The sequence below is a fragment of the Balaenoptera ricei genome, chromosome 4 (genome assembly GCF_028023285.1).
Source record: "Balaenoptera ricei isolate mBalRic1 chromosome 4, mBalRic1.hap2, whole genome shotgun sequence".
Taxonomy (NCBI): domain Eukaryota; kingdom Metazoa; phylum Chordata; class Mammalia; order Artiodactyla; family Balaenopteridae; genus Balaenoptera; species Balaenoptera ricei.
Window position 1 is genome coordinate 91,088,371 of NC_082642.1, and position 1,029,967 is coordinate 92,118,337.

Here is a 1,029,967-nt window from a genome sequence, read left to right on the forward strand (position 1 = left end):
AATACGGATGGATTTCACAAAACATCGTGCTGAGGGAGATAAGCTGGACATAAAATAACACATACTGTATGACTCCGTTTATATACAATTCTAGAAAAAGCAAACTAATCTCTAGTGACAGAAAGCAGGTTGGCAGTTGCCTGGGGTTGGGGGTAGAGGAAAGAATAGACTGCAAAAGAGCAAGAGGAAACTTTTGGGTGTGATAGAAATGTTCTGTATCTTGATTGTAATGGTGGTTTGACATGAATATACATCTATCAAAGCTCATTGAGTTTTACACTTCAAATGGATTGATTTATTGAAGTAAATTATACCTACCTAAATAAAGTGAGTTTTAAAAGACAAAAAGAAATTTTTTTTTTTTTTAATAAATTTATTTATTTATTTATTTATTTATTTTTGGCTGTATTGGATCTTCGTTTCTGTGCAAGGGCTTTCTCTAGTTGTGGCAAGCGGGGGCCACTCTTCATCGCTGTGCGCGGGCCTCTCACTGTCACGGCCTCTCTTGTTGCGGAGCACAGGCTTCAGACGCGCAGGCTCAGTAGTTGTGGCTCACGGGCTTAGTTGCTCCGTGGCATGTGGGATCTTCCCAGACCAGGGCTCGAACCCGTGTCCCCTGCATTGGCAGGCAGATTCTCAACCACTGCGCCACCAGGGAAGCCCGACAAAAAGAATTTTAAAAGGCCTTTGTTTAACTCTTGCTGCCAGGAATCATTCAAGCTGAGAATAATGTACCACGTATGGGCCCAAGAGGTGCCTTTGCTCAGGGAAAAATATTTAAATGAGCCTCTCAGCTGTGAAGAGTAAATCCCAAATCCTATTCCTGAATGAAGATTTTTGGGACAACAGGGAACTCGCCTGCTGTGTAATATAAAAATTTTTGTTTTCACTAAGGTTAGAGTGAAAACTCTGGCTAATATTCACGAGGTGTTATTGGCTTCATTCCTCTGCCTGGGGCCAAATGCAGGGGGGTGGGGGTCCTGGATTTTAAAGAGGGAGGACTGGATTAAGAAGCCCTTCATCCAAGTAATAAAGCTGGTTCCGGAAACGTGGTGAGAGGTCAGGGGCTGAGGAATAAGAGGTGAGTAGAGGACCTGCGAGGGGGGACCTGGCCCATGAACAACCACGAGTCAAGAGATCAAGTCATCTGTTTTAAGGTATTCTCTTTCTGCACTGTATTTTCCCCTCCTTGATCTGTCACACACAAACTCTCAGTAAAGTTAGGTTAAAGGTTACAATTTGATATTCACTGCTTTTGAGGACATTAATGGGGGGTCATGTCCAGGTACAGTGATATGTGGGGAGCCAGGGAAGCTTGGAGACATGAATACAAAGTTGCTAGAAGTGACCGTCAGAGAGGCCCAGGGTGGTGGTCCACAGCGAAAGGTGATAAAAGCTCAGCAACAAACAGTCTGGAGAAACACATGAGGACTCCTCAGGGATTCTCAGAACTATAGCTGGAGGAAACTATGGATTTCCTGCACTCCAGTGGAGTGAGAAGAGCACAGACTATATTACTGGGTGTTTAAAGGAATGGTGACCTCCTAAAAGGTGGTAGCTTGGGGATGTTTGGAATATGAAGAGATTAACTGACACCCCCCCTCTGCCCTCCAATCTCCCAAGGATGTTTGGACTGTCCTGAGTTATTTTGGACTATGAGACAAAAATAATCCGTAACTCCTGGTTCGCCTCTTCTATCTCAAAAGCTCGGAAGGGACCTACGCTATATGACCAAACCCTAACTAGTAATTGCCTTTGTCTGGTTTGACGTCAGTTAATTACTGGACTTTGAACCTGAGAGAGAGTTAAAAAGAAAGATAGCTGGAGGGAAATCATTTTCTCCCTGGATTACCTAGCAAGAACATCTAAAATGAAAGCCTTCACTCACCTCAGTCTTCTTGCCCTCCTGCTTTCTCTAATCTCAGGTAAGGAACATTTAAAAATTTTTAATTCTTTTAATCATGTTTGTTGTCTCTAGGATAGAATCAGCAGGCTTAAGCTTAATTCCCACGGCCCCGTTAGGTGGACTATTTTGTGGATGAAGTTTCCTCTCCAACTGAGCTCAAAGACACAAGGCATTTCAGTCTGTGATGAAGGCAGATAGAAGAGTAGTAAAAGAGGCTTCTGGACTAAGATTTGGGGTTCAGCAAGCCAGAGATTTGTCCCTGAGAATCCTGAGGCCAGACAAGAACAACTTGGTAGTTCCAAGGGCTCAGTGCCCTAGAATCTCCTCTTTAACCTCCAGATGTCATTTGGGTCCTATTGCAGAGCAGGGACCTGGTTTAATCCCTGAATGTGGCATCAAGAGTTCTTTTTTGCCCCTTACTCATGGGGGTCAAGGTTTACCTCTGGGCAAATCCCTTAATCCCTCTGAGTATTGGTGGGCGTTCCTGTCAAATGTGGATGCTCATATCTATTCCACAGGCCTGCTGGGCACAGGGTAAGCCCTTGATAAGTGAGAGTAGTAGGAGGAATGGGGTAGCAGCTGTCGAGATGGCCAGCTGGTGAACTATTTTCTTGCTCCTGGGAGAGCATTTGCCTATGAATGACTGGTTAAGCCCAGCCCTGTTCAAGGTGAAGAGCCAGATTCTGTCATCCAGGGGCTTCCAGACCCAAGGGGGAATTAGGTAACATCTTCAGCAGTTTTCTATATCCAAAGGTTTACGAATAGCTTCCTCACTAAAACTTTTCCTTTTAATAATTTTTTTAACCGATTATCATTGTTAGAGCTCTTAGAGACAATTAAGCGTTCTAGAAAAGTGATTATAGGATCACTAAGAGTACACTACCCCATGTGTCCAGGGGTTCCTAAGATTTGAAAAAAGGCAGCTTTGATGATCAGCATAGCCCTTAAGGCAAAAACCATCTATATTCATCTTATTCTTTAAAAAGTTCATGTCTCTAGAATTATGAATGGGTAAACATCACTAGAAAACATTTTGAAGAAGTTTAATACATTAAATACCTTAATGAGGTATTTTTATTTCATCATTCTTTAAACACAACCCCTTCCCTACCATCCGTCAGCTAATAAGCAATGTAATGGAAAATTGGGGCAACTGCTATAAACTGTAAGAAGACAAAAGGAGGCCATGTGAGGTAGTAAACAGCTCCACCTGGTGGCATTTTCAATTGCCCTCACTGAGAACTGCTCTGAGGAATATTAAACTCAGATTGACAGTTCTGCAACTACAGGCATAAATGATATTACATCTTGTAATAATATGACATGTTGATATTAATATATAATTAATACTTCATATTATAAATTATATTAATATATTATAATTAATAATAATACAATAAATAATATTAACTCTTCATCATATTTTTCTACAAGTTGAGCTAACAGGCCAGATACCATCATATTTTTCAGTAACTTTTTTTTTTTTTTGCCGTGTCTCGCGGCTTGCGGGATCTCAATTCCCTGACCAGGAGTGGAACCTGGGCCACGGCAGTGAAAGCCTGGAATCCTAACCACTAGGCCACCAGGGAGCTCCCTAGTAACATTTTTCCAGTTTTGTCTGTTTAATTTTTAATTTTATTTATTGTGGGTTTTTTTTTAAGAAGTAGTCATGTATTTTCATTGTTAATGTAATCCACTACATTTATTTTTCAGAAAAAAAACGGATTGGGTACTAATTAGTATTAAATAATAGCAACTGTCATTATATATTCAATGTTATGTCTTCTGAAACTTAATATCTTTGTTCCTCCGGCCAAGAACCAAACTGTTTCAACCTCAACTGCCTCTTCTGCCACAGGTATTCCTACAGCTGCTACCAGCACCACGAGCGATCCTACTTCTACCACAAACACTACTACTCCTACCAGCACCACGAGCGATCCTACTTCTACCACAAACACTACTACTCCTACCACCACCACGAGCGATCCTACTTCTACCACAAACACTACTACTCCTACCACCACCACGAGCGATCCTACTTCTACCACAAACACTACTACTCCTACCACCACCACGAGCGATCCTACTTCTACCACAAACACTACTACTCCTACCAGCACCACGAGCGATCCTACTTCTACCACAAACACTACTACTCCTACCACCACCACGAGCGATCCTACTTCTACCACAAACACTACTACTCCTACCACCACCACGAGCGATCCTACTTCTACCACAAACACTACTACTCCTACCACCACCACGAGCGATCCTACTTCTACCACAAACACTACTACTCCTACCACCACCACGAGCGATCCTACTTCTACCACAAACACTACTACTACTCCTACCACCAAAACGAGTACACCTACTCCCTCCACAAATATCTCAGGTAAGAGCAATTCCCTCAAAGCTTCTCACTGAGGAGTCACAGTATTGTGGAGGATGGTAGGTAAGTTTGTTCTACCAGCGTAGGGAAGTGCATATAAAGAGACCCAAGGTGTCCTTGGATATGAACCCCTGGAATTAAAAAGTCTGGGTCGCACAGGCTAATAGTAATGGCAGACATGCTAAAAGATTACCTGCAGTTCCATTCTCCTTTTCTCAAGTTATTTGCCAGATGTGGAATATTTTTATGAACTTGGACTTTATAAAAGCTACTTTTCCAGCTTCCCTCTCCCTAGTAGATTTTTGCAAATAGTTTCAGCTTCTCTGAGGTCAGGTGCAAATAAGCACTGATTCTCCAGCCCCACTGGTCTAGATCCCTGGTCTACTGAAGGAAAGAGTCACTTCTACCCTGATTCCTCATCAAATGTTATGGAAAAATATGACATACAAAGGTAGCTGATTACAATTTAGAATTTGAGTTAATTCATGGAATTTGAGCCTGAGAGATTAAAAAGCCAAACAACAGCAGTACTCAAACAGTCCTAGACATGATCAGAGCCATGGTCCAAAGGACAGATGTTTGGGGATACTATCTAAGAGATGATGATTGACCTCAGGCTCAAGTTATTGAAACAGAAAGCACTTGCCTCATTTCCCAAAGTTTAGAGCAGGGGTCAGTAAACTTTATCAGTGAAGGCAAACTAATAAATGTTTCAGGTTTTGTGGGCCATGATAAGGTCTCTCTTACAACTACTCCACTTTGCCATATTAGCATCAAAGCAGCCATGGACAATATACAAATGAATGTGCCTGATTGTGAATCAATCAAACTTTATTTATAAAAACAGAGGACTGGCCAGAATTGGCTCACAAGTCATAGTTTGCCAACCCCTGGTCTTAAAGAATACTCAAATCTAGGCTTAAAGGGTCTAGATAAACCCTGTTATTCTCAGTTAGGGAAACTGAGGCCCAGTGAGGGCAGCAACTTGCCCAGGGTCAAAGAGCAAGTTGATGTTTCCCTATACTTACTTCTTTTGGCTTCCCCAGTGTTCTGCAATAGATCTAAGAAATGGATGATTAAGCAAATGGAGCCAGAGCCTGTATCAAAACCTGGTTCCCAATCTTCTTTCATGTTTGCAGGGGCCGTTCTGAAGGCTAGGTCAAGAGGGACACAGCTACACAATCAGTTCTCCTGCAGTCAGGAAAGGGAGCTTTTCTAAGCTATTTCTGCTTCCCCAGACACTCTCTCAGAGTAAGGCAGTCTTCTTGTGCTCTGACCCTACACTAACTATGGGGCATGGGCCAAATCACTTCTCTCTTGGCTTCAACATACTCACTGGTAATAAGATGTGATTGAACTAAATAGCCACCAAAATCCTTTTCCCACTGTAACATCCTGTGATTTTATTGCTGGCACACAGAAAAACTAACAAGTCTGTCCTCTATTGCCAGGGAGAAAGCACACCAGGAGTTATCTGACCAGTATATCCAGAATGGAGCTGCACTCAATTTCTTCCCTAGGATTTGCCAAATCATCCTTGCAATGTGGCTGAGGCTTTTTAAAAAGCCATTTACTTTACTTAGAATATTCGTTTACACCTTCTCAGAGAGGTGACCCTTACTGTTGTTTATGAGGTACTGCACTATGCCTCCTGTGTCCCATGTAGACTGTTTTTTTCACTCTTAAAATTTTTATTTTCAATAGACTTTGTTTTTAGAGCAGTTTTAGATTCACAGCAAAATCAAAAGGAAGGTAGAGTTCGCATATTTCCCTACCCCCACAGCTGCATAGCCTCCCTTATTATCAACTTTCCTCACCAGAGGGTACATTTGTGACAATTGATGAATCTACATTGACACATAATAATCACCCCAAGTCCAGTTTACATTAGGTGTTGTATATTCTGTAGGTTTGTATTGTATGTTGGTGTTGTATATTCTGTTGTATATTCTGTAGGTTTGGACAAACGTATAATGACATGTATCCATCATTATGGTATCATAAAGACTATTTTTCACCTTCCTAACAATCTACTGTACTCTGCCCATTCATCCCTTCCTACCTGCTAACCCCTGGCAACCCCTGATCTTTTTACTGTTGCCATAGTTTTGCCTTTTTCAGAACGTCATGTAGTTGGAATCACACAGTATGTAGCGTTTTCAGATTGGCTTCTTTCATTTAGTAATATGCATTTAAGATTCCTCCATGTCGATTTTCAAGGCTTGAACACTGAATAATATTCCATTGTCTGGCTGTACCAGTTTGGTTATCCACTCACCTACTGAAGGACATGTTGGTTGCTTCCAGGTTTTGGCAGTCATGAAGAAAACGGCTATAAGTATTCGTTTGTAGGGTTTTGAGTGGATATAAGTTGATAAATAATAAGTGATTACTTAGCATTTACACTGAGTAAATACTAAAGCGTGCACTTGTGGGGTCATATAGTTAAGAGTATGTTTAGTTCTGTAGGAAACTGCCTGCCTGTCTTCTAAAGTGGCTGCACCATTTTACACTCCCAACCGGTATCAGAGCTCCTCACCAGTACTGTTTTATTTATTTTTTATAAAAGTCAATTAGGCCCATAGTTATGGAAAAAGAAGCTTAAATGGGGCAAAAGTATATGCAGTAAAAACTAAATATCCCTCCTATCCTAGACCCCTAGGACCCAGACCCCCAGTTTTCTTCGCCAGAGGCAACTTCTGTGGCCAGTTTTTTGTGTTTGTGCAAATACAAACACATAGACTTACATGTTTCTATGTATTCCCTCCTTTTTAAAAAATATTTATTTAGTTAGTTAGTTAGCTTTGGCTGCATTGGGTCTTCGTTGCTGCATGCAGGCTTTTCTCTAGTTGCGGTGAGCAGGGGCTACTCTTCGTTACGGTGCGCGGGCTTCTCATTGCGGTGGCTTCTCTTGTTGCGGAGCACGGGCTCTAGGCGCGTGGGCTTCAGTAGTTGTGGCATGCGGGCTCAGTAGTTGTGGCTCGCGGGCTCTAGAGCACAGGCTCAGTAGTTATGGCGCACGGGCTTAGTTGATCTGCGGCATGTGGAATCTTCCCAGACCAGGGCTCGAACCCGTGTCCCCTGCATTGGCAGGCGGATTCTTAACCACTGTGCCACCAGGAAAGTCCCCCCACCTTTTTTTTTTTATCATAAGAGAGAGCATGTTATTTCTGGCTATATACCCAGGAATGGAATTGCTGGATCATATGGTAGTTCTATTTTCAATTTTTACCACATGATCCAGCAATTCCATTCCCGGGTATATATCCAGAGAAACGAAAACACCAATTTGAAAAGATACATGCCCATGATAGAATATTACTCAGCCATAAAAAGAATGAAATTCTGCCTTTTGCAGCATTGTGGACGGACCTAGAGAATATTACGCTTAGTGAAATAAGTCAGAGAAAGACAAATACTGTATGATATCACTTATATGTGGAATCTAAAAAATAATACAAATGAGTGTATATGCAAAACAAAAACCGACTCACAGATAGAGAAAACAAACTTATGGTTACCAAAGGGGAGAGGGACAAATTAGGGGTATGGGATTAACAGATACAAACTACTATGTATAAAATAGATAAGCAACAATGATATATTATATAGCACAGGGAATTATAGCCATTATCTTGTAATAACTTATAATGTAGTATAATCTCCAAAAATACTGAACCACTGTACTGTATACTTGAAACTAATGTAATATTGTAAATCAACTATACTTCAAAAAGAAGAGACCATGTTATGCACATTGTACCTCGTATGTAGTCTCTTTTTTTTTTTTTAAGCAACAATTTGCACCTACAGTATTATTAGAATCTTAAGACAGTTCTGAAGGTTGTCAGTTACTTGATCTATTCTGAAATCAAAGCTCAGGATCATTTCATTTGACAGAGATAAAGGAAATGGCTAGCCAAGATCACCATTTGGCCACTGACCTAACTTCCCTTCTTGGATCCCATCAGTTCTCCAAAGATAAGAAAGATGCTGCACCCTGCCTGCTCCAGGAGTCCTGGCCAGTGGTATAGAAACCATTGTAATATTCTTCTCTCCATTTATTCAGGTCATCCACTCAGAAAGCCAGAGAGTAGAGTGGCCCTTCATCACTTCCTCTTAGAATTTTCAATGAGTTAATCCACATTGTTCCCTTACTCTCCCTTGCCTTTCCTCGTGGGTCTGTATACCATGTATGCTAACCAGAATATCTAGTTTCTTTGGGGAGCTTTTGGCATGGTCTTCCCTATAAGTCAATTATTCATATCTTCCAAAAACAAATATGATGCTTTCTCTAAAATGGTTTTGGAGAGCTCTACCTAGTGTTAGAGAACCAGACATCAAGGTTCTGGAGGATCCTTGAGGTCCAAAGTATTTCTTTACTCCTTGGAGTTAGAAGACTGCTGTCTCTCTCTGAGCAGACTCTTACCCACCAACCTCTGACCTTTACTGTTGACAAGTGCTTGGCTCCAGAATTTTAGCAACAAGCTTCCTAGAAACATAAGAAAATATGTATTTGTTATGTATTTGTTTCAGCTGCTCTAAGGGTGTGCCATGGAGTAACACAGCCAAGGAATAGAAAGTGCCCAGGAGATTTAAAAGTATGTTTCTTGGTGTTTTTTGTTGTCATCCTATGGATTTTTAATCTCTTTCTACTGTATCTCAGGTCCCAGCAAACCTTGCCAAGTGGATCCCTGTGAGGGTGGTTCTTCATGTGTTAATCTGCATGATAGACGTTTTTGCCTGTGTTCAGAAGGGTTTTACTATAACTCTTCTACATGCAATAAAGGTGAGTTACAAAGGATGAATCATGGAGAGCTGTACCTCAGACCTAAGTGGAATAGAAAACTTAAAATAATGGCAAAAAGAGCTTCCATAATACTAAAGTTAGAGGAAAATTTAGAGGCAACAAAGGCCAGCCAAGTAGAAAAAAGGTTCCTGTCTTTATCTCAATGGAACCTAGTGGGAGAGGAAATAGACCAATTCAGATTTGTGAGCTAGTCCTAGACGTACGGGAGTAGATGGGTCTCTTCACTTAAACTGTTCAAGGGAATGGTGCCATGGGGTCAAAATGAGAATGATAGATGTTGGAGTCCCTAGAAAAGTACACAGGCTGCATAAATACAAAGTGGTGCTGTTACATGGGGACATTGATGCAGAATAAGGTGATTTCCTAAAACCACAGAGTCAGACAAACCAGGAACCTGGTCTCTGACCTTGGTTCAGTTCTCTGTCATAGGATTTGCTTGTTCTATAACAGCAAACCCTATTTTTGGAGACTTAAGAGCCTCTCAGCTCTGGAAATGAACTTTAAGAGCAAATCGACCCCATACTTTTTTGGTTATATCAGCTGGGTGCTATGAAAGTCCAAGGCTGTTTCCTGAGTTACATGTTTTTGTCTGTTTTATGAATGAGAAATATCCCTCCTTGCCAGAACAGACCAACTGTATAGGAAATGAATGCATTGTGTTGGCCACAGAAATTAGAGATATCCCCAAAGCCAAAAGAATGTTCCTGTTTTTAGCACTAATACTCTCATTTCTGGGGATCCACTCTAAGTAAATGACTCCATATGTAGAAAGGTTTGTGCATGAAGATGTTCATTGCAACTGTTTTTTTCCCTCTTAAATAATTAAAAGCACTGAAAACAAAAAAATGACTGCATCAAGGAAGGAAAGATGTATTTCATAGAATATTATGTAGCATTTAAGTTAATTATGAAGACTAAGTAATGATTTGGAAAAATGTTTACTATTAATAATAAGTAAAGAAGACTCATGATACAAACTTGGAATTATAACGATGTAAACTAAGCACACACACACACACACACACACACACACACACACACACAAAGCTGGGAGAAATATACCAAAATGAGAATAGTTGTGGTAGGTTAGGTCAGGTTTGGGGTAATGTTTTTCATATTTCCAGTTTTCCTGTAGTATCATCATACGTTTAGAATTTTTAAAAATAAACTATGTTTTAAACAAAATGGAAATGACCCTCTTTACATTAAATATCACAGAGAGATTCTGCTTGAATTTCAGGAAAGATATTCCCTGGTACAATTACGGTCAAAATATCATCTACATCCGGCTTGGAAGATGAAAATTCTGTGGCTTATCAGGAATTATACCTTAAAATTACTACATTTGTAAGTATTTTCCAAACATCCTTCCTCTATAAATATTCTTTATTCTAACACTGACTTGTAGAGTGTAGACTGGTGTTCGGGTGGTACATGCTGGTACAGCTATACCGGTGGTTCAAGTAGTGAAATGCATGCTTATTGGTTTGTAAACAGTAGTTGTTCCAAACTCCTGGGGGCCACTGCTTCCTGGTTGCCCAGGCTCCTCCTCTGGGACCCTGGGTCCTCACCGTGATCCTGCACCTAGAGGGGTAACATCTGGCACAGCAGAGGGCCTTTAGAAGCTACCTCCAGCCATGCCATACTCATTCATACAGAAATATTCTTAAATATTTTTAAGTGGACAGAGAAATGTAATGCTGTTTTAAAATAAATTACTTCCATAGAATTGAAGAGAAAAAACAATTAAAGATGATGATTTTTTTTTCCTTTTTACAGTCAAATTTGCATACTAGTCTGGCTTTTTTCATGTCTGGAAGAGGAACTCCATCTGAATTAATATGTTACTTCTTTTTCCCATTGTCAAAAATGTCAAAATGAACAACAGCTTCATTTCATTTTGATTATTGTGAGTGTGTCGACATGAAAGAGATGGAGATCTCTATCCTGGAACCACAGATGTCAGACCTGGAAGGTCTTAGAGAGGGTGTCCAGCCAGTGTTTCTCAAAATTTAGTTTTGAAGGGAAAAATGTTAGCTTGGAAATATGTCTTAGAACTCTAGGTGGAGAAACACTTTATTTTTGTTTTAACATCTTTATTGGAGTATAATTTCTTTACAATCGTGTGTTAGTTTCTGCTTTATAACAAAGTGAATTAGCTATACATATACATATATCCCCATATCTCCTCCCTCTTGCATCTCCCTCCCACCCTCCCTATCCCACCCCTCTAGGTGGTCACAAAGCACCGAGCTGATTCCCTGTGCTATGCGGCTGCTTCCCACTAGCTATCTATTTTACATTTGGTAGTGTATATATGTCCATGCCACTCTCTCACTTCGTCCCAGCTTACCCTTCCCCCTCCCCTTGTCCTCAAGTCCATTCTCTACATCTGCATCTTTATTCCCGTCCTGCTCCTAGGTTCTTCATAACTTTTTTTTTTTTTTTAGATTCCATATATGTGTGTTAGCATACTGTATTTGTTTTTCTCTTTCTGACTTACTTCACTCTGTATGACAGACTCTAGGTCCATCCACCTCACTACGGATAACTCAATTTCGGTTCTTTTTATGGCTGAGTAATATTCCACTGTATATATGTGCCACATCTTCTTTATCCATTCATCTGTCGATGGACACTTACGTTGCTTCCATGTCCTGGCTATTATAAATAGAGCTGCAATGAACATTGTGGTACATGACTCTTTTTGAATTATGGTTTTCTCAGGGTATATACCCAGTAGTGGGATTGCTGGGTGGTATGGGTAGTTCTATTTCTAGTTTTTTAAGGAACCTGCATACTGTTCTCCATAGTGGCTCTATCAATTTACATTCCCACCAACAGTGCAAGAGGGTTCTCTGGGAGAAACACTTTAAAAAACTAACATCTTAATGGGGGCCCAGGAAGCACGGTGGCCATGAAAATGGACCAGAAAGTACAGAATAACAGTCAAGGATCAGGAAGGCTAAGTAACTGACCAAAGGTCACCCAGCTGATGAGTGAGGATGGGGGATTTGAACCCAGACCTGCCTGACCTCAGGGCTGCTTCTCCTTCCCTGCTGGCTCCGTTGTGCAATGAGGTCCGGGCAGGCCTGTTAGCATAGTTCATGCCCTCCTGCCCAGTCTTGCAGCCCTTCAGACTGAGAGGTGTATATCCCCAAATCCTCAAAGGGTGACCTGATAGAAGAAGAAAAATGGAAAACCTTTTTCCTATGCCAGATGCTAATTTTGCAATCTCATTTTTTGGGATTAAGAATATTAAAAGTGCAATGGTCAGTAGGGGAGCTGGATAGAACCTTGGAGGTCATCCAGTGAACTTGTTCCTAAGTAGATTCCCAGGGCCCTGATGGTTTACAGAAATACCCGCTCTTCCTGATATTTAAAAGAATTAAAAGGAATATGGACATATTCTGGATACAAGGTTGCCCAGACTAACTAGAGCATCAATATATTTGAATTTGACTAGAATAAAAGAGAAATGATTTAACATCTTTTTAAATGACATTGGTTGCCATGATTTTTTTTTTTTTTTTTTTTTTTTTTTTTTTTAAATATTTATTTATTTATTTTGGCTGTGCTGGGTCTTAGCTGCAGCATGTGGGATCTAGTTCCCTGACCAGGGATTGAACCCAGGCCCCCTGCATTGGGAGTGTGGAGTCTTACCCACTGGACCACCAGGGAAGTCCCTTGCCATGATTTTTTAAAATGTGGGGTCCCCCATGGGAGAAAAATAATAAAATTCTTGGATTATATAATAAAAACATTTGCACCAACCCAGTTCAACATTCATGTAATAAATATGGAGATGGGGTCCAAAGAGAGGAAGACATGTCCAAGGTCATGTCTTTCACAGTTAAGTCATTCAATCATCGGTCAACTGGTGTTTGTTGAGTGTTTCCTAGGGATTGCCCTGTGCTGAGTGCTATGGAATAGGGATGGGGATGGGCAGGTGGCAGGCGGTGGGGGGTGTCATAAGAAATAGAAAACGAACCCCATTCTTGGCATCAAAGAACTTATGTTCTAATTGAGACCCCCATCCTACCTCCACCTCACCCCTGCCAGAGGTCCCAGCTTAATCTCTGGCCACTTGTTAACAAGTGTCTAGAATTGTCTCTGCTCTTAGAACGCAACTCAGGCCTAAGAAGATCTACCTGTGCTGGAGCCCCTTCCAGCTCACAAAGCCACGTATCATATATTCTATCTCACTTTCTCCACATGATAGCAATATGTGGTGGGAATTACTGCTATCTCAAATTTTCCAATGAGAAAGTGAGGTTCAAAGCAGTTAAATTTTGCAAAAGCTAAGCGGAGAAGTTTGGCACTTCAGCCTGCTGCCTTCTGAGCCGCACTGCTTCTGAGCATTGGTGTGGGCTGCTCCTTCTTCCACTTCCTGGCCCCGCACTACCTACTGAAATGCTTTACAGCCCATCTCCTCTATGACGCCCTCTCTGGTTCTCTGCGACTAGATGAGAGTTTCTTTGCACTTCCACGGTAGATTCTACTCTCTCTGGCACTTACCTCTCTCAACTTCATGGTGTAACCTCTTACTTGATGAGGCTGGGTCTGCCCATCTTGGTAATCTCTGTGTCTCAGGCATGATGCCTTGGTAAGGTAGGCATTTAAGTCTTCCTTAGGTAAATTGATGAGTGTATAAAGTATGCATTATAGGTAAGTCTAACAGTAACTTTGAAAAGACAAAACAAGTCAGTCACGTTATTTTTAAGAATATTGATTTGGCTGGGTGCTTCAGGTTTCCATCTTCTTCCTGGGTGGCTCTGAATTATATCAGAATCTTCCTATGTTAGAGCAAAAATTACTGAAAGGTATTAGAGCGCATGGAAAGAATAAATAATTTGTTGTGTTATAGTTATATAAATGAGTTTAGAAATGGATTTATGTTAAAACCTAGATGTAATATCACTTGTCCCCCCTCTTTGTAGTTGTTCTTAATTCTGTTCTTCTTCTCCACAGTTTAAAAATGCATTTAACAATACTGATTACGGACAGACTGTAATTCGTAAATTAAGGTAAGTTTGCTGTGGACCGATGGGGTACTTTGGAAGCAGGTTGTGTTTGCCTAACTTCTGTGTTCTCTTGCATACCCCATGTGGCACTGAGGCCCTAGGATGGCTAGTCACAGGTCAAGAAGAGATGATTAGTCTGAGTACCACGGAGGTTCCTGCCTCTGATGTCACATTGACCCTGGCCTGGGTGGGCAGGGTGTAACCTGGGGATAGCAAGATGCTGCCTGTGATTGGCTACTCAGCAACTTGCACATATAGTCCAGGGCATTACCTGGTTCTGTTTGTTTGGTTTGATGCCTTGGCTACAAACCACACCTGGTCAATCCCTGGAATGTGCATTCCAGGGGGTCAGGAGGAGAATGAATGGCTCACGGCCATCTCTTCCCTCATAGGGGGGAATGAGGCAGACAGGAAGACGCCAGTCATGCACCTGGCTACTGAAGGGCCTGTCGTGAGCTCTTTCTACAGTAAGAACAAGCATGCAGTGAGCTTATCAACATGCAGTGACCAGGGTTGCATGCTATTTGGGAACCCAAAGAGGCAGAGGATTCTCAAGAAGTTAGTGATTCCATCTTGGCCTTCTCTGAAACGTATTGATACACGAGTGCTACAGGCTGAGGAAAGAATGCTCTAAGGCAGGGGTCCCCAACCCCCAGGGGTGGCACAGCAGAAGGTGAGCGGCAAGCGAGCAAAGCTTCATCTGCCGCTCCCCATCGCTCCCCATCGCTCCCCATTGCTCCCCATGGCTCCCCATCGCTCGAATTACCATCTGAACCATCCCCGCCCCCATCGGTGGAAAAATTGTGTTCCATGAAACCGGTGCCTGGTGCCAAAAACGCTGGGGACCACTGCTCTAAGGTGAACAGAACCATGCAGAAAAAGCAGCTTTAATGTATTTATATTTTATGGCTTTACTATTGTATCTATCTTTATAAACTTTGTCAAGTCCTTTGTGGAAAAACATACTATATATATTTAGATACGTGAATTCAGAGAAGACCTCCTAAAAGTGGTGAGTTTTGATCTTGGCGGTGAGCAAGGTGCACATGTGATGGGTAGCCAGAAGGCCAGCAGGCAGCTTAATGGGAGGCACGGTGCAAGCAGCAGGCAGAGAGGCTGGGCCCCAATGCAGAGGCTGGAAGCTGGAGGTACAGCAGACTGCTGAAGGTCTATGCATTGCTGAAGGGCATCAGGTTTGATTTAGGGGACAACAGGGAGTTCATGCGTCGGGATGACTGGATAAAAACAGTAACAGTGAGGTGTAAATCTGTGCTTGGATCCCTGCCTTGGCACATTATTGCTGTGTGACTGGGTAGGCATTTTAACCTCTCTGAACTTTTGTTGCCTCATCTCTATAACTGGAATAATCTGATCAACCTTCCCAGAACCCTGGGAGGAGCAAATGAGATACCTTTGGAAAGATTCCCTGTGCAAAGTGCCTGGCACATAGTCAGTTTCAACAAGTTAGTTCCCCTTCTGTTTCCTTTCCAGAATATGGGACCCTGCAAGTATGATGGAGAGCTGGTCCCACAGAGTCACTTGGGGAAACTGTGGCACTCCTTCCGTTCTTAAGGAGTTACTGAAAGGGGAGTTTGGAGGCAACCCCTTACCTGTGAGCTCAGTGTCCTGACAGGAGGGACTCCCCCATCAGGGGGGCCATGGCAGGCAAATAGACCTCAGTCTCACCTCAGAAGGCATTTCTTAGGCTCCATACCAGTGCCCTCTCCTCTGAATCCCCAAGCTCTTTATTTACTGTCCAAATGTTGGAATTGGAAGGATCCTCAGAATTTCTCTAACACTCAAACCTCTCTTTGGACAGAGGAGGACATTCAGGCTGAGGGAAGCTGGGACTGGTCTTGGACCACAAAAGATGGTGGCTATCCTGGGTCTAGATCTCTGGGCTCTTAACTCAGAGGCTAGTGCTCTAGTCATTTATACTACAGCTTTTTGTCACTTAAGAACACGGCCGCTCCATCATTTCCTTGAACTGTTCTGTAAGTGTCATGTCTTGTCTCCTGAATTGAGAGTATGCTAGCAGGTTCTTTAAATGAATGAATTATGGATGGCATTTCTTTCCTAGCCCCACTGCAAAACTATACCATAGATCTCTGGTCATCTTTCAACTGATAAAGAAAGCTTGTATCAAGTACCCCTTTCTCACTGCCCTATACCGTCCACTGTCACCTCCAAATCCCATCATGAACAAATCATGATAGGAAATGTTAAATTAGAATTCTGAAGCCCATTTTGCTTTTTGGACTCCCTTTTGAGGTGATCATTCCTAAAAACAGAATTTGGTTCATGTTTTGGATTTTCTGGATTGTTCTGCAGAACCCACATGGCTGTGAACATTTTCTAAGTAGGCTGGCTATGTTTTCAAGCTTCTCTATTTCTTCAAAAGTCAGAAAGGAGTATCGGAAAACAATTGGACAGGAAAAATATATCCTGAGTCTTAAAAACACACAGCCACAAATCAGAGAGGGAAGAAATTTTTTTTGTTGTTGTGGTTTTTTGTTTTTGTTTTTTGTCACAGAAGTCCCTTTTAATAGTGAAAGACTGAAAATAACCTCAATATCATAATAGGAGATTGGTTAAGTACATTATGATACATGCATGGGATGGAATATTATGCAGCCATTTCAAATGATGTACACATTTTAAATGATGACAGGAAAATATTCACAACGTACCAAAAAATGAAAATGTATGCTAAAAAGAAGCATGTATAAAGGATTTTACCTTGCAAAAGTAAAATATATGTATGAAAAAAGACTGGTAATATTTAGAATCAGAAAAACAATTATTTAAATATAAGAGTAATATACGCTTATTGTAAAAAATTTGGAAAAAACAGAAAATATGAATAGAAGACAAAAAAATCACTGACGGTCTCTCAACTCAGGGATATTTATGCATTTTGGTATATTTCCTTCGACTCTTTTTTTTTTAAATAAATTTTTATTTATTTATTTATTTATTTTTGGCTGCATTGGGTCTTCATTGCTGCGTGCGGGCTTTCTCTAGTTGCAGTGAGCAGGGACTACTCTTTGTTGCAGTGCATGGGCTTCTCATTGCAGTGGCTTCTCTTGTTGCAGAGCATGGGCTCTAGTCGCGTGGGCTTCAGTAGTTGTGGTTCGCGGGCTCTAGAGCACAGGCTCAGTAGTTGTGGCGCACGGGCTTAGTTGTTCCACGGCATGTGGGATCTTCCTGGACCAGGGCTCGAACCCGTGTCCCCTGCATTGGCAGGCGGATTCTTAACCACTGTGCCACCCGGGAAGTCCTTTTCCTTCTATCTCCATTTCTATGAAAGTTGCTTCATCTGGTAGGGCCCGAGGGATCACTCCAGGATCACTGAAGCTGGTCCTCAACAGTGTAGCCATGGCGAAAAGGAAGAGCATGGCAGCAAACACAGGGATGGCAGGAGACAGCTGGACAGCCAGGTAGCGGCATTCGAAGGCGAAGAAGAGTGTACGTGTCCCCAGGATGAGGAAGAGGGTCAAATAGAAGATGCCCTTTTGCCGGGCCATCATCACGCGGCCATCACAACAGAAGGTGTTCCTGCCTAGGAGTTTCTCCCATTTCCGTGTCACCTGTCTCACCACCATCACAGACATGACTGGAATTCCTGGTCCAAAATGGGTTTTGTGATTACAAGAGGGAAGAAACAAAAGCTGAGCCCAGCTTTGAAATCACGTTGCCTGATATTGCTTCCACTGGGTCAAACATCATCAGAAGTCCAATTTCTAGCCCTGGAAAACAGTCTTCTCCTGATAAACTGGCCCAGCAAGAGAAGAGAGACCAGGAAGGGGAGCCGGGCCTGCACCTCGGAGACCGAACTTGGCCGGGAACCGAGGCCAGGAAGTGCACTGTCCCAGGGCATCGCGTTGGCCGCCCGAGGTGGCAGCGGCTTCTCCCCAGCCCAGAGGCTGCCTCCTCGTGACAAGGGGCCCCAATGGTCGGGGCCCTAAACCAGCTGTGGCAACCACCCACCGTGGGGCGAATGGCGGGATGAAGTTTTTTAAAGTCCTTTTTTTTCTCTCAGTGGTTGTATCACTTGATTCTTTTTTGAATAATGAAAGAATTAGAACTTGGTACAGCTGATCTCAGGGCCCCAAGTTGCAGCGCTGATTAGAGAGATTCTTATGATGTCTTGCTCATAGCAAGCACTTAGTGTCTGGTGAAATGATTTGGTATTATATTCTGATGCTTCTCACCACCCCATCCCTCCTTGGGATCAGTTCTCCTCTGGGTCAGGTGTGCCCAGGTCCAATCACACACACACACACACACACACACACACACTTTGAAGCTGACTTCTGGCTTCCTGGGCCCTTTCTGGGAATGATCTAGACTCTGTATGGTTGATTACTGCTCTCTCTGTGCACAGGGAGGAACACACACCCCTCTGTCTCTCTCAAAGCACAAATCTGAGATTTTACAGCTCATCAAGAGACCTACTCTTGACTTTCTGCAGAAAGTGACAGCTTACTGTTTCAGATGTCACTTATTCTCCTTCTGGTTCACTCCAGGCTCCTCAACCCTAAGAATGATTGTCCACAATTTTTCTAAGTATCTTCCAACAAGACCTTGCTATAGTCCTAGATTTCCTCCGAATGCATGCCAAATAGAGATCTCTAGGCCTATAAATGGCCATCTTATGGCAACCCCATGCCTCTCTATGTGAGCCTCAACAGTGGATATAAAACAATGGGTAGGGACTAGTGCTGAAGATCTGAGAGTCTGGGAGGTCTGAAGACCAATTTTTTTCTCTTTTTGGAATTTTATTTATTTTTTATACAGCAGGTTCTTATTAGTTATCTATTTTATACATATTAGTGTATATATGTCAATCAAAATCTCCCAGTTCATCCCACCACCCCCCCCTCCAGTTTCCCCCCTTGGTGTCCATATGTTTGTTCTCTACATCTGTGTCTCTATTTCTGCCCTGCAAACTGCTTCATCTGTACCATTTTTCTAGGTTCCACATATATGCGTTAATATGCGATATTTGCTTTTCTCTTTCTGACTTACTTCACTCTGTATGACAGTCTCTAGATCCATCCACGTCTCTACAAATGACCCAGTTTAGTTCCTTTCTATGGTTGAGTAATAGTCCATTGTATATATGTACCACATCTTCTTTATCCATTCGTCTGTCGATGGGCATTTAGGTTGCTTCCATGTCCTGGCTATTGTAAATAGTGCTGCAATGAACATTGGGGTGCATGTGTCTTTTTGAATTATGGTTTTCTCTGGGTATATGCCCAGTAGTGGGATTGCTGGGTCATATGGTAATTCTATTTTTAGTTTTTTAAGGAACCTCCATACTGTTCTCCACAGTGGCTGTATCAATTTACATTCCCACCAACAGTGCAAGAGGGTTCCCTTTTCTCCACACTCTCTCCAGCATTTGTTGTTTGTAGATTTTCTGATGATGCCCATTCTAACTGGTGTGAGATGATACCTCATTGTAGTTTTGATTTACATTTCTCTAATAATTAGTGATGTTCAGCAGCTTTTCATGTGCCTCTTGGCCATCTGTATGTCTTCTTTGGAGAAATGTCTGTTTAGGTCTTCTGCCCATTTTTTGATTGGGTTGTTTGTGTTTTTAATATTAAGCTGCATGAGCTGTTTATATATTTTGGAGATTAATCCTTTGTCCGTTGATTCATTTGCAAATATTTTCTCCCATTCTGAGGGTTGCCTTTTCATCTTGTTTGTAGTTTCCTTTGCTTTGCAAAAGCTTTTAAGTTTCATTAGGTCCAATTTGATTATTTTTGATTTTATTTCCATTACTCTAGGAGATAGATCAAAAAAAATCTTGCTGTGATTTATGTCAAAGAGTGTTCTTCCTATGTTTTCCTCTAAGAGTTTTATAGTGTCTGGTCTTACATTTAGGTCTCTAATCCATTTTGAGTTTATTTTTGTGTATGGTGTTAGGGAGTGTTCTAATTTCATTCTTTTACATGTAACTGTCCAGTTTTCCCAGCACCACTTATTGAAGAGACTGTCTTTTCTCCATTGTATATCCTTGCCTCCTTTGTCATAGATTAGTTGACCATAGGTGTGTAGGTTTATCTCTGGGCTTTCTATCCTGTTTGATTGATCTATATTTCTGTTTTTGTGCCAGTACCATATTGTCTTGATTACTGTAGCTTTGTAGTATAGTCTGAAGTCAGGGAGTCTGATTCCTCCAGCTCCATTTTTTTCCATCAAGACTGCTTTGGCTATTCAGGGTCTTTTGTGTCTCCATACAAATTATAAGATTTTTTGTTCTAGTTCTGTAAAAAATGCCACTGGTAATTTGATAGGGATTGCATTGAATCTGTAGATTGCTTTGGGTAGTATAGTCATTTTCACAATATTGATTCTTCCAATCCAAGAACTTGGTATATCTCTCCTTCTGTTGGTATCATCTTTAATTTCTTTCATCAGTGTCTTATAGTTTTCTGCATACAGGTCTTTTGTCTCCTTAGGTAGGTTTATTCCTAGGTATTTTATTTTTTTTGTTGCAATGGTAAATGGGAGTGTTTCCTTAATTTCTCTTTCAGATTTTTCATCATTAGTGTATAGGAATGCCAGAGATTTCTGTGCATTAATTTTGTATCCTGCAACTTTACCAAATTCATTGATTAGCTCTAGTAGTTTTCTGGTGGCGTCTTTAGGATTCTCTATGTATAGTATCATGTCATCTGCAAACAGTGACAGTTTGACTTCTTCTTTTCCAATTTGTATTCCTTTTATTTCTTTTTCTTCTCTGATTGCCGTGGCTAGGACTTCCAAAGCTATGCTGAATAATAGCGGTGAGAGTGGACATCCTTGTCTTGTTCCTGATCTTAGAGGAAATGTTTTCAGTTTTTCACCATTGAGAATGATGTTTGCTGTGGGTTTGTCATATATGGCCTTTATTATGTTGAGGTAGGTTCCCTGTATGCCCACTTTCTGGAGAGTTTTTATCGTAAATGGGTGTTGAATTTTGTCAAAAGCTTTTTCTGCATCTATTGAGATGATCATATGGTTTTTATTCTTCAATTTGTTAATATGATGTATCACATTGATTGATTTGCATATATTGAAGAATCCTTGCATCCCTGGGATAAATCCCCCTTGATCATGGTGTATGATCCTTTTAATGTGTTGTTGGATACTGTTTGCTAGTATTTTGTTGAGGATTTTTGCATCTATATTCATCAGTGATATTGGTCTGTCATTTTCTTTTTTTGTAGTATCTTTCTCTGGTTTTGGTATCAGGGTGATGGTGGCCTCATAGAATGAGTTTGGGAGCATTCCTTCTAACCTCAGGTCTGAGGTTCTCTGTTAGTCCAGCAGTTCGCAATTTTTTGGAAGAGTTTGAGAAGGATGGGTATTAGCTCTTCTCTAAATGTTTGACAGAAGTCACCTGTGAAGCCATCTGCTCCTGGACTTTTGTTTGTTGGAAGATTTTTAATCACAGTTTCAATTTCATTACTTGTGATTGGTCTGTTCATATTTTCTATTTCTTCCTGGTTCAGTCCTGGGAGGTTATACCTTTCTAAGAATTTGTCCATTTCTTCCAGGTTGTCCATTTTTATTGGCATAGAGTTGCTTGTAGTAGTCTCTTAGGATGCTTTGTATTTCTGCGGTGTCTGTTGTAACTTCTCCTTTTTCATTTCTAATTTTATTGATTTGAGTCCTCTCCCTCTTTTTCTTGATGAGTCTGGCTAATGGTTTATCAATTTTGTTTATCTTCTCAAAGAACCAGCTTTTAGTTTTATTGATCTTGGCTATTGTTTTCTTTGTTTCTATTTCATTTATTTCTGCTCTGATCTTTATGATTTCTTTCCTTCTGCTAACTATGAGTTTTGTTTGTTCTTCTTTCTCTAATTCCTTTAGGTGTAAGCTTAGAGTGTTTATTTGAGATTTTTCTTGTTTCTTGAGGTAGGCTTTTATAGCTATAAACTTCCCTCTTAGAACTGCTTTTGCTGCATCCCATAGGTTTTGGATCATCGTGTTTTCATTGTCATTTGTCTCTAGGTTTTTTTTTTTTTTTTTTTCCTAGGTATTTTTTGATTTCCTCTTTGGTTTCTTCAGTGATCTCTTGGTTATCTAGTAACATATTGTTTAGCCTCCATGTGTTTGTGTTTTTTACATTTTCCCCCCTGTAATTGATTTCTAATCTCATAGCATTGTGGTCACGAAAGATGCTTGATATGATTTCAATTTTCTTAAATTTACTGAAGCTTGATTTGTGACCCAAGATGTGATCTATCCTGGAGAATATTCCGTGTGCACTTGAGAAGAAAGTGTAATCTGCTCTTTTTTGGATGGAATGTCCTATAAATATCAATTAAATCTATCTGGTCTATTGTGTCGTTTAAAGCTTATGTTTCCTTATTTTCTGTCTGGATGATCTGTCCATTGGTGTAAGTGAGGTGTTAAAGTCCCCCACTATGATTGTGTTGCTGTCGATTTCCTCTTTTAGAGCTGTTAGCAGTTGCCTTATGTATTGAGGTGCTCCTATGTTGGGTGCATATATATTTATAATTGTTATATCTTCTTCTTGGATTGATCCCTTGATCATTATGTAGTGTCCTTCCTTGTCTCTTGTAACATTCTTTATTTTAAAGTCTATTTTATCTGATACGAGTATTGCTACTCCAGCTTTCTTTTGACTTCCATTTGCATGGAATATCTTTTTCCATTCCCTCGCTTTCAGTCTGTATGTGTCCCTTGGTCTGAAGTGGGTCTCTTGTAGACAGCATATATATGGGTCTTGTTTTTGTATCCATTCAGCAAGCCTGTGTCTTTTGGTTGAAGCATTTAATCCATTCATGTTTAAGCTAATTATGTATGTTCCTATTACCATTTTCTTAATTGTTTTGGGTTTGTTTTTGTAGGTCCTTTTCTTCTCTTGTGTTTCCCAGTTAGAGAAGTTCCTTTAGCATTTGTTGTAGAGGTGGTTTGGTGGTGCTGAGTTCTCTTAGCTTTTGCTTGTCTGTAAAGCTTTTGATTTCTCCATCGAATCTGAATGAGATCCTTGCTGGGTAGAGTAATCTTGGTTGTAGGTTCTTCCCTTTCATCACTTTAAATATATCATGCCACTCCCTTCTGGCTTGTAGAGTTTCTGCTGAGAAATCAGCTGTTAACCTTATGGGAGTTCCCTTGTATGTTATTTGTTATTTTTCCCTTGCTGCTTTCAATAATTTTTCTTTGTCTTTATTTTTTGTCAGTTTGATTACTACGTGTCTCGGCGTGTTTCTCCTTGTGATTATCCTGTATGGGACTCTCTGTGCTTCCTGGACTTGGATGGCTATTTCCTTTCCCATGTTAGGGAAGATTTTGACTATAATCTCTTCAAATATTTTCTCAGGTCCTTTCTCTCTCTCTTCTCCTTCTGGAACCCCTATAATGCAAATGTTGTTATGTTTAATGTCTCAGAGGTCTCTTAGGCTGTCTCCATTTGTTTTCATTCTTTTTTCTTTATTCTGTTCTGTGGCAGTGAATTCCACCATTCTGTCTTCCAGGTCACTTATCTGTTCTTCTGCCTCAGTTATTCTGCTATTGATTCCTTCTAGTGTATTTTTCATTTCAGTTATTGTATTGTTCATCTCTGTTTGTTTGTTCTTTAATTCTTCTAGGTGTTTGTTCTTTAATTCTTCTAGGTCTTTGTTAAACATTTCTTGCATCTTCTTGATCTTTGCCTCCATTCTTTTTCCTAGGTCCTGGATCATCTTCACTATCATTATTCTGAATTCTTTTTCTGGAAGGTTTCCTATTTCCACTTCATTTAGTTGTTTTTCTGGGGTTTTATCTTGTTCTTTCATCTGGTACAAAGTCCTCTGCCTTTTCATTTTGTCTATCTTTCCGTGAATGTGGTTTTCCTTCCACAGGCTGCAGAATTGTATTTCTTCTTGCTTCTGCTGTGAAGACTAATTTGTTGATGCTTCAGTTCAATTCATCAAGTAATGGATTCATTTCATTTTTAGCACATCTCCTTCAGCAAGATCTGAAATTCGTACTGTTCATGTAGAAGTAGTAAACATTTTTATAGAAACTACAAAAGAAACTGAAGAAAACATATCACGTACCATTGAAAATGCAATTGCAAACAGCCCAACTGAGTTTACAGAATACATCAGTAAGTATGAAATAATTTTATACAACGATTACCTGAAGACCTATCTACTTTTTCATAAAATTTTCTATTATATATTTGAAGGGGTCCAGAAGCACTGGATAATTGAATGCACAACATCTCCCAGTTTCCTTTGAATCTGTCCTTTCTTCCTCCCTCCCTTTCCCCTGTCATTTGGCTTTTGCTCCTTTATAACCATCCCCCAAGTCATCAGACTGACTAGTTTGTTCCTCTTCTTGGAAGGTAGTCTTGGACAAATAGCCTCTGAACCAGGAAAGATGAAGAAAGGAGAAACAAGAAGACTCTATACCAAGTTTTAGCTTTCCAAATGCTATAGAAAGTTTTATCGATACTGTTTCCCCTTTAGGCGGACACACACCCCCATAGGACAGCTGTTAACAGTTCATTTTTACTGTGTTACAAACACCCCAAATTTTAGTGGCCTAAACAACAACCATTTATTTATTATAACGCTATAATTCTGTGGGTCAGAATTTGGGCTGGGCTTACCTGGGTGGTTCTGCTCATCTAGGCGGGGCTTGGCTGATCTCTGCTGGGCTCACTTAAGCATCAGCCATTAGCTGCCAGGTAGATCAGCTGAGGGCTGACTGATCTAAAATGGCTCAGCTGGACGGTTTGTCTCTGCTCTGCATGATTTCTCATCCTCCAGCAGGTTAGTCCAAAAGGGTTTCAAAAGCAGCCAGAGGGCACATTTCAGTACACAGGTGCTTCTCACTCTCTGCTAATGTTATATTTACAACTGTCCTGATGGCCAAAGCAATTCACATGACAAAGCACAGTGTGGCAGGCCCTACCAAGGGGCATGGACACAGGAAGGCAGGAATAAACTGGCACTATTACTGCAATCACCAGAGCAGTCATCAGGAGTTCCTCATCTCAGAGGTGTCCAGGGCCAGCCCTGGGGGCAGCTCTGTGCAACTGGTTCTCAGTCCTGGTTGCCAAACCCAAAGGCCTCTGTTGAGACACAACTTATCTGACTTTTCTGTAGCATTTGATACTAGTATCCTCCCATTCCTGAAGTCCTCTTCTCTCTGGACCTCCGCTCACCATTCTCCTGATCCCATTCTGCCTTCCTCATCTTTCATTTTGATCCTTCTACGACTCCTTCTTTAGTCTCTTAAATTTTTGCTTTTGGCTTATTGTAACCTCCATGTCCTAGTTTGCAAAACATATTTCTCTTTTTGAAAATATAATCAAATTCTGTTCATTTATAGTTTTCTAGCACCTTCTTTTTCGAGATTTCACAGATGCTCACTGTTCTCTCAGGACCTGGAATGTAAATGCTCTGGAATAAAACACTTAAAATTCTATCAGAAAGGATGGGGGCTCCCCTGCACTGTACCCACTCCATGGGCTGCGGTCCCTTTAGCAATGTCCATTCAACTCTTTTCCATCCAAGTATTATTTCCTGGCAGAAGAGACTGGAGAAAAATTGTTCTGAAGCCATTCTGTTTTTTTTCATGTCATTCATCAGCATTACACCAAGCAGGCCTGGCCTTTCCATGAGCCCCTGTAACATGGAAAACATACACACCCTTTCATTCATTTGCCCATTTTTAATTTTTAACCCTTTGCTCTTTGTTGTTGGATTTTTGTTGTTGTTGTTGTTTTGGGTTTTGTTTGTGGTAAGCCTGAGCTCATTTGGGACTCTAGACTGTCTCTGTCACACTTTTAATATTCCATCTTTGGTTATGGGACCTTCTTTTTATATTTTATGTCTCTCATCTGAGAGCTTCCTGTGCAAACCATGCCAGTTTCTTATATTACCTGGCCCTCTCCTTTTTTTTTTTTTTTTTTTTTTTTACAGCTTGTTGGGATCACTTGCAGCTGTACAGTTAGAATTACATTTTCAGAGCTTCTTACTTTCCTGAACTGTTTTCATCTTCCAGAGTCTCATGCCATGGAACTACACCTTATCCTTTTTGAACATTTTAATATTTACTCTCTCAAAGTCATACTCCTCTTTCTGGCTATCACTTGGTCCTTGTCTTCCAAGGGACTCATCACTTCTACCTGCCAATAAATTTCTCCTCAGGGTCAGAATTTGGTCCAGAGTAGCAATTCATGCCGTCAGAACCTCTACCCCTGGAAGATGAAATTGTCAGCAAGGCAAGAAAAAAACCTTATCATATGCTCTGCTTTTGGCTGAATGAGACTTCTAGCAAGTGTGAGGAAGTTGAGGATCCCCATCAGCATGGGGACTGACCACTCCAAGTGGTTGTCAGATGAAAATAACCAGTGCATTCTTCAAAATAAAGTTGGGGACCCTTGCAATTCTCTCATTTGGCTCTACTTAGTAACTGCCTTGGTTCTGAGCCCTGGAAGACTTGAAACCATCTGGTCTCAGTGCTGAGAATTGCTCTTTTTTTGGACAACTCTTCTCAACATCTCTCCACTCTGACACCAGGCATGTGCTCTTAGGTACATTAACAGATTACCAAATGATGCCAGCTAGAGATGGCCACAGGAGCATGAGCTGCCCAGCACGTGGAAGGGAGAGCTCAGAACTTTTAGAGAAAACCACCTTTTCCTGCTCTCTTGCTTCTGCTGCAAAGACAGATTCTCTTTTCTGTGTCAAAAGTTGTAGAATCTCTTTCTCTGTTTTTTATTTAGAGGCATTTTCAAATGGCAGGTAATGAAGGAAGGTTAGTTACAGGTTTGGGACATTTAGAAGAGAGTAACCACATATCTGTTCTACCTGCTCCTATTCTCTCCCTCTAACCTATTCTCAGATTCATCTTTTTGTCCCTAATGTCTTCCAATCTGCTTCTAGACTAACATTCTTTTTTTTTTTTAAACATCTTTATTGAAGTATAATTGCCTTACAATGGTGTGTTAGCTTCTGCTTTATAACAAAGTGAATCAGTTATACATATACAATATGTTCCCATTTCTCTTCCCTCTTGCATCTCCCTCCCTCCCACCCTCCCCATCCCAACCCTCTAGGTGGTCACAAAGCACCGAGCTGATCTCCCTGTGCTATGTGGCTGCTTCCCACTAGCTATCTATTTTACATTTGGTAGTGTATATATGTCCATGACGCTCTCTTACCCTGTCACATCTCACCCCACCCCCTCCCCATATCCTCAAGTCCATTCTCTATAGACTAACATTCTTAAAAGATGGCTTTCTCATGCCATGCTTCTGTTCAGAATCTATCAATGGATTCTCAGGCTTGTAGGATAAAAGTCAGTGTCCGTAACCTGACATTCAAACCCTGCTATACCAATGAGTGAACAAAAGAACGATTACTTGTTGAGTATCTTATAGTGGACAATTGCATTTACATTAGTTCATTCAGTTCTCACAACAATCATGTGAAACAAGAATCATTAGCCCATTTCATAGATGGAGGGAACTTGGACCCACCACAAATGAAAAGATTGAACAAAAAGCCCACGGCCAATCAACAGTAGAGCCAAGAGTTCTCACTTTTGTTCCTCCTCACCCCACTGCCTCTCCCCTGCCCAAGTACAACTCCATCACTCCCAGACAAGAATCCTTTACTTCTTTTCATGCCTTGTTTACTCCACTTAGACCTTGCCTCTCCTTTGACTGTTCAAATCTTTCCTATCTTTCAAGACTTAGCCCAATTTCCACCTCCTCCACGATGTTACCTTTAGCTACCTGAGCCCCTGAATTCCCACTGTACTTAAAGTCTGTATTATGAGTTGCTGGATGCAACTCCCTAAGGGTGTAAACAGGTGAGTCTCCAAAAATGGGGTCCAAAACTTATGCAGCTACTGTGTCCCTTGTGGAACCTAGCAAAGAGGTAGGTGCAAAAGAGATTTGGAACATCATTGCATTGCACTGGATTGAATTAATTTTAATTGAATAATATAAGGAAATAGTTATAGAAGAGATCCCCTGGGGAGTTGAATTTCAGAATCTCAGATTTTCATTGGTTGAATCCTAAAATGTGTTAAAAGGCAACAATAACCACAATGGAATGGGGTGCTTTCACAAGTTACCTTATCCATATTGTCTTGCTAAATATGTCTTTGAATTATTTGTACCTCTTAGAGCAAGATCGGTGTAATTATTATGGTTGTGAGAAAAAGAATGAGCAAGATGACTGCGCCAGTGGTTTACTATGTCAGTGCAAACCGGGGCTGCAGAGACCGAGCCCACAGATCCCTCTGTGTGTTGGTGAGTGTTCCACCTGCTTCTAAATGTTCTTCGTGCCTCCTCCACTCTCTTCTTTTGCATTTGCAAAGTACACACTTTCCTGCTCAAGTTTCCATGTGCATTTCAGAGTCTGAGGGATGTGAATTTTGGCTTTAGTCCTGTGGGCCTGGATAGGGCCTTGGCTAAGAGCTGGTGAGGAGGCCCCACATGCCACTTCACAGGACGCACATCAAGTGCAGAGCCACTGAGCACCTCGTTTTACCCAGAAAAAGCAACGTGAAAAAATTGTATTCTGTGATGTGTCACTTTGGTGTTGAAGGGGTTATTTCTGAAAATTAACCAGAAATCACTCTCTTTTGAAGCTTTGGGTCCAAAGTGTCCTGGTAACTGCAGCACAGAGAACAATAGGCAATGCCTAGTGAAGAACAGTGGGGAAGCTAACTGCGTGTGCCTGCCAGGCTACAAGAAAGATAATCGTGGGATCTGTCAACCGTAAGAGAAATCACTCCTTTTTCATCTTGTCATAGCTGAAGCTAGGCAAAAAGGATAGCGCTTGTCACATATGTGTGAGTTTAGGGTCTGGAAGTTGGTTCGCTGGCATAAGTTGGTAGGTACAGAGCATCACCATCACCACCATCATCATCATCATCAGTTTCTGAACATTCTCCGTGTGCTGGGAACCACAGCAGGTAATGCTTCTCATACAACAACAGTCAGGAATGTATTTATTCCCCATTTTCAATTGAGGAAACTGAAGCTCGGAGAATATAAATGACATGTCCCCACTCACAGGGCAGCAAATAAATGGCCGAGCCAGGTGGTCTCGTAGCCCGAAGGGGTCCCACTAAGCTCCATGCCTCTGGAACTCGGCTTCGCCCAAACTGCTGAATCCTCCTGGCGCTCAGAAGATGGAGCGTTCAGTTGCTAGCAAATGGAACCACACGGGATTGTGTACCCCCTCAACCTTCCAGAGTGCCATGAAAGGGGCTCACCTGGAAGAATGGGAGCGTAAGGAAGAAAAGAGAAAGAGGAGACAGAACAGGGAGGAGAGAATGAAAGAAAGATGCAAGGAAGACATGGAGGTTGGGTGGGAACTCTGACCTGCTCCCACAAGGCTCCTTACCATGGTCTCCTACTCCTTGTATTTTAGGTGTGCGTTTGGCTACAGCGGAGTTGATTGTGAAGACTGTGAGTAGAAGAGTCTTGCTTTGTTAATAAGCTTCTAAGAAACAGACATTGACCACATTCAAAATTCTGTCCAGTTCCCCAAAGTCTCTGGCTTGTTTCATAAAGAGAGAGAAAATCTACCTGGAGTTTGTCTTCTGGGTCAGGCCATGCCATGCTCACACTTAGGTTGTGGGCAGAGCCTCTCTGATATGGGAAATAATAGAACTCAGCCCAAGAGGTGGGCTGGTGCCTCTGGACTTGTCCCAGGCCAAAGAAGGTTGTCCCAACATTATATTCATTTCCTACATTAGATTAAATATGCATTGTCTGCTACTAAAAAGGATAAAGACCAGTATATTCCAAAAATGTTTATGGTCACAGTAGAGCAGAACTAGAAACCAGATGTTCAAAGACTCAAATCATCTTTTTGTCTCAGAGCTATTTACTAAGTTGGGATGTGTTGTCATAAATTCAGTTGCTTGGTTCCCCCCCAGACCCTACCCCAACCAGATTGGGACAATACTAACTGTATATTTTAAATGATTTCATATTTTAAATTTTATATAATGAACTAAAAGATCAATGATCCAAGATGAAGGGAGTATTCCTGTTAGCCTCCCAGCCAGCCACAAAGTTAGTGATAAGAAATGCTTTTAATTTCTACTGTATTTTGTTGTGAGGCTGGGTTTGCTAAGTCATTTCTTTCTTCTGGGCTTTCAGTATCTACACCTATAAAATGAGAAGTTTGGATCAGCTAAACTTTGAGGGATTTTCCAGACTTAATAGTCGATGACCCCTTGCATCCTGGTTAGAGGTGGCATATATGGCAGTCATGTAGCAGAAAGAATCAAAGGGATCTAGAGCAGCACTGTCCAATAGAAATGTAACACGAGCTTCAGATTTAATTTCAGATTTTAAAAGCTCTAAGTAAAATTTAAAAAGTAAAGAGGAATAGGTGAAATTGATTTTAATAACATTTTATTTCACTCAATATATAGAAAATAATACCATTTCAATAGGCAATCAATACAAGGATGATTAATGAGATATTTTACATTTTTTTCCATACTATGTGTTTGAAATCTGCTGTGTATGTTAAAATTGCACTTACATGCCACCCCATAGCCATATTTCAAGTGCTCAAGAGAGCTAAACAAGCAGATCTAGAGGAGAATGGGTGGTAATGAACCTCCAGACTCTTCCCTCATCAATTCCATCAAGCTCCTCTGTTAGTGACAAATTTAACTCCAACCTAGTTCCCCTAGTTTATCAGCAAAGTCCGTTATGGCAGGCAGGCAAAGGCAGCAGAGGTAAGGAGGTAGTGTGGACCTCTGATGGGATCTCACCCCCCACAAAGCCCAGGAAGGTTCTGCCACCATGGCCTCCTCTGTGCTATGGACTTCTTTTATCTGGCAAGGTTGTCTCTTTTGATTGGGTTCTGAAGACACAGTTGGGGGTGGGCAGACAGAGGGCTAAAGGAGGTGAGCCACCCATCCATCCTGGTCCTGGAAGAGGGTCAGAAACCAGAGCCCAATTGTCCTCTTGGCCAGGAACCACTGGGAACACACATACCTGTGCAGTAGACAGTGGGAGTCTGCTTGGGGGAAGCCGTTCCTACTCTTCTCTTTTCCCTTTCAGCATTTCAGCTGATCCTCACGATCGTGGGCACCATTGCTGGCATCCTCATTCTCGGCATGGTGATTGCACTCATCTTCTCAGTGAGGTACGGGGTGAAGTGTCCCTTTCCTGGGGCACAGTGCCACTGGCATTACACTCTGATTTCCAAACACGCCCAGCCTTTCCTGGGCAAGAGAAGAAAAATAGGGCGAGGCCTCTCTAATACCATTGCCCTTTTTGTCTTACCTGAATTTTCTTCTGATTCTATAAGCTACACATGATCACTGAAGAAAATAGAAAATGTGTAAAGGAGCAGACTAAAAAGTCACCCACAAAACCCACCACCCTGAAGCAACCAACATTTTGGCATACATCCTTCCAGGTTTTTTGCTACTTTTTAAAATGATGTTATATATGTAATTTAGTATCTTTTGTGCTTTAAAATTTTTTTGTTGAGGTTTTTTTTTTTTGCTTAATACTATAAAGTGACATAGCAACCATTTTCTGATGTCATTAAAAACTCTTTTGGGAGTTCAGGGGTTTTTTTTGAGCACAAGCCACCCATTCTCCTTGCTTGGACCTGCAATAAACCTTTATCTGCTCAAAAACAAAACAAAACAAAACACTCTTTTGTTAGCAGTATTTAACTCCATTGATGTTGTCAAATATAATTTTCATTAAGTCACTCCCCTGCCCAGGACCTCGCTGCAAGTAGCCTAACGTCCACCTCAACTGAGCCGCCTGGGTTTTAAGTAGAAACGTTATCTCTGCATGGCCTTTTCTCAGCTTGTGCCTTAAGTGCCCTTCTTAAAAACTTAAGTAGGGTCCATTCATTTATTCTACAAACATTTAGATAAAGTTCCCTCCATTAATAGAGATGGAATACTATCATCTATTCTATTCTAAATGTGCCAAGTGAGGAACCACTCTGATTTTTAAAAAAGCTACTTTTTGAAAATTACCTTTAGCTAATATCTTATATTTTGGCAAAATAGGTTTTTTTGCACTGTAATGTGAGAGGATAGAGTTTACATTTCTAAAATATTTTGTTTCTTTTTTTTTCTTCTTTTACTCCATTTTGATATTAACTCTTCCCCAGAGACTTGATTATAAGGATGCCAAGCTGGGAACTGAGAACACGACTTCCCCTTTTCCAGGGGTGGGGGTATGGGGGACAGGACATTCGACTCTGGAGCAAGGCTGCTTCCTCCACAGTGGACCGGCTCACCACCCCAGTCTCCAGGGTCCTCAGGGACTGTGATAGAGCTTGTGCCCCTTGAGAGCCTCGGTTCTCAGTTCCCCTTCCTGCTGCAGAGCCCCGTTTGCTCTTTGCTCAGCCACAGATTCATGACTCTTGGGAGCTCTCCAAGAATTATAATTTCTTGCCCATTCCAAAGGGAAGGAAGCCTCTTGTCAGTTACCTTAGATAGGAGTGCTGTCACAGGGCAGGAACTCAGTGGCGGGCTGCGCTGACCATCAGGGTCACCAGGTGAGTGGGTCTTCCTTTCTGACATTCCAGTGTCTGAAAGTCACCCCAGAACTGCCCTGTGGCCATAATGGATGCCTCTGGCCCCACTACCCATATTCTAACAGGGCAGGACTGTCGCTGCAGGCCAGAAGGAGAGAAGGGTCATGATCAGAGTTAATTGGGGGACAGGTGCCTCCCTCACCTGCAAGTCCTCCCACTTGGCTTTGAATGCTTACACTTGAGGTCCTTGAGGGCCCACAGAACAACCTGGGAAACTCCTATTTCTCCTTAAGACCTTTATGCCTTGAACTCATTTTATTCACTGAGGTGCTTCTGTAGACATTGACTTTGCCTGAATGAAAAATTGTATCACAGATCATCTTTTTCTTTGACTTTTATTATCATTTCCATAAATAATGCAAAGGCACACTGAAAAATTCTAACATTATTAGCAAAATGTAAATGGGACTGGAGGAATTAGATGGTAATGTTGGATCAGGGTTAACGTTCTGGTTTTGATGGTTACATGGAGCTTATGAGGAGACTTAGGGAATCTACACTGAATGAAGTAATGAAGTATTACCAGTAATGGACATCAGGTCTGCAGCTTATTCTTAAATGGTTCAGAAATGTTAACAGTCGGGGAATCTGGGTGATAGATGTATGGGAGCTCTGTGTAATTTTTTTTTTTTTTTTGGTAACTTACATGTAAATTTGAAATTATTTCAAAAATTTAAAACATTTTGAAGAAAGAATATTAACATTTGCTTCAAGGAACTTGCCGCCATTGTCAGATCCTAATTCCTGTTACTGATTACAGATCAAAGAACAAAAGCAGGAATGTGGAAGAAGAGAACTTGATTGAGAACGATTTTCGAAATCTGAAACTGCGGGAGACCGGCTTTAGCAATCTAGGAGCAGATGGGAGCATCTTCCCTAAGATCAGGGTGAACCTACCCAAAGAGAGTCAGCCACAGAATCCCTACATAGTCCAGGGTGGTCTACCCCGCGCAGACTATTAGGTGAGTCTTTGCATGCTTTCTGTTTGCCTTTGCAGAGTGAAATTTCCCAGGGCCGACTTGGGACCTGACTGTTGTATCATCAGCAGCCCTGGCTGCCCAGTAGACTTTTTTTTTTAATCGAAAGCTATTGAAAATAGCCACCACTTGGTCCCTAACACTGACCATCTATGTGACTTTAGACACACCACTTAATTTCTCTATTCATCTATTTCCTCAGCTATAAAAAAGGAAGCTTAATTCAGATGCCCTTAAGGTCTCCTTAAATTATATGTTTCTTGGGATACAACTCCAGTGGTTGTGATGACAATTCCCAGACTACTGAAGGGCCTAGGACCTAGGTCAGGCCTGGGGAGGACTGTTGGATGTAAACATGGTTCTGTTTACATGGATCCTTTCCAGCCAGCCCACATGAAGGCAAATCTCTCCTTTCCTCCCCGCCCCGCCCCAGACCACAAGGCCACCCGATCAATTTCTAAAGCGACAAGGCAAGTGAGGCTGATAATATTTTCTTTCCCTTGGGAGGACTTTCAAGGCAAGTAGCTTGTCCTTGTTAGATTTGTTTTGGAGAATCGTAGCTGGCATTGCTCAGTGTGACCGAATGAAATGCTGAAAGGAGAAAGCCTGTCAGAGAGGACTCCCTCGGGGAGGAGTGACAAGACAGAAGGAAGAGGAAAAGTGGCCAGAGAAGAGAGAGGGGGAAGAAGAGAGGAAAGGAGAGAAATGACTTGTTTAAAAGAGGAAGAGTGGGGAGAAAGGGAAAGAAGGAGAGGTGAGGTATCCCCAGGAGAGAAGAAAAATAAAGAGGCTGAAAGAGAAGGGGGACCCGGGAGGGTGGTAGAGGGGCCGGGGAAGGGGAGAACAGTATCCCCACTCCCTGTGTGCGAGCTTTGCTTCTGCAGGCGGCCCAGGTGAGCGGGTCATCCTTTGCGGATCTTAACGCACTTTGAATATTCTGGGAAAATCTGACTTATTTTTCGTTTGAAATCCCACGGTTGATTTTACATATCAAGTTTCCTTCAGTCATGGAATCTAAGTGTTCCATGCATGCACGAAGGGATGACTTGCACAGAATGCGCCATGTAGGGTCGGACACAGGGTCTAGCCGGCAAGAGCCGAGAGTGGACCTCCCTTTGGTCCTACCTGAGGTGAACCTTAACCATGGAACTCATTTCAAACCTCCCTTTCCCCACAGTGGAGCCCTTACTTCAAGTATAACCTCTGAAGAAAGCTCTTTAGTGGCTGAGCAGGCATGGGATTTAGAATCGGACAGACCTGTGTTCACAGCCTGGCCCTTCCTGCTACGAGCTGTGTGATCTCAGACAAGTTATTTGACTTCTCTGGGTTTGTTTTCTCATCTGTGAAATGGTTAAAATGAAGCCTACCTCAGAGGGTAAAGATCAAATAAGTCAAAATGCATAAAGAACACAGCACGATGGGTTCTAATTTGAATAATAGTACTCAAATTGTGTTAATTACAGTAATGTTAATCATTTATGAATCTAAATTTTCTCATATGTTTCTGTTGGAATACTTCTTTTCTAAGAGTTTTTCCCCCTCTCTTTCTCTCTCTCTCGTTTTGTCTAGAACGGTAAAAATTAGGAACCATCCACCCCTCAACCCAACATATGAGCTTTTATTTTGAGTGTTTCAAAGACTGATGGAGAAGGGAGCAGCCATGAAGATCTGGCCTTTGGTATTTCCCTTCCATCCAGCCTCTCTGAATGGGAGTTGTGACTGTTTGCAATGAATACAGCTTGTTTGCTAACTAAGTACCTATGAAATTAAATGCACATAGATGCTATTAGTAAGCATCTATACTTAAGATAGTTGATTTACTCCAATCAGTACAATGGTTAGCTTTGTTTTTCCTGGCTGTGCAACAGTAATCATTCTATCTATCTAGAGGGAAGCTCCCCAGGATTTTTCACTCCTGAAAGAGTCTAGAAGACTGTTGCTTTGAGTTGATACCCTGTAGATAATTGACGTATTCTGGGAGACTCTTACATATCAGCTGTGGACGTCCCAGGAGATGGGAGGAGATACCATCCTTGAAGATGCTCAGGTTCATTCTCTGGCAAGTTAAAACAGGGAAGCTGGGGCTTCCCTGGTGGCGCAGTGGTTAAGAATCCGCCTGCCAATGCAGGGGACACGGGTTCAAGCCCTGGCCCGGGAAGATCCCACATGCTGCGGAGCAACTAAGCCCGTGCGCCACAACTACTGAAGCCCGCGCGCCTAGAGCCCATGCTCCTCAACGAGAGAAGCCACCGCAATGAGAAGCCCGCGCACCGCAGCGAAGAGTGGCCCCCGCTCACTGCAACTAGAGAAAGCCTGCGCACAGCAACGGAGACCCAACACAGCCAAAAATGAAAATAAAAAATAAATAAATTAAAAAAAAAAAGAAGTGGTGTGTTACACTTTATGTCAAAAGAATGGTATTTAAAAAAAAGAAAAAAAAACAGGGAAGCTGCTTCTTTTCCTCAAATGTAGGGATTTCATTACCCTTGAACTGCCAGGAGCTTGTGACCTGGGCTCAAATCAAGAGGACAGATAAAAAGAGACAGGTCTCTTAGCTTTTTGGGAGCAGTCACTGGCAACCCAGGGCCTTCTTAATGTCAACTGGAAGGCCTGAACTAGAAATGTCCTCTGCGGGGGTACATTCTAGAGGTTTTGAAATGCTGGTAGGTAGGGGAGTCAGTGGGGACAAATGTGACCAGGAGTAGGAGGAACAGAGGTAGAAGGAAGCTGGGCTGGTAGGCTGAGTAAGGGAGAAGGTTCCCAGGGCCCACCTTCACCCTCAATGAGCAAATGGGCATTTCCTCTAACTCATGCCCTACCCAAGATTTAGAAGCTAGGAGAGGATGTGAAGACAAACCCCCCAGAGCAAGAGCTTGAAGTCACTTTGAAATTGTAGACATTCTGACTGGCTGATGGGGAGAGAGGGAGCTTGTGCTCTGGATCCAAATGTTCAGCCTCGTGATACAGACTCCAGAGGTATTCCACCAAAACCTCAGCCTTCCCTGGGGACAGAGCCTTAGCCGTGGTCACTGACACACACACAGCCAAGAATGGGGGCAGCACCTCCAGCACAGCTTTCTTTAATGTTAGTAGTATCCTTGTTTATGTCTAATATCTGGTCTTTTGCAAGTTATTGTTATTTGTTGTTATTATTATTATTTGTTCTTGACTGTTAACTATAAACAGTAACAAATAAAGTGTCTTTAATAGATGGTGTCCTCCCTTGTGTTTGGAACTTTGGGTGATGCACGTAGCAGTTAAATTTCACTTTCAATAGCAAACATGACACATGGTAAACCGAATTGATTAACATCTGCTCATTGGGGGCTGTTGGATTACCCAAGGTAATTTTTTTTTATCATGGAATAGACATTTTTGGCTGCTTCCCCATGCATATCACACAACTCTTCCATTATGAAGCAACCAAGCATTTTGGGTGGGATTGATCCAACCCCTAGCTCCAAATGTAGGCCTTGGTTGGCCCAAGCCAATCAGTGGAATCCCATGCCCTCTTGCCACAGTGATTGACTTAGCAAGCACATGGCACAAGTGGATACGATTAGAATAAATCTCAAATGTTGGTAGGAGGCTTGGAGGAGGAGAAACTCGTTGTTCTGGAGAGTGGGGTTGAGGATGTGAGGCCTCGAACTGCTTCAGTTTTGCGGAGCTGACACATAGAGGAGGGCAAGGCTGAGAGAACCATGGAAAAATGGAGCTGGTGCTCTGATCAGACCATCCCTGAAGGCTCTGGACTTTACTGTTAGGACAGTTTGAGTAGTTGCTTCTGTTTTTGCAGGTGAGAGCATCCTCACTGATACAGCTTGTGATTACTCTTGTGTTCTCAAGGCTAGCTGGTGAACGTAATAAAAGAAACTCGTATGACCTATTAATGCCCACAGTAAAAATATTAGTCAGCAATCAATAGTTTAACAGAATTAATGAAGACATAACTTAAAATTGGCTGACCACTGTAACTTGACATCACAGACTCTAGTTCTGACCTGCATGTTACCTTCTTTACATTTGAAGATGATTCTGGATTTAGCGCTAAAAGTAGGCTATTTGAACCTCTTTTCTTTTTTCTTTCTTTTTTTAAAAAAAATATTTATTTATTTATTTATTTGGTTGCACCGGGTCTTAGTTGCAGCAGGTGGGCTCCTTAGTTGCGGCAGGTGGGTTCCTTAGTTGCGGCTTGTGGGCTCCTTAGTTGCGGCTCACTGGCTCCTTAGTTGTGGCATGCGAACTTTTAGTTGCAGCATGCCTGTGGGATCTAGTTCCCTGACCAGGGATCAAACCCGGGCCCCCTGTATTGGGAGCGCAGTGTCTTATCCACTGTGCCTCCAGGGAAGTCCCTGAACCTCTTTTCTAAAGAGTCCCTCCTCTCTCGTGCCCCTCTGCACTACACCATGTCAGTTTCCGTCACTTCTCAAAGGTCCTGGGCCATACAAAACTCTGGGCTTCATGGACCAGAGTACATCCATTCTTGGGAGAATTTCATTGCTATTGTTTGAATAAAAATAATGCTCCAAATATGTATATGTGTAATATTTATGAAAATGGCTTTTGCCTCCAAAGTTGCTTTTGATCTTACATAATAGGACGTGTAATTCATTTGCTTCCGCTCACTGAGACCTTTGCAAAGGTTTTCTAACTGACTGTCCTGCAACCTTGGAGGGCTGTCAGAATGAACTTTCTAAGATATGAATCTGATCATGACACTCCCTTGCTTAAGGCTCTCAGGGGTTCTCCACTGAGAGAATCAAGCTCAGAGATTCAAGCCAGACTCCTTGTGGCTCAAGTGCTCCAGAGTTGCCTCTCCTCCCCCGTCCCCATCCCCCCACCCCCCGCAGTGCACTAACACTGGCATACCTGCTGTTCCCTAAACATGCCACCTCCTCCTACTGCCATTTTTTTCTGAATTTTTGAATTCATTTTATTTTATTTTTTTTATACAGCAGGTTCTTATTAGTTATCTATTTTATACTACCTCCATTTTTTTGCCTGTGCTGTGCCCTGCACTTGAAATGCCCCTTTCCTTCAACTGCCTAATAAACATCTCCAACTGTCTAGATCAGCTAAAACACCATCTCTTCTGACCAGCTTTTTTGAATCCTCCCCTTCTCCACACAGCCCTCTCAAGCAGAAGTATCGCCTCTCTCATGTCAGCCGGGTCCTGGAACTCATTTCCCTGGTAAAGAGGTCCTGCATGGTAAGTCTGTGTTTCCTTCTCACCCAGCACAATGGCTGGCATAGAATATTAAATAGTTACGAAACAGTATAAAGCGGGACTCTTCCAGCTCAATCATGAAGGGTATGTTCATTATCTTGATGGTGGTGAAGGTTACCACGGGTATAGCAAAACTTAAATTACAAACGTTACATATGTACAGTTTATTGTATATATACCTCAATTGAGCTGTTTTTGTTTTTTTTTTAAGTGGGGTGTGGACACTCCTGCAGGAGCCTCTCTGACCTTGAGGGAGGCATCCTCTGATCACTGCCCTCAGACAGCACAGGAGCACATACATATTCTGCTGATCTCTGCTTCAGCCTGAAGGCTCTCTGAGGTCAGTGTTGGGTAAAACCAGCTGGGGATGGACCATTGCCCCGACAGCAGCAGGTCTCGGCTGTACACTGGAGTCACTGGAGAAGATTTAAAAATCACTGATGCCTGGGTCCCATCCCAGAGCACTTCATTGGTCTAGAGCATCCGGCTGGGTTAAGCTCCGCAAGTGATTCGAATGTGCAGGGGAGTTTGAGAATCACTACTCTCGACCAGCGGTTTGGCTCCTTGAGGTCAAACCCCAGATCACATCATTTCCCATTCCTTCCCCAGAGATTCTAGAAACCAGGAATCTATTATGCATAAGAAGCTTCAGTGGTCTCTGAGCTTCCTTATGGAGGAGGAGGTCAATCGTCCAGGTGGCATCAACACCAAAACAGCTTGAAACTTAAATCTTTGGGGCAATTTTACCCCTGAACTACCCACCACCCTCTTCCTTCTTCCTAGCTGCTGGGCAAATTCTGCAGCCAGTAGGTGGTGCTGTCTCCTATGGCTTGCAAAAACCCAACTTCCGGTGGGACAGTTGTTTTAAAAGCCTTGTTGGAAATCATTCACTTTTAATGCAACAATTCTAAACAATTCCCCCTTGACTTTTTCTTGGTCTCTTCATTCCTTCTCTTGTGCCAGGGAAACATGAATGTTATCAGTTCACTCTTGTTGCACATTTGCATAATTTTTACTGGATCATTAGAATCATACATTGTTTCTTTCCAGTGGTCCTATAATAACTTAAGAATTGAAGTAATGTTAATGTCATCTTAATGATGCATAAAATTTGGTACAATTATTCAGATAATCAATGTTTTATTTAATGGCTTTCCAAAATAAAAAAGAAGATAAATCAATTTGCATTGAAAAATTCATCATTTTAGGTTTTAAAAAAAAATGCCAACAGTGGGAGATTTCTGTCTTTCATCAGCTTTTATGAGGTGAGCAAGGTCTGGCTGGATTTTTTAGAGAATGAGGTTGGGAAGAGCCCTGGAGCACTGTATGGGGAACTTTTCTTCAACCTCCAGGTTGTGACATGTGTGCACTTTTATTCAAAGACAAAGCTTGGAGCAAACCATCAACGGCTTCATTATTCCTGCAGGCTCAGTAACATTTTCTGAGCCCACAATCAGAACATGTGGTCTAATAAAAGAATTCTCTCCTGCTTCCAGATGAGAGCCAGTTTGAAAAAACAACAATAATAATAGTCAATATATTATGGAGTATTTAACATAGGCCAGGCACAATTCTTCCTTTCATTCTCACAATAATTGTGAAGTAATACTCTTATTACCCTTGTTCAATAGTTGGGGAGATAGAGGCAAGAAACTTGCCCAAAGTTTTGTGGGTAGTAATTAGCACAGCTCTCTGTCATTTAATGCCAAAATATTAACATATGTAGGATATTTCAATGGTTCGTAGAGACTATGAGACGTATATTTGAAACTGAGAGTGTCCTATATTTACTAGGCCTGGGGCCAGATACAAACAGATCTTCCTGGAGTGTATAGCTTAATGGGCCTTTATTACCAAAAATGAAAAATTCTGTCCTTATGTAATTGTTCAGATTTCAGAACATATTCTCTCCGTTAAAGTAATTCATCTAAAATCATCTGCAAAATGCCTGCTGTGCATTACTGATGGCCCCAGCTGTGGCTGTGGCTTCCCTCTCTGTTTGGGTGTGGGGCCTCCAGTTTCTCTCTAATGAAAAGTCTCTCCATTCTCTCTCGGCCCAGCTGTGGTATCCTGCCCATATGTGGTGACAGAGGAATCTTTGAGGCTTCTTTCCTTATGCTGGAAACAATAACCTCCTGACAGGGTCCAAGGCCCTGCTGGGTTGACACTGAACACCTCCAACCCCCACCCCTGCTTAGTACCACCTTTATCAGCCAGTCCTTCTCTGCTCCTGAGCTTCTGGAGAAAAACCCTCTGTCTTATTTCTCTGGTATGTAGAAGGTCCTCAACAAAACAAGAAAGAGTGAAGGCCCTATTTCAGTGAAGTAACATCCTCGAGCAAGGAATATCCTGGACTATGGAAGCAAAGAATAGATTTAGGGCAAAACAAGAGGAGAAGTCTCTGGATTATAATAGGGTCGATTGTCCAAATGTCTATTTGTAATGACACCTCTGAAGTATTTTTTTTTTTTTAAGCTTAGTCCATAACAGAAAGCCTCTCTTAGCCAGTCCTAACTAACCAGCTTTACCATTTTCTTGAGAGGAATTAACTTATACAATACCCTCTAAATTGTACGTAATTCTTATTCCATAATAGAATGTCTATCATTTTAAACTAATCTTTTAAAATTTTCTATTGTTATTATTCTAAGTCTCAAGCTTAAAACAAAACGCACACCTCAAAAGGGTCAACACAAGTAGACATTTGGACAGTGGACTGCATTATAGTCCAGAGACGTCTATTCTTGCTCCTGGGTGCTCCTCATGAGCCCTCTGCTCTCCTCTAAGTGGTGATCCAGGCTCCTTCCTGCTACGGCTTCCTCATTTTGAACATGTTTCCCAAGGTCACACTGTACTCATCTGCATCAATCTACTGGAAAGGGAAAAAGCATGGAGGATCATGCAAGAGAGATTTTTATGGGTCAGGTCTGGTGTTAATACCTCTCATTTTTTCCCACATCACATTGGCTTAGAACGTAGTCACATAACTACACCCAACACACCCAGGGAGACAGAGGAATATAGGAGAGCTCCATGTCCAGGAAGACCAGGAAATGGGTGCTTTGTGAACAGCTATCCCGTCTCTGTTCCTCTCCCTCCCTCTACCTTACAACATTATCTCACCCTTCAAGATTCTGCATAAATATCACAATTCCATCCCTAACCTAGAGCAGTATCTAGCACAGAGTATACACTCAATAAATATTTGTTTAAAAAATGAGGCATTCCACAAATACTTTTTTTAAAATTTATTTTATTGAAGTATAGTTGATTTACAATGTTGGGTTAGTTTCTGCTGTACAGCAAAGTGATTCAGTTATACATATACATATATATTCATTTTCATATTCTTTTCCATTATGGTTTGTTACAGGATATTGAATATATTAATAGTTCCCTATGCTATACAGTAGGACCTTGTTGTTTATCCCACAGATACTTAAGTGCCTACTCTCTTAATTCTCAATTAAGTCAGAGAGTCAGTTGTGCCATAAGCAAGTAATTTCAAATTCAACTCATCTGATAGAGCAAGGACCAAGCCCTTTGAGAACATGGAGGAAAACGTTCTATGAACATCAGTTCTGGAAGGCTTGAGCTGGGTATGGAAAGAGGAGTCAAGTTTACTAGCTGGAAAGAGCAGGAACATGACCATCTATGGAGAAGAAACACGATGTGCAAAGGTGGGAATGTGTTTGTGAGGGTGGGTGTCGGGGCCAGGCTCTGAAGGGCCTTGTGTGTTGCATAATCATCTGATTCCTGGTGTGCTGATCTTTCAGTTATACCAACTATGTGCCCTACCTGCTTTTTCTGAAGAGAAGGCTGAACAACTATACCTAATAAGGCATTCACTCAAGTCCTGCCTTCTTGTGTGGAGACAATTGCAATGCCCTCCCTGGTCTCTTTGGAAGGAGGGAGCCCAGCTACCTCAAGTTATAGTTTGCAGGCATCCTGCTTTGGGTCTGGCTTGGCTTTGTCCTTCAGCTGCATTTGGAAAACATGATTTGGGTGCCCTAGTCTGGGGAGTCACAGGTCTCCACAGCTAACTACACTTCAGCCTATTGACCTAAGGGTAAAAGGCCCTGTGTTTGCTGTTAATTGTGGTTTGGGGATGAATGTTACAAGGGTAGCTATAAAGCATGGGGCTCCATGTAATGAAAGGTCCGCTGTCCCCCTGGATGGCCACCCTGTATAACATAACATGGCTCAGAAGAATAGTGGGTCAAAGCTGTCACCCTAAGAAATCAGGTGGGGACCCAATTTAGGAAGTACAAGGCAGATTCAATAAATAGTTATTGAATGCCTACTGTGTGCCAGGTATTTTCAGATGTATTTGCTAATTTAACCTGCATGTAAATATTTTCTGAAATGATCACAAATAAGCCCAATTATGAGATAACATTGCACTTTCGAAAATATTAATATATATTTCTTTTAAGTACACTCGAATTAAGACTATGTCATAGTCATAGTGAAGATCAGAGTTCCATTCAAAATGAGGCAGCTGTGATAGAACAGAAAGAACTGTGGACCTTGGAGTCAGGAGATCATGGCTCTATCACTTATCCCTTCTCTAAGCCCCAGCGTCCAAATGGGGAGAATGAGGTATGTTTTACAGCATTGATTTGTACTGTAAATACCTGACTGAGCTATAAATACTTGGCTGGGCTCCATTCTCTCTGAGTGTGGGGACTTTTTGAGCTGTGCTTGTCTTTGTGAGGAACCTGGAAACTCTACTCCAAGAGTTATTACAAAATATGATGGCTTCTAAGCTGGGGAGGGGCCTACACCTGAGCAACGAGGCTCTTAGCTCCTGCACCTGAGCTGACTGCTATGCTGGACTGAGAGCAGAGCTCCCATGAGATGAACTCTCAATACTGCCAGGCTGGCCAGCTGTGGTTCCTCCCTACATTGTCTTGACTTTTAAAGCCAAGTGTGGCCTCTAGAAGGCTTGTGAGTCTGAATATTGAGTTGACCCTCGGAGGAACCTCTGGTGGGTACTGCAGGCATCATGTTTTATTGTATCGTCTCTGAAATGTTGGAGCAGATAATGGCCTATCTCCAGTGAGGCTGGGGAAGCGGAAACTACCAAAGAAGGAACTTGGGTTACATGGAATGAAGAACTTGCTGTGATTGATGATTAAATAATCAGAGTAGATTAGCCAGGAAGCTGATGGGGGCTCCTTGGGACATCCCTTAAGGAGGTGAAATGGACATTTTCAGAGTATACTCTCAAGACAGGCCCTCACAATCTTCCCACATAGCGAATGTGTTCAACCAAGTCCTGTATCCTATTAAAGGGCAGTAGTTTTTTGAAGGACAATTTTTAGTTGGTAGAACAGGTTATGTAAACCAGAGCCTGCTGCCAAGTGCCAAACACATTTGAGTTCACAAGAAGTAATTATAGAGCCAGCTCTGGCATGGACCAGATCCTTTGCTTTCCAGCTGAGCAAACTGAGGTCCAGAGCGGGGCAGGTAATTGCACGGTTGCTCAGCTAGTTGATAGCACTGAGGACCAGAACTGAATTCTTCTGAGTCCAGATTTATAGTTTTCCTCTGCTAGCAATTAAATATGAAGAGCTATAGTCTACAAAAGGTGCAGTAGCCCCTGTAAACAGGCCAAAGTTGGGTCCTGGGCTGGAGGCTTTTTGCAGGGCTTTTGGCCCTTGACTTCTGTAGACCTGGTCCTTCAGCAAGCTGCTCAGCCTCCACCCCCCCATCACACCTCCAAACCTGGCCCCCAGAAAGGGGTAAGGGTCAGAAGCTTGTCCTACCTTTTGAAAAGCTGTTGAATTCCTAGCTCCAGCGTTGTCTGAAGGACCACTGATAGAGCTAAGACAAGGCAGAAGAGAAAGGCAAGACGAAAGTGGGGGTTGGCACAGAGGGGATTGTAGGTGAAAAGGAGGATTAAAAAAAAGTGGTACTCAAGTGGCCGAGGCAGAATGCTGGCTCAGCCTCCAAGAGCATTCCCAAGTTCCCGCCGCTTCCTCTGCTCTTCAGATATCTCCATTCTTGCCAGCATCTATGGTGTTCACTTCCTTCTATCCCATCACACCCCCCTCATTCTGTGGCATTTCTTCCCAGGCCACATCTGCATGGACCATACCTGTTCTGTGCTCCTTCCCCATTCCCTACTCACTCCTTGTTTCCTGGTATTTATGCTAGAAGTCTCTAGATATGATTAAAAAGGAGTATGTATGTGTGAGTGTGTCTGTGTGTGTCTGTGTACTTGTCTTCATTCATTGTACTTTTTATTTAAATAACTGGAAAAGCATCTGTGCCCTTTAGGTGGTGTGAGATAACTTCTAGGAAAAGAGAAACAAATTGTAATGGCTTTGCCAGAGTGGAAAAGGGGCATTTAGAGAAAGACTCTAGCAGTCTCCTCTGGGTCTAAGCTCTACAGACAATTTTCTTTTTTTTTAAAGATGACATCTTTTTTTTTTTTTAATTTGTTTATTATTTTTATCTTTGGCTGTGTTGGGTCTTCGTTTCTGTGCGAGGGCTTTCTCTAGTTGCGGCAAGCGGGGGCCACTCTTCATCGCGATGTGCGGGCCTCTCACTATCGCGGCCTCTCTTGTTGCGGAGCACAGGCTCCAGACGTGCAGGCTCAGTAGTTGTGGCTCACGGGCATAGTTGCTCCGCGACATGTGGGATCTTCCCAGACCAGGGCTCGAACCCGTGTGCCCTGCATTGGCAGGCAGATTCTCAACCACTGCGCCACCAGGGAAGCCCCTCAGTAAAATATTTTTGACTTGGATTATAGATTGAATTGCACAATATGGCGACTCACTGTGGGAGTGAATTAGCATGCAAATCTGAATTATGAAATAGAAAAGTTTTAACTAATCCGATTTCAAGTTTTTTTAAATTATGGTAAAATACACATAACAAAAGTTACCATTTTAATAATTTTTAAGTGTACAGGTCAGTGGCATTAAGTATTCTCACAATGTTGTGCAAACATCACCATGATCCATTTTCAGAACTTTTCCATTATCCCAAACTGAAACTCTGTACCCATTAATTAATAACTTCCAGTTTGCCCCTCTGTCCAGCCCCTGGTAACCTCTTTTATCCTTTCTGACTCTATGAATTTGCTTATACAAGTAGAATCATACAATATTTGTCCTTTTGTGTCTTGCTTATTTCACTTAGCATAATGTTTTCAAGGTTCATATGTGTTGTAACATGTGTCAGTATTTAATTCCTTTTTAAGACTGGATAATATTCCATTGTATGTACATACTGCATTTTATTTATCCATTCATCTGTTGATGGATGTTTGAGTTATTTCCACCTTTTGGTGACTGTGAATAATGCCACTATGAACGTGGGTATATAACCATCTGTTTGAGGCCCTGCTTTCAATTCTTTTGGGAGTTGGGAGATGGAGTTTGTGGATCATATGGTAATTCTGTATTTAACTTTTTGAGGAATTCATTTTATTTTAAAACTAATAAGAAACATAAAATTCCTCTGGGTTATCTGTGTTCAAACCTTGAGACGCAAACTCAATGCAACCAGCAGCCTCCTTTGGGCCCAGAAGCTCAGCAATGATCAGAAATGGGATGCTGTAGAGGCAGCCACAAAGGGAACTGTTCCAGCGGCTGTGAGAAGCACCGACGGAGGCCATCAGTGCACGCTGACTTTGCCAGTCAGAGGAAGTCAAAGCATTTAAAAGGCACTTCCACTCTCCAGCTTAGTACAAAGAATGAAGGATGACTGGACAAGAAAAAGCCACAAACCAGAAAACAAAAGCTTGGGAGGAATTAGAAGAGCCGTCTATCATCTCCAACCTAGTTCCGAGATAATGGAATGTGGAAGAATGTTGTCATCACTTGGGATTCAGCTGTTTATGGCAGGTCTGGGCAGGTTGGAAACTGCCAGGTGGGACAGGAGGAGGGCAGATTGGGTTGCAGCACTTTCCAGGTGCAGTCCAGGTAAACAGGGGTGTGTGTTGGGTCTGAACAGTAAAGCGCCATGTTGGGCTGGGGAAGGTGATGCACAGATCAGACAACACAGGGCCTAAACTTAGAGGATGCTTGATAAATGCAAGATTTTTTTTGTACTTATCAATGCAATATTTACCCAGTTTCTGCAACTTAACTTTCCTTGCATCTAATCCATCCATCACATCCCTACCAGAAAAATCTTAAAATCACCACTTGGCACTGACACCTCGCAGTTCAAACTCTTTCACTGGCTGCCCATTATTTATAATCATTGCCTCTCAAGCTTGGATAAAAGTAGCCCCAAGGCCATTCTGCTGAGGCAGAAAGACCCAAGATAAACCCGGGGAAGCCCCTGCAGCACAAATTTTACTGGAAAATGTTTGGGGACAAGCATAACTCTTACATCACAATAAACATGGGGAATATTTAGAGTACGATGATATTTCCATGGAGTTTAAGCATAAAACACTGTCCTTCAAGTGGAAGTTGGAGCTTGGCCTCTATGCACACGATACCACAAGAATAAATTTATTTTCTCTGGCATTAGGGCACCACCCTGGTAGAGTGTGGGGTGGGAGTGCACAGTTAAACTGCAGCTCTCTAATCTGGGCAGTTAGAACTGCTGGCCCACTCAGAGCCATCTCGCCAACTGGTTCCTGATCTGCAAAGTTCAGATCACTTTACTCTTTACTTCTTACTGCTTCTGTTTTCAGTCGAGGCATTCTGAACTTTTGGACAATGAATCCAGCTCTGTCACTTCTGGCAAGTTAACCCCTTTGTGCCTCAGTTTTCTCAGCTGGATAACAGTAGGGTTGTGGGGAGGATTTCTTGAATTAACAAGGTAAGTATTTACATTTCAGTGCCTGGCTAGCTGTGTGCTTTCTGTACTGTACGTGTTAGGCATCCTACTATTATTTCCTTCTATTGGTACATGAAGGCTGCCTCTTCTGCTGCCTAACCATTCCAGTCTTAACCCACTCATCGTGGCCCAGCCCAAGCCCACCTGGTCCTTTGCACGTGCTGTTAGGGGAAGCTCCCCACCCCCGCTCCTTACAGTCAATTTTAGAACCAGCTCAGGTGTAAAGGATAAGGTGAAAGCCTGAGCATCTGTTCTTCAGTTTATTTGTTCGGCTTCACGGAAACCGCCAGCGTATTGAGATAAGAAAAACGCAGAATAGTGACATATTGGCCAGTCCCGAATCCGCGTAAGGGGCAAAACTTTAATGAGGGAAAAGTGCGTTTTGTGTGTGCCTCCACGCCCCACGTGCCCTCACTCCCCCACAGAGCGCGTCGCCTCGCGGTAACACTCGCCGGCGAGCGCGGCTTCGGGAGGACTAGACTGCCACGGCACGATTCCCCGCTCCCCGCCCCGGACCCGCTCTCTCTCCTTAAATCCAGCAACCCCAAGTATAATCTCGGCTCGCCCGTGCAGCGTGCCCCTCCCCCTTCCCGTAGCCCCCAGCTGCTAGGGAAGCCGGGCCAGACGCTACCCCAGGATTTCGACCCCTGCCCTGGCCGCCAGGTGCGCCGGAAGCAACTTCCACCTGGATGCCCTCGGCCTCCCGTGCCGGCCGGTCCCCGGGAGGGGCGGAGCTCGGCCCGCCCCGCCTCGCCGTAAACTGACCTTGTGGCAGCCGGGCGGGGGCCGGGACGGGGAGAGAAGGGGAGGAGTAAGGAGAGGAGGAAAGTGGAGCCCCGCGGGCCGGAGGGAGGAAGAAAAGGGAAGGGGCGGAGGCGACGGGCACAGTGTACCGGCGCGCGGGGTAGCCTCAGCCCGCGGTGTGTCCCGGAGCCGGAGTCCTCCCTGCACAGAGCCGCCCGCCGGGACCGTCCCGAGCGGCGACACCCCGGGCGTCCCGGCCGGGGAGCCGGCGCAGCGGCGGCCCCGGGACTCGGCGGCAAGCGCTGCGGGAGGGATGGTGGCGGCAGGGCGCGGGCCAGCGCAGCCGCCCCCGCCTCCCGCCAGGCCGCGGCCCCCGGCCCCCCGCCCCCGCGCCCCGGCCGCACGTCCCCGCGGAGTCCGCCGCCCGCGCCGCAGCTGAGCCGGGCGCCCCACCATGCCGCGGGCCCCCGCGCCCCTGTACGCCTGCCTCCTCGGGCTCTGCGCGCTCGTGCCCCGGCTCCCAGGTAAGCCGTGCCGCTGGCGGTGCAAAGAAACTTTGTGGCGCACGGAGCCGCCCTTGGCCTCTCGGAGGGGCAGGGCCCCGGGCCGTTGTCTGAAGGTGGGAGGCATCCTCGGGGCACTCCCAGGTGGCGAGCCGCTGGGGACGGCCCGGTGGGGGGCTTCCGTACTGCGGGCGCCACCCCGCGCGCGGCCCGCGGCAGCCCCGCAGGGCTGTCGTCGGCCTCCGGTCCGCTCCCGGGCGAGGAGGAGCCTTCCTGTGTAAACAGCCCTGCCCGTCTGCTGACCCAGCCTGCGAGCGCCCGCGCCCATTGCGCGGGGAGGGCCGCCGCCAGCCCCGCGTCGGGATCGGGGCTCTGCACTCCCGGCACAAAGCGGCCCTTGTGGCCGGCCAGGGGCGGCCTGGCTGCTGGGAGGCGCCGAGTGATGCCGCCGGTACCCTGGTCCCGGGGAGACGAAGGGCAGCTGGAGGCGCGTGACCCGGAGTCTTCGCTGGAGTCAAAGCGTGGGGGCCAGGGCTACTCCCGAGGGGGCTAGTCTCCTGGAAGCGCGGGTGTTCAGGCCCTCGTAGCGAATCCTAGAGTTTCACCGTGCCTAGGCCAGCCGCCTTCCTTTAAAGATGTAACCCCCTCTTTCCTCCCCCAAGCCCTCGCATACCCGAGGGGAGACCCGCGTCCCAAACCACAGCCCCACCTGGGAACCAAGCCCCAGCTGGAACATCCCGATCTGATTCCTTCTGCCTGGCTTTATCCCGGAGTTTACAAACACCCCGTGCAGCACACTCCCTTAATTCTGGAGGATTGATTCTGGAACGGAGGGCAGGGGGTGTGCAGTTGCACTCGCGCGATACTGCCCGGGGCCGGCGGCTGCGTGAGGAGCCCTCCGTTACCTGCTTTAAGTTTTCGGAGTTGGGAGGGGGCTGCATGTGGCAGTTGGGAGGCCGCAGCGGACGGATGCTCTGTTGGGCGCTGGGGGCTGCCAGGCAGATGAGCTACCGCCATCCCTTCCCCCCCCCCCAAAAGCAGGAAGCTCCAAACTTTCTCCTTTCCCGTAGGAGATAATTGTGTTGGGGTGCTCAATTCACTTTCAAGCCCGAGATTCTTGATTGCTCTCGTGAAGCAAATGTCTGGCTGCGAGGGAGGGAAGGACTGTCCCCTGCCGTGTCTCATTTCCCTGAAGGCAGTGGAGGTTTCTGTCTGAGAGAGAGGAGAGGTCTGGGCAAACAAAAACTTTCTTCAGGGCCTAATTCAAACTTATTACTGTAGCAGGTTTCTTTTTTCACTCCAGAGCTTGGGGTAGATCACCGGTTTCCAAACACCCATCTGGCAACCAGTGCCCATTGCTGATGTTTTCCTGGGTCCCCAGGGAAAGGCAAAGAGAAGGATGTATCCTGTGTCACACACAGGAGTATATCATTGCCAACAGCCCCCTGCTTCCCAAGGACTGTCCTTTAATTTGAAATTATGTCTTTTTTATTTTTGGTGGGAAAACTTCTTTTAATAATTTGTAATGATAATAGAGAGTAGGTTTTCATTTTGAGCAAAAGAAAAAATCTGGTAATCCTATATACATTTTACCTTCTCTTTTTGTTTTCTTTTTAAATCATAATGATCCTAATGATCTGTGAAATCCAAAAGTTTGGGAACTGCTGAAGGAGATGACTTCTTAGTTTCCTTACAGTTTGAAATTCTGATTTTAGTAAAACCTTAAATACTTCCAGTTGCAAATAATTCTTTCAATACATTATTTTCCATTTGCGTTGTGATTTCTGTTTTTCAAAGTTTGTATACATCTTTCATCTGTGTGTTTAATCCAGCAGGAAACAGACTTCTAATTTAAGGGGGCTCACTTCAAACAAGTCCCTGGCAGGCTGACAACCCCCATCCCAGGGTTATCTGCTCTCCTTATTATCCCCTTGCCGAGGGCCTCCAGACAGGACCCGAAGATATGGTCTTCCCGCATAACCAGGGAAGGGTTTCTCTGGGGTGAGGCCCTTGATCTCTACTAAGAAGGAGGGAGGAGTGTGGCATTGATCGGGCTGCGGAACTGGAGTCATGTTTGCTATCATTGTTTATTAAAAGGAAAAAAATCAAATGTTCTTCTGGTGAATGTCCTGCACGTTAGAATGCTCGAAATCCTAGGAGAGCCCTTTATCCTATTTACTGCGCTCCTGTTGGCAGCACTCCCTCCCCCCATGATTCCGAGGTCTATGCTGGGGCTGTTGGAATTTGGCCTTGGGTTTGCAGCCCTCCTCAGGTAACCAGGCAAAGGTTCAGAAATGCAAACAGGGGGTTTGGTGTGTCGGCTGCTGTTTACCCTAGGTATTTACACTTTAGGGCCATCATCCTTGAATTAGGGGGACTTTCAATAAAGGGGATTGAGGCAGAAGAGGGCAGGGCCTAATTAGCTCTAATTAGTATTCCTCTCCTGCTTGTTCTCCATGCTTATTTAGCTACTGAGGCAACGGAGAATTAAAATATCTAAGTAGTTGGCAGAAGGCCCTTTGTGCCTGCCTACCCTGGTAACTACTTTTTCTCCTCCAGCCAGCTCATGGAAACATTCTGAGAAGTTTTAACATCGTGTGGGATGATTACGCCGTACTTAAATGATAGTGCCCCTTTCACGTGGCGGTGTGCAGCTGTGTTAATGGGGTGGGGTCGCTTCACAGGTATTTTCAGTTGGCCGGGGCAGAGGGCTGTGGTGTGTTCTCTTTCTTTCTAATTGGAATGGGATTAATGGCCTTTATAAATGTAAAGGAACACTTTATTTATAGGTGCCCATTTGTTTGTGAGGCTGCTGCTTCTATTGAATGCAGGGTTTGATTCCTGGGCCACATGGTGAAAAGTTTGCTCCCAGACAGGCCTTGACACCTGCCCTGTGGCGGACGGTTGAGGCAGGGCTGTAGAGTGCCCCTCCCCACCTCCAGGCTAGTTCCCTTCCACCCGCCCCCCCCCCCCCCGAGTTTTTCAAAGATGGTTGCTTGTCTCTTGGAGAGTTATTCTCAACTCTCGCTCAGAGTGATCCTGTTAAAACTCAAGTTAGATCGTGTCGCTCTGCTTCACACCCTCTAGTGGCTTCCGGAAGTCCTGCCAGTGTCCTGCCAGGCTCTCCATGAACGCCCCCTGCCCCCCTTGCCTCTCACCACTTCCCCTCATGCACTTCAGTCCAGCACCGAGGGCCTCGTTGTCTTTGAGCTCAACTGCAGGCCTTCCCTCTGCCTGGAATGCTCTCCCTGCAGATCTCTGCACGGTGGGCTGCCTCCCCCCCCTCCCTCCCCCCTCGCCAGCCTTTTCTCAGTGTCTCCAGCTCAGCCAGAGCTGCAGCCTCCTGCCCCACATTCTTCCTGTCTCCTTGCCTTCTTTGAGTTTTCTCCCTGGCACTTACCACCATCTAATGTACTTCCGTATCTGGCTTATTGTCCATCTTCTCTTCTGAGCATTATGCCCCTCACCAGGACGTAAGCTCCGTGAGGGCAGGGAGTTTTGTCCCTTCTCTTTGACACTGTATACTCTGTGCCTAGAACAGTGCCTGACTCATACTTGTTGAAAGAATGGATGAACTTGAGTCTTGGTACTGTGTGTGTGTGTTGGAGGTGGAGTGTCCCATCCTCACCTCCTTGCCTCCTTCTACAACTAGCTTTGAGGTCAGGGACTATGCATGTAACTTATTAGGAGGAAACATTCATCGTGCGAGGGAGAGAACTCATTTGAGTGTGTCAAGATTTTTTGAGCTGGAATCTATGATAGAGGCCATTTAGTCCACCCCTGGAATTGTTTGCAGGAAGATGCTGAGGCCAGGAAAGGTTAAATGACTTGTAGCCAATAAGTGACAGAACAAGTACTTGGATCTTTCGTGCCAGGATATCCTTTCCTCAACCCATGACTCCAGCCCAAATGTCCCGTCCTCTGTGAAGCCTTGTCTGCATCCCTCGGGTGGAGCAGAGTTGGCCTCTCCTTCCCTTGCTCTCATAGCATATTCTGTCTGTTAGAGAGACTGGGGGCTGCCTCATCTGCTATGTGGTGAATTGCCGGGTCTCACTTACCTTTAGGTCCCTGATACGGACACAATGATTGGTACTCAGTTGAGTCCTCCCCGCCCGGCCACTCCTACCATGGTTTCAATGACCTTAAAAACAAAAACCTCAACTTTCTAAACATGTAAAACAATTTTAGTTACAGAAAAGTTGAGAAGGTAGTATAGAGAGTTCCCATATGCCCCACTTCCAGTTTTGCCTGTTATTTACATCTTGCATTCATATGGCATATTTGTTACAATTAATGAACCACATCAATATGTTATTATAAACTAAAATCCAGGGCTCCTTAGTTGCGGCATGTGGGATCTAGCTCCCTGACCAGGGATCGAATCCACATCCCCTGCATTGGAAGGCAGATTCTTAACCACTGTGCCACCAGAAAAGTCCCCAGTTGTCTTTTTAAAAATAAATTTTTGAATAGGTAATATATTCACATACTTTTTTAAAGCATAACAAGTGTAGGGTGAGAGATCTCTCTTCCATTCTTGTTGCCTGTTAGTCTGGGACATTGCCCCGACCCCCTTGCCTGCTCAGACCGTTCCTGTCGGTTTCTTACGGATCCATAGTGTGTTCTGTACATTTATTACAAATCTCCCTCCCCCAGTTTTATTGAAACGCAGCACTAAACACACTGTTCTGTACCTTGCCTTTTATGTTAACTTAGCGATAAGTAAATCAGAGTGAGCTTCGTATCAGTATGCAGGGAATAGGGAGCATGCACATTCTTTTTTAAAGCCACGTAGTATTCTAGTGTTTGAATCGGTGTTTTAAAAAAACAAGTCATATCTGTAAAGCCGACGTCGCGTGTTTTGCAGATGTCTGCTGTTCAGAAAGGCAGTAAAGATATAAACAATACAGATCCTTCCTAGGGCGTATTTACACTTCATGGTAACATCTTTAGACTGATGACTCTTTAATTGCTAGAATCAGCACTGGAAAGACTTTGTCACACGTGGGGATTGTGGTTCAGGGCATGGGGAGAGGCACTCCAGTGCCTTACCACTCCCCCCACCCCCACCCCCTGCCCCCGAACAAGAATGATGAAATGTTTTTATTTTCTGTTGTCTTGGAAAACAATGAGTAAAATGTAATTCGGGATTGTGTTTCTCTCACCTGGCTGGAGGAGGGTACAGGCAGGAATGGTTGGATTAGGAGAAACATTTCATGCATCTTGAAGGAAGGATCGGCCGGACATGGCGGCTGCCTGGATATGATTGATGACAGGCAAGGATGAGTCAATGAGTTTTGGAAGGAGATCGTGTTTTTAGATGATGGTTTGCAGTAAACCCCCGGCTTCAGAGACATTAAGGGCTGCAGGCAGTTGATGTTGAGCTGGAATGGTCACTGTGCAAACAGTAACCAAGAAAAGTTGTGGCCACTGTCTGGGCCGCTAGCACCTATTACCATGACCTAGACACAACACTCTGACATTTGTGAACTGCAGCTGTTTAACGTTTTTTTCATTGCTTCCTTCCTTTCAAAATGCTATTGGTGCCAAGTGACTCATCCAGCCAAATCCAAGCTTACTGAAATATTAATAGGTGGAAAGAGGAGAGATGCCAGAGGGAGTAAGGCTGGCACTGTGGCTCATATCAGCACACAGTCTATGCTTCTGGTTCCCTGAGTTCCTGGCTGCTACCTGGTCCCTGGCAGACTGTGAGCTCCTGGGGAGCAAGGCCTGGGTCATTCATCTCTGTATCTCTAGCATCCCCTAGTCCAGTGCTTGGCGTTTGGGACATGCTTAGAACAGGGTTTCCTGAATTTTAATGTGTCCCAACAGCAGCCTAATTTTATTTTTATATTTAAAATAAATTTTTAATTTTTATACAATTTTTAAAGGTTACTTTCCATTTACAGTTATTACAAATTATAGCAGTGTGATTTTAGAGGAATCATTTTGAGTGCAGGGAAGCTACTTTACTATTGCATGTGAATATGTAAGAGTAACAGAAACAATTAAGGATGACAAATATTGTACAGTTGTTCAGTATGTTTTCATACCAGATGCGTGTCACATCCTTGGAGCATCTTCAGGATTATGTCCAAGGTCTTTCAGGATGACAAAGCAGAAGACCAGAGCCCAGTCTGATATGGGTCAGAACGGAGGAGCCCTTAACGCTGTGAACCCGAGACCCCCGACCCAAGGTCCCAGAGCTCAGTGATGAGCCCCTGGTATTTAGAAAGTGGTGTTTGTGAATTTATGCTGATTAGGGCAGAGACATAAATGAGACATCCAATCTCAAATTCCTTTCTGACTGAGGGCCCGTTGGACTTCTCTTCTCCGGAGGACCCTGGAGCTCACTGGTCACATGGCCTGCGTCTGGGATGGTGCAGGGATCCCCAGGCAGGTACCCTATGTGGGCACTTGCCGGCCAGTGCCCCTTCTGACCTCTTACTTGTAGACTGGGCTCCTTCTTTCAAGTCACTCTTGTTTTCTCATGTTTTCAACTGTAAAATGAGGTGACTTGACGAGCTCATGCTAAAGCATTTCTAGCTCCAAGGTTCTGCAATTCCATTATTTTTATAGAAATGATTTTATACATCAAAGCAAATGACATGCCACAAGGGCCTGAGTGTGTACTTGATAAGGTTGAGGAGAGCAGGAGAAAAGTCACTTTCATTCTAGTTTTGATTTTTTTCACCCCCTCAGGTAGTGGTTTCTGACAGGTAAGGAGATTTTTTTTTTTTTTTTTTCAGTTATCCACATCTATTTATTTAATGTCAGTACTTCAAGCTAAGTATTCTGGGGAATATTTTTTTTTTTTAATTGAAGTATAGTTGATTTACAATGTTGTGTTTATTTCTGCTGTACAGCAAAGTGATTCAGGTAAGGAGATTTGACCAAAACATGGAACTGGCATTTTGAAACTTTTCCTGCCATCATTCTCTTTTTTAAAAGGCTTTTTTATTTTATTATGTTTTAATTCTATTTATTTATTTATTTATTATCCCTCCCCTCCCCCCTTATCCCTCGGTAACTATAAGTTTATTTTCTACATCTGTAACTCTATTTCTGTTTTGTAGGTAAGTTCATTTGTAGCCTTTTTTTAGATTCCATATATAAGCGATATCATATGATATTTGTCTTTCTCTGTCTGACTTACTTTACTCAGTATGACAATCTCTAGGACCATCCATGTTGCTGCAAATGGCATTATTTAAAAGGTGTTTTAAAAAGTTCCTATCTGGGGCTTCCCTGGTGGTGCAGTGGTTGAGAGTCTGCCTGCCAATGCAGGGGACACGGGTTTGAGCCCTGGTCTGGGAGGATCCCGCATGCCGCAGAGCGGCTGGGCCCGTGAGCCACAAATACTGAGCCTGTGCGTCTGGAGCCTGTGGTCCGCAACAAGTGAAGCCGCGGCCCGTGCACCGCGATGAAGAGTGGCCCCCGCTTGCCACAACTAGAGAAAGCCCTCACACAGAAATGAGGACTCAACACAGCCATAAATAAATAAATAAATTAAATTAAAAAAAAAAAAAGCTTGCCTTCAATTAAAAAAAAAAAAAGTTCCTATCTGAAAGTCTCCAAGTGAGTGGATTCATTTTAAAATGAGAAAGGAGGTTGTCAAGGCAGGCAGGAGGCAGGCAAGCCCAACTTCCCCATGGGCTGGATTCTAAGACCTCCTTGGTGAGTGTTTGGGACCTGGAAAGGACTCTTCCTTCTGAAATGAGGTGTGCACGGTGGTTGGTCCCAGCTTGTTTCTCCTGGAGAGTGTGTTCTGAGTCCAGCAGTGCACCCAGGAGGTCCTGCTGTAGGCCTGGCAGTGAGATTGTGGTCCCCCAGCTCCAGGGGTATGAGGCAGGGGTCCCAACAGGGCGATGGCTGGTGGGGAGGGTTCAGGTTGGGGTCTGGCTGGGGGAAAACCATCATTCTCGCCCTCTGTGGGCTCCCAAAGCTGCCCTGCCTTTCTTCCTAGCACCTCGGGTTCCATCCCAGCTGCCATCCTTATCCCAAATGGTATTTGTTCCCTCTAGTGTGGGGTGACACAGTGCAGCTTCCTGCGTCACCCAATTTCTGTGGCTTTTCACTGCTAGTGACAAAGAAGAAGCAGAGTTAAAATTAGCCAATTAGGGAAATGTTACAGTTTTAAGATGTCTTACAACCAATATTATGTTGTTTTGTGGAGCTAGGGAATAGTCTCCACCTCCCAGTGTTTTCTCCTCTACTCTCTCTTGTTAATCTCGTTGACTCTTTTTTTCCCCTTTATGGTCTGAGCCCTTCTTCCTAGGGCTGGTGGCCCTGGGTTTTTCTTTCTTCTATTTATCTGCTGTGCCCCTAGGCAATAACCAGAAGAGACCAGTGGGTCTGTTAGTGCTGTGAGGACCAAATAAAGTTATTTCTATTCAGAGAAAAACCAACCAGTTCTGCTCTTGGTCAAAAGAAATCTGTCCGGGTTGTTTCAGAAAGGAAGAAAAAGAACTGGATGCTAAGTTTCACAAAGAATGTCTTTGCTGTTGGGGTGGGAGCTGGAGGGGGTATAGAGTGAGGTAGGGAGGTGGGGGAGGAGAGGGGACAAGGGCTTTAACCTCAGTACCACAGTTGAGCCTGCCTTGGGAGGCCCCTCCTCAGATGAATGGCACAGGGACAGGGGGTGGAGGAGGTACTGGCCTGGGCTTGAAATAAGTGACGTTTATAGCAATAAAGAAGTTTCCTTCTAATCTTAGTTTCTGATTTTATTTAAAAATCAGGGATGGATTTTGAATTTGATGAAATGCCTTTTTATTACCTCCTGAGGTGATATGCTTTTTTCTTACTTGACCTACTAGTGGATATATTGAATTAATGGATTTCCCATATCCTAAGCTGACATTGTATTCCTGGGATGTATTCTTCTTTAAGGGCTGTGCTGGCTTCTTTTGGTACACTGTGGATTTGGTGCGACACTACCTGATTTAGGATTTTCTTATGCCTGAAGAAGATCGATCAGTTTTTTTTTTTTTTTTTTCTTTCCTTTCTGTACTATTTTTGTCATTTTGGCTGGACTAAGTGTAAAGGGGCCTGTTCCCCCTCAATGAGACAGGACCTGCTGTGTTACGGGAGAAGGCGGTGGGAATCTAAGTGGGTGCAGCAGAAGGAATGGGAGTTGCTAACACAGGTGAGCACGTGGTGGGTGCTTCAAAAACTGTCAGTGTTTAGCTTTGGCCAGTGAGCCTTCACCTGCAGTTAGCACAGGGGCCTTGCACTCCTCAGCCTCACGGAGGTCCCCTGTTATCCACTACCAAATGTAAAATAGATAGCTAGTGGGAAGCAGCCGCATAGCACAGGGATATCAGCTTGGTGCTTTGTGACCACCTAGAGGGGTGGGATGGGGAGGGTGGGAGGGAGGGAGATGCAAGAGGGAAGAGAAATGGGAACATATTGTATATGTATAACTGATTCACTTTGTTATAAAGCAGAAGCTAACACACCATTGTAAGGCAATTATACTTCAATAAAGATGTTTAAAAAAAAAAAAAAATACAGGAAGTGACTCCTCCTCCCGCCCCATTCAAAAGCCTCATTGATAGAGATTAGGGCCAGAAACTAATTGGTGCATCTTTATCTTTCTTTGAAGGTCTCAACATATGCACTAGTGGAAGTGCCACCTCGTGTGAAGAATGTCTGCTCATCCACCCAAAATGTGCCTGGTGCTCCAAAGAGGTATGTGGGTGGGGGAGGGGAGGAGTGCTGTGAGGGGGTGGGGGAGGGGTGGGGGAGGGGGAGGGGTGGGGAGGGCGTGGGCTGCACCACAGCACACAAGTTGACTGTGCAGAAAGTGTGCAGATTCTGCGAGTTGCCTCTTCCTCTTTCTCCAAGGCGATGACAAAAGAAAAGCTATATTTTTATAAGTTGGGTCTCTAGGTAGTGTTGAATGTTTTAATCCTGTTTTAGGGAAGCAAGGTCTTCCTTCCCTTTTGTGGGGGAACCAGTTATGACTCTTGTATAGTTTTCTGCTATTTGGTAAAAGACCTGAGCTTGTGAAGTGAGTCTGTTGCATAACCATTTAAAACATGCCTGGGTGGGTGGCCTGTTGGTGGACGCCAGTCGTTGTGGAGTGGCTTATCTGAGGATGAATAATATGAACTGGCCTCTGTGAAATGATTTTATTTGAAAACAATGGCTGCTGTTTCTTCAAGCCCTATAGGAAGGGATGTAAGTTTGGGGTGGTGATAAGCATATTGCTATCGTAAAGCAATACAAATATCAGTGCTTGGTGGGCTAATCAGGAAATATTCAATTTCTAACCCTCCTGTCTTGGGGGAAATTTCTGGGTCGCTTCTCTAAACAGTTGTTAGAACCATGGAGCACAAACCCTCTTTGCACTAGTGCACCACTAAAGTTATTTTTAAAAGAACCCAAGATTCGCCATTTGGGCTGGCTCAGCCTCTGCAATTCAGTGTGCGTGCCTCTCAGGAGGACCAAGGATGGCTCCTAGGAGGCCAGACCTCTTCGCCATGATGCAGCTACAGAAGTCTAGGGATTCCTTTAGCCTATGATGGCTAAAAGCAGTCGTGTGGGGACCCCCTACTAGATGCCACACACTTCATATATCGTATCTGTAATTCGCACGACAGCTCTGTCAGGTGGGTGGCAATACACCCGTTTTACTGATGAAAATCTCCGTCTCAGAGAGGTGAAGTGACTGTTTCAAGGCCACACCATGTTCCAAAGCTAGGGTTTGAGTCTGGCTTCTTGGACTTCGGAGCCCAGGCTCTCTCTTCTAGGCTACACTGCCTCTTCCGTGTGACTATTGTAGAATTTTTTCTAGTAGAGAGTAAGATTACTAAACAAGCTACTTTGAGAGAGGACCCTTCCCAACATATGAACCCCTCGTATTTGTGCTTAATTGTACTGTCTTTGTTTTCAACTTTCTTTAAAACCTTTCACTGGTTCCTTATGACCTGCATGACAAATCCAAGTTCTGTGGCCCCTGCCTGCCTCCCCACCTTCATCCCTTGCTTGCCCCCAACACTTTAGCCCCAGGGGATGACTCAAAGGTCCCCAGAGAGCCCTGACTGATGAACAAACACCCTCATGGTTTTCCCTGTGCTGCTGCTTCTCCTGCAGGGCCTTCCTGGCTTTCCCCTCCTTTCCCTGACCAACACCTTGTCTTCAGTTTTCAAGAGTTAGTTCAAGGGCTTCCCTGGTGGCGCAGTGGTTAAGAATCCGCCTGCCAATGCAGGGGACACGGGTTCAAGCCCTGGTCCAGGAAGATCCCACATGCCGCGGAGCAACCGAGCCCGTGCACCACAACTACCGAGCCTGCGCTCTAGAGCCCGTGCGCCACAACTACTGAACCCGCGTGCCACAACTACTGAAGCCCGTGCGCCTAGAGCCCGTGCTCCACAACAAGAGAAGCCACCACACTGAGAAGCCTGTGCACCTCAACGAAGAGTAGCCCCCGCTCACTGCAACTAGAGAATGCCTGTGTGCAGCAATGAAGACCCAACACAGCCAAAAATAAAAAAAGAAGAAAAAGTTAGTTCAAGACTCATCTACTCCATGAAAACGTTCATGGTTTTCCGCCAGACACGTCTGTCTGTCCACCCAACCATCTATCCATCCATCTGTTCATCCATCCATCCATCCATCTGAAATTAGAATGTAAGCTCCCTCCACCAGAATGTTACGGCAGGGGTTTTATCTGTTTTCTTCGCTGCTGGATTCCCCACACCCTGACTGGTGCCTGGCACATAGTAGTTGCTCAGTAAGAGATTGATGGAAGGATTTCACCGAGTGGCTGTTTATTACGTGTCTGCACATACAGACCATGACCACCTCTTTGTCTCCCCTGTAGTCTGTCCTCCTTCCGTCGCACTTATAACCTCTTACTCTGTGCATTTGTTTTCATGCCTGCTTCCAATTAAATCATTACCTCCTCGAGAATCTTTGTCTTATTCATCTTCAGGTCTGGCCAAGAATCTGGCAGGAATTCATATTTGATAAAAGAGCCCTGCTAAAAAGACATGGAGTTGGAAAACGAAAGTTTAAATCTCAGTTTTACCATGATTTATTGTCACTTTCTTGGTATGTAAAATGAAGATGACAGTTCTCACCCTCCAGCATTTTGGGAGTACAAAATGAGATCAGTTCACGAGAGGGCTTGTGGATGGGACTGCTAAGCAACCAAGCCTCCTGAACCTTGTCATCTACGGATATTTTCTAGTGGAATGTGGGCAGTGGGTCCGGAAGCTGGGCTGGATTGTCTACTTTAGGTCTCTTCCGTTCCTGTGCTAGTACTTCCCAAGTCTGACGTCCCGATACTGGTAGTGACTGATGTTATCTCGCGGAGCATATCATTGTCCTGGCCCACACCTCGGTTCCCTCTGTGCTTACAGCCTCAGTCTTGGCTGAAGAACCTCCTGTGATGCCTGCCCGGGAATGCGGCTTCCCGTCCTCTTGGGAGGTGAACTTTCCCCATGGCCTGAGCGTGTTCCAGAGAGCTGGGTTTGGGGCATTCAGGAATAGTTTTGGTCAACCCCTGCCCCTTAGCAAGACAGGATAAGTGTGGCCGAGTGCCTTAACAGTGAATCCTGGGACATCAGCACAGAAGTGAGGTTTCTGCCAAGAGCACATGACGTGCGTGCGCTGGAGGGCCGGTGCCGAGTGGAGGGCCAGGGAGGGCCAGGTCCCTAACTAGTGTGTTCCCGTGGATGCCGACCCGCCGCCAGCCGCCCTGTGGCTGCGTACCACCACAGATTAACCCCCAGACACATTCCGTCAGGAGCCCGCTGCTCCAGGTCCCACAATGGCTTCCTTATTTATTTGGGGTGGGGACGGGGACGTCTTACTCTGCATTTGACACTGCTTGTAGCCTAATTCCATCTCCTCCCCAGTCCCCCCTCCTGTCACTGTATTCTCCCACAGGTGTGGCATTTGAGTCAGCCAGTGCCCTCACCGCCCCCCCCCGTCTCCACACTTCATGCTGGTTCAGTCTGCCTGGGTCTGCTGCATGGCCCTGTTAACCTGGCTCTCCTGTCTTCATTTTCTAACTGTGGCTTCATTTTCCCTGGTGGCTTTAGACAAGGGGTCCCCAAGCTCTGGGCCATGGACCGGTACTGGTCTGTGGCCTATTAGGAAGCGGGCTGCACCGCAGGAGGTGAGCGGCGGGCCAGCAAGTGAAGCTTCTGCTGCTCCCATCGCTCGCATTACCACCTGAGCCATCCCCCCCCCCACCCCCGTCCATGGAAAAATTGTCTTCCACGAAACTGGTCCCTGGTGCCAAAAAGGCTGGGGACCGCTGCTTTATTTTTTTTTATTTTTTTTTAATGTGTTTGGGGATTTAAAAAAAATTTTTATTTATTTTTGGCTGCGTTGGGTCTTCGTTGCTGCATGCAGGCTTTCTCTAGTTGCGGCGAGCGGGGGCTACTCTTCGTTGTGGTGCTCGGGCTTCTCACTGCGGTGGTTTCTCTCGTTGCGGAGCACGGGCTCTAGGTGTGTGGGCTTCCGTAGTTGCAGCACGCGGGCTCAGTAGTTGCGGCACACAGGCCCTAGAGCTCACGGGCTTCAGTAGTTGCGGCGCATGGGCTCAGTAGTGGCGCACGGGCTTAGTTGCTCCGCGGCATGTGGGATCTTCCTGGACCAGGGCTCGAACCGTGACTCCTGCATTGGCAGGCGGATTCTTAACCACTGTGCCACCAGGGAAATCCCGGCACCTTTGCTTTAGACCTTACCCTCTGGCTTCAAGACCAGAGTTGTCAGACTCTCCCTTACCCTAGATGAGGATGTGGAGGGGCTGCTGCTGGTCTTTACCACACAGCTCAGCCCCCGTCTCCTGTCCTTCGTCACAGCCCTGTGCTGTTCTCGGCCAGCTTGAACACTCCCTGTGCTGTTTGTACTGCACAGCGTAAAACATACAGCAAACTCCGGCAGCTTATTATCTATTTTGTCCTTCATTTTTTAAAAGTAGACATTTACCTCTGCTCTAAGAGAGTAAGTTTCACAACCCAGCTAGCTGTGAAGAGACGTGTGTGGGGAAGAATGTGTGTGAATGCTTTTATGGCAAGGCCTCGGGACAGCCCATGTTGTTTCCACTCACATTTTCTCACCTAAAACCAGTTCCATCCCTGAGCCTAAGTGCAGTAGGAGCTGGGAGACTTAATCTAGCTGTGTGCTGGGGCGGAAGGGGGAAGGGGCTTTGTGGACCAGCAGCCTGTGCCGGGGGCAGGGAGGCCAGCGTGCTGGACAGAGGACAAGGTTTGGGCAGCAGTGGGCGGGGCCGAAGGACTGGCGTGTGGTCCCCCCGGCCCCGCACAGAAAGCAGGGTTGTGGGAGCCCCGGTGGAGGCAGAGGCAGGGCGATGGCACTCAGGGTTGGGGGTGAGGGAGGCTCTTGGGGTGTGAAAGTGAGCCAGCCTGAGGCCATGTTGCCGTGAGCCGTCCAGGCTGCTGTGAAACCAGAGGGAGAAGGACCAGGCGGGCGTGGCCACCGTGTGGAGTCCCACGGGACAAGAGCAGGGAGGCCTGGGGCGCTTGGATGGTGGATGTAGGGGCAGACGTGGGAGGAGATGGGGAACCTGGGCCGCGGGGAAGGGTCTTTGCCGTGGAGGTGGACGTGGAGAGGAGGCATGAAGGGGTCACTAGGACTGGAGGCGGGAATGTGGGGAAGGAGACAGAGTAGAGGCCGGGAAGCAAGACCGGCCGCCTGGGCCTTCTGGGAGATTACCGCGGTGGGGAAAGGAGAGGGAGGGGCCGTGACCTGTAGTCTCCTTTGAGCTGGGAAGGAATGAAAAACATAAGTGTCCGCCCCAGCTCACAATAAAATACAGATCTATGAGAGAACATCTCTTTGCGGTCCTGAAAGGAAGCGTCTCGGCCTATTGCTGGTGCTTCATGAACATTGGTCCAGTGCATTAAGTGAGCCGAGCGGAAGCTGACAGGGATTTCCCCATCCCCCAGGCAGGCAGGCCACGTGGGGGTGTGTTGATGGTGCACAGAGTTCAGTTTGTCATCCCTTAACCTTCTGCTCCCCTCCCCCGCCCCCTAATCCACGGGGGCTCCATCAAGCCAGGGCCGAAGCGCAGAAAGCAGCCGGCTCCGTGCCTCTGCCCGGCTCTCTGCCTGTTCACCAATTTGCGACTTCTTCCCCCTCATCCCAGGATCCGGCAGTCTGCCCCCTTTCCTGCTTGGGTTCCTCTTCCCCCAGGCCTGCAGTTTCTCAGCTCTGCCACCCTGCTGTCTGTTTCCGCAGCAGGCAGCGAGGCGCCCAGAGGACGTGATGACCAGAGTGGCGCAGGCGGACAAGCTGAGCGCCCTGGCCACGGTGCCGGACAGCAGAGAGCCCGCTGAGCGCTGGCCTTGGGTGCAGGAGGGAGGTTTTTTATTAACAGAACGTAGGGGAGTTAAGTGTACAGCGAACAGTAGACCTCATTATATCCTCCGTGTAACAGGCGATGGAGGGAGCAGAGAGGGCCAGGTTGTAAAAACCCCGAGCGCCAGTGTTAGAACAAAGTAAAAGCCATCTAAATTTGGAACGCCTCCCTTTTCTTTCTTGTATTATTACCGCTTAGTGACTAAAAGCCCTGAAAGGTATTTCAAGTTCCCGTGTGCATTCTGTTGCTTCTCTTGGTAATCTGCCTGTCATGTAGTTACCCTTCCCTCGTGAGCCCTCTGGAGGGTTCATGACGGTGTTTCTGGAGACCATGGACAGATGCTTCCTTCACGAACTGAAACCTCTTCTGGCACAGAGCTGTAAGCACCTGTGAGCACTTGAGCTGCCCCATGAGAGCCCATCCTGAAAGTAGTTTCCATTTTTCTGTGTTGAGATGAAGACTCATACCTGTTTTTCTGCATCAAGTGGATATTTATCCTCCAAGTTTGATAGGTGGCAGGAAGAGCTCAACACCTGGGGCAGCAAGGAAATACTAGATTCAGAGGGATGGAGTTTGGGGGCCCAGAGTTAGTTTCCCGCTCTGGAATTCAGCAGTGACCTTGGCTGAGAAGGGAGGCAGACGATGCAAAGAACACCGAGCTTACGTCCAGAAAAGCTGAGGCCAGAGGAACTTAACCTTCTCCGGTGCACATGTGCATGAACTTAGGCGTGTGGGCTTCTGACTCCTCATCTGTAGAAGTGAGGGACTGGCACCAGGTGATGCATCCAAGGTCCCTTCCCCCTGGAACTTGCTGTGTTCTGACACCTGGCAGAGGGTCAGGTGTCAGGTCTCTGGGATCTATAGGCTCTTAGCATGTCAGACTTCAGGATGTCACTCGTGTGAGGAGGATTTTCTTAATCACGAGTCTTCCTTTCCTCCAAGGGTTTATAATTTGGGGCATCTGCATTCACTGAATTCGAAGCTTGGAAATGGTGGTATTGAGGCATTGTCTTTATTTATAACATGTGTGTACCTGGAAGGTCATAACCATCACCATATATGCCCCTGGTCTTTGTGGTTTTGGTTTCCTCTCTTTAAATATACATTCATCCTTATTCAAAATTAAAATATCTAGAGAGGAGCTAGAGGAGGGGAATAGAGGAAAAGCTCTTGGGCTGGTGGGGTTACCATTCCCTGCTGGGTCCGCAGTGTTCTCTGTCCCTTTCTTGGGCAGCAAGAGCCTATGCTAGAAGTCAGTCATGGCTATTTTCAGACTGCATGCCGGAGAGACCTTCATCTGTTGTGGGCATCCTTGATTGATGTCGAGATAGCTGCCTTACTCTCAGAAGGTTCTCCAGACTTGCCATGCCCAGAGGTGCCTCAGCCAGTGTCTTTGAGGCCCTAAAGGTCTGGGACAGTGACAGGACTCAGTATATAAAGGTGTCTCAAAGGTTCTCAAGCACATCAGTGAAACGACTGGGGCTTCCCCAAGTAGCAAGAAACTGAACTCTGTGAAACAGGAGAAGGTTGACAAACCTGATAGAAATGGATGGCCCTGAGGCCAAGTCTGAGTTTGGTATGAGCGCCATAGTAGGCTGTCCCTTGCTGCCTGTGACGCTGGAGCTGCTGAGGTGTGGGCCCCCTGTACCGTCATGTTGCTGACGCGGTAGGCACTTCTGAAGTCATCCTGCAACTGGCAGTCTTAATGCTCTCAGTGGTGGTTCTCGCGCTGGCAGCTGGGTGACAGGAGTTCACGGTCTTTCCTGCTGGTGCAGCAAACTTCACGGAAGCCACGTGCATTGGAGTGGAGGTTTGCCACCCCCTTGAAGAATGTTACTAAGGAGAACGAAGGGAGAGCTGTTACCAATGAGGGGCATGAAGAGGGCTTTGCTCCTAACATCCTGGAGAATAAAGAAGCCCCAGAGCACAATCCAGAAAGCCAGCTACGCAAGCAAGGTTGTAATCGGCACTCCGTGGCTGCCTCTCAGTTCTTCAGGTTTGGGAAGCATGTCCTGGACTTAAAGTCTCCCGAGGAGCCCAGCAGGTGCATCTTCCCGGAGCAGCAGGTGACCCTGTACAAGTCCTCCCTCAGGGACTGGTACTGTCTATCAGAAACGGCCTTTGAGCAGATTGCCTGGGAAGCTTGGACGAAGTTCATTGCTGGTGAGGGTGTCCAGGCATTAGGGAATGATTATGATGTCGTGAATGGCTGAGGCTGTGGTGAGGAATCATGTAGCTGCCTCCTGCTTAGGGTGAAACAGATTGGCTCTGTGATCTAGTCTATTCCGGAGTGCAGGCTGCTTCAGACCAAGGGGAGGGCCATCAGGAGTTTCCATCGCTCCTGGGAGACTGAAGATGCTTTCCTCGCCAGCCTGGTGGGGGGGTGGGGTGGGGAGGGGATGTGCAGTGGTCTGGTCAAGACAGGTGCACTTTGACAATCAGAACTGGGTGGAGGACAACCAGCTCCTTGGAATTGGAGGAGCTGGCAGCAAGGCCCAGCATGCTGGCAAGAAGTTCAGAAATTCTCTAGCCACATAAGCTCTGAGCAGGCGAACCCCTAAGCCCTTTCAGCTCTGGACAGCTAATTCACCCTGTGCTTCACACAGCTCAAGACAGCAGTCCCATACCTGTAAGGCCCTCAGGAAGTTACCTCTCCTTTCCCCTATCCCTGGGAGGGTTTTACTGCTTCATCAGAGCCAAGCTAGACTGTTCGGAACCCAGTTTAGAAACCTCAGCTTTGGAATCTTGTAATTTCTAGAATAATCATTGTTCTCACCCTGTTCTACAAGTGTCTGTGGAGCCATTTATATTTACAGTGCAGTCCCGAGGTTGTTGACATGCAAGATCTCCCGTCATGTCAAGAGTTCAATAGACAAAATTAAAAAAAACAACAAAAACATTCAGTTATAAGCAAACGAAAAACCAAAATCACAGAGGCCCAGAACAGCACATCTGGTTTTACTTACTTAAAAATACTGCAAAGTCTTCTTGACTTCTTGGTCTTGAATCTTGCAAAGGCCCCAGTGGGCACTGACTGGTCTTGGGGCATCCTAGACCATGATGAAGGGGGAGGGGAGCCCCTCTGCGATCAGCGGACTCTTGACTCATCTGAGGCTCTTTGGCAAAGTGTTTACAGTGGCGGGAGGAAGAGAGAGCATCTCACTCCTCCAGCCATTACTCCAGTCCAACCAGCTGGAGGAAGGGATCTTCTTTTCTACATTCAGCAATGAATGGGTTTGCTTTGCCATTGAAAACCCCCTTACTGGAAAATGATCACTGTTTACAGGTATCCTACTTGATAACAAAGTATATAATTTCATTTTAAAGTAAATGGCCCAAACTCCTAGTGCCCCAAACTAGGGTGGGTCATCCTGATGCACAGCCTTCTCCTAAATCCAACTGAAGAAAAGAAAGATTTTTCTTATCAATGTGGCTTTATTGTTTAAACAACAATAAAGAGAAAAAGAAAAATATCATTTTATTCCCTCTCCCCTAACACCTCAACTATCTTAATTTTTAATTTTTCTTTGGCATCCTAATGCATATACCATTCTATTTTCTGATTTTTTTTTTCTTAATATAAATGTTTTGAAATTTCTGCTTAGTTTTTCATAGTTATCTGTGATGGCTGTATCATCTGTTGAGGTGATATACCATATTTTTCTTCTGGTTTAGGGATTTTGGCTTCAAGTTTATGATTGTGCTATTCTGAAGAACATGCAGTATATATCTTATAGAGTTTTGCTTTCCTTTTTTTTTTTTGCTTTCCTTTTGATAATTTTCTTGTGGTAAATTCCTAGGAGGCGACCGAGGGGTCAAAAGGTACCGCATTGCTCTCCAGAATGGTTGTGCCTGCATGGTAGATGAGGGAACGGCTCAGAAGTTAACTCTTGATTGTCTGAGTGATGACTACTTGGCCACTTGTATGGTATCTTTCAAAAATTTTTAGTTATGCAACACTTGACCATATCAGTTATTTTCTCCTGCTTATCATGTAGACAGGCACATTTTTTAAAGGAGCGTTTTTGACCATTAAAATGACGAGACCAAACATTTTTACTGTGCATGTTTACAGCTTACAAAATGCTTTCACATCCGACACCTCACTTAACCCTCATGATGCTTGGTGAGGCACTTGGGGGAGTTATTGTTTTGTCCGCTTTTAGGAAGTGGAATGTAGAGGGTCTAAGGTCGCAGGGCGGTGATGAGTCTACAGCCTGAGGTGTCCTGGAGCCGCTCTGACCGCCTCCTGCCCTCTTCCCCTGTTTCCGCACCTCCAGGACTTCGGCAGCCTGCGGTCGGTCACCTCCCGGTGCGACCTGAAGGCAAACCTGGTCAGGAACGGCTGCGGCGGCGAGTTTGAGAGTCCGGTCAGCAGCACCCAGGTCCTGCGGAGCTTGCCTCTCAGCAGCAAGGGCTCCAGCCCCGCGGGGTCAGACGTCATCCAGATGACGCCGCAGGAGGTCACGGTGAACCTGCGGCCCGGTGAGTGCCCTTGGGGTGGACCTGTTCAAGACGGTGGAAAGATGAGCCGGGCAGGGAGGGGGCAATGGTGAGGTGTGGCCCAGGCCCCAGGAAGCAGAGTCCAAGGCCTTTGTGGATGATCAGAGTATCTTTGCTATTTTAAAAAAATTGTGAAATATATGTAACGTACAATTTACCATTTTAACCATTTCTGAGTGTGTAGTTCAATGGCATTAAGTCTACTCACAATGTTGTCTAACCATCACCACTCTCCATTTCCAGAACTTTTTTGTTATCCCAAACTGAATCTCTGTACCAATTAAACACTAACCCTTCACTCCCTCCCCCACCAGCCCCTGGCAACCACCCTTCCACTTTCTGTCTCTGTGAACTTGATTACTCCAGGTACCTCATAGAAGTGGACTCACATATATATTTGTCCATTTGTGACTCGCTTATTTCACTTAGTGCAGCATCCTCCAGATTCATCCATGATGTAGCACGTGTCAGAATTTCCTTCCTTTTCAAGGTGAATAATCCTCCATTGTACGTATAGACACATTTTGTTTATCCATTCACCCATCGATGGACTCTTGGATTGTTTCCACCTTTAGACTACTGTGAATAATGTTCTTGTTTTTCATGGGAGGATGCTGGTATGTTTACTCCCTAGTTAATGCAAGTTTCTCAGGGAACGTGCTACTGCCAGGAGAAAGTATTTTTTCCTGTCAGCAAATTCCATTTGAATCAGTGGCGTTCTGAAGGGACGAACTTGCAGAGTAGAGATTTTTTTTTTTTTTTTTTTATGACCCTGGAGCCTCTGCCAGCCCTGGAGTTGATTGTGGTATAAGGGAGCTGACAGTTTTTGCACACCTACTCTGTGCCTATTACTTGACCTACCCGAAGGTAGCTGATGTAACTTTACACCTGAGGAGCTGTGTGCTCAAGGGCTCCCAGTCAGAGCGGCGAACCTGACTCAATATTGAGTCTTTTTTTAAAAATTTTTATTTATTTATTTATTTATTTTTGGGTGTGTTGGGTCTTCGTTTCTGTGTGAGGGCTTTCTCTAGTTGCGGCAAGTGGGGCAACTCTTCATGGCGGTGCGCGGGCCTCTCACTGTCACGGCCTCCTGTTGTGGAGCACAGGCTCCAGACGCGCAGGCTCAGTAGCTGTGGCTCACGGGCCCATTTGCTCGTGGCATGTGGGATCTTCCCAGACCAGGGCTCGAACCCGTGTCCCCTGCATTGGCAGGCAGACTCCCAACCACTGCGCCACCAGGGAAGCCCCAGTATTGAGTCTTTGTGGTTGCACAGGTCATGGTTGTTTCTAGCTCACCACTTTTGTCGTTTTGTATTCTACATATTAGGTCCCTTGTGATGTCAAGGGAGGTTGTGAATGTGGCCAAATTAGAAGGTATCACATTGTTGAGAGAAGGCAGCTTTTTTCCCAAATCCCATTGATTTTTAGCCTTTTCTTCTTTCTCATTGTCTAGGAAACCACTGGCAATAACTATTTCCAGGTGGTTCGTTTAGACTTCAGGGCGCTGGGTCAGTGGAAAGATGAGGGATCTAGTTGGCCGTCCTAGGTTCTGGCTCTGGCTCTGTTCCTAGCTCGGGGGTCCTGGGCAAGCTGCTCTATTCCTTAGCATCTCAGGGTCTTTGTCACCTTCATTGCTCACAGCCCTGTTCAGAGGCTTAAATGAGACTTTTTGTATAAATGCACTTGAAGAACTTTTAATTATTGTTTTCTAAGAGTAATGGCCAAAGATGCAGATTTTGGAGTCAGCCACGTCTAGGTTTGGATAGAGATTCTCATGTCTCAGAAATGGATCTAGCACAGCCCTGTACGTCTTAAGCTCTTAGTATTGCCTGTTCTTCTTGTTGTCGTTAGAAAGAACTCTGAGTCACCGTGTATTTGAGAACTGTTTTATTTTGCTTATTGAATTGTCTTGGAAATAAGAAACAGAAGAAGGGTATAAGTGGCATAGAGCAGCATAAACTGCTGGATGGCCCAGGGATTAGTGCTGGGATTAGCTGAAGTAACTGTTTTCACAAGTCATCTCACTGGGGGGGACACTTCGCCTTTTGTTTAGTGAGATTCCAAGTTGAGAGAGAGAAGGGAGCCCTTACAAAGCTGTGTGGGTGGGTAGAAAAGAGGAAGCTTTCTGTGGGCCAATGTCCGGTGGTGTCCTCCGGGGGGGGCGGGGGGGGAAGATGAATGCCTCTCCCCACGTGGAGTCAGGCTCAGGGTCAAGGGCTCTGACCTAGAAGGGGACGTAGGCGTTGTTGTAGACTATTAATATATCAGAACACAGTGTATGATAAGAATGGTTACGACTAACATCAATGGTGTATTTTCCTTTTTAACGTAACAGTGTAACAGTCACTTCAAGAAAATTCTTAAAGTCATTCGCTTTAACACTATTTTTCATTCTTACTAGATCTTCTGTCTTTGTATATGTGTTCATATTTTTCATATACTAACAATGTATTTATTACTGTGTACTGTTTTCACTTAATTTTTGGAAACAAGGACCAAAATTAACACCTCCAGAAGAGTTATAGTTTGAGGGTCATCATCGAGGGAGGTTTTTATTTTTGGAACTGCTCATCTAGAATTACTCTGAGCCTGTGGTGCGCTCTCCAAGAAACATTCTTCATGGTGGCAAATCCTTATTCTTTAGGGTAGATTTAATTTAGGGAAGAGTTGGAGGTCACACAGAATCAGAGATGTCACAGTTTCAATTCCAGTTTTCAAAATCAGAATTCAGGTGTGGCTCTAAGGCAGAGAGACTGTTGTTTGCTTTGACTTATCAACTGGCTTTTAAAACAGCCCCCAAAGAAGTGATTTGAGTGAGGGCACCCTCCTAGGGCAGAGTTGTCAAAGTTCTCACGAAGTTTATGCACAATGCTTATTTATGCATGAAGCTCAACGTATACTCAATTAAAGAAAGAAATCAGTCTTATTTGGTATAGTCAAATCTCTCGCTAAGAATTATGATTCAGTTTCCAGTATTGGAAATAAATGGGAAACATGATCCTGTGTTTATACAAAATCATGATGCGAGTGCTGTGTGCAGCTCTGGTCCTGCGGAAGGTGCGGTGATGGAGAGCCCTTTGCTGTGGCGGTCAAGGTGAAGGAGGGGCTGGCTGCCCTGTGAAGACACACCCAAGCTGTGAGCGTGTTTCAGTCTCTGTAGAGATGAAGACTAGGAGGAGATCAGATGATAATCTGAATTCCTAGAGGTCTAGAACCTTGTGAACATGTTTCTCAAATATAGAAACACTTGAAGCCGATGATGCCTCTTCAAATTTTGAAAATTTCAGTAATTATAAAGAGAAGGACAGGCAAACCACAGATATTTATCTGGGGAAAAGGGAGAATGGTATGTTACAATTAACAACATTTTCAGTTTACCAAGTGGGTACTTACTTCAAGGTAATGCCCCCGTGACTCAGGGAGGTGTTCAGGTATGTAATGATTGGTTTTTCCATTGTGTATTTTTAGAAATGCTTTCCTGTCTCCTCCTTTGCCCTGCTCCCCAATACCTCATAATAGGTATTTGTTGAATGAAGTGTAGCACTTTACTAGCCTTATGCCAGACTAGTCAAGGACAAGCTTCAGCACAATATGTGAGGTACTTCACCAAGGCAAAATTAATGTTCCAGGATAAGCCTGGAAAAAAAAGAAAGAAAATTTTTCCTCTACTTTAAGCAGAATATTTTGTTTTGCTTTTTTTTTAAAAAAATTGAGATATAATTCACATACTGTAAAATTCACCATTTTGAAGTATACAATTCAGTGGTTTGTAGTGTACTTGCAAGGTGGTTACAACATCACCACTACCTAATTCCAGAACATTTTCATCACCCCGAAAAGAAACCCTGTACCCGTTAATAGTCACTCCTTATCCTCTGCCTCCACGCCATATTCAGCCCCTGACATCCACTAATCTATTTTGTATCTCTGAGGTTTTGCTAACTCTGGACATTTCATTTAAATCATGTAATATGTTGTCTTTTATTTCTGGCTTCTTTCACTTAAGCAAAATATTTTTAAGATTCATTGATGTTGTAGCATGAATCAGGACTTCATTCCTTTTTATGGCCAAATAATGTTCCATTGTATATTTATAGATACACCACATTTTAGTTGATGGATATTTGGGCTGTTTCCACTTTGGGACAATTATGACTAATGCTTCAGTGAACATTTATGTACACGTTTTTGTGTGGACATGTGTTTTCAATAATCTTGATTATATAGGAGTGGAATTGCTAGATCATATGGTAATTCTATGTTTAACTTTTTCAGGAACTGCCAAACTTTAAGCAAGATTTTGTATAAACACAAGATCATGTTTTCCATTTTGTTTCCAGTCCTGGAAACTGTATGTCAGGATAACAATCTTAAAGAAACCTTAACAAAGGGTATAAAATCCTTAAGAAAGGATGTAAACTTTAAAGCATATTGAAATGGTAAAAAGCTAGAGGTGGAGCAGTTAGAAAAGGTTTACTTAAGTCTTTATTTGCCTCAGTCCCTTAGCCTGTTAAAAACTGACCTCTGATTGGTAGCTAAAAAATTTTTTTTAATATTTTATTTTGAAGTAATTTTAGAGTTGCAAGAAGTTGCAAAAATAATAGAGAGTTCTTGTGTACCCTTCTCAGCTTTTCCCGATGATAACACGTTACATAACCAGAGTATGTTATCAAAGCCAGGAAATTGACCTGGGTATCATACTGTTGACTAAACTACAGGTGATTGGTTGCTTTTGATATGGGCTTCCTGCCAGCCCTTATCTATGCTGCTTTTCTCCCCTCTCCCGCATTCTGATTGGAGATGGCAGGTACCTGACTTAGGTATTGCTTCTGCTACCCAGACTGACAATGCTCACTTAAAAAGACTTGATGATGGATGGACAGTGCTTTGCTATAGACTGAATATGTTGAAATTCTAACTAACTCCCAATGTGATGGTATTAGGAAATGAAGGGGGGCCTTTGAGAGGTCATGGGGTGGAGCCCTCATGAATGGTATTAGTGCTATCAAAACAAAACCCAAGGGCTTCCCTGGTGGCGCAGTGGTTGAGAGTCTGCCTGCCGATGCGGGGGACACGGGTTCGAGCCCTGGTCTGGGAGGGTCCCGTGTGCCGCGGAGCAGCTGGGCCTGTGAGCCACAATTGCTGAGCCTGTGCGTCTGGAGCCTGTGCTCCGCAGCAAGAGAGGCTGCGATGGTGAGAGGCCCGCGCACCGCGATGAAGAGTGGTCCCCGCTTGCTGCAGCTGGAGAGGGCCCTCGCGCAGAAACGAAGACCCAACACAGCCATAAATAAATAAATAAATACTTTAAAAAAAAAAACAAAAAACAAAACAAAACCCAAAAACCCTCAAGACCCTGGAGGGTGCTTCCCCCCCTTCGGCAAGAAGTCTGTAGTATGAAACCCAGAAGAGGGCTCTCACCAGAACCTGACCACGCTGGCCTGATCTTGGACTTACAGCCTTTATAACTGTGAGAAATAAATTTCTGTTGTTTGTAAGCCACTTAGTCCATGGTACTTGTTATAGCAGCCTGAACTAAGATAAGATTATTTTCAAGGAAACTAGAAGTGCCAAGCCCTAATTGCTTGGGGTCAGACACTGTAAAGGCCAGTAACTCTTCTAATGGTTCCATCTGTCAAGTGTCAGAATTCTGAGGTGGGGAGTGGTGTTTGGTACAGCAGGGCGGCCAGTGAGGTAGTTCTTTGGTTCTGGGTCTGGATTTAATTCTGGGTACTGATTGCCTTCTGCTGCAGTGAACAGAGAGCTGGATGATAGTCTTTTAAGTTGTGCACTAGGCCCCTAATTCCCTGTTCAGCTGTAGTCCATTTTTAACATAGCTGATTTTAATGTTTCTTTCAATTTCTAGCACAGAAGTATAATTCTCGGGAATCAAAGAACTATATTGGGGATAGCAGGAGTATTTATCTGTTGAGACACTACTTTGTCTTAATATTTGAACAAAAATCAATCTTAAAAAACCCAAAAGTTGTTGCTAGAATTCCCTACTTTAATTTTCCGGTCATGTTTGTCATCTGGTATATGTTCCTAAGGAAAAAGCTCACTTTTCACTTTTCATTGAAGGGAAGATAGAAGAAACCTTTAAAAATACATTTCAGAGGGAATGCTGGTTGATATTTGATTATGGTGGGAGAATCTACACTTAGGAACCCAGCAGTGGCAGGAATTCTGTGCGAAATACAGCTGGGGCTGGGTGCATTGGAAGCAGGATAAACCAGCAGGACATGGGAGGGGCTGCTTGTAGGAGAAGCTTCCTCCTCACAGGTGTGAGGTGATCAGCTTTTCTCTTCTTTTTTAAAAATATTTATTTATTTGGCTATGTCGGGTCTTAGTTGCGGCATGTGGGATCTTCTTTGAGGCATGCGGGATCTTTTGTTGCAGCACGCAGGCTCTTTGTTGTGTGTGGGCTTCTCTCTAGTTGTGGCACGTGGACTCCAGAGTGCTTGGGCTCTGTAGTTTGTGGCACACGGGCTCTCTAATTGAGGCCCGCGAGCACAGTAGTTGTGGCGCACGGGCTTATTGCCCCGCAGCATGTGGGGTCTTAGTTCCCCAACCAGGGATCGAACTCGCATCCCCTGCATTGCGAGGTGGTTTCTTTACCACTGGCCCACCGGGGAAGTCCCTGATAAGGTTTTCTTTGGGGTTTGTTTTATCCTATTTCTCTGATCCTGCTGCTTGTCCTGAGGTGGGGGTTATGGGGGATGGTTCCAGACAGGAGGGCTGCAGCCACAGGAAGAGACGAGCCTGTAAGGGGGTCTTTTTAAAATAAATTTATTTATTTATTTTTGGCTGCGTTGGGTCTTCGTTGCTGCACGCGGGCTTTCTCTAGTTGCAGCAAGTAGGGGCTACTCTTCATTGCGGCGCGCGGGCTTCTGATTGTGGTGGCTTCTCTTGCTGCGGAGCATGGGCTCTAGGCGCACGGGCTTCAGTAGTTGTGGCTCGTGGGCTCAGTAGTTGTGGCTCGCGGGCTTAGTTGCTCCGCGGCATGTGGGATCTTCCTGGACCAGGGCTCGAACCCGTGTCCCCTGCACTGGCAGGCAGATTCTTAACCACCGCGCCACCAGGGAAGCCCCTGTAAGGGGGTCTTATATGGAGAGGGGGGAGGGGGACACGTGGGCTGGGCGGTGTCACCAGAGACTGGCACAGATCAAGTGCCCACAGTGCAGGCGAGCCCGGCTCTCACTCTCCTGGACTCAACGGGAGGTAGCGACTGGTTGAAAGTCTCGGGTGGGGTCTTCCCCGGTGGCATAGTGGTTGAGAATCCGCCTGCCAATGCAGGGAACACGGGTTCGATCCCTGGTCCGGGAAGATCCCACATGCCGCGGAGCAACTGAGCCCGTGCGTCACAACTACTGAGCCTGTGCTCTAGAGCCTGCAAGCCACAACTACTGAGCCCGTGTGCTGCAACTACTGAAGCCCACACGCCTAGAGCCCGTGCTCCGCAACAAGAGAAGCCACTGCAATGAGAAGCCCATGCACTGTAATGAAGAGTAGCCCCTGCTCCCCGCAACTAGACAAAGCCCGCACGGAGGAACGAAGACCCAACACAGCCAAAAATAAATTTAAAAAAACAAATAAAAGGAAATGTTGTCGTTATGATTAAAAAAAAAAAAAAAAGTCTCGGGTGGTGCAGAACTGGGTGGCTGGAGGTATTGTTGAGTGTGCATGGTTCCGGAAGTGTACCCAAAGATGGAGAACGTGCCCCAGACCCTCTCCCGGCATAGGGTGCCCCTGGGGTGCAGCAGCAGCTTCACCTTCAGTCAGCTAACCATGGGGGCTCCCTCGGTGGGGGAGTTGCGGCACTGTAGCTTCATTCCCATGCTTAGCACCCACGCCGAGAACTGGTCCAGAAATGTCAGTCCCTTCAAAATCTGCTGATGTAACTGAGTCCAAGCTTGTACTGCTCACCACACAACAGGTGAGTAAATTGAGAGACGAGTTGCTGGGGCAAGGAATAGCAACTGTATTTGGAAGGCCAGCAGACCGAGGAGATGGTAGACTAGCGTCTCAAAGAACCATCTTCCCTGAGTTAGAATTCTGGCTTCTTTAATACTAACAGGGGAGGGGGAAAGGGCCTGCTTCCTGCCAGACTTGGAAGGGGATGTGTTAATTTCTTCCTTCTTGCAGCTAATCACATGTAGGCCTGGTCAGGATGTTTCCTGTGAGCTAAACAAAGGTATTGTAGCTTAATGCTCATTACCTGGGAGGCAGGGTTCCCAGAGATGGGTCAGTATGTATAATTTAATCTTACAGGCAACATCCCTTTAGTGATTAACTTGTAGTAGAATAATAAGGTTCTTTCTTCCCTATTACACTGACAGAACATTCCATTATTGCCAAGACCAATTGAGGAGTTTGTAGCATGTAAAATCCAGCATAGATAAGGTAGCCATAAACCCTCATTCTGAACATTAATGATATTACCCCTTTTCTTACACCCCTCCCTTCTTGGAAAACTGGGAGAGAAATTTTTTTTTTTTTTTTTTTTTTTTACCATTTGCAGCCTCCCTATGGGGAGGTGTGTGTGTGTTTTAGTGATCAATTTCTCTTAGAATGTAATGACAAGAGATTTCTTACTTCAGAATAGATAACCTCTTAATATAGAGGTTATATAGAGGTCTCTTTCAAAGAGACCTATGTATCACATCTTGTTTCCCTCTTTGCCTTCATGTCTGGAAAATTTGGAGTTAAATATAATACCCAAGGCCGTTAGCCATTCACACTCAAGTTTTTGGCAGAATGTTCTGTCTCTCTTTTTAGCCCCACAGGAAACTGCTTTAATAATTGACTTTCAGGGCAACTGAGGCCGAAGTTTTTCTTGTGTGGAAGCGTTGGTATGGTGTTTATATATGCTGTCTCCTCAATACCCACAATAATTAGCATCCTCCTCATTTTACTGATCCGGAAACTGAGCAGCAAGTTTAAAGGAGCCTGAGGTCTTGAGCCCTTGGTGACAAGGTCTGGATTCCAACCCAGCTCTTGCTTTCCAAGGCTAGTGTCCACTTCCCTCCCATGGGTGCCTCCCAGCCTCCCTGAATCCAAGCTAGTTCCCTGTTTCCTGGTCCTAAAGTGTTCATCTGTAATTGCTCATAATCCCCCAAAAGGTGTAAGTGGATTCTGGATTAAAGAAGGTATACCTGGGAACTTGGGGGAAGGGCCCAGGTAACAAAATACAGGAGACCTTGTAAAGAGGTCACGGGATTGGACAGAGGGGACATGATCGCAGGCCCTCCCGCCCCTCCCCCACTGTGATGTGGCATCCAGGGATGGGAGGGGCCCTGTGCAGGGACATGGGAACCAGAGACAGATATTGTAGCAGTCCGGAATTCATTCTGGAAGAAATCTCGAACATTCCTCTGTTTGAGTCAGACTCCAATGGCTTTTAAAAATAGGCTCGTACCAACAGGCAACCCAAACTACATCCATCATCAGGCTAGAGCAGCGCATGCAAGGACAAGTCAGGGGAAGCAGGCTCGGCTCTGTCACTCAGACTACCATGGTAATTATAATAATCATACTTCATTTGGGCAGGCCTTCACTGCTTACAGAACACTCCTTCCCACGTGAGTGCTTCATAGCCTTAATGCTGTAGTGCTGTTGTTATTGCCAGTTTACAGTTAAGGAAATGGAGACTCAGGTTGCACCGCTAGTTGAGGGGCAGAGCTGGAATTTGGACTAAGATCTTGTTAATGAAGTATGCCTCGTCTGGGGTGGGAGGAGGTGCGGGGAGCACAGAGCACTGGGTTCCCTATCCTGCGAGTTCAAGAAGGCTTCATTCAGCTCGCTGGTTGTCAGCTTGAGGTGAAAGATTGATTCCTCTGAGACGTGACTGCGGGCAGATGAGGTGTGGACCCTCGCGCGGGAGCGAGGCCACCTTCGCCGTTGCACCTGTGAACACGCAAAGGACGTCCAGATTTCAAATGTGTGCGGACAGTTCTATCCGAAGAGTTCAAGGACATCTCTTGGTGCCTCTGAGAGGCTAACAAGCCTGAGGGCAGATAGGATCACCTGGTAAAATTCACTACTTGAAGTTGTTTCTGAACAGTGTGTTTTTAGAGATTATGAATGCTGAAGGGTCATCATCCTGGCACGCGTCCTCCGGTTACCGCGCTGACTTGGTTTGGGCCTTTCCGCACACCAGGTGGGGCTAGCTTGCAGAGGCCACGCCTGCCAGACACTGCCTTTTTTTTCTTCTTTTCCTCTGAATCAATTTCTTTTCCCTTTGGCTGTTGACTGCTTATTATAGAACCAAAAGTTACTTTCTCTTTCTTGTAGCTGTAGGCAAATCTAGTAGTGTTTCTTTTCTTTTTCTTCTTTTTCTTTTCAACGGTGCTAAAATTTGGAACATGCCTTCCTATATTTATACATATCATTTATGATAATAATGATTTGTGTCTGTGATGTCAGATATGCTGGAGAGCTAAATACGATTGTTTGATAAATGGCTAGGGAGATAGAAATAGGTGGCCCGGCATAAGCATAAACATTTTTGCCCTCTGGGGGTATTTTAAGTAACCATCTTTGTTTTCCCAGTCTCCCTTGCCGTGTACATCTCTCTTCCCCACCTCAGTTCTTACTCATGTCTGTACCCTTCTTTTGTTAACTTCTTTCCTGTTTTCTGTTTCACATACACCTTTACAGTCTCCTGGCCACATTCCCGTCTTGGCCAGTCCTTTCTCTGAAGTTGGTATGTAGTTGGTGGGCTACTTTCACCCAATTTGTGTCTGTGGAATTGTCTGGTTCACTGTCCGCCAATTACCTAAGGGTCCTTTTTGCTGAGAAAACAGGACACTACTAAGGAGATTGGTTCTTAAAGAGTTTTCCTTAAAAAGTGCTGAGGCCTGTGTGTGAAAGGAGAACCTAGAGCTGCATCCTTAGCACCCATATTCCCTTCGGTCACTCTGTTTCCAGAGTGAAAAAGATGTCTTCTGAGAGGCACACAATCACTAAAGAAAAGTCAGAGGTGGACCAGCTTTGAAAGCAAAACCCATCCCTTCAGCCCCAGCGAATTGAATGACCTCTAACACGCACGGTCTCTCGGTTGGCACAGGTGACAAGACTACCTTCCAGCTGCAGGTTCGACAGGTGGAGGATTATCCAGTGGACCTGTACTACCTGATGGACCTCTCTCTGTCCATGAAGGATGACTTGGACAACATCCGGAGCCTGGGCACCAAGCTTGCCGAGGAGATGAGGAAGCTCACCAGCAACTTCCGCTTGGGGTTCGGGTCTTTTGTAGACAAGAACATCTCTCCTTTCTCCTACACAGCGCCAAGGTACCAGACCAACCCGTGCATTGGGTGAGTGACCAGCTGCCCTTCTGTTGGGTATTCAAGGATGGGGGAACGGATCAGCAGGAAGACTGAGCCTAAAGAAAGGCCTAGGGAGGTCATATCTGGGTGCGGGGTGGGGCGGGGGGCGGGGGAACCTGGCTAAGGTGTTAAATTTGATGAAGGATGATCCAGCTCTGTCCTCCCTCTGCCTGCAAAGAACTAAATTGTTACAAGGTTGCCTAAAGATACAATGATGATAGCTCATTTGTTTTCCTACCTGCCAGACACAGCACTGTTTTCTACATTAATAGATTTTAGAGAGTGTTCTCAGGAAGTGGTGGACCCCGGTGATCAGGGAGGGAACAGGCAGAACAACTTAAACTATCTCCTTGTTTAGAGTGACTGAGATGTTTGGAATAAGTGAATCAAAGTCGGTTCCTATTGTTTATATACATAACTATAACTTACCTTGACAAAACGAAATGAAAACCCTGCCCTTTATAGGTGTGATTTTTTTTTTTTCCCCAACATAAGTACTTGAATTAGAAAATATTTGACAGGGCTTCCCTGGTGGCACAGTGGTTAAGAGTCCGCCTGCCAATGCAGGGGACACGGGTTCGAGCCCTGGTCCGAGAAGATCCCACATGCCGTGGAGCAACTAAGCCCGTGTGCCACAACTACTGAGCCTGCGCTCTAGATCCCACGAGCCACGACTACTGAGCCCTCATGCCACAACTACTGAACCTGTACTCTAGAGCCTGCGTGCCACAACTACTGAGCCCGCATGCCTAGAGCCCGTGCTCTTCAACAAGAGAAGCCACTGCAAGGAGAAGCCCGCGCACCACAACGAAGAGTAGCCCCCTACTCGCGGCAACTAGAGAAAGCCTGCGCACAGCAACAAAAACCCAATGCAGCCAAAAATAAGTAAAATAAAATAAATAAATTTTAAAAATTAAAAAAAAAATTTTAAAAAGAAAATTTTCGAGAAATTATTAGAGAACAAGAGTTTCTAACTACTGCAGTGAGCAAATCCAAAAGTATGTAATGACTCAAACTTGAAGGAAGTTTATTTTCTGCTAACCTAAGTGCAGATGGGTCTCCTGATCAGTGGACACCTGTCCTCTAAGCAGTGACTCGGGTTCCCAGGCTCCACTGGTTCACGTGTGGCTTGTAAGTTCATCATGCCTGGAGGATTGCTCATAGGAGGATCCTATGGACCAGGATAGCGTGGCCTTTGCTCCTACATTCTGCTCTACAGAGCTGGGTTCTAGCGGGGAGGCTGGGAACTAGGTTAGCTGTGCGCAGTGGAAGAGGAAAGGGGATGGTGAATAGGTCCCTGCCGTAGTGCATTTGTGTATTGGAGGTGGAGGGTCACTTCCTCCAACTCCCCAATACAACCTTTGTGAAGGTGGTTTGTTTCCTTTCTGGGCTTTCAAGTGTTCTTTGAAATGGCAAGATTATGCAGTGTGACAACGAGTGATAACCTTCAACTTTTTCTTGACTCATTTCCATGTTCAGCTTCGGTTAGGCTTTGGCATGTGAGGCCCCAAAGCATCGCTAGATGAGGAATAGCTAAGACTTACGTTCTTACTAAGTGTCAGGCACTCACTGCACTTCATACCTTATATGGATTATCCCATTTAAATCTCGTAGCGATCTTTTGAGGTCTCTAGAAGTGAGCTGTATTTTATTTTATTTATTTATTTTATTATTATTATTTTTTAATTAATTTATTTTTGGCTGCGTTGGGTCTTCGTTGCTGCACGCAGGATCTCTAGTTGCAGCGAGTGGGGTCTGCGTTGAGGTGCGTGGGCTTCTCATTGCGGTGGCTTCTCTTGTTGCGGAGCACAGGCTCCAGGCACGCAGGCTCAGTAGTTGTGGCTCACGGGCTCTAGAGCACAGGCTCAGTAGTTGTGGTGCACGGGCTTAATTGCTCCTCAGCATGTGGGATCTTCCCGGGCCAGGGATCGAACCCGTGTCCCCTGCACTGGCAGGCGGATTGTTAACCACTGAGCCACCAGGGAGGTCCCGGTGAGCTGTATTTTAAAGATGAGGAAACCGAGGCTTAGAAAGATTACACAAATAGTAAGGGGTAGACTTGGAATATGAATCAGGATGAACTACTTCCAAAGGCTGTTTCCATTAATATGATGCTTATTTTTTCCCCATCCAAATCATACTGCCACCCAGATGCTTTCCTTGAGTTTGAGTAATAATACCCATTCCAAAACCGCCCACCCTTCTAGGCACTTGCCTAAGGGTAATGTTAGGCTATGCTGCAGTAACAAGCAATCCCCAGATCTCAGTGGCTCAACAGAATGAAAGTTTATTTCTTGCTTGTACAAAATCTGATGGGAGCTGCTTTCTGCGGCGGCTCTTCAAGTGGTGACTCAGGGATTCGGGCATCTTGTGATGTCATTTTTGATTCTTTGTCTCCTTGGCTGCCCCTGAGGGGAAGAGGGCTGCTCTTAAGCCTCTGAACCTTGTCTAACTTCTTGTCTCCCCTTTGGCAGCCTCAACAGTTCCCAGCTCTGGGTTGGACTGGGGGGTGGGGGTGAGGTGGTATTTATGCTGGTATTGTATGTTCTGAATCCTTCCTGATCCTTCTGTACACACTCCTAGAAGCTAACTTAGATCTTCCCCGGGATTGCAGTGACACAACAGTGGAAAAAACAAGAAGATAAGAAAAAATTTTAGATACAAATGAGATTCTAAGTTCCTTAGCCACAGAGAGGCACTAGGTGTCCTCACTTGCTGGGTTTAGGTTCCTCCTGGCCACAGGTAGCTGCTGGCATTATTGTCACTTTGCTCCTGTCCCCAAGGCCCTTTTCAGCTGCATCCCAGTGCCGCATGTCTTTTTGTTGGAGTTCTGCTACTTACCAGGAGCAACAGCATCTTAACCCAGAATTTTTTCAGTTCATTCGGAATAGTGATTCTGTCTGCTACTTTCCACCTCTGCCCTCTGGTTGGGTCCTGTCTCCTGACAGACAGGGCGTGTCTCTACTTTGATTCTTCTGGGGACCATCGGCGAACTGTCAGATGCTAGATTGGAGGCTGGCAGAGGATGAAGGACTGGCTCGGGGCCCTCAGCATTGAATATTCAAGGTTATTACACTCTCCTTATTCAGAGCTACTTCTCCAAGCCCTAGAAGGCAGAACCAACTGCAGACAGTAGAAGTTTTGACAGTAAGTACAAGGCACACTGACAAGCTGCTTGGGAGACAGGAAATCCGGTGAAAGAATGGGGGTTTGGAAGGAAACATCAGGTCTGAGTTATACAGATCTCTCTTCCCTAAGCTGGGCAGCACAAAAGGGGAGTCACTGCATGGCTCAGTGAGCAGGCTGAGATGTATCTCCCACGTCCAGGCAGTGGACTGTGTGTGGTTGCCTGGGTATCCTCGGAGATTCCCCGCTGTTCCTGGAGGAGAACAGAGCAAGCGGGGGCGGGGGGGATGTAATCAGGCTGTTTCTGTTCCTGATTCAGCCTGTACGTGTGCTTTGTTTGCTTTCCTAAGTTTTAATGGCACTGTGAATTAGTTACCAATAGTTAAAAATAAAAGATTTAACAAAGAATAGCCAGGATTTCAGGTTTTCTCAAAAAACCAGGAGGTCTAGTAAAGCCCGCCTTGTTCCACGTGTTCTTTGGCTGCCACAGTCCCTACCACTCCCTCTTGTCTCCCAGCTGGGCTGCTTCACTGGTTCTGTTATCGGGCCCTCTCCAGATTCTTGGACAGCAGTACCATGGAAACGAACATTGCTCCCACAAGACTCTTAGGCAAGCGAAGCTTTTTATTGAAAGGATAGCTTGTGCACAAGGGAGAAGGTGGAAAAGTGTGTCAATTCCCCGAGGACTTTCTGGGAAGGGGTTTTAAAGGCAGTGTGAGGGAGGAGGCCACAGGGTGCCTGAGCAGCTTGTGCTCAGTTCTTGGATTGGTTGGCATGGAGGTGAAGTTTGGAGCATCATCAACCTTCAGGTTTCACGCAGTCTGGGGTCTGTGTGCCCGCAGTCAGCAGTTTTCGTCTGGGGGCCTGCTTCCTGCTAAAACACCTCAGCAATGTGTGTCAAGCTTTTATCTATATCTTTCAGGGAACTGGGAGTTTGGCAATTCTGCTAGGTGGCGGATTTATAGTTCCGCTTTTGTCCTTCGGAAACCATGTACAGATGTCAGTGGAACAGAGATAGAGCTAATCTTTTACTCCTGTGAGTCTCTGGTTGTTGTCTCAGAAGCCCAAGTTTTTAGGTGCTGTTTTTCTGGCCTGTCAAGCCCGCTTTCTCAAGGTCGTTCCCTTGGTCCTTTTCCAAAATGGCTGTACTGTTGTCTTCCTGTCTCAGTTTGAGTTCCATGCTTGGCTCCGTAGTTGCTGTCTGTGATCCTTGTCTGTTCTTTTCCTTCAGCTCATGTGGAGAGAAAATCACAGCGTTCTCTCTCAATGTTACCTTCTGTTAGGTTTTTGCTCCTGTGGTGGTGTGGAAGTAGCAGAAGTAGCCCCGGGAAGTTCTGGGGAGATGGGGGAGTCAGGAGGAGTGATTTAACCACCTGTGCAGGACATCTCAGAAGAGAACCAGTTTTTCATGGGGCTTTCTTGAGGTTTGGCCCTCCTCCTGCTCCAGATGTTTCGGCCAAAGGATCAAAATCCTATACTTATCCCCTTCCATCTTAGAATGAACCAGAAATGCCAGAACTGAAGTAAGTAGTACCAGGGCTGCCATAAGAAGAGAAAAAAAAGCAATTTAATCATCAGATTAAAGAACTGTTTAATTGCTATTCTGAGTAATAGAAATAGTGTTCCTGGGAAGAGTCACATGATATTCACTGGTACAGGATTTGATGGATTAATCTGGCCTGTTATTTCTGGTTGTGAACACTTTTTCTTTTGTTAGAGGTATTAAGCTGTTGCTGATATACATGCCATGTCTCATTTATATGTGGCATCTAAAAAGGCCAAGCTCATAGAAACAGACAGTAGAGTGCTGATTGGCAGGGGAAGGGGGAAATGTTGGTCAAAGGGTACAAACTTACAGTTATAAGATGAATACATTCTGGAGCTCTAATGTACAGCATGATGGTGATAGGCAACAATACTATACTTGAAATATACAATTGTATACTTGAAAGTTGTTAAGAGAGTACATCTTAAGGGTTCTCACCACACACACACAAAATAGAAATACATATGTAAAAATCTTTGCAGGTGAGATAATACATTTCATCCTTCATCATTTATATTTTTTCTTACCCTTTGTATTTCTTCCAAGAGGTCATGGTACTCCTTCACCCCCTTGAAGGTATTATTTCATTGTCTTCTGGCATGTCCTGTGGCTGACGAAAAGTCTTCTATCTAATGGTTTTCCTTCTCTCTGGTGGCTTTTAATATTTCCCTGTGCTTTTCATGTCCTATAATGATATGCATTCCAATGTGGCTAGGTTGGATTTAGTATTTTTATTTGCATTGTTCAGAACTTGCTCTGCTTGTTTAATCTGAGAATATAGCTTTATTCTTGAAAATTTTCAGACATCATCTGACTCCCGTCTCCGATTCTCTCCATTTTCTTTCTAACACTACTAGGTGAGTGTTGGAGCCTCTCATTCTAAACTTCATGTTTCTAAATTGTTCTCCCGTAATTTCTACCTCTTTCTTTCCCTTAGCTTCATAATAGAAAATTTCTTCCAGTTTATCATTTTGTTCTTCAATTTTTAAAAATAAATTTTATTTTATATTGGAGTATAGTCAATTAACAATGTTGTGTTAGTTTTAGGTGTACAGCAAAGTGATTCCATTATACATATACATGTACTTATTCTTTTTCAAATTCTTCTCCCATTTAGGTTTTTACAGAATATTTAGCAGAATTCCCTGTGTTATACAGTAGGTCCTTGCTGATTATCTATTTTAAATATAGCACTGTGTACATGTCAATCCCAAACTCCCAATCTATCCCCACCCCCCCACCCTTCTCCCCTGGTAACCATAAGCTCAGTTCTCTACGTCTGTGAGTCTGTTTCTGTTTTGTAAATAAGTTCATTTGTATCATTTTTTTCTAGATTCCGCACATAAGCGACATCATATGATATTTGTCTTTGTCTGACTTATTTCACTTAGGATGATAATATCCAGGTCCATCCATGTTGCTGCAGTGGCATTATTTCATTCTTTTTAATGGCTGAGTAACATTCCATTGTATATATGTACCACATCTTTTTTTTTTTTTGGCCACGCCATGCAGCTTGTGGGATCTTAGTTCCCCAACCAGGGATTGAACCTGTGCACCCTGAAGTGGAAGTGCAGAGTCCTAACCACTGATTGCCAGGGAATTCCCACATCTTTTCATCTGTCGATGGACATTTAGGTTGCTTCCACGTCTTGGCTATTGTAAACAGCGCTGCAATGAACATTGGGGTGCATGCATCCTGTCAAATCATGTTTTTCTCCAGATATATGCCCAGGAGTGGGATTGCTGGATCATATGGTAGCTCTATTTTTCATTTTTTAAGGAATCTCCTTACTGTTCTCCATAGTGGCTGTACCAATTTACATTCCCACCAACAGTGTAGGAGGGTTCCGTTTTCTCCACACCCTCTCCAGCATTTATTGTTTGTAGATTTTTTTTGATGATGGCCATTCTGACGGGTGTGAGATAATATCTCATTGTAGTTTTGATTTGCATTTGTCTAATAATTAGTGATGTTGAGCAGCTTTTCATGTGCCTCTTGGCCATCTGTATGTCTTCTTTGAGAAATGTCTATTTAGGTATTGTGTCCATTTTTTGATTGGGTTGTTTGTTTTTTTTGATATTGAGCCACATGAGCTGTTAGTAAATTTTGGAGACTAATCCTTTGTCAGTCGCACCGTTTGCAAATATTTTCTCCCATTCTGCAGGTTGTCTTTTCGTCTTGTTTATGGTTTCCTTTACTGTGCAAAAGCTTTTGAGTTTAATTAGGTCCCATTTGTTTATTTTTATTTCCCTTACTCTAGGAGATGGCTTGAGAAAGATATTGCTGCAATTTATGTCACAGTGTTGTGCCTATGTTTTCCTCTAAGAGTTTTATAGTATCTGGTTTTACATTTAGGTCTTTAATCCATTTTGAGTTTATTTTTGTGTATGGTGTTAAAGAATGTTCTTTTTTAAAAAAAATAAGTATTTATTTATTTTTGGCTGTGTTGGGTCTTTGTTGCTGCGTGCGGGCTTTCTCTAGTTGTGGCGAGCAGAGGCTACTCTTTGTTGTGGTGCACAGGCTTCTCATTGCGGTGGCTTCTCTTGTTGCAGAGCACGGGCTCTAGGCACGTGGGCTTCAGTAGTTGTGGTTTGCGGGCTCTAGAGCGCAGGCTCAGTAGTTGTGGCGCACAGGCTTAGTTGCTCTGCAGCATGTGGGATCTTCCCGGACCAGGGCTCAAACCTGTGTCCCCTGCATTGGCAGGTGGATTCTTAACCACTGCGCCACCAGGGAAGTCCCAAGAATGTTCTAATTTCATTTTTTTACCTACAGCTGTCCAGTTTTCCCAGCACCGTTTATTGAAGAGACTATCTTTCCTCCATTATATAGTCTTGCCTCCTTTGTCATAGATTAATTGACCATAGGTGCATGGGTTTATTTCTGGGCTTTCTATCCTGTTCCTTTGATCTATATTTTTGGTTTTTGTGGCAGTACCTTGTTCTTCAATTTTTTTAATCCATATACTGATGTTTCATTTTTGAATTTGAGTGACGATATTTTTTATTTGGTTCTTTTTTTTAGACTTCTGTTTTTCATACTATTTTTTCATAGCCTTCTGATTTTTTTTTCTTCCTAATAATATCCCATTCTAGTCTTCAGTATTTTTTCCTCCTCCTGGAATGTTTTAAATATCTTTGTTTTAATGTACTTTAGATAATTTTGTTATCTGTTTCTTGAACTGTAGATCCTGCAGTTGGTTGAATTTGCTGATATTCCTTCATGGTAGTTTATTTCTCATGGGGTCTATAACTTTTTCATTAGCTCCTCTTCATCAGAGGTTGTTTTCCATTAGGGGATCATGTGCCCCAGGGGTACTGAGTTCCCTGTAGGGTGGTTTTCTGTTCCCTGATGCTAGGATCCTCTGGGTTTCACTGTGGGACTAGTTCTGTTTATTTCTCAGCAGGGGGGTTCCTTCCTTGTAAAAGTAATGAATTCTGACTTGTTTAGGCCTGGAGTTACAATCTTTATGGGTGATTCATCTCGCCATGAGCCCAGAGTGCATCTTCCTCGCTTCTCTCCCAGACCAGTGGCTGGAATTTTTCTGGGTTTGATTTTAGTGACAGGGCAGCTCTTTGTAACACTCAGCTTTATGCAGAGAGCCCTGTTCAGTGCTCAGCCCTGCGCTGGCCTGAGGTCCATCATCTGTCCCTGTTAGAACCTGGCCCCAAGCCCCAGACCTTTGTCAGGCCCCAACACACTAGGGTGGGGGGGGTGTGGGGGACCCCTTTGCCATGGAGATCCCTGCTCACTTCCCACCTAGTTTAAGTCCGTTCATTTGTTCAATGCTTTTCTCTCCGTTCTTGGCACCTGGGATTTCCCTGCTAAGCTTCCAGTCTTGGCTACATATTAACATTTTTAAAGATTAGATTTTTACCCAGTAGTTCTCTTTGTTTAGAGAAAGAGGGGAGGTCTTTCCCTGTCAGCTCCCTGGTCCACAATATTGCCCTGAAGCATTAGATTGTTTTTTGGATTTGCCTACATCTAGCACCTGCAAAGGGGATTCACTTTTTATACACACATGCTCCCCCAGGCTCTTTAAGCATATATATTTTATTCATCTTCCTGGTTCATAATTCTTAATCTAGTAGGCCCTAAACTGGGGTCCTATGGCACAGACACAGTTGGGGGTGGGAGGGCTTCCTGGCATGAGACCCTCAAACACCCAGATCTTCAGGTCGCTCAGACAGCTCTTCCAGGGGTTAAATTAGTCACAGTTGACATTGTCTTCCAGAGACTGCAGAGACATTCAACAGAGCCTGTGTGACAAAGCTGTTTTCCTCTCACTAAGAGGTGATTCTGGTTTGGTTATAATAAATTCTCTGCAATGAAGTCTTCTCTCTGGCAAACACATTTTCTAGTTCCTGATTATTAATAGTAATTCTCCACAGTAAAAATATATCTACTTACTCCCCTTTGCAGGAAGGGAAGAGGTAAAAAATGCTGAATTAATTTAGCTGAGCTTTTCACAGCTTTTCTGGTTTTCTCACTGAACAGCAGTCATAGTTTTTGTTCCTCTCCTCCCTTCCTCAACCGACCCCATCAACCAAGACAGTAAACACCTGAAGTCCGCAGCCATGGACCAGCACAGCACAGAAGGGTGAAGTTGCTCAGAGGGCGAGGGAGGGGAGTGAGAGTTTGTGTACATTTCATTCCTCCTGGGCCCATCTGTTTGTCACATCACTATGGTGGGACCTCAGCTCACTTCCTGCTTCCAGCTGGGAATGCAATTTCCATGACCTTTGTCTTTATGGGGAACTGAGATGGGAGTAGAAAGTTTGGGTGGCCCAGAGGCATGGGTTACATAAGAGCCTGACCTGTGCAAACACAAGGGGCGGGTGAAGATTTTGGGGGAAGGAGGAGGAAGTGAAACAAAGGAACGGCAAGTGGGGACAGCTTCTCGAAGCTCTCCCTGTCTGGAGGCACCGTGACCATCATGGCAGTGGGGTTGACCCTGCAGAGGCGGCTTGCTGCGAGTGACTGATGGAGCAGGTACCATAGACCCTTAGAGGGGATGAGAGAGCCTCTTAGAAAACCCAAGGTTGCCTCTCTCGGGGAGGAGGGGAGCCTCTCAGACCTGCCCCAGCCGCCCTTCTTGATGGCAGTTAGGCAGGAACTCCTAGGAGGTGCTAAGCCTGTTTCCCTTCCCATGCACATGACTTGAATTGGGTAGGTAACGAAGTCTTCCCCTCATGCCTCTCTGTTGGTGTTTGTTTTCTATCTTAGTTCTGAAAGAGAGGCTTCCTTAACATGGCCACAGACCTGCACAGTCTGGTCCAGCTTGCCTCCCCTGCCTCCTCATAGCCCATCTTTGCCCTTATTCCCCGCCCTGCAGTCTAACTGGCCTCCCTCTGCCCTTGGGCTCTCTGTGCTCCCTTCTGCCACAGGGCCCTTGCATTTGCTCTTCCCTCGCCCCTTTTACCCAGTGAACCTTTTTGGAAACAACGTAAGGCCCCTCTTCCTATTTCATTGGTTTATATATCCAAGTGAAACTCCTGCAGATGTGATTGGGCTCTAACTTCCTCCAGGAATGGGGCCATCTCTACTGCAAACTGAAGATGAGAACACCCAATATTCAGGAGAAAGACATGGCATTAACCTCCTATTGAGGTGCAATACTTCCCTCTGTCCAGATTTCCAGGTAGAGTTTTCCATTCGAAGATGGTTTGCTTCTAAGTGATTTCTCTTTGCATCTAGGAGAGCTGATGCTTTATCATTCCAATATTTATAAATGAACGAAGAAACAGCACGTTTTCATTCCTGTTGCATTTAGTGTCTGCTCGGTTGCCAGCACGTCCTGGTGGTCTCTGAGTGGGTTGACACGAAGGGGTTATGTGATCCTTTGTCACGTGGCAGCAGCAGAGTTGATGCAAGAAGCTGGTGTCGTAGAGTCACTCTGCTCACGCTGCCCTCACTCGACATTGCCCGCCTTCCTCAGCCTGTAAGAGCCTTCCTTCCCCTCGGTGCTGCCCAGGCTGTGGTGCCTGTCCACCAGGCGCTTGCATCTTCCAAGACCCGCGTCAGGGCGCCTCCGTGACATCTTCCTCTGACTGCAGTAGCCCACTGTTAACCTCTACTTCCTACGACCCATTTGTCCATTTCATTCACTTACAACCTGGTATGTGCTGTCTCGCCTGCAGTTTAGGGCTTGTGTTTGGAGAGTAGGGACTATGTTTTTCCTCTGTGCTCCCCCACTGTGCCTGTCCCAGGGGTGCGTGGTAGGTGCGGAGTGAGTATCCGTTGGTGCCGTTCAAGGCACTCCGTAAATGCACAGAGTACTTGGTTGTTTAAGATTTTGGGGACAATGAAGGAAAAGTGACTCTTCTCCTCTTTCTCTCTAGTTACAAGCTGTTCCCAAACTGTGTCCCCTCCTTTGGGTTCCGCCATCTGCTGCCTCTCACAGACAGAGTGGACAGCTTCAACGAGGAAGTTCGGAAGCAGAGGGTGTCCCGGAACCGCGACGCCCCCGAGGGCGGCTTTGACGCAGTGCTCCAGGCGGCTGTCTGCAAGGTAACCTTCCCTTCTGGCTCCGTCCCTGCGTGGGAGGTCAGCGAAGAGGTGTCGGTGTGGGTGACGGGCGTTGGCACTGCCTGCGGATTTTGCGCCACTGCAGCCTGTGGCTCCTGTCCGCTCTTGCATCAGAGGGTGAGCTCAGGGGGCCCTTGGGAAAATCTACAGAAGTCAGACCAGCTGGAGTGCAGGGATGGCTTAGGGCTGGTGTGTGTCTGTGTCAGGGTGTGGCTGTGTACAATGGGATGTTGTCTTTGCCAGCAGACAGCTGTTCTGTTTTTCTATATTTGGCTCTTTTGCTTCCTTTTGGGGCAGGGAGCAGGGGGAAGAAAAGGTCAAGCCATATGCATAGAATCTTGTAGAATTTTATGGCCCAATTTTGATAAACATTAAAGAGTGGTCTGTTGGGGAATCCAGCTAAAAAGAGAATCGCTTGTCATCTTTGGTTTTGTTTCTGTTTGTTTGCTTTTCTCGTGTTTCTCTGTGATATGTGAATCCAGAGGGAGGACACAGACTTAGGTCAGAAGTGAACTCATGCTTTGAGACGGTCCAATCTCAGCGAAATATGTAAATGGGATGTTGGTAATAACTTATTCTTAACATAGTTTTCTATGTCAAAACAGCCCAATAACAATAACAAAAGATAAAAATAAATATCACTCTTGAATTTGCTATTCTAGCACATACTTTTAACATTTTTTTCCATAGTGGTCATCATAGACTATGCATAATTGGTAATGCTTTCTTGACCATTTTGGTGGACTCAGCAACAGGGCGTTGGTTGGGGTGCTCATGTCTGGAGGAGGGCTGGGTAAGGAGGTTAGAACTCAGTTTGGAGAGGCCGCATGTCTGACCTCAGAGAGCCTGTGTTTAGTGTGTCACAGATTCACTTTTCCTCCTCTTGGTCCTCGACAAAATGATAAGAGAGCCACGGTTGTCCTTTCTGAAATAAAAAACTGAAATGGTAGACAGGAGGGATAAGGGGAAAGAAAGATATGAAGAAAGCACAGCTTCCTCAGTCCTCTTCTTGGTCCCACTGGCGTTCTGCCCGTCCCTGTGTCCTTGGGGCCACCCCGGAGAGGACGGTCTCACGGTGGCCCCCTACCCAGGATGGCTGCAGAGTGGCCCCTGCCCGGCCTCTGGCTAGAGCAGAATGGTTTGATTCAGAGGCCCCTGATGCTTTGTAGCAGCCCAAGAAAGCCAGATGGGACACAGCTAGAATGTGTTCAGCTCTGAATCTTTCAAGTGCATCACAGAATAGACAGTTTATGGATTTACTTCAGAAAGAAAAATTATGTTTTTGACTGGCATTCAGATTATTGATTGTATGGGGTGTTATATTCAGGGACATCCTGCCAAATCCACTCTTGGCAGGAACAAATAGTGCAGGGAAAACACGGGATCCCTCTTATCTCCCCATCTTGGGAATATCGTGGGTTTTCTTTCCGGGGGAGGAAATTGTCTTTAAGGCTTGAGGGGAAGAACCCAGTGACAAGCCTACGCACTGTCCAGTTATATTAATTCTGTTTAGTTAGATGAATCAGAATGGCATGATGGAATGCTTGAGGCACGGTGGTCCATGAGAAGCCATTTGATTCGCTCTTTTGCCCACGGAACCTTCCTGTGCCATCCCAGACCCATGAAAATATCCTTCCCTTTGAAAACTCAGTATTTCAAGACTCAAGTGCTTCAAAGCAGATGCTAGCAGATTTCTTAAACTCAGTGCCCGTACCTGGTTATGAATTATTGTTGGCTGAGAGGCATTTTAGTGTGTGTTTCAGTTTTATATCTTTTGGCATTTTTCTCTTATTCCCCACCTTGGCCTTTGTCATGGGGCATCCCTGGAAAGTTACTAATTGCTTGGAATTATGCAGTCGATGAGATCCCAGCTTTTCTCCTCACCATTTCTTTTCCTTTGTGCTGTCAGTCTGTGTTTGGGTACCTATCAAGCAATTTCTTTCTCACTTGAAATCACCTATTTATAACGTCATCTTCCTGGTTGACCACAGCCTTATTTATAGTCGCTAAATATTGGAAATAGATTGTGGCCTGTCTATTGATGAAAGGCTATAACAATCATACCCTAAAAGAATATTTGAGCACTTGAATAATACTTAAGATAAATTAAGAGAGGAAAGGAAAGCAAGTGATAAAACAGCATAGGTGTATGACCCTATTTTGCAAACAAAAGAAAGAAAAATATGGAAAAGATTGGAAATAAATAGACCAAAGTGTTAACAGCAGTTGTCTCTGGTGATAGGATTAGGTGTGGTTTTTATTTTCTTCTTTGTGTTATTTCATATTTACTTAAATTTTCACAATAAATAACGTGTGATTTTTAAAATTTGTAACGGGACATTTCAAACACATAAAAGTAGAGAGAATAGTGAAATAAAATCCCAGGTACCCATGGTCCATCTTGGACAGTTACCAATTTGTAGCCAATCTTGTTTCATTTGCCTTCCTAACCATTTTATTCCCCATTGTTTGAAGTAAATCCCAGATATCATTTGTTTCAATGATATTTAGATTTTTAATGTTAATTAGATTTCAACTGTAATTAGATTTTTAAAGTTTTCTTAAAAGCCCTAAGCACGCCTTACTTTGTTGACTGAATTTTCTGCCTTCTCCTGATTTGCCCGGATTAAAGGCCCTTCCTCTTAATCCTGAAAACTGAATGTGACGGAGCCAGCAGGCCTGTAATCTCTGCAGTTGGAGAGGCGTCGCATGCAGGCTGGAGCTGGCTGGGCAGCGCTGGCAGCAGTGCACGCTCGGCTTCCTTTGACCCCATGCCCTGGAGACGGAGCTGATAACAGGCCTGCTTCATAGCCCACAGGAGGCTCTTTGTTCTGATTTCAGTCTCACTCTGGTTTCCCTGGGATGGACTGTTAGTTACCAACGTTAGGGACTTAGGGGTATGGAATGCTCACATGACTGGTCTTAAATCGCACCCCCAAGGCCAACTTTACATTTCTTGGAAAGCTGCTCTTTGCAAAAAGAAGGAAACAGTCTGTTTCTACTTAGGATTCGATTTAGGAAGTAGAACTGCTTCCACGAGTGGAAGTTTTGAGTTGCCATCTTTCCCCCCAGCAGGTCACATTGTTAGGAGAGGCCATCGAAGAGTATCCACAGCTAAGGAACCCCTCTGTCACCAATGCAGGCATTTTTTCCCAATGCTGTACCGGCCTGGGTTGGGATGAGGTAATGCCGCGACCCATAATTTCTTATCTTTACCTCGAAACCTATTATTAAACTTGTTTATACTTTTTCTTGGTCTGAATAATAGTTTCTCCCATTACCGCTTTTATTGCTCTCCTGGGACTTTTCTAGGAGTTAACTCTAAGTTGTTTATTCTGAAAATGTATAGGTGGAAGTGTGATGAGTGGTTCAGACTGGAACCATGGCTGCTTTCCTGTTCTCCCAAAACAGGGAGATCTGGTGCCCTGGGAAGACAGAGGGTGGCGGGGTGGTCCAGGAGCTCTGAGTTGTCAGTCATGGCTTTGCTGCTCTCCATGGCTCTCAGGTTAAAGAAGTTCCCTGCAAAGTTAAGCCTGGCTGGGTACGTCCTGACCACATGGATTCTACGGGCTGCTTTCTCCCGTCAGACAGAAAAATCAGATCCCTGCAACCCAGCCTGTTTCCCTTTTGGCCTCATCTTCTAGCCCCCTTCTTATCCTCTCTGTTTTAGTCTTGATTATCTAATTTTGCGTTATTTATTAAGTTTTTAAAGCATTGTGTGTCCTCTCAGAAATAGGTGGATAAGTAAGTCTCAAAGCAAACAAAGTAAGTTTGCATGCTGAGTCAAACGTCTTGGCGTGGCTTGGGTCCTTTATCCCTTGGCTGGCGAGAGCATCCTAATCTAAAATGGAGACCACATCCCCAGAGAGGCCGGAGGAACAGCTTCCTGCAACAAGACTTTCTGCAGGAATACAGACTCTGTGGGCCTCTGGAGACAAAAAATGATGGCTGCCCTTGCTCTGCTGTCATTCGTGCTCCAGCTCTTCAGTATACGCTATCTCTGATTCTCACAGCAGTCCCTCAGTGTATTGGTGGTGCTTGTCCCCAGCTTACAGGTGAGGAAACTGAGTGTCACAGGGTTCACTCTACTTACTGTTGGAAAGGGGTGGAGCCAGGATTTGAACCGGATCCAGTTGATTCTAAAGCCCGAGCCCTGTCTATTACGCTGTGCCAGGTGCTTTGGGAAGTAGCGGCAGTGCCGTGCAGAGCAGAGAGGACTTAGAGTCCTGTTGTCCCGATTCAAGCTGTGCCTCTTCTGCTACTAACCGGCTCCGCGGTGGCCTGAGTGCTCACCTGGAGGCTGCAGGGAGGTGGGGCTGGAGGGGAGGAGGTCCAGGATGCCCTCCAGCTGTGCTGGTCAGTGCTCCTTTTCACAAAGGACTTGTCACAGCCTTGTGCCCCTTTGCCCAGAGCCCTTGATTTTGCTTTTTGCCTCTCCTGGTTCAGGCTTGAGCTCCAGGCCAGGCAGGGGCTGCTGCAGACACCAGGAGAGGGTGGAGAATTCCCCATTCCTGGAGGCAGGCTCAGCTGTGAGAGGTTTTCACTCTGCCCAGCCTCCCCCAGAGTTGATTTGGCTTCTTCCGACTTGTTGCCCGATTTCTTTTAGACCCGAGACTTGTCATTTTTCCACGCATGAGTTGAGCAACGTAGAAAACTGCCTTCCTTTCCTCAAGGAGGGCAGCGGCCCCTAACGCCTTCATGCCCCCCGAGGGGATGCCCCCGTAAGTCCTGTGTTCATGCAGTCTGGGTTATCTGTCTCGGCATGTGTGAGCCGTTTGTGCCAGCAGGTCGCGCCACAGTTTCTGGGGCTTAATGCAACCCGCCCTGCTTGCTCTTCCTCTGTCTCAGTGTCTTCGTGAAGCCCGTGAGAGTATTGGATTTCCCTGTAGCCCACGGAGGCTGTGGGGCTGTGGGTGGGCATGCAGGCGCCCCGCCCGTGCCCGGGCAGTGCTTTTGTCGGAGGTGGTAAGGGTTCTCCCTGGCTTTCTGTTTTGCACGTGGTCGTGGTTTATTGTGTACTTTTAAATCACTCGACTGTTTTAGTCCCTGGAGGGGCGTGTCCTTGTTCTGCCTTCTGCCCGTGAGCTGCGCTGTAGGCTTTACTGCCCCGCTCGCAGCTGCTGGTTCTGCTTTCCAACTCAGGAATGTTTATTGTGTGCCCAGTAAGTGCTCAGTGGCAGGTATGGTGAAGAAAATTTTAAAAAGATGAGAGAAAGTCCCCATCCTCACGGATTTGATTTGAGCTTTCAGATCCACTGGAAAAGAAATAGAACAACTCATTTGTAAACATTAACTGGAACCATGTGAAATTATGGACATGTGACTGTCAATGAAATTTAATATTTGACCATTGATAGTTTCTCCTACAAAAATAGAAAACTCATATGGTTCAGCCTCATATATACAAACGTTTTTCTTTAGTTCAGATTGGACTTGCATAGAGTCTATGTCAGACATGTTCTACTGCATGTTGTTAGGGCTTAGGCTCTAGATGAATGTCTAAATCGTGAGTCACGGGCCGAGATTTCTTTTCCCTAAGGAAAGGAATATGACATTTTTGCCCTTCTTAAGTTGAACCACGGACAGATTTTTTTAAAAAGATTTTTCATTGCAAAGCATGGACGGAAACAGGAGAAACAAACTACTGGTGAGAACGTGTTTACTGTTACAAAGTGACAGAAATAGGCTTGAACACCCACATGATTGGGGAAGCGAATCACAGAAAGAATTCAGCCTTATTTTTCCTTAAGTGCATTGTAGGAATCAAGACTCCTTAGTCCCCAAGCTCAGATCTGCTGTAGGGTCTGCCCCTTGGCTAGTCAGGTCAGCCCCCTTTCCTTCCTCATTTCTTCCCCCAAACCTCTTCTCTCTCTGTGCTTGCCTGAAAGGTCAATGTACAGAGTGTTTTAGTTTTGACTTCTGGAAATTTGTTGGGCACTTACCGTCTGCAAGATGCCCCACTAGCTGCTGTGAGGCTTGCACAGATGACTGAGCCACAGCTCCCGTCCCGTGAGATCACTGCAGTCGGACAACAGATGCCTATACGACAATCTAAGGTACCAGCGGAGTGTGCAGACACTGTAGAAGGTCTGGCCCTGGTAGGACCCAGTGGTTGAATCACAGTGTTCTTCCCCTTCAAGGGTCACCTTGGTCTCTCTGCCTCCCCGTGTTTGCCCTGAGGCTCTGGTGCTGATGACGCTGTTGATTACCACTGGCTGCATGCTTTGTGAGAGCCGACTGAGCTCTGTGCCAAGCACCTCATGGGGCTTGTTTTACTTCATCCTTTGAAGGTGGTTGTACTGTCCGCTTTTGATAAGGAAACAACCCTAGAAAGGTTGAGTAACTTCCTGAAGGTCTTACAGCTGGAAATGACAGAGCCAGAGATGGAACTGTACCCACCTTCCCGGCTCCAAAGATGGGAGTTCTCAACCTTGACCTTAGATAACCTGCCGTCTTTTGTGGCCACGCAGGAGTGGAGAAGTGGGAGGGGTGTGCTTCCAAAGAGGGCAAAGTCCTCCTCTAAGGAACCATTTCGATTTCCCACGTGACCCAGTTTGCCAGTGGTAGAGCCAGGACTGACTCTGTCCCAGGAAAGACAGCTGCACATGCCGCTGTTCTCTGGAGCTAAGAGTTTCCTGTTTATCAGAAGCAGTTATAACATGGCTCTGGCAGCCTCCGGGTTTTCTAGGGAGACCACGGGTACTGTCCCAAGGTCGGCGCGCTGCTGGAGGCTAGCCCTTTGAGTGAGCCTGCTTGTCTTTGCCCTTGGCTTCCCCATCTGTGACGCGGGAACACTGATAACCCCCTTTTCATTCATAATTCACGGCGTCTCGGAACCATGGGTTCTGCTCTTCAGCTCTCCCACATAGCGCTGTGAAGACACTTTTTCAGGTGGCGCGTCCTTTTCAGCAGTGAGGGAGCATGTGGCTGGCGACTCTTCAGTGACAGCTGAGGCCCATGGGCTATGTTGACACCCGGCTGGAGGACCCAGGTGTCTGGGTGGCCATCGATTTTACTTAACTTAGACTGACATCGAGAACAGAGAACCCCATCATTTAAAGCTAGTGTTTCTGTCCTCGCTGAAACGGCAGCCTGACCTAGGCCTCCCCTGTATTGAACACTGTTTACCAGAGAGAGTACTGCGGGCCTTGTCTCGGAACAAGCGAGCCGAGGCAAACGAGCCAGGCTGTATTCGGGTGGGCCCCACCACCCATGTCCTCTAAGGCCGCTGGGTGGGGCGTCAGCTTTTCTCAGGTTCCCAGGAATCGGTGATCCAGGCCCTCCCGTGCACCCTCCCACAGGGCATCCCTGAGCCTCCCTCTGAGGCTTGTCACGCTCTGCCGTGGTCCCTGTGTATAAGCAAGTCACTAGGACGTGGATGTGGGGACCCACAGGCTTCTGTGAGCCTGTCGGAAGATTCAGCTGCCAAACACAGGCCGTGCGCTGCAGGGCCTGCAGGCCGCAGCCCCAGCGCTGCCTTCCTCTGCAGCCAGACCACATCCAGGGACCTGCGTCTGCCTCTGGGGCTGTGTTTAAGGCAGACGCTGATAGCCAGAGAGCAGAGAGGGGCGAGTGGATGGTGGTGGGCTGGGAACCACACCTCTGAGGAGTGGTTAAAGGTTAACCAAGACGAGAGACACCACAGGAAGAAGCGTGTCGCCTAACCTCAGACATCACTACAGAAGAGGGCTGTTCCAGGGGGTGAACTAGGGTAGCCACGGGGAAGCAGGTTTGAGTTCAAGGCAAGGGAGAAATTTCTAGCGAAGACCTCTGCTCAGCTGTGGAGCGGGCTGCCAGATGCGGCAGTGAGTCAGAGTGGGGACCCCAGGCCCATGCGGAGGAGGTGCCAGATGAAAGATCCCTGCACGGGTGGAACGTGGATGAGCCAACCTCGGAGGTTCTTTCCAAACTTCAGGTGCTACTTATTTCCTCTGAGGCAGCTTTTCTGCCCAGTAACCCACTGGTGCTTTTGTTCTATAGTGGCTCCTTCTAGCCTGTCTGGTCCTCACTGCACCCTCTTAAGCTACATTTGTATTTGGCCACCATGACCGTGAACTCTGCCGTGCACACTCGTTTTGTGTGCCAAGCTCAGCTTGCCTGGAGCTGGCGCCCAGAAAAGCTTTCCACTCCCGATGGCTTCCCCATGGAGCCACCTTACCAAGTGGGTGAAAGTCCAGGTGCGGTGGGGCAGCTCAGGGGCACCCAGGGGCAGTCTGGAGGTGGGCGGGGGAGGATGGCAGCCTTTGAGTGACCTTCCCCTTTGTCAGACCGTGTAGCCCCTCGCGTGTGACTCGTTCCACCCCCAGAAACCAAATTGCCGCACGGGCCGGAGCTTCATGTCCTCAAACAGGGAAATGACATCCTTACTCCCTAGCCATTATTTCACTCTCTCTGGGGCCACATGTTGGAGGTGAACAAGCCAGCAAGTCTGTCTTCACTCTTGGGAGGAGCCAGTTTGTATTTATTTTCTCAAAGCTTGTAAGGCCTGGTCTTCCACCTCCATTCTGCTTCCCCTTTTCATGGACTACTGTTCCCTCTTTGCCATTTCAGGGTCCCAGGTCCCCCAGGCTGACTTCCAGGCCTGGTTGCCCAGGGCCTCCAATAACCATCCCACTGACTGCCCTGGCCGCTCTCCCCTCCTCCACCCTTCTGCAGCTTGTGTTGGATGATCCCCAGGGCCCTGCTGCCACCCTTTCTGCAATTCCCATTAGTTTTCTCAGATCTCAGTGCATGACAGGTGATTTGATGAAATATTTTCACTTAAGTTAGCCCCTTACTGCTTCCCATATTTGTATGATTAAAAGAAGATGTCTGTTGGATTCCAAAGCATATTAAATAGTTGGTGGAATTGGGAGTGATGTGATTGAAGACTTCTAGACATTGTGAGGGAGGTTTTTTTGTTACCCAATCCTGATCTTGTTCACGTATCCACTTACTACTCATTCCTCACTGAGTGCCAAGTATGTGCCAGGTGCAGTGCTCTTTGTTATTCTGCGCCCTACACCCCTTCCTCTCCTCTCTCAGCTCCAGATCTCTGCTGCTTTCTGCGGACAGAGCAGAGTTTGGTAAGTTCTCCTCTGAGCTTCCAACTGGAGAAAGTCATCTCTGGCCCCAGCGCAGATTGGACTGGTGGCCCGTACAAAACCAGAGGCTTTGCCTCCTGGGAGTGGACGGAGTCAGAGGTTCTGGGCTTGGCGGCAGCTCCCCCCACCGCTCATTACTTCTGACACGTGTGTCCAGAGTCTGCGGATGGCTGCTTTTCACATAGCACGGTCTCCTGCGCACGTGTGTGATTCGCCTGGAACAGCTGGAGTAAACGTGGGTCACAGAACACATCACCCTCGGGTGGCAGAAGGCAGGCTGGTGGCTGGGAGAGGGGTGAGCCTTGGGCCTTGCCTGCTCACCCAGAGTGGGCTTAGGGAAAGGAGGGTAAGACGTGTAGCATTGCCCAAAGGCTCTGGCTCGACACAGGTCATGGGAGTGGACTCTAAGACAGAATGGACAGTTCGGGACTGGACGGGTGTTGCTGTGGGACCAGGGAAGTAGGATGAAAAAGATAATTCTAAGTTTTCTAGATAAGACATTTGATGGTCCCTTTGTCAGCAATGGGGAAGCCTGGAGGGGAAAATGGTGCATCAACTTTGGAGAAGTTGAGTTTTGGGTGACGGCAGACATGTCTGGCTTTTGGTCCAGACCTGGGACTAAAGCTCAGGAAGGAGATCAAGTGGGAGAGGTAATTAATTGCAAGCTGTCCAAGCAGATGCATGGAACTTGGGTAAATCTCCTCGGGGACAGTGTTACCTTTGACCTCATCCAGTGCCGGGAGAGGAGGTGGAATCCGCGAGCAGCCAGAGGGGACGGGGGCGTTGGACGGTGCGGTGTCCAGGAAGCCAAGGGCAGGAGGGCTCGAAGGAGGCCCTGGTCGGCAGCAGAGAGGCCAGAGAGCAAGGCCAGAGGATGGCTGCGGGGCTGGCAGCAGGACCTCAGCGCGAGCTTCGAGGTTCTCAACCTTGGCACCACAGTCGGCTCTCCCAGGAGCTTTAGAAGCCCCGGTGGCTGGGCTGCAGGTCACATCAGAACCACCGGGCGTTAGCATCGTCGAAGCTCCCTTGAGGACCTTACGTGCAGCTGGGGCAGAGAACCACTGTGCATGTGGGGGCAGGAGGCGGGGGACTGGGAGCCGCTGGTGAGAGAGACGGTAGGGGCGTGTGGAGACGTCAGGTTACACGGAGCTGGGGAGAGGAAATAGAGGCAGCCAGTCTGCTAGTCGTAGAGGCAGGTGATGAGAAATGTTGGGTCAAAAACAGAGTGTTTATTAGAAGTGGGTCGTGAGCGTATCTTTAGGCACAAGGAAAGGACGCAGAGGAAATTGACTGATGGAACGGTGCTCCGGAGAGGGTGGGATTTGGGGGCTGCGTTTCCTTGGGGAGGGAGAGCACTCCTTCCTTGAGAGCATTAAGACCAGAGGAGAGGCCAGGGGGGTGCCTGTTTATTTATGACGGAGAGGCATACCAGCGCTGTGGGACCAGACACTGAGCGCCTGGAACAGACGAGGCGAGTCCTGTTATCCGTGTCCGTTGCTCACCTGAGCGCGTGGGAACTGGGAGGTGGGAAGCTGGAACAGACCTTGTGGTGGATTTGATGCAGATTTGACTGAAGAGAAGGCAAGTAGACTGCAGGCTTGGCCAGATGCTGGATTTCTGGCTTCAGAGTCCAACGCATTTCTGTCCCACCCACCCGTGACATTTTCATCTGAGGGCTGACCTCTGTCATGTTTGAGGAGATTGGCTTTTAAAAATCTTGTTTTTACCCAGAGACTTGGAGAAAAGTTTAGCTAAGCAAGTCTGTCTTTTTTTCTCTTAAAATAGTTTTGTATAAAAAGAGAATATATTCAATCTAAAAATTTAGAAAATGCAGAGAGCAGAAAGGAAATAAACATCACCCATAACCCTACAATCCAAAAAGAAGATTATGTGTTTCTGGATTTAAGTCACAGATTTTCAGCTCCATGGAAATACTGAGGAAAATCACTGTCAGTTCTTGACTGTTTACTACATGCAGGTACTAAGCTGGGTGTGCTTGTGTATCATTTTGTTTAATCCTCTCAACAACCCCATTCTATCAATACTATTATTATCTCTATCTTATAGCTGAGAAGCTGGGGCTGGGAAAGATTAACTAACATGCCCAATGTCACAAAGACAAGCCGAGGGAAGATGTGGGCATGAACTGAGGTTTGCCATTCATCCGAGCCCACACTCCCAAGCTGCTCTGTGGGCACTGCCACCAAACAAAGGGATATGCATAACTGGTATTCCCAGCACAGTATTGACATTCAGTCTGGTCATCTAATTTACTATATTTGAATGACTTTCTGAGCACAGCAAGCCTTCGTTTAAAAAAACTTTACTGAGGTATGATCAATGTATAATAAACTACACATATTGAATGTGTACAACTTGATAGATATTGACATTTATGCATACCCGTGAGATAAATATTCACCGTAATCAAGATGACGAACATATATCCTTCTCCCCCCAGAAAAGAGTATTTGTGTTCCTTTGTCATTTCTCCCTCCTGCGTCTCCTGCCCTCTTTCCCCAGGCAGCCACTACTTTGCTTTCTGTCACTCCACATGAGTTTGCGTTTGTTAAAACTTTAGAAATCCAGTATATACTCTTTTTGGCCTGGCTTATTTCACTCAGAACAACTGTTTTGAGATTCATCTGTGCTATTGAGTGTCATCCATGCTAAGGAGTGATCACTCCTTTTGTTACTGAGTAGTATTCCCTTGTGTGGATACACCACAGTTTATTCATCCACCTGCAGATGGGTATCTGGGTTGTTTTGAATATTTGGTAGTTTTTGCCTATTATAAACGGAGCTGCTATAAATGTGTTCAAGTCTTTGTGTGGGTGTATGCTTTTATTTCTCATGGGTCAATCCCTAAGAGTGGGGTGGCTGGGTCATATGGTAGGTGTTTAACTATTTATTTATCTATGTATGTATGTATGGCTGCGTTGGGTCTTCGTTGCTGCACGCGGGCTTTCTCTAGTTGTGGTGAGCGGGGGCTACTCTTCGTTGCGGTGCATGGGCTTCTCACTGCAGTGGCTTCTCTTGTTGCGGAGCATGGGCTCTAGGCGCGTGGTCTCAGTAGTTGTGGCTCGCAGGCTCTAGAGCACAGGCTCAGTAGTTGTGGCGCACGGGCTTAGTTGCTCCGCAGCATGTGGGATCTTCCCGGACCAGGGCCCAAGCCTGTCTCCCCTGCATTGGCAGGCGGATTCTTAACCACTGTGCCACGAGGGAAGTCCCTGGTGTTTAACTTTTTAAGAAATTGCTAAACTGTTTTCCAAAGTACGTGTATCATTTTACAACCCTATGGGCAGTGTCTGCCAGTTCCGTTTCCTCCACATCTCCCTCAGTGTTTATGTGGCCAGTCTTTTTAATTTTTAGCCATTCTGTTAGGTGTGTGGTAGAATCTCACTGTGGTTTTAATTAATACAAAGCTTTTAAACTTTTCGGTATGCAGGTCTTCATGGTCCCTGTAGTGACCGTGGAGCCCCACACATCAAGAAGCAAAAGGAGACGAGAAGGAATGTAAAAGTTATTACTAGTCTGAGAGTAGTAACTATAGACCCCTTTTTTAGTGTGTCTTATGTACCAAACACTTGTTAACCTAGAATCAACCCTGCAAAGTAGGATTATCTTCATTTTCCAGAGGAAGAAACTGAGGCTGAGAGAGATGAAGTGACCGACTTAGGGTCTCGTAAAGCAAACCCTTGAACTCAGCCTTGTCTGTGCCAAAGCTCTCGTATGCTGGCCCCCATGCCACACTCCATTTTGTAGTTATTCCTTTAAAAAAAAAAAATCCGCTTTCCCACTACTGATCTCTGCCCCAAACGTGGATACAGAACTTCAGGCTTCAAAATAGTCCAAGCAGACAGTAGGAAAATTATTTCCATTGTAAATTCTCTGTGGAGTCAGTGCTTGTAAAGTCTCCAAGCCCGAAAGCCTGGGTGAATGAATAAGCACGTCCTTCTGTGCAGCCCGACCTCTGGGCCAAGTTTGTTAACGTCACTTACATAACAAGGGTCCACTTCAGAGAAGACAGAATTAATATTATTAAGCCATGCTACTCCTCATTTGTGGAGCTATTTCTGTTTCGGATGCAGTCTTCCAATTCAACAAACATTTATCCTGGATCAGCAGTCATTAGTTGAGAGCTTGCCAGGTACTTTGATGAACTATCTCAACTATTACACACCCTCGGCTCTCCCCGTGTGATTGGGTAGTTAGCTTTGCGGATAAGAGGCAGGTCATCTGAATCTGACTTCTCTGGTCCTTACTGGTTCAGTGACCTTGGGCTAGTGACTTAATGTCTCTGAACACCAGGGCCCTCATCTGCAAGATGACAATATATTACCTCCTTCATAAGGATTGCAGTGAAGATGTGATGGAGTAGTGGAGGTGAACAATAAATGTTAAGTAGTAGTATTCCTGTCTTACTAACAAGAAAAAACGTTGAGATGTTAAATAATTGTGGTCAAAGCTACACGAGTAGTTGGTAGTGACAAAAAGCTCCCATGCCCACCTTCAAGCTTCCAAGTTCTACGTTATTCTGTCTGCTTGCTGTCACCCTCCTTAGGTTCCTGCATGCCCCTTGAGAAGCTGGCGTGGAAGAAAAGGAGGCTGTGTTTCAATCTCTGTTCTCTTTTTAGTGGAGAGTGATGCCTGTTTCTTACATAGTTTGTAATCACACTGTAATTACAGTACTGTATTCTTTGTTTTTCACTTTATATTATACGTTTACACATAATTTCATACTTTTTATGAACATAATTTCTAATAGTGGAAAGGAGAAATCTCAGTTTACTTAACCGTTCCCGTATTCGGGTAGGGTAGTCACCTCTTTCCTGTTTTGTCACTATTAGTAAAAATACTGCCGTGCGTACTTCAGAATACTTCTTGCAGATAGAGTCTCCTGCAGTAGAATCATCGAGTCAAAAGATGTATCCACTTCTTTAAGGGTTTTTTAAAGTGAGGTGTATTGAGGGATGATTTACATAGAGTAAAATTCACCCTTTTTAGGTATAACGTCTTAGAGCCACACCCACAATTAAGATATAGATGAAGAAAAGAAATGAAAAGAAAAGATATAGGTAATTTCTGTCACCTCAGAAAGTTTCCCAATGCCCGTCTGTTGTTGACCTCTCCCTTTGCACTCAGCCTTTGGCAAACACCAATCTGTTTTCTGTCCCTATATTTTTGTCTTTCCGTGAGTATCTTCTGAATGGAGTTAGGCAGTAAGTTGCCTTTTGAGTCAGGCTTTTTTCACTTAACCTAGTGCTTTGGAGATTCATCCAAGTTGTGTGTATCAGCAGTTTGCTCCTTTTTATTGCTGAGTAGTATTCCATTGTAGAGATGTACTACAGTATGTCTGTGTATTCACCACCTGACGGACATTTGGGTTGTTTCTAAATTTTAGTGATCACGGATCGCTGTTATATAAATATTTGCATAGTAGTTTTTATGTGAGCATAAGTTTTCGTTTCTCGTGGATAAATACCAAAGAGTGGGATGGCTGAGTTGATGGTCACTGTATATTTAACTTTATAAGAATATGCCAAACTGTTTTCCAGAGTTGCCAAAACATTTTGTATTCTCACTAGCAATTTATGAGAGTTCTGATTGTTCCACATTCTTTCCAGCACTTGGTATTTTCAGGGCTGATTTTTTTTTTTTTTTTTTTTTGCCATTGGCATAGCTATCTAATGGCATCTCATTGTGAATTTAATGTGCACTTTTTCTTTTCTTTTTAATTAATTAATTTATTATTTTTGGCTGCATTGGGTCTTCATTGCTGTGCGTGGGCTTTCTCTAGTTGCGGTGAGCAGGGGCTACTCTTCGTTGCCGTGTGCGGGCTTCTCATTGCGGTGGCTTCTCTTGTTGCGGAGCATGGGCTCTAGAGCGTGGGGGCTTCAGTAGATGTGGCGCGTGGGCTCAGTAGTTGTGGCTCGTGGGCTCTAGAGCACAGGCTCAGTAGCTCTGGCGCACAGGCTTAGGTGCTCCGCGGCACGTGGGATCTTCCCAGACCAGGGCTTGAACCTGTGTCCCCTGCATTGGCAGGCGGATTCTTAACCACTGCGCCACCAGGGAAGCCCTGTGCACTTTCTTAATGACTAATGTTGTTGAGGATCCTTTCATGTGCTTATTTCCATCCATATCTCTTCTTTGGTAAAATGTCTATTCAAGTCTCTAGCTTTTAAAATTCAGTTGTTTGTGTTGTTATTGGCCTATGAGAGTTCTTTATACATTCTGGATACAAGTCCTTTGTCAGATTTTTATTTTTTTGCAAACATTTTCTCCCAATCTGTGCCTTGTCATTTCATTTTCTCAGTGGTATCTTTCAAAGAGCAGATGTTTTTAATTTGACAAAGTCTAATTCATCAAATTTTTATCCTGTGAATCATCCAAGAAATCTTTGCCTATACCAAGGTCACAAAGCTTTTCTCCTTTGTTTCCTTCGGATGTTTTATAGTTTTAGATCTATGATCCACTTTGAGTTCATTTTTGTATACAGTGAGAGCTGTGGGTTGAGGTTCATTTTTTTTTTTCATATGGATGTCTAACTATTCCAATACCTTCTATTGAATTGACCGTATGTGTGGGTCTATTTCTGGTTTCTATCCTGTTCCACTGGTCTATGTGTCTATCCTTTTGTCAGTACTACACTGTCTCAATTATTGTAGCTTTATAATAAGTCTTGGCCTTAGGTAATGAATCCCCCAACTTCGTTGTTGTTTTTCAAAATTATTTGATGAGTTTTCATTGTCTTTCCATATATTTCAGTTATTAACACCCCCTCCCAAGGCACCCAGTCCTGCCTCCAAGGGGATCCACTTATCTCCACTTCTAATACCGTAAATTAGTTTTGTCACAGCTTAGAATGCATCTCTGTAAGGGACCTTCTAGGTTGCTTCCTCTGGGTTCTGAAAATGTGCCCGGCCTCATCATTGTGCCTTTACTAGCACCTAGAGGAACCCCTCTGTCATTTCTTCTTCCAGTTTCCTTGAAGGGTCCTCCTCACCTTCAGCTCAGCTGACATTTCCTCTGCCCTGGGAAGCCTTCTCTCCTGCTCCCCGGGTTTCCATTAAAAGTGTATTTACCTTCATTAGCATGCTTATTGTGATACGTTAAAGTTGTGTTTCCACTTGACTGCAAGCTTTTTGAGGTCTGGAACAGGCTGTTTCTTAGACCCAGTGCCTTCCATGGGGACTGCGTGTGGTAGGAAGTCAGTAATTGTCTGTTGGATGAACGTTGAGAGTCTGGGAAACTGATTCCCCAAAGGTGAATTCTTTGCTCACAGCTGGCCTCCTGGCTTTCAGTCCTCCCTGGCTTCCTTTCAAACTGCCTTTTCTTCCTTGTGTTACGCTGACTTTTTGTGACTTATTTCCATGCTGCTTTTGGAGCAAATGAGAAAATATCATAGCTCTTGAAGGCTGTTTTATCCATCATTGTGGCGATAAGAAAGAGAGGATGATACCCTCAATCCCTTATCTGCTGTAAGGTGATAGCTTTTAACTTGTAAAGTCTGTGAATCCAGTCTCCTATTTCAGTGTCAAGTGTACATGTGTAGATAACTCAGCAGTGTTTAAACCCTTCCTGTATTCATCCTGCTAACCACGTATTTTGGGATGCTCTTTCACTACTGGTATGAAGTCAACCCTCTCCCAGTTTTTGTTGCCCTGTATCAGGGTCTAGCTGCTCCTAATAGTAATGACTGGGAGTGTTTTGTGTAGTATCGGGGCCACAGTGTCTAAATATGAAAAACAGAGTCCTTCCCTTGCAAGATAGCTCGTATTGAGCCGTGCCTCTGTCTGAAGAGTGGATACATTCCATACAGTGAAGCAGTAAAGGGAGAAAAGAGCTAATCTGATTGACCTTAACTACCAGAGTAGTTCAATTCATGATTGGAGTGGTTTACTTCTACCAGAAAGATGGCAGGTTTTCTCAAATCCTCCAAAGACAGATCTGTCTGTTGGTCATTTGAACACTCTGTTATGAGTGATTCGTGTCTAATTGGGGGACTGAAGTGGTCACTTACCAGTCATGTTAGACAAGGGCAGCCAGCCAAGTGTGTTGAAGGGAGGTTGGGGGGCTAAAGGCTGCTCTGCGGAAGGAACTATAGGGGAGGCTAAAAGGGGAGGCGTCCAAGGGGAGTGGCTGTCAGGTACAGAGTCGAGCAGGGAGGGGCAGGATGCCCCAGGGCAGGCTTGGGTGGCAGCCAGGAAGGCCTAACACCCATCCACCTCTGTCCCTCAGGAGAAGATTGGCTGGCGAAAGGACGCGCTGCACTTGCTGGTGTTCACAACAGACGACGTGCCCCACATCGCGCTGGACGGAAAGCTGGGGGGCCTGGTGCAGCCTCACGACGGCCAGTGCCACCTGAATGAGGCCAACGAGTACACTGCCTCCAACCAGATGGTGAGGACCGGGGACCCCAGCACCGCTCCCGCCACCCCAAGGCCTCACCGGCCTTTGCCACCTTCCTCTGGACCTCTACTCACCGACTTTCCGCCCCATTCTTGGGACTGGGTCTCTACTCCATCTTCTCCAACTGGGCTTCCAGAACTCCTCCTCGTCATTAACTTAGAACATTTCTCAGGGATTTCTGTAGCTGGTTCATCTTTCTGCTGTTGTGCACCCACACGGGGAGTGTTTAGTCGCGGGAAGAGGTGACCTGGCGAGACAGGATGGATCTCAAAGGGGAGAGGTGATTTTGCACGAGGGAGAGGACTGTATTCCAGCAGAGCCAAAACCTGGGATAGAAGTTATGGGGCAAGACCAGCAAAGACAAGACTTCCTGACTTCTAGAAATGGGTTTCCCGAGGCCCTGAGTTCCATCAGTGTCAGGGGTGGGGTGGCAGGTGTCCTACATGGGATGAGAAGCCCCAAGGACCTTCCGCTCCCAGTGGTCTGTCACTGGGACCATGCGATTAAACAGAACTTAGGCAGAATTTCAAACATATACTAGGCCAGTGAAGTGAACTCTACCTAACTATCAACCAGACCCAACAATTAAGATTTTTCCACATTTGCTGTACAATTTCTTCCTCCCAAAATCTACACCCTCTTCCTTCCCAAATCCATTCTGGTGTCTGGCTAGAGAGAAATTCTTTCTAATTCTTGTTGGACTAGCCCATTTTCTCCAGTTTTAAGAGGTGGTCAAGAGTAATGGAGTCTGGAAAAAGAACTCCTAACTATACAACCTGATAACTGTAGAACTCACCGATGAGGATCCCTGCATCCATCATCAGCCCTTAAAATCCTTCTGGACATTGCTAAGCTGCCTCAAGGTGTCCTCCCTCCCTTCTTGCTCTGCACCCTTCCCCCGCCATAGCCCAACTTTTCATCCAAATATCAGCAGCCTCTTCTGCCCGTTCTGAGCCATGGGAGGACTGAGCAGAACCTGTAGGGGACATTGGCAGGTCCAACATTGGGCATAGGAAGAGGAAAAATAGGGCAAGGAGATCAGAAAGATAAGTCTTAGGGAAGAGAGGGAAGATAACAGGTGTTGATGGTAGGTGGTCGGACGTGGTGGCTCTCCTTTTGGGGACTTCCCCCCTCTGCCCCATTCCTGCTGAAGGGATGGAAACACGGACCAAGTGTGGGAAACCTCCACTCATCACTTCTCTATTCTGGGTTGGAGGGGTAGGAGGAGTGAGTCTAGTCTAGTAGGTGCCAGAGGGTCCTTTCCTGGAGAATCTCCCCTACAGTTTCTCAGTAAGGAGCTGCCGATGGGGCGTGGTTATTAAGGCGCTGCCAGGGGACGATGCTTGTCGTGGCAAGTGATGAGTTACTGAGTGCACGCTGGAGCCACGTGCTCGTGTGTCAGCCCGCGAGAAATGTTACAACCTTGACTTTTGCCTTGGCCCTAGGACTATCCATCCCTTGCCTTGCTTGGAGAGAAGTTGGCAGAAAACAACATCAACCTCATCTTTGCAGTGACGAAAAACCATTATATGCTCTACAAGGTACACCTGGAGGGAGTGAGGGAGGCTGATGGCCTGAGTCTGGGGGCCCTGCTGACCCTGAGATGAATGGGAGATTGGAATGTGGGGTCAGGTGAAGTGTGGGGGGGCCGGGTGAGGAGTGTTAACAGCCCTGCTCTATGTGGGCGGAGATCCAGAGGAGGGTGGAATATAGCCCCGTCCTGATCTAGCAGAAAATAATAGTATTAAGGAAGCTCTTAAGCATTCATACAGCAGTACATACCAAGGAAGTTAAACATATGGTTTCTAATTTGGTAGTGAGAAAAACTTCAGAAATAGTTTTTCAAATGATGAAATGGAAACACCCAGGGAATAGGGAAGGATGATATAAAATGAAAATGTACAGAAAGAAAACTAGGCATCTAGGCAGGCTGCATCACCAGTTCCACAGTCCAGAGATTTTATGCCTTCCTGCAGAGTACGGGGGACCAGTGGGTTAGTTTGGGACAGGAATTTCCGAAGAAAACAATAAGTGTCTTGAGTGAACAGAGCAGTATGTGTGTGAGTCTGTCCTGTCTAAGAGAAACTCTTCCCGGGTCATCCCATGGGCCACCATTATACATTTCCCTCGTGAATGTGCTCTTTCCCACGATCACAGGCAAGTTGCCTTTCCCTAGAACTGTCCTCCAGACTGCTCAAGGAGTGTTCGTGTGAGCCAAGTGTGAAGCCCAGCTCACCTCTGACATCTTTTGAACTGAGAGGTTATGAGAAATTAATCCCCACCTCTAGAACAGCCAACCCCGTCGCCTCTCTTTACTGCTCTTAAATATCCAAAAGAACCCTTGTCTGGTGGTGTGTTTCTACTGCTCCTGCCTGAGATAATCATTGATAAAATGCCACTTACACCTTCTTGAGTTCTTTATCTTCTTTTAGTCTGAATCAATTTTAGAAGATGAAAACAAGGGAAGGAGACTGTTTACTGAAGATAGCAGGATAGAACATATCCATTTACAAATACCATTTTTAGACAGATCAATTGCACAGACTGTACTGAGAATGCTACCGGATGCTTCAGGAGGGAAGAGACCCACCTTGGCTTAAGCCAGTCTTGCTCAGAACCAAGGACCTCTCACTCGGGAGGCATATCCAGTCCAAGGCAGGCTGAAGGTGTTGGGTGTTTCTAGCTATTTCTGTCACTTTAGTAAGTGACATACTCAGGCCTTCGTACAAGTGAAAGAGGAAAGGCAGCCACTTCAAGGCTGCCTGCTTTGCCAAAGACTTTACCCAGAGATACCAGACCTCCTTGGGAAGGCACCATTCACATTCATTTCCCTCCTAGGGAAAGAGGCTGTATTCGAGACCCTTAGAAAAGTTTCCCCTTTCACTCCTGCTGGACAGGTCGAGGGCATCCTTGAACTGAACCTGGGAATACCTATGTAGTCTAGGGGAGAGAGGGCAAGAACATCAAGAATATATTGACCTTAGAGGATGGAATTCCAGAGAGTTGTGCATTACATGCCAGAGAGGAGGGGTCTCTAAGAAGCATGACATTATACTTCAGGAACAGATCTTGTCAGGCCCTTTCCACTCAGACCTTCAAGAATCAAGATTCCACAGCTGACCGCAACAACTCCATTCCCTTGTGCCAGTTCTTCTTACCTCTGCTTGTGGCATCTTCTCTAGTTTATGGTGTGAGAGAGTGGCAGAATCAGTGCTGGGGGCCCTGACTGTTCTAGCTCAGTAGGACAATGTTCACTCTTTGACAGTGTGGAAGGGCAAAATGGGCTCATTTGTTTTCTTTTCTTTTTTTCCCCCCAAGAATTTTACAGCCCTGATACCTGGAACGACGGTGGAGATATTACACGGAGACTCCAAAAATATAATTCAACTGATTATCAATGCATACAACGTAAGTCACTGGTTTCTTCCCCCACCCTCTCCCACTGAGGCTCCGGGAGCTGGTGTGGACTCAGGTGGACTCAGGCCTCTGTGTTCCCCGTGGTGAGAAGTGAGAAGCACACACACAGACTTCGCCTCCCAGTGGGCAGGACTGAAATCCCCCAGGCTTCTGGAGCTCCACATAGACCTGCAGACTAGAATGAGTCTGCACATTTAGGGTCTGATTGTAATCAGGTCCTCTCAGAGGAAACCTGAGTGGGCCTGTTAAATTCTGTGCTTTTGTAACCCGCCCTGTTAACTTGGCTCTGCTCTGCTAAGTACAGCACTTAAGGATGTAGTTTAGCAGTCACTGCCACATCCCAAGCCAGTCGCCCATGATTCCCAAATCTTTCTCCTTGCTACCCTCCTTTCTCTCAATTTCTAACACCCAGGAGGTATTTGACTCAGACCTACCTTTTCTCGGGAAAACGACAAGCACGGTTTCTTGTGCTGGGAAGTATGTGCCCTCAGCTATCCCCTCCCTGCAAGGCCTCCAGTGCCCACCCAGCCCCTCATGAGGCCTGGTAATTCCCAAATTGGAATTCAGAGTGCATCTTCCTGTTAAAACAAAGTTCTACATAGAGGAAATGTAGTTTAAGGAGTGCTGTTAGTCCTGAACTTATGTAGAGTAGACATGTGGGCTAACCTGGGAATGTGAGTAACCACTCTGGCATCACATAAGCCATCTTACTTTCCCATGACTGATTTACATATGTGTATTTGGAGCTCTGCCTTTCCAGTTGAATTTGTGACCCTACTGATATCAGCAGCCTTATTTAGCGTTACTGCTCAGCTAGACCAGGAGCTGTAGGTAATGCCCTCGCCACGGGGGACGCAGAGCTTGGGGGTTCCCAGCCCTCACCTGGTCTCCTGGAGCCTCAGTGTCCTGAAGGCGGTGAGTGGGCAGCAGTGAGGGTTTGTGGCTGGTTTTCCGTCCTCCTCCCCACCTCCACCTTCTGTGCAGCTAAGGATCCTCTTCCTCTCACACAGGCTCTGATCCCTCTCACTCCGGGAACTTCCTGTTGCGAGAAACTAGACTTCCTTCTCCTTTCCTAACTTATTCCCCACATGCTAACATCCTCTTTTCTGATCTCTGACCTTTAATCCTCATCGTATCCAGTGGCCACCTCAGAACCCAGTGAGACCAGATTTCCAGGTTAACTACACTTGGTGGTTTTCAGATTCCCACAGTGAGTGGAAGCGTAACATGCTGAGAGGGTCTGAGAAGAGTGTGTGTCGGCGGGGGGCTGGGTCCACCCAGTGTCACCCCCACCCAGTGTCACCCCCGTCCCGAGGGCCACCCTTCTCTGTGATGCCTTGGGCCTCAAGCTCTGGACATGGAACAGAGGAGTCGGTGTGAGAGCCGGAGGCCCACCCTGGGCTGCTCTCTCTGTCCCGCTGGGGTCCCGGGGCTTGGAGACCCCTGGGTTAGCAGGGGGCTGCTGCTGGACCCGCTCTCAACAGTGCAGTGACCAGTGCTTGCCTCCTGCCGAGCCAGGGCCCTTGGGGAAGAAATGGCTGAAGGGCGACCACATCCTGGGCTTTGGCGTGGGCTGCGGATTTCTCCTGGGTTTCTGGGGAGGAGCCACCCCCCGGCATTTCCATCCTAGGTCAGCTCCTGAGTTCTGACGCCCTGGGTGGCTGACAGAGCTCTGGGGCTCCCCCGGGAGCGTTTCCTGCCAAAGGCCCAGGGCTCTGCTCCTCGTGACTTTAATATAGGAGGGCATCATGACACCCAGTTCTGTAGAACTGGCAGGGTGTGGTGTGCACCAGAAATGGAAGAGGCGCTCTGCTCAGTCAGCGTTCTGTGTGGCCAAGCGGTTTGCACGTCCACACCCGTGTGTGGGTCCCCTGAAGACCAGGGTGCACGAGACAGTGGTGGTGGTTCCCTGGGCGGGATCTCATAAACGCTCAGGGCTGCTCTCCCTCTGAGGCATGTTGCATTGGCCCTGAGCAGGAGTCATGGTAGATAAATTCGTTTTCTTACTGGAAATCCCGGGGCCGGGGTTAGGCAGAGGTCAGGAGAGGAGCAGGGAGCCCTTTCTGCGGCTGAGGATTCGGGAACCAGAAGAGTAGAGAAAGGGATCTCTTCCAGGCAGGAGCTGCGTTTGGAACCTGGGATGAGCCGCCCGAGGACCTTTGGGAATGTAGTACCGTAGCTGGACTCTGAGTTAAACTGGTGTGTCTGTAAGAGAACACGTTAGGAAACAAGACGTGTGACTCATGAGTGAACGTGTGAAATTCAGCCTTTAAAATGGGCGTTTCTGGAATACTATCTACAATGACTATTCAAATTCATTGGAAAATGAAAACAGATTTATTGAGATAATTAACCAACAATACAGTGTACAGATTTAAAGTGTATATTTTGATAAGTTTTGACACTTGTACACACCTGTGAAACCATCACTACATCAAGACAGTGAATGTGTACATCACCCTAAGAAGTCAGGACCCTTGGTAACTCCCTACTTCTGCCCTTTCCTTCAGTGGAAATTTAAAGAAATATATTAAATATAGAAACAGCAAGGTATTCAGAGCAAAGTTCAGTTGGTGGAAGCCGCGTTGGGGGTATGTTGGTGCTCGACGTTGATTAGCACCCTGTTCGCTGGCTGCCGTCCTTTCTGGCAAACGGGAAGGCCAGGGCTGGGCCTCAGCTGCCCATACTTCTGGATTTGAACCTGCACGGGCGTGTGTGTGTGTGTACACGTGTACGTGCGCACGTGCACTTTGGCCTGCACGGGCCAGTGTGTGTGTGTGTGTGGAGTACATACGTGTGCATGTGCACTTTGGCCTGCATGGGCCTGTGTGTGTGTATGTGTGTACGTGCACTTTGGCCTGCATGGGCCTCTGTGTGTGTGTGTACATATGTGTGCATGTGCACTTTGGCCTGCACAGGCCTCTGTGTGTGTGTGTGTGTGTGTGTGCGCACGTGTGTACACACGTGCGCTTTGGCCCGTGCAGGGGCTCTGGTTGTCCTTTCACCTGCTCCTCTCCCCGGCTACGGTCCAAGCACAGCTCTCATGGGACCGTTTGTGTTTCTCTGCGTCACCTTGCCACCTCTGCGCTTTGGGGTTGACTCCTACCTCGCTTAGAGTTGGCACACCGCCCGTGGGGACATCCTGAAAGGATTGCAGCAGAGCACAGGTAACAGCGGAAATGGCCGTGGTGTGACTCTAGGCTGGGGAGGGAGCAAAATGGAAAGGGCACGTTTAATGTAACGTCTCGTAGAATCGAGTCTGTCGTTCTTGACTTTCACTGTGTGAAACCTTCACCTCTGGGCTTCGATTCCTACATTTTTTCTTGCTGTGCCAACTTCTTTACTGTGAGAGATCACCAACGTGGAGCTTTGCTGTACAGTGGGTGCTGGCGAGAGGTTCCCTTCCAGAGCTCGGAGGTAGGGCCCTGGGTGCGTGCAAACACACACACACACACACACACACAACACCAGCATTATGTCACCTTGACAAAGGGGGGTAGGACTCAGAGAGAAATCACGGGGGGGGGGTCCCTTTTCAGAGTGGGAAAGAACAGAATGAGCTGGAAACCACTAGAGCTGCATGTGGAGGGTGACATCAGAGGCCTCCTCTCCGAGCACATGTTTCTCTTTTTGTTGTTGCCATGAAGTCTGCTCCCTCCCACTCCACAGCTGGCCTGACTTAAAGCAATTGCAGATGGGACCTAGCCTGAGTATTTAATAGCCTTTAAAATTCTTGACATTATCTTCTTGTCCTAGGGTGAGGAGTTAGGAATCGTGTTCAGAGGCAAATTTGGTAGGAGTTAATTGAATTTCACATAATTAACTTATGACACACAAGTTTTCATGCATCAGAACTGCATTGGCTGTGGCTTTGATCCTCTGCTATACCCTGTACTCCATCCATTTCATTCATTTGTTCAACAAATAAATGCCACCTAACATGTGGCAGGCATCATGCCACACGGAATAAAACAGTGACCAGAACACAGTCCTACCCTCCAGGAGCTCATAATCTTTGAGGGGAGACTGACTCAACCAGGATACAGCCTGACCATCTGCACTCTCCAAGATCAGAGCCAGTTTCCGAATAAAGGAGGGCCCAGTCTGGTGACTACAGAGAGCACTGCCGGGGGACCCAGAAGGCCCGGTTCTGGTCCTGACTGCCCCTGGCAGCTGAGTGGCCCTGGATAAGGCCCTTTCTTTGGCCTCAGTTCCCACTTCCATAAAATGGGAGGTTTGAACTGAGTAATCTCCACAGTTCCCACCCTCACTAACATCTTAAGAGTTTCTGATTCCAGAGACGACATGGGGATCAGGAATAATACAAACTTCAGATCTGAACACAAAACTTGGGGGTCTCACGGCCAGAGTAGAATATAGGATTCTGTTTCCATCTGTTACAGTTATTGATTCATTGAATAGGAGTCCCAGTCCCCAGTGCTCTCTCTCCCTCCACCGAGTTTCCCATTAATGCTTCCAGGTGGTGGCTTCAGCAGATCTTGATGGGAAGGGCTGATGCTTTCTCCCGAAGTCTTGTTTGTGAGCCACGGGGCCCTCATATTTCATGAGACTGATCCCAAGTAATTTTTAAATAGCTCCGATCTACCTAGCCCTTTAATGATAAACTGTTTTGCCTCATCCTCACATTTATTTGCATTTAATATATATAATTTTTAATTTACCTTGTCTTTCAAAAATTAAGTTTCTTCCAGTAGACCTGAGCTGCCTACCATAGCTGCTGTTAAAACATCCATCCATCCATCTATCCATCCATTCAGCAAAAGCTTGTGTTCAGTCCTAGAGAGAAATATGATATGGTCCTTGAAATTCACAGCTCAGTGGGGAGAACAGATTTGTGAACAGCTAACCACATTCAGCAGGAGAGCTGTGTGTGCTGAGTGGCGCTCTCGAAGCCCTCTGCCAGTGGAGGCTGGCGCTAACAAGAGGAAGTGGATTTAAGAGTATTTTTAGAGTTGTAGAAGCACTTAGACAATTTGTTGCAAAGGAAGAGACTATTTTTTGCAGAGAGTGTTTTCAACAAGCTGTGAATGTGTTGGGAAAACTGCATATTTAACTAATTCAAGTTTAACACTACATGCTCAGCAAAAAAGAAAAAAAGAAAGAAAAGAAACCCCATGAGAGCAGGAGGCACTTCTGCCTGCCATTCCGTCCAACGCCCTGTTCCCTGGAGTGCACCTGAGAAGCAGAGGGGAGTCTGAAGGGCCCTCAGTTAATCTGGGGTGGGGGGTGGTCCATGTGTCCATGTGTCTCTTGGAGTATGTGCATCCTGCTATTCTGAGTGTATTTAGTGTATAAAAAATTCTTTCTGTAAGATGTGCCCTAACTACAAGCCAGTTACTCCATTTGGCCTCTGTCTCTAAAGTACATCCTCCTTAGAGATTTTCAGTGTCAATTTTTTAAACTTGGAGACATACAGAAGATTGTACAGACTTTTTACAAACTAAATACACCCGAGTATAGAACCACCCAGGCCAAAAAACAGAATATTACTAGCATCCAGAGCCCCTATGTCCTTTTCTACTACTATCCCCTGGGGGTAACCGCTAGTTTTGCCTGTTTTTGAATTTCATATTAATAGAATCATACACTATATATGCCTTTTGCATCTGGCTTCTTTTGGGCTGTGTGATATGAGATTCATCTATGTTGTGACATGTAGTCATATTTCATTCATTCTTGTACTATATGATATTCTACATGAACACACCATAATTTGAAAAGAAAAAAAAAAGTCTGTTCTGTTGATAGGCATTTGGGTAATTCCAGTTTCTAGCTGTTACAGACAGTGTTGCTGTGAACATTTGGACGTGTTTTCTGGTCAGTACACATCTCTGTTGGATATAATCCAAGTATAAATTGCTTGTCTAAGGTTGACCTAAGCATTAGTAGGTACTGCCTAATGTTTTTCTCAAGGATTGTACCAGTTCACGCTCCCACCAGCAGGGTATGAGGCACCCAGTTGCTCCAACTCGTTTCCAACACTTGATATTTTTAGTCTTTTATTTTTTCTAATCTGTCGGGTAATTTTGGCTTGATTTTTACTTCATCCGTTGTCTTGAGAACATAATCCACATATAAGGTCTTATTCTCTCAGAATGTAGTTGAGAGCTCATGAATTTGGACCTCATCTGAGGTGCCTGCTGAGCTGATGGGGAAGGAAGATAGGGAGCTGACGGAGGGCGGGGGGAGGAGAGAGAAGAGCCGCTGAGCAAAGGAACATTATCCCAGGCACGTGCAAAGGCCCGGCGTCTGGAGCGCGCACGGCAAGATTTGAGGCGCTATCTGAAGCTGAGGGTGGGGATGGGGTGATTCTGCAGAGACGAGCAGGAACAGAGCATGACCCCTGGAAGCAGATGAGATTATCCTATGGCCGGTGGGCCATTAGCAACTTCTCTGAGATCACAGAGGGAGACCTCAGGCCAGGGCTAGTAAGATGGTGTGTGGGTGTGCAGAGGAGGAAAGGGATGAGGGAGGGGCAGCGAACCTAACCCACTGGCTCTTGCCTTGGCTTGAGATCCCGGAGTTAAAGGAAGCCATGTGGGCATCAGAGAACCAGTGTGGAGAACATCTTGGCTGCAGCCTTTACTAAGTGGTTCTGGCTTCATCTTCTCTCTCTGTTCAGAGCATCCGGTCTAAAGTGGAGCTGTCTGTCTGGGATCAGCCTGAGGATATTAATCTCTTCTTCACTGCTACCTGCCAGGACGGTGTATCTTACCCTGGTCAGAGGAAGTGTGAAGGCCTGAAGATCGGGGACACAGTAAGTTCTCACCCCTCGTTGGTTTATATTTGTTAACGTTGGTCATCATTCTTTGGCTTCTGATAACTTCGTGACTTATTAGAGGCCTTTAGGAGTTTGTATTCTGTCTTCCAACTCGGCATGCTGGGGGACTTTCCTAAGCCTGCCCTGTGCTGTGCCTTCAAGATGCAGGTGGACTTAGTAAAAAAAAGCTCCAGGCAGTACACAGCCTTCAGTGTGTTGTCACTTAAGGCTTCCTCAAGTTGACATTGTGCCTTTGGGTGTCTTAAACCATCATTATCTTTGTTTGACAGGGATGAAATTGGCCCTGCCTTCGTTTCTAGTCTTCTACAGCTTGCTCTGTGCCTTGGGTAATCTGACTTTCACTTTTCCTTTCTGTAAAGTATGAAGAAAGCCATCCACCTCTTCTGATTTGATGAGATGGAATGGATAAACTGTTGCAATGGAGGGCATGGGTGCCTTTTCTGGATTTAAGTGGATATAATTAAATGGTGGAGAAGCAACATTGTGTATAAAGATGTGTATCTGTGTACCAAGCCAAGGACGTGAGGGAAGGAGGAAGATGTATGGATGACGAGAACAAAGATGAAATACTGGCTCAGAGGCAGGCAGAGTGGTGGTGGAGAGCCAGCCTCACTTCTAGAGATTCCTGCTGCCAGAAGCAGACTGTGAGATCCATTCCTTGCTTTATTGACACATTTTTCATTGCTCAGAAAATAGAAAGGCAAATAGAAAGAGAACTGAGGGAAAGTTCTCTTCTGTAACTAAAGAATCTGGTTGGAACCAGAAAAATTATAGGGACCTTAAAAATACATGATCATATCTTCTGGGCTTTCATAAGCACTAATGATGGCCAAGGTGGAGATAAGCAGACATACCCTGGATTCCAGGGAAACAGCTGCAAAAGACATAGGTGTGGCCGCAAGACTGCTTGCACTGCAGCGTGGTCTGCTGGAGCTTCCTCACGTTCTGTAATTGCTTCTCTCCCTCCTTCCCCTTCCCAACTGCCCTTCGCCCACGTTACAACCCACAGGCGTACATCTCACCCATTCTACATCTTGCAGTGGTACCTCACCCCAGCAAAGGGACCGTTCAGAATGCGGTATCAAGGTTGAGAAAGTGAAGGACTCTAATGACTAGGTAACAGATCTTTTTCTAACGCAGGTTTTCTTCCAAGTTTCTTTTTGCTTTAAAAAAAAAAAAGTGAAAGATTGGCCTAATCAAGTTTTCAAACGATGAATCATTAAAAATTTTAAATGATTATTTATGGCGTTTAGCTAAGAAGGTACTCATAGAATAAGGTGACATTGCTGTAACAAAACTCCAATTCCCATTTTCCTATTGACGTGAATAAATTTTGGAGAGAGTGCTTTAATCTGTACAGATAAAAAATAGGAGTAGAATTGATGCCATTCCCCGTCTTATTTAGCAATGAGTAATATTTTCAATGTACATGAACTACTTGGGTGGGGAAAGCCCCATCTCATTAAAGTGGCACACCCAATAAAATTTTATTTTTAATACTTGTCAAATTTTGTGATATATGTATGTTGTTTTGATCAATTGCAATGATTAATCAATCCAGATGATGTTTTTGAAAAACACAAAAGCCTCATAGTCACCGGCTTTAAAGAGACAGCTATGAAAAATGGAAGGAGGCAGAACTAAGCAGAAAAACTACATGTAAGTGGATTCTGTAGAGCTGTGGATGGGATGTTTGGTGCAGTGTGTCAGGAAAGCTAAAGAATGATGCGTGAAAAACACCCAAACAAGGAACCCTTTACTTGGAGAAATAGGTTCAGTGGAACAGAGGCAAGGAGGAGGACATACGGCACACACAGCAGGCGCCTGGGTTTCAGGAAGTCTCCTGACAATTTCTAATGACATCCTTATGCCAAGACAGGTAACGTGGGTTGGTGATAGCACAGCTAGGCAGATGCGTAGCTGAGTAAACCTGCTTTCTAAGAGTGTGGATGACGTCATCTGGAGGAAGACTTGACCGAGGTTCCAGCTGTCTCCTGTCTACTACTGGCTTGAGATTAACTCGAGGGAGAACTGCTTATCAAAGGTGGGGAGGTCACAAAGCTGGAGAAAACAGGTTAGCTTATAAAGCAGGAAAACCAAGATTTAAGAACATTTTTAAAAATTGAGCTGGGTTGAAATCATCAGGATTAATATCTTGCATTAAGTTCAGAATGTTAATAGGATAGAGGGAACTTGGTTTGATAGTAGCTTTTAAGAAAAGGATCTGGTAGATTCTAATTCCCAAAGGCTCAGTGTGAATAAGCAGTGTTGCTTTAAAAAAAAAAATGCCAACTGAGGCTGCATTAATGGAACCCCAGAGAAAATGGTTTCACTCTTTTTTGTGTGGGTCAGACTGCATCTGGAGTTCTTTGTTCAGTGTTTTGTTTTTTTTTTTCAAAGGGCAAGTGTAAAGGAACTATCATGATGAGGTATCTAGACACCAGGAAGATCAAAGGAACTGGTGTTTGTTGATAATAATAGCAGAAAGTTGGAATTCTTTTTGAATGCAAGAAACTGAAGCCGGTTTATGCTGCCATAAGAAAAAGGGGGAAATTATTATAAGAATATTGGGTCCCTAATGGACCCAAGGGGGCAATGCAGTTAGTATTGGAAAGGACTGGAAAGTAACTGGACAAAGAGTTAGCTCCGTGTTCCTCACCGGGTTCCCTGTAAGGAAGATAGTTATTCATGTTGACAGATGAGAAAAACTGAGGCACGAAGAATTCAGTTAATTGCCCAAGTAAGTAGCCAGTAAGTAGCAGCCAGTAAGTGGCAAAGTGAAAGTTCAAGGCCAGGGCTTTCTGGCTCTGATGCCAGCACCCGTGCCCCCTCCCCCTGGCCTCTTGCTGCCCGTGGTTCTGTTCCATCCTCCCCGTTCAGACGGCTCGCCTCAGAGCAGAGCGCCATGACGAGGGCCGGGGCCTCCAGCAGGGGGGGCCTCCAGCAGGGGGGGCCTCCAGCAGGGGGCGCCGCACCACATTCTGCGTACACCCCCGGGGCTCGGTGCTGCTGGGTATCCCGAGATGTGGGATCACCCACAGACCGCAGTGCACTCACAGCCCTCTCCAGGCCAAGTCCTCTCCCTCCCCAGTCGTTGCCTTCTGACCGTGGAGGGAAGGACAGAGTTACCATTTCGTGGGAATTTATAATACTCTCCATGCTCTGCTAGGGCTTGGCTGCTGGCTTCCTCTGCTGCTTGCAGCCTCTGTCAGGTAGACATTACTTCCCCATTTTATGTGAGAAAGACTGAGGCTCCAAGGGGCGGGGGGTGGCCCTGAGAGACTTGCTGGAAGTCTGGCTGCTGGTGGGCACAAGCGCCAGGTGTCAGAGCTGCAACCACTGATGCCAAAGTTCGTGTTTTTTTCCTTATACCTCGTGCATTTTGAAAGTAGAAGTTTCAGAGAAGCAAAAGGTGGGATCGTCACCACTTTTGTACGGACACTCTAGTGTACAGATTTTGTTTTTTGCTAGGATACTTCGGAAAGATAGGAACATTGTCCAGAAGACAGGAAAGGATTTCAAGTGGCATTTTTCACAAAAGTGCAAAATCTCAGACGTATTTGGATGACTTCTAGAGCATTTGAAACAGAAGGAAGAAAGGTGCTTCTCCCCACGCCCTCGACAGCAGTTCCACACGGGCGGGCCAGGGGGAGAGCCTCCCTTGGGCTCCCAGGGGCTGTGGTCCTGTTGAGACAGTGGCCCAAAGGCAGGCCTGCCATGCTGGCTCCTAGTTTCCTCTCTGTGCCCAAGAGGCCACAGTCACATGGCCCCCGGCTCTGCCGCCAGGGCTGTGAGGTTTTGTTTTCTGTGGGTGGTAACAAGCTGACACAGAGCAGTGGCCGTTTGCCTGTCATAGCCGGACCTGGTGCTGCTCGCAGGCCACCAGAGGTGAGCTCTTTGAGGCCCTGGAGGCAGTGGGGGGCAGAATCCAGGGCAAAATGGAAATGTGGGGTCCTTGTTAAAGAATAAAGAACTTCAAGATGACAACAGCAGAGCATTAAACTAAGCACGGGCCCTTCTGAGCGTGGGGCTCTGTGTGACTGCACGGACATGTGCCCACAGAGCTGGCCTGGAGGGAGAACTGGGGGGCTTCCCCTCAACCCCCTTTTTGCTAAGGAGAGATGTACTTCTGTCCCTCATCTCAGGCTGAACTTTCTCCAAAGAGTTGACAGTTGGACTTAGGTTTGCCCCTGAGTATGTGGGCATTTCCCTCTTGACGTTTGTCCCAGGGACAAATCTGGTTGAGGAAACGTCGGTGCAGGAGTCAACCCCATAGAGTTGGGGGCAGTGATGAAAGCTGGGCCTGGCGCTGCGGGAGCCCCAAGGAAGAAGGGCCCCACATCGCAGAGGGGGTGCTCTTTGAGCTGAGGCTCAGAGTTTTCCAGACATAGAAAAAGGGTGGGGAGGCCCCATTAGTGATGAGTCCGAGAAGGTGTGAAAGAGCATTGATTGCCCTGTTGCCGGTGGGAAGCAGCTGAGGGGAGTGGGTTGGGAACCGAGAGGAGAGGAGCTGGGGCTGCAGAGGCAGGATTGGGCCAACTGGTAGGACATAACATGCCAAGCTAAGGTGTCTGGCCATTATTTGGCAGGCATTATTTCCGTTCTTTAGCACCATGAGCTGGGAGGGCTCTGGGTAAGTCAGAAATGGCGAGGAGGGTAGGCAGGAGTAAAGAGTACAGCAGAAGGGCCCGGAGGCTCACTGGAGGAGAGGGATTAGGGAAAGCAGACAGGGTGTAACTGCCATCCGGTGCATCTCAGGGTCTGGCCTGTGGATAAGGACATGGCCCATGGGGGAGGGGGAGCCTTGGGACAGCTGGGTTCAAGTGGCATCCGGGCAGGTCTTGCCTCCGTGTAACCGGAGCTTCCTGCAGAGGTGGAGGAGGTGGGCGGGCACCGTCTCCATGGTCACTTCCAATCAGAGGCCGCGGTTCTGTGACTGTCCTGTGTCCTCTGGGTTAAGAGATCTGTCCAGGCAAGAAGCAAGGGGAGGTGGTAGGGGGTGAGGGACAAAGGTTGTCCTCAGTGAAATATTCCTTACATGAAATCTTGCAGTCCCAAATCCAGTGATTTCTGTTTTTTCCCTAATTTTCCTCCCAGCACCGACCAGGGCTGACTGAGTGGGCCTGGCCACTGGGAGTCAATTTTCTCATGAACTGGCTTTGACAAATCAGTATGCAAGTGGCTGGCTGTGCGAACGCCCGGTACAAAGGACCCAGTGAGCCCCGTCGTCGGGGCTTCCCACAGCGTCCTGCTCTCCGGCCCCTCCCCTGGGGCTCTCCACCCCTTGCCCATGCCCAGCGCTTTGTCTCAGCCTGCTCCTAGTGGACTTGGCATCTGCAGAGCTTGGGTTTGGTGGGTTTGGGTGGGGGCTGGGTAGCCCCTTTGAAAGGGTGGATCAGGCCGGCGGCCCTGTGCGGGAACCAGGAGCGTCCCGGTGAGGTTCAAATAATAAGACTGGGCGGGAGGGAGGACTGCCATGTCCGCGACCTTCCTCTGGAATCTCGGAGTGGGAAAACGGCACGTCTCCGGGAACTGGGGAGGCTTCACTCTCAAGAGTCCACGGTAATCAGGGAAGAGAAGCCTCATTCCAGCTGCCTGACAAACTCTCTGGATTCTTTCCTGATCCCTCAGGGAAATGTACTCTGAAGGGAGGGGTAGCAGAACAGATTTACTTGCTGTTGCTGAGGTGCTTTTTATAGCATTCCTGTGCCCAGCAGGGCCTGAGACTTAGTGGCTGAAATGGAGCTGTTCTCTGGTTATCAGGTGGCCAGCTGCACGCTAGCCTGCATGGGGCCCAACAGCTTGGACCTCGGTTAGACCAGAGCTTTGGCTGAAGAAGGCCACTGGGACCTGCTTAGAAGCCAGGCCTTAGACTGGGCAGGCAGCGTGTGAGCCTTTCTGAATCCTGGGTGATCAGCTGCCGGCGCTGATTCAGGGGCGTCCCCAACCTCTCCACTCCCTCTCCAGCAAACACAGACACATCTGTGAGGCCCAGGAGATTTAATTCCCTCTCTTGTTACTTGATCCCTTGGTGCAGGCAAGTTTTCCTGGGGGAAGGTTATGCTCACAGATGGACACTCCCCACAGTCTTGCAATAATTAAATGCCTTTGGCTCTTGGTCCAGGCTGTTTCTTTGTAATTTTTTCCACTTCTGACCCCCAGCGGCCTTTGTGGGGGGCAGGGCTTTCCATTTAACAAGTCCAGCAAAGTTATTCCCCTGGGAGGTAGTAGGCCTCTCTCTGAGCCTCAGAGGGAGGGATGTTCACCTCCACATTCTTGATGCCCCATGGCACCTCGGTCAGGTGCAGCCTCCGTGTCCTTCCATCTGCAGGCTCAGGTTATCCCCAGCCCAAGGCAGGAAGGTTTAAAGTTGACCAGGAGCTTCTGGTCACTACTGGGTGGGTCACCATCTAGTGGTCCCTCTGTGAGCCGGGCCTCTCTCTCTCTACCCAGGTCTGGACACTGGACATCTGCCTCATTCCTTACTTCTAGGAGGTGACATGCCAAGGAGAGCACAGGCCCAGCCCCACCCCTCCCCAGCTGTGTGACCAGCACTAAGCTCCCGGAGCCCACCAACCCCGTTTTCTTTCTGGTAAATGAGGATGCCTCCTCCTAGGGCATGTAAATGAGATGCGCGTGGAAATGCCCAGCACGGGGCCTGGTGCGTGTAGTACTCGGCACCTGGTAGCCATTAGGCAGATTGCAGTGCCGTGGGTGGGTCCGCGTCTTGCTTCCTTATCTCAAGAGCCCACCTGTACCTGAGGGCCTTGGAACCTAGTTGTGAACGTGCTTTTGCCAGCCTCTCCCTTTGCCTCCTCCCGCCCCCTACATGGAGGTGGGGTGTGGGCCCGTCCCAACTGTCTGCAGCTGGCTTGGCTCTCCCGGTGTCCTCTGACCCTGGCTCCTGGTCATTTTCCTCAGTGCACCTGTCTGACAGTGTCTGCTGTGATACTGCTTCACTAATGCCGACTCCCGGTGTCTTGTTGCCAAGCAGACTCTCTCCAAGACCTAGGAAGCGGTGTCTCCTGCTCAGCCTTACGCACTCCCACTCCCACCCTGTGGGGTGGCGTCCCTAGATGTCACAGAGGGGGGGGGCCTTTAAGAATTAGTAAAGATCCCAAAGTGACAGGGATCTGTAGAACGTTTAGAAAAAGATATTTTGAGTGTTCTCCAGAAATATACATTATTACCTAAAGAGTACCCAGTAAAGCAGGTTATTGATGGCTTTTTAAAAACCAGTTCTATTCCAACCCAAATAATAGAGTTAACAATACCAGTAGCTAAAAGTGGTTCCTAACTTGTTCTGAGTTTCAGAATGTTCTGAGGAGCCTTTTGAAAAAGAAAGACGTCTGGGCCAGAGGCGGTGGGTCAGTTTCCGGAGTGAGACCAGGCCTCTGTCGGTTCGGGGGAGAAGGACTTCAGGATGGTGTTTGGTCAGGGCGTGCCAGCTACCTGCCTGCAGATTTCCACAGCGCCCTGCTTGGAGGGCCGTGCTGGACCATTCTCACCACATGGTGTGGGGAGGGGAGGTGGAGTCACGCTCTAATCCCTGGGAGAATCACAGCGAGCAGTGTCCTTCCTTCCCTCACATCCCAGCCACGTGGGCTGCTAACAGGCATCTTTCCTCCATTGCCATCTGCCAGCGAGGTCCACCTTGCTGCCTGTTTCCATGGCAACCCATAAGCAGCTCGGGGGTTAGCAACACTCCTGTACATGCTTTGTTTAATGAGAAAAAGTCTGTCCACGTGTGTGGCAATGATGCTACTTTACAACCTCCGGGCCGTGGACTGATTGTGAAAGACACGGCTGTGAGGACCACGCAGAGAGAAATTGGGGCAGAGGGAGGCTCAGGTGTGTCTGTGAGGAGACAGATATGCTGGAAGGGACCCAAGAGTCATCTCTCCCTTCTCCAGCAGGGGAGGAAACACCTCTGCAGAAGGGCAGGCAGCTGCCAGGGCCTCTCGACCACAGCGCCCCATGAGTTCAGGGAGCCACATCTAGCCTGGCATAGAGGAGGTGCCTGGTAAATTGTTGAATATTTTGCTGACTTTCAAAATGGAGACGGGAAGAGGATAGGATAGAAGTGAAAAGGGGAGAAAGAGAACCTTGTAACCTTGAGTGAATCTTTCTCCCTTCCTGTGGAAGCCCTTTTCCTCTGGGAGATAAAAGAGATGATGAACGTTAAAGAACCAAGCATGATGCCTGTCAAATGTTGGCACGCCTGAATACGCTCTTCCTGGGTAAAGTGAAGGGGCTTGCTGTCTCCGGGGCCTCTTCCTCCTCGGGCCGTTGGAGTGGCCCTCCGTGAGTGTGGGGAGGGGCTGGATTTGGCCCCAGTTCTTCACTGAGGACCTTGGAGGAACTGTGCTCAGGCCAGGCCCCTGGGTGATCAGGAGGCTGGTGCAGACAGCAGGAGGCCCAGATGCACCATGGCCACCACGCCCCCTCTCTTTCTCCTGCCCAGGCGTCCTTTGAGGTGTCGGTGGAGGCCCGGAGCTGCCCGGGCAAACACGCGCAGCACATGTTCACCCTGCGGCCCGTGGGATTCCGGGACAGCCTGGAGGTGGGGGTCACCTACAACTGCAGGTGCAGCTGCAGCGCAGGGCTGGAGCCGGACAGCGCCAGGTGCAGCGGCAACGGGACTTACGTCTGCGGCCTGTGTGAGTGCAACCCCAGCTACCTGGGCACCAGGTGCGAGTGCCAGGAAGGGGAGAGCCAGAGCGGGTACCAGAACTTGTGCCGAGAAGCGGAGGGCAAGCCCCTGTGCAGTGGACGTGGGCAGTGCAGCTGCAACCAGTGCTCCTGCTTCGAGAGCGAGTTTGGGAAGATCTACGGGCCCTTCTGCGAGTGCGACAACTTCTCCTGCGCCAGGAACAAAGGAGTCCTCTGCTCAGGTAGGCACCCCCGCAAGCACTTTTGCTCTGAGCCAGGCACAGGCCTGGGTGCCGTTTGGACATCCTCAAAGCAGGCCTTTTACTTACTGCCACAGTCCTCCTGGGAGAAGACAAGGGCAAGCCTTGGGGGTGGGACCAGCGTGTCGAATACAAAAGCAGGAGATAGCACTGCTACGTGATGTGGACTCTCAAGAGTTGGGGGAGGGGTCGGCCGTGGGTCATCCAGGACTCACCGCACAGCATTCCTGACCCATAGGTGATCAGCCTCTTCTTGATGGTCCCTGGGGACAAGGAGCTCCCTGGGGCCAGAAGAGGTTATTCCCTTGTTAGACATCCCATTCATCTCCTATGGCTGCTCTAATAAATTACCACAGACTTAGTGGCTTAAAACAACACAAATGTATTCTAGTTCTGGATGTCAGAAGTCTGAAATGGATTGGCTAAAACCCAGGTGTTATTTGGCTAAAATCCGGGTGTCAACAGGGCTACATTCCTTCTAGAAGCTCTAAGGGAGAACCTGTTCCCTGGCCCTTTCCAGCTTCTAGAAGCCATTTGCACCCCTTGGCTTGTAGCAGCGTCCTCTGTTTTCAAAGCCAGCAGTGTAGCATCCTCAGATATGTCTCTGACTCTGTCCTCTGCTTTGCTCTGATGCTCCTGCCTCCTCCTTATAAGGAGCCCTGCGATTGCGTTGGACCCACGGGATAATCCAAGCGAGTCTCCCCATCTCAGGATCCTGGACTTAATCACATCTGCAGGGTCCCTCTTACCTTGTAATGTAACACTGATACAAGTTCCAGGGATTAGGCCGTGCACACCTTTGAGGGCCATTGTTCTGCCTCCCATAGACGTGATTTGAAAGCTTCCTTTTATATCGAACAGAAGATTGTTTTTCAGTCACTTCTGCCCAGTGGTTCACATTTTAGGCTCCCTCTTCCGCATGACAAACTGTCAAACGTCTGAGAACTTCTTTATGTTTCTCTGTTCTCTTTTCTTATCCAGGCTACACACCAGGTGTCTTCCTTGTCTGAGGCTCTATCATTTTGTTAAGTGTGCCTCTCAGAATCAGGCGTGTTATTTGTCCTCTGGGTGACGAGGGCTCAGCCCCGAGTTCAGTGAAACATTTGCTTCCTGTGACCTGAACGTTCCACTTCCATTAACACATCCTAACAACACTCACTTTTTCTTTTCTGTTAAACAGTCACATTGCACCATTGAACTTGGTTTTAACTTTACTATACCAAAAGTTGAAGATTTTTAATATTTTGAATGAACTATAGCCAAGCCAAGTTTCTGTTGTGTCACGTTCGAGCACTTAAGTTTTTGAATCTAAGCATAGGACTTTACATGGATTCCAGTTAAATTACAGTTTGGCAGTTCCCATTTTGGGAGTTGCTCTCTGATGAGATACTGTAAATTCATGTCTCTAAAGGGTCATTCTGTCCAACACCATGCCACCTGCAAATCGAGTAAGCAGAAAAATTTTAGGCAGGATTGTAGTTTCTTCTACTGCTGTGTAATCTGTTGTTTCCAGGATTCCTTCTTTGTGAACGGTCTTCCAGTGGTAAAGTGTTGATTTAAGAGGAACTTAGAGTGTGGCAGGGAAGATAAAGCACAAACATGTGAAACAAATCAGAACATGTAAATGATCTGTCACTGTGGGAGGGGTAACCATCCCTCCACAGGAGAAACAAGTGCAGAGGGTTGCACAGATGAGCGTAAGCCCGTGAGGCCTCCGGGGGCAGAATGCATCATAAGACAAGTATGAGCACACCCATGGGTGCAACGGAACCAGCATGCTCAAAATTGGAATTACTCCAGAAAATGTAGGACGTATAATGTCATAGAAGAGTCAGCTAGCTGGCAAGAGTCAGGATTTGATGTGCTGATCAGGCCACAGGGATCCACTCTTTCTGATAGATTGGATGGTTCCACGGGATGGTTCTGTCTGGATTAGCAGGAAATGTGCTTAGGATCAGGCAGGTCCAAGCCTAAATCCAACACCACCACCAACACCACGTGCCACTTGTGGCACTTTGGGCACAGAGCTGTTGTGAGCAGTAAGAAAACGTGTCTAAGGCACATTGCCTTGCTGACCACTGGCTCCTTTAAGAGTCAGTGCCGCACGCCCCTGGGAGCCACAGCTGCTGTCCAGTGTGCAGGCGGGGCCGCCTTCCCCGTGAGTCGGGGCTTTGCTGAGGACTTCCGGCACAGCGGGATGGGTGGGCTGCCCATTCCCTTTAGCAGCCACCATAAATGCTCCAAGAAGCCTGGCTGTGTCTGTAATTGACTTTCAGCCATGAATTTTTTTTTTTTTTTAACATATTAGCAAGTATTATCACGGAGCTCCCTCCTTTCCCCTCAGGTACCAGAAATAATCCTCTGATGTGTCTTCGTCCAGAAGGCTGCTAGTGTCTGTGTTGCCTGGGAGCCAGGGCTGCTAGGTCGGACGATCTGTGCAGATCTCATCCCCACGGTTTATCAGCCTACTGCCTGGGTTGTCTTGGACTTTGGGTTTTCCTGTCTCTAAAAACACCCCAGCACTCCCTTGTTTCTGCATTACTTTGAGAATTGAAAGAGAAGACGTGGATAAAGGACCCAGCACGGTGGTTGGCAGGAAACAGGGCCCAGCACATGGGGGCTGCCTCCCCTCCTTCCCTCAGGTGTCATGTGCCTCTGAAAATAATACAGCACAGAGCCTGGAGGTGTGGGGCGGGTGGTACATGAGGAGCGAGAGGCCTTAGTAAGGAAAACCGGTCATTTTGGAAACGAGAGTATTCTGTAGCTGAGCGAATACCCAGAGAACCCACAGTCCTCCTGAGCTAGTGTTGCATTTCAGGCTCCTGCCAGATGCTGGGTGCTCGCTCCTCCCTCCGCTCCATCCAGCCCTGTGGTGTTGAGAGACTCTCGTGTGTCCCCAGGTGTGCAAACAGGAGGTTCAAGATGCCCTTGGCAGAAATAGAGACACAGATGTAGAGAACAAACGTATGGACACCAAGGGGGGAAAGCGGCAGGGGCGGGGGTGGTGCTGTGATGAATTGGGAGATTGACATATATGCACTAATGTGTATAAAATAGATAACTAATAAGAACTGCTGTATAAAAAAATAAATAAAATTAAAAAAAAAATGCCCTTGGGGCTCCCACATGTGCGGTGCTTTGAGTCACTAAGTCCTCGGAATTGTTGAGCTGAGATGTCTTTCGTTCCCCCGAAGTTGGAAAGCTTGAAAAATACAGGGGGAGTTGATGGATGTGTGGTCAGTCTGAGCTGTCTGTCTCCTTCTTGGTGACCAGGATTAATTTGAACCATCTGGTGAACCAGACAAAGAACTTCTTTTACCCTCACTGGTTCACATGCATCCTTTCCTAAAGTGTGTCCTCAGTCAAGGGAATAACTCCAACTAGCTGTAGGATTATTCTTAGGTCTAGAACGTTCTCAAAGAAAGAAATTGTTCACCATTCCATCATTCGTACTTTAAGAGGTTTTCCTTCTAAATTTTTTCCAAGTGTGTGTATGTATACAATTTTGTAGCTTGCTTTTTTCATATAATATTATATCCTAAGAAGCACCTGAAGTTGAATTACTTGAATACATCAATAATTAGAACACTTGACTGTCTTCCCACTGCGTCCCCAGTTAGCCTCCTCCACCCCTTCACTTCGAAAGCAACAACTAGTTGAAGCTATCCAAGTCTTCCTGGAGACAGTAGTTTCTGGAATAAGGTCATGGTGGTATATGATCATCCAGGAAGGATGCCCAGCTCCAGACAGGACCGATCCTCCTGGCCCGTTGATGTAGCGCCCAGCTCCTCGTTCCTTGTCTCACAAACACTCCAGCTTGTTCAGGAGGCGGCAGCGGGTGGGTGAGGGATCCGCCCCCAGTTCCTTGTTCCCGTGGTCAGCTCTGGGCTCCCTCTCCGGAATTTGGCCCGCTGGTTTTGAGCTCTTGGATCACTGTTGCATTCGGGGTTTTTGTGGGGGAGAAGTCTTATTTCTCAACAATGACTCTGGTCTTGAAGATGCTGACTCGGAGACTCACAAGCAGCTGACTTCAGCGTTCTCTCAGTGTTTCTCAGCCCTTCCCCCTGCAGCTGGGCCCGCGGGGGCTGCGTGGTTCTGGTCCATCTTCAGACGGGGGCTGAGGCAGAGCCAGGCCAGGACCAGTGGGGACATCCTGGAGAAGCTCCTCCAATTCTCTCTGGTCTTTCCGTCTGTAAGAGGCTCTGGTCCTTACCTCCAACCAAGAGACAGGACCGAGGGGATGGGCTAGAGATTACAGGTTTGTGATATGTTATACATCATAAAAGTTAGTAGTGAAGCAAATCCGACTAAGGTCTGGAAGCAGTTGAACAACTTGGTTATTGCTTTTGTGACACACTGTCATGGGACTGTGTGTGCAGCCAGGGCTGCTGTTTCTCCGTCTGGTTTCTAGAGGCAACATAACTTAGAGAGTGGTTCTGTCCATAGACTATTCCTGTGTGTACAGAGGGAGCTATGGGGCCATTGTGAGGGTTTCTATTCTTTTGAGTCTCATAAAGTGCTGACCCTTCAGAATCCTTCTGCTAATAGAACATGTGAAGTAGGACATGGTCTGTTGAGTTGTTTTCAATGTAATTAAAGGTTACTGCTCAAACTTTGTTGTTCTTTGTTGGTTTCTGTACCCAAACAGTGCATTTCCTGGGATTTGAGTTACTCCGTTACGGTAAACTGTTGAAATCAGTCGCAACCCTGATGCTTCCAGCAGTCTCTGTACTTAAAATGCATGCACTGGCGTACATGGAATAATTTGCTAATAGCCTGCTTCTTGGGTTTCATATATTGAGAAAATTTATATCAAATAGAATATAGAATTTTGAACAGAACGCTTTTGGTCTTGTGACTGTGAGATCCCAAAAGTATATCTAAGTAAGGTCTCATATATTTTACTTCATCTAATAGGTTTTTTGGCCGGTTTATCCATATAAATATATATGAATCCTTTAATATGTGGCAGGCAATTAGAGGTCAAGGGGCACTGCAGTTTTCTCTCAGATGTAAAAAAAAAAAAAAAAAATGGAGAGTGACACTAGTGGCATCCTTCCTAGTGGCCACAGCCGGCATCCAAACACAGGTTCCTGGTCTGGGCTGATGGTTTCCAGAAAGTTTCACAAGGTTATGTTAAGCCTCTCCTGGTAAAAGCGCCTCTGACATTAAGCCCTAGCTCTGGACTTCCTGATTCTTGCCAGGTGAAACACCTCCATGGCAACAGTTATCCAGATATGTTTATAAAAATACCTCTCATCCTATTCATACCGTTTTCTTCAGAAATGTAATTTTCACACTCACAGTAAGTATCCTGGTGGCCATCTCTGGGACTATGGTCACAGCTCTACCTTCTGTCACTGCATTGCAATTTGCATATTTCATAAATGACTTATAGGACCTTCTGGAATGTGGCTCCATGACAGAGGCCTCAAAAAGTACCTTTTGAATGAACCAAGATTTGACATATTTAATTTCCCAAGAAGAAAGGGGCCTCTTGGTGGGATTGCTATCACTGTGTGCCTCAGGTGGGAAAGCCTAGAAAATTCTTCACATCTTTTCATGTATATTAGTCTCTAGTCAGTTTCTTGATGGTTTACCCGGATGCTATTTGCAAATACAAAGATGCATTATAGAGAAAGGTCTCCTCTCCCTCTAAAGAATATCCTCATAGCAGTGTTCTTTATCTGGTAATATATAAATCCTAATTATGCACATGACAGCAAAGACCAAGAGAGTCATCTTGCATTTTGGAGTATTCAGAATATGGTGGCTATGAGAACAGAATTTGTTACAGTATTCTTCAGTAACTACGATTGTAAGGAATGATACACCCGTAATTAGTAAAGATACTTCCACAAAGTTAGTAAAGATACTTCCACAAAAGACCATTCACCAGGACCCTCGAGGACCAGTGCGTGTTCAAGTCTGGATTCTAAACCTGGCATTCCCCCTTTCCACCTCTGACCTTGGACTCTTCACTTACCCTCTCTGACAAATTCTCTTATCTGTCAAATACCCCAGAGGGTTGTTGTAAGCATCAAATAGGGCAATAACTGTAAAGCTCCTTGGACTCTGCCTCCCCACTCAGGGTGCTGAGTAAATGTTTTGAGCTGTCCTCCTCCTCCCTCCCTTCCCGGAGGAACATTTTCTTCCACAAAGATAAGCATCAGGGACATTCATGGTATCAAAAGAGGCTGGTTTCAGAAGTTCTCAATAGGCATCTATCTAATGGTCAGGAATTCTCTAAGAATTCCATCTGCATCCAGATATTGCTCAAGTTCATCTGAAAGGCAAAAAGGTACCGAAATTTAGGGCTTAGTCACGTAACACAACGATGCACCTTTCAGACTGGCTGCATGAACCAGGTGAGCTGCGCTGCTCAGCTCTGGAATCATCCAGCCTCTTGCAGCCTGAGGTTGGAGAAAGCTCTTTGGAAAAACTGCAGTGTTAATAAGTATCTGACCTTGGTGCAGCTGCAGATACCGAGACAGTGGTCTCTCACTGAGGTCATTTTGTTTTAGGTAGAGTGCTGCATTCATCTTATTCAAGAGCTCACTGAGCATTCCTCATGTGCCAGGTTTTGTACTGGGTGTCAGGGGTACAGAGTTGGAGTTGCTCACAGTATTGAATTAATTTCTAAATGTCTGTTGTCCCTAGAATTTTGCACTCCTCAGAAACTTCCTGGGATTGAGGAATGAGCATATGAACCACTTAAGCTTCTACTTCCACCATCCAGACTTGTGTGAGATCTTGAAAGATAAGAAGCATGTTGGCAAGCCATTTTGAGAACCTGCCTTGTTGCATGCTCTGAACTCAGCTCTGGGAATGGAGTTTTCTTACTGCCCTTGGTCACTGCTCAGATCCTGATTCCAGAAACATCTTAAGCAACAATTTACCAGTGATCATGAAAAATGGAGTAATCTGAGCATTGGCTTTCACCTCACCGCCCTTCTATGTCTATTTAGAAAGGGAAGCGTGCAGACAGGGGAGCTTGGGATGAGGACTCTGCTCATGCCTTTGAACTTCAGGCCTGATACAAGGTCATGGAGTTGGGCTTGTGAAGGAAATAATGAAACTTAAAAAAAAAAAAAGGAAAATCCTAGGAAAACCATGAGAAATGCCAAAGATAAGATGTTAGTCATGTATAGAATTGGGTGGCATTAACCACCCAATACTGTTGATACTGTAGAATAACACATTAGAAAATTTCCCATTCTTAGTTAAATTGAAAATGATGAGAGACCTCTGGTGACTGAAATAGTTATTCGTAAGGCTCCTTTGTTTCTATTTCTTGGGTGTTGAGCTGTCACTTTGAGTTTGGTCTTGATTTTGGAAACTGTGACATAACTGGTTATAGGACTCTGCTGCTCAGTGCTTTGGGTGGGGTGGGGCGGGATTGGATGGAGCCCTGTTTTCCTTTGGGGTAAGTGTTCCTGACTGTCAGAACACTGACCTAAGGACTCCACCCAGATCCAAATGCTCGCTGATGTCTGGAAGTTGCTCTGAGTGAGTTCAGTCTGCCAGAAGTTTTGCATCTTCTTGTTAATGAAAGGAACTGGGGTGACATGCATCACAGCCAATCTACTGACACTGGGTTGTGGTGAAGGATAGCACAGTGTTTATTGCAGGTGCTGAGCAAGGAGAATGGGCAGCTCATGCCCAAAAGACCCTAACTCCCTAAGGGCTTTCAGGGAAGAGTTTTTAAAGGCAATGATAGGGGTGAGGGTTGCAGAGTGTCTGATCAGCTTATGGGCATTCTTCTGATTGGCTTGTGGTGAGGTAACAGGGTGATATTTTGGGGAATCTCAGTTATCAGTTTTCTGCCTCCAACTGGTCTGGGGTCTATGGTCTGGGGACTATGTGCTGGTGCTCAGCATGCAGTCAACTTCCTCTACCTGGGGAGGGGTTTAGTTTCTGCAAAGCAACTCAAGGATATGGCTCAGGATATCATCTGTAGCCCTTGAGGAGGAGCTAAGGGTCCTTGACTTTGTTTTATGGCTAAACTATTATTTTGTCTTGCTTGACCACTTTCCTTTTTCCTGCATTTTTTCACTTCTCTGATTAAATTTTCTCTTTGGAACTTGGGAAGCCTTGGGAGGTTAAAGCTTTTCTACAAACAAGAGTTGGAGGACACAGGGCAGGGGGAAGGTCTGTCCCTGGAAGACCACACAGGGTCCTGCTCGGTTTCATTCTCTCCTGGACACCTTCCTGAGCCCTGCCTGTTGCCCTCTGACCCAGAGGAGGGGACCTCCTACCACCCCAGCCCACAACCATCACCCCCAAAAGTCTTCATCAGATGACCCACCATCCTTAAGCTACAGGAATATACTTCCCAGGTTGGTATGTTATTTGACATCACATCACTGACCTTTAGGCAAACATTGTAATAATAATGATAATAATAATAATAAATAGAATCTATTTTAACACACTTTTTAGTATATTGAGATGTTTTTCCTTGGAAACACACTGAGGCTAATTTGTTAGTATTTTGTGCTCTTCACGAGCAAGCACAAAATAGTGGGATTATTTGCATCTTCTGCCTTTTCTACCACCACCAGTCACACACAGTGGGTCAACTGTCTATTATCTGCATTGACTGTTTACATTGTGGGAAACTGAGGCCCAAAACCTGGACTAAAGCACCTTGAGATTCTTGATTATAGATTCAGACGAGCAGAACCTTGTAAGTAAATAGTTACCTCATCTCTACCGAATTTTACTCATTTTAGTTAGCTTGAGACCCTTCCCAAATCTCTTTAATACCAGCCCAGCCCTTCCTGCCACCACGCAAGCATTTAGCCCACATTTTCCAAGTCTTACCTAATAAGTGCTCTTTTATTCTGGTCAAAAATTTTAGGAAACTTTTAGTCTCTGTTTTGCTAAGTGAGTTTCTCTGGGTTACATAAGGATAGATCAGACATAGCAGACCAGGCCGAAGGACACACGCAGAGCAAGAGACCAGCCGAAGTACCCGTCCCTTCGTGACTGTTATTTGATGAAAGGCACAGAGTGTTCCTCTTAGTAGTCAGTGGGTGTCTGGCTGTTGTTATTGATTAGGCTGGACCCACTTTCCTTAAATGAACCTTTGTTAGCCTCTTCTAATGTATAAAACACTCTTGGCATGCATGATCTCATTTGGTGGTTGTTCCTCTACCAGGAGACTGAGGTGGCTGTTACTGATCAGCCGTGTGGTGGAGGCTGTGGCCGAGAAGATTGGCATGTTGGCCATGCTCCCCACCGGTGGTTGGCCCAAAGCCTTGGCCTAAGAAAAGCTCACCTACCCTAACCCTCAGGGGATGCTCTTCTCTGGGCGGCTGCTTCCTGCCATCTCCTGGCTTGGCTGGGCTCCTGGCAGCCAGGCTTCAGCGTGGCCCACTCATGTGACATTCCAGACCAGCTGTGTCCATTGAGAGCGCTGCTCCAGGCTCTGAACAGTGGCCAACTGAGGATGGAATGTGGCAACTGTTAACCCACCACAACAACATGACAGTTTTCCAGGGTGAAAATAGTAACCCTCTCATCCTGTTGCAGTGACCAGGGGAAAGGGGAGTGAATTCATGTCTCCCCAGATGCTGTTGGCATTTCCCCAGAAGTGCCTGCCAGGCAGATCAGGCAGGTTAAGCCAAACTCAAGAAGTCGATGGGAGGCACCTCTGTTTCTCTTGGCCACAGGCCTTCTGTTTTTCTTTCTGAGTCAGCGTTCTCAGGGTCCTGTGAGGACTATGGTTCCTCACACTCCTTTGAAACTGGAAAGGTGAGTTCATTAAGGCACTCAGGATTTTCCGTCTTCCCTCCGTTGCCTTAATCTCCCTGTGATTGATAGAGTTGGGCCAGACACCAAGTCCTTTCCTTGGTGCCCTCGTGTGGAATGCAGTAGTAGTTAGGGGGACTTGGAAGCTGGGCATTGGCATCGAGAAACCAGGTGCTAAGACCAGAAAGGCAAAGATATCCTTTGACAGAGCTCTGTTGCCTTTGACAGTGGGGTCTTGGCTTTCTAGCCAGAGCTATCATCTCAAAGTATTCTTGAGGTTTGGGGAAGCTTAGCTTAAAGCAGCATCACCTCATTTGCTTAGTAGTGGTCATATTTTGCTGATCAGATACAGAATGCAACATGCAGTTCAGCAGATGAAGGCGAAGGGTAAGGGGCTTGTCAGGGCATCACCTACTGGGAAGCACCTTCAGTTGAGCTTGTCAGGCCTGGTTCATTGACACTAAGCCAAGGAGGGAGGAGCAGTGAGCCCTGAGACTGAGGATGCATCATTGTTCACATCTCTGAAGAGTCTTTTGCTGGAGAAATCTGAACAATATGCAAGAACAGTATCGGGTGCAAAGCCTGTGACTTCTGTTCAACCATGACCATGGTTGCCACAGAAAAGAGAATTCCCTAGTCTTTATTCCTCATGTCATCCTCAAGTCTCTGGGTTTCTTGGGCGTTTGTTAAGAATTTGAAATATCTCAAGAATCACATTTAAGTTTATAAGCATCAATAATACTTCATTCCTTTTCTAATTTCCAGCATCAGGTATCTTCCCCAGGGCTTCAGGCTTGTCCTGATGTCATTCACAGCCTCCACCAGTCAACAACATGTTCTTAGCATCTACTGTGTGCCCGACACCATGCTAGGCATCAGGCAAACAAAAATAAAACACCGTCTTTGATTTTGTATGGGTTTGCAAGCCAATGAGATGAGGCAAATGTGTAAACAAATATATCCGTGTGATAAGTGATTGTATATCTGTACTCTCCCTGTTAACCAAGTCTTCTGGTCAGGTTTAGAACATGCTCAGGACTCTCCAGTCTTAAAAAAAAAAAAAAGAAAAAGAAAAAGAGAAACCCTTACCCTCCCCGCCCCCACTACTGCAAGCTCCTCTTTCCTCCATATTCACAGCCGTGTTCCTCAAAACATTTGTCTACACCCACTGACTTCATGTATCACCTCCCAGGCAGCCTTCATCAGAGTCCAATTTGGATTCAGGCCCATGATTCCACCAAAATAGGTCTTCCAGGTCCTGAATGGCTGTGTCCTGCTGCATCTAAGGCTTGTTCAGCTCTCATCTTACTTGACTGTTGAGTGACAGCTGATGTTGTTGACCGCGCCCATCTTGAAAAGCTCTCTCCCCACTGTCAGTCAGAACTGTAGGCTCCTTTGTGGGATCCTTCTCCTCTGGCCGTCCATTCAGTGCTGAGATTGTCCAAGGCACAGCTTGGACGTCTTCTCCCCCAGAGTCTCCCTCAGGAATCTCATTGTGCCCACACCTTCAGTTACCCTTGTGTTGCTCAGACCTGCTCCCAAGCTCCCTTTAGCTCCACGTGGATGTCTTAAATGAACCTCAGGCTCAGGATGTCTCAGACTGATTTCATGATCTTCTTCCCAGCTGTCGTCCTCTCCTGATTTTCCTTGTCTCCACCTTTCATCCAGCTGTACCAGCCAGAAACCCAGGAATTATCCTTTTTCCTACCTTCTCCTCAACTCCTACATTCCATCTGCCAGCCTTGGGGATGGATCTGTTGCACATTTTTAAACTATAAAACACCCTAGGTCACCTTGAACATTTATCCTATGTGTTGTTTTAATTTTTATCACTTAGTCATGCCTGGATTATACTGGAGAGGCAGTACACATAGTGGTTAGGAATATGGGCTCCAGGGTCAAACAAATGTGATTCAAATCCCAGCCCTGACACCTGCCTGCTGTGTGACTTTGGATAAATTACTTGGCTTCTCTGTGCCTCGTTTTCCATATTTTCAAAAATTAGGATAATAATCGTACCACCACATAGGGCAATTGGGACTACTAATGAGAAAATCCAAGTAAAGTGCTTAGAACAATGCCTGTCCTATTGTAAGTCTTGTCCACTCACCACATATTTCTTTGAAATTCGTCTTCTCCCCATCTGTGCTACCACCATCCAAGTTCATCTGCTCCCCGTGCTGCAGCCAAAGTAATTGTTTCAAAACAAAAATATGCTAAAGTTCAGCATGTTTGAGAGGCTTGGAGTGGTTTGAAATGACCAGAACCTGGGGTGCCCGGGGGCGCAGGGGCAAGTGAAGAGTTGTGAGAGGTAGGCCACGTAACAGGCTTGTATGTTGGGCACAAAGTTTACATGTGGAAGCTGTGCTTTTGGCGGTGAGGAGCCGTTGAAGGATTTTAAGCAAAAGAGTGTCATCACATAGTTTACATTTTAGGAAAATGATGGAGGAGGCCGTGTGGACATAACTTGGGGAAGGGGCAGACCATAGCAGGAGTACTCGACCAGGAGAACGCTGCAGCGTCCAGCTGAGGCTCTCAGTTTCCCTCTAGTGATGGGAGTTTATTGTCAGGCCGTTTGGGGACTACAGGATAAATTCAAACTCCTCAGTCTAGCCCTCAGGCCTTCCTTCCTCCACAGTCGTCCTCCCTCCCTTTTTCCCTTCCTTCCTTCCCTCCCTTCCTTCTGTCTTTTTATATACGTGCACACTTACAAACACACATGCATACAAACAGGCCCATGTCTACGCCCCGGGTACCCATTCTCGTCAAACTCTCCTTTTCAAATACTTCCCTTCCAGGCTGCTCACTCTCTGTATTCATCCTCACAAGTGAATGCATCCTATTTTTTGCACCCAAAATGCCTTCTCTCCTCTACTATTCCAAAACCTGTAGCTTAAGCCGGAGCCTGTGCCAGGCTCTCCAGATTTCTCCTGCTCTGACCGAGAACAGCAAATGTCAGCGGTGGAGGAATGGTAGAGCTCACGTAGTTACCGCCCTTACTTTACAGATAGGAAAACGGAGGCCAAGAGTGATTTAATGATCAGTGATTAAAAGAGCTAGCCTTGGGGATGGATCTGTTGCACATTTTTAAACTATAAAACACCCTGGGTCACCTTGAACATTTATCCTATGTGTTAATTTTTATCACTTAGTCATGCCTAGATTATACTGGAGAGGCAGTACACATAGTGGTTAGGAATATGGGCTCCAGAGACAAACAAATGTTCAAATCCCAGCCCTGACACCTGCCTGCTGTGTGACTTTGGATAAATTACTTGGCTTCTCTGTGCCTCATTTTCCATATTTGCAAAAATTAGGGTAATAATCGTACCACCATGTAGGGCGATTGGGACTAGTAATGAGAAAGTCCAAGTAAAGTGCTTAGAACAATGCCTGTCCTATTGTAAGTGCTCCATCAAGTTTCCCTATTAAGAGATTTTAATGACTTGATTTCTCAGTGAAATTAGAAATTTCTTGAAACCATACATTTCTTTATTGCACATTTACAAGGAATTCCTCCAATCCCATTAGATAGACAAGCCACCGTCCCTCTTTTATTGATGAAGAAAGCGGACTGCTGTCCAGAGCCAGCAAGTAGCTAGGTGAGGCTGCACGGTAGCTCCCGTCCAGAAGACGCGTCCCCAGCCGAGGGCTTCCAAGTAGTGACAAGGGTGAGACCGAGTTGGTCTGAGCAGACTCTGTGAGAGCTGGCTCCGGGGTTGGGGATGGGCGAGGAGAGCTGTGCTGTCTTTGAGAGGAGCAGCCCTTAGTTGGCAAGTTCTCTAGTCAGTAACTCATCCTTGGCAAGAGCAGGCCGTGTTTACAGGCTCGGGAAGCCTGTGGTGAGGACACAACCGTTCAAGAGTGACTTCTCTCTTGACCCTGGAGGTTTATTTAGTTTCTGCTGAGGTGCCCAGAGTCAGGCTAAGATCCCTCATGAGGGAACTGGGTAGAAGTCCTGTGCATTTCCAGAATCTCTGTTCTCTACTTTTTCTGGCACCAAAGCCAGTGCATGGAAGGGAACGCTGAGACAGTGGGAGGGGCGCGTTCCCACGGGGACCAGACCCGGAGACACTGAGAACACCCGGCCCGTTATGTAACCCTCACTTGCTCGTCAGCCAGGTACCAGGAAGAGCGCCCCTCATAGGAGGGATTTCCCCTTCCTAGTCCAAAGCCCCGGACACAGAGACCGGACGCTCTGGAAGCGTTGTGTGTGCGTTTGGCCACAGGTCAGCCCGCCCCTGGCTGTGGTTCCCCACGGAGATTGTGTGAGTGCCCAGGACGTCTACGTTCACAGGCTCTCGGGGAGCAGCTCCCAACCCCAACCTGATGCTAAGGAGGGCGGGGCCGTGTGCCTCCTCTGGCTCAGCAGCGTCTTGGGACCCCCGAGTCACACAGACACCGGTGGCTGGAGGCACAGAAAGCTCTGGTTGGTTTTCCTGCCCTTTTTAAGACGGCTCTTGGAGAGTTCCAGGAGCGGGGCCCAAGGTGTCACCCAGAGGTGTCCACACCGCAGACAAGACCTGACTTCCGTGGCAGGGGAATCACCCAAATGGGCAGAGGCTTTCCAGCCCACAGCGCTTCCTTTTCTTTTTTCTCTTAACCACTTCCTGTTTACCCGCTGCCTGTCCTGAGAAGAGGGGAGAGAGGAGGGGAAGACGATGGGCAGACAGAGAGCTGTGGGAGGAGGGATGCTGGGGCTGTGGGAGGAGGGGTGCTGGGGCTGTGGGAGGAGGGGTGCTGGGGCTGTGGGAGGAGGGATGCTGGTGCTGTGGGAGGAGGAGGGATGCTGGTGCTGTGGGAGGAGGAGGGATGCTGGGGCTGTGGGAGGAGGGATGCTGGGGCTGTGGGAGGAGGGGTGCTGGGTCTGTGGGAGGAGGGGTGCTGGGGCTGTGGGAGGAGGGATGCTGGGGCTGTGGGAGGAGCGGTGCTGGGGCTGTGGGAGGAGGGATGCTGGGGCTGTGGGAGGAGGGGTGCTGGGGCTGTGGGAGGAGGGGTGCTGGGGCTGTGGGAGGAGGCGTGCTGGGACTGTGGGAGGAGGGATGCTGGGACTGTGGGAGGAGGGATGCTGGAGCTGTGGGAGGAGGGATGCTGGAGCTGTGGGAAGAGGGTGCTGGGGCTGTGGGAGGAGGGTGCTGGGGCTGTGGGAGGAGGGTGCTGCGGCTGTGGGAGGAGGGATGCTGGAGCTGTGGGAGGAGGGATGCTGGAGCTGTGGGAAGAGGGTGCTGGGGCTGTGGGAGGAGGGGTGCTGGGGCTGTGGGAGGAGGGATGCTGGGGCTGTGGGAGGAGGGATGCTGGGGCTGTGGGAGGAGGGGTGCTGCGGCTGTGGGAGGAGGGATGCTGGGGCTGTGGGAGGAGGGGTGCTGGGGCTGTGGGAGGAGGCGTGCTGGGGCTGTGGGAGGAGGGATGCTGGAGCTGTGGGAGGAGGGATGCTGGGGCTGTGGGAAGAGGGTGCTGGGGCTGTGGGAGGAGGGTGCTGGGGCTGTGGGAGGAGGGTGCTGGGGCTGTGGGAGGGAGGGGTGCTGGGGCTGTGGGAGGAGGGGTGCCCATGGGGGAGCTTGGGGGAGGCAGAAACTGAGAGTACATACTTGTGTGAGAGAGGGATGCAGACAGTGGGATAGGGAGAGGGAGAGACAGGAGCAAGGGAAGTGCCGTTCCTGTCTGGGGGGCTGGGGAGCTGAGCACAGCCCTCCCCTCCTCAGCCCTCTGCCAGCCTGAAAGGCCTCCTGGAGGCCGAGGGGAGGGGGCGGAAGCCGAGGGAAGTGCAGTGCATTCCTGAGCTGGATGGAAACTGTTTTTGGACCAGCTGTGGAGAGACGATTTGTACCCTGAGGGTCTGACGTCTGTGTGGTTGTGATCCTTGCTCCTGACGGGGCCAGGATGGGGAGAAGACACCCACTTCTTGTTTCTGCCCCGTCCCAGGACGGCTCCTTCCTTCCTCCAGCCCCAGGGCCCTCACGCAGGTCCTCTGAGGTCACCCTAGGGCTGCCTTGGGCCTTTGCAGACCGCAGTCCAGCTTGGGGCCGAGGGCCGCACATGCCGTGCCTCAGACATGCAGCTGGTCCCCTTCCTGCTGAGGGCTGGAGTGCCCCCCCAGGCAGGGCCTCCAGTGCTTTGGGTGTCAGCCTCCCTGCCAAGGCTCTGGGGTTGAGGGAACAGCTTCACCAGGCCCTGGGTGTTCTCGCTTTGGGCTGGGCATGGATTAGATAACCTTATGGGAGCTTTTAACCCTGGAAGGCTTGTTTTTTTTTTTGTTTTTGTTTTTGTTTTTAATTTGGCTGAGCTGCGCAGCTTGCAGTATCTTAGTTCCCTGACCAGGGACTGAACCCAGGCTCCGGCAGTGAAAGTGCTGAATCCTAACACCTGGACTGACAGGGAACTCCCTAACCCTGGAAGTCTTTGATCCAAGCTCTCAGAAGGTATTCCCTCTCCCATCCTCTGAGATTATCTACTCCAAGCTTCCCCTCCCCACACACTCCCATTATAACAGCGATGAAGCTAGCTAGCATTAATTGAGCACTTATTATATGCCAAACACTAAGTGCTTTATACAGGTTATGTGATTGAACTCATACAACAACCCTATGAGTGGGGACATCTTTATTGGCCCCATTTTAAAGTGAAGAAACCAAGATGCAGCGGGGTTAAACATCAGTTACTGCTGGTAAATAGCAGATTCAGGAGGCCAGCCCCAGGCTCTCTGATTTCAGAAGCCACATGTTAACCACCACACTCTACTGCCTCATTTTCCGAATGTTTCCTTGTATCCCTGCTGTTACCCACCACCCATGTTCCATGGTGAACAGGCTCTCCTTCATCCTCCAGCTCATGAAAGAATGCCCACGCCTCCTTTTCCTGAGGACGAGGGGCGCTGGCCGCCTCCCACCCCTGTCAGCCCTCCCCTCGCTCCTGCAGATCCTTGCTTTCTACCCCGTTGATCTTCCCCCCCTTTGAGGTTGTGCCCTCCCACTGCATGATCCCCGACTTCTCAACCCTCTCTCCAGGTCACGCCTGCACGGCCCTGTGACCGCTGTCCAATGCATCGGCCTCCAAGCTCCTTGCTTGCTTAGCTTCAGGGGCGGTCCGGTCATGTGCTGGCTGCTGTGGATAGGGGCTTGATTTGCATTAACACCAGTATTTCTGATGACACTCCCACGAGGAAGGCATTGTCCTCATTGACAGATGAGGAAATGATCATCAGTCAGGTTTAGGGACTTGCCCAAGGTGACACTTGAATGTGGTTCCAGCACAGCCGCCAGCCTTTCACGCAGCTGATTGGGGTTAGCCTGAGCTCCTCCGGCCACAGTCCTCACCCACCAGCTACTCGCTCTCTCTCTCTCTCTTTCTCTTTTTCTCTCTCTCTTGCCCCACCCGCCCCACTAACCTCTCTCTGCTATGATCTCTTTGGGGTTTGTTCTTCCCTCAATCCCTCCACTTCCACCAAAATGTTCTCTCTTCTGTATCTTTCTCTTTAATCAGAAGGATGCTCGAATATCCCCTCTTCAAAATCCCCAGCCTCTTTCCCCGCCATCTCTTCCTTTCCCTGCACAGCCAGATTGCTTGTGGGAGTTGCCGCGCTCGCTGTGGCCACTTCCTCACCTCTCTACCACTGGATTCTGCCCTCCCCGCCCCACCGCACTGTAGGATTTGCCCTTCTTGACCTCTACAGAGCACTGGTGCTGGGGCTTCCTCACGTGCCCCCTCCCTCCTCTCTGGCAGCTCCTTCCCCGCCTGCTTCAGGCATGCCCCTGCCTCTGAATAGCCAGTATTCTACTTGATCAATGGGGGCGGGGGCGGGGGCGGGGGGGGGGGGGCCCTGCGTCTTGGCCCATGGCCCACACAAGCACCGTCTTGCTGATGGAAAGCTGCTGAATTCTGTATAAATAGACACATTTACAACTTCCTGTCCATTTAGCTATCAGTCATTCTAATAAAGGTACTAATAATAGCTTGCACATGTAGCAATTCACAGCTTACAAAGTGGTTTCACATGCCCTTCAGTATCCCTGTCTATGTGTAATGAAAATATTCTTATGTATGCACAGTATTAAACAGGCATCATGAAATTCAGCGCACTTTGCCAGGGTGCTGGGGAAGCATTATAAACGAGCTTTGTTTTGATGCAGAGTCCTTGCTTTGGCCCTCTGGGTGCTGTTAGCCAGGATCATGTTCCCATTCCCCATGCAGTTCTCCTGGTGATTGATGGGTTATTGAGCCTGGGGACGGGACCGAATGACCCTTGTCATTTTAATAACATGTTCCTACTAGGGCATTAGGAGAGGCCAAGGGCTGACCAGAGGATGTGGAAATGTCTGTACGTGCAGGTTGAGGGAAAGGCAGGTGGAGGCCCGAGTGCAGGGTCCGAGACCTTTGGATTAGGATAAATTGTGACCAGGTTTACGAAGTCTATGACACTCTATATGGGTCATGCTTTCTCAAGGAGACTTGGAAACTTTAAACCGAAATGGCAAGTGGTTGTACCTTGTGTGCCGGCCCCACCAGTTGGTAGAACCTCCTTGGAGGACAGTGTTGAGGATTCTGAGGCCGAGCCCGGGCTCCCTGGCAGAGAATCGCCTGATTAGACGGCACGGTCTGCCGTGGGAGTGAAGGAGGACGAGGAGGCGTGCGTCACCCCTTTGCTGTAGCTGCTTTCCATTGTCTTTGAGAGGCGATGAACCACCTGACAGACAAACTGGGGCCATCACGGGAGTCCCTGAGGACAGCACTCCAGTGGCTTCCGCCATTTCACCGAGCGTGGCTTCTCTCCTAGTTTGACTTGCTGGGACCTTGCATTGGAGTTGGCAAATGTTTGAGGCCAAAACGCCACGTGGATAAGGACTTTCCGAGGCCCCCTAGCCCTCAGCAGCTCCCACCTGCTTGCCCACCCTACCCCTGTGGGCCGGGGCGCTTCGTGCTCTCACTCATAGGTTCTTTGCACAGCATTTCTTTCTCGCCACGTCCATGCCTCTCAGGTGCTGTAGGAGGCTTTCAGGAACGGCTTAGGTCTCTGGCAGTGAGTCCCGTCCCTCTCCATGGAGCCGTGGTGACCTTGGGTGAGTTACCAGCTCCCACTCTCTCCTGCTCTTGACTCCTAACTCTGTAATTGTACCCCAGATCTAGGGGCACCCTCAATTGCTTTGACTGTGGGCTGGGTTTTGGAGCTCTCAGGTCTTCATGATGTCAGATGTACCCAAGGCAGCTGGGTTTACTTGCCAGTTAACCGTCATGGTGGGAAGTACAGAGCAGCTGGCACCTTTGCCATCTTCTCAGCAGCAGATCTTTTCACATTAGATGCCCAGTCACCATGGGGAGCAAGTTCTCCCTTCAACACATACACACACCCACACTTCACCCAAAACGAAATAATATAGTACCTCCTCACCAAACCTTTGACACTTTGGAATGTTGTGCTAGGTTTTTATTTGGTTCATTTTATATTGCTGCCAAAAACGGAGAAGGAAGGGAAACAACACTCACCGTGTCAAACAAAGCAGTCTCTCTGGCCTGGGTAGTGTCTTTGCTGCTTGTAAATATGGCACCAACTATGCCTCTTACTTCCTTTATTTTTGCTTGATGGGATGGCATGATGTACAAGCCACTGGAGAGACCAGAGCTGTATTAAAAACCACTCCTCAAGTGCACTGATAACTGCAACTCACTTTGAAATGCATTAAAAAAAAATATGGATTGATGGATGGAGAGAGGGATGGAAAGATGTGTGATAAAGCAGCTGGCAGCATCCTGATGGCGGAATGGGGGTGGTACGTGGATGGATGTTTTCTGTACAGTCCTTTCAACTTGGCTGCAGGCTTGGAATTGTCATAATAAAATGCTGGGGGGAAAATCACCCTGACAGTGAACCATTTTAATTTAAAACAGCCTCTTGACCAATGTGGTCCTGAGGCCAAGAGTTAGGGAGTTGTGCAGATTGGATCCATTTCATTTGGGAAGACGTCCTGTGGGGGGTGGTTTCCTGCTTGCCAGGGCTGTTCAGGGATCGGTGGAGAGGAAGGGTGTGCAGGCCTCCCTCCCTGGGGTGAGTCGTGCTCTCTGCTGCCCTTTCCCCCCCCATGCCCCTACCCCCCCCCCACACCGTGTAACCCATGAGCAGGGGTGCTGCTGTCTCCTGTGGCCCACACATCACACGCCAGCTTCCAGGCAGTTAAACTGCACTCCACAGCCTCCTCCTGGCTGGCGTCTGGCTTTCCTCACCCCTCCCAGAGGGCTGCCATATGCCTCGGCACTGGCTGTGAAGTGGGAGGGTGCTCTCACCCAGCACAGTATCTACTGGGGCTCTGCACCCCTGGGCTGCAGAGAGGCTGAGCCGCATGCATGTGGGAGGGAGGGGGGGACTGGTGGCTCCAGATGGCCTCCCTGCCTCCTGCAGATTCTAGGCTCTCCAGAGCAGACAGGTGGGGGAGGGGGACAGGAAGGAAGTGGGGGTGAAGAGGCTCTCTGGAGTTAGCTCCTGACCTGAATTGCGGGTCACACTCATTGGTGGTCTCAGAAGGTGCCGAGGTCCAACTACAAGGATAACTGACTCAGGAGCAGGAATAAAATGCAAGGCGCCCCTGTCTGATGCCATCCCCTGCCTGCCTGGTCTCCTGCTAGTATGTCAGTGGGTTCTCAGTCAATACAAATTCTTGGTCCTATTAATATTAGCCTTAGCAAAATGGCACGAGAAAGGACAATATGCTGCAGTGATAGTATAAGGAAGATTTTTTAAAATTAAGTGCCATCTGTAGCACTGCTTTCTGCCTCTGTTAGCAAAAAATAGAGAATCCACTAACTGTCAGGCTCCTGGCCCCCTTGGAGGCTGGTGCTGTCCGTGCTTTTCACTGTCCAGCGTGCACACGCGCGTGCCTGGTGTGCACACTTACTCAGTCCTCTGAGCCCAGCAGCTCCCCTGCCCTTGATGCCTGAAGAACCAGGAGGGGATGCCCAGCTCCTCCTCCCTTGTAGGCTGTGGAAAGGGTTCCTCCTGCAAGGGGGAAGCAGGGGGCCCCTCAGCTGGTTCTCATCTTGATTAGGGCCTACTCTGTCCTCTTCTCCTGAGAGGCCACGGATCTTGGAGTTCAGACCGTGGGCCCTGGAGCCACACTCCCCGGTTTGGGTCCTGGCTCTGCAGCCGCTAGCTGTCTGACCGTCAGCAAGCCCTTCATCCTTCCGTGTGTCAGTTTCATCACTTGTGCGTGTGGGATGGTTGTAAGAATTCATCGAGTTCGTGCTGTAAAGCCTGACACGTGCGTAGCAAGTTGGGTGTTAGCCGCTGCCGTCTCCCGTACCTGCTCCTGAGTCATCCGGCTCTGGCCCGCGGCGCCAAGGCCAGAGCAAGAATCAGCGTCTCACTGAGACTGAGGGGCAACAACTGTGTTGGTTTCCTTCGTGGCTGTGTTAGGGTACCACAGATTTAGCGACTGAAAACAACTCAGATGTGTTCTCTTTTCTGGAGGTCAGCGTCTGAAATCGTTTTCTCTGGCTAAAGTCAAGGTGGCAGCAGGGCCGCACTCCCTCTGAGGCTCTGGGCGAGGACCCTTCCCTCGCCTTTTCCGTCTTGCAGGGCTGCGTTCCTTGCCTTCCGGGCTCCTTGAGGTCTCCTCCTCCATCTTCAAAGGTGGCAGCGCAGCATCTTGCTTCTCCTGTCCGTCACCACCACCTTCTGTAGTCAGATCTCCCCGTGCCTTCCTCTCATATGGACCCTTGTGGTGGCACTTAGGGCCCCCCTGGATAATCCGGGAGAATCTCCCCCATCTTAAAATCCTTCAGTTAATCACATTGCAAAGTCTCCTTTGCCATACGAGGTCACATTCACAGGTTCTGGGGCCATTAATCACGTAACACAGGAGACAGGAAGAAGCTCTCTGGTGTCCTGGGCCTGTGGCATGACTTGGCCAAGTTCTGGACCGACTTGGAGCAGCACTCAGCCCAGCTGGGCCACACGCGCTGCCCGGGCGCCCTGCTGTCACCCCGTGTCAGCACCAGGCCCTCTCTGTCTGCCCAGACGGACTGCGAGGGCACAGTCGGCATCTCATTCTGTTGGCTTCCCAGTGTCCGGCACACGGCAGGCGCTGGGCGGTTGGTCGTGTGTCCGTGCAAGCAGGCAGGCGCTGATGTGCCATGTGTGTCCTTTAGGCCACGGTGACTGTCACTGCGGAGAATGCAAGTGCCACGCAGGTTTCATCGGGGACAACTGTAACTGCTCGACAGACATCAGTACGTGCCAGGCCAGGGATGGCCAGATCTGCAGTGACCGCGGGCACTGTGTCTGTGGGCAGTGCCAGTGCACGGAGCCAGGGGCCTTTGGGGAGACATGTGAGAAGTGCCCGACTTGCCTGGATGCTTGCAGCACCAAGAGGTAAAGCGCCGCCCCCTACACAGCCCTCCACCCCCGCCCCCAACCCCAGCGTCTCCCCCAGACCAGGCCTGTCATCCAGCCAGTCAGCCTTCAGGGCTGGCCAGCCTCTCACCCCCCATCTCCTGCATCTTCCCCACCCAGCCTTGCTGGGGATCGAAACTCTTACTAACATTAACTAGAATAGGGTCTTTGAAACACTGGTTCCATGGGGATTTTGTAAAAAAAAAAACAAAATCAAAACATAACAACAACAACAAAAACTGTTATTCTGTTCCTACAAGTTTAGAAGTTATAGGATTACTGAGTTAAATGAAATTAAACTGATTTTAGTACCAAAGTAGCATCTTCTTGAGCCTTTAGTGTGTCACTGAGTATTTTAAAAGGACATTCAGCATGCATCTTTTTTCCAAATGAATTTGACCTCCTGCCCCATTAGCATCTCCCAAACAATGTTTCACAGGCCCCCCCATATGGGAAATGCTGCTTTAAAGCAAAACATCATCAGAAGGTAAATTGGACAGGAGGGCACCCGACCTAGATAAGGCAAGCCAGGAACAAACTGCAGTGGCTTTTGAATTTTCTGCTCCATTTGTACAGATAATGGAGTGGGTCTCTGCGCTGCTGCTGAATGCAGAGATTATCCAGACGCGGGTTCCAGGCCTCCACTGACCCAGCCATGGGGTTACGTTCCCCTGTTGACCTCCCCCACGGCTCTGCCCTTCACACTCTGCCAGAGTGCGAATGAGAGGGAATTAAATCAGGGAGTTACGCCATCGGGAAAGCAAGAGTGACAGTTTCTCTTGCATTTTGCTAGAGAAACAGCTGTGCCATCATCATCCTTGTCCTAAGGGGCCAGGAGGGAGGGCACAGATAATCAGAAACGAATAATAATACAGACGTTGTTTCTCTTTGGCTGGGAAACGCAACTGTGCACTTTTTTTGGGCAGATTTCCCTTCCAAACCCCTGGCTCGGGCTCCGAATGAGCCGAGTTCACGCTCCCTGAGCAGCCGTGGCTGCCGGTCAATCTGCACTCAGAAGCGTTCTGGGTGGCAGAACCCCTGGTTGGATGTTTGCCACAAATAATCCAGGCGTGGGTAATTGAAAGCTGGCCGCAGATGGAGAGACAAGATAGACAGGGCCAGATTTTATTCTGTGTAACTAGAGGGAAACCAGGCAGAGTAAGGGAGAAGAAACACAGATCTACTTTAGACCTGCTAAGAGCAGAGAAACAACAGAAATCCAAATAGAAACATCCCAGGGGAAGGAGGAGGTTAGCATCCTGGATCTGGAGCCCAAATAGCTGTGGCTATCTGAGCCTGGAATCATGGCCGTTATCAACATTTAATGCCTGAGGGAGGTGCCCTACCCCCAGCTCTCCCACCAGCAGAACCCTTTTGAGTATGTGCTCCCAGACCTTGGGGCATATGAGGTGGATGGGGGTTGTTGCAAAGGTAGGACAATACACGTGGAACCAATAAAGGCAGATCAAGCCTGTTTCTTTCCTTCTTCCGGAGCAGCAAGGCAATATAGGGTTGGCTTAGGTCAGTTAAAAGGCCTCTTGGGAAGACCACCTTAGCTTTAAATGTTTAAAGCATTCATTTCCAAGGAGACATAGACTTGATGATTTGTTATCCATTGAGCAATATCAAGGGAGCAAGGAGAGCAAAGAGATGCCGTAGGGGAGCCTCACTCTTCCTTCTTACTTGTCTCCGGGCCACGCTGACACAGTCTCTTTCACAGCCTAGTTGTCACTTTTTTTTTTTTTTTTTTTAAACAAAGTACCTTTGATAGTGCCTTATTTCAGGCTGTTTTTCTACTTGCTGCTTTGCTGAGAGCCACCAGGTTTTGAATGCCGATGTCCTTTTTTTCCTGGGGTTTCAGAGCAGTCAATCTCCACTCTCTAGAACTAACCAAACACGCTCTACACCTTGGGTGAGTTCATATTCAGTTTCAGCTGATTTCAATTAACAGTCTCCCTGAGCAAAGTCTGTCTCAGCAACTTGTTTGTTTAAAGGCCAGACATTTTAATACGTGACTGCAATAGATCACAAGATTCAACCCAGTATGCGGAGCACACAGGTTAAACCGATTTGTCCACATGGATGATTAGGGAATGTTCCCTGGAAGCGGCCCTGTGGTTTCATGACAACAGGGCATGCAGATGGAGGGCTCAGTGAATCCTAGCGGAGACCGGAAGCAGCCGCCTTTCTTTGCAGTGTGTTAATCCACGGGTGGAGGAGGGGCAGCGGCGTCAGCATGAATGACCAGAGCTGGAGCCACGCCTTCCCGGTGCCCAGCCAAGTCTCAGTTGCCTGCCCGCTGGGGCTCTGGCCTCAGGAGAAATGCAGAAATTACCTACTTGTTTAACTTCAGAATGTTTCCATGAAGTCATTCCCAGGAGAGTGGGATTTTGTGGCCAATCCGAGGATAGTTGGATTCTTAAGCATATTAGGACCCTGGTAAGAAAGTCTTACCTACTTTCCCTCCACAATCTACTCACTCGCCCATTCCTCCTCAGTGTTCAGAAAGTGGAGTAAGGACTCAGGGAGGGACTTGACAGAGAGGCAGGTACCTGGGTGCTGGACCCTGCTGTCACTGATTCCTCACTTCCCTCACCTGTAAAATAGGGCGACTTAATGAAACACTCCCAGCTCCATTCAGGCCACAGTTTCTGCCCTGGAAACGTAGTAACTGGTCTCTCCATCCCACGGAATTTTACAATGATCTAATAAAGGCAATGCATGGTGATGGTACAACCCTCCATATTTTTGCCAGGGAGCTTTCCAGACACGCAGCCCCTTTGGTCCCCACAAGCCTGTGGGGTAGGTTGGGCTGCTGTCCCCCCATGTGGCTGAGGCTCCCCTGCCCTCGGGTGCCAGGGCACAGCGGCAGCAAGGCAGTGGCCCTCCCAGCACACTTGGCTCTGGAGTCCTCACCCCATTTCCTGGGGAAACCTCTGTTTTGGGGTCTCTCACCATCCTGGCCGGCCACCGAGCACCATCACTTCAAGAAGTTCCTGCACGTTCCCCGTCAGCTGGTGGTTTTGTTCCAACCCACTTCTCCCTGGAGTTGGGTTCTCACCATCCCATTTATGCTCTCCCATCCCCCAGTCCCCCATAGAGGTCAGAGACCCTCTCTCCCCTCCACAGCAAGCTTTATGGACCCTTAGAGCTTAGCTCCCCTGGCAGGTGGGCTCTATCTGGGAGCAGGAAGGGGGCAAGGGCCTGAGAGTCTCCAGGACAGTGGTTCTCAGCCCTCACCTTTACTCAGAATCCCCAAGAGCCCAGGTCCAGCCCCAGAGATTCAGATTCCATGGGTGTGGTTGGGCCCAGGCAGTGGTGTTTTGTCTTGAAAGCCCACCCAGAGAGTTTAATGTGCCGAGAGCCCTGCCTGGGTGACGGTCTCCTGGTGGGGATCCTGGGAATTGGGGCCATAGTGGGGTGAGGACCCCTCTTCGAGGCCAGGAACACTTTTTTATCTTCAGAAACTTCTTGTTTGGGGAAGACTACTCAGTGAGGCATTTGATGCACCAGAGTGCAGATAGATTTGGCTCCTGGTGTCAGAATTTGAAAGGTTTCCAACCTGCAACTTGAACTGTACCAGACATGCTTCTAAACCCACATATGTTCCTCCGAGAACCCTTGGGCTTCCCTGCATGATAGCAGCAAGAAGGACAGAGCAGAAATGTTCCCTGAGGCCAAACATCTGAACATGGGAGAAGTTAAAACTTTCAGGGGCTTGCAGGAGGGCTGGGACCTGCACTCTTGGGACATGCACTCAGTTACATGTGTGGAGCTACTACCCAGCATCTAACACCCACATTTATTGCCTCTTTTCCAAAGAGATTGTGTTGCGTGCTTGCTGCTTCACTCAGGGAGCTCAGTTGACAACCAGACCTGCCAAAACCTGTGCAAGGATGAGGTGATCACACGGGTGGACACCATCGGTGAGTGTGGGGAGCGGCCCTGGGCAGCCGGCCCCTTTTGGATCTTGGCAGACGTGTAGAGACTTTCTCCCTCATGGGGACGATCTTCAGGGCTGCCTGGCAGACAGGAGGGTAGTTTTAACCTTGAGTTAGGAAGCAACCTCAGTGTCCTTGGCTAGTCCTTGCTGGCTCCCCAAGAGGACTTGGAGTACCTGTGTTAGGTCATAGGTTCTGGGCTCTCCAGGGTGTAAGGCCTTCCCGTTCTTAAGTTTCTGTCCCATCCCTGAAGCCTAGTCCCTTCCTACATCTTCTCCCAGGCTTCCTGAGAAGTTGGTATATTAGTTAGAATAAGTACTGTTAGCTGCTACAACAAACAAACCCCAAACCTCAATGACTTAACAAAATAAAAGTCAGTTTGTCACTCACTCGAAGTCCAGTGAAGATGTTCCTGGTTGACAAGGCCTCTCTGTGCTCCTTCAGGAGCCCAGGTACCCTCTAGATTGTGTTTCCACCCTCCCCCGGGTCCTCAGAATTCTCTCCATTGAATCTGCAAATGGGGAAAGATCGTGGGGGAGGTTTACACGGGTGGGGCCTGGAAGTGGGGCACACAACATCCCCCCCACCCAGAGCTCAGTCATCCAGCCACGTTTACTGCAAGGATGGCGGGAAATGTCGTCCAGCTGTGCCCAGGAAGCTGGGAAACCATGTTTGGTGACCAGCTAGCCAGTCTCTGTTTGGCCTCAGCCCAGTGCGGCTCTCGCGATGCTCTGCCAGCATTAGACGAGGCAGAGCTCACATTCTGTCCGAGTGAACCCGGGATCGAGTGCTACCCTGCCTCTTCCTCGTTCCTACAGGTCTCCCCACTCCTTTTTCCTGCCTCCCTGATCTTGAGTGATGCTCTGGCCGAATCATGGCTCCTGAGGATACCAAGTCATGTATTCCGCCAACACATATTCATTGAGCACCTACTGCGTGCCAGGGCTTGTACCACAGCAGGGAGCCCCTGCCCTGCCCTCCCCAGATCCAGCCTCTCATGCCCGTTTTCCTGCCCTGCTTCTGTCTTGTGACTTGAGGTCTGGCTCACAGCAAGTTCTGCCTGCAGACCTGGGGCCGTTGCCCCCTGACTGGGCAGCCACAGAAAAATGGCGATGCCTCCCCCGGCCCACTGACTACTTACTCGCTCTGGAGCAAATGCAGCTGTTCACGCACAGCTGCCTCTCAGTCTGTCCCTTTGTCATGAATCAGTTGCTTCACAGAGAAGGTTTCTGTTCGCATTCACCAGCTATCCTTTTCCTCCCTTCCCCCAGGCTTTTTCATACCCATGCTCGCTCACACTCACCCAGACCAGGCTTAGGATTGGGGGCCGAGAGAAAAAGCCCAGGCCTCCGTGTCTGATAAGCACTCAGAATTGTCTGGCTCCAGGTGGAGACTCCTTCGAGCAACAGGGTTACAAAGGGCGGAGCTAGGAAGCATTTCGTGTCACAAAATAGCCCACAGTTGTTACTCAGGACCAGTGGGTCATTCCCTTACCACCCGCCTGTCTCTTGCTTCCCACTCTTCCCCGCTTCCTTTCCACCCTGGAAATCAGTCTAACCCTGTCCCAGGGGAGGCTTGGAATGCAGACAATGCCTGGCCGGGCAGTGGGGGGCCGGTGGGGGAGTGGGGTTGGTGATACCTTCCCCTCAGGTGACAGCCGCGTGGGCACGGCAGGTGTTGAGGCAGCTTGAGGAAGGGGGCTTCTTAGTATGGGGAGCGAGGCCAGCGGGGCGCACCGTGGGTGGGAGGTGCAGTCTCTCATCTACCCATCCTCCTTGCCTCGTGGGTCTTTTTGGTTTCTCATCTCGGGAAAGCGCCTCCGCCTCCTGGCCTCTGCAGCCGGCTCTCAGCCAGGTAGACTCAAGCGTGAACTCTCGCTCAGGCCTCCGCGGACAGCAGGATGGCCCCTTCTTTTCTTTACCCAGTTCCGTTGCCCAGTCCCGCCCCAGCGGCAGTGCCCCCTCTCCTTTCACCCCAGTGAGCCTGCGGAGGCCTCCCTCGCGTGGAAGGGAATTCACGTCCCCAGCGCAGCCTAACTTAGCGCTGGGCCTGCGTTCTTGATGTGAGAAATTCATTTTTAAGGTCCAGCCTTCCCTTTAAGCCTCTCTGCACCCCCTTTTCTTCTTTGCGGGGTTCGGCTCCTCACCCGTCCCTTAGCGGCTCTGCATCACTCAGAGACACACTCAGGACATTTCTGCTTGGTTTTCTTTCAGTGAAAGATGACCAGGAGGCTGTGCTTTGTTTCTACAAAACTGCCAAGGATTGTGTGATGATGTTCACCTATGCAGAGCTCCCCAGTGGGAGGTCCAACCTGACAGTCCTCAGGGAGCCAGGTGGGTGAGGGCCAGCTCTGTCTGCTCCCCCAGGGGGCTCGGTTTCTGACGTATCACCCGTTCTCTCCTCACCATCCTTTCCAAACTCCAGAGAGAGGAGGGATACAGTTCCATATAAAGATCAAGATCTAAGGTCACCTCTACCTGACTGCTATAGTTTAGAAGAAAGATGGTTGTATATCTGGGGACCCATCACGGGGGCGGAGCTTGGGGGGGGCATGACTTAGGGGAATGGGAGTTATAGGAGGATAGGACCCTGCCCTGCGGGAGTGTCTCATCTTGAAGGAAGGGACACAGGGGTGACAGTAAGCACAGAACACACTTAGCCTACATGGCCAGTGGTGGTGCGAGCGTGCAGGGCAGGTCTGGACCATGAGGGCTGGGTGTCAGGAAGCATCTGGGTACACACAGCCCTAGCCGGGCTGCCGCTTCCCGGAGTGGAGTCCAAGAAGGGCAGATGGAGCACTGGGTTGACATTCCTGCAAGTGCCATGCCTCGCTCCCTGGGCCCCTGAGGACGGCACGCTCTCATCTAACACGGGCAATTCTGCCCCACGCTCTGGGCCTGGGGACCAATGGCCCTTTTCCTTGGGGTAATGAGGGTTTCTAGTATGACCCCTTTCATTCTTCTCTGGTGGAGGTTGCCGGGGCAGAGGTGGGCGGTGCAGAAAAAGATCTGCTCTCTTCCTTTCAAAACATTGCAAACTGTTTCTCCAAATGGGGCTAGACCACATAACGTGCCTTCCCTAGGCCAGAGGCAGAGGGAAGGATTGTGGTCCTAGCCCAGGATGCACGCCTGTAAGAAGGAGGCTCTGTTTCCAAGCGCTGTCTTTGCGGTTCTTTGAAAATAAGCACATTTGCTCCAAAAGCTCCACACTAAGGGCTTACAAGTGTTGGCTGGCCCCCAGCCCAGCCCTTGTGGAAGCGGCTTCATGAAACCTCCTGCCGCCCAGTCTTCTCCTGAAACCATTTACGTGAAAGCTGAGACCTGGTCCAGCGTCCTGCACGGGAGGTGGGGCCAGGCTGGGGCGTGGGTGCTTCGAGTTGGGGAGACGCAGCCGTACTCACGGCATGTGGGAGAAAGTGGAGCAGCCACCAAGGTTCTCCTAGACTTTGCCGTTGACTTACTGTGTGGCCTTGGAACAGTGACCAGCCCTGTTTGAATCTTCCACTTTATGTGCATTGGGGAAACCTGCCTGCCAGCCAGCTCTCTCAGAAGCGGTGTGAGCATCTCAGGGAACCCAGGGAAGGCCTCTGGGGAGAGCCGACGGGCCTGAGGTCGGGGGGCGGGGGCACGGTGACGGCGGTGGCTTTGCTCATCGTGCCCTGGTCCCCTCCAGAGTGTGGAGCGGCCCCCAATGCCACGACCATCCTCCTGGCCGTGGTCGGCAGCATCATCCTGATTGGGCTTGCGCTCCTGGCCATCTGGAAGCTGCTTGTCACCATCCACGACCGGAGAGAGTTTGCAAAGTTCCAGAGCGAGCGGTCCAGGGCCCGCTACGAAATGGTAAGCCAGTGTGAAGCTGGAAGTAGAAAAAATGTCAAGCTTAGCGGTCCGGTTGAGTTCAAGCAGAGGCCCACTAACATCTTTGGGATTCAGAACAAAGAAGCGAGGACTTCCCCGGTGGTCCAGCGGTTAAGAATCTGCGCTTCCACTGCAGGGGGCTCGGGTTCGATCCCTGGTCGGGGAACTAAGATCCCACATGCTGCGCGGTGCGGCCAAAAAGTTAAAAAGAGCAAAACAAAAAACACGAAGAAGTGAAACCTGAGAGGTGGTGTGTGCCCAGTTCTGGACGCCCTGCACGGAGCCCCGCACCAGGCCCCGGTCGGGAGGCTCACCGGCAGAGGCGCTCGCCACAGCCTCGGCAGGGAGACTGTGTCCAACAGTCCAGGAGAGGGCCCCACGTGCTCACAGTCTTTCGCGGTGTCCGTGTGTGTCTTGTCTCCCCAAGCAGACTGCACGCTCCCGAAGGACTGAGCAAGAGTGAGCACCCCCTGAATCCCCAGTGAGTGTGTTAAAGCTGCAAGGGACTTGAGAGACCGTCTGACAGGCACAGCCGCTCGCTTCAGAGATGGAGAGAGAAAGCTCAGGGAGGGGCGGGACCGTCCCAGGCCGGCTTAGAGGAGCCAGTCTTGCGGCACGAGGCCGTTGCCTTCACCCGTGGGCGGGGCCCACTGCCTTCCTGCGTGACTGACCCTAGAAGGGCCTCCAACCCTGTGTGTGTGCGAATGAACGAATGAACTAACACATGTCCTCTTACCTCCCGTGTTCTCTAGGCTTCAAACCCTCTGTACAGAAAGCCCATCTCCACACACACCGTGGATTTCACCTTCAACAAGTTCAACAAATCCTACAATGGCACAGTGGACTGATGGCTCCTTCCCCTCAGAGGGCTGGAGGGGCAAGCGGTCAAGCCAGAGACTGACACGCTTTGGACAGCTGCTCGGCTTGAGCGCGGTTCCCTGCACGGCCAAGCGCAGAGACCTTCCGGTGAGCCTGGGCGAGGAGCCCACCCACACAGGAAGGTGCCCGGCCGTGCCACCTGGCCACCCCTCCAAGCCCAGCGACGGTGCTCTAGGCTTTCCTCAGCACATCCAGCTTGTCGTCTCAATGAACTGCTGAGATGCGGGCCGCCTCTCCCTTCCGGGAGGGCTGGGCCTCCAGTCTGGCCAGATGAGAAGGCTCTTGGGAGTGTCAGAGTGAGTAAAACCCACACAGTCTGCCTTTGCTCCTGTTGATCATTTTAAAATGAAATAAAATGATTGTGCATTTATGGTATAGTTCCAATTCCTGAGAATTACCTACCTGGTGTCTCTGCCTTGCACATGGGTGTTGGTGATGGGATTACTGAGACGCCTGTTGAAGGCACATAGTTTGTAGATGTCAACTTTCTTCCCCTGTCTGTGTTTGCTTAGTACTTTTGTAACAAAAAGGAAAGGGATTGTTTGGGATTGAAAGTAAAGATTAAAACCAAAAGATTTTGTGTTTGCCTGACACTCTCTATGACGTGCACATTCCTTTCTGAAGTGGATGGTGCCCCAGCGGGGATTGAAATGGCTGTGTACTCACTCAGGGGACGCCACACAAGCCAGTCCAATACTCCAGACCAGGGCTCATCACACAGGGCTCTGTGCGGTACCCAGGGGGGTAGCTGGGGTGGCTTCAGGGAGGGCTAAGCAGGTGTCTTTGGACCCTCTGAGCTTTTACTTTAAGAAAAAGTTTAGGCTAGAAACTGTGAAGACCACCCCTCTGGCCTCCCTACCCTGTTCCCAGGTGCTAAGGCTGGAAATAGATTGTGCAGATGAAGAAGGGTCAAGATGTGGCTTCCACACACAGTCCCTTCTTGCACATGATTATTGACAACAGTTTCCTTCCAGTGCCCTCCCCAGCCAAAGTCCTGTGCCCCAAAGCACAAAACCCATTTCAGCTGTCCTTCCCTGCAGGGCCCTTAAGTCCCCTCTGTTCTCGTATCTGAGTCAAAAGTTATCTGGGAATAGGAATCCCTCGTTTATAGAAGAGGAAACAGATTGCTAGAGAGGGGCAGTGGCTTTCCGACGTGTCACAAGGCTAACTAATGACAAGCTGGTACAAAGAGCCAGGTCTCAGGTGCAGTGCCGGCCTCCTGCTACCTGCTCCTTTTTGTAAAGTCTCTTTCACTAATCGCTTTGCTGCTGCTGGCATCACTTCAAGGCTATTGGGCTTTCATCCCAGATTCATCTGTTCTCAGCCTTGGACCAAGTTCCCTTTACTTCATTTTGGCAAACACTAAGACAAATGCCTATCAGTAAACAGCCTATTTATTACCTGGGGCAAATATGAACAGATTCTGTGTTTCCTTTGTCCTGTGTAATTAGGATGAAACAGAGACCTTGTGACTTGGTGAAGCTGCCTTAAATCCTTTTTGGAATAAAGCCAAATGTAGATAAATATACAAAATAGACACATGGTGGTTTTGAGACTTTTCTAAACTGAGAAAAATATGATTTCAGAAGAAACTTTGGGTTTCTCTTTTGTTTGATTGTGGGTTTCCCGGAGACACATCATTTACTTGTTCGAAGTCTCATTTTCCATCAGGCAGGTCTGTAAGGGCACAGTGTTCTTGAGCCACAGACAGAAAGGATGAGTTGCTCCAGGCTTCCACCGGATGTGGAAGTTAGGGCTATTTCCTCGGTGACACCAGATGGCTGTTGACGGAGCTGTCGCTGACAATGCCCTGCTGCCCCCTGCTGGAAGCTCTGGGAACAGCTGTTCGGAGACCTGACTCCTGAGATTCTGACCCAGGGTGTGGTTCCCTTACTTCTTTCCTCTGGTGATTTGGCCATGCCCTCACCGCCCCCAGTTAACACAGGTAACAGAGCAGGTGGGTTGCAAAGCTCTCTCAAACCGAGGGCTGATAGGCATTTTCTGTCGTTGCTGGGCTGTGGAAGCACACAGATGGGAGTGAGCCTCGTTGTGTGGCCGCAGGGACCTCTGCAAGGAGCACCTGGTGGTCTCTGGAAAATTCTTTACTCGTATCTGTTTGGAAAGATGATCAGTAATGCGCTTGTTTGTTGGAAAGGAAGAGTGGGGAGGGACTATTTACCTTTAAAATCAATCTACATTGATTTAATACAGATTTCCAAATGGTACTTATTTTTACTGATTGATTTTTTAACAATTTACTTTTCTAATGCAAAGGTAGTACATGGAAAAGATGGACAATAAAGAGATCATAAAGAAATAAAAAATCTTTTATAATCACACCACACAGAGGTAACGACTCTTGCCCTTTTTGGGGACTACGTCTTGGTCTTTTTTTCTGTGCATATGTGTGTAATTTTAACCAAATCAGGATTATGCTGTCACTCTTTTAAAGAGAGCTGGGGATTCTCATTCCACTTGGTTGACTAGTAATTAGACAAACTAAAGTAACTAACAGCTGCCTCTTCTTGGAGACATGTTTTTTTAAATTTGCTTAATTAAGATCAAAGCTGGAGTTGATTATCATGAAACTCTTGGGGTGAATTTCAGGTAACAGCAAACAGATGGGAAGATCAGAGGGGAGGAGAGGCGGTCCTTTTCTCTGTTCACGTGACATCTCTTAACTGAAAAGCTCCTCCCTCAGTGGAGAGCTCTCGGCAGGTGTGCGGGGCTCCTGTCGCTTCTGAGAAGGGCAGTCTGGTGGACTCAGTTTCCGCAGCCCTTTTGCGCCTGGCTGGGACAGGGCAGTGGAGCAGAGGAGGAGGGCAGCAGCGTGGGGGAAACTCAGGAGGAGGTAAGAGCCTCTGAGGCATCCCTTGCGGATGTGTGGGACCCGCTTGGGAGCTTGTCCATCCGTGGCTGTCAGTGTGCCCGTGAATGTGGCGCGCCCGTCCCTCTCGTCCTGGTGGGGGGCTGAGGAGGCTTGGCTAGGTCTCTCCCTCCCCCCAGCTTCTGTCCTCACCCAGCTGAGGGGTTCCAGACTTCTCAGGCAGGACGGGGCGCCATTCTGACCCTCGGGAGAGGATGTAAGTGGAGGCAGGAGAATGAGGGAGACGGTTGAGCAGGTGGTGGTGCTGGGAAGGGAGAGCTCGTTCTTCTCAGCCCCCGTGGCTCCTCCTGCCGATCTTGCAGCTTTGCGAGGGATGGTCACCGCCCGGCTGGCCCCGGCTGACAGAGCCGCCTCCAGGATGGGTTGGGTGATGTGTCACAGTGAGATAGATGGTCTTCGTATCCAACTGGTTTCTCTGGAGTTCAGTGCTGGGACGTTCGATGCTTCCTTTTGTCATAGCATGGGACTTGTATAATCTGGTCTGTTTTGGTGTCTTGATTGTCAGGAGGCTGGGAACTAAATGCCAGGAAATGGAACCTACCTCCAGTTCTTATTGGGATCCCCATCCTCTCCACTGAACCCCGCCCCCTCCGCTGCCCCCCCTCCTCGCCCTGCCTCCCCCTCCACACACGCTTTCTGAGCCTTCTGACGAATGTTCTGCTGCATAGTGTCTTCATTTTAAGTGGCCTCAAATTCTTGCAAAAAGGCAAGCTCTAAACTGTAAGTAACCATAGGGTCACGCGCCGAGGTGGTAACCTTCTAGGATAGGAGTTCTTAACCACTTCATGTCGGTGACACTTTCAGTGTTCTAGTGAACGCTACAGACCCCTTGTCAGAATAATGCTAATAACGTGTGTAAACAGGGAACATATTACAAGGCCTGGGCCTATTAGGGCAGCTGGTTACCATTTACCATCTTAGTTTGACTTCAGAAACCCCCTGGAAGGCTCGCCAATTACAGCTTCATTGGTCCTACCTGCACAGACTATCAAACGCCTGAGACAAAAGCAGCCTCTCTTCGTTTGACCCTCACGGTAGGCCCACATGGTACTCAGGGGAGGTATTTCCCCATCTTACTAAGGAGGAGATTGAGATCGGTCCCCCCCTTGGAGAGAAGGTTGGCAAGTGAGGCCCCAGCTCAGGGATCCCTACTCTAGTTCGATGCTCTTTCCTCTGTGTCGCACCCCCTGGGAAAAGCAAGACTGTCGTTTCTTATCTCAGAACTCTGCGCTATGACTAGAGTCATCTGAATTTCTGCCTTGGAGGCACACATCTCTACTGAAATTAAACGAAGTACCTCTACGTGCAGATGGAGGGATTATAAAACGTCTCTTCCCCTCCTCCTTCCTTGCATCTTTTTCTCTTGTCCTCACCTTATGAGCAGTCTCTGGTATATGCGTGGTGACTGAAAATCCAGGTACAGTTCAAGGAACTTTTCTATTTAAAAAGTGAGGGGGAAAAAAATGACGGAAGATGACAACTGACACGCATTTCATGATTCCTGGCATAAAAGTTCAACACTTTAAAGACTGTCTTCCATGAGGTGCCCATGGGTTGGTGCGGGCACTGGTTTGTGGCTCATTTCCCTGCTGGTCCAGCCAGCCAGGCGGGAATGGAATATTTGTATGAGCGGTTGTGTGTGATGGTTGGCATTCACATCCTGGCCTGTGACCATAAAACAATATTTTAAAACCTACACTGAACAGAACCCACCACAACTGAGGGTTGTGGGTTGCACCCATGGGAGGGTCCCACGTGGGTGGGAGGGGAGAGCTGGGCAGAGGCCCCAGGAGAGACGGGAGGCCGGGGCTGCCTTGCTGTCCGCCTGCTGGGCTGCCCCTGAGGGCTCATTCCTGCTCAAGCCTCGGGGACTGTAGGCTCGACCTGAGTTGGGAGACGTCCCCTGTCGCATGGACCTGGAGTTTAAAAGGGGAAGAAGGCAACAGGAGGGAGGAAGAGGGGATGCTACAGCCCAAGAGTAGACCACCCGGGTTTGGGGAAGTCTGAGGGCAGCAAGGTGGCGGGGTGAGGGCGGAAGAGAAAAGCGTAAGCGGGGGAAGGAGATGGGAGACTGAGGAGGCCGTTTCTCCCTGACCAAGTTCTATGAGGTGGATAAGACCCTTCAGGCCGTCATCCAGGTGTGCAAAAACCATTTTTATTATTTTTTTTAACATCACCATCTCTATTCAAGTGCTGACAGAAAACAAAGTTACTAGGTAAAGAGGGACAGTGTCTTGTTAATCACAGTCGTTTCAGGGTCCCCTGCGCCCCACGCTGCAGGCTAAGTGCAGCAGCAGGACATTGGAGGCAGGCCCACAGAGCTGCCTGCGCACACGGCACCCGCTCAGACGTCACTGTCCTCAGCAGGACCACTTTCTGCTGAAATGTCCCTACATGGTGGGGGGAGAGCCTTCAGGCCCACCAGATCTGTTTCTCAGCTAACTCCCATGCCCTTTTCAGGGAAATGCAGCTCCTCCCTCATGTGACACGGAGCCGCAGAAGCTCAGGCTGCCTCAGGCTCTGCCTCAGCCACACGTGGCCTCCACGTCCACTGCCACGCTCCGTGCTGGGGTGGGTTTCCTGGCGTCACTGCTCTCCTGGGCTCCTCCTAGAAAAGCGAGGCCCAGAGCTCCTCTGCTGTCTGTGCCTCTTTTTTCCTCCCTCCCTCCCTGCCTGGGGTGGGGATTCTGTACCACAGCCCAGCCCAGGATCTGACTGTGTCCACCCCTCCACCTTCTGTTCCTCTCCCCAGGCCAGAGGAACACTCCTCCCCTGCTCCCTTGGTGGGAAGGAGAGAGGCAAATGTTCTTCCAAAGCAGTCCTTATATCAAGACCTTGAACTTTAAAAGTTAAAAAATATTCAGTTTTGTTTCTCTTTGTATTTCCATTGTGGCATCCCTTTCCTGAGGCACAAAGGCCAAGTGTGGGCTTGGAAGGGCTATGGAGGAAACAGATTGCAGAGAAGAAAAAAAAAAAAAAAAAATTCATTCAAAGCCAGATTACAAACTTTAAAGGTCCTAGGATCTAAAAAAAGATATAGCATCCTATGTCCTATAATCCAAAATAAAACAGCATTTAATAAAGACAGCATTAACTATAAAATAAAGAACCCTAAGGAGTCCTGATTCCCATCCCCCCTTTTTAAAAAAATACCAGATTCCTTCAAAAAACATGTTTTGGTATCCTTGCCCCACTGGTCCTCTTAGCCCATGCTCAGTCAGCCAGGGGCGCTGACGACACGTATCACGTCCATCTGCTAAGGGGCGGAGGAAGCAAACTGCAGAGTCCATGGTTACCCACTGGCTGACAGTGGGCTCACTACTGAAGCACAGCATTCCCACAAGAGCCGAGTGGCTGTTTCTTTTGGAGAGATCTCTGAAAGCAGCCGCAGGTGAAGGCGGGGAAGGCTGAGTCTTGGTGGAGTCAAGCTTTTGTCCTCCCGGTGACCAGGGCTAGACGTGGGGCGCCGCAGCACACTGTAACTATTAGTTAGCTACTGCTGCACAACCCCCGACCCCGAATCCCATGGCGTCCAGTGATGAGCACTGATTGCCATGCTCACTGGCTCGCGGACCAGGTGGGGCCCCCGGGCATCAGGCTGCGGAAGGCTGGTGTGGGCTCTGCTCCGCTCTTATTCTCCTGGGACATGTGGGCTAATCAGGGCATGCTCTTCTCGTGGTGGCAGAAACAAGTCTAGACTCGGAACTGGGACCCTGTCCCCTCCCCCCACATTCCATTGGCCAGAGAAACCTACACAGCTGAGTCCAACATCAGTGGGTTGTGGAAATGCTCTCCACCTCAAATGGGAGGAACTGCTGAGTCGTAAGGTAAAGTGTATGGACTCAGGGAGGAAGGAAGGATGGGGACATTAACAGAATTGCCACTTGTTTTGGTCCTTTCTGTTGAATCCTGGTAGCAATGAAGCTGTGACTGATGGGGAAGGAAATTCTGGCTGCGGTCTCTTAGGATGGTGTGGAAGTCCTTTTGAAAGTTTAGTTTGGAAACTACGTTCTGTAATGACTGGGACGATGTATGTCAGGTTGACTCCCTGTGTTCAGTAAATACTTGATAAAATGGTGAAAGAATATTATATGTATAGTATGTATCTGCATGTCGATAGAAAGGGGGACAAAGTTGAATGTATCTACCTTACAGAAACGGGATAAAAAGTGTAATAACAAAAATACCAAATCTGAGGGTAACGACAGGGATTCTAGTCCTTACTCTGCCTGTAATTGGCTCTTCTGTAACCTTGCGTGAATCATTTCCCAGTGGGACTCAATTTCATCTGTGAAATGGGCTGATCAGATTAGATGATCTCTAAGGAGCTTCCAAAATCAGTTTCCTAAGATTCTGGGATACAGTCACTGCTTCAGCGACTGACAGGTCCCATTTTTATTGGCCAGATACCCCCGCTCTGCCTGTGCACTCCCAGCCTCCCCCAAGGAGCCTTTTCAGAGGCACATGCTCAGTGCCTCTCACTCACTGGTGTCGATGAGTCAGAGCACTGAGGTGCGCCGTGAACGCTCACACCAGGCTGCTGCAGCCCGACAGCGGATCACATGGCTGGGCTCAGCGTTCCTGGTTGTGACCGGCCTTTCTCAGGGCCTGTGCATGTCACTACCTGTCTCCAAGCTTCCAGTGTTACAGATGACAGTCTGCTACTAGTTGGATTCTTTTCACTTTCCAAGTATTTTATTCCTCTAGATGTTGGTAAAATTTCCCATCTTTGAAGTTCAGTAATTTTGACAGGATGTGCCCAGGTGTATGCCTTTGTCCACAACACCTGCCTAGAACTCACTGGGCCCTTTGCTTCTGCAGACTCAAGTATTTTTTCAAACTGGGGAAAATTTCCTCAGTTATTTCTGTAAATATTTCCTGTCCTCCCATTGTCTTTTCCTCTTTATATTCATGAATCTTTCTGTAAGCCTCTCATCTACTCCCTCATTATTTCCATTTCTTTGTCCCTTTGTTTGAATTTTGGTATTTCTTCCACTTGATCTTCCTGCCCAGAGGTGTAGTTCTCAATATAATCATACCATCTTGAAATTTTTCCATCACATTTTCACATTCAAAATGAAAATTTTCATTTTAGTCCTCCCTCCCCCCAACACACACAAATTGTCATCTTGTTTTTGTTATTCTGAAGCGGGTCTGCTTCCTGTGGCAGTTCCCCTTCACCACAAGGCACCTATGCTTGCATTCATTCAGAAACATTTGCTGGGCCCGTTCCAGGTGCAGAGATACTGCACGGAACACAAGGTGAAATCCCTGCTCTCTTGGAGCTAACACCTGTTACAGGTGGTTTTCTTTGCTTTCCTCACCTGGTTGCTGGATTTCCTCAGGTGTTTTCTTTCTTTTGCCCACCCCTGGCACGTAGCAGCAAACCCATGGTTGGTAGGAGACCACAGACTGCATCTATGGGCCAGCAGTGCACTGACCAAGATGGGCTGTCAGAAACCTCAGCTCCTCTCGCGGCAGAAACATCTAGTTGGCCCTCTCATGTGTACACACACACGTGCGTGCGCGCACACACACACAGAGTGCGCACGCGCCCTAGTCCTGAGCCTCCGCACTCTTGCTCCTTGTGTCCACCCACCTCAAAGGAGATGATACCCTGTAACTGTTCTCTTCTTTGGAGATCCTGGCAAAGCCTATGGCGGTGCTTCTGGGCCTTGCCGACATGGACCCAGCAGCACTGTGTTCAGGAGAGGTGGGTGAGTGGGTGTTGCATGTCCCCGGGCTGCCATCCTCACCCTCCAGTGCCCTTTTCCAGAGACCGTAGACAGTCCACATCACCATGAGTGAGGATGAGCTGGGTCTGAGACCCCAGGCCTGTGTGGCCTGTCACAAGGCCTGTCACAAGCTGGTTATGAGCTGATCCCTTTACTTTTCAGGGTCTGTACTTCTGTAGCTTTAAAGTAAGGAGAGTGGACCAGGTTTCTTAGGTTCCTGCGGCACTACAAATTGACTGGCTTATGCTCTACTAAACACCCAGAGTACTGGGAGAGGCCAGTATTGATATTCTCCACTCCCGTTAGTCTTACAGATGTTGTTCTGGGCACCCTGTGAAGACTGTTCCCATTTTCTTCACTAGGGCCGGTGTTGTAAGCTCAGAGCTCATGCTCTGTAAATATTTCTTGACTGAGAAAGGGCTAGACTATTAAATGCCTCTAAAATGCTTCTATGCTGAATAGTCCCCTCATAGGTCCTAGACAGCCAAGTTCTTCTTTGTCTTGTCTCAATCAATTTGTGCTCCAAAGTTTTATGACTCCGGACTGTCTGCGCTGGGCTTAGTCTCAAGAAACAGCAAAATAAGCTGAAGTACCTGTTGAAATGCAGATTTCCAGGCCTCGCCTCAAATCTGCTGAAACAGAATCTCTGATGGTGGGGCCCAGGTGATTCTTTGATGCTCCTCTGATTTCCCTTCAAGTCACCCAGAAGGGGCCCTGAGTGAGCTTCAGTAACAGAACTGCTTATGGCAGGACTTTTCTCCTGTTCTCAGCAGGAGAAAGAGACCCCAAGACCATTTCATTGCAGAAGAAAAATGTGACTAACCAGGGTAGTGATGCTCTAAGTGTGGTCCCTGTACCAGCAGCATTAGCATTGCCTGAGAACTCGTTAGAAATGCAAACTGTCACGTCCTATCCTAGAACTACCCGGAGTCAACGCTGGAGCTGGGCCAACGTCTGATTTAACGAGACTCCAGGTGATTCTGATGCATGCTCAAGTGTGAGAACCAGTGAGTCCATTAAGTGGGCACATGAGACCTCAGCACATTACTGCAAAGGTCTCTCGGCCTTGAGGTCACCAAGACTTTTAACATATCCAAGAAATTCCCGTAAGTTCTTATTAGAAAAATTTCCACCTCTTCCTAACTTTCAGCTCCTCCAGAGTAGCCCCGAGGCCACACCTCTTCCATTTCCTTCCAGCCTTATTCCGTGATAATTTACCTTTCCCAGAGGGAGCTTCTCTGGAGCTGCAGCACTGGGACCCGAAGCTCAGCTGGACTTCAGAGCAGAAGCTGCTAAGTGTAGACTCCAAGATAAGCACCCGAGTTGACCTAACAGGCTTCTATCTGAATCACGAAAGCTGAAGAGTGGGGCAGTCAGAGATGGGAACAGCTGTCATCCTGAGGAAATGGCAAGTGTCCTCTGACACCTGCCACTGCTTGTAGGCATGATCGAGATGAGAACGGCAGATTGGGAGTGTGCTGGTGGAATCAGAACTGAGAGCCTTCAAATGCAACTGCCACCTGGCCCTGCTCTAGAACCCCAGGGCCTTGAATGTGCAGCCGGGCCATTTCAAAATGATCACCTGAGCCCACACCCGTCACTCTCCTCCCTCTAAGATGCTTCCTGAACAGACCAAAGAAATATAAAAATGGAGAAAAATCTGTATCAGTATCGGAGCACGGGGATCGTCCAGAAACTCAGAAGAATTTCTAGGAGAAAGTGCACTGGGGACCAGAGTGAGAGGCTGCCTAACTGCCACACGCGTGAAGTGTCCAGCCCCACCGCAGTGGAGACACAGAAACTTCAGCTCTGTTGCTGGGCTCCTTTCTCTTCATTTCTAAATGTGAAGGCTGACATCCCTCTCTGTCAACGGCGTTTGGGACAATCATGCAGGATCCTCAAGCAAACCTCCAAATGAAATTTTAGACCTCTTGACGCTGCTGTCTTTTTAAATAAATGAAGGAGCAGCTGGTCCATTTGTAATAGAAATAAGGCAAAAGGAATCAGTGATGGGTTCAGCACAGGTTTAAACTGCTGCCCCGGGGAAGAACTGAGTCAGAAGCCCTCTCCATGTTGAAATGAAAGCCTGATATTGGCTTCAGGGGCTCAGCTACAGTCAGTCATCTCCTGTTTCCCACCGGGCCCGCTCTGGTGAGTGAGCAACGGCAGTGCGGGGAACCAGCACCATTTGGACACCTGGACTATTACTTTTAAGCAGAAGAGGAGGAGGACAGCTAATATTTAAATATTATTAGGGTACCACATTAGACACAGAATAAAGGACACAAGAAATGCTCTACTGGTTTTAGCCTCTTCATGACCTAAAATTTCTGTCTCACGGCAATTCAAAGAATCAAAAAGTCTGATCTAGAGATGGGGGACTTCCTCAAATGTGGAAGATTCTAACAGGACAGGGCTGTGATTGCCTAACCAACATCAGTCTCAATAAAAGACAGCTTGAAAATGAACTGATTATAGTGACACTGCAGTGACTATAAGTCACCAAATATTTCCTGTGTGCCGTGGTAACTCCAGAAGTCATTCCACACAGGACCCGTGGAAGAATCCAAGCTATTAAAGTATTAAAGGCTGTTTATTATTTCAAGCCAGTGGCATCTCAGGAGACCATGTATCTTCAAGGCCTTCACAAAAATGTATCCAAGACACTCAAACAGCAAGTCTACTCAAATAAGCTTCCCAAGCAGCTTTTCTGTACATCTCGGCTGCTTGCAGACGATTAGCTGATGTTGTTATGCCCCGGCCCACAATGATGATATCAGAACCTCGTTTGCCAATCACTTCTTGTGGGCTGTTGTATTGCTGGCCGAGATTATCACCTACAAAACCACAAAAGTTTGTTTAATTAATACAGTAAGTCAGAAAACCTGTCATATGACTTTTCTGAAAAGTATCTAACCTGCTTTAAATAAAAATATGCTCTTGTTCACCATGCCCCTTCTACACAGCAAGTGAATAAAAGCAGGTGAAGGGACTCCTTGGATTGGCCAGAGACCTCCACAGTGGGGATAGATACTAACCAATCCCTTCTAAATGTCTAATTTTAGAGCGTTTATACTTTAACAGCATCAAAAAACAAAGAAATAAATTTCCTATGTTGCCAAAAAAGGTTCAGTAGCAAATAAAATACGATAAAAACTGCCTCACAATTGAAGACAATTGTAGTGTACATCGCAGAAGCACTGTGACATGCTGTTGGGAAAGTCCTCGCAAGGCATCTAACCTGACCACATGTGTGAGCCAGCCTTTCCCCTCAGCCCCGCCAAGTGCTTAGATTACCTACAAACCCTAATTCTTAATTCTGGCTTCTTTGTTCTTTTTTTAAAAAAATTTTTATTGAGGTGTAACTGACATGTAACATTAGTTTCAGGTGTATATCATGATTTGGATACATTATAAACTGATCATCACAATAAGTCTAGTTAACATCCCTCACCTTACATAGTCACAAAACTTTTTTTTCTTGTGATGAGAACCTTTAAGATCTACTCTTTCAGCAATTTTCAAATATGCTATATAGTTTTATTAACAAAGTTGGCATACTGTACATTACATCCTTGTGGACTTACTCTATAACTGGAAGTTTGTACCCTTTGACTCCCTTCACCCATTCCATCCACCCCTACCCCACAACTCTGGGAATATCTAATCTGTTTTCTGTTGATTTTAGGTTACACATATGTGCAATCATATAGTATTTGTCTTTCTCTGACTTATTTCACTTAGCATAATACCCTCAAGGGCATCCATCCATATTGTCACAAAGGGTAAGGTTTCATTTTTTTAAGAGTAATATTCCATTGTATATATACACAACATCTTCTCTATCCACTCATCCATCACTTAAGTCGTTTCCATATCTTGGCTATTGTAAATAATGCTGCAACGAACATGGGGGTGCAGATGTATCTTCAAGTTAATGTTTTCGTTTTCTTTGGATAAATACCCAGAAATGAAATTGCTGGATCAGATGGCAGTTCTATTTTTAATTTTTTGAGGAAACTTCATACTATTTTCCATAGGAGCTGCACCAATTTACATTCTCACCAACAGTGCACAAGGGTTCCCTTTTCTCCACATCCTCGCCAACACTTGCTATTTCTTGTCTTTTGATAGTGGGCATCCTTGTTTTGTTTGATCTTACAGGAAAAGTTTTGATAATAGCCATTCTAACAGGTGGGAGGTGGTATCTCATTGTGGTTTTGTTTTGCATTTCCCTGATGATTAGCAATGTTGAACATCTTTTCATATGCTTGTTGGCCATTTGCACATATTCTTTGGAAAAATGTCTATTCAGATCCTTTGCCAATTTTTTAATATGATTTTTTGTTGTCGTTGTTATTGAGCTGCATGAGTTCTTTATATTTGGATACTAACCCCTTATCAGACATATGATTTGCAAATATCTTCTATCATTCAGTAAGTTGCCTTTTTATTTTGTTGATGGTTTCCTTTGCTGTGTGGAAGCTTTTTAGTTTGATGAAGTCCCACTTGTTTATTTTTGCTTTTGTTGTTTTGGAATCAGATTTTTAAAAATCATTGCCAAGACCTATGTCAAGCAGATTACCACCTATGTTTTATTCTAGTAATTTTATGGTTTCAGATCTTACATTCACATCTTTAATCCATTTTGGATTAATTTTTGTGTATGGTGTAAGATAGTGGTCCAGTTTCATTCTTTTGCATGTGGCTAACCAGTTTTCCCAGCACCATTTTATTGAAGAGACTGTCCTATCTCCATTGTATATTCTTGGCTCTTTTGTCAAAAATTAACTGACCATATATGTGTGGGTTAATTTTGGGGCTCTCTATCCTGTTCCATTGATCTATGTGTCTGTTTTTATGCAAATACCATACTGTTTTGACTACTATAGTTTTGTAATATAATTTGAAATCAGGGAGTGTGCTGCCTCCAGTTTTGTTGTTCTTTCTCCAGACTGCTTTGGCTATTTGGCGTCTTTTGTGATTCTAAAGAAATTTTAGGATTTTTTGCTCTATTTCTGTGAAAAGTGCCATTGGAATGTTAATAGGGATTGCACTGAATCTGTAGATTGCTTTGGGTAATTTGGACATCTTTACAGTATTAATTCTTCCAGTATATGAGCATGAAATATCTTTCCATTTATCTTTTTTAAAATTTTATTTATTTATTTATCTTTGGCTGTGTTGGGTCTTCGTTTCTGTGCAAGGGCTTTCTCCAGTTGCGGCAAGTGGCGGCCACTCTTCATCGCGGTGTGCAGGCCTCTCACTATCGCGGCCTCTCTTGTTGCGGAGCACAGGCTCCAGACGCGCAGGCTCAGTAATTGTGGCTCACAGGCGTAGCTGCTCCGTGGCATGTGGGATCTTCCCAGACCAGGGCTCGAACCCGTGTCCCCCGCATTGGCAGGCAGACTCCCAACCACTGCACCACCAGGGAAGCCCTCCATTTATCTTTGTCTTCAATGTTGTTCATAAATGTCCTTTATAGTTTTTAGTGTACATGTTTTTCAGCTCCTTGGTTAAATTTATTTGTAGGTATTTCATTCTTTTTGTTGCAGTTGTAAATGGGATTGTTTTCTTAATTTCTCTGTCTGATTGTTTGTTAGTGTATAAAAATGCAACAGATCTTTGACTTTGTATCCTGTAACTTAACTGAATTTGTGTATTAGTTCTAACAGTTTTTTTCAGTCTGTAGGGTTTCCTATATATAATAATATGTCATCTACAAATAGTGACAGTTTTACTACTTCCTTTCCAATATGGATGCTTTTTGTTTCTTTTTCTTGACTAACTGCTCTGGCTAGGCTCTCCAACCACTAACGTGAGTAGAAGTGGCAAAAGTGGGCATTGTTGTTTTGTTTCTGATCTCAGAGGAAAAGCTTTCAGCTTTTTCAGTATGATGTTAGCTGTGGTCCTGATTAGGTTGAGGTAAGTTCTCTCTATACCCACTTTGTTAAGAGTCTTTATCATAAATGGATGTTGAATTTTGTCAAATGCTTTTTCTGCATCTATTGAGTCTCTCTTCCTCCTTCTGTTTTCTTCCATTGTGCTATGATGACTTTCTTTAGTGGTATGCTTAGATTCCTTTCTCTTCATCTTCTGTGTGTCTACTACAGAATTGTGCTTTGTGGTTACCATGTGGCTTACATATGACAACTTGTATCCATAACAGTCTATTTTAAGTTGATAACAACTTAAGTTTGATTGCATTCTAAAGCTCTACATTTTAACTCCCTCCACAAGGTTTTATATTTTTGATGTCACATTTTAACATCTTTTTATCTTGTATGTCCTTTAATTATTATAGTTATAATTATTTTTACTACTTTTGTCTCTTAACCTTTTAAGTGGTTGATCCACTACCTTTTTCAGTGAAGTTTATTCTTTCCTATGTTTTCTTGTTACTAATTAGCACCCTTTCTTTTCAGCTTAAAGAAGTCCTTTAACATTTCTTGTAAGGCTGGTTTAATGATGATGAACTCCTTTAGATTTGTTAATCTGGAAAATTCTCTCCTTCAATTCTGAATAACTCTACTGGGTAGAGTTCTTTGTTGCAAGTTTTTTTTCCCCTTCAGCACTGTATATTATCATGCCACTACTTTCTGGCCTGGAAAGTTTCTGCTGAAAAATCTGCTGATAGTCTCATGGGGGTTTCCTTGTACATAACAAGTTGTTTTTCTTTTGCTGCTTTTAAGATTCTCTCCTTGTATTTAGCTTTTGGTGTTTTAATTATAATGTGTCTTGATGAGGGTCTCTTTGGGTTCATCTCATTTGGAACACTCTGGGCTTTCTGCAGCTGGATGTCTGTTTCCTTCCCTAGGGTAGGGAAATTTTCACCCATTATTTCATCAAGTTTTCTATTCCTTTCTCTCTCTTCTTTTGGGACTCCTATAATGAGAATGTCAGTCTGCTAGATGTGTCCATTAAGCTATCTTCACTTTTTTTCATTATTTTTTGGTTTTGCTGTCCTGATTGGGTAAGTTCCACTGCCTTGTCTTCAAGTTCCTTTCTTTGCTTCATCTAGTCTGCTTCATCTAGTCTGAACCCCTCTAGTGTATTTTTCAGTTATGTTATTGTATTCCTCAGCTCTGTGACTATTTAATACATATATTTTCCATCTCTGTTGAAGTTGAGTTCGGGAGCATCTTTATGACCATTACTTTGAACTCTTTATTGGGTAAATTATTTATCTCCATTTCATTAAGGTCTTTTCCTGAGGCTTTTATCTTGTTCTTTCATTTGGAACATATGCCTCTGTTTCTTCATTTTGCTTGACTCTGGGTTGGTTTCTATGCATTAGATGAAACAACTGTCTCAGCTAGTCTTAAAGGAGTAGCCTCATGTATGAGATGAAACTTGTCATTCAACCCTACCCTAGCTCCTGGTTGTTTCTCAAATCTTTTGATTGTCAAAGCAGCCTATTATATTTGTAATAGCTCCGAGTACTCGAGGGTATGCCAAGACCTATCAGTGTCCCAAAGGGGAGGGTCTCAGTCAGCTCCTAGATTCATTCTCTGATTGCCATGGCTAGGACTTCCAAAACTATGTTGAATAACAGTGGTGAGAGTAGAAATCCTTGTCTTGTTCCTGATCTTAGAGGAAATGCTTTCAGCTTTTCATCACTGTGGGTTTGTCATATATGGCCTTTATTATGTTGAGGTAGATTCCCTCTATGCCCAGGTTCCAGAGAGTCTTCATCATAAACAGGTGTTGAATTTTGTCAAAAGTTTTCTTCTGCATCTATTGAGATGATCATATGGTTTTTATTCTTCAATTTGTTGATGTGCTGTATCACACTGATTGATTTGTGGATACTGAAAAATCCCTGCATCCAATGGGATAAATCCCACTTGATCATGGTGTACGATCCTTTTAATGTATTGTTGGATTCGGTTTGCTAGTATTTTGTTGAGGATGTTTGCATCTATGTTCATCAGTGATACTGGCTTGTAATTTTCTTTTTTTGTGGTATGTTTGTCTGATTTTGGTATCAGGGTGATGGTGGCCTCATAGAATGAGCCTGGGAGTGTTCCTTCCTCTGCAATTTTTTGGAAGAGTTGCAGAAGGACAGGTGATAACTCTTCTCTAAATTTGATGGAAGTCTACTGTGAAGCCATCTGGTCATGGACTTTTGTTTGGTGGAATTTTTTACTCAGTTTCAATTTCAGTACCTGTGATTGGTCTGTTCATATTTTCTATTTCTTCCTGGTACACTCTTGGCTGCTTGTACCTTTCTAAGAATTTGTCCATTTCTTCTAGATTGTCCATTTTATTGCCATATAGTTGCCTGTAGTAGTCTCTTATGATCCTTCGTATTTCTGTGGTGTCCTTTGTAACCTCTCCTTTTTCATTTCTAATTTTATTGATCTGAGACCTCCTTTTTCTCCCTGATGAGTCTGGCTAAAGGTTTATCAATTTTGTTTATCTTTTCAAAGAACCAGCTTTTAGTTTCATTGATCTTTTCTATTGTTTTCTTCATCTCTATTTCATTTATTTCTGCTCTGATCTTTATGATTTCTTTCCTTCTACTAACTTTGGGTTTTGTTTGTTCTTCTTTCTCTAGTTGCTTTAGGTATAAAGTTAGGTTGTTTGAGATTTCTGTTTCCTGAGGTAAGATTGTATTGCTATAAACTTCCCTCTTTGAACTGCTTTTGCTGCATCCCATAGGTTTTAGATTGTTGTGTTTTCGTTTTCATTTGTCTCTAGGTATTTTTTGATTTCCTCTTTGATTTCTTCAGTGATCCATTGGTTGGTCAGTAACATACTGTTTAACCTCCACATGTCTTGTGTTTTTTAGGTTTTTTTTCCTTGCAGTTGATTTCTAATTTCATAACGTTGTGGTCAGAGAAGATGCTTGATATGATTTCAATTTTCTTAAACTTACTGAGGCTTGCTTTGTGGTCCAGGATGTGATCTATCCTGGAGAATGTTCCTTGTGAACTGGAGAAGAATGTGTATTCTGCTGCTTTCAGATGGAATGTTCTATAAATATCAATTAAGTCCATCTGGTCTAATGTGTAATTTAAGGCCTGTGTTTCCTTATTGATTTTCTGTCTGGAGGATCTGTCCATTGATGTAGGTGGGGTGTTAAAGTCTCCCACTATTATTGTGTTACTATTGATTTCTTTTATGGATGAAACCTTATATATTGAGGTGCCTTTATGTTGGGTGCATATTTATTTACAATTGTTCTATCTTCTTGGATTGATCCCTTGATCATTATGTAGTGTCCTTCTTTGTCTCTTATAACAGTCTTTATTTTAAAGTCTATTTTGTCTGATATGAGTATTGCTACTCCAGTTTTCTTTTGATTTCCATTTGCATGGAATACCTTTTTCCATCCCCTCACTTTCAGTCTGTATGTGTCCCTATATTTAAAGTGGGTCTCTTCATATATACACTAATATGTATAAAATAGATAACTAATGAGAACCCGCTGTATAGCACAGGGAATTCTACTTCACTTTGCTGTAGAGTAGAAACTAACACAACACTGTAAAACAACTATACCCCAGTGAAAAAAAAAAAAGAAAACAACCCAGTTAAAAAACATTTGAGCATACAACTCACCAAATCAAATATACGAATGGCAAATAAGCACATGAAAAGATGTTTAGGATCACTAACCATTAGGAAAATGCAGACCATGAAGAAATATCACTACCTACCTACTAGAAGAACTAAAATGAAAAATACAGCAATAATACCAGATGTTGAATAAAGATGTTAAAAAAAAAATACCAGGTGTTGGCGAGATTGTGGAAAAACTGAATCACTCATACATTGCTGGTGGGAATATAAAATGATACAGCCACTTTGTAAAAGAATTTAGCTGTTTCTTTAAAAACCAAATATACACTTGCCATACAACTCAGTAATCATACTCCTGGGCATTTATGACACAGAAATGAAAATTTATTCCACACAAAAACCTGTATACAGCTTTATCTGTAATAGCAAAAAACTGAAAACAAGTAAGATGTTCTAAACAAATGATGGTACATCCATACCATGGAATACCGCTTGGCAATAAAAAAGAATAAACTATCAATACACACACATGCACACAAAAATAAAAAAAAAAGTGGGTCTCTTGTAGACAGCGTATATACAAGTCTTGTTTTTGTATCCATTCAACCAGTCTATGTCTTTTGGTTGGAGCATTTAATCCATTTACATTTAAGGTAATTATTGATATGTATGTTCATATTGCCATTTTGTTAATTGTTCTGGATGTGTTTTTATAAGTCTTTTTTCTTCCCTTCCTCTTTTGTTCTCTTGTGATTTGATGACTATCTTTAGTGTTGTGTTTGGATTCCTTTTTCTTTTTTGTGTGTGTATCTACTGTATTTTTGGTTTGCAATTACCATGAGGTTTTTATATAGTCGTCTATATATATATATACAAGATTAAGTTGTTGGTCTCTTAATTTCAAATGCATTTCCAATATCCTGCATTTGTACTCTCCTCCTCTCACAATTGCTGATTTTGATATCAAATTTGTGTGTGGATGATTTCCTACCTTTACTGTATGTTTACCTTTACTGGTGAGCTTTCCCATTCGTAATTTTCTTATTTCTAGTTGTGGCCTTTTCTTTTCCATCTAGAGAAGTTCCTTTAGCATTTGCTGTAAAGCTGTTTTGATGGTGCTGAAAACTGTTAGCTTTTGCTTGTCTGTAAAGCTTTTGATTTCTCTGTCGAATCTGAACAAAAGACTTGCTGGGTAGAGTATTCTTGGTTGCAGGTTTTTCTCTTTTATCACTTTAAATATATCATGCCATTCCCTTCTGGCCTGCAGAATTTCTGCTGAAAAATCAGCTGATAACCTTGTGGGGATTCCCTTGTATGTTATTTGTTGTTTTTAATATTATCTCTGTCTTTAATCTTTGTTGATTTGATTAATATGTGTCTCAGTGTGTTCCTCCTTGGGTTTATCCTATATGGGACTCTGTGCTTCCTGGACTTGAGTGTCTCCTTTCCCATGTTAGGAAAGTTTTTGGCCATTATCTCTTAAAATATTTTCTAAGGCCCTTTCTCTCTCTCTTCTCCTTCTGGGACCCCTGTAATCTGAATGTTGGTGCATTTAATGTTGTCCCAGAGGTCTCTGTCCTCATTTCATTTTTCTTTTTTTATTAATTTTTATTGGAGTATAGTTGCTTTACACTGTTGTTAGCTTCTATTGCACAGCAAAATGAATCAGCCACACATATGCATGTATCACCTCCCTTTTGGATTTCCTTCCCATTTAGGACACCACAGTGCATTAAGTTGAGTTCCCTGTGCTATACAGTACATTCCCATCAGTTGTCTATTTTATACATAGTATCAATAGTGTATATGTGTTGATCCCAATCTCCCAATTCCTCACACCCCACTGTTTTCTTCCTTGGTATCCATACATTTGTTCTCTACATCTGTGTCTCTATTTCTGCTCTGTAAATGAGGTCATGTATACCATTTTTCTAGATTCCACATATATGCATTAATATTTATTTTTCTCTTTCTGATTTACTTCACTCTGTATGACACTCTCTAGGTCCATTCACATCTCTACAAATGACCCAATTTCATTCCCTTTTATGGCTGAGTAATATTCCATTGTATATATGTACCACATCTTCTTTATCCATTCCTCTGTTGATGGACATTTAGGTTGCTTCCATGTCCTGGCTATTGTAAACAGTGCTATCATTTTTCTTTCTTTATTCTGTTCTGCAATAGTGATTTCCACCAATCTGTTTTCCAGCTCACTTATTTGTTCTACTGCCCTATTTATTCTGCTATTGATTCCTTCTAGTGTATTCTTCATTTCAGTTATTGTATTGTTCATCTGTTTGTTCTCTGAAGCTTCTAGCTTTTTTTTTGGCTACACTGTGCAGCATGTGAGGATCTTAGTTTCCCAACCAGGGATCAAACCCATGCTCCCTGCAGTGGAAGCATGGAATCTTAACCACTGGACCACCAGGGAAGTCCCCTAGCTCTTTATTAAACATTTCTTATATCAGTCTGTGCCTCCATTCTTTTTCCAAGATCTTGGATCATCTTTACTATCATTACGATTGCCTATCTATCTATCTCCACTTCACTTAGTTGTTCTTCTGGGGTTTTATCTTGTTCCTTCATCTCTGCCATCTCATTTTGTCTAATTTTCTGTGTTTGTGGTCTCCATTCCTCAGGCTGCAGGATTGTAGTTCTTGCTTCTGGTGTCTGCCCCATGGTGGGTGAGGTTGGTCTAGGGGCTGGTGCAGGTTTCCTCATGGGAGGGACTGGTGCTGGCCCACTGGTGGATGGAGCTGGGTCTTGTCTCTGGTGGGCAGGGCCATCTCAAGGGCTATATTTACAGGCAGCTGTGGGGTCAGGACGACTTTAGGCAGCCTGCTTGTTGATGGGTGGAACTATGTTTCCACCCTGTTTGTTGTCTGGCCTGAGGTGTCCCAGCACTGGAGCCTGCAGGCTGTTGGGCAGGGCCAAGCCTCACCAAAATGGTGACCTCAGGGAAAGCTCATGCTGATGAATATTTCCTGGGGCCTCTGCCACCAGTGTACCTGCCCTACAGTGAGCCACAGCCAACCCTCACCTCCCCAGGAGACCCTCCAAGATCTGCAGGTGGGTCTGGCCCAGGCTCCTATGGAGTCACTGCTTTCCTCTGGGTCCAAGTGCATGTGAAACCTTGTGTGTGCCCTCCAAGAGTGGAGTCTCTGTTTCCCCCAGTCCTATGGAGCTGCTGCACTCAAGCCCCACTGGCCTTCAAAGCCAAATGCTCTGGGGGCTCCTTCTCCTGATGCTAGACGCCCAGGCTGGGGAGCCTGATGTGGGGCTCAGAACTCTCACTTCTGTGGGAGAACCTCTGTGATATAATTATTTTCCAGTTTGTGGGTCACCCACCCGGCAGGTAAGGGATTTGATTATATGGTAAAAGTGCCCTTCATACTGTCTTGTTTTGGCTTCTTTATCTTTGGGTGTAGAACATCTTTTTTGGTAGGTTCAAGTCTTTTTTTGCCAGTGGTTGTTCAGCAGTTGTGATTTTGGTGTTTCTGTGAAAGGAGGTAAGCTCAAGTCTTTCTACTCCACCATCTTGTCTCCAACTCTGGCAGTAGCTTTTGAAGTATGCAAATACATACAGTCCTGTGGGACTGCAAGCATAAGTTGTGCTGTCCCCAGATGAGTATCTAAATTCTTTCCTGGGAGATAACAGCTGTAGTGAGGCAGAAGGAGAGTGCAAACATGGTGTCCATCAGCTTATGTTCCCTGAAAACAGCTCTGTAGGCCCCAGGTGGTTGCCAAAACTGAAGCCTCAGGCCAAAGCTCCTGGACAAGCAAACAGGCCTCTTTCACAGAAAGATGGGATGTGTTTCAGTGTGCTGTCTGTGCAGTGCCCTGGGGGTGGTAGCCTGCCAGGAACTATCTATCTATCTCTTCAATTGTTAGTCCCGAACCTAAGCTCCCCCTGGCCTTTAGGGCCAAGCAATCAAGGGGTGTTCCCTGGGCAGCAGCTGCAAAAATTAGGGCACCAGCAATGTGTAAAAGCTCCCTTCCAGGAGATGAGGAAAGGGAAAGTGCAAAGATGTGCCCAATGGCTGCAGCAAAGCTGAGGGGGAGTGTAAAGATGGCACCTGTGGGAAAAAGTTAAAAAAAAAAGAGAAAGAGATGCTGCTGCCAGCCAAAGCAGAGGGAGAGTGTGAAGATTGTGCCCACCAGTCTCTGTCCCTGGAGGGTGTTCCAGCAAGCTCTTGGATATGTGTGTTAAAGTATATGCCTACCCCTCAGGTCAACTCTTTAATATTAGCAAACGAGCCTTTTTTACTTAAAGTCTGAGCACAGGCTCCTTCTGAGCTGGGCCCTGGGGCAGGTAAGTCTGAGCTTGCAAGCCTTTTAAGAGCCATTTCTCAGATCACTACTGTCTTGCGGGTCCCATGGACATAAGTAAGTCCCATTGATTTTCAAAGCTAGATGTTTTGGGGGGCTCGTCTTTCAGGTACAGGTCTTAAAAGTTAGTTATGATGCCTGATGTGTAGTTCAAACCCTTCCCTCCTCAGGGAGAAGCTCTGGGTTTTGAGTTCCACCCTGATTCTGGGTCTCCATACCAGGGGTGGGGTTAGCGGTGAGGTTGCACCCCAGCCTCTCCTACCCACTTCAATGTGGTTTTCTTCTTGTTTGCCTGATGTGTAGTATGTGCTCAGCCAGCCTTTCTGAGGAAATTGTTCCACACATAGCTATAGACTCAGTTTATCTGTGGGAGGAGGTCAGTTCAGGATCTTCCTATGTTGCCATCTTGAACCAGAACCCCACTTTTTCCTTCTTTTTAAATTCTGCTGTTCCAGAAGCCTCCTATAAATGGCTTATTATTATCTTTCAAATCCAAGATGCTTTAAAAATCCCTAAGAGCTTAGATCCTAACTAACTGTACTTATCTAGTCAAAGATTGTGGAGGCTTCCAATGAACATTAACAAGAGTTGCCAAGCAAAGAGTGCTTACTCTGTGCCAAGACATTGTGCTAAGTTGCTTTACGTACATTATCTCATTAAGCCTCTCAGCAACCCTATGAGGTTCAACAGTGTTACTACCCACATTTTACAGATCAAGAAAACGAGGCCTAAAGAAGGGAAGTGACTTGTCCAAAGATACTGGAAGGGCCAGGAATACAAATCTACCTGATTCATATAATGTTCAGCACAAATGTAGAGTTTAAAAATTGTAGAGTACTAAGGCAACTATCCTAAAGCCTTAGATAGGCAAGTCATTCTGCTGCGGCCTACTCTGTAGTATATAAAACCTGTAATGTGAAACTTGAGAAATGGAACAGAGACCTCCAATCCTCCCTAACCCCAGGGGAACATCTACTTTTCTTTGGTTAACCTGCTATAATGTTTTTTGTTTAAAGTACTTAATTGAAATCAAAACCCCAAAAAGGTAGTATCTTTCTTTGTAAGTGTGGTTATATTATTTATATAAAATAACTAGCTCCTTCAAGGTTGATAGGTATCCAACAGTTCTAGTATTTCAGGGTTTTAAAAAAAAACAAGGTTTACCAAATCTATAGTCTCAATCATTACGTTCTCAGTGTTATCATTCCACTCACAGAAACACCAACTCTTACATCTGCTCCTATGCAGCATATTATCCATCCCTTCAACATCTGTATAAGTATTTACAGAACCTTTATGATGCACAGGGGTACTGTGCTAGAGGATATGCATTCTTCAGAAAGAGCTCTCATCCTCAAGGAGTTTGTAGCCTAGTGGGAGAATATTCCAAAACTCTACACATGCAAAAATATATATAAGGATGTTCAGTTTGTTAAAAGTCCAAATGCATCAACAGGGGAATGATTAAACATATTATGGCCCAACTGTAACTAGGATACACTGTGGAGTTGTAAAAAGGTAACTCTAGACATGGAAACGTAACACAGCAGCACATACACAAAACATTCTCCATACTCGATGAAGCAGAGTTGTTTTCATCTGAAATTGTTTTGCTGAGAACCAGATGTTCACAGTTCCAATCTTAAGGAAGGAAAGAGATGGAAAGTGGGATAGAATAAACTCCCATTCCTGTGATAAGCAAGGTTTCTTGTACAATAACCAATTCAGGAAAAATGTTTCCAGGCCACTATTTCTTCCCCATTCAAAACCAAAGCAGAGCAATCAAGATGGTGGAGAAGAAATGAGAAGCTCACCTTCTCCCACAAATACATCAAAAAAATACATCTATATGTGGAACAATTCTCACAGAATCCTACTGAATGCTGGCAGAAGACCTCACACTTCTGAAAGGACAAAAAGAATCTCCACATGACCAGGTAGGACAAAAGAAAAAAAAATAGAAAGGAATCTGGACAGGACCTGCACCCCTGGGAGGAAGCTGTGAAAGAGGAAAGACTCCCGTACCCCAGGGAGCCCCCTCACCAGCAGGAAAAGGGATCAAAAATGTATTTGAAGAAATTATGGCTGCAAACTTCCCAAACCTAAAGAAGGAAACACATCCAGGTACAGGAAGCACAGAGGGTCCCAACAAGATGAACCCAAACAGACCTACACCAAGACATAATTAAAATGGCAAAAGTTAAAGAGAGGATTCTAAAGGCAGCAAGAGAAAAACAGTTCATTACAAGGAAACCTCCATAAGGCTATCAGCTGCTTTCTCTACAGAAACGTTGCAGGCCAAGAAGGGAGTGGCAAAAAATATTCAATCATTTAGAATAGGAGAGAGAGAATTTCTTTCTTAGACAAGCAAAAAGTAAAAATACAGCAATACTAAACCTATCATAAAAGAAATATACACGATGAAGAGTGGCCCCCACTCGCTGCAACTAGAGAAAGCCCTTGCACAGAAACGAAGACCCAACACAGCCAAAAAAAAATAAATTTATAAAAAAAAAAAAAGAAATATAAAGGTCTTCTTCTCTAAATAGAAAAGCAAGACGCTATATCAAAGAGAAAATTACAATCAAAAAGTGAATCACTTAAATAAGCCACTATACAAATTAAAAAGGAAAAAAATAAATTTTTTTTGTGTGAAAGTGATGATGACCACAGTGAACAGCAAAAGGATAAACATGAAGATGTAAAAGAGGACATCAAAATCATAAAATGTTGAGGAGGAGAGTTAAGAAAATGTAGATTCTTTTTTTTAGAATGTATTTGAGCCTATATGACTTCCAGTCTAAAGCAAGTAGATATATGAAGGGGTTAACATACTTGAAAAACAGGGTAACCACAAGTCAAAAACACACAATAGATTCACAAAAACCAAAAAGAACACAACCATAAAATAAAAGGAAATCAAACCACAAAAGGAAAAACAAAAAGAAAAGGGGAAGAAGAGGAAATACAGAATTAACTGGGAAAAAAGATTTAAAATGGCAATAAATACACATCTATCAAGAATTACCTTAAACATCAATGGACTAAATGCCCCAATCAAAAGACACAGAGTGGCAGACTGGATAAAAAAAACAAAAGCCTACAATATGCTGCCTATAAGAGACCCACTTTAGGGCAAAGGACACACAGATTGAAAGTGAGGGGGTGGAAAAAGATATTTCATGCAAACGGAAATGATAAGAAAGCAGGGGTCACAATACTTGTATCAGACAAAATAGACTTTAAAACAAAGGCCATTAAAAAAAGATAAAGAAGGACACTATATAATGATAAAAGGATCAATACAAGAAGAGGATATTACTCTCATCAACATATATGTACCTAATATAGGAGCACCTAAATACATAAAACAAATATTAAAAGACATAAAGGGAGAAATTGACTGGAATACCATATTAGTAGGAGACCTTAACACCCCACTCACATCAATGGACAGATCTTCCTAGACAGAAAATCAATAAGGCATCAGATCCTAAATGATACAACAGAACAGTTAGACTTAATTGATATTTTTAGAACATTACATCCAAAAAACCCTGAATACACATTCTTTTCAAGTGCATGTGGAACATTCTCTAGGATTGACCACATACTAGAGCACAAAGCAAGCCTCAACAAATTTAAGAGGATAGAAATTATTTCAGGCATCTTTTCTGACCACAACAGCATGAAACTAGAAATCAACCATAGAAAAAGAAATGAGAAAAAAACAATTACATGGAGTCTAAACAACATGCTACTAAAAAACCAATGGGTCAATGATGAAATCAAAGAGGAAATTAAAAAAAATACCTTACCTTGAGACAAATGACAATGAAAACACAACCATACATTGTCTGTGGGATGACGCAAAAGCAGTTAGAGGGGAAGTTCATAGCGATACAAGCCTTCCTCAAAAAACTAGAAAAATCTCAAGCAATCTAATCTACCACCTAAAAGAATTAGAAAAAGAAGAACAAACAAAACCTAAAGTCACCAAAAGGAAGGAGATAATAAAGATCAGAGACAAAAAATGTAAAATAAAGATTTTAAAAAATAACAACAGATAAAATCAATAAAACCAAGAGCTGGTTCTTTGACAGTGTAAACAAAATTGAAAAACCTTTGGCCAGGCTCATCAAGAAAAAAAGAGAGAGAACCCAAATAAGAAAGAAAAAAGGAGAAATAAACAATACTGCAGAAATACAAAACACTGTAAGAGTGTTATGAACAGCTACATGCCAACAAATTTGCGAACCTAGACGAAATGGACAAGTTTTTCTAGAAACATACAGCCCACCAAAACTGAAGCAAGAAGAAATAAATAATCTGTACAGACCAATCACTAGAAGTGAAATAGAATCTGTAAAAAAAAAAAAAACAAAAAAAAACAAAAAAACAAAAACAAAAACAAACTCCTTACAAACAAAAGTTCAGGACCAGGTGGCTTCACAGGCAAATTCTACCAAACATATAAAGAAGAACTTATACCAATCCTTCTCAAAATCTTCCAAAATATTGAAAAGGAGGGAATACTCTCAAAGACATTCTATGAAGCCACCATCACCCTGATACCAAACCAGACAAACATACCACCAAAAAAAAAAAATTACAGGCCATTATCTTTGATGAATACAGATGCAAAAAACTACTAGCAAAACCAAATAAAATATTAGCAAAATATTAGCAAACCAAATCCAACAACACATAAAAAAGATCATGCCCCACAACCAAGTTGGATTCACCCCAGGATTACAAGTATGGTTCAACAAATGCAAATCAATTAATGTGATACATCACATTAACAAAGAAAAGACAAAAATCACATGATCATCTAAATAGATACAGAAAAAGCATTTGATAAAATTCAACATCCGTTCATGATAAAAACTCTTACCAAGGTGGGTTATAGAGGAAACATATCAACATAATAAAAGCTATTTATGACAAACCCACAGCCAATATAATACTCAACAGTGAAAAGCTGAAATCCTGCTAAAATCTGGAACAAGGTTGCCTACTCTCATGACTTCTATTCAACATAGTATTGGAATTCAGACAAGAAAAAGAAACAAAAGGTATCCAAATTGGAAGGGAAGATGTAAAATTGTCATTCTATGCAGATGACATGATACTATATACAGAAAACCCTAAAGAACTGATAAATTCAGCAAGGTAGCAGGATACAAGATTAACATACAGAAATGGGTTGCATTTCTTTACACTAACAACACAATATCAGAAAGGGAATGTAAAAAAACAATACCTTTTAAAATCATACCAAAAAAAAAAAACTTAGGAATAAAGCTGACCAAGGAGGTGAAAGATTTATATGCTGAGAACTATAAAACATTAATAAAGGAAATTGAAGATGACTTAAAGAAATGGAAAGATATCCCAGGCTCTTGGATTAGAATTAATATCATTAAAATGGCCATACTCCCCAAAGCAATATACAGATTTAATGTGATCCCTATCAAATAACCCATGACATTTTTCACAGAACTAGAACAAATAATCCTAAAACTTATATGGAACCAAAAAAGACCCAGAATTGCCAAAGCAATCCTGAGGAAAAAGAACAAAGCAGGAGGCATAAACCTCCCAGACTTCAGACGATACTACAAAGCTACAGTAATCAAAACAGTGTGGAACTGGCATGAAAACAGACATGGATCAATAGAACAGAAATAGAGAGCCCAGAAATAAACCTGCATACCTATGGTCAATCTTGACAAAGGAGACGAGAATATACAATGGAGAAAAGACAATCTCTGCAGCAAGTGGTGTTGAGAATGCTGGACAGCCGCACGTAAATCAACGAAGTTAGAACACACCCTCACACCATGCACAAAAATAAACTCAATATGGCTTAAAGACTTAAATATATGACACGACACCATAAAACTCCTAGAAGAGAACATAGGCAAAACATTCTCTGACATAAACCATACTAATGTTTTCTTAGGTCAGTCCCAAGGCAGTAGAATAAAAGCAAAAATAAACAAATGGGACCTAATCAAACTTAACAAGCTTTTGCACAGCAAAGGAGACCATAAACAAAACGAAAAGACAAACTACAGAATGGGAGAAAATATTTGCAAACAATGTGACTGCAAGGGCTAGATTTCAGAAAATATACAAACAGCTCATGCAACTCAACAACATTAAAAAAAAAAAAACCCAATCAAAAAATGGGCAGGAGACCTAAATAGACATTTCTCCAAAGAAGACACACAGATGGCCAACAGACATATGAAAAGATGCTCAATATCACTAATTACTAGAGAAATGCAAATCAAACCTACAATGAGGCACCACCTCACACACGTCAGAATAGCCATCATTAAGAAGTCTACAAATAACAATGCTGGAGAGGGTGTGGACAAAAGGGAACCTAACTACACTGTTGGTGGGAATGTATGTTGGGGCAGCCATTATGGAGAACAGTAAAGAGGTTCCTCAGAAAACTAAAAATAGAGTTGCCATATGATCCAGCAATCCCACTCCTGGGCACATATCTGGACAAAGCTATAATTCAAAAAGATAACATGCACCCCTATGTTCATAGAGGCACTATTCACAATAGCCAAGACATGGAAACAACCTAAATGGCCATCAACAGATGAATGGATAAAGAAGAAGTCACACACACACACACACACACACACACACACACACACACTGGACTACTACTCAGCCATAAAAAAGAACAAAATAATGTCATCTGCAGCAACATGGATAGGCCTAGGCATTATCATACTATGTGAAGTAAGTCAGAAAGAGAAAGACAAATACCCTGTGATACCATTTATATGTGGAATCTAAAATATGACACAAATGAACATATCCATGAAACAGAAACAGACTCACACAGAGAACAGACTTGTGGTTGCCAAGTGGGAGGTGGGGTGGGAGAGGGATGGAGTGGGAGTTTGGGGTTAGCAGATGCAATCTATTATATATAGAGTGGATAAACAACAAGGGCCTACTGTATAGCACAGGGAACTATATTTAATATTCTGTGATAAATCATAATGGAAAAGAATACTTTAAAAGTGTATATATATGTATAACTTAATCACTTTTCTGCACAGCAGAAATGAACACAACATTGTAAATCAACTATATTTCAATTTAAAAAAGTAAAAAAACAAAACAAAACAACTTTGAACCCCAAAAGGACATTTAATAACCTAGATTACTCCTTCACTGACTAGAGACTATCATTGAGAAAGTCTGCTCTTTTTCTTTTAGCCACTGCAACTGCATTTCTCAGACTGCTAAAGGTGTTAACGTGTTCAGGTAAGTTTGGATGACATGACAGAACCATGTATCTCCACACTGAAGAGCCACAATAAACATTAGCACATCAAAGGCTCTGCAAAGTCCTAAACAAATGTCTGATTTTGTTTAACCTAGAGCATTCCTCCTTGAGCACAGAACACCGTTCTTGGCAGCATATTTGGAACATCAGTTGGGAACAATTAAAATTATCAGTTTCTGGGCATTTTTCAACAAAAAGTAGCTTTCTAGATTTTCATCCTAAAATTAGACTGCAAGCTCTTTTGCATATCTAGGTTTTATTTTGTCCTTGCTTACTTGGGTAAAGAAGCATTTTGGAAAAACCATTACCAATGAATAGACTTACCTCCTGCTTCTAACTGAACTCCTGGAGTTAAGTGAAGAAATTCTGGTTTCATGCTTACTCGGGAGCCAGAAATAAAACCAACCACGAATTCAGAATGCTCTTCAGCCATTCTCACCTAAATGGAATGTAATAAAAGATTACAAGAAAGCACTTAACCACACAGAATGTAAGAAACTTTATTTCATAGATGCATTTCCTCATTTCATATTAAACTAATTACATCTAAAACGGGTAATCTTAGATATGAATCTACATACTTGCTCCATTAAGACCACCCTGAAATAACCCTTTCTGTCCCCTTCTCCTATAAACCAAACACTAAAAACACTAAAAATCCTATATTATGTGCATCTAAAATCTAGATGCTGCATCGTTACTTATTTGTAATAATGCTTGGGGACCTACCTACTTCCAAAAAGGATATAAGTAGTACTCTAGAATACATTTATAATGGTATAAAACCACACTGACTTACTGCCTATCTACATAGATATTCAAGGACAGCCATCACATAAAAAACCGCTCTGTTGTTAAGAGCTAGCTAAAGAAATCTTACCTCTACAGCTTTCCCTCTTCTTTAACATTTGCCAATAACTTGTCTCCACAATTTCTCTACCATTACCTCACATTCATAGAAGTTTCCTTAGAAGGTCTGCCTTTCTAATTTGGCTCTTCCCTGAGGCCCAGACTGTTCCATTCTTGCCACTAAGTACTACCACCAACCAAAAATCAATGTATTGTCCTTGAGCCAGATCCAGAATGCCAAATATTAGCACTGACTCATGGACCCTCTGCTATGAGAGTTGGGAAATCATAGACACTTATGGTCAATTCAGGGGTGGTGTTAAAACCTGGTCCTAGGGCCATGTGAATTCTTCACAGTTCCACAAGCTTTGAAATATGAAAAATAAATTCCCATGTAAAAATTAAAATTTTATTAAAATAAAAATTCCTATTACTTTAAAAAGTAATAGTCTTTAAAATATCTGCAAAGATAATCCATCTATCTTTCTAGGTGACTATCCAATTATGAAATTTGCCCAGAGGAGAATGTGAAGAGGAGCTTTATAACTAGATGATTATCCATCTCTCATTTTTTTCTGGCATGCAGGGGGTTGGAGCTGGGTACTAACATGTATGGTGTTATAAGGATTTTTAATAATGGGGAGTTACTAAAGGAAACAATGTGTCTGGACTCTATAGTTAAGAGCTCTCCCATACAATGCCAATCAATATCAAAGACTGAAAAGGTAAGCTGCTTCATGTGGGCTGCTGTCATGAGAATGTGCATCTCTGTGTGACTCGGGAGATTCCAAGAAACTGCGTATCTGGGAAAAAGCTATTCAATTTCAATTCATGGTGAAAGGGAAAAAACTCCTCTATCTTAAAGACCAGGTAAATACAGACATATGTTTATTTGACCCAATATCTGTGTTTCAATGTTTCTCTCTTAGAGTACAGTTCAAATTTCTTTGGTGTACACTACAAGATATAAAATGCTATTAACCATCAGGGTATTCTAGCCAACTAGTATTAATATACTGTCACACAAACAGCAGGTGATTTTTTTGTTTTTGACAGCAATTCCATAGACCCCAAATTAAGGTATTTTCTTCCCCTGTAACATCTAGTGTCACAGCCCTGGCCTTCTGTTGCCCCAGTCTCTCTCCTCTGTCACTTACCGCTGCTTCAGTGTAGCTCCCAGTGGCCAAGGAGCCAGCAGAGCTCATTTCTGCAATGAGTAAGCATGCCCGGTGCAGGGGCAGGCCTACTTCTCCCAGGCCTTTCACAACTCCTGAGCCTGGAACCACATGAGCGTTTACTAGATCTGCCCAAGAAGCTATTTTAAAGACACCACCTATGAAAAGGGGGAAAAAGATATCTGTCAATTTCCAAACAAAAACCCTTAACTTTTTACCCAACCAACCAACTACAATATGGAAATAATCTCCTAATAACATGTTTATGAAATAGTGAAACACTTCAAGAATTTTAGTAATTATCAATGGACCTACTTGTGAAAAATTTATCTGTCCACCTGGTTAGCTGGTTGAGAAATCACAAGCAGAAAAAAATCTTATAAGCTCTACACTTAGTTTACTAGCAAAACTGATAAGACTGTTTTTCCTTGCAGGCTGACGTTTGTGACTACCAATAAGATTTATGCAACTGGAAAGGGTCCAGTGAAGACAGGTTGTTTGTTGAGTGGAAGATATCAACTGAAATTCCTCTGAAGATGACAAATTTTCATTCTGTAGGGATCTCTCAGAAACTTTACCATCTCTCAAATCTACTTGTTCCTTAGGTCTCTTTAGCTTTTCAAATTTCAATAGACAATTGTATTCATTTTAAAAGCAGACAACAGTAAACCAAGTAGATTTTTGAAAAAAGAAACTATATGCAAACTTGTAGAAAGTTTGTATAACTCTTTCAACAGTCAATCTTTTTTTTAAAAGTATTTATTTATTGATTTGGCTGCACCAGGTCTTACTTGTGGCATGCGGGCTCTTAGTTGCAGCATGAGGGCTCTTAGTTGCAGCATGCGGGATCTAGTTCCCTGACCATGGATTGAACCTGGGCCCCATGCATTGGGAGTGCAGAGTCTTAACCACTGGACCACCAGGGAAGTCCCAACAGTCAATATCTTTAGCACATGAAGAAAGTCATTACAGACAAATCTCGCCTAAAGAAATAGCTTAAGAATATGTATGTATTACTTTAAGAAAAATTGTTATTTTTTTAAAAAGGATGCATATCAACAGATCTTTTTCTGCTAAAAATAAATCTTACTTTATACTACCTTTTCCTTGTTTTCTATATCTGCAATTTTCATTCTTTGAATATTCAGAACTCATTGTGTTCTGCAGGGCCAACATCTGTCATTTTTGCCTGCCTAGAACCCATGTCCCTTTCTTCTGGCATAAGCACAGCCATTTTCTTTAGGGAAATTACCCCTAACTATACCTTGGGGTTCAAGAAGTTTACATAAATAGCCTCACAATGATCAAGGGATCAACCCTAGAAGACGAAGACATAACAACTGTAAATATTTATGCACCCAACACAGGAGCACCTCAATACATAAGGCAAATGCTCACAGCAGTGAAAGGGGAAATCAACAGTAACACAATAATAAATAGTGGGGGAATTTAACACCCCACTTACACCAATGGACAGATCATCCAGACAGAAAACTGATAAGGAAACAAAAGCCTTAATTGACACGTTAGACCACATACACTTAACCGATATTTACAGGACATTCCATCTGAAAGCAGCGGAATATACTTTCTTCTCAAGTGCACACGGAACATTCTCCAGGATAGATCACATCTTGGGTCACAAATCAAGCCTCAGTAAATTTAAGAAATTGAAATCGTATCAAGCAACTTTCCAACCACAACACTATGAGATTACAAAGCAATTACAGTAAACAAACTGTAAAAAACACAAACACGTGGAGGCTAAGCAATAGGCTACTAAATAACCAAGAGATCACTGAAAAAAATCAAAAAATACCTAGAGACAAATGACAAAGAAAACACGACGACCCAAAACCTATGGGATGCAACAAAAGCAGTTCTAAAAGGGAAGTTTACAGCAATACAATCCTACCTCAAGAAACAAGAAACATCTCAAATAAACAACCTAACCTTATACATAAAGCAACTAGAGAAAGAAGAACAACAAAAAACCCCCAAAGTTAGTAGAAGGAAAGAAATCATAAAGATCAGAGCAGAAATAAATAGAAACGAAGAAAACAACAGCAGAGATCAATAAAACTAAAAGCTGGTACTTTGAGAAGATAAACAAAATTGATAAACCTTTAGCCAGACTCATCAAGAAATAAAGGGAGAAGACTCAAATCAATAAAATTGGAAATGAAAAAGAAGTTATAACTGACACTGCAGAAATACAAAGGATCATAAGAGACTGCTACAAGCAACTATATGGCAATAAAATGGACAACCTGGAATAAATGGACAAATTCTTAGAAAAGTACAACCTTCCAAGACTGAACCAGGAACCAGGAAGAAATAGAAAATATGAACACACCAATCACAAGTAATGAAATTGAAACTCTGAATAAAAATCTTCCAACAAACAAAAGTCCAGGACCAGATGGCTTCACAGGCGAATTCTAGTAAACATTTAGAGAAGAGCTAACACCTATCCTTCTCAAATTCTTCCCAAAAACTGCAGAGGGAGGAACACTCCCAAACTCACTGTACGAGGCCACCATCACCCTGATACCAAAACCAGACAAAGATATCACAAAAAAAGAAAATCACAGGCCAATATCACTGATGAACATAGACGCAAAAATCCGTAACAAAATACTAGCAAACCGAATCCAACACATTAAAAGGATCATACACCATGATCAAGTGGAATTTATCCCAGGGATGCAAGGATTCTTCAATATATGCAAATCAATCAATGTGATACACCATATTAACAAATTGAAGAATTAAAGCCACATAATTGTCTCAATTGATACAGAAAAAGCTGCTCAACATCACTAATTATTAGAGAAATGCAAATCAAAACTACAATGAGGTATCACCTCACACGGGTCAGAATGGCCATCATTAAAATATCTACAAACAATAAATGCTGGAGAGGGTGTGGAGGAAAGGGAACCCTCTTGCACTGTTGGTGGGAATGTAAATTAATACAGCCACTATGGAGAACAGTATGGAGGTTCCTTAAAAAACTAAAACTAGAACTACCATGTGACCCACAATCCAACTACTGGGCATATAGCCAGAGAAAACCATAATTCAAAAAGACACATGCACCCCAATGTTCATTGCAGCACTATTTACAATAGCCAGGACATGGAAGCAACCTAAATGTCTATCAACAGAGGAATGGATAAAGATGTGGTAACTATATACAGTGGAATATTACTCAGCCATAAAAAGGAACGAAATTGGGTCACTTGTAGAGATATGGATGGACCTAGAGACTGTCATATAAGTCAGAAAGAGAAAAACAAATATTGTATATTAACGTACGTATGTGGAATCTAGAAAAATGGTATAGATGACCTTATTTGCAAAGCAGAAATAGAGACAGACGTAGAGAACAAACGTAAGGACACCAAGTTGCGGGGGGGATGAATTGGGAGATGGGGACTGACATATATATACTATTGATACTATGATAGATAACTAATGAGAACCTACTGTTTAGCTCAGGGATCTCTACTCAGTGCTCTGTGGTGACCTAAATGAGAAGGAAATCCAAAAAAAGAGAGGATATATGTATACGTATAGCTGATTCACTTTGCTGTACAATAGAAACTAACACAACATTGTAAAGCAACTATACTGCAATAAAATTTTTAAAAAAAATAGCCTCACATCACCAGGAGCAGGGTATATTACCCAGGTGAGCTAATAAAGGTATTCTATACTCCAGGTCTGAGTGATTGGTCTGGGGCAGGTATGAGGAGTGTGCCTACCTGAGAAAGAAGTCAAGAGAGAAGAAAGCAGAGCTGAGACTTGGAGAGAAAGCAAGGCCAAAAGATATCACTTGAGCTCCTAGAGCCAACCACGCTTGACAGGCTTTTCTACAGCTGGACTTCGTCATGTGAGCCAGTACATTTCCTTCTGTTCTTCAGCCAGTTTAAGCTGGATTTGTGATTCTTGTTGGTTCCTGAATAATACTTACCTTCATACTGCTTTTTTACCGTGTTTCCTATATCTGCAAATTTCCGGTCTTCAAATATTAGAAACTCATGGCGTTTTGCCAGAATGGTTAACTCCTTCATCACATCCAGGGTAAAATCATTCAAAATATCTACATGAGTCTTGAGCATGCAGATTCTGGGTCCTAAAGCATCTGCTAGCTGCAACAGCTCTCTGGACTCTGAAATATCAGCAGACAGGCACAGATTGGTCTCCTTCTTTTGCATAAGCCTGAGAAGCTTTGATGCAACTGGGTGGATCCCGGGCAGCTCTGCACGTGCACCAAAGCTTAGTTCTCTGGGTCCTTTCTTTACAGAAGGGAGAGAACCATTGTGATTAGCTGCCACAAAAACATTCTCCTGAATAAATCTCTTCACTCTCTCGACCATCTCAGCATCAATTTTTTTCTGTTGCTGAAGGATCTCCAGCATTTTGGACAATGTACACACTGAGTGGAGACGAATCCCATGCGCCTGCAACTTGTCCTTTCCTCCTTGCTCTCTGTCCAGCAGCACTATGGCATCAGTGACCTTCAAGCCCTCCTTCTGAAGAACCTCAACAGTTTCCAAAACACTAGATCCACTGGTGACAACATCTTCAATGATCAAACAGGTTTCTCCTGGATTAACAGCCCCTTCTACAAGACGCTTAGTACCTAGAAAAGAAAAAATTACGTTGACTCTGTTTTAAAGTTATATATTTCAGCCAACTCAAGATGTATCTTGCAGTATAAATTTGGCATGTATTTATGAAGAGGGGGATAATCAATTATATTTTCTGATAATCTACTTTGGAACTACTTTATTTTTAAAATTCCTAATGAATCTTCAATGTGCCACAATTACTGTTTTGTTCAATGCCTATGTATTTCAAAATTGTCAAAGTTACATATACAGAACATTTTTAGTAAAACTAGCAAATTAACAGTGTAAAACATCATTTAATGTGTTTATGATCAAAATTTCAAATACAGGTTTTATTAAGGCAAGATCACCTAGGTCAATGAAAGTTATGAAACAAAGAATAGCCCAATATCATCAATGAAATCATTCCTTTTTCCATTAACAATTTCTTTATTCAATATCAGCCAAACAACTGGCCTTCTGAGCACATAAATGCAGGAGGGAAAATATTCGACAACCATTGAGGTCAATCACCACAGCGTTATGAGCTATGTAATGTAATGCAACTAAACACACTTCCCCACTCCAACCCCTACCGCAGACTATTTTCAGATAATCTACAAACTGTAAATACTCAGGCTATAGACTACAGACTCATGGTTTAGAGATTCATTTTTATATTTTCCACTACCAAATTTATCTTATTTTGAAACAGAATAGATATACTGGGCATTTTGCCTACTTTCTGAACTTTCCACAGGTACTGTCTTTGCCCTTTCCCCAACTCCTTTCCTTCCCTTGCAGAATCAGCAAGTTTAACTGAATCACCTTAGACGAGAACGTAAGACTGCGAGTACTTACAGGTATATTTTTAAATTAATGATCTTATTCTAAGAAATATTTTTGAAGATACATAATAAGGAAATAGAAACAGTAGTCTTATGGCAGGGACTCATATAGATAAACACTGTGCCACTAAGTGGCAAAAATATTTGTCTAATTTTTTTATAATGGAGAATTTCAAACAAAGCTACACAAAATAGTATAACAAACCTCCACAAATACAGCACCTCACCACTTAACAACTCATGGGCAATCTTGTTTCAACTATAACTCCAACACCACCCTCCCCCCTCATAATTTTTAGATGCAAATCCCAGACATCATATGATTTCATCATAAAATTTTTAGAACACATCTGTAAAAAGGACTCTTCAAAAATAAGTAACAAAAACAGTATCACACCAACATAAAACAACACGAAAAAAGCATTAATTCTTAAGATCAAATATGAAGTCAGTTCCAATACTTTTAGATTGATTTAGTTTTAAAGCAGCCCATGTTTAAAACACCCACCTGATAAGCTACTGCCATGAACCCATAAAAAAATCTCTATTTAGAATTTCATGTGGCATTTACATTGCCTTTTTTTTTTTTTTTTTTTTGCCACCCTGGACAGCTTGTGGGATCTTATTTCCCCAACGAGGGTTCGAACTTGGGCCCCTTGCAGTGGAAGTGCAGAGTCCTAACCACTGGACTGCCAGGGAATTCCCTGACACTGCTTTAAGAGATTAATTTTATTCATTCAATTTAAATATAAATACACTGGGAAAGTTAAGTGCTCTTAAAACATTCTTCTGATGAGGGAAGCGCTGGTAAAAATGCTGGGTTTCATACATTTGGTGCACAAAAAAAGCACTTTTTTTCATTGCCTAATTAATACAAAGCATTTCACCTCTAGACTCTAAAGGAAAGGGAGGTGATTTATAACAACAGTTAACAAATTCCACAGGCCATAACAACTTAAAGGCCCTATGAAGAATATTCAAGGTGACTATGAACATCAGTGCCTAGAAGAACAAATTCTAAAAGTATCAGGTTACATATCAACTTAAAGCTTATACTGTTTTTACTTTACCATAATCCTTTGTTTCTTTCCTTCTAATAAGCATTGGAATTTGGTTAGTTGAACAGATAACCGTGGCCAATGGTAAAGCTGTATAAGGTACTCCACACACAGTATCAAAATTGATCCCTGCATTTTGGGCAGTTTGGAATAAAATTTCTGCAACCTGTTAAAAAACAACACATAAACCAATTATTATTATTACTATTTTAAGTGGTGTATAAATCATGTAACAACATAAAGACAGTAACAACCCAGCAAGGGAGAGTCTTAAACCTGATCAGAAAAATATAAATGCCTTTATTGTTAGATTATCCTCTCCACAAATCCCAGTTTACAAATATAAATATAAAAACAGAAGAATTAACCTACTTAGCTAGACTCAGGGCTGCTCCAAGGGCAACACGGAATGTGTTAGGAAAAGCTATGATGTTCACCCTGAAGACTAAGGATGACCCCTAGGCTTCACAGTATTCCTTAGTAATTCATTATGCTTGTCATGTCTAAACCTAACACCTGCTAGTTTTATTTTCCCAACAGAAGTCTTCAATTAAGAAGTTTCACAAGAGAAATTAAGAAAACAATTGCATTAAAAAGAATAAAACAGGGACTTCCCTGGCAGTCCAGTGGTTAAGACACCGTGCTTCCACTGCAGGGGGCATGGGTTCAATCCCTGGTCAGAGAACTAGGATCCCACATGCCACACAGCACAGCCAAAAAAAAAAAAAAAGAATAAAACACTTACAAATAAATTTAACCAAGGAAGTGAAAGACCTGTACACTAAAAACATAAGACATTGATTTAAAAAACAAACAAACAAACAAACTGAAGATGACATAAGTAAATGGAAAAATATTCCATGGTCATGCATCAGAAAAATTAAACTGTTAAACTGTCCATACTAAAAGCAATATACAGATTCAATGAAATTTCTAAAAAATTACAATGGCACTTTTCACAGAAATGAACAAGCAACCCTAAAATTTGTATGGAACCACAAAAGACCCTGGATAGCCAAAACGATCTTGAGAAAGAAAAACCAAGCTGCAGGTATCATACTCCCTGATTTCAAACTATATTACAAAGTAATAGTAGTCAAAACACTACGGTATTGGCATAGATACAGACACACAGGTCAACAGAACAGAATAGAGAGCCCAGAAGTAAACCTACACATATATGTTCAATTAATTTACATCAAAGGAGCTAAGAATACACAAAGGGAAAAGGACAGTCTCTTCAACAAAATGGCTTTGGGAACACTAGACTACATCTTACACCATACACAAAAATTAACTCAAAATGGATTAATGCCTTGAATGTAAGACCTGAAACCATAAACCTCCTAGAAGAAAACAGGCGTTAAGTTCCTTGACAATGGTCTTAACAATGATTTTTTGGATTTGACACCAAAAGCAAAGAAATAAAACCAAAAATAAACAAGTGGGAAGGTGGTTCAAGATGGTGGAGTAAGAAGATCCTGAACTCACCTCCTCCCATGGACACAACAAATCTACAACTACATTAAGAACAATTCCTCTGAAAAGAACCTGAGAACTAGCTGAACAGCTACTCCACAACAAAGGATAAAAGGGCACATGGAGATGGGTAGGAGAGTTAGAGACATAGTCTCGCAAAGACTCCATCACTACTTCAGCAACCCATAACCAGGAGGGATCTCACAAATACGGAACTTCTCCCTGATGCTCCACATCAGTCACCCCAACCCTTGGGACCTACACCAGAGAGATGAGCACTCAAAACACCTGGCTTTGAAAACCAACAGGGCTTGGATCCAGGAAAACCATATGGATGTAGGGAATAGAGATCTGCTCTTAAATGACTTGTGTGCAGACTCACTCACCCTGGGACCCAGCACAAAAGCTGCAGTCTGAAAAAAGCCTAGATCATATGTGAAGTAAATTCACTTGCTAATCTTAAAGTGTCTGCCAGAGGGGCTCTGTTGGGGCTCTCTCCAGGTATGGAGCCACTGGCAGGCACCATTTTTACGCTCTCTAACTTGCTACTGCCTGCCCCTCCCTGCACCACAGCCCCAGCCCCACCAGAGGCAGTGGGTGAATACACCACTTCCCCATGCTTCTGCTGCAGCCTGTCCCCCCACCCTCCACTGATCCTGCAGCCACACCAGTGGTGTGGATGCACACCAAAGCCAGCGGGCACATGTAGCCCAAATAGGGGACACCACTTGAGTGTGTGCTCTCGTTGCTAGGGGGAATTGCATTTCTGGGCCCCACAGGTGTGAAACAATCAAAGACACAGTTTGAGAAACAACCAAGAACTAGAGCAAGGTTAAACAGTAAGGTTCATTTCCCAAACAGGGCCACCCCGTCAAGACTGGAAGAGATAACTGTATCACCTAACACATAGAAACACAGAGTCAAGCAAAATGAGAAAACAGGTATACGTTCCAAACGAAAGCAAAAGATAAAACCCCAAGAAAAAACCTTAATGAAACAGAGATAAGTAATTTACCTGATAAAGAACTCAAAGTAATGGTCTTAAAGATGCTCACCAAAATAGGAAAAAGAATGGATGAACACAGAACTTCAACAAAGAGACAGAAAATATAAAAACGTACCAAAGACAAGTCAAAGAGCTGAAGAATACAATAACTGATCTGAAAAATAAACTAGAGGGGTTCAACAGCAGATAAGATGAAGCAGAAGAAAAGATCAGTAATCTGGAAGACAGGGCAGTGGAACTCACCCTAACAGAGCTGCAATAAACAGAACAAAACACCAGCATTTTAAAAAGCAAAAATAGCCTAGGGGACCTAGGGAAAAATATTGAGAATAACATTCACATTATAGATTAGAAGAGTCCCAGAAGAGAGGGAAAAAAGGGGCAGAAAACTTATTTGAAGAAATAATGACTGGGGGGCAGAGACAAGATGGCAGAGGAGAAGGACTTGAGCTCACCTCTTCTTACAAAAACACCAAAATCACAACTAACTGCTGAACAACCATAGACAAAAAAAATGCTGGAACCTACCAAAAAAGATATTCTACACCCAAAGACAAAGAAGAAGCACAATGAGAAGGTAGGAGGGGTGCAATCGCAATAAAATCAAAACCCATACCCGCTGGGCAGGTGACCCACAAACTGGAAAATAATTATACCACAGAAGTTCTCCCACATGAGTGAAAGTTCTGAGCACCACATCAGGCTCCCCAGCCTGGAGGTCTGGCAATGGGAGGACGAGCCCCCAGAGAATCTGGCTTTGAAGGCAAGCAAGGTTTGATCACAAGAATTCCACAGGACTGGGGGAAATAGAAACTCTACTCTTGGAGGACACACAAAAGGTCTCATGTGACCAGGACCCAGGGAATAAAGCAGTAACCTCATAAGAGGCTGGGCCAGACCTACTTGATGGTACTGGAGGGTCTCCTACGGAGGTGGGGTGGGGGAGGCAGCTGTGGCTCACTGTGGGGACAAAGACACTGGTGGTGGTAGTTCTGGGGAGTACTCATTGGCATGAGCCCTCCTGGAGGGTGCCATTCTCTCATCAAGACCTGGCCCCACTCAACAGCCGGTAGGCTCCAGAGCTGGCATGCTTCAGGCCAAACAACCAACAGGGTGGGAACACAGCCACACCCATCAGCAGAAAGGCTGCTTGAAGTCTTCCTGAGCAAACAGCTGCCTGCAAAACACACCCCCTGACGTGGCCCTGCCCCCCAGAGGGACAAGTCCCAGCTCCACCCACCAGTGGGCAGGAACCAGTCCCTCCCACCAGGAAGCCTGCACAAGCCTTTTAGACAGCCTCATCCACCAGGGGGCAGACAGCAGAAGTAAGAAGAACTACAACCCTGCAGCCTGCAGAAACTGCAATCAAAGAAAGTTAGGCAAAATGATACAGTAGAGGGATATGTCCCACATGAAGGAACAAGATAAAACCCCAGAAGAACAACCAAGTGAAATGGAGACAGACAATCTACTTGAAAAAGAATTCAGAGTAATGATAGTAAAGATGATCCAAGATTTCAGAAAAAGAATGGAGGCACAGATGGAGACGATACAAGAAACGTTTAACAAAGACCTAGAAGAACTAAAGAACAAACAAAAAGAGATGAACAATAACTGAAATGAAAACTACACTAGAAGGAATCAATAGCAGAATAATGGAGGCAGAAGAACAGATAAATGAGCTGGAATACAGAATGATGGAAATCACGGCTGTGGAACAGAATAAAGAAAAAAGAATTAAAAGAAATGAGGACAGTCTAAGAGACCTCTGGGACAACATTAAACACACCAACATTCACATTACAGGGGTACCAGAAGGAGAAGAGAGAAAGGCCCTGAGAAAGTATTTGAAGAGATAATAGCTGAAAACTTCCATAATATGGGAAAGGAAACAGTCACCCAAGTCCAGGATGCACAGAGTCCCAGGCAGGATAAACCCAAAGAAGAACATGACGATACACATGGTAATAAAACTGATAAAAATTAAAAACGAAGAAAAAATATTAAAAGCAATGAGGGAAAAGCAACAAATAACATACAAGGGAATTCCCACAAGGTTATCAGCTGATTTCTCAGCAGAAACTGCAGACCAGAAGGGAGTGGCATGATATATTTAAAGTGATAAAAAGGGAAGAACATACAACCAAGAATACACTACCCAGCAAGGCTCTCATTCAGATTCGATGGAGAAATCAAAATTTTTACAGACAAGCAAAACCTAAGAGAATTCAGCACAATCAGACCAGCTTTGCAACGTATGCTAAAGGAACTTCTCCAGGCAGAAAAGAAAAGGCCACAACTAGAAATAAGAAAATTACGAATGGAAAAGCTCACCAGTAAAGGCAAACACACAGTAAAGGTAGGAAATCATCCACACACAAATATGACCTCAAAACCAGCAATTGTGAGAGGAGGAGAGTACAAATGCAGGATATTGGAAATGCATTTGAAATTAAGAGAGCAGCAACTTAAAACAATCTTGTATATATATAGACTGCTATATCAAAACCTCATGGTAATGGCAAACCAAAAATCTACAATAGATACACATACAAAAAAGAAATAGAAATCCAAACACAACACTAAAGATAAACTTTAAATCACAAGAGAAGAGAACAAAAGAGGAAGGGAAGAAAAAAGATCTACAAAAACAAATCCAAACCAATTAACAAAATGGCAATAAGAACATACATATCAACAATTACCTTAAATGTAAATGGATTAAATGCTCCAATCAAAAGACACAGTCTGGTTGAATAGATACAAAAACAAGACTAGTATATATGCTGTCTACAAGAGACCCACTTCAAAACTAGGGACACATACAGACTGAAAGTGAGGGGACGGAAAAAGGTATTCCATGCAAACAGAAATCAAAAGAAAGCTGAAGTAGCAATACTCATGTCAGACAAAATAGACTTTAAAATAAAGACTGTAAAGACGTTAAAAATAAATAAATAAAATAAAGTCTGTCACAAGACACAAAGAAGGACACTGCATAATGATCAAGGAATCAGTTGAAGAAGATAGAAAAGTTGTAAATAAACAGGCACCCAACGTAAGAGCACCTCAATATATAAGGCAAATGCTATCATCCATAAGAGGAGAAATCGACAGTTACACAATAATAGTGAAGGACTTTAACACCCCACTTACATCAATGAACGGATCATCCAGACAGAAAAATCAATAAGGAAACACAGGTCTTAAATGACACATTAGACCAGATGGTCTTAATTGATACTTATAGAACATTCCATCCAAAAGCAGCAGACTACACATTCTTCCCAAGTGCACAGAGAACATTCTCCAGGATTCATTACATGCTGGGCCACAAAGCAAGCCTCAGTAAGTTTAAGAAAACTGAAATCATATCAAGCATCTTTTCTGATCACAACACTATGAGATTAGAAATCAACAAGAAAAAAAAAACTGTAAAAAACACAAACAAGTGGAGGCTAAACAATATGATACTAAACAACCAATGGATCATTGAAAAAATCAAAGAGGAAATCAAAAAATAACTAGAGACAAGTGAAAACGAAAGCATGACAATCCAAAATCTATGGGATGCAGCAAAAGAGTTCTAAGAGAGAAATTTATAGTAATACAATCTTACCTCAGGAAACAACATCTCAAATAAACGACCTAACTTTACACCTAAAGCAACTAGAGAAAGATGAACAAACAAAACCCAAAATTAGTAGAAGTAAAGAAATCACAAAGATCAGAGCAGAAATAAATGAAACAAAGATGAAGAAAACAATAGAAAAGATGAATGAAATTAAAATCCCGTTCTTTGAAAAGATAAACAAAACGGATAAACCTTTAGAAAGACTCATCAAGAAAAAGGGAGAGGGCTCAAATCAATAAACTTAGAAATGAAAAAAGAAGAAATTACAATGGATACCACAGAAATACAAATGACCACAGGAGACTACTACAAGCAACTATATGCCAATAAAATGGACAACCTAGATGAAATGGACAAATTCTTAAAAAGGTACACTCTCCGAAGACTGAACCAGGAAGAAATAGAAAATATGAACAGACAAATCACAAGTACTGAAATTGAAACTGTGATTAAAAAACTCCCAGCAGGGACTGCCCTGGTGGCAGAGTTGTTAAGAATCCACCTGCCAATGCAAGGGACACAGGTTCAATCCCTGGTCCAGGAAGATCCCACATGCTGCAGAGGAACTAAGCCTGTGCACCACAACTACTGAGCCTGCACTCTAGACCCAGGAGCTACAACTACTGAGCCCACGTGCCACAACTTCTGAAGCCCGCATGCCTAGAGCCCGTGCTCTGCAACAAAAGAAGCCACTGCAATGAGAAGCCCGTGCACTGCAACAAAGAGTAGCCCCCACTTACCGCAACTACAGAAAGCCCGCGCACAGTGACAAAGACCCAATGCAGCCAAAAATAAATAAATATTTATTTATTTTAAATAAATAAATATTTATTTATTTTAAATAAATAAATATTTATTTATTTTAAATAAATAAATAAATATTTATTTTAAATAAATAAATAAACAGAAAAACCTCCCAATGAACAAAAGTCCACGACGACATGGCTTCACAGAAGAATTCTATCAAATTTAAAGAAGACTTAACACCTCTCCTTCTGAAACTCTTCCAAAAAATTGCAGAGGAAGGAACACTCCCAAGTGCATTCTATGAGGCCGTGATCACCCTGATACCAAAATCAGACAAAGATACCACAAAAAAAGAAAATTACAGGCCAATGTCACTGAAGAACATATATGCAAAACTCCTCAACAAAATACTAGCAAACTAAATCCAACAATACATTAAAAGGATCATATGCCACGATCATGTAGGATTTATCCCAGGGGTGCAAAGATTTTTTGGTATCCATAAGTCAATCAGCATGATATACCACATCAACAAATCGAAGAATAAAAATCACATGATCATTTCAATAGATGCAGAAAAAGCTTTTTAACAAAACTGAACACCCATTTATGATAAAAACTCTCCAAAAAGTGGGCATAGAGGGAACATACCTCAACATAATAAAGGCCATATATGACAAACCTACAGCTATCATACTCAGTGGTGAAAAGGTGAAAGCATCTCTCTAAGATCAGGAATGAGACAAGGATGTCCACTCTTGCCACTTTCTTCCCTGGCAATCAGAGAAGAAAAAGAAATAAAAGGAATCCAAATTGGAAAAGAAGAAATAAAATACTCACTGTTTGCAGATGGCATGATACTATACATAGAAAATCCTAAAGATGCTACCAGAAAACTATTAGAGCTCATCAGTAAATTTGGTAAAGTTGCAGGATACAAAATACACAGAAGTCTCTTGCATCTCTATACACTAACAACAGAAGATCAGAAAGAGAAATTAAGGAAACAATCCCATTTGCCAGCACATCAAAAAGAATAAAATACCCAGGAATAAACCTACCTGAGGAGACAAAAGACCTCGACTCTGAAAACTATAAGACACTGATGAAAGAAATCAGAGGTGACACAAACAGATGGAAAGATATACCGTGTTCTTGGATTGGAAGACTCAATATTGTCAAAATGATATATTACCCAAGGCAATCTACAGATTCAATGCAACCCCTATCAAACTACCAATGGCATTTTTCACAGAACTAGAACAGAAAAAATTTTAATTTGTATGGAGACACAAAAGACCCCAAATAGCCAAAGGAATCTTGAGAAAGAAAAACAGAGATGGAGGAATCAGGCTCCCTGACTTCAGATTATACTACAAAGCTACAGTCATCAAAACACTATGGTACTGGCACAAAAACAGAAATATAAATCAGTGGAACAGGATAGAAAGCCCAGAAATAAACCCATACACCTATGGTTAATTAATCTATGACAAAGGAGGCAAGACTATACAATGGAGAAAACACAGTCTCTTCAATAAGTGGTGCTGGGAAAACTGGACAGCTATGTAAAAGAATATTAGAACATTCTTTAACACCATATACAAAAATAAACTCAAAATGGATTAAACACCTAAATGTAAGACCAGATACTATAAAACTCTTAGAGGAGTACATAGGCAGGACATTCTTTGAAATAAACTGCAGCAATATCTTTTTCAATCCGTTTCCTAGAGTAATGGAAATAAAATAAAAAATAAACAAATGGGACCTAACTTAAAAACTTCTGCACAGCAAAGGAAACCATAAACAAAACGAAAAGACAACCCACAGAATGGGAGAAAATATTTGCAAACGATGAGACTGGCAGTGAATTAATCTCCAAAATTTACAAACAGCTCATGCAGCTCAATATCAAAAAAACAAACAATCCAATCAAAAAATGGGCAGAAGACCTAAACAGACATTTCTCCAAAGAAGACAGACATACAGATGGCCAAGAGGCACATGAAAAGATGCTCAACATCGCTAATTATTAGAGAAATATAAATCAAAACTACAATGAGGTACCACCCACACCAGTCAGAATGGCCATCATCAAAAAGCTTACAAACAATAAATGCTGGACAGGGACTGCAGAAAAGGAAACCCTCCTACACTGTTGGTGGGAACACAAACTGGTACTGCCACTATGGAGAACAGTATGGATGTTCCTTAAAAAACTAAAAATAGAGCTACTATATGATCCAACAATCCCACTCCTGGGCAGATAACTGGAAAAAACCATGGTTCAAAAGGATACATGCACCCCAATGTTCACTGCCGTGCTGGTCACAATATCCCAAGACATGGAAGCAACCTAAATGCCCATCAACACATGACTGGATAAAGAAGATGTGGTATATAAATACAATGGAATATTAATCAGCCATTAAAAAGAATGAAATAATGCCATTTGCAGCAACATGGATGGACCTGGAGATTATCACACTAAGTGAAGTAAGTTAGAGAAAGACAAATATCATATGATGTCCCTTATATGCGGAATCTAAAAAGAAATGATACAAATAAACTTATTTACAAAACAGAAATAGACTCCTAGACTTAAAAAACAAACTTACGGTTACCAAAGGGAAAGGTGGTGGGGGCAGGGAGGGATAATTGGGAGTTTGGAATTGACATATACACACTACTATATTTAAAATAGATAACTGGGCTTCCCTGGTGGCGCAGTGGTTGAGAGTCTGCCTGCCAATGCAGGGGACACGGGTTCGAGCCCTGGTCTGGGAGGATCCCACATGCCACGGAGCGACTGGGCCCGTGAGCCGCAATTACTGAGCCTGCGCGTCTGGAGCCTGTGCTCCGCAACAAGAGAGGCCTCGATGGTTAGAGGCCCGCGCACCGTGATGAGGAGTGGCCCCCACTTGCCGCAGCTAGAGAAAGCCCTCGCACAGAAACGAAGACCCAACACAGCCATAAATAAATAAATAAAAATTTAAAAAAAAATAGATAACCAACAAGGTCCTACTGTATAGCACAGGGAACTATGCTCAGTATTCTGTAATAACCTAAATGGGAAAAGAATTTGAAAAAGAATAGATACATGTATATGTATAACTGAATCACTATGCTGCACACCTGAAACTAACACAACATTGTTAATCAACTATAATATTAAAAAAAAAAGGAACACAATTTAAAAAAAAAAGGAAAAAATGACTGAAAATTTCCTGAAGATTCAGGAAGTCCAGAGTGTTCCAAAGAAGATGAAACCAAAGAAACCTAAACCAAGACACATAATTAAAATGTCAAAAGTTGAAGACAAGGAGAGAATCTTAAAAGTGGCAAGAGAAAAACAACTTGTTATACACAAGAGAATCCCCCCCCCATAAGACTATCAGCAGACTTCTCAGCAAAAACGTTGCAGCCCAGAAGGAAGTGGCATGATATATTCAAAGTGCTCAAAGGAAAACACTTCCAACCAAGAATTCTCTAGACCAGATGAACCTAATAAATACATAGAGAACATTCCATCCAAAAGCAGAATACACATTCTTCTCAAGTGTATATGGAACATTCTCCAAGATATATCATATGCTAGACCACAAAACAAGTCTTAACAAATTTAAGACTGAAATCATATCAAGTATCTTTCTGACCACAATGGCATGAAACTGGAAATACAGAAAGAAAACAAGAAAAATCTCAAATATGTGAAGATTAAACAATATGCTATTGAACAACCTGTGGGTCAATGAAGAAATCAAAGGAAAAATTTCAAAAAAAACCCTTAAGACAAATGAAAATCAAAACAAAACATACCAAAATCTACTGGATGCCACAAAAGCAGTTATAAAAGGGAAGTTTATAATGATACAGGCCTACCTCAAGAAATAAGAAAAATCTCAAATAAACGACCTAACTTTATACCCAAACAGAGCAGAAAAAGAACAAATGAAGCCCAAAGTTAATAGAAAGAAGGAAATAATAAAGATTGGAGTGGAAATAAATGAAATAGAGACTATTAAAAAGACAATTTAAAAAATAATGAAACTAAGAGCTGGGTCTTTGAAAAGATAAAATTAATAAACCTTTAGCTAGAGTCACCAAGAAAAAAAGAGAGCACTCAAATAAAAAAAATCAGAAATGAAAGAGAACATACACCAGATACCAAAGAAATACAAAGGCTCATAAGAGATTACTATGAACAACTATACATCAACAAATTAAATAACCTGGAAGAAATAGGTAAGTTCCTAGAAACATACACTCTTCTAAGACTGAATCATGAATAGAAAATATGAATAAACCGATTACTAGTAAGGAGAATGAATCAGTAATAAACAAACAAACAAACAAAAACAACAAGAAAAAACCACTCACAACAACAAAAGTCCAGGACCAGATGGTTTCATTGTTGAATTTTACCAAACATTCAAAAAAGATTTAATACCTATCCTCCTCAAACTCTTCCAAAAAATTAAAGAGGAGGGAATGTTCCCAAACTCATTTTACAAGGCCAGCATTACACTGATACCAAAACCAGATAAGGACACAACAAAAAAAGTACAGGCCAATATTGCTGATGAATTTAGAGGCACAAATCTTCAACAAAATATTAGCAAACCAAATTCAACAATACATTACAAGGACAATAAACTATGATCAAGTGGGATTTATCCCAGGCAATACAAAGATGGTTCAACATCCACAAATAAATGTGATACACCACATTAACAAAATGAAGGATAAAAATCATATGATCATCTCAATAGGTACAGAAAAAGCATTTGACAAAATTCAACAACCATTTATGATAAAGACTGAACAAAGGGTAGAGATGGAATGTACCTCAAGATAATAAAGGCCATATATGACAGGCCCACAGCTAATCATCATACTCAATGGCGAAAAGCTGAAAGCTATTTCCTTAAGATCAGAAACATGACAAAGATGCCCATTCTTGCCATTTTTACTCAACATAATATTGGAAGTCCTAGACAGAGCAATTAGGCAGGAATAAGAAATAAAAAGCATCCATACTGGAAAGGAAGAAGTAACTAAGTGGGCAACAACATGATTTTACATTTAGAAAACCATAAAGAGTTCACCAAAAAATTGTTAGAAGTAATAAACAAATTCAGTAAAGTTGCAAGGTACAAAATCAATATACAAAAATCTGTTGTGCTTTTATACACTAACAACAAACCATCAGAAAGGGAAATTAAGAAAACAATGCCATACACAATTGCCTCAAAAAGAACAAAATACCTAAGAATAAATTTAACCAAGGAGGTCAAAGACCTGTACACTAAAAACTATAAGACACTGATGAACAAAATTGAGATGACACAAATAAATGAAGATATTCCATGATCATATATTGGAAGAATTAATACTGTAAAAATGTCCATACTATCCAAAGCAATCTGCAGATTCAATGCAATCCCTATCAAAATTCCAAAGACACTTTTCACAGAAATAGAACAAACAACCCTAAAATTTCTTTGGTACCACAAAAGATCCCAAATAGCCAAAGCAATCTTGAGAAAGAAAAATAAAGCTGGAGGCATCACACACCCTGACTTCAAACTATAAACAGAATGGTACTGGCATAAAAACAAACAAATAGATCAATGGAACAGAATAGAGAATAAACCCTAAAAATAAAGCCAAGCACGTATGTTCAATTAATTTATGACAAAGGAGCCAAGGATATACAATGGGAAAGGATAGTCTCTTCAATAAAATAGTGTTCGTAAAACTGGACAGCCACATGCAAAAGAATGAAACTGGACCACTATATTACACCATACACAAAAATTAACTCAAAATGGATTAGACTTGAATGTAAGACCTGAAACCACAAAATTCCTAAAATAAAACATAGGTAGTAAAAAAAAAAAAAAAAAAAAAAAAAAAAAAAACATAGGTAGTAAGCTCCTTGACATCACTCTTAGTGATATTTCTTTGGATCTAACTTCAAAGGCAATGGCAACAAAAGCAAAAATAAACAAATGAGACCACATCAAACTAAAGAGCTTCCACACAGCAAGGAAGCCATTAGTAACAAAAAAAGGTAACCTTCTGAATTGCAGAAGATATTTGCAAATTGTATGTCCAAAAAGGGGTTAGTGTCCAAAACATGTAAAGAACCCACACAGCTCAATAACAAAAAAAAGATTTGATTAAAAAATGGGCAGAAGATCTGAATAGACATTTTTCCAAAGAAGACATATCGATACAAATGGCCAACAGGCATATGAAAAGATGCTCAATATCACTAATCATCAGGGAAATGCACATCAAAACCACAATGTGATATCACTTCACACCTTTCAGAATGGCTATTATCAAAAGAGCAAGAAATAATAAGTACAAGGACTTCCCCAGTGGTCCAATGGTAAAGAATCTGCCTTCCAATGCAGGGGATGCGGATTCGATGCCTGGTCGGGGAACTAAGATCCCATATGCCACGGGGCAACTAAGCCCATGTGCCACAACTACTGAGCCCGTGTGCTGCAAACTACAGAGCCCACGTGCTCTGGAGCCCGTGAGCAACAACTAGGGAGAAAACCCGCATGCCACAACTAGAGAGAAGCCCACACGCTGCAATGAAAGATCTCACATGCCACAATGAAGATCCCACATGCCACAACTAAGACCCGATGCAGCCAAGAATAAAATTAATTAATTAATTAATTTTAAAAAAAGAAATAATAAGTGTTGGTGAGGATGTGAAGAAAATGGAACCCTTGTGCACTGATGGAGAAAATGTTAATTGGTGCAGCCACTGTGGAAAACAGTATGGAGGTTCCTCGAAAAATTAAAAACAGAACTCCCATGTGATCCAGCAATTCCACATCTGGATATTTATCTGAAAAAAATGAAAACACTATCTTGAAAAGATATCTGCACCCCCATGTTCACTACAGCATTATTTACAATAGCCAAGATATGGAAACAACCTAAATTGCAAAACAACCATGAATGAACAAGTGGATAAAGAAAATGTGGTACACACACACACACACACACACACACACAAAATGGAATATTATTCAGCCATGATAATTGTAAAACACTGACATTTGCTCAACGTAGATGGACTTTAAGGGCATTATGTTAAGTGAAATAAGTGAGACGGAGAAAGACAAATACTTCATGATCTCATTTATATGTGAAATCTTACAAAAACAAACAAACAAAAAGACAAGTCATAGATACAGAGAACAGATTGGTGGTTGCTAGAGGCAGAGAGTAGTGGGTAGGCAAAATGGGTGAAGGGATTCAAAAGGTACAAACTTACAGTTATAAAATAAGTAAGTCATGGGGATGTAATACACAGCATGGTGACTATAGTTAATTATACTGTATTGCATATTTGAAGGTTACTGAGAGATCTTAAAAGTTCTCAGCACAAGAAAAAAAATTTGTAACTATGAACACAGACGTGTTAACTAGACTTGCTGTGGCAATCATTACACAATATATACAAATAGGTCACTACGCTGTACACCTGAAACTAATATAATTTTATATATCAAATATATCTCAATAAAAAAATCAACAGAAGAATATATACCAAAGTGTTTTCTTAAAGTTTTCATAGGACTTCCCTGGTGGTGCAGCGGTTAAGAATCCGCCTGCCAATGCAGGGGACATGGGTTCGAGCCATGGTCCAGGAAGATCCCAAGTGCATGGAGCAACTAAGCCCATGCGCCACAACTATTGATGCTGCACTCTAGAGCCCATGAGCCACAACTACTGAGCCCACGTGCCACAACTACTGAAGCCCGCGCGCCTAGAACCTGTGCTCCGCAACAAAGAGAAGCCCCCGCTCGCCGCAACTAGAGAAAGCCTATGCACAGCAATGAAGACCCAACACGAAGACCCAACGCAGCCAAAAATAAATTAATTTTAAAAAAAGGTGACTTTAAAAAAAAATAAAGGTCTCATAAATACAGAGCCTACTGTGTGAAGCACTAGTTGATAATATCCTTTTCTACATAAATCATCACATTTTAATGCCAGAATGCATACTCCCACCCAACACCATCTTATTTTAAGAAGAAAATCAGAGTTACTTAGTGAACTAGATCAGAGGTGTTCAAAATTTTTTGTTCCTGTATTTCTAAAGATTTGAAAATTTTATGAATATTTTTAAGCTGCAAAAAATGTAACTTCTAGAGTACTGAAAAAATTAACATATTATCCTAGAACTGTTACATCACTCCTTTAAGTGAATACAATGGGATCCAAATGCTATACTGATTTGATACTCAACATCTGCTTAAAAAAAAAAAATGAAAATGCTAAATTATGAACTTGGAAAATTTTACATTTTTTTGAACTCATATTTTCATTCCATTGTCTCCACAAAATTTTATTCTAATGCAATATATATCTGTGCTTGAAAAACTTTTACTGATCATTCTATGATACTTCTTCACAACAAAAATGTATGTAAACTGAAATTTTAAATTGTAAATTTAAAAAATTTCCTGTGACCATAAGTCTCTAAGTGTTAAAAATTCTGTTATCATTACAATTGTTATAAGCATAAAATTAATTAAAACATAATCTGCAAATTTTGATAGAAGCATAAAAACAGATTATTTTGGAAATGCATTTCTTAGTGAGATGAATGGTACCTGATCCTGGCAATTAATTTATGTATCTACTGTAGTTGACTATTACTTACTACTAGGAAGTCAGAGTTCAGTGTAAGTTCTTTTGCTTTTCGGGAGTGCAAATAATAAGAAACCCTATTTGCATAAATAAGTAGACATGAAAGGAGTCCTGTTATATCCAGTTCTCTCAATATTTTGAACTCCTTCTGAGTTAACTACCAAACATCACAGACACATACACACACACCCCAATATCTAGTATCAAAAAATAATTTTTAGTCATCTGTTAACTGATGACTTCTTCAAAAATAAACCAACTTTTCAAAAGAAGATCCCTAGTCATTCACTTTCTCAGCACTGATGAGATGCACCATAGCAAGATTCTGGATGGTGAGAATAGTCTAACCCACATCAACTAGTGCTTCAGTCCTTTTCATAATAACATCAGAGTGGGGTTCACAAAGGGCGAACATAAACCCTTAGTGGTGGAGAAAACTTACATAAGTCTTCTAGATAGAACTTCTGTGATAACTGAAAGGTTCTATATCTGCACTGTCCAATAAGGTAGCCACTAGTCGCATGTGATTATAAATTTAAAAATTCATAATGCTCAATATTCACATGCGGCTAGTAGAAACTCTATTAGCACATTTAGACCCTTCTACTTACACTGTGGTCTGCAGCTTTTGCTGGCAGCTTGTGAGAAATGCATAACCTCCCACCCTGCCTCAGGTCTACTCAATCAGAGTACGCATTTTAACAAAATTCCAGGTGATTCATATCTACTCAGAGTTTAAGAAGCCTTGTGCTAGAAAACTCTAATTTGTACAAAGGTTTTCCCTTTTATTCACCAAAAAACTACCTCCATGAAATGTCCACCCTCTGGCCTTAATTCTTGCTCCTGGCCACACAGTGCAAAATCGAATCCCCCTTTCCTAGCAAGAGCCCTTCCAAGTATTTAAGCAGCTACCAAATTCTCCCCACACACACCTTTTCCTCCCCTCCCCCCGCCGTCCCATTTTCACGAGGTTAAATACGCGGAACTCCTTCAAGTACTTCTGTGCAAGACAAGGCCCCAAACTGTGTTTCCCCGACTCTCTTGCAGAGCACGTGTCAAAGCAAGCGAGTCACCGTGCAGGCTGCCCTCTAGGTCCTCAAAAGCCTAACAGTTCCTGGTCTCTGGGCTTCGCAAAACAGATTCCACCAGGCCGATAGCAGGGTCGACCCGCCTGCTTGGCTCTTTTGCCCTCACCCACAGCCCAACTCCTGTCACCCCTCCCCCACCTCCTGGTCCTCATCCCCGCCACCCAACCCTCTTCTTTCCTTTCCTGGGCAGGTACCTGACTCAGAATACGGGGTCGAGACACGATGCCCCGTAGATCGATGTACACGGGGGAAGAGAGCCCGCTCTTCAGCACGAAGTTCCCAAACTTGAAAGCCTGCACGTCGTACAGACCCGTTACCAATAACTCCAAAGCTGCATCATCGGCCGCCATCGTCCCGCTCTCCCAGTTCACTCCGAACTCCAAACCGCCGCTTAGCCGCGGCGCCCGGTGACGTCACCTGAGAAATCCCGCCTCTTCCGGCCCTTTTTCCGGCGGCTGGGCGAGTTCGCTCCGCTCGGCTCCGGGTGCCAGGTAGCGAGGGCCCAGGATTTCAGGTCCGGTTCCGGGCAGTGGTAGCGAACTTTACCCCGACGCTGCCTGTGGGTGAGATAGCTGGACTTTGAAGCCCCAATAGTTAGATTGGCTCCAGGATCATAAAATCAAGACTCTCAAGAGAATTTGTATGAATCCTACCTACTTTTTATAGCGCAGTGTCCTCTTAATTCTACTTCTTGGGCGAGCATATATTTGCCCGTTATTAAACACCACTGTCCCCTCCCCTCCCCTTTCTCCAAATAGAGTGTAAGTTCTGGAAGACGGGGACCTTTGCTCAATTCTTTTATTAACTTCATGGCATTTGGCAAATGTCAGTGTCATAGCAATTTGCACATGGGACTATAAAGCTCTTAGCAGGTAATTATTCATTACCTCTTCTGTCGGCCCTCTGCGTCTGGAGGAGGACGTGGGTTTAGTCCCATTAGAGTAGCACAAGTGTTTGGCACATAATACATGTATAGCAGATGAAGAAGAGAGGGAGGAGAGCAGAAGAAGATGAATTGATACCTTGGTATCAAGGTTATCCAGGAGGATAATCATGCCAGCTAATCTGAAAATCTAAGCATATTTTGTATTCACAAATAAATTCCTTAAAGTAGAGGAAATTCCCATTGTGGGTAGAAGGCAATACTTTAAGGATAATTACCTTTAAAACCATAAGTCTCACGATTGTTACTCATCAAATTGATTCTCAAGTCATTTCTATGTTTCTGTGTTCTTTTATGTTTGTCTGTTTTCTCTGAAGGCAAGATGACCAGCCAGTGTGAAGGAGCCCATGCTTTTGACAGTTCTCATTTCAAATACATGCAGTAAAATCTTGATGAAATAGAAACCCACTGTTAAAACATTTTTCTTCTTATGTGCAAAATAATCTAATCAAAATACTTCAATCCCAAATACTTGTCAGCCTTAAGAATAAAATGGCCTGTTAGTTTACCAACAAAATGAGTTTTACTTGGGAATGGCAGAGGAATTGCATTTGAGGCATGGAAACTATGGCAAAACATAGGCAAGTCTGGAGAACAAAGGCCAGGAATGTTACTTTACAGAGAAACGGGAAGTTGGGAGGGGCTGCTTTGAAAGAAAGTCCATTGGAGGAAATCAAGAGTTCAGGGTCGTGACAGTTTCTTATTGGCTGCATTGTTGGTGTGCAAGGAGAACATCTTCCACCCTCATGCTAGAGAAGTTAAGTAAGCATCTTCCTGCCCAGGGATGTAAAATAAGCTGCATACAGTGGTATGTACTGGTGTGTGCATGAAAGCTCCTCCTTCAGGGCTTCCTCACTCCACTTTAAATGAGATTTTCCTTTATTAGTTTTCACACACTCTAGCTAATTGACAGTGTACTATGAATCACTTTCATTTGCACTTGGGTGGCACACACAGACTCTTTCAAAGCAGGATCATGTCTGCAGAGTCCAATCCAGATTCCTGGAGTCCACAATATGTTGCGTAAACTTGTGAGATCCATCCCAAATGGCCTGCCAATTTTCTAACAAAGTTGCCAAATAAAACATCAGAATGAAGTTAACAACACACAGGGAGGCTTATTTGGCACTTTTGGATAGAGAAATGCCTTTGACTACTTCTCCAGGCAACAAAATTGTTGCTTTCTTTCCAAATGCTGGGCAAAATGTGTTATGTAATAATAACGCAATATTTTCACCTTGTCAAAGGCTTTCATATATTTGGAGGAAGAGCAAAAAAAAAAAAATTACTCTTTTCTTTCTACCAGAAGTTTTAATTAGAAACAAAAGACCACAAGAAATAATATCTTTAGTATAGTATATTTATAGGAATGCATAACTTGAGATGTACATTTTGAAGTTTCATCCATAACTTATAACATTTACTGTAGTAATAATAACAAGACAGCAGGTCATCACTTTACAACATCACACATGAGTGATTTTGACTTACAAATAAAATATTTACAACCTACCTTTACAAAAGGACGTTGTGTGCATACAAAATGAACAACTGCAGAAAAATTTAAAAATAATGAGACAACCAAAAACCCAGAAGATACACTTAAGGCAGACCAGCAAGACACCGAAATAATTAAGGCTGTGGAATTCTTCTGCACCTTGAAAATATAGAGCTATTTATCAATACTGTGGAGTGATTTTAAATCAATTGTTACAAGCCTGATGGAAGTACGTACTTATATGTATATGCATAATGGTCCGTATGGGGAAACCTGTCCACTTATGGATAAGGCCCTTTATCTGAATGGCCAGAGAAGCCCACCCCAAACTCTCAAAAGACTTGGCGGGGAGGGGTCACTCAAAACCAAGAGGTGCCAGTGAAGTTTGCAAACCAACGATTAAATATTCAAATATAAAGATCCTTCTGACTCCAGGTAAAAGGAATAACCTATATGATGGTCCCACTATGTTTCAAGCTTTGTTCATTTGGCTTTGTAGACTTCAAAAGACAGCAAATAATTCCCCAGTGAGTAGAATCTAACACTACCTATCAGCCCTAATGGTTTTGAATGGCCCTAGATGGTTTTCTACTAGAAAAATTGACACACCTGGGCTGTCTTCAACTGGATAGATTTCTGCATATGAGCAATAACATATACATACATATTATACACTATATACATGTACAGATGTACATATATCCATATTCTCCAACAGTTTGCACTTTGATCACTACTGTTCTCTGACTAGGATCTCATTCTGAAGAACAGGTTTAGTTTTTTCACAGTCTTCACATTTGTCCTAACTACTAGTTTTACTCACCTTCCCCACAGAGTAGGCCGCAGTTTGGCAGAAACAGAAGTAAAAGCACCAGGGTCAAAAAAATCAAACACAGAGATGACAGATATGGCTTAAGTTAGTAAGAGAAGATGTATGTTTTGTTAACTTCAAATTCATAACCACAGTCTTTGAGATCACAGTAACAGTCCCCATAACACTCCAGGATGTGGCTTCATTTCTTGATGGAAATCAGGCATTGATGGAACTATTATACTAGCTATTCCTGGGCTAGCAAATTCGCTTGCTTAAATTAAGCCTCAGGATTGGGACTCTGAGAATTGTTATTTGCACTCTTTTCTACCACCCTCCATTTTCTCAGCCATCCTCACTGTCTGAAATAACATTTATCTGAATAAACAGTTAATCTTGATCATTTGAATAAAAACTAAATCTGACCACATTTTAGAATCTCCCAGTAAATAGGCTGACAGGAAACACAATAGCCCATGAGTATTAATTTCAGTCTTTCCATAAATGTCCCTTAAAGATGAAAATTTGTCTTAGAGTAATTGTTTTTTCCTCTCCTCTAACTTCTACATGCACTGAAAATGAGGAAGAAATGTCTTTCATAGAAAATATGGCCTGTGATATTTCTGTGTTCTACTATTTTTGTATAGATTTCTCACATGCATAATATTCTCTATTAAAGACGTCTAATGCTATGGACAAATTTCAGCCATTTTTAATCCTGTAGAATTAATGAAACAACTAAGCGCCTTATAGTTTTTAGAAAATGGATATTAATGTGGTAGCTCCCCTTTTCTTAGTGGAGAATTGGTAAACCTTATCTTTCCTAACTCCAACCTGGGTTTAATCATTCATTTTCAAATGATCCCTAGATTTTAAATAGTTAAGAAAAACTGTAGTGTAAATAAATACACTGAAAACACACATGCTATGTTTGCCTAACCCAGACTCCACAGAGATGCTACACAGGAGAGAAATAAATAAGGCCCATATTCCTCAAAACTGAACAAGGAAGTGGTGAGTTTGCACTTTTGCCTTACTACAGAGACCCCTTATGTTTGAAATATTTCCTCTTCTATCAAATTCATGGGACAAGGTTTTAGTTAATACACAGAAATAACCACCATCTAGTTTATAACATATTTGCTCCCTCATATTCTCACAAATCTAAATTTCCATGCTCTTCCACAGGGCAAGAAAAAAGTAATGACTAACTCACGGGCACTAAATCATGGAGACTATGGAAAAGCAAATATGCTACTCCTGAAACACCTAATTATCTTTAAAAAAAAATCCAAGGTTTTCCCTACAAAAACTAACAGTGCAATTCATTTCTACACCTGTGCATTTAACTTGCCTCATTATAGATACCTGTGAGAATCTGAAGAAATGAGTTGTGATATCAGAAAATATTTTATTCTCACTTCTGCCCTCCCAGTGAGGAAAGTGGCTGTTTGGGCTCTTCTCTGTCAATTTTTCTAGAGCATAAAGCTTGAGAAGAGCATCACGGTTGCTTTGGAGGGCATCTCACTCTTTGCTTCTGCCATAAGACATACTGGAGAAAACAGTTTATTGACAAACACTTCATCAGCTCTCCTAACCTTTTTCTGTACACAAGCTTTTAAATGATTGAAATTACAGGCTAAGACCAAATAACATTCAGACAAAGAGCACCTAGTACTTCCAATTAAAATTAATTTATAGAATTTAATCTCATGAGTTTGCAAATGGTATCTAAAGACATGAATATTGAAATCCTGGAATGTTCAAAGTTACTATCGATAAAATTCTTAGCACTGGCAGTGTGTAGCACTTTAAAAAAATCAAAGTATCTTGTAGACATCCCAACTAAGGTATTTTCCCAACATTCCTATGAGATTAATTCCTCCCTCCATCCCCCCAACTCCCATTTTAACAATGGGGACATTTGGGGCAGAAAAAAACAAAGACTTTCTGTAAGAAAGGACGAATCAGGAATAGCTGAGGTTGAAACTCAAGAATTCCTGGGCTCACCCTATGTTCAGATGGTTTCATTTAAAAGATATGTTAAAATAAAGAAAACATGCTGCAGTATCAGTCAATCTAAATACAATGAACTTCTTTATCTCCCATCCTCCCCCTCTGAAAGGCACTACTATTTATAAAGACTTGTGAACCACAAAGCGGTGCAGCCAGCTTTTCCTCTGCTTCCTCTACTCCCCCAAGAGTGTTTATGGCTGTCAGAGACCTGAAGGACACCTCCAACATTATGATTTTTTTCTTAAAAATTTTCCCACATTCAGCTGTAAGTGGATATAAATCTATTTAATTTGAAACAAATGTAAAAGATGAAGTAAAGTATTATACATTAGAAAAATTATTGTGGGTTGTCCCTCATCTTTTCCTTCTTTCTGCATCCCACCCTTACAAAACAAAAACCCCCAAAACCCTATGCAATGAATATAAGCCAAGCAAGAAACTTGTGACCTTAACCAACATTTATTTTTCCCATTTCAACTGGAAGTTCACTCTTACTAATTCCTAGTTAAGTTTTGATTGCAAGAACTACCATAATTATAGTAGAAGGGGACTATTTCCTTGTCTCTCCCCTCTTCTCTACCACAAATACTGTATGTGTACATATATCCTATTAATAAATATCTCTGCCAAAATAGGTACAAGAAAGTGGTTCCTAATCCTTCATCCCTCACCACAGTTGCCCACAGAGCAACCTAAAGTGTATTTCCCAACCCCATCTTCTGGGATTCCTTGTTATTTCCAACTTGCTATGGAGAATTCTTGAACCAGGAATGCTATCATCTTATCCCTGTTGTGAAGGACCAGGAGCTTTGCAGATAGGATGCCTCCTTGTTAGTTTTCTTCAGTTATCAAACTATATAAAATATACACCCTTTCTTTTGGGGCCTCTATTAAATCCATTCTACTCTAATGATTGTACTTTGGGTCCAGTTAACAAAGTCATACTACTTTTCATTTCTCTGTCCCTCCTCTCCTATCTCTTCACTTCCCCAACATGTGTACTTGGGGGAGATTCCAAACAACCTCCCATCTGGACCATCCCAACTCTGATGTAAAACCTGTTATAAAAGCTTTGGCTCTGCCTAATACTCTGTCAACTGCCCTCCCGACAACATGACTTCATTAATGCTCTCCTGTCTAGTCTGGACACCATTGTCCTTCTCAAGCAGAAACTCAGCTTGTCTCCTACATGGTCATAAAAACTCACAATGACTCAGCAGGGGGCTCTTTATTCATCATCCACAGTGGATGGAACAGAACTTGCCAAGCCATACTGTACAGATACTTGGAATCCTCAGTGCCTGTAATCTATCCCATGATGTGCCCTAGGGACCAGGCTTTCTTCTTTTTTGTTGTATCTTATAATGAAGACATGTTTACTAAAAGAGTTTTTAGTAAATATGTTTTATATTTCAAAATATTGTATCATATAGTATTTGTATATACCTATGGGTTTGAATGAAGAATATGAAGGGTTAGTCAAGAGAGAGCTCTGAGGAAGGGAGCCTTGATGACCCAGGGCCATATGAAAACTAGGAAACAAATACAGTCAGAGTCAGTTTCCACATATTTGGTTAATCCTGAAAATACATAAGTGCTATCTAGTCTTATTGCTTGTACTTTCTACTAATTTATTAATCTATAATCTTGGATGGGATGAGGTGGAGGGTGGATGAGGAAATTGACTTTGATACCAATGGAAAAGAATGATGAGTATTTTTAATTCTACATTTCCACTGTGGGAATAAGTGTTTTTATATATTAAAGTTCAGGCTTAGTTTCCATCATTCCTCTTCATTAAGATAGGTTTGTAGTTCTATTTATCCTTCATAAACTTTCTGCTTGCACTTCTGTGCTGCATGATTTTAATTTTCTCAATCCTACTACAGGAGAGAAGCGATGCCATTAAACCTGATTTGGACAAACAGTTAAGTTATATTTTTAAAATAGCATTTGCATAACAGCAATTTAAAAAACATTCTCGGAAACAAAGGGTGGATCATGTACAAATACAAAAACAAAAACTCTTTCCCAAAAACCAAAAAAAAAAAAAAAAGAAAGAAAGAAAGGAAGAAAAAACCATGAAATGCCCAGGTTTAATTTTTTTTTCCCACCAGTGGAAAAAGGGGCAGTTCATAATCATCTTGTACAGAGAATATACACCAGAAAGCAGCGTTGGCCTCAAAGTGCAATTAGTCCTTTTAGCCCAGGGAAATATTGGTGGCTGAGTGGTGATAGATATTGCAATCACAGTTAAAACTCAATGCTCTGTTAGGGTGATGTATCAGATTTTATTCCATGGCTTCAGAAAGGACTTGGGACCAGGCCTTCAAAAGGCCTATATGGCTGCCTCCTTTTGGTAAGCACCCCTTCACTTCCATAAGGGGTTAGAAATAAAGCAGGCCAGCTTTCGGAGGACTGCATTCTGCAGCGGCAGAAGACATCAGAAAGCATTGTTATGTTGTTCACAGGAACTGTAGGAAAGGTTTCTATTTGCACTTTTGTATGAACCTGTTTTATTTGTTACCTATTTCAAACCAAGTGTAGACATAAAAAATAGCCCCACACCTCTTACTGTATTTGGACTTATTTCCTGGCAGGCTTTCCTGCCAGATGAACTCTGAGCTGCCAGTGAATCTGGGGTAGCATTTCATAAACAGAACCTAGGTTAGTCAAATACCTGTGACTGAGAGAAAAATCTTCTCATTCACAGATTGTGAAAGGGTAACATTGCTTTCTCTTAATGCACAGGTTCTGGTAAAAGAGTTCTATACAAGATTTATAAAATGCTCTAAAAAACCTGTCATCTAATTGTGCTTAGTCAAAACAATGTAATGCTTCAGTAAATAAGTCACTGTCTTAACTGGAGTACTCAAAGTTACTTATGATTGATTTCATATATATCTCTATATTATAAAACTCTGAAAGCTGAATGCGATATATTTTACTGTATGTGTACATGTATCCTATTAAGAAACTATATCTAAGTAATCTAATCCAGTATAGTTGACATACATGACAACTCTGTTAAATAGAACTTTTTGCTTAAAATTTCGGCAAAGGTGGAAACGTTTTATACTCACTTCAGTGAGCTGAAGTTTTGCCCAGTTAACCACTCATTTTGGAACACGCAATTAAAATTTCATAACAGCTGCTATTCTTCTTATCTTTGCCTCTCTTTTGAATACTTTCCGTGACTCTTTGCATCTGATCTCTTCCGGATGACCTTCTGAAAAGTCCCTGGATTTAGGGTGATTTTACTGCTGCTCAGACCCTGAAAAACCACTGAAGGGGTTTAAGGGGTACATCTCTCAATCCAGAAAACCACGTGGAGTGAAATAATGAACAGAATTATTTACAGACACATTCAGTCTTGCTTTGGTTCACACTGCACTTCCATGTGAAACCTCGAGGGCTGGGAGATGGCTACGTCCCTTGGTTTACCCGGTTGACAATGTAGCTCTTGACGTTGGGAATAGGCCGAACGTCGTTCTGGTGCTTGCGGCGCTCTATGAAGCATGCCAGGCGGGAGGTGTCCAGGGGGATTTTGGAGTAGCTGCCGTTGTGGGGCTGCAGCCATGGATGCTGCAGGCAGGTGGCTGCCGTGGGCCGCCTCCGAAAGTCTTCCTGTAGGATCACATTGATGAAATCTCTGGCAGCATTGCTCACGCCACAGAAGTACTCATGGGGGAAGCTGAAATCCACCCTGCATACGTTGATACATGTCTCCTCCTTGCTCTCATCCAAGAAGGGGGAGACGCCGCTCAGCATGACATAAGTCAAAACCCCAATGCTCCAGATATCAGTGCCCAGGGACACAGGGATCCCTTGGATCACTTCTGGGGCAGCAAACTCAGGGTTCCCAAGCAGGTGGTGGATGTGGAAGTGACCTGAGATCTGGACAGCGTCCTCTAAGTCAATGAGCTTCACTCGAGGCACTGGAATCCGAAGGTCAATGAGCAGGTTTTCAGGCTGCGGAGATCCAAGGAGGCAGGGATAAGAGAAGGCAAGTTCAGCTCTCTGTTTTGACTACCAGTAGGACTCCATCCATTCAGACACAGTTCTGCCATTCTTTGATAAAGCCTGTAGTGTATGGGACATTCCCTATGTTCAAACTGAACTAAACTCTGAGGTTAAATGGTGCTTTAGGGAAGTTGTTTGACATTGGAAATCATGTCTTCTTAATTAGCCCTTACTTGCCATTAAATCAAGAAAAGAATAAATTATTTATTTTGCACTAAATCAAGAAAAGAATAAATTATTTATTTTGGAGAACAGGGGCTTCTTTTTGAAAAAGATGGTGACATTTAGTGGATTCCTTCTATAAAGTTAGACAAAGTGGTTAAAGCCTCCCTTCCTTCTCTAACCCCAGGTGTCATGTGACTCTGGAGTGTTCTCACTAATTCACGAATAACACACTTAAATTGTGACAACCCATTTTGTGTTTAATATTCATAGGGATTCTAATGTAAGTAAATAAAATGAGAATTTACCCCCCTCAAGGGTAATGACTGGCAGGTTAGACTTAACCATTTCCCTGCTAGGGTTGCTACTTCTTATTACCTTTATGTCCAAATGTGCAACCCTGCAGTTGTGAAGGTACTGCAGGGCTTCCATGATGTCTCGTATGTAGAAAGCTACTTTTTCTTCCATCAGCTCATCATGATTCATAAGGTAGTCTAAGAGTCGGCCGTCATCCATTCTGAAAATAGGGAGGAAAAGACAAAGGAAATATGTTTATAGAGAAAACAGAAAAATAACACACACAAAAATCTGTAAGTTTGCTAACATTTCTCCTACTCCCTATTATAAATGAAGATCAATGTTGCAACACATGCGTGTTTTAGTTAGAGCCCAAAGTTAGTGCAATGTTCAGAACTTATATGAAAAAGATAGATAGATAGATAGATAGGTAGATAGATAGATGCATGCATGCTTCAGGGAAGAAATCTGTATAACCTTAAGACACATTATGTTTCGTTAACTTTTGAAACTGCTCACAAGGAAAAAGGTCTGACACCACTTTAAGAGAGGTTAGATTGCAAAATAGAGAAAGGAGGGAGAGAGAGATCTTGCAATTGTCTGAATAACTGGAATCTGGTGGCTTCAAGGAACCTCATATATGTCTTGCAAATAGCTTTTACTTGTTAATTTTTACTTGGGGAAAAATAGAAACTAGGCAAAGTTTGATCTTGGCATTCTTGACCCCCCTTTTGAATCCCATCCCTCTTGGGCAACTTTCCAATCTTAAAAACTATATCTGAAAGCCTGGTACAAGGGGCCAGCCAGACCTGGATTCAAATCCTGGTTCTGCCACTAACAGGTTGGCGGCTTGGAGCAAGTCATTTAAACTCTCTGTGTTTTGGTTTCTTCATCTTTAAAGTAAGAGTAACAACAACAACAATAATAATACCTATTTCATTATGAGGACTGTCCAAGGATCAAGTGAGACAATGAGGCATTTAAGCATAATTCTTAGCAATAGTAAGTGCGCAATAAATGGCAACTATTTTCAGGTGCTCTGGGCCCTCTTTAGCAGGGAGTGACCAGATGCCAGGCAGCTGGTCTCTAATATGCATTGGGCCATTAAGGCCCATCCCCAGGAAAGGCCCAGGCAGAGGAGCCTGAGCCAGAGTCAGAAACTACTTTTGAACACAGCTGACATCCCCCTGCCAAGTTTCCATTCTCTTCTCTGGCTTGTTCCTTCCCACAAACTTGTTCTCTTCTCCTGCTTTCCTTGACAGGATCAAAGGCTAGGTCCCATGAAGGCCCCCTTTGCCTTCCTCTGACCCTGCCAGGGTGGGATAGGGGTGGTGAGCATGGAGTGGAGTAGGACTGGGCTTGTTAGATGCAGCCCCCTGAACTTCTTAGGGCATTTTAGGGAGAAGTTAACAGTAGCTCTACTCTGAGACCAGAAAGTCTCAGCCACCAAGTTCATCCTTAGAGCTCTTAGATAATGCAGATGCCCAGGTCCCTCCATAGACTAGGGAATCAGAACCTCAGTTGCCTGGTAGAGAAAAGCTCTACCAGCAATTTGGATGGCCACCAAAGGGGTATGCACAGTCATGGCATAACCAGGGTTTAGCTCAGGTACTGCCTCTCCACAAATCTTCCCTGAACCTCAAGTCCAGCCAAGCCCCTCTCTATGTTCTCACACAACTCTCTCCAAAATATGCATTTACCAGACTATGCTGAAATCATTCATTTACCTATGGACTTTCTCATTAGACTTCTAACTCCTCAAGGGCAAGAAATGTAACATTTCATCTTTGTTCCTGCCACCCAGGCCCAGGTCTACACAGTGGGTGGCACATAGTGAGTGCTCAGTAAATGTTTGATAAACTAGTTCAATGCAATATTCATCTCAGTTAACCCCTGCAACATCTCTGAGAAGCGGAAACATCTTCAGAATTCACAGATGAGGACCCTGAGGCCCAGGAAACTAAGAACACTGCCCCAAATCACAGAGCTGGAATTAGAAACCCAGGTTCTCCATGCCAAGAACAGCTTCTTTCCATTACTCTGTGGCAGCCTGGTAGTCAACACCTTCCCTCAGAATGGTAATTGACAAGTCTGAAGAGGCAAAGGTTCTGGGTCTGCTGTACCACCTTGGTTGGTACACAAGTGACAATACCTTTTATTGGAACTCAAGTACAACATGTTGTCACTTGTAAACAAACATAGTTCACTGTCAACAGAATGTACCTTTTGAGTTAGGAAGCTCTTAACAAACAGGTTAGGCTCTGAAAGGCTGTTTGTAAATGTATTTATGAAATCCAAAGTGACACTCTTAACTATACTCCAATAAAAATTAAAAAAAAAAAAAAGAACTGGACTAAGTAGCAAAGCATGAGGTCAGAATAAGTGGTTAATGTGCATATAAATTAAACTTATTTTTATCAATTAAAAAAAAGAAAAACAAAGTGACAACTTACCAGCTACTACACAGCTATAGAAAGTTAAGTATCACAAAAGGATTACAATTACTAAGTGATGGTTTTGTCTCCTCTTGTTTCTTTTCAACCAGTTAAAAAATGTAGCCTAAGATGTTTGCATTTTGGCTTTCTTTTTTTCATCATAAATAAATTTACAGAAAGTTACTGCTTCGAACCCCTCCCTCCCCCACCACACACACCTAGACTAACAAGCACACAAGGGCAAGACTAAAATGACAGTTGAAGGGTGTAAACGGAGGTGCTTCTCTACGGAACGTAGGTTCATGTGGAGCCAGACACAGCACTGGTCTTCGGTGTAAATGTCTATCTCCTCTCCAGGCACAGGGCCTCATCAACACCAATCAGACAACATTTCTACGAGGGCTCCATACTTCTGAAAAGATTGTTCTCTTTAGCCTCTGTAAGATCTCCCTAAACCACAGAGCACGATCTCTGTTCTTAGCTTGGGAAAGAAATGGGAAGGATGTGACCTTATTGGTCTATTCTGGGGCCCAGTATGTGGCCCCAAGTATATGGCTGCCTGAGTCCCTAGAAAATCTGGAATGAGTGGAAGGTTTTGAGGGTAAGATTCTACCCTTAAAGGAATTTCTTGGGTGGTAGATTGAGGATGCTATGGCAGTGGATAGATGCACAAACCCCTCTCTTTCATTTCAACTCCACCCCTGTCAATAAGCCCATTGTCAATAAGCTTTTCCTAAACTCCTGCCCAGCCCAAGAGTCCATAAGAGAAAGAAGATGAAAACTGGAGTGAGAGAGATGTGTGTTCAAGTCCCAGCTTCTCCATTTCCTAGTTTTAAGGAGCTACTTTTAATGATCTTCCTTATCCTTGATTTTCTGATCTATAAAATGGGAATAACATTTTTATACAGTGGAGGGGAGGGTGCATGTTACATACAACACTCTGTAAACTAGCAGACATTGTATGAAATGTAACTGCCATTTCCATTAATTGTGGGCAAGAAATAACCCAAATAGCTGGGGACCACCTTCGAAAGATGACGCCTATACTTACAGTTCCAAAATCAGGATGTAGGAAGTGGGGGACTCATAGGTGTCATGGAGAGTGATGTACTGGGGATGCTGCAGGTGCTGAAGTAGGGCAGCCTCGTGGGCAGCCTGCTCTTTTTTCTTCATTTTTTTGCTAACAAATTTCACAGCAACATCTTTGCGAGTAGCTTTGTGAATGCACTTCTTTACTATGGAGAACCGGCCTCTGGAAGACAAAAGGGAGAAAGGGTTTTGCCAAGATTCCTCAATCAACTAGGTATAATTTTATTCAAGGATATGAGAAGTTTTATCCGAAGTGGTTAGACAGTAACATTTTATTAGGAATCTACTTTTCTGTATTTTTTTTTTAATTTTTTAAATTTATTTATTTTTGGCTGCGTTGGGTCTTCGTTTCTGTGCGAGGGCTTTCTCCAGTTGCGGCAAGCGGGGGCCACTCTTCATCGCGGTGCACAGGCCTCTCACTGTCATGGCCTCTCTTGTTGCGGAGCACAGGCTCCAGACGCACAGGCTCAGTAATTGTGGCTCACGGGCCCAGTCGCTCCGCAGCATGTGGGATCTTCCCAGACCAGGGCTCGAACCCATGTCCCCTGCATTGGCAGGCGGATTCTCAACCACTGCGCCACCAGGGAAGCCCCTACTTTTCTGTATTTTTAATTATAATGTTATCATTCAGAAAAGCCATCTTTCCTTTCTTAGCATTTTAGGGTTCTTTGAGATGCAAAAAACTAAATAATATTTTTAGTCAATATATTTTTCTGTCATTTTGAACATCCACCACAGGTTCAGTTTTCTTTGCTGAACAGAGTATATTTCTATAAAATATAACAGTGACAATGTTAAAGAAGGAGGAATTCTGCTTTATGGTAATTTCAAAACATTTTCTAAAGAGGCAATTTTTTCATTTTATTTTATATTTATGATCCTTCTGTTACAGAACATTTCCAATATACACAAAAGTAGAGAGAATAGTAGAACAGATCTTCTGTGCACCCAGCAGCCAGCTTCAACAATTATCAACATTTTGCCAACCTTTCACCTATTCTTTTCCCACCTCCTGCCCTTTTTTTTCTGGAGTGTTTTAAGTGCATGTTATTTCTTGCATAAATACTTGGTTTGCATCTCTAGTTGACAAGGACATTTGAAAATATATAACCACCATGCCATTTTTATATCTAACAAAATTAACTGTAGCTGAAATAGACAGAATGTTTCCCAGACTCACCTGGAGGCCTATGGAAGGTAGTAAGAGAGTGAGATAGATGGAGAAACTGGTCAGCAATGGAAGCAGAGAGAGGGAGGGTCAAAGAGGTGACAAGGCAGCATCATCCAAAGCCTGTTCATGAGGTGCCCTAACCCAAGAGCAGAGGAATGAGCAGTCCAAAGGGCAGTCCACTCCTCTAGCAGAAACGAATGCATCAGACACCATGGCCACTACTAAGATTGTCCAACAGACTCCTTGACCTGGCTCTGTGTTCACCAAGCAACTTCCTGATAATAATAATTTTTTTTTTTACTATAGATTTTCCCCAAAGAAGAGAAAGCCCTAACTAATAAAGCAAGTATTAGACAAATATTAATCAAATGCCTATTACATGTCAGACATCATTCTTGGCATAGTGAACAAGTATTTGGTCAGACTGGCAGTTCTGTTTTACATCATCCATTAATAAACTGCCATTCTGGGTTTTAACAGCACCCTCTCTTGTTTGTTTATTATAGGTCACCTCCTTCCAGAGGACTTTGGATGCAGGAAAACAATTGATTGCTGAGAAGAGATCTCCTGAATTAGTGATTATGTCAAGGTACTGCTACCTTAATTTTTAAAATATATTTTGTGTGTATCAAAGTTATGCATCCCCATGGTTTAAAAAGTCAATTAGCTTTAACAAAGTTTCTTATTAAAAACAATAGTGTCTCATCCTCCACCTGTCCCCATTTTTCTTCCTCTAGAGGCAGTTTAATATATCACTTCAGTATATTTTGCTGATTATTTAGGTATTTACTTCTATGACTCTAAATATAGTATGTCTTGTATGGCTATTTCTTGATTTTTCAGTTTTAGTTATTATCTGTTGACATCCCACTATAGAAGATAAGATTTTAGTCTCTTTCCTTCCTTTGTCCCCATCACATAACCACTTTTCCCATCCCCTGTCCCCCCCAAGAGAATTATATTGTAATCAATATTCAGTGTTTCCATTATTGCAACTATGTCAGTGTTGGTCACAGTTAAACCTCTAGTAAACTATGACTATTTTTCCTTTTTGTGGTAAAATGCATTCTTCAATCTTTTCTGAAAAAGAGTGCATGGGAAATAAGTTGTTTGAGATTTGCATATCTAAAACATGCTTATTCTACATTTATACTTGATTGTTAGTTTTGCTGGGTATAATTCTAGGTTGAAAAAAATTTTGAGGAATTATTCTATTGCCTTCTAACTTCTAGTGTGATTGATGATGTTAACTGTTAATGTTCAAAGCATTATTATTCCTAATCCTTTGCATATGATTCTTATAAAAATATTTAGCTCTCTCCTCACTGAGATTTCTCCCACATTCTTTAGCTCAAATGGACACTTTCTGTAGTTCCGCTGGCCAGAAATAATGGGATTCTGTCAAGAGTTTTAGCCTCTGGCATCCTCATACACTTCCACACAAATGCCCTTGTGGGTAAAAGAGTAAGAGAAAGAAGAAAGGGGAAAAAAATAGGACTCTCCCTGCTCTCTTCCTGTCTTTTGGCCATAAAGATGGATTTCTCTTGGAGATTTTGCTCTCTGTGCATGCTGCACAGTTCACTGATTTAGCCCACCCTTGGGTTAAAGCTAAGAGATCAGGAGAAAAACAAAAAACCAAAAACCCCTCAAAACAAAAAATCCCAGAAAACTCACTGCCACTGTCCTTGTCTTTTTTCAGGTGTTAACTTCCATCCCCAATCTCTCTGTTACTTACTTTTCAGAATGCTCAGATAGTTGCTATCTGTAATTCATCCACGGATTCTAGTTGTAGTCAGTGGGAGAGAAAGGCTACAATGGGCTTACTCCATCTTGGCCAGCATCAGAGGTTGGCTCATTTTAAAAGCTGGGGACTAAAAAGCTGTTGGAAGCTCTGTGTGTGTGGGTGGAGCCTGTCAACTCGACCTTCACTGTAGGGTGATCTGAACGGACTGTTTTGTCAGGGGAAACTCCAAAGTCAGTATCTTTAAGTCTTTCCTCTTGAGCTGGTCAGATTCCCCAGAGAAAGGCCCTCCTACTTTCTGCCTGGAAGGTGAAGCCCTGGCTGTCCACCTCTGGAGGCCTGGTGGGTAGGAGAGCAGGGGTCCTCAGAATCTAGCATTTATATACTCTCACAGTGGCCCTGTTTGGAGTATGGTTCCATTGCCCTCAGCTGGGCTGGTGTCCCTGAGAACAGAGGCACTCTGTTTCACCCTTTCCAGGGGATAAATCTCCAGTCTTTTCCTTGATTGGGAAGGACAATCACACAGCTGCCTGAAGCTGGGGAGGAGGTCTGGAGCCACAACTTCTTCTCACACAAGGTTCAGACAACCCTTCCAATTTTAGCATCTTCTTTACACATATTTCCAGAGGTTCTGGATGCTGCCAGCCCCTGAGCCTTCTGGGAATTCTGCTGCAAAAGTTACACTGGCTCTCACTTGACCCCACAACTGACTTGGATTGAGTTTCTCAGGTCTCTCAGTCATTTGTCACTTTCACCTCTTTTTCTGCTTCTAATACTTGCTATCCCTTCTTCCAATGTCCTCATCTTTACGTGCCTGCTTAAAAAAAATCCTTTACTGTAGATTCAGTGAAGTCTCAGGAGGGAACGAAAATGGATGCCTGTGTCCAACCTGCCATCCTTATCTGGAGACCTGGTACTGCTACCTTTTTGGATCCTGTACAGGGAACCAGGTAGCATTCCCAAGGGATAAGTCTTTGGCTTCTTTAAGCTGCAACGGTGCCTAGTTTATTTCTGGTTGAGTATGCCATGCTCAGGTGCTCTTTGCTTCTATGGATGGGCTATAGCAGTGAAGTTATTTCTTTTTTGTTTTTTGTAATACTTAATTACTGGAGAGCTATTTTTAACAAGATAGTCATATAGATCTAGAATTTTAGGTTTAGGTGTGATGGAGAAAGCTGACTCACTTACATGTCCCTGGCACAGATATCTTTTATGTATCTCATGTAAGTATCTATATGTTTTATTTCCATTCTGTTAATATATAGCATTTTAAAGGATCTTCTAAAAATATGAAGACTATACTTGGGAGAGAGGGAAAGCTTCAGGTTATTGGAGATGAAATTTAAAAAAAAAAACATCAATTGCTTTGAACAGATCAGAAAATTGATTTCCCCTTAAGAAATATCAAAACGTCCATCTCTTCTAGGTAAAACATGCCTTAGCCTATGACTATCAACAGCAAATACATGCCTTGGGGAGGAATTAACCGGTACATCCAGGTGGTGGAACCAATTTCATTTAGAACCAGATGGGGATTTGATTTGCTTATTATTGGGGTCATATGTAGCTTCACAAACTTTAACATCATGGAGCAAACTAGATTTCAACTACTAGAACTTATTTTTGACAAAAATTGCTATGATGAGAAACAACATATATTAGTAAAACAAGCACAGGCTTAAAGTCAGGTAGCCCAGGGTTTGAATCCTGGTTCTACACGTACTAGTTGTGGGACCTTGAGAAAGTTCCTTGACCTCCTGAACCTGAGTTTCCTTTACTGGAAATCTACTCAAACACTACCTCATGGTGTTGTAAGGATTGGCTTAAATAACTTTTGTATACTATCTGCATGGTATCCAGAATACTACATTACTCGACAAGCTTCATCATCATCATCATCATCATCATCATCATCATCATCGCCATGTAAATTTCCACTGGCTTTTTTTTTTTTTTTTTTTCTGTTTGGCTACACAAAGAAGATAGGAAAGTAGAGCTAAAGCTGGTTTTTGATGAGAGGAGCTGTAACAAAAGGCAGGGAATTACACTGTTACTCCTGCCTAAGAAATGGGAATAATGAACATTTTTGCTCTCTCCACAACCTCTGTCACAACCATGTAGGAAATTTTACCCTTCATTGAGAGACGTCAATCAGAGATGGAGAGGATGCTAATGGCCCGTTGCTAGTGAGTGCTCTTTTATTTACACATGACAGGAGGGTGGGTGACTTGTAAGATCTACCCACATTCTCTCACCTAGACCTCCTGGAGACCAATACGTCACAGGCATGTAAAACCTTCCCATCAACGATTTTGTGAGACAGGTGATACATTATTTTTCACTATTCTGTTAAAAGTCACATTTCTATCCTTTTCATTTTTGAGGACACATTTTTCTAACCAAAAGAGAGAGAGAGAGAGAGAGAGACAGAGAGAGACCTGTACCCAACAATTAGTGCTTATATATTCTTCTCAAGAACACATGGAACTTCTTATGAAAATTGATCATATACTACTCATAAAGCAAGTCCCAACAAAAATCAAGGAATCAGTATCATATAGACCAAATTCTCCAACCATAAAGCAATTAAATTAGAAATCAGTAGTAAGAAGACAATTTTTAAAAATCTCATACATTTGGAAATTTTAAAACAGTTCTACAGTTGGGTCAAAGAAAAGAATCATAGTTGAAGGAAAAATACCTAGAACTGAATTATGAAGATGCCACATATCAAAACTCAGGATTTAGCTAAAATTGTACTTTGAAGAAAAGACTGAGCCTTAAATTCTTATATTAGAAAAGTAGAAAGGCTGAGAACTTCAATGTAAGCAGTTAGAAAAAGAACCATAGAAAATACACATAAATATGCTAGTTTTTTCTTAGTATAGAGAAAATGCACTTAGTGAAAGAAACACAAAACAAGAAGTCGTTATTATCATGTGATGTTTTTAAGTGTTCATGAATAAAGGAACAGAAAACTGGGTTATTACCTTCCAATTTCATTCAGCTCCGTATAAGCTGAATCAAAATTTTCCTTCCAAGAAATGGTGGCACCATCAGCAGCAGCATCTTTGGAAGAGAAAGAATCCATTTATAATATTGAGAAAGCCGTATAAGAATAACGAAAAGGTTAACAGAAAAGCTCCAGCATCACCCCCAAAGCAATTCTCATGACTAAATATGGAATCTTAACTCAGTGGGAAAATGCCACAATTCTCTGAAATGTTATCTTAAAAAAAATATTATCCAAGGGGAAACTGACATGACAGAGTCAGACTCCCTGTACCATCTCCATAAACCAAGGGAAAACTCCGAACAATCAGAAATGTAACTTCTGGATGTTGTCAAATAGAAATCTGCTAGAAAAAATTAAAAGGGAGAAAGAAAAACACTTTGAAAGGCCTAGAAAAGCCAGTGAGAATCAGGGCTGTAGGGAGGTTGCAGCAGACAGGAAAGGGGAAGAGTTATACGGCCAAGGAGAAAAGGAAAGGAATGTGCTCAAAACATTCTAAAAACTGCTTTCTCACCCCTTTGTTCTCAGCATTAATGAGCTTATCTGGTGTATTGAGTGATTTAGCCTAACCCAAAATCTTCAGTGGTATTACCTTGTATGATGCATTAATTCCCTGGCAATGATTTACACACACACACACACACACACACACACACACACACACACACAAGCACGCACACCAATATCTATCTGTGTTGACTGCTGGGGAGCAAGGCTCACAAAAAGAAGCAAAACAGAAGCAGCAGTCATCCCTGGGCAGGATTTAGGCAGTGGCCTGGGAGCAGAGTAGTCAAGGCTGCAGCATGTCTCTTTTGACCCCGGTCACCTCAGGCTGCCCAGAGCACAGCCGGGCTGAGCCTGGACATGGCTTACCCATATTGAGTTCTCAGGAAATAGAGAACCGGGGCCAAGGTTTCCCAGTGAGTCACAGGCCCCTGGGAGCAGAGCTGAGCCTGGCTGGCAGTGGGGAGAGGCCTGGGGAGCATTTCCGGAGCTAACCATGGGGGCGGGGCTGCAGCCCGGGGCCCTAGAGGGTCCACAGCTCCTCTTGAGACTCCAGGATGCCCTTAACCCAAAGACGCACGTTCACTGTCTTTTAACCACAGTGACCTCCTCTCCCTGCCCCAACATACGCAGTCCACTGCCCTGCACTGCCCAAAACCTTGCTAGTTGGAGATGTCTTTAGGTTAACAAGTTTCCTCTTACCAAATGTCCCAGGGACCAAGGTGGCTTGATGAGATAATGAATAGGGGGCAAAATAAGAACCACGTTTGTAAAATACTCATGTGCAGCTAGTTAAATGCATATCTTAGTTATTCAACACATCTACGTAAAAACATATCCATGTTGAAACAAGACATTCTGGGAGGGTTGGGGGTGGAGAAACTACTGAATACTCATTTTGACTCAAATCCTTCAGGCAGGTTGCTTTCCTCTCCCTGTTTTAAATTGGTGAGTGGGGCTGAGGTACACTTAGGCCGGCAGGGGTTCCCAGGGAAGAGGTGGCTCGGTGTTCCCGTCTCAGAAGAGGGTCAGTAGCATCCATGTGACTCACGGCCCCTGCCTGCCCCTCTTGGTTCCTGGAGACACACACAGGTGCCCGGGAACCTGGCAGGCCCAGGGTAGACATGGGTGGCAGCTCTAACTTGAGCCCTGTACTTTACAGAAACGCTCTTCGTGAGGCCTCTGAAATGCTACTTGGCAGAAGCCGACAAGCAAATCCAGGTCACCTCTAGCTCAGTGGCCTATTGACACTGCCAGTGGGCAGTGACATGCCAGTGGGCAGCCAGTGCCATTGAGTATGTGACAGTCGGCCAGGTGTCTTGTCTCTGTCGCCTGGGGTACTGGGCATGGCTGGGACTCACCGTATTCTGGAAGTCGCACAAACTCTGAGGGCTCGCTGGGAAGGCTGATCCCCCAGGGGTTACTGGCACTGACTCTGAACTGATAAGGACTCCCAGGACTGAGGTCCTCAATGACAAGGTAAGTGTCCAAGGTCGACGCGACCGACTGCTGCCAGGCCTGGGAACCTAGGGCACAATTTCCGAGGAGAAGGAAAGAGGAAAGGCCAGAGGCACATTGTTTCAAAGACCTTCAGCAAACAAAGAAAGGAAAAGTGACACATTCCATTCAAGGGACAGTTGTGGTCACTGCCTCGGGCCTTGAGAGCCTGTGGGCTAACTGTGGCAGGTTTGGGTTCAATTTCCTAAAAGACTGAACACGTCATGAGAGCGGTGCAAGCCGCTGGCCTGTAGAGTCTGTTCATTTTCAAATGGGCACATGGGAGAGTGAAAAGACATAGAGCATGCAGAATTTACAGAAGCACACATGGCACACTTTTAATAAGGCCAGAAAAGTATATTGTAAATTAATAACAAAGTGAGAGAAAATATGCATTTGGAAATTGAAACAGAAAGGAAATGAACACGTATGGAGCATTAGGTACGTGTAAAATACTGTGGAAGGAGTCTTCCCATAATTCTCTCATTTAACCTTCTCACTTAAATCCTCAGAAATCCTATGAGGTTGGGAGCATTAATCTCACTGTACAGATAAAGAAACCAAGGCTCAGAATGATTAAATAACTTTCCTGAGAGAACTTAGTTCATCTTATGAACTATGACCTGAATAATGCTAAGGGAAATACAGGCTTGGGGAGACATGTCTCTCAGCTCAGCATCGATCGATACCTTCGTGCTGTGTTGAGAGACACAGTGAACAGCTAAAGAAAGAGGCAAACATAAATAGCTTTATAACTGCAGAGGGCCTGTTTAAGAGAAGCAAGAAGGGTTAAAATAAGAAGAGTAACAGAGAGTAAAACAGAGGATTCTGGTTCCAGGTGCAAACAGTTGCTTTCAATTCAGGTGTGTGACTCATCGCACGGTTCAGAGAGGTGTTATTAACAATTAGAGCTACCTGGCAGCTTCTCATTTCAACTAATTCTTCTTGATAATAGTTGCTTCTAACTGCTAAGGAAATGTATGCACTCTTAGCATGTAAATGTAACAAATTAAAAAACTGAACAACTTGAAAAGTCATCATATATATATAGTGGTCTCTAAAGTCTGTCTGGGGGTAAAGTTGGCGGGTGGAGGTGGGGTAGAGCTCTGCTTTTGCCACCTTAGTTACTTCTCTGGGAGAAAGATCACAGATTAGCAAACTAGAGACCTGGGTTCTCATGCCAGCTCTGCCTCTTATGAACCCCAGCCTCGTGTTTCTTAACTTTCTTTAAGCTTTAGCCTCCTCATCTGTAAAATGGGCCCAATGGTCCCTGTCTGGGTGATCGGGCTGGTTAAGTAGAGAAGTGCACGTGAAGGTACTTTGCAACCTGCCATGAGTCATTATCATTCTGGCAAAAAACCCTGCTCGGTGTTTGAGATCAAAGGTGGCTGTAGCCCCGCACTGAGGCCTTTGTGCTGAGTTGGGAGACACGAGAAGGAATAGCTGATGAAAGGCATAGAGGCAAATGGTTTTATGACTCTGAAGGCCCTCCTCAAGAGAAAGAGAAGATAGAAAAAGAAGAGCAGGGGGAGACGGCGCACCTTCCTCTCTGTACTCCACAGTGTAACCAGAAATAGTGCAGTTTCCCGTGCTGGATGGGGGCAGCCAGCGGAGAATCACGGAGGTGCAGCTTCTCTCCTGGGCAATGGGGCGGTTAGGGGCCGCTGGAACACCTATGGGGACAGAAATTAGGGTCAAATGCTATTTCTGCAGAACTTGGCATTTTACACCAAGGCTGAAAGTCACCTAGGGAATGTTGACACCTAACCTGTGTCTCAAATGTTTCCTATGACCTTCTCCACCGAGTGGCACACCTTTCCCTAGGCCCGAGGGAGAGCTGGGAGATATACCTTGTTGTCAGAAGTTCTTCCTCGGACTAAATGCTGCACCCTGGAGAGAAAGCTTGGTCAGAGAACTAGGCTCGACGAGGTGTACAGTAGGGCACGAACAGCTCTTATCAAAGATTCATTCTGTTCCCATTTGCTGGAACTATGCTTTGGAACTTTCACAATGTACCTCTTCCTTCCCAGGTCTCAGGGATCCCTTGTAATGTCCAGTTAAAATGTTTGACTAACACAAATTCATAGAGACAGAAGGTAGAATGGTGGTTGCCAGGAGCCGGGGGCGGGGAGGAATGGAGAGTCGTTGTTTAACGGGTGCAGAGTTTCAGCTTTGCAAGATGAAAAGAGTTCCAGAGATGGATTACACAACAGTGTGAATGTACTTGACACTACTGAACTGTACACCTGAAATTGGTTAAGATGGTAAATTTTATGTTATGTGTATTTTACCAGAATTAGAAAATGAATATTAAAAAGAAAGCACAAAAAATGTTTGACCGTCAAACAGACTGTACCTTGCACTTTAACAGTAGCAGACGTTGATGTGGTGCCGTGGTCATTTGCTGCTATGCAGGTATAAATACCGCTGTCTTGGGGCATCAGATTGCAGATTTTCAGGGTGATTTCCCCGGAATCACTAGGGACACGAAAAGGATGCTCTTCAGACTCCAGTAATGAGACAAGTGACTATAAAAGTATAAGGGGTGCTGAGCTGAGTCCTTAGGACCAAGGTCTAGTCCCTGTTCTGTTACCTTCTTACACACTTGGGTGAGCACCTTGCCTCTCCATCTCCCCAATGCCATACAGAGGAAGAAAATTCTTGCCATGCCCATCTCTCAAGTTGGTTGTAAATGAGGCTTAGTAGAGGAGTAAAATGGGATAAGAATCAGAACGTGGTTTGAAATATATCAAGTCCTATGCAAATACTGGTCCCCAATATTACTAGTGTCATTGCCACCTAGCAACTTGGTCCTAAAACATTTTCAGTCCACAATCAATAACAAGTGGTACAAGAAAATGGAAAGAGAATGAAATGTTCAAGTATTTCACATTCTACATGTGGGACCCTCAAAATAATTAAGTGACTTAAGCAAAGGCAAATTCCTCTACTAAATAACTTTCCCAGTAGTCCCCAGCCTGGGGTCCAGGACATCAAGGGGAAGAACTGCTCTGAAAGGGTTAAATGCAGAGGTCACAGTCAGCCGCACTCCCTTCCCACTGGTCACGACAAAACCTGGTGATCTTCATGAGCCTCACCATGCACTGACTCTCATGCTAAGCTCCCTGGGTCCACTGATATTTCAGGACCTGGCCAGGGAGTCTCTGCTGGGAACACCATTTCACATGCAAAAACATTAAGTTAAAGGATGAAGTGTCTTGATCCTAGCTGTTTCTTCCATAAATGTTTCTTAAGCATCTAGGGCTTGTTACGGCTTTCCTCTGTAAGCAGTACTGTGCAAAAAAGTTCTTAACTAGCTGCAATAAATACTAACAGAATAATTGGGAGGCAGTCAACCAAATTTGTTAAATAGTCTTTGTGAGAAGCATGCTTGTGGCTGGATTTTCTGTTTTCTATTGCACACTTTGGAGTAAGTCATTTTTTTTTTTTCTTCTAGGAAAATTGTTCTTTAGTTAATGAAGGAATTGAGTATACCACTGTTTCACAGGATTCCGAGGGGCACAAAGGTTCTGTGCTAGGATAGGCTCCAGGGCAGCTCTTCTCTTGAGAGACCAAGTAACCAGAACAGGAGCTACACGCCAGACCTAGCCTCCGGGTACCGCACTGAGGTGCTGGGGTTGCTGACGTGGGGACGTTAGCTTACCAGGAGGAGACGGTGTACGTAGCTGAGCTGTTGTCAGTGTCAAGGATGTTCTGGTCTGGACCCTTCCAGGTGATGGTGGGCTTTGGCCGCCCACAGACTTTGCACTGCAGTGTCACTGTGTCCCCAAGCAAGCAGGTCACATCCACTAAGGGCACAAGGAATTCTGGCGCCACTGTGGTCAAATCAACATCGACATAAATTTGCATCATTCAGAACAGACAGAATAAAACAGCTATTTTATAACACAGCCCTCTCATTCCCCACCCATGTTGTGTAACGATTCAAATAACCTTCAGCTTAACTCTGTAGAGTCACCTGTGTCCCGTGAAAAAGTATTTTTAAAGAAATAAATGTTTATTTTAGATTAAATTAGGAAATATAGATTAAAAAAGAGAAGAAAAAAGCTCCATGGTGACATCACACAGGGGTTACTGTGAACAGTCTGGTATATATCCTTTTGGACTTTATATAAACACATATTTTCTTACAAAAAGTGGATCCCATTACACACATTACAAGGTGTGGTCTTTTTCACCCTAACAGTGTATCCTAAACATTTTCCTTGTCCGTAAGTAGAGAACTGTATCACCGTTGTTTAAAGGTGCTACCTCAGTGCTGGATTTGCCATAATTTATTTAGCCAATCGCCACGTACTCAATTCTGCCACTTTTTAACTCACCTTCTTGGATGAAATTTGGATTTAAGATCTGAAAAACACAAAGAAACAGAAAATTGCTTAAATCCTAAGCTACTAAAAGAGAATGGGAGACTTCTATCCTAGTGAGTAAAAAGCAAGTACAGTTTGGGGCGAGAAGCGTGGAGCCCAGCTCCTGTGGCTCGTGACTGCATCACTATTGCAGTAACAACAAGGCACCTGGTTTACTTTCCCATCTGCTCTGACTGTTTACATTCCCTGTGGGCAGCCCGGGCCGCAGGCAGGTGTACTGTGACTGCAGAGCTGGGCTGGCCACAGCCGGCCTCGTTACCCTCCGTCCCCTCGCTTGCTCTTGCTCCCTGCCATGTGCATAAAAACCCATTCTCCCCCACCTCAATATGCACTCCAGCATCGTGATGGCACTGATTCCTCCCAGCATCGGGAATTTCCAAAAACAGAGCAACTGACATCTACTAAACTGGAAGAGTCATGGACGTTAACCAGCCCAGTGGTTTCCTTCCAGCAGCTAAATGCAGAGCTTGTCTGGTTGAAGGGGGAAGAGGGGAGTCCCAGCTGTCCATCCTGCCCCCCTGAACGGCTCCTGTAGCCCAGGCCTCCACAGGTCAACTTGAAAAGCACTGCACAGTCCTCTTGGCTGCATGGTTGAGGAAGCAGAGACTTCGGCTGCCCTAGTGACCTATCTGGTCACGTGGCTGGTTGGCAGAGGCCGTGCTGGAGCCCCCTGCACACTACAGTGTCTGCTTTGTGACACCATGGATCTTACAGAAGGGAAAACCTTCCAGCCGACTGGCCATTACCCCTTCTTGAGAAGATGTTGCCTTGGTTTTTCTCCTATCTTTTGTATTACCTCTAATCCTACAGTCTGGGTCATAAAGCTGGGTGGGGTGAACAAAATCTGGTCTTCCCAGTAGGAGAGGCTGGGGCCTACCTCTTTTGCTTAATGTGATTTTATCCTTGTTTTTAAAAACTTACTATCATCACTTTCCTTCACTGTAACATGGTGATAACTAATACCTAGTACAAAGTGTTATCATGAAGATTAAATGAAATATTGTATGTCACACAATGCTTGACAAATAACAAGTATTCAATGACTATTTAAATAAAGATTATCTAATTCTAATCATCTCCCTTCTGCTAAGAGGCCTATTGTTGCAGGGGCTTATCTCTAATAGTTTATCTTGCAAAATTCTTCTTCCCTCCATAATGAAGCTAGGAGGCTCATGTGCCTTGCAAGTCGTCTGTTGGGGCAGTCACACTTATCTCCCCAGTTTACCCAAGTCATAGGTGAACTTGGCTTCTGTGTGGTTTTACCTGACACAGGCATCCATACGAGCCCTTTGGAAAAAGATATTATTTCCTCCTCTGAGTTCCCCTCTGCAAACCCATTGCCTGCACCTACCACCCAGGTTTTTCACGAAGCAGGCTGCAGAAAACTCTTGCAACGCCAAGTCCCGGGGCTGAGCGTCTCAAGACTCTGACCATCACGGTGCCCTATACTAGTCTCCAAAGGCCACTCACACCACTGTCCGGCCTGCTTTTAATTCAACGGTTCTCAATCCTTGACCCAGGTGGCTTTAAAAACACACACAAAAACCCAGTGCCTGGGCCTCATGCCTAGAAATTCTGTTTTATTGGTGTGAAGTGGGGTTGGGATCAGCAGTTTTAAAAGCTGCCTCAGGTGAATCAACATGCAGCCTGTTGAGCAAAGCTGCTGAAAGTTCCCCTCCATCCAAGGGAACTGATCTCAGATAAACGACCTTCCTGCTCCTGAGTCTTTTCTGGGGGTGGGTGTGGAGGACACATGGGGCATTTGGTAAAAGCGACTGCTTTTCCCACACCTTAGAAACTGCCTCTATGTGAAGAGGCCCTGGGTCATGGTAGGCAGAGACGTGTAAAGAGTTGCTCCAGTTGAAAAATTAACTAAACTACCAGTACACATGGTGGGCAGTCCAGCATCACTTGTAGGGGGTGCTAAGGAGGCCATAAATTGGTCCACCTGACTTAGGTGTGGCGGGAGAATGACATCGAACCAGTCATTTCACAGTAAAAGAAAAGGAAACTAGGAATATTTCCTAAATGTTAATAGTGGTTTTCTCAGGGTGATGAGATGAAGGGTGGCCGTCCACCCATTCAAAAAACGTTGCTTCTTCAGGCTGGTGTGAGATTTTGTGGATACAGAGATGCTAAGACATAGGCCCTGACCTCAGGATTTATAAAACATCTGCACATTGGTGATTTTTTTTTCTTTTTCTTCTTACCTGGGCTTTCCAAATATTCTGCAGTCAGTATATCTCACTTTTGTAACATTTTTTTTTTAAGGAAAAAATGGTTCACTTAAGAGCTATTAGACCATAAGTTCTTCAAAAACAGGAACCATTTGTTATTCATCTTTGTACCTCAGGCCTCTAGCCCCCGTCTGCCACGTAATGCGCATTTAATACGTGTTGGTTGAATGAGTATTTGACCTATGTCCACATTTCAGTTCTCCAATGAATTTAGGACTGATTCATACATAGAATCTGGAAGTAGGACCAAAAGATCTATAACATAATTACTCCTGGGTATAATACTATTTGAATAGAGTCTATTTTCAAACACAATGGAATGCAAACGTTTTGGAAAATGATTAAAAAACAATAAAATCCATGGCCTCTGAGAGAAGAGGGTCTTAAGAGTGTGGGTTGCAGGAGGGACTGTAAACTCTGGCAGCAGACAGAGTACGTAGTATCCAGACCCTAAGCCGACATACTCCCTTGCCTTGAACAACATTCCCAAGCACCTGAGGCCTCGGTTTTATCTGTAAACTGGGGACAATAATGCCCACCTGGAAAGTTGTTTGACTGAAGGGCTCAATCTATTTCACGAAGATTTACTGAGCTGACCCTTGGTTAGGTGGTGGTGGCCTGCCCTCACTGGGCCAATGGTCTAGTGGGAAAGATGGAATTAAATGGCTCACAGTGTCCAGGAGGGAGCCTGGCTGATGGCAATAGCCAGCCTCCAGCAAACACGGAGCACTGCCCTCTCCCTCGTCCTACCCCCACTCCATCATAAGGACTCCAGGGTAAAAAAGATTTGGGAATGCTGCCAGCTTTGTTCGATGGCCTGTATTTCCCATCTTGATGGGAATCCACAAGGGAGCAAGACATCGAGTCCATGCCAGGAGACACAGAGAGGAGAAAGATGACAAATGGAAGAGACAAATGGCAGTTTCCTACGTTATAAAAATTTAAGTGGGGTTTCGTAAACCTGCACTGTGGCAGTACTTTTATAAACATCCCAAACGGCTGCTTAGAGAATTTCCTACCTTATTCCTCTTTCTCGTCACAACCCCAACCGTGTTAAGTATACTGTTAAACACAGGCACCGTTTAGAAAGAAAATCTTCCTAGCTTCCATGTAGACTTTAGTGGGGACTTTGGAGAGAAAGGCTGCTGATACGGCTTAACTGCAGCTTCTCTCTCTGGAGGCGGCTTGTGGAAGGCACCCGTCTTCATGCCGCTGCCTCTTGGCTGGCCTAGGTGTTGCTGACAATGGTAATACCATCACTGATTTGTTTAACCTCGCATGGCTGGCATAAACTAGTCACAAACTCCTTCACTTGCCCCTCCAAAGCCCTGGGAAGAGGTGCCGAGCAGCTGTTACTTATTCCCATTTCCAGAGGAGACAGGGAAGTAAGTGCAGCCTTACAGAGACAGTGACGGGGGACTGGCCCCCAGAGCTCTTCCCACCTCAGTGCTCAGTGGAGAGGCAAGGTCTAGGGAAAAGCATCGCGAGACTTTGTCATCGATGTCAAAGGCCTGCCTGCTGACCTTTAATCCCCATCCTTGCTCTACATCTCATCTCTACCCAGTCCTCCTCTGCAAACTCCTCCAGCAAGGACCAAGAGCCTGGAAAAAGTCCATACCAATGTTTTTCTGACTGTGACTCTGGATTATGCCCGTAGGAGATTCCTCCCTCATTTTTTCTCTTTCTGTTTTGAAGCAAATCAGAGTATGGACTGGAGAAGAGCCATGCCAACCTTCTCACACTGTATCTTGTATTTGCCTACAGCTCCCTATGGACTACAAGGCCCATGCAGGCAAGGGCCATGTTTCATTTCATTGTCATTGCCTCAGAGCCTAGCGTAATACCTAGCACATAAGTGCTCCGTTGATATTTGTTAAATCAATGAAAATGTGAAATGGTGGGGTCCTAATTTGGGGGATGAGAGTTGAGAAAATGCCTTGCTGTGAACTTGGAGTGTTTCCCGATTTCCATTAATCTGGAACTTGACTTGTTCTGGAATCTCGCTGGTCAGTCAGGGTCTGAGATTTAGTCAACAGTGATCTTCCTCTCCTCTCTGCTCTTCCAGAGGCCGCTCCCTATGGCTCTGATCACGTGCCGCCATCTATCAACACATCTTCCCTGCATGTTAATTGCCCCACGACTTGTGAACCCTTCGAAGATAGTAACCTGTTCATCTGTTTTATGTACCGTTTGTCATGTTGCTTAACATAGCACTTTGCACATAGCAAAGATCAAGTAAAATTTGTTAAATCAAGTTAACTGCGGCCACTCAATGAGTAGACTAGAATTTAGGTCTCCTGACCACCTTGTCTTATGATCACCGGTGGTGTGGGCAGGGACCTGAGGCATCAGTCTGGGACCCAGAGGGTTAATTATAAGATGCACCTATTTCTTAAACCCTAACATTTTCCTTCCTTAGAAACAGTCTGGGGGCCATGTAAAGTGGTGGCTGGGCAGGAGGAGAGATCTGGAATCTAAAATGGAAGTGGCCATGGAGGGAAGAAGACATTTACATAAAATGCACACTCTCTCTCTGGGAGACCCAAGTACAGGAGGAGGAGGAGGCTGGTACAGGCCGGGTGGGAAAGAACTGCTGGGAAGCCTGGTTTTATTTGAACAGCAGAGGGCGGCAGGCGGTAGTGCGTCCTCCTAGAACCACCGCGACGCGGTCCATCAGCAACCCAATTTCTTCCTTCCGGAGAGAATTCCATTCGTTTTCTTGATTTTTCTTCAAAACGGCAGGGCAGTGAGGTAACAGGAAAGAATCACAGGCGAAATCAACCAGCAATGAATAACACGCTGAGCTTTGAGGAAATCTGGAGTCTATTTTTCTTGCCATTCAGTGTCTAAGATTCTGACTTCAAGACCTGAGAGTGAGGGTGAAGTCCCATCTGCCTAGAAAAGCAGGTGTCAACTGACTCCAGAAGAAAAATACCTGTTTTTTTCTAAATCCCTCATCACCTGTCACAAAACACAGTTCAAAACTACATATCGAGAGTGCTGAGGGAATAAAAATGGTCAAACGAAACTCAAATGTCCTGAACTCAACTCAGAGCTACCTTGAATAAAACAACATTTCTGTCTTCTGCCTCTTCTTTCTATTCTCTTTATGCTTGTTTCATATGAATCTGTGTTCAGAGGAGGAAGGAAAGGGATTTTAGATGATGAGATTTGGCAATAAAATGAACAGATACCAGAAAAACACTTTCTAAAAATTGAGGTATGATTTCTGGTTTGGAGGTTTAACCCTTCATGTTTCCAATCTGGCCAAACCAGACACGATTTTCTAATTTTTTAGAAAACATTTCTCTAAAAATTTAGAAAATATTCCTACCTCTACTCATCTCTTAAGAGGACATAAAATAAATTGCAGTTAAAAAAAATACATAAGTGCAGCACAATCCTGAACAGCAATAGAATTCTCTCTTTGAACTAGTTCTGTACCTCCCAAGTATTTTCATTATCATTTAGCTCTAAGTATTTTTCTTTAACCATTTTTTTTCTTTGACCCCATTGTAATAGCATTGTTTTAAAATTTACAAATGTATGAGGTTTTAAAAAAATTATCTTCTTGCTGATTTCTAACTTAATTGCATTGTGGTTGGAGAATTTGGTCTATACAATACTGATTCCTTGATTTTCGATGGGATTTGCTTTATGAGTAGTACATGGTCACATTTCATAAAAAGTTCCACGTGTTCCTGGGAAGAACGTATAAGCACTAATTGCTGCGTAGAGCTATGAATGTCCATGTGTGGAGCACACTGTTTCACGGGGACATCTAGTCCAAACCCCTCTCCTATTCCTCCTCGGTGTTTTGCTTAAAGAACATTTATTGTGTTCTCAAAAATAAAAAGGATAAAAATATGACTTTAATAGAATAATGAAAAAAAAATCTATCACCTGTCCCACAAAACAGCAGAGGGGAAAGGAACGGAAAGGGAGTTTACTGCTGTGCATGCATTGGTCTCCCGGGGCTGTGAGCCACAGAGAAGTCTGTCAGGACAGGGCTGGGGTTGCAGGGTGGGATGGTGCAGCGGTGGTGTTATCACCTCCCTTCTATAAGTCACGTTTGCAACTTGGAAGCCAAGATCTTGACTTTGAATATTCAAAGTCTTTATAGATGAATGTTCTGAGGTCTCCTCCCTCAATGATTTGACCTTGATCATACCCCTATCCCCTAAGCTTCTTTTATTGAGTGAAACACCCTCCCAGGGTCTGTGGACCCACGACAGGTTACAGTGTGTTCCGAGGACACGGGAGAGTGGAAGGTTGATTTGTGGGAACTCCCACGCCCAATGCTCCTTCCCTGACATCCCCCGCTGCACTCAGCCGCTGTCTTCTCTGCTTCCCCCACTGCTCCTCCTTTGCCTTTCGCTAGCGCTCATTCCTCTCCCTGTCCCGCCCATCAGGGTCAGGTATTTACCACCTTTCATTAGATCGATGGCAACAGCCCTCCAGCGGGCCTGCCTGTCCCCACTGTTCTCAGTCAGGTGCCAGTGATCTTCCTAACGTCCAGAATGAATCACCCTGACTCTGCCTAACAAGCTTCGACTGCTCCCCGCTGTCTACTGGACCAAGTCCAGGCTTCCTAGCAAGTCCCTTGAGGCCTTCAGAGTCTGGTTTCAACGCACCGGCCAGGCTTTATCTCCCACCACTCTTCCCACATACCTAAACCCCAGCTACCCAGACCGTAGTCTCTTCTCAAAATGTGCCAGCCACTCTCATACCTCTGGGCCTTTGCTCAAGCCCTTTTCTGACCCTTCACCCTTTTCCGAGACTGTTTCCATCCTATCAGTCCCTCCAACCCATACCCTGCCATCGTGTGAAGCCAATGACCATGCTCACGGCATCCTGGAAGACAGGCTGTGAATCCACAACCTTGGGGAAGTTACTAACCTCTCTGTGCTCTCTCACCTGTAAAACAAAAATAATGATAATAGTACCTACGTCAGGGTGCTGTTGGGAGGAAAGGACTCAGCACGGAGCCAGGTATATAGGAAAGGCTGCTAAAGAGTAGCTACTGTTATTAGCCCAGGGCCTGAGTGGGTATCTAAATATTCACTGAATGAGTACATGAATGGCTCCATGCCTCCATGAGAGCAAGTTTCAAAGTCTGCTGTATAACGCAGGCGTTTAATCAGAGCTGCCTCCCTCATGTGATGGTAGTAAGCACTGGGTGGGACCAGATCTTACATAATTCTTTGGCCCTCCATAGTACTCGCTGCAATGCCTTGTCAACTGATTTTTGTTATATTGAGTTGATTAGGAAAACACGTTGAGTGAGCCAGTAGATGGATCTCGACAGCACGGGGTGTGGGCAACGGAGGTGGTGACCTCTGCCCCGCTGATAGCTGGCTCTGAGAGCGACTTCTCCTGGGTCAGTGGCACCTAGTAATCCCCTAAATGAAAGGGGCTAGGCCTGCAGACGAGGGTGAGGGTGTGCTGAGTGACTGTGCTGGTCTGAGAAACCAATTCAGATGTTTCCGGCCCTTGAATTGGACCTCTTTCTTGGCTTTTGTGGCTTTTGTGGCTGGACTCCTGAGTCATTGGGAAAGGGGTGTGGTGAGGCCAAATAATTAGCCCAACTGTCAAGGGATTAAAAAAGTTGTTGAGGAAGAAATTCTCCTCTAACAAGCAAATATGCAACAGGGGAGGGCCTGAACCTGACCCTCCTTAAGGAAAGAACTTGCGCCTCCCTTGGGGAGCAGACGTCCTATCACCTGCCACGTTTGGCATCTCAAAGCACCACAGTCAAGACCTGCCCTTTTTCCTGGTTGTATGACCATGACCTTTCTGAACCTGTTTCTTCTAGGAGGGTAAGAAAACCAAATTTCAACAGGCGGTTGGAAGGAACAGAAAGCATGATAGACAGACTAATGCTGTAGAAGATTTTGTAATTAACCTCCCGGGAGGGAGAAACGCCAGCTCCAGTCTGCTTAGTATCCTTCTCCCAGTGGCAGAATATAAATCAATCTGCATGTGGAGTTAGAACAGAGCTAGGCAAAGCAGAGTCAGTCTCCGGGCCCAACCTATCAGGTCTATTATAAAGAAAATATTTTGTAAAAATAAAACGAGAGGCGTGTGATGCTTCACTTGTTCTCCAAAGAGTTCTTTTCATAAAAAAATTCTTTTTATAAAATGCAGAAACAGGCACCGGTAGAAACACTGGTGATGCCAGGAGGTCAGTCACCCGACTAGGGGTGTAAAAGTTTCCTTCAATCTGTCTGGCCAGGTTATTTTGAAGCTCCGAATCTGGGACAAGGCGCCAAGGCAGCTGAGGTGGGAGCAGCAGCCTAGCTCTTTGAAGACGTGGAAGCTGGGCCTGGGGAACTGTGGGTTTGGGGAGGGAAAGAAAAGTTCAGCTCTGGCCACTCAAGCCCTTCCCAGAGCCGGAAGTGGACGCTCCAGCTGGGTCTCGGGAGGAAATGTACCCAGGCCATTCCCGCCACACCCCCTGCAAAGCAAGTTTCTGGGGCAAAGCACAGAATCTTCTATTTTCTCTCCTGTTGGGGTCTCACTGTTGTCAGAGTCAGACGTTCAGGAGAGCAAAGTCTTTGGATATCACACCTTAGATCTGCACAAGGCTCAAAGGGCTCATGTCCCTTACATAAACACCCGTGCCCGAGGAGCTGTGCGACCTCCCACAGAGAACCCCGAGGCTCAGAAAGGCTGACTGGCCCGAGGTCTCATAGCTGACAGGGCCCAGCCTGCAGTCCAGGTTTTCTGGCTCCCGTCCAGTGTTCTTTCCATGTGATACTGCCTTTGTGTGATTTTTATCTAAGTCCTACTTCAGCCTTGGAGGGCTGGGATGGGCAGAAAAGATATTCCTCTTTGTTGAGCTGGAAAGTTAAGTAACAAATTCACAGAGGAAAATTGGCCCTGGAAGGCACGTCTCCTTGTCTGCCAGAATCTGTGTTTTAGATTAAAATCAACCTGGACTTGGAGGTGGGAGGGGCTCCAAGAGAGGAGCAGGATGGTGTTGGGTGGGGAACAAGGGCTAGGGAAACCAGAAACTGCCTTCAGGGCACCTGCTCACTTTAGAACAGGAAGTTACAACTTCCTCTGCCTCAGTTTCCTCTTCTCAAAGTCTTGGAAGGGGCTGGAGGGATGGAGAGTAAAGGGGAGTTATTGTTTACTGGCTACAGTTTCAGTTTGGGATGATGAAACAGCTCTGGAATGAATAATGGTGACGGCTGCACAACACTGTGAAAGCATTTAATGCCACTTAAAAAAGGTAAAAATGGTGAATTTTACGTCATGTATATTTTACCACCATAAAGAGTAAATAAATGAAGGGGATAGGGTTAACTAAAGTTTTCCAAGTTCCCATCAACTCTGAGAGTCTATGCATCTTACCCTAATTGGAAATTTCTTTCCAAATTATGCTTCACCTTTCCAAGTGCCTTCTCTCCCACAGGATCCCAAGCCGGTTCTTACACAGCAAGCACCCTGACCTCCACCCGGAGCTAAATACCTGGGGGCTGGCATCATGACCGCACGCAGCCTGTGCCGTGGGGGAGGCTGGCCCTGCGTCAAATGGCTGGGGCAGAGATGCAGTCTTTTTGGAATCATGACAACCTCTTACTCTGATGGATTGACCATCTCTGCTAAAAGTGGTATTGGGCATTAACAAAACAATTAAGATGCATTTAATTAATTGGACTTGACATAAAAGCTGGGCTGAAGACCGAGGCCCGGGACTGGGAGGCTGGGTCAGGCCTTCCTACTCCAGTGTCTGCTGCGGGCAAGTGGCAGTGCTGGGGTTGGAGGGTAGATGCCAAAACCCAAGCATTGACAGACCACGTTTCAGACGTGGCACGGATGTGGGAACCTTCCTAGCCTGGGTCCTGGGAGAAATCCAGTACAGCTCAGAAAAAATCCATGCTTCTCAGAGATGGGTGTCAGCTAAGAGGGGGGATTCTGAGCCTTGAGCCTCCAGCCCTGGCTCCAGCCTGGGCAGGGCAGGGTGAGAAGCTGGCAGGTGGGCATGTGGCGTCCAGCCCACCATCACGCCTGCCTACCTTGTCAATAAAAGGCAATCAGCAGTCTAAGCTCTACTGGAAAAAATGAATTAATATTCACCCGTTCCCAAGAGAGCCTAGCGTTTGATTTCCAGCCTGATTTGACTCTTCTTCCGTGCAGAGACATTTCTCTCATATAGAATATCCCCCTCCACTGCCACCCCCAAAGTGTAATCAGTGCAGGGTAAAGAAGGCTGAACTGTGCACAGATCTGTGTCATTTTTAGAACCGTCCCCTCTGAGGTGTGCCCACGGATCAGCAGGAGGGAAGGGGGTTGTGGCCACGAGGGGATCGCATAGACCCAGAGCCAGTCCTGCAGCAGCTGGTGGTGTGGCTTGTGGTGCTGGGAGTGGGAGGTGGGTCTGTACTTGAGAATATTCACGAGCATGTCTCTACAGGGGAAGAAAAAGGATGTACACATTAGAGCAGAATTGCCTCCCTTTATATAACTGGGTGTTCTCGGAAAGCTTTGTAAATCAGATTCCTAGGATTCAAGGTGCTTTATTCTCCTCTTAATTAGCTTTCAAGGATGTGCCTATATATCTCCCTAAAACAGTATGTTGGGACATACGCCAGCCCTGAGGGGAGCAAGCAGCTGGCGTGTAAGCAAAGACCCCAGGAAACTGCTCCTTAAAGGAACCCTTCAACCCACCAACTGAGAATCAGAATGTTTTGGAAGTGATATTCATGCAGAGGCAGGAGATAAGAGCCTACACACGGCTAGGCTTGGAATCAACGTGCTGGCATCAGGTCAAGGGTGGGCAGTCAGCAGGGCAGGACTTAGCATTCGGAGATCTAACATTGAGCAGTGCACGGGGTATGTGGCAGGGGTGTCAGCTGGGGGACCAGGCGCAGGGATCTTAGCACAGGCCACAGGAGTTGCAGTTCAGCTCAGCAGGGCACAGGGACATGCTCCCAATGAGACAACACCTATTGCAGTCATCAGGTTCAAAAGACAAGAGTGAGGTTGGGGGCCAAGCTAGGCCTGGTAATAATGCCCAAAGCTATCAGTTTAACAGCAAGAGTCCTTTATGAGGTGGCTAGCCCACCTATTTCTCAAACTGGGTCTTTAAGGTTTAGCTCTTTTCAGTAGGCACCCCCGGCCATTTTCTTCTACAATGGACATTGCAATAAAGCACTACCTACCTACCCCTTGAGAAAATTCTCAGTTCATATTGAATAGGTTGACTTTCTATATCTTATTTGTTATCCGTGTCTGAAAATACTAGCAGTGCCAAGATGCCTGCTTCCCCTCAGCACCTGCTTATGTGCTCAGAGTTAGTTTCAACATGGCAACACAGTTCAGAAGAGCTTGCTGACCCCTACAAGGATCCATAAGGAATATACAAGGGCTGCAGGCACACCTACTACAGAAACCTTGGGTTAACCAGAATATTTGCAGCTTCCAACCACATGACCCCTCAAGAGTTCCAGTTCTGCCTCAACTTATTATATTTGAAAGCTTTTCAGACACGCATCGATACAGTTTTCGGCTTTCTTCTGTTCAGCACTGACATCCTAACACCTTTCCTTATGCACCCACAGCACCTCCCTGGGACCCATCTCACACAGCTCATGCAAAGGGCAGCAAGCCCTGGCTGAATAAGAACCCTAGAAACATATGCAATTCACAAAGCAGGGCTAAGACGTGCGCGCGTGCAAGCTTTTGCTTATCTAAATGTTGCATGTAGCGTCGGAGTGCATCAGTTAACCTTCTCAGTGTATGTTGCTCATCTGGTCCCACATCTCCCTGGGCCCAATTCTTCCTTTAAAGAGCAGAGTGGGAAAGTCCACCAGAGCTGAGAAACGTCCCAAATTGCCTTGTGGAACACAGATACCTGGCTTTCCCTCTCCCTCCATGTATTTGCAGATGACATTTTCAGTACATGCCAGCAATACTGAGGTCTGGAGATACAGGTGCCATGAGGCATCTACAGGCTGACAGATGTGGGCTTCCCAGGAGCTGGTGCCTATCCTACGAAATGCAAGGAAAGCAGAGCCAGAAGTTTCCCCCGCCTTCCCCATTCTCTAAGATACATTTAGGCTATGAACGCCATATCCACCTCCTCCCACAGGGGAGCCCTGCCCTGGCCCACATCTGCCAGATTTCGCTCCATGGCAACACCCACAGCCATAGGGGACTATTTGATTCTGCCAGAACTCCCACTTTCAACCACTGGTCTCTGGCCTGATTCAACTCAACTGGTGCCTTCCACCACTGACTTACCCCTCCTGGAGCCACATGGTCTTCCTTGGGTTTTGTGGTGGTTGTCATAATACGGTGGTGGCTTTCTTTGGGATTAGGTCAAATTAGAATAAGAATAATAAAGGTCCATCTAGTTAAGTGAAAAGCGTAGGGCTATAAAAAGGAAAAGGTTTTAAAAAAAATATTCTGTATTTTGTGCACAGAAGAAATCTCTAAACTTTTATCCATTATCGGGGATGTGGGTACAGATTTGGAGAAAAGCATTTCAATTTACTCTGAAAGGCAAAATGGCAGGGAAAGCCAAGTTTGCTCCAGTTCTCTAGGTGTTGTAAATTTATGATGCTTGTCATTCAGTGGCAAGCCATGTGAGAGTCCTATTTCTATTACCCCAAAGAGTTCCTGGCCTAGAAGGACCTGGAAGTTGACTGGATGTTCTTGTTGGTGGAGGTACTGGTTTCACTTCCACATCTTTGTAACCCTGGAGTATGAGAAAGGCCCCCGGGCAAGGTTTCAGCCTTCTTGTCTCTAGAGAGGCCTCTGCTAGGCCTGCAGGAGGGAGGTGGTGCCCAGGGCTCTTTTCCTTCGTGGCAGGAACAGCCACTGCCCAGGAGTCCTGGGGGCTGGGGAAGGGGGGCTTCTGGAGCTGCTGTGGTCACTCCTCATTTGCTATTGGCCAGCTATACACAGTGACTAGGGGCCAGGTCATTTCCCCAAACCATACCGACTCCATGATTTCACTGGAGCCTTCAGGGAGGAATAAGTCCCAGAAGAAAAAGAACATAAAGGGGAAAGAAAAAAAGAGGGGAAAGGGAGGAAGGAGAAACGAAAACAAATGAGTTCTTATCTTTAGCTGGGAACCAACCACTCTTTATAATGCTATTTTCCATGAAAAAAATGTTTTCTAAGTTTCCAATTACAAAGTTGGATATTTTCTACACAAAGCCAAATCTGCCAAAGAAGAAAATACTAAGCAAGCATTCAAGAGAACCAGAAGTTTTAAATAATGCACCTAGGAAAAGTTTTCTATCAGAATCAAACTGAATTAAGTTTTGTTTTGTTTTCTGTAAGTTGGATGGGACACCGAGAGATGCTCTAACATCACAATGTATCCTTGACGGGCTGGTCACTTTTAGCAAGGTCACTGTTACAGAACACATCAAAAAAGACAATCATTGTAGGAAAGAGGACAACAATAGCTGCTTCTACCTCCATGCTAGTATTAGGGTCAAGATCATCACACTCTGACTCCTCGGAACTGTTCGTCTCCTTGATGGGAAGCATGAGGAAGGGGGAAGAAAGAGAACACAGTTAGAACACAGGCAGCTTTGGCTAGAGGGTGGGGAGAACTTGAAAGAAGCATGGACAATGGGAAATCGGGCAGAGAAAAACCAGGTGCTGCTAAGGTGGGGTGAGGATCACCTAGGGCGGCAGCATGCTCTTTTCAGGGAGAGGAGGTTGGGATCGTGTAAGCTGCTCATCTCACAGGAAATAGCAATGGAAGCAACCAAATGAAGCATGAGTGCTGTCGAATTTAAATTGTTGTCTTCTGTGAGGCTGGACTTCCCAGATGAGGGTGAGGGAGAGAGTACAATTTCTTTTCCCCAAGAAGGACATTAGAATGGGTTTTGATTGTTCTTATTTTGCTCAGGAAGACTCAGGTAGATAATCACACATTATAACGATATTAAACATCAGCGGTCTAATTTCCATTGTCCAGAGCCATGACTTTTCTGAGCACCCAATGTAAAGAAAACAGATCACATCGTTTCAAGATGGGGGACAAGGGTCTGTCAAAGCTTAGAATCAGTGAGTTCACTATAACATTTGGATTGTTACGAAGCAAAAACTTGGGCTTCATCAATGTGCCTCCCTTCTCTGCCCATGCATAGGCCTGAAGGTGATGGCATCTGAATTCTGGGGAAAAGAAATGAAACTTCACCAAGGACACAGTAGCCCTTAAATTCCAAACCTCAGACTTCAAAGGGTTGGAGGTTTGGAAAGCATCTCTAATCTCTTTACACTGCATGTATTTTCAAACCTAGGATACTGAATGGGTGGCTTTGAGTACTTTAATATGAGTCAAGCATCTTGCATTTTTAAGAGAATAAACAATACTGCAGATAATTTTGCTATAAAACATCTGCACAGTATAAGGAGGAAGGTATAAAAGAAAAAAAAAAGAGATACTTACTTATTTGACTCGAAGTTGCCAGGAGAAATAAAAAATAAAAAATAAATTGATCTCGCATGCAAAATCCTACTAAACTACTTCCCCTCTGGTCCCCATCCACCCAAGTTGCCTCGTGAGAATGCTGCAGGGTGGGAGTAGATGAGAGGTCGGACACAGCTCCGGAACACCTTACTCACTTTAACAGAGACTTTGTTGCCCAGAATATCCTTGGGTTTACGAGGCCCTGTGGCTTCATTTTTACCCGTGTTCTCCACTTCCGCCCGCTTTCTCATGCGTAGAGTATGCCATGAACATGACTTCCTGTTGTACCAAAAAATGCACCAATCAAAATGGCAGGTCAGGGCAGAGTGAGGCGGTGGGTGGGCTTGCCACCCTTGGGTGAGTCAGTAGGTGAGGCGCTCCAGTCAAGCCCCTGCTTCAGAGGCCCCAAACCTGCACACCAGCTCCTGTGGTGGCTGGCAGCAGATCTCACCTCCAACAGGAAATGAGTGAGGATGAACTCTGACCCCTCCCAATACATGTACAAGGTTGGTTGTAGCATTTGAGGCAAGTCTGAGTACTAAGTGATTAAACTCTACCGAGGGAAGTTTTCATATACTGATGAGGCCTTATAGGACTCAGGAATTCCCTTCCTGAAGGGTATGATGGATGGGAGAAGACTGTGGGGAGGGGGCGATAAAATAGGAAAGATAAGGGAAGTACATTCTACAGTGTATAAGCTATTGGTACTTTCCCAGGATCAGATATAAAGACCCAAAAGGATGCTTTTGAGGTTTTCATCTCATTATTTGTATTTAGGCTGTGGCCACTCCCAAACACCGTAGTACAGATAGGAGGTTCTAGGGCATTTGACTTTATAAACTCGTGGGCACCACTCATTTATCTGGATGACTTAGGATGAAGGGTTTCTTGGTCTATGTTCTCCACATCACTCAGTGTTTGTGAATACAAGGCTCTGTCTGACAACCACTAAGAGGTCCTAGAGTTTTCCTGTTGGGAGAAGACCCAACACGTGCTCTCAGGGAGGTGAGGGTGGCAATGTCCCTTCACATTATCTTAACTTCTTCCTTCTCACAAGAGGGTTGGGAGCTATTTCTTCACAGACCTGAAAGAGAGGCTCAGAGCAGAGCTCTTGAGTTCCACATATGTTAGGACTCAAAGACACCAAAAGCCAAGTCTCAAACAGCATCAGGGACCCTGGGCAGGCAGCATCAGTTTCAGGTGTGGTCACAGAGTTTGGATGAAGTTTTGTCATGTCCGGAGTAAGTGAGGCTGGCTTCTCTTCAGTGTCTCCTTATCAAATTTAGGCCTATGCAGACAGGGCTCAATGAAAAGAGAATCATCAAGGGAGAGAGGGGAGAGAGAGAGAGGCCTATGAGATTTAGGAGGAAGGGATTTGCTCCAAAACGCGTAGCATCTCCTCCACAAAACTCCATAAATGTCAGGGATTTTAGGATGCCCTGGGGAAGGTGTTCTCAAGATATTTAGCAATAGCGTGGAGGTTTAGCGATCAACTTTCTGAGTAGGAAAGAGCGATAATAGTCATGTCCTCAAATTTATTTTGGAAAGTGGCTCCTTCAAAAGGCAAAAAAGAATCTCTTGGCCAGCCCTTCTCTTGTACCTCCTAAAGAGGCAGGCTCCCTGGGATTCCTTGCATACCAGCTCCTCACTCCAACTGTTGTTTCTGAGTGAGAAAGGTCACCGAAATGAACCTCAGATAATATCACTCTTAACTGCAGACTTTCATCCCTTATCTTTACCCCCAAAGCCATGTCCCTGGCTCATCCTGAGAACATCTTGAGTCAGGGAGGTCCCTGCTGAAAAGACTCCTAGGGCAGCCGGCACAGTGTGTGTGTGCGTGAGCATGGGGGTGCATTCCTATGTTTATCACAACCCTCTGGGTCATTCAGTATGATTGGTGAGAAACTAGAAATGCTACAAGTAACACTGAGAAGGAGACTCAGACTAGTACAAGTGGCAGGACATGCTCAATTTCGTATTCTTCTTCCCAGAAGAACGCGTCATCATGGTTTGGGGAGCTTCCATCTCTTGGCCACAAGCCTGGGGACTGATGTGGAAACAGGGTATCAGTGACATTTATCCCATAGGCATCACAACCAACTCTGACCCTTGTGGTCATAGCAGCCCTGGGGAGGGTGCGGTGAGTGTCCTTCACTGATAAATAGTGACAACCACTTTTAGTCCATTGCTCTGCTCCACTCCCACCAACCCTTGTGCAAGAGCCACTGACAAGGAACCGAATGACCAATTGGTATTTGAACCTGCTCTCTTCTGCCCAGCCTGACACCCTTCCTACCAGTCCTCCCATTGAAGGTATGAAAAAGTGACCAAAAGATGCAAGGGAGAAGTGCTGAGTGCCTGGATAATTAGATCACAACTCACTACGAGTTAGCTAGCTCTGTAAGCCACTGATTAATAAGAACCTCAATGCTTTGAGGGCCTTTATATCCAAGGCTTCATAAAAGGTACTGAAACCAAGTGTCTTTAGGATAAAATGAATCAGGCCTGTTGCCATGTAGGGGCCACTGCTGATTTCCAGCTGGGCCTGAGGTTACCTAGAAAGGCCAGGGTGGGGTCAGCAGTCTCTGTCCCTGAGTTAGAGAAAGCTCCAAGGAGGTGCAGCTCTGTTGGTGTCGCTGCTCAGATATCTCATGGGAGCTCCTCCACCCCGGCCGCCGGTGACCACACAGCGTGGAGAGCAGGGGGGGGCCGCAAGCCAGCCCACCGCCTTCTACACTAGCCACTGGTTTACGTCAGCACCTCAAGGTCGCCCAGCTGGACAGCATCCGATCTGCATCATCCCTCACCTCAGAGGTTAGAGAGAACCCACATGGGCTGCTTAGAAGGGAAGGCTAGGGTTGGACCTCTGGCCACAAAGGCACTTCTTGTGTAGGAAAGAACTGCCAATGCATTCAACCAACTCTTCAAGAAAAAAGAAGAAGAATCGTTTGTACATTTAAAAGTCCCGGAATAGTGCACTGAGGAAAAAGGGTCAACTAGTCTTTAACCTCATTAAAACATGCTTGTGGTGAAAATTTATTTTACATATTTAAAATAGTACATTTAAAATTATTAGTTACATTACAGGTACAATGATGAACATTGTGACTCTCCATTATATTGCACAGCCTGACTTCATCCATATGGGTTTCTTTAAATAGTGCAAAATACTTTATACAGGAATGTGTTTGGAAGGGTCTTCGCAACCAAAATAAGGAAAAGAAATATCTTACAAATGACCATGAACATATATTAAAGTGACAGGGGAGGGGGGAAAATCAAAAAAAAAAAAAGTTACAATCTGTACAGAGGAATTGCCATAGACAACCAAAAAGTTCCCTCTCTCCTGGGAGAAGCAGCAGGCCTCTGACCTATACAGGTCTGGCATTTGTGCTAAGGTAATTTTTTGGTGTCAATCAAAAAAAAAAAAAATATATATATATATATCAGTAACTTAATACAATATAAATAGAAGTCCAGTCCAGTGAATCCTGTGGTGGGTCAAATGGAGCAACAGGAGGCATGCCTTTTGTCACCTAGGGTTTCAGTAGGGTTCTTTTCTTAACAAGGGGGGGAGAAAAGAAAACAAACAAACAAACAGAAAATTACAAATGAAAAGGAAAGGAACACCACCACTGTTACCACCACCACCAAAAAAAAAAAAAAAAAAAAAATCGGAACGCTCCAGCCCGGTTGCCCCCTGCTGCGTGTGGTTCCAGCACTCAAACCTTGGTTCTGGTGGCACTGTCGAGAATAAGCAGCAGTAATTCCCTACCGTGTGTTTGCATTTTTGTGTTCTTTGTTTTGAATTTTTTTTTTAATCCACATACTCCTCTCCCGGGGAAGCCAACGAGGCACTTACTTGATGCTCCCGTCACTATTTTCTGCGGCTGCCGTGGCTTTGGTGAGGGGTGCCAGGATGTTGCCTGGGACCCAGCCCTCGGCGGCGGGGGAGTGGTCGCTGGCGGGCTGGTACACCAGGCACATGTTCTGCTGGTTGATGGCAAGGACCTGGACCACCTCACCTTGGCTCACACAGATTTCGTTCTCCTTCAGTGCATAGTAATCTTTGATCACGGCCATGGATGAGACCCCATTGCAGCCTCCCAGGTCGCTCTGCCAGGAGACAAGGGCGAGAGGGACACAGACACAGAAGGCTGGTTCACATGGGCTTGCTCTGCATCCTAATGTGTGGTTGAAAGTCAGCCCTCCCGCCAGCAGGGTAAATGGCAGGCAGAAGATGATCTTGAGAAATGGAATTATATTCATAAATGGGCTCTGAAAATGTATTTTATTTATAATGAAAAATTTATAATGAAAATGTCTCATTAATATTATAATTGAGGGTGAAAAGGTGGAGATACTGCCCAGCCTTAGGTAAAGGTGTAAACACGCCTTCCACCTGGGAGTCCCTCCTTAGCATGCATCTGCCCACCAGCATCCTCCAGCTCACGGAAGGAAGAGTGTGGCACAGACACGGGGATACGTAAGCACCTGGGCAGAGTGAGGTCAGGGCAAAGGTCAGGTCAGTGGTCACCATCCCCCAAAGAAAAGAACACAGGCTCTTTGATACATGTTTTTCTTCCTTTTGAAAAAGCATTGGTCTTACTCTACATTCTGACCCTCCTTGAGACACCAGTAACAATGAGACATTTGCCCAATTCAAAGGCAAGGCCATGACCTACCCTGACCCAACTCCTGTGGGAAGAGAACTCCAGTCCCCCTGTATTCATTAATATGAAGGGTCCTGCCTCCATGACCTTTGCACATGACTCTGCACCAGGGAAGCTGCTTCTAGACAGACTTGTAACTTCCACAGATGCCTGGCTGCCTCAGAGAGCGTGGTGAGAGCCAGAAATTCTTCAGTAAGTTAATGTGACTTCAACTTATTCACAAGGGCAGGGGATTTTTAAGATGAAAAAATAATTTCCAGCTGATGTGATAAAATAGGTCAGTATAGTTACTCTTACACAGAACTGAACTTAGACATTAATAGTTAATTAAAAAAAAAAATTAGGAATTCCCTGGCAGTCCAGTGGTTAGGACTTGGCGGTTTCACTGCCATGGCCTGGGTTCAATCCCTGGTCGGGGATCTGAGATTCTGCAAGTTGTGCGGCGTGGCCAAAAAAAAAAAAAAAAAAAAAAAATCAACATCACCTAATAATTTGGGTAAGAAAAATAAAACTATAAGGTGGGAACATGTGGGTAACAAATGCAGATGTTCCCATTCATAGACCCATTGAGTTCTAGAGGAAACAGGCCTGATGAGATTAAGTAAACTGCTGAGGTTCCAGGGCAAGTGGCAAAGTTCTGAGTTGCATAATTTGGAATAGAAACCAGATCGCCTGACTCGGGATCTAGCACTTTTCCCATTCGTTGTCATTCCTACTACCTGGTGGGGTCAAAACAGCTGTGTAGACTGGATCTGCAGTTACATTGATGACTCTCCCCATGGCGATGTCTGAATTGTGGATTATCTCGGATAGTCTAATCCAAGGCTAGCTTCCCCCATTCACACACTGATGGGCAACATCCTCTTGCTGCTTCAGCCAGTGGGCGTGAGCTCGCTTCAGCGGCTCAGCCTTAGAAAGGGCAATCTCTTCAAGATGTCAAACCCTAGAGTTGCGACTTTTAGATGATCCACACCACAGCTCCTCTATTTGCTACAAATCATTAATTGCCACTCCAACATTACCATATTTGTAGAGTGTTTCTGCAGATGACAACAGCCCTTTAACACAGAGTATCTGGACGGCGGGGGAGGAGGGTAGTGGAGAGGTGGGGAACTGGTTTAACTCACTCAATTTGCAGGGGAAGAAAGAGAAATCATTGAGATTAGGCTGTACTGAGTGGGCTCTTCCTGCTAAAATGATCGGCATAAAAAGATGCTACTTTATAAAGTAAGCCCAGAGGCTGTACCCTCAAAGTGGTGAGGCTGGCAGTAGTGGGCTGTCACTTACCTTGCTGGCCTCAAACTTGTCCCCAGCCTGGTGGTAGTCAAACCCCGAACTGCCATTGGAGGTAGATATCTTCAGGGGTGGCAGAGGCGGGTTACAGCTGGAGCCCTTTGGGGGCTTCTCGGAGCCCACGGGGATGGAGGAGTAAGGCCTGGGGCTGGCTTGGGGAACCCTAGCAGGCTGGGACCTCATCACAGCTGTGTTCCTTTCTTTCCGCTGATATTCAATGGGCGACTGTAGGGCTGCAGGGGTAGAGGAGACCATTACTCCCAGCTTGGGAAACCCCATAAGCTTTGAAGGCTTATGAGGTACAGGCTTGGTGTGAGGCAGAGTGAGGATACGTGAGGAAGATACTGCCCCGTTTTTAAAGAATGTATAATCTACCGAGAACTATTCTTAGTTTTGTCTATATGATGACAATGCAAAAACGAAATGGTGCAAAAGGAGGGAGAGAGGGCTCTGTAGTACGTGTGTGTGTGGGTGGACACAGGGATGGGTAGGGTGGTAGTAAAGAGCTTCAGAAACTGCCAGCCATCAGGCCCCGACATGCAGGCTCTGCAGGATGGAAGCAAATGGGAAGTGGGTCTGGGGAACAGGATGGAGTCAGATTCCCTGGAGCACAGAGCCATGGGTCTGTGTGGAGGAAGAGGAGATGAGACAGGTAAGGGAAGTTGGAGGTGCCATGATGTGAAAGATCTGGAAAGCAGGTGAATGAGTCTGGATTTAATTCTGAAGTTCATGAAAAGTGACTGAATTAAGTAAACGTTCGTGTTTTCAATGCAGGTGCTAGCACCAGAGTACACCTGAAGAACATTAACCTTGCTGCGGGTGCGGGGAGGGATCGGCCAGGCTGATTAGGAGCCATGAGATAGTGAAGGGGAGAGGCTGGACTTGAGCAGAGCCACGGGAATGCGGAAGGGTGCGGTGCGGCAAGCGCTCCAGAGGGAGCTGAGGCTGACACAGCCTAGATGGGAAAAGATGGCAAGAAGCCAGGGTAACTTGGGTTTGGAAGCTGGGAGAAGTGGTGGTCAGTGGAACTCTGGAGAAAGCTGCTTTGAAAGGAAAGAGGTGAGCTTTGTTTTCCTGAGTTTAAGATGATAAAGCTCCAAGGTCTTAGTACTAAAGAGGTACAGCCAGGCAAAAGCCATACAGGTCAAATTCTGTAACAGTGACTTCAAGGCTGGCCCGATTATGCTGTTTCTGTCAGTGTTCACTGTAACAAATATTTAATTGGGTTAACAGCTGGGGCCCTGAGAACTTTCCATTATAAGGATATTTCCATAGTAATAGGTATATACTTTAATAGGACTCAACATATCGTCCACACTTCCTTTCTATTTGAGGTCTCAGGAGGGAAAGGTTGGCTCTGAGGTGCCTGCATGTGTGTCTACAAGCAAAAGCCTGGCCCCAGTCCATTGTCACATCCTTGTCTTTTGAGTGTGTCAAAGTGCTGAACAGGCTGCTGCCAGACCTCAGCCTTTCTCCCTGGAGAGCATTAAATATTTACGTATTGAGAATCTGGTTCATTAATAGCTCCATAATTCACTATTATTAGGCAAAAGGTCTCTTGGAACCATGTACAAGTCTGGATAACTGACTATGCCCAAAGAAGTACCACTCTAAGTTTGAAGCAGATAGCAGACAGCTGTGAAGCAGGCTGTAGCAAACTGACTTGATGAATCATTACCCATCTCATGGAAGTGGGGTATTACCCGATTATACGCAATAACTGTGCTAAAGTGTTTGAAAATAGTATGTCTTCTTAAATAAGCTGCATAGAAAGTCTGTGCTCTTCCACCAGCCTCAATCTGCATAACTCAGGTCTTAGGATCAGGAAAGCTGTGCATCTTCGGATAGGGTTTGTATCTGGCTGATGGATTCAGTGTCTTATACCTGGTCCTGTTTTTTTGCTCTGTTTGCTGGGGAACTCATAGACAAATGTGTGCCCTACCACTAGCAACTATACTGCAGTTTTGGGGTTAGAGCCTAATTTTAAGTTATACAAGTTATACAGTTCTGGGTTCCAGTTCTTGTTTTAGCACCTACTGTTTTTGTGACTTTGGACCAGTTTCTTAACCTCCCTGGGCCTCCTTTTCCTCACTTGAAAAATACAGGATGATATTACTTAGCTTTCCACACTGATGTGAAGATTAAGTGTGGTAACACATGTGAAATGGTTTGATTCATGCCTCGCGCAGAGAAAGGACTCAACGTATGGGAGCCATTATTGTTACTCAATTATTTCCGGTTTCAATTTACTGTCCTACCTTATTTTTCTTTTGTCCTGAATTGATGAACTTAAAAACCTCATTCCAGCTTAGAATCTATCAGAAATTCCAAATAGAATGGAATTTAATGAATGTATTGTATACATGCACATGTTTTTTGCTTAAAATTATTTTATCCATAGAAGCATTAATTCAATGTTGTATACTCAATAACTGTGAACTATGTACAGCTTTCATTACTATCCCTCAGGACTGGGCTGGTGTTTAATTTTAGACTCTTTAGAATGAGAAAGAACCCTAGAAATCACTTAGTTTAGTTTTTTTTTTTTTTTTTTTTTTTTAGTTTAGTTTTTTTCACCAAACTGTTCTACAGTTGGGGGACCAGGGGCATGGCTCCCAAATACTGTCCGTAAGCGTGTAATTGCTTTGAAGTCTCGTGTTCTATCTTAAAAAGGCAAGGCATTCTGCTCCATAATCTCTTTCTATTTGTTTTAAAATAAACACAACTGTGTTAAACCCCTTACCATGGAGTACAATTGATACCTGGTAATCTCACAAGGCTCTCTAGTGTTATCTAGAGATAACTTGGGGTTTGGCAGACCAACTCAAATTCCCCTTTGCTCCCAACAGAGGCGATTGCTAACTCTAAATTTCAGTAATACCTTGAAACTTCCCCGAACAGACTGACGAGTACACAGAGAATGACGCTCTCTATGGGAGGCGTGCCATGTTTTCCTGCTTCCAGTGCTGCAGAGTAGGTCTTTCACAAAAAAGCCAACTGAGGCCCAGAGAAACGTCATGACTTGCCCAAGGTCCATCCCCACAGCACTGAGTTCCATGATAACATCCAGCAAGTGCTCTATTTGCATCATTTGAAAGAGACCAGATTCTAGACTAGAAAAGGTGACACACCTAAGGGTGGACATGTATGTGTAAACATGGGAGCACATATGGCCATACGGTACTCCTTCAGGTCCATAGAGAGCTTCATTCTCTGTGTAATTGACAGTTTGTTCTGGGAAGTTTCAAGGTATTACTGAAATTTAGAGTCAGCAATCACCTCTGTTGGGAGCAAAGGGGGGATTTGAGCTGATCTGCCAAACTGCCAGTTATCTCTAGATAGCACTGGAGAACCTCTGAGATGACCAGCCATTAGCTACTAAATGGAAAAATACACGTCATTGATAGCTGGCCCCCGAGACAAAGAGGATGTGCCCATTTCAGACTTTTGCCCCAATTATTACCAGCTGGTAATAGTGGCACAAGGCACATCCTCTATGTCAAGGCTGCAAGAGATTATTTCTCCTTTTGGAAAGATGGCCTTCTTTATCATGCCCCATCTGCCCACTTGTGTATTCGGGTTCAGAAAAATTCTACACGAAGTGTTTCTGAAAACTACAAAGTTGGAATGCATATAAATGTGATCGGGGCTCATAACTCACCATGAGCCCAGACCCAAGGAGGCTCAGAGGTGTGGGGTCCCCTGAAAATGGCCCAGCAAGAAGCCAGGCCCAGTACTCACCATTTAAGAAGTCTCGCTGTGTTTCTAAGACTTGATTGATGTCCTGCACCCAGGCCTGCTGGATATCAGCGTTGGCAGCTTGCAGGATGACCCTCTCCGAAGTCTCCCTGTTCATGAGTGCAAACTTGCAGGGGTCATTGTCCACGTTCTCCTCCAGGACCAAGTAATTCATCTGGAAGAAACCAAGGTGATCCTTTCCATACGAAGCAGTTTAAAAAAATCAACAACATATTACAGTTCCTCAGAGTTTGTATTTCAGGAAATGTTTCCAAAAATGTGCCCTGAATCTAATAGCTTAAATACTTTGGTTTCTGTCTTTGAGTGGACGACATGATCTTGGAGAACCTGCAGGATCATGTTAGAGACTGGCACCGAGCCTGTCACTTTTTCTCACAGATAATCAACCTTCAATCCCGAAGGTTACTAGGCTGAAAGATCTTCAGTGTTCTGGACCCTCACTCGTGCCAGTGTCTCTGTCTTAGGGAAGTGGCTCCCCCAGTGTGACTCTTCCTTGCCCCTTCTCGTCCCCGCCTGGATCCTCACCTTGATGCTCCTTTTGAACATGTAGCCTGGGGTGAGGGATCCCTTCCTGAGCAGTTCACTGAAGATGACAATTTGCTCAAAGAGGAACACACGCCTCTCCTTGGTCCGCGACTGCATGCCGGCATCCAGCTCAATCACGTAGAATGTATCCTGCTGCAGCAGCTTGCCCTGAGCCGTCAGGGTGCCCTGATGGAAAGAAGGACTGGGGTGAAGTAAGTGAAAGACAGGGAGATGACCACAACCCTCTAGGTCACAGAACCTCCCTCTGTGGGGACATGGTCAACAGACCTGACAGCAAAAGCCTCGGGCTCTAGTAAGAGACTGAATCAGGGCCCATCCAGCCATCTAGGGCAGACCGTGGCCACCTTCCCATTCACACAGGGCCCTGGAGGGAAGGGAAAGAAGGCTACGGAACCACTAAGAAGCAGCTCCAGGAAAACACCAGAAGGAAGGTAAAATTATTAGCTAAAAAAATGTTTGGGGATTATGCTGGCCCTTCTTGTTTTTTATTAAAAGGAGAACAGAAAGTAGATGATGCTGGAGCTGGAAGTGGCCTTTCTGTCCTCGGAACTCTGAGAGTTGTGCCTGTCTGGCCCTTGTGGACAGGACCTGGGGTGCTAGCCATGAACCTAGAACCAACCTGGGGCCATGGGAAGTGATGGAGGCCGGCCCACAAAAAAAAATCAGACGAGTCAGGCTCCTTTCTTCTATTATTTCAGGATGGGGAAATTCTGAGGTCCTAGTCTCCTGCTACAGATCAGCAGGTACAGTTGAGATACTATCGACAGGTGCCTATATTTCAATGCCTCCAGTTGCCAGATCACTTGACACTCAGGGTAGGAGGTGGAGCCTATCTGGTTTGCCAGTTCTAACCAGATTTTCAGAAACATCGCCACATCTTCAAAGGGAATATGGCCTAACCCAGCAAGTCTTCACGGATGCTCTTGCTTTTTCTACTGTTCTGCAACAAGAAGACACTGGCATCTGAGATAGTGGCCAGAGGGCCTCCTCTGAACTGTACTCTCAGGTGACAACTTTTGCCCTTTAGTGCAAATGTGGCCTATTCTCTGTATGTGATGCCTTATTCCAAACATTACCCAACACACAGGCCATTTTCCTTTCATACTCCTGAGAAACGCCTGCCCTCTGCTTGGATTGTGGTTCCTTACTGTCAAGGTCAGCAGCCAAACAGGCTTATCTCTACGCTGGTCCAAAGTTAATATTAAGCCAGTGACCAGCTCTAAAAGCTCTATTAATATTACATAAGAGCCTGACCCATGAGTTATAGCCCTGTCAATGCCAAAGGGAAAGCTAGAGGATTGAAAAGGGAGAGAATCTAAGGGAAGGGGCTAACTTCTCCCTGACCCAAAGCCACGGACTTCAGAAGGAATGGAAGTACGTTCATGGTCCTTCCCAATTAGCTGAAGGAATGCAAAGCATATTCTCTAGGGCTTGATGAAAAAAGGAGATGGTGGTGTTCGATTTAAAAGAGAAAATAATTCCACCCTCCTGTGTGTGGCCTTCCGTGGACACACGAACATGCACAACACAGTTCCTGTGAAGTCTGACTTGGGTCAGAAGATACATCAGATGCTGTTCCTCCTGTTAGTGGTCAGTTCCTCCAGAGACCAAGAGAAAGTCAAGTCAGACTCCTGCTCAGAAAAACACAGGGACACCAAGGATGAAGAGCAAAAGGAATTACTTTTGTTCAGAAAAGGCTCAGATCTGGCATAATTCCAAGGGAACAGGTAAAACGTCATCTAGCATGACTAAAGGAACACTGTGTGAGAACTCGGGGTGAATTTCTGCTGCATGACCCTGCTTCTCGAATGCCTCATGTCTACTGTGGAGAACAAGAACCTGTGAAAAAATGAACAGCAGAAAGGACCCTCCACATAGTTCCTGGTCACAACAAATCAATGGAAATCAGACAGGGACACCAGGATGGGCGGCAAGGGCAAAAAGGACAGAAGAATTTGGCTCAGGACCATCATGAATCCAACTCATTAACCCAAACCTGAATATAGCATTTCCTAACTTTACTTGTATACCAGTCTGCCTTATGTCTATTTTATTCTAGTTTGGCCAGAGAAAAAAAATGAATAATGAAATCTTGCAGGATTGCTGGGAAACAGGATTAGAAGATCCACATCTTTCTCTAAGGGGCTCAACAACAACTAAGCACCAGTCAATAACTGCATCAGTTCCAGTTTTATCATATTAATATTTAAAAGAGATTATGTTTAGTTAGAAGTTTGGATATAAATTAATAACAGCCACTTATTAAGTTTAAACCAGGAAAGTCAATTTGCTCTTCTAAGGTTCACTGTTATGGGTTGAATTGAATCCCCTCTCCAACTTGGATATTGAAGTCTTAACCCCCAGCACCTCAGAATGCGACCTTATCAAAAGACAGAGCCTTTACAAAGGGAATCAAGTTAAAGAGAGGTCATTACGGTGAGCCTTAATCAAACATGATTGGTGTCTTTATAAAAAGGGGAAATTTGGACACAGAGATATGTACAGAAGGAAAACGATGTGAAGATACAGGAAGAATGCCATGTTAACATGAAGACGGCCATCTACAAGCCAAGGAGGGAGGCCTGGACAGACCCTTTCCTCACAGCACTCAGAAGGAACCACCCTTGCCTACACTTTGATCTCGGACTTCTAACTTCTGGAAATGTGAGATGATAACATTTCTGCTGTTTAAGCCACCCAGTCTGTGGTACTTTGTTATGGCAGCCCTAGCACACTAGCATATTTGTTGAAATCCAAACCTTGGGTACATCTAGCTGTTTCTCCCAAGACTTGATTCTTCTTGTCAAAGAACAGAAATGTGCACTGTGAAGTTTTAGAGCTTTAAACATTCGTTTAACTAAAAAGCCAGCCACTATGTGGACCTGTTTACTAGAACCACCCTCTCCAAAAAAAAAGTGTTTCATTTTCCCTCTGGTTCTACTCCCATCACGTAGTCCTGCTCTCCCTCACATTCCCGGCATTTCTCAAGCAAGAAAGAAAAGGGAAGAGGTCACTGGCAGGTCCATAGCTATAAAGAATTTGGGGTCTTTCCAAGCCCCTTGCAATCCTGACTGCAGCTTGGTTGACTTCCTCTGACTGCCCTATCACTGGAGGTCCTCAATAGGTGCACCTTCCAGGCCTGTGATTCGGAGGGGCCCGGGCACAAGGGCAAACGCGGTGAGTGACAGAGGCAGAGAACACGCGCACAGGACTTCAAAGGGAAGCCTGGGCTCCTGCCGCCCTGAAGGGAGAGGGCTAAGAAGCCTTCTTAAGGGCTCACCTCAAAGCCCTGCAGGCGCCCCAGATTCATCATGTCGTTGCAGCGTTTTGGAACAAGGCACATTAACTCCACTGCTTTCTGTGGGAAAGAACAACAGCAGTCAGGACGGGGAGCGGAACTCGGGTAGGGGGCTCGGCAGCTCCACGCTGGAAGCCAGGGGCCTCCTGGGGGCTCCTTGACCCTAGGAAAGGACACTGGTCCCTGCTGTCCACTTCAGAGGAGGGAGGGCTTTCCTGTTCTGAGTTGGGAGGTGTTGGTCATCCGTGCAGGGGCTCCACGTGAATCAGCGACCACACGCGGGGAAGATGCTACCCAGCCCATCCTCTTCCTAACCTTCCCACCTCTGTTTATCCATTTGCTTTCCTTCTTGCATTTTCTTTCTTCTCTTTGTTGCTCCCTGGCTGCCGAAGCAACAGCTTAGCCTCGCTTGTGAAATACTAGAGGTTTTAACCTAAAATAACCTGCCAGAATGGTCTGTAACCTCTCTGGCTTAAAATAATCCCCATGGTGACATTGTCTCTAAGGACTTCACTTAGGGAGTAATCCTCGGGGACGGGGGAGGGAGTGAAAATGGAATAATTTGTATGTCAGCCTCAGATAGTACCTGGATTCATGGATGAAGCTGCACAATGAAACACCCAATCTCTGCAGGATGTTAGAGGGTTCAAATACCACCTTTTCCCACCACATGTCACTGGGAGCCACAAGGAGAACATGAGCGGGGCTAAGCTCTGGTCTGGCCCAGGACCGGATTCTCAAAAAACGTTCAGTGTGCTCCTTAATACTTGCCACTCTACATCCTGCTGGGCAGCTGTTTGCAAGGGGCTCTTGCTGTCTGACAGGAGCCAGCCTGGACTCTCCATTCCCCAGAGCCCATCTTTCCCCTTTAGGGGCAGACATCCAATACTGTCCCATAAGAGCCACCAGCATTACAAGCAGAAAACTCACCTCGATATCAGAACACTCCAAACCAGCCTTCTCACTGTATCTCAGGAAGTCCTAGCAAGTGGGGGAAGCAGGGAGAGTGAAACCAGTTAGGAAAATAGAGCCCTATAAAAAACGTAGCATCGTAAAAACCAAGATGACACTCAGGAGACTTTCCTTCCTCACAGAGATGGCAATGCTTTGTAGTAGCTGAGATATGAAGCTGTGACTCATGGTGGATGTAATCACACAGAGAAAAGCCCCGGAATATTCAAAGATTCAAAGCTATGGGAAAAGGGCGGGAGGGGTGAAGGGGAGAGAAAGTGTGTGAATAGGGACAAAAGGGGAATGATGACAAGAAGGAAAGGGACAAAGGACTGTCAAATCTCTCATTTGCTTCATATTTCTGTAAGACAAGTCAAACTAAATGATTTTAAAAAGTTAAAAAATGATCAAATTTTAGGTTTTACTCATCTAAGGTTCCTAGGGCTTTGCCTTTCCTTTTCTTTCTCTGTGTATTCTACTCTGATTTTATGCTCTTATTATTTTTTAGCTTTTAAAGGTACCAAGTCAGTCAGTGATGGCAACAAAGTAAGAAAGTGATGTGGAAAAAAGAAAATCAAATAACCACCAACCTTAAGGAAGGAACAACAGACATGCAATTTATTCAGGGGCAAAGCTGACACAAATAACCAGCTGGTAAAAGGTAAAAACCCACACATGCCCCCAACTAGTTCACAGGGAAAGTGTGGTGGAGACAGAACCTCGAGCTGACCTGCTCCCTAACTCAGAGCCTGATGAAGACCCCGCTCTGGCCCTGAGCGGGGCTCACAGCCCTCTTACCTTGAGGAGCAGCTGATATTTTGTTATTCTCTGAATGGGCTTGATAAGGAAGTCGCTAAGTGTCAGCCTCTGATTTATCTCCTGTTTCACCTCCTGGAACACAAGGGAGCTACATTAGGGGAAAAGGAACCAAAGGATTGGGGTGCTCTGGATAGGGGTTCAAAGGCAAGGACGGCAGGTCTTGGTGTTTGCCAATAAAGGTTTAGAATCTTCAAACCACGCAATGGGTAGAATTGCCTATGCAATAGCTCATTTTGTTATTAACGACAAAGCACACCTCACCATCACCTTCTTACCTATCAAGCTCTGCCACACTCTGTGTCCTTACCCCAGTCCCAGGGACAAGCTAGCATGGGTGTGCTGCTCTCTCTCCCACGCCACGGCCAAGTCAGAAATGAAGGGCTTCCCCTGGGACACCACAAGCCTACGGGCTGGGCCCTCAACTCAGATCTGCAAACACTCAGGCAAGGGCTCTTTCCAGGTGATGGTGTTGCCTCTCTTCCAGCAAAATAAACACCTCCGGGTTGGGGCAGAACAAACACTTTGAGGTGCCTGCCGGGCCTCGGGGAACGGGAGCAGAGGCTACGTACAAGGTGCTGTGAGCACCTCCGGGAGGAGGGTCCTCAGCAAGCAGCCTCCAGGGCCCGCTGAGGAAGGGCGTGGGCACAGTGGGCTCCGGGGTCACGGAAGGAGGACCGGAGCTTCTGCAGCGGTCTCTGCGTTACAGAGTCGTTCTGCCAGCGGGGGCTCTAAAAGCGGGGAGGAGCTGACGAGAACTTAGCCAAGAAGCTAACGGCTCTGTTGAGGCAGCCCTGCCTGTCCTGAGGGATGGACAGTGCCGTGAGGGGGCCGCGCGCGGACGGATGACGGCTGGTGTTTGTGAATGGGGCGGTCCCGGCCTGAGCGTGGTTCAGCCAAGCCCGAGCAGCTTACTTCAAAGTAGGCGTCGTACTCAGCGACGATGTACTCGGAGCGCGGCTTATTCTGGCAGTACCACACGTAGATGTGCAGCTTCCGCTCCTGCAAAGGCAGAGGGAAAGGCGCTCAGGCAGCTGTGCCTTGCGCTGCATCATCTCAGAGTGCTAAGCTGGTCTACGGGCGGAGAGACAAAGGACAAAGATGTGGCCCATGCTCTGGGGACGCACCAAGGAGGCTAAATATCAAGGACAGAAGAGTAAACACAGGGGGCAAGAGCCCATCTTCCAAACTGCCAGAGAAAAAACCCCAACAGCTCAGAGAGGGATGAGAAGGGAGAGCAGAGGAGGGAAGGGACAGTAAAATGCATGCAAATGAGCCTGGTGGCAGGGGGAGCGGAGGGGCCACAGGGCAACACTCACATATTTAATAAAGAGCTGTGCCAGTCTGTCTTGCTCCTGAATACATTTTTCCAGTTCACCCAGGAAAACACTATTAAAGGATGGAGAGAAGAGAAGGAAGGCACATTCTTCAGAACTGTATCGTTTCTCAATGGTGAGATGAATGACACAAGACTCTCCCCAAACCCCACCCCTAAGGTCAGACACAGGGGGAGGAGAGGAGAGTCCTGGATTCCAAGACCCCCTGATCCTCAGGGCAACGTAGCACTTACTCCTTATGCCAATCATAAATCTGGTGAATATTTCCAAACACGATTTTATCCTTTCCTCGCATGTCCTCAGGGACACCCTTTTCTTCTATTCTCTTCATGAAGCCCTGCGGGGCGGAGGCAATGGTGAGTAAAGCATTTTCACAAGGAGGCTTTCTGGGCCGAGCCCCACCCTGCAGCCCCGTGGAAGCCGCCCCCCCTGTGTGTGAGGAGGAGGGCAAGGGCTTCTGTAGTTTCTCTGCACTCAACCAGGACTTCACCCTTGTGCAGAGGGACAGACAAAACTTCTGTGAAGTTCTGGGTCCCTTTCTTTGTCTCCAGCCCCCGTAAGAAAGCAGGACAAAGAAGAAATAGTTGCCTGTTCTTCTCCCATCTCCCAATCCAATTAATTACATCTTTAAAGGCTTAAAACTAGATGTGTTTGACCTAGAAATAAGTCTTAATATGTGAATACTTTAGATTCTGTAAAGTGCTATCATATATAATCTTATCTCGGTTTTAAAATCAGGTTCTGAGGTTGTACCAGCATTTATCCCCATCGAAAGATGAGAAAGCCAGTGCATGGGGAATTATGTGATTTGTCTAAGTCACACCACTGATGTCTGACTTCCCTGGACCTCAGTCTGCAGATTCCCAAGCCTTCCACTTCCAGGCTAGACTGCTTATGGAGGCTGCTACACCCCTAGCTGCCCCCATTCCACCTTGGAAAAGAGGATAACTTCCCACAAGTTAGAATTCAAGTCTTCTATATGCCAGGTTAGTCTGTGTATCCAAGGTTCAGGACAGGTCAATATGAACCCCTAAATCAGCAGACTGCATAGGATGGGGGCTTACAGGCCCCATGTAAGGAACCAGCAGGTGATTCAGATATCAGGCATTCACTTTTTAGACTTCACATCCTGTCGTTTAAGATGATTAACAGCAGGGCTCTAAGGCATCTAAATTATCCATTTACTTTCTTAGACTTTTTCCTCCAAGTGTCTAAATCCCCCTAAAGTAAACTCCTATGGAGAGAGCTGTTTTATTTACTATCAAGTTGACTTTTAACTGTGCACCTGCCAATCTTGCCTTATTGGTGGTTTTTTTCTTTGTCCTCTTGGTAGCAAACTAGGGAAACATAGAAGCCCCAAGGTTTCACCTGCTTGACTTGCTTAGTGCCCATGGTGGCTCATAACTGAAGAATATATGTCTGTATATTCTTATATTTATGGTTAGAGATATATATATATATTTATAACTAGTATATATATTGGTTAGACACCAATGAAAAGCTCTGGAGACAATAACTTGGTCACCTAAAACAAGGTGAACTGGATTCAGGTCTAACTAAGAGGCTGCAACATTTGGGGCCCTACCCTCCTCTAAATCTCTCATAATATTTCAAGGGGAAAAGAAAAAAACTTACCTACATATTCTATTTGATCTACTACCATTTTTAGTTTCATCTCTACAAATACCCAGGGAGAGTAAAATACATACTGTCAAGTTAAATCACCATGGGGCCGGGATTTCCCGGGTGGCACAGTGGTTAAGAATCCTCCTGCCAATGCAGGGGACATGAGTTCGAGCCCTCGTCTGGGAAGATCCCACATGCCGCGGAGCAACTAAGCCCGTGTGCCACAACTACTGAGCCTGCGCTCTAGAGCCCGTGCTCTGCAACAAGAGAAGCCACCGCAATGAGAAGCCTGTGCACCGCAACGAAGAGCAGTCCCCGCTCACTGCAACTAGAGAAAGCCCGCGCGCAGCAACGAAGACCCAATGCAGCCAAAAAGTAAACAAAAATAAATAAATAAACAAACAAATAAATAAAACAAAACCAAAAAAAACACCAAAGGGCCCAGGTAGGGTCCAATATGCCACTGGTTGGGTGACCACAGACCCGCCCTGGGCCATGTACTCACCTCTACCACAATCCCCAGATCCTTGACATAGTCTTTCTCTGTCTGTACCAGTTCATTCAGGACAAACCTGAGCAGGAGATTAAGAACAGTGAGGGTTCCTCTTCACTGTGAAGCAAGAAATCTTCACACTGAAGTTCACAGGAAAGTTACTTCGGCGTCTCTATGACAAGACCACCCAAACCCACGCTGGGCACCCTGGGGGAGGTGCTGGCTGGTGCCCTCTGGATGAGAGGCCCCCGCTGCCGAGGAGCTGAGGGCACCGGGGCTGAGAAGGCTTTCCCAGATGGTAGGGACAGCCAGAAGAACAATGCTCACAGCCCAGCATCTGTCTTCCTCTTCCTTATGCTTCCTCCTCCCTCACCTATAACTGAATAGTTGTACAGACACAAGGCAGAAGGAGTAACAGTCACTTGGGCAAAACTGAGTTATGAGAGCTTCGAAGCCAAGGGATCAGCATGAGGCTTTTCCTCCTTCGTGTCAGCTCTGTTCTTTGCTTAACAAGAAGAGAAAGACATTTGTCTGATAAGCAACCTTTGGGCCTCAGAGACACTGTCATCAAGTGAAGTGTTTGAGATACAGAAGCTACAATTATTCAGATAGGCGTCCGTGGTAACTGGCCTGCAAAAATCCCCCGTCAAGGCCAGAAAGATTCCCTAATCACCCCTTTCAATGCGGCCACATTCCCATCCCCACCAGATGTGTGATTTAATCACTACGAGGACATTTACTTTCTTGGTTTCTTTCTTGTTAATGATTTCTTCCTCTTAGAACATTTGCTTTTGTGCCAGTTGCTTCATCTGGCTTTTCTCAAGCTTATGAGAAGGTAAGTACTATAAGCCCTAGTGTATGTAGATGGAAATACTGAGGCAGTATCGCCCAAGATGACAACGTGAGAAGCAGAGCTGGGATTGGAACCCAGTTGTACAAGAGTCCAAAGACTCTGCTCTTTCACTGTTGCCCGCTGCCTGGTTAAACTACTCAGATTGGCTCTCTGGAGTCCCTGAGGCGTCAAACCCAAACACTTCTTTCTTCCTGTCCAGACAGTAAAGAGCTGGACATAAAACACGTATGGCTGTGCACAGGGGCAGGGTAGGTGTACGCAGCTGAATGGAGTCTGATTTGTATTATCTAAGTTTGAAAGAGTTTAGCCCGGAGCCACACAACTGCATTTTTGACCCGAGTGGCAGAAGGGATCAAGTTCTAGGATGTCAAAGAGGGGCCCCAGCCCAAGGGTAGTAGCCGTTCTGAACCCAGGAAGCAATTCTTCTGAAATTCTTGTCCATACAGCACAGAGAAGCCACCAAATCCCCAGGCCTAGAGCCTCAGGGCGATGGGGAACACAGGCTTCTTTATCAGCACGCCCAACACTTCCAACCAGCTCCCTCTCTCTGATACACACAATTATGTGTTTCAGGCCACAGGAAGGAACCAGCAAGGCCAAATAAAAGCATTTAAATGTATCTTTAGCATGGTCCGAGTTACCACTTGGAAGAAAGTGGTAGAAGAAAAACCACAGGAAAGTTAGAGTGGGAATTTGGGGCTAGAAGGGCCTTCTGGAGATGAAGTCCAGCTCTCTGCCTCTGGGTGGTATTTCTATGCTAAGCTACCTGCTGACATTGAAGGGTGTCTTGGGATTTCCAGCCTCTAGGGAAGAGAATTAGACTAGGTGCTGCCAGTGGACCTAGCATCTCCTCCCTTGAAGAGCTGATGAAAAACACTTGGAGAGATAATGACACATTAAAAGACATTCTGAAAAGGTACATAAAAGATTTATGCTACAGGCATCTCAAGGCAGTACACAATCAATTGCCAAATAAACTGAACTGACAATAAAGCAATTTTTTTCATGTTCAGTTCTTATGAGTAAAGGTTATTTACAAAGTAAATGTTATTCTTTGGTCCAACTAAACTTCTTCCAGCTACAGGTCAGACCTACTTCTGACCTCTGTCCTTCACAATGGTAGGGAATGGCTGGTCTTCCACAGAAAATCTCTTACAGCCTTTGCACTGGCTGTTGCCTGTGTCGAGAATACTTTTCCTCCATGGCTAAAGGCTAGTTCCTTACCTCCTTCTGGTCTTTGTGCAGACCACTTTGGTCAGAACCATTTAAAGCCGCAACATGGCCTCATCCGTACTCCCGATCTCCCTTACTATTTTTTCCTTTTTTTCCAGCTTCTAACATACTACATGATTTATTTTAAATTTTGTTTATTGTATGATTTCTCCCATTAGGATGTAAACGTGTCATGGGAGCATGGACTTTTCTTTTGTTGTTATTGTTTGTTTTATTCACTGCTGTATGCCAAGCACTTGGTACATAACAGGTGCTCAACAAATATTTGTTGAATAAATGAGTGGCTAAAACTTGAAGACAATTAAGTCCATTCTTGGCTTTTTTCTTCTCCTGGACAAATAACTGTCTGTTTACATCTTCTCTCCATGGAGCTCTCATTAAACCTTTTGAGGGCTTACTGGGTTGAGTCTCAGTTCTCTATCCCTTCCCAGCCTCCAGCTTCACATGGTGTTTACAATTAAACACCTTCATATCCTCTCTTTCATCGTGACCATAAAGTATAGCAGAATAAGGGCGATATACAGTAAAAGGAATGACTCATTCTAACACCTGGATTTTTGGGACACTGCAGGATGTGGAAATATGTGGAGGAGGGTGAGAGAGTGAGAAGAGGGGGAAGAAATGAGTGAATTGGGTAAAAGAGGCAACAAACCTTTGGCTGTTGGAGCAAAATTAGACAATATCATGTCTGGAAGCAAGACAATGACTTAAATGACTGTTCATAGGCCCTTTTACAAGAGTAGAGATAAGCTTTGCCAAGGAACACCTGTCACCTTAAAGGTTACCTCCCTAATATAAGCTTTCACCTTCCTGGTATAAGTTTTGCTTTGGCTTGACAAGACTGGAACATCAGCTCCAATCCTGCCTCATCTATGTAAAAACTGAAAAGCTAAGGAGAAGCAGCTTTGTACAAGTCCTAAGAAATTTCCCTTTGGGGATGGTATTTCTTTACCTCTATTCTATTCTTGGGGTTCCCCTGAGCACCCATAAAGTTAAGGGGGTAAATATGGAACCAGAGCACTTACATGACACTTGCTCATTTCCATTAGGAGGTGACAGCCCTGCTCTGGGGCCAGGCCCTAGCTATGATGTTTCCTTGGTAACAGTCATAAATGGTCACTTTGTCTATCTGCAGGCAACAGAAGGACCTGGCTTCCTTTATTTTTGCTATCTTCTTGTCTATGACCAGGCTAAAGGAGTGACGAGTTCAAGGCAGAAGGGTAGGCTAATTAGCAACAGGGCGGGACCTTTTCCGCCTGCCTATCCCATTCTCACTGTGCTTACCATCTCTCACACATCAAGCTATGTGCAAGACTCATCAGCAGCTCTGCGTGCAACACAGAGTGAAACCCTAAACAACAAAACTGAAGTTTTGGAGGGACTGCGGTTTTGCAGTAATGGTGTTGCTATCTTCTTGATCAAATCAAGTAACAGAAGATTGACTTAACATCACTGTAGATAACTCAAACCTTGCAAAACATATGGGTTCTTGTGAATGGACTGCAATGTGAATTGTATTTACCCCTAACCATTCGAAAAGTAAAGAGGTTCTCTTGGAACTCAGCCCACAGTGAAATAAGTCAGACAGAGAAAGACAAATACTGTATGATATCACTTATATGTGGAATCTAAAAAATAAAACAAACTAGTGAATATAACAAAAAGGAAACAGACTCACAGATATAGAGAACAAACTAGTGGTTACCAGTGGGGAGAGGGAAGGGGGAGGGGCAAGATAGTAGTAGGGGATTAAGAAGTACAAACTATTATGTGTAAAATAAATAAGCAAGGATATATTGTATAGCACAGGGAAATATAGCCAATATTTTATAATAACTATAAATGAAGTATAACGTTTAAAGTTTGTGAATCACTATGTTGTACACCTGTAACTTATGTAATATTGTACATCAACTGTATCTCAATTAAAAAAAATTGGGCTAAAAAAAACCCCCAAAAAACAAATATTACTATATAAAAAAATTTTTTTTAAATAAATAAAACCGCTGGAGAAGGGGTGGAGCTAGAACCCAGTCTGGTAGCCCAACAGCTTCCTTTTCCTATACGTTACTTTCCTACATCTGGGGAAACGTTTCCTCAGATGAAACTCCATCAGACTTTCTAACACGGAGTCTTTGATATGGGGCCACAGTAATGGTCCCATAGTTCCCTGACCTTTGTTGTTTTCTTTTTTAGCAGTCTGTTTTAAATTTCTAACAGACTTGGTTACAACCACACTGTCAGTAACAGCCCCTATCTTACAGAAAATATTTCAGCTGAAAATCCTTAAAGTCAGTGCCAAATAGCTCGTTGTTGATCAATGTCACACTGTATAGACCGGTCACCTTTACTTAGAATGAATGGTGTCAATGGAAACACAGTGTGGGGAATCCTTAATTCTCCCCAAACTTCACAGGACCCCGTCCCTTGTCCATTGCACACACGTGCACCAGGCTGGAGTCTGGGGAAGCACTTACATCCTGCCTCTCAGGGCCTTGGCTTTCTGTTCTTCTTCCAGGTTTCTAGGAGGTGTGGGTGGGGTCATGCCCTCATTCAGGCAGCCTGTGGGGTCCTTCAAGCTCCCCCGGTACGAGCCTCCTTCCAGACTCTGAAAAGAGAAGAATGAATAGCCTCAGAGAAGTGTACATGGGAAAGTGGTCTGGAAGTCCTCGTGTCCCCCCAGCCCAGCCACAGCCAACTTGGTGGATCAGTAACCAAGGCTGTCCTCACTGAACTTCAGGGAAACACCAGGAGGCCAGAGACTCCCATCTTCCTGCAGCAGGGAGCCCAGAGTCGCCACCTTCTCAGGCAATTAGGATGTGCTTGGTGTCAGGGGCCGCCAGTTTCCCAGACATAATGAACACCGTCAAAGTGACTGATCTCTGGGTAAGAGCTCCAGAGGTAAAGCTAATCATCGCAATTCTACACCAAACAAGCAGTGAGGAAAGAAAATTCTCACTCGTAGGACCACCAAGTGTGAATTGACAAAGGGAGGGCAGTGATAGGAGAATTTGTTCGGTAAAATCATGTCTGTTAAATCAGCTACGATTTTCTTTGAAGAGGCCAATGAGATGTAGACAAGAAGAGGTAAACAGACTTAGCCTTTTCTAAAAACATCTTTGCTAAGGTTATTTACCAAGGGCTTTCTTTCATTTACTAATCCCTTTCATCTCTTGTAATTAAGGTGCTGCAGGACGAAGAAACAAGTTAAAGGGGCACTTCCCTGGTGGCGCAGTGGTTAAGAATCCGCCTGCCAATGCAGGGGACACGGGTTTGAGCCCTCGTCCGGGAAGATGCCACATGCTGCGGAGCAGCTAAGCCCGTGTGCCACAACTACTGAACCTGTGCTCTAGAGCCTGTGAGCCACAACTAGTGAGCCTGCACGCCACAACTACTGAAGCCCGCACGCTCTAGGGCCTGTGCTTCACAACAAGAGAAGCCACCGTAATGAGAAGCCTGCCCACCGCAATGAAGAGTAGCCCCGGCTCGCCACAGCTAGAGAAAGCCCGAGTGCAGCAACAAAGACCCAACGTAGCCAAAAATAAATAAATAAAATAAATAAATTAAAAAAAAAAAAAAGAAAGAAAAGAAACAAGTTAAAGGGATTAATATGTTACTCTCGAAAGAGCTAAGGGTAAAGGATTCTAATCCTAGATCTGCCAGTTCCTGGATGATTTTAAGTGAGACAGACAAAATCGTTCCATGCTTCAGTTTTTCTCAATTTTCAAGTTGGGTCTCTCCTTTCTACAGAGTTTTAAGGAAAAGTCAGAGACAATAGGTGTGCAACCCCTTGAAAAATTTAAAATGCTCTACAGTGGTGGGTTTCCCCCACTGCCCCCATGGATGGAAGTATTAACAATAAGGATGCTAAAAAATGGGGTCAATCTTAACATTTTTATAAGCGCTGTAGAAGAAAGAGCACGCAGCTTAGCATTTCATTATGCAAACTGGCAGAAACCATGTGGATAAACAGTAAGACTGGAGACCAAGGTCAAGGTGGGCAAATGGAAAACAAATACGGGAGAGTAATCCAAACTATCCACACGAAACGACTGTCTACTACAGCCACTGTTGTAGGAAAAGGAAAGGCTTTACTTTAGCAGTCTTTGAAAACATCAGCCCGAAGGTTAAAGTCACAACGATCAAGAAGTGCCCCCAAAGGTAGTAGGAACAAAAGGCTTCAGCATGGTCTTAAACAAGCCACGCTTGGAGTATCTGTCATAAACTAACTTAGCTGCTGTATTTCAACATAGGCTGAATAGAGGTAGGAAAAGTCCAGGTAAACAAAACAAAAAGTGAATGAGGTGACCAATGGGCCATTATATGAGAACAGGTGGGGATTATTAGAATTGGAGGCTGAAAAACTTAAAGCTGAGATGTCAACCTTCTTTTCCCCCACTCCATCCCCAAATCAACGGCCTGTGCCAAGGGCCAAACATGAATTTGTTACCAACACTAGAACCCAGCATTAAGAGGACAGGGTCTTCAAGCTCGAGAGAGAGAATTTCTTTTAACTTGACATGAAGGTATCTCACAGAACAAGTAATCAACCATGGAAGCTGTCATCCAGAGAAGCAGCCTAGGCTAAAAATATAGAAAGGTCAAGAAGAGTTTAGCTAAATTTATAGATTCAGGATCTGTAACCAGTTATTAAGGAAATGAGTGTTTGGTGCTGAGGTTTGACAAGCCACCGGACAGACAGGCTTTCCAACGACATGTGACATGTCCCCTGGTGCCATCACCAGAGACAGGCTCCCCAGGCAGATGGACCCAGCTGGGGACTGATCCAATTACATGCCTTTTACTTCCCCTCCCACTGTCCCCACTGTCCTGTTCTAGTCTTTGTTCTGTAGCTTGTTGGCTGGCAGGGTGCTGGCTGCAAGGCGTGGGAAACAGGCTTACATCTCTGCTACAAGGCCCTTCCATGGACCATCCATCTTGGCGTGGTCCACTCTCAACTCTTCTACAGAATGAAGGACATCTGAGGAGTCCAAAGTGTCACACAGGGAGATATGTTCCATCTCCTCTTGCCCGACCTGTTATATGAGCAAAGAAGCCCAAGTTATCTCTGGGGAAGGACTCTCTGGGATGGAGTTGAAGAAGGCAGAGGCAGTGAGAGAGGAAGAAGAGGGAAATATAGGGTTTGGCTAAGCTGTATGTTAGCTGTCTCAAATAATGGCATTGGCTATAAATACTTATAATAATTCAAGAGTGATTCCTTCTGAGGACCTGGCTACCTGTGCTAGAGTTGGGATACGAGGTCCCAGCCAAGGGCAACTATGGGTGACCTGCAATTGTCTGTGCTGCTCCTTGGGGGACATGGGCAGTGATGGCTGGTTGATGAGTGGTGGGCTGTGCTGCCCAGGGAGGACTTCTGCCCTGTCTGGCGCTCAGGGCCACAGCAGTCTCAGCAGACAAAGGAAAAGGTGTGCAAAGGGGGAAGCAACAAATGTTGCAAATGGGTGCTCCTAGAGCTGGTGCCATGTCAGGCAACAGAAATGCAAATAGGATTCAAAAAAGAAGATGAAGTGTGGAGGAAGGCTACTGCCACAATAAAAATGAACACACTTCCTGTCAGCTCGATCTTGGACCACATACCCATAAAATGCCCTTCCTTTGGGCTCCTATAAGCACCCTTTACACACCCCCTGAACAGCATTTATTACACAGTGTTATGACCGATTTGCTTGTACTTAAGCAAATATTTACTGCGTTTCTACCATGTGCTGAATACTTACAAAGTGCTGGAGGAATGAAGATGGATAAGACATGGTTCCCTGCCCACCAAAATCTAAGCTACAATGGGTGTTCTTCTAGGTAGGAGGGGTACTATGGGGAGGATGGAAAAAAGGAGCAGGCAGCTCTATGATGGGACAGGGAGGGAAGGGAAAGGCTTAATGCAAGAGGCAATGCTTGAACTGAGTACTGAGAAATGGAAAGGATTTCACTGGATACACCAATGGAAGGATGATCCAGGCAGGAGGAGCACTGTAGCTAAAGGATCAAGTTGAGAAGCTACACAGGGCAGCCCGGGAAGCTGAAGGCCACCTGGTATAGGTAGGATGCAGAGTGTGAAGTAGGGGGAGAGGGGGATTAGCAAGTAACTGTGTGTTATGTGAGTTGGGGGGAGTGGGTACTAGGGAAAGAAGAAGTAGGGAGTGAAATAGACGACGCTGGAGAAGGATGCAGAGATCAGATCATCAGAAGCCTTGTGTGTAGCATATAATCTGCAAAAAACCTAAATCATTATGCTGAACACCTGAAACTAACACAAGATTGTAAATCAACTATATTTCAATTAAAAAAAAAAAAAAGAAGGAGAGACTTTACCTTCTAAGACCAATGATGGGAGAATTTTAAGCAGGAAAGTAACATGATTGGATTTGTTTTAGAAAGATCAGTCTTAATGCTCCTAAGAGCTTTTCATGACCTGGGAAAATGTATCTGATGTGACAGTAAAGGAAAACAGGACTTAAGTTTTATATACTCTATGATTAACTACCTTATTTTAAAAATATCTAAATTTCAACACTGACTATGTCTAGATGATGATATTATGAGATACAATTTGTGTTTAAATTCTTGTCATTTTTCCAATTTTTCTTAAACGGCATATAATGCTTTTATTACAGAAAAGAACTATTAAAAGTTTCTTTAAAAAGGAAAAACGAAAGAAAAGCAAGATCCCTCCAGCAGTCATGTGAAGAGACATCAGGCTGAAATCAGGGAGGAAATGTTGCAACAGTCCAGGCAGGAGAGGATTTTAGAGCATCAACCCTTGACTGTGAGCTCCATTAAGGAAGGTTCTGTGCTGGCAGGACTGGCACATAGTAGGACTCCAAGAATTTATTGAATGAAACTCAAAGAGTTTTATATGAAACTTTTATATGAAACCTCTCGGTCAAAGCTCATCTGATAAAACAACAGTCAGGGTGCTGATCCAGCACCACCTACCACAACCAACCCCTTAGCTGTCCCACCCTTTTATACAAATTAGTATAAAATCTCTTGACAAAAAGTATTAGATCTTAGTCATTCCCAGGCAACTTGGGGGTAAGGGTAGGGAAGACATTTTATAGTAGAAAAACTGAAATCTGGATTTTCCAGGCAAATGACATTACAGGTTTGTGACTTTGGGTTAAAATTTTTTGTTGGATATCTAAACTATTCCATTTTAACAAGCTCAGGAATCTTTTCCACAGAGGGATGCCAGAGGAACTCAGTTCCTGAAAGCATACATCTACATATTGGATATGATGGGGGGGTCATTATTTCCTCCCGTCTGGACAATGAACTTCTGTTAACTCTACTTTACCTTTGACAGAGCAAGCTGATTCATCTAAAGGAGAGCAAAACACACACACAAATGCAGCCTTGCCCTAGCCATGTTCTGTGGCCCACAGGCTGACCTAGGGAGGTGAATGCTATCAAAGTAGGAGAACCAGAGGGCAGGAAGTCTTGCTGAAGCAGGTAGGACTAATTCTCAGGATGGCAGGCCAGCAGGTAGACTGAACAAGAGCTCAGTCCTGGCCAGTCCCTTCCCTAAAGATTTTCAGGATTTTCAGCCAAGGGTCTGTAAGTGCCATCCTGAGCCCAGTAAACTACTGTGATGTGCCACCTGAGGACCAGAGCTCAGGGAGGAGGCTTTCTTTTTAGAGGCCTAAACATTCATCTCAGGCAGGTGATGGAATCCTGGGCTGTTTAGAAACACACTAGATTCCCATACGTCCAGGAATCTCTTGCTTCTCAAACTTGAGGAATAAAGCCAAATTACATAGATTGCTAAGCTATTATCCTGCAACATTCACCCAACCACGGATCTATTGACTGACAAATACTGTGTCCCTGTGTTAAGGGTGTGACTACAGAAGATAAAGTATGACTGGTTCCCTTTCCCTGTTCTTCACAATGCAAATGAGCTAAGAGCTAACACTTGTGGTATGCTCACTTATCAGTTTACAAAGTGCATTCACACCTTACTCAGTCTTCAACGTAACTCTCGAGATAAGATTCAGGTGGACAGAATCATCGTTGATAAGTGAGATAAAAGAGAGGCCCAAGTAGATGAAGTAACTTGCCCAGGGCTACACAATAAGTAGCAGAGGCAGGACTAACATCTAGGTCTTCTGATTCCTTATACACTCAGCACCACCACCGCCAGTTCCCATGTCTAGGAAAAACTTTATTAAAAATCACACGGGAAAAGCAGGGGGAGCCTTAGTCCTGGCTTAGAGTTAAAGACAATACCTTAATACAAAACCCAGAAAAAGGGCTTCCCTGGTGGCGCAGTGGTTGAGAATCTGCCTGCCGATGCAGGGGACACGGGTTCGAGCCCTGGTCTGGGAAGATCCCACATGCCGCGGAGCAACTGGGCCCGTGAGCCACAACTACTGAGCCTGCGCGTCTGGAGCCTGTGCTCCGCAACAAGAGAGGCCACGACAGTGAGAGGCCCACGCACCGCGATGAAGAGTGGCCCCCGCTTGCCGCAACTAGAGAAAAGCCTTCGCACAGAAACGAAGACCCAACACAGCCAAAAATAAATAAATAAATAATAATAATTTAAAAAAAACCCAGAAAAAGTATTTGAGCTCTCTTTGGGGGGAGGTGGGTGGGCATGCTCTCTTGGCAAACAAAAGCACTGATTAAAGACCAAGGCTGGCAGGTGAGACCTCAGAAGTATCCATTAATGCCCAGAGGGACTCGCCAAAGGAGTTTCCGGGGGTCTTCGGGGTTTTATCTGCACTGCAGGTGAGTGGGGAACCGCTGTCCTGGTTGCCTTAATAGCAGCTTTCCAGCAGGAGAGATCACAACTGCTGGAGGCCACAGCCTTGGCACAGTCATAACCACGTGACCATACAGCACCAAGGGCAGCTTTGGGACTCAGGGACACAAGGGATCTTATGGCTTCTGGGTGGAGCCGGGGGGCCAAATGATTTATTTTTTCTTTCTTTTATTTTTGCTGACAAAGCAAGAGACTTTATTGGAAAGGTGCACCCAGGCAGAGAGCAGCAGGGTAAGGGAACCCAGGAGAACTGCTCTGCCACGTGACTTGAAGTCTCAGGTTTTATGGTAATGGGATTAGTTTTCGGGTTGTCTCTGGCCAATCATTTTGACTCAGGGTCCTTCCTGGAAATGATTTCTAACTACAGCATTTAGTGCCATCTCTTGAGCAACCAAAATAGAAATCAGAAAGAATCTAAGCCCCAGATATAAAAGTCCAAGTATGCCAGATGCTCCTGTAACATTTCCAGATTCTGTAAATTGGGAAGGACCTTATTAGCTCTTCTTATACTGAACTAATTTCCACCCACAGGTTCTGCCCTCTGGAGCAACCAAGAGTGAGACCAGCCCTTCTTTTCCACAGCAGTGCTCAATTATTAGAAGACAGCTCTCGTGTGTCTTCTCTCTCCTAACTTCTTCTCCCCATTCTTAACCCCAGTTTCTGCAACTCTCCATCAAATTACATGGACCACACGGTATTGGTTTCCTCCTCCAGGGAGGGCCCTTCCACTGAGTTCAAGAGCATTTTAGAACGCCAAGTTCAGAACCCAATACATGACTCCACACAACTCATGACAGGCATGGTCTGAAGAGCTTTGAGTACAATGGGGCTATTACGCCCCTGGATCTGTACGTTGTACTTTCATTAATCCAGCCTGTGACCACACTGGCTATTCGGGCAGCTGGAACACTCTTGTACTTACAGTCAAATAAAAACTCCAGAACTTTTACAGGCTCTAGATCTTATCCTCTTCTAAGCTAGAGAGCTCATGAGAAATAGGCATACCAGTCTCGGAGGTGAAGACGTAACTCCGTATTCTCAAACACGGCTGAGGAAACAACCAACTACTGGTGCTCCGTCACTACCCCACAGTGGGTACGTATTGAGATGGGAAGACAGAGAAAGTAGAGGAAAGGAGAAAGGATCGAATTTTGGTTAGAAGATTATGAGAAATCAGACTACTGCTCTTGCATTCCTTTCCGTGACATACGCTTGGTTTTTTATGTTTGGCCAAAGAAATCTCTATAATTCTGGGTTCACTGCAGGTCCTCAAGAAGTAGCTAGTGGTGGAAGAAAAAGTTAAAGCCCTTATTATGGTAAAACCACCACCGAAAGGCCATTCATCCAATAGCCATTTGTAAAGAGCCTGTTACAGGGCCGATCAGCTCCAGCATTATCCTACACTCCCTCTACTCTGGGACATTGGCTCTAATGGGACTTCTCAACACCTGTACTCACATGTTTAACACCTGACCCATGGATCACACAAACTAGAGGCCCACTGAGGTGCCCAACAGTAGCAGTAAGTGAGTAGTAGCAGGAGGAAAATGGTAATCCAAAATATGAAAAATATAGACTTTTAGAAACAAGTGTTTACTGATGTAAACACTTCCCTGGGCTGGCCAGGGAAGCTCTTGTGGAGACATGAGGTCTGAGTGGGACCTTGAGGGGCTGTTATACTTTAGACAAGCAAAACTAAGAAGGAGAACATTCCAGAGAATTGGGGTGGTATGAACAGAAACTTGGGGGGAGGAAAACCAAATGCACGTTTGGGGACAGTGAAGAAAACAATTTAGTTGGAGCTGAGTTCATCGCCCGGAATAATACATGGATGTTGGGAAGGTAAGTTGGAGAATAGGCTGCAGAACATTAGACTACTAGGTAAGTGTGGACTTTATGGGCTGGGGATTTCCAAACTTTGATTATATACTTCAATTAGTAAACACAATTTTGGTCATCCACTCCCCAAACATGTAATTTATTTATAAATTATATTTCTGTACTCCTGTATTACCCTTATGTACATAATAAAACATACACAAAACCATTTTAAAATGATGAGTTAAAGAGATTCTAATATTTTGTTCCAGCACCTCAAAAAACCATCTTGGGTACTTCGAGTCTCCCCCACATTGGAGACCATCGTCGTGTAGGCAAGAGGGAGACAGGAAGCCCTCACCGAGGAGGGAGCCAATCATGGGAGCCTGAGGCCGGGAGGCAGATGGTGGGGAGAAGGATTAAGCAATGGCTACTCTGGGCATGAGGTCAGGGCCCATGCTCAGGTGGTGAAAGAGAAAATGCAAAAAAAAGGGATGATTTTTTAAGGAAAAACAATTTTAATGGTTATTTGCAGAATGAAGAGGGTGTACGGGTCAGTGTGGAGAGGGATGGAGAGGTAGTGAGGAGTGGTCAGGGAGATGGGCTTCGAGAAGTCAATGCAGCACCCATGAGAGCACTCAACTCCCTGCCGTGGGACAGGGAAAGATGGTAGGAAAAGGCACGACCTTCAGGAGTTTGACACTAGCACTAAAAATACCAGCTAACTTTTTTTTTTTTTTAATTAGTAAGAAACATTAGAAAGAAAAGAAGAAGGTCATATGTGTGAAATTTCATTGGTCCTCTATAAGCTAGGATATTTGAAAAGAGAGTTACTGTAATCAAAATTATGATCAGGCAGCTTTCCCTAGAGAGTATCCATCATTTTCAAGTGGAGAAGGGTTTAAACGGCGCTGATGGACAGGACTGCCCAACAAAAGTCTGGCAGAAGCACAGACATTTATCCTAACGAGAGCTGCAGGAAAAACCAGATGAGTGACATGGATGAGAGCAAAGGAAAGGAAAATGCTTCAGATTGTCATCCTGTAGTGATACACTCAAATGTAAAAATACGGGAGGGGAGGAACAGCCCTATTCAAATGAGCTAGCCAAAAAGGAGCTCTTTCACCAGCATGATGCCAAAACCCTGAACGAGCTCAGACTCATAACCCTTCCCTCCAATGGTCTGATTTGTCCAGGAGACAGTCACAAGCTAGACCAGTTTTCACTGACGTACGTTCAGGATGGGGATATGCACCATCTGCCTTAATTTCTTGTGATGAGGTGTCCACACACTTTTGCCCATTGCCCTTTATCATCAGCAACCTCCTTTTGCAAGACTTTGCAAGCTAGAAGACTATCTGAGGTCCCCGAATAAAATTACCCAGTGCTTTCAAAGATCCAATCCATGTTCTGTGTCTTGGCAGCAAAGTCAGCTTCAGGGCTAACCGGACACACATCAGCCACTGCCCAGAGGCCATTGTCCCGTAGGCCAGTGGACCAGGCTTATAAGGAGGCTATTTTGTCTTGGATACTTTTCACCTTTCATCAATGTCACAATCCCAAAAGGACCTGTTAATTGCCCATGCTCATTCCCAAACAAAGCCAAAAAGGTCTTTGGGGTGTAGCTTTTTAGAAGCCATCACTAGCTGGAAACAATCCTACAGGAGGAATGAGGACAGGTGCAAAGGAGAACATGGCAGATAGAGGTCAGGCCTGGGGAGCCGCATGGAGGTGAAACACGCAGAACTGCCTCCAGGATCCGCACTTACCAGCTTGCTTTTGACCAACTGTTCTATTGCACTGACAAGGTCTGCAGCAGTAGGTACTTCGGTGGAAGCCTGCCGGGCTGCTAGCAAAGAGGAGGACTGCAAGACATTGAGCAGCAAAGGAAAAGTAGATTAGCGAGGAATGAGGAACAGCAATTAGGAAGCAACACAGCAAGTCCACAGCTTAAGGCAGGCAAGGGAGGCAAAGCTCTCTGTTTAGAGGGAAGAGATGACAGAGGGAGATGGGGGTAGTGTGGGCGTGGGGCAGCGAAGCAGGGGTGGGACGAAGCTCTTTTTAGTCAGAGGAGCTAAAGGAGCTGAGGGGAGGGGTCACTGAGTTCCCAGGAGACCAACAGGGAAGGGCTGCAGCCACTGACAGCAAGGGGGGAGGGGGCAGACAAGATTCTGGCCACTACAGGGCTGCCCACTGCTGTTCCAGGAAATGAGGGGTCAATAAACCGAGCCTCGAGTGTGTCCAAAGAAGAGAAACTGTCCTTACTTTACCTAGATGTAGATCTTCAGCATAGATTGTCACCATGTGTCAAGCAGAAATGCTAGGAGCAGGGCACTTGGAGACCAGAAACCGCCACCCCATTCACACACTCGCACACACACACACACTCACACACACTCACACACACACACACTCCTCCACAAACACTGCTGCTTCTGGTAAGGCCCCCGAACTGCAGCACTAGGGACATAACAAAGGGCTTCAGCAGGGCTCGTGCGGCTCATGCTGGAGCAACCAGGCACTACCCTGTTCACAGTGAAAGGAGGCTCAAGCCCAGGGCCTTCCTCCTTCCCTCACACCAGCAAGAAGGACTGGTCCACGGCACTGTTTGGTCAATGGTTTGGGCATTCCTGCTCATGGAGGGGCAGTGTTTTGTTTTTTTTCTTCCTACTCCTACTTGAGAAGAAATTGGAAGAGAAACGGTTGACCCTGTGTAAGCTTTAACCCACCCCAGGCTTCAAAGCAGAGGACAATGGAGTACCCAGGGCCCAGGACGCATGGGCACGGTGACCGTGGGAGTAGAACGTTGGACATCCTGGCCAGACTCTGGCTTCAAGTCTGTCCCTTAAGTTATGGGGAAGAATTTCTAAAAGGAAGCTTCTTGTTGTCTAATCTAAGACTTACTTTAGGTAAGTCTTTGCTTCTGAAATGGGCTAAAAAAAATCAAATGAATGTAATTAAGAGAAAGCAACACTCTTTTCCTCTCCTGGGGAAGGCAGGAAAAGAACTTAAATCTCTTTGGAAATCCAAGTTATCTACTTTTTGATCTAGTAATTCTACCTCTGGGAACTTATTCCAAGGACAGAAGTCAAAAGAACAAATGCTGTATGTACCAAGTGATCTGTAGCAGTATTACTCAGAGTAGCAAAAATTGGAAACAATCCAGGATATCCCCAAACAGGCTGGTCAAGCAAATTACGATACATCACATAAGTGAAATACTCCTCAGTTATTAAAATTATAGTTATGAAGGTAAAATTAATAAGATTTTAGGAAATATGAAACATTATTAATATTTAATTTATACATATTAAAAATATAAAACAATAAACACATCATATGCCTATTATAATTATAAAAATAAAACATACATGCATATGAACAAATAGAAGGAAACAGAATTAAAGTAATTGCACAACACTAGAATGGGTGAACTTTTAGAAATTCCTTTTACACCATTGTAAAAATTATTTTAATGAATCCCAATTCCATTTGCTAGAAATTCTGAAGCTCATCCCACTCCCAAATATTCCAGAAAAACACATGTTCAGAAACCAAACAGCAGGACTGAGGAGGTTCACGTGTCTAAAAAGGGGCCAATGCCATCTGCCCCAACCCTGGCTAAGCAAAGGGCTACACAGATGTCTGGGGGTGAATCCGCATTCTCGGTTAAAAATTATCCAGAAACAACATAACATCCTTTCCCCAAAACAAACCGTGCTTGAGGGACTTGAGGGGGAGGGTTCGTGACCTCTCCTTATCTTATGTAAGCTGGCACTTCCATGCGAAGGGCGGTGTGGGATGGCAGATAATGTGACCTGAGTGCCCTGCTCCCCACACACACTATCACTGTTTCTAGAACATTTTACAATAGGCCTCTGGGAACACAGCAGGTTGGTCCTCGTTCCCACCTCAAGGCGAAGCACAGGCATTTCTGCCTCTGGGGATCCAGGATGGGCATCATGCCATGCTTCCTCTAATTCCCTTCCCAACAGTCCAGAGACAGAGCCTTAGGAGGGGCCGTAACCGTGTGCTTCTCTGGGTGAGTCACAGAGGGGGCAGCGACCACATCTTAGTCGTGGACCTGTTCCTGGAAAATGTCCCTCTAGCTTAGCACAGCGGAAGACCTCAACTAATGTCTGGGGGCCACCGATCCAAAATGCAAAGCAGAGAGAATTCAAACAAGATCTGCGATATCACCAGAAACACTGAAGCAACTGCATCAGTACTTCCTGAGCTGTATCCCGGGTGGCGCTGTGAAGGTTTGCTCCCTGCCCGTGCGTGCTGGGCCCACCGCCTCGGAAGGGGCTGCTGACGGCAGGGCAGAGCACTGGAGAGCACAAGGAGGCCCCAGGGGGACGGCTAACCACCGCTAGCGGCACAATAAAACGACACTCCGGAAAGCAAACGGGAAGGACAATCAAAAACTGAAACCACCACCTCAGCCTCCAGAGTCCTCCAGGACAGCGACGCTGAGAGAAGCAACAGAAACACAATGAAGTGACAGCACAGTTAGGAAGGCCAGTGACGGAGCACACAACGAAAGCAGGGACCTACCCGAGCCTCAGCTCAGTACCAGGAAGCACATTCAACCTGAGCCTCTGCTCCAGAGCAATCGGGGTGATGACCGTGCACTCAGAGGCTTGGTGGACATTCACATTTCAGACACCAGAGAGTCTCTGCAGGCCAGTGAGCCAGACAATTTTGCAAATCAAAGAACTGAGGCAACCTGGCATGTTAGGTTTGTCCAACTTTGACAAAACCTCCCCTTAGCAGCCATCTCCATCCCTCATGCTTTGTTTGCACTGGGCTTGACTGGAAGTTACCATGACTTGGATTTTAGAGTTGAGGATGAGGAAAACAATCAACTAAAACATCGGTTGAACAACAAAATGATCATGACCTAGAACCACCTTGGATTCCTCTTCGAGACAATAGTTCTTTTTGGGATCTGCTGCTTCCAAAGACAGAGCCATTACCCTTCATCAACAGGACGAGATACTAGGCAGATTTCCGCTTTGAGTATTTTACACCCACCCCTGTACTGCCCAGAATGAAGTCAGACCTCCAGGGTTGGGGGAGGGGACCCCTCACCGACACAGATGGAATCTATATCACCTCGGATTCATGCGGCATAAGAGATAACAAGGGAGAGAGAGTGTTACTACCCCTGATGCACACAAAAAACGAAATCACGTGTTTTACACATGGCTTTTCCAAGTGAGAAAGAAGTCCTACCATCTCGTCCTGCGTGGGGTCATTGTCAAAGATCTTCATAGGCGGAGGGAGGGGTGTGTGTGACTCTTCATCTGGCTCATCTTCACCCCAACCTTTCTTGCTCTTCTAGAACAAAAGAGCAGCATTAGTCACTGTTTCCTATAGTTAAAGATGCCAATTGGTTCAGGACTTGGGATTTTTAGAAAAGAAACATATAAGATACCCCCCTCTCTCAACCTACTCCTATTTTTTTCAGTTTCAGGGTCCTCCTTTGTGGAATGGGCACATCTGCTTATCTCAAAAGGACAATGAGGTCCAAATGGTGGAAAATACACACACACACACACACACACACACACACACACACACACACGAAAAACATCTACTTTATCGATTAGCCAGGAAAAGCAAAAGCTGAGAGAGTGGTTGGAGAGAAACTAACTTTTAAGTTTACGAAGGACTCAAACCACAATCTAAATATCACCAGGCTCTACTGCCATTCAGAGGGAGAAAAGGCAGACAGCATAAAACTACAAAGAGAGTCCGGTTTCACATCAGGAAGAATTTCTTAGCCATGTCAGTGACTACAGTAGGTTAGTTTGCCAGATAAAAGAATTATCTCATTCCCCAACCAAATACCCACTATATTTTGATCACAGAATCCCAGTTTTGGAAGGGATATAAGAGGTCGTTGCCCAGTCTGACCTCTCAGCCAACACGGGTCTCTCCAACTGTTATGTGATACAGTCTCCCAAACCTTTCCAGTACGGGTGTTCATTTGTTTTCATGAAGCCCCATTTCATCACTGGTTGAGCTCCCATTAAAGGCTGCAACCTTGGCTACTGTAAACCTTCACCTGTTAATCATAATTCTCCCTTCTGGAGCAACCAGGAGGTGTCTACTCCCTTTTATAAACGCCACTGCTCAACATACTCGAAAACAGCCCTCATCTCCCAAGATAGTCTTCTGTTTTCTAGGCCGAGCAGGTTTAATGCAGTCTTTAGTAGAGGCTGGGGACTTGGTGACCAGCTGGCTCCCCGTGGGCCCAGACATGCATCTCCAAATCTGGCAGAATGGTGTCTGTCTGCTGGATACTCTAGGTGCCAGTCTCTAAACCGGTCACAAATCAAACTGGCAATGTCTTTTTTTTTCCCTATTGTTTTGATTTGTTTTTAATTTTCTTTTTAGATTGAACTAAACAGATTCATAGACACAGAGAACAGACTTGTGGTTGCCAAGGGGGAGGAGGGGAGGGAGAGGGACGGACTGGGAGTTTGGGGTTGGTAGATGCAAACTATTACATTTAGAATGGATAAACAACAAGGTCCTACCGTATAACACAGGGAACTATATTCAAACTGGCAATGTCTTGAGAATACAAAGATCACCTAGGCCCAAGAAGACCAACTACTGGGAACCAGAGTCTGCCTAGTTTACAAACCCCGGGGAAGGATGCCTCTCGAGGCTCCAGGAAGGAGGTACATCAGAAACCCCTCCCGATGGAAGGCTCCGGGGCCTCGAGTAAGTACCTCGTCAGCGCTGTCTCCCTGAGGGGTCGTCTCATCCCCAGGCTTGGGAGATCCCAGGTCGAAGCTCTTCCGACCATCTCGTACTTTCTTCTGCTTCTTGATGTTTCCGTCTGCCTTCCCGCTGTTGAGCCGCCGCACGGGACTTGTCAGCCACTTCTTCAGGGTGTTGGTGGAGCGCTTGGGCCCAGGGGAACTGTGGATGGAGTTCAGGGAGGGCTGGGCTTGCAGGTTGGCCACCGACTCGGACTTGCCTCCGTTTTCACTTGAATGAGAGTACGCATCTAAGGAAAAAGAATAGACAGACACGGCCGTGTCAGGGGCAGTTAAGGCAGGCTGCCAGCCTGGGAGAAAGACAGCTCCAACCCCAGGAAGCTAGGGCACCAGGCAGAATGTCAAGGCCAGCTGCAGAGCCTGGTCAAGGAAACCCTGTCTAGAGGGTAAGAGCTGACACTCACTCAATCCACAGGTGTTATGGATACAGGAGTAGACAGAAGACAAAGACTCCTGTAAAATCAAGATTCTAAGCAAGAACCATCAACCAATAACAATGTCATAGAGCACCTATGAGTATTCTAAAGTTGTATAAGACACAGATTTTATTTTCATAGATGCCTTTCTAGCTACACACACACACACACACACACACACACACACACACACACACACACAAAGAGGGAAAGAGAAGAGCCAAAGAGCAAGACAGAGCACGCAAAATAAAGATAAATGCACAAGGCAGTATGCGGTTAATTGCCAAAGGGCTGGCGTGGACTCTAGACCATAAGGAAGCAGAGCTGAGAGGAGGGTCAGATCAGCGGAGGCAGGACTGGTCTGAAAAGCTTTAACGGAAGAGATGTGTCTGAGTAGAAGGGAAGGGAGAAGGAATTCCAAAAGCGGGAGGTGGCAGGAACAAAGACACAGAGGCAGGAAAATGGAAAAACAAGTTAACACAGCCCTTAAGCAGATCCTTTCAATGAAATAAAGATGAACAGAGAAGGAGAAACTGGACAGAAAGAAGAGTGAAAACATTTAATAGTAAACTAGAGGAGTATGAACTTTATTATGAGACGCTAATGGGAAAGGGGGCAAAAAGGGCTTTTGTTTGCTTGTTTGTTTTTTAATTAATCTGGTAACTACAGACAACATAGCCCTGGGAAGAGGGATTGGAATCCAGAAGGCCACACTAGGAGGACATGGGGAGGACAAAGGAATGAATGTGAGGCATTTCAAAGCAAGAAGTGATACGGTTAGTATCTGGATGACACATCACAGGTGAGCTGTCTCTCTTACGCTGCTTCTTCTCATTGCCAAAGAGGTCTTGGGAGAATACCAGACCAGCTTCACCTCAACCCCTGATGGGCCCTGTGGCCCTGGTACCAGTTTGCATACTGGCAGTTAAACCAAACACATGACTAGGTATTTACACAAAGTACTGCTGTGGCTTTTTACACCCACTGGTCTCAAAGACCGAATCATCTTTTCCTATACAGTAATGACTTTATCCTAGACCGAGACTAGAGGTCTAACCTGGCCTTGGAGGCCCGACGGCCTAGACCTGTCCAATACATTAGAAACCGAATCTTAAAATAAAGAGAATAAATGTTTTTGCCAGTAGACACCTGCCTCCAGCTTCTATAACCCGCTGATCTCACAGGCACCAAGCTCAGGCTCTTGACCCTGAGGGAATTTTCTTAGATATGGTTAGAGTTCTGTGCATACTTTAGAAAACAAGAACAGAATATCTGCATGTACAACCATTAAAAATTGAGCTTCTAAAGCCCCCTGGTATGAAGGATAACTCATAGGGTTGCTCGGCTCAGGGAATATTTAGGGATCGACCGACTTGGTTGACGTCCCTTTAAGGACAAAGCTGTAATCTTATCTCAGAGAATTCTGTGCTGGCTATGGTCTTGGGTGTGTTGACATTATTTCTGAAGTGTTTGGTATGGGTCTAACTCCTGTTCTCAGAAGCCCGGGTGATAAACATCTCAGCAGCACCACTGCAGCACTAGTAGTGGGACCAGGGCCTCTTATCTCTCTGCTGATAAGCTACAGAGGCTTTTCATTCACCAGGCCCCTGTGATACCACAAGTCTCTGTTAAATCCAAGCCTTCAAAACTTAGATTTGTCAGCATATGTTGTGTCAGCAGAGTTAGAGGCCCAGCCACATTAACTGTGCCTTGTGTTACTAAATAAGACGGATGACTGCCTAAGTTTTCTGTTCCATGACAAACCACAGCCTGGCTTTGAGATTCAAGAATGCAAATTTTGACTGACCATTCTGCTCCTCTCTCTGTCATCTGATTCTGCTTTGGTGCATTCTGTACAAATTAATGGCAAGTGTATAGATTATAAAGTACAAATTAAAAATCAAGAGTATTCTCAACTTTGTTTCAAGTTTCTTCTGTGTAAACAATCAGGGCCATTCAACCACAGCCCACATAAAAGACAACTGAAGAGTTGGAAGCAATCTCTAACTTGTCATCTAGTTAGGGTTCCGTATTGAGACAGGACTATTTCTAAATCACTTTGAATGCATAGTTACAAAAAGATGTGGCATCATTTAGTCTAGAAAATGTGTACTTAGTTTATTGCTACTTCAAAGAATAATTGGCATGTGATGCTCATCCCATCTTTGGAAGATGGCTGCAATGAGCGGTTTGAGAATTTATTCTAGACCTTTCCGGGCACAACAGTTAACTGACTGATTTGTAACAACTACAACAGTAATACTGTTATCTCATCAAATCTCTCCAAGCTGAGACAGGTACTAAGTATGAGTATCATCTTAGGAAATAGAGTGTTCCAGGAAACCGAGGGTCATCATTAGTGCGGCAGAGAGGCAAAATTTAAACCCAGATCTGACTCCACTGCACATATATTTAATCTTATTCCCACATCTGTGTCTACTCTATGAATTCTGTTAGCCTCTATAATTATTGTAAAAAGGAACATCAAGTTGTTAGTCTATGTGACACTTCAAATAGACATTTATATATAATTTATATGTTATTAAATTTCAATGCTGAAAACAATCTCAGTCTCACTAATTTTACAGATAAGGCAATGAAAGCTTGTATATGGGAAATACATGGTCACAAATCAGTTAGTCATAAAGCTAGGACCAGAATCCAGGCACCTCTACATCTCTCCAGGGTTCTGAACCAATGCTTTCTCTTCAGCCCTGAGGCATTAAAAACTGCCCATAAGATTGGTATCTGGTTTTAAGTCACTGGGAAGACAAATGTGTCCTTGGACACTGCAGGAATAAAGTTCCCTGGTATGTCCAACTTGCTTCCTAGATCAGAAAAAATAATATTCTGAGGCTGATTTTACTATGAGGTATTTTTATTTTTTTCATTTTGTTTTGGCTGCACCACGCAGCATGTGGGATCTTAGTTCCCCGACCAGGGATCGAACCCTCACCCCCTGCAGTGGAAGCATGGAGTCTTAACGACTGGACCGCCGGGGAAGTCCCACTATGAGATATTTTTTAAATAGAAAAAAATACAGAAAAAATGTAACATCCAAATACCCACCACCTAGATATGATAAGTGTAGACATTTTTGCCATATTTGCTTCAGTTTTTTTTTAATCTTTCTTTTAATTGAACTATAGTTGATTTACAAAGTTGTATTGGTTTCAGATGTACAGCAAAGTGATTCAGTTATACATACATATGTGTGTATATATACATATATATATATTCTTTTTCAGATTCTTTGCCATTATAGGTTATTATAAGATATTGAATATAGTTCCCTGTGCTACACAGTAGGTCCTTATTGTTTATCTAATTGATATACAGTAGAGTGTATATGTTAATCCCAAACTCCCAATTTACCCTCCCCCATCACTTTCCCTTTTGGTAATCATAAGTTTGTTTTCTAAGTCTGTGAGTCTGTTTCTGTTTTGTAAATAAGTTCATTTGTATCATATTTTTTTAGATTCCACATATAAGTGATATCCTATGATATTTGTCTTTCTCTGTCCGACTTACTTCACTTAATATGATAATCTCTAGGTCCATCCATGTTGCTGCAAATGGCACTGTCATTCTTTTTTATGGCCGAGTAATATTCCATTGTGTGTGTATACACACACACACACACACACACACCCCACATCTTCTTTATCCATTCATCTGTCGATGGATATTTAGGTTGCTTCCATGTCTTGGCTATTGTAAATAGTGCTGTTATGAACACTGGGGTACATGTATCTTTTCAAATTAGAGTTTTCTCTGGATATCTGCCCAGGAGAGAGATCACTGGATCATATGATAATTCTATTTTTAGTTTTTAAAGGGATCTCCATATTGTTCTCCACAGTGGCTGCACTAATGTACATTCCCACCAACAGTGTAGGAGGGTTCCTTTTTCTCCACATCTTCTGTAGCATTTGTTATTTGTAGACTTTTTCATGATGGCCATTCTGACCAGTGTGAGGTGATACCTCACTGTAGTTTTAATTTGCATTTCTCTAATGATTAGCGATATTGAACACCTTTTCACGTGCCTGTTGGTCATCTGTATGTCTTTGGAGAAATGTCTATTTAGGTCTTCTGGACATTTTTTGACTGGGTTGTTTGGTTTTCTGATATTAAGCTGTATGAGCTATTTGTATATTTTGGATATTAATCCCTTGTTCGTAGCATCATTTGCAGTATTTTCTTCCTGTCCGTGGTTGTCTTTTAATTTTGTTTATGGTTTCCTTTGCTGTGCAAAAGCTTTTACATTTAATTAGGTTCCATTTGTTTATTTTTGCTTTTGTTTCTGTTATTCTAGGGGAGAGATCCAAAAAAATATTGCTGTGATTTATGTCAAAGAGTATTCTGCGCCTGTGTTTTTCTCTAGGAGTTTTACAGTATCCAGTCTTATGTTTAGGTTTTTAATCCATTTTGAGTTTATTTTTGTACATGGTGTTAGAGAATGTTCTAATTTTGTTCTTTTACGTGTAGCTGTCCAGTTTTTCCAGTACCACTTATTGAAGAGACTGTCTTTTCTCCATTGTATATTCTTGCCTTTGTTGTAGATTAATTGACCATAAGTGCATGGGTTTATTTATGGGCTTTCTATCCTGTTCCAGAAAAGGCTCTTGATAAAATTCAACATCCCTTTATGATAAAACTCTCTCCAGAAAGTGGGCATAGAGGGAACATACCTCAACATAATAAAGGCCATATATGACAAACCCACAGCCAACATCATACTCAACAGTAAAAAGCTGAAAGCATTTCCTCTAAGATCAGGAACAAGATAAGGATGCCCATTTTCACCACTTTTATTCAACATAGTTTTGGAAGTGTGAGCCACAGCAATCAGAGAAGAAAAAGAAATAAAAGGAATCCAAATTGGAAATGACATGATGCTTATATATAGACAATGCTAAAGACACTACCAGAAAACTGCTAGAGGGGCTTCCCTGGTGGCACAGTGGTTGAGAATCTGCCTGCCAATGCAGGGGACACAGGTTTGAGCCCTGGTCTGGGAAGATCCCACATGCCGCGGAGCAGCTGGGCCCGTGAGCCACAACTACTGAGCCTGCGCGTCTGGAGCCTGTGCTCTGCAACAAGAGAGGCCACGATAGTGAGAGGCCCACGCACCGCAATGAAGAGTGGCTCCCGCTCGCTGCAACTGGAGAGGGCCCTCGCACAGAAATGAAGACCCAACACAGCCAAAAATAAATAAATAAATAAATTAATTAAAAAAAACCCAAAAAACTGCTAGAGCTCATCAATGAATTCGGTAAAGTTGTAGGATACGATATTAATATACAGAAATCTGTTGCATTTCTATACACTAATAACAAAATATCAGAAAGAGAAATTAAGGAAACAATCCCATTTATCATTGCATCAAAAAGAATAAAATAAATGCCTAGGAATCAACCTACCTAAGGAGGCAAAAGACCTGTACTCTGAAAATTATAAGATGCTGATGAAAGAAACTGAAGACAACACAAACAGATGGAAAGATATACCGTGTTTTTGGATTGGAAGAATCAATACTGTTAAAATGACCATACTATCCAAGGCAATCTACAGATTCAATGCAATCCATACCAATGGCATTTTTCACAGAACTAGAACAAAAAAAAATTTTAATTTGAATGGAAACACAAAAGACTCCAAATAGCCAAAGCAATCTGGAGAAAAAAGAATGAAGCTGGAAGAATCACACTCCCAGACTTCAGACTATACTACAAAGCTACAGTATCAAACACAGTATAGTAAATGCTTACTCTCATTTTCTGTACGTATCTCCCTGTGGACTGGAAACATAGCTCACAAACCTTCACCATCTGTAGATCGCACATTGAGTAGCACAGCTCTCAACTCTAAAGCATGTATTTCAAAGTGGAACTGCTGGGTTTTAGTGAATACACATCACCAGCTTCACTAGGTACTGCCAAATTGCTGTCTGATTTACTCCCACCAACCGTGTGTAAAAGTTCTCATCTTCCTGTATTCTCCTAGGTGTTTCAATATGCACCATTAGTACATAATTTTCCTCTGGAAAAATTAAATGTGCTCTCCGTAACCCAAGATACCTACTTCAAAGAATGAAGTTGAGATGAAATAGAATGTTTGAAGGAGAAGAAATAAAAAGGTAAAATCCAGTGCCTCTAGACCAATAGGAAATGCATCCTATAGTTGATTTCTCAGCCACAAACTGGAAAAATAGGAAGCTTGGCAGGGTAATCCATGAGGTTGGAGGTCCAACTTCATAGACTCTGAATTGCATGAGTTGAATGAATTCCCATGATTGGTCATGGGAATATGAAGATACTAATGAAATCAAGAAAATCTAAATAAATAAGCCAACAAACAACAAACTCTTATCCACCAGCAGACTTCCATACTATTTTTTATCCATGCTTCCTTCAATTCCCAAGCCACCTCTCTAAACTGCCCAATTTCTTCCTTAATACCTAAGAATAGAAGACATGATGCATGGTCACAGAACACATTCCAAAGCTTTACCAATGACTAGAGAATTCTTGACACCAACACTCATCGTTTAATGATATTTTGTTCAAGTTGATTAAAAGAGAAAACTCTGCTGGTATAATTTTCCTGCCCTGATTATATGATTCAAGAATAATCTACTGGTGCCTACTCTGTGGATTGCAACAGAGAGATGGCAGCACTGGACAGACACTCAGGCCTCTGTTTCTTCATCTACAAAATGGACAGATTAGGCAGAGTGCATTCAAAGCCTTGCTCTACCACTGGCTAGCTCTGTGACTCTGGACCAATTACTTGATCTCTGTGTATCTTCGTTTTCTCATCAGTAAATGAAGATAATATTAGTATCTATCCTATAGGGTTGTTATTAGGATTAAGGAGTTCATATTTGTGAAGTACTTATAACAGTGTCTAATTCCACTGGAAGTACCATCTAAGTTAAATAAAAATCAATAAAACCATAACTATCTCCCCTAGTTCCATGTCTGTGATTCTATTCTGTATCTTCCTTCACTCCAACTGTATGTTCCTCTAAAGGCTAGACTAGATAATGTAAGCCATTTTTAGCCTCAAAGCACCTCATGAAAACAAAGAAAAACTTAAGGCTACCAGTTGCCATTCTGCGTTACTCTCCCATCCCACTTCAAATAACCACTCCTACGATCAATGCCTGAAATCTCATTGGAGAATAAGGTAGTCACATCCTTGGGCTACCATGTCATTGTTGTCCACCCTCCCACCATTAAGAAGTTTAGGCAGCACAGGTTATTCCCTGGAGATGACATGTGTCTCTTTATCTACAGGATATCTATCCCTCAGAATGCGAGCTTCTGATGGCCTTGATGACCAAGCAACTAAACAGCTGTTGATATTAGGGTCTCAGATACCATCATGGGGTTAGAATAAACATGTCAATGTTATTGGCCTAAGACTTGGGACAAAGGCTCCATAATTTTAGGTATTTTAATCACAGCAGCACGTTTCTAAGCAGCACAGGAGATGAGAGCTGTCTGCTTGACATAAAGATGAAAATTGGAATAAAGCCCATGAGAGTTTACACACTGAACACATCCTAATAAGTCCATTGTCTATGTCAAACATTCTTTTAGTTGGGAAGCCCTTCATTAGCAACCAAAATATAAGATATTTGTGTACCACATGCATAGTAACTGAATATACTAGAAATTTTTTTTTCCTTCCACAGTGGCATATTGTTTATGAAAACTTTCTTTCTTTTGAAATGTATTTTTTAATTAAACATACTGCTTTTACAACAATCTACAATTTGTATTTTGGTGAGGAATTCCTGAAACCTCTTCATGATGTGCATGAATATACTAGAAATTTTTTTTTCCTTCCACAGTGGCATATTGTTTATGAAAACTTTCTTTTTTTTGAAATGTATTTTTTAATTACACATACTGCTTCTACAAGAATCTACAATTTTCATTTTGGTGAGGAATTTCTGAAACCTCTTCATGATGTGCATGAATATACTAGAAATTTTGCTCATTTATAAATTCAATTTTCTTTCTAAAATGTTTTGCCTCATATTTCTTTCACTTTTTATGTTACACCTAAAAAAAGGCTTCTACCCTTTTTGGTTTCATGTAAATTTTGTAAAACTATTCTGAAAGAATACATTGTGTACAAGTCACCACAGAATGCAAACTTAGGATATGGCAAATGCCTTATGGCTGCATCCACAGGACTGGTATCTACTATTTTTTCTAATCACAAAATATTGGTTCTGCTTTCTTTCCACTGACCTCAAAGTGAGTTGAAAGTAAAGAAGGACCACATGTCATAGACAAAAAGAGAAAACAATTCTATTCGTTTTGTGGGTTTAATAGCCCCAAAGACCAGGAGTGGTGTCCTTACAAGTGCTAGGCTGGGACCCCATAGAGTTCACATATGCACAGATGGCATCCAAGGTTTTGGTGGACTATGAGTACCCCAGATGCATAACTCACTAAGTTGGCCCACCATTTTCTACACTGACTTCAAAGGCACAACTCAAGAAGGAAAACTCATTTCAATCCGTTCTTCTGGAGTTCAGTGATGGTATTCAATCACACCCCAAAGGCATGTCTTCCACATACTGTATTACGTAATTGCTAAAAGATAGGGGGTCTAGTTGTTCTTTATTAGTCATACCTCATCATCCACCATCTAGTTGGACAATAGGTCTATAAAAGTCTCCCTGGTATTCATCATAATATTGTATTGGAAGCTTTGACTCCAGTAGCTGATATCAGAAGAAATCACAAAAATTCCTAACATCACTAGATATTTACAGAAAAGTCCTTTAAACTCCTGTTCTTTTATCTTGCTTTAGCTCCATTGATACAAGAATCATTGTAAACATCCTTATTGCTCTCCATGGCTTGAGCTATATAAGGTAAATGCATTTCAATGTATCTGTCTGAATAGATTATATACCCAAACATTCTTGTTTCCTTTGGCTTTCTATAAATAATTTACTTAATATAAAAATCATAGAAGTATCACACATACATTTTTTTCATACTGGAAATTGCACATCTAGCGAAGGGTGTATGATGGGAAGGTCAGGGTGAAAATTCCCTGGGTAATAAATCCATAAATTCAATTGTTTGTAAGCATGGAGAGCACAAAACCTACAGTAAGTATTAGTACATCTTTCATGATGTAGGAGAAGGGCCCTGGCAGGCCTTTTAGCAGAATGCTTAGCAAAGCCAATCTCCTGGTTGCACTTTCAGCTGAGGTCCTGAGGCTATGTACCACCAGTTACCTCGCATGGCTGGCTTCCCTGAAAACCACTTGGTTGCCCATCTTGGTGTCTGGGTCACTTGGTGCCAGAAGAAGGATGCTATGGTGACAGCAATAGGACATGGGGGAGGGGGAGAATCAGCCTGGTCCAGAAACACTGTCTCTTAACACTAGGAAACTTGTTGCCCTTGCAATTGCTCCTACCACAATGTTAGACTAAAGCTGGCAAACATCTTGCCTCAGGATATTCCTTCCCCCATCCCTTAGCCAGATTCAAGTCTCAAATGCATAGTGCAAGCCCCTGCCTCCTGCTTACTGAGCCATAGCTTTTACACACTTAGTTCAGGAATTTCTTCTCCAATGAGTCCTTTGCCAACTCACCATTCTTTTTTTTTTTTTTTTTTAATAGATCTTTATTGGAGTATAATTGCTTCACAATACCGTGTTAGTTTCTGTTGCACAACAAAGTGAATCAGCCATATGCATACATGTGTCCCCATATCCCCTCGCTCTTGTGCCTCCCTCCCACCCTCCCTATCCCACCCCTCTAGGTCATCGCAAAGCACCGAGCTGATCTCCCTGTGCTATGCTGCTTCTCACCAGCCAACTCTTTTACACCCGGTAGTGTATATATGTCGATGCTACTCTCACTTCGCCCCAGCTTTGCCCTCCCACCCCATGTCATCAAGTCCATTTCTCTACGCCTACTTCTTTTTTTTTTTTTTTTTTTTTTTTTCAGAAACAAATTCAAACTCTTTATTTTTCAGTTATACCTTACTTTCTTATTACAAAGTATTTTATTGTTGCTTTCAAGTGATTAGAATATAATCCCTTGATTCTAGGATCCCTTTTAAGCACTAATTGAATGACAAACACCAAAAAAGAAAAAAAAAAATTTTTATTCCCTCTCATCCCTATATTCCCCAATTCCTGATAATATACTTTTTCCTGTTCTTTTTTCTCTTTTTGTCTGTTCATACTCTCATCTAAACCTTAAGTTCACTTTAATTTGGTAATAAATTTATGTTGCTATTAATATTCAACTTCCACTCTGACCTTAGTTCTAATATGAGTTTTAGAAAATATAGTACTTATTTTTCTTGTGTACGTCTCCTATCTTAAATATATTTATTTATTTGTCATTTATTTGCTAATTAAGCAAATCATTAGCAGAATTCAAAATGATTTCTTAAACTTCTGTTAAAAAGCAAACCATGAGGGTATAGAATGCAAAAGTGAGATTGTTTTTTTATTAGCTTAAAACAGAAATCTTAGTTAACGCCTACTTCTTTATTCCTGCCCTGCAACTAGGTTCACTCTACTCAGGCTTTATGGGTTTTTTATACATTTTTTAACATCTAAATCTCTACGATTTATAATGTCTGTGTCTGATTTTTCCCATTAAACTAAGAACACAAAATGAAGGACCACTCTGAGTCCCAAAAGCACATTGCATTAGGCTCTATCTTACTTTATTCCTACTTATTGGTCCCCTTCTCTTCCCCATACTGCTGTTCCTATCCTGGTAGCATGTGCACAGAAATCTGAACCACAGGGACAATTCCAAATCCAGTGGCATCCATATAGGGCAGAAAGCCTTTTCATCTTCAGAGCCCACTGACATAAGCTCTTCACATCAAGATCTTTTCCAACAGACAAAACAGTCTCCATGAGGGTGAAAAGTCAGCACCTCTGGCTTTAATCTGAATGAACTCTTCAGAATTCTGTTCTAATTCAGTCCAGATCTCCCTTGACTACTGCTGGCTCCTTCAGTGCCCTGTCCCCACCCTCCCTGCTTTGCCTTCCATCAGGATGCCACTGGATGCAGAGAGTAAAATGAAGTTTCCAACTGCTTGTCCTCAGGTCTCCTTGGCCTCAGCTTCCCCTGTGTAATCTTCTCTCTGAGCCAGAGACAGAGGGAGGAGCAACCTCAAAGGGCACTGAGTCCGTGCCCTCCCCCCACCCCAGACAAGCACATCCTAAACACGCAAGGCCAGTGCTATGACAGGCTGTCACACTGGATCACGTGATTCACTAGTCCCCCTAGTTGGCTTTAGAAGTTAAGGGCTAAAAATTCTCTCTCTACGTTCCAGGGGTAGATTCTGCAGCTTGACATGTCAGGTCAGGCAAAAGTCAGTGAAAGCAGCTCTGTCGCCCTTCGGAGAGCAAATACTCCAGATACTATTTCCATCGATATGCCGGTTTCATTCTCTCAGACTTGTCCACAGCCTCTGGAGAGGAAATGCACATTGTTTCCTAAACTGTGGAGTAGGGAACTCTCCTAAAAGGCTTCTGAACTGTTCAAAACATCACCACCAGAAGAGTGTGGTAAAACTTTCCAAACTGAGACTGAAGAAAGGACACGTCATATTAGTATAAAACCTAAATACAGAATTTTTATTTAAGTGATGGGCTTGTAATAGGGCTACAAGAATCGGTGGATCAGTAGGAACTGAGGTCACCGGGGATCTGTTTTCTTCTATAAAGATATCATGAGCACAGGGAGGTCTTCTAATCATGACACACGGTAACTGTCAAGTCCCAAGCCTGGGGAAGGTGTCTTCTTCTGCCCTCTCCTCATATGCCATCCTCCCAAGCGCATGCCTGGCAGTGAAGTCAAATTTCCATGGTAAAATAGGGCCACTCCTGAGTCCAGGATGTATCCACACTGGAGCTTTCCCCTAGGACTTCAAATAAGCCCTCAAGTGGGTTAAATGTAAGCTCTCTAAAATAACTTACCCTACTACCTTACATGGTAACATTTTCCACTTTTCAGAATGTGTGAACATAAACAAGTTCAGCTCCAGTAATACCCACAAAGCCTCAAAATAACATTATACAAGTTACTGGATATAATTGAAGACTCTCTCAGAGAATGACCAAGACTATCTTTCAGTTTTTTTCTGTCCTGCAAGCTAATTCTTCATTCACAAAGATTTCTGCAAGAATATTTCTCTTTCCATTCCTGCTGTCACTGCCCTAATTCAGAGCTTTTAAATCCACTTGCTTTAACTATGTAAAAACCTCCAAGTTGGTTTCTCTGCAGCTAGTCTTTTTCTCTTATCCATTCGACATCTCTCTGCTACCAGAACAATTCTATTGCTTTGGGCAAGTTCCTGTTCAAAACTTGATTAACAAAGTCTAACTTGTCAGCCTGCCATTTAAGGTACTCCGTGGTCAGGCCTGAGCTCACCTTTCCAGCTCTCTGAGCTTCCACTCTTTGATAATCCAAGGTTCTCAAACTGTGGTCCCCAGACCAGCAATGTGACCATCATCTGGGCCCTTGTTAGAAATGCATATTCTTGGGTCCCACTCCAGAGGTACCGGATGAGAAACTATGGGGGTGGCCCAGCACTGTGTTCTAACGAGCCCTCCAAGTGAATCTGATGTACGTTAAAGTTTGGAAACAACTATTCTATTTGAACCACCTGCTTTAGGCTAATTATTCAGTTCACTGCACCACCCATGTTGCATTTCTCATTGCTCAAACCATTCTGCAGCCTCTCGGCTTGTCTAAAGCCTACCTAGGACTTCTTAGATGACTAAGCCCAGCATGTCCTCCTATTTCTCTGGGAGTACCTCTCGTACCATTCATTTGGCACTGATAAATGCTTGTTTATGTACCTTACCTCCCTAACTCTAAGGAAAGTCCTTGAGGACAGAGATGTCCTCCATCTTTGTATCCCCAGCACAAACTCTTCAGTCATAGAGGAGCTCATTAAATGGCTGGTGATGAATAGCTAAGGACAAAGCAAGAGAAATCATTGGAGTCTGACTATTTTTAGGCCCAGAGACCTCTAAGAAAAAGTCAATGTTGCTGAGGCGCTCATCTCTAAAACTTAGCAACGTGAACATCAATATAGGCTCGTGCTTCCTGTTCCTTAAGATGTTCAAACTGTCGCCCAGTCAATTAAGATGGGTTAAAGAAGTTACCTGTTTCTTTTCTGCAGGACTTCTAGGAACCTTTAATATGCTAATTAACATGCTCATGTAGATGATGACTCTCCAAAGGGAACATTTACCAAATTCTATTAATATGTTGTAGAAAGCAGTGTGGCTAGCTAGCATCGTTCTTGGCTATTTTTCCATCTCAGTCTGGAATACAAAAGGTGAATCGACTCCTGAGGATGGTATCCTGACAGCAGGGTTGACAGTCAAACTCAACCTCTTATGAACACCGAAGTAGGAGATGAGTTTATAGTCCAGGCCAGTTATTTTTGGCTATGTGCTATCACATCAGAGTCTACCCAGGAGCCAGTGCGAAGCCTGACCTGGATTCAACTTATAATGTGCCCTTCAGTAGTAACCTTAACCAAAGGCAACCATGCCAGGCTTAATTATAGAGGTGGAGGGAAAGAGTTAAGCAGGGTGTCACAGGAACATTTAAGCCTGTAATTAAGTGCTACTTAACTGAAAATGTCACAATGGAAATTCTCCTAGAGAACCTGAGGGAAGAAGAAAGAGGAGGAAACTGTGTATCTGGAGAGAGAAACAGGTGATCAGTTACTGGGTTTTCAGGGTCCTCTTTTAGGAAACTACATTTTTTTGTGTAGGGGGTAGGAAAGAAAGTGTTAAGATTTAGGGTCTCCAGGACTTAAGGCAGCTTGAGACCCTGCAGTCTTAGCCTGGCCCTGCCTCTCCTAAGGACCTGGGCCAAGTGAGTTTGCCTCTGGGGCCTTGCTGCCTGGCTTGGGAAAAGTAGCAGGCAAACATGACTGTGTTCAGTCTGGGCCTCCCAACCAAGCCCAGGCTCTCCTTCTACATTCCCGCCTGTGTTCTTCATTCAGCAGCACCCTCATGGTCCTCTCTGGCCTCTCTGGACCCAGAGCACAGATGTACACTAAGGGTACACTAAGGGAATTCATCCCCAGGTTGATGGGGATAGGAAAAACCACTGTCTGGGTTCTTCCTATCCCCATCAACCTGGGGATGAGTTCACGAGTATGATCCCGTTGGCATCATTTCTTATAAATTTTTTATTTTGACATAATCTCAGATTTAGAGAAAAGTGCCAAGATTCGTACAAAGAATTCTTACATCTCCTTCACCGAGATTTCCCAACTATTAACATTTTACCACTTGCTTTTTCTTTTCTTTCTCTTTCTGAATGGTCTGAGAATAAGTTACAGAGAAGATTCCCCTATATCTCTATATACTTCAGTGTATGGCCCCTAAAAACAAGGGCGTTCTCTTACATAACCACGGTATAATTAGCAAAATCAGGAATTTAACATTGATCCTCTACTTTGTTCAAATGTTGCCAATCATTCCTATAACGTCCTTTATAGAGAAAGGTCTTATCTTTCATGACTTAGACATCTTTTATGAGTACAGGGTAGCTATTGTGTAGAATATTCTCTCAATTTGGGTTTGCTGGATGTTTAGTTTTTTGTGTGTGTTTTTTTTTTTTAATTTCTTTTGGCTGCGTGGGGTCTTCATTGCTGTGCACGGACCTTCTTCAGTTGCGACGAGCAGGGGCTACTCTTCATTGCGGTGTGTGGGCTTCTCATTGCGGTGGCTTCTCTTGTTACGGAGCACGGGCTCCAGGCGCACGGGCTTCAGTAGTTGTGGCACGCGGGCTCTAGAGTGCAGGCTCAGTAGTTGTGGTGCACGGGCTTAGCTGCTCCGCGGCATGTGGCATCTTCCCGGACCAGGGCTCGAACCTATGTCCCCTGCACTGGCAGGCAGATTCCTAACCACCACGCCACCAGGGAAGCCCCTTGCTGGATGTTTTAACATCCAGCAAATTAGAATGTGCATTTTTGCAGGAATATCCCTGAACACGATGTACCCTATCAGGAGGCACATAATATCAATTTGATCCAATTCTAGTGATGTTAGCTCTGACCCCCTGATTATGGAGGGATCTGGTCCTGGCACAATTTTCTCATCCCTCAAGTTAAACTGCATACATGCTTAGTACTGGTGTTTTCCAAGTCTGGTATAAACCAACTGTAAATGATGTTTGAACATAATTCCTAGGTAAAATACCCAATTCCATTCATGAAACAATTTCCTGATCACAAATATGAGAGAATAATTTTCTGTTCCACTGAAAACAGACTGAACAATGTATAATTAAAATAGTGATTATGCTAAAGGCTAGAACTAGATTTTGTTAAAATTTTGTAAGTTGTGCTTTATTTGACATGCTATTTAAAGTTGATTTTAGCCTTGTGGGTATATAAAATCAGTCAAGTTGAAGTTTCCCAGGAGTTCCTTCTACAGATCTTGAAATTGTCACTGAAAATGATACTGGAGGTTTTGGGGGAGGCATAAAATTCTGACTAGCTCTGTTAATTGTTTACAATATTTTACTAATAAGTACAGAAATATCATCATGACAAAGAGCGCTGGTTGTTCTAGTTTGAGCATGTGGGCTGACCAGCTAAGAAGGCCAGAGGCTGAAGAATGGAAACATGATTCTAAGATACTGGTAGACAGTGAGGCGTCTCCTGTCTCACAAGTCAGAGTAAGAGTGTTAAAGGTGGGAGAAATGGCAAGTAAGTGATAAGGGAATAACCAGTGAGAACCTTAGCTGGCCCCTAGGGCACAGGAAAAGCTAGGTAGAGAGGCTGGGTTGGGACCATACAGCAGGGACCCGGGAAGGGTCATTTCCTAATTATTCCACATAGGTTATTTGCATAATTGGGACCAAGAACTCCCTTTAGCAGGCATTCACTGCCTTTGGGGCAGGTGAGACAAGCTGACACCTTGTCCTCTAGCCACAAGCTGGTTCTTGAGACTTACCAGTAGTAATTCAACTTCCCTTCAATCAGTGAAAACATCCGAAGTGCCCACTGGGCTGCTGGGGAACAGAGCACTTATTCACACAGGGCAGGGGTCAAAGCTCAGGCGTCCTTGGGGATGAACAGGGAAGGTGAACATGAGAAGAGTTTGGATGTAGGACAAACAGGAGAGGCATGGAGTGGCAAAATGGAAAGTGCAGGTCTGCTAAAGACATTCATATTCATGTTTTAAGAAAGAATCCAAACACTGCTGCCAAATACCACACACCTGGGACCAAAGGTCCAAGGGCTGCTACTCCGCCATGCCTGTCCAGTGGTGACAAGGCCATCTCCTCATTACTAGAGCTGGAACCCCCAGCTCCCTGATCAGCAATGATTGGGCTGGGGTACCGTCCAGTGCCCCAGATATCCTAGAGATATCCTTTGCAAGAAAAATATACAATTAGACTATTTCCATAAGAATGCCTCTTTCCTAGAAGACTGCCTAGACCCTGCCCCACTATGATGGCTCTCTTATTCCTTAAGTGCTGGGTCCTGTAGGCTCGATTTATGTTTTATATTTGAAGACATTGTATTATTACTCATTCATTCAACAAATGTCTGAGTGCTGTCTATGTGCCCAGTGCTGTTCCCAGTGCTGGGCTACAGCAGTAAAGGAGACAAAGTCCCTGACATTTGGAAGTTGACATTCTAGTTGGGGTGGCAGTGGGGCCAGATAATAAACTAAGAAATGAGTTAGAAAAATTTCCAGTACTGTTGAGCAGCATTTGGAGAAATAAACTGGCTAATGGGCTGGAGAGGGCCTGTATAACTTCAGCGTGAGCAGCTGGTGACAGTCTCTCTGAGAAATAGGCTGAGACCTGAATGATATGACAGAACCAGCCATGTAAAGACGGGGAGAAGGCCTTCAGCCAAGGGCACAGCCTGTGCAGAAATCCTAAGGCAGAAAGGAGTCTGGGATGCTCAAGCTACCCGCAGGAAGTTCTTGTGGCTGCAGCACAGTTGGTGGGTGGACAGATGTAAAATGAAGTTGGAAAGGTAGGCAGCGGCTAGACTCCAAGCCTTGCAGGCCATGGCAGGGAGTTGGAACTTTATCCTAAATGCAGCGGCAAACCTTCTGGAGGGATAGGTGATAAGACCTGATTTACTTTAATTGACAATTTTTAACTTCTGTTTGGTCCATGTTGTATGGTTTCTCATGAATTCGAATCACCTTTCCACCAAAAATCACCTTTTCTTCCAAGAGGATTTGGGGAGAAACATCTGACCAAATATGGATGAATGGGAAATATCAAGATATTCAAATCTGGCCTATGGACAAAATACTCCGTATTCAGCTCACACACATAAGGCCATCCCAAACCTTCCTGCTGTCAGTTTGTGTTTCTGATACCTATATATTCCCTGATCTTTGAATTATATTCTTCCTGCTATGGTCTAAGGCATACTGATGCAGCTGTAGGTGATACTATCAATGAGATACGTTCCCCCCTCTGATCTTACCGATCTCTCTGCCTAGAAATTCCCTCCCCCAGATCCCACTTGGCTCATTCCCTCTCTGCCTTCAGGTCTTATTGAAATGCTACCTTCCCTGTCTTCCCTGACCACTCTCTTTAAAACAACATCCCACCCTTTCATGCTGACACTCCCTATCCCCTTTCACTTTAATTTTCCCTGTAGCACTTATTCCCATCTAGCCTACTGTATTAACTTTCTTTTAATTTTCTGTATTCTGATGCTTTGATACCTGGGGCCTTGTTGACCCTGGAGGAAAAGCCCCTCTCAGGGCGGCTTAATTCCTAGAGATAGCAAACAACTTGCTTTTGATTGTGCATTTCATATGCAAATCCACCAATCCAGAGCCCATACCCCCAGCCAGCTTCTTTAGCAGGCTCTCATTTCAGGCCACTATCCACCTGCCCTAATCATCCCAGGGCCAGGTACCAGAACACTAGGACAGCCCCTACACTCCAGAGCCTGCTGAAATTATTCAAACTAGCCAATCCAAAACCTGATTACCCTGATTCACCTCTTAAAGGCTTCAGCCCTCTACTTCCTTCTCTCTCTCCCTGCAACCAATCAGTGTTTTCTCCCATGGCCCCATGTGATGTGCTGCCTTCCTCTTGGGAACTGTGAGTGACAGAGTATCTTTTCAGGGTAATCACTCCTGATCTCTTGGCCTCACTGAACCTCAAAATTTTCTATTAATACACTACATTTAAAAATACCTACTGTAGAACTTATTTATTTTCTGTCTCTCTTACTCCCCTCACTAGAGTATAAGCTCCCTGAGGGCAGGGAATTTTTGTCTGCTTTTGTTCACTGTTGAGGTTCTAGCACCTAGAAGAGAGCCTGACACAGAACTAAAACACTCAATAAACATTTGTGGGAAAAAGATTTCATAGAAAGTGCTCAATAAATATGTTCTAAATATTAAATGACTAGAAAGGAAGCCAAGGTGCCTGTCTGTGTGTGCATGGATAAATACGGAGCCAAGCGGGAGAGGGACACGTCCTGGGAGCTGACTTCCAGTTCTACCTCTTAACCTTTCTGAACCTTGATTTCGTCATCTATAAAATGGGGATAACCAACACCTACCTCTGAGATCATAATACTTACTTAAATAATGAAAGGTTATTATATAACAATAAACAGTAATGACAGTGACTGTTGAATGACAATAAACAGTATTGTGTTGTAATACAGTAATGCCCAGTGAGCCTAAGGCCTGCCAGATAGGCCAGCCCTGATCCTGTGCCATCAGACTGCTGTGCTTTGAGTCAACTGATGAACGAACTCTCTCTCACTTTCCTTCCCAGGACAGCAGCAAAGGGAAAATGCACTTCCTTCTTCCAAGCAGCTCCATTACCCCTTATTCCCTTCTGTAAAACGGGCTGCTCCTCATCAGTCACAGATGCAGAAGCAGATCCCAGCAGGTGCAATCCCACATATGCACTCACAGCCATGCACGACAAGTATGAATGGGTGAGTGGCATGACACACTTAGCACTTCCACCAACTCAGGTTGGAGACCCCAAAACTATCAGATTCTTTTTCCTCCCATTTCTCACTTCAAAGTTAGGAAGTATGTCATGACTTCAACAAATAAAAATGCTTAGATGAACAAGAGGACCTGAAAAAAAAAATTCAAGCTTTCAAAAGTAATATTTAGTCATTATAGGAAAAAAATACAAGAAAATGAAAAGTTTCTGTAAGCCCACCACCATGTGATAACTCCACCTTTATCTTTAGAACATTTCCCCCCTCTTTGAGCACGTGTTAGACGAGGATATTTGCTGAATGAATGAACTAAAACTTAAGCCCTTAAGAAGATGACCTTTCTTCATCCCACTGTCCCTTTGGCTAAGTCTCAGTGCTTCAGGCGGCCTGAATGCTGTTTGGAACCCTTTTATGGTAACTTCACGGTCCTAGGTCAGGCCCCAAGCTCCCAACTCCCTAAGAGAAGGAAAGTGCAGTATAGTAAAAAGAGCACTGGCCATACCAAGAGCCCCAGGGGGAGGATTCCAGCTTTACTGCTAACTTGCTGCATGGTCTTAGACAAATCCCAATCTTACCAATCTGCCATTTGGAAGCACAACTCTAGATCCTCTTTACCAGCCCTTTCACCTTTAAAACTCAGAGATATAAAAGACCGCAGTTTGTATGCTAAGCTGACTTTCAGATGCCTTATTTCAGAGGAGGGCAACATTTCAAATCCTCAATTGAAATGAGGCCTCAATTCGTAGGCAGGCCTGCAGCAGAGAAGGCAGCTCCCAGAAGCCAGAGTTAGAACCTGGGCTGGGGAGAAGCAGAAGCATAAAGTTGTTGATGACCACACACAAGAGAAGGCGAGAGGGGAGGCAGGATGCTGTGTGGCTTCTGCAGACTTCCGGTGACTGGTCCTTGAGCCTGACTCAGCCACCCTCCACTTACCACTCCCACTGGGCAGGTCGTGGCAGGGGCTCAGTCTCCAGGTACCCTCTCCTCGTGGCCCTTGAAAACCCTGCCATCTATTCTTCAGCCTTAAAGTGTCTGAATTTATAATAAACATTTAAAGGTAGCATGAGAGACTATGAATTTGTAAAACTGGGGGGAAATGCTTAGACAACATTAAGTGAAATAAGCAGAATACAGTATTGAGTACAAAAACTGAACCGGCTGTGATTATATACATATATAGATAGGTAGTTCATACAGAAAAAAGACTGAGCGATAAGTAACTAAAGTCAAAGTGTCTTGGACTACAGGTGATATTATTTTCCTATGTTTTCCAAGTTATCTGCTATAAATATATATTACTTTTAAGAGCACATCAAACATAAAAACATGCTCATGGAATTTCAAATGATACTGTAGAAGATTATAGGGCAAAATGTCCTCCATCTCTAATTCCTTCCCAGCTACTACCCCCATACCCCAATTCCACTCTCCTACCTGTTTAGTAACCTTGGCTGTTTAGTGTGTAACTCTCAGACTATTATCCATGTATACACACAAACGCACAGACTTTGTTCTTACGCAAAGCAGTTCATACTATATCGTTGACTGTTTCTATATATTTTTAAAAATTTAACAAGTGGGAGATCTTCCCACGTCTGTGTTTTCTTTTTTGTTTTAGTGGTTGCAGAGTGTTCCACAATAAAACTGTACCATAACCAGTCCTCTATTGGAAATAATGCTACTGCCCATCTTCTTGTTAGCTATTAACAAAACTGCCACTTGAGCATCCTGGGACAAATGGAGAACTTCTTTAGGGTATACTCCTAGAAGTAGGTCAAAACACATATACATGTTCAATTTTTGAAGATGCTGCGAAATGGCTCTCCAGAAAGACTATATCAATTTATATTCTCAGCAGTGTATGATTGTCTATTTCTCCCCACCCTTACCACTAATTTTGCTCATCTGAAGGGTTAAAAGTTCTTATTTTTATTTGTATTTCTCTGCTTTCTACTGATATTATCTTTTCCAAAAGTTTACTGCTTTTTTTTTTTTTTAAAGTCCTGCTTCTTTCTAACTTTTGCCCATTTTCCCATTGGGTTGTTGCCTTTTTTCTTATTGATTTCTAAGAACTCTTTATACATTCTGGATATTAATTTTTGTCTATTATGTAGGTTGCCAGTATTTTCTCTCAGTCTATCATTTGCCTTACTTCCTTTAGGGTGCTCATTACATTTGCCTGAAATCCATCTGGAATTTATTTTTATGTATAATGTTATTTGAGGACATAATTTACCTTACTCTAATGTCAGGAAAAATATTTTAAACTTCAAAAGAACCTCTGTTTTCCATTTGTCTTATAAGCTTCCCATATTTTATAAATCAGAATCATGGAACTTTTAAGGAGACAGGACTGTGAGGAAGGATGAAGCAGCAGCCCTGCCCCCCATCTCACAGCCTGGGTGTCTTCATGCCCAGTGGATACACCACAATGTGCAGGCACCAAGCTTGCCAGACCCACGAGAAGCAGAGCTCAGGCTCTGGCTCCAGGGGCAGTTCCCATGCTCCGCTCCTCTGGTTGTACGCCACCAGTGAGGGTCGCCATCTAAGAGAGGATACGCTCCAGTCGAAATATGGCATAAGACCCAAGTTTAAGGACCTCAGAATGCCCCACATGAGGACAATGTAGTAATTACTCCAAAGCATAACTCCCCTCGTGCAAAAACTCCAATAAATGTGATTTTATTTCTCTGTTTTACGTTTCAGAATATTTAGGTTCAGTAAGTATTTGCTGAATGAATGCATGAACATAATAAGTGAAATCTTTAAATCATTCATGATGGGGATAATCAGGAGTCGGCTGGACATTGAGATGATAAAGGGGGTTAAAGTCAACAAGAAGTAGATTTTCCAATAAAGCCTCAGGAGAGATGCTAGAAGCAGTGGCAAGAATAACATGCTGGGGGTGTGTGTTTGGAGGAGGGGGGAATCCCAGTCATGTGTAACGGAAAGCTGGGGTGGAAGGGTAGGGGGGTAATGGAGGCGGGGCCGACTGCCACTCTGCTCTTGGGTGTCCTGACACATCACACTGCCATGTGTGAAGCACAGAGGCTGAAAAACACCTGTGAGTGCATATGCATCTTTATTAAATACATGAACCCAAAAACCCTAAGATACTGAAACTCTGCAAGTGGGAGTCAAAAACTGATGTGGCACCTGTAGTCACTGCAGCTCAGTGGGTTGGGCCACAAGGAATCATCTGCACTGTCCCATCCGATCCTCCCAGTGACCGTGGCCATGGATATGGTAGACAGCTGACTAGGTTAGAGGTCAGGTAGGGCCAGGACAGGGAGGGGCTGCACTTGCCACCCTGCCCCCATCAACCCCAAGAACCAGTAGGGCAGGTGGAAAACAGAGTCCAGGAACCTGCTTGAAAATGTGGGTAGCCTGTCATTATTTGACTTAGCTATGCTTTTGTTCACTTAGACTTCTGTTGTAACTTAATATTTTCTAGTTGTAGAAGTAAATAATGTTATTGTAGGAATTTTCAAAAATCAAAAAGTTTTAAAGAAGAAAATAAAAAAATCACCCAGAATCCTTCCAGATAGCGGGTTTTGGTAAATTACTTTCCATTCTTTTATACATTAATAAATTGCTCTCTTTCACACATACATCTACCTTTTTGGGGGTAAAATGGCTAAAAAATTCCTTTTATTGTGATAAAATATACATAATATAAAATTTACCATTTTAACCACTTAAGTGCACAACAGTGTTGTGCAACCATCACCATCCTCTACATTTACGTTTTACATGTTGTTCTTTACTGAGATCTTACAACATGACAGATATGCTAGTCATTTTACTTGCAGTCTCGTGTAATGTTTGCAACACTGCATGTGCATAGGTGCTATTAGGATGCCCATTTGATACCGAGAATGTGGCATAGAGAGGTTAAGTCCCTTCTGGCAGGTTGCAGAAGTGGTAAATGACAGAGCCAGTGTTTAGGGCAGGTACGCAGGACTCTAAAATCTACACTCATAGTTTTGAGCCTCATCTGGATGAAGGACCACAGTAGGGGTGGGGATGAAAGTGCCTTAATGCACCCTATTATTTGCACACACAAAAATGAATTTAAAAATTTCTAGTTCAAATTTCAAGTGCGGAAAATCTGAACTATTTCTAACCCAGAAGAATGGAAATTGCACAGTCCTCATTCTATTTAGCGGGATAATTTAAGGATCATAAAAATATTTATAGGGCTTTCATGAGCTCATCTGCAACCTACATCTCCCAAACCTATTTTCTACCATTAAGCACCTCACCTTTCAACTCTACTATCACAAGGTTATGCAGAAACAACTTCTGTGGTTCGGGATGAGCAATACAGCCCAACAATGGCACCAGGAGTAGCTCTTCTCAGAGCCTAGATGGTGACCTCCATGCCCCCACTCTGGAAAACACACTGTTCAAAGCATAGAGCAAGCCTGAAAAACGGAAAAGCAATCCTGATAAACTATTGTTTTTTCAGTCCTTACCCGTGGGTTTTTGTGTTTGCCACCCACATGTCCCCTTGACTGTTTCAGAAAAGGGATCTCTTAGCGATGGGATCCAAGTCCAGAGCACACCACCCAGAATCACACATGTGAACTGATGTTGTTCATTTTCTTTATCCTGATGATGCTGTGAGAAAGACCCGCTCAAAGACCACCACCGGGTCCCGTCTGAGAGCAGGTTTTTCTGGCTTGGTATGATGTATTATTCCAGGGGATGGGGGACGGTGGGGAGAGGGTGATTCGTAGATAGAAACTGTGAGGTAAAACAACACCTTCATCCCCCTCTAACTCTCTTCAAGTTCAAAGTCAAAATGAAGCAACTTTTATCTTAAAGCAAAGGAACCCGACAGGCTAGCAGAGGGGGATACTGACTTTCTCTAAGACAGAATCCCAAAGCAAGGACACACATTTTTAATATCCATGCTGAGGAACAGGGGGAAGGTATATTCCATTTCAAAAATTGGCTGGGTCCACCCACAGGTCAGACACAGCTGGGCCTGTAGGCAGCTCTCCTCTGGGGAAGTTGACCCCTGCAGAGTGGCATGGCCTGTGGGCAGAGGCAGGGACAGGAAGGAAGAAGGGCTGATGGACATTGCAGGGAGAGCTACACTTTCAGTTACTTGAGTCAACAGGTGGGCTCTGGAGGTGAAATCTAATCCTCTCGCTAGGAGAGGTCTGTGAACCCTAAGGAAGAATTCAGGAGTGTCAACACAAGGGAGCAGGGAAATTAATCACAGTCAATCACGGCTGTCCCGGCTACCAGGAGAAGGCAGGTGGAACACACAGGGCTCTGGGAGGGCTGTGTTGACTAGAAACAGCCTCCCTGGGAGAGTCAATACTATTTTAAGAGACAAACAAGTGTGACTGTGGTTAAAGATAATCATAGTCAGATGTTGGCAAAAGTAGACAAACATTTCTAGGCCTCTGCTATTTAGGGTATGAAAGTGTGTGTGTATGCCAGGCAATGCTTATGTTAAGAGCTTTGGCGGCACAGGGTTTACATATGCAAATAAAAGTAATACCCCGCAAGAAAAAGCTGCTTCTGGAACTGCTAACACATCCCATAGTTTCAGTGACACAATGTGGAACTGTACCAAATTCCATTACAGTAATAAAAAAATACAGAAATTGATAAAAGGATCAGAATCAAGCTGGACAGCAGGGTAAGTGGGAGAGACAGTAGAATATTGAGAAGAGACCAGGACTCAATTTATTAACCACATGCTCTTGGGGAAATCGCTTCATCTGTCTGAGCCTCTGTCTTCTCACATGTGAAATGTGTAGGCTGACTCCCCAAAGAAGAACAAAGGGGAGACTGTAGTACCACATGCTAAGTCATATCCATAGATACTCCACTCCCATCCACGACCCCACGTCCTTTCCCCATGCTGTTTCCTTTGCCCGACTTCTAAGATGAAGAGTATCCCGCCTGACCCTTCAAGATACACTCCCCATGTTACCTCCTCACAAGGCCTCCCCAGCACACAACTTCCTTACCCCTCCAGAAGAGCTGGCCGTGCTGTCCCCTGAGCGCATGCATCAGAAGAGGCAGAAGGACTTCAGGTGTCCTTAAACTCAGTGCCGTTTCTCATTAGACCAAGGGGCCTACGGGTCAACAGGGACGAGGCCTGCTGGCTGGCCTCCCCAGCACAGGAGCACCCCAGATTTCCCAGCTTTGTGAGCTGACACGCCGTCTCTGCTCAATCTCTAGCCTCACCCCCACCCCAGGGGTGGGTCCTAAAATAACTGGAATATTTTATTCCCTGGGCCACGGGGATTAAGTCAAGGACGGTCACATGGCCTGACTCCACACAGGTCCCAAGAAAGTCAATTTGGGGGACTTTTGACTTCCTCCGACCCGCTGAATATGAAGGTCTATAAGGTCTTGGAAAAAGTAATCTAAAATCTAACCAATAATATGTTTAACCAAAATGTCAAGTTTCTTTGTTTTTGTCTAATAGTGATAAATGCGGTTTCTGAATACAAGAAGCTCTGATTGGTTGCTAAGGACAGAAGAGAAATTTCTAAGCCATACATGGAAGATCAGATATTTACCAGAGCATATCAGGTAACTGTAGTAATTAAAGGAACATATCCAAGATGATCAACTTTGGACATGAATATAGGATAATGGCACAAACTAAACAAATAAATATAAAGGTCTTTAGTGGTGACCTGCTGAGAAATTGCTTAAGAATTCAACACGCTGGCCAGGTGTAGGCAGGAGACCTTTTACCTCTCTTTCTTAAGAAAAACTGTCTTCCTGAATCAGCCCTAGGACCCACCAGATCAGCAACTTGTTTTGAACAAGGACACTCCCAGGGATCAAAAATTGGGCAAAAGGCCAGTAATTAGAGGTCTAATAAGTTACAAGTCTGTTTTCCTGCAAAGCTTTGAAAAATATTCACTAATCCTCCACCCCACTTAATGGTCCATCTCAAATTACTGCCCTGTAAGTCAGAGAAATATCTGATAATGAGAAAGAATATTATTGTTCATAATAATAATAGCATTTATGGAGTGCATTCTATGTGCCAGAAAGCTAAGACTATACTAGGTGATACACACACACTCCAGTAAATACCTGTATTTTCCCAAGTATAAGGATGAGGAAATTAATATAAAGAAGCTAAGTAACTAGACTAATGTAATTTAGTAAATTCTAATGCCAGGATGGGAACTCAGTCTGACCCTCTCTAACCCACAGTCTTCCCTTAGAGACCTGAGCTCAAGAGAGAATTGCCCTCAAAAATCCTGTTCATTTACTTACAGAAAATGACAGATGAGCACAAGAGAGCTAAATGTCCCATGTTCCCTTCTTAGACAAGTCCCTGTTTGTAAGACTAACCTGGACACTGTCACAAAGTGCTAGAATCCCAGCTCTAAAGCTTTGTGATCTGGTTCTCCTCTCAAGTGCATGCCAGGGCATTTTGGAAAGACACATACGCTCCACATGGCCTCTCCAAACCTGCCTCTGTTTGTTAGAGAGCAAATAGAAAAATAAGATTGCCCTATCTGAGTCACAATCTGATACCCTTCTAAAAATGTCACATATGTATGTATGAATTTTATGGTGTAGGATGCTAATTATGACTATAAACACAAATTGGAGGTGTGACTAAGTTATAATAAGAAATATTTTACAAACTAAACCGGTTTCAATCCTTTGCATTTGCATATTTTTATACTAAAATTTTTTTTTAGTATAAAAATGTGCAAAGCTATTCTACCAACAGAATTACAGACACTGTCTCTGTCCTGTCTCTGAGATATGTACACATTGAAAGAGAAAAAGATGCAAACCCAACAAAGATGTACCCCAGACAATGAAACAAGGGCTGAAATCTATACAATACAATGTGCAGATTGTATCTCATGAACCTGGGATTGGTGACTTTGGAATAAGAGGCAAGAGTGAGCACATAATTGTGGCATAATGCTTGGCAGGAAGCCACGGTAATTACAAAGCCAGGTGAGCTATGTCGCTGATACCTTACAGTGGGAGGAAACCGAGAGGGTGGAGAATTTGGCTGACTTTCTCCCAGGGACCCAGCCAAGCTAGGATAAACCCCAATCATCCTTTGGGATGACTATACTTCTCCCCACCCTAAACTCCTCCACTTCTCCCCCCAGGACTGATCTGGCCTTTTGGGGAGACTTGCCCAGCTACTTTTCTAACTCCTACAACACACACACACACACACACACACACACACACCCCCCTGAGAACAGACCAGCTCTGATTTTGCTCTTGCAGCCCTCGCTTGTGTATGCTGGCAGAAGGTCACAGTTAAACTTAGACCTGACCACCTCACCGGGAAGGAGCTGGGAAAGTGGCTGTTTGAGGAGATCCACAGACACTCTGGGAGAGGTAGCTGATTACACTCCAAGTGGAAGCACTATTTGGTAGTCAGGGTGTCAGTTAAATCGGGAAGGGGATATAATTTCCAAACCAAAGCACAAAGAAACAGGGACTTAAAAATCAGAAAGGCTGGGAAAAACCCCAGAAGGTTACTGAGGTCTTTGCCCACTTTCACACAGAATCCAAGTAAACAAATAGGATTGTCTGTTTTTTAAACCCTTTGTGGAATGGGAACCGGAAAAGATCTCAGAAGACCACTGAATACACTGTCCCGCATGCTGTAGAGTCAAGTCTACAGCACTGCTGAAGAAGTTCACTCTGACTCAGCTGAAACCTGTCCTCATGCATGATTGGGGGTGTATCCCTACAGGAGGTGGCAGCTGTGGATGGCAACAGCTCAGAGCGGAAACTAGAGCCCGGGAGGAAGCCCAAGGTGGGTAATGGTGAATGGGAATCTGGCCCTTTTCATCTGGATCCCAGTGTCAAGATATGTAGGAACACGACAGCTCCTTAGGACTCAGGTCATGAATTGGGAAGTGAGGGCCTCGGCAATGATCCCTTATGGACACAGTACAGGTTCCCCAGGTGCTTGTGGACCAAAGAATGGTGCATGAGCTCTTGAAGCAAGCCAGTGTCAAGCAAGGTGACCTCCATAAACTGTCTTGCTTTATGCTTCTTTTACTCTACTTCCCTGTGTTCTCCCATGATATTTAGCAAAACCTTCTGGAAAGACCCTTTAAATGTGGCCCACTTGGGGACCAGAAGAATGGCAGTAACAGACTTTCAGTACTTACGTCAGTTCCTCACACAAGGTCCCTTTTGCCCCAGTGTAAATTCTACCTCCTCCCTCCAACAGATACTCTCACGGTGCCCTTTGGGAGCACTTATAAAGATCTGTGTGTGTGTGAGACAGAGAGATCTGCTGCCCTCTCTAAACTGTAAATTTACAAGGGCAATGTCACACCCACTTTGTTCACTGGCTGTGACTGCCAATGATCCCCCAGTGTCGGAGGAGTCAGAGATGACCAGCCCAGGAAACTTCGAGTAAGGCACCCAGAATACTGTGGCAGCCACAAACCTCCCTGGGTTGTCTGGGAGGGCTTCATGGGACCCTGATTAGACTGGAGCACACTGGCTATCCAGGCCTGGCTTCGGATCAACCTTGACCTTCCATAAGGCCTGGAAGGTCATAGGAAGACTCCATGACATGTCTAAGGAAGCTCCTCCGTATAGCCTGGCCTCACTTGGAGACTCCACGCCAGTGGAACAGATCCTGGTTTTGTCAGGATCTGTGGGACCTAGCCCTCAGCTCTAGGTTCTGGGAACCCAGCTGTGATTTCAGAGTGGTAAAGTTCCCCCAGAATCCGTCTAGACATTTAGAAACACCAGATGCAAGTGGCCACTGTAGGACAGATTCCTATGGGAGCAGATCTAGAGCAGGTGGCTAGGACATAGTTTCAGGAACCTGAGAGGGATTTCTGATTCACTGGGATCCCTGCCCCCTCAGATTCCTTCCAAAGAGCTGGATTTCCCAGAAGACTTGATCCCGCACATCTACCCTCTCCATCCCCCCCCCCACCACCAAGAAAAAGGGCAGGACTATTCTATGTTTCACTGTCTTCTCTGTAAAGGTATAAGCAATGTGCTACAGACAGAATGATACCATTTTACTCATTACCAGCTGAGACTTCAGGCAAGTCTTTTCTCTTTTCCAAAGTGCTCTTCTCCTGGATAAAACTGAGATCTTTATGTTCTGCGATGCTGTAAAATTCTAGTGTTCTATGGTGACATACAAGCAAGGCGTGCTATATATACAACTTTCCCTACACAAATAGGGAGATGGTCCCAATAGCCTGTATAGCACTGCACTCTGTCAGGCACTCGGTCATGCTTCAGGAGGACAAAAATGGGATGAGAAATGCTGTTCAGAATGAATCAAACACTCAAACGTCATTCAACTAAATGGCGAAACGAAACTTGCCCGAGTTCAACCAGGAGCTGCGTGCACCCACCTAGTCATGCCTTCTCTGGACCTCGGTCCTGAGTCAGAGCAGCGGGCTCCCTCCGCCCCATCTTACCCCTGAGACCCTGGGGACATGCAGGCCAGCCACACTTCTTATGTCATATGAAGAGGCAGGACTGAAGGCCGTCAGCTGGGGGTTAGACAGCTGGGAGATGGTAGCACGTTGCCGGTCTTCCTGTTCACTATTCTTGTCAGGACTTCCCCACATTACGTTCCTAAAAGCTGGCTAATCTGAGCTCCATGAGGAGAACTTGCAATTTCAGTCCTGTTTGTTTCCTCACAAACTACGTTGCTCAGAAAGGAAAATGTATAACTGCTTTGCTTGAAATTTTCAGTGGAGAACGCCTATGGGCATGTTTAAGCATCAGAGAGACTGCTATCCTCCTGGAATTATGGAGGGGCTGCGAGGACGGCCTTGGATTGGCCCTGGAATGGGGTGAAAGTTTCTAACTCTATATCCTTTCAACTCTGGCACATCAATGTATCATGGACTATAAAGTCTAGGACAGCTCCATCTGAAGGAAATATAATGCAAGCCACAAATGTGAGCCACGTATTTTATATTATATAAAAAATAAAATTATATAATTTTATATCATTTAAAATCTTCTAGGAGTCACAGTAAAAAAGTAAAAACAAACAGGTACAATTAAGTTTAATATATTGTATTTTACCCACTATGTCCAAAATATGATCATTTCAATATGTAATCAATATAAAGATTACTGAGCTACTTTACATTTTCTGTACTAAATCTTTGAAATCTGGTATGTAATTTATACTTACAGTACAGCTCCACTTGGACCATGCTCATTTCAAGTCTGCAATAGCCACATATGGCTAGTGGCTACAGAATTAGACAGCACAGCTTGAGAAGGCAGGTCTCACCTCTCCTCTGTGGTCCCCTGCACATCCCTGCTGCTTTGCTCACACTATATACTCAGCCCTTTAAAAGCCCCTGTAGGGCCCAGAGAGAACCCTACATCTCCTGAGAAGTCCTCCCAGATCACCCCAGGCACTGTGCTCTCATCAGCTTCTGCATAACTATTTTAGTCAGAAATCAGGCAAGACCTTGAAGCATCTTTCCTCTTATTGTCTTCAGCAACTATTTTCCTTTTTTTGGTCATTATTTACTGTTTTATGCTTATGGGGCAGCTCCCAAGTTGGACTGCAAGATCCTCAGGGGCGTGGAAACATCGTAAATTCTCTGTGGTTGCTAGTCTGATACCTGCCACATGGTACTCAAATATTTGGGGATCAATACAAAATATGCTCAGCTCAATTTCTCATATGATTAAGGAACTAATGAAATCATTTGAATGTGACAGTTGGCACAATTCCACAGAGACTTCTATATACTCATTAATGCTAACAATAATCCAACGTTTACATAGCACTCACCATGTGCCAGTTCTAGGTGATTTACGTATGTCAACCCATCTAAGCCTTGTAAAAACTCCATGACTAGATTCCATCATCCTTTCCATCTTCCAGATGAGGAAACCGAGGCAGAGTTTATGTAACTTGCACAAAGTCACACAGGTAACTGGCAGAACTGGGATTCAAACTCGTTCTGGCCCCAGAGTGCAAGCTCTTAATCATCATTACATATTGCCTCTCAATCCAGAACAACCACAAGATGAATTTTTCTACACCCTGCTTATCAGTACGCAGCTTAAGAATCACAGGCTTTCAGCCAGCGTATTTCCTTATATAAAAAGAATTAAGTTAATTCAGAAAATGTAAACAGAAGTAAACAATAGGAGAGACATGAAATTCCTGGTCCCAGAGGATGTTTCTCATAAATCCTCTTTAAACAAAGAACAGTACACTCTTCCTTTCAAAGGGTATAAAATGGGGGATAACTGGCAACAACTAAGTCTTGAAGTTTGGGATGTCCTTTCATTTAGGACCTCCACTTCAAGGGATTTATCCTAAGGAATTATAGGTGTGTGTTAAGACTTACCTATAAGAACGCTCATTACAATATTGTTGATAATAGCAAAATTAGAAACAACCAAAAATAGGGCGGTTGAAAATAAAAACAAACCATATTTACACATGATAAAATGAGCACCTAGTAGTATGTTGATAAACCAGCTCTCTGAGTAAAACAGAAGACCTTGATTTGTGGTGTCTGGTAACATTCTTAGTATAACTACTCCCACCATGGCTGATTTCAAGCTACCAATGGCTTAACCATTGAATATTTAACAATCCCAACCTGAGCTGAGCTGGCATATCACTGAATGCATCCACAAAAACGTCGTGGAAGTTGTTTAGTATGTTATGAGAAAAAAGTCTGTAACACTACTATACCCTATTTCTGGAAAAAATACACACATGGAAAAAAATTAAAAGGATATATTTAAAATGTTAACAGAGCTCTCTCTAGGTAATGGGATTTTATTTTCATTTATCTGTATTTTCAAATGTTTTCCCAATGTTTATGTATAATTTTGCTAGGCAGATAAAAAAAAAAAAATCAAGGCTCTCTTTCCCAGTAACAATAATTTTGAAATCACCTATCTTTGGAGGCATGTCTCAAAAAGAGAAAAAGAGAAATCCCTGGACCTACTCATGAAAGCAACTGCACAATTAGAAGCCTCAGAAGTGAGGAGATTCCTAACACCACATAAACAAGAAAAGGCTGAGGGGGTAAAACATGCAGCTCTAGCCCCGTGCACACTGGTCTCACGGGGGGAGAAGGGTAAGTCATACCCCTCCCGTGGGGTGAAATATACCTCGCGGAAAGGAAAGGTGGGATGTAGGGAGTGGAGATTCGTAAACTCCAGGACAAGAATCTGTCTGTACAGTCTGATTCTGGAAAGATCTATTTCTTAACCCAGGGCTCTTCCTCATTCCTTCTCACCAAATTTTAGCCATTATATTAAATCAGTACCAACAATTGTCAAGTTCAATTCTTGTCTACAGCGAAACCCTTTGTAGCCACTAAAAAGATCCTGGAAATGCATCTCTATGGAAAGACGTTCCAAAGATTAAGTGAAATCATGTTTTAAGGCAGACTATATTTATAAATATGAACCCATTTATTTTAAAAGGGGTAAACATATAGAAAAGGATACATTAAGTGATTAAGTAGTTGTTACGAGGTAGTTAGGATTATGCTACAAAGTTATGCTTTTATGGTCTTTTTTGTTTGCCTAACTTTTGATTTTTTTCTGAAGTAAGCATAGTTACCTTTTAAGAGTCTGAGGAAAATGAACATAAGAAGGAAGGAGTCTTAAATGGGAAGAAGGATGCCACAACTACCCTTACTCGCCCCTGGGGGCTGAAGGGCTCAGGGAAGATGTAGGTGATTCCTAATTCCAACCTCGTTCCCGTCACCCCCGACCCTCCTGGCAAGTACCAGTGAGTGGTAAGGGCCTCCCCCACTTCTCAAAGCAGAATCCCCAGGAAGCAGGTCACAGACGCCCTTGCTGGAGCCGGGGGAGAGGAGGAGGAAGGTGGGGAGGGTGGAGAGGAGAGAAAAGAGCAAACCAAAAATATTAAGCCTCCTGGACGGCTTGTTAAAACACAGACTGCTGGGGCTCACTCCGGAGTTTGAGTCAATGGGGCCGAGAACCTGCATTTCCAACATTTTCTCCAGTGGTAACCACTCTTGGAGAACTTCTACTCTAAGCAAAGAAAGAAGATGAGGAGGCAGCACACAGGTGTGAGCCTGACATCCGAAATCTGTGCAGAAGTGGACTGTTTGCAATTCTTTTTAACAGTGAGGCTTGGTTCCCTGTTGGATGGGGAAAGATAATATCCCTTTCTCCCTCGGGGCAATAATGGAGATGATAATGGTGGGAGAGCAGAAACTGCGACTGTCCTGAGAGCCTGTTACACACCAGGTGCTGTAAGAGACCAAACAGATGCCTACAACTAATCCCACCCCAAGGAGAGCAAGTACCTGCATACAGAGATGTTTTATGAGGTACTGTTTCAACCAAGCAGCGGAAGGGATTTCCCTTCCTTTCAATTTGCCAGTTTCCTCACTATGGTCTCCAGGAAAGCAAGAAGAATGTGAAAGGACCTGTTGCATAACTCTGATCTTTGTTTGCTCTTTTACCTGGCTAAAGCCAACCTGGCAGCCTCTTGGCTGCCTTGCAGGTGTAACCAGGGCTCACCTCCTTGCAGGAAGTATAACACAGAAGGTTCTGTCAACCTCAAAAGAGGAACTCCATTAGTCACTGAATAGACAAAGCAGGGGGGCCAAGCTACCCATGTCTCCCAACCACAAGGAATACACAAGATACTGGCCAAACCTCAGAGAATGTCTAGAACCTCGGGGGCTGCTGTGGGCAGGTCATGATTTTTACCTAGGCAAAAACAGCCTGAAGAGGACCTGCAAAGCTTTGCAGATGAAGGGTGTGCAACAAATGTTGGCTGATGGGATCAGAAAAATGGCTCTCAATTAGATTGTTAGCCAAAGTCAAGGGGCAGGCAGGAAGTGATGTCTTTTTACATAACATAGGTTTTCAGGACCTAAACTTCAATCCTGGTGTAGCCATGTTCCAATTCTTGTACATTGTGTTTCCCCTCAGAGAAGAATAACTCGAGGATGCTTCGGGTATCTTGCCAGTACCTTCTCTCAGATGTTCTTTTACCTAACCACAGTGATTATAATACTAGAAGCATTGTATCTTTTTAAAATTTTTAATTGGTTTAATTTAAAAAAAAGGAAATCCCTATCATACTTATAGATCACAAGCTTTCTTTCCCCACAGTGGCAACTCTACAGCACTGAGGCACAGCTGACAATGGTTTGAACCAAGACCATTAAATTGCTTAGGAATGTAGATTTGCAGCATTACCACCTAGAAGACCCACAGATATTTAGCTGTGAGTTCCCTGAGTATGGGTTCTATGTTTAGTATTCCAACTACTGTTACCATTAGTAGCTAACCTTTTTATAGCACTTTATATGCCTGGTGCTACGCTAAGCCCTTTACATACATTGTCTTAACTAATCCTCACAGCAGCCCAGTGGGGTCAGTGCCATTATGATTCCCACCCATTCTCCCCCAGTATCCAGCGCAGGGCTGGCAGGCAGTCAGCACATAAACATTTGTCAAATGGATTAAAACACTGTGTTACATAAAAACCAGTGACTTTCAAAAATGGAATGATAGGAATGTATTTCATTGATTCATTTCCACCTGAAAGGGTACACTTCATGAAAAGAGACAAGAAAGAAAGGTGGGGAAAGGGACCTTTGGAATTAAATTGAACCAGAGGGGAAAACATGGACAGATATTTACTAAGAACAATGTGCAGAAGCTGCTCTGGGAGAGACAGAGGTGTGACTGTGGTCTCTGCCTTCTGGGGTCTTGGGACAGAACAGCCACTGAAGGCAGAACAGGGAGGTCCAGATCCCAGTGGCTCCAGGCAATGCAATCACCCCCCAGAACCACAGATCATTCCACAGTTAACACCCAAGTTCCAGCTTGGGGTCAGCCTCTACCCTTCTAAGTTGGGCCAGCCGTGCCTTTGTCTAGAGTAAGAGAAACCACATGCCCAGGAAGACAAAAATGGAGTTGCAGAAAGAACACTGGAAAAGGGCTCTAGGTCTGACTCTGCTACTAAATGGCTGGATCTCAGTTTCCTCCTGTAGAAAAAAAGATCTATTAAATAATCTCTAAGATTGCTTCCAGTTCTAACTTCCCATGGTATAGGACCTTCTGCTTGAGAAGCCCCCCTCAGCTTTTAGACCCATGCTCTTTCTAGGGCATGGAAAAGCTGGGCCTTGGTCTGAAGGAGAGGGCAGGCCGCGCAGCCACTCACATTCACTGAAAAGGAGAAGCACTTCAAAAGGATGGGGAGTCTTTTTAGGGCAGAAGAGAAGCACCGAGACTCAAGAGGAACTTCACTAAGGAGAATACCAAAAACACTGCTCCAGACTAAGGTAGGCTTACAGCATTGTTTGGGCTCCGAAGTGAATCCCCCATGTTCACTTTAGAAAAAACAAAACCAAACCAAAAACCTTTTATTTTGAATAAAAACACAGAGTCTGAGTTTTTTTCTTTTTATCTCAGGTTAGGACTTACCAACCTGTAGCACATGGAACCCCTGGGGTGACATGCCTACAGCATGATCAGTGATTGTTGGACCCACAGTTGTACCAAAAGAAGACATTTGGCTTCCGCTTCCAATCTCCTCCACCCCAACCAAATCCATATACTCCTATTTCTACTAGGCTACGTTATGACTGGAAGGCAGGGAATAATTGATATCCTTGTTACTACCCACTAGTCAGAGAATCAGGAATGGGAAGAAAACCATAAGATCTAGGTTGGCAACAGTACGTATGTGTGGAAATTCTCCCCAGATTAAGGTATATCCCTGGGAGGCAGAGAAAATCGAGAGATATAATGGACAAACATACATGCTAAATGGTCAATTCAATTTTCATAGTGGTAAAGGCACTTCCTGGAAGATAAAGAAATAAAAAGGGATGTATACCTCAAGGCCCCAAGGCTTCTCTGACCCTTGGGGGGTGGTTAACTAAAGTAAACAAAAGTGAATGTCACTTTTGTTCCCCTCTGAGGTTACCAACACCTTTCTAAAGGAACTTGGTGTCATGGTTTCACACATTAAATTCAGTTTATAAAATGAGCTGTATTAATTCATGGGCCAAAGAAGGAATATTCACACCCAATCATAAGATTCCTGCTTAGTGATTCTGGGGGAACGTAGGGGGAAAAATAGAAATTATAGATAAGGATGGCTCGGGATGCCCTGTAAACCCCCATAACCCTTACCCATACCCTGTGATGTCAGCCCCAATCGCCCCTGTGGCGAAAGAGCCATGGGATTGTGATCCCAGCACCTCTCCTGTGAGCTTACTCGGCCTGGATAAGTCGCCACCCTTTCCTCTCTTCACTTCGGAGACAGTCTTCTGAACCAGGTACTGTCTCACAGTACAAATGGGGAGATGTGATGGCACATGGGCTCAAGAGGCAAGGACAATGATACAACAGTAAGCAAGTATAAATAAATACCATGTACACTGTGGGGAAGCAGAGGAGGGCAGCAGTCAGGAAAGGTTTCCAAGAAGGGACTTTTGTCCATATACCCAAAGTTAATTGACTAGAAAATTAAAGGCTCTAAAACTGGCTTCCAACTTTCAAGGTCTGAAAAATCTCTAGGCTCCATGATCTAAGAAGTCACAAATTCTGGTCTGCAGCACATGACTTAGCAACCCTCCAGGTGACTTGAAATCCCTTTGGTCACTCGGAAACAAGTTGCTCTTTAAAATTGTAAGATCACTAAAGAAGAATCCAGAATGGACCCACTTCTTCAGGTAGAGAGGAAAGTCGAAGTAGCCAGAAATCCTGAAACTTCCCACAGAGAGCGACATCAGTGATTAATCACCCTTCAGACACACACATGCCATTATGTTTGGCTATTTTTCACTTCCAAAAAGGCAGTTATAAATGATTTGCTGTCCTTCTTCCGTCTCACCCATCTCTATTTCTGTTCTACCCTTGGTTTTCAGTTTTCCTGCCCTTCAATACTTATTTCAAGGTACGGAAGGAAGGTCATCTTTCATCAAACCCCTTTGCCATACCCATACTTAACAGAACCAAAAACTGGAACAGAAGAACACAAGAGAGTTGCCTTCCTCACTTTTCCAAATCCAAAGACAAGCTCCACTGACTTCGTCCATATTTTTCTCAAATATGATCTTTAAAGGCCACAAAGGTACGTCACTAAATCCTTGACTCTTACCCTAGTGTTAACAACTGCAACCACTTAGGATTCACCAGAGCAAGTCCAGGATAGCTTAGCTTTGTGTCAAAAATAACCAGAACATTCCACTTCCCCTTGGTTCCTTTGTCCCAGACTTTAGAAGGAGGTGTCCTTTAAAAGCTGAGTGACTGGAAGCCAGTTAGTCAAGGCCCCTTGACTCAGGAACCATAGTAGTGAGTTCTAAACCATTAGCTTCACAGTCATCTGTACAACCAGAGGAACTGGTTTAACTGAAAAGGGAGGCCAACCGTCCCTGGTGTAGATGCCCTGCACTCCCATTAGCCTCTCAGACTCTCGCCCGAGCCCTTCTCTGTGTTGCAGTTGGGCAAGCTTCTTCCTATGGAGTTCTGGGGCTCTGGACAATGCATTCAAGCTCAGTACAAGACATTATCTTTTCAGTCTGCTTCGAATATATGCCTTCGGGCTGGGTGGGGACTCTGAGCTCTCCTTGCTGTTAGAGCAGACTCAGAGAGCCCCCGGGCAGTGCCCAACACCTCAGACACATCATCCTGCCCAGCGGCCACCAGGGGCTCTTGGAAGGGTGGCTAAATCACGTCCCCCACCATCTTCCTCAGATTGGAGCCCCGGTTTTCCATCTTCACATGTTTCAGATGTGGCAAAGAATAAGGACTGAAGAGGGAGAAGGCGAGAGGCACCCACCTTTGTTACCCTCCTTTTCCCTTTTAAGCTGCTTTCACTGCTTGGGCCTTTTGCCTCCCTCTGTCTTCAGCTGAGAGGCGATGGTCTCCTCCAGCTCTGGCTCCAGCACCGCCCCCCACCCCCCGCCACTGGCAAGCCACAGAGCCTGCAGCCGCCGCTTTCCCAGTCCTGCAGACAGGAGGTGACCCAGCAGGCACCCCAAGGGGGCTCCCAGCCCCCTCCTCTCACCACCACACGGAGGGCCCGCCAGGGCAATTCACAAACAAAGCAAAGGCTGAGAGACCCCTGGAGAATTACTCTGTAAGGAAGCTGCAGCTGCCACACATCTGGACTCAAGCAGGCAGCTGCAGGGCCTTTAGATAAGCACCGCCCACGTTCCCAAATTCTGCCTTTGGACAGGAAATGGACTCCCAAGAAATCCTGCTTGGAAACCCTTCACCATGAAAGCAGCCCAGCCTTCAGCGCAAACCCACCCACTCGGATTCCCTTTGGCCATTTCCTGCTTCCTCTCCCTTTTAATACCCCCTTGCTTCAATTCCCAGCCTTGGTTTTGAACGTTTCTGAACTAGGCTTGGATTTTTGTGAGGGTCCCTGGCCTCCTAAAATTCCTTCTCCCTCTGAATTCTGATTTTTAGAGTTAGCTACTATTCAGTTCCAAGCTGTTCTAATTAAATGCAGGATTGAGAGAATCTGACGCTGAGATTATGAACCCTAATGACTTGGGGAAAGGTCCTTCAGATTTAATTAGTTTTTGTAGTCTCCTATCTGCTTAGCATGGAGAACTTGTCAGGGTTATGTGTGGGGTGGGCACAGAGGATGCGGTGGTCACTTGGATGAAGTTTATTCACCAGTAACTCCCAGACAGTTCCATCAGGACTCGTCAGGCGAGGATGGGTAAGGAGACTGGGGCATTGCAAATAAGGGTGGAGGCGAGACACGCAACAGGTGAAATTTTAAAAGGGCTTATGTCAAGTGAGAGCCTATATTCTCACTTCTAACCACACAGAAACAGAATCTCCCCGACCCTCCAAGCTGAGGCCTCCAAGCTGAGGCGGTAAAGTGACATGAACTGTGTTAGGAACATCTGTTAACTCTGTCTAGGAAGGGCTCGATTTCTTTTTCAGGATAGGCTACACATTGATAACTTTCCTTCTGTCATCCTTCTCACCATCGTGTTTTGCAGGCTGATTTTGGGGAAATTAGTTGCTTCCTGCAAGTCTCCTTGACAACACTAAAATTAGCAGAATAATTAAATACAGTCCTAACTGGGTACATAGAGAGTTCTTGGTTAATTAATGAGCCAAGCTCCGGCCCAGAGCTGCAGACCCACGCTGACCTGCCAAAGCCCAGGCAGAGAAAAGCCCGCTCTAGTCCCCAAAGAAAGTTGTCACTTGGCAAAAATAGTTCCTGGTGTAGAGACAAGTGTCAGACACATTCCTATAGCTAAGAGTCATCTGTTAACCCCGCGGCTGAGGTCCACATGTAAATGAGAGCAGGAAAGTGTAACTCTGCCACTACAGGGACGCGCAGAGCTCCGAGTGGCCTCTCCCTCTCCCCCGCATCCGCGCCCCAAGCCCTCTGCAGGCTGGAGCCCAGCATCCAGAGTCGCCGGTAAGTAACTGAGTTCCCAAACTTCAGCTCCGCATCCAAGTCAGAAGCTCCTTCTGAGAGTGGAGAGCGAGCGAACCGCTTCGCGCCGCAGAAACTGCAATGAACACAGTTGGGAGCAAACCCTCCCTCTGCCGTGCTCCCCTCCCCACCCCCATTTTCCCCAGACCACGGTCTGCTCCCCGCCACCCCGCCACCCCATACTCAGCTGCCCCGGTCTCTGCCTAAAAAGAAGGCGCAGCGCCGACAGCCACTCACCTCTGCACGGGAAGCAACAGCAGCACTTCGCCAAGAGCCACCCCAAAGAGGGACCTCGGGTGTACGCGCGGTCGCCGCCCTTCATGCTGCCGCGCGGCCCCAGCGCTCCCGCATGGCCCGGGGTGCCCGCCGCCGTGGGAGCGCAGCAGGCACGCCCCGCGGCCCCGGGGCCAGCTCGCAAGCTCGGCCGTCCCTCCCCGCCCTCCCGCCCCGCACCGCGGCAACGACTCCGACTTGCTGGGAGCCAGGGCCACCTTGGGGAGAAGGGGAGGGGCCGGCGGGGAGGGCGGCGCTGGGGGCGGAGTTCCAAAGTCCAGCTGTTTGCCCGAGTCCCGCCGGCAGCGTGGCCCAGAGCCTTAGGCAAGGCCGCTCTGGCCGCCGGCACGGGGCACGCGAGGGGAGGAGGCGCGTACACAACCCTCGGCGCAAAACAGGTGCTTCCCCTTTAGTGCAGCGTCCTCTCCTCAAAGGCCGCCACAGTCAGCTCTGGCTTAAAATCCGCAATCCGATGAGGCCAAAGAGGTGGCAGAGAAGCAGACTTAGAAGGTTCAGGACTCAATAGTGCCTTTTCTCTGACAGGTTCACCCCCTCCTTGTCCTCAGCCTCCGAACATGAACAGCCCCCTCTGTGTTGAAAACACCTTCACCTACGCTCTTCGTTCCTTCTTTTTAATATTTAAGGCTAATAATGATAATCGCGCCTCCCCTTTTCATCGGCTCCGGGGTGGTAATGATGTTGTGGGAAAGCTCAGTATTGCAAAGAAACCATAAGACGGAAGTTCAAAGCTGTTTTGTCACCTAGTAGCTGTCTGACTTTAGGCCAGTCATTTCACTTTTTTGATCCTCAGTTTCCTCATTTAAAAAATAAAAGAAGGAAAAAGAATTCCCATGTTACAGGATTGCTAAGAGAATTTTAAAACATATCCATGAAGTAGCTGTTAGAGAGATGTTTTATAGTTCCAGTTGAGTGAGTGCCCACAGAGAAAGTGCAGACACCTTACTCATGGTGGAAGATGTCCATTCACCCCCCCCCAACCACACCCAGTGGGTCTATCATCCCTTTACTTAAATCCCTGTTTCCTTTTTAAGTCTTTTCATATTTCAAGGTCAAGCTCACATCCCCCCTACCCCCCCCCCCAAGAAGCCCACCTGCACCACGCCAACTGGACCTTCCCATGAACCACTGTGTTTATCACTCACAAAGCATCTCTCCCATTCCTTTGTGTCCAGATTTAGGAAAAGGGATGGCTGGAAACATACAGCACTCAAAGTAGAGAGAGCCCATTCATCAGGAAAAAAAAAAGGGGGGGGGGAAGCTTGTGAGAGGGATAAAAAACAGAAGCTTGATCACTCAATTCCCACCTGGAAGAAAGATAGCCACAGGACAAGACTTTTAGGAGTTACCAGGATTTGGGGCTTCCTTTCTCAGTTTGAACCATGCTTAGGTTTTGGACTTATTTATTTGTGTTGCAGCACCTGCCACATGGTTGGAACACAGTCGATGCTCAGTAAACACAGTAGCACAACTTCATGAGTAACAAAAGCTAGCATTTATTGAGCATTTGTTTGTGCCAAGCAGTTTCCTAGTTGCCTTCTATACATTAGCTCATTTATCCACACCAAAAAACCTTATAAGGTAGGGTCCTCTTTTAAATCTGAAGAAACTAAATGAATGAATGCTGATGAGGCTTCGATGATTTAACTCTAAAGAGAAACTCTTAAAAGCTTCACCATGTAGGAAGAGCAGAACCCATAGTCAAAATCTAACTTCTAGGTCTACCACTGCCATCTCCCTGATGGCCCCTCCTGGCAAGTGTTATATAAGAATCTCACTGTCGAGCAGGAAATGTACCCCTGGTGCTCCACATACGAAACAGCGAAATGAAAGTTCAAATTGCTCATGCAGCCCACACCCCAGATTCCAGAATTCACTGATCATCCTATTGGTCAGTCTCATCTTGACAGCTTGAATTACTGCAGGATGTGGCAACCGGTACTGCTGTCTAGTTCTCTCTTCTATATCACCAAATATAACACCCATTTTGCTGTCCTTGCAAGCCCAGAGCAGAAAATGGCCAGTACCTTCAGCCCTTGGAAAAGTGAACTTGGTTTGCTTGTGATCCACTGTCTGGATGCTATGATACAAGAGTCCATATTTGGTCTACCCACCCAATCCACCTCCTTGAATACTTTTGGGGCACTCTGATAGGAATTCAAAAATGCTTCAAAATTGCTTGGTGAGTAACCAGTTCCTTTTTTACTTAAACCTTCCTGTTGGGCCTTTGTGTTTAAGTGACACTGGGTCATCTTTGCATCATAATCTTTTGCAAGAGGCTGACAACATCATCGTGTAGAAACTGGCTTGAATTAGATGTCTGAGGAAGATTCAGCCCTTGCTTCAGAAATCAGAGTACTGGAAACTATTAGGTAAAAAATAAGCTACAAGGATATATTGTACAACAAAGAGAATATAGCAAATATTTTATAACAACTATAAATGGAGTACAGCCTTTAAAAATTGTGAATCGGGCTTCCCTGGTGGCGCAGTGGTTGAGAATCTGCCTGCCGATGCAGGGGACATGCGTTCGAGCCCTGGTCTGGGAAGATCCCACATGCCGCGGAGCAACTAGGCCCGTGAGCCACAACTACTGAGCCTGTGCGTCTGGAGCCTGTGCTCCGCAACAAGAGAGGCCGCGACAGTGAGAGGCCCGCACACTGCGATGAAGAGTGGCCCCCACTCGCCGCAACTAGAGAAAGCCCTCGCACAGAAACGAAGACCCAACACAGCCAAAAATAAGTAAATAAAAAATTAACTAAATTTTAAAAAAAATTGTGAATCGCTGTGTTGTACACCTGTAATTTATATAATATTGTATAACTATACTTCAAAAAAATCAGAGTACAAGTAGACCCTAAAGTAGTCTTAGTCTCCATGAAAAGGATCCATCAGGCATGTTTCCATTGGTCCTTATTATAACCCAGGAATCCATCCTACTGTCAACTTAAAGGCATAAAACCATTAGGAACACCTATCCATCTTGAATTGATATGGTCAGCACATTTTGGAGACTGGTTAGGCATCCATAACCCAAGAGTCCCACTGCCGTCCTCGTGTGCCTTCCAGAATGATACCAGTGATGTCTACAACCCAGGGAGGAAGTCTTGAACACTACTGGGACACTGACTGATTTCAGACCAATTCATTAACTCAGCAAACACTTACTGAGTGCCTACTATATGCCAGGCTCTGTTCTAGGCACTGGGTCTACATTCACGAACAAAAACAATCCCAGTCCTTGTGGAGCTAGCCACTAGGACAGATTCAACGTGAACGTGAAAGAGAAGGGAATCAATGTCAGATATTTGACCAAGTTTTGAGTTGAGGGATTTAAGAAAATAGGTGCCTGAATCCTCTAACTTACATCTAGATGTTTTAATTGTCCTCAGGACCATTTGGAGGGGATGGTAGGGAAATGGTTTTTAAACACAGATGCTTATTAGAATCATCAGGGAAGATTTTCTAAATTCTAGGTATTAGAATTTTTTTTTTAAGGTTCTCCAGGTGATTCCAGGGTGGAACCAAGTTTAAGAGCCATTGATGCCTGGGTCTTCCTCCCTCCAACCCTCTCAAGATTCAGAGTAATTCCCCTTTGGGTGAGGCTGGGCATCAGTATTTTTTAAAGTTCCTCAGGTGTTTGTAAGATGCAGCACAGTTTGAGAACCATTGGTGTGGTGTGCTGGTTCTCAAACTTGAGTGTGCATCAGAATTACCTGGATAGTGAGTTCAAACACAGATTACTGGGCCCGCTCCCAGACTTTCTGATTAAGTAGGTCTGGGGTGGGGCCTGAGGATTTGCATTTCTACAAGTTTCCAGGTGACGTTGATGTTGTTGGTGCAAGGGCCACACTTTGAGAACCACTAGTTAGCGGTCTCTCCCATCTGTTTGTAATCTACACCCTCTTCTTTTTGTAATAGCACCTTGATTTTTCTTTGAGGAACCAGCTCTCGTCCATTCTCAGACCATGTTTGTGGATGTAGTTGACATCCTCCCTCTGTCCACCCTCCACTCTAAGGATGGGCCCATGACCTGGGCTTGGCCAGTGAGCTACAAGGACTGGTTCAGATTTAGCACATGACCCAATTTCAGCCAATGATAATAAACTGGAAGACCTTAGCAAGAACTACTGGGAAAGCAGAAATCCCTTCCCAGAAGATTTCTAAGTTGGTGGAATGTTAATGTAAAGCAGCTGGAGGCCATCCTGCCATAACTACATAAGCAGAAGCTGCCTAAGAATAAAGCCAACATGGAGGAAAGAGATGAAATGAGAGAGAGGTAGCGGGTTGTGTGTGAGGTTTGATGCCATCACCTGAATGCACTTTTCCTCCAAAGTCTTATCTATCCCTGGACCTTATCGGAGCCCAAGTAAACATCTTTTTTTGTATAAGGCAGTTGAATCTCTATAATCTCAAGGTTTGCAAACTCCACTCCACCCACTCCCAAAGTTCAGGTTAAGAACCTCTGAGCTATAGCAATATTTTTGGAGTGTTCCTAATTTCCAAACAGATGGTTGAATCTTATTCTTATTTTTGGCAGTTTGTCTTTAGTTATGCTTCTGGTCAAAGTCTATCTTACATGAATTAGGCTCTCTGCCTACCGATGTGTCCATTTTATCTCATCTCCATTTCCCACAACAGTGAACCCCAAAGAATTCCTGCTGGTCTCAGCCTGCACACATACTGGGCCCGGTATACCACAATGCTGGGCTTGGTACCAGGGACTAGTGGGTCTGCCTTCTCCCCCCAAGTTAGCCACAGACTTCAGGAACGCTGGACCATGACCTAAGGCATCTGCCCTTTTCACCAACAGACATGTGTCCAATTTTGTCCTTTAGACTTATTCTCCTCAGATTTACAGGAACTGAGTTTTTCAAAATCACATTTATCCAGATTTCTTATTGAGAACTCAGCCCAGAGACAGAAGGCAATAGCAACTGTGCCGCAACTCAGGCCTAGAGATTCCTGCGAGAACCTTCCTACAGCGACAAGTACAGTACACGCCTTCTCCGGAACATGCCAGGTGAGGGCTGTGGGCGTGGTTTCTGGGGACTGTGGGCAGTTCCACCCCAACCAGTCACTTTACCTGCCTTTTCCTCCAGCAGTACATCTCTCTTCCAGCACCCACTCCCAGATTCTGATCCAGATTCCCTTCTAGAGTTCTAAAAAGCTCTGCAGGTGATTTCAGTAAGAAGTCAGGGCAAAGGACCATGGACCTTGGGACTCTGGGATTACTTTCTGCGTGGTACCTACAGAGTTTAGGGAGCACCTGGACTCAAATGTTTTCACTTTCTCAGACTCTGACATCCTCCCACGACCCGCGACACTCTCTAGTTACTGACCGCATGCTCCTTAACCCTCATCTTCCCTGTGTAGATTTCTGGCCTGTGAACTGCCTGATGGCTGATACCAGGGTGGTTCATAATTTTCCCCATATTATCCTGTCCTGGCCTCCGTTTCTGACTGTGGCTTAAAACTCTGAGGTTCTTGTCAACTACTGATCATTTATACAACGAAGAGTTGGATTTTGAATATCTACTATCTGCAAGTCACTAAGTTAACCTGTATATGGGAATTTATAATGGGAAAATGATATGAGAAACAGAAATTGAATAAGACTGTTCCCTGAGCAAAGACAAAGAAGAACAAGGTGAGTTCTAGGAAAGCAGTTGGTTCAATTTTTTTGTGGTAGAAAAGGGAAACTGGAGGCAGACCAAGACTGGACATAAAGTAGAGGTTTCATCCTTGTGTGAAGAAGAATAATTATCAGTGACCAGAAACACTTATTAAAACAAAGGAGGTGCAATTTGTACATTGCTTCTATATTTAATTAGAACTCCAAATACGTCTTTCAAAATTGTGTAACGTCCATGTGGACAACCATTCCCAGGTTATATGTGTTATTTTAATAGTAATGTCTACAGGAAAGCATGATTGCCAGCATTATGCATAGTAATCTCTTCTCCTAACTATACCTGTTTAGTGTGGTCTAACCACTGCACGCCTGCTGGCCCCGTGGGTGCCTCCATCCACATAGCGACAGCTCCCAGAATCCAAGGACTAAACCACCACTGAGCTCGTCCTATCTGTCTTCAACTATGCCCTGTAAAGGTGTCCCTCGCTCCCTCTCTGCCTGCCCAGCTGACAAGTGTCTGCCTCCTTCTGGCTGTCTCACTTATGCTCAAAAAGCTTAGCCTCGGCTTGCCCTGCCAACAAACCTCTGTTTTTCAGGAAGGAAGTATGCCCGATCACCCTCTGGACTGAACCAAGCCCCAGGTAAGGGTAGTCCAGGCGATGCTGAAAAGGCTGTGGGGCTTCACACAGGATCCGGGTGTCTCCCCCAGAACAACCAGTGCTCATGCCCTTCTGGGGTGGAGCTGTGGACCGCCAGGACGGGCTCCTGGAGATCCGAGCTCAGGAGGAGACAAGCTATTTATCAAAGTGAGAGATGACTGCAGTTGGAGTTGCTAAAAACAAACCACTCCAGGTTTATCTACTTCCAAAAACGTTCACTTCTAAGTAGGTCAAAGTGTTCCCAAACTCGGACAGTAAGAAGTGCCCGTCTATCACTCTGAGTTCCAATTTGGGAAGGCTTGCCGTTGCTAAGTGTCCACTATGAGGGATGGTGTTTTCATTCCAACCGTCAGTGCCCCCTCCCCTCCCACAGGCAGAAGTAGCAGCTGCGGCAGCATGTAGATTCATGGGTGCAATGAAGAGGTTTCTGACACATTAAATGCAAAGTGGATTTTGCCTTGATGTAACTCAGGTCAGTTTATGGGAGATTTCATTAATAGGAGGGAATGTGGAAGACACTGCCCATCCTTATATTTCTGAGTTTTCAACCATTCCAGATAAATGAGAGGTGCTGAACCCATGTGTCCCCAGAGAAGATTTCCCAGGAAGCAGGATTTCAAAGACTTTCTCACTCAGAACTCCTAGCATCAGAACATCATTCCCTATCCCCATCCTCAGGCTCCCCTGGTAAAGCTTTGGCTGGTTTCCTCTCCAGTTCTCAGGGGATGGAGGACACACTGAGCCTCGCCCTTCACACATGAACTCTCTCAGGGGTCCTTGATTCATGGTCCTTTCTCTTCCCCTCCCTCCCTCCTTCTTCCTTCCTTCTTCTTCCCTCTCTCCCTTCCTTCCTATAAATATTTACAGTAACTTCTTTTATGCCAGCTACTGTTCTTGATACCAGGGACAGAGTAATGAACAAAATAGACAAAATCCCATTAATAAATATGTCATGTAGCGCCATAATTGCAATGAGGAAAAGTAAAACAGGAAAAGGGGTACACAGTGGGATGGAAGAGGGTGGGAGTGAGCAAAGACCTCTCTAATCAGGTGACATTCAAGCAGAGATGTGAAGGAACTGTGGTGACAGCTGTCCAGGTATCTGAGGACCTGGAGTGTTCCAGGCAGAGGTGACAGAAGGGGTGGGTGCTGGGTAGCAGAGTGTCTGGCTCAACTGGGGAAGAGTTCAGTCAGGCAGGCTGGTCAGGAGGTGGTAGGATTTGGTAGGAAAAATATGCCCCTCCCCACAAGGATGTCCGCACCCTAATCCTCAGAAACTGTAAATATGTCACCTTACACAGCAAAAGGGACTTTGCAGATGTGATTAAGGACCTTGGGATGGGGAGGGTATCCTGGATTATGCAGGTGAGCACAATGTAATCACACGAGTCCTTAAGAGCAGAGAACCTTTCCCACTGTTGTCAGAAGGAGATGTGACTTTGGAAGAAGGACCAGAGGGATGCAACGTTGCTGGCTTTGAAGATGGAGGAAGGGGCCATGAGCCAAGGAATGCAAGTGGCCTCTAGAAGCTGGAAAAGGTGAGGAAACAGCCTCTCCCCTAGAGCCCATGTTGGACTTCTAACCTACACAGCTATAAGAGAATAAACGTGTGTTGTTTGAAGCCACTAAGTCTGTGGTAATTTATTATAGCAGCAGAAGGAAACTAAGACAGAGGAGATGAAGTCAGAGAACAGGCTCTGGGGCAGGTTCTGCAGGAGCCTCCTTGCAGCCACAGAAGGGACTTTGTTATTACTTGAAGTGAGACAGGAGCCATGGACTGTTTGAGCTGAGCCCAGGCCTCCCCCTGCAGCCGGGAGCCAGCAATGGTAATTATCTACGTGCCCACCTGTGTACAAAAGTAGGCACCCATACCTCCTGTGGCCTTCAGGGCCTTGTGGAGAGTAAGGCAAGTGGACGTGGTATCAGAATCAGCGTTCCTGGCTGGGGCTGGGGGACAAAGGTGGGGAAAGTAGGCAGCCCAGTCCTATCCCAAAGGCAAGTACAAGAAAAGGAGCCGGCTGGTCCATGAGTGGACAGCCTTTCTGCTGCTGGCAGGCAGGGAGCTGGTATTAAACATGGCAAGACTTGCAAACAGAAGCGCTCCTCATACATGCTGCCGAGTTTGGGTTCAGACTGCAGTTTCAATCCTACAAGGGTTATGGAGGAAGGGTAGTTGTTTTCGAGGTCTGAGTGACACAGGGGAAGGCACTGAGGTGGCCTCAGCAGGATGCTGACACTGTCCGGCCAAGCAGCATCAGAATCCCGCCGCTGAGAGCTCCTCAGGCCTAGGCCTGCAAGGGCTGCTCCTCACGACCTCCACGACCCTCTCCCCTGTGACCTTCCCTAAGCAGATAGGGTGGGCACGCCCCCAGCTATGAGGCCACTGTCGCTCCTTCTCTCTTTCCCAGGCCACATCCAGTGCATGTCATTTCTGGGTCCCCTGCTCTTTTGGGGGGAAAGTGGTTTCAGCTTAGCTAGCTCTCGTAAGAGACAACTGCATCATCTTCTCTTTGGGGAAAGTTCTGTTTTCTGGAGTGACCTCCTCTCCGTCATCTATCCCCAGCTTCTCCTAGGCAAGCATCATCAGCGGCAACCTCTCCTCTCTAGGACTGAGTCCGAGGCTCTCATTTTAGCTCTGAGCTCCACCAGCTCTGAGCTTGCTCACGAGGCTCCAAGGAGCAAAGATGCTATTTAAGCCTCACCCTCCCTCCGCTCTGGATGATAAGAGGCTTCATCCTCGTGCAGACTTCACAGATTTACAGAGGACACCAGGAGGCATGAAACTGCTGTTGAAACAGGTGTTTGGCATGAGCTAAGTCTCAGCAGGCCAGCTACAAAAAGGAGAGGGGCAGGATCTCTGCAGGGGGCCCCAGAGACATCAGTTCCTTCTCTTGATAATGCAACATCTCCTCCTGTGCCAGTCCCTCTTGGAGGCAGCACTGCACTGGGGTGTACTTAAAGGAGGATGTGGCCTGGCCTGACATTTTCCTATTTGAGGCCTTGATTCCAAGCCCTTTGATGTCCTAAATAGTATCAGAAAGATGGTAGCTGGTCCTAGGCAGGACATCTCACCTAGAACAAAGTAGTCTCGGGGCAGTTTCTAATTGTCTTTGTTGCTCCTTTAGTCTTAAATGGAAAAAAGGAGGGAAGAGCGTGGACTGGATGGCACCTATATCTCCCTCTTCCTGAAACTGTCCTGGGAGGGCTTCCAGTTGGTCAGTAACTATTGAGCCATCTCTGGCCCATCCTAACATAGACAGGTAAGTGGAAGAAAATCAGTTAAAAATAAAATAAGGCAGTTTTTACAAAACTGCCCTATGCCCTTCTCCTCTTTGAATTGAGGAAGGACACCTTCATGCCCAGCCCCACATTCAACATCTCAGCACAGCCCTCCTCACATAGGCTGGCCCATCTCTATGGTGTGGTCGGAATGTTACCTTTAACAACCAGAGTTAATCACTGAAAGAACAGGGCATTGAGAGGTACAAGCCAGGGAATAAGTTGAATTTTCAGCTTAAATATGTCGTATATAATCTCTACCCACAGGGTAGAAGGCAAAAGAAAGAAGAGAGGAGTGGGGGCTTCCCTGGTGGCACAGTGGCTGAGAATCTGCCTGCCAATGCAGGGGACACGGGTTCGAGCCCTGGTCTGGGAAGATCCCACATGCCGCGGAGCAACTGGGCCCGCGAGCCACAACTACTGAGCCTGCGCGTCTGGAGCCTGTGCTCCGCAACAACAGAGGCCGCGATAGTGAGAGGCCCGCGCACCGCGATGAAGAGTGGCCCCCGCTTGCCGCAACTAGAGAAAAGCCTTCGCACAGAAACGAAGACCCAACACAGCCAAAAATAAATAAATAAATAAATTTATAAAAGAAGAGAGGAGTAAACCATTATTTATTGGGAAATCATAGGGCCAGATGGACCTGCTGTTGGTAGACTGTAGAAAGGGCCCGGAGTAGGCCAGGAATGGAAACTGAGAGAGAGGGGAGGGTGCAGAGTAGAGACAATGTCAGGCCTTTGCAAAACCTATGGATGGAACTAGAAACAGAACCTTGACCCCTTGACCCCTGGAGAAGATTCAGGCTGGAAATACTCTAGACGCCTCCCTACAGAGGTATCAGAACTAGAACAAAGGGCAGGCAGGGAAATTAACATTAATTGACTGCCTCTAGGGTGGTAAGCATAGGCTAGAAGTCTAACTCAAGGGAAGTGGGCATTATTGCCCATTTTATAGATTTTAAGTATCTTGTCCAAGGTTATCAACTAGTCAGTATCTGAGCCAGGATTCAGAGCCCCCAGGTCTTCTACCCCAAGACTCTTAGTTACTCCACGCCTCTCATCATGTCATTGTATGGTCTACCACATACCATTGTAAAGCCTTGTGCATAGCAGGGTCGCTTTTGTTTTATTCTAAACAATTAGCCTGCACACATAACAAAAAGACCAACTTCACGGTTTAAAATCACTTTTCCTTAACATTGCCTCCTCTGAGCTTCCCAGCAGCTCTGAGAGATGGGTAATTTTTATCAGCTTCCCTTATAGATGCAGAAACTAAGATGAAGTGAGTTTCTACTCATTCCACACCCTGTCCTCTTCCTGGCCCATCTGACACCCTGAGTACAAAGCCCTCCCCTGTTTTCTCAAAGATTTGCAAGTACACTTCTATGAAAAAGATAGGCTGATTGTAACATATTAGATTGAACCATTTAAAATTGCTGACTTTCAACCAGTTTTGACTACCAAAATGGCAATTTCATGTGGTTCAACCTAATAAATTGCACCTCAAAATGAGGATATTTATGCTATGCTTGGATGGATTAAACATAGGATACTTAGGTTAATCACTTTAGGTTGCTAAAGTGATTCTCTCCTGATGTGGAGAGAAAAAAAGCAGACGTTTTAGAACTGGAAGGGATTCTAGAGGTAAATCAGGAGGATATGGATAAAAGGTAATAAAAATGCTACTTTAGAACAAGTAACAATATGAATGACTGCAGGGAATAACCAAAAAAAAAAAAAGACCAGCCCATAGAGAGCCTCAGAGTGGAAGGCAGTTACCACTAAGCCTGAGCCCAGAGAAAAGGAGATGAGATCAGAGGTGTGTGAAAGACCGAGGCACCGATGTGCAGGGGTAAACAGTATGGAGGTTCCTTTAAAAACTAAACACAGAGTTATCATATGATCCAGCAATCCCACTCCTGGGCGTATATCCGGAAAAGATGAAAACTCTAATTTGAAAAGATACATGCACCCCAATGTTCACAGCAGCACTATTCACAACAGCCAAGACATGGAAGCAACCTAACTGTCCACTGACAAATGAATGGATAAAGAAGATGTGGTATACACACACACACACACACACACACACACACACATACACACACATACAGTGGAATACTACTCAGCCATAAAAGGAATGAAATAATGCCATTTGCAGCAACACGGGTGAACACAGAGATTATCATACTAAGTGAAGTAAGTCAGACAGAGAAAGACAAATGCCATATGATATCACTTATATGTGGAATCTAAAATATGACACAAATGAACTTATTTATGAAACATAAATAGACTCACATACATAGAAAACAAACTTATGGTTACCAAAGGGGAAAGGGGGTGGGGAAGGGATAAATTAGGAGTTTGGGATTCACAGATACACACTTCTATATATAAATTAGATAAATAACAAGGATCCTGTATAGCACAGAAAACTGTATTCAATATCTTGTAATAACCTATAATAGAAAAGAATCTGGAAAAGAACATGTATACCTGAAACTAACACAACATTGTAAATCAACTATACTTCAATAAAAAACCACACACACAAATAATCACCTTAAACAAGCTAGGATTGTTGAATTTAATCCATAATGTTTTTTTCTGCTCTAAGGATTTAATAAAAGATGTATGGAGAAATTGATAGGCTCTAATGAAATTCTCCCCAAGGAAAGAAGGGTCTATCATTTTAGATGCAAATCAAATTACTTTGTTCTAGATGAAGATCAGGAGATGGAGAATGAGAATTAGGACTGGTGGGTTTCAAGTGGGGGCCTGGGGAGGAGAGAATAGGAGGAGAATGAGCAGAAAGTATCTGGATTTCAGCACTAAGTAAGAGGAATTTCCAACCATTAGCATTGTACTAAAATATAACAGGCTTCCTCTAGAAGTAATGAGCTCCCCATCCCTGGGAGTGCTCAAGTAATGCTTGGCTGACCACCCAACAGAGACATTTTAAGAAGGGGTCCTATATTAGGGTAGAGAGTGAACCAGAAGACTTTCAGGGTGCTCTTCAATTCTACGATTCTAAGAACCCATAAAATTCAATGTTCTGAAGTAAAATGAAATCTAATCAAGGACCACTTCTACTCAATTATAAAAAGAGAAATTTTAAATTCTAACCTTTTATAATTCTGAAAAATGACTAGGAGCTCCTTTTAGAGTCTCTACAAATACATCTCCATCTATCTTAAAACACACTTTTCTTCAAGAAGTGTTAGCACTCACGTTAATTACATTTCTCATTCAAATGTATTAATTTTTGGTTTTAGTTATTCAATAGTCACTTTTAAAAACAACCTTACCACTATTTTTCATTGCAAACATACTATATTCAGTTATGTTACTCCTAAATAAAATTTTGTAGGCTAGTATGGAAACTTATTCCCATCCTCATTCATCACACTTTCATATATAATTTTGTCCTATGGGGTGGGGGGTGAGTCCTGGATTTCAAAGTGGCTTCCTCACAGCTGGTCAATTACAGATGTGGTCCTCTGCAAATGGAGTAGGAGTGGAGACCAGCAAGCCATAGTTTTAACATGTCACTTCATTCTTGAAAGGCAATGTTTGGGGACTATTCATCCTTCAATTTTTTTTCTCAGCTTCCCGTGGTACAGCCCCATGGGTGGCATTATGGAGTAAACGAAAACCGTGAGAGTTTAGTTGTTGACTAGTTGCTCCTAATGCAGAATTACACTGAAAAGCAAGAAAGAGAGACTTGTAGTAGACCCTCCAGAGTCGGTAGACAGGAGGAGACTTTAAGTATCTGCATTTGATAGCAGAGGAGATAGGAAAGGCACATTTTGGCCCCGGGAAGCAGAAAGTGCAGGGGGTTCCCATCCTGCAGTGAATCTGCTGGACAGCCTGGACCAGCTCCAGCGGTTGGCTGGCCCCTAGCAGAGATGGACCCCATTCAGCCTGCTGGCCAGAGTGCTGCTCAGGGCCATTCTGCTCCAGCCAGGGACACCAGGCTCTTTCTAGTGGGCAAAGCACACACAGGATGAAATCTGTCTGCCACCACTGCCCATAGGGAAGGGAGCACAGGAGGCCAGAGGGGAGAGAGAGAGTGGGAGGGCAGTATGTGTTTCTGTGTGTATGGGGCTCACGCTCTCTCAACCTTCACCCAGTGAGACTGGTTAAATCCAAGGGAGCCGAGTCAGAGTGAAGGATAATAAACTAAAGTAGCTGTCTCAAACGCCTTCAGACTTGGGAGGTCGTAGAGCATTGTGAAGAGTGAGACCTTGGGGAATAGACAGACCTGAGTTCAAATCTAGATCCACCACTAGTAAGCTATGTGACTCTGGGCAAGTTACCTGATCTTTCTAAGACCTGGTTTCCCTGTCTGTAAAATGAGGAAAACATTAAAGCATGAACCCAGAACTTCGCCCATAGTAAGACTCAATAAATGTCAGGTATTTTTACGAGTTGACGTCACACTTAATATAAGTCCACAGTATCACAGACTCGCTCAGCATCTTCAGGCTGTTGGTGGTACATGCCTCCAGAGCCCATTGTTCTCCACTGCTCTGTACCTTCACACCTTCCCCAGCCTGGGTAAGCTGTTCCTAAGGCCATCTAGGTGATAACAGGAGAAATCATCAGGAGACCCCATAAGAGAGGACTCCCTGTAAACAAGCCGGGGTCACCATGGGCACTGCCCCTCTCCTCCAGGACATGTGCCCCAGGGCTCACCTGGCCCTGGTTTAGTTTGGCTAAGCAAACAGGCATTTCCTTATAGCTTCTCCAGGTGCTCAGCTGGAGCCAGGGCAAAAACTGTACAGGAAAAGAAAAGGAACACAGGTATCCTATAGAGCTGGGTGGAGAAGAACCTAGACTGTTTTTTGACACCTGGGGCAGAAGTACCCAGGACCAATGCTTTTTTAAAAAAGCATTTTTGGGCTTCCCTGGTGGCACAGTGGTTGAGAATCTGCCTGCCAATGCAGGGTACACAGGTTCGAGCCCTGGTCTGGGAAGATCTCACATACCGCGGAGCAACTAAGCCCATGTGCCACAGCTACTGAGCCTGCGCGTCTGGAGCCTGTGCTCCGCAACAAGACAGGCCGCGATAGTGAGAGGCCCGTGCACTGCGATGAAGAGTGGCCCCCACTTGCCGCAACTAGAGAAAGCCCTCCCACAGAAATGAAGACCCAACACAGCCAAAAATTAATTAATTAATTGATTTAAAAAAAAACATTTTTAAGGGTACAGTTCAGTGGCATTAAGTACATTCACAATGTTGTATTACCATCACCATCATCCATCTCCAAAACTTTTTTCGTCTTGCAAAACTGAAACTCTGTACCTGTTAAACACTAACTCCACATTCCTCCCCTTCCCCTAGCCCCTGGCAACCACCATTCCACTTTCTATGAATTTGACTGCTGTAGTTACCCCACATAGTGGAAACATACAGTATTTGTCCTCTTGTGTCTGGCTTATTTCACCTAGCATAATGTCTTCAAAGTTCATCCATGTTGCAGCATGTGTCAGATTTTCCTTCCTTTTGAAGACTATATAATATTCCATTATATGTATATACCACATTTTTGTTTACCCATGCATCCCTTGGACACCTGGGTTGCTTCTACCTTTGCTATGAACATGGGTGTACAAACAATACCTCTCTGAGTCCCTACTTTCAATTCTTTGGGGTATATACCCAGCAGTGGAATTGCTGGATCATATGGTAATTCTATGTTTAATTTTTTGAGGAACCCCATACTGTTTTCCACAGCAATTCACCATTTTACTTTTCCACAAGCAGGGCATGAGGGTTCCAATTTCTCTACAACCTCACTAACACCTGTTATTTTCTATGGTTTGTGAAAAAAAATAATAGCCTTCCTGATGGGTATGAAGTGGTTTCTCATCGCCATACTGACTTGCAGTTCCCTCATGATCAGTGATGTTGCCCATCTTTTCATGGGCTTATTGGCCATTTGTATACCTTCTTTGGAGAAATGTGTATTCAGGTCCTTCGTCCATTTTAAAATCTAATTGTATTTTTTTGTTGTTGTTGAGTTGTAGGAGTTCTTTATATAACTGCATATTGACCCCTACCAATGGATCTTTAAGTCCCTCCTAAGCCTGACTCTTGGGGGGTGGCAAACCCCTAAAGCAGCGACTCTCAGCCCATTAGAATTACCAAGGAACTTAAAAAATACTGATGCCCAGGCCCTTGGTGGCTCTGAATTAATTGGTCTGGGGTGGTGTGTGAGGCATCAATAATTTTTAAAGTCTCCTCCAGGTGGTTCTAAGATGCACCCAGAACTGAAACCACCGCTACAAAATCTTTGTCCCTTGGGAGGTGCTGCCCTCGCCACTTACTGCTGAGAAAGTGAGAGGGGATTAGGAAGAGAATGACTAGGTCCACAGGGCCCAACCCCGGGGAGAAGCTCTACGATGTCAGGGGGGCATTAAAATAAGAGGAAAGGCAGGCTGCTCTACTTTGTCACACAATTCCACCAACAGTGCTGCCACAGATATATCAAGAGGAAACATGCAACCACTGTCTCCTGAGAAAGCACAGGAGGGAAAGACTGGAGAAAGGGCCTCCGGCCTCTAGGAAGCCCAGCAGGCAGCGTGCGGGGTGCAGGGCAAGGAGGCGGGAGCCCTGGGTCTCCTCCAGCTCTGCCACCAACTCTCCCTGTGACTTCAGGGAAGTCACCTTGCTTTCCTGTGCCCAAAGGTGCCCCTACAAGAGAGGAAACTGGCCAGTGCAGTGGTTCTCAACCCTGCTGTCCCTTGGATTCACCCGAGGAGCACTTAAACAACCCTGGCCCACTCTGGAGATTCTGACCCCACGTGTTGTAGGTGGGGTCTGAGCCTTGTCATTTGGTGAAGCTTCCAGGGGATGCTAGGTGGCCAGGGCTGAGAGCCCCGCTCTAGTGGTTCTCCAAGTCCCCTCCTCATGCTGACGCCCCAGGGCTCTTCTGCCTCTTCTTCTGCAGTCACGGCCTGAGCACTCAGCACATCACACGGACACCCCCTGCTTCTCACGGCCCGTAGGAGCACTGGCCTGACGCTCTCTTGAAGGTTAAGGGCACCAGTTGCCTTCTAAGGACTGAACAGGAAATGGATTCGGACCTCCAGCGACACCGGAGGAGGCCCTGTCCTATTCCACAACCCCCAGAACGTCTCATCCGCAGTCCCGCTGGGCATAACTTAGAAGGTGGAGCATCTGCTGGAGACAAATCACTCTGAGAGGAGAGGAGGCCAGGCGGCCAGCAGGCAGCCAGCTGGACGGGAGAAGGAACAGCTTACTGAATTTCTGCTAAGAGGCCAGCGCTCTGGGCAGGCCCTGGAGAGAGAGGGAGGGGCTTTACCAAGCTGAGGCGTGTGCATCGGCGCACATCGGTCTTGTTAGGGCCACAGCAATGCTCCGTGGAGAACAGAGACTTAAGCCTGACCGTCGGGAGTCCACGCAGGTGAGAGGCCAGTGAGAGCTCACAGGCTGTCGCTGGAAGGCCCCGCCTAATGGACTTACGCTGGGAGACAGCAAACAGGCTGCCAACAGGAAGAGCCAAGGAAATGGGCGATAGGCGCTGGGAGTGGTGCTTGTAAGAAGCCATGACGGCGGCTGAGGCAGCTGGAAAGTTCTGTGACACACTCCCTGTGTTCTCTCTGACCTCTAGCTTGCACCCCGCATCCTCAGCTCCATTTTCAGTGAACTCTCTGCTAACTCCCCTCCCTCTGCACTTCTTACCCTGAGTGCTCCCACGTCCCCAGCTGAGCCGGGCCAGGGAGGGATGCAACCAGCCAGGCACCAGGGAGGCCAGACCTAGGGCAAGAAGCCTCCGGTCTCCCCCTTGTAGCCAAGCCCTTCCTGACGGACCACCCCACACTTGGACATGAGTGACCGGTTAGCCTTTCCCAGCAAATAAATCGCTGTCCTTGCTTTTGTCTCTGGAGATGGGAGTTTTTAGTCATTTTGCTGAATAATCTACGGGAGTGATATAAAAACTGTAACTTATCATGACACCTAGGATGTGCTCAGTGCCAGGCACTGTTCTAAGTGTCTTGTATATCTTATTTCATTTCACCTGCACGATTCTAGCCTCTCTGTGCCCACGTTTTCCCCACGGTCAGACTTCAAGCAGAACCGTACTCCCGAGATCCCCTGCTTTTCCCTTCCCTGGTCCCGCGAGTTTCTCTAGGGGCTACTTCAGAGGGCTGAGGGGTTGCACCTGCAATCACAGATGCCACACAACTTCCTGACACAGAGAAAAGGCGGAGAAGCGGGTGGTGGCTAAGCCGGAGGAGGGGGGCACAGGTGCGTGTGGAGGGAGGAGAATCAGGTTTTAGTTGCCATCCTCCAGATGGAGCCCCCGCCCCCCGCCCCCCGCGAGGCCCCTGGAAGAGCCAGGCAGCGCCAGTAATGCAACCTGCTAGAGCCACCTCGTGGAGGAGAGGAGGAGGTCAGGCTTTTGAGATGGACCCGATGAATTCCAGCAAGGAAAACATTTCACAACGTAATTAGTCCGTAGCATCAACAGGTCTCCGTGGCGACCCTTGTCCCTTCCTCCCAACAGAACCAGGTCCCTCCCTCTTCCCATCCCATAGACACCTAGCACACGTCTGCATGGAAACCCTGACGCAGGTTATCTGACCAGTGACAAAAAGAAGCTCAGAACTAAGAGAACTCTGGGTCTGTCCCTCTCTGGGCCTCCGTTTCCTCCATGTAAGACGAGTGACTTCAAGGCCGCTGCCAGCCTTGGCTTCTGAAGTCAGTGGCTGTCGTACTCGAGTGTGCATCAGAATTCCCTGGGGACTTGTTAAGACGCAGACCGCAGGCCCCCCCCCCAACCCTGCCGCGTTCCTGGCCCAGAAGGTCTGGAGTGGGGTCTGAGAATTCGCATTTCTAAAAGTTCCCAGGGGATGCGGATGCTGCCAGCCCAGCGACACCCCTCACACTGGAGAAGCAGTGTTTTCAGTGGTTCAGTCTGCCCGACGTGAGAAGAAGCGAATAAACAAGCACGTGGAAGGAACACGGAGCTTATATAAAACAGAAGCCAAGGCTCCAGTAGTTTGTCTGTCAAAGGCACATAAATGAGTGTCTCAGGCCCTGGCAGGGCTGAGGGGAAGGTCAAACCTGACGCGGTTGTGCTGTGTGTTCCCCTGCAGTTTGCTCGGTCCTGTGTGAAGCATGAGCAGCTGGGTAGGGGTGAGGGGGCCGGGGAGCCTGCAGTAGCTGTGGAGGGGGAGGGGTCAGAGGAGAAAGGAGGAGTCTAGGCTTTGGGCCATGGGTAGAAGAGGACTTTTCTGGAGGTTGGGTGATACAATGGGAGAGTTTGAAGAGATCTTAGGGGTCATCTAAGTCAACCTTCATTTTTAAGATGAAACTGACTCAGAAAGGTTAAATGACTTTTCCAAAGTCACATGGCCATTCCATAGCTCTTTCCCTTTAAGCTCCCAACCCACTTTCTTCATAAGTGGGTCCCAGAGAAACCCCACAAGGTCAGAACGGGTTCCTGAGACAAGTGAGTGCCATGATGCTCTTCTAACAAGCAGGTCACGTCCCCAGCGACCTCTGGTCCACATCCCTCCCCACCCCCCCACCCCCCGCCCCTACCTTTCACCAAGGGGAAGAAGCAGTCCATCTCCACGCTGCTTCGGGAGTGGGAGATGCACAGGGCGCTGCTGGGGACCAGGCCCTCCTGCGGGGGACTCCGTTCCGTGGTGCGGACCAGACACCAGCCCGGCCGTTCGCTCGGCCGCTCCAGCAGTTCCACTGTCTGTCCCACCTGGATGCTCAGCTCGCTGCTGTGGCCTGCGTTGAAGTCCTGGAGGACCACGGTCAACTCACAGCCGCCAGAGAGCTTGGGGGCGGGGTGGGGGTAGAGTAAAACATGAAGGCATGGGGGGAGGAGATGGGTGGGCGGGAGGAGGTGAAGGGGGAAGGTGCCAAGTGTGCATGAGAGCAGAGGAGAGGGGGAAGGAAAATAGAAAAGATGGGATTCAGGGTGCAGAGAAGGCAGAAGATGGGAAAGGGAGTTGGGAACAGAAAAGGAAACAAGAAAAAAACATGAAATTAACACAGTGCCATTCAATTACTCAGCTGTTCTCCCTGCAGCAACAGTCTAGAGCCTGCCCAGAACGGGGCTTTGCTTCTAATTCCTTCTTGTTCCACTGGAGTTCTTTTCATTATTCCTTTACCAAGCTTCCAGCTAACTGTGTCCTCCAACCCCTTCCCCAGTAGTCCCTTTACTTCTTCCAAGGGCTCCACCCCATGCCCCACGCCCGCCTGCACTCCCAGGCCTCGGACTGTTCTGGGCATCATTTCTAACTCGCTCACTCTCACTTGACTCTAGTTGATATTGGGAATAATGGAAGAGACGACCTCCCTTCCTTCTCACCCCTGCAACCCTCCCCATCCCCACCCCGCGCTGGAGCCTTCAGCATAAACAGGAGGCACTGGTGACATAAAAAAGAATGAGCCCTCAACTCAAAGGCAGAAGAAGAAGACTGTTTATCTGGAAGGGGAATAGAACTGTTTTACACTAGTTCAGCCACTGGGGACCAGGAGGAAGAGTGGAAAGATGGGCAGGGAAGAAGGGGCACATCTTCCTTAGGAACCGTCCTTAGTGCTCCAGCTGTCCTCCCTCCAGGCCTGGCACTGCTCCTGGGGCAGAACCAATAAAACTGGGCAGAGAGACCCCGAGATAGGAACACCCTCTACTAGCTGAACACTGAGACTTTCACTCTTACCACGAGAAACCATTGGTTATTCATTTGTCTTCTAGAACTCAGCATAAAGCCTCCCTCTTGGAAGAGCTGCTGCACTTAGGGGCAGGGTGACAAGGAGGGAAGGGGAGGAAAGGGAGGCCCAGGGGCTCGGATCGGCAGCCTGTTCCTAAGGTTTGGGGGAAAGCCCCCGACCACCTCCAGGTAACTCGCCTTCAGTCTGCACATCTCTGATTTAAGCCTTTAGGGCCTGCGCTGTCTGCGCCAGCAGCTGCAGTAATGCACTAGTCCAGATATGTTGGGTAGTTATTTCACACATGTTCAGGGAGGCTTCTGCTGAACACTAAGCAGTGTAAGTAAGCACAGTGAGTAGGGAATCAACAAGCTCAGCATTCAGGACTGTGAGAATATTCTATTAAAGGAAGCTGAACGTTACAGTGGGCTTGAAAAGGTTAACATGACGCATCAGACGGACGGTTGCGATGTGCATCATCACCAACCATAAAGCACGGAGCCCACTCTAAACACATTTCCACGGATGGGCACGGTACTGCCGTTGGGCTTAGATCAAGAAGAGGAAATTTAGGACAGAAGGTGGGAGATGGAAAGAGACAGAAGAAGAAAAAAACATGGTTTTGGTTCATTTTTTTTCCATTTAACTTTCCTGGTCCCATTAAGTGCACAGACCCCACTACCCCACTCTCCTGGTGCTATCTTCCCTGAAGTGTCATTTAGAGAAGGATGTCATGGGATGGGAATACCTCAAGCCTGAAGAGTGCTTTTACAGTGTGTAAAGTACCTTCACATACATTATCCACTCCATCTCTACCTCTTATATCAAGAAATTTAAGCTCAGAAATGTCAAGATCAGTGGTTGGAACATTGAGTGTGCATAACAATCACACTCAATGGGAGGTTATTGAAAATGCAGATACTCTAGCTGGGCCCTCCCTTGTCCCGGCCCCCAATTACAGATTATGATTCATGAGGCCTGGGTTAGGGTCCAGAAATGCATATTTTTAACAAGGAACCTCCCCTCCCCCTGAACTCACGATTCTGAAAAGGGGGTCCTTGGGATACTGTTTGAGAAACACTGCTAGATGGTTTCCCACAGTCACCCAGCTAGGCTTGAACCCAGACCTCGACTACAAATCCCAGGCTCCTTAAACCACACACCACAGGGCAAATTACATATTTTCAGGTATGTTTGTGGTTGGAGAGGGTGGGAGGCACGTGGAGAGAAGAAGACATCGGTGGCTTGAGCTACTGAGGCTCTCAGTTTGCTTTAAGAGACCTCCATCAGGTCTCTTAAGCTTTTTGGATTGCAATTCTTGATGAGTCTACACTACGTATGAAAAACTGTATCACTGGGCTTCCCTGGTGGCGCAGTGGTTGAGAATCTGCCTGCCAATGCAGGGGACACGGGTTCGCGCCCTGGTCTGGGAGGATCCCACATGCCGCGGAGCAACTGGGCCCGTGAGCCACAATTACTGAGCCTGCGCGTCCGGAGCCTGTGCTCCACAACAAGAGAGGCCGCGATAGTGAGAGGCCCGCGCACCGCGATGAAGAATGGCCCCCGCTTGCCGCAACTGGAGAGGGCCCTCACACAGAAACGAAGACCCAACACAGCAAAAAATAAATAAATAAATAAAATATTAAAAAAAAAAAAAAACTGTATCACTGAAACACAAATTGCACTCTGATATTCTGTTTAACTTTTTTCGCAGTTGCTGGTGGCATCCCACTAAATTGATTCCACTTTCTACGAATGGACCGTCTGTAGGGTGCTAGGCTAGATGACCACGAAATTTCCTTCAGTCTGAGAAGCTCTGTTGCTGAGCTTCTATGCCTCCGTGGAGGTCTCCTCTGTGCCACCCTCAGGTACTCAGGTTCTTTCCCGGGGTCAAGGGTGCACAGGGCCTGAGATGTAACCTGCAGCCTTTTCAGGGCCGGATGTGGCCCTCTGCAGACTGCTGAGGCAAAGCAGAGAGGGCCTGAGGCTCTGGCTGCAAAGAGCCCGGCGGGTTCCCAGACACAAGGTTCACCGCCCCCTAGGGCAAGGTGCAGCCAGACCCAGCCATGGGCAGGTAGGGGCCAGGGTTGGTTGGGGTAGGAAGGCATAGAGCCAGGCTGTGTGCCTGTACAATTCAAAGATCCAGGTCCTGGAGAGAAGCCTGGAAACACCACGAGGTGCTGCTGTCAGGCTGCCCCATCCAGAGACACAGGAGGAAGTGGAAGATGATGGATGGGCATTTCTGTGGTGCTCAAGCTCTAGATCCAGCCAAACCCATTATGAGTCAAATAAAGGGTGGATGTCCCGGTTCCCCTCACCTCAAGGGCTTGGTCAAAGAGATTACTACTCTGGGTCCCCACCCAATGGCAATAAGGGAATTCCAAAGAGTGGCAGTCGAGGGGATTAGGAGAAATGGATGAGGCAGTGGTCAGGCATGGCTGTCCCCCGAACAATCCCTTATCCTCTCCCCAGAGCAACGGGGAAGTTTTAGGGTACACGGGGGACTTGGGCTTCCCACTTGAGAAACACTGCTTCAGAGAGCCCACAATAGAAACAGTACTGGGAAGTTCTAAGAGTCCCTGCTGCTAGGGGAAGGGTCAAGGGCAGAGGGGCCAAGAGATCTTTGAGGAATCTTGGCACACTTGAGGCTTTTCCTAGCAATCCTTAAAGTAATTCATTCAGGCTTCGTGCTTTGTGCCTTCTGGACGGCAATGCGTCACACCACCTACTGAACGTTAATTACACAGAACGTGCCCCTCATTAACCGATAAACCCAAATCCCTCACAAATCCTGAGATAGCAGTTTCATAGAAAAGTACACGTGTTGCTTTTTTCTTTCTGTCCGATTCTGGCGTGTGTCTCACAGAGCCCCAGGACCATTATTTTCTCTCCTTCCTCTTCCCATTTCCAAAGGACCAGTGGGTGTGTCCCCACCCTCATGGCTTCTCATTGCCTTTGTAGTGAGTGGCACCTTCAGGAAGTTCCCACCTCCCTCCCTGAGCTAAATCTCTGGTCCCAGGAACTTAAATAGGTTTATCCAAACAGCCAGTTGTTGAAAATGCTGCAAAAAACATTTCTTGTTTTCACCTAATTCTTTTCTTCTCCACAACCATTTAAGAACTGTTTTAATGTCCTCCTTTGCACATCTTTAGATTTTAATTTTACGTTTCTTGGCATATTCATTTTCTAATTTTCCCTTTTAGGCCTGCAGATTATTTTTCACATCTGGCTTCATTTTCAACACTCCCTTGTCAGAGATGACCCCTTTTGTGCTTTCCCAACAAAAAGCTGCCGCATATAACCTGTCTCTCAGCTGTTCCCCTGCTTGACTAACTAACCATGGAGACATGGATGGAGCTGGAAAACCACTGCCCATTTACTCTCTTTGCCTCCCTGCTGGGCTTGTCTTTTGGCCACTGGACCCCTCCCTGTAGAGCCATTCACAGCTGAGGCAGCACAGAAGCCCCTCCGCCTTAACACTTTCTCTCTCTGTCTCGCAATGGCTATCTCTCCCACATACTGACTTAAAGATGACTTTTAAAAATCGTCAGTTCCTTGAATAGCTGCTTCCTCCTGCTTTCCCCTAACCAGCCTCCACTCCTACCTCTCTGATGCATCTTTCCTCCCCTCCCCTTGCCCCGTCCTCCCATTTCATGGCTCTAAACTTCGACTACTGTCATCATTTCCTCAGTACCCCTGGCCCCTCTTTGCCTGCTCTCCCCGCTGCTGCCAGCCATCTGTCCACAAATCCTGTGTTACCTCAGCCTCACCCTTCTTCACCTGCAGGCTTCACTCTGAAATTACCCCATGCGGATCTCTCATCAGGCAACTTGCTGACTTTCCCGGCACTTCAGATGCTCTGCTCTCCTCTGAGCTGAGTTATGCTCGTCCTCAAAGAAGACAAAGCTACTACGATCAGGTCCTCTCTTTAACTAGTTCTCAAGAGAAAAGCAAGCCTTGTTGTGTAGACCCTTTTTATTGACTGAAATGTAAGCACTTGACTTTTCTCTCCATTAGCAGAGTCCCTGATTTCTCTAAGAGGACCCCTCAGTAGCCTATTTTCTGTCTTTTCATGATGTACGTTGGGTCTTTTCTATAAGCTCGTTGGTTATTCTCTCAATGAACAACATTCCCATTTGATGGGTGTCCTTAGCCCCATCTCTCACCACCACAGAGGTCAGAGGTGACTCGGGCACCAGGAAGGGCTATCATGCCCTGTTCAAAACTCCGAGGCCGCATCGTGGTTTTGGATGGATGCTTCACTTCCAAACATTGATCCTATTCCAGATTCTAAGACCAAACTTATTCCTGCTAGAGAAATGTTAGGAGCCTTGACCTGATAGCACAGACTCAGCCTGGAGTCAGGTGTGTTGGAGTCTTCTCTGATTGTACCCCAGTTTCTGTATTCTCCCATCTTTCTCCCTTCACAGTGACCCCCAGCCCCCAGTGAGTCCCAGTCTGGCCTTGGCATGAGTCTTTGGGTGAGGCCTGCTAAGCTCTTTGATGCTAATTGCCACTTGGATCTCCTCCCATTGCCCCTGAGTCATCATCTGATTCTTTCGCTTCCCTTCCCAGTCTCCCTCCTTCCTGGGTCCAGCCTTCCTTGTTGGGGCCTGTTCCCCTCTTGCCCAGGCCCTGGGTGGACATCATTCTCCACCCTCTGCGAGGCTTCCCAGACGGCAGAAGGAGCACCCGTCCCTCACGTTCCTCCTGCTCCTCAGGGACAGCCGTGTGGCCTTCTTCCCAGCGTACAATGCTACACGCCAGAGGGGACTTCATAACCACCCCTGGTTCTTGCTCATATTCGCCAGAAACTATTGCTTTCATGTAGGTCCATTTTTGCTTGGTTACTATTTGGAGATTAACTGAACCTCCTTCTTGTATAAACAGTGTGAGCTAGATCACCCCTGTGAGCTTCCCCATGTTACACAGGAAGAACATGATTACTCCCTGTGGGGTTTCCAGTGACATTCAGAAACATAGCACCGTACCCCTCCCCACTCTTGTCATTTCAGGCCCTCAGCTTCTGTGTGCTCTGGTAACCTGATTCTCCCAAGGCAGCACAGCCTAGTGGTAAGGCACATCCTCTGGAGCCCCTCACCAGCTGTGTGACAAGGGGCAAGTTATTTAACCTCTTGGTCTCAGTTTGCTTATCTGTAGCATGGGGATAAATCACAGTACCTAGTTCATAGGTTGCTATGAAGATTAAATGAGATAATACCTTTAAAGTATCAAATGAGATAATACTTTTAAATACTTTTAAAGCACTTAGGACAGTGCCTTGAGCAGAGTTAGCTCTCTAAATGTTTAAAAATAAATTCCAGAGGTATTATTATTTAAATGTGAAGGGAAAGTAAGGAGTAGAGAAGAAATGGAAAAGATAAATCAATTTGATGGTATATTTGTCTGGAAATAGACTGTACCAGATGTATATAGATATATATATGTATTGATTATGTCATAAATTATTATGTAAATGAATATTTTTTTTCCCCTTTTAAAAATCTTAATGGAGTCTTGCCCTAACCCTGGCCAACTAGAAGAACTGACCCTAGCTGTCTAGGGAAGGTGACACGGACACCTTTAAGGGTTCCCCAAGTCAGCACGTGCTTTTCCTATTAAAAACAAGGGAATGGTGGGACCCCAGACCCCTTTACGGAAAATGACGATTCACCACTTCCTTTTCATTCTGCACTGCTTTCCATGAACCTTCCATCTGAAGAAGCTCTCCTTTCCCATGAATCTAACTGGGCACAGCACCTGCCACCTGACTCTACTGCTAGCTGTGATCATCAGCTCCTGACACAGCCTCGCCAAGCACTAGGATCTGATGCTCCGACAGACAGGGAATCATGCTCAGGAGCGCCCATCAGGTAAGTCAGACTTCCTCTCCTGGCTGCCTGCGCTCCGACTCCCACATCTAATTCTTCCACGACGCTTAGGCAGTGCCAGGCATAGAGTTCTGTGAACTAACGCCTACATGTGAATGGCAATGCAGGAGGCCAGGGCTGGCCCAGAAAAATGTGAGGTTGGAAGGTGTCTACTTGCTGCGGTTGAAAGGACACAGAGAAGGCCTGCCAACTCCTGTTCAAAACTGTCGTTCTCTCCCCTAACACCCCCTGTGCCTGCTGCCAATACCTGGAATCCCACCATCAGAGATTAATCTCATTTCATTAAGTAATGTCCCTTTCCGCAAAACGCCTCAAAGCAGAGTGTGTTTATGACTCCCTTCCAAGCAAAAAGATGAGAAGTAGTATACGGGTAACAGGCTGCTGTACTCATATGGCTTTAAGCATGAAGATGTTCATAATAGCATTTTTTAATGAGAAAAACTTCACAACTACAACATTGAAAAGCCCCTAAAACTAGAATATAAAACTCTAACAGGAAGGAAATGGTTACGTTATTATGATACATCCACTAGGTGAATGCTTGATTGTGCAGCCATTAGATATTCATAAAGCTTTATAATAGCTTACAAATTGCTTATCACATACAAAGTGAAAAAGAAAAAAGGACAGGATGTAAAGTTGCTTATATAACTATGTAAAGAACATCAACAACTTAACAACTCTATTCATAGGAAACTAACAAGAAGGAAATTCAACAAAATGTTAAGATTGGGTTGAGACCTTCAAGATGGCGGAAGAGTAAGACGTGGAGATCACCTTCCTCCCCACAAATACATCAGAAATACATCTACACGTGGAACAACTCCTACAGAACACCTACTGAACGCTGGCAGAAGACCTCAGACTTCCCAAAAGGCAAGAAACTCCCCATGTACCTGGGTAGGGCAAAAGAAAAAAGAAAAAAACAGAGACAAAAGAATAGGGATGGGACCTGCACCAGTGGGAGGGAGCTGTGAAGAAGGAAAGGTTTTCACACACCAGAAGCCCCTTCACGGGCGGAGACTGCGGGGGGCGGAGGGGGGAAGCTTCGGAGCCACGGAGGAGAGCGCAGCAACAGGGGTGCAGAGGGCAAAGCGGAGAGAATCCCACACAGAGGATTGGTGCCGACCAGCACTCACCAGCCCGAGAGGCTTGGCTGCTCACCCGCCGGGGCGGGCCGGGGCTGGGAGCTGAGGCTCGGGCTTCGGTCGGATCGCAGGGAGAGGACTGGGGTTGGCTGTGTGAACACAGACTGAAGGGGCTAGTGCACCACAGCTAGCTGGGAGGGAGGCCAGGAAAAAGTCTAGAGCTGATGAAGAGGCAAGAGACCATTGTTTCAGGGTGTGCGAGGAGAGGGGATTCAGAGCACTGCCTAAATGAGCTCCAGAGACGGGCGTGAGCCGCGGCTATCAGTGTAGACCCCAGAGACGGGCATGAGATGCTAAAGCTCCTGCTGCAGCCACCAAGAAGCCTGTGTACAAGCACAGGTCACTCTCCAAACCTCACCTCCTGGGAGCCTGTGCAGCCCGCCACTGCCAGGGTCCCATGATCCAGGGACAACTTCCCCAGGAGAACACATGGTGTGCCTCAGACTGGTGCAAGGTCCTGTAGGCCTCTGCTGCCGCAGGCTCGCCCCACATCCGTACCCCTCCCTCCCACCGGCCTGAGTGAGCCAGAGCTCCCAAAGCAGCTGCTCCTTTAGCCCCGTCCTGTCTGGGCAGGAACAGATGCCCTCAGGCGACCTACACGCAGAGGTGGGTCCAAATCCAAAGCTGAACCCCAGGAGCTGTGCGAACAAAGAAGAGAAAAGGAAATCTCTCCCAGCAGCCTCAGGAGCAGCGGATTAAATCTCCACAGTCAACTTGATGTACCCTGCATCTCTGGAATACCTGAATAGACAACGAATCATCCCAAACTGAGGAGGTGGACTTTGGGGGCAACGATATATATATTTGTTTCCCTTTTTCTCTTTTTGTGAGTGTGTATGTGTATGCTTCTCTGTGTGATTTTGTCTGTATAGCTTTGCTTTTACCATTTGTTCTAGGGTTCTGTCTGTATTTTTGTTTTTTGTTTTGTTTTCTTTTTTGTGTTTTTGGTTTGGTTGCTCTCTTCTTTCTTTCTTTTTTTTCTTTTTTTATGACTTTTTAATTTTTTTATTTTTAATAATTATTTTTTATTTTAATAACTTTATTTTATTTTATTTTTTTCTTTCTTTTTTTCTCCCTTTTCTTCTGGGCCATGTGGCTGACAGGGTCCTGGTGCTCCGGCTGGGTGTCAGGCCTGTGCCTCTGAGGTGGGAGAGCCAAGTTCAGAACATTGGTCCACCAGAGCCCTCCAGGCTCCACATAATATCAAACAGCGAAAGTTCTCCCAGAGATCTCCATCTCAATGCTAAGACCCAGCTCCACTCAGCAACCAGCAAGCTACAGTGCTGGACACCCTATGCCAAACAACTAGCAAGGCAGGAACGCAACCCCACCCATTAGTAGAGAGGCTGCCTAAAATCATAAAAAAGTCACAAACACCCCAAAACACACCACCAGATGTGGTCCTGTCCATCAGAAAGACAAGATCCAGCCTCATCCACCAGAACACAGGCACTAGTCCTTTCCACCAGGAAGCCTACACAACCCACTGAACCAACCTTAGCCACTGGGGCCAGACACCAAAAACAATGGGAACTACGAACCCACAGCCTGCATAAAGGAGACCCCAAACACAATAACTTAAGCAAAATGAGAAGACAAACACACAGCAGATGAAGGAGCAAGGTAAAAACCCACCAGACCAAACAAATGAAGAGGAAATAGGCAGTCTACCTGAAAAACAATTCAGAGTAATGATAGTAAAAATGATCCAAAATCTTGGAAATAGAATGGAGAAAATACAAGAAACGTTTAACAAGGACCCAGAAGAACTAAAGAGCAAACAAACAATGATGAACAATGCAATAAATGAAATTTAAAATTCTCTAGAAGGAATCAATAGTAGAATAACTGAGGCAGAAGAATGGATAAGTGACCTGGAAGATAAAATAGTGGAAGTAACTACTGCAGAGCAGAATAAAGAAAAAAGAATGAAAGAATTGAGGACAGTCTCAGAGACCTCTGGGACAATATTAAACACACCAACATTTGAATTATAGGGGTCCCAGAAGAAGAAAAGAAAAAGAAAGGGACTGAGAAAATATTTGAAGAGATTATAGCTGAAAGCTTCCCTAACACGGGAAAGGAAATAGTTAATCAACTCCAGGAAGCTCAGAGAGTCCCATACAGGATAAATCCAAGGAGAAACATGCCAAGACACATATTAATCAAACTATCAAAAATTAAATAAAAGAAAAAATACTAAAAGCAGCAAAGGAAAAACAACAAATAACACACAAGGGAATCTCTATAAGGTTAACAGCTGATCTTTCAGCAGAAACTCTGCAAGCCAGAAGGGAGTGGCAGGACATATTTAAAGTGATGAAAGGGAAAAACCTACAACCAACATTACTCTACCCAGCAAGGATCTCATTCAGATTCGACAGAGAAATTAAAATATTTACAGACAAGCAAAAGCTAAGAGAATTCAGAACCACCAAACCAGCTTTACAACAAATGCTAAAGGAAGTTCTCTAGGCAGGAAACACAAAAGAAGGAAAAGACCTACAGTAAAAAACACAAAATAATTAAGAAAATGGTAATAGGAACAGATATATCGATAATTACCTTAAATGTGAACGGATTAAATGCTCAAACCAAAAGACACAGACTGGCTGAATGGATATAAAAACAAGACCCATATATATGCTGTCTACAAGAGACCCACTTCAGACCTAGGGACACATACAGACTGAAAGTGAGGGGATGGAAAAAGATATTCCATGCAAATGGAAATCAAAAGAAAGCTGGAGTAGCAATTCTCATATCAGACAAAATAGACTTTAAAATAAAGACTATTACAAGAGACAAAGAAGGACACTACATAATGATCAAGGGATCAATCCAAGAAGAAGATATTTCAATTGTAAATATTTATGCACCCAACATAGGAGCACCTCAGTACATAAGGCAAATGCTAACAGCCAAAAAAGGGGAAATCGACAGTAACACAATCATAGTAGGGGACTTTAACACCCCACTTTCACCAGTGGACAGATCATCCAAAATGAAAATAAATAAGGAAACACAAGCTTTAAATGATACATTAAACAAGATGGACTTAATTGATATTTATAGGACATTCCATCCAAAAACAACAGAATACACTTTCTTCTCAAGTGCTCATGGAACATTCTCCAGGATAGATCATATCTTGGGTCACAAATGAAGCCTTGGTAAATTTAAGAAAATTGAGGGCTTCCCTGGTGGTGCAGTGGTTGGGAGTCTGCCTGCCAATGCAGGGGACATGGGTTCGAGCCCTGGTCTGGGAAGATCCCACATGCCGCGGAGCGGCTGGGCCCGTGAGCCACAATTACTGAGCCTGAGCGTCTGGAGCCTGTGCTCCGCAGCAAGAGAGGCCATGATGGTGAGAGGCCCGCGCACCACTATGAAGAGTGGCCCCCACTTGCCGCAATTAGAGAAAGCCCTCACACAGAAACGAAGACCCAACACAGCCATAAATAAATAAACAAAATTAAAAAAAAAAAAAGAAAATTGAAATAATATCAAGTATTTTTTCCAACCACAACACTATGAGACTAGATATCAATTACAGGAAACAAATCTGTAAAAAATACAAACACATGGAGGCTAAACAATACACTACCAAATAACCAAGAGATCACTGAAGAAATCAAAAAATACTTAGAAACAAATGACAATGAAAACACGATGATCCAAGACCTATGGGATGCAGCAAAAGCAGTTCTAAGCGGGAAGTTTATAGCAATACAATCCTACCTCAAGAAATAAGAAACATCTCAAATAAACAACCTAACCTTACACCTAAAGCAATTAGAGAAAGAAGAACAAAAAAAACCCCAGAGTTAGCAGAAGGAAAGAAATCATAAAGATCAGATCAGAAATAAATGAAAAAGAAATGAAGGAAACAATAGCAAAGATAAGTAAAACTAAAAGCTGGTTCTTTGAGAAGATAAACAAAATTGATAAACCATTAGACAGACTCATCAAGAAGAATAGGGAGAAGACTCAAATCAATAGCATTAGAAATGAAAAAGGAGAAGTAACAACTGACACTGCAGAATTACAAAGGATCATGAGAGATTACTACAATTAACTGTATGCCAATCAAATGGACAACCTGGAAGAAATGGACAAATTCTTAGAAAAGCACAACCTTCCAAGACTGAACCAGGAAGAAATAGAAAATATAAACAGACCAATCACAAGCACTGAAATTGAGACTGTGATTAAAAATCTTCCAACAAACAAAAGCCCAGGACCAGATGGCTTCACAGAAGAATTCTATCAAACATTTAGAGAAGAGCTAACACCTATCCTTCGCAAACTCTTGCAAAATATAGCAGAGGGAGGAACACTCCCAAACTCATTCTATGAGGCCACCATCACCCTGATACCAAAACCAGACAAAGATGTCACAAAGAAAGAAAACTACAGGCCAATATCACTGATGAACACAGATGCTACTCCTACTAGATAATAACAAATATATAATTGAGACCTATACCTGCATTGATATATATAGGTTAAAGCTCACAAATGAAAGCTACCCATTTGTAAATTGATCATTTTTATGAATTGGATAAAATAATACTGATATCCTTGTATAATGTAAAAAGTAGTGTGAACTTTGAAAATTTAGAAATGACATCATCTTTTTTAGACCACCCTTAATAAATGTACAAAAATGAAAAAAAAAAAGAAAAGCCACTGGTGGTGCAGTGGTTAAGAATCCGCCTGCCAATACAGGGGACACAGGTTCGAGCCCTGGTCGGGGAAGATCCCACATGCCGCGGAGTAACTAAGCCCGTGTGCCACAACTACTGAGCCTGCGCTCTAGAGCCTACAAGCCACAACTACTGAGCTCACGTGCCACAACTACTGAAGCTCACGTGCCTAGAGCCCATGCTCTGCAACAAGAGAAGCCACTGCATTGAGAAGCCTGTGCACCGCAATGAAGAGTAACCCCCCGCTCACTGCAACTAGAGAAAGCCCGCACACAGCAACAAAGACCCAACAGCCAAAAATAAATAAATAAATAAATTTATTTTAAAAAAAATCCTCAAAAATCCTCAACAAAATACTAGCAAACAGAATCCAACAGCACATTAAAAGGATCATACACCATGATCAAGTGGGGTTTATCCCAGGAATGCAAGGATTCTTCAATATACGCAAATCAATCAATGCGATACACCATATTAACAAATTGAAGGATAAAAACCATATGATCATCTCAATAGATGCAGAAAAAGCTTTTGACAAAATTCAACACCCATTTATGATAAAAACTCTCCAGAAAGTGGGCATAGAGGGAACTTACCTCAACATAATAAAGGCCACATATGACAAACCCACAGCCAACATCGTTCTCAATGGTGAAAAAATGAAACCATTTCCACTAAGATCAGGAACAAGGCAAGGCTGCCCACTCTCACCACTATTATTCAACATAGTTTTGGAAGTTTTAGCCACAGCAATCAGAGAAGAAAAAGAAATAAAAGGAATCCAAGTTGGAAAAGAAGAAGTAAAGCTGTCACTGTTTGCAGATGACATGATACTATACATAGAGAATCCTAAAGACACTACCAGAAAGCTACTAGAGCTAATCAATGAATTTGGTAAAGTAGCAGGATACAAAATTAATGCACAGAAATCTCTGGCATTCCTATACACTAATGATGAAAAATCTGAAAGAGAAATTAAGGAAACACTCCCATTTACCACTGCAACAAAAAGAATAAAATACCTAGGAATAAACCTACCTAAGGAGACAAAAGACCTGTATGCAGAAAACTATAAGACACTGATGAAAGAAATTAAAGATGATACCAACAGATGGAGAGATATACCATGTTCTTGGATTGGAAGAATCAATATTGTGAAAATGACTCTACTACCCAAAGCAATCTACAGATTCAATGCAATCCCTATCAAATTACCAGTGGCATTTTTTACAGAACTAGAACAAAAAAATCTTAAAATCTGTATGGAGACACAAAAGACCCCGAATAGCCAAAGCAGTCTTGAGGGAAAAAAATGGAGCTGGAGGAATCAGACTCCCTGACTTCAGACTATACTACAAAGCTACAGTAATCAAGACAATATGGTACTGGCACAAAAACAGAAATATAGATCAATGGAACAGGATAGAAAGCCCAGAGATAAACCTACGCACCTATGGTCAACTAATCTACGACAAAGGAGGCAAGGATATACAATGGAGAAAAGACAGCCTCTTCAATAAGTGTTGCTGGGAAAACTGGACAGCTACATGTAAAAGAATGAAATTAGAACACTCCCTAACACCATAAACAAAAATAAACTCAAATGGATTAAAGACCTAAATGTAAGGCCAGACACTATCAAACTCTTAGAGGAAAACATAGGAAGAACACTCTATGATATAAATCACAGCAAGATCCTTTTTGACCCACCTCCTAGAGAAATGAAAGTAAAACAAAAATAAACAAATGGGACCTAATGAAACTTAAAAGCTTTTGCACAGCAAAGGAAACCATAAACAAGATGAAAAGACAACCCTCAGAATGGGAGAAAATATTTGCAAATGAATCAACTGACAAAGGATTAATCTCCAAAATTTACAAGCAGCTCATGCAGCTCAATATCAAAAAAAAAACAACCCAATCCAAAAATGGGCAGAAGACCTAAATAGACATTTCTCCAAAGAAGATGTACAGATTGCCAACAAACACATGAAAGAATGCTCAACATCACTAATCATTAGAGAAATGCAAATCGAAACTACAATGAGGTATCACCTCACACCAGTCAGAATGGCCATCTTCAAAAAATCTACAAACAATAAATGCTGGAGAGAGTGTGGAGAAAAGGGAACCCTCTTGCACAGTTGGTGGGGATGTAAATTAATACAGCCACTATGGAGAAGAGTATGGAGGTTCCTTAAAAAACTAAAAATAGAACTACCATATGAACCAGCAATCCCACTTACTGGGCATATACCCTGAGAAAACCATAATTCAAAAAGAGTCATGTACCAAAATGTTCATTGCAGCTCTATTTACAATAGCCAGGACATGGAAGCAACATAAGTGTCCACTGACAGATGAATGCATAAAGAAGATATGGCACATATATACAATGGAATATCACTCGGCCATAAAAAGAAACGAAATTGAGTTATTTGTACTGAGGTGGATGGACCTAGAATCTATCATACAGAGTGAAGTAAGTCAGAAAGAGTAAAACAAATACCGTATGCTAACATATATATGGACTCTAAACGGAAAAAAAAAATGGGTATGAAGAACCTAGGGGCAAGACAGGAATAAAGACACAGACATAGAGAATGGACTTGAGGACATGGGGAGGGGAAAGGGTGAGCTGGGATGAAGTGAGAGAGTGGCAAGGACTTATATATTCTACCGAATGTAAGATAGATACCTAGTGGGAAGCAGCCACATAGCACAGGGAGATCAGCTCGGTGCTTTGTGACCACCTAGAGGAGTCGGATAGGGAGGGTGGGAGGGAGATGCAAGAGGGAGGAGATATGGGGATATATGTATATGTATAGCTGATTCACTTTGTTATAGAGCAGAAACTAACGCACCATTGTGAAGCAATTATACTCCAATAAGGATGTTAAAAAAAAAAAAAAGATTGGCTTTGTTGGATGGGGAACTCTGGGTAATTTTCCCCTCCTTTCTAATTTCCAGTATTACCCAATATTCCCTACCCAGAAGTTATTTTATAATGAAAGTAACAAAAACATCAACAATAGCAACCTGTAAGACAAGTCAACAGCGTAATGGGAGAAAAACAAAACAAAACAAATATTCCAAGGAGGTATAATACTTTCAGGGAAAAAAGGGATCGTGGATGGATGGATAGTTCCCAGTTTTGCTCCAGGACCACCACATGAGCTTTGGGAAAGTGGAAAGTTGCTGCTGATGCCTCAGTGTAGCGCTTCAAAATCTGTCCCTGTAAACTTTTGTCTCTGTACTCCTGTGAAAACCAGATGACCTCTCCTGAAACCAAGTCCCTTTACTGGAGTTTAGTGCTCTGTTTTTATCTTGAGTTAAATTTTTGAGACAGAGGTGTGAAGTCATGTCTGGGCATTGAGGAATACTGCTGTGGAGCTCTGGGCCATCTTCAATTTGCACGTTCATAGCCCATGGAACTGCCAGATCCAAATGAGTCTGCAGCTGATGATTTGCTTTATCTTTGTTTGCTGGAGCTGGGGCTGCAGCTGTTTGGTTTAGTTGTTTCCCATGGTGCTGAGATGGAGGGCAGAACCACAGAGGGGCACAGACGGGGCCTGTTGTCAGTGTCAGTCTCATGAACTGCACAGTAATTAACAGTGGGAAGTATGCAGGAGCAGGACTCAGGAGGCCTTGGTGCTGGTGTGACATTGGGAAAATCCCTTCCCCTCTCCACACCTGAATTTCCTCCTTCTTAAAATGAGGAAATTGGACTTCAGGGCCCCTTGCTTTGTATGAGTGGAGCAATTTCTACATTTACTCTTTAACACACAGCCCTCTTTAATTTTCTTGAGCACCTATTGTTACTGCGTTGTCCTGTTTGTTAACTTATTGGTTGTTACATCACACATCAGAATGTAAGATTCAGGAAGGGGTGCAAGATCCAGGAGCATTCTCTGTCTTGCTTACGGTTGCATCTCCTGAGTCTAGAGGGATGCCTGGCACACGGGAGCTGATCAATAAATACCTCTTGAACGCACGAGTGAATAAACGTAGCTGAGATGTCTAGTTACAATGCCTAGAGGTCTCTCTCATTGGCTACCCACCTATTCCTGTCACTGTCTTCCAACTCCACAGTTTATGTTCTGGGACCCTTTCAAAAAAAATCATCTTGCCCTTTAATTATTTGGCCACATCTCCACTAATTCCTAAAGCTGACAAAAACAACATAAGGGGAGAAGTTATAAATCCAGAAGCACAAAGAAATGGGAGGTAACAGCAGATAAGAGAAGTCAACATTTTTAAAATAACAAAACATAACTGCCAGAGTGGCATCTGACTTGGTATGACGGAGATGGTGAGATGCCAGTTCCCTCCAATTAGCCCTGCATGATGATCCTCAGAAAGCCTCAGGAAGTGGAAACACCAGGCAGTATGGAGGGTAGGAGTACAGGTGGGACTAAAGAGGGAAGATGGATTGAAAGTCAGTAAAGGGAGCAGACCCCTAGTCCCCCTTCTACCCAATGTACACTTTCCTGAAAAATTGAAATTCACTGAACATCTACATACAGACTAAGGAGATGACCACATTCTTGTCCCTCTTGGCTCCCAGGATACTGGCAGTCAAATATAAACATTTTAGGGAGATTTGAGGCTCTTTCATAGGAGAAACCAAAAAGATGTACAGAAACTCAAATACTGACAGTTGGAGTGGGGATGTAAATTAATACAGCCACTATGGAGAACACTATGGAGGTTCCTTAAAAAACTAAAAATAGAACTACCATACGAACCAGCAATCCCACTTACTGGGCATATACCCTGAGAAAACCATAATTCAAAAAGAGTCATGTACCGCAATGTTCATTGCAGCTCTATTTATAACAGCCAGGACATGGAAGCAATTTCCATCCAGAGCACCCCAAAGCTGGAGTGCTCTGCCAGATCACCAACAGTGAAACCTTCCAGTCAACAAGCTCCTTCCATTACAAAGAATATCTGGTCAGCTTTCTTGGTGCCTCAAGATTCAGCAAGGATCACCAGACTTTCCAGAAAAGTCTCTCTGACAGAGACCAAACTAGGCAAACAAAGAGGACCAGGAAGTCAGAGGGAAGAAAATGCAGGCAGGACAATAAAACTTCAACAACACTATAATATTGTCAGAGAGGTAAGAGAGGATATTCTATTCATGAAAAAAGAACAAGCTGCTACAGAAAGGGGAAAACTTACAGGATGAGAAAGAGCTCTTAGAAACTAAAAATATGGTTGAAAAGAAACATTTCACACACGGGTTGGAGATCTAGTCAAATTTTCCAGAAAGTAGAATAAGAACACCAAAAGAGGGAAATAAGAGAAAATATAAGAAAACTAGAGAATCAATGTAACAAGCTTTAGATAGAATGGAAAAGAATAAATTGTAAAGAAAAATTCCCAGGACTGAAGGGCATGAATTGCTAAATTGATACAGTGTTCTAAGTGCTTGCTGTAATTAATTTTAAAAAGACCCACTCTAAAGCACAGCACTGGAACATAATGGCAGTAAAAAGGGCGTTCTAAAAGCTTTCAGAGAGGAGGAAAAAAAAGTCAGGTAAAACCCAACAAATCAAGAATCATAATGACAGCAGATTGCAGCAACATTAAACATAAAAGAAAATGGAGCAATTTCTTCAAAATTCTGAGTGAGAATGATTTCCAGCCTAGAATTCTATGCCGAAACCATCAGCAAGACGAGGGTAGACTAAAAGCATTTTCAGACTTTAAAGACTCAAAAGTTTGCCTCAATAAGCATTCAATGAGTATTATGATTCCCATTTGTTGTTTTCCCAATTTTCCTTTCATTCTCTTTATTTTCTTTGTTTCTCTTAAAGTGATACACCTTTGATATACACAAAATAAAATGAATTCCTTCATTCCCTTTAAAAAAATGAATTAATAGGCAGACAGATTGAGAAATGCCTGAACCACAAAATGGTTTTTGATTTTAGCAAAGCGTTCATCCAAGACTTACATGATAACCTTTTAGCCAAAACAACGAAATGTGGGCTGAGGTGATGATGGAACTGTTAGGTGGATTCATGGCCTATTAGAGGTGAAAGGAATCTGGGGGTTCATCTGATCCAATCCTCCCATTTTACAGATGAGAACAATAAATCCCCCAAAGAGAAAGGGACTTATCTAAGGAAGATAGTGTCTGGAAGACAGCAGATACTCAATAAACATTTGTTGCTTGAATGAGTGCATTAGTAAGTAAATGAGTTAAATCAGAGATTATTCAACCCTTTTAACTCATACATGGAAAAACTGAGGATCTCAAACTAGTTGGTAGCGGGGCCAAGACCAGACTCAGGTTTTCAAATTTAGGCTCAGTACACTTTTCACTAAACTTTGCTAGATTAATGATTGCATCGCTCTAGGAGAATACACAAGGCTCTAAGTCCACGCTCCTACCTAATGCATTGATATATGGAAGCGATCTCATTGTGGGAGGATGGCTTTCAAATCCACGCTGCAGAGGATGCAGAGCTGGGAGAGGCCGCTAGTATTACAGATCACAGGAGCCCAGGGCCTTCGTGGGCTTCTCGCTGGCCTCCTACTCAAGGCAGGGCCTTTTTAAAGATATCCTGCTGTCTGCTTTATGACACTGTTCCCTGCTGGTGGAGAGCTGTGGTTTTAAGAACAATTTCCTTGTATTTGTAATTTCCATCCACGATTCTCAGTCTGCCTTCTAGGGTAGTATAGAAGAAATCTTTCTTCAACAGAGCTTCACATAGGTAAGACTAGATCAAGGATTTCTTAAGTCTTCTTTTTTCCAAACATTGCTTCCAATGGCTCTAGAATGTGTGGTTTCCAATATTTTCTTCATATTCTTCTGGATAAACTTCAATATGGCACTGTCCCTCCTAATAGGGGGCCCCTAAAACTGAACCCAACCCCTTAGGCGGAGTCTTCAGCACAGACTAAGGCACGCGCTCACTTCCCAGGAGTAGCTGCTATACTTCTATCTATGCGGTCTGAGAGTCTCGTAGTTAAGTCAAGCTGTTGGCATCTACTAAGCAGTATCTACTGCAAAGCCCAATCTGATTCACAGGGTCTTCTCAGGCCTGCTCCTCCCCTTTCTTTACTTGGGGCTCTGAGGCTTTTAACTCAGAGAATTTTCTTTTTATCTTCATTAAATGAGATTTTCTAGCTAAGGCATAGTGTTCTTGACTCTCTCATCTGTCACTGTGGTGATTCTTCCAATTTTGTGTCATCTGCCAACCTGAAATTTATGCTTCGCTGTGTTCACCCAAGTGAGAGATAAAAATGGAGAAAAAGGTAGGAACAAGGACAAAGCTCAAAGGTACTATGCTGTAGGCTCCTAACAGATGATCAGATCCACCCAGAGGAGGAACGAGACTTGCTCCTGGGCACACTTACTTCCCCCACCAAGCGGGGAAGTTACAGGGCTTCGGATTTGGCTTCACGTCTATTCACTTGTTCATTCACCATGAATTTATCAAGTGCTGGTTAGAGCTCTCCAGCAAGGAGGAGGGAAATGCAAATGGACACAGAATTCCCTAGGTCTGCTCCTTATCTCCGTCCTCCCCACCCAGGTTTCAGAGCCATCCAGGCTAGGCACAAGCTGTCAGTAGAGATGGGGCCAGGGTGGGGCGGGTTAACAGCTATGCAATGAACTTGGGCCTCTGCAACACTGACCCTTAGTCTGGAGATAACTGTCCTGCCCAAGAGGGAGGCATCTCGAGGCTCCTCTGCGCTTGCCCAGGGCTTTCCATACTGCTGATCTGACTGGCCTTGGCAGGAAGGCACTCTCTAGCAAACACGCACCATAGCCTGGGAAAGAGCCTAGGGGAATGGCTTTGGAAACCCCAAGATTATCTGCAGCAGAGGGAGGAGAGGCGGCTGGGAGAAACGAGATTACAAAGAGCAACTCTCCAGGTAGATGAGAAGTTGTGGGCCAGCCCCCAGGCTTTCCTGCCAGTTGTCCACTGTGTGGGCTGTGCAGCCCTGAAAAGTTGAACCTCAGGGGAAATCCAGCCAAAGACCAGAGAGGATTTCACAAAAATGCAAAATGCTATCAAACCTCAGTTATTCAGATGTGAGTCACCATTTCCCACTTTGAGAGTTATTAGGCCTAAAGTCAGACTGCTAGGTTTGAATCTGTCTCCATCGTTACTATGTGTGTAACCTTGAGCAAGTTAATTAGCCTGGCTTTGGCTCATTTTTCTTAGCTATAAAATAGGGGTATTATTAATTCCTACCATATAGAGTTATTGCAAGGATTACAGGCATTAACACAGGTAACACTGACACACATTACATGCCCAACAAGTGTTACCTATTGTTTATACAGTAATCATAACTTGGCATGTACTCGAGACATGGTTTCTACACTGATATCTTGTATCTAGGGAATAGAAATCCATTTCCAAAGCATCCTTAATGACCCATATTGAAGGAAACTGGTAGACTGGAAAAAAAATGAAAAGCAATCATATATTCCCAAGCCCAGGTTAAAAGGTTGAGTATATGATTTGGGCTACGATTTTCCTTTATGGGGGCATGAATGTGGATTTCCCTCCTCTTCCTACACCAGACCTCCTAGAGAAACAATAGACTGACATCAAGCCAGGAAGGGATTTCTTAGAACTATTTGCCAAATCAGGCTGCATAACACATTCACGCTGTGGTAATAGGGTGGAGGTGTCCATTCACCCATAGAAATCTGGCAAAACAATCCCTGGAAAGAGGCCACACTTCCCCCTAGTTGACCAGGGAACACCAGTCAGCCTGATTATCATTGGCTAATCTGAGCACAGGCAGGACGGAATTGGGAAGAGGGCATGGGTGGGGTTCAGGGGTGACCTGTTGACCTCATGAGAGAGGGGCTTGTCTCAGCCCTTGCTGAGCATGGAAGAGAGAGCCGGCCAGCTGCTGGTGGGCTTGGGGGTGAGTTACAAATTCACATTCAAAAGAAGCACATTCTCCATGCTTTGACTCAGAAAGCAAACACCCATAGTGACTGTCTCCTAGGCCAAAAGAGATGCCAGGGGACATCCTGTTAATTTCTCATTTTCAACCTGAAAAAGATGATAATTCACATTTGAATGGCCCTTTATAGCGTACAAAACTCTTTCACAGGCATTATCTGATCCTCATAGATCCCTGATTTTACAGAAGAGGAAACTGAGGCTCAGCAAAGGGAAATGACAGGCTCAGGGTCAAGGATAGCAAATCGCAAAGGCAGGACTCCAAGTCTTATGAGTGCCGTTATCTCATCCAGGCTCATTCGCTTACTCTCCTGCCAGCCACTGCGCTGGGCACAGGGCACAGAGCAGCGAGGCAGACAGTTGTGATGACCTGCCCTCACCAAGCTGACTGTCTGTTGTGGAACACACATCACGTGAGCACCTGGTGTCATGACAGGGGAAATGTGAGGTGCTGGCCCAGGGATGACGAATGGGGTCCCTCAGAAGTGATGTGCTCCTCCCACTACGGCCCCATGGATACTGCCGTGGTTGTGTCTGCTCTGAGCTGTTTCTATTATTAGCTTCGGCCCCTCCCTGGGCTGGGACAGTGGACAACAACTTCACTCCCGCTTACCTACCAGCCGGGGGATCCCAGAGCACCTGCCTCTTTCCTGTGCTAGCCTGCTCAGCTCCATCACCACCGGGCCATCTCCAACTGTGCTGGCACTGCCCTGGTGGTGGCAGCTGGAGGAGCTGCCAGCTCTGCAGATGAATGATCCAGAAGAAATGCCCAGCAAGGAGAGAGCAGCAGCAACAGAAAGGGTTCCCAGAGTCTTACAGCGACTTCCCTAAAAGTTGTCAAGTTTTTGCTGTCAGTGAATCACCATTAGGATTTCCCCTCATTCCTGGTCCTATCCTCCCCCCATTCAGTGTGAAGACGGGCCTTGATCTGTGACCCCACACTCCTCACTTGTCCAGGTTCACCCACCATTGGGTGAGTCCTAATGGGATTTTCTGCTTCTATCTGCTGCCGTTGGCTGGTTTTGCTCTGGGACTGACTGCCACCCCGTGCCTCGAGTCTGGTTCAGGACACTGTATCTTCCGCACCACTGTCTCCCCACCTGTTACCAGCTACCAGGATTCTTCCTCTGGACGCTGCTTACTACCTGTTCCCTACTACCCATGCATGATCTGTGATCCAGCTCCATCTTAACCCCTTAACTTTCGATTCAGATCAGCTCTCCAGGAACAGAAGAGCAAAAGCACAGTGCTAATGGCACGCAGTGGCCACTAGAGGGAAGCAAAAACTAGGGAACAGCTGCACCTGGGTGGCTTGACCAGAAGGCTGGACCCTACCCCTCGTGGGAAATACAAGATGGACAGTTGTAGAGTGCCTGGCACACAGTAGGTGCTCAATAAATGTTTCCTGGATGAAATTCCTAATTTTAGATTTAACAAAGCAGAGATCAGGACAAGTTAACAGGATGTGATCACAAAATTAGTGTCAGGGCCTAATCTTCTTGGTTCTGAGGCCAGCGTGCCTTTACATCACATGGTCCATGGGTCCTCCTCCCCATCCTCCTCCTCCTCTTCCTCCCTCTCTGCTCCCTCCTCTACCATTTAACCAAGATCAACTACCTGCCCATCCAAATTCCAAAACACTCTTGAACAAAACTGTAGTCATTTGTGACTCTTTTCTTCATTCCTTATATCTGATTTGTCACCTGTTCCTGCCAGGTTATTAAAAACCTCCTTCTCGTCTTTTGGACAACTCCTCGCTAATCCAGGCCCTCACCACCCACCTGTGCATTTCTGCGGTGTCTCCTCCTCCATGCTCCAGCTTCATCTTAATACTCTATTATTTCAAATTCACATCAACTTTGCTGTGTCTGCCCCTTCAAATTCTACCAGCTTCATCCTGGCTTCACAGCCCCTCATAATCCTCCCATTCACTTGTTCAACCCAACTTCCACTACTTGTCCAGAGATTTTCTCTGCTTGGTCTCTTGCTGGTGCCCCGATAGGTCCGGGTCATTTCTGCCTCTGGACTGCTGTTGATGGGTGGGTGACACTCCAACTGAAAGCTTCCCTTATCCTCTGTAGACCCTGTCTTCCCCACCATTGAAGGGCAAACACAGCTCTCAATTCCGTGCATCTCATGTCTCTCACGTTCTCTGGCAGCGGTCTGCACAATGGGCTTTACCCTTCCCGGGACTAAAATTGTCTGTCCAATGTGTCTGATACTGAAGCAGTCAGAAGGATGCAGCCCTCACTTTAGATGGTGTGTGTATATGTGTATATAAGAAAACTTACAGTATCTTGGCTATTTGGCTTAGTTACTGAATAGTCATTTTTAGAGTGCCTTCTTAGTTTTATCAATTTTCTCCTACTCTATGGCATTGTTTCAACAATGGAGCATCCCAGAGCTCTGTGTTTGGTACCAGCCAAAATGACTGAGTGTGTGCCACGTCACAGCATTCTTCTTCATCATTTTTAGCTTCTTGGTTTTTTTCCTACTAAAATACATCAATATTTGTAACCCAGAACCTGTGTTTCAGTTGGTAGTGGTGGCAATGACGTACAGGTGCATGAGGGAACTGGTAAGGCTAGGAGTTCACTGGAGGACAGCACAGTGGTTTATAGGCTGGATTTTGAACTTAGCAGCCTGAGTCTGAATCCAGGTTCTACCACTGACCAGCTGTGTTAACTTGGCAATGCTGAAGATACAAGGTCCAAGCTCCCCATCAGAAATACTGAGGTACTAAAGTGAACAGAGGTGCCGTTTTGATTAAAGATAATAATGCATGTGAAGCACCTGATATCCAGTTAATGGCTATTGTTCTTGTTATTATTACTATTGTCATTATTATTGGGTGTGATTGGTTGAGTCATTGAGTGTAGATGCAACAGTCCCTTTTCTCTTAGAGAGAGAAATTATTCTTTTTATTTTAAAACTTTTAATAACATACATACAGAGAAGTGCATCTATCAGCTCAATGAATTTTCTCAAACTGAACACACCTGTGTGATCAGCACCCCAACCCCAGAAAAGAACATAAGCAGCACCCTGAAGCCTCACTCACACTCGCTTCCAGGCACAGGCCCCACAACCCATTATTCATTACATTTCTTTTTATTGTGGTGAGGACACCTAACATGAAACCTGTCCTCAACACATTAAGTGCACAGTGCAGTACTGTTAGCTACAGGCACCACGGTGTACAGCAGAACTCTAGAACCTGGAACACTCCCTTCCAACACTCCCTCTTGTCCTGCTGTCCTGCTGAGTGGCTCTGAGCAGTGAGGGTTCAGCAGAACTGGATAATTTTGACTTCCTTCTGATAGCCGCAGGAGCTGGGGCCAAATATTAAGGAAGAGTACTAAACTGCAGGTCCGGTTAGAATATCTGGGCTAGAATAAGATTTAACAGCTATGGCAGAATGCAAAGTCAAGGTCATTGACTCTCCAAGAACTGGCGCGAGATGGGAACTTAATTTTCCTTTAAATATAAATCAGCTACACCAAATATGGGTTGTGAACAGCCACCCATACAGTTTCAGAGAAAGCAGAGGAAGAAACAACGTAGATATCTTTTAAAATTTTATGATTCTTTCTTCCCTGTGCCCCTTTCCCTGTGATTAGGAGTTTAGTAGCTAAAAAGGGCGAGCTTGACTTGAAATGCATCCTGGACAGAATAACAAAGGAAGCAAGGGGATGACTTGGTGAGGAAGCTGATGGCCCCCAGGAGCACACACCACCCAAGCTAAGAGTTCCTAGGGGCAGCATTTAGGCGGAGAGCAGACTTCTTTATATCCTGAGGAAAGGATGGAAATTAGGGTGGCACTTGGGCAAGTTACAGAAAACTTGGCAATTGCACCTGTGGGAGAGTACCGAGGCCCCAGATTTTAGCACACAGGGGGGAGAATGAGGTCTTAATTACAGCGATGGTTAGTGGTGTCAACCTCAGGGTATATTTGGTATATATCAGACCAAAAAAGGGAGTCCCCTGCTGGAGCTGGAAACATTGGTATACAAGTAGGAGGGCACATCCATACTCAGCAACACAACAGGGAAGGCCCCCCTGAACATCCATACACCCTCCTCCCCACTTTCCTGGGTCTTCAGCTACAGGCAATGCATTGGATTCCAACTGGGAAACAGTCACCCCTCCCCTCAAGTACAAAGAGGTACTCCTTTCTCAGTGTTTTGACTTCTGGAAAGTCTTGGTCACCTTCAAACCAACTTGGTTTCTGAAGGGAAGAGACTGCTTAGGTAGTCTGAGGTAGACTTAAAGGTAGAGATTCTTCTCCTTTAAGGCTGACCTCAAGTTACTCATTCATTCATTCATTCATTCAACGTATATATGTTAAGTACCCTCGCCTCTGGCTTCACAGCCAGGATAGAATGCAATCCCCAGACGCCTGCCCCAGTCCCACAGACACATCTCCACAGCATATGTGGGCAAGGATGTACTCCACATTCTCGTAGCTCCATCCCACTGCTAAGACCTTCCTGAACTGCGTTTCCACCACTCTCCTCCCCTGCTTCCTATCTCTCCGAGAAAGGCTTCATTAGGCCCTGAGACCTCCAAGGGATTCTTCGAGATGCTCTCTCCCTCCTGTCAGCTGTGTCTAACATGGATCCAGTCTGGGCGCTTTTGGCTCTACGACCATCCCTCGTATCATGAGGGTGCAAGGTTTCCTTCGTGAAGGAGACTTCTGATTTTGCACTTCCCCAGAGGCACTCACCCTCCACACTCACCCTCACAACAACCCTCGTTTATACTGGAGTCCAGGTGAAGTCCCTGCTTAAAATGACCACTGCCCGGCAACCTCTAGGCACTTTGAGAAGGTAACACTGAGTTGTCGATGAAAAGGACAACGAGGGTGGTGTTTGCTTCTTCTGAAAACAGCATTAAATCTTAAAATATTTTAGGACCTCTTTTTAAAATGGAATTAAATTAGTGGCTGATGAGAGCTCTCTGGGCTGCGTGCCCTTTCCCCTGATAAAGCCCGCTCTCCAGCCTTTCTGTTGCCTCTCCTGCTTGCACGAAGGAAAATTTGAGACAAAGGAGACAATTGAGGACAAAAGCGCTCCTGTGCTCAGTCTCTGCCTTCTCAACGGTAAAGGCAGGTGTAGGAGGGGCTGTGTTCTGATGTTGGGCTGAGAGGAGATTTCACAAAGTTAAGACATAGCTGCCCTCCTTATCTACAATCATGTTCCCTTAGAGAAGGCTGGACTCTCTGGGCCTCAGAGAAGCTCCATCCATCAGGGTGGGGCGTGGCACAGAACCCCTACCTGCCTGAACAGTGAAGGCTGAACAGAGATTAATGACACATCCATGACCAGGGCGGCAGTCTCCTCACTGCAGGGCGGGCGCCCAGCCTCCTGCCCCGGCCTCTGGGCAGAGGACACTGGGAACCCAGCCTGGGGGCTGACTTCTTTTCTGGCCAAGCACAGGAAGCAGAGGTCCCTCACCCGCTGGGCTTCCGGGAACAGCTCTGTGTCTCCGTGTGAGGTTCCCACACCTCAACACAGCTACTGCCGGCAGCTGCAAGATGGATTTTTTTTTATCTCGGCACGTGAGGTTTGAGAAAAGAAAGGCCCCTTACACATCAGGGAAGCTGAAAATTAGAGCAAGAAATTCATGATTCATTCCCTAGGTGTAAAGCCACTGTCATATGTGCCACAAATGCCACCGAATTTCCCAGGCCTAGTGTTGATCTCACGCTCACTGGCGAAGGAAGGAGAACACGAAAGACCCCAATCTTTACAGAGTTTCACCCTTCCTATACCAGAAAGAGAAAATGAAGAATGAAATGCTCGTTGCTAGAGTAAGAGTCAGCATTTTTGGTCACTATGCAGCAAGTCAAATGTTAGGTAACATAGTAAGTGTAGGGGCCTTCCTAGCGTTGTACATTCTTCAGTACAGCCAGACCATGGAGGAAGAGCACAGACACCACCCCTGGCCTTAAAACTTAAGCGAATCCCCTTTGCGCATAAGAAAATCCTAACCACTTCACAACATCCTCAAGCACCTGCCTCCTCAGCCTTCCCTTCTGCCACAGCAGCCCTCCATCCACAGGCCCAGCCATGCAGATGGCCAGGCCCTGAACATCCATCCGAGGGCCTCTGGTCAGCTGTCCCATCTGCCTGGGACACCCTGCCCTCCAGTGCCCACCTGCCAAGTTTTCCTGCTCCTTTACGGTTGAGCTCAATTTCCTTATGTCCCGATTGTGAATTATTATTCATTCAACAAATACTTATCGAGTGCTTACAATGTGCCAGGCACTCCTGTAGGGGCTAGGGGTTCAGCACTGAACAAAAGAAACACTTCTGCCCTCATGGAGTTTGCATTCTTGTAGGGGAGGCAGGCAGTAAACAAGATAAATAGGCAAAATAGGCAGCATGTTAGAAGGTTCGTGACAAGTGCTAAAAAGAAAAAGAGAGCAAGGAAAGGGTATGGGAGGTCTGGTGTGCGGGTTGTGAGGTGGAGATGGTGGGGTATCTAGTGGTTTGTATACGTATCTTCTGCAAGGATTTCCCAAACCCCACTACCTCAAAATTGATTTTTTCTTACATGCGGCTGATGAACAGTATAGGTACCTCAATTACGGTATTTAACACCCTTGTATTTATATAGGGGCTATTTTACACATGGGTCACGCTCTGCAACTGGAATCCAGGTCCCTAGAGCTTTGGATCTTCAAACTCCAGCCCCCGGCCATATTTTACACAGCCTCTGTTCACACAGTGTTTCCTAAACTGAGAGCTCTGCCCATAGAAGGCAGAATCTAATGCACCCTTGCTTCTCTTTTTTCCCCTTCAATGTTCTTTTTCCTATACCTTTTTCTCCTTATTTTTCTCTCCTGTTTGCAACAGAGGTTTTCTTAATGCTTTCATGAGAAAGGTGGAAAGCATTTCCACCTCCACTGATTTCCCCTCCACTGATAACTTCTGAATGAGACTAACCTCTCATCAAGTAACTGGGGGGCAGTGGGATGGTGGGTGGTGGAAGCTGATCTCTTTATGGAACTCATTTGCAGAGAAAATAATATATTAGAGAAAACATTTTGTGGTGTTTGAAAAATATGCCCACAAATTCTTTGATACTCTACCCTTCAGTGGTTGGTGGAGCTTAATTTCCCTCCGCCTGAGTGTTGCCTGGACTTAGAGACTTGTTTCTAGTTAACAGAATATGGCGGAAGTGTTGATGTATGACTTCTGAAGCTAGGAGATAAAAAGCATAGCAGTTACCTCCTTGCTCTCTCTCGGATCGTTGGCTTTGGCGGAAGCCAGCAACCATGTCATGAGGACACTTAAGAGAAAGGTCCACATGGTGAGGAACTGAGGCCTCCTGCCAACAGCCAGGTGAGGGAGCTCTCGTGGAAGTAGGGCTTCTAGCCCCAGTCAGACCTTCAGAGACTGCAGCTCTGGCTGACATCTTGACTGCAACCCCAGGAGAAACCCTGAGCCAGAGGCACCCATCTCAAAGTCACTCTTGGATTCCAGATCCGCAGAAACACTTAGATAATAAATGTTTGTTGTTTTAAGTAGCTAAGCTTTGAGGTAATTTGTTACAAAGCAATAGAAATTGAGTGAGTTCTGTTCTGGTTCTACCACTGACATTGAGGAAGTCAATGAACCTTTCTAAGCCTTAGTTCTTCAGTTGTGGGTAAAGGAGATTTGGGTCAGAAGACTAAGGAGTGCCAGCCCTCAAATCCTATATTCTCTGAACAGAACACTCTAGGAATAATGTAGTTTGTGTCAGCTATGTGTACAATGTAACAACCTTGATCTCTCTGGGCTATTTCTGCAGATTCAGATAGCAAGGAGGTCATCAGCTGAACCCAAAAGTGCAAGCTACGTTCTGGGAGGTGATATTCATCTTAGGAAAGGATACACAAAAAATCCCACCAACAGAAGATTTTGTGCTTAGGAGGGATCTAGAGAGGTAATATCCTTCACATTGGTGTGGTGCTTCACAACTGACAATGTGCTTTCATGCATTATTTCATTTAATCCTCACAAATCTCCATTTTACAGATGGGGTTGAGGCTCAGAGTTTTGGTAACCTCCTCAACATCAGGCAGTTGTTACATTCCAGAGTTGAGACCTGAACCACAAATTCTTTGTTACTAAATTCTACTTTGCATTACTCTCAGCTGCCTCCCTGATGATTTGACCACCTATTTATTCTATTAAGCAGATTAAGGACATTGCCTGGCATGACACAACCCCTTCTACAAGAAGCTGCCCTGCTTAGAGCTGCTGACAGGGCAGGCCTTAGACAGCAACATCTTCTGTCACATAACTCCATTCCGTCCTGCACCCCCAGGTGACTGGACCAGAGCGGGCACCTGCCCATTGACAGCTACCCTAAAGGCTGACCAGGGACATAGGACATGACCTGCGGTAAAAAGATGAGTGGGGCTAAGTGGATTCTCTTTTAAAATATGTGAACTAGGAAATGGCAAGGGAATGACACACCTACCTGAGGGCAGTACAAACATTTAGGAGGAGGAGAAAGGTCAGAGGGATCACAATGGGCCATAGGCAAGCCAAGGTTATGTGGGACCAGAAAATGGAGTAAGCAGAGGCGACAAGGTGAAGAAGAGATGTATATATCTACCTACCTACCTACCTACCTACCTACCTACCTATCTATCTGCCTATCTCTTGAGAAAAGAGAGACGGGGACAGGATAAAGCAGACACGGGGAGGGGACCTTAAAGTGGGACCACAAATGAAGTCCCTACAACCATCTTGGATCTAGGACCATCCTACAGACCCAGGCTCCACAAGGTCCGAATCTACTGTGGCCACTAGGATTCGATTCCTATGAGAGTCCATCTCCCTCTTTGATTCCTGGTAATACTCATCTCTTTCTTGAGCTCTCTCTCTCTCTCTCGAGTTCTTTACCTTGCAACTAAATGAATTTAATTAGAGCTGGCATGGCTGATGGGAAATTTAATAAACAAAACAGTGTGATTGTAAAATTCCAAGAATCATAAGGGTTTTCTAAATCAAAACACACATACACAAAGAGCTCCATGGATTCTGACAATTAAACAACAAAAACACTTGTGACACCAAAACTGCTTGTATTTCATGGCACCCAAGACACAGGACATGAACTCTACTCCCTCATGAGGACAAGCTGTGACTAGGAACTAACCAACTGTTTTTCAGTTTTAAAGAAACTGCCCCTAACTGTACAAAAGAGGTGATAATCAGTCCAGAGCCATGCAAAGACCAACTAAGACATCTGTGTGTCCTAAGCTTTGCTGTGAGGGTTTGACTGGCAAACAATTAGGGAAGCGCCTTGTGAACCTCTAAACGGCACTTGGGATGGACATAAACCAGTGCCTCATCAAAGGCTGCATTTTGTTAAATGGTGCCCACTGAACAGACCTTGAACTACCAGAATACTGGCCTTCACAGCATCCGGACACAGTATAAAGAGTTTCGGACTAAAAGTGAAAGATCCTGGGTATGACTCTTAGCTCCGTCACTTAGCAGCCATATGGCTTGGACAAGCAACTTCACATTTCAAAGCCACAGTTACTCCATCTATACAACAAAACGCATGGACTAAACAAAAAATCATCAAGGTCCATTCAAGCTCTAAAACTGTGTTAGTGTAGTTCAAAGATTCTCACCCACTTGTGCACAGCTAGCTGCTCGCCGTACACATGCAGTAACCATATTACCGTAGTATGTCTATAAACTCCAAACAAACAAAAAAACCAGGACACATGGTCTGGCCACAGACCATGTCTCTTTAAAATCAGAATTGTTCCATAAACTATATGGATAGAACTGGGCCCATGGTGGCCTACACTATTCTTCTAGAAGAACTTGAATGGGTGACTGAAAATAAAAGAGACTTCTTTGGGGACTTCCCTGGTAGTGCAGTGGTTAAGAATCTACCTGCCCAATGCAGGGGAGATGGGTTCGAGCCCTGGTCCAGGAAGATCCCACATGCCGCGGAGCAACTAAGCCCATGTGCCACAACTACTGAGCCTGCGCTCTAGAGCCCGCGAGCCACAACTACTGAAGCCCGCATGACACAACTACTGAAGCCCACGCGCCTAGAGTCCGTGCTCCGCAACAAGGAGAAGCCACGGCAATGAGAAGCCAGTGCACCGCAACGAAGAGTAGCTCCCGCTCGCTGCAACTAGAGAAAACCCACGCGCAGCAATGAAGACCCAACGTAGCCAAAAATAAATGAAAAAAACCCCCCAGAAAACAGAGACTTCTTTGGATGGTTCATTTCTTATCTCACTTGCATTTAAAATAATTTAAGGTCAAATCTATAAAAATCTACACATCGTTGACCTCTTGCCCTTTTTCTTCCCCCACCTCCTTTAAAAAGAACCTGGAAAACTTAAGGCTTATCTAGCTTTTTTCTTTCAGTTTTCCTATAAAACACCAGTGGTCACACCCCCTTCTTTATTCAGCACCTCACTAACCCCCTGGGCAGAGTATTTACTTCCCCTCCAATTCTGCTTTGCACTAAGCCCTAAAGCATGCTGCTGGGGGGTGGGGTGTGCAGGGCTGCAGCTGGTCCTGGGCCTCAGTGAGATGGATGGGGAGCTGGTGGAGAAGTGGTTCACATAACTATGGTCATGCTCATCATTTAATGGAACAATGTTCAATGTTTTAAAACTTCCAGTCTTTCGCCTCTCAATTGGGAGAGGATTGGGAACTTTGACTGAAGGCTATTTCCCTCAGGGGATCAATGCATTTTAGAAAGAAGATCTATCAGTCCCCAAAAGGCATAGAAAGCCTAAATACAGGAGAGCAGTTTGTGCTGCATTTTAATATCCCTGAAACATGGTGGTAAGTAGATTCTCTCCTAAAACCCTCTAAGACCATTTGAGGCTATTTCCTGAAACCCCCATCTGACGGCTTCCCTCAGCTCCTCTTCATCGGCCACAGACCACTCCCCACACTGCTTCTTTTTCTGGGAGTGACACGCCCAGCCTCCAGGGCCTGCACACACTCTCAGGGTGGGCTCTGCTGGCCCTCGGGACGCTGTGCGACAGCACAGTGGAGATGGTGTGGGAGCACCGGGCCAGGAGACGAGAGTCTGGGCAGCCACGTGGTTCTGCCCCTAAGTGGATGGTGATCTTGGGCAAGTCGCTGGATCTTCCTGGACCTGTTTACTCATCTCTAAATGAGAGCACTGGGTACATGAAAGAGAGAAAAGCATTCCTGAGCTCTAACTTTGCGCTCTGATTCACAGCTTGCCCTTCACTGAATCTCAGGGTGGAGGCGCTGAGGACTCAGATTGCACGGGCCGGCTGACGAGCTGCTACAGCCACTCTGAGCTCTTGGCCTTTCGGGGCCCTGACATTTGCTCAGCTTACATCTCCATATTTATCTTTGATATTTTGTCTTTACAGAGCCCTTCTGAAAAAATTGAGGGAAAAGTCTGTCTCCCTCCCACTCCAGAGATAACATCGCTTAATTCCCATTTAAATTTCTCTTGCTACAAGTTCTTTTATGGAAAATTCTCTGCTCTTCTTTTAGTGTCACCATGCCCCAGAATATCCAGCATTGCTTTCAGAACGTATTCCAAATGTCAGCCAGCCGCTCTGCAACATGCATACATATCTTATTCCTCTGACCACAAACTACTACCCTTACTGACTTAACCAAGAGTAACAAATACCACTCCTGTCTCTGTCTTGCTCTTGCCCTCTGTCACACACACACATACACTCCAGCAATTCAATGGCATTTTCCTTGGCTCCTACATCAAGGGCCCTCACAATCATCCCACTGTGTTGAAAGAAGGCAGTGTTGAGAGAAGGCACATCTTGAAATGTCAATCCATACAGTTTAAGAAAAACCCACCACAGTATATTTGTATTGATACTTGTCAATAACCAAAATATTACTTAACCTAACATGTTTGCCTTTTTGCTCTTGCTGTCAAAATCTGAAGACAAATTCACTCCCAACACCTCCATGGGGACTCTGAAATTGCTCACAACCCCTTGTTCATTCCTTTTTTGATTCCTTCTCATATTATCCTCTTTTAAACCCTTTACATTCTTTTTAAGCAAACTTCTCATCAACGGTAGAGAGTCTTGCTCACTACTTTCTGAGGGAATAGTGGTCCTAAAACAAGAATATGCTCAACTTCCTTCTTTTCCTATTCCTCTCCTGCCTAGAGAACCAGCCTAAATCCATGAGCATGTAATTTAAGGCCTCTCAGATCCAACCCCTCAATCTTTCCAACTCATCTGCTACCAAGACTGACCCTGGGCTCCAAGTCACAGCTGTACTTGCTGATTCCCAAACATACCCAGTATTTTCCCATTTCCCTCGCTTTTACTTATGAGGTTTTCTCAGTTTGGAATAGGTTCTACCTTCCCCTCCCCCTCTCATCTTCTGGAAGTGCTTTCCCACCTTCAATCCCAGCTCAAAGGCAGCCTCATCCCTGAACCCCTCCACAAGCAGCTCCCACCCAGGTCATCACCATCAGCAGCTCCAAATAACCTCTTCCCTCACTTTCTAGCAGAATGCTATTTGTACCTCTATCATAGCACATCTTTGCCTTGGATATTTGTCTACATTCCTGTGTCTTTCATTGGATTGGAAATGCCTTAACAGTGGAGCCTATGTGGTTTCAAATTTTTTCTTATACAGAAAGGATTTCCGATTATTGTTGATTTAAATTTGCTGAACTGGATGGAAAGAGCTGTGCTCTTCTTTGTCACATTTTTGAAACTTCTACATTTTTGCTTCCTTCATATGAACTCTCTCATGTTAAATTTTAAAATTTCACATCTTTTTTAGTGTTTAAACTCTCTCAAGTCTTTTTGGAAATAGGGTGGGTATATATTTTATTTTAAATGCCTTTTATTGGCTTATAATTTTGGAATTAGCATTGGGCCATCAACAATTTTGAGGAAATTCCTCATAATTCTTTAAAAATTAATCTGTTTTAAAATATGTTTTAAATATTAAGGGGGGAAGACACAACTATCCTTTATGAGATATGGAAGGACTTAGGAGTCGTGAGTCTCAAGGATACTTCTGCTACACAGTAATATTCTTCTGTAGAAAATAAGCACAAAATGTGGAGGTGGGAATTAATTAGAGAGGTGTACACTAGATTGCCACTTGTCATTTTTCTGATAATAAGAGATAGCATGGCAAAAAGACTTCTAGGTGCCCCCAAAGTCCATTCTGCCCTTATTTCTTAGTAATAAAATAAGACTTATTTTTTGGAGGAGGAGGGTGTACATTGCTGCCCAGTAAAAGACTACATTCCCTGGGTTCCCTTGCAGCTAAAGTAGCCTTATTATCAAGCTTTGGCTAATGAGATGTAAGCCTGAGTGTTAGCTGCATCTAGTCTCTTTAATGTGAGAGGGATGGCTCTTCTTCACTTTTGCCCAAACTCCTCCTTGGAACACTTGCCATCTTGGAGTATGAATTAGACCAAACTCTACAAATGGTGGAGGAATAAGCTAGAAGGAGACTGGGTACCTGATGAGTTTGTGGCTTCTCCAGCAGTCCTAGACTGCTTACATTTAGATGTCTGTTATGTGAGAGAAAAATAAACTTCTACCTTATTTAAGCCAGTCATTAGGAGCTTTTATATGTAGCTAAACCTTTTAATCCTAACCAATATAGATGATAGGATCTTATGAAGGTAGGAAGGGGAAGTTTGGAAATTTTTTTTATCTCCATGTTTTTCTATTCTGATCAGGAGAGAAAAGTAAATTCAAAAGTAGCTTGGATCAAAGAACCATTATCTCTTTGACAAAGGAAGACAGAGAGAGAGGGGATGCCATAGGACTAATTAGGAAAGCTCAGCTAACAGCAAGCCCTGCAACACGGCTGCTCTGAAACCCGGGAGACCAGAACAGACTGCAACAGACTGGAGGGGCAAGTTTTCACACAGGCCATGCTGCAGCATTCTTGGAAAACTCAAGAACTGCTGGTACAGGCAGAGCCCCCAGAATCTCTGCCTTAAAGAAAACATGAAAAACAAGCTGTAAGTCAGTGTAAGAAGTAAATACAGGGTGACCTAGAGTGATTGATGATGATTGAGGTTTTGTGAGAATATCTGTATATAAAACACATTCTTTTCAAATTTGCTTCATTTTATATATTTTAGTGTTCACAAGTTTAAAATTTACAAGAGTATTTACAAGTCTATAGTGTTAAAAAATCTTCTTTATGTGAAATATCCCTCTACCTGCCTGACTATACAATCATGTACTGATTTTTTTTTTTTTAATTTAAATTCCTGGGAAGACTCTTTTTGATGCTTTTCAACTTAAAAGACCCAAATAGTCCCCTGCCAGGAGCTACAAAAATTGCAGGAAAGGTGCCAGTGATGGGACAATTAGCCTCTATAGGACGTCTCTTGAATTTCTAAACCTATTAAATAGTGAACGAATATCAATCAACTCAGCTTTAACCCAAAAAAGGCAGTCCAGTACTTCTACCAGTCTTCTGCTTTACTAGCCTTTCTTCATATTGAATGAAACCACTTCTTTTCATGTTTCCCCAAACCCAAAACTTCTAGAAGATTCCTGTCCTCTGAAGTTCACAGAGTCAGCAGTAAAGTCCTGTACCCAATGTCACTTGCATGTATTTTCATACCCTTGTTTTTGCCAGCAAGTTCTGGTTATTCTGTGTTGTTCCGTGATGAACTGTAGTCCTGCAGCCTATGATCCCCTGCCTACCTGTGTGAATGCTGCCCTGGAAATAGCCTCTCCTGTGAATGTCTCTGTCCTCAGAGACTCTCCTGCATGGTTGTAAGTCTCAACACCCCTCCCAGCCTGATTTCATCTGACCTGCCCCAGTGTTCACTCCTACAGCTTCCAACCATGGGAGCCTCTTCACCATTAATTTCTTTGGGCTCTGATGCTCCTGCATCTGAACCTTAGCTTGGGCCATTCTGGAGGCATGAAAAATCCTTTCCTTTCCCTCATTTACTCTGAACAAGTTCGTCCTCTCTGGACTGCCCACAGTGACTGGAGGATACCTTCCCTACTGCTGCTTGGCTGTCAGTGCCATTTAGGAGATGACACGGCTTTCGGGCATAAATTACAGAATGCTAGGGTTTGAACGGGCCTTAGTGATTCTGTGTGTACATGTTCATTTATCATCTAATATTTTGCTATTTCCCAAAAAGCATCTGGAGAGGCTTAGGTAAAATGTATATATATTAAAACATTTAAAATACACAGAGACTATCAAAAGCTATATATAGAGGGGGAATTCATAACTCCCTTATTTACACATAAGCAAACAGAGGCTCAGAGAGATGAAGCGATTTGCAAAGATAACAAAGTTGGGACTAGAAGCCCTTCCTTCGTTGGTGACTTTGGTTCCCGGCTGATGATTCCCCTTTCTACTCTAAGTTCTGTCATCATCTTGAGTGACTTCTCTCCCTGCAGGCAGCCCCTCCAGCACCCTGGCCTTGGTTCTATCCATTGAGGCCCTCCTTCACTCCACTTCAGCCGCCCCCTCCCAAGGTCAGGCCATGGTCACCACTGTTGACTGCTCTGACTCCCATATCACTAAAGTAGACATCTTCCTTTCTTTAAGGGCATTCTACAAATTTTGATATGTTGTATTTTTATTTTCATTCAAGTCAACTAATTTTCCTTTTGGTTTCCACTTAGACCTGTGCGTTATTCAGCAGTGTGTTGTTTAGTTCCCAAGTACCTGGAAGTCTTCCAGAGGTCTTTCTATTTATTTCTAATTTAATTCCATTGTGGTCCAAGAACATACTTTATATGACTTGAACTCCTTTAAATGTATTGAAACTTATTTTATGGCCCACAATATGATCTCTTGGTAAATAATCTGTGAGCACTTGAAAAGGATATGTATTCTATTATTGGGTGAAGTGTTCTATAAATGTCAATTAAATCAAGCTGGTTGATTGTTTTCCAAGTTTTCTACATCCCTACTGATTTTCTATTTATCCTATCAATTACTGAAAGAGGAATATTAAAATTTCCAATTGTAATTGTTGATTTGACTATTTTTTCCTTACAGTTTTATCAGTTTTTGCTTCATGTATTTTGAAGTTCTGTTATTATACACATAAAAGTTTAGGGCTGTCAGGTCTTCTTTATTATCATTATGAAAATCCATCTTTATCCTTGTAATATTCTTTGCTCTGAAATCTACTTTGGCTGACAGTAATGTACCCATTATATATATATATATATATATATATATATATATATATATATATATATATATATATATATATATATATAAGTATTTTGGAATATTGTTAGGATGATAAATCTTTTTTAAAAAACCTATTTGTATATTTACAGTGCATTTCTTGTTTTTTTATTTCGGTCTTGTTTTTTTAAATCCAATCTGACAATCTCTGTCTTTAAATTGTTTAAACCATTTAAATTTACTGTGATTATGAATATGATTAGGTTTGAGTCTATTTTCTTACTATTAGTTTTCTATTTTTCTTTTCTGTTCCTTGTTTCCTTTCCCCTCCTTTTCTGCCTTCTTTTGGATTACCTGAGAATGTTTTATGATTCCATTAAATCTCCTTTGTTGGCTTATGTCATAGACTGAATTGTGTACCTCCCAAATTCATGCTGAAGCCCCAATCCCCAATGTGACTGTATTTGAAGATAAGGCTTTATGGAGGTAATCAGGGTTAAATGAGGTCATAAGGGTGGGTCTCTAAGCCAGTAGAACAAGTGTCCTTATCAGAACTAGAAGGGACAACAGACCTCTCTTCATATGAGCATAGGGGAAAGGCCGTTTGAGGACACAGGGAGAAGGCAGCATCTACAAATGAGGAAGAGAGTCCTCACTGGAAACCGAATTTGCCAGCACCGTGATCATGGACTCCAGCCTCCAGAACTGTGAGAAAATCAATGTGTTGTTTATGCCACCCAGACTGTAGTATTTCGTTATGGTAGCCCAAGCAGACTAAGACAGCTTATTGGCTATAACTCTTTGTTCTGTTACTTTGGTGGTTGTGTTAGGATTCTGGTCTACATTTTTAACTTATCACAGTCTGCTTTCAAGTGATATTATACCACTTCTTGATCACATGAGAACCTTACAATAGTCATTCTATTTTCCCCTTCCTGGCCTTTATGCTATTATTGACATATAGTTCACATTTACACACATTACAAGTCACACACACCATTGTTATTGCTTTTGTTTAAGCAATTCAATTATTTCCTTTAAAAAAGTTCCTGGACTCTTCATCTTAATCTACTAATTCATTAAATATATGAGCTGCCTTCCAAATTATTGTGAATGACGGTTTTCCAAATGTTCCACCATTGCACAATGTAGATCTCCATTTTTCCAGCTTCCAGTAACACTCTCCTCTAACTTCAGCCCCTTCCAAAGCCCCTTCCAAAGCCAATTTTCCTTTTTTGTTGTTCTTTTCTTTCTTTAAAAAAAATTTTGGTCTGGCAGTACCCCAATTCCAGGTAGCAATTTCTGTATTAGCTTTGCTGGAGTAATAAACATACCACACATAATAAGAATTTAAAGAACAAGAGAAATTAAATGATTACATCTTATCTGACAATAAAATTTCTATACCAGCTTTCTATTGGTTAATATTTGGTGTATCTTTTTCTATTCCTTTATTTTCTGAATCATTGCTTTAGACTTGCATCTCTCTTACACAGTGTATACCTGAATTTTGATTAATAGGGCCAAATGGAAAGTATTTGTATTTTAATTAATGTATTAAATTCATTTGCATTGATTGTGATTAACAATATACTTGGGCTTCTTTCTTTTTGTTTATATTTTCAATTTGCCATGAATTTTCTGTTTCTTTTTTTACCTTTTCTCTCTCAAATTGATTAAAATTGCTTTATTCTCCTTACTTTTCTCTACCAGTATTTAAATTATATATTCTATTTCTTTTCTCCCAGTGGCTATCCTTACCTTACCCTTAAAAAAGTATATTTTTCTGGGACTTCCCTGGTGGTCCAGTGGTTAAGACTCTGTGCTTCCACTGCAGGGGGCGCAGGCCTGATCCCTGGTCGGGGAACTAAGATCCTGCATGCCGCACAGTGCGGCCAGAAAAAAAAAAGTATATTTTTCTAACAAAGTCTAAGTTAATTCCTACTTCTATCCTGTTCTTAAGTCAGACAAGGATCTGAGCTTGCTTTACCCTCCCTCAGAATACTCCATTTTGTTTCAAATGGTTATTATTCATGTTATTTGTGCTCAACATTAAATTATATTTACCACAGTATTTTAGTGCTCCTTTTACTTACAATATCTTTTTGCACCTAATTCCTCCCTCCTGGGTTCATTTTTCTTTTTGCAAAACAGTGAGGATTTATGAGTAGTAAAATGTCGAAGTTCTTGTATGTTGAAAATACGCTTATTTCACCCTTACTCTTAAATTATAATTTTGCTGGGCCTAGATTTCTTGGTTGCAGAGATTTTCCATTAGAACACTGATGCTCTTACCCATTCCCTTTTAGTCTCTGTCATGGTGGGTGAGAAGCCTATTATCAAGCTGTTTGTTGTTCCTTTTTAGGTAACCACCTCTTTCTCTCTCTTGACTTTAAGATTTTTTTTTTTTCTTTTTCTTGATGTTCTCTAGTTTCACTACAATGTTTCTACATTTCCTAATTTCTGGAAAATTCTGTTATCTGTTTGAAAAATGTCTTTGCTATCCTTCCCACTTTATCCCAGAATTCTTATTAAAATTATTTTTTATCCCATCTCTTTTATCCCTCTGGTTGTACTCTAGGAGATTCTTCATTTCTGTTTTCTAAATCAGTAATACTCTCTTCATCAGTGTGCATTCTTGTTTTATAGTCACTTGTTTCTGTTTTATATATAGTATTCCTCCTTTACCTCTTGGAGGATTTTAAACATCCTTGTTTAAAGCCTCTCTCATACTGCTCTTTATCTGTAAATCTTGTATATTACCCATGCATTTGCCATTTCTGGTGCTTTTCATTTCTTTGTGCAGATCCATATTTCCCTGTGATATCATTTCCTTCTACCTAAGGGATTCCCTTTAACATTTCTTGCAATGTGGATCCGCTGGTGAAGAATTTTTTTTCAACTTTTTTATGTCAGAAAAAAAAATATTTGTTTTGCCTTCATTTTTGAGAGAGATTTTCACTGGGTATAGAATTCTAGGCTGACAGTTTTCTCTTTATTTTCATTACTCCACTCTGAGGCACCACTGTCTTTTTGCTTGCCTTGTTTTCAATGAGAAATATGCTGTCATTCTTATCTTTGTTCCTCTCTATACAGCATGTATGTTTTTCTCTGACTGCTTTTAGGATTTTCTGTTTTATCACTGGTTTTGAGCAATGTAATTATGATATACCTTGGTGTAGTTTTCTTCTTAGTTCTTGTGCTTGGGATTTATTTGGATTCTTGGATCTATATGTTTATAGGCTTTATCAAGTTGGAAAAATTTTCAGCCATTATTGTTTTAAATATTTTTATGTCCCCCTTTCCCTTTTGGGAACTCCAATTACATGAATATTAGGATGCCTGAAACTGTTCCACAGCTCACTGATACTTTGTTTGTTTAAAAAAATTATTTTTTTTCCTCTGTGTGTTTCATTTTGCATAGTTTCTATTACTATGCTTTCAAGTACACTTATGTTTTCTCCTGCAATGTCTAAGCTACTGTTAATCCTATCCATGTATTTTTCACCTCAGACATTGTAGTTTTCGCCTCTAGAAGTTCAACATGTTTTTTTTTTCTTTATGTCTTCCATGCCTCTCCTTAATTTTTTGAATGTATGGAACACTTAATAATAACTGTTTTTATGTCCATGTCTGCTGATTCTAACATGTGTCAATTCCTGGTAAGTTTCAATAGATTTTCTCCCTCTTTATGGGTCATATTTTCCTGCTTCTTTGCATGCCTAGTAATTTTTGATTGGATAGCAGACATTGTGAATTACACCTTAATGGCTGCTCAAACTTTATGTATTCCTATAACTACTCTTGAGCTTTGTCCTGGCATGCAGTTAAGTTACTTTGAAAGTCTGACCCTTTTAAGACTTACTAGGCAGAACCAGAGCCTAGTTCTTCTAGGGCTTATTATTTCTCACTACTAAGGTAAGATCCTTCTGAGTTCTCAACCTGATGTCCTGAGAATTTCAGGGCAGTAAGCTAGGGTATTCATAGGGCTCACTTTGTTTCTTGTCTCTCGGGGATCACACTGTCCTTTGTTGTTTGATGTCCAGTGTCTTGAAAATTGTTTCTTATATTTTGTGTGGTTTTTGGTAGTTTCAGGCAGGTATATCTGGTCCTTGCTTTTCTATCTTGGTCAGAAGGAGAAGTCTCACATCTTGCTTCCTGACCACAACTTATTCTCCTTTATTTAATTACACTTACTATGACCTTTCTTTAACCCCATTGGGAACTCCAGTTCATGCTGCCCTCTACTGTCTCCCAATCTGTTCATACTCTCCTTTCATCACTTTCCTTCCTATGCAGCTTGTATTCCATGATCCATTATTTCAGTAATGCTTTTGCTAATGTTCTCAATTCCCTTGTCCCTCTCTGCTCATTTAACCCAGCTGATTATATGGTAGAGGTTCAATATATTTTTTTAAATAAATAGATAAATAAATAAGAAAGTAGAGTATATATGTTAATTTCTGATAAACTCTGCCTATATTTCAAAGCTAAACATTAAAAACTACTGTTTTTTAGTACTACATCTGTTTTATCAATACAGATAATAATTACATATAAAATTAGGTTATCCCTTATATATAAATATCATTTTCCCAATTCTACATTATTTAGGATGGATGCTTGTTGATTTTTCTCAGTAAAAGTCATAGATTTCCAGGTTACAATTAAGCCAGTTATAGAAAAACAGAATGTTTAAGTATGAATGAAATTTAGAGATAAGTTCCTATTACTTTCCAATTTTACAGATGAGGTAACTGAGGTTTTGAGAAGATAGATGATTTGGCTAAAATGTTTTTCAAAGCTCATACAGCTGGTCAGTAGCAGAATGAGGAGCAAAACCAACTTTCCTGACTCCAACCCAGGGTTCCTTCCTTCCCATTGCAGTGCTATATTTTCTTGCCCAGGTCTGCTTGTATCCAATACCCTGTGTTTACAGACAATTTGAATGTGGTTTATAGTACAGCTGCCCTGGCTTCCCAGTGAAACCATTAGCTGCTTAATGATGGAGTAACCATGTGATTTCTAGAACAAGGTCATGTAATCTTATAGCACTACTTATAATAGGAGCAACGTGGCACATGTGTCATGTTCCTGCACTTACATAAAACATCCTTTCAAACATTAGTCAGTGACTCTGCCACAAGGGATTCAATAAGTTCATATCCCTACTGTGTAACACTTTCTGTGTAGAATCTGATGCCAGATACCAATAGAGAACTCTACAGGTTAGCATACAAATAATGTAATAAATTAAGCCCTAAGATATGAAAAAGCTCATGTCCCTCTAGACTCATCAGGACATTGTATCCTCAAAAACTGATTCCCTAAGTCTAGAAAAAGTTTCACAAGGAACAAGAAGCCTTCTAATCTTTATACTCTGATTGGTCATTGATGCACTGACCCCATATATATAGGGCCTAACAGTCAGGGATGGAGCCTAGTGAAAATTAGGCAGTGGGAGTAACAGAAAGCAAACAATGACTTAAACATGAATAATATTATTTCAATGTATATGTTTGAAATTCACACGAACGCGCGCACACACACACACACTTGTTGAGTAGACCAAAATTTGAAATGAGTTAGAGCCAAAACGTACATTATTTGCAAATATGACTTGATGCTACTGCTAATGTAGTCATTCTGATGTTCACCAAATATTTTTAGTTCTTTGCCTTCTGGACAAATAACTTGATCGGTTTGCTGGCCCCTGTTGACTTTGTAGAGCCATATGACTAGTCCTGGCCATTGAAGTTGAGTCATTTCCAGGCTGGATCATTTAATTTTGGGTTAAGGTCCTTTAGAATTCTACTTCTGTCTGGTACAGTAATTGGCAACTTTAGAAGCTGATCCATCAGCTAGGGTCCCTGATTCCCTATGATGAATAGAGCCAACCCATTATGAATATGTAGTGTTAGCAAGAAATAAATCTTTGTTGTTCTAAGCCACAGTATTTTCAGAGTTGTCTGTTACCACAGCATAACCTAGCTTGTCCTGACAAAGACATCTGCTTTCATTCTCTTCTCTGGATAGCGAAGATATTGTCTTAGGAATAGATAGTGGTAGGAGTACAGGAACATTGAGAGAGTGGTAGGAAAGATAAAGTTAAGAAAGGGACACAGATGTAAAGGGGCCATTCTAAGACAAATATAGACATATACAAATTAAATGCAATTTGGGAAGACATGCTAGATTTTATTACTGTCGTTGTTACTACTACTACCATGATTATTATTTTTTTTATTATTAGTTTTTTAAACAACCAGAAGATTACAGCCATTACATGCTATGACTCATCCTTAGTGTTTGATAGAGAAAGAGAGGGAGGAGAGATAATTGTAGCTTTTGGAATCTCTTAGGCTAAAGCAATAGTTATGCATCATACATAGTGTGAATTTTGTTTTTTGAGTATATTTTTTTCTCTCCCATTTGGACTATACAATTCTTGTAGTTAAGGACCATATTTTATCTTCCTTTTGTGTACTTTGGGAACAGTTCTAAAGCTCAGTAAAAATCAAGCTGAAGCCCAGCTTCATTTGCCATCAGGGAATTGGCATCAGATCCCATTGTTGACCATCTCTTGGGCTGACTCACAACAGATGCATCAATTCTCACATTTTCATTTCCCAGACCTTTAGGAATGTTTAATGAGAATCATGAGCATGGTGGTGGGGCAGGGCAGTGAGGAGAAGTGCATTTGCAATCAACAATGTCTTTGGAACCGTAGTCCTTCTCATTGGCGACCGACTCAGTGAAGCAAACCAAATGAGAGACATTTTTCAAATTTGATTTTTCATAACAATTGTTTCATTTTTTTTAGACATGTGAGCTGTTGGGTTTATTCTCCTTCTTATTGCTCCTAGCCCTTGGCGCTTTTCCTTTTTCAATCTTCCCATTTGCCATTCTTAATTAGAAATTATCTACAGAGCCCCAAAAGTCAAGTGATACATTTAGAAACTCATGGGTGGGTATAAACTCTGTTGAGAGAAGGGTCAGCATTTATCAGAATCCTTTGAATTGTCAGTGTTCAAACCACATGGTAGTTTTCCACACCTGGCTATGCACCTGGGCTTCTGCTTGCTCCTTTGATTATGGCCTTGGAGATTCTTTGCTAACTTTTCAATTGCTTTCCTTGTTTATCAGTCCTGGCCCTCGATCTCAGATTTTAGCTTTGCTTATCATATCACCCACAAACCTGTCTTCTACTCTTGCATTATCCTTAACTCAAGCAGCATGCTTCTTGTTTTTGCAAGTATGACATTATTCTGCGAACTTCTACTCCCCAGTGGTAATGGAGTATTTGCCTACCAGTCTGGTTGCATTAAAAATGGACTGTATTTCTGCACACTAAAAAATTGCACTTGTTCTATACTATGCAATTGTACTCATGGTACCTACTATGTGTTTGGCACTAGTATAGGCAGTGGGGATACAGCAGTGAAAAAAGCAGACAAGAATCCCTGCCCTCATGGAACTTATTCTGTAGCAATGACAAATCCAATTACTAGTATGATTTGACATGGATCCTATAAAACTATACTGGTTCTTTATCTAGCTAATGATCTACATGTACATGTAAGTTTTAATGTTTTTGCATCCTGTAGTTTTAGTTTTAGTTCAAACTTAAACTTTTATCAGGATAGGCCAAAAGATGGTTGACTCATACCAGGTATGGTCAGAAGCCCCCTCCTGAGCACACGTGTTGATCCAAGAAAATAGGAAATAACCAAATGTCACATCTGATTTCTCATAGCCACATGGAGAATATCATTTTGTTTGTCATGCATCAATGAGCTGCAATGAACTTATTCCATGCAGCCCTTTTTTAGAAGGGCTAACCAATGCCATTTGAGACTAATTTTTCTATATAGCTAAGGAAGACAACTCTCTGGACTTACTTATACAATGTATCTCTCTAGAAATAAGGCTTTGCATTAGATGGGAAGGTATTACACAATGAATGGGAGGGTGTGTGTGTGTGTGTGTGTGTGTGTGTGTGTGTGTACACGTGTATATGTGTGCATGCTACTACCCTGAGCTCCCCTTTCATTTGGCTTCAACCAAAAGCTTGTCTCTTGAGGGCAAACTGATGCAGCTGGGAGGAGAAAGCCAGCTTCTCCTTAACTCCCCAGCCTGCTGCCTAAGTTCTATGAGTCCAAAGTGGGGTTTGGGGAGAGGAAGCCACATTTACCTCACAACTGTGACTGAGCCATCTTCCTGCTGCCAGGGACCCAGATCTAGGTTGAACATATCTGTTACTTGGGCCCAAGGAACAGATTCTATATGAGTTAATATCTTAAGCCTCTAGCTTGAATTCCTGTGCCTCTTCACAGGGTCTCCCAGGGCCCCATGCTGTTTTTTGATAAAGAGAACTGGAATTCTTTCTGCCTTTGTACTGGTGACTGGGATTTGTCCCAAACAGGCATGATTGGGAACTATTCTTCCTGTTGCTGAAGCTTTATCAAGCTAGACTTGAGGGGACCGGCAGTCTGCTGGGAATCAGGGGAGGTAACCAAAGGGAATTCATATTTTAAGCCTATGAAAGACAAAACAAATACTGTACCATACTTCTCAAAATCTGCAAAGCCTCTTTGAGCTTCTAGAGATTTATGAACAGTTATTCCATGAACTCTTGGTTCCTGGACTCATTTTATACTTGGACCATACCTGTATTTATTTTCAAGAATCTCATCATGTGAACTTTGAGGGATATCTGGTCACACCACAGATGAAATCCTCATCAGAGTGGATGGAATCCAGATTCCTCTAACCTAGGCTAATACCACATCAGAAAGGCTCACTTGGACCCCTGGTAGAGGCTGGGGGAGTAGTCTGGGGCCCACTTGACTTCTGGGGCACATTCCTGGGCACCCTCTTGGCTCCATAGGAGGCATGAAGGCTGGGGGAGAGGCCATCTTACCTGAGAGCCCCTATCTGTTCCCTAGGTAAGACCACTCCTCCCCAACTCTTCATGCTTTTCTGGGGAGTAATGAAGAGAAATTTCTAAGACCTGTGTGTGCTCCTCGCAGAAGCCTCAACCCTCCCTCTCCTCCAAAACTCACAGCCACATTACCACTATCTGCCTTGAGACCATCTGGCCTAATTTCACTAATCTCTGCATCTCTGATTAGGTCAGTCACCAGAACTCAGATCCTCCCCTCACTTCTTCCCTCATCCCCTGCACTACTTACATCCTTTGAAGCTATATTTTTTCCTCTATAGCATGTGTCATCATCTGTACTTTATATATTTTATTTATTTATTTATCTGTATTCCATCAGAATGTAAGCTCCATGGGGGCAGGAATTCTTGTCTGGTTTGTTGTTGTCTAGGATAGCGCTTGGCACATAGTCGGTATTCAATAGATATTTGCTGAGTGAATAAATGATATGATGGATATCTAGTATTTATCGAGGGTCACTAATTATTAATAATATTCATTCTCTTGTTTTTTGGATAAATGACCCTATCATTGATCTCTGAGGATGTATTAGCTTTTCCCATAGTCTCTGATAGTTAAGGGGACCCTCCAGAACCCAAATCATTGCATTACTTTGGCCATAATCTTTGACAGCCTTTCCCCATGTTAAACATTTGCCAAAGAGACCAATGTGTCCAGTGTAAATATTGATGCTATCCAGCCTCAATCTTCTGGATCCCCACCACCACCCCGACTTGCATATGCTTCCTTCATAAGACATTTAATCCAGGAGAAAACAGCCAGATTTCTGACTATTATAGCCAAATTTGAGGTCTGATGGGAAACTGGCATGTGGCAATGGTCTAAGCAATCATCTTTGTAACACCGTCAGGCGCACTGGGATAACTACCTCCTCACTTTAATTTCTGAATCATTTATTCCTCAGAAGCTAGAAATGCTGGGTTGATGGCCTCTCCTAGAAGGCTATGCACCTGTCTGGCCCTACTAGCCACTTTGTGCTGTGCCATTAAGCTGGAATGTGGTCACTTATATCCTGCAACACCAACCAACCAATGAGACCCTGCAAGGGCCTCCCCCTTTAATGACCTATTCCATCTCTGAGCTTGCTTTGCAGCTTGCCTTGCAGGGTAGACAGAGAGTACTTAGATCATTTGTAGTGGTCTGGTTTTGAGGCCCCTATATCAGTGGCTCTCCAACAAGTTTGCTGGTTGCTTGTCCCAACAAATAAAGCAATATGTCAGCATCTTCAATGCCAAATAAGAATGAAGGAAGAATCTGGGAAGTACAAAGCCTCCTATTGCCATTGCTAACTTCCAGCGGCCTTGTAGGAACTTAACTGTTAACTGTGTAAATCAATTTAAACACTTGCTCCTCTCAGGGCCAAGATGCCCATGCAAGTCCTCATGAATCTATGAGATACCAGAGCAACTCCTAGAGGGCCATACTTCTGGGTCACTCTCAGAGCGAGTGTGCCATATCAGTGAAATCTAAACCCTGCTTTTTTTTTTTTTTTTTTTTTTTTATAAATAAGCATATGTGATTTATTTTTAAAGAAATTTTTAAAAATTGCAATGCCAGTAAAATCCAAAATACAGACATAAATGTGATAGATACGATTTTGCTGAGATTAAAGAACTGAAATTGTGTTTAATGGCAGGAAGATATAGTTGTGTGTCTTCTCTTTTACCAAAGGAGGTTCAGTGTGATGGGTCTGGAGTCAGGTTGCCTGGGCTGAACTCCCACCGTGTGATACGGGCAAGTGACTTAATCTCTTTAAGCCCCACCCCTCCCTGTAAAATGAAGATGATGCGTATCTACTCAGAGGGATGTTGTGAGGATTAAATGCAACAACACGAGCAAAGTACTTAGCCCACAAAAAGGGGTTTATAAATTATTATTGTTGTTGTTGTAATTTGTTCTTTTTGATAATAAACCCATTATATCGTCTATTCCATTATTTTGAAAGGTTAATCAGTTTAAGGTGGTACCCTAAAATACAAAACCAAAAAAATTCCATTCAAGGACAAAAATCCTAATGAACGTAGGACTTACAAAGTTGGCTCTTTGCTGCATCTTTGCCTGTGATGAAAAAGGTACCAACTATACCAGGCTTTTGAGATTGGAAAGCCTCTGTTAGCGGGAGCCGCCTGAGTACTCAGTTCACACACCCTGTTTTCTCTTCAGTCTACCCTGTGACAGGATGTTAAACCCTGCTTCTACATCAACTATGTTTCAGTCCCCACTCGCACCCTGGGATCCTTTTACCCTGATTGGTGCCATAGCAACCACCCAGCAGAACTCAGCATAGCCAGATCTAAAAACTTCACACGATGCTTGCGTGTAAGGCCCATTAAAAGGTCACCATTGCCAGGCAACAGAATCTCTGGACATCCTTACAAATAGAATAACACACTTTATTCCACCATCCCTGAAACTCAAAGGCAGATACATAGAGACCCCCTCCCCCATCACTGCTATGTTTCCCTGTGGCTTCCGCTATCCATGACCAGACACACCCACAGCAGGCCTGGCTATATGATCACACCACTAGCACCCTTGATGGTCATTGGTAAGGCTGGATACAGCACCTGTGCTGTGAAAACTCCCTCCCAGGCCAGGACGGGCTTGCCGAGCTGGCATAAATAGGGTTCATGGGACAGATCTGAGATCCAGCTGTGTATCTGCCCTGAACCCCTGTCTTGGGATTCGACTATTAACAAAGCCCACCTTAAAGCGGAATGGAGTCAGAGCCAGAGCAGCTCCTTTAGGGAGTGGAAGGAGTGAGGGCTGCTGCACCATCGGATGGCCCAGCACAAGTAGGAGGAAGGTGTGTGAGCGGTGTTCCTTGAGCCACTTGGTCACCAGAACTACAATCTTATCCTTGTCTTCTGGCTGCATTTGCGGTTTTCTAAACTTGTCTTCCTTTTTGGATTATGAATTTGGAATTTATTTAAAGGGCTCACATCCTCATAAAATCATTTTTACTGGGCTTCAACACCTTTCCTGTGCATGTGTACTTGTGTACACATAGGTACACACACACGCACACGCACACACACACACATGGTTGAATTACGGTCTGCATCTCTTCTCATGGCTTTTCTAATACAGATGCAACTAACTGAATCCTCTGCATGCCACCCCATCTCCTCCAACCCAACCTGTTTTCTTATATGCTCAACCCTTGTGTTGCAGTGGGCATGAACTATATATTTTTAAGGAACAGTCACTTTTATAGCATACTTTGGAGTCTAAAGCTCAGCAAAAACACATTCATACCAGATCTTTCAACAACATGGAATTTCTTATCATCCAAGTTTTATGATCCTCATAAATTCAATTTGTTATACTCCACATGTGGAATATCTACAGCAGATGCTAGATCCTATACCGCCCCCTTGTCACCACGCTTTTGGGGCTGCCAATGCACATCTTGGTGTGTGCTCAGAGCTACAGAGTAGAGCTTCTTCCGTATCCCACTCCTCTCCAGGTAAGTTTTCTTTCCTAATGATGCCTGTTTTATGTTGATGCTAAAATAGTTCATTAATTGGCTTTCTTTGAGCACACAGAGAATTAAAATGGGGAGATGCTCACACGGGTTTATGATCTACATCTAGAATACACTTCAGTGTTGACTATTCTATAATTTACAAAGTGATTCTAATATATGCCATGTTCTTTGAAGATAGGATTATTTCTAACTCATTTTCATAGCCTGTTCAGTGGCTCTTACGGTGTCTGGTACACACTAAGTACTTATTAAGTACTTATTGAATAAATGAGTGGTCCCAATGGCGGTACAGGAGGAAAATGTCAGACTATCAATGGGTTGAGAGACAGATGAGGGCAGTTTTAGAAATGAAACTTCTAAAACCTTGGGCTCTTCGATGGTCAAAAACATGTATGCAAGCTGATGGGAAACAGCTCCTTGTAACCCCTGGGTCCTCGTCTGTGAGATTCAGTGAGAGACCTTACTCTCTCACTATGAGGAATCAGTGCAGGACTGGAGAAAATAACAGAAGGGCAAGTACTGGAAAACAGGATTTTATGTTTCATGTCCATGATTTTTTTTTTTTTTTTGGTATATTTAAATACCTGAGAAAGTGATTCATCAGTCATCAGATTTAACAAAATCCACTCTCCTTTCGCTACGTGCTTTAGTGTTACAGGAAACTTTCAATTATCTAGACTAATGGAATGGAAGCAAAGGTACACATAATCAAATACCATTTCTATTTGCCTTTGGAAAGTATTATGTCTGCTTTTCCCCCAGCAGGTTTGCTTTCATAATGATTAGTTCTAGCTTGGGCTAATATTAAAATGAGTTAGCATTTTCTCTGTACAATACCTGGTAGAAGAGAAATGTGTTTATGGTAGAGCAAACTCATGCAGGGCTTAGTATTTGTCACAGTTAATCACCCACATGGATAATCTACTTGCAGCAAGTGGGATTTTGAACAGAGCAAAGGCAAAGAGCAACTACATGTCCTGGATTTTAATGGCCTGGGGTAGATGCCCCAGGAGAAAGCTACAGCTCATGTTATGAAGAGTGTGAGTAGAAAAAGAACACTGCACTAGGAGTAAAGCAACTGGGGTTCTCATCCTTGATGCCCTATGCAGGCCATATAACCTCTTTGTGTCTCAATTTTTTTACCTACAAAATGTAATAATGACATCTGTAAGTATCTACCTAACAGGTTAACTGCCAAAAGAGAGTAGTGAGGAAAGGGCTTGTAAAAGTATTAAATGCTAGGAAAATGCAAAGCATTGATAGACAAGCAATGAAATATTGTCACCGTCTTTTCAAAGGACCTGTCCTTTGCCCTAACTCCTCAATGCTTGGGGTCTTGGGCTGTCGCTTCTGAAACTTACCCCAGTTTAAAAAAAAAAGTCACATTTCTTAAGGATCCTGCTCTTCCAGGAATAGCTACTTTGATAAAGTCCATGGATTCTAATGAATAGATATATCCTTTCTCAGGATTTTAGTAGAGATCTTCCAGCTATAATACTTAACCTAGTGGCTCTCAAAGGGAGGTCCCTGCACCACCGCCAGCAGCAGCAGCATCTGGGGATGCAAATTCTTGGATCCACCCCAGACCTACTGAATCACAAACTCTGTGAGTGGAGTCCAGCAATCTGTGTTTTAACAAGTGCTCCAGCTGATTCTGGTGTACACTCAAGTTTGAGAACCACAGACTTAGCTCAAAGGAAAAAAAAGGAAAGCTAGGAATTGGTCTCTTGGACATACTACTGAGAAACGTTTATTTCTCTGAAGGAGGTAGGGGAAGACTTAGGGGACTTTTCAAATCATACTGCACAGTCGTCTGTGTGTGTGTGTAAAATGATGACCGAGAACATAATTTTCTCAGGGATGTCTTTTTCCCAACCACCTTACCTAAAAATGCATCACCCCTCCCCTAGCACTCCCCACTTCCCTTTCTTGATATACTTTTCTTTGTAGCATTTATCACCTTCTGATATGCTGATATTTACCTATGTATTCATTTATCGTGTTTTCCCCAGGTGGAATGTTCACTCCATGAGGGCACTCTACTTTTTCACTGCTGTGTCCCCAGCTCTGAGAACTGTGCACGGTCCCTAGTGGGCACTCAATAAATGTTTGTTGAATTAGTGAGTGAATGAATGACTAGTGAACTTGGGAGATGAGAAAGTACTGGGTCAGACCAAATCCCTGAAACACCTGCAAGCACTCTTCTTACAGCATGGGAGCCTTGCCTCTCTGTTCTTGCTTTGGGCTCTGAAATAAGTCTGCAAACAAGGCTTGGGTAACTGCCATCCTCAAGGGTTCAGTTCACTATGCTGTTTGATTATCATTACAAAGTGTGCTGTCTGGTTTTTCCTAGGCTGGGGATAGTGTGATGATTGATCAATACGTTCATAGGGCTGGCTGTGGTTAGGGGGCAGTTTCTGGGTATGCAAGAGACTGGAGTGCGACATAGCAGGGAAAAGGCAGTCTAAGAATAGAAATCTACTGAGTTCTAGTCCTCGTGCTGCCCCTAACTTGCTATGTGGTCTTAAGTAAACTGCTTAGCATTTCTGGGTCTCAGTTTCATCTGTGGATCTCAAGGATCTCCAAGGTCCCTTCCAGTTACAATTATATATCCATGCAAGTGTTCCTTGATTAATGCCTGTCTCCTCCACTGGTAAGCTCTGTGAGAAGAGGGGCTCAGTCTATATTTGCCCACCTAGTTCATAATGCCCAGCACTTAGGGACACTCAAATATTTTCTGAGTGAGCAAATCCCTGTGAGAACCGAATGGGGATCTCAGCCTCATCAGACTGTGCTCTACAAAACTAAGTCCCAGGTATGAGGATGTGGGTTGCAAAACCCTGACCTGGAAGGGATCTCCAATCACAGGAAGAGAAGGATGCTGGCTCTGTCACACGCCACCACCCCCAGGGCACACAGAGGTTGCAAAATTCATTAAAGACCATGGCAAGGTACAAGGGAGAGCCCAGGCTGGGCACTGGCCATCAGCCCTGTGGTCCGAAGAAGCATGGGTTTGGGGATCAGAGACCTGAATTTGAATCACAGATCTGCTATTATTTAGCTTTATGACTCTGTACAAGTTATTTACTTCTCTCAGCTTCAGCCTCTTCATCTGGAAAGTGAAGACAGTACTGCCTGCCTCTCAGGATGGCTCTGAAAACTAGAGGAGTTGATGTATATCAAGTGCCTTCCCAGCATCTGGTGTGAGAAGGGTGCTCAGTATACGGAAGGCTCCTTGTCTGGTCCTGCCTTCTCTGCCCCTTACAAGGTTTCTAACAAAGCCTCCTGTCCCAAAGAACTGGCCCAAGTTGGTTATTGGCTCATGAGAGTGCCCTGGCCAGTCTGGCTGAAGGGGGATAAAGACTGGAATCAAAAGTGCTTCTCAAAATATCTACCTTTGGAAATACATATTTTTATTTGCTTCTAGTTTGCTGAGATTTTGAAATTTGTTACTTGCTCTAACTTGATATCAAAAGGTGCAATTTTGTAAATAAAGTTTAACAACCAGTAATCACTTGAACATGCTGACTCTTATCACTGAACAGAACGAATTAGAACTCGACCTCTCTTTTTGGCTGCCTTTGTCTCTCCTTCTGCCTTGCTCTTTCTCTGGCCGAGGGAATTATCCTCCTGTTCCTGCCCTGCCCCCTCCACTTTCCCCCATCACACTCATCTACTTCATATGGCCATCTTTATTCTGGAAAACAAATTCTGCTGCTAGGCAACCAGAAGACAAAATCGCTGTGGTTGACATGATTCTCATTAGTGACTGCAATTGCAGTGGTGCCGCAACTAGGCCAGACGTACACTCATTGCATCTGTCCCCAACAAACAGACCTTTCCAGAAAGTGGGATGGGGTGAATTCTTGGTATAAAATTAAGGGCCTCAGCACTCAACAGAAAGTATTTATAAATCACTGTATATCAACAGCCTGCTTTAGAATCATTTTATTAGAACACATTCAAGAAAGTGACATATGGAAAAAAGACAGCAGCAATTCTTAGTCATGCAAATGCCCGTGTTAAGGTTCTCCATTAGATTTAAATTCAAGTACAAAGACAGTCCTTTCCTGAGCCAGGTGCAATTCCAGAGAATGACACTTTGAATTGAGAGCACATTTCCTTTGCAAAGTTCAGAACACTGAACAAGTCCCATCCTCACAATAAGATTGTGAGATACATGGAAGTGTAAACTTTCAGGATTTTAAGGAACGCTTTACCCAAGCCCTCCCCCATAACCCAGTTGAGGGAAGTAAGCGCAACTTTGGGACCTCTTAGAAATAAGGTTTAATCTATTGAAAATAAAGCAGTGGGCCTTAAAAAAATTAGAAAATGAATATATATATATACATATATATACGTAATGGAGTCATCTTTGCCTCTTGCCTTGGTGTGGGGTTTCCATGAAACTGTGTTGGGGGTAGGGGCTCTCTCTTGAGTGTTTTGAAAGTTGGAGGCCTTTTTTTTTTATTTTTTAACTTTTTATTATGAAAAACTGCAAACATATACAAAAGGGAGAGAATGATATAATAAATACCCACGTACCCATCATCTAGTCTCAACAATTATCAACACGTGGCCAGTCTGTTTCACTTATTTCTTCTCCCACTTCCCACCCATCCCCTAAGAGGACAATTTGGTAGCCAAGGAAGGCTGGGAGGGTGATCCTTGATCCAGACACCTCAGGAGTGAGTGAGGTTAGGGAGGAGCTAGAAAATCGTGACACAACCTGGGTAGGCTGAAGCAGACAGAATATTTTTTGGGAGAAGTGGTTCCTGCCAGTGTTTGGGAAAGGCTGGAGTTCCCTCATCTTCCATAAACCATAACCGTAAACTGTCCCTCCTTCCTCCTCCCTCCTTCTCATGACATGGGGGAGGCAGGCTGGATTAGAATGACGGGTTTTTCCAGACTGGGGCCACTGACAATAGAAACATTCAACCTGGAGAAGAACTCCAGGGACAAGTACGTCCCTCTGATGAACCTGCCCACTCACATGGCAGACCTCTAGGGCAGCGAGGGCCCGGGGGTGCCTAGTGTTCAGATTGGGAGCTGGGGGGGCAGTGCGTCGGGCCATGGGGCCTCTCACAGGTCCCTACTGTCCCACCATTTTAGACTTTGGAGAGAAGCTCGGCAACCTCGAATTGCACCCGGTAGAGAAAGAAGCAAAGGGCCCCGAGGGGTGAGCCCATGGCCCATGGGGGGCAGATTTTGCCTGGAACATGTGGCCCTCTGAGCAAAGGCTGCACCCCACCCCAGCCCTGCCAGAGCCGTCTCAAGAGAGGTGGGTGATGGGAGTCCAGGTGGGAGGTCCCAACGGCGGCACGGCTAACCCGGTGAGCTGCGTGCTAAACGTAAGTGGAGAAAGGATCTCCAGGTCCCAGGTACCACCGAGGAGCAAGGTTGCCATCCTGTTAAGAAAAGGGCCGGGGCTCTGTGATTTGCATATAACTTTGCAAAAATTTCCATGAGATTCCTGTAGCCTTTTATAGAAAACAGAGTGAAACCGTCAGTGCGACCTAATGTATTTCTAGCAACCCAACGCACAGAGTGCAACCTGGCAAACACACAGTCATACTTTTAGAGGAAATGGAGGAAGCAGAGTGCTATGTAGGACAGTGCTCGGTCTGAAGGTTCAGAAGAAGCCAACCGGGTCCAGGATCCAGGGGAGGATCACTTACTGGACACTTTTAACTGTGAAACACTGTCAAAGTTCAAATCTGTATACTGTTCCTCGCATTAGTTCCCTGTAGAGCACTCTGGCTGTGGCTTTCCAATTTCCCAGACAGATAAGGAGGAGGAAAGCTAGGAATAATATAAATAGGGATGCATTAAATATGAGGTCCAGTGCACCAAGGAGGGAAGGGGGGCTGGGATGAATTGGGAGACTGGGATTGACATATATACACTAATATGCATAAAATAGATAACTAAGGAGAACCTGCTGTATGGCACAGGGAGCTCCACTTCGCTGTACAGTAGAAACTAACACAACATTGTAAAACAACTATACCCTGATTTAAAAAAACATATGAGGTCCAGCGGCAGTGATCATTAGTGTTTATTTCATACCCTTTTTGTTTTGTTTTGTTTTCTTGTTTCACCTCTTTTAGGGTCCCTATGCCCTACCAAGTCTTAACATGACATTCAGTTGGGGGAAAGAAACTGAGAAAAGTTTACCCATTTATGCAGCAGATTTTTAGTAGCAACTGACTTAACATTCCTGATTTCAAGTGTTTCCAGCGTCCATAAAGTGGTAGTCTGGACTTTTTCTAAGGCACGCGGTTGGTTAGTGCAGGCTGCAAGGCCAGCTGAGGGAATGGATTACTGAGTGAGGGAGTGAGGGAGCCATGCCAGAGACCCCATATCCCAGTGTTGGTTCCACCATCTCTACTGGGCCATTGGAGGCCATGGAATCATCGTTTCTTTAAGAACAATGGCCCCTCAAAGAGAACCAACTTCTAGTGCTATTGGAAGAGTGACATATTTTAAAAAGCAATGGCTCTTAGCCAAGAGAAAAATTCAAGATGAATTAAAGAATATGACCTTCCATTTGACTGTGGCTCAGCTCATGCTATCAAAGGCTGCCTTAGAAAAATGAGAAAAACAGTATGAGACTCTCTTAGTAAGACCTCCAGCAAGGCAAAAACTGTTCCTTAAGGGAGAGAAAACACTTCAGCATCAAGTTCAAATGGCAGTTACCCTGAGCTGTGGGGAAGGTAGCAGGTGCTAAGGATTCAGGAGGGAGATGAGATTCTGAAGAAAGCCAGGGGCAGTATGCATGCATTTGTGAAAGGGCAAAGTACTGGGCTCACCTTTTCCAGGGCAAAAGGGACTCAAAAATTTTAAATCATATTTTCCTTTGCATAATGTTACATTTATGGACTGGGGGGGAGGTAGTATCAGCTGTCCTGATTAGCTAGTCCCCCACATCATAATTCACTGTCAGTACCAGTTTATAGATGTGCTATTACATCTGTAGAACTTATTTTAGTGGCAGAATTTAATAGTTTTACAAGTGCTGAATTTCACATTTTGCTCTTTATACAATGGTTAAAATTCTGAAGGGGGAGAACAGTTTTAAAAAATATTTTTAGTGTCATCATTATTAATAGCTAATTTATTTGTGTCATTTTTATTGTCACTATTATTAACGGCTAATATTTATTGCATGTTTACCATGTGCCAGGTGAAGTGCTGAGTGTTTGGCACGCATCATTTCACATAATTTGCACCACAATCTTATGGGGTGGGTAATACCATTACCCCCATTTTGCAGATTGAAGCACTGAGGTCCTGCCCAGGATCATACAACTGACAGTGGAGGGGCTGAGATCTGAACTGAGGTTGGTTTGACTCCAAAGGTGTCCTAACCACTGTGCTAGGTTGCCTTTTGTAAAGGAGAATCCATCTGTTAAATGATATTTGTACGTGTGTAATGTTTGTGGATTCCAAAGGTCTTAGAAAGCATCCTTCACACATTTGGAGGATCCATGTTATCCTTGAGGACCTAACTAGAAGTGGTTTGGGTCACCTCATCATGTGTATTCATTAGATTTTGCACAAAAACTTTTATCCCCTTTTAAACCTCAAGTTGTGATGGTCTCTGTGTACCTGCAAATCTATCTGATGATGGTTTGATATGTGAGACATATAAGAAATGAAGGCATGTAAGCAAACTGAACACTTGTTCTCCAAAACTCTGAGAAAACACATACACATTTACATAGGAAGCCATTGTTCTATATGGCCCAGTTGATACCTTAAAAGACTAGTTAACACCAATGCATAGCTCTTTAAAAATGACGGCCATTCATGATCTCATTGAGATGATTTTCTAAAAATCTGGCCTAGGGCAAAGACTAGTGGGAAAAGTTTAAGTGGAAGTGTGGTTAAAAAAAAAAAAAAAAAGGCTATTAAATTTCTTTGAAATGCTAATGATCTCTATTATTTAGAAAATAACTCTCTGCTTGGAATTCACAGATACCCCACATCCAATCACCCTCTACCTTTGGCATTCTGATTCAACAGGCCAGTGAGGAGCCTGGGATGCGTTTTTTGAAATGATTCTTCGGTAATTCTAAGGGTCACCTGGTTTAAAATCCTTAAGGCAGAGGCCTTTTCTATGTACCAGCCACTCCATGGTTGGAAACCTGAGTTTTGCAGCATTTCAACTGCATTTTCACATCTGCCAGCACACATTGTCCAGAAGCACTTGGGCATTTTCCATGAGGAGCAAGAATCAGTGAGACCCATTTTAATAGGACAGCAGCTTTTATTAACCAGACCTCCCCAGAATTCTTTTTTTTGGTGGGGGGCACCTATATTGAGATTTCTCCCAGCTCCCTCTATTTAGGTGCAGACCCTTTCATAGGAACAGATTACTTATTTATTTAATATACTGTAGGTCTCATTCTAATATTAGACACTCATAATACGAGTTTTCTGAGTTATGAAGAGATGTTCTACAGTCCCTGGGTGCACAAGAGACATCATTGGACATCCAATGGTATAAAAATTGCCATAAGTGGGGAACATATTTGTTATATTATAGATTTCCATCCTTTCTCGTTCCACAAAGAATTTGAGGCAGCTATTTTGCAATATATTTTTAAATGCATCTTCAGTTGACTACATATTCTAGATGCTTCTGTCTGATGGATTTGGAAGCCACTGAGGCAGGTGTGTGCTTGAATCACTAGTCCCGTGGCCAAGACATAATAAACAGCCTCCTCTAGTTCCTGACTCGTGCCATGCTCCACTAGACACAGCAGCCGCTGAGCAGTTAGCACATGTAATACACAGAACATGGTATGTTCTTGGTTTTTTATTCTTTTCTTCCCCTTGTTCTTGGTTTTTTAATTCAGGTGCATTTCATTCAGTTGGTCAGGAGGGAGAAACAGTAAGACTTACAGCATTTGGGTCAAAATGTTGCTTTGTGTATTTCTGCCTGAATCACCCAACTGTTTTTGTTCATGAACTTGGCCAGCAGAAGGCAGCGTACACAGAGAAAGACGTGAGAAAGACCTGGGTTCAAATCTCAGCTCTGCCACTTTCTGGATGTGTGACCTTGGGCAATTATTTAACTTCTACATCCTTCCTCATCTGCAAAATGAGGATAACGATACTTACCTTGAAGAATTGTGAGGATGGAGTGAGAGATTATACATAAAACGCCAGGCTCATAGTAGGAGTTCAGGAAGAAAGACAATTGCTACTGTCAGTCGATTATGCTCTGGATGCTTCCTTACAGCAGCAGACTTCGTGGTTTTCTCCGCCTGCCCAATTACAGCAGGGGCTTCTAAGGGAAAGGACTGTATGTTTTTCAGTAGATGGGCGGGGTCCTTGGTGGGGACTTTGGGGACTTCACTGCTTTGTTTGTATTCCTCCATTACACACAGGGAACTGCAAATCCCATATTAACTGGTTTAAAAGAGCCTTTCTCCACCTCAAATTTCAAACTAGGGCCCAGACTGGAAATGTTCCTTCATCAGAACGAGAAACTGAGATACAGACAAGTACAAATGTTGACTCGTGCAGAGAGAAAAGACATCAACATCATGAAATACGTCTTCAGTTCAGCTCTTTTTCAGAACTGAGTTTTGTGACTTTCTTTGTTCTTTCCTGTTTCCTGCTCTGCTTTTGGCTTGTAGACACGTGTGCGTACCACTCATCCTGACCCCAGGGCCCCTCAGCGGGAATTCAGTAAGGAGGTGACTGGTTAGGAACAGTTGGCTGAGCTGCTTGGTGAAGAGCAGGGAGACCCTGGAGGTGGTGCCGAGCCAGGCTCCGCTATGTCGCCTCCGGGCTCTGAGGCCGGGGGGTCCCCACTTCCAGAACACCGCCCCAGAGGAAAGAAATGAGCCACAGCGAGGAAGAGTCACTCGCCCTGATTTTCATCTTTCCATTTCTCCTTCCGCTCTTGGAGAGAACCGTGAGACTAGGCGGGGTGGGAGAAACATCCTTGACAATGTTTGCTTCATGCAATTTTTTTGTTCCAAGTTCAGAAAGGTTAGAAACTGTCTTTTTACCAAGATTTCGAATCAGAAATTTTCCCCGTGTCCTTAAGACAGTGGGAGATGAGGGAGGAGGAGGGAGGGGAGGGGGTGGGGGAGCTGTGTGTTGACCTAATGATGAACCTGCTATTAGGAACCTTGCCGCCCGTGCAGGGGTGACCCATCCCTCCTACCCCAGGTCCCAGTGTCCCCACGCTGATCACTCAGGAAACCCCTCCATCTGGAGTCACAGGGGATTAAAACCAAACTGGAAACGTGTCTGCCTTTTCTCTCTCCCACTGCATATATCTCTTCATAAAATCTCTTCATGAACTTGAAAGTGTATTTCGAGCTTTCCCTCACCTTTTCCATACTTTTCAAAACAGCTGAGTTTGGGGGAAAACCCTGATGAACTCCCTATCCACCTCTCCCACCTCCACCCCCAAATTTTCCTTCTCTTTCCTTCCACTGTCCAAGGCTCCTGACCTTCACAACCAAACAAAGTTGTCAGTTCCTCAGCTCACAACCTTCAGCAACCTCGGCCCATCCTGCAAGTCAGCCCAAATTCTGGTCTGGGCTGGTCATTTTCTCTCATCTGGAGATGCTGAGCAGAAGTCCATCCCTCTGTTCCCTACTAGGCCCCTGCTTGTCCCTTTGTCCTTGGTTGACACAGAGGGTTGATCTCAGCAATCATCTAATAATTGTGTCCTAGCCTTAAAAATAGCATCTATTAGGTCTTTGTTGTTGTTGCTACTAATAAAAGTAATTTGACTTATCATAGAGAATTTGGAAAAAGCCACCATCCAGAAATAACCACTATTTACTTGTTGGTGTATTTCCTTCATCTGTACATACATGCATACATATATGTATATACGAATAATGTATATATGCATACAGGAGCACAAATACACACACATGTACACACATCCACATTCCTTTTAATGTTTAACAGAAAAACTGGTCTTTCATATTTAGAGGGAAAAGGAAGACCCCAAGCAGGTGGGAAAGAAAAATAACCCCAGGCTGCAGCTCAGGTAGGCTCTTCACCTGTGCCAGCTGCGGCCATGAGCCTTTGGAGCACCTGGCTTATTGGTTTGTAATGTCACGGGCCTGATGGCTGAGGAAAATAGCCAAGCTATCCCTGCCTCCCAGACCACGTAGATGAATCCTTCTTAGAGAGCAATATGGGAAACACATTCAGAGATGCACAAAAGTTCATAAATATATACAAACACAAGTTATACACATAAAACATATTCAAACAAGTTTTTTCTGAGCCCTCTCTGCGAATGCCCAGCTCTATCTCAGTGCATTGCCGATAACACAAGGTATCACACGTGAGCTTTTGGATTTGTGGGTCTCAGGATTCAGCTGCTGAGACAAAAACTAACCCATGGGAAACAATAGCAGACTGGAAGGAGATGGTTTCTCACAAAGTGCTGATGAAAGGGACTCCAGAGATCATTCTAATAATGAAGAAAATGCGTTCCAGCAACATTCTTCCTGAGGTCAGAAACATATCTATCAGGACAGAGAGAGAATTTTGGAGACACAGTGATGCAGTATATGTTAGACATATACTAACAAAGGCAATTATGATTTGAAAGATCATTATATTTTAGTGAAGATAATCACACCTCTCTACCGGAAAACATGTTAGAGGAGAGGTCCCCAGGGGAGGTGCAAGACCAGGAGGAAGTGGCCTGTTTATCAGGATGCTCTAGGTCCTAGAGAATGTCGCTGTGGTTTGGGAGACATGTTTCTCTTCTTGAAGCTCCCAGAGAGAGACTTTATATATTATATAAAAATCTGAAGCCAGGCTAAGGAATGTGCAATCACTGTGATCATCCAGTGGAATGTTATTTCAGGAGGAGGATAGAGAATGAAGGAGAGCTGAGATGGCTTCGAGACCAAGCTGTGGATGGGGATGTAGGCCAGGAGCAGACCCGGGAGATGGCACATGAGTTTAGTTTCAGTTCTGTTGAGTAGACTGCAGTGAGTCATCCAAGAGCAGTTATATCATAGACAGCTGGAAATACGGTAGTGGGTCCCAGAGGGGAAAGTGAGGGCTAGAAACAGACATCTTTCAACTCACTGCTAAGAGTGCAACTTCATGCTAAGTAATACGGAAAACACAAAGTAAAACATATATGCTTTGGATGTTAAAGAATGATATTCGATTTTGGCAGGGGGTAGGGAGCAATATTGCTGGCTCAGAGGTGGTGGCAGGAGATTAATGTGGAGTAGTGAGCATTTCCATTAAGGAGGCGTGAGTCAGGCTGGTAGTGAGGGGTGGGTAGGATGTGATTAGGTAAAGTCGGTGGGCATTATAGGAAATGGAAGCAGCAGGAGCGGATCACAACATGAGTGGGGGCACTCGATTGCCATTGTTTACTTTGTACCAGATGCTGTAGTAGACAGTAAAGATAGAAGCAACATTAAGATCAAGACATGGTTGTCAAAAAACTCACAATGTAACATGGGAGAAAGACATACAGGCAACCAATTGTTTGGGAAGTGCAATTAGGCTGCAACATATAAATTGCCAATATTCAATCAACCATTTTGGATCCACAAAAATGGCAGTTTCATCTGATTCCATCTAATATAAGTGCATTATGGTGTATATAAAAGGTAAGGGTCTCTGAAGGATCATGCATAGGAAGGGAAACTATATAAATGACTTTGGAGGTGGGCCTGTACTTTATTCTAAATAAATGTGCTACTGAAGGCTTTTAACAGATAAGTGAGATACTGAAAGAGATGTTTTAGGAAGATGAATTTGGTGCCAGTAGAAAAGATAAAATGCAGGGGCAAAATCCCAAAAAGCAGTGGGGGACATTTAGGAGGCTACTTAAAGAATTTAAGCAAAGGGTGACCAAGGCCTGACCAGGGTGATGTGACAGACATTTTGAGGGAATCATCCTCAGGACTTGGCAACAGACCGGCTGGCTATCAGGGGATATGCCCCAAAACGGATCCACAGATACAAACCTGGGTATCTGGAAAATCCTGCTTCTATCCCAAACAGGGAAGTCAAACCAAGTTGCTGGTTTGAAAGAAAAAGAAAATTTTCTGATGCTGAGACTGAGGGAAGCCGACATCAAACTGGAAAGACCTACAGTGACAGTGTTCATTATGTCACCATTTGGTCTTATATTTGCTTGTTGGTTTCCTGGTTCTCCAGTAGAACTGAGTGTTTGTAAGGTTGGGGACCGGCCTGTTTGGTGTCACTGCTGCATCTCCAGCCTGCAACAGTGCCTGACACATAGTAGGTGCACAAAAAATGTGCTGGGTGAACAAACAATGAATATGGAACTGCCGTTAGGAGTAACGTCATTTCAGAGATATCATGTTGGAATTTTTGTCATGGACATCAGTATGGAAGCAACAAAAACTACTGTTGAAGGTGGGGGAGGATCTGGAGAAAGAAGAATCAGGAGACGTTCCAGTGCAGGGAGCATAAAGTAACAAAGAGGTGTGAGATGGCAGAGGGAAAGGAGATGCTTGACAATAAGAGGGAAAGAAGAGGTGTTGAATGGATGTACTGGATGGAGGTGGGTACAAAGCATGAGGTTCAGAGCCTGTGGGTAGTTTAACTTTAGACTCTCTCTGAGTCTAAGAGAAAGAATGAGAGCATAAAAGGACAGTTACACATCAAGGTGAAGATAAGAGTAATTCTGTAACTATCATGCTAAAAAAACAAACAAACAAACAAAGAAAACTCTTAGTGTTTCTTGGATAATACTCAATAAAATCTAAATTCCTTTGAATGGTGTCCAGAGTCTGCCATGATCTGACCCAACCAATCATTTCAGCCTTGTTTCTGACAGCTCACCTCACAAACTCCGCACTTCATCAGGCATATTTACTGTGCATGCCCCAAACGTATCCTATATTTTCCTTTCTCCCTTTCCCTGCTCTTGCCGTTTGATCCATTTAGGATGACTTTCCTCCCCACTCCCAATACCAATGCTGCCTGGATAAACTCTACCCACTTGGTAAAGTTTAATGCTGAACCTTCTCTAATCTTCCCAAACTAGGTAAGTTTGAGTTTCTTAATAATATTTGTTCCCCATTTCTAGTTATCTTTCTTACCCACAATGCCCAACACATTACCTTGTGTTTATTGGGTCTTCGTTTATTGATTTAACAAATATTAACTGAGTCCCTCCTGTGAATCAGTATTTTGTTAGATTTGGTGATGCAGTGGGGGTATAAAACAGGTATGTCTCCGCCCTCATGGACTTAACATCTGGTGGAGGAGGCAACTGTGTAACCAAACAAACGCTTATTTAGTAAATAATGGTGATAAGTTCCAAGAAATAACAATACAGAATACAGTGAGAGATATGACTTGGGGAGGGGAGTTAGTCAGAGGGTCAGGAAGGGCTAAGATATGAAAGAAGAGAGAGCAAAAGGAGTGGGAAACAAGGCTGAAATGATTGGTTGGGTCAGATCATGGCAGACACTGGAGAGCAAAGGGAGAAAGGATTTTCCAGGCAGAGGAAACAAAGGACCTGAGACAGCAAGAAACCTGACACATTCAAGGAAGGCCAGGAACGTTGCGAGGCAGGAAACAAGAGGAAGAGTGGCTGCAGGGAGGAGAAGAGGGCTGAGGTCCTGACAATGCCCTCGTAGGTCATGTTGAGGACTTTGGTATTCACCTTAAGGGCAAAAGGACCCTCTCAAAGGGCTTGAAGCCATAGATGCGAAGAGGTTGCATTTTAAAAAGATCGCATTGGTCTCAGAGTGGAGAAAAGATTAGAGGAAAGTAAGAGTGAATGTCTGGGGACCAATTAGGAGGCTTCTTTCATAGGCCATGTGTGATAGGACAGTGGCTTGGACCAGAGTGGATTATACAGACCCTCAATAAATACCAAAGGAGTGCAGAATCAGTGTTTTGGAGTCAATCACTAGGACTGAGAAAAGGTGAGTTTCACCTTTACAAATCTTTCCACTAATGTAAATCATAGTCTACGTCACCTCAGCTACACCACCTTTTTCTCCCCATTTAAATCTTTTTATGAATATCTTTACATCTCTGACTTCTTAAAAAGCAAAGTACACTGAACATAATTTCCCCATCTGTTGACAATTACACAAACCAACATGAGTAATAGTTATGGTGTAGTACAAAATACAAAGGATGTTGGAAGACATGCCAGGTCATATAGCACTCTTGGTACCTTCACTAAATAGAACCCAACTGCTGGAGTTTTATTTCCTCCTTCAGCTTTTGCTTTCATAGCTTTTCTGCTTCCTCTCTTGCTGTAAATAGCTCAGCCTTCGTGGCTATTAGTGTGTTTATATAAAAGTAACTTTCTCCTCTTTTAATTTTCTTAGGGGCTAAGTAACTAGATGACAGAGATGGTAAGCATTACATATAAAATTAGGATTGGAGAGGCTTTCCTGTGAGCACAGATGCTTAGTTTTGCTATGTAAAGATTTCCTTCCTGGGTCTTGGATCTGTTTGTCAGACAACTGAGTTCCAAATCCAATGGACTTATCCTTTTTTTGTAATACATTTCATCACTTTAACTGTATTACCTGTCACATAATATATAGAGTAAAATGCAACAGATACCTTGAAAAAAGTCAACTAGTTCTTATTCTTTTATTAAAACAGGGGTAGGGACTTCCCTGGTGGCGCAGTGGTTAAGACTCCATGCTTCCAATGCAGGGGTCCTGGGTTTGATTCCTGGTCAGGGAACTAGATCCCACATGCAGGCCACAACTAAGAAGTTCACATGCCACAACTGAGGAGCCCACGAGCTGCAACTAAGGAGCCCGCCTGCTGCAACTAAGACCCGGTGTAACCAAATAAATAAATAAATAAATATTTAAAAAAGAAAAAAACAGGGGTAAACTTAGAGATTGACAGAAACCTACATCATATATAAAGTTTCCATGGTGGTACACTATTATGTGGAGAAACAAATGATAAACTGTTATTTTAAAGGACTAAATGTAAGGAATGTCTCATTATGTCCCATCATATAAGTCTTTAACTTACAAACGTACTGCCTTCAAAATGTCAAATTAGATGTTTTTCAAGACACAATAGAGAGAGTGAAAAGACTAGCCACAGAGTGATAGCAGATACTTACAATGTGTATAATCAACAAAGGACTAATATCTAGAATATATAAAGAAATCCTAAAAATGCGTAAGAAAAAACCAGACAACTCACAACTAGGCAAAGGCTTGAACAAGGATGTAAAGAAGAAAATCCAAAGGCCCAACAAGATATGGAAAGGCTTCAACCTCATTAGTAATTAGGGGAACGCAAATTAAAACCATAAGCAGATATTACTACATACCCATCAGATCTGCAAAAATTTTGAAGTCCGGCATATCAAGTATACTCAAGGATGTAGTGCAACAGAAAAATCTCACAGATACTGGTAGGAGTGGAAATCTGGTATCCGCATTTTGAAAAATAGATTACACCATCTAGTTAAGTTGAAGACATATATATATATATCTCCTATTACCTAGCAATTTCCTTTTTGTTTTCCACCTAGAAATTTCACTCCTACCTTTACACCCTAGAGAAACTCAAGTACATGTGTACAAGGATACATATAGAAGAATATTCATAGCAGTATTGTTCACAGCAGCCCCAAACATCCCATGTGCAGAATGGATAAATAAATTGTGGTATATTCATACAATGGTATATTATACAACAGTGAAAATGAATGAAAAACTACACACATCAGCATGGATGAATTCCATAAAAATGAGTGTTGAGTGAGAGAAGACACACACACAGTACGATCTAGCCATATAAATTTAAAAACAGCCGCATTGAAACTATATTGTTTAGGGACACATACATAGGAGGCAAAATAATAAAGAAAAGTAAGGACAGTATTATTATGAATGTCAGGAGAATGGTTACCTCTAGGGAAGAAGACAGGGTTGTGATCAGGGAGGGGCACACAGGGGGCTTCTGGAAAGCTGGCAATGTTCTGCTTTCATGAACTGCATGGTTTTATTACATACATGTTCACTTTATAATTATCCATTCACATGTTTAGTACTTTTTGATGCATTTTCAGCATATATATTTTACATTAATAAATTTTTTAAAAAGGTTAATGTAAACCAGATGTTTCTGATTAGGAATGCATTTCATCCATAGAAATAAGAGTATAAATAACAGCTAATTAATCAGACAAGCCCATAACTCTCATTAGGTAATAGTATAAGTTAAATACTGCACATTTCAAATATATTTTGGAAAATAATATAGTTGCAATATTATCAGCTAAACAAAATATATACAAGAGAAATAATGAGTAAGGATTATTTTAAAGTATCTGATACCAGATTGGAAAAGATAAAAAATATTGAAGATATACCAGATTGCAAGACTGGGGAAACTGACACTCATACTTAGCTGGAGAGAGTATAGATTGGTCCAGCTTCTGTAGGGGGTGATTTAACAATGTCTATCAACATTTTTAAATGCATATTCTACTTCTAGGAAGCTATCCTGTTAATATACTCATGACCGACAAGTGTGAGAAACTGTATCTGTACAAGAATTACAGACCTGTCTGTAATGGTAAAAGATTAGAAACATCCCATACACCCATCAATAGAAGACTAGTTAAATGAATTATGGTACTCTAAGTATGGAATACTGTGTAGCCATCAAAAAGAATGATGCAGCTCTACATGTCCTGCTATGAAATTACCCAGATTCGTTACAAGGAAAAAAGTATAAAACAGTACTTATCATATGCTATTACTTATTTAAACATTTTTTAAAAAGAATAATTAAGTATGACCTCTTATATTTTAAAATAATCTCTCTAGAAAAATACCCACATTTTAAATCATGTTTATGTATTATTGCTTCAAAAGTTCTTTTAAAAAATCTTCAGTGCATATGCTTAAGGAAAAACAGATTTAATTATATTATTATGAGGAACAATAAGAAAGTTTTGGTAAAAATTCTAAGGGAACTTTTGAATAGTTCCCATCAGAGCTAACAGGCCATTAAAAAAAAAAGCCTAATTCCACATCAAAACAAAATACTTCTTTTGATACAATGTATCAGTAGCATTGCTCTTTTACAGACTGTCCTTGATTAGAATAATTCTTCTGGGATCAAAACTGATACCAAGGAGGAGAAATAGAAGGAAGATGAACTTCAAGGCCAAGCTCAAATTTCACTTCTGGTATAAAAAGCCTTCCCTGGCTCCCAGGCTGTTTGTTGTTCAAAGTGGGTATACTTCTGTTACAAAATGTAGTATATGTGTGGCAAGTATGTATCTCACCTAACATTCATCTTCCTAGTTTCTCTGATGCCTCGCTCAGCAACTGGCATAAAGGAAGTGCTAAGTACAACTCTCCTTCCTTAAATACAAGTAACACCTATATAGCCACCCTATTTGGCATCACATATTAAGACCCCTGGGGGGTATGAACTCAGAAAACTCTGGGACAAGGACAGAGGTTGTTCTTATATATCCTGAATCTCCATGGTATCTGGTCACCAGTGGACACTCAATAAAATTCTGTTGAATAAAAGAATGAATTCAGTGTACCAAAATATTTGTAATAATTTTCCATTTTTGCCTCTAGCTAATTTCATTCTTCTCTGTTAACAGATTTTTCTGCTTGACCAGGTGTTAATGGTAGTGCCTACTTATTTGCCCTCTAAATAACATAACCGATCTAGTGGTTTGGTCTATGCCCCTGTTAGAAGTACTGTCTTAAATCTAATGGTAGAGAATATATCCTAAAAATCTTTCTCTTTGAGGAGCTCTCAATAAAATTTTCACAAGTACAATAAAGGTTCTTGATAGCTCGTATGAAAAGAGGCATAAAAATTGTGACTGTTCTTGTTTTGAGAGGTTGTGGGGTGAAGTGGGGTAGGGACATCAGATAAGTTAGACCCTGTATTACAAATTTCAGATTCTAAAATTTGAAGTAACTCCGTTTAACAAACTATTCCCCACTCCTCATCCCCTCACATACTTCATCATCATCATCATCATCATAATGGTTTAAAAAGAACTTTTTAAAAGAACAATTTTCCTTTGATATTCCTGTTATATGAGATAGAAGTAATTTTAATATTTGGGAGCTATGTGAATACTTTCTGATCTTTTCTCCTCATCTGGAATGTCTACCTACCATGGAGGTAACCTTCCCTAATCAGGAATCTGCTGACTGCAACTACAGCTCAAAGATGATAGCGGCAGGAAATCTAACATTCTGGTTTGATTTCTGGTTTTAATTCAGGAAATTAAAAATTGGGGGACTACTTTCAAGAACTCCCAAGTAATCTTTTTAAAAGAATTGCTAAATTCTTTTAAGATAAAAGCTGCAATGGTGTCAGCCACAGAGACATACAAAAAAATAGAAGTAAGTTGCAAGGCATTCCAAATACCTCAAAATTGAGCATATTTAGGTTCACATCAGCACAAAAGAGAAAGGTCTAAGCAGGCCACCAAGGTGCTTTGTCTGTTTTGTTCACTGTCTTATCCTCTGTGTTTAGAATAGCACCTGCCGGATGGTAGGAGCTCAATAAATGCTTGATAAATTAATCAATGAGATAAAAAGATAGCATACATTAAAATCATGAGGAAAAGAGGACTTCCCTGGCGATCCAGTGGTTAAGACTCCACACTTACGATGCAGGGGGTGCGGGTTCAATCCCTGGTTGGGGAACTAAGATTCCACATGCTGTGCAGTGTGGCCAAAAAATTTAAAAAATTAAAAAAAAATCATGAGGCAAAGAAAAGGTAATGAATTTTTAATATCCTCTAGTGCTCACTAAGTCAGACTGTCATCCATGTGTAAGTGAGTAACAGCAAAGAGTAAGTGAAACTTTTTAAACCCCATTCCTGCAGCTGAAAGGACACCAGCTAGCAGGAGACAGGAGACAGACAGAAAAATACAGAACCTGTTATTTTTGTTTTTTTGTTTTTCCCTTCAGTACATCATGAAGTTCAGAGAGGAGTATAAGCCCTTGCATATGATGCAGAGAGCAATGCTTTTGGGAGCAATCAGTAAGCATCTCACAGCCAGCATCAGGAGGGGCCATGCAGACCAGAGGAACAGCTCTCCTGAACTTCTAATCAATGTATACATGTCTCTGCAATCAGCAATTTTAAACAGAACCAATTAGAGCAATAATAATAATAATAATAATAATGACAGTAGATAAACATTCTGAACTTGGAAGACTCAACTCTAAGCCCTTACATATGGGGAAGCAGGAAACTTGACTATCAGCTCTGAAACAAGGCAGTGACTGCTCCAACACAACCAGAGCCAGACCCGTGTGGAACATGGCGGCAGAAGAATGGAAAGACTGATTACCAGAGGGAAGGGTCTGGTTGAAACTAGGGAGTAGACACCTGGAATGGGTCAGTCCTCACAGTTCTGCGTCTTCCAGCAGTTTTCTCTCAACAGGAAGAGCTATCAGGGCAGAGGCAGGCTGCTCCCCTTGGTGGGCATTTGCTACTTGGCACCCGGGGAGAGATCCTGAGCCAAAGTCCCATCTTCACTGTGGTCCCTAGTGGAAGGCCAACACGGAGGACAGGCAAACATGTTTTTCTTGACAAGACCCTACTTTCTGGCACTAGGAGCACATCGTCTCACCCCAATGCCTCAAATGCTTAGATCTCCCCATCCCCATCCAGTGGCCACCACATCCCACTAGTTGTGGCAGACAGGTTGCCAGTAGCCATCAGCAGTGAGGAAGTGAAGCTAAGCTTCCAGGCAGGTAAAACCCAAACAAGCATTTTCAATCTAAGGTCAAGATAAAGAAACAGGATACTATTTATCCACTTGTCTATCCAACAGGCTTTTCTTAAGACTCCTATGTTATGGCCACAGAAAACACGTCATGTTTGACAGCACAGCACGCATGGGGGAAGGCAGCTCAGCTAAAGCGGAGCCGCCACTGCAAAGCCACCTTCGCCCGCCCCATCCACGCTCATCTCAGTGCTTTGGCTCTAGACGTTCATTTCTAGCAACACTTCTGCTTGAAATTTCTAGAAGAGTTAATTTTCACACCCACAGGGAGAGCCTGCCTGCAGATACCAACACTCCTGGTGTCACTCTTAGTCATCCAGGAGCACAACTTTTTAAGAACAGTATTTCCTACAACCTGTTTCCCTCTTACCAGTGTCTTTAAGAAGGTAGATTCAGTCATCTTGTTCTTCACTAAAAGATCTTTTTAACTCACACAGAAGGAGAAAAGGGTAGTGGGGTAAGTGATATGCCAAGAAGTCTGTGCAGAATACTCCAGTAAAACCCTTGCCCTGAAAGCTGCCACTTCTCTCTCTGCCTGCAGCCTCCAAGCTGGCCCCCGCCCCTCTCCCCGGACATGCCATCTCCCCATTTCGGGCCCCTCGTCCCCAGTGTGTCCGGCCGGCCAGCAGTGTACTCACTTGGGTCTTGTTTGCCTTGGACTGTCGCCAGCTAATCCACTTTCACATCTTGGCTTGATCTCAGATTTGCTTTCTCCTTCCACCAAAATTTTTAGAAACAGAATTCAGATCTGTGCTGGGCTGCGGCAGGGCTGAGCTGGTTCTGGAGACTCACTGCCCCAGGCAGCTTGGAGGCAGGGGTCAGCCTTGCCGCAGTGCCTCCTGCCAGCTCTCAGAGCCTGACGGGGAATTTGTCTTGAGAGGTCTGAAGACTCTTCTGGGGCAGAATCACACTCCCACCAAGGCCACTATATGAGTCACAAGTACTTGCTATCAAAGACTCTGTGACAGGCATTAATACTTGGAAGGTATCTTTCCCATTTGCCATATGCCAGCCCCGGAGACACTGGACTGGCCTACAGAACCTCTTTGTACTTTACTTTGCTGTGGATTTGCTGGGGCTGGGGCGGGATGGTATAGAGGCAGCTGGAGAAGAAGCCAGTAACAACTGTGTTTGCTTTTTGCTACAAAGTTCTGGAAGCTGAACTATCAGGGTTACTACAAAAGTACTATGTTTTTAATCCCATTGAACAGGCAGGAGAGTGACTTGGTTTCGAGTCTGAGGTCTGCCATGAACTGGCTTTGTGACTCTGAGCAAGTCACTTTGTTCCCTTTAAACAGGATGGAGACAGAGGGCTAGAGGACCTCTCAGGTTCCATTCTTCCCTGAGCTTCTATGCTTCCAAATTCCAAACTTACCCCAAGTCAAATCTGGCCTCTGGCCACCCCTGCAGCTATCACATAGAGATCTAATCTACTGGCAAATCACCTTCTGCAATTTCCTTATTTCTGGAACATACACTTGCACAATGCCGCCACTAGAAACCAAGAGGTTGGTGCGGCGCGATGCTCTGGGGTTTCCTGTGATCTGCCTGTGTGCAGCAAACTGTCCATCGGCTGCTGTGTGTTACGAAGCTTATTTGCTTTTTCAGTTGATTGGTAACGTTAAAGGTGGGCCTCTCCAGGGAGGTTTTCAAGCTCTGGAGTGTAAGTCAAATATTAAGTAAAATAATGCTGTCATGAGAGATTTTGCCCCGTGAACCTCAGTTGTGTCTTTCACACTGTTGGGCTGTGTGTGAGGCTGGAAGCCAGTCATTTATTTGAGCAACTTTTCATTTAGAGGAAAACAGGTGACCTCAACTCCTTGCACTTTAAAGACTCGTTCTGAAAAGCCAGCACATTTGTCTTGTGTTGAATGTTGCTCAGGAGAGGATGGATTTGGGCTTCTGGGAGGTGACAGAGCAGCCACAGAGAGGCGGACCGGGGAGTCCTCTGCTTTTTGTTGCTCCCTGCTGCCATCTCTCCCGCCCACCATGGATCAAAGTAACAAAGGGACCACACTAGGAAAAAAAGTTATTTTCAAACCTAGTCCTGAACTTGGATTATTCAGAAAACTAAAAAGAAAAAAAAAAAATCACAATTTGGGTTTAAACCTTTAAAGTGGAGATGGCATTTTTCCTACTTTGGAGTGACTACCAAGTTCTTGAGAAAATCAGAATGCCTCTACCTGGGGTTCATACAGCAACTCCAACCCACTGTACTGTTAGGCGTGGGGTACGACTGAGACTCAAGATTACAGTTTGTGAAGTCCAAGTTTAGGTTTCAGATATATCCACTCCAAACCCCGGGAACGAGGAGTACAGTTATATACTCTTCAAAGGTATTTATTTAAGGATTAGAAAGTGCTCTGTCCATAGATGGGAGGCAACATAAACCTCTCCCGCTAAGAAACATTTTAGGGCCCTGAGACAAAGGGCAGAGTAACAGAAGTGCTGAGGACTCTCTCCTGGAGACGCATCACGTTTTCTTTTTCTAGCTTTTAACACAGTGCATTTAATAGGCTGGATCGCCAGCAGATGGGTCACCTGCTCAGGCCCCACGGCTAAATGTCACACGCTGTCACAATCTCATTCTGGAGATTCAACCTTGGGGGGCCCATCTTGATTTTTTTTTTTAAATGATGATCAATAACTTTATTTTTTATTATCTCATACATTTATTTTTAAGGTCAAGTACTTCCTTACGTATGTGCTGAGTTGTCCATTAAATTCTTTTGGATACATTTGTAGTAGATTTGTATTACACTGTCTTATTTGGATATATCTGAAGGTAAATTCAAAACAAAACCAACCAAACAAACAAACAAACAAAACAAAAACTCTGGTTTTTCTCCAACCAGAAAATGTACCAGTGGTCTCTCTGTGTTCTCTCAAATACCAAATCATATGTTGCAATATATTTTATAATGTATCTACTAGCTATTGTTTTGGGTTATTTTTACCTTCTTCTATATTAACACAGATATGGGAGTTAAAAAAGCATGTCTTCTTTTATAATTTTATTTAATCTAATATAACTAAAATAGTAGCAACAAAATAGAGGTCATTCACCCAAATATATCATGAAATTGTGTATATTATACACACACAAAAAATCTAGGGATATGGCTCATAATGCATTTTTCTCTTTATAACAAGTTATATCCTGCTGGTGTGTTGCATCATCTTGATGGTTTTTAAGAATTTGTTAAGTGAAAAATATTACATCGTGTGAACTGATAGGATTTTTATTAGTCCTAACACTGTTGAGTCTCCGCATTTCCAGATGTTTGGTTTTTCTCCTTAGTGGCGAAAGCCAGTGATCTGTAGGCCCTTAAAACTCCAGGGAGCATGCTATTTTCTCTCATGCCAGTCGCCTATAGTCACCCGGACAGCGACCTACCCATCGCATGTCTCCTCTGCTTCACACCCTCTTTCACACAGATCTTGGCTAGCCCTTCAAAATCGCAGGAAGCTGAAACCATTGCCTTCACTGTACAGACTTGGAGATTGAGGCATGAAATGATTAAATGACCCACTCAAGGTCCTGCAGATGGTGAACAACCGGGGACTGAATCCATGCCTGGTCCCCAAACCCATCCCCTTCCTCTGTGCAGTAGACGCCTTTGCAGCCCACTCAGATCCTCTTTCCTGCTGCGGTTCCCATGCCCCAGCTCTTGTGCATGTTGGCTGCTAACAGCTCACAGCTATCACAAAAGGCCAGGCCCCTTGCCCGAAGGTGGGGCAAATTCTGGGTGCAATTCACGCTCCAGGTCCAGGAGGGATCAGACTGAGCTAGACTCCAGCTGAAACCACATGCACATTTGCTTTAGATCCTTCTGCAGTGGCCCCTGTTTCTTGCCTCTTTTCCTGAAAGCACACCCTTAATAAACTACATGCATAGGAATCACGGTCTCAGACTCTGCTTCTAGGGAATGGGACCCAGTTTGCTCTCCTTCCTCCCAAGAAGCTCTATATCCATCCTTATTCTCTGGAGGGTTTTTCTATTTATGAGCCCATTTAAATGAAGAGATTCTATTTTTTCCCCTCCGTCATCTGTCCCCCGATCAACACTAATCCTTACAAGGAAACTAATTTCTTACATTTAATTTGAGTTCTTCCAATTGCAGCATTAGCTCACTTTTTCTTACAAGAAAAACCTAGAAGTCTTTTATCTCTGATGCTATTAGCAGAAGACTAGGGATGCCATCCTTTCTCTTTCTGGTTATTTACCTTTCCTCCCTATAAGACAATAAGCCAAAGGATGGCAGGGCCTTGTTTCATTCACTGCTGTACTCTCAGCATGGAGAGCAACACCTGCTGTGGAGTAAGTGGGCCCTCAACACAGAGCATGTACGAAGAGAGATGGCATAGGCCAACTCAGGGGTTGGGACCTCACCAAAGCATGAGCTGGACCCTCTCGGACTACAGCCCTTGCACCTAGTGGCCTGCTTTGTGCTCCCAGAGTGCATGTGTCAGGATTACCAGGTTCTGATAAACCAGGTGAGGCTCTTTAGAGGTCTATTCCCAGAAGGCTTCTGCAGCCAGGCTGCCCTGCCCCCCCGTGTCAGAGGCTTCACGTTACTGCAGTGAGCGACCTTGTAGGAATCCTTTGACTTTAGAGCGTTTCTTCCCACATGGTAAAACAAAATTTTGGGGCTTCCCTGGTGGCACAGTGGTTGAGAGTCTGCCTGCTAGTGCGGGGGACACGGGTTCGAGCCCCGGTCTGGAAAGATCCCACATGCCGCGGAGCAGCTGGGCCCGTGAGCCACAACTACTGAGCCTGCACGTCTGGAGCCTGTGCTCTGCAAGGAGAGAGGCCGCGATAGTGAGAGGCCCCCGCTTGCCACAACTAGAGAAAGCCCTCGCACAGAAACGAAGACCCAACACAGCCATAAATAAATAAAATAAAAATTAAAAAAAAAAAAAGAGTTTATAAAGAAAAAATAGATGAATGAATAAAAAAAAGAAAACAAAATTTTGGTCATGACCCATTATATTGATTTGACAGTCGAGAGTTTAAAAGCTTCTGAGTTAAATCCTGGAACCTCCAGGCTTCTCCAGGCATCTCCCGTCCCCCTTCAGTACATTGTCATTATCAGCCCACCTTGTACCTTAGATCACATTTGCTTGCTTTTGAAATCCCTCCTTAAAATCACAATCAGCCCTGGGATGTTGCAGCAGTGTTCTTTCCCTTATAATTTCTGCAGAGACTAGCACTCACAACTCAATTTCCCTGTCTCCAGCCAGTCTGGACATGTCTAGAAATTCATAGTGTATTTTGGATGAAGAGCAACCCTACTAGGAGGTGTCTGTAATGTTCAATTCAATAAGCATTTATTGAACGTCTCCAGCACGCCTAGTCTAAGTGGCAAATATTATACATGCACAGGGACTGTCGCTGTCCAGATGGCTGTTTCTGTACCATTAGCTGGTAATTATTCAGCAGACATGCATCGTGTTCAAATACAAGACACTTCTTCACTGCCACCTCATAACTCAGCCTTGCTTGACTCGAATTCTATAATTCTGGATGTCTTTGAAGTGTGGTTGCAAAGCTCCATCACTTAATACATGTATAAGCAAAAGAGTCTTTACGGTGGAATGTCCAGAGTAGTATGCGCATATTCTGGACAGAATAGGAAGGGGCTCAGACCCAGATCTCTATAGAACAAAGTAAGCACATCCATTTGCCTTCAGGGAAATGACACTTTTACATGGGACAGGGGCAAGGTAGAACCTAATTATGCAGACCTATTTGAGAGATGAACAAAAGCAACTTTGGGGAAAGCTTATTCATGCCATTTACTGAGGCACCCGTGTTGGCTTTGTCAGCGTTTAATGCAGAATTAATAATATTAGACTGGTTCCTCATCAAGGGAGGATTTACCACAAGCAATCCCAGGTTCTCTGTTATAGAGAAAAGTGGGGGAGTTCCCTTTCCTAGAAAGAAGAGTCAGACAAGGAGGGTTCCAAGTGTCAAAACCTGGGTGGGAAATGAGGAGGGGCCGGGCATTGGTCTTCTGTTCTCAACCTTGTCTTTTTAGCCAGAATTTGGATGAAGCCACAAAACGTATGTTTAGCCAATAATGCTGGGAAATGCAGCTGACATACTGGACAGAATAATTTATATTCAAAACATACTGGATTATGGATGGAACTAAACAAGAGAAAATGTAATAGATATTAAGTAGTCTGACACTCAGGTTACTAAGTCACCTGCCGAATTAAGGGCGGTCCACGGAAATAGGCAAGGAGATTTTATGAGCCAGCACTGTACACCCTACTAGACACGGTGAACTTTCTTAGGGAGGAGGGCAGGCATAGTAGCTCTAGAACAAGGAGATGAATTTGCATCGGTTAGATCACACCTAATGTACTATATACCATTCTGGAGGTCCCATTTTATACAGATCATTACACACTAGAGTAAACCAGAGGAAGGCATATGGAAGGGTCGGAAAACACATTAATACAAGGAATAGTTGGAGAAACTGAGGACTTCTAAACAAAGAAGATTAAGAGAAAAGACAATTGTCTTCAAACATCTAAAGCCTTAGGGGTTACCACTGGCCAAAGGTGATACAATCTGAGGATTAAAATGAAATACCTGGCAGTAATGGACCATAACCCATTGGATAATAAAATAAGCCACGAGCCGATGCTAACTACAAATAGATACGCCTTAGATTCTAAGGGCTAGCAAATGGGAAGAGGAGTAAAGTTGCTCTATTACAGACAAGGAAACTGATGCTCCATCCCTTCAGGTCTAATATAGAAAAAGACCTACTGACAGTTAGTGAACGAAGGACCCAGAGGGCAGAACTCTACTCAAGAACCTCCAAAGATCCTCAGTCTGCTTAATAATTGTGCACTCTTATCCACAGTATCTAAACTTCTGTTTCCCCTCTCATAAGGATGGAAAGTTAACCTTTACTGAATGTCTAATAGATGCCAACTAAATATATTTTACTTAACCTTCCCAAGGACTCAGTGAGATGGGTATTTGCTTTACAGGTCAGGGAATTAAGGTGCAGTAACTCAGGCAACGTGACACAGAGGGTGAGTGCCAGAGCTGGGATTTGAATCCAGGTGTGTCCAAACTCCTTCCACCCCACCCCAGCGCACAGAGGACACACAAGGCGATTGCAGAGGGGCCTCGGGGCCCCACAGCTCCTCAAGGTCGTCTGTCATGGCCCTTTAGTGGTTACATTTACCATCTACCCAGCCCACAGTGCTACGACTCTCACTCCTCTGGATTAGAAGAGGAAGACTGGGGCCTTTCCTAGAAACTCACCAATAAAATGACCCTGATCCCTGTGAGGTGCCTCTGCCCCGTCCTCTCCCCACAGCCGCCCTGTTTGCCCTTCTGTTGAATGTGGCTCAGCCTACCTGAATCAACCCACTGGCTCTTTCTCTTCTCCAGAGTCTGTTCACCTGACCACTTAGAAACCAATGGAGACCAGTTTCCTGGTCTTCGGGTACAGATAGGGGGAAATTTAACTCTGTTGATAACATCTATGAATGCAAAGATACCAATAAATGGCTTCTCTGATGAAGGACAGGGCAGGTCAAGGGGACACCTGGCTGTCCTGATCTCACTGCCCAGTGTCAGAAGAGTAAGAACATTCTAACTGAAGTGCAAGGTCACAGACAGGCCCTCCCTTTATCTGACTATTTCTAAGCAATTTTCCAGGTTTTGTGTCAGAGCACAGAATCTTTCTTCATCTCCCAACCCGCTGCCCATGTTTCGCAAGGCCTGAGAAGGTAATTAAGGGTTAATGTTCCCAACAGGCCGGGAACATTACCTGCAGCTTTCTGCTTGCAAGTAAGGAAACTTCTAGGCTTCTTTAGCATATTTAAAAGTATAATATTTGTATGTTTGGCTGCTTTCAGACCACCTGTTTTAGCTTCCTCTTCATGCCGGAGTTCTCTACTCCCTCCGTTCATTCATTCCCCAAGTACTTCCTGAGCATCCATGTGTGCTGTGTGCTGAGGGTACAGCCATGAAACAGACAGACACAATCCCAGCCCTCATCAGGGCTTAAGAGCCCGGCTATAGAGACATACATGAAACGAAAATTACACATATAAGGATTCACACTCAACAAAGCATCCACATGTCTCTACAGTATCCAGCACAGAGCTTGGCATGTGGTGGGTGCTTTTTCACGAATATGTGACTGATGTTTTTGTGGCATGTGCAGAAGGTCTGGCCAGCTGAGTTCATCTTAGCATTGGGAGCTCAAAGCTTTGACTTTAAGAGTGAGGGAAAAACATGACAGTGAATCAGGGAGACCTGGGTTCTGGTTCTTGCTTTTCCACTCACTACTAGGATTTTCTTAGACGAGTCACTCAGTCTTTCTGGGCGTCAGTTTCCTTACTTGTGGATAATATGTAAGTACCAGGGTTCCTCATTAACAAAGAAATGCCTGCTGTCAGAGGCGTTCTATTCTAACCACACTCACCTTGCCAGAGGACAAGGAAAGGTTGGAGCCGAGGGCTTCCTAAGACAGCTGTCTCTGGCAGAGGTGTCTGTTTAAGGGCCGCGGGGAAGACAAAGCAGCAGCTGGAAGGGAGGCATCCCCCAGACCATGGAATGAATAGGCTACTATGTCTGAACATGGGAAACATGCACTTCACTTACCACCCACTGACTGTTTAAAAATAAACACTTTCATTCATAGGACACTCTAGGTTATATTTCTAAACAACAGATCAGAGGAGAAAGGAAAGTACAGAAATAGTTTTCTTTGTATGTCTTACAAGTAGAAAAAAAACAATTTTCCATCCACTCTGATAGTCAAAAGTGGCTTAGAAACTTGAAGGCAGGACGTCAAATAGAATTAATTACCTTGCATGTCCTTGCACACTAGTCTAGAGCATGATTTAGCACCATGATCTTAGGAGGTTTGGGGGCATAGTCTTTTTTTTTTTTTTCCCAGTAAGAAAAAAATTAGGAAAAATCCTAATGAATGCAGGTTATCTTTTAAAAATGCCCCTAACTTAGAAAACTAAAATGAAGCGAGGACACAGCTTGTTGCCTGAGGCTGAAGGACTAAGGCCAAAATACTAGGTCTAGAAACTAGGGCCAAATGGTCCTTGTAAACCCATACCTTTATTAATAAAGTCCCTAGTGTTCAGAAAATGATCATCTCAAACTCTTCCGACCCTGAGGTAAGCAAATGAGAGTAGGGTCAGACACAGAGCCTTCCCCATCCCTGCTGCACATTCAGACCGCTGAATTCCTCCGCTAGCTTGAGCAAATGCACTGAGTCTTTGCTACATTCTCCTTTCTTTGGCTCCCCATCAGAGCTCCTAACTTTTGCTTACTTGCTCCTAAATGTAAGCAAGCAAGTGACCAGGTTTTCTCCTGAGACAACTACATCCCTCCACGCCGCTTCAAATACCACTTCCTGGTCCTCTGGCCCTCAGGAACTGAGCCCCAATACTCTGGTCAGAGGAGGGCATCATTTCCACCAGAGCCTCTTCGGATAGGAGGCCCCTTCCAACCAGCATCTCTGTGGCCATTTCCCAAATCACTGATCTTGGTCTAAATTTAGGTCTCTGGAAACTATCCCAGCCTCAGCTCCCTGAGTTCCAGCCTCCCAGAAGGTAGAGCAGCCCAGGCAGCGCCGGTGAGGCATCTCAGAAGGAGAGGAAACCCAGACTCACTCTCCACCCTCGCCAGTTCTGCTAAACTCTCTTGACGTGAGAGGTCTGGCTGGCCACCTCAATCTTCCGTCCCCTCAGACAAGATCTCCATGCTGTGACATACCTCCTCCAGCCCTGCTCCTTCCCCTTTGGCCGGCACAAAGAGACCACTGGCTCCTGAGGTCAGGCTCCACCATGGGAGAAATTCCTCTAGGGGTTAACTCTCCAGGGGTGGTTACGCCAACAAGAAGTGTTGGGGGAAGGAAGGTTGGGGCGCTGTCCTACCTTGTCACTGTCCACTGTGTTCTGAGAGGTCCTAGAGGCAATGGAGATGGTGTCTGGCTGGCTGCTCCCATCCCCCTGGCTGTCAACATCCTCCACTCCATCCCTGCAGGAAGAAGAGAAAAGCAACAGGGGTGGGGGTGGGGGGAGCGACTGTGGGCTTAGAGCACACAAGGGTTTCCAGCTGGGCTGGCGGAGCAGAGCCGTAGCACTTTCTAGCAGGGATGTGCCTAAAATTATCCCACGAAAGGAAGCAGCCCCATGTAATTTTCAATGATGTCACTTCTTGCACTTAGCAAATACATAATCACTATGTTGATAACTGAACACAAAATGACTCCTCTCCATAACTCCTCTGGCCCACGGTGCAGAGTGGGCAGCTATTTACTTATTTTCACTAGGAATGGGTCTATAAAAGGCAGTAGGAAAAAGTATGTCCTGCTTAGAAGCTAGGCTTCTCTCCAGCTGCCTGGGTCATCTGCAACAGTCCCAGAGTTCAGGGTATTCTAATAGATTTTCTGTATGCTGTAACAGGGTGGGGGGTGGTTTATAGCTGGCTTATAAAGAGAAGAGAACTGAGAAGATATGTTTTTGACCTGTGTTTCTTTTGCTCAGGAAAATGGGGTGGGACACCTTCTCCAGGGGAGATTATCCTTGGGAAGGTCGGACCCTCAACTCCTGGGTCTGGAGGAGTTTATTGCCTTCATTTTGGTGGGGCTTGGTGATCTCATGCTTATTTATGATGATTTCTTATTAACACAGAAGACCAAGGCATCTTCTCAAAGATAAGAGGACAGTCACAGATTCTGCAGCAGCTTTTGAGCCAGCTGTGCTCCTGAGTGCCTGATAAGATAGTCTCCTAAGTGCACTCCTGACGTTTGGACCCCTTCCTGGGCCCCTGGACCACACTGTTGTCCCATTCAAATGCTCCCTCAACTCTCCAGCTTTAGAACTGGGTCCTAATCCTACACTGAACCCAAAGCTCTGGCCAACGGGGATTAGATGCCTGGGAACTGGTGAAGGCTGAAGGGTCTGTGTCAGGAAAAACTGGAGATGTGGGCCAGGGGTTGGGTAAACCAGCCCAGGAAGTGACAGCTCTTCCTATGGAGGTCTTTGTGAAAGTCACACCCCTGATTCTGCTTATGGAGAAGTATAGCCTTAGGGGAAATGGGAACTCAGTGTCTGACAGTGTTACCACATGGGCAACATATCCCATATACCGAAGCTCAGAGTCTAAATAATTACAATCTGGAGTGTGAGTGTGTGTGGACACGTGTGTGCATGTGGGCATACATGGGATGCCAATGTACATACACTGGGTCTGCTAGTCATAAAAAGAGTTTTCTCCCACCCAGAATACTTCTAAGTCAATTGCTCTCTCACCACCATTTGTGGGCTTGGGAAATGCCAATTTATTTTAATAATATAAGCCACAGATTCATAGGAAAGAAAATCTGCTGTAGAAAGAAATTATGTGATGTATTTCAAAACCAAAAACAAAGGAGTTTCAGATCATCTGTTGTTTCAGATATCTGGACCAGTGCTCCCCACCATTTGTAGACAGTTGAGAGCTGGCTGTACGTTCTGCTTCCCACTATTCTGGCCCATTGCAGGCCCTTCTGGTCCACACCAGACGAGACCAGTTCTGGGGGATGTGGGGAGCCCATCCAGGAGTGTGGGTTGTATTACCCAAGCCAATCCACTCCTCTGTAAACTCTGTCCCCATATGCAGGGAGCCAAGCTAATGAAATAACACAATGCCTGGCTATTCTCTGCAGAGACTGCCAAGATTTCTCCCCCTCTCATCACAGGACAATGACCAAGAAAAGGTGTGAGACATTTCCAAGATATGTCCATCCCATGTTCTAGAGATGCTCAAACTCTCCTACTATAGGAAAAAGGGGCTTTTTTGCAGAGTAACCCTAGATAAGCTCACCTGAATAGCCTTCCCACCATGGTCCTGGACCTTCAGTTCCTTATAACTGTTTCCATTCTCTCTTCTTTATTGAAGTAGGGGCTTCCTACAGCAGGGTCTGTCTCTACTGCTAAACTAAGTCTGCCCCTTACCTGGACTGTGGACAAAGGTAAATGAAATCAAAATAACCCCTCCCTAACACATTCATAATTGTTCCTTCAGCACCGAGAGGGGACCTTATCCTGGCCATGCTGGTCTTGGGGCTCCTGCCTCCTGGAGGAATCTCTCTCTACCTTAGCCACACCCTTCTTTTGGCTACCACCTCCCTTGGTGGCTCCCAAGCCTGTGTATCCTGGTTGGCACCAAAGGGTCAACTAAAATCTCCTGAATTTAGTCCATTCATGAATAGGAGAGGAGAGGACAGCCTGTGATCACCAACATCCATCACCTCCAGAACTCTGTTTTTGTTTTGTTTATTCTTTTCCAAAACTGATATGAAGTTTTTATATGCTTTCTCTTGAAGTGCCCTCCAAAAGAGTCATTGTAGGTGACTGTAACACGGAGACTTGAGAAAGAAATACTTAAGCAGTCATCCACTGGTCTTAGGAAAACTCGGATTCAGAAGGGCCCAGAGAGATGAAGATATAAAAAATAAGTCCTCTTCATAAGCCCCATCATATTGCTTATCTCAGATGAATGAAGATGAGGACTCTTGGGGGTTGCAGTAAGAGCTGCAGTGACAGTCCCACCATACCACCCCCACATTACAGTCCTTTGGCTGTCTAGCCAGTCCAGAGAGCCCCGACTCAAAGCCACCTCCTTGCCAAGGCTTTCCCCAGACACTTCACTCCAGCGCTCATCCAAAGTCCCCTCTCCTTGATGCCTGCAGCATTTCCTGTCCCTACGGGTGGTCCTGCTTCTTCTCGTCTAACTATTCCACGTGTGAGACGTGACTGTCAGGTGGTTCTTGAGGGAATGGACTCATCTTACACTTCCTTTTATCTTCCCCGGGCACCCAGCACAGTGTTTATCAGAGGACAGGTGCCCAGTGAAGCCCTGCTGAATGTAATTGACAGTAACGGGTGAGATGCTTAAAGAGGTGACTCCTCTTAGGTAGAACTCAGTGGGGTGTCACAGAGAGGGTTGCTGCCTGCAGAGTCCACCGCCCCGTGGAAGCAAAGGTTCACCCCACCCCCACTCCCGGAAGCTGGTGAGGCTGTGCTGGGGGCAGAGACGCTGGTTACCTCTTACTATTGTTCCTCTGTTTGGCTGGTGTTTTGGGGAGCTGAATTGGCTCCTTTAAAGCTCCTTTCAGGTGAATGATCCTCTCTTGAATCACCTCGCGTATGTTCTTGATCCATTCCTGCTTGGTTTCTATGCTGGAGGCCTGGAGTGCCACAGGGAGAGAGAGTGAGAATCTCATTTCCCTTCAATCCACTGAAACAGTTCTCAACCCTCCTCTTGCAGGCTTAATCCATCATCTTCAAGGGTACCAAATGTTGGAGGGGTTTATTTCTCTCGTTTTATACTTGTGACTCTTCAATCCCAGGGACATGCTTCTCCAACTCCTAGAACAGGCCTATGACCCCAAGACTCAATGTAGATTTCTAAGGGATGATTTTCAAAGTATTTAATAACCTGGGAGGCACTGACCAACACTGATATTTGCCCCTGCTGGGCCAAGGGTTAACACTTCAGTTACTAGATTCTGAGGAGGTCTGGGGAGTACGGGAGGGGCAGCAAGGGGGCATTTGGAGGCAGCAGCCATTTACCAACTGGTATAACTGGATATACGTCAGGAGGCTCAACACCTATATGGCTACATAGGCTCGTACTGATTGAAAGTCAGTCCTGGGTTTTTAGCCTGGTAAACCTGTTAATTGAAGGCACTGCTACCACTCCATGAATACCCCATTTGTCTTCATGGAAGTTTTCTCAGGTACTTCTGCCTCATGTCAGGTAGCACTTATGCTGGCGATTCAGAGTAAACAAGTGTGAAGCTTGGTCAGGGCTGGCCCATCTCTTCCTTGGGGATGGGCACTTCCCTGGTAAGCACGTGACTGGTGGGTGCACCGTGTGCAGGATCTCTCCTCGGTTACACTAACAGGACCACAGGCACTGACTCAGTTCCCAGGCCACGTGCAGCCTGGGGAGCTGAGGTGACTCCTAAGGCCCCTTCTCAACACTGCTCTCAATCAGCACAGTTCCCACGTTAGTATGATTCACTAGAGCTTCTAGAACATGAGTTCCCAGAGGCCTGGGTTCATATCCCATACGTAGTCATCCTCCACAGCACTGGGCAGAATACCTTACACGTGGAAGGTGCTCAGGAAAATAAATGCTGAGTGAATGTGGAGCAAATCAAGGTGCTGTTTACCAAAGGGTCATCTGTTGGCCTTGCCACTTGAAGGAGCCATATGGACAGAACGTATTTAAGTGGGCCCTGTTGAGGCCATTCCCTGCCTTCTTCCCTCCATGCTCCAACAGGTGCCTGGACTGAGGAGACCACTCATCTTGAGATTTCAGTCTACTTTCATGATAGAATTTGCATCTCAACACCCACGTGAAGCTGCCATTCCCGAGAGAGAAGCCCAGTGGTCCGGTGGATTCTCCAGGCCCCAGCTTTTAGGTGGATCCTGCCCACATCCCTCCGCGCTCCCTTCAGCTATCCCCAACCCTGGTCTTGTGCCCAGCAGAGAGCAGTACTTACTTTCAGCACTGTTTTATTGTCTGAGGATGGGGTGCGCCCAGACCACAAGGCGAATTTGCAGGGATCGCCCTCTACGTGCTCCGTCACACCCAGCTCTGAGGTCTGTAGACAGGAAATGCCTGTGAGAGGCGGGGAAGGGGAAGGCAGTGGGGAGACTTAGGGCTGGGGTTGGGAAGGGAAAGGCAACAGAGAGGAGAGGACCGAGGGAGGGGCTCTGTCAATCAAACTTAAACAGACCGGATGTTCTGTTCTTCTACCCAGGATGCAAGGACCTACAGGCACGTGCCTGATGAGCAGGTAGGCAGGGAGGGAAGGTGAAGAGGGAGGCGCCCAAAGCCAACTGGAAGAAGAACGGTGAACTCTAAGATGCAAAGGTGGGAGTCGAGGGGGCGCTTTCCAACTAGGATGCATTTTCATTTGTCCAGGATGGCTTTGGTGTGGCGCCAGGGGAGAGATGAGCCAAGTGTTCAAGGTCCCTTCCTACCCAAGGGCACTATGCAAATGGGGCGTCTCATCTGACCCCACCTGCCCCACCTACCAGTAGCTTGTTCTTGTAAACATATTTTGTGTGTCCTGAAGAGTCTTTGATCTCCTTGCTGAAAACCAAGGAGATCTCAAAGAGGAACAGGTGTCGCTCGCGCCCCTTCCGGATCAGCGACTTGGGGTCCCACACTTGAAAGGCATCCTGCAGAATCAGCTCCCCCTGCACGTCCAGGTTCTCGTCGAACCCTGAAAAACACCCAGGTCTCCTCTCCAGAACCAGTATCAGTGGAAGCTCCTGCAAAGCTCCTGTGCAGCCTCCCCCAGCCCCACTGTCAGCCGGGGACCTCCTGCAAAGTAAACCCCATCTTTCCTTTTCCCTCCACAGCTCCCACCATCCCTGTCTTGGAGCTCGGAGTGGGGCTGAGGACAAACACTGCCTGCCTGAATGCCCTTGACTCTGCTCCATTTGTTGTGGCTTCATTTCTTACATTCCATTCCTAGGACTCTTCCTAGGATTGCTCCTATACTGCGTGGTGCACAAGCCTTCAACAATTTATATTCATGCCACTTTAAATAGAGGTTCTGAAACTTTAGGGTGGGTAAGAATCACCTAGACTGCTTATGAAAACACAGATTCCTGCCCATTCCTCAATGCCCAAGAGACTGGGATTCAGTAGGTGTGGGGTGGAGCCCATGACTTTGCACTCTGACAAGCTCCCAGGTGCTGCTGCTGCCGGTCCACAGAGCATCCCTTGAGTAGCTGGATCCAGAATACAGGTCAGGGACAGGCTGGAGGAGAGGGTGCTTACAGAGGCGGGCATGCAGGGCGTGGCAGGGGGCAGTGGGCGTGGGGAGCAGGTGCAAACAGAAAAGGAGGAGGTGGAGAAAGTGTGACACTAGGAATATGTTCAGACGGTCAGGGCTCAGTCTAGAGCAGGTAATCAGGGCTCCTTTGCATGAAGAAGTGGGGCTTCCTGTGCTAAGGGTGGCCCAGGAAGTACTGAAACCAGACCAAGTCTTTTAGATGGCACTGGGGTGGTGGGGGGGAGGGCAAGTGGTGGGGGGTGATGGAGCCCAGAAGAGAGAAAATACCCCACAGGTTTACCGTGTACAACGGAGTAGACTCGCCTTCCTTATCTCACCTGTTTGTCAGCCCAGTTGGGATACTGAGTATTAACACATCTAACAGTTTCCACCCCAATGAGGCTGCTCTGCCCATATCCGCTCTGTTTTGCGGTGTTAGGAGCACTTATTGGAGTCTCACTCTACCAGGTTTCTGGGCCCCAAGAGCATGGTTCCAGCCGATGAATGTGCTTCAGCAAAGTCCTATCAGGTTTAGCTGGCTGGACTTTTCTTACCAGCTAGGAAGGGCATGAGGGTAGCCGCATACCAACACGAATGTACTTAATGCAACTGAACTGTACACTTAAAAATGGTTAGGATGGTAAACTTTACGTTATGTATATTTTAGTATTAAAAAAAAGAGCAGGGCACAAGGCTAAAGACGGTGGGTGTGTGTATGTGCAGGATTTCTACTTATTCTGATGACAAATGCAATGCAAATGTTATGCAGAGGAAGAGGGCTGCTGTGGGTCAGGGCTCTAGCACATTTATAGTAAGGATGACAGCCTGTCCTACTCTACCTCTCAGGCAGCAAGTTGTCCACATATTTGATTCGGCACAGGCCTGGAGGCAGGTGTTAGCCGAGCTAGCCCCTGTGGATCTCCTCTCACGCTTCCCCAGGGCCTATGTAACAATTTGTCATTTCTCCTCTCTTCTAGCTTGTCCCCTTGCCTGACTTCACGCCACCTCCCTCCCATGACACAAGCTTCATGGTCTTAGGAAAGGAGGAGGCTCCCCTGAGCAGGCTGAGAGGACAGCTACCTTCCAGCATGCTGACGTGCATGGCATCATTGGCTTTCTTTGGGACACTGAGCATCACCTCCAGGCCATCCTTGAGCTCCCCTTTCCCTTCTTCACAGCAAGTTAATAGTTCCTGCGAAAAAAGTCCAGATACATTGAGAACTGTTTCCCCCAGCTTCCCCACCCTCCTGCTACCTAACCCCTCAAGGCAATTATATACCAATTCCTCAAGGAATTATATACCAGCTTCATTCTCTGTAATGGTCCCCTCTGAGGTATAAGGAAAGTGCGGTGGGGTGGAAAGGTTATCTCCAAAGAATTCAACCACCATGCTTTTCCCAGACTGAGCTTCCTCAGCTCAGTCTAATCCAAACTAACTCAATTCAACCCAACTCCCAAATGGCTGGCACTAGAAGTCAGCAACTAGGGCATCCTCTGTCACTCGACTGACCTCCTGGAGGTCAGGGAATACCCCTGGCAAAACACATGAACAGAGGCGCAGTACTGTGTGATCATAAAGAGGAGACAAATGGTGTGCAAAGGACACACAGCACTCATACATCACTGCATGCCTACTGCCAGCACCACTTTTATTTACACACCTCTACTGCCTGAATGACTTCCACCACACTGGGAGCAACTTGGGGTTACGGACACTATAGGCATAGTTTTTCAGAGTTATAGAAGATTTTTAGATCAAATGGATCAGGAGTTCCTAACCTGGGGCCAATAGATGAGATTATGGATTAGTCCTTGCATTGTCAGATGAGGACACTGTGATTAACAGGGACACAGATTTCCCCCAGGTTATAGAATTCACTAGAGGCCATGCAGGAGCCTGAATCCAGGTCTCTTGAATCCAAATCCAAGTACTCCATCCACCACGCCAACCTGTCTTCCACTTGTCCTCCTGGACCGTGTCCTCTCTTTTACATCCTCATTGGAGACTAGGTCATTACTATATCCATAAAAGATATATAGTATCTGGTTGATGGAGAAAAGATAATTTCCAACTATTTTAGTAACCATAAAGACCACTCGGAATGATTTCATCCAAACCAGAGGCATGCTGGCTTTCATTTTTCCTATCAGGGTTATCATATCTTGCTCACTTTGACACTGAGAAGGAAAAAGTTAAGCAAGAGATCTACAATCCATACTCTCTCCTTCTGTGGAGGAGAGAGGGAATGGTGTAAGGGAAGGCAGGGAACGGGTGGATGGGTGGGGATGCATTTCCAGGAAAGAAAGAAGTTGACAAGATCAAACCTTATAAACACATTAACGAAAGACCTCTTGACAAACTAGTAGTATTTGCTAGCAGAAGAGTACTTATTTATGGAGTGCTGTTAGTAGGATATATCTGGTCTGTCTAGGACTTCTCATGGTAAACAAACCTAGAATCCAAGGGCAGTATCACATAAGCTACATAACTGTCTAAGTAAAAAGTGATTACATTTCATGACCAAAATGGCTCTCTTCAGGGTAAGTGATAGGATGCAACATACATCATTTAGAAACCTTGCATGTTAATCAGGGCCACAGCACATCCTGATGCTGTAAGAAAGGACTTGGAGCTATTGATGACCTTCTCTCTGTGTTTTACCTCTGTTTTGGGATTATTTGTATCTTTGAAATTATTAGTAAAGCTTTATACTTGGTAAGATTATCTGATTAATGAGCATCTGATATGAGAATCCAAGTCTTTGTGTTATCTTGGATACATTTCCATATGAAGAAGAGAGCTTTGAGTGTCCAAAGAAGAGGTGAACTGCCCAGAGTACACGTTTGGGAGGTAGACATGATCAGTTCTCAGCTCTGTCCTTGCTTCCAGTCAGTATAATAGCGTCATTGTTTAGAAAGCTGTATTTACTTCTGCCAACCTGAAGTTCTCTGATTCTCCCCATCCTTTCCTAATTTTAATCCTCCCAACCTGTTGTCATACATCATCAAAGGAACTTCTAGGCAGAAACATAAGAGAAAAATAAGAAATATGCTTCAGGGACTTCCCTGGTGGCACAGTGGTCAAGAATCCATCTGCCAATGCAGGGGACATGGGTTCGAGCCCTGGTCCAGGAAGATCCCACATGCCGTGGAGCAACTAAGCCCACGTGCCACAACTACTGAGCCTGCACTCTAGAGCCTGGGAGCCACAACTGCTGAGCCCGCGTGCCACAACTACTGAAGCCCGTGTGCCTAGAGCCTGTGCTCCACAACAAGAGAAGCCACGGCAACGACAAGCCTGTGCACTGCAACGAAAAGTAGCCCCCTCTCGCCACAACTAAAGAAAGCCTGTGCGCAGCAAAAAAGACCCAACTCAGCCAAAAAAAAGAGAAATATGCTTCAGTTTGCAACAGAAAATACCAATTAGCTTAACCTCCCAAAGCAATTTGGCAAGTCCACCAATCAGCTAGCAAAACCAGTGAGTTCTCCTCAGACCCCTGCTACGGTTTACGATAAGGAGAAGGCTCCACCTTTAATTTAGACTCCAAAAGGACAGCTGTAGCAGATTTACATGCAGACTGTTGAACACTCTGACTTTCACTTTCATGCAACACCTAAAGGGAGGAACCCCAGAGGATACTGATAATTAAATATCAATTTACTCGGAATAAAACTAACTTTAATAAGAAAATAAATCCCATATTATTTATTTATAGGAAAAGCAAACTATTTTTCTTCTACTCAGCAGGCACTCTGCTACCAGCACATTTAAAAGAGGTCAAATTTATCTTAACTCTTTTTTGTCCCAAATAATTTTTCAATGTCTCTACAACAAATTGCCCCCTACTTCACTGTCTCCCTTCTCAGTTACCTGCACGGTCCTCTCTTCCTAAAACATCCAGTTACAGAATGAAGGCCCAGAGCCCACCCCTCCATCTGCCTAAAGCAAAACACAGGGCAGCCCATCCATCCTCTACTTCCCTGCCTTGTCCATGTCACAAAATTCATCCTAGGAACTTCAGCCTTATGGGATTAACGGGGAGAGGTGAAAAACTATATTTCTTTTCGAACTGCATCTTAATTGATGTAAGACCCTGGCAGTGTGGGTGGGCAAGCCAGTTTTGTTTTGTTTTTTCAATGCACAACCCCACCAACTCCCGGAAAGGCTTTGGGATACCTACATTTGAAAACCACAAAAATAAATTAAAAAAAAATCTTCTGGCACAAGAAAAATCATTTAGAAGGGTCATGCATCAAGTGGGCTAGAGAAGGAGAGGATAATTATACACAGAAATCTGGCTAAGGAGAAATTCCTGTAAGTAACCACAAAAGCGGATGCTAAGTATCTGACAGTCAAAGGCAAAGAAGGACCTCGAGCTCTTGTGATTTAAAGGTAGGAAGCACACCAATTTTTCAGAAGAGAAGCCTCTCGCCACCACTCCGAGATCTTAGGAGAATTTCTGTGAGTCTTTATATAAGAAACGTCAAAAACAGACAGGATGGCATCCTCAAAATGCCAGCAGCGGTTCTGCCCAAACAGCCGTGATGTTCTGCACATAGTTATTTCTGATACCAGTCTCAATAAAGGCCAAGGGCGTGATGCCCTGTGGTGATTCTCTAAGTCATTTCTGCAGGGTTGGGAGACTGGAGGGCCTGGAAGTGAAGCCCACTGTCTCTTCCTGGAGTCGAAGAAGGAGAAGGTTTGAAGGAGGAGGCTGAAGGGGAAGAAGGACGGTGCAGGGCCCTGCCCTGATCCAGAGGGTTGAAGAGAGGTCAGGGCATGACTCACTGCTGCCCCCACTCCTCTTATCACGGAGCTACAAGTGCTAAGGCAGGAAGACCCCACAGACTGGAAAGCTGGGCACACTCCAATGTGATTAGAATCTAGATTTGAAACTAGACTGTTTTTCAGATTTAGTGAAGCAGATAGAACATGTGAGGTTCAGCAAGTATCTCATAGAGCTGAACTTTACCAGATTTTCTCTGGAACTATACTATTTATGACATGCCTCTCCCTATTCTTTTATCCCTTGCATTTGAGAAGCGACGAGCAAAATATTCAAACTTAGGGAAAACTCCATGCTTGCACATTAAGAATTAATATAGATACAGGTTATATAACTGCCTATGATATTGATTTCCCAGGCTTTCTGTGGGGAAATGTCATATTTTCAGACTGTCAGTGTATCCTTCTCTGAGAAGAATCAGCCCAAATCACTCAGTATTTTACATAATTTGATTATTTGACTTTTAAAGAGAAAGATTTTGGAAAAAACCCAAATCTCTTGGTTGGCTCCAGAAGAACCCCTAACATATGGGGTCCTACAGATACAGAGTGCCACTGTGTTTTAATATGTACTTTTTAACTATTTCCTCTCTGAAACCTCCTAGTCTTGACAAACATGGAGATTAAGGCAATGGTAGGTGCTGCCCTGGGCCTCCACTGCCCACGTAGACTGGCACCGCCCCTAACGCCTTGACCCCAGATCCCATCGGAAGCAGGGGCCACCAGGAGGAATCTGCCCAAAAGGGAAGGACAGGAGAGACTCTAGGTACCAGCCAGTGCCTGGGGTGGCAGTCACTAAAAGCTGTGCAGTGGTGGATGTATGTGAAAATAGTCACAATCCATTCCTGCTCCCATTTCTCCTCTCCCCCACCCCAATAAGCATCTGGAATTTCATGGGACAGAACATGCAGTAGAACCAGCAGTGCCAGCGTGGGCTCATCTCTGAAGTTCTGCTCCAGGTAGAGGAAAGGTCTTGAGGTGGAAGCTTTCCCATCCTTGGGCAAAGCTGGGATTCCCTGGGCCTGGTCAACAGTGTGGTCAGGGTGGCAGAGAGGGGAGGGGAGATACCTTCAGGAGCAGCTGGTACTTAGTGATCCTCTGGACGGGCTTAATTAGGTAGGAAGAGATGGAGTTGGCCAGACCGTGCCGCTGCTGTATCTCCTACAGGGATTAAAAACAGGCACCGTTAGACACAGAGGGCCATGTGCACATATGTCTTCTGGGAGGAGGTGGGCTGGGTTAAGGAGAGAGGAGAAAAGGGAAAAGGGCACACAACTATGAGAAACTGCTCTTTGATGGGAAAAGGAAGAGGAATGGCATTCTATAAAGGGAAAATGTATAAACCAAAACACACAGGAAATAATCATTGTATCTTTAGATGATAATGAGGACCATACCTGAGCAGTACAGAGGATCACACCTAGATTCTAGAAAAGTGAACATACACTTAGATAAGAAGATGGATGTAGGTCGTTGATGGGGTGGAGCTAGAAGAATGAATTAGGATGTGATGGGGAGCTTCTCAGGGGTAAAATATTGTAGATCTTAAATAGGAGCAAAACATGGTGAAAGCAATGTTTCAGAAAGATTAATATAAGCCTAATAGCAACATAGAGGGTGGAAGCTGGGAAATAGAGACAGAGAGACCAGTTCAGAGATTACTGCAAAAGTCCGAGTGTGTAAACACGGAGTTGCCATATGATCCAGCAATTCTACTTCTAGGTATATACCTGAGAGAAATCAAAATATATGTCCACACAAAGACTTGCATAAAATGTTCATAGCAGTATTATTAAGAGCAGTGAAAAGGTGGACACAACCCAAATCTCCGTCAACTGATGAATGAAAAAACAAAATGTAGTATAGTCATACAATGGAATATTATTTGGCCATGAAAAGGAATGAAGTACTGAGACACTACAACATAGATGAATCTTAACTTTATGCTAAGTGAAAGAAGTCAGTCACAAAAGAACACATATTATATCATTCCATTTTTAATGAAATGTCCAGAAGACGAAAATCTATAGAGATAGGAAATAGATCATTGGTTGCTTAGAGCTGGGGGAGTAGGAAGGAGGATAAGGTGGAGGGGTGATAGCTAAAGGGCGTGGGGTTGCTTTATGAGATAATGAAATAGTTGCACATGTCTGTGAGTATACTAAACAATTAAATTGTACCCTTTACATATACGTATAATATACATCTGTATCTCCAGGCGTGTAATGTGGAGGCTTGCCATAAACAAAGATTAGTGAGAACAAAGCGTTGGGAGGAGTACAAGAAACATTTTAAAGCTCGACAAGATGATAGGACTTGCTACGCGGCTATGAAGGAGGGTGATAATAATAAAAGAGGGAATAATAAAAAAAAAATTCCACTTTCTGCCAACTATCCCAGAAAGTAGCAATGTTCTCACTCATTTGCCTCTTCCCTAGAGGTGTGTAGTTATAGCAAGACTTTTTCAAGGAAAATGGGCAAACAGCTGATAGCTTGACCCTATTGGGCAAATGAACATTGTGAATTTACTTGGGGGCTTTGGCAGGAGAGGACAGGCAGTAACGCACCTTTGACAGGCTCCACTCTGACAAGGTGCCAGTTCGGGAAGGCTTCACGTGGACAGTGAGGAAGGGGTGGCCTCCAGAGGTGGGGTCAACCCAACCAAGCTTAGTAATCAACATGGCACCAGACACCGCAGCCTCACGGTTCCCACGCTTGGAGTAGAAAATTCCGGATCATGTCAATGTGTGGGTCTTTCTTGGACTTGAATTTTCTGTGCTCTCTTTACAATAATGGATAATAAGACTGTCTTTATTGGGGGTTGATCTCTTATAAAAGGAGGGCCTAAAGTAGATGGTTTCTAGGTGTAGAATTTAGGGAACCCTTTCTGAAGGAAGGGGGAAAGCTACAAAGATGATGCTTTCTGGAATGCTTTGGGAACAGTCAGGAGAGTTTACTGCTCTCCCTCCCCTCTTCTGGGCCAAGCTCCAGGAACTGCTACTGGGCTGGTTTTCTGGCTTCCACTGGCCTCCCCATCTAAAGTAGAGGCTCATCAGGCATGACGTTGGAAAATGGGGAGTGGGGTGTGAAATTTGGAGTATATCTGACTGGCAACTCAAAGTCTAGAAACAGGGATATGAGGAATGTAGGACTAGAGGAGAACACAGTTTAGCACCAGACATTGTAACATGTACAAAATGAGCCAGGCAAACCATCAGTCAAACCTCAAGGGACTCACAGGTTGGGGGGAGGTGTGTGTAATAGAAAGGTCCACTGTTAACCTGCCGGAAGGCAGATTGTTACAAACGCCGTAGAGAGACACAAAGGATACTGCACGCATAGAGAGAGGCAAGGATTCATGCAGGAAGCAACACGTGATCTTTGAAGGCTAGGAAGACTTCTAAGGGTGTCTGTGTGTGCCTGTGTGCCCGCCCGCACCTGTGTGTGCAGAGGGCTCACAATCCATTCTAGGCAGGGAGAGTAGTGTGAGCAAAGAGAAGGAAGCAGAAGAGTCTGAGGCGTGCTCAGAGCACGGGACACGTGTGTTCAGAAACATGTGAAGTGGAAAACAGGACACAGTGCATTTAAAACTTCAAAAAGACCCTTCTGGTTACTGTTGATAAATAACCAGAAATGTCTTAAGAGAAATACATTATTAAGCAGAGATAATAGCGCTATAGGGCATCCCAGATGATAGTCAATAAATTCTGATACCAAGTTAGAGAAAGACTTTTCTTGGGTTTTCTGTTTAAACAAATATAACCTCAGAAATTCCACTTTGGGACCATTTCCATAGTAATACTCCATTTTAAAAAATCACGTGTGTTTTTTCTTGTCTGGCTTTAACCCATTCAAGTGTCATTTCTTCACTGAGCAACAGGACACGTGTAGAATCATTTCTGTTATAGTAGGGTCAGGCTAGAAAGATGCTCAGAGAAAGTTTCTTTTGTAAACTTGAGTATGGGAACCATGTTTGAATGTCTGACTCCCCATGGGGCCTGGCACACTATCTTGCATACAGCAGACAGTCAAAGATCTATAGATGGAATGAGGTAGGCAGAAGGTTAGATTGATTAGATACTAAAATGACATGACTACCAGAATGGCCATCACTGCTGCCACCTATCTCTCACTGAACTTCACTTTTTATTCTCATTTTTTTTCTCCCTCTGTTCTTCCTGTGCATCCTGCAGTGACCCGTTTGATTCTGTCACTCTCTGGGGACCAGCAGTATATATACCATCATTCGCCAACACGATTGCATCCTCACCCAAAACCAGAGGACCACACATGGTACATCGGCTCTGAGTCTTCTCTTGGCTTCCATTACAGCATAAGTGCTCAACCCTGGCTGCACGTTACTCTCACCTGGAAATGTTTAAAACTCTCAATGCCCAGGCCAAACCCAGGCTGATCATATCAAAATCAGGGCTGGGACCGGAATCACTATTTTTCAAAGCTCCCTAGGTAATTCCAATGGGCAGTCAAGGTTGAAACAATTGCATTAGCGTAGTCAGGGACTCCCAAACTTGAGCGGGTATCAGTCACCTGGAGGGCTCCTTAAAACTCAGATGGTTGGGCTCCAGCCCTGGGGATTCTGATACAATAGATCTAGAGTGGGGTCCAAAATACATAGTTCTAACAAGTTCTCAGGTGATGCTGACGTGGCTGGGCTGAGAGCACACTTTGAGGAACCCCTACGTTTGAGGAGCTATATATGCAGTAGAAGTGGAATATCCTAGTACGTCTCCTCTGCTTGTGAGATTTATGGCTAGCTGGATTCAGTGTGGAGGCACAGAGGCAAATGTGCCTTATCCGAAACCACAGCACTTGAGATGGGATGGAGTAAAACAAAAGATAAACACTGCTTTTGTTTTTCTCTATGTTTTATCCATGAGAGAGAGGTTTGGAGGGGCCAGTAAAGAAAAATGAGGAACAAAGGATAGCTAAAAACCCACGATCTCAAAGTAGAGAAGCAATTTCCACCTGCTCATTAGTGGTTCAAGGATGGAAATTCACAGCTTACATCAAAGAAGGTGCCTGCATGCTCCAGGATCAGCTGGTTGGAATCAGGCTTGTTTTTACAGTAGGTGACGTACATCTGAAATTTGTCTGCCTAAAAAAACAAAAACAATAATAGGTCAGTATCCATTAGTTGCTCCCTTCTGTTGACTGTACCAGCAAGGGCTGTGCAGTTAAACCCTCAGATATTGTGTGATACAGGATTATCTGTGGCAAATTTCCTGGGCTCATCAAGCCTGTGCTACCCTAACAAACTTTGAGATGCTTTTTTCCTATCAGCAGGGGGAGAAAGCTCACTGAAAGTGAGCTCATTTTAATACTAGTCAGTGCTAGATAGAATTAAAAAAAACAATTCACATATCCTCATGTATCCTGAAGTTGGACAGAATTTATTGAGAGATTATCCCCCTTTTTGGACTACCTACAATTGTGCTTCCCATCTTGAAAAATGACAGCATTTGCTCTGAAAACAAAAGTCAAAGAATGAAAACAAAGTGTGATCTCAGAGGGATATCTGCTAGAACTCCAAACGTCTCCACTGGGGGCAGTTTGTAGGGCATGTTAAACACCTATGCTACCATCCCCCACTTCCCAGAAGCAATGATGGGGGAAAGGAAAGCAGGGTGACCCTTTGGGGCAGGGTCTGAACAATGAGTCCTAACCAGATTGCTACTTCAAGTCAAGAATTTTATGGCTTGGTGAAAATTCATTTCTTATGTCTTTGGGATCCTCTGGGTCAGTGTTTCACAGCCTTTCCACTGGAAAGGGTGTGTGTACTTTGGCCACCAAGCACCTTTCCCATTTGTGAAATGCTCCCCATCCTCGTGCCTATACAACATTGGGGATGTCCTCTTCTAAGAAAGCAGCCTAGCTATGTTTTAATTATAGCAGGTTTCATTTATGCCACCACTTTCCCAAGTTCTTTATATATATTAACTCATTTGATCCTTATGAGAACCCTATGTAGTGAGTTCTATTATTATCATCCCCATTTTACAAATGTGAAAATGGTGGCATAAGGTTGGTTAAGTAACTTTAAATTCCCATAGTTACAAAGTGGTGGAGCCCAGGCCAGCTGCCTTCAGGCTTCTAGGTAATAACTGTTGCTGTTCAATACATTGCAAACAACTCTTTCTACACTTTACTACTGCACTACACTCATAAATTAAGATTATAAGACTTAAGAAAGTCACTTCGGGATAATTCTTGGCAAAATGTGCATATTTTACACAATCATTAAAGGTTTTCTGAAACCAATTTTAGGGTTTATATACTACCTGGGAGGCATTCATCATCCCTAAGAGATGTTGATAAACCATACTTATGGTCGATGGTAAGGCAAATCCACAAAATGTATGAAACAAGATACCAAAAAAAACCCCCCAAAACCTTCACTTAATGGTCAATCTCAGTTTTTCTCTACATTGGCCATGCAAGGGATCATAAATTATTTATCAGCACTAATGTGAACTGTGCATGGGCCCACATATATAGAGGTGAAAAATGTTATTAGCACAAAATAAGATGGCAGTCTGAGACTTCCTTAAGAAATGAGAGTATGCCAGGAAGCAAATGTTATGGTTTCAGAAAACGGAAGTAACTCAGGTCTTGAGCTGTGGGATGAGCTGTGATATTAATTACATGTCAATGGGCTGGCCAACATCCTAGCTCCTCTAAAATGTTTCCATATATAGAATATAAAACATAACCATAGCCCTGCCTATTCCAGAGGGCTGTTATGAGCACAAACTCTCTGAAGAGTGAAAACATTTGGAAAAGTAGCCCATTTTGAGTGGAAGTTATAATTAGTTAACTGTTGAATATTAGAGCTCCTGGCCCTGGGGAAGGATTTCCATGTTTAGTTGCACTTATTGTACTAGGTGGACTTCCCTCAAGATGTTGGCACTCATACCATGAACCTGAACTCAGGACAATGTGGCACAGAGATGCTAACAGAGACTAATGTTTCTGTTTGTATAAGTAGAACCTAGTACATTCAGCCCATTTACTTGGCCCAAGAAAGAGAATGACTAGATATGCATCCTGTAGGTCAGAATTGGGATGGATACTCAAGGAGTCTGCTCTCTAGTAAGGAAGAAAATGTAAACAATGGTTTGGTGGATTTCTAAAGTTCTAATTCCTTAATCCTCATCCTGTTAAAAACAAAACAACTCGTGGATGGAGCTGGAGTAGTTCTTCTACCCAGGGTGGTGGTCTTGTTCCAATCTCCTGACATCTCAATTTTAGAAAGTTTTTAGAGAACTTAAGGTGGAGCTTGGACACACCATCTAAGGACCTTTCCCAAGGAGGGCTCTGCTCCTCAGGGAGAGACTGCTTCTCTCAGATCTACTCATGGCTCCTCTCTAGAGCCCCTGGTCCTGTGTTAGAAGTTCAGTGACACCAATCAGCTCAGGCACTGAACAGTGATGTCATCTGGTAGCATCTGCATTCCTGGAAAGCATGTGACAGTGGGAGGAGAAGAAGCTCAGGTCGGTTACCCAGGTAACAAAGCAGTGTCCCACATCCTCAGGTAGCTGCTCATACTTCTCCAGCTCTTTGAGGAAGATGCTGCAAGGGGAGAGAAAGGCCAAATCAGACATCTCTGTACTGCTGACTCCCTCTCCGTCAGAGGCTTATACTGAGGTCAACCCAACCTCGTAAACTCTCCACTATTTACACATGGCTTCTCCACTCTCTAAGCAACACGTGGTAACAAGCGATTTTTAATATGTTGGAACTAATTCATTAAAATTTGTATTAACTGATTAATTAGTGCTACTTAATATTGTTTCCCTTAAGGGTTTACACTTCTCAGGCTGAAAATAATGAAATATTATACTTGTGTTGGGCACTTCATTTTAACAGTAACTATGGCTATTTTTTTACACAAGTAATCTGAGCATGTTGTAACATTTAAAAATATACAGATACAGGTATCAAAAGAACAAAATAAATATCATCTACGATCCCAGAGATAGGTGGTAAAATTCTGAATCCTACACTGACTTCTTTCCAATTTTTCACTTTCTTCTTCCATCAGTACCCAGTTTGTGCTAGAAAACTGAGTTAACATTTCTTAATGCTGACATTGTTAGGAAAGAAAATTTAATGGGGAAAAAGTCGTAATACATTTCAAAGCTGAATTGAACTACTACTGAATTATCTGCCATTGTGGATATCTGAGCCATGGCTCCCTTCTATCTTAATAAATAATAAAGAGTTGACTATACCAACTTCGAATTAATATATTAAACAATTGGTTTGAGCTCAGAGAATATAAGCTCAAATAAGCCAGAATCATTGGAATGGAATTTGCTTTTTAAAAATCACACAAAGTTTTTCAAATAAAAATAATATGAGGCTATGGGGAAACATTCTGATGGAGATGGAAGATGGTATAAACTTTGCACAGGTCAATTTGATAACATCTATCAAAATAAAAAATATACTTATCTTTGCCTCTGCAATTTTAATTTTGGAAAACGTCCTATAGTTGTAGTCACATGTGTGTAACATGAAGTATGTACATGCATATTCACTGTGGCACTGTTCATAACAGCAAAAGATGGTCTATAGATGACAAAGTAAACTATAGTACATCCACAGAACCATATACTATATAGCTATAAAAAATGGCAAAGCTTTTTAGGTTTTCAAATGGAAGATCACCAGGGCAGGCTGTTAAGTAAAAAAAGCAAGGTGTGGAAGAATGTATCTAATATTCTGCCTTTTGTCTAAGTAAGTAATATATACTCTTATTTCCAACCCAAGAAACTAATGGTCAGAGTGTACAATTTCAGTTATGCAATATAAGTTCTGGAGATCTACTATATAGCGTAATACTTATAGCTAACAATAATGTATTGTATACTTAAAAGTTGTAAAGAGGGTAGATCTTATGTTAAGTGTTCTTATATAATAATAATAGGGGAGAAAACTTTGGGAGGTGATAAATATGTCTATGGCCTTGATGGTGGTGATGGTTTCATGGGTGTAGAGTTATCCCCAAACGCATCAGGTTGTGATATTAAATACGTACAGCTTTTTACATCAACCGTACTTCAATAAAGTGGTTAAAAAGAAAGTCATTACCTAAAACGAAAAGACAACCTACTGAATGGGAGAAAATACTTGCAAATGATATAACTAACACAGATTAATATCCAACATATATAAATAGCTCATACAACTCAACATCAAAAAAACAAACAATATGATTTAAAAATGGGCAGTAGACCTGAATGGATGCTTTTCCCAAGAAGACATACAGATGGCCAACAGGCACATGAAAAGATGCCCAACATTATTAATCATCAGAGAAATGCAAATTAAAACCACAGTTAAGTATCACCTCAAACCAGTCAGAATGGCTATCACCAAAAAGAACACAAATAACAAATGCTGGAGAGAGTGGGGAGAAAAGGGAACCCTCCTACACTGTTGGTGGGAATGTAAATTGGTGCAGCCACTGTGGAAAACAGCATGGAGCATTCTCCAAAAACTAAAAATAGAGCTACCATATGACCCAGCAATTCTACTCCTGAGTATATATCTGAAAAAAATGAAAACTCTAATTTGAAAAGATACATGCACCCCAATGTTCATAGCAGCATTATGTACAATTGCCAAGATATGGAAGCAACCTAAGTGTCCAAGAGATGAATGGATAAAGAAGATGTGGTATATATACAATGGAATATTACTCAGCCATAAAAGGAATGAAATTTTGCCATTTGCAACAACATGGATTGACTAGGAGGGTATTATGCTAAGTGAAGTAAGTCAGACAGAGAAAGACAAATACTGTATGATATCACTTATATGTGGAGTCTAAAAAACACCACAAACTAGTGAATATAACAAAAAAGAAACAGACTCACAGATATAGAGAACAAGCTAGTGGTTACCAGTGGGCAAAGGAAAGTGGGGAGCGGCAAGATAGGGAAAGGGGATTAAGAGGTACAAACTACTATATATAAAAAAAAATAAGTTACAAGGATATACTGTACAACATGGGGAATACAGCCAATATTTTATAATAACTATAAATGGAGTATAACCTTTAAAGATTGTGAATCACTATGTTGTACACCTGAAAGTTATATAATATTATACATCAACCATACCTCAATAAAAAAAAAAAGAACAGCAAACAGACTTTCACACATGTGAAATGACATATAAAGAAGAACATTCACCACAGTACTGTCTGAAATAAAAGTCGGTTGGAAACAACACAAATATATTTTAAAAAAGTCATTACCATAGGAAACCAGGTGAAGGAACAGAGTGAATGAAGATAGTGGTGGGTGAGTCTTCTCGATCTATACTTTTCTATTTAATTTTGATTTTAAAAATTAATTCAAAAATTAAATTAAAAGATATAAAGTAGGTCTGAATGATTCTATTGCCTACCTCTACCATTGGAACAAATAAATTTTATTGATTTGACTTACACTACTTGAGTCCTCTTGTCCAAGAATTCTGGCAGCATCTTACAATTATAATTACAATTGGTTATGGATTCTATATATATGTTATTTGTGTTCTCCCTTCAATGACATAGAAAGATGTTGGTTTTGGTTTAAAGAAATATATATGTGCAATTAAAAAATGCTTGGCAAGTCATATTTGGAGGGCCAAAATGCTAATGATTGATAGGATCATAGATGATATTTTTTGTCCACCTGCCATTTAAATTTTCTACAACAAATGGGTATTACTTCAGTAATAAGAAAAAGTCACTTAAAAATTTTTGAAGACTCCTAGCAATACCCATTTGATGATAATCATCTTTCTCCCGAATTTTGGAGTATCCTGATCTGAATCATGGAACAGCAGTGATTATAATGCAATTTGGGCTTACAAAATGCAAATATGCAGTGCTCAAAAATCAATAAGTATCATACTTATTGCTATTTTTAGAAGAACTGCAGGTGACACACATGTATTTAATATGACTTCTAAATTAGAAATAGGAAAAAATTATATAATGCTGTAAGTGAGGATCAAATTTTTTTCAAGGCCAAAAAGAAAACATCTTTTTTTGTAGCAAAGAGAAGCAATCTGGCTCATTACCATATATATATATAACATAATATGTTAAAATATTAATCTATTTTTAATATAATTTTTATTTCTGGAACTAAATTCTAAAAGACATTTATTATGTGGCTCTTTTCCATGAGAACACTAAATAATAAAATGTACAAAATCTTCAGAGGTAGTTTTTTCAGGTGTTGAGATATTCTTTACACGGTCATTTCTCATATGGGCTGAACAGGGCCGGGGTGGGGGGGGTGGGGAGGGCGCTGGAACGGCTTGACGAGTGGGGGAAGAAACTCTGATGAGCTATTCTAGGACAAGGACTGGTGAAAGGAAATGAACTGCTTTAAAGAAAGCAGGACTAGGAGGAAAGAGTACCTGGAAGAAGAGAGAAAGAGGCGAATTTGGAGCCCCAGGCACCTACAATAAATGCTCTTGGCTGTAGGAAACCTCCACTTCCCTACTCTCGGGATCTCACTCCAACCCCCTCCCTCTGACCCCCATAGTATATAGGCCCTTCTCCTTTAAAGGCAATCAAATAAATGATACAACATCCTGGATCATGACATTCCACATAAGATATAAAATTGTATTCTTGCTTTAGAAGTTGCAAGGACTCTGTGACAACTCAGGGAGAGTGTCCCTCCTTCCTTGACTTATGACCCAAGGTCAGTGGCCTGGTCACTTAAGGTTAATTTTAAGTGCACAGTGGTAATTATACCCACAGAGTTGATAATTGATCTAGATGCTGAAGATGGTGGTGGAATTTTATTTAAAATCCTGGTAATTTAAATAGAGCAATACCCTGACTTTTGGTGACAGCAGGTATCAAAAACCTATGGGAGGATGCTTTGCTTGAAAATTCTCAAGAAGTGAAAGCACTTTAAAATGAGTTAAGTACATAGATTATCATCACTACAATTAATGCCTTTTCGGAAAATGCAGGTTTTAACAGCAGCTGCCACTGCTAGCTCACCTTTCTACTGACCCGAGGCCTCACTTTCCTTCCCTCCCACAGCAAAGCTCAAGTCAAAGAGCCAGAGTTCACACCTACTCACAGTTGTGAGGAGGTCTTCCAAAGTTTCACTTTTCTCAACTTTAAATAACCTCGTGGGGATGTTGTGAGGATTTAATAAATCCATGTAGCTAAAGAACCCAAACCACTGCCTAGCATATAGCAGGCACTAAATAAACATTAGTTCTTCCGGATCAGTGCTTCCCAATCTTAATAAGCTCCACTCCTGTAGACTTATCCCGAGAGAGCTCTCCCCACCATACCCCTGTTGGAAAATCTATAGTAGATTACTTTCTCCTAAACCATATCCTGGGAAAATCTTGATTGGGTATTATGCAAAGATTGGATTTCAAGGTCACAGATCATGTAAGTTTGGGAAATGCTGGGCTAAACTAGTTTGTTTATGGCAGGACTTCCAAAATCCTATAATATGATGAGGCACATTATAAATCTCTGAAGTATCTGATAGAGTGTGCAGTGCTTCCCAAACTTCTTTGCGGGTGGAACATTTCTGGGGGGACTTTGTCTAAAGGAACACTCTTGGAAAACCTTAGTTAGTGGTCATCACACCTGGCTGTGCACTGCCCTCTGGGTTAGGATCTGAGCATCTGTACTGTTTAGCAAAGCTTCCTGGGTAATTCGAATGCATCCAGTCCATAGGTCAGCTTTTGAAGGCAACTGCCCTATTCCAGTGTGCTTCCAGTTGGCAGATCCTACGTTAACTCTATAAGATTTAATTTTTAAATAAAAAAGCTAAGAATTTTAAAAGCTATTTATTTTGTGCTGGGCATATCAATTCATAACTTTGAGTAAGATATGCACTACCATCTCAATGTAATTGTTGAAAGTAAGTAGCAGTATTAAACTCTATTTTGCTTTTTAATTTGAAGCTTATGAAGATGACAGGTTATGTACGTCTGATCAGTATCATTCCACCTACTTCAAATAGATGTGATGAGTTTAAATTAAAGCACAAGAAGTCACAACACTCTTCACAAATGATGGGATATTCCTCCTCAGCTGTTCTATAGAAACATCTTGGTCCTCACCATTTCAATAATTATATGTAATAAATCATGGGAGAACGAGCAAAGCAAGGAGTTTAAGAGTTTGTGTGAATGTCTGGGGTTCTTTCAGAAATGAATAAAACTTTTAAAGAAATGTCAAGATTCAAATACTGTATGATATCACTTATATGTGGAATTTTAAAAATACAACAAACTAGTTAATATAACAAAAAAGAAGCAGACACATAGGTAAAGAGAATGAACTAGTGGCTACCAGTGGGGAGGGGGGAGGGGCAATATAGGGTAGGGGATTAAGAGATACAAACTATTAGGTATAAAATAAGCTACAAGAATGTATTGTAGGGCTTCCCTGGTGGCGCAGTGGTTGAGAATCTGCCTGCCAATGCAGGAAACACGGGTTCGAGCCCTGGTCTGGGAAGATCCCACATGCCGCAGAGCAACTAGGCCCGTGAGCCACAACCACTGAGCCTGTGCATCTGGAGCCTGAGCTCCCAACAAGAGGCCGCGATAGTGAGAGGCCCGCGCACCGCGGTGAAGAGCGGCCCCCACTTGCCGCAACTAGAGAAAGCCCTCGCACAGAAACGAAGACCCAACACAGCCAAAAATAAATAAATTAATTAATTAATTTTAAAAAAAAGAATGTATTGTACAACATGGGGGATATAGCCAATATTTTATAATAACTATAACCTTTAAAATTGTGAATCACTATATTGTACACCTGTAACTTATATAATAGCATACAGCAACTACACTTCAATAAAAAAATGTCAAGATCTAAGCAATGTCACTACTCTATTAAAGTATTATGATACAATATATTATGCAGTTACTTTATGAGGAAAATGCTTCCCTCTGGCTTTGGACAGGATCCTGGGAAATGAAACCTCTAGCATTTATTGATAGAAAAGCTTTGTGAGCTTTGTCATTAAGTACTATGGAAACAGCACCATTCCAAAGGCACCCTGAGTCATTCTGATTTTGTTATTCTCGCCAAAGGTAAATTTGGCCTATATTCTTACTGCTTCTGGAGAAGTATGTCCTTCACAGAGGACCTCTACGTCAAGGGTGCAGCTTGCATTTAAAGGGGAGCATATGCGATGACCTTGTGTATGCGTGCTCTCATGCATGTGCATGCACACTTGTTGGTGAGAAGGGGAATGAAGGGGGCGGGGCGGTGCTGTGGTAACGGGGCAGGGGGGAGAAGAACAATGAGGAGGAGACAAACAAATAAAGCTGGAGGCAGCCGGGGAGAAAGGCATCAGGCTCATCTCTGCAGGCAGTCCAGGACACTGCCCCGTATCAATGCTTTCATACAAGTGGAGCTAGAGACCGTTTCTAAGGGATCCATTAGTGACCAGACAGATTCAGAGCCCATCTTGGAAGAGGCTCTGGACTGCAGGCCAGGACAGCTGGTTAGCATACTGAGCAGCTGTTAAACTAGTGGAGAGTTGTGCGCACTCCAGGGAAGGTACCAGATTGTTCACAAAAGTGTTTAATCAGCACAGTTTGATCACCTGGGCTGAGCCATGACAATCAGCGGGCTCTCTCCCTTTATTTCACAGCAGAAACTTCAGCTTAGGTTAGAGGTGAAGGGGCAAAGTGTGCAGGGCTGGACTCTTCCTCAGCATATGCCCCACCCTCACCTCCAACCTCAAGCAGCAGTTTATCTCGCTGCACTGCTACCTGTTGAATATGTTTTGCTAATATTTCCTAAGTTTGTTTAACTTGTGTGATCAGATGAATCAAAAGTATTGCATAAATATAAGTTTAATGTTAAAGTAAAATATAAACAATCTCACATTTAATATTATTCATAGCCATTGATAGCTTGTGTAGCAACTAGGCACGGACGCTAAGCAGTTAGTGTGTACAAGTGAAATGAACATGACTTGAACACCCCCAAACGAATGTTTAGACTTTGTCTTGCTTTGGGTACTCCCCAATATCTATAACCAGCACCAATGTCGACGGCTTACTGAAAAAACAAACAATAGCAACAAAATCCCAGCTAAATGTTTTTTAGGGCCCTTCTGATGGGTAAGGCCTCAGTTATCCCTTAGATTATGGGTTTAGGGCCCAAGAAAAATCACAAGTCTTCCCCTTCCTCTTCGCTTGGCATTTGAATATTAAGAAAATGACAGTGTGACTTAATAGGGAGTTATGAAGACTTGGATTCTTTGGCTGTGTTACTAATTGGTTTGTGCAGGTCACGAACTTTTATAAGCTCCAGTTTCTATAAAACAAGGGAGTAGAATAGAACGAGATTTTCTTGGAGTGTGAAAAAAGCACAGAAAGCACAGAATACACGTATTTTGAAGCAAGGGGTGTGTGTGTGGGAAGGAGTAGGAGAGGCAATGGAGGAGAAGGCAGCTGCAGCCTGGCAGTGTGGCCTCCAGAAGGAGCTGCGACCTGCACATCCCTTTTCTCACCACTTGGTGGAGCCCGCTCCCCACCTTGTAGCTACAGATCTACCCTCTGTGTTCCAAGGGGTTGTAAAATCAATTTAGTGGGTGGAAACCAGCATTAAAAAGGAAGGAGAATGGAACCTAATCCAAAATACCAGAGTGCATCACACATAGTGAGGGTGTTATTTTGGAGGACTTAATTTTCCTCTTATATATAACATAAGCATATGCATATCAGGACATGATATATTATTTTTCTTTGGTTCATGATCAAAAATATTTGAAAAGCACTTTGCTGATGCTCCTAGGTCTTTATCCATCTCTCTCCCTCCTTCTCACCCTCGACCCTCCCCCCTTCTCCCTCTCTACTGATCTACCATCTCCCTCTAGTAGTGCCCCCCTTTCCCCTCTTCCTTCCTCTCTCCTTCTCCCCATCTCTTCTTTCCCCTTGTTATCCACTGTTCTCATTTCTCCTCTATCCAGGTATTTTACCCCACTTTCCCACTCACTCTCTCTCCTGCCTTCCTTCGTGCTCTCCTACACCACCATTTCTGACTCATACCATCTCCACCCACCACCTCTCCCCTCCTGAGCCTCAATCTCACAGAGACAGACGTGACAAGACACAGTCTAAGTGGGAGTGTGACGGCCAGACCTCCCCCATCCTTGACCCAGGATTCAGACTCACTCCCAAACGCCTCCCATTGCCTCTCGGCCTCCCTCCTAGACTTCACCACTCTCCTCCCTGAAAGGGCCTGTGTTCAAACTCTCCTCCATCATCAATGGAGCCGTGCCTGGCTGTACAAATCCCACTGGTTATTTAAATTCCATCTTAAATGCCCCTCTTCTGGGAAGCCTTCCTGTTACTCCAACAGAGACTATTTTCTTTGCTCCTTTGATCTGCACTTGTGCTCACCTCCACCCTTATCACCAGTACCTCACTGATTCCCAGAACTCAGAGGGCAGAGCCTTGCTTAGATTCCTCACTGGGTACCAACTCCATCTCCAAACCAGTGCGGGGCTGACCCCAGGGTCGAACTCCTGGGAGATCATGGAAGTGTGGGCCTGGTTCGGTGGTTCACCGGCATCTCCCGTCATTCCCCCCCCCCCCCACCTTGCCTTCTCCTGCCCTGCTACACACCACCCTCTGCTCCCGACTGACCCTGGCTACCTGGTGCCCTGGAAGGCTGCCCTGGGCCTGGCCAGTGTCCCAGCTCAGTCCCACTTAGCCCTGGCCCTGGCCCTCAGCCTCGGGCCGGGGAATACTAGGCTGGTAGGGCAGTGGGTGGTGGCCAAGTCCAAATCTAATAGCTTCTGGCCGGACCTGGAGGAGGGAGTTTGCAGAAGGGTTATCCAGCCCTGGTTGTTGGTCCCCTACTTGTCTTTCCAACCCTTGCTGAAAACTGACTTATTTCAGGTCATTATTGTAAGGGTGTGTGACCTGGATGACACACCTATGGAAGAAATGGGTTGAAGTGTTCCTCAAATTTGAGGATGCACATGGAAGCTGGTTAGATATGAATCAAACACACCAGATTTGGCAGTGCCAGCTGGTGGTCTATGGAGTAGGGGAGGGGGGAGAGAGCACTGACGTGGGAAACCCACCCCTGGAATCTACACCTAATCTTTCAAGGGGGAGATATCACATATTGGGAAAGTCACTGGCCCCTCTCTAGGTCTCAGTGTCCTTATCTGTAAATGGAGATGGTTGTACTTGATGGTCAGGAAGACCTTCTGATCCCTGACAGCAGAGATTTTATAAAAATGTTATTGCCCAGACTCACATATGGCCATATCCCCAAAAACTGAAAAGGAAAAAGTAAAGTTCAGATTTAACCAAAGGTGATGAGCATTTTAAACAAACAGCTGTCCTTATCAAAGCTGAAAATCTAATACAAGGCAAACTGAAAATAAATGATTTTCCCACATCATGAGCTGTACGCCAAAGTGGGGAGACAGCATTAGCAAAATCACTACCGTTTGGGGGATCTATTTATGGCACATACTACCTTATCTGAGCGCTCCCGAAATGCTTAGCAAAATGCAATAGAAATGGATCTAGTTTTTGAGTAGATAAGTTTCATGATCTTTACATTTAGCTCTATAATAAAGAGATATAGTATGAAAATAGGGAGAGTGGAGGGTAAAACCTAAGTATCATTCCACTTAAACCTCCAACTTGTGTTAAAATCACTACTTGTAGGTATTAAATTCTACATAGTGAATTGTTCTTCTTTATAGAAATTTTGGTACTTGGGTATTTCTCCATTCAACACCTATAGAGACAAAGGTCCTAGAGAAAGATCACATACATACAACTACTCTTGATTGTCATTTTTCAAAGCGACACCATTTAAAAGGATCAATACTAACTAGCTGAGATATTTAACATATTCACCCTTGGTGTAGGTACTAATTTCCTAGTGACTCAGCTAATTTGGTTGTGCAGGCAGTGTCAATCTCAATCCCTCTGCCTCTCAATCTCTCTGTCTCCCAATCTTCCTCCCTCCCTTCCTCTTTCCTTCACTCTCTCTCTGGAGTACAGGCAGATAACCTGAGCTATGCACTAGAAATCAGAAGAGGCTGCTTCTCTGTTAGCACTTAATTATAAATTTGAAAAGATGCCAGCAACTGGTGTTAAAAAGAACCTTTAGATATTTTCAGGTTAAAAAGTGACCATTTCAGAAAAGTATTCCTGAAGAGCAAACAAGTGTTTGGACCACTGTCTGGTCTTCCCATTAAGAAGTACCCAGGAAACTCCGTCATTTAGACATGAAAATGTTTTGCTTGTCTAGAAGGTTCTGATAGTGATGGGGAAAAATAATGGTTTTCCGTGTCTTGAGGTTTTCATAAACAAAAGACTGAATTATGACTTAATGGCATTAGCCATAAGTCTGCAAACTGTAATTCTATTTTAAACCCATCCATCCATTCATCCATCCAACAAATATTTACTTAAAGTTTACTGTGTGCCAGGCATTGGGGTTATGCAGTGAAAGACATGGTCTCTTACGGAGTTCACAGTTTCTGCATTTTCAAAGTTGGCTTAATTGCCATTTTATCTCTTACTTATTAGAGATTTTAGAGGTGTTACGCTTTCTACATTAATCAAACTTTGTATGGCACAAGTAGACAGCATAAATTATGAACAGAGTAAAGCCTTAGTTCTCCAGATCCTATAGGGAATTAATATACAGCTTGATTTTCTTGCATGTTCTCTTAAATTGTGGATTATTTAAAACATATTTTTTGGTGGATACCTTTCTAACCACATTACAAGTTCCTTGCTTTCTCATGCAGAACATACCAATGATTCAGGATTATTACTAATATATTAGTATACTATATTGTAATATATGGCTGTGTTGGGCTCTATATTGGGACATAGGATCATGTGCACCAATATAGAATAGCCCTTGACCACTATGATTTTTTGGGGTTCTTTGGCCTTTTTTTTGGGGGGGGGGCAGTTTTTCTTTCTTTCCTGTCAGGTACTGGTGTCAAGCTACTTGCTCAAGTTCTTAATTCTTATTTGCTGCTTCTAAATTGCTATGGGCTTGGAAACAATCTAACCAAGAAGTAAAGAGGCTTTTAGGGAGGATAGAAAGGAGTTCCTACAGAAAGATAAAAACTTTATCCTTAGGATATCTCTTTGGGTTGCTCAGAGGCTGGTTTTTATTTTCTTCCTGTTTCTCTAATGTTATACATAGGTAACATTTGCTGGGTAGCTGTGCTCTTGATCACTGAATTAACTCCTCTCTACAGAATGCAACATTCCATAAGGTTTAACTTGACTTTTTTATTTTATGGGTTTCTTAGAACTACATTTTGTAACTGGTAGGTAGATTTCTAGCTATTTAAAAGACTACCAAACTGTTTGCCATGATTTACTGGAGTGATACCATTAAACCAGAAAAAGGCGTGGTTATGCTAGATATTTTGTTAGAATTGGTCAATTTTGAAATGAAGAGTCTTTCCCCTTACACATTGATTTGGCATAAACAAGGCTCACAGGAAGTACACGTATTGATCTCTAGATTTCTATACCTTGTCAATTTGGTAGGAATATGAGGAAAGTGAGACTTTTGATTAAATCCCAGAGATCATAAATCAGAAAAGAAAAGTAACATGACTTATTGCTTTCCAGGCCGATGTCTTCCCAGATATCCTGGGGAGACGGGATAATACTCAGCTGAGTTCAGATGATGGAATTTGGGGTCAATGGTCAAGATGGTTTTATTGGGATCTTATTAAATAGACATGAGGAGAGAATATTTCTATGTCTGGAGATTTCCAGACAAACCATATAGAGAGTGTTAAAATTTGGATTAAAAAAAAAAGACTGGGAACTTTTATCAAGTACTCCAGAAAGTAATTTCACCCTAGAGCTTACTGCTTTCATAATCTGACAGGGGAGCTACATATTTTACATTCTCCTTAAACTAATGCCATTTGATGACATTACAAGGGATTAATTATCAGGAGAGGACAAGAGAGGAGTGACTCTCTACCCCTTCTTTAGACCTTTCAGAATTCAGGATCCTTTTATGCCCAACTCTTACCTCTTAGTCATTCTTAGCAAAGGGCCACACTGAGGTCTCATTTTCTAGAGCTGGGCTGTGCAGTATGGTAGCCACTTGCCACCTATATTTATTAAACAAAGTTGAAAATGCAGTTTTCAGTAACAATAGTCACATTTTAAGTGTTCACTAGGCACACATGACCAGTGGCTACTGTATTGGACAGCACAGACATGGAACATTTCCATCACTGCACAGAGCTTGATGGCGCAGTGCTGTTTTAGAGTCTTGCCTCAGGGGGGCTGCTACACCGGTGCCCACTGCCTCCCCAGGACCTCTCCGAGCTGGCAGTTTCATCTTCAGCATGACTGTTTAATTCAGTCAAAGCCTTGACTAGCCTGACCCTAGGACTTCCTCCAGACTGTATCCTACAACACTGAATCTCTACCTCAACCCTTCTCTGCAACAGGGTCCTGAGAGAGCGCTAGGACTTTATGTCAACATTATTTCTCGTGTCTTGAGGTTTCCTCTATTTGTACTTTGGAAACTGAATTCTTTCCATAACCTGGTTATGTAACTTATCAACCAATGTTCTTGCTGACCCTCTGTTAATGATGGAACATGTTTAGTATGCTGTGGGAAAGAGATTTAAATCAAGTTGGGAGCTGGAAAAAATGAATTGTGAGGTTTTAGGGCTCTATGATTCTACTGATTTCGACAAAACATAGAGGGCTGATTGATGTTCTCCCCTATAAGCTGTCAAGAAATATGTTCCATTAGATAGTTAGTTTGATTATCTATCTATTTATCTATCTATCTATCTATCTATCTATCTATCTATCTATCTATCTATCTGTTGTTGTTTTGGTTGAGGGTGGGGAAGATGAGGTAGTTAAGGATGGAGGGAGTATTTAGGTTGAAAGAAAACTTCAGTGGAATTTGAAACCTAAGGCCCACAGAGTAGGACGGTTAGCCTCAGATGAATTCTAATGTCAGGATTCCCCACAGTTTTAATGAGCAGAAGCTACTTTTACTTCCTCAAGGCCTGGCTATCATTCTGATTGGGTCTGAAGACGTTGGCAGGTAGGTCCCTCAGGACACTGGGGAGAGACACTGCTGAATACTTGATTTCACCCTCCACTAGGAATTCTGGACCATTGCAGAGAAAGAAGCGTGAGTGAGAAAGAAGTCTGACAGCCACTGACTTAGAAAATTTAATGGGCGATACTTTACCAGGCAAGATTTCCCACTCAGCTTTGGTCCACTTGTTGGGAAAGCCCTGCTGTTGGGTATTTATGGCCCTGAGTGTGCTCCACTGAAACGCTCCGCCAACCTACTTGTTATGAAAATCGTAGATCTCCTGGATGTTGCCAAAGATGATATGCTCCTTATTAAGGATCCCAGGGGGGATCTCCTCCACACCACTGGTCATTTCCCACAGGTAGGTCTGTAAGACAGCAACAGTTCCGTCACTGGCAAGCACTGCCACGTGAAATACACACAAAACAAATAGGGCTTCAAACCTGTGGGGTAAGGCTCAGACTGGGAATGCATATAGAGCCTAAAAAGTGAGATGGTAAATAAGCAGAATGGAAAGAAAGAAAACCTGAATGTTCCATTATTGTGAACTGTTGCTAGGGAAATTCACATCCCAGACTTTAGCAAGAACACAAACTCCACAGTCTTCTAATTTATTAAATGTGTTTGAGTTTGACTGTGTGCGGGGGGGAGGATGCAGATTTTTAGACTCAACTTAAGTTCATTGACTGTGTCATAGATTTTATTTTGAATTCAAGTGTGTTATATGCTTTTTTTTTTTTTGCTGGGCCTAGTTCCAGTCTGAGAAAAGTTTCTTTCCAAAGCACTTTAAACTCCCATGCAATTATTATTGACTCTGGGAGAAAGATGTCCTCTGGTTGGTTTTTTATTCTTCAAGCTCTGGGAGAAGACAGAGTACTGAGCTCCTCTCCAGGACTTGATGTGGCAAGGATGTCGGTTCCTAATAGAGCTAAGAACTGATGACCGTAAGACTTACCTCCAAGCACTCGTGTAAGTCCCTCACATAAGCCTTCTCTGTCTGAAGCAGTTCCGCCATAATGAATCTAGAAGGAAGCGAATGGGCTTTTAGTTGGTTAGAGATGTAATACCTCGCTTCCTTCAAACTTCACTGCCCCCACCCCAGCATTTATGACATTCTTGAATGTCCTATTTCTCTACTTTACCAATATGCATCTCTCCCTCTGAGTCCCTCTCACTCTGAACATTTGCTCTGTGTCCCTTCAGCATGTTTGTGCTCGGCTAGTTCCATACTCTCTTCCCCTTTCCCCCCCCCCCCCCAGTTCTACCATGTTTTGATTCTGTGCTGATATGTGTGTGCTCTCAGTTGCACATATGTGTGTGTGTGTGTGCACATAAGCTTGTAGTGCCACTCACACTCATTCTCACCAACTAGACACCAACTCAGCTTCCTATGTTTCTCTTACTGTAGCTCCCAGAATGATGATTCCTGCTGAGTAGAACTGCTGACTTACACCAAAACAGTTCACAGTCCCACAGGTTAAACCAGGTTTAAAAGCCAGAAACAGATGCCCAGGACACCACCGCCGAGACTGGGGGTTAGCAAACTTTTTCTGTAAAGAGCCAGAGAATAACTACTTGTGGGCCATTCAGTCTCTGTCACAACCACTCAGCTTTGCTGTTGTGTGTGAAAGAAGCCACACACAATATGTTAAAAAAGTCCGGCTGTGTTCCAATAAAACTATTTATGAACAGAAAATAATTTCATCTAATTTTCAGGTCACAAAATATTCGTCTTGTTTTGATAGTTCTCAACCATTTAAAAATATAAAAAATAATTTTTAGCTTACAGACTATATAAAACAGGTGGTGGACCAGTTGTGGCTTGTAGGCCATAGTGTGCTGACCTCTGGCTTCTAATGGGGTTATTTTACATCACAAACTGATGTGCATGAGGCTGAGCATGTGATCCCAAGTACAGCACAAGCTAATGATATTAAGTGACTACTCTTCAGTCTCCCAAAAAGAGAAGTTGTGCTACACATATGCAAGGGGAAGGCTCCTTCCTCCTTGGACCCCTAAACAACACAATGTACCTGTGCGGGTGTTCAACTCATGATGCGTGGCTTCACTGTAGTGTACCTACGTCACTTTCTTTCTTTGACAAATTTGTTTTAGAAATGGTGCTTCCTAGCTGGCATGTGATATGCAATAATATCTAGTTTAGCACAAAATATATTTTTATATATTTATCTTAGATTTTCCATGTCATTTTTTCATGGAACTTCATAATGAGAATCCCTATTTACAAGGTGTTCCATCACATAAAAATTTTGAGAAAGATTACCCCAAGTGTCCCCTGTTGGAGATTTCAGAAGAAATATTAAAATGAGCAGCATCTTTTCCTGAACCTTTATCTTGGTGGGATTTTCCTTAAAGCAAAACTTTGTTCTAGCAGTGGCCTTTCTATTAAATTATTGATTTAGAAAATTGCCTTTTGCAGGAGTTAATGAGCCACTCTCTTGCTAGTCTTGCTCTATTGGTAGAGTGGAAAGTCCATGAGCTTTGAAGTCAGACAACCAGGAATTGAATTATGACTGTCATTTCCTAGAGGCAGGACTTGCTTCTCCAAGCCTCAGACTCCTTACTTAGAAAACAGCTGATCACACAGGGCTGCTGCAAGGATTAAACAAGATCCTATAAGCAAAGTTCCTAGTACACTGTAAGTGCTTGGTAAACAAGGAAAGAAGGAAGATCAGAAGGAACGTAATCCCACTTGCTTTGAAAAATTGTCTTTGATTTTACTGCCTTGGGTTCTGGCATGCCTCTACCTTCTCCCTTTTTCTCCATCTGCTTCCTGCAGTTTTTCCTGTTTTTCTTCATAATTTAGCTCCACTACCCTCTACCCGATTTTGTTTTACTTTCCACCCACCCTTTACCATCCTCTGGCTATTTGGTGTCTCAGAGACAGCCCAGCAGGAAGATCTGGCCACGTGTTGTCTCCTCATTTCCCTCTCTGCTATGGGTTGAATTGTGTCTCCCCCAAAATGTATATGTTGGGTCCCAACCCCCAGTACCTCACAATGTGACCTTATTTAGAAACAGAGTCATTGCAGATGCAATTTAAGATGAGGTCATACTGGAGTAGGGTGGGCCCCCACTCCAAAATGACTGGTATCCTTAAAATGGGGGGAAGTCGACACAGGCCTGTATTAAGGGAGGACGTCATGTGAACATGAAGATGGCCATCTGTAAGGCAGGGAGAAAGGCCTGGAGCAGAGCCTTCCCTCCCAGCCCTCAGAAGGAATCAACCCAGCCAACAACTTGATTTCAGACTTCCAGCCTCCAGAACTGTGAGACAATACATTTCTGTTGTTTAAAGCACTTGATTCGTCATACTTTCTTACAGCAGCCCAGATGGAACATATGCTCTGACTTCACAGACCAACTTGAGTTTCTTCAGTTCCAAGGGACCTATAGTCCTACTTTATTTTGATAAAATCAACTACAGAGGCCTTCTTAATCTTAGAACACACCATTTTTTTCCAGCATTACCCAAAAGGAATGTCAAAATACTCTTCATAAAGCCCTTGCATATCTCTGGCTATGTGTAGCTTTGTAACACTGATATAAAGAAAGCAGAGTGATCAAGACACGGTTTGTAAGGTTGACATGGTTCATTGTTTCTTCTGTCCAATGCCCTAAAGTTCTTGGTTAGTGTGAAATGTGGGTGGAAGCATTATGTCTGCCCATTCCAACCTCTGTAGGTGGTCATGGGGACACAGCAAGCTGTCTAAAGGGACGGGTGGCAGTGAAAACCAAGCATAGCCATGAGGAGCCTTCCAGTTGGTGGAACCGTCTCACACCCAACCCCCCACATACTCTTTCTTCCGGGCTGATTTCCGCTTCTCTTCATTGACCTCATGGTTGGCGTCCCGGAGCTTGACCTCACGATCTGAAAGGCTTGCTGGGATGATATCCAGCTCTAGGTCCTTGTTATCCTACACACAGAGAGATCGCAGAGGTCACCTTGGAGATGTTTTGGGAAAGCAACTCACCAGAGTTGGTGGAGGTGGGGGAAGGGAAGAACAGAGAAAGATATAACGGAGAAGGATGAGAAGATGGGGAATCCCACCAACTGCTACCCACAAGCACTCTTCTTCATGGGATAATTTTTTTTTTCAAATAAGAAAAGTATAAAATGTTCAGGTCAAATGCTCAGGGATAATATCCACAACAAAGAAAAAGAATGTACACATTTGATAATTAGTGTCATATTTCCTCAAGGACGTTGGGCCTGATTAGATCTACACACACACACACACACACACACACACACACACACACACACGTCCAAGACTGATGATTAACCATTATAACAGATGTGAAACAGAAATGTAAAAAGATATAAAACTTTCATTTGTCAAGGGAAAATAATAAAAGTAAATATTTTTATTTAAACAAGCAACTTCCCTTGGAAATAGAAAGCTAAATGATAGAACAATTACTGAATTTTCTAATTGCCCATCCATGCTTATTTCAACCACTGTTTGGTATTTATATAGAAAAAAACCTCTAGGAAAAAAATCTCACAGGTTAAAGCCTGGGGGAGATGTTAATTCCCCCAATCTTTGTGGTTTGACCACTTTATTCTCTAGTCTGCTCTGTTTCAGAGTATGAGCCTATTTAAAGATTTAAGAATTAGAAATCCTAGGATTAAATTGCCAGTCTGTATTTAGCTCTTAATTCATAGGTTAATGACCCCTATTATAAAGAAGAGATTAAAAGTCAGTCTTCCTTTGCTTCCTGGCAAATAGTACTTCTTTTCAGTTGAAGTGTCAAATAGACTTTATACAAATTGCATACCTTATTCTTGAAAGAGCACTATTATACATACTGAGGACTCTAATCATTTGCTGATTAACATAATTGGGTGGAAGACAGTACTGATGAAGCCAAGATAAAGGGTTTAATCCTCAAAGTCAACAGTTAACTCTACACATAGAAAAACTCTGTTCTGTAGCCACAGGCCCTACCCATGGCCAGCCAATTTTGCACTGTATATAGCACCAGTCATGGGGAGCTGGAAGCCAATGGCTCAGCAAGATCCAGTCCCTCCAGGAGAAAGACAACACAAGGCAAGTGCTCTAGGGGTCAACAGCTCAGGAAGATTCCTCTGCAAACCCAGCTTCCCTCCACGGCAATGAACAGCAGTACTGACGGAGGTAAGAAAGGAGGATGTCCCAGCTGGGCAACCCCACACCTACCTCTGTGTTGACTCCAAGGGCTTTCTCCAGAGAGTACCGGTACTTTCCCATCCTCAAGGAGAAGTCTCTGTAATGCTTGTCCACCGTGGTCACCCATTTCCTGATCTCTGTGGCATGAATGTGGCCTTTTTCCACAAAGCTATCGGCCAGCTGAATCAGGAGTTTCACCTTCTCCTTTGTTTGCTGCCCCAAAAGATGGTCGTAAGTTACTAGCTTACCTTTACTATCATGGCCCTTCACTCCAGCCCTCTTTCCTTCTTCACAGAAGCCATAGATACCCCAGAGCCAGACTGCCTCCGTTTATATCCCAGTGCTGTCACTTACTGGCTGGGAGGGCTTGAGCAAACTACTGAAACCCTCTGTGCCTCAGTTCCTTCATCTGCAAAATAGGGATCATAATAGTATCTATATTGTAGGGTTGCTGTGAGCATTACATGAGTTGACAACGTAGGATGTGTCTGGAACACAGTGTTCACAGTAAGAACTCAGTAAGCAATAAATGTTAGCCAGTATGATTATTGATGTAAGAATCTCTTTCATTAATATAGCACTTTATCAGTTTACAGAGTATGTTCATGTTACATCTGAGACTCGTTTGAGTCTTAAAGCATCCCTAGGAGGCAGGTGGAGGGAGGCGGTATGGGTCTCTTTGAAACACAGATTGAAAAGGCTGAGGCTTAGAGAGGCTTAGGGCTTGTCCAAGTTCATACAACCTGTAAGTGATAGAGCCGTTTGCCTCTGGTCCATAGTTTCTAGTTCTCTCCCTTTACTCTACTGGCCTGAAGAAGGCTTTCTAAACGTCAGGTGAGTTGGCACAGCCAGGATCTACAGAAATCTAACCAGCAGATTTAAGAGTAAACTCTGTCCCTTTCACCACCAGGATCTTGTTTTTAGTTTCCTTGAGAGAGAGAGAGAGAGGGAGAAGAGTGAACGAAGCTAGTGTCCATCACAGGGCTAAGTGAGGTGGAGCCCTGACGTGGGTCAATTTCATTTCTAACAAGAGTGTGTTCAACATCTACTCTGTCGACACCACTGTGCAGAGGGCTGTGGGGAAAGGCCTGGGGGGTAAACAAAAGAAGAAAAAGAGATTTCCACCAGACTGTTTATATCCCTAGAGGGACAAGATTTTCACACAGAGTAGTTCAATAACTCAGGGCATTATGTAATTGAATGTCAAAATAAGAAATATGTATAGTTAACACTGCAGGAATTTTAAAACAGGAAAAATATGAAGGTGGGCTGGCAGGGGCAGAAAAGGTGTCATGGGGGAGGCAGGACCTGTGCTGGGTAAGATATGGAAATGGAAGGGCTATTCAAACAAGCAAACGCTTGCTCACCTTTTATCCTCAGTTTGGGTTTTGAAAATCTAACATCTATCAGGAAAACCTGATAGATTTTAAGAGAAAGGGAAGAATATTTACATAATATTCTGAGAAGTAATCTTTTATCTTTTGGACTGGGGGAAAGTAGGTACAAGGTTTGGATCATGCTACGATCCGGGTAATTGAGGGAAACTGAGACAGAAAATCACTGGAGCAAGCGCGGAACAGACAGAAGAGCCTTTCTTTCTTTATGCCACCACCCTCACCCTTGCCTCTCCAGGCTCACCCACAGCCCCTCCCACGAGAGACTGACCCTCTCAAGAACTGCCAGAGGGAAGCTTCTGGCCGGAGAGGCAAGCAGAGAGGACTTGGTTCCTCACGGTCAGGGCTCCCGCCCTCCAGCAACTCACTCAACACCTTCGAGCCTCTCCTACCTCAGCACAGTGGGCTGGTCCCCAGGGCTGGGAGATAAGGGGCCAGAAGAGCTTTGGTGTGAAGGAAAGAAGGTGGATATGAGGACAGGAGAAACACCTCCTTAGCAACGAAAAGGCAAAGAATAATGGCGCTGGGACTCGGTTAATACAAGATACCTGGTATTCCAAGGACTTCTATTTCTTGCATTTAGGGCTTCCTCCCTAACCCGGGAAACAATTTTTCTTAGGTTTGTCATTTACTTAAAACAGTGATTAATTTTTGTAGCTATAATCAAGAAATCCATCTTCATATAAAATCTTGGAAACACGTATTTATTCTCTGCTCTTGGTAAGGAGACTTGAGCACGAGATGGGGGTTTATAGCCAATTGGTAGCAGCAGTCCTACCAGAGCAGCCCTATAATTTCCTATCAGAGGAAATGATATCCTAAAACATCAAAACTGATTCAGAGTCAACAGGGATAGTGGCTTGTGAGCAAGAGCATTCCAGGTATGTGTGGGACCCAGGGGGAGCAGACAGACAGTGAAACTGGCAGCGCAGACAAGCTCTTCCCCACGTGGCCTCACCTGCCCACGTGACCGTCTCCATTGCTCTCCGTGGCCCCGAAATTCCAGCCATGTTAAATAAACCTCACCTGCCCCCCACAATGTGATGAGTGGCTCCTCCTCACCCCTGCTTTCACCTCAGTGGCCCTCTCTCACCTCCTCCCCACAAGCTGAGTGGGAGATGCCCTTCCCAGTGTTCCCACAGTACCACACACATGCTGCTACTTCAGCGTGTATCACGCTGAGTTATTTATGTCTCCTTCATTAGGCCATGCGCTTCTAAGAGATGAGTGTGATCTTATTCATTTGTAGCTCCAATGTCTACGATGTATACCATAATAATAATAATGTTGAGTAAATGGATGAGTGCGTAATTATTGTGCTTGGAGGTGAGTAAAATTAGACCAGCAAGAGTTGAAGGTTTACACTGGGAAGAATTAGATGAAAAGATTTGACCCCAACCATGCCCATGGCCCCTACTGAGAGCAGTCTGAAGTGATTTCTTATACGTGGGTGACTATGGTGGCACAGCGCGACCCGCCCCATGCCTGGCTACCGCTGATGAGATCAGAGGTAAAACTTGCCCCACGAGGGCAGCCCATCAGTATGCAGCCAGTGACTTCCAAGGTGTCCTGGCCTAGAAGCTCTGACTAAACAGGGACAGGGGCAACATGCTGGGTCAATCAAGGTGGTTTTTCTGGGGATGTGAACTGTAGAGACAGGGAACTGGGTGGCTGGTTGCAGAGCAGAAGTGAAAGCAAATAGCCTAGGAGAGAAGGGAAGCTGAATCACAGCGGCGGTGGTCATGCATGCCTGATCTCCTGAGATGAGCTGACCCGGAAACATGGCTGCTGGAACTGCCCTGGTCTCGGGTGACATCCCAGTTTTCATCTCCAGAGGTGAGACTATGCCACGTGTCTTGTTCTTCCCATTGGGCTGAGTCATTCAGCTTTTCCTGGGCTCCTTCGAGGTCCAGCCGCACAGCTTCTGTCTTCTTTATTTCCACATACAGCCGTACAAAATCTTTTCCCCTTCTAAACTTAAGCCAGCTTGAAACTCAAATCTTGCCACCAAGAAGAGTAACTCATACAGACTGATAAAGTGGGGGTCAGATGGTAGAGGTGCTTGCATGTTAGGTTCAGGAGTATGGACATGATCTTGTGGACAAAGGGAGCTTTTGGGGAATATAATTCACTTGGGCCTGGAAATTTAGAACACATCTCACTTCTCTAGGGATTCTTGTGTTCACTAGTGTATATTTTGCCCTTTCATTTTCAATTCTATGTTATCTGCTGGAAAAGACAGAGGTTAAAAATAAGGGTTTAGTAGTTCTATTTTTCTTATTTTTTCTCTTCCTTCCTTCTTTTGATCAGTTAATATTATATCATCTTCCCCTAATCAGAGCACCTTACTCCGAATACAGTTTATAAAAAGCCCTTTTGGTATCTCTTGAAAATCTGACAAGTCTTTAAAATTTAGCCTTCTTGATATATTCTCATAATCTAATTATAAGCATCCAATTGGCCTTTCATTGTTGATCTGCCTTGTACTTACTGATATATTCTTTGGGGGTATGGAATTATTGTGCTCCCTGAGTGGGAATACCATTCCTTGAGATGTATCTTCATATTCATCCCACAGGAGAAAGAGTTTGTTGTTAAATATGAAAAACTAAACCTTGCAAAAATGTCTATCACATGTGAGCTATGTTCATTCCCCTTAAGAGTCTCAGAAACAGAAACATGCCCATCTTTCATCTGAACTGTTTAGATTCTACTTTTCTCGTTGAAAGCGCCTCTCTGACAAGCCCAGTGTCCCCTTTCCTGGCTGTCTGAATTCAAAGACATAATTTAGTTCAGCTAAAGCTCCAGTCACTTTCATTATCACTTAATTCTCTTTTGTTGAGAAGAATCTAGTCCAGTTTATCTCATAGCTTCTTTTACTTTCAGAGATAAAATTATCAGTTTAGAAAAGCGTTTTCTCAACATCATTACCCATTGAGAAATGTAAATAAAAACCACAATGAGATACCACTTCACACCCGCTAGCATGGTTATATAAAAAGACAGACGATAACCAGTGTTGGAGAGGATGTAGAGAAGTCAGAACTCATATACACCGCTGGTGGAAATGGAAAACGGTGTATGCACTTTGGGAAACAGTTTGGCATTTCCTCAAAAAGTTAAATATAGAGTCGCCACCTGACCCAGCCATTCCACTCTCAGGTATATACCTAAGAGAACTGAAAACATATGTTCACACCAAAACTTGTACACAAATGTTCACAGCAACATTATTCACAGTAGCCCAAAACTGGAAACAATCCAAATGTCCATCAACTGATGAATGTATAACAAAATGTGGTTTATCCATACAGTGGAGTATTATCCAGTCACAGAAAGGAATGAAGTACCGATGAAGTACTGCTACAACATGGATGAATCTTGAAAACACTCTAAGTGAAAGAAGCCAGACATAAAAGACCACATATTATATGATTCCATGATTCCGTTTACATGAAGTGTCCAGAACAGGCAAACTCATAGAGATAGAAAGTAGATTAGTGGTTGCCAGGGGCTGAGGGGAGGGGAAAAGGGGAGTGACTGCTGATGTGTACGGGGTTTATTTTGGGGAGGGATGATATATTCCAGAACTAGATAGTGGCGAAGGCTGCACAACCTTGTGAACGTACGAAAAACTACTGAATTGTAAAAAATGGAAAACAGAAGAATCTAAAGAGTTTTGCTATTAGAAGAAATAGAGTTCTTCCAGATGTCAAGATGATTAAGCTTTCCTATCACCATGTATCTTGACTCCTTATAAATTTTGAAACCTACAATAGGAAAATAGCATTTGCTTTCTTCTAACTGGATTGTCCACAGCACACCACAACAAGAAAATCTTATCCTCATCCAAATTCTCTTTATCTTATTTTTATTCTCACATTTGTGTATTGCTACATAGAAAGTACCTTTTTATATTCAGTGTCTCTTCTACTTGATCTGTTTCTTCGGAACAGAGTATAGTAAATCAATATACTCAGTATACTCTATTGCTCGGTTCAATCATGAGGGCCACCATACTTACTGTCGTGTGGTTTAAGGTCAATTTGGTTTCCATTTCAAATTCACTTTATTGGTTATAAAGATTAAAACCAAAGATGGCTGGTTAAAAGAGGTTTGCTTCTGGTAAGTGGGACTGTGGTGGGGCCGAGGCTACTGCCTTTCATCAGAAGGTCCCCAGCTGGATTCGTTATCTTGTAGATATTCCCATAACAAATAGCCCTGAAACTTGGAAATGATAGATGGGAGGATGAAATCCCATTAAGAGAAATAGTTAAGAGGAAGAGAGAACAGAGAGAGAGTCAAAGTAAAAGAATCATATTAAATAGAGGTTTGGGGAGGAAGCGTTGTTGAAATCTACCCAAACTTCTTTTTCTCTTATGTTCTCAAATATCTGTAGCCTCCCTTCAATGCATAAGATATAGCTAGGCACGTGAATGAAGCATGGTTCTTGTCCTTTGGGATCTTGCAGGCTCATACAGGAGGTAACACTGCGGAGGACAGGACGGTCCAGGCCAGGTGCCTTAAGGGCTGCACAGACAATGTCTGCAGTGCAGGGATAGGCCGATTGTATCCGGCTTGTAGGCAGGGACACAGAGGAGGAGGCACTGAAGTGGGAAGGTGGGGTCTTCTTAAACAGTACAAACTAGATGGAAGGGAAGGATATTCTAGGCAGGGAAATAGTATAGAAAAGATACAGAGGCAAGAAAATAAATGATGTATCTCTTGGAGGGTAAGAAAATAATATGCATTCAGCTGGAGCATAAAATCTGCATAAACACATTAACTGAAGATACAGTGGCAGTGGTAAGGTGGCACAGTTGTAGACATTGTTGAGTGTTGCCTAAAGGCACTGCAGAATCATTAAAGCTCTTGAGCTAGGTGGTAATCTGACCAAAGTAGTGTTTTAAAGATGAACGCCAATGAAGGGCAGGATGGGTTGGAAGGAAGGAAAGGCCAAAAGCATGGAACCCAATTAGGGTGACAACAATGTGAATAGAAAAGAGAAAGACAGGAAGATTGTAAAGGAAGGATGAATTAAATTTGACTGAATGACTCTCCACATTTCCACTTTGGTGATGGACAGACTCTGATCCTAGGAAGTTCTGGGTATCTGCTGTGATCCATTCTACGTGAGTAGGATCACCAGTGGATCTGATACTATTCAGCCTCTTAGTGGTTCGTTGTTGACACTATTTGGAGAGGGGCAGATAGGTGCAAAGTGGGTAATTCAAACCCATTTTCATTTGGATTTGAAAAGGGTTCTGTGAGTCTGCCACCTCCTGGGCACTGTCTGCTCTAGCTGGTATTGAAATGAATCTCTTATCTGAAATGACAGTTTTTCACATTGGGTGAAAAGGCCCAAAAGCTCACAAGTGTGCAGGGGGAAGGCTCCCCACTATCAAGAGTTCAGAGTGCAGGATTCACAAAGTGGATAACCACTTCTGAAATACCAGCTCAGGAAGGAGGCTAAGGGCCTAATTTCGTTGCAGCAGATTAGAGAGAAATTTGCTGCAGTGTCAGAGGGATCTCTGGATAAGGTAGGCATTAATATGTTCCCCACCCCCGACTCTCACAAAAGCTCCTCTCATCCTGGGAATAGCATCTGCCCTATGTGGAAGTGATGCCAAGGATGGTCCTCCATGGCAGGGAGCCCAGTGTGAGGGACAAGGATGCTACAAAGAGGGAACTGAGACATCAGCTTTCACTCAAAGCCAAGGGTCCTCAGATCAAATCCTGGCTGGGAAAACAGATGAAAGTGAGATTTCCTTCTATTATATTATTTTCATTCTCCACCTTGGTGCGAATGGGGGTGTGAGGGTGTGTGGTACGTGCACCAGTGCATGTTTTGCTCCCCAGAGACCTCAGCCTGGCTCATTTGCAGGGCGAGGCCAGAGGGAAGTAGTCAGCTCCGGAACCTGCTTTGTGAACCCACCCATAGCCGCTGGCCTTTCCCAAAAGGTGGACTTCCCAAGCCATTCAAATTTCAAGAATATGTGGCTGATATTCCCACACGATGTGCATTTCACATGAATACATTCCTTTGCCTTATTTGGTCTGAAAGAATACAGCAGATTCCAGAATCTGGAGCACGAAGATGAGTGCCATTTGGAAGCACAGCGTATAGGAGTTGAGTTCCTGTGTACAGAGGCTCTACCAACAGCTGCATCTCTTTGGACGTTCAGGTCTCAAAGGAGACGATCCTACCTGTGTGTCCCCCCACCTTGCCTCTGCAGTCAAGCATTTCTGTGTACAGAGGCTGTTCTCCCTCCCGCAATGTGAAATTGGCCAGATTGGGGAGCGCTGGGTGGAAGGGGAGGGCTCCGGGATGCTTCCTACCTTGGCAGGCACCCTGAACTCCCCATATTCCTTCAGCAGCTCCTGAGTCTCCTCTGCAGTCTCCCCCGTGGAGGTATGTGTTGAGAGGTAATATTCACCTGTTTCTTGGATCCAGTCTAGCGCCTGTAGGAGGAAACAACCCATTCAGTGCCCCAAAAGCCAGCTGTTAGTAGGAAAACATGCCATGCTCTGATGTGAAGGTTTGTGGTTTGGGACAGCATGATGGACCTAGGAAATGCTGGCACGATTCAATCAGTATGTAGCTTGGAAGTTGATTTTATGAAAGAGCCCTCCCCTGTTAGACCTGGAACAACCCACCAGCAAAGAGAGTGTCTTGTCCATTAGACTGCGGACTCTTCTAGGCCAGGCCCAGTGTCATCTATGAGTTAGAGCAATCTGCCCCCAGCGTCTCCTCCCAACAGAGTGCCTGGTGAAGGCTGAATGGCTGGTCAGCGCAAAGATGCTTTCTTCTTTTCATCCCCACCTCCCACCTCTACTCTGCCTGCTCCTATGACCCTCTTCAGAACTGTCCCAAGTCTTGGTCATCTAGGCCTCTGTATGGTCCCCAGAACTGAGGCAACGCCAGGGAAAGCTCTGAACATACCTGCTTGGCGCTTCGCTCAAACACCACGTATTGCTGGCACTGGTCTAACCGCCGCTTCTTCAAGGTCCAGAAGTGCAGGACACGGTTCTCCCTCTGTAAGAGCTCACTCAGGATGGCTGCAGGGCAGAGAGACAGGCGCTGGTCACAGGAAGGTCCTGAGCAAATCTGACCGGCTGCTTCAGCCCCGCTCCCAGGTGCCAGGTAACTGAGACCTTCAAGTCTCCCCATCGGACTGATCCAGCACCAGAAGCAAGGGAGCAAAAGTGTGGTCCAGAGAGGATTTCCCAGAGATCAGGGAGACTGGGGGAGGCCTGTTGATGAGGTTCCATCAATGAAGGGGGGAAGAGGATGTCCCCAGGGTGACTTAAAAGTGACTCTGATCCTCTTCACGCCAAAGCTAGTCCTTGATGATAAGAGACCTTGGGAATTATCGGTGCTGAAAATAATAGCTAACACAACTGGCGCCTGGGAGCCTGCGGAGAGTGAACGGACTTGACAGGAACACCAGCCACTCTCGAGGGGTCCTAGGAGAGGGCCAGAGGGGACCGGCGTGAGGACTGGGGTAACCGCATGGATAGCCGTGTCACTTGCCACAAGCTCTGTCCCATACAAGGGGCTGTGCACTTAGCACTTCAACAGCACAACCTCAATTTTAAAACCTCTGAATTATGGGCCTAGGGAAGCTATGTTGGAATCATGTCATCACGGAATCATGTCTCTAGGCCCAAACTTCCATGCTGGTTGGGACCGATCATAAGAAAAGCTAAAAGCTGTTCTCACGTCATCTCTAATGAAGGTGAGTGTGAGGATGTGTACAAGGCATGGGGCACCACGGTGGCCGTGGGAGCTGTTCGTCCATGTCATGTCCCTCCCTCTCTCTACTTCTCCTGTTGTTCCAGAAGCAGCTGGTTATGTGGATGGACTTCTGAAGTGTCTAATAGTATGTTCTAAGCTTGAAGCAATCAAATTTATTTTGTATTGTTTGCCTCCTGCTTCCTGCTAACTATATTAGATACTAATAAAATACACAATAATGATGCTATGGAAAGTTAACACTTACTCAGTACTCACTATGTGGCAGGTACGTATTTTCACAGTACCTCAGGATGCATGGACCACTATTATCTCCATTTTACAGATGAAGAAACTGAGGCTTGGAGAGGATAGGAAACTCAACCAGGGTCAGTCAGATAAAGGGGTAGAGCTATTTGACTTAAGAGCCTGGGTCTTTAGCCACCTTGGTCTCCTGAGTTACTGGGGCTGTAAACCACAAGTTATTGTGCTCTACAAAAAAAGCACAGCCCAAATTGCAGTGCTTGTACTTAGAAGTTTTTGTTGATTTTGTGCACTTTTAATGCCCTATGGAAGTTTGGCTCTCTAAGGACAGAATCTGTCTCTCCTCTCTTAGGCTGAGAGCTTTTATGGTCCCTATTATTCACCTCTCCCTATATCTCTGCCCTTATTATGTAGCTTTTTAGTTCCTCCCCAAAGAGACAAAGTGTACTTCCTCACCCCCGAACTCAGGCTCAGTCACATGACTTTCTTTGGCAAATGGGGCTGTTAATAGATAGGACACAAGTAGGGGCTTGAAGTGTGCTTGTGCACTTGAGCTTGCCCCTTAAACCTCTGCCATCACCTCTATAAGAAGTTCTCCTGGGTAACCGCTGCCCCTTCAACCAAAGTCCCAGAATTAATCCACATGGAGCAGACAAGAACCCACCCTGCAGTGAAGGGGCCAAGCCAGCCAGACCTGCAGCCTCAAGCAGAACCGCATCACTGAGCCCAGCCAAGGCAGCTGGTCCCCAAGCCAACACAGTCATTGAATGATAAATGCTTATAGTTGTAGGCCACTGAATTTCAGGGGTTGTTATGCAGCAATAATTGCTCCTGTAACAAAAACTTAAAATAAGTGGCACTGGCTTTGGGTCCAGGCAGCAGGTGGAAAGGAAATGGCTATAGGAGAGACTGTAGGTCCCTGCTCAGGTGGAAGCTTCAACTGGGCAAAGACAGTGAGAACCTGTGTTTCCTTTACCCTTTTTGTCTCCTAGTCAGAGTTTTGTTCACTGAGGTCCGTCTGTGGTGGCTGAGAGAATCAATCCAGCTCAGGCGAAAATCCTAATGAGTTTCAGGTTTCATTTGTGCCCCATCGGGTAAACTTTCCTTTGGGCAAACCCTGCCCTGGCGCCCACGAAGGTGCGGCAGATCCTGCTCACCCTGGGGGGCTGCCACTCTCGGCACACTGGGGCGGGGGCAGGGCGTGTGCGCTCTCAGCAGGCAGCTGGCCTCACCCAAGCTGCCACCTGCACTTGGACATCAGAACACAGGCTTTGAAAAATCTGCAGGAAGGGGAAGGTGACATAATGCGAGCCACCCACAGGGCCCCTCGGCTGCAAACAGGGTGGCACATCTGGAAAAGGAATGTTGCTTCCCTCTTCTCTGTAGGGATCTTTGATTACTAAGTTTAATTCTTCCCAGTGGCCTCTGATCTTCGCACCTCCTGAGTTCCTTGAGCAGGAGAGAGGCCCTTCCCAGAGGAGGTCAGAGCTTCCCTCTGTCTGCTCTGCAGCTCGCCAAGCCTGTCCCCACTCCTCACTCCAAATCAGTGTCACTTCCCTCCCTAGCTTTGGTCTCTGGGGTTGACTAGTGGCCATGTACTGCACAGTGTAGATACATAGAGATCATCTGTCATTTCAGAAAATTCTACTAGCATTGTTCTAAACTCTTAAGATAAATGCAAAAGCTCTGGGGAAATTTTACAGTCATTTTTCCGTTCCAAATCTTGATGTATGTTGAATTGCCACCACCCACACCATCCCACATCACACTTTTTCTTATCCAAGGAGGAGAACCAGGTCACATGAAGACCAGGTACCCAGGCTCTTGTCCATGCGGCTGAAGTGGCTCGAGGCTGGCAGGGCTTGCACTGACCTTTCACTTGCTGCTCGGGTCCTCGGGTGTGGCTGGCGGCACTGGGCATGCTGACATTGTTCCTGTGGATGTACTTGAGAAAGACCTCAGCGTTCCGCCGTGCCAGGGTGCAGGCCTGAGAGAGAGAAGGTGTGAAGCCCCACACATAAGTCCCAGTCTGGTAGGGGCACGTGATCTAAGACACTGGAGAAGGGGTGCTGGTGATGAGGCTTCTGGGGCTCTGGGTGAGCAGAGCCCTGGGGAATACTCCAGTTCCAGTGCAGGAGACTCGCTCACTCTTTTGTCGAGTAAAGAAAAGCTCCCTGTGCCTCTCCCCTTTCCATCACAGACAAAACCAGAAATCAGCCACCCTTTGACTACTACGTGTTGATTCAGCGTGGCCACCTGAGAGTGACTCTCAGGTTGGTTTCCCTCTGCCACCAGAATGCCTCGTATATGACCCGTGGCGTAAGCCACTTCAACGTTAGCTTAATTTAGACTTGAGAAAGCAAATTTAGTGATCAAACCTATTAACCGTATGTTCCAAATCTAAATTACTCACATTTTAGAAACGTATTTGTTCATCAAACCCACCCCTGCCTCAATAAGACGAATAAAGATCCTATTGCTGGGAAATATCAGTCATGTAAAGGGGTAAGAGCCATTGTACCACGCCCTTAAGACTCACAAGAGTGGTGGGTAGCAGAGAGGACAGGTCTGTCCCATGCTATTGTACCCAATCCAGGCCCAGCAAGGGCAGGAGTCATGAAGCAAGTCAGGGCTAGAATCTAGGTCTACTGACAGAGTACTTCTAGTTTCTCTCAAGACAAGAGATTTTCTGAATTTCTTTAAAAAGCAGTATTTTTCCTGATGGTAGAGGTAATAATACATGCTAGTCCATTAATTTTCAATCCACAGTTTTCAGAATTAAATTATCTCTAGACAAAACTGTTAACTTTTAAACGTCTTTATACTTAGCATCTGATTCTACAAATCATATGGTAAAAAAATTATTTCAAATGTTGCATTCCCAACAATGGCTTCTGGGAGCTGTGGTAAAAGACTGCTAGTGGGTCCTTCCACTCTGAGGCCCATGAATTTAACAGCTGGACAGTGGTCCAAAGCTAAGGAATCCAAAATAGATCAACTAATGTATGCACATGGAGAGCTCGATCTTCTGTCCATTGGGCTTGTAATTCCCACAACAATAAGGAGTTTTTCAACTATGGTTTTAGGCACATATGGAAAACATCAGAACATTTTCTTTTTTCCTTCTTCAAAAGAAACATTTAATTTTATGAAGACATACCTTTACACTTCTATTTAAAATATCTGGCATGCCCTACATAAATCGTTTTGTTTTAAACTTCGTTTTGTCATAGGGAAGACTTTTAAAATCATCTTAAGCCCTGTATGGAAGAATTTCTATTTAATCTTATTAGTAAGAGCTGATTACTAAGAGTTCGGATCAAATGCGGGTACAGATACCAGATAGATGGGAGAAGGGCAGGGAGAGGTCATCTTTAAAAAAGAATAAAAATAAAACTTAAAGAGGTGGTCAAGTAGAGAAAATCCCTAATAAAAGAAAGGCAGTTAATTACAGAACTGTAGAAAATCAGTGGCAACATGTCAGGGTATAAAAATTCTCTTTTGTGCTTTCAGAAACCTGAAAGGAAGCAGAACATGAAAGCAGGGAATTTGAGAGAAAATGGAGCCTTTAGATAAGTTTGAACACTGAAGGCTCTGTCAGAGAGAAGATCAAAGGCAGGAGGAAAGAGGCTTAGGAGAACTTCCCACACCAGCTGAAAGCTGTTCAGAGCAGGACTGTGCTTCCTCTCTGGGAAGCTAAGGCTCTTTTAAAACCAAAACAAACAAAATAAGGTATCTCTCTCTTCATACAGCACAATAAACAGTGTTACATTCATTGGTAATTGGTAATCGTTAGACGGATAAATAAATAAGATGTCTAAATGTATTTCTTTAACTCTTGCCCTAAATTTTGCATCATCCATTTATAAAAGATGTATTTTAATAGTTTTCTATCTAGGCTTATATATTTCAATTAAAATATTTTTATAGATAAAACATAACAAAATGAAAGTAGGTGTTTTTCTCAGTTAACATCAATGGGATATCAGGATATTTGTACATGGCACCAGTAGAAATGAAGCATCCTAATTGCCTAATTATACGAAAAAGTGCCGAGAGAAATAAAGAATGTTTGAAGTGTAACCTTTCAACTTTTCAAATTAACCAGCCAATATCCCCTCTACAAATGCCCCCTTTAGATAAGAATTTAGAAAACAGAGGGGTATGGGAAGCCCACATGAAGCAGTGAGAGAGAGAGAGACAGAGAGACAGAGACAGAAAGGAGGAGGAGGTGGAGGCGATGGGGAGAGTGAGACAGCAGATCAAAAACAAGGCTAAAGTCCCAGACCTTGGATGACAATGTGCTCTGACCTTAAGAAAGGCCTCCTTTTGTTCCAAATGTTTACTGATGAGTGGAATGACGTGGTCGATCTCTGCTGCTGGCCCCAATTTATCTCGTCCACCACACCAGTCCTCATCTCTCCGGTATTCTTGCTCTAAGCTCTCCAGGACACTACAGACCTAATGAATCATGGAGGAAAAACTTAGTAAATTAATCATTTAAAGGTCCTATTTTATGAGGACCTTTAGCTAAGAGACCCCTACAGAAGTGACATTTTTCATTCAAAATCTAATTTGTAGACTTAGGTGCACAGTGCCCCTGAGACATCTAAGAGAAGTCCAGGAGGCAGTGAGAATCCAGCGTCTGGAGCTTGGGAGACAGATGACTACCGAGATATGGATTTTGGAATTATCTTCTGATGGTTGAAGGCTGAAGCTATGGGGGTTGATGACATCACCTAGGGATAGTATGCAGAGCAAGAAAGGAAGAGAGACTAGTAATTTGGGGGGTTTCAAAGTGTTTTTATATATTATATTGCTATAACCTTATGATACGTCTATGAATTAGGTAGAACAGGAGAAAGAGGTTTGAAGAAGATAACCGGGTTGCCCAACTATCTGTCCTTGCCCTACAGGAAGTAGCCTCAAGTAGAGGTAAAGGAGGAAGTTGCCTATGTTGTGTGACTTATGGGCCATAAATGAATGTTACCTTTTCCCTCCCTGGGGAAAAATATTCCAGCAAAAGTGTTTCAAGGTACTACTATAAGGCAATGACATCTCCAGGCCAGCTATTATAAAATGCACATTTCCTTCAGAGGGATAACAAATTTGGGTTGACCTAAAAGATAGCTAAGATGGTTTTTCAGTTCTAAAAATGCTGAGAAGCCATGCTCTAAGTGACCTTATAGAGGAACTCAAAAGACCAAAAGCATTTCAAATGGGGCTTAGAGGGAAAGTTAGGTTGAGCGCATCAGTAGGAGACCCAGGGCAGCCTAGTGTCAGGGCTTAAGGAAGGATGCAGAAAATAGAAACTCATTCCTATACTTTCCTTCAATAGTCTGTGGCAGCAGGGGAGAGCAGCTCTAACTACCCTTGGCCTCCTCTGTCTGAGAAAGGCATCTCTTTTGGTGAAGGACATGGCATTGGATAAGATGCCTTTTGAGTTATGAACTGAGCTGAAAAATAAGCTGAAAGATGTCCCGGGCAGAACACCCCCATAGCCAACATGCTTCCCGTGTCGTGAGGAGGGCTATCCCTGAACTCCAGCTGGTTTCTTTAGCACCACACACCTCTCTTGTTGCAAGGCCTGAAAACATGCAGGAGGCTCACGTCTTGAGAGAAAACAGATTATACACACACAAAAACTTTAAGAAAACAAGTACTTGACACCTGTCCCATGACAGTATTGGACTTAAAACCAATCAATTTGGGAGCTAGAGGAAATGGAAAGAGTATCCAGCATAAGTCCTTTAATTTAATAGGTGAAGAAACAGAAATCTAGAGAGATAAAGTGACCTTTGGTAAGGTCAGTTCAGGGTCAAACTTCCTGACTCAATCTAGTGCTTTGTCCCCTTCAGCATCTTGAACCATCTCAAATTAAAATCTGTATATGATATTAGACAGGGGTTAAGCCTCATTTTTTTCATATGGATATTCAGTTGTCTAGCACCATTTGTTAAAAAGACTTTACTTATTGAATTGCTTTCTCAAAAATCAACTGACTGTATATATGTGGGTCTACTTCTGGAACCTCTACTCTGTTCAGTTGTGTCTATTCTTACACCAATACCATTCTGTCTTGACCACTGCAGCTTTAGGGTAAGTCTTAAAATCAGGTAGTGTAACTCCTTCAACTTTGTTCTTCCTTTTCAAGACTGTTTTGGCTATTTTAGTCTCTTTGCATTTCCACGTAAATCTTAGAATCAGCCTATCGATTTCTATTAAAAAAAAAAAAAGCTTGCTGGGGTGTGATTGGGATGTGCTGAATTTACAGATCAACTGGAGAAGCTCTTTATCTCGTTAGTTTGCTGCTCCCACTTCCGAGGCCATCAAAGGCATCATCTCTCTCTGAAACACTGAAAGGAGGACTGAGAGAAGGTTTGAAGATAAATACTGGCTGCAGGGTCCTCTGACAGGCATGTTACGTTTGCTCTGAGATAGACTTTCCCATGGTCCCTGTAAATCACCCAGAGGAGAATGTTTCTATATTTCTACCAGGGAGTGATTTGAATGAGGAAATTATTTTATACTGAATAAAATTACTCCTGTCTTAAACCTCTGTTTCATGAAAAGAGTCCCCTAACAGCACCCAAATCATTTAAAAATCCTCTTAGCCCTTGCACATATTGCTGTACAGATGTACTAGTAATGGGTTTGCATTTTTATGGCCCTGCTGTAGGGATCTCCTACCTTTTCTCCCACAGCTGCACCATCCTAGCAGTTAGGCTCACAGTTCTCCAATGACAGAAAGCTGTGTTTCCTTATGAGACTGGGAACCCCATGAATGAAAGAGCTGTATGTTTTTCAAGCAGTGCATAGTGCCTGATTGTGGTAAATTAGACTGTGTTCAGCAAATTGTCACTCTCCTCTCCCAACCTTCACAGGAGGCATATACTGCCATGCATGTGACACAAGCAGACTTGAAATGCACTTGCACAGTAGATTTTGGGTTCTTGCACTCCTGCTTTTCACCATAAATATGCCTCAGGTAGCTGCTGGTCAAGAAGGAGGAGAAATATAGGAACAGATTCAGACCCAACCTGCAGCTTGGAGCCTAGTTCTACCAAGCTCAGCCAAGATCAGCTGAACACCGGATACTTAAGCAAAAAATATGTGCTTATTGTTTTATACCGCGGGGTTGTGGGGTGATCTGTTACACAGCATTATTGTGGCAAGAGCTAACTGGTACACCACTCAAACTTGGCACTCAGCCTACACCTACCCAGTTTCTACTTCAACACCGAAATCCTGTGAGGTTGAGAAATTTGTAAGAAATCACATAGTCCACTCCTCTAATGGAAAGGATTATAAGGAAGCAAACCGTGGTGTTTCCACAAATCATTCTTCTACTCTCAAAGGCTAGTACTGAGAGGAGTGGCTTCTTGCTGAGGTAGATCCTGCAGATTTGCAGTGTGAGGCAGGAAACAGTCCTCCGTCAGTCTCAGCCCCACACATTCCACAGCCCTTTCCCTCACCTGCTCGGAAGTTTTGTAAAAGGCCACTGAGGCGTTGACCAGTTTCAGCCGGTCTTCCATCTTCAGCATAAGCTGCTGCCAGTGGAGGGCCACCTTCTCAGCACATTCCCGGATGGCGTCCGCGTCGTAGTGGCCAGCCTGGAGCAGCGCCTCAGCTTTCTGCTGTACCTGCAGGGCACTCTGGTGTGTCTTCTGCAAGGAAGTGGCATGAAAGAGGGACTGGGCACAAGGGGAGGAGAGAGAGGTCCGTGGGAACGACCCAGGCGTGGTATGGGAGGGGGTGGAGTGAGGCGTGAGTGGAAAGATGCAGAAAAGTTAAAGAGCTTTAAATGACTGATTCAAACATGTTGTCATCATTGTTTTTTAAGCACATTTTTAAAAAGAATATCAAACAATTTCATTAACTAATCGTTCAGGTCCCTAACTCCTACCCCCACTCCTTTCTCTTTACTTGCATCACTCTGCATTTTAAAGACATTTCAGTTTCTGTGCTAGAGAAACGCAGTTGTGTATAAATCTGCTTCCTGATTGATTCATACATTAGTTAAATTTCCTTTTCAAATCTAATCATAAAATTATTCATCATGCATTTTCAAAGGAGGTTACTGCTGTAGTCCCATTCTGCAGATCAAATAAACATAGCCCATAAAAAATATCCCCATGTAACACAAATCTCAACCAACAATGCAATCATTTTAAACATGAATGATCAGTTTTAAAAAGGTTCTAGTAGAAGGAAGACATTTGGCAGGTTAATAAAGTAGAAGAGTAGCATCTCACACCATCTCTTAGTTACCAAGGGAAAAGAGCAGCACGGTAGATAATTCAGCTTAACACATCATCCCACATTACTACCTTATTTATGTTTGCCTTTAGGATAATCTATATTGTAGAAGGTTTGTTTCTTATTCAGGGTAAGTGTCATTCTCTGAGTTCACTTTAACTGTAGGGGGTGGGGAGAACAGGCTGGAGAACTGGGTGGCAGGGAGAGAGCCAAATGGGATTATAATTTATTAAAATAAAGGACTGATGTGGATGAGCCATACGACTTCAAAGAGCTAATATTATCCCAACTCAGCTGTTGGAATCATTTCAACCCAATGGCATAGTACTAATTTGGCCTTTGCACTTTCAGGCAAGTAGAGCTTAGCTGGCAGTGGAAAAGAGCAGCTAGAAGCCCAGCACCTCACTCCAGAATGATTTCTGTCCTTCTTGGGCTGCAGTGTTGGGACAGTTCCCCAGAGCGAATCCACCAGCACTCCTGTGTGTGAGTACAACCTCCCCCTCTTCTCACCTCTGCCTCCCCCTTCATGGTCATTCCAGATGGCAGCCTGTCTACAGAGTCTATCAACCACCTCCTGGTTGCCCTCCCTCCCCGCCTGAATCTGTCCTCAGTGTTAGCTATGTAAGCACGACCTCCTCCAGCAGCCTAGACTCCTTTATTCCCTCGCTTTGCCACTGAGTCGGCCTTCAGTCCTGATGACCACATTAGCATCTGGGTCCCTAATTGCTGCATGAAGCTAGAAAAATAAACTAACGAGTAGAAATGATCCACTAAAAATCCTTGGTTTCTTTCTCTGTTTTACCTATTGGTACCATTTTCTTTTCCTGCCTCCTAAATGTAGAGGTACCCCAAGGTCCATTCTTGGTTTTGGTTCACGTCTATAGAGTTCTCATCCTTTCCCTTGGCTTCTATCATTTCCTCTTTGTAAATGACTCTCCAATCTATATTCCTCGACTGATATCTGAGCCTCATCTTTAATGGTCTTTGGATGTGAGGGTGAGCTGCCTGTCACACCTCTCACCTAGGTCGGTAGCACTGATTCGGATGTTCTAGCTGCCTGTCCCATGTTAGTCACTTACAAAGATGCATTCTCAGTAGAAGTGAAATATCTTCCCAGAGAGAAAAGGAACCCTTGCCAAGGAATGAGAATGGCTTTCCTGCCCAATCAGAGCCTCCACCTTCCTCCCAGATGTCTGCTCAAGTTCCGCACCTAAACCTAAACTCCTCCTCCCTCTGAAACCGTCTTCCCATGGCAGTCCAGCATCCTGTGGACGGTGCCCTCCTCACGGCCATCTAGGGTCACAGTCTTGTCATCATCCTTGCCTGCTGCTCCTCAGCCTGAGTCCCAGTCCAGCTCTCACCACTTCATACCCAGGCCTCTGTGGTGGTCACCTAACTAGCCTTTTCCTGCCTTCCATTTCTAACCCATCGAACCCGTCCCTTACATTTCTGACAGAGTCTCTGTAACAGGAAGTGCTTCAGTTAAGAGAATTCTAACATCCTTTCCAGTGCTAAAACCCTAATTTTATGCTCTAAACATCACTTCCATCTCTCAATTCAAATGCCTGCAATGGTTCACCCACTGCTATGAAATCAAGTCCAAACTTTAGAGGATGTTATTAAAAGCCCCTCACACTGTGGTCCCAAATACTTCATTATCATGTACTACTTCCTTACAAAGATCATATGAAAACAAACTTGCCTTTGCCATCTTCATTCTCCCTGCCTTTAAGGAACACCTCTTAGACTCTCCTCATCTATGATCCAGTCTCCCTTGGAGACTCAGTTCAGATCCAACCTCCTTCAAAGAGGCCTTTTTGGACAGCCTGAGACTTACTAAAAACTACCCTCTTCTGAATACCTATATCACTCATCTAACGCTTGGCTGATTTTCCTTACTTAAGACACTGAAACTCTCAAGGCAAGGACTGTTTTAAAAAAATCACTTTAATAGCTGTCATTTAACCAGTTATATATTTTGTGCTAGGAACTGTACTTATGCATTTTTTCCCTAGTTCTCATAACACTACTCCAAGGTGGATATTATTATTCCCACTTCACAGATTAAGAAACTGAGACTCATGCCGGTTAAGGGACTTGCCCAAAAATGTACATCCAAGGAAGTGATGAAACCAGATTCAGGTTTGACCTATTCCCAAATCTATGTCCCTTCCACCATATCACACCATATCATTTCATCTCTAGCAATTAGAACAGTATCTACAGTTTCTCATTCAGAGGAAAGGTTCACCAAGTGAACATTAGTGATTCTGATAACTATTTGGCTTCTCCTCAAAATATGAAACCAGCATATAATTGTCATCATAAATTTGTTATTATATATTTTCTCTAAGAATGGAGGAGACAGAGGAGTAACTTTTGTTTTCCTATAATTTATGCTGTGTAACAAATCCTCTTCCTTATTCTGAAACTCATTATTATCTAATAGTCCTGGGAGCCCCTTCTTCCCTTTAATTACCTAAATGATAAACTCTTATGCATATGACATAATCTCTGCTTTGCTAAAGCTTGAGTCATTATTTTGTATTTATTTCTACTATTAGCTAATCCTATTGAGCGCTGTATCTTTGAGACATGGATTATCAAGGATGTTCATATTTAGTAGAAGGACATGGAAGAAAACCGAACCAAATCAACTGAATTTATTATCCAGTTTTAACTACTGTTTCTGTCATAATGCTTATGCTTAAAATGCATAAGAGGATTTCAAATAAAAATGGATTTTAAAATCCAGTGTGTCTCTATGATGTTCACAGTTCTTGAAGACACATCAGCCACAACATTTGGATACTAACAAACAATAATCTGGGTTTGTTGATAAAGCTATGCTTCTGGAGAGCTGTGTACTGCTCTGCACTCTGAATGGCTCTGGGGAAGTTTTCTGTAACCAAGGCTACCTCAGGTAAACATTCTGACCTTCTTTAAGGAGACCAAAACCTTCAGACTGATGAGGCCACCAAAGCTAGGGTGAGCAAACATCTTGGTTTGCCCATGAGAGTTCTAGTACATGCTGCTTTTCCTGGCTTAGTTATTAATAATTCTCTCCTTCACTCTTAAAAGTGTCTCAGTTCTAACAATAACTTATATGATCATCTTACCTATAGCCATTTTATTTTCCCTTCTGAAGCCCAGGGTTCTTAGGGCCCAAGAAGTCAAATTATGTTCCCTGTCAGTGATCACTGTAAAGGCCTCCAGTAACAGTATCAAAATGGGTTAAATCAAACCAGACTAGTTAGATCTCCTATCAAATTGCTTAAATCCTCCCTGGAGTATGTTCCCCCAATGCAGAACCTGGTCTAAACTGACACATTTAGAGAGAAGCACAAAGCCACCTGGAGAAGGAACATATGTTGAAATTCTGGCCCTGTTCTCGTCATTATCCTAGCCAAGCTGCAGACCCTGCCTACCTTCCATTCCCAAGATCTATGAGAAATCCTATCTATTCTGCCATGTCCTCTTGAGTCCACAGACATAAACTCGACAGGGGTCTATATCTCAACATCTATTCTAAGAATATTTGATCAAGTTGCATCCATGAAATTAAAGAGATATATAGATGCTTAGTGAGCCTCTATTCTGTTAAGGCTGCAACAGCATCTAATACAAATTCATACATACTGCATAGGCAAGTCAGGTGGAATTTGGTTATTTCAATAGCATTGCTAATGCATTTACCCACTATTTTCTACTAGCTCATTGAGATACTCAAGGGTGTCATAACGCTTGGTTTTTGTGTGTTTTTTTTTTTTTATAATGCTTGGTTTTACTTGCCCAACATTTGATTAAGGGACTGAAAATTTAATTACCTGATGGGGCAGGTAAACCTCCACATTCAAGATAAACAAGGAGGAGGTATCGCCAAAGGCTGTCTTCTCTCTGCCTAGCATCCCTCACACCTTCATGCCAAGCCTTGAATGTGACTGCCCAACCTTCGTTCTCTTCACTGCTGCCTCTCGATGGGGTTTTGACCACTGTGCGCCTAATTCTTGATTATAATCCCAATCTTGGTTTTTCCTTTACAATGAATAGATTCCAACGCTCTAATATTTGGGCATGCCAGTAAAATGCGACAGAGCTGCTGATGATAAAACTTCTTTCCTCTGGTTAGTTCTTCCTTAGAAAATAATTCGTCCATACTGTGTGTGTAATACACAGTTTATTTTTAAATCTCAAATCTCAGACAGGACTCTGGTACGAGCAAGGGTTCCTAAGAAGTTATCAGACATCTTAGAGAAATATATCATTCGTATCAATGCTATGTTTTCACATACAAGATAGCTTTTGGAAAATTAAATGGTTGAAATCAATCAATACTAGTTTAAAAATAGCTAGCAATCAGTTGGATCACTGTATTAAAGATATACTTATTGGCATGGACAGTTAAAATTTTATCTTGTTGTGTTTTTTTTAAAGTAGAAGATAATCACCTTTGCATTTCTTACACACTCAGAAGTGGGTTAAGTTTTATACTGAACCACAAGTAATGGATGTCTTTGAGGTTTTCACTCATCTCTTTTCCCATTGGTACTTAACTTATTTTATTTTTAACATAGTTTCCATGTCCCATTTCCTACTCTTTCCCCTACACCACTCTAGAACAATCAGTTCAAGTCTCTTTGGGAAGGAAATGTTCTAGTAGAAAGGATAATTAAAGATATTATTTAAAGCAAGACAAAATTTATACTAGACTATCGTAAGTAGAGTTTTATTTTAAAATAGCCTTTAAAACAAGTCTTGGTGAATTTCTGGTTTCAGTTTATTCTTTAAATATGACTTCCACCAGGATTACTGAACAACTATTTTCAGTGAATCAAACTATCTAGTGCAGTCTGCTCCCGTGCTCACTACTCTTGTTAAAAGGCAGATCTGACAATGGAATCTAAATGTTACATGTAAACCAAATGTTTAAAAATGGAATCCTAGTTTACTAATGACTTCTGCAGTTGTTTATCCTCAATTCTGAGTGAGCTTCAACTAGAGGTGACTTCTAACCTTTTAGCTTTACATTTCTCACATGGTGCATAGTCCATAATGTATAAAAAACTCAGTGGACCAGGGGCCTTGAAAGTTAAAGGTACCAATAAGTAAGAAAGATCCACATTTGGAGTATGAATACTTGTCTTCTAAGACCAGGCTTCCTTGGGGTGATGAAGCCCTGCATTTGTTTCTCCATCAATTCCTGGGTCATAGGGAGGCTACCTGGCCCATTTCACTAGAAAGAGTAATGGCTTCACCACATAAAGGAACACCCACATCTTGAGGAATCATCCTGCCTAAGGTGCAGAGCAGGGAGGGGAAGGGAGGACAGTGCAGCCAGATTTGGGTGTTACCTCGATGGCCAGTTGGAACTGCTCGTGTTCCCGCTGCAGCTGCTCTGCTTCCGACAAAGAGCTGGCGTTGACCAGGCTGGCGTTGAGCATCGACTCCCCATTGCGGATCCATCCCAGGACCTAGGGAGTCGGGACGAGAGCACAGGTGAATGGCCTTTCTGTGACAGGCCCTTCAGTCAGAGAGCTTGCTATCTCCTACCCACAGTTGAAGACAGGACAGGAAGAGTCTGGATAATTAAAATCTCCTTAAATTTGCCTCGTACCTTGTGCCATAAGGTACTTATTTTAAGTACCAACCTCATTCCCAGCTTCATCTTTTCTTTCCTACCCTTATCACTCCTCAATCCCAGGCTCCTCAGCTTAATTTAAACATTACTTCATCTGATTGCATTGTATGTATGTTTCCGAAGTTCCATCTGGAACATAGTACGGTATAAATAAATAAATTCCATCTGTTGGTATTCCTTTCATTTTTTTAAGGCCCAATTCAAATATCAATAACTGCTTGAAATCTTCTATACCTAACCACTCCCATTAGAAACAATCTCTTCGTCATCTAGTGAAACCCAGATCATTTTGCATGTACCACCTTTGTGGCACTCACCAAAGCCTGCCTTATTCAGTTATTTCGACCTATGTTTCATCTCCTCCCCTTACAATGTAAACTTCCAGAAGACTAGAGTAATATATGAGTCATATTTTAATCTCACCCAGTGCCTAGCACAGTACCTTTCATACGACGGGTATGCAGTAACGTTTTTGAAAGAGTGAAAATACCCAAGTCACACCTGAGCAGTGTGTCCAACCTCCTATACCTTGCAAAATAGCCAAGAATAGACAGTTTTGAGCTTTGATTGGTTAAACAATCCAAAGGGAGGAGAAATAAAACAAGCAAAATAGCATGAATCATCCATACACTGGATCATTAGAAAAAGGGAGAATACGTTATAATTGATTTAAATTATTTAGAGGCAATGGCTAGGCTGAGTAAAATTTCTAGGTGACCTTAATTAGTATTGGGGGAAAGAAAACTCAGCTAGGGAACATTAGAATAGAAGGAGAAATAGCTGACACTGTCTAGACAGTCCCAGCTAAAATAGAGATGTGGCAATAATCCAGCTAATAGAGTCAAGTGCAAATAATCAAACTAGAAGTAACAGGCCTTGAAAATCTACCTTGTGTTTGGTCATCAGAAAATTGCCAAATATTTGCTTTATTAAGAAGCCTGAGAGTTTGCTTGGAGAGGAAATAAAAATTCTTCTGAAATTTTAAGATCAGTAAATACCATCCATCTGTTCCCTCAAGGCAAAGCAGAAGACGCCACAATCTGTTTCAGATTTTTTTTCTTCTCTCAACTTCTTCATGTTAAACAATTAGAAAAATACTAAGCCTGGTCTCCTAGTCCATAACCCTCACAGGCATTTCTCAAATGTCCTCCTTAGGCAGAAAATGACTGATACCATATTGTGCATGGATAACATTGGGACATAAATCCCACTGAAGCTGGGCTATTTGGATTGAGATGTTAATTCATGGGCAGTCTGGCAGATTGTGGATGAGATGCCAATCTGTAAAGCAATTAGTTTCAGGAAATAACTGCTCAGAGCGTATGTGTGAAATCTCTGATGCCACTGGTGTGCTGTAGCTGGCTGACTATAGAGGTGCTAATGATTTCTAAAAGCTGGCTGTGAGTTCGGGTACATGCATACATGGATTGCATGCCCAAATGCTTCACCTCTTTGCAAAACGGAGCTCACAGTTTATATTTTTGAACTATGTAAGTCCTTCTGCAGTGATTCATCACATCTTGCTTGGTTCAAGATTCACTTGAGGGTGTCAGAGAAACACTTTCTCAATGTGCATCACAAATCAATGCTTGAGGGGCAATTTGACTCCCTCTGGGCCTCCTGAGTCTTGCGGGAATATTTTCCTCTCTAGTTTCAGTCAACTGAAAACAAAGGTTATAGCTATGGTTGTGAGGTCACCATTTACCAGGTTTTCCATTTAGAAATATTATAGGTTTTAGTTTCTACATCTTTCATTAAATGATGCCATATCCTTGATATCCTTGTTCATTTTCATTTCCCAAATGTTGTTTATAAAGGCATTCTAGGACTTCATCATGGGAGGTTTGATTTTAGGAAGATAAAAATGCACTGTAGTTTAATCAATGGCTTGGGTTCAGGGGTGGGATTGATGCCAATGATCAAACTACCAAGTATTTTTATCTTCCTAAAATCAAACCTCCCATGTTGAAGTCCCGGACTCAGTCCTAGAAGTAAAACTGGGAACGTGTAGAAAGAGCATAAAATCTGAAGTCAGAATACCTGGCTTTGTTACTGCCTGGTAAAACCACTTAACTCTTCTGAGCCTCAGCTTTTTCATCTGTAAAGATAGGATAATGGTACCTTCCCTTCCTATATCAGGGTTGATGTAGCCTACCGTAAAATGCAAAGCCTGATGATGGTGGTGCTAGCGATTTTTAGTTTTGAGGCAAAACTAGCTAATGCTATGATTCTTCATTTACACCTCTCAAAATGAGAAGAGAAAAAGTTTAGAAATATTAACTTTTATTCTAGTATTTGTAGAGCTTATTGACATATTCTGATGTGATGTAAATACCTTAGCTGTTTTATTATCATCAGTCTTTGTGCTCTGATCAATGTTAACTCTTGGTGGTATAATTTTCTATTACTGTCATCCTTTATCTTTCTGGTTCATAAAATTGGTTATTTATTCTTCTGTGATCATCCAAATGAGAGAAAGGTAGTAGAAGAAATTTTGCAACAAACATGAGAAAATGTTGGTCCTACTCATCTTGAGCTGCGTGACTTTGGAAACATCACTAAATCCCTCTGAGGCTCAGTTTTCTTACCTGTAAAATGGTAAATCACAGTGTATAGATGAAATGAAATAATTAATGTAAAAGTATTTTGCAAACCATATAATGTAATCCTTAACATGAACGTTTTATATTGATCATTCATCTTAGACAACAGTTTACTGATAAGTTAGATGGTCTTTGAAGGTCATTTTGAGCCATAATATTCCATACTTCTTTCAAAATTCAGAGACTGCCCCTATAACCATAGGATACCAGAGGAACTTAGCTCTGCAGAAATGAGGGATGGGAAGAGTATTGCTGCTTGGGGACTTGGGAGCTAGGCCACCAATTCAGCTCAGTCAGGGGTGAGTGGGGAACTGAAGATGGAGATCTATTCGTTCCTCAGGCCAAGGAAGCTCAGATAACTCCGACTTAGGAGAAGCATGGATGTGGTTAACTGGATGTGAATGTCCAAAATGATGACGCCACCTAAGCTGGGCAAGCTGGACGCTGTAGCCACGTAGGCTGGGGACGCTGCTTGGCTATGCCTGTGTTCTCTAGGCCACACTGACAGGAAAGCTATGAAGCTGCACTGAAGGACACTGAGTCTAACTCCTGCTACTGCAGATGACTTATCACAAGGCACAGTGATTTCTGAAACTCCAGCCACAGGAAAATCATCAGCCCCTCAGGTGGTAACTGGGAGCCTGTCAAATTTCTAGTGTTTCTTAGTTCTAAAAATTCACAATTTATGAGATTATATGTGTTCATCCCTCATGGTTTTATAGACTATGACTGTGTGTCTTCCTAATTATCTCCACTTTGAAACAAATGGATAGTACTTGTACCTATGGCTGCCTCTCTTTTGGATCTACTCCAACTCCTTTCTAACTTTTATGTACAGTGAACAGAATGAAACAGTATTCTATACAGGAATATGAGGAGAGGATATTTTCTCCTTTGATTTAAATTTCCATCTTGATCATATGCAAATTTTGGCCAGTATTTGGTCTACAGGGGTAATTTAAGTCAATGTCTTTAGTAGACAAATGATAGGTACAATTTCTTTCCCCAAAGCTTAGAGCTCCAACATCTTACAAATCCATTTTGGCCCATTTTCTGCTAAATGCATTGCTCTGCAGGAAACATGGAAATTCACTTAGTTTTATGCCCATTAAATAGGTTTTTCAAATCTTGCTGAATTATCTAATAAATGTGAGGCTATCCTTACCAGAGTAGCAATTTTCCTGGAAAGCAATCAGAGCATTCTGTGGGGTCTGGAGAATAATCTGAACTATTTTTCTAGAAGAAAGGGGGCATCTGGGTGGTCTATGGCCCTGGACCATAGGAATCAGAGGAATGGTTTCCCTTCAAGATTCAGCATTTCTCTGGAGATGTTGGGGCCATTTATCTTAGATACAAAGTCCTATGCAATCCCTCAGAAAGCAAGTCAGTTGTATTAATCAGTTTCATTTGTTCTAAATACTTGAAAATAATTTTCAGTCAATGTCCGTGACATTACCTCTCCTCAGAGCTTCAGTTTAATATAATTGTGGTATAACCGCACATAAGGTTATGAAGGCCAAATCTAAACCTTTAATCTCTGAGCTCTAACAACAGAGCTGTATCATAACACATTGTGGCCCTCTCCCTTTCTCTCTCCATTAATGGCACTTCAATTAAGGTGTCTCTTTCTTTTTCTTTTCCTTCCTTCCTTCCTTCCCTCCCTCCCTCCTTCCTTTCTCTCTCTCTCTCTCCCTCTTTTTCTTTCTTTTCTTTCTTTCTTTTCTTTCTTTCTTTCTCTCTCTCTCTCTCTTTCTTTCAGTATATTCAAAAGAGAAACTCTCAAGCTAGTGTCTAAATTTAGCCCAAGTGATCAGTACTGACATCTAAATTAAGTCCCTCTTTCCAAGCGTCAACAGCTTCCAAGTCAATATTTCCTGCTCCACCAACTTCCATCAAACGCGAATGCCTTCTCGGAAACTGGACCAGACGACCCCTAAAGGAAGAGCCACACTAACAAGGAGAACAAGCTTGTCGAATGAGGCGCGGTGGCTTAATGGAGCAGCGGTCCCTCGGCACCTCCAAGGGCCGCCGTCCTTCGCGCTTTTCCTAAAGGCTGACCCCAGCAAGCCAGTGCCGTTTTGAACTACAGTCCCCCTGTGTGTCATCCTTGCCGTGGTGGAGAGAAGGAGAAGGAACGTTCTCACTCCTGCAGAAGAATTCTTTTTTGTCCTCCAATTCATGAAACACTGAACAGGAACGTACACAGATACTAGTCAAGCCTGGATGATCCACATACAGATAATCTACTTTCCCACCCGACAAACTACCTATCGTCATTCCAGCTCCCCATCCTGTACAGAATGGACACTTGGAGGATGAAAACTCATTTCATTTCCATTTTCATCTCAGCCAAGAAAAACATAATTAGGAAGTTGGCTCTACTATGAATGCTGTAGCAAAAATAAATAAAATAAAAAACCAGGAACAAAAGCAAAATTATATATTTCATTTCAAAGTCAATTAGGAATATTTTTCCTGTTATCTGGTTTATTGAGATGACATGAACAAACAGCAGAGGAGGACTCCCACGGCCTGCTGAGCCCGCTGCTTGATCTGGCTGGTGCCACCCCCTCTGCCAGGTGTAGGCCATGCCTGCCCATCTTCTCAGACATGGCGCTGTGGAGGCCAGGAAAAGCCCAGACTGCATTCTGCTGGAGAGCTTCTGTCTATTTCTCCTAGAACTCCAGGGTGGGAGTGGGGTCCAGCAGAGGCAAATTGTAGGACCTTGGATTTCAGAGGCTTGGGCTCAAGTTTCAGCTAAGTAGTCAAGAGGCCCTGGGAGCACTCATCCTATGGTACCTCAGTTTCCCCATTTGTAAACTAAACGTCCACCACTTTCTCTCATGGGCCTGTACTCCTAAACTGAGATCACAAATGAGAAAGTACTTCTCATATGAAAAGAAAGTACTATCATTACTCCCAAGAGATTCAGAATTTGAATACTCTTCACTGCTCTGGGCCTGCTAGGATTTCTACCACGTCCCCATGAGTAACAAGTCTCACCAGACATTCAGGTGTGACCCCAGTGTAATTAAACAGAAAACAACCTGGATGGCAGTGCTGTATCTGGCTTTGCCTGGGGCTCAGTGATGTTACCTGTGCTCAAGATTGATCTTTAGCACAGAATGTGCGGACTCTGTCTGAGTACTCTTTGGAAAAGAAGGGGAGCAGAGAAGATAATTTTTCACATTATAATAAGTAATATATAATTAAAACATAGGCATTAGCAAGGAATACCCTGAATAAAAGGGACTGAGCAATAATTAAATAAAATATGGTATTTTTGTTCCCTGTGCTAAATTAATAGACAAATCTAAAAGCTCTAGCAGTCACTGAACATAAGAAAAAACATTTAAAAGAGGAAGATGTGTCTCTGCTTAGGATGTTTTGGGTGGGGCTCCCCCTAGAGGAAGCAGGGCGATAGGGTTGCTCGGGGGAGTCTGGAGCACAAGGAGAAAACACTGAAGTGCTATGAGTTCTGCCCTGCAGGGAAGCCCTCCTGCACCCGTGGAGGGTGAAGGTGAGGTCTTTCCTCAGTGTGACCTGTCTGGTGACCTTTGTAAGCCTTGGTGACTTCCTCTGAAAGGAGAGTAATATCTGCTTCAGAGAATGGTTGCGAGGATTGATCAAGAGACAGGTATAAAAGGCACACAACACTCAATAAATGGAACTATAACTATATTTGTATTTCTTCAATCCCACTTTGTCTAAATAGGAAATCCCCAATAATTATGCTAAAAATTCCCACTTAGTCTGTTCATAATATAAATATGTATTATTTTTAAAATGTGTCATTAGTCATTGTGTGTATGTTCCTAGAGATCCCTAGGAATGGTACAGGGATGTCCTTTAGAAAGATAGCTAGTATCATGTCTCATACAGGTAAGTAATCTTTTCTTTTTAAAATTGGCTTTAATGTGACTAGAATATTTCCGTATAAGAACCGCACACACATTGAAAAGAATGATGGGAACTGAAGGATGGCTACACCTTATTGATTCTCAAGTATATGTCAGGTCCTGTACTAGGCACACAAATTAATCAAGCTGGCTCTAAAGCCTGAATATGTTTATTGATACAGGCTTTGCATTTCCTATGAACTCTGGGCAGGGCTGAGGATAGAAAGGAAGAGAATCGATTCAGTGACTGAAGGCAACTTGGAACAGCACTGAGGTGCTCTCCTTAGATTGTTATATGTCAGAGAAATAATGCACTTGTAGTTTGAGCCATTGTACCATTAGATCTATTTGTTAGAGTCAGTAGATAGCAGCTTAGCTTTCAGAAACGAATACAACCACTCCTTAACTTACCTATTTCCTAATTCTGGTTATACCGCTGGCTCTGTATGCCTTACCCCGTTCCAGGAGCAGGCCCAGGCCAGACTCAGCCACTGGGAAGCCCAGGCTGCAGGAGGAGGGTCAGGCTCACCTGTCTGACCTCCGCCTGGAGGTGCCGCAGTTGGAGACACTGCTCGAGCCGCTCATGGGTCTGCTCTGCGTTGAGCTCCAACTCGTGCTGCTTCTCCTGGAGAAACTCCAACAGCTCTTGCACCTGGGCTGCCAGATCAATGTCTTTTTCACAGATTAACTCAATTCCTGATTTAAACAAAATGTAAACCATTAAAAACCAGGTAGTACCGTAAAGATTACATTGCCTTCTATACGCACATGAAAGCTGGAATCTGGAAATAGCCATCACCAGCACCCTCCCAACCTCTGCATATCCCTCAGTGAAACTGGATAGATCACCATAACGGGTCTTTGGGATGCTCAAAGCATGCCTTCTCTTTTGGATTAATTGATCCTTTGTCAGGAAACAACTCTTCAACAGATGATCAGCTCCTTATCAACTGGAGTCCAAGAGGTGGTTCTCTGGATTCCATCCCAGACAAGGCCGCATACAGCAGTCCCTGCGGGGCAGTTTTCCTACACCCAGAATATTCACAACTGAGCCTCTGGATCACATTGGGAAATACAAAACAAAGCCCCGCCCCAAAGACCCTGTCTCAGGAACTTCTGCCAAAGGCACACTCTCTTTTAGCTGGTCAGATGCAATTTACCATTGGATGCTAAGTCCATTCTGAAGAGAATAGTTGGCCAGTGGTGATTTTCTTAGCCCACTATTTAGGTCCCCTAAAAAAGCAACTCAGAAATTCATCACTGCCACCACCAACACACCTGCCTGATACAGTGGGGGCATATAAGGAAAGTCTGTACACGCTAAAGGAAATTCATTTCTAGAAGCAAAAATAGTGTTTTATATAAGAACAATATGGGAGAGTGGGAAATTTTTTTCTGGTGTTACATGGTAATAATTTCAGTATCTTTTCATGTTTATTTTTTCTGTCAGTTTCATAATTCCAAGGCCCAGCTCCTGAAATATCTGTGGGAGACAGAGAAGAGAATGACTTGTTCTTTTAGCAGTCAACCCCCTCCAGTTACTATCTGCAGTTACCAAGGGGATGAGGTAGAGCATCTCCTTGACTGAAATAAAAAAATAAGAAGAAATACAAAATTTCTACCTTTGCAGTGCTAGGCAACATGGGATGACCCTTGGCCTCCATGTTTACTTTTTAAAATGTAATTTAAGATCCACCTGCAGAAGTGGATCCCTGTTTCCAGCCACAATGCAGATTTTTTCCAGCTCATTTTCATCCTGCATGCATCTCTGGTGTTTAGTATGCTGGGCTCGGGCAAAGTGTCTTTCTGTGGGAAGCTCATGGCTTACCCATGTCACATCACATGCAAATGGGCTTTCTTAGCCTGGTGCTTCATCAAAGGGACCAGCCACCTGCTTAGAGGATCATCCAGAACAGGCTCCCTGCCTGCCCTGAGACTCCAGCCTTTCATTTTCATCTATCTTGCTTGATATTTTTTTTATGTGAGATGAACACAGGAAACAAAATAGGTGAAGATGGTGTAATCAGGCTAAGAACGATTGTTTTATATCCACTTTTCTTCCCTTCCTCCAGATCCACATTCCTTCACCCCAGAGTAGCTTCCATTTTGGAAGAACACAGGCCTTTTCTTTCCTTTTATGACACAAGTACAATTATTTGTGGCCCATTATTTTTACATATATCTGTTTTCCCCAGACTGATGTTCACTCTTGATTAATTCAGTAAACATTAACATTGAGAATTTGCTATGGGCGAGACATAACCACTCTGCTGGATACCGGGAACGTAAAGAGAAGAAAGGAGCAGCCCTACCCTCATGCTGCTGGCGAAGCTACGGGAACACAAGTAACCCCAACAGAATTCAGTATGCGCTAGGATACCAGTATAATATACAGTAGTTATCAAGCTTTACTGAACTTTTACCATGCTTGTGTTTCATCCCACTGCATCCTCACATGACTCCATATGGTTAGGATTCCTACAATTGCCATTTTTCTGAGGAAGGTGAAGCTTAGAGAGATTGGGTAACATGCTCAAGGACACCCAGGTAGTGAGAGGTGTGGCCAGGATCCCAACAAAGGAAATCTCTCTCTCTCCTGGCTGTACCCTTAACCTCTATGTGCAAGGAGAAGAGTGATCCTCACAACCTAATTTTTTAAATTATTTATTTATTTATTTATTTATTTATTTATGGCTGTGTTGGGTCTTTGTTGCTGTGCACGGGCTTTCTCTAGTTGCGGCAAGCAGGGGTTGCTCTTTGCTGCGGTGCGCGGGCTTCTTACTGTGGTGGCTTCTCTTGTTGTGGAGCATGGGCTCTAAGCGCTGGCTTCAGTAGCTGTGGCTGGAAGGCTCTAGAGCGCAGGCTCAGTAGTTGTGGCGCACGGGCTTAGTTGCTCCGCGGCATGTGGGATCTTCCCGGACCAGGGCTCGAACCCGTGTCTCCTGCATTGGCAGGTGGATTCTTAACCACTGTGCCACCAGGGAAGCCCCTCATGACCTAATGTAAGACTTCATTTAAATGCTGGGTCTGGGTACTTTCCAGGCACAGTAAATTTGAAGCACCATTGCCACAGACTCCATGGAGTTTTCACTTAAAAACCTTGCATAAAGAGAGAACTTGACGCCTTAAACCACAAAAGCAACATATGCACAGGATACGCAGCTCCTGTCTTATTCCTAAGGTCATGGGTGACAGTCACATGGTTGGTGACATTAGGGAGAAGACCTGGGCCATAACCAATGGGGGTAGTGAGGCTGAATCATGGCAAGTGAGAACTGGAGGGGACTTTAGGAATGAAGGCCTGCCTGCCACACTGGACAAAAGAAGAAACTAAGGTCTACAGAGAAAGAACAGGGACTTCCAAAGTCAAAGTGCTTGTTGGTGGTGCAGCTGGACCTTGAATTCAGCCAGTGGGTTTACTCCAACTCGACTCTTTCCAGCAAACCCTGCCACTTTCCAACTTGAGGCCCAGTAGATAACCCTAAACAATGAGCAAATAAAGAAACTGTTCCTATTTTGCCAACTATTCCTAAGGCTGATGTTGATTTAAACAAGGCTTTTGCTTTGGTTAGGGTTGTTGGCACATCAGGCGGATTTAGTAGGACCTGGCTGAATGTTACAAAGTTCATACCAAAAAATAAGTGTAAGGAAATTCCCTACTTCTCCTATAAAAATCCAATAAAAATCATTTACTCCTATAAAAATCAAAGCATAAGCCCTAATTATTTTAGCCTGGAGGGCTAAATAGCAACCAAATTCTTAATTTTGCTAATTGTCCTTTTTCTGAGACAATAGTTTATTTTACCTCTAGCTCAAATATAGTTCATTAGACAGACAAGGTAAGTGCCCAACCCATTTATTGCCTCAGTCCTGTGTCTCTGAAGTACTGCCTTCCTTGGCCACCTAGGTCCTCGGTAAGGCCCACTCTCGGTCCATCTCCAACCTCCACCCCTGGACCCCAGCTCTGGCGTGTTGCTGCCCTCCCTTCCTCCAAGCCAGAGATGAGGTTGACGCCTCCTCTGCAGGACAGGCACACGGCAGCAGACAGAGAGAGCTTCCCTGAGAGCCCTGAGGCCTCATGGGCTATGCCAGACTGAACAGCCAGCTGAGGAGGAGCAGGGGAACAGCCAGTCCCAGCAGAGACTGAAGAGGCCAATCAAGGCTCTTTTGACAAAGCTCATTCCTAGAACAGGATATGTGGGGGTGGGCAGCCCATCTGCTTGGGGTGTTTTCACCCACTCAGCCCTCATGGTTAAGGTGGCTGCCAAGCTCAGCCAGTCTTCAGGGACTGCCAGCTCCCGGCAGTCTTTCCGTTACCAAGGATACCGGCTCTTGGACAGAGGTGCACTTGCCCAAGGTCACGCCAGCATCCTGCTCCTGCGTGCCGCAGGTTTTCAAGGCAGATGAGGCGCTCCACCTGCCCAGACACGTCCATACTGAGGGACGAAGGGCTGGGGGATGAGCATCCCTGCAGAGTTTCTCTGCACAGCCTCTCTCCTAGGTACTATGTCTGCGTTCTCTCATGGTTCCCCATCTTAGTTGGATAGCGGGCTATGGCGAGCATCATGAGGACAAGTTGTAGGGTGAAACCCTGAGTCCAGACAAGGTTCTCAGTCACAGTTTCCCCCTTCCTTAATAAGGCCTTGAAAAGGTACAGCTGTGGCCAAGAACACTGCTTCTCAAACTTTAACATGCACATGATTTACCCGAAGATTTTGTTAAAATGCTGATTCAGATTCGTAAGTCTGGGATTCCGCCTTTCTAATCAGCTCTAGAGTGATGCTGGTGCTGCTGGCCCAGGGCCCACACTTTGAGTAGGTCCTGATCAGTGGTCCTAGATTAGTGCATCAGATTCACCTAGAGGGCTCACTGAAACAGACTTTCGGGCCTCACCCCCAAGAGACTCTGACGTGGCAGGTTCTAGGGATGGGCCCTGGAACTTGCATTTCTAACAAGTTCTCGGGTAATGCTGATGCTGCTGATCTGGGGCCACATTTGGAAGTCGTTGTCCTGGGGCATGTCATAGATATCAGCTGCTGTGATTTAACCATCAAGATGAAAAGCAGTGGTTCTCAGCCCCGGCTGCACAGTGGTATCACCTGAGGAGCTTTTGCCGATGCCCAAGTCCCATTCAGAGGTGTTAGATCAGAATATCTGGGCATTGTCATTTTAAAAATAGTCCCCAGATAGACTATGATGTGAATGAAGGGGCTTCCTGGAGCTGTGTGGAGCACGGGCTGCACCCTGTAAACAGGCCTGGGTCTCACAGGCAGCTGCAGCCTGTTCACAACAAATGAAAATTCAAGGAAAGATTACACTGACCAAAGTAAATAGAATTTACTAGATTGTCTCTCCTCTCGTTAGAAGTGAAGTTCCTTTGAATGTTGCTATGTCCTCTATCAGGTCATTAAGAGAAACACAGTACCCTAAAGTCAAGTTTGCCTGCTAAAGTCTGCCTGACAATCTCATGGTTTAAATATCCTTCACAATCAGCAGGGACATGGACAGACCACGTTTTAAAGAGTTGATGGCTTGAGGCCCTATCTGCTTCTTCCCGGAGGACCCGGGTGGGTGGCGGTGTGGAGACCTGGGTTCCGGCACTTCACTGGTGTGAGTGCAGATCAATGACTTCTTCTTTCTGGACTAGTTGGACGAGGGGACCGCTATGGCTCTCTCCGGTTCTAACATCAAAGGCTGTTCTAGAAAGTGGCAGGTGGAACATTAAGTGTTCGTGGACTTGTTGGATAAACAGTGAATAAATCCTGAGCAGGAAGAGAAGTCAAGCCTGGGTAACTTGGCCATGTGTTTTCTGAGAAGTTATAAAATGATATGACCTCGCCATAAGCTTTGTCAGTACTCCTTACACTCAAGCACAGACAGTTTTAAGAAAGATGAGGACTGCGAGGCGTGGACTGGAATGAGGAGCCGGCCGTGGCGGCAGCGGACAGGGCAGGAGAGCGCACGGGGCACGGGTGTGGAACGGCGGCATCCGTACATCTGAGTGCAGCTCACAAGGATGCCTGACGGCCTCTGCAGCCCACCTGGTTTGTTTCTCCACACCACCATGTTTTTGGATCTGTGCTGATTTCCATCACTGGTTTTCCCCCTTCTCCCCACAGCACCAGGAGAACCTGGCCCTATTCCTATTTTTATCACAGTCTAACTGGGCAACCTCAGACAAACAATTTCAGCTCTCATGCTTCAGTTTCTTTTTCATTAAAATGGGGTCAAAAACCTCTGTTCCTTGTCCCTGTGGGAAGAGAATGAGGGAGTGGAGCGGAAGGGCTTGTTGGAGTCAAGCTGCTGCCCTTGTCTCCATCATCTCCCCACCGGAAGCAGGAGCACGGGACAGGTCGCCTACCTGAGGCCTGGACCTCCATGATGTACTGGTGCAGATCCTGGCCCTGCTGGATGACCTCAAAGGTCATGTTGTTCATGGCCAGCTTCCGCTCCGTGTGGCGCTGCAGCCGCTGCTCCGCCAGCGTCAGATCCTCCGTGTTGAAGTCATTCATCTGCCGAAGCAAGTCCTCATTCCAGGCATCTAGCTCTGCCGTCACCTGTGAGGGAACCACCATCAGTGCAGGCTCACTGGTCCACAAGAGCCTTGTTAACTAACCCAAGCTTCAGATCTGTCTCTACTTTGCATCTCTTTTCTGACCCCTAGATTACGTTTAAGCAATGGTGCCATGCACCCACGTATGCATGCCTTTAAAAGTGTTCTCCCCGTGTTTCAATGTCTACAGCAGCAGCAAACACTTACATGATGGATTATGGTTTAGAAAGGTTTTCACACTCCATCTCATCCTACCCCCAAAATAACCTGGAGAGGCAGGCAGGGTGGACATCCCCAGGTCCATCTCACAGAAGAGGAAGCTGACACTCACTCACACAGATGGAATGCTTTGCCCAGAGTTCACCCTGCTCATGAGGGGCATGACCTGAGGACATTACTCAGTTCTTCTCCTGACTGCAAAGACTTTGTCCACCATACCACAACTGTTGTTGTAAAGATCTCATCATTGGAGAGGGCCTCAGAAATTAAGTACTGAGTCTAACTCTTTTCAAGAACCAGAAACAGAGGGCTGGAGAATCCTGGTAAATGGCCCGAGGTTACACAATTGGTTAGACCCCAAACCCAGGGGTCCCGATCTGGTTCCCATGTTCTGTTGTACAGTATTCTCTCTGCTACAATGGCTGACACCAGGAAGTGGTAACAAAACGAGGTATAAATGTATAACTTACCTCTAGAAATCCAAGCAGATTAAACTCTATTGAGGCATGAATGAGTCTAATGAAGACTGAACATGTAGTGAAGGAAAACCTTGCCCTAATATGACTTTGCTAATTGGTTATTGCTCTACACCTTCACTCACATGATGTGCCCTTGTTTACTCGCAAATATGTGCCTGCAAATAGAGACGGAATCCTATACTTCCTTTACAATCACTGCTATCATCCACATAGTAAGAACTCAGAAGTATTGAATTGGATAATAATTCTACCTGATACGTGAATCAAATAAAACCTTTTCTAAAACGGTTTTCAGGTCTGTTATCGCATGCTACCCCTGTGGTAGTCCTGTGAAGGCAATGGCACAGGTGCTGTCACCCTCTTTTCTGGGAAGGCAATGGAAGCCTCACCCCAGATCACACAGTTGCAGTATGGCCCAGGCAGCCTAAGCACACGGCCCAGAGCCCAGCTTAGTGATTTTCATCATGCTGGGTCTCATCCCAGCTGACATGTGGCATAACCTTCCCAATTACCAAACACTGCTGTCCAGGAGCATCAGGGGACAAAGAGAAGGAAAGATGCAGCTGAGAGATGGTGCTGTGCCATGCTGTGCCGGGGCCATAAAGGCTGGGATGGGAAAGGCGAGCAGTCCCTTGTGAGGGGCTGCCCATCCAGGGCACAGGATTCCACTCTTTGTCTAACAGTAAGACTTTCCGCCACTGAAAGTGCAGTTTCTCTCTTTGAAGCAGAAATGGGGAACTGTAAAAATATTACCTTCACTGTCGTGGGTTCTCATCTCATGCCGCCACCTCTTTGCAGGTCAACTAAGGGATCCACCAAGCTCATCCCGAAAACCTAGTATCTACTTATTGTGGGGAGCCCTTGAGGATCTGGGAACAAGCAGGTTGGTAGGCAAACAGGTTTTTGTTATATCCCGTCTTTTTTTTTTTTTTTAGATTTTTTTTGATGTGGACCATTTTTAAAGTCTTTATTGAATTTGTTACATTATTGCTTCTGTTTTATGTTTTGGTTTTTTGGCCACGAGGCGTGTGGGATCTTAGCTCCCCGACAGGGATCGAACCCACACCCCCTACATCCCATCTTTGAAAAGCATTTCATTATCTAACTAGAGAAAGGAGTTAAACTGAGAAAAATAAGAGAGATAACTTATAATTTATAAGAGATAATTTATAGAATGAATAGGCCTTTGTAGACTAGGCCTATAGCTATGTTTTTCCTTCCTGTATTTAAAAAAATTGAAGTATAATTTACATATAATAAGATACATAAATTTTAAGCATTCAGCTCTATGAGTTTTGACAAGTTTAGTTACCCGTGTAGCCATCACCAAAAACAAAATATAGGACCTTTCCATCACCCTAGGGAGTCATCCTTTCCAGTCAGTTCCTGCCCCTGCCCCACTTCAGGTACCATTTTCTGATTTCTATCCTCACAGATTCCTAGATTCCATACAAATGAAATCATACAGTATGGACTCTTTCATGTCTAGCTTCTGTGTTCAACACGCTGTATTTAAGATTTATCTGTGTTGTATCAGTTCATTCCTTGCTACTGCTGAGTATTGTTCCATGGTATAGAGATACCATGATTTGTGTATCCATCCTCTAGCTGGTGAACTCCTGGGTTGTTTTCAGTGTTTGGCTATTATGAATAAGGCTGATGTGAAAGTTCTTGTACAAGTCTTACTGTGGACACTGGTTTTCATTTCTCTTGAGGGTCACTTAGGAGTGCAATTGTAGGGTCATAGGGTAAGTGTACGTTTAACATTCTCAAGAGGAATTTCGCATTCTCTGTGAAAGTTCCATTTGCTCACCATCATTTGGTATTATCAGTCTATTTAATTTTAGCCAAGCTAGTGGGTGTGAAGTGATATCTCATTATGGTTTGAGGTTGTATTTCCCTGATGACTCATGGTGGTGAACACATTTCATATGCTTATTGACTGTTGGTACCTACTTTCAGAAAGTGTTGAGTTTTGTGCTCATTTTTCAAAAGCTAGGTTATCTTTTGATTATAGATTTGTAAGAGTTCTTAATATATGCTGGATATAAGTCATTTATCAGATAATATATGGAAAATAGCCCAAACAAAATTTTTAGTCCATTTCCTTGTCTACAATCTTAAGGAAAATAAAAATAAGAAAACAAGCATGAAAGGAAGAGTCTGCCTTTTCTTTACATTTTAGTTTTTGTTTTGTTTTCATGAAACTGAGTCTATGAAGAAGTTGTTTGCTGCAGGAAGATCCCAGAGGGGCCCCAAAGCCTGAGTCTGCAGAGCAGAAAGGCAAGTGTCGAGGGTCCTGGTTAGGGCAGAGCAAAGGTGAGGTGCTTTGGTTGGGATAGTGAGGCTCAGAGGTCTGGTATCTTGGGAATCTGAATCTAAAGCAAATGTGAAGTATGCCCAGGATTCTATATCTGTTGTTTCTATATTCCTTCCTTCCCCTTCTCCACCCGTACCTCCCAATACCATTGAGCTGAAGGACCCAAGTCTGTCATGAAGCCTGAAGAATGAGAATTTCAAGGAGCTACTCAATGCAACAGCCTGGCTTCCAAGTCTCCCTCCCTGGGTCTACACACTCTTTACTCTCTCTGTGTCTGACTTTCTTCCCAAATCCCCAAGAACTGATGCCCAGAGCTTTGAAATAGTCTGATTTATGAATTTTGAATGTCGGCTGGAGTTTAAATTATTTTCTTTCCTGAGTATTTTCTGTTTCCTCAAGGAATATTCTGTCATTGGTTTCCCTCTCTCCACCTTCTTTCTGGAGCATAAGGTTGGCATATAGCAGGGGCTCTTTTTTTTTTTTTAAAGAAAAAAATTTGTTTTCAAACCCGAAGCTTGCTTTACAGCTAATGAACAAACCTAGCTTTCCGGCCCCATCTCATGCTCTTCTGTTATGTGAACCAGGCATCTGGTTTGCTCCCTGATCCTGAGAGGTAGCTCTGCCCTCTCCAATCACCTTCTCTGGTCCAGCAGCCCTGAGATGTCCTTGTCCCTCCTCCCAGTCTGCTCAAGTCCTCACTGCCCTTCAAAGTCACCCCTCTGGCATGAAGAGCTTCATGACAACCCCCAGAACCTGACATTTTTCTCCGGCTTATCTCATAACATGGCACATGGGCTAATTTGCTAACACAGAGACAAAGCCATGAAAAGAAAAACCTGCCTGGGGATTAATCTGGTGATCTAACTCCATTTGGAAAAGAAACCTGGAAGAATTTGTACTAGGCAGAAACTAGGGCCTGAACCAAATGAGTGAAAGATGGAATAGAAAGTACCCACAGGGCATTCAGCTTTCAATCAACCTATTTTGCTTTCTCCTTCCACTCAGTTAGCTCCATCTCGGCTCCTGGCTCACTCAGCTCCTCTCTGGGCTCCAGTGGCCTCTCTCTGCCTCACTCTTCTGAATTAATTGGCATGTGAGGATATGAGAGATACACTGGCAGTGTTTCTATTCTAACAATTATCTACTCTAGAGCCACAGCCATAAGGAAAATCAGAGAAGGAGGTGAACAGGAATTTAGAAAGGATAAGAGGCAGTGGGAAATGGGAAGACACTTCAAAAAGAAGACCAAAGCTTTCCTACCAGATGAGATTCACTGAATCCAGTATTCTGTGGTCAAAAACTGACCCAAGGGACTTGGTTTAGCAGTAGCCTTGGGCTCTGTTCTCAGAAAGCCCTCTTCACTGGCTCCTCCCATTTTCTGGGTCCTTCCCAGGAGTTATGTGTAGAGAATGCTTTCTCCCCTCACCCCCAAGTGTACCTGCCTGAAACAGAACTCACCTGTTCCTCTCTTCCCACTTCCTATGGTCTATTCCCATCACCTTAGCTCTTTATTATCAGCTGCAAAGTTGGAAATCTCACTGTGTAGTCCTTTTCTTCAGATCATTTTTAGATGCTGGTGATCATGATGAAGATGATGATCATGGTTAAAAGAAGATTCTACCCTGAATTCTGCATTTATTATGGGATAGACAGTGTTAAGCATTTGATTTTCTTTTATTTCATCCTCATAGCAACTCTAGGAGGAAACGAAGGCACACAGAAGTCAGATCATTTGCCTCATGGTCTCAGAGCTGGTGGTGGCAGAGCTCAGCATTCAACTACAAAGTCCAGGGCTCTTAACCACGGTGTCATATCAACAGAGCTGGTCCAAGAACTAACTTCAGGGGATAGCTTTCTTTTTATTTTTCTCACTTCAGAGAAGTGCCTGTTTAACCTTTCCCTTGTTTTCTTCTCTAAAAAAACCCCCACAAATTCCTGATAACTCCATTTTCTTCACTTCACATGAACCTTTGAAATTAATCATGTGCTTTGAACAGATCAATAAACTGTGTGTTTGTGACCTTATATAACGCCAGGAATAGTTTACCCATTCAAAAAAAAACCCACAGAGTCTTCCCCCAGTAGGATATTTTTGTTGAAGAGTTGGTAAATTTAAAAAATTCGGTGCTTTGTGACCACCTAGAGGGGTGGGATAGGGAGGGTGGGAGACACAAGAGGGAGGAGATATGGGGATGTATGTATATGTATAGCTGATTCACTTCGTTATACAGCAGAAACTAACACACCATTGTAAAGCAATTATACTCCAATGAAGACGTTAAAAAAAAAATTGACACTGAGTATTTATACTCAGTATAAAGGTCACGTTAACCTATCTAGAATTCTCTGGTTTCCCAGGGGCCTTTGCCATGAACAGGAGACACATCTGCAATCCGGCATTGGGGTGTGAACACTGGGACAAAAGCTGTGGCAAAGAGAAGTGTAACCTGCCCTCTGCATGGGCACATTCTCTGTATGGCAAGCACAAATGCCTGTGGCTCTCACAGCAGTTATGTGAACACTCAGGGATCGCCTAACAGGATTGGGTAACAAATTCAGAGAGAAACAATGGGGGAGAATAAGATGGAATGTTTGCTTAAAATCTGGATGCAAATACATATACATATGTATATGTATATACAGCATATTAGTATCGGGTTGGCCAAAAGGTTTGTTCAAGTTCTTCCATAACATCTTATGGAAGAACCCGAACGAACTTTTGGCCAACCCAATATATATTATTTAGGTATTTTATTAATAATAACAATGCTGACTACAATGTATTAAAGTGTTTAAGTGCTAGGCACTTTGCTAAAAATGTTCTATGTGTTAACTCATTAAATCCTTAATAACCCTATGGGGACTGGGAATTTTTATTCTCATACCTATTTCTCAGATGAGGAAACCAAATGAGTAACTTGTCTAAAAGTCACACAATTAGTAAAGCTGGTGAAACAGGGTTTCAAACCCAGGCACTCTAACTCAAAATACTGCATACTCAATGACTGCACTATACTGCCTCTCAGCAAAGGGTGTGTGTGTCTGTGTGTATCAACACTGCATATGTTATGTACATTAAGGTCCAGTCCCATTCCAACTAACAGTGGCGAGGAAGGATCCAAGGCATTTCATTGTGGTAAGATGCTCTGAAATACATGAGCTGTCAATTGCAAATGAACATCTTTCTGTTCTAAATATAATGTCATTATTTGTATTAAAATGAGAAAAGCAAAAGCTGAATATTCTCCACTGACCTACAAGTGCTGGCTGATAGGGAAAGACATACTGCAGCTAAAGAGACAGTCTCACTGCATGGGAAGGGCTATTTTATCTATAATGGGTATGTACATTGATATGCATTACCACTGTGAAACTAAAATAAACTAAATTACCAAAGTCATTTGTTCTTCTTGTCTAGTCTAGTGTTAAGTTTTTTTCTGTTAATCAATTTATAAAATGATGAGGATTAGTGAATTCTAATACAGATTATTTTAAAAGTATATCATAGAATTCCCCTCTGTTTTAGAAATATATATAACCTGTCTAAAGAGTTAAAATATTTCTTTATGTAGCTATAAGAAAACCTTTGAGGATACTGCAAGAGTTTTCTGGAAAAGCAGAAGGACTTAGCAGTAAAGATATCCACTCAGTTGTTTTTTGATTTTTGGCAAAAAAATGTAAGAACATATTGCAACACTGTAACTGATGAGTTCCAATGTTCGGTCACCTAATTTCGATTCCAATTGGATAATTTGGATAATGGAACACAATTTTTATGACCAGGTTCATGTTCTTTTTTCATTATCATCATGATTAAAACTGAGATCTTTTATAATCATGACTGATCTTTAGTCTTTATTTTGCCCATATCTTTGCCTCTTAATCAGTTTGAGACTTGTAGGACTCTATTCTGTTTTCAAAAAAATCTCTCCTCTGTTGAAGAGCTCCTATGATGTATACTGTTCACCCATTCTAAAACTTATCAATGCTTGAGTGTCAGAATGGGTTTTCTCCCGTGAAAGCTAAACACCCAGTGCTGGAGCTTACATCATTTCCTTCTACTGAGTTCCCTGTTATCTTTACCAGAAAGGAGAAGAAGACAGCATTTGAACCTTGATAATGTCACCTGCCTTCAGGTCCACATTACCCACCCCATTACAGAATGATCTGAAAGCTTCCATCAGGGATCTTTGATAATTTGCCAAAAACAAGTGACATGCCGGAATACTAAAGCTGTGTAAATAATCCTTTTTTTTTTTTAAAGGAAGATGTTAGGGGAAACTCCCAATGATCCTGAAACCAATTTGACAAAAATCTAGAAGAAACTATCAAATAAATATTTTGTGAGAATTTTGGTTTACTTTATTGTATTTATTCTGCATTTCCTTTGCAAACGATTTGGGGTACATTTAGAAAATGCTGTAGGAATCCCAAGGGAACCCACAAAAATTGATCTCAAACAGATCTCATTTTCTTTCTTGATATAGTTACTAAGTTGGTGCATTTAAGGCATATTACAAACATGGAGAACAGCAACGCTTTGCAGTCTCACACTGTATCTATGGAGGAAAGGGCTATGAAATTGGACTAGAAGATGATGTGGCCCTTTGAAAGAATGACTGTGCAGGCTGACGGCTGTGTCACTGAAGGAAAACTTCCAGTGAAGCACCGCAGAGTCCTGCCTGACCTGGCCAATATTTCAAATTGTTGAAATACTGATAGCAATAATAAATTAAATTTATTTTGATAGGCTGAAGAACTGGGCCTAAAAAAAAAGTAAAATTTGAGAGGAAAAATACATAAAAAGCTTTCATTTAAGTTAAAAAAAAAAAAGTCAGTGTATTGGAAGCACGTATCTTGAAAAGACAACCAGGGGCTTTTAAGGGAGCACAAGCCTCAACAAGGCAGAAAAGGCCCCTATCTCCTGGGCTGTGCTGGGAGAGCACCAGGGTCCTGGACACACAGCTCCCAAGGGGTGTGTGTAAGCCAGCCGTGGCTAACTACAGCCCAGCCAGCAGGGGGCAACCAGGAGAGGTACAATGTGTACCCAGAAAGCAGCGAGTACTTCAGAGCTTATGTCCCACAGAAAAGGGCTGACAATAAAGAGAAGTAGTTATCGAAGTTTTAGAGTCAGAGGGGACTGCAGAAATAACTTACACAATCTCAACACTTTTCAGATAAAGGAAAAGAGGTCTGTGATGAACATTTTCAAATATTTTTAAGGTTGCCAAATAAAAGGGAGCAGATTTGTTCTGTTTTTCCAGAGAACAGAACCAGGACCAAAGGGTAGAAGGGTGGAGATCTTGGTTCAACACAATAATGAGATCCTGAGCTCCCTCCTCTCCCCAACCCTGCTTCTGGGCTCTGGAGATATTCTGGTAGAGGCTAGATGGCATCCTTCAGAGATGCCAAATCCTAGCCACCAACTTTTACCTGTCCTCCAGGTGTCATCTCATTGGGAAACCTTCCACGGGCAGCCTGAGAAAGCTAAGCATTCCTGTCTCAGTGTTCTCATCAAGCTGTAAGCTTCTCTCTGTCATAGAATGATCACATTATAGGATGGTTCTATTTCTATGGTTCTCCCCAACTAGCCCACTGATAGCAGGGGTTGTTTCATCCTCAATGCCCAACACAATTTTTGGTGCATAGTAGGTGCTCACAAATGTTTATCAAGCTGTATTGATAGTAGGTGCTCACTAAATGTTTATCAAGTGTAAAACGTGAAAGGCCTCTGCATACAACCAATTGCAGAGTTGAGACCACCAGTGCAAATTACAATCAGCTTTCTCTCCTCTGGGCAGAATTTTCCTCCTTGAAGGCCATTTTCCTCAGCCTCAGCCTGGCCCCAACTTGTCCTAATGTGAACCCCATGGATTTATAGTTTGCTATTCCATTCCTTACCTGGGTTAATGATGCAGATTAATTTTCAGGTACATTGAGAAAACTTTGGTTGTAATTATAGAGTCAGAAATTTAAAAGAAAGATCGTAACTGTGGCTTATTTTTTAGCCCCTTGTATAGAGTATCTTTCTTGGTGTCATTCCTAGTACTCTCCAACATGGGTATGCCCACCCCAGGGGATACCCAAGATTATCCACTGATAACAGAGAGAAATATTCTCTGTATATAAATAAGCATATGTATGTGCATATATATTATATGCACACATATTTGATCAAACCAATAAAAAAAGATATGACGTTTCCCCAGACTTTCATAGGGTACTGACACCGGAGTCTCACTCGGAAGTCATGGCAGGTGATGTGGTGGGCAGGGCACCTCAGGGACGGTGGAAGGACCACAATGCAGAGGGGCAGACTGGCTCATTTGTTCAGTTGCTTTCAGCATATTTCAAATTATTGCTGTCTTCATGTGCCCAGTTAAATGGACTTATCTATTATCTAGTTTTAACTAAATCACCCTTCACAAAAAGACGTGGCTTAACACGGTTCCTCAAAGAAACTACAGTTTGAAGATAATACTAACATGAAAGCACAAGAGAACTTTGAACTCTTTGGCAGCCACATGATGGGGTAAAGAAACAATGACAATCTAATCAGGTCTGTCAAGAAACCAGAACCAAAAAATAATTGAAAATTATCAAGAAGACTATTTGAAATACGGAACTACAACTTCTAATGAAAAAGTCAAACTTCACCCTAAGGGCACAGTGAGTTTTGAGATTATTAGTGATAGTATAACATGTATATAATTTATAAATTAATATGGATGCATATATAGGGGGTTGCAAGTTCAAAAATATTTTATTGAGAGAGTGTCTAATCAAAAGAGTTTGGAGACCACTGTCCTGTTCCTGCTTCTAAAAATATTTTTTTATTTCTTTCTGATCATTCTGATTAATTGTAGAAAAGGTGAAATGCATGGAGTTATCAAAAACAAGAAGAAATCATCCATATTCTTACCACCACAAAATAAACATTATTTGCATTTGGTGAAGTGTCTCTTCCATTACAACTGTTTCCTATAACTTATCTTTCATAGGCGGCTGAACTTACAGGGAAAAAACTTTAAAGAGCATCATGTTCCGCTATGGGTCACTTCATCTAGTCTCCAGGGAGTCTAAGAAGGAGTGTCAGGAATGCAGCTGCAGTCCTGGTTTCTGAACACTTGCCTAATACGTCTGGGATAAGTTTCACTCTCAGCGGGCGTACCCCCTGACCCCATCCCGGGTATACTCTGGAGGCCATATAATTGAGTAAAACAAGACTGGTGCCGCAACTCATGTGTTAACCTTAATTTTAAAGTTAATTAGCCCATGCCAGCCATCAGTGACATGGTTAAGGAGTCACACTTAGATTACCCAAATGTCAGGGGAGCAGGTCAGCTCTGGTTTTCAGTAATCCCTAGGAATTCCGAGTATGTCCATCAAATGCCTTCCTTTAGGAAAGGAAACCATAGCTGTGGGTCCTGCAGTGACAGCCTCTGCCCTGGCTTATATCAGCTCCAGCATGGCTCTCATTACAGAAACCACCCTCAGTTTCACACTCTGAATCTTCTCTAGAAGTTTGCCCTTCATCATCACAGTGAAACCCTAGCTGGTATTTGAAATAATCTCATCACCCTCAAAAATAACTTCTGACAATCTGACTTGAAGGAGACATTTTCCATAGGTTTGGCAGGATTTCCATTTCTGTCTAAGATGAAAAGCAGCATTTCCCCAAGGTTTGGGCCACATCCGAAATGGGGAACAAGACCCCTTCTAAAACCTGGGTGCAGAACTAAATTTTTATCACCCTCATTTTTATCTCCCTCATTTGGTCTGTTTATTATTTTTATCTCCCTCATTTTATTAGACCCTCATACTACTTCCCTACTTCTGGTTTGCTGCATACCAAGCTGTCCAAGTTGTTGTCAGGCTGGGAGGGGAAACATTTATACAAACAAAGGCTGAGAAATGCAAATCCTACAATTTAAATATCAAACTCTTCTACTGCAACATTTAAATAGGATCCAATTTTAAAGTATTTGATTTACAATCAACTTTTTTAAAAAAAAAAGAATATCTTCTTACATATGCTTTGGATTGGAAATGGATTTTCCCAGAATTACTGCAGGCAAACACACCGGACTGATGCCCCTGGCTGATGTCAGGGGTACAGTTCAAGCGGCAAAGTGAAGCTAACTGACCTGTTCTGGAAATAAACCAGCAACCCAGACCTCAAACCCACAGCTGTCTCATCAAATAAAGCTTAAACATCCAAACCCTCAGGTTATTCCCTCCCCCTTAAGCATTTTTGATGTGGACCTGGAATGACAGGAGAGTAGATAAAGAATACAACAGTCAAATCCCCACACCTGCTAACATAATTCCCCCATGGATATACTCACTCTCGGTGGGTGAGGACTGTGGAAGGGCCTGCAGCCAACACTGCTGCAACCAAACATTACCTCTGTTTATTTCGGTGAGTCTCACTCCCAACTACCAAAGAATAATAACTCATGCCCCCTCTTTCCTTTCTTTATTACTTTTGTCACCCCACTTTCATTCCTTTCTGCATACCAATGTCTCTAATTTTCCACTGGCATTTTCACTGTTCTTTCAATATATGTTTTAATCCTGTCTGCCACCTGAAATCCCTTTGAGTGTAGATTCAAGACAAATTATAAATAAGAAATATAAATAAATTTACTTGAAGTTATGGAATGAGTTGGAAGGATAATCGAGATCTAAATTTAAAGACTTGTCTTTTCCTTTGTTTCAGAAACTGTCCAGAAAGCACCTTTTAGAACATGACATCTTTAAGCAAAAAAGCTGCAGTGGCTTCCAGGAAGTCAGGATAGCAGTGAAGAAGGGAAAGGTCATTAAGAGAGTCAGGGATAGGAAGGATTGCTTTAGGACTGCTTTTTGTTTGTTTGGTTTTTTTTACATTTCTGATTCTCATTATAAACATTTTTGGTCTCAGGATTGAAGAAGAGGGCTTCTGTTGCCAGGACAGTTTTCTGGTCCTGCGTGGGATTGTGAATGACATTGGCATTGGGATATTGGAGCATACAACATTTGAAAAAATAATAATTTTCCTTCCAAACCAGTTCCACAGAAGTTTCCACAAATATTGTTGGGAAGATCAATCCCAGACCCCCAGAAGTCCCAACTAGGAGGAGATGGTTGGAATGCAAAGTAAAGTTTTAATGAATGGTAGAGGGATAATTGGTTTTCCTTCACAACACACCAGCCAGGAGCAAAGAGAAGATATAGCTCTTAATTTAACCCTTTGCCATCCCTGAAAAGGACAAAGCGCCATAGGTGTTGAATACTCTTCGCACCCCAGAAACCCTACTGGCCTGGCTTTAGTTACTGTGTCAAAGCAGAAGATAATAAAAGGTGGATATTATGTGGGGCAGACAGTATTAATAGGCATCACAAAGAGGACATAAATATACCAGAACAGCGGATTCTGACCTTCCCAGAATGAAGTGAGGAGCCAAGGAAATGAACCAGCAAATGTCCTTCACATATGCTTACTTTCTTAACAAGCAGAAAGCAAACTGAGGATTCGGGTCTTCGTTCCTGTGGCTCCTGACTTCCTGGCTGCTGTGTGACCCCGTCTAATCCCTGATCTACAGTCACCAGCTGAGGAGACCACCTACTTTTAACACCTTCCTACTCACGAAGCTATAGAATCCAACAAGTCTGCCTCAGTCACCAAACAGCCAACTCCGCGGTCTGCCAGGAACCCAAGTGCCAAGTAGGAGTCCAATGCAAGCCAACAAACCCCTTCTCAATGGAGTAATCCCAGACAGACAGCGAGGGGAGGGGCTCTGCTTGGCAGCCTGGGTGAGGGGGAGTGGAAGGAATCCAACACGGTGGAACGCGAATTTGCTGATTTCCAGAAACATATCATGAGGCATAATCCCCTCCCATCCCCTCAGGCTACTGCGCAGCAGTCCTTCCGGTTCCCGGGGCACTGCCCTCGGGCACCTCACCTGCCCAGCACCGCCTCCCCACCTGTACCTCAATGGTGTACTGCTCAAAGATGCGCAGCTGCAGGAAGATGTCCAGCTTGATCTTTCGCTCGTGGAACAGCTCCTCCATCTGCACCTGGGCGTCGTCGAGCTGCTGCAGCACCGACTCGATGTGGCTGATGGAGCTACCGTGGGGCGTCTTGTTGCTGGACACAGCCGAGTCCCTGTGGCAGAGCCGGGGAGAGAAGGGAGGGGCCTTGACATGTTAACAGTGACAGAGGGGCCTTCCTCGTCTGAGTGAGGGGGACGGGAAGCTACTGTGAGCCTGGCACTGTCTGCGTAGTAGGTGAGCCAAAGCTACTGTGCCCTCTTTGGGGTTCACAGCGCTACAGCTCTAAGGCTGGCTGCTGTCCTATTCCTCAGGCAGAATTGTGACGGGATCAAATGAAATAATGCATGCAAAAGGGCTCCACAAATGTTACAGAAATCGAATGGTTCCATACATATATGTAGTCTAATATATACATATTTCAAGACACACATACACAAATACACATATCACAATACATATGGGTAGATAAATTAAGGCATATGTAAAAAAAAAAATCCTTCCTAGTTTTACCTCATAGGATCATGGTTAAAATGAGATCATGGCTGCCAAAATTATTCATCTCCTTTGTAATTCTATGCCAAAGTTATGGGCTGGTGTTATTACACAGGCTTCAAGCTATACTTAGGAAAGCATGGGGTCTGGAGGCTGCAAGCCTGGCTTAAGTCCCCCTCTCACATATATGGGCTGGTGACCTTGGGAAATCACCTCCCTGAGGCCCAGTTGCCTCCTGTAAAGTGGGCTTAATAATCCCTGCCCTACTCACGGCACAGTTTGCTGTTAAAGAAGATGGCATGTGTAACCGTGCTCTGTGACCAGGAACGTGCTGTATGAATGACTGTTAATGCTGAAAGGACAATGACGTGTCAGGTGCTGACTGGAGATGGGTCCAGCTGTGGAGTAGAAGCTAGGGCACAAGAGGCTGGACAACCAACAAAGGCTTCAGAGAGGATGAGCCCAGAACTGGGTGTTAGAAGAAAAGGATGAGCTGAGTAGATGCGAGGGGTGGGCTTTCTGAGCAGAGAGTGTCTATACAGAAGAAGCAAGGGGAGGTGGCATGCCATAGAGGGAACCAAGAGATAAACATATTGATCTGCTCAGACAAGTGAGGTGGTGGTGACACCTCCAGAGCCCATTATAATAGGAAAACTGTGGAGTTCAAGAAGTTTAGATTCTACAGGGCCTTGACTGAGTAAGCTAGAGCCCTAGAACTTGAAATAAACAAGCACATTCATTATCTCATGATACCTTAGTTTCTGACACAGTTTAAGAAGTCAGAGGGGAAAATCATTAGTTTTGAATGGTCTCATCAGCAGCCTTTCTGAAAACCAGGTCCTTCTGGCCTGTGCTTGTCTCAGAAGCAATGGTATCTGAGTTCACACTATTTCTAGATGGAGCATAAAGCCAGTTTGTCAAGAGCCTCCCTGTCTGTCATCTAGAGAGCTTCTGATCCCTGCCTTCTCACCCTGACCTACTTGGGCATGAAAGCCCATTGCTGCACAGCTTCCCCCAACTACGAAAAGAACTCAAGAGGAGTACTCAACACTGTGCATTACGCATTTGCTGAGGAGGGCGGATATGACTATTCTTTCTGACGGCTCCCCTCAGTCTTTCTCTATCACCCGGCTTCCAGAAGGAAGAGGATGATTTCTGGTCACTTTGTTCAGCATCTCTGTCAGTGTCACATTCACTAGGAATCATAGAGATGATACAAAAACCACCTTAGGTGCTTCGCTGATCAGTGCCAGAGGAGACGTGGAGGCCTAGGGCAGATGTGTGCGCTGGTATGTGTGAGGCATCCTGCCAATGTCCACTAGGCATCGTTTGCTTTTTTTCTTTGACTGGTCTTGATATCAGGGAGGGGAGTCCAGGATAGCATCAGACTGGTGGGGGGGACGAACAGTCGCCAGTGGTTCTTGTCACACGCCTATGGTCCTCTCTGAAGTCCATGGAACTTAAACTTGTAGGACAGGCATCGGCAACCTCGTTGCCTTTACCATCACTGAGTAGCCTTCAGCCCTCAGGTATGGCGCAAGGTTGGCAGGGGATGAGAGCGAGTGGCACCTCCACAGACCCAGCCCCGCAGAGAGGCTAGCCAAGTTTGTGAAAAGTATTTGGAGAGAAAATGCAAAAGCCATCACATAATTCTAGAGCTGACAAGCTCCTAGAGTGAACCCCTTAATCACACAGACAAAGCAGCTGAGGCCCAGAGAGGTTAAGTGGCTGCCTACTATTTGGCATTTTCTTCAGAAGCAAGTAACAGTGGAGTTTCCTAGGTAGGCAGATGAAACTGTCACATATTATATACTCATGACAGTGAATTGGGGGAAGAAGGGAAAGAGGCTGTCTCGTTGGTATGCAAAAGAGGACTCAGAACATTTCATGTGCATGTTTGGAATAGAAATGATTAATCCAACAGAAAAGCATGCCAGGGCCATCTTAAGGTAAGCTCTCATTGTTTATTTAATTGGACAACTGGTATGAGGTGGTGGGGAAGCCCTCTCCAACTGAAGTAATTCCCTCTGGCTCCAGGACTGTCCTGGGACTTGTTGATGAGATTATTTCTGTCCAGAGCTGGCAGAGGTCCCAGCATTCAGTGACCTGAGGATACAAACAAGTCCCCGCAGGTAGACATCATCAGCGCCATCAAATCCTATTTACACAGCACCTGGGCATAGGGCTGGTTGCTGAGGGCTTGCTCAAGGCCTCATGACACTTTACCTGAGGAGCCGATGCCCTTGACAGGGACAGGAAACTAGACACTGATGACAATAGAAAGGAGGCAATGGTGTGGATGATTCTAAATGAATATAAGGTATCAGGTAGGATTTTCTAAGATTCCTTCTTAGTTATTTTTGTTTAGGGCAATAGAGAAGGAGTTTTATTTTCTGGGTAGCAAGGAATGGTGGAAAGGTCATATGCGGGTAAGTGGAGAGCAGAGTGGGACACATCACACACTCCCTACATTCTCACAGGGCCAAAGGTAACCGTTTGGGGTTACATTTCACCAACTGGAGCACTAGAATTCAGAGGCAGCCTGAGAACAGATGCCAAATAACACTATATTCCATAATGGCTATTTCTCCATATGACCAAATATGCCATCATTCTTAATGAAGATACTATTTATTTAAATTTTTGTTGTATTTATATTACTTATTGATCGCTGAATAATGTCTTCAATGATACATAATGCTTTGAAACATCAGAGCTTTTCCATTGACTATTCCACTCTAAATTCAAGTTGGGTATGGTGCAGACATTTTTATATCTGACAGATGGAGAAACCAAAGCTCACACAAGACCACAAAGCTGGCTGCGGCTGAGCCAAGACCAGAACATGATGACTTATCTCGCATCTAGTCCGAGGCATTTCCCACTGGAAAGCACTGCCCATGCTGACCTGGCCTCGCTGGGCTCCCCCAGGGAGGGAGGCGCTGACCTGAGCTGCTGGATAAGGTCTTCGCCCTCCTTGATGACGTTGAGCGTGGCATCCAGAGTAGCGGTCTGCTGCTGCTGGAACTGCTTGATCAGTTCCTGGACCGCATCCACAGAGTCTGCACAGACATCCTCCAGCATCTCCTTCTGAAGGTCTTCCATCCATGTCCACAGCTGCGGGGGAGAGAGCAGAGACTCCACTCAGGGCACGTGGGAGAGGCCAGGGCTGGGGTTAAGGGCAAGAGGGTGGAACTGAGGTCACCCAACCTACCCTCAACCAGTCAGTGCGGTATCAGACTGTCCTTCTAATCAGCACCCCTATGGGTCAGTTTGCATTTCTGTATTTATATTCACTACGCATCTCTGTTAAGTTTACTCCATTAGTGCTGGCATTCCTGAAGGACAGGAATCACCCTCAGCCTTACTTCCCAGTGGTTTAGGGAAACTGTGGTCTTAGAGCAGGAAGCTCACTCATTTTTGAGCAACTGGGAAGAACAGGAAACTGGTGATGGACAAATATTATTTCATCTTTCATAAAGGATGGCTCTGCATACTTCCTCCAGGTAGCTAGATGCTGATTCCTAGAAATGTATCATGATTTTACAAATATGTAAGAAAGAATGTGACGCTCAGTAAGAACCAAGTGAAGATTAATTAAGAAAATGTGTGCTATGCTAAATTATTTTGTTCTTTTCAGGATTGCTTGGTTGGTTAGAAAGTTGAATGCTAAAGATGTAGCTTATCTTAATTTCAATGTAACTATGAGACATTTCTCCCATGATATTCAAGATGATGAAATGCAGTCAGGATGATATTACTGGTCAGACAACTTTAAAAGAGCTAAGTATAGCATTTTGAATGGAATAAGTACTGGAAATGATGAGGAGTTGAATTGAATTACTGAAAACTCATTTATTAATAGCTCTTCCTCATACTGAAAATAGATCTCCAGTGGCCTGCCACAGTACTCCACTTCTAACTGCTCTCATTGAGCATTTTCATGAATTGTAGAGGAAAGATGAGTCTGATGTTTGCTTAGAAACAAGGAATCTTCACTTGACTAGCAGGAAAGATAAGCTCATGGCTCTACCAGGAGAAAAGCCAGTAGAGAGAAAAAATTCATAGAAGGAGCCAGAAGATGTGGATTGTGGCCTCTGTTCTTCCTATAACTTGTGGTGCCTTTGAGTAAATCACTATACCCTTTGCTCTCTAAGACTTCGTGCGTAAAGTAGGCTGAGGAGAGCATAAAATAAAATGGTTAGTTACCTTATGGTTCTAACATTCTGTGAGTTTCCCATGTTAAAAACATGGATAAATATTCACCTTAAGAATACTGTTTCATCTTGTTGGTTCTCAGTATGATAAATCATGGTATGGCCTTTGGAACAAGGGATTAAAAAAGAGACAATAAAGAGAGACAAAAATAGTCTTCAGATCTTGGACAAGTTATTCTTTGTTCTTTAGAGAGGAAAGGCCCTCAGTGTGGCAGAAGAGGTTGAGTTCACAAGATTAACAAGCCCTCGAGGTAGCAAATAATGGGGTATAAAGAATGTTCGTTTTGGACAGGTGAAAACCTCTCTGAGCCTCAGTTTCCTAATCTACAAAATGGGAAGAATAAGATTTGCCCTGCTCACTTCAAAGATTATGAGAAATAAATTATTTACTTATTATCAATGCTTTAAATAAACAAATAGCATTATCAATAAGCCTATAACATTGTGATGATAGCTATAAGGAATACGAATTAATATTATTCAGTGTTCCTGTCATTTAGTAGCTTGTGTCTGGTTGTAATTAATTCAGTTTATTTTCTTTACAAATAAGTTTTTGTTGTAAAACACAAAACAAGTTTTCCAGACCATTTAAGCTGGGATACATATTCCTACAGGTATGAATGTATATATTTCAAACCAGTATGAAATTAGGAAGTTCAGGATATTGGTCACTATAACTTAAAATTACTTCAGACTTTCTGGCTGTCATTTTGCCTAGAGCAAAACCATTTTCCAGATGTGCTGAAGTCCTTGGGTTTGAGATAACGGAGTCTCTGAAAAATTATTGTATAGAGAGGCAATATAGCATAGTGGTTAAGAGTTTCAGACCCCACACAACATTGTAAATCAACTATACTTCAATTAAAAAAACGCAAGAAAGAAAGAAAGAAAAGAAAAGAAAAGAAGGAAGAAAGAAAGAAGGAAATAACGAAAGGGTTTCAAACCCCAGTTCTACCACATATCACCTATATAACCTTGAGTAAGTAACCTACCGTCTTTGCACCTCAGTTTCCCTTGTCAATAAAATGGGAACAGTAATAGTTCTTACACCCACAGAGCTGTAAAGATTACTAGTAAGTTGATATATATGTGTGTATGTCTGTGTGCATATACATACAAATAAGTGAGACATATGTGTGTGTATGCAGATATATATACACATTCTACATTTATATAACTTATATATATACCAATAAATATATATACATATGTATTTATTTGTACACACACACACAGATATCTGCACACAGATGTATTATATCACTTAGAAACAGTGCCTGGCGTATAGTAAGTGCTATGCAAGTGCTAGATATTATTATATTTAAAAGATATTTTTCATGCAAGCCACCTCTAGTTCCCAGTAGAAGTCAGAGGGAAAGTTTGAAATACTCCTTCATTTTGAAATTGGCAAAAGATCAATACTGGATTTGATCTTTCAATATGCTAAGATGAGCTGGGCCCCTCTTTTCTGTTTTTGCAGCTTTGTCCTGGAATATCTAAAGAAAGCTTAGAGACTGAAAAGTCTAGATATTTCTTTAAAAAAAAAAAAGCAAGAAAAGAAAAGACTATGTGAAGAGAGAGAGAGAGATTAAAATTGTGGACAGGAAGCAGGGCACTTAAGAAAAATAAACTCAATGTGCTAACAGAGGACAGGCACTGAGATGGAAGACTGCTCACGATGAGGCTGGCACTCCCGTTACAGGAATAAGAGACAGAGGACAGAGGCTTACAGATATCTTGAGGATTTTATTTTATTTAGGATAATTTTATTCTCAGTACCATCCTTAAGCTATTTTAATGGCTTCACAGCTTGGAGTTCCTTTTTCCCCCCTCTTTAACGAAAACTTGAACACCTCTGGTGTAGGTCTAGGGAAGAAAGTCAGCATCATTCCCTTCTGAGGAAATCCACCATGACTCATGACACTCCCTCCGCCTGGTGGTTATGCAGCTAAATTGTAGGGACAGCCAGCCAAAGACCAAACTTGCCAAAGATGACGTGTCAGTGTTACAAACAAAAAGACTAGAGAAGGTTGGGTACGTCCAATAATACACTGACCTCAGGAGTCAATATCATTTAAAAAATGTGTCCTCCCCACCAAAATTCTCAGATTTCTGGCCATACAGTCTACTATATCATAAAGAAACTCTTGTCTAAGGTAGATTAAAACCTACTGCTAAGGAAAATCAGCTAAGAGATAAACAATCAAGTACAACATTAGATGCCACTCAGCCCAGTGGTCAGCAGCCTGATAAGGAAAGGAAGGGGCCAGTCTACCTTCAAGAGGATAAAACGTCAAATAAAATTGCTAGGGAATTTGACTCAGAGAAAGGGAAGGGGATTACAGCACCAGAGACAAAGGGTTAGTGACATCTTTCTCTATTTTTCCTTCTGTAAAAACAAAACAAAACAACCCAGAGAGAAAGGAGTTGTTGAATGGAATTGATATTTACTGGAGATAATTCTTGATTCTTCCCTTGTCTGGCTAGTTCTATACTCATGGGAAAACTACTTTACTTCAATTACTTCATACTTAAAGTGCATGTGCATTAGTGTGTGTGTGTAGGTGTGTTTGTGATTTCTCTCACTTATCTCTAAAATCCCTTCCAACTCTTAACATACCATGGTTTCTCTTCAGAAACTGAGGTAAAGAAGAGGGTAGTAATAGAAATGATTCTCTAAACTGAAAAACCGCAATCATGGCTTTCACACCAAGACACCAAAAGTTAGCAACAGTTCAAGGATAATTGCACCGCGAAGTTACTATTTACCACCTGGAAAGCTTGAGTAGGGAGCCACAGGGAATCCCGAGAAACATGCACACAGTCGTCCCCTGGTGTCAACAAGCTTAAATTGCATGCTCATAATTTTGTTGTAAGCACCTCTGAAGCATAAAGTGAACGAACGTAAACGTCAGTGTCACTAAACTATGAGTAAGGATCCATATTCCATTCCTTGGGCTGTAACTTTTCTACTGTCTAAGTTTCCTGTAGGTTTCCTTCTGTGTATGTGTCTATCTGACTTATCCTTGAAGAGCCTGCCTAGACTGCTTCGAAAGGAATACAAATCAGAGAGCCACGTCTATTATTACTTGACTCATTATCAGGAGCCAATGAGACTGAGTCAGAATGATCTCACACTTCAAGCTGTCACAAGGCATTGTCAGAACAAGGTGAAATCATGGAGTGAGTGAGGCAGCTTGGGAGAAGCCGCCACGTTTCTTCCTACTGTCTTCCATTTCCTTTCTCTCTCCTAGGATAATCCTCTTAACCCTCTGCTTATCTAGAGTCTAACATATTAGCACTGCACCTTTGCCATCAACCCACCTGCTCCCCAGAAAGAACCTCCTGTTTCACCCATTCCCAGACCCTCTCTTCTTTTTCTATTTTTTTCTACCGAATAGGAAAACGTACTATTTACTTCCCAACCTATTTTATCAGACAAGCATAACTTTGATCCCCAAATCTGACATGGACATTACAAAAAGGGAAAATTATAGATGGAGCCAACATAAAAATAGGATTGTCAGACCCTCTCTTCTTGATCAAACACACCTGTACGAGGACCATTCTTTCAGGGTTCTGCTCTCTGCTTGGCAATAACTATTTGTTCCATGTTGATATATACACTCAGATGGCTTTATGTGCCCTTTCTCTCAGAGAACACATGTAATTGTGGCCAAAAATACCTACATCCAAAAGAATGAGCCTAATTTGAGAATTTCTAGAACCTTGGCAGGGGGAGAGTTAAGGCAGCCTTTCAATGCCCTACATAAGGTGAGCTCTAAGACTGAAACTAGTGAGTTCAGGAAGGGCCAGTGCATGGACCCCATTCTGCTTGCACAGTGGGGAGCCTGAGAAAAGGGCAACTGAAAAGGGCAGGAAGGGAGGGACAAGGAAGGGAGAAACTAGGAGGCTTGTAGAAATAATGAGGCTTAGGGATGACTGGTTAAGGAAAGAGGTAATTTTACTCCATCACCTTCTCCTGCTGATTGGCTGTACCATTTGCACAGCTCTGGTAGCCATTGTGCTGATACAACTGATTGACCCCCAGAGATGCAGAAAGGAGCACCAATTCCACAGGATGAATCGCCCCTCCCTCATTCTGAAGAAATCATTTTTCTTTGGCATTGACTACCAGCTTTTATTTCTTAAATAAACACCATATCAGTTTAGCAACTGAAACAGAGGATGAAGCTGTTTTGTTCTTGAGGCCATTATGTCTTTTGAAGACTGATTTAGTTTTGGTTCTACAGTGGGTGAGTAGAGAAACATGTATATATGTGAGTGTCTGTGGCATTTGTGGTATGTGTGTGTGTACCTATTTGAGCAGGAAATAGCATGAAAGAATGATTTCACAGGGTTATAAACAAATGGAAATGGGCATTTAATTAAACTACCTAATAAAGAACTGAGGTTGATTATCTTGGCCACGTTCCTTAGTTAATTTGACTCTCATATTATGATTGCAAAAATATCTAAAAATGGATATTTTGAAAACCCAGCAACTGCAGCATTTCCATGGAAACACAGCAAGGAGAGAGAATTCTGTCTGGACAATCTCTGCAGAGCAGATGACACTTGCTACAAATGCCTTTTCCCTGGACAAAGAAAATGAGGACTTGGGTAAATGCTTCTCCCTATATCCTCCCCTAGCTGTCCAGACCAGCAAACAGACAGCTGGCCTCTTGTCCCCAGGCAAAAAGAAGATATTTGAAAGTTCAGCACAATTTGTATTAATAGCTGAGGTTCTGGATACTTAAGAAGGTTCCAAGCACATGTTTGTCTCTTCTCTTTATTATGCAGCTCTTCTCTCTAAGTAGGGATGGAAAGTTTTGTTTTTATAAAATAACATTTATTGAGATTGTTCCTGATTTTCAATTGAAAATATCATTGAAGAAAACTTATAAAACAAATAAAATATGCAAAGGAAAATTAAATCACCCATAACATTCTTAGCTTATTTGTATACCGCTTTCTAGTCTTTTTTCTATGTGTGTGATCAAAATTGAGGTCATGATGGATATACAGTTTTTTATATGTTATACCACAAGCCCTCTCTCATGCCATTAATGATCTTTGACAGTGTGATTTATAATAACTGTATAATATTTCACTCTATAGATTTACTATGATTTGTTTAATGAGTCACTTAACGTGGAATATAGATGGTTTCTAATTTATTCAAGGTTATTAATAACACTGCAATGAAGTGGTTAGAAGGCTTTAACCCTCCAGACTCCTTTAGTCACCAAGAATTCACAAAGCAGGCAAATAGAATCACGCAGACTCTTCAATCTGCAGAAGAAATGAGCTTGAAGGATATCTTCTTCATATCTTCCTTCAGTTTCCTCTCTGATCCTAATTAGAGTACATCTTTAGCAAAACTGAGCAGAAGATTATCCTTCCATTCACTCTATTTACTGTAAGAGAGAACATCCATAGCAACTCAAAATTCCCTCACAGACTTGTAGACTAGCAAACTTCGCTACTAATCTTGCCTTGAGTAAAATGCCAGGAGTTTGCCTATAGAGTCAAGAGGAAGGAGTCAAGAGTTAACAGACCCGGATCAGATAGGACCCACACTTAGCAAGTTTTGAGAGGTGGCGTGTCCTGAGAGGTATTAAACAGAATAGGGAAAGAGAAAACTACAGAACTTCCTTCTCCATTAGCCCATCCAAGGATGCTGACTTCTGCCGTAATAATCCATTTCTGTCTGCCATACAGGCTCTAGAGGAAAGGCCCCACAGGCAATTCAGATTCCCCACCTGCCCTCCTTTGTTTTCACTGTCTGTAGAGTTCAAGTCAAAGAACTGTAGTAGACGAACCATGTGATTGAATGGGCTTCCCCCCGCCTTTTTTTTTTTTTTCTATTTTCTTTTTTTTTTAGGAGAAATGACTAGCTTCTCATTGTCAAGTAAACCTATTCAATATTTATTCAGCATCACTATGTATCTGACACAGCAGTAGAAATATACAGTAGGATCTGTATCTACACATCTAAACGCACATGTGTACGCTCTATATGAGCACCTCCAATTTAACGAGGAAGCTCCAATCACCTCAGTGAGATCCCAGCATCTCGACGAGGTAGGCACACAGTGCTCCTGTCCCGTCTGGGTGGGAAGTTGGAAGCCCCAGGGAAGAATTTCAAGGAAAAATGATGCCTGAGTTGAGTCCTCAAGTTCCTTATTAACCCTGCATTAGAGATGCTCTAAGAATAAACTTGGGGGGGAGTTTTCTGCTAGGAAAAAAATGGGTATTAGTATTGTACTACTCCATTTTGTAATAGTCATCATCATAATTATCACAAAGTAACAGAGAGTAAGTAATTTTCCCAAAGGCACACAGCATGCTCAATGAAGATCTAGATCTGGAAATCAGACCTCCCTGGCATCTAAGATCTTGCTGTACTTAACAGGTGTGTGTATAACAGATATGCCTAAGTGTGTACATACATACACACGTCTTATTCTCTACTCTGCCTAAAAGGGGCCTCAGACAGACTAGTTTGGGGATGGAAAGGTAGCTGAGAGAAAACATGCAGATATAAAGTCCTGTGGGATGGCCCCCGTGAGCATCCCCTCCACAATAGCCACTCAGAATGATGCTTTTCTTCCCATCCTGAAAAAAAAAAGTCAGAGTCTGTATGATCTGAGAGTTGCAGACCTCTTGAATAGAAAGAGCCTCACAATCACACATCCCTTTGCACCCAGGCAGGACTGCTCCTAATTTCTCTCATATTTTGAGGTCCTGAAGAAAAGAGACTATGCTACTTCCTGACTGCCTCCTGTCTGAATGAATTCCCTGGTGGAGAAAAGTCCTCCAAGTCTCTGTTTCCTGGCCTTTATATGAAAGGCAAATGAGAAAAAGCATGGGCTTTGGAGTCAGATTTGGGATCAGTCCCTACATTTATGACATCCTCACTACAAGACCCTGGGCAAATTATAAATTACTCTGATCTTTAAAATTAGAATAAAAAATGACAATGCTCATGGCTATCGACTAGACAGACAAATAGTCAAGCGCACTGTAGGCGCCCATCCCTTTTAGCTCCCTCTCCCTTTCTCCACCTGCTCCCAGTATCATGATGCTCCCTTTGCTACTATTTGATATGAATGTGGCTGTATACACGGAGCCACGGTGGGAAAACAAGTCTCAGGTTTAAACAGGACCCCAGGCTTAGCAAGGTTTGAAAGCTCTCTGGGAAAACAATGGTTAATAACTGCATCCCCGACTACTCCCGTGTGCCACACCCCCAGCCCTGGGAACACTTTGCTTTTCTCAGCTAAGAGCTACCCTCCCCATCAAGCCCCTCCTTTGGGGTTTGAAAAGGTAAAGAGGAAAAAGACGAGCAAGGAGAAGAAAGAAGAGCAGAGGACAGGAGGAGATACAAGAGGGAAAAAGGGGGGCAGAATGTGTGGTAGCAGGTAAGAGCGTGCGTGCAGAGTTTAGGGAGGTGGTTCAAGGCTCTGCTGCACTGGCAGCTCTGCAACCTTAGACAAGTTCTTTTCTGGGCCTCAGTTTCCCCATTTGAAAATATGTTCAATAAAGTCTGTAACATGCGATTCTCATGAGGATTACACAAGATGATGTATGTGTCTGACAACTAGTAGGTACGCAATTAGGAAACACTACTACCTAATATACATTGAGTGCTTACAATAAACCAAATCTTTAGGCTAGGTAAATCACCTGTATCACCTCAGGCTTAATTTATTATTATTATTAATTATTATTATCAGTATCAAATAAAGAAGGAGAGGAGGAGAAGAAAAAGAAAGGAATCTTGAATTCACATTGGAACCATAAGGGGCCTGAGGGCCATTGAGTCTGACTGCATAATTTTATAGATGAGGCAACCCCAGGCCAGAGACACAGTGACTTGCACAAGCTCACAGGGTTCTATAGCAGCAGGATCTGGACTGGATCCCAGCCTCCTGGTTTCATGTACCTAAGGTGGGAGATGCCGCTAGAAAGGGTTCCTGGGAGCCTCAGTCACCTTTACAGGAGTGGCACTTCCATGGAAACTAACCTCTTCCACCACCTCCCTTGGCAGCCAATACCCTCACAGCCCTCACAAGGAACATGACCCTTGTTCATTCATGCTCCATTCTCTCACCCACAGGCTCATAATTAAAAGAGAATACACATGCCTTTGGTTTCTGAGACCATTATTAAGAACTGGGTGAGCCACAAGCAAGCAGACAGCCAGGCAGGAAAACCTGGATTAAAGCTAATCCCCTTGCTTTACAGACACTCATCAGAGAGTGGTCGTAGGTCCCACAGAGAGGAAGCAGAGCCAGCTTCACGGGGCTCCCCAGCCCTTCATCTGCCCGGGGAATTGCAGTTTAGAAAACATTATCTTTTCATGTTTATCTCTGATAGGTACTGCAATGATTTGCATTCATTCCCACCAAGTGTCAGAAAAGCCTGTGAAGGGGTAACAACCAGGCTTCTTAATGCATTTCAAATATCAAAAATCAACTTAATTAACTAGGGTACAATCCAACTTTAATTAATACTCCATTAAAATGAATTCCTGGGGGGAACACAAGCATGCACACACATAATGAGTTCAACTGCCAAGGGTGTTATTACAGAAGATGCCAAACGTGCCTCCTCACTGGCCACTTACTCAATCTCAGAGCGCCCCGTGTTAATCAGAACCGTAGAGCAACCGCACGTTTGCAACCCTCCTCCTCTCTATGGGCCCTTCTGCCCTGCCAACAGTGCAACACGATCCATCCTCCCCTCTCCTGTCTCCACTTTGTGAATGATTCGGGGACCGGATTTAAGCCCAGCTGGCTTCCTCCTGCATGGAAGGCACCCCAGTCCCCCTTCCTTCACTGGCTGTCACTCCACGATGAGAAAGGTGAGGACTATTTCACTTTGATAGCACCCCGTGGCAGACCTCATTAAGAAGATTTAATCCTCTGTTTAAAAAGATAATAAAATAAAAACATAGAACAGATTTGCAAACTCTGTATGTTCCTTGCTGGTAGCAAAGATGATCAAAGTTCTGCAGGACTCTAATTTTTGACAGGAAACAGCAACCAAGAAAAATTGGGTGTGGGGTGGGAAGGGAGTCTCTGATCCTCTAATATTGCCTCTTACGGCGACTATTTCTATACCAGGGATCCCCAAATTCCTCCAGCTGCAGATTAAATGCTCTAACAGACTCTCCAAACCACCTGCCTTCCCAAGCCCCCTCCTCACTAGAGACGCGGAGGAAATTTTGCCCCATATTGGTAGAGACCTCAATACAGGTTATCAGGGGCAAATTGTTAATATCATCAACCTTAGGAGGCTAGTAATCCCCAGACCACCCAGGACCCCAGGCAGACGTCGGAGGCTAGGAAACTGCCCTGACCTTTGCCGGAACAAAGCAGCCCAGCCAACACCCCTCCTCCGCTCGCTGCCCTTACCTCTTTGGTGTGAGTGTGGAAGGAGACGGACATGTCCAGCAGAAGCTTCCGCTGCTCCACCCTACGCACGAAGTCTTGGATGCGCACCTCCAGATGCCGAGCCGCCTTGTAGATCTCCTCCGGGTCACATTCCCCCGTCTGAGCCAGCTGCTCTGCCGCTTCTAGGAGCTTGTCCGCATTGGTGTAAGTATTCTGCCAGCAACGACAGTGAGGGAAAGTCAACTTGCAGTCACACACCGAGCTTCGCGCCTTCCCCCAGCCCACCCGGGCTGCCCAGAGCTGGAGTGCAGGGTGTGGGCGCTGAGCCCAGAGCTCCCTGATTTGGCACGGGGGAGCTCAGCGCCCAGCTCACCCGCCGCCTCTCAGCAAGCCAGCAGCCTGCCTGGCAGCTTGGAACAAGCGGGCACTAGCTAGGTGCCTTCTGCGTCCCTGGGATTTCTCCCAGGTGGGCCGTGCCTGGAAAGAAGCGAGGAGACACGCTAGAATCCCCATTCCTTGGCCGCGCGCCCTGACCCCCTACACTTACGGAGATCCATCACTGCCCTCACATCTCAGGCTGTAACTGCCAGAGTTGGATATACCTCATCCGCGAAGATCGGCTGGGTTTCTATATGAGAACACCACGGAAATAATAACTGGGAGACTTGCTCGACTTTTCCCCCAAGTCTGTTGTAACTACTGGTGTTTATCTTTTGGAATGGAGCTATCTCTTTGGAGGGGAAAGGGTCAGCAACTCAGAGAACTGACAGAAGGAAGCAGCCACAGCCAGAGTGAGGAGATGCAGGCTATTCCCTGTGCGCCCAGCGAAGGCTTAAAGCTTGCAGGAAGGTTGGGGATGAGTCTGGTGATTTTGTTTATCTTAAGCTACCACATGCACACAGACATTCACACATGCACACACTCACTCTCACACACGCTCTCCCCCCAACCCCTGTCTGTATTCTCCAGAGCAGTTTAAAAGGCAACCAACTTGTAATTATTGTCCATCAGGATGGAGTCACTGCCTCTGCAATACCTATATTCCAGTTATTATTCCAGCTATATGCCATGGATACAACTTTCCTCACTAGGCTTCCCTTAAAAAAGATCTCCAGACAGACCCTGGATTACAGTTGGTGACTCAGGTGTACATTATATTTCTTAATATCCCTATAGTGGCACAATGACCTACAGAATGGTGAACAAGTGGTTACTGGTGACGGTGTGAATCCGGCAGCAGAAACAGTCAGGATCGAATGCAAAGTGAGTGGAGAACTAGAATGGATTTTGGAGCAATGACTGTATGGTGCTTTACTTTGCCCATATCTGAAGCGGCCTCCACTCCCCAGAGAGTTCTTTAGACTCACCTGAAGACCTGGGTGTTAAAGGTTGAACTGTGTCCCCTCTAAATTCACATGGTGAAGTCCTAACCCCCAGTACCTCAGAATGGGACCCTTATTTGGAATCAGTTATTGCATATGTAATTAGTTAAGATCAAGTCATAGTGAAGTAGGGTGGACCCCTAATTCAATATAACTGCTGTCTTTCAAAAAAGAATGCCACGTGAAGAGACAGACACACACTCAGGGAGGACACCGTGTGAAGCTGAAGGCGGGGATCGGGGGATGTGTCTACAAGCCAAGGAATGCCAAAGGGTGCCAGCAAACCGCTGGAAGGTAAGAGAGAAGCATGGAACAGATTCTCCCTCATATCCCTCAGAAAAAACCAACCCTGCTGACACCTTGTTCTTGGACTTCTAGCCTCCAGAACTGTGAGGTGATACATTTCTGTTGTTTAAGTCACCCAGTGTGTGGTACTTTGTTACGGCAGCCCTAGCATACTAATACACCAGGTGGAAGATCCCAAAGACTGTTGACCCAGCTTCTTGATGGAACTGCAGAGGATGGGCAGGCTTGCAGCGAACACTTGTCATGGCCTCAAGGGATGCCAAGAGAGGCCCCAGTGGATCCTTAAGGAATGCCATCTGACAAGCAACTGCCCAAGGTAAACACTGTCCCCAGAGCAGGTGAGATGGGGCTGGGGTTGGGAGTGGAGATGAAAAGGAAGAAAAATCCTTCGGCCCCACTTGGGGGATTCATGCAAAAACAGATACTTGTGAGAGGAAAGAGGCTTTGCCACTGAGTTAAGTAAGAGTATGTTGATTCTGGAAAGCAAATGAAGGAAGTACTCAGAGTCACGATGGAAATGCCGGGAGAGATGGGAAATGATAGGCAGGAGGAGACCTCTGGGGCTGTGGGCCAGGTTAAGGAAGCTTCTTAGCGGGTTGCCTGCAATTTCTAGTAAATATACCTGGAGCTGATGGGAGAGAGTTTTTTCAAGAATCTTTCAAATCTTTCACTTTAAACTTTAGGGAATCTCAAGAAATCCCAAAGAAACCCTGAGGTTGTGACTTTGTAGTTTCTAGCCAATAAATAAAAATTTATGCCAAGCCAAAGCAAGCTTGCTTTCAAGTTAAGTTTGGGACCAATTAGAGGTAAATAAAAAGCAAAAGTGAAGTTTCTGCTGCATGTACGGTGGACAACTTGTCCTGGTTTGCCCAGGACTTTTCTGGTTTTAGCACTGAAAGTCCCGTGTCCTGGAAAGCCTGTCAGTCCTGGGAAAATCGGGATGGCTGGTCAACCTAACACATACCCAACACTGTAGGTGTCTCAGGAGTACAGATACATATACAATGTATATTGCCCCAAAGGAGAATAAAATCACCCTTGAGAGAAGTAATGTGACAACACATTAAACGGGGCAAGCGGCACAATAATTAGGGGTTAACGTTTCTTGGCGTGATATAGGTGCTAAGAAGAAAATGAGTGAAAACCAAATAATAGTAGCCAATAATGACTGAATACTTCTCACATGCCAAGGACCATTCTAAAGGTTCACATGTGTATTAACTCGTTTAATCTTCACAATAACCCTAGGAAGTCAATACAGCCATCAGCCCCATTTTACAGATAAAGAAACTGAGGCAAAAAGTATTTCTGGCTAAGGTCACATTTCTCAAAAGTGACAGAACCAAGATTAAAATCTTGTTGTCTGCCTTCAGAGCCCAAGCTCCAAACCAAACTACCCTATCAGATGAAAAGGGGCCTTGCACGCCCTATCAGATGAAAAGGGGCCTTGCACGCCATGCTAAGGTGTTTTGGTCCAAGGTAGTGGGAAAGCACTGAACAGCTGTAGGTAGAAGAGAAGTATGACTGGGGTATAGTATCTAGAGACACTACCCTGCCTCTCTACAGATGAAGGCAGAAGCCTGAGGATGGGCAGGATTTAGCAGAGAAGGAGGGGTTTCTCATGGACAGGACTGTCTCTCTTTGGGCTCTGTTTATCCCATGCCACAGCTGCTCTCATGCTCGTGGTAATGATGTGTTTCCCTGGGTATCTCCCCAGGTACTGGTCTGTGTACCCCTTGAAGGTAGGTCCCATGTCTCACTCATCTCTGGTTCTTCATGCCAGATACCATGGCTGGTACACAATAGGCACTTACTAAATGTCTGTTGAACGAACAAGATTCAGAGATGGGAATGATCATGTCATGTCTGGATAAGTTGAGTCAACCTGACTAAATTGGAGAGTGGCAGGAAATCACATTGGGTAAGGCAGGGAAGAGCTAGATAATAGATTTTATAGAGAGAGAGGGACAAGAGAGACGGGGGGAGGGCAACAGGGTCAGCACTAAAAGCTGGGCTCCCTGCCCTACCCGCTACCCAGCCCTACTCCCCATCATGACCAGAAAGAGCCTCTTAAATTCAGATCCAGTCACACCCCTCTTTCATGTAAAACTGTTCAGGGGCTTCCCACTGACTTCGGGGTAAAACAACTCAGGGTGCCATGCAAGGCCCTTCTTCACCTGACACTTGCTTTTTCCCTTCAGTTTCAACTCACATCACTCCCCTACAAACAGCCTGTGAAACAAATTGCTTACACTTCCGGAAACTCACAGCAATGCATCTTCCCCTGTGCTTCTGCCTGGGGTGTCCTTCCCCCACTTTTTTTACACGACCAACTCTTACTCACCCTTTAAGACCCAGCCCAGCCCAGGTGTCACCTTTTTCAGGAAGTGCACCCTGAGGTCCACTTCTCTCCCAAGGTTGGCTTAGATGCACTCCTCTGAGTTCCAGAGTGACCTGTGCCAACTCCCTCCTTGGTACCTGCCATATGCTAATGCAAATGTTTGCCTTTCTCATCCACTTAGGGGCAGGTAAAGTCTTCCACATCTTTCCCTTAGTGCCTGGCACCAAGTAAGTGCTCTATAAAATTTTAGTGAATGAATGAATAATTAAAGAATACATTAATCCCCACCAATCCTAATATTCAATCCTTGGCCCTCCATCAACTACTTGGTATAAGACCTCACATGCTAAAATTCATGTTCAATGTTCAATCCCATTTGGTTTATCTTACCTCCTGGCACAGTCTTGAAACAAGAATGTGCTTACAGAATACCAACTAAAGTATTAACAGAGCAATACACTGATGCTTGCCATTGACACAAATTGGGGCAAGGATCACAATAGGCTTCTGCTCACCTTCTGACCAAATTAACAACAGTTTCTGCCCCAGGGCCAGAGTCCAACCTCACTATGTGCAGTTCCTAGGTATTCTTTGGTTCTCCAGCCTCCTACCCACTGTCTTGGGTTTGGCCCCTTGCTGACATTTCCTAATTGATGTTGCAAAAATGGGTTATGAGTGCGGGGATATCAATCCCTCAGCCCCTGGGGCTTTCAAGCAGAGCCTGTGGTAGCCAGAGCCCTGAGTCAGAAATTTGGGCCATACAGATGGCTGCACTTCCTGTTCTTCCCTCCCCCCCATGCCCGTGTCCATCAGGTAAAAGCCCTTATGTCGAAAGGCATAAAATCTCATCTTCACTTTATTGTGCTTTGCAGATACTGCTTTTTTTTTTTTTTTTTTTTACAACTTGAAGGTTTGTGTCAACCCTGCGTTGAACAAGTCTATCAGCACTGTTTTTCCAACAGCATTTGCTCACTTCGTGTCTCTGTGTCACATTTTGGTAATTCTCGCAATATTTTAAATTCTTTCATTTCATTATCTTTGTTGATCTTTGATCAGTGATCTTTGATGTTACTACTATGACTTGCTGAAGGCTCAGATTATGTTTAGCATTTTTTAGCAATAAAACATTTTTAAATTAAGGCATATACATTGTTTTTTTAGACATAATGCTCTGGGCACACTTAATAGACTACAGTATAGTGTAAACAAAACTTTTATATGCACTGGGAAACAAAAAATTCATATGGCTCGCTTTATTGCCATATTTACTTTATTGCATCAGTCTGGAACTGAACCCGCAATATCTCTGAGGTATGCCTGTACCTTCCATTCCCGCTTTTGCAGCCTGCGCTCATTACTTTTTTGAAACAGAGCATTCTAGGATAACTAAAAACATGGGCATCCCAGCAATACAGCTGTGCTTTCAGACTTCTTAGGCTGAAGCAGAGGGACAGGAGGCCGGCTTTTTCAGGCAAGGTGTGGGAGAGGCAGTCAGTAAAAACTTTTCCGGTGTTAAGAGTTGGCCTCCTTGATAATATGAAGTTAGCCCTCTTGGCCCTATGCTCTGGGGATGAGGAAGGATGAGGCCAAAAGTTACTCTTATAATTCAAAAGAGGCAGTATGGACTGAAGAACGTAACTATCAGAGGGCCAGGATAGAACTCCCCTCCTGATGATTTTCTTTCCAGGTTGCATCGTTGGGACCAATGAGCAGTGAGAGGAAAGCAGCAAAATGACACAAACACTAACAAAATAAAAGAGAGAGACAGACAGACAGACATAGAAGCACAGGCATTAGGTAGGCATATACTTATCTCTGGATCTTGACATTAGTGAATGCCAGGCAGATCAAGGTAATGCCATTTGAGTAGCACTTTACAGTTGACAAATAAATCTCTCTCACACTCCTTCCTTACCCAATCTGGGGCAGATCTACAGAGGATGCAACTGTGTGTGAGGAGACTACCCAAGGCTGGAGGAAGAACCACTTGAAAGGATTGGATGTAACAGTATGCAGTACTCTCACTGGGTGAGGGATAGTACCTGTTTCTACCAGTTAGACTGGAAAACCTTGTGATTCACAGGATATTGGGTAGAGTACTCAGATAAGTCTTGCCTCAGCTAAGGTAAATAATTAGCTCTAGACTGAGTACTTCTCTGGTCTTGCCTAACACATTTTTTAAAAAATTTTTATTGGGGTATAATTGATTTACAATGTTGTGTTAGTTTCAGGTGTACAGTGAAGTGAATCCATTATACATTTACACATATCCACTCTTTTTTAGCTTCTTTTCCCATATAGGCCATTACAGAGTACTGAGTAGAGTTCCCTGGGCTATATAGTAGGTCCTTATTAGTTATCTATTCTACATATAGTAGTGTGTATGTGTCAGTCCCAATCTTCCAATTTATCCCTCCTCCCCCTTACCCCTCAGTAACCATAAGTTTATTTTTTACTTCTGTAACTCTATTTCTATTTTGTAAATAAGTTCATGTATAGCCTTTTTTTAGATTCCACATATAAGTGATATCATATGATATTTGTCTTTTTCTGTCTGACTTACTACACTCAGTATGAGAATCTCTAGGTCCATCCATGTTGCTGCAAATGGCATTATTTTGTTCTTTTTTATGGCTGAGTAATATTCCATTGTATATATGTACCACATCTTCTTTATCCATTCCTCTGTTGATGGACATTTAGGTTGTTTCCATGTCCTGGCTATTGTAAATAGTGCTGCAATGAATATTGGGGTGCATGTATCTTTTCGAATTATGGTTTTCTCCAGATATATGCCCAGCAGTGGGATTGCTAGATCATATGGTAGCTCTATTTTCAATTTTTTAAGGAACATCCATACTGTCCTCCATAGTGGCTGTACCACTTTGCATTCCCTAACACATTTTAAAAGAAAGACCTGAAAGGATCAAACTTTTTTCAAGTAACTTAACTGTGTCCCAGAACAAAGTTTAAGAATATTTATAAGAATACAGAAATATCCAGCAACTGACAGGTAAAATTCACAATGTCTGGTATCTAGTAAAAAATTACCAGGCATACAAAGAAGCAGGAAAACATAACTTACGAGGCGAACAAAAATCAATCAAAACTGACCCAGAACTGGCATAGATGTTAAAATTAATAGACAGGTACTTAGAAATGGTTATTTTAACTATTTCATATGTTCAAAAAGTTAGGTAGAGAAACAGAAGCCATTAAAAAAAAAAAAGACGTTACACTTCTAGAGATAAAAAACATACTGGATGGTATTAACAGGAGGTTAGATGTTGCAGAAGAAAAGATTATTGAACTTGAGAACATAGCAATAGAAACTACTTAAAATGCTGAGAACTGAATCACTATGTTGTACACCTGAAACTAACACAATATTGTAAATCAATCATACTTCAAATAAATAAACAAACACATAAATAAAATGCTCAGAAAAAAAAGAATTAAAAAAAACCTAAAGCATCAGTGAACTGTGGGACAACTTTCGGAAGACTAATATTCATGTAATTGAAATCCCTAAAGGAGGGGGAGGGAAGTAGAAAAGATATTTGAAGAAATAATGACCAAAAGTTTCCAAACTTAATGAAAACTATAAATCCACAGATCCAAGAAACTCAACAAACCCTTAACACAAGAAACACAAGGAAAACTACATCAAGGCACATTAAAAATCAAGTCAAATCAAGTGGAAAAAGAAAATGAATTCTTAAAAGTGACCAAGGGAAAAAAGATACATTGTACACAAAGGAACGAAGATAAGGATCACAACAGACTTCTCATCAGAAATAATGCAATCAAGAAAACAGTGGAGCAACATCTTTAAAGCGAAAAACAAACAAAAAACCCCACCAACCAAACAAAAAACCTGTCAAACTAGAATTCTATGCCCAGCACAAATATTTTTCAAAAACAGGGGTGAAATAAAGGCACTTTAAGGCATATAGAAGTTGAAAGAATTCTTCACTAGTAGACTTGCATGACAAGACATGTTAAAAGAAGTCCTTCAGAAAGTAGGAAAATGGTAACAGGTGGAAATATAGATCCACACACAGGAATGAAGAACACTGGAAGTGCTGTTATATGGATGACTATATAAGATTTTTTTCTTACTATTTAAACTCTTTAAAAGATAATTGAATGGTTAAACAAAAATAGTAACAATGTAGTGTGGGGTTTATAGCACATACACAAGTAAAACACATGACAATGGCACAAAGGCCAGGAAGGAAGAAACAGAAACACAGTTGACCCTTGAACAACATGGGGGTTAATTCGTCCTCCATATCTGAGGTTCCCCTGCATCCATGGATTCAACCAACCATGGACTGTGTAGTATTGTAGTATTTACTACTGAAAAATAGCTGTGTTTAAGTGGACCTGAGCAGTACAAACCTGCACTGGGTAAACTGTACACAACTGTAAGGTTCTTGTACTATATGTAAAGTGGATAATATTACTTGAAGTAAACTATGATATATTAAAGACAAATTCTATAAACCCTGAAGCAACCATTAAAGTAACTAAATAGTGATAGCTATTTAGCCAGCAAAGGAGATAAAATGGAATCATAAAAAATATTCAGTTAATCCAAAAGAGGAAGAAAAAGAGAAAATGTAACAAAGAATAGATGAAACAAATAGAAATAAATAAGATGACATTAAATACATCAATAATCACATTAAATAAATTGTCTAAATACCACAATCAAAAGGCAGAGATTTTCAGACTGGATAAAAAGGCAAGTCCCAAGTATACACTGTCTATAAGGAATGCACTTCAAATGTAAAGACACAACTAGGTTAAAAGTAAAAGGGTAGAAAAAAATATAGTATGATAACACTAATCAAAATAAAGCTTGGGTGGCTACATTAATATCAGACATAGTAGATTTCAGAGCAAATAATATTACCGGGGAAAAAGAAGGTGACTTCATAATTATAAAAGGGTCAGTTCATCAGGAGGATATATTAATCTTAAACATTTATGTACCTAATAACAAAGCTTCGAAATATGTGAAGCAAAAACTGATAAACTTGCAAGGAGAAAGAGACAAATCCACAATTACGGACAGAGATTTAATGCCCCCTCTCAATAATTAATAGAAAAGTAGGCAAGAAATTAGTAAGGATATAGGAGATTTGAACACTCTCAACCAACTTGATCTAACTGACATTCATAGAACACTCCACCCAACAACAGCAGAATGCACATTCTTTACAAGTGCTTACAGAATATTTACCAAGATTAATCATATTCTGGGCCATAAAACAAGTCTAACACATTTAAAAGGATAGGAGTCATAAAAGTATTTTCTCTGATCATAAAGTAATTAAATTATAAGTCAATAATAGAAATATCTCTGGAAACTCCAAAGAGTGGGAAACTAAATAACACACTTCTAAATAATCCAAGGGTCAAAGAAGGCCGTATCCATTTACCAGGTATGTACAGTGTGTTAGGCATTGTGTTAGGCTCTTTATATACATTACCTCTAAGCTTTGAAACCAATCATAAGATAGGCATTATTAATTTCATTTTACAAATGAGAAAACAAATGAGGCTCAGAGAGGTAAAGTAACTTGTTTGGAGAATGTTACAGAGCTAGAAAATGGCAAGCTGTGTTTCTGACTGTAACATCCAGGCTCTTTTTTCATTGAACCATGTATCTCTCTAAGACTCAATGTAAAATCTCCATCTCCTCTGCTTCTCTGTTATTTTACTCACTCTTATGCCTTTGATTTTCAAATTATGACACTGTAATTGTTCATTTGCAACTGCTATTCTTGTTTGCAACAAACTTCCAGTGTGTACATGTTGACTTCCAGAGAGAACTGAATTCTCCTTGGAGGAGAGAGTCCTATCTTACTCATCTTTTCTATCTCAGCTACTCAATATACCTGCCAGCACAGGGCTCTGCTCTCAATAGGCACTCAACCCCAAAACTCTGCAGCCCAGCGTCTTGTCAGCATTAAGCCTTGGAAATGCACGTTTACCTAATCTCCTAATGTAGCTAGTCCTGAATTTAAGGATAAGTAGTGATCCAAAAGTTCCTTTGTTAAGACTCTTACTTAGCAGTGGGAGTGTGTTTTCCATGTAAATGGGGGTTAGAGTCTCAGGACAAAGTAAAGAAATTCAGTTGAGCACACAGCATATTTAAAATACAGTACTGATATAGCACATCATGTACAATCAGCCAAAATTTATAACTAGGGTGATATAGGAAAATGCTTTTCAGTTTTCATCCTGGAGCATCAGGCGCATATTTCTCCATCATCTGCTGGCTCTTGCAGGGGAAGAAGGGATGGACTCTGACAATGGCAAAGAGGTCTTTGGTGGAAAGCAATAAGATGGAAAGGAGGAAACTACTTGGTATCAGTGATGGGTTAACCCACCATATTATATCTGCTGGAAGGACATCTTCCTAGGTGTCCTGAATAAGGGAACAAACAATAGTTGCCTCCATTAGGACCATCTGTATGTCCAAACAAGGAGTAACTAATGACTAGTCCTAATCAGATGCTCCTTAAATTGGAGACTGTCTGTACAAATCTGCTACAAATCTACTGATTGGGACTGATACCAAATATAACTACTGTAGCTGCCAATACCTCCCAACACAAATAGTCTGGGAGCTGAGATTATCTCTGGGAACCTAAATGCTGGCTTTATCACATTTACATATACAATCACCACCCTGTCCCATTCTCAAAAACATCTCTACTTTCTGGAAAGCATTTTCCTCTCTATATCTAAAATGCTTCAACACCTTTTCCTATTAATAATAAATGGTGTATTTTTCAGAACTCCACATTTTTAAAGTAAAGTTTTATTTCCTACAGTCTAACTTTTATGTGTTTAAGAATGTACCTAGGCTGAGGAATTCCGAGAAAAGAAGAGCAGTTGTTCTTTGCTAGGGTGTTCTCCTTTACTGATTTTCTCTTTCCTTCTAATCCTCACTAACCCTCTTCATTTACATGCTATGCTTTAAAGGAACTTCAGCGTATTTCCTCTCAGCCGCAGGATGGAAGCTGAATATCTAGGCACTCTCAGGTAATACAGCAAAATAGATAATGAGAATTAACTATTAGCATATTATAATAATAAAAAGTAACACTTTGTTTCTGGACCAAAAGGCAGGGTCAATCCTAGAAGTTGCCAGTACAAGTTACAAAATATGATTTGACAGAAAATACCAGGTCCAGCTTGTAAGAAGGGACCAGCCAGATTCCAGAAATTGTGGCCACCCCTAGGGGACTGAGACACAAAGCAAGGAAGGACTTTCTCCTTGACCCTACCCACCTATGCCTCCAGGGCATGGAGAGCAGTTGAAGGCAGAGACTGGGCCAGGCCTGATGCTTAGACTGAACATAAAGAAGATGGTGCTTATAGGAAGGGGCTTAGAGGCCAGAGGTTGGCCCAGAGTTACAGGCTGGGGCTAAGGAAAGAGTCCTAGGGAGCTGAGCAATTAGGAGATCAAAACCAGGAGAGTGCTGTGCAGACGCAAAGCTCTGAAGACTGCAGAGGGAAGCATTTAATCCTCTTCCCACTGAGCAAGTCCCAGATGCAGCCAGCTGGCATCCATATTGCTGCTGGGAAACAACCCACTCTTGGAAATTAATACAGTCTCCACCCTGGCCACTCTTCCTCTTCCCTCCTTCCCCTCACTCAGCTCAAATTGGCAAAAAAATGAAGGGGAACACGTAACCACAAGAGAAGAATGAGGACAAAAATATTTGAGAAGTGAAGAAGGCAGACCAAAGTGTTCAGATACAGATTTGTGGATTACCCCGTCGCCTAGCCCTATAGAAGTCCATTCTCATGTGGAATTCTTAAAGCCAAAGAAACAATAGTTGGTGAGACAGCATCCCCATGGAACAGAGATGAGTAGGGCCACCTGTTGCAGGATTTGGCAATTCAAGAGGTTTGGGGGTGGGGGGATGCACCCAAAGTGATGTTCTCTCTCAAAAGAGTAACTTTACAGTGTTGCTGGTTTTCCTGTTTTCCATATCCTATGTTTGGCTGGCAGTGGGAGGCAGTGGGCATGAGAGGGAGAAGGCAGGGCTTTAGAGAGAGAAGACAGTCGGCTTGAAAATACTGCTGAAAACCTTGGGGCTTGTGGATTTATTTTTCTCTTCTGTTCCACCCTGAAAAGGACGGATAGGGAAAGGTACGTCTGACCCAGGGAAATGGGGATCAGGTGATGGGAGAACAAGCAGAGGGGCTGGCCCACACTTCTGCTCTCGCACGGGTGCTCTCGAGCCCTTTCACCCTCCTGTGGTCACACACAGCCCTGAGGGTCCCACATCGATCTACAGGGAGGCTGCCGCCTCTGACTCTCTCTATGGATGGTGTTCCTGCTCACTTTCGACTTCGCAGACCCCAACCCCTCCCATCTGCCCTGCACTTACCTTAGCCAGGCTCCCTGGGTTTCATCCACAGATTCTATGGAACAAGGTTTCTTAACAGTGGCACTATTTTGGGCTGGATAATTCTATGTTGGGGGGCTGTTATGGGTTGAGTTCTGTCCATCCAAAAAGATATGTTGCAGCCTTAAGTACCTGAGAATGCGACCATTTTTAGAAAATAGTGGTTGATGTAGGTGGCATTAGTTAAGATGAGGTCAGACTGGAATTGGGTGGGCTTTAATCCACTATGACTCGTGCCCTTATAAAAAAGATGGGCGCATAAACATACAGACACAGACAGGGCGCCGTGTGACATGAAGGCCAAGACTGGAGCGATACAAAGGAATGCCAAAGATTGCCAGCAAACACCAGAAGTCCAGAGAGAGAGGCTGGGAACAGATTCTCCCTCACAGAAGGAACTAACCCTACCAACACCTTGATCTCAGACTTCTAGCCTCCAGGCCTGTGAGACAATACACTTCTGTTGTTTTAAGGCACCCAGTTTGTGGCACTTTGTTACGGTAGCCCTAGGAAATGAATACAGGGGCTGTTCTGTGCACTGCAGGACTTTTAGCAGCATCCTTGGCCTCTACCCACAGGATGCCAACAGCAGCACCTTCCCCAGATGTCATAACCAAAAATGCCCCCAGACGTTGACAGATGTCCCCTGGAGGGCAAAAATGCCTTCCAGTTGAGAAACACTGTTTTAGATCATAAAACCATAGAGGAAGCCCCAGTGAGGGAGACCGTGCAACCTCCTCAGCTTACAGTGCTTTTCTGATAATCATTCAGATGGCAGAAGTCTTAAGAAATCATCTAGGGGCTTCCCTGGTGGCGCAGTGGTTGAGAATCTGCCTGCCAATGCAGGGGAGACGGGTTCAAGCCCTGGTCTGGGAAGATCCCACATGCCGCGGAGCAACTGGGCCCGTGAGCCACAACTGCTGAGCCTGCGCGTCTGGAGCCTGTGCTCCGCAACAAGAGAAGCCGCGACAGTGAGAGGCCCGCGCACCGTGATGAAGAATGGCCCCCGCTTGCCACAACTAGAGAAAGCCCTCGCACAGAAACGAAGACCCAACACAACCAAAAATAAATAAATAAAAAAAAAAAAAAAAAAAAAGAAATCATCTAATCCTGTCGTTCTCAGAGGACAGGATTAGGGTAGGTAAAAGGATCTGGGGAAGAAAAGCAGTGCTCAGGCCCTACCCCAGATCACTCAGATCAGAATGAGAGGCTAAGGGTCTCGTGAGGAGAGTATCTGGCAGCATATGTTCTTAAAAGCTCCCCCAGCAGATGTTTTTATCATTGCAGCCACTATCTAAGGTTGAAACCACTTATGTAAGGACTGGGCTCACAGCCTGGGCTGAAATTCTAAGGTGAGAGAAATTTAGTCTTTTGCCCTAAAATGGCTACAGGCTTTGAATGAATGGTAATGTTCCTTAAGACCAAAATGTTCAATAATAGGGGGATGCTTTACTACACTGTGGTACGACCACATGAGGCAGTCGTTACAATCATGCTTTGAAGACTATTTAGTGATCTGAGGAAGTATTCCTGATGTAAGATTAAATGAACAAGTCAGGATAAATCAGAGTATGGTTCTGACTCCTATCTATCTATCTATCTATCTATCTATCTATCTATCTATCTATTGGAAAAAACTACTACTGATAATGATGGCTGCCAGTTTTGGATCCACTTACAAACATTATTACAGTGGTAGACTGTGCTATTGTATCATGTTACAGATAAGAAAACTGAGGCTTGGAAAGGTGAAAGAACTTGAGAAAGCTCACATAGCTGGTAAATGGTGGATGCCAATGTGGAATTCACATTTATTTGACTCCAAGCAAAACATTCTTTGCATTCTGCTGTGCTGAATGGAAATCTGCCAATAAATATTAATAGTTTATATATAATTATCTTTAAGTTATATTAGGGATGATTTTTCTTTTCCACTATCTCCTTGTTTGCAAATGTTCTATGGTGAACATGTATTAATTTTTTTTTTTAAACGAGTATTTTTTTTTTTTAAGTGAGAACTATGTTGTGTTTTTTTTGTTTTTTTTTGTTTTTTTAATTTATTTATTTTATGGCTGTGTTAGGTCTTCATTTCTGTGCGAGGGCTTTCTCCAGTTGTGGCAAGCGGGGGCCACTCTTCATCGAGGTGCGTGGGCCTCTCACCATCGCGGCCTCTCTTGTTGCGGAGCACAGGCTCCAGACGCGCAAGCTCAGTAATTGTGGCTCACGGGCCCAGTCGCCCCGCGGCATGTGGGATCTTCCCAGCCCAGGGCTCGAACCCGTGTGCCCTGCACTGGCAGGCAGACTCTCAACCACTGCGCCACCAGGGAAGCCCACATGTATTAATTTTATAGTCAAAAAAAAAAAAGGAAAAATCATTCAAAGTATAAAAATTATATGCAGGGCATTCTTTAGAAATTATGCCAAAAAATAAACAAAATTTTATATTTACATATGTTTGCTTCTTTTTGTATGTGTAAGAAGAAAAATGTACAAGCTAACTATGATTGCCTTGGGAGGGAGGGATTGGGAAGTGGGAGCGGAGGGATAATTAGCATTTTTATTTATACATATCTTTGCAATGCTTCACTTGTTATTATTACAAAAATTAGGAATCGCTTTCAAAATTTGAAAAATACCAAATAAAAGAAATTTTAAAGGAAAACGTAAGGATCTAATATATTTCTGTCAACTGAGTACATCCAGAAATACAAACAACTTTCATTACAAATGTATTTATCTTAGAGACAGATGCATTTCCTAGTTCTGGGAACCTGAAGACACTAATGCTTCACCAACCACTGCGAAATATTCGATCATAAAAGAATGCAAAATCTCTCTGTAGCCCCAATCAGAGATTTCACCTTTCTCAGTTTGGACTTTATGACACTGCTCATCATAGCTCTAAAGAAACATGATTTTGATATGACATATATATGCAAAAAAGATCTACTTAAAAATAATTACCTATGAAATCCTGAAAATTATTTCCCCTGGGCACAACGCAACATCAACTACCCGGGACCCTGAGTTGTCTCCCTCAGCAGTCAAAAATAAGAGATATGTCAAATTTGAAAATACTTAAAAGTGAGGCAGACTCTCAGACAACACTCCCAAGAGCCTCTATCTGGAATGGGGCTATAGGGTTTGGTTGAAAGCCTTCTTTATCACCATCATATGAATATCAAAGCCCTCATGCCCACGGCATGGAGCTGACAGCAGCAAAGAGTGACAGGCAGGGGCAGTCCTTTGGTACTTAATCTGTGAAACTGACAAGCTGATGTGACTGAAATGCTTAGGGCCCTTTAAATAAAAATCAGCAAAATAAAGATGGAGTGATGCAAAGATCAAAGGAATAACAGGAGAGATCTACTTCTAGAAGAATCACCCTCTGTCTTCCCATCTTGCTGGTACACTCTGGGACGGGGGTTTCAGTGGCTTTAGAAGGCCTAGGTCACTTATATCTCACCTTCCCCAGGTATACCATTAAGATCATCATCATCATCCAAGAGAAATATGGCTTTTAGCCACAGGGCCGCTCCGGGGCCCACAGGAAGTGACACATACTGCTCTAGGGGCTATATTCCCTGATCAGGCCTCCCTCAAAGTAAGTCAGTCCTACAAGGGCTGCAGTATTGGGAGGGACCCTTTGTAATGGAAAAGGAAAACCTAGGCCTCTGCAGTGACCTTGGACGTCTCTCTACTCATGTTCACTGAAATTAGTGAACATTGCCATGCATCCTGAGGCATCAAAAAAAAAAAGGTGAATTGTGTTCAGAATGGTCTGTATATAAGGCATGGAAAGTTTAAACGGTATTTCAAAAAGTTTACCAACAATAAAGATGAAATCTGAAAAGTTTCAGCATGAAGTGCTTCGGGTGAAGTCTTGGTTTTTTATGAAATTAAATTATGTAGAACAGTTCATTCTCCAAGGACGAGAAGGAAATGAGGTGTGACAGTAGTACAAAGTGCTGATGTGATGCTGAGGGCACACTGGGTAACGAGTGATCGGGTAAGATGGACAGGCCTGGAGAAGTTTTCAGAAGGAGGCACATTTTTCAGCCAACTGTAAAAAGTCTAAAATGTGAAGGCAAAGAGGAGGAATCTGCCAGGCAAGGGAATGGCTTGGGCAAAGATCCAGATTGGGAAGTTGGGAAGATGTGAGGGGTCTTGGCGAGGAACTAAGAGAGGCACAGTACTGGGGTTTCCTCCTTCAAGTCAGGGTTGGTGATGGAAAGTTTGCTGGGGGTGTAAAGCAGAAGTGGCTCTTGGCTCTTCAGGAAGAACAGCCCACCTCTGCTGAGAGAAGCACAGTGCAGGAGTCAGACAGCTCAGCTCCAGCCCTCACTGTGGGATAAGCCCCAGGCAGTGGTCATGTGGTACAGAACAGTGGTGGGGAGGGGTGTGAGGGGGACAGAAGAGACAGAGGAAGGAGAGCTACACAAAGAATGGGGCCACCTGCACACCCTTCTCAAACAGGGCCAGATTCAGAGATTTGCTCTAGGATGGAAGAGACACTTATATATCCACCAAGGACTGTTTACCACAGACTGTCTGCCAAGACCCAGGGCCCTCTGAGACCTCAGGATCCCCATTTTCAAAGTAGGAACAACATCTGCCTCCTGTTTCCTTTCCTTAGGTGATGGAGTGAAGAGACTCACCCACTGGAGCACTTCCGTGGAGCAGAGATGCTGCGGGAGATCAAAGACTCCCCACAAATGGGCCCCAAGGGAACGGGCAGAATCCAAATAGCTGGAGGTTGGACCATGAGACAGGGAAGGGTCATGAGGTTCAGGCTCACATCCCATCATTCACCTCGTTATCTGGAGCGCTTGAACGTTCCTAACTTTTACAGGCCAAGAAGTGTCTTCCGTGATCACAGATTACACCCATAATCCTCAGAGTCATGAAAACCTCGGCAAGAATCATGAGTTATTCAGCACAAGCCCACCCTCAACACGACAAAGGGGAAATTAAGCAATGGGATTATGTGAATGGAGACACAGTAAGCAGGAGCAAGCTGGCCAGGAGGCGGGGTCTGGCAGGGCATGGATACTTTCACAGAACCCCAAAGAAAGTAGCTGGAAGAGTCACTGTAGGCCCCCGGGGCTCTCTGGAAAGGCTGGGTATGAGCTGTGAGCAGGGCTTCCCTGTCCTCTCTGGGCAGAAGGGCATGTAAGATAAGTGGTCAGAGTGCTCTATGTACAAAACATCATGCTGTTTCCATTTCCATTTCCAAAATCCACCTCTGACCCCAAAGTCTCACTGACCTACACTTACATAAACATCAGAACAAGGCTCATTAAATCACTAGCTTTAGCTTTAGAATGTGGAAAGTTTCCCGGCTAATCCTACTATGCATGGGAATCTGGCCCTCAAACAGTGTCAGAAGTCTGAAGAGTTCAGTTAGACTCCGAGACTGGTCAGCACATTCTCTCTCTTGGGAAACACCCGGTATGGGGCAACAGCATCAATCTTTTCTATATCTTTAGCTCCTCTTTTCTAAGCATGTTCCAGACATGATCTCATCCACTGTCTCTATATTCCTGGAATAATAATGATAATTTACATCTGCTCTGTGCTCTAGACTTATAGTGCTTTTAAGTACATTATCTCATTTAATGCTTACTTCAACTATGATGGAATAAACATTATTCCCACTTTGTAGACGTAGAAAGGAAGTTTGGTGAGGTTAGGTGACTTGTACGTACAGATGGAGTGGCTCTGGGCCTCCTACCCAGGTGTTCCAATCCCTGTATCCTTCCTCTTACTGGATCTTGTTGCCTCCCACAAGGAAAAAGGGAGGAAGACTCTGTAACTCTCATTTTATTGATGATAAGATTATGGCTTTAATTACTGAAGTGGCCTTCATATGAGGCATAGGGTAAGGAAAGAGAGAATCTAGGAAATTATCAAAATTATTCTCTTTGATAGAGAGAATCTATCAAAGTTATCTGGTACCAAATCATCTGACCACCTCAAGCCATGATGGGATGTAATTACTTGGAGTGAACCTCAAACCTCAACCTTTCTAACCTTATAAATTTGTAAAACTTTTACCAGAGTGACAGCTACAGCAGTTGGGTCAGACCCAAGTTTTGCATCCAAATAACCCTCTCTTCTTTAGCTATATTTTTTTAAGCAAATGAGACTGACCTTGTGAATCCCCGAGACACTAAAGAGTCTATAATTTTAGGCAGAGTCCAAGACTCCTGAAGAAGAAGAAAACTGAAACATGTCTATCACATGGATTTGGAGCTCCCTTTTTAGCCTTATTCACTGCCCCCTTCCCTCGAAGTTATTTTCAAATTCTAGGCATGTGATGGACTAAAGTCCACCAGAGCTATTTCAAACCATACTTGGCATTGTTGAGGCTCAGATATAATGTACAAAATAGCTCACAGGGTGAAACACCATGGAGATGCGTAATTACAGCTGAGGTTGCCAATATCTAATGCGGTCAGCTCCTAGAACATAGTAGGATAGCTGCACTAGTCTCTACTGAAACCCAAAGGGCAGTGCCTTGGGCTGGCTGGGCATTTGCCTTGTGTATCCCAAGACAAATAAAGGCACCTATCCTGATGAGGCTTGGATGTCACCTGGTCCCACAGGAGACCACAAGAGCTCAGCTCTCTCTGCCCCAAACCTGGCTGCCTTTCCAGGTGGCATAACTCAGATGTGATGCTTTGTTCCTGTCAGACCTTGGCAGTGGGCTTTTCTCCTGTTAAAAATTTATTCCAAACAAAACTGGTTCATGAAATACCTCCAGTTGCTTATTGGCAGAGAAAAAGAACACATATCTGCTTGGTGGGCTGTTCTTGTTGGTGGTGTATGTTTATTTTTTGGTTTGTGTAATATATAGCCTGAAGCCCTTTCACTCAGGACTCTTAGGTGTTGGTTCCTGGTATTCATCACCTGTCCCCACGGCACCTCCACCCACAAGTTCTCAAAAGCCCTTACCCTTCAGCCCAGACACTCCTGATTTGCCCATCACCCCGAATGCCACAGCAAAGGCGTACTCACCTCACGGAGCTCTTAGGGGTCCTAGAAAGCACAGCCCACCTGAAAGCACACTTGGACCAGAATCAAGCGCTGCATCCTGGACCCTGACTAGAGCCCCTATTTCAGGAAAGGATCTCCCAAGAGAAGATGGGACAGAAATGAAGGAAAGAGGAGGAGGAAAAGAAGAAGGAGAGAAAGGAAGAAGGAATGGGGAGGAGGAGAGAGGCTACAAATGCTACTGCTTTGAAGTACTCCCCACCCACCTACCACCTCCACCTCCACCTCCACCATGACCATCTCCAACATCATCTCAGCCAGTTTTAGGGGCTCAGAAGGTCCTTACATCCCTCTAATATACATGCACCTGCAATGGGGCACTGGAAAGGCTTGGGAGGGCACTTGTAAATTGCCATTCTCTGAAGCTTTCTCTTGGGAAAAGATTCTGAATGCTTAGCTTAAACCCAGCCCTCTGTTTTCAATGCTTATTTTGCTTCTCTTTACCCACTTGTAACTGTACCTGCTTTTAACAGCCTATAATTATAAGCTACTAGAATCTGGGAAAGAGTAAAAAGTCTTAATATTTCACCAGCAAAAAATAAAACAAAACAAAAACAAAAACCACTGTAGATATATATCTATTACCATGGCTATATCATTAAGTGAGAAAAGCTGGCAACCAACATACATATACATATAAATAAAGAAATATCTGGAAGAATAAACACCAAAGTATTAGCAACTGTTAAGACAGGCAACTGAGTGGGTGGATTATTTTTGTTCCTTTTTTGCTCATCTGCACATCTATATTGAAAATGTGTAGTTTTGTAATTAGAAATTTTTAAAAAATAAAAGTAAAATAGAAAGTTCATTTGGAAAAAAAATCAAAAAGAGAGTTGAATAAGCTCAGTTTTCCCCATTACTCTGAAGGTACGTGAGCTAGAAGCATGGGCTCTGGGGTCAGACTGGGTTCAAAACTTGCGTCCTGCACTTGAATGATACTCTCTAGGCCTGATTTTTCATCTGGAAATTGCGGATAATATTAAAATCTACTCCACAGAGTTGTTTCAAGGATTAAATGAGTTATTTCTTATAAAGATATGTATTCAATAAATGGCAGTTATTATTATTGCTTATTCTTACACGTTTACAGCACAGGTTTAAAACCTTGCAAATACTTTTCAAAATGTTTTTATCCAGGAGAAATATTTTCATTGTGGAATTTGCATACATTCCCCCCATATGCAAATCCATCACTTGCTCCCTCTTACTTTCAGCTTAGACAGTGCTGGCTTCCAGGGGCCCACCTTGCGGGCACAGTGTCACAGAAATGAAAGGAAGACAGAAGAGAAAGGAAGTCAATTTGGTTTCTCTTAATCTGGGCACGTTGACCCGTGTTGAAATTAATTATTGGAAGACATGGTAATACATAGTTTGCTTTCAGAATCAGTACCAGCAGATGAGGAAGCTTTCCTCTGGAACAGCTTTCCTTGTTTCCTTTCTAAACCATGTCAGTGCTCTCTGAGAGTCAGCAACTTTATTCTTCCCACCGGTGTGTTATTCTCACTGTGCAAGGTAAATATGTTGACACCTTGTGAAACTAGTGGCCACATTCTTGGGACCCCTGTGAGTAGGCCCACTGAATCAGAGAATCCTTTAGAAGGGAGAGTGCTCTCACTCAGTGCCCAGACTCTCTCCCCTTCCTTCCCCTTTTCTGAGGCCCTGTGGCAGGTTCAGCTTCAGTCTCTTGACAGAAATGGAATCACACGTCTTAGCAACAGACTAGTCCTTCATATCAGGTCCCACTGGCAGCTAATCCAGCCCTGCCCTGGTGCCCACACTTGATAATTAGACTTTTATCCCTATCCCTTCCTTACCTGGAACCCTGCCTCTGATTTGCAGCCCAGTAAGTGAAGCCTGCTATCTGTTAAGAGTCTTCTCAATGGAAACCACTGATCCTCTTCCTTGCACCTCTGAATACACTGGCTCTTGGATGCCCAGAAGTGGGTATCCCCTACCTACCACCCCAAGGCAGGATGCACCATTACTCTATTGCCTTTCCTTGGTTCTGACTGGTCAAATTGGATGGATCCCTCTTCCACATGCTTAACCCGAGGATCAAGCTTAGTTCCTGTAGCTGATCTTTCCATTTGGCACCTGGCCCATCTCAAAGGACAAGCCTACTCTTTCCAACATAGTTAGGCAGACCACACCATGCTGAGGCTTGAGAGAGGACAGCATGGTACTTGATAACCTATCCTGGAAGGGAGTGAGGCTTAGAGGTATCCCATCACCTCCACTCCCATGGTCACCACTACTGCCACTGAGGCCACCACTCACCAGGCACCTCCCATGAAACAAATTCTCTATTAGGCACATTCTACATGTTATTTCGAACCCTCACATCACTCTGTGGGGGAGGTGTCACCATCTCTATTTTAGAGAGGACACTGAGGCTCAGGGAAATTGACTGTCACTGGGCCCAAGGCCAACAAAAGGAAAGAACAGACTGACTGCAAATGCTACACTTTTCTTCACTATATCATATGTCCAAATAGAGGGAAATTAGAACTGAGAGGGATGTCTCAAATAGGCTTGTGGAGCTATCAAGGGAGATGTGTTCTGGAAACAAGGAGGTTTCATTAATGATAGCCTGACCTTAGCAAAAGGTAAAAAGAAAGGGACAAAATAGGACTTCCCTGGTGGCGCAGTGGTTAAGAATCCGCCTGCCAATGCAGGGGACACAGATTCGATCCCTGGTCAGGGAAGATCCCACATGCCGCAGAGCAACAAAGCCCGTGTGCCACAACTACTGAGCCTGCGCTCTAGAGCCCGTGAGCCACAACTACTGAAGCCCGCGCGCCTAGAGCCTGTCCTCCGCAACGAGAGAAGCCACCTCAATGAGAAGCCCACACACCGCAACGAAGAGTGGTCCCTGCTCACTGCAACTAGAGAAAGCCCATGTGCAGCAACCAAGGCCCATGTGCAGCAACCAAGACCCAATGCAGCCAAAAATAAATAAATTAATTAAAAAAAAAAGAAAGACAAAATAATATTCTGGGCTGGGCCAAGTATAGTCCACTTTGTGCTAGAAAATGGAAATGAAGACTCGGGCTAGATACTGGCCAAGTTAATTGTTAAACAGGACAAGCGCCAACAGAGAACAGAGCCAGCTGTCACCAACAGTGGGTACACGTGTTTCAGATAAGGCAGAGGATGGGTAGAGAAAGATGAGAGGCAGTCATAGGATTCCCAGAGCCCTGAGGTCACACAGAGCTTTTAGATGAAGAAGATGTCATAGAGGGTCATGAAGGTGACCCTGGAGTCCAAGGGAATTATTAGGCACAAGGAGGGAAAGACTGTCACTCAGCAGTCCTGTGGCCACAGTGCTAACACATGGTTGTCTGAGGGGCTACCTGGATCCACACATAGAGGATTAGGAACTGGTTCTGGGGTGAAACTGAGGACACTGCCAGGCCCAATCCCAGAGACATCCAAAGCTTTTGTGAATCAAGAGACTCTGTGGCAAAGGAGTTGAGAGCCTGGGCTCTGAAGCCAGACTACTGGGTTTGAATCCCAGTTCCACCCCTTACTAGCTTTGCCAACTTGAGCTATTATTTCACCTCTTTGCCTCCGACTCCTTATCTGTAAGTGGGAGTATCAATACCTAACTCATGGGATGTTATGAGAATGAAGCGGACAGTGTCTGGCACATAGAAAGTATTCAGTAAGTGTTATTGTTATTATCATTACTGCTGTTGTTATTAGGATCTCCTCAACAGGGAGAAGGAAAACATGTCTATCAGTGAACATGACAGACTGAATAAAAAGTATGACTAGAGTCGTCTTGGACTCAAATCAATATACTTAACATAAAATCGGTATACTTCTTTTGTCTAATTTACCTTTTCTTTTGTTGTTGCCTTTAAGATCCCCTTGAAAAGAACCAATCTTATTCATCTCCAACACGGGAGAATTTTTGAAAGGGAAAAAGAACTTCGTCACATTTCAGCTAACAGAGGGAGAAGGTTAAAGCCTCCCTAGCAGTCAGGCATAGTGTGACGATAACTATCTCAGCCGGAAAATCATGGAAACTTAGTGAGGCTGGGGAAATGAACTGAGTAAGGATTACCATGCCCTCTTCTCAAAATTGGTTTCCTATGAAACCAATTCACAGGAAATAATTTCATCTGAAATAATGTTTTAGGTATTTTTGTTTTTGTTTTTCAGTTAAAAAAATATGGAAGAGTCCAAAGAACTCACTCAAAATTTGGCTCCAAAGATGCTTCTTCCCAAGTGCCAGATCCTGGACTGGGGCTGTCCATGCTAACTCCAGCTCAGGGCAATCCTACTAATTCTATGAAGATGGCTCTCAGTTAGGTCCCAGGTTATATGTTCCTGGGGCCTGTGTTTTTATGAATATTCATCTAATCTACCTCTCTTCCATTTATCATTCTTAGAGTTGGAAAGGACCTTAGACATCACCTGGCCTGATATCCACCCAACAAAGGAATGAATACCATTCATTCCTTTACTTTTCAAGCACCAATTGCATGTTAGGCTCACCATGCTAGGCATTGGGATAAAAAGGCTAAATAAAATTCCTGCTCTAAGGAAGGTCATAGCTGGGGAGTGAGGCCATCATAAAATTGATTATGACACTGCATGATAATACCATGATAGGGATGTGACCAGAAAAAGTGGATGCCTTAGAAAAGGGGTATTCAATCCAAGCCATGGAGGCCGCTGAAGGCTTCCTGAAGAGGCAATACTTGAGATGAGTGTTCAAAGACGAACAGAAGTTTGTCGGGGTAGTCAAAGTTAAAGAGCTGGGAAGGATTAAAGAGGAGACAGCACTGAGACTTGAGAGCATGACATGTTCAGGTAAACTCTGGGAGACAGGAGTATCGAGTGGGGTAGAGGGAGCACAGGAGGGATAAAAGGTAAAACCAGAGAAGTCAGCAGCCAGGTCATTAAAGGTTTATAATATCAAGAGTTTGACCTTTATCCCAATGGGACGAGACCTGTGAGTTCCATAACAAATGGAGTAGCATGATGAGATATGCATTTTAGGAAAACCACTCTGGTAGCAATTTGGGCATGGATTTAAGGAGACCATGACTAGAGTCAGGGAAAACAGGAGGATATTGCAGTAATCCAATCAAGAGATAATGAGACTTTGCTCTAGGGCAGTGGCAATGAAGATAGGAGGAAAGGGACATATTAAAGACATAGAATCAGTAGGACTTTGTGAAGGGCTCATGAGGGGTGAGAGTTAAGAATGACTCCCAAGTTTCTGGCTCAAGCAGGTGGTTGGTGCTCTTCACCAGCATGGGGAATACAGGGGGAAGAGCACACCTGGAAGGGGCAGGAGATGATCAAATAAATTTTGGACACATTGGGTTTGAGAACCCTCTGAAAAGTCAAAGTGGAAGTGTCCAGAAAGCCAGTGTGTTTTCGAACAGGAAGCACAGGGGTGAGATCAGAGATGAGACACAGATTTGGAAGCCATCAGAGTAGGGGGGCAGCTGAGGGTGGGAAAGAGTATAAAATCATAAAGTGAGAAGAGAAGGTCTGGGAACAAATCCTGGGGAAAAAGGAGAAGAGTCTAAGAAGGACCAGTCAGAAAGACATAAAGAAACCAAGAGAGCCAGGTGTCATGGCAGGCTGAGGACAAGTGAATTTAAAAAGGAGGAAGTGGCTGACAGGGTCAAATGCTTCAGGAAGACCAATTAATATCTGAAAAGTATCCTTTGGATTTAACAAACAAAAAGAAACATTCAGGTGGAGACTTTGGTAAGATTAACCTCTGTTGGCCAGAGAGAATAGAAGCCCAATGGCAGAGGTCAAAGGGCATCTAGGAGGTAAGGAAGTAAGGGCAGATGCAAATATAAACTGTTCTCTCAAGAACTTGGGCTTTCAAGGGGAGGAGAAACAGGGTCCAGAAAAGGTAGTCTTGGTTTCTTTTTATTTATTTGTTTGTTTTTAGCTTTTTACATATCCTAGGGAAAAAAGGGTTGCCTCTGCTGGAAAACCTCCCATGATGAGAAGCACACTACATCACAAGATATTTCATTCTGGTTTTGGACAGCTCATAAAAAAGCAACTGTGTGTGTTAGAAATGATACATGAATTAAGCTAAAATTAGCTTCACTATACCTTCCACCCTATCTCTTCTATAGGAACCTTTCAACTATCAAACACACCTCCCCTTCCATAAAAAAAATTACTCAGAATTGGACATATCCAATTACTTCAACTTCACTATCTTGGCAGCCTTCCAACAATTACAGCATAGTCTGTCAATATCCTTTTGAAAATATATTTTCTAGAATTAGACACAGTATTCTATATGTGATCTAAACAGTATATAGAGAAATCCTTATTTCTCTGGTTTAGAGATTATATTTTAATTTGCATCATCACTCAAAAGTCTTTACTCGGGCTTCCCTGGTGGCGCAGTGGTTGAGAATCTGCCTGCCAATGCAGGGGACATGGGTTCGAGCCCTGGTCCAGGAAGATCCCACATGCTGCGGAGCAACTAGGCCCGTGAGCCACAATTGCTGAGCCTGCACGTCTGGAGCCTGGCAACAAGAGAGGCTGCGATAGTGAGAGGCCCGCGCACCGCGATGAAGAGTGGCCCCCGCTTGCCACAACTAGAGAAAGCCCTCGCACAGAAACGAAGACCCAACACAGCCATAAATAAATAAATTAAAAAAAGAAAAAGTCTTTACTATTCTCCTTTGTTCTAAGAGCAATGTCTAAACCCTTTTATCTAAAAGTCAAGGTTCTCGAGAGAGTCTAGACATAATCTATACTCTTTTGAGCTTTTCTAGAATGATCCGCTCTCTACATTGTAGAACACTTTGCTCTCATCAACTTATTGATGTTTTATTTATGGTGTCACAGAATTTACGGGAGATGCCAGGAAATTTGAGGGCTCTCATAACCACCATAGTTTTCCTTGAGCCAGAACTGAAATTATATCAAAATTTCCCATATCCTCCATCTGATGGAGGATATTATGGTCCTCTCCAGTCACAATCATGGCTTTTTGTTTGCTTTCCTTTAATCTCTATTATGTCTCCATATTGTTTACTACCCTCAGGTTTGTAGATCTCATATAGGTGAGAACCTTTCTTATATATCCTCACCCCTCTTATTAAACGAGTCTTTTAAACAGACAATCTTCTTCAATTGACATTTTTTACTTATGAGCTCAATACCCTAAAATCTCAGGAATATTTATATTTATCTTCTTGTGTTAAAGTTTAAGTACCTTACTTGTTACACATGGCTTTTGTTGATATACAGATAAGGCTATAAATACTGTTAGCAATCTGTATTCTTGGTGTTTTTCTTTAACCTAAGTTGACCTAAGGGCATTTCCTTCAGAAGATGCTTCTTTCTGTGTCACCCGTGGGCCTCACATGTCTGCTTTTAGCTTTACTGGGGTAATTTTCTCCTTCTACTTCAAAATTCGCTTAAATCCTTCTAGACAGATCAACAAGGTTTTCTGCCAAAGCACATCCTTCCCAATCTTTACAAGATGCACTCTGCCCCTTGCCAGAAGTCCATCATACTGGCTCTGTAGGATATAGTCCAGAAGACTTTTTAAAACACCATCTACACAAGTAGCCATTTATTTCTCAGCCTCCCTTCTTTTCCACAGTCACTGCCATCACACGGAACAAGAGATAAATACACCACCTGTGCTTTCTAATCTTTCAGTGTGCTACCCAGAACTTTCAGGTCATTAGGAATACAGTCCCAGTTTCTTCTGAGTTTGCCATTTGTTCCACACAGGAAGCAACAAAAGTGGGGGGACAATTCATAGTCTTGATAAGAAGTTCTTGGCAGGCTTTCTATAATATCTTGGATATTGGCTCCGACCCTTTCTCAATTTTCCACATCAAGTGCATACAACGTGACCTTCAAAACCCTTGTTTGGGAATTAACCACCATATAAAACATCTTTCTTCTTCCTGACAGTGGTCACAAGACCCCTCCCATCAGCTCATGCCAGTAACTTCTCCCTAGTGCTTTCTGGAAGGAATGTCCTGAGTCCACCCCAACGGGAAGAGTGCCAGGCAAGATCCAAAGGGTAAGACTGTCCTTCATTTCTCTGCCATTTCACATTCTTCCACTTGCCCATTTCATGACATTAATTTATCAGCATTTTCCTGGCTTTCTTTCTATCTTTTTTCATCCTGCCTAAGAACCTTTCATCATCTCTAAGAAACTGGGGAGGGTAGAAGACACAAGAGGAAGGAGATATGGGGATGGATGTATACATATAGCTGATTCACTTTGTTATACAGCAGCAACCAGCACACCATTGTAAACCAATTATACTCCAATAAAGATGTTAAAAAAATAAAAAAATAAAAAATAGAATGTGAAAAAAAAAATAGAAACTGGAGTGTGGAAAAGTACCTGTTTAATCTCTCCCACCTCTCCCTTCTGCTTGCATTTGCAGCTGCTATACTTGGTCACCATCTCAGGCGTGAAAAGAAAGATGGAACATACTGCAAAGGTCACTACACTACCGCAAGGCAGGTGTTTTTTTTGGATCACCAAATGAACTAAGGGTTTATCTTGGTTTCACTAGATGCACTCCTTGAAAACCTTCAGAGTAAAGATTACGTCTCCTCCCTTATTGTGGGACTTCTTAGAGGTTTAGAATACTCTGGCTGCATGTTTTTTATTAGACTGTGAGTTCTTCAAGACAGAAACTGTGCATCTCTTTCATTTTCCACAGTGCCCAACACAGAGACTTGATGGGACATGGAAACTGAATGCAACTGTCCAACTCTGTGGGCAGAGGCTTTCCATCTCTATGGATTACCCTATTCTGGTCGCCCTTAGTACTCTGGTAGGTTAGCTGATTACACTTTGAATATCTTTAATGGGCAAGGTCACTGATGGGTCCACTAAAATGTTTCCCTTCCATTTTTGCCTATTTTGTCCCCAAGGCTCAGAATGGGTTTTGTTGGTTTTTTTTTAATGTATTCTATTCAAGTTTGAAGAAAAAGCAAGGGTCAGCTAGAGAAATAACTAACTAGAGATTACTGAATGAAGTACTTAATTGTGCCCGTGTTTTTATATTTCTTTAAATCTTTCTTTGAATGGTCTGTTCTTTCAAAAATGTTACACTGATGCTTAGCTGCTTAAGTGTGACTTGGTGCTTTGAGATTTTAAATAATATATATTTGAATGTAAATGCTTGCTATTTTGACTAAACTAGCCTACAGAGAGTCTGGCATTTCAGATAATGAGGTCATAAAGCAGACCACTAACAGCAGGCACAGCTGCTCTCTAAACCACAGGCACTTGAGTACTCCCCTACTGAGTCACAGCAAATATCTCAGGACAAAATGTCAGTACCACTGCCCACTCTACCTCTTGGGCAGATATGGATGCATCTATACCCTGAAAGCTATGCTCTTACGGGTAGCAATTCCATCCCTATGCCTGTTCATACTCCCAATGACAGCTAACATGCAACACACACACACACACCATATATATATATATATTATATATATATAATATATATATATATACATGTGTGTGTATATGTATATATAAGTAATACGTGTTTTTAAAAAATCTGATTTACGCTAGAGCCTGAGTCATGTGATGAGTTTATAGGCAACTCGAGTCAAGTATCTATCTGGAGCAGGAGGGGTTCCCACTGGTCCCCATCTCTTCTATTTGAGCATGGACAATCTCAGCAGCTTAGACTAGAAAGACCTGTAGAGACAGCCCCGTGGTGCATCCCCTGGCCCTGGCCCCTCACCACCTGCCTGTCAGGCTGTCATGACTGAGGCTCCTTTCCTCACGCAGCTCGGCTTCTATGTAGGCTATTCAAAGAGTGCCATCTGCAGGATGAAGGGAGGATCATAATTATTTATTCATCTTCAAATGATAGTTGAAGAATTTAAAATGTGTTCAAGAGCTAATCAACACAAGATTTAAGTTAAAGTTTAATGACAGATAATGAATTGCTACATTCATTCTTCACAGGTATCATTTGTATTTATTTTAATGACTGCCTTAAATGTCTTTACTCCAAAGAGCAACCAATGGTGAGAATCAAAGGTGCCCCCACTATCCCAAGAGTGGAGAGGTGTTCGTTCAGGGCCTTTATGCTGCCCCTGGACCCCTCCCCACGGGTAGCCATTTCTCTGCTCTTCCCTGCAGAAGGGCACATGTCCAGTGGTGACAGATGAAACAGCTCTCTTCCTACTTTGACTCAAGACCATTTTTAAAATCTGAATGCAGAGAATGGGAGCTCAGAGTTCCCTTGTCATACCAGCCTCAGGTCAAAGAATCATAAAATCGCAAAGCTGAAAGAGGTTCCTTCACTGAATCATGACCCTGTGTAGTGCTGCTGACCAGCGGCCCCCAGTCTCCTACTTCACACCATGTGCGATGCCCTTCCTGACCGTATCTCATAAGCAGCAGCCCACAACAACCAGGAACAGGTTTCTAATTCTTTCACCGTGTGTCACTGATCTCTGACTAACTCAAGAACTATCCAATTCCTGACTAAATTCACTTCTCTCCTCCCAGTGGCCCTCACCTAGTGAGGAGAGAAGCAAGAAAAAGAGCGCCCTTTCCTGCCTGGGTTGCCCCCTTTCTCAGTACCTGAGCGTGATGGTCACACTGCACAGAAGAAAGCAGGGCTGAGGCAGGTGGCTGCTGACCACCCACCTGCCTTGGCCATGGCTGGAGGTGGTTTTCCTATGTGGGCTACCAACTCCAGGATGCCAGGCAGCTCCACTGCCCACTCCCTTCCCCAGAATAGGGATGAGGGAACAAGACAGGATTCATTTCCAGACTACGAGACCCATTTCTAGAGGCCTATTTACAGGAGAATGCTGCAGTGATCTCATGGCCCTTCACTGAGGTGTTCCCTTTGTGGTCCGCATCCTCCTAAACCCTCCTAAAAGCAGGAGCCCTTTGGAAGGTACACACTCTCTTCTCTCTCATAAAGACACAGTCTTATCAGGAAGCAGAGGCAGAGACAAGTGGATTATATCAAAAGATTACTCGTTGGCAGGACCAGGGAAAATAATGCCTGCGACAGGGGAAGCCTCCCCTACCCCATTCTTGCTCTTTGTCCTGTACTTTCCATGAGGACACTGGCAATGAATTTCATACCCAATTCCTCCACCTCAGTAAGGAGGGACAGCGTGGGGTTAGGGTGAGAACACGGGTCTGGACTCACACCTGGGTTGAAGTCCCCACAGAACCGCCGACAAGCTAGATGACAAAGGCACTGAAGGACTTTCTGATCCTTAGTGTCGTCTTCTATAAGACAAGGCTGATACTGTCTATCGTTCAGGGTTGGTGGGAGATAAAACACTTAATAGGCCCATAAGCTCTCAAAAATGTGTCCATCCTTTCTTTAGTATGAATTTAAGTTAATGTGTCTCTGGCACTAACTGAAAGGCATTGTCCCATGGGAAGGGCATATCAGGCACCAGCGAGAAGGTGGAGGAGCAACTGGGAGAAATGAGGTTGAGGTTGGGGAGGCCACGAGGCTTGTTTGGTTGTAACAACACACAAAAATGACAGCCCCCTCATGGGCCTGTGACCACAGCTGGCATTGCCTGTGAGGCCACAGCAGTAAGAGAGCAAGGAGGAGTGGGCTGGATCAGGGTGGTGGGTGGCTCTGGGGATGTCCTTCCCAAGTGAGGAGGGCTGAACCACAGGACAGCCAAAAGGCAGGGGCACCAAAGCTATGGGATGGCTCTATTCCAACAGATGGTCCCAGGTACCACAATGCCCACTCTCAGCAGGCAGGGAGTCTGGATGACCCTCTTCCACCCTTTGCCCCCTAACAGACTGGACAGGCACCAGAATGCCTGGCCACCCAGATATTTTGGGTCTGTAATACATCTTGTCCACCAGAGGCACGTTGGGCCTGTGTCTGTATCATGTTGGCACAGTCCAGCTCATGCTGTAAAAGATCCTTGTGTGGCTATGAGGCTGGTTTTTGTTCTTGTGGTGGTGCTACTGGTGGTCATGGTAAAATAAACATAACAGAAAACTTGAAAGTTCAGGGGCACTGAGTCACACTGTTGTGCAACCATCACCACCATCCATCTCCAAAAATCTCTACCTTGCAAAACTGAAACTCTGCACCCACTAAATAATAACTCCCCATCAGCACTTGGCAACCACCCTTCTACCTTCTATCTCCATAAATTTGACTATTTTAGGTACTTCATATAAGTGGACTCATATGATATTTGTCCTTTTGTGACTGACATTTCACATAGCATAGTATCTTCAAGGTTCATCCATGCTGTAGCATGTGTCATACTTCCTTACTTTTTAAGACCAAATAATATTCCATTATATGTATATACCATATTTGGTTTATCTATTCATCTGTCGATGGACACTTAGGTTGCTTCCACCTTTTGGTTACCGTGAAAAATGCTGCTTGAACATGGGTGTACAAATATCTTTTCGCATCCTTGCTTTTAATTTTTTGGGTATATACTCAGAAGTGGGATTGCTGAATCATATGGTAATTCTATGCGTAATTTTTTGACGAACTGCCATACTGTTTTTAACAGTGGCTGCACCATTTTACATTCCAACCAACAGTGCACAGAGATTCCCTATGAGGTTTTCTTTATCCCCTAGGTTGGGTCTCATCCACCTGCCTCCACAGGTTCAGGTCGCTGCTGACACGGTCTCTCTGGCTCCGTCAGGCCTCTCACCCTCCAGCACCCCTTGCAGCTCCCCTAGGGATGGGCAGCAGCCCTGGTCTGCTCCCACTACTTCCTGCCCGCCAGCAGATTCCTTTGGCTCATGGCAGGCCCTCTCCTTTCACACCCACAGCTCACATCTGTCCGAGCCTGGTTGCCTCCCTGGGTGAGGTTGGGGCTCGGGACAATGCCCAGCAGGACACCCCCACTGAGGGCTGCCTATGTAACGGAATCAGAGCCAGCCCTGGCTAAAGCCGTGATGTGGCAAACTCTAGCTTTGTCACCCTCACTACTCCGGCAGCATCCACCTCTCCATCCCTTAGTGATACCTTTCCCAGCTGCCCCTTCCCTGCCTTACTCTTTCCACTGCAACTGATCACAGTTGACAAAATACTAATTTACCACTCACCTAGTGATCCTAGAGCAGACAAGGGTCTCCTTGCATCAGGCGGGAAGGCAGCCCAGAAGCCGTGGGCTATCCACCCAACGTGCCCCACCAAACACCAAAGCCACAGCCCTGATCTCCCTCACCCCTCCCCACACGCATACAACCATACACAGCATCTCACCTGAGCCACCTCTTCAAAGTCATCGTGCCTCTTCTGCAGGGCCCGGGCTCGATGCAAAGACTTCCCGACCCCTGTGTGCTTGCTGAGAAAGGCCTCGCCATGGTTTTCAATCCAGTCTAACACCTAGTCAGAGAAGGAAGGCAGAAACAATGACTTCTTGGCAAAAGACACGTGACAACACGTGTGACTGCTAGGCTATTAGAGTCCCCTTCCCAACCAGAAAGCAGCAGTCCAGGTGTGAATGTTCAATCCACGGTGGACACAGGGATTTCATTACTGTCATTGGCAATACAACAATCCCACCCTTAACTAAGTTCAGCTCTTCCTCTTTGATCTCCAGAATATCCCCTCATCACTTTCTCAGTTTTCTCAGCCTTAATTAGCCTATTATTCTAAACAAGTTACACAGACCGCCAGGCACAGTTTTACCCTCTCACTACTTTGACTCCAACCATATAAAGTCAGACACATTTGCAGGAAATTAGGCAGTGTCAGGTCAGGGCAGTTCCTTGGCACTCACTCCACCATAAAAATGCTCATGGCAGTGGCATCAAGTCATGGGGATCCTACCTCATTGTTCTCCTGGGACTCCCTTCCTAATCTTGGGAGTAAAGTCCAGAGTAGTCAGTCCCTAACTGGAGCTACGCTCAAGAGAGCTGATCGCCAGGACAACTGCCCTCTCTGGCTTCTTTCCACCTTTCTTCTCCAATCAACATCAACCAACCAACCAACCAACAAAATAAAGTAAGGTCTTTAGTATCTATGATGCTCTTGGGTAGCAGTAGAGACTCCATGTTCTCCAGGCTTAAGGTCTAGTGATTTGGCCTCAAGACATTTTCCTCGGAGTTGTGAGAAGCTAGAAAAGAGGTGGCTGGAGCAGTAGAGGGGTGAGTGAGGGGATGCTTAGAAGGTGAGAAAATATGTTGTCCTGAGGGGTACTTGACGGGGGAGTGGAAAGCCCTTAGTAAAAGCCTCGAAATGTAGGGAGGATCAAAGCCTTTAGCCCATTTTGCATTTGCCCACATAACCCAACAAAAATGTGTGCCTCCCAGGGAGAAGGGAAGCAGTTCATTTGGGCCCTGAGGAGTTGGCACTCACTAAATCAGATGGCCACAATTGAATCAGAATTACAGCACAGACACACCTGTTGCAGTCCCTGCCAAGACTCAACTAAGCCCACTCTATTTCTACTGTAGTAAACGTCAACTAAACATTTGATTAATGAGGTACTAGCTTTCTCAGACTGTAGAATGACTTTTGGGAAAATGATTTAGATGAACTAGCCCTGTTTAAAAGGGCACTTTAATTCTGTTTTTTCCTACAGATTGCCCTGTGGCAAGCAGAGAGACCAAATCATTGCCTGGACTGCAGACATGAGAGTTCTGTTTCTACAGAATTTAGCCTTTGGCTTCACTTCCTCTGACATTTGAGATAAATTTGTGCCTGCAATTGTACAAAGTATGGAAGCTTTCAAAGTCTTAGATGGCAGTATCATAAAGCCATACCAAGATGGTATTGGTTAGAGAAATGCACATATGAATATAAAAATGAGGTTTAACAAAAATGCACAGTACAAAGCCAGGTCAGGTAATCGTCCACCAAAACGAAGAAAAAAAGAAGGCTTTTGTAAAAATGACTTTATCTAAACATTACTGCAAAGATTTTAAGCACTTTAGCAACAAGGATTTACTATATAACACACGGAACTATATTCAATATCTTGTAATAACCAGTAATGGAAAATAACCTGAAAAAATATATATATAACAGAATCACTTTGCTGTACACCTGAAACTAACACAATATTATAAATCAACTATACTTCAATTTTAAAAAGATTTTAAACACTTTAACAAATTTTGACAATATTTTTTTAATATTCTGGAGGCACATCTGTAAAAAGAAATTGCAATAGTAAATGAACTGAATTTTTACCTTTTGCAAACTCTGAAAGGCAGCACTGAAAGGAAGTTTAGATATTCTTTTCTTAGAATAAAGAAGAGCCTACTTTTCTCTTGAGTTACTTATGGTGATATTTCAGCAACAAAAGTCAGGAGAGTGCATTTTTACTTGATTTGCCTTAATTTGATCCCATTCTATACCGGACAGGGATGATGGGTGTCAGCATGCAAGGTCAAAGACAAACGTTCCTAGTCACAATGTTTCCCATATATTGTGTACCATGGATAGCGTAGTTTTATAATTTTTATGCATATTTAAACTTTTATTAATCCTCTTTTGAGAATGAATTGAAGCTTGGAGATAATTTTTATATATAAAGGAGCTGTCTTATAGCTTTTCATGAGTGCTTTGGAATTTATGACGTATTTTCAGGTTACAATTTTTTTTTAAAATTTTGTTTTGAGCAGTTAAGTGTGACTTGCTTGTCTGGCACTTTTTTTCATGAATTTTATTTTATTCCTTTTCATTTTTAATCTCTAGCTTTAATAAATATTCTAAATAATATTCTAAAGCAAATTGGTTAGAGAGAAATGTTTTTCATCTACTAGTTCACAAATGGTTAGCTTTTATACTCCCTGTGGGTGCTTTCACAACTTTTAAACTTTTTTTAAAAAGCAATTTGTTTCCTGTTCATTTTGCTTTCTTTAAAATGTCAATTAGTTTTCAGTTAGTGACACTTAGTTTACTTAATCAGCTCTGCCTTAACCACTTAAAAATCTATTTCATATTTGAGAGGCTTTTACTTAGTTTAAACATAACTTTGCTCTGCGATGTTACATTGCCTCCATTTAGTACAGCTTCTGCCATTAGAACTGGAGCTGTGGGGAAAACACATGCAACCTCAATGCGGGGTCAGGGACTGCAGGGAAATCAATTTAACAAAACAAAAGCAAACGATTTAGGTCACGAACAAGATTACTTTAGTAATATATAGAGATGGAAAAAGCATCTGAGGACAGAGAAACGGAATCAATATATGACGCATTGTTCAAAATGTTGATTTCTGATAATTTTGTTTCAGAGAGTTCATTTAGAGCCAGCATGGCCTGGTACAAATATTTAGGCCATATGCTCTCTTGACCTTTGATTTCATGGCTCCCAACCCTGGGAATACAATCCAGCTTCCTATGTGGACTGCACAGCAGAGAAATGTGCTTCTGAACAGACACCAGCGGTGCCTGACAATTACGTGACACACTGTAAATTAATGTGCAGCATCGGAAGTCTGGTGAGTCCCAGAATCTGAACACCACTGGCTGAAGAATAAATTGAGTTTCTAGCCTTACCCTGGACCCTATCAAAGTGTAAGCACCCATCAAGGTACCCCTTATTAGCTGGTCCCTATGTAATTTCTCTCATCTACAAGATCTTATTTAAAATAGTCAATTATCAGTTGTAGTTAGGATAGTACAGGATGATAGTTAATCATACCTATTGATGGTTTTGAATTGGTATTTAAGTGTTTCCAACAATAGGAGGTTTTTTCCTTTTGTTTTTGTCTGAAGGAAGAGTCTTCAGGATGCAGAGAAGCGCGTGTGGGCCAGGACTATTCACATATTCAAATAGATATTTATTATTAGCCTCATGGTGGTCTAGCGCCAGGCACTAGGACAGCCCAGCGTGCAGGATTAAACAAGGCAGGCTCGGCCCTGACTCCAGGAACTCAGTCTAGGTGGGTTAACGAGTACTAGATATGAAATCACACAATTCATCATTAATTGCAAGGGTGAAAAGTGCCAACGGTCAGCGAAGCCCACTCTGAAGAAGTGAGGCCTGAGAGACAGTAGGACTTAACTAAATTAGGAATTGAAAAGATCAGCATGGTTTGAGTAGGTGTAAGTAGGAAATGCGCCCCGAGGCGGCAGGCACCAGGTAGAGCTGAGCCCTGGTGTGCTGAGTCTGACTCCAGTGTTAGCCTAAGAGCCACTGAAGGGCTGAAGGAGAAAGACACCATCAGATCTGCATTGAAAAATTACTGCTCTGACTGCTTTGTGGAGAATCAGTTGTTGGAAGACAGGAACAGAGGTAGGAAAACAGGAGGTTCCTGCGGAAATCCTGACAAGAGGCGATGGTAGCGCAGGCGAGGCCAGTGGCCGTGTCCGTGGAGAGACAGGTTTCAGTAATATTTAGGGGAGAGAACAGCCAGGATTTGGTGACGGGGCCTGGGGGTGATGCAGAGGCAGGTGGAAGCCTGCTCCCCAGGAAGAGGAACTTGTCACTGGTACAGAAGCAAGTGAGTCACAAGGGATAGCACAAAGATGACAGATTTTTTTGTTAAGTTTTCTTTCAACTTTCATACTCACGCTCTGGTTTTGATAAATGACAGGTGTGCCTCTGAACTTGAGTGGGAAGTAGCACCCAGTGATAGTTATCAATGTCATTCTGGCAAGATGTGCCTTTAATTTCAAAGGAGTAATTTTATACACTAAGGTTTAAAAATAAATTATGAATTGTTAATATAGCCAGATCCTAATGATAAAAGAAAAATTAGGGACACAAAATCCACCTGAAGAATATAAATTAGGCTTACATGGAGTTAAACCTTGCATTCTTTTTTTTTTTTTTAAACATCTTTATTGGAGTATAATTGCTTTACAAGGGTGTGTTAGTTTCTGCTTTATAACAAAGTGAATCAGTTATACATATACATATGTTCCCATATCTCTTCCCTCTTGCGTCTCCCTCCCTCCCACCCTCCCTATCCCACCCCTCTAGGTGGTCACAAAGCACCGAGCTGATCTCCCTGTGCTATGCGGCTGCTTCCCACTGGCTATCTATTTTACGTTTGGTAGTGTATATATGTCCATGCCACTCTCTCACTTTGTCACAGCTTACCCTTCTCCCTCCCCATATCCTCAAGTCCATTCTCTAGTAGGTCTGTGTCATTATTCCCGTCTTGCCCCTAGGTTCTTCATGACCTTTTTTTTTTTTTTTTCTTATATTCCATATATACGTGCTAGCATACGGTATTTGTTTTTCTCTTTCTGACTTACTTCACTCTGTATGACAGACTCTAGGTCCATCCACCTCACTACAAATAACTCAATTTCGTTTCTTTTTATGGCTGAGTAATATTCCATTGTATATATGTGCCACATCTTCTTTATCCATTCATCTGTTGATGGACACTTAGGTTGCTTCCATGTCCTGGCTATTGTAAATAGAGCTGCAATGAACATTTTAGTACATGACTCTTTTTGAATTATGGTTTTCTCAGGGTATATGCCCAGTAGTGGGATTGCTGGGTCGTATGGTAGTTCTATTTTTAGTTTTTGAAGGAACCTCCATACTGTTCTCCATAGTGGCTGTATCAATTTACATTCCCACCAACAGTGCAAGAGGGTTCCCTTTTCTCCACACCCTCTCCAGCATTTATTGTTTGTAGATTTTTTGATGATGGCCATTCTGACCGGTATGAGATGATATCTCATTGTAGTTTTGATTTGCATTTCTCTAATGATTAATGATGTTGAGCATTCTTTCATGTGTTTGTTGGCAATCTGTATATCTTCTTTGGAGAAATGTCTATTTAAGTCTTCTGCCCATTTTTGGATTGGGTTGTTTTTTTGCTATTGAGCTGCATGAGCTGCTTGTAAATTTTGGAGATTAATCCTTTGTCAGTTGCTTCATTTACAAATATTTTCTCCCATTCTGAGGGTTGTCTTTTGGTCTTGTTTATGGTTTCCTTTGCTGTGCAAAAGCTTTTTCGTTTCATTAGGTCCCATTTGTTTATTTTTGTTTTTATTTCCATTTCTCTAGGAGGTGGGTCTAAAAGGATCTTGCTGTGATTTATGTCATAGAGTGTTCTGCCTATGTTTTCCTCTAAGAGTTTGATAGTGTCTGGCTTTCCATTTAGGTCTTTAATCCATTTTGAGTTTATTTTTTGTGTATGGTGTTAGGCAGTGTTCTAATTTCATTCTTTTACATGTAGGTGTCCAGTTTTCCCAGCACCACTTATTGAAGAGGCTGTCTTTTCTCCGCTGTATATTCAAGTGGGGTTTATTCCAGGAATGCAAGGATTCTTCAATATACGCAAATCAATCAATGTGATACACCATATTAACAAATTGAAGGAGAAAAAACTTATGATCATCTCAATCGATGCAGAGAAAGCTTTCGACAAAATTCAACACCCATTTATGATAAAAACCCTGCAGAAAGCAGGCATAGATGGAACTTTCCTCAACATAATAAAGACCATATATGACAAACCCACAGCCAACATCGTCCTCAATGGTGAAAAACTGAAACCATTTCCACTAAGATTAGGAACAAGACAAGGTTGCCCACTCTCTCCACTATTATTCAACATAGTTTTGGAAGTGTTAGCCACAGCAATCAGAGAAGAAAAAGAAATAAAAGGAATCCAAATCGGAAAAGAAGAAGTAAAGCTGTCACTGTTTGCAGGTGACATGATACTATACATAGAGAATCCTAAAGATGCTACCAGAAAACTACTAGAGCTAATCAATGAATTTGGTAAAGTAGCAGGATACAAAATTAATGCACAGAAATCTCTTGCATTCCTATACACTAATGATGAAAAATCTGAAAGTGAAATTAAGAAAACACTCCCATTTACCACTGCAACAAGAAGAATAAAATATCTAGGAATAAACCTACCTAAGGAGACAAAAGACCTGTATGCAGAAAATTATAAGACACTGATGAAAGAAATTAAAGATGATACAAATAGATGGAGAGATATACCATGTTCTTGGATTGGAAGAATCAACATTGTGAAAATGACTCTACTACCTAAAGCAATCTACAGATTTAATGCAATCCCTATCAAACTACCACTGGCATTTTTCACAGAACTAGAACAAAAAATTTCACAATTTGTATGGAAACACAAAAGACCCCGAATAGCCAAAGCAATCTTGAGAAAGAAAAACGGAGCTGGAGGAATCAGGCTCCCTGACTTCAGATTATACTACAAAGCTACAGTAATCAAGACAGTATGGTACTGGCACAAAAACAGAAATATAGATCAATGGAACAGGATAGAAAGCCCAGAAATAAAACCACGCACATATGGTCACCTTATCTTTGATAAGGGAGGCAAGAAACCTTGCATTCTTGAAGGCATTTCACTGCGGTATAGTTTTGAGGGGCTCCTAAACCTGACATGCAAAGTCCTCTGCGACAGGTCCACCCCTCCCAACCCCACCTCCAATGAGTTCCTGCCCCACCTCTCAACACCCCCCAAAACTGCTTCTCACCTCCTGAGTTTTGTTCTTGCTATTTTTCACTTCACTTGAAATGTCCATCTCTTTTTTCTCCCTATATCCACTTCCCAGGCTCCTTCTTACTCATCCTTTAAGGGCCATCTCAAACTCTAGTTTTGGAAAGCCTTTTCTCTTTAACAATCCACTCAGGCTGGGGTGGTGTCACTCTTCTCTGTTCTGTTCAAACCACAATTATTGCCCACAGGCTGGTCTCTCCCACTAGACTCTGACCTCCCTGTGATTCCTGGACACAGCATGGTACTCAGCACAGAGGGCTTTGCGTGAGATATGTTGAAATCAACTCAACTCAAAACTCATTGCCCCAACACACAACTTTGGGGTGAATGTCTCCAGCTCCATAGTCCCTAGATAGGTTAACTCTTATTACCTCTCACAGCCTGCATTCAAAGTTCTCCCTTTGTGTGTATCCACCCTTTCTCCACTGCCCCACTTGGCAGGTAGGTAGCTCCCGAAGAAGTACGGGGTTTTCGCCATTGTATCCTGCCCTTTCATCCCTCGCCTGCCCCTAGAGCCCCCATCAGCACCGCACACTCAGAAGATACTCAATGAATGTTTATAGCCATGAGTTGTCAAGTGCAAATACGGCTGCCTACTGTCTTGGGAGAAGCTGTGCCGGTGCATTCAGCAGAAGGCCTGATCTTTGCCCCATCACTGGAAACAACAGCCCTGGTCAGCCTGGGACTCCTCGCCACAAAGGCAGGCAGGCAGTCTTGCAAACAACGTGTAAAGCTCTTTCTCCTTTCTCATGCCCCAACTTTTCAACCGGAATTAGTCCTTTCCCAGAACAGCCTTTTCCAAGAGAGATACTCACATCCTGAACCGGATCTGGGAGCCAATCTAACAGCCATTATGCATAATTCCCTAATCACCCCCTTTCTCCCTCATCTAATTGTGTTTATTCCAACCAGCATACAATCAAGACGGAGTACTTTACAGGGGAGGAGACAGTCCTTTCTAGCTGCTAAGGAGAAGAGAATAGTCCTTTTGAAGAGAACTATTGATATTTTCTGAACAGTGGCCATGAATACAACCAAATTAATGGGAGAAAATCAAGGGCCTAGCTGCTTTCTGTCCCAGGACTCTGATTTTTCGGATTCTTCTAACATGATAGAATCTTAGTGTTGGAGAAGACCTCAAGATCACCCAGCCCAGTGCAGGAGGCCCCTGCATTTAGAGGCAACCACCTTTGAACAAAGTTTTAAGTTGGTGTCTAAGCTCTGTTAATATGTAAGTGCTTTAGGTTCCTAAAGCATCATTAAAACGTGGTACCATCATGATCATTCTAAAGACACCATAACTTACAGAGGAACCTGGGTTCTCACCCCAGCTCTGCCCCTAACCAGTTGTGGCCCAGCTGGGTGTGTGCCTTCTCCTCTCTGAACCTCACTTTCTCCAATGAGACTGTTGGATCACATCATCTCCCTAAATCTCCCTTCAACTCAAATATTTCATGATTTTATTACATTGAGGGTAGGGCAGTTCCCCTCCTCAGAAGAAAAGGCTGTGGAGGGTTCACTCTTTGTCCAGCACTAGGCCAGGGCACACGCTCACCATCTCATCTATGCTATCTCACCACAACCCTGGGATGGTGAGAGTTATTATCCCCATGTTTGGATGAAGAAAATGAGTCTCAGAGTGGTTAGTTAACTTGCCTGAGCTCACACAGCTACTAAATAGTGGAGTCAGGATTCAAACCCAAATGGTTCGGGCAGCAACACTACCATCTGATTCCCAGACCTTATTCAAGTTTTCCCATGTGTCCCAACACTGACTTTTAGAGGAAAAGGATGCAGGCCAGAAGCATGTGTCATGCTTAGTTGTCCCTTTAATCTGGAAGAGTTCCTCAGGCTTCCCTTGACTTTCCTGCCTTTGACACTTTTAATAGTTACAGGTCTATTACTTTACAAAATGTCCCTCAGTTTTGGTTTGTCTTATGTTTCCTCATGGTTGGAATCAGGAATAACACAGAAATGATTCTTGTTCTTCCCACTGCATTCTATCAGGTGGGATATAATTTGAATTTCCCCCATTACTCATGATGTTAACTTTGATCACTGGGTCAGGGTGGTGTCTTCCAGCTTTCTTCTAGAAAGTCACTCTTATTCCTTTGTGATTAATAGGTATTTGAAGGAGGTAGTTTGAGACCATGGAGGAGACAGATGCTGTGATGTAAAAAGGACTTTTTACCACCCTGCTGAGAGTGTCACCAGCAGGCAGACAGCCTCGGGTGTCAGTCCCCTTTGGGGATTATTACCCTTGGCTGAAGAGAGTGGCTTTGCCCAAAGCCCCTTCTTACATTGACCCATGCCCAGTGACAGACTCCAGAGTATAAAGACACAGTTTTCACTCCCCAACCTGAGACAATCTTCAGAACGCCTGGTAGGGCTGGCTGAGGATTCCCTTGAGATGACATTGCAGCTCAACTTCACTCTCTGTCTAATCCTCCTTCCCTTCCCTTCCTCAGGGGTTGATTCCAAGACCACCTCCTAGTAAACTTCCTCTGGGTAGCCCCCTGTGTGGACACCTCCTCAGCCTGTTTGGATTCCAATCCTCTAAGCTGGGCTGCCCTCCCTGCATGGATGCCCTCCTCCCTCTGCCCAGGCTGTGACACTGCACAGCCCCTGCTCCTCGTGGATGACCTCCTTGACCTGCTCATTGTCTGCACCTATGCACCTGACACCTATGCCAGGCCACCCTTCTCTGCTCTGCTCACCTTGCTTGGGCTCCGACACCTGCACCAGGCTGTGCCTGCACAGGGACTCCCTCCTCGCTCTGCTCTGGACCACCCTTCCTTGAGGACTCCTAGTGCTGGGGTGCCCTCCCACCAAAGCCATCCTCAGCCCACTCCACTCTGACCACCCTGGACCACTGCGGCCCTCCCACCCTGCAGAGAGACCCACCTTGCTCAGCCCCACTTAAGAAGAAGAGCCTCCCTTTTCTGGAAACACCTCTTCCTTAGCTCCTGAGACGCCATCTCACTGGGAATTCCCCCAGCTCACTGATCTCCATTGTGTCTACTTTTCTGAATCCTCCTAGTCTTCCCAGGCTCTAAATTTTGGAATGCCTGAGGGCTCATCCCCGGATCTCTTCTTTCTCTTCTCTTGCTCCCTAGATGATCTCACCCAGTTCCATGGCTTTAAATATCATCTATGTGCTGGTAATTTCCATATTCACAGTTCCAGCCCTAATTTCTCTCCTGAGACTGAGACTCATGTACCCAGCTGCCTACTCTTCCTCTCTAGTTTGGTTTATAATGGGCACCTCAAGCTTAACATATCTAAAACAGAACTCTTTATTCCCTTCTGCCCCACTCCCCTCCTCTCCCAGTTTTCCTTGCATCAGCAAAAGCACCACAATTCACCCAACTGCTTAGCTGCAAGCCTGTCTTACTTACTCTTTCCTGTACACTGATTTCCATCAAAACCACCCTAGTCCCAGCCACCATCTTTCCTCATTCACCCGATCAGCTCTCTAGGTGGTCTTCCTCCTTTTAGTCTTGACACTCCCTCCACACAATAGCCAGATCTTTAAATATAACATTTCTTTCAACAAGAATCAAGTCATGACATTCCTCTTATTGAAATTCTACAACTGTTTCCTATCACACTTAGAAAATCCAAATTCTCTCCATAGCTTATAAGGCCTGATTTGATCTGGACCCAGCCCATTTCTTCAAACTGTTTACTCCTTTTCCCTCCTCTCTATTCATCAGGTACTCTGGCCATTCTCCTATTTTCATGAATGCACCCAGCTCATTCTGGTCCCAAGGACTTTGTAGGTCCCATTTCACATGCTTGGAATCTCTTCTTAAACACACCCCATGGCTTATTCATTCAGCTGAATGACCTGCTGTCATTCTAGCACCTATGACATATTTGTTTGTTTGTGATGGTGTTCTCTCTCTTCCTCCTGAATGTAAGCTCCACACGGGCAGGGGCTTTGTTTGGTTCACTGCTATGTTCTCAAAGAGCATCTGCTGAATAAATGAGTGAATGAACTCAACCTGATGCGAGAACTTCCTGTGTGATAAAGGGCAAAAACCATTAAAGGAAAGGGAGCTGTTTGGCAAACAGTTGTGAAATCAGAATCCCAACTCTCTGATTCCCTCCCTGGCTCTCTCTGATCAATCATCTTATTTGAAATATGTTAAGTTTGTGTCATAATTTGATCCATGATAAAACGGACAAGGCATTTTGTTGTGTTAAGTAAACTGAAGAACGGCCCCCCCTTCAGCTGTTACCTCCTAGTGCCCAGCCCCGACTCTGTAGAAGCCAATATTCTGAGGTTGGGAAGGAGAGTTGGCATGCCATCGGTGTCCACACGCATTTTGCTCTGTTAAAAGCTCAAGTGCGCATGATGTGTGTGAGTGCCCAGGACAGCCATCAAATCACTGTTTCTGTCTCCTTGCACAGCACACTGAGAACTAGTTCTGAAGGGGAGCAGCTCATTCTCTGCTGGCACCACTCCGCTCCCCATCGGCTGAGACTGGAGAGCATGCGGGTACCACTTGAAATGGCCAATTACCACCAATTCATTTTCTGTCCCCTCTTTGGAATAAGTATGATCAAAATAAATGTCTTGCTATGGCGGGAAAAGCCATCATTTTTCTGAGAGGGCTCAGCTGAAACTCATTAGCAGGTGTACAGACTCTCTTCCCCCTGAGAACCGCAGTCCTTTGTCCTGACAAATGTGATGCTGCGTGGAAGCCGGCTAAGAAACCAGCCGCCTCCCTCCCTTGGACCCCTCCACTCCCAGGCAGCCCACACCTGTCCCTTCCCAACAGGCTGAGGTGACTGGAAATTGTCTTTGTCTTTGACATCTCCCTGAAAGCATCACCTCACATGGTGCCTTTGATTCCTGTTTGTGGTGTCACCACACTTTTCATCACTAAGGACTGAATCTCTCAAGTCAGAGGTTCTCAAACTTTAGACCACTTCAGAATCACTTGGGGTTCATTCTAAAACCTAGGCACCACCTTACCCACAGATTCTGAATCAAAAAGTAAAGAGTAGGGGCTTCCCTAGTGGTGCAGTAGTTGAGAATCTGCCTGCCAATGCAGGGGACACGGGTTCGAGCCCTGGTCTGGGAGGATCCCACATGCCGTGGAGCAACTGGGCCCGTGAGCCACAACTACTGAGCCTGCGCGACTGGAGCCTGTGCTCCGCAACAAGAGAGGCCGTGATAGTGAGAGGCCCGCGCACCGCAATGAAGAGTGGCCCCCGCTTGCCACAACTAGAGAAAGCCCTCCCACAGAAACAAAGACCCAACACAGCCAAAAATAAATAAATAAATAAATAAAAATTTAAAATAATACATACACTTAAAAAAAAAGTATAGAGTAGGGTCAGATAATCTGTTCTTAACAAGACCCTACTCTGCCCAGATGATCTTAATGCCAGGGGTCTGAAACTGAGTCCCCCTAAAACGAGTTCCCCTGTCGAGTTTATGATTAACCTCTTTATCCAAAACGGTATTCCTTTTCTTGTCCTGCCCCTGTTCCCCTCAGGATTGAGGAGCATCAAAGAAAAGGGGGAACTGAAACTGAGCAGGACCTTGTGAGGTCTTCCTGGATACAAAAGCCCCTCCAAGTCTCCCGTCTTGGTTTGGCCTTTCCCAAGTTCCAAAGAGGAGGCTCATGCAGTTAATGATTAGAACAATAGAGCCACAGGACTCCCAGTTCCTCCTGAAGGGATGTAGATAACAATGTTGTGCATATCTTTGAGTTGCTCTGCAGAAACTACAACCCCCATCCAGTGGAGGATGCTACATGCTGACCACAAGCAGCAGACCCCATACTGGTTGGAACCAGAAGGTTGAAGATTAAGATTCCTGAAACATCACCCTGTTACCTCACCACCAACCAATCAGAAGAATGTCCATGAGCTGATCACACACCCTGTGACTCTCACCCCTAATGTTGCCTTTAAAAGCCCTTTCCTGAAAATTATCAAGGAGTTTAGGTCTTTTGAGCATGAGTTTCCCATTCTCCTTGCTTGTCGCCCTACAATAAACTCTGTACTTTCCTTCACTACAACTTGGTGTCAGTAGATTGGCTTTGCTGTGCATTGGACAAGTGGACCTGAGTTGGGTTCTTCAACAGGTCCAAGAACCACACTTTTAAAAATACAGTCCCACATTCACACTTGACACCTCCCTTGTCTTCTAACAAAATGGACGGCAATTTCCAGTGATTTTTTTTCATAAATGCTCTCAAATCTACCCTTGTCCCATCACCTTAGCCCATGACCATGGCCCTAGGATCTTCCCACTCCAACACAGTCCTCCTCTGGCACTAAATGACCTCAGACCTTCACTCTGATCACCTGTTTTCTCTGGTCAAAATCTTTCAATAGTTCCCCACTAGTTATAAAGTGTGAGTCTTTTATCCTTTAGCCTGGTATTCAAAGCTCCAGAAATAGCATGTTGAGGTCAAGGACATGCCGAACATAGGGGTTATCAGAAAAAAGTGACCTTAGATGGTGACTGTCTAGTCATTTGTTAACATAGTAATAAAAGAGGAATTGAGGACATTAAAGGTGTTTAAAATTGTTGTCTATCAAGAAAGCCCTGAGGCTCAGTAACTCTTGGGGAGGAACCTTCTCTCACTGCCTCCCAGGACCCACCAGCCTCCCAACCCTGTCAGATGGAGGCACCCAGGTCCTTCCTTGGAAGGTACTCATCACAGAAGGATGACTGTTCAGTCAGAACAGAATTTGCATTCAGAAAATCAAAGTGAGCACCCAGGGAAAGGCCATGATGGGGAAGGGAAAAGAAGGCAGAAAGCAGGGCAGAGAGGAATGGGGGTGAGGTACAGAGTGTGAAGGGTCCATGAAATTCCAGGCAGGAGGGTCTGAGCAAATCAGGAGCAGGCCTCTGAAGCCCATTTCCCAGCCCTGCCAATTCTAGCTACAGGATACATGGAGAAGACTGGAACAGACCCTTTGTTACCAGCCTCCTACTATGGGGAGAGGGATGGAGCGCCCCTTCTAAGAGCAGTGACACCAAAGAGGCAGATGAGAAAGTTTCCCCATCCTCACTCCAATCAGAAAGCAACCCTGACCAGCAGAGCCCTCTCTTTCTCCCCTCCCTTCCTCCCCCAGTTCAGCCAAGCCTCAACCCTGCTCACTTTCTGGACACTCACCCTGCCCAAAGAATCATCTATTATCTACTTGAATGTATTCGAATGATTGGATTATCACCATCAAAACTTAATTGAGAACTTTAATACTGCTAAATACGACCATGGGCAAATGGACATTATTCAAGATATATGCTACAAAGAAAAGCGTCAGTAGCACTGAGTTAACATAATTACGGTTATGAAAAACAAGTGAGAACAGGTAGTGCCTGTCTTAGGGACATCTGTGCTAGAGATAAATAACTGTAGAGAGCCATTTTATAATGATGGAGCAGGTGGAAAAGAGTGTTTGCGTGTGAGTACGACTGCCTGTGTGGGTCTTCCTGGACAGGGAGTTTAGGGATGAATCTCAGCTGTCATCGGCTATACGGCAAGTTTGATCCCTTGGGACCAAGCAATCTATCAGGGCCCTTTGAGCCCTGCACTAACTTATAAACCCCTCAAGGGCAGGATCTGTGTCTCTCTGCATTCCCACCACCTAACATAGTGCCCAGGGCATAGCAGAGAGGCTAAGAGCATGGACCTAGAGATTCAGTGGACTTGGGTTTATAGCCTTCCTCTGCCACTAGCTGTGTGACCTTGTGTAAGTTTACTTAACCTTTCTAAGCCTCAATTTCCTCATTAGTATTGATAAGATGAGGACCAAAGTATCACCTGCTTCACAGTGTTGGAAGATTAATTAAGATAAGTGAAGTGATTAGATGCTCAATTGCTCATAAAGATGATGAATCCTGAGCTATGAACAATAAAACTTTTATAGACACATTTAATCCCAGGAACCAAATCTCAGGGTTGGAATCCAACCATCCCTCTGATGTTTGAATCTCCTCCCCAACATACCCACCAAGTAACTAATTATTCAGCATTTCAGATTTTTGATGATGGCTCCCCCTTGTGTATGTTCCCTCATCTATCTGGGACTAGGCCCTGAGTGAGCATTTTCCTTCTTAGATGCTTTAATCCTTCCTTCTTATAAGAAGAGTTCTTTTCTAGACCTATCATCATTCCAGTCACTTTTTTCTAACTAAGCATGCTGTCTGTAACCCAAAGGGCTCACCTTTTATTATGCAAAGCTGTTAATTGGATTATACAATGCCCAAACTGGTTTAGTATGATTAAGGGGCTTTAGTCACTACAGCTAGTAAAAGACTGAATATCTGGAGTTTTAAAAAATTACTCTCAAATCCTTTTTACATGTTCTTTGGCAAGCAAGAGCTGACACAGTAAAAGCTATAATTTTCCACGGGAGGCTCCAGAAAAACCTGATAGAAACAGGTGAGATTCATTCATAGTACAAGAACTATGGACTTTAATATTAATACACTCATTCAGAATGGAAAATCACTGAGCCAGAAAATTCTGACATCACTGCCCCTCCCTCGCTCACCTTTGGACTGCTTAAAAGCAAAACACATTGCTTTTAAGGGAAGGCACTGGGGCCTCAAATGGGTAATGTCCCACCCACCCCACCAAGACCACTCCTAACCCTTCCAGCCTGACCTCCCTCTATCGCTGCCAAGAGTAGGCACTCAGTTAGATTTCCTCTTCCTGTCCCCTGGCTATAACTTAGCTCTCCACTTCCTGGCCTTCCCCAGGAATACCATCCCCGTCTCCTCTGCCTGAGCTCCAAGCACCAGTGCAAAGGCCATTCCACCCACAGGGAACTTGCTCTGCTCTGACTCCACCAGCCCACTGTTGTCTTGCTTCTTTGGCCCTGAACCCAGATAGCCACGTGCCACTCATACATCCTCGGGTATATATGTCTTCTCTTGAGCCAGAGACCTCCAACTCCTAGTACAGGGCCTTGCACACAGGTGTTCCAAAACACTTTACCAATTTATTCTTGCACCACACGGAGGGAGAAGAAGAAAGGGAGGCAGAACAGATGGCCTGCACAGATACTCACAACAGTTGTTCCGGCTATTAAAAAATGGAATGGAGTTTGCATCTACTAGAAAGATCAAGACTAGCTACTCCTCGTTCTTCTCAACAAAGTCAGGTCTATCTGGGCTTGAAAGGAGTCCTTTATTCTTGTGGGAAGCCACAGGGTTAGGAGAGAAGAACAGACAGAAGGTGGAGGTCAGCTGATGCTGTCATAGAGCGCTCTTATGGCTGTTGCTTAGTACTGTTCCACTCTAAACTGGAAAAACAACAGGACTGAAAATTATTCCACTAGCAATACTATGGTAGATGCACTCTATGCCTTTCTGCAGCTTAATGGACCCAAGTTCCAGTTTGATCCTCAGAGACTTATTTCCATTGCCTCAAAGCCCAGAGGGGAAGAGAATGTTAAGAGGACACTTTTTGGGAACCAAGGTAGAGCTAGCACAGAGATGATGTGTCAGGCCAATTCTGGCTGCAGATATTTAAATGGAATCTCTTATTCACTGGTGTCTATCTTTGGTTTCAACCTCTCTGCTTTACTCTGCGTTGGGCAAGGTATTCCTATTTGGGAAAAGACCACCCCCCAGAAATGGCAATGGGACAAGGAGTCGGGTGGGGAGAGGCCGGCTGGCTCTCCCCCGTCTCTCCACTAGCAGGAGTCCCTGTCTCTTTCTCTTTCTCTTCTGTCTCTCCCCCCACCTTCCTCTTTCTCTTTCTCCTCCCAGCCCAGGTATGTCTGTTTCTCTGCTCTCTGTCTTTGAATCTCTCTTCCTTTCTTTCCCATCCTCCACTGTCTGTCTCTGTCTCTCCTCCTCTCTCCCTGTTTCAGGGTGTGTGTATGTGGTCTGTCTTTCCCCTCTCTATGTTAGTATGTGTGTGTGCCTCCTGTCTCTCTTCTGTTCTCCGTCGCCGTCTGCCTGGCTCCTCTCTTGCGTGGTTTTTCTGTAGGACACCGGGACTGGGAGCCAGAAGACTTAGCTTCTGGTCCTGGCACTACCATTAACTAGCTGTGTGGTTATGGCCAAGTTGCTTTACATCTCTGGGCCTCAATTTTCTTGACCCTATAGTAGGTGAGACGGAATGCTCTTCCAGGTCCCCGGCAATTCTGAGATTTTTATCACTGAATGAAACGGAACTCATCAGACTCAGGAGACACCTGAGTACCACTCAAAGAGGATGTGACTAAACCAAGACAATACTGCTGGAGGATCTGCTACATGCTAGGCAGGTGCTGTGCTTGCACCTGCTTCAGTCCAATGAGATAGGTATGTGATGGTTCCTATTTTAGGGGTGAGGAAACTGAAGCACCAGCAGTGAAGCCACTTGCCCAAGGTCCCATAGCTAAGACTTGTCAGAGCAGGATTTAAACTCAGGCCATCTGGCTCCAGAGTCCACGCTCTTATCCGTAATGCTGTATCACCCTAGCCGCCGATGCTCGCTCACAAGCTTCCCATTTAGGCTGCAGAGTAAACATCTCTAGACGCCAAATGTGCTCAAGAGTCTTGGATCCAGACTATATGGTTCAATCAACTCTCTCCTCCTTCAAGACACCAACTCTGACTTTTCACACCTCTGCCTGTAAGTGTCCCATCAACACTCTATTGCCCTGCACACTGCCTGGCGTGCCTGGGTAGCACGGACCTTTCTATTTTCAAGTGTGTATGTCTTGTTGCCTTTCTACCTAACCAGGCATCTTGCCAGAACCTAGTGCAGTGCTGGGCCCACTGCCCAGACCCATGTTTGCTGAATAGCTGATGAGTACCAGGATACTTTGTAGCACTAAGGAAATACCTGGGACCTTCAGACTTTCACATCACAATTCCTGCAAACAGACTGCAGCTACTCACTGGCAACTACTGGATGGGTTGGGAGGGAGGGTTAGATGGTGTTCAATTCACAGAAGCAGAAACAGGGGGCCTCCAATAATAATTTCAACTCAAGTCAGCAAATATAAAGAGAACCCCAGCTTCATGCCAGACAGCTAAGAGCTGTAAAGGGCACAGAGAAGCAGCAGCCATGGCTTCTACTCTCAAGGAGATACTGGAAAAGAAGAGATGAAGCATGCAAAATAAAAGATGATAAATTTATAAAATTCCAATAGCACTTTGACCTTTGAGTTAACATTATTGTTTGCGTGTGTTTGTGTATTATTAAATAAAATCGTGGGAGCACAGAGCAGGGAAACTGCTTGTCCAGTCTGATTCTGAAAACTAGGGCAGGCTCCTGTATGGCTGGGAGTCGGGAGACCAGAGTCCGAGTCCATCACTGGAACCACGGAGTGCGTTATATTCAGCGCTCTCTGAAGTGCCAACTCAGACACCAGTCAGGCATCAATGCTCGCTTGGGTGTCAGGAAGCATTTGAAACCCACACCAGGTTTCGTAGCCCTTGGTTTTCACATTTTTCTTCGTGCATCTGTCCCAGTGTCAGACATTTGGTGAGTGAGAGTTAGCTGGACAATAGGTGAATGACGTCACATCTCCAGAAGTCACATTCACATGTCCCGAAAAGAACAATGGAATCAGTCATCCTGGGGAATTCAGTCCTCGTGGAAAATCCAAACCCCTTTACATCCACCTCATAATCTTCTACTTGCTTTTGTTGAGTGCCAACAATGTGATTCATCTTGTAGAGGTGAATTGATAGGGCCTCCATTCCAGAAATGCTCTCATTTTTAGAGCATGATGTAGAACAGCCACCGGTGTAGTTTTATTATACGTTTCCCCAGCTTTAGTGTAGATGTCACGATGGCCACAGAAAAGTCTGATAACAGCCATTCCCAGAGAGTCCGAGTCTGGATGCCGCCCTCCTGCGGGGGAAGCCTTTCACCCACCCTCCTCGCAGCACCTCTGCCCCTCTCCAGCGCCCGTCCTACTAGAACAGCCATGAAAACAGCAGGGAGACAAAGAGCACACCAAGGAAGCTGCACAATCCATGGCCCAGAAATCTCCAAAAGTCACTCAAAGTTCACTGAAGTGGTAGCACCTTCTGTGCGCCTCTGGAGGCTGACACCTAACCCTGTCCCAATCACAGACCAAGCCTGTGCTCTCCTGTGCTCAGAGATGATACGTTGATCTGAACAATTCCAGATGGCAGGAGCAGACAACTGATGCATTTGCTTCTCCATCCCCAGCAAGCCCCACAAGGGTTTCAGAGCTGGGGCCAGCACATAAGCGGTGCCCATCTCTCCTGAGGCTGAAGTGTCGCCTCTGATGACTCATCACTGCCCCAGCCGGGGGACAGGGGCTACAAAGGAGTTAGGGCAGCCCAAGCATGGGGGACACTCCTGAAGGCCTGCCTACTTCTGGGACTGACTGCACGGTGGTGACCCCACACCCAGAGGGCGTCACGACCCCTGATAGGATGCCCCGCTCTCCTTCCAACCTGTCACCATCACAGGATACCCAGTACAAGGGCCCCCCAACAACAGCTGTGAGGGGAACCAACACTCCAAAGACATGTCCAGTTGGCTCTCAATTTTCCATGTATATTTCGACACACTTTTCGATTACACCTGGTCAATACCGCAGGAGGTGTGGAAGGAGAGTGAAATGTTATTTTATATGTATAATCTTGAAATTATGAGGTGGCGACAGAAAAGTCTGAGAACACCAGCGCTCCCACCCCTGCCTCTCACAGTGAACCAGCAGGGAGATGATGCTAAACCTTAACTTCCATCTCCAGCTCCCGACAAGCTCCCCCTCCCCCAGCTATCAGTCCTCAAAAAAAGCTCCCAGGGGGCTTCACTGGTGGCACAGTCGTTGAGAGTCTGCCTGCCAATTCAGGGCACACGGGTTTGAGCCCTGGTCTGGGAAGATCCCACATGCCGCGGAGCAACTAGGCCCGTGAGCCTACAACTACTGAGCCTGCGTGTCTGGAGCCTGTGCTCCGCAACAAGAGAGGCCGCGACAGTGAGAGGCCCACGCACCGCGATGAAGAGTGGCCCCTGCTCGCCGCAACTAGAGAAAGCCCTCGCACAGAAACGAAGACCCAACAGAGCCAAAAATAAATAAATAAATAAATAAATAAAAATTAAAAAAAAAAAAGCTCCCAGGGGTCCCCAAAGAGACAGACAGAGAAGTATGAGGAAAAAAGAATGTGTCATTTCATCCAAAAGGGCATTTGTGGCAAGGCTGTCCTTTCATAGTTAGAAACAACCATTTCTTTATTATTTGTGGTAAAGAAAAATGCTATGACTCTTACAATAACGCAAAAAACAGATTAAGCCAGGAGTAACCTCTAATCACAGAACATACAATTATCAACAGCCCTTGTTTTAAATCTGGTTTCCCAAATCCAAGCTTGCCAAAGAATCCCCTAAAGGCCCTGTACCCCACCACACCCCAACGCTAGCAGGCCACCTGCATCCCTGATTGAGAAGTGGGCACACTGTGGGTTCAGCTCCGACAGCGCTCAGATAACCCCCTAAGACCCGGCGCTGTCCAGAGAGCTCACGCCTGAGGGACGGTCAAGCTTCCCCCAAAGAAAACAATGTCATGACTGCAAGGAATTGCTGTCTCTCAGATTGAGCCTCCCTTCCCAACACCAGAGGGTGAGAAGGCCCGTCTGTAAAGCTGCTTTAAGTGAGAAGCATCAATTAACAAGTCCGGATGGTGTGGAGGGTGCAGCTGGGGGCTGAACTGCCCTCCTCCCTCCATAAATCAGGCGTTCCCAGGCCTGATCACCTAGGTCAGGGACTTGTGCCACCTGCCTGCCTGCCTGCCTGAGACAGATGCCAGGCTCAGGGAAGCAGTCTGTTACCTGCTGGACGTCCTGCTGGAAGACGCAGAGCTGCAGCCGCTGGTGGAGCCGCACCTTGCGGTGCTGCCAGATGCTCTCGAGCCGCCGCTGGTGGTGCAGCACCTCGTGCACCACGTCCAGCACCTGGTGCACTGCCTTGGAGTAGTTGGCTGTGGCAGTGAGAGACTCGGAGTTCCCAGGGCTCAGGGGACGCTGCAGCACATCCAGCAGCGCTTTGCCATCCTGGCTGACCTGTAAGAGGCAAAGAGGTCAAGTCTAGGGAGCAGAGGGGCAGGAGGGGCTCAGGGAGGCAAGGCAAGCCTGCTGGCGTCCCTGATGAGGACTGAGAATCTCAGTCCTACCGACACCCATGACAACCAAGGAGCGTGCCACCAGAGCTGCCACAGTGCCCAGCCTGCAGCCCGGGGAGGGCCGAGCACCCCGGAATCCTGAGGGAGAGGAGGTGCTGGGGCTGCAGCCAGTTGTCTGCGAGACCCCGAGTCACTGTCTCCCTCCCCCTTGCATTTCAGCTTCCTGAGGGCAGGGACTCTGTCTTGTTTATCTCGCCTGGAAGAGTGCCTGACACTTGGTACTTGATAAGTATTTACTTGATAAATATTTTGACTGACTCACAGACTAGGTCAGGCAGCAGCTCTTCGTTTCAGAAAAAAAGCTGAATATAAGTTGACACCATAAACTTCTCTCCCTCTTCCCTCTTCCGTCCTCACCTTCCTCTGCGTAGCTCTAAACTTCTAGGTGTGTGACCAGAGGCAAGTTATTGACACTTAACCCCTTTGGGCCTCAGTTTCCTTGTTTGTGAAGTAGGAATAGAAATGGTACATACCCCATAGAATTGTGGTAAAGATTAAATGAGTTAACGCATGCAGGGCACTTAGAAGAGGGCCCAGCAGGTACGGGCTACCAATTCTACCTTTATCATCATCGTCATCATTTTTCTCTCCTTTACTTCCTTGTCATTTTCCTTCTTTTATACTTACCCTTCTTTTGATCTCCTTCAATACAACCTCCTTTTTTCTTCTCCTGAAAGTGGTAACATCCCTGTCTTTCCAGAACACGCAGAATAAGGGAGGGACCCTTAGATTGTGGACACAACGTCCATGCTCCTGGGTTCCCCAACACTCACCCTCAGTGCTGAAACCAGTGGGGGTGACATTCCCTGCCATTTCTCACTGGATTCCTGGCAATATTTCTGGAAAGTGGCATCATCTGACTGACACCTGTGGCTCTCCAGGGCTTGGCAGATTATCCAGCGAGCATGTGCCTTTCTAATTTAAAACCATGGTGACTAGGGTATTGATAGGAATTTTAAGACCCCAAATTAATCTGGTTAACAAGGAAGTCAAAGTTGGTTTGGAGTTGAAACGGCCTTTTCCTTCCAGCAAGGTGTGAAAGGAGGTGTGCTTGGTACAAGTTAAGAAGGAAGTTTTTTCCCATTGTTAACTTGTACCATGCTCCCAGCCTTTGATTTTTCAGCAGAAGAGCCTTTTAGTTTGTCCTTCACTTCCACAGCAGCTTCCCACTCCTGTAAACACCCATCTCCACCCCGTGGTGGGTTGTGCTCTGGACCTTCCAGTGAGAAAATTAGTATTTTTTGATGAGCTGCTTCATAAAAGGGGCGGCAGGGCTAGTGTGTGCATGCGCGTGCACCAGACAGAGAGCAGCTCCAGAGGGGCACGGCCTTGCTTTCCTACAGCCCTTCCACAGCAGAGACAGTCCGGGCTTCACACATAGGGCGAGGTAGGGGTGTGTGTGTGTGTGTGTGTGTGCGTGCATGTGTGTGTGTGTTCACACATAGGGTGAGGTAGGGTGTGTGTGTGTGTGTTCACACATAGGGTGAGATAGGGTGTGTGTGTGTGTGTGTGTGTGTGCGCGCGCACGCACGCATGCACACTAAGGCGGTTCCTGCCAATGGCTGCATTTTGACATCATCATCAACAGATCAAGGATCTTAAAGATGTCTCCAGAGGGAGAAAAATGGCCTCTCTTCTTCTTAGTCCAACTCAGGCTATTTCACAGCACACAGGCCGGTACTCTTGCCACACCCCCATACCCCTATACACAGCCAGGACCCCTGGGTGTCCGCTGGGTTCTCACCTCTGTGTAGGCCTGGGTCACCTGCTCATACAAGGACTGGTGGTGGTGGATCGCCAGCTCCAGGTCCTGCATCTCAGACGGCAGGCCACCTTCGCTGCACATCTTGCACCAGGCGTCCACTCCCGACAGGAACTGGAAGGAGATGCCGGCTGGGTCAGTGTGGAGGCACTGGGGTTGGGCAATGGGCAGATTATGTACAGACAGTCAGATACCTTGGGAAGAAGCATCAGGAACTCTGGAAGCCTTCAGAGACCACTGCAGACAGTGGAGTTTTTTCTTTAATTTTACAAACACCAACCCCAGGTAAGAAGTCAGACCCAGGACCTGTTTAGGAAGTATGGTTTCCACAAAGAAAGATGACTATTATGAAACTGCTAGGGGTGGGAGGTGTCTTCATGTTCAACAGGTTACATCCACACAATGATGATAAACTACAGGTGTGCAAACAGCTCACTACATGACATGTGTATGTGAGAGCTTCTTGTCCTGTGCACACTCACAGGTACAAGTGAGAGGCAACATATAATGAAATGGGATGTTTCCACACATGTGCTTTATAGTGTGGACATTGAGCTGTGAAGAGTAGCAAAGAATGCCTCATTCAGGCCCATCAGGCACCCCAGGGAACCTGCAGAGACCATTCCCACAGGGGATGGAGATTAACACTCAAAAAGATCCCTGCTAACACTCAAAAAGATCCCTGTCAGAACCCCAAGGGGTGGGAGAGGGGAGGGCAGCTCAGCGGGACAGACTGTACTGTGTCTAAAGTGGCTCCTGGGATGTGATATATAGATACAGATCTTGACAGACATCAAAGTATTTAAAAATTAAAATTAACAACTGTGGGAGACTATGGGTCTCCATGCACAAAGGGTGAGCTAACTGAAATCACTCAGATTTATTGGGTGGAAAATATACCTCTAAAATGCAAATAATTCTTCACCCAACAGTCTGGAGTGGTTCTGTCTGTGATTCTTCTTGCCTGGGTGCACAGCTCCATTTAAATTAATTGCCTAAATACCTTTTTATCTCATTGCCTAGAACAGCCCATCTGAGGACAATAAAGAGCTGCCTAAATAAACGCACTGAAAAAATAGCCTTGAATCCATTGTTTGGGGTGTGTGTGTGTGTGTGTGTGTGTGAGAGAGAGAGAGAGGGAGAGAGAGAGAGTGAGTGTGTATATAACATAGAAATAATCTCAAGAACATAGAAAATAATAAAATCTAGTAAAATAATTGAAAATGATGAGTTTTGAGTATTTATTACCTTTGCTTTTAATTTGATATATTTAATTTAAATTTATACAGTTTAAAGTAATGGCTATGTTTAACAACCAGCTCATGAAATTCCTGAAAATTTAACCATTGGCTCTCCCTAAGCTGCTTAGAGTCAGCTCCTACACGCCACTGGATCTTAGGCAGGTTACTTAATCTCTCTGAGCTTCCCTGCTCCTCTCTGTAAAATGGGTTAGTAATGTCACTGGCCAATGCCAGTAAGTAAATGGCAACAAGTAATTATTATTTCTGTCCACTGTATTATTATTACATTATTATTATCCACAGCAAATGCTTCATGTAAAATTAGTTTCCCCCTGTTCTCAGCACTCAATGATCAGTTTAGTTTCACCCCTTTGGTCTATGCTTATGGAATGCAAACTAAGCAGTCAACACACACACACACACACACACACACACACACACACACACACACACGTCCAACAATAAACTACTAAGCAGAATAGTTAGCTCTGGGTTTCTTCCTGTTTGAATGTTAAGCCAAGCCTCCAAGAGTTACCAATGTCTCTCTGGGTACACAGGGGCCATGACAGTGGTAGAACATGGGTTATTGTCAAAACTACTCAGCACGGTCTTTGGTGTTTCAAAAAGAGAGGAGGGGCTCTCTACACCTCAGTGTATGTCCTCCCAGCCTGCCCTGCCCTGCCCCGCCCCTGCCCCTCCGCTTCCCACCACCAGCGGCCACAGCAGCTCCCTTGGCCTTACCTGCTCAGCCTTCTGATGGAACACAGCAGACATGGCGAGGATGGTGCTGCGCTCATCCAGAGCGGCCGCAAAGCTCTTCCACTCCTGGTCTAGCTGCGTGGAGATCTGCTTGATTTGCTGCGAGGCGTAGTGGCCAGCCTCTGAGAGGCGGGAAGCCACGGACATGATGCGGTTGATGTTGACATAGGCGTTCTGGGAAGCAAGGGAGAGCGGGTGCTTAATGGGGCAGGCTGAAAAGGCACCCACAGAGCACCCTGGGGTGGCGGAATACATGGGGAAGGAGGCTACCCAAAACAAAAAGTTTGAGAGAGGCTAGTATCGGCCACATTAACATATCCATTTTGAGCCCAAAGGAGGTCTTTGTTTATATTATGAAATTTCAGCAGATGGCAGGTACAGTAACTGAGCCCTTTCATTTTGAGGACCAACATAGTTTCTGTGCCAACTATTAATGCCCACGAATGCAGTCACTTTACATGGACTACCTTAATAATCCTCACAATCGTCTTATGAGGTCATGCCATGGGGACAGCATGGTACTTCCAAGAGTTTCTCTCCGGAAGCAACGGCTCAGACCAGGGCAAAAGCCAGAGGAGGCAAAGGCACCTCTCTCAACTCAGGAGAGAGCTGTACCCAGGGCATTACTGCCAACTACAACAGGGCAGCAGTGCTCATCAAAGAGGGCAAAGGACACACGTCACAGGATGACCACACGTCTTCCTACCACCAAGTGAAGACTTTGCTGCCCCCTGTTCCTACCCCCACCAAGAGAGCAGGTGAATAAATAAATAAAGAGAGCATATGAAGCCACAATATCCATGCTAAAAATAAGATCTGTGGAGCCCTTTCTTATCCCTACGTGACTTAGGAACATCTCCCCACTTGACCCCAAAAAGGCACCTGTGGGGCTCTCTTGGCCCTGCTGACTCCTCTCACCCTGTGTTTTGTTTACATTCATTCTCATCTTTGATTGCCAATTAAAAATTCATGACCATGTGTGTCATTCCTTACTAGGTCAGCAGAAAACTCTACAGGAAGAAAGAAGACAAAATAAAAAAAAATGCACAAACAAAGACAGTAGTGAGCATGATTATTTTTAACTGCTACCTCCTATTAATTGTCTGAGGTGTCAAAACAATCAAGTAATATTGTGGCACCTACAGGGAGTTTTTCTGACTCACACAATGTCTGTCTGAAGGAGGACTAGGGTGGCAGGTTGCTTGCACACCTTTGTTCTTTGTTATGAATCTTCTTATATGATAATAAATATTCTTCAGCAACGGCATTTTCTCTTGGCTCTATTAGCTCAGCGGAAGTTCATTAATAATGGGTAAGTTTAATGAAGGTTCTTTATTTTCCTTTCCCTCTTCCCTCATGGTCCGCATTCATGTTCGCTGTCCTGACCTCAAGCACACCATCCCAAACCTGAGCCAGGCTGATAAGTTCTCTCTTCATTTAAAAGGTCTCTGTGGAAGTTTAAGAGGTTAAGTGAAGCACTTGAACACAAATCCATCCTGATGTCTAATGATCCCCATGCGTAACCTCTTTTTTTAGTTTGGCCTGAGACCTTTCTGACTAGTACGTTTCCTTGATAGAATTAGAATATTACTAACTCTTATTATTTGAAATAACTATCCTTCAAAAACTTAGGAATCATTATCAGTCCTGTTTTCTGAGTTAGGACACGGATTCTTCTTAAAATTAAACTCTATTTATAGAATTGATAGAAAAACCAACTCTGAATTAGAAATAGAAGGAAAGAAACGGGGGGGAAAAAAGACATATACTAATTTTAATAGTTCTGTCTTTTAAGGGACTGACATTAGGATTTCCACCAAATTTCCTGCTTGGGTTCCACCCAAAGCAGACCTTGAAACAAGGATTTGGGGCAGACTCTTTATTTGGGTGTGATTCCAGAAAGCACAGTGAGGGAGTAGGCAAGTCAAAGAGGGAAGGGAGGCAAATAAAGAAAGGATATGTCCATTAGTGGGTTACTGTTGTGAGCATTTGGGGGTCATCTCTCCTGAAACCTTTGAGAGACTGTGTAGAACACACTTCTGAGCATCCCACTGGGAGATGAGGGATCTGGGGTATTTACGCACAAGTCCCATCACTCATGGTTGAAGGTCTCTCCTGGAGTTACTCCCTGGCATATCCAGGCTGACCTACACACAGGCCAAGCATACTCCCCAGGTCAGAGAGTGACCGACCACGGGCAAAGAAACACAGGAAGCTGTCGCTGTGCATGGGAACCGTCTGCAGATGACCCTCGGGGAGGACTGAGGGGATATGAGTGGGACATTGGCAGCATCTAATAAAGCTGCCCTTCCAAACTGGATATGAATCCTGGAAACCCTCCCCACGCCACACACATTTCTCCAACTCTATCTAGTGTGGTTGTATTTTCCTGTCCTGGGAAAGACCTTCGTATCCTTTGGCCAGAAGGGAAGCAAGAACAGCAATAAGAGCAGGGCATGGCCTGTCCCCCGGGTCTCGCGTGTGCATCTTATGGATGCCTGGACCTCTGTTATCACTGCCTGTTTCTATTCTCTCCCCACAGGGAAGTTGGGGAGGTGTGTTTCTGCTCACTTTTAGGAAGAACTTTCTAGCTATTAGAGATATCGAACTGTGGCTGCCTCTGGAGGCTGTTAACACCTTGTCACTCCTTCAAATATTTATGGAGAGTGGGCCAGGCTCTGTGTTGGGGGCTGTGGGAGATCAAAGACAGAGAGGAAAGAGACAGGATTCCTGCCCTCAGGGGCTCACAGCTGAGACTTAAAAAAAGTCCTCAAATAACTGTAATTTAAGCAAAATGAAGTAAGTGTTAGGACAGAGGTAGAGGCAACTCGCAGTGGGGATGCAGGGGGAAGGGATATGAACAACTGGCAAGGATGTTGAGAAGGGGCTTCCTGCGCAGAAGGGGGTGGTGAGGTTGGCAGTCCTCCAAGGCCCCCTTCAACCCTTAAGCCTGTGATCATAAATGAAAGCTAAAAACAAACAAACAAAAAAAGACCACAGCTTACATTTCACATTCTAGAGACTAGTACAGTAAATGCCTTTTTGTTTCCTTATCAGTGAGCAGAGAGATGTCTTACTAAAGCTAACAAATGATTACACTTCACACAAGAAGTAGAGGCAGTATTCCTCACAAAAGAGGGATAAGTATAATGTTGACTCATGAGTTTGCTCATTGTTCTTCTCTACAGCCCCTTTGAAGAACAGCAAAACACTGCAGGCAAGTCACATGGCCCAAGTTCATCATCACCTTCTTTATCTCCCTCCAGCTTAGAACCTGAGACAAATAGGCAGAGAGATTCTAAACTGGAGTCACAAACCAAATGACAAGAAAAGAATGGCGGAGAAGGTCTCACATGACTTAAAAGGACAGAGCAAGGTTAAGAGTCCAAATATACAGGGTGCTTAGTCGTTAGGCACAAAGGACATGTCATGGCCTTGGGTCAATCCCTTTGTGTAGTTTTTCTGTGTCACTGTTTATGCCTCTGTTAAAGAGCACCTGGGACTCCTGTTTGTCCTGGGGACATGGCCAGTGGGAATGGATATTTTGACTCTTCATGGCCTTTCCATTTTCTACCAGCTGCCTCCTCTACGCCCTCCCACCTGCCGGGCTCTGCTGTCCTTCCCTGCCAGCCTTCAATGCCCTTCCAGCTGCAGAGCTGTCCATCAGTCAAGGGCATCAACGTTGCTGGGTCAGGAGTCAGATGTGAGTTCTGGTCCAGCCCTGGCACTCGCTTAAGATGTCACTTGCCTCCTCTGTGCCTCAGCTTCCTCACCTGTTAAGATGAACTAAAGATCTCAGACATTCCATTTCTGAGTAAGCAGTGTCCAGTGTTGGCGCCATATAACCAGGCCTCCAGGTGCACCCTGTTCATGGAGGGCACCCAGATTGAACGTAGAGAGAACTTAGGCGGTCACAGTCTTCTTCTGTCTCATCTCCAGTGCCTGGGGGAATACTGACTAAATCTAGACCTCTTTCTATGGAGGAGGTGGGGCATATACTGAAGCAACAAGGGAAACAAAGCTGTCAAGTGTCCACGTGCAGTGGGATGGTTTTAAACAGAAGAGGAACGTGATCTGGTTTATGCTTTCAAGAAACTGCTCTGTTCACTAAAGGGCTGGCAAGGGGACACCTACGTGGGGTGAGACCAAGAACAGCAGTGCGGCCCACCCCAGAGGGACATGTAGCCCGGCCTTGGCTGTCCACGTGCCTCAGCCCCTCAGCCCAGCTCTGCTTTCTGCCCTGTCGTGCCAGGGCCACAGCTCGAGCTGGGTGACCAGGGGCCAGCTGCTCCCCTCCCCCTCTTCTCTGCAGCCCCTTCCCCTGAGCCGAGCTGCCTAGACTAACCAGCTTCTCTGGCCAGAAATTAACAACATGACTAATAATTCTAGCTTAGTGAGTATCTTCTTAAACTCTTACCTCAAAACTGCTCTATGAATTTAACCCCCCCCCCACCATATCAGTGCTGCTATTATTATTATCATTATTCAAAGTATTGCACTGTCCAAGGTTTAAACACGATCTACCCTGCAGAATGCAATGCACCTGCAGCCTGGTCTGCTGCATCCTCCACCCCACCCTATCTCCCCTCAAAGGCTCTCCTCCGATCATTTTGGTCACAAATAGGAAAAATAACTAAATTCCAACAGAATCTTCCTAACTCAAAACCCTCTATATTTACACCCTGCCCCCACTTTTGTTGCCTACAAAATTCTCTGTTTTCTCATTTCACTCCTGCAGCCATTAAGTGGAGATCACGGGATGGATGGCTAGACCCTTCTCCTGAGGTCTTATCTCCTGCTGTGATTAACTGAGATCGATGGAACAAAGTCATTCTGCTGAAAGAACTACTTGGCAGAATCTTTTTTTTTTTTTTTAAACCTAGCTGAAGCTTGATTAAAGTTTTCAGCCCTGCCAAAGGCCCTCACTTTGAACCTGGCTCCTGGCTGCCCTGACTGGCTACAAAAATATGCAAAGTTGCTTGCAAGATAATGATAACTCTCCACTTAAAAACCCAGCTAAATTTTCTCTTTAAATGTAGTCTCTTATGTGGTATACTCTGAAAGAGATACTGGCTCTTCCAGAAATAATCATTTGAGAGTCAGCTCTACCCACCACCAGAGCCTCCCATCAAGCCTCTTAGATAGCCTCAACCACCAGAGGGCAGACAACAGAAGCAAGAAAAACTATAATCCTCAGCCTGTGGACCAAAAACCACAGTTACAGAAAGATAGAGAAGATGAAAAGGCAGAGGGCTATGTACCAGATGAAGGAACAAGAAAAAACCCCAGAAAAACAACTAAATGAAGTGGAGATAGGCAACCTTCCAGAAAAAGAATTCAGAATAATGATAGTGAAGATGATCCAGGACCTCGGAATAAGAATGGAGGCAAAGATTGAGAAGATGCAAGAAATGATTAACAAAGACCTAGAAGAATTAAAGAACAAACAAACAGAGATGACCAATACAATAACTGAAATGAAAACTACACTAGAAGGAATCAATAGCAGAATAACTGAGGCAGAAGAACGGATAAGTGACCTGGAAGACAGAATGATGGAATTCACTGCTGCGGAACAGACTAAAGAAAAAAGAATGAAAAGAAATGAAGACAGCCTAAGAGACCTCTGGGACAACATTAAACGCAACAACATTCGCATTATAGGGGTCCCAGAAGGAGAAGAGAGAGAGAAAGGACCAGAGAAAATATTTGAAGAGATTATAGTCGAAAACTTCCCTAACATGGGAAAGGAAATAGCCACCCAAGTCCAGGAAGCGCAGAGAGTCCCATACAGGATAAACCCAAGGAGAAACACGCCGAGACACATAGTAATCAAAGTGGCAAAAATTAAAGACAAAGAAAAATTATTGAAAGCAGCAAGGGAAAAACGACAAATAACATACAAGGGAACTCCCATAAGGTTAACAGCTGATTTCTCAGCAGAAACTCTGCAAGCCAGAAGGGAGTGGCATGATATACTTAAAGTGATGAAAGGGAAGAACCTACAACCAAGATTACTCTACCCGGCAAGGATCTCATTTAGATTTGATGGAGAAATCAAAAGCTTTACAGACAAGCAAAAGCTAAGAGAATTCAGCACCACCAAACCAGCTCTACAACAAATGCTAAAGGAACTTCTCTAAGTGGGAAACACAAGAGAAGAAAAGGACCTACAAAAACAAACCCAAAACAATTAAGAAAATGGTCATAGGAACATACATATCGATTATTACCTTAAACGTGAATGGATTAAATGCCCCAACCAAAAGACATAGACTGGCTGAATGGATACAAAAACAAGACCCATATATATGCTGTCTACAAGAGACCCACTTTAGACCTAGGGACACATACAGACTGAAAGTGAGGGGATGGAAAAAGATATTCCATGCAAATGGAAATCAAAAGAAAGCTGGAGTAGCTATACTCATATCAGATAAAATAGACTTTAAAATAAAGAATGTTACAAGAGACAAGGAAGGACACTACATAATGATCCAGGGATCAATCCAAGAAGAAGATATAACAATTATAAATATATATGCACCCAACATAGGAGCACCTCAATACATAAGGCAACTGCTAACAGCTATAAAAGAGGAAATCGACAGTAACACAATAATAGTGGGGGACTTTAACACCTCACTTACACCAATGGACAGATCATCCAAAATGAAAATAAATAAGGAAACAGAAGCTTTAAATGACACAATAGACCAGATAGATTTAATTGATATATATCGGACATTCCATCCAAAAACAGCAGATTACACGTTCTTCTCAAGTGCGCACGGAACATTCTCCAAGATAGATCACATCTTGGGTCACAAATCAAGCCTCAGTAAATTTAAGAAAATTGAAATCATATCAAGCATCTTTTCTGACCACAACGCTATGAGATTAGAAATGAATTACAGGGAAAAAAACGTAAAAAGGACAAACACATGGAGGCTAAACAATACGTTACTAAATAACCAAGAGATCACTGAAGAAATCAAAGAGGAAATCAAAAAATACCTAGAGACAAATGACAATGAAAACACGACGACCCAAAACCTATGGGATGCAGCAAAAGCAGTTCTAAGAGGGAAGTTTATAGCTATACAAGCCTACCTAAAGAAACAAGAAAAAGCTCAAGTAAACAATCTAACCTTACACTTAAAGAAACTAGAGAAAGAAGAACAAACAAAACCCAAAGTTAGCAGAAGGAAAGAAATCATAAAGATCAGAGCAGAAATAAATGAAATAGAAACAAAGAAAACAATAGCAAAGATCAATAAAACTAAAAGTTGGTTCTTTGAGAAGATAAACAAAATTGATAAGCCATTAGCCAGACTCATCAAGAAAAAGAGGGAGAGGACTCAAATCAATAAAATCAGAAATGAAAAAGGAGAAGTTACAACAGACACTGCAGAAATACAAAGCATCCTAAGAGACTACTACAAGCAACTTTATGCCAATAAAATGGACAACCTGGAAGAAATGGACAAATTCTTAGAAAGGTATAACCTTCCAAGACTGAACCAGGAAGAAATAGAAAATATGAACAGACCAATCACAAGTAATGAAATTGCAACTGTGATTAAAAATCTTCCAACAAACAAAAGTCCAGGACCAGATGGCTTCACAGGTGAATTCTATCAAACATTTAGAGAAGAGCTAACACCCATCCTTCTCAAACTCTTCCAAAAAATTGCAGAGGAAGGAACACTCCCAAACTCATTCTATGAGGCCACCATCACCCTGATACCAAAACCAGACAAAGACACTACAAAAAAAGAAAATTACAGACCAATATCACTGATGAATATAGATGCAAAAATCCTCAACAAAATACTAGCAAACAGAATCCAACAACACGTTAAAAGGATCATACACCACGATCAAGTGGGATTTATCCCAGGGATGCAAGGATTCTTCAATATACGCAAATCAATCAATGTGATACACCATATTAACAAATTGAAGAAGAAAAACCATATGATCATCTCAATAGATGCAGAAAAAGCTTTTGACAAAATTCAACACCCATTTCTGATAAAAACTCTCCAGAAAGTGGGCATAGAGGGAACCTACCTCAACATAATAAAGGCCATATATGACAAACCCACAGCAAACATCATTCTCAATGGTGAAAAACTGAAAGCATTTCCTCTAAGATCAGGAACGAGACAAGGATGTCCACTCTCACCACTATTATTCAACATAGTTTTGGAAGTCCTAGCCACGGCAATCAGAGAAGAAAAAGAAATAAAAGGAATACAAATTGGAAAAGAAGAAGTAAAACTGTCACTGTTTGCGGATGACATGATACTATACATAGAGAATCCTAAAACTGCCACCAGAAAACTGCTAGAGCTAATTAATGAATATGGTAAAGTTGCAGGATACAAAATTAATGCACAGAAATCTCTTGCATTCCTATACACTAATGATGAAAAATCCGAAAGAGAAATTATGGAAACACTCCCATTTACCATTGCAACAAAAAGAATAAAATACCTAGGAATAAACCTACCTAGGGAGACAAAAGACCTGTATGCAGAAAACTATAAGACACTGATGAAAGAAATTAAAGATGATACCAACAGATGGAGAGATATACCATGTTCTTGGGTTGGAAGAATCAACATTGTGAAAATGAGTATACTACCCAAAGCAATCTACAGATTCAATGCAATCCCTATCAAATTACCAATGGCATTTTTTACGGAGCTAGAACAAATCATCTTAAAATTTGTATGGAGACACAAAAGACCCCGAATAGGCAAAGCAGTCTTGAGGCAAAAAAATGGAGCTGGAGGAATCAGACTCCCTGACTTCAGACTATACTACAAAGCTACAGTAATCAAGACAATATGGTACTGGCACAAAAACAGAAACATAGATCAATGGAACAAGATAGAAAGCCCAGACATTAACCCACGCACCTATGGTCAACTAATCTATGACAAAGGAGGCAAGGATATACAATGGAGAAAAGACAGTCTCTTCAATAAGTGGTGCTGGGAAAACTAGACAGCTACATGTAAAAGAATGAAATTAGAATACTCCCTAACACCATACACAAAAATAAACTCAAAATGGATTAGAGACCTAAATATAAGACTGGACACTATAAAACTCTTAGAGGAAAACATAGGAAGAACACTCTTTGACATAAATCACAGCAAGATCTTTTTTGATCCACCTCCTAGAGTAATGGAAATAAAAACAAAAATAAACAAGTGGGACCTAATGAAACTTCAAAGCTTTTGCACAGCAAAGGAAACCATAAACAAGACGAAAAGACAACCCTCAGAATGGGAGAAAATATTTGCAAATGAATCAACGGACAAAGGATTAATCTCCAAAATATATAAACAGCTCATTCAGCTCAATATCAAAGAAACAAACACCCCAATCCAAAAATGGGCAGAAGACCTAAATAGACATTTCTCCAAAGAAGACATACAGATGGCCACGAAGCACATGAAAAGATGCTCAACATCACTAATTATTAGAGAAATGCAAATCAAAACTACAATGAGGTATCACCTCACTCCTGTTAGAATGGGCATCATCAGAAAATCTACAAACAACAAATGCTGGAGAGGGTGTGGTGAAAAGGGAACCCTCTTGCACTGTTGGTGGGAATGTAAATTGATACAGCCACTATGGAGAACAATATGGAGGTTCCTTAAAAAACTAAAAATAGAATTACCATATGACCCAGCAATCCCACTACTGGGCATATACCCAGAGAAAACCGTAATTCAAAAATACACATGCACCCGAATGTTCATTGCAGCACTATTTACAATAGCCAGGTCATGGAAGCAACCTAAATGCCCATCAACAGACGAATGGATAAAGAAGATGTGGTACATATATACAATGGAATATTACTCAGCCATAAAAAGGAACGAAATTGAGTCATTTGTTGAGACGTGGATGGATCTAGAGACTGTCATACAGAGTGAAGTAAGTCAGAAAGAGAAAAACAAATATCGTATATTAATGCATGTATGCGGAACCTAGAAAAATGGTACAGATGAGCCAGTTTGCAGGGCAGAAGTTGAGACACAGATGTAGAGAATGGACATATGGACACCAAGGGGGGAAAACTGCGGTGGGGTGGGGATGGTGGTGTGCTGAATTGGGCGATTGGGATTGACATGTATACACTGATGTGTATAAATCTGATGCCTAATAAGAACCTGCAGTATAAAAAAACAAACAAAACAACTAATACTAAACTTTCATTGGGTTATTTGTATGGAAATATGTTAATATAAATGTTTCAGACATTACATGAAATTTCTAAAAATCTTATATTTGTATTTGTATGGAAATATGTATGGAACTATGTTAATATAAATGTTTCAGACATTACATGAAATTTCTAAAAATCATATTTGTATTTGTATGGAAATATGTATGGAAATATGTTAATATAAATGTTTCAGACATAAAAAAAAAAAAAAAAGAAAGAAATAATCATTTGATGCAAGCTATCACTTTGGTAACCCTAGGGTCTGTGTCAGGGGCCGATTGTAAGAGCAGATCATTTCTGAGTACATGTATTATGTGAATCCCATTCACTTCACTCCTAAAATAAGGAGTGAATTTTATACTCCTGTGGTTGTAGGTCCCCACCCTGAATCATAAACTCCCTCCTGTGGGTTACATGAGATAACATAAAGCATTCAGTCAGTTGCCTGGCATATAACTGATAACTCAAAGAATGTCATATCTTTTCCCACATCCAATTCCAGTGCATTGGTGTTAACTCTCCAAGTTAATTGCAAACCAAATCAAAATATTAGTAAAAAGTAAAACAAAAGAAAGATCTATCAACTATTCCAACTAGAAACAAATATTCCAATAAGAGTCCAGAGTCCCACTGTATTTCTCAGAAAGCTTGCCACAATGTCCCCTACTCTTCCTGGAACACTCCCTTGCACAGGAGCCTGCCACATGGGCCCAGCCCCACAGCAGGCAAAGCTGTCTTAGCTGCCTGTCAGGCCACTGCCCTGCAAACTACAGCCCCTGTGTTGGCAGATGCCCTACCCCTAGGGTTCAAGAGTCTAGGGCCCTGAACTGTCCACAGGTCTGTCTTTGACCCAGAAAGATTGGAGAGTTCAGAATCAGCCAGTGACTAGGTCTGTGATCCATGCCCTTTCAACCTTAAGTCAGAAAAATAGAGGCCTTTGTCTCTTGGGATAGCCTTCTTAAGGTATCTCCACTACCTTGACATGTGTGAGCCACACCCAGAGCACCCAGAAGTGGGAGTGTCCCATGTTCACACAAGGGGACAGATCCATCTCCTCACCACTGGCCGTACTGCACAAGGTAGCCGAAGCCTCCTCCCCAGGCCAGGTGTGGCGGCCCGTCCCTTTGTTGTCCAGGGGGCACGTTTCTCCTCCTCACCTCTAGCACAGCAGAGGGGAGTCACTGAAGAGCTGTCTCATCTCTGCAAGGAATGAGTCCTGGGCACGGGGTTCTCAATTCCATTCTGCTCAACGGGGCTGCAGCTCTTAAATTATCCTCATGAAAACGGAAGTTGTGATCTGTCAGATCATCACAGAAGGTGAGGTCAACTACCACCGAGGGGCCACTTTCCTGAAAGGGGCTCAGTCCTCTAGACAAGCCCTGGAGACCTTGTCTCTCCAAATCCAAAACTCCAGGCAGGGAGGCCAGGCAAATAACCGGCCAAGGGCCAGGGTACTCAGCAAAATCATTTGGATCAAATGCAAACTGAATGTTAAATCAAAATGTGAACTATAAAATACATAAACAGTATAGCCTCAGCTGAGAAAAATATTATGCAAACCAGGGAAGCACACCCAAAGGTTACTGAACGCTATTTTGTACTAAATATGCATAGTGGCAGCGGGGTTGAGGGGAGACTTTTCTTTAGGGTCTTTTTCTCATCTTAATTCTCTTGTGTATAGAGAAGCTTTTTTAAAAATTAATTTTGAGATTTCATATATATATATATATACACACACACACACACACACACACACAGTAATTGGGGGAAAATGTTCTTAAAACTATACAGAGGAAATATACATTATTTAATCCCCCAGCCCTTTCCCTCCCCAGTCAAAACACCAGATGTCTATGAGTGATGGAGCTAAGGGAGAATTTATGTTCAACCTTCTACTTTTATCAAACTCATTCTCTTTACTGACACACAAAGGTTGTTTCTAGTTTTTGCTTTTGGGGGTTTTTTCCCCTCTACAAATAATGCTAGGGGTTGCAGTGTATTTTTACTTTTATTGGGTTGGCCAAAAAGTTCGTTCGGTTAACAAATACATTGCTCAATAAAGTTCTTGGTGAAAATGAAAAACGTCTTTATTTTTACTTAAAACCGAAAGAACTTTTTGGCCAACCCAATAATAGATTTGGTATTTAAAATATTTTTTAGTTTTAAAAATTATTTTAATGTATCTTTAATTTTTTTAATTTATTATTTTTTAATTTATTTGTTTATTTTTGGCTGCATTGGGTCTTTGCTGCTGCACACGGGCTTTCTCTAGTCGTGGCAAGCGGGGGCTACTCTTCGTTGCGGTGCACGGGCTTCTCATTGTGGTGGCTTCTCTTGTTGCAGAGCAGGGGCTCTAGGCATGCGGGCTTCAGTAGTTGTGGCTTGCAGGCTTCAGTAGTTGTGGCTCGCGGGCTCTAGAGCACAGGCTCAGCAGTTGTGGTGTACGGGTTTAGTTGCTCCGCAGCATGTGGGATCCTTCTGGACCAGGGCTCAAACCCGTGTCCCCTGCATTGGCAGGCAGATTCGCAACCACTGCGCCACCAGGGAAGCCCCCTGTATCTTTAATTTTAATAGATTTGGTCAGGTTGCAATCCATGAAAGCTGTAACTACTCAAATGTCCCTGTATCTTTTTACTTTGGTAAAGCATTTTTTTTACAAGTAAAGTACAATTTATGTACAAGTGAAATAGGCAAGTTTTAGTGAGCAAATTATGCTTTAAGAAGGAAGAGAATACAAACACACTTCATTTAAAGTTTTTAGAAGCCAAGTTCATATAATAATCTCATTTTACAGTTAGAAAAAAAATAATAAAACCCAGACATTTCTTGCTTGAATCCACCTAATAGGTGATTAAAAGATCTGTTTGATCAACTATGTGGTGTATTCAAAGTCACAAAAAGAGAGGCAAATTGGGACTAGACTCAGGTCTCCTGATTCCTAGTCTGCATGACCCTTCTGCTTATACTACCTTTTTCTCATTCCCTGCGGATAATATTAATTTAAGTTTTTGTTTTGTAACACTCAAAGAGAGCCATGAGGAGAATTATTTGGAGATTTTCCCATACAGCTTTCAGAGGCTTCATGAGTAACATTCAGAATCAGTAAGAAATAGATTGCGCCAAAGCAATGGAAAAAGCTGAACCTCACCACCTTTTTCTAGATTAATAGTATCATATGATCGCTTACATCTTTGCTAGTACGAAACCCACTTTGGGTCCTAAAGCTGTTAAAGTATCAGCTTATGATTAATTAGTTGAACATTACCATGTAAACCTGCTGATCCCACCTCGAAACATATGGACACCGGGATAGGAACATCTGGAATGAGAACTGTCCACACTTGAAACTCTACTACAATAGCTATGAGATGCAGTGAGCTCTAAATGAAACCTCTAACTTCTCAAACCACAGGGTGCCCTCTAGGGAAACAAACAGGGCAGCTGATGGATGACTATCTGGTCAGGGCTGGCCAAACAGTAGGTCAAACCATGTGGAAGCCATCTGTCACTGTCGGGCAGAGAGAGGAAAGAAGCTGGAACAGCCCTGGTGCTCAGCAAAGATAACACTGGCTTGTGAAACCCTCTGTCTCTCTCGCCTGGCTTGCTGTAGCAGTGTTTCCTCCAGCAATTGCCTTACAAACCATTAAGCAGCCATGAAAACAAACGCCTGGCCATATGTCCGAGGGCCAAGGAAACCCAGGAGCAGATTTAAGTAAAAGAGAAAACCTTCTGTCTCTCCTCTCTCAGCTCTGAGTGAAACTTCCTTAAAAGGGTGAGTGTCTTTGTATGAGGCATTATTGCACGATTGAAATGGTAGGGAGGGATGGGTACAGCTGGAATTAGATTCAGGGAGGCCAGCAGGGAAAGAGGCTGGAAACAATGTAGCTCTTCTGAGTTAGGATGTAGTAATTTCAGGCTGCCTTTAAGGTTGGAATGAGAGGCTATAAAACTTCACAGAAACACATTCACCAGTATTTTATTTCCCAGGCCTTTCTTCTGCATTTCTCTTAGCTATTCAGAGCTTGGTCCTGGCATCAGCACAACCTGGGAACTGGTTAGAAATGCAGAATCTCAGGCCCTTTCCCGATCTTCTGGATCAGAATCTGCATTTTAACAAGATTGTCCCAAGTGATATGTATGCACATTAAAGTTTGAGACGCTCTACAGATGGGAACTATGAGGAGCTGCCCCGAACAAGGAGAACTATTTCTTCTACCACTCCTGACCCTGACAATGATAAGAGCTGAAAATTTGCCAAGCATAACACCATGCCAAATGTTGTGCTTAAAATGCATGATCACATTTCATCCTTACAACATCCCTGGCAAAGGTACCAACACTATCCTCCATTTATGGACGAGGTAGTGAGGCTCTGAGAAACTGAAATAACTTGCCTGTGATCTCACAACTAGGAAGGAAATACAGAGCAACGGTTAGCACCAAGTGCCCATGTTCTTTCCCACTGTGCTGTTTTACTTTGCCATAAATGTGAAAGCAGTTGAGCCAACCAAAGATGTCCCTCAAGGGAGATGATGAAGAGAAATTGCTCCCAAAGATTCAAAAACTCATATCCCAGAAAAACAGGGCTCCTGGAGAGGGAATTCAATAAAAATTTCTACTTCTCTGAAGCCTCCCCACTGGGGTCCTTGACTTGCCCTCGGAATTCCCAGAATAGCTCAGCTCCAGAATGGGCAGGAGCCTGGCAGGTGGACTTTTCTTGTCCTCTCCCTCCTTGGAAGAATAATCTCTACCTGTAAATCCAAGGCCAGTCACCTTGAGGAACAGGTTCCTGTCTCCACAGAACCACAGTAAAGCTCAGGATTAAGGCAATTCTTTGCCCTTTTACTCAATATCGTGATTTATTGTCAGAGTCTTAAATCTGCTATCCTATTTGTTTATTCAACCATTCATCCAGTAATTCAAGGCACTGTGCAAGCAGGGAACAAGCAGACAAAACTCCTATGCTCATGGAGCTTACATTTTAGAAGAGTCAGACAATAAGGTAATATCTACTATATATTTCTTATTTCAGTGTTATACAAAATATAGCTGGGAAAAGGATAGAGCATGGTGGGGCTGGGAAGTGCTACTTAAGATAGAGAAGTCAGGGCAGGCTGACCCCTGAAACTGAGGGTGACACTGGAGCTTAGCCCTGAATGAAGTGAGAGAATGAACAGTCAGGAAGAGGCTCCAGGTAAGGAAACAGCAGGGGCAAAGACCACGAGGCAGGAATGACCTTGGAGCGTTCAAGAAACAGCAAGAAGCCCAGGGTGACTGGAGCAGATGAGTAGGTGGTAGAGGATGAGATTGGAGGGGTAATGGGGGTCCAGACCACATAGAGCCTCATAAGCCATGGTAAGGGACTTCAGCTTTTATCCTGAGAAGGATTAAAGCATTTTGAGCACAGGAGTGGCATACTTTTGGCAGGATCACTAGGCCTGTTATGTTAAGAATGGACTGTAAGGAAACAAAGATGGAAGCAGGGAGACCAGATAGGAGCTACTACAATAGTCCAGGCAGGTAATGGCTGTGGAAGTGGTAACAAGTGGCCAGATTCTGGATATACTTTGAGGGCAGAACCAAGTGGACTTGCTGATGGAAATCCTGTAATTCTTCCTCATTTCTGGGCCTCTGGTTGGGTCGCGAACTCTGACCTCTGTTTTGTTTTCTTTTTTTGGCACTGCTCCCTTCTCATCTGCCTATCTAGTCCTGACCTCTCAGTTCCTGAATCTTCTGATTCGTAAACGTCTTGCCTGTCGCTGATCAGTCTCTGTCCCTTGTCTGGTACTCCTGGTCGGCTATCAGTCATGCTCCAGAAAGGCATATGCAATGTTGCTGCTGCTTATTATTATCAATACTTCATATTTGTGTCGTGCTTTACAGTTTAAGCCCTTTCGTGTACATTATCTCATCTGACGTGCTAGGTTTCACAGACCATTTCATGCCTTTCATTCGGCTCCAGGAGACCTCAGAGAAGAAGCATGAGTCAGCTTTGGCTGAATTTCAGACAAATTAACTCCTTGGCAGCTACAGACCTGGCAGAGAGCAGGCACTGGCTGCATATGTCAAAGTGTGTGGGTAAATTGAGCTACAAGGCTCAGGGGGGCACAGCAAATATCCTGAGGGCAAGGAACATGTTGACAGAGGGCCCCCGAGAGTAGTGGATTAAAGCTAGAAAAAAGGTACCAAGGGTGTTGGGCAGAGAACCAGGAGTGAGGTGGAAGAGGAGGGAAACATGTGCCCTGGAGGGGGTGAATGATCAGGAGAGAAGGCTGAACCAGGCCAGTGCCAGCCACGAGTCAGAAATCTGTGTGGTCAGCCAAGCCCTGCAGGTCAGCTCAGAGAAGCCTTTCAGAAGGGACCTAGGCCACGTGACTGGGCAGCAAGGTGAGGGGAGCCAGCACTGTGCAGCAGGGTGATACTGAGTGGTACAGAGTGATGCTTTGCCTCTGCCAAGGAGCTTCCCTCTGTTTCTGGTTTGAATAGGGGCCAATCCCTAAAACATGGCTGATTAGAGTCTGGTGGGTAAAGGAAAATGGGGCACCTGGAGAGGCTGGAGTAGGGAGCAAGGAACAGAGAGTAAAGACAGATACTCTTTCTCCCTGGATACTCCTGACCTTGAAGGGAAGTCCTCCAACTCCACAGGTTAATTATCCAATAGCTTTAGAGTTTGACCCTAGGGCTAATGTCAGTTGGCTTATTTTCTCCACCTGATTCAGTGATTCTCAGTCTGGTTCTCCACCTTGTACAGGTTTCCTGGGAGACATCCCAGCACAGTTAAATCAGAGTCCAGGGCAGTGGGGCCCAGATGTGGTGTTTTTTCAAAGCTCCCGAGGTGACTCCAGTGGGCCATCAGGATGAAGGGCTGCTGCCTTAGACATGTGCACCAGCTTCACTGGGCTTAGTTCAAAGCATACTCCTTTCTCCTGAGGACAATTCTAATGCTGACAATGGTGCCAAGAGCAAGGATCATAAATGGATCCTGAGCAGATCAGAAAATAAATCTAATTCTCCCACTGAGTTAGAAGAAAATGGAAATTCCACCCACAAGGCTGTTTGTGGAGACACAAACACTGCATCCTGTTCAACTCGATTAGTAAGAATAGGTCTGGTTGGTGATACATGAAGCATTTTACAAGCGCAGGTTTCCTTAGAAGGCCTGCCTTTGGGAATCTCAGTGCTAACAGAAAACACTGGATCACGTTCATTCTTGTCAGGGAAGGACACATTTTAATGGCTTTACTTCCATCTTTAGCATTAGAACCTCAGAAACAAAGATGCTTGAGGTCAGGTGGAACTTAAAAGACCATCCAGTGGTTCCTGGACTTTACTGTGCATCACCTGGGGACCCTGTAAGCATCCTGGTTCCCAGGCCCACCCCTGATGGAAACTATTGCTCTCATTCACCTTCTTTTCATGGCTGTTCAGCTTCTGCTCAAGTCATGTCCTGTAGGGTTCCCTCAAAAGTAAAGGCCATGCCTTGCCAGTTCTGCATCCTCGCTGCCAAGCTCTGCTCCAGGTTGGTAACAGATGCTGTAGCATGCTTAATATCCTATTCATTCAATGAGCATTTATTAGACACCTACTAGGTGCCAGGCATTGTTACAGGCCCTGGAGATATGGGTGTGAATGAAACAAAGCTCTGTCCTTAAGAGCTTATATCCTAGTGGGCAAAATTCTCCTCACATTAGGCATATGAATTTAAGGATGGCTAAACTGCAAGCTCCTTGAAGGCAGCTTTGTGTCTTGTGAATCTTGCTGTTCTTAGTGTCCAGCAAAGGGCAAAGAGAACACAACATCAAAAGTTTGTTGAATACACCAATGAGTGAGTACTGAGTGGTGCACCCAGAGCCTCCTATCTCAGCTTTGCCAACACCACCATGGTTGGTGCCCATGCTCTGTCATGGTCATTACCTTCAACCATTAAGAAGATTATATCTTAAAGGTAGCGGGAACCCATTTACAAAACATTCACTCTCCAGTTGTCTTTTTCTCCTCTTCCTCCTCTTCCTCCTCCTCCCCCTCCTTCTTCTTAACAGTTGTATTGAGATATAATTCACATACCATACAATTCACCCATTTAAACTCAGTGTATATAACTCAGTGGGTTTTAGTATAATAGTATTTGGTATACAGATATGTGCAACCAACATCACAGTCAATTTTACAACATTTTTATCGTCAAAAGAAACCCTGTACCCTTTCCTTTCACTACTGTTCCTCTATCCTCCATCCATCCCAAGCATACTACTTTCTGTTTCTATAGGTTTGCCTATTCTAGACTGTTCATATAAATGGACTCAAATAAATATGTGGTTTTTGGTGACTGGATTCTTTCACTTAGTAAGATGTTTTCAAAGTTTATCCATGTTAGGGCATGTATCAGCACTTCATTCCTTTTTATGCCAAATAATATTCTATTATATGTATATACCACATTTTGTTTATCCATTCATCAGTCGATGGACAATTGGGTTTTTTCCACCTTCTGGCTATTATTAATGTTTCCTTAAACATTTGTGTATAATGTATGGACTTTTGTATGGACATATGTTGTCATTTCTCTTGAGTATATACATAGCAGTTGAATCTCTGGGTCATAGGGTAGCTCAATGTTTAACTGAGGAATTGCCAGACTGTATTCCAAATGGCCACACCATGTTACACTCCCTCAAGCATTGTATGAGGATTCTGATTTCTCAAGGTCCTCACCAACATTTGTTATTATCTGACTTTTTGATTATAGCTATCCTAAAGGATGTGAAAAGGTATCTCATTGTGGTTTTGATTTGCATTTCCCTCATGACTAACAGCTTTTCATGCACTTTCAAGCATCTTTTAATACACTTATTGACAATTTGTTTATCTTCTTGGGAGAAATGACTATTCAGATTCTTTGTCCATTTTTCCATTGGGTTACTTGTCTTTTTGTTATTGAGTTGGAAGAATTCTTTATTCTCTTATTCTGTATTATAGATTCTAGATACAAGTCCATTATCAGATAAATGAATTGCAAATATTTTCTCCCATTCTGTGGGCTGCCTTTTCACTTTCTTGATTGTAACTTTTGATGAAGTCTAATTTATCTATTTTTTATTTAGTATGAGGTAAGGATCCAACTTCATTTTTTGCACGTGTCTATCCAGTTGTCCCAGCACCATTTGTTGAAAAGACTATTCTTTCCACATTGAATGGTCATGGAACACTTGTCAAAAATCAGTTGACCACAGACATATGACTTTATTTATGGACTCTCAATTCTACTCCATTGATCTTTATGTCTATACTTATGCCAGTACCATACTGTCTTGATTACTGTGGTTTTGTGGTAAATTTTGAGATCAGGAAATATGAGTCCTCCAACTTTGTTCTTTTTAAAGATTATTTTGGCTACTCTGGGTCCCTTGCAATTCCATACAAATTTTAGAATCCACTAGTTAGCTTCTACAAAGAAGCCAGCTAGGATTCTAAGAGAGATGTGCTGAATCTGTATATTAATTTGGGGAGCATGGCCATCTTAACAATATTTAAGTCTTTCACTCCATGAGTATGAGATGTTTTTCCTTTTATTTAGATCTTAAATTTCTTTCAACGTTTTATAGTTTTCAGAGTACAAGTTTTGCAGTTTTGTTAAATTTTTCCCAAGTATTTTATGCTTTTTGATGCTACTATAAATGGAATAGTTTTCTTAATTTCACTTCCAGATTGTTCACTGTGTGTAGAAATATCCTGAAATCTGAACTCATTTATTAATTCTAATAATTTACTACTTCTAATAATTTTATAGTAAATGCCTTAGGATTTTCCATATACAAAGTCATGACATCTGAGAATAGAGATAGTTTTACTTCTTCCTTTCTAATCTAGATGTCTTTTCTTTTTCCTGAATAACTGTCCTGGCTAGAACTTCCAGTGTTAATTAGAAGTGGCAGACTTATCCTGTTCCTGATCCTAGGGAGAGGGTATCCAGTCTTTCACCATGAAGCGTGATGTTAGCTGTGGGTTTTTCATAGGTGCCCTTTATCAGGCTGAGGAAGTTCTCTTCTAGTCTTAGTTTGTTGAGTGTTTTTATTATGAAAGGGTATTGAATTCTGTCAAATAGTTTTTCTGGGTCTATTGAGATAATCATGTGATTTTTGTTTTTTATTTTACTGATGTTAAACCAACCTCACAATCCTGGGGTAATTCCCAATTCATCAGAGTATATAATTCTTTCTGTTGCTAGATTTGGTTTGTTGTTAGCATTTTGTTGGACATTTTTACATCCATATTCATAGGCAATATTGGTCAGTAGCTTTCTTTTCTTTTGTAATGTTCTTGTTTGGTTTCGGTATCAAAGTAATTCTAGCCTCATAGAAAGAGTTGGGAGTATTTTCTCCTTTTCTATTTTTTTTTTGAAAAGCTTCTGAAGAATTAGTATTAACTCTTTAAATGTTTGATAGAATTCAGTGGTAAAGCCCTCTGGGCCTGGGTTTTTGTCCATTTCATCTAAGTTATCTAATTTATTGGTGTACAATTGTTTGTAGTATTCCTTTATAATCCTTTTTGTTTCTGTAAGGTTGGTAGTAATATCCCCTCTTTCATTTCTGATGCCAGTAATTTTTTTTCTTGGTTATTCTAGCTAAAGGTTTGTCAATTTTGTTGATCTTTTCAAAGAACCAGCTTTTGGTTTCACTGATTTTTTTCTACTGTTTTTTTCTTCTCTATTTCATTAATTTTCACTCTAATCTTTATTACTTCCTTCCTTCTGTTTGTTTTAGGCTTAGTTTGCTCTTCTTTTTCTAGTGCCTTAAGGTGGAAGTTTAGGATATTAATTTAGATTTTTTTTTTCTTTTTTTTACTACAGGTAGTTACAGCCATAAATTTCTCTCCAAGCATGGCTTTAGCTGCAGCCTATAAGTTTTGATATGCTGTGTCTTCATTTTCATTCATTTTAAGGTATTTTCTAATTTCCCTTTTTATTACTTCTTTGATCCACTGTATATTTAAGAGAGTGTTATTTAATTTCCACGTATTTGTGAATTCCCCAAATTTCTTTCTGTTGCTGATTTCTAATTTCATTCCATTGTGGTCAGAGAACGTATTTTATATTATTTTTATCCCTTTTATTTATTAAGATTTCTTTTATTGCCAATATATGGTCTATTCTGGGCAATGTTTCATGTGCCCTTGAGAAGAACGTATAGTCTGCTGTTGCTGGGTGGAGTGTTCTATAGGTTGATTTGGTTTATAGTCTATTTCTTCATTCAAGTCTTCTACATTCTTATTGATCTTCTGCTTAGCTGTTCTAACTATTATTAAAAGTGGGGTATGAAAGTCTCTATTATTTTTGAATTGTATTTCTCTCATCATTTTTGTCAGTTTTTGCTTCATTTATTTTGGTGTTACATTGTTAGGTACATATGCTTATAATTTCTATATCTTCCTGATGGAGTAACTCTTCCATCATTACAAAATGCTCCCCATTTCCTCCAGTAACATTTTTGTTTTGGTTTGTTTTGTTTTGAAGTCTATTTAAAAGCCTGTTATTAGTGTAGTCACTCTAGGTTTTCTTATGATTGCTGTTTTCACAATACATCTGTTTCCATCCTTTTACTTTCAATCTATCATAATCTTGAATCTAAAGTGTTTCTCCTATAGACAATAAATTGTTGGATTTTTTTTTTTTAAATCCATTTGACAATTTCTACCTTTGATTAGATTGTTTAACCTTTTCACATTTAATGTCATTATTGATATAGTTGGATTTATGCCGGCCATTTTACTTTTTCTATATGTCACATGTCTGTCTTTATACCTCTGTTCTTTCTATAGTGCTTTCTTTTGTATTAAGTGAATATTTTATAATGTAGTATTTTAATATCTTTGCTAACTTTTTTCTCTATTTTTTTTTGTTATTTTCTTAGCTGTTGTTCTAGGGTTTAACATGAATATCTTAACTTATGAGAATCAGCTTCAGAGGCATACTAACTTAATTCCACTGAGATATTAAAATGTCACTCCTGTATAGCTTTATTCCCTTTCCCCTCTTTTTTTTTTTTGAATTTTATTTTACTTATTTTTTTAAACAGCAGGTTCTTAATAGTTATCCATTTTATACATATTAGTGTATATATGTCAATCCCAACCTCCCAATTCATCACACCACCACCACCACCTTTGCGACTTTCCTCCCTTGGTGTCCATATGTTTGTCCTCTGCAGCTGTGTCTCTATTTCTGCCTTGCAAACTGGTTCATCTGTACCATTTTTCTAGGTTCCACATATATGTGTTAATATATGATATTTGTTTTTCTCTTTCTGACTTACTTCATTCTGTATGACAGTCTCTAGATCCATCCACGTCTATACAGATGACTCAATTTCGTTGCTTTTTATGGCTGAGTAATATTCCATTGTATATATGTACCACATCTTCTTTATCCATTCGTCTGTCGATGGGCATTTAGGTTGTTTCCATGTCCCGGCTATTGTAAATAGTGCTGCAATGAACATTGGGGTGCATGTGTCTTTTTGAATTACGGTTTTCTCTGGGTATATGCCCAGTAGTGGGATTGCTGGGTCATATGGTAATTCTTTTTTAGTTTTTTAAGGAACCTCCATACTGTTCTCCATAGTGGCTGTATCAATTTACATTCCCACCAGCAGTGCAAGAGGGTTCCCTTTTCTCCACACTCTCTCCAGCATTTGTTGTTTGTAGTTTTCTGATGATGCCCATTCTAACTGGTGTGAGGTGATACCTCATTGTAGTTTTGATTTGCATTTCTCTGAAAATTAGTGATGTTGAGCAGCTTTTCATGTGCTTCTTGGCCATCTGTATGTCTTCTTTGGAGTAATGTCTATTTAGGTCTTCTGCCCATTTTTGGATTGGGGTGTTTGTTTCTTTAATATTGAGCTGCATGAGCTGTTTATATATTTTGGAGATTAATCCTTTGTCCATTGATTTGTTTGCAAATATTTTCTCCCATTCTGAGGGTTGCCTTTTCGTCTTGTTTATGGTTTCCTTTGCTGTGCAAAAGCTTTGAAGTTTCATTAGGTCCCATTTATTTATTTTTGTTTTTATTTCCATTACTCTAGGAGATGGAACAAAAAAGATCTTGCTGTGATTTATGTCAAAGAGTGTTCTTCCTATGTTTTCCTCTGAGAATTGCATAGTGTCCGGTCTTACATTTAGGTCTCTAATCCATTTTGAGTTTATTTTTGTGTATGGTGTTAGGGAGTGTTCTAATTTCATTCTTTTACATGTAGCTGTCCAGTTTTCCCAGCACCACTTATTGAAGAGACTGTCTTTTCTCCATTGTATATCTTTGCCTCCTTTGTCATAGATTAGTTGACCATAGGTGCGTGGGTTTATCTCTGGGCTTTCTACCTTGTTCCATTGATCTATGTTTCTGTTTTTGTGCTAGTACCATATTGTCTTCATTACTGTAGCTTTGTAGTATAGTCTGAAGTCAGGGAGTCTGATTCCTCTAGCTCCATTTTTTTCCTTCAAGGCTGCTTTGGCTATTCGGGGTCTTTTGTGTCTCCATACAAATTTTAAGATGATTTGTTCTAGTTCCGTAAAAAAAGCCATTGGTAATTTGATAGGGATTGCATTGAATCTGTAGATTGCTTTGGGTAGTATAGTCATTTTCACAATGTTGATTCTTCCAATCCAAGAACATGGTATATCTCTCCATCTGTTGGTATCATCTTTAATTTCTTTCATCAGTGTCTTATAGTTTTCTGCATACAGGTCTTTTGTCTCCCTAGGTAGGTTTATTCCTAGGTGTTTTATTCTTTTTGTTGCAGTGGTAAATGGGAGTGTTTCCATAATTTCTCTTTCAGATTTTTCATCATTACTGTATAGGAATGCAAGAGATTTCTGTGCATTAATTTTGTATCCTGCTACTTTACCAAATTCATTGAATAGCTCTAGTAGTTTTCTGGTGGCATCTTTAGGATTTTCTATGTATAGTATCATGTCATCTGCAAACAGTGACAGTTTGACTTCTTTGTTTCCAATTTGGATTCCTTTTATTTCTTTTTCTTCTCTGATTCCCGTGGCTAGGACTTCCAAAACTATGTTGAATAATAGTGGTGAGAGTGGACATCCTCGTCTTGTTCCTGATCTTAGAGGAAATGCTTTCAGTTTTTCACCATTGAGAATGATGTTTGCTGTGGGTTTGTCGTATATGGCCTTTATTATGTTGAGGTAGGTTCCCTCTGTGCCCACTTTCTGGAGAGTGTTTATCATAAATGGGTGTTGAATTTTGTCAAAAGCTTTTTCTGCATCTATTGAGATGATCATATGGTTTTTATTCTTCAATTTGTTAATATGGTGTATCACATTGATTGATTTGTGTATATTGAAGAATCCTTGCATCCCTGGGATAAATCCCACTTGATCATGGTGTATGATCCTTTTAATGTGTTGTTGGATTCTGTTTGCTAGTATTTTGTTGAGGATTTTTGCATCTATATTCATCAGTGATATTGGTCTGTAAGTTTCTTTTTTTGTAGTTATCTTTGTCTGGTTTTGGTAACAGGGTGATGGTGGCCTCATAGAACGAGTTTGGGAGTGTTCCTTCCCCTGCAATTTTTTGGGAAGAGTTTGAGAAGGATGGGTGTTAGCTCTTCTCTAAATGTTTGATAGAATTCACCTGTGAAGCCATCTGGTCCTGGACTTTTGTTTGTTGGAGGATTTTTAATCACAGTTGCAATTTCATTACTTGTGATTGGTCTGTTCATATTTTCTATTTCTTCCTGGTTCAGTCTTGGAAGGTTATACCTTTCTAAGAATTTGTCCATTTCTTCCAGGTTGTCCATTTTATTGGTATAGAGTTGCTTGTAGTAGTCTCTTAGGACGCTTTGTATTTCTGCGGTGTCCGTTGTAACGTCTCCTTTTTCATTTCTGATTTTATTGATTTGAGTCCTCTCCCTCTTTTTCTTGATGAGTCTGGCTAATGGTTTATCAATTTTGTTTATCTTCTCAAAGAACCAGCTTTTAGCTTTATTGATCTTGGCTATTGTTTTCTTTGTTTCTATTTCATTTACTTCTGCTCTGATCTTTATGATTTCTTTCCTTCTGCTAACTTTGGGTTTTGTTTGTTCTTCTTTCTCTAGTTCCTTTAGGTGTAAGGTTAGATTGTTTACTTGAGATTTTTCTTGTTTCTTGAGGTAGGCTTGTATAGCTATAAACTTCCCTCTTAGAATTGCTTTTGCTGCATCCCATAGGTTTTGGATCGTCGTGTTTTCATTGTCCTTTGTCTCTAGGTATTTTTTGATTTCCTCTTTGATTTCTTCAGTGATCGCTTGGTTATTTAGTAACGTATTGTTTAGCCTCCATGTGTTTTTGTTTTTTATGTTTTTTTCCCTGTAATTCATTTCTAATCTCATAGCGTTGTGGTCAGAAAAGATGCTTGATATGATTTCAGTTTTCTTAAATTTACTGAGGCTTGATTTGTGACCCAAGATGTGATCTATCCTGGAGAATGTTCCGTGCGCACTTGAGAAGAAAGTGTAATCTGCTCTTTTTGGATGGAATGTCCTATAAATATCAATTAAATCTATCTGGTCTATTGTGTCATTTAAAGCTTCTGTTTCCTTATTTATTTTCATTTTGGATGATCTGTCCATTGGTGTAAGTGAGGCGTTAAAGTCCCCCATTATTATTGTGTTACTGTCAATTTCCTCTTTTATAGCTGTTAGCAGTTGCCTTATGTATTGAGGTGCTCCTATGTTGAGTGCATATATATTTATAATTGTTATATCTTCTTCTTGGATTGATCCCTTGATCATTATCTAGTGTCCTTCCTTGTCTCTTGTAACATTCTTTAATTTAAAGTCTATTTTATCTGATATGAGTATAGCTACTCCAGCTTTCTTTTGATTTCCATTTGCATGGAATATCTTTTTCCATCCCCTCACTTTCAGTCAGTATGTGTCCCTAGGTCTAAAGTGGGTCTCTTGTAGACAGCATATATATGGGTCTTGTTTTTGTATCCATTCAGCAAGCCTGTGTCTTTTGGTTGGAGCATTTAATCCATTCACGTTTAAGGTAATTATCGATATGTATGTTCCTGTGAACATTTTCTTAATTGATTTGGGTTCGTTTTTGTAGGTCTTTTTCTTCTCTTGTGTTTCCCACTTAGAGAAGTTCCTTTAGCATTTGTTGTAGAGCTGGTTTGGTGGTGCTGAATTCTCTTAGCTTTTGCTTGTCTGTAAAGCTTTTGATTTCTCCATCGAATCTGAATGAGATCGTTGCCAGGTAGAGTAATCTTGGTTGTAGGTTCTTCCCTTTCATCACTTTAAGTATATCATGCCACTCCCTTCTAGCTTGTAGAGTTTCTGCTGAGAAATCAGCTGTTAACCTTATGGGAGTTCCCCTGTATGTTATTTTTCATTTTTCCCTTGCTGCTTTCAATAATTTTTCTTTGTCTTTAATTTTTGCCAATTTGATTACTATGTGTCTCGGCGTGTTTCTCCTTGGGTTTATCCTGTATGGGACTTGCTGCGCTTCCTGGACTTGGGTGGCTATTTCCTTTCCCATGTTAGGGAAGTTTTCGACTATAATCTCTTCAGATATTTTCTCTGGTCCTTTCTCTCTCTCTTCTCCTTCAGGGACCCCTATAATGCGAATGTCGTTGTGTTTAATGTTGTCCCAGAGGTCTCTTAGGCTGTCCTCATTTCTTTTCATTCCTTTTTCTTTATTCTGTTCTGTGGCAGTGAATTCCACCATTCTGTCTTCCAGGTCACTTATCCATCCTTCTGCCTCAGTTATTCTGCTATTGATTCCTTCTAGTGTAGTTTTCATTTCAGTTATTGTATTGTTCATCTCTGTTTGTTTGTTCCTTAATTCTTCTAGGTCTTCGTTAAACATTTCTTGCATCTTCTCGATCTTTGCCTCCATTCTTTTTCCGAGGTCCTGGATCATCTTCACTATCATTATTCTGAATTCTTTTTCTGGAAGGTTGCCTATCTCCACTTCATTTAGTTGTTTTTCTGGGGTTTTCTCTTGTTCCTTCATCTGGTACATAGACCTCTGCCTTTTCATCTTGTCTATCTTTCTGTGAATGTGGGGTTTTTTTCCACAGCCTGCAGGATTGTAGTTCTTCTTGCTTCTGCTGTCTGCCCTCTGGTGGATGAGGCTATCTAAGAGGTTTCTGCAAGTTTCCTGATGGGAGGGACTGGTGGTGGGTAGAGCTGGCTGCTGCTCTGGTGGACAGAGCTCAGTAAAACTTTAATCCTCTTGTCTGCTGATGGGTGGGGCTGGGTTCCCTCCCTGTTGGTTGTTTGGCCTGAGGCGACCCAACACTGGAGCCTACTCGGGCTCTTTGGTGGGGCTAATGGTGGACTCTGGGAGGGCTCACGCCAAGGAGTACTTCCCAGAACTTCTGCTGCCAGTGTCCTTGTCCTCACAGTGAAACATAGCCACTCCCTGCCTCTGCAGGCGACCCTTCAACACTAGCAGGTAGGTCTGGTTCGGTCTCCTACAGGGTCACTGCTCCTTCCCCTGGGTCCTGATGCACACACTACTTTGTGTGTGCCCTCCAAGACTGGAGTCTCTGTTTCCCCCAGTCCTGTCAAAGTCCTGCAATCAAATCCCGCTAGCCTTCAAAGTCTGATTCTCTAGGAATTCCTCCTCCCGTTGCTGGACCCCCAGGTTGGGAAGTCTGACGTGGGACTCAGAACCTTCACTCCAGTGGGTGGACTTCTGTGGTAACATTGTTCTCCAGTTTGTGAGTCACTTACCCAGCAGTTATGGGATTTGATTTTATTGTGATTTCACCCCTCCTACTGTCTCACTGTGGCTTCTCCTTTGTCTTTGGATGTGGGGTATCTTTTTTGGTAAGTTCCAGTGTCTTCCTGTTGATGATTGTTCAGCAGTTAGTTGTGATTCCGGTGCTCTCGCAAGAGGGAGTGAGCCCTTTCCCCTCTTTTTGTGATGTTATTATACATATTACATTTATAAATGTTATAAACCCAGCATTAGATTGTATCACTTTTTATAATTTTATGTGTTTTGAAGAAGCTGAGAGAAGAAAGCAGAGTAAATATAAGTTTATAGCTCTTGTTATATTCACCTCCTTATTTATCATTTCTGGGTGTTTTCTTCTGTCCCTGTGCATTCAAGTTACCATCTGGAGTAACTTCCTTAGCCCTATACAGCTTTACACTTACCTCCTTTGTGCTGTCACTGGAAAATATGTTACATTTCTATATGTTATAAGCTCAGTAGTATAATGTATACATATTATTTTATACAATGGATTTTTAAGTCAGTGATGAGAAGAAAGAAGAAGAAATTTGCACCTATGTTGTCTTTTATAGTTATGTAATTACCTTTCCCCGTGCTCTCTGTCTTTTTCGTACAGATTCAAAAGAGCGAGTCTGGGGTCACTCGCTTTCATCATAAAGAAATTCCTTTATTGCTTCTCATAAGGTGTGTCTGCTAGCAACAAATTTCCTCAGTATTTGATTATGTGGAAATATCTTTATTTCACTTTCATTTTTGAAAGATAGCTTTGCTGAATATGGGATTCTTGGTTGACAGTTTTTTTCCGTTAAGCACTTTGAATATGTTATTCTACTTCCTTCTGGGCTCCATTGTTTCTGATGAGAAATCAGTTATTATTCTTATTGGGATTCCCCTGTGACAACTCCTTTCTCTCTTGCTGCTTTCAGGATTTTCTCCCTGTCTTTAGGTTTCAGTATTTTCACTATGATGAATCTGTTTGTGGATCTCTTTCCTTTATCCTACTTAGAGTTCCTTGAGTTTCCTGGCTATGTAGATTATTTTTCAATATTTGGGAAGATTTCAGCTATAATTTTAAAAAAATATTCCTTTCTCTCTTCTCTCGTTCTAGTACTCCCATTATGCATATGATGGTACATTTGATGATGTCCTGCATTTTTCTGAGGCTCTGTTCACATTTCCTCATTCTTTTTTCTTTCTGTTCTTCAGATTGCATAATTTCTATTGCTCTATCTTCAAGGTTCTTCTTCCAATTCACTTATTGTTGACCTCCTCTAGTGAATTTTTCATTTCAGTGATTGTATTTTCCAACTCCAGAACTTCCTTTTGCTACTTTTCAAAATAAATTCTATCTCTTTATTGATATTCTCTGTTTGGTGAGATGATATCATCATACCTACTTTTACTTCTTCAATTATAGTTTCCTTCAGTTTTTGGTTTTTTAAATAAAACATATTTATAATGGTTACTTTGAAATCTTTGTTAAATCTGATATCTGGTCACTCTCACAGGCATTTTCTGTTTCTTGCTTTTTCCAGTGTGTGCTTTTTATCCATTTGTTCCCCCCACCCCACCCCCCCATCATACATTTCTGTTTCTTTTCATAGCTCATAATTTTTTGCTGGAACCTGGACATTTAGATAATACATTGTAGCATCTCTGGGTACTGATTCCCACACTTCTGGGGCTTGTTATTGTTATTTACTTGCTTACTTGTTTAGTGACTGGCTGGATTATTTTAGTGGGAAACTTCTGATGTTGCTCCTCAGGGGATGCAGCCTTGGGTATGCCCACAGTCACCCTGGGATGACACTGGTCTTCGCAGTCCTCTCTTTAACGTTCTCTTTCCCTGACCACACCCAGCTGTTCCACTAATTTCCAGCTCATTACTCTATTGCTTTCAACAATGTCCTGGGGTATAAATATAGATCTGCTTCACAGATCTATCCAATCAAATCCAAGCTCCTTTGAAGGGACAGTTCCTGAGGTCACTACTTAAGATTTGTTCTGGCCCCAGGAAGTCTCTTTCTCTCTGGCAAACCAGCCTGCCTACTATTTATCCTATATCTCCAGTGACTCTAGAAATCTTCTCCCAGTTGCCTCTCACCATAACCTCCCTAAGGGCATTTTTGAGAGTGCTATTGGCTTGACCTTCTCTACTCTCTATTGCAAATAAATGCAGTTGCTTTGGGACAAGATTTGGGGCTCTCTGTTTTATAGTTTGTTTCTACTCCCAGGCAACACTATTTCTCAGCAGTGTTGTGCCCATGGTATAGCCTCTGCTCCATGAATGGGGGCTAGGCAGAAGAAGGAGTCCCCACCTCTTGGCCATACTCACCTAGAACTTAATTTCAGCAACAGGTAGCTTGGACCAGGATATGAAATGTCCTATCTGGGAAGACAGTCCTTCAATTGGGATCTGGGGGCAAAGGAGACCCTGTGTTCTTGGTTGCACTAGTCTGGAGTAGCGTTTCCATTTCGTTGAGCTGGGAGGTGGGAGGAAAGAGGGTCCTGGTTCAAATACCACAGATTCACTGTTCTTACCAAGTTTTAGTAAATTTTCTTGAATGTTTCTTCATTTGCTGTGTGCACTTAGGACCATTTCTAGAGACTTTAAATGGTTCTTTTAAAATAATGTCTACCAGTTTCACTGGAGAGTAGGTTTGCAAAGCGCCTCATGCTGTCATACTAGAAGTGGACTCTCTTTCAGAACCTGTAATGCTTTATTTTAGGGTGTGACTATTTTATAAATACATATACATCTCCACAGAACAACAGTTCTCTAACTTTAATATGTACATAAATCACCCATGAAACTTGTTTAAAAAATGGAGGTTTGGGGGCCTCATCCCCCAGAGATTATGATTTTCTAGGACTGGGGTGGAAGCCAAAAAGAAATCTACATTTTTAGCAAGTCTACTACAAGATTCTTTGAAAAAAAAAATTGTACTAAAAAGACTAATGCATACAAGCTAAAACTCATCTCTTCTCTTTTTCAACAGATTTTATGTGTACTAAGAGACTTTGTGGCTATGACAGGGTCAAATCCTGGCTATTAAACATCACAATAGTGTGTGTGCCTGTGTGTGTGTGTGTGTGTGTGTGTGTGTGTGTGCATGCACGTGTGTGTTCTCCAAAACCTGAGCTCTCTGGGGCCCTCCTTTTTCTTAATTCTGCCTTCTGTTGTGAAAGGCTTTCTCACAAATTCTCCTTCCCCTGAGTGTGGCCTCCTGCTCTGATGGGAGTGTGGGCGATGGAAGTGGGGTCACTTCATCACAGGAAGTGCTGTCTGTTTGGGGGTAGGGAATTACTTGCGGAATCATGGTTTGGGGCTGCTGAGAATCAAAGATGACAGAGGACCCCAGAACAAGGCTTCTCAAATTGGGGTCAGGAAACCTGCTCAGAATCTTTACCTCTCTTGCACCAGATCTGATTTTTCCTTGGTGCTACCATTTGTAACTTTCCCTCAAAACAAAGAGAGCACCACAGGCTTTGCTGCAATTGGTCTGATTTGCACACCATCAAGTGGCAGTATGTGCCTCTGGTGAGCAAATTAATAGGATTAAAGCAGCTATCAACATGCCGCAGCAGAAAGGCTTCCTACTGTCCAGCTGCACATGGTTATCACTAATGTGAGTCTTCACAGTCGTAACAATAGAAAATGAATATCACTTCATATTTTAAAACTCTAGACAGAAACCATTAGCAATTTATTTTTCCCAAAGAACCAGCTAATTAAAATTGTAAATAAGACTGTGTTATGTTTGTATGTACTCCTGTGAGTGTCTTTTTCATGAGGAACTAGAGCACAGATGGCTACCTGATTGTTCTGTTGCATATTACAGTACAACCCGACCCTACTTCCATCTGCCCACACTCCCATCAGAGGTGGAGGCCACATTCAGGGGAAGGAGAATTTGTGAGAAAGCCTTTCACAACAGAAGGCGAAATTAAGAAAAAGGAGGGCCCCAGAGAGCTCAGGAAACCTGGCTTTATGAGGCACTATAAGAAGCCAGAGAGTATCTTCCCACTGGGTTTAGTAGGTGGGTTATTATTATTATTATTAAAGATCAAAAGAATAGTATTCTCCAGTGGAAACTGCAAAAAAACATGTTGTAACAGAAAGCCAAAGACCAACCAATTTTAACCTTTTTCTTTCAGAGTTGCTCACGTACCATACTCAGTGGGGCATTATACTCCCACACTCTCCACATGTTAATAATTGATAGCCTTTATTGGTACCAATTCACAGACAAAATTTAGGAAATTTCTGATTTTGCTTCCATGATTTAATGATATGCAATTATTTCTCAGTAATGGTCACCTCAGCTGGGGTCGGGTCTTTAACTGGTATATAAAACTAGACATATCAAAACAAAACTTAAAAAACAGATAAATTATAACTAGATCATCTTCATTTACCAAACAGTATACCTAGGTGTTCTTTAAATTATAAAGAAGAATTGGTACTTTATAGAGTTAACTCACAGACCATTAATTACTATCAATGAATGAACAATAAGCATTAAGTCAATACTGATTATTAATTGAAAAATATACCTGACCTCCCCTCATTTAAATGGAGCCCCTTTTGTCATCCTCCATCGTAGCAGCGCTTACTCTTCCAACACGAGACTTACTGATTTGTATTTATATATTTACTTATGAGATTATATAATATCACCTGTCTCTCCACTGGAACCTCCACGGACAGACCATTTTGTTCACCACTATATGCCCAACATCCAGCACAATGTCTAATCCTTAATTATTTGTGGAATGAATGAAGAAAGAAGTCATGAGGTTCTTGAGATCTTATATTGGGGAGGGTGATCGATAGGCTTTAGGATTCCCTTGAATCCCCTGAAAATGCCTAAAAAAAGTTGTCCACATACATTTCTCTGGAGAGAAGACCCACAACTTTCATTAGATTTCAAAGGGGTCTGTGACCTCCCCGAAAGGTAAGGGATCACTGGCCTATTTCACTGATAAAACAGGATTCAGTAGCAAAGAACTCACCTGTAGCCTGAAACAAAGTATGCTGCATGTACCTTTACATGGACAGATGTGTGGGCATATGTATAGGTTCTTTTCCAAGAACCGCGAAGGAAATGCCTCAGTGAACTTACAAAACAATCCACATTCCCACTTCCCCTGAGTAACTGATCATTCCTACAGTCACTGGGCTCCAGCAGTAGCTGCTTAAATTCATCTGTTTTTTGGCAGCAACATCCATCACTCAGGCCAGAGAAAAGGAGTCTGTAATTCCCTCTATTCACCTCCTTGGGTTGCTGACATCCGTCTTAGGGGAAGTCCCTTTTAATAAGAAACCTGTAAACCTCCCAGTTAACAAAAGCACCTGCGGTGTTTATAACGCACCAGTTCAGCCAATTTGATCAAACAACCCTGGGATTTCCCTTCCCCTGCCCTGCAGCCAGAGAGGAGAGCCAGCCTAATCAGGCTAAACAGGCCTCCGAGTGCTGCAGGCACTCACGGCAATGGGAGACTAGAGATGGGCTGGCACATGCTAATTGGCTGTTGTATATTAAACCTCCTCTTCCTCCCTCCCAGCTCCAGAAGATGCTTCCCTTCAGTAAATTTCCTCCCTCGTTTTCATTTTTTTTGTCCTGAAAATGGAGACTTCAGAAGTAAATTTGTCAGAGGAAAGGTTTTTGATGTGTTATTAACTCTCAGTTATCCATATTAACAGAGAAGAGCAGTGGTGCAGATAATTCAAAGCCAAAGGCTCTTTCTATTTAACTTTGTAGTTCATTGTTTTGAGGGGCTTGATGGTAGACTTACTTCCCTAATTATGTTTGTCTTTGCTTCTTATTAAAATGAGTTTGTCTGCCTTAGGGCCAGGCAGTTGGGTGACATGAAGATTCTGGCACAGAATTTGTAAAATTCACCAGGGGAAATCCACAAGGCACACAGATAATCAAACCTGACTAGATTTGAGTTCATGTTCTTAATCACCTGTGATCAATTGGTTTGCTCCTCTGTGACTAAAGCGAGCCTGGGATGAGACATAATTATAGAAGACTAGTTGGACTAGTCTTTGCATTTAGATGAAGACAAGGCTGCTGTGGCCCAAATTGGTAACACAGTCAATATTGATCTTTTCCCTGCCTGGTCCCACAACCTTCTGTTCTGCAGCCAGAGGTCCCTTCCCATGCAAATCTCACGCTGTTCACCTCTACCTTACATCCTGCAATGGCTCCCTGTGCTAATCATTAGGGCTATTCACAAATACCCACTCTCTCCTCCCCAACATGTGGAGGTAGGACCATATACCTCCACCCACGATGTGAGATGTGGCCGCGTGACTGGTGTTGGGTAGTGAAATGCGTCACTTCTAGGCGGAAGGTTTCAGAGCTAGCGTGCGCTTGGCTACTTGCTTTGTCTGCTGAGGCACTGGCTGCATCTGAGACAGTGGCTGCTCCCTCAGTCTGGGTCCCCGAGTGAGTGCGATGAGAACAGCCCCCATCAGCCAGTGATGGGCATGTGGTAGGAACAAGAAATGAACCTCTATTACTTTAAACCACTGAGACTGTACTTTTCTTAGGTCACTCAGCATCTCTATCACCGCACATATCAAGCTGTACCATGACTGTCTGAGTTATCTCCCTAACTAGACACTGAAAACTTGAGGCCAGAATGATTTCTGTGTATAACATAGTCCAGTGTATAACACTGTTAAAACAACTCCATAGAAAATGAAATTATCTTCCTTCCTGGCCTCTGTGATCCTCTGTGTTTATGTTTTTCTAACACCCGCCCCACTCCCAGCATCACCAGATGAAATGATATGGTGTCTTTCGAGGTCAGATACACGGGGAACGGTGGAGCTATTCTTTTGTACCAGTAGTACAAGCACGAAGAGCTGGCAGAGGGGAGAGAGAGAGATGTCGAGGCATACTTAGGCTGCAGACATTTCAGATACAGCGGGTTCAAGGGGCAGACAAGATTTCAAAGTCTTGGGGAGACCACATGGAAAAATTACTATCCCAAAGTGTTAGTTTTATGAGGAATCACAGGTGTTATCTGGACTAGATTCCTGTATCACCAGCATCATCATTATCATAATACCAGTATTTACTGATAACGGACTATGCACCAGGCACATCTCCAGTCACCTTACAATTAACTCATTGAATCCTCACAACAACCCTATAAGGTGGCTATTATTATTTCCATTTTACAGATGAAGAAATGGAAGCACAGACAGGTAAATTTCCTATGGCCACACAGCTAGCAAACATCCCTCTCTGAATTCAGCGTCTGCTTGAAGTCTCCCCATCCCGGGGGGCTCACTAACTTTCAGTACATCCCACCTCCTGAGCCATGTGCTGCCTCCCCCTCCAACTGCCGTCCCCTGGACCGTTCTGCCTCCTAGACCAACACAAGATAATTCCACCCTCTTCTCTCCAAGGCAGCCCTCCACATAACTGAAGCCAGCAACCGTGTGTCCCGCAAGGCTCCTCTTCTCTAGTCTCAGCAGCCCAGTTCACTCAACCGTTTCCAACGCGCCACAGCCCGAGGTGCCTCTCGTCCCAGCTTAGTGACTCACACATGCCAGTGGGTTAAGTCAGCGGAGTGGAACTGGGCACTCTCCTTTCTATCTCCTTTCTAGTCTTGCACTGGGCTGATGGCTTCTACAACCCCAGCACAATCCTTTCACCATGTAAAGCAGGGTCCGGAGGCAGAAATGAGGCCATAATCTGCTGCGGGAACAGCCGGCTCACCACGTGTCCTGCACTCGTCCCTATCTTGGCAAATGGAATGCTAAAAGAGGCCGCGTGTTCAGAGTTTCTCATTCCTCCTCGGCTTGGAAGTCTGTTTCTGCCCTCTCCACCGCGGCCCCGTCCCCCTCGTTATTCTCCTGCCCCCGAGAAGACACCCTGCACTCACCATGGAGTTCATGGCGAAGTGATTGTGCTGCGTCTGGAGGTCGAGGGCGTGCTGGTAGCTGACTCCAATCTCTGTATGGCTCTGGAGGAATAACTCCTTGTTGTGGCTTATCCAGTCGAACATCTAGAGGGGGAAAGAAGGCACACAGTCATCAGGGGGGTATGGGTCCAACAGCAAGGAACTTTCAGAGCTCCTGGGAGAAAAGCAGCCTTCCTGCTGGGGTCCAGTGAGGACCAGTCATCGTGCTCAGGGTGGGGGGTGGCCCACAGCCTGGCTTCCCAGGAGATCCCTCCCCCTTAGCAGAGGCCCTGCCACCAGCCTCCATGTTTCCCTGCAGAGCCTAGGGGAAGAGAGAAAACGAGTAAGAGGACCAAGGAGAAGGGGGAGGAAGCTGCTCACTTTCCCTAGTTACTTCCCCTTTTATACTCCAATAAAGATGTTTAAAAAAAAAAAAGCTTTTAGAAATCGTCAAAAGCCACGCCCCCCTCAATGCGTGCTTTAGGGACAGGTGAAGTGGAGACAAGTGGGAGGTTTAATCCACTCCCTACTGCACCAGCAGGAGAGAGAGAGACACTTGTTGGAAGCCACAGGGCATCCTCACATGCCCCATCCCACTTACACTGCCCGACCACACATTGCTGAACTGACTCTGAACGCAGTCAACTTTTCTTGTGACTCCACACCCTCACAGTTCCAGGGTTTCTGCTGTGACCCATGAGGAACCAGAAGAGGAGGACTTTAAGGGTAGAGTAAATACTGCCTAGCACAGTGGGCACTGAGCCATTTTCCTCCCCATGGCTCTGTACCTGGTTTTCATTTAGGTTTCCAGCTCTCCCACAGGTGGTCCATTCACTTTTAGGGGAGCTACCCAGAACCTCAATTCCAAGGGAAAGCCTGGTCACCCTAAGGGTTATCCCTTCTCAGGACACCAGATCTAAGCCAATCAGTGTATGACATTTCCTGACCCATGGGATTGTCTTAGAAACAGGAATGTTATCCAATTCAGTACAATAAAACACAAAGGGAAGTTTGCTGCAAGCTTCTGGGAAAACAGAAGTGTAGTTGTTTAGATACGACTTCTCTTCCTCTGATACTGTCATTGGGACCCTGCACCTCAAATTGCTGTAGCCGTTCTGCTGGCAGCTTGAGGGTGAAGCCAATGGGCAGAAAAAGAGTGTAGCCAAAACAATGGCAGGAAACAAGCAGAGCCCTGATTAAGCCTTGCCTGATCTCCACACTGTGTCTGGACTTCCTTAGTACCTGAGCCAAGAAATCCTCTTTATTATTCAAGCTGGTTTAATTTGGATTTTCTGTAATTCTCTGCCCAGAGTAGTCAAGTGATATAGCCAGGAAACGTGCTAAACCTTTGGAGAAGAGGATTGCTATACTTGGAACTCATGGTCCATAGTTTGGGATGAGCTAAAGGCTGCAGCTCAGTTGCAGAGTAAAGCAGGGAAGAATGGAGCACAGGTGTAGGCTGAGAAGCTGCAAAGATCACGCCAGCTTTCCTGGAGGCAGAACCACAGCCTCATTCCATTTTTCCCCTTTAAACGGAAAAGCGAATTTACTTTTTCAGTTACGTTTAACCAGCATTTATCGGACATTCATTATACGTCAGGCACTGTACAAGGCAAAAATGATTAATATGTGGTTCTTGAGTTTAAGTGGCTTAAAAGCCAGTGTGGAAAGCAAACATGGACTCAGATACAGTGTTAGCACAACTTGGCATATGACTTGATTAAAATCACAACTCAACAAAGAAATCTATCAAGATAAAGGTCAGTGTGGTGTATCAAGGTAGTAGCCTCTCTTGATGGTGTGAAGAGAGGGAAGAGCAGAGAAGGCTTCCCAGAGGAGGTGACACCTGACTTGACCCTGACTCACGTAGGAATTAGCCAGGTGAAAGAGTGAGATGTGGGCTCCAGGCAAAGGGAAGATCAAAGGGGCAGAACTGTGGGGCAGCCCAGTGTGTAGAGGGCTCTGAAAGCACCACTTCTGTGCTTCTGGACCTGACGTGAGGAGAAGATGTGGCTGGGGAGGTTGAAGGGACCATGGGGAGCCCTGGACACAGGCTTTAGGAAACCTGGACCATATACTGCGGGCAGCAAGATGTCAGTGGAGGGTTGTAAGCTGAGCAGTGAAATGTGATGTGAGCTTTGAGAGCAGCATGGGATGTGGACGGGTGGGGAGAGACGGAGCAGTAAGAATGGTTAGGAGGTTATAATCCCGGGGAGCAAGAGTGAGAACCTGGAAACCCGGATGTGGGGAGTGACAGTGGCGTCTGTGAAGTGGGCAGAGTGAGAGTTACTAGGAAGGGACTGAGGACTCCCAACTGTTTGGGGAGGGAGGGTGAGAAAGAGAGAGGGAGGACAGCCAGGTATCTGGCATGGCACCCTGGATCCTTGTAAGAGAAGGTTCCACCATGGCACCACCTCAAGAGGAGGGCAAGAAGCTGGGGTGGGGGAGGAGAGACAGCAGGTTCCGTTTCAGATGCTGAGTTTGAGAGGTTTAGGAGACCTTCAGGTGGAGGTGTCCTGTGGGCAGCTAGGGTTCTGTCTGGAGGTCAGGAGAGGGACATCAAGGCTATGACAACCCATGGTTAAGTATAAGCACATAACCTTCCCAAGGCAAATGGGCATGATTTAATTTGGAGATGATTCTCCCTTTTGAATTACCCAGATCACTTCCGGCTACCTACACAGATAAAGGGCAAAAGTATCATCCTTCACTTTCAAGCGTCAGCAGATGTTCCAGGCCGGGGGTGCCCGCGGAGGCTGGGCAGGATCGGTGGCGTGCGCCACCCTGGGTCCGCCAGCCACAGCCAACCCCACACCACAGGCACGCGGTCAGCGCTTTTTAAAATTACTATTAAGGACAAGAGGGGAAGAAGACAAGTGCCCCAGGAGTCTAAAGGAACTTTATTGTGTAATTTTTGTTCTTTGAAATTCTGCCTCTCAACCCCATTTAAAAATAATCTCTCATCTCTTTTCCTTGTTGACCAAAGAATCAATAAAATTAATGAAAATCTGAAATGCCTGAGGTCCTTGGAACTTAGGATGAAAAGTGCTCACTCATACTTTCTTGTCTATCCCAGTGGCCTAGAAGTGACCTTCCCTGTATTTTCTGTTAAATGAGTATTTAGATATGCCAATAAACAGAGAATTATGTGCTAGCACCAGAATGATTAGATTGCCTGGCGCCAGGTCCCTACTGGACTACAGAGCAAGGAGAGCCGAACACGGGCCAGTTAGGGAGAAAAGCAATAACAACAGTGAGTTAAAAGGCAGAGAGTGGAGAGTGCTGGAGGAACCGCACGCCTCATTGAATGGGCTTCTCACACAATGAGGTCTGCACCCAGGCCACTGCGCCCCATCTGCCTTCCATACTGGAGCACACGAGCTGTCTCTGGGGGCTGCGCATTCTGGGAAATTCAGCTATGCCGGAGGCTAGAGGAAGTGCTCCAAGGAGGTGACACTCATCTCAGGCATCTAGGGACCAGACAGTCAATGTGACACCAGGAACCACGGTCTCTCCAACATGGCGGTTTCCTAGGGACAGTCTCAAGTCTTCTCTGGGCCTGAATCTGCTGCCTAATTGTATATAATACTCACTTCTGTGAGCCTGGTTGCCTGCAAGGGTCACCAGCATTTCTGCTGCGTTCACTGCAACCGGCTGCAGAGAGAGAATGTGTGTGCGCACACGCATGTAAGCACCCATGTGCGTGTGCAGTTAAGTGGGATGAGGACTAGGCTGGTTCTGGGCCTGGCTCTGTCACTAATTACCCATGAGACTGTGGGCAAGTCTCTTCATTTCTGGGCTCCTCTTCATTTCCAAGGGATAAGCAGTACCCAGAATGGAGGTAAGCATCCTGGTGTACAATCGGCTCAATTTGGAAACTTACGGAGTGTATTTTTTTCCATTCAAAATAAAAATTAGTTTTATTGAGTCTCCTGGATCAGAATGCATATTCATTGCTACAGCTTACATTTCTAACTTTTGAATACAAAGAATGACTGTAAGAAAACTGGCATTGTTCTTAATAGCCAGAGAAATGCAGCTTCTTAGTCTCAGCCTTGACATCTGTCCAGTGCTTTAGGGTTCAAAATGTCCATTCACAAGCATCATCTCGCTGCCTCCAGCAGGCCCACTTTACGGATGGAAAACAGGTTCAAAGAAGTGAAGCCCCCGCAATGGGCTTCATTCATGCCACTGAAAGCACATTCACTGAGTGTCTGTTGATCCAGGCTCTTGGGACACTGCCCTGCCTCCTGCATGTGACTGTAGGACCTCCTCTGCCGAGGCTCCACAGAGCAGCTGCCCCCCAAAAGGCAGCCACCAGGGCGCTGTGGGGCTCCAGCGGTGGTAGGATGCTGTCCCTCACATGGGGCCATTCAGTGGCCAGTACCCGGCCCCCTCCTCTCTGCCTCCCACCTGCCCCCTCAGTGCCTGGGGATGGCTGATTCAAACAGCTCCACTTCTCTCAGTAAATACTTAGTGAATGAAAGAAATGCATGAGGGAGTTGGTCACAGGCTCTGAGGTTGCTAATCTCCAGACAAGCTGACCCTTTCTAAACTAGGACATTTTATGATTTGATCTCTTTGAATTGGGCTCTCTGGAAGACACCTGAACTAGACACTGGAACAAAAATCTAAAGAAAAAAAAAAACCCCAAAAAACTAAAGAAAATATCTCCACAGTGGTTTCAAACATTTTGAACTATCTTTTTTTTTTTTTTGAGAAGATACAAATGGTAGGTTCAACAAAATGTAATAAAACAACAAAATTCCTCCAGGAGGAAAGTTCATGTCTAAATAATGAAATTTTATCTCTTTGTTTGGAAACCAACATAGTTTTGTCTCATTAAGAAGATAGATGTTACATGTAAGCTACTTGGGGTTTTTTTTTCCATGTTTTGCAAAGTAATGTTTTTATGCTGGCTTAAACTCAGTGAAAATATAAAAATCTAGTTCTTAATATATAATAAATGATAAATGAATCTATTTAAATGCAAATTAGGAAAATAAACAGAAACCTTTTTCTCCTTTTCTTTTAAATATGGGGATAGCTAAAAGGTTATTGTTCTGTTTTTAATAAAGCATAAACTATTTCACAGAGCAAGGATATTAAATAAGGATCTTGGGCTTATTTTCCTTCATTTGCCAAATTTAGCAACAGCATCTGATTTAGAGTTTTAACTTTCAAACTACCTTACCACCTAGTGTTAGTATTTTATACTGTCTAATTTAGATTACATTGGTTTTAATTTGCTCGTATTCAGGTTTGGTGACTTGATTGAGAGGACAGAAGACAACCAATGGATCTTCTTTCCTAAATATGCACATTCCAGTATCACCTGTTGTCCCCTGTTACCCTGCTTGGACACTGCAGCGACCCATCCATAAAAGCCTGTGCCCTCAAGAATACTAACAACCTCCTTGCCAGAGAACCTTGCTACATCTGAAAACTTGCTGTGCAGTCAATTCCAAAATAAAATGTTATGTGTGTTATAGTGCAAAGAACAGAGGCTTCAAATCAGGAGACTTGGGTTCTAGTGCAGATCTGCTTTATAAACTTTGACAAGTTAGGTTAACGGTCTAAATATCAGGTTCCTTACCTTGAAATGGGGATAACAATTTACACTATTTCAACCTTAGCATAATAGTGAGATTCACATAAGACAATGGTTTCATGCTTCGGTAAGTGCTATATACCAGATAGATTTTAAAATCTATATAGTGAACATAGTCTATTGCAAATATTTCCCTAATGTTTTGTTTTAGAGCACAAAACAGACGAAAGGTGTGGAGTTAAAACTGCACTGTGTTCACTTTGCAAAATCACCATGGGCTCATGGAAATCACATCTGCAGCTCGTACACAAATATCCACAGCCCATCCCTCCCGGAGACGCACTCCCGGTGCCACCGCAGGGCACTGCACGGACCAGGGACACCCATGCATCCTCCCACTGCCCCCACGCTGACACACACTCAGGGCCCTGTGGTGCCTTTGCCCACACAGGACTCAGAGCCCCGTACACTCTCTCAGAGTCATGCCTGAGGGCACTGTCCCCTCCTGCCCTCCCTGTGTAGCCTAACCAGGGATCTCGCCCCCTCCTGCCTTGCTTCCAAACTCCCCCTTCCCCATCCTCTCTGCCACTCCCCAACCCTTTCACTATTAGAGATTCAATCCCTTTGGCTCTTAACAGTTTTTTTACTTAGGAGAGACTCCTACTAAAATGTATTATTCCTGCAACCCCTCCTGGAATTAGTTTATCCTGGATACAGAAACAGCTTATTAAGAAAGCAAGGCACTATTTGCAAATGAAGCAACTGACAAAGGATTAATCTCCAAGATTTACAAGCAGCTCATGCAGCTCAATAACAAAAAAACGAACAACCCAATCCAAAAATGGGCAGAAGACCTAAATAGACATTTCTCCAAAGAAGATATACAGATGGCCAACAGACACATGAAAGAATGCTCAACATCATTAATCATTAGAGAAATGCAAATCAAAACTACAATGAGATATCATCTCACACCAGTCAGAATGGCCATCATCAAAAAATCTAGAAACAATAAATGCTGGAGAGGGTGTGGAGGAAAGGGAACTCTCTTGCACTGTTGGTGGGAATGTAAATTGATACAGCCACTATGGAGAACAGTATGGAGGTTCCTTAAAAAACTACAAATAGAACTACCATACGACCCAGCAATCCCACTACTGGGCATATACCCTGAGAAAACCATAGGTCAAAAAGAGTCATGTACCAAAATGTTCATTGCAGCTCTATTTACAATAGCCAGGACATGGAAGCAACCTAAATGTCCATCGACAGATGAATGGATAAAGAAGATGTGGCACATATATACAATGGAATATTACTCAGCCATAAAAAGAAATGAAATGGAGGTATTTGTAATGAGGTGGATGGAGTTAGAGTCTGTCATACAGAGTGAAGTAAGTCAGAAAGAGAAAAACAAATACAGTATGCTAACACATATATACGGAATCTAAGGGAAAAAAAAAAGCCATGAAGAACCTAGTGGCAAGACGGGAATAAAGACACAGACCTACTAGAGAATGGACTTGAGGATATGGGGAGGGGGTGGGGTGAGATGTGACAGGGTGAGAGAGTGTCATGGACATATATACACTACCAAATGTAAAATAGATAGCTAGTGGGAAGCAGCCGCATAGCACAGGGAGATCAGCTCGGTGCTTTGTGACCACCTAGAGGGGTGGGATGGGGAGGGTGGGAGGGAGGGAGATGCAAGAGGGAAGAGATATGGGAACATATTGTATATGTATAACTGATTCACTTTGTTATAAAGCAGAAGCTAACACACCATTGTAAGGCAATTATACTTCAATAAAGATGTTTAAAAAACAAACAAACAAACAAAAAAAAAAAAAAAAAAAAAAAAAGAAAGCAAGGCACTTTGTGAGCACGACCCAGGGATGAGATCCTAAAATGGGGTGGCAGAGGAGCCCTACACCAAGAGAGAGAAGGCCTAAAGTGAGAAGTGGGTGGGAATTAAGGGCAAATTTCCCCACCTGACAACTCTGGCTGACCCCGGGCACATGTCCTCAGGCAAACAGGGCAACACACAGACCCCATGTGTGTGTTCTGGCCTAGGACCCTTAAGCCCCTTCAACTTTGTTTTCAATTATCCACTCACCTAGGACTGAGCTTTCCTGCTTTTCCAAAGCGGGGTAGAGAAAGAAAAAATAAAGGAACCCAAAATTTGGATCTACTTTCTAGGGTCCTAGAATTCCTTACAGAAGGGAGTTTGACATCTCTCCTCTTCTGTATCCTGCAAGGCCTGCAGGCCACAGGGAGTCCAAGGTTCTGGGAGGCCGTCTTTACACTGGTGTCCATAGACAGGGGAGGTGGTTGGGACTCGTGCCTGATAGACAGTTAATAAATATCTACTGAGGGAGAGAAGGTGTTCTGGGCCCTGCCTGTTTTCCTTTAGGCTTTTGGAATGTCAGCTGGCATTCTCGTATATATGGTATAAGAGAGAAGCCATTTCTATCTTTCACCATAAATCCAGCTGCTCTCAGAGGATGGCTCAGCCTGGTTACCTGGAGACCCCGGCGCCGTAGCCTCAGGAATCAGCCAGGGCACCAAACAATTTCACCGGCCAGGCTGTGTCTCTGACCTGTAGACATTCTATCGATCCCCTAGCATATTTCTTACCCACTCCATCCCCAAACTCCCTAATTCCCAGATCTCAGATCTAACATCCTAACAGGCTGCTCACATCCAGAACTGCCCCAGTTTCTCTATAAAACAGGCAAATGTCCCTATTTGCTCCCACTGTGAGCAAGGAAATAACAAAACCTTTTTCCTTTCTGCATGCTAATCTGAACTTCAGTTAACACCCCAGTTCTGTTTCCCTGGAAACAGAGAAAGACGGTATGTGCCAACATGTTACTAAGTCATGTTGCCTGTGGTAAAAACACCCCCGATTGGTAAACTGTATCTGGATTAGAAGGACTATCAATAAACTATAAATAACTGATGGGGACAGCGTTCCTTGATCTTCCCTGAAGGGGGGGTGACTCTTGTGACTGGCGTGTCCATTGCAGGAACCCTGGAAGCTGTGCCAACAGAGGATACTGGCTTCTGTGGGGCATGGGTTGTTGAGCCATGGGAGCTCCTGCAGCTGCCCACCATGGATCTTGTCTCCTTGCCCCTGAGCTGGATTGTTGCAAGGACTGTCCTGCTGGGAAACCACAGCTTCCATCTTACATTGTCCTGACTGGATCAGCGCCAAGGGTGGCCCATAGCAGTCTTTAAGGCTGAATGCTTAGTAGAATCTAAGACTCCTTGGTAGGTGTGGCATCCATACTGCAGAGTCAAACTCTGTGTATATCGTCTCTCCTTGTCTTCCATTTCTCCATTCTCCTTTCTCATTTTCACCTTCTCTCAATAACATCAGCAATGGTCATGGTAACAACAACAATAATAGCAACTAACATTTGCTGAATGCTCACTCTGTGCCAGGCACTATTCTAAGCATTTAACATATTGAACTCACTTAATCCTCTCAGTAACCTCCTAACTATCTCCCCAATATTAACCCCCAATATTATCATCTCCATTTTACAGACTGAGAAACTAAGGCACAGGGAGGCCCAAAGCCACAAAGCTAATAAGTGGCAGAGCTGAGATTCAAACCCGGGGGGCCTAGTTCCGGTGTCGGTGCTCTGAACCTTGCTGCTCCACCTTCCAAAATGCTCAGAGCTTCATTCCGTCTACCCTTCCCATCATCAGCAAACTTTCAGAAGTGCATTCTGCCCCCCCTGCTGTTTTTGCTTTCCCTCCGTCCACTTCCTCTTTAACTCCTTGTAACACCTTCTACCTTTACTGCTTTCCTAAGTCTGCACCCACAGTGAAAAATAATTGCCTCCTTTCTGAGGTCTTGATCCTTCCCTTGATCTCTCATCAGAATCTGATGCATTCCCTTCTGAAACTCAACCGCCTCTGGCCTTCTACACCAGGTCATTTTCAGGGGCAGGCCATCCGGCTGCAGACATGATCAGCACGCCCCTCCTGCGTTCACAAGTCGCTACTGAACACTAAATTCTCCCAGGAGAACCAGCGCTTTCACCCACTCACACTCTCTTCCTTGACATACCATGTCTAGTCTCAGCACGACAAAAACAATAGGAACGCTCTAATTTCAAAAGCTCACCAATCCTTCAGTTCTACACTGATTTATTAAACTTGCCTCCCACTTCTCTGACTGCCCCTTCATGGCTTTCTTTCCTGTCCCTCACACCCTTACTGGGACAGTCTCAACCCTTAGCCCTCAGCCCTCTGCCTTTTATTCGTCAGCTCTGTCCATTTGAAAATCCATCCAGGCTCACAATTTCAACCACACAAATAGTATTTCCTGTTTCATGCGCCAGGCCCTGTGCTAAGTACCTCCACAGACTATCTCATTAGCCTTTATAATAATGCAGAAAAAGGGTATTGTTAATTCTGCTTTCGACATAGTGAAAACTCAGTACAAAGAGCTGAAGTAAATTGCCCAAGATCATACAGCTTGTAAGTGATAGAGATAAATTTAGAATCTAGTGTCCATCTGAACCTCATTTCCTCTGCTCCAGGGCGCTCTCTAACCTTAACTTCCCCAATAACTGACAAGAATAAATATGTGCCTGGCTCTGCACAGTGAGATTTATACATGTTATCTTAAGCCCCATAGCAGCCCTACGAGATAGTAGATAACATCATCACCACCTTTGTCTAGTTGAAGAAACAGATTCAGAGAGATCAAATAACTTGGCCAAGGTCACACAGTCAGGGTACATATTAAAGACTCAAATATCTAAGTCTATTATGACTCCAAAGTCCATGCTTTTAAACCACTTTTGAATTGTCTCCCAAATGCACACCTAAATTGCAGATTATTCCTAGTCACATGGTGCCCATGGATTCAATGTGAATATTCGTTTGTTGTTCCAGTAGCATCTAAAACTATTCTGCCTGTTCTATGAAAACTCTTTACCTTCTCTTGACACCCCACATCTTTACCCCGCCTCTCCAGCCCATTTGTTCTCTTTCCTCAAATCACTCTGAAATATACCCTTCACTTTCCACTGCTACTGATACTCACCACTCAGCCCCTCCTGCCAAGATTACTGCAATTACTCCCTTACTGATCTCCCTGAGTCTGTTTTCTTCCTTATACCCAACAATCTGCCCCCACCAGGTTCACTGCTCTAATACACTGCTTTCACCCTGTCATTCCCTCAGTCCAAAAAAAAACAAACAAAAAAACCCCCACAAAATTATTGTTGCCTTCTATTACCTATATTGCAAAATCCAATCTCCTTACTCTGGCATTCAAGGTACCTCCCCCCTCCACCTTCAATTGGTCCACATCTGCCTTTCCCCCTATTCTTTTACACCCCTGTCCTACACCAAGCATCCTTTCCTGTCATATTCTATTCACTTCCATGCAAATACACCACACCATGCTCATTGCCACCCCCGTGTTTGTGTTGACATCTTTCCTTCCACGAAATACTCCATATCCAAATATCCAAATTATTTCTACCCTTCAAAATACAACTGAAGTCTCACTTCCTCCAGATGTCTTCTTTGAGCAACTGAGCCCATACTGATTTCTCTTTCCTCCAAACTCACTGCTCAAGTATCTACCACAATAGTTCACAAACGTAGCCTTCATTCAGAACTACCTAAAGCGTTTTCTTAAAAAAATATAGCTTCCTAGGCCCTACCCTTGAGATTCTGATTCAGTAGGAGTTCTGCAGGTAATTCTAATGGACTTTCATTTTTATTTAAACAGTTCATGTGGACTTACAGCCTGTTCTTAATGGGGTAGCTGGCATCGAACTTAACTCTACCACATGTAAACTAGTTAAAAGCATTGGTCAACAACCAACATAGACCAATGATCCTTGAAGGAAGGGAAACATACAATGTAAGCCCCATATCCACCTTGGCTTTCTCCCTGAGGGTATTTTCCAAACTGTGGAGCCCAGAAACAGGAGCTGAGCAGAGAGCAGCAGTCTTAATGGGTATAAAACACCAGGGATTAGACTTCAGGGCTGGTAAGGTGGTTGCAATTACAGTGATAGGAAGTAAGAGAGAGGGAGCTAAGAAAAGGAGCCCTAAAAATCTTCACCAAAATTTCCTTCAGGTCCTTGGCCAAATCCTAAACTGTGCATAGGCAAGGTGAGACTCCAGAAGGTCTAACAGAGAACAGCTGTGGGAGATGGAGAGCTGAACAGAAACGTCAGAGGCTACACAGTGCTGAGGAAATGTTAGGAGTTCTAAATCAAACAGTGTAAAGAGACTTTGGTGAACACTCTGGACACTCAGTTGGGACCCCAGAAAGACCAGACTGTAAGAGTAAGACCCATATCCTAAGAATAAGGGCTATACCCTAGGATTAAAGAAAAGATGGAAGTAGATGTGTCATAGCAAAGCCTAAACCAAGGCTCAATAGGATCACGATCTGTAGTTTAACTGCAGCCCAGAACAAAACTTAACAATATTTAGAGAAGGATAACCTAATCAAGAGTCTGTACAGTACATCATCTATAATAACCAGTAAATTATTCAACATATGAAGCAGAGAAAAGTGACTAAGAATAAAAAAAAATTAAACAGTCAATAGAAACAGATCCAGAGATGATCAGGCTATAATTTAGCAGACAAAACTTTCAAAAGAATCATGATTAACATCTTAAAGAGAATAGGAGGGAAAGGGACAAAATGGATTAAAAGATGGAACACGGCAACAGAGTCCAGTGTTCTGTTTCTTGTAGCCAAAAGAATTCTGATATAAATAGTCACATGCCCATGATGCTCAGTACAATATTTTATTCACTTACTGAATGCCCACTGTATTCCAGACATTGGCTTAGAGACTGATGATAAAAGATCAAGGTCAGAGTCTAGTGAGGGAGACAAATGTATTCAACAGCCTGTCAACTTTAAGTGTGACAAGTACTATGAAACACTGTAAAGCAACTATACTCCAATAAAGATGTTAAAACAAAAAAAGTGTATATGATGGGCTGATAGCAGAGAAGGACTTGCTCCAACTTGTTAGAGGTAGAGACGGGGAGAAGCACGATGACTCCCAGAAGGTCACAACAGCTGAACAATACTTGAAAGACAACAGGATTTAGTCAGGTGAAGAAGGTGTAGACGGGAAGGGCATGTGAATGAGAGGAAACAGCTTGAAAAACAGCATGGGATGTGAGCAGGTACCAAGAGCTCTAGAGCAGGACGTGAGAGGGATGATGAAAGGCAGGGAGGGGCCCAGGTTGAAAGGCAAAGGTCGAAAGGCAGAACTGGGCCTTTATTCAGTGGTAGTGAGGAAACACTGAAGGAAAGCAATAAGGTCAAATTAGCCTTTAACCCTGAACTGGGTGTCTACACTGAAGCCCCCAGATACAGTCATTTATCTCATTGCAAAGAGGAGTCCAAGTCAGCCCTGATCTCACAAAACAAAATCAACTAGCACATTATAGACGTCTTATCAACTGAGGGTTCTTGCCTTCCCACCCCACTCCCTCCACCCTTCTTTTCCCCCCTCTCCTCCTTTTTCTTAAAAACCCTTCAATGTCTGGGTCAAAGAAGATAAATACAAAGGAGGAGATAAAGATAACATATGAAGGTGCCCAGCACAATGCACGACACACGGTAGATGCTGAATACATGCTAGCTCCTTCCCACTTCCCCTGGATTCAGACAGGATAAGCCGGCAGTCACAAAGAGAGTTGCTTTTGGATTAGAGAAACCCAGATTGCAACTCTTCATGTTCAAATCACACACTGTCCTTGAAAATGAGCACACTCCTGTTAGGCCTTAAAAGGCCACTCTCGGGCTTCCCTGGTGGCGCAGTGGTTGGGAGTCTGCCTGCCAATGCAGGGGACGCGGGTTCGAGCCCTGGTCTGGGAAGATCCCACATGCCGCGGAGCAACTAGGCCCGTGAGCCACAATTACTGAGCCTGCGCTTCTGGAGCCTGTGCTCGGCAACGAGAGGCCGCGATAGTGAGAGGCCCGCGCACCGCGATGAAGAGTGGCCCCCGCTTGCCACAACTAGAGAAAGCCCTCGCACAGAAACGAAGACCCAACACAGCCATACATACATACATACATACATACATACATACATAAAAAGAATGTAAGCAGACAAGAATAGCATTAAAAAAATTAAAAACAATTAAAAAAAAAAAAAAAAAGGCCACTCTCCTCGGGCTTGCCCTCCTCATGCTAAGTGTTGTAATGAAAAGTCTCACCAAGCCTATTCAGACTTTGAATAATGTTTTTTTTTTTTTCTTTGCATTTGATTTCCAGTCTGCTTGCTTGGATGGACTAAATTTCCTGCAGCCCTGGCAACACACACGCTACCCCACTGTGGGGAAGGAATGGTCATCCAGGAGCCAGCGAGTCAAGCAGACGAGAAACAGAACCAACCAAGCCAGAAGTCAGCCCAGGCAGCCTGGGGATATTGACTCTGAGTGGCCAAATTCCTTCCATCTGAACCACAGATGATGATAAAATATTTTCAGGAACAGCATGAGGGAATGTTCACTCACTTCCCAAAATATAAAATTGAAGAGGTCAAACCCGATTTAATTCAAGCTAAGAAAATAGTGCCCAACTTTATCCCAGAGCTACATTTAGGCATAAACTGAGCTCTGGCCCTTGGCAAGTTAATTTAGAGGAGCTAATGCTTGTTCCTGGCCTACAAGATACACTCAATAAATAGTAACTATTACTGTTACTGCAAAAATGGAGTGTCTGTCGCACGTTCTCACCCCATCCTCCCACGCATACTAAAATCAGCTGTGGCAATTACTTGCACATCTGGGGAAAAAAATTCCACATGGGCTAAGGAGGAGGTGGCCCTCCCTTCAGGAGTCCCTCTCTGAGAGAAGGGGCAGGTGCTATGCTGGAAGGGGTCTGTGCTAGGTGGGCTTGACCTTGAGCTGAGGAAGAGAGCCAGCACTCCCCTTTTCCCTTCTCCCCTTTTCCCGCAGCAGCTTCAACAATGGGGCTCAGACAGGTGGGGGACCACGAGGGAGCCAGGCTCAGGCACATCCAGGAGGAGTTGCTCAGTCATGCTTCCAGCTTCCAGACCACACCTGGTAGAGCATACCCCACAGGAGCTCAGGAAAGACTTAGGAATGAAGAGCCCAATCTTCAAAACCCTCAGTTTCTCTAACAATCTTCTTCAGAGGACTAAGGTAAACGCCTGTGCTTAGATAGAGCCACCGTCCCTAAGAGTAGGGCAGAAACGCAATGAACAGATAACTCTTGGTAATGTTTATGGTAACCTTCATCACCACTTCTCTGACTTTTCTGTGCCCTAAGGGAAATTAACATTTGAATTTAGTCTTTCATCCTTCTTCCAAAGTGTTTTGGGCTTTCTTTCCACCTCTGTCCTGAGGTCATCATCCTCACATGAAGGCCTTGTGGTTCCCTTAGCTCTCCGCCTTGACCTCCAGTTGGTCACCTGGTCCCATTTTCTTTCGTTCGGACTATCTCCAGGGTTTGCCCCTCTCCTTTCCATTCCCACTGTCACCTCATCTGCCCACACTTGGCTTAGTATAAAAGGACCAGAACTGGTTTCCCTGCCTCCAAATCTCTCTCTCCATTGCAAGATGAAACTTGCTAACACCTCAGTTTTGAAGCAAGAGCATTGGAGGGACGTCTCTTGAAACGACCCAACAGTAGGTGGCGCTCTTGTGCCAGCTCAGAGCACTCACAAAACTTCTGTTCCACCAGGCAGCCTAGTGAGTACAGACTGTGCCACGGCCCACTCTTTATTTGGCACTGACTATGTGCCTCTGGGGAACACAGTTATCTAAGACGCTGGCCCTGACCTCCAGGACTATGCAATATAATTGGGTTGGAACAGGGCCAGTTTGAGGGGGATGGATAAAGACCATGCATGGACAGATGCCTGGAGGACAGAAAGACCACCTCCAGCAGGGAAGAACGGGGAGAGTAGCTGGACCTTCAGCTAGGGTAGGGTTTCTTTCTTTCTTTCTATTTATTTATTTATTTATACTGTAGGTTCTCATTAGTTATCTATTTTATACATAGTATCTATAGTGTATATATGTCAATCCCAATCTCCCAATTCATCCCGCGCCCCCCCTTGGTATCCATACATATGTTCTCTATGTCTGTGTCTCTATTTCTGCTTTGTAAATAAGATAGTCTACACCAATTTTTTCAGATTTCACATATATGTGTTAACATACGATATTTGTTTTTCCCTTTCCTTCTTTCTTTCCTTCTTTCCTTCCTTCCTTATTTTTGGCTGCGTTGGGTCTTCGTCGCTGCGCACACGCTTTCTCTAGCTGCGGCGAGCAGGGTCTACTCTTCCTTGTGGTGCGCAGGCTTCTCATTGTGGTGGTTTCTGTTGTTGCAGAGCGTGGGCTCTAGGCACGCGGGCTTCAGTAGTTGCAGCACGCAGGCTCAGTAGTTGTGGCGCACGGGCTTAGTTGCTCCGCGGCATGTGGGATCTTCCCGGACCAGGGATCGAACTTGTGTCCCCTGCATTGGCAGGTGGATTCTTAACCACTGCACCACCAGGGAAGTCCCTGTTTTTCTCTTTCTAACTTACTTCACTCTGTATGACAGTCTCTAGGTCCATCTAGGGTAGGGTTTCAGTAGGCAGATGGGAGGGAGGTCGGTGTAAACATAGGTGTGAGAAGGTGGGCCTGTGCAAAGCACACAAGAGGATGTCCTGGGGTGGGGGCTGAATGCCCAAGTCCAGTCTCACTCTCCATTCTAGGTCCTTCTGGTTTGCACCTCCTTGGACACCTCGTGACAAGGGGTGTCCCAGGGAAATATTTAGGATAAGACAAGTGCCACTCTGAGGTGGGACCAGTCAGTCCACCTGTTCTGCGTGGAGGAAACCAACATCCTTTTTTTCTTTATACGAAGAAAGGGCAAGAATCCAGCTTTCCTCTGGTCCCTGGTTACTCAGGGAGAGGTGTGACTAGATTTCTGACCCCTTCCTGTGACTCCAGGTAATCAACATGGCATGGACATCACCCTCCTACACGCCTCCCCATGCAGCCTGAGCTCCAGCCACACTGGCCAGTACATGTTTCCAGAACCCACCCTGTACCCCTGAGGCTGCCATGCCTTTGTTCATCTTCTTCCCTGCACCCCAACCTGGCCTGAAGTTTTCCCCTTCTGTGGTTCCCACGGCAGTGATAGGTTCTTTGGCCAACTTTCCCCATGTAGCAGCTGTCTGTCAGTGCCCGCCCCCCCCACTGCTCCAGTGTGGTAAGGCCCGACTCCAGCTCATCTTCCAACTGCCCGTTCCCAGCACAGTATCCGGCACTTATTTAATTGGCTTGTCTTCAGCAACAGTGTTCTAAGATCTTGCCAACCTGGGCACACGCTTCTAATTTCCTTTTCCTTCTACTGGTTTCTCCAGGCACCAGGGCCCTATCTCACCTCCCTGCTCTGCTGTCACATACTGCCCACTGTCTGCTCCAGTACCCTTGTTGTGGATGACCCTGTACTCTCCGCCCTTCCTCCCAGGCCCTGCAACAAAAGCCTCCCCACGCCTCTCTTCCACTCCTGATCCCATCTATCTACATGGCCCAGCTCAAGCTGGTCTCCACAAACCTACCATCTGCTGAGCACCTACTGGGCTCCCGGCATACTAGATGCTTTGTATACATTTTCTATAATCCATACGACAATCCTAAGGCATGTATTAAAATCTACATTTTACAGATAAAGAAACTGCTCAGAGAGGGTGAACTGGCCACAGATAATCAGCTAGCGAGTGCCTAAGCTGGGATTCAAACCCAAGTCTCTGTGATTGTAAAGGCAGTGATCTTTCTAGAAGCCTTGGCTAGGTCTTCTGGCCTGTGCTCTCTGTCCTCAGTGGAAAGCCTGAGCCACACAGGGAACCAGCCAAGGAAGGAAGCAGGACCAGAAAAGGGAAGCAAAGCAAGCAGTTCCGACAGAATGGATGCACCCTAGAAGTCTGGGGTAACACAGGCTGGAGGAGCTCGAGGGCGCAGAGAAGAGGGTCACAAACGGGAGAGGAAGCAGAAGAGGTGCAGCAGGGAGGACAGAAGGTGAAGAGAAGGAGGGAAAGGGGGTTCTCCAAAGTAAAATGCCTGGGAAGAAATCTTGAAAAATTTCCCTACCCAAAACAGAGATGCAGTTTGTTTTTCACTTTATAAATTGTACCTGAATGTCTTTCATTCTTCAAAAAGGGTGCTTAAGACATTTCTTCCAGGCTTCCCTGGTGGCGCAGTGGTTGAGAGTCTGCCTGCTGATGCAGGGGACACGGGTTCGAGCCCTGGTCTGGGAGGATCCCACATGCCGCGGAGCAACTGGGCCCGTGAGCCACAATTACTGAGCCTGCGCGTCTGGAGCCTGTGCTCCGCAACAAGAGAGGCCGCGACAGTGAGAGGCCCGCGCACCACGATGAAGAGCGGCCCCCGCTTGCCACAACTAGAGAAAGCCCTCACACAGAAACGAAGACCCAACACAGCCAAAAATAAATAAATAAATAAATAAATAAAGTAGCTATTAAAAAAAAAAAAAAAAAAAAGACATTTCTTCCACTTCCCCTACTGGGGCAGAGCTGACATGTTTTGTTTTTTCTTGGACCACCTCCCCACTCTCTCCCCCCAACACACTAGACTCCCAACCCTAATCCCTGCCCAGTAAGCAATAAAGACCTTGATATCCAACCAGGTTCTAACCACTGGAGTGGTTACTATTTCTTAGACATCTTTTTCTTACAAGGATCGGGAATCAAATCAATGCTGAACCTGATTTTCCTCACACTTGCCCACATTATTCCCCTACCCAGTGCTTGGGCTGGGTACAGGTCAGCACCTAGCAGAAGACCTGACATAGAGCAGACGCTCAATGTCTGTGGACAAAGGAATGAATCAATGAATGTTTCTCTGCCACTTCTCCCTGTGCCTCATACAACTTCTCTGATCAGGATCCTTCTTTCCTAGCTCACTTAAATTGCTGTGGACAGAATCAGGGTGACAACCTGGATTATGGAAAGCACTGTAAACATAGTGTCCGTGTTCTCGGTTCCAAAGGGTCACTATGGGGTCCATAGTGCTATGGGGTCCACGCATAAGTAGAAGCCACCTATGACAATTCAGGCCCCTTCCGGCCCTCGTAAGAGACCTGGGAGGGAGCCAAGGCTGCCGTGCCCACCGTTCCTGCCACTCCTCGCTCCGCTCTGCTCTCCACACCCACTTCTCACGCAGGCCTGGCGACCGCAGCAGACACTGGGGCTCAACACGCAGCAGAGGGAAGGAAGGAGAGGGAGAAAGGATGTAAGGAGGAGAAAAACAGCTTCGGGAAAAAACACGCACACATGCAGCCTGCAGAACATTGTGACTTGGATTATTTTTGGAATCTAATGTTTCTAATGTTCAAGGGGAGGAAATGAGAAAAAGCAAGTAGAGATTCCCAGGACCGGCAGGCTGGAAATAATACAGGACACTGTGTCCTCTGTTGGGCGGGACACGGACACACTTCCTTGCCCTGAGCCCAGTCAGCAGGGGGGTGGCGGGCGGTGGTTTAGGCCTCAGTAGGAGGAGGGACGCAGGAGCAAGGGGTACCGGGAGCCCTTCTCCAAAAAAAGCAGGAAATTACAAACCACTCAGTAAAGACCTTGCCCCAAAGAAGGTCGTAGTTCTTGGCAGCCTCCCTCCCTACACCGAGGGCTCAGGCAAATGAATCACAGAGACTTGTCAGCACGCCCCCGAGAGGCCCAAACAGTGTTTGCCCTCTTACCACAGCATCAGTAAGGACACAGGTCAGGTGACCACTAGCCTCCACTCCACCTCAGCCCCTCTGGCCACCTCCTAGGTCGCTGGCATACGTACCCTTTCTCCTGCAGGGCCGGGGAAAGGTAAGGCTCTGTGTGTGTGTGTGTGTGTGTGTGTGTGTGTGTGTGTGTGTGTGTTTTGGGGGAGGGGAAGGAGCCCCAGGCTCAGAGCAGAGGGCCCACCTTCCCACTGCCTACCTGGCTCTATCCCAGGCACACCTCCCAACCTCACCAAGTCTCAGCTTTCCCATGTAAAATGATGCTCACGTTCACGCCCTGCACAAAGCAGACGGGAGACCAAATGAGGAACCACTGACTGGGTGACTCTGGGTGGGTCTCTGCTCTGGGTCAAAGTTTTCTATGTAAAAGGAAGGGCTAGACCAGAAAATCTCTAAGGTCAGGGGTGTGAGAACACTTTAAAAACTGACATTCAAAAAATATTTCGTATTATAATGACGACAATGGCACTTCAGTTTGACAAATGACACTGCTGGCTCGAGGGGCGTGCGGGTTGGAGAGGTGACGAAGAGAAGAGGCAGTGAGCCAAGCGTGGGGCAGGGAGGAGGGCAGTGCACTCCCTCCACACGGCCCCACTGGTTCTTGTCACCCCAGGCAGAAGGAGGCTTAGGGTCCTGCTTTGGGCCCTGGGGAGTGATCAGAGCTGTTTATACCTCAGAGGGAAAGGGCAGGGAACAGCAGTGGATACTCTGCCCAGTGACAGGGCATCCTGGGGATGTCTTAAATTGCTCATACGGTTAACAGGACACACACAGCAAACACAGTAAGCACGTAACAGTGCAGTGCCCTGCTGCCTACCATGATGCTCTTCACCCAGTGGGCCCCATATTCATATTTTCTCAGGGTGACTAACATGAAAGTAACATTATTTTGTTTGCACAGACCTCCAAGAATATCAAAATGCACAGACATATTTCTTGGATGGACTGTAGGAGTGCTTCTGGCCACAAGCTTGCAAGAGAATAAGACAAATATGCTCTTTGCTATAATGCACAGCAGGAGGTGACAAGTGTCTCAGATGTAGCAGGTGATCACATCCCCCTGGGGAGAATCGCTTTCCTCTGTGGCTGCTTCAAGGACAGACACCGTTTTTCCAGAGAACTTTCCATGTGGCGGCTCCCCCAACCCTGACCCATCAGATATGATCCCAATTTGACCTGCGTGCTCCTCTCTTTTGCCTCACCCAGGGGCACCACACAATCTAGTGATCTTGAGAGACCCCATGAACCTACATCATAATTGCCAACTTCTGTCAAAACTCGATTCTTAACTTTATTCCATTAGGGATCACTGAAAATTATTTGGAGCAAGTTCATGTGTAAGGTAGCATGGATCACGCTCTGCGAGGTCTCAGCGGGGGGCGCCAGATGACTGAGGAGTAAATCAGGACTGAAACAGCACAGAGAGAAGGAAGGGAAGCCAAGGTCTAGGGAGCAGTGATGCTGGGCCAGGCAGGGGGCCAGCACCTCCACCCACATCATCCCATCTAATTCTAACAACCCTGGGCAGCAGCTTGGGCTTTTTTTTTTTTTAAGCAGGAGAAGAACTCAACAGATTATGGTTCTATTTGCTGAGGAAAGTTTCTTATTTTCCATCATCCCCCAAGGCGACAACCCTGAAGAGAGAAGAGCCAACTGTAGATATACAGGGGAGAATGAATAGCAAAAAAGGTGAAAATTCCTCTAGAATTGTTGAGCTGTAAAGGGGCTGAGACATCATGTAGTGTGGCAAGTCTCCAAGGAGGGGGAGAGGCAGGCACATTTGGCTTGGGGGGTTGGGGGTCTTTACCAAACTCCTCTGGGGATTCTGATACACCCCCTTACAAGCCTATTGTCGACCACCACCAACCCCCCACCACCATGACCACACACACACGCTGCCACCCCACCTCCCCCACTGAGACACATTTTCACAGACAGAGAGGATCGACATGAGAACAGTGCCCTGTGCAATCAGGAAAAAGTCGAAAGACACTGAGCTATCCCAAACTCTTCCTCTTTGTTTTGTTGGGAACATAATTGGGGGTCAGAGGTTGAAGATGTGCCTGCAGTCTCCCAAGTGGTAAGTGGCACCCCAGGACACATCCAAACCCCCATTCACACAGCTCCATTTCAGCATGGACACGGCACCCGTGGGTGTGAACAGACTTTCACCATGCAAGGGTGAATATGCAGGAAGACATTTAAAATTAGGTTCTCCACAAACGTATGGACACTAAGGGGTGAAAGCGGGGGATGGGGGGTGGGGGGGTGGGGGTGGGATGAACTGGGAGATTGGGATTGACAGATATACACTAATATGTATAAAACGGATAACTAATAAGAACCTGCGGTATAAAAAAATAATAAAATAAAATTTAAGAAGTAAAATTAGGTTCTCCAAAGGGAGGTTTCCCACAGGTGGCGTGGTAAGGGCAGCTATCAAGGCCAGGGTCCTCTAAGCAAATGAGAGGTTCTCATCTGGGCAGGTACCTTGGTCACGGAGGAGGTGGGCACCTAAATATCCTCCCAAGTGTGGTGATAAAGATCTTGTCTTGGATGTGTTCCACCTGAAACAAGCACAACATGCTGTATAAACTGATAATAAGCATAATTCCAATACTGGAAACCCACTGAATAGCTGTGTTCATTCTTTCACAGGGGCTTCTCTTACAGGAAGTGGGACTATACTCTCTCTTTCCAGAAGGGCTTTGGGCAAGATTAGAGGGACTCCCAGGTAAACAACAGTATAGGCTCCTTTATTCAGAAGCGAAGTAGACAAATGTTCCTCCATCAGTTAAGTCTAGTTATGCCCCAGAGCCCTTCTAAGCACTTCTCCTTCCCTACAAAGACTGGAAGATTGTGGGCCTTCCCCAGATTAGAAGGCGGATGGTGCAGCAGCTTTGGTATTTTCTGATACTTATGATTGGCATAAGCACGTAGATGGGCAGCAGGAGGTCACAAAGGCCGGCATCAGGATGACAAGGCTGGTTTCCTACAGTTCATGGGAGGTAAACTTTTCCATCTCAAGGTCTCTTCCAGTTCTACCATCCTAAGATGTGCCCCAGACACCCAGGAAGGGGGAGGGAGCTAGGGAAGACCCTCCACTGAGCAGCACCCATCCTTCCCTTTTCCAAGGGGACATCTACAACGAGTCTACTTAATGATGCTTAACACCACAAACTGGCCCCTAATGGGAAAGAGGCCTCCCGTCTCTCCTGTAATGGGATGCTGAGTGCAGGGCGGACACCTTCATCACACAGGGTCCACTGCAGCAGTGGGGGCAACTGGCTGTGAAATGGAGCTGCAAAGAGAGCCGTAATCTGCGCCTGACTAATGAGGAGTGACTGGCCTGTGCTCTGTGAACACAGTGGAGGACAGGCCCATTAGTTACAGACCAGAGGGCCCAGGGCCCAGGCAGCGGTGCTCATCTTCCAACAAGATGCATGGTGCGTTACTTGAATCACCTCTGAATTACCCAGCCCGCCCACAAATTGCTCATTAAGGCTTTCCTGTCATTCCTGAGCTGCAATATTCCCCTTCTCTGAAAACTCCCTAAGCACAGAGGCTGTGCCTAGGACAGTGAGGTGCACACACCAGACGTAAGTAATAATAAATTGATGACTTGAATAGGACTTGATGACAACTTGCTGCTCCAAGACAGAAACTCTGGCTCACTCATCTTTATCCAAGTGCCTTGTTTTGGGCTCATGACAGCTGCTTGGCAGAAGTTTATTAAATGAATGGGTGGCCTGCTTTATGAATTATCTGCAAAACAGCGTCCCTCCTCCCTCAATGCTTAATTGGGAGAGAGAATGGCTCCTTCCCCACCACCCCCAAGATGAGGGATGCATGCATAGGGTCATTGCAGAGGCCGGGGGAAGGTGGGGAGGGGTTGTTTCACTTCCCAAGGCCAGCTGGTAAACGGGGAGCACTGGCCATTATTCAAGGCCGGGGAAAGACGCTGTCACCCACAGGGCCAGAGGGGAGGCTCTGTGCCCACCCCTTTACAAAAATAGAAGCTGGGTGATCATCAGACTCCTCCAATTGCCAAGAGCTTCCCAGATCTGGAATTAAAGGCCTCCGACAAGCCTCCCACCAGAGGGGAGGCTAAGACGTGGCTCATGCAGGAACTATTTCCTCAGGCCCTTGTTTAGATGAGGATCTGCACACACAACTCCTACCCAAGCCACCACCCTCCTCACCCCCTTTCCAAAACACCAAATAAGTCAAGGGCTGAGGCACTTAGTTCTGCACAGATATTTTAAATTAATCTTGAAGCAATTTAAAAGGACTGTTTTCCTCCCCTGCCCCTCACCCAGCACATTTCTGTGGCAGCTGGGTCAAGCCTGAGCAGCATTTTCGCCACTGACTCAATATCGAAATATTCCTGGGCTGCCCTCTTCCCATCGGCCTTTTACTCCCTCTGTTTTGTTTTAGATATTCTCTCCCCCACCCCTCCCCCTCTACACACAAGCACGCGCGCACACACACACACAAACACGTGCACAAACATGCATGCACATACACGTCTTTTTAAGGTATGAGCACAGATCCTAACTTACAGTCCACGCACAGAATTCAGGGATCATGGATTCGAATAGGGAAAAAATACGCCTTTATTTTTACTCACCTCTAACTAAAGTAGAGCATCCTCTTCAATTATGAACAGAGGCAACAAACTTCATTAATGTTACCAATACTTGGGCCTCTGACATCAATAGAAACACACACATTCTCATATCATATCAGGGTTGTTTGTCCTGAAATGTCAGTTTTGGTCATCACTACTTCAAAATTATGGTAGTTATAAGACTTCAAGTCCATCTTGTTGTTTAACATGTTCCTAAAGAAGCACATATGTTGCTATACTTAAAAATTTTAATAACTGTATTTCAATAATTATTTTCCAAGCCCATATGTTATTTTGTACATTTATAAATATTATTCTGAGAAGGGGTCCATAGGCTTCACCAGACCAAAGGGGTCCAGAGCACAGAAAGGTTAAGAGCCCCTGCTGTCGTATGAGCATTAGAAGATGGGATCTGAGATTTTCCCTAGAGTCATCATGGGCCAGGGGACTCAGGGGCTAACCAGCAGCATTCAGTGGTAGCGTGAGGCAGACCCTGGGAGCGGTGGGAGAGTAGGGTTATTGGATAAGAGCTTGGGTGGGCTTTGGAGGCAGACAAAATACTGGCTCTGTCCAACTGGCAGTGTGATCTTGGGCAAGCCGTTTCATCTCTCTGAGCTTCCATTTCCTCCACTATGAATTAGGAATAATAATATACCATACAATTCTCACGAGCATGAATTGAGAGGATATATGTGTGGCAGCAACTACTGCTTGGCTGGCTGGCACCTGGCTGACTCTAGGTCAGCCTTCCCTACCTGGGGGCTTCTGGGGCTAAGGTATGTTATGTTGTTTTGTTTTGTTTTGGAGATGGGCACTGTCTGTGCCCTATGTTGGCTTCCCATTTCCTGAACTTGAAGAATGCAGTGAAGCGCCTCAAACTCAGACACATCTAGGCAGACCTAAGTCCCCTACCTCCTCTTCTGTCCCGGCTCACTGAAACAGGCACTCAGGCCAGGATGCTTTAAAGCAGATCTCCTGCCCCAGAGCAGCAGAGACCTCAAGTGAAAAAGAAATGTTCCAAACCTTTCCAACACTGGTCACAGGAGCCAAAGTACCTGCCTCTGGGTTTGCAGAGCAGCTGGCTCCTGACCTGGTTGTCTCTCCTCACTTGGATATGAGATGGGGATTCTGTAGTCCAAGTGCCCGCAACCCCAAATCCAGGCCAGTCCAGGGTCAGACCCAGGCTGCCCGGCCACTGGGCAAAGAGCCCTCAGAAAGGCCAGAGGAAACCTTGCAACTCCTAAAGTTGTGCAAAAACTCCTTTACATACATGTCTCTCCCAAACTCTGGCTTAAATGATGTTCAAAATTTCTGTTGTAGAAAGGGGCCATGCACTCTTAAAATTATACCTATTGATTTTCATGTGATTATAAATTATAAAAGATTGGAAAGCACAGAAAATTTATACAGAGAGATTAAAATCAAGCATAAGCCTTGCCCCTAGAAATCAAAACTATTAATATTGTGGTGAATTTTCTTCCAGCTATACTTATGTTAGCACGCTTACATAAACTGGGATCATAATTATATCGTTCTATATCCCAATTTCGTCACTTAAACTACCTAGAGACATTTTCAACATGGGCTCTTAAAAGACACAAAACCATTATATCAGACGTTGTCTGTAAAACTCACAGGTTACTGAGAGTCATGGTATTCCTACGAGTGGTATTGTGCATTTAAATGTATTATTCTCAGAAAACTGGTAGGAGAGCCCCTTTCACTCTTCTTAAAGTGCATGTAACAGTAAACTCTCTTCTTTAGCTTGGAGAGCATCTAGAGGAGATACTTTTGCATTCTCAGCAAAGAGGCACTGCATGGTATTTTCCTTTTTCACTTTCTCATATCTCCCTGATAAGGGGAAAGCTTTGAAAATTCACTGCTGGAAAAATATCTTGCTTGACAAAGTGTGCAGCAGCTGAGGGAAAACCTCCAGAAAGAAGTGGTAGGGCAGGAAGAGAGCCCTGGACTTCAAATGGAAGACAGCTGGATTCCTGTGTCAAGTCTGCCACTGCGGCCCCAAGATCAAAGAACACCCACCACCAGCCACCTCAAAGGACCAAAGGGGCTGCGTAGACTAAGTGAGACTCTGTATGCGAAAGTGCTTTGTCAATAGTCAAATACACTGCAGGGCAATAACCGCTAAGTCATGTTGTGGTGGCTGGTAACAGCACTGTTACTTCTGTTGCTCAGCCGGCTTGAACTACGCACGGCACGCCCTGAGAGGGGCAGCGTCCAATGGTGCAAAAGCGTGGGCTCTGCAGCCATGCTGCACCTCCTAGTTTGGCCGAGTTATTTAGCCTCTCAGTTTCTTCATCTGTAAAATGGGATGACGATAATACACCTAGTTCACAGGACTCTTGACAGATTAAAATAAGTTAGTTTACACAAGGTGCACAGAACAATACCTGGCACATAACGAACACTCCACAAGAGGAGCTTTAAAAAGTTGGACTGGCAGTCTCCGTCATTCTCCCTAGAAAGCTATGCGTGCCCCCCCCACCCCAGCCCTGCTCAGGTTTGGCTGGCACCCTCCTACCTTTTCAGCATCCTGCTCGAAGAGCCGCAGCTGGAAGCACTGGTCCAGTTTGAGCTTGCGCACGTGCCACATCTGGTGCAGGTGCTGCCGGGTGGAGTGCAGCTTGTCCAGGAGGCTGGTGATCTTGGGCACCAGGCTCTGGAAGTCGGCGCTGCCCGGGATGCAGTTGCGCCCTGAGAAGCCGTCGCCGCAGCGGATGCACTGCAGCAGCCGCTGCCCCTCCCGGTCCAGCTCCTCCACGGGGGCCTTGAGCACCTTCTTCTTGAGCTGCGTGTGCTCGTCGATGAGCCGCCGCGAGCCCTCCACGTCCACGGGGAACTCCTTCCGGGCCAGCATCTCCTGCAGGTCCTCGAGGCGCGAGAGCAGGTGCACGGCGCTGTTGAAGAACTCCTCCAGGGAGAGCCGCAGCTCGATCCACTCCTCGTGGTTATACTCCAGCGAGCCGTCGAACTCCTCTGTCAGCTGGGAGGGGTCCACCAGCTTCGTGAGGCCCTCCACGGACACCATGCTCGTCTGGGAGGGGAAGACACAGAGAGGGAGACTCAGGGATGCTGGGGCAAGTCAGGGGAAGACCCCGGGGCAGCCGTAGGCAGAAGAGAGAAAGTCAAGGGGAAAGGCCAAGATAAGTCCGTATAATAATGACCACAGCCTGCCTGGAAAAGGGCAAATGGGAGAGCATGCAGCCCCCTGGTCAGCTAAGATCAGCAGTTTCAAAAGACCGGCTTACTGGTTCAAACAGCCTCTCCACCTGCTCACCATTTGCCATTGAAGGGAAGACTGCCTTTATGTTCCTACTGCCCTCATCTTCCTCCTTCCCATCCCCAAGTCTGCCACAACATGGCTTAGGACGCTAGAATCAGAAGCTGGAAGAACAGAATGAATCTAATTTTAGGGGGTCTAGTTCTCAATAGCTTTAAAACCTAGGATATCCTCATGGTTGGATTAAGCAGTGTGGGTCAGTCTTGGGCTGCAAGGGTCTCAGAGGCGATCTTCCTGCCTCTTTCCACAAGCAGATGCCCTTCTCTGATGCAGTGAACAAACAGGGCTCAGGGGACAGGGAGCCTGGGCCCTCGGCTTTCTCTGAGCCCCACAGGCTCTTGGAGAGCAGAGTGGAGAATGTTTGTCTCCAGGACACAGAGCAGCAAATGACGGCACAGGCAACCACCCCAACGTACCAGGAAAGATTGTTTCTTTCCTACAGGATTTCTTGATTCTCTCTCCTGGAGAAGGAAAGGCTACTAGAGAAATATCTGGATTCAGGGTCCAGCCCTACACTTACTAATTGTGTGAACTGGGCAAACTAAGTTCACAGAGCCGTTGTTTCGTCCTCTGTATAATGGAGATAGTAATGCTTTTCTCCTAGGGCTGTGCTGGAATTAAACTTGACAGTGTGTAAAGCACCGAGGGCACCAGCATGGAGCACGTGCTCAGTCCCTGTGAGGGCTTATCAGGATGATCTGAAGGCTGCATCCTTACTGGAACCCTTAAAAGCAGTTCGTCTCCCTCTGTCTTGCTGCTCTCTGAGCATCGCCTCCTGTTCTCCCTTTTCCTTCTATCTCCTTCCAAAGGCACAGGAAGGAGCTGCCTATGTCTCATCAGAGTCCCTTGGGGAGTTTAAAAAAACACTGATGCTCAAAAAAAAAAAAAAACAAACAAACACTGATGCTCAAGCCCCACCCCTAGAAACTCTGATTTAGTTAGCCTGGACTGGAGCTTGGGCATGGGTAGTTTTAAAAGCTCCTAACGTGCAACCAGTGACACAAACCTCTGCCGATCTAGATCCCTGCAACTCAAAATGCAGCCCTCAAACCAGCAACATTGGCACCACCTGGGAGCTTATTAGAAATGCAGGATCTCAGGCCCCACCTAGACCTCCTGGGTCAGAATGTGCATTTAACAAGATCCCCAGGAGACTCTGTGCATTAAACCCTGACAAGCCCTGTGTTAGAGCCCTTTCCCCTTTGAATTTGGCTCAAAGTTTACCACTTCCAGGAAGTCTCCCGTGATTATTCACTAATTATTCATTAAGTATCTGCCACTGAACAAGCCTGGACTCTCATCTCTGTAGCACCTACCATCTCGGTCTGCACTAAGTACTGCATCTGCTCTTTATAAAACACTGCTTCATAAATATTCTTCCGAGTTGGAAGCCCCCACCTCTGTCTCCTGCTCTTCTTGTTTAGGAGGCAAAGACAAGCTTGCTAAGTTTGGGGTGAAGGAGGTGCAGGGAGATGGGAAAAGCTGGGCAGCTACGCTGAAGCAAAAGTTTCAAGACTTGGAAAGATTGTTTCCAGTCGCTTCAGCTAATAAATTTATAGGCCTGTTGTCACCGCTTCTGTATAAACAAACCAAAAATACACAAAGCATTTATTTCCCTACAGGACTCCTAGCATTGGGAAGGGGTTCTGGGGGAGCATGAGAGTTAACTGTTTTTACACCAAGTCAAATTTCTCGTGTTGTTTACACAGAGAACTGCCTCTCATGTGGTCAGGTTGCTGTGTTCAAATCACAACCTGTTGGGGCCACCACCCCACACAAAGGCGCTCCCGGCCCCTGGGGACAAACGTCTGGAACGAGAAGTTGCTGCTAGATTAAGAGCAGCTCTGCCTTTCCAACACACACGTACACAGGGTTCGTCCTCTTGCAGATGGGGGCCAGAGTTCCGAGAAAGGAGAACAGCTCGGATTTGGCTGGAACAAAGGTTCCTAAATCATCGATTTAATGTGTTGTCATTAAAAATTCTCAGCGGACACATATGGCCTCTAGAAAATCAAGTTAAAAAACATGTTTTCTCTGAGTATAAAAGTAATACAAAATTGTCAAAAGAAAGTAGAAAAACATAATCCAGCCACCTCAAATAAAGCACTGTTAACCATTTTCATGTATCTCTCAGTCTTCCTCTCCATATACTATACTCTTAAAAACCAATTTCAGATTATATTGCCCATACTGTTTTATAACATCTTTTTTTTCCCTAAATTTTAAAAAAATTTATTTATTTTATTTATTTATTTTTGGCTGTGTCAGGTCTTCATTGCTGAGCGTGGGCTTTCTCTAGTTGCGGCGAGCGGGGGCTACTCTTCGTTGAGGTGCGCAGCCTTCTCACTGCGGTGGCTTCTCTTGTTGCGGAGCACGGGCTCTAGGCGCACGGGCTTCAGTAGTTGTGGCACGTGGGTTCAGTAGTTGTGGCGCACGGGCTTAGTTGCTCCGCGGCATGTGGGATCTTCCCGGACCAGGGTTCGAACCTGTGTCCCCCACATTGGCAGGTGGATTCTTAACCACTGCGCCACCAGGGAAGCCCTATAACTTGTCTTTTGAAAAACAATATATCATGTGCATTTTTCAATGACACTGTTGTTCTAAATATGATTTTTAATGGCTTCATAGTATTTGTGTATTAATGTTGCCAAAATTAATGGATATTTAGGATATGAACTATACATATGTGCATGTATAGATATGCATACATGTAAATATTTGTGTATACATATGTGTATATTATTGCAAAAAACACTGTGATGAATATCCTTGTAGACATTTTTTGTTTATAGTTATCATTAGTTCTTCACCTTTCTGTTTTAATTTTTATATTAAAAATATTTTCCTAGAAGGAGAATTGAGAGATCAGTGGATATAAACTCTTTTTAAGGCGTTTGACCCAAATTACAAAGTTACCCCCCAGAAACAATTGCTCTGATTTACACTCACCAGTAGTAACAGGACTGCCTAATGACTCTGTGCCCTTGGGACAATCTCATGAGCCTCTTATTCCTTCTGAGACTCTCACCGGCAAGGCCACAGCGGCCAAGGAATCCTGAATTACCAGCCCCTGATATGTTGGGGATGGTAGGAAGGCGGAGAAGTACAGGTGAGAAATGGGTGGGTGGCAGAAGGGGAAGGAAAACGGGAGCTAAGAGAGAGGTCGGCCTCACCTCGAAGATGAATTTGGAGCTGCCAAAGTTGGTCTTCTGTTTCTGCCAGAAGTTGTCGGGTTTGATGATGAGGGCCACATGGATCTCGGCTGGAAAGGCTTCCTGCAGCGTCTTGAGGAGCGGCTTGATGAGGTCCCACTTGGAGCCCCGCATGTCGATGATGACGGTGAAGCCACGTTTGCACACGTCCTCACTGTGGGGAGGTCAGAGGTCAGGCACGGTCACTCAGGGCCGCTGAGACTTTGGAGTACACAGTCAAAAAGCATCTGGAAACCTGCATTCCTCTTTATCTGGACCAACCTTCCAACTTCACGCCAGGTCTCCTGGCTGCCTTCCAATCCAACTCAAAATGTACTGCCTCAGAAAACCTTTCGAGATTAACCCCATCTGACCAAGGGCATCTGCCTTCTCCCAGCGCTTAGCAAGTAACTCAGCTGTCCCTGTAGTCAGTTGCACTTGTTGGGACGTTTACAGTTTCGGTATTCACTATTATGTTTGATTTTCTTTTAATTCTTGTCTCTCTCTCTTGCTCCTGGGATGAATCATATGTTCTCCATTTGAATGCAAGCTCTCTAGAGTCAGGGATGCTGCTCCCTTAGATCTGCGATGGACAGTCCTTGGCATGAACGCTGTCCTTCCCCGGGCCCAGGTCAATGGCAGCCACTGCTATGCTTTACCACTGAACCCAACCTGGGCCAAAGAATCTTTTTCAATAAAGGGGTCTAGGCCGATTCTACCGATTGATTAGAGATGGTACACAAGGTATTGATAACATCACTGTATTTAAGATGTATTACTTGTAGTTCAAATTGTATGTCAACTTTGAAAAACTCAGATTGCCGAGCCATGCTGATTACTCTCAGATGGCCAAGGGTGGGACTGCTTAGAACGGTGGATGTGGTCCCGTTGTCTCGTGTACTTCCATTATAAGAGTCAGGATATAAAAAGGCACATTTCAGGAAGTTAAGACAGGGGAAACTACTCTTGAAATCAAGGCCAAATGAAGTGACAGTGACCAACTTGAAAACCAGAAACTGATAGGGCTAAGTGAATCAAGATGTTGCTGCATAACTTATTAAGTAGCAAAGTTTATTTAAACACTTGGACTTTATAACTCCTAAGAATTGAAAGAAAAAAAAAAACAAAGATCAAAACAGTTATAACATCTCAATTTGGAAGAAAGTCTATGTTTTGGTAGTTAGAGGGCTTTCCTTCTATCCTTCATTTATTTAACCTGTGTATTTATTTTCTAACTCAAAATAGACTTTGGTTAATTCACATGTTTATATAAATACTGGTGTAGCATTTCCTTAGGTTGTTTGGCTTAATTTCCTATTACCCAGACTGCAGTAGGTTAAAGCCCTGTGCATGTTGCATGCCCCATAGTCATGCACCACCGCCTACCAATCGCTTATAGCTACTGCAGGCAAGGCCACAATGGGAGGATTTAGGCTGCAAAAGGAAACAAAACCCTGTTTCAGGCTTCATTCTCAAATCTCAGCCAGTGATGAAAATGTCACAGACTTTTGAAGAGACCACAGCTCCTGTGACTGTGTGAATGTCTCAAGCATAAGGCAGCTTACTGGGCCTCCCAGTTACACAGGAAACTCCCCAGGTGAGGAGAGACAGTCTTTCCATTTCTTCTTGTTGACACAAAGGATTAGACTCAGCAAAGGGGAAAGCTGACCCTTTTGTTTCTCCACAAATCCTATATCCCAAAGGAAAGGAGTTACCTCTTCTCCTTCTCTGACACTTATTGAGTCAGTAAGTGGCCAGCGTCTTCCATAAATAATTCTCTCTACCTTATTGTCTGAAAGCAATGTGCCTTTTTCTTAAATTACAGAATTTCTTTCCCATTATGAGAAAATACCCGGTAATTATATTAAAGTTAGAATATTCAAAAATCTGTATAAGAGATACTAATGGTAGGGATTTATAATACTCGGGCCTATTTCCTTCCAGTCTTTTTTGTATATGCAATTTGCATACCATATAGTGTTCTACCTTTCATTATAACACAGAATTGTTTCTCATGTCTAACATTTCTTTGAAACAGTTACATTTAATGACACATAGTCCATCTAATACCTACACCACAGCTTTTTTAATCATCCTCATTATTGCTTTACAGAAGGGCACATCAGCTTATATATCTACCAGCAATGCTGAGAGTACCCCCCGCCGCCCCTTTACTGTATCCTCATCAGCACTAGTCACTGAATTTTTTAAATCTTTGCCAATTTTCCAAGAAAAATATGGCATTACATTTAAATTTGCATTTCTTTGATTACTGGCTATAGCTTATTGGCCTATAAGAATTTCTTCTGTGACTTACCTGATCATTTCTTTTATCTATTTTTCTATCGCGATTTAATGGCTTTTCTCATTGAGCTTAGTTTCGTTTAGCCTGACTCACATTTGTTGCATACCCACTTATGCCAGGCACTGCACGGTGACTGTGGGCCTTCCCTTCCCTTAGAGATGACCGACTTCCTTGTTTACCTGCTCCTCAGGCTCCATCGCTGTTACCAGAATTGTGCTGACATGACAGAAGCCTGTCCCTAACAACATAGAGTCACTGTTGCTACCAAGAGCTGGAGCTTGACTATCCTAGCATCTAAATGTGGTCATCAGGAATAGCTTACACTCTATTAACGAATGAATTCTGACAACTAAAAGAGAAATAAGGTACTAATACTCTCTAGGAAGTTCGCACTAGCTCAGGAGATGGGGAAAGAGGCCCGGGGGCTGAATGCTGAGAGATAACCTAATTGGCATCTTTCTGTGAAAACAGCTAATCTACCAAGGTGCTTTCTGTGTTTGGTTTGAAACAAGGAACATAGCTGGAGGAGGGAAAAGAACTTTTTTATCACATACTTATTGCGCCAGGGATGGTGGTTGGGCACTTGACATACGTTATTTCATTTTATCCTCATGATGGATAAACTTGGCATGGTTATCCCCATGTAAGAGACGATGACACTGAGGCACGGAATTTGCCTAAGGTCACATGACTGGTAAGTACCTAGCACAGAGTCAAAACCAGGACCACTGACTCCAAAAGCCCAAGCTCAGGTTACTATATAATGTGACCCACCATGTTGCCACTACGTGTGGTGTTTTTGTGACTGGGTGTGGGGTGAAGGGTCATGATGAGGGGACGAGATTAGGGAGCTCATAGGAGATGGGGGAAATTAGGGCAAGGAAGCCAAGTGGATGACCTCCACTCTGCAGTCTGCACAATCACAAAATCATAGAAGCAAAAGAGCATGGCATATTCAGAAAGTTCAAGTAATTCACTTTGGCTCAGGCACAGGGGCGAGAGGCAGAGAGTGATGAGGAACTGCTGTCTGAATGCTTCAGAGAGCCCTATTCTGGGCTCCGACCCTCCTCTTGCACACCCTCCCCCCAGGGAACGAGGACACTTGACAGAAAGAGACCATTGCTGCCCCCATCCTTTTCTAGACCAAGTTCCTTGTACCTGAAACCCTAAAATTCTCAGCTCAAAGGCCTTTACCTACTTCCTTGGCCCACGTGTGCCTCTCTCCCAAGTCCAAGTCCTCAAGGGTAAGGAACACCACCAGTATGAGCACCTCGGCCTGAGGGGCGGCAAAGAGCTGCTATTTGCAAGGATGTGACTAAAACATGGATGTGTGAGCTGGGTGTCCGCGTGCACGCGTGAGGACCCCCGCAGTGGGAGACAGAGCTGGGCTGTGAGAAGGTAGGCAGAGCACGAGCCGAAGGCAGAGCTCCCTGTACTGCCAAGTTCTAGCATGGAACTCAGGAGTCCAACAAATCTGAATCTGAAGCTGGCCTCCTAGGTCGCTGTGAAGACATGTTTGTCAAGGTGCTAGGGTAGAACACATTTTATCTAACAGTTCGTTAGCTTGCTGGATTAATTTTCAATACTTAGACATAGGGTATGTGAGTTTCCATTTGTACTCTTGCCCTGTCCGGGCATTGCAACGGTAGAAGCAGGGCTTCCAGAGAAGAGGCAGGAGTGGAAGCAGGCCTCAAGTCAGGACGCTTCTTGTACGATGGCAGAAGCGGTGCATTTATCCTAAGGGCAATCAGGAACCACTGAAGGGTGTCATTCAGGGATGGAACATGAGCAGGTGATTTGGGGAGATTACCCTGCAGCTGTGCAGAGGGAGAGTAAACCAGGGTCAAGCAGACTGAGCAGGAGAACAGAAGCAGAGAAACCTCCTCCTTCGGACTAAAATGCCTCTTAAGTGAAGTCTTCCTTGGGCCACCCGATTTATAGCTGCAGCTGTCACCTAGCACTCCCTACCTCCCTTCCCTGATTTATTGGTCTCCTTAGCACTCATTACCATCTGGGTCATGTATTTTACTTATTCATTTATTGTCCATTTTCCCTCACTGGAAAGCAACCTCGATGAGGGCAGGGCTGTTTGTACTGATTTTGCTACCCAGTGCCCACAGTGCCTGGGCCAGGCTAAGACTCAATACACTGAGGAAGGAGGAGTGGTAGTTAAGGGTATGGAATCTAGAGCCAACCCTCCTCGGTCTGAATCCCGGCTCCATCATTTACCCATCAAGAAACCTTAGGCAAGTTACTTTTAACCTCTGTGCTGTAAAATGTGAATAATAGTAACTACATTACAGGGTTACTTTAGAGGTTAAGTTTGTTAATACACATAAAGCACTTACAATGGTGCCGGGCACAGAGCTGTACCACGTGAGTCTTAGCTGCTGGAGGAGACATAGTTGGTGTCCCCCCAGGGCCCCTTTATTGACCACTGTGCCCAGCTCCCCACTCCATAAGTGTTGCAGCAATCAGCTTATGCCTGAGACCATGTCAGGAGACTTACCTTTGGCTGATGGGTGCACTTTTCCAAAAGATGCCTGGGCAGTTATACCCCTGCCCCAGGGGGGCCCGTGCTTCTCTTATACAGGGGTGCCTTTCCCTCAAGGTGGGGTAACTCTGAAGTGTGACTTATGCTCCAGGGCCTTCTCACTCCCCCAGTCAGTCTCCAGCTAGACTTCATCTGAGACCACACCCTTGCTCAGTCCTGCCCCTTCCTACTCTGCTCCTCCAACTCCCTTACGAGTCTTTCCTAAAGATCATGCCCTTAATAAATCATCTGTACCTGAATCCCTGTCTCAAGAAACACAGCCACAGTCATACATACATAAATTTCATACATATATGAAATTCTGAAGGCAATTTGAAATATAGTCTGGAGATTAAAAGAGGAATCTGGGTTGTAAATTTTGACTTGGGAGTCATACTGTGCCTGGCATATAGTAGGTGTTCAATAACATTTTCTGAATGAATAAATCCATGAACTGTGGCAGGAGATATGCACAGAAGTGGGTGAGATCACCCAATGAAGACAAGTAAGATGAAAAGAACCTTCTTCTGAGTCCAGAATAGAACTGATGGGCATATCACTTTTAAGAGATGGGAGAAGACAGGAGATGAGCCTGAGGAACAAATGCAGAGAAGTTAGATAAAACCGGGAGAGGAGTGGAAAAGAAATGAGGGAGGAGAGGATTTCAGGGAGGAACTACAGCATCAAATGATGCAGAGAGGTAGGTCATTAGCTGAGATGAGAACTATTGCACTTAGCAGCTAAGAGGCCTTGGTCCGGTTGGTCAGGGCAGTGCCAGTGGGTGCTGGGGCAGGAACTGGTGGAGCAGGGAAGCAGTCTTCCTGGTTGGTCTCTGAGATGATGGGAGGACGTGTCAAGATCATCAGAGGTGGCATTTGGTGCACATCCTCCCCTGGCCCTGTCTCCCTGACTCCAGAAACAACCAGGGTCCACACCCTGCTCTTTGGCTACCCCCAGCCCCACAGAGGCTCCCCAGCCCCCCTCTTCCCCAAGCCTCCATGCCCCCAGACCTCCCTTCCTCTCACTCAGTGTGCTCACATGGGGAGCAGTTGCAGCAAACCAATTTACACTGGAACATAACTAACAGGCAGCCTTCCTTTTCCCTTTGGGTTATTTACCTTTTCAGTGATATTTCTTAGCCCAAATTAAATTTTCAGGGGCAGAATGTGCATTGTGTATTGTGAGGATGGGAGCACAGAAAGGTGAGGATTGGAGCAGCAGGCCTTCGAATCCACCTAAGGAGGGGAAAGGAGGGTGAGCGACCCTCTCCATCTCCCACGCCCCCTGATCTAGAGAGAGGAAGTCACTGCACCTTCCCCCCTGCCCCACTAGTTTCCCGACTGGGGCTTGAGACCTGGGCCCCCTTGGCCAGCTTCTCACCCTTTGTGATAAATTATGGTCCCTTCCAACTGTGAACTGTTTCATGGACTCTCAGGGGCTCCCGGGCCCAGGACATAATGTATACTGAGTGACTGGAGGATTGACCAGATAGTTCTTGTACTCAGTTCTATACCATTTACTCTTTTGTTCATTACATGTCACTGGGGCTGTTTTCACTCAGCAAGCCCGTGCTACCTCAAAACAGCATTGGTGCCACTTTATGCCGATGCTTCTCAAACTTTACTGACTTCATCATCACCTAGGACCCGTGTTTAAAATGATGATTTCAGCAACCCCTTTCAGATATTCTGATGAAAATCAGTCTGGGATGAGGCCCAGGAGTCTCCCTAGGTGATCCAAGGACAACACCTAGACTCTCATAGGTGTGGTTTGTGAGAGTTTAATGATACACACTTTGTCTACATCAGATGAGGACCGGCATTAATAAACAGGAGGTAGCACACAACTGTGCAGTCAGAACAATGCTTGCAAGGTGGGCCAACAGCTTTGCTATACAGAAGTCTGTCAAAAATATTAGTGGACGGGCTTCCCTGGTGGCGCAGTGGTTGAGAAGCTGCCTGCCAATGCAGGGGACACGGGTTCGAGCCCTGGTCTGGGAAGATCCCACATGCCGCGGAGCAACTAGGCCCGTGAGCCACAGTTGCTGAGCCTGCGCGTCTGGAGCCTGTGCTCCGCAGCAAGAGAGGCCGCGATAGTGAGAGGCCCGCGCATTGCAATGAAGAGTGGCCCCCGCTTGCCGCAACTAGAGAAAGCCCTCGCACAGAAACGAAGACCCAACACAGCCAAAAAATAAATAATAAATAAGTAATAAATAAATTAAAGAAATCACTATTAAAAAAAAAAATATTAGTGGGTTCCTCTCTCCATAGCCTCATGCTGTCTTGAAGGGAGTCATTTATTGCAAGCCCAGGCTTGTGGGAGTTCTGGCCTTGCAGTGCATTTCTCTGGTTCTTTTTGCAAAGACCGAGCTCCTCCTCTGTGAGCCTCGAGAGACTTTCCCTGAAGGGCCAGGTGGCTGCCCTTCCCAACATAGCTATCTGTGCTCAACCAGATGCCCGCTGGAGACCTGCCTTCCCGAGCTTCCCTCTCTACTTCTAAATCGCCATGAAATTACTATGGACTTCCCGCTTCTTATCATACTCCTGACCTGGCAGCCTCATTTAAACTTCTGGGCAAGTTCTAGGTGCCTCTCTGGGTCCCTGTGGGTCCTGCCCACATCTGATGCCCCAGAGTCATCTCCTGACCCACTGGGCTGAGAACACTGTGAGGACGGTCCCAGGTCTGGAGGGCCTCCATGGTGGACAATGAGGAACCAATGAATAGGCATGTCATCCCTGACCCTTTGCACTCCTAGCGGCGCCCCCCATGCTAGCAGAGATCACAATTTAGCAGCCCACCGTTAAACCCAGTCCCCCAAAGTGGTTTTATTAGATACAGTTGTTACTGTGGTTTATAACACTTTCAAGTGCCTTTGGAGGAAGCCTTCAAGTGCCTTCATTCACATACTCACATGACCTGTCTGCTTGTTGGCCTGTGGATTTGCCTCCTCTGTCTTGGCCGTTGTTATTTCCCAGTCCTGTTTGGCACATTAGAAGACTCAATGGCCTTAGCTCAGGGAGCAGGGATTAAGGTACCAGTGTCTCGAGCTAAAGGTTGCTCTGGGACCTAGACAGCAGGGCAGAGTACCGGTTGGTGACAACCTCAGGCCAGGGCTTCACCCTGGGTTACAGGTCTGGCCTCAGGGACCCAAGTACCACTTCCCTGCTCCCTCAGCTCCTCCTCAGGTTCCCGGCTCAGTGAAGCTCAGATCATCTCTCTGGGATCCATCCAGGCCACATCAGTGAACCACACTGGATACTTCCCATTATCATCTGGCTAAGGGGTCAGATTCAAATGCCACCTTCTCCCTGGGGTCTTCCCTGATCTTCCCCTTGCCAAAACAAACAGCATATTATCCACACCTCTATTAACATCGTTATTAGTCCTGATGTTGGGTTATGGCCTCTCATCCCTCTATGCCTGTGGGTTTGCCCACCTCAACCCCATCTTTGCCTAGACAACTTCTACTTACATGCCTCTTCCTCCAAGGAGTCTCTCACTGATAGACCCCTGCCCCATCCCACTCCACCCACACTGGGATAAGGGCTCTTCCCATGCACTGCCATAACCTTGTGCTTACTCTGCATGGCAGCTATCATGTGTGGGGGAACTACAGCCAGGCTCTGGCTGATCAATTTCTGTATCCCTTACAGGGATTTATATGCCTTCATGATGAGAGTCTAGTTATGAAGGGGCTTCATAAATAATATGGTGTCATATAATAATATGACATAAATAATACGGTGTCCTATAAATATATTATCCATTAATTCATTAATTTATTCATCTAACAAATATTTATTGAGCACTTACTTTGTGGCTGGCCCAGTGCTAGGCACTAGCGGGAGAGATGGACACAAGACATTAGCTAGATAAAAAGAATAAATGCAAATTGTGGTAAGTCTTAACAACTTATCAGGTGGTCAGGCCACTATGAGGAGATGAAATATAAACAAAGACCAAAACTATGAGAAGGACCTAGTTAAGGGAACACTGTAGAAAGACTAACGCAGCAGAGGGAACAGCCTATGCAAAGGTCCTAAGGTGGAAAAGAGCCTGTATGGGGGCTGATTCTCCATTACAGTACGGAAGTGGGGCAGTGAAGTCATAAGCGAGCAGGAGACCAGCAGCCAGACCTGGCTCTAAATCTTGAGGAGCTCAAAACCTTAAGCTGGAGAGAAATATAAAACGAGAGCCAAACTTGGAGTGGCCATTTTTTTAAGTTAAAATTGGACATAAACATATATTAATGATAAAGCTAATCTTATTGAGCACATGAGAATCTATGCCTGCTAAGCGTTTTATATGCATTATCTTATTTATTCCTCACATGAAACTCACAAGTAGCTGCTCTTATTATCCCACCCTACAGTTAAGGAAACTGAGCCCAAGAGCGGTTGAATAACTTGTTAAAGTCACCAGAAAAAGGTAAAATCATATTTGAATCTAGTCTGATTCCAGTATCTGTCATGCTACCTTGCCTCAGAGAGAAACAGAATGCTTGAGCCTGAAGAAACTTTAAAGCTTACTCCTGCTAATCCTTCATTTCAGAGCCGAGGGCAGCAAATTCCAGAGGAAGGAATTTGCTCAGAGTCACACAGTTGGGTGGATGTTTTGGGCCATTTGTGTCAGACATCCAGTTGTCAATCTGCCCATTTCAGGTCTTCTATTAAGCCACAAGAACTCTGGAACTGAGACATCAAATAATCTGGTTTGGAGGCTCAGGGTATACTGTTTTGAGTGCTAAAGCTCCTTCCCCAGGAATGAGGAAATCCTGTTCACTCCAGCAGCACAGAGATGGCCTGACCCCATTTACCCCAAATCCTGTGATGCCATCTGAGATTTACCCCATACCTATGAATGTCTGGCAGATTCTCACTTGAAACAGCTGTTGAAATAAATGTAACATCGATCCATCCCGGTGGCAGGTGTGGGAGCAGCGATCGGCAATGAGCACCACGCCGGCAGACCAGGGGAGGGGGCAACGAGGGTTTCTGCTTAGTGTGTGCTGCTGGGGGCTGCTCAATTGGTACTAGTTGCGGGGTACAGGGTGTCAGAATCCTCGTGTTGGGGGCCCGGGAAGGCCCAGCACTTGGGCAGCGATGGAGTAGAAATAGCTTTCAAATCAGACCTATTCGCTAAGTAGTCCAGGGAAGGAGATAAACTGAACACTGAGGTAGAGGGCTGGACTTGTCGCTGAGGAGTGAGCGAGGGACAGCAAGGACGAGACAGATGGAGGACTTCCGGCTGCACGAGGGCAGCAGGGCCCTGACACACACAGCTCCGGTCCCCCAGGAGCAAAGAGGCCCAGCAATGCAGGATGACCTGGAGGGGTGATGAAGAAGTCTTACCACGGTGTGCGGACAGTTTACCACAAGCAAACAGAAACCAGAAAATGGCAGAAGGAAGAGTAGCCCCAAGAAGTCGCCCACTTCGCACTTTCCCTAGAACTGCGCTGTACCCATGTCTCCCTGAAAACATTTTATGAGCTGAATTCTCCATTCAGAATTTGAGGAACAAAAAATGTCCTTGGAGTTCTGAGGAGAAAATGATGCCCTGACCCATTTGTGCCCGAGTTCTCATGCCATTCTCAGGCCATGGGGAGTCCATGGCTGTAGGGTCCAGATTTTGTTTCAATACTTTGTCCATCACACTGATCTGTGTTAATCTGTTTTCTGCTCCTTCGTGCTATTCTTTTTTTTTTAACATCTTTATTGGAGTATAATTGCTTTACAATGGTGTGTTAGTTTCTGCTGTATAACAAAGTGAATCAGCTATACATATACATATATCCCCATATCCCCTCCCTCTTGCGTCTCCCTCCTACCCTCCCTATCCCACCCCTCTAGGTGGTCACAAAGCACCGAGCTGATCTCCCTGTGCCATGCGGCTGCTTCCCACTAGCTATCTATTTTACATTGGGAGTGTATATATGTTCGTGCCACTCTCTTACTTCGTCCCAGCTTACCCTTCCCCCTCCCCGTGTCCTCAAGTCCATTCTCTATGTCTGCGTCTTAGCAGCTCTCTGCTGATTGCCCCAAACTGTACCACACCCACTTTCTTAAACAACCAGAAATCAGCAGGAGGTAAAGTGTTAAGCCACATTAGCACCTGCTTTAAGCTTTCTACTTGTATAATCAGAAGCAGCAAAAACAAGCTGGAGGAGGCAGTGCCTTATAGAGAAATGAGCCACTCAAGGGAATGTTGTGTGGTGAGTGAGTGAGAGTTCAGTCACGCAGACAGTCCTCAAACTCATCCTGCACAACGTGGAGGCTCCTGTTTGGCTGGATGTGGAACGGAGAAGCGGGGGGTTCAGACGGGTGGGAGGGCTCCCGTGCCTGTCCCGTACCTCTTGGCAGGCTCACACATGACTGTCCACCATCAGCTGGCTTTCGGTCATGAGGCCATTCAGCTACCATAAAACCCTCTTCAGAAGCCATGTTAATCCATCCAGAGGCTTTCGTATGTTTCGTTTCTTGTTTTTTGTTTTGTTTTGTTTTACTGGAAGACACTCTCTGTCTACTTTTCCAGGTCATGATTATTCCAAACAATTTGTGTCTTTTCTACTCATTTAACAACACATCTTTTGCCTCTGTACCTCTGACCTGTGATACCGGGGCTGGGGGGCAAAGGTCAAAGCTGATCCTTTATCCTAGATTGAAGCCTCAATCCCTTCTCTGTAAAGTGGGGAGACTCTGACTAATTGGTCTGGGGTTTGGGCTCAGCATTGTTTAAAATTTCCCTGGTGATGTGAACATACAGCCATGGTTAGATGCCACTACAGTAAAGGTTCTGGAGATTTCCTTGCCCATTTCCAGGTCTAGGATCTCCCCCTTGCCTGTTCCCCACCCTCGACTTTACCAGAAGCAAACCCAACTCTTGCCCAGTCAGCGTGCCAGGGAGACCGCACAATGGAGTCCAAGTTAGGAAGGTTTACATTTCCCACCGCTTTAAAGTCTGCTGCCTAATTCCACCCAAATGAAGCTGTTTAAACAAACAAATTAAAAAACTTTGATTGCAATTGTGCCAGGGGCAAGGATGTGGCTGATTCTCTTTTGTATCACTGGACAGAGTGTGGTAAAGACTCAGGCCTCAAGATTATTCCTGAATCCCAAGTGTGGCCGTAAAGCGACAGGTCCGTGGCCTAAAAAACACAGCAGGACTTCTGCACCCAATACTGACTTGGGCTCAATGTCATCTTTAAACAAAACACTTTCTAAAAATCAAGAACCAAAAAAGCTCTGAAGGAACAAAGATTTGCCATCCTGCAGATAGTCAAAGGAGCATGCCACAGCCTGAAGGGAGCTCCCAAAGAGAGCTCCAGAAATGGGCTGGCTGATGCAGCACCAAGGTAAAAGGATGCAGCCTTCCAAAGGAAGGTTCCCATCAGGGCCAGCCTGGTCAGCTGCATATAAACCCTGGCGTGTGTTAATCCACCAGGTTATTACCTTACAGTCTCACAGATTCTGAAATACAACTCCCGTTCACCAAAGGAAGAGACCTGCTTTCTAAGCCAGACTGGCCTGGGGCAGGGCACTTGGAAGGAGCTACTCTCAGCTAGGAGAAAAGGAGCTTGGAAACTCGGGAGAAGGACCAGAACCATTGCTCCTAGAAGTCTGGGGTTGGCTGGCCAGAGAGGGCAGGTGGCAGAGGGTTCAGGGGGCTGAGATGGAAACTGACATATCCATTTCCCAACCTCAGCCTCCTGTCCTATTTCCCACCCTCCTTCACAGAGCTGTCCGTCCCTTCCTTCTAGGGCATTCAGAACATGAAACAGAAATGAAACGGAAACCAAAGCAGCGAGGGAAAGAAAGAATGAACGGAAACCAAAAACCACAACCTCTCCACACAGCCTTTCCCCTGCCCTCCCCACGCCAACCCCAGGGCCATGCTCCTCTGGCCTTCACCATCTGCCCCTTCTTTACCATAGTCAGGCCAGGTGAAAAACCAGTCATCTTTTTAACTGTAAAAAAATGTCATTATAATCACTGCTCATACATCTGTGAGTAGTAGACCAAAGACTGAATCCACATTCCAAAGACTGTAACCTGTCTAACCACAGTGTCTCAGTTACCCCAGCTATAGAACACAGGGAGTTTTTCCAAAGCCGGGAGGCAGAGAAGAGAGAAGAGAGCTGACCCAGGAGAGGCTGCCACAGTGTGCCGTGTACCAGGGACACCTTGCTCGCTGCAATCCCTGTTGCCATCACCACTCTTTCTCCTCCTCTCGCTGCATCCCCACCTCTCGTCACCCTCTCACAGGGATTCCCCCTTCTCAGCTGGGCTCCGGTTTCCTAGCAGGGCAGGTGGAATCCTCATTAATAAACCGCACACTTCCTCCAGGAAACAATCTTTGGTCAAAACTGCCTGCGCACACCGCCTCTCCTCCTCCTCCCTAAGTAACAGTCACGTTCTTGAGAGCCTGCTGCTATTTGCCTACACACACAGACACATGCCCTAATAAACCACCAACGCAGACACCGTCAGCTGCCCTCACAGGCACCCTCGGGGCCAGGCCCGCTGGGCTTTGCCAATACAGGAGCTCCGCTTTGCGCAGAGCAGGTGATCTCACCCAGGAGCCAGCCTTCCTGCCTTCTGACACCAGTGAGGGTCCCTGTGATTTCCATGGTGGAAAACCCTGTGAAGGCTCAGGCACGGATGCAAACCTGAGAGCAGCAAGGGAGGTCGAGGAGAGCCAACGGAGAAACCCAAGGGAGGGGGACATGTTTGGAATTTAAACGAAACGTGAAGGGCTCCAACGGGCCTTTGCCCACACCCACAGCTAGCTCAGAGGCCCTGAGAGCTTGTGGGTGAGTGGACAATCCCTCCACGTAAGACCCCAGGGAGGCCCTGACCCCACTGCATGCTGTTCTGGGGACCACCTGCTGGCCCACGGGTCCTGTCCATGTTAGGGGGAAGAGCGGGGTTACAGCAACCGGCCCCAGCAACAGCACTGGCCAGCTGGGTGGCCCTGGGCATCTCAACACACTCTCTGGACAGCATTCCACCCTTTTAAAGTGAAGGGGTTGGCTTCACTGACCTCTACAATCCCTTCCTGCCTCAAGCTCCAGGATTCTAATCCATCTACTTCTTTTAAAATTCAGTTCAGATTATACATCCAATAAACTATCTCTGATGACATCCACTGAACTGCTATGCTTCTTGAACAACTGCCTGGAAAACGTTTAGTTCGTTTTCTCCAGTGGGTCCTAGAACCTCCACTAGACTGCAAGCTTGCCCAAGGGCAAGAACTGGGACCCCTCATTAGTCTGCAAGTTCAGCCTGACAAAACCAGAGGATTATTTGACCATTATCTCTAAGTTGATGTGTATGTAACAACTAAACAATTGTCCCATCTATGCACAGAATTAAATCTGGACCGATTTGCAGGCTCCCTAACGGAGCACTCCATCCCGCTCTGCGCTAGGTCAGGGGGAGGAGTGGTTCTTGCCTTCCTCCGGGTCCAAAACAGGGAATTTCTCTTCAGCAAATAAGTTCTGAAGCCTGAGTTTCCTGCAAAGGAAAATAGCCTCCAGTCTGGAGATGAGAGGACAGTCTCTTCCGGGACAGGGAATCAGGGTGGAGAGTGTCACAGCACGAGGTTCAGACCTTGCCTTGGGTACCAGGCCAAGACGAGTTCCTGCGCAAAACCTGGCACACAAATTGCTAGCAATGGAAACAGATGAAATTCCAGCTCAGGACTGCACAGAACAGTCTGAGACAAGAGGGAGAAAAATGTCTTGGTTTTAGGGTTTTTGAATAGTTCTCAAAACCAAGGCTGGTCCTTGCTTGACCTAGAATGAGGCAGGGGGTGGGGGGAGAGGAGGGAGGCTCTGAGAGAAAGGGAAAGAGGGAGTAGGACCATCAGGATGCACACTTGGATGATGTCAGTAAATGACTCAGAAAAACATTTGTCCTAGCTGAGTCACGGTGGCTCTGACCAAGTGCTCCTGTCTGGGTTCCGGAAGAAATAGGACTGGCTGTCACACTTGCTCAGTTTAGAAACAGGAATACTTCTCCTCGGTGAGACAATTATTACATACTCAAGTATTAAACGTTATTTAATATTTACTACAGTTGTCTAGGAAAGATTATATTAAACCCATTTTGTAGTTGAGGAAAAATAATTGTCACTTAGTGGTTACTTAAGTTTAAATGTTTCAATAAAAATTCGAAAAGTAAAGCCTAGAAAATCTAAGGTCTAGTGAGGAGAGAGCAGAATATTACCATTTGGAGCCTCTCACAAAACCCATCTCTATCTTCCAGGCAGCTGAGCTAATGTACTCCACCACTTGGTGGCAGCATACCTAAATTGCCAGAAGTATACGTACTTGATAAAGGCAGTCTCAACAAAACTAAAGCATCATAACATGAAGTGTCAGCATCCAATATATGCCAAAAAACATACACAACCCCAAACACCAGTGAGGGGCACATGATAGAACCTAACCAATGACAGGTGAAGAGAAATACAAAACATGCTGAAAATAATTACCTAATGGGGGAGGGAGAAACAACCCCACATCTGGAACCCACCAAGTGAAAAACATACCCTCTTCCCCAGTGCCAGGCTGTCTCTCCAGTATCCATATTCAGGGAGCTCCCTCATTTCTAATATTCCAGCCAAATGAATCTGAACTAAATTTAAATCATCCTGATTCTCCAGCAAGAATTCCTGAAAGACCTGAATATACTGGGACTTATATCACCAGTAATGCTGAAGTTTACCTAATCTAAGTGGAACCAAAAACATCAGCTTCCTAATCAGCCTGTTGTTGGTGAGCCATAGACTTCAGAAGCCTAAACAAGAAAGTAAATGACCCCACCTAAGCTTTAGAGGCTCGTTCAACATTGCTGCCCAGAGACAAACTCCAAGGAGACCCAACTTTCTCAGTGGAAGGCAGATAAGGACCTCAGTTCAGATAAGAGCAGAGGAGATTAACAACTACTTTGTGCCAAGCCAGGAACTAATTACACAACCAGCCAAGGAGCTGAAATACACTCAGAAGCAAAACTAAAGATTCACCAAGGGCAAAAAACAATTAAGTCTTTATAGATTTCTTATCAGATCTGAACTTTAATGTATGGTTCCCTTTAACATCTCTATTAATTTAGGCAAGAGAAAGGAATCCTACCCTGGAGGACCCCAAAGGGCAGGCCCTGTGGCCAATTCCTCTACTCTTTCAAATCCAGGGTCAGATTTAGGCACATAACATATGGCCCTAAAGTAGGGTTCTTGATGATGGTAATGACAATGTTTGCACAGTGGGTTCTGGGCAGTAAGGAGCATATAAACTTAAATTTGAAGAAATATAAAGACTTGGAACTCTATGGCAAGACATACTGGAAGTATAAATTGGGAAATTTGGAAAGAAATGTGGCGATGTGTATCACTAGCCTTAAAAAAAATCCATGATTGCCACAAATCTATCCCAAATAAGCCATTTAAAATGTAGATAAAGGGGTTTCCCTGGTGGCGCAGTGGTTGAGAATCTGCCTGCCAATGCAGGAGACACGGGTTCGAGCCCTGGTCTGGGAAGATTCCACATGCCACGGAGCGACTAGGCCCGTGAGCCACAATTTACTGAGCCTGCACGTCTGGAGCCTGTGCTCCGCAACAAGAGAGGCCGCGACAGTGAAAGGCCCGCGCACCGCGATGAAGAGTGGCCCCCGCTTCCTGCAACTAGAGAAAGCCCTCGCACGGAAACGAAGGCCCAACACAGCCATAAATAAATAAATTTTTTTAAAAATTAAAAAAAAAAAAAGAAATATGTGCCATGCTAGTTTTTTGTTTTTTTTTTTAACTTCTGGGTTTATTTATTTATTTATTTATGGCTGTGTTGGGTGTTCATTTCTGCGCGAGGGCTTTCTCTAGTTGCGTCAAGCGGGGGCCACTCTTCATCGCGGTGCGCGGGCCTCTCACTATCGCGGCCTCTCTTGCTGCGGAGCACAGGCTCCAGACGCGCAGGCTCAGCAACTGTGGCTCACGGGCCTAGTCACTCCGCGGCATGTGGGATCTTCCCAGACCAGGGCTCGAACCCGTGTCCCCTGCATTGGCAGGCAGATTCTCAACCACTGCGCCACCAGGGAAACCCCACGGCACATATTTCTAAAAAAAAAAAAAAAAAAAATGTAGACAAAGGTTCACAAAAAAAGTTTACTGAGAGTTATTTACAGCACTGAAGTTTTGGAAATGACTTAGCTGTCTAATGATAGGGTTAATTAGAATATGGTGTATCCCAAGATATATTATTATGCATAAAAAGTTTTTAATGTTATGAAAATATTCTTAGGGTATAATATTAAGTGGAATAAAATAAGAAGCAAAATTAAATAACCAATATGATTCAATTCTGCTTTTAAAAATCTCCAAAGGAAAAATATAGGAAGGTAAAATGTCAATATATTAATTATTCCTATTTCTAGAGGTTAGAGTTACAAGTGGCTTTTTAAAATTCTTTCTATTTTCTGCATTTATTTTCTATAATAAAGAAATATTTTTCTATTTTGAAAAAGAGGCCAAGACTTTATCACACTATTAGGCATATATATTCATTCATTCAGTATTTATTACAAGCCTGCTAGGCGATACTGATCTTACTACTATTACTACTATTCTACTAGCTCTTATCCTAACCTTAACCATCACCCTAACCTTGACTTTGACAAAGCTGTGCTAGAGACAATAAAGGACAAGTGACAAAACAAGGTCCCCACTGCCAAGCAAGGAAAGGGAAAGAAACCACTGTTTGCCACCAGCCCGTGCTGTGTGCCGAGTCCTAGGCTAGGTACCTTACCTGTGTTCTCTAGTAATCCTCACTACCGTTGTGTCTGGTGATATCTCTATGCCTATTTTACAGGCGAGGCAATTTGTCAGCTGCATGCACATTTCTCCTCCTACAGGGGAGGGTTCAGGGGTTCATTCTTCCTGGACTGGAATCCCTTGAATAATTTCCAGGATCAATATTTGTCCTCAAGGCCACTCTTTCTTCCTCTATTAGTCCACAGTTCCACTCCCACCAAGTCAGTGGCAATGTCCAAAGTCCCTTCTAAGGGTCACATTGAAGATGCATGTGAAGAAAAAACAACACACCCTCTCCAACAGGAATCCTTTTGTCCAGTGCTGGATCCTTGATTTATCACCTAAAGGCGTTTACTGGAAGCATTTCTGGAATAATGAGTGCTGCTTCTCATAGTTACTTCATGACCACATGGTTTCCGCCTCTGATTGTCCAGGTTATTGTTCTCCAGGGAATCACAAATGCTTGCCTCTGCAAGTGAAGCATCACAGCTGGCTCTCCCCACTCTATACATACATACATACACACACACACATGCACGCACGCACACACACACAGTTGCTTTTCACAGGGTTTCCATGAGTCCCTCTGGCTGGCCCCTCTGCCTCAGAACTGCACCAGCATAGACACAGACCCGCCAAGTCCAGCAGTGGCATGGTCAAGGAAGTGAACTAACTTCAGAATGCCTATCAGCTGACTGCTGAGTAATGCCAGAATTGTGCTTCTGACGCCAGAGCAAGGCAAGATCGAACTAGGCAGGTGGCTGAGTGAAAGAAACATCTAAGACCCGAGGAAACAGAACAGGATGAGCCCCCTAGAATACAAAAGAGACCACCCCCACCATTCCAGGCTTTATGTTCAGCATCCCTACTACAGACAGCCTTTTTACTTATCTCTTTAAATAGTTTCCATGGTCTTAAGTGCTTTTTTTCCCCCCACTACATCCCTTAGTGTAATTAATTACTGAAAAATAGTTGACTATCATCCACAGATGAGCATTAATGAGTAGCATTTGTGTGTCTAAAACTGAACACAAAGACCTGGGGGAGGAAGTCTGAGGCACCCCCCACCACCTCCATTATCCTGCACATCCACAGTCACCACTGCTGTCTTGGCCAGCAGAAACCCAGGTTTCAGGCAACTGCCACCTGCATTTCCCACCTGCAGCAAGCTTCACACTTAAAATCCAAAGAGAACCTTGGAGGAAGCAGGCTTGATGGACAGGATGCCACTGCCCACCAAGATTACATCATCTGCCCCTCATCTCCTTACTACCCTCTTCTACTGTCCTGCTCCAATCCAGTCCTATCCTTCAGGGTCTACCTTCCTTCTCTCTCCAAATCTGTCCCCTGCACTCCATCAACCACTGCCTCCTTCACTCTGGCCTCCTCATCTATTCAGTGGATAAAAGCGCAGGCTCTGGTGCTCCAAATTACACTGGCTGTGTGTCCATTGGCAAGTTATCTAACCTCTTTGAGACTCAGTTTGCTCATATGCAAAATGGGAATAAATAATACCCATCTCAAAATGCTGTGAAAACTCAGTTAATGTATACAGAATACTCACAACAGTGCAATCATGTAGGTTTGAAGATAATAATAATGGCTAGCATTTATGTATTACTTAATAGATCAGTTCCAGAGGTTGGAAGCATTAAGTGCTTTTTTTCAACTCAAAATTATGTTTGAAGATTTATCCATGTTGTTGCATAGCACAGTAGTCACAGAAAACTATACATGATATAATACCATTTTTATAAAGCTCAAAATCATGCAAAACTAAACAATATATCATTTATGCAAACATGTGGTAAGCTATACCAAAAGAAGCCAGACAAGGATAAACACAAAACTGAGGATAATAGTTACTTCTGGGAGAAGTAGGTGAGATTAGGGTGGGGAAGAGCCACAGGTAGCTTTAAGAGCAGAGGTGAGGTTCTGCTTCTGATTTTAGGGGTGGGCTCTCAGGTGTTCCATTTATTATTATGCTTTATAACTGACACATACATTACATCTCTTCCTTCATATGTAGCAAATATTGCCATATATGTATTTATACTTATAGTTATTATTATTATTAGGTTCCTTTAGGAGACAGACTATAAAGTACTGAATGTCCGGGTGCTAGGCACCTTAGACATCCGTCATTGCTGCTGCTACCAGCGCCAAGTGTTCATCCTCATTGCCTCCTGTTCTGTCCACATTCCCCTCCTCCAAGATGCTCTTAGGGGAAGGGGCCTGGGGCAAAGCAGGCTGGGTTACCGGCTACCCCAGTCCCAGGGAAGGTGGGGCCCTGCCCCTAGGATGCTGCAGCAGAGTAAGGAGGGGGGGCTGGTGGTGACCGTCGGGTGTAGGGGCCACCTTCTCCCCCTGTTCTGTCAGGGAGGAGGTAGCCATTATTTGTCCCAGCCTGGGCCCCCTGCTCTGGTTTCCTATTTGCAGTTATTTGAATAAAAAAATATCCTTTTCTGGAAAAAAAAAAAAAAAAGGAATGAATGAAACATTGAACAAAAAACAACACAACTGTCCAGAGGTAGTTTGTGAACAGAGGAAAGATGGAACCAGAACCTTGGGGGGTGGGGAGGAGCAGAAAGATGGGAGTGGGCAAGGCTAGCTCCTTGTTATTAGTGCCCCGAGTGAGGGAAGGAAGGGGAAACCGAGGTCTAGAGTGGAAGCAGACAGGGACAGGGAGTGGCTCTAGCCCGCCTTAAGTGGCTGCCACCGGGAGCCCAGGCCTCCTGGGCCTCAACTGGATAAAGGTGACTCTCCATTTTCATCACTGCACTGGATTCCAGGGTGAGGGCAAGGTAGGCTGGAGCCTGCTTAGAGGGGGGAGAGGGCTTAAAGCCCTCCTGCCTGCCTTCCTGTGCCCCCAAGGGGGCGGCCCAACCTACTGCAGGGACTAGGCAAGGTGGGAAGGAAGCAAAGGGGGTGTGAGCCACACCTGGTGAGACACAGCTTGGTCGGGGGCATCTGGGGCCAATCACCCCCCTCCAGTGGCCACACCTGCTGCCGTTAGTACCTGCCTGGGTGCTAGGCATGAGAGATTGCTACATAGTTTCCTCACAACACCCTTGTGGGATGGTCGTTCTTTTTCCAAATTAAAAATTAGAATACTGGACTCAGAAAAGTTGAGTCATATGCCCAAGGTCTCACCCTATGTCAAGCATCTTCCTTTTGCCCCTCTGAATCCATTCTCCATCTTCTCCCCTCTACCCGATGCCCTGGGAGGCTGACCCACACGGACTGCCTCAATGAGCCCCCTGTCACCTGGCTTTGGTTGCATTCAATCAATGACAAACAATGACAGGAGGTCAGAGAATGGGAGGGGTGAAGCAAGGGTATCAACTTCCCTTGCCCCACATCGTGGAATCACCGTGAGTTGGTGGCAACTCTCTACTGAAGGTCACAGCTCTTGTCAAGCAGTCCTCTCATACAGCTACCTCTCCAGGTTCTATGCACCTCTCCTCACCTTGCCCCTTCAGGGCCAGAAGTCGTAATGTCTTCCCTCCCTGCTATTGCCAGCTCTGGGATAACTTGGAAATCCAAACCTTGCTGCTTTCCCTGTTGCCTACCCGCATCATTGTCAAGTGTGCCTTTGTTAAACTCTTTTCAGATAACCCGGGTGGAGTGGTCATATGTTCCCTGACTCAGAAGTGGTAGAGCTGGGATCTGAACCCCAGTGCCTTCCGTCTATCCGAAGATGCCTCTCTTCGCTTTGCTGTGAGGGTCTGTATGGCTCCAAGGAAGGTGATCACCGACAATGGTTGTTACTATTGTGATGTTATGTTCCTTAGCAGCAGAGTAGGATACTATTTGCCCTTCAGGGCTTGGACTATGTACACCTAACAACAGGAGCACTTTACTGATATTGCTAAGAAATTTATGTAGAATATGGGAAGTGTAATAGAAATTATAAACCCTTTATATATAAGCAACAAAAGAAATTAAAAAGGGATCTGGAAAGGGATAAACTTTAGGCAAATGTCCTCGTTGGCTCTATTTTCTGAACCTTCCATCACTACTCCCTGCATCCTCCTTTAATTGATGATCTCAGAGCAAAGGGCAGGATGCCAATGACACAACTCAACAGGCCCTTACAGCAGACGGATTCAGTGATGACAGTTTCCATAGCTTGGTTTCTCTCATGCTGAATATAATGGGAGGAAATCCTTGCAGTTTTTACCTACTCATCTTTTAACTGTCTTCCTGGCTCTCTCTGCTTATTTCTATTTTCTGGTGATGCTGCACAAAGATAGTGCTGGCTATAAGCCCAATTTATCTCTTGCTGAAATCAGCAGAACAAGAGCAAATGTTATCAAATAATAAGCTGTGAATATTGACACCTTGGTTTGATTGGCATTGCAGAATATCCCATCTTAATTTCTTGTCATCTTTCCCCACCAGTATGACACCTGCATTCCTTGCTGGAACACTCAGCCAGCATCTCAGCAGCACTGCTAAGAACAGAGTTAAGTGGCTGATACATCAAGGGGCTAACAATCGGTACCCTCGGGAGCTGCAGAAAGATGATCATGACACAGCAGGATAACAATGATGAAGAAGAGAAGGAATTCAATGCAATAAAACCACCTGGGATTTCTTTACTAGATACTTAGAAATTTCTATTCCAAGCATATGGTCAACTCCCAATTATCACAGTGGGTAGATTATCCATACTGTGAGTTATGCTGGGGTAACTGTTTACTCTCAGCCTAGATTTTCTATCTGTCTCTCAATTTCTAGGGACATTCATCAACTGATGGTTTCTGAGTATTTCCTTTCCACTCCTTTCAGGTACAAGTAACTGCAAGCAGATAGTAGAGTAGAAGGACAAAAAAGCTAGATAAGTGTAGGATGGATGACAGAAAAGATAACACAGGAGTTCACCCAGATACCTATCCATGCCCTGGCTCATGGTAGGCACTCAATAAATATTTGTTAAATTGAGTGAATGGAGTTGTCAGAAAGTTGAATTAGAAGACTCTTAAGGCCTCTCTTCCTACCCTAATATCCCATGATTCCTCAGAAGAAGATAACAGAAAGCTTGGAGAAGCCCAAGGAGAAAGAGGCTCATACTCAGCAGGAGCAAGAAAGGGAAGTTGGAAAGGACTCATCCCAGGCCGAGATGGATCCCGAAAGCGTAACTGGTACTGTCACAAACACATCACTCCAGGATGATGCTTAGCCCCGGCTGATACCTCAAAATTCCCACCCAGAGTACAAGGGGACAGGAAAGCAGTTCTCTTAGGATTTAAGATGTAGACCAGATCTGTGAAATCCTAGGCCTTAAATTATTTAAGGGAACCTGAGAAAGAGAGTGTATGTTGGTGGGGTGGTAATACTGTTTTGAGGTTCTAGATTTTATGATGTATTTTTTCCCAATATCATAGAAACAAAGAATTCAGGGCAGGAAAGCTTCTTAGAAATGATCTAATCCAGCCTCCAATCCACTGGAGGAATCCTTCCTACAGCATCGCTAACAGAAGGTCATCTAGTAGCCAGCGACAGGAAGCTCACTTTCTCCAGAGGCAGCAGCGTTACTGCTGGACAGCTCCTGGGCAGATTCCTTCTCCACTTCAGAGTCCTGATCTCTCTAACTTCTACCCTTTGATTCGACAGAGACCATGCCCATTCCCTCCTCTTTGGGGCAGCTCTCCTGATACCTGAAGTCAGGAATCACTTTTCTTCCATTTTCACTCCTGCAAGAAAACATCCTTCAGTCCTTCAACTGAAGAGACACAGTTTGTGGCTCCCTCGGTGTGCTGCTCTCCTGACAACACGCTAACTCAGTGGTGCCCAACCTTTTTGGCACCAGGGACCGGTTTCATGGAAGACAATTTTTCCATGGAAGGGGGTGGGGGATGGTTTTGGGATGATTCAAGCACATTACATTCATTGTGCACTTTATTTCTATTATTATTACACTGTAATATATAATGAAACAATTATACAACTCACCATAATTCTAACAGGAGGTGGCGCTCAGGCGGTAATGCGAGCAATGGGGAGTGGCTGTAAATACAGATGGAGCTTCGCTCGCTCACCCACTACTCACCTCCTGCTGTGTGGCCCAGTTCCTAACAGGCCACAGACCAGTGGTGGTTGGGGACCCCTGCTCTAACTGGTCCACGTAGCTCCTAAAAGGGGGTTGGCAGAGTTCAATGTTGCAGAATTGAATGCAGTAGTACAGACATGACCTGGCCTTCACACAGGATAGTGGGACTATTTCTTCCCATTCATTTCACACAACCATCCTTCCTCCCAGTCCCTCTTGGGTTTTGCTCCCCTTCACTCAGCAGAAACCTCTGCCTTTTTAATTGCTTCCCATCTGTTTTGTCCCATCTTTGCTTAACAAGTCAGAATTAAGAAAATGGTCTTCCAATTCTTTCACCTTCTATTCTAAAGAAAAGATGAGTGTGCATTAGCTGCAGGGATGCGATAAACCTACCAGAAAGAAAAACATAGCCTTCAGGATCCCAAATTTCTTCTGTCTCTAAAAGAACTAAGAGTCTGTCATGGGTCTCCAAGAAAACTTTTCCTATATATCGCTTCAGAAAACGCCTAGTTTTATTCCTGTTAGTAGTACACTCGGGAAAGATGCTTTTAAAAATGCTTAGCCCCTAGATGGCTAAATTGCTAAATTACCCTCATCAATCATGGGTTATTTAATCCACCTCCTTGTCTCCAAGACAGATGGGAATATTTCTTCTGTATAAAGACCTCGGGGGAAAAACTCTTCTATTCTATTCTTCATCCGAGTCTCATGCACTCAAAGTTTAGAAGTTCTTCTTCGGATATAACCTAAGTCCCTTTCGTTGGAGCTTAGGACCTTTCATCTTTTGTCAGGTTCCCTGTGGATAGCATGAAGAAAAGAACGGCACCATCTGACATCTACTTGTCCACAGCCTTCTGCTAGAGCTCTTCAGGGCTCCCCATTCTGTTCCACATCCTTCCAAGCATTCGATGACGGCTCCTGAATCCCCTTTACCACCTGCCCGTCACCATCCACCAACCTCTGTACATGTGCCCCCCCGCAGTGCCACAGCTCTTTCAAATGAAGTGCTCGCCTCGCTTGACACCTGCTTCAAGAACTTAATCAGCACGTTCAACAATTAGCCAAGGTCTCCCTGCAAAGGCAGAGGTCCTCTCTGTGATTGACTAATTCCCCTATAAAATGCACAGAGACAAGAGGAAGGTTCTAAAGGCCCCAGGCATCACTTCTTATTTACCACATCGAACACCTGACAGGCTCCAACCCCACTAAGAGGCAGAGAACAGAGTTCTTGCTGGCCATGAGCAAGGATGAGGAGAGCACTGGGGCAGGAGTCAGGAGGGTTCTGACCAAGCTCTGCCGCTGCCCAACCCCCGGAAGCAACTCTAATCCCATATGGACCTTGTTTCCTAAGCACAACACGACACGTATTTGCCTGGATTACTTCTCAGGGCTCTTCCGGCTCTCACATTCTATGATTCTCTGACTATGCAAAGGCCTCTCCTACCCCTTCTTTAAAAATATACACCATGTCCCTGGCATGTCTCCCTCACCACCCTCTGAGGTCAGCACCACCTAGCAACACTCAGAAATCCGTGTTTCTCAACCCTTTTTAAAAATCATCCCCTGCCCCAAAAGAGACATTTTATACTTTTTTCCTTAATCACCCACCCAATGAGATTTTAATACCATGAATATATTGTATATATCTGTTTATGTACTATGTGTATAGCTGCGCTTAATACATAAAAGAATAAGTTTTTTTTTGCCATCCCCAAGAACGAATTCTCATCCCCCTTGGAGGCAATATTACCCCCCATTGAAAATGCATGACTTAGACTGAGTTTAAGGCTGCCTCTTGAATGATATAAGTGGAGTTATTTGCCCCAAACTCTAAAAGCCACAAACATATTCATAAGCCAGAGGTTTTAGAAAAAAAATCCATTACACAAGCCAGAGTGGAATCAGCCAGAATTCCCATTTCCCCAAGGTAAAGAACAGTTTCCCATCCCTGCTCCCGAGGCCACACTGTCATCTCTTCCAGGGCCTGTCCCGGTCCTCTTAGCCTAGGACCTTCACCTCTGCCCATGGTTCCCACATCCAGCTCCCACTCCATCCATATGAATCCCAGCAGTAACAATGGGAATGATGGGAATGAGGTGAACAATGGGTGATGATGTTCCAGAAATAATTAGAATCCATTCCAAGGGCAGAAACAGCCAGGCCCCTGGCAGGGATGGAGGCTCATTCCAACTCCCTTGCATCAGTCCAGCTTCCCCCTCCCTCCCCTGCAGGACATTCACCTTACCTTGGCACGCTGGCCAGATAGGTCACGAGTTTCCGCAGGTCTTCCTGTCTTATTCTGTCATGATTGCTGCGAGCAGGGAAGGTCAGGATTGGTCCACCTCGCTTATCACGGCCCCCTGCAGGGAGGAAGAGAAGGGAGTTTAAGAAAACCAGCTAGAAACTGTGCTGGAAACAGGCAGAAGGATGGTGCCCAGAGAAATCCAGTCACTGCTTAGAGCAAGGGCAAGGGCATGGGGTTTGGGTGCGGGGAACATGCGTGACCCTGGGCAAGTCTTTTGACTTTTCTGATGTCTCATCTGCAAAATGCAGATGAAAATAATGATGACTACATTACAGGGTTGCTGCAAGACCTGATAAGATGGCACATGGGGAAGCACTTTGACAAGTACTCTTCACGAATGTGAGACGATAATGAAGGAAGTGATAACTGCTCGTACTGAGAAAACAAGCCATTAGAAGTGCTATGGTCTTTGGAAATTCAACTTCCAGTTCACTTCTCTTTGCAGACCTCTATGAGCAGGGAGTGCTCAAGATTAACTGAATACCACGGTGAGAAGCCCTTAAAGCATCCAGCAGGGACATCATTGCTGGGAGGTTTTTAGATTCATAGAGAAGACCTAAGTGTGTTCTACACAACCAAGGATCCACCCCTGCCTGCCTGCCTGAGGTGCCACCCGTCACTCCTGCTGGAGGAGCACATGAATCTTTATTGGGAATAGGATGCTCAAGGTCTTAATCGCTGCAAATGCATAGGTACACACTAGGATTACAAATGTTTTCTAAATATCAGGCTTTAAAAAAAGCTGGAGGGAGTAACTGAGATGATGATCATTGTTTGCTATCAGAAGGCTGGGATTTTACATGGTTGCTTTTTCTTTCCTCTATTTTCCAAACTTTCTACTCACTATTTATTCTACGATTTAAAATTTTCTTTGTTAATGGATGCTATGTTTGGGAAGCAGGACTAAGTTTCTCAGGAAGGTTAGATGAGGACGAAGCTAAGGTATAGTAACTATGTCCTTACAGGCACTGCCTATTTCACAAAGAAAACTCTGTGTCATGATCACAGACGCCCCATCCTGCACGCATCTCAGGCTGCCACCCAACATCCCCCAGAGCAGGGGCCACAAAGGGATCTAGAGCAAGAGGGAGTAAGGGCTGGCATGGCCACCACCAATACTGGAAAAGAAGCTTAAAGCTCAGCCCCCTGAAGAAGGATCTTTTCCAAGGAAAAGCAGAGCCTCCCAGGGCCCCACCCAGTATGAGTTCATGAATAATGTTTCCCTCTGACTGTGGGGTCCAGAAAGCACAAGACAGAGGGAAGTCTTGACAAACAAAATCCAGTCCATTCCAGGGCACTCCTGAGGAGGAAATAAGGAGGGTCAAACAAGAGCAGGGCCACTGCGAGATCTGACCCTGAAGAAAAAAATATGTCAGCACCACCGTCCCTTCCCTGCAGCCCCCTACCAGGGCAGATTTGTGTAGATATACCACAGAGTTTGACCCTGGCCCCCAACTCCAAACCTTCCAAACCACAGGCTCTGGTTCCATGAATGGATAACCAACCTCATCTCATCTACCTTGTACGTGATCCCCATCTCCCAACTGCCTTCCACAGGAGAGAAAGGAAGTGAAGGAATCAAGTGGGAAGTTCCCTCAAAGCTGGGAGGTTCTCCCTCACTCTCCACCTTCCCCTCCAGCCTTGACCTCACCCGAAGGATTTTCACTCTTGGGTGTTCTTTGTTTTTTTTAAATTTGGAGTATAATTGCTTTACAATGTTGTGAATCAGCTATGTGTATACATACATCCCCTCCCTCTTGGACCTCCCTCCCCCACCACCACCCCATCCATCTAGGTCATCACAGAGAACGAGCTGAGCTCCCTGTGCTATACAGCAGGTTCCCACTAGCTAACTATTTTACACATGGTAGTGTATACATGTCAATCCTAATCTCCCAGTTCATCCCCCCTTTCCCTTCCCCCACTGTGTCCACAAGTCCGTTCTCTACGTCTGCGTCTGTATTCCTGCCCTGCAAATAGGTTCATCTGTACCTCTTGGGTGGTTTTAACTGCAGCTGTTGTCCTTCTCACTGACCTTCTGTGGATGGTTTAAGAGTAGAGCTAAGGGAACACGGGGAGCCAAGGCTGGTCTGATGGCAAAGGCTACCTAAGAGGCTTGGAGGGCTGCTGGCACTGTCCCTCCTGAGCGGAGCAAGTTATGCCCTGGGAGACAGGAGTTTCATAATGTTGGCTGCAGAAGGTTCCAGATGGCAGGGGAGGGGGGTGGTGGGGGGAGAAGACCTGGGGAAGTGGAATTCCTTCCCTCCAGGAAGAATGGATAAGGAGTCCAGAGAGGGCTGCATGATCAAGGCAGGTATTTTTCAGAAAGGAGATGAACTTGCAAGACTGTAGGAAGAAGAGGAGGAACAGGCATAAAGGAAGAGAATCATTACACTGGAAAGAGTGGGGACAACGGATGGACCAAGGATTCAGAGTAGGTACAAGGGGAGGGGTTCTGCCCCTTTCTCTTCAGCAGACTGATAGAACTCAAAGAGGGAGGAGGAAACAAAGATAAGTTACGGAGAGGGAGAGCTCAGCGGTGCCTGGGGGACACTGTTTCTCTAGGTGAAATAGAGTGTTGAGGGTCAGGGTGGGCTTGAGGTGCTGGGAGAAAGGAGGATGGACCACCGCTGGAGAGTGTCCCTAGAGAATGGACAGCAGGACTGGGTACCATGTGGGTTTAAGAGTAGGTGGCAGGGTACCAGGGCACAGTGAGAGCTCTGTTGAAAGGTCTGGCCGTGGTGTCCATGCTAGGCTCTAACTTGAGCGAAGGCAAAATAGAACTAATGCATGGGCTAAGTGGGGAGGGCTCAGTGAGGGTAGGAAATGGCCTACTGGTTCATGAGTTCCCAGGGGAGAGGGAACAGCAGATGTTTTATCTGATATCCATACTCCCCCAACTGATAGGGGAACACCAGCAATGGTCCAAGGTGAGAGGCTAAGGCCACAGACAGACATATCAAGGCTCAAGGTCTTGGATGTGTGTGGCCACGGTAGGGAGGTGGAAGACTTTGGTGCCAAGGAGACTGAGGAGCCATGAAGCTGGAGGATTTGACTGATAACTGACATGAGTGCTGAAGTTCCAGAGGGCAATGAGCAGAGATGAAGAATGAGAACCCTTTGCTAAAGCCAGTGTGCACTGTGGAAGTGGACCCCAGATGGCGGGAGACAAAAGAGCCAAGTTTTGAAAAGGCAGTAGAGATGGTGGCAGGATCTTCAGCAGCGCCATCCCCCTGCTCATCCAACACCTGCTGTTTGCCTACTCAGTGGAGGCTTTGGTGCTGGGAGCTATAAGATGGGAATATAGAGAATAAAGAGGGAGGGGGTGGTTAGATGGGCAAGAAACGACACTGGTCCCCTCCCACAAAGGCCGGGCAGGACGGGGCTGGGGAGGAGGCAAGGCTGAAAGAGGGGAGGTTAAGGCGAACCTGACTGAGGTGGGGGAGGATGGCACTCACATTTTTCAGGGGGAGGCAGGCTCCAGCTAGGGTAAGTAGGTTAGGGTACTTTGGGGGGAGGACAAGAACATACATCTAGGAAATCGTACCAAAAGTTTGGCCCATGTAACTACAGTTCTGCAAGATGCTAATGGACACACATGATGTTTTTTTAAGGGAATGCATTATTTGTAGCTTGGGAAACGCTTTCATGTGCTTGAAGGACATGTGCTTTAATGAACATGGCAAATCTCCAAGAGGGGGACTGTAATAGGCAGCATTTCCCAAACTTATTTGAGGGTAGACCCCTTTTTCTTTTTTTGAGGATCATCTCATGCGACTGTTGTTCTATGGAACATGCTTTGAGACACGGGTCCAGAGTATAAAATTGCACCACAGCAGTGTGGAGTTCCTCTGGGAACACGGGCTTGATGTTGATGGGAGAAAAGGCGGCAGAGAGGGACATCAGGAGGGGGCCAAAAGGAGGGTGTGGGCGCACACAGAGAGCAGGGGTGAAATGGGCCTGCACAAGAAGGCTGGATAAAAGGGACAGTGGGTGTTGCAAGTGGGAGGCGGAAGCACGTGAAGGAAGCCAGAGAGAGAGCAAAGGGAGAGCCCACGGCTGAGAATACGGAGCAGGATGGGGCAGGGCTGAAACGACAGAGGCCCCGGAGCACAGCCACAGATCCTGTCTCACACACGTGCACACACCCACACAGTGGTGGGCTGCCCTGGATTATTCCAAATGCACGTTCCCATGGCAGCGCAACTTCCCCTTCCCCTGGCCGTGCTGGGCACCAGCAGGGGAGGGAGCTCAACCAGCACTTTGTTTCTCTGCTCAGCACTTCCTGTAGTGCTTCTGCTCAGAAAGACATGTAACGACTACACTGCATTACTTAATTCTGGGTTTCTTTATTTTGTTTTATTTTTGTGTTCTGTCTTCTAAAAGCTTAGGATACAAGGGCCTTTTTTGGTTTGTTTTTTGTTTTGCGGCTTTTTTTTAGATGCAGCCAGTCATCCCCCTGGCACCCTCAGCGTCCTTCCCAGGCACAAAAGGACAACGTTCCCTAAGCCCCGAAGCTCCCGGCACCACGTGCAGATGAATAAGACTTACCCCACATAGAGAACAGACTTGTGGTTGCCAAGGGGGAGGGGGGGTAAGGGAGGGATGGATTGGGAGTTTGGGATTAGCAGATGTAAACTATTATATATAGGATGGATAAACAACAAGGTCCTACTGTATAGCACAGGGAACTATATTCAATATCCTGTGATAAACCATAACAGAAAAGAATATGAAAAAGAATATATATATATAACTGAGTCACTTTGCTGTACAGCAGAAATTAACAAGACATTGTAAATCAACTATACTTCAATTAAAAAAAAAAAAAAAAAGACTTACCCCGGGCTGCCTGGCCCACATCAACACATGGGCATGAGCTGCAACCCCCGGCCCCCTTGGTCCTACTCTGGGAAGCAGCTACTGGCCTCATGCCTAACTAACTGCCTTCCTGGCACATTGCTGCTCTGTACTCCATTAGGACAACTCCCTACACTTGGGAAGCTCTTTTCTAGGGCTGGCTGGGCCCTGCCCCAGGGCTCTGATGGAATTCACATGGGAAAAAATAAACCACGAACAATCAAGCAAGGGTTCCCATGTCAGAATGTACCCTGTCTGCACTCATATGCCCTGAACTGATGTGGAACAGAATGGTGCTCAGAGGGTATGCATTAAAGCCAGGAAGGCTGAAATTGAGTTATTTGTAGTGAGGTGGATGGACCTAGAGTCTGTCATACAGAGTGAAGTAAGTCAGAAAGAGAAAAACAGATACCGTATGCTAACACATATATATGGAATCTAAAAAAAAAAAAAAAAAAGATTCTGAAGAAACTAGGGGCAGGACAGGAATAAAGATGCAGATGTAGAGAATGGACTTGAGGACACGGGGAGGGGGAACGGTAAGCTGGGATGAAGTGATAGAGTGGCATGGACATATATACACTCCCAAATGTAAAACAGATAGCTAGTGGGAAGCAGCCACATGGCACAGGGAGATCAGCTCGGTGCTTTGTGACCACCTAGAGGGGTGGGATAGGGAGGATGGGAGGGAGATGCAAGAGGGAGGAGATATGGGGATATATGTGTATGTATAGTTGATTCACTTTGTTATAAGGCAGAAACTAACACACCATTGTAAAGCAATTATACTCCAATAAAGATGTGTAAAAAAAAAAGAAGCCAGGAAGGCTTCCTGGAGGAGGCAAAGTGGGAACTGACTTGGGACGGAGAGGAAAGGCTCAAACTGGCAGAAGGTGCAGGGAATGCACTGAAGATAGAGGAAGCATCAGGCATAGAGAATGGGAGAATTAGCAGGACACCCAGGGGGAGGGAGGACACCGGGTTAAATAGGTTAAATAGGCTCGAGGCATTAAAGAATAAAAGGAAAAGATCTGCTCTGGCTCCCTACAGAGCTGTGGGCCATGTCCTGGGAACCCAGATGATGGGCAACAGCAGAAGTCAGAGGCCTGGTGCTGCCCAGCAGCCCCAGGACCTCTACACAAGGTCTTCCCACACGCTCAGCAAGCACCCAGATCCAAGACTACAAAGGCTTTGGAGGTTGTCTTCCACCTCTACCCATACTGAAGTCGCTGCCACGTGATCCTGCCAAGGGATCAGCCTGAGCTTCACCGTCTTCAGTGACAGGGGCTTACCACCTAATAAGATATGCCAGCAACTAACACTAAATGGGGAAAGGAAAGGCAGCTTCCCAGCCACTCTCTCTAACAGCAAAAACAATAGCAAAACACTATATTATTATTACCACTACTACTACTACTACTACTACTACTACTACTAATATGGAATGCACTTTGTACCTTTCAAAGGCTTACATACTACCATCACATACTCTGCCCTCTCACCTCTTCCCTCTGGTCAGGTGGGAGACACCTGCTACTTGGTTTCTCCTTCCTCAAATCCCCTTCCTCTCTCTCCCTTCTCTCCATTTTGGCTATCACCCACCAGCAGGGGTGAACCCCTGCACTGTGGGACTGTGCTGGCTCTTTCACCGTGATTGAATCGCCACTCCTTGTAGATGACCAGAATCATCCAGAAACAAAGGCTCAATCCACGAAGGTGTATTAAGCACCTGTGTGTATTTCTTAAAATATGATCCTTCGCTATTCTCACACTGCCATTCCCCCAGCCCCTGCCAGAGATTCTGATCCAGGAGGCCTATATTAATGCCCTAGAACTGGCACCCAGAGTGATGTTGGTGCACCTTATAGTTTGGCTTCAATTACATTAGGGGTCACCAAACTTTTTCTTAAAGGGCCACATGGTAAACATTTTAGGCTTGTGGCCATCTGGTCTCTGCTAGAACTACTACTACTCAACTCTGCTGTTACAGTAACAAAGCAGCCATTGACAATACTTGTAAAAAGCTGAATAATGACCCCCAAACATATCAAATCCTAACCCCTGGAACCTGTAAATGTCACCTTATTTGGAAAAAGAGCTTTTGCAGATAGGGCTCCTATGATGGGAAGATTATCCTGGAATATCTGAGTAGGCCCTAAGTGCAGTCACAAGTATCCTTACCGTGAGGCATTGGGAGATTTGACACAGACAGAAGAGCAGAAGGCAATACCACCATGGAGGCAGAGGTGGAAGTGATGTGGCCACCAGCCAAGGGATGCTGGCAGCCCCCAGAAGCTGGAAGGGGGCAAGAAACAAATTCTCCCCTAGAGCCTCCTGAAGCATTACAGCCTGCTGAAACTTTGACTTCAGCCCAATAAACTGATTTTGGACTTCTGGCCTCCGTAACTGTGAGAGAATACATTTCTGTTGCTGTAAGCCGCCAAGCTTTGTGGCAACTTGTTATAGCAGCAATAGGAAGCTAATTAATACACTACTAAGTGAATGCACATGGCTATGTTCCAGTAAAACTTTACTTACAAAAACAGGTGGCTGGCCTGCAGCAAAACACAGGCTACAGTTTGATAACCCCTGAATTAGACATTAAAGGGACCCGGTGCATAAGATGGGTTGGAGAGAGAAGTAGGAAATGAGTACTATTCAGAAAAATAAATAAATAGATACAACTACTCACTTGAGTTCCCTTTGCTGGAAGGAGAGATAAGAAGGAGCAAGAAAAAATTTAAATCCCCTGTCCACCTGTTCATCCAGAGATGAACCCAAATAAAACCTGTGGGAATGTGTGAAAGGGACAGACCCCTCCAGCTGGAGCATCTCTCAGAGGGGCCTCAGCAGCTCCTGTGGCCCTGACAAGCCTGGGAGGGTGGGGTGGGATGAGGTGGATGTGTGTGGGTGCATGGTGGGGGGAGGGTACTCACCCTTTGTTGTGAACATCCTCCAGGACACCCAGCGGGGACCAGAGAGTTCCCTTCCCTTTCTGCCTGCCTCTGGAGAGAGGAAGCAGCTTCTCTGAGCATCGCTTCCACCACCACTCCTCTCTCACTAGCACACAGAGAAGTGAGTGCCTGCGCACACACGCGCGCGTGCACGCACACACACACACACACACACACACACACACACACACCCCTTCTCTAGGTCCACTATAAAGGAAGCTTCCATAGACACTCACCAGACACGAAGGCCACTTTTTCCTTTAGGATGGGAAGGACATCAGAAGCTTTCAAACCATCATTCCGAAAAGACCCTGTCAGAGAACAAAACAGAAAGAATAAGGGTGAAAGAGGCCAAATGGCTGAACCCCTCAGTTCCACCCTTAGTTTCCCAACCCCATCATGAGCCAGAAAGTAATGCCTTGCTCAGGCCCCACAGTCCGGCCCAAGAGCAGGAGAGGCTCCACAACAGAAAGGACACTTCCACATGATGCCGGGCCATAGGGGTGACCAAGGGTATGGCCCTCCAGGTCCTTTTCAAGGAGAGACCCGTCCAAGTCACCCCCCAAAACACACACAAAGCTCCAAGCCCTGGAGGCAACAACTACAGCCCTGTTGCTGTGAACTTGAAGATGGGGGCTTTTTAGAAATCATTTTTGTACTTCTAGTGCTAGCACAGTGGCTGATACACAGTAGACACTCAGTAAATATCTGCTGAACAGGTTAATTAACATCAAGATGGACCACAATGCCCTAAAAAATTCTTTTTGCCTTTCCTCTATGTGGCACAGCAACTGTTAGTCTTCATTTTACAGATGGGAAAAGTGAAAATCCCCAAGTGACAAGCAAAGTTGAGTGCAAAACCCCTCCCCACCTCTTCTCCCGCCCTTTCAGTAACACCGTCCTCAGTCCACAATGGACAGCTGGTGAGCAATGTCAATCCCGTGGGAAGGAAACACCTTCCCTTCTTCAGCAACTCTTTCTCTGCCTAAATCTCGCTTCTCAGTTGGAAAGTCCTTTCAGGAGTCCAGTTGAGCTCCTGTTAGAGGGTTGGGGGCAGAGGCCTGGGACTCACACAGAATGGAAAATAACAATGTGCCTCGAGAAACAGCAGCCTCTGGAGGCAAAGGACAACCCAGCCCCGTGTGCGATGCGTGGGAAGGGAGGACTCAGCTTACACACGCTCACAAAAACTCCAGGCCAGCCCACTGCACCCCTATCATTTACCCTGAGTACCCCACAAAGACTCTCAGGGAGAGCCAGCCCACACTAAGAGCCCTGCAGGCTGTGATGGAATCTCTGCTGTGTACCGCCTCTAGGGACATGGCACAGAGGGACCCCAGAAGAGTGGCGGCCCTGTGTCAGCTCAGTGAGAGAGAACCAGAGACCACAGACACCCCTTCTAGTGCCTTTCTCCACTTGGCTTACTCTCTTGTGGTCCCAACCTGACAATTTACAGAGGGGAGAAATGTGCTGGACAGGATGGTCCCACTCAGGGTGTCTCAATCCCTAAACATTGACTATTTCAAAGATCCAAAATTGTTAGGAATTCTGGCAACAACCTGGGACTAAGATCACTGGCCTAGGGAAGGGAAATGAGACAGTTGCACACTCAACCAAAGAGGAGAAGAGAAGTATCCCCAGAACGCCAGTTTCCACGGTCAGAGGTCATACCCTAACCCCAAACAAATTTCCAAAGGGTCTCTGACCCTTTCACCTATTTCTTCTTTTTCATTTTTCACTAAATGAAGACAGTGAGGCTTTTTTTCATTAGTTGCTTCTCTTTACAAGCTGGCCCAGAGTAGCTGATGCTGAATTAACCAGCTGCAAGGCTCACTTTGAGAAGACCGTGGGCAATAGAGGAAAAAAAATAACACCATAAAAAAGGAAGTTCTAACTATAAGCATGGTTTTGTACTTTCTTATTTCTACAGATCTTTATGCTCTGACTTTATCTTCCAACACAGGAAAGCAATTAAACCTCACTAGTAGAAACTAATTAGGATCCATATAAATTATTGTAGAAATTACAAACAGATACATAGGTAAATTTTCACCATGATGCAATAAGAAGTTTCAGCTTCCTGGGCAAGGAAGCGTCCTATCAAGCTTTACCAACTAGATAAGGATCATCTTTAATATATGAATTGCTTGAGTAGAATGATGCTTCTGTATGAAAATAGTTTATTTTCATATGTGGACTGTGTCTTTCTATACATCAGTTTTAAAACACTCTCCTTTACATCACTACATACACTATTAATTTCTAGAGAAAAAATTTTAATAAGAAAAGTTAAACTTCAGTCCTGTCTTCGTCTAGATTATTTACAAGTTCGAAAATAGCAAGACCGAAAGTAATGAGATTTTACTGTATAATAAGAATCCACATAATCCTCTTCTCTCCTAAACTCCTGTCCTGTTTTTTTCCACTGTTCTTCCTCGCTTCCCCTACCATGTTAAAGTACACAAGACGGCTCTATTTCCACACAGTCCCCAGATATTAAGGAAGAGTTTGAAATTTGCTCTAAAAGAAGCAAAAGGTTCCTCATCCTGCCCTCTCCCCACTCCCACCTGTGGAGAGAGAGAGAGGGAATTTGGAATTTCATCCTGCATACCCCACTCATCATGCCCCACCTCTCCGTTCTCCCCTCCAGACTCCAAGACCTGAGAGAAGGGGAGCAGCTTGTCCAGGCAGCTTGCAATTATTGGCCCAAGTATATGTCACTATCTTGGGTTGGGCTGGTCTAAGATTCCCAGCGGGGCTTCCTCTTCTCAGGCCAGAGTCTTCCCTCATCCCGTTCAGACCACAACTGAGCTATCTCCCAGGTTGTGTGCCCACCATAAGAAAACCTAAAGTGTCCAGATTTACAAAATCCTTAAATAGGGGATAATCATTTCCAACAGCAACAACAAAATTTTTCACATTATAAAAGGATTTGCTCCAGGGTTTCTTCAAACAAAAGTTGCCTTAGTGGTTTGAATTAGTTTCTCATTTGACAAAAAATTGAATTACAAGTAACTTTTCAATAATGTATGTATTATGTAAAGCCAAGTAGAGGTAAACTAATTAGCCCAGCAGCTCAGAAGTTGGTGACCTTGCATAGAAAACCTATTTGCACTGGCTAAAGATTCTATGTGTCAATTCCCCCACCATCCTTGTGAAACCAGCTGTCAGAATCTATAAGAAAGGGGAACTTCACTGAACGCTAACTCAAACAGGACCAATGAAATAGCAACGTGTTTTCACTCCCAGGTACATGTCTGGGCAGACTCATAGTAAATATTCAATAAATATTTGATGAAAGAATAAATACGTGAATGAAATGTTAACCCTTCCTAAAGTGACCTGCACAAGGTCAGTGGCCTCATCTGTCACACCAAGTGCTGGTGATCTGAGTAGATGATCTCCAGAGTACCACTCAGCTCTAGTATTCTGAGACTTTTTAAACCTTCTCTTCATATTTATTAGCCTTTAAGATCTTCAGGTTATCAGATCAATATGCTTTGAAAGAAAGTATTGGGAACCAATTCCCTGGCAAGATTCAGTGCAATTTGGGAAGATAAAACAACTCTTCCTCTTCAATATATGCAAATCAATCAACGTTGTACATCATATTAACAAATTGAAGAAGAAAAACCATATGATCATCTCAATAGATGCAGAGAAAGCTTTCGACAAAATTCAACACCCATTTATGATAAAAGCCCTGCAGAAAGTAGGCATAGAGGGAACTTTCCTCAACATAATAAAGGCCATATATGACAAACCCACAGCCAACATTGTCCTCAATGGTGAAAAACTGAAACCATTTCCACTAAGATCAGGAACAAGACAAGGTTGCCCACTCTCTCCACTATTATTCAACATAGTTTTGGAAGTGTTAGCCACAGCAACCAGAGAAGAAAAAGAAATAAAAGGAATCCAAATCGGAAAGGAAGAAGTAAAGCTGTCACTGTTTGCAGATGACATGATACTATACATAGAGAATCCTAAAGATGCTACCAGAAAACTACTAGAACTAATCAATGAATTTGGTAAAGTAGCAGGATACAAAATTAATGCACAGAAATCTCTGGCATTCCTATACACTAATGATGAAAAATCTGAAAGTGAAATTAAGAAAACACTCCTGTTTACCACTGCAACAAAAAGAATAAAATATCTAGGAATAAACCTACCTAAGGAGACAAAAGACCTGTATGCAGAAAATTATAAGACACTGATGAAAGAAATTAAAGATGATATAAATAGATGGAGAGATATACCATGTTCTTGGATTGGAAGAATCAACATTGTGAAAATGACTCTACTACCCAAAGCAATCTACAGATTCAATGCAATCCCTATCAAACTACCACTGGCATTTTTCACAGAACTAGAACAAAAAATTTCACAATTTGTATGGAAACACAAAAGACCCCGAATAGCCAAAGCAATCTTGAGAAAGAAAAACGGAGCTGGAGGAATTAGGCTCCCTGACTTCAGACTATACTACAAAGCTACAGTAATCAAGACAGTTTGGTACTGGCACAAAAACAGAAACATAGATCAATGGAACAGGATAGAAAGCCCAGAAATAAAACCACGTACATATGGTCACCTTATCTTTGATAAAGGAGGCAAGCATATACAGTGGAGAAAAGACAGCCTCTTCAATAAGTGGTGCTGTGAAAACTGGACAGGTACATGTAAAAGTATGAAATTAGAACACTCCCTAACACCATACACAAAAATAAACTCAAAATGGATTAAAGATCTAAATGGAAGGCCAGACACTATCAAACTCTTAGAGGAAAACATAGGCAGAACACTCTATAACATAAATCACAGCAAGATCCTTTTGGACCCACCTCCTAGAGAAATGGAAATAAAAACAAAAATAAACAAATGGGACCTAATGAAACTTAAAAGCTTTTGCACAGCAAAGGAAACCATAAACAAGACCAAAAGACAACCATCAGAATGGGAGAAAATATTTGCAAATGAAGCAACTGACAAAGGATTAATCTCCAAGATTTACAAGCAGCTCATGCAGCTCAATATCAAAAAAACAAACAACCCAATCCAAAAATGGGCAGAAGACCTAAATAGACATTTCTCCAAAGAAGATATACAGATTGCCAACAAACACATGAAAGAATGCTCAACATCATTAATCATTAGAGAAATGCAAATCAAAACTACAATGAGATATCATCTCACACCGGTCAGAATGGCCATCATCAAAAAGTCTAGAAACGATAAATGCTGGAGAGGGTGTGGAGAAAAGGGAACCCTCTTGCACTGTTGGTGGGAATGTAAATTGATACAGCCACTATGGAGAACAGTATGGAGGTTCCTTAAAAAACTAAAAATAGAACTACCATACGACCCAGAAATCCCAGTACTGGGCATATACCCTGAGAAAACCATAATTCAAAAAGAGTCATGTACCAAAATGTTCATTGCAGCTCTGTTTACAATAGCCAGGACATGGAAGCAACCTAAATGTCCATCATTGGATGAATGGATAAAGAAGATGTGGCACATATATACAATGGAATATTACTCAGCCATAAAAAGAAATGAAATGGAGGTATTTGTAGTGAGGTGGATGGAGTTAGAGTCTGTCATACAGAGTGAAGTAAGTCAGAAAGAGAAAAGCAAATACAGTACGCGAACACATATATATGGAATCTAAGGAAAAAAAAAAAAAAGGTCATGAAGAACCTAGTGGCAAGACGGGAATAAAGACACAGACCTACTAGAGAATGGACTTGAGGATATGGGGAGGGGGAGGGGTAAGATGTGACAAGGTCAGAGAGTGGCATGGACATATATACACTACCAAATGTAAAATAGATAACTAGTGGGAAGCAGCCACATAGCACAGGGAGATCAGCTGGGTGCTTTGTGACCACCTAGAGGGGTGGGATAGGGAGGGTGGGAGGGAGGGAGACGCAAGAGGGAAGAGATATGGGAACATATGTATATGTATAACTGATTCACTTTGTTATAAAGCAGAAACTAACACACCATTGTAAAGCAATTATACTCCAATAAAGATGTTTATAAAAAAAAAAAACAACAACTCTTCCCTGGCCTCCCAGCCCATTCTTTCCCAGGAATCAGTTTAGGGATTGGAATGTTCAGGGCACGTCACCCCATTTTGCGGACAGCCCAAGTTACCAAAATGCGAGACTAGTGATGGGAGAACTTCCGGGGGCATACACACCTTGAAGGAGGAAGACATGAACTGCAATTACTCTCTCTGATACAAGGTACATTTGATAGCACTATTAGACTATAAACTCTAGGCCCCTTGCTACCTCTAAAGAAAGCCTGAGAAGAAATAAAGGTCCCTGTGCCCTTGGGGTTACTGCAGGAAAAGAAAGAACCAGAGGGTTCCCTCATGGGCCTGGCCCAACATGAATGCTGTGCTTTATCTTAAGGACAAAGGCACACTTCCCCCGTTCAGTGTTAATCCCACCCCATTCGTGTCCTGCTGCTGTCAGATTTACAAGCCTGCTGTTCTGTTAATTAGCAAAGTTGAAATGCTCTGCGTCTATTAGGGAAGTAAAAATTACCACCGCCATCTCCCCAGGATCTCCAGCATGGGTCTTCTCCAAGCCCCACTCTTACCTCCTCCTCACTCCAAATGGGTTATGCTCACATTGCTGCTGCCTGTTCCTCTTCACATTTTCCTAGTCACTGCTCCGTTGCTGGAAGATGCCGATGATCCTCCCTCTGGCTCCCAGCCTCTGTGTGGCCCCACGTGGCAAGAGCAGGACCAGCCCTTGGGTCACAGGCCCTGTCTGTGGTTTTGTGGCTCTGGGATGACAGTGAGTCTCCCAGGGCAGCTGGGTGCCTTGTCTATGCTAACCTCCTTTAGGATGCAATCATGATTTCAACAAGTGAAGAAACAAGTAAGTGTTGAGCATTTGGAGGTGCAAGCTGCCAAGGTACCCATGGATTGCTCTTTGTTTCCTTTTGGTTCTCAGTCACACCCCCTTAATTTGCACTTAGTTAGAAATTATTGTGTAAGTATGCTAATGTTGCATCAAATGGGCCCTAACCCTGTTTTGCCACTGAGACAGCAAATTTCCCAATGCTCAGGTCTCTGCCTCCTCTTTCCACGCCATCCCTGTGGTGTCCAGCATGGGAGCCTTGATCACAGTGGCACTGAAACACTGACTGATCTGCTGTACAAAAGAGATCTGGCTTATAGCTGAGAATTCCAAGAGCTCATTAGGCAGAACCTTGGTTTTGGCATTATTTGGACAGTTTCCTATTCCCAGGGTCATTCTTTTATCAATTCTCTATTGAACACCTATTATGTGCTAGGCCTTATGTTAGGCTGTGGTGATACTTTGACAAATAAGAAATGGACACTGCTCTCCAGGGGTCTTCCAGGCAGAGGTAGATAGGTATGCAGACAGGACAATGAGGTATTATCAGAGATAAGACATCAAGTGTACAGAATGCCAGGGAGCCCAAAGGAAAGGCTTCCTAATGGTGAGTCTTAAATCCTTCCTACTTAAAGTAACAAGCATCATCTACCATCTTGCTAGAAATGCAGAATCCCAGGCCCCACCCCAGACCTACAAGATCAGAGCTTGTATTTTAACAAGAAACCCAGGTGATGAATGTGCATTATGTTTAGGGAAGTGATATACTCTAAAGTATGTCTTTCTATTCCAGAGTTGCTTCAGAGGCAGAGATAGACAAAAGCATCCTTTAGCCCAGTCTAAGCAGAACCTCTAGAATCTGACCTACTGCTGCTGCCCATGACCCCTCCCCCCTGCCCAGGATTCCAGAGATTCACCCATTACTCTGTGACCCAGAACTCAAATCCAGCTCTGGAATAAAAAGGCTATCCAGGAGGGCTATCCCCCTCCAGGGCATTGAGACTGGACCATGTCTTGTTTTTTGGCAGTAGGAATATTTATGAATAACACTTGTCCAAACTGCTCAGAATTTTGGTAGCTTAAAACCACTCTCTCATGAATCAAATATTTTAATTTCACAACAGATCTTCCTCGCTACCCCAACCCTCAGAGCCCTCCGCCTTCTCTAACTGCTCTCAGTACCATAAACACTGTCACTGATCATATTTACAGGCCAAGATGTCATCTCTGAGATGGCCCTGGAGGAGAGAGCAGCCGGGCGGCTTATGCCTGTTCATCGCACCTGCACTCCCACCCACAGGTGCAAAGCCTTGAACACTGGGCAACACTGGATGAGAAACAGAGGAAGGAGAGGTGCCCCCACCCTAGGGAGCTCCACATCTAAGGAGAACGCAGTGCTTACCTCAGGCAATTTGCTCCTTTGGAGGGGAGACCCAATTTTTGCCCTCTTGAGAGTTTCCTGCCTAATAAAATACCTAATGCCCATTTCCCCTGACACCAGGAAGCTACCAGACACTCTATAAAAAAACAACTTAGGGGCTTCCCTGGTGGCACAGTGGTTAAGAATCCGCCTGCCAATGCAGGGACACGGGTTCGAGCCCTGGTCCGGGAAGATCCCACATGCCGTGGAGCAACTAAACCCGTGCGCCACAACTACTGAGCCTGCACTCTAGAGCCCACGTGCCACAACTACTGAGCCTGTGCTCTAGAGCCTGCGAGCCACAACTACTGAAGCCCGTGCGCCTAGAGCCCGTGCTCCGCAGCAAGAGAAGCCACCGCAATGAGAAGCCCGCGCACCGCAACGAAGAGTAGCCCTCGCTCTCCGCAACTAGAGAAAGCCCGCGCAGCAGTGAAGACCCAACACAGCCAAAAATAAATAAATAAAAATAATACAGTTCCCTTAAAAAGAAAAAACAACAACAAAGCTTAAGAGTCTGAGATTCTGGTAAAGACCCTCCCATCCTGCCTCCAATACGGCTGTCCTGCACCCCCTCTACCCTGATTCCTGGTGCCCTCAACCACTGAGTTACCCAAACAGAAACCTGGGAGGCATATCCTAGACTCCACCCCGCCTCCACTCCTATATTGCAAATACCGATCCAGTCACTTGGCTCTGTTGATTCTACCTCTTAAATCCTTCTCTAATCCATCACTTCCTCTGGGCAGTTTCCCTGACCTCCCCATCAAGTTGAGCTGTCCCTGACTGTACCTTGTACTCTGTCACTCCTGAAAGGCATTTCTACGTTTTCATTCTGTTCCCCATTAACCGATCCTGACACTCCAAGGGTGGGGACCCTGTCTTCCTCGGTGTTCTACCCCAACACCTAGCGCAGTGCCTGTCAAGCAAAAGAGGATAAAGAAACACTGCACTGAAACTGAGCACGCACAGGTCCTAAGAAGACAGAGAGTAAGAGTGGTGAGTTGGAGGCAGTTCATCAGGGTGGCTCCCCCAAGAGGTGATCTTTGAACTAGGTTTTGAATAAAGGAAGGGCCATGGAACAGTGCTCTGGTGGGAAGCAGTATGTGCCAAGGCAGAGAGGAAGGGGCAAGCAAGCTGTGTGCTAGAGACAGAGAACAGGCTGAACAGAAAAGCAGGGTTATGCAGCCACGGAGAGGAGGGCATGCGGGAGGTGGGTGGGCTCCGTGATCTCATTCTGAACTTGAACAATCTCAGTAGGGTGGGCTCCCGAGAAGGCCCTGGCAAAGATGTGTCCACAAGCGCCTGCAGGAGCTCAGAGAGCTGGACTGTGCCGCAGCAAGGGCCAGAGCTGGTGGAATCTGGCTGGTCCCAAAGGAAGGCTGTGGTTCCAGAACAGAGCTGGACCCAGCAGGCGCTGACTCCAACCTCCATGACACATTCTGTTCTATCTTGAAGGAGACGGGGAGAATGGGACACACAGCCCCTGCTGAGGTGGTGGGTGGTGGGCTGGGGGGCAGGGGGCACTGGAATTTGGCCTCTTTATATCTTCTCCCTAGGTTCTAAGAGAAGCAGGAGGAATGCTTGTCTGCTAGGTACCTCCTGGGAGCCTGCCAGGCCAGTAAGCAGGCTGAGAGTTTGTGGAAGACCCTGAAGATGCAATGTGGAACTATTCATAAAGGGAAGAGACTTGAGGACATGGCCCCTTCTCTGTAGGGACTAGACGGGCAAAGCCCCTGGGAGAAGATGCTGTCAGTGCAGCTGGGCTGAGAGGGAACCTATCGGTGCAAAGTGGCAATGATCTTTATTCCCCTCACTGTCCCTTCTCTCCTTCCCCCTTTCCTATATTAACCCAAGAGGAGAGAGAGGTGGCAAGAATGAGAGGGGAAAGAGTGAGAGACAAAGAGCTGGAGAGAAAGACACACACACACACACACACACACACACACACACGCACACAGATGGAGGTGATTGGCTTGTCTCCTCTTTACAGACACGCTAACGAGCTATTGAGGCAACATCCTGTGGGAAACTCCTCCGGGAACTATAAATATGTGCCTTGGAGCTCTCCTTAAAACACCTGCCACTGAGGCAGGAAGCATGTGCAGAGCTCAGCGGAAGGAATACATCTGGCCGAGAAAGAGACTGGGCAGCTTAGTGTCAGCAATAGACGCACCACACAGTGTGGGGATCCACTGCCTCTCCCCAGCTGGGGATCTATCACCCCACTGACACCTGCAAATGTCAGACCAGCTGGCAGCACCCTCCTTCCCCTTGAGCAGCAGCCACAGAGCAGCGATGGTGTGGTAGGCTCTCCCCGACCCCGGCACCAGGCCATGGGACTTCTGAGAGAAGGACATTCACGAACCTCAGCTCACCTGATTTCAGCGCAAAAGGGGAGAAGGAAAACAAACACAAAGGCTCCTCTTTCAGCAACTGCTAAGTCCTAAGCTTTTCCAAACAAACTGACGAGGCCTTATGCAGTGTGAGACAGTAGCCAGGGACTTGTGCTGATGGCCAGATTGAGCCGTCTTTACACAATGGGGACACAACGTCTACCTTCTCTGAACTCTGACATGCACTTGAACGTCACCCCCCACAATGAGCACTTTCTGCCCTACTCCATAGTGAGCTGTGTCGCTTCTCCAGGGTGCCTTCCCTAACTCCTTCCCGACCCCAGGCTGGCCTGGCTTCCCTTCTCTGTGCATCACATGGCAGGCACCTCACTGCCATGCCATCTCCACTCCTGCATCTGGATCCCTCTCTAGACTCTAAGCTCTTGAGGGCAGGGACTGGCACACAGGTGGTGCTGAATGAGCAGCCCAGGAACCGAATCTTATTCATCCACAGTGCCTTCCACACAAAAGGTGATTAATAGCAGCTGTGTCTCTTCCTCTCCTGGTCCCTCTCTGTGCCTTTTTTTACCCCACCTCCATCTTTCTCTCTCTCAGGCTTCACGTGAACTCTTAATTGTGGCCTGTTTCAATATTAACTTCCTAAAGTCAATATTAGATATAAAGGCCTGGCTAATGGGCTACTTCTGAAGAGCAGAAATGTGTAACACTTACCACTGCTAAATTAGCTCCATTAAAGATCACTAATAATTAGCACTTTAAACATGTGGGTAACACCTCTCTAAGCCCAGCTAATGAGCAAACCATTTGTTTATTCTTCACAAGCTTTAATATTAGCTTGAGCTGAGACCTCAGCTGCAATACACAGATTCACTCACTCTCCCTCCCTTCCCAGAAAAGTTGCCATCACTCAGTGTCCTCTGGACACAAGAAAATGGCCACTTCCGAAGTGACTATACCTGCTCATCTTTTTTTTTTTCTTTTAACAGAGTCTTTGCTAACTGATAGGTTATTTAAAGTGCTCATGCCTCACAGACGGTGGTGAGGGTGGTAGATTTATTGTCTTTTTTCTTACACTGAGCATTACTCTTGGATGGGTCCTCAAAGTAATACAGAACATTTGCCAGTGATGAATCAGTCAGTGCTGAATATAAATCAGCTGTTGAACATTAGCAGTATATTTGCTTTTGTAATATGTTTAGAGAGAGTTACAGAGGTACTCAGAGGCAGGAGGTGTGTCCTGTGGAAGTTCAGACATTTAAAAGTTTCACTCCTTGGGACCCTCACTCTCAGTCTCTTTCCCTCTTCCCCAGTGTGCACATCAATAGCGTTTTAATTTTAATTTTGATTTAATCAGGACATTACGACTTCAGTTAAAAATGAAATTGTTGATATGAAAAGCCAGCTTTGGCCTCTGTCATTATGGAAGGCACTCAGGCAGGCATCCAAACATGAAATGGCCCAGCACATCCCCAAGGCCTCTTTCCTCTCCCCCCACCCACCCCCATGGCCTGAAATTCAGGTGTGGGTCACAGTAAAGCAGCAATGGCTGACTGCAGAGCTCAGAGCAGGAGATCCTCATGGGCAGCTCCTGGAGCAGTCTCTCTCATCCCAGCCCAGAGTTTCTCCCTGTTCCCACCTCCTGGCTTTCTGATTCCACAGCTGTGCCATTCCTGCCCTGGTCTCACTACCATGCCCGTCAGTGGAAGCAATGCCAGAGGGACAGATTGGACACAGGTCCACCGCAGACATAGAACAACTAGGGCCAAAGTAATAACCAGGTTTGCAGAATTGCAAGTGCAGCCTGACAGGTGAGAAGGGCCACACACAAAGCTCATATTATTGAACAAACTTTAGCAAACTAAAGCCCCTTCTCCCACTTCAAGGACGTGCGTGCTGCTGTCCTTGGTCCTGAGCTAGTTGTGTAGTTGCTACTCAGAGTCACTGCTGTCCAGCCTGTCTTAGGATATGTGAACCAAACGCGAAAGAGAGATAAAAGAGACGTTAAGACATATCAGAGAGATAAATACAAAAAAGTATTGAGGGACACAGACATGGAGAGATTACTGGAGAGAATTAAAAGACTTGTTCTGGGGCTTCCCTGGTGGTGCAGTGGTTGAGAATCTGCCTGCCAATGCAGGGGACACGGGTTCGGGCCCTGGTCTGGGAAGATCCCACATGCCACGGAGCAATTAGGCCCGTGAGCCACAATTACTGAGCCTGCGCGTCTGGAGTCTGTGCTCCAAAACAAAAGAGGCCGCGATAATGAGAGGCCCGCGCACCGCGATGAAGAGTGGCCCCCACTTGCCGCAACTAGAGAAAGCCCTCGCACAGAAACGAAGACCCAACACAGACGTAAATAAATAAATAAATAAATAAAAACACAAAGTTAAAAAAAAAAAGAGACTTGTTCTGGTATTGTTTTCAAATAATTGCTGTAACCAAGAAAGAAAGGTCTGTGCACATCACATCACATCACACACACACACACACACGCCTTCCATGGAAATGAGACAGCATGAACTCCTTATGTCCTCCAATACTATGTTTAGGTTTCTGGATAAACTGACATAGATGGGTTGGCCATGGAAAGATTCCTAGAGTTTTAGGGAATTTTTAAATCTCTCCTTAAGTTATTACCTTGGGTATCTAAACACTACCCAATTCAGTTCAATAAATATTAATTGAGCATCTATATGTACCAAGTAAAGTCCCAGTCACTATGGGTATAATGATAAAAAATGTAGAGTTCCTGACCTTAAGGGACTTTTAATTTAGAGGGAGAATCAGACACATCAACATGTAATTTTAATATCAGGTAAGAAACACAATGATAGAAGTATTGGGTTGGCCAAAAAGTTCATTCAGTTTTTAAGTAAAAATGAAAGACACATTTTTCATTTTCACGAAGAACTTTATTGAACAACATATTCACTAACCGAACGAACTTTCTGGCCAACCCAACCCAACACATACAAGGGACAAATATTCAGAAAATCCCAAAGGGCTAATAAAACTCAAGGTCTAAGAAAGTGTCTGAAAAGTGAAGGAGCAGTAGCTAGAGAAGAGGCATTGGGTTATGGGAATCTCAGCAAGGTCCTGGACTGGACAGGACAGTAGTGAGTCCTGAGGTTTCTCTGGTAGGTTTCGGGAACAGAGAAGAGTAGCTAAGACATGATGGCTTCCCCCTACAACCCAGACCCTCTCCACAGTAACAGAGAGATGAGTTAGTGTTTGCCAGAGATAAGCAACAAAGCTTCCCTTACAGACCTAGCAGAATGAGGAGCCAGCTTAAGCTAGGAAATGACCAGGATCAGGAAGAGTCTGACTCATGATGCCTGACACTTCTTTAGAAAGAGGCAAACCATGTCAAGTGTTAAATAGGAAACCAAGGTAATCCGAATATCTCATGAAGCTAGAATTCTCCAGAATATGGAAAACAAGGAGCTGGGGCAGGGGGAGGGGTTGTCTGCAAAGGGTTGCCTAGGTAACCTTCAACTCTGCTCACCAGAGGACATACTAAGCCACACATTCCAGGAGCACTTGGTAAACCGAAACAGGCTTTCTAGCCTTCCCTCAAAAATGTGTGCGGTGGGGAAGGCCTTGAACCTCATGAAACTGCATTCAAGTTATTGCATATAAACCCATATGTGCCCATTTTTCTGAGAAGAAAATTGTGTAATTCCAGTTTTCATGAGATTTTCAAAAGGGTCAATAGCTCCCTAAATGGTAGAGAACCACTGGTCTAAAGCAAAGTCAAAATGAGACCCTACAGTCTGCTTTGAGTTCTAACCACTAAATCCTATCACCCATCATCTGCCTCACTCATGGTCCACTAACACTCATGGTTTAGCTGAGACCCAATAGGGTGGTTGGGCTGGAAGAGAAAGCAACTAGAGAAGAGAAATGACTTAGATTCCTTAGCTTGGATAAGAGGAATCTGAGGCAGATGGTGGGAGGTAAAGGCTATGCACCAGATCCTATGCTCTAAGGATAAGCTTCAGAGGTGGTTTTCTCTCGTTACAGAGGGCCAGAAGGAGTGAGGTTAAACACAAAATGAGTTTTTTGCGTTTTTGTTCATTTGTTTTTGGCCACGCTGTGCAGCACGCGGGATATTAGTTCCCCAACCAGGGATCACACCCGTGCCCCCTGCAATGGAAGCACAGAGTCTTAACCACTGGACTGCCAGGGAAGTCCCTGAAATGAGTTTTATAAATACCTAGGCAGTGCCTTTCCTGGGAGCCTTCTTAACTGAAGATTTCTCTGGCCTCTAACCCCAGCTAGCAGAGTGATGACAACTTGACCCAAGATCCCTCCTAGACCATGAGGGGTTATGGTCAAGATTAGAGCCAGCAGAGGGGGTCTGCAAACTTATTTAACAAGATCCCTTGGAGCTGGATCATGGCAGAATGAGAAGCAGGCTCTCAGGTGTTCCTAGTCAGGCAGCCACAGCAGAGCTAGCCTGGCCACTATTCTCTCATCAAGCCATCTTGCACCAAATGGTGAGCTTTCCCAGGGCAGGAACATCCCAAGAGGCAGCTCACAGCCCTGAGCAAAACACAGGCTCTGGATTCAGACAGACCTAAGTCTGACTCCCAGCTCCAGCACTTATTAACTGTGTGCCCTTGGACAGTTTACTTAACCTCTCTGAGTCTGTTTCCTCATCAGAGGTAAAAATACCTACTTCACAGGCTATAGTGATGATTAAAGGAGAAAATCTATTTGAAGGTACCAGACACATAGCTGACGCTATGTCAACATAACACTCCTTCCCTCTTTCTTGTTTATCTTGGCAGCCCCAGCATGGGGCCTAATACATAGTAGGTGCTCAATAAAAGTGTTGATTATGTGAATAAATAAATGAATGAGTGAACGAGTAAGTGAATGGAGTAAATTCAGAAAATGGCAGCTAATAACTGCCTCTCCACCTTCCCACTACATACCTGTAAGCCATGTTGCTCACACTCCTCTTGCAGTTACTCTGAATTTTCATTGTTTCTTTCTCTCCCCTACCCAATCTGGGCTGTTTGACGAGTACTCTAACCACTCCTGCTCCCATAGCCAGGTTCTCCAGATGCAAAAGAAAACCTCTGTCTCCAGCAGGAGAGCAGCTGCTGGTTGAGTGCTTGCCCCTCCTCCTGTGTCCAGAGCGCTATGGTCCCCGGCACCCCTCCCATACTAATCTCTATGTGCTGAAGATTGTAGCTGGCCAGCCTCATCCCATCTTCCCCAGCTCCTCTCCCCACTGCTCTGGGTTCCAGGCAAAGGTGTACTGGTCCCGATGGCATTTCTGAGAAGGACCCCTACTGAAAACGCATCCCAACAGCAAGGCCACCATCTGAGATGAGGTAGCCCTAACATCTACCTGTGGGCAGAATCTTCAGAGCCCCATGAGGAGCCCCAGCAGCTTGCAGGGAGAAACAAGAGGCCTGAGGGGAGTCCATGCCCTGTGGGTCTTTTCCTTGGTTGGCCTTGAGCTGTCAGGCCATTGAGAGTGGAGAAAAGGCTAGAGAGGTCACAGAGCTAGGTGTGGAGGCCGGAGGTGTGGCGAATACAAACCCCGGTGAATCGGACCCTTAATCCACTTGCTACATAGAATAAATGGCTCCAGGCTCTCTGAAAGTCTTTTCTCATTAATTCTCCAATACTTACAATTTTCTCCAGTAATGAGCAGAATACCTCTAGGAGGCTGGGAAACCTGGTCCTCTTTGCTCTTTTCCAGCTCCTTGAAGAAGAGGAGACCTTGCCACAACCAGGGAGCCGTGAGGCTGCCTTTTCCATGGAAGAATATGCACATGTACTCAGAACACAGCTTAGATGCTAAGGACTAGCATAATGTTAAAGTAGGGAGTAATGACATTCATTATGGCTTCATACTATTGAAAACTCACAGGAAACCTAAATGTTCAACCACAGGGGATTGGTAAAATTAACCATGGTCTATCCGCTCTATGCAGCCATTGAACATGACACTGTACAAGAATAATTAATGCCATGGGAAATGTCATGGTATATTGTTAAGTGAGAAAGCCAGATTATAAAATAGCATGTACAACTTTATCCCCATTGTACATACACTGGTGTGTGTGTGTACAAAAACCATATACATACAGTAGACAGCGATTATCTTTGGAAAATGGGATTATGACTAATGTTGTTAACGTTTATCTAATGTTTTTCACTGTCCAATTTTTCTTACTTGTTCTTGAAATAATTGAGATAGAGCAAATTCCCTTCTTTGTATATTAATCTTTCATATAGAGGATACTTATATAATATTCATGCACTTAAAACATTTAATAATTAGGTTGTGGTTATGACACTATCTGCAAACTTAGTTAAAGTTTAGGATAACTGTGTTATGCAGCTGTTCACTCTATGATGTAATTCAATGGCAAATAAAAGTGGCTACCATTCATCACAGATAAAGTTGTCTTACGACTAAAAGAAATGAAGTCCAAATAAGCTATAAAAAGAAATTTAATTTTTCATTAAATGCCATTTAAAGATTTTCCATATATGTAAATAGGGTTTATCTCAGGAAGGCAAGACATTAAAGAAGATTCAAGTAAAATAAAATTCAAATAAAATCAACATGGTTTTGGATTAAAAAGCTAAATATTATATCAGTTGAATGAATCTCTAAGTACCTATTATGTGCCAAAGGGATTTTCAACTAGACTTTCATTTGGAGGGATACATGGATAAAAATAATTAAACATGTTTTGGAAAAAAGATGAATAATGGGTTGGGTTTGCCCTACTAGATATTAAAAAATATATATTTTAAAGTCCAATTATTAAAGGTGGCACAGACACAAGAATTAACACATAAATGAATGGAGCCTGATTAACAGACCTAATATAGATCTGACATATTTAAGAACCTAATATATGATAAGGGAAGAATCTAAATAAATGGGGAAAAGATGAATTATTCAATAAACGGCACTGGAAAAATAGACTAGTTGGAAAAGAAAAATCAAGTTAATCTTCATAGCTTCACACTATACACCAAAATAAATTTTAGAGTAGAAAACCAAATCTTAAAAATGGCATACAAAAAAAAACACTGTAAGAAAAAATATGGGTGAGTATTTAACTGATCCCTGAATGAGAAAGAGCTAGACATGAAAACACTGAAGAAATAAGAAAGGAAAATATTTATTATTTTGTCTACAGAAATTTTTAAACTATACATTAGAGTATAAGCAAAATTTAGAATGTAAATGACAATCTGGAAACATATTTACAACAAATCTGACAAAGGATTAATACTACTCCCTATCTGAAAAACAGGCAAAGAATATAAAAATACATTTCAAAAAAAAGAAGAAATGGCAATAAACAAGAAAAAGTAGTCAACCTAATTAGTAATCAAGGAAGTTCAAACTAAATAATGAGATGTTTTAAAATCCTTTACATTTGCAAAGATTTTGAAAAGGCAACAATCCTCAATGCTGGCAAGAGTTCAGGGCTAGCCCTCTCTGCCCACATCCCTGCCAGTGCACTTAAAATGACAGCAACCTTTCCAGAGGGCAATTTGGTAATATGAATCATGAATAATAATATACATAATCAATGACCTAGTAATTCAGTTCCCCTTCTGGATGTCCATCTAAGGAACTAAGGAAAAATGACGGCAAATATTTGAGGAGAAGGGGTTTCAAGCAGCACTTTTTATTGTGGTCCCAAACTGCAAACAGCCTAAATGTCCAACAGAAGGGGATTAGTTAGATAAACTTGCAATAGCTCTAAATGAAACACCAATCGGCCATTAAAATTTTTATTTTTGAGTAATTTATAATTTCATGGAAGAATGCTCACAATATATAAAGTAAAAAATAGGATACTAATGATACATGTACTATACAAACATTAGGCTGAATCTTATGAAATTGCTGAGGCTCAACTGGTTTTTTTTTTTGAACCTTCAGAAATATCAATTTGGTATGATCCCAAATATGGATATAATATATTTCTGGGTTGTGGGGATTATTAAGATATTTTATTTTCTTCTTTATACTGTTCTATAGTTTTTAAAATTTCTTCAATGAATATGTATTAAAATTTTAAAGCTGTATAATTATGTGAAGACCATATGAAGAACCATCCAAAATTCAAATTTGTAATAAACCACCTCTACTTCCTCTTGTCTGGATTTTACAATCCTCTGCCTCGTTGATCTCTTAATCTCCATGCTCTTCATCTAGGTCTCTCTTTTAATTTATTTGCATGTTCTGTAACTAGCTCTTTGGGCTTAATCCCCCTAAAAAGAAGCAGGGCCCTAGAAAGGGTCTGACCTGTGCTGTCAGTCCCCCTTCCTCCAGGAAGCCTTCCCAGAATAGGCATGAGAGTTATGAGATCTCTAATGCCCAGAAGTGGCCCCATGCTTTTCAGTCAGCAGAAATACCACAGAAGAGGAAAGCAGGCAGCCTCCTCACTGGGAGTTCTCCCAACTCGTGTCACACTGCCACTCCCCTAGAGTTGGACTAAGGTTCCTGCCCCGTCCCATGGTAGGATCACAGATAAAAGGTAAGGACCCACAGGCTTGGGGGAAGGCAGCCAGCAGCTTCCCTCCAACAGCTCGCTGGTGAGAATGAATCCATCACCCGCAGCCTGACGTCTTATTGTGCTTTCTATTCTTGCTAGATGTCTGTTGGCATCTTCATCTGCTACATGATGAGGACCTCTTTATGACATGTCCTCTCCCAGCACTTCTTGACTGTGCCACTCACAGAGCTCCGAGGCCCCAAGGGGTGGCAGAAAGAACAACAGACTTGGAGTTGGATAATCAGGGTTCAACTCATATCAACTTAGCAACTTTGGGGACTTCCCTGGCAGTCCAGTGGTTAAGACCCCGTACTCCCAATGCAGGGAGCACAGGTTTGATCCCCGGTCGGGGAACTAAGATCCCACATGCCGCATGGTGTGCCCCACTTCCTCAAAAAAAAACAAAAAACAAAAAAAAACCCCAAAACCAAACCAAAAAAACTTCGCAACTTTGAGGAGGTTCCTCACCCTCTCTGCCTTCAATTTCCTCAAGTGGATATTTCAATACTACCTCAGTAAGAATTAAATAAATTTAAGGTAAAGCAGTTGCCAAACTGGAAAGCCCTATACAAAAGCAAACTATTAGTTATCATGCTTGCATTGTAAACTTTTGTGGAAGCAATTATAGATTTTATGCCTTTCTGGTCTTGAAGCATGCCTGTGCTTTTAGGTTCTAGCTACGGCCCTCCCACCACTGCCACCATTACCACCAACCTCAGGAAAGAGGTAGCCCCCTGTTTGGCAACCATGATCAGAGAAAGCCTGGCTCTTCCCATCTACCTGCTGTGCTCTAGTGTCTCAGGGGTGAGGACATAACTGTGCTGACTGTAAACCTGAACTCGAGGCAGGCACTAGTCTTCAGGGACTAGATGCTGGGTAATTGTGTGGCTATGTGCCCATTCCCATTTGGGGAACACAGGGAACATGGTTCCCCATGTGGGGTGGGGACTGTGTAAAAGTAACCAAAGGCACATCCTTGAATTCCTACATGTGCAATTGTCTCAGCATACCCACTAGGACAAGCAGATGAGTGAAACCTGGGAGACAGTCTCAGTTCTCCATGAAATGCCAGCCCCAGTAGAGTCCTGCCACCTCTTCCAACCCCTTTCTCTTCTGACAACTGAATGTATCCTCGCAACCTCTAGAATGCATAAAGAGACGGGTCACCATCCCAGGAACAGGGCCAGGGCCTCCACCCTCCACATCTTCACCAGCCTCCCAGAGTAAAGCATCACTTACTCTCAGCTCCCTCTCCCACGACCCTCATCCAGAAAAGAACTCCTAAACATGCCCAGTGGCTCTGCAAACAGCCCCTGCCAGTGGGTTTAACAGAGACAACAACCTTCCTTCTCAGAGCACTGGGCTGTGACAAAACATGCCCCTTCCTAGAGCACCCATCAGGGGCCAGAACCAAGCAGAACAAGTGGAATGTCAGAGCTAGAAAGCCCTTACAAGCTGCTAGTCCTTCATTTATAGGAAGGGAAACTGAGATCCAGTGAGGGGAAGGCGCTCAAGGTCACACGATGAGTCTAGAAAGCCAATCTTAGTCCGGCATTCTCTGCTCCATACCACATGGCCTGAAGTGTGCCCCCCCTAAAGATGCGTTCACATTAAAATGCAAGGATGGGTAGATGATAATTTAGAGCTTTACTATGCAACACAGTAGCCATCAGCTACATGAGGCTATTTAAATTTCAATTAATTAAACAAAATTAAAAATTCATTTCCCCAGTCACCTTTGAAGCAGCTAATGGCTGTCATATTGAAGAACACAGACGGAGAACATTTCCATCATTGCAGAAAAGTTCTAGTGACAGTGCAGCTCATTTAGACGGATGGATATCCTACAACAAATTTTCCTGAGGGTAGGGTCTGTGTCAAGTGCTCCCTTGGAATGTACTGGGAATGTTCTCCATATCCCACAACCAATGACTGAATGACTGAAAGAATAGCCTATGATACAACCAACAAGAGGCTCAGTCAGCAAGGACCCTGAGTCCATGAAACACAGATTGGCCATGCAAGGGAGCTACAGAGACGGCCTTCCTTGGTCTAAGCACAGGAGCCTAGGGAAAAAACAAGTAGCTTCTGTCTCCTCACCTCTTTTTTCAAAAAGTATGATTATTAATTTTTGAAACTTTATCAAATTTTCCCATGGGTACCAAAGCTTTCAGTTACTAATTGCCAAGCCTCACACAGATGCCTTTGAGCCTCAGCCACTTTGGGCGGGAGCTGTGCAGGAGGCCAAGAAGCCTAAAGGAGAAGGGAAATCCTCAAGTTCCCTAGTGGAAAAAAGTCTTCACTAACCTCCAGTTTTCAAGAGGCAATTTGAAACCCTGTGTGTCTGCTTATTTTGTAGTGTCCAATCAAGCCCTTCATCAAGCCAATGAAAAGCTAATTGGTCATACTGGAAATCAGGCTGCTATGCTACAGTGAGAAGCCAGCCTGTCCGATGGCTTTGTAAGCCCACAGTCCAACACATCACATGGTGAGAAGTCCCTCAAAAGACTGGCGAACATTCTGTCAAGGAGAAAGCCCCTGTGCAAACAGGCTTGACTGGTTCTGCTCTATTAAAAATCTTGAGTAAAAACCTGATTAAGAACATTTTTGCCAATTAAAAAAAGTGTTTTAGAAATTTCTGGATGTACAGCCTCCAATAAAGAAATCCTTTTTAATATAAAGGTTCATTTGTTAAAATGAGACCGAAAGAAAGAGAGATTAGCTGCCTACAGAGGTTGGGAAAAGACCAGGCCCCCTGGATATTTATTTTCTTTTATTTTAAATTGAAGTAGAGTTGATTTACCCTTGCATATTTTCAACACCTGAAGTTCCAACTATACATGAGAAAAGAAAAAGAATTGCTCTGAGTTCTACCAGCTCAGTTAAGGTGACTGATAAAATTAATGTTTAGAGCTCATAAGATACTCAATGAACTTTGACTTTTCTATAGGCTATGAGTATATTTTTTTTAGTTCACACAATATTGTATAATAATTTGCTTTGCTATTTCAATTTTCTTTTAACATCTTTATTGGAGTATAATTGCTTTACAATGGTGTGTTAGTTTCTGCTTTATAACAAAGTGAATCAGCTATACATATACTTATATCCCCATATCTCCTCCCTCTTGCGTCTCCCTCCCACCCTCCCTATCCCACCCCTCTAGGTGGTCACAAAGCACCGAGCTGATCTCCCTGTGCTATGCGGCTACTTCCCACTAGCTATCTATTTTACATTTGGTAGTGTATATATGTCCCTGCCACTCTCTCACTTCATCCCAGCTTACTCTTCCCCCTCCCCGTGTCCTCAAGTCCATTCTCTACATCTGCATCTTTATTCCTGTCCTGCCCCTAGGTTCGTCAGAACCTTTTTTTTTTTTCTTAGATTCCACATATATGTGTTAGCATACGGTATTTGTTTTTCTCTTTCTGACTTACTTCACTCTGTATGACAGACTCTAGGTCCATCCACCTCACTACAAATAACTCAACTTCGTTTCTTTTTATGGCTGAGTAATATTCCATTGTATATATATGCCACATCTTCTTTATCCATTCATCTGTCACATCCTGATTTCAGAGATGGCAAAATGTGAGGGGAAAAGGGAATCTCAGAATCAATGAAATATGGGAACTAGTATTTACTGGGTACTTGTTATATTCTAGGCAATGAGCTAAGTGTTTTAGATATTACTTCATTTAACCTTAAAATAACCCTATGAGATAGAAAGGTATGAAAGATCAGCATTTTACAGAGGAGAGAACTAAGGTACAGAGGGCTTACATGATTTGCTTAAGGTCACCTAACTAGCCCATAAGAAGAGGTGAGATTTGAACCGATAACTATTTCACTCCAAACTCCATCTTCTTAACCCTTTACCCTTTGAACAAGGCTGGAGCATTTGATGCAAAGTGAAAATGAGGTGTCTGATGGAGATAGGGCTGAAACACTGAAACTGTCAGAATACATAAAAGGAACTTATTATGGTGAAATACTTACAACTAGAAGGGACCTTAAAGATAATGTGTCACAAGCACATACTTTATAGACAAAGAAACTAAAGCCCAGAGGGGTTATGTCATTTGTGCAAGGTTACACAGCCAGTTAGTGCAAAAGCTAGGATTCTAGAATTTTGCCAGGTAATAAGATCAAGCTTACCAGTCTACAGTTGCTTGAATCTGCCAATTCCCATATTTTCACATCCTAGGCATTTCCCATTTTTATACACTGATTTCTTAGTGATTTTCCCTGTGATCACATAGGCAAGCTCCTTCCACTGAATTCCTTTAGGACTGAGATACAGAGCATTCTCAAAGCAGTGTGGGGAGGTAGACAGAGCAAAAGAGCCTGGGTTCTAATCCTTCTAGCTCTAGAAACCCAGCAGGCTTAATTTCTCTGTGCTTTGTGGATTCATATGTCAAATGAGGCTAGTAACACCAACCTCATATAGAGACAATGTCTACAAAGTCATGATGGCACATAGTAGACGGACAATCGATGGCAGTTATTTTGGCTATGACTGTTGCAATAGCTTGGTGCTTTTACTATGCCCTCACCTTTCTTGCCATCAGTTCTTATATGGATAATCTATTTTGCATTTTCCAATCTGAATTACATCCTCTTGGCCGGAAACAGCAGAAGCAGGATGACAGGCTTGACCTTTGCCTTCCCCATCTCCCTTTAAGATAAACCAACTTTTCCAAGAAGAAAACCAAAACCCTCCTCTCTCTTTACTGATCCCAAGCTTGTCTCCTGCTGGCTTTAATCCAGTTACCTGCCCTCCCTTTCAATTTTTATATAAGGCCTTTCTTTAAACATCAAGCTCCTTGAAGAAGTCCCTTTCCTTTCATAATTCATGCTGCTCATCTTAAATTGAAGGCTAGTGGGCAGGCCCTCAAGACTTCACAGCCACTTGAAGCTCAAGTTCAAAGCAATTTATGTTCAACTTTCCAACCATTGGGAGTTGAGTGCCAGTACAGGAAAAGTCCCTTCCTACCTTTTCAGGGATCTTTGTGCTTCTAGTTACATACATGTGAGAAGACAATGTGTGATAATTATGTCGCAGTCTGCCAGGAAGCTAGGGCGGACCCTCAAGCTGGGAAGTGGAAAGTGCCAAAGAATCTGAGTAGCCAGGATGTGGGCTGACTTAACAGTCCTACTCTCCATTTTAAAGGCACCTAACTGCGGGGAAGGCACAGGCCCAGCCCCACAGTTAGCCACTCTGTGGAAATCCCAGCTGGTGAAACCAGCAGGCATAACCAAGGCACCTCCACCCCCCTGGGTGATAGCATACCTCACAAAACACAGGCTTTGTAAATCAAGCATCACAAGAGCCCAAATTTCAGCTCCTGCCTTTGCAAGCCCTGCCTGGCTGCTATTTTGTTCTTGCTGCTTTTGTGGGACTTTGCAGTAAATGTTTGCTACCACTGATTAAAGGCTACTACCTAGGGGTGGATGCCCTAAGTGCCTTTCATACCTGATGTTGTTTAAGTCTCACAACTACCCTATGGAATATATATATATTATTTCCACATTTTATGGATGAAAACTAAAGATTAGAGAGATCAAATAATTTACCCAAAGTTACAGGGCTAGGAAAGGATGAAATCAGGATTTGAACTCAGGTCTATCCCATTCCAAAGCCTGTGTACAAACCCTCATGCCATATGGATCTATCTCATCTAGTTCCCAAGTACCCTGGTCAAGGCACATCTGGAGCGCCAATCCCTTTAGGGTTGCGATGTAGCCATGTTTGGGGCGGCCCCAGACACACAGTTTGATGTGTCTGGGATGGGCCTCCAGTGCCTGAGTTTCTATGGAGTGAGAGGACAGCCAGACTGCTGAGCTTCTGCCTCAGTTTCCTGCTGAGCACTGTAGCTTAGTCCCCTGCAGCTAGCACTGTGCTCTGAAACCCCACCTGACCGGTTAGGACCTTGCTCATCCTTTGCCATGCCCCTCTCCTGGAGCAGGCTGGAGGGAAGTGTCTCAGTCCCTGTGCCCCCAAGTCAGTGTCTGCGGGCCTGCCAGGAATGGACGGATGGCCCCGCAGTGTAGGATCACAGACTACCCTGACCCTGAGGGTAGTCTCTGGTGACACCGCTCTTAGGACTGCCCTAATCTCCCTCCCCCACCGTGGATGGTGGATGGTGATGCTGGCCCGAAGGAAACTTTCTTTTGCGATGCTCCACTGGCTCCCACGTATTTCACTGCTGACTGTTTGCCTCTTCCAGGCGAGCCCAGCAGTCCCTGAGCACTCAGCCAGACATTCTGCCAACCCTTTCAAAAGGGCCAATGCCAATCTTGATCTGAAGTGGGAAGGCAGTTTTCTTCATGTAAGCAAGTGACTAAAACAACCCATAAAAGACTGTCTGAAGCATTTCAGTCAACAACAATTGGCTAAATTAAAATGAGAATTCCCATGAACCTCCCCACCCCACTGACTGTTAATGACATGGTAACTATAAACACAACAGCAAATATTATTACCAACTTCAAGTGTTAACTTGAAACCAGATGGTACAGTCAGCAAAACTCTCCAGTCCTGAGAAGTTCAGGAACTCGCAAAATACAGTAAATCCAGCAACTGTAAATCCAACTTAGAGGAAATCTGTGTCTGACTGTGGGAATGTGCTATGCTACCCAGAAAACCCTAGAGGCTAAGCATAAGAAGTCTCCTGTGGTGACTTGGGTTGTCTGATATCCATGGTGGCAACTGTTTCCACCAAGCCACGTACGGATGGGCCAGAGACTAGCTGGTTGCTCACCAAGCCCACTTCCTCTTCTTCTGAAGGATGCAACTCTTTTATTTCCCAGCTGCTCTTGCAGTTCAGAGCAGTCACATGACTGAGCTCTAGCGAATGAAATGTGGGCAGAAGTGTTATATGCCACTTCCAGGACTGGCCCCTGAAATCGTCCCACACGTGTGTCCTTCACACTCTCTCTGCCCTCTTCTGAAGGCTGGATGCAGAGGTTCCATTAGAGGACTCCAAGGTATGGCAGAGTCACTGAATAGAAGTGGAACATCTGGAGTAGACTATGACATGAGCAAGAAATAAGCTTCGGGCTTCCCTGGTGGCGCAGTGGTTGAGAATCTGCCTGCCAATGCAGGGGACACGGGTTCGAGCCCTGGTCTGGGAAGATCCCACATGCTGCAGAGCAGCTGGGCCCGTGAGCCACGGCTACTGAGCCTGCGCGTCTGGAGCCTGTGCTCCGCAACAAGAGAGGCCGCGATGGTGAGAGGCCCGCGCACCGCAATGAAGAGTGGCCCCCACTTACCGCAACTGGACAAAGCCCTCGCACAGAAACGAAGACCCAACACAGCCAAAAATAAATAAATTAATTAATTAATTTAAAAAAAAAAAAGAAATAAGCTTCTATTATGTTACCCCTGATATTTGCAGATTATTACAGTAGTCAACCTATGCTGACCCATTAGCAGAGAACACTGTTGACATTGTTGACATAATTTTGGGTGAAATATCATGACGGTAAACTGTGCAGACTGAAGAAATTACTTTCTCTCTGCATTCCAAAATCTTCTGTCTAGTGTTAATGTGTAAAGGGTGGACAGGTCTCTTTCAAAAGCAAGAAGGATATGGCAGTGATGTGGGTACCAAAAGTGTGGGAGAACTTCAAAGAGAAGGAGAACAATTAACATAGAAAAGGGGGAAATTTGGGAGGACCTAGAACTACTTAGGACTTAGTAGTTAGCTGGGCTCTCCATCCTCCTCCCTGAAAGAGCTGATCCATACCCACGCCTCTGACAAACACATGTGAAAGTACCAGGTACATTTCAGAGATCAATTTTAACACAAAGCACTATTATCATTCTGATTCCCAAATCTAAATCCTTGGTCTTGTCTCTCACCCAGCCTAGCTCCAGCTGCATGGCCAACCACCAGCACGTGTTTCCATTTAGATGCAAAGTTCAAATCTTCCTCTGTTCTCAACTTTGTGTCTCCATCCTGCCACAGACAGGAATAATCATTTGCTTCACACCTAACATATGCCATATCCATATATAATAATTGTAATATATAATATTATATATGTATATTATGATTATAGTAATTACCTCATTAAATCCTCTCATATTCTTTCCCAAGATAGATGTCATTACTTTATTTCACAGGTGTGGAAACTGAGACTCACAGAAGTCAAACGATTTGGCCAAGTTCACACAACTGGTAACTAGAACTGTAAGAATGATTTTCATTTACGTAAAACCTATAACTGACGAGAGTGCTTCCTTAAACAGCTAAATACACCTAGTGGTGTGCTGGACCCTGCTGCTCTGGCTCTCAAGAGCCAATAGTAATTGTCAGGATTTTCCTCAGCTAGTCATGAAACAGGTTGGTAGCTTGAAATCTGCCACAGATAGGAGTATTTACACAATGGAAATCAGCAAATGCTACCAATGCTATCCTCAGGGCTTTCATTCCTCCTTGGAAACATTTACCATCACTAACTACACCTTTCTATTTGGACCAATATGGCAAGGCAACACTGTTGTTCTGCTGAGATTTCAGGAGTAAGGAGTAGAAGGAAAAAGTGCCTTACAGCAGACTTTGCAAACAAAAACTTAACAAAAGTGAAGGCAAATATTACAAAGACACAAAGGAATGAGGAAGAAGTATGGGTCCCTCAACCTGGCTCAAGCTTCTGACAGTCCCCTAAGAGCTCTCCTAACAAACTGGTAAGAAACAATTAGGAAGAACAACACCAGTTTAGGAGGGGAGGCAGTTAAATTCTGGGGCAATGTGGAGAAATGCTATGGAAAGAAAGATCTCAGAGATTTAGTTTTGAACTAAGGGGTGAGGGAGGCATTACAAGCCTCTTGAGGTCACTTCTGAAACAGGGATTATTTTAAAAAATATTTTTAACCCCAAAACCTGTAATTAGCACATTAATGCACAGATAATCCAAAGCAAAAGATAAAAATCACATGATGCTTTCCAAAGCCAAAGATAAATGACTGGAATGTTTCCTTTGATCAGCTGCACATGGTTTACCTTCTGTAATCACAGTGCATCTTAATTAGACGAGCATGTGTATGCACAATATTTGGGGAAAGGAGGATAGAAGCTTATAGAGTGGTTTAGCGGCAGTCAGCCTGCATTCACTTTTTTCTTCTTAAGTAAGCACTCCCCCTGTGGAAAATAATCCCCATGTGAAAAATAAAGAAATTGGTGCTTTTATTTGTGGCCTACAGCAGTTGTTTCCAAACCTGGCTTATCATCAAATTTGGTTGAAAAAAATTTTTAAATATAGATGCTGGTGTCTAGATTTAGATTCAGTGAGTGTAAGAAACTGTGTGTTTGCCAGAACTGAACTGAAAGACTCATAAAAGCATAACATCAAAACAATAATTATTATTAAAGGATCCTAAGAAGAAACCTAAGTAAGGTTGACCAACCAACCCACGTACAGCCAGGGAGGGAAAAAACACTTAGGGCAGAGGGTCTGAAGGGGATTACAGTTTTTGAAGAGGTTACACCCAGATCTAGCAGGACTCTGAATATAAGGGAGGAAGACTAACTGCCACTTATTAGCTATGTTTGGAGGGTGATTGACAATCACTCTCAGAATCCTCATCTGTGAAATGGGGAGAGTCACGCCAAAAGTGCTAGGCAGTTGGAGAATGGAAAGCACGTACCACAGTTCCCGGCACAGAGGACGTCATTGTTAGTTACTGCTCTATTATTATTTTCTCTTTCTGACCCTGCTTTGGGAACATTATCCCATGCCAAAGCACAGAAAGCTACAGAAGCTGCTGCCTGATTGGCTCCAACCTCCTTCTCCTGCAGCAGCCTACAGCAGGCTCACAGTATCTTCTGAGGATGACAGAGAAGGCTCATCACTGCACCCGGTCAAAAATCAAGAGAGTGGCTTTCACTTGGCTCTGCCCTCAACTCGCTACGTGACCTTGAACAAGCCTTCTGCTTCTTTTGGTCTTAATTTTGAATCCTGATGAATGGGCACAATCAAAAAGAACCTGTCCTGGCCAGAAAGCTCTAATGAAGAGCCCAGGAGAATGGGTTAATGTGAAGCTTCAGACAGCTCAGGGATAACGAGCCAGGCTGTTGCCGTCCCCGGGAGCTTTCCCTCCCTCCTGGGTCAGGGAGATGGTTGGCACTCCCAAACTGCTGCACTGAGCTTCCGCTAATTGGAGACCTGATGACAGATGACACCAAGTTTCTGGGAAACAAAATGATCCCTCCAGCCCCAGAGCTCTGCAGTGAGGAGGAGGGAGGATGGGAAACTTCCCCTGAGCTGCAACCAAGGCTCCTGGGGGCAGCACATAAAACATTAATGGGACTCGAGCCGCCACCAGGACATGTCAGGGAGTACAGGAAACAAGCTAAGCTGAGAGTGGAGCCTGCCAGCTGGCACAACACACTGGGAACAAGCCAGGGCCAGCCAGGGGCAGCAGGACAGCCATGGAGGACCACAGCAGCGTGAGAGCGCCAGAGACTCCGGAAGAGTCTCAGGAATTAAGGGAAGGGCACTTTGTTCCCCACCAGAGAGGAAAAGAGGCGTGTCTTGAAGAAAAGGTGAGAAAGTAAAATTAGGAGGGAAGGACCCCAGTTGCATCTGTTGTGAGAGATCATCACAGGAGAGACAAACAATGGCCATGCATTGGAGAAGGCAGGCTTGGGAAGAGGGGAAGGGTGGAGGAGTCTGTGAAAGTGCAGCCTGAAAAAAAGTGAAGGAAAGAGACCAGGAGAAGGAGGGAGGGTTCAAAAAAATTAGGTTACCCAAACCCTCCTTAAAGGAGTAGGGTGGAATGACTGCCACCTATCAACCCAGAGAGATTTTCTAAATCACTTCCATGTAAATGAAGTACACCAAACATATGGGGTTTCACACTTCCAGTGTGAGCTAGCTCTGAACACGTCATGTTTTCTCCACTCCTCCAATCCCCCTTCTCTGCAAGTGAAGGGAGGTAGGAGATGGGAAGGGGGCGAGAGTGATAATGTGACAGGAAGTGCCCACATGGCCCTAGCTTGCTGATTGGATGATCCTCATTTCCGTCAGCTCCTGGTCACAGCTCCAGGGCCCAAGTCTAACTGCAGACAAGGAGACAGCCCAGGTAAAAACCACTTCTTCCCAAGATGGGAGCCACATCATTGGAGTAACTCCCTTGGCTGCATTTATGGATTTAATTCATACCAAATTAATTTACATGTCCTTAAAAGTTAAACATTCTCCAAAAGTAAATATTCCCAAGTCTATCACTTGTTTATGTTCGATGTCCTCCATCAGATCTGGAGTTCCCAAGGGCAGCTCTACACTTCTCCCTTCCCAGCAGGAGCTTTGGAAGAACATAAATCACACCCACCAACCTATACAGACCTTAACAGAGCCTACACCAGGACTTTGTAAATACTTTTTTGATGTGGATAGCATTTTTAATCCTTGTTATTCCCTAAGGATTCTTCTCCAGGAAGAGAAAAGTTCTGAAAACTAGTAATGTCTGTTAAAAAAGAAAGCACACAAGACTCCAGTCTTCCATGGGGAGTGCCAAGACCTGGAGTGACCAGGAGCTCAGCCAGCGGGAGTCAAGGAAAGCCATTGTTCTTCCTGCTATGAAGGATGGCCTGTACCACACAATGTCTCCACCACCCTCTGAGCCCCAGTTCAGCTGGGACTTCCCAGACCTCACAATCCTGCATTGGTTAGGATTGTGTTTGGCTGAGAGTAACAGAAAGCCCTACTATAATGGCTTATAAAAGTAAAGTGCTTATATATCTCAAGCAACAAGAAGTCTGGGGCTGGCAATCTGGAGCTGCTTCAATGGTGGCTATCTTCTTGATCCACCACCTCTGCACACAGCTTTTGTCTCTTGGTCACAAGATGGCTGCAAGACCTCCTGGCATCTTGGCCCCATTCCAGGAAGGAAGAAGGGTAAAAAGCAAACAGCTTTCTCTTTGGGTGTTTTTATCTTTACTTGAGAAGAGAAGGCCTTCCCATTGACTTGTACCTACATATCAATAGAATCGTGTCACATGGTCTTCCTTAATGGCAAGGGAAACTGGAAATGTAAGTATTTCACTCTCCACCCTTTATAATAAAGGAAGAAAAGGGAGAAGATCTTTGGAATGGATGTTAAGTACACCAGCCTGCAGTATCTATGCCATACATACAGATTCGTAAATCAAAAGGACACTCACACCCTCCCAAGAGGGATGATGTAGGGTGCCTCTTGATTGTCTACTCTCTCAAATGTGAAGGGCTGTGAAAAAATTTACCCCAGTCTCAGAAAAGCCTCTCAGGCTCCCAAATGTGCCCCCTCCCATTGAACATACTGAGTCACGTTTACATGCATTCTCTCATGTATTCCTCACTACAGTTCCCTAAGGCACAGGTAACATATCCCACTTTTATAGATAAAGAAGGAGAGGCTAATGCCAAAGGTCCCATGGCTTATAAGTGGCAGGATCAGATTCTGAACCCAGATTTCTAGTCTCAAATCAGCGCTTTTGTCTTTATACCATTGGTCACTCTTACACTGCATGCCTGACTGTTTCTGCTACTGCTGCAATCCACCACCTTTCCTGTTTATGATGATCCTTTCCCCATTTAAAACTGAGATTAATGCAAAAGGAGAAGATAGGTCGTGGGGAATCTGGCAAATACCATAAAAGGTTGAAAAAGATGAGGAACCTCTCACTCTTGCCAATAGAACGTGCATCTCGCTCTCCCGAAGCTCACCCAAAAGAGGTTCTAAAAAACCAAATCCAAGAATAGAAGATGCCTTCCAGGGGTCACCTGCTCCATAGCACTCACTCCACCCCCCCTCAAACTGCAGGGACAGACCTTGGAGTCCCCTGGCACGCCTGCGACTACCCCCTGCTGCAGGTTGCTGCACAGGCTCAGGCTGACCACGTACTGCTCCAGCAGAACACTTTTATCCCTGCATGGTAATTGCCTGGCCACTGTTCTGACTCCCACACAAGACCCTTCACTCCTTAAGAAAAAAGGACTGTGTCTAATTCGATATTGCATCCCCAGCATCTAGCATGATGCCTGGCACATGGTAAGTTCTTAATAAAAGATATTCAAATAAATAATGCAAAACGTCAATTCTTCTTACTATAGTGTCTGTACATTTCTTTTTGCCCTCTCCAGAGTGGAAACAGAAGACAGCTGGTCACTCTGGTGGGTGCCCAATTAGGACTCCACAGATCCCAGGGAGGGTAGAATTTGAGCCATTTAGCACAAATCTCTTAGGATGCAAGACCCAAGGAGGCTGAAATCTACAGCATTGGGGGTGATGTTTCTGCATTTCTGAGGTGGGTGAGGGGGTGTAAGAAGGAGAGGTAAATGAGCTCTGAACTTCTAACAGGCAGGACTCTTGGTGCAAGGAAAGCAGAGGCGAAGGGAAATGGGAAGAAGGGAAATGGGAAGCAGCAAGAGGGAATGCCAGACCCTATCTGGGCCCCCCCCATTCAGGGAATCAGTGCCGCAGCCACACAGGCAGCCTGGACTCGACTTCAAAGTCCCCCTGCCTCTGGCCTCTCAGGCATTTTCCTAGCTTCCTTAAGTCCATTCTACTGCCTTGCCCTGACCCCTGGCACCTTGCCCCTAACTCTCCTACCTGACCCATCACACTTCCACGGACTCCCTGAGTCTACCTGAGGCCCCGAGGTCCATTCCCAGGCCCTGCGCACTGCAGCCCACAGCCACTGTTGATGGAGGAAGAGGATGCAGAAGCCAAAGGTGCCTGTAAAGCAGTGGTTCCTAGCCTCTCTGGAGTCAAGGACTCCTTTGAGAATCTGATGAAAGCCACAGACTTTCGTCCCAGCCACAAATGCACATATGCATACAACCACAAAATTTCCATGCAATTTTAGGAGCTGGATAGACTTCTGAAAAAGCCCACTCATGGACCCAGAATAAGCACTCCTGGTCCAAGGTCAGTCACAACTTTTGTTTTAGAGCTGTTGCGCTCCCTGAGAGAAGCCCCAAGTGGCCCAGCCAGGCCACTCTCAGCTTGTCCTTCCCACAGGGAAGCTTTTAGAACAGTGAGAACACAAATTGTCTCTTTGATCCCTCCCACTCAGAAGCTTTTAATGAAAAAAAAACACTGAGCGCTTACTGCGTGACAAGCTATGGGAAGCCAAAGGACTTGACATACATTTTCTGGAAATCTAATCTTCACAATAAACTCGTGAAGCAGGTATTCTCTCCTTTCAGATGAGGAAATCAGGCTTAAAGAAGTTAAGGAATCGACTGTGGTCGCACACATGCATAGTGGGTTATGGAGTGTGGAATCAAACCCAGGCTTGTCCGGGACCCATGCCTGCTCTTGTGTGCTTCACACTCTAGACAGTTCCCAAGCCTAGGTTAGCTTTAGGAGTAAGCCAAGGAAAGCTCCCCTGGCCACCCAAAATCTACCCCTGTCTACATGCTGCACAAAAGCCTTTAATTCCACAATCAGAAATCTAGCTAAAAAGAGAAGTAATACTTCATGGTTATGCGTCCATTTCTCTGGCTCTATAAAAATGTGGCATTGTTGTTTGGACAGTGCATGGAACTGTCACCTGAGTCACTGAGTGTGAGCCAGAAGAGAGGGGTAGGGAGCACTCCAGTAGGAAACAGTGGAAAGCAGCTGAAGGCGGGTCGGGGGACATGCTGGGGAGCATCTTTGAAGATGCAATGAAGAAAACTAGCTGGCAGAGGGGAAGGAACATTCCCAGATAAACTGTATAGCAAGAAAAAAAGATAAATTCCTTCCTATGAACAACAAACACTGCAGGGGCTCGGGGTCAGAGCAGAGGATGAGCCCCACCCTGTCAGGTACCTGCTGGAGGGCTGGAGGCTGGAAATGGCCTTTAGAATGGACTATCTTCACATGCTGGCCAAGCGAGATGCTGAGGCTAGGCTGGAGAGTAAACCCAGCAAAGAACACCCAGGAAAGACGTCACCCGTAGCTGGAAGAGTGCCACAGCTTGGGAGGGACAGGGGTCGGGACTAAGTCAAGGTATGGTTTGACAGAGTCTGGAATCCAGGAGACAAGATCAAGTGAAAGTGGTTTGGGAGCAAACGAGGGGACAGGAGAAGACCGCACTCTGGGTGTCTGTTTATAACCGGCACCCAGGGCTGCTTTTAGCGGCCAGAGGCAAGGGCTTGGTAAGCAAGAGGACTGGTCTTGATTAAAGCACCTGAGGAAGGTGGGCCCCTTCCCCCCAGCATCATGGATGTTCAGGAAACCAAATAAAAAATTATAACACAGAATGCAAATAAAAAGCTTAACCTGTTATAAGTCTGCAGGATACCATGTTCTTCGGATATACTAGAATGATATAAATCAAATCTAGTCAACATCATTATGGATGGATGCAAAGACTAAACAAGGGTTTATAATTTTTAAGTTAAAGTAATCCTAAATGTTTAATAAGAATGCAGTTAAATAAATCATGGTATCAGTATAATTATTAGGTGTGTGGGGTCTGAAATCAGAATGCTCTACTCAAGAACTGTGTGTGACCTTTTGAAAATTACTTAAATTCCTTAAGCCTCTATTTCCTCACCTGTAAATGGGCATAATTATAGTAACTGCCTCCTGCTATTATTATTTAGCAGAGTGCTTGATATATTCCTAGATCACTATATAGCAAGAAATCATTCCATAAATGTTAGCTAGCAGTTGTGTTGTCATTATCAAGATGTATTCATAATATAGAATACTATTGAGCCATTAAAAATAATTTGTAGAAATATGATATTGAAAGATGTTTACAAACAATTTGGGGTTTTAAGAAACAGATTATAAAGCATGCATGCTTTATTTTTGTTATTCATACATTTATATAGTTATGTTTATATATATGTTTTATATGCGCATGTATTTTTAAAAATTGAAGTATAGTTGATTTACAATGTTGTGTTAGTTTCAATATGTATGTATTTAAATGATTAAGAGAATGAGATAAAGATTCAGAAATGAATAGCCAAGGAGAACAGGAAAGCACTTTTGCCCTCAGAAATGAAGAAAAGAAAGGCCAGCTTCAATACAGCCAGAAAAAGCTCTAAGGGAGTGTGTTGCTGAGGACTTTCTTTGATGTGAGCTTACAGAAGATTCCTGGCTGTCAGCGCTGCCCCCGTCCCCCGCACTGCCCTTCTTCTCTCCCGTCCTCGGTCCATGAACTGGGATTTAGATCTCTCCAATCTCAGAAACAGGCAACAGCAGCCTCATTATTATCAGCATGACCAACGATAACCACAGCAACACCTCTCATGGGAGGAGCACCTCACCTTTCCTCAGAGCACTTCACACACCCAACTGGCCTCTAAAAAAAACCTTCACCTGAGCACTGACCCTGAGCAGGACCCCAACTGCAGCTTGTCCCAGTCTGAGATGCACAACTTCCTCTGGGCCAGGAATTAAATGAGTAAATCAGGGATGCTCGCTCAGGCCACACAGATTGGGAGAGAACTACGTACGTTGTGCAGACATCACTGAGGGTTCTTGGCTAAGACCAGTGGAGTCATGGAAAACACTCCACCCCCTTTCCCATTTATTCCCAGTATTCAGAGTGGACAGTTGGAGAAAGAGTTTCATGCCCTGAGGACAAAGCTGGCAAATGAAAGAAAGGTCCCCAGTTCCCTCCCTCTGGGCTCTGGGGAGCTCTGCCTCTTCCCAAGGCAAAAGAGCAATTTTGTCGAGAACCAAAACAATTATAGGAGTGCACTGAGTGCAGGTGAGTTTGATGCAACTGCCTGAAATTAGGTTTCTGGCAGGTAGGCAGGCCTTTTCAGGTTTCAGCAGCTGTCCTTTTGTGCAGAAGTGTGGACAAAGCATCCCACGTTGGCTGCTAAACTAGGCTCCTCATTGTTATCCAAACAATGGAGTCAAGAGGTAGCTGAGAGTGAAGGCAAAGAGAGGGGCTCTTGTGGAGCCAATTCTGTGCCCAGGAATAAGCATCCAAGGGCAGTGATTCACTGAAGTTCTGTATTTTAAGACCTCCTTTCAGGGTACGTTGGATAAGACAGGTGGCTCTATAAGGCCCTTGGGGAGGAGAAGAAAAAGACTTCTTCCATCCTCCCACCCTGCCCACACAGGGAGCCTCAGGAAGAGGTTCTGGAAATGGCAACATACTCTGTTAGGGCTCTTAGAAGGTCAGGGCCCACTCCAAGAGCCTCCTCTCCGTCATGATAAAGCACTTCAACATGCACCATCAGTTTGATCCTTACAGCCGGGGAATGGACAGCCTATCAGTTTATAGCAGGCAGCATCCCAAGGACCATGTCACACAGGAGGTCTTGAGGAAGGTGAGGGACTCTGTGGGGGAAAACGAGGCCCTGTGAGGTCTGATAAGCAAGCCCTCAGCAGCTTGGCTAAGCTCCAGGAGAAAAGGTAATTAACGTGGGGCTACAGGAAAAGTTCTTTCACAACTTCTGAATGTGTGGATGTGGTTTCTCCCTAAGTTTTAACCTTCTCACTACTTCTTCCCACATCTCTTCTAGTAGTAATAACAAGTCGACTTTGCAAACAGAATCTAAAGGTATTTGGGGTCCACAGACAGTTACCCCAGTCTGCAATATTTGCAACAACTACATGCACATACATGTTCTCATGCTTGTCACTCCCCCAACCTTCCACCTACCCCCTTACCATCACTCCCTTCTCTTCCTGACATTCAGGTCTGCCAGCTCAGGGTCCTCAAACACATGTCCTTAGAAAACACACTTTCCCCAATATACAACCCTCTTCCCGTGAAGCTATAGATAAGGGCCCACCCAGAAAGAGAACAGGGCCAGGCTGAAATCTGAAAAGCCGCACTGACCCAGAGGCCCTGGCCTTACAGAGCCACCTGGTGTACAAGGAGCACTGGGGGAAGGCTCAGTGCCCCTTGGGTTCAGCTGCACCAGGAGATACATCTCACAACTCAACTCAGATAGTAACTTCTCCTGCTCTTGTAGGGCAGACCATTTATGCTTCTAGTAACACGGAGATACATTTGGAACGACAGGTGACAACCAGCGGCAAGTGCTTACATGAAGATTATTTGCTTCCATGATCACCTGGAGGCAAGTGTTCATCCTAGTGGGAAGAAATAAGGATGTAACTCTTTTGAATACTGCATTTCATTCCAAGAAGCAGATAGTAGCATCAAGACCACCAAGAAACTAGAGCCTAAGAGGTGCCTAATTTGCCTATCATCACACAGCTAGTAGAGATGACGGAGCCAGGACTAGAGCCAGGTCTGCCTGACTCCAAAGCTCTTAATCTGTACCCTCCTTGCCTTGGAGCTCCTTCCCTCTCCTCCAGACCTACCTGAACCATGCCCATGTGACTCAGTCTTCCAATGGCATCACTGGAAGGGACTTCGGGGGACCAGTCCAGCTCATATTGATCCCTCCTTCCTCTGCTCTTTTATTACACTCATAGTCTGAAGTACTCTACCTAGCATCGGATTTTTTTTTTACTCTCCTATTTCTAATTGCTTCATATGTGACCTCTTGGCTTCCGAACCAGTCCCTGCTCCTGGATCATTTTCTCTCACTTTTCCCACTATGCCATGGGCACTGCAGGCACTAGTGAACAATGAGCTTGAGAGATGCAGATGCAAACTCTGGTTGGCACCCTCTTTCTGGAGTACAGAATTTCAAAAGTCAGAATTCTCCCTAGTTCTACCTTTTTGGCTCTTTTCACAAGTTAAAAGTGGTGCTTATGAAGAATTCTAAAGAAATGGGAAAATGCTTATGATAAAATGTCAAGCTAAAAGAGATAGGATGCAAAAATAGATATACTGTGTGAGCTCAACTATGTATAAAGTGCATAAAAATACTGGAGAAACTATATTAAAGAAAAAAGGAAAATAAAGACTGGAAGGAAATATACCAAAGGTTAAAGAGGGGTTATCTCTGGCTGGTAGGACTATTAAAGATTGCTATTTTTCCATTTAGTTTTCTGTCTCTCTTTTGGAAATGCTAGAAATTGCACGTTAAAGAAATTGCAGAATGAAAGTCAAATTGGATTCTATTTGTAGAGGAGTTAGTAGGAGTGAGCTTGGTGGTGAAGAAGGGTTACATTAGGAAAAAATATTTTAAAAATATTTCATTCAGAGTTTCGTTGTTTTGTTTTTAGGGTATCATTCTCTAGGGATGTATAGACAAATTAGAGTTTAAATCCATTTGAAATCATTCTCCTCAGTGTGGTTATGCTATCAGTTTGATACCTGGTTGGGTTCACTCATTCATTTTGGTTTTCTTTTTTCTTTTTAGGAATTGCTTATTAAATTTAATTTTGTTTTATAACTTGATAAAACACTCAGTTGGTTTCTAAATTGCAGCTACAAAGCAAAGTACATTCAGAGAAGTCTACTTTCTCTATCTTCTCCATTCTCTTTCTTCTTTCCCACTTGAGTGATTTTTGTTAGGTTTGGGATTATTATATATAAATATGTATCTTTATTATATGTAAATATATATGTATGGATGTATATACATGTGTATATATATATATATGCATTCTTATCCCTCCTTTTTCAATTAAAGGTAGTATATTATATACAGGTTTTTTTTTAATCTTACTTTTTTCACTTAATAAAATATCTTAAAGATTAATTTATAACAGCATATAAAAAACAAAATTTCATTCAGAGCCCAAACAGATAAACAAAAATCACTCTAGGAATTAAAAATGGAGGGAATTCAATGCAGGAAACTGGTTATCCAAATGACAGAAGAGCTAAGAAACCAAATAGGATGGAGGGGAAACCCAGAGATTACCAGGAGCCAGGGTCACCCATGGAAACGGGAACCAGGAAAGGTGAGCCTAATTTCCTTCACCCAGAAAATGTAGTCATCAGAGAGGGAGGGGAGGGATACTCCTATCTCCTCTTTTTTTCTCCACACTTCAGTCTGCTGCCAGTGCCTTCCACTGACCAAACTCAGCTAGGAGCCAGATGTCACGGAGCCTGGGAAATGCAGTCTGCAGGGGTTGGCGCCCTGCAAAACAGGACAGGGCAGGAGAAGTTGGGGGAGGGGGAATCTGAAGGCAAACTGTCTCAGGACCACCATGAAGGGGGTAAAATTAGATCAAATATCAAATAACTTCTAGGTCAGGTCAATAAAGAATAAAAGTACATATGTTGACAATTTTCAGGAGAACCTAAGTTTTATACACATACAATTAGTTCAAGGCAAACACAAATTCTATTTTAACAGCCAGCTCTCAATAGCAGTATTTCCGAAACTTTCCTGATAGCAAGAGTTCCCTGGGGTCATTTGTTAAACACACAGGTTCCCAGGCCCCTGCCTGAAGATATGGATTTGATCTGCCCAGACCTAGTGTGGTAGATTAAAGATAGCAACAAATTGCTAGTCCTCCCATTAAAAGGCAGAGTCCATTCCCACCAACAGTGCAAGAGGGTTCCCTTTTCTCCACACCTTCTCCAGCATTTACTGTTTGTAGATTTTTTGATGATGGCCATTGTACTGAGGTGGATGGACCTAGAGTCTCTCATACAGAGTGAAGTAAGACAAAGAGAAAAACAAACACCATATGCTAACACATACATACGGAATCTTAAAAAAAAAAATGGTTCTGATGACCTAGGGGTAGGACAGGAATAAAGACACAGACATAGAGAATGGACTTGCGGACACGGGGAGGGGGAAGGGGAAGCTGGGACAAAGTGAGAGAGTGGCACGGACATATATACACTACCAAATGTAAAATCGATAGCTAGTGGGAAACAGCCGCATAGCACAGGGAGATCAGCTTGGTGCTTTGCGACCACCTAGAGGGGTGGGATAGGGAGGGTGGGAGGGAGAGGCAAGAGGGAAGAGATATGGGGATATATGTATACATATAGCTGATTCACTTTGTTATACAGCAGAAACTAACACAACATTGTAAAGCAGTTATACTCCAATAAAGATGTTTAAAAAAAAAAAAAAAAAAGGCAGAGTCCAATCCCCCATCCTTTGAATCTGGGATGGCCTTAGTGACTTGTTTGACCAACAGAATGCAATCGAAGGGACATCCTAGGACTTCTGAGGCCTTGAAGCATCTGCCCAGGGCACCTGAAACACTCCCACTGAGAAAGCCAACCATGACGTAGGAAACCTGACTACTCTGAGACCCCCATGCTGTGAGGAAGACCCAGCTAGCCATGTGGAGAGACCACATGAAGAGAGAAAAACGGCTGGCCAGCCCGGCTGTTCCCCTTGGCATCAGACATGGTATGAAGAGCCATCCTAGACATCCCAGCCTCAGCAGACACAATGTGTGTGTGTGTGTTGGGGAAGCAAAAGATGGTGAGGGGAAAATCTCACTACAGGCAAAATGGAAGGCCCAAACATATAGCCCTAGCGCACGGGTCCCAGCCACCTCTAACTATCAGAACCACCCCTGAGGCCCCAAGCATTGCGGAGTAGAGATAAGCCACCCCCACTGTGCTCTGCCTGAATTCTTGACCCACAAAATCATGAGCATAATAAAATAGTTTTTGTTTCAGGCCATTATGTCTTGGGGTCATCAATAAATAAAAGGAACAGATTGCTGGCGATTTGAGAGTCTTCAGAAGTGATCTGGTCCACCTCCAGCCTCTCAAGTGGGACTGTGCTCCAAGTAACATGCCCACAGATGAATGTCAGTGTTGGTGATGGTGGGAAGGGGGACACGTAGGGTCTTGAAGAGAAATGACAGCACTCAGACATGTAAACGCTGGGGACAAAGCCAGAGGCCCTGGAAAGGCTCAGAGGAAAATTGGGCAAGGCCAACCACCCCAAGCTCCCTGGTTTTTTTCAGCTTCTGGGCTTGCACACAAAAGCTTTGTCTCTCCAAATGCCCTCTGCTCCTCCCATCCCTTCTCTTCTCCATCCCATCCCTTCATCACCTTCCAACTCTGTTCAAAAGTTGCTTCCTAGAGTAAGTAGGACCTGACCTGGTTCTAGTCTCATTTCCTACATTTTCTCATTGCCCATGCACAGAAATTGGGGAAAATAATTGTGGACTAAAATAAGGTAGTTTGGAAAAGTACTTATGAACGATAAAGCACTGTTTTTCCCTTGTATGTTTCTTTTTATACACTCTTGTTTGTAAAACTTTTCCAGAGCCAAGAACTGGGTGGTCACAGGGAGAAGCATTTCTACTCCCTGCTTCCTGTGCCTCTTCCAAAACTCCTGGAATCCCTTGCCTGCTCCGAGGATATGAGCTGACATCACGTACAACATCAACACTTTCAGACTTGAACCCTTATGGGTACTTAGAGTACTGTCTCAGGACACTCTCCACTCCATCCTCCATCCCAAGGTGAACCTGTGTGCTCAGTCTTGCCGGGAGCATGTGACACAGAGTGAGAAAGACCAGGATAGTCTCAGTGCAACACCTGCTCGCTGGAAGACCTGAGTGTCAGGTGTTAGACGATTCTCCACGGTGTCCTGCATTTCTTCCCGTCTTATGAGCAAAGGCCCTGATAACTTTTGTTCCAGACCACCTTTTCCCTCTGAGGCAGAGAGCAGATTTGTTTGCTGACCAGTGTAATAAAGATAATGTCTCCCTCTGGGACAAAGGCTGGGCAGATTTGCTTGCAGCCCCTTTAAAAGACTGGGGTTTCCTAGGGTGGTGGTTCCTCAGCTGTGCATACACAGCCTCCGCTGGGGCCCCTCTGCATGGCCGCTGTGGGACGTGGAGGTGAGGGGTACCAACACAAATGTGCTAAAGCTCATGCTACTGGTTTTGCCGTGAGTAATTAAGTCCTTTGTCTCTGACCCAGGCTAACTTGTTAGCTTGCAAATAGGTGACATCTCACGCCCTTCGGGTTGGAGTTTTTGGCCACTAGGTACTAGAGTGAACGCTCACCCCACCTCTGAAACACCTGCTCCGGCCTCCTGCTCCTCCTGTCCAAAGTACTTCCTTATGCCAAACCCTTGATGGCAAACCCACCGCCTGTGCCGGCACAAGACAAAAGAAGCTGAAGGTAAATATAATTAAGGGACTAATTCGAGCAATAGACACCAATTTCTGTCAGAAACAGCCATGCTGAAGGGATAATGATACTAACTAAGGCAGCTTTTGTTCTGAAGGAAAATCTTTTCAGAAATGTTTTCCCTACAGTTTTTCTCCTCCAACACCCTGACCCCTCAGGACTGTTTTCTTACTGTCCTGAAGGTCCACATCCTCCAATCCCTTGTCTATACTGTAGAATCAATTTATCTAGAGACCTTGTAAAACCTGCAAATTCCTGCTCCACCACAGACCTACTGAGTCAGAGTCTCTGGAGGTGGGGTCCTAGAATCTGCATTTGAAGCAAGCGCCCAGGTGATTCTTAGGTATGCTAAAAGTTGTTTTAAACACTGTGGGCTCAATCCTGGCTGCACCTGAAAATATGATGCCAGGGCTCCAGGCCAGAGATCCTCATTAATTTCTCTGAAATGGGGCCTGGGCGTGGGTTTTTTCTTAATGCTTTCTTAGGAGATTCCATTTGCAGTCAGGGTTCAAAACCCCCAGTTTATCTACCCTATTGGGAACAGGAACCAGGTGAAAATGCATATATTGGCGAGTTTTCTCCAATATTCCTCTGCTCCAACATCCCAATTGCCCTTCAACAAACTCATTTAGTTCTTCTCCCTTCAAATATAAATGTGAAGAACTGCCCCCACTCGTAACTCGCTAATAAATCACTAACCATACAGATCTACCCCCACAATGTAGAGTTAATTGGCCCCTTCCCTTTCTTTCACTCCACCTTGGGGCTCCAATTAATCCATTTACAGTTCATCTATCCATCTATCCTCCATTAAGCCTTGCTAAAGACGTCTTCAGCAACCACTGGGTTCCTCCTGGCTTATTACTCCGCCATTCATGGTCAGTTCTCCATGCCTCCCTCCCTCGGCCCCCATCCCTCAACACCCAAATCTTCAGGGGAACAGAAGCCAGGGGAAGACACCCCTTCATACTGGAGGCCTGGGAACATTTGCTAATGAAGTGGAGTCTGAACAGCTGCTAAAGATCCTCGCCTCTCCTGCCCCACACATTCCCTGTGTCTGGATGGGTGACCAGGGTGCCACCGAAGCCTCTATTTAGATACTAAATTCAGCAGATCTGACGTGGAAGGCCTGCCTCCCTCTCACTATGCTCTTGAGGGCACCACTTAACAGGAGGGTTACTTGGGTATCTACAAACATAAGACATTTACTTCTTTATGGGGAGGAGAGAGGAGAGTAATACAGAGCTTCCATTCCACATGCATTAAAGACAGCGTACTCCATGTGCTCCATGCCTGTCCCACTTGCTGTGCCTTTTAGGAAGCCATCCCCCACCCCACCAAGGTGAGCTCCGGAGAGCACGGCCAAGTCATCAAGATCCATTGATATAGTACACCTCTAGCATGCCTGCCGGCATCATTCCCCTCTTCTGCCATGGCCCCTCCCAGAAGAAAAACTACTCCCACACTCACCACAGTCACCTCCGTCAAAACTCCCATTGAGGAGGAATCTGATACCCTCAGGCATGGAGCACGGATAAGGCATGGCCAGGGAAACATCTTAGGTCAAAGGAATGTGTCACTTTAATGGTTGAAACGTGGACTAGGTTGAGCTGGAGAAAGAGATTCTCTAAGGGGACAGTGAGAGGGTTTTTATTCCTCAGAAAAAGGAGCAAGTTTATTAGTCTCAGCCCCTGCCTAATGGAGATATAAGCTGGGAGAAGTTATCGGAAATCTCAGCATTTCATTCAGTAAACAACTGGGCGCCTACTTGCAACAGGCTCTGGTTGGGCACTGTGTGGATTCAGTGATGGATGAGACACGTCCTCTCCCTCCAGAGCCTACCGTAAAAGGCAATCACACACGAAGAAGACACTTAGAGGATATACGAATGGCCAATAATCCACGAAAAGATGTTCAACATCACCATCATTACGGAAACGCAAATCAAAACTACAAAGAGATTCCACCTCACGCTCATTAGGATGGCTACTATAAAACAAAACAAAAACAGAAAATAACAAATGTTGGCAAGGATGTGGAGAGGTTGGAACCCTTGTGCACTGTTGGTGAGAAGGTAAAATGGTGCAGCTGCTGTGGTAAATAGTATGGCAATTCCTCAAAAAATTAAAAATAGAATTACCATACGGTGGAGCAATTCCACTCCTTGGTATATACCCAAAAGAACTGAAAGCAGGGTCTCGAAGAGATATTGGTACCCCCATGCTCATAGCAGCCTTACTCACAGTAGCTAAAATGTGGAAGCAACCCAAGTGTCCATTGACAGACGAATGAATAAATAAAATGTGGTACATACATACTAGCCTATTATTTGGCCCTAAAAAGAAAGGAAATTCTGACACATGCTACAACACAGGTGAAACTTGAGGACATTATGCTAAGTGAAATAAGTTAGTCACAAAAAACCAAATACTCTATGATTCCACTTTTTTTAGGTACCTAGACTAAGCAAAATCATAGAGAAAGAAAGTGGAAAGGTGGTTGCCAGAGGCTGGGGAGGAAACAATAGGGAGTTACTGTTTAACGGGTACCTTGATGACACCTTGATCGCAGCCTCATGAGAGGCCATGAGGCAGAGGACCTAGTAAGTCGTGTCTGGGCCCCTGACCCACAGAAACTGTGAGATGATAAATGTGTGTTATTTTAAGCCATTAAGTTTTAATTTGTTACACAGATAACTAATACACTACTTAAATCTTCTCTCTAGCCCCCAAATATTTGCCACTCTATTGTTTTGACTTCTGACCAATTAATATATCTTCCAATAACCACATTTGTGTTTAATTCCCTTAGGATAATTTTATCTTGTACATTATTTTCATCAGATTGATATTTCCTACTGCAAAAGGATGTAATCACTATAAAGGCGCTCCTGGGCTCCTAACAGCCAATGTGGAAACATCCAAACTTAGGCTGATAACAAGATTCTCATCCCTGATCGGCCACAAGGCCACTGTACCCTGTTCCTAAAATACTTGAGGGCACTCACTCTCCCACCTGACTTGGTTTCCCTTTTCTACTGCCTCCTTTCTTCCCCATCAGAGAAAAGATGTTGTTCTCCTATATCCCTAAGAGGAGTCACTTTCCACTACAAACTGTATTTTCACAGCACATACGTATCATCCTAGGCCTGTCTCTCTTCTTTACTTCTGATTCTTTCCAAACTACCTCAGGAAAAGATTTCCTTCTCTTTTCCTTCCTCTACTTTCTCCTCCCTGCTTTGTTTGATTTTGAGCCAAAAATAATCCTAATGATGGCTAATAAGTGTAAGATCAGTGCCAGGGATTTACACCTATATCAGGAAAAAGGCAGAACCATGCATTTTGAAGTAAATTAGAGCTAATAACCAAAGCCAGCGACTCTAAAGCCCTTGAAAGCACCCCCCAAATCAACATCAGAGCCTCTACAAAAGCTGCAACCGCCCATCTCATCATCATCTGATTTAACTTAACCTACTTTTGATCATAAGCACCTTTCCAGAAAAAATAAAATAGGACTCCCCTTTGCTGAGGCTTTTGCTATGCGTACTATTAAAACAACGTTGTTCTCTACTTTTTTTTTTAATTGCAAATGTATGATATGTGGTAAGTTATTTTGCATTTAGCCTGAGAATGTTTAACCATTACGCATAAATGTGTTTTTTTAGAAAAGTACAAGACTAGTTCTGACACCTGACCTATCAATGATTTTTGAGACATAGTCCACTTATAAGTTGGGGTCACAGACACTTGTATGTAGAGTGTGAATGGTGTTGTTCATTTAGGAAGTGAGGTGAGAGACAGGGGAATGTGTAAATTCGGGCAAGGGGGCCGAGCAGAGCTGAGAGGAAGGAGACCAGGGAGTGGAGTGAGCTCTGTGGGAAGGAGGACCAGGGGAGGGGAGTGGAAGGCCGATGATATTTTCTGAGTAACTCATATGTGAGGGGCACTGAGCCGGAGCTTTCTCCTGTTACTGTACTGAATTCTCACCTCTGCCCCGTGAGTTAGGGCATGTTCTCCGGCCATTTTTCAGATGAGGAGATTGGTTCTTAGAGAGTTTATATGACCTGCTGAAGGTCACACAGCTCATAAGTGTTGGGGCCAAGATTCCAATTTGGGTCTTTTTGAAGAGCCGGCAAGGACCTTCTGGTCACTTCCTGGTGCACCTACCCACTCCCTTCTTTATCTAGGCGCTCCTGGGCTCCTAACAGCCAATGTGGAAACATCTAAACTTTATCTAGGTGAAGAAAAAGGAGGGGGTGGATTGCCCTACTTTTCTTGATGAAAGTTGGGGCAAGGAAATGCTAAAGCACAAGAGGCAAGTGGCAGAGAAAGTCTCAGAACCAGAGAGTTTATGTTTCCCAAATCATGGAAAACTCTGTGGTCTTTAAAGCAGCAGCTGGAGGACTGGGTCTGGACTGCTCGGGAGCACTGGAAGGAGGAAACTAGGGCAGCCCTTCCCAAAGCCACCACAGCCTTCCTGGGCAGGTGAGAAACAGCAGCCCCAGCAGAGCAGGGCCAAGGCAAGGTGAGCAGCTGAGAAGAGCCACAGCTATGAAACCAAGAACGGCTAAGCACCAGTTACCCCAGGCGTAAACTCAGCATCGTCCTGATCAAAGTGTGTGGATATGATTACAATTAGGGGAAAATTGAGGGAGGGGAAGCTATGGCTTAATGAGGAAGATATAGCTATGTATCCCAGGCATTCGTTTCTTTAAAAATATTTGCTCTGAAAGAATTATCTTCCTTTTATCAATACTTGCTTGCTTAGTGTTGTTTAAACATCACCCTTTTAATAAAGAGGTATGCTGTGGACCCGACAAAAGGGATATAGAAATTGTGCTCAGCTTTTATCTCAAGCAAACTCTTGGACGCCACTGCTTGGATCTGCATGTCTGTGGGGAGCCCAGGTCCTGCCTTTGCAAAGAGTCCCCCAGGTGGTGCAGATGCAAGTGGTCCAAATCCACTTTAGGAATGAATGGCTTGGAATGAGTGGCTATAGAAAAGTCCACCTATGACACAGACACACTGATTAGATTGGGGCTGCTCTCCAAGATACGGGCCTTAGAAAACTGAGAGGAAACTGTTGGAGGATAAGAAGAAAATTCTGGGCTACTGGCCACTAAAATACAATGACCTCCAGCATACTTCACCCCTACTGCTCATCAGCATTTCACAAGCACCTTCTCACTGACTCCTTATGACCCTCCCCTCCCTAATACTGCTCCTAGTTAACTGCCATGCCTGATATTTTTACTAGACCACAGGTTGTGGTCAAGGTTGCCAGGATATTCATTGTGTTTAAAATGCTGCAAGAGAAAACAGAGGGCTTTGCCTGAGTCCATGCTTGCCAAGCAATGGCCTTGTCCTGAGTGCACAGGAAGTGGCTGGCCTTCCCCTAGGAAGGGCACCCACAAAGGTCTCCATCTGCACAGAGCAGAGCCCCCAGACTCCCAGGTCCCGTGGAAAGGCAGGGGAGAACGGAGGAAGCCATTAGCACACCTGCCCCACAGTGGTGCCCACCCAGGCATCTGTCCACCTCTAACAGTAGACAGACAGCTTCCACCTCTTCCCAGGGAAGGTTAGGTGATCTTTACTAAGTGCTCTGAGCCCTTCGGACCCAATGGGCCTCTCTGCCCTGGGAATCTGACAGGAAATCAATCTGCCGTCTCCTTTGCTTTCTGAATATTATGGATGCCCATCAGGTAGAAGTTTGAATCAGGTGGTCTCCAAGGTCCCTCCTAACACCAACGCTCCATAATTCCTTTTAGCCAAGGCCCAAGGATCCCTTTTTGGCTTGAGGCAAGGAGAAAACTGACATAAAGTTAGCAAACACAGTCACCTCCCAAATTCCCTTGAAAAGAGGAGAGAGCAGTGGTATGAATAATCCAGAATTGGACCTTTTTTTACATCTGAAGAAACTGAGGCCAGATTGGAGAAGCAACTTAAAGACAAGGTGATAGGGTTGATGGCTGAACTTGGGCTGGAGCCAGGACTCCATAGAGTTCATACAGAGCAGAGAGTTAGAGAAGAGAGCCTGAAATCTAAAAGATGTGAGCAAGGTGGCCACATCCATGGTGGTCCAGAGAGCAGGCCTGGGTGCTCAGCAGGGCACACACCGTGCTGGGCACTCAGTGCTTCCAGGTGTGTGTGTCTTACGTGCCTAATATTCTGTAAGCATCTTGAGGACAGAGAACTTGGTATGTTGTTATTCCACGTGCATCACCATACCCAACACAGGGCACGTGGAAGCACAGAACCGAAGCCCTCTCTGGCTGCACATGCAGGGCCCCACCGATTGTCTCACCCGCCACATGAGCTTTCATGACAACAGAAGTCAGGCTGGCCCAGGGTCATGAGGTCCTGCCAGCTGCCTCCCTTCTCTTGGGAGGACAACACAAGGTCCCCACACAGACTGATCAGGCAGAAAAGGAAACCCCTCTGCGGATTAAACCCTGCCATTGTTTTCTCAGTTCTGAAGATGATGACCAGCTCGCAAGACCCAAGCCATCCTCCAAACATCTTCCATACCAAGGATTATAAGTGCTGAAATCAAGAAAGGAAGAAGAGCTCTGACCAACAAGGGAAGCCAAGACTCTCCAGGCTCCAGGCCACAAACCCCTCTACTTGCAGCTGAGGTCACATACACAGGACCCTCCTGGGCCAATGTCCACCTCTAGCTCCTGACCCCGTAGCCTTCCTATCCCTCCCTAGACCGTGGTGCAAAGTCCCACTCTCTGCCATTCCACACCTACCCCTGTAATGAGAATAGCAGGGTTTGTACCTTTCTTTAAAGGCACCTGGTGAGGGCTAAGCAGACAAGCTGACAGCTAGATGCTGATATATTCCTCAAACAAGCAGGTGCATCCAACCTCTAGAGAGTTACTGTCACTTAGTAACATATAAAAGGTAAGGTCTAGGGCTTCCCTGGTGGCGCAGTGGTTGAGAATCTGCCTGCCAATGCAGGGGACACGGGTTCGAGCCCTGGTCTGGGAGGATCCCACATGCCGCGGAGTGACTAGGCCCGTGAGCCACAACTACTGAGCCTGCGCGTCTGGAGCCTGTGCTCCGCAGCAAGAGAGGCCGCGATAGTGAGAGGCCCGCGCACCGCGATGAAGAGTGGCACCCGCTTGCCACAACTAGAGAAAGCCCTCCCTTAGAAATGAAGACCCAACACAGCCAAAAATAAATAAATAAATTAATTAATTAATTATTTTTAATTTATTTATTTATTTATTTTTGGCTGTGTTTGTTTATTTATTTATTTATTTATTTATGGCTGTGTTGGGTCTTCGTTTCTGTGCGAGGGCTTTCTCTAGTTGTGGCAAGCGGGGGCCACTCTTCATCGCGGTGCGCGGGCCTCTCACTATCGCGGCCCCTCCCGTTGCGGGGCACAGGCTCCAGACGCGCAGGCTCAGTAATTGTGGCTCACGGGCCCAGCTGCTCCGCGGCATGTGGGATCTTCCCAGACCAGGGCTCGAACCCGTGTCCCCTGCATTAGCAGGCAGACTCTCAACCACTGCGCCACCAGGGAAGCCCAATTAATTAATTTTTAAAAAATGCTGTTAAAAAAAAAAAAAGGTAAGGTCTATCTCTTTCCCTTTTGTCTGAGGCAGAAGCCAGCAAACATGAGTAGGGGTGGAGAACGCCTAGGGAACATACAGGCCTGCATTTGCTAGAGGTACCATAAAGCTCCAAGTCATCAGGTGAGATGGGGGTCCTGGTGTGGTTCACCCCACCACCTCTTCATGCGACCAGGGAGCAGAAGCCAAGAGCCTAAGCTTTGTAACAGACCTCAGCAACAAAGTCCTGCATTCACACTCGAGACTCTGTCCCCAGAGCACACCTCTGGAAACTTCTAGCACACCTGAAGGCTGCCCCTCCCTCCCTCTTACGGGAAAGCTCTCCTCTGGCTATGCTCTGTTGACCAGGACCTGGTCAGGTCAGGCCTGCTCTGCAGGGAGAGGGGAACTGGCAGAGACCCAGCACCAAGCCACATGCGTGGGGACCCAATGGGAACCCTGCACTTATGCCCTTCTCCAGGGACACAGCTGCGATTTCAGACTTCTGGGCACTTTGCCCAACGGCCTGACATCCTAGGAGGGCAGGAGGGGCCAAGCTGGCTCCAAGAAAGGAGTCTGACATGGGAGTTACTGGTAGAGGGGCCCAGGAGAGACAACCCAAACCTGAGGGGGAGATTGGCAGTGACAGATAAGCAAGTAAGCTTTGTGCCGAAAAGGGACAAATGCTGTAAAGTTCCCACCTCGCTGCTGCAGAAAGTCTGCTGGAACATCAGGAACTCCTTGGCAATGATGAATGGTGGGGCATTTTGCACTTCACAGTATGAACGACAAGCTTTATATATTTTTTCCGAAAGTTCCTGGAGAACCTTCATCTCTGCCTAGCTGGGCACTTCTAAGGCCTTGCCCTGGCCTCCGCCGTTGGCCCTGAGACATGGCCACGGAAAATAACAGGAAACCTTGATCCTTTCCCTCCTACTCCCCTTCTCCCAGTTATCACTGGCCCGGAGGCCAAGGCAAAGACAAAGGAGGCGGAGGAAGCTTCCGTGCCTGCATGTTTGTTGACGCTACATTCCCCTCATCTCCCCCGCCAACCCCCCAATCTTCAAATCAACCTAAGCACCACTTCCACAAGCTATTCCATCCTCAAAGGCTAACAGAGGGTTAGTGTCTACTCCCAACTGTGTCTGCCCTTTGCCCACTACATGCCCTTTCATCCAGTCTGGGACACGCATGTCCATGATCTAAACATAGGCCACCACTTCGGCTCTGCCCTCCCAACTTTTCCCTTTTCAAATTTACTTTTTCTCTTTATCAAATTTATTTTAGCTATTATAAAAGCAATACATGTTCATTATAGAAAATTTGAAAAATGAAACAGACATAGGAAATAAAATGACCTAATGTCTCAACCCCTCTCCCCCGATATATTAACTCTATTTTTTAAATTACATTTCCTTCTGGTCTACTTGCTGTGCATTTTTCCTTTATTTTCTTCCATCTGGATCAGACAGCCTGATTCCCCAGCTCTGTCACTTACTAATTGTGTGAACTCGGGCAAGTTATTTCCTTAATCTCACGAAGCCCAATTTCCTGGCTAGAATGGTAATGAGGGTGGAAGCCAATGGCGGCAGCTCTGTTCATTCCTATTATATCTGCTTTCCAATAAAAGCTTTTACTGACTTTATGATCAGATCAGTCAATAAAGAAATAGAATTCAATTATTATAAAAATTCACGTGACACAACTTTTTTGAAATGCAGCTATCATATTCCAGGAGGTAGGTCATTTAAAGTGTGGAATCATCACTTCCTGTGGATGGCACAGCCCCAGCATGCAGGCAACAGTGATGCGCAGTGTTGAGAGAGTCGAGAATAATCACAAAGCTATGACTTAACTGTGTGCCTACTACGTTCCAGGAATTCTGCTAGGCTCTTGGCAAATTTTTTTCTCCTAGTCTCAAAAAACTTGCAAAACAAATTCAGATCCCCATTCTCCAGATAAGGAGAGCTAGGCTAAAAGGCTTAACCAAAACCTCAGATCTAGAAAGCCCAGAGTCCAGGTCTTCTGCATCCAAATCCCACTCTACTGTCCTAAGCAGTGACCTGATTCTCTATGCATCATTTCTGGTCGTTCCATTCGGTACTCAAGCAGAATTTCTTGTCTGGAGCAGACTTTCTGGCTGTTTTTCTTAAACTTCCTCCTCTGGCCTTTCTGCAGGGGACCAGGATTAGCTAAGTGGACACATTCTGACCTTCCCTGCTCACAGCAATCAAGACAGAATAAAACAGAAAGATCTGTGGAAACTCATGACCTATTGGCCGGTATGCTGAGGTAACGTGAAGGGGCACGGGGTGGGGGTGGGACCAACCTGATTCAGGAGCTCTGAATGAGGCACTCGAGCTCGTTCTGCCCTTAGAATGGAATCTAATGATTCCTGGAATATCATCATCTACTGAATGAATGACACCTCACATCAATCACACAAAATAGATACAGCCATATTATGCATGAGGAAAATAAGATTCAGAAAAGTCAAGTAATCTACTCAGAGCCACACAGCCAGTCAGTGCTAAAGTTGAGCTGGCTGAACCCAAGTCTGTTCAACTCCCCAACCCATGCTTTTCCACTCCACCAAGCTGCTCTCCTTACTAAGTGTCCAAAAACATACGCGGGTAGTGCAAGATTTGGGGAGAGGATGCTTAGGACACCCATCAGAACCTTTCCCAGAACCCCCAGAAAGATGATTTTATTCAGGGACCCTGATGGCAACTGCTCACAGCTATTAAACCATCTGGCTGAGAATCCAAATTCTAATTTCCTCCACAGGCAGGAATTCCTCAGGGAACATGTAGTTCAAACTTCAGGGAGAGTCAGAAATACAGAAGTCCTTCTGTGGTAGATTGTTTACAAGGCTGGCCATATCAAGTCCTCCCATCCATGTGTGCATGCTCCTTTGCAATGTGACTGTCTCTCTATCAAGAGGTGGCATCTATCTGCTTACCGCCCAAATCTAGGCTAGTCTGAGACTTGGTTTAACCAGAATATAGTAGAAGAGATACTGTGTGCCTTCTAGGCCTCGACTTCAAGAGGTCTTGCAGCTTCTGCTTTCAACTTCTTGGAACACTTCTGCCATCATGTAAGGAAACTCAGAACTGTCTTCTGGTGGATAAGAAGCCACAAGATGAACAGAGACACCTGCTGATAACCAGCACCAACCGCCAGATGTGAGAGTGAAGCCATCTTAGACCATCTAGCCCCAGTCAAACTGTCAAATGACTCCAGCTACATGAGTGACCCCAGCTGAGACCAGCAGAAGAACTTCCCAGCTGATCCCGACCCAAATGGCTGACCCATAGAACTATAAGCAAATCAACAATTGTTTTAAGCCACTAAGGTTTGGGTATTTTGTTACACAGCAATAGGTAACTGATACACCTTCCCTTTGCCTCTGAAAACACTTCCCTCACTTCTCAGCAATACCCACCCACCTATCCAGTGAGGAATCTCCTTTGATTCTAAGCAACCCCTGCACTGGACTTCTCTCAGAAGGTTCTTGCTGATAAGCCCTTTCATTCTGTGTATATTTATGCAGTGTATCCTACAAGCCCAGCGCTGTACTGGCAGACATAGGATGTTAAAAAATGTGTGAGTTGAGGACTGTGCCCCTCAATCAACTCACGGTATTACAGATGTCAGAAACCCAAGCCCCCAAACAGTAGCAACACAAAGGGAAATGTGAGGTGCACAGCTGAGCTACGCACCAGACCATGTGCCTGTGGTGGGCAGAAGTCTGAACAAATGGGCAACGTGGAGAAAAGTGACTTGGAGTCCAATTTCCCAAATCACCTCACAGTAGATTACTCCAGTGCACACATCCATCACTTCTGAGAGCATAAAGCATGTGGGAACTGAGGAAGACTGTAAAGTATATTTCAGGCAAGGCAGCTGACATGGCTCATGGCCTGAGACTCTGCAGGCTCCAAGAAACCCCAAGACTGGAGCCAGACAGCACATACAGTTTTGACTGCATAAAGAAGAGCCGAACCCAAGGGTTTCACAAGGGCTCATAAAAATGGGAGAGGTTTAGAGACTGCTTTTATTGATGTACAACTCCTCCATGTATACTCAAGAGGAAAATGTCTTTGCTCACTTATCAAGCTGTTGGTCACAGACAACAACTCTCTGTTGCCTTCTGAAGAATTCCAAACTTTTAACCTGACATTAGGGGCTCTCCATGATCTGATGCTAAAGTGAGATCTGGAAATCTAATCCCAGCACTAACACTTATTCAGCAGCTGTGTGGCCCTGGGCAGGACACTTCACACCTCTGAGTCTCCGTTTCTTAATCTGTAAAACTGGGAGTTTATGTGCATAGATCATGGGGATGTTATGAAAAGTAAAATGACATAACAAAGTGCCAGTATTGTGTCTGGCACACAATGGATGTTGGCTAAATGTACAGTTCCTTCCCAAAAGTTCAACATCTTCCATCACAGAGAACAGTTTGTGAGATGCCAGGGAGGAGGTAAGGGTTCCTTGGGATAAAGGCATGTCTTGAAGCTTGACGTGGTTGGAAAGGACCAGAGTGATGGACTACATCTCTGTGTCATTGTTTGTTATTGCTTTTTCCTGCACATCCCAACTACATCTACACAGCGATCATGCAGCTACCCAAGGCTTTGCCAAGGTATTTTCTGAGAAGGGAACTCTGAAATGCTCTGGGTTGCATTTTATCCAAGCCAGCCTCCTCTCTCCTTACACCGCATACTCAACAATGGGCATTCGCCTCTTGTACTCAGAACACTGGTCCCACGTTAGGACTGTTCTCACCTCCATATCTAGTTTCATGAGTGGACAAAACTCTAACCCTAATTTCCTTGGACCCATCCCAGCAAGGCACCACTCCCACATCCAGGCCAACTGAGAGTTCCAGAGAGACTCACCCCCAACTCTTCCCCTACCTGCTCCCCTATGGACAGGAAAGTCAGTCCACTGTTGGTCATAACTCCTTCCTGTCTTTCTCACACAAATATACGCTGATATTTTACAGTAAAATGGGAAACTGAACTAAGAGAACTACATCTCCATCAGAGACTAATCAATACCATTGACTGGAGCAGCTTTTCACTGAAAGTAAGGCGCCAGGGAACTATGGAGATCCTCCTCTCATCCCACTAAAAGTAAACATACTGCCCCTCCACCAATCCCTGGGATTCTACTGCAGGGTAGTTGTAGATTGTCCACAAGTATCAACCCCTGCCCAACTAGAGCCTACGGCTGGGCAGAAGCTACAGCTGCTAAAATGTCAACCACTGGCTCAGGATTGAAGAGAAATAGGCTCCTTCATACCTGTGAGCCCTTATCCTGTGGAAAGGCCTCCCTGACAGTAACCCACACACACCCCTACCCCTGCCCTGTCATTTAGACAGCCCAGAGAGCCCACATGCTTAGTGAAATGGAGTGGTACCCAGTCTCCAAGCATGGACTCCCTATGGCTGCTCCATCGCTCCCATCCAAATCGCAGCACTGACTCCTCATAAGAGAATGGAAATAATTTGTTACGTGACTCACTGTGCCAAGCCTTCTGTTTGGTCATTTACACATGTGTTCATCTTTCATTCCTACAACACCCCTCTGAGTAAGACATTATTATTTCCATTTTACATATGAGTAAACTGAGGCTAATGCAGCCTAAGATAACACAGTCCATAGATAGGATTTGAATCAAGGTCCATGACTTTCCACCCAAGAGTCAACATTTAGAGTTGCACTCTCTTAGTATGTATTCTGAATATAACTGCCTATGTTTGGGTGTTTGCCTACCTAGGACAGAGTTTGTGTCTCAGTCACTTGTTTCCTATAGCTTCCAGCACAGTGCCACGTTTGGTGGTAGGGTTGACAATGGTGACAGATGGGGTTGTCTTCCAAATCACTCCCAGAGTCCTCCTCCAACAGAGGCCCACTGAGACCTAACCCAAACTATAGGGCATGTGAATGTAGTTACCACAGTCATCAAAAATGATGCATTTTTTTATATAATATTTAATATATTGTATTGTCATGACAGGAGTTTAGACCATGATGAAAAGACATGAGAAGAAGCAGAGGGACATGCAGAGAGGGTAGACAAAGTCACCTTTTCTATGAGCTCACTCTTCACCTAGGAAAGAGGGTGGCACCACTAAGCCTCTCCCCAGGGAGCGTCCTCTGGTTTTCAAACCTGGCTGAGTCCCTGATCCAGGTGCACCTTAGGATTCTCACCACCACTCTGGGAGCTCCCTTAAAGCCGAGGCAAACAACTCTCCCAAGCAGAAGCCAGCTGTCCATGCTCTTCCCTGAACTGTCCCACATTCTCTCTAACCCAGGTTCCCAGGGCTTAGACAAGGTAGAGAGTCAGTTGCCAGTAGCAACCAAATCCCACTGCTTCAACTCCAACTTCACTTTGATTGGTTTGGAGGGATGGAAGTCAAGGAGGGGCCGGGACCAAGTTGCCCTGTGTCTAATGCGCTCACTTAACAATCATCATGCCTTATACTCGGGCGACTCTTCAACTTTTCTAAGGGCTTTCCAGTATCATCTCATCATCTCTTAATCTTGCTGCAGTCCTTGAGGTGAATGACAATGTCCTCAGGCAGACAAGAACTCCTTGCAGTTGTTTTGTCCCTCTCCACCAGCCTCAACACCTTTGGAGACCAAAAGACTTTCAGCAGAGGAAGAGCAGGAATCTGATCCTCCCAATACAAAGCTACAGAATCACTCAGTCTTAGAGGTGGACGGGGTCTCAGGTGCTCTCCAACGAGGCATCTCTCATCCTTAGCAGGGGTGCCCTCTAAACCAGCACCGTCCAATAGAACTTTCTGTGATGACGGACACACACACATGTCTGTTCTGTGCAATACTGTCCTCACCAGGCACATATGGCTATTGATCACTTGAAATGTAGCTAATTACTCAACTGAGGAGCTGAAATTTTTTATTTTATTTTAATTGTAAAAAAAATTTTAATTTTAATAGCCACATGTGCTAGTGGCTACTGTGTAAGACAATAGCATCCCAACCAGACCTCACTGCAATGGTAATTTACTGTCTCAGTTTGCTATCATCCCACAGACCAAAGGGTGTCATGGAATTTGACACAGAGGATACCTGGCGTATGTGCTGAAAGAATCATGTGATGAAAAGGCTAACTGGATTACCATTTGCCTACAATTTTGATGTTGATCACTTCAATAACAAAATGCTTACAAATGTTTACAGACTGAGCACGTTGGACACAGGAGCCACGAAAGACCGTCGAGCCCAGCCCCGTCATTTTATAGATGGGAAAACAGACTGGTTACCCTTTTCTCCTCAGATTATACCTGACAGATCTGTGTTCTTTTGGGAGTCCACTGTTGTCCCATACTTGCTCCCAAAGTTTCTGACAACGTTCCCAGTTATTCTCCACCTGTAGGTATCCCAGGGTGAGAGCCAAGCTGGGTAGAAGAAGTTACATCTGTCACCTTGAATGTCCTCCTCAGGGATTCCACAGAGGCCCACAGGTTGCGGGTAAACCATGGGGAAAGAGCTACGGGAGCGCTGGTCCCAGACTCTCAATGCAGAGCCCTGCGGTCCTCTCCTGTTCCTGCCCACCTCCATCTTCACTCGTCGGTCACCTATTTGGAAACCTCCAAATTTACATGTGCAAAAAACCACCTTTTCCTCTTATATTAGTTCAGTGGTCCCAGTTTAAATTGGGAGCTTCTAGCCAAACTGGTTCCCAGAAGAACATCTTTCCCTTTGTTGTTTGCTGGGTGGATCCCTGGTGAGAGGGAGTGCCCACTGGTGTAGGTCCTAGAAATGAAGATTTTGAAGTTATGGAGAGACAGAATCTAATTTTCTTGTAATAAGAAAAATATCTGGGGGGAGCCAGATCAAGATGGCAGAATAGAAGGATATGGAGCTCGCCTCCTCCAGCAAATACATCAAAAATACAACTACGTATGGAACAATTCTCACTGAACACCTGCTGAATGTGGACAGAAGACCTCATACAACCAAAGTTGCAAGAAAAATATTTGTTTTCCCTGTTTTTTAAACTAGAAATTAAGAAGAATGAATATGTATGACAGTCTAATGTTTATTAGTATTATTTAGAGATCTCCAGTCATACCATTGTAAGCCATACCGTTCACTCATCAACCATGTATTGAATACCTTCTTTCCAGTCACTACGCTGGCCATCGCGTTATCGTATAACATCCAACCGTTCAATATTTATTGAGCCTCTACTAGACAGAGAAGTTCTTATCTTCACAGAACTTACATTTAATGGAAGGCTTTCAATAATCTGCATACAAAATAAAACTACCATTTCAGATAGTGTAAGTCCTAAAAGAACATAAAAGCAGTAGGACTAGAGCATGACAGGTGGAGTAGGGGATGTGCTATTTTAGCTCTGGTGGCCAGGAAAGGCCGCTTTAAGGAAGTGACATTTGAGCTAAGGCCTGATTGTTGGGAAAGAGGTAAATGATGCCCCAGGAGAGGGAAGATGCCCCAGAGAGTGGGAAGAGCACGTGCAAAGGCCCTGAGATGAGAACAAGCTTGGCAGGTTTTGGGAACAGAAGACTGGCTGCAGCATGGTAGGAGAAGGGGTCTGAGAAAGAGGCAGGTTCAGATTATGTAGCGCCTGACAGGCCACACTAAGAGGTATGGATGGTATTCCTAGCACACGGGAAGGCACTGGGGGGGGGGGGGGAGGTTTAAGCATGAGAGAGATATGATCAGATTTATGAATAGAAATACATTACAGATACAATCTTTACAATACAGGAAGATGACTGCAAAGCAGGCCATTACAAAGTATTATAGGAACTATGCTAATGAAGAAACCTTCACTGCAAGGAGGGAGTCAAAAAAAAGACTAGGTTTCTTAGGGTAATGGCATTCCAGGCAATAATGACAGCTGCAAAGGTGTGGAAATGTGAACATGATGGCACGTTGGAGGGGAGACAGGTAGTCAGCGTGGAGGGCAAGTAGGTACACCCATGGGAGGCCTTATACACCAGCCTCAGGAACTGAATTGATTTTGCAGGATCCTAGTCCTTAACTTAGCTCTTAAAAATACTGGTACCTGGCCCCGCACCAGACCAATTCCATCAGAACTTCTGAGGTGGAAGGCAGGCACCAGTACATTTAAAAGCTCTCTGGGTGATGCTAATGCATGGCCAGGGTTGAAAAACCACCACTGCAGGTGATGACTGAGGGGTCCTGAAGGGTTTGAGATAAGCAGTAACAATTATTTATTTTCCATAACAGGTTTGTTTTTCTAAAGATTATATTTTAGAATACAGTACTTTTAAAGTATAATATATTCAGGCAATGATGACAAATTAGTTACCTACATTTGGATTTGAAAGTTTTGAACATTGTTGCAAATGGAGTCACGAGTTTCCATCCCTCCTGAACTCCGGCTCTTAGGACAGTTTATGAGAAATCTAGAAACATCTAAACAGGAGAAACCATCAGCAATACAGAGTTGAAGGACTTTAGAGCCAGAAGGATACCCCTCAGAGCCTCTTTATTTTACAGATATAAAAAGAGAGGATCAAAGAGGTGCCATGACAAGGCCCAGGTTGGCCAGGGTTAGCAGCAAAGACAGAACTGGAACCCAAGCTCTCCGCACCACACCACACTGCTGCTTATTACTAAATAAGAAAAGCCATCCTAATTTCTGGACTTGGCATTTTTTACAATATTAAGTAGATCATGAAAGAGCACTTAATTTTAGAAGAGAAATATAAAAGAGGAAAAGGATAGAAAATAAAAATCCAAACTAATCAAAAGCAGTTTTGGGCACATAGAACTTTATTTTTCAGGTTCTCTCTTTAGTTTATGACCTTCTGATGCTTTACTTTGATATTTCGATAGGCTTCTGTAAACAGAATGTGTTCAAAGTAAGACAGGTTTTCTACAGGTTAGTAATTCTTGTTCAAAGCACATATTTCAAGATGTAGACCCACATCTTTCCCCAGCCTCCAGAAGATGGAAGAATTTGAAGCAAGAGACACAGAAGACTGGGTCCTTTCCCTGTGCTGCAGGATGCATTTGCAGGACAGAATCCCTGGCTCTATGTTAGAATCAAACACCTGAGGATTTTTTGAGCCTATATTTGGAAATACCAATCCAACACTGAAGGCTAAAATATGCTGCATGTTTTATGTGCCAGGCAAATGTAGCAGCAGTGCCACCTGCATTTTTACTGTCATCTTTGGGCTCAAGATCCAAGATTCAAGCAGTAGTGGCCAGCCATGTGGTTCTTCTCCATTTCTTGATGGTCTTTCACTTTACTCTCATCTGGACAAGTTGGAGGAAGTTCACCGAGATTTTAATTGCCAGATGAGTTTATCTGAAACAGAAGTAAGGGGTGGCTCAGCCAAGGTCACTGTCCAATCTGGATGTAGCGATAGCTATAGAAACTGACTCTGTTTATTTTGGTGTGTGAGTTCTGCAGTGAATCCAAAAGACAGTGCTTCTTGCTGCTCAGAATGACCACAGAAGAGCCTGGGTTCAAGCTAGACCATGTGTAAGCTATGAAAGCTGTGACCATCCCCAGTAGGAGCAGATGTTGCAACTGAATCAACAGAAATTGTGGCTTGGCCAAGGCTTGGTCATGCAGAGATGGGAGCAAATCCTCAGGTATTAAAAAATCAGCCAAGTGGCCCAGAAGAAGACTGCATGCAGGGAAGCTTGGAAGGAGGGGCACAGGCTTAGAAGTTGTCCCAGAGCAAACCTGTAGGTGAAAAATATGAGGACCATGGTCAAGGACCATGGTCAAGGGCCACCCAGCCTAGGGGTGGCCACTTCTGATGTTAAAGGGACCAAGCTCATCGGGACAGTCATCAGTTTGTGTTCTTCAAGCCGGAAATCCTCTGAAATTGTCTCAGGATCTTCCAAGATTAGACCCAGAACATTACCACTGTCCAGAATAGAGATAAGAGTTCCCAGAACCAAGTTATCTTTCTAAGCTGTGAAATTACATTTTATAGTCCTTTAAGATCCTCAGATATTACTTTCTTGAATAACTTATTTGTTTTTTTTCTTAAACTCCCAAAAGGACATCAATCCTCTACGTTATCCAGTTTTTTTCTACAGCTTCTCAGTGTCTTTTATAAACTTATCCAATTTTTTTCAATCCCTGAGTAAAGATCCTAAAATTCAGTGTCCTCTTGTAATATTTATACATTGCTTCTTTTACCTTTGTATCATTTCCTTTTACCTATTATGAAGCCTCAATTCTTGAACCTATTTTTTCTACGTGTCTTAGAATCTATTTTTCTCTCCTACCTATCTTCTGGAGTACATCCAGCTTATAAAGATCTATAAAGAACACCAATAAAAAAATTTTTTTAGTGTCATCAACAGATTTAGGCTACGGCATGCACACTCTGATGCAGCATGAGATGAGGACATTTTCTCCAAACCGCTTTCACATCACTTGCAAGGTGATCTGTCAAAACAAGTACTTTACCACTCTTCTCTGGAAGACTTCATCTACTTCATACATGGAGGTTCCCATCTATCTTTAATGATTCTGGAAACACAAAAGATGGTTCAAGTGTCATATGATGGAATCCATGGTTCCTCCCCTCTGTGCAAGCGACCAATCTTCCACTGCAGGAGCTGCTCGCTCTCCATGGATGCTTCCCTTGCCCATGTGTTCACATCCTCACTCTAAAGAGGTTTGCTAAGAATGTCTTCCGAACCTGGGGCTCTAGCCAAGGTCCACTTTCAGGCACTCAAACCAACAGGCCAGGAGAACTCAGCGCTCCTTTTTTTTTTCTTTAAATCCTTCTCATCTTCAAACATCGCCTTATTTGTGATGTGTTTTGAATACAGCAAAGGGACTACGGGTGGTTTGCATTTGTTCCCTGTATGGCCCCGGTGAGGATGTTGTGGCTTCACACACGGCAGCAGCAGGAATGGGGATCTGAGTGCTAGGAGGAGCGGCCGGCGTTCTCGCTTTCGTGCACCTTCTTTCACTCACGAAGAACTGTTTAAGCAGCAGACAAGTCCCACACATGAAGGTGCACTCATCTCTAAACACGCTTATTTCCTTGGATGGTATGTGGAGGCCATGTTTCTTCCTCTCCTTTGGAATAACCTGCAGTGAGGAAGGGCTTCACGTGCAGGAAGGAGGTTCCATTTTGCTAAGGAGAAAAAGGACAAAACTGTAGTTAGTGCCTCTCTTGTTTCTAGACAATTTTCTCCAGCATATAAATTCTGATAACAGCCTCTTCAGAGGGCACTAAGCAGTATTCCAGCTCTGAAGGCCCCACCTCAGTAGTAAGATTGGGTGTTTGACTTCGCCTCCGAGCATAGCTTCACAAGAATTCAAATATAATTTACATACATTATGGAAATATGCCACTGCAGCTAAAACAGACTGTGATATTCGGTTTAGATAAATTTAAACTCTTACCTTGCAGTGAGGAGACATGTCTTTTTCCTTTGTGAATCTCAGAGTGAAGGGCCTCAAGGAGCTGATTTCCAACTTCCTTCCAACTCCTGCACCTTCACACCGGCTTTACTCCTGCCTCTCCTGACCACATGAGGCAGGGAGGTCCTTGCTTTCTAGCCTCCAAGCCTGCAGCGAGCATTCACACCACCCAGACTCTAAAGGCCTAGTTAGGAGGACTGGGACTTGTCCTCCAACCTGTGGAGCAAAATCCAACAACAAGAAGCCCACACAAAAGGCACTGATTTTTCCTGCCCCAACCCGCTCTTAGTAGACTGGCTGCCTGCCCTGAAGGCAGGAACTCATGCAGCCATCACCCCTGAGAGCCATATCTGGCTCTGTGCATGACTCAGATCATCAGGCACCACAGGCAGCTCTGCATTAAACAGGGCTCTGCATCATTATCAGAGATGATGTGGAGTAGGCACGAGACAGGTCCTAATATATGAACACAAAACTTGAAACATTTGATTTCAGGCTAAAATGAAACAATTTCTCAATCCAAAAGACATCCATCTTTCAGCCCCTTTCTGGGTTATTTTCTGGGCCTTGAGCCTGTAGGGGACTCCTCAGAAACAGAGAGGCCACCAGGCAGTGCCTGCGGTTCTGATCTTCAGAAGCAGCCAGAGAAAGGAGAAAACTGGGAGGTGATGCTGTGAGGTTTTGATGCAGATGCCCACAGTCCTGGAGAATGAAATGCTCTGGGATATGTGCAAACAGCTCTCACTTCTAGGAGCAAACTCTGGGCCAGAGGACCAGGGTCCGTGACAGTACAGGACATCTTTGATGAAGTGCATGAGGCCACATGACACTCACATACTTGTGTTCTGTCGATGCAAACCCATGTCCCCCTTGACCTCCTGGGATAAAGAGTAAACTGTGAACCAAAAGGAAGGAAGAAAGAGGAAAGGGTAGAGTTGAGGAGGGAGCATAACCTTGAGGGCAGAGGTAGAACCAGCAAGGTGATCTCAGATCATCTGTTATTAAGCACGGTTTACAGTTCATTTCAATTTCAATTACTGAGGTCTGATTTACCCCCTCCCAAGGGAGCTTCTAGGGCCTTCCAAAAGAAATAATAATATATTGTATAAATTGAGTCCCAGTAAACAGGGTTAATTCCTCGCAATGATTGTAAATAGTGAGCATTCACCACAAAGTGCAATAGTCACCCTGTTAACACCCAGAGTGTCAAATTTACTTGACTATCAGCTTTGTCCAGTATCTGTACTCTTTTGTTTTTTGGGGGAAAGTGCTTGTGATTTTTGTTCATGGTAAAAGATACATAACATAAAATTTAGCATTTTAACCATTTTTAAGTGTACACTTCAGTGGCATTAAGAACATTCACACTGTTGTGCAGCCGTCACCCCCTTCCACCTCCAGAACTTCTTCATCTTCCCCAACTGAAACCTGCACTACTTTTCACACAGTCTATGAGCCACCCCAGAACCCCAAAGGATGAGGCCTCCACCTACCATCCTGTTCAGTCCTGGGGAGGACTCTAAGATACAATATTATCTAGCATTTTAAGGTTCACAAAGTTCTTCCTCAATGCCCACACCAACCTCACTTGCCTCCTGTAAAAGGAAGAAAACCAAGGCTCTGAGAGGGGGACAGACTCACCCCAACAGAACCGTGACAATGGGTGGAACCGGGCTAGGCTTCCAGTGCACATCTCATGACACCTCACCACCTCTAACACTGAGAAGGGGGATGTGAGAAGGCTCTGCACTGGTGCCTAAGGACACCCTCCAAGGGCAGACTTGTCCCTTGTCCCACCCTCTGCTTTGTGGGATTCTCACTGCTTTGGACAGAAAGCCAGAGCTGCCTGGTGACCCAGAAAAAAAGGCAGCTCTCTTACACAGCACTCACTGCAAACGCCAACTTGGTCGTTGAGCACTTTTTTTTTCTTCCTTTCCTTTTTCACTTGCATCAAGATAAACCCACACCACATTCAATTCTTCACAAAATCACCATAACACACTCCCCATCACCCTTCTCTCTGTCCTCTTCCCAGTGCGCAGGAATAGAGAAGGTCTCTATTCCTGATGATCATTTTAGCCAGATTTCTTCTTCATAAAAATAGGAGTGCCCAAGAGATCCTGCCTGGTGTGATTTCTCCTTCCTGTGCCTTGTAGAGGTGGCTCTGCCCATGACTTCCCATCAAGCTCAAGATGCCCCAAGTGCTTCACAGGCCACCTCCATTCAGGTGACCAGGAGCTTCCAAGTGTGAATTTGCCCCTATGTAGTTCTGGGCAAGATCGCATCACGAATGATAAGTGCAGACTTCTTACCACAGACAGAATCACAACATTGGTCACGGTACTGCACACACACTGGCACCCAAGCATTTGATCCCCTGAATTTGTGATACATACACCCCAAGTGCACGTTGGACCCCACTGTATTCCTTTCCTAGGGCTGCCACAACAAATTACCACAAACTGGATGGCTTAAAACAACAGAAATTTGTTCTCTCACAGTTTAGCCCAAAAGTCCAAAATCAAGGTGGCAACACCTGAAGGCTCTAGGGAAGGCGCCATCCTTGGCTCTTCCAGGCTTATAATAGACCCTGGGAATCCTTGTCATTTCTGGGCATACAGCTCCATCACTCAACTCTGCCTCCCCCTTCACATGGCCTTCTTCTCCATGAATCCTCTGCTCTTCTTACAAGGACACCAATCATAGGATTTAGGGCTCACCCTAATCCAGTACAACTCCTTCTTACCTTAACTAATTATATCTGCAAAGGTCCTATTTCCAAATAAGGTCACATTCTGAGGTTTGTGGGTAGACCTGAATTCTCAGAGAACACTTATTCAACCCAGTATACCCACCGTCCAGCTCCAAGGTATGTTAAATCCAGTTTCTTGTTTTCTTTGTTTGTTTGTTTTTGCCTCCAGCACCTTCTCTATTTCAATCCTACTCTTGACCATTGCCTTGTTGGAACCGTTCCTGAGGCATCTGCCTCCATTCTCCCTACCCCATTCAACATCTCCAGACCTCACTTTAAATGGGTGCATGAATACCAGGTCAAGAAGGAAATAATACTAAGTTGCCCACAGAGGGTTCATCATTTCGAGTCTCCATCTCTCCTCATTCACCCAAGAAATAGCGTGTGTTCAACTCGCATTCAGCATTGCACTGGAGCTTACAGGGTTCCTGCCCTCAGGGGACTTAGTGTACAATAGAGAAATGGACAATTGCATGGCGAGATGAGCGAAGCAAGGCAAAAACCGAGGTACTGAAGGAAGAAGTGGGCATGAGCAGTGGAGGAGCAGAAGACATGGGGACAATCTAGGAAAAGGCAAGAAGATACAAACAAGCCTAGAATTTTCAGGGGGCTGTGAGCAGACCCCCATCTGACTAGATGATGGCTCCACTGCAAAGGGTAGCCTTCATTAGTGATAAGGTTGTAAAGGCAACTGTTTGTGGATGTGCACCTGATCCTGTAGGGCTTTGAGTCCAGGCCAAGAGGACTCATTAAGGTTTTCTAAGCAACTGGGGGGTTTGACTAAGTGGTGTTCAGGGAAGCCAGATCTAGTTGGGTGTGCATGACGGACTGGGGGGAGTAGGGAGCTGGCAAGGAAACACTGGCTGGGAGCCCAGTTAAGAAGACGGGCTCTAGGGCCAGAGCTTTATTCCTCTGCTCTCCGTGAATCCCCACCCGTGGCCGCCACCTTCCGTCAGACTCTGCAGTCGATACAGCCATCCCGACGTGGCTGGGGGTGGGGCATCCTGGCTGCCCTCCAGCCCTCCCTTCCCGTTAACGTGATGAGTTGCAGAGGGCACATCATGGAGAGCTTTCAATGAATTCCAGGAACGGAGACACCCTTCGGACAAAAATCCCCAAAGAGGAGCTCAGCAGTACTTTGCAAATCAACACGAATGCCTCTTATGGACAACAGCCTGTCCAGAGAGGACAGAATCATGGTCTCAGTTCAGATTCAGCTTCTTCCCACCACTGCATTTCCCCAGTACTGGCGCTGGCATCCAGGAGGTAACGAAGCGACCCCCAGCTCAGGGCACTGCTTTGCACGGGAGGCCACCAGACAGGTGATTATCATCTCCCCATGAGACTGAGAGCTCCCCAGGAAGGGTGGGCTGTCTCTCCCATAAGGCTCCAGCAGGGTCCCTCCAGTCACCAGATGCAAAGCCCAGGGGAGGCTGTAATACACCTCCACCTTCTCTATCCTCCTCACTGGCCCCCAGATTCCCCTGCTTGGGACCGTAAGGAGCAGAGGGCAGGGTGGATGTAACATGGATGGAGCAGGAGCAAGCCCAGAGAGTGGGAGGCAGAATAATCTCTGAAGTCCTCAAGGCACATCCCTGAGCCTCTTTTCTTGCCTTAGGCCTTCCTGGAGAAAAGTGAGCAGAAAGGGGCTCAAAGGAGCAGGAGGATGGCTTTCTCCTTAAGAAGAGTTTGGGGCACCACCTCAGGAAGCTCCTACAGGCCTCACAGCCACAGCGCCCTCGCCTGGCTGTAAGCCAGCCAGGAGCAGTAGGTCTCAGGAAAGAGCCTGGGGCAGGAGCACAGGGGAAAGGGGGAGATGTGGAATTTCCTGAGTGCAGCTAAGGCAAAGGAGAGAAAAGGCACACTCTCCACGTCCACCTCCACTGGCCTGGAAGTTCAAGCTCCGCTAGGTGGTACATAGGATAGCAGTCCACAGGGAAAGGACCCTCCTCCAGATTGTTTTCCCTTTTTCATCAATCAATCTAACTTGAAAGACGTAACTTCCACCCCCTTTATTTCTGAAGGGAGATGCAAATGGGTGATCTGTTTGGACTAAAATTAAACTCCCTCTGTGTGTAACTTCTCGATGGTATTCATATATTGAATCTGACTCACACTTTTGATGGGAAAGGTTTTATTAATATAACTACTTATCCCGGCCCACTTGCATTGGGATTCATGGCTCTTGCCCAAGGTACATTTTGGCTTAGTTCTATGTTAACTTAAATCCTGGCATGGACTAATGTTTCACGACAAGCACATTGACAAATGCTATGAGAGATTCCTAGCTGTCTTTGGGTAACGATTATGAAGCAAAATTGGAAGTGGGAAGCGGCCTTGTTTACACAAGCAAAGACTCCCAGATTGGAGGGTCTGGAGACTCGGGATCTCATCACACCACTATCCGTGTGAGCCAGCCATTGCCTCTTCAGAGTCTCAGGTTCCTCATCTGTAGAATGAGATTGCTGGCCTCACACAATTCTCAGTTCTCTTCCAGCTCTGACTTCCTGTGATTGTAAAAGACATTTAAAAATATCTCCAGGGAGAGAAATCTCACAATATTATTTAGTCATGAGAAGATTGGAGTAATGATATCTAATATCTCTGGGTTCTGAAAGTCTATTATTCAGTTATACACAATGGTTTTTAAATGTGCAAAGATTAGTAAAAAAGTTTAACAAACAAAACAGAAGAGTCTTTCTTAAATGCCCATTTTAAAAGAACAGAAGTTAAAGAGCCTAAAATAAAACCTCTAGCCATTCTGTGTACACACAGAGAAAACAAGTAGATGAGATTAAAGCTATGCAACATCTGGGGTGGCAAAGACTTGTGGTGACCAGGACACTTTGTTGATTGAAATAAGACATGACAATTATGGGGACACTATACCACAGTCCTAACTCCATGTCACTGTTATACCCTTTGCCATTAGGCACAGGGGAACCCAGAATCCCAACATGTGTATGGCATTATGCGAAAAAGATTAATTCTCTCTCAGCAAGGGCACTGCTCTCTCCCCAGCTCCATGGCAGACCCTGGGGCAGTAGAGTAGCATCTCAAGATACTTAAGAACTTGGGTAGGACAACTAGGGCTTTAGCAGGTGCCCAGTTTGGATGTTACAATGCAAAACCTGACATCAGGTTGGAGTTGGAGTCATCCTGGTTAACAGGCCATAGATGAGCTCGTCACAATGAAGGTACAAAGGGGGGTACAATACAGGGACAGACAAGTGACACTTATCACCAAATACTCAGCTAAGTCCAGCCATGGCAGGGAACAGCAATGGGCAAGAGTTGTGGTCAAACGGTCAAGCATTAGCAAGGTTTTTGTCAGGCCCCAAGTTTAAACAGAATCTATCATTTAACACAGTCAGAAGTCATCCAAGCCCTCAGGGCTGGGAACAGATTTTGAGTGATGGTATATAGAAGATTCTCAACTGCATTCCTTGACCAAATGGAAACTTACAAAGAAGCTATTGCTCCATTGTTTGCTGAACAATGTTTCCCATTCATGGCAGCTCAGACTTCTAAGTCGCCCAGGACAGGGGAACAGGAGTGAGGGATAACTCTCTAAGCTTAAATGTGCTTGGACAAGGTCCAAGTCCCCTAGGAAGGAGAACTGCACTTCCTCGACCACGCTGGGTGTCACTGATGGAAAGGAGCTGTATTATCTGGATGTGCTGGGGATCTGACAGCGACCCATATCCTCCATAGTTTGAGTTGGGTTGGGCCCTTAAAAAAGGGATGTTCACCCACCTGAGGAGAAACACCCCTCAGCAGCACCTCAGACCCAGCTGCCTCAGGATCTTAGAAAACTTGAAAGATTTCAGGCTGCTGGAGGTAGCTGGACACAAACAAAAGGCCCTCCACAGAGTCATTAAAATAAGCAAGCAATTAGAGGCTCTGGGTATCTAATGCCTGAGCACGACAATCAGGCAGATGTGATAAACCCCAAGAATAAGCACCAGCTAAGCCTATTTTGAGAGAAAGCATTCCCTTATTATGAGGAGACGTGGTATTAGATAAAGTAGCAATCATTGTCAGTTGAATCTTGTGAGAAATTGTATTTAACTTGAAACTAAGTATTGTGTTCCTATCAATTCCATTTCTTATGGTATATCTATCTTCTAATGGAGAGGACAGTTAACTAATACACACTATGATTCTATTAGAGTTATTTTATTTGGAGAAGTATACCTAAATACAGTCTGGGAGTCAATGGGTTTTATATCTGGGAACTTCCTGGACCTCTGATCTTGCCCTGGCCTCTCTTAGCCATCATACCTGTGCCAAGGATCTCACTAGCCACTTAACCAATAAAATCAAACTCAAAGTAGTACCAATTACTTGGTGGCACTTCCAAATTGTAATGCATGGAAACAGATCCACAGACATATATGTGTCACTTGATTCATGGCAAAAGTGACACTACAGTGCTGAAGGGAAAGAATACTCTTTTTAACAAAAGACTGAGTCAATTGGATGGCAAAACAGGAAGAAGAAAAAAAAGACTCTTTCCCTCACTATACACAAAAAGCACTTCCAAATAGATCTAAATGTGAAAAGTAAAACAATACAGCTTTCAGTAAAAAAAAAATTTAGGGTAGACAAAGATTTCTTAAATAGGACACAAAAAGCGCTAACTGTAAAAGAAAAAAACTTGGTAGATTAAAACTTGTACTACACCAAGAGGGGAAAACTGCGGTGGGGTGGGGATGGTGGTGTGCTGAATTGGGCGATTGGGATTGACATGTATACAGTGATGTGTATAAAATTGATGACTGATTAAAAAAACAAAAAAACAAAAAACAACTTGTACTACATTAAAATGAAAAATGTATTTCATCCAAATACATCATAAAGAGCATGAACAGCCAAGCTATAGACTGGAAGAAGATATTCACAATGCATATATTCCACAAAGGACTCATATCCAGAATATATGAAGAACTCCTACAACTCAATAAGAAAAAAGCAGATCCATTCAATAGCAAAGACTAAGCAAAACAACTGAAGATTCACTTTACAAAAAAGGGCATCCAAATGGCCAATAAACATATGCAAAGGTTCTTGACCTCATTCATCATCAGGGAAATACAAAAGCAAAAAACAAAAAGCAAACCCACAATGTGGCACTACTATATACCTACCAGAAGGGCTAAAATGGAAAAGACAAATAACACCAAGTATTAGCAAAGATGTGGAGTGACCGGAAGTCTCCTACCTCCTGGTGGAGATGTGAATTGTTATAACTACTTTAGGAAACTATTGATGTTTGGCAGTACTTACTACAGCTAAACATACGCATCCTCTAGAGCCCAGTAATTACTCTCCCAGGTATGTACTCCACAGTACTGGGAACATACATTCATCAACAGACTTATACAAAAGTGCTCACAGCAGCTTTATTCATAATAGCTCCAAACTGGAAACAACCCATATTCCTTATACAGTAAAATAAACAAATTGTAGTATTTGTAGAATATTACGTCACAATGAAAATGACATACAGTTGCTGCACACAGCGTGGATTAATCTCTCACATATAATGCTGAACAAAAGAGGACACATACAAAATAGAACATACTTTAAGATACCATTTATGTAGTGTCAAAACAGGCAAACTAATCTATGGTGCTGGAAGTCACCCTAGATATTGTCCTTGAGAGGAGAGACTAGTGAAGGGAAGGGGACCCTTGGGGGCCAGTGTTCTGTGGTGCTGGTAACGTTCTGGTTCTTAATCTGTATGCTGGTTTCTCAGGTATGCTCACTGGGTAAAAACTCACTGAGCTGTACACTTAGGATTTGTGTACTTTGCCAGATGTATGTTATATTTTGGTTAAAAAAAAAAGTTTACAATGAGGATATATAAACACAAAATAAATTGAAGGCGTAAAGTCCATGTGTGGGTGGGGGGCGGGCATAAATTCCGCCTCACCAATCCAGACCTATTCTACTAAATGACAGCAAAATTGACAGCTTCTAATTGCTCAGATTATTCTGTTCTCAAATGAAAATTTGATTTTTTATTTATTTAAGATATAGGCCCCACTTTCAGAAAAAATTGGAAGCCACCATCTTATTTATTGAGCAAACACACGTTAGAGGCTTTTTAGTCTTCACTGGAAGCTTTTAGGACATCAAAATTGTTAAATTTTGCTTGGTTTACTTTTACTTTTTTTCCCATGTTAGTATATGAGTTTTTAAAAATACAATCTTTCTTGGCTAACACCCCCTAATGAAGAGTAACCGCCCTAGTATTTACATAGCCAGCAAGCAAATTAAGCGGAGTAGAACACAATCTACCCAATCAGAATCTTTGGAAGGCTTCAGCCAGCGACCATTGTTCAGGTCTAACAGCCTCACGCTCATTGGAAAGGGAAGATTGGGAGCAATTACTTCAATAATCCAAGCCAAGAAAAACAGCCACAGTGTTCAGGAAAAAGAGGGGGCCACAGAGACCAAAGTTGCTCTAGTGAAACAGAGCCTGGCTGGCCAGAAAGAGCTCATGTTTTCCATGTGCTGGCTTCTGCCCCTTTTGGAGACAAGTTTTTCCAGGGGACGGGATCATTCTCTTCCATCCACCAGACCTACATTTATACAATGCCTATGGTTTACAAAGTTGCCCAGATACTACTATCACCTGAGTCTTATGCTCACACTAAGAAAAAGGTTATTACTAACCCCTTTTTGCTGATGAAAGAACTGAGGCTCAGCCAGCTAAGGTACTTCTTAAAGCCACAGGACCGGAAAGTCTCACAGCAAGGACAAGGCACACTCAGGCACAGTGCTCTGTCTCCTCTACCATGAGGTCTCCTGGCTTCTCTCCAAGCCTGCTTGTGAGAATAAGAACATAATCCCAAGACCTGAAAAAAATTAGGCTAGGACTGTTAGACATGGGGCAGCAGGCAAGCTGGAAACCGTGTCCCAGCCCATGAACAGTGTTCACATCTTCAGGATCATGCATCCTGGAGGCATTCAGAGGAGCGGGGAGAGGCACAGGAAGGAGTCAAGGCTGGGGCAATTAGCTGTTGAGTGTTAGCAATGGTCTGAAGGCCTCAGGGCAACTCCACTGCACAAAGGTCATCAGCAACAATGGAAACACGTTCCATCCAGGCAGGCCTTCCTGCAGATGGAACTGACACTTGTGGCTTTGAAATATACACCATATAGCTCTGAAATCCATTCACAAACATGGTAAGGTTGGTTCTGCTAGAGATGACATGTCCCCAGTACTAAAGCATAAAGAGCACTGGCTTTGGAGTCCAACAGACCTGTCTTTGAATCCCAACTCTACTTTGTGAAGACACATCTAGTGAACAAGTTACTTTGCTCTGAGCTTCAGTTTCCTTGGCCATAAAATAGCAATAATACCTACCCATCAGAATCATTGTGAAAGTTGATGAAATAATATATGTAAAGTTCCTTTCCCTGCTCCCTACTTTAAAAAATAAATAGATGAAAATAAGATTAGTTTTCATTTTGTGAGCTTTTAAAACATATGATATGACAAGTTTGTGTCTTTCTTGGCAGCTAAAATGAAATAAAAACATAAATCGTTTAAATTCATACCTTACAGGATACTCATATATGAGTATGTAATAACCTTCTCAGATGGCCTAATTTAAGCACCTTGACCTATTTTTTTTTTTCCTTTTTCACCTGGAAGTAATCTGATTAACTCAGTGCCTGCTTCATTGCCTGGAAGAGAAACTGCAATAATCTTCTCCTTAATTTCAATAAATGATTAACATGACAAAAACATGTCAGCCATAGTCAGAATCCAGCTCCCACAATTTTCTCTGGAACTGATGTTGCCAAATGCTGCCTGAAAGAAAGATGAGTATCTGATTTCCCAGTTAACTCCAGATGTTGTCCTGGGCAAATTCCACAGGTTACCCAAAGAAGCTGAAAGAAAGGGTCTTATATTTGGCTGCCTAAGACTTTCCTTTAAAAAAAAAAAGTCAAAATCTACAGGTGTTCTTCCATTAGAATGTTTTGCTGTCACCTCAAACCCCATGAATACCCTCTACCCATAAACTGGTCTGCCTATCCAACTGTCCTATTTCTGTCCATGACTGCACGCTCTTAGAATCTTAGAAACAAGGAACTGGAAAGGCTTCCATTAAAGCCATTTGGTCCAATATCAAAAAAATGCAGGAATCATTTCCAGTCATCCCTGATGATCTGTTACTGGCTAAATACCTCCAGTGTAGGCGAATCAACTAAAAATACAAACTTCTCTGCTGCATTGCTCCTCTTCTTGGTCAAGTTCTTCCATAAATCTAGTTGGCATGTTTCCCCTTATGTTCTTCTCCCATTCACTAATCCTAGCTCTGCCTTCAACAGCAATGGGGGGCATAGATAAATCTCACCTGTCCTCCACATTGGAGGCCCAGCAATATGGAAGGCAGCCATTAGGTTTATACACACATTTTCTGCTCTGAATCAAAGACAATTCAAGTAACATTTGTTGAGGGTCAACTACATGCCTCATATTGCTTTAGGTGCTAAGACAGGAGAGCTAAATAACGCATGGTATCTACACACAAGATTCTTACACGAGTCCCTACGAACAATCTGGATATGACCTGGCTTCCAGACCACCCACCCTCCCCCTCCTCCAGGTACACTGTGGCTTGTTGATGCTTCTCTTAAAGCATCAACTTTAAGATGCTTTAAGAGAAGCATCTTAAAGTTGGGTACTTACCCAAAGGAGTTGAAAACTTATGTCCACACAAAAACCTGCATAAAGATGTTTATAGAAGCTTTATTCTTAACTACCAAAACTTGGAAGCAACCAAGTTGTCCTTTAATAGATGAATGGATAAACTGTGGTGCATCCAGACAATGGAATATTATTCAGAGCTAAAAGGAAATGAGCTATCAAGCCATGAAAAGACATGGAGGAACTATAAATGCCTATTACTAAGTGAAAGAAGTCAATCTGAAAAGGCTGTATACTGTATGATTCCAACTATATGACATTCTGGCAAAACTATGGAGACAGTAAAAAGATCAGTGGATGCCAGGGGTTAGGGGGAGGGAGGCAGAGCACATGGGATTAAGGCAGTGAAACTACTTTGTATGCTACTATAATGGTAGACACATAACATTATACTTTTGTCTTAACCCATAGAATATACAACACCAAGAGTGAACCTTAATGTCAACTATGGACTTTGGATGATTATGACATGTTGATGTGGGTTCATCAATTGTTACAAATATACCACTCTGGTGGGGGATGCAGACAATGGGGGAGGGTAGGCATGTGGGGATGACAGGGTGTAAGTGGGAAATCTCTGTATCTTCGTCTCCATTTTTCTGTGAACCTAAGACTCTTAAAACATAAGTCTTTTTTTAAAAATTAATAGACAAAAAGTAGATGGGTGGTCTGTGGATTATACCAATGTCGATTACCAATGTGGTTTTGATATTGTACTATAGCTGTGTTAGATGTTAACAACGGGGGATGCTGGGTGAAGGGTGCAAGGACCTCCCTGTATGTTTCTTTGCAACTTCCTATGAATCTATAATTATTTCCAAATTAAAAGTTTAAAAATAAATGGATAGATGAGATGACACTGGCAAAAGCTGCTGACAGGACAGTTCAGACTCTAAAAATAGGCCTGAACCAGGGTGGGTCCGTCTACTGAAATACTTCTGGAAATGAGCACCGAGGAGAAGAGAGCAGAACTGTCCAATCAATATCCACACCCTGCCCCTCCCTAGGAGGTAGGGCACCCTTCTGGAAGGGCAATGCTGAGCTCTGTGTTCTGAATCTATAGGGCCTTCTCCTCATTCCAATTCTGGAACAACTGGATGGCCAGAGTCTGTGACCTGTGCTCCTTGTCACCTGGAGGGACTATGTGGACTCGGGGTGGGGGGTCATGAGCCATCAGGCTTCAGAGTCCAACACACCTGGCTTTAAAATGCAGGCCCATCACCCACCAGCTGTGGTGGCCTGAGCACATGATTTGCCCTCTTCTAGACTCCGCAAAACAGAGATGGAGAAAAGCATTGTTATCACATAGGGTTATGAGAGGAGTCAATGAAATAATTCATACAAAGCACATACACAGCTCCAGTATCTACTAAAAACTCAGTAAATGCTCATGGTCTTAGAGCCTCCTGTATGAGTAAGGACACACTCATGCTCCCCTTTCAACTTCAAACAGAGCATCTGTCTTTCCCCCACTTGCTGGTACCTCTCAGCATGCCATGGCGCCTCAGATTTCCAGCTACTCTAACCAGAGCTTCTCAAACCATCTGCGGTAAAGGACCAGTTTAGTTTGTTTTTTTCATTGTTTAATCCAATCTGTTACAGACTGGTACTTTGGTAAAATACAATGAAAATGAATTACTTGAGAAAGGCAATTTTAAAACAAATATAAGGCCCAGTTTTTGTTTTTTTTTTTTTTATTTTTAGATTCAACAGACAAAAACGCTCTGGCAAATTGCTATAAAAGTATCTAAATGCTTCCTTTCAATTTCTGTACTTCTCATTACTGACTAATAACAAACAATTGGCAGAGCTGGACCACGGACTACACTTTGAGTACTGCCTCTTTTGTACCTTTTCCTCCAAGTTCCTAATAATATTACAGTCATAAAACACAAATGAGTAATTAAAAATCTCTATTTTTTATATTAATTTTAATTCCCAAGATTGCATGTTCTTTGAGTGCCAGGGTCACGTCTACTGTGCCTAGCATACGACAGGTGCCTCATAGGGGCTCAAATCCTTGCTGATAATCCAAGTATTAAACAGGTATATTATTTCCTTCTACTTTTTCACAATTTAGACCACTTGATAGTGCATTTGTGAAAACCTGCCTAATGAACACATTTTGTCCCTGTAGCATCCCTCCCTATTTACCTGCCTTCCATCTATTTGTGTTTGTCTTTTTCACCACCTGCTTCATCTCCATTTAACTGAAATGCACTAGATATAGTCACTGTTTCTCTTCTACTGAGGGACAAGACAGGACAAATCACAGAAAATCCCATTCATCAGAAAAGCTGGCTCTGGCTCACCAGATAAACATTCAAGGAAATGGAGTGCGCATATTAATACATTTCCAGGGTATACTGTTATTCTCTCCACGGCTGGGCCCATGATGGCTGCTCAATAAATGTTTATGTGAACTGGCCATGGAGCACCGGTTACATCTGTGACTGCAAGTCACATCTTCATCATGTCCCTCAGAAGACAGAAAGGGGCAATGAGCTCTGTTACAGGAAAGAGCCTCGGGACATTTAGACCAGTGCTTTTCTACCCTGGCTGCACAGCGTAATCACCTGGGGAACTTTCAAAAAAAAATACTCATGCCTGCCTCCCAGACCCAGAGACTTTTTTTTAATGTAATTGTTATGCGATGAAACGTGAGCGTCATTATTTTTCAGGTTCCATCGGTAATTCCAATGTGCAGCTAAGATGAAAAATCACTGATCTGGAATACCCTCCCACCCACACTGGGACTTAGCAGATGTGCCTTACATGTTTCTTGAGTGGATGAATGACTCACTCAATGGGTGGGAATGACTCTGTGGCAAATATGGAGACAGTCTTGACTCCTGTCTCCTCAGACCCCTCACCTCTAGCATGCATCTTCTCCCGAGGTCCAGCCTTAAACTCCAGCCAGAAACATCCCCCATCCATCCTCTTCCTGGTAGGAGGAGGGCTTGTTTCTCCCAGGGATTACTGGCCCTAAAAAAGCACTAACTTGGCTCATCCTCACCTTTGTCAAGCAGGAGACTCCAGGACTTTCTAGAATACATACCCACAAGGCCCCCACAAAGAGCACTGGCCTCACCCACACAGGATGGGAACATGTCATCTCATCTATTTTGTGTTTATCTAATGGTTGTTCCCCGACTGTTTTTCTGGTGGTCCATGGGACCACGATGCTATCTCAGACTCCAGACCCCAGAGGACAGAGGTCTGAGAATGCTTAGTACCAAGTGGCTGGTTTTTAAAAGTCAAGTAAACAGACGCTGCTGTGCTGCTGAAGGCAGGCAGCGGGCAGTGTGAGAGGTGAACGGGGGAAGGAGGAGGAGGAAGTGACGCAATGTGTGGGCCTAGAGGGGGTGATGAGATGCTGGCAGCCCACTGCGGGCAGGCACAGGCGATACATGGACCAGGCAGTGTCTGCAACCCCATCCAAGGGGCAGGGAAGAGCTTCACTGAGCTCCAGGTTCTCTCCTGAGAACGCGTGCCTGCAGTGGTCCCGGCTTCTGACCTCTGGCTGCCCCCTTAGCTGCTGGGGCCGCTGCTCTTTTCACCTGAACAGCAGCCCCTCTCCAGCCTCCTCTTCAAACCTCTTTCCGTGACCCCAGAGGAGCTGCTGAACTTTCACTCTCCCTCTGGACCCCGAACTTCCCAGTCCTCCTTGACGCCTACATACCTACACAGAGGCAGTTTGGGTTGCTACGTGGGGATGTTTGGAAGGAGATGAACACAGGGTGGCTGTGTTTTAAACCAGGAAGAAAAAAAAAGGAAATACATTAGGTCCAAGGAGAGACCTTCCGCTGGCCCCCCAGAGCAGACATCCCCTGGGTCTCCCCTTCCCTGCCCACTTGCATACTGATGGCATTCCATCACTAGTAACGGGCATTTTCTGGTATGCTTCTGTTTCCCCACTAAAAGGAGAAAAGGAAACTTGCACTATTTGGGCAGGCCTGTTTCCTGGCACTCTGCTAGACTCTATTTGTGGGTTTTCTCATACAATTCTTCTAATCCATGAGCTACGTTAAGAGACCCTCCGAGGGTCACACAGCTTGCAATTGGCAGAGCTGGGATTCAAACCTAGTACTTCGTGACTTCAAAGCTCACAGAGGATCATCCTCCCGTGAAAGTAAGTCTCACACTCCTGTCACCGAAAAGAATAATCTGCCCTCAGCCCTAAAGGGGCTTCCCAAGGCAAGAATCATGAAGCCCCATTAGACTGGTTCCTCCCACTGGGCTCCATAAACCATGTGGGTTGACTGAACCATCAGCTTCCAGAAAAGAGAGGAAAACATATTTGCCATCTACATGCCAGTAACATATGAAGAGATATGAGCCTTTCTTGTTACACCAGCTTCTTGCTACACCAGCTTCTTAGGTGCCTGGAGAAAGGAAGGAGGGAGGCGCCCAGACAAGACAGGTGAATCACTGACCACCCGAGTCCATAATAACATTTCTGAGTCCCAGAAGCACCTCGCAACTGTAGGGATTCTGAGAAAATGATCACGTACCATCCAGTAGATAATTCCTGAGCACCTACTATGTGCCAAGAACTGTACTAGATGCAGGGGTGAACAAAGCAGTCAGCTCTGTCCTCGTAAAGCTAGCAGCTATCGGAGGAACAGGCTGGGGTTCAGAGGCATTTGTGGGGTAACAGCATCTCCTGACACACTACCATAAATTTAGAGCTGAGGCACTTTTGAGGGAGGAGGAGGAGAAGGAGGAGTTAAGGAAACCAAACTCGTTGCTATGCAACCATGATGATTTATTCTTACCCAGAGCAGGCAGAGCAGCAGCACCACACCGGGTGTGGGTGGGGGAGGAGCCGGGATCCAGGGCGGGTGGGGGGGGAAGCCGGAGGAGTGGGAGGGGGCCCCTCTCCCCTCCCCTGGGAGCCGCTCACAAATGGACACTGCACAGAATCATACTCACCAGAGGCAGTCAGAATACAGAGGCTGTGGGGACAGCCCTGGGAACCACAGAGAGGACCTCCTGCCCGGCTGCAAAAAAACACTCTTGCTCTTGGGCCTGAAATTAACCTTCAGTTATTATAACCAGGTCTGTACTGAACACCAAAAGGGACAAAGAATAGCATAAAGGCTGGCATGTTTCATGCCTGGGGGAACATACAGTCCACAGGGGCACTGAGATACACACGCATAGAAACAGTCCATCAACAGGTATTTATTAAGCACCTCCCGCGTGTGCGTTCTGCACAGCGCAGGATGCTGCGGGGGTGGAGGCGGCCCCAGGGCTGAGGGAGGGCACAGACTGCGTTGGATGGGCAGAGGCCAGCACCGTGCTGACAGACACTGCTGGGTCCTGGCTCTGAGTGCTGGACCCGGCTCTGCCGCCATGGGCTCCGCGCACCCTGCGGCTAGTTGCTCGAGGTCTCTGAGCCTCAGTCTCCTGATCTTTAAAATGAGACTTGGACTAAGCAATCCTTCCAGTTCTGACATGCCTGAGTCTTTGCCATTATAAACACGACAGGATTCCAGTGGGAGCGCAGCTGAGTATGAAACAGAACACTCGGGAGGGGGCTACATGGAAGAGAGAAGATTTTAAGATGGAGTGGGGGAGGGAGGCTGATGTTTATTGAGGGCCTATTATTTACTTTTACCTAGGGATGAAGGGTTTTCAGAGTTGAAAAAGCCAAGCCTCAGGGAGGCTGAGTAACTTGCTCAAAGCCACACAGCTAGTAAGTATCAGATCCAGGATTCAAACCCAGATCCACCTGCCTCCACAGCCTGTGTACTTGCCACTGGCTCCCACTGCTTCTCTAAGATGGTAGGACATGGATAGGAACGGGGGTATGAGGAGGCCTGGGGAAGCAGCATGCACAAAGACACCGACAGCTTGAAAACCCCCAGGATTAACAAGGGAAGATTCCCGGGGTTGTGAGGGGAAGGAGGGTGCGATGAGCAGAAAGAATGAGAACCGGGCAGCCCCTCACCCACACCATGCACTGTGCTAAACGCTACAGAAAAGAAAACGGTGCGCAAAACCGTCCTTACCCTGAGTTAATGTGCAACCAAGGAGATAAAATGTGAAAACTGACAATTAGTGAAATGCTACAGAGAGTGCCAAAGAAGGTGTACAAAAGTAAATCATAGTACAGTGTAAGTGGGGGGACTGCTGCTTCCTATTTCGGCGACCACAGGAGATCTGCAGAGGAAGGGGGAGTGGATGTGAGCCTTAGAGGATTCCAGGGGGAACGGTGGGGAGGGGGGGAGAGAGGTAAGGACATCTGGAACAGGAAAAATCTCATCCAGGGCAGAAAAATGCAGAAAGTATGCTCTGTCTGCTTAGAAGAGAGAGCTGGTGGGAAACAGCTGTGTTGGGCGAGGCTAGAGGGCCTTGGCTGATAGAGAGAAGATCCTTAACCAGAAGGCTGTGAGAAATCACTGACCACGCTTGAGCAGGGGAAAGACAGGCTAAAGAGGAGTTTAGGTAAAGGCAACCAGCAGCACTCAGAGAGCCAGGGTGGGATGAGGGGGGTCTGAACGAAGGGGTGGCCCTGAGGATGGCAAGGAAGGACTAATTTCCTGGGTGTTTCAAGATGAACGGAAAAGTCCTGGTGAATGGGGAGGGGGAGAAGGCAGGAATCGAGGTAAACCCAAACTTCAAACCAAGAGAATGATAGGGCCACGTTGAGAACTAGAGAAGCCTAGCAAAAAATAAAACTTTGGGGGAGGATGGCGATGAGGTTGATTAGTTCCATTTTAGACATTCTAAGGTTCCTTTAGGATATCCAAAATGGTGACTCATAAACTCAGGAAAAGGAAACTTTAGGCTGGAGGAGGGGAGGTGGGTTCACCCATCGTCCAGGGTGAGATGAGTCCTCCCCTGTTCCTTAGGCCCACAGGGAAGGCAGGACAGCTGATCTGTGGGTTAGGAACTGTACGTCCTGATAAGAGAAATCACAGGAGAGTGGAAACAAATCCCTGAGCCAACTCGTAATTATTCCCATCAATAGAGCAAGTGAGGCTCTTAATCAGGGTCAAGCCCAGAAGAATGGAGTCCACTTCCCTCTCCAAGCAGTAATCCCTTCTGTGCTCTAGTGAGGGATCATCAGCCTCTGCCAGGAACAGGGAATCATAGGGGACCTCACCCAGCATCTTGGTGTGGAGGCAAGGGATAAGATTTTGGAGTCAGAAAGATCTGGGTAAGAATCACAATTGCTCCATCTGAGTGAGTGTGGGCAAGTTACCCAACCTCTTTGAAGAGTAAAAAAGACAAGCACCAAGTGCCAGGCATAGTGGAGGGCATATAGATGGTGTCAGTTAAATGTTAGTTCCCTCCAACCCCACCCCAGAGCAGGCCTTTCGTTACTGATCAGTTCTCGTTGAAACAGTTTTTTTCGTTAATAGCTACTCAGAAGGCCTAGTTATACTCTCTGGGATAGCACAAAAAATCAGTCAGTTTCCCCTGCCACCTGTCAAATGTTGATTATGTTTCCCCTGAAGCTGGATTTGGGGCACCTTGAACTGAATTCCATCCTCATGATAAGGTCTGACAGATACAGAGCAGAGAGGGGCTGTAACTGCTCTTCTATCAATATAAATGCAGCCCAAGGGCCCCAAAATATCACCTCCACCTGACTGTTAGGGGCATATGAAATTCTACAATTAGAGATTTATTTCTTTAGCCTTACATACTTCTTTTAAATAATAAATTCTCCCATGAGGAATAATCCATTGAGCTGTTACCAATCATAAATAACAAAACGTGCATTAATTTATCAGCTGCAGGAGGTGGGGTGTGTATCAAGGGTTTTGATGATTTGGAGAAAAGATGGGGGGCATTTTGGAGTTGAGATCACTGGTCCTATTTGGGGAGGCCGCTGAAGTGAGTTAGAGACCAGAGGGCAAAAGGACATAGCAGAGCAAGTTTCACAGCTTCACCAGGAAGCAGCGCTGATCGCTGAACAAGAAGGGTCACAGTAGAGATAACCCTGCCAACTGAAATCACCATGTGACAATGTGGGACCTTCAGGATACAATATGAGAGTCAGGGGGGCTGTAGCTCTCCAAAGGGCATCGCCAAAGCACCATAGAAAACCTATCTCCACCTCCCACAGAGGCAAAATCAAAGGGATCAAGGTGCACCAGGGGAGGCTGAGATTGGAGCCAGAAAGCACCTCCAGGTGATGCAGAAATTCTCCTTTGTTGCCCAGCTAGGTTTTCCTTGTGCCCCATCACTCTCCTGAAACTGATCCTTCAACAATGACCCGTGATGGCCTAACATCCGAACCCCAGGGTTCTACCTCACTCCTCAGCAGATTGAAGGCCAATGCCCACGCCTTCCTTGAAACCCCCACGTGAAGGCACCCCAGGCACCCTGGTGTGACCACTCTCACATTCCATTTCATCTGCCCCAAGGCTCTGCCTTTCTCCTCTGCACCACCCCATCTCTAACAAGGCAGAGGGACCCCTTCCTGCACTTCTCCGCAGAGCAGGAAAGAGTAGCTCTGAAGAGTCTCTCCTGCATGGGGCTGAGCACACAGCCGGCGCATAATAAATTGCAGACGCAACAAAGGAAGCCATTGCATTCAGATGCTGGCCAAAGTGTGGCTCGAGAGGACGATGCACTAGGAAGTGAGCCACAGAAGACACGGCACTTTGCTGTGTTTCTGAGGGAGCTTCCCTTACTCGACATACACGCCCCGACTCTGACCCACAAGCGCCCGTTCAGCGTGTTTTCTCCAGAGAACAACTTAAAGGGTGTGCTGTCAACCCCAGGGCCCTTTGCCGCCTCATTACTTTGGTCTCCGGTATCCAAGGAGACGTTCTCACAGAGGGCTGCATCTCCATAGAAAAAGGTTCCAGGGACGGAACCCTGAGAGGAGAGCTCTTCTTGGCCACAGAGGAGCTTTTCTCCTTCAGGCCAGCTTCCCCAGCGCACCACCCCCCAACCCCGCTGCTGGCCTCCAGCATCCTACCTGACCCCCGCCCTTGCCTGAGCTGCACCAATTTTCTTTGTGATGCAGTCTTTCTGTCGCCTGTCATCTATATTATATGTCCCATGATACACACATAGATGAACAATATCTGAGAACACCACACTCCCAACCTCTGGGCTCTCTCACACCAATGTGTTTCGTCTCCTCCCAGCAGAAGTGCCGTGGAGGGGAAGACCACGCTCTCCCTCAACAAGCGCGGAGCTCTCTGAGGACCACAGCCGTGACCGAGAGTCACACGTCATCCTTGACTCTTCCTCCCTCTGTACCTACCACTTCGCTTTAGCTTCCAGCAGAACTCTGCCCTTACGGGTGCCCCCAGTTCATGCTGGTAACTCAGAGGTACACAAGGAAAACCAAGAGGTCCTGGAACTTCATGGGAGGGGAAATATGAATACATAAGGAAAGGCGGAAGGAGAGAAGGCAGGAGAGGGAAGGACTGGAGTGAATCCTTTGTGAGCTCAGCCATTTCTTACATCCCATCTTAGTCCCCCTGTCATCTTTGGCCCTGGCCCTGATTACTGAGAGTTACCCTTTGATCCACTCCTCCATCTCTGCTCATTGAGTGTGAAACACTGAAATTTGTCAGATATTCTGAGCACCAGAACCCATGCAAGAAGTTGCCAAGGCAACAGAACACTCCTCCTTGGTATAAATATTCATGGGTGATACCACTGGTTGAGTAGAGCTCAGATGTCTTCCCCTTCCCCCTCCTTTAGGCAGGTCTGGCTGATTTCAGAGTTGAGGGAGCCATTAATGGTTTTGACAGGGGGAATGGAATGGAAAAGAGCGGGTCCCTCCAAAGACCAGCTAAGATGCTGCCTAATGAGCCATCCAGTAGGGAGACAGGATTTTGCAGTTCTGATTAAATGCTCAGCTCCCACTGAGCCCAGAGGTGGGATGGGGACAGAGAGGAGGCTGCCAGAAGATGGAGTGGCATGAATTGTGGGACAGGACTCCCGAAACCACAGTGCCAGGCCATAGCACCGAGGACAGGTGCTTGAGATACCAGCCTGCAGGGGCCACTGGGAGATGTCCGGGGCCTTATGCTCTGGCTAGGGCTGTTCTGATCTCCCTTGTTCTCCATACTTTCTCCCTAGACCTTCAAAGATACAGACTGCACAGAAGATACTTAGGATTAAGTATCCATGCCCCAGTGCTATTCAGGGAAGACTGTGCCTCAGCAGATACCATTCCATTCAGAGGGCGAGCTCAGCCATCTCCTGTATACAACCCACCCCAGAGCATCATTTTTTTAGCCCTTTCCCTTTCCTGGATCTCAATCTTACCATCTCTAAAAGGGGAGGGCTTTTCTCTCCTCCTTCCAACCTCTAATATTTCTGGAAAAGGTAAAAATAGTATGAAATTTTGCCTGTAAGGACTCCTTGGAGAAACTTTTTTAAGCAGCAGTCAGTACCAGCAGCCCCACTGCCGGGAGGCAGGGGTCCTCAGGCGGTCCCCAGAGACCACAGCTCTCATGCTTTGAGGGAGAGAGGGGACAACAATCCAGGACAAGGTGTCTTGCGTTCATCTCCCCTCTTCCTCCACATCCTCACCGTCGCTCCCCATATGCACCCACTGTGCCCAGACTGGGCTATTCACACATCGGGAGCTACACCCCCACCCCTGCTCACACCAGTATCACTGCATATCTCACACTCACTCATCCTGCCAGGACCAGCACACTCACCTCCCCAAAGCCCTCCCCAGCCACACAGTCCATAGGACTCTTCTCCCCACTCCTGAAGACCTGCCGCTTGCACCAAACATTTGACACATCACACTCTGTTTTATCAGTATTGTCTTGAAAGCCCCACACAGCATCTAGAACAGTGCTGTGCACATAATAGGCACTTAAGTGAATATTTGTTTTAGGGTAGATTTTTAAAAAATTATTCATTGTTGGACTTCCCTGGTGGCACAGTGATTAAGAATCCGCCTGCCAAGGCAGGGGACACAGGTTCGAGCCCTGGTCCGGGAAGATCCCACATGCCGTGGAGCAACTAAGCCCGTGCACCACAACTACTGAGCCTGCACTCTAGAGCCCGTGAGCCACAACTACTGAAGCCCGCGCGCCTAGAGCCCGTGCTCCGCAACAAGAGAAGCCACCGCAATCTGAAGCCCGCGCACCACAACGAAGAGTAGCCCCTGCTCGCCTCAACTAGAGAAAGCCCACGCACAGCAATGAAGACCCAACGCAGCCAAAAATAAATAAAATAAATATAAATTTATAATAAAAAAAAATTCTTCATTGTTCAACAAAACCAGGCGACTCAAGTCTCCAGGTGTCCGAGTATGTCCTCCAAGAGAGTGGAAGCTCCTCACATCCTCTGCTATACTTCCCAGCACAGCTCTCTTCCTCCTCTCCTAAACACACCATTCCTGCCTGGCCTGAAACATCCTTTCCAGCTGCCCAAACTCTCACAGCTGCTCCACCCCACCAAGCCCGCCCCTACTCATCTAGGATGGCTCAGGACCTCACTTCCCCACCTCTGACCCCCACTGAGCCATGTTTCCCTCACTAGAGGCCCCTGAATTTCCTGTGGAGCACAAACTAGGTGTAACTTTAAAGCAGCATCCCCAGCTTTGTCACAAACACCCTGGGACATGCACATCCACGGCCATCTTTTCCAGGTCACACCCAGCACCAGGAGTCTGTGGCCTAGGTTGGAATCCCAGGATCTCTTAGCTGACTTGAACCTCTACCCAGAATTCTGGGCCTCCAACAGCCACTGGGTTTCCTGGCAGGAAACTGGTATTGTCTCTCCCTGTGAGTAGACTATAAAGACCAACGAACTCTACCCTCCTCCCGGAGGGTAAGCAGACGTCAGGCCCACCCCACACATCCCCCCAGGCTCCCCAAGAGTCAGCCTAGGGTCATGATAAGATGGTTGGCTTTGCTACCAGGCAGTCCAGGGTTCAAACCCTTGGGTAATTTGATGATGTGCCCAAGTCAATCGGCATCTACTGATGGGCTGCTCTTGCACTAAGGGATCAGGGGCTCTCTGAGTATGGTCCTCACACCAGCAGCATCAGTAGCATCTGGGAACTTGTTAGAAATGCAACTTCTTGGGCCCACCCCAGACCTGCTGGATCAGAAACTCCAGCAACCTGTGTTCTAACAAACTCTCCAAGTGATTCTGATGCACATTCAAATTTGAGGACCACTGATTTAGGCCCTAGGAATACACAAAAATGAAAAACCTACAGTCTAGACCAGCAGTTATCAGCCCTGGCTGTGCATTAAAATCAGCAGGGGAGCTTTTAAAATAACACCAAAGCCCGGCGCCAGCCCAGAGCAATTCCATTAGAATCTCTAGGAATGGGTAAATAATCATAATGCAATGTGCTGAGTGCAAAGATTGAATACGTGTGCAGGCAACTGAGAAGGGAGAAGGCAGTAAGGAGATGAGGGCAAGTGGCTTCACCGTCTGTGCCTCTGTTTTCTCATCTACAAAATGGGGATTGCAACGGCCACCCTACATGAGATGATGTACGTAAATACCCGGTATACAGTAGATGCTAAGTCGGCATCAATCCCTCCCTTACCCAGACCAGGCCCTTTGTTGACTCTGAGCTCAGCAGCTGGACTGATGTGTTTAGTATTCCCCACATCAGTTCATCATCAAGGACCCCGCCCCACCAAGGAGAGACCTCCTGGCTAGCCACAGCTTTGGACAAGAGCCCTCTTCAGCAGCCATATCGACATTCCCGGAGTCTTCAGTCACTGTCCTGAAAAACGGCCTGGGTTCTTGGGAACCAGACTGTCCCCAGAGGGCTGCTCACAGCCCAAATCCCAGTTCTGACACCCCCAACTCCTTCAAAGGACAGCTCTCTAAAACAACTCAACCAAGGCGTCTTGAGTTATACTAGGGACACGTACATGGTCCTACCCCTGCCCCCTCTCAAACTTTTGCCTGTGGCTCCAGGCAGGTCCTCTGGCTCCGGGGGAGCTCTCTCTGCATCAGGCAGACCCCCTAAAATAGAAGCTTTCATTACTCCATCTCCCTCCTCAGCAACATCTGAATGCAGGCCTACTGGGGATTTGACCAAAGCACCAAGCTCCCTCCCCCTCCCTCCCTACCAGGCACAGCAGTAGCCCTGCTGTCACAGAGGGTGCCCTGGGCCTCCCACAATGCTGCTGACCTGCAGGCCCACAGGCAACCGCATGCTCCCAAATAGAGCAGAGACATGGGGGCTGTCTTTGTAGCTGCCCCCTTGCTCTCTATGCTTATCCCAGCAGATGCTAAAAACATCTTTGGTCTCCTCTTGAGAACAGCCTTCACTGTAATTTAAAAAAAAAAAAAAAAAAAACAAGCAAATTGCGTCATTACTTCGTAGGCAAACCTTGCTTTTTTTTTTTTTTTCTGTAACTAAAAACGTGATCACTCAGCTTGCCCAGATTTGGTTTCCTTTTCCCTAGACTTCCTCAAATGAAGCTGGGCTATTTCCAAAAATCAAATTAGCATTCAAAGAATAAAGTTTTGTCAACCTTAAAGAATAGTTTAAAACAAACAGCAACAAAAACCCTGTACCACCAGACTGGGAAACAGTCTCCAGAATGCAGACCTCACAGAGTCTGAACACAGGTGGTGCCCCTGGCCTCGGTTCACCTCAGGGGGGCTTGCTTTGAAGGGAGTACCCCCTCAGATGGTGGTGGTCAGTAAAGCATCAGTCATGCCATCATCTACAAGGGGCCTAGAAACCAAACCACCCTGCCCAAGTAAGGAAGTAGGAGGGGGACTCGGAAACAAGGAGGGATCTGACTGCAGAGAAAAGGGGCCAGACACCCAGAAGCAGGAACCAGGCCTATCCTCCAAAGAGCCAGGGGCTGCCAGGGAGAAACAGTGTCTTGAGAAGCCAAAGGCTGGCCCAGTTTCCTGTCCCTGACCCACAGAGCCCCCACAGAAGAATCTGGAACATGAGACAGGAACAAAAAACGCTGCAGAAACAGTCCTGGAGGAACAGGAAAAATACAGGAGCCGCACAGCTTTTCCCCAGTTCTCTGAGTGGTAATACTAGGGCCGGATTCCTTCCCAGATACCACAAAGTTACCCTCTCCTGGCCCCATCACCCCTCCTCCTCCTCCTTCCCCAAGTCCTGCCACGTGCAAAATAAGACCTCAGCCCAGGCTGGCCAGAGGAGAATGAGATATTTTCTCCTTGGCTCTGCATTTTCATTCAGCCTTAAAAAGCTCAGGCCGGGCAAGAAGCCCGCAAGTGTATCATGCTGTGCCTCGGTGCTCACATCCCCAGGGCTGGCTGGATTTCCCTGCGTTTCTCCTCCTCACCCCGGCGTTCTCGCTGGCTGGGGTGCCAGACCCTGGGCTCTGGAAGCACTAATTGAGTGGCCCTCACAATCCTTAGGAAAGTGTGGCCAAAAACAGAGCATTAGCAACGCACAGCTCTGTCCACCAAGGCATGCCAGGCTGGGGCTCCAACAGGTAGAGGGCAGCTGGAGGGTCAGGGAAAGGGTGTGTCATCGGGTGGTACACAGTCATCGGCACTGATTGTGGGAAAAGATACTGGGCAACCAAAATGATGGACAGTTGATAATCCAGAATCATGGGCATTGTTTGTTAGGAGACAACATGATTTTTCACAGCAAAGTTGCAAAGAATCTACTTGTTTAAAACTTAATTTGCATTTCCTGAATACAAAGACTAGGAAGGTTAGAAAACAACTACATGAAAAGAGGAAGCCAGTTCAGGCTTTAAAATTGACCATATAATAGACATCCAGAAATAAGTAAGAACTGGCTATATGGGGAAGACATAGGAAGTTAGAGCTGAGAGGGACCTGAGACATCATCTAGCCCCCCACTTTACAGATGAGAAAACTAAGGCCCGGGGAAGTGAAGTGATTGCCTCATATTACAGCCACTGGGCAGAAGAGCCACAACAAGAGCTGGATGGTCTAAGCAGAGCCCTGTTCACTAGGTCACATTGGTCCAAGGGCTTCCCCTTGAAAAGTACCATCATCCTAAACCCCTGATACGGAACAGTGTGTCGCCAGGACACTGCAGGTCTCTTGGCAGTGGCTGTTTCTGTGATTACTGTGTTTCCTTACACGAGTCACCCTCATGTGTGCTGACGGCACTAGGTCAAGCACCAAAATGATTCATAAATCACTGCCCAATTATTTGAAATCAGGGCATGGTCTTTGATAGCAGCACCTTATCTGATTCAAATCAGTAGCTGTTATCAATTTAATCAAGTTCAAGTACAACAATATTCTTGGTATTTGGGTGGTCCTTTTGATTTTTTCCAAAATTCTTTGACATCTTCTACCTAACATTCTGTTCACCAAACCCCACGGGTTAAAGGTAGAGAAGGGGCCGAGACACCTATTTCATAGACTTTTCTGATGATTACCCATCAGTAGCAGCTGGCAAGTGGGGCTGAGAGACCAGCAAAGGACTCCTGACTCCCAGAGCCAAGCTCTTTCCACAGCAAGTTGGGAGGAGGAGTAAGAAGCTAAAATTTACAAGAAGTTTCAAAGGCAAGAGCCATAAGGACATTGTTGGTTAACCTGCAGGCAAAGAGAAGATACAGGGGCCTGGGGGCAAACTACTGAGAATCATACTTCAGTCTTACCTCCTTTTTATTTTTCTCTCTTTTTTAATTTTTTTGCTTTTTTATTAAAGTGTACCAATCTTAAGGGAAGAACTAGGTAAATTTTTGCATATTTATACACTGATGTAACCATCCAGACCAAGACTTAGAACATTTATAGCTACCCAGCAGGTTCTCTCATCCCCCTTCCAATCAAGAATAACCACTGTTCTGACCTCTACCCCATACAGTAGGTTTTGCTTGTCCTTGACCTTCATATATATAAGAGAATACAATATTTATTCTTTTATACCTGGCTTCTTTTACTCAACATTCTGTTTGTAAGATTCCTCTATGCTGTTCCTAAGCCAACAGTGTGATTCTTCTCATTGCTGTATAACATTCTGTTGCATCAATATATTATACAACAATGTATTTACCCATTCTACTGTTGATAGAAACACTTTGGTTGTTTCCAGTTTGGGGCTGTTATTAATAAAGCTGATATGAACATTCTTGTACATGTTTTGATGAAGATAAACCCTCATGTCAGTTGGGAATATCCAGGAGCAGAACTGGAGCATCATAGGGGTACACGTAATAGACACTACCAAAATTTTTTCAAAGTGTTTGCATCCCTCAGCAAAGAGAGTTCCAGTAGCTCCACATCCTCACCAACACTTCGTGTTATTGGTAAAGACTCCTTTTTAAAGTATCACTGGGAAACAAGGTACCCCAGTTAGGTTTCCACATAACTGATTTTAGTCTTTAAGCAGTTGTTCTTTTTAATTCTAACAATTTTACTTCTTGAACAGAGTTAACCACCTAACCCTTGCAGACCATACTGAGATGTGCAGAGAGATGTCTTCCCCCATGTTAAATATCTAGGAACTTCACTGTCTCCTCCTTATTGGGTAGACATCACTAAAGTATCAGCAGACCATACACCTTCTTCTAATAGCTCTTCTAGGAAATACTGAAGATGGGCCAATCAGGAACTTTAATTTATACATAATCATAAGTCAGTAAGTTCTAGTCTCATTGTGCCTGGGCTTCTTTGCGGCTGTAAGGCTATTTCTATGTCCGGAATAGTGAAGGTTGCCCCATAAATAGATAAGTGAGTTATTACTCATTTCATTTGTTTTTATGTGGCTTGGCAAATGTTACTCAGTTATCAAACAATCAACACACATTTATAAAGCACATATTTTATGTTACTGACCTAGACACTCTAGAAGTGACAAAGAAAATCAACGTTTCCCTTGAGGGAGCAGAGCCCTAAGGTAAATCATGTGGAATGCTGATCATCTGCCTTCCTCTTCTCACTTTACCCACCCAAACTCTTTCACAGATGAAATGAGGTTAAAACAAACATCAATGATGGCCTTGGCCTTGGAGAGGAAAGCAAGTCTTAAGAGAATGATAATGGAAGAGGGGAGAACAGGCCTGCCCAAAGGGCCATGGTGATGGGGCTAGCAGGCACTTGGTCCTATCCAAAATGTCCATAAGGCACTTGGTCCATAAGACATTTGGTCCATGCCAAAAGGTCCTTGGAATTTGGTCCTATCTAAAACATCCATGAGTGTATTTGGTCCATGCCAAATGGTTTTGGACAGGACCAAATATCAAGGATCTTTTGGCATGGACCAAATGTTCTACAATGGGTGATAGAGTAAATGGATGATAGAAGGTGATGACTGTAACCTACAGTCTTCACTTAGAACAAGGTCCAGTTCTACCTTATACCTTCCTCCCCTGACCTCTTCCCACCACCACCTTCCTTCTCCCCAGCTACTCTCTAGGTGTCATCGCCCATACCGCATCACCAGGGAATATATGCCCATGACAAGACATGTTCCCCGACCTTATAGAACATACCAACCTTAAAGAACACACCTGTGGTGAACACCAAATGCAGGGTTGAGTCTAGAGAGGAGTCACTGTGAAATGGCACATGCAGGCAAAGAATGGAAGGGCCTTGAGCTGGTCCTTAACACAGGTAAGAAAAGGCAGAGCAGTGGAGCAATGGTGGGAAGTGCTCTGCCCTCTAACAGAGCACAGGACAAGAGCAGGAAGAAACATGGGATCCTTAGAGTCTGTCAATAGACAGGGCAAGCTTTCCACACCATCACACCCTTAAGATGCTCAGATATGATTCGGCTACTGCTCCTGAGTATAGCCTGGCTTCTTCACTCAAACAAAAGCTGTCCAAAAACAGTGACTGAAAATTTTAGGGACTTTCTTAGAAACATCCTCAGATAAGCAAGTGGATGAGGCTGTGTACAATTTTGCTCATCAGCATTCTACAGCCTTCAATTTCTCAATTCATAGTTTCTGACTTGGCTCTCTAGACATCAAACGCAAATGACTGAGAACAACTCCATGGTTTTTCTGCACTGGAAAGCTGCTTCTGTCCCTGTGCAGAGATGTAACCAAGTCGACCTGGCAGCTAGCACTGGGGATGGGGGAGGGGACAGGGAACAGGCACAGGAGGGTCAGATGCATGAGGTGACTCTAAACCCCAGAACCCTTCAGGACCAGGTGAAGAGGGTGGAAATAGCATCTAGTAGGGGCAGAGGGAATACCTCACACACCACACCAGAGCCACCCACATGAAGACACAGTTCTCAGATCACTATGCTCCCCTCCATCAAGCTCACTTCTTCTCCAGATATCTTTTTGGGGCCTAATTCATGTTTTTTTGTTTTTGTTTTTTTTTTCAGGAATCTGTAGTCTTATTCAATCTTGAGGGACCATCTGCTCCTTGTCACTTGGTTTAAATTTTCATGTGGTTTTCCTGCTTCCCTGTACCGTCAACTCAGAGGGAACACCTCCCCTCTGGCTGAGGCAAAAGTAAAACTACCACTTTTGAAAAGCCAATCAGCAAAAGGGATGGGGCTGAGACTTCCATTCTCAGCCGCAAAGTTTATTTCCCCTCAGGCTTCTGTCCTCATCAGTGTTTGCTGTCTAAATAATCTCTGTAGGAAACACATCTTATTCAGGGACAAATGTCTTTTAATATACAAAAAGTAACAGCCATCCGTTAAACAAACATAACATTAGTTGGTAGCATCTATGTCTCAACATTCCAGGCTTCTGTTTTCTCTGATCATTGACTGATCTGATTCCACTGATAAGTTTGACTACAGGTACAATGAACAGCTTGAGAAAAGTCAGAGTGTGCACATCAGTAAGTGCTTCTTGAGAGTAGGGAGCTGGCCTTATTCATTGCTGTCTTCCTAGCACTTACCACAGACCTGCACAAACGGACTGAATAAACGTTAATTGCGGGAACACGTGAATGAAGGAAATAATTCAGTAATTTAAAACATATTGTACACATCAAAGGCATAAATTCTGAAGGGACACAAAATTACGGAGAGGTTTAGCCTGTAAGACTGTGGAATAAGAGTAATAAAGTAAATGCAGCATAAGAGAGAGAAAACCAAATGTAGGAGACACACGGATCAACCAAAAAGTCTAAAGCATTGCCAAACAGACTGTGTGGGAATAATAACTGCTGTCCTCAATTATCTCAAGGATTTCAAGCAGAAATGAAATTATATAGCTCCATATTACTCTAGAGGGCTGAACTCGGATCGTGCCTAAGTTAGACAAAGTCAGATTTCAATCACAGAAAATAGTTGACTACCAGTTAGCTCTGCCCAACACTGAAAGGAGTTGTCATGTGGAGCCATGAGAGCCTTGTCACCGCAGCTATGGAGCATCACTACTCAGACATCATTCAGAGGCAATTTCTGCCTCAAGTGGAAGTTAGACTCAATGGACTCTAAGGTCTCATTCATAACTAAGATTCTATGAATCTAGAACTCTGAGCTCAAAAGTGGATAGAGTCAAACAAAGCAGACTTCCTGGAAGAGGAGAGTTTGAAGTCAGACTGGGAAGGAGATAACATGGAATTAGCAAATTAGTCTAGTTGCTACAGTCCGCATTGGAGTATAGGACCCAGAAACCTTACTAAAGGGGGGAGGATTAGAAAAATCACCCTGTGTAATTGTGTCAGGGACACTTTAGGGTCCATTGTAATCTATTCTCAGAACAAACTATTCAAAGTAAATTGATGCCTTCCCAAATTGGTGGATAATCCTAACCTAGATCAAATTGAAATGGGAAAATCTTATCAGATATTTAAGTTGATGCAATGTGGAGAGCCCACAGAGTTGGAAATTAAAGGAAGCCAACAACAAGGCAAGTCTAGCCCACAAATCTGTAAGCAATTTGAAACCTGTGAATGGTGGTCTCTGAGTGCCGCCACGAAAGCGCCTATCCTAGCAGCCTTGGACTCTTGTCATTATCAAACCAGGGGTCATTATTTTATGAATCTTATATTGTAGCTGAGCCAGACAGACAACAGTACCTTCTTTCATTTTGCTTGGATAATGGCCAATTACAAGTCACTTTACTATGACCTAAAGAGTATTGTGCCCATCTGTTCACAATTGATGGGAAAAATTGAGGGGTAGAATATGCCAGGCACTCTTGGACAATCCTGTGGAAATGGGTCAGGAGCTTTCTTGGCCATTTGCCATGTGACAACACTTCCTTCAACTGTGAACATATGGACCTGATGAAACTATCACTTGGAGAGCATGGTACAACAGCGCTGGGGCCATTCCATTTCCACAAGAAAATTTACCTAAGTTACAGCAAGGGAATAGCCTTTACATTCTGTGTTATACCTTAAGAAATTCTTGCAAGCACGCATCCTTGTGTTGTGCCCTCGAATTAGAAAGGGAAAGTTGTGATTGGATGTCATTCCTGTCTACTATCTTGAGTTTAAAACAGGGAGATAAATCACCACAAAGGAGAGGAGTGGCCAGGTGGTGTCCTGAGACCAACTTCTGCTGTCCGCCTCTCCTAAGATGGAGCAGTGGTGGGGAGCAGGAAAGTGTTCTCAAATATTTGCTCAGACTTTTGAATGAGTTCAATGGTTGAAGGAGAGAAACCTCACCATTAGTGGCTGAGGAAACAGTCTGGGTAACACTGGATTATTTGTAAACGTAATTTTGTCCAAAAAAAAAAAAAAAGGAGAGAACTGGCTGCAAAATCTTTCTGACGTCTGTCTTTCCAAGTTCAGAAATTTTCGCTTGTGACTTATTTTAAAAAGAGAGAGACAGAGAGAGAACGCAATCATTCATTTGAGGCCTGGCAAAAGCAAGGAAGTCTCTCCTTATTCTTGGCCAGGAATTCCCAAAACCATGATCCTCTTTTATTCGACTTTTCTATAGTGAACATCAAGGTAAACCATGAAGGCAGAAGAGATGTCCCTAAAAGGCAGTCTAGTGGAGGAAGGGAGTGTTAGTAGGTGAGCTGCTGAGTTTTTGGCACGAGCTGGTAGTCAACTCCTTTTCCTCCAAACCAAGATGGAGCCTCTAACTCATGGAGCTGCCAGGGCTCAAGTGGAAACACCTGATTGGCACAGCCCAGGCCTAATCAACCAGAGGGGCTGATGGCCTAATTGTGGGTTATCCACATTCTTGACATCTCCTCTTCTGTCCTCTCAAGTATTTTCCTGTTCACAGGGGAATCAAGGACAAGGAGTGGAAGAAATTCATTCCAAGGCATTTTGCTGTTTGTGGGCAGTGTGTTGAAAGCATTTCTAGGAAAAGGGGATTATGCTGTAAGTTAAAAAGAGAGTTTGTGTTTCCTCTGATTTCAATTATTCAGGCCCTCGGTGTCCTTGACTCCCCCCCCAGCCTCCCTGGCATGCCCAGAATAAAGAAGAGTGGGCCTGAATAATGATATCTTTCAGCAGTGCCAGGAACACCACACGCAACCCTCTGCCCACCATAACCATAGCTTCCTGTCCTTTGCCTGATAGCTCAAGGTCACATGCTCCTGGAACTCTTGCTTACTCACCACACCATCTCTAACCTTGTACCTCCCTCTTCACAGTAGTAGTAGCATTTTGAGTCACGCATATTTTTTGTTCTCATGATTTGGAACTGACAATGTGAAATAACAGAACAAAATAAGAAATATGCTATCTGAGGTGCTGGATTCAAGGCATGGCTTCTCCTTGCTAGCTGGGTGACCTTAGGCAAATCTCTTCACCTGTTGAGCTACAGTCTCATCTGGAAAAGGATGATATGGATTTCAAATGAAATAACCTATGTGAAAGCTTTTTGGAAATTGTAAAGCAGCCTGTTTCTGTTGGGGGTGATGCAGAGACCATGTCTCTTCCTTATACTTCAGAGTCTGAACTAGGGTCGTACCCACTCTGCAGGCTCAGCACAGATTTGGTTGAAATGTCACTGAATGCCCACCTTGTCCCTACAGTGCTAACATGGACCCTCTCCCTAGCTTTACCATGTATATTCAGAAGCCATGCACATCATTATAAAGATGCCTACCAAGAAGGATCCTGTAGCCTGGCCTTGTGCGTCCCCAGACAGGAGACAGGAGAGCAGATCCAGGCCTCAGAGCCTGCTGAAGGACATGATGGCAGCAGCAGGCTGGCACCGAGACTCCTCCAGCACTGCAGGCCACGCAGGTATATCTAGCCCCACCACCCAGGAGACAAATCATCCCCCTGATACCCAGGAATTTTATCTCCTCTTTAGCACCACCACCTGCAGAACTACCGTCACAACCACTGCAGCCAAACTCCCTGGCACCACTCAGCTCACCATTTGGCAAGTTAGGAGCCCAGAATTCTCTCACTGGGACTCTTTTATAGAGTCATAACTAAAATCTCTGATTGCCCAACAGAAAGTATCCAGGAGACCAAAGGGAGAAGCATGTTATGTGACACCTGAAGCCACTAATCGCCCATCTTCCCTGCAGCAGTGCACGGACAGTGTCCTGTCTTCTTCCCTGAGTGTCTGCTAACAGGTCCGCCTGTGATTAGAAGCACTTAGAGTGATACTAACTCGCTCAGCTGACACCAATAAGCAGATGCTTTGTTTTACAACAAAGCGAATTCAATAATTAATGGCCTCTTTCAACAGGGCTCCAAAGTCATCCCCAAACTATAAAAATGCTTCAGGTAGAAATAAATCACTTTCTTGCACTTTATTGTACAACCAGGTACCATGGGCCCCAGAGTCAACCCTTTCCTAATGGTCTGATAAAGGAGGTAAGAAATGGCTGAGTGCTCATGAGTGACTTGGACAATATTTTATAAACAAGAAAGAAATCAGTATCAGAGTGCTGTAGAGGTGGCAGTGCTATCCCCTGAAAAACTTGAGATGCCCTCCCCAGTGCTACCCAAGTTCTATCATGTTATAAATATCTAACTCAACCTGGACTTCTTCCGTGAGGCTTTCTGTGATCTCTCCAGCCTAGAAAAAAATCATTCATTCATTCATTCAACGTTTATTTATTGAGCATCTATGTGTACCAGGCACTGTGCTAGGTTGTTCTGGGGGTAGAACAATATAAACAGTTAAAATCTCAGTCTGATGGCTCCATCATCTGATCTATTAATAGAAGCAGTGTTTATACCCCCTGCATCAAATACAGTCTTTCACAAAGAGCATTTTCCCAAAAGTTATATTACTCTCCACTTTACAATATAATTATGAACATGTCTTTTTAAGCGGTGTGAAGGTAAAAGCACTTCTGATTTCTTCTGTGGTGCGGTAAGAGAAGGTGCTACAGCAAACATAATCCTCAGTGGTGAAAAATTGAAAGCATTTCCTCTAAGATCAGGAACAAGACAAGGGTGTCCACTCTCACCACTATTATTCAACATAGTTTTGGACATCCTAGCCACAGCAATCAGAGAAGAAAAAGAAATAAAAGGAATCCAAATTGGAAAAGAAGAAGTAAAACCATCTGTCACTGTTTGCAGGTGACATGATACTATACATAATCCTAAAGATGCCACCAGAAAGCTACTAGAGCTAAGCAATGGATTTGGTAAAGTTGCAGGATACAAAAATACACAGAAATCTCTTGCATTCCTATACACTAACAACGAAAGGGCAGAAAGAGAAATTAAGGAAACAATCCCATTTACCATTGCAACAAAAAGAATAAAATACCTAGGAATAAACCTACCTAAGGAGGCAAAAGACCTGTACTCAGAAAACTATAAAACACTGATGAAAGAAATCAAAGATGACATAAACAGATGGAGAGATATACCATGTTCTTGTATTAGAAGAATCAATATTGTTAAAATGACTCTACTACCAAAAGCAATCTACAGATTCAATGCAATCCCTATCAAATTACCAATGGCATTTTTCACAGGACTAGAACAAAAAAATCTTACAATTTGTATGGAAACACAAAAGACCCCGAATAGCCAAAGCAATCTTGAGAAAGAAAAATGGAGCTGGAGGAATCAGACTCCCTGACTTCAGACTATACTACAAAGCTACAGTAATCTAGACAGTATGGTACTGGCACAGAAACAGAAATAAAGATCAATGGAACAGGATAGAAAGCCCAGAGATAAACTCACGCACATATGGTCACCTTATTTTTGATAAAGGAGGCAAGAATATACAATGGAGAAAAGACAGCCTCTTCAATAAGTGGTGCTGGGAAAACTGGACAGCTACATGTAAAAGAATGAAATTAGAACACTCCCTAACACCATACACAAAAATAAACTCAAAATGGATTAAAGACCTAAATGTAAGACCAGACACTATAAAACTCTTAGAGGAAAACATAGGAAGAACACTCTTTGACATAAATCACAGCAACATCTTTTTTGACCCACCTCCTAGAGTAATGAAAATTAAAACAAAAATAAACAAGTAGGGCATAATTAAATTTAAAAGCTTTTGCACAGCAAAGGAGACTATAAACAAGATGAAAAGACAACACTCTGAATGGGAGAAAATATTTGCAAATGAAGCAACTGACAAAGGATTAACCTCTAAAATATACAAGCAGCTCATACAGCTCAATATCAAAAAAACAAACAACCCAATCAAAAAGTGGGTGGAAGACCTATATAGACATTTCTCCAAAGAAAACATACAGATGGCCAACAAACATATGAAAAAATGCTCAACATCACTAATTATTAGAGAAATGTAGACCAAAACTACAATGAGATATCACCTCACACCAGTCAGAATGGCCATCATCAAAAAATCTACAAACAGTAAATGCTGGAGAGGGTGTGGAGAAAAGGGAACCCTCATACACTGCTGGTGGGAATGTAAATTGATACAGCCACTGTGCAAAACAGTATGGAGATTCCTTAAAAAACTAAAAATATAACTACTATATGACCCAACAATCCCATTACTGGGCATATACTCAGAGAAAACCACAATTCAAAAAAACACATGCACCCCAATGTTCATAGCAGCACTATTTACAATAGCCAGGACATGGAAGCAACCTAAATGTCCATCGAAAGAGGAATGGATAAAGAAGATGTGGTACATATATACAATGGAATATTACTCAGCCATAAAAAGGAATGAACTTGGGTCATTTGTAGAGATGTGGATGGACCTAGAGAGTGTCATACAGAGTGAAGTATGTCAGAAAGAGAAAAGCAAATATCATATAACACATATATGTGGAATCTAGAAAAATGGCATAGATGATCTTATTTGCAAAGCAGAAAATAGAGAAATAGACGTAGAGAACAAATGTATGGATACCAAGGGGGGAAGGGGTGGGGAGGGAGGAATTGGGAGACTGGGATTGACACATATACATTATTGATACTATGTATAAAATAGACAACTGATGGGAACATACTGTATAGCACAGGGAACTCTACCTAATGCACTATGGTAACCTAAATGGGAGGGAAGTCCAAAAGGGAGGGGATATCTGTATGTGTATGGATGATTCACTTTGTTGTCCAGTGGAGGCTAACACAACATTGTAAAGCAACCATACTCCAATAAGAATTAATAAAAAAAAAAATTTAAAGAACAGAAGGTGCTAAGTAAATATACATTGAATGAATAGTTAGCTAATTGTGTGAAATAAATAAATAAATATGTTTAATTTTCCTATCTAGCTTGTAAACTTCTCCAAGGACAAGAATTTCTCTGTTAACATTTCTGTATCTTCTAGAGCATCCAACCTAGGGCTGGGTACGTGGCTCATTCTGAATACATACTTAGTTGAATTCAGTAATTCTGCTTGCTATGGGTGTTCCTCTTCCATGCCAATCCTGTTAATCATACCCTAGATTTAGAAAATGGGAAGCCTAAGGCCAAGGAAAACAATATAATCAGTCCTAAGTGACCTACAATCCCCCAACATACTGGCTAAGCTGTCTCCCAAACCAGAGCACTGTGTTTGTGAGAGAGGAATAAAGTCATCATTCATCCATGAGGACTGACATAAGCCACCTGTGCATTGCAAGAAGAAAACCAGAATGAAATTGGAGCAGCAAGCCTGATTTTAGACAACAAGACCACCCATGGAAACATCCATCATGTGACCTACGCAGGATCTGCCTGCCAAAAGACCACGAACCCAGGAGTCAGAGCCACCTACCCTGTCAGGGGTACAGCTGCAGCCAAAACCAGTCCATGGAGGCCAGAGACCCTGGGTATGTACCTATGCTTGCTGTCTTTTACTTTTGTCTCTTGAAATCCATGTTCTGGAATATCTAGCCCTGCTCTGATAACCCTTAAGGGATGCCTCAGCTAAAGAAGTCAGTGGATAGAGCTGACCTCTGTGGGGAGATGGTCCAATATCCTTTGTTACACTAGGTGAGATCAGGTGAACTGATGGTGCTCTCCCAACCCCCATGGGCAACTGTGAGTCCTATCATCTAGACCACCAATGAGTACATCATTAGCATTGGCAGAGCACACCCAGCCTGGGAATGACATAGGATGCCTGTGTGTCACCTACAGGGGCATTAAAGTTCTAAGTTCTGGACATCCTCATAGGACATCTCAGGATTTACCGTCTGAAAATTCAACCCACTTACACAGAAGCCCATCCTCCCCATTCCCAAAATTAGAAAGTACCCCAGGACCTTCAAAATCAACATTAAATGACCAAAAATTACATTCCCCTTGCTATCACAGACAATGCCAGACTTTGCTTCAGCCTTCCCAGATCTGAACAGTCTGATCCCTCCTAATGGTGTGTCAAACCTGGAAGTATTCCTGCCTCCTTCCCCATCCTTGTGATCCGGCATGGATCCTGAAGCTGCTCTTGGAAACCAGCAACGGCATTTAGTCATGCAAAGCAGGGAGCTGACTTCATTTTCCTCAATAAATATTTCATTGAGATTCAGAGAAATAAGAGAAACCTTATTCATGAGATTTATGTTTGTCTTAATGATTCCAGCATAATTTGTTCCAATTAAATATTTATTTTAATATCTTCTTGGGTCTGGAAACTTCTGCCCATTCATCAGTGAGTCTTCGTATCATCAGTCCCCTCACAGATGTGAAGATGCTGGGAAGAGCCTCGTTCTCCTCCAAGGTGGGATTTTTCCTTTCCAGCTCCCTCCTAGGGGGGAGCCTGTGCCATGCTTTCACTGTCTCTGGCACACGCCCTAGAGCCCTGCCAGTCAATCTCCATTCCCTGCTCCCTCTTACCTTGCATCTCTCAACCCTACATATCTTCTTAAAGCTCCCCTGGCTCAGATACCTCTCCCAGACACAGAATCCCGAGAAACTCTCCACAAAATAGGGGTGAGGGGTATGCTGGGCATTATGATATAGTAAAAAGGAGACTGGAATTGCAATAAAGACCTCTGAGTTCAAGTTCCAATGTCTACTTCTGGTGGTATAATGGGGAAATATGTATTGTTGGAAGAATCAAGTGAGATGATAGAGGTGCCTCATAAACTGTAAAGAATTATAGCTCCCTCCCGGGGTTGTGACAATTAAATAAGAAGATATATTTCCAGTGTTTAGGACAAACCTGGTAGATAATAAATACTCAAATAAGACATAGTTATCATAAAAATATGAGAAATGAAATGTTTACTTTCATTACAGCTCAATGACTATTTAGGTCTCACTGTCTAACTTGTTTACATGTTGCCTAAGTGAATGTTTCCATTACTCCCATATACAGATGTATGGAACTCTTAGTAATATCCAGGATGTATGTCAGGGGCAGAGGGTTGCTGTGTATGTATGTGTGTGTTGCACTTTTCAGCTGTTCACATTTACACATATCTTCACAATCTCCTCAAGATACTCTCTCTCCCACAGAAATAGCATAATCCTCGCTCAGTTGCTAAAGCTTCCTTAGATACCAAGAAAAGCATTCCCTGTTTCCATCATAGGGAACATAGTCTAAGCCACTCCCACGCCCTTGGCCCCAAGAGCAGTCCCCATCAAGTGGAAGCCAGAGCCGTCTGCCATCTGTGGTCCCTCTGTCCTGATCCCAGCTGAGAGTTCACCACTGAGCCTCCCGAAATCTGGCTCCTGGTACACATGGAAGTGTCTCCTCTTGGGCTCAGAAAGTGTGGCAGTCACCCTCAGGGAAGGCACAGTCCTCTGCCTCTGCCTCCCTCCTGGCCTGCCCTTGCCCTCAGGGAGGCTTCCTGGACAGTGCAGAGAGAAGGGTGAGCCCAGGGGGAGGAGGGAGAACGAGCAGATTTCCAAGGCAGCCTGAAACCTAAAGGGACTTTACCTGTTGCATTAATTAAATGTCATTTCTAAAAATTTTTAGGTCCTTGGCACTGTGAGAAAGATTTACTATGCCAAAGCAAAAAGGGCCTCTGAAAAGTAATTATAAAGGCTTATAAGTTAATAATGGCTTTGTACCTGTATTACTAGAGCTAATTCCATTACCTGAGATACTAAAAACCGATGTTCAGTAACCTGGTGAATGCCCCAATCCACAGCTCCTGAAAGAACAATCCTCTTGGCTACCACATCATGTTAAGTACTTTTCTAAGAGGCCATCCCAGAATATCTCCCACCATGTCTGAGTCATTCCATCCCCTCTAGACACCACCCACCCCACTCCACCCACACATACACACAGGCTTCATGTTCCTCTACTTCTTCCGGAGCCAAGGAATCTTAAATTAACACCAGGGTGTATTATTTTCCCACTCATAAAACGACTAGCTGAGTGATATTAGCCCAAAAGAATGAATGAACCATTCTGGGCGCCAAGGCACTGCCAGGGTCAAAGAGGTTTTGAGCTGGGAGTACTTTCCTAGCACCTTTCAAATGATACCAATTCTGTCTTCCCCAGAGATAACTCTTAATGAATGTTTTAGTTATTTAAATATCAAATAATTTTCTGATTCTCTTTCCCCACATGCTCAAGGGAAAAACACCACTATTTTTCTTTTCCATAAAAGAAATTCCCAGTAGAGACCCCCAGCTCAGGGCAGCAGGTCAACAGCATACACTTGTCCACACACCAGCCAGAGCCCCCTCCTCTCCCTCAGAGCTGCTGCAGATCAGAATGAAGCCTGCAATGTATGAAATCTGATCTTCCATCTGCCACTTGATCTTCCATCTGCCACTTCCCTAATTCGGCTGGGGGCTGGAAGAGAGAGCAAGAGAGGTCTCCAGGGGTCCACTTGGCAAGAGCAGATGTTAACCAAATAGGAGAGATGTAATGCTCCTTCAAAGCAAGAAGAGGCCTAAGGTCATAGCCAAATATACCTTGGTGGCCAGAGGAGACCCCAAGATGTCACTGAATGATCCAACATCTAACTCTGCCCCCAGGCACCTAGGGTATAGGTATTCTCATCAGTTTCCAGATGGAGAAGTGGAAAGAACATGAGGTTTAGAATAAGAAAACCTAGGTTAGAATCCTGACTCATCATTATATAAGCTGAATGACTTGGGCAAGTCACATAACTTCTTTGAGCTTCTGTTTCCTCATCTGTAAAATAGGGACAATACTATTGTGAGGTTTGAGATAAGCACCTAGGACAGTTCCTGGCACATTAGGAAGTACTTAATCAATGTTCCAAAACACTAAATTACAACACAACCATTATCAACAGGCCATACTATCTGGGCTCTCTTCCAGTAGAAGGTCTAGATTTTTTTTTATCTGTCTATACTATTTTTGCTGGCCCTTGCATGACTAAGAAAAAGCTACTGAGAGACTACCAGCTGGAATGGAAGATGTAGTCTCCAACCATGACTAGAGAGAAATTATCTAACAGATAACTAAGCCACAGCCTTCCCCTCACGAATACAGTGTTGGGGCCAACTATGCCAACAGCACCATAAGGATATTTTAAAACATCACTGTCACTGGAAAATAAATCTGCACCATCTCCTTCATTTGGATATAGAAGAGAAGTTTTAAGCCACCAAATTTGCTTCTTTGTAGACCATGTCCTGGTAAATAGATCTTATCTTTAAAAATGCATCCCCGTCTTTGTTGACAATCCTGTCTTCCATACCGAGAAATGTTCCTGGAACCAGGGTCTGTTTCTAGAAACCAATTTAAATTTATGAAGCTGCTTACATTTATGATAAAATGGAAGTAAATCTGGCTGAAGCAAAAATCTACATTCCCAAGATGACTGACTGTTCATTAATTAGTTGCTGCCCTTAGCTAACATCCAAGCCACAGGCTGCCCCTTGCTCAGCCTTCTTACAGGAACCTGGCTCTTTCTTCAGGAACCTGGCTCATTCAGGAGCACCGGGAAGGAGCTGAAAAAGGAGGGGAAGCAAACAGCATTAAATCAAGGGACACACCCTCTACAGCCAAGGTCAACACCCAAGAGGGGGAGCAGGGCTCAGACAGTGGCGGAAGGACTCCACCCACATGGCACTTTGAACAGAAGCTCTCTTCCAACTGGAGGCAAAGAGCCGCTAATCTGACGCACGCCCAAAACAGAGATGTTGGTAAAAATAAAATGACCACTGCTCCCCTGTGAGAAAGCCAGGAAGAGAACATATTGAAGCAATCATGGCCTGAAGCCTGCCTATCACCAGTGCTACCACTGAGTGACCCCAGTGATCAAGTTACTTTTCTTGCTCAAAATCTCCCAATAGCTGCCCATAAACTACTGAATAAAATCCTAAATCTCCACAGTGTGGAACATAAAGCAGCCTTTCCAGCTTTCTCTCTCATTATCCCAAATCCCCTGCACACATACTCACAATGAGCATACACACTCAACTCCACATGAAGACTATCTCCCAAACCGTGAACCTTCCCGCTCTGCACCTTTCCTCTCTTGCCCTCCTCCACCTCCACAAGTCCAGCTTCTACACATCCTTCAAGGCCAAGCCCACAGCTGGAATTCTTCTCTCCCTCTTCTCTGCTCCCATGGCACTTTCTAAATAAATAATCCTTTCTCTTCACTGTAATTTCCATGAAGACAAAGACCGCCTGCCTTGTTCACTCTCATAATAGTACCTTTGCAGATGTTTAATAAATATTTGTCAATTTAAGGAGTCCCTCAGTGCCAAGATATTTGTTCTGTGACTTGAGTTTTCTAGTCCTCAGCAGACAAGAAGTCCCTGTTAACTTAGGCAATTCAAGGTCCACTGGCTTTGGCCTGATTTCCTTTCTCATGCGGTTCCTCAGCCCCTGAAGAGTCTCATCCCACTGTGTCCAGGAGCCCCGCTCACATCCCCCCTGGGCTCCCCAGGAGTCCTACCGGCCACAACTGCTGTGTCTTCCTCTCCTGCTCTCGCTGCCCACTGCTGCTGGAGGATGCCTGAGGCGACCTCTGTGAGGACTCCAGCATCTGACCCAGGGCGCCGGCTCCAGGGCTCTCCAATCCCCAACACTTAAGTGCCAAATGGCCTGAGTTCCCTGGAGTCCCCCCTGCCCCTGGATCTAACCCCGCTGGAAGCTTAGTCCCTTACCCACTCTGTCCATGAGATGAGCATCATCTGTCACCAAGCATCACAAAGAGCCCTCCTGAGAGCAGCTCCTCCCACTTCTGTGCAGCGCCCTTCCCCTCAGGGCTCATACGTCAGCCCACGGGGTAGCTAGAGACAGACATCTGGGAAAGAGAGCGCGGTCTTTCCAAAATCCCATCTTCCCCTTCCTCCCATTCAAACCCACCATGCCAACAGGGACCACTGGGCTGCTTGCCTCTCTGATGAAGTGGCCAGGACATGTCCAAGTGCTCACGGTGGCCACAGTGTATGCTAAGCTACACTCCTTTGCCTCTGATATAAGTTCTCCCCCAATCTGCTGCCTCAGGCCTCATCCCCCTGTGCACAGTGCTGAAGGAGAAAAGCTGACTGCAACCACCCTTCCTATTTAAAGTCAGGAAACCCTTCCTCTGCCTTCCTCCTTCTTTCAATGCCTCTGCCCAGGGCCCACTCAACCCACCCCGCACCTCCGAGGACCCCGCTGCCTCAGCCCCTTCCTCTCTTCCTCCGACAGGCGTTCACCAGTGGGCACAGGTCCTTCTCTCCAGAAGTGGTGGATGAGATTGGATTTCAGCAGATACTGCCCAGGTCCTGAAGATTTATCAATGCTGAGGCTTTCTATGCCTGCCAATTAGTGTGTCCATTATTCTGGGCTGGGTCGTGAAAGCCCTTAATCTACTTAATGGAGAAGGAACTCCAGTGCGACAGAAAGTACCATGGGCTGAAGGCTGAGCCCGCATGAGACAACAAGGAAGCTGTCCCTCAGAGGCAGCCCAGCTTGGCCACCTGGCAGGTAGCCTCAAGGTAAGGAGGCTGGGTCTTCAAAGGAGCAACTGATGGAAGACTCCATGCCCACAGGAAACACATCCCAGTCACAACAAGGTGCACAGGGCAGCCGCACAGGGCAGCCTGAGGCAGAAGTTCTCCCCCAGGGCCTCAGGCCAAATTTCAAGGCAAGTGGAGGTTGGTCTTTGATTCCTTCCCCATACCCGACTCTCCATTGCCCTCCCTCAGAGCCCGGGTACTCAGCACTCACAGCACGTGGTCTCCCTCACCTCTTCAAAACCTGCCCACCTAAGTTGCTAGGCCCCAGATCCCATCCTGACCATTCCACCATCCTCTTCTCATCCAAAAGTTAAATTTTAGGCAATGCGGGTTAAGAATTAACAGCTAACATTTATCGAGCTTTTAACATGTGTAACATCACTTCATCCATACAATAACCCTATGAGGTAAATATTGATACTATCAGCATCTTATAAATAAGGAAACCAAGGCCTAAAGAGGCCAAGTGAAATACCCAATATTATGCGGTAGTGAGTGGTAGAGTTGAACCATTTATGGTTCACACTGAGCCATTCAGCATACTCCCTTAAAGGCAAGTCCATCAGCAAACTAAGCCTGGCCACTGGGCTTGATACTTCCAAACTTTATTAAGCTTTGGGTTTTTCTTTAGTTTTTAAAGGAGTCTGGTCATGCAAATCAATAGCTTTAACTGGTAGAGTTCAAGGATGAAATAGCATGGAGGTGATAAGAGGGGACAGAACCTACTTTTGATTCACCTTCCCCCCACTTGAAGCCACCAGCCCAAAACCCAGCTGTACTCATCTGCCCATGACCAAAAATATATACACGTTCAACCTGCTTGGCACACCTTCTTTGGGTATCTTCTTTGAGGGACTTCCAAGAGCTAGCAACCTGTGGCAAGTAATGTACTGATAAGGGGAACTTCTAAGATGAGGTCAAGCCATAGACATGGGATACGGAAAAGAGAGGGAGGGAGATGGATCCTGAACCTGCAGGAGGCATTGTCAGGAATTGGACCTCCTCTCCTCAAATGGAAACTATGGAGGGGACAGACAGGGCAGGGGGGTAAATGTCCCTCTTTATGGGTCCTCTTGTCCCAAAGAGAGGATATGGAGTCCATCTGGTTTCTCAAAGGCAGGGAGTAAGCAGCCTGCAGGAAAGGCTGTCTTTGGTGCCCTCAGACCTCACTCTGTGCCCTCCAACTCTGCTCCTAGGTAACGAGGGCAGGCGTATTAGAGCAAGGACAGCCTCCAGCCCTGCTGGGGAAGTGATCCCCATGTTCCCGAGGTCTGTGACGATTCTTAAACCTTAACATGAGCCTTCTTCTGCAAGCTGCATCCCATTTCTGCCAGAAACACCTGGACAGACCCAGCTCATCCAGTGGGGCCATATGACATGCATTAGTTTTCATGCAATTTGCATTTATAAAGGTAATTTGTAGTGTGATTAAATTTTGTGAATAAATTTCCAATGAGGCCATTCTTTCTACTACAGAATTTTGTTTTTGAATATTTTGATTAAATAAAATTATTACATTTTGATAGCAGGCTATCTCAAATTTTTATAGTTTTTAGGTTACAAAGTGAGTTTTCAAGGAGCATGCCCTCGACACTTCTGAATCCTTTCCATTAGGGTTTGGCTTTACATTTTTCTGCATCATTCAGAGCACATAGGTCCCCAGGTAGGGCAAGAAACATGGCTACACTTCTTAATCCTTAACTCTAGCTGAGCACAGAGTATGACAGATATAGTTGGTTTCCTGCCCAGTAGCCACTTACCCCCTTCTTCCTGGCTTATAGGACCTAGATTTTGTTCAAGAATCAAGTATCTGTGTGCTTCAGGGAAGCAGAGACACTTTCAGTCCCACAGGGTAAATGTTAATTCTGTTACACCAATCGTGGAAATTGCATCCCCTTTCCAGTGGCTTGTTTAGGAATACATGCATGAAAAACAGGCTCTTTCAGGTGCTGTGAGTCCTCCATGAGACATATGAAGTTGTGACAGCCATCTTGGGACTATAAGGAATGGAAGGGTGCAGAGAAATAGGGTCCTGGGACCTTCATTTCCTGTAACGGCTGGTTGGGCAATTAGAACCAACCCTCCCAGTGAAGAAAGTTTGTGGGGGTTTTTCTTAATCTCCTTAAAAGCATTAAAGAGCTAAGCAGCTAGGCCAAAACCCTGAAGAAGGTGAGAATCCAAAGAAGTTGGCTCAAAACACAAAGCAACTTTTGCCTTGAGAGCATCTGGCAATCTGTAAGAAATAGTGGCAAAACTAAGCTGTGCTTTTCATAGCCAGGACGGGCAAGGGGAGCAGAAATCAAAGTTCAGGGCTAGCCCAATGAAGGAACTCTGATAAATAATACCCCACACTAAGCTGGGCTTTCTCCCAGAGGGAGGGCTTCACCTTCAAGGTAAAGGAAGTCCAGAAACAAGCCAGCTCTCATGAAAACTTGAAACACAGCTGCCTGTGGTCTGGGTCCAAGGAACCTCAAGCATTCAACTTGGGTTCAGGTGGAACTGGACTAGTAGTATCCCTAGGAGTCCGGCAAAAGAAAGTGATCATTGCAGGAGGAAGTTACCATTCTAGGCTTCAAATTACTCTCATGAAACCTTTTTCGAAAATAATGACCATGAAATAATCAAAGATAACACAAGGAAAAAGACACTATGAGCAAGACCCATCAGAAACAGCAGACTACAGAAACAGACCCATGAAGACTTCAGATATTGGAATTATAAAATAGAGACTATAAAGCAAATATACCTACTATGTTCAAAGAAATAAAAGACAAGCTTAAAAGATTTTTTATTAAACTGAAAACTTTTTTTAAAGTGATTTGAAAAAGAATTAAGTAGAGATTTTAGCACTGAAAAATATAATACCTGAAATTAAGAAGTCAATGAACGCAACATGGATGGACCTAGAGATTGTCATATTGAGTGAAGTAACTCAGACACAGAAAGAGAGATATCATATGATATTGCTTATATGTGGAATCTAAAAAAATAAGGGGGGTACAAATGAACTTATTTATAAAACAGAAGTAGAGTCATGGATATAGAAAACAAACTATGGTTACCAGGGGATGAGTGGGGGAAGGGATAAATTGGGAGATTGGGACTGACATATACACACTACTATATATAAAATAGATAACTAATAATAACCTGCTGTATAGCACAGGGAACTCCACTCAATACTCTGTAATGGCCTACATGGGAAAAGAATCTTTAAAAAAAAGAGTGGATATATGTATATGTATAACTGATTTACTTTGCTGTACACCTGAAACTAACATAACATTGTAAATCAACTATACGCCAATAGAAATTTTTTAAAAAGTCAATGAACAAATTTAATTGCAGATTAGACACAGCTGAATAGAGAATTAATAAACTAGAAGATAGACAAATACCATATGACATTGATTATATGTGGAATCTAAAAAAAAATGATACAAATGAACTTATTTACAAAATAGACATAGATCACAGATGTAGGAAACAAACATATGGTTACCAAAGGGGAAGGGGGGGAGGGATAAATTAGGAGTTTGGGATTAAAATATACTCTACTCCACAGTATATATGGAGTAGATAACCAACAAGGATTTACTGTATAGCACAGGGAACTATACACAAATCTCGTAATACCTATAATGGAAAACAATCTAGGGACTTCCCTGGTGGTCTAGTGGTTAAGACTCCATGCTTCCACTGCAGGGGGCATGGGTTCAATTCCTGGTTGGGGAACTAAGATCCTGTATGTCGCATGGCACAGCCAAAAAAAAAAGAATCATATATATATGATTATATATATAATCACCTTGCTGTGCACCTGAAACTAACACAACATTGTAAATCAACTATATTTCAATAAAAAGAATTTTTTTTAAATAAAGAAAAAAATAAAGTGGAAGAGAAATCAGAGGAAACTAGGATGCATCATGGAGAGATAAAATTGTGAAAAATATAGAATGATAAGAAATATAGAACATACAGTGAGAAATTTCAACTTCAATCACTTTAAAAATGGATTCAAATTCAAGAAATTTTCATTTTAATCAATTGGTATCCCAAAAGGAGAGAAGGGAAAGAACAAAGATAATGGCTGAGAATTTTCCAAAACTGATGAATTGCAACAACCTGTAGATGTCATAAATCTAATGAACCCAAGCAGACTAAATAAGAGAGAATCTGGTTATACTGAGCCTCTGATTTAACGGCCCAACTTCTGAACTTCTTGTTAAGAAGCATGAAAAGAAGTAGGAAGAAAGGAGGAGAATTATTTATTCTTTAAGTCATTTTGAGTTTAGTTTCAGTTACCTGCAGCCAAATGCATCCAAATGATATTCATAGTGAGAATAAAGTATCCACCATTCACTGAATGCCTACTATGTGGCATGCACAACATATAGATTTCAATTTTGTGTAATTCCCCACAAAGTCTTAAAAGGTAGTACATATCAGTCAATACAGGCTTGGTAGACTATGGATACAAACCACCTCAAAATCTCAGCTTTACAGAAAAAAATAATTATTTCTTGCTCATACTACATCTTCAAAATGGTTCAGCAGAGGACTATGCTCATAGTCACTCACGGTCCCAGGCTGATGGAGCCTTTAAACCCCAACACAGCTCCTATAATTGATGAAACACTGGAAGAATAAAGTAAATAGTATTTTACTTTTAAAGCTTCCGTATGGAAATGAAACATCTGACTCTGCTCACATTTCATTGGCCAAAGCAAGTCACACGACCAAAGGTGTAGGGAAGTGCAATTTTATCGTATGCCTGGAAGGTGTAGAGCTGGAAATATTTAGTGAATGGCTCTTATGATGACCACAGATAGATATGACCCTAGTTCTTCCAATGAGGAAGCTGAGGCTCAGAGAGGTATTTAATACGTGTTAGATGAATGGAGAATGTGCTCACATTAATACATCTTCTGAAGGTAATATTATGAAAATGACTATTTGCCCTTTGGTGATGGGGGTAGTGAGAAGAGAAATGGAGTTGTGATATGACCTATAAAGAGACAAGCAAAGTACCTAGTTGGGTCTCATCATGCTCTATCCCAGAATCACCACTGTCAAGGGCAGAGTATGGGACCAAAGCAGCCAGAGGGCACACATCCTAGTCCTTCCTTTGTTCCTTGTGCTAACCAGAGCCTTTCCTACATGGATAAGGTGGGATTGAAATTGGCCAGAGAGAGAGTTCGTATACATGCACTAAAGTTTCCCACTATCTTATGTATTCCAGGTGTTCAAGATGTGGTTAAGAGGTGGAAAAAAATAAGTCCACATAATCGAGTTGGCCATGCCAATTTTCTTAACTTTGATCTATGTAGATTCAGAAAGCTTGCCAAGGCAAAGGAGATGCAAACTGAGAGAGCTCTCAACTCATCATGTCCAAACACAGGAGAAGGGGCCACCTTGTTCTCTTGGGTCCTCAAGACCTTCCTATGAGGTGGATTTTCCAGCCTGTAATGTGCAGAATATTCCCCACCTCCTCCCATACCTACTGATGACACATGCACCACCCCCCTCCCAGTACCCTACACTATTGGCAGGCTCCCTTGGCTGCCACATGTGTCCTGTCTCTGCCAGCCCTGTCCAGCCTCCTGCAGATACAGCAGCATTTGCCTGAGATTCTCTCCTTGTGGCAGGGAAAGAGTCAACACTGGGGTTCTTATTTACTTACGTGTTGGTTTAGTCCTTCCCAGGGATGAGGCAGCGGTTAAGAGGAAGGGGAGGGAGGAGGGACGGGGGGAAGGCACAGAAAAGAAGCTGTGGTGAGCCAGAGATTGGCGGAAGAAGTGTCTCTATAATTTCAACTGCTTTCCAACCACATTCTCCCTAGCTGAGCCCCCTGGGGTGAAAGGTCTGTGTATTACTGGGGATAGGAGTCTGTAACCTTAATTAGGCCTTGAAGCATTTGGCGGTGTTCATCCTGAAACTTCCAGAAGGAAAAAAAAATGTGGTTTCCATTACAGTGTCACTGAGGGACTTGTACTGGGGTTGGGATCATTAAAATGAAAACACTGATGAGTAAGCCATGGCATTTTTTCCTCCAAGACTTACGTCCTTCCTCCACCCCTAGCCCTGTACTTTATTTTGAGACAAGCTTAAAATAGTCTATAAAATATGGAGCTCATTATCCCATCTAACAGATTTCATTTGGCATGAATGTAGATTAAAAGCCCCACACCAGTTCTTCCTCCTAGCCTGGGTTTATAAGGAAGACACTCCTCTGCTTTTGCTCAGGGCTGAGTTCTTTAGAGCGTGATTCTGCAATAGACAGGGAGAGCCAGGAGGTGCCACTTCCAACTCCACTCATCTTATTTTTCATGATAATAACAAGGGAGGATAGAGAAAGAAATACAATTCTGCTTTTGGGGCTTCTTAGAAATTTTCCCTACAGCCTTAAAAAGCCTAATCCAAACTAGACACCCCTCAAACCCATGAATTCTCCAGTCTGCCCATTCTTCCACATACAATGACTCTATCGGGGCTGCTAAGCATGTTAAAAGGGGCAGAATTGAGTTGAAACCACAGGGAATATAATGAAAAGAGGCCTCAACTAGGAGTTTTTGTGTCCTTGCTTCAAATGCAGGCTCAGCCAACAACTAACGGTATGACTTTAGAAAGCGAAATCATCTCTTTGGGCTCAGTTTCCTCATCTCTTAAATGAGAGGTCTCTTCCAACTCTGTCTCTTTTTTCTTTTGCTCAAAGTACAATTATGGAGGCAAAGAGAATGAGAAATAAAAACCTTTTCCTACTCACCACTGATCTTATTTGACCCAATACCATCTCTTGAACCAGTAAATTCACTTTTTATCTGATAAAGCCCCAGCCTTCTCTGATTACACCTTTTGTCTGAATCACTAGAGCGTTTGCATTGCATTTTCTCTTACCCCGAATGCCCTTTTCCCTTGATCTATCCAAATCCTTAAAAATCCAAATAGTCACAAGGACAGTGCACTTTATAATAGTAAGTACATGCTGATGACTTGATTTATCAATTTTTAACACAGACCTTGCACAGGTGTCATCTCCTCTCCAACGATCTCCCCCAGGGCACAGTATAGGATTTTGTATAAGAGGAGGGAGCAGGGACTGATTTCTTGATGGCACTGACAGGCTCCAGTCATTAGCAGTCCCCTCTGAGCTATCCAGTGGCTGAGTAGCCAGGTGACAGACCTACTCCTTGCCCCTATATTTTCTAGTTGTAGGTCCCTCTGAGTCCCCTCAGCTACCTCACCTATGCAATGAGAATAACACCCCCTACACACAGCACTGTTGGAGGCTTGAATGAAGCAGGTAAGTACCTATCCAAAGTCTTGAACTACCCACCTCTCCAGTCTCAGCCCATGACATTGCCTCCTCTTTTGCTAAGAATATCAAGGCCATCTGAACTGCATTTCCTCATTTCCTTTTTCCTACTTAAAAATAGCTCTCTAAGCACCCCCTTCTTCCTCTCTCCCAGCAGAGGAAGCATTCTCCCTCCTCCAGTCTTCCACTTCCATCTGCACTCTTTAGTCAACCCACTCCTACCTCCTCCAGGTCATTGCCACACTTTACAGCATTTATCACAAGCTCTTCTTCTAAATTCAACTGTTGCTTGACTCATGTATTGTCTGCCTCACTCATTAGAATGTAAACTTCATGAAGATTTCATGCCTTATTCATGCTGTATCCCCAGCAAATAGCACGGCACCTGGAGCACCGTCGATGCTCAATGAGTATTTCTTGAATGGATTAATAGATCCATTTCTGTTCATCATTTTCAAACTTCTCTCTGTCACTGGCACCCTCTCCCAGCCTCAAACACATTCAAGCCTCCCTTCTTCAACAAAACTATCACTTGACCCTACTGTCCCATCAACCACCATTCTATTTTTACCTTGCATTTTCTGACATATTTCTCAAACAATATGTGCTTGCTGCTGCCTCATCGTCACCACCTCCTCCCACCACAGTCTGGTTTCTCTTCATAATGGCTGCCGAAGCAATGCTGTGAGTAGTCACCAAACTCCTCACATTGCCCATCTCCCTGCAGATGGGGACCCCTAACTGTCCCTTCTCTTCTACTCCCAGGAATTTCTTGTATACTGGCTTCCTCCTATCCTTAGGAATACTCTTCTCACCCCTTTGATGCTGTCTCCCCAAGTCCACACTTTCCAAAACCAATCTACACCAATCTACATTTTCCTCTATACTCTTTCCTGAGCTAATATCAATTTCACTATCATTCTGGGGGCAGATGGCTCAAAACCATGCATCTCCTACCCTAACTCTCTAGAAACATAGACATACTTCAGTTGCATGAAGGAGGTGGGCATTTTGTTATGCCATGTTATACTTCTTTGCATTCTCAGCACCTGGTCTACTGCCGGGTACACGGAAATTGTTCAATACATTTTTAAACAATTAAATGTTACTGCTCTGCCATTATTTGCGTTTAACCTGATATGCAAGCAAGAATCTTCACAAGGTGACCCCAACCTATCTTTCCAAATTTAACTCTTACCACACAGATGTTCCTGGCAGTCTGTACTCTCTGTCTTCCATCCTCATCATTAAGTACTACTAAAGCTTAAGTCAGTTCTCTCTTTTTTAATCTACCTGCCATTGTATTATTTACTGTGTTATTTCTTAGTGTCTATTTTCCCTGCTAAACCCTAAAGCTTCATGAAGACAAGAATGCCATCATCTTCAGCATTGTATTCCTAGGCCCTTGACTACATCACAGCCTATAGTAGGTCCTCAGAAGATACTTGTTGAAGGAGTGAACATTTCCTCTTTCCTTCAGACAGACCCAACTATTTCTCCCCCTTGTGAATGCACAGCACTCATTTAGCAATTCAACATGAAACACCTTGTGAAATCACACAGATATAGTATAGGTGTTGTAGGTGTATTATTTTGCAGGCATTACAGGTATTGCCTACATAGAACCATGGAACATTACAGCTAGAAGGGATCCTTCTTATAAGTAATCCAGAAGGGCCAACAGAGACAGAGAAGTTACCCCTGGTTCTTGATCTTTCAGGAGTTTGAACTGTAAGTTCACTGAGGGCAGGAATCCTACTTCCTACCCCTAAACACTCCCTGCTATACCTGGAGCCCTTAGTAGACAGTATTAGTACTGCCACTAATAATAACACTACTATTTATTGTTTTGCCAATTACTTTGGTGACATAACACCTCCATCCACAAGGTGAAGAACAAACCCATCACCTACACTGGGAACCCACAGGTGGCTTTCTGACCATCCAGACACACAGCTACCCCCACTGCCCCTCAGCTCTGAGCCATCGCTGAAAATGTCACAACAGAAGAACAGGCGCTGGGAGGCCATGCCACACCCAGGAAGTGCTGTTTAACTGTTCTCACCTCACAGTCACCTCCTCCTCATTGGGTAGAAACACCACACCGGGACCTCACAGCACAGCTATCGGTGTCCTTCCCCCAGGACTTGGCCTAGATATATCTTGTCTAGTGATCTCACACCACAGACATCGCATCCCAGTGATACACTCTACACTCTGCTGACAGGGAAGGTGGGCAGACACCCCAGTTTAACACATGTGCCAGAGAGAGAGAAAGATGGGGGTCCACCCACCGGTACAAGAACAGGTAGAGGAGAGAACTCATCCCAGATGAGAGTCAGGGGTCCTGGATCTCGATTCTTCTCTTAGTAACTCTGTGACTATAGCAAATTATTTAACCTCTACAAGCCGGTTTCCTACCTGTCAAATAAGAACTAAAGTAACTTCTCTCAAAGAGACAAAGTGAGGACCAAGGGGGGTAAGATATTGGAACTGTCAAATTACTACAGTTCTCTCCCCCCCACCCCCTTAACAATTCCAGGATAATCAGCACCATCTCTGAGTTCCCTGGGGAGTTCAGATACTCTGTTAGCCCTATTTATGCAGTTTCCTAATAGGATACAACCTTGAACTAGGTGTCTGGATGAGAATACAAAGGGATAGGGAGACAAGGACCTGCCCTCAGAGAAGCTCTACTCACAATGAAAGAGAAGGACCCTCCAGAAGCAACTAAGCTCCTAAAAGCAACCAAAATCTGGGAGGAGAGCATGCTTTTACTGAGGCACTTATTCATACCAGGCACCAGCCACACATATTAACTTCTTCAAGGCTCACAACCACCCCCATGAGGTGTGTCCTTTTACCACCCACAGGAGCACATCGTGAATCGCAGAACACTGGCCTGGTACCTAAGTGCCCACGTGTCTTTGAACAGAACCAGGTATGATTAATTGTGGGAGCTTTTTCTGGAGGACATAGGGGCTATGTGGTTTGGAAGGGGAAGGATGTGAATTAACTGTAAGAAGGGGAAGCTTCAGGCATTTCAAGTGGAAGCACAGGAAAATAGGAAGGTTGCTGGGGAGGTTCTGGTGTGGGGCAATGGGGAATTGTCCTGAGATGGTGTTTCAAGGGGTGCTGTATTCAAAGTGCTTATCGAACAAAAGGCCAGGTCCCTTTAGGGAAGTGGTTTTGTGCCAGAAGCCAACTGAATAAGAGATATCTATTTGTGACGTAAAAGCTAAGTTAAAGTAACTTCTTTATGTATTGTATGAATATTCAGCTCAAGCGGGAAGGTGATTACAACCGAACCTCTTCTTATTAGAAAATTCCCAGCACAGGAGAACCAGTCTATGTGTTTTTCATACACATGCTGTGCTTTTCTTTTCCCCGCCAACCACAGAAAGGGAGCAACAAGTCATAAAGGTTGGCACAAAGAAGCTACATATCATGCTGGGCACATATATGCAACAGGTAACAAGAAGAGGACAAGCCAAACCAAGGTGGGTATCCAGAGTCCAAGGCAGCCTAGGAACAGACTAAGCAAAGACACCAACTCTGAGCCAGCCAGTGGCCAGTGCTGGGCAGATAAATGAGCAGCAAGCAAGCCAAAGACAGGGCATCCGTCAGTGATGGGAGACCAGGGGCCAGCAAGTGGGCTGCAGGCACAGGAAGGACATGACCACAGATCAGGGTGCTCTGAGAGCCACGGCCATGAGGGCCAGCTGCCTGGGCACTGCACCTGGGCAGAGCCAATGCTTGGATAGAGCGTTTGGTAGATTTGAAGACTGAGGCAACAGAGAATGGCCACGCAGGGAGAGGGAGCTTTAGTGAGAAAGACAAGTAAATTCCCAGCCGAAGAAGAGCCCAACACCATGGAGGCCTGAGGAAAGTTACGGTCCTCACTGCCCATCTACCCAGAAGGGAGAAAGGGATTTTTCTTTCTCTAATTATAGCTGAGTATGGGCAGTGCCCACCTACTGAAGTTACTCTAAGCAAGTAATGAAAGGTTGTTGACATCTGCAGTGACAAACCACCATCCCAAAATCCAGAACCCTAGGCAGCCAGAACGGAGAGTGGCAAACCCAAGGCAGGCTGAGACCAGACAACATCCTGGGGTACAGGTAAATTTTTTTTCCCAGAAATAGGAAGGGAAGTCAAGATTTAGAAAGATAAATATCGTATGATATTGCTTATATGTGGAATCTAAAAAAGAATGATACAAACGAACTTATTTACAAAACAGAAACAGACGCACAGACTTAGAGAACGAACTTATGGTTACCGGGGCGGGGGAAGGGTGGGTGGGAGGGATAGATTGGGAGTTTGGGACTGACATGTACACACTGATATATTTAAAACAGATAACCAACAAGGACCTACTGTATAGCACAGGGAACTCTGCTCAGTCCTCTGTAATAACCAAAATGGGAAAAGAATTTGAAAAAGAATAGATACATGTGTATGTATAACTGAATCACCCTGCTGTACACCTGAAACTAACACAACATTGTTAATCAACTATACTCCAATATAAAATAAAAAGTAAAAACAAAAAAAATTTAAAATTAAGAAAAAAGATTTAGTTATGTAGTGATAGAAAATGGTTAGAGCTGAAATTTCTGAAGAAACCTGCATGAATTATATCCAAAGGATTGCACTCTTTTAAATGTTGTTCCTTAGTACATTCCTATGTTTACGCCTACGTTTACTACTCTCATTTAGTGACTGCTTTTCTCATTTGTTTTGTTATTTTGGTGAAGAGTCATTTTTGCCTTTACTGTCTGGCCTCCACATGAAAGCATGACAATGAGCAGTTCTCAACTGTGGCTGTCATTAGAATCACCTGCAGAGCTCCTTAAAAATGCCAATGTCCAGCCCCCTTTCCAAGGATGCTAATTTAGTTGGCTGGGGGGTTGGGTTGGGGGGTGGGAAGGGAGAAGCTGGGTATCATGCTTTCTAAGAGCTCCCAGATGATTCTAGTATATGTCCAGGGATGAGAACCAGTTGGTTTCTGGCCCAGAATCTGAAACACTTTGTGGTAGATACAGGAATGTAGACGAAGCACCAAGAAGAAATTAAAGCCAATAATGTAAATTCAACATATCACTTAAGTTTTCCACATACCAGTCATTTTTATACTTCTACCACCATCTCACCATATCCCCATAACTCCTACAGTTATTTCCTTGATATCATTTTAAATCAATTCCATCTTTTACTTAAATTTGTTTTTAAAAGAAACTAGTAGACTGGGGGTAATGGCAAGGTAACATAAAAAGGCAGGAGCAAAAGAAGAAAAGACAGTGGCTCCCGAGAGGAAAAAGCACTGAGAGTTAGAAATCAGGGATGGGCGGGCCCAGGGAGAGACCCAGGATCCACGAGGCCAAGTTGGCCCAGGCATAGCGGTGAGAAGGAATGAAGTCTTGGCGATGGGTTAGGGAATAACAGAGAATGTCGTGGAATGGGGTTACAGGTGGCATGGGGCTGTGCCTTTAAAGGAACTCTAGGGACAGAGAGGACTGAGGGACCAGGGGCGATGGAGGAGGCAGACATCTGGGGCCAGAGATGAAGGCAGGGCAGAGTGTGAGGCCCAGGTAGGGCTGGTGAGAAGGGAAAAGGGAGACTACAGGTGGGAATGAGGGGAGATCTGAGGGATGGGTGGGGCTAAGGAGGGCCTGCACTGGATGGGGTGTGGGCAGGGGGTGGACAGCACAACAGAAGCAGATGCTGGACAAAACAGGGTGTCCTCCAGACAGTGCCAGGCAGTGACCAGCAAGAAAATGTCCAGCGATACCTGTAAACTGCCTGAAATCGTTTCATGCGCTACCGGTGGTGGTCGTTCCCACACACTAGGAAACACTGCCCAATGCTCTGTGAATAAAGAGCATCAGTCTTTTCACTCTTCCCCTTTCACGACCAAAAAAAAAAAAAAAAAAATTAGATGTAAACAAGGAAATGTAAACCCCCACCTCACTTGTCTGGTCCCCATGGATACACCAAAACTCAACAACAAAAGGCAATGTGATTTCTCTTCTCTTATACACACACTCATCTTTCAGATCTGTATGAGCACCTTTCTTTTGATGGACAGTCCCCACCATAGGAAACACCTCCTCAGTCACCATCTGAAAGCACAGAACACAATCAGCAGAGTTGACAAATGCCCAGTAACAAACACTGTAAAAACAGCATCTGCTATTAATGAAAGAAATCACCAAAATAATCATGTCCGAGCAACCTGGCAGTTCATTATCGTATAAATCCTCACATATAGTTAAGTAAAGTCCTAGAAAACAACCCTTTTATTTTCTTAAATCCTTATCCTTAATGAACAATGATGGGGGAGACAAAAGATTCATCTGCAATCACTAAGCATGCACTGCCATTTCTTCGTAAAGTTTATTTCCACTCCATGATGTGTTCCAATGTTTCCTCCCTTTTCCTAGGTGTGTCAAATCACAGATCATTTATCCCCCAGTCACAGCCAAGAGAATGACTCAGGCTGGCACACAGCTTGTTGATTATTTCAATTTCCTGGGCTACACTTATCATTTCCCACTTCTCATTGCTTATTCCCTCCTCACTTTCTTGAGGTCTGTTACTTTCAAAATGACACGAGGCATGACAATGATAAGGGTGAAATGACATAAAATCCTAAAAAAGATGAAGGGAACTAAATTCTGTTACACTAAAGACAAATCCAGGAGAATTTTGTTCACTGCGCAGAAGGACGGGTTCATCATTCATCCATTCATTCAACAAATATTTATTGAGCATTTCCCATGAGCTAGCCCAGTTTAGCACACCACATTAAAGCATGCTTCTGTCTACACAAACTTAGCTAACGTTAGTTTCTAGACGGAAGTTGCTGTATCGTAAAATTCTGCTTGATCGTGGCTGTGGGCATCACACGTGTACATGTGTAATACCCATTAACCAGAACTGGGCAACATAAATCAACACCCAACCCCCCAAAGCCTGGAAATAAGGGGCCCTACACAGTCAGAGGCTGCTAGTCTAAAGCCTCACATTAAAGAAAACCTTAGAAACACTGTTTATGAAAGACCATAAACTTTCCAAATACAGCCATACATGGTGGAGAAATATGCATGGAAGAACGCACCATTCTGGCAACCAACGTTTGCTATCCAAGGGGAGAGGTTAATCAATCAAGCCATAAATTCATTAACCTGACATTTCTAAGAATGCCTGACATTCTTACATGCGCTAACACAATAAATTTCCCCCATATTCTGTAATATAGGTATTATTATTAACATTCCCATTTTTCAGATTAACAAACTGAGGGTCAGTTTGAGGGTAAATCATTTATTCAAGGGCACCGAGAAAGTAATGAAGCCAAAACTTGAACCTAAGTTTGCAACTCATGGATTCAAGCATTTTCTAAAAAATAAAACCAAATTATTATTAATGTAGCTTATACATTAACATCTAGTTTCTTTTTACAATTAGCATCATATGTTGGTTTGAATCTTGTTTTAATTTATGGAAGTATAAATTGTCTCTAAGCCTCTAACAACTCTTAATTGGACTTTTCTCAACTCCTGGTTATTAGATACCACATGTTCCTGTCTTTCCTAATATGTCTGTCAGACAGTGAGAATTAACTGTCTTGGTAAAGAAAATTAACATTTAAGGGGCATTTTCTTCATTCCAGGCACTGGGATAAATATTTCACTTACAGTTTTTCCCTACAGCAACCCTCTGAGTTGGTGCTACTGCTGTCATTATCATTACCTTTTACAATGAAGGAGGCACAGAAAGGTTAAGTAACTTGCCTCAGGTCACACAGATAAGGGGGATTCACACCTGGTCTCCTTCTCCTTCCCTTGGTCTATGATCTCCACCTGTAACAAGTTCTGGCTCTCTTCCTAACACTCTCATCTCATCTCAAGTCTGGGCTCCCACTGGCCTGTTCTCAGTGCTAGTGAGAGACTGCTTTTCAAATGTGCTGGTTTGGCTTCCTCCATCTTTGATTTCTCCCTGATAACAGCGCTGGTTCACCTGCTATGTGTAGCTCTCTGCTTCCACCTGGTATTGACCTCCTGGCACACCTATGACTATTCAAGGTGAAGATGAGTACACCTTGGGCTGTGCAGCAGAGCTTCCCCTGGGCCACCTTTTCCATCAGGGATTTGATATCATTCCTGCGAAAACCTCTTAAAGGAGCCAAAGCTTTTAAAAATAACACTCAACATTGTAAAAAAAAAAAAAAAAAAGAAAGAAAGAAAAGAATCAATTACTCAACCAAGTTAACAGTGGGATTTCCTTACACCAGAATGTCTAGATTTGCATCACATTAACCAGGAGATTTAAATCACATGAATATTCGATGATAAAATGTATTAAGGTCAGATTAACCTGAGGAATAAAATGGACTTTCCCTTCCCTTTCCACTAACTGCAAATTCTGTACTGGCTCTATCTATAGATAAACACAAAGGCAGCTGCCCTCCGGACAGGTGCTACAGCTCCATGATGCTGAGGGGCATTGTAAAGAGGAAATGAACACTTACAAAGCACCTACTATGCACCAGACATTATGTTACGTGTTTTACAGGTATGAATTAACTAAGAATTCCACAACAACCCCAGCAGATAGGTCTCACCACACCCATTTTACAGGTGGGGAAACAAGCTTAGATAGGTCACACAAATCAGCCTAAGGTCACAGAGCTGGTGGTGGCAGAGCTGAGATGTGAGCCTGCATCTGTCTGCGCCCAGCTTCTTGCTCAGGGACCATTCTCCTTGCTGCACTGCTCAGGGTTCCATCTAGAACCCTAAAAGATGGGGCTTAACTTGTCTTTGACTACAGTACACAGCTTGATGATCAACCCAACAAGAAATGAGATCCGGATACACACATGCTCCCCAAATGGCCCTGGGCTCCCAATTCCCGGCTGGGTAAAAAATGTCCCCAGAAAAACAGCCTTTTTTTTACTTTCCATGGGTTGGCTACTCGGCTGTTTCATTCTCTCTTCTCTCTCCTTGCTTTCTGCTCCCTTCTCCACTGCATTTTTCTGTGTGTGTGTGTCTCTGTTTCTGTCTCTCTCTCTCTGTCAGAAATCTCTCTGTGTGTGCATATCTCCCTCTCTCTTACACACACACACACACACACACACACACACACACACTCATATTCATTCTGTCTCTTTCCCCCCCAGGAATACCTCGATCCAGCAGCCGGAGCAAGCGGAGATACCAAAGATACCACTGGTCCCAGAAGCGGTCCGTCATCCCCCCCTGAACTCATCCTTCGCGGCCAGGCCCCTCAGCACTGCCTCATCCCACCACCGCCGACTCGAGGAGGCCGGAATTACTTGACGCTGGGCTCGCGCGCAGCCTGCTCAAAGCAAATGCCTGCCTGCGAAGACAGCCACCAGTCCTCCCACACAGAGGCTGACTGTGCCGGGAGCCTGTTTCACAGCAACAAAGGAACAAGTGCGGAACACTGCCGCCTTGTGCAGACTGAGCCTGCATGGGTCCAAAGGGAGATCAGAGGTGCGGGGGAGGGCGGCCAGGGAGCACTTTCACAAAGAAGGGAGCAGAGAGGTGGTCTTGGGAATGAAAACCCACAGTCAAGGCCGTATCTTGAATGTCATTCCAGGATCTCCTGCCATCCTGGCTTCCCCTGCCTCCCATGCCAGAGGCCAGTGGCTTCCCTAACAGGACAGGGGTGGGAAGCCAGGAGCTCAACCACCCTGGACTCCGAGGCCAGACCAGAAGAGCCAGAGCCTCCCTGCCTTGTTCCTCGGGAACCACAGGCACCTCCTGCCCAAGGGTGCAGGACCCATGTGACCAGAAAAAGGCCACAGACCCTATCTCCCTTCGTGGACCCTCTGCTGTCGTGGGGACAGCATGGGCTTTGGAGTCACGTGGTCATGGAGTCAAATCCTGCTACCACTGAATAGTTGCCTAGCCTTGATCAAGTTACTTCAACCCCAGCCGCCTGCTCTGAAAACTAGAGAGAACAGCATTTGCTTCATCAAGCTATTGTGAGGCTCCCAGGACAGGAAGGACCTAACATTTCTGGTCCAGCACTTGGTGAATGGCGGTGCTCAAGTGATCGTTCCCCCTTCCCCTCCAACCCCTCTTCCTCTCACCAGAGTCTCAGCTCCCACACCTCCTTACATCCCATGCTTCCCTACCTTTGTGCATTTGCTCCTGTTCTTCATGCCCATAGCATGGCCACCCTACTCCCCCACTTCATTGTGGCCAAATCCTCCTATTTTTCCACAGAATCAGGTAGCCTTCCCTCGTCTTTCTCCCCCTCTACGCTGCATTTCACTCCCTCCTTTGTATAAGACCGCCTTTGTATAGGACTGCTCCCTTACTTGACCACAAACTCCATGAAGACAGGATCTGCTCTGTGATCTTCGTTACATCCCATGAAGCATCTTGAACTTTGCAAGTGCTTAAGTATTTACTAACTGAATGAGTGAAGAGGCAAATGGCATGTGCACCCCACACGGTTTCATTTTTAAGTCAGGAAGAGGAGTGGACTGCAAGGGCCTCAGTTCCTGGGCACCACATAAGGCCTGTAGAAGGATGACAGGGCACCCTGGCCTTGCCTTGCTGGGAACCCATTTTACAGGGTGCTGGCCACCCACACAGTGAGCCTGTGTCCCCAGGTGACCAGAAGTCCTGCTCAAACAAGTGAAATCTGAGGGAACCCCAGGTCTGGAACAGCTCTGGACTCCAAGCCTAAAAACTACCCGGCAGGGGCTTCCCTGGTGGCGCAGTGGTTGGGAGTCTGCCTGCCAATGCAGGGGACGCGGGTTCGAGCCCTGGTCTGGGAAGATCCCACATGCCGCGGAGCAACTAGGCCCGTGAGCCACAATTACTGAGCCTGCGCGTCTGGAGCCTGTGCCCCGCGGCGGGAGGGGCCGCGATGGTGAGGGGCCCGCGCACCGCGATGAAGAGTGGCCCCCGCTCGCCACAACTAGAGAAAGCCCTCGCACAGAAACGAAGACCCGGCACAGCCATAAATAAATAAATAAATAAATAAATAAATTTTAAAAAAACTACCCGGCAACCACGTGCATATTCATCACTGCTTTTGTTTCAGCCCAGGCCATGCCAGCAATGCCTTCTCACTGTCCTAATGGAAACGCTGGCACCCCAGGCTTCCTGGTCTCCAACAGGCAGCTGGCAGGAGCAGGCCTCCTCAGCGTCAGCTCTTCCTGGGAGCTTAGGCTTCCAGGATGACACAGGCTGCAGATTCTGAGAGAATTCAGACGGAGGAGGAGGCATGTCCTGGGGCAGGAGCTAGGCGGGGGAGGGAGAAAGCCAGCAGAGCCACAGTCTCCACCAGTCTGGCCCTGCCCCTGCTCCACCGCTGCACCGTGGCTCCTTCTGGAAGGGCGGCATTGGGACTGAGCACACACCACTTCCCAGAAGCTACCTCGCAGGCTCTGGTAGTATTATTTTACTATTACCTTAAATGGACAAGACTCCAGTGGGTAGTTAACACAAGAATGCACACCCCTCCTCCTCTCTCTCCAGAGAGAAGTGCACTGACCCTCAGCTTCCCCCTTCTTTCATGAATAACAAGCTCCATCATTCAGGTGTGGCCAGTACTTTTTAGCTCACACGGTACTTTCACATCCATCATCTCCCTTGGTCCCCTGAGCCACCCTGCAAGGTCTGTAGGATGGGACTCACGTTCCCCAGTCTACAGAAGGGAAAACCCATGTTCCAAGAGGTTCAATCACTTGCTTATGGTCAAATACCTAGAAGGTGGCTGGGCTGAGGAAGAAACGTGTGCCATCTGTCTCCTCCCGAAGAGAGTTTCTGGGGCTCTGGGTTGTTCCCTGGGGAACTGTGATGTCTTTCATAGAGAGGTGGAGGCCCTCACAGTAGGGCGGGACCCCCAGGGCAGTGCTGACATGCCACCAGCACAGGCTCAGTAGAGGGCCTGCGTGTGGCCTCTTACTGAGTGACAGCCTTTCATCTTTTTCTTTGGCTCCGGCTTGTGGCTGCCAAGGGAGAGCATCTCCAAATAAAAATGCCAAAAATGGGGGCTTCCCTGGTGGCGCAGCAGTTGAGAATCTGCCTGCCAATGCAGGGGACACGGGTTCGAGCCCTGGTCTGGGAAGATCCCACATGCCGTGGAGCAACTGGGCCCGTGAGCCACACCTACTGAGCCTGCGCGTCTGGAGCCTGTGTTCCACAGCAAGAGAGGCCGCGATAGTGAGAGGCCCGCGCACCGCGATGAGGAGAGGCCCCTGCTTGCCACAACTAGAGAAAGCCCTCGCACAGAAACGAAGACCCAACACAGCCAAAAATAAATAAATAAATAAATAATTTAAAAAAAAAAGATATTCTAGGGCACATGTATTTAAAAAAAAAAAAAAAAAAAAGCCAAAACTGGTTCTGCCTAACCCAACCTGGGAAAAATCTGAGATGTGAGGGATGCACACATGGCTCCCACCACGAGGAGACCTAGACAGAGACGGGCTTTGGAAAGAGCATCCGTCTGTGAGGCAGAAAGTCCTAGTGACTGCACGGATGCCGCGTGAACTCTGATGGGGCTAATTCTACTATTCCACATCCCATTCTTGGGCCTGGAGAAGGAAGCTGGCCCTGTTCCCCTCCTTCTAGTAATCAAGTGCCAAACATTCCACACAGCCTCATTTTCAAAGAAAGAGAATAAAGATGTTAAAGAACAACACGGATGCAAGAACTTCCCCCACAAACTGTGAACCTAAGAACATAAGCATCACCTGTGGGGTCGGGGCCAGGATGAACCCATTCACCCAGCAATTTTACTAAAGATTGGCTTCAACCCATCGAGCTGGGCTCCTGGGAACTCCCCAGCCCACCAATGCTCATTTCTCCAACTCCCACAGAGCCTCGTAAGCCATGCTTTCAATCCAGCCCCTCCAGAAGTTGAATAAAATGTTCCAAGAGACTGTCAGAGTTGCCATTTAGCTGGAGTGCAATTAGAATGGACGGGACATCGGCCAGGAGGGGGCTTTATTAGGTTTTTGTTGTTGTTGTCATTTTGTCTTAAACAATACTCCTGCAGCAGCTCCTTCTTTCATCATGGTCAAAGTAAGCACGGTCATTCCCGTTGGCATGGTTCCTCCAACCCACCTGGCTGGCTACAGGGACCTGTTCTCAGGAACAAGGAGCATCTCCAGGCCAGCAACAGCCCGTCCATTCCAGAGGGCTGATGCCCATCTGGATGATCACCGGTTACTCGGTGTCACAACATAGATGTGTTCCCTTCTCTTCGCTGTTCCTTCTTCTTACTTGGCACTGTTCTTTCTCCCTCTCTCCGCCCGCCCCAATGTGGAAACACTGTGTTCCCGATCACATAAAGCCAGCACAAGTGTATGGAGCAGAAGGCAAGCAGCACAGAGGGAGGAGAGAAGCATTCATGCCCCAAATCTCTCCCACTCATCTCCCGGGGCAATGGCCATTGTTCCCGCAGAGGCACTGGCCAGCTTCTCGGACACACAGGGCTACCTGACCAGGGAAGGCCACAAGGGAGGCGGTACAGTTGCTAGTCTGCGTAGCAGAGGGAAGACTATCCCTGCCCCTCGCTGCCCCGCCCATGGAAGTGGGCTCCACCAGGCTGCCATTTTGCCCTACAAGCTGTGCTTCAGTTGCAACACGTATCACACACTCCAGGAGACACCAGCCTCAGCCACCTCCCACACCACTTCTGCCCCTTGGCGATTAGCACCCAAGTGGTGAAGTGCAGCCCTGTGGCAACATAGTCTCTCAGTGACGCCACCCATGGATGGGATGGACACCGGCCAGTCTCTCCTGTGAAAGCCTGGTGTCCCCAGGTGAACAGGCTCCCTAGGTCCACACCTGAGGCCAGCACCTAAGACAGGTATCACCTGTCACACTGAAATCCAAGCCCACTTCTCCCAAGAGGCCTTTTCCAGCTAACCTCGTTCATCTTCTATCTCAGAGGTTCTCAAAGTTTAATGGGCAGCAGAATAACCTTAGAGGGTTGGTTATCCATGCAGATAACTAGGCCTCACTCTCCAAGGCCTGCATTTTTAACAAGTTCCCCAGATGAGTCTGAAACGGTGATCTATCTGCTTCTGTCCCTGCTCTCCTCTCTTACTTCACTGAACTATTTTGGTTGAATTCTAGAGTGCACCTCATTTCCCACACATCCTCAGAGTCCAGTAGGGAGGAGGATTCTGAGTCCAGAATTAGAAGAGTCTCCTGGAAGGGAAAGGGAGGTCCCGCCTGCCCTCAAGGCCCAAGAGAGGGCCCCAGACGGAGAGGATGAGGAGCTGCCAGCCAGGAGGCTGAGAATCAGGCTCAACTCTCCACAGGCTCCAGAAAGCATTCATCTGTACAGTGGCTTTAAATGTCACCTCAAATATCAGGCCGGGCGGCAGGAAGGGAAGGCGGAAGCTAATTAGCCTGCCTTGTCCTACTTTTGTGTTGCTTTCATCCTTGTTCACCTCTGACCTCCACTGGGATCTTTAACTCTCCCTTGGCGGGGGTAGCCTGGAGATGCCACACGACCCATCACCACACTGGGCTCTAAACCAAATTGCTAAGTAGGGGAAATGCAGTCCCTCTCCGACCCCTCCCCTGAGCATTTATTCCTCCCCAACCAATCACCAGAACCCCCATGTTGCCCTGAGTCTCCAACCACAGCACACCACCCAACACCCCCAGCCTGGGCCCCAAGAGCTAGAGCCTTCCCCTCTTGTTATGGCTTTTCAAAGCTCACCCATCCTGGGCCTGTGAAAAGTATTGTGATAATCTCATCCCCTGTAAGGTCTTCATGATGAGAGCTTAATATTCAGACCCTCAGGGAATATTTACATTTTGGCAAAAATATTGTCTTAGGTCAAAGGAAAGAAAACAAAGAACAAAAACAAAACCAGGCTCATAGATACAGAGAACAGATCAGTGGTTGCCACAGGTGGGCAGTGGAGGGTGGGTGAAGTGGGTCAAAAGTTACAAACTTCCAGTTATAAAATACATAAGTCCTGAGAATCTAATGTACAGCATGGTGACTACAGTTAATAACATTGTATTGTACATTTGAAAGTTGCTAAGAGAATAGATCTTAAAAGTTCTCATCTAAGGAAAAAAAATCTGTAACTATGTATGGTGACAGATGTTAACTAGACTTACTGTGATGATCATTAAACAATATATACAAATCATTATGCTGTACACCTGAAACTAATATAGTATTGTATGTCAACTATAAATCAATTTTTTTTAAAAAGGGAAATGGAAAAAAAAAATAGTATGGCATATTTATACCATCACCAGGAATGCTAAGTTAACATTTTATTTTGAGGATTTTTGCATATACATATATATATTCTTAAGTCAAAGAGCTTAATTTGTGCAAATTATGATCTGGAATGACAAGTAAATTTATTCAACCATTAAAAAAAAAAGGAAGGGGAGCAGAAGTCCTGGCCTCAGATGAGCAGTGGGGGTGGGGTATGTTGGGGTCAAGAAGGAGGGTCCATGACTCTCTTCCTTAAGCTCCATGGGCATTTGCCTGTCAGGTGACCTGATGAAGGCAACTCAAGGGACCTGTTGCCTCTTCTGCCTTCCTCGCTCGCTCCCCTGATCTCCCATTTCCTACCCAGAACATGGTTGGCTGCCCTCTCCAAGTACCTAAATTTAAAGTAGTTCTTCTTGAAGAACAAAAAAAAAAACAATAAATAGTTAGAGCGGACAACTCAGAACCTGACCCAAGAGGCCCAGCAATCCAGAGAGCTCATTATTGCCTCCTCGGTTTCCCTCACAGCCAGTGAGGGGAGTTTCCCTCTTGCCTCTACTAACAGCAGCTTCTTCATCCATCAAAGGAGGCGATGTGACTCAGTGACCTAAGGGCCCTCAAGTCTGGGGGCCGTTCACTCCCCTGAGGTTTGGCTTCTCTTAACTGTTCCTCCCGTCTCTCAATTCCCACAGTGCACCAACTTAGAATCAGGAAAACTTAAGTTGTCAGTCACCACAGTTGAAACCTCATGCCTCACTCAGCCTGTGGGGAGCCCTACTGTGGAGAATTCCTTCCCGTCTCTCTTCATCCCACGCCTTCTCCATCTCCTCCAACAGCTTTTCCAAACAGCCCATCTCAGCACATCTGCCCAGGAAAATCAGGCACCAGACTACAATGACTGCAGTTGATAATAAAGAATGTGAAGTTCAACAGGATCAAAAAGAGCCCACTGTACCATCAAAGAAATACTAAATTTTGACTAGCATATATCTAGAACGAAACTTTTTTTCCATAACTTGCGTTTTTTTATTTTTTAGAAAATGTATAATTTGTGGGTGTTCCATAAGGCAAACAGAATATGTGACTCACCTGAATGCCCTGGGACCCCCTCTAACACACACACACCAGAGTAGCTGCACACTAGCCAATTTGAATTCTCTCTTCCTTGACTCTTATTTTTAAAAAGAAAAGAATCAATTGCCATGATCACTTTACTTTTTGGCAAATGAATTCTGCTTATGGTTCCTAAAAATAACTGATTCCCATAAATTCTATAACTAATCTCTTTATGATCTGTTTATCCAGTTAATCTGAAGCCTTCTAGGTGTTGGGAAAGAGCCTGAGCTGAATGAGACTAACTAGGTTCAAATCCCAAATCTTTTTCTAGCTAACTTGAGGCAAATGACTTAACTTCCCTAAATCTCAGTTTCTTCATCTTTTGGATGAAGATAAGGCTGACCTTACCAAATCAGAACAACCTGCATGAGGAAAAAACAAAATAACATATAAAATACTAAGCACTGTACCTTACCTAACACAGCAGGCGCTTCATAAAGTTAGTGCATTCTCCTACAGTAGAATACAAGCTCATGCCAGGTTGAAATTCTCAATCCATGGGATCTAAGTGGACAGATAAGCCAGTAAAAAAAAAAAAAAAAACAGAGAGGGCAGACAGCAGAAGCAAGAAGAACTACAATCCTGCAGCCTGTGGAACAAAAACCACATTCACAGAAAGATAGACAAGATGAAAAGGCAGAGGGCTATGTACCAGATGAATGAACAAGATAAAACCCCAGAAAAATAACTAAATGAAGTGGAGATAGGCAACCTTCCAGAAAAAGAATTCAGAATAATGATAGTGAAGATGATCCAGGACCTCGGAAAAAGAATGGAGGCAAAGATGGAGAAAATGAAAGAAATGTTTAAAAAAGACCTAGAAGAATTAAAGAACAAACAAACAGAGATGAACATCCCTCAAAGGACTCAAATCAATAAAATTAGAAAGGAAAAAGGAGAAGTTACAACAGACACCACAGAAATACAAAGCATCCTAAGAGACTACTACAAGCAACTCTATGCCAATAAAATGGACAACCTGGAAGAAATGGACAAATTCTTAGAAAGGTATAACCTCCCAGGACTGAACCAGGAAGAAATAGAAAATATGAACAGACCAATCACAAGTAATGAAATTGAAACTGTGATTAAAAATCTTCCAACAAACAAAAGTCCAGGACCAGATGGCTTCCCAGGTGAATTCTAGCAAACATTTAGAGAAGAGCTAACACCCATCCTTCTCAAACTGTTCCAAAAAATTGCAGAGGAAGGAACACTTCCAAACTCATTCTATGAGGCCACCATCACCCTGATACCAAAACCAGACAAAGATACTACAAAAAAAGAAAATGACAGACCAATATCACTGATGAATATAGATGCAAAAATCCTCAACAAAATACTAGCAAACAGAATCCAACAACACATTAAAAGGATCATACACCATGATCAAGTGGGATTTACCCCAGGGATGCAAGGATTCTTCAATATACGTAAATCAATCAATGCAATAAACCATATTAACAAATTGAAGAATAAAAACCATATGATCATCTCAACAGATGCAGAAAAAGCTTCTGACAAAATTCAACACCCATTTATGATAAAAACTCTCCAGAACGTGGGCATAGAGGGAACCTACCTCAACATAATAAAGGCCATATACGACAAACCCACAGCAAACATCATTCTCAATGGTGAAAAACTGAAAGCATTTCCTCTAAGATCAGGAATAAGACAAGGATGTCCACTCTCACCACTATTATTCAACACAGTTTTGGAAGTCCTAGCCACGGCAATCAGAGAAGAAAAAGAAATAAAAGGAATCCAAATTGGAAAAGAAGAAGTCAAACTGTCACTGTTTGCAGATGACATGATACTATACACAGAGAATCCTAAAGATGCCACCAGAAAACTACTAGGGCTAATCAATGAATTTGATAAAGTTGCAGGATACAAAATTAATGCACAGAAATCTCTTGCATCCCTATACACTAATGATGAAAAATCTGAAAGAAAGATTAAGGAAACACTCCCATTTACCACTGCAACAAAAAGAATAAAAAAAAAAACAATGTCAGCTTTGCCACTGAGGACAACTGTAAGCCAAGTGGTCCTTGTGAAGTCCTGAGTTAGGGACAAGTCATGACTCCAAATCCCCCAGCTCTCTACCTGCCCTTCAGGTGGGGACAGATTCCTGTATCTTACTTGCCCAACTGCCCTAGCTCATCTGGCTTCCTCCCTCTGCCCTAACACAGGCTGCAAAGTTCCAACAGAGATTCAATTATGAGAAATCCTTTGACTGTGCCCACATGAACCATGTGGATGACCCTCAGTATTGAGGAAATGGAAAACTTTACGGAGTTCCCTGATGGAGTTCCCAGGTAGTAAACGCTAATGATCTGGCTTCCCTAAAAGTCCATCAATCCTGGGACTTCCCTTCCCTGGTGGTGCAGTGATTAAGAATCCACCTGCCAATGGAGGGGACACAAGTTCGATCCCTGGTCTGGGAAGATCCCACATGCCGCAGAGCAACTAAGCCCATGCGCCACAACTACTGAGTCTGCACTCTAGAGCCCACAAGCCACAACTACTGAGCCCGTGTGCCACAACTACTGAAGCCCGCGTGCCTAGAGCCCGTGCTCAGCAACAAGAGAAGCCACCACAATGAGAAGTGAGAAGCTCGCACACCGCAATGAAGAGTAGCCCCCGCTTGCCACAACTAGAAAAAGCCCACACACAGCATTGAAGACCCAACGCAGCCAAAAAATAATTAATTAATTAATTAAGTAAAAAAAAAAAAAAAAAAAAAAGTCCATCAGTCCTGGCCTCGAAGCATGCACACAAGAAAGCCTAGTTAAAGACATCCATGTAAAAAAGCCAACTATAAAACTCTAAGAAGAAAAACTTTTACAGTCTTCGGGTGGGAAGGTTTTCCTAAGTGAGACACAAAGCTCAACATACTGGCTTGTATATGCATTTTTTTAAATCTCTGGAGGGATATACAAGTCACCTAAGGAGAACAGGGGATGGACAACAGCATTGAAAAGGAATACTTTTCACTGGATATTTTTTTTTTACACCTTTTGAACTTTGACCCTTGCACTGTACTTAACTTTTTAAAGGGCGTTTTAAGATGATGCAGTCAAGAATAAATAAAACTGTTCTTTGAGTCTAGCTGCCATGATGTGAGAAGCCCAAGCCACATGGAAAGACCACATTAAGGAGAACCAAGGGCCCATACTGAGAAGCCCAGCTAGTCCCAGCCCCACCCAAACCAACTGCCGTCCACGTAAATGAGGTCACTTTGTAGCTTCCAGCCATCCCAGCAGATACCACATGAAACAGAACTAACTGCCTGCTCAACCCTCACGATCATAAGAAATGGTAAATTGTTGCTGTAAGCCACTATGACCAGGGGTGGTTTGTCACAGTGTAAAGATAAATGAAACAGGGAGTCATTGGTAAATGGAGAGACGTTAAAGCCACAAGACTGAATGAGATCACAAGGAAGTATTGAAAAGGACTGTACTTCATTTCGTCTAGAAGACAGAAGCATGTCTAGTCTCAGGACCATATCTATCTGTCTATCTATCTATCTATCTATCTTGGAACTTGAATTCTGAAGACAGTGTTGTCACAGGGGTGTCTAATTAACATGCTTGCTTGAATTTTAAAAAGAAGTCAGATTTTCTCTGACAGGAAGTAAATATGTCTGATTTGGCTGCTTTCTTTGACAATGAGAGCTGCCTTTTCCAATTCATTAAATTTCCAGCTCCAAGGTTTTTAAGAAAATATATTTAAAGCCTGTATACAATATACAACACGCTAGAAAATATTTTATTTGCAACCACTTAAACTTATGGTAAAAAAAAAAAATGTTTAATGTCAACTTAGATGTGTGAGGGGAGTATATGGTTCTCAATATGCTTTTAGGGCATACATAAACAAAAAAGTCTGAAACCTACTAAGCTGTGTACATTATACCCACATAATGGAATATTATGCAGCTGTTAAAAATAATAAGGTTTTCTGCAAATAGATACGAAAAGATCTTCCAAACATACTGTTGGGTTAAAAATGCAAGGCACAGAACAATAAAGTTAGTATTCACTCAGTTTTGATAAGAAAGTGGTAAAATAAGGATGGATTCAGATTTGCCTGTATTTTAAAAAAGAAACACTGGAAGGATTCACAAGAAAATAACACTGATAGTTACCCATGGAAGGAGGGGACTGGGTAGATAGGCATAAGGTCGTATTTGATATTGTATTAATTTTTGAAAAATGGTAATGTATTATATTATATTCATGGATTTTTTTAAGTCCTCAGAGGAAAAAAAAGGAATGTATAAAATTGCAAAAACATGAACAATGTTAAAAGATAATCTAGGAGACAAATATTTGCTACACTGCAACAAAACATCACAAAAAGGATTAATACCTCGAATTTACAAAGAGCTCCTAAAAACCAGTAAGAAAAAGCTAAACAACCCAGTATAAAAATGAGTTAATAAGAACAGGTAATTCACAGAAGAAGAAACACAAATGATTGATAAAAAGTAAAAAGATGCCAACCTCTACTAATGATCAGGGAAATGCAAATTAAAGCATAACAGCATGCATATTTTACCTATCATATTGGAAAATATATATACATAACCCGGCAGGAGAGTATATTGACGTAACATTTTTAGAAATCAATTTGGCAATACCTATCAACATTTCTAAAGTACATAGCCTTCAATCCAGCAATTCTACTTACAAAATCTCACCTACTGCACTTACACAAACGTTTCAGTGTATTCTGTAAAAAACAGCAAAAAAACTGGAGATAACCTAAAAATCCAACAATAAGGAACTAGTAAAATAAATTATGATACAATCTACATTATACTTTGAAACCATTATAAAGGACAAGCAATTTTACACATAGTGACTTTTAAGGCTGTCCATGATATATTGTTGGGTAGGAGAATACAATTTGCAAGATAATTTGAAATAATTTGTATTATTCCATTTTTTGGTGAGAATAGATATGGAATATAAATATACACATACACACTATGAATACGTATTTCAACGTGCATAGAAAAGGAGTTCTGGTAGGACATAACACCCAACTGTTAACAGTGGTTATCCCTAGGAGATAGGGGTAGGTGGTTAGAGAATAGTATTTTATAAAATTTTATGTTGTTATAATTTTTTATCATAAGCATTTGTTACTTTGGTAATTTTCAAACCATTGCAGGCTGACTGAAGTAGGAGCTCAGACCTTTTCTGAAAGCTGAGAGGTCCCTGAGGGCCAGAACAGCAAGTTCCTTCTCCACTTCCCACTCACAGGGTCTGGAATGTGAGATGGTCCCCAGAGAACCCACAGGCCATCATAAGCAAGTCCCTGGACTCATGCACCCATCCACTGGCTGGCAGAGGCAGTTCCTCCCACACTTTGCTCCACTCCTTGCTTACCACAGGGATCGGATGGGTGCTTCATGACCTCAACGAGCACTCAGTACAACCCAACTCTTCTCAGCCTATTCACTTGCCAGCTACTTAGACATCTTGTGGGACTTTGGTCAGAGATGGCGACTGTGTTTCATCTCAAGTTCCAGCTCTAACCAGGGGCAGTGATTGTCCAGAGCTTTGTGTTAAATCAAGTTACTATCTATCTTCCCCTTTGTATCAATAAATATCTTTGAGACTATGTGGGGCGGGGGGCGGTGGTGGGGAGGAACAACCCTGAGGCCACAGGCAGGAAGGATGTGGAAAGAGTGGCACGACCGTCAATTAGTGACAGCTGCCAAGAGGAGGCTGGAAGAGCCGTAGCACGTGGGCTGGCAAGTCTGCCATCCCTGCCCTGGAACAGTGGGCTCTGACTCACTAACACTGATACTCTCAAATCCACCGTCTCTACTGGGAGTGTTGTTACTTTGGCAGGTGGAGACTGAAGGGGGGCACTGAGGGTGAAGGAGGGTGACAGCTCACTATGGCTGTGTCATAAGTGCTGTGTCCATCAGAAGACAGTGTGAAGGCGAGGAGAGCCTGAGGAAGGGGAAAGATCCACTAACAGGTGGAGTTGTGCCCCAAAAAGCTTCAGATGGAAGGCTCTGAACATCTGGGTACAGTGCAGGCCCAGAGCCTGGGTTCCATCTGTCAGGTCTTACCAAGTTCCTTAACCCAAGGACACGCAGTTGTGCCCACGTAAGAACACAGTTTTCACAACTGTGAACCATCCAAGTGCCCTGTTCATTGGGAATTCACTCATCTTCCCTATCCCCGCCACCAAAACCAGAAAAAACACCCAAAGCCAAAAAATTCTCAGAACTTCACGTGTTGTAACTAAAAACACTCAATAAACAAAGCCAGCCCTTGGGCTCCCTTGGGAAGTAATTGTCTAAGAATGTTTCTTTTCTTTCAGCTGGTGAGAGAGAGACAGACGTGCTAAGGCTGTGCGGAGCTCATCTTGAAAGCATTAATTTTTCCAAACACCAACATGCAGTTCCTGTGCTTTTCCGGAGCGAGTGGCAGCAGGCTGTGAGGAGGCTGCAAGGACGCCCCTCTGAGCAGGGTCTGCCAGAGGGGGTTCAGAGGAAGGGTCATTACCTGCCATGGGGAGGGGCTGCCCAAGGCCTGTGAGGGCACTGATGCCTTGGAGTGGATCACTCATTTCCAAAACGGGAAGAGAGAAGGCAGAACCAATACCTCTGCCCCTTTTCAGGCCCGTTCTCTAGGGGCCCAGGGGCAATCGGTTAAAACGTTCTTCTTCCTCCCCCATTCCTCACCACCTGTAGCCCTGACAATCACACACAAGTGGCCTAGCCACACCGGGAAAGGGTGCCCAGTTTGGGTGGTAGAGGTCTTTAAACCATTTCCCCTTCTTCTCTTCCCCATTTAGGGATGGCAGTCCAGAGTGGAGGCTGCAATCTGGTCACCCAAAGTGTAACTGTTCTTTGTTGTCCCAAGTCCATCCTCCCCAGGAGGCTGGGGACACTCTGCTCTGCAGTCCACTCACAGAGGACAAGACACAACGAACCATCTCCAGCGGCAAGGGAGAGTCTCATCGCCTGCCTGGTGAAGGCAGACGTGACAATTAGGATACACCGGAAGCCCTGACAGTCTGTCCTTGACCTTCTCCAAGTGGACTGCTGCCACTCGGGCCCATGCACACCCAGCAGCATGCCAGGATTCCCACTGGGCATCAGTGCCCACCCCCGCCCAGGCTTAAATGCTGTATCACCACCAAGACTTCACACGCCAGTTCTACCACTGACTAGTTGCGTGAGACTGTTCAAGTTACTTCACCTCCTGTGCCTCTGTTTTCTTTTCTGTAGAATGAGAGTGATACTAATAGTATTTAAATAAGTTAACAAATACAAAGGGCTTAAAGTAGTACCTGGCACACAGTACTATATATGTGCTTATGATTATGATTATTATTAACTGTCCAGCCTTCACGCTGTATGCTCATCTAGCTCTTCCTTTTGGTCCACTGCATGTACTCTTCCCATGCTTTGGAACATTGTTTCCTACCTGTCATTATCTAAGCTATCTGTGCTAATTCTCTAAGTCTCTAGAAGGCCTTCCCTGCCCCATCCAGCTGGGCTGGGTCTCCCTGCATATGCACCCATCATACCCTGTTCTTTCTCGGTATCATATTGAATCCATTATACATCAGATTATATTCCAATTGTCTATATGTCTCCTCAGCCAGGTCCCATTCATTGCTGTATCCCTAGTGCCTCGCACAGAGAAGGCAATCAATAAACGTGTGTTCAATGAATGAATGAATGAATGAATGAGGAATAGATAAAGGGAAGCTTTCATTTATTCAACAAGCATTTAACAGGGCTCTACTCTATGTCATATCCTGGACTATGCCTGGAAATATATGAAGGAGAACACCCAGGAGGCTGCCCAAGAATTCACAGTTTGAAAAGCAGAGCTTCTGCCTTCTAGCAGTAACTCAAGAGAAAATAGGGGATAGGTGTAGCCCTGCCCAAGGCAGGAGGTCACCAGGTCCCAGAGAGAAGGGGTGGCTCTTGGAGGGAAATACAGGTTTGCCCAGAGTGGGTCTGTTTAACTTGAAGCAAGCAACAGAAGCCCTGAACCTAAGATTCTGTTTATTTTCCCTGTATTTGAAGAATAAATGTAGCTTTGCAAGACCTGTAAAAAACAAAAGGTGAATTCTTCTTTATGAGGGTGGTTTATTTACCCAAGTACTAGCAATCGAGCTCTTCCTAGAGAAACACTGGTCAGTTCATTGCATCCATGCTGTCTGCAGACTTGTCTGCACCAGACTGCAAACGCCTACAGACAGAGACCATAGTTAGTGCATTTTTGTACCCCACCCCACTCCTGCCTGCCATTGGCACCTAGCGCCTAGCAGAGTGCCTTGTCCAGGGTAAAGGAACATTGCAGATGCAAACGGAGAACAGCTCACTCATTTTGTATCATTTCTTCCCTTCTGCATTCTCACTATGTTTTTGTGTTTGTTTTGTTTATTAGCTTAAGGGAAAAGAAAAAAGAAACATCAGGAGTTAAAGGAGTATTTGTTGTTCCTTCCTATTTTTCTCTTCTGAAGCATAACTGACACCACCACCATTCCACCCTGCAAATAAGGCCAGCTGTGGGATTTTGAAGATCTACTTGCCTGTAACTTTACCAGAAGCCTTTGATAGCTCAGGCTCACTGAAGGAAAAAAAGGAAACAGAATTTCTACTTATAGTAAGAAAAAGCCGAAGCAACTTTTTCCTTGGAGATTACATCATAGATACTTGAGGTTATGTTTTCCATACTAGATGCCCTAAAAATGAGGCAACAGAGGTTCTTTTCCTTAATGAAAAGTCCAAGCCTGGCCACCTCCAGAAGGGCAATAGAGCTCCCAAATCCCAGGCTGGGGAACGGGGGACTCCAGGGACCACCACCCTATGCAGTTGAAGCCACGTGACTGCACATCTGTCCCGAGGATTTTCAGGGTTGCAATGCCTTCACCCTCCATCACCCACTCCAGGACTCTGGTCCCACCATCCTTATCGTTTTGAGGGTCATCTGTGGCACGTCATAAATACAAATTTCAAAGCCAGATAAAAGTGAGTTGGAAATTATCTGTCTCATGATTTCCATTCTTCTTACGGATAAGGCAGAGTAAGCTAATAAGGCCTGTAACTCAGAAAATGTCTTTTTACCACGAGAACTAGATTGAGAAAACAGGTGTCCAGGTGTCCATGGCTGTGTGTCAATGCGCGTGTCCATGTACCTACACCTGTGGGTGTGTCCATGTGACTATATCTCTGTATGCCATAAATTAGCCTGAATAACACTGGAAATATAACCCTAGGTACTGAGCTTATCACTAAGGCTGCTGTGTCTCTGCCACCAGACACAGTCTCCCTGGGAGACCAACTGGTTTGGGAACATATAGGTAAGAAGGGTAATTTGAGAACAGATAGCTTATTTTTTCCTAATATCTTTGAGTTGGAATGAACACTTTCCATGGAGGTACATAAAAACATTGCTCATTAAAGTATTAACCCGCATATACTTTAAATGACACTCATCTTGGGCAATGTATATCATCCTCATTTCCCTCCGTGACAGGCACACGAGGGTGGGTGGGCAGGAGAACATCATATAGTGTGCGTCTGGATCTCTGCTAAACCTTTGGCAAATGTCCTCCACAATATTCTTGTAGATAAGATAGTGAAAAATGAACAGGATAAGAGTACAGTTGGATGGAATTGCTGTAGATAAACTGCAGGACCCAAAGAGTGTTTATTAGGACAATACAGTGAGCTTTAGGTGGGATGCCGGTCTCTGGTGGTAGCCACAAAGCTCTTCCCTTGACTGTTGTGTTTGACTGAAAAAAAAAAAAAAATAGTTCCTAAGATGACAAGATGAAAGATATGCTTATAGTATGGACAGATGATACAAAACTGGTATAGTGAGCTTAATATTGTAAGAGATGACCAAAATCAATATGTAAATTTATCTTAGCAGATTTGAACACCAGGTCAAAATTAACAAAGGCAAGCTTTATGCCTGAGATCTACATTTTAAAATAAAAAACGTACCTATCACTCACTCAGCAATTCCAGTCCTTTGTATCTACCCTAGAGAAATACTTGTGTATGTGCCTGCTTGTTCACGAACATTCACTGCAGCACTGTTTATAATGGTAAAAAAATAAAAAGTAAAAGTAAAAGAAACAGAAACAACAGAAGAATTGCTAAGACAACTAGGGAATATCCACAGTGAGAAATACTATCCAGAAGAGTTTCAAGACATGTCATTGCATGAAAAAAAAAAAGTTGCAAAATGATATGAAAAGCCTGATATGTTAACCTCAGACATACACACACACACAGAGATATTTACAAATTTCTACAGATATATATAGAGAGAGATAGATAGATATACATATAAGCAAATGCATGGAAAGGTCTGGAAGGTCCCTAACATCTGCTACCACGATCTACCTCCAGGGACAAATTAATTGCTATGAAGTCAAAAAGGGCTTTCACTTTACCTGTAACATCTGAAATTCAGAATGTATTGTGTTAAACTGTGTGATTCAGCGTTCGTTTTAAAGTCTTGCTTTTCGCTTTTAAAAAAAAGTTCAGAAATAGGGGGAAGGACAAATTCTTGGGGTTTCCATTACCACAAACCTAAGAGGTGTCAGCATTGTGTAAAGACTACAAAAAGCTAATTCATACCACACAGAGTGCATCTGAAGTCTGGCGTCCAGGTAGCCTGCAAGTACCAGGGATCACTTTTAGCTGATCAAGTCTGTAGCACTGTGTTGGATCAAAGCCTGGCAGCACAATTAGGCAGGGACACTGGCAAAGTAGAAAGCAACTAGGGGAAAGAAATGCCTATGGGGAGTCTGAAAAGCATGACTTCAGAATAAAGATTGAAGGAACCACAATTTTTTAACCTCAAAACAGGATCATGGGGAGATAGGCTGCTTCAAATATTTGAAGGGTCATAATGCAGATGACACAGCAAACTTACATTGGGTTTTTCCAGGGGTAAAAACCAGGGTAAATAAAAACAAGTAATTCTTCCTATTAAAAATAAATAAAAAGAAGAAACATTCTGATAGAACGAATGACAACAGAATAGTCTGTCAGGCAAGATCATGAGCTCCCTGTTACTAGAGGCATTCAAGTAAGAGCTTCTATATGAAAAGATATTGGATTTAATTAGAAGCAAAACTATGTGATCTTTAAGATCTCTAACAACTTTAATATTTTATGATTCCATATTTTGGCTGCAGAATCAATTTTCAATCAATGTGTACCCCCATCAACTTCAAATCCCACAGGTGATGTACTCTGCCACCAGGTGGCAGTAGATGCTTTGGACTCTGGATCCTAAACGTTAGCTGTGGTGAAAAAGAAATTAGCACAATTTTATATTTTTTTAAATAAAATTTTTAAAAGAACAGATACAAACATCAAGTCCAAAAGAAGCCTATTTCAAAGGAACATGTAAGTATAATTCATAATTTTTCTGATTACTCCATCACAATGATTCTTAATCACTTGCTGTCCTCTTGTACATTTCCTTTGTACAGGGTCTACAAAGAGAACCTTATCTTCTTCTGTGGCCTCCTCTCTCTGGTGTCAAGTTTCCTGACTTGCACACAGTTCCAGATCCCTGCGTCTCCTCCTAATGCAAAAATCTCCTCTGCTTCCTCCGCAGCTGCAGAGCACGTCTGCTACTACAGTCTTTCTTCCAGACCCAAGCAGAAGACCTAACAGGAGGGTCAGAGAAACACCCCAGCCATTTCCTGCTTCTAGCTTTCCTGCCCCTGTATCCACACAGCTGGAGCCACAAAACAAGCAAGCAACAAAAACAGAATAGACTGAGTAGCTGAATCTCCATACCCTGACAGCATGAAAGTATATGATTATCTTCTCCAAATTAGAAGAGAATAATCTCCCACCCAGCTCTTAAAGAAAGGAGAAACTTTGCTTCTCTAGCCACAGCTGTCAGCTTGGGTGTTGCTTAAAATTTGAATACAATCAACAACCCTTGTCCCAGTCCCTAGCAACCTAAAACTATAACATTGCCTTGGTTACAGATCATTTCAGAAAACCTGGTTCTCAGAAAGCATTTCTGTAAGAGCTTGTGAGTGAATGAAAACAAAGCAAGGTTTTCTTAAAACTGAGATTTAAAGCAGTTTCTTCACAATAAACAATGTACCTGAGTCAAGGTCTTACTCATCCTTCTGGTCTCAGGTGAAACACCTCTTCTTCCAGGATGCTCTCAGTAAGCTAGGACTGTGTTGGTTGCCCCTGCTATGTGCACCAACAGTTCCCTGTACCACCTGCCTTGGTCACAGCCCTGCCCCTGCCAGGCCACCGTCCTTACCACACTCACTTCAGTGGCCTCTGTACCGGCCCATTTCCTGGTTACACCGCAAGATTCATGAAGACCTAGACTGTATCTGTTTCTTCTACAACTGAATCCCCTGAACACAGTAGGACTATAAATATTCATGAAACTATCATAAATACACATATTATCAATTAACTACTTAATGTGGAGCCCAACTGAGGATAATATTCATCCATTCCACAAACTCCTCCTGAGCATCTTTTGTGCCAGTGTGGTACGAGATGTGTCAAACCCAGGCTCTGCCCTCAAAGAGCATGCAATGGGGGAAGGAAATCAAGACAAGTACACAAATACCTATGCTACAAAGTAGACACAGCAAAACCAAAAAAGGATGGATAACAGAGAATGAGAAAATGGCCAAGGCAGTGGGATCACCAAGTAGTTCAAAGTAGCTGGAGCTAAGGCTGTGGGACAGGTAATACTGGTACCAAAGTCTAGAGGCCCTTGAGTAATACCTTCAATTAAAGAAGCAGTGTGTGTCAAGCTAAGTGCTTTATATTCATGATTTCATTTATTTCTTGAAACAATTCTGTGTAAAATCCTCCTGTTACAGAGAAGGAAACAGGCTCAGAGGAGTCAAGAAAACTACCTAAGTTGGCACAGCCGGTAAGTGGCAGAGCTGGGATCTACACCTAGGCCAGACTGATGACTGTTGCTGCAATACCATAGGGCTTTGGAGCCTGAGATGCCAAGTTAAGGAACTGTTACTTTATCCAGTGGGCAATGCAGAGCCACTTTGAGTAGGAATACGCCACAGTCAAAGTCTGTGCTTGGGAAGATTTATCAGACAGTAATGGAGCTCGGGTTGGGAGCAGTCAGGTTTGAAGCCTATTGCAATGGTCGCAATGTTGTACCGTGAAACTCGTGAACTGGGAGAGCAGCAGCAAGACTGGAAAGGTGGTTCCAAGCTGAAGAATCCAGGGCAAGAGTGGGGACAGTCTAGGATGATCCCAAGGTGTACACCTGAGTGACAAAGGGCAGGGATTCGGAAGTGGCATATGCCTGCTTCTCTAGTGCCTCTGCATGTGTGCATGAGTTTGTGGTGCCTGTGGGAAAGGATAGGAATGAGCACAGGCATGGGTGGAGCTCCAGGATGGGGGCAGCCTAAATCCTCACCCCCACATCTCACTATGCATTGCTGCTACCTGCAAAAGCACCCTGAATTCCCCTAACCATCCCACCCACTTGGAGCACCTGAGCCCTAGCAACTCACAAAAGCAATAATGTAGCGCAAGGCATCAATCATGTCCACCCAGGTCTACCCTCCTCCATCTAGCCTGCCCCAGCACAGAGAATACCTGGTCCGAAATCAGCACCAAGAAGCAGAAGAGTGCTAGACAGAGTTAGAAGCTCCAGGCAGTAACCCTGACTCCCTGTAACCTTGGGCCAAAGGCTTAACCTCTCTGGATCTGTTTCTTCATCTGTAAGACAAGCAGTTTGGACCAAAGTCAGAAGTTGCACCCTGGAGGCCCACAGGCCAAACTCATCCTGCTAATGGACTTTGTTTGACCAACACAGTGTCTTTTAATTGAATTAGTTTCAACACTTAAAAATCAGGCTACTGCACAGAGAAAATACCTATCTGAATCCTCTCTGAAACAAGACGATATGGCAACAAGGGGCTCACATTCCCATGTGGCATCCATCAGCTGGGGCTGAGTAGCTGCAGCCCCCCGAGATGAGGCACCACTCTCCAGTCTGCCACTGTCCCCACCACTCTCTACTGCTCCCTGATACTCTCCACTCACCATCTACACTTGGCCCATTTTGATATTTCAGGTTAATGGTCTGGATCCTTTGGGCACCTGAGTTCATGACCCCTAAGAAGATGATGATCTAAAATATCATCATTGTGAGGCTCAGGAATTGGGGACAGTAAACAAAAGCACCGAGAAGCTGGCAGTGAACTCCCCACAGTGGCAGATGCAGGCCTCTCAGAGAGGCAGGGGCTTGCTGCTGCTGATGAGGGTTTATTAAAACCTATGCAGGCTTGCCCACCATCCCCACAGCCCCACCCCGTCAAGGAGGAACTCACGGATGACATCAGCCTTGGACACAGTCAGAGAAAGCCCATCATGAAGCAATTTGTTTCCCCAGCCTCTCTAATTTAACAATTAGCTCAACAACCCTGGTCAAGCACTTGCTGCTGAAGCAGAGAAGTGATCCTGACCAGCAGCAGCTTCAGCCTAGAAGCTTCACGAGGTCCTTTCCCGCACTGCCCTCGCTTCAGCTGGGTCTGCCTCTCGGCTCACACAGACAGATATTCTCAATATCTCCAAAGGGCTTCCACCTTCTCCTTGAGCCTCCCACTTGAGCTCCTTGGAAATTCTCCCCCGTGTCCAAACTCAGTTTCTCCTACTACAACTTTAGCCCACCCTCTGTTAGTCTGTCCTGCAGGGATCCTGGCCTCATCACAGAAAGCAAGCCAGGCCAGAATGCTCCAGTCAGTCACTTCTCTGGCTCTTTGGGAGCCGGGGTGTGGAAGGGAAGCCTGCACAGAATCCCTGCTGCAGGGAGGAGGGTATATTCACAAGGCTGGCAGCCTTGGAACATCCTAGGCACAGATCCTGACTCAGAGAACAAGTCTCAGGAACTGGGGCTTGCCCTGACCTGGACCGCATGATCAGCTGCCCATGTGCATCACCAAAGGGCCTCTCGGTAGAATGCACAGTACCTCCCTTGCCCAGCTCGTCCTGCTCCTGCCTCCAAGTCCTTTCTCAAGCGGTACCTTAAACCCTAATGCCAAATGTCAGAGAGAGATGCACACACATTGGTAAGGGGAGAGTGAAGAGAAGAGTTTATAAAGTCACAAGTCCACAGAAACCTGAAGGCTATTTTAAAATGTAGTATTAGAATTCCCAGGATAGATGGGGTGAGGTCAGGGACCACAACAGCAGACGCTCAAAAAGGAAAGCATCCCTGCATGACTAGGGAGAAATTTCAAAGAGGCCACGGAAGAAGAAATGGCACATAAACACAAAACAACCCAGGAACTTAGGCCAAAAATAAAACTGAGGAATGCCAATGTCAAGGTCAATCACAGAGGTTATTTTGTTCCACCAAAGGGACACAATGAGATGGAGAATCAGGGGGAGCAGTCATGATGCTCCTGGTACAAGAAGTATCCTAGAGAAAGAAAGTCCTTCCCAACTTGCCCTCCTCCATTGACAGGAGGGAAGTCAGGGTTGAAACTGCAGTTAAGTGCTCAGGAACCTGACTGACAAACGAGATGTAAATAAATCACCAGGACCATATGGCATCCACCTGGCAGTCCTGAAGGAATTCAAGGGTGAAATTGTAGAGCTGCTAGCCAAAATGTGTAACCTCTTATTACAAAGTCACTTGTGCCCTAGAACTGCCAGAGTACTCACGTAGCCTCCATTCATAAGAAAAAGATCCAGGGAGAATTCTCATTTTCAAACCAGGAAAGTCAGCAAAACATATGTGAAGAAAAGGACTATTTAGTGTGTAAGCAAGCATGACCTACCAGAGGAAAAGACAGGACAGTTCTTATAACAGCAAAGCATGCATACAAGAATCTTTGAAAGAATAAATATGAATGTGAATTAAAGAGAATATGTGGATGTAACTTACATAAATTTCTAAGAAATTATTAGCAAGGGATTATAGTAAAAAAGTCTTTTTAATTGAATAATGATGCAACAGGAAAAACACTTCTTCAGTAAGCTGACTTAGAGACGAGAAACAAGTAAAAAAAATTGACACGTCTTCAAATTAAGAAATAAAAAAGTGGCGTTCTTAAGGCATGAACAGTAGAACTGGTCTTATATAACATTCTTATAAATAATCTGTTGGAAGGAGTCAGTGGTGAGCTACTCCACAGGTCTACACTCTCCCAGGCAAGAAAAAGAACTGCTGATCCAGAGAAATGATAGGAAGGTCTTTTCAGATTCTAAGAGCTGATGTGAGGGAGGTGACTGAGTTTCAGTGTGATGGGCTCTATCTGCCCTGTGACAGTTCCTTCGTCTCCTCTCTCTTGATAAGATGAATTCTGGGCTCCATTCCCTGGACCTTACGAACGTGGGCTCCAGAACCTACATATGCCTGGAAAATAGGAACAAATCCAGATTTAACTCACAGAAAATGCTTCTGGCTAGACTAACAGGGAGATTGTCCACCATATTTGGTTAAACCCTGACCAGTCAGGTTGACCATGGGCTGGCCCTTCTTCCCTTACCTGCAGTGCCCATTCAATACACAGAACTTCACGTTTATAAACCCAAGGCAGACATCCATAGAAGAGCCATGCTGATGCTATGAACTAAAAATTCTAAAACAAACAAGAGTGTAACTGGATTTACCTATTCCTTCGAATTAATTTTTGCTATTGCATCTTATGTCGGGCATATAGCAGAGAGCTAACCAGAGAAATGCAAACCTGAGTGAGTTGAGCATCTCCTACTGGCCCCACTGTTCCCTGTGACCATCTCATCTGCCTATCCTGCTTCTCCTACTGCTCCCTACATGAGTGACTGCCACATGCTAATAGGCTGTGCACCACTTTCTCAGCATCCATCTCTGCTTATCCAAGTCCATTCATTCCTTCAAAACTACAGGCAAAACAACTCCGCCCCACAGTTATCCCCTAGCATCATGGGAGCTTAAAAGTTACTCTAGCATTCTGGGCTTGAGGTCGGTCCTTTGTTGGAAAACTCAGAAACAAAAAAGTTCTATGTTGTGTCACCTGCTAAAACTTGTTCTAATGTAACATAGTGGCTATACGCACAGGTTCAAATCCTAGCTCTACTGATCACTAGCTGAGTAAAGTAAGCTCGGAGCTCAACATCCTCATTTGTCATGTGGATGGTATAATGTTTACCTACTTCAAAGGGCAGTTCTGGGGATCAACTGAGGTCATGCTTATAAAGGGCTTGGTACAGTAGCTGGTGCATAATAAACACTCAACAAAATTTAGCTGGTACTAACAATATCTCCTTTCCTCTAGATCTAACAGATCAGCTCCTTTCTCGATTTTCTCCCCAATCTAACTGTAGCTTTTAAAAGGCTGCTTTCCAAGAGGCAACTGATTCTAGCTGCCTCTGTTCTACAGCCCCTCAGTGCTCAGCTGACCCTTTACTATCTTCTTGTGCAGTATTTACTGGGTGCCAAAAACAACAGCAAAATACAACTGTGACAGGACCTGGAGTGCTCAGGTCAGCATGGTCTGTGGAGGCTGATGCACTGGGGAAACCAAACCATCATCCAAAAATTGCTTAGTGAGCATGTATCAATAAAAGCAAGGCTAGAGGAGTCTGCAGGATAATTCATGGCCCAAGGACAGCATACCACAATGGGCTGGTGTATATCCCCCAGCATTAGAGCTAGACCTGCCAGAGAACCAAAGATCCCTTGTCTGTGGTCAGAGCCTGAACATGCACTACCAGCTTCTGTCTCTTTAATAACTTGCCTTTCAGAAGTGCCCCAGCTGACCAGCAACTTCTGTACAGTCTTTCCCCAGGCTGCCCTAGGTGCAATTAATTAGGCTTTGGATTACTAAATTACAGTCACATTTCAGCAGGGCATCCCTGAGATTATTCCCAGTTCATACTGATGAAGTCTTTTCTCTTCCTTCACACATTTGCAGAATATCTCCTGGTCCACAGCTGCAGATGATGGATCACATCCATGTAGGATGGATGGATGGACCTAATTTAACCCTCAAAGGCAGCTTCATTTCTATTATTTCCAAGTTCCTGGGAGACTTTGTTGTTACCTCCATGAAACCTCTATGGGCCAAAACTCCCCCAGGCCAGGATCCTCATCTATTTTATTCTTTAGTGAGTAGAACAAGAATTCATTAGCAGTAGGCACCTCATCAATGGCATTGATTGACCTGTTAAGTGAAGCTGCAGACATTTGCTTTCATTAACAGGAAGAGACCACTTTTCAAGCACTGGTGAGAGAGAGCAGATTCAGGGAGCAGACCGGAACAGAACAAGACCAGGAAGAGGGTATACTGAGCTGCTGTCTCTGTTGTCTTTATAAGGACTTGCAGAAATAAGTATAACATGTCCTTGGGTTGTATTTAGAAAATTGATACCCACTACTTAGAAAGAAACAGCTCGCCTTCCACCACATTTATCCTGGCCAACATCCTCTTTTCCTTCCCTGGTGTCTTAATAGCCCGTGGAAGAACATCAGCTTTAGTTCTCAGAAGAAAGAAACTTGGAGCCTGGGACAGGAATATGTCTTATTCTACAAATCACTGACTTCGTAGGCTAAGGAAGATCTTCAAGAGGTCTTTCAGGGATCCGTCTGGCTCAAGGACTGATGTGTCTGAGGGACATTCTAACAGAGGAGACGCCTTGCCAGTTGGGGGCTGCTCGCTTTCCTGTGTGGTTGTGGCATGGACGTCGCCTGCTCTCTTCTTCTGGGTTTAACTAAGCTGCAAGGCAATGTTGATGCAAAGAGCCCATGTCTGAAGCGAGGCAGCCTTGGGCGAGATCCTGGTTTTGACAATTTCTGGCAAATCACTTAACCTCTCTGAGTTTGTTCTCTCAAAGTACAGGAGGAAATACTACATTTCAGAGTTTGGGGAGGTCTAGAGGGGACATCTGAAAAGTGCCTAATCAATGACTGTTCTTCTGATGGGGAACTTCTGGCTAACTTGGCACCTGCAAAGACACCACCATTAGAGAAGTCACCACCAAGTAACACCTGACTGGCTCAGAGCACCAAGCACCCCAGCACACCTAAACAGGTGGGAACACCATGCCCCCACAGCATCCAACCAGGCACAAGGATGCCTCCCTCCCCTTCCTGGTTATCCTTCACATGGAAATGTTACCTTCCTGAGTCCAGAGTATATGTAGAAGGGACCTTAGCAATCATTCAGTGCAACCCTCTCATTTTACAGGAGGGAAAACTGAGACCTTGAAAGGACAAGGGACAGATCCAAGTCAATGATAGATCAATATCCAAGTCAATGACAGATCAATCCTAGAACCAAGACCTCTTGACTGGGTCGAGGGCTTTATTCACTATCCTGCACTGCACTGCACAGACCCACTGAAGGTGACACACAAGGCAAGATACCAGAGGAACAGAATGTCAAGCTTGTATTTATTTAGCTTTTACTGTATAAACAACACTGGGATAGGCACTAAGACTTTCAAAAAGTTCCCAGCTGTCCTCCAGGAACTTAATATCTGTCAAGCTGGGGAGAAAACACCTGGCACATGCAATAGCAATAGTGAAAGGAGGTTTGTGATGACAGGTCCTGGAATGTGTTCAAGGAGATCAGAGATGGGAACAGAGTGACGTCACAGAAGACTTCTTCCCCACCTGGAGTGGAACAATGCTAGAGCCTCACAAAATTGACAGACTATGAATAGACCGACCATAGCTAGGATGGAAAGGACCTTCAAGCAAAGGTTCCAGCAGGAGCAGAGTCTTGGAGTCTAGCCCAAGTATGGTGTGTTCTCAAGCAAGTAAAGAGAGAGCCTACAGCAGGTTCTCCAAGAACCTGGAAACTATTACCTGGCTGCTTCCTGGATCGCTTACCATAGAGCATGGAGCTTGGTGCTCAGAGCAGAGACCCTGAGGATTCCAAGTTTTTCAGCAATCACCACGACACTGAGGTCTCACACACACACGTATGTGCACACAGGCGTGCCGATAGAGTCGGCTGCTCAGATTTCTCTCTTCCTACACACTCCATGACCCACTCTCATCTGGGCTCCACCGGGCTCTGACCACCCCATCACTGAAGCAGCCTTCACCTCTGCTCTGCACAAAGGCTTGTCCAGCTATCCTTGGTGCTGCCCACAGGGCCGAAGTGTGTGTTGCCACTGCCTCTTCACAGTCTCCACCTTTGCTCCACACATGCTCCGTCTTTTAAAGTAGTCTGTCTGTGAGCTTTGGAGAGCATGTCCCCAGAAAATAGGGGACAGGTCCAGCTAACTGTGCTAACCTCAATGCGACCTTCCTTTCACTTTTCTTACCTTAATTTTCTCTCTGCCCTTATTTCATCACCTCCTTACTTTATCCTGTTGTAGTGCATATTTTTTATAAGCTGCCGTAACTCCTTTTTCAAGCCAGGTGGTATCTAAATGCATGGCTGCTGGTCTAGCTCATTTGCACAGCAGCCTGACAAGAGAAGCTCTCCAGCCTCTCCTCCAGGGATACCTTGGCACCCCCATCACAGACTCTCCAAATCCATCCTTCCAGGCCTAAGCCAAATGTCACCTTTCCTACAAACCATTCCCTAACTCCTCCTGGTAAAGCTCACCTCCCTCCCCTCTGAGCTCCAACTGCATGTGGTATCTACCCCTTTATAACACTTACCCTACTTCACACTGTAATCCACTCTAAACACTGGTAAAAATTATCATTATTACTGTTATTATTATTATTTTCTTAAAGAAAAGCAGCTCTATGATGTCATTCCCTCACTCAAAAACACTCAATGGCTCCCCATGCACAATGAAGGAATCCCTCACTTTACCACAAGTATACCTCTAGCTGGATTTCCTATTTTCATCCTACATACCTGCTGATCAAACTGCCTACCTTTCCTTAAGCATGCCCTGTTTCTTTTCTACAAGTAAAAGAGGAGCAGCAGATTCTGCGTACTTCTCTCCAGTGCTGTCCCTGGGCTGCACACTCAAACTAGGGACACACATGTAGACTCAGCTCTGGGAGATCCCCAGTCTCTTAGAGAGTCTTTTTAACTTTCTCCCCTCTATTTCTTTCTCCTCCTCCTCCTAGGTCTCCATAAATTTATTTTCCCCCAGCGTAGTGCAATAGAATGAACATAGACTATGGAAGTAGACATATAGACTATTTCTTGGTTCAAATCCTAGCTCTGCACTTAATAGCTACGTGATTTTAAGAAAGTTCCTAGCTTCTTTGAGTCTCCATTTCCTTATCTTTACAATGGGAACCACAAAGGTTATTTTATTTATTTACTTTTTTGTATTCTTTTCCATTATGGTTTATTACAAGATTTTGGATATCTATCAGTCTCCAGTCTCAACACAGGCACTGTTTGGGGCTGAGGCCCTTTCCACATCATAAATCACATTGTTTCCTCATACATCAAGTGGAAAATGCCACGTTGTCCCTTCCTCAGACCACAAGTCAGAGAAAGCTCCTCTTCACCCCTTACCAATTCCTCCAAGCGCCATGACATTTCCTACCTTTTGTAAAAATGACACGTCCCAAATGCTTCTGTCAATAAGCATTATTCAACTTCTGGGGGTGGGGGGAAGGTCTAAATCAATAAATACATAAAATCCACCAGCTTCTCTATCATCTCCAGACATGACAGGGCAGGGGGTGGGGTTCCTGATGTTCAAATGCAAAATGAACTGTTAGTTTGTAATGGAGGTAGCCAGGGAAGGGGGGTTTACTCTAGGCTGCCTCATATTTGTGTCTCTGGGCTAAACACAAATGTTGAGTTATGTTCGGTAGGAACAAGGGAGAAGTACTGGATGGGCTCTAAGGGTTAAATCTCACTCTGTAGCACACTCAGCAAAAGAGCCTCCCAGGAATTCAGAATGTAAGTGTAGTTTGGGGCTGTCATTGGTGTCACTGAGCCAACTAACCTTTCTGGTTTTCATCCTAATTTCACAAAGTGATCTCGATACTTCAGAGTTGTGACCTGGCATGATGTCATTAGGCTGCTACCTGTCGAAAGGCAGGTTACACTAGGTGGAGGCTGACAAAGGCCCATGCAAGTGCCCTTGAGTTCCACAGATGGAGATGGGTGGTTTCCTTCCTGAAGGAAGACCATGCCCCTTCCCTGACTTCTAGTCGATCCTAGAACTGGGATCTGGTTGAGCTATCCAAACTTTGTCATCCTGCCCCCTTGGTGAAGGGATTGTCAGAATAGAGGCCCAGGGTTAAAGGAGGCACCGCTTCTAAAGGGCAAGCCATGTTTTACTCTGTGCAACATTAGCTGGGTCCTGTCAGGATCAGACCCATGGGCTGGCCTCCTCAAGGCCACTGCCAACCAGTTGAGCTAACAGCACAGGTCCAGAGAAGATACATGCAGGACACGAGGAGACAGGTGGGTGATGAGGAGACCATGGGAGGAGCCTCTTGTCTGTGTCTTCATGTGTCATAATAAGTTGGAGATAACGATCCAATTCTGAGATCCATGAGGCTGGGCAAATAGGGGTAATTTCAGTGGAGACAAAGTCACTTAAGGGCCCTTTTGCTCTTTTTATCTTTGGAAATTAAAGACATGACCTCAGATGTTTTTTTTATCTCCAAAGCCTAGAAACTGAGGTACAAAATATAAACATTCACCCTAAATCTATGGAGGGTGTAATTTGTGTTTGCTCTGTTATTTAAGAATGTTCAATTCTTCTCTACAGAAAACAAGAGAAACAAACAAAATGAAGATAGATGAAGATAGATAAAACTAAGCACAGGCAATAAGGAAGCAAGTAGCTCATGAGGCATGTTAGACATAGATAAAATAAAAGCATGCACGTGTTGAAGAAAAGTTAGGAAGGAAGGAAAGGACCAAGTAGACACCTAACATTCATGCCAGACACCAACTGCTCTTTTGTGACACCCATTCAGGCCCCATGAGTCCTCTGCCCACACGAGACCCAGAGCTGTTATCAGAACTGTTCTGGCCAGGCTTACTGCCCCAGTGTTTCTCCAAAAAAAAAGTATGTGTTGGTCACAGGCACCTTCTGCCTATTGTGCCCTCTCATTCACCTCTCAATTCTGGTTTCCATAACACATCATCAGCGGGCAAGGCTGAGCTGGCAGAGACAGACAGGACCTCTGACTCTGTATAACACAGAAGCCAGGGATGTGGTCTTTCCACCCACTTGTACCCTATCCCAATGCATAAACCCAACCCATGTCTTTGGCTGCGAGTTTTCAGTTCTATGACCTCAGGACAGTGTGCCAACTATGTGTAAAATACACTTAGAGGCCCCCATTGCATCAAGGTAATTTCCTATCACAAGAGGGCCTGTTGGGGTGGTGACCTTGAAGAGTCAAGGTCAAGGAATGCAGAAAGAGAGGAAAGGTGCCAATTTCACATCTGAGGTCAGAGTAGAATTAGGTCCTGGAGGAAAGATCATTTCACTGAGAGCCAGGATATGAGTGTCCTCTTTTGGGCTCTGCCACTAAGAAGTTGTGGACAAATCACTTTGCCTCTCAGAAACTCAGTTTTCTTACTTGTCAGGATGAGGCAATTAGGCTAAATTATCTCTAATATCCCTTCTGGAGCTCCCATTTGGGGATTTAAAGTCTGCTTCCAGCCTGTACACCACAGCTAATAGTGCATCCTTAGAAACCGGTGTTTGCATAAAGTGCCTGGTGCTTATGTAGTAGAGGACAAGAGATCACCTGGCTCCTCTGCATACTAGCAAGGGGGAAGTAACTAAGAGTGAGGCTGGAAAAAAAAAGTTTTCTCCTAAAAGCCTCATATTCTCCTAGTGGGCCAGATGAAAATGTCCAGATCCACCCTCCCCCACTCTGCACCCTGTTCTAGGTCAGCCTCTGTCCTCCTCTAGCCGGCTCTGGGCCCTGGGAGGCTGACCTGCCTGTGCTGCATCAAGGCTCTCTTGCCCTCTGGCATCCTGCTGAGTTCAGCCATTGGAAAGCGCTAGCAGAAGATCAAGAGAAGCAAGGAGAGTGAGGCTGGGATATCCCCTACCTCTCCTCAACCTCCCCTGGGGTCCTGATGGGCTGGCTGTGTCCCTTGACCTAAAGTCCCAGCTCCCTTTCAGATAGCCCTCAATACAAACTCTCTGTCCCTAAGTTCTGGTACAATTCCTTCCTCATTCCGTTAGGTCTAGAGGAACTAACTCCTCATTACTAGTCTCTGCCCACACTTACGTAAAGAGCCCCTTCACTAAACCTTCCTCAGATGATCCAACATGGCTGGGCCATCTGTTTCCTGCTGGATCCCTGACTCACGTTCCTAATGAACCCATTTTCTCTCTAGTCCCATCTTTGAGTGACTGATTCACTCTGAAAATCTCTGCGCTATGCAATGCACATTCCAGACTTTCTCTGGTGCAGCTGAATTCCCATACAGAAGCTGAGTTGCCTCTTTTCTCTGTAGCCTTCTTCATGCCTACCTGCAAAACTTCCTGTTCCGCTTGAAAAACATATCACGATGACTAAAAGAACGTCAGTTCTGTGCAGGGATGAGTAGCACAACATTCCATTCACGTCACTGTCCAATGAGACCTTCCACCCAACCTGGTGACTCAACATCTCTCCCTGGAGACGGGCTTATTATTGCCCCTCACATCAATGTCTTCCTACTTATAAGCCTCTGCCTGACAACACCCAGTCCACCCTGCCAGAGAAAAGGGTGTCATCGAGGATGCCGGATCCCCATCAAACCCAGCTCTGCCTCTGCCCCCGGACTCACCACAAACTGGAAGGCGACCCAAATTGAATGCTTTTGTCTGGCCTCTAGAGAATTTTTTTTTTTAATTTCAGCTATACTGAGGTATAATTAACATATAAAATTGTAAGATATTTAAAGTGTACATCATGGTGATTTGTTATATGTATACATTGTGAAAGGATTCCCCCATATAGTAAGTGCATCCATCACCTAACATATTTATCTCGTTTTTTATGAGAGCGCGAAAGTTCTACTCTCTTAGCAAATTTCAATTACACAATACAGTGTTGTCAACTATAGTCGCCATGATGTTCATTAGATCCTCAGACCTTATTCATTGTATAGCTGAAAGTTTGTACACTTTTACCCACCTCTCCCTATTTCCTCCACCCCCCAACCCCTGGCAACCACTTTTCTACTCTCTGTTTCTATGAGTTTAACTTTTTTTTTTTTTTTTAAGATTCCACATATAAGTGATACCACGCAGTATTTGTCTATCTCTAGCTGACTTATTTCACTTAGCATAATGCCTTCAAGGTCCATTCATGTTGTCACGAATGGTGGGATTTCCTTTGGCCTCTGGAGAAATTATGTTCTCTCTCAGTCCCAGTCTAACATCTCTACTTCTTGAGACGGTTTCTTTTTAATAATAATAGTAATAATGATAATAAAGCAGTTATTGAGTACTTGTGTACCAGACACCGATCTAAGCATGTTGTGTGTTATACAATTCAGTCTTCACACAACCCTATACAGCAGGTACCTTTGTCATCCTACCTCATTTTAGGGAAGAGAAATGGCACAGAGTTGAAGCCACATGCCACGATTCAGGCCCATGAAATCTGGCTCCAGAGCCTTTACTCTTTTTTTTCTTTTAATGTTTTGTTATGAAATGTTTTAATCATCTCGAAGAGTAGAAAGAATAGTATAACTAGTCCCCACACACTCACACCTAAACTTAACAATTACTAACTTGTTGCCATATTTGCCTCATAATCTTTACAGAACTATTTTGAAGTGATTTGCAGACATCATAACATTTCACCCATAAACGCAGCATGCATCTCTTAAATATGAAGGCATTTTCTTATCCACAACACTGCTAATCACACGTAACAAAATTAACAGTAATTCCTTAATATTATCTAACAACCAGTCTATATTCAAATCTCCCCAACTGTCCCCACAAAATATAGAACTCTTTATGAGTTTGCACGTTGTCCTCACATAGGGCCGGTCGGATCTCATCTGAATTATTCCAATTTTTGTTCATATGCTGCACCCAACCCCACCACCACTGTGCTATCTGCTCCTTGCTGTGCTTTTCCTCTTTAAATAGTCTTTTAAAATGAAAACTCTTCTCTCTTACTCTAATTCTCCTTCCACTCAGTTTGTGTATAAATCGAGTGCAAACCAGCCTTTCCTGGTGGGAAAGACGAACCTCCCCAATTTAGCTATGGCTTCACTGCAGCCGAGATCTGTAAGAGCCACAACAGAGAGCACGCACAAGACACAGCACTGCTTATGTCACTGTGAACAACTCAGAGAAAAGGGTTAAGGTGGGGAGGCTCCTGAAGAGATGGATGGGGGTCTCTCTGGGGTGAGTATTCTTGCCAAGAGGGAGGAAACTGGCAAATTTTGCTCCAGGTCTTTGCCTCTGTCACTCTTGTTCTGAAAACAATGTGTGTGCAGCTCAAGTGGTGGGAGGCAGAAAGGAAAGGCAAGGCTGGGTCACTCCAGGAACAGAGGGCCACTTCTGAGAGTCCAGACACCAACCAAAAGCAGTCCTCATACACACACCCGTTCCTCTCCTCAGGGCCCAGCTAATCAGCTCCTAATCAGATGTCATCTTTGGGCGCCCTCTCAAAAAGTCTCAGATCTTCTCCCACCCCGGGTGGGCAGCATGTGTGGCGGGAGTTGACAGGAGAACAGGTCATCATCACTGTTGCCTTTTATCCTGCTTCTGACCCCTTTGATGACGGAAAGATGATGAGGAGAGAAGTGAAAGAGGAAGAGCTCAGAGAAGAGGGCATCAGCTAACTCTTCCCTCTCTACTATTCAGGAGCTGAAGTCCCTAACATACCTCTAAACACCAAAACCATAGGTCCTGCCTCTAAAGGGCCCCCAGAGGGACTTCCCTGATGGCGCAGTGGCTAAGAATCCACCTGCCAATGCAGGGGGCACGGGTTTGATCCCTGGTCTGGGAAGATCCCACGTGCCAGGGAGCCACTAAGCCCGTGCGCCACAACTGCTGAGCCTGCGCTCTAGAGCCCGCGAGCCACAGCTACTGAGCCCGTGTGCCACACAACTACTGAAGCCTGCACGCTTTAAGGCCCACATGCCGCAACTACTGAGGCCGCGTGCTGCAACAACTGAAGCCCGCACGTCTACAGCCTGTGCTCCGCAACAAGAGAAGCCACAGCAATGAGAAGCCCGCGCACCGCAACGAAGAGTAGCCCCCGCTCACCACAACTAGAGAAAGCCCATGAGCAGCAACGAAGACCCAACACGGCCAAAAATAAATAAAGGGGTGCCAGAGGAATCACAGCATTTTTCATTCACTGATTTTTTTTTAAAAGTCTCTTACCATCTCTCAGCAGTTTAAACTCCTTCTTGTTCTTTAAAGCTTAATCAAAATCACCTCCTGAGTTTGACATCCTCATCTATGCCTCCTTAGCATCCTGTGATGACCCAGCTGCAGGATGTATCATGATGAGCTATAATTATCTGTTTCCTTGGTTGTCTCCCCTGCTAGACTTCAAGCTCCTGAGGCTAAAACCATGTCTTATTTATCTCTGTACCCTCAGTCCTTAACACAAGGCCTGTCATATATCAGTCATTTAACAAGTGTTGCTCAAAATGTACTGAATTCTAGAACTTCTCCCAAAACCACCTTCTGTGTATTGCTAACAGTACTAGTGTTTTTATTTTTCTTTACTTAAAAGAAAAAAAAATCCCCCGTTGCTTCTCAGTAGCTCACCTGATAATCAGTGGCTGGAAAACACCACACATCCCGAAAACCTGAGTCTGTGTCTATAGAGAAGTAAGCCTGCCCCTTATTAGTGTTTTGTATATCGATCCTTTTATACCATGACTCCTGAAGGTTTGGCCTGTCCTTTTTTGATCCTTGCTACACCAAAGTCAGTGCTTTACATATGGCACACCCTCAAGAAACGCTTGTTGAATTGGCCTGATGGTGTCCATGATCCTATCTCCCTGGAGAAGTTGACCACCTGCCAAATATAGCTACAGTGTTTGAATTATGTTAAGTAGCTAACAAAGTTCAAGCAAGGAAGAAAATTACCAATCCCTCCTGGAAGTGAGCAGAGAGAAGGGCTTTCTTGCTTCCAAAATGTCCAAACATCTTGTTCTAAATACTGACATCTGTTTGCCTCCAGTTTGCTGCTCCCAATGTTTGCCAACTGGCCAAGAATATTTGTGTCTTTACCAACCATCTTTCCCCATTGCACCCACGTCACTTCCTTCCCGAGCTGGCAATTTCACAGGCACTACCGTGTAAGCACCAAGGGCAAATACCCACCCCCACTGAGGAGGTGATGCCACCGCCTCTGTACCCTGGACAAGCTCTCTATCAAAGTGTTCCAGTGGCTCAGCCCTCTACAAAAGTGCCATCATCCCAACACAGTCCCCATTGCCCTCCCCTCCTCTGCTTCTCTTCCCATTGCCCTCTTAAATCACATAGAATCTGGCTGCCATGACACCTTTAAAGACACTAAACCCTCATTCCAAATGCATGAGTCCTTCTGGAGACAGACTGACCGGCCTTCAGTGTTTGGTGACCACTTCCACACTCTTTATTCCTGAAGTCCTCCCATCAAACTGTCCTAGCTCTCCTTCTGCCTCTCCAACTCTCCTTGGATGTCTTATGGACTCCGCAATCCGTCCCACCCTCTAAATCTGAGCTGTCCTGAAGTCACCCGTGAGCTCTCTCCTTACACAACCCAGGGACTCCCACTCCTGGGAAGGCTCCACTGCCTTGTGCAGAAACACCTCCTCACACTTAAATGCATGGCAGTCTGTCTCCTTTACATCCTTCAGCATCCCAGTCATACCTCAGGCACTCCCAAATGCAAAGCTCAACCCTCCTCTCTCCCATACACTTTCAGCCCCACAGCCTCCAATGTGTTCTAGACAACTGCATTTTAATAACCTGCTGTCACCTCACATTAAATGTCATCTCTCTCCAAATTAGCTCCCTTTCCCAATGTCCTCCTTTCTTCCATTGTGCCTCCATTTTTCTAAGGCACCAAGGAAGTGTATGATGTCAAAAAAACAAGAGAAATAATTAGAGAACCGGTAGAGACTTTTATACTTGGAAAGTAGCAGGGAAGTGTTAACACCTACAATGGAACGCAGAAGTTAAAGATGTGGATTTCTAGGATCCACTCCCAGAGATTCCACTTCAGGAAGTCTGTACTGGGGCCCAGGAATCTGACTTTTAACAACGCAGATTCTGATTCTAAGTGATTCTGATACTAACAGTCATAAGTCACATTCTGGGAAAAACTGGGTCTTAGCAGTTGGGTACAGGATAAAGATGACAGGACTAAAAATGTGTAAATGCCCAAAGGTGGCTTTAAATAGAAGCAATAAACTGTTACAAAGCTCTGTTGCTTAGGGATTTCTACTAAAACCATAGAACTGGGATACACTGCAGAAATTACCTGGTCTCACCTCTTCATTTAACAAGGGAAAACTGAAGCTCAGAGGATATTAATTACCTAACCAAGGCCACACAAGTCTAAGGCAGAGTGTTTAACGTAAGTGACAAAGAATGTCTTTTCTCCTAAGAAGTAAACAAAATAAGTACGCTGATATACACACACACGCGCGCGCGCGCAAGCTTAAAATGGTACTTCCCAAAGTTTAATGTGCAAATGAATTACATGAGGCTCTTTTTAATATGCAGAATCTGATTCAGCAAGTCTGGGGCACCTGAGATCCTGCATTTCTAGCCCCAGGTGATGCAGATGCTGCTGGTTCACGATCCACCCTTTGAATAGCAGGTCTCAGAAAGTAAGGTAACTGCCCTCCTGTTGTTCTAAGTAAATGGTCTATTTCTTTACAGTGAGCACTTGTGCCACAGAAAGCCGAATACCTCCAATTTCCTCGGCCGGCCGTACTGTGTGAAGTGAACGGACTTACTACATCGCTGCCTCAGGATTCAGGCCACTAATCACCTGTTGACAGCCAGCAGGGGTGGAGCTCAGAATAAAGGAGGACTAACAAGCCTCCAAGTTCAGCCCTGTTACTGAAACTTCCACGTTGAAAAGTGTGATGAGATTACGAAATTTTTAAAAAGGATTTAAAAAGATGTAGCTATGTACTTTTCTAGAAAAACATATTTAGAAAATCAGGAGATTATTTCATTTTGAAGAAAACTTTCAAATTAAAAATAAATGTCCTTGGTTTCCCTGGTGGCGCAGTGGTTAAGAATCCGCCTGCCAATGCAGGGGGCACGGGTTTGAGCCCTGGTCCGGGAAGATCCCACATGCCACAGAGCAACTAAGCCCGCGCGCCACAACTACTAAGCCTGCGCTCTAGAGCTCACAAGCCCCAACTACTGAGCCTGCAAGCCACAACTACTGAGCCCATGTGCCACAACTACTGAAGCCTGCATGCCTAGAGCCTGTGTTCCGCAACAAGAGACGCCACCGCAATAAGAAGCCCGCGCACCGCAATGAAGAGTAGCCCCCGCCCACCGCCTGCGCGCAGCAACGAAGACCCAATGCAGCCAAAAATAAATAAATAAAATACATTTATTTAAAAATAAATAAATAAATGTCCTTGTCTAGAAATACATGTAGAAGCAAACAAAAGGTTTTGTTTGGAACCAGGAAATAAAGATGCACTTGGGCACCATTACTATGAACAAAACTGGACGACACCCGGAAGGAGAATGCCCTCCTGACTCAGAGGTGGCCTCTAGCACCACACTGTCGGACCTCAAAACTTGGCTGCATCACTTACATACCACAGGATATTGAGCAAGTCATTTGAGCCCAGTTTCCTCATCTGTAAAATGGGGTCATTATGAACATTCAATGAGTTCCTAAGGAAAGTAGGAAAGAAAGGACAGTATACCGCTTAGCATGATGCTTAACACATGGTGAGCATTCAATACAAACTGGCTATAAATATTTCTAGAACTGTGAGCACAGCCAATGAACCACAGTTTAGTGAATTCCTCAGCCACTGAGGAATTTAGCTTGATCAGTCACAAGGTAGAACTCTCTACTGTACCTGCCTCCCCAAGGCTTAAAGGCCTCCTCTGGAAAAAGAGACCCACACAAAAGTTCCTGGCTCAGTCTTTCCCATCCATCTTGGGGCCTCTCAAGTGCTGGCATGTGGCTTGTGACAGGGGCAAGCATCATCAGTGGCTATGTCTGGGTACTTGTTACCCACTTAGGAATCCTCCATCAGCAGGGCCAGCTTCGGGGGTACATAGTCACACAGGGTCTCACACTGAGAAGGCCCTGTGTTTGGGGTTTAATGCTCTGTGGTCAATGTCTCAAAATTCTTAATAATTTCATCTTTGAGTATGTGTTTTGTAAGGGAAGGCTGATGGGAAAAGGGAGCATGCGCCAGGGGATTGGGGCCCAGGCTTACACACCGTCTACCTCCAGCCACCTTCCAGGGGTGGGTTCTCAGGCCCCCATTCCCCTACCCTCTGGGGCTCCGGGTCTTGTCTGGCCTCCCCATCCCTGTCCCCTAGCAGAGGCCTGGACACAAATATGGCTGGGGGAGGGGTTCAAGGTCACGCACATACACCCCACAACGTCTCAATGCACAGCATGGCAGCCATCCCTCCCCTGGGCTCTCTGCACCACAGCATGCTCAGAGGGCAACTCAGCAGGAGCAAGCAACTCTCCCACCTGCAATCCAGGTAGCTAGCATGCCCCGGTGCTTGCAGTATCCTCGGTAGTTGCCCATCTACTCTGGGTTGAAGCAGTGGGCCCATGGGACGGGGAGATGCCTGACTCAACTTCTCTGCCCCTGGCCAAGGGTCAGTCTTGCAGCTGGTAGAAGGGGGGATCCCAGGAGTCCAAAGGCCACATGCACCAAATCACAAGGAGGGAGGGGGCCAGGCACCTGTAAGAGTCTACACTGGCCCCCTGAGTATCCCGCACTAAGGGAGCACATCATTAAATAGCAAATTTGAAACACCATGACAGGTCAAGAGAGAGACTGTGGGAAAAAGGAAAGCCTTTATATTTTAACAACTGTAATAGCACTTTTGCCCTGTTTTTGAACAAGAAGCCTCGAATTTTCATTTTGCATTGGGTCCTGAAAATTATGTAGCTGGTCCTGACTATCAGCCTCCAGCCCCATCCCAACTCCCCTACTTGGTGCTATTTTCACCTCCCCCTCATCTCACGATGAGGGGGTAAGACCTAGCCCTTTCTCGTGACAGGAATCCCTGATAAGTACCGATTGGCCTCAAAAATGGTCAGCAAAGCTAATAAAGAGTGGAAAAGAAAAGTCCCTTGAGAATCAAGCCCACCTGGAAGCAAAGAAATTCTCGGGAGAAGATGTCTGACAACCTAGAGAATGGCAACTAGGCTAAGGAGATAAAAGGATTAAAATCACCCCCAGAAAAGATTTCCCAACATTTATGCCACTATTCCCACGGTTCCCAAACTGTATGTCCAATGTACCCTGGAGCACCACAGCAAATTCATAGGGGTTCCATGGGATATTTAAATTTTTGAGGGAAATACATCAATGCTTGACATCTGTCAGGCACCACATGAGCTACCAGCACAAGATTTTAATAGTTCTTTAATGCTGATTACAGCATTAAATCACACTTCATTCCTTTCGATGACATCATATCTTTGCAAAACTAGATTTGGGGCAGTTGCTATGAAAAAAGCAAGCACAGCACAAAAATAAATATAGAACGGGAAATGAAAGTAATATTCAAACTGATTCCAAGTTCTGAGAAGTTGTGCGGTGCCCAACAAGGGCATCTATCTCAGTAGTAAGTAACCATAGTTATTTAAGAATGAAATAAAAATACTTTTCTTTCAATTTATGTGTATTACTTCTTCAAATGGCTACTACATTGTTAGGACATAAGTACTTATTAAGTTTTTTGGACCTAAATATTTAATGAACAGATCTACGAAGTCCTTGTTTGGCCTAAGAATACCACGGAAAAATTAGTGAGATGTTAAAGAAGCATGAACTGAGAAAGTTCAGGAACCTCTGCACTACACAACCACTTTCTTTTATATAATGAGAGTCTCTGGAAGGAGAGGATTATGAGGAGCACATAGTCAGTGGAACCAGAGTTACACTCAACCAGGTATAAACCAACAACTGACACAGGGACATTTCTCACATTACATTTAAAGAAGCTATGCCCAAAGTTCAAACTTTAACCTGAATGTTAAAAAAACCAACATAATAAATCTAGATCCTTTCATCTTCAGCCTGGAGGATGGATGGTCCAATGTGGAAAAGGTTGAAGGAGATGTTAAATCCAAAGGTGAGGGACGAAAAGACAGAGACCAGAGGGAAGCTCATTGATTTAACTGGACTGGATCAATTCTAGTTAGAGACCACAGAAAAGCCCAATTGCAAGTCAAGGCTATGAAGCCTGCAGTTCTGAGCCAGGCCACAGATAAGGCTGAGGCTCTCTGGCCCCACAGGGAGAAGGGTAACTTCAAAATATTCAAGCTTGAGAGGGAAGAAAAAAGATAACTGAGAGAAGAGTTTGGATCAAAAAGCAATCAGGGCCTTCCATGTTGACAGAATAAAAGCTTGAAGATAAATGGGCCTCTTCACATCACAACATGTTTTATTTGTGGCCGGAAAGAGCATCCGGCCCACCTATCAAAATGAGTTAACCCCACCCAAGGCCTCAGGAACACAAAGATGTGGCATCAGCCGAAGAGACAGAGGAAGACATACAGGTAGCTCTGTTACCATGAACTGAAGGAGGAATTTACATATATGAAGACCCCCTAGGGCTAAAGGATAAGGTTCTGTGGGGAATTTGGATGCCCAGCATCTCACTTTCTTAATATTGTCAGATGGTTTGAACCACGTAACACCAGGCTTAGGGAATAAGCCTGGATGCCAGCAGGCCCACTAAATGGAGAGGACATCCGTGAGCAGCACACACAGGAGAAACTCATGTGCTGACCTGATGCAGAAAGAGGTATGGGGACAGCAGCTGATGACACCAAGAACTACGTCCCCGCCAGGTGCTCTCAGTGGGCTCCTCCTGCTTGAGAGCTGGTGCCTGCACATCCAGGGGTCAGGGCCAAAGCAAGAAGAGTCCTCAATCAATAAGGACTGCTGCAGCGAGAGCTCACATCCGTTTGCCTCTCTCCTGCTGCCCCTTCAGCTTCTGCAGGTGCCCTGGATGCTGAGTGGATCTTTCACTACTCTCCTTGACTGACCTTATTCCATTTCACCTTCTTGGCCGTTATCTACCTTCCTTGTCCCAACCCCTTGATGTCCTGAATGTGGCTTGGAGGTGCACTCTGACCTGGCCACCCTCTCTTGGTCATTCTATAAACTTTGAGAATTTCTTGACCTTTAAATCTTACTTGTGTTTCCTCAATCCCAGTTTCTCATCCTCAGCCCAGCTTCCAGAATAATACTCCTATCTGAAGACAGAGTGGCAGAAGAGGGAGTGCAATAGGGGCAGCTTCAAGAAAAAGAACAGGATATGGTCCTGGAGGCTTAATCTCCAGGGGAAGAAGCACTCTGAGGATGACCCTCCCCACCAGCTCTTCACCAAGCCAATTGTGATAAAGGATAAATCAGTGGAAGTTAAAACTCCCTCTACTAGGGAGGGAAAAGATTTGGCAGGGCCAGCCAAGACAGATCTCTCTGGGGAAGAATATTTGCCAAATATCCAATTTAAAGAAGTTGAAGGCTCTGAGAAAATTCAAACAAAACTTTTCTCCTTTCAAAAATCCTCTCTACAGACCAGGAGAGGAAACAAATCATATTTAAGAGTAGTTGTTATATATAGATTATGGCACCCCAAAATTGTTGACTGCACTTTCTTGGGAAGCCTATAAATATTTGGCAGGTCCTATAAAAGTATGAACTAAGGATACTATAACTGGCTCAGAATTTATCCTGTACAGCTCACCTAGAGACTGGCAAAACTGGGAGTTTGTCATTGCTGAATTTCTAATGGCTGGGTACAGATATCAGCCAATGACAATTTATTCTGAATTCTGTGTGTCACGTGTGAAAACAGGGATTTCCTCCCCACCCCCCCCACCCCCCAAGGCAATCTTTACAGGACTGCCAGAGCTGAGATAGGCAGAGGACCACCCTTCCCTAAAGAACATTCTCAAAGAGACCTTGCAGACTTTCAAAATGATAATCATCCATTTCAGCACCTTCAGTCTCCAGTGGAGAAACTCAGGCCCAGGGAGGTGAGTGTCCTGCCCAAGATCACAGAGGAGGCCAGCACAGACCTAAAAGCAGCACACAGCTCTCCCAACCCCAGACAGGGACATGCCCCTCTGTACCACACTGCAGCCATAACTGTGCCACATGCCAGCCAGAAGACTTGTGAAGGTCTCTACTGACATCCAAAGCTGGGCCGACTTCCACTGATCACACTTTTGGGGAAGTCCTCCGGCAACCCCCAAAAAAGATCATCATATATAAATTTCATTTCAAGGACTGAGCAGTGCCTGGAAAGTGCAGCCTCAACCACAGAATACACATGACATGCAAGGCAAGGGGCTGCAGAAGATTAAACCACCCTGAAGTCGAGGATGAAAAACATAGGGTTAAAAGTCCTGACACTTGAAGAGATAAATTGCTTCCTTTATTCTTAACCTCTACAAAGGCTCTCCAGGAATTCACAGGCTCTCCCATTTAAGCTGATGTATGGGGAAATCAAACTGAATCCAACAGCCCAGAAATGGAAAAGTCCCACAGAACAAAGCCTCAGGAGTACATATATTGAGGGAACTGGAAGGAATGAATAAAGTGTGTACCTGGATGCAGAACCATTTAAACGCAGAAGAACTGAAAAGTCTTGGCATGGAAAAAAGCGACACCCACCAGAGTGCTTGCAGAGCCCTAAAAGGATTGGCCTTCTGCTCTACTTTAGAGGGATTTAGAGTTGGATTTGATGATGCCACCCCTGCCGTCAGATCCTGCCAAATCTACAGTTCTGTGGCCCTAGGGCCTGGGAAACCTAAGGTAGCACATGATTGCACGCTTGGCCATGGGTCTCTCACAGAGGACCTAGGGGATGTGCCTTGGTCTCTGTCATGTGGAAAACTAAAACCTAAGGGGAAATCACAAACATGCTTATTCAATACCTGCTGTGGTGCTAGATGAAATAATTAGGGTGTTCTGAAAAAAGTCTCAGTCAGAGAATTACCTCTATGCATAACAAATCAAATAAATCTTCTAAAAAACTTGGTAGAACAACTGAATGGCTGTAAGAGCTTAGCAACTGGGCCAGACCAGAGGGAAGACATTAGGTGATCTCCTCTTGGATTCAAGACACACACTGGGTGGCATCAGGAGCACGGCAGAGGAAGCATTCTGGCTAACAGTCAGCAGACTTCTGTGATCCCTGCACTCCTCCAGCAGCCCAGTTGTCCCAGCTCAAAAATCAGACATTACAATCAGATTCTATGAGAATTACAGAGCACTAAATTGTATAACCAAGCCTGAAGTGTGCCTCTGCTAGAAGTGATGCACTATGGAGTCTGTTGGGAAATACTAAAAATCATTTCTGTTATCAATTTATGTAAAAGTTTTCGGCGAATAGAATTCAAATCCCACCTCCCTCCCCAGAAAGTAATTGTAACACCAGATAATATGGAAATCTAGCATTTTTACTCTTTGGCATGAGGAATTCACCAGGCTTCTTTTTAAAGTTCCAGAGGTCCTGAGGTTAATGGTTAACTAACTGAGCTAAGATATTTGCCATAATCCCGCTAATTAAAGAGCTACATTCAACAAGACTATAGACAATAAACTCCTAGAGAAACTTTGGCTAGACCTACGGATAATCATAACCCACAAAGTTTATCTTAAAGTTACTAAGTGCTAATCAGGACATCCAGAATTTCAGGTTATAGGAAAAGAATACACAACCATTCTTAGGGAGACTTTATCACACACTCACAAAGCTCCTACTGCCAAGATACTAATTAGTTCATCGGTGGACAGTACAGTCTAAACCACCCTGCTGTTCACAGGTCAGTAAATCAATGGTTCCAACTGTGGGAAAGATAGTCTGAAGGTCCCTGGTCTGGTGTCTGGACTCAGGCACAATGTGGTAAGGCTGGCTGTGTCTGGGGCTACCTGTTATGAAAGGCCTGAGAGGTACATTATGAGGATCCACCAAAGCCTGCAGGGAAGCATCAGGGCTGAGGCGGAAAAGAAAACTATCCCAGAGCTCCCTGATGCTTCAACACAGTTGGGTGGAGAATGATAGCATGTTCTCCATTTGTTTCCAGAGGCTTCTGCAACCTTTTAAATAAAGCAGTAATAGGAAGATGGGGCATAGAAGAGGAAATGGTACCACAGCTAATGCTGAAAAGACCCAAGCCTCTTGTATGCAGCCATCTCTACCCAGTCCCAAGTTTTCCTGTTGCCTAGGAACAGTCACAAAACATGCTGGGAAGGGTAGCTTAAGTATCCAGGTGCAGGCTCTGTGGGTTCCCTAGACCAATTCTTGACCCAAACCTGACTTTACTCGTCTATCTGAGCTTACATTTGGCTAGAGGCCTAGGGATTTCCCCATTTTGCACATGTCAGACACTCTCCCTGGGAAGGAAAAAGAATTAATTTGACACAAACAATCAATCCCACTGGAATGTTTGTGCACACCAAGCCAAGCAGAAATGGATCCTAAAAGGAGCACTTCTGGGAGGTGACGGGAATTTTAATGCTGAAAAATGATACTGTGTCAAGAACCCAGTATGATGGAAGAAGCACACACATTTGTATCCAAAGCATGAGCAACACCACACACATGCACATTGCACATATATGCACACAGGCATGCACACTCACCATCCTCATGGGAAAAGACGTCTGGGTATATAATTGTCCAGGCTTCCATCACTTTGTTTATGTTTTGTATTCAAAATGTTTTAAGAGGTTGAAGAATAGAGCAGTGCTAAACCCCTTTAAAGTAGAAAGCTAGAGTAGCTTGTGAAATATTCCTATGATTCCAATGTGATCCCTGTGATGCCAGGCTTGGTGAAAGCACCCACAACCTCTAATCCCCCATAATCTCACACAACCTTCTGCCTTTGCCCACCCTTCTCCCTTCGCCAGGAATTTCCTCCCGACCCTGTCACTCTGGATAATGAGCGCATCTTCCAAATGCCATTCAAGCATCTCCTACTCTATGACCACCACCACACCTGCCAAAATAGGCTTCACCACTGCCCTGTTTATGTCCCTGGATTCTACTAGTGTAGTCATATTATATACTTGGAATGTTTCAATGTACTTTAAAAAAAACTAATTTGTTTCCCTCTGTCAAAATATGAGTTCTCTGAAGGTGTAAAGAATGTGAGGGAAAGGAGATGGAGTTCTGGGTAGAAGGAAATGTAGAAGAAAGCCAAGACAGCAGTTCAATTACCCAGTGCCTCCTCTTGAGATGGTGTGGTTGGGCTGGGTTTGCACATGTCCTAGGAAATGAAGATTTTGGATTGCTTTCACCATCTTCTCTAGGTGACTCAAAAGAAGAAAAGGTCAAGAACATGAGCTGGCAGGAAGATCATTAAATTAGTCCTCATGCCTTGAGAGAACTGGTAGAGCAGCTCTGATGGAGCCCTGGTGAGGGCATTCTCTAGGGTGTTTAGACACATCCCTAATGACAGACTTGGGGTCCAAAGGAACAGGCTGAGAAGTGTAGGCTTTTCAACACAGACCCAGAAGTCCCAGAAACCTGGCCCTTCTTTCAAAAGGTTCTAAGGGCCAAAATAGTTTGACGCTACTGCTGACCATCAGGATGATTCTCCTCAAGGGAATTAAGAGCCCTTGATCACCAAGCAAGGATGTGGGGTCACCTATGAGCTCTGGCACCAGGGGTCTGACCAAGCTGACTACAGCTGCTCAGACCAAAGGCCTCAGAAGGATGGAAAGTCTTCAGAGAACCAACCACAGCATAAAGGTCCTGAGACCACTTACCACGGGGTTTCTATCCCTGCTGGCTTTACTGTTGTCCAGTTAGCTCAGAATGTTGAAGATGGATGATACATTTGAGACTACCTAGCTCACCTCCCTCATTGTCTAAGAGAGGGAAAGGGGTTTACCAACCTCATCAATCAGAAAACTGTGCTCCTGATGCCCAGCGCCCCGCTCTTTCCACTTGAACCCAACCAGCTGGCACCATCATTTGCCTGCTTTGGTTTTCTTCTGTACTTTCCTGGCCCACCTGGTTTGCCAGTCTCCCAGTTTCTGCCACCTTCACAGGGAGCAGGGTTCTCATTTTCCCTGGTCAAATGAGAAACACTGCTCATAGTTACTAGGGCTACTAGAGTCCCAGAGCCCTGGAGTGAGAACAGTATGTAAAACACAGAAGTCTTCCTGTGTAAAAGAAGTGGAAGAGGACTTCCCTGGTGGCGCAGTGGTTAAGAATCCGCCTGCCAATGCAGGGGACATGGGTTCGAGCCGTGGTCCAGGAAGATCCCACATGCCGTGGAGCAACTAAGCCCGTGCGCCACAACTACTGAGCCCACATGCCATAACTACTGAAGCCCGTGCGCCTAGAGCCCATGTTCCACAACAAGAGAAGCCACCACAATGAGAAGCCCGCACACCGCAATGAAGAGCAGCCCCCGTTCACCGCAACTAGAGAAAGCCTGCGTGCAGCAATGAAGACACAACGCAGCCAAAAATAAATAAATAAATTTATTTAAAAAAAAAAAAAGAAGAAGTGGAAGAATTTTGGTTAAAAATAACAGCAGGCAGTGGTTGGGAGTCTGCCTGCCAATGCAGGGGACGCGTGTTCGAGCCCTGGTCTGGGAGGATCCCACATGCCGCGGAGCGACTGGGCCCGTGAGCCACAACTGCTGAGCCTGCGCGTCTGGAGCCTGTGCTCCGCAACAAGAGAGGCCGCGATGGTGAGAGGCCTGCGCACCGCGATGAAGAGTGGCCCCCGCTTGCCGCAACTAGAGAAAGCCCTTGCACAGAAACGAAGACCCAACACAGCTAAAAATAAATAAATAAATAAATAAATAATAAAAATAAAGGAATTCCTTTAAAAAAACAAAAACAAAACAAAACAAACAGCAGGGCTTCCCTGGTGGCGCAGTGGTTGGGAGTCTGCCTGCCAATGCAGGGGACACGGGTTCGAGCCCTGGTCTGGGAAGATCCCGCATGCCGCGGAGCAGCTCGGCCCATGAGCCACAATTACTGAGCCTGCGCGTCTGGAGCCTGTGCTCGGCAGCGAGAGGCCGCGATAGTGAGAGGCCCGCGCACCGCGATGAAGAGTGGCCCCCACTTGCCACAACTAGAGAAAGCCCTCGCACAGAAACGAAGACCCAACACAGCCATACATACATACATAAAAAGAATGTAAGCAGACAAGAATAGCATTAAAAAAATAAAAAATTTTTTAAAAAATTAAAAAAAAATAATAATAACAGCAAATAAACAGCTCCACCACAAAAGAAGCAGAGCAATAGCCCTAAGCTGGACTTCATTTTTCTATTTTTTTATTATCTATTTCAATTGATCTTATTTAACACATCCTTTCTATAGAATACATGTTCATGAAAACCTAGGCTGATGTTAAAGGAATTAGCTTTATTTGGAAAAAGCAAAACTGACTAGAACTGGTCATTTTAGGAGGCTGAAGAGACTTGGAAAGCAGATCCTAGCAAGGTAAGAGGGAACCCAGACCCATTAGAGGCCCCTAACTCAAACATTAGTCATATTCACCAGACAGAAACGCAGGCGTCAGCAGTGCAGCTCTGTAAGTAATCCATCACCACCCATCGCCCTCCTAAAGCTGGGAGCTCCTTGAAGACAGAGACTGCGCCATGTTCCCCTCTGGACCACAGTGCATGGGATGTAAGAAGTGCTCACCAAATGCTTGCTGGAAGAATCAACAATGCCGCACCCTCACATGCTTACATGCACATAAATGCATACATGTATGTAGACAGAATCCCAATGAAGGCAGTCTTAGAAGCCCCATTTCTAAACCTTTTTTCCCCAAAATTATTGTTTTAACTAGGATAACACTGTTTAAAAATACAATGTATTTTTCTCTCTTGCGTGTCCTTACATACATTTAACCTCCCCCTTACTCTGTCAGAAGCATCTACTTGCCTCAGGGAAGATCAGGATAGTTTTAGTAGCAAGCAAAGAGAAAGCGTCCAAGTTCAGCTGTTGACATCCTGGATAGGAATTTTTTTAGTGTGCAGCTTGAATTCTCAACACATTCTTGAGGTGGGGGAATCAACACATCAAGCTCCAAAATGGGTGTACTTGACCACAGAGATCATTCTAAACCAAAGGTAAAGAGTACTCAAGATGCCACATTAGGGAGATCCTTGCTACAAGAGAAGGAGAAGAAGCCCTCTCCCTCAAGCATCAGGAGAATGTGGCAAAAATCCAGTCTAGGAGATGGGACACCAGGGTCCCAGCTTCCTCCTATCTACCACCTCAAGGCCCAACCAGGGTTTGGGGTGAAGGGGGCAGCTTTAGAATATAACATCTCAATAGGTGTGAAAGCACCTGAGAACCCTAAGGCCACTCCTGAGGAGGCCGCAGGCCTCTAGGTCAACAGCTGCCATTCAGTCCCATATCCTGATCCACATGGTGTGGAGGTGACGGGATGAAAACACAGCACTGGCCAAGTGGGTATCTAGTTAGGGAAGCCAGGCATAGAGGTTCTGTCTTTTCATAGTTGGCACTGAGTAAGCTGGGGATCTATATATTTCTTCATCCCCTGATGATGGTACTCAGAGATGCTTAGAGAGCCACTGACTAGGCAGAGGCCTGGGGTCAGGACTAGGAGGCTGCCATGCGCAGGTACTTTGACCCCACAGGCAAATAGTCAAGACATGAATGTTAGTGCTGGGTATCAGCACAATACCCCAGAAAGCAAGACACTAGTACAGGGATCAGATCAGACCAGACCAGCCCCCATGAAGCAAAGATCAGGGGAATCCAACCATCATGCCATGGCTCCAAGCACCCCTCTCCCCCTGCCCCCGCCACTATCACCACAAGTTCACAGGTGCACCTCTACACACCCAGACCCAGAGAAGTGGGAAAACAGAAGAAAATTGCAGTGAATGAGAAATTTACCTGAAAGAAACAGTCATCCAAAAAGACCAATCAGTGGGGAGAAAAAAAAACACACACATGACATACTATAAACTAGCCAAGTTGGGCTGGAGGGAGATTAGCTCCACATTAGAAAATTTTAAAAGCTACATTTTCTTTGCACGTCTGGGTGATAAAGAGTGTGCAACTGAGCTGCAGTGTCACCCATCAGAGAGAAACCCACAGCTATTCTGGGCAGTTAGATGAACCACTCTTCCACTCTCACACACGTCGCTTTTCCAAAAGCAAATGGAACATATCATGAAACGTTTCACTCCATCTCTAGTGCTACCAATTTCCTACCAGACATGAAAAAATGTACAGCCTCAAACGCGGTACGGCTGTCACTCCCATCCGAGTACCCTAGCTCAGCTTTCAACCACACTCAAAACTAAGGGAGACCCCAGAGAAAGGCAGCAAACAAAAACCCTTTTCATTGAGTCAGCAATTTTATTTGTCCAAAGCATTTTCCTTCTATTATCTCACTTTATCTCATACTACTCCTATGATGTATGGCAGGGCAAGTATGTTTACCTCTTTCTTCAGATGAGGAAAGACAGGTTCCATCTGTAAAAACAGACATTTTAACTGGCTTAGCCAAGTCACAGAGATAATTAGTGGTGGGCAGAATTGGAAACCGAGGTCTCCCAAATCACATCGTTGAATTCTTCTAGCCAAACACAGACTATGGCTTTTGCACACACAACCTAAAGCACTTCCATACCTGTGGTATTGGAATTAACTTTCACTCAAACCCACAAAACACATGTGGCTTTTTTTGTCTAATTGTGACTGCAAATCTGGCTCCTAAGTCACTTAAAGGCATACAGCAAAAAAAGCCAAGAATGGCCTCTACCATTTATTTAAATGTCATTAATAAAAGCGTCTGTAAACATTGCACAGAAAATTAGCCTCCAGAGAACAGGACTGGCTGTTCTCCCTCCCTCCTGAGGATAAAAGCAGAAGAAACACCTTGATCCTATGACTGTCTCACAGTCACCTTTGAAAACGATCAAATAATGGGTGACCATTCTTGCTACTCTTTGGACCAAATAATGTCCCAGAACAAACACTGGTCCTCAGAAAAGCTGGTTTATAAATGTCCATCATTAGGAGAATGGTTAAATAAAATGTGGCACATCCACACAACAGAATGTAACACAACTCTCCAAACAAAGGAGGTAGAACATATGCACTGACGTGGAAAAATGTCCATGATTATAAAGTGATAAAAACAAATTGCAGAATAACAGGTATAGCATAATTCTCTTTTTTGTTAAAATATTAAAGAAATCTATGCATTTGTATAAACACATATTTGTATATGTAACAAGTACATACGTCCATTGAATTTATCTTAACATCAGGGAAAAGGAGGGAGAAAGAGCATTCACTTTTAACCATAGATCCTGTACTTCCATTTTGTGTAACTATTTCTTACAACAGTAAGTGTCAATGCCTTTACCCCTCCAGACAAGCAACAAATCCTCTGTCTTCTTAACGTTACCCCATGTAAAGGGTACTGGCTTATGAATGACTCAGTTGCTCAATAGATAACGTGTATACTGATATAACATACATTTAAATTAATTGGGGAAAATGGTTTCATTTAGGAAAAAGTCTAAATGTCTAAATAAATGTTCTATGATGTATAAGAAAATCAAATCTCTCTAAATGAAACCTTATTTACCAGTTACTTAAATTATCTTTTAGCTTATAGACAGTAAACACATATTAAATGAATCAATGAATGAGTGAAATTCCCTTTCTGATTGACTTCCAATTAGCCATTTTTTCCTATACCAGTCTCCCCCTAACCCAACAAGACCATAAACTCTTCAGGAACAAGGACCATTTGTTATCCACCTTTAGCAGCCCCCTTAGTATCTGGCATAACACTGGGCACATTGCAGACACTCGGTCAATATTGATTAGTTGGTCCATTTGAATGTTTGAACTTCCCTATGTGGATTTTTGCAAAAGAAGGGTGCTTCTTTAGTTTTCCAGTGCCTATGGTATATTTGTAAACAAGCAATAAAAGGGATCCCCTCTAATTAATCCAGAATAAACAAGAGTTTTTCGCTATATTTCACAGTAAATATTGATTTCATAGGTCTTTTTGTTTAAGGTAGAACTGCCTGTCCACAAAAAAAAAAAAAAGATTCATTTCCTTAGCATAATGTTTAATTATAAAACTCCCAATGACCTACACACCAATAAATAGCTCTCTAAAAAAAAAATGTCACGGCAACAAATACTAATCAAGCAAGTATCTGCAAGGCACTAAATTCAGTGTTGAGAAGAAGACAGACAATTCCAAAGCAAAAGGTACAGCCTACTTTGGGAAACCAGACATGACCACTTTCCAAGGTAGGGCTTCCAAAATGTCTTGGAGTCATCAATGTTGAGTAAAGTTCTGGTAAGAGACTAGTGTCCAAACAAGTCTGGTGCACAACTCACCTCCACCTTGGACCTCTCATCCAAGTCACCAAATAAGGACTCAAGAATCCTCTGTTTTCACCTCTACTCCAGAGGCTCCAGGGCTGAGCAAGATGCAGAAGTCTGAACACCTAGCCCACTCTGAACTCAACTAGACAGATCATTCTTTAATGCAATTCTCACTCATTCTCCAGAGGATGGATCCAATCCGTCTCCTCTCTTCACAGGATCTCAGCACCCCTCAGTCCTTCAGATGACCTTGGTTCCCAATCCCAGAGAAGACTGAGGTCAGTTTTCTTAATGAGCTTAATAAGGGCTCTACCATCTGACCTATACACGTGACCTGAAAACCACCTGGTCTTTTCCCATAGCCACAGAGGAAGAAGTACCCCTCCATCCCAGAGATAACCTCTTCGCCTGGGAATTCTCATCCTTTGCTGACTTTTGAAGAAGCTGGTGCCCATTCTGGTACCCCACCCCCACACATACCACCTTCTATCACCTTCAGTGTCTACCACTACTTCCTCCCATGATTTTTGCAAACATTCAAAGATTTTTCTCTCTCTTTAAAAAACAAAACAAAACTTCACTGGACCTGATAACCTTTAAAAAATTTTTATTGAAGTATAATTTGCATGCATAAAATTGCACATAAGTCTACAACTCACTGAAAGTGCACAAACAGATCTCACCTATCATCAAGAAACAGAAGAGTACCAGTACTCCCAAAATACCCCTTCAACTACCATCGTATTAGTCTCCTTACTTTTATTACCAAACCTCTTCAACAGTGGTCTATTCTCGTTTTCATCACCTCTTCATCTATTTCAGCATAAGCATCCCCTCTTCAGTGAATCCTCGCCACACGCATGCAGGTGAGGTTGTTGATCTTTCATTATGTTCTCAATGTACAGCATGCAATCCTTTGTTTGTGTGTCAGGCAACCCCACCAGACTGTTACTCTCCATGTGGGAAAGATGATTTCTAACTTGCTGGTGTAGCCCCAGTGCCTGGCACTTATTAGGTTCACAGCTGGTGTCTGATACTTGAATGAATGAATGCAAGCATGAATGAAGAGATCCACTCACTTAAATCTAGTGTTCGCTGAAATTGATCAGTCTTTGTCCAGTTCTCATCAAAAGTAATCATGATATTTAGCTGTCAAAACTCAATGGCTAGGACCATGAAGAATGACTAGAAAATTATACTGTTCCAATAGTTGGTTAAGCATTCTATTTATATCCAAGTATTTGAGCCTGTTATGTGCCAGTGGACTGGGATACAGAGAAGAGACAACATCTTGCACCCACCCTACAAATTAAAGCTGTGACATCACTCCCAATGGCATTCTGTCCTTCCATGGCCACAGACCCAACATGGAGTCCTGCCAATCTTTTCCCCTAACTGCTCCTAGAGATACTCCTCCCTCTCCCCACAATCTCCTTTCCAGGAGAATAAGAAGTCAGAGACAGGAATCCCCCAGGAGCCCCAGACCCCTCCCCCAGTCCCCTTTTGTCACATCCAATTAACCATCTGCCAGTCTCCTGGGTCTCCCTCTAGGCCCACTGTCCAGCTGCCAACTGAACACTGTGTTTCCCCACCCCCATTCCCCATAGATGTCCATTGTCCCCAGGCTGCAGGGTAAGAGTGTAAAAGGCAAGGGGTGGAGACACATTCCCAGACCCTGTCTGCCATACCCTGGAATAACTGTAACTGCAAGCTTAAAAATCACATCCCTACCTAACTATGCACAAGGAAGGGAGGAAAGAAGGAAGGAAGCAAGGGAAGGAGGAAGGGAGGGAGGAAAGATGGGGAGGGTATCGCAGGGGAGGGGAGTGGAGAGGAGGAAGCAAGCTACTGAAGCATAATTTTCATGATTTGGAAAAATCTATCTAGTAATATGATCATATATATAATATATACAATATAGTTTTACTACTAATATTATATATAGTCATATTCTATTACTAGTAATATCATCCCATTTCTATTACTATTTACAATATGAATATAACTATCACAATCTATAACTACCAAATCAAGTGATCCTGATAGGTAAGATTTTTTTTTTACCCATTTTACTCATGAGGAAACTGAAGCTCAGAGAGGCTGTACCTTGCACAAGGTCACACAGCTAGTAAGTTCCTGTTCTAAGACTCTATGATTCTGAAACTGAGCCATACCTAAGGAAACTCCCACCTCCTCCTGCTCTAGGAAATATAAACCCAGTCCCCCACAGCCCACCTTTTGGTAACAGGAGCCCCCGGATTCCTACTTCCATCCCCTAGAGGGCCATATAAGATGCCTCACTTGATGACAGTTCTTGGGTTTGCCCCTAAAATGAGAGCTGAAGGGAGTACTTTGGGGCCAAAGGAATGGGTGTGCTCATTGGCATCTTTCCTCTGGTGTGAAGGGTTCCTCTTCATGGAGAAAAATGGGAAAAAGGCTCCTCCATGACCCCTGGTCTGCTTCCTCTTTCTTCTAGAACCTCTAGAGGCATTAAGGAAACCGAAAATTCAAGAACAGGTCCCTCCCTCACAGAGACAGTGCCCGATGGCCAGGCATGACCCCTCCTCAGAAGGCTGCCCCTACACATTCTTGTCTGAGCCCTCCTCCTTCTGTCCTGTCCTCACTCACCCTCCACCCCACCCCTCAACTTGCCTTTCTGACTCACACTCTGTAGGAAGTGATTCTGCAGACCCCTCTACAGCCTGAAGCAAATCCCACCCCAGCCTGCTAAAGGAAGCCACTAGCACTTCTAAAAGGATTGCTATTTTGGGACCTCCCAGCCTTGCTTTCTAGCTTCTCTGTCCAAGGGGCCTTCTAGAGCCACACCAACCCAGCTCACCCATTTCACAGCTGCCTTCAGCTTGAACTATCCGCCCCAAGCACAGGACCACAAGCCCCCGAGTCTCCAAGCCAGCTGATGCTCTCTGTGCTGGGGCTGTTGACCAAGCACATTGTGCCCTCAGCAGAACTGCTGGCCAGCCTGCTACTTTACTGAAGTCCGCCTTCCCCCAGTCTCCTCCTCTGGCCAAGGCTCACCCCCCAGCTACCTGGAGATCCACCCTTACAGGCTCATCCAGGATCTTCTTCCTTCAACTGCTCCTCTTTTCTAAATATTCATTCCCTTCCCCAAGCCTGCCTTCTCCCTCCTCCCCACCGGTAGGTATTCACAGATCTTCCCTACCTAAAAAAATCCTCCCCTCAACTCTGCTACCCATCTCCAACTACCTTATTATTTTTAACCTTCCCTTCACAGCCAAACCTTTCCAAAGAATCATCTATATGCACTCCCACCACTTCCTCCCCATCCACTCACTCCCCATTTCCCTTGAAATTTGAATTCCACCTCCCATACACAAGTGAAACTGTTATTTCAAAGGTTACCAGTGATCTTCCAGTTTCCAGAACCCACAGGGTTTGCTCCGTCCCCCTCTCCCTCAACCTCTCTGCAGCATTAGACCCTATTGATGACCAGACTGTTTCCAAGCCCTGCTCTCTCCTGGTGCTCCTCCAGCCCTTCACGTGAGTCTACAGCTCTGTCCTTGGCCCTCTGCCCTTAAGTCTCTATATGTTTTTCATTTATTATCTCATCTATTCTGATAGCTCCAGACACAACTTGTTACGGATATCTCCCAAATCTATATTTCAGTCTCTGGCCTCCCTCCAAAGCTCCAGACTCCCTCTGCTATCTGCCTACTGAATCAACACCTCCCTAAGCTATTTCACTGACACCTGAAAAGCAACATGTCCCAAAGTAAATTCCCAAATCCTGCCTCTCCTCCTGCCTCCCCACAGCTGCTCCTCTTCTTCCTTAACTCCTAATTTTCATTTAAGGTACTTCCATCCTCCCCAGTCACCCAGCTCTAAGAGTTGGAGTAATCTTTGAGTCCTGACTCTTCCTTAACACCTCTACATCCAAGTTACCAAGTCCTATAGACGCTACATCCACGAGCTCCCTCATATCCATCCCCGCCTCCCCATTTCCACTGTGCCATCTCAAGTTCAGGCCCTCCTAACCTATCACAGTGGTCTCCCAATCCAACCCTGGCTAGCAGTTCCTCCCCCATTCCAACTGACCCTCTGCAGGGCTGCCAGATTTATCTTCCTCATCACGTCACCACCCCATTCAGAAACTTTTAGTGGCTCCTGAAAGCTAACTGCAGAAAGACCAAACTCCTTGGCCTGCCATTCGAAGCCCTTGATTATCTAGGAGTCCAATAAATGTTTAATAAATGAAGCAGTCAATCAACTTGGTCCCTACCCCCTTCTGATTTTTATCTCCCATTGATCCTCCACCTGAATCCTCTAAGTCACACAAACTGGACCACTTACTGCCCCCAAATATGCCATGGATGGTCGTGCCTTTTTCTAACACTGTTCCAATACCTTCTGTCTTCCCCATCCAAATCCTACCCATCCTTCAGGTCTCAGCTCAAGAAGTAGCTACTTCCTTGAGAACACAGTTCATTTGTCACTTTTCACTCTCCTTGTTTATCCCTCATATCTGTGTTTTCTAGCTTATAACCAGCTCCCTTCTAATAATGCCAAGGGACAGAAGGGGAAGAGACGAAGCTAATTCTCCAACAGTTTCTTCTTTACTTCCCTGTATTAATTCCTCTGTTCTCCCAGCTAATTCTTTCTGTTCCCTCACTCCTCAGCAGACACGATTTCAAGCAGCTCTATTGATCCAACAGCCCTGTGGCTGTCAATCATTTCCTAGTTATTTTGCTGCCAGTCATTCACACTCAAAGGCGTGGCAGGAGGAGTCTGAACTGCACGCAGACAGAGGAGGAGCGGGAAGGGACTGATTCATTGCACCCACCTGAGGCTCAGTGGAAGCAAGAACCCCATTCTCGCTGGGCTCCTCCAGATGGCATGGGGCCATGTGGGCCAGGGTCTGGGGAACTGGCATTTATATACTTTTGTGGAGGAGGAGAGAACAGGAGTGCCCTGATTTGTTGTAAGGAGGGTGCCCCATCCAGTCCCCTTGGGAAACCAAATTGAGAAGGATTGAAAAATGTCCCATGAAGGTCAGATTAAATAAGATAATACTTGTCAGAGGTGGTACTTAGAGTAATAGAATGTTTGATTTGGAAGGAACTATCTACACATATTTGGATAGAATTGTACAACTTATAAAGACCTTTCACACACGGTATCTTATTTGAGTCTCTCAACAGCCCTCCCTATAAGGAAACTGGGTGGCGGGGCGCATTACCCTCATCTTACACAGATGTTACTCACTTGCCCATGTCATGCAGATAAGTAGAGAGCAAAGGGGAGGGTTCACCTCCTGCTCTCTTGCCTGACCTTTTTGGCCTCTTTCACAGGCTTTTTCTCCCTTTCCCACCCCTTAAATTCAAGTGCTCCCTGAGGGGGTATTGTAATTATATTCATTTTCCTTCCTGCTCTATATTCTTTCTTGCAATGATTTTATACACTCCCAGAGCACAGTACATGGCTGCACTAGGAACTCGATAAATATTTGTCAAATGATTAAATTAATGAATGAAAAAGAGCTGAGGCCCAGACCCTAGCCTTCTGATTCCACCCAGGCTCCTGCACACCATCGTGACGCCTCTCCAGCACCCCTCCCACCCCGTGTCAAAAACCCTGCACAGTACCCCTTCTGGAGACTCCCTCAGCCTCTGTGCCATCACATTCACTTAATAATAAAAACAACAGGAACAGCTAGTATTTCTTGTGCTCCTAATGTGGGTCAGAAACCACTAGATGCTTTTTACACGTTTTTCCTATTTAATCCTCTCAACCTGTGAAACAAGCATCCTTGGTCCCATTTTGCAGAAGACTGAGGATGACATAGATTATATAATTTACCCAAGATTCTGCCCCTGGTTAGTGCTGAGCCTATCTGATCCAAAGCCCATGGTCTTCTGGCTATAACCAGGGTTTCTCAGCCTCAGCACCACTGACATTTGGAGGCTGAAGAATTCCTGTCCTGTGCATTATAACATGTTTAGCAGCACCCTAGACCTCTACCCACTAGATGCCAGTACAACCCCCTCCCTGAGTTGACAACCCCAAAAAATGTCTCCAGACATTGCCAAATGTTTCTTGGAGGACAAAACTGCCTCCCGTTGAGAACCACTAGACTATACCATACTGCCCAACTCCAGAAATAAACTACCAAGTTCCAGAACCAGAAAGAACTTGGAAAAGTAAAAGTGTTCATTCTCCAACGTCTAAAAAGGACCTCTAGTTCACCTGTTCTAGTGTTTTATTGACACCGACAGTCAGGAATATTTTTTGTCACTTCTCACCTAATTTCTTTCTGTAGCTTCAGTTTATTCCAACACCTCTTCCATCCCCAAGGGATTATCAAATACAATTGGACAGAATGTGCCAATAATTGAGTTATTGATGATTGGTGGCACAAGGATAAAGCAAAGCTCCCCAAATATTATGGAGGTGTACCTAAATGTTGTTGATATGTTCTAAAATATATTAATGTAGAAATAGCCTTCCCTCTTCAGAACAACAAAGTCCTCTCAATACTCCATCAAAAGTTCTTGGGAAATGGCGTGACCAAAAGCCCAAATCATGATGGGTGTAAGTGGAGGAGAATCAAGAAGGAATGGTAAATACTGAATTAAGTGTTATGTTTACATTCTGGAGCATCAAACGCAACATCAAAAAGAGATGTTTTCCTTTGCTGCAAGAGAGAGCTCAGGAGGTAAAAGACTCTACCCCTTTTAGGTGCCTGGCAATGCCCAGACAGGGTGGTGATATTTACTCAAAAAACTGCACACCAACATAGGTTGTTATTCCAAGTCAGATCTGGACCTGACAATGTCCAGTTCTCTGTCTAGGTGGGATGGGGTTTTTGTCTGAGAGAAAAGTCTAAAGAGTTGTACACTGAATACCAATATATCACCACCTAAATTCAGCAACTGCTTATATTTTGCTGTGTTTGCTTTATCTATACAGGGGGGAGACGGTTTGTTTTGGTTTGATTTTGGTGAATCACAAGCTTTTTAAAAGATCTTTTAAAGAACAAATCACTTCATTGTATGAAAAGGATAAAAACAATACAATACCTCTGATGAAGTGAGACAATGAGTATAGACAAGTGAGTGTTTAAGGAATTCAGAGGAGAGAGTTGGTCTTGTGAGCTATGAAAGCTTCCAGAAGAATGTGGTGTTAAAGTCTTGAAGAATAAGTTGCATTTGTAGAGTAGGGGTGAAGGGGTGGATGATTCAAAGGGAACATGAGTCAAAGTGCCCTTGGACGGTGAGAAGAGCAGGCTGGCTCTGAGGTGTGAAGGACAGACTTGACCCTGAAGGCACCAGAAAGTCACTGTAGGTTCATAAACCAGGTGTGACGAAAGTAGTTCAATCTCCTTTAGGAAATGCAATCTGCCTGCAGATGCCAATTGGAGTGGGGGTGAGAGAGCAGATTCCAAGGGCCAAGAATAAAGGCTAGTGAGTCTATGAGCACCATAATGGGTCTCCTGGTCTAGGGCAGAGGCCCTGAGGGTGAACAGCATGGGCTCACTGTGAAAGATAATAGAGTTTGTTAGAAGAGTGAGGTTCCTCAGAGACAATATCAAGGTGCTAAATATCATGACTAGGAAAGGGAAGGCGCCACTTATAGGATTAAGGAAGACAAGAGGAGAAGCTAGTTTAGGGACTTGGAAAGACAGAGTTGAGTTTGAGGCTGACCAAAGTCCAAGTAACAGCAAACAGTCCAGTTAAAAATGTCTGGACTCACAAACCAAAGCTCAACAGAAAAAAGATATTTCCACATCAATCTCATTAAATTTATCCTCTGAATTTTCTTCCTTTGAGTCTTATAGAAGGAGGTTTCTCCTCTGCTCACCAAAGTCAAGATTTTACTTTCGCTTGGGAACCTCCTCTTGTCTCACCTCTTCAGGTATCTAACTCAAAAATCAACCAAGCATCTTCAGTTCTTCCTGCCCACAATCTCTCTGCCTTCCACATCCAAACCTGTTCTGACTCTCCGATCAAAAAATGAAAACCCCTTTTCTTGGTACTAACATGCCATCTGACTAGCACCCAAACTCTTTTTCCTTTCACTGGTAAACTCTGCAAGTAATTGATTCCTACCCACCACCCCAAATCCCTACTCTGAATGCCTCTTCTAATACTGTGCTCCCAAGAGCTCATAGTGGCTTTCTTTTTATCACATCCAGTGACACTTACCCAGCACTCCTCTTATTCAACCTGTCTGCAGCCTGTCATCACATCAGAACCCACGCTGACTCCCTGGGGTCTCCAGGATCAAGTCTCCTTTGCTGCCACTTCCTAAACAAGGGTTTCTCCCCCAAATTCTAACTTTAGCCCTCTCCTCTTCCCTCCACCCCCTCCCTCTGAGGGCTGATGCATTCACAAAGCTTCAGCTGCAGCGAGTCTTGATTCAGGAGGCTTCCAAGGCCACAATGCCAGCCCTAACCTCCCACCTGTGCTCCTGTCTGGAGTCCCATATCTCCCACAAACCAACTCCACCTGCATGCTCCTCAGTCACCTCTAATTTTCCACATCCAAAGCTAACAGCATTCTCCGCCCTGCAAAACCAGCTCCTGTCCTCAACCAGAGTGCTTCAGTCAGGACACTGTTGGTCCTCTACGCTTTTAACCCAGCTACTACCATTTTCTCGAGGGCTTAATTTTCTTTCCCCCCTACAACTAGTTTGTCAACAAATACCCACATTTCTGCCTTTGACAATGTCTCTCAGAGTGGTCTCTGAGTCCCCATCCTTTCTGCCACCAACCCAGACCAAGCCCCTCTCCCTCAGTTCCAGATCACTTTTGCATTTGGATCCTTTCTCTCTCTTTCCACTTCATCTATCATATGACCCCCAGATTAACCTTTCCAAATACCACTTTCTTCAGGACATGCCCTTGCTCAGGAGCCTAAAGTGACTCCCTATCAGTCCTGAATCAAATCCAATCTCCTCTCTTGGGCTCCCAAGATTCTCCCTATCTGGCCTTGCCCTACTTACCCAACCCTGTTTCCCATTCCTCCCTACCCTACACCTTCTACTCAGTCTTCCCAGGATCCTCAATGTCAATGCCTCAACCTCCCTGAGATTTTGCCCATGATCCTCTTCCCACCCTCCATCTCCCCTTCAAGGGCTACCCTCAGTTCCACTCCTCTGTAGTTCTGCCAACTTTTTATCTTATAGCACCATAATGTTCAGCAAGTAATTAATCTCTAATTGAGCAGTAATTGTCAATCTTCTTTTAAAAACTCTTGGAGGGTAGAAACCAATATTTCTTTTGTATCCCATAGCACCCTGGACAGCAGAAGGGTCCTAGTAGAAGCTGAAAAGCCCTTGTTGGTTTTCTATTCCAATTGATTTCTATTCCCAGTTCTGAGTTCCCATATTTCCCCTCCTCTGCCTCATAACCATGATCAATAAAATTATTGTGACACACTCTCCCAGGCTTGGATCAGAGAATTCCCAGAAAGACGACACAGAATACACCAGTCTATAAGAATAATGGTGGGGGCAGGGGGTGTGCATGTGTGTTTCTTTCTGTCCGTGTACATGTATGGATGTAGGATTTGGGGAATGTCAAAAGAACTGAAATACCAAAATAATCAGAAGAGGACAAGTAAAGAACCAAAATGACAGAGTTATTCGAAACATGCCTAATGAGAGGCACAGTATGCCAGAGTTTTGACAAAGCAATTGCCAGTCTGGTCTTTGTGTATGCAAAATTATCCACCAGAAAGTAGGGGGTAATCCTGGCACTAGGGACTTTGAAAATGTGTTTGAAGCTTTTTCAATTGTTCAACTAAATAAATTTATAATCTGTCCAGCCTACCAGGTGTAGTGCTATGTTCCATAAAGATGGGGACTCAGAAGGAGACGGTTAAGAAATATGGCCTTTTCCAGGTTTAAGAATCCCCAGCAAAAGCCCAGGCTAGAGACTGGAAGGGGATAAGATCAGGAAGCAGAGCACAGAGGACCACTCAGGGTGGGTGGTGGTCCTAGACCCTACCACAAACAGTCTGCACCCCCTCTTACAACTTGTTACAGGTCGTCAGTCATTTCCAGCCTTATGCATTGAAGATTTCACCCTTCTCTGATTCAAAGTGCACCTCAGACCTAGGCCCCCCTCAACAAGGCTGCCTGAGGAGGAAGAATATCCCCAACAGGATTCCACAGGAGACGGACCCAGTCTGCTATTTACTCTGTGATTTGAGCCAGGGCTAGACAATGTAAGCCCCATGTTGTGTTTTGAAAGGCCCTGGGAAAAGTAACACATTGGACCATTATAGGCCATTAACACCATTAACACTGTGTGAATTCATTTGTCAGAAATTAGCAAGCCTCCAGAAACTGAGATCTGCTCCAAGGGCCTGAGACAGAGAATAGACAGGATCTAGTGTTTGGATGGTAGAAAAGGGGAAGGAGGAGTGGATGCCAAAAGATAAAAGTGGGTCCAGAAAGGGAAGGTGGGAAAGCTCACACTTCAAGAGTTTTCCCCAGAGCTAAGAAAAGGCAGAGTTTTGTGCCAGATGGGAGGCAAAGGGTGGATGGTAGGGGTGTCAATGAAGACGTCCTGGTGAATGTTTCCAGGTATCATTTAGCCCCCAGAACCTCTCCCCTAGGTAATAAACTAAGGTTATCAGGTCAGGCACCTCTTTAGAATTCATGCTTTGGTTCCTGGGCTGTGTGAGTGAGTGAGTGAGTGAGTGAGTGAGTGAATGAGTGTGTGTGTGTGTGTGTGAGAGAGAGAGAGAGAGAGTATGTGAGAGAGAGAGAAAGGGGGGGATGGAGAAGGTGTATATTAGAATCCACATCTGGGGAAAAGGAAGGAGGGAGGCAAGGTTGAGCCCTGAGAAGCAGGATAGGATAACAGGGGCTCCCTCTGCTTTCTCCAGGTCCTGGCATCAGCTCCTATCCTCCAGCTCTTTCCTCTTCAGACCAACTAGAAAATGAACATATGGGCTGACCAAGTCTTGACTTCTAAAGCCACAAGTCTCCCCAAAAAAGCACCCCATGCCTTCCCTCAGATGACCTCCAGGGCAAGGCAATGAGGTTAGGAAACAGATGGGTGCACAGGGAATCTTCAAAGCCAACCTGCTCTTTGACCCCCATCAGTTCACGTCCTCCAATCCAATTTACAGAAAGAGGGGAGATGCCCAGGGTCCCCATAACTTACTGGACTCTTTGGGAAAAAGATTCCAGACCACATGGTTCCAGACATGGAAGATGGGGAGCTCTACCTAAAGAGTTGGTGGAAGCCACAGGTAAAGAGGAGATGGAGAAACCCTGGTCATCAGAGAAACAGGGCCACAGGTGGTGGCAGATGAGGGTGGTCGGTTCTGCTCTGGGAAAGGGGCTGTGTAGCCAAGGAACAGGAGGATCTATAGACCTGGGGGCTGGGAGGTGGCAGGGGCCGAAAACAGCTGTTAAGGCAGATCTGGGGGGGGCGGTGCTCTACATACCACAGGCAAGCAAAGATTCAGTGGGTGTGTGTGAGGGGGACGCTAACTCACACTTCCAGGAATGAGTGATTCTTATGAAAAGCTCCTCCGTTCCCAGAACTGGAGAAGAGGAGGACAAGGAGGAGGTCCCAGGCGCCCACCGCCCTCCCTGCCGGGTCTGCCTCTTAAGTCTGAGACGCTGGTTCCCCACACGCACCAGGCACTACAGTCCTCGGGCCGCCCCGCTCCCGACTGTCAGTCTGCAGCCTGCGCGACTCCCGGTCCCCACTGTCCCTCTTTGCACATCGGGGCCGGGGGCCGCCGGCCGGAGAAGGGGTGCCGGCCCAGGGCGGCGGGAGCCGGGCTGACAGGCGCTGGGGGGAGGGGGGGAGCCGAGGGAGGGGCGGGGGACGCCGGTAGCGGGAGCGGCGCACTGCAAAGTGATCCAACATCGCCCCATCCCCGCGCTCCGGGAGAAGGCGGCCCGAGGGGACCGCCTCTCGCCTCCCCAACACAGACTCCCGCAAGTGGGGTGAACGCCGAGGGGCGCCGAGCTCCCAGCCCCCACCCCTCCCCAAAATGCAACCCTCATTGCCATAACAACAAGAATCTCGGCCACTCCAGCCCCGGCAACGAGGGGGACTGCCCCCCAACACGCACACGCCAGCAACAGCCCTCCTTCCCCAAACTTGTCCAAGACGCCGCATCCAGCGCAGCAGCCCCCCTCCCCAACCCCCCGAGCCCTGCCCAGCTTACCTGTCCGGAAAAAGGCGTCCACGTCCGAGTCGGCGGCTCCTCCTTCCTCCGCTGCCCCCTCCGGGGGGTTCATGACTGGGGGAGGGCGTCCGCGGGCAGCCGGGGGCCGGCGAAGCCTGGGGCCGAGGGCTGCTCGGCGCCCTGTGGGCGGAGGGCGCGGGGCACAGCGGCCGCGGCCGCAGACCCGGAGGACACCGGGCTTCAAGGGCGGGCGGCCGGCCGGGGCGGCAGGGCTAGGGCAGAGGACGCCGAGGCTCCCTCAGGCAGAGGCGCGCGGAGGGCTGGGGGCGCCTGCCGCCGGCTCCCCCATGGTCCCCCTTCTCCGGGGGCGCTGGCCGCCTGCGGTCTGGCCGGGGCCGGGGTACGAGCTGCCTGGGCGCCTGCTCTCCCTCAGCAGCGGCAGCTGGCTCTCCTCCTCGCCCGTCTGCCTGTCTCTATTGTTCAGCCCTGCTAGGCTCTCCTCTTTATTTTTCCTCCTCCCTCCCACCCTCCCTGTCTCTCTACCTCCTCCCTCCCTCGCTCGACCGCCCGCTCGCTCTCAGCCTCCCTCCCTCGCTCGCTCTCTGGCTCCCCCTCTGGCTCCCTCCGCCGCCGCCGCCGCCGCCGCCGCCTCGCAACTCCTCCCCCGGCTCCCGCTCCTCCGTCCCAGCCAACAATGACCCGGGCAGCGCCGAGCTCAACTAAAGCTCTGGCCCGGGCCGGGGGCTCACCGCGGCCCCCCGGCGGCGCGGACGCCTCCCTCCCCCGCCTCCCCACGCCGGCCTCTCCGGGAGCCAAGCCCGGGCCCCGAGCTATTGTTCGCTGCTGTGCTAGGCCGGCTTCCTGAGCCCCGCAGGAAAAGCGCCGGCGAAGGAGGCGGCCGGGGAGGGGGCGGGGCCGCCGGGCGAGTCCCGGGCCACCGGGCGCACGCCGGGCGAGTCCCGGGCCACCGGGCGCACGCCGGGCGAGTCCCGGGCCACCGGGCGCACGCCGGGCTCGCCGTGGGGGCTCTGGCGCCCCAGCCCTGCGCGCTCAGCCTCGCCCCTCGCGCGGTCCGGGCTCCGGGCCCGGCGGCCGCCTCCTCCACCCCACCCCTTTCCCAGGTGTGTGAGGGCCCGCCCCCCCCAAGCTGCGTGTCCCCCAAGCTGGGCTGATCCGTCCCTAGAGGCTGGACTTTTCCCCTCTCCTTCCCGACAGGCTCTCTCCAGTCTCCTTCACCTCCCGAGCCTTTCGCATTTCCTCACCAACTCTCCTTAGTTCCTTTCTTTTTTAGCTTTTCTCTTCCTTTTTCCCCTTTTCAGCGCCCCTTTAAACATCTCTGCCTGTCGCTGTGACTCTTTGTCCAGTTCATTCCTATTGCGATGTGTCCCTATCTTTCCCTCTGTGACTCTCTTCTGTCTCTCATTTGTCTCTGTCCTGCCTCGGTACTTGGCCCGTATCTCAGCGCTCCTCTTGGACAGCTGTCAAAACTCCCTAATCCCCAGGGCCTTCTCTGTTTTGTTCTTCTCCCTCTTGTGAATGGAAAGATCCAGTTGGCCAGGAGAAAGGAGGTGTTACAGCAAGCTGAATTTCAATTAAAGTGGGGTGTGGGGCTGGGGAGGAATGGGGAAGACCTCAAAAAAGAAAGCAGATGCTGTATGGGGTAATTAATGCAGTGATTGCATTGTGCCAATTGGTTTTTTAAGCAATAATTAAACAATAATTAGCCAGTATTCTGTTTATAGTCCTAGTGACTGCGAAGCTTACAAAACAGAGGCTCTTTAAACCTGAGTACTTAATGTGGTGTGTTGGGGGCTGTTGCTGCTGCCTCATCCAGCCAGATGGAGAGGCTGTGGCCTGACCTAGTGTGTTAAAACACACCTCATAGGAAAACCAGGTCCTAGTGTAAAACTGATGGCCTGCTACCCACCAGCCAGATTCTCCTGGATCTATCTTCGCTGACCACCTACTTGGTTCCATCTCTCTCCAGGTCAAAGCACCTGGAACCTTTCCAGATCTATTAACCGGCTAACTCTAACAGGAAACAGCATTAATTAAATATGTTTTTAGTGAACGCTTTCTGGTTCCCTGTACTCCTTACTTTCTTTACTGAATGTCACAATTTTTTTTCACCCATTGAAAAAAACAAGTACAGTTGCCTGTCTCCAATCTTGGCTACATGTATCAGACCCTGTTTCTTAAAAATTCATAGAGACTGTGACATCACAAGTTCATTGCCATGAGATCTAATTCATCTGGTCCTAATAGCCTGAACTGCCTTAAAGTAGCCAGATGCTCCCTTTCTTACCACCTTCCCTGACAATGAAAGTACTTCTCATTTGTCTTTTCTAAATTTTGCCTTCCCCTTTACCCTGAGCTGAAACCCTGGCCTGCACTCCCACACATGCACATGATGGCAGAGCTGCTACTAACTGGCACCCTTATGCAGATAGAGAACCAGAGGGCTGGCAAGAGCATTAGCTTATCCCAAATTCAGAAGAAACATAACATGTTTAAAGAAAGGTTCATATTAAATTTTCAAAAGATGTGGACCAGAATGGGGGAAAACCTTATATAATGACACAGATTTTTTTGAGAGGAAATTCCTATTAAGATTTTAAATGTTTCTATTAAGCAATTTCTATTAAGATTTTAAATGTTCATAGCTATATTAATATCAGAAAAAGATTTCAGAGCAAAAACTTTTACTAGAGATAAAGAGGGACATTTCAATTCATCAACTGCACATAACAATCCTAAAATTTTTTGCATCTGGGAGAGTTTCAAAATATATGAAGCAAAACTGATAGGACAAAACAAGGAGAAATAGACAAATTCAAAAGTATAGTCAGAGGTTTTAACATCTGTCTCACTCAATAATTGATAAGGAAACAGATCACCAGTAAGGATATGGGAGACTTGAACAATGCTATCAACCAACTTAACTGACATATACAGAACACGCCACTCAATAACAACAAATATTTTTTTTTTTCAAGTGCACGGCTATCAGCTGCATAAGATAAACTATATGCTAAGCCATAAAACAAGTGTTGATAAATGTAAGAGAATTAACATCATGCAAAGTGATACGAAAATTATACCTCAGTTGTTTTTTTTAAAAAATCATACAATGTTCTCTGAGCACAATGAATTAAATTAGAAATTAATAACAAATATATGAAAAAATCCCCGAAATATTTGAAAACTAAAAAAATAACCCATGATCAACTAAGAACTCAATGGAGATATCAGAAAGAATTTTTAACCAAATAAAGATGAAAAAACATCATATAAAAATCTATAAAATAGAGCTAAAACAGTACATAGAGGGAAATTTGTAGTACCAAAATACCTATTTTGTAAAGTCTCAAATCAATGATCTCCTGTTCTACCTTAAGAGCAAATGAAATCCAAAGCAGAAGAATAGAAAGTTTAAAAGATTTGAGCATAAAGAAATGAAATACATAACAGAAAAACAAAGGAGAAAAATCAGTGAAACTAAAAGTGAGTTCTTTGAGAAGATAGATAAAATTGACAAACCTCTAGCCAGACTGCAATAAGGAAACAGAGAGAAGACTCAAATTAGTATTATTAGCAGAAATAAGAGAAGTGACATCACTATAGATTATAGATAGGTAAAAAGAATAATAAGGAAATATTAATGAACAATTTTCTGCCAACAAATTTGACAACTTAAAATGGACAAATTCTTTGGAAGACACAAACTACTAAAGCTCACTCAAGAAGAAATAGATAACTTAAATAGCCATATATCAATTAAAGAAATTAAATTTGTAGCTTAAAAGCTTCCCACAAAGAAAACTCAAGACCCATATGGCTTCAGTGGTGAACTCTATGAAACATTTAAGGAAGAAACAATACCAATTCCATACACACTCTTCCAGAAAAAGTGAAGAAGAGAGAATATTTCCCAACTATTTCTATGAGGCCAGGATTACTGTGATGCCAAAACTAAACAAAGACCATGCAAGAGAAAAAAACAAAACAAAACTACAGACCGCTATCCTTCATGAACATAGATGCAAAATTCTTAATAAAATTTTAGCAAATCAAATCCAATAATATGTAAAAAGGATAATACAACATGACCAAGTGGGTGGGTTTATATCAAGGAGGCAAGATGGATTTAACATTTGAAAATCTATCAGTGTAATTTACCATATGTTATGGATTGAGTTGTGTCCCCCAAAAAGATATGTTGAAGTCCTAATCTGAGGTACCTGTGAATGTGACCTTATTTTGAAATAAATCTTTGTAAGTGTAATCAACTTTGGATGAGGTCATTAAGGTGGGCACTAATCCAACATGACTGGTGTCCTTATAAGAAGAGAAAAACTCCATGTGAAGACAGAGACACAGAGAAAACACCATGTTACAATGGAGGCAGAGATTGGAATGATGCAGCTGCAAGCCAAGGAACACCAAGAATTGATGGCCACCACCAGAAGCTAGGAAGAGGCAAGGAAGGATTCCACCCAGAGTCTCAGAGGGACCATAGCCCTGCTGACACCTTGATTTCAGACTTCTGGTCTCCAGAACTGGAACAGAATAAATTTCTGTTCTTTTAAACCACCCAATTTGTGGTACTTTGTTATGGTAGCCCTAGAAAATTCATATACCATATTTAAAAAGAAAAACCATATGATCATTTCAATAGATACAGGAAAAGCATTTGACAACATACAACATCTATTTCTGATCAAAACTCTCAGCAAACTAGGAATTGAAAGAACTTCCTCAACTTAATAAATGGCATCTACAAAAAACCTACAGTAACATTATACTGAATGGCAAAAAACTAAATGCTTCCTCCTAAGATCAGAACAAAGCAAAAATATCCACTCTCACTCCTATTCAACATTGTACTGGATATTCTAGCCAGTACAACAAGGTAAGAAAAAGAAATTAAAGGCATCCAAATTGAAGAGGAAGAGGTAAAACTATCTTTATTCATAGACATGATTGCCTATTTAGAAAATCCATGAAATCCATCAAAATGTCACTAGAACTAATAATGTGTTTAGCAAGATTTCAGGATGTAAGACCAATATTTAAAAATAAATTGTATTTTTATACACTAGCAATGAAGATTGTAAATGGAAGTTTAAAAGCATCACTATTTATATTAGCTTGGAAAAATGTGACATATGAAGGCTAAATCTGATAAAAGATATGCAAGACCCTTGCAGTGTAAACTATAATATATTCTGAAAGAAATTAAAGAAGACTCAAGTAAATGGAGAGTTACACTGTGTCATGATCAGAAGACTCAAAATGCTTAAGACATCAATTTTCTCCAAATTGATCAGCAGATTTGATGCAATCCCAATCAAGATTCCAGAAGGTTTTTGTGTAGATATTGACAAACTGATTCAATGCAAAGAAACTAGAAAGCCAAAACGACTAAGAAAAAGAGGAAAAAAGTTGAAGGACTTACACTACCCAATTTCAAGAATTATTATAAATTTACAGTAATCAAGACAATGTGGTGTTGGTGTAAAGATAGACAAATAGATCAACGGAATAGAATGGAGTACAGAAACAGACCCACACATGTATTGTCAATTGCTTTGCAACAAAGATCAGAGGGAATTCAGTGTAAAAAGGAGAGCCTTTACACATGGTGCTTGAAAAACTGAAAATCTATATTAGTTTTCTATGGCTGCTATAACAAATTGCCACAAACTCAGTGGCTTATAACATCCCAAATTTTATTATCTTACAGTTCTGGAAGTCAAAAGTCCAAAATGTGTCTCACTGTGCTAAAATCAAGGTATTAGTGGGACTGCGTTCTTTCTGGAGGCTCTGGGAGAGAATCTGTTTCCTTGTTTTTTCCAGCTTCCAGAAGCCACCTGTATTTTTTGGCTTTTGTCCTCCTTCCTCCATCTTCAAAACCACCTATGAGCCTCTCACACTGCCATCTCTCTGGTTCTCCACTTTTAAGGGCCCTTGTGATTATAGTGGGCCCACTCAGAATAATCTAGGATAATCTCCCTATTTTAAGGTCATCTGATTAGCAAACTTAATTCCATCTGAAACCTTAATTCCCTTGTAATTTGCTGTGTAACCTAACATAATCACAGGTTCTGAGGACTGGGAGGTAGACATCATTGGGGAAATGCATTATTCTATCACAATATCCACATTAAAAAAAAAGATAATTTGGATCAATATTTTACACTAGATACAAAATGGATCATAGACCTAAGTGTGTACCTAAAACTATAAAATTTCTAGCGGACATTGAAGAAAATCTTTGTGATTTTGGTAGGCAAAGATTTCTTAGCTATGACACCAAAAGCATAATCCTTAAAAGGAAAAAATGATAAACTTGACTTCATCAAAACTAAGAGGTTCTAGTCTTCAAAAGACATTGTTAAGAAAATGAAAAGACAAGCCATCGGGAGAAATATTTGAGAGTTACATATCTGATGAAGGGCTATACCCAGAATATATAAAGAATTCTCAAACTCAAAATAAGAAAACAAACAACCCAATTTTGAAAAATTGGGCAAAAGATTTGAATAGACACTCACCTTAGCAGATATATGGATGGCAAATAAGCACCTGAGAAGATGCTCAACATCATTAGTCATTAGGGAAATTAAAATCACAATGAGACACTACAATCTATATGAATATCTAAAATAAAAAGACATTCATACCAAGTGTTGGTGAGGATGTGGAATAACTGGAACTCATACACTTCTGGTGAGATTATTAAATGATACAACCAGTTTAGAAAAGAGTTTGGCAGTTTTTTTTTGGTTTGGTTTTTTTTGTGTGTTTTTTTTCATTTTTTTGAAATTTATTTCATTTTTTTATAGAGCAGGTTCTTATTAGTTATCTATTTTATACATATTAGTGTATATATGTCAATCCCAATCTCCCAATTCATCCCACCACACCCCTGCCACCCTCACTTTCCCCCCTTGGTGTCCATACGTTTGTTCTCTACATCTGTGTCTCTATTTCTGCCTTGCAAACCAGTTCATCTGTACCATTTTTCTTGATTCCACATATATGCATTAATATATGATATTTGTTTTTCTCTTTCTGACTTACTTCACTCTGTATGACACTCTCTAGGTCCATCCACATCTCTACAAATGACCAAATTTCATTCCGTTTAATGGCTGAGTAATATTCCATTGTATATATGTATCACATCTTCTTTATCCATTTGTCTGTTGATGGGCATTTAGGTTGCTTCCATGACCTGGCTATTGTACACAGTGCTGCCATGAACATTGATGTACGTGTGTCTTTTTGATTTATGGTTTTCTCTGGGTATATGCCCAGTAGTGGGATTACTGGATCTGGCAGTTTCTTACATAAACATGCCCCTATGTTATGGCCCAGCCATTCTTGGTATTTACCCAAGAGAAATAAAAGCATACATCAATGCAAAGACTTGTACACACATGTTCATAGCAGCTTTATATTTATAATAGCCAAAAACAGGATGCAATCACAAAATTCATCAAGTGATGAGATAAACAAATTGCAATATATTCATAATATAGAATACTACTCAGTAATAAAAATGAATGAATTATTGATATACCAACAATACATGGATAAAATAATTATGCTGAATGAATAAAAGTCAGACCAGAAGAGTCCATAATAAATTATTCTATCTATATAAAATTATAGGAAATGCAAAGTAATCTATACTTATAGAAAAGTGCATCTGTGGGTGGAGATGACCAGAACAGGAGACTGGGAGGGCAGGAGCAAGAGGGTAGGATTATGAAGAGGAACAAAGAAACTTCTGGAGATGATGGATATGTCCTTGATTGTGGTGATGGTTTCATGGGTGTGTGCTTATGTCAAAACTGGTCAAAACTGGTCAATTATACCTCAATAAAGCTATTTTTTTTTAAAAAATTTTTTAAAAGAACAGGGTAAAGCTATAACTACTATATACAAGGATATAGTAGTTATCTTGAGGGGATTATATGGGATTTTTATGGATTATAAAATATATATATATTTAAATTTTCATAATATGTATTCTTTACAATGAGGAGAGAGAGAGAGAGAATCACGACCTGGGGAAATTTTTCCACACGGTGCATAAGAATTCAGGGTGGAGGAAGGAGGAGAGATGTTCAGGACCAAGTATTTAGAAAAAACTCTCAAATAATTTGACAGACATCCCCTTCTCTCCACCCCTCTTTGAAGATTTAAGGAGGAAGGGGACAGGATGATACAGAAGACTAGACGGAAGAATGATGAAGTGTATTGTGCCCAGAAGCCTTCAGAGTGTTACTGACCTGGGTTCTTGGACTACTGAATCAACAGAAATTGATAACAGGCCAGAAGAGGAGTTCAGGCAAGGCTTTTATTGGGACTCATGCTGCAGCACGGGGGAGCAAGAACAAGTAACAGGTGCCCTTGCTCGTTCCCTGAGGCAGAGGCGAGCTGGTTATGGGGTGAGGGTAGGGGCAGGTTGGTGGGTTTGGTCGGAGGGGTGGCTTAGGTGGTCTGCCTCGCCCCTTGGTGGTGCTGTGTGCAGAGAGCATGCCCGCTACCCTGCTTCTGTTCCTGGCACCTCAGAAGTGGCAGGTGGGTTTTGGCCTTTTTGTATCTTATTGTTCATAATTTGCCCCAACTGCACATGTAGGCAGTTAATTTTATTCCCTTATAGTTTCTTTGTATCTGTTGCTGGAGGAGACATGTGTCCAGGTGCAAGCACTACAGCAGTGCAGCAAAGGGTCCCAGGCCCCATGTCCCAGCCTGTCTCAAGAAGAGTTCAGAATTCATAGAAATAATCAAGGAGCAAGGCGGTAAGCACCTCAACGACGGTGTGGCTGTGGGAAGGAAACAGAAAGCTGTGAAAATCACCAAGAAGGAAAAGCAGTAGCATGTGTTGATGGCTTATATGTGGAGTGGAGCAGATCTGGGCAGAAAAGAGGAAGAGGTGGTGAACTGGAATTCAAGACATCGCTGGGCACTAGGTAACAGAGAATGGTGGCATGAGTAACAGAAGAAAAAAATCTAGAGGAGAAACCAATCTATAGAAAGATGGGAAAGTGATTTAGTAGGATACATGATTTAGTAGGAAAGTGATTTACTTAATCTAACCCCTCATTTCATCACTAAGAAAACTAGAGAATGAAATGACTTGTCCAAAGTCACATAGCAGACCCTAGAATTCGTGCCTCCTAGGCCAGTTTTCCATGCTGCTTCCCTGTAACACATTTCCTCCTACCTGACTATCTGAAGTGATGATGGGCATCGGGTGGTAATGTCCAATCAGCAGTTAGAACTGTAAGCACAGAACCTGGGAGGGTTAGGAGCTGGAAATATTGATTAAGGAGCTAGGAGCTGGCTGAAGCAGCAAGAGCAAATGGGATAAATGGTTTTCTATCCATTTCTATTAGCTTTCATCTTTAGACGTATTATCCACTTGTACGTCCTGCTTTCCACTCAAATAAAATTTGCCTTAGAACCAGCACCTCTTCCTGTCTCTCCTGACTTCATCATTCCGTTCCCACAGACTAGAGCCATGGGACACTTGCTAGGCTCCTCCACCTCTTCTACTTCCAGCATCCATGCCATCATTAAGCTAAAGTTTTCCTTTGAAATGTCACCCGTTGCCCCCTTTTCCCTCCAATGCCATCCTAGCCCAGCCTTCAGCTCTGTCATCTTTTTTTAAAAAATAAATTTATTTATTTTTGGCTGCATTGGGTCTTTGTTGCTGCGCGCGGGCTTTCTCTAGTTGCGGCGAACAGGGGCTACTCTTCATTGCGGTGCACAGACTTCTCATTGCAGTGGCTTGTCTTGTTGCGGAGCACGGGCTCCAGGCACGCGGGCTCAGTAGCTGTGGTTCACGGGCTCTAGAAAGCGTTTGTGGCACTCGGGCTTAACTGCTCCACGGCGTGTGGGATCTTCCCGGACCAGGGCTCGAACCGGTGTCCCCTGAATTGGCAGGCGGATTCTTAACCACTGCGCCACCGGGGAAGTCCCTCAGCTCTGTAATCTTGAATTTCCACAATAGCTTGTCAACTGGCTTCCCCAGGTAAGGTTGGGGGGGAAGTAAAGCCAATGCCTGAAAAAAAAAAAAAGATAGACCAGCAAGACAGACAAGTCACAGGAACATGTTGGCCTTGGAGACGAAAGACAAGAGGGTGACAGGGGCCAGACTGGGGTCAAAAACGGCAGATGCCACAGATAAATGAGGGGCAACAAAGACTGGGATGTGGAGACAGGATTTGGGTAAGTGGTAGGTTTCAAGGCATTTTTGTGAGAGAAAGAGGAGGCTGGAACCAGACTGCAGGAGAGAGGATGTGGTGAGGGAGCAAAGCAGAGGGTGGAACCTGACTGTAGACAGAACCGGGGCCAGTGTGTGAAGAGAGAATGGGAGGAGCAAAGCTGAAACATCTGTTCATGATGTTTGGGCAGTGAAAAAAGAATATAAGACAGTAGCTAGACCGGATGGTCAAGTGTCCAAATATTTATTTCATTTTGTTTTTCAAAATGGAGTTAGCTGTGCAGAGTTGAAGGACACAGCTGAGAGAAGAAGAGAGGGATAAAAAGTTCTGAAGCTGGAAACCTATGAGCATCATTGCAGAAACCGGAAAGGCGGGTGGCCTTCCCTGTTGCAGGGATCAGCCGGCATCCTGAGGGTTGGTCTGCATAGAGGAAGCTGGTGGAAGGTATTTGGGCCTCAAATCTTGATTCCCAGCCCTCCGTCCATACTACACAGGAAATTTCTAACACAAAGCTGTTTCCTTTGTCACACCATTTTCTGTTTAGAGTGAGCATGGGAAGTAATCTGTCCTGTTCTTTTAACACTTCCAAGGGAATGCCAAAACATCCCCCAGTCTTCACCTTGCTTGATATACAGTTGTGACAGAACCAAAGTTCTTCCTGACCTCTACTCTTAATCCTTCCTGCTGCAATTGGAGTCCATTCCCTCTCATCCTGTCTTTGGGGAAAGCATGTGGTGGCCAAAAAGCCTGCCTGCATGAGGAAATCTGCAACAGGTAAAGATCTGGATTTCCTCCAGACCCTGAGGAAGTTGCCCTCATAGACTCCACACCCATGTTCCTGTCAGCCTTGCCTATCCTGAAGAGAGGGCGTAACTCAAAAAGACAAAAGAGCATTCAAGTATACCTCAGTTTCCACTGACATTTTGAGAGAAAGACCCCCTTAGACAGTTCAGAGATTCAGGTCCAAAGGAAGCCAGAAGAAATTCCACAGCTAATAAACCAAAGCATATCTGAAGCTACCCAAGAAGAGTTACATGTGCTTAAGAAGTGAAGAGACACATAATCCAGTCAGCCCAGAAGCCTCTCTGTGTCACTAAGTGGACTCGAGGAAGAGTTAAGTCTCCTCTCTGATGCCATCTCAGAGGATAGGGCCTGCCAAGCACCCCTAGGAGATATGTCTCACAGCAAGTGACAAGAAAGGAATCAAGATGTGAAAAAGAAAGCAAGAAACAGAAAGGTCAGGATGGAAAAGGAGTAAAGACAAAGGTGGAAGAAAGATGATGATAAGAACACAACAAAATAGGAGACAGGGCACGAGAGAGGTGGCAAAAGATGTAGAGAAAGGGAGAGAATGTCTTCCTGCTGTTCACTTATAGCAGAGGTTTTGTAAATAAAGTTTTATTGGAATGCAGCCATGCCATTCTTTTTTTTTTTAACATCTTTATTGGAGTATAATTGCTTTACAATGGTGTGTTAGTTTCTGCTGTATAACAAAGCGAATCAGCTATACATACACATATATCCCCATATCTCCTCCCTCTTGTGTCTCCCTCCCACCCTCCCTACCCCATCCCTCTAGGTGGTCACAAAGCACCGAGCTGATCTCCCTGTGCTATGTGGCTGCTTCCCACTAGCTATCTATTTTGCATTTGATAGTGTATATATGTCCATCATGCCATTCTTTTACTTACTGTCTATGGCTGCTTTTGTGCTACAACAGCAGAGCTGAGTAGTTGTGACAGAGACCTGTGGCCTGCAAAGTCAAAAATATTTACTATCTGGCCTTTACAAAAAAAGGTTTGCTGGCTTTTTTTAAGTAATAATGTCATAACTTCCTCTAACGCTAGTAAGCTCTCCCTGGTTCGTCAACTATTCTTTATGCTTAAAGGTATCTTCAGAAACCATTATCCTGAAAGAAACCAAGGCGAGAGCCAAGCAATAGGAAAATTATTCAGAGCTGTAGCTTAGAGAGTGACCAAAGCAAGACTGCACCAAGATACAAGAGAAATCTCAAAGCTGAAGAACAAATCTGACTCTCAGAAAGATAGCTATAGATGGAAAATATATATGTGTATATATATATATGTATGTGTGTGTGAAATATAATTTTAGCCGCATGTGCTAAATACTAATCAGAAACTTATATACATAAATATATATATATGTATATTTCTGAGGAGCATTATGTTTCTGTATATACATTTTTCCTGATTAGTATTTTAGCAATGCTAAAATCACATTTTGTACATTACTAAAATCACAGTTGTTTCATGGTGATAAGATTAATACGATTTGGGAATTAAAGCAATTGATCAATACATGAATAATAATAATATAAAACTGAAATATGGATAACGGGAAATTAGGGAAAGAAAATAGTTTAAATGTTTCCATTATCTTCTTCTGATATTAACATGAGAGTACATGTTTGAAAGTGTATTTTTTATATCTCTATCCAAGGTGCTTGATAACATGAGACTGAGGAGGAAAAAGGCTGGGAGTAAAGGGTGAATTCTACCCCATGAAATGTGAAACAGAGTCATCTAGGCTGTTCCAGAGATTCTGCAAAGAAATTAAAGAGCCAGGTGAAAGCCACATGTCTCCTGCATTTTGGCTCATATTTTTCCAGTCTTATCTTCTTCAGATTACTCCTCCCCAATCTCCATGAAGCCATCCCACTCTGTCTTGTCCTGCACTCTCACACACACACACATTCATGACTCCAGGCACAAGGTTCTACTCTTCATCCTCTCAATTATCCAGCAATCCTTGCGCTGTCCCCATTTCTAGGCTCCTGTTCAAAGGCAAAAACACTGCTGGTTACCTACCCAAAATCCATTCTCCTTACTAAGGCAACTGCAATGTTATCCAGGAGGGCAGTGTGTCCAGCTAAAATGTTCACCTTCCCCCAACTCCTTTGCATCTAGGGGTGGCCATGTAACTTATTTCTTGTCATGAGACATGACTCAGAGAAAGTCTACTAGGGAGTTGGGGAAAGTGTTTGCCCTCCTTATACAGGCCCTCCCTTTCCCTCCCACATGCCTCTCTCCTTTCTCCATTCTCCTTTCTTTCCTTCCTTTCTTTCTTCTTTTTCCTGCCTGGTCCACAAACAGGAGGCTTGAGATAGAACAGCCATCTTGAGAGCATGACACAGCAAAGCCACAGGCTAAGGATGGGAAGCCTAAGGAGAGAAGAAGCCTGAGACCCTGAGGACAACTTGGAGCTGCTGCATCAGCCTTGGACTTCTCATTAAGTGAGAATAACATGCTGTCATTTAGTTAAGGCTCTATAGGCAGGTTTAGGTAATGGGTAGCCTAACGTAACTAATACCCTTCCTTCTACCTGGAAAGTCACTCTCCCCATTTCATAGCCAGTTTTTGAAAACCTACGCTTCCTTCAAAACCCACCTTAAATCCCACCTCCTTAAGAAGGCATTCCATAACGTCTCAAGATTAATCTCCTTCTCTCCCGTGGTCACATAGGGCACAATTAAGATCATTAAAGTAGCATGCATGTATCAAGCATGCTTCATGTCATAAGTAATTACGAATGTTTATTCACACATACCACGCCGCTCCCAGATTGAGAGCTACTAAGGGCAAGGATCTTCTTCACTCATTTGGAATGCCCGGCAGCACCCAGCACCTTGCCCAGAGCAGTCACTCAATGAAGGATTGTTGAATTACTTTGATAGGAGACATGCTCCTCCCTTCCCAAGTATATATTACGGATCATATTAAAACACCTGGCCTCTATGTATATAGGGGGAAAAGTTACCAAATGGAAAATAGACTTTAGAAATCCTGGTCATGTTTTGACCACATTTTGACTGTTTTGAAACTGTACAGCCTATTGCTGACTAATGGACCAGATGTATAAACTAAAGTCAAAGAAGGGACAGAAATGAGATGGTATTTAAAGCCCAAGACTGGGCCTATATACTATCAAAACAGTATGCTGGTTTCACCAAACTCAACCTCAAAACAGTATCTGCTGAAGGTAGACCCCTATCTACAGCAGTTAATCCAACTTTTACACTTCTACTGCTTATTTATTTCCTTTGTTTGACAAATTTTTTTTGAGCACCTACTATGTGTCAAGCCTAAAGTGACCAATCATCCCATTTTGCCTGTGACTGAGGGGTTTTTGAGATGCAGGACGTTTAGTACTAAAACCAGAGAGTCCCAGGCAAACCAAGATGGTTGGCTACCCAAGAAGCTCTGTTCTCGATAATGGATATAGAGCAGTAAAAAAGACAAATGTGGTCGCTGCCCATATGGAGCTCTACAATCTAGTGGGCTTTTATTGGGGGGATCCTAGTAATTACAAATAGGTTTGCAGCCTTTAACTATATTTTCAAGTCATTCAAGTTAGATTTTATTACACAGGAATCAAGTCCATCCAACACTTCCAGGTGCTAACACCACAAATCTCTCAGCACAGCTGGCTGTCCATGTGGAGGAAAGATGAAGGATTTGGAATAGGAGAGTAAGCAGAAGTTCAGTTCATGAATGTGGTCATTGTTCTGCCGGCTGTGAATTCCAACCAACTTTAATCACAGCCTGGGCCAGTCATCTGTTGTTCTTGGATCAGCAGGCAGACTCTATCTTCAGGTTCTCAGCCCTCTTTCTGACACAGATTTTGACCTGTTGGGTGGAACAGTGCCTTCTTTGGAAAGGGCCAGGAGATGTCAACCTTCCCTGGGGGAGTATGGAGGTAATCTGACTGTTACCGTCAGTACATCAGCACCTGCTTCCGTCGGTACATCAGCATCTGCTGATGTAGCCATTGCAGCTTAGTGGGGCTATGGCTTTTTCTCCATCATTGATCCATATGCATTCCTCCTATAGCTGGATACTGGATTAAAGAGAAAAACTCTCTCACTCTTGGGTCAAGGGCATATGATGACTTATTTTCCCTCTCAGAATGTCAACCCTTCTCCCAGGTAGATAGAGTCAGCCCCCTGTATCTACAGGAAATTCAAGGACAAAGTCTATTAAAAATAAAATTTAAAGAAGTTAAAAAAAAAAAAAGAACCTACATGGCACAAAAGGAGGCATAGTGTAGTATCTCATAAACAACAGGGTCACCCCTATAATAAGGTGTGAATCAATATTCTAAGTAAAGTAAGTAAATGGCTTTTTAAAAAAGCTTCAGCCACATTGCAAGGAAATATCTCTTTATACAGCAGACCCTCTTTATCGGCGGGTTCTGCATCCGTGAATTCAACCAACGGCAGATCAAAAATAGAAAAAATTCCAAAAAGCAACTTGAGTTTGCCACATGCTGGCAACAACTTACATCACATTTACATTGTATTTACAACTATTTATATCGTATTTACACCGTATTAGAAAGAATCTAGAGATGGTTTAAAGTATAAAGGAGGATGTGCATAGGTTAAATGTAAATACTACGCCATTTTATATAAAGGACTTGAGCATCCCCACATTTTGGTGTCTGTGAGGGTCCTGGAACCAATCTCCCATAAATACTAAGGGACAACTGTAATATGCTCTTCTGAGTTTAATAATCTGAAGGTCCTATGCCCCACAGTAGCTATCAACGCAACAGAGGCTTAAGGTCTTGCTTCCTCCATTCCCAGAATCAGTGGATTACTTCTTACTCTGTGGTGGACTTTTTCTCTTCTATCTCCAGACTTCATTTCTGTTAGGCTTCAGTAACCACCAATTAGTTTTCTACAATTGGCTAGACACCATGCTAGGTATTTTTTATATCCATTATCTTATTTAAACTGCACAATAACTCAAAGTAGATATTGTTATTCCCACTTCCAGATGAAGAAACCGAGGCACAGAAAGATTAGGGAACTTTCCCTGGGTCACATATTATAAATGGACAGAGCATAATTTGAATCCCACTCTCTCAGACCTTTCTGAGAGGTGGTTTGATGCTCTGAAAGGGAACAGATCTTGTACACTTAAAGATAAGTGTGAGAAGATCTTTGAAAAGAGAAGCAATTTTGGGTCTGTTTATTTCTCAATTTTGCTTGGGGAGAGGGCGGTGGGACAGGCAACACTCCAAATCAGGGAGAGCGGCTGGACAAAAGTGTTGGTCTATTGCCCTGCACTAGATCAAATGTTAACTTAATTTATAACTATATGTGAGTTTGTGCTTTGAAGCAATAAGGAATTAATTTAAAAACCACCTTAGAGGGTTTTAAGAATATTTTTTTCAACAAACAAAACTAAAATGCTTAATTTTATTTCCATGGAAATTTTTACGGCAAAGATGCTTTAAGTGGCCTAAATTACCCTTTGGAAAGATACAGACCAGAGAAGTTAGGGAGTTCTCTCTTTGTTGTTCCTCCTGGGCAGCTTTATCACTGAGGCACAGCATTGTGGGTCTCTGAGCCTGACCACACCACTACCCACGCCTTCCGTCGGTACAGTGGTAGGATGTTGCAGGGACCCCAGAACAGCTTTTACAAATGAGGCAAGAAAAACCTAGAGCCATGTATCCCCAGGGTCTTGCCAATGGCCTGATTTGTAGCAGGTACTCAATAATTTTATTGAATAAATGAATAAGTGAACAAATAAATAAAGTGATTTTTTTAGAAGGTCACACAGCAGGGACAAAAATCCAGTGTCCTAAATCTTCACTCCATCCTTGATCTAGTTACATCATTCTCTGGGTAAGCCTGGCCAACTTTAAAATGGATATTTGGATATCAGAATGAATAGGGCACTGTGCCTGACTTAAGCAATACCCCAAATTTAATTACAGATGTGGAAAAGATCGAGTTGGTGAAGACCTTCTGTTATCTAGGTGCCAAGACCATTCGGTGTGGTTGGTTTGATTTCTAATGAGCATCTGCTCCAACTCACCAACCCCTTTACACTTTCATACAATGCACAGCTCACGTTACAAAGTCAACAGTTCTTTATTATCTGCATGGTCATTCACTCTTTTGCTGTCTCTCCCTGGTAATCGTTTAATCTGGCTTCCCCTACCACATATTCTTGGCTGCCTGCTCCCCCCTGCCCCTGTCAGTCAGGTTGTACTCAGGGAACATAAAGGCACAGAGAGCATTCCAAAGTCAGTTGTAATTGATGAGGTGTTTGTCTACTGCTCTGGATTAACCCCAGGCCCTGTATGGACACACAGCTTTGGCTGGTTGAACAACCATCCACGGATGGGGGCGCATTCTAAGATTTAGTCTCAGCTTTGCATTGTCTGTGCTAAGAGAGGGGACAAGGAGTGTGGATACACAGCAGATACATTTTTAAAAATCAAGGTATAATTTACACCCATTTTAATTCCACATTTTAATGAGTTTTTACAATGTTCTACACCTGTGCTACCATCACCGTACTTGAGGCAAAGCACATTTCCAGCATCACAAAGGTGCTCTTGTGCCCCATCTCTGTCAGTCTGCCCCTACTTTGGCCTCAGGCAACCACCAATCTTCTTTCTATCACTATAGATTAGATTTTCTAGGGTTTCATGTAAGTGGAATCAGAGAGTATGTACTCAACGAAAGTTATTTTTACTTGACTTTGAAATAGCTTCTCTGATTTCCTTCCCAGTGATGTCTGGTTCAGGCTGATATTAAAATGAGTTCATGTTTCCAGCACCCACACTGATTTGACAGGGCGGGCAGAGCTAGGACTTGGAGGAAACCTGAGAGGTAAGAAGCAGAGGCTGATGAAAATAATTACTGGCAATGAGAAGAGTGCTGGCTCTTCCCAGCATTGGTAGAATATGATCAAGAGTGTGTGACCACTTTGTGCCCTGAACTTATTTTCAGTGTCGCTCAATACGGCTTCTCCAAAACCCAACTGCCTGGGAATTTTGCCTTCTTTGCCTTGAATGGGCATTTTATTTGGAAACTCCAGCCTCCAGCCAGCCTCTCTCAGCCATAGAGTCATTGCACCCTCTGGTGTAAACACAGGGATCTGTCACCCCCATGGCATGAGGCATTCCCACCCCACAGCCATCTATCACCCACCACAGCCCTGCCCTGGAATGTCAGCTCCCTCCAGCTGCTGTTAGGTTCATGGGTCAGAGCTGAGCTTGTGAATACATGAACATACAGGGATCCCAAGAGTTCAAGCACTTAAGAGAAGACAGGACCAGAGAGAAGGGAAACCCCAGAAAAGACAGAGCAAGCTAGATGTGAAAGATGAAGAGGTGAAGGGCAGAGGCCCAGCCCGAAAAACAAAGCAGGAAGGAATAGAGGGATGGACTTTCTTTTCACTCTAAGAGAAATCCTAAAAATTCACTCCTCTGCCCAAATAAATAGATTCAGACCCAGGCTATGAGAATCCTTGAAAAGTGGGTTTTAACAAGGAAATGCTGATAAATCTTTTCGACCACCTATACAGCTCCAGGTGCTGCTGGACCTGCTTAATCCCTTTAAACCTCCAATAACTTCAACTATGGTGTTTAAAGTCTCATAAATCTGCACTAGCTTAAAATAAGGGAAATATAAATCATGTTCAGGAGCTCAGGGGTAGGGAAAGAAGATAGGCATCCCAATGCCATTTAAAACCACACCACAGGCTTTTCATCAAATTATTCCAAGGAAAGCTGAAATGGGAAATGCTCAGGTTTCCGAGCTGTGGTTCCATGCGTTCTCAATTTGTTCTTTTTCCTTTTTTCAGGGGGTGAGGTGGAGTGTTAGGGAGTGTTGACAGGCTATTTAGTTGGAGAGAAAAAGATCGCAAAGACCTAGCACATTTAGTCCTATTTTTACACAAAATAAAACCAAAACCAAACAACAATAATTTAAAAAAAAACAAAACCTACTGCCAGAAGTTATTAGAAAACAGCACTGTTTCCAGTAAGGGAACAACATAAATGATGTCTAGTTTTGGTTAAAATATTAATTCATGCCAAAATATAAAAGTTATGGATACTATGCTACTAATAATAGTTAACTTTCTTTATCATTCCTGCTACATGCCAGGTACCTCCCAGGTGAAGAGCTTTAAGCACATTAGTTAATTTCATCCTCACAGTAGCCCCATGAGAAATGTTATTTTCTCTGTTTCACAGATGAGGAAATGAGGTTCAGATTGTTTAAGTAACGCACCCCAAATCACACAGCTGGTAAATGATAGAGCAAACGTTCAAACCCAGAGTTTGTTTTGAAAGCCCTTATCTTAACCAGGATGCCGTCTATTGGACTGGCCAAGAAGTTTGTTCGTGTTTTTCCATAACATCTCACAGCCTACCCAATACCTTCTGGGCTGCAATGGAACCAGCCCACAGACCACCTGGAATAATCCCATATATCATGCTCTGAGAAGTGATGTGTTTTCCTCTTTCTCTTTCTTGGCCTGGTCCCATGAGCTTTTCAAACCCCAAAGTCTTAGAAAAGTCTGCTATATTAGTTGAATCTTGACTCAAAATTCAGACAATGTAGAGAAAATGAGAGTCCCTCACTTGTGTTGCTTGCTTCAAGTCTCAGTCTTCTTGCAATGATGTACTACCAAGTGATCCTGGAGAAACCTCTGAACTTTAGTTTCCTCACCTATTAAATAAGGATGTATATGACCCACGTTTGGGGTTGTTATGAGGATTAATGTGTGGGAAAGCAGTCTGGAGACTGCAAAGGCCAAGCAATTGCTGGGTCTTATAATGATTATGGTACCTTAAATATAATAAGGAGGAACAGCCCCTTTCCAATGCCAGCTTCACAGGCAAGAGAAAAGGGAAAAGACATTTCAGTCACTCGGATGGAGACCAGAACTCATTTCAAAACACTCATCATTGAAAGACCTGAGAGAGGGAAAATACATGTCTCTCTACCATCACTTCCCAAACTGTCTTCAGTGGGGTATTGACAGATGGTTCCTCCAAAAGTCTGTGGCCAGAGAGATTTGGAAAACACCATATATGTGATCCCTCCCTCAGGGAATCACAATGTACTTTGTCTTAAAGGCCCTGAGAAGTCCTACCATAAAATAGTCTCTGCTTGATCCAGCAATTCCCAAACATTTGACCATAGGAACTTTATTTTGGGGTTTCCATTTATTAAGCATCTCCCAGAATACCAGGGAACACAGTGTAGGGGGTGCCATTCTCAATATCCACAGTTCCTCTCGCTCACCGTCAGCACAGAATCGGATCCACTCTCATTCATTCCACTGTTACCTGTGTTCCTTCGTCAGACACTCACATCGCAATGAGGAGACCCCCAACGCCTGCGAACATGTTGTTACAATACCAGGCTCTTCACAGGGGAGAGTATATACAGCACACCCCACAGATCTCTGGGTTCAGTCCCCACTGCCTCAGCCAAAAACAGAGGAACAAGAAGAGGAGGGGGTGCCTGTCTCATTTAGCGGCTCTTCTGCAGTGTGTGTTTAATGATGCTAACTTAACACTAGAGAATCGTCTTCATTTGCTGTCCTTCAGAAGCCGACCTTGAAACAAGGATTTGAGAGCAAGTAGTTTGTTTGGGAGTTAATCCAAGGAAATACCAGCAAGAGAGTGAGGAAGTGAGTCAGGAAGGGGAAGACAGCCAATAAAAAGTGAATTATTAAGCCAACTATAGCTTAAGTACACAGCTATAGCTTAAGCCTACAGGGAAACAGTGTAAAACACACACTTCAGAATTACCCCACCCACGGAATGAGGTTGCTGGGATATTCACACATCATCTCCCATCACTCGTTGGTTGAAGGATGCTTTGGTTGGGTGGGGGGGGGGGGCGTTGCAGGGCAGTTAAATTTCCAGAACTTCTTAGCCGCCATGTATCTTGGGCATAGTAACCTTCCAGGTTTCCAGATAAAGTCTTCAAGCACCAACTTGTAGATACATGCAGTTGGAAGATGTCTGGAGCCCACTGAAAATGATAAAACCTGAGAGATATGGGTCTGCCTCACCGTGTCTCATACTTGCTTCATATTTTCAGATGGGAAAACCAAGTTTGAAGAAAGTTAAATGTACCCTTACTTCCTGAGCAGCTGTTCCAGGTATTTTTGAGGTGCAGCGTGGGCAGAACGTGACCTTGAGTCTATAGTCCCAGGCCAAGAAGATAACTGAGCCGAGGACACAGACGACCACCTCTCCTCTTTCCCCTGAGACAGTGGCTATTGGACTTTTTTCTGGCTCCACATCACTAATATTGCTCATTACAAGCAGTGATTCTCAACAGCTGAAGGTGAGGAGAAGCTACGTTCCACCAGAGCTGTGCATGGGAATCCAGGGGGGCAGAAACTGTACTTAAAATATCTGTTTACATGACTGCCTCACTCCCACACCTGATGCTAGGTCATTGCGATAGCGGTAATAGGAACATAGGATGGGCTAATGACTGATCAGGTGAGGCAAGTCAATGGGCCTCTGAAACCAGCAACTATTTCAGCTGAAGGCATCTCTTTTTTCTAAACATATAAGAAAAGTTACAGTGCGGCAGCAAAGGAAGAAGTTTTCACTCTAAGCCAAGGATGTTTGAGTGTTTCAAGAAGTTGGCAAAAGACCAGAGTTCAGGAGAAGCTGCAAGCAAAATTGTAATTGACTCAATTTATGGTTGTTCAACTTAAGACCATCATTCAACATCCAGTTAAGTTGAAAGTCAGAGGTTCCCTGTTCTGTTTCAAGGGATTATTACTTTCTGTTCCTTTTTCCCCAAATCTTACCTGCTACCCTTCCTCTTTCCTTGAGTTCATTCCTATTATATAACATTTACAGATGTGGCTAAATTTGGAGCCATGTCAGTAATTTATACCGAAGGGAACTCAGTTACTTTGTCTCCACAGTGTTCCAAATTATAAAACCTGATTATACCTATGGTTTGAACCTCTATTTTGTCAAGTTATGGAAAATCAGTTAAAGAGAAGGAAAGGCAGCATTTTAGGAAGGGCCAGGGTAGAGATTCCTCCACATAAGTTGTGCTTCTTTCACTAACATTACATCAAATGATTCTTTGGCCCTTAATAAAAGTAGTCATCGGTGTTTATAATTTTCTCTCCAAGTTCCTAAGCATTTTAACTCAAAGTGCCTCCTCTCCTGGTTGACATCTTCATTCCTGGATACAGCTTTCAAGGGAGGCAGCAACAATACTGCTTTGCCTGATTCTGACCTCTCCAAGCTGGAACTTCTTTTCACAGCTCCTCTAAAGACAATGGCCTATACACCATTCATGATGCTAGAGATACTTACAAGAGTGGAAGAGTGGCTTTCAGATATTGACTAAGAACCTCCATCCATCTACCCTTTATCCCTGGGAAGAGAAGGAACTCAAGCCATCTTTACTTCTCCCCATGCCCCTCACCTCTGTACCTCAAGAAGAGGTCATGCCAGTGTGATGGAGAGATCTTAGCACACTGAGTGGGAGTGGCTTAGAAAAGATGGTGGGCCCCTCTCTGCCACCCTCCTTTCTTCCTATTCCCTTTGCATTGCTGACGAGGGCATCTGGCTCACAGTTTTCTTCTCCCATGCCTGCTGCAGTGCATTCATCTTTTTGGAGTCTTGGCCCATGATGGTCCCCAAACTTGGGTTTGTGCTTAGGAGAAGGAGCAGCACAGGTAAGCCTCTGGCCTCTGCCTTGTGCTCTAGGCCACCTAACAGAGCTTTCAAATGCAAGCTCCTTCGTCATTGCCCCCTGTGCATATATTATCCTTAGGAACTTTATGGAGAGGAGAGAGAAGACTATGTCCCTTGTTTGGGAAAAGGATTTGGGCATTTCCTAAGGTGTCCTGGCCTCCTAATTCACCAACTGTTAATGTTTTGCCACATTTGCTTTATCTATATGTATGGTATGTTTGCATGTGTATGTTTGGGGTGTTTTTATTTTTTCTTGTTTTGAACCATTTGGAAATAAGTCATAACATCACAGTTACCATTTTAACCATTTTTAAGTATACAATTCAGTGGCATTAAGTACCTTCACATTGTTGTGCATCCATCGCCAGAACTTTTTCATCTTCCCAAACTGAAACTCTTCCATTAGGCAACAACTCATTCCTCCTTCCACTAGCTCCTGGCAACCACCATTCTGTTCTCTGTCTCTATGCAATTTGACTACTCTAGGTAACGCAGATAAGTGGAATCATACAATATTTGTCCTTTTGTGTCTGGCTTATTTCACTTAGCATAAGGTCTTCAAGGTTCATCCATGCTGTAGCATATGTAAGAATTTCCTTCCTTTTTAAGGCTGAATAATATTCCATTTAACATATGTACCACATTTTGTTTATCCATTCATCCATTGATGTCCACTTGAGTTGCTTCCACCTTTTGACTATATTAAGTAATGCTGCTATGAATATTGGGTGCACAAATATGTGTTCGAGTCCCTGCTTTCAATTCTTTTGGGTATATACCCAGAAGTGAGATTTCTGGATCATATGGTAATTCTACGTTTAATTTTTTGTGGAATTACTATACTGTTTTCTACAGAGGCTGCACCATTTTACATTCCCATCAGCAATGGTTCCAATTTCTCCACATCCTCACCAACACTTGTTATTTTCCATTTTTTTTAATAATAGCCATTCTAATTGGTGTGATCTCATTGTGGTTTCGATATGCATTTCCCTAATGGTCAGTGATGTTAAGCATATTTTCATGTGCTTATAGACCAGCTGTATATTTTCTTTGGAGAAATATTTTTTCAAGTCTTTTGCCCATTTTTTAATCTAGTTGTTATCTTTGTTGTTGTTGAGTGGAAGTTCTTCATATATTCTGGATATCAATCCCTTATCAGATATATGATTTGCAAATATCTTCTCCAATCCCATGGTTTCCTTTTCACTCTGCTAATTGTATCCTTTGATGCATACAAGTTTTTAATTTGGCTGTAGTCCAATTTATTTTTTCTTTTGTTGCCCATTGGTGGCTACTAGAAAATTTAAAATTACCTGTGGTTCACATTATACTTCTGTTGGACAGTGCTGGCCTGAAAGTTTGATTAGATTCACTTTGGGTGAGAATATGTTACAGATGATGCTGTGTACTTCATAGTGTATCCCAGCAGGAGGTATACAATTTCAGGTTGTTCCACTAGTAGTGATGCTAAGTTTGATTGTCTGGTTAAAGTGGTAACTTTCATATATTTGGATTACAAAGTATATTTTTGCCTTTGCAGCTTCCAAATAATTTGTGAGATGACACTTTTTACCAGAATATTTTTTAAATTATCATCAAACCTTCTTAGCCCTCTGAGAGAAACCAACATCTACAGATCAACACTAAGGTTAACCATCAATGCGTCAAATCCTGAATGCATGACCTTCCTAGGGAGGGCAGTTCAGATAACTCTTGGCCTTTTTAGCCCTTGACTTTTTCATGGCTGCAACAGGCAGAAAACACACCATGCCTGACCTTCCCCAACCTCCTTCCTAATGGCCATAAGTAATCCGTAGCACTCACTTGGGCCAGTCGTTTCCATTGTAACTGTCCCTAAAGCTTACCCAGCTCGCCTTTCCAGTCTTGTTATTGGCAATAACCTACTACTCCTGAATTTTGGAGAGTTCCCCAGGGGAGTCTCTCATGCACTCAAGAACCTCTCTCTTGTTTTTCATCTCTGTCCCCACTTCTTTTTTTCTGTGACCACACTAACATCTGTGCCAAGGCTGGTGGCTCTCGGAGCTCCCAGATCTGCAAACTCCCATGGTGCCAAAGATGCCCTACACTTCCCAGAGTCTTCCCTGGTTAAAGCCATGCTGGGTCTATGTCAGATGGAGAAGACCACCTCTGTAGGGCACTTTTCCCCTGGGTGTCAAGATAGCACCTCTGTTTGTATTCCTCTGCCTCACAGCATCAGTTGTGAAATCATGTTTTTCAGTTTCTGCTTGAGTCTCAAGAACTTGGTTCATCATAAATATCCAGGATAGACACCTTGCTTTCTTCTGATCTCCCTTGTCTTTCCAGAGGCCTGAGCAAAAACACCTTCTTTCTTCCTTTAGCCAAACCAGTTCTTGGCACTCCTGCCCACTTTTCTTCAGAGGGATATGAAATTCATTTAGGGTCCAGATGGGACAACTAGTCATAGTCTACATTACAGTCCTAAGTAGGAGACAACCACTCAGTGAAATTTCTAAATTTTCTTCTATATGTTTGTGTGGCCACGAACCCATATGGCTGATGATATAATCAAAGGACTCCAGCTAGGTCTTAAGATTTATTCCCATTACAGAAAAAAAGAGATGCTACTGACCTTTCCAGGAAAGACCCACGACCCAAGGATATCAGAGAATAGAGGAGGAAGTTAAGATTATGCACAAATACTATAAAATCTTAAACCATTCTAAAAGAAAACATAGGAGAAAATCTTTGCAGTCTTGGGGTACGAAAAGATTTCTTAGTGTACACAAAAGATAAAACAAAAAGTTAATAAATTGGACCTAATCAAAATTTTAAAATGTTGCTCTTTGAAATACATTGTTTAAAAAATGAAAAAGTTATGCCACAAAATGGGAGAAAATATTTGCAATATACATATCTGGCAAAGGATTTATATCCAGAACATATAAAGAACTCTTACAACTCAATAATAAAAATACCAAAAAATGCAGTTTTTAAATGGGCAAAAAATGTGAAGCAACACTTCGTGAAAGAAGATATGTGAATGGCCAATAAGCACATGAAAAATGCTCCACATCATTAGTTGTGTGCTAATTAAAATCATAATTGTATATCATTTCACACCCATTAGAATAGCAAAAAATTTAAAAGACTGACCATATCAACTGCTGACAAGGATGTGGACAAACTGGAATTCTCCTATAATACTGTTGGGAATGTAAAATGGTACAACCACTTTGAAAAAGAATGTGGCAATTTTTTAAAATGTTAAGCATACACCTGTCATTTAATCCAGTCATTGAACTCCTATTTATCCAAGAGAATTAAAGTAAACATGAAAGTTTGTACATGAATATTCATAGCAGCTTTAATCGTAACAGCCCCAAACAGAATGCAACTTAAATGTCTCTGAACAAGGAAATAGATAAAATGTCATGTACTCATACAATGGAATACTACTCAGCAATAAAAAAGTATAAATTATTGATATGCCAATAGGATGGATGAATCTCAAAATAATTATGCTGGATGAGGGACTTCCCTGGTGACACGGTGGTTAAGACTCCGAGCTCCTGATGCAGGGGGCCTGGGTTCGATCCCTGGTCAGGAAACTAGATCCCACATGCATGCAGCAACTAAGAGTTCACATGCCACAACTAAGGAGCTGGCGAGCCGCAACTAAGGAGACCGCCTGCCACAACTAAGACCCGGCGCAACCAAATAAATAAATAAATAAATAAATAATTTTAAAAAATAAGCTAATGTATACTTAGCCATTTGCACAAAATAGACATTTAATAAATGCATTTTGAAAAATTATGCTGGATGAAAAAAGCCAGACACAAAAGAGTATACACCGTAAAATTCTATTCATGCAGAATTCTGGAAAATGCAAACTTCCCTATAGTGACAGAAAGGAGATCAGTGGTTCCATGGGGCTAGGGGCAGAGGGAAAGATGGGCTGCAAACATGTCTAAGGAAACTTTTGGGGGATGCTGGAAATCTCCTGTGGATTGATTGTGATGGTGGTTTCCCAGGGGTATGCATCTGTCAAAATGCATCAAATTGTATAAATTTTCAAAGTGGCAGAGAGAGTTAAGAAAGAGGGGGATTTGGAAGCTGAGAGCCTCTCATATCCCCAGGGAAATTCAGAGAAGATCTCTTTCTTTGGATGGGATGGTGATGGGAGGTTGGAAACAGGCTGGACTGAGTGCCAGATAACTATAGTCAGAGGAGGAGAGATCACCTCTGCCAATAAGGACCACTCAACAGTGATCAGCCCAAGCCCCCTGTGAGCCCTGCACACATCCTTCCTGTCTGGAAGGCTTTCCTCTTCCCAGCCACAGTCATCACTTCTTGTAAGACTCTCTTCCTCCAAGAATTATTTTCTAATTTATTCCCAACCATTCTGCATTCACAGAATGATTTCCACTAAATCACCTATACTTCCTTTCACAGCTACTTTTTGCCCATAAATATATGTGCTTTTTGAGTCAGCTATTATTAAGCATTGGCAAGGAGGTAGGGAAATTGAACTCTCATCCATAGCTGGTGCAGCCATTCTGAAGGAGAACTGAGTACCTTAAAATCTACCAAGCCCACTACTAGGTATACCCCCGGAGAAATTCTTCCTGGGGAACAAAGGAGATGTGCCTAAGGAGGTTCATTACCTCAGTGTTGGGGGCCAACTAGATGTCCGTCTCTAAGGCACATGCAAGTAAAACTTGGTATATGCATACAGCAGAGTAATGAACTAGACATTCATACAGCAATCTGGATTGATCTCAAGAACAGAGGTGAGAGAAAAAAAAAAAACAGAATGAGATTTATAGCCAATTCCGTTTATGTATTACACACCCACATAAAACAGCCTTGTGTATTTTTGTAAGGGTGCTCATATATCTAAATATATATCTGTCAGATGGATTGGAAGGACTGTATTAAATATATTAGAGTGGATGCCTATGGGAGGAGGGCAGGAAGACTGGGAATGGTGGGTGAAGGGAAAAAACATTAAAATTAAATATTTTTTCTTAAAAAGAAAGAGGGTCATTCCATGGATAGATGATGATATTCCATGAACTGAGAATGGGATTAACTCAAGCATGTGCACCTGAATCCCAAAGGATACAAAAAAGAAAAAAATTAGAGATAGATGGATAGATGATAGGTAGATGATTGATAGATGATTGATAGATAGGTAGATAGATAGATAGATAGATAGATAGATAGATAGATAGATAGATAAACTTTGCCTTTCACATTCAAAATGAAAGAACTAACTGTTCCCTGGTGTGGTGTATTAGTTTCCTATTGCTGCCATAACAAAGTTCCACAATTTTAGTGGCTTAAAACAACATAAATTATTGTTGTACAGTTCTGCAGGTAACAAGTCCAACACAGGTCTCACTGGGCAAAAATCAAAATGTCATCAGGGCTGCGTTCCTTTCTGGAGGCTCTAAGGGAAATCCATTTCCTCGCCTTTTCCAGCATGTAGGAATCACCCACATTCCTTGACTCATGGCCCTCTTCCTCCACCTTCAAAGCCAGTAAAGGCAGGTCTAATTTTTCTTACATATCCTTCTCTGACTCTGACCTTCTCTTCTGCCTCCCTTTTCCACTTTTCAGGACCTTTGTGATTACATTGAGCCCACCTGGATAATCCAGAAATATCTCCATAACCTAAAATTGTCTAATTCCCCAATACCATGTAAGTTAACATATTCACAGGTTTCAGGGATTCACAAGTTCCATGTTGACATTTTTTTTTTAATTAATTAATTTATTTATTTTTGGTTGTGTTGGGTCTTCATTTCTGTGCGAGGGCTTTCTCTAGTTGTGGCAAGTGGGGGCCACTCTTCATCGCGGTGCGCGGGCCCCTCACTATCGCGGCCTCTCTTGTTGTGGAGCACAGGCTCCAGACGCGCAGGCTCAGCAGTTGTGGCTCACGGGCCCAGCTGCTCCGTGGCATATGGGATCTTCCCAGACCAGGGCTCGAACCCGTGTCCCCTGCATTGGCAGGCAGATTCTCAACCACTGCGCCACCAGGGAATCCCCCCATGTTGACATTTTGGGATCCACTATTCTGCCTACGACACCTGGGCATATGGAAAATCATGATAAGCACAAAACCACGTGTCCTTTGTTATTTTAAGTCAGTTATTCAGCTAAATAACAAAAACAAAAGTGTGTTGAGTCCTACTATATGCCAGATCCCTGTGATAAGAGCTGAGATTAGAGTAGGGGTCAGGGATTGGGAGTTTGATGATTTCTCCCTCCCTTTCAAACAAAATTCCCATTCTGGCTTATTTTAGCTAAGGGATAAATGAGAAGTAATCTGCTTAAACCATTCTCATTACACTGTAAATGACTGGCCTATGGTCACCTTCTAGAAGAGACGTTTACATTCTTTTTTAAAGGAGCTCCCTAACGCAGTGCTTCTTTTTTTTTTAACATCCTTATTGGAGTATAATTGCTTTACAATGGTGTGTTAGTTTCTGCTGTATAACAAAGTGAATCAGCTATACGTATACATATATCCCCATATCCCCTCCCTCTTGCGTCTCCCCCACTCCCTCCCTATCCCACCTCTCTAGGTGGTCACAAAGCACTGGCCCAGTGCTTCTTAACCTCTAATGAGCACACAAAACAGCTGGGAATCTTGGCAAATGCAGTTTTGATCCAGTAGGTGTGGCATGGGGCCTGAAACTCTGCTTTTTGACAAGCTCCCTCCCAGGTGGTGCTGATGCTGCCTGCCCAGGTCGCCAGGTGGAGGAGCACAGCCCTAACTCAAATAAAGCTCATACCCTAAGCAGTACTTAGTCTGACCTTGCCACCGACCTATCCTTATGAAGGGTTTGCCTCCATCTAAGAGTTTATAGTAGTCAGTCCGTTTGCCAAAACATCACACTTTGTCACTGACAAAACACCTGTAGTAGAGGGGACACTCTGCCTATTGGTAATGGCCTTGGTTTCCCACCAAGGTTTCTGACCAACAAAGGACATGTGGTTTTGTGCTTATCATGATTTTCCATATTGGTAATGGCCTTGGTTTCCCACCAAGGTTTCTGACCAAGACTCAAATTTATCCTTAGATATGGAGCATACTATTTACAATCCTTGATGTAATAGTGAGTCGCTTGTCTCCTAGACCAGGACTTCCAATATCCAAGGCTGACACCCCCCAGACAGTGACCCAGTGACCCAGTACCTGGATTCATACATATTGTCGGAAATTTATAAGGTTTGATCTATTTAAGGATTCCCTAGACAAGGGAATAAAGACTGATTTAAGATTCAAAGTTATCTGTTGAACAGGGTTGAGCTTTTGCATACTAGCTCCTTCGGGGCGGTGGGGAGAGATGAGCAGGAAGCAACAGAATCTCTACAGGTAGCTTAGAGATCATCTTGATAGGGACCTCTGGCCAATGAAACAACCTTAGTAAAGTTCAGGGACCAATGAGAGGACACATGATTGCATCAAGGTGAATTGATAATGTAATGTGTAAGGTGAACGAATGCAGCGTGTTCCTGTATATACCACATGGCTGCTCCTGATTCCTGAGCTTGGGCAATACTACTTCAGGGAACACTTCTCAGCGCTGATGCACTTTGATGTCCTCTGACCTACGACTTCCCCAAATCTTTGTTTTGGCCTCAGAAAGAGATCACATTGGGGAAAGGAAGCAGATCCATGCCTGCAGTTCCATACCGTCTGTCTGCAAGATAGCTAGGTCCATCTCACCTCCTTGGCCGAGCGCTGTTATGTTGTTTCCCACAAGGCCCCCTTGAGGAGCCCCCATTTTATGTTCTCTCTGGGTCTCCTTCCCACCTTATCCTGGGTGGGTAATTGCTAAAAACTCTCTTGTATGGGCTAACACTACTGGGGCCCCCTGATCTACCCTCAGCATTCATCCAAGTATTAAAATATAGAATTTTACCCCTGGCAGCAGCTTTTGAGACACAGTCTAATATGCACCACTGTATGGATAAAGAAAAGGAAGTCTACAGAGGGGAGTAAGTAGATCAAGATCAACTGCAGTTCATGGCAGAGTCTATATCCAAACCTAGCTCACAGAGGTCAGGTGACTTGTTTGAGGTCATATGTCCAGTTGATGGCAACACTGAGTCGAGAACCCAACTCCAACTCCAAGACTTTTTTCCACTACAGCCTCCTTCAACCACAGCTAGAACACCACTGCCCACCTCTGATGGGAGGACACCCCATTATTGATTCACTAATGCCTTTGAAGATATTCACCTTGAGGGCTGAGGGTCAAGGTCTGCTTTGGGCGAAAGGGTAAATGGCGCTACCTGGGAATGCTACTGACCAAGTCTGGTCTTTTATCTCACGACCGTGTCAGCCTTCCCACCTAATTCCGTTTTTATGGCTTAAGCTTTTTAATTCTTTTCCTACCCAATCCCTGTTTCTGGCCATGTGTGATTACTATCCTGCTATTTCAAGTTTCTCTCCAGTTGGGTAAGTCTCCACTCTTTGCCCTGGAACAAGGTTTTTCCTTTTGATTTCATCTCACCTGCCTGGAGGGTGTGGTGCGGGGAGAAGCTTACCTTCGCACCCTTCTGTTCACGTCTCACTCACTTCTTCCCACGTCTCCACTTTTCACCACTGTCTTACTTCCCATTTCCTCTCTCCCTTCCACTTCTCTTGGAATGATGGCCCCTGAATTTCTTGCCCCCATCAAGATGGATGGCTTTCCTCCCTCTACTTAAGGGAGGGGGGGGGGGGAGCCGTGAAAGCCCCAAATGCCATCTTTCATCTTATTTCCTATTTCAGCACATATCCTATTTATAACTCTGCCTCCTTCTTAGCAGATTGACACAGCACTCTGCTTGGTTCCCAGAATAAATGCAATTCAAGAATGAGTGGCAAGTCCAGGCTCCCAGGATTCTTCTGTAGGCAGGCATTTGTTAGGAGTGTTGCTGCCAGCACTGGAGAAGCGCCTCTGCTGCATCTGTGCTTCTCTGAGCCCATCTTCCGCTGTCCTGGAATCCTTCTATAGAGGATTTTCTTCCTGGCAGATTTCACTTCCTGATCATGTTAGCACCAGCTTACATTAAAGGTGTTTTTTACTCCCCTAGCATACATTGACAACACTATAGAAGATACTTAAGAAATACTGGTTGGGTGAATGAATATTGGCATATTAATAATAGGTCATAACTGAGTTTGTAGGAAGCCAATTTGGAATTATAGCTGATCGACAAAGTGAACAATACACATTAAAATTCACATTTTAAAAGTAAAAACCAATTTCATAGTACACCCAATATTGCTGATGTTCCCAAATCATTATAAAACCTGAATGAAGGAGCAACATTTACAGAGCAACTTCCACTATTAGGAACTGTACTTTGCTTAAATGATTTCATTTATTCTACAACCTCTGAAATAGGTACTGAAATTATCCTCATTTGGGGGTAAAAAAACACAGACTCAGGTAGGTGAGCAGTTTGGCCTAGGTCACAGAAAGAGTAAGTGAATTCAACCCAAGCTATGTGCCTTCAAAGCTCACTTTAAAAACTGAGAGAGGATTTGGGGTCTCTGAACACAGCATCTAAAGTAGCACACGCTAATAACTTCTGGTTCAGTCTGTGTCCCCTTGTCTATTTCTCTCCTGCTTGGCACATAGTAGATGCTCAAACAAATATTTGTTGAATTAAATTATTGAATGTACCATTTAGACTCAGTTTCTTAACCTGGCATTATTCTAATTTTCTGGGCTTCACATACACACATCAGAAGAAACCCAGCATTGAGCTTTGGAGGGTTATCAGATGGGGATGCATGAGCCAATGTTTCTGTCTTCATAAAGGAAAACAGATATGGGATGAAACCTTAACAGGCAGGATTTAGGTCAGAACTAAAGGAAACACTGTAGATACTGGACCGGGCCACTGAAGAAAACCAAATGTTTTGTCTGCAGATCCCCATCTCTCTGAGATGAGCCAGATTCCTGCCTGCTGGGAAGGCTCTGCTTCTGCGGGTCTGCAGAGGCACCAGAAGCTTCTCTTCTGCAATTGTGGTAACAGTAGGAAGAGTGCTGCAGAAACTGCCCTAATTCAATGGCACCCTCTTCACAGTAATGTGGAGTTGTTAGTTCCCTTGATTGCTCTCTGATGCGTAGCTTTAATTGTATCCTTGCTTTTATGTAGAGAATAGAATCATGTTCCCAAGAGGATAGCTAGGAAAACCCACTGCCAGCCTCCAATACAAAGAGGAGACTGCAGAAACTGCTGCTTCATGGGTGGGCACAGGAGAAAGGAGATGAGGGAGGACAGCTGCCTCCAAAGGCGTGGGGTTTATGCATGGAAGGATCACTGTCCCCTTCGCCTCTTCTAAGAGTATAAACAGCAGAATCTTACTCATAGGAAACTGCCTGGAAATTGCATAGGAAATTTCCTATGCATAGGAATTGCCTGTGGAGGAGGGTTTATGTGGTGCTGAAAAGCTACCATCCTCCCAAAAAGCTGTCCCTCACCCACACTGGAGCTTCCATGGACTAATACCACTATTGACATAATTGTCTATTGCCTTCCTCAATTTTCATGCATGTTTCTATGCAATTGAGATCATACTGTATATACATTTTGCAATCTGCCTTTTTCACGTAACACTGTAGTTTATAAGCCTTGGAGGGTGGGAGGATATGGTGAAATCCAGCCATTTTATAGTTGAGGGTGATATCAGGCGGAAACAGCAACAACAACCAGCACTGCTGGGGCGGCTCCTGGGAGCTGGACCAGTCCTGTCCCACCGGTGGTAGGGTTCACCCATTTATACAACGTCCTGAGGCAGTAGGCAGTGGTTGGCTCTAGGAGTTAGGATTAAAGGAGTTTTTTTAAAAAATCTGCTCTTAACTTTTTTTTTCCAAATTTCATAATAAACCAATATCACCTTTAGAGTCAGAAAAAAATTATTGTAATTGTTTCTTCTCTGTGCTGCCAAGAAAGCAGCAAGGCATTAGAATCTGAACCAGCTGCAGAACAGCAAGCCACCCAGGCTCATCTCACCATGCTTCAGGCTCTCCATCTAATGGGAAAATCACCCTGGACCCTCTCAGAGTAGAGACTGTAACACCATCACTATCATACAGAGAAGGTATATGGGACAAGGTAAAGAGATTGGCAGCCTGGATCTGGGAGGTGGCTGAGCTTCATGGTCCACAGCTGCCCAAGCCTCCAGAGCCCGCCCCGCCAAGCCTCTCAGAGGAAGAGCATTCATTCACCTTATTTATGATCATAACCTCCCGACGTAGGCATCACTGAGAACAGGTTGGAACCCAGGTATCTTTAGACCCTGAAAAAAGGAGTCAAGCTACTTTCCTTTCCCATTGCTCACTTACAGAGCTGACTAATTCATTATGCACAGGAGACACAGTGCCTAGGGACCAAAATACTTTTAGGGGTCCAGAAAAATGTTTTAATATATTATATTAATGTATTTGCCATATGCCAACACAGTTGTAAAATATAAGTTTTGATATTTTTAATGGTGGAAGGGGCCCACAAAAGCAAATGTGCCCAAGATCCATGAAAGTCATGACGTGGTCCCACTCAGCCTACGTCAGCTTCATTTTTTCTGGGCCCCATTATGAAATCACCAAGGTGGATTATGGACCAGAATGCCTACCATTCCTCTTCTTTATCTTTCTGGTACAAAGGAAACAGAACTTGGGTGTGGATATTTGGCATGACAAATAACCAGAACCGTGAGGTGAGACTGAGACCTCCACAGTAGAATTAGGCAGATGGAGACATATTTCGCAGACAGCAGAAGAAATAGGTCTTTTAATTGCCCACACAAACAACCATTATAACACAGGAAGGACAAGAAGCCATAACTCTAGGAAATAACTTGGCATTTCCCCCTTTTCTTAAGAATGATTATCCCTTATTCCTTAGGATAAGGTTTCTGTAAAATGTGAACACGCCCTCTAATAACTCTGGTCCTTCTTTTCAAATTAGAGTTATAAATAAATAAGTACAATTTGCAAACCATTTGATTACATCCCTGTAGTTTCCCAAGATTCCCTAAGGAGGCACTTACACCAATTTTTGCATCATTAATATTTAAATAAAACCTTGAATTGAATTGTGGGACAAACAGGCATTTACCAAGCACATGTTTGGGCACAATGCAGCACGAGTTTTAGACTTAGGGAACCAGTGGAACATTTGGTCTTTGCAGACCAGTGATAGAATAATGCAGCAAAGACTTTTGAAGGGAGAGAATATTGGTTTCAAGAGAGGAAGCCAGGGCAAAAACCCCCAGTTTTACTTGGAGTCCCGTATTCAGCAACCACAAATACATGGACTGCCATCAGCTACCAGGAAGTAAGCAGAACAGAGCAGCTGAGCAGGCAACCTCAAGTCCCAAGCCCAAGCCTCAGTCATTTTTAAAACATCAAGGAAAAGTTACTAAGTTCAAATCACCAAAATATCTGTGGTACAAAAGAAAATAAGTAATTTAAATTCCAAATGCTTTGTTTATAAAATGAGGTGATTTTTCAATACATTTTATTGTAATTTTCATTGGTAAACATTTATAGAGCACGGCACTTTGCCAAGAGAGTATACACGATATGCTCAATAGCTCAAGCCACAGGGGTTTGCAATGTGTTTGGGAAACATGAGAAATACCAGATGTAAATGGATCACAGCAGTGTGGGGCGTACACGCCGAATGACACGGGAACAGTCCTGACTCTAAGTTTTGCATGGGAGCCAAGAGAAAGGCGAATCCTCAAGTGACTGATGTGTCATTGGGGATCCAGCAGGAAGCAGATGGCACTCAAAGGATTTAACTGAGAGTTTAAGAAAACACTGACTGGGGTGTGGGCAGAATTAGCCAACTGATCACAGTGGCAAACAGGTCTAGCAGCAGTGGGATGCTGGTACCACTCTTGGCCTGAAGGGGCAGAGCAAGGAACGAGGTCATGGAGCCCCACTGAGTGCTGCTGCCTGAAGAGGGGGTGCTCCACAGGAGCTGAGGCCAGAAGCTCAACATGGGGCTTGCGTAGTAAATCCCCAACCTCTGGTCACCTGCTGATGCCTCCCACAGGCCCAGCCAGAAACTGGAGGGCAAGGGAGCCGGGAGATGCAGCCGTGGGGCACAGATCAGGAGAGACAAGAGTGGAGAGTGGACACAGGGGGACAAATGGAGACTAGCCCAGCGCACAGTCTGGACACCTTACTATGGGCTTTCAGAGAAAGGGGAGATCTCTTGGCGTAATAATGGAAGGGGAGGGCACCTTGGGCAAAGGAAGACATGCGTATATAAGAAATGGGAAATAATTTATCTTTCAGCCAAGGAATGTGTGCCAAGTGCATTTTCTGAAGAAGAGGCGGGCTGCAACGTTCAGGAAGGTTGGAGGAACAGACGTCTGTGGTGGGTAATACTTAGTGCATTGTAAGATACTTAGCAGCATCCTTGGCCTCAATAGCACCCCACCCCCAGTTGGAATAACAAAAAGTGTCTTCAGACATGTCCTCTAAGGGGATGCAAAATTGTCCCCAACTGAGAACCACTGGGAAAAGAAAGGAAACCAGACTATAATCAGAAATCTGTTGAAACACAGGGCAGACAGGAGATTCTAAAGGCTTAGAACAATGTGGAACAGTAAGATGGACAAGAGAAGGACAAATGACACAGACCCTTAAAAAGAGGAGCAGGCAGGCTGTGTGAGGAGAGGGGGGAGTGGTCGAGGGTAACTTTCAGGTTTGCAGATTGGACAGCAGGGAGGATGATATCTCCACTGACAGAGCAAGGAAGGACTGAAGATGGTCTTAGGCAAAAATGATATGTCTGTTGTGAACTTATTTGAAGGAAGCCAAGGATGTTTAGACAAGGCACTGAGTTGAGAAGGGAGATTGGGACTAGAGGTGTAAATTTGAGTCATCCACACAGAGACAGACTTCTATCCTCCTATGGAGAGAAGGAAAAGTAGAGAAAGCCAAGGACTAAGGTTTTCTTTTCCCTTTTTTTTCAGGGGAGGAGGGGGGGCGTGGGGAGGAATGGTGTTCCTATTTAGAAGAAGCATGTGGGATGGAAACAAAAGGTTCCAGAGACAAGAAAACCAGGCAGTTTTCTGAGGGGGAAACGGGCTGAAGTCCAGCTCCTGCCCCACTCAGCAGTTCCCTTGTCCCAGGGACTATGCCTGCCTAAAAAGGAGAGACCACCTTTTTCTAATGTATATAAAGGTGCCACGTAGGCTGGGGGTGGTACTGAGGAGACTCAAAGCCCCCCACAGAAGCCACAGGAGGGAGGGAAGTCAAGGAGGGAGGAGCCTTGTTGGTCCCACCTCCCCAGTGGTTAATGATCCTCTTTTTTTTTAAATCACTCAAATCTGTAAAGAAGTAGACTTTGACTATGTAGACATTTTCACTTAAGTGGAATAAACAGTTTGTTCTCCATAAGTGAGTGGTAATAGGAGGTATTACCTCTCCAGAGTTCTGAAGAAAAAGTTACACACAGATATAAGCGGGAGGATCATGGGATCCAGAAACACAAGGGGTATCTGTGCTTCTCTGTCTCTGCGGTTCTCTCTGAAGAAAGATGATGGATCTTCTTGCTTTTTTCCCTCACAAAGATTCATTTTGTGGTAGGCAGAACTCTCAGATATCCCCCAAGATTGTGGGCCCCTGGTGTATGTGCACTGTACAGTCTCATCCCTTTGAGTGTGGGTAGGACCTGTAAATACAATGGGATACCACTCCGTGAGTAACGTCATGTGGCAAAAGGGAATTTTCAGATGTAATCAGGTCCCCAATTAATTGACTTTGAGTTGATCAAAAGGGAGATTATCTTGGATGCGCCTGACCTGATCAGGTGAGTCTTTAATACAGACAAGCAGATGCTTTCTGCGGACTGGAGGAAAGCCAACAGCCATGCTGTGAAATGCTGTGAGGGCCACATAGCTGGGGCCTGAAGATGGCTTCTAGGGGTGGAGAGGGATTCCCGGCCAATAGCCAGGAAGAACACAGGGACTTCAGTCCTACAGCCACAAGAAACTGAATTCTGCTGACTGCTAGTGAGCATGGGCCCCAAGCCTCATACCAGCTGCACCTGACACCTGAATTGTAGCCTGATGAGACCCTTAGCAGAGGACTCAGCTAGCCTTTTCCTGGGTTCCTGCCCCAAGGACACTGAGATCGTAAATTTACGTTGTTTGTGATAATTTGTCATACAACAAAATAAAACAAATGCCTTTATGGAGAGAAATCATGTCCACAGGGGGTACTGTCTCCACAAGGAGACTGACAACCGCACCACACAGCTGAGCCCCAGGAGTACATGGGGCCTGAGTGGAGACCAGACTGGGGTGCGACCGTCAGTACTCCTCGGTCCCAGCCTCACCGTGACCCAAGCAGCCTGTAGGATGGGGTCACATCTCATTTCCTGGAAACGGCAAACTTAAACTGAAGATCTAGGAATGTGAACCATGACATAAGCCACACAGGAGAGGCTGGACTTATTTTCTGAGCTAAGATGGTGGTGACACAAGGACGGTCAGGAGTCTTACCCTCATGCCACACTTTTCCTTACTTGACCAAATACAACTTTAGCCCCTAAGACACCAAGCTGAAAAGGCTGAATGGACACTGAAGTATCACTTTTCAGGAGGGCCTCTTGGAAGTAGGAAGGAGGAGGAAGAAAAGTGGAAGAAGAGGAAAAAAAGGAGAACATTATTCAGTAAACAAATATTTATGGTGCCCATTATGTGTGCAGTCCTGTTCAAGGCCCCAGAAACACACATGAATAAAACAAAAACCCATGTATTCCAGTGAGAGAATATAGGTAAATTGATAAAAACAAATCTTTAAAAATACATAGCATGTAGTGATAGTAAAGTAGGAGGCTGGTATTCAATTTTAAATAGAGGGGGGGTCCACGAAGTCTCCCCCAAAAGGTGATGTTTGAAATAGACCCAAAGGAGTTGCGGAGTGAACCATGTGGTTATCTGAGCAAATCACATTCCAGGCAAAGGAAATACAAGTGCAAAGGTCCTGGGGCAGGGGAGGGCCTGGCCTTGCTAAGGAAGAGCAAGACACCCAGTGCCACTGGAGGGAAATGAGGAAGGAGAAAATGATGGGTCCAGAGAATTTAAGGCCTTGCAGATCACTTTGTCTTTTGACAAAGTGAGGTGGGAGTCATTGAGGACTCTGAATGGAAGAGTGACGAGATCAGTCAGGTTTTCAAAGAATCGCTCTGGCAGCTGAGCTGAAAATAGACTATAGAGTGGCAAGGGCAGAAACAGAGAATTGAGTTAGGAAGGCACTACAGTGGTCCAGGTGTGAGATGAGGTTTACTCAAACCAGTGTGTTGGTGTTAGAGGAGGTGAGAAGCACTCAGATTCTGGATATCTTTTGAAGGTAGAGCCAACAGTATTTGCTCAGATTGGATGTAAGGTGTGAGAGAAAAAGCAGCCAGGGATAATGCCAAGGTTTTTAGCCTGAGCAACTGGAAGGATGGAGTTGCATTTGCTGATATGGGGAAGACTAGAGGAACTGGTATCAGGAGTGCAGTGCGGGGCGCGTTAAGTTCCAGAAGCCTCTTAGTGGCGCTATCAAGTAGACAGCTGGATATGCAGGTGTGGAGTGTAGGAAAGGATTAGAGTTGGAGCTATAAATTTGGAATCGAAAACATGAGATTGGATGAGATAAAAAAAGGGGGTGAGTGTTGATGGGCAAGTCCAAGGGTAAATCCTGGGACACTCCCACATTAAGGTATCAAGGAGGGGAGGAAGGACCAGTGTCTTAGTCAGTTTGGGTTGTGTGATATCGTGATTTATAATAAATACATATTTGGTCTTTGTTGTTTCTGGAACCCTCGGAAATTCCAAGGGTTCCAAAAAGACTTGGAGTTTCCTAAGTGATGAGAACGACAAAGGTGACTTTTGTTATGTTAATAAAGTGACTTTTGGATGTCACTAAGGATGGGGGCTGATTGCCAGAAGAACTAGACATGTCATTAGAGGGTTGGAAATTTCAGTACCACTCCTCTGGGGAAGGGAAAGGGGCTGGAGGTTGAATTCAATCACCAATGGTGGGTAATAATTTTATCAAACATGCCTATGTAATAAAGCCTTCATAAAACCCCAAAAGGACAGAGTTCAGAGAGCTTCCAGGCTGATGAACCAGAATGCATCCACGTGCCACAGAGCAAGGCCCCAAGCTGCACAGGGACAGAAACTCCTTTATTCTGGACCTCACCCTATGTATCTCTCATCTGACTGTTGATCTGTATCCTTTATAATAATCCTGATCTAGTGAGTAAACTGGTTTGATGAATTCTATGAGCTGCTCTAGCAAATTAATTGAACCCAAGGAGGGGGTTGTGGGACCTGTGATTTATAGCCAGTTGGTCAGAAGCACAGGTGACAACCTGGATTTGAGACTAGCATCTGAAGTGGAGGGCAGTCTTGTGGGACTGAGACCTTACCTGTGGAATCTGATGCTCTCTCCGGGTAGACAGTGTCAGAATTGAGTGGAATTGTAGGACACCTAGCTGGTGCCAGAGAATTGCTTGTTGTGTGTGGGAAAAACTGCACACATTGGAACTGGATGCAGAATAGCAGGCTGCTATGACAATATACCATAGACTGGGTGGCCTAAAAAACAGAAGTTTATTTCTCACAGTTCTGGAGGCTGGGAAGTCCAAGACCAAAGTTCTGGCAGATTCGGTCCCTGTGAGAGCCCGATTCAAGGCTTACAGACTGCAACCTTCTTGCTGTGCCCTCACATGGCAGAGAGAAGGTCCCTCCTTCTTCTTAAAAGGACACTAATCCAGTCATGGGGCTCCACCCTCATGACCTCACCTAAACCTAATCACCTCCCGAAAGTCCTGCCTCCAAATACCATCATACTGGGGTTTAGGGCTTTAACATATGAATTTGGGAGGACACAACATTCATTCTACAGCAACCGGCAAAATAGACTGAGAAGGAAGAGCTAATGAGGAAGGAGAAAAACCAAGAGTGCGTCATGTCCTAAATCCAAGAAAAGAGTTTCAAGGATGAGAGAGTGATCAACAGGGTCAAATGCTGCTGATGAGGCTAAGAGACAACCTTTGATTTAACATCATGTTGTCTGAGATCTTGACAAGAGTAGCTTCAGTGGAGTAATGAGGATGAAAGCCTGATTCAAGTGGACTCGAGAGAGACTGAGAGGACAAAAATTAGAGGCAGCAAGTACAGACAACTCTTCTAAAGAACTTTGCTGGGCTTCCCTGGTGGCGCAGTGGTTAAGAATCCGCCTGCCAATGCAGGGGATGCAGGTTCGAGCCCTGGTCCGGGAAGATCCCACATGCCACGGAGCAACTAAGCCCGTGCGCCACAACTACTGAGCCTGTGCTCTAGAGCCCGTGAGCCACAACTACTGAGCCCGCGAGCGACAACTACTGCGCCCGCATGCCACAACTACGGAAGCCCATGCACTTAGAGACCGTGCTCCGCAACAAGAGAAGCCACCACAACGAAAAGCCCGCACACCACAAGGAAGAGTAACCCCCACTCGCTGCAACCAGAGAAAGCCCGCGCGCAGCAACGAAGACCCAACACAGCCAAAAATAAATAAATAAATTTAAAGAACTTTGCAATGAGGGGAGCAGAGAAACGGGGCAAAGCTGGAGGAGAATATGATGGAAGAAACTGCCGAATATTTGTATGTTGATGAGAATAAGGGGAAAAATGAAATGATGAAAACATAGTCAATTCTCAATTACACAAGAAAACAGACAAAAAATAGTGTGACCTATTTGATGAGTTTACTTTAAAAGATCTTATGGACTAATATCTGAAACATATTTTTTTAAAGTGTATGTAAGTTGTGAAACATAATAAACACCCACAAACCCACCACCCACACCAAGAGCTAAACCACCACCAATCACATCTATCCATTTGCTCTTCTCTCTTCCATGCCCCCTGCCTCTCTCTTAGAAGAAAGCAACTTCCCTGAATTTTATGATTGTGAATTCTTTGTAAAGTTATATTCTCTTCACTACATTCTGTTGTATTCATTGACTGACAGAACTTCAACCTGGCCTCCTGCAGACTGTCACACCACTTCGGTCAGACAGTAACATGAAATTACTTTCTTACACCTAATCTCCCACACTAAAATTCCATTTTTCATCTTCCATCTCTAGCTTTGCCTAAAACTCCCCTTCTTCTGCATGAAGATCATTATTATTCTTTCTTCTCTGTATCATTTACCCTGCATGAAAGCAGGAAGGGCCCAGCACACCTTCTTCCCTTGTACACACACAGAACAGACCCTAGTGGCCACAGCATTCTTTTTCTCCTGGAAGATGCACCTGTAGCCCTCAAACCTCCAGCCTCCCCGTCCAATCCTAAGGCACACACTGCCCAGCAGATGCCTATACCAACAGCTGGTGGCCCCTCAACAGAGGGCTCAGGAAGGTGGGTGATGGCCAGTGATTCTGTTTCTTTTATCCCCTACTTGCCTGTGGACAAGTGGCCATCCTCAAGTCATCCAGAATTCTCCACGTGTGCAAGGACCCGCAAGACTCTGACAAATGCCAACAGAGTGGACCCTTTACACATAGATGACAGCAAGCTCTGAAAGCCCTCTGCATACATAAACCAAAAACCCAGCTCCCCCACTTGCTCACAGACGCTTGAAATTGCTTTAAGGAGAGACAACAGCTTTCATCTCACAACTACAGAAACCTTTGAAGGCCCTGGATGAACTAACTCACTGATTTAGACCAGCGCACACTACTGTTGGACTGAAAGAGTGGATGACACAATGGGCACCTTAAAAATGGGTATGAAATGACAAGGGTTACAGCAGAGAAAGAGGGGGCTTTTCTTGCCTCCTTGGGAGCTTAAGAAAGAAAAATCTTGAAATCAGAAGACTTTGGCAAAGGTCTTGTCAAACTTGGCCTCACTGCCAGCTGTCTGACCATAGGCAAGTTACTCAACCTTTTAAGCCTGTCTCTTATTTCTAAAATGAAGGTAAATATTGATGCCTACCTCCAGAGTTACTGTGAGATTTCGATGCCATTCTGCACGTGACTATTTTCCTTCTTTCCCTGTTGCCTCTGGCATCTTGAGCTCTGTTCCTATCCACACTAGCTCCATTCCCCTTTCTTAGCATTATAGATGTTAAAAGTGAGAAGTCTGGAACCACGAAATGTGGGTTCAAATCCTAACCCTATCACTTGCTGTGATCTTGGGCAAGTTACTTAGTGCTCTGTGCTGTTTTCTCACCTGTAAAAATGAAGATAATAAGGGTACTTGCTTCATGGGGTGATTGTAAGGACTGAGCGAGTTAGTATGTTAAAAAAAAAAGGGGGGGCACTGCAAGAAGCGCTTGTGACAATTGTTCCCCAGGGCTTCCCCTCACGTGCTCACTTTCCGCAAGCCAAAAGATCAATGAAAACTCCTCCACTTCCGCTCTCTAATGTACAAAAGCTCACTGTAAATTGCTACACATTCCCCCAGGTTTCTCAACGCCCCCAGTCTCATCCCTAAACCGCTAGGCCGCCTGGTCCTTCTGCCACAAAAAAAACCCGAAGCAGTTCTCAGTTTCCCAGCCCCGCCCCGGGCGGAACTTCGGGAACCCAGACTCAGCGGGAGGCTGTGGCAGAGGGGGCTGAGCGAGACGGGAGGGGCGGAGCCGCGGGGCGGGGAGCGGGGGCGGCTCGGTGAGGTCGCGCCCGCGCCCCCGCGGCAGCGGTTGCCAGGCAGCGCAGCCGGCGTCCGCGTTGCCAGGCGAAGGCGAAGAGCTAACAAAGCCGGGTCCTGCCTTAACTCTCCTGCGCCTTGAGGCTGAGGTCGGTGCCGCCCTTCCCCGCCCAGATTCTGCTGCTTTGCGCCCGACGAAGGTGCGAGGCGCTGGATCTCTCCCCACACCTTCCGCCTGAGGCCGGGCGCGAGGTGTCGCCCGGTGCCGGTGCCGGTGCCGGATAGCCAGTTTGGGAGCGAGCCTCAGGTAACCACCCCGAGGGGAAGTGGAGGGAGGGGAGCACCCTGAGCGCCCCGACGGCCGCCCGGGTCGGAGGGAAGAGTCCTGCCCGATGGGCCCACCTGGATTGTGAACCCCTCTTGTTCACAAAGCAAGAGGAGGGGAATGTGATCTTTAAGAGAACCTAACCATGGATGATTACTGCTCTCTACCCAAAGTACATGTATATTTTATACCCAGAGCTACCATTTTAGGATTTCTTACACGGGGGGCAGTGATTTGGAAACACAACAGAATCTGGGATCAGATCCTCCCATTGACTAGACAAACCTCTGCTTTTTCGTCTCTAACATGGATATAAGAATACCTACGGCGGGATTGCCATGAGGGCCAAAGGACATGACTAGTACTTTCTAAACCGCTGTCATTCATTCATTTCCCTCATATATATTGAGTACTGACTGTATTCTAGGCACCAGGCTAGGCACTGGGGATTCTATTGTGAGCAGAAAGTGACCGTCCCTGCCCTCAAGTTTACAGTCTATTGGGAGAGGCAGGTGTTCATCAAAAAATCACACAAATAATGTAAAATTAGAGCTGAGCTAAGTGCTGCCAAGGAGAGGTGACTAAGTGATGCTCTGAGAGGGTATAAGGGAATTGACAGTCAGAGAGGTCAGGGAAAGCTGATCTGAGACCCAGAGAACCTATGGAAAGGTGAGGAGTGCATCCAGGCAAGGGTAACCATGTGTCCAAAACACATCATCTCCTATTCCAAACCCAAGCAAGTACATACAGTTGCCTGGTCCTTGGTTCTAAGAGCCGTTCGTAGAAACTCCCTCCGAGATTCTGGTGTCTGGAGCCTTTCATTCAGGTAACTGCAGGCTTTCGTTTATATAGTTGAGCCCCTGTTTAGGGCACACCAATAAAACCAAATAAGAAATTGCAGAAACAAATCTATATTTCATATTGGATAAGACCTATATTCTTCAGCACTCTGCATGTACGTGTTGGCCTGCCTTTCCACACTGGGAGGCATAAGAGGAAGTCTGTTGAATTTTAAGATTTGGGGGGGCAGGGCTAGAATGGACGGACAATTGAGGAAGGCCTACCATAACGAGAGCTTTAAGAACAGAAAAGAACTTCACAGAGCACTGGAATCATGGAATGTTAAGATAGAATGGACCCTTCCCCACTTCTTTTATCAGATGTGAACAAATGGTCCATATTGCCAAAAAGAAAACATTGGGATTCATTGCCTTTCCAACCTAAGGAGTCTATGATCCTAAGTCTCTGTGGCTCAAAAGTGCATGGAAGTCCTGAGAGATCCATGGGGACATGGGAGGGGAATTTGACCTGTGTTTGCCATTTCTACTGTGGTGCCACCATCTACCCAGTCATCAAAGTTTGAAAAGTAGGGAGTCACCCTAAACTCTTTTCTCTTCTCATCCATCTGCCCCAGTGGTTACCAAGTCCTGTAGCTCCTGTCTCTCCTATCCCTCCCCATTGCAATTGCTTTTCAAGGCAATAATGCTCTCCAGAGTTGTCACCAAAAGTGCTGCCATATTCTCCTAACCAGGCTCCCTGCGTAAAGCTTCACTCCGCTCTCTTCAGCGCATCTCCACAGCTTTCAGTCATTGTGTGTTTCCGAGTCCAGCAAAGAGAAAGAACTCATACAACAATTTAACAAAGACAGTTCAATATAACTAATTTTTAACTATAATCGATTGAAGTAATGGAAGATTGGTTAGCAAGACATAAAGATCCAAAGTATACAGGAATCACAGATATACGAAGCAATCACTACCCATGAGATAGATCATCCAAGAAAGAGATGACCTCCCAAGAGTGTGTCACAGATGGTGTAACCACAACTCATTAGATGACAGAGAAGTTGCTGAGGTGCCAGGCAGCCAGAAATCCACTGTCTGGGATGCCAAAGAAGCCATTCATGAAAAGGTGAAAGTACACTGGCTGTACTCTGCTGCAAGTCTTCCCAAGAGAGGTGTCAGGGGAAGCAGCTAGCCACTGGGCACTGCTGACCGCTGTGCACTGCAGCCATTGGGCACTTAGGAGATTACATACGGCAGATGCTCCAGAAGCTGTGCACTGCAGGATCCCAGCACTGGGGAAACTGCACGGTCCTGGAGCCTAACAGGAAGAGCATGTGGAACCCACAAGAGAAGCCCCTTCCTCCTCCAGTATCCCTCCAGCGCCCTCTACTGACAAAGCTTAACATTATGCCAGCTGGCAAAGGAAAACTAAAAGACCTAGTTCTGTTTTTGCTGAGGAGGCAATGCAGGGTGAATGTGGGGCAGAGAGGAAATCAACTGATAACTGGAGCATCAAGTGAACACCAAAATCTGATCGAGTGACTCTAAGTGCTTAAATCCTCTAGTGGCTCCCTATTGCCTTTAAGATAAAGTTCAAAAGCCTTACCATGGCAAACCAGGCCTTTTATATTCTGGTGTTGGGCTGTATTTCCAGCCTTAGGCACAGCCACTCCCCCTTTATCCACTCTAGCCCTCCATAATTACTCACAAGTCCCTGAATTCTCCATGTTCTCTGACGCTTCCACCCCTTTGTCTAAGTAGTCCTAGCCACAAAGAATTCCCTCCTTGCTCTGATCAGATACCTACTCTGTACCTGGCACTGTTCTGGGGCTGGGAATAACAGCAATGAACAAACCAGGCTTCCCCAAGTCTCTGTTCAAATATCATCACTATTTTGGAAGTATTTTCTGACCACCTTCTCCAGTCTTCAGATGAGTTAGATGCCTCATCCAGGAGTTTCTGTTCTCCTATATCTAGTACTTACCATACCCTATTGTAATCACTGATTTTCCTGTTAGTCTCTTCCACTGGCCTATGGGCTCTCTGAGGTCAGGGTGTGTGACTAATTTATTTCTGTATCCCAGTATTTATTCAGTGCTATTGCTGACACATAAGGTTTTATTGGATTGTTTGCCCAGGATCACATAATTAAGTCAAAGATAGACCCAGGACCAGAGTCCTGGTCTCCTGTTTCATGGTCAAGAGTGCTTCTTCGCTAGAGTTTGATCCGCCCTATGGAATCTGTGTTTTGCGTCAGACAAGCCAAGTGCAATGTTAAACATCATCAAGAATGGTAGTGGAGGGACTTCCTTGGTGGCGCAGTGGTTAAGAATCTGCCTGCCAATGCAGGTGACATGGGTTCAATCCCTGGTCTGGGAAGATCCCACATGCCGCGGAGCAACTAAGCCCATGCGCCACAACTACTGAGCCTGTGCTCTAGAGCCCGTGTGCCACAACTACTGAAGCCTGCATGCCTAGAGCCCGTGCTCCGCAACAAGAGAAGCCACTGCAAAGAGAAGCCTGTGCACCGCAACGAAGAGTAGCCCCTGCTCGCAGTAACTAGAGAAAGCCCGTGCACAGCAACAAAAACCCAACACAGCCAGAAAAAAAAAAAGAATGGAGAGAAACATAGCCCTGATCTTTTGTTGAAAACTATGGTGCATTCACCCCTCATAGCCCTTATGTACTTTGAGTCCCTTATCATAGGAATGCTATGATGAAATCAGAAATAGGGAAAACAAGTAAATGGATGAAATGATGTAGGGGAACATTCTGACTCTTCACTCTGAAGAAATGGAGACTTTCATTTACATGAAAGACAAGGTTAAGGTGGCTCCAGGTTTGTATGCCAGGTCCCAAAGTCAGGGGGTGTGTTCCCGGAGGAAGAAGGGGCTTCTCTTGTGGGTTCCATATGCTCCATGACTGTGATTAGGGAGCACAGTTAACGTAGCAGTCTGTAAACGGTAATCCCTGGGCTTGTGGACCATGATATGAACATGGGGGAAATCTCTGAAATATGAACATGCCCAAGTTAAGACACTTCAAAAGAGGTAACAGTTCACTTGTTAAATAATAAACATGTGGAACTCATAACTTTCAAGAGGTGGTACTAGCATGGTATATAAGCAATTTGGAGAAATTTGCTAATAACACAGCCAAAAACCACTACTCAAAAAAAAAAAAAAAAGGACAAGGTCAGGTAGGACTGCTCTTAGCAATATTGCTGTTGGCATCCAAATGCTGGATTGGCTTGATCCAGGGGTTGGCCCAGGGTAGAAAAAGATCCAGACTTCTGTGAAATAAAGTTGGAGAGGCAAGCTAATATGAATAAGACAAATCATGGAGAGCTTGAAAGTCAGACAGGGCATCATTTTGATGAGAAAAGAAATGACGATCCACTAAAGGTTTTAGAAAGTGATGTGATAACATGAGTGGTTAACACATTTTATCTGGGAAAACTAAACCTCTACTTCCTGGCATTGGAAAATGATTATAATATTAGAACCTACCTATAGATGGATATAAGGATTAAATGAGATAAGGAATGTGCATTGACTTTCAAGCCTCTCTTAATGTTGGGCACCCTTCCATTCTTTGGAACAGTATGGAATATGGCTAACGAGACAATAGTCATATTTTCAGGACAAAAAACTACAATATATCTGACAAATAATTTTTGTTCCACTTCAGGGTGCTAAAAATGTATTTTTCATGATGCAAATGGGAATATCCAGGATATTTCAGTAATTTATGGAGAGAGTCAAACATAATGTTTGAAAGTAGGATCGCCCTAGAGAAAATCCATGATGTGTAATTGCCTTATTCTGAGAGAAGCAGTATGGTATAGTGTGGGAAGAGCAATGAAGGAGACCTACGTTCTTGATTCAGCTCCAACAGAAACTGTTAGCTTGTGCCAATCGCTTCACCTCTTTGTACATCAATTCTCTCACTTGTAAATTGAAGATATTGAACTATATTGTAAGTCAAATTAAGTCCCTTCCTTTTTTGGGAAAGATGTTCCTTTTTATTTTCCAGACAGATTTTTTTTTTTTTAAGTCCACTGGGACTAAAGTGGGGAATGAAAGAGAAGAATGAATAAAAATGGCCATGATATATCAGACTAATGCAATTGAGAGAGTAAAAGAAGTTTGTTCTCGATGCTTTTATGGAAAAGGGGAATTCTACAGTAGGTACATGGTGGATATGACTGTAGCATGGTTGAGAGTTTACAACTGCAGATTTGGGAGTCATCAGCATAGAGCTCTGGTTAAAGGCACAAAAAAGGCCTCTACTTCCAGTTAGAATATAGTAGGTTGCAGCAGCTCAAGCCACGCACTGCAACAAATTTAAAAATCTAGAAAAAATATTTTTTTAAATATCGTAAATACATCAGAGAGCTTTAGAAGCAACGAGTATGGGATCAATTCAAATTCCAGGAGGGTGCTGAGCCCTTCCAAGGTGAACTGGCTTATTTTTAACAATGGAGACCAAAAGACAATGGGATTACATAAAGTGCTGAAAGGAAAAGTTGCTAACCTAGAAATTCTATACTCAGTGAATATGCCCTTTAAAAGAAAGGAGGCAATTAATAGACAAAATGTTCAGAGTGTATTTTTTTTAGCTGTTTACAAAATACACACTTTGAACAAAAGGATACCAAAACATTGAAGGGAAAAGTTTGGAAAAATTTTAATCTTGCAAAAATTAAAAGAAAACTGGCAGACAAAGTTGACTTTATGACCAATAAAGTGAGGCATTTCATAATGATAAATGTTAAATTCAAGAGGAAAAAAATTTTTAATCCTTAATATTTATGCAGCTAATAACAGAGATTGAAAATTTATCAAGCAAAAATTGACAGAACTAAAAGAAGAAATAGACAAAACCACCTTATAGATGGAGATTTTAAAAACACTTCTCTCAGTTACTGATAGAATAAACAGACAAAAAATTAAATAAGGATACAGAAGATCTGAACTACATGATTAAACCTCTTAACATATATAGAACATTACACCCAACAACTGCAGAGTAAACATTCTTTTCTGGTACACATGGAGCATTTATCAAAATTCTTAAAAACAAACAATTTGAGAAAAAAAAAAAGTATAGCTTAGAAAACACAAACATCCAGGGACTGAGCCTTAGGCAATACTTCTAAAAAGTAGTGGTGGAGACAAAGGTGAGCAACAGAAATGAACAAGAAACAGCAGAGAGTTGGGGCAAACAAGACTCTGTACAACCATCATCCAACGGAGCAAGGTTTTTCATCAGAGAGGGATCGATTTCTCAAATGCAATACAGAAGACAAGAAGTGTTGCAGGGAAACTCACTAGATTCAGCAGTCAGGGAGACTGGTGATATTTACAGTTACAAAAGCAGTTTCAGAATAAAATCAAGATGGAAGCTTTATAGGAGGTTAAAGGAGGAGGGATCATGTGGAGAGGAAAGAGAGTCAGTCCTTAGTGCACTTGGAAAGTCTGACAGTGAAAAAGAGGATTAGACCATTGGGAAAGATAGTAAAATTTAAAAAAATTTAAAAAGAAGTTTTTAAAGAGAAGGCCAGACAGTGCCCGGAGGGGAGCGTAGAGGGTCAAATGCTGGTTCCTCAGGTCTTGGACAAGGCAAGAACTAAGAGCTCAAGCAGCAGAGGAAAGACTATGAGGTCAAAGAGATGGACTGGTGGCAGAGGATGGCAGTGTGACTTCATTCTGACATCCTTGATCTCACTCAGGTAGGGCTTGAGGGGAAAGTCATTCCCTGGAGATTAAATAAGAAGTAGAAATGTGTTTTGGGGGGATGGCAAAGATCAATGCAGAAGCAGGCGTGAAGGAGCTAGAGAGTAGAGTTGAAGCAAGGCTGGAGTGTGCTGCGCTGAGTGATATCGCAAAGATGACTTCTGTGATGTTATTGTTTTACAGAATAAAAATAGAGTGAGGCCTAAAGAACAGCCTGGGTCCAAATGTGATTGCCAATTAGATTAAACCTGACTTGATATAAGCCTGCTTTTCTGGTTCTTTTTTTTTTAAATATATATATATCTTTATTGGAGTATAATTGTTTTACAATGTTGTGTTAGTTTCTGCTGTACAACAAAGTGAATCAGCTATATGTATACATATACCCCCATATCCCCTCCCTCTTGCGTCTCCCTCCCACCCTCCCTATTCCATCCCTCTAGGTGGTCACAAAGCACCAAGCTGATCTCCCTGTGCTATGCAGCAGCTTCCCACTAGCTATCTATTTTACATTTGGTAGTGTATATATGTCAGTGCTACTCTCTCACTTTGTCCCAGCTCCCCCTTCCCCCTCTGTGTTCTCTTCCCCCAGCTATCCCTCCCCCCTCAAGTCCGTTCTCTATGTCTGCATCTTTATTCCTGCCCTGCCACTAAGTTCATCAGTACCGTTTCTTTAGATTCCATGTATGTGCATTAGCATACAGTATTTGTTTTTCTCTTTCTGACTTACTTCACTCTGTATGACAGACTCTAGGTCCATCCACCTCATTACAAATAACTCAGTTTTGTTCCTTTTTATGCTGAGTAATATTCCATTGTGTATTATATGCCACATCTTCTTTATTACTTTTCTGGTTCTTTCAAACTCACTCAGCTTATTTCAATCTTAGAATCACATGACCATCTTAAAATTTGTTCATGATTTGGTGTTTTATAGGTGTCAGAAATCTTAAAGACCCCCTCCCTCTACCAGCCTCAGAAGGCAACTTCAATTCTCCTGAGGGAATCCCAGCTCCTATTCATAAACTAATGCAAAGTTACACTGCCTTATCCTGCTGCCTCGGGAAGGGAATTGCTGCCTGCGTTAGATGTTGCTCTTTCTTCCCCTTGGCTCCTACTTTCTTTAGAAAGTACCAGATGTCTTCGGCCTTTGTGACATTCTGGGAACTCTATTTCTCTGCAATTGAAAGAAGTTTGTCCACTTTGCTAATTTGTCTCAAACTTTCTTGCTGGCTTCTAATCAATACTTCAGTTGAGTAATTTAACTTAGAAGCTAATTGCTCCCTTAACAACCAGTGGTTTTACAGTTTACTTTCTAATTACATTGTTTTAAAATTATATAAATTAGATTTATAAGTTAGATATATATAAATTATATAAATCTCAGCTTTTACCGGAACTTGATTTCAATAATCAACAGAATCTCTTCTATAACACATAATCTTAAAACATTGAAACAACAAAACTTAAAAGTTTTTCAACTGGAGCGCTTGAAACTGGACTTTACACCAGAGCTTCCTAACCTTTTTCAAAATCAAGGCACACAGAAATCTTTATAAAGCACACTGGGGTACACTGTAGGGTTTTGGGAGGTCTATATGGAGCTTATGAAAAATTCAATGTAGTTTGAATATAATGGCGATAAAAAGTTAGAGAGTGAAGATACTAAATGTTTACTTTGAATAAAACTTCCAAATAAAAAAATTTTTAACCTTTTAGAGAGAAATAAAGCTCACATCATGATTTTGCTTTATATCAAGTTTTGTGTTGAAATAACTACATGTAGTTCCTGACCAAAAATTTTTAATGATGTTTTCTTCAAATTCTGATAGTCACCATCAGTGAGAAAGCTTGCCTCACAGATGGGGCTTAGCAAATGTTAAAATGGTATTTATTGGTTTTTCTCCAATTAACAGGAACTCCTTTCTCACTATTAACCAGAATCTGAACAATTTGATTTCTTCTGTCTTTGAAATTCTTAGGTTAATGTGAATGGATTTCTAATGCACTTAAATTTTTTATATCATGTATTTCCAAGTAACGTGACACCTAACAGATGTTTTGCTACCAGTCTTCTTTAGAGTTGAAATTAGAAATATTAAACTCCCCCCGAACTACTTCTAACCTCATGTTTCCTTTGAATCTATGAGCATTGTTGGTACATTTTATTATATTTTCACACATTCATTGTGATTTTGATTAAATTCATTCTGGTGCTCGAAAATGTCAAGTAAGCCAATTTTCTGAAGACAAGAAACTCTCCTCAACAATTCTGCAATAAGGATCATTGACATTTTTCAATTCCTCTTTTAGCTCCTAACCTCCAGGGTGGGGGAGGGAAAGCTTTTCCTTTGATAGGTGACTTAGTAGGAGACAGCAGACTGTTTCTTCACATAAAGCTAAAAACAGACAGAACCATAGCAGCCTGGATTTTATTACCAACATCCTTTAATATGGAATCCACATCTATAGGCAAATGTACAGACAAGAGCTCAATGTGAACAAAACAATGTCTTGCATCTCAGGTGTTCAGAACATGGAGAACAGATATGACATAAAGCCTTCCCACCTCCCTGCCATCACAGCTTTCCCACCAGTACAAAAACCATTTTGCGGGCTTCCCTGGTGGCGCAGTGGTTGAGAATCTGCCTGCTAATGCAGGGGACACGGGTTCGAGCCCTGGTCTGGGAAGATCCCACATGCCGCGGAGCAACTGGGCCCGTGAGCCACAACTACTGAGCCTGCGCGTCTGGAGCCTGTGCTCCGCAACAAGAGAGGCCACGATAGTGAGAGGCCCGCGCACCACGATGAAGAGTGGCCCCTGCTTGCCGCAACTAGAGAAAGCCCTCGCACAGAAACGAAAACCCAACGCAGCCATAAATAAATAAATTAATTAAATTAAAAAAAATTTTTTTTAATTAAAAAAAAAAAATCCTACCCAGTCTTTAAAAAAAAAAAAGAAAGAAAGAAAGAAACCGTTTTGCTTGCATAATCCAGAAAATCTTATTTGTTTTAAAGTGTTTAGTTCCTACTCCAAATACCTGATCCTGAGTAGTTTGTTTTGGTACTTTCTGGCAAATCAATATTTTTCCAAGCCTTCCTCTCCAGGGATTCTAACTAGTTCTATTAACTGAACATTGTTACTAACATCTGTAGATTCATCACCCTTCAGGGAAACACTTTGATTAGATCTTGTAGAGACTGTCATCAATGCATCTTCTAATAGTAATGTTCCATTTTTATATTTCCTTTGCTTCATTTGGTTCCAAACATGGTCATTTCTTAGGCAGGCTGTTAAAATGAGTGATTCTGGGCCTTCCCTGGTGGCGCAGTGGTTACGAATCCGCCTGCCAACGCAGGGGACACGGGTTCGAGCCCTGGTCCAGGAAGATCCCACATGCTGCGGAGCAACTAAGCCCGTGTGCCACAACTACTGAGCCTGCGTGCCACAACTACTGAAGCCCACGCACCCTAGAGCCCGTGCTCCACAAAAAGAGAAGCCACCGCAATGAGAAGCCTGCGCACCGCAACAAAGAGTAGCCCCCACTCACCGCAACTAGAGAAAGCCCGCGCGCAGCAATGAAGACCCAACACAGCCAAAAAAATAAAATTAAATTAAAAAAATAAAAAATAAAAAATAAAAATAAAAAATAAAATGAGTGATTCTCTAATTGTGGGAGACATTTTGGCTTTAGTTCTTCCTGAACCCAATCTGATGTAAACTACTGTTGTAGTTGTAAACACTGCTGTAAACAGTCCCACTGAACAGTGGTTTTCAAAGTGTGGTTTCAGGGACTTCTGAGGATCCTTGACACTTTAGGGGGTAGGAATCCATGAAGGTAAAACTATTTTTGTAATAATACTAAGACATTGTATGTCCTCCTCACTCTCCTTCTTAAGAGTGTACAGTGGAGTTTTCCAGAAGCTATATGATGTGTGATTGAATTCAATCAAACGGATTGAATGCAAAGCAGATATGAGAATCTAAGTGTCTTCTATTAAGCCGGACATTAAAAGATTTTCAGAAAATGTAAAACAATGCCATGCTTCTCATTAAGGATTTTTGTTTGTTTGTTTCTGGAAACTATAGTTATTTTTCATAAAAATGTTACTTATGTTAACATGTAAAAGAGTTATTTTTATTTTAAAATAAATATTTTTGAATTTCTAAAATGATAAATATTGCAAGATATAACCCACATTAACAAAAGATCTTTAGGGTCCACAATAACTTTTAGGAATGTAAGGGGTGCTGAGATGAAAAATTTTAAGAATTAATCTCTCAAAGACTATCTGTATAATATAGATATTTTCTATTAAGGCTCTGGCATAATTAACCCGGCACCATTTTTTTCATTTGATAACTTCTCCATGAAAATGAGATATTTAGGCAGATATTTGGGTAAAGAAAAAAATTATCAGAGCAAACAAATCCAAATTTGAAATAATCCTCACTATTTTGTCTAATAAGTGATTTAAATTTATATTTTGGACTACACGTATATGTCTGTGAAACTCTAAAATGTATGAAACTATAATTAGACTTTAATATTTAATTTAAAATTATCCTTTATAGTGGGAAAATAAATCGTATATTTAAAATACTTAAGGAGACTACAGAACTTTTTACTACAGCAATAAGATTGTCCATTTTCTTAAGAATATTTTTAAATAAATCACAAAACTTTTGAAAAATTAAGCATTTGATAAGGGGAATTTTTAGAAATATTACCATTTAATTTAATAATTAAAATGTAAATTTTCCACAAAATATAAATATTACTTATACTCAAGTATAGTTAAAATATTTTGAAAAATATTTTTATAAGAATATTAAAGGCCTACAGTCCCTTTACTGAACCAATTAAATTATTTTCCACTATTATTTGCTTTTAGAAGCAAACTTTTTTTTATTTCTATAAACAAATAATGTCATTATAAAATTCCATTCAGAATCAGATTTTGGATATTTTACATCAAAAGCCAAGGATAAATAAACCTATAAATCAAAGCCACAATTAAAAAAAATAAACAAAATCAATTATGTTTTATCAGAGACAAATGATGATTATGAAAACATGCCTTCTTTTTGGGGAGAAAATAATTTTAAAAATAAGAGCAAATTAAATCAAAGGAAGAACTAAGTATTTGAAACACTTATGCACAAAAGATTTCACTGACAATAAATACATTGCAATTAAAACAATAATCAGACTTACAGAGATGGTTTTAACATGGTGGTTAAAGGGGGAAATTCTATATAAGCATCTCTGCTGGCAGGTGCTGTGCATAAAACCTTAAGGGCAAAAACAATAATTACTGAAATCTGGAAGTTTACTGACTGAGCAAAATATGTATCCAAATATAATTTCAACTGTTATAAATTTGTAAATGGTTGTAAATTTTGTTATCACTATGAAAAGTTTACAGCCATGAGCCTCTCATGGCACACCTGTAACCCATTCTGCTATGACCACTTGTGGGAAGCTCAGCTTTAGAGATCTATAAAGGCAGAATAGGATGAAATGGTAAAATGTGTACTACAAATAATATTTGATGATACTCAAGCTTTGTAGGAAGGCTTATGGCATAGTATGGACTCAAGATGAACCTTGGCCAGGGTGTGCAGGTTTTTAACAGATGGAAAGGAAGAGGGAGGGCACCTCAAGTAAGCCAGCCAGAATTAGCAACATACTGAGGATAGGGTACTGCTAACAATGGATGAGAAAGTGTTAAGCTTTGAATATATAATTTCTTGGAAAGTGGCCAGAGTAGACTATGTGTTAGAAATTTGTGTTCGTAAATACTAGTAAAAAATTATAGTATAAAATTACATGTATAAATCATGGAGAACCTTGAAAGTCAGGATATGATTATCATTTTGTGAGCCAGGCTCTCTCACCTATTAACAACAGTAGAAGATAGATCTGGACACACCGGCCAGAATAGACCAGAGAATGACCCAAGACAGGGTTGCCCGTAAGGAGGCAAGGGGCCGAACCAGACTAAAAGAAGTAGAAAAAAAGAGGAAGGGATGAGTTTGGAGACACATTTCCAAGGAAACATCAATGGGATTCGGTGACAGAGTCAACAGATTAAAGAGAATAGAGGCCAAATGACTGAGGAAATGGTGGTATCGTGTTCTGAAACAAATCTGGAGAGAGGACTTAGTTGGGAGATGGAGAATGAGTTTTAGTGGAGATGTCCTGGAAGCAGTAAGGAGTGTGAAATGTAGCACAGGTCAGAGGTCTGGGACGGACCAACAAGTGTCATCAATACCGTTTCGTAGTAGATGTGAGCTCTCCAAGAATGACAGAATGCTAGAGACTGAGCTTTGGGAAGATTACTAAGTCTTGCTTAGCAGGGGGAAGGGGGAAGAAGAGCTAGGGAGACAGAGGAGGGGTGTTGAGGAAAATATAAAAACAAGAATAGTGTATGCCATCAAAAACAGAGAAAGCCTCAAGAAAGGAATGACAGTCATGTTTAACTGGCCATCTCCAGCCTCAGACTGTGTATGTTCAAATCCTGCCTGTTACTTATAAGTTACGTGTCATTTCAAAGGTTTTATCGTCTTTCTTAGTTTCATCGTCATCTGTAAAATGGTGATAATACACCTACCTCATATGGATATGTTGTGGATTAAGTGGAAAAAATGTATACGGAATACTTAGCACAGAATTATCTCATCTGGCACAGATAAGAAGTTAATAGATGTAACTGATGACTTTAAGGGACCAATGGAATGGTGAGAGCAGAAAAAGTTGCAAGAGGTTAAACAAGGATTGAGCATTGAGAAAAAAGACTAGGTATGAAAAACTTACTAGACAGTCTTTGCCCCAAAATGAAGAGAGATCACAGAACAGTTGTTAGAAGAGGCAGTAAGGTGAAGTAAAGGCTTTCTTATATTTGCTCTATACCAACAAAGGGTTATCATTACTATTGTTGTCATGGAGGCCTATTTAATTAGAGTTGGACCATCTTTCTATTGACATGAGGCCACTGAGCCTTCAGAATAGAAATCAAACAACTGCACAAAAACTTAAAAGGTCCTGTCAAAATATATGCAGACAGTAAAATGATGCAGGCACTGTGGAAGACAGTATGGTGGTTCCTCAAAAAATTAAAATTAGAATTACTATCTGATCCAGCAATCCCACTTCTGAGTATATACTCAAAAGAATTGAAAGCAGGGACTGGAGCAGGTACTGTTCATGGCAGCATTATTCACAATAGCCAAAAGGTGGAAACAACTCATCAACAATTCATCAAAAGATGAATGGATAAACAAAATGTGGTCTATACAAACAATAGAATATTATTCGGCCTTAAAAAGGAAAGAAATTCTGACACATGCTACAACATGGATGAACCTTAATACTAAGTGAAATAAGCCAGACACAAAAGGATAAATATTGTCTGATTCCACTTATATGAGGTCCCTAGAGGAGTCAGATTCACAGAGACAGGAGGTAGAATGGTGGTTGCCAGGCTGCGGGGAGGGGAATGGGAGTTATTGTTTAATGGGTACAGTTTCGGTTTGGGAAGATGAAAAAGTTGTGAAGATGGGTGGTGGTGACGGTTGCACAACAACGAATGTATCTAATGCCACTGAACTGTACACTTAGAAATGGTTAAAGTGGTCAATTTTATGTATGTATATTTTACCACATATATATATTAGACAATATGAGCAAAATAAGTCACTGTCCTTTGTTAGATAAAATGAAAAGTTATCAGAAACAATCAACTTGTAGCAGTAACTCTTTAAATTATGAAATATTTCATACATACGAATAAAATGCATAACGTAAATTTAGGCAGAATAATAATGAAACAAACATGTAGGAAGCTACCATCCAGCTTGAAACAGAACATTACTAATAGTGTTGGAACTCCTGTTGTGTCTCCCTGATGATATCCCTCTCCCTCGCCTACCGAGGATAATGCCATTCTGAATTTGTGTTTATCATCCCTTGCTCTTTCTTATATTTCTTTATAATTAAATTTCTTGTAATACTATTCTTTTTATATTTGTGACCCTAAACAATATACGGCTTTTTTCACCCAGCATCGTGAGATTCACCAATGGTGATGTCTGTAGCACACTCACTGAGAACTGTGCTGTCTTTCAATGAATTGAAGCTTTTACATTATGTAGTGACCCTCTTTATTCCTAACAATGCATTTTGCCTTAAAGTCTCTTTTGTCTGGTATTAACACATCTACATCAACTTTCTTTTGGTTATTATTTGCCTATTTATCCATATATCCTTTTACCTTCAGTCTTTCTGGTCCTTGTGTCTTTTCAGATGTGCCTACAGCTGGATATTTTAAAAATCCAGTCTGATAATTTCTATATTTTAACTGGCACATTTAAGACCTTTCCTTTTTATTGTGATTACTGACATATATGGGTTCTCCTCTATCATGTTGTTTATCCACCTTTCCTATGTTTCCCCCAGCCCCTCCTTTCTTGCCTTCTTTTGGATCAGTCAATTTGTTTTGTGTTGTTAGTGCTTTTAATTCCTCTTCTCCTTTCTACTGATTTGGTGGTAATATTACTTTTATAGTAATTACCCTTGAAATTTTGCCATGCGCACTTGACTTTTTACAAAGTTTAAAATTAATATCTTTATACTCTTCTTCCTCTAAATAAAAGAACATAAAGTAAAAGATAATGGAGTACCACCAACCTGAGGCCACTTTGGTTTCTTGTCTTGGGATTTCCCAACCAGGCTGGTGGTATAAATTTAAAACTTAGACCTAGATTGTGGCTACAGATTCGTGGAAGACTATTTCTCCCCCAAAAAGTAGCAGCAAGAGAGAAAGATTTCTGTGCCTCTTCCCCCCTGCCATTAGGCAGATATTTTCAGTCCCACCCTTTCACACTTAGAGTGTGTGAGCCTTGAAGGGTTTCAGATTTGGGGGGATAAGAGAGTCTTCCTTTCAGCTATTTACTTCTTCAGTCCTTGCCTGGCCATTTATCTCAAAGCTTCAAGTTCCTGGTGTCTACATTTGCCCCCAAGTCAGCCCTAATTTCTTCATTTGCTTTCCACTCTGGTTTCTGCTTTACTCACTTATTTAGCACATGAGGATTTCCCTCACTTTCTTGCAAGCTCAGCAAGGAAATTTGAAAGGTATGTTTGCTCGGATTTGTCTCATATCCAGGTGTTTTGAAGAGACAGGGCTTTTCAGAACATCTAGTCTCTCTTTCTCTACTAAAAGCAAAGACTTTTCATCTGCCGTTTATTTGTGTATAGTGTTGCATACCATCTATGGATTTTCATGTTTTGTTTCAATTTATCCTAGAACTTTTTGAGTGAAATATACAAGTTTCTCTTTTACAATTAAAGTGGATAAGTACCTGCAAATGTGCAGAGAGATGTTCATCAAATGGCTGTTTAATGATTATTTTTATTTGGAAATACGTAACCCAATGTCAAGTAATAGAGGATTCACAGAGTAAATTTTGCTACGATGCTTATTGGGCCAATAAGAGTTGTATGATATGGAAGATGGTCATGATAAGATGCTGAGTAAATAAGCTGTTTTGTATGTCCCCATTTTTATATATACAAATATATATTTACATTGAAAAAATTCTGGAAGGAGACAGCCAGTATTTTGGGATATCATCAGGGATACTTTTGCTTACCTCTTGTTAATCTCTACTTTTTAATGAACAAATAGTATTCTGTGTTTTTGATGTAAATGAAGGAATTACAACAACAAAAAGCAGGGATTAGTGAAACACTTTCTAACCTTGGAGATCTGTCTTGTGGGGTAGTGAACTCCCCAATACTGAGAGTGTCTAACAGAGGCTGGATGACCTCCTGTCCAAGATTCCTGTCATTTTATGATTCAAAGATTCTCATTTTGTTTATTCCTCCCCCCACCCCCAACCCCGACAATAGGTCAACCAATCAATGCCTCAGACACATAAGCAAATATGCATCCCCCCGGAGCTGCCGGAATTGCTGAAGCAATTTACCAAAGCCGCCATTCGGACACAGCCGCAAGATCTCATCCAGTGGGCCGCCGAGTACGTACTCCTTTCTCACCTCCAGCCCCTGGTTCCCATTGGAGGTGGAGGTAGGGGGTGGAGGAGGGAAGGTCTTGGAAAACTGAGGAGGTTGTCATGGCTGCAGCCTGGGAGTCGGGACTGATCGGCATAATCTTTGGGATGTTCAGTTCTTGCATTGCTTTGGTGCTTTAAAATCCACACGTAAACACAGCAAACCGGGCGAGGATGGAGGCCCTCCCCCAAGGGAACGAGACTGAGCAATAGGACGCCAGGGCTATAGGCAAAGTGTCCTAGGGCAATCAGCAAGAGTCAGATTACCACATCACATCACACACGCACACTCCACCCTGTGTCTGCCCTCCACCTCCACCCCTCCCCCACCCCCGTCCCAGTGGAAAGAAGGGTTCAGAATCCCGCGGAGCTTAGCCTGCCTTTCCCTGGTGTAAACCAGGGGCCTCATCCTCAGGTTTAACCACTAGATGGCAGCAGTGCACCTGTGGGGGAGCGATGTGATGAGCCCAGGTGGAGGATTGTGTGGGATCAGTCCAAGTGGCTTCGCTCCTGAGTTTACTCCTTGAATGGGACACCTTCCTCTACTGCTGTTAAGACTCATTCTTGCGCCCCAGCCAGACACTTTGTATCTTGTCTTTGGGGAAATTGTTATTTTCTTGACTGTGTCTTTGAACTAACATGTTCCTTCAGCATAAGGATGTCCACACAGTACACGTCGCATTCTGGAGAAGCGAGGCAAGAGTTATGGGGGCAGGCGGAGCAGCGGCTTGGCTGCAAACAGCGTGCCTCAACCACAGGTGTCCTCCTTCAGGAGACACCTCCAGAGGCTGCTCGATGGAAGGAGCTTACAAGATAACTGCTGGCTGAGGCTGAAACAGCTTCACACACAAAGCCTCCCAGCTACGAAATTGCTTCTCAGACAGAACTGCCTGCTTGAACCTGGGGAACTGAGGCTTGGGGCAGGAGTTAGGAGCTGACCAGACCTCCCGGGGACCATTTTCAGGCGACTTTTACTGCTGGGTGATGACCTCCTTAGTAGGGCTTCAGTGGGAGAGGGGGGTGAGGAGTAAGAGGCTGCAGAGCGGAGCTGGTGGGATGGGGGAGGGGAGAAGGTCCGCAGCATGAGGTTGAGGAGGTGCAGTGGGCAGGTGGGGAGAAGAAGGTGCGGACGCCTTTGAGAAGGCTCACGACGTAAGCTAAGAGGAGCCTCACAGAGCCTTGGCCAGTGCGCTCCTGCTCCTGGGCTGGGCTAGGATGAGGCTTTTACAAATGGAAGGAAAATAAGCCCGTGGTGCTCATAAAAACAGACACAAATGGGGTTGCTTTGCCTAGTAATGAACTCTGTTTAGTTTTCTATTCTAAATTTTATATATTACCTCTAAGATTGAACTTGAGCGTCAGAAGACTAATTTCTTTTGGCACACTCAGACAGACTTTGTTTTATACTATACAATAGTTTAAAACCCCATTTTATTGTTCTTGCACTGCTTTTATAGCAAGAAAAATGACATTTCTTGGTATTGTCCCTGACATTTATGGGAGAAAACATTCCACTGTTGTAGCCTGCTTGCTCCCATATTGTATCATGTGCTATAAATGTCTTAGATATCTGTGAAGAATCAGTTTGTAGTTTAACTACAATGAAAAAGGAGAACATGATCTAAGAACACTCTCCATGTATTCAGACACGGAAAGCACTTGTCAGACGGTTTTAGGTAACTTACAAACCTGCAGCATTTTAGAGGTAAAACTCCACAAAGTATTTCCAAGATGAAATGTCTACTTAATTCACCACAAGCAGAAGTTTCCCTGCATATGTGTTGTCCATGAAGAAACCATCTACCAGACATCAGCAGGACATAAACTAATTTGTCTTGTGGTGGGTAAGTGTGACCACACAAATATGAAGAACCACGGAACTGCTCACTGCAGATGAAGCTAAATAACCCATAGAGGATGAAATCCATGACTGCAGCCTCATTTCCACGTTCTCTAACCAACTCTGCTACAAGGTCCAAAGACATTGCTGCTGAGCCACACCCACCCGACCACTGACCTGTCTGCGGAGGCTGCTCATGCACATTGGTAGAGGTCGCCTGAAATTGTTTCTTCTGCTCTCCCTGCTGGTGACCTCCAAGGGGTTCCTGGAAGATGTTTTGGTACTGGAAGCCGTTGCTCTGCATTGTGCGGTGGCTTAGAGACAGAGAGTGGTTTGCCCCATCATTGTATGGCTTTTATAAAATTCCCTCTGTATTCTTTTTTTTTTTTTTAATTATTATTATTATTTTTGGCTGCATTGGGTCCTCGCTGCTGTGTGCGGGCTTTCTTTAGTTGCGGTGAGTGGGGGCTACTCTTCGTTGCAGTGCACGGGCTTCTCATTGCAGTGACTTCTCTTGTTGCGGAGCATGGGCTCTAGGCACACAGGCTTCAGTAGTTGTGGCACGCGGGCTCTAGAGCACAGGCTCAGTAGTTGTGGTGCATGGGCTTAGTTGCTCCGTGGCATGTGGGATCTTCCCGGACCAGGGCTCAAACCTGTGTCCCCTGCACTGGCAGGCGGATTTTTAACCACTGTGCCACTAGGGAAGCCCTGTATTCTTTTTATATTACCTGGATCTGGAGAAATTAATAAAATAAAATTAATAAGAGAGGGGGCAGAGGCTGTGATGCAGGGGTAGTCAATAACAAGGCTTCTGATGAAGACAGGCCCTCCCATATGGCATCGGTGCCCCAAGTATCAGCTGCTCATGTCCATTCTCTGCTGCAGGCAGCCTCTTCCCATCATAGATCAATCCCAAAACAGGGCTCAGTGTTTTTCCACACTGCACCAAAACAAAGTCCATTCCACAAAGCACTGATGGGCAGGCAGATGTTACTGAAATTTCTGAAGGAAGATAGAGGAGGATTTTACAGCACACACCCCATGTGAGTTCATCTCAAACCCTTTTTTCGCTTGTCTTCTCACCTGAGCCTCCATTAGTGCCCTGCCAAACTTCTCTCCCCTCCCCAATGGAGCCCCAAGCCTCATTTCCTCCAGCTGGAAACCCTTCCAGGCTCACCCCCCAGAGCACCCCATCTCCTCCCCTTTCTTATGCAAGTCATTTTAATTTTCTTCCAACTCCTCTTTCCAAGATTACATACCCCTACTACTACCTAATACCAACTTTAAGTATGTAGATAGCCATCGTACCAAGCATAAAGACTTTTATATTTGAAAGAAAAAGATCCTCCAGGTACTAGGATTCTTCCTTCATAAAAAAGAGTGGGGGATTTAAAATAACAATTTTCTCTCTCCTTTAATATATATACACATAAAATAGACATGCATATGTACATATACAATACATATATCAATATATTATCTATCACAATATATATGCCTATATGTGTGTATGTATGTGTGTGTCTCTGTGTGTGCACGTGCACACATGTATATGAAACACTTAGGAGGGAATGACTGAAAAAAATACCCACACCTAATGTGCTTCAGGGAATTCCATACCAAACTTCTGGTACTCCTCATCCTTAGAGAAGAACAAATCTTTTTATTCCCTAAGGCATCTCTATACCTTAAGTGTAAAGTAACACATTCAGGCTTTTCCTGTACATAAATGAACTAAAAACAGTGTCTGGCATTTAGAAGCCACTTAATAAATGTTCTTTCCTCCATCCCTTCCCTCAAAGAAAAGGGAGAGGGGATTCCCAAAGCATCCAGAGGCCACTGAGGTAGAGGCTGGTCCCCCTAGCCCCCCAACTTCTTTTTCTTGTAGTTATTTTGGAGCTATGTCCCGTGGAGAGATTCCTCCAGTGAGAGAGCGGTCTGAGCGAGTGACTTTGTCTAACTGGGCTGAGCTTACACCGGACCTGTTAAAGATCCTGCATTCTAGGGTAAGGGCCAAACGGCAGCACGGAGGGGGAATGTAGGGACGATGTCGAGGTTGGGTGCGTACAGACAAAAGTCACCTGGCCACTCAGCATTGTCTTAAAATTCACTAAACCGTGCACTGAGAGTAAATCTTCCTGTGGGGAAATAGGAATCATGGTGAAATAGGCTGTAAGCTGAGTTGTCAGTTGGGTCATCCCACGTCGTCCTGAAGCTGGCAGAATGTCCAGGGGCTCAATGCAATGTGAATTCCTTCTCTCCAGAAAGTGCAGGTCCACCTGCCTTGCCAGTGTCTCCCTTACTGATCAAGCCCAGATATGATGCCAATCACAGTTGGGGAGGGGCATATTATAGTTCCCCAGTTACCCCAGGTGCAGACATAGCCTAGCTTTTAGGCTCTCTCCACAGCCATATCGTCCTGGGAGCTGTGCTGTGAATGGATGAGGAGGGTCTGTCTTGAGAAAGCTTGCAGTTTGGCCAACTCCCAAGAAAAATGGCTTAGCACTACCATACCTCACTTTAGGATACAGGACCAAGAGGTTTGGGGTGATTCAGGACTGACTTAGCCAACTGCCTTGGTCCCAGAGGCTTAGCATTTCACTGGAATCAGAGGACCAGGGAAGGTGTAGTATTCACTGGGGCATCTGCACCATTATTGCATTGTTGGCCAACAACTGGCCATTTGTGCCCTTCCCTCTTGACCACCAAGCACCTTGTGCAGTAAACATGGCAGAGATCCGAGGTACCTGGGACCAAGCAACATTAGGCATCCAGACCACAGACCCCATGTTATTCCCAGGAAAGCGTGAGCGATGCATTCAGGGTCTAGTGCAAAGAACTCAGCGGAGTCTAGAAGCAAGAGATTTAACATCTAGTTCTAGTTTCACCACTAATTAGTGGTCTCAGACAAGTTCTCTGCCCCTTGGTTTCATTTTCAGGCTGCTTTATCTGCCTTACAGGGACAACCTAGGGATGAAACAGCAGATAATAAAAGCACTAGAAAAAAATTAAAGTGTAATATACATGTATGTTTTCCCCATAACTCTGATACCTGAAGTTTGAATGATTATATCTCAGAACATTCTTCACTAGGCTGAATATTTCTCTACCCTTACAAAAAGAACTGCCAAACAGAGTCTCTGTTGACACCCAACACCTTCCCCCGCCCCTTGCTGTGTGCTAGGAGAACTGGGGCCTTGCCCCGAGTAGGTTTCTCAGGGCCTTCTCTTGTCCTGTCCCTCATTCCCTGTCTTGTGTCTGTCCCCGGCCCCGCAGGTTGCTGGCAGACTGATCGTCCATGCAGATGAGCTGGCCCAGATGTGGAAGGTGCTGAATCTCCCACCCAACCTGTTTAATAGTGTGATGAATGTGGGCCGCTTCACGGAGGAGATTGAGTGGCTGAAGTTTCTAGCCCTTTCTTGCAGCTCTCTTGGAGTTGTAAGTTAGCTTTAATGGTTTTTGTTCCTTAAGGGAAAATCTCTCAGGACCTGGCTGGGGGAGGGTTGGTAAGTACACACAGTCAACTCTCCAGGGCTCATGAGGAGTGTACCCCTTCTTGTCTACTCCTTCTCCTCTCTGAAGTAAGGTCATTTCTCTGCTCATCAGCCAGAAGCAGGGATTAGGAGGAGAGAGGGGAAAGCTGTCATCAGGCTCTGGGGAGAGGTTGACTAACATGCAGGTTTTGGATTATTTATGAATTTCAGTCATTGCACTTAGGTTTATTTCCATTACCACTCCACTCCCTCCATTCGTATTCCTAAAGATAACCAAGAGCCAGCTGTAGAAGATTGGCTTATACTTGGGTTTCAGACACCTAGAAGATATACCAATAGAGATTTTTAAAAAGAGGTGCAGCCTTATCGAAAACTACTATTTGATAAGCATAATTGGATAGAAAAATCGGAGAGAAGAGAGCAGGAAAGGAGAGATGAGGCTATTTCCAGACTCATAGTCCTGACATCCCCATGGATGCAGGATGCTCATACAAATTCATGCCTTTTCCAAATTTGACTTGATTTACAACGGCAAAAGCCGTTTTCCTGTTTTAAAGAAACCAGTTCATATACATACTGAAAAGCTTTAGGTATCATCTTATATGTGGACTCACTCTTGTTAAACACTATTATAATAACTTAAATGAAAATGAGTCAGAAAAATGATTTTTTTTTTTTTAGCAAAGCAAGAAGATTTTTTTTTTTAATTTTATTTATTTATTTATTTATGGCTGTGTTGGGTCTTCGTTTCTGTGCGAGGGCTTTCTCTAGTTGTGGCAAGTGGGGGCCACTCTTCATCGCAGTGCGCGGGCCTCTCACTATCGCGGCCTCTCTCGTTGCAGAGCACAGGCTCCACATGCGCAGGCTCAGTAATTGTGGCTCACGGGCCCAGCTGCTCTGCGGCATGTGGGATCTTCCCAGACCAGGGCTCGAACCCGTGTTCCCTGCATTGGCAGGCAGATTCTTAACCACTGGGCCACCAGGGAAGCCCCCAAAATGATTTTTTTTTAATCTCTGAAATACATACAAGTTTAAAACTTAATGAGAAAATTATTGCCTCTGCCCAAACTAAATGGTATGAAAAAGGTAGTTTGAATCATTCAGTGTATTTAAATACAATCTTGTTCTTTCTTCTCGAATATCCTGGGTATGCACATTAGACACTTTTGTTTGTGAGAAAAGTTACTAGAAATACTGTAGTCCAACTTTTCCCGTGGATGCTGCTGAACTTTCAGCATAATTATTTCTTTAGAGAGGAGAGGCCATTCGTGGGGTTTTTTTCCTTCTTCGCTGCACTTTCTAGCACCTTTATGCAACGAATAAACTACTCGCAGCAGCAGAGGCAGATAAGTTGCCAGTCAGCACTATCACACTTCTGTGGAAATAGCCCCAAGGATTGGGGAAAATCACAGAGGAGAAATAAAAAATGGGCACGTTTTATGAAATTCTCACGGGGTCACAAGTTTACTCACACCATATTCAGAGATGTCCAAGGAGGGGGCAAATGTACCAATACTTCCTCTGTCGTTAATCCTGCTCTTCCCCATCTACCCTACCCGTGAAGGGTGGAGGAAGAAAATAAGTAGACGCAACCCAACCCAGGAATTTTCATCTGCTGCAATAACTGAAAACAGCTTTAAGGTAAATTGCTCAGTCTCTCAGGTTTTTCCCCACTGCTCCTCTCTTCAAGGTGGCAGTTGTTCAAGGCAAGTGGTGATGCTGGGATCACAGAGCAGCCAAGAGGAGGGTTCCCACGTCCCTTGGTCCTCTCTGGCATCTCTTGTCTCCATGGAAATACTTGTCTGTGTGGTCACTAGCTGTGCAGCTGAAGTCTTCGGTCTCTCTCACAGCACGATGGTCCCCCAGCCAGCTCACCTCCATTCTCCCTGGTGCTCAGGGCCTCTTTAAGTCTCTTCTGGGGTGCCCTCAACTGCTCCCTGCCTTTGGTGCTCTATGTCACAGCCCCTCACCACCTTGGAGGTGTCTGAGTCCTCTCCTTGTCCACATAACCTCACAGTAACCAAGAGTGACTTCGGAAAATCAGATTCCAACCCTCCCTCTGCAGCTGTAAGGTTTACTTTGATATGGCTGCCACCCAAACTGGGCAGAGGAAACCATGAGGTGAATTCTTTCTACCTCCCTGCTAAAACGGGGAGGTTGGCCTAGATGTTCCGTGAGGTCCTTTGATCTCTAACATCTTGTGGTTCAATTCCACCTTCTCTGCTTCCACTGAGACACCATCAGGCCTGGCTCTGGATAACAGTGGACCGCGCCAATTCTGAGAGGCACTCAGGTGTCTGACTTTGCTCCCCATCCTCCCTATGTCAAAGAACACCTAGAGGTGAAGTCAGCATGAAAGTCTAGTCTGTAAATAAAGGGGGCCCTATGGATCCAGGGCCCATCCCATTTTGCCCACTTGGTTCATGTTGGACTATTGCTGGGAACTTAAATGTAAGGGTGGTCAGGGTGTCACCATCTGGAGGAGGGTGGCACTCTTGCTAATCCCTACATTCTTGGAGGCAAGCCCAGAAATTCCCTCCTTGCTTTGCCAGCTCACCAGCCAGCCATGATCTCTGGGCCATGTAGAAAATCCAGTCCCCTCCTTATAGAAGAATCTAATGGCAGGAATTTTAGGAAGCAGGTGCATTTACTTCCCGAATCTGCATGTGATTCAAAATGCTACAGTATGCAGACCTGTGTTCCTCTTCCCCTTCACCACTCCTTCCTCTAGAATACCTACCAATCATATACAAGAAGAGATCGTGTAATTGTGTTCACTGGAAGGAAGGGCATGTTTTGTTAGCAAATAATTCACTTTCTGAGCCTTTCACCTCTGAGTTTGAAAATGAGGCTTGTAAGATGCTTACAGGCTATCTCTATGGAGTGGATCCCCATCTGACCAAAAATTCTTGTGCAACAGAATGCAGATCTCTGTTTACTTTTGATTTATTTAAGTTTACCAAAAAGCTCCAGTCTAGAGAGTTCTTATCCATTCATCTGTTTATTAAATATTTGAAAATATTTGAAAATTGTATAAGGGCAATAGAATTTGAGTTATCTGAATAATCAATAAAAGATGTTCAGGGTAGAAAGCACCTTTATTAGTGTGCTAAGGCTGCTGTAACAAAGTACCACAGACTGGGTGGCTTAAACAACAGCAATTTGTTTTCTCACTGTTTTGGAGGCTGGAAGTCTGAGATCAAGATGTCTCATTGGCTTGTAAATGGCTATCGTCTCCCTCTTTCTTCACGTGGTTGTCCCTCTCTGCATGCATGTGTCTGGTCGTTCTCTCTCTCTCTCTCCCCCATTCTCTCTCTCTGCATCCTAATCTCTTCTTATAAGGACACCAGACCTATTGGATTAGAACCCACTCTGATGACTTCATTTTAACTTAATTAGCTCTTTAAGGGCCCTATCTCCAAATACAGTCACATTCTGAGGTTCTAGGGGTTAGGGCTTCAACATATGAATTTTGCGTGGACATAACTCAGCCCATAACAGCACCCCAATTTGGATGAGGCTGTAGGAAGAGGACTACAGAACAAAGGCAATAGGGCAGTAGGGTTTTTTTTAGAAGCAGAGAGGATGAGCTATAGATGGAAATTGGGAAGTTCAGTGCACATATGCTCACAAATCTACCCAAAATCACTGTCATGCTGACCGCAAGTCATGCACATGGCCTCCCATCCTCTCTGACAACCTCTTACCCGCCTCCTGTGTGCCCACCCTCCCACCCTCCTTTGTGGAAGTGCCTGGCACACTGCCTCACACAGTGCTTCACGATGGCCTCCAGGAGAGAACCCCCAAGGGCAGGAGAGAGGAAATGAAAGTGGTCTGCTCCCCTCCTGTGGCATTGCTCCAAGTGTCTCACTGGAGTACACAAACTAGACTAATCACTTCAGCCCTTTAGAGAGCAGAGTGCAGGGCAGTAAGAAGAAATCATTCTAATTTTGTAGATTACAAAAGCAAATTCCCCTCCTTTAGTGAGATTATTCTAATTAAAGTAATAAATGTCTTAAAGCATTCAACCGCTTATAAACTTAATTCCTTGAAAGTATCCCTCCAACCAAGAAAGGAAAGGAAAAAGAAAGGCACCCAGGGCTTCCCTGGTGGCGCAGTGGTTGAGAATCCGCCTGCCAATGCAGGGGACACGGGTTCGAGCCCTGGTCTGGGAAGATCCCACATGCCGTGGAGCAACAAAGCCCGTGAGCCACAACTACTGAGCCTGCGCGTCTGGAGCCTGTGCTCCGCAACAAGAGAGGCCGCGATAGTGAGAGGCCCGCGCACTGCAATGAAGAGTGGCCCCCGCTTGCCACAACTAGAGAAAGCCCTCGGACAGAAACGAAGACCCAACACAGCCATAAATAAAATAAATAAAAAAAAAAAAAAAAAAAAAAAGAAAGGCATCCAGTAGATACTCAATATTTTGGGATTGAGTTAAATGACATTTGGGTGTAAAAAATTCAAGCTTTCCAGAATATTACGTCATCCCCACTTTATTTTATGAGAGCAAGGTTTTTGTTTTCTTTGTTGTTATCTAAACTGATCTTAGGAATTTAGTTTGGAATAGTGACCTTCTCCTCATTTAACCTTATGGCTTTACAGACCATTGCCAGAACTCTCAAGATAGTGTGTGAAGTGCTATCATCTGACCACGATGGCGGCCCTCCCCGGATCCCTTTCAGCACCTTCCAGTTTCTCTACACGTATATCGCTGAAGTGGATGGGGAGATCTCTGCCTCACACGTCAGTCGAATGCTCAACTACATTGAACAGGAAGTGTAAGTAAACATTTACCAATTGGAGGGGAAAGAGTATGCGGGAAACAAATCTAGCTGGCCAAGATATAGTGAGGTTACTGTATTATACTGCTCTGGGAACAGAGGAATATTGTGAAGAATGATAAATAGGGATCAGAAAGAGAAGGAGAAACAGAAGAGAAGGAATGGTATAGAACAGTGATTCTTAGAGTGCTACCCAGACCAGCAGCAGCAGTACCTGGGAACGTGTTAGAAATGGGATTTCTCAGGCTGCTCCCTGAGTCCATCAAATCAGAAACTCTGGGGGCGGGGCCCAGTGGCTGTGTCTCAGCAAGCACAGTAGGTGACTCTGGCTCCCTTTCAGGTTTGACCAGTGGGGTAGGAGGGGAGGAGGAGGAACAGGCAGTCAAGAGGTCGGAGAAAAAGCGGGTGATGAGGGCAGGAGCCACAGCAGAATTAATTTGGAGTGAGAGAGTTGTTTATATATTGTCTTTCTTAAGATTAATTGTTAAATGAGCTAACCCCCAAATATATATTTTTTCCCAAACAGTATTGGTCCTGATGGTTTAATCAAGGTGAGTGACTTTACCCAAAACCCCAGGGTTCGGCTGGAGTAAAAGCACAGTTTTGGCAATTTTAAAGGAAGATACAGAGATGACTGTGCTTCAGAATGACTGAACCCCATACGCCATCCAATGTCAATTTTCCTGTGAAACTGGTACACACTAATAAACAATTAAGCAAACATATGAAATCAGAAATGTGTGGAATTATGATGTAAAACTGTTGGAACAAAACACATCCATTAACAGAAGATTAGTATTCTTCCCACAGGGACACTGAGTAAAGTGGCTGATGAAGCACTGATAGAAAATGCATCTCAGGTGAAAGCCAGGCTGTCAGATTTTCAAAGGTAGAATGTTATCCAGACACAGTTTTGATGTTTTATAATTGTTAGGCATGATTTACATGAGTAGCTTTTACATGGTCAATCCATGTTTTTATCCATTTATTTCTTCATTTGTTGCTTTGATGGTCATTCATTCATTCATTCACTCACTCACCAATATTTATTGAGGTTAGCTGTATGCCAGGGATAGGATTGCCAGATAAAATACAGAACACCCAGTTAAATTTGAATTTTGGATAAACAATAATTTTTTAGGAATTTCTGTTTTATTCTTTTGCTACACCTAGCAACCCTAGCCAGGAACTATGCTGGCTTCTGGGCCTATACAAATAAATCATATGTGAATTCTGCCTTCTAGGAGCTCACAGTCTAACGTGAAGATAAGACACAAACTTAAATCACTTTAACGTAAGTGGCCCTCAGAGATACTAAAAAAGCATTTCAGAGATGATTATTGAAGTGTCCATATTAAGGTGTCTGACACCATATCCAGATGTAATGAGACCCTCTCAGGAAAATCCCCTGCATGAGCTTAAGACCTGCTGACAAGGTCATCAGAAGATTTTTCTTTCTCCCAGGAAGCAATGAGAACCACAGGCTGTGTGGTTATTGTTCTTAAGGCCAGGTGTTCCCAGGCTGCCCAGTCCCTCCTATCTGTAGTACTATCCCCTCTTCAGAGTTGTTTTTTGTATAAAAATCATGTTTAGGTTGCTTTTTTCATATATATGCATCTCTCTACTGAATTGGGGACATTTTTGTCTATTAGTGTCTAACTAAGTAAAAGAAGATTGTGATGGGATGTCACCACAGGCCCTTGATTTTGACCTAGAGTGAAACCGTAAAAAGGGCTGAAAAGAAGTCTACCCCCACAGTCATCTGCTGTACCTGCAGGGGGCGGGGAACAACTACTCCTCCCTGCTGTTTGCTGTCAGCCAAAGTGGCCCATCAGTTGCATCCACTCTGGGACCTTTGGCTGTTTGAAAGGCTGAAGCACTGCAAGTGAAACCCTGCGCTCTAATTAACCAGGTTTAGAGAATGAGTGAAATCCTTTAACCTGCCTCAGTCTCTCTGTTTCTCTTTCACTGTGGTCAAAGAATTTAAATATGATCTGGCCTGGGAGTGAGGAGTGAATGGGAGCAGAGGGAACTGCCCCAATGTGAAAGACTCTAAGACAACAAGTTCATAAAATAATAAAAGTTAAAAGATCCTTTGCACCTTTGAGAAAAACAGCTTGAAATTAGAAACTAAACCTGAATAGCCCTGAGCATAATCCCTGAAGAGTGAAGTTAATGAAACCCCAGCCATCAGAGTGAATCCTGAACACAGATATGAAGTCATTGATGATACTATAGCCACCGGTTGAGACTAAGCGCAATTGGCAATACCAGTGGGGCACTGCCCATTGCTTGTCTTCAAAGCCACCACTTGGTGTCCGCCGTTTTCCTCCTCTCCTGCTCTGGCTCACTGTGGCAATGCTTCCTCTAAGCCACTGATATTGCTAAACCACAGATGCTCATCAGGTCCCAGCACGTCTCCCAAATCAACCTGCTTCAGCAGTCACCCCAAGGGTGTAAAACTTATCCCTCTACCTGCGCTATGCTGTGTTAACAATACTAAGAATACTGTGGTAATGATAATAGCCAACATTTATTAAGCAATTACTATGTGCAAGTCACTGTGGACAACACTTTACATACATTCTCAAATTTTTCTTTATGACCTGACCTTACGAAGTCAGTACGATTATCCCCATTTTATAGATGAAAAAACAGTCTTAGAGAAATTAAGCTATTCATTGTCGCTGGTAAGAAGGAATTTGCATCCAGGTCTGTCTGATTCCAAACTTGTGTTGCCCTGTATGCACACTGCCTATGTTAGTATGGAGTTTCCCCCCAGAAACAGCCTCTGAGACAAGGATTTAAGTGCATGCAGTTTATTTGGGAGGCAATCCCAGGAACAGTGGAAAGGGAGCAGGGAAAGTAAGATGGTGAACGGAAGAAAGCAAATAGAGGTGTGTTATCAAGCCAGTTATCCCTGGAGCCCAATCCTGCTGGAGGACTCTGGGAGACAGTGCAGAACACACCTCAGAGTTACCCCAACCTGAGGGGTGAGGAAGTTCTCCATCACTGGCTAAGGGCTGCTTCCTCACCCTGTTCCCATCTGTCATTGACTGAGGGCTTCTTCCAGGGCCATTAACTTTCCGGCATTAACAGCTTGCCCAGCTCATGGCCTGAGCTTGCTCCTTTTGCTCCAGAAAAAAAGCTCTTAGGTAGGAAGTCACATTTGTACACAATAAGCAACCTTTGAAAGCATATGGATGGGTGCCAGCAACCTCTGCACAATGCCTTACAGAGATTTAAATAATTTTTAGCATTTTAATCACTACTGTTTCTCTCCTTCGGTAAGGGACAAGTCCATAGGGGCTGCAGGGCAATAAGTGACTGACACTGTGCTGTAGTAAAATCACACTTGACCTTCAAACCTGACACATTGTCCCAAACCAGCTACTTTGTGTAACTTCCCTAGATGAGATCATTCCGAAGGGGCTCTCTTGATCCTTGCTGCGTCAGACCCATCCCACTGGTCTTCCTATCATGACCAGAAATATCTGAATCCTAGCATGACCTCAGTTAAGCTGTCAAACTGAGACCCCTGTAACATATGGTTTGTATTTCTCCTTTAAAAAGAACAACACTCAGGAAGCAATAAAACCAAGATTTTTTTTTAAGAAAAAGAAGTGGGCTCTTTCTTTCCTAAATTAAGCTATTTTGATTAAAGTGAAGACTGCAGATACTTTTAAAGCTTCTGTTGGAAGTGCAAAGATTATGGCTCAATTCCATTTTCTCTGTGCTCCATGCCCTCTCTCTCCTTGATGCTATTCAATCTGGCACCTCCTTCTCCCTTGTTAACCAACAGCTTCCAAGATCACGAGGGCCCTGCAGCTGAAGGCGCTGGACACTCAAGTGTGGAAAGCTGGTTTTGAATTATGTAAGAATAGGATTCTTAACCTGAAATTCTTGGAGAGGCTCCTGAATGCCTCTGATAAAATTGTATACATCAATATGTTTCATAAATGTGCACATCAGCATTTTCCTGAGGAAAAACTATAAAGCTTTTAGCAAATTCTCAAAATTGTATAGGATTTCAAAAGATTAAGAACCCTGTGTTAGAAATAATTCCGGATGTGACCATATGGCTTGAGGAAAAGCAGTAGGGCAGTCTCAGATCTTTCCAAGCAGAACTGAGCTCATGTTCCTAACATTTAATTTATTATTCAGCCCACAGCTTTTGTGAATCTTGTCTCCTAGCTACAGATCTTAACTGTGTTTTTAGTTTAGATTTTTATATACTTTGCAACTTTGGTGTTTTCCTATAAACTGGAACATGGTTAAACATGAACAAAGGCTTTCACACTTTAGAGGCGAGCCGATTGGACAAAGCCACGGGTCCAACGTACTAAATTACAAAATACTGCCTAGACCAAGCTGAGTTGTTAACCATGATACAAAACTTCGCTATCAGGCTCAAAGTGCTGAGTCCTGAATAATCCTGAGTCTTGGAGCATTCAAGTGGCTGGCAGCCCCAGTGCAACAAAGCAGTCCAAGCGCTGGTTGGTTCATTTATTTACTCAACAATTTAAAAATTCCAACTCTGTGCAAGGCATTATGCTAGGTATTAGGGATGCTACACTGAATAACTTTCCTGCTTTCATAGATATTAAATTCTACTTGGGAAGACGGACATTAAATAACTAATCACATAAGTGAAAAGTGATGCTGTAACAGCATAGTATAGGGGCACATGAACTAGGTTGCAGGAGTGGGGTGGAAGGAAAGGCTTTCTTGAGAAAGTAACCAGAGAGCAAACTCAGAAGCCTATGGCTTCAGTTACCACAGATGACTGAGAAATGTGTTTCTGTAGCCCAGATCTGTCCACCAAGCTCCAGACTCAAATAACCAGTAGCCTACTTGATATTATTACTTGTATGACTCCAAGGCACTTCTAATCTACATGCCCCAAAATGAGAGTTCCTAGTTTGTAATTTTTGTCATTTTAAAATGTTGGGGGGAAATGAGTTCATAAACTTCCCTCCTAAGTATCATCTCTCCCACTACCCATCCAGATGCAAAACCTAGAAACCAAGGCCAATGTAAACACCTCCCCTTTGCCTTACTTCCCAAATTTATCACTAAGTCCTGTTCATTTTACCTCCTATGCTTCTCTCACATCTGTTCTCTCACATCTTCCTACACACCACCCTCTATTCTAGCAACTAATGTATTTCCTCTGGACAATATGGTGGCTTTTTATGAGTCTGATCATGGTAGGAAACAGAAAACACTCTCAGCTAGACTTCTTTTTTTTTTTTTTTTTTTTTTTTAAGGGTCCGCAGGCTTTATTCACATGGGTCATGTTTTCAACAAGAATAGAAATAAAATTGAATGGAATCTGGTATATTTTCACCAGTTTAGCAGACTGTCTTCTAGGAATCTGGTTTGATCAAAGTTTTCTTCTCCAGCTTCTTGCGGTTTCTGCAAGGAAGCCAATAGCACAGCTACTGCCTCTGGAAGAGTTAGTAGTTGGGGATTTGGGCTTCGTCTTTCGGGCGGCGGCCGGTCGGCGAGGTCCTTCCTCCGGCTCTGGTCGGAGATGAAGCGGCGCCCCTGTGCACCCTTCAGGTAGAGCATAGCTTGAGGAGTCCAGTTCCTTCTCTCAAAGAGTCTCTATAACCCGGCGAGAAGAAGAAAGCAGTTAGTAAGGCGTTGCTGCCCAGCCCACTATTAGGAAAAAAAAGAAGGGAGGGGAGGGAAAGAAAGAAAGGGAAGGGAAGGAAGGAGGGAGAAGATAGAAGGAAAGAAAGAAGGAAAAGACTCAGCTAGACTTCTAATGACAGAGTTGTGGATGAGGAAACCAACAAGGAGTGTTCAGACACCCAGAGAGTAGCAAAACATTATCATCCTGAAGGGACAAGGGGAGCAAATGTTTTATTGGAGCCTGGAGAGAACTGGAGCCCAGTGGCTTCTCTGAGTTGCAGTCTCAGAGAGCCAAGGCATCAGCCAGAATGGTGCTAAGAGGGGAGGAATTCTCCAATCTCTCTCCTCTTTCCCTCCTATCTTCTGCCAGGTGACTCCTATTGACTAAACAAGACCTAAAGCTGAAACGCAATTCTGAGTGATGCCATCCTTGCACACAGTTTGTGGGAGCCAGGGTGGGCAAAAATCTCCCAGTCCTCCAAATACTGCATATCTGTGCTCCAATCACTGATTGATGTTTCTGATCACAGAGATGCAGACAAAGAGGTAGGTGGCCACTGTTGTTGCACATCCCTCCATTGTTGTAAGCCCCTCCCCCCCTGGTTGAAGTGACTCATGGGATTTAAAGGGCTGGCACCCTTTCTTCCTCCTTTCATTTTTCTCTTTTTCCTCTTTTGAGAGTCAGACATTAAAGACTGGGATATTCAAAAGCAACTATTGTTGCTATACAGGGAAAATTAGAACGTGACCATGCATGCCCAGGGAAAATCTTAAAGATTCAACACACACACAAAAACTGTTAGAACTAATAAATGAATTCAACAAAGTAGCAGGATACAAAGTCAACACACAAAAATTAGTAACATTCCTGTACAACTAACAATGAACAATCTGAAAAGAAAATTAAGAAATTTCCATGTATGTACAATAAGGAAGTTTCCACTATGTATAATATTATACATATTATAATTCCATGTATAATAGCCTTAAAAAGAATAAAATACTTAGGAATTAACTTAACCAAGGAAGCAAAAGACTTGTACAATGAAAACTTCAAAACAATGATGAAAGAAATTGACATAAATAAATGCAGCACATCCCATGTTCATGGACTGAAAAATATTTTAAGATGTCACTATTACTCAAAGTAATTCACAATTCCAATCCCTATCACAACCCCAGTGCCAGAGATGGAAAAACTCATCCTGAAATTCATATGGAACCTCAAGGTACCCTGAATAGCCAAAACAATCTTGAAAGAGAAGAGCAAAGTTGGAGGAGTTACATTTCCTGATTTCAAACTTACCACAAGGCTACCATAATAAAAACAGTTTGGTACTGGCATAAAGGCAGATAAATAAACCAACGGAATAGATAGAGAGCCCAGAAATAAACCCTTACATACATGGCCAAATAATTTTTGAAGGGTGCCAGGACCATTCAATGGGGAAAGGACAGTCTTTTCAACAAATGATGCTGGGAAAACTGGATATCCACATGCAAAAGAATGAAGTTGGACCCTTACCTAACATCATATATGAGAATTAACTAAAAATGGATCAAAGATCTAAATGTAAGACTTAGAAGTATAGAAATCTTAGAAGAAAACATAGGACAAATCTTCATGACATTAGATATGCCAATAATTTCTTCGATGTGACACCAAAGACATAGGTAACAAAAGAAAAAAAGGACAAATTGGAAACTTCATGAAAATAAAAAAACTTCATTTTTCAAAAGACAATATCAACAGAGTAAAAAGGCAACTCACAGAATGGGAGAAAATATTTGCAAATCATATATATGGCAACAGATTAATACCCAGATATGTAGAGAACTCCTAAAAATCAACAACAAAAATACAAACAACCCAATTTTTAAAAGGGCAAAGGATTTGAATAGACATTTCTCCAAAGAAGATATGGAAATGGCCAATAAGGACATGAAAAGATGCTCGACATCACTAATCATTAGGGAAATGCAAATCAAAATTACAACGAGATACCACCTCACACCAGTTAGGATGGCTACTATTAAAGAAACAAAAAAATAGGGCTTCCCTGGTGGTGCAGTGGTTAAGAATCCACCTGCCAATGCAGGGGACACAGGTTCGAGCCCTGGTCCAGGAAGATCCCACATGCCACGGCACAACTAAGCCCGTGCGCCACAACTACTGAGCCTGCGCTCTAGAGCCCGCGTGCCACAACTACTGAGCCTGTGTGCCACAACTACTGAAGCCCACGTGCCTAGAGCCCGTGCTCCACAACAAGAGAAGCCACTGCAATGAGAAGCCCGCGCACCGCAACGAAGAGTAGCCCCTGCTTGCCGCAACTAGAGAAAGCCCATGCACAGCAACAAAGACCCAATGCAGCCAAAAATAAATAAATAAAATAAATAAATTTAAAAAACAAAAAAATAAAAAACAGAAAATAAGTGTTGGTGAGGATGTGGAGAAATTGGAACCCTTGTGCACTGTTGTGAAGTAAATCAGAAAGAGAAAAGCAAATACTGTATGCTAACGCATATATATGGAATCTAATAAAAATAAAATGGCACTGATGAACCTAGTGGCAGGGCAGGAATAAAGACGTAGACATAGAGAATGGACTTGAGGACACGGTGGGGGTGGGGGGGGGCGCGCCGGGGGGGGGAAGCTGGGGCGAAGTGAGAGTGGCATGGACATATATACACTACCAAATGTAAAATAGTTACAGCTAGTGGGAAGCAGCAGCATAGCACAGGGAGATCAGCTCGGTGCTTTGCGAGGACCTAGAGGGGAGGGATAGGGAGGGTGGGTGGGAGGCTCAAGAGGGAGGGGATATGGGGACACATGTATGCATATGGCTGATTCACTTTGTTGTACAACAGAAACTAACACAGTATTGTGAAGCAATTATACTCCAGTAAAGATCTATTTAAAAAAAGAAAATATCAAAAATCAAAGATGCATTTAATACACCTAACCTACTGAACATCATAGCTCAGCCTAGCCTACATTAAACATGCTCAGACACAGTACACTGTAGAGTATCCATCGTTTGCCCTCCTCACTGCGTGGCTGACCGGGAGCTGAGGCTCCTGCACTGCCCAGGATCATGAGAGGGTATTTTACCTCACATCGCTAGCCTGGGAAAAGATCAAAATCCAAAATTCAAAGTACAGTTTCTACTGAATGCATATTGCTTTCATATCATCATAAAGTCAAAAAATCCTTAGTCGGACCATCATAAGTGTGGACTGTCTGTACACAGTTGGAAAAAGTCTAGAAAGGAATGCACCAATGTTAAGAGTGGTGTTCCCTGGGTTGTGGGATCATGGGTGATTTTTATTTCTTATCTATAAGCATGTATTAATTAATACATGCTTTCTTAAAACAAGCATGTAGTAATTAAGAAAAATCAGAATAAGTTTTGACAAGTCAAGTCAACTAAGAAAAACATCTGAAATCTCAGGTGAATATGTTAAACACTTACAGGAGAGGGATGAAGAAGGGAGAGGTTTTCACAATTTAATCTAATTCAAAGCTTAATTTATTAAATACCTAGTTTCCCCAAATCACTCAGTATGAGTGTGCAATATATTGGTGGACAGATTTCAGTTTCTGAGTTATTTTAATTCTAATTAAGACTTTCAAAACGTAGATTTTTTTCCTTTAAAAGAAATGAAATCAATTGGGTTTTTAATTTCTCCCCAACTTGATTTAAAACATTAACCCAAAACTAAATGCCTTAAAAAAACAAAAAGACATTCACATTAAAATTCGTGCAGCATGTCAGTGGTAAGAATATTGTTATTCTTTATTAATAGCGATTACTTCCACTGAAGAGTAAACAACTATGCTTGGAAGTAAAACCAAAATCGCAACTAATGAGCGCCGTTCTGAGATCGAAGGCCACAAAATGAAAAATTTGAAACTGCCATCAGAATTACGCAGAGATAACAAGACCGAGGATTGATTTTTATTGATTATCAAGAACAAATACATTCAAAATGGTATACTAAACATCAACTAAAAATACAGTCAAAACCCAGAGCCAGAGGAATTCCTTCAGAAACCTGTTCGCCCTCTACCGCAGTCCCTTCCTCTAGTCCCGGCGGGTCCCCTTCTTCACTTCTCCCAGCTGATGCAGGCCAGCGCTCCTCCATGGAAACCTTCGCTGCAGGGACGCAGGACGGAGAACTCAGGTCTCCCAGGTGATCCGAAATCCTGCTCCGCCCAGCGCTCCAGCGCCTCGCCCGGCCCTTCCCGGCGCGGCCTTGCCCCGGCCCCGCCCCCTCCCGGCCCCTCCCGGCCCCTCCCCGCCACTCCCCGCCCCTCCTCGCGCCGCACCTGGCCACGCCGAGCTCGCCGGCGTTCTGTGGGCGTCTCTCACCCTCCGCTGGAGTGTGACGAGCAGGGGCCGGGAGGCACCTACTGCGCAAGCGCAGGGCGCCGGGCTGCGGGTAGGAGAGAAACTTTGGCTGCGCGCCGGAGACAATGAGGCGCGGCGTTCGGCGGGCTCTTTCCCGGAAGCGGAAGCTCGGGGGGCGGGCCAAGGGGGACGGGGAGTCTGCGGCGGTTAATTCCTTTTACAGTGCGGCTCTGCTTCACTCCATTTGGGCTTTTCTGAAGCTGCGAGAGATGGTCAGGTCCGGATCTCGACCGGGCCAGGTGAGGTCTGCGGACCTGATGAGTCCACTGTGAGGGTGGAGAGGGACGGAGGGAGTCCTCGGGCCGGGAGACGTGCAGAGCTCCCTGGGACAAAAAGTAAAAACCGAGACAGTGCTGCCGCACTAAAAATAAGTGCTGGGAGAGGAGACGAGGCGGGGGTGGGGTGGGGACCTAATCGTAACACCCTAACACAGCCGCTCTGCCCTTAGATGTATATTTTGTTGTAATCGTTGGGGTCCACCTGAGCGCTGGCTTTGGTGTGGGTCCCGGGTTCGTGTGCAGCCTCCGCCGCCGGGTGGGTGATTTGACCTCTCGGAGCCTCAGGACGTTGTTGCATCAACTACAGGTTCTCGGCTTTTCCAACAAGTGCCGCTACTAGCTGGATCTTCCGTCACAGTTGCTGGTATTTTACTCCTAGTTAAAAAAAAACGACACAACTCTCCCAGTTAGTGTCCCTGCATTTAGCCTTACCCCTCCTCAAATGCACGGCCCTCATCGATTCTCTTTTCTGCTTAGAATCCAGCTCTGGAACACTTCTTTCTGTTTTTTTTCCAAGATAAAATCTCAGTTCTTTGGCCCGTCCACACAGCCATTTTTCGATCGGGCCCGTGCATTCCTTACCAGCCTCCACCCCCATTCCAGTAATACCCAGAGCTCTTCACCTGTGTGTTCTCCAGTGCCCTGGGCGCCAGTGTTCTCTCAGGCCTCTGTGCCTTTGTTCTTTGTTCTGCCTAGAATGCCCTTGTCTGCCTGAAATCTCCACTTTCCGTCTCTTGTCCCTCAGCTCAAGGACCGCTTACAGAAGTCTTGTCTAACACTCACACTTCCATCGTTTGGGTGCCCCTCAGCGCCCCTTTTGTGCCCTCGCTAGGCCTTATCAAGCCATTTTTCAGCCTAGAGACATTGCTCGTCTTCCTCTGCTACTAAACAGTTTATCTCTGTATTTTCAGGTAATCAGTCAACCAATAGGAATCAGTCAGTCCTCACTCAGACCCTCTACTTAGAGTGATCTTACTCCTCAAGTATATCCACACACGCACCCCTTTGTTTGGTCTTCCTTCATTTATCAACTCACTGTTAATGCTGTCTTCCCCATTAACGTGAATTTTACATTTTTTTCAAAACCTGGCTCCAGATTTTCTTCATGAGTACTTCCGGAGCAGCCCCACCCTTATAGATCTTTCTTTTATACTGAATGAGCGCAGAATACGTGCAGTCAGCGAGGGGGAAAAACATGGTTTTTGTAGTCACAGTCACCTTCAGATTCAAATTCCAATTCTGCCACTACTGTCATAGTGATAGTAAGCAAAGTACTTTTTATTTCTCGGAGCCTCCTTTTTCTTATGTATAACATAGGTGTAAAATTCTGCCTCAAAGAATTGGGGAGATTAAATGAGAGAACCTGGTAAAACATCTGTTTCACACTTGGCATAAATTGTGCAACACAATTTAGCCCCCTTAAAAACAGTTTATTACCATCTCAATAATAATAGCTAACATTTGGGTAGCACTACTACAGATATTACATATAATTTCTCATTTAATCTTCACAATAGTCTTAGGAAGTAGATAATACTCCTCATTTTATTGATAAGGAAATTGAGGGATGGAGACTTCAGATAACTTCCCTACAGTTACACAACTGGTTAGCAGTGGAGACAGGATTGAGACCCACATAGCTGGTGGCAGAGTCCATTCTTTTAAACATTACTCTTTTAAACATCTCTTAGTTAGATATATGACTTTGAACAAGCCACCTTTCTGAAATTTAGGTTCCCATCTCACAGAAGTAATAACAACTCACAGGGTGTGGACTAAGTGGAAATGTAAGGCTTTAGTACACTAAATTATTCCACAAATATAATTTTATCTTGCACTTGGTTGGTAGGAGATATGACTCCTAAGAAATATTTACGATTTTCTCAAATAGCAAAGTAGAAAGTTTAATGATAATACTTAGCGGGAGTAAATGTGAGATAAAGCAAACTGATTCTGTCATGCATTGCCATTTGGGGCACTTGTTTTGGAAAGTGCTTTTGCAGTTTGTATCTAGGTCCTTTAAATAACTAATAACCTGTTATCAAATAATTAAGCTTTTAATCTTGAATGTGAAAGGCTATTTTCAGTATATGAAAACATTTATTTCAGGTTTGTTTTTTGACTGTGAAAAATATGAAGCAAACCAAGGGCACATTATATTACTTCCACTCAAGGAAATACTATACAACCATTAAAAAATTTGAAGACTATGTTAATATGGAAAAAGACTTAAAAGTAAAAACACAAGACTCAAAATTGCAACTATCTAGTCATGATGACTAAATAAATAATCCATATGAAGCCCCAGTAGCAAATAGCACAGCTGTTGCCTAGATCTTGGTTTTTAAATACTGTTGTCCACTAAAAGGAACCATGACTTTTGGGAGAAATGGTCAACTCTAGGGCTGAGACTTAGATATATAAAAATAAAATGGAAACAACAGAGTGAAAAGGCAACTTATGGAATGGGAGAAGAATTTGTAAACCATATGTCTGATAAGGGGTTCATAAACAAAATATATAAGGAACTCCTACAACTCAACAGCAAAAAACCAAATAACCTGATTGAAAAATGGGCAAAGGACTTGAATAGGCATTTCTCCAAAGAAGACGTACAAATGGCCAACAGGTATATGAAAAGATGGTCAACATCACTAATCAAGGAAATGCAAATCAAAACCACAATGAGATATCACCTCACACCTGTTAGGATAACTATTATTAAAAAAAGCACAAAACAACAACAGCAAAAAACAATCCAGAAAATAACAAGTGTTGGTGAGGATGTGGAGAAATTTGCATCTTTGTACACTTGTTGATGGGAACGTAAAAGGGTGCAGCTGCTATGAAAAACAATGTGAAGTTTCCTCAAAAATTAAAAATAGAACTATCATGTGATACAGTAGTCCCCCTTTGGATATTTATCCAAAAGAATTAAAAACAGGATGTTGAAGAGATATTTGCACTCCTGTGTTCATGGAACATTATTCACAATAGCCAAGATGTGGTAACAACCTAAATGTCCATTGATGGATTAGTGGATACACAATGGCATGTTATTCAGCCTTAAAAAAAGAAAGGAAATCCTGCTATATGCAACATGAATGAACCTTGAGGATACTATGCTAAGTGAAATAAGCCAGTCACAGGGCAAATATTGCATCATTCCACTTATATAAGGTATCTAAAAATAGTCAAACTCATAGAAGCAGAGAGTAGCATGGTAGTTGCCAGGGGCTGGAGGGAGGAGGAAATGGAGGGTTGCTATTCAATGAGTATAAACTTTTAATTATGCACGATGAGTAAGTTCTAGAGATCTGCTATAATCATCATACTATAGTTAACAATACTATGTTGTGCACTTAAAAGTTTGGTAAGAGGGTAGATTTCATGTTACCACAATGAAAAAAAAAAAAACCTGGAGCAGGTTATTGTAAGCAATAGCTCAGAAAATAATGGGGACATGTTAAAAAGATACAGGAGCCGGTTTGAAAACACTCCTACTGACAGAATCTGGGACAATTTGAGCGTTAGTATAAATAATGATGATAATGCATCATAACCCGTTAAGTAAAATAGGAATCAGTAAGTCCATACTAACAAATGAAGAAGTACTTCACTAAGGTTGAATGCCAACTAATAAATGTAGAAGGAATGATGTAAGTTAGAAAAATCACCATTTGACAAATGATTAAGGCAAGAATCCTCAATGGATGCTACTGGATGAAAGTTTGATTAATAGGATGTCTGTGTAATTTCAAAGTATCTCCCCAGAAAATGCTTAATATTTACAAAGGTAAAAACAGTAACCTTGTAGTGAAAACTCTGATAGGCACCATCTTTAATCAAACTTAACATCACCAGTAATGGGACAAACTGACCTCATATGCTGCTCATATTGTATTGAGAAGGATACAACATCCCTTTTGTGGTATTCCTGCCAAAAAAGCACAACCTGAAACTAATCATGGGAAAGCAGACAAGTCTAAATGTCCAGAGGGACATTCTACCAAAGTAACTGCTCATACTCTTTAAATATGTCAAGGCTGTAAAAGACAATGAATGACAACCCGAGGATCTGTTCCAGATTAAAGGAGGCTAAAGAGGACAACTTAAAATACAACATATGATCCTCGATTGGATGGGGGCCAGAATTTTTTTTCTATAAAGTACAGTGTTGGGATAATTGGCAAGATGTGAATAAGATCTGTAGATTAGATTATAGTATGGTTTCAGTGTTAATTCCCTGATTTTGATAATTATACTTTGGTTATATGAGAGAGTGACCTTGTCCTTAGGAAATATTTAGGAATAAATATTTTTTTATAAATTTATTTATTTATGTTTGGCTGCGTTGGGTCTTTGTTGCTGCGCACGGGCTTTCTCTAGTTGCAGCGAGCAGGGGCTACTCTTCACTGCAGCACGCGGGCTTCTCATTGTGGTGACTTCTCTTGTTGTGGAGCACGGGCTCTAGGCACGTGGGCTTCAGTATTTGTGGCACAAGGGCTTAGTTGCTCCCCGGCATGTGGGATCTTTCCGGACCAGGGATCGAACCCGTGTCCCCTGCATTGGCAGGCGGCTTCCCAACCACTGCTCCACCAGGGAAGTTCCAGGAATAAATATTTAAATATAAAGTGGTATCGTGTCTGTAACTTAATCTGAAATGGTTCAGACAAAAAGTAATTATATACATTTTTTTTTTGAGAGAGAACATGGCAAATGTAGTAAAATGTCAACAGTTGGGGAATCTTGGTGACATGTATACAATTATTTGTACTATTATTTCAAAATAAAGAGTACAAAATAAATTTGAAGGAAATGTGCCAGTATGATACTGTTACAGGGTGCTTTATTTTGGTTAATTTTCTTTACCTGGTTTTCTGTAATATAACTTAATGTGTGTGCTTTTTGGAGAAATGCTGTATATAATCTTACAATTATGCCATTATGCCATTATTTATCTCAGTATACTAATTTTAATTTTGAAAGATAATTATTGTGGTAGTTGTTTTTAGACCTAGCAGCACAATGGTTTGGCTTTTTATTGTGGTCCTGGCCAGGACACCCGACATAGATATTGTGAAAGGAAAGACCCTGAGGGGGTCATGCAGGGGCCAGTGGAGTTATGTTACATGGGATCTTACTTCCGCCAATGTTGGTTCTCACTGCTGGCTTTATGACTCCATCATATTCTAAGTTATCTTAAGGAGAAGTAAAACTTTTTATCAACCCAATTTAAAAAAATGTATTCTCAGTAGCATTCTTAGAAGGAGAGTGTACATATTCAAGCAAATAATAGAATATTGTATAACTCCAGAAAGTTTAATAGTTAGCGCTCAAAGCTGTCTTGGGATGAAATATGTAAACATGTCAAGAAAACTCCTAAGTGTAACTGCCAACAGTGACTACACCTGAAGGCTAAAATGAGGGAGTGAGTAGGGAATTTAATTGTGTCTTTTAAAAGTTATATTTTGAATAGAGATTATATTTATATGATATAAAGTTTTTAAGATATAAAAAGGTATACCATGGAAAGTTTCCCTTCTTGCTCTGTCTCCCAGATTCTGTTTCCCTCCCCGGAGGCAACTACAATTAACTGTTTCTTTTGTAACTCTCAAGGTATTGGATGCATGTAGAAGCAAATTTTTTTCTTTATTCTACACAAAAGGTAGCCCACCTAAGGTTTTTTGTTTTTTTGTTTTTAATAAATTTATTTATTTATTTATTTTTGGCTGTGTTGGGTCTTCGTTTCTGTGCGAGGGCTTTCTCTAGTTGCAGTGAGCGGGGGCCACTCTTCATCGCGGTGCGCGGGCCTCTCACTGTTGCGGCCTCTCTTGTTGCGGAGCACAGGCTCCAGACGCGCAGGCTCAGTAATTGTGGCTCACGGGCCTAGTTGCTCCGCGGCATGTGGGATCTTCTCAGACCAGGGCTCGAACCCGTGTCCCCTGCATTGGCAGGCAGATTCTCAACCACTGCGCCACCAGGGAAGCCCACCTAAGGTATTTTTTAAATCAAAAATTTAAAAAACAACATATGAGTTTAAAAAGAAAGATTGAGAGAATGAGATATAGATAAAGAGGAATGGTAGAGTTTTCATGTGCTAGTCTTGTCAGGCATTCTAAAGAACGTGGATAAATAGAATCAGAGTTATGGACTCTGCCCTGTATCTTGAATTAACTTGTATGTTTTGAAGAACTGGAGAATGTAGAACATGTTCAGTGGTTGAGTATAGTCCAAACTTACTATAATAGATACTTCTGATTAAAATAATATCTCACCTTCTTTTTCAGCTTAAATAGACTTAAGACACAAATGTATGTGTTGCTTGCTTGACATTCTATATAGAACAAATAATTTATAAGAGTTCAATTGTAATTGTGGGTTTTATTAAAAATTAATAGCATGGTACATATATAAAATGGAGTATTATTCAGCCTTAATAAGGAAGGAAATTTTGTACATGTTACAACATGAAGATATTGTGCTAAGCAAAATAAGCCAGTCACAAAAGGACAAATAGTGTATGATTACATTTATATGAACTTCCCAGAATAGCCAATTAATAGCAACAGAAAATAGAAGGGTGGTTGCCAGGAGCTTAGGGGAGGAGGGGATGAGACGTTAATGATTAATGGGCACAGAATTTCAGTTTGGGAAGATGAAAAAGTTGAGATGGATGGTGGTGATGGTTGCTCAGCAATGTGAATGTACTTAATGCCACAGAACTGTATACTTTAAAATGGCTAAATGGTACATTTTACTTTATGTATGTTTTACCACAGTAAAAAAGGGAACGGAAACAATGAATAACATTTCAGGTTTTGTCCAAACAGCATACTGAGAATGTAATAGAAAAAATATTTGTATATATACTACAATATAATGCATTATGTCATAGGTATTATCTTCAGGAAAACACACTGGACCTGCTAAATTAACAAATGGAAAGAAAGGGTAAGTACGTAAAGAAGTTTACAACTTCAGGAAATCTCAAGAGATTTTCAAGTGTTTGGGCTAGACTAAATTTTTCCTACCCCATAGAACTAGATGGGTCTCTACCTTCACAAGAGTCTGGGGAGGAACCTTTCATATCTTACCCATGTTGATCATTTTAGTCTTTACGATCTTCATAAAGTCCTGCATAAATCCATCTTTTACATGGTTGGACAAACTTTCTTATCCAACCTTCGCTGGAAAGAGAATGTCTATTTATAATATATTTTGGGAAAAAAACTTTTTGTGTCATATGTAAAGATATTAACAAACTTGTTTTCTAGGACCCATTTGAGAAAGATATCCCGTTTTAATGCAGATTCTGGCTATCCCACTCATTCTGATTCAGAAAGTCAGGTAAGATTAAACTGAATAGATACAATATATGCTATTTTAATTAGTTTTCAGGTAAAAGCTAAGAAGTGGGAATAAAAATTCAAAGGTAAAGTATTAATTGCTCTAATGAAGAATAAAGACTTTTTGCTTTAAAACAAGTCTTCTACCAATAATAAATTGCTTCTAAATAAGGAAATTTTTAAATTACAGAATTTTTTTTTCCTGCATTAAAGTTTTGTGTACAAATTTCTAAATGACTTTCTCCTTGCAGACTGAAACTGTACAAGGGCTTGATGGTTGTGCTTCTTTGCTGCGGGACATTTTGAGAAATGAAGATTCAGGTTTTATTTTTTAAATGCTTCTTTGCTGATCACCTTTTCTCAATTAAGTAGTTCTCTTAATGCTAATGAATTTTTGTTTTAATTATTAGTAGGTTCAGAAATAGCATATTCAGAAAATAGATATAACCCCAGACCTGTAGAAAGCAAACGATATGGATCTAAAAAGAAAGGACATGAAAAACGTACTGTACCTCTGGTAGTCTGGAAGGAAATTTGTAAGTATTTTTTTCTCTTATTTATTTAAATATAATACTTAATTCCGGGGGTTTTGATAAATTATTGGGATTATGGAGTTGGATTCATTTTAATAACATTGGTTATTCAGGGGTGTGTGTGTGTGTGTGCTTGTGCTTTTTTTTTCCTCTATTGAGCTTCTAATCACTGAGTAGTTACTTTCCCAAGAAGAAAAGTAGAAAAAAAAGTGGCTAGGTTTGTAGGAGAAAAGGTTCAAACTCACTTTGACATTTGGGAAGTATATAGAGTTATCTTTGTTCTCCCTGCCCCTTGTTTTCATAGATATTCACAAATTGGTTGGGTTTCATGTGTATATTTATTGTTTTAAAAATACTTTATGTATATATATATATTTTAAGTAGGTTCAGTAGCTCAATTTTTGAGCTGCACAGTTAGAAGACATGGTAATAGGAAGGTAAAATTCCAAGTTGGATAAGATATGTAAGGAAAGAAGGCCTGCCACTGATTGATGGTGACTGTGGCCAAGGATGTTTTATACCCTCACAGTTAATCTTGCTGACTTAGTTAAGTGTAATAATTCAGCAAGCAGTTTAGAATAATCAAGTTTTGATTATGTTGTTCCATAGAGGCCTATAGAGCAAGATAGCCCAAAATGGAGATGAAAAAGTCCACAATGGGGCTTCCATGGTGGCGCAGTGGTTAAGGGTTCAATCCCTGGTCCAGGAAGATCCCACATGCCATGGAGCAACTAGGCCTGTGTGCCACAACTACTGAGCCAGTGCTTTAGAGCCTGCGAGCCACAACTACTGAAGCCCGTGTGCCTAGAGCCCGTGCTCCAAAACAAGAGAAGCCACCACAACGAGAAGCCCGTGCACCGCAACTAAGAGTAACCCTCACTCATCGCAACTAGAGAAAGCCCGCATGCAGCAACGAAGACCCAACACAGCCAAAAATAAATAAATAAAATAAATAAATTTATTTAAAAAGAAAAAATAAAAGTCCACAATGGGAATTCAGATGGTCAAGAATGGAACCAGCTAGTTCCACAGTTCAGGTGGGCCAAAAATGTTAACACAGCAGTGCACGCTTAGATTCAGCTTAGGCAACGAGTGAAGTCTAGAAAATTATCTACAGCAATAGCCCTGGGTATTAAGAGATCAGGATCCAGGCAAAGAGGCTGAGAAAATGAGGGCAGAACGTTCATAGGACTAGAGGTTGATGTTGCAGGTGGTCCTGAGTCAGAGAACTAAGGCAGAGAAAACAACTTACTAACCTATCTTGGAGGCCAGTCGCATTTAGCCTCGTATTGTCTTGACCTGCTCTGCTCAAGATGGCAGTCTGTAGCCAAATGTGGCCATTGAACATTCCAAGTATGGCTAGTACAACCAAGGAGCTGAATTGTAAATGTTATTTAATTTTAATTAAATTTAATTTTAATTTGAAAACTGGTACTTGATCCAGTTATTAGAAAACTTTTAAGTATGTTTGGAATAACTTGGGTACATGAATCTACTTTTTTCAACTGTAAATTTTATTAAATCTAATACAGATCAAGGATTTCTGATGAAAATTTACCATCCAGATTGAGATGTGCTTTATAGTAAAATACACAGTATGCTTAGAATATTTAATGCAAAAAATAAAATATCTTAATGTTTAATGTTAATTACATATTGAAATGTTAATATTTTGACTATATTGATTTGAATAAAACATGAAAATTAATTTTACCCATTTTTAATTTTTTTAATATTGCTGCTGGAAAATTTAAAATTGCATATATGGTTTACATTATATTTCAATTGGACAACATTGGTCTAAACCAGGGTCAGCATACTACAGCCAGTTTTGCTTTATAAATAATGTTTAGTCATTTATTTTGTAAATAAAGTTTTATCAGAGCACAGCCATACTAATTCATTTATGTATTTTCTTCTTTTTTTTAAAGTATTTATTTATTATTATTATTATTTTTTGGCTGCATTGCGTCTTAGTTGCGGCACACTGGGTCTTCATTGAGACACGTGAGATCTTTTGTTGCGACCCACGGGTTCTTCATTGTGGTGCGCAGGCTTCTCTCTGGTTGTGGTGTGGGGGTTTTCTCTCTCTAGTTGTGGCGCGCGGGCTCTGTAGTTTGCAGCACGTGGGCTCTCTCCTTGAGGTGCTCAAGCTCAGCAGTTGTGGCGTGCAGGTTCAGTTGCCCGGCGGCATGTGGGATCTTAGTTCCCCAACCAGGGATCGAACCCGCATCACCTGCATTGGAAGGCGGATTCTTTACCATGGACCACCAGGGAAGTCCCTCATTTATGTATTTTCTATGGCTACTTTTGTGCTGCAGTGGCAGAGTTGAGTAGTTGTGACAGAGACAGTCGGCCCTGCTAAGCGTAATATGTTTATTCTCTAGCCTTTTAAGAAAAAGTGTGCTAATCCCTGGTCTAGCTCTTAAAGTAGAAGCCTATTTTTGGGGCCCAGTGGACAAAGAAAGGAGTGGTAGCGCCATCTACCTATTCCTCCAGTCTCCTACTTTTTTCTCAAGGCAGGTTATTTTTTGTCCAGGGCACCCTTCCTCAGGGAACTCTCATTCAGAATGTACATGGCTGGCAATGGTGCCGTGGTAGCAACTTGTTGGATCCCAGCTTAACTGTTACCAGAGTTCCAACAGAAAATAGATGGCTACACTCAAATTAAGATAATTCTAAGATGGTTTATTTACAAAGAAACTCATTACAAAGGTGTGACAGAGTATACGGAAACCACAAGGGATTGTGCTAGCCCAGTGCTAGCAGCAGGAACAGAGCTTTTATTATCCTTAGGCCTTAAGGAGTGAGGTGAGGAAGAGGGTACTGGGACTCAAGAGATACTGTTGGGTAGAGTAGGCTGCCTTGAGAAGAGCAGTGACAAAGCCAGCCCAAGGTGGCCTCATAGAGAGGGAGTTGGGAATAAATACTTTGAATTCATGCTTCTTCCTTTGCTTGATAATGCTGAGACTCCCATTGGATTGGACCCAACTGGAACCCTGTTGTATATCTGGTCTGGGATTTGATTTTCATTCTTACAACTAATAATTCAGCCTTACTGTGTCATGCATGTTGACAGGAGACACGAGACTGGGTCAGAGACAAAGGACTTTATTACTCATGCACATCAGCATATTTGTGTTGGTTCTCCCTCGCTGCCATTTCCCACTGGGATGATGGGATGGACCCAGGTGGATGCTGCACATGCTGTAGGTTTAAGCTTCAGCTGAAGACCGCTGAGCTTGGGGAATCCACTGATTTTGTAGTAAGCAGCAAGCAAGCCTGTACTTGTCTCAGGGGGAAACATTACCTTATCCCTCAAAGTTGCTCAGTACAAACACAACCCTGAGAAATGGTCCAGGTAAAGAGCTTGGGTCAAGGCCTTACTTTTTTGGTAGACCCAGCAAGACATGTAGGAGCAGAAGAGACCCATGAAGGAATGTCTCTTAACAGTGTAATCCATACAGATTAGCATCCCAGAGAGAGCAGAGCAGGGTGGAGACGGGTAGAAGACGGGTTTGGGGAAGCAAATGAGAGAGATCTAGCATTCTGGGTCCCTGGCGTTAAATTCTTCTTTGGATTAGAGTCAGATCAGCAGTTCTGGCCTGTGATCAGGATATAATATTCTTATTGTCATTTCCCCTACACCTTCATCCTCAGAAGGAAGGACCTCTATCCCATAGGACAGTCTCCTTTAGGGTTGCAGTATTAGAAGTGGTTCTCATTGACTTACTCCTAAGGTTGACTCTTCAGAAGCAGAAGCCTCTTTCCCTTTGCTTAAATTACTCTTTTTTAGTTTACCAAACTGTAGCACTGTCTAGAAAGGATCATCTTTTTTTTTCTTTTTTGTGGTTAGCAGCTGTTAACCAGTACAGGGTTTTTGCTCTGTTGGCACAGTGCTCAAAATACACAAAAACCAAACTCAGCACTTGCTTTCTTTTCCATCTCTCCATAAGTGAGATAATCATAACTAGAACTTTAGGAATCTATTATAGCATGTTAACTGGTATCTATGTATCATTTTAACTTTGGCATACATTATCTTACTATTTCGTGTTAACTGTCTTCTGGGGCTTGGGCTCCTTATTTGCTTTCTGTCTGGTACCTGCCTGATCACAGAGTGTCTGTGGAGTCACGCTCACCCACCCCGTTGCATACTGGGAGGAAGGAGGCAGAAAGGCAGTTCCAGAAATGCGTTGAGAGCTTACTTGAGAGTGCTCCTGACACTCAAAGAAAAAAGGCGTGTTTTTAATAAGCAACTTTTTACATTTTGATAACTGTGTTGAATGCTGTGGGCACGTGACCCTACTTTCAGCATCATGTATATATTTCTGCCCTCACCTTGGGGAAATAAACTGCTACAGGCAGAATATTTTGAGCTTTGATTGCCTGTATCAAGGCCAGGTGTTCTTTTACGTATTTCACATTATAATAGGCATCCAGCAGCTCTTATCCCCAGTAGATGTCTGTTCTGTATTTCGGTGGCAGGAATTATCTTACCTGTCACACAATGCTTGTACATCCAAGCAGCAGTGCTGTACAGCAGCTAAAATTCAAGGACAGAAAAAGTTTTGTGGACTGAATAAATAGTTATCAACTGACACCAATTAGGCATTGCTGTCCTAAGCTGTTTGGTAAAATGTTTACGTAGGGTGCTTTGTTATAGTGAACAAGAGCAAGAAAATATACTTCATTTGTATTTGTGTAGTAACAGGCTTATTTTGTTGGTGGTGGTGTTTTGTTTTTTTTTTAATTTTAAAATTGTGTATCCATTTATGGTTTTTAACTTGTCTTAGATAATTTGCTTTAAGATTTTGTCTCTTAAATACAGATATACAACATTCTCAGTAGAGTTTCACATAGAGTGAGTTAATAAAGGAGCAAAGTAAGTCATGTTAATTCTAAAGCTTTGAATTTTAAGAAGTGTTTGAGGTTTATTAATTTATGTTGGATGATGCCATCTGCTGGCAAAGGCCTAATATTGTAGCTCAGCTTTATCAGAGATTGTGAAAACCATCCCTTGAAAAGTGAATGAGTGCCAATGCTTGGGAACTATGAGTGTAAAATCTGAGAATTCCTCAAACCAGACAATTCTTATCTTATGGGACCAAAAGAAACCAAGGAGAAGAGAGACCTAGGAATCAGGAGGAAAGGCCAGGAGCAGAAGAGAGACCTAGGAATCAGGAGGAAAGGAAGAGCAATGTGCTGGATGGCCGTGGGCTGCCTGTGATCGCACCCTTCATCATTTTAGATTTCAAAGTTAAACTATTTTAGGAGGATACTTTTCCATGTGATTTATTATAAAATTGTATTTTCACTAAGAAATAATTTTTTTTTACAGAAATGTTTATTAACCAATTTGTTGTAGCTCATATATTCAGAGAGTGAAGAATAATTGTTACTGCATGTCACCTCAGAGGGGACATAGTTAGAGTATTTTATTGTTAGCAGTTGGGAAGATTTGTGAATGTGAAATATTTATTTGTCTGTATTAAGACTTTGTAGCCATTTGGTAATAGATATAACATTTATTGAGTTCTCACTATGTGCTAGACATTGATACTTTACATGTGCTATTTATTTACTTTTCACAACAATCTTATGAAATAGGTGATGCTCTTATCATCATTTTTCTGATGAGGAAGAGGAGGCCAAGAGAGGTTGAATAATTTGCCAGAAGTTATTCAGCTAGTAACTGTTAGAGCTCATATTCAGGCCAAGGAAATATGTTCACAGCAATAGATTATCTCAAAAGGAAGAGTATAGCCCAAGTCAAAATGGAAGCATCCAATATCTCCAACCATTTTCATAGTCAAATATTAATTTAGTAGTATTTTTCTATCTTTATTGGTTATAATATTTCATCTGCCTTTAACTTTTTGCTTTTACTTGGAAGTTTTATACTTTTAGCAATGTTTTTATTTTCAATAAATTGTATATGTATTTGGGGAATTCCATACCATTTTTAAAAATTTAACTGTTTTCACTTTTTAAATAATTAAGGAGTAACTTTCATAAAGCAAGTGCATAAATCTCAATAAATTTTTGCATATGGGGTACACCCATATAGTCACCACCCAGATGAAAATATAGAACATTTTCAGTACCCTACCAGGCTCCTACCCCTCAGTATTCTCACTACCACCTATCTCCTCATCCTTGAGTAACCACTTTTCTGACTTCTGTCTCCATTGGATAGTTCTATTATCTTTGAACTTCATGTAAATAAGGTTGTACACTATGTAGTCTTGTGTCTGACTCTCACACAACATCATATCTGTTAATTTCATATAGGTAGTTTGAGTATATCAGTAATTTGTTCTTTTCCATTGCTGTATAGTTTCAGATGACTATACCACAATTCGTCCATTTCTACTATTCATGGCTATTTGGGTGTTTTCAGTTTTTGGCTACTGCAAATGAAGCTGTTGTGAACAGTCTCATACACATCTTTTAGTACAGGGGTCCCCAACTCCCCCGCCCGCGGCCTGTTAGGAACCGGGCTGCACAGCAGGAGGTGAGCCGCAGGCGAGCCAGCGAAGCTTCATCTGCCGCTCCCCGTGGCTCCCCATTGCTTGCATTACAGCCTGAACCATCCCCCCCGCCCCCTGGTCCGTGGAAAAAATTGTCTTCCACGAAACCGGTCCCTGGTGCCAAAAAGGGTGGGGACCTCTGTTTTAGTAGACATAAACACTCATTTCTGTTAGGTATATACCCTGAAGTGTAATTGCTATGTCATAGAATATATATTTAGCTTTGGTAAGCTTTTGCCAAAAGCTGTATATTTTTCTAAACTTACTTTGTACTCTGATAACCTATGATCTACCAAGAACACTCTCATTTCTATCAATAGTCTTTAAAAAAACATTTGGGAAGGGGATCTTATTAGACAAAGAAATAGATTTTGATAGTGATCTATAGAGTAGTGCTATGTAGAAAACTGTTGTTTTTCATGTATTAGTTTATTAATACCAGGTTTCTACTTTGTACTGCTTTGTACATAGATTAATACAAGACTCTGTGGGAGAAAGTAATGAAGTATAAGATACAGTCCTGCCTAAAGAAGCTTATAGTTTAGTCAGGTAGACAAGAGAATGAAAGATAAGCAATATAGTACAATATGCAAGTGATATATGATTTGTATAGACAATATGTGCTCTGGGATGGTGAAGAGCAGTCACTAGACTAGAATGACTGGAGAAGGCTTCGTGGGAGAGAGGAGCCTTCAGATGAGCTTTGGTGAGTAGGTAGAATTGAATTGGAAAGAATGGTTCATCATGAGTAATGTTTTGGGAAAGTGAGAAAAGCTTGTTTTAGGTGTCTAAAATGGCCTGACTGGAATGAAAAATTTCTTAGTTGAGGGTGATGGGAAGATGGTTGGAAAAGTATGTCGTGGTTAAGCTTTGGAGACTTTAAATGTCAGGTTAAGGTCTTGTCTGAGAGCCCAATGTGTAGATTAAATCTACTTTTATTCTCACTCTAAAAGCTCTGATTTATTTATCATTATCATTATTATTATTATTATTGTCAAAGCATCAGATTTGTACAAGGTATCTGTCTTTTTCCTATTGCATTCCCCCTGTCAAGAGCATGAACTGGACAAGGAGCAAGGTGAAAGAGTTTTACTGGATTTTAGAGAGAAATAACCCCCCTAAGAGAGGTCTTTATAATTGGAGAGATTTTATTAGTAGTGTTTAATAAAGATTTTAAAGACATAGTGTAGATGATTTTTGACTGGAGAACCTAATTCATTACTTACTTTAAAAAAATCATTTGAGGTGATTTTCTTTAGGGGTGATAGCGGTAAAGCTGTTCTGTAAAGTATGTGATAAATTGAGCTACTTCTGAGAGTCCTTTTTTCCCTAATATCTTATGGTAAAGGTTTTTGAAGAATCGTATTTTAAGAACTTTTTTCCCTTCTTCCACATTAGTATCTTCAGACAATAAGAAACAGATTCCTAATGATGCTTCTGCTGGAAGTGAAAGAGACTCATCAGATATACCAGAAAATTGGTCACTACAAGATCATTATAGAATATATTCACCCATAATATACCAAGCCCTCTGTGAGCATGTGCAGACTCAAATGTCACTGATGAATAACTTGGCTTCAAAGAACAACCCTAAAGGAATTCCTACTGCACCTTGCCACACTGTGTCTGGTTCTGGTTAGTATGAATGACGTTTTTAAAAAGCATGATTATAAGCTCTAATTAAGTTGCCTGGTATTTGTATAAGCAGTCTGAGATGTGAATGACTTTTTTTTCCCTTTTCCCTGTTAGAATCTCAGCCATCTCCATATTCTAATTATAGCTTATCCACCTCTACCCCAGTCCAGTTACCTCAGCAACCACCCTGCCCTCCAATGGTTCATTCTGTGAGTACAGTTTATATACTATGTAAGTAGTAATTTGCTTTTAGAAATTGTCATCTTGAGAGAAAATTGAATTTGCTGATTGTATCTTAATGCCCTAGGATGTAAAGACCAATTATTTTTTCAAGTTATTTTTTATTAGAAAAGTTTTACCTGTTAATTAAGGACAATGGTGAAGGGGGAAAGGGAAAGAGATTACTAAAAAAAAGAAATCACCCATACCTACCGCCCAGGCATAATTGCTGTTAACACGTTGATAGAGCATGTTCCAGTTATTTAATTCTCTGTGTAGGTTTTGTTTTCTGGTTTTAATTTGTTAAGTTAGTTTTCTTTTCAAAATATCATCATAATTAAATTTTATACAGTTTTATATACTGCTTTTTTTCGCTTAACATTTTATTGTAATTTACCTTTTGTAAATTTTTAATAAGTCGTTAATACTCTATGTAGTGGATATACCATGGTCTGTGTAACTACTCACCTATGGTTAGACATTTAAGGAAGTTTTTTTTTTTTTTTTAATTTTATTTATTTATTTAATTTATTTTTTGGCTGTGTTGGGTCTTTGCTGCGCACAGGCTTTCTCTAGTTGTGGCGAGTGAGTGGGGGCTACTCTTCCTTGCGGTGCGTGGGCTTCTCATCGCGGTGGCTTCTCTTATTGCAGAGCACGGGCTCTAGGCGTGCGGGCTTCAGTAGTTGTGGCTCGTGGGCTCTAGAGCACAGGCTCAGTAGTTGTGGCCCACGGGCTTAGTTGCTCCACGGCATGTGGGATCTTCCCGGACCAGGGATCAAACCATGACCCCTTCACTGGCAGGCAGATTCTTAACCACTGCGCCACCAGGGAAGCCCTAAGGAAGTTTTTACCGCTATAACATTTCTCTAAATATATTTGTGCAAAAGCTTTTTCACCTTATTTTCTTACATTGTAATTTCCCAAAGTGGAATTTTGTTTTAGTCCCAAAGTAGACTAATTTTTGATGCCTTTAAACCATGTGTGATATTTGTAAATGATCTATTTTAGTCATGGCTTTATAATGTTCTCATATTGCAGAGTGAACTAATTAAGCTTTAAAAAGCTAGAATATTGTGCTGAGGGGAAATTCAGTTTATTTACTGGTAATCTATAACTCCATCCTGCAAATGTCATCTTCTAACATTTTTCGTTTGAGTTTATTATAGTTAATGCCTACAAGTCAGTGCTCACATTTTTGAAGCCTTAACTTGTTTTTTTCTTTCTTTAGGAAGTTCAGACTGATGGTGACAATCAGTTTGCATCACAGGGTAGAACAAGTCCTGTGAACTGTACTGATGATGTTCTAAGGAATTCCTTCAGTACTAGTCTTGGAGTTCCCTGTAGCCTGCCCCAAACTGACAAACCAGCTACTCCAACATTGCAGCAACTGGGTCTTGCTAATGGAATTCTGCCACAACAAAGAGTTCCTAAGGAACCAGACCTACTAAAGGGTTTCCAAACATATACGAAACTGTTGCGTTCTCATCCAGACAGTCAGACTTGCTGCAGCCCCACCCTATTACAGCCAGATTTCTTGGCTACTAATGAAGAAAAATATATTAAAGAACAAATTGGAGAGGTCAGAAGTGAAAGAAAGGATTTAAACATACCTGTGCAAGATACAAGAATAAAGGATGTGCAGAATGCAAAAAATGTGAACCAGAGTGCTGAAAAAGTTAGAACTATCAAGTATTTGTTGGGAGAGCTCAAGGCCCTGGTAGCAGAACAAGGTAGATAAAGACTTTCTTTATAATTTTCTGTGGCACATCATTTATTTTATTTTTTTAATAATTTTAGCATTAATTAATTAATTTTTTTAAATTTATTATTATTTTTGGCTGCATTGGGTCTTTTGTTGCTGTGCACGGGCTTCCTCTAGTTGCTGCGAGCAGGGGCTACTCTTTGTTGCAGCGAGTGGGCTTCTCACTGCGGTGGCTTCTCGTTGTGGAGCACGAGCTCTAGGCACACGGGCTTCAGTAGTTGTGGTGCGCATTCTCAGTAGTTGTGGCGCACATTCTCAGTAGTTGTGGCACGGGCCCTAGAGCGCAGGCTCGGTAGTTGTGGCACATGGGCTTAGTTGCTCCGCGGCATGTGGGATCTTCCTGGACCAGGGATCAAACCATGTCCCCTGCATTGGCAGGCAGATTCTTTTTTTTTTTTTTAAAGGATATTAATTTTACTTTTTTTTTTTTTAAAGGAATTCCTTTATTTTTATTATTTGTTTATTTATTTATTTTTGGCTGTGTTGGGTCTTCGTTTCTGCGCGAGGGCTTTCCCTAGTTGCGGCATGCGGGGGCCGCTCTTCATCACGGTGCGTGGGCCTCTCACTATCGCGGCCTCTCCTGTTGCGGAGCACAGGCTCCAGATGCGCAGGCTCAGTTATTATGGCTCACGGGCCCAGTTGCTCCGCGGCATGTGGGATCTTCCCAGACCAGGGCTCGAACCCGTGTCGCCTGCATTGGCAGGCAGATTCTCAACCACTGCGCCACCAGGGAAGCCCACAGGCAGATTCTTAACCGCTGCGCCACCAGGGAAGTCCCTGTGGCATGTCATTTAAATTTAAATTTGTGATATTTTCCATAGAAATATGTCTTGTGCTAATGAGGAAATGAATTTTGTCTGTTTTATTCTTATTTTTTAGGTTTTGCTCCCTCTTGTTTCCTGTGGATTTGAAATGTGCTAGGGAATATCAAACAGTCTGTTACTTGCAAGTGTGTATTTATTCTGCTTGATTCAAAGGACCTTGAAAAGAGCCAATTATAGAGATAAACTTTAAGGGGTTAGAGGACCCTAAACATGATTAACTCCCTAGAATAGAATGATAATTTTTTCCTATTTTAAAAAGGTGCAGAAAATTTCCTCTCATCATTTCTTTAATAACCAACTGTTATAATGTTTAACAAATCTCACTTTGAGAAGGAACCTAAAACTTTTTATGCCCTTTTAAATTCACTCTTGGGATTTTTTAATTAAATCAAGAAAAATGTCTTGGGTGGAGTTAAGAGACATTTGAGCCAGGTCATATTCATATGTTTTCATTATGGGTATATGTTCTAAATAATGGCTTTCATTTGGAGTGAGTTACAGATTTGTCATCTAGAAAACACAGTAATTAATTGTGGAAGCACTGATTGAATACCTAATATTTGCAGGCTGACAAAAAAAGTACCAAATCTTAAAATTTATCTAAAGGATTGTAGCACTGTTGATCCAGTGGTTTAATATATTAAAATCTCTTGTGTTTTTAGACTTTAAGTTTATTACTATTTTCTTTTTTTTTTTTTTAATTTATTTCATTTATTTATTTTTGACTGCGTTGGGTCTTTGTTGCTGCACACGGGCTTTCTCTAGTTGCAGCGAGCAGGGTCTACTCTTCGTGGTGGTGCGCGGGCTTCTCATTGCAGTGGCTTCTCTTGTTGCGGAGCACAGGCTCTAGGCACGCGGGCTTCAGTAGTTGTGGCGCCCGGGCTCAGTAGTTGTGGCTTGTGGGCTCTAGAGCGCAGGCTCAGTAGCTGTGGTGCATGGGCTTAGTTGCTCTGTGGCATGTGGGATCTTCCCGGACCAGGGCTTGAACCCGTGTCCCCTGCATTGGCAGGTGGATTCTTAACCACTGCGCCACCAGAGAAGCCCCTCTGCTGCTGGTTTTGAAGATGGAGGATGGAGCCCCAAACCAAGGAATTCAGGCAGCTTCTAAAAGCTCCTTAACTGTGAATGCTACGTCTCTCCAGTGCAAGCCAAGATCATGCTTAATATTGGCGCCTACATCACATCACACTGGCCACTCAGGTTGAGTTTATTAACTGCAACCCCAAGCTTTTCATATCATATTAAAGCAAGAGGCCTTATGAATTGTTCTTGTATCTTGTAGAATGTCTGCCATCTTGAGTCATGTAGCTTTGGGCTTGCACACTTGGTAGAGGGAAGGCAGGGCAGGAACGTGTGTCCTAAAGGAAGTCCTTGCAGAACAACTAGGAGTTAGTGCCCTTCAATCTCCAGGTTATTACTATTTTCTTAACCAAACACTTAATCATTGGTAACAATAATAATAGTAACAATATCATTTACTGAGCGCTTACCATGTGCCCAGCACTGTGCTAAGTGTTTTAGATGCATTATCTCGTTTAATCCTCACAGCAACCCTATGAGGTACTGTTATTGTCCCCATTTTACAGATGAGGAAACTGAGGCTTGCAGAACAGTATTTCATTTAATCCTCTCAGCAACCCCATGAGGTACTGTTGTTATCTCCATTTAACTATGAAGAAACCTAGGCTTCAAGAGTTAAGTAATTTGACTACGGTACATTGCTAGAAAATGGTGGAGCCCAGGTCTCGGCCTCCAATGCTTACAAGTAAAACCCCTCTATGGAGGATTGGTAGAAGTCTGCTCTGTAATTGGGCACAGTTGTTTACCGTGTGCATGTGAACATTCCATCAGGGTGTTAAAATACTCATGGAATTGAGTAAATTTTTGTAACTAGAATATACTTTACCTCTTTTGGATATCAGACAGTTAATATTATATTTATCAAATGTTGTCAGTTCACAGAAAATTTGAATAGAAATGAGGGGACAAAAATAAAAGGACAAAAGATCTAAAATCTACCTTCTACCTGTGGCTGTTTGCACCTCCCAAACCATCCACTCCCACAATTAATAACAAAAATGATAACTGCTTCTGATGCTACATCAAATGAAGTGTAGCTGATTGTGTTAACCTACTTTATAAAATTAAATAATAAAACCTTATCTTAGTAGACCTTTCCTCAATGTGTTGCCAAATTGAATCACCTAAAGTGAATTATTTGTTTATGCCAGGATCAAAGGTTGTATTATAAATGTTAATACTGTAATTAATTATAGGAAACCCTTTAGCAATTATAGGAGTCTAATATAGTCTTTTGGTAAATGTGAACTAGGAGATATATATAAACCATCTTCCTACTAGACACTTTAACTGAAAAAATCACTGATATAATAATTCTGTGACTTAAGATTAATCTTTAGTTTACTGAACTTAATGTCTTTAGAATTCTTTTCAATAAGGAAATGCAGGCGGCAGGAAAGAGGAAAATAGGATTTGTATAATAAATTCATATATAACTGAGTTGAGTTTGTTTATAGCATGTATGTATATTTCTGGAATATTTTCTTTTTTAGTAATACATATGAATAATCTTATCTAAAAATAATTTATAATATTGTCTTTACTCATTTCTTCTGCCTTTTATAGAAGATTCAGAAATTCAGAGGTTGATTACAGAACTGGAGTTGTATATATCTCTGCTTCCAACAGTAAGTGGAAACACAAATATTCAGGTTGAAATAGCACTGGCCATGCAACCACTAAGAAGTGAAAATGCTCATTTACGCAGGTAAGAATTGCTCTTTGAATTTTTTTGTCTCCATGCAAAGATGTCCCGTGGCCAGAACAAAAGTGCCTAACGAGATATCTAGGGCTTCATAAGGAAAATAGATATATACTGTCTTACTGTGTTTCTACTTTTTCTTCCCTATTTTCCAAATATTGCTGGCATTCTCTAACTCTTCCGTTACTTCTGCCCACTAGTACATTTTTTTTTTTACATCCGTTATCACTTGGTTGGTAGTGAATGGAGAGGAAAATGAACTACCTCAGGGTATTTATCAGGCCAGTCTAGGCCATATAGTAACAAACTCCAAAATCTCAATGGCATAGCACAGCAGAAGTTTATTTCTCCCTCACACCAAGACCAGCATGGGTCATCTGAGGCTATCCTGTGACTCAGGATTTAGGTTCCCTCCGTCTTAGGATCTACCGTCTCAGTATATGTTTTTCAGGAAGAAGAGAACATGGATATGGCAAACCAACTCTTACATGCCCTGGCCCAGAAGTATGATAGTCTCACTTCTACTTATATTTTATAGGCTAAAATGAGAAATATGGCCCTGCCTAATATAAAGATCTGGGACATGAAATTTTCTCATACTTCCATATCCTCCAAAGGAAAGGAGAACCTAATATGGGTGAGCACCAGTCGCCCCACTACATTCAGACATAGGAAAAAACGCATTTAAATTCTTAGGTAATTTTTCTTTTGGCTGTCTTAACTTAATGTTGATATTATGGCCTTAATTTGTTTAGAAAAGATATAAACCAGGTATCGAATCTTGAAATACAGAAATCACTTACACGTTATCAATAATATCTTAACTTTGAACATTTCAGTGGTGATCACCAAGGCCACTGCTCCAGTGTCTATCAGTACACTTTGCAGAGGATCGGAGGACACTTTCAGGTGCTTCTGCAGCACTGCAGTGTGTGAGTGTGCCCTGAGAGGGCATTACAGTTGCGTGAGCTATAGACATTGTACCAGATGGGAACTGCAAGGACCTGCATAAACATTTTAAAAAATGGGAAAGCAACGAAATAGGATTCCTAGTTGGAGGATAGCTTAAATTCATGGATCTGGAGCCTGCAAAGGCACAACACCTAGTGAGATTTACTCGTTTAGGATTATTTCTCTAAAGATCATTAGTCTTTAGATACTGTGGTATATGGTGGGGGTTGCTGGTTTAAATTCTAATAATATTGTCTTTAGTCCTGACCTGAGGGATCCCTATAGTAGCATTAGTTTTTCAAAAGCAAGACCAAGTATAAATAATAATAATGGTAATAGCCAATACTACTACTAACATTTATTGAATGTTTCTTATGTGCCAGGCCATAAGACATAATATAATATGTGCCATATATTATCCTTTATGTGTCATCTCTTTAAATTCTTACAGCAGCTCTATGAGGTAGGTATTATGTTATTCTTATTCAGATGAGGAAACCAAGGCACAGAGAGGTTATGTAACTTAACCCAAGGTCACATACCTAAGATGTAACAGAGACGAGACTCAAACCTGGGCAGTTTGATTTTAGAGTACATTGATCTTAATTTCTATGCTTCTGCATTGCTTCTGCTAGGAAGTAGAGACTAACTTATTTATGCTTCAGTATTTATGTGTGTTTTGTGGAACAAAAGAACATACTGTAATCCATTTAAAATGAACACATATGTTTTTAAAGGTATGACTATCAAATAATTAGTTTCTTAAATAAGCATAATAAAACTTAGTCTCCAGATATTATCTATTTTAGCATTGTGACCATGGGAAATATCAGTAGTTGTTATTTATTTATATTCCTTAGAACATTTTAAAATTGCTTTAGGAGCTAATTTATAAGCCACTTAAGAAAATGAGACTTAATACTTTATTGGTCACTGCTTGTCATTAATTTTTTTTAAAGGTATTATTTTAATGTCTAACCTAATTCTTCAGACTTGGCATCAAAGCTTTTTGGCTGTGTCCTTAGAGGACAAAGATTAAATAGCATGCTACTGCCATTGTTTACCTGACCTTCTAAAATTGAAATTATTGAAAAATGAGGAATTTGTCAGATACTCTTTAGCAGAATGAGATTTCCAGCACAAGTATAGGAACTTTTTTGACTCTCTGGTAATCTTTATTTGGAAAGAAACATCCATAATCTCCATTACAAATGAAAGTTGGAATGCATAGGCTTATTCAAAAGTGTTTTTCAGCTTTTTCAATCAAAAAAATTTTTTTCATTCTTTTTTGGGCATTTTGAAACTTCCTGTTCCTTTATGGCCAGAAGATCTTTCAGGACTTTCTTGGTGTTTATTGCCATCTTGTGGCTTAAAAAAAAATAGCTAGGTGCATTATTTCTTTGGCATTTGGGTCTGGGCAGTTTTTATGTGAGACTCCTGACACAGTACTCAACATTTAGCCTTCCTGGTCCCTACCCATAAAATGTCTGTAGTGCCCTATTCACTGTGACCACCAAAAGGCCTGGCACGTTCCAAACTTTCCTGGATGAGGGTTGTGGGGGTTCCAGTTCAGCTAGAGAGGGACTTTAATATTCAAAGGGCAAGTTAGAATTCATGACCATTTCCTGATATTAGACTCAAATATGAGACCGTTGTGTACCCACGCAGAACAAAAGCTGAAGTGGACGTCAGTGGGAGGAGCTGGAGTGTGGCCCTCAGTCTTTTGGCCTGATAATTTGACATATGGTAACATAATTCTTCCAGATGGAAGTTACTAGCGGAAGAATAAGTTGTTTGTTTTTATTTCACTTTTTTTTTTTAGCTTTTTATTTAGTTTTTGAATTTTATTTTATTTATTTTTTTATACAGCAGGTTCTTATTAGTTATCTATTTTATACATATTAGTGTATATATGTCAATCCCAATCTCCCAATTCATCCCACCACCACCACCACCCCCTGCCACTTTCCCCGCTTGGTGTCCATATGTTTGTGCTCTACATCTGTGTCTCTATTTCTGCCCTGCAAACCGGTTCATCTGTACCATTTTTCTAGGTTCCACATGTATGCATTAATATGCGATATTTGTTTTTCTCTTTCTGACTTACTTCACTCTGTATGACAGTCTCTAGATTCATCCACGTCTCTACAAATGACCCAATTTCGTTCCTTTTTATGGCTGAGTAATATTCCATTGTATATATGTACCACATCTTCTTTATCCATTCGTCTGTCGATGGGCATTGAGGTTGCTTCCATGACCTGGCTATTGTAAATAGCGCTGCAGTGAACATTGGGGTGTATGTCTCTTTTTGATTTCTGGTTTTCTCTGGGTATATGCCCAGTAGTGGGATTGCTGGGTCATATGGTAATTCTATTTTTAGTTTTTTAAGGAACCTCCATACTGTTCTCCACAGTGACTGTATCAGTTTACATTCCCACCAACAGTGCAAGAGGGTTCCCGTTTCTCCACACCCTCTCCAGCATTTGTTTGTAGGTTTCCTGATGATGCCCATTCTAACGGGTCTGAGGTGATATACCTCATTGTAGTTTTGATATGCATTTCTTTAATAATTAGTGATGTTGAGCAGCTTTTCATGTGCTTCTTGGCCATCTGTACATCTTCTTTGGAGAAATGTCTATTTAGGTCTTCTGGGCATTTTTGTGTTGGGTTGTTTTTTTAATATTGAGCTGCATGAGCTGTTTATATATTTTGGAGTTTAATCCTTTGTCCGTTGATTCATTTGCAAATATTTTCTCCCATTCTGAGGGTTGTCTTTTCATCTTGTTTGTACTTTCCTTTGCTTTTCAAAAGCTTTGAAGTTTCATTAGGTCCCATTTGTTTATTTTTGTTTTTATTTCCATTACTCTAGGAGGTGGATCAAAAAAGATCTTGCTGTGATTTATGTCAAAGAGTGTTCTTCCTATGTTTTCCTCTAAGAGTTTTATAGTGTCTAGTCTTACATTTAGGTCTCTAATCCATTTTGAGTTTATTTTTGTGTATGGTGTTAGGAAGTGTTCTAATTTCATTCTTTTTTTTTTATATAAATTTATTTATTTATTTGTGGCTTCCTTGGGTCTTCGTTGCTGTGCGCGGGCTTTCTTTAGTTGCCATGAGCGGGGGCTACTCTTTGTTGTGGTGCATGGACTTCTCATTGCGGTGGCTTTGCTTGTTGCAGAGCACAGGCTTTAGGCACGCGGGCTCAGTAGTTGTGGCTCGTGGGCTCTAGAGCACAGGCTCAGTACTTGTGGCGCACGGGCTTAATTGCTCCGTGGCATGTGGGATCCTCCCAGACCAGGGCTCAAACCCGTGTCCCCTGCATTGGCAGGCAGATTCTTAACCACTGCACCACCAGGGAAGCCCTAATTTCATTCTTTTACATGTAGCTGTCAAGTTTTGCCAGCACCACTTATTGAAGAGACTGTCTTTTCTCCATTGTATATCCTTGCCTCCTTTGTCATAGATTAGTTGACCATAGGTGCGTGGGTTTATCTCTGGGCTTTCTATCCTATTCCATTGATCTATATTTCTGTTTTTGTGCCAGTACCATATTTCGTTGATTATTGTAGCTTTGTAGTATAGTCTGAAGTCAGGGAGTCTGATTCCTCCAGCTCCCTTTTTTTCCCTCAAGACCGCTTTTGCAATTTGGGGTCTTTTGTGTCTCCATATAAATTTTAAGATATTTTGTTCTAGTTCTGTAAAAAATGCCACAGGTAATTTGATAGGGATTGCACTGAGTCTGTAGATTGCTTTTGGTAGTATAGTCATTTTCACAATATTGACTCTTCCAGTCCAAGAACATGGTATATCTCTTCATCTGTGTCATCTTTGATTTCTTTCAGCAGTGTCTTATAGTTTTCTGAGTAGAGGTCTTTTATCTCCTTAGGTAGGTTTATTCCTAAGTATTTTATTCTTTTTGTTGCAATGGTGAATACAATTGTTTCCTTAATTTCTCTTTCTGATCTTTCATTGTTTGTGTATAAGAATGCAAGAGATTTCTGTACATTAATATTGTATCCTGCAACTTTACCAAATTAATTGATCAGCTATAGTAGTTTTCTGGTGGCATCTTTAGGATTCTCTATGTATACTATCATGTCATCTGCAAACAGTGACAGTTTGACTTCTTCTTTTCCAATTTGTATTCCTTTATTTCTTTTTCTTCTCTAATGGCTGTGGCTAGGACTTCCAAATCTATGTTGAATAATAGTGACGAGAGTGGACATCCTTGTCTTGTTCCTGATCTTAGAGGAAATGGTTTCAGTATTTCACCATTGAGAATGATGTTTGCTGTGGGTTTGTCATGTATGGCCTTTATTATGTTGAGGTAGGTTCCCTCTATGCCCACTTTCTGGAGAGTTTTTATCATAAATGGGTGTTGAACTTTGTCAAAAGCTTTTTCTGCATCTATTGAGATGATCATATGGTTTTTCTTCTTCAATTTGTTAATACGGTGTATCACATTGATTGATTTACATATTTTGAAGAATCCTTGCATCCCTGGGATAAATCCCACTTGATCATGGTGTATGATCCTTTTAATGTGCTGTTGGATTCTGTTTGCTCGTGTTTTGTTGAGGATTTTTGCATCTATATTCATCAGAGATATTGGTATGTCTTTTTCTTTTTTTGTAGTATCTTTGTCTGGTTTTGGTATCAGGGTGATGGTGGCCTCATAGAATGAGTTTGGGAGTGTTCCTTCCTCTCCAGTTTTTTGGAAGAGTTTGAGAAGGATGGGTGTTAGCTCTTTTCTAAATGTTTGATAGAATTCACCTGTGAAGCCATCTGGTCCTGGACTCTTGTTTGTTGGAAGATTTTTAATCACAGTTTCAATTTCATTACTTGTGATTGGTCTATTCATATTTTCTATTTCTTCCTGGTTCAGTCTTGGAAGGTTATACCTTTCTAAGAATTTGTCCATTTCTTCCAGGATGTCCATTTTATTGGCATAGAGTTGCTTGTAGTAGTCTCTTAGGATGCTTTGTATTTCTGCGGTGTCTGTTGTAACTTCTCCTTTTTCATTTCTAATTTTATTGATTTGAGTCTTCTCCCTTGTTTTCTTGATGAATCTGGCTAATGGTTTATCAATTTTGTTTATCTTCTCAAAGAACCAGCTTTTAGTTTTATTGATCTTTGCTACTGTTTTCTTTGTTTGTATTTCGTTTATTTTTGCTCTGATCTTTATGATTTCTTTCCTTCTACTAACTTTGGGTTTTGTTTGTTCTTCTTTCTCTAGTTGCTTTAGGTGTAAGGTTAGATTGTTTATTTGAGATATTTGTTGTTTCTTGAGGTAGTATTGTATTGCTATAAACTTCCCTCTTAGAACTGCTTTTGCTGCATCCCATAGGTTTTGGATTGTCGTGTTTTCATTGTCATTTGTCTCTGGTATTTTTTGATTTCCTCTTTGATTTCTTCAGTGATCTCTTGGTTATTTAGTAATGTATTGTATAGCCTCCATGTGTTTGTGTTTTTTACGTTTCTTTCCCTGTAATTGATTTCTAATCTCATAGCATTGTGGTCAGAAAAGAGACTGGATATGATTTCAATTTTCTTAAATTTATTGAGGCTTGATTTGTAACCCAAGATGTGATTTATCCTGGAGAATGTTCCGTGCACACTTGAGAAGAAAGTGTAATCTGCTGTTTTTGGATGGAATGTCCTATAAATATCAATTAAATCTATCTGGTCTATTGTGTCATTTAAAGCTTGTGTTTCCTTATTAAGTTTCTGTCTGGGTGATCTGTCCATTGTTGTAAGTGAGGTGTTAAAGTCCCCCACTATTATTGTGTCACTGTTGATTTCCTCTTTTAGAGCTGTTAGCAGTTGCCTTATGTATTGAGGTGCTCCTATGTTGGGTGCATATATATTTATAATTGTTATATCTTCTTCTTGGATTGATCCCTTGATCATTATGTAGTGTCCTTCCTTGTCTCTTGTAACTTTCTTTATTTTAAAGTCTATTTGATCTGATATGCATATTGCTACTCCAGTTTTCTTTTGATTTCCATTTGCATGGACTATCTTTTTCCATCCCGTGACTTTCAGTCTGTATGTGTCCCTAGGTCTGAAGTGGGTCTCTTGTAGACAGCATATATATGGGTCTTGTTTTTTTATCCATTCAGTGAGCCTGTGTCTTTTGGTTGGAGCATTTAATCCATTCACATTCAAGGTAATTATCGATATGTATGTTCCTGTTACCATTTTCTTAATTGTTTTGGGTTTGTTTTTGTAGGTCCTTTTCTTTTCTTGTGTTTCCCACTTAGAGAAGTTCCTTTAGCATTTGTTGTAGAGCTGGTTTTGTGGTGCTGAATTCTCTTAGCTTTTGCTTGTCTGTAAAGCTTTTGATTTCTCCATCTAATCTGAATGAGATCCTTGCTGGGTAGAGTAATCTTGGTTGTAGGTTCTTGTCTTTCATTATTTTAAATATGTCATGCCAATCCCTTCTGGCTTGTAGAGTTTCTGCTGAGAAATCAGCTGTTAACCTTATGGGAGTTCCCTTGTATATTATTTGTAGTTTTTCCCTTGTTACTTTCAGTAATTTTTCTTTGTCTTTAATTTTTGTCAGTTTGATTTCTATGTGTCTCAGTGTCTTTCTCCTTGGGTTTATCCTGCCTGGGACTCTCTGAGCTTCCTGGACTTGGGTGGCTATTTCCTTTCCGATGTTAGGGAAATTTTCGACTGTAATCTCTTCAAATACTTTCTCGGGTCCTTTCTCTCTCTCTTCTCCTTCTGGGACCCCTATAATGCGAATGTCGTTGCATTTAATGTTGTCCCAGAGGTCTCTTAGGCCGTCTTCATTTCCTTTCATTCTTTTTCTTTATTCTGTTCCGCAGCAGTGAATTCCACCATCCTGTCTTCCAGGTCACTTATCCGTTCTTCTGCCTCAGTTATTCTGCTATTGATTCCTTCTAGTGTATTTTTCTTTTCAGTTACTGTATTGTTCATCTCTGTTTGTTTTTTCTTTAATTCTTCTAGGTGTTTGTTCTTTAATTCTTCTAGGTCTTTGTTAAACATTTCCTGCATCTTCTCGATCTTTGCCTCCATTCTTTTTCCGAGGTCCTGGATCATCTTTGCTATCATTATTCTGAATTCTTTTTCTGGAAGGTTGCCTATCTCCACTTCATTTAATTGTTTTTCTGGGGTTTTATCTTGTTTCTTCATCTGGTACATCGCCCTCTGCCTTTTCATCTTGTCTTATCTTTCTGTGAATGTGATTTTTGTTCCACAGGCTGCAGGATTGTAGTTCTTCTTGCTTCTGCTGTCTGGCTCGTGGTGGATGGGGCTATCTAAGAGGCTTGTGCAGGTTTCCTGATGGGAGGGACTGGTGGTGGGTAGAGCTGGGTGTTGCTCTGGTGGGCAGAGCTCAGTAAACCTTTAATCCGCTTGTCTGCTGATGGGTGGGGCTGGGGTCCCTCCATGTTGGTTGTTTGGCCTGAGGCGACCCGACACTGGAGCCTACCCGGGCTCTTTGGTGGGGTAATGGCGGACTCTGGGAGGGTTCACGCCAAGGAGTACTTCCCAGAACTTCTGCTGCCAGTGTCCTTGTCCTCACAGTGAGACACAGCCACCCACCACCTCTGCAGGAGACCTTCCAACACTAGCAGGTAGGTCTGGTTCAGTCTTCTCTGGGGTCACTGCTCCTTCCCCTGGGTCCTGATGCGCACACTACTTTGTGTGTGCCCTCCAAGAGTAGAGTCTCTGTTTCTCCCAGTCCTGTCAATGTCCTGCAGTCCAATCTCACTAGCCTTCAAAGTCTGATTCTCTAGGAATTCCTCCTCCCATTGCTGGACCCCGAGGTTGGGAAGCCTGACGTGGGGCTCAGAACCTTCACTCCGGTGGGTGGACTTCTGTGGTATAAGTGTTCTCCAGTTTGTGAGTCACTCACGCAACAGTTATGGGATTTGATTTTATTGTGATTGCACCCCTCCTACCGTCTCATTGTGGCTTCTCCTTTGTCTTTGGATGTGGGGTATCTTTTTTGGTGATTTCCAGTGTCTTCCTGTCGATGATAGTTCAGCAGTTAGTTGTGATGCTGGTGCTCTTGCAAGAGGGAGTGAGAGCACGTCCTTCTACTCCGCCATCTTGAACCAATCTGTCACTTTATTTTTGAGTTAGAAAATGTAATGGGAGAGCCAGTGTGTTAAGATTTAGATATGCTGGATGTATCATTTAGACTATCTGGAGACATGTATGGTATGATCCAGGATAGAAATGGACTTGGGAGTTATTCACTGACCACGTTTTTATTGAGCATTTACTACAGGTCCTGCACTGTGTAGACCCTGGAGACAATAATAATTAAAAGCAAGTGATTTGTTATCAGCGTGTAAGTGGTAAATTCCCCTAGAAGGTATAGAGTGTGAACAACGCCAAAGGGGAATTGCTGGGGAATAACAGCTTTTTAAGGAAGGAACACAGGAAGAGGAGCCTGTGAAAGAAACCCAGGAAGGAGCAAGTAGCGAAGTATCAGGAAAACTGGGAGAGAGTGATACCATGAAAGCTATGGGAAGAAAGAATTTATGGAAGGGGAGAGATGTTTGTATAACATTCAAAATAAACAAATTGACAAAAGCTACAAAGGTAGGTCAAGAATAAACATCACAAGACAGATCACCCAAAGAAAACCCAGGAAGACTTGAAACAGTATTCTGTAGTTTCAAGGAAATTAAATATAATAGAGTCTCTCTTAGGAGCAGGAAGACAGAGATTGAAAAGAGAGAGTGCTTAAAGAAGAAAAGACAGTAAGAGGAGAAAAGTGGATTAGGTGACCTTGGAAAAATAAAAAAGCTAAAAATTACAGAAATGAAAGCCCTGTTAGAAGCAAATAAATTAACACCAAACAAACATCAAGTCAGGGATATTGTATTCCATTAGAGCCTAAGCAGGGGACTTCCCTGGTGGTTCAGTGGTAAAGAATCCACCTTCCAATGCAGGGGACATGGGTTCGATCCGTTTGGGGAACTAAGATCCCACACACTGCGGGGCAACTAAGCCCCCGTGCCACAGCTACTGAGCTCGCACGTCTCAACAAGAGAGCCCGCATGCCGCAATCTACAGAGTCCACACTCCCTGGAGCCTGCGCGCCACAACTAAAGAGAAGACCTGCACACCCCAACTAGAGAGAAAACCTGCGCGCCACAACTAGAGAGAAGCCCACGCGCCACAACAAAGACCCCACATACCGCAGCGAAAGATCCCACACGCCTCATTGAAGACCCCATGTGTTGCAACTAAGACCTAATGCAGCCAGAAAAACAAAGAAAAAAAAAAAAAGAAGCTAAGCAATATGAAGGCTGAATTTTGTTGTTGTTTTGTTGGTTTTTGTGTTTTGCTTTTCCCCCCCAAATATTTCTGTTTCAGTTGCTACTAAATTCATAGTTCACTGTCTCCTGTAAACCTTATCTTATTTCTCTTTACAAACCCCTTAAATATTTTTTATTAATTTATTTTTATTGTGGTAAAATATATGACATAATATTTATTTTTTAACTACTTGTAAGTGTACGTTGCATTAAATACATTCACAGTACTGTGTACCCATTACCACTGTTTGTACCTAAAACTTTTTCATCCCCAACATAAACCCTGTGCCCACTAAAAGTAACTCCCCTTCTCCCTTCCCCCCAGCCCCTGATAACCTCAGTGCTCTTTTTTGTCTCAATGAATTTGAGAGGCCTGAATTTTTGTCTTTTTTGTTTGCTGCTGTATTTCTAGTGCTGAGAATTGTGCCTAGCACTCACTCTAATAAATACTTGTTAAATGACTGAATGCGTGGTGGATAAGCTTCAGGAATTCATACCAAAAAAACAGAAAAAGACTGATCTAAAAATTATTATTAAAAACATGATATACATGGAAGAGAAACAAAAGAGATGCAAAATTGGCATAGTGTTCCTGCAAAAGAGAAGAGAACGAATAGATTAAAGACAATATTAAAAGATAGATAAATAAAGGGAAACTTACTAATCTAAAGATCTGTGTCAGCAGATCAATAGGGTATACAAGTTCTCAGAAAAACTATGCAAAACGATCAATACCAAGACATGCTGGTGAAGTTACTACACCTTGAGGACAAAAAAATTTAGCTTTTACAGACACTAAAAAGAAAAAGCAAATCATAAGGAGAAAAATATCAAATTGGCCTCAGCCTTTTCACAGCAATATTAATTGTCAGAAGATTATAGAACATCATTTACAAAGTTCTAAGGGAAAAGAAAATATGTGGTCCAGTGATCCTTTTAGTGTAAAGGTAATAGTCGTATTCTAAAGTGTGGGAAAACTTAGGAAATACCAGCACCCTTGGCCTCCTTTAGAAACAAAGATTCTTGAATGGCAAAGTCTAGCCAACCAAGAGGTGAGTTCAGGTAAAGGAGTAGATTAGAGATGAACATTGAATCTATACATAGAACTAAAACAACTGGAATTATGGGCTCAGAATAGACTGTTAGTAATCTTGACAGTAAAAATTCCAAAATCAATGTTTTTCATATCCTATTTCCTTTATTTTAGGCTGTTTAGGAATAATTTTTAAAAATTTATTTTACTGAGGTATAGTTGATTTACAATGTTGTGTCAGTTTCTGCTGCACAGCAAAGTGACTCAGTTATGTATATACATTCTTTTTCATATTCTTTTCCATTATGGAAAGTAAACTTAAATATAATACATAATACTTTTAAATAGCATGTGTAACATTATCCATTTTTAAAAGACTCTTTTATTTATTATCATGTATCATTTTTATAGAACAATCATTTTTTAAAAGCCCGGCCCCAAAAACTGGGAATGAGAGGGAAGAGAGTAGCTAGTGGTACAGTTAGGTTGGAGGGAATGTTTTCCTAAATGTGGGAGCAGCTTTATTATGCTTCTCAGCTCAGGCCCATGAACTTGTAAAAGAGAAGAGGAGAGAAGAATCTGACCAGGGACATACAGACTTGTCAAGCAAAGCTTCTGTCACACACTTGGTGTGTACAAGGACCTGCTGTTTTTCTGGAAAATATCAGAAGAAGCATTCCAGTTGGAGTTATGGGTTACCAGTCTATGCTGCCTTTTCTAGATCTGCCCTCTTTGTTGTAAAGGAGAAACCTTTTCAGAAAAGCTGAATTTTATTAAAACAAAAATGAGATCATGTTATACTATTGTTCTGTAGCTTGTTTTTTTCACTGTATAATGTCTCTTGGAAATCTTTCCATGACAGTCTCTATTTATTTATTTTTAATATATTTATTTATTTTTATTTTTGGCTGCATTGGGTCTTTGTTGCTGCGTGCGGGCTTTCTCTAGTTGCGGCAAGCAGAGGCTACTCTTCGTTGCGGTGCGCAGGCTTCTCATTGCGGTGGCTTCTCTTGTTGCGGAGTACAGTCTCTAGGCATGCGGGCTTCCGTAGTTGTGGCTTGCGGGCTCAGTAGTTGTGGCTTGCGGGCTCTAGAGCGCAGGCTCAGTAGTTGTGGCGCACGGGCTTAGTTGCTCCACGCCATGTGGGACCTTCCCAGACCAGGGCTCGAACCCGTGTCCCCTGCATTGGCAGGTGGATTCTTAACCACTGTGCCACCAGGGAAGCCAGTCTCTTTTTTAAAATACCTGTATATTAGTATTTCATAGTGTGGATATATCATAATTTATGTAGCATTTTGTTTCCAACTTCTATTAAATATTGCTGTTGAGAACATCCTTATATATATCTACAAGATTATAGGTAATTTTGCACATATACAACTATTTCTGAGGCTAGATAACTTAGAGCTGGAATTATTTTGTCACAGATTGTGAACATTTTACATTTGTTGGATAATGCCAAATTGACATCCAAAATGGTTATACCAGTAGACTCCCACCAATTGAGATAATCCCTTTCCCTATACCGTCACCAACGAAAAGTGTTATTTCCTTTCATTTTTGTCAATCCTGTGGCCATAAAGTATCTCCTGTTGTAAATTTGCATTTCTTCAGATTAGTGAGGCTGAGCATTTTTCATATGCTTATTGGCCATTTCTATTTCTTATGTGAATTGCCCATTCTTATCGTTTGTCACATTTTATTGCCCTTCTTACTGATTTGTAGTTCTTAAATGTTACAGACCCTTTGTCTGTTATATGTGTAGCAGGTATTTTCTTCCAGACTGCTAATTCTAGAACAAGTTTCAAATTTTGATGTAGTTAAATCCTTCATTTTTTTTCCTTGGTGGTTGCTGGATTTTGAGTCTTGCTTAGGAATGCCCTTCCCACTTTTTAAGATTATGTAGATTTCCACCTAAACCTTGTATAGTTAAGTTTTGTTCATTTTTATATTTTATGTTTAGCTCTTTAATCCATTCTGAATTAATACATACAAATGATGTGAGGTAGAATCTATAATTTTAGATTTCGTAACAATAATACTTTAGTGTTGATTATTTCCAAGTAAGTAATTCTGGAAAGATACCAGAGATACCTTTTTTTTAAGTATTAACTTCTTAGAAGTAAACACTTCCTTTTGTACGTTCCTATTTGTGAAGCAGCTACATATTGTGAAGTTCATTGTGGGAAAGAGTTGCTGCTTATTAGCATTCTCTTTACTTAAAGCCATTAACTTTTACATCTAATAAAGAAATTAGTAGAAGCATAAATTTGTCTTTTCCAATTTTTACAGTGCATGACAAGCCGAGCAGATAGATGTCTGATAGCAGTCGGTCCCTGTAGGTATTCTGGTTCATAGTTATGACAGATCTTTTAAAAAGTAGATAATTACTACAGTATTGAAAATACTTCCTGAGAAGGAAGACAGAAGAAGAAAATAGCAAGAGGAGATAGAAATGAAAGAAATAGAAACAAACAATGAAATCACTGAAAAGAGAACAAAAAAGGGAAGGGGAAAAATAAATTAACCTTTTTCTAGTGAAGGGTGGTTTTATGCTATCCCAGACAATCTTTTAAAAATTATCTCAGGCCTTCTAATAATAGCAGTAGTGTGGTTTTGTTGCTTTGTTTATTTGGTTTTTGTCTTATGTTTGGAGGATAAGATGGAGTTCTGCTGTTCTAGCCACTATTTGTGTTGTCTATTTTAATAGGCTATCAAATGTATACTGTTAAATGAGCTTGGGATTCTTGCATTCATGTTTTTCATTATTTCATTTAGGCAATTGAGAATTTTGAACCAGCAACTTAGAGAACGAGAAAAAACTCAAAAGTCATCTGGTTCTCTGGAATGCAACCTTGAATGTAGGTAAAAGAACTTAAGAACTGATGGTAAATTCTTTGTGGCTCTGGAAATGTTGATAAAGAATTGAACTTTCTTAATTACTTTGTGTTAAGTGGACTTTTTGTTAACAATTAACATTAAGAAAGTAAGAATAATACTCATTAAAATTTAAAATAGTGCAGAAACACAAAAATAAGAGATTCGTGCTGTGACTTCCCAATAATACCCCTATTTTTTAAAAATTAACTAATTAATTTATTTATATTTGGCTGCATTCGGTCTTCGTTGCTGCACACAGGCTTTCTCTAGTTGCAGCAAGCAGAGGATACTCTTCATTGTGGTGCGCGGGCTTCTCATTGCGGTGGCTTCTCTTGTTGCAGAGCACGGGCTCTAGGAGTGCAAGCTTCAGTAGTTGTGGCATGAGGGCTCAGTAGTTGTGGCTCGCGGGCTCTAGAGCACAGGCTCAGTAGTTGTAGCACACGGGCTTAGTTGCTCCACGCCATGTGGGACCTTCCCAGACCAGGGCTCGAACCCGTGTCCCCTGCATTGGCAGGCAGATTCTTAACCACTGTGCCACCAGGGAAGTCCCAATACCTCTATTTTTTTAAAAAAAGACTGTATTTCCTTTCACATATCTCCTGTTCATATATAATTGATTTATTTCATAAATACTGCGTATCTACTAACAGATGGGCACTAATAGAACTATATATGTACTTCTTTTGTGAAAATGAGATTACACTGTATATACTCCTGCAGCTTGTATTTATTCACGTAATATGTAGTAGACATTTTTCTCTGTCAAAATACATAAATATGTTTCTTTCTGTTTAAGAACTGTGTAGATATTCTCTTTATGCAGTTCTGTCATAATGTATTTAAAGTCCCCTGCCGATAGATATCTAGATACTTTCCTCATTTTCCCAGTAGAAATAATCCTGCAACGAAAATCCTTGTACCTATGTCTCTGTGCACATGTGTGACTGTTTTTGTAGATTATAGCTGTAGAATTTATGAGTCAAAGGGTATATACTGTTGCAGTTTTGACAGATATTGCCAAGTTGTCCTTATGGATCATAGAGCTTAAAGTAAAAGAAAAGAAAAGAAAAGAAAACTAATAGTACTAGAGGAAAAGATAAGAACTTTTTTTGTATTCTTAGGAACTTTTCCTAAGCCCAACAAAAACTCACATGCTACAAAGGAAAGATTGATAAAGCATGTCCCAGAAATCTTTTTCATTTTATGCACAACAAAATTATAAATACATTCAAAAAGCATCAACAAATGGGGAAATGTTTTTTGTGTGATATGACCAAGGCTTGATTTTCCTAATATATAAAAATATCTCTTACAAAGAAATTTTAAAAATATGAGCACCCAACAGAACACGCACTTCATAAACGCGTTCACCTTCACCAGAGTAATTTTGGAAAAGATCACTCTGGTTCCATTATGAATAAACCATGGGGATGGGTGGGAGAGAGGAGGCCAAGAAGGAAAGTGAGGAGATCAGTGGTTGCCATTCTAAGCAGCCTATCTCTTTTTATTCTCTACCATTTCCCTTCTTGTTGCCTTGAGAGCGTGTATTACTAGTCATAATTACTTGTTTGCTATCAGCTCCATGAGAGCAGGAACCATGTCTCTGTTGTTCACCACTGTATGCCCAGATTCTACTTCACTCAAGGCTGCAACTGTTAAATGAAAGGTGCCATTTTATAGCCATTAGAAAGAATGTGATAGATCTCTGTGCTGATACATAACAATCTTATGGAGGGGGGAAAGGGAAGGTTAGAAACTATGGGTATAGTATGATTCATTTATGCTTAAATATATGTTATATGCAAAAGTATTTTCCAGAAGGATATCAAAGTTAATATTGCTTGCTTCTTGGGGGAGAGTGGAGGTGGGGTGGGAAGGGAGACTTTTCATTGAGAATCATTTGGTATCATTGGTATTTCATGATGTTTGAATTTTTTTTACTTTGTATATATATTATTTTTTTGTTAAAAAAGGTTAAAAAAGATTAATGCCTGAAATATCAATTGGAGAAGAAAGATGTGACTTCTGCCAACCAGTTTTTAAAAATACATTTAGTATTTACATAGAACTGCTCAAGCATATAATGGTTAAGCAAAATCAATAAATTCCAAGCCTTTTCTTTTTAAAAAACAGAGCTCTTCCAGGTTTGTAGTTTTTAAATTAGGGTAATAATTATTTGATCTATTTTGTCTTACAGTGTTTTCTCTTCAATCATTGAACAAGTCACTGCAAAATCAATTACAGGAGTCACTAAAGAGCCAAGAATTACTACAGAGTAAAAATGAAGAGCTTTTAAAAGTGATACAAAGTCAGAAAGATGAAAACAAAAAATTTGCTTGTATATTTAAAGAGAAAGATCAAACTTTACTTGAAAATAAACAGCAATTTGACATTGAGACAACAAGAATGAAAATTGGTATGTGTTTGAACTACAGTTATGGTCACTTTTTAAAAAGTAATAGGGAAACTAAAACTTTTTTGTTGTTTTAGAATTGGAGGAAGCTTTAGTCAATGTGAAAAGCTCCCGGTTTAAGTTAGAAGCTGCAGAAAAGGAAAATCAAATTTTGGGAATAACATTACGTCAGCGTGATGCTGAGGTGACTCGACTAAGAGAATTAACCAGGTAATATTGACATCATTTGAATAACTTATGCCTTTTGTTAGATGTATTTATAAACTTCAAAATAATTTCGGACCTGCTTTCTTACCCCTACCCTTTTCTCAATGTTTTTGCTAATTTCTAATGATGTTTTCTTCTGTTCCAATTAAGATAAATTCCAAACATGGTTAACTGCTTTTTTTTTTTTTCCTTTCTTCTTTTATTTTTAAATTTATTTATTTATTTATTTATTTATTTATTATTTTTAGCTGTGTTGGGTCTTCGTTTCTGTGCGAGGGCTTTCTCTAGTTGCGGCGAGCGGGGGCCACTCTTCATCGTGGTGCGCGGGCCTCTCACCATCGCGGCCTCTCTTGTTGCGGAGCACAGGCTCCAGACGCGCAGGCTCAGTAGTTGTGGCTCACGGGCCTAGTTGCTCCGCAGCATGTGGGATCTTCCCAGACCAGGGCTCGAACCCGTGTCCCCTGCATTGGCAGGCAGATTCTCAACCACTGCGCCACCAGGGAAGCCCTAACTGCTTTTTTAAACCATGTGAAAAGGCCTCTGATGAGGAGCTAAAGACTTATTTAGCAAAATGGTTAAGAGCTCTCTGAAGCCAGAGAAACCTGAGTGGAATCCTAGCTCTACCATGTATTAGCTGTATGACTCTGAGCAAGATAGTTAACCTTTCTAAACCTTACCTGTAAAGTGGGGACATGATTAGGGTTGATAGGAGGACTAAGAGATCATTCATGAAAAGCACTTAGCACAGTAAGCCCTCATTCATAAGATCTTGGGTAAGTCATTTAGCCTCTTTGAGCCTCATTCATTTCATCAGTAAAATGAGGGAGTTGGCAGCAACTTCTAAGATCCCTTTATTCCTTAACATGTCTTACAGAAATAAAACCACCTCACTCAATTTTTGAATGATATGCACTTATAAAGTTCAGTTTTCTCTTGGGATGGTTGACAAGAATTAGATTTTCTACTAATTTTTTAAATCCTAGAGAAGTCAGTTATTTTAGGCCTGAATATCATCAGATCTGACCATGCCTTTGAATGAAGCTGGAAATTCATAGTTCTAAACATAAAACAATCTTCTTCGTACTTCAAATGAGAAGACCCATTTTGAATTACAAACTTTTTTTCCCAACTTTGAACTATAAACTTTTAGGGAAATAGATGAAATATATATATAAATCATAATATATATAATATTAATTTTGTTTTGTAAACATATTTGAAGTGACTTTATAAAAGCTATTGTTAATATAGAAATATCACTTTTTTTCCTCATTCATCTTTCACAGAATAATTTCACTCAAACTTGTATTGAACAGTGAAAAAAACAAAATACACTTCTTGTATCCATGTAGTATTATAATTAATTAGGTTCTAGTCAGAGTTTCTAAAAATTGGTTTGTACCACTCTTGTTCAAAGTGAAGTAATTAGGAGAATGTCCCTTCTTATGAAAGTCTTTATAAGGTCTCCAAAGAAAAGCGTCTTCTTTTTCCTGAGGAGTAATTTGGGGTAAAAATTCTGTTATTTTTAAATATTTATGGTAAAAGAAGCCAATCACAATAAGCCACATATTATATGATTTTATTTCTAAGAAATGTCCAGAATAGGCAAACCCATGGAAACAAAAGGTAGATTAGTAGTTGCCAAGGGCTGGAAGAAGAGGGGAAGAATGAGCATTGACTGCTAATGGGCACAGTTTCTTGTGAGGGTTCTGAAACTAGGTAGAGGTTAGGGTTGTACAACTCTATGAATAGACAAAAAACCCACTAAGTTGTACACTTTAAAAGGGCATATTTTATAGTTTATAAATTATATATCAATACACTTTTTAAGTTAAAAATAACTTTTTTAATACATATATTTTTTTAACATATGTATTAAAGTATATATGGTATATAGTCAATTTGGAAAAGAAAAACAGGACAGCAAGGTAACATGGTCAGGTTCCGTGAGTGGTTGCTTACGTGTCACTGGCAGCATCTCCTCATTCTAAGGGGCATGGTTGTCGGCCCCAAGCAGAAGATCTAGCTCCCTGGGAGTTTTCTTCCCTCAATTTCTTTTTCATACTACTAAACCCAGCTCCTTTATGGGCATGACATTAGAAGCTGATGTTATCTTTTATTTATAAAGCACTTGGATTTTTTTCAAAGTCCTCTCTCTATTATTTCATTTGTCCTCATCTATGGAGGGAAGATTTAAATATCTGCATTTTCATGGTTGGGGAAACTGGGGCCATGTAAGTTAAATATTAATAGAGAGTTAATAACGGAGCTGGGACTAGAACTCACACCTCTTAATTCCTAGCCAGGTTTTCTTTCACCCTCATACATGGCATGGTCTTAACTAAAACAGTTTATTCCTGGTGACGACTCCGTGCCTAATCTAGTCTACGTAAACCTTAGCATTTTTTCCCCGGGGAGATGGATGGATAAATGGATGGGTTCATTTGTTTATTCATTTATTCAACAAACATTTATTGTATACTGTGGTCCAAATATATGAGTGTAAAACACACACAAAAATATTTAATCATTTTAGTTGCTAAATATCCACATCGTTAAGCAAAAAGCTATTCTAGTTCTTTGATGATGTATGAAGGGAAATAACATCTTTTTTTAAGGATAAACTGGACTAAATACTATTTAACATGTGTGGTACATTTGTGAAGAAAATTGATAGCAAAAATGTAAGAACAGTTTTCAGAGTAAGTAATAGTACAGTTATTCTAGAAATTAGCATAAATGGAAGTCCAAAGAAATGAAGGCACATACCTGACTCTCGCACCTAGTTGGGACATGAGCTGGACTTCAGCCAAGACTTCAGATTCCCTCTTTAGCCTTACTTCCTGTTTTGAAAAGGACAGCTTCTCTCTGAGAGAAGATGACCCATTATTAAGAGATTCTTCTGCCTTTTTAAGAAGATACCTTAGTACCTGCTCATACTTCCCAAATAACACACAGTGTGCCTTTTCCAGTGTTTATTAGGAACGAAAATGGATTCGTTTGCCAATTGGAGCCTTTTCTTAACATTTACCCTAACATAGAAACTGAGAAAGGTCATTAATTCTTATATATTATCTGCTTTTAGAAAAGACTGTGTCTAAAATGTTAGATATAGACATTTTGTTCTCCTTTTCTTAAGACTCTCAAGAACTTTGCTGTCAGTTTTTTCCCATTGTTGTTAAGGACCTTTTCTTTTTATGCTGAGCATGAATCCTGCCTCATGACTACTAGTTCACCTATTAATCAGACTAACTAGACTCTAAATGATTATAGAAACATAGTAGGCAGGCTTAGCACAGTGTCTTATAGTTCTACCACTGCATTTTCTGAAGATTCAGTACTAGCTTCAAAATGCTAAGTATATATACTCACTGATGGCAATTTTTGTTTTGCCCTTTAAGTTAAAGAGCAAAACAACAAAAAAAATGCTATTGGAGCTCAATTGTCAAAATTCACCCACACTGGCAATTTATGATATGTTTGGTGGTACCCTGTGTAATCCAATTAATTAGGAACATCTCCAGTACTATAGCTGGGCTAACTGTGACCATTTAAATTTTACTTTTGACATTAGAGAGTAAAGCAATGACATCTGACAATACAGATAAATCTTCATGTTCATCTATCCCATATCTTTTCCCTATAGCTATACACCTCAGATAGGTATATATTTTTGTGTGTGTGTTAAATAGTCTCAGAGATTTCACAGAATTTTTTAATGCCTTTCTCAGACTACTGGGGAGGGATAATGGAACTAGAAGTTTCACATACAAGTTCTGAACAGATTTCCTAAACCATTTCTTTCTTCAACCTTCAATAGTTTTGAAATACATCTTTATCACTTTTTAAAGATTTTACTAGAATACATGTTATAAAACCAATAAAATGTGAGGAAAATTAATATATTTTTCAGTAAATAAGAAGTAAATATTCTTCTAATAGCTTCTGAGAGCATTCTTACAAGTGCTGATAGTTATTTAAATTAGTATATTTTTATGAATAGCCAAGAAAGATCTTTACATTTCTTATTATGAAAGTGTGCCAGTTTTCCAAGCATTAAAAATCAGTGTGTTTAGCTGAGTCTCATATAATAGAAACACACATATAACTACTTTATAGCTATCTAGGTGCTTGTATTGCTTCCTTTTAAATTTTGGCATATTTTTACTTTACTTACAGAGATTTAATTTCAAAGACAATGGTGAGTCACATTTTGTTTACACATGAGAAGCTTAGTGATTGCTATTAATTTCCAGAGATTAAACTCTTATTATATTGTCCCTTCCTTCCTTTCTGTATTGCAGATTTTGTGCACAGCAGAGATAACATTTTTAAGTCTGGAAAGGAACTTCAACATAAGGATTTCCTTACTAAAAATAAATAAAAATAAAAATGGCAGTGTGCAGTCTTGTTGAATTAACTAGTGGATCATTATTCATTACAGCATTTCTTTAAATATACATTTCTATAGCATATTTTTTAATCTTTTAATAGTAGCTCATTAGCTTATTGAAAGAGGTATGAGGAAAAAGTGGCTGGAGCCATTGCCATTTGAATGGTAATCAGAACTCAAAACATAGCATATTTAAGATGACAGTGAAAGCCAGGTTGGAAAAAAACTATTTTATTCCTTTTATAGGAAAAGTATCATTCATTCTATATCCAAAGATATAATCACTGCTAACGGTTTCATATAAAGATTCCTTTTAGTATTTTATTTGGATCTGTGTAACTGTTTTTACAAAAATAATATTGTTATTGTGTTGCTTATGGTCTGATCTTTTAAATTTAACCTGGTATAATGGACATTTTCTTATCAATAAATATTCTTTACAACATGGCTATAGATGGCTCTGATGCAGTAAGACCATAGTTTACCTAAATCAGTACACAGTATTTGAGGATATTAACCCCATTTATTTTCTATTATAAATTACATCTTTGTAAATATATCTCTGGGTACAGCCTCTTGGTGAATATCAGTAGGATAAACTTCTAGAAGTGCAACTTGGTGGGTCAGAAGGTGTGGGATATACAAATCTTTAAGGCTTCTGATATATTGCTGGTCTGCTCGGAGAGTGTACACTCCCACTTAGTAATACCTGCTTCTCCAAGCTTCTCTAACAATGGATATTCTTATTTTCCTATGTTAGCTTGATAGGCCAAAAAAAAAAAAAAAAATCACATTTAAAAAATTTGAATTTCTCTGATAAAAGTTGAACTTTTAAAACATGCTGATTGGCTAATTGTAGTCTTTTAAAATTACCTGTTGATGTTCTTTGTATCTTTTTTTAAAACTGGTGTGTTTCTTTTTCTTATCTGTATTTAAGAGTGTATTATGATTCAATTCAAATAGACTAAAGCCTTGGTATAAAATGGTTTTAATAGGACTACTAATAAAAGCTGCCACGAAATAAAAACCCACTTAGCCTGAAACTGTGCTAGGCACTTTACCCTTATGTTTTACTATTTTATGTTATTTAATGTTCACTCTAATTCTGAAGTAGTTACCTTCATTTTGCAATTGAAGAACTTGAGATTCAGGAAGGTTGAGTGACTTGCCAAGATCACAGCTAGCAATAGTGTGAAGATACGATTCCATTTCTGTCTGACTTCAAACCCTGTGTGGTTTTCCTTATATCACACTTTTCCTGGAGCCTAGCTGTTGCTACCTAATTATACTAGATAATTATCTCTAACTATCATTTTTTTTTTACCCAGCATTATTCCAGCGTCCTTTGCATATATATTTTTAATGGAAAGTAATTTAATTACTAACAGAGTCCACTAACAAATGAGTAGTATATTTACCATTTTACAATGTTGCTCAAAAAAGAAAGCATCTCTGTACCTTAAGAGAGAAATTTTTCTGAGCCTCTATTTTTAGATATAATAATAATCGATTTGAGGCAGACCAAGATCTTTTATCATTTCTTATTTTAATTTACTCTTTCCAGAGCATATTCTGTGATTTTGTGCTTTTAGTTGCTTTTTCCTGTATTAAGGACCAGGTGCTTGCCTCAAATACTTTCTTTTAAAGATGAGGTATATTTAAATAAATGAAAGAAATGGGTACAAAGAGATAATTAGTGTACTAAATTCTTCTTAACAGAACTTTACAGACCAGTATGGCAAAGCTTCTCTCAGATCTTAGTATGGACACTGCTCGCTGCAAGCCTGGGAATAATCTTACGAAATCACTTCTGAACTTTTATGAAAAACAACCTCAACATGACCCAATCCCTGCTCACACTTCCATAATGAGCTATCTAAATAAGTTAGAACCAGTTCACACTATTACTACACGTTCAGAGCCACTTTCTACAATTAACAATGAGGAAAACACAGTGCCAGATAGACCCTATGAAAATGTTCTGCCCTCTAAAGGCCCTCAGCATACTAATGCTAGGAACATGGTGGAAGCATCAGCCCCTGGAATCATTTCTGCCCTTTCAAAACAGGATTCTGATGAGGAGAGTGAAGTTACAACTTTAATAGAAGATGAGTGTAATTTGGATAAGACAGTTTACATTCCGTTTGCTAGAAGCACTTCTAAAAAGAAATCACCACCATCTAAGAGATTATCCCCCCAGCCACAGATCACTGTTGCTCCACCGCAGACGGTCAGTGGACGTGTTGCTGAAAAAGAAAATAAATCGTGTGCACTTGGAGTTTGTTCCGCTTCCAAAGAGGAAGGAGTTGCACCTGAGAAACTTTCCAGAACAGCTGATATGGAGGACAAGCAACTCCTCAAGAAAATAAAGGAAGCCATTTGCAAGATACCTCCTGCCGCTGAGGAGCCAGAGGAATTGGCTGCGTGTCATGGGCCCTCCACTTGTCAGAACAGCAGCATTCAAGTGAAGAGTAGTGCAGTCTCTGATGGTAGCTTTTTAAATTCTGATTTAACCTCTGACTGGAGCATGTCTTCTTTTTCAACGTTCACTTCCCGTGATGAACAAGACTTCCGAAATGGCCTTGCAGCACTGGATGCCAACATTGCTAGACTCCAGAAGTCCTTGAGGACTGGTCTTCTGGAGAAGTAAACTCAGAAGAAAAGTTGTTTTTAAGAATAGAACTTGGCTACATTGAATATATATTTTAAATTTCTTTAAAGTTTTATATTAATTATGTGTGAAATAATAAATTGTATGAATAGTAAATTATTGGAATATATTGACACTGGAACTTTTAAAAACAAGTCATCTTAAGAAATTGACATTTGCTAAGAGAAGAAAGATGTGTGTAACTAGGAAAATATTGTAAGTATTGTAAATAATATTTAATTTAGTATTTATCAATTAGAGTTTATTCTTACTCTGCTGGGCTCAGGGTGCAGGTTGGAAGGATTCTCTGGTTATTCTAAAGGATAATGGGAAGGGAGTCTCTGGGTACAGTTTACTATATTAAAACTAGAGTTTCTTTTCTCTTTCAGGATTCCTGTTTGGTTTTTAATGGCATTGTGTTTTTATGTGGGATGCTCTGTGCTACAGGCTGGTGTTATTGGTGAGACATATAAACATTTATTTTAAGAGAAAAAGTGCCAATATCTCTATTTTTAAAAATCATTGATTGGTCCAAGAAAATATAGATAACATCCTAAGTTAGCATATGGTTTCTTAAAACTTTGGCACTTTATTTTTGTCACAAATGCATTTAAGACCAATAGAAAGTAAAAGACTGATAAAGAAATGCTAACAAAGAAGTTTTAGTTTTGGAAATTTGGTTTTTTAAATAAAGAAGTGTTTGTTTTTTGTCATTATATTTGAACCTGATGGACTTTTTAAAAAATATATTTATTTATTTATTTATTTTGGCTGCGCCGGGTCTTAGTCAAGGCACATGGGATCTTCATTGTGGCATGCGGGATCTTTTAGTTGCAGCACACGGACTCTTTAGTTGTGGCATGTGGACTCTTTTTAGTTGCAGCATGCAAACTCTTAGTTGCGGCATGCAGACTCTTAGTTGTGGCATGCATGCAGGACCTAGTTCCCCGACCAAGGATCAAACCTGGGCCCCCTGCATTGGGAGCGCGAAGTCTTACCCACTGGACCACCAGGGAAGTCCCTGAACATGATGGATTTTATAAATCTTGCACTGGTTGTAATTCTGCCTTTCTGGACCAATTTTTTCTTTTTTTCAACACTTTAGCTGAGAACATTCTCTATTCTATAAATAATATGAATTAGGTTGGTCTGTGCTTCTCTAAACTAGCACTCCCTAACTACTTGGTATCATTTCCTTCCATGTAAACAGCACATTTTAACTCTTAGAAAACTGCGTAGTGTGCTATCACTGATACGTCATACAAGTCACCTCCCTGGTGTCATTGTATTTAGTGCTTGGGCAGGCTTTAGCATTAAAGAGTGTTCTGCTGGTCCCAGAACCTCTTCCTGCTGGTTTTTAAGTGTTGGGGCTCAGATTCTAAAGGGCCCAGATATAGTCTCTTTGACATGTTCAGATTTTATAGAAAGAGATTTCTTAGGTCTAAATATTAAATGAATTCTAAGCTATTTTCACAGAATTGTCCATTAATATTTTTAATTTCTTGCTTCCAGTATTCATAAATTAATTCCTTGTTTTATGTGGAGGTAACAGTTCACAACCCTTGAACACAAGTTCAGAAGTACAGTTCAGAAATAGAAAATAATAAAGCAAGGGAGAAAATTGTGTCATCTGTGTATTCCTAAATATTCAATTGTTATTCATATGCAGAAGTAAATTCTTAAGATTATTATATGATATCCAAGAAGATTGTCCTCTTTTACCCTTAATATAAGACAGGCATCCTTATGTGCAAAGAAACATTTTTAATATTTATGGGTTCAGTTAACTAAGGGTTAATAATTTGATTGAAGAACAAATGAGACTAGAAAAATCCTTGGGGGACCTTTACCAGGAGCTTACTGTTTATTTGATTAAAGACATACACATGGCATAGAAACATGAAAGAATTTGGTTAAATTTTAGGGTGGAATATGACCCTAGCAAAATGTATGGAATAGACAGTGAGTTTCATAGAAGTTTAGAGTAGAAAGAAGTCCCAAAATGATAGAGAAAGACCTAGAAGAGAAGAAACTTCATTTGGATCTTAAAGAATGTATAGGATTTGAATAATTCTGTAAATATCCTCAAAATGTTAACCCCCTATAAAGTCAGCATCATCAGAATGTGGAGGTTGAGTGGTATATTCAGAGAATTGTTAGGTACAGCAACCTGACTAAAATAGAGGGTTGATGTTCCTTTATGATAATGGTAGTAATAGATGATGGTAACACAATTTAGAAGAGCTGGGGTCAGACTGTAGAATGTCTTGAGCTCCAGGCTGAGGAATGACCATTATACATTATGAAATGATTGGGTGTAAGGGTATCCTGGGGTTGTTTTTTTTTAAATTGAGGATCACCAGATGAAACCGGATGTTCTTAAAATTGCATAGAGTAATGGTAAATAAGAAGGATTAGAGGAGAGAGAGGCTAGAGACTACTTAGAAAGCCGTTGCAGTAGTCCAGACATAAACTGATAGGCCTTTAGCAATAAGAGTGAAAAAGGAGAGACAAATGGAAAAGTTTTCAATAGGCTTGGTGACTTAATAGGAAATGAAAGAGAAGGAGAAATCAAAGATGACGCCCAGGTTTTTAATTTGATCAGTTCAAGTCACACTGAGCAAGCACTGTCTAAAATGAAAAATCAAGTTCTTGGTTAAGTTCAAAGTTAACAAATTCCAATGTAAGTCTTGATAACGGTAGTGATAATGGAGAGTGGGCTAAAAAGGAGAGGAAGAGTGCCCATTCTCAGTAGTTCTGATCTTCACACTAGGAGTCATTGTGACTGCCTCATCATCGTCTCAGTAGGGTCATTCTAGTCCCAAATCCCAGCGCTCTCACAAAACCTTTTCTGATGTCCCAGAATGTGAAAAACATGGACTGTCCCCTAACCTCTGAAAGGATGAATTCAGTGTCTCCTGATAGGTACTGGCTGTAGAATAGGAAGGAACTATTCTCCAGCATTTTGTCACTATTCTACGGTCCTTTCTTGGATCTGTGGAGGTAATGTATGGGTTGTTCATAATGGATTTAGTATTTGTGAATACCATTGAAGATGAAAATTAGAATCTGATTCTATTTGATCAAGCGTAGGGATCCTAGGATCAGGGCTAAAGAAGCCAAAGTAGTACTTGGTGCACATTTTTCTCTTATTCTTGCCACCCTTGGAGTTTAGTGAATTGTCCAGAAATCTTTACTTTTTACTAATGGTGGCATTCATGTCAAGTGCCTTAAAAATAAAGGCCTTCAACCACATAGAAAGTAGGGCAGAATTGCAAAGCCTGGTTAGGTAGAAAGGGCATGCAGCCAAATCACAACTTAAGTGTATGTAGTGCTCATATTGTGGGGCAATCCCTTCAGCTAAAGATTCATTCATTCATTCAATGAATAAAGGAAATGAAAGCTCTAATATGTGCCAGGTACTATTCTGGGTTCTGAGAAAACAACAGCGAGCAAGACAGGTATTCTCTACCCTCAAGGAGCTTATGTTACAGTGTGACACAAGCAAAGGATAAGTGCTGTGAAGAAAAAAATGGGGTAAGGTCACAAAGAATGACAGAATTGGTTAAAGTTTTAATTATTAGAGTAAGAGGCCCCTTCTCAAAAATTATTTTTAGGAGTCTAGAATTTAAGCATTACACTAAAGTTGAATTTGATATACGAGCTAACACTCCCTTAATCATTTTTCAAATCTGTTAATTCTTACTTTCCTTCTGCCTAAAATTGCTTAAACAAATGTGTTCTATGACTATATAACTTATATATTGGTGTTTTAGTATATCATGTGTAGAGAACTGGGCATATTTTATTTAAAGCAGTTGGCCCTAGTATGACCTCCCAGAGAATTATTATCAGAGATGGTAAGATCTTAGGGACTTCTGAAGGGCTTAAAATTGGTTTACGAAAGCACTTCTATCTATAAAAGTCTTCTCTCTCACTCTCATACCCAAAGAGGGAATCTGTTTTACAGTGATACCTACTACTGGTAATATCCCAAATGTACCTTTTGCCTGGACCACCCTTTTCCTCAGGCTCCTGACAAATTCTTACTCATTCTTCAAACCCACAGTACCACTTCTGTACCTTGCATATACCTCTACTGATGCATCAGTTTACATTTCAGCCTCTCCTACCCTGTGTACGTAAGAGCAGGGACCAGGATTTATTCATCTTTGACACCCCGTGACACTTGGTACCTATTATATAGTAGTCAGTTAATAACTACTGCTGGACTTAACTAAATCCCTGACAAATGGTCATCGAGGCTTCAGTTAACTTCCTCCTGGTGTGGGCAAGTTCATGCAATAGCTTGTTATAGCTTTATTACATACATCTAAGCTAGCGTTAGCCTCCTTGTAACTTTTATTCTTTATACCTATTATTAACTTCTGAAGCAAAATTCACTTGTTTAGAAAACAGTTGCACACTACTGCTTGTGCTGTGGAGAAGCCACAGATTCCTAGATCTTCAGGAGGGGAGATAGGGCAGAAACTTAAACTGTCACCAGTGCAAGGATAATTTAGAAATATGGAAATTGAAAACAAAAATATTAAAGACGTTTGCTCAAGGCCCCACAGCTAACACCTTGAACCAGATATTGTGATTCTCAGTCTACTTTCTTCACTATGCTGTCTCATTGATATCAGGTGAATCTCATGACCACTTGAACCCCTGGGGCCCCAAATCTGTCACCAGAATCTAGCTGTATGCCATTCTCTCTCTACTAGCATGGTCTAATAATAAAGGAATTCCTTCTGTAATTTATCATGAGGATTAGATAAGTAAAAATGCTTAGCAAACTGTCAGTGGTAAATAGTTGTTAATGATCACTAATTATATATAGTTGGTCTACATGTATATGTGCATGTACTGTGCTAGACACTTAAGGTTTCATTTTTGCTTTATGAAAGACACACAATGTTCTTAAATTCTCTGTTTAGCATGTGGCATAATGCTAGTAAAACAATTTTCCCACTTGGCCATTTCCATCAAAAGTCATTATCTAAACTTGCTTTTAAAGTGGATAGAGAAAGTTACATGAGTTTTCTCCCATCAACACTGGCATTCACAGTGAGTTCGGACATTTCGAGGACCCCAGCAATATCTCCTGTTCAGCTGGAGAGTAAGAGGGCTCATTTTCCTTGGAGATCTCAAGTAGACATGCAGAAGTATCACAGACTATCCAGCAGGAAAATGTGGTCCCCTTTGGAGCTGGAGACTGACACATTTGTTCAAATCTAAAACAAAGAATGAGGTCCACTGCCCAGTAGGGAGCACACAGCCAAGGTACATATTTTCACCCCACCATCCTTTCCAGATTATTCTGCACTTGGCTGTGAGCTCTAGCCCCAGAATGGAGTTGGAGACCAGAATCAAGTATTTTAAAAGTCAGCAGCTCCAAAGCAAGCAGAACAGATCCTTTTGGAGGGTAGTAGTTTGTGGTTTGGCAAGAAGAAAGGAGTAAAGGAAAAATAAAATTTTAAATCCAGAGCCTCAACGGATGGAGAGAAAATTAATCTTTTTTCTTTTTCTTTTTTTTAGGTCAATACTGTCAGACTTGCTGTCTTAGGATAGGGAGATAGATTGGTGGAAGATGGTACACAAACTAGAACAAGCCAATAAATATTTGAGTAAGTAGGTCTTCACCATTTAGAGCAGTGACCCATATGCCACCACTCCACCCTTCCTCTGCCACAGAGCTAATGATCATTTTTTTCACCAGAGACTCAGACCACTTGTCATCACCTCTTCCCTCCCCACCATCCCAACTGGTCTAAAAATCCATCTGGTCAGATTTCGGTAATGATGGATGACTAACACATAAGACAGCTCCTCTTGTCCCCTAACTTACCCAGAAAGAGTATGAGAATTTAAATTGTCGTTTTGTATCTCTGGCCAAAGTTTGAGAAAAGGTCATGATAGATCACTGATGAATGTAAGACACTTGAAAAGGCAATGATATTTAAGTCTATGGGAAAGTTCATTTTAATAATGGTGCATTAGAAGAGAATGAGCCCTGGATTGGGAGTCAGGTGACCAAGTGAGTCTGTCTTCATAGTCTTTGTGACCTTCAACCATTTATAATTTATTAGCTCTCTGGTGTGTGCCACACTGAGTATTTAAACACAAGACAAAGTGTGCCTCTGAGGGACCTAGAGCCCGAGGACCTGAAAAAATGAGGAAATATGATCTCAAAGACTCTCTCCAGCTCAAAATGCTACAACTTCCAAGGAGATGGTTTGCAACACCAAAGGAACTAGACACATAGTGCTGATGGACACTCACACCATGTTGGTGTCATACAGAATTTTAGCTTTGGATTGCTGTTTTTTCTCTTTTCCTCTAATACTCATCTCTTAGGTGCCCTCCATATTTATTTTTCTTCTAGATGATACTTTTAAAGAGTATCTTTGTGTGGTGACTTTCTGAGGACTTGAATATTTTTATGTCACCCTCACATTTAAACTATAGTTTCCATTGGATTTCAATGTGAAGATGGAAGTGTAAAGTTGTCCTTTCCCCCCTTCTTTTGTAGAAATCAAAAACAAGAGAAGTACAAATGCCATTTGTGGGGAAAACTAGGAGGCAGCTCTAAAACCAAGCCACAGATGAGCTAGAAGAACTGCCAAAAGCAGTAGTTATCAAGCAGGGTACATATGATAGGAAACAGAGAGGGGATGCCATGGGTTTCACGTAGCAGAAAGAGCTAGCAGAGTACACTTCTTAGTGATGAACAGCTCACCCAGAGGGAAACGTTGTAAATCCTTAGTTTATGACAATGGAAAGAAGTTCCATAAGCTTTATGTTAGGGGAAAAATATAGATGCCTATTGCCATGTAGAGAAGTAACGCTAAACAAATCACTGCACAAAACTGAAGATTAAGGAAAATTCCAACCCTTCTTATACACAGGCATTCTGCAAATAGCTGATCCAGGAAAACCTTCCTTATCTGCTTCAAAAAAAAAAATCAGTCATCAAGAAGGACCAGCAGAGGATCTATACTAGAATATTTTTAGGAAAAAAAGAGAAAAGAAATAGAAAAATAAAACTGTAAATTAAAAACCTTATCAAGGACATCCCTGGTGGCACAGTGGTTAAGAATCTGTCTGCCAATGCAAGGAACATGGGTTCGATCCCCGGTCCAGGAAGATCCCACATGCCACAGAGCAACTAAACCCGTGCACCACAACTACTGAGCCTGTGCTCTAGAGCCCGTGAGCACAACTACTGAGCCCGCCTGCCACAACTGCTGAAACCCACCCGCCTAGAGCCCATGCTCCACAACAAGAGAAGCCACCACAATGAGAAGCCCGCGCACCGTGAGGAAGAGTAGTCCCTGCTCGCCGCGACTAGAGAAATCCCGCATGCAGCAACGAAGACCCAATGCAGCCAAAAATAAATTTAAAAATAAATAAATAAATAAATAAAAACACTTATAAAAAAAATGTTGCCATAAAGTTTTGACTAAATATTTGGCTATGAACCTTTTTTTTTTTTAATTTTTTAACTTAAAAAATTTTTTTTGTTTGTGCCAGGTCTTAGTTGCAGCACATGGGATCTTTAGTTGCAGCATGTGGGATCTAGTTCCCTGACCAGGGATCGAACCCGGGCCTCCTGCATTGGGAGCACAGAGTTGTAACTGCTGGACCACCAGTGAAGTCTCTGGCCATGAACTTTTAAAACTGATTTTAACGAATATTTATTCAAATCAAGAACATTGAACAGAGAAGCAAAAAATTAGGGACAAGGCAATGAGACAGCAAGAGGAAACGAAGCAGAAGCTGGCAGAGTTCAGGAAAGAAATGGAAGGAAAAAATTAAGCCACCTCAGAAATGAAGGCAAAATTGACAGTAGGATGAGGGAATATCAGCTTTAAAAACATAGTGGTTTTGATATGAAATCCTAGGTTCAAACTTGTTTTCCTTCAGCACTTTGCACATTACACTGTTGCCTTCTGGCTCCCAGTGGCTATGAGGAAGACTGTCATGGACCAGAGCCTTGTTGCTTTCAAGGTGACATAATTTTTCTCTCTGGAAGCCTTTAAAATTTTCTCTGGCTTTGATGATCTTAAATTTCACTCCAATGAATATGACAGTGTTTTGTTTCTGTTTTTAATGTCTCCTGTTAGTGCTCTATGAGCTCTTTAAATCAGTGATCGTACATCTTTTTCTAATTCTGGAAAATTCTCAGTCATTATTTCTTCAAATATTTCCTTGTAATTTGTTTTTCTCTCCACTTTGATTCCTATTAAGCTTCTACTTCAAACCTATGTGTCGCTTAACTTTTATTTTGACCAAATAATGTACATATGTAAGATCATACCATGCTTGCTTTTTTTCATCAACATTCATTCTACACCTCCTATTCCCATATTACCCCCTTTCGTATTCCCTAGCCACACACCTGTAACCTATATTCATAACCAATATTTTCTCCATGCTCATAAAATCCTACATGGATCCTTGTATTTATAGAAATTTCAGGGAGTTAGTTGATCATTGTTTTGCAAAAATGGGTCATAAGATACTCATTTTTCTGTATTTTTATTTTCTCACACTTAGAAGTACCTATGAAAATCCCTCTAGATGACTAGTATGTCATTTATATGGATCTAATTCATTCTTTTAATATTCTATGATATGGAGATGTAATACTACAATTTATTCAATAATTTGGATCAGTTGTATATAACAGAAACTAGTTATTTTAAGTAGAAAGTGATTTAATGTAGGAAATTTGGGACTTAGTAAATCGTTAGAGGGACCCAAATAGCAGGCTCTAGGCTGGGCCTCCAAGGATGACTCCCACAAGGGTCCCAAAGAACCTGCCCCCCCAAGGGAGCTACAACATCCATACAGTCAGGAAGTTGCTGTCCCACCTGCAGGTTCCAGAATCATGCCACCCTACCTGCAACTTGGGGGGTTAGGAAGCTACCACCAGAACTTTTGACTCCAGACCCATACTGCGTCTGTTAGAGCTGCACTAGTACATCTGACTGGCGAAATTAAATCACAACCTAGAACACTAGCTTCAAGGCAGTCTGGGAACCATGTCTTTAGTTTTTCAGCCTCTGCAAAATAGAAAGACACACAAGAAAATGGTTAACTAGAGGGAGAGTGGACTAGTCTACCAAATCTGCTGTAGACTGTAGATGGCTGTAGATTGGGTTCCCCTATGAACAGTTTCACAGTAAACATACCTGTATTGTGGCTTTGTGGATTTCTACTTCTATTCCTGAGGAATAGGGTCCCAGGAGTAGAATTTCTGGGACAAAGGATATATGTATTTTAAAAAATAGATCTTGCCAAATTGCCTTCTGAAAAGGTTGTAACACTTTACATTTCTGCCAGCCATGTGTGAGAATTGCCTTCATGCATACCACGCAGTCAGCAATAGGAACGATGGCTTGGTGTGTTTGTGTGTGTGTGTGTGTGTGTGTTTGCTTTTTATTGTGGAGAATTTCAAACATGCACAAAGTAAGCAGATAATATAATAAATTATCATGTTCCTATCTGGCAGCCTCAACCGCCATCTGCCATGGCTGATTCTGTCCCTACTTCCCCCTGTTTTATGTTATTTTAAAGCAAATTCCAGATGCAATATTATTTCATTTATAAATATAAGTATAAATGTATGTCTAAAAGATAAAATCACACAATATTATTATAACATCTAAAAAATTAACAATAATTATTCATTAAATATTCAGCCAGTGTTTACATTTTATTTGAGTAAGGATTCAAATAAGGCCCACAAATTGCAACGAATTAAAATGTTTTATGTGTCGTTTAATTTATAGTCTCTCCCTCCATCTTTTTGTTCCTTACAATTTATTTGTTAAAAGAACTCAGTTCTCAGTGCCGTGAAGTTTCTTGCAGTCTGAATTTTGTAGGTTGCATCCCTATGTTGTAGTGGAATGTTATCCTAGTTATTTCCTGTGAATTGGTAGTGGAATCTAGAGGCTTGGTCAAATTCAGGTTTGACCTTTATGACAAGAATAATTCATAGATGATGTCTGTTCCTCCACTGGGACACACATAATGTCTGGTTGTCTGTCCCTTTGTGATGTTAGCAACCACTGATTGTCAATATCCAGATCCATTAGGGTTGCAAAATGATGACCGTCCAACTCTATCCTTTTTCATTTGTGACACAAAATACATCTATAAAGAAAAACTTCCTCCCATCTGCTATTTGGTTACCCAACAGTTCATTTACATAAGATAAGAAAAATGCTTAATTCTTTCCAGTTACTTACCAGTTTTCAAAATAATGAATTGGTTCCCTAGTATCCTTAAGTGGTGAATTGTTTTTTAGTATCACTATGAATTCATGGATTAAATTTATTGATGTGTTTTAATCCACTGTTGTTATGACTCTTATTGATACTTAAACTGTCCCACATTTGATCAGTGGAAGCTTTGCTATGGCTGTTTTTGTGTTTGCCAGTGTGATGGGTGTCAAGCAATTTTATGTTACTTTCATTTTTATTTCCCTGATTTCTACCATATGAATGAATTTGACCATATTCATGTGTTTGTTGGGCCTTTTGGCTTTACTCACTAGTGAATTGTTTATTTGTATCCTTTGCACAATTTTCTATTCCCATTGTTGGTTTTGTCTTATCAGTTTTTAAGGGTGCTTTGTATAGAAAGTAATCCTTTGTGAGAATATAGTAGCACAAACATTTTTCCAGACATATTGATTGCAACTAACTGTCTTAGTTAGTTGCCAAACCAAAAAAAAAAAAAAAAAATTATTTGTATATGGTCAAATATGCTTGCCTTTTATTTTATAGTTTCTTAGTTCTTGGTAAGGAAAGTCTCCCCAAACCATAGATTGTACATATAATCTCGTAGACAGTTTTCTTCAAGTTTAAAAATATTTTTTCTTTTACATTAAACTCTTTAATCCATTTGTAGTTTACTTTTGAATTTAGTATAATATAGTAGTCCGTTTTTATTTTCTTTCAGATGGGTAGCCCGTTATGCGTGCACTTTAAAAAAAAAAAAAGAATTCATCTTTTTCCCATTGAACTACCAGTTTGGCACACAAACAATAGCCACTGTAATGTAATTATCAATTATTTATTCTGTTCCACAAATACATTTTTATAGACCCTTACTAATGCCATATTGATTTGAATACATAAACTTTATAGTACAACTGATATCTTAGTAAGCCCCTGTACATACCCACTCTGTCTTTTCTTACATTTTTATAGTTGTGTTAACTATTCTTTGGCATTCTTTTTCTATTGAATTTTAGAATCATTTTATCTAATTCCAAGAAAAACCTTGTTAGAATTCTAATTGGAACTACATTAAATTTATATATTAAAATTTGTAGAATTAACAGTTTTTTATTGTCTTTCCTTCTAGGAACATGATATGACTTCCAATTTATTAAAATCCTATTTTGTGTCTTTTAATAGTTTTCTCCCTCAGTTTGTTTCAATATAGATCTTGAGTCTATCTTGTTAAATTTATTTATAGTATTTAGAATTTTTGTCACTAACATGATTTGAATGGATTTTTATTAGCAGCATGAAGATTATAAAGGCAAAAGAAAGAACTTTTTAGACAGACTGTCCAGTCACTGAAACTTGTAATTGAATTAAAAGCTCCTTCTCATATTATCAGGAAGGAAAGGTGGATGTGCATCTCTCTAAGATCATTTACGTAAGGTCTTGCTAAGAGGTTGGGGGAGGGAACCAGATGAGTCCTGGAAGACCCACAAAGAAGAGGAATCTGGAATGTTGCTGTTTTAGCCAACATCCTAATGTCAGCCCTCATGTGAGGGCTCTTGACTTAATTAGCCAGTTTTTCTAGTGGGTACATAGACGTGTAGGAGACCATTATAAAACATGCTGGGATAATCCAGGGCAAAAATTTCCCAAGGAAGGTTTTCTTCTATTTGTTCTTTTCCTCTTAGAAATGCCATTTTGCTGTTATGATGTAGTCTGATTGTTTTGGTTTTGCAATGAATACCTTTTTGTCGTTGTTTATTTCCACAGATAAATAATTACAATAAATGTACTCCTTCATTCACTTTGTGTATTCACAAATAATGGAAAGAATTCTAGCCCACTGGAGGCCAGAGTTAATATGCTTTGCAGTGCATCTTCTCATTCAAGTTTCAAAACAACACCATGAAGTAGACAGGGTTTATTTCGTTTGTATCTCATTTTTTAACAATTAGTAAATTAAGACCCAGAAGAATTTACTTGTCCAAGGTCACACAAGTAGTTAATGACAAGGCTTCCTTGCAAACCAAGTGGCTGACTCAGAAGATCTTACCACTAAACTATACTCCCTTCACACAACAAATTTGAGGTGGAAATGTATGACTTATTCTCTAACCTCCATTTCTACCTCTGAAAAACAAAGGATTTTTAATAGATGATATCATCTGGCCATAGATTCTCATTATGCAGAAAACTGAGTTTACGGAGTTTATAAATCAACAGTCTTACATACAAACACCCCCAAGTTTGCTTTGCAATACATAGATTTCTCAGCCATGATTTTCTTGTGCTCATTTTGTCCTTAAATGTGGTCTTTGCTATACTGGGTTTTTATAGCACTGCCCTATATGGTTTCTAAGATAAACCCCTACAGTGTGTCTGTGGGGGAGGAGGAGCAAATAGAGACCCTATAGGTTATTAGCAGTAGAATGTGAGGAAGAATGATAGAATGTGAAATGACAGAATGTGATCACTTGAGTTCTTATTTGTCCATTTAAACTGTCGTTGCTATTCTTTCAGACTATATAAAACAGTGGATTTAAGTGTTCTGCAAAGTTTTACACAAAAGCTCAATACATGAAATAGAGAAAAGCAGAGCTGCTCTGGACAAGGAACGGGTCGGGGTCTGGGGACCTGGCCCCAATTCCCACTCCATTCCCCCCGTCACCTCCTTGGAATCTGGGGATTCTGCAGCTTGAAATCATTGATTTAGAACTTAAATTTGTTTCTAACATTATAATAACCATAGGAACTTTACAATAACATTTTGAACTAAATTTTAGAATTATTATTATAATAAGTGATCTAATAAAATAGCCCTTTCCTAAAAGATGCCCAAGAAATTCTCAAGAGAGGAGACTTGTGGGATTGCAGGGTACAGCTATGGGGGAGATGACAGTTACTTTTTACTTTCTACCTTCTATAGTGTTCTTTTCTTCCTTCCCTTTTTTTTTGCAATTATGTGTGACTTTAATGGTTAAAAAATTAAACATTTTTTTCTGTAATTTGGAATTTTATTTTCTTTAATGGCTTTGTAGTCAAATATTTTCCCTCAAAGATAAGCTTTTCAACTATGTAATGATAATGCATGACAAAATAGGATTTAAAGTACAGAAAATCAATTTACAGTAAATACTTAGAGAAATAAATCCACAAACGCATTATGGAGTTCAGTGTATTTTTTCATATGTTAATACCTCTGGTTGAGGCACTAGTCTTTTTAGAAATCATTAGCCAAACAAAAGCACTGTTGGTTAATTTACAAATTGTTCTTTCTGCTGTGAATTCTACCTAAGCTATAATAATTCTCAGCTCTGATCTCACATCAGAATTACTGGGGAATTAAAAAAAAAAAATCATTCCCCAAGCCCCACTCCAGACCAACTGAATCAATTTCTGTGGGTGGCACCCCAGCATAAGTATTTTTAAAAAGCTCCACAGGTGGGTCCAACTTGCAGCCAGACTTCAGATCCAGCAAGTCTTTAACCTTAATCCACTAATGCTGATCTAGGTGGATTTAATGAATTCATAAACTAAGGTGAGCTATTTAATATTTGACACTTGTCAGAGATTAATAAATTATATTTTACCTTCTCTTTTTTCCCTTTCTTTCTCCTTTGGTTTCCTAATAAGGGCCCAGCAATGAAGAGGACCAGGCCAGAGAAGGGATCCAAAGACAGGAAGGAAGTGCAGAGGATGTGCACAGACAGATGGAGGCCAGGACTTGCAGATTAAACTTCCTAGGAAGGCAGTAAAAATAAATGGAAACCCCATCCCCATCAAGCAAAGGAATATTTTCTACAACTAGTGTCTTGCTGTGGGGCAATGGGGCTAACTTGCATTATTTCAGGACATCAAAGGGGACAAACAGAAAAATTTCTCTCTGAAGCTGATTTATTTAATCTTGACAAACCAGCCATCATGCACTAGGTCTGTGTGTTTGGACCATGGTATTTTTCAGGTTAAGTGATATATTTCCTGTAACTTTATGCAAACCCTCTTGATCTCTAGTCATTAGCCATAGTTTATAAGGACTGGTACAGTCCAGCCCCCATTAACTCTTAAAACTGACCAGCCAGGATTCCCTTTCAGGACAGAACTTCACATTAAGGATAAATTTTTGGAAGTGGAATAAAATTGTCATAATAGGGCAGGATATAAAATCAATAAGCAAAAATCAGTTACATTTCTATATACTAGGAATGAGCAATCAGAAAAGGAAATTAAGAAGACAATTCCATTTTCAGTAGCATCAAAAATGAATAAAGTAGTTAGAAATAAATTTAACCAAGGAGGTGAAAGACTTTTACACCAAAAACTACAAAACATTGCGAAAAGAAATGAAAGAAGAAAAGAAAGAAAATAAATGAGAAGACATCTTGTGTTTGTGGACTGGAAGGCTTAATATTATTAAGATGACAGTACTACCCAAAGCAATCTACAGATTCAATGCAATCTCTCTCAAAATCTCAATGGTTTTTTGCAAATATAGGAGGGGAAAAGGTCCTAAAATTCATATGACATCTCAAGGGACCCCCAAATAACCAAAACAATCTCAAAAAGATGAACAAAGTTGGTGGTCTCACACTTCATGATTTTAAAACGTAATACAAAGCTCCAATAATCAAAACAGTGTGGAATGGCATAAGGACAGACATATAGACCATTGGAATAGAATAGAAAGTCCAGAAATAAACCCTTGCATATATGGCCAATTGATTTTTGACAAGACTGCCAAGACCATTCTATGGGGAAAAAACAGTCTTTTCAACAAATGGCACTGGGAAAACTAGATACCCACATACAAAAGAATGAAGTTGGACCCTTACCTTACCCCATTTGCAAAAATTAATTCAAAATCGATTAAAAACCTAAATGCAATAGCTAAAACTATAAAATTCTTACATAGGAGAAAATCTTCATGGCCTTGGATTTGACAATAGTTTAAGTATGGCATCAATATCACAGGCAACAAAAGAAAAAATGGATAAATTGAATCCATCAAAATTTAAAACTTTTGGCATCAAAGGACACAATGATGTGAAAAGGCAACCCACAGAATGGGAGAAAATATTTGCAAATCATATATCCAACAAAGGATTAGTATCCAGAATATATAAAGAACCCCTAAAACTCAATGATGAAAAAAACCCAACAATCTAATTTAAAAAGGGGCAAAAGAATTCAAAGACATTTCTCGAAAGAAGATATACAAATGGCCAATAAGCACATGAAAATATGCTCAACATCATTAGTCATCAGGGAAATGCAAATCAAAACCACAATGGGATATACTTCACAACTGCTAAGATGGCTATTATAAAAAAGAAAAAGAAAAAAAATCACAGAAAACTTAAAATGTTGATGAGAGACTTCTAGTTTCTGGTCTGGAATGTAAGAAGTGTGGACATCTCCACCCTGACAACACATAAAAAGCTGAACAAACTGAAAAATTAACAACGCTTCTTAGATCTGTAAGAGAAGTGATCTCACAGGGCAAACCATTGCTTCCAATATTGGAGGGACAAACAGATGGAGACAAAGAATCACAACTTACTGGAGCAAAAACCCATGAACAGACACCTCTGCAGGAATGAGCACCAGGGAGGAAAAACCTGGATTGACAAATTGACAATTGTCAAATTGACATCAATTGACAAATTGATGGAAGCTCAGTATAGATGTGTCTAAGAGTTAAAAACTTTAGGGGCACCCGGACATGGAGTGGGGAAGTGGCCTACACTTTTGTGCTTCACCTTCAATACCCCAAGTTGGTTCTCACAGTGAATATCAGAGGAAAGAACAAGGATAACAAATAGAACATAGTAAGAAATATGGTAACTTATTAACCCAGCTATACCAATAATCACTTTGAATGTCAATGGTCTAAATGCACCAACTTAAAAGACAGATATTGTCAGAGTGGATCAAAAAACAGGACCCAATTCTATGCTGTCTACAAGAAACCCACTTTAAATATGACACATACAAATTCAAAGTAAATGGTTGGATAAAGATATACTATTCTGACACTAATCAAGAAAAGCAGGAGTATTTATACTAATTTCACACAAAGCAGATTTCAGAGCAATGAAAATTAGGGATAAAGAAGGGCATTAAATAGTGCTGAAGGGGTCAATTCTCCAAGAAGACATAATAATCCTTAACATGTATGTGCGTAACAGCAGAGCAACAAAATACATGAGGCAAAAACTGATAGAACTACAAGGAGAAATAGATGAATCCACTATTACAGTAGGAGACTTTATCACCTCTCTATCAAAAATAGATATATCAGCAGGTAGAATCAGTAAGGACATAGTTGAATTCACACCACCATCAATCACCTGGAAAAAATTGACATCTATGGACTATCTAACAACAGAAGAATACACATTCTTCTCAAACTCACATGGAACATTCACCGAGATAGACCACATTCTGGACCTTAAAGCACACCTTAAATTCAAAAGAATAAAAACCACACAATGTCTGCTCTCAGACCACAATAGAATTAAACTAGAAACCAATAACAGAAAGATAGCTGGAAAATGCCCCCAAATACTTGGAGATTAAACAATATGCTTCTAGATAACACATAGGTCAAATAAGAAATCTCAAATCTCAAAAACATTGGTGAGGATGTGGAGAATTTGGAACGTCTGTGCATTGTTGGTGGGAATGTAAAATGGTACAGACACTATGGAAATAGTTTGGTGGTTCCTCAAAAAGTTATAAAGAGACTTATCGTATGACCCAGCAATTCCACTCTTAGATATATACCCAACAGAGTTGAAAACAGGGACTCAAACAGATACTTGTATGCCAATATTCATAATGGCATTGTTCACAATAGCCAAAAAGTGGAAACAAGCGGCCATCACTACATGAATGGATAAAGAAAATTTGGTTTATACATACAATGGAATATTATTATTCAGCTATAAAAAGAAATGAAGTTTTGATACATGGTACAATATAGATGACCCTTGTTTTATGCTAAATGAAATAACCACACGAAAAGGACAAATATTGTATGATTCCACTTATATGAGGTATCTATTAGACTAGGCACATTGATAGAGACAGGAAGTAGAATGGAGGTTACCACAGACTGGAGAGAAGGGGGTATGGGGAGTTATTGCTTAATGTACATAGAGTTTCTGTTTGGGATGATGAAAAAGGTCTGGAAATACATAATGGTGGTGGTTATACAACACTGTGAATGTACTTAATGTCACTAAATTGTACATTTAAAACTGGTTAAAATGGTATATCATATATATTTTGCCACAATTTTTAAAAAGTGAAAAAAAAATTGACATGATAGGGAAAACAGAGCTGAAGGAAAAGGAAGAGCCAGATAAAAGTGAGTGAGAGGAGCAAAGCCAGGAAATCTCAGAAATCCAGCCACCAAAATTTTTTTAACACTCCACAGAAACAACAAAATGGAGAGTTCTTTGAAGTTAAAAAAGCTATCTGGATTAAATCTCCTTCTAAAAGTTCAGGAAAATAAAATTCATGTTAAAATGAACAACAGAAAAGAGTCAAGGTCAACTCTCAGGCAAAACTAAGAAAAAAAAAAGGAATAAGGATCAGATCAGATTAACATCCCTACAATGAATACCTGCCAGAAAGATATGCTCAAAAAACAAATCAAAGCTCTAATATCCTAAGAGAGCTAAAAGTCATTGAAAAAGTGACATAAGAACAACATACATCAGAATTAGAGAAACTCAGAAATTGGATCAGAACTCAAAGAAGAATTAGAATAGTAAAAAAAAAAATTTGAGAAATGAAGATTAAACTATAAGTGACACAAGAGCAAAGAAACACAACAAGAAAAACCTTGAAAGAGAAGGTGAAAAGGAGAGAAAGTTTTAAAATCAAAAAGAAATGAAGGGGCTTCCCTGGTGGCGTAGTGGTTGAGAGTCTGCCTGCCAGTGCAGAGGACACGGGTTCGAGCCCTGGTCCAGGAAGATCCCACATGCCGCGGAGCAACTGGGCCCGTGAGCCACAACTACTGAGCCTGCGCGTCTGGAGCCTGTGCTCCGCAACAAGAGAAGCCGCGATAGTGAGAGGCCCGCGCACCGCGATGAGGAGTGGCCCCCGCTTGCCGCAACTGGAGAAAGCCCTCGCACAGAAACGAAAACCCAACACAGCCATAAATAAATAAAATAAATAAAGAATTTTTAAAAATAAATAAATAAAAAAAAAAAAAAAAAAAAGAAATGAAGGAGGTTTCCCTGGTGGCACAGTGGTTAAGACTCTGCCTGCCAATTCAGGGGACACAGGTTCAAGCCCTGGCCCGGGAAGATCCCACATGCCGCGGAGCAACTAAGCCCATGTGCCACAACTACTGAGCCTGCGTGCCACAACTACTGAAGCCCGTGCACCTAGAGCCTGTGTTCCGCAACAAGAGAAGCCACTGCAATGAGAAGCCCATGCAGCACATCGAAGAGTAGCCCCCACTCACCACAACTAGAGAAAGCCTGTGCGCAGCAATGAAGACCCAAGGCAGCCAAAAATAAAAATTAATTAATTAATTTTTTTAAAAAAATGAAAAAGGAAATTCAAAGTATTTGTGGGAAAGGAACAAATATCGAAGACAGGCAAAAGAGGTCCAACATACAGATAATGGAAGTTCCCAGGGAAGCAACTTAAAGCAAGGGAACAGAACAAATATTAAAAATTATAATTAAAGAAAAACTTTCCTGAAATTAAATATATAATGTAAATATAGAGAAACTTAATATATATGTTTAAAGCTACATTTTGAAAGAACACACTGTCTACCTGAGAAATAGCAAACCAGAATAATCAATATACATATTCTAGTAAAATTACTGGACTTTAATGAAAAAAGATAAAGTTCTTTAAGTATCTATGCAAAAAGAGCATGTAACTTAAAAGTGATAGAAAAGTAGACTATCAGACTTTTTAACAGCAATTCTTTATGCCATAAGTAAGTGGCAAAACATATTTAAGATTTTCAAGGAAAGAAAATGCAAGTCAAGTAAAATATCCAGTAAAATTGACCTTCAAGTATAAATGGCATAGACATATTGTAATCAACATAAAAGAACTCAGGTAATACTCTTTCCATAAGCCCATCCTAAGGAATCTACAGAGGACAAGCTTTCAGACAACCAAAATGGCTAGATTAGAGAGACATAAGGAATTAATGATGAGGATTAAATATATGTTTACCTATGGAACTAAGATTAAATGAGGGCTGGGAATTCCCTGGCAGTCCAGTGGTTAGGACTCCACGTTTCCATTGCAGGGGGCACAGGTTCAATCCCTGTTTGGGGAACTAAGATCCCATATGCTGTGCGGCATGGCCAAAAAAAAAAAAAAAGATTAAATAAGGGCTAAATGAGGAAGATTATAGTACACACGGGCTAGCTATAGAAGCTGACAACTATTAGAGCCCAATTATAATAAAATGGATAATATATGCAAAAATTAACTGTTTTCAACAATTAGAATTGGTGGTGATAGTATTAATATTGTTATTTTGACATTGTTGTGTGTTTAATATGAAATAAAACAAAGTAGTAAATTGGGATATTCTAATTTCATCATCCCGTAAATTCTTTTTTTTCAATAGATTTTATCTCCAATTGTTTATTGTTAGTAACTAAAAATAAAATTAATCTTTTTATATTAACCTATTGTTCTCTAATGCTGGTAAATTTATTTATTAAATATAATAGTTTTGGTGTATATTTCTTAGCATTTTTAAAATAACAATTATGAAATCTACAAATAAAGACACCTTTGCTTCTTCCTGTCCAATCTGAATGTCTTTTAATTCTTTTTTACACGTTATTGCTGAAATGTTGAATAAGACTGATGAGAGCGGACAATCTTGCCGTGTGCCGAATTTTACAGCAAAAACATTCAGTGTGATAACTAAGCATGGCGTCAGTGCTATATTTTTCTGTAGAAGCTCTTTATCAGATTGAGGAAGTTCTCTTCTGTTCCTAATTTGGTGATAGTTTTTCTCACAAATTTGTTGTTAAATTTTTGTTATATGTTTTTTCCTGCCTCTATTTAGATGATCATATGGATTTTCTCCTTTATTCTGTTAATATGGTGAAATGTATTTCCAAATGTAAAACCAAATTTGCATTCCTGATATAAACATTACTTGGTCAGTTACTTGATATATTAACCTTTTTTTTTTTTTTACTGGATTTTATTTGCTAATATATAAAAGGTTTTTTTTTTTGATGATCATATGGTTTTTATTCTTCAATTTGTTAATATGGTGTATCACATTGATTGATTTGTGTATATTGAAGAATCCTTGCATCCCTGGGATAAATCCCACTTGATCATGGTGTATGATCCTTTTAATGTGTTGTTGGATTCTGTTTGCTAGTATTTTGTTGAGGATTTTTGCATCTATATTCATCAGTGATATTGGTCTGTAATTTTCTTTTTTTGTAGTATCTTTGTCTGGTTTTCATATCAGGGTGATGGTGGCCTCGTAGAACGAGTTTGAGAGTGTTCCTTCCTCTGCAATTCTTTGGAAGAGTTTGAGAAGGATGGGTGTTAGCTCTTGTCTAAATGTTTGATAGAATTCACCTGTGAAGCCATCTGGTCCTGGACTTTTGCTTGTTGGAAGATTTTTAGTCACAGTTTCAATTTCATTACTTGTGATTGATCTGTTCATATTTTATATTTCTTCCTGGTTCAGTCTTGGAAGGTTATACCTTTCTAAGAATTTGTCCATTTCTTCCAGGTTGTCCATTTTATTGGCATAGAGTTGCTTGTAGTAGTCTCTTAGGATGCTTTGTATTTCTGTGGTGTCTGTTGTAACTTCTCCTTTTTCATTTCTAATTTTATTGATTTGAGTCTTCTCCCTTGTTTTCTTGATGAATCTGGCTAATGGTTTATCAATTTTGTTTATCTTCTCAAAGAACCAGCTTTTACTTTTATTGATCTTTGCTATTGTTTTCTTTGTTTGTATTTCGTTTATTTCTGCTCTGATCTTTATGATTTCTTTCCTTCTGCTAACGTTGGGTTTTGTTTGTTCTTCTTTCTCTAGTTCCTTTAGGTGTAAGGTTAGATTGTTTATTTTAGATGTTTCTTGTTTCTTGAGGTAGGCTTGTATTGCTATAAACTTCCCTCTTAAAACTGCATCCCATAGGTTTTGGATCATTGTGTTTTCATTGTCATTTGTCTCTAGGTATTTTTTGATTTCCTCTTTGATTTCTTCAGTGATCTCTTGGTTATTTAGTAACATATTGTATAGCCTCCATGTGTTTGTGTTTTTTATGGATTTTCCGTGTAATTGATTTCTAAACTCATAGCGTTGTGGTCAGAAAAGAGGCTTGATATGATTTCAATTTTCTTAAATTTACTGAGGCTTGATCTGTGACCCAAGATATGATCTATCCTGGAGAATGTTCCATGTGCACTTGAGAAGAAAGTGTAATCTGCTGTTTTTGATGGAATGTCCTATAAATGTCAATTAAATCTGCCTGGTCTATTGTGTCATTTAAAGCTTGTGTTTCCTCATTAATTTTCTGTTTGGATGATGTGTCCATTGGTATAAGTGAGGTGTTAAAGTCCCCCACTATTATTGTGTTACTGTCGATTTCCTCTTTTATAGCTGTTAGCAGTTGCCTTATGTATTGAGGTGCTCCTATGTTGGGAGCATACATATTTATAATTGTTATATCTTCCTGGATTGATCCCTTGATCATTATGGAGTGTCCTTCCTTGTCTCTTGTAACATTCTTTATTTTAAAGTCTATTTTATCTGATATGAGTATTGCTACTCCAGCTTTCTTTTGATTTCCATTTGCATGGAATATCTTTTTCCATCCCCTCACTTTCAGTCTGTGTGTGTCCCTAGATCCTAAGTGGATCTCTTGTACACAGCATATATACGGATCTTGTTTTTGTATCCATTCAGTGAGCCTGTGTCTTTTGGTTGGAACATTTAATCCATTCACGTTTAAGGTAATTATCAATATGTATGTTCCTATTACCATTTTCTTAATTGATTTGTGTTTGTTTTTGTAGGTCTTTTTCTTCTCTTGTGTTTCCCACTTAGAGAAGTTCCTTTAACATTTGTTGTAGAGCTGGTTTTGTGGTGCTGAATTCTCTTAGCTTTTGCTTGTCTGTAAAGCTTTTGATTTCTCCATCGAATCTGAATGAGATCCTTGCTGGGTAGAGTAATCTTGGTTGTAGTTTCTTCCCTTTCATCACTTTAAATATGTCATGCCAATCCCTTCTGGCTTGTAGAGTTTCTGCTGAGAAATCAGCTGTTAACCTTATGGGAGTTTCCTTGTATGTTATTTGTCATTTTTCCCTTGTTGCTTTCAATAATTTTTCTTTGTCTTTAATTTTTGCAAATTTGATTACTATGTGTCTCAGCATGTTTCTCCTTGGGTTTATCCTGCCTGGGACTCTCTGTGCTTCCTGGACTTGGGTGGGTATTTCCTTTCCCATGTTAGGGAAGTTTTCAACTATAATCCCTTCAAATATTTTCTTGGGTCCTTTCTCTCTCTCTTCTCCTTCTGGGTCCCCTATAATATGAATGTTGTTGCGTTTAATGTTGTCCCAGAGGTCCCTTAGGCTGTCTTCATTTCTTTTCATTCTTTTTTCTTTATTTTGTTCCACAGCAGTAAATTCCACCATTCTGTCTTCCAGGTCACTTATCCATTCTTCTGCCTCAGTTATTCTGCTATTGATTCCTTCTAGTGTAGTTTTCATTTCAGTTATTGTATTGTTCATCTCTGTTTGTTTGTTCTTTAATTCTTCTAGGTCTTTGTTAAACATTTCCTGCACCTTCTCGATCTTTGCCTCCATTCTTTTTCTGAGGTCCTGGATCATCTTTGCTATCATTATTCTGAATTCTTTTTCTGGAAGGTTGCCTATCTCCACTTCATTTAGTTGTTTTTCTGGGGTTTTATCTTGTTCCTTCATCTGGTACATAGCCTTCTGCCTTTTCTTCTTGTCTATCTTTCTGTGAATGTGGTTTTTGTTCCACAGGCTGCAGGACTGTAGTTCTTCTTGCTTCTGCTGTCTGCCCTCTGGTGGATTTGTAAATTCTTGAGAACCGGAATTCTCCATGTGGAATTTCTTCTGAGATCCTGATGTAATTTAGCAGGGGTTAATTTAAAACACTGTAGTCCTGAAATTGAATTAGAAATAGTAACATGAACTCGTGACATATTCTATCATAATTCTACCTATTGAAAAGACATAGAAACAGTTATCAACCTAGTAGCAATGAACACCCCCTAGTGTCCATATCAATAAAGGTATCAATAAATAAACGTAATTAGTGCTTCTTTTGGAGAAATGGCTGATTCCAGGTCTGGAGCAGCAAATGTACAAAATGAGCCTGGAACATCTTGTTATACTAGGTAGCAAGGAAGATACCTACTGGCCAAAGATTGGACAATTTGAGCTTTAATAAAGATTAGAATTACAGTAGATTGAAACACATCAACTATGTGTAAATCCATGAATTATAATGACACTAAGAAACCTAATTAAGTCACCTTTTGAGGATGACAGAGAACCAATTCATTATCTTGAAAACTGGTGTAAATTAAAAGAAAAAAGTAAGTATTTATCCAAATTTTCTCTTATGAACTTATGGTAACAAAATACTGGATGAGAGGAAACATCTCCTTATAAACTTATTCAGCTAATAAATAAAAACAAAATTATAGAATTAAAATATCATCGTTTTGCAGCCCTCAGTGACTTAATTCAGGGTTCTAGGAATTCAGCATGAACACCTGCTAGCCTCAAAAGAAAGAGCAAAACCAGACATTACCAACCTCCCGATGAAAGAACACACCACCATCTACAGTTTTGCCAGACAGATGGAACCTCAGACTGGTGAAACCTCTGGGGCAGTTGCCAGTTTGCAAGAAATGCAGAGGACAGAGGAATATGCTGAAGTACCCTATTGAAATACAGCTCCCAGACTGTGGGAAACTCCACAGGTCAAAAGGCCTACTGTCCTTCCACAGATAAACTGTAACAAAAGGCTTAAAAGGCACATCAAGTTAAAAATAAATAAATAAATAAATAAATGGTTGGGCTTCCCTGGTGGCGCAGTGGTTGAGACTCTGCCTGCCAATGCAGGGGACACGGGTTCGAGCCCTGATCTGGGAGGATCCCACATGCCACGGAGCAACTAGGCCCGTGAGCCACAACTACTGAGCCTGCGCGACTGGAGCCTGTGCTCCGCAACAAGAGAGGCTGCGATAGTGAGAGGCCCGCGCACCGCGATGAAGAGTGGCCCCCAATTGCCGCAACTAGAGAAAGCCCTCGCACAGAAACGAAGACCCAACACTGCCATAAATAAAGAAATTAATTAAATTAAAAAAAAAAAAGGGCAAGATGCAACTTGGGAGATAATTATGTAAAGAAACTAGCAAAAGTGATAGGGATAGGGATGGGGCACATGCAGAGGCTTCTGGGGTGGCTGGCAGAGGTCTATTTGTTGACCTGGGTGGTGACTGCAAGGATGTTTGCCTCATAAAAATTCACCAGTCTATATAATCTATATATTTGTTTTGTGTGGTTTTCTGTACTTGTGTTTTATATTACTATAAAATGCATAATAAGTACTCCTTTACCTGGAATAAACAGTTTGGGGGGGGGAAGGAAAGAGTCCAAATGAAGAGATCAGAAAGCTCTACAAAATATTTCATATCAGATGCAAACTAAATATTAGGCAAGAGGAAAAATATTAATTTTGAAAAGGCTGTGTAGTTATCCTCCAAACCAATGAGGGATTCTTAACACACAACAAAGGAAAATATCAGAGGAACCCTGGGGCTGAAATTTCAGAGCTGGAAGATGCCTGAAAAAAACAAAAAACATCCCAAGGAGCTTCCTCATTTTCCAGATTAGAAAACTGAGGGCCAGAGATGGTGACTCCCGCAAGCTCCACGAAGCTAGTGCCAGAACCAGGTCTAACATTCAGGTCTCCCAATCTGGGACTCTCCACCACAGAACAGACTTTGCTTCCTTTAGATTCAATTTTTTTTTTTTTTTAAGAAGTAGCTGAGCTGAACATTTTTAATATTTCTCCAGAACATCCCATGATAACGTTTCAAAATGCATTCACAGCTGGATCTTCTGCGGGGAAAGAAGATATAGAAATGCTTTCTCAGAGCTGGGTCTGGTTAGCCTAACAGCAGAATTGGGTGGGGGAACCCTGGCCTGAACCTTTGAGAGACTGTCTCTAATCTTAGGCCGTTCTCTCTTTGCCTTCTATAGCCTCTTCCCCTACCTCTCCCTTCCTCTTTCTTGCCTCGCCTTGGTCTGATTGCCTCTCCATTAAGTAGATATAGATCATACTCGCACGTTTAAAAGTAAACTCTGGGGCTTCCCTGGTGGTGCAGTGGTTGAGAATCTGCCTGCCAATGGAGGGTACACGGGTTCGAGCCCTGGTCTGGGAAGATCCCACATGCCGCGGAGCAACTGGGCCCGTGAGCCACAATTACTGAGCCTGCGCATCTGGAGCCTGTGCTCCGCAACAAGAGAGGCCGCGATAGTGAGAGGCCCGCGCACCGCGATGAAGATGGCCCCCGCTTGCCACAACTAGAGAAAGCCCTAGCACAGAAACGAAGACCCAACACAGCCATAAATAAATAAATAAATAAATTAAAAAAAAAAAAAGTAAACTCTGTTAGGCGCTATCCTAAGCGCTTTACCTGGCTTATCTCAACTGAAGCCTTACATTCCTATGAGGCAGACTGTCCCATTTTAGAGATAAGAAGACGGAGTAACAGAGATTAGTAATTTGCCCAAAATTTTGCAGCTGTAAAGTAAGGGGTAAGAGTTCTCAACTCCAGAACCCGCCTTTTTAAGGACTATGTTATCCAGGCAGAACAAAATTGCGCCTTGTGTCCAATTTTGAAAATGAGCAAGTTTTTCGCGATACTTTGTCCAAAAACCAAAATTGCATTCATTTGGGGGAATCTACTCGATTCGTTGTTGTTTTTGATAGCCACATCAAAGAAAAAATTAATTTTAAAGTCTACAGACTTTTTCAAGTGTGTGTTCTTCTTTTGTGTATCGAGTGGTCTTCCACGGGAAAACATGAGAAAACACCCTGAAGGCCACCAGTCCGGTGTGCAAGGAGGAGTTGGGGCGGTGTCGGGGGAAGGGCGAGGTGGACTGACGTC

General features: G+C 43.8%; 7 protein-coding genes, 1 long non-coding RNA gene and 1 pseudogene across 26 annotated transcripts; 5 read left to right on the plus strand and 4 right to left on the minus strand.

The window, feature by feature from the left end:
* Nucleotides 1-4,069: 4,069 nt before the first annotated feature.
* On the plus strand, nucleotides 4,070-35,432 carry MUC13 (mucin 13, cell surface associated; the record flags this gene model as incomplete). The annotated part of the gene is made up of 12 exons (XM_059919981.1): nucleotides 4,070-4,120; nucleotides 5,543-5,555; nucleotides 8,971-9,093; nucleotides 10,355-10,461; nucleotides 14,086-14,141; nucleotides 24,104-24,255; nucleotides 28,297-28,422; nucleotides 28,764-28,893; nucleotides 29,552-29,589; nucleotides 31,207-31,291; nucleotides 33,474-33,675; nucleotides 35,260-35,432. Coding segments are annotated over 11 exons (1,083 nt in total), but the record flags the coding sequence as incomplete, so codon positions are not given.
* A 13,423-nt stretch (nucleotides 35,433-48,855) lies between these two features.
* Nucleotides 48,856-159,351, plus strand: ITGB5 (integrin subunit beta 5). The gene is made up of 15 exons (XM_059920935.1): nucleotides 48,856-48,993; nucleotides 58,577-58,662; nucleotides 68,593-68,797; nucleotides 79,881-80,130; nucleotides 91,157-91,325; nucleotides 108,668-108,829; nucleotides 110,284-110,379; nucleotides 112,157-112,246; nucleotides 118,899-119,033; nucleotides 127,522-127,951; nucleotides 149,858-150,080; nucleotides 153,924-154,027; nucleotides 156,256-156,375; nucleotides 157,715-157,881; nucleotides 158,652-159,351. Exons 1-15 carry the CDS (start codon nucleotides 48,924-48,926, stop codon nucleotides 158,745-158,747), a joined length of 2,403 nt encoding a protein of 800 aa, XP_059776918.1. The 5' UTR covers nucleotides 48,856-48,923; the 3' UTR covers nucleotides 158,748-159,351.
* A 10,623-nt stretch (nucleotides 159,352-169,974) lies between these two features.
* Nucleotides 169,975-214,191, minus strand: UMPS (uridine monophosphate synthetase). Its single transcript, XM_059920936.1, has 6 exons — nucleotides 213,979-214,191; nucleotides 197,152-197,305; nucleotides 194,594-195,265; nucleotides 190,597-190,772; nucleotides 188,915-189,029; nucleotides 169,975-170,237 (listed from the first exon to the last, which is right to left on the minus strand). The coding sequence occupies exons 1-6, from the start codon at nucleotides 214,132-214,134 to the stop codon at nucleotides 170,068-170,070; spliced, it is 1,443 nt and encodes a 480-aa protein (XP_059776919.1). The 5' UTR covers nucleotides 214,135-214,191; the 3' UTR covers nucleotides 169,975-170,067.
* A 7,845-nt stretch (nucleotides 214,192-222,036) lies between these two features.
* KALRN (kalirin RhoGEF kinase) lies at nucleotides 222,037-877,785 on the minus strand. Of its 15 annotated transcripts, none has more exons than XM_059920949.1 (59): nucleotides 877,329-877,785; nucleotides 691,536-691,610; nucleotides 683,426-683,540; nucleotides 657,469-657,661; nucleotides 653,537-654,049; nucleotides 627,023-627,145; nucleotides 591,103-591,294; nucleotides 589,103-589,234; nucleotides 587,009-587,239; nucleotides 566,013-566,135; nucleotides 533,271-533,462; nucleotides 522,537-522,745; nucleotides 519,074-519,248; nucleotides 505,892-506,087; nucleotides 500,060-500,226; nucleotides 492,742-492,861; nucleotides 486,607-486,798; nucleotides 483,443-483,592; nucleotides 481,004-481,118; nucleotides 478,076-478,191; nucleotides 477,472-477,594; nucleotides 469,769-469,951; nucleotides 468,384-468,502; nucleotides 465,520-465,586; nucleotides 464,822-464,931; nucleotides 450,967-451,036; nucleotides 448,473-448,562; nucleotides 444,515-444,607; nucleotides 439,741-439,852; nucleotides 437,912-438,102; nucleotides 437,374-437,475; nucleotides 435,908-436,050; nucleotides 432,752-432,854; nucleotides 351,618-351,864; nucleotides 292,279-292,559; nucleotides 290,771-290,875; nucleotides 277,410-277,540; nucleotides 272,859-272,925; nucleotides 270,961-271,064; nucleotides 270,710-270,779; nucleotides 270,306-270,392; nucleotides 269,373-269,465; nucleotides 268,554-268,604; nucleotides 267,606-267,683; nucleotides 264,305-264,490; nucleotides 263,762-263,933; nucleotides 260,015-260,253; nucleotides 257,917-258,170; nucleotides 254,210-254,333; nucleotides 253,049-253,108; nucleotides 239,328-239,355; nucleotides 238,649-238,820; nucleotides 237,341-237,462; nucleotides 236,526-236,657; nucleotides 234,849-235,013; nucleotides 232,961-233,039; nucleotides 227,021-227,221; nucleotides 223,616-223,754; nucleotides 222,037-223,024 (listed from the first exon to the last, which is right to left on the minus strand). In XM_059920949.1, exons 1-59 carry the CDS (start codon nucleotides 877,399-877,401, stop codon nucleotides 222,479-222,481), a joined length of 8,841 nt encoding a protein of 2,946 aa, XP_059776932.1. In that variant the 5' UTR covers nucleotides 877,402-877,785; the 3' UTR covers nucleotides 222,037-222,478. The 15 variants fall into 15 exon arrangements, with proteins under 15 accessions (XP_059776932.1, XP_059776931.1, XP_059776924.1 ...); XM_059920948.1 differs by having other exon boundaries at nucleotides 486,607-486,825; XM_059920941.1 differs by lacking the exons at nucleotides 222,037-223,024; nucleotides 223,616-223,754; nucleotides 227,021-227,221; ... (4 more) ...; nucleotides 238,649-238,820; nucleotides 239,328-239,355 and having other exon boundaries at nucleotides 252,680-253,108; nucleotides 522,576-522,745.
* Nucleotides 301,133-301,696, minus strand: LOC132365083 (protein MEMO1-like; annotated as a pseudogene).
* On the plus strand, nucleotides 332,066-342,568 carry LOC132364786 (uncharacterized). Its single transcript, XR_009502912.1, has 6 exons — nucleotides 332,066-332,156; nucleotides 337,359-337,488; nucleotides 338,697-338,741; nucleotides 340,185-340,297; nucleotides 341,885-342,019; nucleotides 342,306-342,568. It is a non-coding gene; the product is annotated as an uncharacterized LOC132364786 (long non-coding RNA).
* Nucleotides 877,786-937,479: 59,694 nt separating the features above from the next.
* Nucleotides 937,480-948,353, plus strand: ROPN1 (rhophilin associated tail protein 1). The gene is made up of 5 exons (XM_059922117.1): nucleotides 937,480-937,595; nucleotides 941,357-941,474; nucleotides 942,745-942,906; nucleotides 947,568-947,743; nucleotides 948,273-948,353. The coding sequence occupies exons 1-5, from the start codon at nucleotides 937,480-937,482 to the stop codon at nucleotides 948,337-948,339; spliced, it is 639 nt and encodes a 212-aa protein (XP_059778100.1). The 3' UTR covers nucleotides 948,340-948,353.
* Nucleotides 948,354-953,021: 4,668 nt separating this feature from the next.
* LOC132364788 (spexin-like) lies at nucleotides 953,022-957,883 on the minus strand. 2 transcript variants are annotated; one of them, XM_059920956.1, is made up of 2 exons: nucleotides 957,443-957,622; nucleotides 953,022-953,356 (listed from the first exon to the last, which is right to left on the minus strand). In XM_059920956.1, the coding sequence occupies exons 1-2, from the start codon at nucleotides 957,530-957,532 to the stop codon at nucleotides 953,093-953,095; spliced, it is 354 nt and encodes a 117-aa protein (XP_059776939.1). In that variant the 5' UTR covers nucleotides 957,533-957,622; the 3' UTR covers nucleotides 953,022-953,092. The 2 variants fall into 2 exon arrangements, 1 of the variants encoding a protein (XP_059776939.1); XR_009502915.1 differs by lacking the exon at nucleotides 957,443-957,622 and adding an exon at nucleotides 957,717-957,883 and having other exon boundaries at nucleotides 953,270-953,356.
* A 22-nt stretch (nucleotides 957,884-957,905) lies between these two features.
* Nucleotides 957,906-1,011,669, plus strand: CCDC14 (coiled-coil domain containing 14). 4 transcript variants are annotated; one of them, XR_009502913.1, is made up of 14 exons: nucleotides 957,906-958,037; nucleotides 964,975-965,030; nucleotides 965,354-965,426; nucleotides 965,677-965,746; nucleotides 965,836-965,961; nucleotides 973,890-974,126; nucleotides 974,241-974,335; nucleotides 975,574-976,075; nucleotides 979,578-979,719; nucleotides 993,778-993,860; nucleotides 996,077-996,295; nucleotides 996,370-996,502; nucleotides 1,002,612-1,004,002; nucleotides 1,011,079-1,011,669. XR_009502913.1 is itself a non-coding variant. In XM_059920954.1 (13 exons), the coding sequence occupies exons 1-13, from the start codon at nucleotides 958,008-958,010 to the stop codon at nucleotides 1,003,540-1,003,542; spliced, it is 2,697 nt and encodes an 898-aa protein (XP_059776937.1). In that variant the 5' UTR covers nucleotides 957,906-958,007; the 3' UTR covers nucleotides 1,003,543-1,004,203. The 4 variants fall into 4 exon arrangements, 2 of the variants coding, with proteins under 2 accessions (XP_059776937.1, XP_059776938.1); XR_009502914.1 differs by lacking the exon at nucleotides 1,011,079-1,011,669 and having other exon boundaries at nucleotides 1,002,612-1,003,758; nucleotides 1,003,932-1,004,203; XM_059920954.1 differs by lacking the exon at nucleotides 1,011,079-1,011,669 and having other exon boundaries at nucleotides 1,002,612-1,004,203.
* The last annotated feature ends 18,298 nt before the right edge of the window (nucleotides 1,011,670-1,029,967 follow it).

Coding starts and splice junctions, on each gene's coding strand:
- UMPS (XM_059920936.1), bottom strand. CDS start 214,134: ATGGCGGCCGATGATGCAGCTTTGGAGTTATTGGTAACGGGTCTGTAC. Junction 190,773..194,593: donor GGTAAAAAAGCAGTATGAAG/GTAAGTATTATT, acceptor CCCTTTTCATAG/GTGGTGTCTTTAAAATAGCT. Junction 170,238..188,914: donor AGTTCAGTTAGAAGCAGGAG/GTAAGTCTATTC, acceptor GTGGTTTTGTAG/GTGATAATCTCGGCCAGCAA.
- CCDC14 (XM_059920954.1), top strand. CDS start 958,008: ATGGTCAGGTCCGGATCTCGACCGGGCCAG. Junction 958,038..964,974: donor CCGGATCTCGACCGGGCCAG/GTGAGGTCTGCG, acceptor ATTATGTCATAG/GTATTATCTTCAGGAAAACA. Junction 974,336..975,573: donor GCCCTCCAATGGTTCATTCT/GTGAGTACAGTT, acceptor TTCTTTCTTTAG/GAAGTTCAGACTGATGGTGA.
- KALRN (XM_059920948.1), bottom strand. CDS start 877,401: ATGAACCCCCCGGAGGGGGCAGCGGAGGAAGGAGGAGCCGCCGACTCG. Junction 448,563..450,966: donor GACACTGCTTTGTTACCTGG/GTAACCGACCTG, acceptor TTGTTTTTTTAG/GCAGACAAATTTCAGATGTA. Junction 260,254..263,761: donor ACAGCGAGACTTCTTAAATG/GTGAGTACTGGG, acceptor CTACCCCTGCAG/CCCTACAGTCGCCCATTGAA.
- LOC132364788 (XM_059920956.1), bottom strand. CDS start 957,532: ATGGAGGAGCGCTGGCCTGCATCAGCTGGGAGAAGTGAAGAAGGGGAC. Junction 953,357..957,442: donor CTGCGGTAGAGGGCGAACAG/GTTTCTGAAGGA, acceptor GCCGGGTTATAG/AGACTCTTTGAGAGAAGGAA.
- ROPN1 (XM_059922117.1), top strand. CDS start 937,480: ATGCCTCAGACACATAAGCAAATATGCATCCCCCCGGAGCTGCCGGAA. Junction 942,907..947,567: donor CTTGCAGCTCTCTTGGAGTT/GTAAGTTAGCTT, acceptor ATGGCTTTACAG/ACCATTGCCAGAACTCTCAA. Junction 947,744..948,272: donor AACTACATTGAACAGGAAGT/GTAAGTAAACAT, acceptor TTTCCCAAACAG/TATTGGTCCTGATGGTTTAA.
- ITGB5 (XM_059920935.1), top strand. CDS start 48,924: ATGCCGCGGGCCCCCGCGCCCCTGTACGCCTGCCTCCTCGGGCTCTGC. Junction 108,830..110,283: donor ACACTGCCTCCAACCAGATG/GTGAGGACCGGG, acceptor CCTTGGCCCTAG/GACTATCCATCCCTTGCCTT. Junction 154,028..156,255: donor CACACGGGTGGACACCATCG/GTGAGTGTGGGG, acceptor GTTTTCTTTCAG/TGAAAGATGACCAGGAGGCT.